The sequence below is a fragment of the Achroia grisella genome, unplaced genomic scaffold (assembly GCF_030625045.1).
Source record: "Achroia grisella isolate CSIRO2021 unplaced genomic scaffold, CSIRO_AGI_Agris_v1 utg780, whole genome shotgun sequence".
NCBI classification, from domain to species: domain Eukaryota; kingdom Metazoa; phylum Arthropoda; class Insecta; order Lepidoptera; family Pyralidae; genus Achroia; species Achroia grisella.
Window position 1 is genome coordinate 1,742,587 of NW_026713020.1, and position 1,153,433 is coordinate 2,896,019.

Below are 1,153,433 nucleotides of genomic sequence, written 5' to 3' on the forward strand. Positions count from 1 at the left end.
ATGTTACTCTAATACCTATAATATATAAACAACCTCTATTACCATACCCGTCGGTTTATGAGCCCTTGTACTGTTTAGGCGCCCACTCGACCACTGCTGGGTTACCATTTAAATTTATCTCTCGTGTGGATTATTGCTTATTGGAACAACAGCTGTCTCAGATACGCAAGATAACACCGTTTGTATTGTATCGCAACTAAGATATAATCGAGGACAGTGGTTGTACCTATTTGTAACTAGTAGTCATTTAGTAAAATAGGTAGTAAATACATAGTATTTTTTAGACTATTATATTGTAGTTTTTATAGATAAGTAAAATAGAATAAGATTCTTTATTTCATTATATAAGCAAAAAAAAACATTTAAAAACTAATAGAACAAATGTCATCCAAGATAAAAATCAAAGATATAACAATTGGTAGGTTGTATAGTATATAAGATATAACGCATGTACAGTAACAACATATGTATAGTGTATAAGTATCTCGTTAATAACTCTGTATCTAATGCAATACACCAAAACTATACATACCTAGATTACATTTCTAAGTTATAACTTCTAAATAATAATTTCTTATAATCATGTAATACACCTCAATGATAAAATCAACAGCAAGCAGCGTTAATAAACAAATTTTATCCACAGAACCGGCATATCGAGAATCTGAGTTATGAGTGCGGCTTTCGTGCGTTATCTATGAACTATTGAAATTAACTAACTTTACCAATTACTACTTTACTTCAACAATAATAACTAAGTTCGATTTTTTGATTTAATTTAGAAACAAAATGTTTACTATAAGCACTAATTACAAGAGAGAAGAAGAGATTATAACACTAGAAATGTTTTATTGTATTTCACGAATTGAGAGGGAAAATTTATCAAAATCCATTAGGATAACCACAACTTGAATATGGTATATCTGTGGTAAAACCGGATATATATTTTTTCTTAAGATAGACTAGATTGGGAAATAAGTGTTTGTTGTAACTTTTTGTAATGAGGAAACTGATGAGACAACTAGTTTGTTGTCTCATCAGTTTATACCAACTTCCTTGCCACTTTCCTCATAATAAAACAAGCTATTAGTGATTCCCTCGCACTCATTTATAATATATTGGATTCTATTAATAATACTGGTTACAGTATTTGCATATTTAATGATATATAAAGATACAAATTGATCAATTTGTCTGCTACCGCAATAATCCTGCAAGTTTTTCACAATACAATCTGTGTTGAATGTACGTAGTGTAATCTCGAATCTCAAATAAGCTACATAACATCTTAAGCCATTATCTTTCAATAGTGTTGGGCGAGCGCTCGACTTATCTGGCAATTAAATCGACATTCAGAAGCCGATGTGGCTTTAATTCTGTGCATGCCACCGCCAAACACTTTACAATGACTCGGATGCATGACAAATAACATTTTGATTGGACACTCGCCTGGTGATGCCGTTGAGTCGCATCTCCATAAACTACATCAAAGAATAAAAATTATTTCTAATGGTTATCTAACTGTCAGTAGCATTTTATTAGTATGAATTTATTTAAATTTATAAATAAAATTAAATACGTTTTATATATTACCTTACAAAATATGAATTAATTAGCATCATGAAAAGCTGTAAATGCGAAAATATACTATTTTGAAAACGATATGGTTTTAATTTTTTTTATCAAACTCTGAACTTTATTTATGAATTGACTAATGATATAGACTAATGTAAACTTTGAAAACTCAATGAAAACTCTTTACCTAAGTTAGCTAAAATTCTGTGATGTACTTTAAATCGATGTTACACAAATAAATATAATACATGGTTACAATACATTTCTGTTAATACCTACAACATATTTTTTATAGTCAAAAAGGTACTTTAATATAAAACGTATAACAATGAACACACACACTAAGGAATGATATAGTCATCTGCATCGTTATATCATGCCATAATGAACACGGCGTGATGAACTTTTATATTGAATCGGAGGTGGGCCCTGACATTTCAACTTATTTCAAGTGGCACGTCTATTATAACAACATTAATGTTCTAATTTGGTTGCTGAAGTTGATTTTAATGTACTATTTATTCGATTTTTTATTTATTGATAAAACACAATGGTTATATTGCTACCTTATGCATTACTGATTTGTTGGTAGTATTAGACTTCGGAATCCGTGATAAATATGTTTTTATGAAGGATATTATTTTATTATCGTTTTCAGAGTTATATTTGAAGTAGAAATGTATAAAGTACAAATTTATAGATAGTCAGCGTAACATACTGTAGGATTTATATGTCGTACTCTGTGTGTAGTACTCTCCACATTGATGTCTTCAGTGACATCCATTATTATTCACATATTCTAAGCTCACCTCATTTTTGAACATTGTTGCATTTCAAAACTATTTCATCTCTTCTCCAAAGTTAAAAATCTGTTTTCATAACAACTACTAGAATGATTTATTATAGTTTTAAACAGCCAATATTTCTATAGATTTCAATTTAGGGCGAACGTTATTAAGTGTAATTATCTAAAGAAAATTAAACTGAGCTTTCAAACTCCTCATCGGATATGTCAATAAATATTTTTTACCTAAATACACCACCGCCTCCTGTATGCGAGTGGGCGAAAAAATTCTCCTACATATAACAGACAGTTGCCCCGATTGATGTTTTTAAACAAAATTGTGTAGGAGGGGGTGCACCAAAGGCAAAGATTATATCGAAAGATATTAAAATCGACGGGTAGCTTTTATTGATATCAATCAATGTGATTCGAATACCAATTCGCATAAGTTAAATACTCACCTACGTACGTAATTTATTTTAATGATCGTTAGGTATTAACCGTAAATTAAATTATATGAAATAAAATAATAATATTTTTATCTGTTTATTTTATTTGGTGAATGTTTCCTGCCAATCACTAAGTTAAATTGGAAAATACAACTTTATTAACTTTTGACATTTGAAGTACCAAAGAAAACATTTGTTCGGAAATATAATTTGGGATTTAGTATCTGCGAAAGTGGTTTCAAACGGGACGTATTCCAGGGCAGGACTCCTTAATATTCATAGCGGGAGCTGATGAGTGCTAACGGAGAACTTTTCAGAGAACTCTAATGCTATTGGCCGCAGCTGGCCTTTATAGCTTCACCAGACGATAGCAAGTGCAGATGGTACTCCAAACCCACAGAAGGACTTATGAAGCTGTTGAAGGACAACTCCCGCCTGACGGATACGACTAATCTGAGGCCACTGCTAGGTGTTCGAACCTCGGCTCACGTCGTCGTAATTTCTGTCCCCGTTTAAATTGGCCGAGGATCGATCGGAGGGCACATAGAGGATGGTGTGGCCACCCCACATGCGAATTATGACCTACAGCTCTTGTAGTGAAACGTGTCTCTCTAGCCATCCCTTAAACATTCACATGGTTGTCTATCCTATTTAAAAAACCTATTATAATTTTAATTATTTAAATATCATTGATCTGCTGCTTTTTTCATATGTTACATTGGGAATAATAATTATAAATTGGAAAATATATGCCAATATTCGAAAGTTTAAACAAAATTTATAACTTTCTGACAAGCATAAACTGATAACCGATGAACGATACCAAAATTAATCATTAGAAAAAAGGAAATAATGGAAAATGTACTAAAATACAAGAAGGTTGTGCCTATAGTGAGGCGCGCCTCGGGGATCTAATTTTGCCGTTCCCACAACAAATCGTAAAGTCAAAGTTCACCGCCTAATTGCGCGGCGTTTTCGACAGATTCAAGCGCTCCGGGAGAGAATATTTATCAATAACATATAATTAAAATTATTTAGTCGGAGCCGATCGTTCGCCGTGTCCCCGAGGCGAATTATTACACATTCGCCGCGAGAGGTCCGCGCCCGTCATTATCCGGGACATTTTTATTCCTTTCTCTTTAATTTCCGTCATTGGACATATAAATGATGGCGCTAGTACCGCTGCATCGCCGCAGGGACGCTGCCGCCATGCCAGTGTCACAGACTAAACAATCAGCTTGGCACGAAGCCACAATATTCTATAACAATTTATTAAAACTACTCTATACCTCTGAAATAATTGAAAATTTTGAAAATTAACATAAAATAATTAATTTATTGTTGTTCTTGATTTATAGAAAATAAAAAACAACAATAATTGAAACAATAATTATTAAAATTTAGTGATAACTATAATATCAGATTTAGTCACTAATAATTATTATGGTCTAATTTTTCAAGTACATGTTACTTGAAAAATTATATAATATATATAAATTCTTAAATGTACTAGTTAATTTATTTCAGAAGATTAAATTTAACACCTCTTAAATAATTTATTGGTATTCTTTTCTGCTCTAGTGTCCCTAAAATTTTGTACTAGTTCATTCAATGTACCGATGTTACTACACTATGCCCCTAGTAGCATTGATCATTGATCAGGCCATGTATTTTATTAATAACGTTGTTAACTACATATTTTCCGAAGCGAACTAGTATGGAAATTGAAATACAACAAAAATGGAAATACTGACATATTTATCTTAGAGATCAGATTTGCACTCTTTGTAACGATACCCTTCCAAAACGGATTGACCGATCGAGACTAAAATTTCAACGAAGGTCCACCTTCAGGCCTCCATAGTTTCCCACTAAAAAAAATCCGATCGGACAAGGAAGAGGGCGAGCGCGATTTAAAAATAATCGCGCTCCGTTCAATATGTGACATGGTGTGTAAAGAATATACCGGTAACAAACCTAAATACATATAATGTATACCCAAAAATAATTTTCAATATAATCTCATATTAACCATAATATAAAATAGATAAGATACCAAAATCATACGATAGTCTCACCTGTCTACATTCAACAAAACATTTTCAAATACTATTACGGGCAATAACAATCGAGAACGTCATACTCAATGATCGATACATATTTATCAAGTACATTTCACGTATAACTTATTTATAGCCATCAATTTTGAGAGGACAAAAAACATTTTGACAGTACTTGAACATTCACTACTACCACCGTACGAGTAAAGTCAGCAACAGTATCTCCGGGTAGCGGCCATCATAATACCTTCATCGTATCAGTGTAACCAGATAAATGGTCTCGGAGACGTTATACAATAGCGAAGTGCATTTACAACTCCATTGTAGGCCTGTACGCTACGAGATAGTGAAGCGAGCTATCTGATAAACCAGCAATAAGTGGCTGTATGCCCGTGACGTCCAACGGTTGATGAATTATACAAACACCAATCAGTTAATTATTTTATTCACGTCACTCAACCTCTTATCTGGCTTTGTGTTCGACATAATTGATATGTTAAGTCGGTAGAACAATCGGCCCGTCAAAGTGGAGATAGGACGGTGAGGGACGCTCTCCGGTTCTAAATCAAAGCCGCGAGTCTACTCTGACGAGTCGGCCACTATCTTACTAGTCAGTCGACACAAAGAACTATTTTAACATAATACGACAGAGCCTATTCTTCACACTTCCATTACGACTCAGGTTAAATTATTGTCTATGATGTAAGCTCGTTGATATCCTCACGGCGCGGTAACAAGCATCTTACTGCGGTAATCTGATGTCAAACATGCTAATAATGCCTATTTACTGAATAAACTAATTATTCGTAAGTATTTTAAACATAAATATGTTTTAGAACTACAAATGATATTTAAATATATAGAGATGTAAGTAAACGCAAGGATAGAGGTACTCCATTCCTCGTGGCAACTTATTGTAATAAGGGCAACTTATTCCTTACACTTAACATTGGAACTTACCATTTCACACCTTAAATTGTACAATCCAGCAAGCAATCCATAACATCCGTAATTTGTGAATCTAGATAAACCCACTGGCATTGAACGAGAACAGAGCTGAAGAAAAAAGCAATGTTCTAAAATAAAATATAGTATCTTGGAAAAAATATATTGTGCCTTATTATATAGTGCTTTTCTTTTTGCATATCAGTCCTTTTCATATTTGTTCTTACTATACGAGTATATTGTGATAATTGTACAATATTACTAGAAAGTTACTTTTTACATGTCTCAAAAGTTAAATCATTTTCAACTTCTTCTGAAATCAAGCAATCTGAATGAAATCTGAGAGCACACTCTTGGTAAAGAATGTTTCCTAAATTGGCCCGACCTCGACCTTCTAAATCTAGCCTCATTTATGCAAAACAACGTATACGCCTGTCACTGCGTCACGGAGGTCATCGAATCTTAGGCAAATAACGCATCATCTTAGACATTCACGATATTGGATATACGATGACTTCATTTAAGGTGAGTATGTACACAATTCGTATGTATATATATATCCATGGACATAAAACTATATTACACTGACAATTACACCTTATATTGCTACAGTAGTAGTAATAAAATTAGTTTAAAACAATCTGTATATTAATTGTCAGTCCTATAGCTATACAACTATCATTTAATTAGATTTAGCAATTAAATAAATACCTTCCCACACCCTACTCAAAAAAGCCACAACTTTTTCTGAATAACGGTTTGAAAGCTGTGGCTGCGTCTATGTATCATCGCTAATATTACTAGAAGCGCTACTATTACTTTCATCGATAGACTCGACATCGATATGTCGAGTCTAGATCGACAGACTTTATAATTGTTTAATATTTATGACGTATCTTTTTTTTAATTTTACATTAATTTTTACGTTTTGTTTTAAAAAAACAGTTCAAGTGAAGTATGCAAAAATACATCAAGATTACATATTTTTATATTAGTACCTATTTATATTGCTGAAAATGTCATTGTGTTATAATTGTATTGTGTGCAACGAATAATTAACATAAAACACGTGTTAATACTATATAAACATTCCAAAACAGATTTATTTGACGTCATAAGAAGCAACTATTAAGTCATTCCCTTTGAAAGCCTTCACCGAACTTTTTAGCTTATCTGAAACGCATAGGATTGAATTATTAGTAGCAATTAAAGATATCACCAAATATGGCGTTATCAATATTTTAATACAGTAGCTGCTTAAGTATTTAAATTTTATGTACGCATGACTGAGTTCATTATAGAAAAATTCTAAGTAATAACAATATGTTAATGAAGAAAAGCTTACCGTCCAGATAGCAGAGTGTAATATAATCAAATAACTTTTCGCATAGTAGACAAATTAATTATGTGTATCTCTTTTTCTCAACGTCCATACCTACTAAAACTAAAAAAAAACCACATGTAACCAACTTCTACACACCCTTGTTTTATTATTGCGCCTTTATTTTATAGATATACTAGATGAACTCCTAAAACAATAATAACAAAATAAATATTAAACGTTCTGACGTGCTCTGACAAGACAATGCCAATTTTAAAATTCTAATGAGAAACCAGTTTGATGCCTAATTCAAAGGTCAGTGCACTGCTGGTAATAATAATAGATCAGTCCAGTGAAGCGCAACGTTGTCATAAATGTGTTATAGAGGGCACTCTATTTTCTAATCTTTAAAGGCTTCAAACTGTGTGACGGCGCTGAAGTAACGATATCAGTAATACTGGCAACCAGCCGCATATCATATATCAGTAGGAATGTACCATAGTAAGAACGTCGCAACACGACGGGGATAACTCGGATTAATAATTTGTAAATATTAAATATTCATGAACCGAGAACATGGGTCAAAGATTCATTTTCGTAAGAGCCAAAGAACTGTAGCCGCACTCGTATTTATTAAGGAGATGCACGTAATTATCATAACTGACTTAACGGAACAACTTTCGGCCTAATGGACGTAGGACAGAAACGTCTGTGGAGATCAAATTTATTGTTATTAGCGGGAATGTCATCACGGAAATAGGAATATGTTTACACATTGTAACATATCTACTCACTTAATCTGATCACTACGATTATATTAATACTAGTGATAAATATAGTTCATTATAATAAAAATATAACTACAGTTCAGTTAAATGATGATCATTTACTGAATACCCAATTTACAAATATCAAAAATAAATAAACTAAATATTAACTTTATGGGCATTAAAATATAAAGTAGGTATCCAATTAATATATTCTGATATATTTAACAGTTTAATTTCGTAAATAATGACATAAATTATCAGACCTATTCGAATTCACAGGCTATTTCTTACGTGAGAAAAGTAATTACAATATTATTAGATTACACATGTCGACTCCATAACCGAGTTGTAATTATTACTCGAAACATTATTGTCATGATGTAATGTAAATAATAAATTGAATTTCCTTTTGCAAATTAAACATACAACAGTTACTTAAACAAATTTTAATTTAAGATTATGATTTATAATGCCGAGAAAGTCTTTTACATATAAAATTCTTGAAGAGTTATTTTAATTTGTGTATAATATTTCAACACCTAATACGAAACTACACACACACTTCTAAGTTGTGCCCTAAGATCGTTATTATTATTATGTAATGACATTTAATCTGGGGCAACAAAACACTCAATGAAATAGAGTAATATAAAAGTTATGAGCCAGAAACATTTTAAAGTCTTTAAAAAGCATATACCTACATATTAACATATGTTACTAATGATTATTGTGTGAACTCTGGAATATAAGACCATTCATTGTGTTCTAAAACCATTCATTTTATTTACACTTTAGACATAGTATAGAATCTGTACGACTACCAATGTGCTGTCTAAATATTCTTTAAATAAATATCTAACATTATGTGTACATATATATCTAATGTGAATTAAACACCAATACAAAAACTTCTCCATGAAAGAATATTATTAAAAATTATATACGTAATATATAGAAGCAAATATTATGGAAGTTTTAAAAACTATTAAGATTACGCCCAAATCTAATTCTGTTTTATTATAATTTTCTTTCGATAATACATTCTTGTGGCATATTTTTTTTTGGACCCTGTGACTGTAAGAGGCCCAAGGAACGTGGGTGGTGGCACGTGCCGCACGGGCCCGCGATGAGTGGGCAGATGCTACCACACTGCGCCACCGCTACCTTATCAATACCGCATCTAGACATAAAAAAAAAGAACCAACGCAACCTCCAAAGCATTATTAACGATTCATTAATTTAACAGTAAATTAAAACATATATATAGGTATTATTATAACCCTGTTAACAAATCTTTAAACAATAATTTTACGATTATGACAGTTGATTATGTATATGCTGTAAACATTATAATATACTGTAGGAAAGCTCCATAAAAATATGAAGTCCGACTGTGTCGACATGTCGCTAGACGAGATCAAACATATCCGTGAATGATATATAGAAGACGAAGCGACTAGCGAGAGCACCGCTGCAGCGGCCAGCGGCGCCAGAGTCGACCCGAGCGGCGCTTTATTGACTTATGGCTCATGTAATGTATCGCAATGCCTCTATCACTCATGAATATTTATCGAAAAATATTTAAAACATATATGTCGTCGTGCACGTGCTACGAAACGATAAATAAATTGAGTCGAACATTATGTCTGAACGCTTATAATTATTTGAGTTCCTTTAAATAAAATGAGACGGGCTGCCTAATAAGCCCATTAGGGATGCTATTAACCGCATCGAAAACAGTTCAATTCTGCGCTTCGCTGCGGGCGATGTATGACTTAGTCTAAATGAACAATATTAGAATGTAAAACATATACATTACCTGGAATAGTAAAATTATACAGAATATTGTTTTATAAATTCATTTGTAAGTCACCTGAAAATAACGAAATGTATACATTGGTATTTTTATTTTTCATACGACTATACTGAAAATTAATAAGACTGTACATTTCTTATTAACAATAAATTTGCAAATAATTTCCACGGAACTGCAACTTATAAAAATAAGAAGCTAGAGCAATGAGATAAGAGATATAGTTCGTAATTCAGAAGATATAATTTGTAAGTCAGATATTATCATAGTAATTTTCACGTGTACAATCAGTGCATGTATGATCTATCTATATATCAATGTATATAACTTTTTGCAAGGTTTAATAATAAAAGATTAATAAACAAAAATATAAGACAGATCTAATCAAAATATTTTTCTAAACAAAACCAGCGTCTAAATGACCACTGTTCACAATGTTTTACTTATCGTAAATTAAAGTACATTCTTCATTAATATTATTATATTCCGTTTACGAGTTGTAATAACGATAAAATCCATGAAAAATAGCACCAAAAAGTTAATGTACTTTAAAATATGCTAAAACTCCATTTACCAATCTCCATTAGCCGCTTTAATTTAAGATGTTACGAACACATATATATTTTCGTCTCATAAACTGCGTCTTGTTTGCGCTCAATTAATTTAAATCTAAAATAAAAATGCTTAAAGGCAATAAAATGGAACGTATGTGTAATTTTTGTAATCTGTATCAAACCTAGTTGACCGTGCTAGCGGCACTCGGCTCCCTAAGCCCAATAAAATACATTCAGGGTAGTCATTAAAAATATATTTTATCGTGTTTTAAATATTTAGATACTCATCTGGTGAAAGTTATCTTAAATTCTGTTCATTACCGTCATGTACGTCGTGAAACCGAATCCGAAGCGGGGTTAAGTGTTGTCCGGGCACTTGGTTGATAAGAAATGTGCAGCCGGGTACCAAAGTACTCCGAGCCTGACGTGGTGTCATATTATACTAATGAAACCTTCACTTTATAAATTAACATCTGGACCATGTCTAATAACCGGCGACAAGCTGTATAACACTTTTACGGCTACTCAGACTCTTTTGCAACTAAAATCGATCTTATATAACAAAAATTTAAAAAAATTACAATCTTGTACTTTGAGATTAAATAATATTTGTTTAGAAAATACCTCACAGAAAAGTTTGTTTCGTAACTTTTGTAAGTTTTCTTTTGAAAACTTCGAATTGTTTGCTAGTCGACTTCATTGTGTAACGCCCAAAATGGCGAATTGGAAAGTTAACTCATGTTATTTTGTGCTTATAGTTTATAAAGAATAACTTACCTAATTAAACTCAACTGTAATTTCATCATAAAATTACTCAGCCCATATTTTCTAATTACAGATCCCTTTACTGGAAACATAAACTTTAAATACAGTGATATATAAAAACTGTCGAATGTCGATTAAGAATCGTGTCTCGCATTGTAATGAGGGCAATACATCTTCCCAAGTGTGCATTATAAGATCAAATGCAAGGTCATTTGGAATCGAAACTCGGGACCACGGAATTATTGTAGATACATGCATAATCAATTAAATGTCGCTTACTCTTAACGGTTTAGATATGTTGATTAGTCTCTTCGTTCGCTTGTAGTCGAGTAGATGTAGGTGGTAGGTACTTACTACTACTAACTTACTTGTTATTACTGTTACTCAATAATTACGCGTGTAGCACTTCTTTGACAATTCCTGCAGTATCAGTCGGTATATATGTATGTAAGTACCTATTAGATACAAAAAGATACAACTTTGCTATATTTCCCGTACCACAAATATTTCTTATCTATACATGTCACATGAAATTATTTTTAAAAATTGTCAAACTTAGTTATAATCTATATTCATTTTTAAGAATGGTAAGAAATTCTTCTTCTTCTCTTTTCGTAATAAAAAAATAATTTGATTATACCTAAAAAACGTACCTGTGCATTGGTTGGACAATAGATGATTTGAATTGGCGATTGGCGAAAATAACCATTAGGCTACTATTACCACATTAGCAAGATGAGTTTTATGATTTCAGGTTCCTTCTCAAGTACCAGTTTCGTGTCGCTTTATTATCCCATTGGTTACCTGTAATGGACAACATATATAGAGACATACTCATAATCAAAAATCGCGGCAAAACATTGCTCAACGATAACTACATAATTCAACGTTCTGACTAAATTTACATTCTGTGATACATTATTATCACATATCAACATCTACGTAGTTTAATTAAAGTTCCTACTGCCCGTAATGATCACGTAGCAAAAATTTACAAGTCTGCTATTATCTCAACGTGACTATTTATCAGTAGGCAAGCACATTGTAAGGCACTTCATCATGCTCCCTGGTGGTACTAATTGCGGATCAGAAGATGTTCACATAAATATAATCCGTTGTGAGCGGCTCCGCTCATTTGTAGAACGACCGACGGTTGTCATGTACTCGTATTAATATCGATGAATAAGAAATTCGTTATGGATGGGTTACAAGGTTGGCCATTACACAGGCGATCTGGCTCTACAGTATTCGACGGCTACTATTCTCAACATCGTTTTTATCTTCCTGTATTTATGTACCGTCGTGTACAGTTCATTAGTCATTTCGTCCGTATCAACTGCTCGTGGTGCAAGCACTAGGTACTACTAAAGTATCGATTTATTATTCAGATCCATTACAACCCGGTAACGGGAAATTTTACGAAGCTATACCAAACACCATTTTATTTTATTACAGTTTAAAAACTATAACAAATTTAATAATTTAACAGTTACAATGTACAATTTTTCAGATAAAATTAACGCAAAATATTGAAAATTAAGTTATTAATAACATTATTAAAAATTATTACAGGTCTAAATAAAAATTGCAACCTTTTAAATACATCAAGATGTCTCTTGCCTCTGAGTTATAACTTTTTAATAGACACTCGGCGAGTAGTTAAAATAATAACAATGTAGCAAGTTATAGAGTATATTATCGCGGCTATGTTTGCAAGCCGGGCGCACTGCGCGGGGGGTCCGAGTCTCCGATCCATCACGAACCGCCGAAATGCCGCCGAACTATACGATTATTATATTCAATAATCGATGAGCATTTAAGTGAAATTAATTTTATTGGGTAATGGCTGTGGTCGTGACGGCGCGCGCGCAAGCCAGCCGTATTAGTAGCGTGCTCGGTGCACGGTGCGCCAGCGACCCGTGCATCGTGACCACTGCGCTGTGCTGCGAAATACTGCTCTAATAATAAGACAATTATTGATAAGTGCATGATTAATTACCAGTTCTGTGGCTTTACTAACGCTGTTATATAATTAAGCCATGAGTAATTCTCTTGTTTACAGTTACCGTTGTTTATATTCAATATGCACCGTTATTCATCAATCACCGTTGTTGTGATATAGTCATGGCCCTTCCCCCGGTTAGGTATAAAATAAATTTAACAAAATGATTTTAATTTAAACTTACGTCACTTTCAATCGACTGCATCGATAATACTGTTACCATATTAGACCACGATTGACCCAGTTTACCTATGGGCTTGGCAGACACGAAACAATTTTTGACCATAATACAATGCACATGCACACAATAAATATTAAACACCATTCCAAAGAAAACAAACGAATATTCTAACTAAGTGGAGGCGTCGAGAGCACAAAAAGAAACAAATAGTGTGTTCCAATTCATACATTTGGTAGTTACTTGAAGTAGCACTTATCAAACAAAACAAATTCAAAAGAGAAAACAATGACACAACGTGCATATCGTTGTTACCTCGACTTTAATAATCCGAGGTCTCCTTTACACCTTTCGACTTGCAACCTAAATACAACAAGTCCTCGTCTTCTGAGACTCTTGAAAATATTTAACATTTTCATTTTCCTGTTTCCTTGCCAACATAAATTAATAATTTTCATTTATTACATTACATATTAATAAAGGAAAATATTAAATAATATTTTCGTAATAATATTTACTTATAAGTAACGTAACCTATATAATGTTGATACATTATATAGGTTATAAGTATAGTTAGGATAGGTCTCGATGGTAGATTTCTTAATATATATCACACTCTTTCTTCCATTCTCTCTCTATTTGCACCATGTTGCTTTATTACTGATGAATGTTTGAATAAAGAGCTAGAAAGAGCACATCCTTAAGAGCTAGAGATGTTCTCAGCTTTACATGCAAAAAAATAAAATATGCGATTGAAATAATATACATTTATTTCAATCGCATATTTTATTTGATACTATATTTAACTGCAATCTACTACTTTTTATATTTAGGCTTCAACAGATATATAAATTGTGACCAGAAATAAGTAGTCGGGAAGTGTAAATCAATATTGACGTGCGCCATAAACTGAATGGCGATGGCGTATGGTCAACATATGTGTGTGGTCAGCGTTACTGCCGCTCAACAATACCTCACTGATATAAAGAAAATGTTTTTTCTTTTAAATTCCTCAATAAAACGTCACTCTTGTTATGCAACGGCCCGACGCGATGTGGATGTGGGTTATGTTATGTATATTATGGAGTTTCAAGGTATAAAAGGTATTAAATACAGCTTTATATTTATTGATATGTCTAGAATATTTTATATGAAATAAATCATAGTTTCGAAACCAGATAATTTTATATGATATGCTAAAATTAATATCGGGTATGGTCTTTTTAAAAATATAGTGGTCGTGGTTTTGTATCTTGCCTATTTTATAATGTCAATAATCTATATACTAATAATAGTATATACATAGATATAATTATCATATACGTAATATTAATACATATATTTCAGAATAAATAATTCGTAAACAATACCACAGCGATGGTCTGCTATATTTAAAAACAAATACACTTTTGTATTGAAAGAATACTGTTATACAGAATATACTGAAATATTTTTTAAAACTTAGATAGACATTCTCAGGTATTTTTATCCAGGAAATGAAACACAAAATTAATGCATATTATATATGATTCGCATGATCACTAGCTATATCTATATAATATGACTTAAATTCTAAATCATTAATTCAGTAGACAAATCATCAAAATAATTAAGCTACTTCAAGTAGATATCTCATATAGTAACAATAAATCATGTGATTCAGCGAATAGCGCTTATACAGTCAGTACCTGGAACGCTATGGCTCGATAACCGCTAACAATTAATGAAATTAATAAAATGAGCCCCGTATAACTCCAGTAACATTTCAACAGGCATAAATCAGAGGCGTACGCCGACAACTCAGTAGTGTAATCGATTAATTAGAAACATCAATGAAGCCGATCCGATTATGACCACTACTGCCAAAGGATTTCGCGGTTTTCAAATATATACTTGTAAAATAGTATCTCCTGTCTATTGACTTTTGACTGAAATTTACTAAAGCATTAAGAACTAATTTAAGAATGTTAAAAATTAATTTATAATTTGTACATATAAATAGAATTTAAGTGTCTGTTGGTAACTTTAAATTAAAAGCTTTTTACTAAATGTATATGGTGTACTATGGTGTATACCTATATTATATTATTTATTTAAGAAAAGTTCCAAATTCCACGCGGACAAAGTAGCGGGTAACTTATGAAATAATTACATATGTATTTATCTATTTTAATACTTGATACTGGCTTAATCTTTAGAAATAAGTATCCAAATTTAGAAACATTTGTTGAATGTATGTATATTTTACCATTAACAATAGTATCATTACTAACAAGAAATTTGTACAATTGTAACTTGATTTGACAAAATATCTTTTACTACGTGAGCTTTTATTACGTTAAATCACTTCTTTATAGAACGTATACCTACTATAAATATATAAAGAATTGCAAATTGCTTTATATAATAATGGATTAATGACAAATATACCTATTCTATTCAATTAATAATAATTAGGTATATAGATTACTTGTAAGAAAAACAAATGCTTAACAAACTATGACTAATAAAATGACGGTGTTACATTATTAATTCAATGTCAGAATGAAGTCAATTACAAATTGAATAAATAAAAATCATCTTAGCGGAACCGAGCCAAATTAATTGATTAATAAAGTTTATTGCGCATTACGAATAACACGTTATGCCTATTTTATATCAATCATAACATTAATTATAAGAAAATTTTGTTTTAGCGTTTTATTACCGACAATAATAATATGAAAGCCCCAATAACTTGCTCGTTAGGTGTAGTTTATTACTACCAGTAGATGCATCTTGTTTCTGGCCAAATGGGCAAAAGTTAAAATCGGATGGGTTTAATATAGAAGTATTAAATATAGGTACCTTGCTAGAGTGAATCAAATTAATGTGTTTTTAAAACACATTATCAGACGGATGCTTTTATTTCTAATCGATGTTAAACGTTATTCAGCCATTGTAAGACTAATCTTCTATTTTCCATATTTTAAATTTGAATTTTGAATTTGAATCCCCCGATTTCTATGATATACTATATTCTAATATTTCAGCAACAAATTTACTCCATTTTTACCCTATATGTATATTATCTATACAATTGAAGCAAGTGCAATTTTCTATACATTTTACTAATAATATATTAATATAATTAGAAAATTTTATTGTAACTATAAATTATAATAATTTACATAGATAAAATTAGTTATTATGTTATTATTGCGTTTAGCACACTAGTATCTAGTTGGAGACATAAACATGTAAGTAGTTATAAAACTTAATATAGAAGCCTGCGTAAATGCCCGAGACTGATACAGTTCCATATTACATAGATAAATTTACTGCTAATTATTAATTTAATGTTACTTGAACCAACATTTACTACTGATTACTATGCAGGTATTAAAACTTATTAGCATTATTATTTATAGTAATACTGAAGGTATCTATGAGTTTTAGTATATTATAATTCAATATAGAAACTACCATGTGTTTTATGATTACATAATCGTCCAACAGTCTTGCAAACATAAAATATTATTTAATATTACTACATTAACCTACTATACAAAAGAAAGTCAGTACATTTTGATTGTTGCCATGGTATAGAACATGTATGGTTTATTTTAAAAGTAACTATTGTATTGCACAAGATTTCAATTGCTTTTTTTATTAGACAAGTCCATCCCTGTAATACAATCTATCTTGACGTCAGAGATTAACATCTAGTAAGCCTCATCTAGTAAGTATATATTTTTAATGGATTATAATGGAATGGTGCACCCGTCTGCGTTAACAGTATACGCTGGCGAGGCACCAATGGAGGATGGTAAGATGAGTATGAGGTCAGGTCAGTTAGCCCATCGTGACAATTTCATCAGAAGTTTATGAGAGAACCGCGTGGAGGTCTACCTGCACATTACTGACAATTATAATAAAATAACTATTGCAATGCATTACGTTCCCTACTTACAATAATGTATTTAATTAACATGTTTATGACAAACTAACAATACTTTAATATCAGAGATATAATATCACTATTACAAAATATCAATTTACCACGGAAAAAACACGTTATTTAATGCAAAATTAAAGCAAGAAAGATGCTTTACGTAAGGCAAACAGCCCGGTCTCGTCAGGCTTACCAAGATGGAAGTAAACGTTTGTAAACATTTATCATTTGCAATTAAAACTTGTCGCGGTAGCGTTGATTAAAGATTCCACTATCGTTCAAGATTGTAAGAAATATTTACTAAACCGAAGGGTAGCCAATTTTTACGCGTCATATTTGTACGAAAATAATACGAATTTTATAGCCGACAACCAAAAAAAGGAGGATAATATTTTTATAGCGCTTCAAAGATCCGAATATAACTATTGAATACACACATGCTGATAGCTTTAATGCGATGTATATTCTAAAAATATTGTAATTTAAAGTTTTTATCTGACGGCCTCGGTGGTCTAACGGTATAGCATAGCGCTTCACGTCCGATAGTCGCGGGTTCGATTCCTCACACGGAACCAACATTTGTACTGATGAGTATGATTGTTTGTAACGGTATGGGTGATTTCTATGTATATAATGTATGTAATTTATAAAAAAAATGTATCTATATATTTATATCAGTTGTCTAGTACCAATAACACAAGCTCTGCTTAGATGGCGCTGTGTGAATTGTCCTGGAATATTAATATTGTTATTCAAAAACTACCATAATAATGATTATAACTTTATGGATCATGTTCAAAGATGTTGGTCATTCTATTTCGCCATATGCCTATATGAAGCTCACATCTTTTACATTTATTACAGATTCATTTACATTTCAATGACCGGCTACACCTGTGCATATTACGTGTAATATCTCTGATCAATCACCGTTTGACATGTTGTGTAATTATCATCTCTCAGCCTCTCGGTACCGGAATGTCGTGTAACAAACGTGTAATAACTATATAACTTGACACCTGCGACGAAACGCTTGTCGCGTTGCCATCTGATGTGAGCGACCTGACTATAGCGACCAGTTACAGTTTTTATTGATAACTAGTACTGCCCGTCACTTCATCCTCGTCTACATTTATTAGACGCCATCTATTGATTGACTATAATTAAACGACAATATATATATTATTTTAATATATAAAAATCTCGTGTCACAATGTTAGTTACCATACTCATGCGTTATATATACGAATATGTAGTATGGTAACTAGTATACAATTATCTACAAAACAGACGTATATTTTTCTTATCGGATCCTATGAAATAAATGTTATGTACACATTATGTATTTTATTATTTTGTGTCAAAATACATTGTCTTTGTTTTATAATTTTATTATGTATATAACTATTATGAGGCATTGTAACTGACACCACTTCGCAGACTACCCGGTGTACCATATAATTACGGCTACACTCATTCCAGACCGGTCCAATTGAACAAGAATGAAAGATAATTTACCCTTTTACAACTTGTCGTTTAATTGCACGTTACTCTTGTTGCGATTAATAGAATTTAATTGTATGGTCCTTTGATCAAGCCTCGTCATAGCGGAATTTGTTGTTGTGACATTATTTAATATGGAATTGAAATGATCTTATAAACTATAATAAATAAATCCTAATTACAAATTTTCTGTGGCCATTACCAAAATCATTATTATATAGATATAGATAGACTCAGTGTAAGTTCGTATCTTAAGAGTCTATCCATATGAGCTACCTAATGAAAGAAATTATTTCTAGTTTATTTTTTGTTGTAATGTCAAACAAATGAAGTGGAGTGTTTCTTTAAAAAAATACTGTATTTATTACTTAAACTACCTATAATTTAATTTTAATGTATGCTATACCTTAAATAAAATTTGTTTGACAATAACAAATTTACGATATGTATGCCCATGATGATTCTTGCCAACGGACTTTTATGAGGCAACTCAGGCAATTGTACTAAATCGTTCTGTATATTAAAAATTATATATGTGCTATAATTTCGAATCGATGGTCATAATTATAATAATATCTCTTGAGAACACACCGAGCAGCTTCTAGTTCTAAGCTAAGCAGAGTTTATGTTATGAATACTGGACAAGTAACATAAATACATAGATATACATTTATTTGTAAATATATACAAATAGGCCAATTCAAATAATCATAATTATAAATACAAATGTTAGTACCGTGCCCGGAATCAAACCCGCGACTATCGAAAGTAAGACGGTGTCAGCTAGACCACCGAGGCCTTCATGAATAGATAGTAGCTCTCTATCTTTGTCGTGTATGCTACTGCACTTAAATTTAGATCAAAAACTGCTGAGCCATAACATCGATCAATGTGAATTAAATTCAAATAGTAAGTTGTCTTTTTAAACCCAAGAGCACAATAAAAGCTATACATACGTATCTATATTATAACAGTTTTAATGGCTATATCGCTGCTCTTGAACTAATAGTAATACATCAATAATTCTATAACGTTATATAGAAAATATTCTTTTCGAACTAAAGTTCTGCACAGATACTTCAACCTAATTTCCTCTGAGTTTAAATATATAATCTAAAAATATATATAACAATCATCATCATCTGAACCAGTTGGTAATCATTTTTGAATGTTACAACTGTAATTTCACTCTTGATTTTGTGTCTAGATAAATATATGAAAATGTAGAGACTAATATAGGCTTACTATAAAATTTTATGGATAAGTTGTAAACAAATCTTTGGAATTCAAATATTTAGATGAGCTACATTGAAACAGTTGGAAATATGCGTACTATTAGATTATACAGTTTCGTCGATTACGAGTATATTCATTAAACACTTTATTACTTCTATCACAAGGTATTTTTAATGCATGAGGGTAAAAGAGCTTGCGGCCGCTTGTGAACACTCGCAGCACCAAAGGATTTGCAGGTGAGTGAAAAGATGAAAGTGAAAACCATGATGATACGGATACTTTCCTTATTATGCGAAAAGCAATAACAATTAACGCCAGTATTCTGTTTACTCTTTATAGATAACTTCAAAATTTTCACAATACGTTCTGTTTGTGACTTATCCCAAAACTATGTTGTATCCCTCGTGACTCTATGGTATAAGCTATGTTCTGCTATCACACCTCTTTCAGTGGTCATCTACATAAGGCCGCAACTTGGTCCAACATCCCGTTAATGCAGTACGGATCGAGCTTGTTACGTGCATTGTGCGCCGCCCGATGATACATTATTTTTATAACAATAAATCGTTGTAAGTAAAGCACCGCGGTGCTGACTGTGCCGGTGGTCCGCCGCTCTCCGCCGCCCGTTCTTGATGCGCATCCGACTTTATACTTTATAACGCAACTACACTATTAATCTTACTCTACAAATAATCCATAAATTAAATAATTCATTTATTAGAGTTTAACAAGAAATAATAAAAAATATAGCACAGTTACTGGGTTATTTATGGTATTAAGAATATAACGTTAAGTACATATAATTACGCAAGTCATGGTTGATACTTAACAAAGATTTTTTATGAAATACTATTATAGCTTCTGCTCTTAGAAAGATCGGCAGATAAGTGTCCTGTTTTTCCCCCTTTTATAAATGGCAAAAAGTACTTATAAGCAAACTAATTTTTACAAAATTAGATACTGTAAAGTATATGAAGATGAGAAGAAGTGACATAAGACGAGTTTTACAGTTATTTAAATGTCACATATCATCTTTTCTATAGACTACTAGGTATATATTACTACTGCACAGGGACCATTGAAAGTTTAATAGAATGATATTAATGTTCCTTGCGTTTTTAATTAGTAGTGAAGATATTACTTACGTTACTGACAAACATCGATATAAACTCTTACGGAATAAATAATGAAACCGGAATGTAAGTGTTAATTTTATTACTTACCTTACTTAATGAATCTGATAAGGGGTGGAATAAAACAAAATAAACATCCAGTTTAGTTTACGGTAGCATAACTTTTATCTAAAATCATTAACAGAAATATGTCTATATAATCTAATCCTAATAAGAGTATATTATCAGAATAATAAAAGTGGTACAGTCACGTGCTATCATTAATAACTAGACGCTAAATTAACATTAAAATTTTATAGATATATACTATATCAATTTGAAATAATTAGAAAAGATTAAAAAAATGTATATGAAATAGACATATAAAAGGAAAGTTAACCTATGTACCTAACTGAAACCTAGCTACTCTCTGAATGTACTAAATATGTATATGCATGGAGCGAGTAGCTCTTTGATATATTAACTAGATAGTTTGTATAGAGAATAATATATTAGTAAACATATTTCTTTCAATAGTTATAATTGTGTATGTTCATGAATACACTCTAAATAGTTATCATAGCGAGAACAAATTGAATTTAATAGTAGTTTTTTTAAATATGCGCATATTAATTGCCATGAAATTAGTATTAACGTAAATGGCTGTTCGGAATCACAGTTCAAAATTAATTTAAACTCCCTCATTACAAGCAGCTATATCTTATGCTTCCAGTTTTATAAGCGTATTCTATTAAGTATCTAAAGTCTATTATTGCTGGTCTATATAGAGACTAATGACATTTTACTATTACTGTTAGCGTAGTATGGATAGGTCAATATATTAAATAGTTACATAAGTCGCTTAATTTATCTTTAACAACGCTCACTTCATCTAAATCCAATCAGTTTAAAATATTAGACATGTAATTTCTTTCTATTCACATGTATTTAATATAGAAAACTCAATACGGAGCCAAATACCTCGAAGTTAGGCGCGGATTCTCTTAATCAAACGTCAGATTTAGTAAATTTTTCCTTAATGATAGCGTTGGTTAAGCCCGTATGATTAATAACGGTAGCTGTATGAATATTCGAAATTGTGGAAATATTATTGTGTTTGTATTTTTGCGTTGTGTGTGTGTGGTGGTGGTTCTGATGACTGTGACTACTGGATGTGTGCGCGGCGCGCGCGTGTAACGCACGGAAGCGCTATCGGCCGCCCATCGTCCGTTGATTTACAACACGCCATCACAAAACACATTTCTACGCCGCTATAAACTTTAAAAAGGCTTTATTAAGCTATCTACTTATACTCTATGATATGATGCACAATATACTCGTGACACGGCATAGACCACCAGAGGCTTTAATATTTTATATTTATGATAATTAATTAGTTTTCAATACAATGGTTCCCACTTTGTCCGAGTTTTTCAATATTTTTACTACATAATAATATAAAATATGATGGAATTAATGCCTAAATACAATTGGTTCAGAACTAGTGACCAACATAACATTTCGTTAAAAAAATTGTTATTTTTTATTATACAAAACAGTTTACTAAGAATTAAACAGCATCTTTTAATTCTAATGTTAATGAATATTATACTATTGAAGTAGTATCTATTTTTGAAATCATCTAATTTGTTTACTTTACCGAAGCTACACTGTGGCACCATTTATTATTCTATTTAGAAGATATCAGAGATATCATAAATTATGGTGTCATAAACCACAATCTCATCTCATCGAAATAATATTGGTCCGTTTAAAAAATGAATATCACCCAGGAAGTGTTTAAAGCCAAATCATAATTCATTAGTGAGTCATTGAGCGAGCATGTGCGACCGAACCCTGACGGACCATTACTCGGGATGACGGCGCGCGTGCCCGCGGTTATATAACCACTGCTCTAAAATGATCTCCTTCGTCTCCCGCTCCTAACAATATCAAGGCCCCTCAAGGGTGCCATACCCGACAATCGGAGATCAAATAAAAGTGGAAAAGTAGCGCACGCCGTCGCCTTTAAATAGGAAACGACACGTTTATCCAATTAGAAATTCACCATATCTTTGTGATAGTTGAAGAGGAAATTTGAGCAATCAGTTGCAGAGCGCCTCGGCGTTCCTATCACAGTTTATTCAATTGAGCACGTAATGAAATTATGTGTGCCTTAGTTGCAATAAGGTTTTATGTCCGTACCGCCTTAATTTTGACTGTCTATTTGTTAATAACAAGTTAACAATTGATATGTAGGCTCCAGATAGCCATTCTATTTCTAATCAAAAATTTCATTATTTTTAAATTGCTAGTAAAAACTTTAATATCTAATAAGATATAGGTAAATAGTAACGACGATAATACAACAAATAGAAAGCATTAGGTAATATAAAGCTGTGTTATAGTGGATAAAAGAAATAGCATAAATAAATAAGAATGACCTCAATACAGAATCAACTACAAGTTTGCCGAACAGCCGGTACACTAAATTACAGACAAAATATCGTAGACAGCTTTACAATAGCAAGAACTAAGGACAAGTTGTTATTACAAGGTGTTGAACCTGGTTTTCTGATTTATTATAGTAAAGCATTAGCAATGATCAATGTTTCAACGAGGTGTCTCCCTCTATTTCACGCATATTGTCAGTATTTAATGAGTAACGTATCTAGTTATTGTAAAATACTCTATTTAGTTTGACATTGTTTAGATAAAGCATATGCCAATAAATTGTTGCAATTTAAACTTGCCTAATGCATGCAATTCAAGTTAAATGTAATCTTTGAATAGGATTAATTTAAAATAACAGCATATTCAAAAGATTGTGCACACTGCGTTACAAAAACGTAAATAAGTCAATAATTCTGAAAAACACTTCCTCGTTTTATATATAATTAAGTTGTATTAGTAAAACCACGATAATGAACGAAATAAATAACATAAAGGCAAGTCCTCACTCAGTAAGAAGCTGATTTCACGTCGTAAGATCGAATGATCGAGTAATCGAATTAGTGTTCAAAACCGAACCATAAACTACTGAGAAAATTGACTACCTTACTTCATACAATGATCTCATAAATCGTCATTTAAATGTGTTCCTGAGGAGCGGGGGTCTACAACTGACAATAAATCCTAACTAATCTCAAATTGTATTGTACATTATAACAGAGAATGTAACTAACTCTTTCAAATGTGCCAAGTTTTTTCGTTTTAGCACACATAACATAATATTACATAGTTTTAGTGACATATTATTTTAAGAAGAGTTACTGTTTAAACAAGAGAAACATTCAGAATGGTAGATAATGTATAAAACAATTGTACCAAGCCGACAGTAACCGACGCGGGGGGACGCATGCTTCAGCTCCGTCATGCAACAACCAGTCCAAATTAATATATCCTGGCTCGCGCCGTGATTCCTAATATTATATTTAGACGTGACACGCGCTCGTTTGTATCAATTGGTCCCGTCTGCCCCGCTGATATACGGCCGACGCTACTTTAGAACAATGATGGCACAAATTGCGCGATTACGCGCATTAGTACCGCCCCGCGACCCCGCGCGACTTCTGACACTTTAATTGACAAATTAGCCTGCACTGATACGCTTGCATGTACGACCAACGATGTAATCACGGAACCTATATTAGTTAGGTACAATCTAACAAGAGTATATGTGACATAGCCGGTCACGTCCATTTTCTATGTATACGTGTACTTTATACCTATCTATGTGATGTGATTTAACGCTGAAGTGGTCTCTTACTATTTTTTAAATACCATATAATTTCAATTATAAGCTCAATGATCATGCAAATAAAATTAATTTAAATCACCCATAAGTAGGTTCGTAAGTAATACGGCTGGCGACGGCAGCGAATGTAGGATAAAATAAATAAATAATTTAACAATCTTGTAGGAATGTATTTAGTAATAGATATGACATAACAATAGCAAAACAATACAATAATATATATGTCAAAAATTGTAAATAAAAAAATATATGGTTTAAAATAAGAAACAGCCATAAAAAGAGGTCTGAACAGTAAGAGGTGAGTTTTATATCGCGGTAGCAAATTTACATTGTTCAAGACATATTTGACCACATGTTACATTAAAATAATACAAATAACCAACAAATCTTGATAAAGGTAGGAAGCACGTCGATAAACAAAAATGGTCTAATGTTGGAGACAAACGGATACAGTATTCATTAATAACTTCTTGTGCGGCGCCGAATAGACACAGTACTACAAATCAGTCTAATGAGCAGATCGCATGAAAGCCTTTTAATTTCCCATTTTGTGCGGCCACCTCAGATATCGAGTGACTATTATTAATATAAGACCGAAGCCGGTCGCCGGTGGCGGCGCTCCCGACAGCCTCGATTACAACGAACCGTATGGAGGTATCGCAGACGCTCTCCACTACTTATCTGTTGCTATTAATTACGCCTAGATATGCACCGGACAAGTTTTAATGCAACCGCTTCATTTGTTGCTGGACTAAGAGTGCCATATCGAAGACGTTATAAAAGTGATAACTTTGTGGCGATGACAGCCGGTCGGATATAGGGTGCGAGTAGGCGACGCAGGACCATCATATATTCAAGTTATAACTAGTTGGACAATCGAGCAAATGACTTATAGTTTCCTCCGCCTCGGAAAATGTGGTTCTTTAAGACACCGATAGTCATCTAGCGCTAAATCGGTTACACGTTTTGCAAGCGCTTGGCGGCGGCAGACGGCTGTTGCAATTATAGTTTCTATTCATAAAAGAAGTCAGAATCAGATCGGGCGAAGCCGCGGGCAGTGCCAGCGAGTGGCTAATAACACCCCACCGGGAAATTGACTGCCATTACAAATTGAACAGAACTCGTATCGCGCGATATTTATATCATATTTTATAGGAGTATGTATGATGCTGTATCATTTGTGTGACATCACTCTTATAACTTTGATAATATTTCTGCTCAAATAGTACCTATATATAGTACATGTATCCCCTTCGACCAAAATAAATTCCGTATAATTGTTCAATGACTATCATTAAGCAGATATATAGTGGTATGTATTTAAATGAACTTAACATAAGAACTTTTGAATAGTCATATTTTTCTATTCGAATACTCATTCGGAACTGAGACATAACAAGAAGAAAAAATTGCGAGTTGCTCTTTTAAAAGATTGTTGTTCACAATTTAATTAATAGGAATTTTAAGATTTCGTGTGAATAAAAACTGCCACATAGCAAAGTTGATATTAGTACATAAATACTTACTTGAGTAACAAAATAAATCGGTCGTAGTTATCAGAGATCAGTCTTACTACAATACAGTCCTTACTTATAATTTTGTTCGCAAAAGAATGGAAACGCTGACTTAAAAACTGATAAACATGAATTTCGAGGATAGCAGTGAGATCAGACCGTTATGTCTGTCGTCATAACTCACGTTAGTCATTTAAAGCGGTCGCGAACCAGTCGGCTAAAAATAATTGTTTCGGATCGACGTCCTGCGGAGGCTACATCTACTGCAACCACGTGAGACTTGTTTGTTGTTCATTAGATAACCAATTACGTCATCCTTATCATAATTTATGAGATTAATTTGAATTTAGTATCCCTAGTTATCACCGAAAAAATATTTTATAATATTATAAATGTGAGAATTGTAAAGAAGTTTCATTATTTTTTAAAGAATACATGAAAAGATAGAAAAATTATGTATTTTTGAAGGCTTTTAATGAAATTTGATGCACTAATGGATATATGCTAGATTAACACATAAGATACTGTTAATTTTAATTGATGCGCTCCAAACTGCATGAATACACAACCCTTATTGATTAATTTTTTTTTATTAGCTCGATACTTTGAAGAAAAGCATATGTTTTATATTACACATGTGGTATGGCGATTGATATGTTTTTTATTAACCACAAACAAATTAATACTTTAAGGTCAAAAAATACTTTTTTCCTAAAGTTATCCCTAAAGACAACAGCTTCTAGAGTCACGTCTAAATCTATAAAAAGAAAACAAACATTTGTATATTTTTCTAAATGATGTTGACGAAATTTCCTAAAACATTTTTTATCTATCCCAAACTTCTGTTAAGCAATTCATAAGAGATGATATCGAAAACTACGTGCATGACGAGCAACCAACAGCGGTCGTTTATCGACTGAATGATGACGGAATGGCGGTCCTCTTGAAACTGGAGACCCAGCGTACCATCACCCACTAGCCTCCGACGCAATAACTCAACACGATAACGCCGCTGTCCCTGTAGAACTGTTAACGACAAATAACATAGATAACGCTGCAACTAAACGACCCTATCCACCATTTGATAATATTTAATAATTATTTACATATATATTTATCAGATGGGATGGACGCGTGCCATCGCCGACTATATTTTAAGGTGACAACGCTTCTGTATGTACTTGTATGTTATAGAAATTAATATACCTACATACATTAATTGAATTATCACCTACAAACTTGTATTCTTTATTATTCTATTGACGATGTAAATAATCTGTGATAATCTAATGGAAATGGGTACATAAACATAAATAGAGAAAACAATAAACCCTTACTTACTTTATAGAATTGACGTATGGAAACTACTACTACAGAATATGTCATCATATATCAATAGCAAGTAACGCAGGCGATATTTACAATGGTTCGATTACACCCCGTACAATATCAGAATTGTATTCAGGAGATGGTCTAACTGGTATATTATACTTCCATGCATATTGCCAGATTATTAGATATAAATTAATTAATTATATATATAAATAAGTTTATTTGTGTATATAAAAAATATATTTTATTATTAGTATTTGCACTGCCAACAACTTATCCTTGCACCACCCATGATCGACTGGTATAAAATACCACAAGGTATTAAATCCGCCATATGTACTTTTACCTCTTTATTTATATAACTTTTATGCACGTACCATTAAAGATATATAAATAATCATTTACTCACGACAGCTCCTCTAGCTTACGATGCCGACGTCATAATATGCCATAGCATTGAACAGATCGAATGCTCTATCAATATCAATCTCTTGACAAGCTTATTAGGAATGCGACAGCCTACCACAGGCGTAATAACGCCTTCACGTCAATTGATCGTGAGATGACTATATCAGAAAAACTGTAGATACTATACCACTCAATTAATTACAGTACCTACGAGAGTTTTATTATACTGATAAATCTAGATTTCTTAAAAATAAAAAACAGATAGAAAATATATATATATATATAATAAACGAATGCACTTAAATGTGTGACAAGAATAGCTCATATTTAATCATTTCGATGTTATAAAAAGTTTAGTCAGAAAGAAATGGTAAAGAACGGTAAAAAGTTTATAAAGAATGGTACATAGTTGTACACGTAATAACTAATACATCTGGCGTAGTATTATTTCTGAAAACAATATTTTTTTAATAAAATAAATATAAGTTATTTTTCGCAAAGAATCGACAACCATATAATTCGGTACACAATGAATATGTATGTATACTAATGTAACAGACGCATCTCTATATACTACCTGCATAAATGAAACATACTTGCAGAGGTTACTTCTAATTTGTCTCTTCTGTTATATTTATTATCGTTTTGATAGCTATTAATAGCTAATAGAGTACCCATCTGGGTTCTATTACTCTAAACGTAAAACTAGTATTTCTTATATATTTTTCTTGGGACCCACAGGTGTAATACCAGCAATAGATGAGGACGAAATTACGGTAATTAGGCTATATTCATGAATTTACCAGTAATTAAAACTCAAATTATTTTAGCGATGCCTTGACGTTCTGTTTTATGTTCATGTGGTTATGTTTCCGAGGGGGTATGATAGTTACTAAAGTTTAAGAATTTTGATAAATTGACAACACTGTTACTCGAAAGCAACATAAAATGTATTAATGAAGTAGTGATTTTTTACGGCCATGTCCAATAGAGTCCTTGGCCCTGAAACAGAATCGCTTTTAGGGCTATATCTGTTGTTATTATAGTATAGTATCTTCATCTTTCGCTAAAAACAAATTCAAATTTTGAATTTGGTTTTAGAGAAAGTTGTAGAACGCATATTGTGTGTTACCATAGACACTTTGTTGTTTGTTTGTTTGTTCTTTTTTTATATGTGGCTTAGTTTACCCTTTCTGACTACCGCTATATACCTAATACCTGTTATATGAAGATGATCGTCCTCGTAATATCATTTATCTTCCAATCCATTCAGGTCGTAAAAAAGTATCAAAGAAACACACTTTCTCATTTATAATATTAGTATGAATAAAGTGATTAATTTATTTAAGTAATGTGGTCGACTATTTTGCGAAAAGGGTATACAGGTGCAAATTTGTTTTTTTGTTTTTCTTAAAGACATGTAACTCAAACAATGTAGGTAATTATATGGTATATATTAATCCTATAATAGATACTTATATATATCAGCTGTCCAATATTTAATAATATACCACCATATTATACAGTACTTACAATTATAACATAAGAAATGCATAAAAACATAATGCTTACAACTGATGAGAGCCTGCATTATAGCAAAGTCTTCATGTCTGATAATAACATCCATTTTTTTAATATTTCATTATGACAAGCACTGCAGTTAGTATGGTTTATCGGTAAATGGAAACCCGTTTTGTATCATACTACGAATGCTCACTGGATTTTTTACTGGTTCACATCCTTATGACTATTAACAACCCAACTCGAGTTGTTTATAATAGAAAACTTGGCGACCGAAAGCCAATAGTAAACCTTTATAAACTACTATAGACACTACTCAGTCCTCTCTCACTTAATGTCATAAATAACTTTGTCAATCTGCTAACTTAATAGCATAATTTACCCGTCACAGGACAACATAACGAGCAATGCCGATAGTAAACCAGAAAAGCCATGAGGTGATAATAGCTGTAAATAATGATTCCTGATTGCTGTTCCACACCTCATCGGACGGGAATTCAATACCGTTGAATACCAATACTAATACATGAGTATATTTCGATAACAAAGCACCGTTTAAATAATAGATTGGCTGCTTGTAAATTATTCACTAGATCGAGTTCGACCTCAAAAGCTCGTCGTCCCGTATGTACGACGCAAACCGAGACTAATTAACGCAAATACTCGTATACGTTCCATTGAGGAGGATGTTACGATTAGAATAGTACTCCTATTATGGATAAACAATCACATCTCTAACAACCATTAAACAAGATTTGCTATTCAAGAAGTTTGCTATATAGCATAGTTGCATATGCAACAACAAAGTATATGCCACCAATGTATAGTGCATGCTTGTGAAATTACGAAACATTTCTGGTACAATTTGTAAAGTTAGAGTCGCGCAATGAACACGCATCGATAGTGTCGTATAATAAGGCGTAGTCCGTTGGTTCCAAGCATTGCTATGTCAGAGATTCAATGTAGCAAGAGGCCTGGCGGTGGCAACTGCGGCGGTAGGACACGTCGCATCGGGCGCTCCACACGCTGTGTCGATGTGTAGCCCGATAGCCACCACTCCGCCAACCACACCATTTATTCATGGTGCAATAAATTCAAATTACCGGATTAACAATGGTAAGGATAGTATCAACTGTAGCGATATTTGCTTGCTAGCGATAATAACATAGTAAACTTTAAAAACACAACATATTCCTTTACGCACTAATCTAACTGTTTTCACGGTCTGCTAAAAAATAAATACAAACTAAGAGAATTCATCAGCCATTCAGCATTGTTTTTGCTTCATATATTTTCATGACATATCTCATTCCTATGTCTGCATTTCGTAACATAATTCTCCTAACAAAACCTTAACATCCATTTCAGACATGCTGGTATTGATTTCGTGGGTTGAAATAATAACAAAACAGGATCAAATATACTATATACATTATACATTATACAAATATATATACAATAATTATCCTTCAAATTTTAAAATTTATCGATGCTTTTGTATATGTGCGCATGTAAGTACCTAATACTTGTGTAATACATATTGAATATACCTATGTAAAATATTACGACGAAGATTGTAAATAATTGTAACATGAGAGTATAACAGATATGAAATTGGTCCTAATTTTAATAGTAGCGATTTCCACAATAACATTGCTATCAATAAACGTCGCAGTCAGTAAAAGCGTGTCGCAGGCACATGAGTCTTGTCGAGACCGCGCGAACTGGACGCGATATAGCGCAATGAAATCCAACACCGCGACGAATCGAACACTGTCCTGTCGCGTTTGAAATTTCTGCAATATTTTGCCCTTTTCACGCAGATATCCTCGGCCGTGTCTAAACCGCCGGACATGAAATACAATATCGCCAAGTGCGCTTCATAATTTATACGCACCCAGCGCCAATGCACTGTAGATATTAGCCCGTGTGTAATCGTAAATTATTGTTTATCTACTCAGAAAAAATGTCTTGTTGTGGATACAACTCGGCCGCATGAATTATTCGATGCTATAGTTTATTTTCGTTTTAAAACGAAAATGCAAAGATTGCATAATTACCGACGCATCACATTCTTGTGGCGGTTGAACGTCGCGTCCGTTTACCTAAATAGATTTAAATGAATGCGTGCGATTAGCTTGGATCCAGGGTTGCCAACTTTAAAACATTTAGCCTTGTATGAAGAAATAAAAAATCTCGTATATTATCACATATTATCGTATTTTGACTTTTTAAATTTCCTACAAGCTTATACAAGATTTTGGCGATCCTTATACCGAAGGCTAAAAACCTGGTACTTGTACGAAGATTCTCATAAGATTGGCATCCCTGGTTGGGTCGTTCTATAAGCTGGCGCATCAACGTATATAAGCTGCCGCCGGAACGGGTTTAATGTGTTAGGTACTACGTTTTAATTGGGATCAGACGACAGAGAGCGACTTGGCGCCACAAATAACCCCCGTAAATTGCGCTTACAGATTAACAAATATATTAATTTTCGTTAACATCGCTTAACAAGCTGTAGCTTAAATATATAATATAGTTCTTAAAACCAAAATATATACAAAATTGTTTAAAAAATCTATTCTATCTATTCACGAAGGTAGCCTAACTCGCTGTAGGTATAATCAATCTACATTTCAAGTTGTCTTATAACACTGTTGCAAATTACGAGGTGATTATTATCTAAAAATATCTACTCAAACAACATCGAGAATTGGCTGCAATCCAAACCAAAATATTATACAATTGTTTTCTCAACCTCGCACTCATTGTTTCTAAAGAGTAAAATAAAATAGTATCATATCATGTGTTAAAATAACAATTCTCTTTCAAAAATATCTTCTAAATTATTAAACTAGTATATAAATGTAAAGTAATCATAAAAATAACTAATAAAAATACATATATTACAGCGATCTGAATTATAGAAATGAAAAGAAATTATTTCTTTCTGGCTGAGTTGCTACCTTACCTCTTCTACTAGTATTAAGAAAAAACAAAACAATTAGTCATACATAGGTAATTTAACCAATTTTATCTACGAAAATTTTGTATTTTTTCTTGAACTGCAGAATTTGAATGAATGAATGAAACTCTTTATTGTTTCTCTCACAGAAAATACATATACAATTATGTATAAAATGATTAAAAAATATATATAATACAATAAACAACACAAAGAAGTAACAATGGGCGGCCTTATCGCTAAAAAGCGATCTCTTCCAGGCAACCTTAGGATGGAGAGAAGTGATTAGATTTGCGTCTGGTAGAGGTGTAATGATGGTAACAATATTGGAAGAAAAGTTATAAATATACATATAACATAATACAATACAAAATAATATAATAAACTTACATATACATACATATATATGAATATATATACAATCACACATACATACGACCTATTACGATAACTTACGTAAATAGTGGTTTTTGATACCTAATTTGAAGCTCTGCAGTGATTTTAGTCTTCGAACAGATGTGGGCAGTTCGTTCCAAAGACGAACAGCTAGCACACTAAATGATTTGTCGTAGAATGTAGTGCTATGTCTTGGTGTCTTTAACTGGAGACTCTCTGACGACCTAAGATCAACGCTATTCGAGGTTTGGAGGAAGGTAAACCGCTCCTTCAAGTAGTGAGGAGTTGAAGGGTTATAAAGAATGTTATGAAGAAGGGTAAGAAGGTGAGTATTCCGACGAAAGCGAATGGGAAGCCACTTGAGTTTAGTGCGAAACTCGGAAATATGATCATATTTTCGGAGACCGAAAATAAATCTGATAAAAATATTTTGAAGTCGCTCAAGTTTATTAAGTTGGACTTCTGTAATATTGGGGTAACAGGTGTCAGCGTAATCAAGTATCAGATGAAGAAGAGATTGAGACAGCGCAATTTTGGTAGCAATAGGCAGGAAATTGCGAAGTCTTCGTAGTGAGCCTAAAGTTGCAAATACTTTCTTGCTAACGGCTTTTATTTGGTTTCCCCAAGTTAGACAGGTATCTATATGGATGCCTAAGTTTTTAACGGAACTAGTAAATGGTATTTCGACGCCGTTCACTCCAATTTTAGTGGTTGTTGTCCAGTCAATTTTACTAATTAGCCTCGAGCTCCCGATTATAATGGCTTGAGTTTTTGTTGGATTAACTGTCAAGCCAAATGCTTTACTCCAGTGTTTGGACAGTGATATCAAACTCTTTGCATACTTCATAAGGATTATATCTGGTTTTGAAGATATAACTTAATTTCTGTAAGATTAATTACTGTAGGAACTAAGCATCAGCCTGAATGTACTATATACCAACTACAAACTCAGACTCTAATACTACTCAGAGTCTAAATCATGACAACATTTAATGAAGTTTGTATTTCTCTTTCAAAGTAAATACAATAGGTTAATATATATAATAGGTTTAATAGTGTAAGATAATCACACTTTAATACAATGCACAAATATGTACACATAAAAGAATTAAAAAAGAATAAGATCGCAATTAGTGTCCCGTTTCTCTTGATATCTCCATCATAATAAAACGAAATTAGATAAATATTGTCTATCAACATAATCCTAGCAAATCCACCAATAAAGTACCAGGGTATTATGAAATAATGTTGGGTGATAGTAGATCGCGATCGTGGACACTTAGGTACGAGCGCGGCCACGATGGCGAGTACTGCGCCAGTACGGCGGTGGTCGCGGCTGCGAGCGATTTATGCACCTCGCCACGGTAATGGTCGTATTAATGGAAATTGACACCGATCCAGACTCGCCTCTCTCACGGGAGAGACCAAAACGCTTAAGGAAATATAATATTAACGCACCAATCATGCCACATAATAATCTTCCTAAAACGTTGAAATTACCTGTCTTTGCACCGATCGCCGCGGTCACAATAATTAATGTGTTGAATACGTCCAATCTCAATTACGTATCATTTTAATAGCTATAACGTTACATCACTAAATATTGTACGAAATTTATATGTCATATAGTGTCAAAATAAAAGTTATAAATATCAAAATAAAAGGAATCTGATCGTATTGTATAAGTATGACAATATTTCCCAGTTTAGTGAATAGTTTTTCATATAATACAAAATATAGTATTTTTGGCTATTCATTAATACTTATGTGCAATTTAAACAGAATTGCACATATATAGATATGATTTCCCTTGTAAACCACAAGTTGTTATTTCTATTACAGGAATCATTACAACTCGCGGCGGAGTGAGTTACGGCGCCATCTTGAACTATGGATGGATACTTCGACTGTCTCCCTCGTATTATTTATCGCCATCTAATAGCTTCTAATGGGAGGTTATTGAATCCGCCACCTAGATCCCTTTTATTTTCATTCGAGTGGCGGAACAACGCCAAGACACACTGGCGCGCGACCCGCCCGACAACCTCCGCACGCATGTGAATATTCATAACGCGGTCCTTCATACGACTTTTGATTTAATTGATACTTAGTTTGCATCGCAAACAACCTCGTGTATGGACAAAACGTAATTGCTCGTTAAGCCTCGATCCTCGATTGTTTCTTGATTGTGAAAATAAAAGATCGTCCTGAATCGCCGTGAGAAGAATCTTGAAATACCTGGGCACAAGATTCTCGCTGTCCCGACCTTTAATCGTTATTCAGAACAAAATAACTTATATGTATATAATAAAATAAAAGTAACAAAAATAAATTGCGTTGATTTCACTTATGAGCTTGAGGTCAAAATAAACAACCGATTATTTGATCCGAGTCAACTAGAGGAAAGTATGATATCAACCAAGGCAAATAATAAATACGTATAGATATTCGAATTTATCTAGACCTCTCGTCGATAACATACAGTACTGGGTTTCTTTTATTTGCAAGACACGACGGACCCACGTGCAATTTATTGATACTGTATTCGATAACCAGTAGGCACATCCCACGCGACTTCGTCGTACGCGCGTGCCGACTCCAACAAACAATGCAATGAACGCTGGCGCGCACACACCACAACATTTACAAGTATTGCGCCCCTCGGAAGGAATCAAGCTAAATACATTCCATAAATAATAGAGGTTATCGAGTCGTAAAAACAAAGTCAAGCTGCGCGAACAGATACTGTAGCTATAAAGTACAAGCATCATCGCGCCTGTAACCTGCACCAACGTGTACTCCTCCAGTCATTAGACTCCCTGAAATGTGGTTTAGCGCAATAATTTCAGTTCATCCGTCATACTCGTTCATGAGTGCTGGTTATAATACTATTGATTTTTATACATTTGATTGTATACTCGTATTTAATATTTTTACTTTGTTCAATTAGTGACAGTTTGTATTCACACGCCTTATTTCTGATGATCACGGGTTCTATTCCTTATATTATGCAAACATTTGTATTCATGAGTATGGTTGTTTGTACTGGTCTGGGTAATTTTAGTGTATATTAAGTATTTATTTACAGAAAAAAATGTGTTTAAATATTTCTGTCAGCTGTTTATATGTTTTAGGGGTTTTTATGTTTTATGGGTTTCAGGGAGTCTTTACGAGAGTGCTTTAAGGAATAAAATATCCTCACCGTTGCTTCACAATACATTTATGAAAATATCATCTATGCCAGGAAGAATGTAGACAGTTTCAAAAGAGTTAGTGATTGCACTAATAAAAGCTTACGTAACAATAACAAACTGATTTTACCTAAATGTCATTTGGATAAAGTTAGCAATTCGTTTTATGGCAATTGCGTAAGGTTTTACAATAAAATACCAGAGTCTGTTATAAATCTGCCAGAAAATAGATTTAAATGTCAAATAAAACATTTCCTTTGCAAAAAAGCTTACTATAAAATTGAAGGATTCGTTAACGATAATAATAGAATAGAATAGAAAATCATTTATTCAAATAAACTTAATTTAAACACTTTTGAATAGTCATAACAATTTGTTTTTTATCTACCACTCGTTCGGAAAGCTGTCTCATCACAAGAAGAACGAGCAAGAAACTTGTGTGTTGCTCTTTTAAATAATCCTTGTAAGTTTACATTTACAAGTCGAAACGTGTGAATACAAACTACCAACAAGCACTAATTTTTTGGGTCAAATATAATCATGCAATAAGATTAAATCAGTCGTAGTGATAAGAGCAGACCAGTCCCTACAAGCAGCACTCGTTCACGAGTATGACGGATGAGCCAGCCATCACTGCGCTCGACCATATTTTAGGGAGCCCATTGACCCGGCCCACCACGCCGCCATATGTCTGGACATTTTAGTGAGCATGACTACTCATTCCACACGACCACGTCAAAGCTACAAAAATTACTATATGGTAGTTACAGTACTCGCACTTTACATAAGGATGCATGCGGCAATCAATACAAAAGCCGCTACGCTATCATATATCAAGAAAGCAGTATGAAAATTAAAATTATAACGTTGTCCGCAAATAAACTTATTCTTGCTATATATTGCTATCATCTATAAATTCATCTATCTTATAATAGGCTTTTTTACATAACATTTGTTTAATACAAGATTTGAATTGCCTCTCTGTAAGATTTAGCGTAGACTCTGGCAGTTTATTATAGAATCTTACGCAATTACCATAAAATGAATTACTAACTTTGTGTAGACGGCATTTAGGTAAAATTAGCTTATTTTTATTGCGTAAGTTTCTACTTGTACAGTCTTTAAGTTTCTTGAAACTATCTAAGTTTTATACATAATATTTTCATAAATGTACTATGAGGCAACGGTGAGGATATTTGATTGTTTAAAGCATTGACGTAATGACTCTCTAGAACCCATACCATAAATAGAACGTATGGCTCTCTTTTGTAAAATAAATATAGTATTTATATCGGCAGCTTTACCCCATAGCAGTATGCCATATGACATAATGCTATGGAAATAACTAAAATATACAAGTTTTGCCGTCGCCACGTCCGTTAATTGCCTTATCCTTCTAATTGCATTAGCAGCAGAACTAAGTCTACTGGCTAATTTTGAAATATGGGGCCCCCATTGTAACTTCGAGTCCACTGTTATTCCTAAAAAAACTGTATCATTAACAAAATTTACTATTTCATCATTAAGCAATAGCTGCGTATTTACTTGTTTTATATTAGGAAGCATGAATTTAATGCACTTAGTTTTGTTGGAGTTCAATAATTTATTATTACATGTGAACCAATTTAGCATAGCAGATATATATATAGCATAGCAGATTAGCATAGCAATTATAGCAGAGATAGCATAATTTACATCGTCTAATTGATTACATTGGCAACGAATTTTAAACACTAACGAAGTATCATCCGCAAATAACACTATATCTGCAACTTTATCTACCATGTAGGGAAGGTCATTTATATAAATTAAAAAGAGAAATGGGCCTAATATTGAACCTTGAGGAACGCCCATTTTTATATTAGTTCCCTTAGACTTTACACCATCAATATCTACAGTTTGCACCCTATCCTCTAGATAAGTTTTCATTAGACTTAGGTCATTATCTCTAATACCATAATGTTTGAGCTTGTACAAAAGTGTTTCATGATCTACGCAATCAAACGCCTTCGACAAGTCACAAAAAACACCGAGAGCATCCTGTGAGTTTTCCCATGATTCGAATATATGTGTAATAAGCGCTACACCTGCATCAGTAGTAGACTTGCCGGCAGTGAAACCATATTGCTGACTGTGAAGCAGTCCGTTATCCCTGAAATATTTTAACATTTGGTTAAACATAATCTTTTCAAATACTTTACTTAGAACTTGCAAAATAGAAATTGGTCTATAGTTGCCTAGCTCAAATCTATCTCCAGATTTAATGTTTTAAATAGAAAAACTTTAAATCCACTGACAATATTATCGGATTACACTAATAATGAGTGCGTAGCGATTTCTATGTTGATTATCGCATGCCTCTTACTTGTTATACTGTAATTATTTAAATAAAAAAACATCTATTAAAAAGAACAACACACAATTTTTTGCTCATTCTTCTTGTGATGAATCTGCATTCCGAACAAGTGGTAGAATCAAAATATGACTATTCAAAAGTTCTTGTTATGAGTTTATTTGAATAAAGATTATTTCTATTTCTATTTAGTACCCAGAACACAATTTCTATTTAGTTTCAGACTAGATGGCAATGTGTGAATTGTTCAAGGTTATTATTATTATTGTTACTTATATAGATAAGTCTAAATATATTAAAAATAAATTAGTAAACATGTTTTAGTTTCATTGTCTTGTACCTACATACATAACTGCTACTAGAATACAATAGTGAAACTTACTTGCCACAAAAAGGAACCTAATGTTGGAACTGTTGGCGCTGATGCATATATTTGGTTCATATAAAAATAAAGATTAATATATAAAATAGTACATGTAATTAAGTATTATTTTCTTTAAACGTTAATTAACTATTTTTAGTAAATATTATAAGTATAAGAAAACAAATAAATTTAGTCACCCCAATAACATTATTTTTCCGACAACTACTTCCTGGTAGAAAGCAAGTAATAAATATTTATGTTTATTTTAATTTTTGTTACATTTTAAATTAGTTATTTATTTTGTCTCAACTAAATAAATATTCCTGATTCTCTATGGGAGTATATATTAAATTAACTGCTTCTTTTAGTAACTACAAAGTAATATAACATGATAAATGTTAAAATTTTATTGATTAAATAATAATATTATATAAACTTGAGACCATTCTCGAGTTCAAATAAAATAATTTAATTAATTTATGTATTAGTATTTATATTGGGTATAAGTTAACAACAATCATGTGTAACTCAATGTATAGAGTATCTATTAAGAGTCTGTGTTCTGTGGGAAAGTTTGTATTTATAAGTTTTATGGATATTTGGAAATAAAGGTCAATATGATCGTTTATATTACTATAAAACGGTTTTATAATACACTGTTTACACGTTTTATTAAATTCTCATATACAAGACTGAATAAATTATATTTTATAAGTTTCTAACCTTTAGATGGGAATCTGATATTAAAAACAAATAGGAAAAGTAATTCCATAAGTTGATATCAACTTCGGAGTTGATATAATTGACATCACCTACAGAGAGGCGACACGTTAAAACACACCTTAGAATATCATTTACATTTTAACACATGAATAGTACGATCATAGCTCTTGTACCTTATTAATAGATATTACCCATAATAATGCAATTTGGTATTCCAATAAATATCTTAAGTAACTGTAATGATAAACACTTGTACTATTCGTATAGTTAATTTTCTCCTCATCCTACTGTTAAAGGTAAAGTTTATTTCCATTGCCAATCCGTACATCATTGATACAACTTTGCCTTGCCTTTTTGTAATTCTGTATTATCTGTTTAATATAATATTATCCTAAATTAAAGAAATATGTATAATAATAGAGATGCACTGATAATACAGCATCTCACCATTTTGAAAGGAAATGGAGGTATGATAATAACAGACTACAATTTAGATAGACGCAAAATGAAACCCTATAAAGGAATTGAAGTAGTTCATGGAATTAACCAACCGTTATTACATCATAACCCCAATTTTGAACTAATTGAAAAAGAAAAAGTGGAACCCAGTCACAAATTACCGACACTATATCAAGTGTTAAACGGCACTTATCGACGCCGAAACGGCGAGAGATCAGTGACGATGAAAAATACACAATTTGAGCCAATAAATCAACGTCAACACCGTTCGGCCCGAGCGGTAGCCTCACCAAATGATTTTAATTCATTATTTATTACTTAAGTACGTAATTTTTATAAGGAAACATTTAATAACATCATGTCACGCTGCTAACTTATTGTGAGTGATTTCTATTACAAAATACATAAATTTCTATCATACACGATTTATTAAATTAGATTTTTTATAGTAATGAAACGAATGAAACCATTATAGACATTTAATTGAAATATATATAATGGTTTTAATAGGGTGTATAATATAACAGTACTTTAATATATAAGGGCCATAAGTAAAATTATAAATTTTAATTTTAACTGTCAAATAAAAAGACCTTAAAATGTATAATTATATTTGTTCTAAATAATAAGTATTTTTATATTAATGTGCAAGTCTGTATTGTCTGCAATTATTTGCTAAATCCGACAAGATATAATATATACATAACTATGTATATTAAACAAAGAAGAACAGGACTTAATTTTCAAATATTTTGTGTGAAATCGTACCAATATCTGCAAACAATTAGGAATCATTATATCTGAGCAATAGACATCGTTCGTCATATTTGTTAGCCTATGAACCTTAATTATTCAGATATCTAAGACTATCCAAAAGAAACTACGAAAGAATGTCGGCAATGTTTATTCGGATTCGCCTGGCCATTTGTATTCAAAATGCATGTTCTAATAAGTGCTGTTGCGATCTACCGACAGCTACGCAATTTATCTTACGCTGGAATCGAACCCAAACCTAGCAATTGCAGACCACTATTTCCTGTTGGCTCGCATGACACCAAATTGCTTCTACAAACGGCAGGGAATGCAGATTGTTCTATTATTGTTTGTTGTAAACGCTTACGCTGTATACGATTATCTCCATAATAGATATTCCATGGCTAAAGCTTTGTAACAGTTCCGCATAAATTTACAAACAGTTTACAATGATCCTTTAAGAATTAGTAATAGGTTGTCTATTTATACAAAAAAATATATACAAAAGAAATTGACTTTAAAAAACCTCGAATGACGTAAATGAAGTTCTTTAAAATCCAAAAATAGTTTTTGTAGAACTACATTCTTAAAAAATTATTAAACTATTATTAAATAAATCCAATATTAATATTTGATTAATTTAATCAAAATAAAGCTTTGCAACGAATTACACTTCCAATGCTATCATTATAATAAATTCTTCATTACATAATAAATAATGTGTATTATAATAAAATCGTAAATGAGCTATATTATAGCCAGAATTTCTATCAGTATGTGAGTGAGTGAGCATATATCAACCATATATATTGTCTTTGCTAATCTGAAAGGACTGAACGAAATGAAATTTCATTTCGATTTTTACTTTTATAGACTATTAAGATTTAGTTCCGAACTGTTTACAAACAAAAAAGTTATTACCTATTCTTATCTGATTACTTCCGTACGATATCGCGGTGAATAATGTATTTACTAAATAATAGATTTCACAGTTTGATATGTGTATAATGTATGATATTGGTATAAGCGGGGCCAGTAACCAGTGGATAACGACAGGAGCCAGAGTGAAAGAGATAGAGATTCAAGGAGTTCTCACCCCTATGCAGTATTTGTAAAACTATTTGATTATTTATAATTGAGGAACTATGTAAATTATTTACTTTTTAAATGTAGGATCCAGTGAATGATAGAATAAATCCAGAGCCTCATTTTTCAAGTGCCTTAATTTGCTACAAAATATGCTGTTAAAGGTCAAAAGTATACGTGTGCACTGTGGGCGTCTTCATTTTCTCACAACGAAATATGATAAGGTACCCCTACCTGCCAAATGTCATGTCATAATTATATATTTGCAATTTGCTCATGATTTTATGTGTAATCTAACGGAAAATATTGTGGTATAATAATACTAATTACAAATGAATGAGACAAAATGGATATGCTTTTAAGACGTCTAATATAGTAGAGCGCAGTGACAGAAGAGGGTATAAAAATAATAGTAAATAAATAACATATAACATAATATATATACATATATATAGGCGGGCACATAACTTATAGGACAGATGGCCGCTGTGTCAGTAAAGTGGCGACCATAGACTGGAAGACGCAGCGTAGGAAGGCCTCCAGCAAGATGAACCGACGATCTGGGCAAGAACGATATATATAATTCACCAGTGCTTTCTTTGTAGTAGATCCATCACAGAAACATCGACAGTAATTTTCCATAATTAAATTGTAAATAAATCATACATAGTTAATGCGCATTTGTAAAAGTTTATTTTAGTATCTAAGTGAGCAAACACAATTGTATAGTAGCAATCAGGCTTTATTCGGTAACTTTTTATTTCTCTACGACTTAGAGTTTGACTGGTTACCTGGTTTCTGGTTTAATGTGGTTTGCTGTAACTTATAAATCAATATTGATTTATAAGTTACGAGTTTAGAGAAAATGCATATGCATTTTCTCTGATTGACAAGGTTTTAGCTTATATACTTAAATTTCAATGTGGACATAACTACGGTTTTCCATTAATAACCATCACTGTTACGAATCAAATATGGTATTGTAATTATTCTTATTGACAAAATTTATATTTCATAGTGTTACCAAACATCTGATTATTACTTTATTATTTTTAAATCTTCCATATTCTACACATGTGGGTAAAACTTTATAAAATACCTTAGCTGGATTGAGAGCTATATGAATATTAACTATGTTTTTGGTTTTTTTCTTTTTACTTGAGTTTACGTAACGGGTTATTTTTTTATACTATTTCTACCTAGTACATTATATCTTGTCTCCTCTTTTTATCCGCATTGAAATCAATTATAATACTTTTATACAATGTTGTCTGAAAAGTATCTAAAACCTCGCAGTCTAATATATCTCAAAAATATAATCGAATTATTTCTAACGTGTAACAGCTACTGCAGGAAAACAGACAATGAGGTCAAGTTGCTTATATACATTTAAAAAAGGTAGATTTTAATATTTTTAATGCTCCAATTATTATTTATGATAAAATAGAAAACAAACAAATAAACATTTGTAACGTTACGATGTGTGAAGTTTTGGTCTGTGACCATGTAAGTAGGACCCTGACATTATAGTTGTAACTTTTAATGAGATTATACTAAGCAAAACCGCAGGCTGAACTAATAAAATAAGCAATGGATAAATAAAGTAAGCAATGACTGTGTACATATTTATATATAATTAACATTGTTTATTTATAACGATAATTATAAGTTAGTAATATGATTGCAGTCACTTAATTTATTAGTCCCTTCTGAAATGACCTGTCGTTATATACCTGCAACCAACAGTAATAAATAATATAATAGATAACAAAGTGTAGTTGTACACACAAATCGCGCGCATGTACCCGTCAAAGTAATTGATAGTCAGATTTGTGGATACCCGCGTGAATAATCATAAACGCTCTCATTGTTAATTACCCAACCTCTGGCATGATTTGGTACATAATACGAGTAATTAAGTGACTTCATTATTCCACCTGTAGCATATAGTACGTACTCGTATAACAAATATTTTTGAATTGAAATAATAACATAGAGATATAAGTATTAAAATGCAGAACTACATAAGGTGTATCGTGACTATGATAACATCTAGCCCTAAACTATAACTTGCAATTAAATAGAGCGATATTTCTTATATCTACGTCAAAAAGAACGCAACTATTTCTATTAAAATTGGTACTCAGATCTTAATCCAAAGCTGGTATGGAATAAGATCTGAATACCTAATTTTATATAATGAAACATAGTATATCGTAATATCGTATATTTTTAAAATATATATAGTTTATCGTATACTTTTAAAAATAAAAATCGAATAAGAAACATCAGAGTCAACTGCATATACTCGACTACTACTCTCTACTCGAACTACTCGAAGTATCACACAGTGAAATTATGTATAAAAATATGTTCACATATTCTGAAATAGCGATATATTAAATACTGTTTCTGAGATAGTGTATAGTTAATATATTTGTATATATATATTTTTTTCACATTTGTACTAGTGTGGGCGTCACGGCGAAATAATAGGTATGACTTTATAAGTACAGACTAGCGAGACTGTTTTTTATCCAAATTGTTAATCGAACCAACGGTGGTTAATCGAGCGGTGACGCTAATCTGCGCGCGCGCCGTTTCCATATAAGTCGATCTTCCTATTCGCCCCCGCAACCAGTACTAACTGACGGAACCTCTACTGGCATTATTGTCGATTTCCCAATGCTGGCCTTATTAATATGTTAATATCACAATAATTATATTAAAAATAATGTCTCACCGTACAGTAAACCGTACGAACAAAGAAATTCAAATATGAATGATGATCGATCGTCTAGAAAAAAATATATTTTTTTATATATTGCAAGAAGATATATTTTTTTTTTTATAATGTTGTTACATTATATTTAATTTTCGACATAAATATATTTAACATATCAATACCCGTATTTTGTTTAAATAAAAATTTGTTAACAATAAAACAAACTCTAATAAATTTGTGAACAGATTTGAACTCGGTGAACTACAGCTAATACCCAAATATTATGTGATGTTTGACAAGCTTCTTGCTCTCGAGTTTTGTAAACCATTGTTACTTTTGAAAACTTCCGGTATGTGAATACATTACACGTTGCATACTAACCTAAGCTAAGCAGAGCTCGTGTTATGGGTAAAGATGACGGATATAAATACTTACATACATTTTCTTTTATAAATAAATATATAATATACATAGTAGACACCCAGACCTATACACACAATTATACTCATGAATACAAATGTTTGTATTCGAAGAATAGAAGCCGCGACCATTGGACAAAAGACAGTATGCGAAACCGTTAGATCACCGAGGCCGTCTAGAACTAGTAGTAGTTAACCTATTTTGGTGACAATGACTAAACAAAAATTATATTATATTTTAAGCCTTTAACTGTCATTAATGACATAAGACGGGTACAAATTATTTATATTCACAATAAACACAGAGTTTGTCGTAAATATGTAATTAGGATATAACGTCATAGAAACTGCCACAAACAGACTTCGATTGACGTTAACGAATCCACCGATGAAAATGTCGTCGATCTATTTTTGTGTCGTGTCAAACGGTGTTTATTTATCATCCCTTATTATCTAAATAGGATGTTATGAAACAAAACAGACGTCATCGAGCTATAGGCAGTGCGGTGACGAAATTACGGCTGCTACGTAACCACGCCCCCGACCTATGGCTCCCTGTCAATTGTTTCTGACAATCATATCGCGATTTCACGATACAATAGATACGATTAGGTAACAGAACCTTTCAAAAAGGCAAAAATTTAATCAGTTTTAGAATCATGGTAGCAACTCTTTTTTCGCTTCATTACATTAGTTTACAACGGATAAAGTTAGAAAATTATATATCTACTGATGAACCTTTCTACAGTGCTACTGGCATGCTGTAGGAGTGCTATAGGTGCATGGGACATAGATTGACATTCAGTTAAAAAAATAATTAATTATAGGTAAACAGGTTGCGAGTTTTTACTCAAATCTATATCCCACTACTATAGCATGCGTGTAGCACGAAAAATCTCTATTATAAAATTTATGAAAACTTTATCTGTCTACCACTTTATAATAAATTCCTATTTATGAATCCAGACGGTTCTATCCAATATTTGTTATGTGTAAACTTGAAAGTAAAAATCTACCGACAGAACTTTCGTAACTCCTGACTATGGGCAGTTATACAATAGCATACCGTGGGCGCCGGATACGCGTAGGAATGAATTTTATCCGCCAACATATATTTTCACCATTTTCATTAGTACTTTCAAGTATTGGATAAGTAAAAATGATTAAAATATTGTAACTATTGAAGCGAAAGGATCAAAATAAACTTGCCTTGCTTGCCTTTACTGAAATCAGATCAAGCCTGACATACGATAACTCTCATATGGATAAGGTGGAGTACCATCAGTAGTACCACAGCATTTTATAATAATTACGTTTCAGCAAATATTATACTCTTTAGCTGCAAATTCATGAAATAAGTAGCTTACACCAACCATAGACGTCCTCATATTTTTTAACCTAAATTTTACGTCTATTTATTCATTATATAATAATATATTTTCTATAATTATTATTATTTTTTTATAATAAAAGAAATTACCTAGAGAAAAAAAACATTGCAACAGAACAATCAAAAGCTACGTCTAATAAAAGGATAAGATCATATAAATACAGAAATATTATTAAATTATTACAAAATTTTAGCCAATCCAAAATTCGGTAATATAACGATAATTTAAGAAATCTTTATTTCAAAGGCTTCTAACACAACATTCCTTTATACATAGATCTAAAAAGATAACCATTGTATTGTGTACCCCTGACAAAACAAGACTCTGTAGACTGCGAAAATCGCTTGGCGAATAATATAATTGTTGGCCGTATATTTTTTATAAAAAACAATACAATAAGGTAAAAATAGTAAAAAAAATAAGAGTCTGATTATTTGAAAATAAATATAGATTTGTGATTTTTTAGGATGATGAAACACGAAATTTGAACTATTAAAATGTGACGAACTGTGATAGAGGAAAGCAACAATAATTAAATTTGTATGGCGTAACTTATGAATGGCCCCTTGACAGGAAGTGGATTATTAAAATCATCTTAGTAATATTATAAATGCGATAGTTTGTAACTATGGAGTTTGTTATTCTTTCATGCAAAAACTACTGAACGGATTTTGAAGATACTTTACAGTGACATAGTTTGCATCAGAATAACACAGGCGATATTTTATATTTAAATTTAACGCGGATGATACCGCGGGCACAACTAGTTAGAATATAAATATTCATTTATTAACATTTATTTTAAGAAACAAAAAGATGTTATGTTAATGTAACATATAGGTGATTTTTTTTAAGTTTTATAAATCCAAGTAACTGTCTCTAGAGATCGGGGGCACACCCCCGCTACCCCTGCCTACATTCAAACGCCCACACCATGCACTTTGACATTTGGCGTCCCGAGCTGTAAGTCAACAGGTGGCTGCCATGACAACCATACGCCATGACCTTTCCTCATTCCTGGGACCTCAGATCTACCCTCGAGATGATTCACTTCCACACCCACATTGTGAGCTGTTTATTATATCAGCCAATTTGTATTGAACAATCCGAATGGAATATGATATTACATTTTTTTTTTTCATAATTAATAAATAACAATTGAATGGAGTTCACGAAATTGAAAAATGTTTTTGCATTAATAATTATAACAACTTTTATCGACATTTTTCCATTTTTAACCAATTTAAAAAAAAGGGCATCTTTCTTTTGCAATAGTTTTATTTTTGTTAGATTATAACTTTGTCGTTAATAAACCGGTTTAAAAATTCTTTATATGTAATACTTACACCTTATTCTCATTAATATCTTCGTTATAAAATAGTGTAACCTAGTAGAGTTATATAACCTAGTAGTATGTTAACGATAGAAATAATTTTTTGCAGTACCATACGGTACTATAAAAATATAAAATTTTCACTGTAAATTGTTGCTTGAAACTCCGAGAAACTATTGTAATAGAGCGATGAAAAGTACCGCATAGATCAAATTTTGTTTATGATTAAACAACACAATCTTGCGATATATTTTTATTGTGTCTCAATTAAGCTCATGTAAGATCACATTTTATTAATATTACAAACGCGAATGTTTGTTACCCTTTTCGTTTTTCACGCAAAAACTATAGAATGGATTTTGATAAAAACTGTCAGAATAACATATAGGCTATAAATTTCATGCGGGTGAAACCGCGTTACCGGTACAGCTAGTATATGTGGTATATATGTATATGTGGTCCAAAGAATTAGCACTAAGTTAGACTACCATGATTGGATGTTAAGTCCTGGAGTATATAAGATAAGACCAGCCACAGTAATGTGTTTCACTTTTCGCCAACCTCTTTCATAGAAGTCTTCTCGTAGCAAATCTTTAAATTTTTCTTCGTACATAAGTAATAAATTGTTTTCTTTGAAGAAAATTAATCCTATTTAATGTTTCAATTACTTAACTTTAATAACTCAACTATTTAACGAGAAATTAATTTTCCTTATAGAAAACCTATAGATAAATCGCTTTCTACAAGGCGAAATATTATTTTTTTAATTTAGACCTCCGCCAAAGCGTATTTATATATGTGAATTATGTAAATTAGTAAGTTCTTGGATTCGACTCTTGGTCCGGATTCATTTTAAATGAACTTTACTAAATTGACCAAGCTTATTATTTAACCAAGCTTTGTGTTTTCATATCTCGTAACTGTAATATATCTAATTTTTTATCCAATAATACATATATTGAAGTTACAATTAAGATAACACGTAAGTCACAAATAGATTTCTAATATATTAGTATTGCAAGCGTAACGTACAGATTTAGATTATGGAGTAACAGTGAGTGAAGGTATCATTACGTAGCACAACTATGACCGGCTATGTATTTTTAGGTGAACTCATGATTTATCCAACATACGTAACGCTTCAACTATCTGGACCGGGCCGCCAACGTCACGGGAGCGCGCGTGCCACGCGGCTAATTGTGGCATGACCAAAACGGTCCCAGGGAACCGTCACCGGGCGACGAGCGCGTAGCGTACCAATGTGGAGCGTGATTCAGCTGCCAGAGAAAGTGGCCGCTGATAGGAGAGCGCATGCAGCGCAGTGGCAGGCAGCGGCAAGCGCGACGACGTCACGCACGCTCGCGCGCGACGAGCCTCCGCGCCCACGCGCCGCCCGCGCGCTCACGCCGCCCGCCGTGGCACCGCCATCACTACACTTGTGCGCCCCGCGCTTTTCGCGCGCCTCCCTTCATCGTCGCGACGCCGCGCCATTTTCTCGCGCACGTGGGCGACGCGACCGAGCGAGGGCGCTCGACTCTAACGCCATTAATACGGCCGTCGTGAATGAACGCCGACCTCGACCGGGTGGCTGGCGTCCATTGATAGGGCGCGCAGCGGGCGACGACCGGCCACGCGTCTGCACGGGGGCGGCGTGCTGCACGCCCTCGACACAGCGATCGCGCCTCAGTCGAGGATGTGGCGTTCTCCGCGCGACGACACTCACCGCGTGCGAAATCTGTGTTCATTTATCAGTAGATACTCATGACCCTTCAGTGTGATTACGGTGCCGCGTTTTTGTAGTTTCCTAAATGCAATGTTCTGTGATCGCGTCAATTTCGTTAGGAACATAAGTTAGCTAGTTTACAAAAATAACCGTTAGGGTGAATAGTGATATACAAGTTTATCGGCGTAAGCGCCGCCAGTGAGGCATTAGCGCGCGTGCAAAGCAGTGCATGTGAGTGTAGGTGCGGCGTGTAGCCGCACGCCGTGGTGTGGTGTGTGCAGCGTGGGGATGCACTCGTGCGATGCTCTCGGTGATCGCGATGCGTCGGCCGGAGGACGAGGAGCTGGGCGGTCGCGGCGATGGCGACGAGTTTGTGGACATATCCCACATGCAATTGCTGGTAGAGGCGGGCCCGAGCGGAATGCATTACGGAGGCCCGCCACCGCCGCACGCACAGCCTCAGCCCTACGCGCAGCCGCCCGCGCATCCCGTAACCACCACAGCTTCCGTCGACGATCTCTTCGCGCTCTACTTTACACCTACCTCGCATGGTGAACATCTAGGTACGGAAAATAAAACTAGCCGAAACCGGTTATGTATTTTATATCTAGAATAGGTGTACATAGTAAGATAAATAGTTGTTTAAATTATTATTTAAATATATTGATCAACATGTAAACGGTAAGGATATAAAGTTTTCTTATAGTAACTTAGTACAAACAAACGCACTGTGTTGCAGAATAAATAGATGTCAAATCAGAGCTATTCTCTATGGTTTCCTGTGAGGCAGACTTCTTCAGCAGTTGACTGTAAAGTGCTGAAAGGAGGATGATACTAATCGCTTTATTAATAAACTGTTACTCTTTCTACTAACAGGTTTGACTCTTTCACATACCATTATTAATATATATATGTAACCGTCACATCATAATTTTATATTAATTGTATGGTATCTTAAATAATAATAAAAAATAACGCATAATAATGTAAATTAATAAGTTCAGTAAAATATTTTAATGAACAATAACATTAATTTATTGTCAAGTTCGTAATGTTACTACTATTGACAACGGTTGCCAGCAGTAGTAAGCATGAACAGTAGACACAGATAAACAATGTACGCAGTAGATATATGATAATTCCTGCTAGAAGACAAACCTGAGAAGCCGGCGATGCTATACTATGTATAGCACATTGAAGAACACATTATATATAAATTTTAAGTTATGTTTTACATTTTACAATTGCCGATAATATATATATATATAGATACTATAATACATAATATTAGTAACGGTGACCGTCCTTACCACAAAACTTTGTAAAAGAATTATACCATTTTTAATAAATATCTATTCACACTGCACTAAACTAAACTTAAACGTAGATCTTTAAGATAGGTACAGATACAATTTTCACACATTCACATCATAAAATTTTAACTTTCAAAAGTAGAATTTTTCATGAGACACGCCACACATATTGTGTTTGTGTAGGTATATAATAACCTGATCTAATGACTGATCAATAAACATATAGACATCACACATGCTTAAAGCCGGGAATTGGAATTCGCTAAATGCTATATAGCTGGCTTTTATTTCTCTCAAATTCTTGCGAAAAAAAGAGTAGATGGGGAAAGGCACATTGGAAACCTGTAACATAATATTAGCACATCGTGTCATATAGTAGGTATATATACTCTATGATTCAACAAAGCAAGAAAATAGCTAGAAACTATGTCTAACATATCTTGGAGTGGAGTTATTCATTAAGTCAGCTCATGGCATCGTTTGTAATAATTCGGATCAGCGTTCCGTATAGTGTTATCTGAACCGGACGGAGCTAATCGACTGCGTCTGCGCATCCAATGCTATCAAATTCACCCGACTAACCGTAATCATCATGTTGTTAGTATTAGCGAATAATGTCAATAAGGTTACAACAAATTAAAGAGTCCGTACTAAAATAATAAACTATAATTATCCAATATATGGGCTCAAAATGAAGTATTTCACTTCTGTCTCATCTACTTCGGTTGAAGCGTGAGATAAGTTAGTGAAATCTAATCCTCCGAATTTGCAATGCCTGAATGGTACTACAGACAGTGGTACATACGGACTTGGCATCATCTGATGATGCCAAGGTGACCATCGGGTGGCCCATCAACTTGTTTGTCATTCCGATTACATACAAAATACACTCATAGCGAAAAACAGCATCAAACAGAGCGACATTTTCGGAGCTCGAAAGCAACCGTTTTTTAAATATATTTATTAGGCACCCATGAATACCGACTAGTTTAGCAGGACGTACATTAAAACTGCATGAATTATTCATGATTAGCTGAATACTGAGAGCGACAGCCAGAGTACTAGTGCGTTCTCAGGGAGTAATCGTGCTAATGCTCATGCACGAGTGAGATTCCATGACTCGTAACAACCAAGGCACTGACAATAATAATAAAGAAAATTAGTTTACTCAATAACAAACAAACTGTAAGGACCTTACATGCTTAGTCGAGATGGGCATATCAGGTCAAAACTCGTAATCCATACTAGTGAAACTGAACTACTTTCACCAAGAAGCGGAAATCTGATTTCAATTTCAACATTTCATACTGTACTTCATAAGGTGACCGGTTTGTATGAAGTTGTTAAAAATTATGCTCATTTTCCACTGTAGATACGTAATAGAATTAGCGTTTGGCAGCTATAGAGTTTGCGACTACCCTATCTACCAGGTCAATATTTTTCTCTATATGTGTGTCTGCGTTCAATGTTTGCTTGCAACTTAATAACAATAAGATGACTCAAAATATTATCTTTATAACCTATGAGACAGACTGATTCCGGTCCTTTATATATAAGTCAACTCTCTCAAAGAAGACGAGAACGCCCCTTATTAGCACTCGAGACTTTTAAAGGAACCAATAGAAGACTGACTGAAAATTACGGGGCGGAACGTCGCTGCCTTGTCTGCTCTTAAAAATAAAAACTAGATCGCATAAAATTTACAGGATTAAGATCTATGGATTCTCTAAATTTACTCCAATAGCTGCCTTTACACGGTACGTTCTTTCACGCGTGATTTCGTCGAGATAGCCAGCGCGCACAATTTTATTTGAGTGATTGCATTTTACTATTATTTGTGTATACTATTTTTATTTCGCGTGATTACCCAGATGTTTCATGTCATTTCACTTTCTTTTAATTTTATTTCAACAATAAGACAAAATAGCGCCAAAATTTATTTTATTAACACTAATTCGACATTTGCCTGCTGACTAATTTCCTCATCCTTCCTACCTCTTATCGCTACTTCTCCACCGGGATAACCCAAGGACTACTCTTTGATGGTATACCTTTTTCTTTAACTGCAACTGTGGCAAACAAGGATACGCCCATCTCTTGGAAAATTGTTGCTAACACTTTTATTAAGAAACCTTAATAATTTTCTTGAAAAGCTCCATGCTGTGGTCTCTCGCCGAAAACAACCGCCCGTATTGAGCTACTCATAAGATTAAAACGTAGATTGGAACTGAAACATTACTTTACTTTTGTCATTCCTTTTTTAATGTTACACATTTCAAGCGGAACGAGAAAAAATACTTACAAAACTAGTACGACGACTGTAAGACAATTTTCTTTTCGGTTAATCTTGGTCATAAATAACTCTATCCTAGCACTGCGGGTGATATGATCATATGTCAAACTATAATAAAAGACAAATTAATAGTTTAATATGAATCATTAACTTATCAGTATTCCATTATTAAAGGTTGGAACACAGGTTGTTTTATTCACTGCTAACTATAAATAATCAAACCATTTCTCTTTTTATATAGATATTATTTACACACATTCATTCAAAGTCATTTCAGATACTTTAAAAGACATTTTATAGTAAGTACTCAAATGTCATTTCACTGCCTATCCTATAACCAAGAATTTATCTTAGAAATGAATTGTAGTAGGCTTTATCTCAACTATGACAGCGAATATTATTATTGAATAAATAAATATTTTAGTTTCAAGAGACACGTCTTATAAATTATGCACCAGGTGGCTGGAGGAACTCTTTTACGTTCGGGTAATCTTAAGGCTCTTTTGACCACATAATCCTGTCACTTCTGCCAAGCCACATTTATTCTGCAAGTCACGTTCGCCTCCAGCTCTCCATTGTCGTCAATTAACTATGTATGTATTAAAGTGTCTTACTTTCGGGTCAGGAATATTATACTGCATAAACCCATGTTACAGTGCAGTGCAGTCTGTAGTTCAGTTCCAATTCCAAAGAGACCAATATTATATCATCAGCATAAAATAGGTTCTAAGTTAAGCGGGGTTAAATATGTTTTGTGATGTGATCTATGGCCAGATTAAAGAGTAATGGGTAGATGGCTGAGCCCTGGTGAACTTCAATCCTCACCGCAAAATCATTGCTCATTCCCGCAGGACAATTGACTCTAGTACGAACGTTGTTGTATAATTTTGAATTGTAAATATCGGACAAATGTTGTGCTTTCAATGCTCTACATACAAAGTAAATAAACTTGGTCCTTAGTCCTTAGTGTTAAACTAAGTAATTTGAAGTTACGACGAAGACAATAATCAGGACATTCAGATTGCAGAGACTGTTCATTTTACGACTTTCACGTGATCATAATAAAGTCATCAGGCGTAAAAAACATGTGTCATTCTTGAAAGATTACGAATCAGAAGAGTATTTATGAAAATACATACACAAACAAAATTGCTTGCTGGTGGATCATTATTTCCCTAAATATTTCTTGAAAATATTGATATTCTGATAACAAGAGATATTTCACCATCATTTTAACATATTATTACCAAATTCGTAGAAATTATTATCACTTACCAAATACTTAGAAATCAATCAAGGCTTTAAAGATACCTCGTAATCCTTCATTAATATCAACACTAATAAATAGACTGTGTTTTAATGCAATTAAAATTTGTTTATGGGTAAACATTCTATATTATATATATACGTAAAATTGTTTTGAACCAACTTAGAAAAGGAAGACATATATGAAAATTGCCACAAAGAGACAGGACACACTTTCGAATTTAGTAATAATAATATCCCTGGAAAATTTACTCATTTTTTTAAGTTAAATACGTATCAGTTGGTAGGCCGAATCAGGTATTTAGTATGGACGTTGCTATTTGATAATGGTAATGAGTCTCCCATATTTGTGGAAGAATTTTAATATTCTCACTCAAATATAATGGGAAGAACAAAAGGATAGGCGCTATGTAGTCCCAAACTAAGCAAAGTATGTGATATGGAGACATACATAATTTCCCACAATTGAATTTTTAATTTATATGTATTTTTATTTTGCACATATACAACACACAATGATAAAATAATTTAGAGACATTGTGAGCATTTAATTGTAACCTCGTCTAATGACAATTATCTATGAATGATCCATGATTCAGCTGTAACTTGATTTTCCTTATAGATTATAACGGCATGAAAGTTGTGTCGTGAGTTTAAAAAATCTTATATTTAAAATTTTCTGCCACAATGTTAGCTACCATACCTACTCCTCCGAAACCGCTTGACCGATTTTTATGAAATTTTATATGCCTATTCAGTAGGGCTGAGAATCATACCCGTAACTGATAAGGATAATCCAACCTAACATTTTATTTCTTATTTTTGGCCAGAATTTTCTAATTTTTAAAATGTGACTAAAAATACATACAACCCCAAATTTTCACCCTACTACCATCAACTCCCATTTTTTAAAGCGTTTTTAATGTATATGGCAATATAACATTCGCGAGGTCAGTTAAGATATATATAAAATGGAGAAAAATAATTAATAACACATGTTTGTCGTGCGACGTCTTCGCTGATTTAGAATACTTTTTTCAAACAACTTCAAGAAATTAGTGACTATATTATTTTATATTAACAGATTATGGAGATATTTTTTATTTACACATTGATTATACTCAATAAATTGATATTATTTTGTTTAATTCCGCTACCATTATGTACGACACTACTAAAATTTAGTACGAAGGCGCTGGTCAGCAGTGATAATTAATTATCTAAAGATTGATTACAGTTTATCAACTTTAATTGTTTTGAATTTGGAACACGTATATTCTTATGATTAGGCGCCATTTGACATAATTTTTCGTGTCCATTATCACATTACAATATGGAATGGGATGGTAAAGAAAATAGGATTGCAGTGATCGCCTTGCACAAACACCGACACCGACGGCTCCATACCTACTTATGGAGCCGTCGATGATATTCCAGATACTTCAAACGCTTGGTATTAGCCGTATGTTCGTATATGTACTTCGTATACTACCAACAGATACAACAACACTTCGTCTGTCGAAGACTAAAAAAGATCGGGGCGGCCGCATGCGGTTATAACTACAAAGGCTCGTAATGTTGTGCCTGTAGGGTTTTGACGAATTTTAAAGCCAGAATTCGTCAAAATTCCATTAGAAAGTAAAAAAAAATTATCGCGAGATACGAAGATTCCCGCTAGGACTCAGTCGCGTATTATAAAACAAGACCTGAAGCTCGGTGCTTATCGTCGATATACAGGACATGCCTGAAATCAATCTTTACAATAAAAGAGAGTGAATCGATCAAACCGCCTTCTGTCGTTACACACAGATGAAAGGCACAGAAATATCCTCCTTTACCGATGAGAAAATTTTCACGTTTGAAAAACAAAATGATAAAGTTCACAGATCTAAAGAAGTTGTTCAAGTAGTCAGAAAGGTACAACATGGCCAGAATCCTTCGTTACTGATGATTTGTTGGGGCGTGTCCTATCAAAAATTTACAAGACTACTTTTTTGTGAAAACTTCAGTTAAAGTGTAGCAAGATACAGTTTCGGATAATTTTGTGAAACCTGTCAGCAATACACTTTATAAAATATACCGTGAACTTTCCAGCATGACTCTACACCTGGTCACAAGACACGCCAAGCTTGGCTTGAAACCAACGTATCCAGACTTTATAAGAGCTGACGACTGGCCCTCATCTAGTCCAGACCTCAACACGGGCTACAAATTATGGTCAGTTTTAGAGGACATAGCCGGCTCTAAATAACACGGCGACATTGAGTCTCTTAAAAATCTTTGGAGCAAGCATTGGGAAATTTGTCTTCTAAACAGTGCGTTAATCCATAGATTCGTGGCCAAACAGATTAAAGACCTGTATAAAAGCCAAAGGTGGCCATTTCGAATAGAATGTTTTTTTTTTATTTTTGCTCAGACTTTAATAAATACGTAGGTATAAATGTTAATAATATTACATTGCTTCATTAAAAAAATGAATTTTCATTTGTAATAGAACTTATGGCTGGACTAGGTATAAGAATATATGATATATGAATATGAAATGGGAAATATAATGATAAATGTCAAGGAATTATGATACAGATAAACTTGCGCAAGTAAGCAAGTAAGCTAGTAAAGTAAATCATAATCCTAAGCCTAATTTGACCATTTTTTAATCAAGGCGTCCTTCAATCTTCCACTTCGTTTTGTTTTGGGTAATTTAAGTCCAGCTGTGTTGTCCCGCTACTTGAACTAGATCGTCTTTCGACCTTGACTGTGATCTTCCGATACGTCCTTTGTGAACCGATGATCTCCATTCCAATACACCACGAATCTGACTTTTAAAACCTCTGTCTATGGTATTAATTATTTTTTATTATTAAAAATACCTGTAATTATTATTTGCCCTTAATGAGAAGCTTCTCATTAAATACTACATTAACATTTTGTTAAGAAGTTTTAAGAATTTAATTGTCAAGGCGGTGCTAAGGAGTATCCCAGAAATGAACCAACCTCGCAAACTTAAAGACAGCTTTAATTCCATAGAAAAAGGCGGAGTTAATGGAGCTCCTGTAAATCTTATTGGCTGGAAATACAACGGCGTGGCCAAGATAAATAAATTTTCTCTCAAAGAAAAACAAATATAATGGACGAAAAAAAATGAAATGAATTTAACGTTTACACAACTCAAATTATGTAGGTCTTTTGATTCATAAGACGATCATTTGTGAACATGTCACATGTCATTTTATGAAAAAATGTACTAAAAACCGACGTAATAAAATTATATATTAGCAGGTACTTCCCATTTCACATTTCTCCACTATGCTATTAAAAACATGGGAAACAAAGATAAGAAATTAACTTACTTGTAGATTTAAATATATTTTGTAATCACACTCTTGGATGGATAAAATATTTTTATTTGTTCAGATTTTTCTTTATACTTGTATAGTTCTGCATATAAAATATAAAACAGAAAGCATATATAATCAGCCTTCTATTACATGCAGCACACATGATATACGTTAGGATTGAAGTACGTTAGGTACATCAAGATTCCATGTAAGTTTCTGTCAAAAATGCATCCCACGCCAGCACGTCGCTATGAAAACGTCGGCTCATCAGAGGTGCCCACATGTGCCCATTACACCTCTCTGGATATTTCCAGATACGAGATAGCCAGCGGAGTCTTTGTGCGGACCGCGCTGCCACCGGGGCCACGCACGTGCCTTTGTGGAAACCCGCGCCGTCTCACGTCACCACACATAAATCGTCAATCTAGCCTTAACAGACAAATATGTGTGCCGCATATTTGCATCACCAAATATTCTACTGTTAATCCAATTAGTTTTGTGACTCATACGTACCAAAATGTTCTAAGCCGCATTCTCGCATTCGTTCTCATTTTTCTAAAATATGTAAACGATTTTCAGTATTTAAACAATATTACTTGAAAAATGCTATTTTAGTATACTAAATAAACAATTGCTTCGCGTTTAGGGTAATCGCATTAGGGTATAAATCAAAAGAATTTTTCTTTATACTTTCTGTAGCTAGTTGTGTAAAACTACCAGTGTTAAAAACCACGCCAGATATCCCTGCCTAAAGATATTTACCACGTCGTTCCATTATGGTAAGCAATAATATCCTCTTGAGTGCTGGCCTCGAATCCATTTTATACTTTATCTCAATAATATTTCCTATATAGGTACGTATGTCCCTTTAAATAAATATAGTCCCTATAATCATAGTAGAAAAAGAACTTTAGTTCTAGTGCAACTTCCGTTATCTACATTATTTGCTTACCCACAGTCGGATTGGGAGATAATAGATATGAGACCTGCACGGAACTATACCATTGTTTACTATATTGTGGTGTAGAAATCAATCAACAAAATGTATTAATTCTACACATTCCATTCACCAAACACAACAAATAGAGATGCTCCATATTTTTGAAGTAGGTTTAAAACATATCTTAAAGTAAAACAGTAAAAATAATAATAATTTGTAAATATTTCATCGTTAATTAAATACATATAAAATATTCTACATAGTATCTAAGTAGTTTTTCTGAATTTTACCCGGGTAATATGTTCTAAGTTCTACCAAAAATTGCTAATTTCAAAAGTTCAATCAGATTTATTTACATTTTATTTAATCCTTATCTATTATTGAAAAGTCAATAGAATAAAAGAAGTTATTGTTCCTTAGATACTACATAAAAAATAGAATACAGCGCATATTCACTATTACAATAAGCAACACGCAGAAGCCGATTGTCAATTCTAATTGTATCTACGAGTAAGAAGCTAGTTTCCCGCGAGGTCAGTGCAGCGCCGGCACACCTGCGACTCTGCGGCCAATGATGGCGAACAATTGCTATCATTAGAGACCATCGTTCGCCGAGCCCACACTACATATTCAAATAGTCAGAACGACAATGCGAGTTTATTTCAAAGTCAATAAATTATCGCTAATGCCCAATTTGCGTCGACCAGTTAACAATAGCCGTTCCCGCAATTACTTAAACTCATGTAACTTCGTACGATACGATCTGAGCTCACCGTCCACCATCATTGTCTCACCCGATACATGCTTCGCAATTACACTGTATCGATTACAGCTGACTCAGTCTTCTCGATTCACCGCATGGACTGTGCCTATAAAACATTGTTTTAGTAGCCGTAATTAGTGTTGCATCGATAAAACAAGATTACCCTTTGTTTTATGCACTTTAGGAAAACTATATTGTGAGAATACAATTTGTATATCCTGAAATACGACATTTGTGCATAAACAAAACCCACACTAAACTCATTTTGCAAAGCATTATTTAATTGGTCAAAATGGCCTTACAACTTACAAGAAGAATCGAGTATATTAGTACTTATTTTTGATATATATTTGTTACTTGATTAATTGTTAATAAATTATATTTAATTACAATATATTATTATAATTAAGCTAGTATTAATTTTTATTTAAGTAGTAATTTTAGTTAAAGCTAATAAGTTTTTATGACGATTCAGTATACCCAATCACTTCTACATTATATGTCTTATAATTTTAAGACATAATATGCAAATCTCTAATACAGAATATTACGTTATGTTCGATAGTTCTGTTACTTCTATACCGGGTCTTGCCATAAATCTGGTTACAAGGAAAATCTTTATTTTTCCTATTGCATATAAGTTTTATTACTATAATGTGAATTTGTTTAAATATTAATATTAAAACATTAAAAATATACAAAGCTTATTCGAAATTATCTCCATTGGCTGCAATACAAATGATTACTCTTTAAGGACAGTTGTTAATAGAAGCATGCACTCATTCCATGGGAACATTCTTCACTGCCAATCTTATGGATTGCTTTAGGGACTCCAAATTATCATAGCATTTAGAGCAAGCCATACTCTCTAAAACTGATCATAAATCGATCATAAACTGATCATAAGTCCAGCAGATTTCGGGACTAAATGACGGCCAATCCGCTTTGATGTCCGATCGTATTTGGTTCCATACCTACTTGTGCAATGCGATTACACTATACAAAGTAACATTATAAAAATATGGAGCCAAAAGGCGATTCGGTTCTCTTTAACACCCCATATATCACAAAAATATTAAAACCGATTGGCGGGAAAATTAGAAATCACAATGAATATTTATAAGGAAATGACAAATTCCAAATTCAAATGTAATATTTTGTTTATTTTTAATTGTAACAGTATTTATGGCCAGACTATGCATTTAGTACCATTATGAAAAATAAAAATAACGTAAATTGTTGAAAAAAAAACAAAACATTAGTCTTAGTAATAAATATTTACCTTTCTGGACCTTTTTCTTGATTCTGTCTCGAATTTGCACTAACCGTAATCATGAGATAGCTGTAGAGTGAATATTGTGTACTTATATTGTGTGTGTCAACAGTTTATTCTACTATCGCCACTATATTTTTTAATTGATGATAATTAAATGGAATAGCCGTCACTAGATTACTATTGCGACACACAGCAATGACGGCATCCCTACATTTAATGACCGCTACAGTCATACTTTTTAAAATATTTATTAATCCTTTATTGAACTATAAGTGTATTACAATTAATATAATTTACAGCTTGCATAGTCTATCTACGTCGGACAAAGCAGTGACACAATTAACAGGATACGGAGTTAAGACATAGTTCTCCACAATAGCAACGCACGAATGGTGTTACGAGGGTATTTTTTTTTTATTTTATTGGAATAGGAAAAAGCTGACAATCCACCTAATGGTAACCATCGTATGTATACACGATCAGAAATAAGCACATCACGTTATGATGTGACCCACGTCATACCACTCATGTGTTGTCTTAACAGAGAATGTTATGCCTCTTATCATGTAAATTAAATTTACCTGATAATTACACGTGAACTTTGTGGTGCTCTACATAGGCCACTGTTTTCAATTACCATCAGATGGTGTATCAGCTTGTTTGACATTCCAATTTTATAAAAAACTTAATATTATCTACCACTAAAATGATAAGTTTCTTATATCTTCCACATTAGAAATTGGGTACATAATTTTATTCCAGTTTACAAATACAGAAAAAATTTAATAATCGAATATCGACTAAATCTTCCAGGTTGTCTGTAAGAAATTACTGTTAGTGATAAGGCCGCCTTTTGTATAACTTTTTATCATTTTTTTTATTGTTCTTTGTTTGTCAGTGCGCAATAAAGAATTATTATTAAATCAGTTAGGTTGGTTTAGAAGTAACCAAACTTCAGTAATAAACATCTGAATTTAGGTTATACCTATATACAACAGTTTAGTTAACAAATATCGAAACATTTTATTAACTATTATGTTACTAAAGTTTGGTACCTAATCAATTTTTCAATCATGTTTATCAGTGTAATACTGTCAATCAGTGGGCAAGATTTTATAAATTATAATTATATATTTATTTCAGACAACAATGTCCATGTTGTTAGTTCGAATTACTTAACGTAATAAATGAATAAAGTATAGTAAAGAAATGTGGGATAACCCCTCAATTTATCGCCTGTCCCACCCAGTATCTCAGAATATGACAGTTCATTTTACAATTTGGTGCATATAACTCTATCCAGTGATTTTATCCAGAATTTACCAGGTAATCAATTAATTTAACAGAAGAATACTAACTAAAGATGTTCCCTCCATTTGTATGACTATCTACCACCTAAAAATCGATCGGCAATCGTATCTACATACACTCCTAATTAATAGTCCAACAGTATTGTGGCTATTAATTATTACTTTACTACTTAACCTTGGGTATCAACCCAATCAGTAGGTGCTCGAATTTGTATTACAGTAGTACTTGTAGAATTCTGCTATTTAAAGTAAACCAAAATTTTAAATCATAAAACTAATCTACATCCGCAATCTTGGCTACCTTTAAAGTATCTGTACCTCTTTAAAATATCTGAGCTTACTCACGCAAATAAGAAATTCAAGAAACGTAGTACAAAACAGCTCCTGGAAACTACGAACAACATAAAATGTTAATTCGCCATCGTGACCGGAAGTGGATCATAACAAAAGTTAGTACTAAAATAACCACATCATCATTATCCGCAAAAAAATCAAGTTTTATTTATGGTAGACTTCAAATTATAGTACTTTTCTTCTAAATATTGCCTTAGAAGGACTTTAATATAGACTATAGTTTTTGTTAGTAAAACCACAGATAACATAATATTACATAGTAAAACTTATTGTTTTATTTTTGAGATTTGTTATAAAATTTTACTATTAATGCTGGAAACTTGACTTTTTGTATTACTTTTGTAACATTATTTACTTTAATAGGTTATATACATAAACAATATTAAATGAAAAAAGTTTATTCCATATTTTATGTTTTAGTATGTTTGTTTATGTATACCTAATACAGCTATCTCTACTAGTGCAGTATTTGTTTGTACAGAATAACTACCTCAGCATCTATGTTTTAGAGAAATGAATAGATCTAAATCTCTCACAAAAATTCCTTTGAGTGCGACAATTCCGTGTTCGTTACGTGACGGATGTAACCTATCTTTATAAATATAATTCTAGACATACCTCATGTAGCATCAAATCTCATGTATGCTGTTACTGGAGACTTATCACTTTTCTCATGCTGTGCGCAAACTATATGTATAATAATTACCGTTACAAACTGCACAATTTTTTCCTCCAACACCTAAACTATACCTATTGTTAAACTTACATGTAAGCAAATACTTTATTTGCATTACTGACAGGTATACCTATGTATAAACAATTTGTGCGACAGTGATATTAGCTCTGTATTATAATAGACATGTAATTTATTATTATAATAACTAACAATTATGTACATGAATATATTAAAAACAACAATTACATACGTTTTTTTATATTCAACAATTAGAAATTAATATTATAATTATTATTAATAGTAGAATTGTTGTTTATTTTTTATAATATATATTATACAATAAATATATATTTATATAAATATTATACAATATTCCTAATATTAGGAATATTGTATAATATTTATAAATAAACATTCAGACAATTTATTTTAAAAGTGACATATTGTCATTTTTATCAACTCTCTGGATAATCTATAGAAAATTTAGTGTTTTTTTAAATAACGTTAATTTACTTTTAGGTAATATCTACTAACTTAGCATGCAACATTCTTACTACATGTTTGAAGTCGAAAAGACGTGGAATACCCTTTTCAGACATTAACATAATACAGTTGTACTACACTTATTTATAGTTGCATTTTCTAGGATATTTTTTTTATACTACGTAGGTGGCAAAGAAGCATACAGCCTATCTGATGGTAAAACACTACAGTATAGTACGGACCCCTGAAACACACAAATTCTGATGACAAATTAGACTTCCAGTTTGCTTTTCATTTTGTTATTTAACGGCGATGGTAAATATACTTTGCATGCTAATGCAAACTTAAAATAGTTTTATAATCAACAAATAAGCAGATTCACAACGTAACAAGTGTACGATATTTAACGCAATAAAATAAGAGTGAGGTAATTAAAAATAATATTTTGTTAAAATAAAAAGTAACTCGCATTTATCTTTAGTAATTATTTTTTCAATTTACGAGAAGATGACAATTTAACTGTATCAGTATTGTGGAACTGGAAGTGAGCCAATGCTGCTCGTTTCAAGTTTTGTGCAATCGTCCTATTTTTTCGAACTAAATCAGTTGCACGCGACACGCTCTTGCAGAACACAAAATACTTAAAACATTACTAAAAATATCTAAAAGTGTGTTCTACAATATACGTATTAGAATTAATACTTCTCCGAGATTCAGTTAAGACAGTTAAACTTCTTAATTGCCTTTGCCGTCGGTCGCGTGCCCTCGAATTTGACTCACCGCGTCCACAGGAAGACTAATGTAATAAACAGCGTAATAGAAAAAATGCGGATGCTTTAATTGATGTATAAGATCGGGGCCCTGACCACTGCGGACACTTGCACCGGACAAATTAGACCGTATTATCTCACTTACTATATGAAATATTGCCTTTGCTTGAATGCTACGCTGAAATCACTTTATCACTGTGACATTACCAGAATATTATTATAGTCCTATAACCTCGCTAAGAATTTAATTCTTAAAAACTCATTACAAGGATCGCAAAATGCTTTTGCAGACTTCCTGATGCGACTCAATAAGAAGTCAATTGGGTCTACAACAGACGCTGTTTACAAATGTAAACAGCGTCTGTTGTAGACCCAATTATACAATCCCAATAATACAATCCATATTACAAAGATTTAAATAAATCTTTGTAATATGGATTGTATTATTGTGTCTATTAAATATCTAGTAAATATCTATATCATTACTATTGTGACAATTATTACTATTTTTGTGGTGAGAATTATAATATAATTTAAAATCTCAAAAATTAAACAATAGTCTCGATTTGCAGTATATTACCAATAGTTTTTAAAAATAATTTAGTATGTCCCTTGGAAACAGCATCACTAATAGTTATTTAACGCTTAATGGACATTTTTATAATTTAGTCGGACTTTGTTAACATAGAATATCTGATAGAGATAGAATATGTAACTGATCAAGTGAACCATCCCAATTAAACGGTTGTAGAGTTGTAGGTACAACTATATATAGCTTGTTCACGTTGTTATATGAAATCGCATAGCACGTTTTTGTTAATTAGATCGTCAAACTAACTGCGTGATCAATATACAAGTAGTCGAGATCATTAGATCCAGAAACGGATATTGGGTAGTAGTTTCTAATATAACATAAGTAAAAACATAAAGAAAGGGAAGAAAATTACAACTATAGTCATACATAAGGAGTGGGCATATACTGCTAATACAATTCATGAAGAAAGAAATTGTATGGTCTTAATCCTAATAACATTTACTTACTCAAATCTGTGGGTTGTAAGTAGTTAAAGCTGGTAAAAGTAATAACATAAACACTATTACATTTTACAAGTAGCTGATACAAAATGAGTCAGAATAAATAACTGGTGTTCTATATCGTTGATTATTTACGGGGAGCAGTGCAAGTCGTAATTGCGGTCGGGACCTCGACACACACCGCTCGTTTATCTAATTAACGTCCCGGCAACGTTGCAGCGGCGCGATCGTCTGCGCGCTTGTCTGTTCGTTCGTGTTACGCATGTGTACACATTTATGCCTTTCATTACATTTTGACCTATTTTAAATAAAAATATTTTTTAAACTTTATTCACGGTTGCATACATTATTTAATGGCATATGTGATCATGGGTCGGTCCTTGATGGACTTTTGTAACAATGTCGAAATATCGGGAATTCTTAAAAAATATTATTATGGTAAATATTCCGTTTGCGTTATGGGTACAAGTGTAAACTATTTTTATTCATTGGTGATAGAATTCAGATTTAACGATCCCTATTTTTTGCTATAAGAATGGTTCCACTGAGCTAATAAGCACTGTTTGTTTAAGGGTGATTGTGATATAGTGCCCCCGCTTGCGCTAACGGTTTACGCTAGTTAGTCCAGTAGGTCAAATTGAGCAGAAGTATATCACGATAGTTTCCAGGGTGAACCACATGGAGGTCAAACTGACTTGGTACATTACTAACAATTCCTTTTCCCCAATAAGCACAGTTTCAAATGACCGTCTAATGTTGAAAATTCTAATTAAAGAATAAAACATTGAGTATTCCCAAGAATTCAATACTATTAAACAAAAGCTTGTTAGGTCAAGTGTCAAGAGCGGTCAATCTACTACAAAGACTTAAGCTATGTCCTATTTTAGTCGCTTACCTCAATTTAGTTGCTGTCATGACGCCATGTTTGTTATAAATAGCAATAGTTATTTGTTACTTGTAAGTTAGTAACCATCGTATTTCTCGCTACTTCACCAATAATTCTCAGTACCTATTATGACTAACAGTGTTTATCTTTAAATGCTTGTATTGTAGGTGTTTATTTTATTAGTTTTGATTTAAATAGCACGTGTACTTCAAAGTACATTTCCGTACAAAGTAACCTATAATTATATGGCATCTCAATAATTAACATACTACATATAACATATACAAAAAAATGCGATCGATTTCTTCATATAGTGTTATTAAAGTATTGTATTATAAATGTATTTTTTATTTAGTAGAAAGAACAAGGTGTGGCTCTTTCTACTAATAAAAAATAAAACAACTAAAATAGTATTACTATTTTACTGTTCAATTATTTATTCAAATTGGACACTTTTGGTAGCTCATACATGTAAATTTTTTATCTCTATCCCCACCGTCGGCGAGCTAGTTAAGTTATATATTTAAAAAAATGTCACAGTCACCGAAATCTTTTAAATGTTATTTGCATAACATGTTTGTAAACGAATTGCAATAAAGCAAATACAAATTTTAATTAATCCCTACTACGACAGATCAGTGAAGAACAATCAAATCGATTAATCCGTATACACGTAGACAATGTTTCTAACAATCATTATTTTTGATTCCCAAAAATAGTATTTTTCATTTAATTTATAGACAGCGATGTGTTACACTTTTATTATATTCTTATGATATAGATAATTACTAATCGTAGGAGCTATAACTGTAACTTAGCAGACTTTCATAGGCACACCTCATCTACCGGTCGAGTCGGTGATATCACAAAACAGAATTCTTATAAATCCATTTTGTAAACAAATGCCGCTATGTTCACATAAAAAAACAATGCATCAAGATGAGTCAAGGAAGTTGCGGCAGATGGCAACACCAATGACTTAGTGTGTTGGCGGAGACAATGCCTCTAAGTCGAGTTGAAACTTGCAGTCCTTACCTTGACTCCTACGCCTCATTGCTCCTTTTACTGAGCAACTAAACCTTGAACGAGAAATGCTTAGAGACAGTACTAATATATCAGTCACGGTCATTTTTCCTTTCACTTATAAAATTCGTCACTTTTGGAAATAACTATATTATCCTAATTGTTTGCAATCCCAACACTCATGAGTTCGAATCTGACCGAAAACAAACTTTTGTGCCTCTCATCTCATATATCTAGTATTAGATCTACAATGATAATCAATGGCAGTTTTTATATTCATTGATCCATATTTAAAACTTGAGAGTTCTTTTTATAAAATTTTTATTAACACTTTTGTCACTACGCTCTGTTATAAAAAACGTCTCCACAAGCATCTCTATTCTTTTTATACATTTTTCAAACCAAATTATTAGGTGCACGGTACGTTCTCCCTTTGCCTACATCGACCTGCATTGAATTCAACTGTAAAACCTCTTCCTTTTTCTCCCTTACCAGCGAATTATAGGCACGTTACGTGTTGCTTTTACCAGAACATTTGACAATGTTTTTGACTACCACATCTGGGATAACAATCGCGAAGGTTTAGTTTATTATTAGTACAACTGTACTTTTATATTGGTTATATTATATTTAAAAAGTAGGTACCGCTGTGTCTTTTATAAAGTCATTATCACGTGATTATTTAATTTTTTTAGTGATTCTAAAACCTGAACCAACACGTCACCTAGTTTTTATAACCTAACCTAGGTAGGGATTTAGTTATTTCAAATGAAACACCGTTTTAGTCAAATATATTCAGTATTTACATATACATGATATAATTTGAAAGATCGCACTTTATTTAATAATGTTAGCTACATTATTTAAAAAGTGCGTGTAAACGAAACAATCTTTTAGAGCCAATAAACATAACCAACCATGTAACAATATTTACTGTCTACTGTAAGCACAGTATGTTTATTGTTATTGACACTTTTTGTTATGGTATTATTCATGAGGAATGGCCTCCGAGCTAATGAATGAATGGGCCACGCTTGCCGCCGCCCACGGGAAGTTCATTCATACAAAGCCCTGCGTGGTCGCGATTCGAGCACTCTCAATGCCGAACTGCCTGATTGCTGTTCGATACCAACTATACCTACTTATATTTCCCTTACATTATTATAATATGTATATTAGTAAATTAACCGAGCCCGAGAATTCAACTCCAAATAACTTTTTTGTTTGTAAACCGACTATAATAGAAATAGACATAGAAATAATCTTTATTCTAATAAACTAAATACAAGCACTTTTGAATAGTCATATTTTTTATTCTACCACTCATTCGGAACGCAGATTCATCACAAGACCAATGAGCCAGAAACTTAAGTGTTGCTCTTTTGAATAGATGTTTTTATATAAATAATTACGCACTCATTCTTAGTGCAATCGCATAAATAATAAAATAACCACTGAATAATGCAAACACTAAACTTTATGAACAGTTTACCACAATATATTAGTGAAACGCTTGACTCCGTTTCTGATATCTATATATCGATATTGTATCTATCGATTTGGGATAACAAATGCATAGACAAACTGACAATTTTAATAATAATTTTTTTATGTTTTATGACGTTGATAAAGTACACCAATAATAATTCTTGTTATATATCTTTTATGTAGGTACAGACAGCAATCAGATAGTTTCATTATATATTAATATATTGACGGCCTCAGTGGACTAGCGATTTAACTCATACGTTTTACTTAGGTACTATAGTCGCGGGTTCGAATGCTCGTACGGCGCAAATATTTATAACAATGAGTATCATTATTTATACTGGCCTTTATATAAAAAGAATCTTTCACAAAATAGATGATGATTCAATTCATCTATGTAGAAAGTACAAAGTAACCTATATCGTTCTTGTGACAATAACTATTATATATACTTAAGTTATAAACATATTTATAATAAAATAACTTTACACATGGTAACGTCTTAATTTTTTTAGTTGGTGAAAGTTTACAAAGCAATACTTTTTCCTGTTTGCAATGTGTAGCTAGCTTACTTTATGTAGTGTAACAAAACACTTGATAAATCTAGACACATTTTATGTTTCAATAATAATTTCAAACAATGTATTTACGTGGAGATCAGAAAAATTGTTCAAATAAATAAAACTTAACTATATTCATTTATAAATATAAAACTGGCTAACCTGCACAGCTTCGTCACATTGTATTCGTTTTCGCAACACTTTTCATTGCAAGTCCGCTCCTATTGTATTATATAGCCTTATAGTCTTCCTCGAAAAATGGGCAATCCAACACTATAACAATTATCAAATTTAGATCAGTAGATACAGAAAACCACCCTGACAAAGCTTACCTCTTTATAATATGAGTATAAATATATAATATTTTAAATTCAGTATCATGGGATACTCCGCTGATTTATAATTATATTTTCATTTCATTGTAGTCTCGGAAATATGCATACACATTTATTATATCGTGGACATATTTGGGATATACAAATAATAAAAATGAAAAAAAATAACGAAAACGGTTAGCAGAAAAAGCCTGAAGAGAATAAAAACTAACTACCTGCACGACCTAGGAGTAAAATATTAGGAATACAACAGCAGTCCTGAAAAATAAAATAAAATAAACAAGCTTTACTACCATAAAAGACAATTCATACATTTTACCACAAAGTCAATAAGTACCTGTAAATTTCTCTTAATAAAATTAATTGTAGGCAATGCTGAAGTCAAATATCTGAGAACCATTGTCATCTGAAATGGAGTAACAACTAGTTAATAATAATATTTCCCATTAATAAAAGTAAACATGTATACCTACATTACGTTCATCCGTTTCCTTTCTTAAAGTATTCAATCTATGGTTCATTGGCGACATAATAGGGTTAATTGGCAGGTGGAACCATGTGGACAACCCTTATTATCTGAAATAGAGTAACAAATAGTTGATATTAAAATTACACAGTAATAAAAACGAGGAAATTTTTATAGGTATCTACATATTTTTGTCCATTTTCTCTCTGAGTCTTTATTTTATGTTTACGTTTAAAACAAGCAACATATTTATGTATCTAACATTTCCCATTACAAACTTATCACACAGCGCCATCTAGTATAGATCTTAGCAGAATTTCTGGTATATCTACTATACAACCGGTAGATATAATTACCTGTTCTACATGTATTTTTATAAACTACATTATTATGTGATAGAATACATTGGAACAATACAAGAAACAATATATTAATATGTAATAACAATACAATAATAATAAATTACTAGTCCAATAAAAACAGAGAACTCATGAATATTATGCTGGAATTCAACCATTTGAAAATGAAGCAGTATATTTAATTGTACCAGCAAAATATTACATTATATATATTTCATTCGGGAAACGATGAACTTTGATATAAAATAAAGGCAAATTTTATTTAGCCCTCTTATGTTGATATAACCTTCATTTAACAGAAATATTAGTCTATTCAGACATTACAACACATTCCTATAAGGAAAACAATAGATCAATCAATACTAGACGTAACAAAATTCTTCTTAATTAGGTATTCACATAATATTAGTACTATGTATGTATATACGTACCTACGAGTCAACATGTTACGGTATCAAAAAGGTACTACACAGAGGAAAAATTCACGATGTTTCTGGAAGACAACACAATTTGACACTCAACAGGTTGTCTTTTACAAAGGTCAGAATCGATATAAAATGGCAGAGTTGAAGATGAATTAGGTTAAATATTCGACAGTAGCGGTGGAACGCCGCCACAAGAGTGGTTCGAATGAATGGAAAAGCGAAAGGTTAAGGGGAGTGATAGAGTAGTAGGGGGTATGGAGGCAGCCGGCGCGTGTTTCGTACCCATGGCCACGGGATGACGTTCGACATTTAGCAGCGCCTGCGCGGTATTGTTAAGTAAGTTCAAGGCCGAAATATCGATCGACAGTTAGTCGTTGCCTGGAGCCACGGTCGGACGCTGCTCTTCATGAATAAGGAAATCGATGACAATGTCACGGACGACTGTTGCCGGTGCACCAGCTTTCATATTAAATAACAGACAGTTGTAGAAATTGCTGTGGTATGTTATGTTGTTAAAATATTTAGATTAGAAACATAATACTAGCACTAGCATATAGATATGCTCATTGGAGTATAAAAGTCTCTAAACTCATTTACTTGATTATTTGTCTATTAGAACGTCTGACTAGTGGTCTTTTCGTAATAATTGGTCTAGTCGTTTGACTAATACATGAGAACTAGAACGTTCTAATCCATTTTAAGGATGTTACTTGTACAGATAAGTATAAAGTTTAACAGGGTTAAAGTTTATATAGATATAAAGAGCCGAAAGCTGATATTTATATTAATTTCAAAAATTAGATTAATATATATTACACACACTAACATTCTTATTACAACCATAAATGTCTTTACCAACATAATCTTAATAGCAATCAATTAGCGAATTTTGGTCACTGGGCGACCACATACCAAAACTCAATTGAGTAATGAACGCGGTGAATATTTTATAATATTTTAGTTGTATTTAAATTTCCACAGAGGAATAAAATTTAAATAAACTCAAATTTTGTTATCGATATTTGGCACACATTAGAGGCACATCTACAATAGATAATTCAATAAAAAAATTACTTCGTTTAAAGAAATTCGTCGATATAATTAACAACTTTAACTTGTTATGTTATTTTATAAAATTCTAGGAAAACAAGAGAATCGGAGACGAAACACAACTTTCATATCACAGCATTTCCTGACGAATTACTATAATTTATTTATAGTATCTAGTACTATCGAGTAATACCTACCTGCTTATTATAGTTGACACAAAGGTTACTTTCTGAAAAAGATATGATGTATTATGACCAGTTTATAATAAGATAATCTAAAGAATAAATTTATATTGTCCTCAGTGGCAGACACAACGGCGTGAGCTTTTGTGAGGTATATTTTTCTGAGAGTGCCAGACTGCCAGTTGATTGCAAGCATGCGCGTAATCCGCCGTAAATAAGAGGCGCGTGCGCGCTGTTGATTACATTACTGTGGAACACGCACATTGACATGCGTAGAGACGTATTATAATACATACATTTACATGGTAATAAAAATTACATGTTATGTCTACGACAGTGTTAAATATAACTTAACGGATATATTGTTAGTAATCACGTCTGAATCAAGTCCAATTACCATGTAACTTAGAAATCATAGTTATTAATTAAATATTATTTTATCAATCCCACTGTTGCCCAGCTCGCATATACGTAAAAAATATAAAAAATGAATCTGTATCAATATGGCAATATCAAACTATCTCCATAAGAGTTTATTACGATGGTCTAGCTGTTTAACAGTGATTTCGCCTTATTTCCTTCTCGTTTCCTCACACGGTACAACCATTTTTATTATATTTTATATTCTATGTATATTATTTCTGTTTATAAACAATATGTTACAATACACATTGTGTTATATGTTTCATAACACGTAGGGTAAATAATCCAGGGTTATAATTTTTCTTTTATTCTATTTTTTTATTTAGTATAAAGGTATTTAGTACACACGGACCTTATAAACATAATTATAATAATTATGGTATGCGCTTATAATTATGGTTCCTATTTTTTATGAGTGATAGAGCACGACTAACACATTTAGGTACGTTAATTCGCCATTAACCGGTGTTCAAGTTTTAAATTAGTATGCTTAAATGTAATTAATATAAAGGGACTCCGCCGATCGTTATATTCTAGCACACTGATTGCGAATCCAAGTGTCCCAGCACGTGTCATATCGTATCTTGCGCCTACGCACCCAAGCATGTGGTCATCCCGATTGTTGCGTATTGCCACATGCAATACATAAGTACACAATATTATAATTCACTATTTTCTTGTACATTTTGAGAGAAACCTTTGTTTAGCAGTAAACGTCTTCTGGGCTGAAATTATGTTGATAATGATTATGATTTACTTGTAAGCTTTATTTTTATTTTGTACTCATTTATATCAGGAAACTGCATCTTATAGGTACAGGTAGGTATTATATAAGGTATACAGGTAGTATATAAAACTTAACAATTTGCAAATACAATACATTTACAAAAACACAAAAAAAAGTATTTAGTGTAGCTTGAAGAAGATACCTTCAATTTAATGTAACCTATTCAACGTCTAATACAGAAGCTCCATTTGGTAAGAGTGATTAAAAATCTTTATCCTCCGAATTAAATTTAGTTCTTATACTTACAATTAGTAGATAGAAAACGTTCTGCTAAGACATTTCTGCTAATTTTCAATTTCATACTACAGTAGTAGTCAGATAGGTTTGATTCTCTTATAGAGCACAGATAACGGAATAGATTATTACAAAATTTCCAATTCCCATCAGACCAACACAAACGTTCAACTTCAAAAGGAACTGTTTGTGCCTATCTTATATATTATGAAGTACAAGTTAGCGCTATAAAACAGCAGGTAGGATAGTGCGCCATTCATGAATTACCACGGGAAATGGGGCCGTGATGTGGGGGTATCAGTGAAAGGGAGTGGGTCGCCTCCCCAGTTGTGAATGGGGCCGTACGTCACTCGATCGATCGTCGCGGCGGCTCGGCAGCCCGGCGGCCGGCGCGGCGTCCTGGCGGCCCCGGGAAGGTTACCACACAAGGGCAGCTATGCCGCCCTATCAACAGGTGGTTGTTGACGCACGACGTGAACGCATGCTTTCAGAAAAACAATTTTTTGTCATTTAACTAATGACGTCATACTGATTTACAAAATGTTAACGTAAATAAATATCTTATCTTTTATCATCGTTAATGTATATACATACATCTATACAAATTGTATATTTGTCTATTCTATACTATAAGTGAAGAAGTTAGATAGTAAGCAGTACATTAACTATAAGCAATCTAAACTATTGTCATTTTAAAGTTATGTAATCGATACCTATTTGTGATTAGAAACTAGAGATATAATTTGATGAGCTTACACTCGACATACCTGTATTATATTTAAATTCGACATGATTTCAAACGAAATTCTTTGATACTAAAAAGATAATATCTAGCACAAAAGGGTGTCAGATACAAATTTCTGAAACAGTATTGAAAATATTGTAAAATCTTTTACTTTAAATTACAAACTGTTTCAAATATTATACGTCACTACAGTAGATATCAAAAGTAACTTAAAAGAGAATAAGAAGAAAACCCCTGAATTGTCTAATACAATTACAGTCAGTACATCACAATTCTCTTAATATTTAAACCTACATTTTTCAATTATATAAATCATTTCCAATATTATAACATTTTTTTAGTGTAGAGAATCTAGTTAAGAGTTGTAAGCGAATTTGGAAAGTCACATAGCTCTACATATGCGTATTATGACACCGACGGTTATAGTCGTAAATTTGAAATACTTAATACAAAATACGTTCAGTACTAATTATAACAACCTGCATATACCCATTACTATCAATTACTACATAAGGTAATTGTCCTGGTTTGTGACTAACTTGGTTTTAGGCAAAACAATAACTCTTGTACGACCTACTCTCCAAAATAGAAGGTGATTCTAATAGCATTTCGATTCGAATCCATTTATAGCACACCGCGCAATATTGTTGACTATACATACTTCAATCAATACTTGGTATAGATATGTGACAAAGTTCAAGGCTTAGAATATCTGTGAAAAACAAAAAACAAGGTTGTTAGAGGGTAGTATAGAAATTTATAGTTGTTACGCGCCTACAATAATGAGCTCTCTATATACTTATATAGAGAGCTCATAGATCTACTTAGATCTATGTGGTTACAGGTACCAAAAATAAATAAGGAGACGCATAGAGGTTTTTAATTTCTTGCTATTTAGTTTGATAATTCAAATTTTAAATAAATTTTTATTAAAGCTTTAAGCTTTAAATATTACCCCCAATCACACATAAATACGAGTATATATTTATGTATTTCTAATGTAATTGTATATTTAAAATTTTGTACGTCGCTTCAAATAGTTTAGTGTTATTCTATTTCAAGCATTACGTCTATCTACCATATAGTACTATATATATAATACGTCGTCGTAAAGGTATTTATAATGTTATATTCACTCACCTATAAATCATACAGACGCGATAGACGATCTAGTAGTCATGAATCAAATGAAAGTGTGCGAGGAGTACCTAAGGGCCATGCGTCACACGGATAATTCCTGCAGATTAGGGTGGTGGTGGATTCGATGTGACGTCAACGCCACCACTTCACTCCCTAAAACACCCTTTTCACTACACAAACAACATAAATTACAATGTAGCTATAACTTAGTTAGGCTTCATATAGTGAATAAGTGGTACTAGGTAGATATTCACATCACTTATTGATTTTTTTTATGAAAAAGTAGTAGTTTTAGGTACCGAGATTTCTCTGGTGCGGTTTCTTTTTCTACTATTTATTATATTCTCGTAAAATTTCTAAAGTAGTAGATGATTATACGTCAAATCATAACAATCTATTCGAAATTTATCAACAATAAATATAACGTATCAATAAGAAGATCGAAGATTATTATCGTACACGTATTTACCCTACAATTTTACAGAATCTTAAGAAGAATATTCGATGAATACTAATGCACCTACAAATAATAATAACTAGCTAAAGAATGTATCTTATTATTTATAATTGTCTTTAAATAAATATCCACGAGAACATTGCAACGACGTAAGTAGAAAGACCCGATTACGTTCGAACCTCGATTACACAAAGTCTAAAAATGAAACACGGTAAATATTTTTGCTTTTGGATCTGTTTATGACGTCAGTGATGAATCTGCGTGAGATTAGAGCTTTCGAGTGCTGTTGGCGTAATAATAAACGTGACAGAAGCGTGACGCGGTGACGCGAAACTTAACGACGTGACGGTCGACGAGTGCCAACATTATTGTTGGATGATCGAGCTCTATTTCGCGAACTGAGCGTCATACACTCTGAATTTGTTCGTTATCGGTCAACAAGAGAAAATAGGTGGGTAGTGTTTTATATCTACTCTCTTATTATTTATTTATCTATTAATTTATATGAATAACCTAATCATATCTAGCCCTAGGTATATCTTATTCACAACAATACTCTATAGAGTATCCAGTCACGCCGTAATGTACCTACTCTAGATGTCTATATTATTTACAAACATTACATTCTTTCTTTAGTATCTTTAATAAGTACCTATTATATCCTGTATTCATTTTATTACTACCTAGTATTCTGTGATATCTACATAGGTATATGTATAGAATTGCTGAGAAAATACATAATATATAATGATTAACGCTTAGGTACTATAACAACCAGTATAAGTAACTTTTCACTTCTCCTTGATGACCACTCCTTCCCATTATTCTTTATAATATTATTAAATTTGAAATACATACAAAAAAACACAACAAGCGACCCTGTTGTTACCTATTGGTATATCAATATATTTAAATTATCATATACGTACTATCACTCATCAATTTATAGATCTCGATGCGATTTATGTAATTCTTTTTTTTTACATTATCCAATAGTAATATCATAAAGTTAGAAACTATATATTTTGTTAAATATTCAATTATTATTCCAATATGAAGGATTCTTTAAATACATAGTCGTTATTTTTTTATTTCCTTCGTATTGTGAGCAACAATATGCAGTTTCTCCGGAACGCAAACAAGAGGTAAATCTTATTTTTTATCATTTGTATACATTATATTAACAATAGCAGTTTGTTAGGTTTATTTTTTATTTATTAAGGGATGTTGACTATTACAAGATTCTGTACACTGTAGCACTGCGACTTACGGAAATCTATTGAGTTCGCTACCAAAACCTGTAAGCAATAAGCAGTATGTAGGTATAGGTATTAAAGGATATTCTTAGGAGCAATGGTTTTTATTTGTTTAGGATAGAGTGTGTTCTTTCCAAAGGAGAGATTTCGTTTATGTATGAATGAGCTACAACCACATATGATGCGTTTCCTCTTTATATTGGCAAAATCTGCAAATTGTTGTTAGGTCTAAGACTTAAGTTTAGTAAATATTTACTATAAAGTCTTTTCTATTATGCTGCACCATCTATATTGTTTCTATATTATTACATTCAAGTACAAACTCATTCATGAAAAATATTTTCCCCCCTCACTGCGTCCACCCACCAGTGCACCGGCCTGCGGCAGCGTGTGAAGCTACTGGGCTGTGGGAAGCCACTCTACTACGATACACAACAACTTTGTTTGTATAAATTGTACAAGGATGCTCATAGTGACATAGCGCGACACTTCACGTGACTCACACATCCCATTAAAAACATTTCAATTGTCGTTTGGAACACTAGCGGCCGATCATGTCAACGTAGAGTACCTACACATCCACCTATTTTAGAAGTGGTATGTTTTATTCTCTAATCTTGGGGCATTTGAAAGCGACTCTTTCATATCGGTTTCACTGTTTACACGTCACTTACCACAGAGATGTAGTTAAGTGAGTAGTTATGTAAGTACTTAAAAAATACCAAAAAGTTCAAAGCTATACCTACTTCTAAGTTACCTATATGGACTGAATGAAAACAATCAAAATAGTTTTCCTGGTAAAAAATGGTATATAAATTATCCATATTATATTCATATTAGTCTTCTGTTTTCTCTCAGAGTAGATTTATATTTTATTAACACTACTCTTAAATATGATGTGCTACTACTTACCTCTACTTTGCACATTATAAAAAGGCGCGAGTAAAAGATCAATTATGAGAACTTATCAACACAGTTGATGCATAATAAAGTATTCAGTATATGTAAACTTTGACGCCACAAATCTCACTTACGAGTAGAAGGCATGGTTAAGTAAATCACTTGCAATGACAATATCCCTGTAATAAAAAAAGCAATTATGAAATAGAATCATAGAATATGCCTCTAATATTTTTTTTTAATAGGAATAATAATACTATTAAAAATAATAATTAACCACAATCAGTTGATAGGTAAACACGTCGTTTATCTAAATTTAGATACTACTCAGGTGTTTACGTTAATTGCTAGAAGTTTCAACTATGAACGAAACAAACGAAATAGATTCCATACCGAAATAAACAGCTTACTAAAGCAACGCGCCGAAATAGCTATCCGCCTCCGAAGTCCGAACCAAAACTAGTAAAGTTAAAATTAGAATGATTCCCGCAGGGACGTTTTCATCCCGTGATTCACCTGCTCAAAACTCGATTGTTCGCATTTTACGTACGTCAATCGGTTACGTGGTGTTTACGAGTGAGATGAGCGCGGCGGTGCGCGGGAGCGTCAGCTGATGGCCAGGAATAGCCCTGACATCGTGGCCACGCTATGCCGCCTGCGCCCGCGCACCCACAAATAGCGCTCTATAATTAGACGTCGGTGAAATCGTGGGTTTGTTATTTTTCTTTATCGTCTCCGTTACGCGATAATTGGGTTAGCGGCTGCATGTGGGCCTGATCGGGCGTCGGCGTGTCTCGCCCATTCGGGCATCCACCACGCGCCATGCTTCGGCCATTGTCCTGGCGCCTGACGCCTAACGCCTTGCACCTTGAGCCTCTTACCTTCTTTGTGTACATTTACTTTTGACAAAGTTTTGTTTTACAATACAAAACAATTACCTATATATTTGGCACAAATAAATTTAGACATAACGTATTACAAGCAAGGCTAATGTACCTAATGCGATATCTAATATAGATAAATTGTATATGCCATAATTCGTAATTACAAATGCTATAATTATCATAGTATACTAAGTCCTAAGTCATACTAAGTTGTAATAATGTACTTGTCATCTAAATATACACCACAGCCCTTTAATCATATTTTCAACATTTTGCAATTTGTAATACACGTACCTATACGTAACCGATGTCAAACAATTAGGAAAAGCTGACAGAATCCCATCGTAAACAATTATTACGATACGTAAACACTTTATCGATTGATTACTCGCAAAAAGATATTCCACAGCAAACGGCACTGAAACACTGTCATTAAATGCAATAATTGTCCTATTGAAACTCAATTATGCCTTGTCCCATACTCGTGTCTCGCCGTGCCATTTTAATGTTACTATTTCGTAATAAACGTTGGCCAGCGTTATATTACCTTGATCTTGTCAATGGTCCATATCACCACCCACTACCAAACCTACACCGACTCAATAAACAATTTACCAACAAACTTTAAAGCACGAATACAATCCAGCAATTAGTGATCATTATAAGCCTACATCATGCAATACAAACAAAAGATCAATCATAGTCAATTACATTCGGTTATTTGATTCTTATTACATTAACATCCAAATATTTGCTTATATTAATTAGCTGCATCTATTGGTGTCAGCCCATACACCTACATATCATAATAACAGAAATTTCTCAATTTTCCACAAGAATGCTGAAGGTAGAGAATCAGAATAATTTTAGGTGCCAATTTTTGTCAAATATGTAAGTTTTAAAATACGCAATGAGATCAATTTTAAAAACAATATTAATTGGTGTATTTTTCTTTATTGGGTTGTTTGGGCTATTGTCAGATGTTTGTAGCACCTGTAGCACTGCGACCTACATAGATCTATTGTGCTCGCCCTTTTTCAAAGTTCGCTAGATCCGTCAGGGACTATCCGTATTACCTACAGCTATTCCGTTTTATGATTACTAAGTTCTCGACTTACTTCTAGACTTACGAAATAGGTAGCAATAACTACCAGATAAGGTATATACATACATACATATATTTACCAAACTCTTGTACTAATTTATTAGTATTTAAAAAATAACTTGGTATTTATATATATATACATATATAATATAATGGCAATGTAGCAATGAATATGGTTCAATAATGTAGAATTTAGATACATGCCATCACTCGTGATTGTACTATACTTGTGTAAGTACTACAAGGGATACCAAAAAAGACAAACCGCAACATTAGTTATGACTATAGGCCATATGGACTACACTAGACCAATACTATATATGTGCTAGTATTAGTTTGATCTAGTATAAAATAATTTTAAAATCAACATTTACCCCCAATCCTTTATGTTCGTACGTGGATTTAGGCATAGGTATATGACTTGGGTACTGTAGTCGACTTCACAAGAATATAAATAAATAAATAAAACAAATATGTATATGTATATTTATATGTATATGTATATGTATATGTATATGTATATGTATATGTATATGTATATGTATATGTATATGTATATGTATATAGTACCTGATATATAAAACCTGGTATATAGTAGACAACTGGTGTATACGACAGAGAGAATTCTAAAACTGACTTTGTGTGTGCTCTATATTTTAGTGCTATTTAGCTATAGGTATTGTATTTTTTGTAATATTAAATATAAGTTAGTTACTATGAATTTAGGTACACTGTCAGATAGTATTTTAATTAATGTTATCTTCTAATTTATATTTGCTATTTTGACGCAATATATATTATGTTGACTAAATTGTAGTACTGCTCTACAGAGTTCTACATATAACACAACACAACACCTATATTTTTTTACTGAATGATGCTGCAATGGTGGCCCCGCTTGCACTAACAGCACAAAAATAAACACCAGGAATTAGCCATGAGATCTACATATAGTCCCCATTATCAAATAATATATTTAGTATAACAGATCATACCTCATGAAGATGAAGAAAGCCTCTAACAAAACAAAAGGGTAAAAAAGGGTGAACTATGCTAATAGATAATTAATATTATTATTTGTAAGTGATTGTAACTAATCGGTTTTGATTCCTCGGACGGTGCAAATATTTGTAGGTAGATAGTCATGAGTATGATTGTTTGTATTCGTCTGGGTGTTTTTTATATATATATTTACATAAATAAGTATATCTAAGTATTTATATCAGTTGTCTAGTACCCATAACATATGCTTTGCTTAGACTATGTAGATGGCTAGATAGGTTGTTTATATATGCCCTAGGTTATTGTTATTATTAATAATAACAATTTTCAAATATACCGATCGACATGTAAGCATGTCAAATATTGTTTAGGTACACTAAGATGAGTATAGTTGACAGTGCCCCTGTCTACCCCATGTTGATGTCAGAGTCGCTGTCATCATTTATTCGTGAAGGTAATACTGCAATCTACCTGTATTTATTTCATTTTATATCATTTAATAGACTTTAAAGAGAATTATTTTTCTCACACGAACAACACAATCAAGTTTGACAACACACACAACAAAAACAAAATAATTTAATCATAATATAATTTAAATATAATAGATACTTGAATTATATTCCTAGCAGTATAATGGAAATGATACCGATTATTAATTAAATGTAGATACTAATATTTAATATTCTGCCCATTTACATATATCAACAACAATTATCACACAGTGAACTCAATGTTAAACTATCCATATTATACAAAAAATTGCAATAAATAAATATAATTGCTATTACAAGTTTTGATACTTGCTGACTAAAACAAAAAATATTTATAACTAATATTCCAATAATGCTTTTGTGAAAATAAAACTTAGCAATATATTCGATTATTATCTAGATATGTAATAATATTCAGTAAATGAAGCGTAAATACGGCGTATATCACATGTTTAACGCTCTCAGTGTTGAATGAAGCGGGTGAGCAAGCGTGCCATGCTCGGAGGCTTCGCTGCGGACAGCGGACAGTGGGGGGTGGCGGGCGGCCGGGGGGGCGGCGCGGGCGGTGGGCGGCGACGGGCGGTGACGTCAGACTCGGGGGGGCAACTCGCGGCGCGATTGGTGGATCTGCGTGCGTCGCTACCGAATATGGGGACCGCGGCTCCATTGATAAAACTGCGACGCGGGGTCGCGCGGCGCCAGTCCCCTTCGCACCGGCCACGCGAGAGGCCGTATTCACGCTGGCGTTGTTCGTAATTCCTTTCGGCCCGTGGGCCGAGGAGCAGGTGGTGCCGGACGGGATGGGCACGGATGCGGAGCCCCCGACCGGACCGCACCTGCTCTCCTTGGCCGACATGGGAGCCCTAAGCTTCGACTGCGCGCTCAAACCGGTGGCAGGACCGACGATCTCGTCAGGCGGCACGCCGACCGACCTAAATACGCCCGTCACCACATCGGACCTGCCCGCCTTCTTTCCGAGCCTGCTTGAACCACCACCTATATCAGGTGCGCTTAACTAGAGCACAGACTGCTGGTCTCCAGTTCCCTACCACACCAGATACACATACCGACGGCACACGTAGGCGGGATACACCTCCGCCGGCAAATCATACGTTACGTTGTAAATAAATGAGGAGCGGTTTTTTTTAGTTCTCGCGTGTATTTCTATAGTGTCTGTCTACGTTTAAGTTTTATTTTTAAACGCGTTTGTTCGAAAACCTATACCTATATAAAATATATACAGTGCCATTAATTGAAGTGAAACGGAAAGTTCGCCGCCCTGCGTCATATGGTCGGATCGATACCAAAGTTGAATAGAGCTCTCATTGTGAATTTACCGTCTCTACCTAAGTTTACGGGCAAGTGTTTCAAGTGCTAGTTACGTGCTTGTACCGCGACATATATTAGTCTATACATAAGTGACCATTATATCGATACACTGGAATTGTAAAGGGGTAAATATATCCTATGTCGTAAGTCTTTATGCCTTTACTTGAAATTTTCGTAAAGTACGAGTTATGTGCATTACATCAACTAACAATTAAGTAATACAAAGCTGCAATAGTTATTTATGCTTTACGTTAAACATAAATAGGTATTGCTGCATTCTTTATTTACATAGATAATAAATATAATTAAACTTTTCAATTTGTACAACACAGTTTGAAAAGTAAAATTAATGTACCATTCAGTATATAATTTACTAGGTTTATATTTCTTATATCAATATTAATTCTTATTCTATTCAAAAAAATATTCTCGCCGTAATAAATATCCCGTACCTATATTGAACGCAGAACATCAAATATAATACCTATTACCCATATTACATTTGATGATATATTATGATACTATAAATTAATAAGTAAGAAAATTTCCTCAATTATGGTTATAAATTGAAAATAAATACCTATCTCGTATGAATATTTACATATAATTATATATACTAGAGAAGTATATCTAATTTATAATAGCTACTCTAATGGAAACATTTTTCAAAATAGGAATCAAAATCTATGTAAGAAATGTAGGCAACATTAAAAATATAGAATATTTATTATATATATGTATATATATATATATATACAAAAGTTTCTTAACTACGAATAAATGCCATAAAGTGGTCACTAGCTCACTTAGAAGTAGATGTCGTCACAGTAATTTTACATTTAGAAGCATTAATAATACTAAAACTGTATTTTTACACGAATAAAAACTGAAGCAAAAATATATGAATCTGCAATTTTTTTAATGGAACCGACAGTCGGTCTCTGTGTTTAATGAACACTTGCCCAGATACACAATTACGATACAGCTATCGGTTTCCGGTGGTTTATCACGGTACTGTTTCGCTGCCTTCCGGTGATCCCTCCAAACTACAACAAAAAAGCGTATTTAATACAATAATTTTAATTAATACAATAATAAAACCTATTTTATACACTATGTACGTATTAATACTCGTGTAGTAGGTACCAGATATACCTATATACCAAAATACTTCATTGCAATATACATACCCATTATACATAACAAGTTTACGCATTAGATTCGCAACATATTTTATGCTACTTTTCTATTATCAATCTATCAATTGTATGACCTTATTTTTAAGATATACCTACATAAAATGAAGTCATTTCAAAATATCACAAAACAAAAAATGTTTAAAATTATTAGTATCGTCACTGTAACATAGTGTAGGTATATGTCATGTTATATGTCTTAGATACACCTATACATACATAAAGAGCATTTATTATAAAATTAACTTCAATACGTTGGTAACCACTTAAGTTATATCCCTATATAAACTGTAATTACCTTGGTACTAATAACTAATTAGGTAGATACTAAACTAATAAAAGTGTACAAATTAAATCGCGTAAATAGTATAGGTACTACAAACAACATGAAAATATGAAGTAGTAATAAAATACAGAATACAATTCGTAGTGGAATATAGTTTATAATAAATTAATTTTAGTGTACGGTGCCATCAAATTAATTTTTATCTAATATTTGAATGTAACTAGTAGATAGATTTCAAGTATCAAATAATTGCTTAATAATTTACATATTTTTGGTAATTTTTCACCTAAAACTACTGTTTTTGCGCCAGAAATAACAAACGTTGAATCACATCTGTAAATGAATCTATCTATTAATATATGTAACGGCTTTAATTACAAGTACAATTTTGTTTGCTTCAGGTACATTACCAGGCGATGAACTGTCGCTAGGATGCTCACCGCGACGACATAAACACGAAGCGTCGTTATCTCCAGGCGCACGCGCAGAAGATGCCAGCAATGCTTCAAGTGCGAGCGCCTCCCTTTACGGTCCACCAGCTGGAGGCATTGCAAAACGTGCTCCTTCGCCGCCTTTGCAATGGTTAATCCCTCCGGGCCCTGGCCCGGGTAGTGTAGACAAGTACTTTCAACAAGAATATGAGGAAAGAGTCGAGTTACTCCCACCAGAGTGTCAAACCTCCTACTGTCCGCCACCACAGGCCTGTCCTCCACCTCAACACTGTGAGTACCGGCCACCTCCACCTCCACCCCAAGCACAACCTCAACCGCAACACTCATGGGAAACACAAGAATATGCGAGTGCGCCACAGCCGACTCCGGGACCATCGGGTCTATTAAAACGAGAACCCTATCCGAGTCCAGCTGGAGATCGACCAGTACAGCTTGCAGAATATAATCCCTCTACGAGCAAAGGTCACGAGATTCTATCTCAAGTGTATCAACAAAGCACACAACCACTACGACTTGTAGCGGTAAAACCGCGAAAATACCCAAATCGGCCGAGTAAAACCCCTGTTCACGAGAGGCCATATGCTTGTCCAGTTGATGGTTGTGATCGCAGATTCTCGCGGTCAGATGAATTAACTAGGCATATTCGTATCCATACGGGACAGAAACCGTTCCAGTGCCGAATATGTATGCGTTCGTTTAGCAGATCAGATCACTTGACGACACATGTACGAACTCACACTGGAGAGAAACCTTTTGCGTGCGATGTGTGTGGTAGAAAATTCGCGCGTTCTGATGAGAAAAAGCGGCACGCGAAGGTTCATTTAAAACAGCGATTGAAGAGAGAAAGAGGTGGCGGCGGGCCTGCGCACCACCATGAATCGCACCCGCATGCGCCAGCGCCTCTCTAGCGATCACCAGCGCCCGCGTCGGCACTCTCGCCGCTTCCTTCAAGTGGCGACCCGCCGTCGACTCCCGGGACCTCCGACTCTTCGGATAACTGAACTTTTATATTTTTCACGTTGAAGTTATTAAATAATTTCATCGCTTAGGTGTAAAAAATTGTCTTTAACGAAGCTTTATTAACTCTACGTTTTGTAAATTCACTGAAATTTATATAATATATGTATAACTATATGTAGGTATATATATTAATATATATCTTTTTATACGTATTTGTCATTATTATCAGGAGATAAATTCGATGTATTAATTTAGATAGGTTAATTGAATGAACTCGACTGGGAACAAACGTAAATACGAAGCGATGTGGCCTAAAGTGTCCAGTGCACGCGACAATTATACGGTTATTGTGTAACCTCGTGCCCTGGTCATGCAGCAGACGGTCTCAGTGATTGAAGTAGTTTGCATCGCTATCGTCCTCGACGTAGTGTGAACACATATCTTTCTATCTGATAGTAGTTCCATAGCTAAGCTTAATAAATATTTCAAAATGATGCAGCACATTGGTGCGTTCAATGTGTGTGTTATAAGTGATTGTAAAGAAGTGATACATAATGAGCCTATCGCAGGTACAAACGAGGCGAAACAATGTTTACCATTACTATGTTAGGAAACGATGTATTTTTAGTACCCTGTTTCACAAAAACGAGTAAATGGATGTGGTAAGCATTTATTGGCCACGATTACCTACTTAATTATTGTAGGTAGGTCTAATTATTAATATATAAAACTAACGTGAAACTGTGCCATTTATTAACTTTACAACGTTACGTGCCACTGCAGTTTTAATTTAATACATTATTATACTAAGTGTAACACGACTGCTAAATAAGTGATAACTATTATTATTTTGTTTTATATTTCTAGTCGAAGGTAATACTAGCGTGAGAATGTCGACTATTGTTTGTTTTATAAGATGCATGCATTCGCTATACCTAATTACTAATTAATTTTCGACATCGGCTGTCAATCTCTTCTTGCTCAAAGATTTTTTTAACAAAATTTGCTCAATTCCGCTTCTTTTAGATCGTACTGCTATTACTATTTATTTAGTATCAAGGTTTTTTTACTACTAATGCTATCAGATCCATGTGTTTTGTAATCGATCAAATGTTGCACTTGTTATTCTATTAATCACTAATAATTTTCCTCAGTGGCATATATTTTTATAGTATGCATATTATTATATCTAGACTAACCTAGTATATAACGTATGCGGTAAATTATGATCTCTTAATCATTATTAATTATAATTTTCATGTACCTACCTTATCGGGGTTCCCTAATTTATAATACTCATAAGTTTTTGTGTAGATATAATTATGTGTAAGACTCGTTTCTAAAATTTAGATTTCATTTACTGTGATGATTACGTTGTTACGCTATTCCTGTTCTATATAATTCAAGTAGGTAGGTAAAGTTCACCGCTGCGGGTGTCTAGCTCATTCGCTACCATACCTTTTAGATAAATTTATTAATTTATAAACAGGAAATTAGCGTCTTTATTCTTAATGAAACGAATTTTAAATGGTAAATATATAAAAAATATTGAGAAACGGTACCGTTTCTACTAGTCGCAAATGACGTAGATATTCAATGTAGATACGGTATGTTTTTTACATTAGTACAAAATTAAGCACAAATATATAGATGTTCTCTTTAAATGTAATATGTTATAAAAGCCTTCATGTTCAACTTAAAATATCTACTTTTGTAAAACACAAATTACATGTGATTATTGATTACTGTTAATATTACTGTTATTTAGGTACTCGCAATTTATGCTACAAATGTAATTTTATACAAATGAAAATTTTTAAATGTCACAATTTCCATAAAAATTATAACATGTCACCATACAAGCAGTAATAATGAAACAACAGGGTGGGCCCTCAATAATGTTGGTCGTTATGAATTTAGAATTCCAGACAATAATATTACTAACTATTGCGACTACAACTTTAAACACAAACAGAGGCGGTATCCATTGTAATTTTTTGTCAAAACAATTTTCATGTGGCCTGTAACCACTTTTTGTTAAGTATTTAATTAAAGAAGATAACTATAGACCTATAAAGCTATATATCTTAGATATACTACTAATCGAGAAATAGGTACACAGCCAAAAAGACATCCCAGTAAAGTAACGGTGAATTCGCGTGATATAATCTATTTTCATGAAATTTATGGAATCTATTTAAAAATTACGTAAAAGATTAAAATATGTACAACTCTTACTTACCTAATCATTTTACAGTACTCAATAATAATTGCACGCAAATCAGACAACACGCAATGCATATCATTCTATGTTAGATTGGTAAGATACTTAACTCGCGAGTCCACCGTGATAATGCTGGTAGGTCTAATTTCAATACTTTTGAAATTTAGCGGTAACTACATTGCACAGGTAGTGTCTATTTTACACTTACAACTTTTGTGATGTACCTAGATCCTCATTTCCAACGCGCTACCGGACTAGTATCTGATGTATGCAATGTACAAATTTATAATATTTTTTTATATTAACGAATAGTATCAGTTGTTTAAAAAAAATTGCAAATCATACGCCGTTGTTTGTAATGAGCGAACGCATTTGGTATAAAATGACGCGACCACACGTTTTGTATACACAACTTGAATGGTGTACGAGTTTATAATGTTTTTACTGTTATAGAAGAGACGAAGTCTCCGATAGAGAAGGCTAGAGTAGATAGGTATTATTATAGCGTATTCATGTTAATCGAGTGACAATTGAAACGGAGAAGACTAAATTCTTACAGATTTTACGTAATGTTGCATCGCGTTAACGTTATTGATATACGGTGTTTGTATTAGATTACGAGTTGCGACTCGCCAATTGTTCGTAGGCCGAAACCGCGGCTCCTTAGGCGTCGCCGGCGATGGTTCTTTCAAACACATGTTGGGGGTGATGGAAAGATTTTACATTGTTGACAAGTTCTGTTACATTACATTCTGTGTTACGATGGAGTGCGCCATTTATAACATTTCACGTTACTAACTAGAACTTAGCAAATTTTACGAACAGAAATCGATAACTTTTATAGTGTTCACACAATACCTTAATAAATGGGTACGAAATCTTTACGAATTTTGTGTAAGTATGGTTATTATTTTAAGCTGTCTTTGTATTTCACCAGAGTGAAAGATGTTGTTGATGTTCTAAAATATAATTAGTTATAAGTCTGTAGGTATTGTTAAATCCCACTAATTTTTACTAAATTCTATTTAATATATTTGTAAATACACTCTGACTAAATTTGGATTTAATGTGTATATAAGATGAAAACAAATTTTTATTTAATATTGAAAACACCTAAGGTGCGAAAATACAAATTGTTGAAAACTTAACCACTGAAGTTTCCTTATAATTATCATCCCTTTAATATAGGTTAAAATGAATTTAAAATAATCACTAAATTGAATTATAAGAAAATAAAGTTTAAAATATTTGTCTTCAGTACCAGGGCCCATACAGGTAGGTCCATAACAATATCTACAAAATTATATCAAATTAGCATAAATACAATAGTTGGCAACAAAATGGGTTCATTGGTTAATTTTAGAGATTCATACGAATATTGGCACTGTCTCTGTTATTCGTATATTTTTAACACTGGTTTGTCTGCTGAATCACAAAAAATGTTTGGCTAAATGTTTTTGTAGAAATATATTTTAGTGCCAGTACTACTACTACTACAGCTGCAGCTAGTAAAACTTTATGTTAATATTAATAATTTATGTTAGTGTTTTCCAAAACTTGTACCTTGTACCACATATTAATTGTGTAGCATATAATATTCTTCAATGAATTGGCTATCCAAACTAAAAGAATATTTCAATTCAAACCAGTAATTTCATAGATTAGTGTGATCAATAAATCAAAGACTACTGCTTTATTATTAATAAGTATGTTAATTATTAATAAGTATACGCATATTAGTAGGTATTGGTTATTTTGTAAACTCTATTCTTAGCTGCAAGAGTTCAGCAACCATGTTATTATTTATTTACTACGAGATAAAACCTAATTTTGTTACAAGATTTCGGGTTTAAATATCTGTTAAAAACCAGAAATTAATAGTAACTCTCTTTTGTATTTTTAATTATACTTTGATAATAAGTAGGTACACTGCAGTGTTCATTACATCATCAATCGTCAGTAGCTAGTAGTACTACTATACACTATACTGTAAAAAGTTATTATAATATGATTAGAAGCAATTTTAAATGATACATGTCATATTAAACAACGCCATAGAATTATTACGATTACATATAAAGAAAAAGAAATCACAAACTCATATAAAGTATTTTATATATAGATAAGACACTTTGTATCCGTCAAATAATTTCAAAAATAAAGCTTAAACTAATAGTGCGTGTCTTTTAGACATGCGGACTGCGCTGGCATCTGTTGAAAAATTATTGTCAGTTAAAAGTACCACATAGAAAATAAAAACCAAAAGCAGAAACAAATACGTCCTTAAACATTCAAACAGCAACCGTTAGATGGCATACGAAGCGCGAAAGCATAAAGTAAGCAAAGGTTACTAAACTAAAAGCATAGTTACATTTAAAGCGAATAATTATATACGAGCAGACTATATCACTATAAATATCTACCTCATTCATCATATCGCACCGGGATTAAAAAGTAGGCTACTGCATTCCCAATTCTATATTTATAAACATTGTAAGTATGAATAATCAACGACCAAGCAATTAATGGCGATAATACAATCACTTAGCAAATATTAAGACGTATCTTGTACTACTTTTTTGAGTTTTAATATTTAATTTTCTATTAATGACGATAATAGGAAGGCGTTGATTGCGAACAACGCAGGACCGATCGTCGTGAAGATCTTTGGGGGAGGCCTTTGTCCAGAAGTGGACGTCTTCCGGGCTGAGGTGATGATGATGATGATAAATGTCAAATCAAAATATAACTAGAAGTGTTTACTCCGTTTTATTAAAACGTAGTTGTTGGCCGGTTATTACACTAGTACAACATGCTTTCTCGATTCCATGGTTAGTGAACCTGTTACATATTAATCCATATACATAATATGTCTGCCTATCCCCATGTCACATTTACGCTCAAATAGTATCACAAAACAAATAAAAACATTGATTGCACTATTACTTGTCTTTGTAATATTCATGTGGATTATTAACCTTTGGTCATAAAACCCGCAGGGTGAAAAATAATAGGTAAGTTAATTTTGAAAAGTATTTTTCTCTTTAATATGGTTGATTTTTAATTGTGCCAATACTTGAACAGGAGTGTAATATATCAAGAAAAAAAAACAAGAGAAACAAATAATAATTTAATTCACAGAAAGAAATATATAAAAAATCATTATCTTTAACTACGTCAAGATATTGTTTACCATTTTATCAGTATTAAATGTTAAAATACTCAATACATTTCATATAGGCCTTATGTAGAAATCATATATCAAAAAGCGTAATGAAGACAAAATATCGATAAATAAACAATTCTTTTATATAATAATATATACTTATTTTAAATGACCACCCAATTTTTTTCTTTAACTTTCTAAAATATTCTTTCCTATAGTATTCCAAAATGTATATATTATGTTATTCCATTCTGTAGAAAATAATTAAATTACATTTCAAAACCGATCATTGTTCTAATGAATTCTTGAGCATGTGGGTATAGTGACTCTTAGAGGGCAATCACGTCCAGTTTTATAAGGGATCTCAACATTTATTGTCATAATCTTTTAGAGGGTCGCAACACTAAATGATTAAGCATCACTGAAGTGAAGCAGTTATTTAAAAATATCTCCCATAATATTATAAAATTATGTAATAGAAAACATGTTTTAACTAGAATCTGAATCAATCTAAGCACCCAATGTTATATCAGTCTTAAATTTTAAGCTAACTTTATTTTTACAATATTCCCATATTAAGATCTTTAAGGTTCAGGTATTAATGTCATACACAAGATAAAAACTTATTATACAAAGCTCAACGAAAGTGGAGCCACCAAATTATAAAACAAAGAAAAAAAATATATAGGAATCTAAAAGATTTCATAGACCGGTAATGTTTAATTATTAGGTAAATAGTAAAATATGATATTAAATTAGTACTTATTGGACAACTTTAAATAAAAATATATCTGTGACTTTTTTAATTTATAAATAATATTTTTATTATTTATGATGTACGAGACCAAGTAAGATATAGACTAATATCAGGCCTATTAATACATACAAGTTACCTGCATAGAACAAAATACCATAAGGTATGAAAAAGCTACTGGTAGTCGATATAGTAGTATCAACTACCAGTGTATCTATTCTCATAAATCTACCTATATGTATATATGGCATAATATATATTATTATACGGAATTAATAAATAAGTGATATATGATTTGTTAGAAAACTGTTTTACAATTTTCGTGAAAATTGTAAAACGAATATTAAATGTGAAATATTAAAATGAATATTAATAAAATAACAATTATGAGTAAAAATGTATCTGAATAATAAATATATACAAATATTGAATTTTGTCTTTCAACTTACTATAGTCTGGTTTCTAATCTCAGAGACTAATATCAAATTTTCAAATAATGTTACCAGCTCTACTTTGCAGTGCTGGACATGCTACACCAATTTGTTGAAACCGTAATTTTAATTTTATGCACTTCATTTTATAGTTTTCTAAGAAGTTTCCGCAATATAGTTTTAAATATTTACAGACGAGAGATACAGATCATTCCATTAGTGTATTTGTATTAAAACACAAAAATACATTGAAGTGGTTTTAGTACAAAAATATAAACCAGTTTTTTTAACTATAAACCAAATATTTTTTTCTTTCAAACAGCCAAATATTTTACGTATGTTTTCTGAAATGATACCATATGAAGGCTATTTATTAGATAAAAGAGCCTTCGCTTTCAGCGATCTTGAGGTAATCGTTGGTCCACCATGTTGGAGGCCGCTGCGTCTTCCGGTCCGCAGTCGCCACTCGAGGACTCTACTGACCCAACGGCCATCAGTCCTATGAGTTATGCGCCCTGCCCATTGCCACTTCAGTTTCGCAATTGTACGGGCTATATTGGCCACTCTGGTTCTTCTGCGGATCTCTTCATTTCTGATTCCATCATGCAGAGAAACTCCAACCATAGCCCTCTCCATTGCGCTCCGAGTGACTGAGCTTGTTCATCAGGCCCACAGTTAGCGACGTTTCTGTATGTCATCATTGGCAACACACATTGGTCATAAACTTTCGACTTGAGACATTTCAGTAATTTGGACGAAAAGATATATCGGAGCGGATATAATAAATAATATATCGGAGCTTCTCGTACGCTGCCCTTACGATTTGGATTCGATGATTGACCTCTTCTTCAAAATTGGACCTACTTAGCTGACTAGGTTGCCCTAAATATACATAGTAAAATATATAATTGCGAAATATATAACAATTAAAGTATTAATGCTTGATTGTTTTAAATAAACTCCAACACTTTATTTGTGAGTAACATAAAAATGGGGTAATTATTGTGAAGTTCCAATAGTGACACGACACTATATAAGAATCACAAAAAGCTGACAAAATAGGAAATGCCAAATCAGTCTCTGATATAAAAAAACAGATTACAGAGCTATTATAATTTTTAAATCATTTTCGGTACAATGACCTGTCTTTTATAAAATATACCAAGATAATCATACCTTTTAAAATAATTTATTAAACACTCCGACATGTATTCATTGCTGAATATATATATATATATATATATATTCAGCAATATATATATATATATATAAATATATATATATAAACATATTTCTATATACATTAATCCCAATTTACACATCACTCAATACCCAACATTGGACTAGTACAGAGAAGTCAAAGTGAATACCAAACAGCACACATGATGTTACGTGGTGTCGTCGTAGTGTTCCTCGGCCTTAACTAAGTTAGGCTCAGACTCAGAACGTCGTTTGAGACCATCCACGCCGGAGTCTGGTGAGTTGGGCCGCTCTACCGACTCCGGCGTAGGTTCGGCGCCGGTAGCTGCCTTAATATCGGGTGCACTTCGGCTAACATCTGCCTGAAAACAATTTTATACAGCTATTTTAACAAAATCAGTTCAAAAATAAGTTCAAATCAGTAAATAAATATACTTAATATCCGTGTAAATTTAAATAAAAGCTAGACGTTGATTCACACTGAAAATAAACGCTATCACTTTTGCTTCATCAAATATATAATATATATATATATATATCAACAATACGTAATATTTTTTTAAATAACCCGTTTAAACTCATCTCCGCATGGGTATTTATTAGAATATGAATGCAAAAAATTATGAGCTGTAACTATACATGATGCAAATTTGTCAAAGACAATAGCAATATAAACATTATCCCATTCTTTTCAGTGATATGTATATTGCCTTTACCAAATTTTATTTCGCACATTCAAAAACTTCAGAACTCTTGGGCGAGTATGCAATTTCGATTTTCTAAAAAAAGATATAAATAGAGTTCAGAGCCTTTTAAGTTAGTATGATTATTTCGATCTGACATCCATTTGGCATCTTCTTAAAATATATTATTAATAACTTTTTATTTACATTATGACATATGGAAGAACACAGTAACGTAATAAAGTTTCTGTTTATTCTACTAATTTACAACCCATATAACAAAAAATCAGAAATAGCCTAGTTTATAATTTTGATGAATAGAATTTATAATCTACAATGAAATCTTAAAACAATTGATAAATCTTACAACTAAGAATTAAAGTATATCTGTAAAGACCTTATTTGGGCACCACTCACCACTTCCGGTTCCAAATAATCGCCACTCTCCTGTTTAACTTGTACATTCATTTTATCGTTAAGATAACAAACGCCATTAAGATCAATGGCGCTGTTAGAAAATATAGCAGCCGCGCCCACTGAAGCATCCACTAAGGGTTCACTCTAAAATGTACAATTGTCTTATTATTTTTATAATATTGATATTGCTTTTACAAGTGTATAATTCTTAGTGTAAGCACAGTCACAGTTATGAAACTGTGTAATGATATTATACACAAAAAGCCTCCAACTTCACAATTACTATAAAAATTAAATTATTTAAAAGAACATAAGACATCATGTTTACACAATAATACACAAAATCACTCAATTAAATATACATACCTTAATTACGTCTTCAGGGATCAGAAACTTTAATTGTGTTTGTTTTTTTACTGTTGTTATTTCAACATCAGGAGTTTTGTATGCACAAGTTGTATCTTTAGTAATCTCCTTCTGCTCTCTGAAAAAATAATACAATATATGCTTTTTAACCTGGTAATATTATTGTAATTATGATAATAACTATAAATAACTTAGAAATAAATTTCTATATGGCTTTATTTAGTAAAAAAAATAAAAAAATTTGGGAACACAGAAAAGATGTAATTGATGAGTCTCTACTTTTTTTATACTACAATGGTGGCAAACAAGCACACAGTCCATCTGATGGTAAATGGATTACTGTAGCCTATGGACGCCTGACTCACCAGAGATGCCTAGTGCCTTAAGGAACCTTCCTATACCCTTCTTGAAAAGTAAAGGAAACAATGAATTTATCATTTTTAATATCACATTATGACTTGCTGTTGTAAAATAATGTAATAAACTGCAGTGCTATTATACCACAATGTGAAAATTAAAGTAATGACATCTGGAAATGTATTTTTACCAAATCTAACAAACAAATTTATATTACCTACATAAATTATTTATATAATAAACTAATAGAAATCATAAATAATAAATTAAGCAAACTTTACTTTTTAGGCGTTGTATGAAGACTCTCATTCTTATCCATCTGATGTTGTGTAATTAAATCACAAGCTTTACCAAGTATGACTATAGAAACCAACACTCTTATAGATATTAGACAGAGGTATGCTAGGAATATGAGGAAAATGGCTGCAAACCTGTGAAACAAAATTAACATGTTCACACTTCATCTCTGTTAATAATAATTATAATGATATACATATAAACCAATGATTAAATTATTTCAATATTACATTATTATTTTAAAAAAAATAGCTTTTAATATTGAAAGTTATGAATCTGAAGTACTATTATTTTCATCAACTAAATTATTTGTCCGCTATTGACCTTTGAAATGATAACAAAAAAATGCATATCACTGCCGAACACAATGCACACGTATTCACATATTACTACTGGAATACAATGTATACTATTTACCAAATATCACAGTACTCTATGCAATCTCCGCTTTACTATACATACATCGGCCTCGATGATGTCCTCGGTGGTCTAGTCGATAATTATACCACCTTACTACTGATGGTCACGGGTTCGATATATCGCACTATTCGTGAATATGAATGTTTGTATTGGTCTGGGTCTTTTCTATATATGCTTTATTATTTTAAAAAATAATGTATTTAAGTAGGTATTTCTATCAGTTGTTTACCAGCCATAATCTGCAAGTCCTTGCTGGAGACTAGATAGCGATGTGTGAATTGTCCAATATTATATAGACAACGAATTTGACATCCGAGTATGAAAATTGTAGCTAAATATACCCAAAATGTGACTTAGCAGTATCACCATCGAGATGGAGAATAAATTATAATTACTACTTGTTGTTTTCCAATTCCTATATAGATAGAGCGTAGATCTAGTCGATAAAAATAAATACTCAGTTAATCATTTGAATGGCGTCCTTATAATCATCAATCCCAAGCTTAAATACCTACGATTTTTATATTCAAGTAATAGTACATACCCGTCAACTTTTACTGCGTGAACTAACACTCTCGTAATAACGACTCCCAAAGGCAACGGGATAAAGCCCATTCGACGTGCCACCAAGTCGGAATGATCGCTAAATGCATACTTCTGTCTAGTTTGAGCAACATCGTATGCCAAACTCACTGTATACTCCCTATATACGCCATAAGGGATTTCATTAAATCTGTGCAAATTAAATAACATACATATGTATAAATGTAAAAAAGATAAAATGCATTTTAAATATAAAACTTGTCATATACATATATATACAGATACATTCTTAACAGAAGTAATTTAAGTACATACCTAGTGATAAAGGCATGCTTAACCCAATCAATTATGACCTCAAAGGTGAGAACAACAACGCAGTCTGGCGCCAAAATCCAGAATCGTTCCTCGCGCCACGTGTACTCCTTCATAGTTTGTAACACTACTATAAATAGCAATACTGACAGGTGAAGACGTTCTCTGACATCACTACATGATACTTGGAATAGATTGTTTTTGTCGAATTTCTTAAATACACTTCCTTTTAGTTCCACAAACTGGAAAGAAATATGCATATGTATTAAACTTAATTTGTCTTAATTGAGAACCAGAACATCTGATACGTGAATCGAGAATCTTTCAATAGTTTATTTGTTTTGTATGGAAACATTAAAAACCTCTAAAATGGTTCTTGATAACACTGTATCTGCATTAATGGTGAACAAAACCATTTTTTCATCATCGTTGATGTAGATTAGTTTGATTGATTGATTTTTAGGCATAATATAAACAATTTTCTAATCAGTACTTACATTATTTGACATCATAATAATCAGAAGACTTTTATTATTTGAATTAAAGGCCACATTGAGTGTTGTAGCTTGAAATAAAACTAATAAGCTATGAAGAACTGGACAAATTAATGAAGGCATATTACAATAAAACTCTCATAAAATGTGAATCAGTTTCTGAATTAATAATGAAAACCAGCCATAGTATTCTCTATACAATAGTTTAGTTTATCTAAGTATATTGTAATTAGAAAGAAGAAATATTCTGTTAAATCTATAAATTGTAACTCCTTTATTAACAGTAATCATTCCTGCATCATAATCTATGGATTTTAATCTTCTCATCTCTGAATTACAACTGGTACAATCTTATTGTAAAACATACAATGACTGAAAAATCATATAATTCTAATTGTATTGTACATTGAAAAGGATACAGACATATGTCATAGCAAATAATAAGTGTGGTATTAAACCCAAATGTTCCCGTCTCCGATCTCTGGGTTCTGTAGCAGTCCAAAACAGAGCATCTATAGTGTCCTGACCAAAAGCAGAAAACAACCGATCACCAACTTCTAACATATTGTAGAAAATGTACAACTTCATAACACTCTGACTCTTCACTAAATGGTACATCATATTTGTGTCTATGTAACACATTAAAATGCTACAGGCTGCTAAGATAAATCCTTTCAAAACATCACAAGTTTCAGCTGGTTTTAATATATGTTTTCGATGATTAGAATAAAATCTGAAATATTTAAACACTGAGATAACATTAAGAAACAGGAAACAAGAAAAAGGAGTTTAGAATACTGATGGTACTCTAGCCTAAAAATCTTAAAGTATTTCTAAAATTATCATAATATTCACATCACTATTTAAAATATTTGTCAAGGGATTTGAAACATATTATTCACACCAACCACTGTTAATCATGACTATACCCAGAGAACTGGGTTACACTGATTGACCTATCTTAATATTAACACTGTGATACCTTTGATGCACTGACTCTTCTGAGGATTAAGATGTTCAGTTTTTTCTCAAATTCAGATTGGGCAATTTTTTTTCTCAAAATGTACAATTGTAACAAAACCAGTTGTGAAATAAATAATATTAGCTTTAGTAGCCTTATTTTATTTCTACTTACCCAAAACACTTCCTAAATAATCTATTAAGGAAGGACCAAAAAGCCATAATAAACCTCAATGGTAAAAATGTATAAACAAACAACAATGAATCTGCACATTGAAAAAATCCATATGCCATGAATTTCTCCAACTCTTGGGGTATTTTTATAAAGGAGTAAACTTTTTCTCTTCGTGCAGAAAATCTTTCTTCATCATGCTCAAGTAAGTACCCTCGCGTAAGTTCAACTTGCAAAAATGTAAATAATGAAGATTTTTCTCCATCTGAAATAAAATGAACATTGTTAAATTCAATTTATTAATAATTCATATATTACTTTTTGATAAGCTCATTATGATTAAAATCATTGTATCAGACCGACCTTTGTTCTTCATTTCTGGCGTACTTTTAGGAACGTAGCTCGCTTCCCCAGAAAAATCTTGAACATTGGTTATATTCTTAAAACGTAATCTTTTGGTATGTTCCTGCAACTCTTCATTTTTCATATTAAATTAACAGTTAAAAGTCACAGTAATAAATATATAAACAATTGTTAATTAACAAAATCACAAACTATTCTGATCCATAATATTGCTCAAGTGTGTTTATTGTTTGAAATACCTGTATTCCAAATCACTTCTAATTTCCTTATTGTAATCTAAAATCTACTCTACGCATTCTAATTGAAGCTATTACACCAAACCATAGACGAGAGAAAGAACAACACTCTAGAAGTAGAATTAGGAATCAATTTAATCTAAATAAATGTAACTATTTAACGGATAAAATAAAATCTAATCCTCTATATAAATTCCGTGGGAAAACACAGAGCAATTAAGACAACTTTAGGGATGTGGAGAAAATAATCCACTATTGAAAGATCGATATATATATATATATATCGACATTGTTCCGAATAATCGATTTTTTGCACAAGATTTAAAAAGGTGTGGATAATATTATTCCTGACACATGAATATTGCCTCAAAAGGAAAAGTACAAACTTTTTGAAATGTGATGTTAAAGGGAAAACGATAACGGAAAGAATTAGCTGAAAAGATATAAGAAATCAAGAAGTACTACAAAAGTTAAAGAAAACAGACAATTCATCATTATTAAATATATACTTAATACGGCATGGCACGATAAACATTGTAAATATTATTGTCGAAGGAAAAATAGAAGAAAATATGGGAAGGGGAAGACTAAGTTATATTATTATTTATTTATTTGAAACCAACAGCATACACAATACATAAAAACAGAAAGTACAAACCAACAGTATAGCTAATAATAGGTTTCACAATATCAGTAAAAAAATATAACAAAGTGACGGACTTCACACAAAAGATAACAGGAATACATTCCGAGGTTTCAGAAATGACCTAGGCCGCGTAATATGGGAGTTCATAATTCGCAGCATACGTCAGATTAGTCAGGACCGATAGTAATTGTTATGTATCCCTACTACCATTACATACATTACTATATATGATTATAATTTTACATGTTACATTTAAACATAAAATAAGTATATTTTATACAAACTTAAACAATATATTTCAATACCCAACAAAAATAACACAAAAACAATTGCACTACAGTCAGAATTTATTAGAACGAGGTTTGCAATCGATGTCTAGACTGGCTGGTATGGCAGATGAAGTATGTTTGAATATTTGAAAAGAGAGTGTGTTTTGTCATCTTGTCTGTCGTCGTATTGATGTATCTATAACTTATCTGTATATTGTATTAAATGTCTTTTTATATTATTTTATTTTGATTAGAAATATATTTTGTTTATCTCATTCTACGTTATTTACTTGAACACCACTATAGTTACTCTGTTAACGTGAGAAGTTCAGAGGTAACTTTCCCTCACAAGGGAAAATCATGAATCATGAGCCAAGTACTCCACTGGCAAAAGCGCGGATCTTAAATTTTGAATGAATGAACCGAATGAACATAAATATAAAATGTAAGTTGCATATGGCAACCCTTGCTTGTACGACGCGACGTTGCTCCAGTATTGAAATATTCTAACCCTATTTCTTTTATTAATTTATATTTTACTGGGTGCAAATAAGATATTAATTTATAAGTGTCAATAAACAATTTAAACACATTTTATATAATACTGTAGCAATTAAAAAACCGCGAATACCAATAATATGGCGTCGACAGAAGGTCGTGGAATTCAGTCAAACTTGCATCAGCAAGATTTATCTAAATTGGTAAGTTTAGATGATTAATCATTTATTCTTAAGTATTTATTACTCTTATTATTAATTTATTAACATATAGTACTTAATCGTAATTATTTGTTGTATTACTTTGCTCAACACATTCACATAACCTAAATTTGTGATCAATGGAATGTTAATAAAAATGTTTAAATATTTTTTTTATTTTAGGATGTCACAAAATTATCAGCTTTGTCGCCTGAAGTTATTTCACGACAAGCAACTATCAACATTGGCACTATTGGTCATGTAGCTCATGGAAAATCAACTGTTGTAAAGGCAATTTCAGGAGTTCAGACAGTTAGATTCAAAAACGAACTGGAAAGAAATATTACCATTAAATTAGGTATGTTGTATGAAATTATCTATTGATGCTTTGTTATTTTGTGAAACCATTTAGTAGCAGTAAATAATGACAGGAAGACTATGAATATGATTTTATTTTCTTTTTATTTTACAAGTATTATAAAATTGTTCCCTATTATTAATTAAATATTGGCTATTTCATCTATTCAAACCATTTACTTCACTCAAGTTATTGGAATTAATGGTACTTAAAACAATAAAAATCTGATCTTCAAACTGTCTGTCACATCAAACCTATACTTCATTCCAAAAGAACCTACAGAGTAGGTTAACAAACATTTTATTATGACATAAGCAATCACTAAATTGTAATACTAACACAATTATTTTACTCCAGAATGTTTTAACATTATTATATAGCACCACTTTTAATAACAGTATTTATTTGTTTTTACTTTCTAAATTACATATCAAATATAAAGATGAAGAAGCCGAGTTATTCTCGAGTTTTCAGTACTTTTTTCTACATATGGTCATTGTTCCAGTTATTATAAAATCAAATAGATTTATTGTTACTATTATTAGTTACACAATTATCTATTTTTCATGTTTTAATATTGATTATGCTTATTACATATGTACTTTATTAATAGTATTATAACCCTTTGAGTGCTTTGTGGCAAAGGTCTCTAATTCTGTTCTATGTAAACTATTCTGGGCTGCCCTTTTTCCATTAGGGATTAGTTGTTAGCTTTATTTCATCTTCCCTGTGTCTCTGGGGCCAGTCTCTTTTTCTTTTTGTTTTCATTGGATTTCATTATGTTACATATCTGCTCCATTTTTCAGCCTTGCTTCAGAGCTTGTGGTCAATCTCGCTCGATGTTTGTTGGTCTATTTATAGAAGAATATCTATTAAATATGCTCTTAATCTTGCACTCTTAATTCTGCTTCTTTCTTTTTTATTTATTCCTCCAAACTTACTATTTCCATGGCTCTTAACGGCATCTTTGAAATTTCTCCAGATGTTCTTTGTTTCACATTCATATGTCTGACATGGAAGAATGCAAGTATTAAATGTATTATTCAACAAAATGAGATCAAAATGGATGAATTCTTTTTAAAAATAAATGTTTTGAGTTGATGTCATATGTTAATAAGAGGTATTTACACTTATTTTATAGTTTTTTTTATATAAAATTCATTATAAAAAGTTTGTTCTCAATATTATATATTTGAAATTGACTCTTATGAGCAATTCAAGAGGACTACAAAGAATTTGTTAAATCAAGGAACTAATTATATTTGGTTTCATTATATATGGGTTGCACTGTAGTTATTCATTCATTGATATATGCTTTGTCACTCCCTAATTATAATCTGTCAGTATTCACTTATACTAACATATCTGTAACGTAACATAACCAGAACATTCAACATATTAATTAAAATATTTAAATGATTATTGATTCCTACTAATTTTAGTCAAGACTAGACTGATCGTTTATCCCTTTCCATACCTTTTGTGCATGTTCTATTGGAATGGAGTATACAATAATAAACATTTCTACTATAGAGTATACAATATCAATTTCCTATGTCATGTATAAAAGTAATTGATGTATTTTTACCTTATAGTATTGTTAAAGTAATGCAGCTACTCTGCAATATACCATGTGAATAGTAATAATAACTGCTATTGTAAATCAGCATTATACAAGTTAAAGTTATATATTGAACCTGTTTTAATTAAACCACATGGTATGTTGCAGAGCCCCTGTCTGAATCAGTTGTGAAAATGTATCGTGAAAGGGCAGATGAAAAGGATGAAACAAGTTTTCATGAAAAGTTAAGAAGATGCAAGAAAAGGAATTTGTCAATTGAATCAGAAGAAGACAACCCACCCATTGTAAAAAAACGAAAGAAAGAAATAAACACTCAGGAATTTATCATTGAAAAAATACTTGATTTCAAATATGAATCTGGTGAAAATTATTTTTTTGTTAAATGGAAAGGATGGCCTGATAGTGAAAACACTTGGGAGCCAATTGAACATCTTGATAATTGCCCAAAAGTATTAAATGAATTTTTAGCAAATGAAGAATTGAAACATTTCAATAAATTAGAACAGCTTAAAAATGAAATTTCATTTGGAAATCTTTTATCTGAAGAAACCCTTATTGGCAGAATAGATGAAGTGGAAGAAATTGATATTTCTAATTTGAAATCCTCACTACTGATAAAATTATTGTCAATGATGTGTCTCACCCAAAAGGATGAATGTCATGCACTCGAACTTGTGCAAAATGCAAGAACTCTTTTACAAATGTATGTATTAACAAGAAAAAGGTGTCGTCAATTAATGAAATTGAAGGATTGGGAAAAACATTTAAATCACATAGACAAATCCAAGAAACTAACAGTAGAAAATAATGTAGATCTTGATGGTCCACCAGAAAATTTTACATATATTAGTCAATCTATTCCTGGGGCAGGGGTTACAATTCCTAATGAACCACCTATTGGTTGTGATTGTATTGCTTGTAATTGTCGTTCTAAATCATGTTGTGGTATGCAGGGAGGTATATTTGCTTATACAACAAAAAAACGTTTAAGGGTTGCACCTGGAACTCCAATATATGAATGCAATAAAGCATGCAAGTGCTCTGAGGATTGTTGTAATCGAGTTGTACAAAATGGGCGAAGTTTAAAACTTTGTATATTTCGTACATCTAATGGGTGTGGTTGGGGAGTAAAAACAGATCAAGCTATTAAAAAAGGTCAATTTCTTTGCCAATATGTTGGTGAAGTTATAACATTTGAAGAAGCAGAAAAACGGGGCAGAGAATATGATGCTAGAGGACTAACTTACTTGTTTGATTTAGACTTTAATTCTGTTGAAAATCCTTATGTAGTTGATGCAGCACATTTAGGTAATGTGTCACATTTTATTAATCACTCATGTGAACCAAATCTGGGAGTTTGGGCCGTATGGGCTGATTGCCTGGATCCCAATCTACCAATGTTGGCATTGTTTGCAACTCGGGACATTGAAGCTGGTGAAGAACTCTGTTTTGACTATTTGCAAAAATCATTTGATACTGATGATAAAGGAACGACTGTTTCCACTCAAAGCCAAGAAATAACTGATGAAGCAGAAAATAATGTTCCAAATGGATCAGAAGGAGGTTTGGCTACATCCCCAACATCACCTATGAAATCTAGATTTGAAATTCAGCAGCCAAATATAGCTATGCTTAGAAATCGCACTGAATGCAAGTGTGGAGCAATAAAATGTCGGAAGTACTTATTTTGAGCTGTATTCTTCACATTTGTATTAATTCCCTAGTGATACATTTATTAATATTATGTTTATAATGTGTAATTTTTTTATAGTTTTATGATAAGTTGTTATAATAATTATTGCACAAATATGAAATAAGAATTAAGAGTAGTTTGACAATACACCCTAATATACACCAGAGGAGTCTTCCTCTGGTGTATATTAGGATAATTACACCGATATTGCCACACGTGTTTCATCTCTAAACGAGGCATTATTATGCAATATACAGAAATTGGTCATAGCTTTGAAGCCTGTTCTGTTCGACGACCAAACTACGACCAGTCGTCCAGTGGGCTTTAGCAAATTAACACCTAATTGAATCAAATATATTAGGGATAATATTAGTGCTTAGTTGTTAATATTACTTTAGTTTAATTAATACATATAGGTAACACTTGGAAAGTTAGAGTAAATCATTAGAAAATCCTTATTGTTAGACAGGATAAGGAGCATGTACATGCTCTTGCACAGTTGTATGTTATTAGTAAGTACAGATGGTATATGGGTAATGTGTTTCCCATTTAGGTATGAATACTTATTTTCTGAAATTAGTAATTCCTAAATAATTTGTCTTTTTTAATTATTTAGATACTTTATATAATACTGAAAATAATTCTTCTGTTTTCTTTAACTTTATTTTAGAAGTTTTTATTTATTTTTAGAATTATAGTTCTAATTAACTTTTAAAAGGCTTTATTATTTTCTGATTATAAATATTTACATGTACTAAATCTCTATATGGAGTTCAACTTTTTACAGTAACTATATCTATATGAAATCAATGTAGTCCAGTTCTTTGTATTTCTCTAATTCAAGATACAAAATATTTTTTTTATTTAAAATTCAGTAGTTCTAAAACCAGTCACTTCTTAGGTTTTCTCTTGTTTCAGTTCGTAGCCTAATTTCTACATGTTTATTTGTTTATCAACAATTTTAGTATTGCTTTACAAGAATAGTATATCCGTTTATACAAAAAACACAGCTTATTCATTATTGTTGGCATATAGCATGTCATATTTCCATGGTGCTAAAGTTTGTGCCTTATCAATTTCTACAAACAGGTCAATTATGACAATAATATTAATATGTTTATACAGTACAGTGTACCATTTATTTTAAATGTTATATTATGGATTTGAGAGTATTGCTACATTATTTACTTGATAAATAGTCATACTTTATGTTAATAGTGTTAAGGGATTTAAATTATGAGTTATTTATAGCGTGTGTACATGGTGATACAGCTTTATTGTTCAGTATATTGAATATATGTAACACTGAATAAAATGTAAAATCTTTTTATTGTTCCCCTTGAATATATATATGTATATAAAACAACCTTCCTTATCTTTATAATAATAATATTCGCTCAGACTATTATGTATGTTTCATGTTTCACTGTCCACACTATACTATCTTTTACACTAATATTTAAACTTTTTTTTTGCTATTACAATATTGTTATATTATTGAAACGATTGATCATAAGCAATGAACCTCCTATTTATTAGAGATTTGAGCCTTCCTAATCTGACTTTTTTCCACTTGCTTATATATGCTATAATTGTACCTCAAAGCGTCCACGCGTAGTAGCGCTCCACAGAGTGCAATTTATTAATAAACTTATGATAAATTTTACACAGGTTATGCTAACGCGAAAATCTACAAATGTGACAATCCGAAATGCCCTAGGCCCACTAGTTTCATATCGGGCGGTTCATCGAAGGACGACAGTTTCCCGTGCCTGAGACCTGCCTGTACTGGCCGTTTCCAACTAGTACGACACGTGAGCTTCGTTGATTGTCCCGGGCACGACATTCTTATGGCCACCATGCTTAACGGAGCAGCAGTTATGGACGCTGCACTACTACTCATAGCTGGTTTGTAATCGGTTACTTTTAAATTTATTTTGCTGATTTCAATCATGATTGAACAATTAGTTCAAAAAATAATCCTAATCATGATTACTGGCATTAATCATAATCAATCGTTGATTAGTTTGTTAAGTTTTGCTTAACAACAATTTAAAGGCCCTGTGATGCTGTTGATGCCCCATGATGTTTAAGGAATTCAGGAAACTTACACTTTGTTTAGCTTTTAATAGAAGGGACTTGACCGATATATATTTTGCACATAGTCTTTTGCATACCTGTCACACATCCTTCTCCCGCCAAATAGTTTCCTTTATAAGCAATGTTGATGATGTCGATAAGGTTTATGATCATGATTATAATAGTCGTGATGGTAATGTAGATGATGATGATTTTTATGACTGTTATCTCGTTGATAATAATGATTATATAATAATAATATTTCAGGACAATTCACACACCGCCATCTAGTCCCAAGCTAAGCAGAGCTTGTGTTATAGTTACTAGACAACTGATATAAATACATGGATACATTTTTTTTGTAAATAAATACATATTATACATCCAGACCGATACAAACAATCATACTCATGAATACAAATGTTTGTACCGTGCGAGGAATCGAACCCGCGACCATCAGATAGTAAAGCGGTGTGCTAAACCACTAGACCACCGAGGATGTCAATATATATATTGTTACTATGGTTACATGCAATATGTGCGTGAAAAAAAAAAACTGGTAAAGTCCGAAGCTGAATAGTCCACATATGGTTAAGATACTTTTTTATTACCTTTACAAATAAATGAGTTAAATGTATCTAGGTAATTTATGAGGTATTATGCACTACTACGTATTTAGATACAAAATCAGATACCATGATTATGTCTGTAATGTTTTTGTTATTGTTCCCTAAATCTACAAGTTATTTAGGTCATTTTATGTTTTAAATGGTTATTTTTTTATGGGTATTTTTTTTCTACAGGTAATGAACCATGCCCTCAGCCGCAAACAAGCGAACACTTAGCAGCTATCGAGATTATGAAATTGAAGCATATACTCATTCTGCAGAATAAAATAGACTTGGTAAAAGAAGGACAAGCTAAAGAGCAACATGAGCAAATAGTAAAATTCGTCCAAGGTACAGTTGCTGAGGGCGCTCCTATTATCCCAATTTCTGCTCAACTGAAATACAACATTGAGGTAAATAGATTTCAATGTCTGTTTTTTAATTTCAATTCAATTTGCCTTCTAAGCTACCGGTTCTTAACCGGTGGTCCACGGACCATTAGTGCTCCCAAAAGCACCCAGAATGATCCGCAAATCCGTTCTTATAGTAAATTAAACAAAGTTCATTCGCTACCAGGGCACCAGTGCCGGACGATTAAATGAGCGTTAGAGTTAACATTGATAGCAATGGGATTGCTAGTCCCCATTACTAACAATTTCCTTTACTTTTCTTATTCACTAATTTAGGTATATTACCCTATTATTTTTATTACCGGACGGAAACATTCAGAATCACTGATTTATTGATTAAAAACAAATCGAAGCGCAAACAAAAATAGTGATTATTGTGAATATATGTCGATTTGATTCCACCACCAGTGGAAGGTGACAATTAAACATTCTTGTTAATACTTGTTTAATTATTGATATGTACTATTTTATCCTCAGGTACTTTGCGAATATGTTACCAAAAAAATTCCAGTGCCATTAAGAGATTTCTCTTCAAAACCTCGTATGATAGTGATCCGTTCTTTCGACGTCAATAAGCCAGGGTGTGAAGTGGACGATTTAAGAGGGGGTGTTGCAGGTGGATCGATTCTTCAGGGTGTCCTAACTGTTGGAATGGAAATTGAAGTAAGTAGAATTGTTACCGAGTAGAAATACTCCGCTGTCATGCAAATTAGTAAAACGGTAATTTAGCAATAAAACATTTAATTTCCACATGGCTTAGAATATTGAGCAAAAACTAGTAAAACAATTGAATTACCAGATTGTCTGTACTGTAGATTACTTATTGTTAGACATTGTTTTTCTACGCTGCAGTGGGCTGCAATGAATAGCACCGCGCTCAGTTATTGCATTTTTCCACTTAAACTTTACATATTGTTAACGAAGTTTAAATATATAATTGTCTGGCCCAGACGGTGAACAGAGATTATTTCAATACTTTTATTGAAATCATGTTAACATTATCGTGTTGGAGATGAAATCCCTGTCCTGTTTTAGAAGTAACCAAAACGTTTTGAGAAATATTAGTTTCGTGTTTCTCTTACAAAAGTCGGTTTAGCACGCCCATGCCAGTACTTGCCTGTAATTGATCGCGTGTTCGATTCTCGCACGATGTTTTGTATTGGTAAACAGGATTGTGTGTATTTATCTAATAATATGTAGTGTGGCTGTATTCTGTTTATATTATATATGTGTGGACTGTCTGAATTGTCGTAGTTTATTGTTATTATTTAACTAATTTATGATTTAAGGTAAGATTGTATTGCATTGCAGGTTCGACCTGGATTAGTTAGCAAGGATAATGACGGTAAGCTGACCTGTCGGCCAATTTTCTCTCGCATCGTGTCATTATTCGCGGAACAGAACGAGCTGCAGTACGCAGTTCCTGGAGGTCTTATAGGCGTTGGTACCAAAATCGAGCCTACGCTGTGCCGTGCAGATCGTCTCGTCGGTCACGTTAGTATTTTAAATATATTTTATAAATAAATATACATTTTATAATATGGTTTTTAAACATTTTATAATACCAGTCTAATTTTATCAATTACGATTATAAATATTTTTATTTATTCACAGGTATTGGGCGCAGTTGGTGCTTTACCCGGTATATTTGTAAAACTTGAAGTTTCTTATTATCTACTGAAACGTCTTCTAGGTGTGCGTACAGAGGGAGACAAAAAAGCGGCTAAAGTACAGAAGTTGACCAGAAATGAGGTTGGTCACATTTTGTTCTCAGCCCTCAGCATATGTATTTCTTTTATTATTGCGCTATTGGTCTGTTAAATTGATATTTAATTTAAATGAGAAAAGGTCATTGCTGTTGTTTACAATAATTTAATTATGTGTAACATATATTATAATAAAATACTTCATCCGAATGAAATACGCAGACTGATTTTTGCTGCAATAAAATGTCATTGAAATCTGTGTCTTTCATTTGAATTAAGATTATCACATTTTGATTATATTCCATATTTTATGTGCGTAGCTATTTGTTGTGGTTCGCTATATGAAAATAATAACAATTATTCATTTGATAAATTTTTATATATTTTTTTCATAATTACAGGTTCTTTTGGTAAATATCGGGTCTTTAAGTACCGGTGGTAGAGTAATTGCTACCAAAGCTGATTTGGCAAAGATCGCTCTCAATAATCCTGTATGCACAGAGATTGGGGAAAAAGTTGCTCTCAGCAGAAGAGTAGAAAATCATTGGCGGTAATTCATTTCTTTTCTTCTATTTAGACATGTAACACCTAAAAAAATACAGATTAAGACTCAATTTTCTCGCGGGCAATTAAGCTATGAAAAGATTTGATTATTTAGATGTCCATTACCACTGAGCTGCCATAATCACACTGATCGTGTAAAGCCTGCCAGATTAATTCCGTTACTACGTGTTTCTATGAAGCGATATATCAACTATTATATTTAGGTCGCGAATAGTTGACTACTCGTACTATTACTGGTTTTCACCTATCATAAATTTGAAAGCATTTAATAACAATAATATTAACAATAAAAAAAATTTAATTTAAATTTAACAATATGCTTCATATATTCTAACCAAATTAAAAAGAAATAATTCTCAAGTTCATTTGTATTTTATGTGAATGTTACGTTATATTATCTTTGCTAAGTCTGCTAGTATTACTTACATTTTTATCAGCAAATTTTACTCTTTCTGTATTTTATATAAAAAAGTTTTAGACAATAATAAACTGTTATTTTCAGATTAATTGGATGGGGTCAAATTCAAGGTGGCGAAACTATTGAACCGGCAAAAAATTAAGTTATTAACGTTATATTACTATGTAACTTTTATACATACAAACATGTCTACAATATATTTAATAAAGTTAATTATTAATATAAGTTTATTTTATTTAATCTAAAACCTAATAATATCATATCCAATTCGGTGAACTTAACAGATGGGAGGGAAGCTCGTGTTCTCCATTTAAATAAAAGTTGAATACTTTTTACCAGCAAAACTAATTAAAGATATTTCAGTCTCCCCTCTATTAAAAAGCCGATATAAAATATTTTTGCTATCTATGAGGCCACTAGTTTATATTAATAACCTCCACTCCCCCTGGTTGGAAGTGATAGTTAATCGACTTGTTCAGTAGTCACTTCAGTTCTATTCACAGTAACAGTACTATGTTCTATTCCACCAACGATACAGAACATTTAATTTAGCAAATGACTGGTACCTAACACACTGCTGCCATAGAATTAATGACCTTGGATTGTCGTTTATTCATAATTATTTAAAAATAGTCGAGTAAAAATAATAGTACTCGTATTCATAAACATACCAAGATTCTTTTTAAAAATATATAATTTGTTATTTGAATAGTACTAACTCAGGACAATTCACACGACGCCAACTAGTCCAGAACTATTATGGGTACTAGACAACGGATAGAAATACTAAATAATTTTGCACAAGTAAATGCTTGTACCGTGCTAGAAATTGAACCCGCTAGTTTTGGCGATCGGAAGTAAAGCGATGTATTAAACCGCAAGACCACCACAAATTTATTATTCTGTGACGGAGAGATAATTTATTCTGTGATTTATATTTTTCTACATTTTATCTTCCCACTGACAAGTCTGCAAGCTTAAATAACGTACTGTTTACATAATATAGGATTAATTAAAAACAAAATGAAAATGATGAGTAAATAATTTATATTGATTTTGTTCATTTAATGCTTGTTATAAGAAATTCTAGGCCATATATATAAAAGTATTGATATCTTCATCGTCCCGTCGCATGTACTTGTGTTCGATCAGCCATTCTAATTGCTCTTTTATCATCTTTTTAGAAGGCAGGAACATGTTCTTTAAGATTTCCACCAATTCACTCTGGAACAGGATGCATTATGTCACAATAATAATAGCTTTTTATTAAAAAGTAGTACCTAGGTAAAGGTACTATTTTAATTCAACAATCTTGTGAGGCGTGCGACTCGCGGTACGGGTTTGTGCATCTCAATTTGCTATCAAACACATTGCAGTTTTTTTTTTGAGCAAAATGAAATGCAATGCAATGAAATGCTTACGCGAATGATACACGCTGACGAGACGTCAGTGGCAGATGATAGAATAAGGACATAATCAACTTAGTTATCAGATGCTGAACATCAGGATATACAGTACATTGTCAGAAATAGGATAACAAGCCTACTAATATGACATTGTTTATTAATAATTAGTATGCAGTTTTTAAATATCTAACAATAATAGAGTCAGTGATTTCTGAAATTATTTTTTTGTGAGAATAAATTGGATTAATTAATATTCATTTGCAGTAAAAATATTAAATTCCACATCATCCCAGCACACATACACATCATCGTTACCAGTGTAAGTCTAGTACTTTACATGTTACATTATTAATTACTCACCTGGAGAGCAGTATTGGTTATGCCTTTTCTCATTTTCAATATCTTTATGATGGCCTCCTGAGTTCTTAAAATTCGGAGCTGTACTATTGAATGATTATCTTCCAATTGTGAACGCTCAGTACTTAACTGAAGCCTTCCAATCAAGTTTATTTTACCTCTCCTTTGTGGTTTTCCATTTTTTATTAATGCAAACTCTTGATTGACCCAGAAGGTAGTATTTTCCATAAAGTCCTTAGGATTTTGTACTGCAGGTTCATAACACAATAGCTGCCTTTTAAGTTTGGGAAAGGCTACTAGAGACCATAATGTTCTTCTCATTTCTGGATCTGGAAGTTCAGTAGCAAGCCTCAGATTTTCATAGCTTATCTTCTCCAGAGGTCTTTGATTCCAAGCAAATAAAACAGCCATTTGAAATGTAGTAACATCAAGATCAAACCTGCCCACAGAATTAGCGAAAGTAATAGTACCATTACTCATATGATGATACCATTGCAATTTACGCCCAGAATGTTTCTTTTTATAAAACTCTTCTACTTCTGGTATATAGTCTTCTAATTCTAAGGGAAGACTTACAGTTACTCTTTCAGATCCCCGGGCCCATGCTCCAGCATTTAGAATTTTTATATTGATAGCATCATGACGTGTAGTTTCACCTCTAAACTGTATATTAAGATCTTCACTGACTTTAATATCTTGGAACATTCGAGCAAGCTTATTGACATAATCTGCAGGCATTCCTACTTCTCTAAGCCACTCAACCATATCCTCTTCCTTTTCTGAATCAGCACTAGAATCTAATATCAACCTTCTGGTTAAATGTGCTTTGTGATACCTCATAAATACATCTTTATTTTCAATATATTTTAGGACTAACAACACATCCCTCAGTCTAGATTCTATTTGTTCAGTAGTCAAGCGTTTACTTAGAGGTGTTTTACGTAATAACATATCGCAGTAATTTGCCAGAAGCTCGGGGCACTTACTTTCTGGTGCTGTACCTTTACTGCCACGTATGAGAGCTGACGATGGTAACTCTAACTTAAAAACTGTTGTATCATTTACAACACACTTATAAGCTTTATCTCTAGCAGTTAAAAATCTGGGATCATCAAAAAATGCATCTTTAACTAGAGCACTGAATCTTTTAAATAAATCCAGTAATCGCTCAACATATTTTTCAGAATCACTTGTAATAATATCTGCTGATGCAACCATATCTGCTAATCCAGCAGAAACAATATGAGCCTCGAGGTCCCGAAGTATGGGTGTAACTCCCTCGGGTACCCTATCTAAAAGACGAAACATAAGCTGTAATTTGTCTGTTTCTCCAGCTTTAATTAATGGTGCACTCTCAGCCAATAATGTTGACAGGTGTTCTCCGATCAACACTTTCTCACAGCATTGTGTGAGTGCAGCCACACTACCACTACCAGGTTCTAGATACCTGTGAGCCCTGGCTTCTTCTTCTTTTAACCTTTGATCTGCATATCTCATGTACGACTGCACTCCATTCGCTAACAAATGTTCATTAGCTTTCAATTTATAAAATTCTTCTGTGGCTTGCATGTAAGCTGCTTCAAAATTATCTCTATATATTTGTAATTTATCAATGGAATTTGAGCATAAATTAACTGAAATATATAAATAAAAATTAAATATTATATGGCATAGACTTTAAATAACATTAAAACATGTTGTTTAATCAAATCTATTATGTTCTAAGTTAAATATTTATTTTATTTTGCTTAATCCACTATTTACAATAAAATCCAAAAGAAAAAGAGGAAAAAATACATACCATAGGATTCCCTCACTCCTATAACAAGTTGTGAATCAAATGATTCACCATTACGTTCAGCCTGCACTAATTTCATTGCAGAGTCTTGCAATCTCTGTTTAATATCCATAAATATACTCTGATTCCAAGAGTCCAACATCAATTTACGTACCAAACTGTCCTCTATGTTATTGTTATTATTCTTTTTCTGTGCATTTGTATTGGAACTAGTCACTTTACTTATGTTATTTATTGAATTTTCTAACTGACGAAATGGTGTAGGTAGGTAATTGCACTGGGTAAAAAATTTACCCCATTCTGCGATATATGCTTTCAGTAGAGCCTGATCCTCTCGCTGAGCCAAAACGCGGACTTGGGCTTGTTTTATGTACATCATTACATCTTGTTGAAGAGCATCTCTAATTTTGTACGGCCCTCTTTCGTCCCAAAGACAAACGGAATGTACAGCTACAAAAAGATCTTGCCATTCGGTTTGTGTCACCGGTTCCTGTTTCAAAAGCTTGAGTACAATTGGGCGCATAGAGGGCCATTTGTCCTCAAAAGTGACTTGTCCCTTGTCCTGTAAGTAAGTAATACAGAAATGTGAATGAAGACACTAGTGTTATTAATAAATATTAAATCTTACCTTTAACATAACTGACTGAATAATTAATCTATTTGGAATCTATATAAGAACTAGCATAAAATTCTTCATAACAAATTGTGTTTATTATTTATTCTGAGATTCTTTCAATTCAACTAAAACGAAACCAAAGAAAATCTACCATAAGTAGGTATAATTTAGTAGTTTTTTTATAGAGTAATAAATTAGTAAGGTTGCACCTTATTCACAGATTTTAACAAAATATCGATATGTAGACATTTTTCTGTTTCTACAAATGTAAAAATATTTTAAATTCAATAGCTACGAGAAATATACGAAAAATAGCTATGTACTATGTTGTACTCATTACCAATTTTATTTAATAGAATAATTACGACATTTTATTTTATACTTCAAGGAAATGTATCAAAATTTTGAAACTATTTCAACATATATTTTGCCGTTCGCAGTACTTTAAAAGCATTTTAAAAACAAAAAAATAATTGATTGAATATTAATTTAGGTTAAAAACCGGTTTGTTTTTAGATTAATATATTGGTAGCACTGTGGACTGCTGTTGAGCTAAACTGTGGTTATCTTATCTGTCTTAAGTTACTAACGTCAAATGTCGTTACGCACATTATTTCATACGAAGATCTACTTATCTTGAATTTTTTCTACTTCATAAAATAAATATAGTAATACATTTTTAAAATTTCCTTATAGTTTACATTTATTTCAAATTTTTAAATATGACTACATTTGGTGAAATATCTGAACCTATTAGTCGATCAGCCTGGGAAGACTGGGATGAAATTATACCAGGAACTGATTTAATTGAGTAAGTGTACTTTTTGTAAGGGTATATAGAAATATGATCCTTTTTATAAAACTTAATATCATCAACACCTGTCTCAACAATATTGATGGCTGTCGTGAAGCCATTAAATATAAGAAGATTTTAGTTACATTTTATCTGTCAAATAGTCGTGTACAATTTTTAGTTTATTAAAGCCTAATAATGGGTAAATCTAGTTTTAATTAATAATTCAATACTATATTCATATCAATTTAATAAACTAAAAATTACTTATAATCTATAATGGATAAGTATCTAAGACCCGAAAGATTCGATGCAGATCCGTCAGCAAGTATTGATGAATCTCCGCTATGGATACATTGGAAACAAACTTTTGAAAATTTTATTAGTGCTATAAATACTAAGGATAATCCTATTACTCCAGAGCAGCACTACCAAAATTAGTCAATTACTTATCGCCGATTCTTTATGCACATATCAAAGAATGTAACAACTACACTACAGCGATTCTTAAATTAAATCAATTATTTACAAAACCTGTAAACGAAATCTATTCAAGACATCGTCTTATGAAGCGATATCAGCAATCCGGTGAGTCAGTTCATCAATATATACAAGCTCTTAAACTATTGTCGAAAGAATGTAACTTCCATAAAGTTACAGCAGAACAGAATGAAAGTGAATACATAAGAGACGCTTTCATAGGCAGACTGGTGTCACCTGTAATACGTCAAAGACTGTTAGAAAATAGTACTTTAACCCTAGATGCGGCCTTCCAACAAGCTCAATCACTGGAGTTAGCGGAAATTCATAATCAGAATTATCTACGTAACACTAATCCTGTAATAAATAATACAAATAACTGTTCTAATATTCCAGTTTTAAAGGATTCTATGTCTGCTGACAATAAGAATACTGATGTCACCGTTGCTGCAACACCAAATTATAGAAATATGTTTGAGTCTTGTTACTTTTGTGGAGAAAAAAGACATCCACGAAGATTCTGTCCAGCAGCCAGTTCAACGTGTCTTTCATGTGGTAAGAGGGGTCATTTTGCTAAAGTCTGTCGAAATAAATCTCAACGCAACGCAGCTACCTCCAACGAAAATCAGTCAATCGAAACACTCTCCTGCATACTATCTGCTGCAGATTTAAGTAAAGCGACTGTTCCTATTATTATCAATAACAAAATTATGGCTAGAGCACTAATAGATACAGGCAGTACAGCTAGTTTTATTGACAAACGACTGGTTAACCACTATGATTTAATTGAAACACCATATCACCAAAAGATAACAATGGCCAAGTCAAACCTTATATCACATGTAAAAAGCAGATGTGCATTAACTATAGAAATACAAAAACAAAAGGTGGAAGTCAATCTTATGGTGATGGAAGGATTATGTTCTGATGTTATTCTCGGTCATGATATGTTAAGTGAACATAAATCATTAGAAATGCAATTTGGTGGTTTTAAACCCTCGCTTCAATTATGTACTCTTATAGAAGCCAAAATAAAACCTGTTAGCTTATTCAGTAATTTACTACCTTTCGAGAAACCTATTGCGATTCGATCTAGGAAACAGTCAGAGATGGATCAAAAATTTATAGATGAAGAGATACAAAAGTTATTAAAAGATAAAATAATTGAACCTAGTCAGTCTCCATGGCGAGCACAAGTCCTTGTTACTAGTAGTGAACACCATAAAAAACGTGTGGTTATAGATTATTCACAAACAATAAATAGATTTACTTTATTAGATGCATATCCACTCCCTTCTATTGAAGATGTTATAGCTAAGGTAAAGGTATCTAAACATAAAATATTCAGTAAAATAGACCTTAAAAGCGCGTATCATCAAGTACCTATATTGGAAAGCGAAAAATCATATACTGCCTTCGAAGCAGGAGGAAATTTATATCAGTTTCGACGAATTCCGTTTGGTGTCACCAATGGAGTGGCCGGATTTCAACGTGCAATTAATAATATCATAAAATCAGAGCAATTAGAAGGAGTTTATGCTTATCTCGATGATATCACGATTTGTGGGATAAATCAGACTGATCACGATGAAAAACTTAAAAAATTTGAAGAGATTTCTACAAAATATAATCTTACATTAAACGTGACAAAAAGTGAATTTTCAAAGACTACTATAAATCTTCTGGGATACAACATATGTAACGGAGTGATTAAACCTGATCCGGAACGTTTACGCCCTTTCCTAGAACTACCAATTCCTACTGATTCTGTTTCTTTGCGACGAGCACTAGGTATGTTTGCGCATTATGCTAAATGGATTCCTAAATTCTCATACAAAATACAACCATTTGTCAATCATAATACATTTCCGCTTACGGAGGACGCTATAAAAGCATTTGAAGATCTTAAAATAGAGATAGCTAAATCTACAGCAGCTGCTATTGAAAGCGGCATACAAATGACTGTAGAAACTGACGCTTCAGATTACGCTATTGCAGCTACGTTATCTCAAGAAGGTCGGCCAGTAGCTTTCTTTTCAAGAACACTTTCTGCTACCGAAAGGGGTCACCCTGCTATTGAAAAGGAGGCCTCGGCAATTGTAGAAAGTTTGAGAAAATGGATACAATTACTAATAGGACGAACATTCAAACTGATTACAGATCAACGTTCTATATCATTCATGTTTAACCAGCAACATACATCAAAGATCAAAAATGAGAAGATACAGCGTTGGCGTCTTGAATTAAGTAGTTACAACTTTGACATCATATATCGACCGGGAAGAGAAAATGTCGTGGCCGACGCATTGTCACGAGCACATACTGTCATAGCTGGACTTTAAGGGGCCTCTTCCAAGTAGAACTCAAAATAAGTATATTCTAACTGTAGTAAACGAATATTCTCGTTTCCCATTTGCCTTTCCATGTCCAGATTTAACAGCTGAAACCGTTAAAAGAAAATTAACTCAATTATTTGCAATCTTTGGACCCACCTTTGTGCATTCTGATCGAGGAACATCCTTTGTCTCATCAGAATTAAAGGAATTTTTATGTAGCTTAGGAGTAGCTACAAGTTATTCATCACCTTATAATCCTCAAGGAAATGGCCAAACAGAGCGTTATAATGGAATTATTTGGAAAACTATTCAACTATCACTTATGTCTCTTAAGCTACCTATATGTGATTGGGAGTCAGCTATTACTCAGACATTACATTGCATTCGTTCATTATTATGCACCAGTACTGGGTGCACACCCCACGAGAGAATGTTTTCTCATCCACGAAGGTCATCCAATGGCCAATCAATGCCAACACGGCTAACGGAAGGAAGTACAGTGTTCATGAAAAATCTTGTGAGGAAGAGTAAGTACGATCCGTTTGTAGAAGAAGTAGAGGTACTTAATGTAAACCCACATTATTCTCAAGTGCGTTTGCAGAATGGTCGAGAAACTACAATTTCAAATAGGTACTTGGCTCCATAATCCTCCTTTGTTAAATGAACCTGTAAGAGAACAGAACCCGAACGCAGAAACTGAATCATTTAATGCTGATCAATCTACTGCTGATCAATTTCTAACAGACCAATCTCCCGCAGAAGAATCTCCTACTAATCAATCTCTTACAGATCAATTTCCTGCACTTCCATCCCCTGCTGAGGCAAATATATCTTCACGTCGTTCCACCAGGCTACGTCGCCCACCTAATCGGTTCCAAGATTATCAAACAGATTTCTAAGGCACGGGTGAATGTCGTGAAGCTATTAAATATAAGAAGATTTTAGTTACATTTTATCTGTCAAATAGTCGTGTACAATTTTTAGTTTATTAAAGCCTAATAATGGGTAAATCTAGTTTTAATTAATAATTCAATACTATATTCATATCAATGGCTAGTGTGGATAAAGAGGTATTGCATGTGCTTTACGAAAATGATTAAAGTTAACCTAAATCGAAAATTAGTCATTGTATTTTAAATACAAATACGCTATATGAACCTTTCTTGATGAATGAATATGATTGCAATGCTAGATAATATTCGTCAGAGATTGCATTGCTTTGACCTTCAACAAGTGATGGATAAGCAACACTTGTTGAAGGTAATCAATTAAGGTAATATATTTATATACATACTTAAGCAAGTATGTATATAAATATATTACCTTAATTGAGGTACCTAATTTTTTTTATATATAAATAATGTTTGTGCTGCTTGTACCTTAGAAAAATTATATTCTTTTAATGTTTTTTCAGATTACATTGGCAGCAAGATATTGGAATTATTAAAGAAGTAGGAACATTAATTATATTGGAAGGAAAATATTTGTCAGATATAGTCAATACACACATAAAATCTAATTTAGAATTTGTTAATTCAATTAAAGAAGTGAATCTGAGTTTATTTAAATCAGAAGATAATTTAATTTGCTTTATAAAAGACTACAATTTAATACTCAGCAGCGACATAGTTCACATTTTGAAACCATATCTCTCTATAGCCCAAAATGTAATAACAATACTGACAAAGTCACTTTCAGAATATCAGTCATCTGAATATTTCAATAAAGATTGTATAGTCAGAACAATACATACAACCAAACCTTCAAAATTTATTAAGTACAATTTTCCAAAATTAGAACAGCCAAATTTAATATCTGGTGTATCTGCAGGAGGTAAATATGAGTTATTAATATTACAGTAATTGAAATATATTAATTTCATGGATAATAACAATTTTTACTTGTTTTGCATTTAACTCACTTTCACTTCCCATTTTTTTCTTTTTTAAAGATATAGATTTGTGTGCTTGCACTAATTTTATCACCTATTTACCATACCATAGACAGCTATGTATATGCATAAAGCTATCCTGCTGTTTAGCATAGCAATTAAGAATAAAAAGATATATTATATTTCAGTAATTTCCCTACGGGAGCACTTGGGTCAATCTGGTGTAGCAGTTGTTTCATATATTGAATATGCTGAAGATTATCAAATTGAAACAATTCAATCACTACTAAAGGAACTGGACATTCTTCAAAGTGGTCACACCAAGCCAAGCAATGTATTAAATTCTAATTTATATGTTTAATATAATCTAAAATAATAAAAAAATAATGTATTCAAATTAAAATAAAGACAATAATACAGCTACCTAATCTTGAATTATTAGATATGATCTTTTGCCATAAAGCAAAGACCATTGTTAAATGTAAACAATAAAAGAAAAACAAGAAACAAGAAGAATGGTTTTCTAAGCAGAGACTTCAAAGAAATACTATTTAAAAGATAGGGACTATAAATTATCAAGTGCTATTTGTTTTTTAATTTACACTGTATTTTGTGCTTGGAGTATACCTAAGTAGACATACTAGTAGTCAATCTACAACAACAATCAGTTTAGTCAATTCTATTTCTCTCGGGAAAATAAATCTGTCACGATACCATCTACTTGCAATTGAGCGCATTCAGAACCGACCAGCCAGAATCATTGGTAATCAACTTCTTTGTGACAGACTCGCACCATAGGCTTTGCGGCGAGATATTCCATATCGGCATTTTCTACCGCATATATTGCGATGAGTGTTCTGAGGAATTGTTCAGATTAATAGCAGCTGCTGAATAACACTATCGTACCACCGGCCAGATAATACCATCCTGATTACTGGATTAATGGCTGTCCTTCACCTACACGGTTTTCTAGTAACTGCCACGTACTAATACATTGTGAAATTACATTCCAGCAATTGTATAGCAATTCCCCTGGTGTTTCGGGTGCTCATGGGCGGCGGTAATCACACATCAGGCGAGCCGCAAGCTCGTTTGTCCCCTAAACTATAAAAAATATATATCTTACAGTTTAATGATCATTACTTATATTACAGACGCGCATGAATATTAGTCCTTGTGGGTACAACAGGCGTGTCGTGTGGTAGGCAGAAACCAGTTGAACTGTATTTTAGTTAGCAGGATAACGACTGACTGAATTTTGTGTTTATATAGGTAGGTATATACCGTTGATGTTGATTTATCAGTTATGGACATTGTGTATACCTAATACTAGGGTTGTATTACATACCTACATACTGTATGTATCAATCTACGCTATTACAGTATACATATATGTCACTTTTTTACTTATATGTATAGCGTGGCGTAAGTAAATACATAAATATTGTTTTTGTTATCGCGGGTAGAGCGACTATCCATGCAATAGTTATTAATAGTTCCTCAAGGTTCAATATTAGGCCCACTTCTCTTTTTAATTTATATAAATGACCTTCCCTACATGGTAGAGAAAGTTGCAGATATAGTGTTATTTGCGGATGATACTTCGTTAGTGTTTAAAATTGGTCGCCAATGTAATCAATTGGACGATGTAAATTATGCTATCTCTGCTATACTAAATTGGTTCACATGTAATAATCTATTATTGAACTCCAACAAAACTAAGTGCATTAAATTCACGCTGCCTAATGTAAAACAAGTAAATACGCAGCTATTGCTTAATGATGAAATAGTAAATTTTGTTAATGATATATATCGAAGTTACAATGGGGGCCCCATATTTCAAAATTAGCCAGTAGACTTAGTTCTGCTGCTTATGCAATTAGAAGGATATTGGCGACGGCAAAACTTGTATATTTTAGTTATTTCCATAGCATTATGTCATATGGCATACTGCTATGGGGTAAAGCTGCCGATATAAATACTATATTTATTTTACAAAACGTTCTATTTATGGTATGGGTTCTAGAGAGTCATTACGTCAATGCTTTAAACAATCAAATATCCTCACCGTTGCCTCACAGTACATTTATGAAAATATTATGTAAACAACTAAAAACTTATATAGTTTCAAGAAACTTAAAGACTGTGACAATAAAAATGAATTTTTTGTGTTTATCATATGGTAATTGCGTAAGATTCTATAATAAACTATATATCTTACAGAGAGGCAATTCAAATCTTATATTAAACAAATGATGTAAAAAAGCCTATTATAAGATAGATGAATTTATAGATGATAGCAATATATAGCAAGAATAAGTTTATTTGCGGTGTTATAATTTTAATTTTCATACTTTCTTGATATATGATAGCGTAGCGGCTTTTGTATTGACATGCCTTATGTAAACGAATACTGTAACTACCATATAGTAATTTTTGTAGCTGTGACGTGGTCGTGTGGAATGAGTAGTCATGCTCATAAAATGTCCAGATAAAATATGTCGAGCGCTTTTTTACTCATCCGTCATATGTGAACGAGTGCTGCTTGTAGGGACTGGTCTGCTCTTATCACTACGACTGATTAAATCTTATTGCATGATTATATTTGACCCAAAAAAATACTTGTTGGTAGTTTGTATTCACATCGACTTGTAAATGTAAACTTTTATTTAAAAGAGCAACACACAAGTTTCTTGCTCGTTCTTCTTGTGATGAGACAGCTTTCCGAACGAGTGGTAGATAAAAAACAAATTGTTATGACTATTCAAAAGTGCTTAAATTAAGTTTATTTGAATAAATGATTTTCTATTCTATTCTATTCTATTCTAATAAGAGAAAATAGAAGAGTTATAAATTTTTGGTTAATTAAAGATAGGGGTATGTTGTATTATATAAATAATGTCTTATTAAAGCCAAATTTTAATAAACTATCACTAAACAGTTACCTGTAGACCATACCGGACGACAGTAGGTAATAGGTATCAAAAAATTATTACAATTTTTTAAACAATAATCAGTTTAGAACTTTATTTTCTCTTATTGACCAAAAAATATAACCTCGTAAATTATACCTATTTTTCTCTACATCGTGGTTGTTTTTGTCAGCCCATAATATAAACATGAATTGTACCTCACAGTTAGGTACAATAGATAATAGGAATAGATGGGAAAATTAAAGAATTATATATCTACCTTATTTATTTAACATCTATAAGTATACAAAACAAAATTAATTGTGGAAACAGCTAAAGCCGTTACTCTTATCTACTACAATAATATCTGTTAACTTATAGCTCATGCCGATTCTATGTAAGTAGTTACTTGCGTATTCATTTATGATTTTGTGGTACCTACCACAAAATCATAAATGAAATAAAAAAAAACATTGATTTCATAAAAATAACACAGCCTATGATCGCAGACCAGAATCGAATTAGGTTTAATTGAAATACTTAATATTTGTTCAATGAATTTTAAGTGAAATTTTATGTCGCTTCTATATTTATTCTATATATAAAAGCTCTAAAACTAAACTTTACATGTTAAATCGATGCGAGTAGATTAATATCGCATCGATTTAACATGTACTAAGCTATATAGGTCTATACAATAACTTCATCCTTAAAATCCACATTACTTATTTGGAAAAGTTTTTCAGTTTCATAAATATTACAACCGGCTTTTGACTTGATTTATTACTCATCTAATCATTGAACTCACATTTTTTTATTTAAGGTTAGATACTTATTAGTTCAATTCAGTTATATATCTACATTGAAGAGTATTCGCAAAAGGCAGTCTATAATTAATATCTATTACAGGATACAACTTCATAAATACATGAAATTATTTAATGCAGGTCTATTAGACATAAAACTATATCTACCTATGTTATAATATATTTGAATATACCTAACGATATCATTAAAGTACGCATTAATTTATAAGGCGTCGTTCACTCAGGTCCGTAAAATTGTCAGTGCTCGATAATACAAGAAAAAATACATATATTTTACCTACCTACTTCTGAAAAAGTTGTTAGTGTAGATTTGTATGATATTAAGAAATCATACAAAAAACTCCCTTGTCAGGTATGTCTTGATCTTCAGTGTCATGTTTTTTATCTTTTATGGAATGGTTACAGCTGTAATAAATTTGTACAATGTATTATAAAAGTTAAAAAGTTAAGACGTTACCTTTATACAATATGCACATATAAAGTAATATTGATAAAATAGGCTGAATGGAAGGAACACTGGCTAATATTAAAATAATAAATACAAATAATAGTCAAAGTATATATACGCAAATGGCCTATTTGAAATGGGGATACAATATTCAATAGATATATATATTACTAAGTATTATAAAATTGGAAGGCACGAACTATCAGATTTCACGCCACTGTCATGACGTTTTACCATATTAATGTATACATGCATGGTTTTGTCCGTTTAATGAATACCTATTTATATATAAAGACTGATAATTGCCAACTAAACAATGATCATGATGTGTTGCGATTTTTTATTTTATTTTAAACTAACAAATGGGTGAAATGACAGGATTCGTAAAATTATATAATCTAAACAAAGTTATTGGCTTGTCTCAATTCTTATTGGCAGCACTATATTAAGGTAGTCCATAAAAATAGTTTTAATCGACAAGCCCGCTTTTTGCTGGGCTCATCAATGCATTGTTCTTTTGTACTTATACTTAGGTACTATGCACAATGAAGAATCTTTATTAATTTATAAGAAACTGTTAGATTTCATTTATTCTTCACCAAATCTTTTTTTGTTTACACAAGGCAGACAAATAGATATGTGTATTCCGGTATTTTAAGAGCACTAACATAACCAGGACTGGGAGCTACGTGCCCGACACATAAATATTCAAATAACTAGATACGTTATAAATGTGACAGTCCAGTTCTGTGCAAAACTACTAACGCAGTTGTTATCTCTCTCTGCACACTCAAAGTCAATCCACGGTGGAACTCTCGTTTTCCATGTAAAAATAATAGGAAGTCACACTGAATGTCCATGGCATCTCTCATGAGAACCTACTATAAGTTACGAAACCTATTTATCATAGTTGTTTACATAGGTCCCTAAGTACATTCAGCTTATACTTTTTTATTTCTATATTAATTAAAACAAGACGTGAGTAAAAGAGTATTATTTTATAATTTTCTCCATTATTTGAGAAGTTCTGAAGCATAAAAATATAATATTCACGATAATATTGCGATGTTCCTAATATTGAGAAATCAGCATAAACCTCCACAAATACAAGTGGTGAGAGTTTATAATCACATTTTACTTAAAGTAAGAGAATCCGTTGTACATTTTTATACGTATTTTTTAAAAATCATTTCATACCTACTTAAATATATGATATAAAGAAACCGAAATGTTTAAAAGATTTTGAACAGCGATCCTTTTGATGTTCAAATAGGACTTGCCTTGTCACTTTTTTTTCTAAAGTAGACATTTTTATTTTATGGAACTCTATTTCATAACTTAATAGATTTGTTATTTTGTTCAATTCCGCCATTAGCAGTGGGGTCACAAATATTCAGTGCCAAAACTTGACTACTCTTACTGGAAGTGGTACGACCTTCTCTATTAGTGATCAAATTCCGACCGACTCAACACCCACATTCCGACACGTGTTTCGCCTCTGAACGAAACATCATCAGGCAGTGTTAATTGATCGTAGCCCAAATTAAATCCATCAAGTAGTAAACATTCTTTATTTTCAAAGGGAAGTAAAATGAGTTTGCAAGTAAATTTAACTTCACTTTGAAAATAAAAACATTTAATGTACGGTAAAAAATATGAAAAAGGGACCTGAAAAAGTTATACAGGATTATCTTTTAATATTACTGTCAGTTTGTGTTTTTAAGATAATAGACAATAGTAAGGATTTAATGTAGTCTATCTGGCAAGAGCAATATGCACACAAAAATTGAAATATCACTTTTAATATGTGCTACTTGTACAAGTAGATATAAAAAATGGTGTTACCGGAAATGACTAGTTTTCTTTGTGCAGACTGTATGTCATATCTAAATACGTAGCTATTATTAATTTGCAACAAAGAAATATTTACCTAAAGTACTAACAAAAGAAAATTATATAAAAAATAAGAACTAAGCTACGTATACCTATCCTAATAACATGCCGTACATTTATATAGTTTCTCGCAATAATAAGAAAGCTAGGTGGCTAATGATTACAGCAGACAGATTTATAATATAACTATAAAACTAATAAATTTATTAATTATGTTGTTGGGCGTAGGAATTTCTTATGATTATCAGTAGGTACAAGTTATGGAACAAAAGTAGAATTATAATTACAGCGAAGCAGTCCAATTCTTAGTTCCAGTCCACAACTATGTATTGAATAAAATCAATAGGTACATATAATGATATATAAAAATTATACTCTAAAAATGCTTTTCATTGAGCCTTATAAAAATGTATTTACAAAGTATTTAAAAACCATTCGAGACTCGGAAAACTATCGTTTATTATAATAGTAATGGTTCGAATGTTTTTCTTATTTTTTTAGGGATACCTCAATAAAAAGCATATTCTGCAAATTTTGTTCACTTTATTTTTTTTACAGGTGTCACTAAAGTCCAAGTAAATGATATGACATTTAATAAATGATAAAATATTACCTAGATTCTTGATAAACTATACAATTGGTACAATTTAACACTGGTGTATGAAATTTTAATTGAATATTGTTCTCATAGTAACTTAGTACAATATCCTTATATAAAACCAATATAACGGGCCTGAAGAACTAAATTACAAATTACAGCAATTAATGATTTTGCGTATAATACTATGCTGTCAGATCTTTATTATAATTTCAAATTTTAGCTAGAACAATAAGTTAAGTCTAGTAAGAACAATAAGTTATTGTTCTTAGGCTAAAATAGATACTTTGATAAGAGACAGATTAATTAAATCCTATAATACCTACCAGCGTCGATGAATATTGAATATTGTCGGGAAGACACGGAAATGTAAAAGCGCTTATTATATTACTTTTCAGATAACCCGTTTAAGATTAAACAGTAATGTATTTTAAGTTTTTAACGCAGTTGATATCAACAGGCTGTCTTTTGATGTAATGGAATCGAATAGATATTATTTTACTTAATAGGTAGGTACTATACCATATAAGAATGGAATTGCTACAAGATATAAATTAAAATAATTTCATAACATTGTAATATGTATAAGTATCTAAAATTATAATTTGTAAATATATGCTTAAATAGGCTTTAAATAAAACTGGCGGAAACCTCGTAACAATACTCCCCTTTTAAATGCATGCTTATCTTTTTCTTTACAACTTGCGATACCCGAATTGCTTCCTAACTGACGTTATACATAATATCTGTACATAATATTATGTCAATAAACATATTTTACTTTAACATGAAATTATTATTTCATTGCTCTTTTATGATATATAATCACCCATTTTCAAGAATACCCTTAACTTTTTGAATTTTCTTTAACATCAAGAGACAGCCTCCAGGTTAGCACTAATAAAAATTGATAAGATACAACCGTAACTTCAACTACAAGTACGGATGAAAAAAAAGACGTATTATTTGTTAACAAACGATTATAAAAAAATAATGAACGAATACACGCTCAATACACATAATTCACGTACATGTATGATATTCTTAAATATTTATCTTTTATATATAAATCTTTGACTTCATCTAAAAATATTTTTCACTTAAAATAATGTATGTCTATATTACCTATATTTACAAACATCGTAGTATCTACATAATATATTTCACAGCCAAATATTATGGAATATTCTCTGCAATTATTTAATGGCTACTAATGGCTAGCAACTTTTGAAAACACGCTTTGAGGAGTTGTAATGACGCAGATTTAATACACCATTTGGCTGTGATATATATACATTATAAAATGTGTAGCATTTTATAAGCAATGTCCAATAACATATGACAAACACAATAAGCCAAAACTGCCAATTAGTATTAAATACATGGTATCAATGTATTTGTGAAGTTAAATTAATCGTCTATAAAGTATATTTACTCTTATAATAGTAATTTCGAATATTTCATATGATTTGGTGTCTGTATAAGTTTTTAATTGCAGGTAAATATCACAGTTAAACAATAAATACATAACATAGCATATCACTTTTATAAACTCTTGGGATATCTGGTACTAACACCAGAAAAAGTAATAAGTAACATTAAGCGACATTAATGATTTTAACCAAATATTTATTTACATTTATTATAAGGACATTAGACATGATATTAATCCACCTATATATTTCATTAAAGGTATCCCTTGAACTTTTAATCGATCGTTGTCAACGGTACGTTTTCCTTTGTACTTAAATTATGTAGAATTTAATAATAAACCTTATCAATCCAATATCAATAATAATATAACTAAGTTTTTGATACACTAAATTAACAGCAAAAAATGGCATGAATTTAAAATTATTATAATAAAAACATATAACACAATCCTTATATTATTAGAACATAACAATAAATTTTATTTTAACAAACCCAAAGAAAAACAATAACTAAACTTTTCAAATATATTTTTTTGTAAACAAATTTCTTGTATCCATTATAATAATCGTATTACTTTGCTTATAAACAGATTAACTTACTTATAAACCAGTTGCTACCCGTGGCTTGGCCCCGTGCAATTTAAACAATATAAATCTGTAGTTGAATAAATTTAATATTCATTAATATATTATAATGATATATTAAAAAAACTGCCAGAATTAAGAACGAAACAAATATAAACGCATTTATATTATCGATTTTTTTATAATATTAATTCCGTCCATAGCGCTAACAGACAATTCTAGTACCATAATGATAATTTCGGTATCTATATTATTTTAACTTTAAATTTTAAGTCATATATGAAGCTACATGCAGTGCTAAGAAATAAAGTTCCGCGAAAATAATTAATACTTACATAATTTGAGGAAAAATTGTTAATGCAGAACTAAATTCATGTGAATAATAATTCGCGATGCGTGTTAATAGATTAATGCTAACAAATAGACAATTGCCTGTTTGTTTTCATGTTAGTGTAAAGACTCACTTTCATGCTACAAACCAGTGGTACTAGATTAATGAATAATGGACAACTGTATGATGATGAGAGGTTTGAACGTGAAAATACTGAGAGTAGATAACAAATATTATTTTTTCGAGAATTAATTCATTAGCATATATAGTCAGTTGATATACAGTTATAATTATTGCTTTAGTAATATAATAAAAACGCAACAATATGTCAAATGCTTTCTCTCCACCCTATCTATGCGGTGGCATGCATATTTTTATTAACGCCTAAAGCTATATTATGTCATGTTTAAATATTATAAAATATAGTATAAAAATAAATGTGAAATTATCACAAATATTAACAATTTATATACAAATTTATATGTTAAACATATATAATTTAAAATTATACTGACTTTGTGGATAAAGTGATCTTAAATCTAATATAATCGACAGGTACCTATTCAAAGAACAAAATTGATAATAAAATATCTCAGACATAAAAATTTTGGTATATTCAACGTAGTAACCGGTTTTTAAGTAACTATGATAATAATTAACATATGAGAATGAAAAAATTAAAACTAAATATACCATAGATATATTCATCTTAGTTGCCTTATAAAGCTTCTAATGACTAAAATTATTCTTGATACCATACAAAAATAACTTGTCTTGGACAGTTAAACTTTTAAAGATAGACATAAAACTCTTTTTCTAAATAACTTTGGAGGTACATAGAACAGCCTTTTGTTTTATTATTCACATCCATTTGTAACTACCTCTTATAAATCATTCAAACCACCATTGCTATGGCCAGATTTAACATTGTCCAGAATTTTGTTGACGAATTCTGATGTTTTACCAGCTATTTTCACCTCTGCAACAAATATAAAAAGAAAATTGACTACTATGATCTATATTTATTGTGGGTAAAAATGGTAGATATATAGATTACATAGAATATATTTTTATTTGCATTATACAATAAAAGAAAATAGGTATATTTAACTATTTTTATTTAGGACAATTAACACAGCACTATCTAGTCCTACGCTAACCAGAGCTTGTGTTACGGGAATTAACCAGTGGCATAGCTACCTAGGGGCTAGGCGGGGCAGTACCCGGGGCCCTCAAGCTCAGGGGGACCTTGAACGCTTCCCAGAAAATCTCGATCAATTCATTTAAAAATTCTCCTAAATTCTTTCTATGGGTTGGCAGTGTTGTCTATTTCATGTTAATTTTACTATTGCAACTCTATTACTGCTTCCTGTTCTTAAACTAAATTGTCCTGATATTTTAAATTCAAATCCAGATTTTTGGATTTGTTGTTGGCACCTTAAGATGGACAGTGGACGGCCCAGGTGCCAATGGTGTAATATAATTACCTAAACACATACAACTGGGCATGGTTTGATGGAGAGAGAAATTGGGAAGACCTTTGTCCAGCAGTGTGACAACATTGGTTAATATTAATAAATAATCAAGAAATATGATTTGAACCTGCCATTGTATTAATTTAGGAAAGCATGAAAAGATGTATATAATAAAGATAGCAACTTTATTTAGTAAAAACTACTTCATGAGTCATGAGTGGTTGAACTAATTCATGAGAAGACTACCGAAACTCTTAGTAGTTTCTATGAATATTCCTAGTAGTCACATCAAATCAGATATAAGTATTTAGATAAATAAAAAGTAAAAGAAAATATTATCTATTCATAGTAAAACATACCTGTAGCATTAGTAACAATGCCTTTGATATGATTGTTCCAGTCAACTTTGTTCTGATTCTGATTAGTTACTCGGTTGCTTAAAACTTGTTTCATTTGAGAAATTCCATTAAGTAGACGTCCTAAAAGCACATTGTAAAGTCATTTAACACAATATTCTGTAGGACATTTCACAAAGATGTGCCTGTCAACTGTTATCTATTTCAAGCTGCTAGAAATACCCATTCAAAAATATTTTACTACTCCATAAGTGATTATTTGGGACAATATTTTGTCTAAACAACTAACGTCATAGCAATTAAAAATTGAATAATACAATGTATCAATTCATTTTCTTGCCAGTAAAGTGAAATAGCTTGTCAAACTGGATGATAGGGATAGTGGTAAAATATAAGAGGCTGAGGGGTTCTATATGAATAAATAATTTTGAGTTTGAAAGTTTGTCAATTATGGACCAAACAACTTAATTTTTCTATTAATTGGTGTGTGGTACTTACTGTGTTCTTGTTGCAAACCATACAGTTTTAGTTTATTGGCTTCATGTTGTGCTTTTTTCTTTAACCGGCAAGCTCTAGAAGCTAGTTTATTCTTTTCCTTCCTAGTTTTAGGTCGTATGTTAAATGGTAGCTCACTGACAGGAATCATATCATTGATAACTTTACCCAGATTATCCAATTCCTTGCCAATAAGGTATAATTTTCTTGGATTAGGTGTAAGATCATTTCCATCTCCTTTTCTTGCTTTCCCACTACAAATTAAAAGTATATATTATGTATAATTGAAAATTCAATGTACATAATAAACACAAACCAAGTCCTTTTATAACTTTTGACTGGGTGAGTGTATGCAACATATTTTTAACATTACTGATAATCAACCCATATGGAACAAACCCATGTGGTGGAACAGCATATACCATTGGCACAGGTGGTTACACCATTTGATATATGTATAAAATACGAAAAGACATAACTTGAATATGAACTTTGATATACTTACCTAAATGAAACAAGTAATTAAAAAAATAGTAACAATCCAATAATATAAATCAATAATCAAAAATTCTAGTGTTTGAGAATAACATGAAAACCATAATAAAAAATAATTTACCTGTGTTTTATACCTCTAACACTACAGCTCGGGCTGAATACAGGATCTGTGACTGAATTTAGAATGTGTGGATCTTCAGATTTTTTTTGCAATACGAGGCGTTGTCCTTTTGGTCCTTTAGCTTGCACATTATACTGCCAGAAAAATCTCTCTTTTTTGGCATTATTCCTTGCCTGTTTACTTTCAGAACACTCATCATTGGATTCTGAAGTTAAAGAAAATTTTGGAATGATGTGAAATAAAAATAAATACAAATGTGTTTGATTTTGAGGACCTAAAAACTGATTTTAATGATGGACTTTGGAATACCAATACAATCTTTATAATTTGTATATCCTTACATATTTAAATACCTACACTATTCATCAGAGAACCTTACATGGTACAAACAGTGAGAACAGTGCAAATTGAGCCAGATATTAGTCACTTAGTCTAGTCCATATGTCAATTTTCATAGCTGACCTTTTTAAAATAATAGGACAGAAAGACTATTTCATCATTGTTATTCTCAGTGTATTTATGTATCAACTCAGTGTATAGCACCATAAAATTTTGAAACTACATACCATCAGATGATAGATCCTCATATCTGTCACTGTCCTCATCAGATTCTACATCCCTTTCATCTTCATCCTGTGAGATGTCTCCTGCACCAGGGCTGAGTAAACCTCCAGAGAGGGAGGATGCTGACCCTGCTTCTGCCAGTGAGCTGGTAGACAGCAAGTGCTTACGGGGTTCTCGGCGTTGCCATATCTAATAATAAAATGTATATTAAAATGTTAATACTAAATATACTTTTTACAGTAGTACATTTCATTTCAAGTAAAGGAAATTAAAAAGTTAACCTGTTCCATTGTCAGATGTGTTGGTGCTGATGAGGAAAGTTGGGTATTTTGTGGTTTCACAGCAATAGGGAATGGTGGCAATACACTAGAAGCTGGAACAGACTGTCCCAATGAAATTTCACCTCCATAACCATCTAAACGGAGAAGTAGTTCTGGCAATTGATTCATTGGTTGTGCAAAACTGGATGATGCAGAACTGTGCTGACTTGAGGGTGAGAAAGCAAGCTGAGCACGACTATAAGGACTGCAAGGGCTCTCTGCAGTTAAAGTGTTTGACAACTCTACAGTGTTTGGTGTACGGCGAGATCCGCTCATGGCCCCACCAATTTGTATGCAATAACCACTCTCTTCGGGTAACAATAAATCATCGAAATTTAAATCCTCTAGTAATGTGTCAGGGTTAGCATTCAATTCAGCTAGTGTTGGACCTAATATTAAATCTGCTTTGTCTACTTGAAATATATCATCATCATCCATTTTATTTAATATTTCCATTTTACAGTTGTCAGATTCAAAAGCCAGTTTATTATATTGCATTGATGGTACATTGTGAAATGAACCAGCTAAATTGTCTTGCAGGCAAAGATCTAAGTCGGAGCTAAAGTCTCCAAGCTCGGTCCGTCGCTGAGGTATAGGAACAGAGGCAGACATGGGGCCAAGCTCGAAAGGAGATTCCTGTTTTATCTCTACTCCAGGCTCTAGAAGAAAATCATGTGTGTAAATAGAATCCGACATTGCACGTGTTTTGTAGAGTGACCTTGGCTTATAATCGTCTCGTTGATAGAGGCTGGCGCACGCGTCTTACACTTCTATTGATTATTCACTGATACCCACGTGTCCCATACGAAATGACAATGTTTATTTTTTCTCAATATTTGAAAAACAGTAATATATTCACACTAATAATTCTTTTTCACATATCCTTCGATTACATAACAAAATAAAACACTACACGAAATAAAAATTTGCAAGCACTTATTATTCACAATGACTTTCGATATCGAATATTTAAACAAACAATAAAAATCACATCTTTTAATGGATATATTCAAGCCGTTATTGCATAATTACTGTTAATATCAAAAGACATTAAACAATACAAGCTTTAATTTGCAATTGGATCGAAAATATTTTCTCACAATAACAAAAACACTTCACCAAAGATACTAGTTAGAAGTAAACAAAGATTTTAATAATATTATTCAGCAGATTCAAAGGTCATTGAAGGAATACAGATATATACACAATAGAACAAGAAAAAAAGAGACAGATTGTTTTGTTTGCACAACGGATGGACGTCAACGGAAGAGGAAAAGGAGGAGAGGGGAAATTGATAGGGATGTTACTCAAATCTAACTTACTATTAAATCAACAAGAGGTTGCTTAGGGTCACATAAAAACTGTAATCTCCTTTCAACCACACGTAAAAAAATCAAGCATCTAATAATCTTACTTCGCTGAAACGCAATATGTATTATTACATTTTACGTAATAATATATGTATACTACATAAATAATACGTATACTACGAGGTAGAGTATTAAGAGTAGTTTAAATAATAATACGACGTGCAAAAACTTATTGTTATTGATTATATGAACAGTCGTGAACGAAGATTAGAGATTTCGATAAAGGAGCTATCCAGGATGACGGGATTTATAGATGAATGTCAGTTTTTAAATATAATATACCAATTTTATGTAGTCTATTTTAATGAAATTTATTTAAAGAAATAAATATTAGTACATTAAGAGAAAAATATAATGCATTTTTCAATAAACTAACGAATAGAACAATCAGAATTCAAACTAATGCATTCAGTTCAATCTTTAAAAATAAAGTATTCTTAGAAACTTTTCACTCATTTCACATATTTTAAAATGATTTGGCAGTTGAGGAATTTCCTTTCGTTTTTATATTTGTTCCCATATAATTAACCAGCACTCATGATTAAATAACCTGTGCATCAATTCTTTGATAATTTAATAAGTAAAAAAATTTTATCTATTCACATTGTTCTCTATTGACGATTGAAATCTATTAGTCGATAAGTCACGGCCATAGATTATTGGCTTCTTTCATATTATACTAGGAACACCACTTTTCTGAAAACATGGCGAACGTCGTAACAGCTGAATGTCAAACGTACAGTGACAACTAAATAATTTAAATATTAATTTTATTATGGGTGACGAAAAATTAAATTCTAGTAAAAAATGTGATAAAAATAATTTTAATGTCATAATTATTGGCGGTGGGATAGCTGGACTATCCGCCGCTAATTATCTTATTAAAAATGGCATGGAAGACTTTGTAATTTTAGAAGCTAGAAAACGTATCGGTGGTCGTATCGTATCCATACCATTGAAGAATCACAACATAGAGTTGGGAGCTAACTGGATTCATGGTGTATTGGGGAACCCTATATTTGAAATGGCTATGGCGAATAGTCTCGTGAACATTATCAACATACCCAAACCTCACAAGGTAATAGCAGCTACAGAAGACGGAAAGCAAGTACCCTTCGGAGTTCTTCACGAAATACATGAAGCTTACGTATGCTTTCTAAGGCGTTGCGAAGAATATTTCCTTTGTCAATACCTTCCACCTCCTGATATCCACAGTGTTGGAGAACATATAAACTTGGAAGCTACTATTTATTTAGAACGCTTACCATCATCCGAAGAAAAAAAACTCAGAAGACTAATATTTGATTGTTTGCTGAAAAGAGAAACTTGTATATCTGGATGTAATAGTATGGATGAAATTGATTTGTTAGAAATAGGTAGTTACACAGAATTACAAGGCGGAAATATTATAATACCTACAGGTTTTAGTTCAATACTTGAACCAATGACAAAAAACATACCTGGGTGTAAAATATTATCACAAAATCCTGTAATAAAAATTGTCTGGGATTCCGATCAGCACAGTTCATTGAGGCCTTTGGATGATGTTGGAGAAGAGTCTGAAGATTCAGATCAAACAGTCATTGAAGATACTTCCAAAATCTCTAACAATGATACTGTGAATTCTGCTGAAGGTACTTCAATTACAGATGAGCACAAACCAAAGAAAAAAAATTTTAATTATGTGGAAGTAGTGTGTGAAAATGGACAAAGTTATTATGCCAATCATGTGATATGTACAATACCATTAGGTGTTCTCAAAGAAAATTCATCAAATTTATTTGAACCTAAATTACCTCAGTACAAAATGGAGTCAATTGAAAGACTTTTATTTGGTACAGTAGATAAAATATTCTTAGAATATGAAAGACCATTTCTAAATCCAGAAATAACAGAAATTATGTTATTGTGGGACAATTCAGTAACATCTGAAGATATGTCTGACTCATGGTATAAGAAAATTTATTCTTTTAGCAAAGTCACTGAAACTCTTTTGCTGGGTTGGGTTTCTGGAAAAGAGGCAGAATATATGGAAACTTTGTCTATGGAAGATGTAGGTACTACATGCACCAAAATATTGCGAAAATTTTTAAATGACCCTTTTGTACCAGAGCCACAAAGATGTGTTTGGTATGTATGATAAAATAATACATTATTATTTTTATATATTCTTAGAATTATAGTTATAGATATCATCTGCATATGAGGGGGAAATGTATGGTACCATACATTTCCCCATTAATAAGTGAATTTCCCATTAAAAAGATAAAATAAAGTGAAAGGTAAACTAAATTACATGTAACACAATTATTTGCTGGAAGAGTTAGTGTGAATGTGTGTGTTTCAATTATTTTTGATATTGCAGTACAAGTTGGAAAAAACAGCCATATACTCGAGGATCATATACTGCACTTGCAGTAGGAGCCAGTCAAAGTGATATTGAAAGTATAGCACAACCATTATTCAGAAATGTTCATGACAAAAAGGTATATCTGTATAATACTTATATTTATTCTAAAATGCATTTTATAATTTTATATTCTTAAGTAGTTGTAGTAAATGAAAGTAAAATATTACAAATATTGTTAAAGCTTTTATATTTATTTTTCAGCCAGTATTGCTTTTTGCTGGAGAGCATACCCATAGCAGTTTCTACTCAACAGCTCATGGTGCTTATCTCTCTGGACAATCTGTGGCGCGACGTTTATTGGCTGCTGATGACCCTACTGAAAATAATCTTGATTGTCCTCGTTCAGCAGACCTCAACTCTTGGATTCAAGGTATACAACTGGAAGAGTAACAAGCCTTAAAGTTTAAGTGCTGGGCATTATGAATGCCATGCAAATACAACTTTAGTACAGTGTCTTGATTTCAGTGTAAAAACATCTTTAGTAAATACCTAATATTCTTTCATGACTAATAACGAATTTATATTTTCTAGTATCAGTAAAGTCTCTTGACCTTCATATTGAAAGTTTATTATAAAACAATTACTATGACTTATGTGAACAGCCCTTTATCACAAAAATCAATACTCAAGTACTCAATATGTTGAGCAAAATAGTACATTATTTTATTACTTACAGTGTAAGTTCTAAGGCTGTTCACGTAAGTCATAGTAATTGTTTTATGATAAACATTCAATATGAAGGTCAAGAGACTTTACTGATACTACACTACTACACACGCTTCTATCTTATTACTCAAAGAACAAGGAGCATTTTTGTAATTGAATTAAAAAAATATACTGGTTAACTTTGTTTACTGTTTAGAAAAAATGTTGCAAAATAGAGATATATCAAGCCATAGTCACTATTCACTCATACTCTCAAGAATAGTTTAGAGTATAGAGCTTTCGAAATATGTAAACAACATTTCTGCCCTTCTGACCTCTGAGTTGTAGTCCATATTTCAAATGATGTAGATATTTAGGTATAAGAAGGTGAAACGTTAAAATAAAATATACATGGTAGGTTTCTGTCATATTCTCATCATTAATAGATCGCAAATATTATAGTATACAAGGAAACACATGTTTTTGTCAGTTTATCATAGACCGAAACATCACCACAGCTTATTATCGCAGAGTCATTAAGATCCTTACATTCAGTAAGGACCTATCACATCTGAAATATTATTAAGTTCATTGTCTCGTCCGATTCCAAGTACCGATGTCCCTGGCCTCCTGGTCCACGTAGAATGTGGCATAATAAGTCAGGGAAGTTAGATTGGCTAAACAAACTGAATATCAGGCTTATGGATCACAACTCTAAAAGTGATATTAGCATATCTGATGCGTGTGCCCCTGAGTAGTGTCTCATACTTCGTGCTCTTTCGCGTTTTGTACTCCTCCGGGTAATTTTCATCTGGTGAGAAGGCAACCTTGTTTCTTTTCTTCGTTATCGTCTTTCTATTCTCCTAGAGGAAGCATGCTCCTCAATTACCTATAAATCATAATTTAATATATATATAAATTTAATAAGCTATCACTAAATCTGTTGCTGGTAAAGACAAAACATAAATCTTTCAGCAACATAATATCACTTACTTCACTAACATTGTCATTAATTTCAATGCAACGTCATAAACCTTAGCACTATATTTCTTTTTTGGTTTGCTACAGCAATAAATACATCATTGAAATCTTGGCCTAAATATCTAACGAGGTTTGATTTGTTTTGATTTGAGGTTTGTTTGACAAGAGACGTTATTAATAAGATATTTTATAGATTCCCAAATTTAAGAAATCATAAGAATCGATCAAATTAAATAGCGAAATGAATATTTACCCTGATATCTACGAACGCCGTGCTATAAGCTACGTGGAGACTTGTTGCATTTTCAGAGGAAATTCAAATAACTTATATCTAACTTTCTCTGAACAGCAAATAAAGTCACCAGTATACAGACAACTATATGAATTAATAATTCTTTTAATCAATTTACTTAATATGCAATGAATAATAGATTTTTAATTTTATACTTTTACTTAATTTTTTTATATTTGAAAATATACATACTATTCGAACATTGTTCAGAAGAAATTTGTAAATTACTTTCTACCTATCCATTTTTAATGTTTATTGTTAAATTGTAATTTTATTTAGTACAGTAATCTAATTTATATATTTAAAAATATAAATAGTTTGTTTTAAATAAGAAATATGATACCTTACTTACGATTTTTTTTTATAAGTTTATCAACTGTATAAGAGTGTTTTGCTTTTGCGTTCTTGTATCTTCTGTTTAAGTACAAATAATTTATATTATCTCTAAATACATAGTAGACATAACAGTGTTCCTTAATTCAATGGAGAGCGAAAAACAGAGGTAATCTACATTGTGTAAACAAGTTTTTATATATACATTGTTTATCAAGTAGATAAACATTTTTATCATATAAAAATATATTGTAAAACTAAGAAAAGTGAGTTGTTGTGTAAAATTTTTCATCGTTATCATCATTCTTATTTTCGCACTGGAAAGTCTAATAGGAACGCTTATTTAGGGTTCTGAATCAAATAATTAATGTTGCCTTTGCATTTATTAGATTGTAACAGTCTGTCACAGTGCTACATTTCAGAAACTTCAGAAACTTCAAATGCTATTTATTTGAGCTTGAAACTTTTGGCGTATTAATAATCGTAATAAAATTTGCGAAATTAGATTAAAAATGGGTAGGTACTGCGATCTTGAAAATAGTCTAACAGGCTGCGTAATTCATTATTTCTTGAATTAAAACGAAGTAATGCATGAATGAATAATTAAAACTCTTTATTGTTTTCATCTCACAGAAAATACAGTTACATACATAATTATGCATACAAAGATAAAAACACAATAATAAACAAGACGAAGAGGTAATAACAATGTAGTTGTTATAAAAAATAGTAAAGAATTATTCCAGATTTTTCATTTCAAAAACTTCGTAGATAAGTGAAAAATAGTGCTTTTATTAAAATACAAAATTACAAATGTAAATATCGGTATAAATTCATTAATATTTTTATAGATAGACGGAAGTTGGTAATATATGCAAGTTGGGTTTTAAATTACGAGACACGCTATGTATAGTATACATACAATACCTATAATAAACCAAAAATATACAGTAACCGTTTGTGATTAATTAGCTGTATAAATGTACTTGTATGGAAGCGACTAGTTTTTAGAAAAGACATGTGTAGAACCTATAACAGTGTTTATTACCTTAGCCCTATTATTAAAAGAATAACTAAAGTTAAAAGAATACTTTTTAAGAATCATACAGAAAGTTTTAAAACCTAAACCTTTTGTTGCTAAAATTTATTGAGAAACTTTTGTAATAAACACTTTAAATTTATATCTAATGAAATTAGAGTTGAGAATAAACTTTTATTTTGTTTGTATTTGTGATAATAACGATTTTCTGATTTATAAAATCCAATAATTCATAAAGTTTTTAGTTATATTTAGTGTGATGTGAGTACATGATCAAAACGCATTATGAAATGTAATGGTTACCTTTAACCTATAGTTTATGATTATATAAGTGTCCTAAAATCAACGATAAACTGAGAATGAAGATAGAACAAGTCGTCACAACTATCAGAGAACTTTTTTATATTTGGAATACAGCCCAATTAATTAATGTTTTTTATCAATTGTAGCCTTAAATTTAAAGTCATCTGCGTAAGTTTAGATGAAAATTAAAAAATGGGTTATAATTAGGTGAACGGGGGAGGGGGGGTGGTCATTTGTTTTTTTTTAATTTGGTAAAAATAAAGGTAAGGTAGGTACTCAAACCCCTTCTGACATTTAGCTCAGCTACGTCAAAGTAAGTACGTACTACGTCTATCTCCTGTTTTCGGTTTATCGTTGGTTTTTGGGACCGCCTGTATAGCTATGTCATTTTAAAACTTGAAATTTTTGTAAGTGCTTAGTTAAAACCAATAATTCTGGGAGTGTCTCATGTATTGAGTTTTCATGACATATAAGTAAATATAATATTTAAAAATGTAGGATACATAGTAGGTAGGTACAGTCGCCATTTAAACAGTTTATTTTGGTTACTAGTATAGTTATTTTAGACAACTTACAAACTACAGAGTATAAAAAATTGGTTGTGTGAATTCTACTCGTACCTAAATGCGCCTAAAATGCTGCCTGATTTTTTTTTTCGAAAAATACTCTTGAGCATTGATTAAGAGCAATGGATACGTATCTGCGTTTTTGAAATTACAACCCCTAAGTGAATAAAATAGGGGACATTTTTTTTATCGAAATATGCTATTTGTTAAGTTATTTATAGACATTATTTAACCGTGCAAAGCTGGGTGCTCGTTAGTTACTATATAAAAGATTTTTCATGGATACGGTGCCGTTGGCTTTAAATAGAGCATTCGTATTGTTGACCTCCACAAACAATACGACTATGCGGCTAGGTATTTACTCATACATTATTGTACTCCTTTATCTTCTCTAAAACATTTTCTTATTAGATACATAAACTATTTCTTCAATAAAAGGTGCCCTCAACAGTTATTAATGTTTAATAAAGTGGCAAACTTACATGTAAAAAATGCATGTAGAACATGTGGAGTAGATACAAGATTAAAATTTGCTCTTCGCGCTTGAAAGAAATATAGAACATTACGTAGTATATATAATAAAAAATGCATTTCCAATATAATAATTTTAATGGATAATTAGGTTGTATATTCAATTTATCTAGTCAGTGCAAGGTTTTTTATCGCTTTAATAAACCATTTAAAAAAAACAGTGTTATTTAATTATGAATTTTTAGACTTCAAACCATAAAGGTAAAACTGTATTTATGATGTGATGTGTGATGTGTACCTACCTCCGAAGGTCCGTCTGGCAGTCTGTCAAAAACTCTTTTGTGTTTTCCATTGCAAAACTTCTACTGTTTTCCACATATTTTTAAAATAAATAAATCTCGTAAAGGTCTTGTCCACACAATCGACTTGGCTTCCAATAGTGTTGTGGACTTCATAATGTATTGCCACTTAAAAGCCACTTTTTTTACCTTTTTAAAAGCTATGATTTTATTTTACTCTTTTTTGCATCGATTTATTTTACATAGTTATAGAGTAGATGCAATAGCTTTCTGCACATAAAGAACCGACATACAAACATAATACATACAATATTATCCACTATAAATAGATACCAGGGAAAACCCTTTGGTATTATACCTGAACCGAATGTAGGTATGTACTCTACATTCAAGGGTAAATGTTTCCGTTGATTTGTCTGGCTGAATAGAAGGTGAAATTCGGTTACGATGCGATCATATCAACCTTGAACTAAATAATGGAATGAATAGTAGTAGTAGGTACTAATGAAGCGCGTCGTCCTGCCCGGAAAAGCAGCGCCATCTACGGGTATTTGCAAACCATCCAGTAACTTAATAAAAATACATATATACCTACAATGTTACATTTCATCCAAACTGGTCCAAACATTAAAAAGTAGACACATGATAACTGTCTGCTGACCACGCTAAGAAACTGTAAAAAATTAGAAGATACAAGGAAGACGTCGTTTTTATTTACATTATGTATATGTAATACTAGCTGACCCGCGCATCTTCGTCTGTCTACCCAAGAATTAAACTAAGGGAGCTGTATCGTATCGTATTGAAGAACATATTAAAGTAAAGGACAATAACAAATACAAGTCTGCCATATATTATCATACACATAATACACTCAGCCCATTTAGATAGATAAAAATTTTATTCACGTTAAAGGCACACACACACAAGGCCACAGAACACCAATATCCGTTAAGGCACTGTAATAATACCTAAGAACAAAAATAAAAACAGATATACAATTACATTAGTCAAGTCAAACAAAATAGAATACACAACAAATATACAGACAAAATAAAATGCAATACAGTTAACAAACGAAAAATGGTATGAGTAACGTAGTGTGTGTACATTTCACAGATGGAATTTCATAAATATTATCTACTATCTATGTACGTCTGTTACACCGTTAGTTATGGTGAAAGAAGCATTTGTTTTGTTTATAAATATCAAAATTCCCATAGGGTTACAAGTGGTTCAGCATATGGAATCCAGGTTTAGAAATTCTTAAATAAAAAATACAGAGCTAGATTTAGCTCCACGAGGTTTCCCTTGGAAACCATTTTGATTTTACCACATACATATGGTTTTACCGGCTAACTGACCTGACATTAAGTTCAATCTATGATCATCCACTAGTATATATATTTAGTTAGTACAGCTGGATCCCATTTAAGATTGGACTTTGTCTATGCTTATTAACTCATACTTCATCATTACATAGTACACATAGGGACAGACATCGACAGCGACTTTATTTTAAGTTGCTGTCGGTGTCTGTCCCTATGTGTGCTTAAATCTTTAAAACTAGTTCCTACCTATCTTTAAACTACTACTAGTAACTGGTTCCTTTTAATAGATAGACTGATTCTAGAGGAAGGTACATGTATAATACATGTGCACCCATGTGCAGCCGGGGCGAGTAGCTAATAAGAAATAAAAAACTCATTATTTGTTAGAAGTATATAATATACAAATACGTTAATATGTAATTTAAAAAAATTAAATCTTCCATCTTACCATTGAAATGTAAAAGAATTATATACTATTTATGTTTATACCTAATACATTGGTTACAATTTAAAGCATTTAAAATTTTATGTACTGGAATGCAATATTATTTATGGATATCATGGTAAAATATATAATAATAATAGACCATGACAATTAATAAACCTGACAAAATTTATATTATGTAAAATGTTCAAACTATTATATTATTTAAAAATTACACTTTGACTTCATTTTGCTCTTGATTATCATGTGAATTAACAGATACTATCTGAATAATATTAGTGAGATTTTCATTATATCTACAATATTGTTTCATTTTTGAAACTTACAATTTATTAAGTATATTCAAACCTCAACCAAATAATATATATTTACTTAATCCTATTTATATAATTCCTATACCAAATAGAAAAATATTTGAGCTATACATTCATTGTCATTATTTATAACATATTTCCATAGCTATATAAAAAAATAACATTGCTTATAACTTTAAATTTAATAACTTTATAGATAAACAAAAAATATGGTATAAAAGATTCATTCCAAGTCAGCCTTTCACATAAACAATATTGATGAAATTATAAAACAGCAACTCAAAATTTTACATCACAAGTGAAATTGGCAATTAATATTCTTAAATAATTTTCATGAATCAATATTCAAACAATAATATTACATTTAGTGCTAACATCATTATATTACTTTCATTAAAGCTTTTTACGTAAACATAACAAGAAATTGGCATAATATTCATTTTAATGAACTGACAATATTTTTATATGCTCCATTCAATAAATATGATTTAAACATTTAATACAGAAAGTAAAAATCAGACATTCTCAGTAGTGTAGTACTTAATAATAAATATATTTGTTTATAAAAATAATACAAAATTACTTAATACATAAATCAAAGTCAGCATATTAAATACAAAAAGTAATAATATTGAGTATTTGAAATTTTATAACAATAAAAAAGATACAGCATTTCCATTTTATCGTATTACATGTAATTCAACAGTGGAATTTTTTGAGTTAATAATGTTTAGTAATTTTCTTTCACTGTCTTGAGATATTTCATGCCAAGCACATTTCCCAATTAAAGGCACTTCCTCAAGAGGTGGTCGGAATGCTACAAGCAAAGTGAGACAACAACCATCATATATTGGATTTGCTTCTACATTTAGAAGTCCTAGGGGGCGATGTTGTCCTACATCTGCCCCAAACATCTCAACCATAAATCTTCGCAGTGTAGAATGTACACTTTTAGCTGGATTTATTTCACACATGGGATAGTGTAATGATGTCTTTTCACTAAGCAATACATGTAACTTGTTTGTACTCCTCTTTTTTATTACAATAATCAATCTCAACAGATCTTTCACATGAGGTACAGATGCAGGAAGGATATCACTGTGCCATAAACCACTTGATTTGTTCTGTTTGTATAACTGTGCTTTTTCAATAAGATGTAATATGTCATTTGACCTTAGAGATATTTCTTGGAGATTTGATATCCATTTTGCTTGAAGGGACTCTTTGTCTGCATTAGCTGGAGTTTTTAATTCACCACCAGTAACTTCTCCTGTTAGAACAAATCTGTACCACGTACCACCAGCTGTCTCAACTACTAACAATGTTTTAGGGTCACATTCTAAACCAGTTTCCTCTAACACTTCCCTTATGGCAGCTTGTACTATGGTCTCATTTTTTTCCATGCGGCCTGCTGGTAGGTACCACTTACCTGCACAACTTTCCTTGGCTTCTTGCATCATTAGCACCTCATTATGTTCATTTAAAATGACACAAGCTACAACATAGGTGACATTACTTCCGAGTATTGGTTTGAAATTGGAAGGTGTAGTAGGTGTTATACCTTGAGATTCAGCTACAGAATTTTGATCAGCTATGGTGAAGTCGCAAAAATCGTTCTCTTCTCCTTCTAATCCTAAACCATCAAGCAATAGAGAAATATTTATATCTTGATGTGACATAGTTAATTGCTATCTATTATATAAGATTATAGATTCCAAATAACAAGAATAAAATAATTAGTTGGAATTTCTAGAGACAAAACCATTTCTAAATTAAATTTGTATTATTGAAATAAACATCACACTGCGTGTCGAGTGGTCCACATGTCACTGTCAATCACTGTCAATTTACAGATAAAAAAGATTTAATGTAAAAATAGATGCGGAATCATTTGTAAGAAAAGAGATTGCTCTTTTTTAATAAATGATTCCTCATCTATTTTTATGTAGATTTTTATTTTCGTCTAATTAGAATGATATAAAATTTGACGTCTATATATATATATATATATATAATCAAACAATTTATAGGTTACGAGGAAACACCGATTGTTGTCAAACGATATTTATAGTATTTTAAAACATAGAAACATGTCATACTGATATTTTTCTAATTAGATTATCGATAATTTTATCAATATAATCATTAAATATGTATGTAAAAAAAATACCTTTTAGAATAGTAACTTTTTCTAATGATTGTCAATCTGAATTTTTTTTCTGTCATTCAGTGTCAGAATTAATTGTTTCGGTCTAATTCTGATTAGTACAATTTTGTTACTATAAATCAAGTATAGTATATATATATATTATCTATGCTATAAAGCAATTTAGGTTTCTAGTCCTATTTCGTTAATTTGCTGTCACAAACTATATAGTGATACTATTTGCTGTTACCATAGTAGTTTAGAAAAAAGTTAAAAAATAATTTGTTAGTCGTCCAAACGTTATTTTTATAATTACTGCCAAAAAAAATATTCTAACTTCAATAAATAATACTATATAATATAGAAGACATGTCTTCATATAAGGTATTTATGAATATAGCATAGCTATATCTATTTTAAACATTTATTACTGTTTTATGAGAATTTTATTTTAAGAAGTTAAAGATAATATATGATATTTGTACAACTATTAATAATTCTCAGCCAATAGATTCCAAAAGAGAAGAATTCCGTCGATACTTGGAGCGAGCAGGTGTTATGGATGCATTGACCAAAGTACTGGTTAGTCTTTATGAAGAACCAGATAAACCAGAAGATGCTTTGGAGTATGTACGCAAGCATTTAGGTACAGATGGAGGAGACGATGAACTTGAGGCAGCAAGAGCTCGTATAGCAGAATTAGAAGCAGAGAATGCCCTTCTCAAAGGTGATGCAGCCCCAACAGAGGGATAAATTTATGTAATTAATACTATATGTTCAATTAATGATCTCATTATTCTGTAATGTTCTTAAATAGAAAATATTCTTGTTGATTTTAAAAAATATAAGTGTTGTTATTGTTGTTTAAATTTAAGGATGTTTGTCCCTATTGGTGTGCAATGCAGGGATTGTAGGTGTATTAATATTATTGTCTATTAAACAAACAACTATTCCATTTAGAAATAAATGTGTCATAATAGGCAAGTTAATGCTATTTGATTGATATTAGAACCTTTTTTTTGATACTAGTTACATCATTATTTTTATTATGGTATCATTTAATAAACTCAGGGAGGTCAACTTAACATGGTATCTGTATTGTTAGCAAATTACTATTCCCCATTTTGAATAAACTAAAAGAGCATATCAAAAAAGTTAAAGGTAATGATAAACAAGTCTGCCATAGCTATAGCCATGAACAGACTATTCCAGATCACAGTATTACATTATTCTAGAATCAACTTGTGTTTCAATTCTTTTGTTTTCTTGTGTTTCATCAAAATGTTTGTCTCTTTACTATAAAAAATATATATGTACTGGGATACAAGTAATAAGTAGTCTTGACTGAGTATGTCATTTGTAAGAATAAAAAATAAAAAAAAAGGGCCTGTGCAGGTTCTACTAAAATAAACAGCAGAAATTAAACAAACATCTGTGAATTAAATTATTCTGTGTAATTATTTATTTTGACTAAATATTTGATGGATAAGAGATAAATAGAATATTTAAACTGTGGCACTGATAAGTTCCGTGTATTTCTTCACTTTGCTGGCAACACTCATGTCTACATACTTGTCACCAATTGAAACAACCAAACCTCCGATCAAAGAGGGGTCCACTGTAGCTGTCAATTGTAGTGTCTCATTGCCTTTCAGGAATTTCTGAAACAAAAAACAATATTGATGTAACACCTATTGTACACACCTATTATATATATACATAAATAGCCATGATAGTTTAAAAAAAATCAGAATCTTGTCTACCACCTGCAATAAACAACTTGACAACAGGAAAGATGTACATATTTAAAAATTACGTTCAATAGAATATTTTTAATATATTATTGATTTTTTCTATATTTTATACACACATACATATTTTGTAACTAAGTACTTAATGCTTTCAATAAATAAGAAGGATCCATATGAATATTAATTAGTTAAAAATATTAAATTTACCTTGAGAGCAGCTTCCAAGTTCTGTCGTTGAGCTTGATCTAAAGGTTTGGCAGTGATTACCTCACAAGTAACTTCCCCACGGTGTGCAGCCATCATAATCTTGAAAGCATTTATAACAGACTCCAATTTGTCCAAGCGTCCATTCTCAGCAAGTAGACTAAGCAGATTGCTTGTTGTGGGTGATAAATTGGTCTGAATACAAAATCTTTAGTTACAAATAAAAAAATAATAAAATATGTACCATGACAAGTGCTTAATTACTACACATTAACTAGGGTCGAATAGCCGGTTTGCCTATCACTACCTGACCTGTTCATACACAATTTTATGAAATATTCTGATATAAATAAAATAAGCAATAGGTAAGGTGTAAAAAACGGAAAGAGTTTATTTTGTATGAAAATGCATGCCCATTCTATCTTTGTCCTCTGTGGTGGGAATTTCATAAACAGAACATGTTCATTATCAATCTGTGAACTGTTGAACTTGACTCTTGACTCGGAGGATTGCAGTTGATTTTTAAGGTTAAAAATTAGTGAATAGAGTAATTTTCAGTCATAAATATAATGTTTTTCTTATAGTTTATGCATTGACGTGGATTTGCTGTGTTAATGCATAGTTATATTTCCATCTTCCAACTGTATGGTACAATTAAGGACAAAATCTTACACAGAAATGTATTCATTTTATACTCTGCATTCTAATTAGTTGGTATTGTTTTTTCTATAATTAGACTATATCTGTAGAATATCATGAAAATAGCACAGATAACTCTCAGATTCAAATCAATTTCCATAATCTACAGACACCACCACCAAAGGATTTAAAAATAAATAGCCCTAAATTGTAAAGTTTCATCTTAAATGGACTATTTTACGAAACAAAGCAGCTATGTTACAGTTATTAATACTCAATTGTTATTAATAAACACATTACTATTTCTTTCTTATGACCATATGTTCATAGCAAAAAGAATCTTTTTCCAATTTACAACTACATTTTTAGCTAGTTTCATCACAAACTGGCTAAAAATGTGGTTATAAATTGGAGTAGTGATCTGGAACTGAAAAAACTCCATATTTTGATAATTTGTCCATATTGTAATAATTAAAGTTAGATAAAAATACACAAAAAGTGAGTCTGAAATTTCTATAGACCATTTAAGATATTTATTCTTTTATAATGTAGGCCAGCTATTAAAATAACTAGCTCTGAACTGACCATTTAATCCTATGTATATTAAATGTACTTTAAAAATAAAATATGTGTGTAATAATAGAAATATGGTAGTTCCATTCTATGTGTTTTGTGTCATTCTATCCACCTATATGTATAGAATATTATTCATTCCTTTTTTTTTATTTTTTAATTAAAATTATTTAAAAATGGAATCAATCAATTTAAAACAGAAATACTTCTAACAGTAATAAATTTTGTCAACAGCTCCATTTTTGAATAGGATATTAGAAACAGGAGCAAATTAATTAAGCAATTTAAATTTTTTTAACTGTTTTAAGTTCAAATTTTATTTCTTTAATTTCCAAAAGCTAAAACAGATAACTGATTTTTAATTGACATTACTCCATTAACAAAATAAGGTTACACAAAATGTTAAATAAAAACTTGACCTTACAATGAATACAAAATTAATTACATATGAAATGTATAATTCTTAACTAATTTATAAAATCTATTGGTTGGATTAAACAATGTCTGTGAAAACTAATATAGTGTAATATATTACTAGGTAAATAACTATTAACATGTTTAAAATATTATGATAAAGGTACCTTAGTAGCCACCGCTTTTAACGCATCAGATTTCAGATTCCTCTTCAGGGTCGGATTGATAATGAACTCCTTAAGTTTTGGATCGCTTTTAATGTTTTGTTGAAACTGAGATAGTTCCTTTTCAACAGCGTCTAATGTTTTACTTTTTGAAGCTGCCGAATAAAGAGCAGATGCATATCTGCCTTCTAATCCAAAAACTTGTACGGGAGCTTTGACAAGTTGAGCTGCTGAAGCAGAAGTGCTCAGCGAACGGACCTGGAATTATGTTACGTAATCTCTAAGCAAAACTTGTTTTGCACATGTACAAAATCAAATCATATTCATAATTTCACTTACCAATATATTTGTTTTAAAGATAGACATGACAAATTAAGATGAGTTCTTTACAGAATTAATTTAAACAGGAGTTCCTTAAAGAGAAGGTATATTCGCTACAACTTGACCATGGGCATAGATAATAATAATACTAGGGATGTCAAAAATAATCGATCATAGGAATAATCGAATATAATCCAATAACTAAAAAAAAAAAAATCTCTTTGTGGTTGTTTAAAATAACAATTATATTTAAACCTTTTAGTAAACAGATAACTAATAATAAGTTATGTTAGAGATAATAAAATATATTTAAAAACTAGAGCCATATTTGTGGATTGTGTACTTTTGTTTGTATGTTTTTTTGTAGTATTATCTATTTTTATTTTCTTTTCGTATACAGTTGCCTGTATTTGTAGATTAGAACATTCTGGCTGGGTTAAATTTAACTACAGTTATTCATATTTTAATATATTACGAATGTGGTACAGCTGAAATACTAAGTCATAATTTGTAAATCGCGGCAACTTTCAAGAGTGAAACGAAACGTTACTGAAACTGTCACCCACGCCCACAGCGCACATGGTATCTTCTTCTTCGTTTCAACGGCAACCAAATACATATATTTAAATATATTTTCCCAAGAACGCCGCGACATTCCTTGCGCACTCCGTCGCATCCCTTAGGTCCCCCTTTGTGCAGGATGCTGGGCACAAAAGACAAGCCAGCTGGTGTACCATAGCTCCGCAGTCACAGCGGCCCATCTGGGTTCGTAGCCTGTTGAGCGATTTCCAAATTGCCATTGCAGGTCGCTACCTGGGGCGTACAAGATACTTTGTTTCCCTCTATGGAAAGTCATTAAAGTAATAACAACTTAATAAAGCTTTCTACATCACAGCGCCATGTAATAAATGCGGGTTGAAGAAAATGAGTTATCCATTAAAATAAATTTCTTAAACAGAAATTGAAGTTCTCTTTAATTTTTTTGTGTTTTGTTACAATTTTAATTATTCAAAACAGCATATAAATTAGCTTCTAACAAATTTTAAAGTGAGTGCAAATCACTGATGTCTTTTTTAAATGTTCGTGCTACTTGTTGACGTATCCACATCGCTACAGTGGGCTAAGTAATTTTTTTCTTTAAGATGTAGTTTTATGAAAATTATATCTTTATTTATTTGAGAGGGTGCTGTTGACCAACCACCCTCGAAACCACAGCTGACATTCACTAGATCTCATAATAAAAACACTGTTTTAGAAGTTTTCGACAGAGAGGACAGTAATTAACGAAATTACCCTCTGTATCGAAGATTAGTAAGAAAAATATAATTAATTATAGTAAAATATATTATACATATAGGTTTTCTTTCAATTATTATATGACAAAAATGTTTTCAAATTAATCGATTGGTATGCTTAATAAAATAACGATGAATAAATAATCGACTTTAAAAAAGGATGGACATCCCTGTAATACACTTTTCATGTGTAAAAAAACATTGTTATAGCCATTTTACGGATGTTTTCAATTTATTTTTTAATCAATGTATTGGTTTTTATTTTTGGAATACGAAACAAATTTTTTACCTATATATTCTATAAATGCCTTAGTAATTTACAATACTATAATTACTATTTTTTGTTATTTGGAAATAATGTCCATAAACTATGTTCCATTTATATAATACGGATATATATAAAATCCTCGTGCCGAACCCTGTAAGGGTTCGTGTTTACTTCTACAGTAGATCCGAGAATAGGTTTATAACAAATTTTTATAACCTTAAGTGTTAAGAGTGGCTCACCCCAAAATTTTGGCTTAAATTTTCACCCTTCAACTACCAACCCCTATTTTTTAATAGTAATATTTATTTATAGGGCAAAATTACGTTTAACGGGAAAATTAGTAGGTGCTGTTATAAATTTTGAACTGTAGTACTGATAAGAATTATCATTAACAGATATTATCGCTAATTAATAGTCTGGTAGCCGAATAGTTTACCCAAGGCTTCCAAAAACTATATATTCAATATTCTTTGCTTAATAATGCCTCCGATCAAAGAGGGATCGAAATTAAGATGGCCTGAGCCGAGGTTCGAAACTCTATTGGTGCCGTCAGACCGTTAAGTCGTATCAGTCAGGCGGTAGTTGGCTTTCAGCCGCTCCATAAGTCCTTCCGCGGGGGGGGGGAAGGGGATTGTTAGTAATGTGGATTGATAACCCCATTGCTAGCGATGTACCATGTCAGGTCGACCTCCACGCGGTTCCCCCTGGTAACCATCGTGTTAAATTCCTGGTGAATTTGTCACGATGGGCTAACTGACCTGACATCATGCTCGTCATATCATCCTCCACTGGTGCCCCGCCAGCGTAAACCGTTAGCGCAGGCGGGTGCACCATTCCATTATCATCCACAAAAAAAAAAAGTCATTCCGCGGGTATCTGGTGCCATCTGCACTTGCACCCTATCATCCGGTGAAGCTATATAGGACATCTGCAGCCAACAGCATTAGAGTAATCCGAAACAAAGAGAAACTGATAATGTCCTCACTCGATCGATAACAGAAAGGATTCTTTATGGATGGTAATGGAACGACATACCCGCTTGCGCTAAAGGTTTACGCTAGCGGGTCACCAGCGGAGGATGATACAATGCGCATGAAGTCAGAGCAGTTTGCCAATCTCGGCAAAAGGGAATTTGCCACGACGGTTTCTAGGGGAACCACGTGGAGGTTAACCCGACATAGCTAGCAATAGGATTGCAAGTCCATATTACTAATAATCTCCTTCCACTCTGTTTAGAAGTATTATAGCACTCGACATTGTACCCTGTAATACTCATTTGCTGGGTATATTTTAAATCCAACATAGCAGAGGGCAGGCGTGAACCTAAGGTCATCAATCGGATTAATTTTGTTTGTTAATGGCGTTTTCATCACCGGAGAGAAACTGATGTGATATTTATTAGCGATAACCAGATTCACTGTGACGATCTGAGTTCAATATTGGGGTAATCAACCACTGGAGCATAACTCTTAAAAACTATACTTGTGATTGTACATGTATTACATTGATTGAAAAAGCCCTAAAAGAAAACAGTGACAGTCATTTTGCGACATTAATACAGATTAAAGAGAAGAGATAAGAATTTAGATTCAAACTTCTTATAAGTAAAAAGCTCTGCAACAACATATATCAGCTATACAATAAATAATAACAATTCATTAGTAATATATAAAATTGGTTGTAATCTGGGCTCAACATACTGTTAATAACACATTATTACAACTTACTGTATAAATTAAAAATATGAACAGCAATAGCAATTGTAATTAACGTTTATTAGTTTTAATAATGACCATATGCAACTGCGATAGTCTTTTTAGAATTTGTTACAATTTTATATCTTATTTTAATAAGTAAAGTTTTAAAAGAAAAGTAGCAAGTGCTCAAAATACTGTTACATAAATTAAATAATTATTATTAACTGAAACAGCTTCTTTTGCTATATAATTAGATAATTCGAGAATTAAACAAAATTATGCTGTATATGTATAAACATACTAGCTTTATCTAAACTAATTATGATTCGTCATCACTACCCATGGGCTGCTTGGGCTTGGGACCACCTGCTCTCTTTGCCATGATGATTTGATCCACTTTAAGGATAGTTGTGGCTGCACCGACTGCATACTTTAAACCCCAGTTTTTGAGAACATATAAGTCAAAAATGCCTTTTTCTTTAGCATCACAAATACCATTGTTTTCAGATTCTATATCAAAACCAGCAAACTTGTTACTTTCCTGAAAGGGCAAGTTTATTTACTAATTTTTATTTTATGTAATTGAAATAGCAAATAAGCTGACGACCCACCTAATGGGAAGCGGTTATCATGATGGTAGCATATGATGATTGTGAAATCACTCATATGATGCCATTACAGAAGCATTGCATATTGCATATAGCAAGACATTACATTAAATTTCGACATGTGCGGATTTGATAAATTTGTATTAGTTACTGCTTTCATTCAGGCAAGCAATGAGCTTGTTTGCCATTCTTATTTCATAAAAAAAATTATCTAGAGATATTATTCAAGTAAATTAATATATTTTTTTCTTACTGTATGTGCTTTGTATATATTGTTTACAACTTCAGTTGCATTAGCTCCTGAGTTGTCTGCCAATGCCCGTGGTATACTTTCTAAAGCAACAGCAAACTTTCGAACAGCATACTGTTCGAGGCCAGGAAGTGTGTCAGCATACTTTAGCAACTGTTGAGCTAATTCAATTTCAGTGGCGCCAGCGCCGGCTACAAATCTAAAAAAAAAAATTATTACTAAAACATATCCATAATTCATGTTATTACATATTGTTTTCGTTTTTCATTGTTTTATAAAATATATTGTTCATAGAACTCAAGCCACTAGAACACGCACCGCCCATCTCTTGCTATGCCTTTGAAAGTATTAACCCCATCATCAATAGCCCTTTCAATGTCATCCATATAGTTATCAGTAGATCCTCTGATTACGATTGTCGATATGCGAGACTCCGAACTTTCCATACGGAAAACTACTACACGAGTATCTCCAAGTTCTTCAATTGCCACAACATCACAATAGCCCTGCTCTTCAGCTGTTGGAGTTGTAAGTCGAGGTAGGACCTGAAAGTTAGTTGTTTTGTTATTATTGTAATCTATACATATAAATAAAATTGAAGTGTCTGTTTGTAATATTAAAATAACCGTTTTTTACTACATGCATATGAATATATATGGTACATATACCAAAATAACATTTTTGTCTGTCTGGCTGTCGGCCTGTTTGTTCCGGCTCAAAAATCTGAAATGGCTGGACCTACTTTGACGCGACTTTTTTGGCAGGTGGTTAATGTAATAAGGAGTAACTTAGGATGCTTTTATTTTCGTGCGTGGAATTTAACTTTATTTTTCTAAAATAAATGTAGCCTAAGATACTCCTTACAAAATCAGGTACTTGCCAAAAAATGTACCGTCAAAATGGAGCCATTTCAGATTTTGAGCCGGAACAAACAGGCCGACAGCCAGACAGACAAAAATGTTATTTTGGTATATGTACCATATATATTCATATTCATGTAGTAAAAACGTTTATTTTAATATTATAAACAGACACTCCAATTTTATTTATATGTATAGATAATATTCAAAATTTAAGACACGCAAATTAAATATTCTAATATGTTGAGAAATCTATAAATTATTACAATAACATATGTTTATAAGTTATATATAAATAATAAAATAACATAGAAGGGAGGTAGAAATTTTAACCAAAGGAAGTAAACACAAGTGTGTATTTAAAAAGTGATCCAATAAATCTTGTGAGACATGTTTTTCATGAAAAGAGCTGAATGATGTTGGTGAATATAAGACAGTACTCAGTCTGTGTTATTGACAAACAAATATTGATTAATGATTTATGAGAAAATTATATAATTTATTCTATTTCCGTACCAACTTTGTTAACCACCATTAGAATATCTGTGTCTCATTCTATATTATGGCAAATACCAAGACTAGTAGTCTTAGTTGAAAAAAGAAATAAAAAGAAAAAATGAAAGGAAATTGATGCTGTGTTATTTGTCTCTGTCTTGTATATCTGGGTAGTTACTATTTCATATTAGCAGTAGCCAAGAGCTTTACAAGTAAAAATATTTACTTACAACCAAAACATATTACTTACAGTAGCATTCACAGTCTTAGCAAGACGCCTGAGTTCGAATTTAGAGGTAAGACGAACAGCCATTACATTATATTTATTCAGGAAATGCAATGCCATATCACCAAACTTAGCACCTGCAACTATGACTTTAACTCCAGCATCAGCAATATCTTTGATCTGCTTTTCAAGAAGTGACTCTTCACCTCTACTGAAGTTAAGAAGTTCATCTGCTGTTTTTATCAGCACTGTCCCTTTAGTTTCTGTTTGATTAATGTCTACAGGACATGAATATATAGCCACTTTAGCTTTAGTGGCAGATGAAATGTCACCTTCTACTTCACGTTTAAACACCATTCCAGTCAGTACTTCAGATTGGTAAAGTCCAGCACCAAGTATCTGTTAATATATATAAAACAATAATGTACATATAATGATCAGCATTATATATTTTTATAATTAAAATATTTTTTTCTTTCATAATTCAGACTTACTTTGTCTACTAACTCATCCTGTTTAACTAACAATTACGAGGTTAAGAATAACAATAAGTAATAATTGTATAACTAACTATAAACTTTTGTATTTGAACTAGATTTATTGAATAATAGAGAATTTTTCTTACCTTACAAACTCTGACATTGTCAACATTAAATGTAGTCTTTTCAGGGAGAATGGCAATACAGGCTTTGGCAACAAGTTCAGCTATGAAGTCCTCACATCCATACTGCTTGGACATAATTGAGGGTTTAATACCTTTGACTACAGCTGAAATATTTTTGTAGTCTTTAATTTCTTCAGTTTGTAATCCGGGCAGTATTTCGAGAGACTTTGCAAGGGCTAATTCATATCCTTCAGCTATTTCACTTGTAGTTACACCTAAACGCAATAGTTCCTCGGCAGCTTCTAAAAGTGCTCCAGATAATACAATTACAAAATTGGTCCCATCACCAACTTCAGCATCTTGCATTTGACTGGCCAGAACCATTAATTTTGCAGCAGGGTGTTCAACATCCAGTTCCCTAATTATTGTGCCTGCATCACTGGTCACAAACTGTTTATCAATATGGTTAATAATCATTTTGTTCATGCCATTAGGTCCATATGCCGAACGAACACTTTGTGCGAACTGTTTGCATGCATTTATATTTCTATAAACAGCTTCCTCTAAACCAGAAAACATCTGCAAATTGAATAATGTCAATTAGAACTATGCTATAATAATTGAATTGCAATTAGAAATATTGATTTAATTAATTTTATGAAATCAAACTAAAAATCTTAATTAGTCTGATATGTTAAATCTACTCTACTCACTGATCTGTAATAGTTAATAATTATTTGGCAATTCTTTTGTGGACTCCCGCGATACAGGTTCGCATAGTGCGGGGTCCAATGTATAATCAAATTTGTTATATATGTACGTTTGAAAATGAATAAATAAATGAAAAGGATATCAACTATAAAAAGTATACTGCAGGTTGTTTTAAATTGTTTAAAACTCTTAGTTATTAAATAGTATTAAACCAGAGCAAAGTGTATATTTATACCTAACAGGTTATAAAACAAATTAATCATGTAAATAAAAGAAACACTATATAAATTTGTTTTAAATCGGTAATTTGTATAACAATTATATATTTTTAAAACAAATCATTAATCGTGAATTAATACAATAGGATTTTTTTAAGAAAATTGAAATCATATTGCACATGACAATAGGCGGAAACAAAAGTAATTCACAAACTTACTCGAGCACCATCTTTCAGCATCTGGGGTACTCCTGGAGCTTTAGGAACGTGTAGAGCCATTTTTGTAAATAAAAGAACAACTAATTCTGTATTAAAAGCAGTTAATTATAATATGCTATTAATCTTGTGACTAACACAGAAGAGCACACCGCAAAATAATCAAATAGACAATATCAGTGTTGCCAACAAAAATTAAGAAAGACCACTAATAGAAGGTCCAGGACCTCCTATTCTGACTACATAATATTAATGAAATTACTGGATAGACGTCCAAATTGCTTGTTATTTATTTTAATTCCCTATGTTTTGATTTTACATTACATTTGTTTTCTTCTTCTAGAACGGGCGATTTATATTGCCATTAATAATTTTCTAGTTTCTTTTTATAAAGCTGGGAAAACGACACACATAAAGTAGTAATTTAGGTATAGGATTACAGGATCAGTAGAAATAGAAGAGAAGGCTGGGAATGATGTCTATATAAATAAAAAAAAAAAACTGAACTCTCTATTTTCAAATAAATAATTATATAGTTCCCGCAACCTCCTACATAAATCATTATTAGCATATTTTGCCTCACAAAATGAACGTCAAATAAACTACAGTGAAAATCTAGCAACATCGTGGCCCAAAAAAAGCTGTAGCTGTAATTATAGTTTTGGCATTTTTTAAGAATCATCACTAAAATCGCTTAGACAACGGTTAGATCAAGGAACATAAGTTACATGTTACTTAAATTTCGATGAGCAAATATTATTCTTTTTATTTTATTTTTAATGGTTTTCTGAAATATTACATCTTAACCAACAGTATAAAACAAAAATAAATGTTTTCTTTTGTAACGCTTCTATGCCTTAACTAAGCATCACTAAAATAGATATAACAGTATTAGGGTCATTTCGCCTGTTCGCGTCCATCGCCCAATTTGCGTCCATTTTGCGGATCTCCCGTTAAAAATCATCGAAAATAAGTCAACTGACACACCTATTGAACGAAAAGTCATTACCGCTAATACCTCAATGTATAAGAGGCACGCACAGATAAACAAAAGTTCTGTGCGTCAAACCAATCCCGTTTAGAAAAAATAGTTAATGGAAAAAAGGCGGGAAACATAGAATTTGGTGGTCGTGTTTTTTTGATAAGATTTAAATAAAAATTTAATAGTGATCAGTTAAGTTAGATATTGTAGATATTTTCACTCTTTTATATATATATTTTATTTGTTAATTAGTGTAATTATAGTAGCTGTAACATAGGTAAGTCATAATTATTTAATTTATATATGGACCCTCCTGAGGATCCTGGGGGCACAGGCCCTCAGGTGGGCCTCCACGTAACTATTAGCAATAATGAAAATGATTCCATGGATACTGATTGCTCTTTTACCCTAGTGGAGAATTTGAAAGTTAAACGAAAACGTATATCTGCTACTCATGTGTGTAAACACTGTAACAAAAAGCGAAGAAGAAATCGCGGTTCTAAAGGAAACTCTAAAAATCAAGAGAACACTTGTCAATGCGCTGTTGTAAATGAAGGTGATCAACCTTCTTCTAATACATGTACAAATATAGAGGATAATGAGAACAAGGTCGAGCAACCTCCTGTGATATGTGCAAATAATGAGGATAAAATGGATAATGCTGGTTCAAGTCAGTTACGACCATCAGTAGCTAGGCTTTATTATCAATCAGGTGATGCGGCACCTTATGTAGTCCATATCCAAAAGGAGCAGTCTTCGCCGGATGACAGAATTACTGTACACCCAATTGCCTTTGGTCGCCTCTTAAAAAATTGTGCTTATAAAAATGTTATTAATGGTAGTTTGAAAAAAATTGGTAGGAATAGACTAGCTTTGTCATTCTCTAATTTTATTGATGCCAATTCCTTCATTGACTGTGACCGTTTAAAACAACAGAACTATAAAGCATTTCTCCCCTCTTTTAATCTTACTAGAATAGGAATTATTAAGGGTGTTCCCTCAAACTGGTCCCCTGAAGAGGTAATAAGTAACATTTCTGTCCCACTTGGCTGTGGAGAAATACTTAAAGTTAGAAGGATTAGACGTAAGAATATTATTAATGGTGAATCCATATTTGTTGACACAGAAACTGTTATTATAACTTTTGATGGTCAAATACTTCCTAAACGTGTATTTATGTGTTACAACTCATTACCTGTAGATATTTACATATACCCAACAGTACAATGTTATAACTGTTGTCGATATGGTCATGTTAAGGATCAATGCCGTTCTACACCACGGTGCTATAAATGTAGTAAAGGACATTCAGGTGAAAACTGTACGCAGCAAGAAGACTTCTGCTGCTGTCTATGTCTTGGTGATCATCAAGCTAACAGTAAAAACTGCCCGGAACTATGGAGACAAAAAGCAATAAAAGAAACTATGGCTAAAAGCTGTATATCTTATGCAGAAGCCAGCAAATTGCATGGTCCTGTAACAAAATCATATGCTGACACAGTTAAAACTAATTCTTCTATCATAACTGCGGAACATTTAAATAATACTAAACCCCAAAATACTCTATCTTCTAATATAATCAATAGATCATATAAAAAAACCATTGTACAAAAACCCCGTCAATCTCCAAAATTATCACATGGTTATGATGTAAACATGCATAAGCAATTAATAAAAGATTATAATCCTCCTACTCCTGCAGATGGCTGCGGTTATAAATCTGTAGCTGATCAGAATTTACCAAATCAATTTACAGAATTAATCATGGCTTTAATTAAATTGCTGACTGAGTCTAATTCTATTGTACCGTCCAACGCTGCTTCTCTATTTAGTGCTCTTCTTCAAATCTTCAACAACAATGGCTCCATTGGCCAAAGTTCTCCAGTGGAACTGTCGTAGTATTATTAATAAAAAAAGTGAATTATTTCATATTTTAAATAAAAATAAACCTTTTATTTGTGCCCTTCAGGAGACATGGCTGAAACCCATATCTACTTTTAAGATACCGGGTTATGCTTGTCTCAGAGAAGATAGGACAGATGGGTATGGTGGTGTCGCTATACTCGTCCGACATTTAGTTCCTTATTCACATATACCTATTGATCATAGCAGTAATTTTTCCATATTAGCTGTCCAAGTTAACAACATTTGTTATGTATCTTTATATATACCTCATCCATGAACTTCTATTTTTAATGAACTTAATAATATTCTTTCTGCCCTTCCCAAACCTTTATTAATACTAGGAGATTTAAATTCACAACATCAGTCCTGGGGTAGTACAACAAACAATTCATATGGCCACCAAGTTTTAGAAATATTAGATACCCTTAACCTGTGTGTATTAAATACTGGCCAACCTACACGTCGTACTCCACCTAATGAAGGAAATAGTGTTCCTGATCTTTCCATCTGTTCACCTACTCTTGCAACATCCCTTACTTGGTGCCCTTTGTCACTGTCATTTGGAAGTGATCATTTCCCTCTTATTATTTCTTTTCCTTTTATTGATAAACCACTACCAAAATATGAACCAAGGATGAAATATAAGCTAAATAATGCTGATTGGGATACTTTCAATAACGTCATTGCATCTAAAATCTCATCACTGCCTATTATTACTCAAGGCACTGAAACCATTTGCTCTAATGCATTCACTGAAGTATTAATACAGGCTGCTAATGAAGTTTTTCCTAAAAAATCTTCTTCTAAGAATACAATACCTTCACCACCATGGTGGGACAGTGAATGTACTGAAGATATTAGGAAAAGAAAAAATGCTGAAAAACAATACAATTTACACTCTACATTGGAAAACTTTGATATCTTCTGTAATATATCCAGAACTACCCGTAAATTGTTAAGAGATAAGAAATTAACAGGTTGGAAGAAATTCTGTTCATCTATTTCTCCCAATGTGAATGCATCTATAGTCTGGAATAATATAAGAAGATTTAGAAGTGCATTCCACGATTCTAAATCAAATGTACTTCCTCCTCATATGGTTGAATGTTTCCTAGACAAATTAGCCCCTCCCTCAGTTCCTGAAAAAGTTTTGTTGGATAAAGTTGTAATTACCTTTGATATAGATTATTTCTCTAAATTAAATGCTCCATTTTCGTTACCAGAGCTTAAGGGAGTACTTACAAAAGTTAAAGATTCTGCACCTGGAGAAGATGGAATACCATATTCTTTTTTTCACACTTAGATAGTACATCTCTCTCCTATTTCTTAGATATCATTAACTCAATTATGATATCTGGTAATATTCCTGCTTTATGGAAGACTCAAAATATAATCCCCATTCTAAAACCTGACAAAACTCCATCTGACATTGCTTCCTACCGTCCTTTAGCGCTATCTTCAGTTCTGCTTAAACTGTCAGAACATCTGATCAAAAACTGTCTGGAATGGTATATTGAAAGTAACCACTATTTATCAGATAGTCAATATGGCTTTAGAAGAGGGAAATGTACTCTTGATAGTTTAAGTTTGTTTATAACGGATATTCGTTTAGTCTTTTCCAGAAATGACTCTGTACTTGCAACCTTTTTAGACATAGAATCTGCTTATGATAATGTTTCTTTGCCAATACTTAAGCAGAAACTTGATATATTACATATTCCAGTTAGACTGTCAACTTTTATAATTAATATTCTTACTGAAAGAACTATTATTATAAATTCTGATGACACTGGAATCTCATCTAGAGTAGTATGGAAAGGACTCCCACAAGGTTCAGTTCTTAGCCCCTTATTATACAACCTATACACTTATGATTTAGAAAAGGCTGTATTAAGTAATACGAATAATAATGTTTTTATTTTACAATATGCAGACGATCTGCTTTTTTATGCCATAGACAAATCTGTTCAAAAATGCTGTTTGAATTTGACATCTGCATTAAAATATCTAAAGCTTTGGTTTGATCAGAATGCATTGCAGTTGTCACTTAACAAAAGCAATGCAGTTTTATTCTCCAGAATGCGTATGCCTCCTCCTATTTCTATATATTATAATAATTGTCTTTTACCTGTAAAAAGTCAAAGCAAATTTTTAGGAGTAATACTAGATTCAAAACTAAGTGGACTTCCCCATTGCGAATACATTACTTTAAGATGTGAACGATTATTAAATATTCTTCGATGTTTGTCTGGAACTTGGTGGGGCGCTCATCCGTGTTCACTCAAACTGTTATATAACGCCATTATTAGAAGTATATTGGATTACGGCACATTTCTACTAGAGCCGGGTAGCTCAGCTGGTCTTAAAAAACTGGATGGCATACAATCAAAGGCTTTACGAATTGTAACTAGGGCTATGCGATCAAGCCCTATAAATGCATTGCAAGTGGAATGCTCAGATCCGCCATTGTATTTAAGACGTCAATATCTTTCTGATAAATTTTTATTTCGCAGTGCACAATGTACTACTCATCCCCTATTTAGTAAATTAAAATTATTATCTAATTATATTAATAATTCTGAATACTGGCGCCATAAATCTATTCCTTGTATTATAAAGAGCTTCCAGAAATTTTCATCTCTTACATCTCCTACTCATCGTTCACAATATTTTCCCATCTTCTGTACGAATTATGAATCATTAATTCTTGAACCAAGTATAATTTTTGACCTTAATATTCATAAAAATCACGACTCAAATATAGAATTTAACTCAACTGTAGACAAGAAATGGCGGAATTGGCACCGAATTTTTTGTGATGCATCTAAACACCATCCAACTGGATGTGTTGGGATCGGAGTTTACCATTCAAAATATAAAATAGTCCAAAAAATAAAACTTCCTCCAGAAACATCTGTATTTACTGGTGAATGTTTTGGTATTTACAAAGCTCTCGAATATATATTAATTACGAAACTTCAGCAAACAATAGTGTGTACTGATTCCAGAAGTGCACTGTTAGCTCTTCAAAAATTTCCATTTAAATCAAATATTAATTATCCTATTATCATAGAAATCAGAAAATTGCTGCAGTTATGTAACTCGAGGGGGTTCTCTGTCTCGCTTACGTGGATTCCAGGACATACTGGCATACATGGGAATGAGATAGCAGATCGCTTAGCGAACGAGGCAATTGGATGCGGTGATATTGTTCCATATAAAAATTATTGTCATGATCTGGCTGCTCTCCCAGGATTATATCTACATAATGCTTGGAGTGAATTTTGGCCTAATAGCTGCCAGAATAAGGCACGACATTATTTTAACATTCAACCAACTATTCAGTTTAAACCTTGGTTCTTCAAAATGAATTTGAACAAAAGCGAGACTACGTCAATAATTAGAATGAGATTGGGACATGTATGCTCTCCTGCACATCTAGCTAAGCTAAAAATTGTAGATAATGATATATGTAGCTGTGGTACAGAAGTGGGTGACTTGAACCATATCATTTTCAGTTGTCCTCTGTATGATCATTCCTACCTTTTTAATGATCTCCTATCTCACCGAATTCCTTTACCTACATCAATTCCAATTTTATTATATCTTAATGATATTGATGTGTATAAAAGTATTTCGATTTTTCTAAGTAGTAATAATATAAAATTGTAAATATAAAACTGACTGCCTCTATATAAATATATCATATGTAAATAGTTGTCTGTTAATATATTAAGGTCTTATATAAGTATAATGACATATTGTATATAATTAATATGTATAGTGTAGTACCTTAGTCTAATCCTTATAATTAATCCTATTGTCAACTTACCTGATCCTTTAAACCTATCGTCCAAAATTTCCTTTACCTGAACTACTGTTTCCCAAATTTTGTATATTGGCAAATGCACAGACGTGCCAAGCCATAAAGAAGAAAAAAAAAAAAAAAAAAAAAAATAGTTCATCTCGGCTGTTCGACAAATAAGTCCGTATGCGTTTGTTTTTATATAAAAATTTGTGTGTAGCGCGGCCCGTTTGATGGTATGTTTTTTATTGTTTTATGTGAATTTTGGGATACAAAGCCGTTTCTACACTTTTATGATGAAAAAAGGAATAATATTAATTATGAATTTGGTCATGTTTTTTATATTTCAGAGGCCTATTACAAAATGATGCCGCTCAACTTTAGGTTTAATCGCATGGATTGATGGAGTTTAGGGGGGTCCGGCGGGGGGTTGGAACCACACTAAGGGTCTGGCAACGAGCAGAGCAAGTTATAATACTGTTACGAGCAATATGTGAAAAAATGGAGCATCTTAAAATAACGAATTTGATATGAAATTGTATACGCCGTTGTTACCCAATATACGGTTTCAATGAGTCTGGTAGGATAAGGAACCAAGAAAACTGTCTGGCAATTTGGGAAACTTAGTTTAATAGTTCTCTCAATAATATATATAAAGTTCAGATTTATTAAAATGACGTAAGTTTATTTCTAAAATAGTATAGTTTAGGGGGTCCGGCGGGGGGTTGGAACCACACTAAGTGTCTGGCAATGAGCAGCGCAAGTTATAATAATGCTACGAACAATATATGAAAATATGTAAAATAACAAATTTGATATGAAATTTTTTACACCGTTGTTACCTGGTACCTGCCAAAGGAACCACGATCCAGGATTCATGTTTGGGGATCGTTCTTACCTGTGTTGGGGACACATACAAGAACTTTCACGTTTACTAATATGACGTATGTCTGGCCGTCGTGGGCTCTTGCTCTATAATACACGCACGCAGACGCAAATAAACGTGTAGCTCAATCGGTGTGGATTTAGTATGAACCATTTTGATCCTTGTAATATTTTAATTAATAATGTGATATGTTTTTACTTAACTGAGTAACTAACGTACTTATTGGATTGTTTTAAATAACGTGATTTATATTAATTATCAAAGTGCTAATAATAACCATATTTTTTTATTATATTATTCCTAGAGGGTTGATGTCAGGATGCTGGCCGATTGTACAACTAAAAGCCAAAACCTTTGAGTAATATGAGTAACAAATAATTGGGATAAGGACAGGAAGATGAAATTACTATAACATAAATTTACTAATTAATTCCACTTATATATTAATTCAATTTATTTATTAATAAGTACAATATAATGTATTATAAGAGTCGGATACATTATTGCCATATTCACTTGTTCTAAATATTAAATTTAGGCAAATAATTATTTTATTTATATATAATAGTTGTGTTTTCATGGCTTTGTTTCGATTTAAAGGTGGGACCTTATATGTATATTAGGTGTGTCCGCGACTTCGTCAGCGTGGTATAATGAAATTGACCAAATAAAGGAAATATATTTTGATTATAACCCAAAAAAGTTTCATTGTTTCACTTAAACAATGACGATACTTTTATACAACCTTTCATCTCCGCTTTCAATCCTTTACAACCTTTTTTTCGCACTATAAAGTAGTCTATGACCTTTCTCAGGATATACTATCTATCTATATAGACTATCTGTGTATATATATGGCAGTGAATTTACAGGGTACAGGGGAATAACACCCGAGTTCTCTGGAATGGCAACGCATGGGGAGATCATATGCGGATATGAACATGTCAGGTACTGCTCATGTCTATAGGCGACGGTTACCCCTTTCCATCAGGAGAGCCGTCAGCTTGTTTGTCATTCTAAGTTGTATAAAAAGTGCTTCAACTGTTATCATTACTGTTCCTGCATCATTGACGTCTTCGCATGATATTGGCTGATATTGCAGCTTCACGTCCTTGGTTGGCCGATTCTTAATTCTTGATAAATAATTACGAGCTAATATCATTTTTTTTTATAAATTATTACAAGACGCCTCATTGATTATGGTGATTTCATTGATAATGAAATCACCATGAGCTATAGAGAACCTTAGAAACACCTCTGCTCTCATTGGCGGGATTACTTTTATAGTTTTTACTGGAGATTTCTGAAAGACTCTCTGTGTCATTAAGGGGTTACATGGGTTTCCTCGGGCAAAAAACGGCCTTTTTTCAAATATTTTTTTTACATATAAAAAATGAAATATTTTAATGATTTTTTTTTTTATTTAAAAGATACATATTTAATAAACATTTTGCAAAATTGTCAAAAAAAAATATCAAAATGGCGGTCATTACGACGCCATTTCCGGCAGTCCCTCGGAAAAAAGGTGCCTCCGCGTTGTCAGCAGAACTTCTTTCAGGATCATCTGAAATAAAAATAAAAAATACGTGTTTTAGTAAAGACAATAAACTAGGTATTGGACGAAGGAAAAAAAAAATAAATGAAAATTGGATTTTTGGCAGACGTTTTTATAAAAATAATGCAATTTCGATGAAAATTTCTAGTAATTTTTTTTTTTTAAATAGTTGTAATTAAAATAAAAAAAAATCCTTCGTTCAAGACCTTGTAAATGATATCTCGAAGATCTGTGTAAAATTTCATCAAGATCGGTTGAGCAGTTCGCGAGAAATCTTGACAACCGTCTTTGAAAACATAGTTTTGAGAAAAACGCGTTTAAAGTTTTAAGAGACAATAAAAGAGGGTATTTTTTTTTTTTTAACTTACATTGAATCGTCGATTCCTGGGCCATGAAGTAGAGAACCTGCTGCACCTGCATTGTCCAGGGCATCCTTTTGCTCCAGTCTATGACGAATCCTGGCTTCACGAGTCTCGCTGGTAGATTTCTTTTCGGCTGCGGTCACCCGGTTTTCATCCATATTTCGGGCATATTCATGGCAATTTGGGCCAAGTTTTAGGTCCATACCGTGCATAATTACTAATAATGCTGATACGAACACCTTCCGTTATCTGGGTTCTAGACACTTTAAACGGCATTTTTTATCGAATAAAATTCACAACAAACACTTATAACCTCAAAATGAACTTCGTAGTTTAACGAGAAATCACCAAATGCAATATTTTCCAGTAGTTTACCTTATATAAAGAAAAAAAGGGAGAAGAATTACAGCTAACAATAGATGAGCTGCAGCTGCGTTTTACCTACTGCGCCCTCAGCCTATACCTGACCTCGACCGTCCACCTTTTCAAGGCTGTATCTCCGAAACTATTAGTCGGATCAACTTGAAAATTTAGGATAATATTCTAGAGATGTTATAGAATTTAATAGGACAAAAAAAATTTTTTCGATTTTTTGAAACCGTGAAACCCATGTAACCCCTTAACATCGTCTCCCTTATGGACTTTAAATTAAAGTTTGAAACTACTGACAAATATGAGAGCTCATTTTTATGGAAGCACAGATAGTGATTTCCTACACTAACTGCTCAAACTTGAGGAAGGAATTTCTCAAAAGCATGATCCGATCATGAAATTTAAGCCCGCTGAACATGTGCAATGGCGTCCCATTGGATATATTGCTTACTAAAGAATTGAAAGACAATTTAATTGTAGACCATTATAACCAGTAGGTCTACCACGAAAGTTACTGCCGATTATCGCGTAACGAAACGAAAGACGACCGAAATACTAGTTTAAAGGAACCATGAAGTTTCTTCGGAATAAGATATTTCGGACGGGTACCATAGACTATGATCGTGAACGAATGAAAGATGAGAAGTCTTTTATTATACACTCTTAAATTAGGAAAAAAATAAAGTGGTATACTCCGGATAAAATAAAATGTACAGTCGTTTATATTTAAATGTATTGAAATTATAAACTTCTAAAATTAGTAGTATTTTATGTCATAAGAAAACGTCAAACCTCTATTTACATTTGAATTTTTGTTTTTATTTTTTTATATATAAACTTAAGAATTATCATCACAAGTGTTTTTAAATAATTTTTTATTGCTAAATTTGTTCGTTAAACATCAATGAAAATGAACATCTAATAACTTTGATTTTATTTATTAGTTTCTATTTATGACAAGCGCTAACAAATGTATTTATGCATTTAGATGAGTAATCCCACTGTGGAACAAGTGCATACACTCCTAACATTCCTAGCAGAGCACCAGGAGTTAGCTCGTGGCCACTGTAGAAATGCAGAAGGGCGAACAAGATCCACCCAATTATGGGTTCGTCTTACAGACGAACTCAATGCATTGGGTGGATGCACTAAAACTGTAAAGCAGTGGCAGAAGGTAAGCACTTTTCTTGATATTTTAGTACTGGATATGCATTTAAAATGTTAAATAATTTTGTTATTAAATAAAATTTTCCAATACTGATACTTTATAAATTTTAGGTATGGGCTGACAAAAAATATCTAACTAAAAAAGCTGCTACTGCTGCTCGAAGGTCTGCCACAGCCACTGGGGTAGGGCCATCATCTGCTGAGCCTTTAAACCCAATACAGTGCAGAATATTGGGTATTATGGGAGAGGGCTTTGGAGAACCTCAGTCGGATGCACATGTTCCTGCATTTCCAGAGGTATGTTGTAAAACCATTACTAAAATAGTGCTAACTGTTATCTCTAGACATATATAACATAATGGATGTCATCAAAATACATGGTGACTTCCATAGTATTCCTCATGCATTACCATTCCTTTTATTTCTGTATATAAGGTACCTAAATAGCCTTTTCCCACCTTTCAAACTGAAATACAGCTATGCAAGAACAGCTGCTTCATAGCAGAAATATGAGTTGAGACAGAGTTGGTACCTTTTTATATATACACAGTTTTTCAATGTTAACTAAGAAGTAAAGATAAGACAGTACTAATAAATAACACTTACTTATACCTTATTATTGATTAAAAAATTTATATCATAATAAATTATTGTTATATGAAAATATTTCTGTAAATATTAAGATTATTAGTAATGGGGGCTTATAGTCCTAATCACTAGTATATTCCTAGACATCAAGTCTGGTATTAGTACCAATCATGCATACCAAAAACAATAATGATAATAATTATTTAAAAAAAAACTTTTTTAGAACTTCAACGGCTACTACACGTCCAGAGCGACGACGCCGTCGAGCAGACGCCATTGGACCTCGCAGTGTACGCAGGCGTTTGTTCGAAATGGAGGAGCGGCAATCACTCCAGGAATTAAATGTATTAATAAGGGATCGATTGGATGGTCCACAAATAGAATTAAGACGACTGAATAGATGAAATTTTGTTTTTTTTTTTAAATTTGACATGATTAATGTAGATTTGTGTTAGTTTGTTGATTTGTTAAATAATGAGTATAAAAAAAGTTACTTAGCTTTAGATATATCATTGTTGATTTGTTGAATTACGTTAGTTTGTTGATTTGTTAAATAATGAGTATAAAAAAGTTAGTTAGCTTTAGATATATCATTGTTGATTTGTTGAATTCTGTTAGTTTGTTGATTTGTTAAATAATGAGTATAAAAAAGTTACTTAGCTTTATATATATCATTGTTGATTTGTTGAATTATGTTAGTTTGTTGATTTGTTAAATAATGAGTATAAAAATGTTACTTAGCTTTATATAAGTATTAACAAAGACACAAAGTACTAAACTACAGTTTTTTACTGGTCATTAATTTAATGCGCCTTGAACTACACTACTTAGTTTGCATATACTTATACAACATTTTTCTGAATGAATGTTTAATCATTTATAATTAGTGTTATTTTAAAAAATGTTTAATATACAATTTTGATGTTACTTTTATCTATATATATATATATATACCTACATATATGTGATTATAAAATAAAAATATTTTATTGTAAAAAGTTTTTAATTTTGTAAATAAGTTAACTTCTAATAGAATAGAATAGAAAATCATTTATTCAAATAAACTTATTATATTGCTGTCATCTATGAATTCATCTATCCTATAATAGGCTTTTTTACATAACATTTGTTTAATATCAATTTTAACAGCATTTAGGTAAAATTAGTATATTTTTATTGCATAAGTTTCTACTTGTACAGTCTTTAAGTTTCTTGAAACTATCTAAGTTTTTCCTTGTATACATAATATTTCATAAATGTACTGTGAGGCAACGGTGAGGATATTTGATTCTTTAAAGCCTTGATATAATGACTATCTCGAACCCATACCATAAATAGAATGTATGGCTCTCTTCTAATCTTTATATACCTGAAAGAAAAGAAAACATACTTAACTGTGAGACTTGGAATTTGATAAATGCACTTGATAGCTTATAGACTATTCAATATAATATCAGCTAATAATATTTAACATAAAAAATACTGAAATACAATCTATAATCATCTTTTATGACATCCTAATAATGAAAAGGAATGACAAAACATTGTATTCTTGTTTGTTCACCAATTTTATATGTAGTACAACTACAAAGTTAACAATTACGATTTATTTACCCAGCAAATAAGTTGTTTCTCCTTGAAGACTCTCCAAATGATCTTTGATCTCGTTATGCTCCCAAATGAATACATCATGAGTGGCACCACCATAAGAGGCATCAATATTCATAATTTTTAAATTACTGTCAGCAATCTAAAAAATAGGACAAACATTATAAAGATATTTGCAGATAGTGACAAATATGAATAACTTGAGAATTATTTATACACTATGCAAATTTTACATAAAATACTGTACTTACAACTTGAACATTTAAAGAGTGGTAATGTTTTCTATTGAAAAATCTCTCTTCATTGACTGTTGGCCGAATTATAGCTACATGGGTGCTGTCGATACATCCTATAACACCAGGGATACCATACTGTGTAGCAAAACTGAAAAAGAAATATAAACTACTGATTATTTAAACATCAATTAACTTATGCTGATTCCTGAAATTAACAACAATATCATTTATAAATTTACAGCTACAAATAGTTGACTGAACTAAATTAATAGTATATGTATTATAAATCGACAAAGAGCATAAAATTCTATAAAGTTAAATCTTAATCATATTTAATATACATAAACTTACTTTCTCTTCAATATGTTCCTGTCTTCCCTGGACTGAGGAAATCTTATATATTTCCTTAGTATATAAGGTGTATTTAGGGCATCTGTTACATCCCTGATGCAGTTTGAGACAGACTGCTGAGCCATAGTGGTGTCTAAATTTTGTCCGACTGCACCCTGGTAGCTACCACTGGCATAAAAATTTAATGCAGTGAGAATCTGAAAAAAAAATAGATATGGGAATACTAAATAATAGGTAAATACTAAATTTTTTCATCTACAAAATGTACATAAGATCTTACTTTGGTTATTGGATCGATTGCTCAACTATTTTTAGGCAGGGGTAATAATCGTACCACATACTGACAAAGATTCTCGAAGACTTCCCGACTGAGTCTGTATTTAGATACAAACTCGAAGTCGGGAATGGATCTTTGGAGGTACCTAGTACGCATTTTTCTTTTAAACCTGCGTCTTTCAATTTCTTCTTCATTGAGGGCTTCTAAAATTCCAGCCAATCTTGCCATAATGAAACTAAATCAAAATAAAGTAATGCTAAGTTGTAGGTTATATTGAACACAATAATATTTAAAAACACTAATTAGTTTAACTTTTATCACATTATTCACTGTAACACATTAACTGAATTATTAATTAATCACTTTTTTATATATTACAGCACTTATATACGTAAAATCCATACTTACGAAAGTAAAAAGTTAACTATTTAGGTTTCGTCTACTTCGCACTTTAAATCACGATAAACGTGCTGTCAAAACGTCATAATAACGTACGAACGGATACTTCATGGTACGATTTGGGACGATCGAAACGATATTCTCCGTTTTCGGGCACGATTTCGGAATGAACGTTTTTCATGGTACGAATCACACGAAATATCGATCCGAAATTTCGGAATTGCACTTCGTGGTAGACCTACAGTTATGTCAAATAATTATATGTGTTTGGGTGAAAAGTCAACAACTTTATAAATGTTTTTATTTAGAGACTAGCTTGCAGCTCGCGGCTTCGCCCGCGTGAACATGGGATATATAGGTTATCGCGCGTTTAAAGATCCGTGTACAGTATTGGGACGTTATATATAAACCTTCCTCTTGAGTCTATCTATTCTGTGTGTTAAATAACAACGAATCAAAATCTGCGTCGTTTTTTAAGATCAAAACATACATAGATCTATTACATGTGTAGAAGATATTTTAACCGGAAATTGAAGCCGTTAAAATGGTATTGGCAGATCAGTTGGAATCATCGGTATTCTTGGTATATGAGCTGGTTGCCCAGGTAACGTACTGTAGGTCTACCACGAAGTGCAATTCCGAAATTTCGGATCGATATTTCGTGTGATTCGTACCATGAAAAACGTTCATTCCGAAATCGTGCCCGAAAACGGAGAATATCGTTTCGATCGTCCCAAATCGTACCATGAAGTATCCGTTCGTACGTTATTATGACGTTTTGACAGCACGTTTATCGTGATTTAAAGTGCGAAGTAGACGAAACCTAAATAGTTAACTTTTTACTTTCGTAAGTATGGATTTTACGTATATAAGTGCTGTAATATATAAAAAAGTGATTAATTAATAATTCAGTTAATGTGTTACAGTGAATAATGTGATAAAAGTTAAACTAATTAGTGTTTTTAAATATTATTGTGTTCAATATAACCTACAACTTAGCATTACTTTATTTTGATTTAGTTTCATTATGGCAAGATTGGCTGGAATTTTAGAAGCCCTCAATGAAGAAGAAATTGAAAGACGCAGGTTTAAAAGAAAAATGCGTACTAGGTACCTCCAAAGATCCATTCCCGACTTCGAGTTTGTATCTAAATACAGACTCAGTCGGGAAGTCTTCGAGAATCTTTGTCAGTATGTGGTACGATTATTACCCCTGCCTAAAAATAGTTGAGCAATCGATCCAATAACCAAAGTAAGATCTTATGTACATTTTGTAGATGAAAAAATTTAGTATTTACCTATTATTTAGTATTCCCATATCTATTTTTTTTTTTCAGATTCTCACTGCATTAAATTTTTATGCCAGTGGTAGCTACCAGGGTGCAGTCGGACAAAATTTAGACACCACTATGGCTCAGCAGTCTGTCTCAAACTGCATCAGGGATGTAACAGATGCCCTAAATACACCTTATATACTAAGGAAATATATAAGATTTCCTCAGTCCAGGGAAGACAGGAACATATTGAAGAGAAAGTAAGTTTATGTATATTAAATATGATTAAGATTTAACTTTATAGAATTTTATGCTCTTTGTCGATTTATAATACATATACTATTAATTTAGTTCAGTCAACTATTTGTAGCTGTAAATTTATAAATGATATTGTTGTTAATTTCAGGAATCAGCATAAGTTAATTGATGTTTAAATAATCAGTAGTTTATATTTCTTTTTCAGTTTTGCTACACAGTATGGTATCCCTGGTGTTATAGGATGTATCGACAGCACCCATGTAGCTATAATTCGGCCAACAGTCAATGAAGAGAGATTTTTCAATAGAAAACATTACCACTCTTTAAATGTTCAAGTTGTAAGTACAGTATTTTATGTAAAATTTGCATAGTGTATAAATAATTCTCAAGTTATTCATATTTGTCACTATCTGCAAATATCTTTATAATGTTTGTCCTATTTTTTAGATTGCTGACAGTAATTTAAAAATTATGAATATTGATGCCTCTTATGGTGGTGCCACTCATGATGTATTCATTTGGGAGCATAACGAGATCAAAGATCATTTGGAGAGTCTTCAAGGAGAAACAACTTATTTGCTGGGTAAATAAATCGTAATTGTTAACTTTGTAGTTGTACTACATATAAAATTGGTGAACAAACAAGAATACAATGTTTTGTCATTCCTTTTCATTATTAGGATGTCATAAAAGATGATTATAGATTGTATTTCAGTATTTTTTATGTTAAATATTATTAGCTGATATTATATTGAATAGTCTATAAGCTATCAAGTGCATTTATCAAATTCCAAGTCTCACAGTTAAGTATGTTTTCTTTTCTTTCAGGTATATAAAGATTAGAAGAGAGCCATACATTCTATTTATGGTATGGGTTCGAGATAGTCATTATATCAAGGCTTTAAAGAATCAAATATCCTCACCGTTGCCTCACAGTACATTTATGAAATATTATGTATACAAGGAAAAACTTAGATAGTTTCAAGAAACTTAAAGACTGTACAAGTAGAAACTTATGCAATAAAAATATACTAATTTTACCTAAATGCTGTTAAAATTGATATTAAACAAATGTTATGTAAAAAAGCCTATTATAGGATAGATGAATTCATAGATGACAGCAATATAATAAGTTTATTTGAATAAATGATTTTCTATTCTATTCTATTAGAAGTTAACTTATTTACAAAATTAAAAACTTTTTACAATAAAATATTTTTATTTTATAATCACATATATGTAGGTATATATATATATATATAGATAAAAGTAAAATCAAAATTGTATATTAAACATTTTTTAAAATAACACTAATTATAAATGATTAAACATTCATTCAGAAAAATGTTGTATAAGTATATGCAAACTAAGTAGTGTAGTTCAAGGCGCATTAAATTAATGACCAGTAAAAAACTGTAGTTTAGTACTTTGTGTCTTTGTTAATACTTATATAAAGCTAAGTAACATTTTTATACTCATTATTTAACAAATCAACAAACTAACATAATTCAACAAATCAACAATGATATATATAAAGCTAAGTAACTTTTTTATACTCATTATTTAACAAATCAACAAACTAACAGAATTCAACAAATCAACAATGATATATCTAAAGCTAACTAACTTTTTTATACTCATTATTTAACAAATCAACAAACTAACGTAATTCAACAAATCAACAATGATATATCTAAAGCTAAGTAACTTTTTTTATACTCATTATTTAACAAATCAACAAACTAACACAAATCTACATTAATCATGTCAAATTTAAAAAAAAAAACAAAATTTCATCTATTCAGTCGTCTTAATTCTATTTGTGGACCATCCAATCGATCCCTTATTAATACATTTAATTCCTGGAGTGATTGCCGCTCCTCCATTTCGAACAAACGCCTGCGTACACTGCGAGGTCCAATGGCGTCTGCTCGACGGCGTCGTCGCTCTGGACGTGTAGTAGCCGTTGAAGTTCTAAAAAAGTTTTTTTTAAAATAATTATTATCATTATTGTTTTCGGTATGCATGATTGGTACTAATACCAGACTTGATGTCTAGGAATATACTAGTGATTAGGACTATAAGCCCCCATTACTAATAATCTTAATATTTACAGAAATATTTTCATATAACAATAATTTATTATGATATAAATTTTTTAATCAATAATAAGGTATAAGTAAGTGTTATTTATTAGTACTGTCTTATCTTTACTTCTTAGTTAACATTGAAAAACTGTGTATATATAAAAAGGTACCAACTCTGTCTCAACTCATATTTCTGCTATGAAGCAGCTGTTCTTGCATAGCTGTATTTCAGTTTGAAAGGTGGGAAAAGGCTATTTAGGTACCTTATATACAGAAATAAAAGGAATGGTAATGCATGAGGAATACTATGGAAGTCACCATGTATTTTGATGACATCCATTATGTTATATATGTCTAGAGATAACAGTTAGCACTATTTTAGTAATGGTTTTACAACATACCTCTGGAAATGCAGGAACATGTGCATCCGACTGAGGTTCTCCAAAGCCCTCTCCCATAATACCCAATATTCTGCACTGTATTGGGTTTAAAGGCTCAGCAGATGATGGCCCTACCCCAGTGGCTGTGGCAGACCTTCGAGCAGCAGTAGCAGCTTTTTTAGTTAGATATTTTTTGTCAGCCCATACCTAAAATTTATAAAGTATCAGTATTGGAAAATTTTATTTAATAACAAAATTATTTAACATTTTAAATGCATATCCAGTACTAAAATATCAAGAAAAGTGCTTACCTTCTGCCACTGCTTTACAGTTTTAGTGCATCCACCCAATGCATTGAGTTCGTCTGTAAGACGAACCCATAATTGGGTGGATCTTGTTCGCCCTTCTGCATTTCTACAGTGGCCACGAGCTAACTCCTGGTGCTCTGCTAGGAATGTTAGGAGTGTATGCACTTGTTCCACAGTGGGATTACTCATCTAAATGCATAAATACATTTGTTAGCGCTTGTCATAAATAGAAACTAATAAATAAAATCAAAGTTATTAGATGTTCATTTTCATTGATGTTTAACGAACAAATTTAGCAATAAAAAATTATTTAAAAACACTTGTGATGATAATTCTTAAGTTTATATATAAAAAAATAAAAACAAAAATTCAAATGTAAATAGAGGTTTGACGTTTTCTTATGACATAAAATACTACTAATTTTAGAAGTTTATAATTTCAATACATTTAAATATAAACGACTGTACATTTTATTTTATCCGGAGTATACCACTTTATTTTTTTCCTAATTTAAGAGTGTATAATAAAAGACTTCTCATCTTTCATTCGTTCACGATCATAGTCTATGGTACCCGTCCGAAATATCTTATTCCGAAGAAACTTCATGGTTCCTTTAAACTAGTATTTCGGTCGTCTTTCGTTTCGTTACGCGATAATCGGCAGTAACTTTCGTGGTAGACCTACTGTACAGTAATGAAAGTCCAACGAGTATAATAACACAATGGCTGCAATTTAGAAATATCTGTATTGTGTAAAATAAAATAAAGTAAATTGGATAAAATATCTCTAAACATTAGGGAATATAATTTATATATAATTTGGCAATTTATTTACAATCCACATTGCATACTAGATGACACAAGACAAATGTACGTAAAAATAATAATGGTATTTTTATAAACAATAACCCTATTTTAATTTAGAAAAAACTACAAAATAAACATAAAGTAAAATTCGTTTACATTTTCTTACATTTTTCTCTCAGTTAAGCGTTCTTTTTAAAAATACTAAAATGTTTTTTTTTTAATATTTACAATTAATTGCCATTAGTGTGACGAAATACCACGCTCTTGTGCTGTTCATAGTGCAGCAGAGTAGGTGGGTTTTATTTGTAGTAACTGTACTTTTGTCTTGGCATGCTAAAATAAATATTATATATATATATATTGTTCAAAATCTACCCTGTAACATCGTAAGCACAGATTATTATATTAGAGTCCGTTAGTTTGTGTTCCCGCGGTTTCTGTTCCCCTCCCTTACCTACAGTACTGAACTGACCGTACAGCGGCCTTGACGCGCGCGCGCATTGTGTTGTAAATTAAAATAAATTAGAACTGTGTTAAACCTACTGTGAAACTGGAAAGCTAGCGAAGATACCTTCGAGACCCTGAAGCCCAAGAAATCCGCAGAACCATACAGGTACGCGACAGACGCTTCCACATATTTTTCCCTATATATATATACATAGTAATTTCCCATTTTGGTAGCAGAGAGTAAATTCCCTAACATATATATATATATATATAACAACTTTAAATTAATATTCGTAGAAATAAGTATGTATTAGCAAAATTAATTAAATATTACTTAAATTATCAAAATTGTTATGTCGCACTATACTAATGTTCACTGACAAATGTTTACGAATGTCTTATCGTAGCGGTGTCGTAAAAAATAGCATAGATCCCCTACCTCGACGAGCGCTAGCGCAGCACTGAGAATTTACTTTTGGCGCAACGGAATTTATACAACTTTAAATTATTATTATTGTTTATTTTTTTCTTAGAAACTTATATATTTTTTTTATATTTCTAATTTACAAGTATATTAACATTATTATTGTTTTTTTCGTTCAAAAATTTCGTTGTATTTATGAGAAAATTAGAAATGATTATGGCAAAGTTTTGTTGAAATTTCGGGTTTAATTATGATCAATTTTTTAGATATTTAAGTTGAAAATATAAAAAAGGACGATGCTGTCTCAATTTATAAAGTAATTATCAAGTTTTAGTAAAGATATCATATCAATTTATGTTTGTTTATTAATGAACGACGACCCCAAACTTCTGTCTCTTAGCGTTTTTGAATAAACTATTTTAGAAATTAGGAAGACTAATAAAGAGAAAATTAACATTTCAAAGATGTCGTTTTTAAGATTAGATATCTATCTATATAATTCAGGAATCAAAATGTATATCCGACTCTTAATTTCTTAGAACCAGAACCCCAAAGACCCTGCTTTTATGCCAAAAAATGTGAAAGGCCTCAACAAATAAATTAAGGTGGACGCGAATTACTACATCGAATTTTACAAAACTTCCACTTTGCGTCCATTATTTTCCTTAAATTAATAATAATTTATTATTATTATATATTATTTATATAATAATTTAAAAAAATAATTTATAATTATAAACACGTAGTCTTAATAAAAAATGTACAATAATAATAAACAATACTTTTTTAATTATTTTTACATGCAAGTATGTAAAATTAATTAAATATGTATTGTTTATTATTATTGTACATTTTTTATTACTGTTTATTCTTAAAGTTGCAATCATTATTTGCCTACTACTAACCTAATTTTAGGTTCTACCAATGTTGAGAAGAATTATTTTAAAATTTTTGAAGAGATTTTTTTAATGATAATTACCTATATTGATTTTTTATATTTATATTCTTAAATAAAGAAATTGTTAAGGTACAATCTTTCTTTACAAATTCTTAAAAATATCACGCCTATATTCCTTTTCTAAGTTGCTGGACGCTAAATGGTCCAAGGTTGGACGCAATTTGGATTTTGTGGACGCAAAGTGGGTAAAACGTCTTATTCTGAAGTTTATCTATTTATAATGAAAATACAAGATGTTTCTAGTAAAACTGAAAGTTAATCTTAAAATAAACTATATAATGAATACATTACATAAATTTGTCATAGAAATTAGTGCTGGAGAATTTTTATAATCGCCGTCAAACTTGCCAACTGCACTAAATGGACGCGAACAGGCGAAACGACCCTATAAGGGTTTATATGCGACAAAGTATAAACTATTTATTCGAATACTTGAAAGAAATAGGATTGTTAGTAAGTAATGGGGAGTAGTGTTTACTGGCTCCAGCTAGCTGTATGTTACGTTCTATCGACGTTCTTGCTGGCACCCCTTAAAACAATGGAGTTCTCAATGAATTTACCAGTTTTACCATGATTGGTTATATATAAATGCAACAAATAATCACTGTTTGTTACATAAACAGACTTTAATGAAGTTTACACATGTTTATCTTATCTAAGATTAATGCATAGGACAAGGTAAAGTAAGCTACACACTCAATTACATCTAGATAGTTAAGTAACAATACAAAGACACTCATTTCTAAAATTAGCATAATAAATGTAAATATGAGATATCAGTTCAGAATAGACACCTACTAGTATAAATTAAAATATTCTAAAATATAATCTAATAGGCACATACCTATATAGGTATTTCAAAGTTTCACTGGTACAATTTTTTAAGACAAATTACATTTAATAAATACATAAAAAAATGCTGTAAGTATGTACTTACGTTATAAATTTTAATATCTCTTTCGATTTTCTAGGTCTAACATCACAGCTAGTCCTTGACTACACTCCTAGATATTTACACATAAAACAGTCGAAAACATTTAATTTGTCACGTACGTATGCCTGGATGTCTCATTGACAATCTTACTAAACAAACAATTTATAAAAATAATTTTCGTTTACCAAATTTACACACCACGGGAACAGGGAATCCCAAATTTAATAGAGTAACTACATATAGATATTCTAATATTTATTGATAGGTATAAGAGAATTATAAGCTTACATGCAGATTATCACATAAGATGTCACTATATTTAAATACAATTAATATTCAAAGGGGACAGTATTTCTCACTAAACATATGCTACTTGAGTAACCAATAATACCATTTAAGTTTCTTTACTTTGCATAAAATTATAGATTAATATTCAGCCACTTATGTGACGCCATCGTTAAATCTAAGTCAATCACTATAAGTATAAGAATTCACTGGTAGACATAATCCAGAAATCTCTGATAGGTCGTGATTTGACTACAATTGCTAGATAAGTTCTCAGTCAGTCAGAATGACATTTGTGAATAATTTATAATTAATATTGAGATCAATTTTCAATACTTAAAAGTAAACTTGGCAGTTCACAGTTCTTGACAATATGTGTAAAATATACTTTGTCAGATAATATATTCTTCAGTAAGAACATTACATATTACATTACTACATATGAAGAATTGTTTTGAGATAGTGGTGTTGAACTTTTTATAAACTGCTATTAGCTAATGATAATATGAGGTCAAATTGCTTTTAAATAAAGTTAATACGCAATATGACATTTTTTTTGTTATATTTTTGCCGGTAATTTTCCTCTTTCAGAGTTGTCACTATGCATAATTTTTTACAGTTTAGAAGATTGTTTACATTTCTATAAATATCTCATATGCAGATTTCAGTCAAAATTATAATAAACTAATATTTTCCTTAAAATATCAAATAAAATATAAATTTTACCAATTGGCCCTTGGATGGAATCAAATGAAGGTCAAATCAAAAAGCTAAGGAATAAATCAATGTAACGATCGGCAACCAGTCTGATTTTTTAATCTCGTGATTATATACAGATATATAGGTATAATTAATTATGCTTCGTATATTATTATTATCGTCATCCGATTGAATTATCCTATGCCAATTAATATCTTTATCAATAGATTGTGATGCTATATGTATTCACATAGCATTTCACATAGCATTCAATTTATGTTTTATTTGATATTTTAAGGAATACAAAGGGATAAGCTAATTTCGGCGTACTTAAAAATATCATACTTATGTATGAGTTTAGATAATGAAATAGCTGAACAGTTGATGTTTACAATATCAGAATAGGTTCCTGGGTGGAGGCACAGAGACGACAGCTGCGCCAGCGCGTCCAGTCGTCAGCGGCGCCAACTTTCGCCAACAGTTAGCTTCTGAATCGTACATTTCCACTACACACAGATACTGGACCCCATCATATCCACCTGTGGATAGTTTGCAGTGTTAATATACTAAGTGTGTTCATTGGTAATTTAGAAATAACATGTAGATTACAGTGGTATTATCATTTTAATTTGTATGCAAGTGTCCACTTTAAAGTACATCACAAAGACAGACATAAAATTAGCTAACGTGTATTAGAAATTAACTAACAAAATAAACAACAAATAAGTTTTTATTTTTCATACGACAAAATAGTTAATAAAAAACCGGTTCTTACCGACAGCAACAATTCGATCTCCGAGCAGACAGGATCCTATAGCATCTCTGCCGTAAGAAAGGCGAGCGAGCAGCACCCACGAGTCGGCGACGGGGTCGTACCGCTCCACGCAGGCGAGGCGGCCGCCGACAGTGTTCGCGGGTGCCTCGTGACCGCCCAGTGCGTACAAGTAACCACCAGCCGCGCATACCTACAATATTATTATTTTATTCTTCATTATAATTTTAAATGACTACTATTTATTAACGTTTATGCGCCGTCAATTTCAGCACTACATCGACAATGCCTCTGACTATCCCCTCTGGGATAACCATCGTGATGGTATATTTGTGGGAGTAGTGTGAGCACCGACGCTGGGGGAAAGGATTGTAAGTAATGAGAACTATCAGATTCGCCCTGGATACCATCCTGGCTAAATCGTAATGGATTCGCCACGATGAGCTAACTAGCCTGAATTCATCAACATCCAGACATCTCTTAGAGGTACCCTGCAAGTGTACAACAACAGCGCAGACGAGTGTTTTATTTTATACTATATAGGTGTCAAACAAGCATAGGGCCTATATGATGGTAAACGGTTATGCATAGCCTATGAGCGTCTTAAATACAAGTAGTGTCCCGAGGGTCTTGCTTTGCTTAACGAACCTCAATATATCCTTCTTGAAAACCATATGCTGTAGTCTCTCGACAAAACCTCGGCTCGTTTATTTCACAATCTAATTATATGCGGGAGGAAGTTTCTCTGAAACCGCTCTGTCCGAGACTTAGGTTACCATTATGATACTTAGTAAAAACTGCTTTCTTGATATGATAGCGTAGCGATTTTTGTATTGATTGCCGCATGCATCCTTATGTAAAGTGAGAATACTGTAACTATCATATAATAAATTTCAGTAGCTATGACGAGGTCGAGTGGAATGAGTAGTCATGCTAACTAAAATGTCCATACATGTGGCGGCGTGGTGGGCCGGGTCATTGGGCTCCCTAAAATATGGCCGAGCGTAGTGATGGCTGGCTCATCCGTCATACTCGTGAACGAGTGCTGCTTGTAGGGACTTTTTTTTTTATTTTTAAATACAATTTTCCACAGACATATTCGTCCGTGCCTTTTTTAATTTACTTTAATGTTATTATATTTATTTAATTTCCACTTTTGTACAACTCCAGCCGAGATGTTACAATTTGCCTAACAGTGGCACCGAGGCAGACCTTATCCGTCTGGCCCAGAACCACCGCTGGCCGGCCGGGTGAGTTGACAACATGCAGTGTCACCTATCTTTATTAGGAGGATTAGATTTACCAATATGCATATACAATTATATAAATCTTACACTACTACTAATTTCACAGTTCACTTTTTGTCGTAATTCGGGAATTTTTTTTTGTTTTTTATTTTTATTTTTTTTTCTTGTAGGGACTGGTCTGCTCTTATCACTACGACTGCTTTAATCTTATTGTGTTTTTATATTCGAGCCTAAATAAATTATTGTCGGTTGGTAGTTTGTTTTCACACGTATCGACTCGTAAAATGTGAACTCACAAGGATCGTTTAAAAGAGCAACACACAAGTTTCTCGCTTATTCTTCTTGTGATGAGACAGCTTTCGAACAAGCGGTAGATTAAAAAAAAATTGTTTAATATTCAAATGTGCTTAAATTAAGTTTATTCGAATAAACGATTTTCTATTCTATTCTAAAAAATAGCACTAACGCTAACGCCGCCGCGGCGGCGCGTCATGGGCGCGCAGTTGGTCCAGCGGTCGGTGGCGGGGTCGTAGCTCTCGACGGAGCGGAGGCAGGCGCCGCCGTCGCGGCCGCCCACGGCCACCAGCCGCCCGCGCAGCGCCGCCACGCCGCACGTGCTGCGCGCGCCCGCCATCGGCGCCACCACCGCCCACGACCGCGAGCACGCGTCCCACCTGCGCGCGCCCACGCTCATTACACATCGATACTATAATATTAAATACAGATTTACAGATAAACTTACCGGCCCCGAGTATCGTTTACGAAAGTCAATAGGTCTTTTATGGGATTAGATATAAAAATTTACAGTAAGACATCAAAGGATATATTGGAGAATTACTTCTTAAATAAATTCAGTCAAATCATATTTACTGAGCAAAGCCAAACTCACTAAACGATTACTTGAATGACGAGCGTGCATGGCAATAGTCGTTCATGCACGGGATTTTCATTTAGTGTTACCCATAGTCACCTATATAAATATACATATCGGTTAAAATTATAGCCTATGTGTTATTATAATGTATATCTATATGATGATGTAAGCTATATTACTGTAAAGTAACATCACAATCCGTTCAATAATTTTTGCGGAAAAGAGTAACAAACATCTATCCATACTCACATACTTTCGCATTTATTATATTATTAGGATATATACTGAATGACAATTAATCAGTGTGCACTTAATTTGGTATTCATACACATGAGAAAAACTGACTTTCATAAAATACTAGCTACCCAGCCCAGTACTATACATATAAACCTTCCTTTGAATCCCTATCTATTTAAAAAAACCGCTTCATATCTTTTGCGTAGTTTTAAAGATTTAAGCATACATAGGGACAGACATCTACAGCGACTTTGTTTTATACTTTGTAATGACAATGATTACCGCTCGACCGAATTTAAATAAATCCATCCATCGTGACCTCCAACTGCGTATACGGGTGAGTTGGGCCCTTCGCCTAAAACAGCTACGCCCAAACCGTGTCGGTGAGTGTTCATTGGCGCTAAGGTACTCCAGCTTAGTGAAGTTAAATCGAAGCACTCCACCTAAAATATACAACAAAATACACCTAAAAAATAAGATTTTCTTAATTATTTTTACTTAGAGGTCATAGATAAAATAAAAGCAAGTAATTCAATAATTTCATCAATTCATTTCATTCAATGGTTTCGATCACATTAAACAAAATATTAAGTGAAATTAGTACTAACTATTCCATGGACTCATACAATTTAGCACAACTGTGAAATAAATAAGAGAACAACGGACCATGGCTTATTACTCAGACTAATACACTAAAAATAATTAGTATTATTTATTTTTTAATTGTATTTTCGATTAGGATTTGTTTTCATATGAAAACAAATTTATTTGAGTGGCGGTGGTAGGTTCATTTTTAAGTAATGTGGTTAGTTGGGGTCTGTTTTTCGGCCGTGTCGCACACAATTAATCTTATGATATGGCACGATGTATATTTCAAGATCTTATAATAATAATAACTCTTGATAATCCACACAACACCATCTAGACCCAAGCTAAGCAGAATTTGTGTTATTGGTACTAGACAACTGATAGATATACACATAGATATATATTTTTTGTATATATGTATTATACATAGAAAACACCCAGACATAACAGTCTGGGTGTTTTCTTGTACAGTGCGAATTAAATCCGCGACAATCGGAGACAAAGCGGTGTGTTAAACCGCTAGACTACCCGATTACACTGTACCGTAGATTAGACAGTTGAAACATGTCTTAATGATACATGGATAGATATAAAGAGATAACTAGTTTAGAAAATATCTTACCGTATTTAATGTTTTAAGTCCATCTCTGCCACCAACTACAATTAACTTATTTTGCATTACTGCAACACCAAACTGCAGCCTTCTAGCACCCATTCTCATAAATGGAGTCCATGTGTCAGTCCTCGGGTCATACATTTCCATATTACTAGCACCCTATGGAATAATTATATAAAAATAAAAAATATTTTTTTAATATTATGTTATATCATTATAGATCGTTGTTTGCTTCAGATGGATAACGTAATAATAAATATAAGTTTGATAATACCTACCTTATATCCATCCATACCTCCAACAGCTAATAGCCGCCCTATAGTTGACGTCCGAGGCCTGGTTCGGTGTGACAATAGAAAAGATCTGCGTTCAGGCAATAAATGCCATTTTACTGCTTCCATGAGTAAGGGTTGACACTCAGGTACATTACCACATGCTAATTCCACTTTGTCGATAAGATACTGTAGAAAAAAACAATGTTACAATAGTTTAGTCATGGAATGGAAAACACAATCAAGATTTAATGGGAAAAATATATATTTGTAAGCAACATTTAAATGCGAAGAACACTACTATAATATATAAACAAAACTGTAGTGAATTTTTAATATCAAAATACTTTTTGACAAATAGTTTTTTTTTTGTTTACATATTTATAGAACCCTTATTTCAATAATATGAGTAAAGCTTGATATAATATGTAGTAGATATATATAGATACTAGTATAAGGATACATATACATATTTAATTAAACATACAAATTTTAAAAATATTTCTTTCATAAAAACTACTAGGTATCACTTAGGTACATATTACTGTGCTTAGCATTGATTTCAACAAAGTACTTTATGTAATCATCTTTTCTATGATATAGTAAGAAAAGAACATATAGAAAAGACAGAATATGATACAGTTAAGTCATCAGAGGTAATATATACATTAAGTAGAATAAGAGCTCTTACCTCAGACGACAATAACGGTAATTTAATCAGAGTCAGCAGGGATGGCAAATTTGCCTCCCTATTAGAGCTATCATGTTGCACCCATGTCATCAGACTTTCAAATACATTTTCTTCAGTAACAACGTTGAGATCATCTGATTTCAGTAGGCTAGCTAACTGGTCAGCTTGTAAAGACAAAAACTCTTGGTGTTTCACCACCTACAACATACAAATGCAAGGAAATAAAACATTTAAATTTAATACATATTTATAGGAATAATCAGCTTTGCTTGCGAAATGAACAATTCCTTTCAATCATTTTATAACTATACTACATATATATTGATCTTCTTCTACATGTATTATATATTCAGTATTACATATTTTTCAAATTTTTTTATTGGGGGAGGGGAGAAAGCAAAATATTATTGTTAAGTGTGTTTGAATATTGCATAGAAACAATTTTAAGTAAACAATTTCGATTTCAATTTGTCTAATGGCCGCTGCTATATTAACTGATGATGTGATTTTAGATATTGATTTGTCCTATGCCAATTAATAATATTCACCAATTATATTATTACTGAATAAATTTTGCTCATGAGTTAAATATCAAGCAAAGTATGTGGTCCTGATTAGACCTGACAACTCTTTGTTTTAGTATTCAGGGTTATTTTAAATAGCAACTGAGAAATCAACTTATCCATTCGCAATATTCATAAGATACCAGATCATTAATATTCCATCTTATAAAGGGAAAGGCAGGGGAAAAAGTGATACTTTCTATATCTGGCTTAGTATTTATATATATATATCTTGTACACTTACAATAAGCTATGTAAGGAACCATTTAGCTTCTATATGGGATTCAAATGTAACAATATCAGCTTGGAGGTTTTTTGTATTCTGAATATTGTGAATACCTTTAGAATTTACATAAATATAGTAAAAAACAGTGACTGCAAAATTGAACCCTCTGCCATGACTGGTACATATGTATATTAACTGTTTATTTCATACAGAAAGAAAGAAAATAGTTTATTTGGTACATATTTACATATAATAACATTGTAAAGCCTAGGGTGCTATATCCTCTCCCAGCAATCACTATTGTGAGTTTCTACACAAGTATTGGCTTTGGAAGCTATTTTTCTTGTACCTTAATCCTTAATAATCTGATAAATGTAAAAGCATGTATTTTTGTTACTCTTTCATACAAAAACTACTACGGATTTTGATGATACTTTATATATAATATAGCTAACTATATATAGAGTACCACAATTTATATATTAAAATTTAATGCAGATGAAACTGCAGGCACAGCTAGTATTATATAATGAAACACCTTTACAATGTCAAAAAATACAGTATTTAGCAGGTTTCAATATAATGCATTGCTGGAGGCTAAAATAAATGGGTTAATTTTAGGACTGCAAAAGCTTAAATTTTAGAATATTTTAATATATAAATGAAGATAACCTGCATATAATGTTGATATGTGTATTCTAAAGCACTTTTGTGTAAGTTCATACAAGACTGTTGTTCAGCAAACAGTGCAATACCTAAACAGTTACATGGATCAAGTTGTTTATTTAAAAATGCACAACATGCATCTGTTACAGAATTTAATTGTAGTAAGCTTGCTGTTGACAGAAGCACTTCCACAGTTTCCTCTCTTAGATCTGTAAAGAAAATATTATATTATTACAGAAAATTATGTTAAATCTTAATTCCAACAAATAGTAACAAGGATAGAATAGATATATTAGTAGATGTGCACTATATCAGATCCAATCTCCACTCTGTCACATTCAAAACTATTGTGATTAAGTTCTAGTCAATTTGTTACAATGGGCTAACTGGCTAGATTGATTTAATTTCTAATAGTACCATTTTTAAATAATAATAGTATTATATTTATGATAAAAACACATACAAATATGCATGCAGTGGACATTATTTGTTAATTATCAACAATAAATTATTATTCAATGTATACATTAAAAACTTACTTATATATCACATATTTTACTTTATAAGTTGATATATTCACTGTGCTTTCTAGAAGAAAAATGTACTTATAAAAATATTACAACTCAAAATAATCAAATGGTGTCTATTCCCATTAGTTATAGTTATCTGCTATAATTATTCCTTGTAAATTACCCCTGCCCATGGATATGTAGTTGTGAGTCATTGAAAACTACAATCTAATCACCTTTGGATTCTTCTTGACATCTTGCTTTTATTTAAACATTCATATTTTCTACATACTTAAACGAAACATCCTAAAAAATATTAAGAAAAGTATAAATTAATAACATAATAATGACACCTACCTATAGTTCCTGTGTAACAGTAGCGAACAAGAGCTTGTAGTGCCTGTGAATCAACTCTCTCTAAAGTTATTTCTGTTAGTTGGGCTTCTCTTAATGAACCAGTAAACATAGCTGCAAAGTATTCACTACAGGATGCCAACATTACTTTGTGAGCTGGAATCCTAGTGTCAGTAATATTGTATATTAGTACTTATAAACATTATTCTACACAGTAATTTACCTGACACAATTTTTTTTGTTTAATAGTCTGTGACCTCAAGATTAATAGGCCAGATGTGGAATATTCACATACTGATCTAAGTAGTTATCATTTTTATTACATTATCAGAATGTAATTAAAGACTGACTGTACATATGACTAAATTTGAGCAAGGACTTTTGACCCAAGAAACCTTTCATCCTACTACTTAAATTTTCCATAAGCAAGACTTATACTCGATATTTATTTCAGAATATGGGATATACAATTACTTTCAAGTTATTTCCTTTGTTGTACAGAAATTCTACCTTCCCCTAATTCTGTATTTGATATAATTTTATTTGATTATTTTATTTTTTTAAAGATGGTTACGAATACAATAAAGGATACAAATCGTTTGGTTAATGTTTAATCAGGACGTGATTTAATTATATTCATATATATATAATAATAAATAATACCTACCTGCAACCCCCGGCAATGAGAGCTACGTCACATAACTTCTGAGCCTGAAAATACTGATAGATATTTTTGAGAGTATTATCAGAATGTCCTTTATCACAATAACATTCATCCTGGCTGGAGGCACTGGACAGACTTAACTGGCTGAGTTCTCGTGGCAGTCCCTCATCAATAGACGTTGTAGAAATATTGTCTTTCGAACATTCAGGTTTCTTCGAATCACAACCAGACATGATGTCAATAAGTACAATAAATAATTAAGGTACCTTCAAAGAAAAATTGGTGATTATAATAAGTAAATAAAAAGTTAGTACAACAAAGAATATCATTCAATATCAACAACTTCAAAGACAAAGAAATGTCATGTGTCACTTAGAAAATGTGTCAAATCACAAGCAGACATGGCTGTACGAATATAGATCTCTTTGCCTTTCCTTCATGGATACACAGAACCAAAAAAAGGCACTGGCGATGGTTAGAGGAAAATTTTGTGGGAATCAAGATCACAGAACACCAATATCCAATCAAGGTAGACCCTGTATTTTGGGGAATTTTTGTAAATATATTGGGAAAAAATCAGCCAAACAAATGGCGACACTTACCGTTTCTGTCAAATGAAAATCTATTTAAATGTAATATACTTAATGCTATTTAAACAATTAAAAAACTATTTTATTGTCAAAGAGTAATTTATTGATATAATTTCCAATTTAAGTGTGAATGTTTTGTTAATTTATTATTAAGACTACATCTATATTCTAGTTGATTTTTATATTGTGATTAAACACCGAAATGGAAGGCGATGGTTCTGATACATCAAATACAAAATCATTTTCTGGGATTCCTAAAGCTGTATTTGTAGTAAGTATATATTTTATTGATAAGTAATGTATTTCTATTGTATTTTAACTTAAAATTACGCAGTTGAAAGGGATATTTCGGTAAAGGTATAAACTATTTTTAGGTTAATGGAAACTGTACACCTGTCCGTAATTTTTCCCTTAACAGTTTAATCTTTATATCTGGTGATCTGAAATACATCTCATACTTCCTTTATTTCATAACTTATCTGCACATTAGTTCTGGATACTTTGATACCTCCATCAAACAGCCTATGATCATATACCGGTACCAGACTTTACACTGTCATAGTGAATATCTATTTTAGCAATTTTTCATTCTTTCCACATATATGCCTGTAAATATATAGGAGTAACGTGTTTAACACGTTAATCGCCACGATAATCTTATAAAAAATTTCACATGGGCCATGGTAGCTTTATTAGATAATTTAGTTAAAAATGTATCAAGGAAACTTAATGTATTACAGAAATTTGTTTTTGGTTTGCCAAAATTCCCGGAAAAACACTATTTTTTATGTCACATATATACAACTGACACAGGCCTATATTAAAACTTTTCTTAACAAGCCGTGTCAGTTGTTATATTACTGAGATTCATTTATTTCATTTTATTGTTTGTATTAAGCTAAGAAATTTTCAGGTTTTGTTCTTGATAGGCTAAGCTTTCGAAACTTAATGCAAATGTATTGTTTGTGTCAGATATCTGTGTCATATATGTTAATATATATTTAAGGCATATATAGCCTTAAATATAATACAAAATTAATATTAAAATTATTTCATTATTACTCAAGTTATTTATTGACATACAATGTTAATAAGTAATACATTACTTGATAATACTAGCCACTTTGTTTTCATATTTTTAAGAAGTATATTAGTTTGTACAAACATTGTTGTGTTTAACTGTCTTAACTGAAAATCAACTAAAAATGCATCTTTATATAATCTCTCAAAGAAACATAAAAAGAGGATTGCTCATATACTTATGTGTAAATGGCTGTATATTTTGCATTTTTAACCAATTTGACATACATATGAATTTTCAGGATTTAAAATAAAACAAGAAAATGAACTCTTCTTTCCATCTTTTTGTATGTATGAAAAATCATGGTGGTAATTTTTAAAATTTAAATGTAGTTGGAGTGCTACTTATTGTTCAACATACAATGTAAACGAAATTAATAGTGTGCATTTATCTTCTTCAATTATATAGCTAAGTCAAAGAACTAATGTGTGGATAAATCTTATCTTATTAGTGGATATTATGTTTCATATGTGTGAAACCAAATCCTTTGTAGGGTGAAATTAGGCAGTGATATACAGAACAAGAAGAAGAAGAGGCATGACATCTTAGTCCTCTAAATTGACAATGTTTGAGACATGGTAATGTGATGTCCATAACACCATTCATGTATATAGGTAATGGTTACTGCTTACCAGTGAGCTGTAAGAATGAATGTCATTCCAATCACATAAAAAAAAATTAAAAAGATAGCTATAGGTTGATGTTTTATGTATAGTATTTCTTTACATATTTCTTAATTTCTTTTACAGGATAATGTAGATGAATTTATGAATCTACCTGAAAATTCTGGTGGTGTTGACAAAGTGCTAAGAAGGCTTGATGAACAACATGCCAAATACAAGTATATGGAACACACTTTGGCTATTAAGAGGAGACGTCTAAGGCAACAAATTCCAGATTTATCTAGGTCACTTGAAATGATAGAGAAGTTAAAAACACAAAATACAGACATAGAAGCAAAGTTTTTACTTAGTGAACAAGTATTTGTTAAGGTAATAGGGAGTTAATTTTGTTTAAATGTCCCATTATGAAATTTCTGTTTTAGACTTTTATATAATTATATATTGCAGGCTAATGTGCCAGCAACAAATATTGTGTACTTGTGGCTTGGAGCAAATGTTATGTTAGCATATTCTTTGGAAGATGCTGAAAAATTACTCTCATCAAACATGGCAACAGCAAAGAAAAATTTGGAATGTATTGAAAATGATTTAGATTTCTTACGGTAAGAAACAATTTTTATTTCTGAATGTATCTTTGATATCTATACTGATATTATAGAGACTTTTCCACTCTATTTTTATACTAGGCTTGTCTGATTCGCAATTTCTCTCTCTTATCATATAGATGCTCCTCTTTACAAAATCATTCAAGAACTATATATGCCTACTGTAAAGAATAGAATCAAGAACTATATTTTTAAACTATGTTTACTTTACTGAATTGGCATTGGTTTTTAGACAGATGACAGTGTAAACCTTTGCAGTTTTAATAATATTTATTTATATTGTGTGAAAATAATTAATAATTAAATTAATCAAATCATGTTTCCTTTTTTTCTGCAGTGATCAATGGACAACAACTGAAGTGAACATGGCCAGAGTTTACAATTGGGATGTTAAGAAAAGGCAGGCTGCTAAAGCATCTAGTTAATTACTACTTATTTTCCATTGAGCTATGCTTTTCTTCCTCAATAACAAATGTTTAATTAAAATAAAACAGTAAAATTGAAAAGCAATAATATACAGAGTTGCTTTTAGTTATATTTTATATTAACACAACAACCATATTGAAAGTAATAAAAATAAAGTATTTGTTTGAATTTTTAGAGTATAAATACCATGCCTATAATTTTACTCTCATGTATAACCAATTCCAATAACTGAGACAGGCTTCTACGCTGATGACACTACAATAAATTCCATTGTGCCCACCCGTATATGAATTACCTTCTCTCATCTATCGCTAGAATCACCTAGATATCAATTAGGTTCTTTTGACTCCAAGCAAAGCATAGTTGTACATAATCCAGATCTTGTAGGTGGTGTCGAATTCCTTAGTTTGCTTGCTACTACGTCTTGTTTATTGTATTCTATAATTACTATACAAAGGATGTCAATCCTTTGTATAGTAATCAGTTGAGTGTGGTAGTCTAGTTGTACACTGCCCTGAATTACACTCGAGATATTGTATATTTAAATCTGGCAGATCCAAAAAAAACTGTTTCTCAATGTATGGTATGCTGACGATAGTACTATTTCAGATAGGTACCTTAATAGTAGTGCCGGGGGGGCAGAGTTGAATTCCCAACGTCAGAGTTTGATTCGGCGAATAGATCAGAAGCTACAGACGGTATCTGACTGGGGTGATGCTAATCTCATGAGATTTAATGCTACAAAAACCCAAGCTTGTCTTTTTTCCACTAAAAAGAACCCCTTTAACCTATCTCCAACTTTTCGAAATGCATCTGTCCCGGTTTCTGACCATCTCGATCTTCTAGGTTTAACAATATCATCCAACCTAAATTTCGGGGCATATATTGAATCTAGAGCTAAAACGGCATCAAAAAAACTGGGCGCCCTCTCAAGGGTTAGGAGATACTTCACGCCTGGACAGCTTTTAACGCTATACCAAGCACAGGTCCGATCTTGCATGGAGTATTGTTCCCACTTATGGGATGGATCCGCTCAGTACCAACTTGACGCTCTAGACTCAATCGACAGACGAGCAAGGAGACTTATCGGGGACGAATCACTTGTAGCTAAGAGGCTTCAAAGTCTTAATCACCGACGTAAAGTAGCTTGTCTATCGGTGTTCTATAGGCTCCATTTTGGCGAATGTGCTCAAGAACTGCACAACCTCATTCCTCCAGCATCGTTCCATCAACGCACAACAAGACGTAGAGAGCGGCTCCACCCCTACACTATTGACATCCCAGCTGCTCGAACTAACCGTTTTGCATCATCTTTCCTTATGCGAGCAGCTAAGGAGTGGAACTCTCTACCAGCGTCTATTTTTCCTGCCTCTTACAACATTGGGTCTTTTAATTCAAGAGTGAATAGGTATTATTTGAGCTTGCGTGTAACAGCTTAGACCACATCATCACTTAACATCAGGTGAGATTGCGGTCAAACGCGCTCAAATTATGATATAAAAAAAAAAATGTATGTTTAATATATATATGTGATGACTGAAAATTCGGTGAAGGAAACGCAATTATCAAATAATAATAATTCGAGAAACGGCGGTAGGCACTTCTTTTTTTTCTAACGTGTGGAAAATCTTCCTAAGACCGTCGTCCGGTCGGAGGAATGGCGAGGCGATCTGTGGTATTTTTACCCACTAACAACCACAAGCGCGGCCCGCTTTGTAGATTTTGTGTAGATCCCGATGTGGTAAGGGGAACTATTTCGCCACATTCTGTTATGAGAGGCGTGTGGGTAAACGTGTACACCTTCGGGCCTATTTTAATGGGGGACTACTTCCCTCAAGGCAACCAGGCAGCTCCAGCCCCAGTGGGGGAGAGTTGGGTACGCCTCTACCTCGAAGCCTGACTATACTGCGGCGGACTAGGTAAGCGAACGAACTGATTCTCGCTCCATTGCCGCCGTCTTCTACCGCGACATAACTGTCTCGCAGGAGCTCATCATTGGATTCAAATTTCATATATATAATAAAGTACTCTGTGGATTCAAATATGCCCAGCGACTTGTGGGTACATCAAGTCTGTACACATCGATAGTATAATATTGACAGTTAAATCCTCAAATTGAATAACAAGTAAAATTATATAAGATTTCTATTGACAATTATTACAAAGAAAAACGAGAATATTTTCTGAAGTGAAACGGTTATAGTTCTGTTAATTTCCGTTATAATTGTATTAATGACTGTACTCGGCGAAGACAAATCTTGTATCTCTGGGAATACGTGATTCCAGGGTTGGTAGGACTGCTTATTAAAAAAACACGCTTGTAACAAATGGATCGTGGGATAATGGAAATGACGTATACGTACATATAACTAATCCTTACTCCTTACTAATATTATAAATGCGAAAGTAACTCTGTCTGTCTGTCTGTCTGTCTCGCTTTCACGCCAAAACTACTGAACCGATTTAAATGAAATTTAGTACGCAGATAGTCTAGACGCAGAGGAAGGACATAGGCTACTTTTTAATGCGTAAAAAGGGTTGTAAGGGGTTCAAAATGGAAATACAAGGTTATCTTTATGCGGTTGAATCCTTATTCGTCTTTTCATTTCACTAGCTAACAACCAATCAACACATCGCGTGCGTTTGCGCCAATAAGGTATCCATCACAGAGAACAAAACCACAGATAACATAATTTAAAACGAAAGATCTTGCCGGAAACATGACGTTGACGTTTAGTGAAAATATTGTTTTTTGACACTTTTTTATGATAAAATCGTATATCGTGTGTATGTGTTTTTTCTTTAAACCTGAAATTGGCCGATTGCGAGACAAATTTGACGATTTTTTTTATTAATTTGTTTTACGGCTCTGGATACAAGCCCAGTTTAGCCCAACTTAAAGTTTTACAATATAAATTACAAAAATTAAAGTCAATGTCCAATGTTAAATAATAATAAATGTCAAATGTTGTTTCCCTGTTCTGACAAACTTAAAAAAAAAATTTAATAACAATCACAATTTCTTCACATTTTATTATTTACATTTTTTAAAGAATGTTGTGGTGTGGCACTATCCGAAATTAAATTATTTACCCATTTTTGTAGGTTATACAGAAATAATGTGTGGGTGTTTATTTAAAAAGCATTAACACAAAATTAATAAAATATAGGTATTAATAAATATATGGTTGTTGTATCAAAATAGAATTTTCTTATTTTTCACTAAAATAAAAACTAACTGTCTTTTTTATAAAATAAATGACCTTTTCATTGTGCCATATATTATGGAACTATTTAAATTATTTAGCTGACTGTAAGAAACAAAATGTTGGTTTGTAGATTAATACTGTAAAATTATTATTTGTACGGAAACGATAAAAATATATTTTTGTGCTGCGACAAAAACTAATATTATAAATGTGAAAGAAACTCTATCTTTCTGTCTCGCTTTCACGCCAAAACTACTGAACCGATTTGAATGAAATTTGGTATACAGATAGTCTAGACCCTGAGAACGGACATAGGCTACTTTTTAATGCGAAAAAGGGTTGTAAGGGTTTAAAAGGGGGGATGAAAGATTGTATGGAAGAATCGTCATTTTTGAAGCTAGAAGCTTGAAACTTATTTTTGAGACTGTTGATTAAATATAAATAAAAATGACATTCAATGTTTGCAAAAATTACCCTTAAGGGGGTAAAATAAAATAGGGGATGCAAATTTTTATGTAAATTCGTCATTTTTGAAGCTAGAAGCTTAAACTTACTGTTGAGACTGTTGATTAAATATAAATACATATGACATTCATTGTTTGTAAAAAAATTACCCTTAAGGGGGTAAAATAAAATAGGGGATACAAGTTTTTATGTAAACACGTCATTTTTGAAGCTAGAAGTTTGAATCTTATTGTTGAGACTGTTGATTAAATATAAACATATATGACTTTCATTGTTTGTAAAAAAATTACCCTTAAGGGGGTAAAATAAAATAGTGGATGCAAGTTTTTATGTAAACACGTCATTTTTGAAGCTAGAAGCTTGAATCTTATTGTTGAGACTGTTAATTAAATATAAATACATATGACATTCATTGTTTGTAAAAAAAATACCCTGTAAAAATAACTAGTATCTCCCATTGCTAACAATGTATCATGTTTGGTCGACCTCCACCTGGTTCCCCTCGGAAACCATCGTGATGAATTCTTGGTGAATTTGTCACGATGGGCTAACTGCGTGTGGTGTCGCTGTAAGAATAGCACCACCCCCTCTCTTCCCGTGGGTGTCGTAAAAGGCGACTAAGGGATTCATCGACCAGTGGACGGGCAGCAGCGTTCTATTGAGTAACTACCATCATACTGCGATCGCCAACCCGCATGCCAAGCGTGGCGATTATGGCAATATCCCCCCAAATGGATTTACACCCAAGGCCCCGGCCCCCAGTCCCCGGCGGCCCCGCTAGTCTTGACCATGGTAGCGGTCATGGAAACGGCGGGGCAGGGGGTGCGAAGAATCTCCGGGTAAGACCAGGCTACCACAAACGACGACCACTGGCCCTGGCAACATACAACGTTCAAACACTGCGGACCGACGAAAAGCTAACTGAACTGGAGGAAGAGTTGAGCAGATTGCACTGGCATGTCGTGGGATTATCTGAAGTCTGAAGAAAGGGGGAGGCCTCGATACTCCTGAAATCCGGCAATCTGCTTTACTTCCGGGAGGGCGATCAACTGTCCAAAGGCGGTGTCGGGTTCTTCGTCCACAGGTCCCTTGTGAATAATGTTATTAAGGTCGAGAGCATGTTGACTAGGGTAGCGTACCTGATACTCAGAATTACCAAACGGTATTCGTTGAAGGTCATCCAAGTGTACGCTCCAACTTCGACGCACTCCGACGATGAGGTTGAGGCTATGTATGAGGATATCTCCAGAGCCATACATAGTACAAAGACTCATTATAGCGTTATCATGGGGGACTTTAACGCAAAATTGGGCAAACGAAGCGGTGATGAGCTGAGAGTGGGGCAATTTGGTATCGGTGATCGGAACTTCCGAGGTCAAATGCTGGCCGAATTCATGGAGAAGGAGAGCCTCTTTATTATGAACTCCTTCTTCAGGAAGCCGGAACACCGGAAATGGACGTGGATTAGTCCCGATGGTGCCATAAAAAACGAGATAGATTTCATCTTGTCAACGAGAAGACAGATTTTCAATGATGTCTCTGTGATCAATGCCGTCAAAATTGGAAGTGATCACCGGATTATAAGAGCCACATTGAATCTGAATCTGAAAATCGAACGATCCCGACTGATGAAATCTACGCTCCGCCCTACACCTATACAAATCCAAAACCCTGAAAGCTTTCAGCTAGATTTGCAAAATCGTTTCGAATGCCTTGGTGACTGCGTTGACGTGGACGATTACAACAACAGGTTCGTGGAAACTGTCCGTGCGGCTGGGTCTAAGCACTTCAAAACCCGCCGCGCAGAAAGAACCGGAAAAATATCTATCTCTACCCTCAAACTGATGGATGAAAGGCGAAGTATAGTCCTGCAGTCTCCGACTGACGCTTCCCAGTATCGGCAACTTAGCAGGCAGATCTCTAAGTCCTTGACTCGAGACTTACGCCACTTTAACACAAATTGTGTAAAGGAGGCTATTGAGAGAAACAAGGGCTCAAAAGTCTTTAACAGGGATCTGGCTGCCGGACAGAGCCAGCTGACGCGACATAAGACGGATGACGGCAGGATCGTATCGTCTAAACCCGAACTTTTGAGGGAAATTAAGAAGTTCTATGGACAGTTATACACGACAACACGGACACCTGTTAACAACACGGCGAAAGACCCTAGAGCCAAATTAACCCGACACTATACCGAAGATATCCCGAACGTCAGCCTGTACGAGATTGGTATGGCTCTTAAACAACTTCAAAACAACAGGCGCCGGGCGATGATGGAGTTACTGCTGACCTTCTGAGGGCTGGAGGTAGACCTGTTTTACGAATCTTCCAGAAGCTATTCAACTCCGTCATCCTCAAGGGCAGAACGCCTCAAGCATGGCAAAGGGGTGTGGTGGTTCCGTTCTTCAAGAAGGGAGACAAATCTCTTCTGAAGAATGTCAGACAAGGCGATGTCATATCGCCAAAGCTGTTTACCACTGCGTTGGAAGATGTCTTCAAGCTTCTGGACTGGAGCGGGCTGGGCATCAACTTTGACGGCGAGTACATCAATCACCTTCGATTTGCCGACGATATCGTGGACATGGCTGAGACCCTGGAAGACCTTAGCAAAATGCTCGAAGACCTCAGTAGAGTCTCACAAGGAATAGGTCTTAAAATGAACATGGACAAGACGAAAATATGTCAAACGTCCATGTCGTACCTGCTTCCGTAAAAATCGGAGATTCTACACTCGAAATTGTCGATCACCACGTATACTTAGGGCAAACTATTCAGCTAGGTAGATCCAATTTCGAGAAAGAGGTCAATCGTCGAATCCAACGGAAAGCTCCGATATATCTTTTCGTCCAAATTTCCGCAGTGTCTCAAGACGAAGGTTCACGACCAATGTGTGTTGCCAGTGATGACTTACGGAACAGAGACGTGGTCGCTAACTATGGGCCCAAAAATAAGCTCAGAGTCACTCAGAGGGCAATGGAGAGGGCTATGCTCGGAGTTACTCTGCGTGATCGAATCAGAAATGAGGAGATCCGCAGAAGAACCAGAGTGACCGACATAGCCCGAAAAATTGCGACTCTAAAGTGGCAATGGGCAGGGCACATAGCCCGTAGGACAGATGGCCGTTGGGGCAGTAAAGTCCTCGAGTGGCGACCACGGACCGGAAGACACAGCGTGGGAAGGCCTCCAGCAAGATGGACCGACGATCTGGTCAAGATCGCTGGAAGGCATTGGATGCGAGCAGCGCAGGACCGATCGTCGTGGAGATCTTTGGGGGAGGCCTATGTCCAGCAGTGGACGTCTTCCGGGCTGCGATGATGATGATGATGATGATGGGCTAACTGACCTAACCTAATGCTTATCTTGCCATCCACCACTGGTGCCCTGCCAGCGTAGGCGGGTGCACCATTCCATTATCATACACTAAAAAAAAACCGGGCGCTCCAAACTAGGCCCCCCAATCGCCCCTCTGATCGATCCTCCGTCCAAATCACACGAGGATCGAAATTACGACGGTCTGAGCCAAGATTCGAACCCCTAACGGTGTTTGATATCACATGGATTTTAGAATTAGAAAAAAACATTTAATCTTACACTGCTTGTAATAATACTATATTTTGACCTGCGACGATATTTTCCTATGATAAATATCGACATCAGAAAACTTCAATTTAGAGTGTTGTTCAATTCAATTTAGTGTTGGTATTTTTTTTTGTTTTGCCAGTTGGGTTTTTGTTAGAGCGCAAGGGCTTATTGACGGACCGCAGGGGATTATTTCAAGTATAGTATATTATCTATGGGTTTATTAAAGCATCCGACTTTTTCGTTCTTTTTTTAAATGTGATAGAGAATATATTATCGATATACCGACTTCATCGAAAACTTAATATCGATGTTTTTCGACTATGATCGATGAACGCTTGAGCCGACATCTCTAATCTGTCATAAGTAAATACTGAATTTCTAACAAAATTATAGCTTTTCAATCAAAGGGTTTGATATTGTAAACCGTTTTAAGGTATGTATATAAATTAATTATGTTTATAGAAATTGAGCTACTCAATTCAATATGTTATTTTGTTGATATAATTTATATGCTTCCAGGTGAAATAATTGGACGTGTACGGCTACGCCCAGTTTCGTATTTTCCCCGATTGTTTGATTGTGTTCAACATAGGCCTATCAGATACTGCCGTTATGGATATGATGGTGTCAACGTTGCAACAGCAGCGTGCTGTTACAGAACAGTTGCGAAGGGAAGCTGCCATTAAGCGTATTCCTGTCTCTGTTGCTGTAGCTGACATTGTAAAGTACATCAATGAACATGAACAAGAGGACTGTTTACTTGTTGGTTTCTCAAGCCAAAAAGTAAATCCCTTCCGTGAGAAGAGTTCTTGCACTGTTCTATAAAATTTATGTATATTTATGTTGATGTCAAAAGTTGAAAATTGAATATTATCACATCATTGCATTAGTAAATAACTATACATAATATAAAATTCAATAATATGAAATGTATAACTTGTCAGGTCTGATTGACTGACCTGAATTGAAACATCTATGGGATAAAATATTACCTGCATTGTTAAAATTTATTAAACCCACAATATTTATGTCATATAGCACAGTTGTCTTTTTAAAGTGCTTATATTTCGATTCTGTATTATATTGTAATATGTCAAATCATACTATTTTGAGGTGTCCAATTGGAGGTTTACTTATAACTTTTAAACTATGTGTTTTACAGTGCTACAGTATATAAATATTTTCATTACACAATACAAATTAATGAAATATATTTGGTTTTATTTGTAGAATTGTTCCCTGTGTGCTGGAATTAAGTAATGCAGTAACCATTCTATGTTATGTCCACACTACTTTAGACCTATTTTATGTAATTATACATTCCTCCTGAAGATACAAATGAAAATGTGCTAAGTATAACAACTATGATTATTTTAGTTTTCTTCATTCTTAAAATGTCTGTAATAAATGTAATGTTACAAATGCCATATATATAAATAAAGATTACTTACAAAATCCACAGTTTTAGTAAATTCCCGAATCGAGCTTTCCAAACTGAATGAAATTTTTACTCTTAACTGGATGGTTTGGACACAATAGTGATAAATATTAAGTGTCTTATATACATGTATAGATTGTGGGAACCATCAGGCAGAAATTAAATTAGGACTACTTACCATTTTAACTAAAATGTCTTTAATAAAACCACAAATGTCTGCTAATAAATATTATTGTGCAATAAAATAAAAAATATCAAATCCTCTACTGGTATTATAAAGCGAAACAATTCCATATATTAGTATCATAATAAAGAATATTAATTCGAGACAGTGGGGAGGTTCCCCACTGGCACATATTTATTACCAAATATTGCCATCTCAAGTTTTACATTGTCCTTCATATAGACAGTTTACAAGAAAACACACTTGCTTACCTCATCTGGGATTACAGTAATGAGGATATGTATGTAACCATGTTGGAGATATTAAATTTGTTATTCTTACAATTACATATGTTATATTTAATGCATATGTTGAGATACATTAAAAAATAAAATTAATCAGAGCTGCAAAAGAATTTCCATTACAATTCAGAGTTTACAAATGAAAATTTTGTAGTTAATTCAGATTTTTTTTTTAACATATTTGTATGCAATATTTTTGCTACATTCTATTGTACACTGAAACCAATAAAATGGATGTGCAACAAACATTAATATATTTGATAAAGTGCAATTAAGAATAACAAACAAGCAATTTGCAAATATGTTAAGTAAAACAGAGTAAAACTAGCAGTGAAAATAGGTTACTACATGTGAAAGGCAAATGTTATATGTGTATTACTGATATATTATCTGTACAAATTAAGTTTATATATATTTTTTTATGTATACTTAAAAAAATTTAATAATAAAAGACAACAGTTACATGGCCATCAAATCTTAATAAAATCAATGTGAGAAAATAATATTATACTTTAAATATTAAGATTCTCATTCATATCACAAATCCTAATATTACAGTCCCACAATATTATGGATTAGGAATAGCAATGCTCACATTTCAAACTATGGCAGTGGAATTGAATAGCAAATAACTTATACAGTAATGGTTTGAGCAATTTGGAATGAAAACAAGTAATCTTATGCTAGGGGTAAAACTATATAAAAAAAATAAGTTTACCAACTATCAGTCTTTTGAATTGATGTTGTTTATCAACCTTGTGGCAATTTGTTACTCAAAATTTTACAGAAACAGAATAAAAAAAATTACTCACATCTAAATAAAGAATTTCTTTAGATCTAAAGTCACTATTCTAGTTAGACTTTAGATCTTTACTATTCATAACTATTATCGCATAATGTATTGTTTTACAGAAACAATATACAGTACATTGAATTAATTTACAGGAAAACATTATTTCCATTGAAACAGGTAAATGGAAGATGTTTATTATATCAAATAGAACATCAATGTCTTCATTGTCTAAGTAATCTTACAGTGATAGCCACAGCATATTACAATACTTACATACACAATTAATAAAAAAAAATCGAATAATGATCATAACAATATTTACCATTTAAAATATTGTCAATATATTTTGTGCCACATTGAGGAGATGATTTTATAAGTTAATAACAGAATTTTATTTTATATTTCATCATTAATTTTAAGCCATGAAGTCACTGCCCTAATTTTATTTTTTACTACAAATTGGTGTAGCACCTAGTTTATTTTTAAATATAAATCAATACCTTAAAAACTTGCATGTATAAATTTTACAAAATGACAGTAAAACAATTTTATTACTATTAAATATATAAATTATACAAATGAAGATCTAGACCACATCCTAATGATACTTATTTACTTAGGTATTACAATTAACTTTCAATTTCAGCTCATATTCATAAGATTGTCTTAAATAATAAGTAACTTAATACTACTTCATCACATACCTACCTGCTTATATTTTAAACATCCTAAATAATTATAGATTACGATCATATTGAATGTTTACACTAACTATTGTAATTCCAATAACTTTAATAATTTTAGTTATAGATTAAAATAAAAGATGAAATGGACCAAATATGAACTGAATCTACAAATTTTGTTGTCTATTATAAAAAAGGCCTCATTAATTTGGTGTATTTAAAAAAATTATCAGTACTAGATAAGTATCTATCCAATTGTCCTATTAAAATTTTGATAACACCTTGATTTGCAAATGGGAATATCAATTATTTTGTAATGTCATTCGAAAGATGTCAAGAGACATTCTTTGTAAACCTTTGTGACCAGTAATATCCCTTAAACAAATCAAGGATTATGCTAATAGGTTTCAGTACATGAATCCTGGTTGGTTATCATGTTGTTTTAAACTCTTTCTTGTTTTGGTGGTGTAACATCTTCAGTACCATTCGCAACACTTTGATGATACAACTTCAAAAGCTCCATGGCATCTTGTGCTTGACGTTTTTCTAGTAGTATCCTAAAATACAATTGTATTGTTATTTACTTTGATAAATTAAAACATACTCACATATTGAATCTTAATATGAAATTAATATTTTATATAAATACATGTCTAATGGGAACAAGTATTAAGAGGGATATCAGTGTTTTAATTAAGTTTGATTACCTTCCTGAGGCTTCTTTGATGTGTTCCAAAATGATCCTGTTATCCCTATCTGTCACTATATCAGCAAGACTGTCTGGGTCCATGTCTGAGAGTAATTCCAAGTCCTGTCCTCCAAGAAGAGAAATATGACAAAGATTGTGTTGTAAACGACCCACCAGGCTAGCAACTTGTCCTTTATCACCTAGTGTTACTTCATCTGTTTGATCAAGTGATACTTGGCACTTTGGCATGTTTGGGGCCCACTTTTCTTTACCATGTAATATCATAAGTGAAGTATCTGGGTCCAGAGTAGAAAAGTATTCTTCATCATCTACTTCAGTACCATCTGACTCTAGAACTACAGTCAGATTTTCAGCAGGTAAACCCAACTTATCGGGTACTTTAGTAACTAAATCTTCTAGAGATGATGCCACTACACCTTTTTTCTTCTCTCGATTTACATCACATATTTTATAAGGCTTTATAACATCGTTTTCCATTTTACGTAATTTTTTTACAAGATTTTATGTAGTAGTATTCTAATACAAATGGAATTACTAACAAATGAACGCCAGTCGCCAATGACTTAAATAAAGAACAAAATATCAATACAAAGAATAAGAATGACTTAAATTTTCAATTTGACATTTGGAAAATTATTGCCACATGCGAATAATATAATTATTTAGGTACTTTTAAAATTTAATTTGACGAATTGTATAGTTTAGTGGGCGATGTAATGGTTGAATTATTAATCGAAAAGATATTTTATAATGTCCCTTCAGAGACAAGTGCTTGCTCTGAACTCTAGAATATTACTCCCGCCGGCGCCGAGTGCCACCTACATGTATACCTTAAGCCAGTATATTTTGAGCAAGCACATGCCCTCACTAGTAAGTTCCTGTGGGCACAAGTACCAAGCTAGACAACAATACAAAGTTAAAGCTGACAAAAAGGCTAATCATTTTAGAGGTATATATAAGTTAATAATTTTTCAATGGTTCTTCTATGGATTTTCGAAATACTTACCAAGGTTGTTCATAACTCTTGTAGTGGAAGAGACGTATAATATTAATATATATTCTTATAATATTATAATATATGAAAATATAAGGATGGGTACCGTCTCACTTTTCCAATATGCAACTGTTTTTAAAATCGGCACTCAGGTACTTACATATCTATATTGTTTGGGATTCAACCGCGATTAATTTCGTAAAACTAAAATAACATAGTATTTTTGTACCTATTCATGAGTATGATTGTTTGTATTGGTCTGGGTGATGATTCTATGTATATTATGTACATATTTAAGCAAACGTGTACCTATATAGATTTTATATCTGTTGTATAGTACCTATAATAGAAGTTTAAGCTTTAGGTTGGGACTAGGTAGGTAAATGACAAACATTGCATTTAGCCTAAGTTATACAAAAAATCATAATTTAGATTCTGGTATACAACGCTAATTCCGAACTATTATAAATATACAATCTATCCAGGAACATCCTCTAGACGTATAAAAACTAAAATTACTTATTTGCCAGGTATCAATTATAGGTAACTGAGAACGGTCATAAGGGTTACGTTCGGTCAGTGTACGACGCGACAGACAAGATCAATATAATACGTTGAACCGTCCCTGTACCCACATTACAGAATATACATAAATGTACATTGGTAGCAGTTGCATAGCACTCTGTTGGAAACAACAGAGTGCTCTGCAACAAGTTTTACCTTTAGTTACTTACGAAGCCTTATTAACTTCTACAAAAAGATGAGAGCTATTTAAAGATTATTATTGAGTTTGATTAATATTTATTTATTAATATTTACTGTTTGATGCAGGCCTGACTAAACTAGATGAACTACACCTTTAGGTGTATTGTTATACTTACCTATAGTGTAACAAATTATGAATATTGAGTAGGTATAGTCGCCTTGTCACTGTGTCATAATTAATATCTAACGAGTTTTTGTTAAATGGTTTTGTCGCAAGGATCAGACTTTTAAAAATCGTTAATCTTTTGATACACCGTAGTTTGTTTAGTAAGTAGGTACCTTCCCACACAAATTCGACATTTTTTTCGGAATAGAATTCTTGAACTCTACAGTATTTTCTTGCCATAGGAAGAAACTCTCTTTTGGTTAGTAGTTCGTCTGGATCTATTTTTCTATCTATTAATTGAACGTACACAAACGGCCTCGGTGGTGTAGTAGTTTAGCATACCGCTTACTTTTGGTGGTCGTTGGTGCGATTCTTTGCACGGTACAAACATTTATAGTTATGAGTGTGATTGTTTGTATCGGTCTGGGTGTTTTCTACGTATATTATGCATGTGTTTATAAAAACATATCTTTGTGTTTACATCAGTTATCTAGCATCAATAACATAAGCTCTGCTCACCTTGGGACTACATGACGTTGAGTGATTTATCCAGGGGTAAAAAAGGTATGAATGAACGCGTTCGTCTTCTTTAAGAGCCTGCAGCTATATAGGTATAATATTTCTAAGGCTCTTCATGGTACGGCATCTAATTTATTTTGTAGAAAGTAAAGACATGTGGGTATACTGAAGAGTTAGATAAGCAAACGCAGGACTCGGAGGCATAATTTTAATAATCCGGAATGGCAACTCATGAGCGTTTCGGACGTCTCACTTACAATCTACGAACATCCCATGTTGACGTGTCGGTGGTCCCGTTCATGTACATAAATGGGCTATTATAACCAAGCACATTCAGCCTGCTTGCGATTTCAGATAAAAAAATTACCAAGATAAAAAATATATTTTGTAATAGCTGTTCCAGGTCAAAGTCGGTGTTCTAATTTAAAGAAATATAGTCAGTTATTGGAGGTAATCAATATTATGTACTTCATTAGGTTGTTAAAGTGTATACGTAAGTAGTATAAGTAAGTGATAACTTATTAACTTTATGAAAAATTTATTAAAAGAAACACATGGCATGAAATTACATTACACACTGCAGAAAAATATATAATACTACTAATCTAACAAAATTTTAATTTAGTTAGATTGTCATACTTAAATGCACTTAAAAAAATCTAACATTGTAGAATTTTAGGTACAGTCAGGATGCTATGGTGTATTCTCTACATACATACTTCATACATTTACAATACAAACACCTCCTACAATTCACATGAACGTAAACGACACTTTAATAAATAACATGAGAGAAGGTAACATATAGTAGAAAAAATTATATACTTTTAGTGCAGTAAGTACGGTACCAACCTACTAGCAAGCTTACTCACTACAGGTACAGGCGTACATAACAGAATATTTTTCTATATAAGTACGCTCTTTTATAGGTAGTTATTAGGGTTGTAAATACCGAATATATAGTATTGTAGATTATCTAACACTAACATTACGAACTATCTATTTAAATTATATGCATCTTAAAATGCTAAATAACAAACAAATTATAATAAACAGAAAAGCCAATATTTATATTTTTATTTTTTATTAAATGCGAAAATGGATTTTGTGCAAGCGTGTGGCTGACAGACTTAATTGAGCGACAACCGATAATTAGTACAGAAAAAATTGTCCATATTTATTTAGGGAGACGGTACCTAAATATTAAGATAACCAATAAAATACCCTTATTTATCACGTTTTAGGATAATTTAAACATTAATGCTATCAGGTAAATAATACAATACAAAGATACAGGAAAAGCACAAGCTTATGATGACCTTTAGCAATAAGACATTACTATTAAAATTACCACGATTCATTAACATGGATTCTGATTACAATTAGTACATAGTTAACATTCATTTTCATATTATGAATCCGACTGGAGAGTAGCATTTATAAATCAAGATAATAGCTTTAGACGACGATCCTCATTCACAAAAAGGGTCAAGCGTAGTGTAGGGGTTTAAGTTGAAAGCTATCTTCTTTTAGATAAGTTTATCCATGTATATAAACATACTGTGAGTAGTTACATCATTTTATTAACTATTATGAAATCGTGTTTAGGTATGAAGGAGGTCACCTAACTGATCAAGAAACTTGTATAAACTTAAAAGCTTTCATAGCAGCGTGAGCTTGTGTGGGAACCATAACTACTTTGAGCCAAATGACCAGGCCCTCATTTGGCAAGTGGTTAGGTACATTGTTTCATAAATTAATAATTGAATTACTGATGTGGGCGATATAATCATTTATATAATATAATGTACTTATAAAAGTATGGAGTATATGTGAAATGGCCTAGACGGACATTATTTTTGTATTTTAATATATGTAGCTATATCAAATAATTTATTATACTTTAATATTCTTTTAGAGATACGAGTATATATGGGTCCAAGATATATAGAATCTGTAGATAAAATAAATTATTTTAAACATAATTATTCGGTTCGCACATTAACAATGCTATTATGAATTTTTCTAAGCGTTAATGTAAGTTTTTTCACTTTAGTCAGTATATAGTCCTTCGTAGAGGGAGCGTGGCAGGTGTTCGGCTAGCAGGGACTTTAGTTTCTCTCTTGGTGAAACCGGTGTGTAGCGAGCCAGCGGAAAAGTTCGCGTAACGCCATCGCTCAGGGAGCGGGTCACAGCTGTCAGGTCTGCGTCCTAGATAATGCAAATTTTGTTAATTGTACAGATATATTAGTACAGAATAATTAAATTCTGAAGGAAATCTAATTTAAACCGCCGTATTGCTTATAGAAAATTATATATTACGAATAGCTGGTTTTGTCTTTGTAAGTAGTGATTTACCATATCAGTTGTAAAAGCATGTTGAGGCATTGTCAATTAAATTGTCAAATGCGCAAAGCATTGGCTTATTATTAGCTCTAGGTGGTGTTGGGTGTTAGTGTTTTCAGGTCTGTAGGTCAGGGTTACTAAACAAATAGGTTCGGCCTAGACGCCTTACAATGCAGACAAAGAATACTTAAATGTTGTCACACTGTTGATACTTACGGCGCTTTTGGTATATTTCTCGAGGCTACGAAGCGCCTGTTCAAAGTAGTCTTCGCCATAGGCTCCTTTCTGTTCATCACTCAGTCTTTTCCACATATCACGGGCTTGTTCTAAAAGTTTTTCTTCGGAAAGCCAGGCACTCCCTGTGGTATATTCACCAGCGGCTACTACTACCTATTAAATAAAATACGTTGTGGCATGATTTCAATTATGGAGCATTTACAGAAATTTCACTGAGTTTCTAATGTTTAATACTTAGTTAGTTGATTAACTGATTAGGGTTTAATCACAGACAGAACAAAGAAGCTATTTTGTGGGTCTAATAATAGAGTCTGTGCAGATATAACGACTTATACTATGTAGGGATTGTTTGTACATATATAGTTGATTATAATAATAATAAACATTACTAAACAGCTTTATTAATACGACTGACCAGCATTGACATTTATTTAATTATTAAAAAATCAAAACTTACAATCCAATACATTAAATCAACAGTACAGTACCTACAGTTCTAGAGAAAGCCAATAACAGGTGTATGAACAAACAAAATGTCGTGGCAATCAGAATAAAGATCAGAAGTTATAGGAAATATAAATAAAATAATATAATTTACACAATGAAGAAAAATTATAGACAACTCATTTTAAGAATTATAAGAATATGAGAATTGTATCTAAATTAGAAGTCACTTTGTATGTGTGTGTGTAAGAAAGAATGTATGTATATAATTACAGTGTATGAAAACAGTGATAGGTTGTGATACCATAGAATTTCTTTTATTTGTTATTTTAGAATAATATCTAAAGGTTAACTTTAAAAGATTTATTATAAGTTGACGTTATGCGTGAAAACATACCGGTAACGAGAATAATGCTGTTCCACGTACACGACAGGGGGGAACGAAGAATGTAGTGGAGTTGTGGATCAATATTATCAATGTGTCTCGTGATAATTCGTACAAAAAGATGCGTCCAAAAGTTTATGACGCAAGTCTAACATTAATAGTTTACAGTACTTACATCCTTGCTCATAATATGTCTATACATTTTTTAAAAGTTAAGGTATTTAATAAATCGGCATTGGACCAGCTCCTATAAATTTGATACTGTGGTGACCATAATCAACTCGCGTACTCTAGTGTATGCATATATTCTATATATTCAAAATCTAGCCATACAAAATGTTGACAAAAGAAGCATATAACCTATTAGGTTATATGCTTCTTGTTGTTGGGTTTACACTAGTGTACAAGAACGAAAATAATTATTTCCTGTTCCCACTCCAATCAAAAAAACGTTGGAAAACGAAAGCAAGAAGTAGGTCAATACTTACGACATCCACTCCGCGTGGTTTCAGTTCGCGGCGTAAGCAAGCGGCAAGTGCGTCGAGCGCAGCAAGGGAAGCAGCATGCACACCGCGAACTGGTGCAGCCACGTGTGTCAATATTGATGATGCTAGCACTACACGGCCACGAGCGCGTCGCACCAACGGAAGCATCACTTGTACCAATCTAGCTGGACCTGTTAAAATTTCATTCAAAATTAAGATTTTTTTTTAATGTTGGCTATTTCTAATCTAGCTTATTGCTTGTGATCTCATATGATATTATTTTATTTTATTTTTATAAAGGCGTGTATAAAATATAAAGTTTGTGAGTATTTTGATGGAATATTTGGATGGATAGATGAATGGATGCTAGCAGTATACAGAAAACAGCTTATATATCAGAATAACACATAGGCATAGCAATTTATGCGGGCGAAAACGCGGACACAGCTACAAGCTCACATAGTCTGAAATATTACCTAAGTATTATAGTTATTTCATAAAAGTACTAGGTACTACTACTAAGTATATGATACGGTGGCAGTCAATTCTTTTAATTACACAATACTTTTCCATGTATGTATCGTATCTGGGCCAATAGTTACCAAAGGTTTTACGTAAGTTTTCACATCGAAATATTATAAATAATTAACAACAAGAAGTATTATATAGATACTTATTTAACTTTAACTTTATTTAACTATAAAATATATCTCGTCGGCAGTGCCATCTGTGTAATAGTAGTATTACTTACAACCGTCGTAGCTCCGTAGCGCCGCACTGCAGTAGCAAGTAAATATTGTGGAGGCGTATATCTGAACTTACCAAGTAGGTTTACATCCATTGCTCGCTTTACGACTGAGAACGGAACCCATTCTAATTCTCCAAGAGCACACCACGATTCACAGTTTACGATAGCCCATAGACCTTGAGCGCCCTCTGGTAAATGGTCGACAATGTACAGGGAAGCTGAGAGAATCTGGTAATAGATAATTCATATATTAACTAGTAGATATCGTTAGCGAGTCACTTAGTCTAAATAAATTCCAAGGTAGTATTAATTTTTATGTGCTGCAATAAATTTCTTTACAGAGAACAATTTTTCATATAATAATTTTCTGTTTACTAACATATAATTTTTATTACTATTCTATTAAATACCTGTATTATTATGTTAATAATTTTCAGTCCTTCGGCTACGACTTACGTAACTTGTATTTACAATGAAATTGATATGTTTATGCTGTATTTACTGCTTAATTTGGTAGTATGTTTTTGTGTGTTATCAGAAATATGAGGTACATAATTAAGTACTTGTGTTTCCGAAGTGCAGTCGAGTTGAATTGTATGCAGTCTTCCTGAGCAGTCTTCTTTTAACATATCAGCGTCTATATTGCCTGCTTTGTTTTGAAACCCAGCAAACACATGGTATCCCAGGTCATCAAGTCTACGTGCCAATGCGTTTCCAAGGACATTGTCGCAGCCAGTCACTAGTACAGCTTTTCCGGCCGCTGTTACCTTTAATATTCGAAAATGGTTCGTTTTAAATCATTAATATTGATATAGTACAACATGTATTTTACATGTTAATCTATCTCTATATGTAGATTATAATTAATAAACAAAATCTGGCCCACGTCAATCTCAAACATTTTACTAGCAACCCGCTCATAATTCTATAGTCTAATATTAATTATTAATTTCCCATTCCCGTGGGAACTTTGGAATAAAATGTATGTGGAATATTCTTATACAGAATAACAACATTGTGTAAAAGTTTTGAGTTTATTGATCGACAGTACATTTCGAGTTCTAAGGATATAAATAAACATTTTCTGAATTTTTACGTAGATACAGGTTAACATAATAATTTGCGATTTAGTAAAAATTTGAAAGTAGTTTTTAACTGCAAATTTTTCTAATTCACTTGTATTTTTTTACCCACAACGATAGTGGCAATCAAGCATACGGCCCTTCTGATGGTAAATAGTTACGGTAGCCAATGGACGCCTGAACACCAGGGATATTAAGTGGGCCATGCCGACCGTTAAGAAACATTATATTCCCCTCTTGAAAAACCAAATGCTGTAGTCTATAGACAACTCTCAAGTATCTCAGGCGTCCGTAGGTTATGGTAACCTTTAAGCATCAGATGAGCCATATGCATGTTTGTCGCCATATTAATAAAAAAAAAACTGAGTCTTGTGGGACGCCAGCGTTAATATTTATGTGATCGGAGCAACTACTATCGACCATGGTTTTGATGTATCTGCCAAACAAAAAACTAGTGATTTGAATAATCCCTCTAGTACTTACGAGTACAATTTGATAGAAGTGGTACCAAACCCGATCGAATACCTACGTTATATCAAGGCTAACTCATCTTTGCTGAATTTGCTCTAACTGATCTGACCTCATACTCATTTTATCATGTTCCACTGGTGTCCCGCTAGAGTAAAGCGCAGGTAAGTGGATCATACCATTATTGTCCCTTGAAAAATACAACTGCCTTTATGCTTTTAATGGAAGATACACAAAAAATCACAGTTAATCACCAGTAAATTAGATTGAATAAATATATAAATATAGTAAATTTATTTATATACAACAGTGGTGGAAACGTACGGTATATCTGATTTGGTGGTTATCTTAAACGGTTATTGTAGTAATGTCATGCACGCATTTAGAAATCATCATATATGCTTTTTGAAAGATTGGATTATAATTTTCATATTACTAAGATGACCATTTGTAAATGAGCATTTCATTGCACACCGGAGGATAATGTGCAGACAAATAAATTAAGTCTTCATACAAAATAGACGGCGACAGCTTGATTGATGTGCGTTATAATAACTGCCCAGTGAATATTTTATTTAGGCAATTGTTGGTGCCTACCTATGCGTGACGTAGTGACGTTCGAGGTTAACTATTTCAGGTTTGCCTGATCGTTAATTCTTAATCTTCTAGTGCTCTCACTGTTCAAAGTCACGCACCAATCACAGGCCATGTTTGCATATTTGGTGATTGTTAGCTTTTATGACGATTCCGACTTGTTATTGCAGATAAATTAAACGTAACTGGCAGGCAATAAAATTAAAAATAGTTAATAGTGTACAGGACTTGGAAAAATATGTTTTTAAATGGTTTCTCATAACAAGTAAAAGTTACCTGTCCGACAGGCAAACTTAGTAAAACTTTATTTTTTCATATTTCAATTGAATGTGAGTACTAACTTGCTATAAGGTATATATTAGGGATTCATGTAGACGTCGGACAATATTCCAGTTAGAAAAGAAAACAGCGAGTATGAGTTATATTTTCTTTCGTGGCATTTATTCTGTAAAAACAGGACCATTAACCTATTTTAAATCGGACTTTTGCATGGATTGATGACGCAAGTGACTATGCCGAGGTTGGCACCAGAGTACAATCTATTCAGCATTTTTACGTGTCCCTTAACGTGTCCTTTGGGCCACGTAACCCACCAATCGTATGTAGGTATTGTATCTAGTAATTATGTGAAAACGGAACTCCTAGTTGAGCTACACAATTTCATAAGTGTAGAGCTTATTTTCATAATTACGTGCTTTTAATATTTATTCTCACCTACTCAATACTTAATTATGAATATTTGCAAGGTAGTTGTAATACATTTTGTATTTGTAAATTTAAATTGATATTTAATTTATCAATGGACAATAGACATAGAACACAATTAAAATATTAAACGATTAGAATATGTATATATAAAATTAAAAAAATAGGGATTACGTACAGACCACATTATTTACATTTATCTATAACAAGTCATTTGATACTATTATTTGAAGATCATATGTATACTATATGCAAGTCAGTTATGTGCATACTATAATCAGTTAAGTTGTTTTATCTATATAAAACAGCAGTTATTTTATAAATTAACATTTGTTCATTGTTTTTCTTTGTTCATCGCACCATTAAAAATTAAATAATTAAACTTTCGTAGCTCACATCATGTAAAACAAATTAATAAATACACAAAAACCTTTGTAGTTGTAGAATAATACCTATTCTATAACTTGACTATAAAAATTTTTGTTCTAAATTCTATTCTGTGATATAAATATTCTTTATTGTTTTTATTCTTATAAACATAAAAAGTACAAAGTATTAAATTTCACATAATATGTTGAAAGGACGTATAAGTAGTTATTCATACGCGGGAAACTTAAACGGCATTACAGGTTACCAATTTTTTATAGTTTCTGAATGTGGTAAAAAATTCCAATAAAATAACAGTAACCCACTGACCTGCAATCCAATGCAGAGCTGTTAAAGAATAATGCGCACACCAGTTAGAAGAAGAAAACTGAGTAGGAAGAGTAGAAAAACGGAGACAGACTTTTGCGGAATATAACGAAACGCCATTTGCGAAATAGTTTAGGCAAGAGTAAACACAGATTGTATCTTCGTCTAGGAGTATTTTTCCAGAACTGTTTTATAACGCGTGTAGGTATTGGTAATCATTTAATGAAAGAAAATTGGAGCACAAAATGTTTGTTCTTATTATTATATACTATATTTTATTAATAATAACAAAGGACTTGGCTAACAAAGGCTTGCGTATATTTTTCTTTTTTTTCCTTTTTTATTTAAAAGAATGTTAGCATTATTAGAGGTCAGTAATATATGTCAGTCCATCAGTTCGTATCTCGTCCGGAATTTAGCCAATAGGTGACTGTGGAGTCTATCAGTAAAGTAAACTACTAGTACGTGGAAGTGCAATAAAAATCTGAACGGCCTATTCATAATGAATGAAATAATTGTAATTTATAATGTCGGTAGTTTATAACCACAGACATAAAAAATGTAAATAATTACAATAAATGCTAGGAAATCTTCGGTTGTTTACTCAAATGGCGTAGATAGCAGATGAACAGTGCGTTACGTTATACAAATAAATAACGATTGAGTTTGAATTCGTTCCTTAGTCATATGTCAGAACTGCTTATTTGTCTAATAATGTGGATGTTATTTTAAAAAAAGAAGGTAAGCTAAACAGAAAAAAAGCTATAATAAAAATCGCTGAAGGTGAGTTTGACAATTATGTATCTATTAGTATAACTATGTAATATTATGTTATCTGTAGATATTAGACTCACACGTAGATATTAGATAATAATTGTCTGATAATTTTTATTGGGTTTAGTTAGATGTTAAATGAATCTCACTAATTATAATTATACATGTTCACGACGACCATTTGTTCTATAATCAAATCCTAATATACTAAATAATGCTGTAGTCTCCAATACAGGACTAATGATTGTAAGCAGCCATTATGGTGGGATAGTTCGCTTCGTCCTCGTAGCTCAATATGGTAGTGTAATGATGTAGTCTCTATCAAAACTCGAAAATGTTTGAATGTGTATGTCACAGGCATACATACACTGTACGCTTTTCAATGATTTTGGAGCAGTACTCGTTAGAAACAGATACTGGAAAATGGATGGATTAAAAATAGTTTTCTTACAAGCGTTTTATTGATAAAGGTGTGTGTATAGAGAATTTATGTATGCAGTACCTATACACCACGAGTTTTACACTCTTTTAACTTTTTTCAAAGTTTATCGTTTTATTCTTTTTTATAAATCGTAAATAGTATCTATGGCTACTTATTTTTTACTGAACGACGACCTCCTAACGTGATTTTTCTGTATATGACTGACGGTAGATCAATATTCAAAAGTGATCGTTGACGTTTTGACTGGCATCTAGGCGTTGGTTTCGTGTATGACGTCCGACTAGACATTAGTCGCTACCGACAATGTAACATTGGAGATCACGGATTTTAATGTTGATGAATTTTAGCAATTACTGTACATATAATGTTCAAAAGAATTCACGTTACAAAGTAATTAGTAGTAGGCATATAATATTTACAGAAACAAATACTTCTATTATCTATTATTAAAAGTTCTATACTTTGCCCTATCTATGTTGTTACAGACAAACTAAAATTAAGCCTGTGGAATGTGTCAAACAAAAAATGAGCGATGGATAACTATAAAAAACATTTAAAAACATCGAGAGTACCTAAACGTGAATTACAGAAAATTTTATAATTCAAATATCACAACAGTTGGTAGACTTTAATCGGTATGTACAGCATTCGACTTATTTTTGAAAGAAATCGTTTCAATCACTTATCATCAATTGCTATTCTCATTCAATTTAGATTTTGACGTTAAACCATTATTATATTTTATTATTTTTATATCTCTACCGTAAAAGTTATATTAATATCTTATCTCTGTAATTATAGATGTTCAAACTTATTTGCTTAAAACCACCTAGACATAGAAATGAAATTATTTATTTGATTGAAATTATTGTGTGAACAATCTTAGTAAGTACGTATTATTGTTTATTAATTCGTCTTACCTACTATATATGAGGCTATGTCGTTTTTTCATCTTAACTTATGAAATAGTTCTATAGGAAGATGATTAGCAAATATGAACAGCATTACAGATCATCATGTTATAATATGATACTGGTGATACCATTGCGCGTATGTCATGCCTCTTATTCTTAAGTTTCATTGTCTAATTAGACCCTTTTACCAAAACAAAAACAAACCTTACGTGGGGGCTGCAATAGGTGATACTGAAGTATCGACGTAGATGACATTATTATTTTATTATTATTATTTATAACATTATTATAGTCTATTAATTTATTTACAGTAGGTACTTGTCTGTTTTTATCGTATCCGCAGGCAGTCTCCTACGACTGCGAGAAACTCAGTAATTACTGATACACTGCGCCTTCTGGCCACAAAATATTTGTACGTAATAAACCTCAACCTAATCTAAATATGTGGTATTTTGCAGTATACACTCATTGGTACTAAATAAAATGCTATGTAAAATGTAACTAAATGAGAAGAAAAGCTAAAAGGAATTCATTAGAACCTTTATTTTTACTTTTACCCAAGATGATTGACCAGGCTAAGCAGAGATTGTGTTATGGGGAAAAATATCTGTTCCAAATATATAAACACATTTTTTTTATAAACCCTTGATTAGGGGAGATGGAGGTAAGATGGGGTAGTGGGTAAGACGGGGTACCCACCAAAATTTACAGTTCAAATTGATCAATCACGCTCTTTCAATCATCGTGCTACGCGGCACCATGAGACTTATCAGTCGCCGTGTATTTAGAGGTTTACAAGTGCAAAGTGTCGAAAAAAATGCAAAATAAGTGTTTTATTGCAAGTTGTTTATCACATTTTCTTCTGGCTTAACACGTGACTGTGGTTTGTTAAATAACGTTAGCTGGTGAGGTGTTGTTGTGATTGATGCTTAAACTAATCTATAAAAAAGTAGGCATTGTGTTCTTTAAATATTATTGACTGTTTTGTTTTTATATTATGAATGAGGTTTGTGAGGATGGATGGTTTACTTTTTCACGCAAAACTAATGAACGGATTTCGATGAAACACATAGGCTATATTTTATATTACATCAGGTACAGCTGAATATAATTTATTATAACAACTGGTTATTATTTAAAAAGACGACAGGGCATTTCATTTAAAAATATATTGTATCTATAATGTCAAATAAGTCTGAAAAAAATCCTCTCTGCAAACCCCCAAAAAATACACGAATATTCTGTATTGTGTAAATATATTTATCCTTTATATGTGTCTACAAAAAAAATCTTTTATGTGAAAGCCATTATATATAAAATAGTGAACTATGAACATATTTAATTTAGATACTGTAATAACAATGCGTAAACTACAGTACTAAATTAATTCTTGTCAAAATAAACACTTTTATTGGTTTTGGTAATTAAATTAAATGAAATTTGTTCTAAATAAATGGATAAAAAAATCAAAGTAACAGGGATGAGAAACAATATCTATTTTGCGAGTTGTAATCGTAAAAAAAACTGTGATATTTAAAAAATATATAGAACAAATGTTAATAGACCAAATTAATTTTTTAAAGCTATTGAGTAATATGGACAAAATATAAGATTTTTTTTCAAAAAATCCTCAGAATGAAATTTGATGCATTTTGGTAAAAATTTTGACGGGACTTAGGTAATGTAAATACAACTCGAAACTCAGCAATTCGAACTCCGTTCCTATTGGTAATAGCGTTATTAGTACAATCACACTACGGCTAATAGGAGCGGAGCTACAGTGAAGAATGTTGCGTAAATAAGAAAGTGTGACACAGACAAAGCGGGTCATAGAAAACACACAAACAATCATACTTATAAAAAGGTTTGTATCATGCGAGGAATCCAGCCCGCGTTCATAAAAAGTAGGGCTACATGCTAAACCGATAAACTACCGAGGCTATCTTATGTTTAGAAATATAAGAGCAAATTCTGTAAACATAATCTCAGTATAATTTCTTAAATTTATGCATTTATTTGAAATTATTCTAAAATAATAATTATACTCGATGAATATAGATTACGTATATTGTTCATTGCACCTTAACTAAAGATGGGGTGCTATATAATATAATAAAAATATATATTAGAAAGAAACCGCTACTGTTATATCAGCACTATTGCAAGTACTTCTGCGCAAAATCCCAAAAATCCTTTGCTTATGATAGAGAGAGAGAGAGGCAAATGTAACAAAGAAGAGGCCGGTCTAGTATATCACTTACTATGAGTTAAGTTATACAATTGTCCTTCCAGGTCAAGGTTAACTATGACTGCTGAGGGCCTATTTACGACATTTGTGTCTTTTTGTACTCGTAGACAGTTTACTTGTTTATAGTAAGGCGCAAATTAAAGTTTGCTCCTTAAAGGTCACAGACGCGGCAGTTTTGGTATTTATTATTCGAGTTACTTCATAAATACGGATATACAAATATACATATCTAGATGGAATAAACACATCGTATTACAGTATTAATTTTTTTCGCCAGTTTACTATTACAAAAATTTACGTATTACAAAAATAGGGTAGGTACGCCATGTCATGACTTTGGATCGAATCACTGGATAATTTCATAAAATTGGTGATATATAGTATTATATAAAAGCAACGATATACAAGTATAATAATCTTGTTAATAGTATCAAATGCAAATTATCAATAATATTTGCATAGATAGCGTTTTACACGTAATTAAATTTTTCACTGATGATAGCTGACGTATAAACAGTGGCAGGTGGTTCCAAAGAAGGATAACGAATATAGTGAACGATGTGTCGTAATAAGTAATATGATGTACTGGTGTTATTAACTGCAAATTTCCTGATGACCTAATTAACATTATTAGGGCTGTGAAGAAAAATAAAACTTTTCCTTCAAATAGTGAGAAGCTGTTTGGATATACAGAATTTTATGTAGAAGGCTTTCCCCTCTGCATAACATTGTTACTCCTTACGTCTATCTATATATTGTGATAGGCTAATGTTACAATAAAAATATCTCCAAACGTAAAAGAATAACACGGACAATAGATTTAGTAAAGTCTACCTAAAACCAGACTGTTATCACTATCACCTCCTGTTGTAACATCCAACGATCATAACTATAGATTGTCCCAAATTGCTATAAACACAAATAATTAGGTATACCGTGGAAAATTTAATAGTATGTCTTCATTGCCAATGACATAGATGTGGGAGTACATTTTAAATTAAGTTGTGATCTCTTATTTTTCTCGCGTAAGGGACCCGTTGTATATAAGTCTTTGTCTTGTAAAGTAAGTGTTTTACCTCAAGTGATTACCTGAGCAACAGAGCATGGCGTTCAGAATAAGGTCACATCTCTCACGGGAATTAGCTACAATAGCTTTTCTACTAATGGAATACATGAAAACTAAATTGTTGCCCAACAAACCTTAATACTTATGGTTGATACTAGACAACATAGATGTCTTTTACACATATGAAATGACTTAGCAATAATACAAATTTTCATACCCGCAATATTCTAATAAATAAACGAGAATATATAACTGTTATGTAATTGATTGTGTGTATTATATTTTTATTGCTTGCCTAGTTATATGACATGTTTTACTCACATTAGTTACATATTTCCATAATTTCTTAATAAGGCCGCCCATTGTTGCACCTTTGTGTTGCACTTAAAAATAAAATATTTTTATCTATTTATTCATATATTTAACTGTATTTTCTGTGATGAGTGCAATAAAGTGTTTATTAATATTATTATAGTACGGTATAAGAACCGTTGCTTTAATTAAACAATAAAGTACATGGGCGTCGTGGAAAATCTGTAGGCTTCCGACTGGGGCGTAAAATGTTATTAGTCCTGCTGTAAAATAGCCAACTAAACTTTCTACTAATTTGACGTAACTAAAGGTAATATCTTGGTATTTTTTTTGTAATAATACCTTTATACATGTTATGTTAGTCATGTATATATTTACGTATAGTGAAAATAAAATAGAACCTTATACTCGTATTTAGGTAAGTTGTAATGTTTGTTTGTATGTTTGTTTGGGTCACATTTAGCAACAGAATTTTAAACTAGTACGGATTACATACAATATATGGTTAGGTGCCACCTAAGTACAATAATATTGCTCATGGATATATATTCTATGTTCTTAAGTATGTTTTTTGTGTAATTGGAATGGCAAAAAATGGACGGCTCACCTAATGGCAAATGGTAACCGTCACATACTTTATTATTTCCACTTTTCAATGGAAACACAGTTTATAAAGTAAGCTTATAGCAATAGTTGAGACTGAGAGACTGAGAGATTTGTAAAAGTCTATCAGGGTATAACTTTGAAAAGAGAGCAAATCAAAACGCTTGCGTACTACTATTACTGGTTACAATATTAGATGATCATAACTGCGGTTGATTCCAATTATTCACGGTAAGTTGTTTATCGTTTTGTTCATTCTAATACATAAAAGTAAAGCTTTTGACCTTTAACTCAAATATTTTAATAAACTTAATATATGACAAGGTGTTATGGCAAGGTTCATTGGATAGTTCCGTATTAGTTAATGGCTACCCAGCGCGTAGGAGGGAGGGCATCTTTGTTGTGGTAAAACAGCGATGAACAGTAGTAGAATTCGAAGTAGTGGCATATTGCAAGTGAATGCACAACATAGAAATTAATTTATATTGAAATAAATTCTCGTTATCAGTTATAATAATTAAATATATATAATTGTTAATAAATTGTTGTTATATATCTCGAAAATAACCACGTAATAAAGGTATAAACCTTTATTTATGGTATTATACTTTAAAACATATCTATATGTATTTGTTTCCATAAAACATTCATATGGCATAAGGAGTTTAGAAAGGCTAAGCTAGATCTAAAACGTTTGGCTAACACTTATTTAGACCATTATATAGCTATAAATGTAAACCAAATGATGATTTTGATGATATATCAAAAACTGATGTATTTACGTATATTATTCTACAATCTTTAGTTATGCCAATATCTCACATTTGTTTTCAGATTCTTCTTAGAAAGTTGATGAACTGTATTTTTTTACGTTTTCTCTTAGGTAAATGACAAAAAACATGTAGCATAAAAAATCAGGGCAGAGTTGTAATGTATTCTTCTTCTTATTCTTATATGTAGTAATAATAATATATCTATAATTTGTATAGTAAGAGTGTCAGCAACATACGACAGCTCACCATTTCTCCCCTACTGGCTACTGAATTTTATTTACTTATTTATTACTTATGGTTGTAATATATAAGTGAATAAAATTTCTTCATATAATACTCCATGATCTTAAGTCATTAAATAAGACTAATAGTCTTTTTGGGAGCTTCTTTATAAAATCGTTACTTAGTTAATATAAAACAATATTACATTTGTTATACGACCAAGAAGTAGTTTGGAATTAACCATTCACTCTTTAGTTACACCGAAGAGACTTAAACTTTCCTGTGTTTTAAACAAGTTGTTTACAAAACAATAATTTGCCTATAATCGTTTAACATATTGTGTAAAAAAATTAAACGCGAGTAAAAAATTTAATTGATAAGAAAACTTCTTTTAGAAACGGTTGAAAATATTGATACTACTGCTTTACTTAAATGCATGCTGTACACGAGCGTACGTAATAACGTTGTAACTCGTATATAACAGTTATTAATACCAAACTGAACATTTATTATTGTTCCTGTAATGAAGACATCAGTCATACGCAGGTTAAAAACCTACTGAAGTAATATTCTCCGTAAATATAAACACGGTATGGCACCGTTTTTGGTCGAAGATGTTTTACATTCAATATGGCATGATTTAACCTTTTTGAGAATATCAATCGACTTTACATAACCACAAATCTTAACTATTAAACTCATTATGAAAATTATTATTACTTATATCATTCCAAATGTCACGTCATAAACTATTTTGGAAATTTATATTTAAAAAAATAAATATCCAATTTTATTTCTATATATTCATTGTTTCCAACAAAACCCATCGCTCGTATCTAACATTTGTAACAAAATATAACAAATGAATAAACAATTATTGAACATGGTAAATAATAATGAAATTATATGATCTGTTTCGATATAGCAACAAATGTCAAATTATTAGATATTTATGTTAAAAATCAATAACGTATTGGCTATCCTATGATCATTTTTTACCACGAATTCACCTGTACAGTCAAGATAAATTGATGCTATAGTATTTAAGAATGAAAAGCTACTGGAAATATATTGTATTGTAATATACCTACTGTAAAAAAATTAAGCAGATTAAAATAGTCGATATATGTTATCAGCGCTAACAAGCACCCAAATAATGTTTTTAAAACTTAGCAATCATAATATGTATTGGTATAGAAGCAAAGGAAAAAAATAAAAAATTGACTTATTCATCTGTAACGTATTAATAATTATGCAAATTTAATTTTTGACTATAAAAAATTATAGAATTCCGGAAATTCTATTGTAATGAATTTCTACGTAAAGTAAGCTATTTTATATATCGCAAGTTATCTTAGCTGTGTAACTACGTAATGTGTATTTGAAAGTCTTCGTAATAATATTCTATTCTAAGTTTCGAGTAAAGAAGTCAAAGTTTAATTTCAAGGTGCTCTATTTCTAGTACAGTCACCCATCTACAGAATATCATCATCATCAGAATAATCATCTCATTGGGTCACAAATAATTTTTAAAATATTTTCTCAATGTATCCATTTATGCTCTGCACTAAATATGGGAATAGGAGATATTTATGTTTATAGGAAACATGTCCCTTCCTACGCAGTTGTAGCGCAAAGTACTATTATATATTCTGTGGCGTAAGATGTGAGTCTGTCGCCAGCATGTCTGAATCGACACCCGGCGAGTGGTGACTTCTAAGGGAGACTCATAGTCTGTCCCGCTTGCTGGCATCGGTTGTTTTGGCATTTAATCTTAATATCGTGGGTGTAATGGTAGAGTCGGATATCTACCCATAATAGACATCGCGTAGGTGGTAACTAATGACTTCCAGGAGATTTCTATAAGATAAATAATGTTGTCTAGATTTTTTGCCTTTTCGAATTTTAATGTGGTATGTTTAATTACTTACTTAAGTCATATAATAATAATAATAATATAATATCTCAGGACAATTCACACAGCGTCATCTAGTCCCAAGCTAAGCTATGTTATGGGTACTAGAAAACTGATATAAATACATGGATATACTTTTTTTGTAAACAAATACATATTATACATAGAAAACACCCAGACCGATACAAACAATCATACTCATGAATACTAATGTTTGTGCCGTACGAGGAATCGAACCCACGACCATCGGATATTAAAGCGGTGTGCTAAACCACTAGACCACCGAGGCTTAATTAATTATAAATGTACTGAAACATTTAACATGCTGGAAGTAGTTGGAAATAATACATATAGAATATTATTATACAACTATGTTAGTCGGACCAAAAATTCTATAAGCTTTTTTATATTTATTTTGGATTTTTTATGTGCATAGAATAATAGACAATTTTAATGGAAAATACAGATTTATCATATAAAACTACATGAAAATATTGTGCACATTTATACAGTCTTTGTACTTATATGAAAATCGGTTAGGTATAAATAAATCATGTTTGCTAAAAAATCTTATAAGAAATAAGTTGTGCAAAGTAAATTTATTACAGGCGAAAATAAGGTCGAGATAAATATTCATAGAATTAATAGGGTTTCGGATGCTTTCGTAGGGAAATCTCATTTCATGAGCCGCCTTCATATGGAGATCATCCTACATATACATACATTAAACATTTTAATTTAAGATAATATACTTTATTCTTAAGTTTTTGCAGCTATTATGACACTCACAAGAATACGAAATAAAATTTTCGAAAATGAACAATGACAATAAATGTACACTTGACATGTATATTTTAAACTATTTGTTGTGAATATTTTATTACATGCAATGTCATTAGATCACTAGTATACGATTTAACTACTATACCAATATTTGTAGTACAATATCAAAACTGTAATACGAGTATGTATTTATGTGATACGGTATGGACGGGCGACGAGGGTACGCTGAGGTTTGAATTTAAAAAAATCTGTCGCGTAAGAAGATAGTTAGAAAATTCACACAAGAGCGACATTTTGTTTGCAGTTACTAAAGAATCCCGCCTTGTCAGTGTGTGTATCAGTAAATATGCTTGAGCTGTGTGAGTACTACATGAGCTTTCCCGTGACGCTGCTTATGTCCTGCACTGCTTTCCTGTTCCATTGGCCTCTACAAGTCTCTCAATTCTTGGGTGAGCGTTAGCTTGGTACCTATTTATTGACCTTATTGTGTATGTGATCCCTTGGTAGTGTCATAAATCTACTATTTGAGCTATCGGTATTACTTTGTTTGTCTCTATCAATAAAGTTACTCGCGTGTCCTTTTTATACATATGTTCTTTTGTTTGTTATTTTTTTAACACGTCTCATGTGTCGACTGAATTAGCCGGGTAGACAATAAATCCCAATCCAACCATTCCGTTTATTTTTATTTCTCTAACTGTTCCCTTACGTGACAATGCACCATTATAAGCTGCAATAACAGCAATAACATCTCTTTATAGAAAGATTGTTTAGTAATTGACGATTACTAATTGTAAACGCAGTAATGATCAATTTAGTAAAGTAGATAACTAGTTTTTAAAATATAGAGAGCGACATGGGTGTACCCAGATAAATTTGACATAACGATACGATTTTATTTTTTTGTTTTTCTCTTATTACTGAAAAATTATCAAATTTGTGTACTAACCTTGGCTTTCTCAAGCCGCTAAGTTAAAACTAAAGAATAATTACGAAGATATAGATAATTATATAACAGACTACCTAAACGACGCAACTTCGTTTGTGTCACATTTATCATAATATTTCGCCCAATTTACATGCTATTCTTTTTAAACCATAGCCTGTGTTATTCTGATGTATAAGCCATTAAACAGTAAAGTTTCATCAAACTCGTGAAAAACTATCCATCCATACAAACATCCATCCATCTGTACTTACAAGCTTTCGAGTTTATAATAGTAATAAGATTTAAAGACTTAATTGTTACCTAAAAAGTCGATGTACTCGTAGCTAGTAAGTTGTTGAATTGTCAGGATAATTCGTCTATATAAATAAGTGTATGTGTGGATGAGTACAGAAAAGAAGTAACAGAAATGTAGAATTAATGATTTCTGAATCTGTAGGTAAAGAAAATAGTAACGAGTATTAAAATAAATAAAATATGAAAGAGTTTATAAAGAAAAATTTAATACTCAAGCGAAAAAACTCAAGTTAAATTATTGTGAATTAATATTATTATGATGTGACTTTCCTAAACACATCTATTTGGTAGCTGTCTATCTGTCAATGTCTTACATGTCCGCCTATCATTCAGTTACTCCTCTCATAATATTGATATGCGAATTTAATAACAAAGAAATATACCTATAGACCTTCTATAGAATATTTATTACGTTTGTAACTAAAACTGTATTACAATAACGGCGTATAAAAAGAAGCGATTGACTTGTTCAGTCATCGTCATTTATGTATCCTTTTATAATTGGAAAATTATTGTATCGAAATACCGTAGAAACATTCTTGTGCTATTTATCATAAAGAATATAATCAGCACTATGTGATACGATCTTTTCTTTTTAATTTTTATTACATATGGTCCATAGATTTCTCTTTCGCATTGATAATTTCGAGCTAGTTCTTTATTTTTCTTTGCTAATAAAAAAATAAAGATCCTAGGTGTCATTAGCTCTATACAAAATGGACTGGTATAATTGAGCTCTGTTCTTTGATCGCTCTTACGATATGCTAAGAATGAAAAGTAGTGCCATAATTATTCTCCCTTCATCACCGACAATTTTATTATATAAAAGCAAGGTTATTTTTGTCGAAGTTATGACGTCATTATCGCTCACTTCTGCTATTGCAGGCAAATCATTATGGCAGTAACGTAGAAGTTTGCATTTTCGATATGATCGTGACTCGATCAGTAATGGCACATTTTAGTAGTCGCCTATTGGGATTCAAACTTTTCCAAATGCCAAAGATAAGTTTCGTACTTATTTTCGGGGTTGAGACGGAATGGAAAAACGGAAACCCATACGCTAAATCTTTCCAGGCATGACAATGCTGATGAGTTTTCACTTATAGATTCTGTATTAAGATGTAGGTGTTCGTATTTTCAGTAAAAAAATTGAATCAATCACTTATTATTTATTACCTTACACTATAAGTATTTAGGCATAAAAGATGAAAGCAAAATTGTGATTTTTTTTTATTAAAAGTAAACTAATACTCATAACTGACCTTTTTCTATACGTATTTTGTATTATAAAATACAGGGTCGATGTAAATAACATAGAACTATAAATACTATAACTATAAATAACAACTCTTAGAAATTTTGATTTAATTAATGGTGTAGTCTGGCAGTGCACCAGTAGACGATGATGAAGTCACGCCAGTCAGTCTCTCAGGTTGAATACACTAGGAATTAAATATGTACGTTGGTCTCAAGAAGGTACCACGTGGAGGTAATGGTAGTGATTGGAATCAGCCCATTACCTCAAGTAAATTTACGACAAAACTACAGAAGTAGGTATACTTTAAAAGCAGAACAGTGGCATCAACTCGTATTACCTATTGTAGTCTGAACTGGTGTTATTGTGATGAACTAGAATTTCAAGATATTACATCTTTTTTATTTCTTTATGGACTAAAAATTTACTAAATTTCATATTACTACTTAATCTTAAGTTACAACATCCTATGTAATCAGTAGATCAGTTTCATAATATTGATTAATGGTAAATACAAATGAAGAGAGAAAAACAAGTCTGGATAAAAAGGAATTCCTAATAATATTTAAATATAAATATAACGCAAGTCAGCTGTATCCGAAACAAGCAACAGCGTAGTTGTGACGTCATTAGTCGTTTAATGTAATCCATTGTATTATATATCTACTTTGTAGGCTCTGGATTGTTGAATTAATCGATCTCATAGATAGAAGGTGATGAGCTTTAAAAATATTTCGGTTATCATATAGCCCATAATAGTTCATGTCATTTTATATATACCACCACAGATAATATATGATACCACTAATAAGATCGATGTTATATTATGTTTGAACTGTAATCGCTAAGAACGCTACACATACCTATATAATGTAATCTAGTAATTATTGACTCGATAGCATTATGGTATTTTATACGTCTGATAGCTATACTGCATGCTTGTGGACAATGCAAACATTAATGTGTTTACGTGATATTTACTACATTGAGTATATAAAGTACTCTAACCTGTAGATTATGGTAAAACCACAGTGATCCAGTAACAGATATGGCAAACCATAAGAATAATGTGAAGACAGATATTTGGCTGAGGTGTAAAGCATTCAGTAAAGTGGAGAGCACCACAGCTAGAGCGTGGCACAGGACAATTGGCAACGCGCAGCGGTCGATGATGTCCCATGGCACCTCCTGCACAAAAATATTTAAACATAGCATATATTTCTAATATATATTTCTATTAAAACTATTTTTTAGCATGTTATTTAAATCAATATAAAAGGCGAATTTAGCATTTATCGCAATGTTCATGTGAATGTCTCTGTTTCTTTTTCATCAAAAGTCTCTGTAAGAAACAAAGACACTTACAGTTTAATTGACATTTATTAAATTACTTTACAATATACTAATTAATAACTTTCGTGATATTGTCATTAAATAGCATAAAACAAAGTCGCGGTCGCTGTCTGTCCGTCCCTATGTATGCTTAAATCTTTAAAAGTACGCAACGGATTTTGAAGCGGTTTTTTTAATAGATAGAGTGATTCTGGAAGGAGGAAAGTTTATATGTATAATACGTACACCCGTGCGAAGCCGGGGCGAGTAGCTAGTTATATTACATAAAGAGTTAGATGCCATACCATTTGGTATTTTTTGTCTGTAATATTTTTATCAAACATAATGGTGAAGTAACAATAGGTAAGTTTCCCACAACCTTTGATACCTCTGTTGTCTTTAGAATAGTATATTTAAAAAAATATACAATAAAATGCGCATTTAGTTTGTGGTTAAGGTAAAAAATCAAGAGCAATATTCGTTAGGAAGTTAAGTTAGTACCTATTTCGAGATTGTTTAGAGTGCGGTGTTTTAGATGTGTTGTGTTAATGATACCTTACAATAATAGTTTAGTATTAGGTATTAATTAGGTATATATTAATAACTTAATATATATTACTACCAAACTAACTACCTATGATTATAAAGCCACAACTACAATTTTTTTCAAACAATGACGTTGGCGAACTATCAAAATTGATGGCAGCCATTTGAAATAAAGAAGAATGATGAATATGTAAAAGTGGATAGACAAAATTACTTTAACGTTTTTAATATTTATAAGAATTTCATATCGATTACAGAATACATTTGCGTCATGTTATTGTTATTATGTTCGGCCATCGAATCAATTACCTCCCTTCTAAAAGTATCAACTGTAGTCGGCCAGACAGAATCATCACTCTTTGATGAGTCGTAGGCGTATTGACTAAATTTTTAAGGAAAATGGAGATAGATGTCTCCTTAAAAATTGGCGTATTTTGTTTAGTTTAGATGATAAAAAGATTTTTTGAAAGTTTATACATAATAATGGTTTTGACGACATATATAGGTAAAAACTATTTATAATGAATTTCCAGGTAGGACTGGAAATGAATTATAAATAGTTCCAGTTATGTTATGTAAATAAGAATTTAGGTTTAAATCCTAATTTTAGCGTACCTACTAGATACTCATATTGGACTTAAAGAATATCAAAGTTATGTTGGTAAAAGACAAATAAAAAATTTGCTAAAAATATTTATTACATTTGTGTTAGTAATAAAGAAGAATATAGCACTGGACTCAGTAATGGTTGTAGTAGATGTATCAGTTAAATTTCATACAACTATGTAAGTATAAAAGTTCTATCACCTGAGATTGGGACTGTGGGTTCTTAATAAGAGAGCCTCGGCGCGCTGATGGCCGCCGATGCATGGAAGGAGCAGTGATGGATGCCCGCCGCGTCACGTCCCCTGCAGCCATCCTCGTAACCGGTCAATTTTATGTTATTTTACTGTAGACAAAACGTCAACATAAATGTCCAAACAATATGTACAAAATTGTCGTAGAATCTGATCCGTATGTAAATTTTGTGGAAAGTACAATAGTGAGTATCGGTTGATATTTGTTGCATACTGTACATTTTATAAGTGTCTATATTTATATAGTACGAATAGTGCTAGCTATACCATTCATTAATAGGCTTTTACATTTATCATTTCAGCCTGTGTGCACTTATTTATTTATAGAGAAATGTATGAAATACACATTAAATTATTGAAATTATTTAATGTATGGAATACATATATAATTTATTTTAATGATTTATGTAATCTAAACTTAACTAATGGACGTATTTTCACGTTTGCAGATGATACTGCATTAATATTTCATGGAAGGAATTTGAATTAGGACTTCAACAAGTAATGAAATGGTTAAATAACAACATTCTCACTTTAAATGTCTCGAAAACAAAATGTATACTATTTGGTATCAATCATAACAACCTGCCTTCAGTATCTACTTTCCAACTTGCACACCTGTGATATGGATGATAATATGTGTTCATGTCATTATATAGAAAGATGTAAAATGCTTAAATATCTAGGAGTGATCGATGAGTGTTTAACATGGAAACCTCATATCAATGATATAATTAATAGGGTCAGACGTTTAATGCCTATTTTTAGAAAAATTAGACATGTTGCAGACTTCAGACTACTAAAATCAATATATTTTGCACTGGGCCAATCTATTTTATCATACTGTATTAGAGTATGGGGTGGCTCTCGAAAAACAATCATTTATACTTGAAATAATAAAATTCAAACCTTACCGATTTTCCACAAAAGAATTATACTTGGAATGTGACGTACTAACAGTAAGGCAATTATATGTAAAACATTTAATGAAGTATCAACACAAAACTGTTATATATAATCAGGAAGCATATAAAAATCTAAGACGAAAGGACAGGGTTTGCCTAACAAAAAAGTTTAACACTTACTTCATTACAAAGTTTCAATGCTTTGTTGGACCGCGAATATATAATAAGATAAATAAAATATTAGATATACATCACTTAAATTTACACCAATTATTAAACAAATTAGTACCATGGTTAAAAACGCTCGATTATGATACTACGGAACAATTGTTTAGAATATTATCCTAATTTAAATAATATAACGTAAAATAAAAATAATTAAATAAGTATATATATACATATGTTTATATATTGTATGTAGTGTGTGAATATATATGTATATATCTATATGCGAAATATATTTGTTGTATGTATTGATATGTTTAATGAATATAAACAACACTTAATGTATTATGTGGTTGTGCGTATAAACAAATAAATATATATATAACCTTTTTTTTTTTTTGTAAAAAACATGTTTTATTAAAATATAAGATAAGTTTCTACATTTAGTGGTCGCACTTGCAAGTATCTATGCACCGATTGTAGTTGGACCATACGATGTGACGCATTCATTGCCGATACGATTTATTTTATTTATAAGTATACCCTACATTAGTCTTATTTTTTTCATTCGACTCTTAAGAATCGTATAGCATGTTATCTTTAGGTGGGCAATGGTGTCTGAGATACAGGCTAGGCCTAGTTTAGACACTACTGTACTGGACTTGATATTAAATAGTTTTATGAACTATTGTATATATATAAAATAATATAGATATATAACCTTAGTTAAGTCTCTTTTGTATTTGTTTTTTTGCACGATAAAGTTATTATTATTATTATTATATAATTAACGGTATTTTATTATATTATTGTTATTATGTATTAATATTAAAAAGTCGCCTTCAATACAGGACACATTGGACTTCTGTTTAATGTTTTTACGGTCTAAGGTTAGTCGTTATTATATTTGGACATTATAATTCATAATCCAATCAAAATAGGCCAAAAAAATGATAACTTAGCCAAAATTGGCATAGAGCGGAAAATAAATTAGACGAGAGAGAGACGTTAAATAAACCATTACAAAAGAAATGTGAATAACCCCTTCGATTCTACTTCTGCAAAAAAAATTACCAAAAATATTATCGTCAAAATAGGTTAGACAAAAGTTGTAGATCATATAATTCTCTACACAAATTATTCTACTACTTTTTTTCGTACGAATCACCATTCGCGATATCGCGATTTTAAAAGTTGAAAAATTCATGGTCTCCATAATATGCACACATTTCCGCACCACCTATTAGGTAATCTACTTAACGCATTTTTTTAACGAGGTTTCCCCAGTAAGCATACCTGACGATCTATTGTGATAAAAAAAGTTTGATCAGTATACAGATCGTATCCTATTGATTGAAAGAATGGTACTATTGCTTATATTCAAAGTGGAACAGATTGATTTCTTCTAATTGTTATTATTGTAAATAATTTTCTAATTATACTTCAACAATTAATTCTTCATCTTCACTTTCTACTTCTTCTCCTTGCAGAATTTTTGTACGCTGTCCTAAGTATTGTCATCTCTTGTATTTGATTCAATATTGTTTAATCATGGCAGTTCTTATTTATTAATATTATTATAATATTTTATCATGACGTAGTTTAATGAATATTTCATACCTTCTCTTTGGTCTATTATTTTAGGCATTGCATTATTACTTATATTAATGAATAATTTAATTTGTATTGATAGATAGAATTCATACCATAATAAAGAACTCAGCATTACAACAGCCGTAAACTAAACGGTATGCAAGTTCTTCTGCAACTCCCTTCAATTCTTGTTATACGAAACAATAGCAGTAAAGTAGTAGTAGTTTAATAATGGTTTGGCCATTTTTTCTCTTACTTGACTATATTCGCGAATATTTTTATTTATACGTTGTTTTTTTAAGGTCTCTTGGTTTTGTTGTAGTGTCTTACCATTAATAATCAAAATTGTGTTTTGTAAGACGACGTTAAAAAAAACATTGTGTATAAGATTTAACATTGTTTTTTTTTGTGTTTGTTGTTTGTGTGGAATAAATACATAGTTGGTTATGATAAGAAAATTTGATTTTTTACGCCAAATGCACCACATAAATAATATGCGATTCATAAATGTACAAATGTTACAAAGCAAATATAAACATTATGGACAAATAAAGACGGCTCGGTTAGAGCGATCAGGGGTGTAAATGTGACTGTCTCAAGGGAGCTCTGGTGCAGCGTCATAAATAGAAAGTGCAGTTGATGTAAATGTCGCGAATCATTCTCGACATCAGTGGCTGGGCAGGCTGAAGCATTTATTTTTATGCCCAGAACGCCCGCATAAACGTGGCTTGAGCCAGTTTCATATTATGGTTTCTGATAGGCGTCGCGTGGGAGTTACATTAATTTAATATCCGACCATTTGTGATGATACAATTATAGGAATATCTACATTTACAGTAATATAAAAAGGAAATCACGTCTTAATATTATTTACTTTTGGACTACTTAATACGAATATTTATCTGTATGTACAAGTTATCATTATCATTAATGATTTTTGAAATATTTATAGAATGCAATCATCACGTATAAAGTATTTAAAAAATTGAAATTGTTTCAATACAAGCTTATATTTGTAATTTATAATAAATTACAAGTTAAATGACTTAAAGTAAGAGAGGGACTTTACTAGTTTACAATAACAAATGAGTTTATTGATTTTAATTAATCGTATTGCTGAATATATACTCGTAGATTAAATAACACTGGTATTATTCAATGTATGTGGTTGATAAATCTTTATACGACGCATCATTTAAACAATCGATGCATAAATTACATTTTTATTACTGGTCATTGTGATTCTTATCTAGGTTTATTTACTTACCTAAAGAGAAATGTGTTTATTTTTATTCTATGACGTTTAAGTACGCGGTGCACCAACTGCCCTTTCTCTTTTATAATGTCTTCCCAAAGGGTGTCTGGAATAGATTGCTGTACTACGAGTAGTAAAAAAAACTCGCATGTAGCGAGTTTTATTTACTATGTACTTAATTTATATCATTTCCTGTGTCAGTATTCAGTATAATACAATGTGTTCATATTTTGAGTTTATATTTTTTTTTATTAATTTGTGTTGAAAGAATTTGCAAAATATCTATCAGGATGTATACAATTAAATTTAAAAGGACAAAATGTTTTAATATTAATATAAGTAGCTATATCTATATATGTTTGTGCATTATTTACAATCTCTATTAGTATAATAATAAGAGTTATTTAATACTGAAAGTACAGGGTGACCATATATTTAGTAACTTACTATAAATAGTTTTTTAAGGTTATTAACTATAGGCTATAAATTAAGTATAGGCAAGTAAGAACAAATGGTTAAGTACGAAATATTTTCATAATGAGTACTGTACATTAATAAGTTTATAGACAAAAAAATATACCATAATATACCTTTAGCTTCGCTAAACAGTTTAAATAGATAATTAATTAAGATATCTATTATATAATCTTACTAATATTATAAACGCGAAAGTTCATGAGTATGGATGTATGATTGTTACTTTTTTACGCTAAAACTACTGAATGGATTTTGATGAAACTTTACAGTAATAGCTTAGCTTAGCGTGTACAACAGAATAATATAGGGTCGTAATCATTTAAGCTATCGCCAATTTAATTACATAGTTTTATGTTTCTTAAATAATAGCGTTTGCCCGCAAAATAGATTTGTCACCAAAATGTAGTCAATATAAAACAATATAAAATCAATTCCACAGTAAATCACCTAAAATCATAGATATAGGGTCTAGTAGCAAATAAATGTTTTTGTATGTATTATAATAGATTTGTCCTAATAAGTATTTAAGAAAATGAATTTAATGAGATCACTAATAAATCATATGAAGTCATTAGAAAATTTCATAAAGTTCCTACTAGAGATATGCCTCCCCCAAGGATCTTAATTTCCACGGGTAGTATAAATATATTTTAATAAAAAATTTAGCAGAATAGTAAATAAAAAAATTAAAGTAAATAATCAATTTTTATTGTTAAAAATAATAATTACTGAATAATCAGCGCTGGTTTGGATTGGCCGATAAGCACATTTTTTGCTTCTGGTGGGGGTTTGGCCAGCTTTAAGTGTATGGCTAATCCGATAATATGTTTGCACATATATTTTTTGTAAAACGCAGGGCAGTTGCATTTCCATCGTTGAGGCCGGATTGGTCAATTTATAAGAGAGCGCCAATTTGTTTCGCGTCTTTGAACATATTTTCATTAAAATTATAAATTGATGTATTAAATTGGTAACGAATACTATTATTTTAATAACTGAACGAAATAAAATGTAACTACTGTATTGGGACAAAATAACAAATAAAAAGGAGTCGCAGTCAGGGATCGATAAAATCGATTTATTTGGTGACAGATTCTGAGCACAAAACTATTATGTAAGTAATGAAACTGCAATTATAAGAACGAAGTTTATATTCATCTACTGCACTAAAATTTTTTTGGTAATCCATTTCTTATTTTATCAACATTAATTTGATAATTCATATCTGGGAACACGTTTTGTTTATATGAATGAGAACGAAAATATTTAGTTGCGATAGATCTATTTATTAAGTGATACAACTTGATGTCAAATATAAATTTTGGTCACAAGAAATATACTCGTAGTCCCCAATAACATATAGGCTATAAATTTCATGCGTGTGAAACCGTGGGCATAGCTAGTATTAAATAAAAATTCACAATGAAACAGGAATATCTATTTCGAAGGTAGTTAATTAAATATATATATCTGTATATATCTGTCAACTGACAACGATTTGGAGTAATAAAAGAAAACATATTACTATATACTTTTTTTTTTCTTTTTTTGTATTTGTGTTTGAATATATATTATATTCAAACACAAATACAAAAAAATTGTTCGTAACAATTTTTATGATTACTATATTACCTATGTATGTGTGTATTTGGATATCAAGCTTAATACATAATCTATTTCAAGTCAATGATGTGTGATTCAATTATAAAATATTATTAAATATCAAACAAACTTATTTACCAAGTGAACTATGTGACAGCTTCATTTGACGCGATTTATGTTTACATATTGTACTTTAGCATTCAGCATACTGTAGCATTCCCACACGCCAGCATGACATGATAATATTTTAAATACAAAAATATGTTACTTCTGTAAGATATCTTTTTACTTTAAATGAAACGTTTTTTACTTGTTGTATTTATTTTGCGCACCACTTCCCATTACTAATCCGACAAGGTGGGGTTTTCTTGTTACTTCACTTCGGTATATAGGTACATATATAAATCAACTGGGTTGATGTGAATGAATTGCGTCGAATAAAGTTACATAATTATAATCCAACTTGGTACTATGATCCATTTGATCTCTAATAATGTTTCTCGCCTCACTCTATGCGATTTGTGTTTCCGTATAGTTGTTATGTTCAGAGAATTGTAATAAAGTATGTGGCGAATCAATGGAACTGTAAACAGATAAGATAACATACATTAATTTTCATGTAAGTAATCGCTTATTTATCTAATAAATAATATGCAACGTAATTCAGCTAAGGAGTGATGAATATAGAATACATCTCGCAAACTGATTATTATTAGCTATACTAATATTCCTATTGCCTGGCGAAAGTTAACTAATTAGATAAGGTTAACATTAGGTTGAAAGAACAATGGTTCACCAAGAATTTCAAAAACAGTCCGCGAGTCAATGCCTAATTTCGTCAATTATTTCTATTCGCCCAAAAACTTCTAAAATGGTCAAGATAGTTGTCCTACAAAACTTAATGAAAGTCAGCTGCGGTTCAGGTAAGTTGAGGAGTAGTATTCTCCCAAACATAATAGGTAGAAAGGTCATTGAAACTAAGACAAACTTAAAAGAACTGTTGTTGTCTGTCACAATCTTTATTAGACAATAAAAAGTTCTCTATACAAAAATATATACTAAAATTCTTATAGAAAATACAATCTAAATATGAAATAGAAAACTATATGGCCTAACTATAAATATATGAGTACTGAACAAAAAAGTTGTCCGATAATCTTAATTCATAAACAAGAACTTAAATTGATTGTTTAAAGTTATTGCACAAAGTCTAATTTCATTAACATTTGTAAAGTTTGTAAGGTTTGTGTTCTGCTTTGTCATTTATTATTTTCTGAACCGCTTTCAAAATTAATGCAAAGGGCAAAAAAGCGTAAATGAACATTTATTGATATGATAGTGTAAATGCGTCCACAGCAAATGTAATTGGATCGATTCTCCAAGTGAAATAAAGTTCTTACTTTGCGTTTAGGTTTAATATTTTTTGTAGACTACTTTCGTTAGAGGGTTACTTCATAAGATAAGTTCCGTAGTTTGTATTAATGTTGCCAAGGAAGCACCAATCTGTTTTTGTCTAACCATTGTTAATTTCTCTAATACTATAACAGTTGCAATAGCTTAATGGCTTGGTATAGGCGGATTCAGAGAAACTACAATTAGCAGGTATTAAGTATTATTTTGGATTTTTGTCACGAGTTTCCTGAGGACACCCTTCCCATAGGTACTTATGTTTCTTTTAACCTCGATTTAACATCCTTGTTGATGATTTTGTTTTGACTTGTAGCTACCTATTGCATACGGAGGAACGGAATGGACACGGAAACACAGGATCATTGAAATATTCTGAAAACCACACTTGGCGGGTTAGTAGTGGGATTTTTTTTATGGATTATAATGGAATGGTACACCCGCCTACGCTAGCGGTTTACGCTGGCGGGGCACCAGTAGAGAATGATAAGATGAACATGAAGTCATGTCAGTTATTATCGTGACAAATTCATCAAGAATTTATCACGATAAGAGGGTTTCCAGGATCGCGTGGTCAGCTCAACCTGACATGGTACAGTGCTAACAATGAGATTATTAGTCCACAGTACTAATAATTCCCTTCCCCTTTTAGTAGTGGATAATGGCAGAGAAAGTCAATAGAACATCAAAAAAATATTTGTAGAAAATTAAAAAATAAATGTTTTGAAAATACCGTACGAGGCTAGCGCAATACGCTACTACAATATGTAAACACAAATCACAAAAAATGTAGTTGGAAACATAACTATACGTTATGAAGTCTATAAGAAATGAAATCGTCACGTGATAAAGTGGGTTTTTCATTATTATTGGCGACATATAGGCTAAAGACATCTTACAAAAATATTAATACGGCAAATTAGTAACGTTTTTTTTATTCATTTCAAAAACGCAATTTACTATTCTTTATTTATTTTATAAATTTTAGTTATGCAAATGCTAACTTAATTTAGCTTTTGATTATCTTTAATGTACACGCGGATAAAGTCGCGAGTACATTAAACTAGTTTAATAATAAAAAGGTAGGACTAGACACTGATGTAAACCGTGGTGGATGTCCGACGCTGTCTAACACGCCGTAACCGCAAAAGAGCTGCGCGATACGGTAAATTATGAAAGTGATATGACAAAAAATAGTTAATTGGTCTGTGGTAGCCACACGGTAGTCTTTGACTATATTAAAACGTTTAGTTGCTTGTTATTCCTTTTTAAGTATAACATAATTGGTACAGATACAATACCTGTTGTTCACATACTGTATAATATCTTTAATGTTAAAAAATAAAAAAAGAGGCTATAAAAATATAATAATTAAAATTAAATTAAAATAGCATAGGACAATTTACTATGAGATAATTTTTTACTAGAGTACTAAATTTATATATTAAGATCGTTGCATCCTTTTATATTAAGTTCTATTACAGTACAATAAATAATTACAAATAAAATAAAGAATATATAAATAAGGTTTGTTTTGTAATTTCACATTTACTTTAAATATTTTGCAAGACATGACCAAAATATAGAAACAAATTAGATTTATTACGTCATATGTCACGGATATATATATTAAATATATTATAATTTTATTCTGGAATGATCTTAACAAATATTATGGTTGGCTGCAGACGTATAGACGAGGCTGGTATAACCCGCACACTTTAAAGAATATCCTCCTTTAATTAAGAATTTTTATAATACAATAGTCAATTATAATTAGGATACGTATACTAAGGCTACGTATTTAAGCTTTTTTACATAGGTAGATAAATATTATATTTCAAATTATTCATACATGCTCCAATACCACTAGATACTTAATAAAACACTATTGACTTTATTGGTAATATCACTTTTGCATTCATTATTTCTTTTTATCGATATTTAATCCAATAATAGGAGTTTGTATTTATGAGCACTCCACTGGTATACATATCCTGTAATATGTTATAGCTATATTTATTAATTATTGTTGTCTCTAAATGAGTAAGTTTAGAATTCGTTACATATTCACTGTAGGGAAGCAATTATAATTTAATGAAATGCACGTACATTTAGATAATGCGCTTGTAATGTGGGCGCGGCGCGGGAGTTGGGGCGGCAGCGGCGGGCGGGCGTCGCGAGTCAATCGCGGACTCTCACTGCCCACAGTGCGCCGGCGCAGCGAATACATGTTAGCTCCAAATTTAAACACACATATAAGTATTATTATTTATTGCCACATATTCGCTTAGCTTGTAAAACCATATAACTATTCGATATGTTCCATGGAATGTTTTTGGCAAAACAGCAAAACATTACATTAGCTCCGCTTAGAGATTCGTATTTATAGATCAAAATAAAAGAAAATAAAATGGTTTCTTTTTCAAATTCTCATTATAAATGTTACGTGCGCAGTTATCTTTAGCACTACCAGTGCAGTTATTTATAGATCTGATTTATAGGTCTGTTGACAAAAACAAAACTCGATGTTTACGAATATTTTTTGTCGCATTATTATAATAATACATGGGTATTTAGTTATTCCTGGAAATTAAATAAGTACAAAGACACGATTTCGTAGAATTCATATAGATGAGATATAACTTATGATTAGTTATTTACACGTATCATAGGAAAATAGGATTTTTTACATTACTAGATGTAGTTTACGTGAATGACAAATGGTAATGTAAGAATTACGTAATAGCGAACGTGGGTCGGTACGGTACAAAATTATACCGTAGCCGGCTAACCGGCTATGGTATAATTTTGTACCGTATTTAAATTAAATAGCCAAATTTATAATTTATTTCCTTTCGAAGAAATTGTTTTAAGAAAGCAACCTAAAGTTAATTAATTACATTTAATTTGTACATTGTACAAGAAATGTTATGTCTATACTAATATTGTAAAGAGGAAAGATTTGTATTTTTGTGTGTATGTTTGTATTGAATAGGCTCCGAAACTACTGAACCGATTTGAAAACTTCTTTCACCATTAGGAAGCTACACTATCCCTAAGTAACATAGACTACATTATATTTCCAAAAAAAATTAGGGATCCTTACTTAAACTCTAATAATGTAACCCAAGGTGTAAAAATATTACATAAAAAATACCTAACACTGCGTGCACTGCAAAAAGTATTGATGACAGAACAAAATGATGTACAACGACTTTGTAGAACAAATTAATTATCTACAAAATGTGTCACGACGGCATATGTCCAACTATTATGTCACAATAAGTGTTCTTTTAATTTATAAATTTAATTAAAATGCCGCCGCTAGAATAAGCCCTTTATTTGTATCTTGCTATTAATCCTTATCAAAATAAATTAGTTCATATTCACGACTGGTTCAGTATCTTTATATAACTTTTAGAATTATTCAATTTGGACATTCCATTCGAAAGATATCACTTATTTAAAAATGTAAGTAGTAGAACAAAAACCGCGCTCGGTTAACTATAAACCAAATATATGTAATGTAGCTACATATGTAGGGGCGTCATTGGTGTTTGGGAGGGGATACTTGCTAAGATAATCAGGGAAAATAGCGATAGCAATTACTTCGTCAGGAATTGTTGCACCTCTCAAATTTTATTTCCATGCCATGGAAAAAAAATTTGGTGATGAATTACTACAAAACATTATATTGATGGTAAATTACTACAAGAGGCCTTTGTGGAATGAATGCACCATGTGCTATAGAGCACATATAGAGGCCGTGGATACCTTAAAAGATCTTAGAAATACCTCTGCTCTCATGGGCGGAATTACTTTTGTATTTGCTGGAGATTTCCAACAGACTCTCCCTATCATTACCGTAGGTACGCGATATCATAACAGCATGCTTGAAATTATCTCTTTTATGATCTTTAATTGAAAGTTTAAAATTACGGATGAATATGAGAACTAATCTTCACGGAATTACAGATAGTGATTTCCCACAACAACTGCTCAAATTTGAGGAAAGAACTTTCCCACTCCTCACTCTTACTTTAAACAAAAATTGTGATATCTTTCTAGATAAGTCCTTAGGTCAAATGGTCCATAACTTAGAAATTTTGATAGATGCCGTTTACCTTGATCTCGAGAATTTGCTCGAAAAAGGCTTTCATTGGTTATATTCTAGGGTAATTGTGTCACCTAGGAATGATACTGTCAACGAAATAAACAAAAAATTACAAATCAACCGACACCGTGGCTAATATCGAAGACGCTTAATATCGAAGAGTTATTCACCGGAATTCTTAACTTCAGTAATTCCTTCTGGACTGCCACCACACGAATTGACGTTAAAAATCGGAATTACAATCATGCTTTTGAAAAATTTAAGCCCACCGAACATGTGCAATAGGACGAGGTTGCTTACTAAGGAGTTGAAGGAGAATTCAAATGTAGCAACAATTATCACCGGCCCGGCAGGACAATTGCAAATAGCTCCCAAGTATTGTTGGACAATGAACTGGCTCAAACTGTTAACAGTCTAGAAATTCTTCTAGACACAATCGCCACATATAGAGTCGACATCGAAACTCTTACAGAAAATCATTATATACTGATGACATCTACAAATTCCACTGCCAACGTAGCGTACACTGAGACTTTAAGATATAAAAAGGTAAGTTGAATATATACACCTAATACCTCAAAAAAATCAAAATATGAAAAAAAAAACAAACCAAACTATAAATAAAAAAATATATAAAAAACTTGCGAAGCCGGACGGGCCGCTAGTATATAATATAATAATGATCTAGATCATATTTATCCGTAATTTATGTATATATTTACGAAATAAATTAGAAGAAGTGAATATTTAGAATATATTATTTGTAGTTATGCTAGTGTTATAAATATTTGGTGAATAAATACAAAAATAATAATATAATACACATGGAATATTCACAGAACGCAATGTAGTTGCAAGCTTAGCACATTTTGTGTTATGGGCACTAGACAACTGATATAAATACTTAGATAATTGTTTTAGAAAACCTTCTGACAGATGCAAACAATCATATTTATGAATAAAAATGTTCATACATTGCGAGGAATGTGTTATGTGCTATTTATGTGACGCAGGGTACCATCATGTGGATCCGTAACCTGCTCGATTTTCCAAGTCATATACAAAACATGTATTTTTCTATAGCATACAATACTCTATAACTTGTACCAAGATGTTTCAAGATGATGCAATAAAAACTTGTAACTTTAACTATTATTTTCAACTGTAGTTACTGGAAATAAAAGAAAATGGCAGCAGTACACAAAACAATTGAGTGAATATCTAAATAGCTTTGTAAAGTTAGTTCTAAAGGAATTTTAAAGTATTCGTCGGAATACCTTTTCTTGTAAACACTTGAAAAAAGTCTAGGTGTAAGCCAACTTTTGTGACTAAAGCATGCAGTGTGCAATAATGCGAACGTAAACAGTGTGCCCAGAATAGAATCAAAATTATTTTTATACGAATAAAGTTAATTGTTAATTTTTATTGTGTATATTTTATTATTTTATCACAGCCACACACAGACGGCTTTTTAAACTAAGAATAATAGACCATAACTCTCAGTATGAAAAGTGTCTTCAATAACAACTATTGCAATAAATAATAAAATACAACTAAAGTAGTCCTAATAACGAGACGAGAGACGAGTACGCCAGTATCATGCAACCGTACACGAGTATGACGGAATCAGCTAAACATGCTCTTTTTACAGAAATACTCGTTTATTCAAATTATAGGTACAATATTATTATTATTAATGTTCTATGACATACATTTTCTAACACGTGCGGCCAATTTAACACATCAGGAGCTTAATTTGCATTTGTAACTCTGATAGAACTTTATACGGTACTTAGTTTGCAATTTACATTATAACGCTGCATAGGCACGTAGGATTTAAATACGATGTTGATATAGTTTAAACCGTGAATTTGTTCAATTGAATTAAAATAGAAATATCTTGACTACAAACTTTTTTTATTTAATATCTAACAGTATTTCATTAAAATTTTTGCTATTTGAGCAAGAGTAGCAGACTTTTTTTTTATACCACGTAGGTGGCAAACAAGCATACGGCCCATCTGATGGTAAATGGTTACCGTAGCCTATGAAGTTGAAAGATGAAAGAAAGACGTCCAAACATAAGTAATTATTTTCAGTACTACCTTTATTACAGTTTATATTGTTTGTCACGTGAATATGTATTGGTCCTAAACATGTGTATTCACACTAAATATTATACATTACAGAATCTGATATTTTTTTAATTATTCATATTATATTGTTATTCATAGTTTACTTTTATATAAGTTTAATTGTTTTATTATGAAACAATTTTCTCGTCGGCATTGTTATTAACTGACGTTAATGGATTGAAGCGAAAAGACTATTCTTTCATCTCTATAAACATGACAGAGGTAGTTCTGTCTTTTTTGTAGAGATGAAGTTTTCTGTTTTGTTTCTGTTCACAGTGTCTAAAGGCAAAACATAATTTTCATGCAAATTTATATTCTTGTTCTCTTCTGTTTCCAAATGAGGGACATTATACAAAAGGTACACCTAAAACAATTTGGAGGTGGACAATGAAAAAATGGTGGTATTTTAAACTTACTCAGGTATTCTATTAATGTATGGATTTTCCTCAGACTCCATTATTTAGTGTTTTTGGTTGATCAACATCTGTCAATAAGGTTGCTTTTAGATACTGTTAAATATTTATCTTCTTAATAGTATGTGAATCATATGCTGTACACTAGACCTGGTAATAGACGATAAATAAGTATATATAGTAAATATGAGTGGATACTATTCCGTTGGTAACATAAACACATTTATGCCTATGTATCGGTATTTACAGCTTAAATCCGTATTAGTATTCCGCACACAGGACACTATTGTACGGGCGATTTAATCAACAGCCTGTTGCTATTTTACGCAGTTGACCGCTGCCATTCCAGCTGACCACTTTATTCCTAATAGCCAAGTTAATATTTCTTATGTTGAATCATTGGCTTTCTTTTATTAATTAAACCTCTGAATGGATTTTGATATATTAATCTTCGTATAAATTGTCCCTAAATCTTATATTATTAAAAAAATATAGATATAATGTTAACATGTAATGTATCGATATTTTTAGTGAATTTTTAATGTATATTTTATGTCCATTTTTAATCTGGCTATATTATTTTTATAAATATATTTATTTTCATAAAAATTATAGAGAATAAGAAGAAGGAAGTTTAAAGTTAAATTATTTTTTAATATTTCAACCCGTCAAAACATGTAGGCGTGTACTTGTGATATATACAGCATATATTTTCTTATCTGTAACTTACCATTACAATCATTTAGACCCTATATAACATGCGATATTTGTTTTCGCACATTCACCATCAATCTGGGTCACAACATTCATTAGAATACCGATGGATTTCTTCTAAAGTCTAGCAAAGTAGTCGCTGAGGCTGGAATTGTTCATTAAGCCGAAATTATATTTACTTAACATTAAGGTCTAACAGAAATAGTATAATACGAAATAGAACACTTCAATGGTTCCATTCCAATAACTTTTCCAGGGGCTTAACATACAAAAAAACTGACTTAACATATAAAAAAATAAATGAAATGGATAGTCCAGGCCCGTGGCATAAAAACCTGCAGCTGACATGTCACCCCACGATATAATTGCCACGTCCTTCAAATAAACTCCATGGTTATAAATATTTCTAAAATATGGGAAAGATCTATATTCTGCGATGATCAAGAGATTAAATATTTATCTACAGCAAAATGATAATGATGATTTTTAAAATAATGTGGATTGATCACAAATCCAAAATAACAAAGAATCTACTGGAAATCTTCAATATTAACACCTTTGACGTATAAGTGGTACAGCACTCCTGGTACTGTTATTATAATTAACATTTAAGACGATAGGTCATAAGTATTATAGTCAGTGCAAATTAATTATGAATAATAATGTTCTCAATAGACTTGCGTAACGTGAACCAAAAACGTCAACAGAATAAAAGCGAGTTACTATGGAGAATATAAAATACTTTCCACTGTTGAATATTTCGCAATGATTATATTTCGAGTGTTATAAGTATGCCGAGAGGGGTCGGGCTGAGATCGAATACGTAGGCGAGGTGATAGAGACACACCGAGATGCTGTATCCAAGACGAACGGTGCGCGGCGCGCGCTCCGATTGAAACGGTGCCAGGCGCCGGTCAACCAAAATAATTTTCATCTCCACACTCATCAGCATGTTACTTTGAACATTATTGTGATTGAATCGATTATGTAGGTTAAACAAAAATCGTCCTAATTTTTTTTAGATGGCCTAACCAACCCTATTGCCTTAATTTGTTCATAGTGAATAAAATAGGTTTAGCCATAGTCGATACGAGCATAGGAATATACCATTTTACTATTTATTCATACAATTTTTCAGGATAGACTAATTTGTTATTAAGCTTTTTCCTATGTAGCTAATTTCCTCGAATTTTCTAGAATAATTCCGTCTTCTAATTCTTATGTTATTCGTTACCTATATTACACATGACAAAATACTATACTAGCAAAATTACTATGTTGTTAGAAAATGATAAACAGGTTTACACATTTTATTCTATTGTAACTTGAGTGTTCTAACCTACTCGTACTATAAATAAAATAACAACACAATTTTACGTAAATACGAGCGCTAGTATTATAGTATTTGCGTAGAACTGTCTTTACCACCTATTTTGGAATATCTATCTACAGTGCACCTATCTTTAGTGCTGTAGAGTTGTACAACATAGACTATAACATAGAGGGGTTTTCAAAACTTTTATGTAGAATCATAGTCTTTGTAATTTCTGTCTACCACAATATTTATTTTAAGAACAGAAAACAGAGACATTAAAAAGTACAAACAAATAAGATAATTTAAATCATATTTTTTATGTCTTTTGGTAATTGATGATAGTATGATAATGTGTTACGAGAATTGACAGGTTGTCAAATACTGGACAATGAATGGGGGATAAAAAAGAACACACTTTGACTGGTTTGAGACACCAGTCTCTTCGGAGGCGTGGGTACGTATCCCACCGCTGTCACCATGATTCTTTTTTAGAAACACAAACACGAATTTTTGCACAGAGGCGATATTTTATTAATTTACGTGTTTCTAAATTTTCAATAACTTTTTAAAAGTATAATTCTACATCCTGAAACTCCTGTTGTCAAATAATTTATCAGAAATCTTCTCTATTTCTTTTTAGTTTAGGTAGACTGTTAAACTATAAAGGTAGATGTTTAAATGCTTCATAGCATTATTCTTTCTATTTATTCTTTCGCAATACATCTATGTGTAATACGCAAAAACTCTAACCATATGTTTTTAAAAATCACATACGTAGTTTCTTTAATCTATATATGGATACTTCTCATTACAATCATATAATCGGATTTACTCTCGTTTACTAATTTTGGACTTGGCAGTATCTTTTATTCATGAGCACGTCATTTGGGGGTGTTACGCGCAGCATTATGAGTCCTATCATGAATAAGGGGTCCTGTGAAATCCCAAATTGGTGAGGCAGATCCGTAGACGTAAACGTAAGTAAAGCTGATATTATAATTGAAAATGACGATAACTATTAGATTTTTAGTTATTGTACCTATTTATATTATATATATAATGCATCCTTTGTTATTTTATAACTGAAATATTTATTACTATTTAAACTTACTAAAATGGATTAGATTAAACTGAACATTTTCAAAACTAGTAATGATAATACTCTAATTTAAAATAGGTACTATTTTATTTACGAGACTTTACGTATTTTGATTATCTACATCGGGTAATAATATTGATATGTTTTACGCGGTACAATTTATTTTATTACGTCGAAGAAGTACTGTATGTATCTAAAAATGTGTTATGTATTCTATATATATAATAAAAAGTGGCTTTACTTTCATACCACTGCATAAGTATACATAGTTCAACTTTGAAAACTACAAATCCATTGAAAATTAATATATTTGCGATCAAAAGTGGAATTGGTGTTTAATCGATTCAATGTTTACAAAATTCTGCAGGCCATTGCGTGATGAAAATTACAGTCCGTTTCGATATTAAAATGCAATTTTAATGTTTATTCACGTGCACATGTTTATTATACTTTTACATTATTCATAAGTTGTCATATTACAACTAGTAGTCATAATTTTCATTCTCCTTAAGTAATAATGCCCACTGTTGTACACTTTGCTTGTATTATATAATATCTACTTAATGCTTTTAGAGTTGATGTTTGATTGATGTATCTGGGCGCTTTGTAGTCATGTTTCATATATAATAATAATATGATGACGTTTACGATACAAAATATTTGTTATATTATTTTATTTGTTAATGCTGAGGTTCATAACAAAGTTGATGATGATAATTTATTATCTAAATAATGTAGTTTGAAAAGTTATGTGTGTGCCTTGTGTATGTGTGTGTTATTATCGTAAATACTATTTTTATCTATCTACCTATCTTCTAACAAATCTTTCACGTGGGTTCATCGTACATACGATGAACCCACGTGAAAGATTTGTGACAACCGCGAAAAGCTAAAAGTGTCGCAAGTACCCCGTTCCTTGTAAGATAGGTATATTTTTCCGCCACTTCTGTACTTTGTAACAATGGATCATAATGGTGCTCTTCCGTAGAAAAACAAAAAAAAAACTGTACATTGTATACATTGCTAAAGAATACTCTGTAATTGGGTACAAAAGGGCTGATTGTTTCCTCGTACAACGCATCGCTACAACCAAATGATAACATGGCAATGCTATGAATATTCATGGTTATCCCCAATATTTTTATTTTTCGTTATTAATAGTCAATAAGTGAATGATTGCATTCACTTATCAACAAATATCAATACCATATTAGGTGTTTAACAACAAATTGGTTCGCAGTTTGGTTCACAAGTATCTGAAATAAGATCTGTTTCTACTTTAAGTATGTCTTTCTATAATAAAAGCTTTGTATATGATATAAATTACTATAAATTACTAATGACTAAATTACTACACCGATTACATTTTCATATTATTCATAAATTTAAACCAGTATTTTTTATTCGGCGTTTCACATTACTATAAGACTTTGTCAACTTATCCCTTGGGCAAACATGAAGATTATAAGAATTCACTTATAATACATTCGCATGTGGGTGACGTGCGGTTCTGTACTTACTATTTTGCGGTAGGCATACTTGTGCCAGTTTATAATACATGTATAATAATAACAAATTAGGTGAACAATACAGTTGTAACTGGAATAGCAAACAAGCTGGCTGCCTGTCTTGCCCTATCGGCAATATTTTGAAACGTCACGCTCGTGGTAACAGCTATGAGTTGCCATTCTTTACGATTAATATGTGTTATACCTCCGTATCCTGTATATTCACTGTTAATTCTCGGCCATCAAACTGATACATGACTTACTAAATAATTTGCTTAATGGCTTAATTTAAATAGTGAGATATTAAGGATATATTATTAACCTGTGAATGAAATAAAGATGACAAAGTAAGCGTTAATGTGACGCCTATATAATATTTATCAGATTAAAACAACGCAGTGGTGTCCACGAAGGAAGATGTTTACGATATGGTGTTGTAGTGGGTGAGCGGGTGAGGTTACGGTACAACAAAACTCCGTTTAATGTCTCGACTTTCTTGTGCTGCGATTAAGTTCCTCTACTACTTTAACCATCCCCTTGAGATATCACTCACTTATTTACTACTCGCAGCTGAAATGGACCTGTCAATTTAAGAACATCTATGTTGCAATTATTAAGTTTATATGATATAACATTTTCTATTGACTTTGGGCCCTCTTTTGGATTATTTTTGATATTATTATTGATACACATTTCCTAATTTCTCCTACATTAAAGCATTATTTTAGCGCTTTTTTGAGCACGTCATTTAATTATCAATTATTTTTATTAGCACCTTGGCTATAATATTTTATATAAGTAAATATGAGATGTAGCGTATACCTATTTTTTCTAGAATCGTGTAATTAGCGTCACTTAGACAAAATACCTTGTGCTAACTTACTCATACATGTATTTGTTTATTAACGACACCGTATAACAATAACGTTTTAAATATGAAATAAAAATTTTGTATGTTTACCATAAAGGAGCCTGTGACGGTATTTCTGTAAAAAGGACATAAAAAGGTTTTCTCAGGGTTGGCAAAGGTCACACGATTCTTCTGGTGACTTAATGTTGAAAAAGTCACCACAGTTCAATAACTATATAACCGATGAAAACTGTAGCTCTATAAAACTTAAAAAGCTTATTTCGCTCCGGGCCATACGTATTAGAGATAAATATAGTAGAGTATTTTAATGTTTTACTAGTCGGCCTAAATAAATTAAGACACATACTTAAACCACAGATAGATATACCTAAGTGTAAATTTCTTTGTTTAAAGCTTCCGTAAATATCTTTTCAAAATCCCATTATATTCCATTCAAAAAAGTAGGTTGACTGCTGTAGAGACTTGCGTATGCTTGGATGTTGTTAATGGAAAGGACTAAAAATGTTTGACTTTCAGAATTTGGCAATCCAGCCAGATATCTACAAGGTGGATGCGTTGTCTCTATACCAAACAGTGCACAGGCATCTAAGCCTGTGCACTGTATATCACCATTATATCTACACTTAGTCTGATTTATGGCTTATTCTTAAAATACTTTACTTAAAGAAATTATATATAAAGTGAATGTTAATATCTTTATTAAGTTATAAATTCATTTTTGAAAGGGAGGTTAAATTGGAACATGAACTCAACTGAGAAATTGTTTATACTTGAAGCTTAGAATTATGTAGTTAGTATTAACCGTAATACAAAGGATTTCTGATTATAATTTTAATTGTTTTTAAACAAAGTTATTGACTATACTGTTTAGTGCTTGTGTTTTGTTCTTATATATTTATTTCATAAAACTCAAGTGGGCGTGTGTAATAACCATTCACAGCACACGGCTGTTCGTGTGTGCGTATTAATATACATAAATAAGTATTTGTTACATAGAAATAGATATTTACAAGCGCTATGAGTTATGAGCCAGTTGTTTAAATGTCACCCTCGTTAAGGAAAGGTTCCGATTGCGTTGTATACCTTTATTAAAATGACAAACAAGCTTCAGTAGTTGGTGATAAAGAAAATTGAAATAGATTTGTTGATTTGATGTTACCGACAATGTATAATACATATAATAAATCAGCAAAAGGATGCTTATGCATCCATATGCTTATTATATTTATTATATATACATATGTATATATAATAAAAGCATAAGCATTTTTTACCTATAGTAAAGACTATAATATGATAATTAGTAAATATGTAAATTTAGATTGTAATTTATGGGAAATAACTATATTATTTTAGTATTTAGATATAGTGATGACGTATAATTATGATAATATCACGTTATAATTGAATGTCAAGATACCTAGCGTTATTGATCGGTTAGCTGGAATTATATTATAAGGAAGCAAAAGTTTAAGTATATACTGTAATATTATGATATAGTGATATAGTGACAGTGAAATAGTGACGGATGTATCCCATGTGAACAGAAGACGCCTTCTGCGCTCAGTTTACCTATATTATATAGATACTATGTAAAGAACTGGCTTTGAAGATGGATAGCCTCAATTATAGTTTTATATATTTATAGTTTTTATGTTATGATAATTATAGCATTCGTCTAAAAATAGATTTCCGAATTGAGCTTTGCTTTACGTACGTACGTTAGAGTATGTATAAATTTAAATATAAAATACTTGTACATACACTGTAGGTAAAGCAATATTTTGATTCAATTTTAGTCAACAGTCTTACTTGGAATAAAGTATTCTAGTATCGATATAAAGTAAAATAAATTAATATGTCACTATTGACTTCCCTTAAAAATATTATATCGAAGTTCTACAAAATAATAATACACTGCGCTGGTTAGTCTAACTTCAGTAGGCGTATTAGTACTATACGAAACAAAATAATGGATTATTTACGACTCACAATAATCACATAGTCTTAAATTAAACTATAATATATTATTTTAATCTACCATATCTAAAGTTGCTGAAAGAAACTTAGTTAAATTAGGTAAATCACTAAGATTTATAATATTTTTACTTACCTTAGTCATTAGTCACAGATTTGGTGTATTACTAAACTATGACTATTTTATTAGGTAAAATAAGGATGAAATGAATCTTATGCCAATGCAATAAATATGATCTAGTGACTTTATTTATTAATGAAGTGACGAATTTATGCCAAATTGCACTGTTCCGCGACTTTAATGCCACTTTACATTCGTCGCGGTTTACAAGATCAGTTATGAAACTGTGACGCAATCTACCTAATTGTAAAATATATTTTTTGCTCTCTCTATTATTTGTATTACAATATTGTTAACAACTGTTCATAACACTGGTATTCACACTTTATATATTTATATATATAAAAATGTTGTAATGACTAATGTTATAAATCATTATTTATGTTTAAAAATAAATCACTTGATAAAGTTGAGTTACGTATAGATTGGCAATTTGGATATGGTTATACAACATAAATGAATGTAGTATATTTTTATTACTTGTAAAGTATGGCAACACTAAACACTTTTTAAATTACATATTTAATGTCCGTAACCAGCTGTCGGCACTTGGTTCTGTTGACTCTGTACCCGCCATACCGAGACCGTATGGAGATGAGCTTGAAGTCCTTAAATAATACAAGCCTCGATTTTCTAGTGATGATCCATATCCCAATACTGCATATTCATTTGTTCCACATCTATTTTCTAAAAAATGTTTATAATTTTCACATCGTATACCCACAAATGATTTTGGATTTCTAATACTTTCAGTATAAACTTGTGCTGCTCTCAAATGGCTACATGTTGGCATAAAACATCCTGGTTGGTTTGGTCCCCCACCATTAATGTAAAAATCTGCATGCCCCAATGATTCAATAACTCCTTGTATTAATCTATTTGAATGTATAACATCCACATACCTAGCATCCATTTTATCCAATCTTTGATCACTGAAAGCATAAGAAAAGCAAGGACCGGCAGGATCTAATCCAGTTATTCGTCCTATACTCCGAGATTTATAAAGCCTAAAGTATTTTCCTGTCCAGCCTGCAATGTGTGCTCCAAGACTTATACCTAGTATGTGGAAGTCATCAGCGTTAGCGCCAAAATGTTCTAAATTGGCTAAAAGATTAGCTAGTCTCTTGCCCACCAGACGGGAATTATACACAGAAAAAATATACCACTTATTCAACATTTCCTCGGCATCAACAAGTAGTACGTTGAACATTTTCTTTTCATTGTAGGCTTGCGCCAATTGTAATGGCACGACTGATTGTGAATTGTCTTTGTATCCATGTATGATAATCTTTGTCTGTTTTGTTATATCAAAAATTTTGGGTTGAGTCAAAGCCTCGAAAGCTGTATCAATAGTAAAGGAACGAACAGTATTTCCATCCAAGTGGATGATTTTCATTGTTTTCATTAGATTGGCTTGACCGGTCAATGAGTTAAAGCGCAGGTCCATGATTGCCCTACCTGTGAAAAAACAAAGTCTTTTTAATTATCATTGTCAAGAATAATATACATATTTGGATGCTTAGAGATGAAGAGTGTTTACTTACAGGCATCTGATAGTTTGACGTAAACGTTCTCCGCGAAAGTTAGGTCAGGTTTGGTGCGGCGCTGTGAGATCAATGGCGTCGGCGACGTCGAAGTAGTCATTGTAAGCGTGAAAGCAAGGTGGTATGTTACGATCACTATTGGCACTATAATTGTGTTGTGCCGCATGTTCTGAGACCTCCTAGCAGTCGAGTGGCACGCGGTCACTATGTCACTGTCCGTCAACAGAGAAAGGTCTGCTTGTTCGAGCTATTAACAAGGGAGGGGGTTACGCAGTGGTTATTCACACGCTTCATGCGCTCACAGTTTGTACGCTGACCTATCTGTAATAGACACTAATGAAACATTATACATATATTTATTATCGATATATCGATAGCAGTATTATCGTATTAGTACTATACATTATTATTTTATTCACAATTTATCATTGTTTATACCTTGAAGTTCGTTTATTATATTCTGTTTTCTATACTTATCATGAACTGGTGACATTTACAAAATTATTACAGATTTTGTTTAATTTAAAATATCTTACTAATACTATAAATGCGGAATAATTGTATGAGTGTGTATGAATGGATGTTTGTTACTATTTCAGGGAAAACCTACTGAATGGATTTTAATGAAACTTAACAATAATATAAATATAATAATAAGCAATGACGGAACAAAACATTTTTCATTTTAATATTTTTACTTTAGGATATTTCTAAAATATTTGGGAAGAGTGATTTTGGTGTAGGAAGTTGCAATTTCGCGTGTATACTATCAATTTGAAAATGTACCTAGATACATTAGCTAGTTGATATTAATAAAGTAAATAAAATTAGTCATAAAATTACATACATTTTAATATATATGTATAATACATTTTATATAAACGATCAATTAAACCCTTTTAACGAGAAAAAGTCACGTAACCCAGTTGCGTCTGAAACAAATGAAACCTCTTTTGAATATTTTCCTCACGTTAAAAAAGATCAACATGGGGAAGCAGTCAAATAGAAAATTGAAATTTTTAGCGGATAAAACGAGTTAAACAGGAGGAGAAATTCAGTGGTGACAAATTAAAATTATAATATAATCGCAGTTTTGTATTAACTTAAAGTACATAGTTTTCTTTTTTTTTGTTGATCGTTATTTACCATAATACTATGCAATAATAACTAATAATATCGCATTATCTTTGATTTTAAGTGTTAAAATCGTAATCTTATATATTTTCTATGTAGCAGAACTACGTATTTCAGTATTGAATATACACATCGGTGAAATCATAATTTACCACAAGCGTATCATAGTTATCATAAGCTCGTGGTAAATTCTGATTAACACTCATTATTGGTATAGTAATGATTGGACAATGTGGATATCAAGTATGTGTTATATCGGACGGTATGATAACGGCAATAAAGGTATTCAAAATGTAAATAAGTTGTCGGTAGTCCTACAGTTCCGGATAAGTTTGAGAAACCAGTGTTTCGTTACAGGTTCACTGTCATTGCAGTCTGACAAATAACCTGCAACCAAGTACTGGTTGTCGAACTTATATTATGACCGGTTGGGTAGTTACTATATTTCGAAGTTATCGTCAGACGTCCTCGATAATCTAATCCGACACAACGCAAACTTTTTAAACAGGGGAGGTGGCCGCAAGCATAAGAATTTGAAAATATCTTTATGAAGAATATGGAGGCTAGTTTATATTTGTATTACATATTATAGTGACATAACAGCACGGGATGCTGTAATGACATCGCGACCTTCATTTTGGCTCGTTTCCACTACGTCTAGGACGCGTCAAGCACTGCTTGTCGCGAGTAGTGCCATAGGGCCTCCCCCTGTGTTAGCATCGGGACTGCGCATTTTTATACTGAAACGCAGATAATGATAGGAATGATATAGTATAAATTATTAATAAGTAATATATTGTACCTACATTTAAACGCAAATCTGTAAATAGGTAATATCTACATAAGCAGCAATATTATTGGTGTTGTTAAAGTCTGTAATTGACAGTTATAATCTTTAGGAATTTTTATCCTAACTTTGTAGGAATTCTAGTGAATCTATTATAGAACTGATGTAAATATTAAAAAATATATAACTTTTTCATTATTTTAGCATAATAGAACTTTTAGCCTATTACACAAAACAGAATTACTTACCGATTACATAAAATATTACAGTGGATGTTATTAAAACTTCAACGGTATAAGGTGATTTTACGGAGATTTGGTGTTAAAACTGAAGTTGTAACATCACAAACATTTACTCAATACGACTCTACGAAAAAAAGTCAAAATAATTCGGAAGCTTCATCTGCCCACGCTGAGAACTTTTCAGAGGGGAAGCGAATATACATTTAGCACATTTGGCAGAATGTAAGCTTTATCGTCGATACGAATCACAACGGATGTAAGAATTGTCCGAAGATTAGCGTCATTTGGATATCTGGAAAGATTTACATGCTTCGTTTTCGATGGTTTCTGGAAATGATAATATCCAACATTTAATATTTTTTGCAAAACTTTTTATTTTGATGTGTCGAATTCACAAGAGTGTGGACAATGTCAAATATACAATACCAATTATATAATAATATCATATAAATAAACTATATGTCTATTTATATTTCTGGTAGGCTGTCCGATGATTGAAAGATCGATAAAAAGAAAATTAATCCGACAGACGCGCTCTTTGCCGTGTTGAAATTTCAATACACTGTGAAATGAGGGTTAAATATATACTATGTTCACCACGATGTTTGCCTCTGACTACTACGGAAGAACAGTCATACAATTTGTGTTATTATATTATGGTCTAAGATACGGCATAACAAATATAAATCCTTAATTAGAATTTGGAAACTACATCTTTTTAATATTACATAACATATGGATTTCTACATCTCACACTAAATCCCTGGTCTATAGGGCCTTATATATTATTAGTCTACTTAAAGTTTTGCAAATACAATATTTTAAAAATATAATTAATCTAAAAAATATTTATCCTAGATGGGATCAAATTGGGGTATTAGCGGGTGCCGGTGATTTTAAAGTTGGTATAACACTTGACATGTCCCACGAAACGGAGAATTAGAGAAGTATTTGCTATGGTGTTTCAGTTAAGCTACTCAACAAAATTGAATATTGAACTTGGTAAGGACATAAAAAATCTTAAATCCACTATTGAGTTGGTCTTATGAGCATGATACCTTTCAACTCTAGAACAAATTTCGAACACGTAGACAGATTTGATTTAAAATAGATAAAGAATTAATTTAAAATGTTTTAGTTTTATAAATGATGTAGTGTGCCTGTCTATCTATTTGTTACATTTTCACAAATGGTTGACATTATGTTAAAACAGTCGTTATATTTTATACCATTTTCCAATTCTTCTTGTTTCTTAAGAAGCTTCTAGAAAGATATATAAAAAATAAAAATGATTTAAATCGAATAAGTTGTTTTCAAGTTATGAAATGACCAAGAGAAATATTTTTATATAAATTTTTAAATAACTATATATAACGCCTTACTAGTGCGGCATCATAATAATTGACTATACCTGGCCTCACAGTAGTAGATCCAGTCAGATGGGACCCTGTTACGATTGGAGCATTTTCAATGAGGACGGTTTAGGGACTATTTCGCTAATAAATCGGTAGTAGCATAGGGCTTTAAGGAGTCACAGTCACAGTCCGTTTCGGCTACCCTAGAATAGATATTTGAGGGTGCGTGCATCTGTTCTTGAGTGTGTTATGAACTTATGAGTGAATGAGACAAATTGCTAGAAGATTATAGAGATATTTGTAATTTCAGATCGTTAGGTGAAATGAAAATAATATATTTTAGTATGTTCGCTATCTGTACAGAAAGTCGGAAAATCAAACAATTGAATACGCCTCTATTAATATGATATTCAACCTAATAATATGAGGCCAAAAAGGTTAATAAGTAGAGCAGATTCGTGCGCTGCGGTGGTGTGTCAATGTATATGCTATGATGGCTGTTGCCTTCGTTTACAGTAACTACAAAACAAGATTTAATTACTAGAGCTGTTGCTGCTATTGGAGCCTTTTACTATAGGTTCTACTTATATAAGGAATTAATGTTTATACTAAACTACATTGTACAAGCATTAAATAACGATATATTTACCGTATATATTGTGAGCTTTCGGATTTAACGGAGTATCTACCGAGTAGACTGAAATAAGTTGTATCCATATAGGATACCACAATCACACCGATTTTAGCTGCCAAGCAAATTTATAAGCCAAAAACTCAGTGTAATTACAGGATAAAAGGTATGACTTGGTTATTCCTCCGGATTAACATCACAAGAATAAAGCATCACTATTGTGATGACGATATGTCCATAATGCTGATCATGTATATAGATGAAGTTTATCATTTACCATCAGCTTGCTATTACAATTACATAAACAATTAATATTTTTTTTGTAAAGTTGAAATATCCTCTATATTTCAACTACTATACTATTACAACACTTGTTACATCTTTAAAATTATTGAGAGCTTACGAAAATGATAATCACATTCAATATCTCTTTGTAGGTAATATATAAAATTGTAAACAATCGTAATAAAAGTTTAAAACGGTAGCTCTTTTAAAGATTTATATATAACTCGCAAGTAATTTCGTGATTTAAGCCATGTATGAACATTGAGCGAGTTGCATTTTTGATCTCATCATCAGCCATTTCGTGACATATGGGTTAATTTCAAGACACATTAAAAGTATTGTACCAAGATATATACATATAATAGCACATAATATTCCAAGAAAATACTTATTTAGGCTGCATGATCAAGGTTTCACTTAATTAATATTTGTCGGCGAAGTAATTATCCAACAGGCCAAATGAGACTAATCTCGATCGGGGTAGATAAGTATACAAAGTGACCTTCACCAAATACCAACAAGGTCTTAAAATAGATTATGAATGAACCAGAATGACGGATGGGTGGCAAAACGGAACCAGGAAGCAAACTAAATAAGCTTGCGAAAATATAATAGAATATGTTGACTTTGCCTGTTTGGTAGCTATTACGAACTATATAATTGCATAATGATCCTATTAGACGATGAATAAAACGAGCGACGAGGTTGTATATATTAACAAAATTAAAAAATATAATTTTTTTATATAATTGGAGTGGTAACATCAACATCACCCTACTTGATTTTAAATAAATTTACCTCTGTTACTAATAAAATCTAATGCTAAGCATCAAACGGCAGAAATAAAGGATTCCTAAAGATTCATAAGAGTTATTTAAAAGATTTGTCTTTATTAGTACGATATACATTTATACTTATAATTCAGGATATAGAGACAAGATACGAGTGAAACAAAGGTTTTTTTATTAATCGGTTTTCTATATATTTAAAATGAGAAATTCTAAAATGAGAATGCTAAGTTTGTGATTACTGTATGTAATCTGTGACATTCAACACCTATATATATATATATATAGTACATTGCTATAAAAAATTTAGTTAACAGTTATCAATCATAAAGGCATAAAAAAATTAGAATTAGTATAATTATGTAATATTATGTTATCTGTGGTATAATGAAGAATCTATTTAATAGTAACTACTAAACGGTAGAGAAAAAATATTAATACAAAGAACGGCGTTCATAAGCGGCTAATATGTCCTATATGAATTGATTGATTTGATTTGAAACCAATCACATCAAATACATTATACAAATACATGGACTTGTCAATTTGCTTAGTGAAAATCAGAGCACTCAGTTAGGTCACCGTAGAGTTATATATAATTGAAGTATGATCATTAAAGAAGTGATAAAGTTAATTAAAACTTAGAAGAGTATAAATGATGGCCTGAAGGCTCGGTAAGTTGCAGTGATTATGGTCATCCATATCGTTTGAATAATCGACTCTCGATGGGGAAGAAAGAGAACTATGTTAGATGGAGTGGTGAAAAAAATTGTTGGAATGGAACTATTATAATTAGATGGATATATCGACGTAGGACTGATGCTAAACAATGGAGATGAATGGGATAATGCAGGTTGAAATAATGCTAATGCAATACTATCAGCGTTTTAATCATCATTCAGGGATCAGTAACTGGATCACACCATCCATTAAAAATTATTTGATGTTAATCGCCTATTGACGTCCTAAAAAACTAAAAATTAGAATCACTAATTTAGAAAAAATTAAAATGGATTGTTTATTACTATTATATATGTAGAGTATTGTATAGTTATATGTATATGTAGAGTATTAAAAGGATTTTGACAATTGTTCATAGGAAATCCATTTTCGTGGTACCACGGTTAAAATGCAATATATGCATGAGATAACTAGGTATTCAGGTATAGCTATGTTGGAAGCCAAAGCTTTCATTCAGAAATGAAGCTCTTGTTATTGACTCGACCTGCGAATGTGACTCACTCACCGTACGCCCACTCTTTGGCTTCTAGTATGCAATTCATTCAATTCACACAAAAGTAGCGGGAAAATTGTAGTGTAAATCCTTTAATTAGTGAGCAAGGATGGAAATATATTGAAAATCGTCCAAACCTATATCTATATAGATCATGTTATGTAAACATCAACCTTTGACACTTCGATGGATGTTGAAAGACGTGGGCAGATGGGGCGGTCCTCCCGTCGCAACGTAGTTTAAACTAGCTATAAGTCACAGAATTTACACGTACGTAAAATATAAGTGTATTGAGTTATATAAGTATAATTTTGTCGCAGGGACAGAAAGGGCAGACATTTTTGCGTATTTATTTGAAGGATTATTTGGTGTGATATTATGTGGTATAAAGATTGTGGCGTAAGTGGCGTGACGGCAAGCGGCGAGCCGTGGGCGGCGCGCTGCGCGGCCTGCCGACGGTCGACGGTGCGCCGCCTCCAGTAGCTGCCGGCCGCCGCGTCAGTCGCACGTTGTACCCGACGGTAGAGCCTTTTTCCACTTCCCATGCGCCGCGCTCGCCCCTAGCGCCTCCGACAGCCCGCCAGCCCGCCAGCCAGCCAGCCGCCAGTCGTCAGCCGCCTCGGCACAACAAACTCTCGCACGGTGCCCTTGTAATACTATGTGTTTCTGAACGATACGCGAGGAAGAACGACGACGCCTCTCGCACATCACGCGTAAGTTCATCATTTTGCGCTTAATGTAACCTTGAATAAGTAGCAACTTAATTTTATTTTTTTGTGTATGATTTTGTTAATACAGTTTCATAATTTGCTGTATACTTAATCATAAGTTTATATTTTCAATTCGCAGGCTGAAAAAACTTTGTATATAGCTCTATTAATGCTTAAAAGCAACTATTTTTCTAAATGGATGCCTTTACATAAATTGAATTGTTTTTGGATCAATAAAATGATATTATGATACTTTTTTTAATAGATACCTATTATAAAAGCGATTATGAACTATTATAGGATTTATATATGATACTTATTGAAAATTATTCCTGTAAGTATAGATAATTAGATAGTAAATATTATAATTGAAGTGGAGATATAGATAAAATTATCTGTATCTACATTTGAATTTACTTTTGATTTTAATTATTATGTAATATTCTCCAAAAACGATAACTTGTAAAGACTATAAACGTATTATTATGAAAAAGATTGATTCCATTGATTGTCATAAATATAATAAAACCACTGACTGGGTCTAATATGTTTACTTTACTTATATTAGTAAAAAAATAATATTTTATGTTTATGAAGTAACATAAAATCATAAAATACTATATGTTTTATGATTAATTTATATTATATTTATCATATATATATAGTTTTATGTTGAAATTATGTTGGATGTATGGATTATGTTGAAAAAACGTTTCTATTAATTCTTATTTTATATATTTATTAATTAATTTCAGGCAACTAGGCCCACATTTAAATACCTTAAGACTACATATCATTTAATATTTAAAAACTAATTTATGGATATTGTCTATGTGGTCACGGCACTGAAGACGGCAATCTGATCCGATATACCACCTTTCGGCCAGTAGTAATAAACGCCTTGCAACTCACGTTGTTATGTACTAGAAATGATTTTTAGTACAGTAAGAACAGTAAACACAAATTCAGTATAGTATAATTTTATTTCAATTATATATAAGACAGCGGGTCGCAGGTCATCATCATCATTATTTTCATGGATATTTCAGAATTTGGGGTCAGCTCTTCTAATACTTTTACGCCACTATTGGCTATTTTATCTCATCTCAGGAATTAATTCGATCGTCAAAAGATCCTATTGGACCGTTCGAGCCCAGGTGGTCAGAGATCTTGTCTGGTTTATGTATCGACGTATCCATACCGAGGCAGACGGCTTTCTAACATTATCAGCTTCTATTCCGTATACTTTAAACATTCCTTGTAATAACTACTTGCAGACCTCACTTTACTATGAGGAACAAATATGCCTAAAGACCATGCAATAAAAACAAATAATTTTTACGAACTAATAAACGAATTAATGAAAAATCGTTATATGGTTCATTTATATGTGAGAAGTGGGAACAGGCTTCTTCCTGATTTTGCTAGATAGGGAGAAAAACAGAAGCGTTGAAGGCAAGTGTTGACGTACATCGGCCAAAGGGCCTTTTAAACCTACACTCGCATCACAAATCCCGGGACCTCTTCGGAGTTTCCCTCTCCGCCACAAGATTAACCCTTCACAAGCACGGTGAATCCATGGAATGCTAAGAAATTCGTCTCTATTCATTGTGGACTTAGTCAAGTTTGATGACACCCCTTTTTTATCTCAGTGAATTGCAATTTCTATTCATCACACTCTCTTGTTTAGCAACATTCGGACTCATAGAGTTAGCTTAGTCTTACCGCTCGTTTATCGCTTTTAATGAGCATTTTTGCATCACAGAGAATCTAGACATCATGTCATCCATTTGTGCCATCTATTTAGTTTTAATCTTGATATCTATCATATATTTCAATATTTAGTTTTGTGTTTTCTATGGAGACTTGAATTTACAGACTTTTTTAAGCGAGTTCCGATGTTTGTTAATTCCAGAAGAATTGCAATGCATGTGTTCAGTTTTTTGTCGGTTTATTTGTAGACTTCTATTTTTATAACTGCTTTCCACAATTTGATATCTTCTTGAATTTTCGGCATTTTCATATCATATATATATATGTTAATGTGCCGGTTTTTTTTTATCTTTAATTCTACTCCTAAATATTATTATGGACCACATAATAATATATAGAAGCAGGGAGGGACTTAGGGTAGAATCATTGGTGATTCATTAGTACGACTTAGACTTAAAATTGTTACTCGTTCCAACTCGGGATATCTAAAGTGAGTGAATATTTTCAATTTAATTAAAACAGTTACAAAAAGATAATATTAACTTTTTATGTATACAATGTATTTCTTACTTGAGGCTTGTATTAATACTAGCCCACCTACCTTGGTTTTGCGTAAGTCATATAAACTATGGGAGGGAGATCAATTACTACAATGCTAATTTGAAAAACTATAGAAATCTTATGCGTCGTTTAGAATGTAGAAACGAGAACGTAGAAAAAACTTTGCTTTTTACTATTTACCTATAGATGTAAGACAGAATGCAAACAAGTCAATGTAAAAATGTATTATTGTACATATCTACATATAGAAATACGTCAAATTGAATATTGTTTACTACATTTAATCAAAGTTACTTCGAAGGATAAAAAGATAAAAGTTAATATCCTTTTCAGGGATAAGGGAAAGAATTAGAAAAGATATTGTATAAATGTAGTAATCTCATTCCTAAAACTATGTTAATTGATATAAATATAACATAATACAAAAAAAATAAAGGGTTGGTAATCCTTGTTCTTAGTAATATAATAATAGAAAACAGAACGAGAGCAAATTCTGTTCATTATGAAGAAAAAAAAGTCCGGACATTGCTCCAATTTAAAAAAATCTTTTACAGTTTGGAACTTATAAAGTGAAATTGCTTATATATTATTATTATATTATATTATTATATAAGAAAATCACATTTATTGTATTTTAAAATAAACTCAAAGGAGTAAAAAGTAATTGTTTTTACAATCCTTTGATTATAATGCAATTTGACATAAAACAAATTGAATAACATTGCTGCGAAATCAAAATTTATTTCATGTCTCCGTGCTTCTAGGCCAATGTAAAATTTATTTTTAAACAAATTGACCGAAATACCATTATTTTTCGTTAGATTTTTATTAAACAATATCTGGGAAAGGCCCCCATACGTGACATAACAGACTTTGAAATTGAAACTGAATATCGGTATAATCGGCAATAAATTAAATTTTGTATTTTACTTATATCGATTTTGAATATATAAATTAGATTTTTACCACGCCTATCCACGTGTCGTACGTGTGACGTAATTTAAGTATGAGATGAAAGCCCAACATTTCTTCAATCCAAGTTTTAAGTATTATTCGTAATAGTATGTTAATAACAATAATTTACCGTCTAAAATTGGACAAATTTGAGGCCAGCTCCCATATCGTTCATTAATTGATTTCTATAGTCTGTTTTTTTTTAACTCGGAGACAAATTTGACCTATGTTACCAGATTTTATAATTTTTTATCTATGTAAAGACAACCTATGGTTGTGGCACTATCAGAAATAACATTAGTAACCCATCTTTATAGGTTACTCAAAAGTAATGTGTGGGTTTTTATTTAAAACGCATTAACAAAAAATTAATTAAGTGTAGGTGTTGTGTCAAAATATATTTTTTTAATTAACATATATTTCACTGAAACAAATGACCTTTGTATATTTCATAAAACATACACTTATTTAAAATATGTAGCTGTATGAAATAAAAAATAAATGTTTGTTTGTAGCTTACAATTGTAAAAATTACTTTTTAGCCCGACAATCTTCGAAGCGCAAAGTATTTGATTATGTACCTATGCTGCTTAACCAATACATGGACAATATGGACATAGAGTCTGTATATTTGTTGCCACTGTTATTGTTGCATATAATTACAAATATTTTTCAGAATTAATTAGAGGACCATTATATTTAAAAATTATGTAGTGGTGAATTTTGAAAGTTTTTAGCGAAGTTTCTTTTTCAATCGTAGGAATTTAGTATTTTATAGATTTTGTCATAACTCCATAACAATTTACACTTACCGTAAAATTTAGTAATGAATAGATTGAATAGAAATGCTCAGTATTTACTAGTACTAATTTTGTTTAATTACACATTATGTTACTAAATTAGTTTCCACAATATACCTGATAATCATAACTTTTAACTTTGAACTGCACAACCGAGGGATGTGTTCTGGTCTCTTCTCAGTAGACCAGAACACACCCCTTAATTCGGCGTCATGTCTAATTCAGTTCCCAGGCTCATACAATCACAAATTGTTTATGAAAATAATTTAAGACCTGTATATGATCGTGGCTTAATAAATTTATTATTATTATTAACTATAATTGTTGGAAGTATTTAATATCTGTCTGAAATTTTAAGTACAATGAAAGTTTAGATTGGTATATAAGTTTAATTTGGCAAAATATTAATGAATTTATAATAAAACTGTTTTATATATAACAATTTTATATGCATACCTAATTTCTAAGAAAACAAATTGAAAGTTACAGTGACTGAAAACAATTATGAACCTATTCTAAGAAAACAAATTGAAAGAAAAATTAAAAACAAGTTAAGTATGTGCTTTTGTCGAAAAACTCGGTCAATGGTCTGTTCAAAAGATCAATGTTTATTTACATAAACCGCATTCTGTGTGTGGTCTGTACAAAATTTAGACAACTACCTCAAACTAAGGGGTTTAGTTTCGCTTGCGAGATACATTAATACAATAATCTAATACTAATATAATGAATATTGTCTTTGGAGACTAGCACCCACATCTTTATTCTTAACTATAACGAATATGTTGTTATGTATTAAAAATATTTTCTATGATAGGGACTGGCATTTAATGCGGTACTCGTATTGGCTTGGCTATTGTGTGCACAACACACTTTGCACACAGCAGTATTCGGGCCTGCCAGTGGTTCTTAAAAAACGCTCATTATATATTGAGATTGGTATATACGTATATATGCAGGCGTAAATACGTATAACAATAATCAGTAACATTACCCAACATAATGAACATAATTTTAAGAAACAACAAGGTACACTTGATTCCTTAAAAAATGGTACAATAAAACATAAAAATTCTCAACATTGTAAGATATTAATACACAAAATATCGATTAATATTAGCATTCATTTCTAGTCACAGTGTACGCTGACCAGTGTTTTATCTAGCTATAGGTTTATCATATTTATTTTTATATAACAAACTATTTTTGATGTCGCAATGCCTGTACATTGCGACATCATTTATATCCCTTTTTCTTGAGAATTTTAAAAAATCCTTTCTTATGTATGTATCGAATGCTTGTGTATATGTGGATATACTCCATGGCTTTCTAGATTTGATTTGTAGCTCAATTAAATAATTGTCTTGAGGTAAACCAGTGTTAAATCTTCATATAATATGTCAGTTGAGTAAAGAATGATGATTTGTGTAGGTTTGAACACCTAGTTGATTATATTTGTCAGAATCAGCTATGAAAGGCAATTATGAGTGTACTGATGTGGGCGGTGATTTTCAACTTGAAGTCAGTTTTAATGATCAAAGGCTATGTTAAGTTTTCATTTGCTAGTGATGGAAACTAAGTATTTATAATATATATATTATACATCGTTTTAAAATTAACAAAAGAGATTCAGTAATTAAATGACACATATATCGCATGAATAAAACATAGTACTTAAACAAGTAGCATAATCACATTGAATTGTAATCGCGAAAGAGACTGGTATTGAGATACATGACTTTTTGAAGACGGCTAAAACGTCTTTTATTATTGGTAAATGTTTTCGTCATCACCGATCATTATATCCTTCAATGTAAATTTCTGAATATATATATATCTATGCATACATTTAATTATTTTAACGTCAACTGCATATATTTAATTTATATTTCTTTATTTATGATACCATTTATCATTACTTTTGTATTACCAATGTTTTATAGTTAGAGTTGATAGTTTACTAATTAAGTTGGCCTTTTAAATTTGTCAATAATATATATAAATACAATATTTCCTCATGGTTACGTGTGACCCTTCATAATATCATAAGTAATTTGAAATGAAATTGAAGTTACGTTCATATGAAAACATCTAATAATCACGTATTGTATAAATAGATTCTGAATCGATTCCGAGAACTTGATCTAAATAACAATCGTTCGATTATTAATATAGCGTTAAATACCCATTGATTATATAGGTTTATTTTAAGACCACTATTATTACCTGAGTATCTATTTCTAATTTTTCTACCTATAACTTGGTATACTATTTCTTGTCTACCACCAATCGTAAAAAGTATTAAAAGTCTGTCAGTTACAAATTCATATAGCAATATAAATCGACTCCCGTGAGAATAACCGTGTGAAGAGGATAAGATACAACGCTGTATTTTGTCTTTTTCATACGAATATTCCTACGGGAACCAGTTCATCTGAGCGAAGACTGAGACCAATATACAAATACTATAATATAAAGACAGACACTGAACACACTTCAGACTGAATATTGAATTATGACACGTACAACTAGGACACCTTTTTATAAATATGTATATTTATTTCCAAAAATGATTAGCTTTTTATTACAGATCTGTAGTAAAAAGTATGTATAATTTTTTGATCAACTGATGATTTACGTTATCGACGTATCTTCCACCAATGTCTATCACCACCGGAAAAGTAGGCGTTAAGATAGAATTACAAGAAAATATAATAATGTATATATTTTTATTCGCAATATTGCAATATCTAAAATATTGATTGATATTTGTGGCCAGGCTAGTTTTATTTTAGTGTCCGCTGACTGGTGTCCACTGCAGTTATAGATCAAGCATTAGACAGGATAGGATTCTACAAACACTAAGTTCTGATTTTCTAGGAACACATAAAATACTATAGGTATCGCACATATTTTCTCAGCGGCACCGTTTGTTTCTCGTTCGTATGATATTTTTTAATAAATCTTACATCATTATTTAAAAAAAAAATAATACATTAAGATTTTTAATAATTCTTTCTGAAGATACTTACATTTTACTTAACATAAACCTATACTCCACAGCTTTTTAGACTTTTATTATTTTTGAAGGTATTTGGTCAGAATTATCAAACAACCAGTCAGGATAAACCATTTTATAATGAAAGTATAGATAATATATCTTTGGTAATATGCAAGTATTTAGTTTATTGGCAAACTTTTGGCATTAGCCAAGGTCAAAAATCTACTTTCGATCTGTCTCTTTTACCTTTTATGCCTATCAAATTTTTATAAAGTATACCTTCGTAATTATTTTACGTTTTAGTGAAATGTAAATAGGTGTAATAAAGGTAACCAAAGGTATACTTAACAGTCGCACCATGCTATGTCTAACGAGCACAGAGCACATTTTATCAATATAAGTCTAATCAGTTATATTGATAAAATGTGCCTGAATATTACATGCTCTTTGTTATTACTAACAGTGAACGTTACCAGCGTTTAACGCTGACTTCGATCGGCTCCACTTAAAGTTATTTATACTGGTTATTTTCATAAGAGTAAACATTATTAATACCTATATGACGAATCCTATTTATTTGATACCTACTGGAACAAGACTAACATATATATAATAAACTACATAAACGTGAACTGTATCGATGTAAGGTTATAGGTTCTCGATGTGTTAAGAACGTAGACGAAATGTACAGGTCAAACTTTGAAATTGCTGCATTCTTAATCTACCCCAATGTGAAATTGTGTCCTTTCTTAGTTTCTTGTTGTAGTTTAGTCTACAGAATTGGATAGTCCTTACTAGATAAACATATTATTAAATTAGGGTGGCTCCGATATTCGTCGCTATGTATACGAACCATTAGAGGTTATATTAGACCATTGGTTACAGTTTTAAAATAGTTTAGTTAGTTTAGAACACAAGAGTGTTGTGTTCTTTTAAGTATTACTTCTACATAATGGAGTGATCTACATAAAGTAAAGTAAGTACCAGTCCAGTTTCTTCGCCAGTATTGATCGACATGCATTTGTCTAATAATTAGATTCATTATGAGTTTACATTGATGCCAGTTTATTGTGTAATTATAATTTACGACAAGTGACAAGTTTTTTAAAAACATTCGAAGTATTTTTATGTCTTCAGTTACTTTTATTACATATTGTATAAGGTTACCTGCTAATTACAGTGGACTGGTCACTGATAGCACTCATGCCGTCACTAATCCCTATTCAAATTATGGGAGAGATACATAGATTACGAATGTGTGGGTCGAGATTACAACCGCTGGTGGTGCTTTCATACTGTAACTGTGATGTAATAATATAATAATAATAATCTCAGTACAATTCACACAGCGCCATCTAGACCCAAGTTAAGCTAGCTAAAGCTTTTGTTATGGGTACTAGACAACTGATATAAATACATAGATTTTTTTTTCTTAAATACATACCTATTATACATAGAAAACACCCAGACCGATACAAACAATCACACTCATGAATACAAATGTTTATGCCGTGCGAGGAATCGAACCCGCGACCATCGGTAGTCAGGCGGTGTGCTAAACCGCTAGACCACCGAGGCCGTCAGTGATGTGCCTCTTAATTTAGATTATGCCTAGTGCAGCTTTAAAGCATATGATGTTTTACCACACGTCTCTCCTATTTATTATAGTTACAAATTTATATTTTAAAATTATAGTCAAGAGAAAGGGTTTTTAGAGGTTTCTAATTTTAAATCTAAATTAGACGAACACAAAAGACTTTTCAACTGAAAGTGAATTTTAATATGTCTTACTCATCCTTATTTATATTTACTATTTCTTGGTATATTTTGTCGGTTTATACCTTTATCGTAGAAAGTGCACTGACAAATATTAAAGTGCAAAAAAGTTTAAAGTTCAAGCATTTCCTTCAAACTTATGGAAATGTCATTGAACAACAATAGAAATAGCACATTCTATTATTAATTTAGATTATTTTAAGGAGTACAGTAAGATCATAAAGTATGAATGAGTTTAGCGAGGCAGACTTTGTACAAAGTATTCTGCGTAGGTACAGTGCAGCTTCCTTCAGTAATATAAGGCAGTGAAATTACGGTACAGCGATCTTGATCCTCCGTAATAGCGGTAAAGTATGGTGCTATATATATGTAAGTTTCCTATTAGATATTGTGTAATTTGTATATGCACATTAATAGTATTGAAGGGTAGGGTACTATTTTGTTCGTATAAAGAGATGTGTAAAAAGTGAATGTTGTAAATAATACACCAAAATCATCATAATACAATAATACATATGATATTAGTCGTTCCATATTCCAAAAATGGTGCTTCAAAGAGCCAAATATATTTTTTATTATCTCCCTGTATTGTATTGCTGTCCACGGACTTATGTCAAGGTCAAGAAGTCTGGCACTATTTGTATAATATTTTTATGTGTTTTTGTGTCTTATTCCACCTATTAATCTAGTTTATTACTTAGTATTACATTGCTATAATACTTTAATGAAATATGGTAAATTTTATATATAAGGGATATTTGTATATTTTTATTTAAAAAATTGGTAAAGATATTATGATTCATAATACATGTTACGAGAAACCATGGGGAACCTAATTTATATTAATATATTATAAACAAGTCAAGATTGTTACGTTGTAGGCAGATGCATTGAACTCAGAATGTAATGGACCATTTTTGGAAATATTTAGTAATAGAAAGACATGATATTTGTGAGCGTCGTAGGCTATATCTTGACCCCGAAAAATGAAAATTAAATTATACTTTTTCGTGGTAGTTATTAAATTAAATTTAACAGTTAATTAAAATATAAATAAAAAATTGTTACATTTAAAAAACCCCTTCACAGGGTACACCTGGTAGTTCGAGGCATTGTTAAATGTCGATGTCGTTTTGGATACAACGTCAAACGTTGAATTAAACAGGCCTACATTTTTATGGGTACATTTGAATCCAAAGTGGCAGGGGCGGCAAGCTTGTTGTTACAGGTTATTTTTCTGTTTGTAATAGGTAGGTGTTTCCCTCAACGGACAGTGTGTCTGAAATATAAATTGACATATGAAGTTAATTTTTTTGCTGTTGGCTAGACTTTAATTGACATCTTTTTATATGTAAGTCCGGATAGTTAAACACTAGACCAGTAGGGATGCTCTCATTAAAGAACAATACTAATAATAATTTTATTATATTTACTATAAGTGACGCGTGATCGTAAGTCCCCTGAGGGGCAATCACTGTTCATCAAATATACTATGAACACACCCATAAGGTGAGCCATAATTGTAATAATATTCATATTCATAGAAATAGAATATAAATGTATGTATACACAAGCGTTTTGTTTTTTAAGTTTCTGTCTTTGCGTTTTTTTTAACATCCAATCCAGCAGAAATTTTAAATTAAATATAGATAAATTTTAGTCGAATTATATAATAGTTACATAAATTTTGTTTAAAGATTAAGATTCCATGATGTTAGGCTCATGTCATTTGTCCGGATGATTACTTGACTGATAAATCTCAATTAGAGTCTTATCATGGAACTTGAAGGTTGATACAAAACGTGAATTTAGAAGTGTAATTATATAATACTGGCTGTGCCCGCAGTTTCATCTACGTTAAATTTAAATAATAAATACAGCCCTTGTGTTGTTCTGATGCATAAGCTATATAATTGTAAAGTTTAAAATCTTAATATAATAATAGCTGTATTATATAACTATAGTAGCTTGAAACTTATATTTAGTTCATCAACGTAAAAATGTCATTCTCTAGCCGAGCAAAACTTCAAAGAACATGAATATATTTTAAAAGTACTTTGAAGTAAATTTCGTAATCCGACCAAACTGGATACAGTGTTAATATCGGACTGTATTACGGTAAATTGTCAATGAAAATTAATAAAGAACGTTAGGTGCAGAACGAGCAATATTCTAGTTTCCACGTAGCAGGTAATGTAATTGCGGCCAGGATAGTTAAAGTATAAAACTCATTAGAAAGTTCGTTAAAATTACTGCAAAGCGACTCATTGTTATTAACGAAGAGACGGTGTATTTTTTGATTCCATTCAAAAATAACAAAACTGTTTTTGTTATGACTAACTAAATTTTCTACCAAAAAAGGAAGCTCTTCTTTCGACTGTATTTTTATTGTAACCTATACGAATTACAATATTTTTTTTTCAATCAACTATCAAGACTAAAAAAAATATACTTAACTAATTACTTAGTTATTTTGTGGAAAAAAATGGAGTTTCTAGCATAATATTATCACATAATTTTCAATGTTAAAATAATTATAGCGTATGTACCGATTTTATATTATAGAAGCTAACTTGTGGAACTGTGTGTGGATATATTGACCGACTGACCAACCAAGCAATAGCCATGGAAAATTTGTCCTTACTACTGTACGCTATGGACGTCACAATAATGCAATGACCTTTTTATATGGTTATGTAACGTGTTATGGATGCAAGTATTCTCTCCATAAAACTTACTAGAGCCAAATGAAACTATAATTGAGACATTAACAAGTCGTTAAATTGGATCCACGATGTAATAAGAACATGTACTTTATAAAAAGTATATACATATATAATCAGAAATTTGTTTGTAATTGATGAACATATCATTTAACTTATATTTTGCTTTCATATTGATTAATAATGAAGATCTGTTGTGACATTTCAAATATTACGTTTTACAACGTTGTTAGATTTTCATTTTATTAATAATGATGTCAGGTATTTGGTATATATTGGTATTACTGGAAATCAATTTATATAAATTAAGTAGGAAGATAAAATTTAGAATGATTTGTTAAAACTATTAGTGCATTTAAAATTGAATTATATAAATGAATACTATAATATAATAAACTAGAAACATTTTCAAAAGTTATGATATAGTGAAGCCTACTGGTAGAGGTATTTTCATGCTTAAAAGGACTATTCAACAACTGTATAAATTGTGTTACCTAAGTAAAGAATTTTTAATTAGTTACAATTACATAAATATAATATATAAGAAATATCAACTCTATATACTAGTAAAAGTATGTATTATAATAAAATGACAACTATATAGCCTTAATTTAACTATGTCTCTAAATCAAATCACTTTAGCATTTAAAATACAACCAGCACATCCTGTGCTCAAAGACCGAATGCCGAGGCTTACAAAAACCCTCCTTTTATACAGAGAAGATATGAAATATGTGGGGGTTATACGCAACTAGTTTAACGATATCGAGTAATAATGAAACTACCTTCTTTTAATATTTTAAAAATAACAGATTTTTCAACAATATCGATGTGAACCCTAACAAATATGTATGTAAAACTGGCCCAATGTGTAATGCCAGTATTCTATTAGCGGCTATGCCGTATATCGTGACTTTTATATGGAATTATATATATATTTCTATACATATAGCTAGAATGGGGAATAAGTTGGGGGCCCACCTGGCCTAAGCCTATAAGTATCCGTCGCCCATATGTATACATGAACAGCAACATGGACATCACGTTATTGCGCCCGTGATATAACCCATGTGTTGTTATTTCGGAGTACTAACATATTATTCATCCATATCCTAAAATTTCACTGACCTACAACAATTAGAAAAATAATCCTAAACTATTTAAGAAATAAATTATACATAGAAATGAAAAGTATGCTAATACATATCAAACTGGCGGTAAAGGTAACATAAATTTTTCAAAAGCAAAAATAAAGCTCAGTTTTCAAGTAAATTCTGTCCAATCTGCAGAAGAGATTGAAAATAAAAATGAACTTTTGTTTGAGTATAAAATTTTGTTACAAGATGTCTTTTGGGAAAGAAATTCTATTAGTTTATGAATGGGCACTCCCGTTAAAAGCGCGGTGCAAAGATAGTCAGTCAGTATATTTTATTTGCCCTTCTAATTTAAATAAACCTCAATTTCGGAGTGACCTTTTCAGTGAGTAAAAATAGAATAGAAATATTCACACAAAAAAATGACAACGATCGCCGGCGTCTGGTAAAAAAAAGATTATATTCATGTATGTTACTAGTATTTCTTCATAATATCTACGTATTTTGTATTCATATGATATCGATATGATTCAGCAAATAGCTGATTGGTATCAAAGGAGAACCGTCGACACATCACCTCGTTACGATTTCATCCCGTGCCATACGTCAGCAGGTCACGGAAAAAAGAAATCTGTGAAATGGAGCTTGAAAGTATCATTATTAGGAAAATTGTTGTAATCAGTCACGTTATTTACGTAAGAATAACGTACGTCACTGGCCTATTTTAGGAATGTTAATAAATGAGGAAGGTTAATAACGAAAATCTATGTGACATCATCAATTATACTATTACTTTAAATTATTGATGCATTCATTTACTTATATCATTTTCATTAGTAAGCTTACATAATTTTGTGATACTAATAGGTCCTTATTAGCAATCAATAATCTTATAAAACTTTTTTACAGTGATACCAATAGTATTGGGCCTATCAAAAAAATTATGTTTGATAGGCCCAATACTCTTATTGCCTATCAAATATTATCATTCTTATGTTAGTCAACTGGTGTTTAGTCGGTTAATAAAAATACAATAAGGTAACACTTACAGCACATAATCTTACTATATAATTCTTCTATACGCGTGTTTATCAATTAATTTTTCCTGTTTCGATTTGCATGATTTTCTACTTTTCGAAGGTTTCCCTAATATAATTTATATTTATATTTTAGTTTATTATATATTGTAAGTTTATTTCTAAGATCTGCTGAATATGTTCTAACTATATTTATTTTAAAAATGAGTTTCTAACTCTTTTTTATAGTTGCCTTCCTTTCTCTTATTTTTATAGAAAAATAATTGTTTAATAAATGCCAAAGTCTGTATATATTTAAAACAACAATTTTATTTCTTTGTGTAAATTTCTGATTTCATTTAATAACTTAAGACTTTTAAGACTTTAAATGAAATCAGAAGTTAATTTCCTTTACAGAAATTTATAAAATGTGATTGAGAACAGGCGCCTAGTTAGCCTTATAACTTCCATGATACTAGTTTCACGCCATATTTAAGGATGAGTTATAGAATTTTAATGATACTTATATTTAATTAAAAATGACAAAATAATAAAATAATGAAAAATTGTTTTGTGTATATTTTATCCATGTTTATTAATCAAGTAACTAATCTAAATCTCTATAGTGTTCTAAATTTCGAAATTCTATGTACATTTTCATGTCTGGTTACTTACTATTTTGTTCCTGTCCCTCTTATATTTATTTTTACTCTGATCTTCATGTAAACATTATTAACTTTTTGAATATATTACTGTACTTTTGTGTAATAAAAGTGTAGTTAATATTTTACTTGTGAATTAATAGTACCTCATTTATCGAACTTGATCACAGGTTCGCTTGAAGTAATGTAAACTTTATATAATAATAATAATAATCTCAAACAATTCACACAGCGCCATCTAGACCCAAGTTAAGCTAGCTAAAGCTTGTGTTATGGATACTAGATAACTGATACAAATACATAGATTTTTTTTCATAAATACATGCATATACATATAAATCACCCAGACCGATACAAACAATCATATACTTATACTCATGAATGCAAATGTTTGTGCCGTGCGAGGAGTCGAACCCGCGACTATAGGACGTAAAGCGGTGTGCTATACCGCTAGACCACCGAGGTCGTCAAATATATAAAATATTTACGACTATATATTTGTAATCCCTTGTATAATATAAGTATTTTATTATTATAGTGATAGTTTTTGTCGTATTGTCAACTTGTATTCGTACCTTCATGTCTGTATACAAAGGTTTTTTCTTTATTATATTTAATATTCTATCTAGATTCTACTTAAACCAATACTAAAAATGAAAGATACTAATTAGACTGGTTATAATGATCCAACTTCCATGTAATAGGTTGTTTACTATATTGATAAACACGTATAGTTAATTGAGAAGCTGTCAACGTAAATTGATTGTACTGTAGATGTTATACATATAGTTTTCTATGAAGATCTGGTTATGTTTTACTTTTATAATTCTTCACTTTTCTGGTTCTTTGTATGTTTATATTCTCAAGTTTATAATCTTTTAATATTGTAATGTTTCTAACACTTCTTTTTATTTTATGGCTGATATCAAATTCATAATCTATTTTTAGGTACAAGAAAACTTGTGAAATTATTATTTACAATATATATATTAAACAAACATATGTATACAAATTCATTTGTATTAAATAATATTAATATTAATAATATTATTACCCACACATGATTACATGAGAAACTAGTATATCTAATAATTTATTTAATATAAATTGCCATTTAAAAATCAAGACTTAAATTGAAGTAATACCCTGTTGACGCTACTCTTTAATAATTAATAAGTATGATTGATAATTTGAGTCCATAAACGAAATTAAAAGTGGATGTTATCCACTACATCAAGGTTTTCAACGAATTGGTGGATTAAATCGTTACTATTTCATTATGTATTAATGTCAGTTTACACTACTCAGAATATTACAGTAATTTTCAGTCTAAAGTTAAAAAACTGCCAAGCGTAAATCTTTAGTGTATTTAAAGTAATAGATAATGAGTAGTTTTGTAAGTTCGATAGTAACTATGTGTTCGTGTAAATGTGTTAATTATAAAATTGAATAAATTACTTTTGCAATGTTGTCTAAAATAGTAGAGCTATTTATGAGAAATAAATAGTCAATTTCAAGTGTATGTATTTATGACGACATATAAGGACTTTGGTTTGAATATTTGATAGCTTTTTATTTCGTAAGTTTGATATATTAAGTGATTTGTTAAAGAAATTAATCTTTAAATTCTGTGACAATATTATATTTTCTGTCTAAGAAAAGTTATAACTAGTACAAGTTATAACTAAATTTAAGGGATCTTGTCTACTGTCCATTTAACTAAGGAACTCTAAAAGAACACAATGGTATATCGCGTGATGTGTTAATGTAGTCAAACTACCCGTGTTACCCGACTTTTCTAATTATGTTCTCTAAAAATAAAAGTTAGAATTGCCTAATATAAACATGTAGTGTACATATACCTACATATTTAAAAATTAGTAAATGTAATCGTAGAAAAGTTGGGTACTACCTTTCATAAGCAGACTATGTTTATATTACTTCGTTTGAGAAATGGGACTAAGTATAATTCATTCTTGTAAATACCGTCAGAGAGGCACTTTCATCCATTCATCTCAAATCATGTTTTTGAAATTGAATAGGCAAGCGATTTCATTCAAAGTACTAAAGATTAATTGCAAATATTTTAACAATATTACATAATCAGAGAGTTTATGTTACTTTTCATTTCCATCGCAAATAACATCGTTCTTTGTGAATAAAGAAATTAATATTCAATCCTGTTATCATAACTGTACTAATTTATGGTACCTACTTATTAGATGGATTGAATTGTTAATTATTACATTAGATTATCTAAATTATGTATTTCTCTATGATATACCTTACCCATGTTTACATAAAATAGCTGGTTAATTCTCATTGTATGACTTGGAGCATGTTTCATATACTCTAAGGAACCCTGTAAATTAAAATATAAAAAAAAACATTTGTTCTGACTATCAACGCTATGCTAAGTATATAAATCTGGTATTTTTAAGTATATAATTTAATAATAATACTTCGAACAACATACATAACGCCGTCTAGTTCCAAGCAAAGCAGAGCTTGTGTTATGGGTACTAGACAACTGATATAAATACATAGATCTATACACTTTTTTTTATAAATATATTATACACCGGAACACAAGTCCCGGGAACTGCTTGGAGTTATCTTCTCTGCCACACGATGGATCCGGCATCCGCGCGGTGAAACCATGGAATGCTAAGAAGTTCGTCTCAAAGCTGTAAAGAATTTATGCAGTGCTGTAACTAGGGTTACAGAATGGATGAAGATAAATATGTACGTAATACATGTATAAATCATACAGACGGATACAAAAAATTCATACTCACCAATAGAAATATTTGTATCGTGTGAGGAATCGAACTCGTCACTATTGGAAGTAAGGCGGTGAGCTAAACCGCTAGACTAGCGTGGCCATATAGGCCTGGTTTTGGGGCTATTTGAATGATAATTTGATTGATATAGCTTAAAATTATCATAAGTAAAATTATTAGATATTATTTTGTACTCAATTGCAATAGTAAATAACATCTAAATAAATTAGGACTCTCATATATAGAACAGCGAATATATTGAATGTACACATTTTCCCGAACGAGAGGTAGATAGTTGACATGCAAAGCGCAATGTTTCGTTGAAAATGTATACGTGACTGCCAACAATAGGCGACATACTGTCTGTACGACTGAAAAGAGATTTAATATAAGTATATATATTTTATCTTCTAACATATCCCTCTGGGGTTGATAAACTATCCCCTTATACATCCAAGTACCACTTGACGACGTGCTTGAAATAGAAAAAAAGGAACTGTTAAGTTTACGTACCGCTATATGTATTCAAATTAATGTAGTCTGTAATGACGATGGCGATATTAATTCAGTTTCACAGTCCTGGGTTAGTGATCTTTAAATTATAAATAGTTTACTATTCGTGTCGTTATGCAGGATATCCTAATTTAAGAATTATAAACTAAGTGCTATATCAAACTCATGCCGGAAATGCAAATAATTCAGGAAAGATGTTTTCTAAATTGATGAACCAGAGAATCGAACCTGAAATATTATTAGTTCACTTTCAGCCCGATGTTATTCCTTCTGGTTCTAGAACCTAAAATGTGTACACGCTTAGTCTCACTTCATTAACAACAATTGAATTTACGCAAAAAAATATATATTGTAATAACAGTTTCTGTACTGCAATTTATAATAAAGTTAAACATACACATATTTCTGACAGAAAAACTTTAATATTATATTGAAAATTGTATGACAGAAATACGATTTAATAGGTAATTTTAAATGTACTGAAGTACTACACATTTTATTTGAAATATTATATTATTAACGTATTCATTTCTGTTTTTGACAGATCATGGATATATAATTATTTCGCGGATAGATTGAAAAGAATCTAATCCTATTGAAAAATGAATTTTGTTAATAGTTTTAGTGAGATAATTTCTACAAAAAATATATAGGGCCTTATTTTCAAGCCACTCTTATATACCAAGAAAAATATGTAAATAAGTAATGCAAATCCCTCTAAGATTATGAAAGCCTTGGGTCTCTCTTTAAACGCAAATAAATATGTAATCATTTACTTTTAAATATAGGATATTTTTGCCACTTCATTATTTACTAGTATGTAGCTATTATTTTATTCGCTAGATAAGTGATAAGCATACACAATGAATATTTATAGTATGAAAATTTTTACCTTTAAAAAATTCACTAATAAAATCAATTTATAATTAACGAAGCGGATGTGACAACAAGGACGAGATATAAAATGGGAGGAATAAAAATGGGAGGATTTATGTCTGTATAGAGTATTTAGACGTCGATTATATTTATATATAAGATATTAAATTCTTCAGTTTGTTTACAATAATATACTACCTGAAATATGAGAATAAAAAAAGTATATCAAAAGTTTTAAGTTAGTTTTATTTGATTAAAATAATTATTTATAACAGAAGTACAATTTTATATATTACTAGCTTAGGCAACTTCTTCTGCATCACACTTACTTGACATCATATATGATATCATTATATTTCATATATATGACAGAATATCTTTTTGCATTATAGCCTAGATGTTATTCTGATGTGTAAGCTATATTCCTGTAAATTTTCATTAATATCAGTTCAGTAGATTTTGCCTGAAAGAGTAACATCCATTAATCAATACTCACAAACTTTACATTTAAAATATTGGCACAGATAACATAATATTACATATGTTAGTAAGATTTCCACTTATATGTAGATTATAGATCCATGTGTATATTATATACACTAGATTGATAAATACGAGTAGGTATATAATCCTTACATATGTTTAGTAATACGCACACCAAAAGCGATTGAAACGTCAAAGGCACTCAGTAAGCGTTTAATCCGGGGACAGTTTCGCTTGATTTGTGGTTTTTAACTGTGAATAAACAAGAGCAAACTGTGTGACCGCTAACGTTACCTCGCCTCACGTCTACTCTCCCCTAGCGCTCGTCCAACCGTTGTAACTCGCCCATTTATTTATAACCAAACTGATATTCGGTTCTTGAATGCCAAAATATAGGATGCGTTGTCTAGAGCAAATAGAGTGCGTACTCAATATATGATTATTTTTTAAATAGAGTAATTTTAGATGTTGACTTGTGTACTACATATATATATATATATAGCTACTCGCCCCGGCTTCGCACGGGTGTACATGTATTATAAATATAAACCTTTCTCTCGAATCACTCTTTGTTAAAAAAAACCGCTTCAAAATCCGATTCGTAATTATAAAGAATTAAGCATATATAGGGTCAGACAGCGACAGCGACCTTATTTTATACTATGTAATGATGATGATAGATAGATTTACATATAATAAATGGCTTGACAAACGTTGTTTTGCTATATAATTGAAGTACTAATATCGCTATTAAGGGTTATACGAAAAAATGATAAAAAATAATTTCACTTCATTGTGGAAAATAGTCTATGTCCTATTCTCAGACCCACTAAATATACACAAAATTTCATAACAATTGGTCAAGAGTTCTCAGGAGTTTTGTTATGAACAGTGTGACACTAGAATTTTATATATTTTATTATAAACCCTAAAGAATCTAACTAAATGACAATTGTGATCTAGATGACTCAATTGCTAAATGTTGTTTAGAATGACATATAATGGGATTAACTTATATAAATAGCACTGGATATAAATACCAAGAAAATTTAAAACTTACGATGTTCATCATTGAATAACACACACAGCACTTATGCAAATTAGATAATCTTACCGATTTCATATTAATTATAAAATCTGTAAAAAAAGCTAATTACACAAATCTATTAACTACAATAATGAATAAAACAATACGTTTAATATAAAGAGGGTATATATGGCAAAGCAAATTCATAACATTAACATTTTCAGTTGTGTCGTCGCCAATTAGGTCAGCGGCACAACGTCTGAGCTTGCAGGCCAATTCGTCTCATAGCTCTCCCAGTGACTGTATTTAACTCATTACATGTCAGTCCATTTCATTCTCCACATGAATTGTACTAGCAGATACAAATTGTTTGTCTGATTTATTTGCATGATATAATTCAACAGCCACACAAGGAAGGCTTAGGTAGTGAATATATGCATATTGTGATTGTACCCAGATTGTTGTGTTGTAAACATTACAAAAGATATTTACATATATGGTCACTATATATTAGATTAGGCGTAATATCTTTTATCGAGATGGCTTTGAACACTATTGAATCAAGGTAATTTTGTCTGGTTATTGTAACAATAACACAGGACAATACACACAGCGCTATCCAGAAATGTAGAGCTTGTGTTGTGGATATTAGATAACTGATATAAATACTTAGATACATTTATTTTGTAAATACATAATAAATACGGTAATTGATAGAACTCAAATAAGCACTGGAGTCATTTATACATAATAATGAAAGAATCAAAGAAATCATTACTGTCGACATAAGAAAATAATTACATAAAGTAATTTGTGGGCTTCATTAAATTTCCCAATGTATGTTGTTTAAGTAAGTAATGGTATCTTGGCAAAGGTAAAAAATATCATCATATTGTTTACGTTAAATAAACTAGTGTTTCAATCGAGATTAATATGGTTAGACTTCTGTCGTCGGAATAGGTAATATACAAAACTATTTGTTTAACTTCACATACCCATATAAAGCTATAAATAAAATACCTATTCGTTTATTTACACACACGACCTAAATTTTGTATATACAGACTTTTAAAAGCAAAAATGCCAGTCATAATAATATAAACATTTGTTAATTAGGTAAGTATACAAAAGGTTGTTTATCGTGTAAGCCGCCCACTAGTAACAGTTGCCTTAGAATGAATGAACCTCTAATGGAGCGTGTTAACCAATAGCCGCAATTTGCAAAACAAAACAAAATATAGCAGTTGATCAAAAGTAGGGCCATTCAAGTTTTTTGTTGCGTGTCATAAATCAATACTAAAATGGAAAGGATCTGGGTAAAAGTTCTTTAAATGACGTTGGTTTCTTAGTTTTGCATAAAGTTCAGATATAGAGCCAAGTAGGTTGATAAATATAAAAAGCTGCTGGCGGATTGGTCGCGTCATTTACATCTTCCACGTCTTGTCTATTGTATTTACTAAAAGCAACGTTGTATATACATTTTCATATTATGAGCAGCGAATTTAATGCATACGATATTCTGTGAATAATTTGTATCATATAATTAAATCCGAAATTATGGTAGTTTACATTGAATTATAATATTTAGCTACTATTTTTGTATTCGTAGGTGTTTTTTATAAATATCTCCTTAATTTAAAATACTGGCCTTATGGATAGTTACAATAATAGTGATTAGTAAATGTAGTAAAGCAATAATTGTATGGAGATCTATACAACCTTTAAAGAAATTAGACACAATCTTAGGTATCGAAACATAATGACGGTTGTTTTGGCGGTGCTGCGTATATCAATAAAATGAAATAGTAAATCATATGTTACCTTTCTTATATAGAAAATGCTATTTATAATAATTAAATTCCAGTGGTATTTATAATAATTAAATTCTACTGATGTGTATCAAATACATCTAAATATATATAACTCAAAGGTGACTGACATAGTGATTTATCAACGCACAGCCCAAACCACTGGACGGATCAGGCTGAAATTTGGCATGCAGATAGATGTTATGACGTAGGCGTCTGCTAAGAAAGGATTTTGATTAATTCTACCCCCAAGAGGATAAAATAGGGGTTGAAAGTTTGTATGAAACTTTGTCAATTTTAAACCGATCGAGCTGAGACTTTGTATGCATAAAGCTACTATGACGTAGGCATTCCCTAAGAAAAGAAACAAAAGTAAAGCCGCAAAAACTATACCCAATTAATAATAATAATACTTCTTAACGCGAGCGAAGCCGCGGGCAAAAGCTAGTATAGTTATAAACACTTAATTTATTCTTTATGTTTTCAAAAACATATTAAAAATTTTAGATAAAAGTTACAGTAAACAAATTACATGTGTCTACAGAGAATCTCGTTTAAGTATATTGGAATTATAAGAACTTCGTTCGTTTCATGAATAACATTGTAAGGAAACGAAATTCGTAAAAGTTAATTTTATCACTATCATAATGTCTCATTCAATTCTGGGTACAGGTCTTTCTTCGTGAGAGACATTACGGTATTACGGCGATTGTCTACTTTCCTAGTCTTTGTAAGAAAATTTAACTTTAACAGCGGGAATAATGAAATCTAGGTTGTACAACGACGATAAACCGTAAGCAGGAGATAGAACAAGTCATCACAGCTATCAGTAAAATAAAAATAAACTAAAAGTCGAAATGCTTCAATAAATCACCTTGAGTACTCGTAGTTTAGAAATAGATTCCATCACGCCTTGTGGTTAAGTTGTGTAGAGATAGATACAGTTTAGTCGACTTATTTAAGTTAATCAGGAAATAGCCTAACTAGTTCCGGACTTACCGCCGGATAAGTCCGGAACTTAAAGAAACCGTTCTTTAATTGCGAAGCGGTTACAACATCACTACTGCTACAAATAGATAATTTTGCCTAGTTACATTTTAAATAAGCACGTTTCACTTCTGTCGTTCACGTTATTTTATACTCTACTTTTTTATACACGATTAAGATTTCGTAGAAAATATAAAATGTAATAATACATATCAAAATGTACACAGATAGATCTCAAACAACTTTTTAGGTCCCTATAGTTATATCACGACACAGTCAGTCTCATGAAGATGTGAATCACACCGAAAAGATTTAATGAAACCACAAAAAAAATGTTTAGTGTCTCGAAAAACGGAATATAAAAAGCACTACAAATAAAAGTAAATGAATGCTTCTTATGTTTTGCTTCTAGGGCCTTCATATTTTTATGTAACAAAGTCTTTTATTTAAGAATTACTTTCTCTATGTGGTGTCGGAACGAGATTCACTGTAGTGCATGAATGTTAAATTTCGTTATAATGTTCTTATCGGTGGTAATATATTTTTAAAATGTCTTCAACCATTTTAATTTCTTATATATTTTGTCAATTTTCTCTTCATCATGTCAGTTTCGTGCCCTTTCTGCGCTAATAAATCTTAAATATTTTCGTTGTTTTGTAAGTATTTATATTCGAGCGTGGAGTGAAAGTTTTAAATTGAGTTTCCACTGATGTATCTGAATCGCAAAATTTTCTTTAAGAGCCTTTTTCAAAAAAGTTTAATCGATATTATTAAGTTTGTAGAAGATCTTGGAATCTACAAAATGTCATAATAAATCTTTATTTCTATGAGACAGACATTCTAAACGTTAATTTGTGTAAAAAATATATAAAAAATTGTCATTTGCGCTTTGTTATATTAATTGATTATATTTACATATATATTGTAGTTTTAATTGCGGCTTGGATATGGCAATTTTTACATATGAGAATATGAATCAGTTTTAATCGAGCATGAGTAATTGGTATTTCATACTAATATTCTAAATGCGAAAGTGTGTTTGTCTGTTTGTCTCCTTGTTATATTTTTTCGAGTCAAATTAAAACAAGCCAAACAAATATTAATGAAATTTGATATGAAGATAGATGATATAATAAGCAAGGACGTACAGTCATTTACACAGGCTACAGTCATTTTAAAAAAGCGAACGAAGTGTATAACTTTGTTTGCTTTTTTAGCAGCTGGTTAAAAATTTATAGAATTGTTGTTTTCTATAACACCGACAGCGATACATCGCTGACACCAATCTGTACCATTGACCATGCAACTCTATATATAAAATGTTAGTGTTTATTATTATATTCGTAGTTCGAACAGTTCAGTTTATTTTAATGACATATCGTAGCGTATGTGGACTACGTAATTCTTGATGTGTGTGGTACAGTATTCATGTAGTGTAGGTGATATATTCACCCGTATTTTTAAGGCAGTAAAGCTATCTGCAAATTACGGGATCCTACCTGTTTGCTACGAAAATGGCCGACGCCGCTAAAGTGCTACGAGTTGTTCACGAGTTAGAATTTATCTACCTTGACTGCGTACATAAATCACATCTCCACTGGACTACGGTAGGATTTTGATGATACTTTAGCTAAATATGTATTTCTCCCGTAATTATTTAAGTTTACTTATGTAATCTAAACTTAAATAAAAACTTGTTTTGTAATCTGTATTTCGGTTGAAGAATAAGGCCAATATATTAGTTCTCCGGTATAACAAGACATAAGTTGAATCACCGGTATCACATGATAACAGTTCGTAGTGCTGTTCATGTATAATATATAGATGACGATTACCATTTACCATCAGGTGAGCTGTAAGTTGTTTAGGCATTCAAATTACATAATGAAAAGTTCATTCGTAGAAAGTGGTGATGGTAGAATTTTCTATCGACGACATATTTTTAGCTATATTTTTATTACTCGAAGTTGTGGCATACTGTACTACATACCTATATACAATACTTCATATATATACTTTATATAGTGTAACTTTTATGTTACACTATACTTTTTAGATTGTAATATGATGTTAAAACAATAGACATTGTTAATGATTTGTTTTGACTAGTATTCCTATATTCAATAGGATATCAGTTGTGACAATGAATGAAAAGATGATGATCCTCTGTTACGGGAAATCAGACAATGAACATTGTAATTTGTGCGATGTAGAACGCAATTGTCTACGAACACAATCCTAAATGTTCGTTCCAGCCGAGATAATTTGGAAACTTTTGTTTCCTTACTTACCACCTATCGCTACTTTATACAAATAACTTTATATTAGACTTTTAATTTATTTACACGTGGATGTTTAAGTTTCTATTTATATCAAACTTTGCTGGAATAATATCCTGTTTACAAAGTTATGAATATAAATAATATATTTGTGTGAATATACTCTTATATTATTAGATGTAAAGAAACAGTATGTCAGTCCGTAATCTAGCTTTGTTACCAATATAAAGTATTAAGTAAACCTTACAGTAAGTCAGTATAAAATGTAAAGAAATGTTTTAAAAAAAATCTTTAATCAATATGTTTTGAGGGAAGTTTAGTTTCGTTAATAACGTTTTGTATTGTGGCCTCTGCCCTTTCTCGTTTACCGTACGTAATATAATATAACTAGATGAAAACCCGGCTTCGCTCGGGTAGATATTTCTGTAGTCATCGGTTCTTAAAGAATATTAAGTAAGCAAGGCATATATACCTAAAGCTTCGTTCATTGTGTTTAATAAATACTATAGTAAATAATAAGTGCAAAAGTATTTATACAAATAATTTTTATTTCAAATCAACATTCAAAATAAATTAACAAAACATATAACTTTAAGGTTTATTCTCTGTTAACCTCTTTGTTTTAAGCACTCTCTATTTTACCAGATATTTAAAACCAATTTCTTCATTCAAACATCTGTCCCATTTTTTTCGTCATTTACATTCTTTTTTTTTTATTTAGTCCGCGCAACTCTCCGGGATTTGTCGAGTTCCTAGTTTTGTCGCTCTTTCAGTACGACGACGTGGTTCACCAACGTCCTTTTCCTCTTCTTCCTCTTCTTCCTATCCATTTCCTTTTCCTTTCAACCTTCCCTTTCGTCCCGCGTTAGCCACTCTGGGGTCGAGCCCCCTTAAACATGCGGGGCTTGGTGCTGCAGGGACACCAAGTAGCTTAGTAATTAATTTGTAAGTGCCATACTTGGTTATAGTTTGTTTTTTAATCCGGGAGACTAAATTGACAGGTTTAAATGTCAAATTTTCAAATAATGTTACCACTTCGGCTGTATGGGCGCAGATTCCCTTTGCCTTTCCGATTAAGGTTAAATAGAACCAAAAAAAATGTTACTACCTGTAGCGAGGTAGCCATACCAATTTGTTTAATCGGAAACTTTTATTCTAACAAATTAGTTTTAAAGTTTAATATAACGTTTCCATAACAGAATTGTATAATTTACGTACATATACTAATGTTTCCACTACTGTCGTAGTATTATACAGAATAAATATATATTTTTGTCGTTTCCGTACAAAAAGATGGCGACTGCAGTTTGTTTGTCAGTGTTATTAGAATTAAACGAAATACTCCATAATCCGAATTTTGCGGATATATATTGTCGACTCGAAATGAATATTTTTTTATGTTTTGTTATTCACATAATGTTTCGTTCGAGTCAACCGTATCCCTTGACGGAATTATTAATATAGATATTTATAATCCAAATATTTTAAAACTTATTTATATTAAATTAGTGAAATAAGTTTTACGCAATGTTTTCTATATAAATTTCAATATAAAATAAATGATCCTTTTATATAAAAAAAACATAAATTACATGTACAATGGTAGTTATGAATGTAAGTAAAATTAAAAAAATGGTGGATTCCTACTATTTTAATTTTTCACATGACTACGGGTTAATTACTATTTTGTAATGTAGAGATTGTGGTATTATAATTACATAGTATAAAACAAAGTTGCTGTCGCTGTCTGTCCCTATGTATGCTTAAATTAATAAAACTACGCAACTGATTTTGAAGCGGTTTTTTTAATAGATAGAATGATTCTAGAGGAAGGTTTTGGTATATGTATAATATATGTACACCTATGCGAAGCAGAGGTGAGTAGCCAGTATATAATAGAATAATTTAAAAAGTAGTAAATGTAGTTTGCCTGATTACCTCATACAAGGAAAGATTTCTAGGCCCTGCAGTAGAAAACAATACACGTATATATTATGCTGTACATTAAATTGTTATTGTACCTAAATGACACCAATATATTCCCGGCTTGAAATCTCTGAAAGCTTTATTGGTAGTAATTTGTATAATGTCTAAACAAATACAGTCGCGTGTATACCTACCTATTTATACTTGTGTACATATTCAATTTGTCATTAGATCTGAATTTCAGGGAATTTCTAATTTGTTTTGTGATTTAATTTCTTCTAGGAACTCAGTACCCGGATTCTTTATATAATACGTATATTTATGAGATCCTTGAGCCAATAAAAACCTATAATTGGTATTGTCAATTACAATCCATATATAACGGCCAAATAAAACCGGTATTTTTTTCACTACCATTTGTACATAACAATATAACAGCTATAAAAAAAACACCGGTGAGTCCACGGTATCCATATTAGCCATACTAGCTGTTTTTCGTGGTTTTACACAAGTGGTGTTAGTAATTTGAGATATTAAATCTGCCGTGTTCTAAAATATATTATAAAATAAACATAAATTCTCAATTTTAATTTAATAGTAGTTCCAGCTTGGCCTTGAAAGTTAATCAGGATGAATAGTAGATGTAGATTAGGTTAATTTATTATAAAGACAAGAAAACTTTATTTTCCATTCATCCATAATTTGTACGATCGTGAAATTATTAATCTACTATCATGTGTGGCATATACATAATCAATTTGATTCAAACTTATTTTTTATGGCAACAGAGTTAATTACGTACTTATTTCGCCTATAGTTTATAATAACTTTTATGTACTCTCCTATAAAAGTAAGCAAAGTTAGCAGTATCTTTCTCATAAAATCTGTAATACACTACTCACATAAATAACTTTTCAGAGATATTTTATTTTTGTTTTGTAACAGCATATACATTCTTATCCGTCGTCGTGGGACTGTAAGCAGCGCCTCGCGTGATAAGAATAATTGAATTGAAACCTACAAGTGGAATTATTCTGGTGACACGGAACAGACCGATTATATCAGGTATAAGCACAACGCACAATAATACAGACGCACACCGCGACACGGTGTGGGATGGAGTAAAGTTGCATCTTTTAATACTTAAATACATACAGTGCTAACAAAATAAATGATTACAATTACGACGTTATAATTTTTAAAATTAATATCGCATGCTATCTGTATAGTATTAATAAAAGTCGATTGCATTGGGTTTTCTTACCTGAAACGGGTACTAATCAAAATCTTTGTGCCCCAAGCAATGCAGAACGTTAATATATATTTTTAATTATGCTTAAAAAATAAAATAAATTTAATGTTAAAGTTTGTGTTTAAATTCAGAATAGATTAAAACTGGTTGTATTTATTATTATTTGTGTATGGTCTTACCGTAATATAACCATAAAAGGCTTTCGACATCTGAGCGACCACTGTAATTTATATTGATACCTAACTCTGATGGTATCCAGAATGTAAAATTCAATGATGAAGTATGAAATATATCTATATATTTCATACCAGGAACAATTTTTTTTTGCTGTTAGAAATTATTTTTAAATAATCAGTAATTATTTCATTGAACTTTTTATAATAACGTACACATGTTTTTAAAGCCTTGTAGGTAATTGTTCCATGTTCCTTGCGATCTTCGTTTAAAAATATGGAGGTGAGTGTTAATGGAACATTTTTTAATAATATAAAATCATTTTCTTTGTAGAAAGACTGCTCTTTGAACATGTAATTTAAAACGAAAAAGCTATCTAATTAGGACGTTTGTGTGACTCGAAGGGTCGTTTTGTTCGTCGAGCGGGTAAGTAGCAACTGAATGCGTAACAAAAGTAGCTCTTGGGACTCAGGTCATGCTCGTGGAAATTCAGGACACGGCTGAGAATAATTTAATTTCTTCATTCATAGAGTTACGAATTTGCAAGTGCGTATCGGAGGGCGCGCCGTGCCACGTCGCGCCGTGTCGCCCGCCGCCGTTGCGCCGCCTCGACCGTGCGACCCTCGCGATGACGTCAACGACCCACCGCGCGCCACCCGATTATAAATATAGCCGTGGCGATAGCACGCCACAGGTTTCGGGCCTTCTTGTTCCCACTAGTTTTGTACCAAATTTCTAATCTTTCTGTAACGTCTAGTACGTCCACTGTTAATCTCTTTTTATAGTGGATTATAATGTAATAGAACACTCGACTGCGCTAACAGTATATGGTGGCGGGGCACCAGTGGGGGATGATATGGTGATTACGAGGTCAGGTCAGTTAGCTTATCGTGGCGAACTCACTAGCAATTTGACATGATGATTTCCAGGGGAACCGCGTCGACGACAACCTGACATGGTAGATGAGTTCTTTATTCACATTACTAACAATCCCCTCCCCCTAGCTTTATCTATTATAATGTAGTTTACGTATCTACTTTCACATAAAAAGATCTAAAATATATAATATATTAGACGTAAAGGGAATTCTAAGTTCAAAGTCAGGTAGAATTCTCACGGAACTATACTATGTTTATCAATAGTTGTTACTAATTACGAACAGTTTGTATGAAAATTATCATTTAGAATTAAACTAAAAATATGTTAGGTTAACATCTCCTCCTCTCAGGTTAACTTAACAAATTAAATAGTGTGTGTCATCTAAAGAGTAATATATATTAATAATAATAATAATAACTTTATTGTGCAAAAAAACAAATAAAAAAGGGACTTAACTAAGGTTATATATCTATATTAATTCATATATATACAATAGTTCTTAAAACTATTGTATATATATGAATTATTTATTACAATATATTTCTACCCTCACCACTTAATATTTGTCTAGTAGTTGATGTTAATTTTAATATTGTTATTCAAATTATTAACAATAGTTAATTAGTAATTATAGTAGCCTAAGTGGGTATATTAATAGAAACATTAAATTAGATTCTTTATATATTTTTTATATATCTACAGTAATCCTATTCTATTAAGTTGTAATTAGAACACAATTGTAACTAGTAGTATTTCATTTATGAAACTCATAGTAGACAGATATAAGTAAGTACATCAATAAATGCCTATTACAAGTGTTTCACAGTATAGGTCGATATCACAGCACTATATCTATACCTACACAAAATGAAGACATTAGAGTAAAGAGCATTGTTGAGTGAAAGCGTGTGGCTACAGCTATCTGACTTAATGGACAAGTTTACGACGCGTTAACTTGCCTATGCCGTAATTGCTATATCTATATGCCAAGTCACACTATGGCAAGATATAGTAATTAACAAGAGAGATAATACAATGCGAAAAATCAAAATTACCTAACGTAATATACACGAATTTTACTTATGATTATAAAATAATTATCGTTTATGACCTCTTATATAAGACCTGGTCAAAATGTTGTAGAGTTTGATCTGGGTCTCTTACTGATAGAGCTGAGAGCTATAGTAATAACATGTGTTCAAGTCGATTAGTCGTAAATTTTAATTAGTAAGTAGTAACTAGTTAACTTTGAAATTCGGTCAGCTAGATACGTGCAATTTATTAGTTATATTTGGTATATGTATATAAATATAAGAAAAATTATATAGGTAAGAAATATTAGAAAGCGATTGAAATATTCATATTTTAAGACTGGCAACGTCATCGTTTAGTATGTACTTGTAAACATTCAAATGAAATTTCATAGACACGGGAAATAACAGCTGATAACTATAGGGAAATACGAAACAAGAAAAAAACTAAATAAATAACAGCAAATTTACTTATAAAAAATAAATCAAATATTAATTTGCATTTCGATAATAGAAAAGGTCAAACGCATATAATTACAAATATTAGCACCATCGTATTCAGTAAACTAATTCTTTATTATATTTACATTCTCTTATACAAATTATGTTTCTACTTTTGAGTAAGAAAACATTTAAATTTTGTGTAAATATACTTTGTGGCGAGTCAGACAATTTTCACTTTCATATTATTCGCAATAATTTTCCTCATAGCCATAATTTATAACAATATGTAGCGAAACATTTTATTTTATAAGGTAATTAGTAGCTTAAAATTTTCATGTACTTCTTAACTCCGCATGCTGCTTAATTTATACTAACAGTAAAAAAGTGTATTTTTTTCAAAATTTATTGTTATTATATTTACTTGTATTTACTAAATATAAAAAGCATGGTTTTCTTTATCATTATTTTTTTCTTAGAGGATAATGTTATTCATTGTTAATATAATATAACGGCTCTTAATATTTATCACACTAGTTTTTTTTACGTTGAAATACATCCATTTTATTGATGCATAGATTTGAAGAAATTTGGAATTGAAGAACTAAATGACCACTTAATTATAATTGACGCCTTGCTTGTATTGTATTGTATTTTAAATATGAATAATATTCAATTTGTTTTTGTTCCAGATTTTACAACTGCGTTCAAAGGAACAAGTGACGTCTCTCTGAACTAAGTACAACTGACCTGAAAATAAAGAGGAGTTCTTTAAATTAACTGAAATTGAATAATGTGGTCGGGCACGGGCCCGGTGGGTGTGCACAAGCTGCTGTGTACTTAGTAGCAGGGGATGCGCGTGTGGTGGAGGGCCCGGGCGGCGCTCAGCATGCGCGTGTGCTGTGTCACGACAGTGCTCGCGGCGCTGGCGCTGCGCTCAGCGGCTGAGTCAACTCCGCGGCGCTATCCTACCGATTGGCGGGCCGGACGTGAGCTGTCGCACTCGCGTCCGCTTAACGAGCTGTTTGAACCTGAGGGGGCGCCCACAGACGCGGAGCGAGAGTACGCGCCGCGCCAACCGCCACCTCTACCGCCCGGCGCTTTGCATAAGGAGCGTCGCCGCTCGCGCAATAATAAGCGCGCTCCCCATCTGCCTTCGGAAATCGCTAGTCAAATGATGTTACGGGCCTCCCGCTCTAGTCGGCCCTATGATGTGCCCCAAATAGGTGAGTAATTTTGTTATTATCTTTTTACTGCATACCTATAATTTTTGCAAATATTATTTACTTCGGATATAAATAGCATTTTAATAGTATTCGTACTGAAGAATATAAGACTTTCATCCCTTCTAGATTCATTATTACAATTAGACGTGAAAAGGTTACAGAGTGACAGACATATTTTCTGATTTATAATATTAGTATAGATAATTAATTTAGGATTAATTCATAAAAATAACTGGTAAAGCGAAAACCTCTTAAGTCGTATTTTATATTAATAATTTATTACAAAAATATTAAGTTAAAATAAGAGGTGACCTGACAAATTACAGCGGTATCGCCACAATAAATTAGATGTCGTAAGAAGCAGTGTCAGCTAGGTACAATTAGTACATGTTTGATAGAGGAATATTGCATAATGATAATAAAAAAATTAGGAACCCGTGAGAAGTATCAGAACATTATGTATGAATACATATATTTACATACACCTATATTTACATAAGAAGAAATAAAACAATAAATCGACGTTCGACGTTGTATTGTTTAATATACAAGAAGATTAATTTTATTTTTAATCAATACATAATAGCTATTGCAATATTAAGTAGTATATAGCAAACCTCACTCAGGCATGTATAATCTATTAAAGGTATAACCATTATGAAATTACTGCCCGTTCCACCTACCACGAATGGTAGCCTTATGACAGGTTGGTAATAACATCCAGGCAACATTGTCAATTGATTCCAGGGGGAAATCTGTAACGTCTATTCCGTATGGCCGATGTCAATTATTGTAATATGTGTCTACGTACAGTACACAGACATATCCTCGTTCTCATTGTGCTGTTATCTACATCATTCGTGGAGTAACATTGAGAAACATTGAGTATTACTGATCGAGTAAATCGTAGTTACTGTTTATTGTAACTAGCATAAAATAGTTAATAATAAGATACAGTATGTAAAAAGAGGTCCATTTTATTATCTTACTAATATAATACACGAAAATTTGTGAGTTTGGATAGATAGATGTTTGTTACTCTTTTAGGCAAAAACTACTGAATGCATTTTGACGAAACTTTAGAGTGATATCAGAATAACACATATGTTATAATTTAAAAAGATATTTTGTAAATTGGCCGAAATATATCGATAAATGACAAGTACGTGCATCACACGTGATGATACAGATGAAGTTGCGTGGGTCAGTTGGTAAATTGAATAAATCTCACTTATACTACAATATAAAAAATACAAATGCGTTACCAACATATTCCATATTTTTGTGAAAGTAGATAACTATATTACTATCGATATTACTTATATTGTATAATTTACGAATCTATACTTACAGCCAAGTTGTAAATCTTATTCAGCAGTCGGGTACAAATAAATATTAAGTTACAACTTTTACAGGGTAGTAAGACGTTGACGTCAAGAATCTCATTACTGTGTTTTTATAAGTAGGAACCTGGTGCGTTTCAAATTAAACGCCGCTGATGTACTTAGGACCAACTAATCGGATTATTTGACTTACTGTCCCCAGTTGTATTCATATAGAATATTTTTAGCTCAAGTATTACTATTCAATTTACTTTATCCTAAACATTTCCTTAATTAGGTATCTTATTACGGAATATCTGTTCGATTAATCGTCTGGTTTTTATATATAGCATTTAGATATTGGAATGTTATTTATTTATTGTATAAACATCCAACAACACACTCATTTTTAAGCCAATCTACATATATATATATATATATATATAAAGACTCCTATTGTTGGTGGCACTGACTGGCACTGAGTTCTATAGCAATTTCTCTGAACTCTGAACGGAATGAGTGCTTAAGAGTTAATAGAACCAAAGACTGTGGGTACTCGGTGCAAACCGTTATTGCTTTAAAATTAAATTATTTTAGGATTGCGAAAAAGCTTTATTATTATTTCTTTTTAAAAATTATACCCACCAAACCCTTTCAAATAAAATTACCGTTATTTGTTTATACTTCTCATTTTATGAATAAAAAATATATTATATTTTTATTTCAAATGAAATTGGATTTTTCTTTCATAATTTAGTGAAGTGAAGGAACAAAATTAGAATTAATTACAAAACTAGCAGCTACCCGCAAATAGTTCCTCTGGATAACCCCTTTCTTATCGAAATATATAACATTTCTAAACGAAAAGTAACCTAAGTCACTCCTTATAACGTTAGTTAAATGTGATGTGAGTGAAGTTAGCCAACGCTATAAGGAACAAAAGTGAAGACTTTGTCAAAGTCGGGTCAACCGTTTCAGAGTATATACCTTATTATATGCATTTTATGGAAAGTTGTTACTCTGAAATTACATACAGACATTTTAATTTAATTTATTCGAATAGATTAAAATAATGGTGGAGTTATTTTATTATATACCATATTTCAGGTTATGATTTGTCACAGTTTGGAAATAATATTTAATTTTGAAATAATATTACTTTAACTATTTCCCTAGGTAACTCGTTATAAATAATTTCTGCAGATTACTTTTTTTGCAGAATAGAACTCGAGTGTTAGGTTTCATACATTTTTATAGTAAGGTGGATGAATGTATAGACAAAAATAAGACAATATTCGGGTACAGAGTAGAATAAATTGAAATCGACAACAATTTTTTTTTTAAATTGATGTTTTTTTGATTGGATTTACTTAATTAAATTTAAGTGTTCGTTCATTATACCACATTTTTTTTAAAAAGAATGGTAATAAATGACATGACATAACATGACAATTATGTGGCTATCTATCGCTATCCCAAGAAAGGAAGTGAATAACGAGATAACTGCGAACAGGGATGAAATGAAGAGGCAGAAAATATATTCTGCCGACTCCAAATAAATGTGTTAAAAAGAAGCATGTAATGAGTATACTGTACTGTCTACTATTACTATGGTGCAATTTTAAACTGGAATCTTTCGTTATATCCACCACCCAGCGATGAAAGCGAGTGAGATATGTTGTTTAGGGTCATATTTCGAGTTCTTATGCTGCAAGCTCGCCTTTTTGCCATAAAAAATGAACATTCTTCCGATAGCTATATAGTATTGTTTTATTTCTTAATTTCTAATGTTGGGTCATTTACCTTATAACGAGATTCACGATTTCTGAGATCTAGACACCTATTTAATATTGATTTAATGATTTTACGTTCCCTGTAATTCGTCAAATACAGAAAGATAACAAGATATATAGAGAGTATAATTAGATTCTAAACCATGCGTGCCATATATTCGTAAGCCCCACCTACTGTGACGTCACGTCATTGTGAAGACTTAAGTTACAAGTTGCGTGTAGTCTATTATACGTATGTATTACAGGTATTACTATTAATTGACGACCTTGGTGGTGTAGGAGTTTAACACTCACCTTTCGACATCATGGGTTCAATTCCTACACGTAACATATATATCTATTGTTATTATTAATTGACGACCTCGGTGATATAGCGGTCTAGCACACCGCTTTATATCCGATGGTCGCGGGTTCGACTCCTCGCACGGCACAAACATTTGTATTCATGAGTATGATTGTTTGTATCGGTCTGGGTGATTCTATATATTCTATATACATACATATTGTTCTATATTCTATATTCTATATACATACCTACGAAAAAAAAAATATCTATGTACTTGTATCAGTTATCTAGTACCCATAATACAAGCTTCAGCTAGCTTAACTTGGGTCTAGATGGCGCTGTGTGAATTGTCCTGAGATTATTATTATTATTTTTTTTTATTTTCTCTCAGCTTTTGCTGGTTTTTTATTATTATTATTATAGATTATTATATTATTATTATAGAATGATTACTTTTGCCTATATTTTTTATTAATAAAAATGGTGCAGGTTTGTTAAAAAATATTTCCATATATCTAACGATTTTTTAGTACCTCTAGATTAAAATTCAAACAAAACAATACTTTTTTAGATTTTCTGATAGATTGAGACCCGTTTTTCAGGTGTGTTCGGGGTAATTTTTCTATTTCTTTTAATTTAAAAATTGACTTATATATCTCATAGCATTACTAGAGGCTAGAAGTGAAGTGTGTAATGTAAAGTTTACTACTTTAGTTGCCGGTTATTTAACCACGGCATAAATTTTACTCATAGTTAAAACTCAATTATTGAAAAATATTTTTTAATTCCCAGATAGTTTTGGGAATTTGTATTCAGAGTTATTAGAAAGTCGTCTTATGGCACATATTTGTGATAGTGTTATGAAATGAAATTTATGAATAAAACCTTCTCTTTTTTTACTAGAATAGTGATTTAGGCAGGGTCTATCTCATAACGTTATTCGATTACTTCGATATGCGACGTAATAGGCGCCGGATATCGTTGTGTGTTCCACCATTGAGAAGCGTCTCGCCACGTACGGGCCGTACGTGCAATACTTACCAATACCCAGCCTTCTCATACCTTCGCAAACTTTCGTCTAAATATAGCTGACGATTTTACAGCTGGAAAGTTATTTTCTTATACAATGACAATATAACGTTTATGAGGTACTATTATGGTCGTAGAGATAAAAACACTCCTAGATTATTTTTATTTATTCAGGCGACTTAATTTTTTACATAACAATATTAGCCCACATGACTTAAGGACTTTTCTACATAGAAAGTAATAATATATAACACTATAAGATTGCCTTTGTGATTACCTCACTAGGTATGTATATGGTAGAAGAACTAGAGAAACTGAAGAAGAAGTGTGACCTGACTTACACAACTTGTTTACGTAGCCAATTGGCTATTAATATTTATTAACAATAAAAACTGTGTTATTGTATTATTCATTATTAGTTTTTTAATAAATTTGTTAGCTATAATGCCACATATGTCATTGCGTGTACAATACTTATACTATACTATACACCACTCTGTAATTTCTATTGGAAATACTAAATATTCTATAATTACGGGTCAGGTTAAAACAATTTTTCTCATTACAGTGGATACCATTTGTGATACGCGCTATTTTTATGTAATGGTTACGATGTGTAAAATCGTTTGGTTCGTTAGTTTGTTCCAGCATTTTCGCGTGTTGGGGGTTTTCGCGCATATTATATGTGAATGCTATATTAGATGAACTAACACAGTTCGTCTAATTTAAACCATAATAGGAGAAGTTAAGTAGACTATATCCTGCCCTTTTCAGAGCGTAATGAATATGATTTCACTTGCCATGAGTACATGTATAGAATAATTTCCGGCATCCTGCATTTATTTATTTTATTAGGAACATTGGTAGAGTATATAACACTGACTTGTAATAATTTTATTGCTGCAGAATACGGTACGATGTAAAAAAGTACATATGTATTAGCCTAACAGTCTTAATTAACTCAGGTAGGTAACAAATTTATCTAACTTCTACGACAGATTTACCTCGTTCGCAGGAATAATATTGATACAAATAAATAAATTACTAGACACAGTTACCTCCGTTTCTACGGATGTTTCTACCTACATAACGTAGTATTAACATTTTACGTAGGCGTAGCTTCTGATGAGTTAATAATGTTACATGTTATTGAAGTAAATTTGAGTATAAATACTAGACCGCCTCTTCATTACACACTTAATTATTTTTTATTTACTGTAGTAAAAAAATACTATGATATATATTATAAAGAAGTACGATTGGAACTCGCGCCCTCAGGGTTCTTTGTCGTTGCAAGTTAAATTACAAAAGATATTACACTTACAATAGACTCACCAAATTTAAAAACTTTGTTGATTGGTCTCCACGAGCATTGAAAATTTTTCAAACCCTATTTTTTCATATGAGATAATTACACGATGATTTTATTAGTATTTACTGAAGATAAATGAATCTGTATCGATGTTATTATTCACATTTCTACTAAAGAATCCTGAATACGGTTGAATTTGATTTGTCACATGTGCCACAAAAAAATATTTATTACGATAGAGCTTGAAAATATAAAGTCTGTGTTTTAATAATATTACAAAACATAGTTTAACATGAACTGGTACTAAGTAACCATTATTTCATCTAATGTAATCACGTACTATGAATATAGTTTATTACATTTATAACGATTACAACTAGTATATGCTATAAGAAGTGTAATCATAAATGAACTTTCTTGTTAAAATATATTTCTACTAAAGAATCCTGAATACGGTTTAATGTGATTTGTCACATGTACCACAAATAAATATTTATTACGATAGAGCTTGAAAATATAAAGTCTGTGTTTTAATAATATTACAAAACATAGTTTAACATGAACTGGTACTAAGTAACCATTATTTCATCTAATGTAATCACGTACTATGAATATAGTTTATTACATTTATAACGATTACAACTAGTATATGCTATCAGAAGTGTAATCATAAGTGCACTTTCTTGTTAAAATATATGCATTTTGAATATGCTAAACATTGCCATAATCTAGAGATATTCGAAGAGAAAAGACAAATATTCCCGATATATGCATTCAAATATATATCGCTAATTGTTCCCAGTAAAGAAATGTTTTATGGTAAATCTGTATTTTATGCATATAAAGGCATTACCATGTTCCGGCACTGAAATGCTTGAATATTTAACGTTAACGTGGGGCATATAAATGAGCTTAGCGTCGCGAACAACGTCCGTAATGTGGACAAATGCGAAACCACCGCTCGTCGACTTGTTAATAGCTGCCATGAACTGTGATAATTGTCAGCGTGTGGTCACTGGACTGGACTCATGGTTTTTATTTCATACAACGCAAGTATCAGTCTGTTACTTATTAATAATAAGTGATGCCCACGACTTCATGTGGTTTACATTTCAAGCACCAGCACATCAAGTCATCAATCATTTATTCAAATAAACTTAATTTAAGCACTTTTGAATAGTCATAACAATTTTTTTTATCTACCGCTCGTTCGGAAAGCTGACACAAGAAGAACGAGCAAGAAACTTGTGTGTTGCTCTTTTAAATAATCCTTGTAAGTTTACATTTACAAGTCGAAACGTGTGAATACAAATTACCAACCAGCACTAGATTTTTTTAGGTCAAATATAAATATACAATAATATTAAAACAGTCGTAGTGATAAAAGCAGACCAGCAGCGCTCGTTCACGAGTATGACGGATGAGCCAGCCATCACTGCACTCGACCATATTTTAGGGAGCGCAATGACCCGGCCCACCACGCCGCCACATGTCTGGACATTTTAGTGAGCATGACTACTCATTCAACTCGACCATGTCACAGCTACTTAAAATTACTATATGGTAGTTATAGTATTCGCTCTTTACATGAGGATGCATGCGGCAATCAATACAAAAGCCGCTACGCTATCATATATCAAGAAAGCAGTATGAAAAACAAATTATAACGCTGCTAAACAAATTCTTGCTAGATATTGCTATCATCTATAAATTCATCTATCCTATAATATTTGTTTAATATAAAATTTGAATTACCTCTCTGTCAGATTTAGCGTAGATTCTGGCAGTTTATTATAAGACAACAATAAAGAATATCTATGTATATAATACTATAAATTATTTGATTAATAAACTAATTAATAAAATTGTAAGAGATATATTACAATTATTAATAAAATGAATAATCTATTCATAAATTTTATATCTATTGTAACTTGTAATTGTAAATTATATATTTACAATTATATATATTATTATTATGAAAATGTAATTCAAATTTCTACAGCGGTTTTTACTTAAAAACTTTAATATATAAACAGACAAACAAACAGTTTTCGTCTAGTCGTGACTTTACAACTATACTATACATATGTACCTAATTATGTACGTAAAGATAAAAATGAGATATTTTTAGTTAGTTCATATCAAATCTCTTATTTTACCAGGTAAATGCCTAAGTAGATAAAATAATGAATGAATGAACGAATAATTATTGCTTAATTATATTGTAATAATATTTTTTCCACCTGATATCTGTAGATAAAATAACGCTTGTGTATGTGTATAAAAATGTTTACCTATACCATGTTTTAAACAATTATTTAAATTTTACTTAATTTTTATCAGACTCCTAGAAAATTAAAATATTCAGTGAGTAGTTATAAAAATCACATTAAACTGAGATGATTTTATATAAACTATTATGATGGCTTGATACTAGCACAACTATATCAGGAGGGAGACTACGTTGCTACGTGGTTATTCGAATATTTCATGAAATGTCAACAATTTGTGCCGATTGTTTACGATTATGTTAACTTAAGCATGATTGACAAGCGATATCAGGGGTAGGGTCCGATACACCGAGGAGTGCCAAGACCTCGCCACCTTCATCAGTCACGTGCAACAGGTCCATTAAACATTTCCGACAACATTCAACCTCAACTCTACCTGTTAACAAGAATTAATTAACTACATACATGTCACAGTTACTAAGCCTATGTAGAAATTAAAACAAATATAAGCCACTGAGCATTATAATTTCATTTAAAAATATCGTGTTGTTTTATGAATTAAATTAAGCAGAGCATATCATATTATTTTATTTAATAAATAATGATTTGAACCCTATAATTCGCAAATGTTTTAATATAATACGAATAGAATTAGTAATTAGACAAATCTATAAAGAAAATGAGAGATTTTCATTGATATTTGTAAAAATAAAGGCAAATAAATATAAAATATTCAAATATATATATATATTTATACAAAAATGTTACAGTTTATTGTGATTCATGGTGGCATGAAATTGCAAGTTTTAAAATTAAATACAATTAACCTTTCTTAGAATAGAGCTCGTAAACCTATGCGCTCCGTTTGTGTCTCGTTTATCGTTGTTTCAAAGAAGCTGTAAACACCTACGCAAGACCGTGACCCCATAGCCACATCTACCATTTGAAACACTGAACTAGGTATGCGAATATTCGATTTTGCAGGCAATATTTTTATGTCCCTTCCATTTACTTATTAACAAGAATAAACATATAGTAGCTCATTTTTACGAGCATGACATTAGAAATACAGAGACAAATTTATGTATCTAAGTGTAATTTATGTTTTATTATCGGCAATAAATTTAACATCGTTCCAATATACTATAAGTGTATGTTATGAAAGTATATATGGTATATTACTCCTACTTAATTAGATATCGGTATCTAAACTACGAATATTAAAATATTTTAATTTTCATCAGTGGTCACAGGTATGTCATTTATAAACATAATATAATAGGTATAGGTATCTATGCTTATATTCTGGTTTTTATGACGCAAAGTGCAGGACATTGATGATTTCCACGTCCAAATTTATTGCCCACAAAATGTATCCACCCGAAAATACAATTTTAGTAAGATGAATAGCTCGAAAAGTAGAAGTTATAAAAACCAGCCGCGTTGGTTGTTGCGAATGCGATGTATATTCATTCATAGTAAAACCGACATGATTTTTCCATAATACTGAACATGACTAATATTTCACTTTACTTATCCAGTCGGTGCTTTGTCAATGTTGCGTTTAGTTTTCTGTTCAATTTACTTAAAGATGTTTTATTAAAATATATACGATTTTCGGTAATGAAACAATGGAAAATCTCGTGTCGTGTGATTTATCCTATTTATAATAACATTTCATAGTTCTGAAAATGATGATATGAAAAGGATTTGTTACTTTTCGGTATTTTATTACTCAATGAAACCTTTGAGAATTCTACTTGTATTAAAGAAGGTTAAGTAAGTAAATAATATCTATTCCGTATTGGAAATCTTACAATACTCTAGACTTCTAGAGGATGAAATTATTATCCGTATGAAGTATAAATTGTAATATTTTTAGCGTCTGTTCTGACATATGTGACATTTATAAAAAAAATACTGACATGTGTTTTTGTGAAATTGTACATAGATAACTTAAATACAATACTACGTAGTAGTATATTTATGTATTCCGTTTCATATTATTACAGTAGATGGTTTACAATCAGGACATCAATTATCGACCCTGTTGGGCACATAAAGCAAGAGGGAAACGAGGAATACGAATTTATTATTTGTTTTGTAATCACAATAGTAAAACTGAATTATTATAATGAACGTAATTATTTTATTTTATACTGTCTATAATATTGATTAATTTAGAACTAATCATAAGTAAAGTTTGAGTGTTGTCTCCGTATACGGACCACAAGTAAACTGCTGACTCGAATACAGAAATTAGAATTCTGGGAGGAACTGCAAATATATCTAATAACAATAGGAGAACAAAAAATAATATGTGGCGACCTAAACAGTCAAATAGGAAGGGATGGGGATAACTTTAAAGGCTACCATGGTTTTGGATACAGAACCCAAATAGCGGAAGGGGATACTATTATTTATATAGTAAAAATTAGCAGCATCTCAAAGCTTACAGTAGTAAGTGCATTCTTTCCTAAAAGGATGAACACTTTATAACCTATATGCGTGCAAACTCCCAAATGGACAAAATTTTGATAGAAAAATTAAATCTAAAACAAATCAAAGATTACAATATTATTCCTGGGGAACCACTTACCTCTCAGACTCTAAATGCTGACCTTGGAACTGAAAACATCCATTAAGACAAAAATATCTAAAGACGAAAAGATCAAATAGCATCTGGCATCAAATAGTGAAAAGGGTAGTATCGTCAGAAACCAGAGGACTATCTACGCAAAAATCTTCCTACAAACGATAACCCTGCTATAATTAAGCGTGAATTAGGAATGAGGAAAGGAGATAGATAGCGCAAAAGTTATCAAATGGTAGAACACCTATACCAAAGTAAGGGTAGCTGATTACATACGGTTGTTTAAAACCGGACAGGCACATGGCTCCAATGAAGATAAAGAGCATAAAAGCAAGAAGAACAGTCGCAATTGAAACAGAAAGCTGATTCCAGCTTCTATCAGAAGCTATTATAGCTATATAATTAGCTTCTGATATGATGTTTATAAAGTAACTACACAAAGATATAATGATAACAAAGACCAGAAAATATATTTAAAACAAAAATGGCACTCTACTAACGAATGACAATTGAGCTGAGAACTAAGCTCTGGAAATTATTGATGGTTGTTGGAGCGGTTTGGGTGAAACATTTTTTTATTTATATTTTCTGTAACAATATAAAAGTCATGAATACTATAAAAACAATGTTACAGCAGGAAAGAACGCAAAAAAGTTCCATTTGTGTATTGTCTTTAAACTGTTGGGCAATGAATTAAAAAGCCTTACTGCTTGGAAACCTTCATCGTGCTTCACTATATTAAAGGTTGGTTTCATAATGCTAAAGGGTAGTCCATTATGTGAGCACTTTACGTATGTCTCGGTTTTTCCTTATTTAATTTCTGACAAGATTATATAAAATCAGTTAATATAAATAATATGTATAAGCAAAACAGTCAAAATTCTATTCTTTAAAATATTCCTTACATAAATACATTTGTGGTATGCGGGAAATATACTTAATAGCAATGTGACTGTCTTATTTATATTGTATTTATAAATATTACATCAGAATTTTATAGTATATCTAAGTTTCGAATCTAGTATAGCATAAAAAACAAACTTTAACTGATTAACATTAACAAAGTATCTGAGACTTCTAAGTGCATAGCATTCAGAACTAATACTAACTGATTTATCAAAAACTTAACGTACAAAACTCGCCCTTTCTTTCTTTATCACGTTTTTTTAGGAAGGGAAATTATTTTATGAATTTATTTGTCGTTTAAAGGTCTTCATACTTTTAATGATACGCACTTAAACAATCATCGGTTTCCGCAACTACTTAAAATTCCTTTATATAGATAACAAAAGTTAATCGGGTTACTGCGAAATAGTGTATACTAGTAATACAGTACTTACATTCTACGGTCTCTTTAAGGAAAGAGTTTCCCTTTTTGCCTTTTTCCAGTGTGTCTCCATTGAGTATTAGTTTAGTTGAAAGCATCTCCGTTGTTATGACTGGGTTGAACTCGCGAATTTAAATATATTATATAATGACTTTCTTTTTATTCATAAGGTGCCTTATAATATCTCACTTTCATAATAACCATGTTGTGTCAAAGAATATCAAATAAGGACACAGTATGTTACAGTCGAAAAATCTCGATTATTCTGAGACAAAAATAGCATTCCTTTGTACTTCTTTATTCAGTACATTAGGGTTTGTCTGAAAGAAATAAACCAAATAGTAGCCTATCATAATCGAGTGGGATCAAGTATAAAAATATATTATAGATTTATAAAACATGTTATAAAAGCTTTGTAAAAATGATTCATGTTCTTCGTACTTTATTCTATGTCATATTTTTTAAATATTAGTTAACAATCTCTTCTACATTAAACACATCACGTATCTATATAGAATATTTTATACAAAGCTGCTTGCTAATAGTCTCTATATATAATTTTTGTATCTTAGTCAAATAACTACATAGTTGCCTACGCAAATAATAATTATTCTATAATGTTACCAAGCATTTGCTGTAAAGTTAATCAAACTCACCGTTTTAGAAATATATTCAATTAACCGTAAATTATTCTGAATTACTGAATCAAAATTATATTGTATTATTGTGGTTCTTTATCTAACGATCATCTTCACTTTTGTATGCTTAATTTGTTTGATTCTGTACAGTGATACTACTAAAGTGCTCCTTATAACTTTGCTAAGTGTATATAAAATCATTTTTTCTTTATGATAAGATAATTATATACTTAGGCTTACTTCAAATATTTTTAATGATATTAACGAACAGTGCTGTATCTTCAGTCGAACAATTTCGCTAGGAAGTTCTTATCTGAAACAATTAAGTGGGTTAAATTTTCTTAGAAATTATTTTGGACACATAAAGCAGTAAGCAAGCATACTTTACGTATTATCCTAAACAAATATTATAAAAATATTGCAGACCTGAGAAATTTTACCTCAGGTGTAAATATTTTTAGAAATAACTATTTGTTTATATATAAATGATTAAGGATATCCCCCCGGTTCAAAATATTTTTACTCATGAAAGAACTTATGATTTGATTTTTCATTACTGTCATAGTAGTTAGTTTTATTTTTAATAATACTGTAATAACGTAGCAAATGTGTAAATAGAAATCAGGCAATCCATGTTAATCACGTATATAAGCAACGTTAGCCTGGATTACGTAACGTGTGACGTTGTCACAGATGAAGTGATATTAACTATATAGTTGCTATGAAGTTTACTTTGTTATTTATAAGTCTTATACAAGTACATACCACTAAATTTATTCATTACTAGCTGTGCCCGCGGTTTCACCCGCGTGATATTTATTGTCTAAATGTTATTCTGATGTATAAGCTTATATTACTGTAAAGTCTCATCAAAGTCCGTTCAGTAGTTTTAGCATGAAAGAGTAACAAACATCCATCCACTCACAAACTTTCGCGTTTATAATATTAATTAATTATATTTTGCCATTATTTTTATGCCATGTAAAACATGTAAAGAAAATATACAATGAATTTAATTTTTTATACGAAATATTGTTTTATGATAGAGCTTATTTAGTTTTGGGGGAAAAAACGCTCATTAGTAAAGATTTGAAACTAAAACCAAAAATAATACAGCTTAAATCTGGCCTTAATCCTGAAGCTGAACTAACAAAGGACCACTTAATACCAGAGTTAGTTCAAGGCTCAGCCTCAAATGGTAAATATTGGAACACTCATTCATTTGGCGTTGCTTTTCACCAGAAATCTGATATTAATACTATTATTATATTATTACCACTTATTATTAGTATTGTAATTATTACTACTTACAATATTTTGTTTCCATTTGTAAAGTTCAGATATTATTGTTTATGATGACCTAACCTTGTGTTATCTTTCTTATAAAAATATTATTGTACTTTTATATTACTGCTGATGTATTTTTTGAGTTAATATCATAGTTATAGGTTATAGATTATAGATTTCTATTAGATGTCTATTTCAGTAGTCCATACAGTAACTATTGTTTAGTGTTAAACTTCATTTCATAAGGAATGGACTTATTCATAGTTGGTACTCGTATCTGCCTCTAAGAACAATTCTGGTTTTTTGTATTCCACATTACATTATACATTCTCTTAACTGTAAGTCTGCTGGTACTGGCACTATAATTATTTCGCCGGCGTTTAGGAACAAGGACGGATAGGACTAATAATACAATGATATTTCTTTACTTACAATTACAAACATACGACAAGGTATGTACAATTGTACATACCTACATGTTTATGTTAGTGGAGGCGCCTGCGACATCTACTACTACATTACATTTAAATACCTACTTATTCGCTGTAGTCTTTATAAAAGGAGCGAAATTCCACAGAAAAATCATAAGAAATTCTTTTAACGCTGTCTATTAGTTAAAATAATTGTAAGACTAGATACCAGAGTTTAGTAAGTAATTGAAGCACTACTATAATTATTTGACAAGAACGGAATTGTTCATTGATATATTATATTTACAAATGAAAAAACGAATATTTGAAAATCAGTGGTATAAATAGATATAATTTGATTTGCTAAAAATATAAATGACTACATATTATTTTTAGTGCCGTATATAGCCTTGCATTTTATTATTTTTTTGCATTTGAATATGGAGACAATACACTTCTGTTTTCTTGTAAATTCATAATAATTGTATTAAAAATATATACGTCTCTATTTATAAAATACGTTATTTATAAGTAACTATTTGATACAGTAGTAAGTACATTAAATTGAGTGTTAAAGAGAGCTTGTAAGTATTCGGGTTTGAAACTTTGCTTTTATTTCGGTATCAGGTGTCCTCCTTAATTTGAAAGAGTATCTTTCCATGGCCTCACGGCAACAGGTGAGTGTCTTGGCGCAAGCGCGGCGATTGCGTCGATACCGCTCCTCGCCCCGCGGAGCACCCTGCTGCCTTCTACCCTCGCCCATTCACATTCGCACACATTCACAAACTTCATACACTTGCGCATAACACAATTGAATTGTTGAATATAATATTCATATACTGGAACATGGTAACTTTCTGTACTTAGTTTAGTGACCCACGTGCACGGCGAATCAGTCTAACTTTTAATTAAAAAATTGTTTTGCTATATAGTCTATTTTTGAACAATTACGACATTGTAAGATACTCAAATTAAATTTCTCAGCGTTTACGCATTTCACGATTTGTCTCATAAGATCGTGTCAAATTCTGAAAATGTCTTCGGAATTATCATGTTCACTTTCTCTATTTATTCTCTATTCAGACGATTTTAGACGTTTATTAAAACTATTGTAGTTATTTGAAAACCTTTTTAAATGCGTAAACCTGTATTAGATAATCGAAAATACATGTATGACAGAAAAAATGTAACATTCAAACAGTTATTGTCGTTGTTGTAATGTTTTCTTTTTACCTGTATGTCCATATCATCTATTTAATTCTTACGTTTCTATATATATTCTGTATAAACATTTCACACTTATTTTTTTTTATAAATAACACAGATTTCTTTTCTTTCTGCTTTTTTAGGGTATATTAAATTATAATGCAAATACTTTTAGGCTAAAGCTAGCAATATTACAACACCAACACACGACAATATTTGTGTAGGAACGTACCTACACAAATATTGTCTTAAAAGTAAAATATTTACAACTTCCTTTCCTAATTTCCTTTATTTATAGACTTACATAAGTTAATGAAGGCAAGGAGTAATATATAGACAGGTAGCTCTTTTAAAAAAAATCTGGATAATATTAAAGGTAATTTTAAAAATATATTTGAGCCTTAGAGTTGAGGAGTATAGAATACAATACAATTTTGTTTTTCATAATTTGGTTTTTCCGAATTAATTAAAGTAAACTGTTGGTTGGTATTCGGGAAAGTAAAGATTGAAAGATAGGGATAAAATCAGGTTACACGAACTTTATCATACCTAGTTTATGAAATATTAACTATAATGATGGCTGTTAGTGAGAAACTCGTGAAAATTGACCAGACAAGGTATCTCGTTAGAAATATGGTATATTAGCTACAATCCTCGGGCAGTATACTCGTTTACATTATAAGAGTAACAGGAAATTGCAGCGATGTTTTGCTACTCTCAACTAGGCTGTTTGCTGACCACAAAAGCTTACCGTTTACCCTTACTAATAATTAGTAATAGCACAGATAACATAGGTAATAGGTAGTAGTACCTAAATAGTTAAGCATTTTAACTAATTTATTTATTATTCATATAACTTTAATACACTTATTACTTAAGGCAGACTTAAAACCATGCAGCGTTTTTTAACAACCAACACATTAGGAAATACAGTCAATATTGTTGAAGGTTCAAATACTTATCTTACTTACTCAGAAGTCATTAAGTATTTTACTTGCCTTTATTATTTATTTTATATCATAGCTGAAATATGAAACATGACAGTAAGTCATGAAGTACTGAAGTTATGACATTGTGTTAAGTGACAACAATCACCACGGTATATACATATATGCACATGAACTGCATCTCGGGTATCATCATGAAACGACTGTGTTGTCCCTTATGCGCTAGTTTTCTGAAAAACTCGAATAGGGTGACACAGACTTCGTACAAGCTCTATCTCGGTATGACTATATTTTAAAACGTAAAATATATTATAAAACCTAAAGGATCGACCATATAGGATCGATAGGATATATTTACGGTACATACATAAAATATTTACTAGTGATGATCTTGATATCGCAGGCGAAGTAAAATAAAACCTGAAAAACAAATATTTATAGTTGTGAATATATACACACATATAAATGTTGTTCTCTCATTTGACTACGATCTACAGTGCATCTACAATGTAAGTGTTTTGCAATTTGAATTTAAACACTCCGCTCGTAGTTTGAAATGACACTGGCTGCCTCTAAGCTTGGTTTCAAAATTTCACGTTATCATTTCTAAGAAATTCTATTCTGTTCTACAAACATTCGTAAAGGAAAACAATGATGAATAAAGTGTTCAATACACTGCTCAATACAATATATTATTTTTTTTATAAATGCAATTAATTATTAGATAATTAAAAATTAAAAGTAGAATACATGACTCGTATTACAGATCTATTCAAAAGTTTTACATAAATTATGTGTTTATTGTAAACTCTATTTAAAACAAAATCATTGTACTATTCTTCTTTTTAATCTGGTGTACTGTATACTTCCTTGTTACGGTATACAATACAAATATTTATTTATAGTTTAGGGTTATAGTTACTTTTATGTATTTTTCTTTTGCCAAAAAATGTATTCCAACAAAGTCTTCGTTGAAAGATCATGTCTTAAAATCTGTTATTGGGTTTACAATAAATTAAACCCATTTAGTATTCCGTAAATGAGTTCACCCCAATTGCAATGTAATGAAGTTTATATGTTGCAACTCTGGCCCCAAAATTATATTTATATTTAAGTATTCTATACGTAAAAAAAATTAACCAAGATTTTTAATAATTGATGTGCGAGGAATATGTTGTTAAACAGGACTCTCAGTTGCATATTAAAAAAAATCGTAGCAGATAAGAAATAGAAATAGAAATAGAAATAATCTTTATTCAAATAAACTCATTACAAGCACTTTTGAATAGTCATATTTTGATTCTACCACAAGAAGAATCCATAAAACATGAAAATAAGTTTGCTAATTCTTTTATAAACAGGATTTTTAAAGTACAGTCAATGATACGTACTTTAATTCATCGATTTATCGGATATTTCGTTGTTTTAGGATGTACTTTTTTGATCTCCGAAATAAATTTTCAGACTAATTAATATATATCGATACTATATAATAATACATTATTTTATTTTTTTCAATAGAATCAATATTGTGATTATTACATGAACTTACGTTTCGCTACCAAAATAACAGGTATTTTATTATAGGTGTGCATCTATAGTTCTATGGCGTATTGCTGTATAACAGTAATATGTACAATATACCTGCCTCCCACGCTGCGATTTAAATCCTGTATAGGTATAATACTTTCATATTATGCGATTTTTTTCCGCATTAGCGAATTTTTTCACTATAATTGCGTATAACATTAAAGTAAAGATTATTTACTGCATATTTTATTTATTTAGAGTAATATTAACGCACACATTTATCAATCGCAATTATACAATTAAGAGGTCAGCACCTCTTCAGCCTTGCTACAGTACATTCCTCCAAAAACAATCGAATACAAAGAAATTAAACTGCTTTCGGAATATACATATAAACCTTTTTTGTATGACATTCGAATTTGTACTAATAAATCTACTTTGAAATTTTGATCCTTTAGATTCTTGGACATGGACCCAATAAAAGATGTAAAATAAATTTTATTTTTCTTCGGTACTAAATTGTACTTCTTTATTTATATTTTATGTATAATTATACAAAATTGAAAATCATCATAACTATAATGTATACTAACGTATGTAAAAGATTCCACATTTTTTTTTAGACTATAGAACTATTAGAATAAGTTAACAAATTTAGCCATGCTCATTTCATAATAAAGTAGGTAGTATCTCGGAATATCGAAAATCTATTTTAATATAGAATTTGATTGAATCACAAAATTCGCTGTCGGTTTGATTAAATAGCTTTTTCTGATGACAGAATGAAATGTGACAGGATAGTGAAAATGTTTCGTAACGTATTCACGTCGCTTTCGTCGATGGAAAATGTTACTGGAATAGAGTAAAGGGTTATTTATGTATTACGTATAAAATTTTATTATTTTAAATATTACAACAATACATTATCATTAATATTTTTATTATTATTATGTCCTGTCATAATAAAATATAACACTTTTTATCCATAAAAAGTATTATATTTTTTCTGACATTTCCCTTTTGTTTTAGAAGAGCATGTAACAAAACCATGAAACACTTGTTTAAGAAAATGATCGTTAATACGTCAAGACGTACAAGCAAAGAAACCTACAAAAAAGCAACTTTCTTAAGTGAGGATTAATAACAAGTGGACGGGACAAGGTCGAAGTATCTTTCCTAAAAATACTGCAACACGTGTCTATTCGAGTTCAAATATCTTTATGGCATCATATTTTTAATTTTTTCTTATCCCTGATCTCCGGTTTATAAAGAATTTATTGTGTAAAGGAAAATGCCCACAGGCAGAATTGCTAAAATTTATGTTGTATCACAAGTCATTACCTTCAATAATTCTTATTTGCTTTTAACATTATTTTATCAAGAAATGGGAAATCACCACTTCTCTGTGTTTTATTATAATATTTGATATATTTTCCATATTTTTCGATCTCAGTAAAAACAACTGATTTGATTGTTTTTTTTTAAACAACATTGATTTGTAAAGATGGAATAGAATAATTTATGTGTTTTTGGATTGTACCTGCTTTAAAAACTGTATCGTACTGTTCGAAAATCTGCTTAATTAAGTCTGTGATCGATGGTAAGACATTAAAATACCAAGTCGTTCGAATTGATTTGTACTTGCACCCGTCTCGGCTTCGCACGGGTGCAATGGTGATACTAAATATACCTATCTACTACAGAATGTCGTTTTTTCGTCAGATTTTTTGTCATTAGAATCCGGCCGGTCCGGTCCACCTCTTGTGTCCCTGCATTTGAAATCTGTAATATCTTCGGAAATGTTAATTTAAATGATACTGTAAAGGACTATATTGATCTAAATTAAATGGGAAATGTATTTAAGGTACTCAATTTAATAAAAATTAAAGCTGTATTGCTTAAAATCACTTCGTAAATAGGCCATTTTTTTATTTTAGGCATTTTTGGCCATTTATTTATTGAAGGTAATGACACAACAAACAATTCTGTAATTTTCCTATATACTGTACGCTAATGAAATGAACTATGATGCATGTATGATTTTTGCCTTCAAATTCCCGGTAGACGTTGTTTCACAAGAATATTATACATTAAATTTCCATATAATTACATATTCAACAGGTTGACCTTTCACGAAATATTAGCTGTGTAAATGCTATCCCCTCTTTTAGCAAAAAATATATATTTTCGTTAAATAATTACCTACACGATTGTTATTTTTATGTTTCATTTATAAATATGTAAACTTATATACATAAAACTTTCAATTGCTTATTGTTATTAATACAAAAATAACGCATATTCTAATGATGATTATAAAAAGGTAATTATTATTTCTTACAACATAATAAAGGTAATAAAATACAGCAAAAAATACACAAAATATTCGCAGTGATAACAATAACATATGCAAATTAAAAATCCAAGCGTTTTAGATAGCTATACAAATCAAGAAAAAGACAAATTGTGGCTATTTGTGAATTCCATTTGTTTTAGAATGGGGTATTTACAACTGCTACTTTCATTGTGATGAATTTAATTCGAAAATATTCTCAATACAACAAAGTACAATTTTTTATTGGTTTGATATTATTTGTGGATTATAATATAGTGAACTGAGCTAAATGGATCCTTATGATTAAGAATATACTATGTTTGTCATAATACAAACCTATAAACAAGAATTTGTCAAAAAACAACAAAACAAAATAGGTTTAATTCAAATGTAAGCGTATTCATCACTATAATAAAACTAATGCACACAACGGTACTATCCGAAAGTTCTTTGTTATAAGCTCTCATAAAAAGTTACAGAAACACAGAAGTAAATTCCATTACTAGCAACTCTTTAGAGGTTTCAAGTAGTGGCTTTAAGCACTAGCTTGATATACATGCATCGGTAGTTGAATCAGAGCACATAAGAATAAAAACTTGTAATCGGGTCGAAAAAGTAATATACTAGGTCATTTTCGAGATAAGAAATATGTATGTAGATAATAAAAAATATCACAATTATATAAAACATTATTAATTATTTAATATGTAACTATAATACTGTAGCAGGTTGCTAGGTTGTTATACCATCTATTGGTATTTATAATTCTCAAAGTTTTTTATGTTGTATATGAAAACGGTAATTATTCTTTACTTTTCACAACTTTTTGCGAAAATAATATAAACGAATAGAATTTTTAATAAATGTATATTATACTCATATATCACCCATGGCTACAGAATTGAGCAAACTTTCTCACTTTATTTAATTATCACAGGTCAATGATAAAATGTTTTAACAATGAATGAGGCATAACCTTGGTAAATATACCTACCAGAGTTACATTTTGTTCGTACTGAATCAACTTAGCAATTATAACGGAAGAATAATTTCGCATAAATTAGCAACTAACACTTCTTGATCACTTCACTATTGACCACGTAATGTCAAATTGTCAAAAGTAACGGTATTACAAAGTAGAAAAACTTACTGTTTACTAATAGCTTATCGAAGCTATTTGTAAACAGTAAGCTTTTCTACTTTGTGATACCATTAGTTAGTTAGTGTATCGACATAAGAGATACTCTGCTTTAAAATAGCCCTACTAGCGATTCAGTTGTTATAAGTATAACAAAATAGTATCTTAATGTAGTTTGGAGATAAACGATATAGTATTGTTCATCTTCGTGATACAATTTAGTCATCACAATGTAATAAACATACACATAGATAAACGCTGGTATTACTATTTATTACGCAAATAACTTTCCTCAAGAAGCACTTACGTTAATTTTTATGATATGCTAAACGCATTTAGACTACGTAATAGAAAACTAACAATTGATTGACCTTTGTCAATTATCTGCTATTGTAAAGCGATTGTAAAATACGTAATCAGAGGCATCTTTGCAGTGGAGAACATTTCAGTGCATAACGAACGTACCGAAGCGAGCGGTATCTAACAAGTGGTCGCGTGCTCGACTGCAGCCGAGTGGCGAGTCCTCAGAGATTAAGTGGCCGTTTATTTCTTTTAAACTAAGCTTTAAACATTAAATGGTGACAAAAGTATCCTTTTGTGTCAGCCTCAATTAGTAACATTAATCTGAGAAATGCGACACATGTTTGTGTATTATCTGAGTAGTCTTATTTAATTTAATAATAAAATCCCTATCTTTTTTTGACAGAACCTATTTGTACATGTTAGGCTATAGTTACGAATTATGTATTATACTTATGAATATATAAATAATTAAATTTATATCAGTCTTTTTTATATTGCCCTGAGCAAATGTAATTAAAGAAATTACAATGAAATATTTTATTTAGCTGGCTCAAATGTAAAAGTTCTTAATACAAGCTCTAACTATATTAGCCCTATTTTAAAACTGATGTATTTTATCAGAATAACTAGAGCGAATCCTGAGTTATATTTTGATTTCTCTATTGTTATTTATTATATTCTTTTTATTTTCGTTATGTTTAATTACTTGAAAAATGCAACGAGAAAATACAATTAGCTGATGACCCACCTAAAGCTGAGTGACAACATGGTATATATATGTATATATATATATAACATATATACATGAATGGTATGTTATCATCTGAAGCCGGTGATAAGTCAACCAAAATGCATGTTACAAAGCAAGCAGCTTGGTGAGTGAAATGCACGCAAATGACGTTGTCTATAAGTACTCTGTGTGCAGATTTAATTAATTTTTAAATTTTTACTATTTGGCATTAACATGGACTTCTTACACAAAGCCAATACTTCTCACTATTTATAAAAATATAAATATTTGCAATGTCAGACTATATAACTTAAGAAATGGTATTCTTAAATTATCACAAACCTATGTGAACGCACATGTGGTACCTATTCAAATCAACGAAAGAGCTCAAAAATTAGATTACACAAGAGAAATTATTATCAAGAAAGGGACCATTGTATTGGGCTAGTGTTATAAAGGGCTCATTGTGATTGTATTGAAGTCGTTAGCCCACCCTGTGTCAGAGCGTCGATCGCGACAGAGCGAATCCCCGTGAGGCCACCTATTGTCGTCCCAACAAAATTGCCGTGACCTCCAGTTTCCCTATATTGTTCGAAAATAGTAGATTCTAATAATAAACAAAAACGATCCATTTGATCCCGAAAATCCATCGAATAGATGAAACAAAGTGCTACATAATGTGTTTACATCTTTGTATCTACGAGAGATAGAAATTGACGCGTATTTTATACCATTATCTAGAATGTTTCGTTTTCATCCGAATGCCAATGAATTTTTTTTTGTGCATATTTGTATGCAAATCAACTCGTGTGTAGATAGATCACTAACGCAACATATATTGTAAATAACTTAATTGATTTCATAAATGAAGGTTGCTGTGTTTTTTAATTAAATGAGTACATAATTCGGATAAAAAATTGAAATTTATAAAATAATAGTGAGTAAACGTATACTTGTTAATTTGATCGTCTCAGCCTGTAGCCACTATGCATTTTCACTACCATAGATATTGTAGGGCTTTGGGACAGAACTATTGTTTATATTAGATTTCATTGTGAATAGTATGACGAATTTGACGTAGAAGTTGCAATAATTACAGTAAAAAATTACTTTGGTTGGTTATTTGGAGGTAACATTTCCATATATTTTTTGTATTCATTATTATTAAAACTTGAAATGTGTCATTGTAAAGATATGTCACGCTAAACTACAGATAGATATTTCAAACTAGCGTAGTTTTGAAGAAAAAAACAAGTTGTCTTTCTATTTTATAGCTTGGTAGGCATGTATATGCATGGCTATAGTTTAATTAATATTTATCTAACGCATAAAACACCCTATTAAAAATATGTATTTCTATAAATTACGTCATACTTAAAGTTAATTAAACTTATTAGATACATTTAAAAACAGCTAATTTTAGAGACAAAACTGAACGCATATCGGAATTTACGCGCGTGTTTTTGACAGCGTAGCTAATTTCAGGCCGTGTTTGGATCGCTTATAAAATTTTGTTAATGGGTAATCTTTTTGAATAGCGTGAGATTGGAATACCAAAAACTGCAATAAAAGTTCTACGTTTTTACGATGTTGACCTGTAAATATCCAGTAGAATTTTCAATATTTTTTATAAAACCAACAATATAATCTGGCAATCAGCTTGTAAATAATATTAAAGAGTCTGTTGTCAATCTATGTAATTACATTAATACTTTTATTTTCAACAGAGCTATATATGAGTGTATTGATAGCATCACATATTAACAGCCTTGACTGATGTTGTCTTATCATAGCGAACGCACGAACTGACGCTTATAGTGCGAATTGTCAAACGCAAAGGTTAATAATAGTCTAAAAAATTAGATGAAAACATTTTTGTTTAGAGACTTAATCTTAAGAAATTTGTACTGTATTAGAAAACTGTAATATATATTATTGATAATCAAGCCGTTCTAGACACTAGGCGTGACCAAGAGAAATAATTGTACATAATTATGTATAATGTATAAATATGATACATTATATAACTACTTAGCGAAATAGCCGCTATCATTGCAGTTAAAAACAGCTATTATATGTTATTATTACTTAGTATGAAGCAGTCTATACAATAAATTATTCTAAAGGTACACGGCAACGTTCATCTTGAAACAACATTTTTGCACCATATCAAACCAGAAAAGATAAAAGATGTTTATATAAACGTTTATAAGTTCTGTTGTTTTTTGCCTTGAGACTCCAAATTACATATTCACTATTTGCGAATTTCAAATTCATATATTATTTTCAGTAGAAGCTAAAGACTGGATAGCAAACTGTAATGTATTCAGTCATGATTTGTGTTCGTCGTGACCTTTTTTGAAGTTTTCCGTCTTATAAATTACCTATCTATTTATTACCCGCTTATTAAGCTTCTATTGATATAGTAGGGATGATAGAAATTCTTCAGATAATATATGACATTAAATCTTGTGGTTTTAAATAACTTTTACAAATAATATTCTCCAAAGAGATCGTATGTATGTTTAATTTTATCATATTGAAATGTTATTGTAGTCCACAGCCATCTACGATATTAACATTTATGGTTTTATCAGAACCTACAAACAGAAGTTCAATAAAAAGAAATACGTTGTTTTATTTCACTTTTAAGTTACACGGAAGTGTCTAACTTTACCTAATTAGTAAATTGCGGCGACAACCAGCGACAGTAATTAAACTGGAATACTTTATAAGGTTTTAGAAGAATATCTACAATTATCATGATTAAAAAAATATTGATTGCAGATCATTACAGTTACTCAATTGTGTTGCTCAAGTATAAGAAAGTAATTAATTTTAAACAAATTTGGAAACAATGTAAATGAATCTATACCAGCACCGAAATACTATGCGCCCCTACTCTTTTCTCTTTTTATTAATGGTATTACTAAATCTCTCTCATTCATTTATATGCTGATGACCTTCAATTCTATCGACAGCTTAGCTAATGCTATCAATAGTATTAATAATGACCTCTGCGCTATCGCCGAATGGTCAAAAAGCTTTGGCCTTTTAATCAATGCTAATAAATCCCAAGCTATTATTATTGGCAGTCATCACTACATCTGTAGTCTAAGATCTGTGTATATTCCTCATGTTGTCTACGATGGCAATCACATTCCTTTCTCTTCTACTGTGAAGAACCTGGGAATTATCATGGATCAGACTCTCTCATGGGGGCCTCACATTGGTGAGATAAGTCGTAGACTTTATTCTTCACTCCACTCGCTTAGACGCCTTCAGTTTTTTCTGCCTTTGCGTACTAAATTGCTGCTAGCCCACTCTCTTCTTCTTCCCTTGCTGGACTATGCCGACAGTGCTTTCCTAGATCCTTCAGTAGAGTTACTTGATAAACTGGAGCGCTTGCAAAACCTCTGCATAATATTCATCTTCGGTTTACGTAAGTTTGATCATGTCTCTGTCTATCGTAAGCAACTTAATTGGCTTCCTATTCGTGACCGTCGTAACATCCATTTGCTTACCCTTTTATATCAGATCTTTTACAACTCTAGTTCGCCCATGTACCTGCAGGAAAGATTCCGGTTACGGACTGATGACCGTCTTCGTTCCAGTCATAATCTAGTTTTGGCAATACCGTGTCATACGAGTCATTGTTACACTAACTCCTTTACAATACAGTCTGCTCGACTTTGGAATGCTTTGCCAACGGAGGTCAGATTGTCTTCATCGGTTTACTCTTTTAAGGCTCGCCTTAAAAAACTTTGGAGTCACAGTCTGCAGATGCGCTGTTTTAGTATTCTTCATATTGTTTTTTATATATTTCTGCTGTTACTATTTATATATTTGTTATTTTATTATTGTTATTTAATATTCTAGTTGTTATGTATTATAGTTATATAATGCGTTTGATTCTTTTTCCTTTGTTATTATTGTCATGTATATATATAGTCCCACCACTCCACAATTCCTTTCAGTCATTCAAAGGTTGACTGGAAGAAATCCCTCATTTGGGATAAGTCCGCCATTGTACATCTTATATATATATTTTTTAAGATCGTTGTATCTTTAGTATTTATTGTGCAATAAAGTGTTACAAACAAAACAAAACTATTTTCCTTATTTTATTCCAAACATGTACCGTAAGATAAAAATAAGGGAATCAATAAATCTCTTTTGTAGACTTTGACTTAGCAAACAAATGTAGATGTGCAGGCATACACGTATGTAAGTATGCGCATAAATGTGAATTCTCGTAAGCTGTTAACAACCGGAACGTATGGAAATGCAGAATATTTTACACCTCTGATTCCACCTGCCGGCATTATTATTCGTAGGTACTGTAAAATCAAATCCTTTGAATAATATGCATGGCGAAGGAAGTGTGTCATAGATTTATCGATAAAATTTTATATTACAGATACAATGGTATTATTAGAATTTTATAAGTATTCGATGTTCATCACAAATGACTTTCTGTTAATGTTTTGGAATGAAAAACAATGTATTAATATTATAAAGAAGTATTTGTATCAACCGAGATGTATGAATTGTTCTTATGATGATGGACCCGTGTCGGCCTTTTAAGCAATCAACAGTTTATATAGGTAATATGTCATTGACTCAGTGTAATCACAGATAGGATAATAATACAGTGTAATCAATTGACGAGTGATATGAGTATAATGAATGCTATTACTAACAGTAACCTGTAATTTTGTGTTTTTTAGAGGTAATGGAAATTATGTGTCAGACTTTGAAATTTATTTTATTATTTTAATTTTTTTATTTATTTAGGCACTTTTTGTAGAATACTTACAGTTGTAATTATTTTGTACAATATATTTTGAATGGTAATTTTAAAAACCAATTAAAACTATTTACAGTTTTGTACTAGATCAGCTTTTGTATAAAAATATATTAATCGGACATATAAATTAAACGCTAGAGCGGCCAAAACAATGAATACCAATAACAACTAATAGCAACTAAGGTCATATACACTCAATATAGATATTACGATTGGAAGACACGAACTCCAAACGAACCGATGATGATTTTCTTTTACAGGTCTAAAACTGAAGTTTACAGTTCACATGAACTGTCGAAATTTGGGTTGTAAATATAACGTCTATTCTTATTCAAAAACGTTTGTTTAGATCCTACAAAAGTATCAAAATGAGAAAAGATTTTCCTATAATCACAATTGTGGAGTAGTATGTATATCAACGGTGTAGGTATGTCTAGTTTGATGTTTGGGATTTGTCAATGATGTAAGTTCAACTAATTCAGGGCAGGCCAGGGCACGATTTTTCTGAATGCATCAATACTATTTATATGAACAGTATAATTCAGAGACCGGATTGGACAAAGTCTAGTTATAAAGTCTACCTAGGTACAAATCTTATTATTATTTTCACTTCAGCCATTTAATATACCTACCATGAAATGTACATATATAATTAATCAATCTACGTTGATAGTATGAATACATTTTAGGTTAAAAATAAGTTAAGCAACTTTATTATTTAAATGGAAAATGAAAATGAAAGGCAACACTGCAAAATATATTCACAAAATGTTTATGTCAGTAACTTCAATCTCGTACAAATACTGTTAAAATAAAAATTTAATTTTTGGAGGCTGTATTGAATTCTACGTAATTTCATTTCAGTTAACATAATTCAGCTACCAGATAATTCGCATTCTGATACCAACATGTTTCATATGTATAAAATGTAGTTTAAATTATTAAAAAAATACGACTTGTTTCAATTTGATAACTTATTATTATAATTATAGTTATTTATACAGAATCAACCAACTATAGTTGTTACATAAAAATGAATATATATATAAGACGTTTATGGTCTAAATGTACAATTACATATCAGTGAATACAACATGCAAAGTAATTACAAAAGTTATCTAAGAAATACGAAATTAACACTTTTTTGTTATGTTTATTTTACTCCAATTAAAAAGAGAACATCGCAAAAGAGCTAACGCATAAGCATGAGTTAATGTTAAACTATCACTGCTTCTATGGAGCTACTAAAGGTTTAGTGAAATTAACTAAGTACAAGAAAGGGATATCTATGATGTCAGTATAACTATTCGTTCAACAGTTTATTATCTGATGATAGGAGAACTACATCCAGTACTGTTCTACGAAACGGTAAGACTAGAGGTGTGATATGATTACCTTATTTTTTTTTAATACTTTAATTAAAATTATGGTATATAATTAGAATTTTATTAAGAATTAAACTTAAACCTAAAAATGAATAGATAGATAACAGATCAAGGCGTGTAATATAAAATTGCCATTTTCTGATTAATTATAGAGTACGTATTAACCTTTTGCTAGTACTAAGTTATAGTATGTACTATTATTTTATGTGTACCTTATAGTAATAAAACTATTTCTTCTTACTGTGATTTTAACATCATACTACTTTAACCCTCTATCCGCAGAGGAATCGTTCCGTTTGTGTATTAATTACGTACTAAATTCCAAAGAAGAACGACCACAACCTCCAATCGGCTTTTAAATTAAACATGAAAATGAAATTACTCGACATCAGTTACAAGATTATAATACGAACAAACGCCCTTTTCAACTTTGTAATATTATCAAATGGCAACGTTTTGTTGAAGTTAACTTTATTTCTTTGACTTCGTTTACTTATCAATGTTTTAATTGCTTTTATTAACTTTTTTTATTAAACTAAGTCAAGTTAAAGTACCTACACAATAAGAGCGTAGGTACCTTTGCTTTTATAAAGGTCACAAGTTCATACTATCAGCTTTTTTGTATTATTATATTTTATTTTTTGCACGTGCTAAAACATTGACGTCATTGTGATCGTCCACTTCATTATTCCGTATGCGTCACTTACAGTTGTTATTTTACACGGGCTGTTTCGAAGGTTTTAGATTGGCTTGGAACATAATGCCACCACAATCATCGTAAATGCAAGATTTTATAGAAAATGGGAATTACAAAAATAAATAAAAAGAAAATAAGATAATTTAATGATTAGGTATGTGTCCTTTTTCAATTCTATTACTTAGACGACATAAATAAAAACTAACTTTATATTTGTGTTTATATTTAAATTCTGATACAAGGCATATCGGAAACTACTGAACTGCTAGGATCTTGAAACTTTTCACAAAGTATGACTTAACTATTCACTGAGATAATTATTTCGAAATACCAACATAGGAGATATGTATTGGGTTTCCATGCAAATTTCTGTAGTTCATGATTTTATATGATGATCAGCACAATAAAGTATATATGATGAGATTTATGGCCACAGGGGTAAAGAATAACCCAAATATATATATATATATATTTAGGTCAAGTTGCAGTCAAATTAAGATATTATTTTCTCGAGTCGGTCGAAAAACCTGCATACATAAATAAATCAACAACATAGTAAAGATCTTCTAACTAATATAATACTAATATTAACTACATACAGCCGCAATATTTATGAACCCAAAGTTGTTTATAAACAAGTATGTCTCCGCATTGCTAATTATTAATGCTACCTTTGAAGTTCCGAGATAAAGTGAGGTTAATATTAACTGAGATCTGCCCTACAACGAATTAATACTCAAACCAGTAGTTGGGTTATGTAATTTTTAATTACGTAATTATATATATACGCACCATTATCTACATTCGTCGAGCCAAAAGGGTGTATTATGTCTACTGACATACTGTTTGTATGCATACATAATGCAACTAGCTAAATTATTTGCATAACTGTTTTCATTTTTAATGTTAGTTTTGTAGTAATTGCTAATGCTTGGTGGATAACATGTATCTGTTTTCCTAACCAATAAAATGTAGATGTAGATTAACAAATAAATTTTAATTGAAATTACTGACATTTAAGTGTTATTATCAGAAACTGTGTGAACTCGAACTTCACTTATTACACTATTTTATATAATCCATCCCGGAATCTATGGCGTAAAATCAATGATTTGTAATACATCATTATTTTTTAGGAGTGTTCGATTGTGTAGGTGCATAGAGTAGTGCTTTAATATTATATAAACGAAATATTTATCTAAACAATATTATCTATAATAGGTTTATATATGATATATGACGCGTATTTTTTTATTGTGCCTTTTTACGCACATTATGTACAATTTCCAAATTAAACAATCTTTAACTTTAATATAATAGCATATTAACTTTAGCAAATCGGATATACATTTATAAATTCATGAAATGTAACTTATAAGGTATTTTATTAAAAATAAGGTATATGGTGCACGTAGGTGTATACCATACTTCGTTGTACGTCGTTTGTTAAAATTAAGCGGTATAAAATCCACTTACAGTGTAGTTTTAATTGAAATGATTGAAACTATAAATAGTTAATCATTTTGGCGAACACGTTAATCCAAAATGACAAATCTAGATGTTTATACGGATGTGTATATAGGAAAATATTCATTAGAATTTTACTGTTTTTAAAATTCGATTGTGAAACTAACATAAAACTATCAATCCAATCAATATTAATTGGAATAGTATATTTATACATTATATAAATGTTAAATAAAATTGTATTAGTATAATAAAAGGGACAAAAATTCTGTATTGGGTCGTACTTAAGCTCATTTGCTATTCCAGTCGTATAAAAAATATCAAGTTAAGCTCGTAGTAAAAAACGGTTCCAACTTTCGGCTGCAAGTTTGAATTTGCCATTTTAGGTAGAGGATCCCAATTTCTCTTAGAGTTTGTATCTTGTAGTAGAGTAATATATTATTTATATTCGTATTGCTTAATTATTAACTTATCTTAGTCACCCGACTATAAATGCGGTACCACTTTAACTTTGTAAACAATTATGCCCTTCTCATCTCAGCTGTGGTCATTGTCATTGACACAATTGCATATTATGTAGGTATAATTAACTACATACCTGCAATTTATTTGTTAGATTTAGTTTTATAATTATCAAAGGAAGTAATTAAAACACAGATTGCTTTATTCTTTAATACAAAATGTAATCTTTGGAGTTACCAAGTATTGCAGGTAATTATTTTAAAAGACAGAATTTAAAATTTTTATTAATTAGAGTATAATTAGTATCAATATTGATTTATGAAATAGTATAATTTAACAAACAAGTACGCTAGAATTTTTGTTAATAATGTTTTGTTAAGTGTTATGTCTTCTCTGTAATATAGGGTCTAATATTTATAAATGATTAATTACTTACCAGTTACTTCTTAATATAGAATAAATTCCCTGATCTCAAATATATATTTGAATACGCGGCCATTCAAGTTTAGATTATACAGAGTGTATAATTCAACTGAAGTAAAGGCTCTCCGTTTGTAACGTTATTTTTCTTTAATAACTTCGCTGTTTCTATTCATTTACAAGGATACCTAAACATTATTTCTTGCTACGATTAAATAAACTCATGTTATAAAACATTACAATAAAATTAGGCATGTAATAAAAAGTAATTAAAAATTACTCTTTTTAGATTATGGGATGGAATATCACATATCTACAATACAATAAAAACTTTCTCATAAGACATACGCTTATTGTACATAAATGCACATTTGACGATTAAACTTTTTAGGATTCTAGAAAGATTAATTATATTACACTGCCTGCTATCTCATATAAAAGCAATACAATTCAAATCAAGTTATGCTAATTGAACATGTTTTTTGCAATTACTCTTCCACAAACTCAAACACAAGACCACTTACAAATGTAAGACTTTCACTAGCGCAGTCTATATTAATTAAAGCCAAATTATATTAAATATATATCACCCTAAAGAGTAATGATCTCCCTTTATATTTACTAGACTTCTCTATTAAAGCATCAAGTACAAGATTAATTCGCGTCACCGTTTACTACTGCATACTTTAACGTGTATAAATCAATAAACAGTACTTTTTTTTAATTAATTATAACAATCATTACATATAAAATATTTATAGGGGCAAAGCGAATAAAATACGATATTAAATATGATTGAAATCTATTCTTTCATTAGCAAATTTCTTGGTATAATATAATGATAACATATTCCAAACATTCTTTTTATTTATTATATCATTACATAGTATAAAACAAAGTTGCTGTCGCTATCTGTCCCTATGTATGCTTAAATCTTTAAAACTACGCAACAGATTTTGAAGCGGTTTTCTTTAATAGATAGAGTGATTCAAGAGGAAGGTTTATATATACATATTATATAATACATGTACACCTTGTGCGAAGCCGTGCCAGTAGCTAGATATATATAACAGTGTTTATACCAATAAGACTCTAAGATCAACTATTTTATAAATTTATAAAATTTCCTTTAGCTTTAGCAGTCCGATTGAATAATTTATTTTTACAATTGAGCTCAAGCCATGGTTCATGGGACTCATGGGAAATCTGTAACACACCTTAATATGTAAACACGTCACACTTATGCAATTTTCATAATTATCAAGAGTATTTCTATTACAAAAATAGGATTTCGGAGAAAATTCCTATTTCACTTTCTAGTAAAATACAAGTTCGAATATTATCCGATAATATTATAGAATTTAATAATCATAATTATTCATTCATATCATATTCATTCATTAGTTTACAAATATTAATTTGAATATGAAAAGTAACTAACGATACTAAATGTACAGATATACAGTACTCACCTTTATAGCTAATAACATACGTTAATTAAATCATCTTATGTCACTTAACAACATCGTCACTATATCTGTACCAAATTTCATTCCCATAATTTATTCATCATTAAGCCGAGAAAAGTGACTGACAGGCAAACTCATAACATTTGTGGTATTCATTAAGATTACTGATGAACATATATAAATAGAATAATAGTAGAATACCTTCACGACTGTTACCCCGGATCAACTGTCGATGTAATTATCAACGAAATACTCAGCATGCATGTTGGATTTAAATTTTATTTATATTTGAATCCAACGTGGCAGATGGCGAGCTTACCGCCATCTATTAAATTAATGTACTGTGATATAGGTATTTTCATCATCGGAAAAATTATCAGTAATCAGTGAATTGACACAATTTTTTTTGATGTTGGCAATTTTTTAACTGGAACTTTTATTTCAGACTAATGGACCATTAGTGGCCACAATGCTCTTATATGTGTGTGGGTGGTCTGAAAAGTTTTCGACCTTACAATGATGAAACAATTTTTTTTTCTTAAATATATTATTCATTTTTCTACATTTTTTTATTTATCTTTCAAAATATATTGCTTAATATTTGCTGCACACTTTTTAAGCAAAAAGCTGCAATATCATAATTATAAATAATTTATAGTATTTGTAACTGTTTCTCATCTCATGCATGCATGATTCTTAGTATGATTTAAATTTTGCTTTATTGTGGGAAAGCTGTTGGACCTCATATAAATTAGTTACGTATCCTGGATTAAACAATAATTGAAATATATCCTTTATCTTCTACGTGAAGCAATTTAGGAATGTATTGCAATAAGATGGTAACAGTGGCATACGAAGCTTAATTTTACCACTCTTAGAATGATTATCTTATCTTAATTTCTACCATATTAGCAAGCAGTGAATAATTTCTTATAATTTATTTACACATACACAATGAATGTAAAAATATCGATCTGTTAGTCATAAAAGCTTGTTGACATTTATCAAAAATTTTCTACTTACTTTTATGAATGTTACTTATGTTTACATATGGACACGTAGATTGAATTTGATAGATTTTTTATAGATTGATAGCTCATATTTATGTGATACTTACCTTATTCAATTTATTCCCGATACTTTCTGTTTGCTGAAAAATAAAATCACTTGTAGATTAAATGACTTGATATGTTTTGTAGTATAAAGTCTGTGTGTTATCGATGTAAAAGGCTAAACTGCCTTTTCCGTAGATATGTATTTTACTATCTCATTAGATATTCTGTAGAGTAATAGTGTACATGTTTTTCTCTCATTTAATAGTTTTGTGATTCTTTATTTTATATACTTTTTATTTTTTTTGATATTGAATTTATTTTCCAGTTTATCCGAGACGACACTTATCATTTACAAACATACAAATTAAAGAATATATTTGAAAATAATTGTTGCTAGTTAACAAAATATTAGAGGTATGTTGCTTTCTTAGCGCATCAAATCACATATTTAAGAACCTTCTAAACTAAGATGTGCACACAGTGGGGAAAGATAAATAGCTAAGGTCGATTAGACGAACATCCGGAAAGACAAAGAGGAATAGCCGCTAATGACCAATACTTTGGTTTCTTGTACGGAAGTTCGAGCCAAACAATCCCTTTATCTCACACACCTACGCAGCCTTCAGGTTTAGGCTTTACCACAAAAGGACGTTCAAATTTATATTATCATTAATTTGTATATCAGAGACACTGGCTTTCAGTTTAGTGAGACATCTTAATGACGCTCTCATAACACATCAAATTTAATAGATTTGGAGAAATGAAAGCAAGTAATCATAATTAGAAGAGAATTATCACAAAGTGAACTTGTAAAATACATTCTTATGCTGTGCCATTTGTAAGGATTAAGCTCATGCTTCCGTATACAGTAATTTAGTCATACAAACTTAGTTATAAAACGGTAATATCGGTGAAACAAGTACTCACATAGCGAATTATATGATTATACAAAGTTTACCTCTGTAGTAACCCTAATGGATACCTACAGCATATGTATGTATTATGTATACTATTCAAACAGGTTTGTACATCTGAAACTACATACCTTTAAAATGGTAAAAGAATAGTTAAAATAGATCAAAAGTTTACTTTCCACATATACATACATATACTCGCTAAAATAATATTTTCTATAGTACTGTATTTATAGTAGAACCAGTGCAGTGTGTTCTTATTACCTATATATGTATTATTGTAATAGATAACAACATTTTTATTTATTAATCTTTTACCTAAACTAAATAAGTTCGGATAATCAGATTATCAAAGATGATAACAACTCAGCCAAATTTAATACCCCTGACTGTAAAGTCTGGTTATTTAGTACAATTACTTAGCAAATACATTTTAGTGTTTTTGAAACGAAATACGCACTCCAATAACAAATTATCAATCAAAGTTGAAAACAATCTCGGGCGTGGGAGATGGGCGGGAGTGGTTGCGAGGCGAGAGGAATGTAGGGGGGAAGTGGGGGCGACAGTTGATAGACGCCAGACTGGCTGGCGCGGCGGCTGCACGCGAGTGCATCCTGCGCAGGTACTCTTCCCGGCTTCGCTACCACCGCTTGCACCTCGCCCAGTTACTCCCGACGAGACATGGCCAGGCGAAGTTCGACATACGATCACGATATTTTGATACATGATCTAAAACTTAGACGCGATATTATTTAGTAACAGAGACTCGTGTAAAGTTACTATCCAAATAATGTGGATTGTAAATTTACACGAGTGCGTTTACTTACCTGTTAATTGTATATGTAGTTTCATATTATTGAAGATATTTTTACTCTAAAATATTTTTCGTCCTTTTTATCGTTGTCTTTCACTTAAGTGCTATATTCGCTGAAATTCTCCTCTTTTTATTCAAACTTTAAAAATAATACCGTTATTATACGATTAACAAAATCTGAACAAACCTGAATAGAATACTAGATAATAGAAGTAGGCGACATTCCACAACTACTACTATTATTGTAGTACTTGTGGAATACTACTTTAAATTAGTATGAAAGGGTGAGAGTAGATTCTACTTTCGTACTTAATTAAGTAGTATTAATTTTAAGGGTAGATAATATTACACTCGCTATTTAAATGTAAGGTAGATATGACTTAATGTTCTTGTGTAGCTGGTCTCTAATTGTGTTCTTCAGAATCGACAATTTTAATATCAATTTCGCTCATAAAATATCTCGTTTATTTATAGATTTAATCCTTAATTACAGGGAGCGAGACCTTGAAATGGAGACTATTTAATGCGTAGCCTACTTGCGGGATGTAAATCAATAAGTAAAATTGTGGCGAAACAGTGTTTCCTTGCCTAATCCATTTTCCTAACGTAAAATTGAATAATCAGTCTACTAATTGAGTCTTAGTTTTATCATGTAACGTGTACTACAACTATTCAAAATTGCTATACATGTGAACAATGTTCATAATTTCTAAATATAAATCAGAACGATCGGATTGGGTTGTTACCTACTCGACCGATATAGTTCCAATGGCATGAAAAATATGAAATATCGGCCAAAACTTTGGATTGTAATTTTACAGAAAACTTTGAACAGACTTTAAAGAGAACGAGGTTCTCAATTGAATTGTAATATTTTGTATATATCTATTTTATGCAATACATTCGCCGATAGAATTATTTTTTTAATTATTTTCTATTTCAAGATTCTTTTTTTTATAAAGAAATCCTCAAATATCATTGAATTGGCGCGAAGGAATTTAGAAATTATTATAAATCTATCTATCTATTACTATTAGTATCTCTAATGAGAATTTTAATAGTCATAAACTACGAATGATATAGATTACAACTTACCTATTTTTAATACAAATAGGTCGGAAAACAATGACCTCTAGATAAAAATGGAAAGAGAGTAACTGTTATTTAATCTGTGGTAAGAGCTTTATTTTCAACGCGTCGTTTGAATTTGTGGACAAAGTAACAAAGATCAAGTAAACAACATTACAAAGAAACCAAACGGCAGTATTTCATGATACTTTCGTAGAGTTCTATTTGTTGTAAAAACCGTAATCTAATAAATAGTGGTATAAGAATACTTACCCGAAACTATTGTAGAATAATGTTTTTGGTCGCCTAAATCTGCAATATCGATAATATTTTCCTATTACACACTAACAATATTTTTGATAACTAAATGTGATAAAAAGGTAGCAATATATACATACTTGGTTTATAATGTATGGATTTATTGAAATAACGGTTACCACTTTACCTTACAAAAGGTTACCACCTTACTGACTATTGATTATAGTAAGAATGCTACTGTATTTTTAAAACGTTTAACTTGATACTTGTTTTGCTTTTGTTTTTTTATTAATCAAGTATTTTGACTATCATATTTTATCTTAGCAACTATAAAAGAACAAACAACAACAATCAGTTCCAAAGTTAAATTTGGGGTCATTTAAAAATAGAAATCATATAATAAACGCTTCAGGGTGAGAGTAAGGAAAACTGAGACAGTGTAGGGACTACGAGATCCTCCACAAATCCCTTCATGTAATCTAATGTAAAATGTAATCTAATATCATAACCATAAAGTCTAATATTTATATAGGTATATCATATTATTATACTGACTTACAGTGATATAATTAGAGAAACTGATAAAGTTAATCTATTTTTATCCTGTAAACCTATTGAATCGTTTGAAAATTTTATACTGATGGATTATTACTGTGCTGTTCTTTATATAATAGGTTTATCTACATCTACAACATCTCATTCGTTAAGTAATTTAATACTGTAACGAAATTGAAAAGAATTAAAAGCCAACTTAAAATTTGGGAGAAGGGGACTAATATTTTTTTTAATAATATAAATACCTAAGTAAGTAGATACTTTATTTAGATATCTATCTACTTATAAGAACGAATATAATAAGATATCTACATATAATAGATCTTATTACTTATAAGAACGAATGAACTGACTTATTTTAACCTTGTTTACATGTTTAAAATATTCCGTAACCTAAAAAAATATAAAAATAAAATTTACCAAGAATAGCGTCGAAAGGGAAATGACCCCATTCTGTGCCATTTCAGTTATTCGAAGCCTTCTCACGCACGCATCCATAAAGTTTATTTTTAGTAGGGTTTCAACGTACCTATCTTGCGATCAACGATTAGATCCAAAAACCCAATTAAAGGCCAGTAGAACGACTTAAAATCAGTGTGATCTGTGTTGTGCCTAATTGTAGGTAGCTACAATAATAGCCGATACAACCGACGATTGTAAATTTACTTTTTAAATTGGACCTATCACTATTTTCGATCAATAAGAAGATATTGCTTATTTCAGTAACCTTATTTAAGGTTGACATTGAACAATATAAAATGTAATATAAATTTTATACTGAACTTTTGATTTATCTCGTGGTCACGGATTCTAAGAGATATGAACACCCATAGCGTATAAGCGTAGCTAAATAAAAAAAAATAAAGATTTCTTTATTGGTCCTGATAATATAAAATATATTTTACTAAAAATAAAACGTGTCAAAACTGTGGTATGAAAACTATATGACTGTAAACCAAACTATTATGTAAAAGCTCAAATATCCAACGAAGGTTTCGGTAACCGTTGTCTATTTGTTCAAACATCTAAAACTAGAGTGTAATATTTGAACATAAGAAATAGTGAGATAAAAGGTATTTTACATGGTAATACATCTGTTGTCCATTAGTTCGATATGTAGGGTTACTCCACTGACATGGGTATCTACGCACATTTTTTATATTATGACTGAAACCTATTTATGAAACTATATATAATTTTATTTTCTCCTTAAAAATACTGAATAATAAGTATCAGTATTTTTAATGAAAATAATTTATTTAAAAAAATGAAATCGTGTATTTTCCAAATTAATCTAAACTAGTTCCTAAATGTACCTACATATAAAATAACTGACTACATGTGTTACAAGAAGTCGTTTAATGCCGAAATTTCTATAGTCCCTAATAGATAAATGTTGAAATAAATGTACTTGCAAACAGAGTACTATTTAAAAAAAAAATATCTTATTTTACGGAGTCTAGAAAGATAAAATTATCAAAAAGAAAATTCTAAAAGAGGTTTGTTTCCTATTGACACTAACGAACTATTAACACATTTAAATTGTTCAAAAATTCAGTAATTAATGTATACATAAATATACAGTGGAATTGAGTGATTTTTTTTTGTAATAGTTAAAAAATAAAAGAAAAATTGACGACTTGGGACGTAGCAGATTGCGTAGATCGTAGTTACGGGCACGTAACATTCTGCTACGTGTCTTGTGCGCTACCGCTACACGTAAATACGTGCATAAAAACATGGTCACGTAAATAATTACAATCTAAAAGTAGTACGCCACCCCATTGTCTACTAAAAAAGATATACGTAATAATCCTAAATCTTAAGGGTGACCTGTATTTTTAGTGGTGCAACAAATATAAACAAGTGGATTATACGAACCCTGAAAGACGACAAAACTATTAGATAGTGGGCTGGTAAAAGCTAACGAGTGTGTCGGCGGGCATCTGGCATGAAGCCAGGCGAGACCGGAGCATAAATTTGTGGTCGAACGTACTCTGTTTGCTATGCAAGCATTGCCCCGCTGGCCACCAGCGGGATACTGGAAAGTGAAAACTACTTCTTATTCCACATTCTGCATCTGTTTTGTATTCTACATGAGTAGCATAGATAGAATATGGTTCATTTAAACTATTACCTACATGCATTCATATAATTTCAAATTATACAAGTATATAAAAATAGGCATCAAACAACTTTCTGATAGATCTTTTTTTTCGACGAAATCAATATTTGCATATGTAAGAATTTTTAAAAAATTGTCTTAGACTAGTTGATTATACATACGAAATTGTTTGCTGTAGTCTCTTAATGAGATATTCTATTCCGTTTTTATGCATCGCTCATCTTTTTAATTGCTACCTACCGAAATATCTAAGCTTTATTGTCTCAATATAAAATCTAATCAAATTTATGAGTAGTTGCTCCTATACGTCACAAAATATTGATACCAATATCGTTTAATATTGACAATGAAAATAACTAATGGCCTATTAAATGAGAGCTCAATTTTTGGAAAGCAATAAAGAATAATAAAGTAGAAAAATGATGGTGCTTGCGAAACTATTGCCAGTGGCAGCTGCAATGGCGCGAATTGCAATGTACTTATACTTAGGGCACTATGCGGGCGGCAGAGTAGCCAGGCCACATGGCAGGGAACTACTTCCGGATTCTCGAGTTCGACAACGCGATAGGCGGAACTATAATGCAACGATGTAGCCGCAGCGCCGTATTGCCTATTGTTTGGCATCTTTTACTCTTGGCATCGAACCTTATAGCGACCGACTGCAACGTCAGCTTAAGTACTTTAGACCTATAATGTACGAATATAATACATTATTAAAATATGAATAACCAATGATTTACATTGATATGCTTACCGCGTTGACTTACATAGATGAAATGAATGAAGTAGTTGTATTGCAAAAACAATAAATTAATAATATGAACAAGTTACATAGACGTGTAGGCATATTTTATTCAGTGTTACCTACTATTGTCAAGGGACACAAGTTAAATGTAAGTTAGAAGCAAACTTATGGCGAAGCGTGTGTTACATCCATTAATGAAATTAGACATCCGTTAAGGTTACTAATCGAATACCTACAGCTTAATGCTACAACATGTACCCAATTATAAACTCAATTAAACACTCTCAGTTGAAAAGGTTTGTTAAGTAAAATGAATAAAATATTACATTTTTGCTCTTATATCTTGGTGTTACGGTTCGTCGCCTAAGTTTGGCACCAGTGAACTATATATGTATGTATAATTTACGCTCTAATATATAGAATTATAAAGTAATCTAATATATAAACTTAAATAGCGGATTGTAAGATTTAAATTTTAAAATATTATATCTTCTTCAAAATCATTATCTATATTTATACCTACCTAATATATTGATAGAAGTTATAGAAAAAAATCTACCCGCAACATTCAGCAGGTATTTATCAGTCTAAAACTATATAATGTGAGATTTTGACAGACATTATATAGTTTTAGACTGAATGTACTGAAGTACATTACTATTAATTTTCTGCGATAAAGCGAAAATAGCATTTACCCATCGATATTTTGAATTCACGTGGTGCAGACAAACGTCGCATTTGTTACTTAACTAATTACAATATCATAAGGTAAAATACCTGAGTTTATTATAAACTATTGTTCAGTATAAAAAATATCAGTTTATTACATGTAATCAGAGTAGATGTAACCTTATAAAAAAAGAATCTTCTATATGTAGGCCGAAATCATAGCATTGTGTACATAAGTACTAGTCGTCGGGTACGTAATAATACACGTAGTATCTACTATGTTCATGTAACGTATTGTATTATTGTATTATATTATAATAGCAAAATATAGTTGAGCTACGGATTACGGGTATTCTATAGCTACTTAGGTAATTGGCTAACAGAAAGGGGAAGAAAAACAAGGTGGCGTTTATAAGTTTAAATCAGAACGGTTAACTAGGCGGTCAGCAAAAGTACTGAGTATCAGAAGTCACTACATATTAATTTTAATATAAGGTAAATATTATTATTTATTATGCTAGAAAATACTCTAAGGTAATTTGTGTGAATAAGTGAATATCAGTAAAATATGAGTTATTTCAATACTACACGCAAGGTGCGTGCAAATTTACCAAATAATCTCTATCTCTTAGGTCTAAAATATATTAACAATGATAATATGACAAATGTTTCGTCCTGGCACTTATTAAATTATAAAATAATAAAGCTACGCTACATTTAACTACCATTTATTACTATCTGCTTACAATGTTTTTACAATACAGCTACCCGAAAGCTGCATATACATATGTCCTCAACTGTAGGGGAAAATATAATAATACAAATAACTTGACGTGTATGAGTAACTAAAGTAGCCTACATGATTTAATGACTTCTTAATTTCTTAGCCAAATTGCTTCTAAAAACTAAAACTTAGAACTATTTGTTTTAGTATTGAAGAGCATTTACGTTATTAGGTATAGTTTTAGAAACATTAATTTGTAAGAATATGGCGGCTTAATACTTATTTAATGAGCATACAATAAAAGTAATTTAACATATTTCATAAAAGGCGAACGTAGTCATTGAAGTCTGCTACATATTAATATAAGTGTGACCTTTCTGTTTTAACGTGACCCTTCTACTCGGTCGTCAATACGAATATAAATATCCCCAAAGCGGTAGTAAGGTGGGCTACATAATTTAGTCCGACGTATGACGATCGATCGCGAATCGGACATACAAGATAATTTACCCTTTCTATTAACTGTTAACAGAGGAGGTAAATATCATAAAAGCGAAAGTTTGTGGAGATATTTTATAATTTATTACTGTTTCACATAAAAACTACTAGCCTAGAGGGCGAGCTAGTTATGTACCAAGTTAGGTGGCCGACCTTACTTGGTACATAACTAGCAGGCCAAGCGGTTTTTCCTTTTAACTATCGTGATGGATTCCTAATTATTTGTGCCTATGTCTATAACTGATTTGGGCATATACCGTTATAACAAGCGGGTGATCTATTCATATTCGTCAATAAAAAAAAGTAATGACCCCATTACTTTCTTCCACTAAAATTTTGTTACATCATTTGTACTGGTACTCAGGTACTAGGTCTTTTATTTATAAATGGTAACAGAAGAGTTCGGGACAATGTGTTTAGTAAGCATTTAGAACACAACGAAAATCTGGTGATTCAGCCTAAAGCACTGGAATTTTCTAATGGAAAATAATAGTACACCGGAATAACGACTTCTTTGTTGTATGTGTTATTATTTTTTAGTCATTCTTTTGTGAACGAGAGTCAGAAGATTGAGATGAAAGGTTGGCTTACAAATCTCCTAATGAACAAAAGACAAAACAGCAAATCGGGCTCTATTACATTAGCAAGAAGAATTGAGAACCTATATTTGTTTTCTTTATTATTCTTAGAAAATTATACAGGTCCATAGTATATTATATCGTACGCATATTATACATATCAGATATGTAATTATAATATGTTAGAGGAATAACAAAACAACTGGGTCGAAGACGTCCTAAATACACAAATCGAAAGTAAACACATTTGTCATCTTTTAATAGAATCCCTTGTTACAAATGATCTAACAAATTGATATCCGACAGTTGATAATAATATGTATTTTAAATAATAAAATCTATTTTAATCATAATTGTACGTTCCAAGTCAGATAACTTTTTATACGCCATAGTCCCTTGTTGTTTTATTACGCACATAAACAAACTTACAAGAAAACATAATGAAAATAAACAGACATTTACATAATAATATGTATGTAGATATCTCTACAATTATGTTTTTATTTTGTTTTATATTATGTTGTCAGATTTATTTATAACTGTCGTCACGCCTTCTGTTATATATTACGTAGGCCAAATTATGAAATACTCACTATAAACATAGGTAATATAACACGAAGTAGACGAACACTTAATTAAACTTGACTCACTATAAAGATACTGATTCATGCTCGCTAAGGACCAACATGAAATAAATATCTCACAAAAGTTCGCCGCAAGTTATTTCCGAGATAAAGATGCCACCAGCTCAGAAGATTGTTTATTTTATTCTTAGGATATTATCTCGCAAATAAAAATGAAGTGCCGCGGCTAGAAGAGTTTATAGTCGCCGGCGAAGAGAAGTAGTTAGATTGCTCAAGTAGAAAGTATTTGTACTGATTTAGAAAAAGAACAGGAATTCTATGAGCGGAAATCATTTTCAGTTGGTTGCCTTTCAAATTTATTTTTATTTTGTAATTTAAATATTTAAGCCGGATTAAAGTGATTCCCATAATATAAATAATCTGGATAAAGAACCTTTGCCGAGTTTCTCTCGTTATTTTTATTTTGTACAAAAATCCTAAATTGTCCCATTAATAATACTTTGTATTTTTTGATAATTACAATAAATATTTTTTTAATAATAAGTAAAGGTTAAAAGTATATCAAGTTCAAAGGCTTTATTTTTTTGGTGGTTTAATACCTGTTTAAAAATATTGTTATTAAACATATGTTATTGTAATATTGTTAAATGTTTTTAATTTATATAAATTTATATTTATGTAAAAACCGATTATCGGTTTTTAAGCGTTTATCCTTTCAACTTCAAGCTTCAATATATTCCACTTTTCGTTTCTAATGGCGTAAGGTAACAGATCAATCATTCGCAATAAACCTCCAGAGCGGATCTTGAGAATGTTAATATCTCGGTTACGTTCCCAAAAAATAGAATTAAATGTTAACATATTTTTATACATCTACTGATATTTTTTATCTTTAAGCTACTTTTGAATGTGGTGGGAAAAATAAATTTGACTTCTAAAGGAAAAGAAAATATGCATTTGACATAGCTGTGTCGATTAATATAATGACTCAATGTAAATTTTTATAATAACTAGCTGTGCCAGCGGTTTCACTCTTTTCGGTACTATAGTACTGTAGTTTTTGCGTGAAAGAGAAACAAACATCCACGTTTACAGTATTATTATTAAGATAAAGATTAAGATACACAGCATTTGCTGTTTAACTAACCACTTCTAGGAGCCTTATTATTAAAACAAAATTGTAAACGTTTCTATGACTTACATCATACTGGCATGTTCAAAGTCGATACCCTGTCTTAGCTTATATGTAAATGCCTACTAAACTGGATTTTTTTAAATTGTCGACTCAAGCCTTGTAATCAACTAAGCGTAGGAGCGCACCCGAAGTTTCGCTTGTTAACTGAGCTGATCCTTTTTAAGAAGAGGATCACGTACAACAACGCTCCGTAAATATTTATCGGTGTCTACAAGCAAAGCCAGTCGTAACTCGACTAAGAAAACATTTCTTGAGATGCAACTCGACATTGTTACTAAGATTTATTTCAGACAGGATGTTAAGTTGGTATTAGTAGTTATTTTTTTTATTCGTTATTTTTTTATGTTTATTGCCTAATTATTAGCCCAATAATGTACATAGTTTTTTTGACAATATTAATCTTGATAATTAATTACCCTCACATTATTATTTTTGACATGTAATAATAATTATGACGAGGTGAAAACTATTTATTTGACTAACAGGATATGTGTTAACGATTCACGTAAAAACAGCTGGAGGAATTACGATGAAATCCTGGACAGAATGCAACATATAGATTTACAAAAGATAAAAAGTACTATAAACGCGAATTTGTTTTTTCATTTCTTATGCTTCTATCGGTCAATAGCAGATAGGTAACAAACAAAAGACCTAACCATTACAAAATTTACCATATATATTACGGTCATGTATAATAAAACATTTTTAACAGCTCCGTTAAATCCCATTACCTCTCCACTTAAATTTTCCTGCATTCCTTCTTGCTATGTGTCTGGTTCTTTTGCATATTACATTGTTGTTTTGTACTTGCATTTTTGTGTTTTTATATATTTATATATGTATGTATATATTGCTTATAGTTGTAATTCTTATATATATTTGTGTTTATATTTATATATCTATGTATGTATATATTTTATATATAGCGTAATGTGTGTTATATTCTAATATTTATTGGTATTATTATCCTATCTCTATTATTACCTTTATATATATATTCTTCCATTCAATTCATGCGCCACCTACCACTTGATGTATTTTCTCTACCTAAAGGTTGTCTGGAAGAGATTGTTTCTTGCGATAAGACCGCCTTTTGTACATATATACCTATCCATCTATCTCTTTTCTGTATAATTCTTATGTATTAATTCTACTGGTGCAATAAAGAGTTTATAAATAAAATAAATAAAGCTTGGTAATTGGTCATGTACAATAACGCTTTTGTATGGAACATTAACATATTCAATTTAACATTTGTGGTATTTTCTAAAAGAGTTTTCACAATTTACTAAATGTATAACCTCTGAAAAACAATCCTGGAGGAAATATCCTTGAATGTAGATGTTCGAAATTAAGTAGATTAGCTGGTTGTAATAAGTATCGGTCTAATTTGTGACGGAAAAGCGACGAACAATACAATGTCAAGTACTTACGAAGATTTTTGTCTTTTGTGACATTCACTCTACATTTATTTAGTAATTAAGAAATAAAAGGTATACATGAACTATTGTTATCATATATTGTTAAACAAAAAGCTGAAATTTAATGTAAACGATTTTAAGATCAAATCTAAATATCATGTAATAAAATGGTAATCGTAAGGTATATTATAGGCCTTTTAAGAATAAAAGGAATGAGGATGGTCGTCTGGATCTCCCAAACATAATCTTTTTCTGTATCTTTACTAATATTACAAAGACATGAAGTTTGTATGTTTGTTTATTCGGAATATTCTCCAGTTTAGCTGAACAGATATTAAATATTATTTCACTGTTAGAGAGGTACATTAACGAGTGCTATAGGCTATAATAACACTATGCTACTACACATAGAAGCTGTGTTTTTGAATATTTGTCACATTTAGAAGCACTGAATATATTATCCCGGCAATGAAAATATTACATATACCGATTTTCTTTAGAGGTGTAGTGTTTCCCGGGTCCAACCGGCTCATTCATGCTGACCCATACGTACTTTCGCAGCTTGGTTATCCCAGAAGAAAATCGAATGTAATGTAAAAAAATGTAAGCTTCATAGCTTTCGCGTCATTTTGCTACTCAGACTTGAACTCAAATGATCAAATCTGGACGACACAAAAAATAGAGGATCAATTTATATTTAGGTATAACTGGCTGGGTGATGGAAACAAAATAAAACTCAAAAATAATCCTGGATACGGCACTTAGCTCGCTCACTGCCACTTTTCATAATGGTCGTCTATTCCATACTTTATATTTGATACATCATAAGATAAGTAGGTCCGCGAATAGCTAACAAGTAGATAGATATATAAATATACGTTGGCTAAATGTTTACTGACTAGAATATCTTTTTTAACGTATTAATAAAATTAATCCTAATAAAGTGGTTCAATGCCTTATTTATTGTCAATGGGTAATCCTATAGAAATTAGATAAAAGTTTTAGCGCGTGGGCAGTTTGTGTGGCTTATGTACGTATAAATAACAGAGCGGTGACGTTAGAGACGCCGCCGCCGCGCCGGCATGTCTGTGGCTTGGATACAGTGATGCCAGATTAGGGAATTCCTGTTTAAGTTTAAGAGATCTTAACTAAATATGAGTTTAAGGACAATATATGTTTGAGGGGGTTTGTAGGGTGAAAAAATAACACACCGGTGATAAACTTTAATGTACGTTTAAAACAACAACAACAAGACCAACTATGGAAGCAGTCAATGTAGTAATTAGTACTATTTAGCTTTACTAATATAGCACTACTAATGTACCATATCATTTTTTTTTATAAATTAGAAACGCCAAAAACCACGCAGCCGTAAGGCCCAAAAAAATAAAAACAATGAGGATCGAACCCCATTGATGTACAGAAAAAAAACAGTACTACTATTAGTATTAGGAAATGGTCACGTTCTATAAGGACAGTTTGGGGGGATTTAGGATAAAATTTGGGGGTAAAGTGCGACTCTCATTTAGCAACACTGCTTAGATACCTACTACTCTTATATTGATACTCGATCACAACTTCATAAGTCAGTACGACACACGATCGAGATGGATGGAACGCCTACGACATTTGTAGACAAAGTTTGGTAGGTACCATATTTTTTCTCTTATACATATACCTCAGAATATATATATATAGTAGTGTACATAAATTTCAGATATTTAAACCATATCGCTATACCAGTGAAATCTCTCTACAATCTTCTAAAAGATCTTGGCCTGTCTAGAATTGCAATGGATTCTTTACTACAACGTGTATCTATAGCTGCACTAGCAGGCTGCTACCAAATGGCTGGGAAGGGAGACAAACACTAGCGGTGAGTGTTGACATCGGTCGGCTATAGTGACCCTTAAACCCGGGTTACAAGTACCGGGAACTGCTTCCAATTTCCCCTCTGCCACACGATGTACCTGGCACCCGCACGTGAAATCCATGGAATGCTATGAATTTACTTAATAGAAATCTGGGATTAGGTACCCACAGATCAAAGGTTAAAGGGATTATTGTAATTTATCACGCTACTTATCTATTGTCAACTAGAGTAATTGAATGTGGCTTGCTGGCTGCGAATGTCTTTAAAAAATTATAATTTAATCCCTTTGGAAGTTATTTCAACTTTGTATATAACTGTAGTAGTAAATAAACTTATTATTGTCTACTTTTCATTAAGCTGAAATTAAACGCTTGCCTGCAAATTATAACGAAATTTCCAGTAACAATACACTAGAAATATTTCTAGAACAACTGTAAAATAAAAAAAAAATAATGTTCGTTTACATTTATTGAAAAAATTAAATTATTTGTACAAAATATGTATATTAAAATAAATTATTAAAAAAATTGCAGATTGCTTCGTTCAATCTAATATAGCGAAAGACAATGAATCCGCCATACATATATGATTCTCGGGAAGAAATGTCATGAAAATTGAGATTACAATAGTCAATAAACAGGTTTACCTCAATTTATTCATTTATCCGACAATGTTAGAAGTATAGAAATAAATAAATAGGTGGTTACTATTTTTACTTTTATCGAAGCCCGTACAGTGTCGAACCGACAAGAGTGATTGACCTCCTATTCGTTAAGTATTCGACAGTAATTTATACTGTAAACAATTTTCTGTATAATTCCTTTCTTTGTATCATAGTAGCAAATTATCACTGAAATTATATTGAAACAACCAAATACCTATAGTAATTATTTAATAATGATTTATCTATATCCCTTTCTGTGTAGACAAAAAGAACTAGCTCTTAGAAGTAAGAGTCACTCCTCATTAATTTTTATAACTCTTCTCATGCATATATTTGGAAAATCTTGACTTCCATTAGACATCCTAATTAATAAATAGAATATTTATTAAATCAACAGGATGTCCTCTAATACTACTTATGTTTACCTGAACAATCTTATTCCCTGCTTACAAATGCACAAGACGTCGCGGTCTCCCCACAAAGTGAATAGATAGGGGTTGCGTATAGAGGGCGCGCGCAATCGAGCCACCGGCCTCACTTTCCCCGGCGCGGCGCCGTGCCTAAAAATAGACGCTCGTGGTAGAGTGCCGCCATCACAGTGTAAGTAAAGAGAACGGGAAAGCTGAAGGAAAAAGTCTATCGATACCTATATATTATATACTATCGTCTTTAGCCGCGACGTCTTAAATATATTGTCTTGAATCTATAAGCTCTCAGCCAATCGTACTTTACGAAAACATGTAAGTGTAGTTATTTCTATATAGAACTTTTATAATAAGATGCATTTTACAATAAAATATTGTAAATATTACTAGACTTGCGTAATTAATGATCTCAAGGTGGAATAGATAAGTTGTTATCATTATTTTTTGGTATCAATCTTTCATGGTTCTCTAACTTATTAGATTATTTATTTAATTCGGAAACCAAACATACTTATGGATTTCTTGCGCAATTACTGTTCCTTACAATTATGCCAACGTATATTTGGAAATCAAAAACTTTTACGTAACGTAAACGTTTCTTTTTGTGTTACAAGTAGCGCAATTTGAGCCATTCTATATTAAATTTAAACGAGTTATTGATCACACGGTGCTACAAGAAAGGCGGTGATATTTTTATATAGGATTATAAATAGTTTTGTTCCACTAAGACTAATAATACTACTTGCTTGTATTATTAGAGTCTTAGTCGAACTGAATTATTTTTTAGATGTGGTAAAACTTGACAGTAAATAGCAACTTTATGTGGTAACAAAATTATTCATAAAAAGAGCTAGAAATGCTAAGGTACTGTTATTTTATTCATATTCAGCAGGTACATAGTCAAGTGTATCACTTGACTATGTATCTTTAAAATCTTAATATATTATTAAGAATGTGCCGATACAGAAAGAACGAACGCTATGTTAGAGAATTATTATCTGTATTCTGTAGTTAGATATTTAATGGTTTCTAATTATTATTTTCCGCGTTAATATTTATAAAATTATATGAGCTATTTATACTCACGCTAAAATATTAGCTTTTAAACTTCAGTAATCCTATTATATCCAGTAGCGTAATAAAGTTTACTTACGGAACTAACCATTTGTTGACCCAGCAAAGAATTCATTAATCATTATTATGACTAACGAAATGCCTAACTAGAAATAACCAGTCCGTACATTTTCATAGAATATTTCGTATCAAAACACACAACTGTAATAAATTCGTGGTTCTTTTTTAACATAGACTATTTTGGTATAGGTAGCCTATAGGTAAAATATTCTGAGTATAATAATAGTTAACTACATTAAGCCCGGCCCTTTTTCTATGTTATATAATCAAAAGGTTGTAGAACAAAAGTGATACGAAGCGGAACATTATGCTTTTGTTTTGCACAAGTAATTAGTAATTTTTAAATTATATTACTTACTTGAGAAGTTTACTAGCAAGTTAATTGGCAATTAAATCAACGGAGAACATTTTTATTATTTAATAATATATTACCTGAAACCCGTGATTTTGTCAGATTTGTATTTTAATATCCAATATATTGAAGAATAGGCTATTTTTACAATTTCAAACAGCCTATTCAAAAAAATACATATACCTCTGTTAGTACTCGTCATAGCGTATACAATCTATATTCATATTAATTTTCATTAAGATCCGTTCAGCCATTTCGCCGTTCGAATTTATAATATTAGTATGGATACATATAACGTATACTATTTATGTTTGTACTTATTTCAATAAACAAAAAATTTTATTCAGGGTTCATATAGTACCCTTGTTATAGGTAACATGTTACTTAATTGTTTTTATTTTTATATTGTAAATACGAATTATGAGTTTGAGTTAATTTGTTTGATTTCAGAGTGCCCTCCGGCTGCTGATGGCATGGAGAGGTTCGCATGCCCAACACCAGATCGGCAAGGGCGCTATCGTTGCATCGACGATCATGTGCTTTGCGACGGCTTCATCGACTGTCCTAGCGGAGAAGACGAAGACCGGCAAGCTTGCATGTTCTACAAAACGGTAAGTGTTATTTTAATAAACGACACTCTTTAGCTTACTGTCACACAATACACAATACAATTTATATTTGTATCTTATTAAAATTAAATACTATTTACGTACTATATGCAATTGCATGATAAAACGTAGGTATATTGTGAGAGAGTAAACATTTTATGTTTTAATGTTCAAGTCATACTATGATTAATATAGTTAAATAGGTGTATAACAAATAATTTTATGGTAAATAATTTACCTCTCCCAACGTATCGACCAAGTTGCATTAGCACTTAAGTCGTCTTATTTAAATATTGTCTACTGTAGATTCTATAGAAATCTATCAGAAAGTCGTGGAACCGTGTTCATTCAAGGTATTTTTAACTTTACTGAAAATACAGATCATACATAGAATATAAGTCTAAAGTCTAATAATATAAAACGTAAGAATGGAATAGGTAAATTCTGGGTGTAAATTTATTGTACCTATTTTTATAAGGGTGAATATACCGAAAACGACCGCTCATGAATTGCTTCAATTTATCTAGATATACCAAATAGGTCTACGTATTTACAGTACTTCAGACTTATGTACACATAAAGGGATCTGTAAGTTCTTGCACTTATTATGAATATGAACTTCAAAATTATACCAAATATCCTATATATATTTCTATACAAAATTATTAAGAATAAATTGGCAGTATTAAAAATTATTGCAATTGCAATTCAGAAAGTGTTTTTTTTATTTAACGAAATCTAATTAGAAAATTATCACATGCTCAGGCAATTAAATGAGAGAACTAAACAAGTAGCAATTGAGTTCAGGGCGATGCCTAATTATAATTACAGAAGAACTTACATTTTCTATTATTATCACATTGAATTAAAAAAATAACGCGGTTTTTTTTATTTCAGACAAAGGCCCACCTGGATGTTTTAGCCGATGCGCTGTTGCGGTGGGCGCGTGGCCGCTAAGAACAGCAATTCCCTGGACCCCGACCCTTTTTAGTGCTCCAACATTCCGCTAGTGCTATACGGACCTAATGTAAACAAACGAACGATCTGCCCATGTGCTCCCAGGCGTTCAGTGATAGCTGCAAACTTTCACTCAATATTACTAGGGCGCAACCAGTCAAGGTTACTCGTAGATGCGTTGAGCGTAATGAAACATATCAAGTAGTGGTGCAGCATATGCCATAACAAGACCACTTAAAGTGTATAGTGTAAGGTTTCCGGTAGCAAACAGACGCGAAAGGGATATTACGTGCGTGCACGCAACGTATGTGATGCAAAAGAAGTGATGCGATCTGGTTTCGTCCCAATATTACACCTCTCCGCAGCTGATTTATTTTCCAAGTATTTCGTACCTTCTAGCACTTATTAAACTAAAATGTGAGACTGGTAGTCGACATTGTTAGTCGTAGAACATATACATACTTTAATAATTTAGAATGATAGTTCTTCATTTGACGAAGCATAAATGTTTATGTCGATTTGTTGAAATATTTATTCACTTTATGTACTTATCTAATTAAGTTATGACATACCTTATTATAATGAGGGTTGTAAAATAAAATAAGAAGTCTATGAATGTGTACATAGGTATACATAATTAAATTATTTTGTTTTAATTATTCGGCCTAGATTTGGCAGACGGCGGCTGTTGTCAGTTTTCAAACAACTGTAATCAGTCGCCAGGGCCAAGAGTGTCTTTACTACTTCTTCGTACTTGATGTTTGATATTATTTTCGTCAATGACACTTTAAGTTACGTATAAGAGTATGAATTATATATGTATTTAAACAAACGTGGAATATTAAAGTACCTATAGGCAGCTATTATTGTTATAAATAGTCATTCATATACATAACACCGAGTTATTATGCCCATTTCATAAATATATTGCAGTATAAGTAAAAAATGTTGCTAAAATATCTACTAAAACGATTCTAGTCATTAATCAGTTCCTAACTGTTATTGTTCATTATGACATTCCGTTAGTCTATCATGAATTCTATTGCGTATTTCCTAAGCATAATTTTACTAGAAGTACTTATAATTTGTTTATTTAGGTCTTTAAATGACTTGATACTTATTATTCTATTTTGGTATGTTGTATGTCTTTTTAGACATGTTTAATATCATTTTATAAATAGTTACCTACTTAGTACCCATCTAATATTATATTATATTAATATAGGTGTCTATATATACATACCAAAGTAAGTAATTGTGAATTCATTGGCATTAAGATACCAAATTGTACTACAAAAAAGTTGGGATGAATCTATCTGTCTTTAGGACATGAATTTTTGAGAATATTCCAATCTTGACTTCTATAAAGTAGGGACTGAAAACCAAGTGCAATATGCTTAGGCCTCATTTACTTGAGTAGTTACGTGATTTAATCTTCAAAGAAAATATGTTTTGCAAATGATTGTCTCATAAATAAAATGAAAAATAATATCTATATGAATATACAAAGCATTATCTAAACATTATAAATTATATATATTTTACAGTAATAGTATCAATATAGTGATTCTCCAATAATAAATTTTAAAGCCATTGACTTGGATATTACAACAATTCAGTAGTAATTTTCCACTTTCTTCTCTTCGACAACATTATTACATGTTATATCATAAAATTTAACAATATTGTAACGGGTATGTTTAAATTTTAATTCAATTATGTGAGGACTGCCCTTAATGTAAATTTCTTGTAAACAAAATATTAAATGAAAACTTATATATTACCTATATTAAAATAGCTACTTTAGTTCACATCTAAAATTTCTTATTTAATCAATACTATTAATTATAAATATATTTATTAGGTAATTAATATGTTATCAAAATATAGTACTAATTCAAATTGTGTAGTGACACCACAAAATTAGTTTTTAGATTTGTATATGTAGATAATGATTAGGTCATAATTATTCATTGGTAATATAAGAAAACTTATAGATTAGGTATTCTAATAAAACGTATAAACTATTTAAAACATTATACCATTTATATATTTTAGATAATACAATTATATATAATTTATTATTCAATTATAGACCAAATGCACCAAAACCTATTATATTAATTATTGTAATGTTACTTTTCTGCACTATTTTAAATTTTTATTTCAATTACAAATAGTATTTTTTCTATTGCTTATTTATAAAAAAACAATTTTAATTATATTTCATTGTCATAAATTTTACTTAAATTAGTAATAATTCGTAATGATAAAATTTAGCTTCATGTATAAAGATACGGATGTGAACTTTAGTATATTTACAACAACGACAATTTTTTACGAGATCAGGAGGCACATCAGAGCGACGCGTCAATTAGTACTTTTATTTATATATATCTCATGATACAATACACAGGAGAAAATGTACTCCTTGTCCATAACAAGTACTAAATAAATACCGCTGTGGTCTGTTAGAACCTTCGTTCTTGAGCCATCAGACTCTGCGGTATTTATAATAAAATCTGAAAATATTTCAACTGCATATTAAAATCTGTTAGTAATCGTATTCTTTTACTATTTTCAACTTGCTTTGATGGAAATATCTCGTTTGAAATATGTCGTTGTAATTTTTTAGTAAAATACCAACATTTTTTTAAATATCCACTTATGAATAAAAATGTACTATACTACACAGCATGCATAATTAGATTTTGAATATTTTTAATGTAAGAATATATATTTCTATACAATTTTATCACATTATGGTATACATTTTATTTTACCATATATATGTAAATCAGTCATATAACAAAATAAAAATTAATTTAACTACTGTACTAACTCGAATTATATTTTAAATAATATTGGGCTAACAATTTGTATATATTAATATTTAGTCGTATATAATAAATGCCAATGAATTTTCATATAACTTATTACAAGTAGACAAATATATAACGATTGTCATTCGTTCCACAAGAATAAAAAAACTTAACTATTACTACTTATACTTACATGTACCTGGAATGAAATCTTCTAGTGAAATGAACTTACATTATTTGTTTGAATGTATAACAACAAGACGTGGACGTATTAATGAATGCGTAACAAATTTTGTAATGCAATGTATGCAAATTTTGTAGATGCATACCTAGGTGCAAAAAACATTTGTCGCGTATTTGCAAATTTTACACGATCATATTTTGTATATTATATCATTTACTGACGACGACAAAATTCATTAAATCATTGTTAGTGTCACGTAAACGTTTATGGTTTAAGAAACGTATAATTTTCTAAGTGTAAATGTTTTATTAGAACGGAAAGTAATGCTATTATAATACATTAATGTAATTGCACTCAAAATTTGCCTGTTTCGTATGTGCACAGCAATTTATTGTGATATTTTAAATACTATAGGTTAAGATGCAAATCATGATCTCGAGAATAGACTATGTACCTATCGATGTGATTACTATTTATTTATACATATTACGTACTTATTATAATGTGTTAATTGTGTGGATCTGTATTAAATACGGATTATCGTGTTATCTGTTAAGCTTGCGGACATGTCAATAGCTACTTGCAATTAAATCATGATTTAATTTTGATATACAGCTCCACTTGAGTTCCTGTTCCCGTTATTTTAGAAACAATTAGCACTAATGGTCAATTTAATGAATATGCATATACCTATATTTATAACATGTACCTATGTGTATTAGAGTATGAAGATGCTTATCGTTGTCCACTATCTTTACATGTGAGCGGAGCGTAAGCTAGCACTGGCGTTGAGCGTTCGCTCTCTACGCTGCCACCGCGGCCGTCCGCTATGCGTCTGAGCACTCTTTCATCGCACCCCCACACTAGTGTATTTATCTAGATATGGTTACAGTATATGTAAGCACGGACTAAGGCACAATTTCTCTACATGTATCGAATATAATAAAATAAACATTTACTTATATAGAAGTCGTTTCTAGTCACTTTTGTAATGCGGGATATATTGCGGTTGGAAGCAGTACATAAGTCTCTTTTTTAAGAGATGAAAGAAAGCTCATTAGATCTTCCGAACTCAGTTCAAATTACATATTGTTATATCTATTTCTCATAACTGTATTTATATATAACAATAATCTCGCTCAAACGAGAGAGAAATGCTTCAACGATCTTTACTGTTGAACATTAATATTTTTAGATGACACAATTGTAGTTATTAACACAAATACTCTTTATTTGGTCAATTATAAAAAACACGTTAACGATTTTGGTAAATATATTTTCCGCGATTTAAATAGATACTTAATGTCATTGTCTTGCTTACAATATCTCTCTTTTCCCTAATCAAATTATTTAATTTAAAAATGCAAACTATTTTTGTAGATACATATATTTAATTGATTACCACTAGATAGATATTTAAAAAGTTATATTTTCTCAAATATTATGTTTGCCAAAAAGACATGTGAAAAAGTCATTTTCTAACCGCACTAACTGTACACTCGTTGAAACCTTACTAAACGCGCATTCTTGTCATATAGTTCACATTAACTGGCGGTCCAGAGGATCGTAGCTCTGGCCCGGTGCTCTGGGCCTTGTCGTTGGATAACTTACTTGAAAAACGGAATAAACTCCGAGAGAATACCTATTTAGATTATATAAAACATTCCAATTACTTACATAATGAGTTCAATAAAAGGAACACCATCGCAATACCTTATTCTCTCCGAGGATATTCCCATTTTTTCAACTATGTCATGAATGGGTTGCATTGCAATTTCGCGACATTACATGCAAGCAGCTCATATGGCGATAATCTTATAACGACTACGCTATTTTGTAGGCGTAATATACTTTTGGACTATTTATTATGTATTGTTAATTACTATGTATGTTGTATTAAGATAAAAAATTGAAAAACAAAAATAAATGTTAATAAATGCCTCAGCCAGATGAAAAAAGAGTTTTATTTTACAGTATACCTACAGAATAATAGTTAGAACTACCCAGAGAATTTTTAAATATATATAGACTGAACACAAAAATATTATTACAACAAATATAAACTAAAGTTCATTAGTTGTCAAATTTTATAAAGATCATATTGATTATTTGGAACAGAATAAATTTGAACTAGATTTGGTTTAATCGAAGAAATTGGAATGGTCTTGCCATATGTTCTGTTAGTATTAATCAACAGTAGATATATAGGTAGGTATACGCTGGCACTAGTAAGTAATTGAAAATACAAGAATGAAACCAGTTTAGTTAGCCCGCTACGTCGAATTTACCAGGAATTAACCACGGCGATTTTTAGGGGATTCCGGATTTCAATACGACCTCCAAGCCCCATCACCAATGGTCCACAATTATTAGGTCTGTTAGTAGCGTACATTAGAAGCCCTATTGCTAGCAATATGCCATATCAACATGACCGGCTGGTGGTAGCACTACAAAAGGTTGTAATTAATTCGTTACGATAAGCTAAGTGACTTGACTTCATGGTAAATCTATTATTCTCCAATTTTTATAATATAAAATTTAATATAAAACTTAAAAACAGCTGTAAACTAGATGAATTTTCAATCAAAAATAATTTAAGAAGAAATTATGATTCTGCAAACGGTTGATAGGTACGAAGTGAACACAATCTGTTATTTATAAATCTGGCTATCCAAAGTAACGATTAACATACAAAATTGATAGATAAATACATATAGGTAGATTGGAATTTAGAATAGTGTTCCTGCCTGCCTGCAAATACAGAATAATAGGAGAGAGAGGATTGGTGATTATAGGGACTCCAATAAACGTAAGCCGTTACCCCAAGCGGGTATATCGTTTCATTATCACCTATATTAAAAAAAACGGTGAATAAATATATTAAATGAAAAATATCGATTAGGAAAATATAGATATTTCTCTTTGACCTACTTGATTTTCAGTATTATTTAAGTAATACCCCTTGGTCTTTTATAATTAAGTAAATTCTTGGTTATTGTTCCTACTATTATTATAGCGATATTATCGAGACTTGACATTTTTGTCAGATGGAACATAAACATCGATGTTTATCGACATCCCTACAGCGCTATTTTTTTGATGGTCTGGCAAGACTTTTGGTGACTGTCTACAATGCTGTCAAAATAAAAGTCCAACTCAACACATTAATGAAATCACATATTATCTTTTTATTTTAATATTAACTTTTTCATTAAGTCTATCAACTATAAAATCTATGATTGAAATATAAAATAGCGGACGTGACAGTGAATTAACAGTGGATTAAACAAGTATATATCAGTAATGGCTCCATCGACAGATTGGGATGAGATTAAACGTTTAGCAGCTGATTTTCAGAAAGCCCAGCTAAGTTCTACTACACAAAGGTTAGATATTTTTTCTATTACAATATATTAAACACATTTAAAATACTTCATTACCAATGTCATCATGAGCCTTTATTGGTAATTATACTTCCTGAACTATTTTAAATATGAAATTTTCAACTTTCTCCAAAAAGGTCGAACTTCTTCGTTTGACGATAATTATCATTTTTTTGTTTACAATAACATCATATAATTGGTTATATATAAACTTTACTCTTGTGTTTACTACAGTATGCCAATTGCTATAATATTACTTAAATAGAACCTTAAATTAAAAAGCAAGTTTACTTTATCATTTTACAGATTATCAGAAAGAAACTGTGTGGAAATTGTCACAAAGCTCCTTGAACTTAAACTAATTGATGTTATATTTACAACTGATGGTAAAGAATATTTAACTTCGCATCAACTATTAAAAGAAATAAAAGATGAATTGTATGTCCATGGTGGACGAATCAATACAGTTGATCTTTCCAAGGAATTAAATGTGGATCTCAATCAAATTAATGTTAGTGTTGCGGAGATCATCAAAGGAAAAGAAGTTCAACTTGTGGCGGGTTATTTAATAACTCATTACTATTTAGAAAAGATTGCAAGAGAAATTAATGAGAAACTACAATTACAAGGTCAGATAACTATAGGAGAATTAACACTGCACTATGATTTACCAGCAGAACTACTACAGCATAATGTTGTAGAGAAGTACTTGGGGAAAATTATTATTGGTAAACAAGATCCTTCTGAGCCTAGAACATTTTATACAGAAGAATATATTACAAGGACAAAAGCAAAGATTCGTGGAGCTCTAACTGGGTTGTTAAAGCCAACTCCTGTAACTGTGATAATAAATCACTGTAATCTTGCAGACAGATTGTTTTTGAACTTGTTTGATCAAATCAATGCACCTGGGGTCCTAACAGGACGTCAGACTAGTGCACTTTATGTGCCATCATGTTATACCAAGTCACAAAATGATTGGGTTATAAATTTTTACAAACAAAATAATTATCTTGAGTATGATGCATTGTCACGTTTAGGAATATCTGATCCTAAAGGCTATGTAAAAAGAATTTTAGTAAATGAAGACCTTACTTTTCTTAGTTCTTGTGTAATTGGTTCACAAATAAAGCTACAATTAGACACAGCTTTGGAAGAGTGCATTTTATCTAAGAGTTATATGGATGTTGTTTCATTGTTACCATCTGTATTGTCAGATACTGATATTATTAATGTTATTGATGAACTGCTGAAAAACAACTCTAAAAGCACTATATTATTTGAAAACACAGGTATTTTTTTATTTATATCTTATATATATTTTAGGTAAATAAAATGAATTGTCAAGAAATGGTTATTGTAGGAAAAATAAACTGAAAAGACTCATGAGTCTTTTCGGTTTATTCATTCATATATAAAATGTTAGTTTGAAAAGATGCTAATGAGAATTAATCTTTGTGTATATTTGTCACAACAATGTTGTTTTTTATTATGTAGCAGAATTTTTTATTTTACAATTGAAAAATTGTGGAGTTATTGGTGGGTGTGAATAAAAAAAGTACTGTATTTTCAGGGCAAATCCATTTACTGTTGTAATTTTAATTTGTTTGTGGTTAGTGCTTCTACTTCATGTAACATAATTTTGTAATGTGTATTTTGCCAATTTATATATATAAACATATGCCTTAATTATTTTACCATATACTAATATGGTAAAATAATTAAAGCATAAGTTTTTGAAATTCTCATTTTTAGTTTTCAGTAATCATTTCATTGAAACACTTAAACAGAACTGTATGTTTATGACTGAAAAGAAAGCAGAAGCAGTGGTAAAATCAGGAAAATATCAACAGTTTATACTGGACAAGCAGATTAACAAGGCATCAGATATGTCACAAGCAACACATGTTGATCACAAAGCGGAGAGAAGAGAAGAGCGGCGGAGAAAAGCTGCTTCAGGAAAAGGTGGTGGTGGAACTCAAGGACGTGAAACGAAAACTAAAGCTGTTAAAAAACATTACAAGTCCAAGCATGCTGCTCATGATTCAGACTCAGATGAGGCACCTAATATAACGAAAAAAAACAAAGCAGATTTAGAAATTGTCACTGTTGAAGATGTAGAAACAATTATTAAACAAATATTAGATAATGAAGGACTTGATGATCTTCTTACTCCCATTTCTGAATATATTCAAAGGTATGTTCTGTTGTTATATTATTTATTCCTATACAGCAACATAAAGTGTATAGCAGATAAATAGCAGTACAGTTTGATATTGCTATTTCGAAATTATTAATTTGTGTGGTACCTATACATTTATTCATATTAAACTATGTTACTTAATTTTACATATGACTACTAAAAAGATTTAGAAGATTTAATTACACCTTTTATAAAATTACAGGAGCCTCAACCAAACTGCTTTGGCATTGGCAAAAGAAATTGCTGATAAACTTATTCAAGATAAAAGTCAAAATAGAAAACAGACCCATGGATTGACTCAAGACAAAATCAATATTTTAATTAACGACATTAAACTCTATGAGAAGGGTTTCAAATTAATGTCATCTGACCAACAGCCACAATTTATCAAATATTTGTTGAAATCATTGGGTGGTGACATTCTTGCTGAATTTTGTAAATACGCTGCAAATCAATGTAATCTATCTGTTCAAGTTGACACACTTACAGTTGAACAGAGAAATAAGATCATCAATGACCTACCAGATGAATACAAGAAGCCTTTGGCTGCATTAAATAATACTCTATTAGATCAAAATATGGAGTTGTTTTATCAATCTGTTGATGTATGTTTGTCAGAATGTGGCATGATACTAAAGAAAGTGGATAAAAAAAAAGACAAGTTAGTGCAGTTATTTATGTTTTTCATTATTTTCCATATTATTTTATTACATTTGTTTAGCTTGTTTGGGTGAAAAAATTAGCATATTTTTTAAGGAGAGTATCACACAACATTAGATCTATTTATTAATACTGTAAACATCTTTATGAAGTCCCTAATTATTTTGTTAGGATTCTATCATATATTTTTGATCTTATAGTTGGTCTTAAGTTATAATGAGATTACATTGATTAAATGTAAGTGTTAATAACTTTAAATGTAAACAAAAAAAAATTGGAAACATTTGTTCCATGTTGTACTATACTAAAAGTCACTAACAAATTATACTAGAAGACAATTTTTAATACATTGAAGTCAACAAAAATTTCTTATCTTTAAATTTATAATGATCTTATATATTTAAATAAGAATGTGTTATTGCTGCCAATGTAAGTTACATATTTAAATAAAGAAAATACATTTAATAGGCTATTTAGTTATGGACGACCAAATGACCCGGTTCAGCATATACCGACCAACGGGACCTTTTTCTCACAAGTTTACACATACTCTAAAAAATGTAGTGTAGCATCACAGCTAATTTATAACAATTCCCAAAAGTCTTATCTTAAGCTTAATAACACTCATCAGATAAAACCCTCTTCAATATTAATCTGAATTACTAGAACTAGCCTAGCCTAAGATTTATAATAATTTTAAATTATTTAATAATAATTAATAAAATAATTTAAATTTTGTTTCAGATTATTAATTTTGAATCACAGGGAAAAATTGATAGCAGAATTAGAAGTTTGTGGTGAGCCTGCTTTATGTCTACATATAGCTGTTTTAGCAATATTCACTATTTTGACTCAAAGTATGTTACATGCATCAGGTAGACAAGTGCCTATAATAATATCATTTTTGAAAACACAGATAAAGGAAGAAGACTTCAAGAGACTTCAGTGTTATCATGGTATATATGTTTATTTTATTTTTTTAATGTATAATAATTTTTGATCTAAACATACATATTTATTATTAGCCATTGTGATTGTGTGAATGAATTATTCATCTAAATGTAAAGTAGATGTGTTCATGTTTAAGGAAAAATAATCTCTGATTGAATGTATTAATATAATTAATCTTATTTTTCAGAACTAGTTACAAAATTTCTGACTTCTTCTGCAGAAGAGAAAATTGATATTGAAGATAAATTAAAAGAAGAACTACCTGCATTAAAATACATGCTGCAAGAAATTAAAAAGTATAAATAAATAACTATGTATTATTAAACCATTGTTGCAATTGTAAGTTTGATATACATACATATAAATACAAAAATAAGCTTTTTAATGTCAGTTGTTTCTTTTAATTATTTGAGTATATTTCTCTGTTGTGTTAAGTAAATATATACTTTGCCTTGAATGAATATAATGTAATACTTATTTCTATGATACTTGTCTTTAAATAGCCAATCTCAAGCTCTACATAAATTTGGTGATGGCCTTTTAACAGATTAGTTTATTTTTAATTGTTTAACAATTGAAGGCAACGAAGTCTCATGAAATTTAGCTATTCTGTCCCTTTCTCACAGTCGTCGATAATAAAATAAAAATGCTATAGTAGAAAATAAGTTATAATGAGATTACATCAATTAAATGTAAGTGTTAATAACTTTAAATGTGAACAAAAAAAATTGGAAATATTTGTGCCATGTAGTATACTAAAAGTCATTAACAAATTATACTAAAAGGCAATTTTTAATACTTTGAAGTCGACAAAAAATTCTATAGATATATCAAATAAGTCGAATGACTACTTTACATAACTCAAAATCATTTCTTAAAAAGGTATTCATAGTACATAGTACCGTACTTTAAATTATAGAACTGACAACACTGGTTACCACCCAAATCATTCAAAATTTCATTCAAACAAATTCACATTGCGCTCACTACAATGTTGTGTTGTTCTCTATTTTAAGTAATCTGTGCTGACTAATCAGTCCAGTTCTCAGTTTGATTCAGTCAGTCATTCTTTCATTTTTAAAGTTCTAGTTTCAAATTAATGTTTACTTTTGTGCTAGTAATCACCCATGAAATAAACTATCAAAATGATAAATAAATTATTAAAATAGTAATATATTAATGACAATAATTATGTACTAAAAACTTCCATTAATTCAATAAGTATCCAAATATTTTACTGAAATCATCGCAATATTTTTTAAACACCACGTGTTAATAAATGTTTAAATAATTAAATCAATAAAATTATAAACTAGAAATGGATACCGATCCTCAAGAAAATTCTGATTTGCTGACAGTGAAACAAAAATCTATTTCAAATGGAAATGTTCCTAATGAAACTACAAAAGAACCTCCGGACGGAGGATTCATTGCTTACGCGGTCATGGTTGGCTCATTTTTGACAAACGGTCTTCTATTTGGTGTCATTAATTGTTATAGTATTATTTATACAGAATTACAAAGAACATTACAAAACCAAGGTGTCGTCAATGCAGAGAGCCGTGCAGGTTAGTATACTTATATATGCATGTAATATAATTTTATATATACATATATGTTCACGGCAGATCCATTATGGTATAAGCAGGAAGCACTGCATGGCATTGGTCTATCCTTACAAAACTCTTAGTGTACCCACTCTCATAGCTTGTGTTTTGCATCCTTTCTTGGGCAGCTTATTCTATATTTTAATTTCAATAATCTACATTACATTTATGGGGTGGTAGTGGCAGGTGCATGAAGATTTAGACTGATGTTATGTCACTTGTGTTATTAATGTTAGGAGAGTGCATGAGGTGGGCCTTCAAGTTGGTTTCTTCAGTTACATAAAAAAGTACAATACTTTGAAATCAACTTATTCAATGGTTCTATATTTATTTTATATCCCCTTATCGTCTGTCTTATGAGAGTATATTATACATCACAGTGTATGTTTATAACATACACTGTGATGTATAATATACTCTCATTTGGGAATGTATATGGATGGATAATCAATGACCGTAACTATTTTTATTAAACACATTATTCTAGCTATTTGTTCTTTTTATACAATATTATTTTCATATAAATTATTTTATGCCACCTAATGTAAAACATATGTAGATAATAATAATAAACAATAATGTAGAAGTAATGTTGATATAGAATTATTTCTGTAGAAGTATCTTCCTTGTACATAATTAAAATTTTAATTTGCCCTTATTCTCTGTGTATGTATGTATGAAGAGAGTGACTAGTGGCTCCTCTATTAATTGATATATTTTTACATTGATCCCATCCACAGGAATGGAAGTTCTATGATCTTATCTATGTAGGTCTTATCTCTGCATTGATAATAGTACCCATCAATCACTTATTTTTTATGCATTTGAATCTTTTATCAGTTTGCACATCATATAAGGCCACCTAAATAATTTTTAATTGTAAAGTAATATAATTACAGAAAAATTGTTTAATATACATTTAAATATAAAATTTGCAGAGAATTCAGAATTTCATACTATGCTATGAATTGACTAAAAGAACTCTTTAAAACACATTTTACGAAAAGAAAGAAAAAAGTTCTCACCCATCATACTACAGTGTGATCTGTGTAGTGAAATACGTATTATACATTTATACATATTTCAGTATTACAGCAGTGGGTATCTGGAGTGGCCTGTTTGTAAAGTTATCATAACAATATATGTCAGAATATGATAGCTGTGATTACACAATATAATTCTCTATTATTACAGTTTGTAGGTACTTATAATATTCATTAGTATGGAATATAAATAATGTAAATTGTTTATATTATAATTCGCCTATATATTCAATTATGTAGTTGTGTGTTTGCTTTATTATATGAATATATTGAATATAGCATGTCCTGCTCTTCCACTGACTGACACCATATCAGCTGACTCTGCTAGAATGAGCTTACTAAGCTCAGCCTAGCAGTATGAGCTATTTTTCAATTACAGACAAAATATAATATGAAATAATAATAAATAACAAGTAATATAAAAAATAATTAATAATTTCTTATTGACAAATAAATAATAAAATATCAATTTTTCTTCAGGTATCTCACCCTTTTATATCGCGATCGTAGTCGCTTTTTATTGTTAAAAGTTGCTACTACTACTACAATTGGAAACAAATGTAAGGAGTACATTGTTAGGCAGTATAATTTTCCTTTTGTTAATTTTCTCTCCTTTTTTCTTTATCCTTTCCACAATTTTTTTTGTTCTCTCCTTTTTATAAATTTTATCAGTCAATAATATTTTAAAATACAGTCTAATTTTAAACCACCTTTGTGAAGTCGGCAGAAAGTTATGTAATTTTTCCAATATGTAATTTCTCTGTTAGAGTCGCAAGTGTTTACAATTGAGAAATCACTACTATATTTATCTTTCAGTATATCAATGAATTTTGATTGAATTGATGATATGAGTTTGATACAATGATGTACTCATAAAGTCCGATAGATTACTACAGATATGACAGTCTATAACACAATAATAAACCATTATTGTGTTATAGACTGTCATATATAATATACTTTTTAGTAAACTTACTTCTATCGTGTTGTTTAAATGCCCATTAAAATCTAACTTACGTGAAATATAAATATAAAAAATGGGCAAATGCGAGACAAAAATTTGCATTACATATATTAAAAATATACTTCAACTGTTTTAAATATAGTAGATATCAAAAGTAGTAAATACTCACGCTGAGTTCATTATCATGATTACATAGTCGCTGTTAGTCCCTATATGCTTAAATCTTTAAAACCACGCAACGGATTTTAAAGCGGTTTTTTAATAGATAGAGTGATTCAAGGAGGTTTATATGTGTAATACATGTATACCCGTGTGAAGCCAGGGCGAATAGCTACTTATATATATACATATACAGTTTCACCCGCGTGAACTTTGTAGCTTGTGTTATTCTGGTGTATTGGTTTAAATTATAATATGTTATTGTAAAGTTTCATTAAAATCCGTACTGTAGTTTTTGCGTGAAATAGTAAAAAACATCCATCCATCCATTTACACTCACAAACTTACGTATTTATAATATTAGTACGATTGTATACTGATATTATAAAATTAAATATATTGTTTGTATTTTTAAAGGTTCAGCCAACCTTTAAAATACCTATAAAAGAGACAACAAACATTCGTAAAGAATTTGAGATATACCTAAGCATTATTCATGTATAGATAGATGTATGATGATAATTAGAATTCCGATTGACAATGGTCATTGTAGTTCTATACACTAGACAAGTGTCACAATACAATATATATAATACAATGACGAGAATTGTATTATATAATACTTGTAAAATTGGCGCCACCGCTGTCGTTGCGTTGCTCTGTAGCAGCGACGACTGTGGCGCCCGCGCCGAAGGTCAATTTATTGCGTCTACGACATTAGGCGCAAATCGGCGCAATAACTTTTGACGCACTATGTTTATCATAATCATTAACAGTCAAATAAGCACGTGACATTATAGTATTATCATGTACAGTATACCTCCTTTTTTGCCAATCCCATGTATCGTAAAAAATATTTGTACTTACTACAATAAATGTGACTAAAGTAGGTCCTTCAAGAATTTTAAATTATTGATTACCTATATTTCTAATGTAATTTCAGATATTCATTTTCAAATTAATAAATCTTACAAAGCTACATCAGGGTACCTAAATGCGCTACTTATACTCATATATAGACAGTAATTTCATCCCGAGCACTGGAGCGACATACCTACTTGTGCCTATTAAATCCCAATCTATGCCCAGGATTAAGAACAGATCTTCGCGATAAATGTATTGCTTTGAGACAATATAATATTTAATTAAATCGATTTACTCTTTTAAGCAAAGACTCCAAGATCCCTAAGAATAAGTTTAATTTTCGAACATTTCAAAATTTCTCAGGCCGCGGAACGGCACCAGCATCTTGCTAATATTTGATTACTATGGATTTTATTCAAATAGATGTAATATGCCTCCAGTGGTAAAAATCCAGATTTTACATAGGTAACTGCTTATGGTAAGGTTACTATATATATGTATATACAGATATAGATTCATTGTAAACTTCATGTATGGTGTAAATGTGCAGAATTAGCAATGCCCATAAGGCCTACATATGTAGTAGCAGATAATATTGAACTAAAAATGTATAGTTTAAATATTTAGTTTGGATTTTAAAAACTTTATATCTTCACATCAGATCACTTACGGTTTAGGCAGAGAAAACTGAGTGCCATCGGCTTTTATATTTGTATGTTACAATTCATGCTTCATTCATTCAATACATCCTGCAGACAACATTATTATTATGTAACTTAAATCTATTTTTGTAGCTATAATCTGATTATTTACAGCACTCGAGAAACTCTTATAATTTTATAATCCTATGAAATACACTGAAATTAGATAAAGCACATAATACTGATAATATTTTTAGTTCTATAAATGGATTTCGAACTTTATTCTCAGACAGTAATTATTATAACAGGAACAAAACAGAACTGTATATATAGGATATTTACTTGCGTTTATCTCTCTATCACTTTGTGTTGGGGCAGAGGTCAGTGTTCGAACTATATTAATTTATCAACATAATAATATAATAGTAGAACTGTAACAGGTCAGGTCACTTCTAAGTATATCGTAAAATAGTTATAGAATCGAAATTGTACATAGATACATATAACTGAATTAACATAAAATCACTTGTGTATCGGGGTCAGTATGACAAATGTTTTCTCCTAATTATGAACACAATGGTATTACTAGTGCATTTATTAATAATAAAATATTATAACATTGTTTTAAATTACAAATAGGTAGGTTATTTTCTATGTTGTTTTCTGTAAAAGAGAAAATATTTTTTCATACACTTTTGACACTACGACGATTTCCTTTTATATTAATATTCCGATTATTAATACTTCAATCATGAGGAATTCAATAAGGCCAACATATGGCTTGATGTCCCTGTTTCTACATTAACAAATTAAACTCAATGATATTTTGTTCATAGGATAAGGCAACTAATATAAAATATTTCACATTAGTTAGATTTTCTTTAAGCATGTTTTTTAGAATTACAAGTAACTGAAAAACTCAATTTTCACCATAAAAAAGGAACCTTTAACTTATTTGTGTGAACAATCCCAGAATGTATAGAAATTTAAAAAAATATGCACGACATTGATGTTGCAGTGTAACCTTAATGTAACGAACCCAATTAAAAATATTTCCTTTATTTTTTTTTTGTAAAACCTCTTTATTACAACTAATTTCATTACAAGCTAACCTCAGTTTAATCAGTTTACAAGGGAAGGGAAGGAACATGTAATTATAAGGAATAATTACATGTTCCCTTCCAATTTGTTATATCGAGATTGCACTGTCTAATGAATTACAATTAATGAAAAACAGAGTAACCAGATGATACCGTTACATTTAATGTAAAAAAATAATAGAGTAATCCGAGTAGAATGGAATACATATATTGACGGTAAAATTTATATTGAAAGTAGTGCTCATCATCGCGCTTGGCTGAGGGGAGACGCAAAGTGTCTGAATAGAGATAGCAAGAATACTAAAAAATACTTACATCTTATTTTTATGGCGTGGACACACTCCCCTTAAAATATAAACAGTTTCTGTGTTTCTGCATGTGTCATATTTACAGAACATTGCTTCGTTTGTACAAAATGGTGACTCTATTTAATTACTTCATATAGTATATCACTCGACAATTTAGAGTTGTGTTTATGAATTAAAAATTTATTTTTTTGTATCACATATAAATACAAGTGTGCAGTAGGGAAAAAAACTAACCTGTTAATCTTTATATTTCAGCATTGGTGGGACCGTTGGCGATGGGAACTATGTTCTTGCTATCTCCGATTTCGGGAGTTTTAACTGCATTTATGGGGCTTCGGATGACAGCTGTCCTGGGGGGATCTATAGCCACTGTCGGATTGCTTGTATCATCTTTTGTTGTAGACAATGTTAATGCTCTTTATTTTACCTACGGAATAATGTATGGCTTAGGAGCGTCCTTTGCTTATACTCCCTCTCTCGCCATTCTGGGGCATTATTTCAAAAAATATTTAGGTCTAGTAAATGGTATAGTTACGGTTGGTAGCTCTATTTTTACAGTCTTTATGGCATCTCTTATGGAATATTTGATAAATAATTATGGTTTGACGTGGCTTTTCCGAATTTTAGCAATTTTTACCTTCGGTATAGCACTTTGTGGATTGTTATTTAATCCTATTTCTGTTGTAACTCCTGAGAAACCGTTAAAAAAAGATGACCCTTTTAAGTCTTTAGTGAAATCAATATTAAATGTAGACATTTGGAAAAATAAAAGATATAAGTTGTGGGCACTATCGATGCCACTTTCTTTGTTTGGATATCTTGTGCCATATGTTCATATCAAGGCTCTTATGAAAAATCATTTTCCTCAAGCAAATCATAACTTACCATTGCAATGCATGGCAGCTATGTCTGGTGTTGGGAGAATAGTTGTAGGTTATCTTGCTGACAAAAAAGGAATAGATAGTATAACTTTGCAACAAATATCGTTTTATGTTATCGGCTGCCTTACTATTATCCTACCATTTGTAACAAATTTTGGTCTTTTAGTAACTATTGCTTTTGGTATGGGTTTATTTGATGGTACATTTATTGCATTAATTGGACCTATAGCGTTTGAGTTATGTGGTAATGTTTATGCCGCACAAGCGATTGGCTATATGTTAGGGCTTGCTGCCATTCCAGTGTCTGTGGGACCACCCATAGCGGGATATCTCTATGGGATTTACAACTCTTATAAGTTGCCTTTCATCCTAGCTGGCATTTCTCCTTTAGTAGGAGCAACTCTAATGTTCTCTATCAGACTTCATAAAAACAAACCAAATTCCGAAGTTAACACTAACGGCCACGTAGGATTGGACAGAAGAAACTTCGGTGAGTGTCAGTTGTATTTTATATTTATAGGTGTTTAATATATACGATTTCATTTTTATAACTTAAACGTTTTTAATTTATTTCAGATAAGGATCCTGAATTATAATGAAATTACGTAACTGCACTAATATTAGTACTGAATATGAGAGATTTATGGCAGAGTAATCGAGTAGGAATAGAAATGTTGTGATAGACTTATGACATCCATGAGAGTGCCTAAGTAAGTGGTATAGTTTGCGTGCGCCAGTAAATCGTGTAGGCTGTGGATACAGAGTGAGGGACTGGTTCGTTTGGTCCTGTATTTCTTTTATGTATAGATTATGTTTTTTAATAACGGTTAATTATGTAATTAAATATATTTGCATTAAAAAAAATGTAATGTAAATTGAAATGAATTAAACAAACTAGTACTAAATTTCCAAAGAAGGTATTATCACCGATTAAATTTCGCATTTTATATGTTCGGTATTACTTTATATTAATATCACGCAATACAAGTTGTATTGGAATATTTATTTACATATTTGAGACTGTATATATTGTGTTGTTTTGATCTTGTGAAAAAGGTGATACTGTTTCTTAACTATAGTGGAAACAAGCTGTTATATTATGTGTTATAACGTTATTTGTTTAAAAGTACAAGGATCAATTAACATAATTAATAATGAAAAGAAAAAGTGATACAGAGCTATATATACTATAAAAAGAATATAACTTATTTAAGTAACCTTTGTGGTTTGTGTAGTCTTATTTATTTGGAATAATAATAATATTTTGTATATAAAATCAATTTACAACATGACAATATTTTCCTATTTATATGTTTACCATATAAGGTTCCTAATGTAACATGTAAGTATTAAATTATAAACAGCTAATAATTATTTACTATTAATTATTTTTGACACCATTGAAATATTTTTGTCTTATGTATATAATTACAATATTTTTGATTCTACAAACAGTGATCATATTTTTGATAAAATTATTGACAATAAATAAATACGTTATAAAAATGGTAATGTACTTGTAGTATCTAAAATGATTGTATTATTTACGTTATAGATAGAATCCACCACCGTTATAATATCTAAACTATATGGAAATAAAAATGAAACACATTTAGTTCGAATAAAACTGCATTTGTATTTGTAAAATAGTGACATAATATGTGACATACCTATCATTACAAATTACACTAGGATAAACGTCATTAATTTATACATACAATTCCCAATAAGCTTACGTGCAGAATGAAAGAATGTTGAAAAAATAGTTAATATAATTAATTATTTAGATGTACTTAGAAGAGTTTATCAGTTTTATTTTTATATTGTAGTTAAGAATACATAAATAATATAAAGTATTTACGAATTTATTGTCTGGATACTTAGTGCAATTATAAAGTTGAACATGAGACATATCATGTGGTTGGAAATTAAATTCGACATACTATATTAGAATTCATTACTTGTTATCGCTAGATAGCTATATAAAATTGTGGATAATATTTATATAACTTTACCTATGTGAAATATATAATAATTCATCAATAATCCATTCAAGGTACTAATGAAATTGAAAGTAGGGTAGTAATAAAATTATAGTAAATAGGTAAACATCATCTTTGATTTTAATAGTCAAAGGTTTAGAAATATTCTTGTGTTATGTAAACAATGTCACACAAAAATACTGCCAATAGATAAACTGCTTGTGACAAGCATTTATGAAACAAAAAATGTATTATGTATACTAATTTAGAATACGGAGCATACAGATCGATAACTTACGTAGTGATTGAGGTTAGTTTTTCAGTCTTTAGAGTTAACTGTATAAAATGCTTACTTTTGTGGTAAAATCTAAAGAATTAATATCGAACAACAGTGTAATATACACATATAACATTTGTGGTTGATTAAGTATAAAAAAGTTAGTTGTATTAGAAAAATGTTAAAACTTCCTTGATGATAATAAAATTACATGACTATTATGTTGTAACACATAATCAAAAATTATTTTCCTCTGTCTATTGTCTAGTCATTTGAAAATGCTTGATTGCATTTTAAAAGGACTTGATTAATTGTTATCAATTTAGGTATGATTTGATATCAAGAAGTTTTAGAAAACCGGTATTACCTCTTTAAAATTAAATGTGTCGTTGTTACTATAAAGTTGTTATACGTACACGTCATGATTATACCTCTAACTATATTATTTTTAAATCATTTAATTTAACTTTTTTCTTTTTAAGCATTTCTTAAACATTGTTATTTATTGACACAGAGGCTATTACAAATAAAAGATTTAATTGTTAAAATAAGTTTTATTTGTAGTACGTACCTAATAAATAGTCATACGACAAAATTTTAACTATAAATCTTTTATATTTCGAACATAACATGTAAATTGTTGATGCGAATTTGAAGCTTATGCCCTCTCCACGCTTTTAGAACTACATTTTTGAAATTATTAATGCTAGTCATAGTCATCATCAATCATTAGCAGTTTCACATCGAACATCGATCTATATATTTAGGATTCTCAGTGAAATGGTTTGTCTATATTTTGCCTCAGTCAATTATAATATATTCGGACATTTGTAGTGAAAAACTTTGCAGGTATTGTAGGTCATATTATTTCCTATTCTTATGTATCTATATTAAATGCTCAATGCAGTGTTTAGTGGCACACTGCTACTTATTTTTTAATATTTAAATATTATTAAAATCTATAATCCGTCATAGTCGTATGAAACCAAACCGCTGTGCTGGTATTCTTTCTTCCGAATGGCCTTGTGATAAGCCGTGGTCAGCGCTACCAAATGAATAAACTCGTATTTCCACTTCCTCATTAGTTGGCGAGTTAGTTTTCTGTGTTGCCTGCCGGTTTCGATAATCTGAAGTAGGTACTATTCAGATGAATTAGGTTATGAAATTGTCTATAATTAGTTATAGGTCAGGTTAGGTAGGTTACATAGATACCCCACCTTACTTTCGATGGTCGCGAGTTCCATTCCTCGTGCGACGGAAACATTTGTAATCAAAAGAGTATGATTGTTTGTTAATACAAACAATAAAATACATAATTAGTATACCTACCTATACTTAATATACAAAATAATATTGTTTAAGTATCTCTACGTTTGATTAGTACCCATAGCACAAGCTCTGCTTAGCTCGGAACTGGATGCCACTGAGTTTTTATTAGGTATAACTATTGAGCTTAATTTATTTGATTTCAATTTACTACAATATGAATGGAAACAAAACTAGTCTAATCCAAAATTCAGGTACATTACGGTAATAAAACGACTGTTTCAGACAGATCAATATCACCGGACCTAGTGTGCACGAATGAAGCGTGTAAGGACTTATCTAATTAACGTGGATGCGCAAAAGATGTAATAGATAGATATACGAGTAAGTACTAGATTTTCTTCCTGCACCGTGAAGGACTGGCATTAAGACAGTTTAGTGTAATGCGAAAATTATAGATCAATCTATGAGATTTCATAAATACGAGGTCATATTTTAACTTAGATGTAAAAGACATCATATTTGACAACCTTATCAATCCATCAAGGCCATGTTAAAGGAAGTTTTACTAAGACTTCGATTACTTAGTTAAATTGAGGTCATCTGAACAAAAGTAAACTTCGATAACTCCCTATCTATCCTACCAGAGCAATGCTGCTGTTAGGTAAGTATATCTAATAACATTTCAGAACAAATTATCTAAATTTAGATATCTATTATTTGAACAATACCTATAAATACATTACTTCAATCAGGACAAATTTGTTTATGATTAACAAGACATTAAATAGCACTGATTGTATACAAAATCGGTCCAGAATTGATGATTTTAGTCAACTTTAATGCACATAATTCAAAATAGAGAATAAAAAAAAAAGGTGATAAAAGCATACGCCGGACTTAACACGTTAGGGCGTTATCTAGGTACCAGTTAACCATAAGTGGTATAAAACATATTGTTGGTGGTGCACTAATAAATAAGACATGTCATAAAAACATAATAATAATAATCTCAGAACAATTCACATAGCGCCATCTAATCCCAAGTTACGCTAACTAAAGCTTGTGTTATGGGTACTACATAACTGATAAATACATAGACGTATATAGTTTTTCATAAATACATACATTATATATAGAGAACACCAGACTGATACAAACAGTCATACTCACGAATACAAATGTTTGTGCCGTGCGAGGAATCAAATCCGCGACCATCGGAAGTAAGGCGGTGCAGTGAAGTAAGGTGTGCTAAACCATTAGACTGCTGAAGCCGGCAATAAGCAAACAATCTATTTTAATTCAGAAACTTAACTATAATATAAAAATTCATTTCAATTCAGAAACTTCTTAGTCCATAAGTGTTACTCATGTGTGGATAATAAAAACACTAGTCATTTTCAAGACAGTACTTACCTGGCAGGAATAATGTGATATATCGATAATACTATAGATACTTCTCATATTCTTTTTACAGTCGGGATATTAGAAATTAAAAAAAAAAATAATAGAAAATCAGCTCGCGGTTTTTACATTCCAAAAGTTCCAATACACTTCAGTATAAAAGAAAGCACAGTAACTTCATATGGCGTTGTATCAGTGCCGTGAAGAACTAGGAAACCATCTTAATCGTGATATTATATTTCTGTAATTATAAAAGATAATTCTTGAATAATTCACACATTGCCATCTCATAAGATTTACACAAATCACAAACATATAATACAATATTTAGTGTCAGCGAGTGTGTAATGTTAAAATCAATGTCTGCCGAACCAGACTTGTTGCTGATTAGCGCCCAATCTTCTACTAATTCTCTTCAATTGAGGATAGAAGATTGCGCGCTAATTCCTGGAAACAATTTGTTTGTGGCTAGGAATTTTAACTGTCAGGGACTGATGCTACACTCAAAAAACAATGTATCCTTGATTTTTATTGTGAGCAAGAGTTTCACAGTACTTCAATATTGAAGTATAGTGAAACTCTTGCTCACTCTTTTTTTACTTGGGGATCGGCATAAACATATAGTTATGCCGATCACCAAGTAAAAAAAGGAAGTAAATATTTCTCTTAACTAAAGCTAAGCGATAACTTATAATTAAGTACTCATTACTTAAAATATTGATAATTGTGATATTAAATTTATGCAATGATTTACATACTTACATAAACATCTATGTAGAGCGCCTGTTAATAATGTTTAGGCAAAGAAGTACACTTGTCACAAGTATACATCAAGGTATCATGTTATTAAATTTAGTTATCTGTTAACTCTGTATAAATTTCTTTAGTTATTGGAAGTAGAACTTATTGAGCATTATATTTAAATAGAAATAACAATTGATATAAAGAAAACTTATACATGATTAAGAAATATATGTTCTGTGATATAATAACCCCCGTTAATAAAATAACAACCAGAAGCAGTTGTGTCTGTCTCAGTCTTTTTGAAAGTATTATTATTATATATCCAAAAACGCTGACAAAAGAACGTACTTTCTGTCTGTATATTGAGTGCTGTACACGCGAAAATATAAATAGCTCCATTGAAAGCAGTACAGACACCAGAATAATAACGATGTTAAAACTGTAATACCGATGTTATAAATGGTGAGTACACCCACGCATGTTCTAGTTTCATCCAAACAATGATAAGCCTGAAAATAACAATATAATTTTCTTTCTACTAAATGTAGTAATGTAAATTAATTATATAAATAAATGTTAATATGGGTGCAAAGTAAATATGTACACAAGATATTAGTAATAGTTACCTATCTATAAAAGTAAATATTATATGTCTTTGGGTAAGCAATGTCGTTTTTTTAAGTCATGCTCAGTAATAACATAAAGCATCCTGTCCTGTTTGATACAATACAAGTTTACAATTGTAAATGTCATAAGATATTTACTACATCATAATATTTATATCAAAACATTCGTGTTTAGTTTATATTTCTGACCATTGTCACTACGTCACATACGAAAATCGTTGCGATCGAAGTTAGATAATTAGCCCACGGGTCTTAACACGAATAATTTTATGTAAATAATGATACTTAACTCTCTCGACGTCTTGACTGGGTTGCATTAGCCGTGGTCACAAGCTGACTATAGTAACAGCGATATTAATGTCACTAGATTGTCCAACTAAAGTTTGCAATACAGCACTTACTGTATCCATACACTTACTAACTATTGCTAACTATTTGTTCGAACTGAATTCCACGTAGAGATAATTTTATTCCAGCTCTGTTGAAATTTGGATATTTTTTAAATTCAATCGTCTCCCATACGATTCGTACATAGATAACCTTTCTGTAGAGGACTGTAGGTGCACACAACTTAATCTCTGCTTTGTTCCAGTGTTATTCAGCAGACAGCAGAGATGTGTTCTTTTATCTTTTCATGTATCGAACGTTTTGTTTGACTGCATACTCCAAACAACTGCAGTCAATTTTGTAGATACCTAGAGTTTCATAAGGTAGCTTATCCTTTGGAGACCGTAAATTGTTGTTAGGTACTTTTCACTACTGGTCCACTTTTGTTAATTATTCCTCTTAAATAAATCATGTACACAACTTTTAAAGGTGGGATAACAAATGCAGATATTCAGGGCATGATACAAATGTTTGTGCCGTGCGAGGAATCGAACCAAAGCCAACCAACCATCGAAAGTAAAGCGGTGTGAAACTAAATAGTAAACTGTATTCAATTATAAGTTTATCCACTGAAATATGGCTGATTCCTATACAATATTACTTAAGGTGGTTTTAACGCAAGTAACACAGTAGGTGGGTTCTCAATATTTAGACGTCTCTAATCCCTATCTTCGATTGCGATTTGGTTGGTGGCTACTCGCGTAATCTCACGTGATATAAATATGGGCGGAGAGAGAGTAGAACCAAATCTCACTAAATATAGTCAAAAACGTCTCACATATATTATAGATGTCCTCTAATTATTATTAGACGTACTCTGTGGTTAACTGGTCTTATTTTGAAGTTACTGCATAATTTATAACATTTCTTTCGGCGGCTGTGAAAAGTATTCTCTCTGCCATAGGTATCTTGCTGTTGTAAAGTAATTGTGGAGATTCAGGAGCCCATATTATAAATACTTAAATAAACAGTAAATACTAGGGTAATATTATACGTATAAGTAGTAATAAATATGTACCTAGCTATTTGTTTTTTGCTTTGAAACCTTGAAATTATTTACACCTATCCATTTATTTACAAACATTGGTTTACTAACTATACAACTGTATGGTAGTTAGTTATTTTGTTCTTATTTGGTTTTATATGTTGTTAACCTATAAGTGACATTATAAGAAATATATAATTTAATTTCATGAAAGTTTCATATGTTATTTATTATGTTTAAATATTACTAGTATATAGTTTATACTTCACATATATTTCCATTAAATTAATATATTTTAGTATGGAATTAAATTACGATTAATAAAAATACTACAGATTAATCAACGGCTCGCCCCGGCTTCTCACGAGTATTTAACAAAAAATACCAATATTGTAACACGTTTTAACACATACGTAGACATGTTGATATCCTTTATAAAACTGAAGTACATCACTTTCTCGTTTCCGAAGCGTACGATATATAAGATTTTTTTTCAGACGTTACAAATATATGGACTATAACAGATGTTTTCATACGGATCCCTCACGTTTTTTAAAATATTCTATCAGTTATGTAGAATCATATGTTGAATTTTAAATGTAAAATAAATCTTTAGTCTTGAAAATATTATAGTAGATCTTTCCTCTTCTTAATTTTATAATAGTATCAGTACATTATAATATTATGAGCTCTCTAATGTAATAGACAATATCCAAACAATACTGTGTACAACAAATAGCGTTTTAGTTCACATAAGGAAATACATTATAACTATTACTTTAGAATTAAAAACAAACTGGCTGCAATTAAAGAAGAAATTAAATCCCAAGACTCCACTTTGTCAAATTGTTCATTATTGGTACAGCACATACTAGCTAGCAATCGTTGTAACATCACGATGTTTTTTAAAGTAGATCGCCAACTGTTACTCGAGATCTCGCATACTGTGTAGCATGAATTTTCCAGTTGTAGGTAACTAGTAACTTCGTTCGCGTCATCAACTGAACTAATGAGAATAGAATAGCTTGTATTGTTCTCCTAAACCAAGAGCTAAATGTATGAAAAAACATCTAGATTTAACATTTAGGTCGAACTTCACATTGAAACTTAATGAACTATCACTTGGCATTTTAACATTAGAACTAATCGTCTTACTTAAAATAAAAATAAATATTTATTTAATTTTTCTCTCTTATTTGTTCCAAATGTTATCTAACATTTACTTTAAGAGTCAAAAGAACCATTCTTGCAGATTTATTTCAATAAATGTTATACCCTATAGCAATTTTATGATTCAATATATAATGCACGTATGGATGGATAGCTAGATATTATGAGTTTATTGTTTCCATATCAAAAGTTCAATGTCAAGACATTGTAATTTCTTTGTACTGTTTTAATTATTCTGCTTCCTCGCCTGATTTATGATTCTAGCTTTCATTACCATTGCAACATATCTATTATTTTAGAAACGTTTTTGTATACAACTATTCTGTCTCAAAACGAGTCCCATTTAAATATTGGCGCATTTTAAATTCTTATTCCAAATAAGGATTTTAGAATACCAGGAGTCTAAAACAGCCGTTTGAATTACAAAAGGTTATCATTACTCCCATACATATTTGTGTAACCATATCTACTAAACCAAAACCTCAGTAGTAACATCTTAACATACCTACAGTCCCGATTCTGCAATACACGAATTCTATTTAGGTTATTACATACTAAACAGCTTATAGTACAATTATATAATAAATATCGTACATAGACATTGCATCTATACTTATATCACATTGTAACTCTATGAACTTTGACATTTGACGCCGAGTCCAGTCTATTAGTCGATTTAATGAGAAATAACTGCTTTTAAAAGTATAAATAAACGATATTATTGCGAAATGTATTATTTATAAAGTTTCTTTTATGGATGAAAGGGGGATGGTGTGTCTGTCTGTGCTAATGGTATATGTTTGCGGGTCAGCATGCTCATTCTATCGTCTGAAATAGCGCAACTTTCAAATTCGTGAATGGTTTCCAGTAGACCGACATGGAGGTCGACTTGATATGGGACATTGCTATTATGGTTATGAGGCCACTAGTTCCCATTACTAATTATCCCCTCCTCAATGATATATAGTTAGAGTCAATAGTTCCAAATTGGATTTGTACTAAAACGGTAACAGAAACGAACTCTCTATTAAAGCCTTAGTGAACTCATATTTTAGACATCCGAGGTAAGTATAAATACGCAAGGATAAAATCTTATATTCTTCTTAAATAATATTTAAGTTCCTTAGGACCGCTCGAGGTCACTATTGTTTATGTATATATTATTATTCTCCAACAATAATACTTAGAAGACATGATTCGTGAAATATGATGCCAGCTACAGTCTTAATTAGTGTGATTAAATACATAATATTGACGTACTGTTTCAAATTAGCCGCTTCAAATACAACCTTGAATTAGATGAGAGAAAAGCCATTGTTTCCGTTCCCTGAGCTAATTATCACGTTGTCAATTAGTAAATATTTAAGATAACTATTTGCTAGTCTTTATTTATTTTTGTACTGATGAAAATGTTTTGTATATTTTTAGATTCAGTGTTGTAAAATTCGTAATTGATTAATACTACTATACGGTATTACCTTATCTGTGCTACTACTAATCTAGATATAGGTTCATATACTTAGGTATATCAACTACGTTCATACACTTCATACTCAAAAACGATAGCCGGATAACTGACTATCGTTTTTGAGGAAAACAGTTTCCCAATGTGAAACCCACACCCCACTGGGAACAATTTGACTTTTAAGGGTGCCACCCCTAACTTTACAGTTAAATTATTAACCGTGTCCAAGTCGAAATTCGAATTCGAAATTTTTAATAAAGAGTCTACTCTTTATTAAAAATCATATGGAATATGAATTTAAATTTTGCATTACGTGTTTTGAAATTTTACTTATTGTTTCATTAAGAATTTCCTAGTAATAATCTTCCTAAAACCTATTATTTATCTTTCTTAAGAGAAACTTTAAATTTTTTTGTGTTATAAATTACGGATGTTACACAGAGAGATGGGGGCATAATAATTTTAACAGTTGGGAAACACTGGTTTCGACCCTTTTAAAATAACTGAAATGAAATTATATAAAGTAATTAAACAAAGTGTGTTATTTTCCTACAGATCTCATCAAATGGAATAACAGTATACTGAATAGACATGTAATCATTTCTGCACTTTGTAGCAATGCATAAATATATGATACCGTTAAGAAAGATCGATAATAACAAAGTGTTTTTATATCAGTGCATATGACTGTACAGCTTGTAGAGTTATAAGCCTAGTTAATAACATAATGGAACCCTGATAATGTGTGTTTAATATATATATGTAGGTACTGTGGGCCGGTTTTTTATTACACTTAGGTACTATTACCCATTATCAGCATAGTTTGTCGTGTATTAACACCCAACAAATTATATTAATGATGTGTACTCATGTTATCCTATTTATTACATATATTTCTTCTTATTGGCGATCGGCCGACCTTGTTCAAAAAGTGTTATTTAGAAAATATCAAAATAATGAGTATTATACTGGGAATATTGGGAAGTAATTATCTAAATAATAGTAGGTAGTATTTTTTAAAATAGTAATTAATGATTGTAATAACATAACGATGTAGGTACTCTACATCAACATTAGATCAGAGTTGTTTCTTTTTATTTTTTTGGATGATAATAATAGAATGGTTCACCTGCTCTAACGCTTTATGCTTGTGGGGCACCAAAGGAGGATAAATTGAGCATGAGGTTAGGTCAGTTAGGCCATCGTGACTACTTCACCAAGAATTTGTCACGATGATTTCCAGTGGGAAAGACGTGGAGGTCAACCTAACATGGTACATTGCTAGCAATATGATCATCAGTTCACATTACTAACAATCCCCTTTATCCCCTTCAGAGTTGTAGTTTAAAAGATGATCCACACCATTGCGCTATCATACTACAACTACTTTTTATATGCGACATTTCACATGATTCCAATAATAATTGATGGTCTTAGAGGTATAATGAAGTAATATACTATTATATTATCTGTATCACGTTCATTCATTCCACATATTTTGTTCTGTTGTTACCAGTTTATTTATACGAATACCTAAAGGGAATAGCTTTAAATATCCTATCAGTGAGTTCACTTAAGGGCAACTTATGATAAAGGGTGGGCACGCCGTTTGTAGAAACATGGAGTATCGATTACAGCATTGGTATATTCCATTTGACATTAATAACAATTTCAATACAGTATGGAACCCATAATAAGCCTTTGACGTAGATACCGTGAATTTTCGCATAAACATTCAGCCTACTTGTAATATTAAATCGTTACCTCTTTTACTTGTACTCATGTCTTTTACGGTTATATCATGTTTTATATGAAAACTATTTGAAATACTTATCCTACTATTATCTTCAATTCTTATTTTAGTATATCATAAAAGCATAAAATACACCATTTATGTCCAGTTTTTCTTTTTAAAATTGAGTTTCATGCTAGTTTTTCTTTACGAACCTCTAACAGCTTCAACTAAGGTAAGGTAAATAACTAAATCGACTACTTTGAGTGATTCAACTGTCCTATTTGGATATATATTTTTTTAATTTTGCGTTCAGATCTAAGTATGCTTTGTTTATTATATCTAATATATGTACTGAGATTACGTAGGTATCTCCTTATGTTGCGACATAGTGTCACCTTTTGTGAATAGGTTCTAGTATTACTAAAATTCCAACTCAATGAGTTCATTCTCTCTGTATAGCGTATGTACCTCGTACTGTGCGTACATGTACTCGTAGTTGTATATATATAATAAATGTAAGTAAATAACTCAAAACTTGTTCTAATTTCCATAATATATTTAATACAGTACATAAAGTTGTACATAGTCATTTCTGGTTCTTTTATTCAGTTCAATTTATTGTAGTAGACATTATAAATATCCTTAATTTTTAAACTTTGTTTCACTGAAACGATAATTGTGTCGATTGTTTTTCAGCGCCTATATAATTACGAAAGGTAAGTAACCTATTGTAAAATAATAAGACGCAAATAGCGTTTTGCTTTTCATAACGAAATGACGTCAATAGATAAATGCAACTATAAACCAAACCTAAAGAGAATTATATACAATACCAGAAATTATATATGAATGTAATTATTAATATTTACTTTCTATATTTTAATCGGAATATTAACAATAAGAACAGTGTTATCATGAATAGGAGAATATTACATAGTTTTACTAACAGAATTGATCATACAGTATTATATCAGAATTATTTTAAAGTATTTTGTAATTAAACTTAATACTGTAATTTTTAAATTAAGTAGGATTTAAATTATCAGTATTTACAGCAGTTATTCATTATTATAATTCTGTTAATCTTAATCGTTTATCAGAAGATAACTCCAATGAAGAAATCGTTTTTATTGATACAATGTTCTGATTGATTGAGTAACATTAAACTAGAATAATCATAATGTAACTGTAATACAGTGTAAGGAAGATATTTTTTGGATACTGTACAAAAAAAACTAAATAAAAATAGAATTATATGGTGCGACTTTGTCAGTCCGATAGAATATAAATAATAGGCCTACATGCTTAAAAAATAATCATGTAAATTTCATTTGTAAATTTATTTTTTTGCATTGGGAATATTGCCATTATTTTTTCATAAGTTATCATTAGTTTTCCATTTAATTACAACTGATAAAGGTTATATACACATTATAAGTACTAGGTACCGAGAACTAACTTAAGTATCTTGCTGGTAATCACCTAAAAAAACTAAACTAAAGAAAATTCTACTTGTCTCGTTTAATGTACACGAGATAATATATTTACATTCATAAGAATTGGAGAGTGTAATTTGTACAATAACTACTTTTTAAATAACTAATGCAGTGCTTGTAAGTGTTCAACGTGATAAAGAATATTTAAATTTAATGTATGATACCGTGATCTCGTTACTACAGATACTCCAGTTGTTTTTCATGTAAATGAACTCGCTTGCGCTCTCCACTATATATATATATATATATACATTATATATAGCATACATAAGGATAAGGATGAAATTAGGTCACTTAATTCATGGTGATGAATTCACTAGAAATTGTTTATGATGATTTTTGCGAGCTTTGCAAGGACGATAGTCGCAGGTATGATTCTCGCATGGTTCAAATATTTCTATTCATGAGTATGATAGTATTGCTCTGTATGTTTTCAATGTATATTATTATTAATAATGTCCTCAGTTTAAGTTGTCTAGTTAGGAGAAGTAGTGGTGTCATCTGCTCTGTGTGGCTGCCGATCAGCCAGGTCGTCAGGTATAAGCCAGTGAAGATAAGGTTGTATGTTTTTTCGCGCGATTGCGGTAACTGAGTGTAGTGTGAGCGCCATTCGATCGTCCGTCGGCAGCCCGGCTCGCACGTCTGTCGCAGTCGGCTCGATAAACGCTGCCGCGTTATCACCACTCTACCATCAATGGTGTTTGTGAATATCATTACAGAACTTCGGCAACAGAACCAGTACCGGACGTAACCTCGCCATCAGAATGGATAAAGATCACGCATTAGAGGAAATGATGGGGAAGTTGGGTAAGTAAATAACTTAATTCACTAACATATGGAACTTCCAAATTGAACATTCCACGCCGGCCGAGTACTTTTACATTTTACACATGTCCATGATCGTTTATATCGTAGAGGTGAACACGACAACTTATTAGTCTGGTTTAAGTTGCAACTTGTCTGGCTTGTCTGGGAAATATGACATAATTACCAATGTGATGTGGAGGTTATCCTCGTGTTAATTAAGAAACAATCTCTTACCACCAACAAACTTTCTAAAGGAAAGCAGAATTTATTTACAAAATATTAATGTCTCTACCCACGTGTTCTGCTTACATCACTGTTGGTATTAAAATGAAGAGCTACCTAAATTGTCATTGTATCTTATATCTTTTTATTAAGTATTCTAATTCTTCTCATAATAAATGTGAAAGTTTGTGAGATAATTGACTGTTCATATACTACTGTTTGTTAATCGACCAAATTTAAACTAGCTAAGTACATGTAATTGAATTGTGATTTACAGATGAATTACGGGTATATTCCCATTTACTATATTTAACGTTATGTTACCTTATCATAATTTATATAAGTGGAATCGAGCAGGATACCTCTGGTATATTGAAATATAATTGAGAGTGCAATTCTACTAATCTCTATATAACAAACTTTTCATTAGTGACAACGTAATTATGTAATTATTCATACACATATTAAAATAAAATACTATTTATTTCTCTTTATTTATTTAGAAGTGTAAGAGCATATTAGCTCCGTCATAACTTCTAAATTCATTATATACATTATATCTGCACTACTCCAAAGACTATAGGATTGTAATATTGCAAACGAAATAATAATAAATTATTATAACAGGTTCAACTTCATAATCGTATTGATAACCCAGACGGCCTTAACCCAATACAAGAGGAGCATTAACCTATTACTGTCTTGTATCCCAACCAAATGACGTAATACCTACCTTCTAGCTTAAATTTTACTTGCCTATTATTTTAAGATCATATATTACGAAACTAATCAATAGTTTATGTGTAATCTAAGATATCTGTATATATAAAGTGAAAGAGGTCTTTTTTATTTGGAATATTTTCATGTTCTACTAGTGTGTGTATTGTAATAGATATATTTATCAAGTTAAAGATATATTTTATAATAATTAGTAATTCTGTTACAATAGAACTGATAATGTCACTGAGGAATATATCAACTATCAGGATACCTTGACTGTATCCAAATATGGGTTCATTAATACTTATGCATGCTAATAAAAATTGTTGAAGGTGATCAAACCCAAAAATTTTCCGTTTGAAATTATGGTACCAATACCATTCATATCAAGCCCTGTGTTAATATGACAAAGGTGCATTTATCCACGGCATATAAAGCAATATTTATAAAATATCCCGCAAAAACAATTCCGAATTCATTTGCAGGCGTATGGATTTATATGTAATATAAAGGATATATTATTCCTGCATACACAAAACACAGCACCTATTCAAAATACAAAAATATTTAGTTCTAATTTACTGTTGTTATTAATATTGTTGATAAGTCAAGTTATTATCAATTCATTAAAAATTATGTTATAGATAACAAGTACTGATTACTTAATTTCGTTATGATTACATACTCGTATCTCCAACTCGATATTGCAATTGTCATTTGATGTCATTGAATATAAAATTGCTTTGCAGAAATTACTTTTATTACAAATAATATGAAATAAACGATTGAAGTAGAATCCTTCCACAATTTTTTAAGAAAATTACTTATTCATTTTTTAAGTATTTTGACACACATTAATGTTTCATATATCAGCATGTTACATATAGAGAGTGTATACTATTAACTTATTCAATTAGCAGAAGAAATAATTATATTATTAATTATAAATTTTTTATAATAAATGTTTTTTCGATACTAGTCATATATATCTTTACAGGCACAGACTATTAACTGCAAATATAATTCTGTTAAGTAGAGATTAGCTGGCTACAGTTAAATTACGTGTTCTTAACAATTATCGAAACTACTTCGTGTAGTCGTTTACGTCAAATTTCCAAATGTATGTAAACCACTTAGATCTACGACACCTCAGTGAGTACAGAATCTATATTGACATTTTATTAAATATAAACTCTACATTGCATTAGATAGTAAATGTTAACCATAATAATGAAATAAGAAAGTGCTTCCTCGGCTGATTACAATAAAATTTCATCAGTTCTTGATCGTAGTAATGCAACAGTAGCAACAAAGTAAATACATGTGCGTATGCTTGTTTGCCATCATAGTGGTATAACAAAATCAATACCATATATTACAGTAAATAAATCTAAATATATTTTCAAAGATCAAAATAATACATTGAATCTCATTTTATTATTTTTTATTTGTGCAGGAATATATAAACAAGAGTCTTTGTGATAATTATAATAATAGGTTTTAACGCATTTTACTTGTTCTAATGGCTTTCATATTTTAATTAGTTTAGTAGGTATGTACATAATATACAATCAGTAACGGATACATTTGTATTACATAATTTTTTGATGTTTAATAATAGTGGAATAAATACCTAAATGGATACAGATTATTTTGGCTGTACTTGTCACAGTTCTGTGGACAAAATAATAATAATAAATACATATTAAAATTATGATTACAACATTGTTACGCATTTAGTCTTATATTTTCTTGTACATAGTTCATAGACATCATATTTTATTTTCATCCGTTCCTTGTATTGTTAAGTGTATTTATGTCTATTCATAGCGTTTTACGAGTACCTACCTATTTTGGTTGATGATAAATAAATTATGTCAGTCACATAGGTATGGCTTATTTTATATTCCAGTTATAGAAAAATAAAAAGTATGACAATAACTAAAATTAATTAATTTATATTTAATTGATGCCGATGTTACTACTATTACTACTATTGCTAGAATGGACGCCTTCATTGAAACTGTACTTACTTCTTACTTTGTAACGTGCTTGAGACATGATGCAAGATATTTCTTATCGGTCTATACATTTCAAAGATTTTTTTATTTATAAAAGCAAGTTCTTAAATTGTTTATAAATATTCAATTAATGTATATAATATGCCTTCAAAATATGGTCTAGACTAAGGAAAAATACTATACAAAAGTATATTGTACATAATGTAAATTAGTAACTTGTCAATTGTTTAGCGTTAAGCTGTTAATTGTCATAAAACGGTATGGCGTTAACCTCGGTCGCTATTGGTAGACCGTGTTACAACGACGTGTAAGTTGAAATAATTTCTATGAGCTACTAATATAAATCATTATAAATAAATATTGAATACTCGAATAAATCTTTGAGATACATTTATCGCAATATAGATGTTCATGTGATTATGTGGTTCCTTAATCTGTAGCAGATTAAGCAACCACATAATCACATGAACAAGTAAGTATCAAATATTCAAGCAAAAGAGCGTCCTCGAGTAGAGACTCGGTTTTGACAAACTATAATATTTTTTATTTATCGAATCGAATAATAAATAAATATTATGGTGGCTACACATAGAAGATAATTTTTATGATACTACTGGATTATTTATAAGGCATTACAAGATATTATAAGCGTCCATGATGCAAATATCATTTCTCTTGTATTTGTGATTGGAAATAAACACGACGATCATGCTGTGATGTTTAACTGTTTATAAACTCTACTTACATTCAGGACAAATTTTAAGAGATAGCCCGAGATCCACTCATTTTTGAAAAATACCTATATACTTAAATAAATTAGAATGGTAGGTATATAAAATGTTAACTAGTTTACATTTTTTGTCCTGTGTGCATGTTCAACTCACACTTTACCGGTTTTTTATGATGATGTCAACACTCGATTCAGAATGCACTTTCAGCCGAGTCTCTCCACAGTTGCTCCTTTCAATTAAATAACAAACTTTACAAGTATTTTTGTGAGTAGGTATATATTACTAAATAAATTGATGACTGACACATGATTTCTGCTTTTCATGACTACGTCTCATGACGTGAGTTTACACATTTAATATATAGGTATATTTATACGTTTAGAAAAATACTTAGAATCCGGAGAATTTGGGAGGTGTGTCTAAGTCTTGACGTATCGTGTTTGGTTTATTATGTAGTGAATAGTTACGTATATAGTGAGCAAGGTCGAGATATTGTCCTGATTTAGCATGGTATGTTTGATTTATCACCATCACGTGCACTATAAGGCTTCGGCTGCCAAGGCCATTAAATATGTGTATGATAACGGTATAATGTCTCGGCGAAAATATAACATGATTACACAGAATTTTTTGTAACATTCCTATTGACCTTTCATTGTTTCCAGAATATGCAAAAAGCCGTCAGATTTTTTTACAATTCTAAACAATATAAAACATATAATAAGTGCGACCTCTACTATTCAAATATTACTTGACCCTGATCAAATACGAATTGTTACTTATTGGACCGTAACTTTAATACTAATATGTACTATAGACATAAATTGTGAAAACAAAAAAGTTAGGTAACTGATCTCATTTAAATTTAAAGTATGTATAAATACCAATATAATGTTAATTAAATAAATAAATAGAGATTAGAAGGTATATCTTGGACATAGAGGAAACAAGTATTCTAGAAATACTCAATGAAATGTGTATGTATCTACGTATTTTGTACTCGGTTTACGAATAAACAATAATTGTTTCACATTTACAAGCCAGTTAAAGTGGTAATGTCTTTTGAATAAAACAAAATTAAGACTAGTAATAGCAGTTTTATTTATTGTTTAGCAAAATAAGTGGCCTTATGTTTAAATCTATGATAATTTAAAAATTATATAGCACTGTCATTGTAGTAAAGTTAATACAACATATATTTTATAATAAATTACAAATTAATTATTATAATTTGTAATAATGTGTGCTACTCTTCAGTAGGTACTTAACTCTACATCAGACCTCGTCTCTTTTCGGAAAGATATGAGATAATTTTACCACACTTACCTAAATGTTTTGATGAGATAATATTTATTTTAAGTGCATAATTATTCAGCGTTATATTCATATAATATTGTGTTTTTTATTTAGTTGTTTATCTGAGTACGTTGTTGGTTCTTTGTCCCTTTGTGTACATATTAATTGGACAATGTTTATAATAACTACAGGCATTGAGGTCACGTTTTTGGAATATCGCCAATATATAAACGAATATTTTCGCAAAGTATTAAAATCTAAACGGTAAAATAAAGTACATAACATAATAAATTAAGCTGTACATGGCACAGCTTAATTTAAGATATAATAAGATAAGATAAGCTATATTAAAGATACTAAATAGAAAGTTATTTATTTGTATTAGAGGAATGCTCACTGACTATGCTCAATGATTACACTGAAGTGAATTAAATGTGATTGAAAAAAATACCTAAGGTCTAATATCTACTGTTATACTAACAATTCAGTGCATACTCGTAGGTACCTATTAAAATATGTAGTTAAATTACTACGTGAAGACAACTAAAAATAACTAATTTAAAAATAGCTTTTGATGGTTAACTTTGTCGTCTCCAAATAGAATTGAATTTACGTTGACGTTGAAGTTCGCTGAACTGCAAAGAATTCCTAATTATATATTTATAATGAAATCCGTAGTTTGTTACTTCAAATAAGAATACAATATAGTTTAAAAAAGTTTGTCTGTATATTTCTTAAGTGCTATAAAATCCTTTTGTACAACATGGTTTATGGATGATCATACATGACCTACAAAGAAGATCGACGCCATTAATGCTATTAAAATAACCATACGAGCATCATCACAAAAACGTCATCATCATGGAACATATTCTAATTTAAATAATACATCAGCATGTATCTGCTTTTTATATTTTATCGGTGACTAGCACGAACGAAACGACATACAAATACATGATATATTATTTATAATAATTTGATAACTAATGTGTTTAAAATTTTGAGGACTACATACACATATCGATGTCTCTTGTGTAATAAGATGATAATAGGCACCAAAATACGTATATATATATTTATATATGTATCTAGTCATATTAATATAACTTTACAATATTATTTAAAAGTCTCATATTGACATCGCAGACACCAATTTTCTCTGAATAGTATGTAGAGTAAATTCCCATATTTACTCTTTTATTTATGAGCAAGATTCTGTTTTATGTATTATTATTTATATTGTTTGTACAGGTTTATGGGCAGGTGGGGGACATATAGGGATAGCTATACCATCAAAAATGATGTGTCAACCACTCGAGCAGTTAAGGCACTGCAAGAGATAGCAATGCAATTGTCAAATTACTAGGTATTCTTCAAATGTTTCGATGCCGTCGTTTCCTCTTAATTCTACCTTCTTATCGCTTACATAACTCGTATCATCCTCACGTCCATGCATTCCTAATATAACCCATTCTGTAATGTAGGTCATTTCTCCTGTTTTGTTGCTAAATTGAACAGAAAAGGGTAACACAATTTGCTTTAAGTGGATGATTGACGTAAACGATAATATGAAGTGGTCATTCAGACCATTAGCAATTACTGCCGTTTGCAAACTTGTATCTCACTTGTATTGCCCTGTTGTATTTGGTAGTATTTATTTAATGATTAGTAATTGTTTAGATTTTTGAGTAGGCAGATCTACGAACGTCTTGCTATTTCTCTGAATACTCACAATAGTTTTCCTGTATTTATCAGACAAAAGTTATGATCATATTTTCCTTTTACATATAATTAATCACCAATGCTAATTGTAAAGACGTTCCTCGGCCGAGTTCTAGATCTGGTAAATGAAAATATTAATGCTTTACTTTTCTTGATAGGTAGGTAATACTAGTATATGTGTGTTATATTGATTAAATAAATATTGTATCTCTTGATATTACATGTAAAACATTAATTCAATTATTATATATTTCATATACAATAATATTAAACATTTATTTCTAACTTAAGTTATATACTAATACTAATTTATTGTGACATTTAGTTTAACGTTTTAAAAATCATGAAAAGAGAAAAATATTTACGCAGGATACTGGTATGTTGTCTTTATGCATCCCAGTATCCTTGCATAAATATTTTATATCTCTATTAGGTACATATCTTATCAAATTCTAATATAAATTGTATAACGATATCAAACAGTATGAAAATCAGTACAAATCCGATAGCTCTGATAAACAAGTTATATGTAAATTACGTTTTTAGCGCAGTAATGTGTGTGATGTCCTGGTATCGGTCACATAATTATTGATTTAAACGAGGTCCCATCTGTGTCAACAGAAATTGCATGACGTAAAATCTGCGTCTTTAATGCCTACCTACTCTACTTCGGTACTAAAAATCGTAAATAAGTATATAGATATATATACATGAATAAGTCTACATGTCACGATATACAGTATTCAAGATTTATTATTTTTATAGTAGTACCTATTGTGTTTTATTTCACTCTTAATTTTGGCTACTGGAAGGAAAATAGTAGACAAGAGATAATATCTATATAATGCAGCTTGTTCTCTTTTCATACAAATCGTGTTATTATGATTTTCTATATTAACAAATTAACTTACTTTGACGGCTTCGGTGGTCTAGCGGTTTAACACAGCATTTTTCGTCCGATGGTCGCGGGATCGATTCTTTGCGCGGTACAAACATTTGTATTTGTACGATTGTTTGTATTAGTCTTTGTATATTATGTATGTACATATTTCCAAAAAAATAACGTATCTATGAATTTATATCACTTTTCTAGTACCCATATAATAAGGTCTGCTTAGCTTGGCACTAGATGGCGCTATGTGAATTTAGTTATTTATTTATTTTATTAATCATAAAATTTGTTTCATAGACTAAGGTAACTAATATTTTTAGTAGTTTACACTACTCAGATTTTATTTAAACCGGTTTGCTTTAGAATTACCCGGAATTGAAAAACTTGATTTTCACCAAAAAAGAACCTATTTTTAGCTCATTCATACAAACAAGCCGAGCCGGTATAAACATTTTAATAAATATGCCAGATATTTAAATTTAAATTTATTTTCAGAATATATACCTTTATATGTAGTGTGTTAAGAGCGTGAAAATATTGTTATCGCACTTGGGTGAAGGGAGGCGCAAGGTCTCTGAATAGAGATAGATCGAATACTGAAGAGCACATCGTAATTGTATTGTGTGTACTCCTTGCTCTTAGCCCATAAGAACTCGATCCTGAGGATCTGACAACTGTGCAGAGGCGATTATTAGTAACGCATCTTGTTGACAATTTTGAGATAATTACAAGTTTAGAAGAACACCCTTCAGTAAATAACCTCAAAAAGATCAACAAAACATAATAATTTGCAAAATCACAACATACAAATAGAAATATATATTTATTCATTTACGTATGTATATAACTATAATATATATGAACACATTATACAATTAAAACTTTGGCCGTATCAAATATTGTATTACGTATTATACCTATTATTTGCTAACAATCAATCATAATTAACACAATACGAGATTGCGAGAACAATTATTCTAATGTGCCTCTGCAGTCTTCTTATGCCAACCTTACAGCATATACTTAGAGAAAGCGAGTTTTTAGGTAGGTAATTGTACATTTATCAGAGAAGTCATTGTAGATCAACCATTGATTTATCAATAAAATCCGCTTTTGCATTGTCACTAAGCAACTCATGTTTATCGTGTATAAATAATTTACATTAGGATAAAAAAACAAGATTAAATAATGTTGTATTTTCCTAAATGGTTTAATTAATATGTGGAATGCCAGTCTAGTCTATACTTATATTATAAAGAAGTAACATTGTAGGTAATTTTTCATGTTTATAGAATATATACGGATACCTCTGAATACACGCATCCTATTTAAAAAATATTTGTAAATGAATACAAATATTTTATACCCACCTGAATTTTTTGTGTATTTTAGTGTTGTGTAATCTATTTGTCCTATTTGAGCTGTAGATGGGCACTACAAATAATCACATTATCCTTACTAATTTATTTGGTATTAAAGATTTCAGGTATAGGTTATAAATTACATCAATAATAGATTTTATTTTTATTTATGTAAATTACGTGTGAAGAATACTGTTTGAGATAATTATCCGCTTCACACTGGATAGCTAAAAATGAACTTAATTAATATTAAATGTGGGTGTTGGTATGTAAGTAGATACCTACACAGTGTAAGTCTAATATCTGACTGATCGAGTACAAAGTGGTAAAATGTGGAGGTCGCCAGGCCGCTACGACTAGCGGGTTATCAAGTTGAATCACCTTTATTGTATACGATGACCACATAATTATGTTAATTATACTTAGAATCTTTTATGTTGAGAATAATTCATTATCTTTTTTAAATTTCTATTTAATACCGTCTATTCAATAAAAATTTTTATCGTCTGTTAGTATTATAGATACCTATTTATTTCTTATACATAATTATCATGTGTTATATACGTATACAATTACATGCATTCTCTGTCAATATCAATCAATAAACATATCATACATATAAACAATAAACTAATAAATAAAACATTTCAGTAATCCTATAATTAGCAAAGAAGTCAATTAAAACCTAATTATACGACAAACAGCATAAACTGTTAGATAAAACTGCACGAATATGAAATTATTCATGTTTTAATTATGAAGGTAACTAAAGAATATATTTTTGAATTTCCATATTATCCCTATTATCGCACATATTTTAATACAGTATTTCTTTTTTTTTATTGGTATATGGTTCTGCTGTAAAATATATACAGACTTTTTTTGTGTTGTAGATATGGTAAATCAATAATTTTATATTTTTATAATACATCTTCTTCTTCTTCGTACTTTTTTACATTTTCACGTAATAAATAAGAGATTTTAAATTGTTGCCATAACCCTGTTTATACCATTAAACAAAAGCAAGTGGTTATTTGAATGATACTAAATAGGTCAGTGTCGTGACACTGGGACATGTCCCACCTATATAAATCGATCTTTTTCTACTCTTACTAGTTATTTTAATTATATTTTTTGTACAGTAGTGTACAAAAAACTTAATACAAATATTAATTTACTTATTTTATTAATAACTGCTATTTGGCATACATAATTATATAAATTAAAATCCGTAGTGTGTTAGTCTTAAGTGTTTTGGAATAAAAATGTATGCTTACACTGCTATTTCTATATCTTTTCAGGAGATTTTGGGCGGTATCAATGCTTCCAGTTTAGTCTGCATATACTCGCCGCATTGACTGCTGGCATGCATATGCTCTCCTTGGTAACAGTTGCTGCCGTACCGGAACATAGGTTAGTAATGAAAATATATACATAATTTGAAATAATGTAACGATTATAACGAAACAGCGGCGTTTCAATACTAACTCAAAAATCCACGGATGTCTACTTAATCAATAGATTTACATCATGATGAAAAACTTATTGCAATATTCAGGATCTACCTACCGATAATTATATAAGAGTATTGTAGTGTTGCTGTTTCGGATTATATGTTATACGCTATATTTAACAGAATGTTTCAAATAAGTTTTGTACATATTATATTTTTTAATGATATAACAACAACTACAGTTAACGCCACTGTATTAATTCAATAGCACCTCCTTATTAGTAACAGTTAAATAATATTAATTCATAATAAAGTATATAATTATACTATGAATTTATTTACTTATGTAGAGTGGCGCTATCTATTATATTATAGTTCTTTACTATGCGCTTGTACTTAGGATGTGGTATTATCTATATTATAGTATCTGTGTGGTTATATGCACTAATTATTGTATATTATTTATACAAAGTTTCATCGTCGTAGTCTTAATAACTAATACTGTTTATTATTTTTATTTTAAATTTAATAACTATACATTTTTAATATTATGTTTTTACGATATAATCTTGCCTAGTATCCTAGTGCACATTTTATATTAAATCAGTAATACAAAATTCATGCAAAATATCTGCTTTCTAATTTATTCATTATATTGTCTTATACCCCAAATAATCGGATAAAGGCAAGGCAATGGTGATGAATCTGATGATGAATGGTCTTAGAATGTATTCAATATTTTAATACATATTTTGCAATATATAGTAAGCACAAATAAATAGACACAGTAACTATATAATATTATTTTATACTCGTATCATATATGTATATATAATGAACTATATTATGTTATATATATATCTAGTGTATAATAAAAACGCATCATATAGGTATGGCATGCATGAAATTTGGTTACTCTTGAGCTTAAAGCTATAGTGGTATACGATTTATAATTAATCTAAATAAAGATATATAGAAAATTAGTAATGAATAGATTGCATATCTCAAATTAGTTAGTTAGACCCTACCTAAATCTAATTTTTTACGAGGTATAAATGCATGAAATTCTTATAATGTCTATTAAAAAAATACAAGAACTTTTTATATAGTACAAAGTATTTAGTCAATCAAAATTAAGTTTCTTTAAAAATATACTGCCCTATACTGTATATACCAAATAGTATAACACTACTAAAACGTAAATGTACTAGATACAAGTATGCAGTTTTATACTAAACCACAACAACGCAAAATGCGGTTATTAATAAATTAACTATTCAAGTACAATGCCTATGTAAGTTATAATACATGGGAGTTCTAACTATAGGTGTACCTGTCTATGTGTTTGATTACATTAATAAAACTCATATGTCGATCATTTCGTGCAGATTTATTTTATTGTAGTTAACTCTTTAATTTATTTATTGAATAAATATTATATACAACTATTTACCTTTATCACCTTAACGATTTATTTTTTTAGCAATAATTAAAGAAATAAATCTTCAAAGTGATAAAGAAATATATTTGTATTAAGTTTGTATTTCAACACTTAAAATATCAAGTCCTAGGATTTGAATAGGTATATGAATGGAATAAAGACTTAATTCTACATAGACGTATTGTCAACTACTCGATAATTATCTATATCTAATTGTTGATATCTATCACTTTTTAGTCTAGTTGTAAATTAAAAATTACATTCAGTCATGTACATGATAAAACTTTAAAGTTAATAAGATTCGCGCATATACGTAGATCTTGCATAGGCCTGTAGTATTTTGATCAAGTCTAGTCTAGTGTATCATATGTATAATTTACATTTAGAAATATAGTTACACAAATTGCTGGTAATGGTATTCTTTCTTTAGGTGTCTATCGCTGTATTAAAGTTTTTATAGCATAAAATTAAGTACCTATGTTTAATCTGTTTTTAAGTGGCATTTAATAAACAATGTTGGTTGATTTTACTATTGAAAACGTGTAAAAAATGAACTAATAGCCATCATGAAAAGATTTTTATGTTTACCGATTATACACTATTGTATAATATTACAATTATATTATTTCTCCGTATCATGTTTTATTGACTAATACTGATAAAATATATACCAATATTGTTTATTACATTTGTTACCTAAAAACTGATTGTATTTATTAATTGAATCTAATTCGTTTCGATAAATGGCGTACCTTTTTGGTTTTATAACTTTTGTTTTTAGTACTTTTATTTTCAATTTTGAATAAGTGGTCTGGGCGTAATAACATAATGCTATGGTTGGTTATAGAGTGTACAGTTTTGCTTGTTTCGGGTACAAGGGTAAATAATTGACACAGCTTTGGTCAATATCCCAGCCTGACACAAATCGACTGTGATGTTTTCGGTGCTTCTTCATGGGTTAATGAACGTAAGTATTTTTGTAAGATACTTCTAATAGTATATTTTATTATTTATCTGATGCCACTTACTCATTGCTTATAAAATATATTTTTTAAACTGGATTGGAACTATTGAAATTTGCTTAAATAATGTATCTAGGTACCTTGTAATAGGTAACAAGTATGTAGAATACGTACTTGTTACCTATTTTCAAGGTTTTGGTATATTTCACCTTATCTACTACCAGAAATAAGCGCAACTAACTACTGAGTTCGCTATAATAATTCCCATTTATACTTAGGTATGCACATAAATATTTAATTTTATAAATTATTTAGTTTTTTTAACATCAGTCAGTTAGTCATAAAATATCTACCATATTATATTCTAGTATTATATTTATTTATTAGTAATAAAAATTACATATACATTATTTGGAATACATATCACAATATTTTTGCATATACATATAATAATTATAACAATATCCTTCAAATAATTAAATTTGCATGACCGTGTATAAATTTTTTAAACAGCATTGCATGGGAAAATTTTAGAAGATAGCACCCGTAACCCAAATTTAACTTCTTACACCATAGATATCCTCGGAATGACGGTGCCTATTAACGTATAAAACACATAAATAGATGTATAAGATCTCTTGTGAAGTAACAAATTATCACTTTTATTAGAATCACTAAACTTTTCACAAGTCCTACATTTCATTACAAAATCCTTAATATCATTTGATTAGATCAACGTTTTCGATTCCAAATTCGTCTTTCTTTAAATCTAGCTAAGTAGATTATGACTATGTAAAAAATTAAGAAGGAATAGTCTAATCACACAAATTCATTATTGTACTAATGAATTTGTGTGATTAGACTATGTGAAATATTTGCTAATTTGTCCTTTTCAAAGCGCGTGCCATGTCATAGCAAAGAAAATGAATATAGCTAAATTTAACATAATTTTTTTATGTAGGTAATATTTGTTTACCTTTTTTGTTTTTCAAATATAACTTTCAATTTTCAAAACATATTTATGCAAAGGAATAATTAATTCTCTTATTACCTAATTACATTTCATTAATCATTGAAATTCTAGAAATTCAAAAAATATAATAAAATATGGTAAATGTTAATAATAAAAAAAATACATTGTAATTTGTATATGGATTATATATAATTGTTAATTTATTCGACGCGTGTGTATGTTGCTTCTGTATGAAGATATATAGGCATTAATAGAATTATAATTTTAGAGAAACTAAGAAAAATAAAATTATTTAATTTATGGTTTTCAGGTGCGCCATACAAGGAGTAGATATGGAAAATTATACAGAACTATGGAATTCCACATCAGTATTAAGCGCTATACCACTAAATGAACATGGTAAATTTGATTCGTGTAAGATGTACGGAGAAAATAAAACTCTAGAAGAATGCAACTCTTGGGTGTATGACACTCAATTTTATTCATCATCTCGCGGAATTGAATGGGACCTAGTGTGCAGTAGGCGTTGGATGGGTGCCACAGCACAAACTGCCTATATGTTTGGTGTCGTTGTTGGATCACTGGTACTTGGTAGACTATCTGATAAATTTGGACGAAAATCGGCTTATGTATGGTCTGGTATTCTACAACTTATATTCGGTATTTCTGTAGCGTTCACCACAGAATATTATACATTTATTGTCATACGATTTCTATACGGAATCTTTGGATCAGGCTCATATATTGCTGGATTCGTTTTAACAATGGAACTAGTTGGATCAAGTAAGCGCACAATATGTGGTGTAGTTTTTCAAATTATGTTTGCGGTGGGTATTATGCTGTTGGCCGCTTGGGGATATCTCATAGACAATAGATTCTATTTACAAATCCTTTATGCTTTACACGCAGCAATATTGATTCCTCATTGGATTTTAATGGATGAGTCCCCGCGGTGGCTCTGGTCACAAGGCCGTGCACGTGAATCGGTATTTATTGTAGAAAAGGCTTTAAAAATGAACAGATCAAGCGAAACGTTAGACACAGCTGCATTAGTGTCACACTGTAAAGCGACATGTGCAAAATACACGGATGAAAGATCTGCTGGAACAATCGATCTCTTGAAAACACCAAATATGTTGAAGAAAACTCTGATAATTTGTGGTTGTTGGTTTGCTAATTCTGTAGTATATTATGGACTATCCCTTAACACGGGAAAACTGAATGGGAATCCCTACTTCATAATATTTTTAATGGGTATTGTGGAACTTCCGAGTTATGTTATAATAATGTACTTTTTAGATAGAGTCGGTCATCGGGCATTGATCAGTACTATGATGTTATTAGGTGGAATATCATGTTTAATAGTGGTTGCATTACCTCATGGATCTTCCTCTACCACTGGTGTAGTAATGGTAGGAAAACTTTTTATATCTGGTTCGTATTCTATTATATATAAATACTCGGCGGAACTTTTCCCCACTGTAGTTCGTAGTTCGGGTGTAGGACTTGGAAGTATGTGTGCCAGCATCTCAGGTGCACTTACTCCTCTAATTAGTCTGCTTGATACACTTAATCCTAAAATTCCTACAATTATATTTGGATTTTTGGCATTACTATCAGGATTTTCCACGTTCTTTTTGCCGGAAACAGTGGGCCGAAATCTCCCCCAATCTCTTGAGGATGGAGAAAAATTTGGAGTGGGTGATACGTGTTTCACAAATTGCAGCGGTCGACGAAAGAGTGATACTTCTGTTGATCTACCAGAAACAATGGTACCGTTGGAAATTATTGAAAAAAAATGAGAATGATGAACGTTACGTTATTTATCACGTTATAAATAACTGTACTGTATAATATATGTACTGTAACTGGCTTTCAACACTATAAATTCTTATCAGTACATACTAAATCCTTGATCTTGATGTCACATTGTGTTTGAATATCAACATAGCTTTTTTTATATATGTATTATGTATAGGTTATATACATAATACATATACCTACCGTAAGTGACGAACCGACCCATCTAATATTTAACGGTTACAATAACTCATGGACGCTTGAAACGTCTAAGAAGTTTTAGTGTGGATGATGCCTTCTTGATGTTGCATTCGCTAGTGAAAACTTTATTTTAATCACAGAAAGATAATATTCTTTAACTAATTTTATTTTTATTTTATTTATATATTACTGTGTAGATACACAGAAGCAAATTTCGTATACCTATTGTTACTGAATTTTTAACTCATCGGTTGTTTGTTTATTTTTATTATATATTAGTTAGCACCTAATATACATAGGTTGTAAATTGATAGACTTGCCAGATAATGTAAGTTATACATACGCCCAGTTTTTATATATTATCGTGATACTAGACAAATATAAATCTAGTCAGATTTTACTTACATAGTTTATTTTTTTATTTTCGCTGTTTTGCTGATTTATCCATAAATAGCATATAGATTATTATTAGATTGAAAATCTATATTTAAAACATAAATTCAATTTTAATATTTATTGTAACCTAGATACATATAGATACTTAAGTACCTAATATATTTGTGTAAAACGTATTGTGAATTAGATAACTATATTTCTTTTTACATTAATACATACGTGATGTAGATGGCACGACATACACATGACACCAAAATCAGGTGCAATACTCGTGTAATAGTCGGGAACGCCCTGGATCAATTCGTGGGTACCAAATCGGGGTCCATTTATCAAGTACCCTGCAAACTAATTTCACACTTATGACCTCTGTTGTAATATTTTAGTCTCGTATATAGGCAGTCTAATACTATAGAACTCATATACTGTATACTAATAATGCGAGATGATGGGTATTTAATAATTACCTACTTATTATTGTGTAGATTAGGGTACGAGGTGAATTCCATTGATACCTAGTCGATTCCCAAATAATTTACAATATACATACTTGCATTGAGACTGATACCAATGTAATCGAGCCTGATATTGTAAGTGAGTATGTAAATTATTATTTTCTCAATTATTTTAATATTTTACTAGTTTTAGAGTTTCTAATTATAGATACCTACATAATAATGCTATTAGTTTAATACAAATAACAAAAATCGTCATTCGGTATTTGGAGCATTGTATGAGTAGGTAGGTACCTACTTACCTGTCAATCAGCATCAAGGATGGCGTTATACCTAATTATAGCTAAAAATTATACCCATGCTCATTATTTCTTATAAATATAGTTATATTTAGTCATTCTTTTTAATGGGAATTTGGAACAAATATAAATATGTCATGGTAAAAATATTTGTTCCTCAATTATGAATACTTAGGTATTACGGACTAAGATATAAGATAAAAAACTAAGAATATAGTATTGTATTGTAATCTTAAATTATCATTTACCAATAATTAAATAGTCTCTAAAAGTGAATCTATATTCAGCCCTGTGTTGTATTAGGTATGAAATGCTTATGCTAAATTCACATAGTATAAAGCATCTTATTCGCCGCCATTGTCTTTACGTATCTATAGATCTTCTAAATCAACAGATTGTAATATAGTTTTCAACAATAGATAAAGTGCTTAAAAAGAAAGGTTTTTATATGCATATAAAAACCTCATAAAGTCAAGATATTCATATTTTTGTAATACAACTGTTAGAAGACAGGGCGGGTCACTAGAAATTTATTATGAACTTTATATTTAGAGTTTAACGTATGCTTTTATATTTGATAAAACATACGTCAAATCTAAATACAAAGTATATATGTATAATATATATCTAAATTATCTATATACCAAATAAAATAAAGCAATAGATAGGAACATACATTTAAATTTATAACCCTTCATACACAGATATCGTGACATAAACCCTGTGCATTAAATACAGTAACAAAATTAGGCAACATTAAAAATTATTGCTCTCTATACCTAGCTATAAGTTACTTAATATAGGTTATATGTTTTCAAATATCTCTGTAATAATAAGTTACATTTATTATTTTAAAGATAGCTATGAATAAATATCTGTTTAATACTTTAAAACTGACTACTTTGGCTATGGCCGTCTAGTAGCAGAACTAACTACTATTAATACCTCTACTAAAGAACCAAAAGTAATGCTTAAATAAATGTATCCTGTAACTAGTGATATATGTAAAAAGGAAAGAAAACACCCGTACATTTTTACCGCAATATACCTATGTATATATTTCTGAATGTTGGATTCGATTTATGCACCTTCAAAGAATGTGTAAATGAGGAGGTTCAATTAACATTAAAATTCAGAACAAACAAATCGTATAATTACTAAATCAGCAAAATAGCCACAAATAGTGACAACTATTATGTAATATAGTAAAATATAACTACATTTTAATTTAGTAAAATTCTTAAATAAATAAATATTTCGATAAAAACTCATGTTATTATTTTGTTCTCTTTTATATAGGCTTTATCCCAAACCTTTAACTACAAAACAAACTTTGTCCGTAAGATTAGATTTATTGTTACGTCGTCTTATCCTTGTGGTTATTACCCAATTTAAGCGGAAAGATCGGTAGTTCGTATCTGGCTGATTCTAACAATACCTTATCAATTTATATTTCTGAAATCTACAATGACAGATACACACTTACAGTGATAGTGGGGTAGTGGGCCTTCCATTTACTGTAATGTCCGCATGTCAAGTGTTGCATTTACAATCGCAGTGTGAATGTATTATATTATTTATTACAATAATAATAATATCTCAGGACAATTCACACAGCACCATCTAGTCGCGATCTGAAGAACTTGTGTTAACATTTTTTTTGGAAATACATACATACACTAGACCGATACAAACAATTAAACTCATGAATAGAAATGTTTGTGTCGTGTGAGGACTTGAATCCGCGACCAGCGGGAGTAAGTAAGGTGGTGTGCTAAACCGCTATAAAGAGGTCGCCACACAACATCTGGATATTATTTGTTAGGGTTGAATACACAGAGAAACCCATGGTATCATCAGGATTAGATAGCTTATCTAACAAATGACTGAATGAATATTTTAGACTGAAACTTTAAGAATTATACAACGTTTACTAGGTCAACTACGACTGTACCAATACTTACATATGATTTTGTTAGTACATTTAGATACCTAGATCGATTTTAACGATTCATATTACGTTGGGCGATTGTATATGTATATTCAGTCACTGGATTAGCAAATTATTACGTCAACGAATAAACAGAGTATTCAGTGAATTGAGAATGTTATAAACAATTATTATATAGATATCCTGTTTGTTTTAATTTAATTCGATTTTTTAGTAATATACACCATTGTCAGTATACGTAAAATTTAATATGCAGAAATGTCCAATTTACTTAAGTCCTAAAACTTACCTAAGATACTGCAGCACTCTGTAGCATTGACTATAGAAATAGAAATAATATTTATTAAAAAAAATATATATATATATTTTTTTTTTTTTAATACTAATTATATATATATATAATTAGTATAGTCATAGTTTTTTTATTATATCAGTTATTAGGAAGCAGACAAGAATATTGAGCAAGAAACTTGCATGTAGAAGCAACACGCTTCTATAATTAAAATTTACATTTCAAGCTCCTTAACAGAATTTACGTAAACTTAATGTTTGACTTTAGAGGATTGATAAAATCAACATGGTAGCTATAGATATCTCTATTCATTCATTCATACATTATGTAAAATATATTTCTGACAGTACCTAATTTCTTAAATTCACATGTGAAACTAATAATATATAAAATGTAAACTATTTCAGGTGCTGGATTGACGGAGTAGATACACAAGGCTCAACAGCAGCTTGGAATTCAACGGAAATTTTAGCAGCGATACCACAGTCACCAACCGGTGCCTTATCTAATTGTTACATATATGAAAACAATGAAACCACAGCCTGTTCTAAATGGGTTTATGATACAAAATACAGATCTTCATCTCGTGCTATGGAATGGAATTTAGTTTGCGATAAGAGATGGATGGGAGCACTAGCACAGACAGTTTATATGTTGGGAGTATTTACTGGAGCAGTAGTGTTAGGAGGAATGGCTGACAAATATGGAAGAAAAAAAATATTTTGTTGGTCGGCTGTATTGCAATTAATTTTTGGTGTAATCGTGGCCTTTATACCGGAATATTGGACCTTTTTGGTGATAAGATTTTTATACGGAATATTTGGGTCAGCCGGTTCATATATCACTGGCTTTGTATTAACTATGGAAATTGTTGGACCTAGTAAAAGAACTGTATGTGGAGTAGCATTTCAAGGGTTTTTTGCCGGTGGTATAATATTGGTTGCGGGATGGGGTGCTCTTATAGACAATAGACAAGTACTGCAAGTTATATATGGATTACATAGCCTTCTTCTAATTCCACATATTTGGATTATGGATGAATCGCCACGTTGGCTATGGGCTCAAGGTCGAGTAAAGGAATCCGTAGATATTGTTGAAAAGGCTTTGAAATGTAATAGATCTGAACACATTTTAGACAGAGCTGATTTAGTATCGAGAGGAAAAGTTGAAGTATCTAAAGGGACTGACGATACTTCTAAAGCTGGTACGATGGATCTGTTTAAAACACCTAATTTAAGAAAAAAGACGTTGAACGTGTGCTTTTCTTGGTTTGCTAATTCCATTGCCTACTATGGTCTTACATTAAGCACGGGTAAGCTGGAGGGAAACCCTTATCTGATCATCGCTATTATGGGTTTCGTAGAATTTCCAAGTTACGCCGCAGTTATGTATTTTCTTGACGTATGGGGTCGTCGACCTTTGATCAGCTCAATGATGTTGGTAGGGGGCACTGCGTGTGTAGTTGCAACTTTTCTTCCAGCTGGTAGCACAATATCAACGGGAATTGTGATTGCAGGAAAATTATTTATAGCTGGATCGTTTGCTATAATCTATAATTACTCAGCAGAATTATTTCCTACAGTTGTACGTAATTCTGCTATGGGCCTCGGGTCTATGTGCGCCAGATTATCAGGTGCATTAACACCTTTGATTTCTTTACTAGATTCGTTTAATCCTAAAATTCCGGCAGTAATATTTGGAATTGTAGCACTAATTTCTGGATTCTTATGTTTGTTTTTACCAGAAACTATGGATCAACCCATGCCTCAGACATTAGCTGATGGTGAAAACTTCGGGAAAGGAGATACATGTTTTAGTAGTTGCACCGGCAAAAAAAGAAATAAAACTTACACTGAAGAAGATAAAAACGCTGAATTAATGGTTCCATTAGAAGATATGAGTAAAAAAGTTTGAAAGATGTGTTTACAATTATTTGGAACTATACTAATTGTAGTAAATAGGTACCTATGAATAGGTATGCCTTAGTAGAGAAATTAATCTATAAAGACAAAATAGTATTATATAAATAGGAAGGTACTTTACATTAGATATTGACATTAAAATTGACGCTCTGTGGTCTTCAACATAAGGTCGAGATATACAGAACTATCTGTAACAAAAGAACCACCACATATTTCAATTGTCGAATCCCAATTAAGTCAAGAATGTATCGGTTACATAGTGATTTAATGTATACAAATATTCTTGTGATGTTTCTGAAATGTTGTTTTGAACTACTTGTATAATCATATCTAGTAGATATAAATGATGTCAATATTTGAATCAAATATCTATGTATTGTATTTACCAATGGTTCAATAATATTTACGTTCAGTGTATAACAAGTTGTAAAGTTATGTTACTTAGTTAAGTGCCTCATAAAGAGGTTAGGATTTAATTCTGGCAAGTTCCTACCAAAATAATACTAGTGGGTAATTGTATTTACCTACTGGACAAAACAAAGTGCTTTATAAATTGTGATTCAAAATTAGAGTATTCTGTTAGTTTATACAAATATATTCTGTAAATATGTGCTTATTAAGGAATATTAAAATTGACAAGAACATGTTCATTATTATGAAAACCTAATATGTTTAAACCGCTATAACAACAGCGTGCCTGTATGCTAATCTCTCAAAAAGAGTAAACAAGGAATTGTATCCCACATCTCAAAAGCATATGAACAACCACAGAACACGGAAGTAGGCTAACAAAAACGCGGATAAATCAATAGAAAATTTTGTCCTCTGAGGCAATATGTGAGTCTGAGCCGCAGGTATTTAATTATTGCAGGTACCTACTATTAACAATTGTAAATAAAAAGCAGCTTAAACTAAATATAATTTTATATTTACATCAAACAATAATTCAAAATCACAGTGAGATTAAAAAACACCGATATAATTTACATCCATTCATAATGAACATACAATAGATAATAGGCATATGCATAGATCAAGTCTTCTAATATCGTTTTGAAAATCAATAACTACATCTGCGTGAATTAACAATTTATCATCAGAAAATACATTCAATAAAAATATGGCAGATTAATGTAATTGGCTTGAATTGAAACTGGGATTACTGAATCGGTACTTCTACTTTTGCATTCTATAAAAATATAGCAGAACATTAGGTATTATCTCTAATACATTATAATACTGCTCATGTATTTTTATTCGTATCTGTAATGTGAAGTTACATATATATAGGTAATTTTAATTACAGAGTACATAAGTATTAATTCAAGATCAAGACATTTAATCACATTTAATTTTATATATAATTTCCTAACGGCTTAAAAAGTTTGAACAATTGTATTTATGATTTTAAATACTAAGCAGACTAATGAAGTGTCACAATTTGATATTTTTTGAGATAACGTGGGCTTAACTTTATCTACACTTCGGTTTATAATGAGCCAACTTAAACACAGTCGATACAAATTTAATTGGTATATACTTAAGTTTATCGATTAAATTGAATATTTAAGCGGTATTACCAAAGAGCGAGGTAAATATTCCAGTGCTAATAGACACAAATTCGTATATAAGAACAAAATAAACCAAGGTGTCGATGTCGGGTCAGTTCTATAGTGGGTTTGAATTTTATTTTTATATGGTAAGCTCAATAGTGGGAAAATTATAGTTTGATTGGTTACAATAATTATGATCATGATGATTAAAATAGAGTAGTGATGTTCATTATAGAATTTTTGTCATTTTTTTATGAATATAGGTGTCACTTGAATGTCAAATTCAGCCCATTCTGAAATATGTAGTGCAAAGTGGCTCTTTATTAGTATCTAAAACAAAAACGGGCTTCTAAAATATGTAAGGTAGGTACAATAATAAATATAGCTTATTCAAAATTTAAAACTAAAACAGTTAAAGACAAGTAACTGCACCCGATGTCACGATAAACATTAGTACCTAAGCCAGGGATGGAATGAGATCGCGAAAAAATTTTGTTAGATAGAATTATATTAAACCTATTTATAATCTTTTTATTTCTTACACAAACAAAATTAAAACCGATGAATTAAAAATATAATTAGAAAAGATCTTCAACAAAAATATAACTACTCCCATGAACTAAACTTTCTTGTAAATATTTATATTTTTTGTAATGAATTAATCTGCCCTCCCGACATGGTGGATTCAAATGTTCGTCAAATTAATCGGCTAATGAAATTGTGGCTACTTATGTAAAAGGCAAAATAATATCCATGTAGCTGTACTTTATATAGCTATTTTTACAAGTTTATAAGTTTTTCGTTAGGTACCCTGTATACAATTTCGATTTGGTATATTAATATATAGGAATATCTACACTACTAAAGGAATAGAAAATAAATAATGTGATCCCTCCAAAAATTAAGTACTATTTTGTTAAGCTAGGTAAATAATATGAATTGAGCACTTTCTAGTGATGTAGCTTATACATTACGCGCTTTGTATTATGATTTATTTTCATTCAATGTGAGTGACAATACTCTACCTACTTATGTATAAATTGATTTATCACTCAGCTCAATTTATAGAAAATAAATATTATTTTTATTACTCCTATGATGACCATAACCGCGCAGTGCTAATTATATACGTAAATAGGTTTAAATATTGAAGTTAAAGAAATTATTGAAAACTACCAATAAAATTGACATTACATTATAATTATTTACTATATATATATAAGTCGACATAATATAAAATACCTTCAGCGAAAACACCGAAACGAATCATTTTCTTAAATGCTATTCTTTAGAAATCATATTAATTACCGGCTGGTTTAGTGTGAAAATTTACATGAACTTGTTCACCATTTCCAGGGTAAGTACGCTTAGAAAATCACATTAAAAGACGTTTTGCATCGTGTAAATAGCATCGCACAACCAAACACATAGGTTTAAATTCATCCATATTTTCTTAGACGAAATTGGACTAGAAAGTAAAAAGACCACAGAAGAGGACAGAATAAAAGCTCATTTCGATTTCTCTAATCTCAAAAGTAATTTCGCTTTCGCCTAATGTCGCTTGTTGCAAAAATAATTTATATATTATTTACAGGTCAACATGTGATAAAACTTCACAATACAATATCACAAATTTCTAAAAAGGGTAGGATACCTTATTATAATGTACATTAAACAACAGAAATCAGTTACAAAAATTATTATTTTGGTGGATCTTTAAGGATCACTGTTTGGTATATTTTATATATTTATAGTTCTATAACTACTTGTTTTTCTTCATGCGTTTCTAACATTATCCCGTATGCAGATGATAGTACTAACTAGTAAGTAAATTGTTATACTGCAATATATGTTATTAATCTGTATGTACAATAAAAAATCAGCATATATTTTTAATTAATGATAAATGATAAATATGCGTAGACTTATAAACTCATACAGATGCACAGATTATTAATAAAGATTAGGATTATAATACGTAACTATAGATAAATGTCAGCATATTACATTTAAAGCAAATGTCAGTTTCTATGTTTGGCCCCTTCCTCATAGTCAAACTTTCTTCTTTTATGAGTCGAAGGATGTAGGTGGGTACTTTAAAATTTTAAGTTTAATCAAAATCAGTGGACTGAATTATGAGATAAGATTGAGTACTTATGTACGAGAATACGCATTCGAGGAAATATCAGCTTCTCATAAGAGCAGTCTTCTATATATACGCTGGAAACAGCAGAATATGATGAAACATATCTATACATATAAATAAAATTGGAGTGTCTGTTCGTAATATTGAAATAACCGTTTTGTCTGTCTGTCGGTCTGTTTGTTCCGGCTAATCTCTGAAATGGGTGGACCGATTTTGACGGGATTTTTTTTGCAGGTAGCTGATGTAATAAGGAGTAACTTCCAAAATTCCACGCGGACGAAGTCGCGGGAACAGCTAGTATTATATATAATTACCACCATTGTACATACCATATTCTGACAAATAAATATGTTAAGAATATTTCTCAATCTACACTATATTTAAATTAGTGTTTGCCAGGGTATGTAGGTTTGCAAAAAATGATTATGTATACATAACCTTTATAATAAAAAAAATAAGTCCTAAAAACTGTTGAATGCATAAAAATCTGATTGTAGCATGAGCTGCTGATTACAGGAAATGAAATAATAAGAGATAATTGGATATTGATGTCTTTCACAGCAAACATGATAGTGTGGTGCGATTGGTTGTCGCTTCAAATAAGTTTACATGGTATTTCTAAGAGTTACACTACTGACATTTATTTATTTCATTTGTCATAAGGTTTTAGTTGGGTTTATATATTGTGTATACTGTCTAGGTCTGAGCTCCATACATTCCATAAACATGCTGATTATTTATAAGTTATTTACATGAAAATACATGAATAAAATTTTATTAATAATGACTTATGTAGTTAACTGGTACAAATGTAAAGACAATACTCTATAAAATTGGTGTCCATAATATTTTATTAGTTTATGTATGTAATTGTTTCTTAACTATGCAATAAATAATATATTTAAAAACTTAAATTTATAATTTTAAATAGTATCAGAGTTCTGTTAATATAATTAGTTTGATGGTGATGTAAATTTTAGGCCTATCAAAGGCAAATTTTGAATTTGAACTCCTATGACTATAGTATACTACAATGTTAAATAAAAGTATTATGCATTTTGAATATTTTTAAAGATTTACAACCATAATCTAATACAACCATATCATAGTTAATTAGTCACATTTTATTGATATAGAGTTAGAAATGGATGTTCATTACATCCAACAATTAATTTTTAGAACATATATTGTTTACCAGAATAATGAAAACAATAAAATTTAAATACATTTTTAAATATTTAATACAAGAGAATGGTAATTGAGCAACCATAGATGTTTTATGCTAATACAATATTTTTTGATTAAACCAATGATCACTTAATGTACTCCAACATTATGGCTGATTAAAAATAATATGGATTACTGATGAAACCTATTTAAAATTATCCCACAGATGAAAGTGCTACCACAGCAGGTATCTGACCATTAAAAAATAACATTCATTTATATCACTATATTCTTATTAACACATAATCAAAGCTACTGCTTTTTAGTGCTGCAGGTATGACTGTGAATAAATTATTATATATATGTGTGTAACTTAGGTAGTTAAATCAGACGGACAATTAGGACATCATCATTATAAAAATAAAAATTAACTTAAGCAACATAAATATCCCTTTTAAGTTAAAATATAGCACCAATACAACTTTTATAATTTTTGTCAAAATATAGACTAGTAAGCAGAACCTACTAAAAAGCCTATGATTAAAATCTATAAAGTTAATATCCTGCTTGTTCATATTCTCCAACACAAATATACTTCACAATTTTTTAATGGATGTCTTTGGCATAATATATCACATGCCAGAATTGGCATATGAAATAAGGAGCATCCAGTTCAGTTGTAATTAATAAATTCACTAGATTCTTTAAAGGCATATCAATATTCTGGACAGCGAGTATGTGGAAGCGGACAGCCATGTTTAGGCACACTGTTCTCATTAGACAGTGCAGTATGGACTATTATAGCTGGCTGCGTTGGTGTTGGGGCATGAAGCTCATGACTCTCACCAGGAGCTAAACTTGCTAATGCAGCAAGAAGGTCATGATTAACTAAAGGCTCACCCTCTTCTCGAGGTTCCCATCCCACTGGAGGACTTGATGGTGGCGAGATAAGAAACTGTTTCACAGGAGCAGGAGGCCTCAAATTCTTAAACGATACTGGAGTCACAGGTTGTGCAAAGTAACAATTGATGCACGAATTATGAAATTGATATTGATGTAGTTGCACTCGCGCATTAGCAGCTGCTAAAGGGCTATCGTAATTCACACGCAAACGTTTAAAGCTACGAAGCCACTGAAATGTTATGTTATCAGAAAACGTACGAAATAGATTTTCCATATCTTGTTTTAATTTTTCATCGACAAATACATCGCTGTGGATGTTTGTGACAATAACAGACTTTGGTATATCATCGAAATCATCCACCTCATCCGGATCGTCACTTTCTTGTTCTAAATTCGCAATATTAGGGTGAATATTGGGCATGCCATCTTCTTGATTGATGTAAACGTCGTCTTCTTGGAATGGTTCTTCTTCCTCCTTCTGAGCCATTATGCAATAATGGTAATATATAAACAAATAACCTATTACTTATGGGATAATGACCAGAAAGTGCTATTAAAATATTGATACGTTAAAGAAAAATTGTTTATTAAATATAAATAGATTAATTAATTTTGATTCAAATATTAATCAAATCTGTACACAAAGTAAATATACATGATTACAGATAATAAAAAAGTTATTAATCTGTAATCAAGTCTTCTTTCTCTACGGTACGGGCAGTGTCGGTCAGGAATTCTATGCAGTTAATAAACTAAAATCACAAAGAATACATTAAAACCATAAAACAAAGCATTAAAGTTGAATTTTATTCACAATCTGTAAACTATGACAACAATTTAATTTATTCTGACTTAGTAATAATGATTTCTATCTCTTTTTATGGTTTACTTGAAGTATGATAATGACTTAATTTTTAGTGTCCACAGAATGTAAAATAATGTTAACTATATAAAATATCATAAATAAATGTAAGCATTTTAATGTAAATAGTTAAATTCGTTTTATTTATATAAATAGCATCAAATGTAGGTGTCATTCTTTATTCGAATTCTAGGAGTTATGAAAATATTATAAGGCTATAGTTTTATTTGCCAATCCTCCTGTTATTTTTTTTTTGAGATAGTTTAAGTTCATCTACTAATACAATTTAACTTCAAGTCAAATTTCCGTTAATTTTACAATAATGCAGTAGTATCTTCAAAAATCTATTATTGTATAATAATTAAATAAAATTGTAATATTGTATCAAGCAAGCTTATTACAGTGTATTAATAGTTTAAGTTCCATACACAGTATGTAAAATCTTTGTCCACATACCACATACACGTATCGTTTCTTTTCTGTGTTTAAATTAAAGAGCAAAGGGAACTGTGACCATACAGCCATCGGATCGACAGCTTGGCTGACAGCTAATTGACATTTTAACTCATAGTTTTTCTGTTCTAACTAACCTGTTATTCTGACAAATAAAAAACAGACAATTTCTAGAATCGAAACTATTGTATTGATTTGTTGTAAACTTAAAGTTCGAATTTAAATTTTCTTATTAATATTAAAATATTTCGTTTTGAAAATCTTTCATAAGGACTGTGTTTACATACTATTATATCATTTTAAGATAATGGAATCAATGGTAGTAGAAGAGATTAAACCTATAGAAAAACCCGTTGATAGAGAGAAGGTAAGCTATGTATCTATATTTCCAGAAAATATCAAATTAGAAATTTAGACATAAATAAATATGCTAATTTTGTCTCATACTTTTAAATAATCTATTTATTATATATATATTTTTAACCTACAGACTTGCCCACTGTTATTGCGGGTTTTTTGTTCAACCGGACGTCATAATTCTCCTGGTGACTACGCTAGAGGCAATGTTCCACAAAATGAGCTTCAAATATACACCTGGATGGATGCAACACTTCGTGAACTTACGGGACTTGTCAAAGAAGTTAACCCTGAGACTCGACGTAAAGGAACATACTTTGACTTTGCAATAGTATATCCTGATATGAGATCACCTACTTATCGCATGAGGGAAATTGGGGTAACATGCTCAGGACAGAGAGGAGCCGATGACAACAAAACTCTTTCTCAAGTCAAGTTTCAAATTGGCTATTACTTAGACATATCAATTACTCCACCAAATAGAATGCCTCCACCTATGAGACGCCCTCAGCCCTATAATAATAATCGTGTATACTAAGTCTGATAGGTAAAAAACTAGGTATTAGTGAATAAATACTTTAATACTTCAATACTTCTTTATTAACCACCAGTTTATGACATTTTTTTTCATATTAAAAGTGCCTTGGTAGTTTGTTACTCTGATGTAAACCCAAAGGTAGTAAAAACTATTGTGGTGTTATCTAAAATAGTTTTTACTTCAAAAATGTTTCTCAGTTTATATTTGTTCTAATAAAAATAACAAATTAAATGAAATAGAAAAGGGAGACACATTGCATTTAAATGTAATGGGCTCACATACATAATATATGTATGTGAGCCCATTACATTATAGATATACATATGTATAATGTTGCATTCACCCTTATATAAAAACATGACATTATCTGACTACCCCGTTTAAGCTAACAGTTATAAAGGTGCATTATTATTTTCATGTATCTAAACAATTTTGATGATTGTTGCAATACTGTATTAGTTAATTGAAGAGTTGCAATCTAGCTAAGGCTGAAGAATAAAAAGGTAAAATAAGACAATATTGTGATATTCATTTTTAATAAGTACTATATCTTTTATAAGGTAATATTTTTGTTGCCTCTATTATATAAAGTAGCTATGTGTAGGTACACCAATATGTACATCATGCCATTGGACTATGGAATGTTTGTAGATATGAATTAAAATTTATTTAATTTGATCATTGTTGTCCTTTATGAAAAGATACATTAGTTACTTATTTTCATTATAACTTCTTTTAGTCAAACTTAAAAAAAGGAGTTCTAAATTTTACTGTGTTTTCTATGTATGGTTTCTCAGAATTAAAGTAAATCGATAATGAAGAATATTGATCAAATAAAATTTTGTGCTTCCTATGTAATCCCATATAAATTTAATAACTGAGGAGTAGTTTATTTGTTAATGTTATTAATGTAATGAAGTTAGTATTTTCAATACCCAGCCTATTATTAATATATTGTTTTGTAATGTTAACAATTCTCTTTTTGGGTTTTTGTCTTTTCTAATAATAATAACAAACTAAACGAGCTCACTGTACCATTAGAATCAAATGTACCTACAATAAACAATCAAAATAAATATTACGAACTAATAAACGAAAAATTCCTATGTGGTTAATTTATATGAGGTAGAAGTAAGGGCGAGAGATATACTGGCGAAATCTCTCTATAATTGTATTGAATTGGCCAGGATGGCCCGTCTAGAACTGCAGTATGCTCTTAACTAGAAAGTGTATATAAAGCAGCACCATCTGGCTCCTACCAGATTTGGCTGGGCAAAAGAAACACGAGCGATGAAGGTGAGTTTTGACGTATAGCAAAGGGGCCTCATAATCTACACCTGGGTCATAAGTCACAGGAACTGCCCGAATTTTTCATCTCTGTCTTATGACGCGAAGAAGTCAGTCTCTCTTACTCAAGGACACCCATATTTAAAAACATAACGCACATAGAGAATATCCAATGCAAGCATACTAACGAATGTAATATTTTGTACCGTGCGAGGAATTGAACCCTTAGACCACTAAAGCCGTTGTTATTCATTGCTAGCAGTTTTAGTGTAATCTTCTTTTGAAATTAGATGAGTATATTCTGTATCAAAATTTGACGAATATATGTATAGAAGTGGTTAGTAGGTAACAGAATAAAATATATTAATATTTTAATTATTTTTTTTAATTTCACTTGCCCTCAATCGGTCAAACGATTGAGATGATATTGCGTCTAGGTATTTAACAAAACACTGATGCATCAATCACGACATAACTAAAACGTCCTTACAATTAGATTTTCCCTAAAATAAATATAAAATTACTTAATCCTAGTGATTTACAGGTGATCTGAATGGCCTTTTGGATTTCTTACCCATGGCAGCGAGATCAATTGTGATTCCATTAGGTAGTACAGCTTTATTTTCTTGATAATCTATGAAACCTTTTTCTTCTTGTTGTTCTTTGGTCTTATCGCAGGCAATGCCAGTTTCATAATTGTATTCGCGTTTTAAACCGTCTGGGTCAACATATCCGTATTTCCCACGTGTGATGCAATCAACTCCTATTGTCTCTTCTTTAAAAGTTCCATCGTCATTTTCAAAACCCCAAGTAATGCTTCCATCTTCGTTTTCGTCTCTGTATTTTCGAATAATTTGTGCAACAGGCTTCTTTTCTCGAGGGTTCGATGGGATGTATCTTTGAGGTGCGCTCTTTACAGGAGCACGGTTGATGGGTTCTTGTGGTCGTGTGTATTGTCTAATAGGCTGTATTTGTTCTTCTTCTTCGATAAATGGTTTCGGTTCTGGCCTGAATATAGGCCGTTGAGGTCTACTCGATAGGGGTTGCAGTCTTACTGGTTGGGGCTTAGGTGATTCATTTCTTATTGGGTTAAATGACTGTGGTACTAACAAAGGCCTATACTGTGTTGGCCTGATAGGCTCTGGTCTCGCGACTGACGGTGTTGACTGCGGGAATGGTGCTGGATTAAAAACAATCGGCGGTTTAGGTTGAGATGTTGTGGTTATAATATCAAAGAAGTCGTTCTGAGGCTCAGATGTTGAGAAAATATTGGGCGAAAATGCAGTGGGAGTATTGATTTCTAAATCCTCTTCAGGTTCTTCAGTGACAGGTTTGGAAGGTTCATCGAGTGACTGAAGACTAGGCCGTGGGGAAGCATCTACAGATTTAAATGACGGCCTTCCTTGAGGTCTCCTTATCCTTAGTCCAGGTACCGGCGCCTGTATTCTTCCTTGTCTGAAGCCTCCTTGTCTTGTAGGTCCGCCTACAGCAATTGCTCCGGGAATTTGCAGTCTCTGTGGCGTGGGTGAGTCATATTGCGCTAAAACTGTGACTGTGCACAGTATACATATCTGGAAGAGAAAAATATCATTACTGTAATATACAAGTCTTTCTACTCATAAATAGCTAAAACCGTTGTAAATCTGTCGGATTAGCGCACAATTTTAAATTCTAGATTAAAGTATATTTTTGATTGAGCAAAATGTATAATATTTTAGCATTGTAGAGTTGGTAAAGTCGCATGAATCGATACTTCTTTCTCACCTATTTCAGCTGCCAAGCAGCTTGCTTCGAAAGCTGTGTTTCCATTGAAGACTGAAATTATAAGATATGGAGGCATGACACTCCTTTTGAATGGTAACGCATGATTGCTATCACGGGCGTTACATGATACCCTGAGGACTGTTCTGTTCATGAGAACATATGTACTCATGAACAGGACTACAGTCATTATCTGTATATAAAGCCGACGGTTGCCAGTAGCGGGAAGGTCGTCAACTTACAGTATTAGCATAGTATATAGATACATTTAATTGTGTTACATCTATTAGGTTGTTCGGAAAGTAATTTCATTTTTTCCTAACTTAGGATTTAATTGTATTTTTTGCACTCAACTTCATACTTAAGCCGTATAATTTTTATATGCTTTGAGAGCTCATATAGCAAGGTTTGTGTGTGAAAAATTACAATTAATTCTACGCAGTAGTTTTTGGTTGGTGCCCGTTTAAATATAGAGAGGAATAAGCAGCATTTTCGCCATATTTTACTACAGTCATTATCTGTATATTAAGCCGACGGTTATCAGTAGCGGCAACGTCGTCAACTTACTATAATGGATATATAGAATATATGAACTATAAGTAATTAATATGAAGACAAGAAAGGGAATGTTCGTTGGTTTTATTCGTAATTATAGAACTACAATAAGAGACGTTATCGGCACAACATCATTACTTATTATAAAGTACCTACGAGCCTACAACCACTGGCATACATTAGAGAGTCGTAGGCCTTGTTCAATTAACTTGTTATTTAATACATACGTAAGTAGCCACCTATTCACGTTTATCATTATATTAAAGTAACAATTGTGTATTTTATTGTATACTTATTGTTAGCAGTTACCTCCAGATAGTCTATGTTCATTCTCATGAAACAATCTATCTTTCCGTAAAATTAGATTACTCCTGTTAAGGTTAAGTCAGACACACTTTGTTTTTGTTATAATAATAAAACTCGACAATTCACACAGCGCCATCTAATCGCAGACTAAGCAGATTTAGTATTATGGGTACTAAACAACTGCTAGACATAAATGCGATCTTTTGAAATGTATGGCATGCGAGGCGATTATCTTGCGAGGAATCGAACCCGTGGCCATCGGAAGTAAGGCGTTGTGCTAAACCGGTAGACCACTGAGGCCGTCTCTGTATTAGTATGGATTGTGTATTGGAAACCTTACTAAAACTACAATCACTTATGTTGCCTTTGCGAATTATTATACCTACTTATAAATCACCAATAACAGGTAAGACAACAACAAATAGACAATAAAATTAAGTTTAATTATTGGAGTTTCTAATCTATTAATCGTTGTAATTATTTTAATTAGATAAGACGATACAAAATTTTACTACTATGAATGTTACCTACAGGTAATTAACGCAATTACATTTATGCAAATAGTACTACACTTCAACGATTCTCTCTTCTCTTGATTGTATGCTTACAACAGTTGCAGTCAACAAATGATTAGTTTTCAGAAGAAAATATATAAAGAAAGATCTAAGCAGGCACGTGATAGATTTATGCCATGGTCAATAAATTTCATGTAATCTATCACGGAATTATTTGCTTAGTGAAATAACATTAAATGAACCTTTTGATATAAACAGTTATATGAATACACAAGTCTATATACGTATGCTTTTAAATCGTTAATTGTTGAAGTTTCCACTATTTTTTGGTATTACTAATAATGTAACTGAAAATTTAATTTACCTTTCCAACATTTAATCAATTATGAAATCATCAAGTTTCTAGAGCTAAAATTAATATATTCGGGCGTATTTGTAGGTAAATGTTTTTATAACTAGTTTTAGTAATATACCTAATTAAGGTATTTTTCTTATATACCAAAACAATAACACAAGTACCTATGGTCCATTCGTAAAAAGTACAGATATTGAACAACGTATGCAATTTATATAGTATTAGATTAGACGCCAACAATAATCGTCACACAGTTCCTAGAAAGCTTCCGGTCGACAGGGGTCGATCCTCTGGTCTGTCATGTCAGTCTACTATTACCTACCTTTCTAGAGCATTAGGCTTTTGTTTCCATTTTCTTCCGCTTTTTCTCTATTCGCTGGATATATAACTATTGACGAAGGAAATATATCGTGTTCATATGCAACTGATCGTAACAGCAATAATTAACCGAGTTGCCCGACTGATGATTAAGTAGATATATCTTTTCTTAGATAAAAACTTACGTAGTAACCAAATTAAAGTTAACGAAGTTTCTACTTTCGTTTTAATTAATAGATAAAATATTATTATTTATTATAAAAGAAATATTATTTCAGTAACGCTAGTAGACTTATTAAATTATCGACTTGTTAAATAAAATAGGTATAGGTATGACGATCACTAGATACCAGTGAAACTAAAAAGGACACCCGGAGGCAGGCTCACTATGCCATTCAGCTTCCGCAATTGAAGGTGATTGCAGCGCGGCTGGACAAGTGAAGTAGTAGTACCGGTTTTATAAAATGGAGCATTTATGTTGTTACTCTTAGTGAACGAAAAATTCCATCGAATATTCAATGTCAATGTAGTGGATATGTTATTTTTCTATTACTTATGTAATATCATATTATCTGTGCTATAGACATAGGCAAATTAGTCTTATCGAGAAAAATATTTAGTTAAGTTAGTATTAACAGAACTATTTTATTATATTGACTTCAATTTTCTATGGTTTAAACCATATTCTATTAATAGCAAGTTTCTGAAGTAGTGCATACCTGACACTAATTAAAATAGAAGTATCAAAGAGACCGAGAAAAGGCGAAGAATTGGTAGGGTAAGGTGACAAATAAGCAACTACAAAGTTGGTCAGTCAGAGCTCAAAGAGCCGGAAATCTGTAGGGGAATAAGGGATTAATTTAGGCGAACAAAACTCATTAGCAGAAACATTGATCTGAAGGTATACAATACAGATATTTGTGGATATCTTTAATTTTGATCTAGGATCTGATGTATAGACACCGTTACGTGTATTAATAACCACTTAGAGCTAGTAAATAATTAGTAGGTAAGTACAGGAACTTGTTACTTTTCATAATACGAAATATAAGTCTACCATTTACATTAACTTATGTAGTTGTTATTAATTATTCGCAAAGACAAATTAAGTATATATGGCCACAACATAATTATAACATAGTATAGAATTAATATTACGTGCAAGGTACCCGGTACTTGCGTAATGTATTGAGATAAAGAAAAGTTAGTAGGTAATTAAATATCTGATTGGTAATATAATAATAATCTGCTGATTTCTTTTACAGGAAAGAATGCAGGCTAAGGTCATTTGTAGTTATATCATAACAAAATAAGACAGTATTGATATGTCCGTAAGAAATCTATTAAAATTTAGCCAAAGACTAGAGGCAACTGTATGATTACCTACATTAATAATTATCAAAATCTTTAATAATATCCATCTAATTACACAATATAATAAATTAAGAACTTTCTCCACTATGGATGTGGTTGAAATATAGCAAATTATCATAGTTTTCCACTATCTAACTGTATAAAGTACTTATACAATTTCACATAAATTAATTTGTACATAATATGAATATGTTAAATATAAAGTACGTACGTAAAGTAAGTACCAAAAAAGGTTTCGTAACTTAATCAGTAATCCGTGTACGCCAACAAACAAATGTAAGCATAACATAATGGCGACAAGAGTCGTAGGCGGCGCGGCGCGTTGAAGTCTTTTGTAAGATATTAAACCAAAAGAACAATCGATACACTTTCAACTCGTATAGTCATTGAGTTACATGCTATGCAGTGACGTGTAATATAACCATATACGCTTTTAGTTCTACTTAAAGCACTTCTACAGTAACTACTATGTATAGTTTTGTATATATAAATATTATATCTTACGGAAACTATCCTATATACTATAAATATATATTATTAAAAATTTTCTCGAACATTCGTAATTGAATTAACAAATTATATTTTAGTACATTAAAAATAATTTATCTAAATCGATTAATTGTGTCATATATTATTTAATAATCGGACGAGTGCCCGGTAAAGCAGAGGACAGTTGTCCGGTAGTTTACCGTTAGATTTCTATAATTTTAACTTTCCAAACCTAACTTTGCACCCCGGTATCAGGAAAATCTGATTGTCATGAGATAATTTCACATATGAATCATACACATACAGACACATATTTAGGTAAATTATAAAAAACACTATATATATATATATATATATACAATATGTAGATACAATTAACACCTTGCATTTATCACATTATTTGTAGTCGGCGCAATATGTCCTCTTCATCCACTGATCCATATCAGCCATCACATCTGAGCTTACTTTCATTTTATACATATTTATAAAAAAATATCTCTTTTTGCTCGTTCTCTCCCTTTCCATTCATCCACTTTCATATTAAATACTTTAAGACATGGTCCTCGTTCCTCTGCATGTCCGTTATATATGTATACTAGCTACTCGCTCCGACTTTACACGGAGTGTGAGGGTGTGCGTGGTATTATATATGTAAACCTTCCTCTAGAATCACTCTATCTATTAAAAAAAAACTGCTTTAAAATCCGTTGCGTAGTTTTAAAGATTTAAGCATAAATGAGGACAAACAGCGACAGCGACTTTATTTTCAACTATGTAATGAAGAACACTAACACATATATCTAATTACATATTCACCACTATATGCTGTATTCCATCCGCAACATAACATTGATTCCACTTTCTCAGGCACACAAGTATACTCGATTAAAAAATAGAGTCCGTAATATATCGTAACGCCTAGAGTAAACGTTTCAATCAACGTAATCAATGCTGCAGTTGGTCATAATACATACATTTTATATTATTTAAACAAAGAGACAAGATGTTTTCGTTAAAATCATGTTTAGTTAATATTACACAAAATGCCCAATTAACAGGCGTAATAAGCGTTATTGACGAGTCATATAACTATAGTCATAATATAATTAGCATAAGTTAGAAACATGCTTGCACCAATTAATTAGGCGTCTGCTTATTGAATTGTAACAAATATATGTACTGGGTGTTATTATTCTATGCATATTTATGTAATATTACTACATGCAAACTGAAGAAAAAATATCACAATAGTGAATTGGAATTTGACCTACACCTAAGCTTAATGTCAATTCCAAACAATTCTCCTATCGCTGTCGGTAGGTGTACAATCAAGATTATAAATATAAAAGCATTATTTTTAAATTTTGACAGATATATTACGAGATAATAATGTAAATGTAACTTATTGAGTACTTAATCAGTAGAATTAGCTTAAACTTTTGTGCATTGCGTTATTTTTAATATATTTATCTATATTTAACGTGTATGATTGTTTAGATTAATTTATTCAATATATATCTTACATAATTATATAGGTTTAATATTTTTGTTTACTTTATATAATATATATATCTTGTATAGTTATTTATATGTATTAATAAATTTAAAACAATTCTCGCTAATACCACACAATGCTTTATGTTTATCTATACCCTAAGATTATCTGGGAGAGAATGTCATATGACATTAAGCTCGCCTGTTGTACAAAAGTGTTTTTTTCAATAAGGAATAACTAAATAAATATTAAAATCGATGCTGAACTAGCGATAATATTATGAAAATTAATACAGATAAGACTATTTTTTTTAAGACTGTGTGCCTGACGTAGGTTTAGAGAATAAAAAATTCTAGAAGTATATAACTTTACACGAATAATCCAATATAAAATTTCTCATAATCGTAGTCTTAATTCTACGTTATGTTAATAAGATTGTTATAATAACATTCACCGAAACATCCAATAAAATGTGTGTAGACAAATCAATAGAAAGACAGACAGTTAATTGCATGTCATTTTCTTGTGGGTTTGAACATCTCTCTCACAATCTTATAATTAAAGTAAATAATAAAGATTGAAGCAATAAATTTACTTAATAGAAAAAACTACCTGGAGATTATATTTCCTATTATTTGAAATCAAATTAATAACGTTAATGTCAAATTTAATTTTGAGCCAATAACGAAGTAATTTTATAAAGTTGCGAAGCAAAGTATGAAATTGGATACTTTTGTCTGAAATAAGTAAGTAATATATGAACACATATTTATTACATTCGTAATAAGTAACCTTGAAGAATATAAAGTATATAACTGCATTGCAAAGTGACGAAATTGTGTCATTTCTTTAAAATTTCAGTGTACACCTATTTGAAAAATATATATTATAATAAATAGAGTCTATGTACCAATACCGCTAATATCGATAATAATATAATGTTACCTTTGGTTTTGATATTATCTAACATGGCATAGAAATCAATATCATGTAGGTACATGTATTATAAAGAATTCCTTACTACATAAGATTACAGAAACATGCACATGTAAGGTTACATTACACTACATTACACAAGTCATCATATATTCTTCGTTTTACGATAATACTAAATGTTTATAAATTGATTGATGAATAAAATTGGTAACGTCTTAAGAAACTCACAAATTCAGGCAGTTATCAATTCAACAGATAAGTTGTATTGAAACGTAATATAATAGATAGGAGGAAAGAGGAAACGTAATATAATTTTCTTAGAAATAAATTAGATGTTACGGATATATTGCTTTACAAAATTGTAAACATCGTAGGCGTAAGCTTTCTAAAATATACTGTTATTAATCAAGTAAAATACGATTGTTATTCTGTTCCCACGAACTTGTTATCACTTTAAACTTGAAAGGAATTTCTGCAATTTATAGATCGGTGACAAAATTGGATTATGGGCGGGTCAGTTTACAAATCTTTTACTAAACCTGTATTCAGGTAGATACTGTTGAAATAATACAAGTTATGAGTACAGACATACTGTATACAATATCTATCTATTCGTAATAGTCTAAGCCAGTTGGTAATAACAGACCATAACGTAACTATTTGTCGGACTCGCGTGGTTTACGTAATTTACTAGTTAATATGACAACAAGTTACTTGCCAAATAATGCGTTCGCACTGAACAATTAGTTCCGCGTTATGAATTAAGAAGGGCAGCATTTTTTATGTGTGGAAAGGTTATCAACTACAAGATTTGTGTCTGCACTGAAATAACTTGTCAGCTCACGATCAATCCAAGGTTGACACGCGATACCAATACCTGCGTCTTTCTCGGTAGTGTGCTACGACCTGAATTCATTTTACTTAATATTTATATTGATCACTATGTAAGTGGTTACAACTACAGATAGGAATATATAGGCAAGGCATTTTATGTAAATATATGTATCAAATCAGATAATCTAACTTTCACAATAGTTACGTTACGTTTGTTTTCAACAGTGAGATTTATCATAGGTACGAGTACAAATTGCATTTTGTAAGTCAAGGCAAAATTAAAAATATAATGCAAAATTAAATTTTATTGTGTAAATTTAAATGAAACTTTCTTACGTTATTCATATAGTATATTATAACTTAAATATAATTACTTTTTATGTATTCCAAAATATATAACGAAATAGAAAATATTTAACTTTTATTAAATATATACTTATTTATGATAAGCAAACTATAAGAATTTATAATGGTTATTTTCGTGTGTTCAATGATTAATATTAAATAATGGTGAGCAAGACCAATTAATAATAAAATTGAATTATTTTAAATCAATGGAAGTTGATATGTTATCGTCCTTGATGGTACGTCACTACTTACCAGTAATATACGCATGTTGTTCCCTGGCACGTCACTGTCACGCCGAGTACCAACAACAAATAAAGGAACCACCTCCCGCGCAAGCTATATGAGGTCGCCCACTCTCGCCCTGCACCCGACGCGACTGCCATACCTTATTGCAAGGTAACCAACTACAATCGTACCCCACACCACACCCGCCCCACAATTAAATGCACTACCACACAATTTGGTTGCACTAACCGCGAAGATACCGCTAAACGAGCTATAGATAATTAATTAATATTCAATTGTTTTAGTTTTCGTATTCTGTAGGAATACATTCATGGCTATGATATAATGCAGAACATGGAAATAAAAAAAGAAGTACAGAATAATAATAATAATTTAAATATTCTTACCTACTAGGTAACCTACAACGTAACGCTAGTTAAGCAGCTTTTTTGTAATTACATACATAACATACAACTCATACCGATACAAATAATCGTACTCAGTGATATCAGAATTTAACCCGCGATCGGAAGTAAAGCGGGGTACTAAAGGATTAGACTACCGAACCCATCAAATATATTTTGTAATTTGTAGTATAATAATATAAATACAAATATGTGTCTATACGGTAATCGAATCCACGATCTTCCTAAGACATGCGTTGTGCTAAACCATCAGCCAATCGTGGCCATATTTAAAAAATAAGTTAACACAGTCACAGATTTGATAATTATTTCTCAACGTCACAGGATTCACAGGTGTCTTTGATACAGCTCGTAATTCAATATCAAGTGTAATTGTTAAGATCCCATTAACACTACAAAAGGATATGACGTAACACATCCGATCGCTCTCGTCACAGCCATGCATTGTATTAATACGATTTGTGATTCAATAGAAATGCTCACAGCATGCGATATGTCAGGTGTAGCAATAGCCTATACTTTGAAACTATAGCTGGTAATAACTTTACTGCATGGTACTAAACTATATATAGTTTTGGCTGTTAAGAATACGTCTATACGTCACATACACTATATCAATCTATGAATATAAATAATATTTTGTTAGTTACATAAAATTTCTAATATTGTTTCCATTTGTCTGTACGCCGATTAAATTAGTCAAATATTTGCATGTTAAAATCCAGCCAATTCAATATTCCTATTATAATTTTCATTTCATTTTGATTGTTTTTTGGAATTAAAAGTAAAAAGTGTAAAATTAAACCATTACTCAAAATTTTAAGTCCCATCTAACCGTTCGCCTGTAAGATTTGTAGATTTCGAAAAAGAATTAACTGAAATTTATAATTCCACTATAGATAACATATGCTAATTGTTTTTTAATACATTCTTAATAACTGTTTGAAACAAAAAGATAATATATATGCTATAACTGCAGAAGTATTATTATTTTACAGTTGGTTTCGTTCTAGTGTGGTTGCAGGATAATGCATTTGGGGTGTGTTACATCAGTCGTTTCGCCAGGTAACAGCAGTAGTCTGGTCACGCAGCCGCAAGAAAGTGTATCGGCAGCATCACAACACAAACGAGTGAGAGTTTTTGTAGATATAATAGTTCATTCCCCGCAATACTTCGCGCAAGGCAAACACCAATACTTATATTCAATACTTATATATATTCATAAAAACCGGCTTGTAACTTAAAAATAAAATACGACTTATTTTTTTAAGAGAGTCATACTTTAGAACTAAAGCATAAATTAACGCTTCAAAATTTTTATATGTCAAAGGCGAATTCATTTAATCAAATAGAACATACTTTTATTAGTATCGCTCTACCGTCTAGTTTGGTTAATAGTAATAACCACTTTGATTAGGTGTCGGTAAATCAAATAACTAGTTATATATTACATTTATTACTGTATAAAATATAAGACATAATCTACACTTTCTATGTCTATTCTCAGTACTAATGGCTTAGTTACAAGAACGGTCAGGACTTGTGCATAAGAAGTCCCGTTATTTGCCCTGTATTGCCTTTTCAATGGCTCGTTTCTGATTCGACACGTACTCTATTTGACACCACAATAGGACTCACTACAGGGTCATATTCATAGCAACTCAAAGTTAAAGTATGTATTGATGCCGATGCGGACTGTATCAGAGGTTAACGACCGGAAGCTAATTATGTCGCACTTAAAGGACAAATAATCAGCAACTGATGAAATTAAATAATTTTCTGAGGCAAGCAGTCGAACATTTCGTAAAGTTGTTTTCCAGAAATTGTTTATATCGGCGCTATAAAAAATTTACGCGTTTTTAATACAGTAACTATAATTATGACTGTAAATCTTGCGTGATCAACAGGCGTTCCGTGTGTAATAAATATAGGAAAGTTATGGTATATATGTATATCATATTCTAGGTGACTAGCCAAATATTGTCTTATCATATAAAGTATTTCTAAATACGGCTTTCCTTATATTTTTTTTCCTGGGGGTATAAACAATATAATTTCATAAAAATCAGTACTCATTGTAACACCAGATTTTGGAGAGAAAGAGGATTATTAGTAACGTGGACTGCTGCCTCCATTGCTAGCAATGCACCAAATCAGGTGGTTCTCCCTGGAAACCGTTATGATAATTTTTTGGTGAATTTATCACGATGGGCCTACTGACCTAACCTTATGCTTATTTTATCATCCTCCTAAACCGTTAGTGCAGGCGGATGCACCATATCATTATCATCCATTATAAAAAAAACAAGATTTTTAGACACTACGTTTTGTAACTATTACTAAAAATTAGTCATATGCTAGAACTCTAAATGGCCTCTAAATTTTGAACTTTAAACATGTAACATAAGTGTCTCAAAAGTTTAAATAGGTATATTAAAAAAGTCGATATTTTCTTTTTTTTAATAAATATTATTTTATCTGCTCATATGAAGTGGTATCAGATTTGGAATATTTTTAAGTGTCTATATGTTTGTTAAGTTTTCACAAATTAACTGCTGAACAGATATTAATATATATTTTTTTTGTATAATAATAATAATAAATATTCCCGGATAATTAATTTCATGGTAAACAGAGCTTGTGTTATGGCCACTAGACAACTGATATAAATACATACTTTTTTTTGTAAATACAGTCATAATATACATAGAAAACACCCAGACCGATACAAACAATCAAACTCATGAATACATATTTTTGTACCGTGCGAGGAATCGAACCCGCGACCAATGAGGCTGTATATAAAATGCAGAAGAAGTAGCAAGTAACATCTAGTATGCATCTATATTACCATATACTGTAAGTATAGAAGTTTACTTGATAGAATTTATTTTATTTTTGTGCTAAGTTATGCTGTAGGGCGAACAACAGAAGAATTGATATGCTAATCACGTATCTATGGCAGTGCGCTCTCGTCACCGTTACCGACATTTTGTAATGATGACCAAGGGAATGCACTAGACGAAGGTGTCAATGTACCCTGTAATTTAAAACAAAAAGACACAATATAGATAATTACTAATATTTATACTTACATTCGGTACATTGATACAGCTCAAAGAAAAACTAGATACTAATCAGGTGATGTCATTAACCAAATTATTCAAAACTAGTTTTTAAATTGATGAAATCTGTTGAAAGTGATTATTATTCTTCACCTATTATATGAAACAGTTTATTTAGTAACCTTCTTTTCAACCATTGTGACATATCACAATGGTTGAAAATAAGCATGCAGGTGGTACCACCTGGTGATAAACAGTGACTGCTGCTTACGGTCATAGAAATCCAACAAATCTTAACTTCTTACTTAAAATTTCTTATGTATATATGTTCTGACATAGGAAATTGAAATTGAAATTTCAAATACAATTTTTTTTTATTGTTTAGTACAGCTGTAAGCTATATTTACCGTTATCATTAAGTATTATGTCAACATAATAGTCAATAGCTTATCTAAGAAGTATATGATAATAAAGTTAAACAATATACCATAAAAAAACATTTAATTAGGTATTTCTGTTTATATTAGACAATTAGAAATGTTTATTATCGTTGTGAAATAACTAGATAATCGACAACAGGTTTACGATATTAAGTAGATATGATTATGAGTAATTTGTTTATTACAATTGCGCATTAACAACATTCTATATGTATTTCTCATAAATAAGTACGAAGCCTAAATATCCTCTATTAATTGTATCTTATCCTTAAAACATTCATACATTTAAAACTACTTATACTAAAATCTAATTGGGGACAAATTAAATAAGTTTTACTCTAAACATTTGATACATTATGATGCCCTTATATTAGTGGTTAAACTACACATACATTTAAAATATATACTGAAGTGTAAAGAGTTAGTAATCGCGTCCAATGATTTATACCACAGATAACATAATATTATACTCGTAGTTTGTGACATTATACACATGTTTTGAACGATGTAGATAAATGTATATATACTTTACTTGTAGATCCTAAAATTAATTTATAAACGTGAAATTTAATGCAATTTTAACCAAGATATCCAGTTTATTACAATCGCATTGCCCCCTGTTCAGATCTAGGTAAAATAAAGAGTAATAATTTTTGTTGAAATGATTAATCTATAAACTATTTACAATTTTTTGAAATAATGTTGTTTAGAATATTGAATTGAAAAATATAAAATTAAACCGTTTTCACAAATTATTTAAAAGTGAATTATCACTTAGTATAATATTGTATTATTGTAAAAATTGTGCGTATTAACGCAATAGGATATTTTATGAAATGGGTATTATACTTAATTATATATATTTTTAATCATTCCAAATTCCAGCCATATCGTTAAAGTATAACTAAAATATAAACGGGATTTTTCCACTTTCAGTGAGTTCATTATATCTATCAATATAATCTACATCTAATTTATACATATAAATAAAATTGGAGTGTCTGTTTGTAATATTGGAATTACCGTTTTTTACTACATGCATATGAATATAAATACGGTACATACACCATAAAAACACTTTTTAAAATTTTTGTCTATCTGTTTATCGGTCTGTTTGTTACGTCTAATGTCTGAAATGGCTGAACCGATTTTACGGGACTTTTTTTGACAGGTAGCTGATGTATTGACGAGTAACTTAAGCTACTTTTATTTTAGAAAAATCTATTATTTTAGAAAAATAAAGTTAAATTCCACGCGGACGAAGTCGCGGGAACAGCTAGTTATATATAATTACTTAATATTAAGTTTATATTAATAACATATAATATATATTAATAATTAGACACTTATAAAGATTTTGTGATAACGAACCAGCCGCGCACATTTAAATATACTTAAGATATACGTATACTATTTACAGAGCTTATATATATACATTCTAAAATTATTAAGTGACTTAGGTGGTAACATTTTTTTTAGTGTAAATACACAAATGCACTAAATATTGATCGTTTAACGATCGATTCACAAGATAGATAATTCTTCAGGTTCATAATGTTTTGTAACTACAACTACACTGAGCACTAAAATTATAACTTAATTAATATTGCAATGTTTTTTATTTAAATCTAGCGTATTGATATTGCAGAGTTGCACGTACTTTATTTACTCCACTGGCTAATATACCTCATATGGTAGCATTATACTTACCCCATATTTTATGGTAGAAATGAGTAAGAGGAAAGTACATAACTAATCCGTATCATATGAAATTCTCCCACTTAGATATAAATTGCATGTTTCTCCAACATTATCTATACAGACTGGTACTGAAATTACAACTGAAACGTATTACAAACAGATACATGTTTACACAGCTATCTTAATCTCTATTAAATTCGTTAAAATGTCTATGTCATTGTTAATTACTCAAATGTCATCCACATAATAAAATTATGGTAAATGTTGCGAGATGTATTAGCGCCCTCTATCGTCAGATACAGTGAATGTACCATTGCACGGCGGCGTGCTATCAAATGTGGGTCTGTAAAGAATAAAACATAGATCATCAGATGTAGTTATGAATGGAAACCATAGATGGCAATCGTTTTACATATTAGTATTTGGAATTTATTGAACAGATTTGGAATGAAATAAACTAACACAAAATATCACTCATCTATATAATAATTAATTAGCTATTTCGTATAATAATTTTGATGCTATCTGCGTATTTTATAATATAGACATTAATCGCCATTAGAATACAGTCTATACTTCTTTCCAGGAATTAAATACCTTTTCATCTCCTATTGCATGTATATTATAAAGATTACTGATATTTAACCCGAATATTAGATTTTATCACGTTATAATAAATATGGTAATAAATTTGTAGGGCTATTAATTGTCACTGATGATATCAAGGTTTTTTTAGAAAAACAACTACCAATCATTTAATAACGCTCTACCAATTTAGTAGGTATATGAAATCGCATGCAACGCTTATATGAAAACAATTCACTGATCGGCGTAAATTGTTTAAATATATTGATAGTACTTATGAAAATACTTACGTTATATTCTCAGTACAAGGCTCGGATACATTGGATCGTGCAGTGTCTGGTAGAACCAACACAATTGCCCCCCCAATCACGCTTAAAGCAGCAATTGTTACCATTGGCAGGTGATCGTTAATCGCCGTCTATAAAATATATAAGATGCGTTATTTTAATTTATACGCAATGATTATATAATATTAAAAATAACATCACTCTACACACACCTTGAATTCACAAAGTTTTAACTAAACAATGTCAAGTTACAATATTTTTTTAGCTTAACAACGCGCAAATTTTTAAATATGACTTTTCAAAAGGAACGCTTTGTGTTTTACTCAGAAATAAGAGCTATGTAATTAGAAGACATAAACAAGTGGAAGGGTCCCGAGTGTTGACAGAAAAATAATATACTAAGTACATGTAGGCACATATAATAGAATTTTCTATTCTATTCTAACGCTATAAATAAAAAAAATACTTTGATTTACTACTCGACGATTTTGTTAAATCGTCCATCATCATCAATCATCATAATTATCAAGCACGGTTCTGTGTAAGAGCAAGTAAGTCTTCTTATTGGGGCTATGCCCACCAAGGGTCTGAATTTGTGAGTAGGTACTCTACAACCATACGGACAATGGTTTGTTTAGTAAATAAAAAATATAAAATCAGGGTATCGACAAGCGACATCCTGACATACTTTATGTACTTACCAATTTCCATAAATACGGAATGCCAATTAATGCAAGACCAGCTGCTATTTGACTTGCACCAACACCCAAATTTCGGATCATAGTGGGATAAAGTTCAGCAGTAAAAATTGGCAGCATCATGTTCGTAGAGCCAATTGCAAACTTGCCAATAGTAAGGCAGACGATTACAATCCAATCTTCTTTTATAAATTCCGTAAACAGTTCGCTTGCAACGCACGCCAGACCACATACTAACATGCTGATAAAAATGGGAATTCGTCTACCAGCCTTTAGAAGTATTGGTATGCTCATAGCTATGGCTGGAATCTCGACGACAGCCAATATTATAGATGTAACGTGCAAGTTTCCCAAATTGAAGTTGCCGATATTTAACAAGAGCCCGTAGTATGCAATTGTCATCGCGAACCAAGCTACAAATAAGCAAACAGTTCTTTTCCGGAGATACCCTTTAAATAACAGCAATACGCTTGGCTCCTGATCTTGTAACTCTTGTTTATAGACCATAAGCATTTTATCTAAATCTGCTGGTATTTCAATTTTATTGAATTTAGCTGCTTTTATCAGTATAGTTTTTGCTTCTTGCGTTCTTCCCATACTTAGAAGCCATCTGGGTGACTCTGGTAATACAAACCTGAAAAAATTTACAATATATTTTTTATTGTATTTATATAAATTTTATATAACATGTCCATCCTTAGTGTTGCGTTATAGGATATCTTTAATATGTTAGTACCCTAATATTCATAAAATCCAGTATTTATCACCTGAACGACCAAGTAAAGTAGTTGCATTAAATTGTAATTTTTGATAATATTTAAGAAAAAATAAGATCGTTTTTTATTATCTTTATTACATAAGATCATTTGAAACCGAATTTACTAAGTTTTTTTTACAGTGAATATTCAAAGTGTATACATGTACCAGTATCTGTTACTCTGTTACTTACCATAAAACAAGAAGCACACAGCCAGGTATTGAAAGCGAGAGTGTTAAATCACGCCAGTTGGGTAACACTAACGATAATAGCGATACAATTATGTATGCTAGCGGCAATGGAAAAAAGTTGCATACTCCAGCAATCGTCACCCATTTTCCACCAACGATCTCTACAGATAATACAAACGCGGCATACACCACAGATACTGATACAAGACCCATCACCAGTCTCACAATAATATACTGCACGAAGGATCGAACCAACAGAGCTAGGATGGCTAATACGCTCTGTGTTACAGCCATACCCATAAGTATTCGTTTACGACCGAATCTGAAAAAGAAACAAAACAATTTTTAGTTATAATAAGTAACTAACTTAGATAGGTATGCATATAGAGATAAAGTCAGTAAAAAATATAAATTGATACATATATATTTTTTTATTATCAGCCAAGTTTAAAGTTTCGGCCTAACGACGTTTCCAAATAGACCGGAGTAGTTTACGTTCTCGTTTATTAATATTTTTTGCTATATATATAGAAAAAAAAATTATTTACAATAAGTTTTATTTATGTACTGATTAGGTTACATTGCATCTGTGACCTTGCGGTTGCTTACCATCTCTTTTAGAGTTACGTTCGTCATGATTTTTATACTTAGACAGATTAGGCTTGCAAATGATAATTTAATGAAGGCACCAACAGCTCATCGTCACAAATCGTCGTTAAATTGAAGTTTTAATAATCTTCTAATGTGTCTGCTTTCCGAATGAATGGTAGATTAAAAAAAGATAACTTTTCAAAAGCGCTTATATTCCTATATATAATATTTCTTCACTGTTATTATAATTAAGATATTATATTAGTTTATATGATTTATTATAATGTATTATGTTAGATGTGTATTGCAATTGATTTTAACTCGAGAACAGGCACAGGACACTTTTTATCTAAATTCACGCAGGCAAAACCGCAGCATACAGCTGGTATTCACATATTTGACTAGTTTGTACTATAATATCACCAGATATTGTATTTACTGTAGAACATATGGAACATAGTAGCATTTGTAAACACAATAGCAATGTTTTTACAATTATAAGCATTTGTATTTGTATATTTGTAAAAAAATTGTTTGCTCGTTAAGCTAATGGAACCGAACCTAGACTATATCTTATTCAATGTTTTTCCGTTATTTAATCCTAAAATAGGTACTCGCTCTATTTTCTAGCCAATTTATTCTTCGTCGATTGATTGTATGCTATTTAATTTTGAGTATATAAATGTTTGTCAGGAGTGCTAATAAGGAAAATCCACTTGTGTAAAGAGTTTGGCATGAATATAGTTATGTATATACCTACCTAGTTACATGTTAATTTACAACAACAATATTATAACATCACTTTGTATTTGAACAAATATTGTAATTATGGTTATGTCATTTGTATATTTTCTACGAAATGAGATATAATAATATCTTACCTATCTGAAATCCATCCACCCAGGACACCACCTATACCGACACCAACTAAAAAGAATACTTCGGCTAAGCTTGTCAGGTAAGCTCTGTCGCACACCAAGTTCCATTCTGATATTATTGTATCGCCCACTTCAGATCGATTGAAGTCCCAAGCATCGCATTGAGTGAAGTCGCCTTGGTCTGTTTGATTTATGGTATTTAAAATATACTCCAAAGTGATGTTTGGTGAAATAACACGAACATTACATGCATCCACAGGCTGACTGTATTTTATCCATATATCCAATGGTATATGTGATAGATTTTCAGGCCTTCGGCACCAAAATTGCGTCGTTTTTGCCTAGAAGAGTAAAAAACATATATTAACGGGAAATAAAAAAATACTTAAGTATTTAAAATATCGAAATTGGTACCTTATTTATACAAAGTATCGTACCCAGCACTGAGATACAATGGACGTCAATAAATATTTCTTCTTTCAATTCCCAACATACCTACTTGTGTTTGTTTAAAACTAACATTGTTCAATTTAGTTACAAAGGTATCTCTATAGAATCTAAATTTGGGCAACATATATTGTTTCGGTGTAAATAGAATAAATCAAGTATGTATCTACATGCCATTTACGAACAACGAGTAACGTGTTATGATTTAAACGCTTGCCATATTGTTATTTTTTTTTCTATTAAGAAAAAGATGTAACATAAATGGTAGAAATTAATGCTGTGCTCTAAAGATTGGAAAAAAATGTAAAAAAAATATTTTTTTAATATATCTGAAAGATTGTGAAAGTAATATTTTAGAGAATGTACTTAAAAAAACAGTCGGCCTTAATTAAATGGCTTAAAATTAAATTATCGTAATCACATTATTATCTTACTATTCAGTATGAATTTCTAGTATTTTTTGCTTTACAGACGTTGAAAAGGATTAAGGACTTTCTTACTGTACCGCACGAATAATATAAAATGATAGGTACCTACAAAATAATAAATTTAGCATTACTTACGGTAAATGTTGGTAGGTAGATGTGAAAAGTACAAGGAAACGAGAACATAGCTAACAAAAATGTGATGAGAAGTTGCCAACGTCCGTAGTTGCCTATAACCGAACTCACGACATCGGTTTGCTCATCCTCTGACACTGCTGGCGGGGGTCGAGATTTTTCTATATTTGTAGTTTGACTGGGTATAACTGAAAAATTTAAAAAAATCGACGTTAACGATTTTACAAAAAATCAATATTTATATAAAAGAAAACAAATCTTTACCGAATATAAAAAAAAAACATAATAAAGAAAATATTGTTCATTTAATTAATAATCTTATATATAAAATTCTCATGTCACAGTTTTCGTTCCCATACTCCTCCGAAACGGCTTGACCGATTCTCATGAAATTTTGTGAGCGTATTGAGTAGGTCTGAGAATCGCCCAACATCTATTTTTCATCCCCCTAAATGTTAGGGGTAGTCCACCCCTAAAATTTTTTTTTATTTTAAGGCAAAAATATGTTTGCCGGGACAGCTAGTATAGTTCTAAATTTAATTTATTCTTCCATATGAGTATGTACTAGGTAGTGGTACTAGGAATGTCAATCAGTGTTATGATAAAAATAAGTGGAAGTGCATTATCTTCCTTATTATATAGTATAAAACAAAGACGCTGTCGCTGTCTGTCCGTCCCCTATGTATGCTTAAATCCTTAAATCTACGCAACGGATTTTGAAGCACTTTTTTTAATAGAGTGCGAAGGCGAAGCCGGGGCAAGGAAGTAATTTATTAATATTCGAACATTCATGTTTCAGATGAGTTCAAATAAACAACACAGAAATAAATTAACCTAGAAAACAACATATTACTATTATTATACATTGATAATATTATAAGCATATATACAGAAAGAAATCTGATAATAAGGAACTCAAGACGAAATGTGCATCGACACTAAATAATGTACGCGGGACGGAAGATCACAGTGTATAGGTATAAAAAACTGTACATTAATGTATTTATATACTAATATAATCTCTATAATAAAATATAATTAATATTTTTAAGTTCCCAATATTGCGTAGTCATCAAACACTATTTTTATATAGTATATAGTATGTTTTTATGTTTTAGGTGGTATCTATTGAGGCGAATACGAATTCATTACTTGATCTACGAATAATGATTTGATTAATGAATAAAGCATGAATATACTTATATTCTACAACCATTAGTGAGATACAGTCTACGTATAATTTGAGACTTTGAATATCGAATATTTAATTTTTCAATCTATAGGATTGCAATATTATAAAATGGTAGCCGTTATTTAATCCTAAATAATTTATATTCATCATAAATATCGGTGCAGTACTTATGATGAATATAAATTAATAAATTAATGGAACTATAATGAAACTTCAATTTAAAGTAATTAATAATAAATAAGTATTAAAAGATAATCTCGATAATTTCAAGTATGACAATAACAATAGTTAAGTACCTACTTCGTTATTGATTATAATATAAGTTATTATTCCATTTGATAATATTGCGGAAAAATCAGGAAAAAGTAAAAGTTTGTCTTCATTTTTCTTAGTGATTTATTGTATTGATGTGAAGTAGCATTTCGGACCATACATTAACTGTGTTATCAGTTCCTAATCTTTTTGAAGGACTAAGTATATAAGGTGATTTTTACTATTATTAATAGTAAAAACTTAGAATGGACTACTTAAGTACTTATAAATATGTATTACGATTTAATTTTAATAAGTTATCAATTACTTTTTCATTACTTGTCTAGTGTAATATAATGTAATTGTGCAAAATAACTAGCCCGAAACAGTTCCGTAATTTAATTCAAATTAACAATATGTATATAGTCAAATGCGTAACAAGTATAATTTTCTACTAAATATGACAGCAGTATGTTTTGACACATGCCAATCATATTTATTTCGGAGTATTTTGTAATACGAAACTACAGTATAAAATTTTGTATGGATACCAGTAGTTAAATAACTATATAACTATATTATAAATGGTACTTTGATATATGAGTTTGTATTCAAATATCAATTTTCTTTTAGCGTTATTATATATTCAATCCTACACAAAATTAGACAAAAGCTTTTCCTATTATTTTTAATTTGTGAGCTTTAACTACGACCTTTGTAATATGAGTCTGTGAAAATATATTATATTTTTATAAGTTATTAACTTACTTTTTAGGAGGGTAGAAAGTGAAAGCCTACTGTTTTTAGCCTATGGTATTATTTTTATTTTAAATGTTTCTTACTTTTAATAGCTTAAATAGTGTTTAGTGCAGACGAATTATTCTTTGAGGTCTCTGTATTTGGCAAGCGTGATAAAGCAACTATTTCCCTCTTCATTATAAAGACGTGACTTCAAAGATCTTTGTATGATATGTGTTGAGTAGAATATTAAATAGGGCATTAGTTCAATTCGGATTGTTATGACTGCTTAATACAATTACATTATACTGATCATATAATAATAATTCACAACAATTTATAGTGCCATCTAATCCCAATCTAAGCAGAGCCTGTGTTACAGGTGCTAGATATGTGAAACATATACTTTTTATTTAGAATGCATACGTAATGTACACATTACAATACACACACGACTCAAACCAACATAAATACTCATACTTATGAATACAAATTTCTGTAACATGCCAGAAATCAAACTCGCGGTCATAGGAAGTAAGGCGGAATACTAAACAATAAGTACTGAAGTATTTTAATTAACAACATATATCCAGAGCGTGTATTCATTTGTGGGTTGACATTTAACATTAAATCTGTTGCAATCACCGTGAGTGTTATGATTAATTTATAAGTGTACCACTATTTGCGTGTGCCACGTGCTCCCAAGCATTTCGCGGCCACTGAGTGCGCCTAACAATTTATTAACCAACAACATGTGCCCGCCACGGCGCCTTGACAATGATCTTCATTGCAGCGATAATGACCTACGTAATCAGTGTTGTATATTCTTCCATTCGTTCGTAGTGCCCCTTCGCATTCTATTTGCATTAATAAACAGTTAACTTCATAAGTTGTACAGATGAATTTGTGACCGTTTGCACTAAATTCTATTACGTGACTTGCTTCAGTATTAAAGTAAGTGTAACTTAATGATAAAGAATGTTATACATTTGGTTTTATGCACTTTGTAAAAAATAAACAATAATAAATGTCACATATCGTATAGCGCTATCTAATTCCAAACTAAGTAGAGCTTGTTCTATGGTTATTACGGTTACTAGAAAACTTAAATATATATTGGTATTTAAATAGTTTTTTAAATATGTAGTAAATCATCCAGATTAATGCAATTTATGTTTAGGCAAAATTTTAGAAGGTAACATAAGACTAATACAGAAAGGCCATATTGGCCATTATTGGCCTAAAAACGAGTGTTTGGCACAATTTAACAAGTATGTCATTGATGCGATGTAACAATAATTATTTGATTTTCAATTTATATACCATATCACCATAATGAGGTTTAATAAAAGAGATTAGTTATAAACACAAGTAAAGCAATAAATGTTATTCGGCAAGTCGACAAGTGGCCACAGAATATAACGCAGTAAGTAGATTGTTGATTACTGGACCTCCTGTTATTGTAAACATGTGATGACAATAGCATCATAACAGCACAGTAGATCCTATAATGGATAAATGAATAACGTTTTGGTTTAAAAATAAGAACAGTAATTCAAAGGTGTAATATAAAATAAGAAATGGAAAAATCACCAATATCAAATAAAGAAGTGAATATTCAGTTGTCTCAATAGATTGAGTTATTTATGATAATTTTATTAACAATACTATTACAATAACAATACTATCTTATATACGTGATATAGAGAGCATCATCTGTCCCGACATAATTCTTCATCTTATGAATAGACGGACTGCATTTGGGGCCAAGGCTGGAGGGCATATCGATTACAGTGATCGCGATTTGCATGGTTGGTTTAATATAACCCGAACAATTGCTTCATAGGTATATATCACACAGGTTGATACTTTAGAGGAAACTACCAACCTCGACGTATTATGTTAAATTAATAGCCACTTTCAATATCACACAGCATATTATTATATTGCCTAAGCTTACTTTGTAGCTCTATTTTAAGATTTCTATACTGAAAATATCAACATATTTATGATGTTTTTTATTAAGCATGAATGTTAAACGAGTTCAACGGCTCACCTGACCGAAAGTGGCTACTGTGAATAGTTACGGATAAGTTGTCATGAGTTTATATTACTGAGCTCGAATTCTGTCCAAATAGTTTTGAAGTTCCAAGTAATTTAGTAGGATTAAAAATATATGAGAAGATACTAATGACAAAAGTATACATGAATATCACCACGTCCTCTATGAAATAACAGAAAGTTATTTAAAGTATTTGCTTGTGTGTATTTGTCATTTGGAAGTACCTAATTGTACATTGCGTAATAATTGTACAACTGAAATTATACACAGGCCTATATTTAATTACTACAAAAATGATTGCATGATTACCAAACTATTTTTACAGATATACATATATATAATAATTTAAGTGCCAATTCTTTCTTTTTTGTCCACATTTTATCTATTTGACAATGACCTGCTTTCGATTTCTAATCTAAGTATTTCTCAAGAATAATTTAGAATATGGGTCTTTTAAAGTGGCTATTATTTCTTTAACTATATCTAATTTTAGACACACTTATACCACTACCTATATATTTCGTTGTTCGGTATAAATGGATTTAATAGTAGGTACCAACTTGAACATATTTCCAAACAAAACATACCTACCTACTTATTTTATGTCTCGTAAAAAGATACATTAATTTCATTTGCCTTAGAAACAGTAAGTCATGAACAGTACCTATCGGATTATTTAATCAATTGCATATAATAACAAAAAAGTAATCAATTAAAGTACTCGGACCTACATAGATCGCTTCACGGGAGTGCTTTTTTGTTTCCTGATTAAGTACATAAAAAAATGTTGCAATCATCAAATTTTCCACTCCGTTCATCGCAGTATTAGAGATGTCATAACCCTAGTTAGTGACCTGTTAAATTGAGTTTTACAGTGTCTACGTAGGACTGTCAAGGCGTTTATCTGAGGAGAATATAATGCAACATCCGGACACGTGAACATGTCCAACATAAAATTACACTATTCTTGCATGTGGTAACTATTATTCCTTAGGTATATTTTCTTCTAAAAATATATATATTTTTAATACTACGATTAAATTTCTGTAGTTAAAACTTAGTAATACATATACAAATATGTCTCAATCATGTTAAATTATGAGTATTCTCTGTGGCATGATTTCCTTAAGTTTATGCGGAAACGGAAAATAACGGGTTCAATGAAGATATAGTCGCAGTGAACAGTTAGTTTTTTACATTATCAATAGTATTTCAAGTATCTAAAAGAAACAGAGGAAACTTAGTCAAAAATATTATAAAAAATTTTATGATATTAGCAAAATAGTATCAATAATAATGATTATTAGAATTATGGCTTCTCTAAAGGCGTGCATCTTTGTTAATGTTTTGTTTTATGATATAAATGATAAACAGACTGTTCACGTATTAAAAGGTGGATAACAGTCGTAAATAACACTATTTTGATATGATGTACGGATTACTGTCCCGCCTACTGCACTTCTTAATTTCTGTAAAAGAGAATTATTACTTTATAATAAATAAATTATGAAACTGAACACCACTTGTATACTGTTTTCCAATTCAGAATCCAATAAAAAGGAGGAGAAAAACTCTTTCGTATATTTGCCATAGGCCACTTTTTTCGATAAAGATTGAGTATTATTACTTACCAACTATATAATTGGAATAGTTAGGGTTACGATATCTTTATAAGTTTTTGTGTCAACTAAAATATGGCTTCTCAGTTTTATTTTCGTTATATATTATTAAACATTGTTATTTACCGATTATGTTTGACGTACAGTTATTTTTATCGTCCAATATTGTAAGAATTATTTATTTATTACTTTTTTGACCTACCATAATTCAAATAAATTGCGTACTGTATGAGCTCTATCAGAGTCCGAAATATCCGGAACTATTGTATATATGAGCAGAGTTTTGTGAGTACACAAAGCATGAGTTGTAGGATTAGATATAGACCTTATCGTTACACGACTTGGCATGAGGGTAGATAAATAGATAGTTATTACTATTATTTTAAAAAGTGAAGGTTTTTTTATTTATTGTTTATTAATTCTAGTTATTCTCAGCGTAATACCCTGATAACCCTGTGCGAGTCAGGGCGACGCATTTGCGATAGGGGCCGTCTCCGGAAGCGAATGTGCTCAATGAGAGTGATTTGATATGATCCTACCTACGGCTCGGTCACTGTTCTGGTTACTCACAAGTGTTGTTGTACTTATCACCCTGTATTAACCGTATTACAGTGGTAGTATTGCAGGTTCACAGTATTTTTTTTTGTGATTAGTGAGATTTACGATAACGATCTTTTCGGGATCTATGACTACTATTAAGATAACGCTCTTTTCAAGATCTAATATTTTTAGCACTAGATTCCAAACAATTATTTAATAGGAACATAAAAAGTGTCTATTGAATGTCATTTTAAGATTAGATATAAATAGCAGAAAAACAACAGCATATTATCTCTATCCTGAACCTCTCTCTCTGTATCTGACCAAAGTGACCAAAATACTAGTAGCTCTAGTGTCATGTGTCACTAATGATATTAAGAGGTGCTTATTATTATTATGCTGGTTATTTTATTCAGATTAATAAAACTTCTATAGTTGAGGCCATTATCGAAGCATTTAGCTGTCAAGCAGTTTATTATAAAACTGAACGTCTAAAACACTTTCAAACTACCTGTCTTGATGTTTCAAAAGCTATTTATTAATAATTCAATATATATTTCTTTGCTTTGTAAATTTTTGGACATCAGTTTTAGGGATGTGGGTTTTTTCTACAAGTAATAATAATCCGATGGAGTCATTTTGACTCTATGATCTTAATCTAGTAAAATAATAACATTTTAACATATTATATCCCTTTTTATTTATTACTTTGTTTCCTGGACCTCATTTTTCAACGGCCATACGTCTTGGAAACAGTAATATTGTAATATGGAATAAGAAGTTCTAGTTTGAAGGCAATTTACGTGGAACATAATCATAAATAATTGAATAATAAAACCTTTATATATATATATATATATGCGAGTGTATATTTGCTTTATAATATTTACTTATTGAAAACAACGTTTTGTATAAGCCGACAAACGTTGTCTAAGAACATAAAGATTTTATCTGGATTAAAAAGATTTTTCATATATCATTTGAATTTATTAATGTTTATACTAAGATAAAATTAACATTGTTAACGAGTTTATTGCCACTTTATAAATGTATTGAAACTGTGACAATTCTCGAGTTATGTTTCAAAATACTCAAAGTAATCTTTGTTGAGTTTAAGTCTTAAGATAAGATGTCTAGGAATGAAGATTGTGTCTGCAATTTATTATATTTAATTAGAAATAGAAAAACTTAAATTAATTATGAAATAAACAAAATTATTAAAAAACATCTTATTTCTTTATTTATAGAAGATTAACGGTGTCACTAATCATATTAAATTGTCCTATGCCAATTAATAGTCTTAATGAAATCACTCTCTATTTTATTAAAGTTCTATGTTAGTAAAGGCATGTAGTAGGTAATATATACTGTAAAAGTAAATTGAATTGGAATATGTGCATATTAATCCAAACACCTATATTTCATTTATGTTTATTGTTTATAATGCAAATAGTTTATTGTAAAAGATAGGTTTCAGTGATAAGTACCCGTTCCTTCTTATATTTTTCATGAAATTTTGCTAAAAAATTAACAAACAATAGACGTACAAAAGGACAACAAAATATAGTACCTACCTACTGCGATGGATTGCAGTAGGTACTATATTTTGTTTTCCTAGCTTATTTCATTGTATACAGTTTATTTCTGATTTATAACAGACGAATTATCCAACATGAAAAAGGTGTGCAAAATAAAATTTAAAAAATGATTTTTTTTATTTCAACCTCAGTCGTATTTCATACATATATATACACATAAAATAACTTTGTTAACTTCATAATCACAGAGAAAAAGATAAAATCAAGGAACAATACCTATTGTACTAGTTATTGCTTATTACTTAACTACAATACAAAAGGTACATATTTGCATTCACATGACCAATTTACCTGTATTACATTAAATACATATTTCAAACGCTAACAATATGAATATGAATAGGCATGCAAGCAAATTTAATGTTCGTAATCTCTAAATAGTATAATGCTTAGGTACTTTTTCTTAACCACAAAATTAATATGGTTTTCCCTATATTTTTCACCTCACATATGTCGCCACATGTAAGAATGACTACTGAAATCATGTATATATGTACCAGATATAACACATATAATACGTTTAAAAATTTGCATATCCTTAGAGAGTTTTATTTATCAATTTATCAATTATTCAACTGTAGATTTATACAATATATATTAGTTTATTTAATTGCTTCATAATATTAGTTAGTTATCTTTTTAGTTAAATGTACATAAGTTCCCTTAGAAAGTATGTATAATAATGAATAAATATCTTAAAACTTCATATATACATACATATATATCTCTCTACATGGACACCTATCTAAAGATAAAGCACTCGGCATTGCTTAACCTCATTATCCGAGTTTCATGTGATTGTGTGTATTCTGGTCAGAACAATAATTCTAGTTAATGTAATTTTATCCAAATAGTCCAAATTGTAAGTGATTCCTAATTGAATAGTAATTTTTATGTTATATAATGTTGGCACCAATTGTTGTCAAGCCCAGGGACACGACAACGAGTATATAATATAGTATTAGTATAGTATTATCTATATGTATTACCTGAATAGATACAATATAAAGATTGATTGATAAATCATCATCTCACAAACTCACTTTTTATCTGATTATGTACTCCAACATCCATCAATAAAGACATTGCGACAAGATCGTGTGAAACAAATTAACTAACTACTTAGACACGGGATTATGGTTTAAATATGCGGGCGGAAAGAGGTGAAGGTTGGACTCTGCGTCTTTTACAGTCAATCAAGTTAACGAGTGGAGATGAGCTAATACAATAAAATCGCATTCGCTTCCGTCCACCAATTTAGTTTCGAGGGTCCGAGTAGACAGTCGTAGGGTATCGCACGACAGGCCACAAACATCTTCAAAATAATTTGATAGTAATAAGTTATAATAATATCATCTCGTCTCAGACATCATTCTATGTATATTCAGATAAAATTATGTTTTGTGTGCCTCAGGATGTTTCTCAAACGAATAAATGAGTTAAGATATTTTTGTAGGATAAAATAGTCATTATTATTTTATTATCATACTTCGTCTTAATTGAAAATAAGGGTCATATAAGTGATATTTAGAAATGTTTAGCATGTCTATGAAGTTACATGAACGGTCAGAGAATGAATGATAATAAAAACATGTTTCTTAAGTGTGTGTGTACACTAGCAGCAGAGACACAATTATCACGTTTTCTTCATATAATCAACAGTGATTATGGTACCTAATAAGATGGTGTAGGTGTAATTAAGATTCTTGTAATTATTACCCTCCTCATTAGATTACTCCCTTCCTATTCCGTATCCGTTTACAAATAAAATAAAGTTTTCATATACTGGGGTAAACAATATTTAATTTAATTTTAAATATGTTTGAAAATTTTCTTAATTTTATTCGTTAATGAGTTATAATAGAAAATAATAAAACGTCTCAGAGACTCGTAGCTCTCCTGCCTCCTGCCTTGCCTTACCTGGACATGTATAAAACATATAAATGACGTACAAAGAAAATAGATACTCATAGATTTTATATTCAAGTTCATGGTTATTGTTATTAGAAATCAAAAGACAGAAAAGTTTGAACACTAAATAAACATGTCACTCATAAAAGTTTGTCTCAGCATCAACATTTTGTACACTAGCTGATGTCTACGACTTCATCTGCAGAAACTTTAATTCTTTATTCCACCCATTCCATATGTTTTTTTTTTGAAAAAAAGATAAGTTAATCATTCAATTCATCCTCTTCATATGTAATTTATCTTTATGTTAATCATCAACTGTCATAAGATGTTTTGTCGTGGAAATTTAACAAACAGACAGACATATTATAATAGAATGGTTAAAAGGTTAGCGGGATAATCGTAACAATAAATAATAAGTATGTGATATAGATCGAGTTACCTCAGTACACATATATACATATATAATAATATAAATACCTACATTGTATATAAACGACAGCCAAAGGATAACTGCTTTGTAATTGGAACTTAACCCCGACAGCAAAGCCTTAGTGCACAGACCTTTTTATAAGATCGATATTGCCATGCATAAAAAATTAACAAACATTAACACTATGCTTTATGCAAATTATTTCCTAAAACTACGTTTCAGCCGTATTAATCGGATATAGAGTTGAAAAAATTAAAAGAGAAACTGAGTTTCCTGTTTATTATTATTACGAATATAAATTATTATATATTTTTGTAATGGTATTTAATATAAACCTTTATATTTAAAACATATATATTATATAGCGTGTCTATTTTAAAGTAATCTTATACTTATTACTTTATCTGTGTAAGCAATATTCAATTTACAATGTTGTAACTATTCGCAAGGTTACTAAATATTAATTATAGATATACAAGTATATAGGATTATCTTTATTGAGTGGAATATAATGTATAGCTATTGTCTAGGTGTGTTAAAGAATACATTATGGAATACTCTTGAATCTCATTAAGAATAATTTGTTAATTTACGGCGCTGTTGTTGTATTTAGTGTATCGCCTATAAACATAACCACAAGTATTAGCAATTCCTGAGGATGAAGTGTACATACCCTGTAACCTGTAAATTCACTGCTATATTGATTGAGATCACTCTTCAAATGAAACACAGTTCATAAGCCTCTCTCGTAAAGTCTCCATTAAAATATTACTTTTAATAATTAATTGTTATTTTCTAATAATATGTCAGTATAATATTATCAAGAACCTACGCAGGCACAAGCCTTAGATAATAAGCATCCATAATTTGCGTAGGGATGTAACAAATAAACAAGTAAATGAGAGATATAATTAATGATTTTAAGCTAAGTTCATTCATTTGAAGATATAAACAATATATTTTTATACGAGGAAGTCATTAATGAAATCGAAGGTAAAAGATCATTGTCACAGTTATAAACAATTTAAGAATTTTATTGTCGTATAAGATTTATAAGTATACGAGTATACCTACCAAAATAGTTAAAGATGACCTTCGTCTTATTTTAGCATGTTCATGAGATTAAGAAATCTATGGACTGCATAAGCAATGCATCAATGTAAAATAGATACCTACATATATATCTGTTCAATATGATTACAACTTCATATATCCTGATAAATTTGAAATTTACTGAAAATTTATAGGGCAGGTGGTGGCAAGATGGGGTACTTAAGCTTTATAAGTCTGTAATATGAAAAATTACACAGTGAAATAATCATATTTATTTTATAAATAACAACTAATTATTATTATTCTAATATTTGGTGTCATTAGGAACTTTAGGTAACACATTTGAGAGAAAAAAAAAATAAAAAAAAAGGTGTTTTGCCCTGTCTTGCCCCATGGTGCTGGTAAGATGGGGTACCCCCCTGAGGTAAGATGGGGTGATGAGAATGATCCTATAATCTCTGTAGAAAGATGATTATTCGAGCTGGCAGAACACGCAGACATGGATGGCTTGATCATCATCATTATCATCTTATTCCTACGCAGCTATTATGAGTCCATCTTCCACTTAATGAGCATATATCCACCCTAATAGTAAAATTATACATAAATAAATTACCACGTACAGTTTCTATTTCGTATTATATTAATGTGTTTATTTTATGGCCTTAAGATAAAGTTAGTTATTGGTTCCTTAATTAAATTTATTGAAGTTATGTGAAATTTCTAACGGAATATGTTAGAAAATTTCGCGATACTTTAATAAATTCAATCCGACACAACAAAAGTAAAATATAATAATGTAGTTGGTATACTAATTAATATATTATTTATTATACCAATTACATTATTATATATTATAATCATTAGATTCCATCAAATGATTGTCAATAATTAAAAATATAGTTTATAATAGTATACTAGCTTTTGCCCGCGGCTTCGCTCGCGTTAATTTATCCTTAGGGGTGTAATTTATCAAAATCCTTTCTTAGGGGATGCCTACGTCATAGTAACTTTATGCATACAAAGTCTCAGCCCGATCGGTTTAAAATTGACCTAGTTTCACACAAACTTTCATCCCCTATTTTATCCCCTTGGGGGTAGAATTAATAAAAATCCTTTCTTAGCGGATGCCTACGTCATAACATCTACCTGCATGCCAAATTTCAGCCCAATCAGTTCAGTGGTTTGGGCTGTGCGTTGATAGATCACTATGTCAGTCACCTTTGAGTTATATATATTTAGATAATATATAGTATATAATGGTTATAATAAATATATTCAAAATGAGAATTATTAAAAAGGTTTTCCATAGTATCAATTATAGTAGTATATACTACATACATAAAACAAAAATGAAATGAAATGAAATTTAGTTCAGTTTCGGATACCTACACTGTGAATTATTTATTATGCAAAAGGTCCTAGCTGTTGAGAACAAACACATTGAGGAGATGGTAATGTCTATGGACACGAAAGCGCTTCGAGTCTTTTTGAATAGCTGAGTATACTGTGAAAGAACCCCCTGAATGACTACTTTATTTATTCAGCATCCTCTCGAGCGACAGCGATTCTTTCATATTCTTATATGCTACTGTATGTAACTACAGACATCAAACGAAATTCACAGTATTATTCAGATGAAAAATGATTTATTAATAGTTTATTAGCAGTGTCGGTCAATATCATTTTTTTGATAGAGAAAATATGCAAATAAGATAATTAAGGTAATTTTAAATCTCTCTTCTAAGCTGCTTTTCACTATTTCTTATACTTATTTGAATGCACATTGAAAGAAATGCACAAATAAATTGAGTATAATTTCATGTACATTGTATATGCAATATTACAGAAATACGCGCATATAACATGTCAATGATTACATTTAAGATATGATAAAAACATAAATATAGTTGTTGTATTATGTTACTAGTCGCACAATGGTATTCATGTATTTTTTATTTTTTTGTAATGTTTTAAATATTACATTTTTTTTAAATTATTTTTTAATTACTTAGCAATTTTTCAACAGTACGTGAACCAGATAAATTTGGGTATGTAAATCTGTGCTGCAAGTATATCTATAGAGAAATCTGATATATATGTATTTCTATATTGAATGAAATTATAGTACTTATCTACTTATATGAAAGAGTAATCAAGATTATGAAATATACAGTTACCACGTCGTCCTTCAAGATAACAATTAGTCTCAATATTAATATAAATTGCTATTACTACCTATTACACTGATATATACCACGAGTTTATAGAGATGTGCATGTGAAGGGCGACACTAGAAATTGCAGGTTGCACCGGATAAGTGGTGAGCGGAATTTGCATCATACTTGATGAAAACTACAAGTAGCTGCGTTCCGACACGGTTACTTTAACCGCATAATTTGAATTATGAAATAATGTATAAACGACAACTGAAGCCTAAGAATTATACCTATGGATTATGCGATATATGAACATTTTATACATACATATCTACCGAATTAACTCCTTAAGATTATATGTTTACAAACTATACTTGTTTCAAAACTATATGGACTTTTTAAAATTTAATTTAATATTCTCTAAAGGAAATACAATACAAACGACTTCAATTCAGTTCAATATAATAACTAAGACGAAAGGTCTTAGTTATCTTCACTACATATCCTGAGTATATTATTAAAATAAAAATATATTTCCATAGATGGATATCATAAAGGTATTAAGTGACAACAGAATGACACAGGTATCATTGCTAATATTTACATAATAAATTGTATACAATCTCTTAATTTCATTTATAATCTAAGATATACTGTCGAGGTTTACCTACTCTTCGTTCTAAATTATACCTAATTAAACAGTTAAGTTAAAAAACTCAATATATCCTATTACCATTATGTTCAAAACTATGTACATGTGTTCAGAACTATGTTCTATGATCAACGAATAAATGGCACTATATTTTCAATGCTAATGTTAACTTTAACAAAATTAACTTTAACAAAATATTCCAATCATTAAAATTGACAACATACGAATTTTATAAACTCACCTGCTCAATATATATATACATATTATGTATAAAACAGAAATGACAATGACATTGGCAGTCGCTACTGACTTTGTTTATTATTTAATTGTTATCCTGTCATCAAAACTTGGCCTTGACTTTTTAATCTCCAGGAAGTGCGGAAATAGTCGGTACTTCCGTCGTAGTGGCCCGATTATGTCCTGAAGCTATTTGGCCTACATATTAACCAGTTTGATCGCTAATAAGTTGTACAACCGCAAAACACGAACTACGTGCTTTGAACTACGATGGACTACGAGGAAATACAGAATCGCTATTTAACACCGTCTTGGAATATATGTCAGCGTAGCAATATATATATATATATATGTATGAGACATATATAATACAGACATACTTCCGAATTTATAGAATATAGTAATATTAATATGGATAAGTACCTACATACTACTGTGTTATTATGTCAATAAAGATTTAATAGTTTTCCCAATTTATTGAAAAACATAAAATATACTGTTTTTACAGAATCACCTATAATTTTTATTTATCTATCTAGTACGTTGTAGATAAAAGGTCGTCTATCAGGAAACAATATATTAAAGAGATTTCCGCAATGAAATCAACTTGGCTACCTTCTTATATGCAAAACTATGGCAAACAATATTTATAGAAACAAGCACACAAGACTATGACCAAGTTCAAATTAATAGTGTAATTGAAACTGTTACTGAATAAGAACTAATTGAAACATATCTGCTCAAATGACGATAGTAGGCTAATTTATATCGTTTAATATAATAGTAGTCTATTTTTCATTTTTATAACAATTTGAACAATTTAATGTACCTAATACGTTCTCCAATCAAATCTGAATTCTCTATTTCATTCCCTTCTAGTTTTATTTTTGCGACATAAACTAGGTTCATCCGTCATGGCTTAGTCTATTTGTATACCTATTAAAATTGTAAATATAGATATGAAAAGTAACTTTCGCAATATTAACGCGAAATGTTATATTGCAATGTAATATTAGATCTTAGATTTATTTGTTCTTTACAAATATGTATCTGTCAATACTGGATTTTTATTTTTACTGTGTTTAAAATAGACGGGGAGTATAAACTGATCTTCTATTGTTAATTTATCATCTAGACCTGAATTTTTAATGCCATAAATATTTGTAATGGTTTCATTCTTATTAAAGGTTAGATATATCTATACCTACATATAATTAAAATTGGAATGTCTGTTTGTAATATTGAAATAACCGGTTTTTACTACATGCCGTATTTATAATCATATTATAATTATGACACATTCTCCAAAATAACATTTTTTACAATTTTTGTCTGTTTTATATTTAGTATCTGTCTTATTAGCCGGAATAAACAGGCAGACCTGATTGTTCCGGCTTATCTCTAAAATGACTGCACCGATTTTGAGGGGACTTTTATAGGCAGGTAGCTGATGTAATAAAGAGTAACTTAGGTTATTTTTATTTTAGAAAAAATAAATTAAATTCGCGGGTACAGTTAGTCCTAAATAAATTTGAGAAAATGTATCATTTACCGAAACCATTTGAAAGAAATACGAATATTCTATTCGTTAATTCCTAATTTATACCATATCATCATCATCATCCCAGCCCGGAAGACGTCCACTGCTGGACATAGGCCTCCCCCAAAGATCTCCACGACCATATACCAGATTATAATTAAATTTTACCGTGTTACCACGAAGGTACCTGTATGGTAGGTATATCTGTAAGGTACATGTAACTAATTCTGTCTACATACCTGTAACTAATAAATACGATGTGCATAGAATTGATTAGTCATTACAAGGAAGTTTAATTAACTATTTTTGGTCATGCAATTACTTTCCATAAATTAGATAATCCTATGTCTTTTTTATTGAAAAGCGTTAATGATTTGATCACACCACAACATTATAGTAAGGAGCCATTCTTATTGATGTTATAAATACTAAAGTTTGTGAGCATGGATGGATGTTTGTTACTCTTCACGCTACAACTACTAAACGGATATTGATGAAACTTTACAATAATTGAGCTTATACTTCATAACATATAGGCTATAAACACGCGATTGAAACCGCGGGAATCGCTAGTATATAATATAACCTGCAGGTGATTGTAAAAATTCCATATCAACGAAACATTAAAATTTACTTAATACAACATATTTCATTATTGCGTTTATGGTCGTCTAAGCAGATAACTGCTCTATTTATCAGACAGTAACTATATGAGCACTTGAGACTAAGATATTTATATCAGATAATATTCAGAAAAGTCTGTACCAGCCTACATTGAAATTAATACTATATACACACGTGTTTATTATTTTTGGGAAGAAATACTAATATAATTGGTTAATAGCTCTTATTTCCAAATGTATGTATATTTCCCTTGTGTGTACATAAGTATGTCTAAATTATAAAATGAACATTGAGACGGCTAAATTGTCAGTGGTACTGATTGATATTGAACTTGCTTATTCATAATAACATATCGAAATAACAGTTTACTCTCAGTGTAACCAACATTTTGTAATGATGCAAACTTCGTATATAGGCCATTTGTAATATAAAACTATTGCAATATTGGTAACTAAGGTACTTCAATGTATCTATATCATACAATAACTATATTAAATATAATGTTGTTTTTGCACAAGTGGACTTTCTTTTATCATGACTTCGGACCATATCACATAAAAAAAATGTTATTAATACGTTAAGGTAGTCTATATTTTTATAAGTATAATAATTTGAAATCTTTGGAAACCTTCTTTTTACTGTCGAATGATAATATCTGTTGTTTTATTTAGCTATTAAGATCCCAATGGCATAATATTAAAAATTCTAGGTCTATATGATAGGTATGACATAAAAACTTAATGGTAAAATAAGTTTATTAAACGCTTGACGATTTCATGACTACTTTGTGACCTACCATAGGCTTTCAAAGTAACCATTTGTTTTTTTTATTAGTGTTGTAGAATTAATTGTTGAAATAGTACGTATGAGTTCTTCTTTAAACTCATAACTAGTAATGCTAGTAGCATACTCTACCGCATGAGTTATATATTTAAACTTGAAACATAATCATGACAATGACAGTGAAAAATTGATGGATTCTCGATTTAAAATATTCTCAAACTGAACGGTCCATCATAGTTAAATAAGGTTGAGAACCCATACGTTAGACTTTGAGTTTTAAAGTAGTTCCTGGTTAACATTATTTTCCTACTAGTTAGCCCTTCGTAGTATAGAAATATTGAAGGAGTATCAGCTTCAATTTCTCAGTACTGTATATTTAAAATAATATAATATTAAGTATAGCAGTAGTTGCTAAGTGCTGTTCATGTTTTAAATAAATGCTGCAAAACAATAGATAATGCATATTTCTCTATTAATTTAGATATTATCGGTCACGTTCATGTTTCAATAATACTTTACTCACAAAATGACGTGTAATTATTGTACTGTTAATGTCTAAAGACAAGGAAACTAGTTAACAATTGAATAATTTACATAACAATATGATGAGTATTAACACAAGTTTGTATTGTGTATGTTATATTTTTATATTAATTTTAAGAATAGTTCCTATTGGACAAAAATCTATAGAAAGTTTGTCTTAAATAAAGGATATAGTAATAAATATAAAAAATATATATTTTCATTTTATAGAAGTACATATACATATGTAACGAAAAGTAGAATCATAGTCATATAGTTTTATATGATCGTGACCGGTTGCACTTAATTATGGTATTCCGACAATGCATGCAAAATACTGATTGCTACATCATTTGTTGAGCTGTTAAAGTTATTTGAAAAGTCTCATTTTTCTTCTTGAAATATACCAGAAATATTTAAATTTTGCGTTTGCATTTCTAAATTTTGCATCTGAGTGAATGAGTAACTCAACCTAATTAATTGTTTAGTGCATTAAATTTTAGATCCCATAATCCATTAATTATCACTAATTATCTACTTACTTTTAAATAGGCCCATTTTAAAACACTTTCGCATATTGCTTAAAGAATGTTATATTTTTGAAGTGTGTTTCACTGCACACTTTTAGTATTTTATATGCGGTTATTAATTCATTTAATAAAATTTCTTAATAGTACATGTTATTTTTTTTTATTCGAATTAAAATATTTTCACGATAAGCACGTTAAGTACTAGAGGCGATCGTAGCACCGGTCCGCTACGGAGTAATATATTATCAAACTGAACGAACGAAGGCGCTTGCGCAGCCGCCCGACGCACGTCGCTCATTGCCACGATGATTCATAAAACTTTCATGATAACAAAACTAGACCTTTACAGAATCGTGCCTCTATCACGCCTATCACTAAAGCCTAAAGCCCAGCAATTGTTTTGTACGCTGTTTCGGTTTAAAGGATGATAGGCAGTGAAATCACAGTGCCGGCAGGGGAAGATGGGGTCCTATATGCTTAGGACTTTAATTAAAAAAATCTCTACCGATATAAAGAAAAGCTATTGGAGAAAGTTTCGTATTTTGTGATCTACAATGATCGACTAGTCTACTGGTATTGCTGTTTAGCATATCGCCTTATTTCTGATGGTCGCGGGTTGTATTCCTCTTTCGTTGCGGGTTGTATTTCTTAAAATACAAATGTTTGTACCGTGCGACTCCTCTATTAAAATAGAGTATTCTTGTTTGTGTCCATTTGGGTGTTTTCTATGTAAGTAAATTATGTAGATATGTATTGTTGTCTAGTATACAAAATAAAAACTCTGCTTTGAGACTGGACGGCGGCGCTGAGATATGATTATTAAAATATGTCGTTCTAGCTGGATAGAAATTGGATGTTGATATTAAGCCCGTCAAATGTACCTTTAGTATTGTGTGTAATAAATAAATGTTCTTGCTTTCTTTCTAAAATACTAAAGCGCAATTTGAATAAATTTTAGTGTCGTATGTATCTCTTATTATTTTGTATCAATTAATAATGATATTTATTATATAATTATAATTCTACAAATAGAGTATAAGTTACATTAACTCATCATCTTTCACACAATCCATCCATCTTTTAGTATCCTCCATTTTTTAGTGTAAGTTACATTAACTATACAATTAATTAAGTAATTATAACTTGACTTTACTATTGAAATTACTTACTGACGTAGGTACGAACCTGAAAATGTAATTTATACATATAAGATTACAGAAACTCAACATCAAAGATGGTATTTTCGGATTTAAGTAAAACTGTTCTGTTGAGTAAAACACAATAATTATTATAAATCATAATTATAAAACAGAGTTGTATAACCGGTATGATCTGATATAATTTCAAGCAACAATATTGTACTAAGTTATTGTTTTATAACTCAAGGGCTTCTTATTGTTTAAGAGATATTGTTTGTTAACAATCTTACTTATATATTTATACTCTTTAACTTCCAGTTTTTGTACTTGTTAGCACATGGGTAATAAAAAACTATTTAACCTCCATGACAGAAGTTCCTATGTCTGCTTCCTAACGCACCTATTATTGCTAACAAAGTAAAATAATTAGGGTATTATTCGTTTACATCTAATCATATCAATACAATTGGAGTGTCTGTTTGTAATATTGAAATAACCGTTTTTTACTACATGCATATGAATATAACTGCGGTTCATACACCAAAATTTTTTTACAATTTTTGTATGTCAGTCTGCCTGCATGTTTGTTCCAGCTAATATCTGAAATGGCTGGATCGAATTTGACGGGACTTTTATTGGCAGGTAGCTGATGTAATAAGGAGTAACTTAGGCTACTTTTATTTTAGAAAAATTCAATTATTTTAGAAACAACGTTATATTCCGAGCAGACGAATTCGCGGGAACAGCTAGTATAATGTAATGTATAATACACGAACATAAAAATAAAAACAAAAACACAATCACAAACATAAATGACAAGGGAAACTGCACAAAATTATCTCATCATATGTTATAGCATGTGAGATGAAATAAGGCTGTGTGCATAGTACCTACATTAAATAAAATGACGAATTACCAGGACGGACACAAATTATTTTGCGCAGTTCATTGATTGAAGGCAACCGTCACCTTCTTTTTCCATTCCAGTTATAATATATAAACAATAAAGAAGTATATATTTGAAATAAAGAACATGTGGCCAGAATTCTTACATCATTAGTGAAAAAGAAAAACATATTTATTAGTTCAAGGAATAATATTTTATATACCGGGAAATAATAAAATAGTGAACAATATCTTCATCTCATAATCATTAACAAATTACTGGATTCTAACTAATTAAACACAAGTATAAATTGAACAGGCACTGCATTTTGTGGAGTAGACGTTCATATTCCTAACGACAGTAATATATAATTGACTGACAACTGAATATAATTTTAAAGAGCGAAGTAAGTAATTTATTTATTTTCATGGGTCAAATTTAATCAATTTTAAGCATTGTCTTAATTCTATAATAGATACTATATACTTTTGTATTACTATATACATGTATTTACTATATACTTATATAGTAAATGTTTAACTTTTATGTTCATCTCTTACTTCAAATTTGGACACATATCTATTGGTAAGCTACGTTACGTTACATAGATTATGCCTAAACAATTAACACAATATATAAATGAAGAATTATTTTTAGATGTTAACGACATTACTATTTCTATAGATTTCACAATAACATTTGCACATTATAACGGAAAAATATTTTAATTTCAGATGTTTCCAAATCCTTACATTATGTACCATAATAATTGGTCTGTTTTCCTCTGGCTTAATGGCAGTTCCTGCACAAAACAGGCGAGAATTCAGCATCCTGGATATGAACGATGATTCATCAGATGAACTGCTAGAACTGGAACCACTTCATAATAACAAACTTCGTGAATTCAGTTCAGTACTCACTGCAATCAAGAATCAGTTCCGAGAGATTATAGAAGACGTGCTTCTTCAAGTTTTGCAATATTTTAAATTAATATTTCGCCATTACAAAGCAAAATTATTGACGAAACTTAAAATGTATACATTATCTGATGTACTTAGTTACATGTACGATGGAGTAAGCGATTTTGTTTCTTTGCCTGCAGGTGATGTTTTCACAGATGTAGATACTACTGCTGAGAGGCCAACATTTAGTCACCACGAAGAATACTCGCTTGCAACTTTACTTGGTATAGATTGACAATAATTTAGTTTATATTAATAATAATTTAGTAAATTATTCATTTTAAAAGATAGGAGGAGTCTTATTATATAAGAAATATTAAAATTTTCTGGCATATCTGGCATACTTTCATTGAAGGTTTGGAAAGAGCTATATTTAGAACAGTGAATGCGATAGAAGCTGGGATGACAAAAGGTACCTATATTAATCTTAAATCTAACTAGAATATAATTTACTCATATGTATGCAGCATAAGTAGATAAGTATATTATAATTACACTGAATTAATAAACGTCATTCGTCTACTTATAACTGTCATTATTGAATCAGGAATTTGAAAATCATTAATTTTAAATAATAACTACAATATTTTTTACATTCTGAAGCTATAAATCACCTATAATACCTACTGTACCCCCTCACCTCACCAAAACTTTATATAATATACAGTATAGTCACATGTGTTTTGCACATGTTGTTTTTTAATAATGTGGGAATGTTGGCGTATATTAACAACAGTGACATGAAAACTATATAAATTGAATTATGTTACAAAGCAACATACCACAAAAATATTCCCATGCTACCAGGAATGAATCGAAATAACAACAAATCATAAAATGCGTGTTAAAACTATTGTTATTATTAAAGAATATGATATGTGATGATTCTGAAAAAAATTGTTACATTAATTTGCTTATTTATTGCATTGTAGTAGTATCCTAGCAATTAATAACTTGATACCGAATCAAAGATATTAAAAACTCAGAGACAATGCTTGCCGCTACAACTTTGCCCCTAATTTTTGTACAGGCGTATTGTATTGTGATTGTCAACGGTATCGATGATTAAAAATCCTAGAAACAATGCAACAAAGTCTGTTTTCAAATCCCTAACCCTAGAAAAATCCTTTTCATTTTCAAGTTGAGGTATAACACTGCACATACTATACATGTCGCCAAAAAACATATTCCAACTGAGTTTATTCCCAATTATTTTCAACCGAGGTAGATATTCTATAACTTGAAGATGAGAATAGTCATAAAAGATTGACGAGTGAGTTGCAAAAATTATCTATATGATTAAGGCTTAACGGTCTCCAGAAAAGTCAAGAAAGTATATATTAGGGTAGTAATCTATACTTTCTTGATTTTCCATGTCTCCAGGAAAATCAAGAAAGTATATATACCCTATAAGTAAATATATATACCCTAATATATACTTTCTTGACTTAAGGCAAAATTAGACAAAATAAACATTACATACCTACTCGTCAAACCTTTCAGAGGATTGTTAGTTTTTACGACAGTTAGCAATTATTGGCTATTTAGTTTCTATTCTTTCTTTCTACCTCCATGTTTCATATACAGAAACCATCGTGGTTATTTCTAATTAAGTAATGAAACAAAGAAGACTAGTCAAAATTATGAAAACTATATATAGCTGGCGCTAATCGCGTGCGATTATACACCTGTATAATCATATTGATACGATCTGAGCAAAATCACATTAGTATAGTATTCTAATTGTGTCTGTACATAGGTACTAAAAATGTAGTCATACGTTTTCGTCATAGGTCCAGTATCTAGTACAAAATTTTATGGAAGAAGGTACCGGGCCCGAGGTATCTAGACATCTTAGGAGCCGTCCACTATTCACGTCATGTTTTTTTAGCATTTTTTAACCTCCTATTTCTGATCCTCCCCCTTTGTGATACGTTAGTTTTTTTAGAATATTGTCTTTATAAACAAGTGTAAAGTAATCTAATTTCTAGAAAATCAAGGTCGCACTTACACGTCAGTTTTCGGTTTAAAAATCGCGCGTTTGACGCAAAAATAAATACACAAAATATTACACTTCCTTCCCCCTTGTGACATTTCGTGAGTTTTACCGAACCCCTACTCTCTTTCGAGCCTCTCGTGATTAATGTACAACCCCTTACTTCCGATACCCCGAAACAGAAAACTTTAAAAAGTCCTGTTATACGTTCTAAAGGACTAAGCATAAGCTACCATTCTATTTACATATTAATCACCACGCTGCTATTCAAGAATTTGTTGTTTGTAAACTTCACTAACAATATGTCGTTAGCAGCAAAACTTTACGATATTGGGAACTTAGGACATGTACAATATTATGAATATGAAATACCGTCTGGTGAAGCGGTATAATTACCCATTGCTTGTATTAGTAATGTACGAATAATAAGTTAAAGAACCCATCTAATTAATTAAGTATGGTAAGCCACAATACATATTTTCGAGATGCAAGCAAAGCGAGGAAAAAAACAAATAGACTAAAACGCAAAAAAAATGTTTGTATTGGATATCAATCAATTTTCAATATTACAAATTTGGAAATTTAATTGCAATACATATTGGAATTTAGTATTATTTCTCATAATTTTTCCATAGAGCCAAATCGCTCATATAATAGAAAAAGTAATTACAGTTATGCAGTTACTTTGAACAATATATATGTAATTAAAGTTTAAATTATTATACAATATCTGTATACTGCATTTTTAATACCTATGTATTAAAAATAAAGAACCAGGATTATAGAAGATACTCGTAAATAGGTAGGTATAAATATAAAACCCGAATGTATTTTGTCTGGATTACAAAATTAATCGTCTAACATGGTCAGTCAGGTTGATTGAGAATCAAACCTATAGACTACGTTTGTAATACGACTTTCATAATAATTCGACATGGAGGTCATACAATAGAAGGTTCAGTAAAATAACCTTCATTAATTTTATTACAACAGCACGATATTATTAATATATAGATAATAATAGATACTGTTGTCATAAGATATTCATATAAAAATGCAAGAGAAATATGCGTATTGATTAACTTGTTTATGTCATATATAAAAACCTTACTTATATTTTAAATAAGGGTGTTCTGGCAATATAAGTCAAATGATTAATGAATTTATTTATAATGTCCTTAAGTTGACAGATCCAAAACTAATATAGGTTGTTTGCAAACGGAAATGTTAAGAGTACATAAAAATGACAGATTAATTAAAAACATTTTATTCAAGGTAGATACTGTGATAGAATAAATGAATGGACTTGATATTTAAAAATTATATAAGGTCAATTAGGTACATAACGGTATGGCTAAACTTGAACTAAATCTATAATTCAACATTAAAGGTAACACTGATTTCATTCTAAAAAATCTTATAAAATTACTGATCAATCATTACTATTCTAGTACCTACCGTTGATAATTTCGGATAACCTTAAAACCTTCGTCTAAAATCCAGTTAATTAGAATTTTTCTAACAAAAAATAGCGTTTGTCGTTGAAAATCTTATTACAATAACAGTAGATTTCAAACAATCATTAGGGTAATCTTGCATGAATATTTTAATTATTATGAGTATTAGTTACGCCAAAGTTGCGCCACAATGAGACGTTATTTTCTTTGTCTCTACTGGACATTAACTCAAATGAGGCCTTTTAGTGAACTTTAATATCAATGTTTGGTAAAAGGCGGATATTTTTGATTAAATATTTTTTTATCTATAGGTTCCTAAATGCTGTTCTATTTTTAGTAAACCTTCATAGAGTAGAAGGTTTTTAATGCGTTTTATTTTTAAGAAACTTAAAATGTACTTTTAATAAAAAGAGAATATTCAGCAGGCAAGAGCTAATTGACCTTTCTACCAAAGTATATAGATTGATACCACCAGCTGGGTATTTGCCAGTTTTACATACCTTCATATATGTATCATTAAATGATTTCGGTTCTATGGGACGATTACTGTAAAAATATGTAATAATCTAGGGGGATGTACTATATATCTAACTATATAGTGTTTATCACACAGCAGGCAAATATTCTTGGCTCAAAGCCCTAAGAAAATACTTTATTATTTACTAGTATTACAGGTTTTGTATTTAGTATTCGATTAAGACTCATAACTGTAGCTACTATTACTGGCGAAGGTTGGATTTTCTTTCCTTGATTAAGTCATACTGTGATTGTAAAAATATTCCTTTATAAGATCCAATTTAACTAAAAGAAAATGGGCTCCAATTAATTTCTTAATAACCCTTTTTGCAAAGGAAAGGTAATCAGACCAGATCACAGAATAGAATAGAATAGAATAGAAAATCATTTATTCAAATAAACTTACATTGAAGCACTTTTGAATAGTCATTACATTTTTTAATCTACCGCTCGTTCGGAAAGCTGTCTCATCACAAGAAGAACGAGCAAGAAACTTGCGTGTTGCTCTTTTAAATAATTTTATTATTACTTTACATTTTTAAGTTTAGGGTGTGAATACAATTAGCACTAATTCTATTAAATACTCAAATAGAAATAATATTGAATATATAACCAACTGGTTAAACAATTAATAAGAGGAAATTAGTCATAGTGATTAGAGCAGACCAGTCCCTACAAGCAGCACCCGTTCACGAGTATGACGGATGAGCCAGCCATTACTGCGCTCGACCATATTTTAGGGATCCCAATAACGCAGGCCACTACGCCGCCACAAGTCTGGACATTTTAGTGAGCATGACTACTCAAAACACTAGACCAAGTCATAGCTACTTACAATTGCCATCTGATAGTTATAGTATTCAAATTTTACATGAGGATGCATGCGGCAATCAATACAAAAAACGCTTTCATATTTCTAAAATCAATCAATAAAATCAAGAAAGCAATGAGAAAATTAAATTATAACGTTGTATGCTAATAAACTAGTTATTTACTTGATATGTTGTCGTCTATGAATTCGTCTATCCTGTAATAGGCTTTCTTACACAAAAATTGTTTAATATAAGATTTGAATTGCCTCTCTGTCAGATTTAGTGCAGATTCTGGCAGTTTATTATAAAATCTTACGCAATTACCATAGAATGAATTACTGACTTTGTGCAGGCGGCATTTAGGTAATACATAATCTATACATATAAATAAAATTGGACTGTCTGTTTGTAATATTTAAATAACCGTTTAATCCTACATACATATTAATATAAATACGGTACATACACCAACATATCATTTTTTTACAATTTTTGTCTGTCTGTCTTTTTTCCGGCTTTGTTCCGGTTTTGTTCCGGCTAATCTCTGAAATGCCTGGACCGATTTCGACGGGACTTCTTTTGGCACGTAGTTGAATAAGGAGTAACTTAGGCTTATTTACTTTACTTACTTTTATTTTAGAGAAATGAAGTTAAATTCCACGCGGACGAAATCGCGTGTACAGCTAGTTTATAATCAGAATCCTCACTAGTTGGTTGTGTTAATGTCTATAGATGTCGAGTATTATTTTTGTTAAAAATGTAAATAGGTTATATTCTTCATTTATTATCGTATATGCGTTTTATTGTAGATAAAATATATCTATAATAAAACGCATACCGATCCGAATTAGATACCTATTATGTTTTTGTTTTGTAAAAAGGCTTTATTTTCCAACCAATTAATTGATTCAAAAGAGCTGAATATATATATGAGTACTTTGACCATGTCTAATTCAATATACACTGGATGAAAAACAAATCTACTTGTTTAAATATCTACTTGTGCATTATTCATGATTTACATTGCATAAAGCGAAGCTAATAATAAAATAGAAATACAGTTAGGCCCCTACAGGTATTAATTTATGTCTCTACAAACTTCGTCTGTCATATTCAGATTTAGGTACATCCTGATAAACTTACTTTATAACCAACAAAGAATTAAGAAACTTCACAACTAAGTTTCGTGACCGTGTAAAATATTTTTGTAAAACATTCACTTTAACGATTACTGACGAAAAATCAAAGAATAAATTGGTACATTATTGTATTAAGAATTCTGACAAACATTTTTAAGATAACTTAACAGTTATTTAGGTAGACAGTTAATTAGGTAACAGTTATGTATGTTAGGTATGCATATACCTAGCTCTACATGTCTCCTATTTCTAATTATATTATTAAAAAATATAGATAATATCTTCTTCAATTGCTCCCTTTAATAATAAATGCTTCTATTACAGACCGGTAAATCTACTAGGTATCTACAACATCAACTATGAATGACGTATACGCAGATGCATGTGGACAGACGCCGGCATTTATGCAAAGAATTGATATTAGTTAATATGTTTGCATATAAGTGGTCATTTTATGGTTTGTATTCTCATCGCTGAGATTAATTAATTAATTGCACATAAATTGTTGACGACTATTTGTTTAAAACAAATAGATACTCATATCTAACTACTTAACTCACTTACAAGACACGACTATCTACCTTCAAATATAATATAATATCGACCTTCAAATGCAAAGGTTAAGTTCAGCACGTCTATGCGTACAAATATTATCCCAGATTCTATCTCGGCGGATTCAATATTAGAAAAGGTCTTTACAAATTTCATTGTTCTGGCCAGTAATGGCCAGTTATAAGTTACAATACCTTGTTAGAAAATAGCGTTCTCAAAAGAATTGTGAATAAAATTAGTACCTACTTCTATTAATTAATTGAGTACTGTAAAATCTGAGAATATACTAGTACATCGTAGATTCTGATATTTTACTCTATTATTTATTTATTGTAATAAAATGCAGATCTAAACAACATAATCGAGATCAATGAGGAATATCATAAATCCATTAAGCAAATACTGTGTAATTATATTACTTAGTCAAGTGTTATTTTTATCTAATCGTTACTATTCTTATAATCGACGCCTCTATTTTTTTCATCTCGACAAAAAAGTGGCTAATTCCGTCCACCAAGAATGACAAAATGTGCGATCGCTGATGACCAGGTTTATGCTGAGATATGGCACGTTTACTCTTGACATCGTAAGCAGGAGCAAGTATCATATTAGTAACGTCATTCATAGTGAAATGAAGATTCATTCGCTTTTCTTGTTATTGGACTATATGAAAAAATAATTAATCGGGTTCATTAATAGCCATATTAATATCATTGATTCGAAAGTGTCTGTCAAGGAGTATCTGTTTACTCCGAAACGACTGAATTTTCCTTAATATAATTTGCCATGAAGTCGAGTACGATCATAGTCTACCTAATACCTAGCTGTGTAAATAACATAACAGGTAAATATAAAAAATAAATTCACAAGCACATTAAAGGGCAATAAATTAAAGCATAATAAATCCTACATATAATAGAATTGTCATAGGTATGATACATAAATACGCAAAGCCTTAGATACTTATATCAAATACATATAGTTTCTATAATATGCTAGCAGGTAGCATACATGATTTTACTTTATTTATAATATTAATCGGTATCAGCAATTTGTCTGCTATTTAAATAACAAGCCTCGTATAGATCATAGCTGACAGTTCAATGATGCGTGGATTGATTGATTAAACATATCATAACTTACAATTACAAATAGTCAATATAGTATGTAACTGTATAGGTACAATTGCGTATTATATCTAATTGTAACACAGTTTTGCGCAATTATTATAATTAAATAATAATAATAATCATATTTCTTTGCTCTAAATATTATAGATAAAAGGTTACTTTAACTTAAATTTAGTCCCAGCAAAGTCAAAATTAATTTTTAATTTCAAGTTAAATTCTCCGAGATATAATTAGCTGAGGTAGACTGTACAAAAACATTTGCGTATGCACCTTAATTTCACCTAGGTATAGTATTTAAGTAACTAAGTAGATTGCTTGTTAGGTGTGTTTCAGACGTAAGATGAGATTAGGCACTCATAATAATTAAATACTGGATAAGAGACATAACATCGTACCTCAGTCTTTTGTAATGGCAACCAAGGAGTGTTATTATATAATCATGAAAGCGTCCGTGGGTTGTTCATGTACATTTCAGTACATTCATGTACACTAAGTGGATCGCCATCGCCAGCTTGTTTGATATTCTAATTATATAAAAAATACAAAATATGTAGTTACTATTAAATTGTGTTATTATTGAGCTACAAAAAAGATGTTAATAGTAATTGTAAACCATATTGAAAAATTAATAAGTAGCTTCATACATTATAACCAGTCTTAATGCCAGAAAATAGAGATCTAGAAAACTCGCATAGATACTTCACAATTCTCGACTTTCTCTGTCTACTCCTACACATTATTGTGACATGGTAGGTACTTGTGTAGGTATATTAACTGAGAGGTTTCAAAAACGAAGTTAGGATTTTGTGCAATCCGTAAATGGGGGAAAAATGTATGGGGGATACAAAAATGCTATGACTACCTCATACTAAATACATATACATCTGTAGATACTAGGGGTAGAGAGATATGACGAACACAACCATACTTCTTGTGTAAGTGGAAGCCTATATAATACCTCAATTTAAGAGTAATTTTCTTAAGAAACTAACATTCAGTACTAGGTATCTACAAACTAATTGGCATCATGATGAAATTAGAACACTAAACTTACGAGTATGCCGTATTTATCAAGGTAAATAATCTGCTTAGAATAATAATTTAGGCTGTTCTACTCTAATCTCAATTCTCTCACGTAGATTACACAATTTACATCTCACAAATGCTAATCATGTCTGGCATTGGCTCTACGCAGTTTTGAAGACCCACTGTACCTAAAGTTGTGTCATTAAAATAAACATTAAATAAAAAAATAACAAATACCAGATCATAATCGCTACTTCGAGAATTTCGTATTGTTGCAAAATTTAGCTAAATTCTCAACGAGTAAGTATATTTATCAAGGGGCTGAATTCTTAAATTTTAAACGTAGATGTTGAACATATTATTTAAAAAATACCTAGTATAAAAATAAGTTATTATTAAAAAAAATAAAAAGCAAGTACCTACTGATTTTCTTCCGATTTTATAAACACCATGAAGTCACCGTAAGAAAAAGTTTTATATTCCTTGCATACCTTATCATAGTTTTTCATAAATATATTTAGTTTTCACAACTGTATACAGTACACAGAGGATTATAATTATGTTTTTATTCTATATAACCTGTACTCGCTCGGGCATAACTTCGGCTAGTTTATTAGTTTATGCGATTCCTACCGCAACCGCTCAACCGCTTAAAGTTTATTGAAAACATATTTCCGCTACGTAGTTCTCGGTATAACGTGCGTAAAACATACGTAAGTACAAATCTTCCACACAATCTAGCAATATTGAAGGAAGCGACTGATATAAACTTGAACTTGCAGACTATGGGCACTAGATCATGTCAAAAGTATGCTGACATGGCAATTATAATTTTAATCGTATCTTTATAGCGAACTTTCTTAATTTTAAGTAACTACGAGTATCATCATACAATAATCATATAATTTGGATATATTATACTCTATGATCAATAATTAAAAATTGTTTCAAACTGCTGAGAAGAATTAAACAAAATAGGATGATTACGTTATTTTTTAAACGTCTTGTAAATATTCTTGAGGTAAGTAGCACATACTTGATAAAACACATTACTGTTTTTGTATATAAAATTTCTACAAAATATAAAGTAGTAAATTTCTCATATATTTAATTAAATATGAATGTCCATTGCTGCGTTAGACTTTAGAAATAATAGAATATATATATAATAATTTATATAAAAGTAAATTTCAATGCAATTTATATATTCTATGGTAAATGCGTTCGATCACGGCTACCAATACTAGACGTAAACTAAACGTGGTAAATATATATGATGTCCGTGTTTATATTAATAATTATAGATTTTATCTTGATTTCATTTTGAATATATATATAATAACAATAAGAGAGTCATTGAGTAGTAGTTTGCTGACTATACTTGTATGTGAGTGGTTTATACAAATCAAATTCATACGGGAAATGGGAGCAGCAGGAATTATCAAGAGTTGTGTATAATTTTGGAGCTAATAATGATCAATGTAAGTAATTTACCATATTTCTTTATTTGTTGTACAAACAACAAAAGGTAAATACGCACACTATAAAATTCAATATTCGCAGAACTGTTGTTGATCCTATTTGTGGTTGTAAATATCCGTTGATAAAATTCCAAAAACCGGTCGAGAATATATATTAAAAACAACGCAATCAAATATACCTACTAGTATATCAGCCTACGATCGAATGTAAGTATCTAACCGACGGATATAAATAGTTAAATATTGATTAAGTCATTGAAGTACCCCATTTTCTTACTTTGGTCGCGATAGCCCTTGTACAAGTTTTAGGAACAACCTCTTCATGATTAGGGCCTTACTTAAAGGTACACGCGCACGTCTCCGGGGTCCATGTTTAAGGCTACTATAATATATATTATATTATATATATCTATTATAAGTATTTACCTTAGTTTAAGTTTGTACATAAAATTACACAATACCTTTTAATCTTAGTTACTTAATTTATTTATTAATTTATATTGTTACGGGTTTAACTCACGAATACGATAAATAATATCAATAGTGCAAAACCAGGTAAGTATCATAAAATAATATAATAATGACAAAAATTATGACTAGATAATGAAGCACCGAATAATATTTATTTAGACACTTATGTGCTGAAGTACGTAAGTCGGACAGAACAAATATATAAAAAGTAAAGATCAGATTAACAGAAATATCTTGAGACAATCGTCATCTGTTTGATAATACTGATTTTGTTCTTTAGAATTTCATTATGGACAAGCTCTTGATTGAATAAAATGAATTTAATAATTTTGATAACATCTTGATCAGAACAATAAATATCCAGTAGATATAACTGGATCTGCTAGGCCGAGGCCGTGCGTATACAAATAAAATTTAAAATGAAAACTAAAATTAACTTACTGATCTAAAACTTACAGAACAGAACGTCCTAGTTATAAAAGATACGTGTTATATTTTAGGATAAAAACCATTTCATTTTTATTCACATCCCATAATCAACTTGAAAAAAGAGTGGATCATCATTCACTCTTCTTCTGTGGATATTAACAGAGCATTTATATCATAAAAGCATAAACTTATTAGAACAGTAATAAGCACCGACTCACACCGTTTTGGTACTATTTCATCAAAGAGCAGTTTGCTCACATATTCCAGTGCTGCCGTTTGTTAAAATGTATTTTCATGTATATAAATGAGAATACGTTTGTATCACAGTAACAGTTATACATCTATACAAATAAATAAAATTGGCTTTACACGAAATGCATATTAATGTAAATACGATGCTTACTTCAAAACATAAATTTAAAATAATTTTGTCTGTTTATCTGTTTGTTCTTGCTATCTTGCTAATCTATGATACGGTTGGACCAATTTTGACGGGACTTTCTTTTTAACTAATGTTATAAAGAGTAACTAAAGATATTTTTATTTGAGAAAATATATTTATTTTAATAAAAAAAATTCCACGTGGACGAAGTTGCGTTTAACATTTACTGTTGCATAAAAATCTATACACATAAATAAAATTGATGTAATTGTTTGTAATTTCAAATTAATACCGGCACTTACATCAAATAAAATATTTAATATATATTGGTCGTATGTCAGTTTGTTTTTGCTCTTCTCAGAAACTGCTGCACCAATTTTACTCGCAGATATGTCTTACGTCATAAGGGGGGTTATACCAAGATACGATATTTATTTGATATGAATTGATACATTTGATATGAATGAATACAGATTGCTGCAAGGTTTGTGCGAAATGAAACCACGACCACCTAAAGGAGGCAGACTGGGAGATAGTGTATAGACAGGATTTGTATATATAGAGTATTATTGCTTATTTGACCTCATTTAATGATATAAAATCTGAAACACCTATCTTTTCAAGAGTAAACTGCAAAACGAATTTTAACCAAATGTTGAATTCTGCATAGCAAATTTTTTCTAAAGATTTTTCAAAAAACATAATATACTAATATGTTTAGTATTTTGTTCAAAATAATTAAGATAAGAAATTATTGCTGTAGGTACACACATATTACTGGTTATTTTCAGTGTTTCTTCTCTCATATCAACTTCAATCATATTGTACTTTAGGTAATGAAGTGATAACATAAATCAACTTTCTCATCTAAATAATCTATTAAGCATGAAAAGACAAATTTAGATACTATTTATTTTTGAAGTCGGTTAAATATCGTTAGATATGTATTCTGCGGGGTTCTTAAAATGTTAAATGTGGAACTGGTTCCTACAAAACGGGTGCCGCCTCAAACCGCGTGTCAAGTTTCTGACTGTTTTAAAGCTTGGTCCAAATATAATAATACTGATCCGTTACTTTTCCTTCATTCGTATTTCAAATACTATACTTTGTGAAGAATGTAAACCGTACTATATATATATAGTATGTATGATAATTTCAAACAACATATATTTTATATTTATTGTTCAAGAAAGAAATATATGATAAAATTATAGTATTAAAAACTTTTCATTCTAATACTATATTTTTATCATATAAAAAGTTGTGAATGAAAAAAACTTTTCATTCACAAACAAAACTACTTAAGCTACTTCTAAGTGTTTAGAATAATAAATTTAAGGTTATAGCAATTGATTAATTCCGAAAACTTACCATAAGAATATAAGAAATAATGAGCTAGGAGACTAATTTTTAAAATATACTTTGATGTTAATCAACTTTTAATGTATGTTGAATACTTGTTCCTACATAAAAACTATATAGACATATAAACATATAGGATTATTTTCATCGTTATTTTTCCGAGTGCACACTTTTATTATCTAATGCAAAATGTTAGTGTAAAGTAAAAGTAATGAAAAAATAAATTATATTTATACATCCAGATACATCCACATAATAAATAATTAAAAACCACTATTGAAAATAATACATTTAAGGGTATCATGCTATTCAGAAATCAATGTTTAATAGATAAGTACCTAAATATTTAAAATCAAATATACTAGAGTATATTTGATTTTAAAATATTTAGGTGTTAGGCATGAAAAGTTAATCTAATTCCGATGCTTTTTAAGATCATATATTTTTTGTTAAATAACCACGAAAAAAATATTTCCATGTAAGACTGTCGATTGAATGGCCCATCCACGTCACAGTGGATACCTATTGATGACGGTTTTACTGTTTACAAATTTTCTCGCTTGTCCATTCACCAGAACAAATCGTGTTTAAACGACTCTTGACAAATTCATATATTTTACGTATTTAACGAATTCAGAAACATACTTGTTGCGTGTTTTCTTTTATCAGGCAATAACTGCAGGCTGTTAGGCTTCTGTAACAACTCCTCCAACTCTGGGGGTTGGTCCTCTTCATTGTTCTTTGATTTCATGTTAGTGTTTTTCATTTTTACAGCGAATTATCTATATCATTATTCAAAATATAATTTGTAACAATACACATTACGAAACACTGCAATATAAGTGACACCATGAGTAAAGACGCTGCGCGACGCGCATTATGGCGTTTAGTCCTAAATTCACAAATAATAGTCTTTTATAAAAATAAGGGAAGTTCCTGTGTATTTTACGTGATGACAGTTCAGCTGTGTGAACAGTTTATTAACACGATGATGCTTTAAGAGAGCCGCGCGGTGACTGAGCGCGCCTGCCGGTGGTCAAGGGTACGGTCAAAACACTAAAGCACATTTCACACCCACAAAATCCAGCATAAAGGTGCCACTGGAACCTGCTGAATAATCAGTCCCATATAATAAACACAAGCGTTTTTATTTTGCATTTGTGTTTTGGCTTGTAATACGGGTCAAGTACTAGAATACTTAGATTACCTTCATTATCGTCAAAACTACTATATTTTTATAGAAATACTTTCTCTATCAATTAATCTTATATCATTAGTTCTTACTCAATTTAGAATATAATCTGTCTATAAATGGAGTAGAATTATATACATTATTCTCATTTCACCTTGCAGTTTTCAACAAAGTTTCTTTCAGTATCTGATAATTTGCACAGTCAATATGGCTCATGGCTTGGCTGGAAGAGGTGTCTTTTGAGGTGGAGTACGTCCACCCTTGCTCACATTTTTTATAATTATGTTATATTTTATTATACATGTATGTCCAATAAATAATATATACTTAGTAATATTTTTTAGAAAGATTTAAACAATATTCAATATTTCTGAATTATAATATTATTTTAAAATACTCTCATAACGAATTATAGGTTGTCTTAAAATGAGTCGAATATCAATGTAAACATAAGTACATAATAGTTTTACAAAATAATATATAATACTTTGTTATAACTAAACCATTATTTTTAAGAATTACAAGAATGGTTAAAGAAGAATGTTATTAGATAATTACCGCTTTAGAAATAAATGTTATTTCTGTTTTATGACTGGAGTTAAAGTAAACAAGCTGACGGACCTACTCATGATAACCCAATAATGGTTGCCTATAAATCTGAATAGAACTACGGGCCGTTTACATGATGCCATTTCTGAGGACCGATATATCATGCATCCAAATCCTAGATAATTCGTCACATCTCGCTCTTCAGACTAGAAGAAACTAGCAAAGCAAGTTGCTTGGAGGCAGAATTTAGCAAGCAACTTTACACACTCCTTTTAATTATGACGTGAAACGTCGTACCCTTAAATTATTTATGCATATCTACTTATTTTAAACATTGGTTTGTTGTGTAATTTTCAAATTGAGTCTTATAAAAATAAATATGAAAAGCAATGTTAAGGATGCGGGTTATACAATTCTATGTCCATTGAAATGGCATTTCTGTATATTGATATTTATAATCTTAGTAATCTATTAATAATCTACTAATTTATAATACATGCTGCTTATTCAATAAGTATGCCATTTAAAACACAATATACCTACTGTTATCCTTATAGCAAACAATTAAATAGATAATAAATGATAGTTTATCAATTAATGATATGAGATACACCTAAGAAGAAACTACGCCATAATTATCTACTGTAAAACATAATATTTATACACAGGTAAGTACATAAAGGAATTCCACATATTGTAACATAATATTCTTACGCAGCAAGAAACCCATTAATCTAAAAGAACAAGTTTAGCATCATCCGCGGTCCTCCTCATTATGTAAATTTTAATTTGAACTTTATCTGTATGGTATAAGGTGTGTGTTGGTATGTCTTTTAAGTGGTTTATTATTCATATTTTATTATTCCCTTGGAAGTCAACTTTAAAAAGGACCACGTTGAATAAACGCATTCAGTATTAGAATATAGTATCTATTCAAATTCGAATTAAAGCGCAGTAGTTATTTCGTTACTTCGTAATCTGAATAATGTAAAATTGAAAAGTATTAAACAGTAGCCACTTCATTACCACGTTAACGGTTTCATGTTGAAGAAAGATATATAAAAAGTTTGGCACTTTGGATATTATCCGATGGGTCTTGATTCTGTACTCTGACCACCAATTGGGGTTAAACCTTTATACATACATACTTAAATGCAAGGAAATCATGTTATAGCAATGGTTGCAACGTTGAGTTGAAGGGGAAGAGACTCTTAAGAGAAGAAAAAGTAAGTACACTTTGTAAAAAATCATTTGCATGGGTACCTCACTCTCAATGTAGCGGTCAAGCAGCTTGCTCTATAATATGTGAGATTAAACAGTGATTTTACAGGATAAGAGGAATGTCATTTGAGAGGTATATGGGCATCACATGTTAACATGACGTGCAGTGCTGTTCCTGCACTGATATAGACGACTCACCACTTATAATCAGATGGGTCATCAGCTTTTTGCCACTCCAATTAAGAACAAAAAAATATATTATATTTAAAAAATCTTGTATCAAGTATACCTATTGCAATTATGAATTAGCCTTCTCACTCACATTACAAAGTCCTTGAACACCGTTTAAACAACGTGGTTGTAGATACATCAAAATAAAGTTAACATTTCTTAAGTATTAATCATATAAGTACTAGCTGCCCCTGATATCTGATAAAAAATATATGTAACTCATGCACTGTGTGAAAGACTATGCTTATTATATTCTAGTAACTATCTGCCGTGTATTATCGCGAACTTGCTATACAACACATAAAAAGTATTTATTAATACTTAGTTCACGCTCCTTACCAATACTTCTATAATATTTATTCGTAATATAAAGATATCATGTAGGTACCTATACGATAATAAATTAGAAATGTATGCTGTATTTTAAAATATAAAATATATATCTATATGTTTCATTTTATTGTATGTCATTTACTGTATTTTCACTATTTTTATAATACCTACTATTAAAAATATCAGATTTATATTTTTTGTGAAATTCTTTTAAGTTGGGTATGATTTTGTTAATTAATGGTAAAATATTTTTAATAACAATAAATCTGAAAGTGTACCTATTTCATTATAAAGACCGTGATATCATCACTGAAAAATTTTATTTATTTACTCTATAACCACAGTGCCACCCACAAATACCTATGCGGTTCTTCTCTGACCGCAAACCTTTTAAATTCGACTAGGTACGGTACGAATCATACAATAACATCTAACAATACTTCCATCTATTGGTTTTACGTTTTTCATTTAACTAGTTCATTTATACTTAACACTAAATTAATTTGTATTAAATTTATACAGTATACTTAGTATGATTTATCTAGGTACTATTGTAACATATCCTCTATAGGCTGCATTTCGACAAAAATGCTTAGGAACTCCATAACCTCATTTTCCAGCACCATTCCACCACCGTACGAGACACCCATATACAGTTGACATTCCTGCTGCTCGTACCAATCGATTTGCTTTGATATTCGTTGTGCTAATGATAAAAACCTCATGTATTCAGAACACGGGTAGGCGAGTTCTTTTTGTGAATTATCAGGTAATCGTAAATACAAGATATAACAGGAGTGGTGTTCTTATTAACGAGGAGAGTGACCCTGTTGCTAACAATAACATGGTAATCTTAAGTCGACCCTCATGGGGTCCTCGCTGGAAACCATCGTTAATTCCAGCTGAATTTCCTACGACATGCCAACTGCGGGTCAGACTTTATATTATTATACATCAGCGAATGGCACCATAACGCAAACAAAGTCGAGGGCGTCGTCTTGTGACCCATATAATGAGCTATCACTAAATATTCGCAAATCTACTTAATTACAATAGGTACCAATTTCTAGAACAAAGCATTATCTTTCATGATTAATTTTTTTATTTCATGGTCGATGTAGCATGCAATTAGTGCATTGTTAAATATTACCGTGGAATAAAAATCATTGAACTTATTTTATAACAATGAATGAATCGAATCCGATGAATGAAATGTTCTGTGGACAAAATTCTTCATTTACATTTGTTACAAACTGGTGTAGTGTTTAATGACGTCGTTACTTTGTCACGAATGTACGTACGTACTTAATTACTCCCGCCCTTAAAATAGCAATAGCAACCAAACCGGAGAATTACTTGACTAGAATATTATGCGAATTATTAATTCGAATGTATACGTATTTAATTTCATAGTTTTCCTGATTTAGTAAACAACGCAAATTTATTCTGATTAGTATATCATCATCACAATCTATAAGTATTAAGATCACAAAATATAGTAGTTGGTACTTATATTTTGTACAGCAGTCTCTTTGGGAAATTCGTAACGGAAAATGTAGTCTTTCATCGACGTCTTGCAACAGATAATATAATTTCATATCAATATCAATCATACCTATCTTAGACAAGCAAGCTGACAACTAACCTGATAGTAAGCGGTACCTAACCGTAGCCTATATATTATACATGAACACCACATTGGACATCACGATATCATGACACCTGTGAAACCACTCATGCTACCTCTACTGAAATTCTCCGGCGGCGACAGTAGTGACATTATGTAATTTAAGACCAATGTAAATACACATCAATTATTATGAAATTCTTCCCTATAATTAAAAAAAGTATTAGTACTTGGAGTTTCAATATTAACAATTAACCAAATTAATCTATCTATAACTATAAATAATATGTATATTTTGTATATGTGTATATATTAGTTGGTGACGCGTATTATTTATTGTATGTACCTGTACCCAGCACTCCACAATTCCTCCTAGTCACTCAGTGGTTGACTGGAAGAAATCCCCCTTTTGGGATAGTCCACCATTGTACCCTTTTAGTTACATATACGCTAGGCCTAACCACGTACTAATTTAATGTTAACTAGGAGTACAAACTTCTTGAAGTTTTCAATGCCAATGAATTTATGTATGTAACATTACCTTTGCACCTTACCAAGTAATATATTATATGATCCGTCAATGGGAACTTTAAAAATATGTAAATATAAGATCTCTTCTGTCGTAGCCGCGGGCGTGGGGTTTCCCTAGCGGTGACAAAGTTAGTGGTTTATACAACATTGCTATTTTTAATAAGGAAGGAAAATGTTGTAGATATGTTGCCTTAAGCATACCTTAAAAATAATTACCTAAAAATTTTTATTTCAAAAATTGGTTTAATAATATGCAGCGGGAACGAGCATGTGGATGTATACTCTTCGTACAATCATAGATAATTTGATCTGACCAAATTCTCTTTATTTAGCCTTTTCTTATCTACATCGCACCTTCTCTTCTACTATAACTTTCCTATTATTCTAAATTTTATTGTTAAAAAACTAACTTCTACAAATATTGGCGACTCGTCACCCGTGTCACAGATAAAATAATATTCCCGTATTAAATACCTAGAGTCTCGAGAAAACCTGAAAATGAACTACCTGCCTAGGTAGTTCATTCCACAATCTAAGTGTACGCTGAAGGAAGTTCTGAGATCACTTAGGTTCTAGCGTGTGGGGATGAATTCCCTGTCGATGGTGAATAGCACTTTAAAATCGAACATCACCGTATGAGTGTATATTACTTATAATTTACAAAAAAAAAAAAAGTTTTATCAATATAAGTAAACGGAAGACCGAGTTAGACTATTGAGTTTTCCATGGTAAAGACACGCCATTCTGTACAGCGTCATTAATGTTTTTATTATTTCATTTAGTGGCAAACGAGCTCACGCTCACCTGATGGTAAGTAGTAGTCGACACCTATATAAATGAACAGCAATACGAATTTAATATTATCATGACGCATCTATGCTGTAACTTAACTGCCATTCAAACGCTTCAACAACAAACAAGTCACAAGCAAGTTCTCTAGTGGCTGAAATAGATGAGACAATATTAAGATAAGCTAAAATTTAATGGCCACTCGTGTTCTTAGCAATAATTCTAAACTTAGCTTGAAAGCCTTTTCCGTATGTAAGTATAATATCCGCAACCTCAGAAAACTTTATTGACATCATATCTAAATCCTTAAGATTAAAGATTTCATTAGTTATAGAAGTAGATCGGAATTTATTACTTATTTTGGCTATTATACCTAATAATTGCCTTAATAGTCAAAGAAAATGTATATGCTATTATTAACAAATAAATAATTACTTTAGTGAGGCATTCCCGTGTTTTATTACAGATTTTTAGACATACAATTACTGAATTTAAATATTATATCAATTTTGTTTACCAGCTCAAAAGGCGGGGATTGTTTGAACCTGGCATAATGCAATATCAGTTTCAGAGAAACGAACCGTGCAGGTACCGAACACATCATGTGGCAAAGGGAAAGCAGCAGTTCTCAGGACTCATTTCCCGGTTGTAGTTTTAACCGCACATGTTTCCCTCCCAGCCTAGAAGTCTAGTAAGAGCCTACCAATTATCTCCAAATATCATTTTTTATTTGAATTATAGAAAAATATTTAGACAAAAAAGCACTAATATTAAGATCCTATATTTAGATATAAATTAATAAACAGATATAACATCTATGTATTTATTTTGACTCATTCTTTTGCTTTCGCCTTCTTTTTTAATAGCATCTGTTTTCTCTCTTCTGGAGTTTTCTTTAATCCTTTCATCTTACGTGTTTGTAGTTTACCAATGTCCTGTTTGCCAATATGGATACGACCCAATTTAGAACCAAATGCATCTCTAGATATATTCTTCTTGGTACCTTGTTTCGATTCTTTTGGTACTCTACAAGCCTCTTTGTATAGATCATCTGCTGCTAGTTTCGTCCTTCGAAGTTTAAAATCTATAGAAGGTCCTGAAACAAATATTTGCATGTTACTAATATCTAGAATGTAATTGTAAATATTGATGTTCAGTTATGTAAATGGAATGGCAAACATGCTAACATGTCACCTAATTCCAAAGGAATGTGTTATATGAAATAGTATGCCCATTTACTATTATATATTAGTGTTTCAGATATTCCTTCAGATATTTGCAAATATATCGCAAAATTTTAGCAAATTGGTTTAATATATCTAGTTCCAGATTTATTAATACAGCGAAAATAGTTAAATTGTTCAAACAGAATGTTAATTGTTGTAAATTATGAAACATTTAACATATGTTATACTAAAAAATATAAATTACAAATGACTTATAAAACATGTAAATGATACTTTGCATTAAAATTTTAAATAGGCATTATTTTCTAAGTGGGTGGTACATTCAGTAACAGTAATAGTTATTCCAGTATTATCAGAGTCTACTGCCAGTTTACCAAATATCCCACAACACAGTGTGCTTTTTATACAGGCCACCAGCAGCTCATTTAAATATTAGTTAGTATGGATGAGTTTTATACATACCAATTTCATCGAGTTCAATTCTAGGAGTTCTCTGTCCACTCTTTTTCAGTAATATTCTATATGACCTCAAGTAAATCATTCCATCATCTGTAGCAGTGAAACTGAGAGCATGTTCCAAGCCTTGCAGCCTAATTGTATCCACCTGGAAGTAAATATTGTCTTAAATAAGTGTAATATAAATAGTAATTTTACATTTGAGGCTAAAGTTTAATTAAAATGTAATTAACACTAGCTTCAAAAATTTAACAATATTACAAACAAAATATATAAATATCTATAGAATACTAGCTGTCACCCAGTGGCCGAAGTTCAATCATAATAATATAAATTATAAGTTTAAACATTATTTAGTTTCCATTGTCAAAGACTTTTGACAAATATTATTAAAGACAAACAATATTAATATATTATCAATTTTACCACAGCTTTAACAATATGTATGTGTGTAATATTTTTTATTGATTTAATGTATTTTCTATACATTATTTAAAAAAACAATTTGCATACTGCACTCCTCTGTATAGGGCAAAATTTCATATTCCTCCAACCGCTCAATTTTCATAAAAAGGAGTATATAGTTATTACTTCACATATTAATATGTAGATTCAACAAATATTTGTCACATAGAAATAAATAAATGATAATGAGAAAAGTAAATGTGTATTGGATACCCAGATTTTATAATACAAAAAGTTTTTATATTCATTACATGACAATGCCACTCATGGCTATAGCCATCAAACCAAAGATTTAAATGGTGTGGCAAACAGTATTAGAGTAGTCTGAAAAAATAATAATAAAAAAATATTGAAATGGATATAATAAATATCATCATAGAAAAAACTATTTATATTTTTGTATCACAAACCTTTTCTCTATGAAAGAAATCTATGAACAGTGACCTCAACCTCTTTAAATCCAGATTTAGATCCCAAGCTGGTCCATTGAACAACAGACACGGCTTCAAGCCAGCTAGCACTTTCATATTTTGGAATTCTGACATTGATTTAAAGTTTTCTGCTCCAAGCTCTATCAAGTCCAATACATTATAATTAAAAGTTCTGCCCAGTATTATATTGTGTGGACGCTTCTTGCTGTGTGATCCCACACCAAATAAAGCTGCATCCTTCTTGTCGCACATTCTAAAGAGAATAAAAGAAATTAAAATATTTTAACTTGATTGGTGAACCATAAAGAGCATATGTACTTCAATAAGCTGTCATAAGCTAGTAGATCAGAAAGGTTTTATTTTTCTTTCCTATCTGAAACCAGCTCTAAGCAGATCTGCTCCATAAGAATCCTATGACTCATTACATTGTATCCCTTCTCACTTCTCCCTTTTTAGTTGCTTAAGGTAGTGTTTTTGTAATAGTTGAGGAGCCAATTGATTTGGTTGGTTACAAAAGCACTGTTTATATTTAGTTTTGGAATTGAGTATCTCCTTTTTTACTGTCAGAAAGTAGATGGATTTTTAATGTTGAATCCACTCACATGAAAGTATGTTACCAAGACATCTGCTCATAGCCATGAAGATTTAATGATACGGAAACTAAAATGATTTAAAAGAAAATTGTCAAGTACTGCTAAATCAAATTCATAAGCTGAAGTCTAGGAAATTGCAAAACATAATTTACAATATATTTGGTAGATACCAAAAACAGATAGATAAAAATTTTATTCATGTTAAAGGCACACACACACACACAAGGCACTGTAATAATAAGAACAAAAATAAAAACATATATACACATTACATTAGTGAAGTTAAACAAAATACAATATACAACAAATATACAGATAAAATAAAATGTAATACAGATAACAAAAAACGGTATGTGTAACGTAGTGTGTGCATAGCCCATATGTAAAAAAGCAGCACCTCAGTGTATTGTTTGCAGCATACCACTGATATTCAGGCACTGCCCAGAGACATACGCGAGGACGCATGTAACAAGACCACAGCTTGTAAACAGCACTATTATATTATCATAAATATTAATATATTAAAAAAAACTATAATAAAACAAGAAATAAGAAATACTTTTATTACTACAAATGTACATACAATACATGGCAACATAACCAATGTAGTAATAATCTAAATACCAATGTAGAAAGAACTTGCTACAGTATATTTCGTATATGAAAACTAGCCAAGCAGACCTTAGGCTACAGTATATTATCCTAAGGTATAAGAAGAGATGATATTTTATATTGTTATAAATACATTTCAGGACAGACCATTGAACTTGGCACCCATTTAGATCTCACCTCTTTTGTCGTAGAAGTCAACAATCAAGGCATATATCATAATATTAAACTCGGCTATCATTTCACATTTATGTTTTTGATGGGATATCATTACTTTTTGTACACAAATTATACGAGGTACTTATTTATAACTAAATTAATACCAAATTATTTTTGATAAACTACTGTATTTTCATATGTTTTCGGGGTATATGATATTTCGACTATCCTCTTAGTTGTAAGTATGAGTATATTTTAGACAGAATCTAAATTATAGCAACTTCTGTTTACCGCTCAATGCAATATTTGAAGTTTGCTAGTTATCGACACTGATGTGAAGGGGTTAACGTAAATTGGTAAAGATCGACGTTTTCATACAATATTACTTTCCGTCCAGTACAAGATGAGCTATTTTTGCCAGGGATCAATGTTCATTGGTGGCTATCGAAGTTTTCATAGTAAGCGTCCAATATAAGTTGAAATAGAATCAATTAAAGTGAAAAATTCTAATAAAATGATAACAATTTACCAGTTTCAGATTTTTTCCTTTATATTCACCTAATTACCTATCTGCATGCCAAATTTGAACTTCCTAGGTCATCTGGAAGTGGGTTATAATTTTGATCTATAGTTGATCAGTGATAAAAATGGCGATATTTGGATGTTAATATCTAAATAACGGTTAGAGATATGTTTATGAAATTTGGAACATATATTTATCTCGCAAGTCTCAATATATGAACTAAATTTGACAGGTTTATGTGAAAGAGTTTTTGAGTTATGAGGGGGTCAAAAGTGGCTCCAAATGGTTCGTGTAAATATACACACGGTGCTGCTCGCCAGTTCTCTTGAAACTCGGCTTGACACGCTACCGCGTGTCTTGTATAAATATAGAACAGCTTGCGAAATGTTAATTAAATTTAGTTACTGCAATTTATTGATTTTTTGGTTAATATAATAGAGAATATAATCTTACTTTTCTATGATGGTGGCATCCTCAAAAGGTACAAAGTCATTTTTACGACTGAGATATGCAGCATCTGGTTTTTTCAAATCGTAGATGTCTTTCAAGAGTTTCCTTGTTCGTTCTGAAGGATTACGGCCTTGAAGAAATATACACTGTTTCGGACCTTCGATAGGTTTAGGCGCCTTAGCAAGCAAAACTTTTTTACCTTTCCGAGTAGTAGGTTTCCTGAAAAATGTAATGAGTTTGTAATAAGTGAAGGACCTATATTATTAGGGGGTTAAAATATAATAACATTAAATATTAATACTTTATTCTTTGCATAACTGCCATTTTATAGGTAAATTATTTGATTATTTCTGCAAATTAATTATATTATTCCAATTTAAACAATTCACACGTGTTTTAGTATTTGACAGAATTTGACTTGTTTCTTAGTTTCGTTTTTTTTTTTTATAAATTTCACGGCTTCGGATGAACTAGACAGATTACTAAATCACAACATCTAACTGCAGCAGCAATATACAACTATAATGCTAATCTGGTTCCGCAAATGTAATACAACGGATGAGGAAAAAGATAGCAGTATTTTGGTCAAAATAACTATTTCAAACCCTATTTAAAAACCGCTACTGCTTTTATAGACCACTAAAATTTTAAATGAATGTCACTGTCATGACTAATTGGGGGGATGTTTAAGTCAATGTTACCCGATTCAATTTTTTAACAAGGTATAGAATGATAAAATACATTAATATTTAACTAAATAAGTAATAAAGAAATAAATAATCGTATTTTTTTAATTTTACTGGAAGGAAACACTTTCCAATTCGTTTTGTACCGATATGTCGGCGGTAGTGTCAAATAATAGAAACATAATCACAATAGGTACTAGTAGAGGACGTGACGCGGACGTAGGTATACTGAATATTTTGCAAAAAATATTGTTAAAAATGAATTAATGGAGTTACATAATTGGCCCCCAATAATCGTTTATCGAATGAAGAATGTTAATAGGTATGCCAAATCGGTTGAAAATTTGGTATAGTAAAGCTTGTATGTATACAAACATATTAGTTTTTGTTTTAGTCAAAAATACCTTTTAGTTTTAATTTTATAAGCATTTAAACTTACGATAAATTTCGAGTCCCGCTAACAGTCACGTGACATGTGACATCATTTTACAACGGTCCGCTCCGCTTAGTAGCGGAGTCGCCGAGTTTGTGCAGTATTTTGTTTCAGTCTCATAATGAAATGGATGTAGGAAATAGATGCACTAATTATTTATCAACAAATACCTAGTGATTTCGTTGCCGCCGAAATGCGAGGAATAAAAAAGTAAGTTAACTTTTCTTGCTATTTAGAAAATTATTTATCTGTTTTAAAGTGTTTTGTTAAAAAAAATACCCAACTGATATCGTATTGCAAGTATTGCAACTCAAATAGGCAGAAGTACTAAACCTTTTAAATTTTACGTTATAGAGAACAAATGTGTGTTAGAGTTTTATAGGTACGTATGTACATATGTGAATATAGGTACCTCTTTTAGTAAATTTAACTAAACACATATATTGATTTATTGCAAATGTAGTGGGTTAAACAGATGTACTAAACCTTTTTTAATTTTCATTTGTCTTATTAATAGGCCGTTTTATTTATTTTTATTTGTAACTTATTCCAAGTCGGCAAGAGACGGCTTTGCTGATCATGCTATCGGTTACATATAAGTAAAAAGAGCAGTACATTAAAAACCACGAAGTTTTAAATGTAACTTGCGAAGATTGTGCCGCCAACAGAGGCTGTAAACGTACTATAGCATTTTTAATGTGGCTACATCGTCGAAGAGAAGGACGTAACGACTGTTATCAAATTTGTTGGATTTTTTTGTGGTTATAATAAAAATAACTATTACTTTGGTGGTTGTATCTGTACGTTTTGGCATAACACATGATTTCCTAGTATTTGGTTTGGTTATTTTTGAAGGTATTTATAATTTCTAATGAAACGTAAGACGACTCCGTGCTGAGAGCGCGAGCAGACTAAGCGACTGTTGTACTATGACGTCACACCGTCACACGAGTCCGCATCGCACGTTTACTTCTATAAATCAGAAACTAATTGACGTATTGAAGTAATTCTTTCACTTATATTTTTTATTTTTGACAGAGAATATGGAGGAGCTAATAATCAAAATTAGTTAACATTCTTCATTGTCATCAATATTTTTTTATATTAATGAATCGTCTAATAAAAAATCTAGTCTAATAAAAAAGAAGGTTTAAAATAATTTATAAGTTATTCTTTATGTAGGTATTATGGCCACAATTATTTTACAGTATATAAAAAATAGGGGTGTAAGTTTGATATTACGACTTAAAGTGAAATTTGTAAAAAAAATTGGAAATACGTCATAAGTGATTTGTCCATTGTTGACTCGTTTGTCTTCATGGATCCACTTGAAACGGCCTACTAGATAATATTCTGATCTTTTTTTTATTGATGAATGTGAAATTGTGTACCGCCCTGCGCTAACGGCATATGCTGACGGGGCACTAGTGGAAGAGCATGTAATCAGATCAGTTATTCCATCGTAGCGAATTCACCCGTAATTGCGTTTACATATTAACATTGGTTTACATACATAATTATATTGGTTTCCAGGGGGACAACGAAGATCTATCTGACATAGTACCTACATTCCTATCAATAGGTGGCCCTATTCCTAGTAAGTTTTAAAACCACCAATAAGTTTTAAAATGTACAACATATAAACAAACCACATATGTTTACCGTAGAAGCTTTGTTCCAATTTTTAATGGACGTCAGCCGTGTTTCGTCACGGAATACTGTGTATCTATATTATGCAGTAAGTGCTTATCCGGAGAGCCAATTCGTGTTGGAGCGCGGCGGAGATCGCTGCGGCACACGACATCAAGTCAAACTCGCCGTTTTGTGTAACTACTCTTTTGCTGCTGGATATATTTTACAAAATTGATCAAAAAGAAGACCACTCAAAAGTAAGCCCGCTTTTATTAGATATTAATTATCTGAATCTTACGTTAAAGAAGGGTCTTTAATGTAACGGACGTAATATTATTGAATTTGACAGAAATCTGATATATACCTAGCTACCGAAGAATTAAAATATATATTTTTTATTAATTTAAATTTTATTAGGAATAAAGTCAGTTATATAATGTGATCGTAATGATAGTATAATGTGATCATTAAATTGTGCCAGGCTTCTTCAAATGGCAAAAATAAATTAAGGAAACTACCCATATTTTTATTTGAAATATGTTCTATATAGTAATAATAATATGACATTAAATTTATGCATGATATTTATGTTCGGGGTGTGTACTACATAAAATTCTACTAACTTGCATAATATGAATTACACTATAAACTGTATACTTATTAATAGGCTACAAGTAATTAATAATTGTTATTAATAGGGTACAAGTAACTTATTACCTATAATTAATATACCTTATAAAGCTCTATCTCTAGATATGATGATTTGCGTTTGACGTGATTTGCTTTATGCCATATTTAGCTCTAGCCAAATACATAAAACAGCATAAAATAAAGAAATATAATATGATAGACCAAGAGAAGGATGGCCATTCTCAAGGTCACGCTGCCGAAGGTAGGTAAACATCGTTAACAAATTAATTAGTACAAAGATTGACCTCGCCCTATTTTCTGTAGCTCTATTTCTACTATACATTAGATTTATTAAAGGGCAAATGGAATAACGAAATTTTCATTCGTCTATTGTATATTGTCTCTTCAGATTTTTTAACATGCGACTAATAAGCGGACAGGGTACGTGATGCTAACTGTTTACCGTTGTCTACAGATATCTATAGAGAAGGATTGTCAGTTTACACCTTCTTCATGAATGGCAGTAGGTACTGGAAGAAGATATAAATAATATTATAAAAAATAGTGTGATGCGGGTAGCTATACAAAAATACGTAAAAAATTTGGCAGTATTGTCTTACCAAAAAAAAGTATTTGTTCAAAGTTAAAAAAAACACTGTTTGTATCCACTTGTTAAGAGTTCGCTTTGATCGTATAAACTAATATCATCTACCATAACAATAACAGCATGAATATATGACCGTTATGAATTTGTAAAAAGTGTCGGCAACCATTCTGTTTCTTTATATATACATATATATATTCCCTATATGTATACAGATATACTATCACGACAGCTATTCCTGATGGGATAGTCAGAGGCATTGCCAATTATCGTCGTCATGGTGAACGTAACATTTGACATGCCCAATTTCGCTGGCTATATTAGGATTCAACGTGGCAAGGGGCATCCAAGCCTACCGCCGCACAATCATTCACAATATTTTTTTTTATTTAACGGCGCTGTTTTCTTCATCGGACAGTCAGACAAAAATATAAATTGATACTAATTTCTTTTTCTGTTGTTTTTGTGTGTCGGCTAAATTTTAATTCACACTCTTCTATTAATACGGGTGTAATATACATATGATGTCGCCACTAGAGATATCTACTTACATAAAGGAACATTACAATATATTTTGTATAGGCAACGATTATTTTTTTTATAACACGCGGCTGACTAATCTTAAAGATTATCGCCGCCCATGAGCACCCGCAACACCAGGGGAGTTGCAAATGCGTTGTTGGCCTTTTAAAAAGGAATAAGTTCTTTCTTGAAGGTTTCAATGTCGTATCGGTTCGGAAATACCACTGCTGGAAGTTGATTCCACAATGTGTTTGTTCGTGGCAAATAGTTTCTAGAAAACCGCACTGAAACTACTACACTACTACTATCTGCTAGCCCGTCAGCTTGTTTTTTATTTCAAAATTGATGTACTCATTTTATGAATATTTATATATAACATATTGATACAATATTATGGTATCCTATGTCCATGAAAATAATATTCTTCCTGCCTTATCGTTATTCTCTAATAAGACTTTTTTTTAATTGACGTTCATAAATTAAATATTCTTGTAGGATACTTTAGTCACTTGTACAAGCTAAGTTATTTGTATTATTTTGTTACTTTTTTCTCTAGATATATATGATTTAATGAAGACATGTAAAACAATGGAACATGAGGATGATACAATTAAGTACAATATATACAATTAATTTAAATTGATACAATTTATTCAATTCAACTTAAATACAATTATCTCTATGTCTATCTATCTTAAAGGTATTGATGATAAGAACATATCAGCAGTGACAAGAGTCAAGGCACTATCCTTGCTTCACAGGAAAAGTTGTCATTTTGTTTATGTTATTTACTTATTGGCAACTTCCGCATGATTACCTACTTACCTACTAGCAATGTCAACTTCTTTCACATAATATTATTACTTAGTTAACATTAGTTAATCATAAATATATACACTTTACCATTCTATGAAATGGCAATTTTGAGAAAACAAGGTAATCAACCTAATATAATTTAAGCTCACTTAGTGTGTGATTGACCTTTTACTATCAGACTATCAAATATATAACGCCGTATATGTGGTAATAAAGCAATAAATTACATCAGAATCTGAATTTATGTAAGTGTCATGGCACATAGGTAGTGCGTATATATGATACTTCAAATGAAGTTGCTAAATCTGAAATTATTAAATGTTATTTAATCGACGTATTTATGAATTATTAAACTGTTGCTCAACATTATAAAGAAACTATATCTTTAGTAACTTCATTATAATCAATTAATTACAAAATTTTAAACGTATTTAATAAATCAAATCTGTAGGTACCTTTAAACATGTAGGTATTACAACATTAATCTAGTTATAAATAATGAAATATAGATATCAGTAATTATAAATAAATAATTTATTACAAGAAATTAAGAAACAAATAGCTTGATTATACGTAATTCATTTTTATACGTGTAGATTTTTACAAATTTATGGAAAATATTAAAAATGTCAATACAACTTCATCATACATAGTAGGTAGATATACACGCAGATGACCAGACCAGATTTTTATCTACATTAGCGCCTCCGAAGGAATTATGAAATTGGAATGTGTATAATTAATAAACTGCGACTACTTAAGTCGCAGTTTATATTCCACATTAAGTAAAAATACTACATATATACACATATTGGCAAGTCCTGGTACAATATAGAATACGTGAAATGTCTGATTTCGACCGTAACGTAATGGATTATACTCAAAAGAATATTAAATATATTATATTATTAAATATACGCTAATTACATAAATGTATGTAAGGACCTAACTACCTACAACCTTAACAATTTGACTAGAAAAATATTTTTCGCAGAAAGCTAGTTCTTAATGTAGAACAAGCTTTTCACTAACAGTGGCAAATATGAGATGAAATGGAAATATAAATAAAAACTTGTTAAATAATCTATTTTAGTTTTATACCATTTATCGTAGTTTTGAGATACTATATATACATTCATATCAAGTACGTGGGCTGTTCGCTCAAAAAATGTACACTGCAACCGGTTTATCAAATTTATAAGGAAAAACGTTACAAATTTATATAGAAAGCCACGCGCTTTCGATATCTTGCTTAAAATGTGACTATATACTAAAGTTGGAATTTGAAATTTATTATCGCAGGGTTTAACGTGTTGTCCTTGTTCATATTCAAATAATAACAAGAAATTTTCAACCTATGGTGGCATCAGAAAAACTTACTGTATATATACATGTACAGTATACATGTTTTGAGGATTCCTTTTAAATTGATTTGATTGCAATTTTTTCCGAATAATTGATTAATTTCTAAAATTTTATATACCTATATTTAGATATAGGTATATAAAATTTTACATAGAATAAGATTAGCTTATTCTGTGTTTTATTTTGTGATTTATATTCTTATCAACATTTCTAATAATTATATGTGGCAAATAATAATATAAAATTTTTATTTACTTTATTCAGAACTAAGTAGGAATAAATAATAATATTCATTACATATAGTATATCAGCACGCTCTACATTTTCTTGTATAATTCATGGCATTGGCACTTAAACTCGATACTGTTGACATGCAGACAGACTCACATAAGAAAACTAAGAAGCATTAGTTTCGACTGCTATGAATATGAAACAAGTAATTTTGTTTCCCATAACACATATATGTAGAACACAAGACTATCCTGCACCTAAAAAAGAAGTTTTACTGAGTACCTACTCCAATGAGTAGGTAAGTAAGTTAATACCTACTTACCTACCACATATTAATTAGAAGTTGATTCTAAAATGTTATACATAGATAAGATATATTTCCTTATGAAGTACTGTGAGAAAAGCAAAATAACGTACTGGCTCTACAATATTTGTAGAATGTAGTGTCGACATTTACAATGTAATTTTTTTTTTTCAACTATTAATTATACTTAATAAATCTAATAATTATCTAATGTAATATTTACTTAAACATTACAATATCTTAATGCGTAACACATAACATAACCCATCGTAGGCCAACAGATACTCCTGTATGAAACTCATTAGTAGCAAGCAACTCAAGACACACTTATGTCGATTAAGGGTTTCAATGCTATGTGCATGGCGCCGACCCTAAAACCTAAATAAAGTAACCCCAAGTTTTTATAATTGACTGGTTATCTCCTAATATCTGCGTAGATATTGTAGGTCAAGTGGGAGATATTTTATTAAACTGGTGACTTGTTATCAAGCGGAGGCTTGGCTATAATTATTAGCATCCCAATGATAACGTTAGATTGTCCGCGACGCGCAGACTCTTGGTTACGATACACTCGTGTCAGCTCGGGTGATTCAGGGGTCACATCCATTGTAGATACATATTGATAAACATATTTACTATTTCTGAGAAATACACGATTACAAATTTTCCTACGTCGCTATTCATACACAGAAAGTACCGAAACCAAATCCTTTTGCCCATTATCAATACAGGCACGTGTAGCAGACATGAGTACACAATTACACATAGGTACTTTGTAGACGAGGAAAATTATATCAATGTTGTAACCCTATATCATTTAATTTTCAATAGTAGTAATAAAAGCTTATTCAGCTAACTATATAACTTATGGCAAAAATAATTAAAATTTAGTTAATATAAAAGTTAATAAATGTCAGACAGGGCTTTTTTAAAACAAGTATTAAACTTTACATACAAAAAAATCATGTGTACACAAAATGAAAACCTACAATACATAACTATTATCCGCAGGTAAATTACATAATTAAACATTCATTACAATATTAGTAGGTTATATACACACATAAATACTTTGAGTACTATCTCCACAATATTTATTACTATGTTATTTAAATACAAAATGGTCAATATTACTTTGTTCATGATAGAATCATTAGCAGAGGCCGTGAAATGACAGTAGATAGGGTTCTTCAGACTTCTACGCAATTAAATATCTCACAGTAATTTATACCAATTATTGTACTTATTGTATTGTATCTATTCTTGGGACTAATAATTATCTTTTTCACTGAAACTATCACTTATAACAGAGATCTAGATTTATCAAACACTATTTTAAACCATTAGATATATTTACAAACAGTTGAGATAAAAATATGCATCCCTAATTAGCACCGATTTCGACTGATATATTTTTAAACTATGTTTATTCTTGATTGCAGTGTTGGAGAATGAAAGAAAAGATATAGAGAACCAAAAAGTCAATGAAGATCCATTAACAAAAGCCATAGGTGCCATTGGCAAATGGCAAATATGGATATGTTTCGTGGTATTTCTGGTAAAGTTTCCTGTGGCGTGGCATCAGATGAGCATCATCTTTCTTGCCCCACCGGTGAATTTCACTTGTGCTTCTGACCAGAGCACTGAAACCTTTAATAACATATGCAATGCCAGCTGTACAGATTATGAATATGACAGAAGTATTTTTAAGGAAACAATCATATCACAATGGGACTTGGTGTGTGATAGACATTGGATGAAAAATTTTACTCAAACGGTATTCATGCTCGGAATTCTTGTGGGAAATATGGTCTTCGGTCATCTTTCAGATAGGTGAGTATAACTCAACACAACATCCATACCAATGTGCAATAGATACATGTTGGTACATTTAATTAAATAAATTGGCACATCCTGTCTGTAAGATGAACTCACAAAGATGTTCCGGATAGAAATACTTTACTCATTGATTGTCGTCCTGTTTATATTTCTTGAACAATTGGCGATTTTATTATTGTTTGTTTATTTATTTTTGTCGATATAAATATGTACTATCATTTTTATATTATTAAATAAATAATTATTTATAATGTATCTAAAACTCACGCCAAGTAGTTAGAGATATGTAGATATAGCTTAATCTGAATATATATAATATTATAAACACGAAAGTTTGTAAGTATGGATGTTTATTTCTCTTGCACGCAAAAACTAATGAACGGATTTTGATAAAACTTTACAATAACATACCTTAGGTTTCAGAATATGTAACATATAGGCTATATTTTATATTGAAATTTAAAGCAAGTGAAACAGCGGGCACAGTTAGTAAGTCATAATTACGGATTTTGCGACTGCATGTCTGCACCTACTCTGCGTGTAATTTTTTGCGTATAAAATGTGCAATGGAAATTAAATTTCATAATTTACTTTTTACATATAAATGTAAACGTAATAAAAAATATTTTTGTTCTTATTAAATTACTCCTGTGGATAGGTAATTAAGTTTTATAAAATTATTAAAGTTATTTCAAAAACACTAAATATCTTGGATTTTAATAACTTTCTTTCATTTTTTTCAAAAATAGATGAAATAATAACTGTGGTTCCAGATACAAATGTAAACCTACATTTCCCAAATGTCGTTTAGATAAAGTCAATATGTTACATATTAATTCTATAATCATGTAAAATATATAATAAGATACCAGAAGATGTTTTGGATCTACATTTTATGAAATAGATTTTATTGAGAAATACTTAATATGTTCGTCGTTCGTTCTTCGTTTACAATTGTTCAACTATTGTAAACGAATACTTCGAATAGATGTCCATGTATGACTTGAATTCTTCAGGCACGGCATTTTAAATATATTTTTATTGCAGATTTGGGCGACGCATGCCATTCCTTGCTGCCGTATTTCTGCAACTTATAAGTGGAGTGGCAACAGCATATTCCATTAACTGGTACATGTTTACGACACTTCGTTTCCTCCTAGCTGTTGCCACCGGAGGCACTATGGTCACAAGTTTCGTACTCACCATGGAATTGGTTGGCGCTAAATACAGAGAATCTGTAGGAATTATCTACCAAATACCCTTTAACTTGGGCCATTTGTCATTAGCGCTATTTGGATATTATATTCGTGATTGGAGTAATTTCCAGTTAGCCATATCATTACCTTCAGTAATCTTCCTCAGTTATTATTATCTGTTGCCTGAGTCACCAAGATGGCTGTTAACCGCTTCGAAAACAGAAGAAGCTGTCAAAGTTATGGAAATTGCTGCAAAAAGGTAAATTACGGCACTTACCATAATAATAGTTATACTAATATATTAAGATAATAATGAACAAATTGTTTTATATGCTGTAAATCATACTAAACAATTTTGTTTTAAACAGAAATATTTAATGCCTCATCTCTTAAAATTTTCTAGAAATGGTCTACCTACAGAGGGCATTGCTTCATCGATTCAGAAGATGGCAGTTGAAATTAGCAACAAGCAGGAAGAACATGCATCCTTCTTAGCACTGTTTCGAAGGCCACGGCTACGGACGCGAACAATCGCTATATGCTTCAATTGGTTCGTCTGCGGACTTTGCTTTTTCGGAGTATCACAGTATATTGGACATGTCTCTGGAAATATTTTCACTAATGTTGCCATATCTGCAGCTATACAGGTAATTAAATTTATAAAAATATAATATGTAGTTGATCAAAATATTTTTAATATTACGTTGGCGCAATAAATCTTATCGTAGTTATCTCTTTATGGTAAAATATTTATAATTTTATTACAGCAAAAACATGACTTTACAAAAAAAATATTAACCTGACCCGTATTATCAATACCATTACCGGCAATAGCCAAAATTTTATTGGTATTGACCTATAACCGACAACTCCACCTCACTTTATTACTCTTACATCAATAATGATAAGTATTCTGGTACATTACTGTCTCTTTCTGTTCCAGGTTCCCGGAACTTTAATATCCATATATGCTAATAGACTTCTGGGCCGCAAGATCACAGTCATCAGTGCCAATTGTATTACTAGTTTGAGTTGTCTTCTCATCAACTTCGTTTCACAATCAGGAGCACTTCACTTATCACTAGGTTGTACAGGTTTATTAGGCATGAGTATATCCTTCGCTACAGTTTACTTATATGCAGGAGAACTTTTCCCAACTGTGGTGAGAAATTCGGGTGTGGGATTGTCTTCAACGGTTGCAAGAATTGGGTCCATGGTAGCTCCTTTCGTGGCTACTTTTTCTCACACAAGCCCGTGGTTACCCCCAGTTGTCTTTGGTATAGTTCCTTTAATCGGAGCTGGTCTTTGCTTCTTATTACCTGACACCCGCGGAAGAAAACTTCCTGATACATTGGAAGAAGGCGAAGCATAAAAGACTAGATCTCGTACATTAAGCTAGCTTAATCTAATTTAAGTATATACTAAAATATATAAGAAATATATAAGAATTTAAAGATATTAAAGTATTCTTGTGTGCCTTATTTAGTGTGTACCTGTTCTTTAATTTAGCATAATTTGTTAACGAGATTTTTTGTATACCTATGCAACGAAACCTGTTCAAATCCTTATAATGAAAACAAGGAAAATATTTCAAGGTCACCGGTTTCTTTGTTTGTTTATTTTAAGGAAACCGAGATTACTTTTATTGTACTTTTAAGTAGGCTGTGATATTTAAGATAGTAAACATGTTTTTTCTGAAATTTTGAATTTTTATTATAATTTTTAACATGTAACCCGTTTAAATCAATCCATTTAAACGGGTTGGTTACATTGATTGATGAGTTACATGTTGTTAGACCTACAATGACAGTCACTGGCAGTTTTTGTATTCTTTTTATCCATATTCAAAATATGATGTTCTTTATATAATTTTTATTTCATATTACTTCTGTCACAGCGCTCTGCAATAAAAGACGTCTGTTAAAACATCTACCTATTTTCATTAATTTTTACTGGTTATGGGCAAAAATGTTTCAACCTAATACTCAATCCATGGAATCTCAACGCGGACCGGCTACCAGTGCATCGGGAAACCCATTTTCTGCAAGTGGAAGTTTAATCCCAAGTGGAATCCCGCCGATCCCCAAGTTGGAAGGACGTAGCAATTTCGCATCATGGAGCTTCGGCATGAAAATGTTCCTAATCGACTGTGGATTATGGAACTGCGTCGAGTCACCGACCAGACAGAGGTCAGATTTTCAAAGACTAGACGAACAAACTTGCGCTGAGATCTGCCTCAGCGTTTCGCCCCGCATTTACTCTACAGTAAAATCGGGAAGAAACGTGGGCAAAGCTGCAACTTCAATATGCAGATAAAGGTCTAGATAGACGATTAAGCTTGTTAAGACAGCGACAGACGAATTCATAGGGGTCATCATGCTCGCTGGCTTACCAGAGGAATACAAACCCCTAATCATGGCACTAAAACATTCGGGAGCACGGATCACGTCAGATTCAGTCGCTACAATGCTTCTCAAAGAAGACCAGAAGCGTGCAACAGCTGGCGTATCCTTAACAAATGCCCTGATGTCACAGATGTCAAAGAAAACGTCAAAATTACAGTGCAAGTGCAAGAAAACGCAAACAACATATTAAAAATCAAAACAATGTAATTACATCACAAATTAATACAATTACAGATATAACACTTTCACTTACTCGTCATTTCACGCTCATTCCTCAGGTTCCCATTCCAAGGTTTCGTGGTTACTGGACTCCGGAGCAACTTCATACATGTGCGACTGTTAGAACGAGGTTTGCAATCGATGTCTAGACTGGCTGGTATGGCAGATGAAGTATGTTTGAATATTTGAAAAGAGAGTGTGTTTTGTCATCTTGTCTGTCGTCGTATTGATGTATCTATAACTTGTCTGTATATTGTATTAAATGTGTTTTTATATTATTTTATTTTGATTAGAAATATATTTTGTTTACCTTATTCTACGTTATTTACTTGAACACCACTATAGTTACTCTGTTAACGTGAGAAGTTCAGAGGTAACTTCCCTAACAGCAACAACAAAAACTGCTTCCAGGAAATGTCCACAATTTCGAAGCCAGTCTATACTGCCAACAACGATCACATTCCTTGTGAAGGCACAGGTACTGTCAGTTTGCCTCTATCTAACGATCTTAGTTCTATTACGAATGTATTATATGTTCCAAACTTAGCGACGAATTTATTGTCAGTCAGCAGTTTAGTAAGTAACGACTTAGTTACTGTATTCTCCAAACGTGGTGCAACAATTTTACGTCGACAGGATTGTAAAGTATCAAGACATATAGTAGCAACAGCTTCTAATTATAATAATTTATATAAACTTGATATGCCCTGTCAGACAAATTTAATAAATAGTAAACAAACAGCGTTACTATGGCACCGACGTCTTGGACATATAAATGTCAAATCCTTAAATATTCTTAAGAATAGAAAAGTAGGCATAGAGTTTTCTGATAGGTTTAATGAAACCTGCATACCGTGCTTACAGGGGAAATTAACAAAAAATGATTTCCGAACTCATTTAGTAAGTCGAGTGAATTACTGCAGTTAGTCCATTCTGACTTATGTGGACCAATGAGTACACACTCATGGGGTGGAGCCCTATATTTACTTACTTTTATAGACGACTTTAGTAGAAGAACATTTGGATATTTTCGCGACAGATAACGGTCGCGAATACGTGAATCATGAAATGAGCACCTTTCTGAAGGAAAACGGTATTGTGCACCAAACCACAGTCCCGTATACACCTCAGCAAAATGGAGTCTCTGAACGTGCGAATAGAACCATCATCGAAAAAGCGAGATCTATGCTTGAAGATTCCAAGCTGCTAAAAGCATACTGGGGAGAAGCTATAAATACAGCCATTTATCTCAAGAACCGTTCGCCTACACAAGCCTTAAATAACAAGAGAAGACCTGAAGAATTGTAGACAGGTACAAAAATTAACCTCTCTCACTTAAGGATATTTGGTTGTGAAGCCCACATTCTCATTCCTAAAGAAAAACGGACAAAACTGGAATCTAAAACTCAATCTTGTATTTTTATAGGATATGCTACAGAAAGCAAAGGCTATCGTCTTGTAGATCCCCTAAATCCTAGAAAAATTATAATTTCTAGAGATGTTGTCTTTGTCGAGGATAAATTTTATCAACATCCTGACAATGACCAAGTTCCATCCTCATCTCAGCAGCCAGATATGATTGTACCTTTTTATAATCCGGTTCAGCATATCCAGCCTACAGCAGAACAGGAAAGTCCAGTCTATGAACATCCTCATACAGAACCTGAACCTTTCACCTCTGCACAGCCAACAGCCACTGAAGAATCTAAAACTTCAGAAGTATCTGTCGAATCTGAAATCTCAATGGAACAGTCTTCCGAAAGGAGATATCCTCTTAGACACAGAGATCCCTCTGAGAGATATCATAATACCATATACCTCACTTCAGATTCAGAACCAGAGACCTACAAAGAAGTATTAGATCATCCACAAAAAGAAAAATGGCTAGAAGCTATGAATGCTGAATATAATTCACTAAGTAATCACGGAACATGGATTTTAGTTGACAGACCGACAGACAGAAAGACAACTAAATGCAAATGGGTCTTCAAACTAAAAAAAGATACAAGTGGCCAAATAGTCAAATATAAGGCCAGACTAGTAGCGAAAGGATTTACTCAAGTAGCAGGAGTAGACTACGGAGAAACCTTCTCACCAGTCTAACGACTGGATTGTCGTCAATACGACTATTACTGGCATTTGCTGTACAACACGATCTTATTTTAGACCACCTAGATGTGGAAACTGCTTTTATGAATGGAGATCTCGAAGAGGAAATATATATGGAACAACCAGAAGGCTTTTCAAAAGAAAAGGAGAAAGTTTGTTTATTAAAATAATCCCTTTATAGACTTAAACAAGCGCCACGCCAATGGAACATAAAAGTTTCTGAAGCAATGAAAAATGTCTCCCTTACGCAAACAGTCAACGAACACTGTATATATTACAAACGAGAGGATAATGAAACTTCCTTTGTTTCAAATAATATGCTACTAAATGCAAATAAAACTAAATGTAAAAATCTCTCAATGTAAGGCCGGTAGATTATCGTATTGGACAATAAACTATTAATTTTGTTGACGATACTGAATCACTCCAAGTTGCAATCATATTACTAAATTGGCGAGTCGACTTAGTTCTGCCGCTTACGCGGTAAGAAGAATTAGACAATTAACAGACGTGGCAACGGCTAAACTTGTCTATTTTAGCTATTTCCATAGCATTATGTCGTATGGTATTTTGTTATGGGGCAAAGCAGCTGATATAAATACAATATTTACTTTACAAAAGAGGGCCATTCGCTCCATTTATGGTATGGGTTCCAGGGAGTCATTGCGAGAGTGCTTTAAGGAATCAAATATCCTCACCGTTGCTTCTCAATACATTTATGAAAATATCATCTATGCCAGAAGGAATATAGACAGTTTCAAAAGAGTTAGTGATTGCACTAATAAAAGCTTACGTAACAATAACAAACTGATTTTACCTAAATGTGGTAAGGTTTTACAATAAAATACCAGAGTCTGTTATAAATCTGCCAGAAAAATGATTTAAATGTCAAATAAAACAGTTCTTTGCAAAAAAACAGTGATAATAATGTTTTTATAGAAAAACTTTAAATCTATAGCACTGACAATATATATTACATTAATAATGAGTGCGTAGCGACTTCTATGTTGATTAGCCTCTTACTTGTTATACTGTAATTATTTATATAAAAAAAAACATCTATTAAAAAGAGCAACACACAAGTTTCTTGCTCATTCTTCTTGTGATGAATCTGCATTCCGAATGAGTGGTAGAATCAAAATATGACTATTCAAAAGTGCTTGTAATGAGTTTATTTTAAAGATTATTTCTATTTCTTGGTCGCTGTATTTGTTGATGACTCTTTTATTTTAAGTACAAATGACAGGATGAAAAACGAATTTAAAAACCAACTGAAACAGCAGTTACCATCAAAGATCTTGGTCCACTCAAGGACTGTCTAGGTATGAGAGTAATACAAAGTTCCGACGTTATCACTCTCGACCAAACAAAATACATCGAGAAACTCATACAAAAATTCAATATGAATGACGCTCTTACAGCTACAACACCATTGGAACCAGGCCTAAAATTGTTAACACCTGAAACAGGAGACGAAAATATTGAAGTTCCGTACCAAGAACTCATCGGCTCTTTAATGTACATTGCTATTGGTACTAGACTCGACATTTCACACACAGTCTCGTACCTATCCCAATTCAATGCACATTACGGGGAAGTACACTGGAAAGCCGCTAAACGTGTTCTTAGGTATCTCAAAGGCACGAAAGACCTACAACTTCGATATAAACGTAACGGCCAAACATTCCCTACAGGTTACGTAGACGCGGATTACGGCAACAATCTTGTAGACAGACGCTCTTTTACAGGATTTGTCTACATGATGAGCGGAGCCCCTATATCATGGGAAGCACGCAAGCAGCGCACAGTCGCGCTTTCTACTACTGAAGCCGAGTATATGGCTTTAGCAGAAGCTTGCAAAGAGGCAATTTACCTCAAAACCCTCATCAGTGAAATATTCGCCGTCACTCATCCAATCGTCATTCATACTGTCGTCATAATCAAAGCTCCATAAAACTAGCACACAACAACACGTATCATGCACGCACAAAGCATATAGACATTAAACACCACTTCATTCGAGATTCACTAACATCTCATAATCTCATTCTCAAATACATACCTACTACTGACATGATCGCTGACATTTTAACGAAACCTTTAATGAAACTAAAACACTGTAAATGTACCCATTCATTAGGTTTAGGTTAGCTATCTGTATATTGTCTTAGGTTAGGTATTGTATATAGGAATTTGTTAGTGATCTATGTATATATTATTGGTGTCAGGCTTTAGTGTATAGTGTTTAGTTTTATTGTGTACAGTTTTAAGTTTTGATATCATTTTACTTATACAGAGTGTTCTCATTGCAGGGGAGTGTTAGACCTACAATGAGAGTCACTGGCAGTTTTTGTATTCTTTTTATCCATATTCAAAATATGATGTTCTTTATATAATTTTTATTTTACATATATTACTTCTGTCACTGCGCTCTGCAATAAAATACATCTGTTAAAACATCTATTTTCATTCATTTTACTCATGTTAAAAATCCATCTGATTAATGAATATTATTTGAAACCTAAATTAGTTTAATACAAAAGTAACATTCTTCAGCAGGAAGAAAATCATCAACATTAGTGTTAGTATTTGAAAATTAATTAATGTCTACTTGAAAAATAGGTAAATTACATCACATATTTTTATCAAAATACAGCCTAAGATAATGTTAAATTTGCTACTATTAATACATATATATTGTATTATCAGATATATAGAATTAATTGATAATAAACTTCATACATAGAGATCACATTTATCGAAGACAGTCTATTCACTACATATGATAGAGAGAGTTAGGTAGTTAGGAAAGCAAAAATAATGTCCGTGAAATGTGTATTTAAATATTGAGTATTTTCTGTACAAGCACTTATTCCTTTCCAAGACAACGAGAAAAGTAAAATAATAAGATGTCTACGGAAGATTTAATAGAAAAAACGATTGGACGTTTTGGAAAATATCAAACGTGGATATTAATTCTAATAACAATAGGTCGCTATCCTACTGAATTTCAATTAAACAATGTAGTGTTTATAATACCAGCCGTTGAATATCAGTGTTTGGATGATGGGGTATTCAATGCAACTAATTATTGTCCTTGTGAGAACCCCAAATACGATCAAAGTACTATTGTGAGTTCAGTGACATCGGAATGGGATCTCATTTGTGACAGAACTGCATACGCCAGTTTTGCACAGTCCGTGATCCAGATCGGAATACTGGCAGGCAGCCTATTTTTTGGACACATCTCAGATAGGTAAAATTCTCAGTATAATAGAAAATTACTACATGACCAATAACAAAATCTGCCTGTACATTGTACATAAAACCAGAACGGACAGCACTGAATATTATCTATAGGTAGGTACTTATACTCGTACCTGATTGCTACGCTTGATGATTCGGATCATCAAGCATAGCGCGGCATCAGGTATCCATCTGAGGATGCCGACATCATCAGTTAGATACCTAGTAATGATATTAAAAATAATAAATCTACTACATATCCAAGTAATTTTATTTACATAACTTAATTGTAAAACTATGAACCTAAAATTAAGAAACTTAAAAAATATAATATAATAACTAAAATATATTATTAAAAGGCGACCCTTTAGACAAAGTTCCGAAGATACTAGCAGCGTTCCCTCTTTGAATGGCTAGACTATAATATATATGTATATAAATATTTTAATCTATACCTATTATGAAAATGGGTTATCTTTTTTCGTTTTCTTTTGTAGCCTGCTTTAAGTGAACAAATATTTCTCTTTCGAATAAAAAAAAATACTACAATGCCAATTTTATTAGCGAGGTATTATTTTTCATAAAAAATAATTTCGATTTTAGGCTCTTTGAAAAAGTAGCTATTTTAAATTAAATTCTTTCTCACTACCTTTGGTGAACAAACTAACTCTAGAATACTGTGCCTACACAGTAATTAAGCAGTTTTATTTTTTTGTTTTTCTAGTTACTAATAGTTAGATTAGACCGAAATCAGCAATGAAAATAATAAATTAGGTCAAGTTCTTAGGATATAAGGGATTATAATTTTAATAATATAGTTTTTAATAATAATGTCTACAGAACTAGACGTTAGTGGCAATATTATATACATATATATATATATATATATATATATAGTATACTGAGCAGATATTTTAGTATTTTTCAAGATTCAAAGTGAAAATTCTTAAATTAAATTTGAAACTTTCTTACTACACGGAACACTACACTGTTAACGTGGACATATAGGTTGAAGACTTTAAAATATTTAAAGTATATCTGCTTTTGTTCAGTCTCATGAATATCATCAGCAGCCGTGAGTTTCTGCTTCATATATATATATTCATTACTTCGTGGATATATACTATTTACCCATGTCATTACATATGTTTATGACATAATAAAATATCCATTTATTTTAGAATTATACATTTTTATAAAGTCTGACATATGCAGGAACGCCCCTCAGTGCTGGTTAGAAGACATTCCATGCCATTAAACTATTTATACTGGTCCACCACTAAGAATTAAGAAAATATAATAATAAATATCTGTATTGAGGTCATCTACATTACGAGTTGATATATCTCAGGCCAAATTTTATCGAAATAAGTCTAATTTTGGATACAGTAACTGATCCTTAAGCAGAATTACTAATGTGTTTCTATTTATGATTAATAATATATTTTCTTGTATAATGTTCGAAGTAATAAAATGTAAATAGAACTCTTATTAGCAGTGGCTACTCAATATAGATGAAATCTATAGATGAAAGAGGCATAGTAATTCATCATAAGAGATTCTCTCCTCTTTTATTTTTACAGATTTGGGCGAAAACCTGCTGTATTGATGTCTTTATTATTTGAAGCGGTATTCGTGGCAATATCCGCAGTAGTTCCACAATTTTGGATGTTCCTATTTTGTCGATTCTTAATCGGGACTGCAGTTGGAGGAACAATGTTATGTTGTTACGTACTACTCATCGAATTGAGTGGCAAATCTTTTAGAGCATATCTCACTGGACTTCACGAAATTTCTTTTATTACTGGCTACATAATTCTTGCTGTCATAGCCTATTATGTTAGAGATTGGAGAAAGTTACAATTGGTCACGTCGGTACCGTGGCTAGCAGTCATTGTATATTACTGGTTAATACCAGAATCTCCACGCTGGTTGTTAACTATGGGAAGAAAAAAGGAAGCCATTTCAATTCTAATTTATATCGCAAAAAAGTAAGTAGCTTTTTTACCAGGACTATTTGTGCTATTTATATTTTGTTATCACCACATGTGAATAACATAAGAATAATATACCAACATAAGAATGTTCTTTAAATAAAAAATATATAAGTGCCCATTACAAAAATTCAAGATATATATATCAAAGGTTAATTACAATGCTTGACATCACCCCTTTGCTAATCATATATTTAAATGCGTGAGGACAAAAATAGTTTGAGAAATTTTAAAACATGGGCCTATAAAAATTAACATTTTATTATATATATGTTTTTGGAGGTACAGAATCAGAAACAAGTAACGATGATATAGATTTATAAAGCTTTTAAAAAAGCAATATTGAAAATATGAATTTTATTTCTCGCAATTACTTTTTCAGAAATAATCGTTCAATAGATGACATTGAAGTAATTGTGAGCAGAGAAGAAGAAGCAAGCAAACAGAAAGACCAAAAACCTGTCAGCTACCTCGATTTATTCAAAACTCCTAATATTAGAATATATACAGTAATCGCTGCACTTGTATGGATGTTCTGTTCGCATACTTTTTTCGGTGTCAATCAATACATAGGACGCTTACAGGGAAATATTTATCTTAATGTAATACTTTCAGCAGCAACTCTGGCACCAGGTTTAATTCTTGTCATAATTGGTACTAGATTTTTAAAACGAAAAACCAGTATAATTATTAGTTTTACTGTAGCAGCCATGTCACTGCTAATATTCATATTCGTGCCAAGCAACATAGAGACACTTATGTTACTTTTTGCTATTATTGGTCTGACAGGCGCCTATACTTCGTTTGTTCAACTCTATTTATTTACTTCTGAATTATTTCCTACAGTAATTAGAAACTCAGCTATGGGATTTTCATCAATGTTTGCAAGATTTGGAGGTTTTGTAGCTCCTTTTGTTGTCAATATTGGCGTAGAATGGATATCTATTTTAATATTTAGCTCTATTGCATTTGTGGCAGCATTACTTTGTTATTTTCTTCCCGAAACTAAGGACATAGTTCTATTGAATTCTATTGAACAAACTGAAGTTAATAAACATAAAATAATTCAATAGTAAAAGTAAGTCGTTGCTTAACTTCATATGAAAAATGAGATAAATTCATGTAATATTGTCTATAATAGGTTTAGCTAAATCTTAAAATTGCGAAAAACGTAATATCTACGTTGTATAAATTACAAATATGTAGCACATACATAAGATAAAAAAAGTGTTCATTAGGTACTTGTTTTAAGTTCTAATTTCATTAATTAGATTAGAGAGAAATATAATTTCTAATTAAATTAAAAAATATTTCATTATTATATATACCTACAGACAACCAAACTAAATACGGTATGCTGCAATCGTCACACTCAGACGTATCTATATATACTTATATGTACATATTCTGATATCATGAAATACACTTGAGTGTAAATATGACAATAGTAGCATACGTTAGTGCTGTAGTAAACATTTCGTTTAATTATGTCTGAAAATGTACTTGTTTAAAAATTGTAATGTATTTTATTGCTAAAATTACCATTCGCAATCTTTCAAGTAATTTATAACTAATAATTTATTTACCTGTGTTATAAAATTGTGCTTCAATATTAAAATGCCTGGAGAAGACCCTATAGAAAAAGCTATTGGAAGCTTTGGTAAATACCAGACATGGATATTATTCTTGATACTTCTAGGCCGTTCCCCCACAGACTTCCAATTGAATAATGTAGTTTTCATAATACCTAGTGTTGATTACAAATGCCTGGATGAGGAAGCAGCTAATATGACGAACTACTGTCCATGTCAAAATCCTGACTACGACCGTAGTGCCATCGTAAGTTCTGTCACCAGCGAATGGAATCTGATATGTGAAAAAAAATACTTAGCGAGTCTAGCGCAATCGATGCTGCAAGTAGGAATATTAGCCGGTAGTTTGACTTATGGATATATATCAGACAGGTACAGAAAATTTCTATTAAAACTGTAAAATTATAATAAACTATTGTTAACCAAAATAATCGTTCTAGATTACTTACCTACATATTAATATAAACACTTTTTGTTTTTACTGCAAACTCACGTAGATAACCTCTATATCATGTTATGAATTTTCAGATATGGACGCAAAATTAGCACCCTAATTGCAATGTTCTCCAATGCTCTCTTTATTGCAATATCAGCTTTAGTAACTGAGTTTTGGATTTTTATGATATTTAGATTTTTAATCGGTACTGCAGTAGGTGGAACTATGTTATGTGGTTACATACTGATTATTGAATTAAGTGGAAAATCCTTCAGACCGTATTTAATTGGCTTATATGAGATATCTTTCATCGTTGGGTATACCATACTCCCTGTTATAGCGTATTTTATAAGAGACTGGCGGAAACTTCAACTAATAACGTCAGTGCCATGGCTACTGGTCATTATATACTACTGGCTAATCCCAGAATCACCTCGTTGGCTAATTACATTGGGCAGAAAAAAGGAGGCAGTGGATATACTTATTTATATTGCTAAAAGGTAAGTGCTACAAATTCTTTATATTTTCTAATGCTTCATTATCAGACACTAGAAAAGAGTTTCCTAATTCCAGTATATTATTTTTATTACTTGCCTATTCTAATCAGATATCTTATTTTTATAATCTCGTTTACAAAGTACCATAACCATATTGTTAAAAGTGTATTTTTAATAGAATATAATAGATATATCGGTGTTTCTTATTACTTACTTTTTAACATGAGAATATAGAGTAATAGTTATACAACATTAATCTGAATAATAAATTATTGATTTCGAATACTTATAAATACCAAAACAGTACCTAATAACATAAAGAATGTTGTCCAGTGACCAATGTTATTATATTTGTTCAATGTTACAGGAACCATCGCTCCACAGAGAATATAGAACTTATGGTTGATGAAATAGAAAAGGAATCGATGCGAGAAACACAAAAGCACGGGACCTACTTAGATTTATTTAAGACACCTAAAATTCGCATCTATACCGTTATCACAGCATTGGTGTGGATGTTCTGTTCTCATACCTTTTACGGAATTAACCAATACATAGGACGATTGGAAGGAAACATTTACCTGAACGTATTGCTATCAGCTGTCTGCTTAGCCCCAGGTTTATTTGTAGTTGTATTGACTACTTTGTTTCTTGACAGAAAAGTTGCCGTCCTCTGTACTTTTAGTGTTGCCGGCATTGCGTTATTAATATTCATATTTGTTCCAACATACATGGAATGGCTGACTTTAACATTTGCCATCATAGGTCAGATAGGTGCATATACATCATTTGTTCAAATATATCTTTTCACTTCAGAAGTTTTTCCAACCGTAGTTAGAAATTCTGCAATGGGGTTTTCATCTATGTTTGGAAGGTTCGGTGGTTTTATCGCACCGTTCGTTGTGAATATAGGTGTAGAATGGGGATCGATTTTAGTTTTCAGCACGGTTGCTTTCAGTGCAGCAGTATTGTGTTACTTTCTCCCGGAAACTAAAGACACAATACTTTTAAATTCAATAGAGCAAACTGAAACATCAAAGGTAAGAAGACCAAGTCGAGAGAGTATCATTGCTACATAATGTATTTATTTGAAAGACAAAATTAGACGTTAATTTTATTACTTTTTAGTATCTACTTATCTTTATAACACTGAAACTTTATCTTTGGCATTGCTGAGAATTCACATAATGGTAATATAAATAATATGAATTAATATTATTCTTAACTTTTTACATATTCCTTTTTTCTAATAGTTTATATTGAATGTGTTGAAATCCCCCAAAGTACCAAGTTACAAATATAAAAAGGAACGTATGATATATCAGCCAAAATTGAAATATTACACTATTGTATATGGCATACAAGAAAATAATATCTACAACTGTCCAAAATAAAAATCCTATCTTCGCAAACCTCATGGATCGTAGTTTTCTTTGTTGTAATGTTTTATTTGAAGTAGGCTCTTTAAATTTACCTGAAACATAATTTTAAAAACTAATTTTATACAAAAGAGAAAATAAATTTAATAATTAAATAGTTATAAGGAACTGTTGCTAACAACCCTGCCTACAGCATAAAAAGTATATGTGTTCATACATTTTCTACAAAGTATCGAAAAGTTCCGTTACGCATCTCGTTCTTGCTTTGTCATCAGATATAATATAGAGAGATATAATAAATGTTAGTATAGAATTACAATTAGACTAGTCATCTGATAAGTTAAAGATAGTACAATAAGACAGTAATATTTAAGGTAAAGCCATTTATGTAATAGATAAAATTATATTGCATACATATACACTTTAAATTATATACTAGTTATGTAAAAAATTTTTTTCTATATATGGTTAACTTGTAACTAGTAAGGTAGTTATATTATATCCATGTTGTTAAATAATAAGAATTTTGAATAATGCATATTTTACATTTTTTACTTTTACCTACAGAAGCTTTTTCTAATTAAGTCTTGTGTACTTTTAAATGTAGATATATTTTAAACAGATTTTATTTTTAATAATTTTGTAGCAATATAGGAGATATCATATACTGGTTTACTTAGGACTTAGCATCCTGTGCTCTTTTGAAGTATTTACTTAGTTTTCAATAATAGGGACATATTTTTTTTATAATATAAAAATATGTACCATCTCTGTAGAATTGAGAAAGATTTTCTTCCTTTTCACGCCATCTATCATTGAGCCAACGTTTCAAAGCCTCTTCGTCTTCTGGCAGGTTATTAATATTATATCTAAATTATAAGAAATTATAAACATTCAATACAAAATCATAAAATGTATTTGCTTTTAATATTAGTCTAGATTTTTTTGTTGATATATTAAAAAAAAACAAAATAGAATTACTACAATTGGCTAAAAATCAAATTTAATTGTTTTTTCAACAATATACACAAGCTTCCAGTTTAGAAGTATTTACAATTCCAGATTCGAGAACATTATTACTATTATTTTCGTTCCCTTTCAATAATATTTTTATATGGCTTGCTATTGTTTTCGACAATCGATTAAACACTGTTCAAACGTTTTAAACATAGAATTATTTCCTATTAACTTTTATGCTTGCTTAACTATCAAAAATTACACTTTTGATTATAATTTAACTAACCGTTTAAAATAAAAGTAGACGTGTTTTGGCACTTCTCCTCGTAATATATCAGCCTCAGTTTGAGCAGGCTTATCGTATGCTATTGTGACATCGTATACAGAAGCTAGGCCAGAAGACCGTAGCTGCGTGCAGAGGGCTATCCATCCTGTGGTACGTGGGTGTAGGACGAAATTATAATACTGGAACGATTTATATTGTTATAAAATTTACCAAACATATGACTAAAACGGAAATCGTTTTATTTAACTTACTGGTAAGTTATTAGCCTCAGCAAATTTATTACTACGTCGTTTATTGTCTTCACTTAAATCAGTGCCTTCTGGGAATAACACAAGCCGACACTCGGAATGTAACTTTTTATAATAGTCTATGAATTGACACAGGTTCAGTTGGTCCTTACGCCAATCTCTCTTCACGTATAGGAAAAAGTTTAATTGCATTATCCAACCTGTATTATATAAAAATGTTCATTACAAATAATATTATTTTAGACCATTGTAATCTGTTATTGAATATGATAACTGCCGTCTTTAGAGACGATGAGAACTAAGGATATCATGGAATACACGGTGGCGCCTGTGCAACTTTATGCGTTGCTTAATCTACATAGATGCTACTTCAGAGGAAAAAAGCATTATTCCTAAGTATCTATTGATTTCACCATCTACTAAACCGGAATACAGTTTGGAGCTACTCCACGTGTACCTAATACATGAAAATGAGAAAACTATACCCACCTAACTATACTACACGTCCAAAGCTTTATACAAAGTCTTTCTCTGACTCATAATATCACGTTAAGAACATGTTGTAGATGCTATTTTGATGCTTAACTATGGCAATATAATTAACTCGTTGCTTACCTAATCCAGGGATTATTTTAATCTCATCTTTCAAAACAAATTTAAGTCTTGCTTTTCCTCTAGATAGCCAATCTAGAAAATTCCTATTTGTAAATTTCCTAGTTGACTTTAGCTTACATATACAATCTTCGTCTCCTGTAGTATCCTGTGCTGCATGATATAGAGCTATCCATACATAGTTCCAGTCAACTCGTGTGCGATGATTCAATATAATGATACTATTTTCATCAGGGTTTACATAGTCTCCATATAGATGCAACTGGCTTCCAAAAACACACTGAAAAAGTGCCTGTAAGTTTCGTGGATTTTAACGTACATGCTATAAACTATATATATATACATAAATATTCTCTTGGTCTTTTCTAAACATATTTGAAAAAAATATATGATTTTTAATATGTATCTTGAAGGTATACTAAATTCTATAACTAAAACTTAAAATTGAATATAATGATAAAATAAATTAGTGCCTAATTAAACAAATACTACCTACCACAGGATATAGCTCCCAAAGTGCGAAAAGTACATCAACTAGGTTTCGATACAGCTTATGATTGAAGAATATTATGTACATAACGGGACAATATAGAATGTAAAATCCTGAAATTATCAAAACGAGTAGAATATAGAGAAAATGTTCAAATCATGTAACAATTGGACTATCTACATTTTTTCAACAGTCTGGCAAATATTTTATGCTTATATAGAGATTACCTATCCAGTTTGGGAATGAGTATTAAATTATTTAAGTTACCAAGCACTGTTTTTTACGTTTTAGTAGGCTTTACTATAAATGAAGTCTTTCTAACAAACTCTATGTTTTTGCTGAATCGATTGTTTTATTATTATATTTTATATAGTGAGTCAACGTAAATGCTCTGGCAATTTATTGATAGCATTAGCACTTACCAGCTATAATTGTATAATACCAAATAATACACAGGAAGAGTCCCGCCGCCATGGCGCCGCAAACTAACACTGACTAGAAATGTTAGAGAAGCCCTAGAATTGCTAGCGTCTCTTATTAGAACCCCTACATAACTCACTAAGCCCTATTACACGGTCTTAGGTACTTACTTCTACTGTTATATATTTAACTTGTTTTACTACTATATTTAATTTAAATGTTAGATAACGCCAATGTGGTATTAATAATTAATGCCAATATGGTTAATATTGAAATAATATATATTTAAATTAAAATGCATAAAGTAGAAGTTTGTAAACAATTTGTATGTCTGTAGTTACCTATTTGCTCAAATCTTTAACTTGTTCTATAGTCAACATCAACTCACATTATTTTGTTGTCCATAAAGTCGCAATTCTGCATGTAAGGCGCTAACATTGCTCCAATTCCAGTCATTATAGAGCATATACCTATCGCTATATACGTTACGACCCACTATTGGAAAACAATTCCAAACCATATAAATACACCACGATAAAAACCATAAATAAGAAACGAACAACTGAATAAAACACGAGCGCAACCAAATGCAACAAATGCTGCATCTTCGCTTCAAATACCGGACCGAAATTATGTCGGTCTGAGCCATAGTTCGAACTGGTAGAGGTGCCCATAGACTAAAGACATATGCGTCATGCAGAAACTGGTCTACAATTGTTCCATAAATTATTCTTTGGATTTGGAGTCTCATCGCGTGATTGAGATGGCACTAAAATGTAGGTGTTTCTGGTAATAAACTGTAAAATAATAACATAACATTTGACAAAGATATTCCATAGTAGATTTGTACAGTCACTTATCAAATATCTAAATAGGCCAATATCATGTAACCTAGAGTAAAGGGAACGTGATAAAACGCTGACACGACGCATCTGTTTACATTTCAGACGTAGGTATATCATTACGATAACAAAACCCACTACAATAATACCACCGATCGCAAATCCTAAGATTATTCTAGCAATAGTAAAACTTCAGGAATCTGGTATGAAGCATGCTGTTACTCCAGCGAATGTTTCTGAGAAGGTCTTCGGTCATATCTAGATGCAAAAAAGTCGATTTTGTACATAATAAATATTGAATAAAGTAAAAATAAATATTAGGTACAGGAATTCTTATATCTATTTATAATTTGTATAAGAATAAAGTGAACAGTAAGTTACTTATTAGCTTATCCATGCATGCATATACTAAATTATTTTGAATTACTTAGAGGTACTTGCCTTACGTAAATTAAGGTAGATGTGTAGCATAAACCATGTATGCAAAGTAATATACCCACTTAATGTATCATCATCTGCTAATTTGCGTATGTAGGAACAAACTTATAACAGCAATTTGTCAACGGAATTGTCAATGATCACCATTTGTGGAAGTAATCATGTATTATTACGGGTATGATTGAATAAGTGTCATTATATTATTAATGATGATATTATGAACAAACGTACTCATTTAAGTAAATAGAATCGGGAAGAAATAAACAAAATCAAATACAAAGATAAATCTGCTGATTATTCTTTTCAATAAAGTAGGTAAAAAAAAGAAAAAAATCATCTAGTAATTTGACATTACTATAGTTAGGTTCCACGAAAATATATTTTAATGAATACAGGTTAACAAACTGAGAGTTACCTATCTTGTTAGAAACTGTTAAAGACCATTTCCAAATATAACTCCATAATAACATCACAGGACTGAGGCCTAGGCCGCACTTAAGACCTCAAACCCATAAAACAATGCATGTAATGCTACTTCAGATAGCAATCGATAAGACAACAATGATTGACAGCACAGGACGGTGGGTTACATAATACTACAATGCTAGTTAGGCACCGTCACGTATAAAAATAATAATACCTATAACTTATTTTACACCTTATATATTGATAGATAAAATAATAAAAGAGAAGATGATAAAAAGAGTACCTAGAGTTAAACGAAAGGAAATTACAAAATTTTAATCCTTTTTAAAAGGATTTGCTAACTAAAGTTTACAATTAAAAATCATCCTCTAAGAACCTACCGTATTTCAGTTCATTTATAGGACAGGACATTTTAGCCGCTTATGAACGTCAAATTTTTACATTCTAATTTTATTTTTTTTTCCTACCGTCCAGTTCGGTATAAAGATCCAATTGAGAAGAACTGGCAAGAAACTCAATTGAATTACTTTTTTTTAAAGCCAGTTTATTTACAATGTATATTTATGTAGGTGTCTATGTCTAACATTAAATGAAAATTCAGTGCATGAACAACTATTGCCATGCACACTCGTCATTCAAGTAATCGTTTAGTGAGTAATAGGCTTTTCTCAGTAAATATGATTTAACAGATGTTTTGAATTTATTTAAGGGTAATTCCAACATATGCTTTGGTATCTTATTGTAAATTTTTATACCTATTCCCATAAAAGATCTATTAACTTTTCTAAACGATACTTGGGGACAGCAAGTTTGTCTTTAAATCTAGTATTAATATTATGAATATTGCTGTTTTTTGGAAATAAGTTCAAATTCTATTCCATTTCAACATTCCTTGTATTTTACTATCTCTATATTCTTTTGATTTATCATATACAGGATTCTCACAACGGGTACTATTAATGTTTGGAAAATTGTATTTTACCTGTAGAACCAGAAATATGGTCATTTTTCATCAAATTATTACGATGAAAAAAATCCATACATGATATTGCCCAAAATGTCCAATCAGTTCCTTTATGAACACGATATTTCTAATTATTCATAACAATATCACAAATTCCGTATTGAGGTTACAAATGTGACCAAGTAGTACTAATCTAATAGGCGTCCCTATGTTTGCAATAGTACGCAATATCATAGCTTATACCTTTGTATGAATTATTTACTTTGCAACTACAATCCGAGGTAAGCGCATTCTCAACTGTAAATGCGTAGGTGAATGCAGTACTTGATAATTCGTATGTAAATCATTTTTTTTTTCTAATAAATGATTTTTTATATTGCTGCTTTAAAATATGTACCTAATATTGTAACATATTTGCATTTAATTCTTAACTTTCTCTTTCATTTTATTAAATAAGGACTTACAATAAAAACCACCAGCATTAATTAATTTCCATCCAATCATTGAAATAGTAAGTGATAAAATTAATAGACTTAAATCCCAGCATGTATTTCTAAATTTTGCTACATTTATTGAAAAATCTGACATTTCTACGAAGCCGACTGTATCCTCAATCCGAATAGAGTAAAGTGGGTATTATTTTTAAAAATATATACATAACATATTTATTTAGATTGTAGTAGTACATAATAATTACATTTGCTTAAAAAATATATATACAAATATATTTTTTGTCGTAATTAAAATCACCTATTGATAAACAAAACATTTATTCATGCGATCATATATTTACACAGAAAAAAAAATAACCAGTCTTAATTTTTTTTTATTAAATATAAAATATTAGTCACTTTTGTTGGTAAAGATATTTTCCTATAACAGTGATTTTAATAAAGTGTTTTTAAATGATAATATTGTAGTACATTTACCAAGACAGCCTAAGAAGTCTTGTCTCTTAAATAGATCATTGTCCATAACAATATAATTATACTTTGAATTAACAGGTGCCTATACTAATTAAGAATCCGTTACTAAATCTCAGTTATAATAATTAGTCGACAGAAAAAATACGAGCATATAGATATATTTCGACTGTACCTATTATTATGTATGTACAAATTACAATAATGTTACGCCTAGTAGAATAAATTTACATTTCGTACTATTGTTAGTTTTTTATTGTTATTAGTTTCAAAGACTTTTATGGGCTTCATGTTTTTCCAAGGCATTAGTATAACGTACCATAACAACTCATTAACACTTACTGCAGATAACGGCTCTCTTCATACAAAAGAAACTAACAACGGTGGCGAACCAACTTGGTATACTTAATTCCAAACAAAAAACCCCTGGCAGTGCAGGGAGTTGTAGGTACTGGGTATTGATATGCGCATTGTTTAATCCTCTAGTTCCGATTCGAAATATATAGGTTATAATTATGAAAAATTATTCCACATTTCAGACTCGGGTCTAATTCATTTGCAAAATGAACTACTTGGCGACAATACACGATATAAAAGACAAAGACGACTTTATGTACTGTCTGCGATAAAGACCAAACACACTAAATAACAAAACGTCCGTGAATTTATTCAAATAGTGAATTATTTGCTCGTTTGTAAAATGTATAGGACGCAAAAGTACTGAAGAATATAACATATGTTTATTTCATTTCGTGTAATTCTATCTTTATTATCAATATTAATATTTGTACAGCGTCAATTTAACTTTAGGCACGTCTCAGGCATACAAACTAGAGAACTAATATATATGGAATATTCTGAAAATATAAATAATTGTTATTTAAATTTTAAAATGACACTATAATCGAACAACTGACAACCGGCTCAATGATAAATAATAAATGAGCCCAAGGTTTCACATACAAAAGTAATGTCCTTTTGTCGCGTATCACACACGTAGTAATTCATGTACATGTATGTAGATTTGATCAAATACATCAATTTGTTTTGAGTTCCTAAATATTTAAATAACGCCAACATAAATGTGAAAACTAAAAGCACCCAGCACCCCAATGTTTGTTATTAAATTTTTACTTTTTTATTAAAACTCTCAGTATTAATTGCCACTAAACAGTTCTTCCTGTAGGCACACAAGCACATCAACTTTTTTGTATCTATCATCCAGTGACTTGCTCTACACTGGATTGACTGTTCCGTTGAGTTGGGGATACTGTTTTGTAAGGGCTTTGTTCTCGAAGATTCTAGTTTTTGGATAGCACACATAATTTATATACCGCTATAGCTTCATTAGTTATATACCACCAGGAAGGAGATTAAGAAGTAGGTACTATAGATATACTAATAAATACTTTCATTACATTCGTGTAGGTATGTAATATAATATCAAAATAACATATTTTCTATATAGATAATTTTCTTTTTATATACATAGATCTGTATTCACGGAGTACGGTCTGCGTAGTACCTATCTTCTTACTCTACCGATTCCAATAAGTTGTTATACTTGAGCTAATACTCTCTTATGCACATCATACTATATTTTATATCTTTATATTTATAACAGTTACTATGCTAGATAATGTTAATCTATTGTAATAACACACTGTTTCACACTAACACACAATAACACACCTTGCTCTTATATTATAAGCGGAATAAAATAAAATAAACAGATGTTTTTATCAAGCACATTGTTTGTATATAATTTACTATATTACTCCATTGTCGTATTTAATTACTTTACTTTAAACATTCTTTAATTGTAACTAAAACATATATTAACACAATTATAACTAAATTAAAAATAAAACTAATAACGAGAAGTTTTACAAAAATTAGTGAATCAGGACCTGGATAGGACCTCATAGGAGCCTGGTCCTGATTCACAAATTATTGTTTTTATTTAACTAGTTATGAATCTAGAAACACGCAACCCGTGTTCTTTGAGAACGTATATTATCTGTCATCAATCGCCGATTCACTATAGTTTGGTATTTTTTATTAGAATAAGGGTAAGGTTAAAATGAACAAGTGATAAATGAGTATTAGTAAAATTGTCGTGACATTCTTGTTATCTACCTAAGTAAATCGAGTGTATAACCTTCGACTATTACAAATTTACTGTTAAATGTAAATTTGAAGTCCGTTTATCTATCTCAAAAATAACATTAAAATAGTAGAGCAGAATACAGATTCCGTTAAACATATAATATAACGCATACTACTTCTTTATTGGAAAATTTTATAATTATTATTATTATATTTATTTAAATGCATACCATATGCCTGAATATCTACATATACAGAACAAACAAACAAACTCGCCCTCCTCTCTTCTCTTCTGTTTATTGTGCCCAACAAGTTCCGTAATTGATATGCTGATATTTATTTTTTTATGACGTAACAACTGCTGTAACATTATGGAATGTCATGAATAAAATAAATATTGTGTGTTCTTACATCTCTACTAGCTTTTGGATGCTTTCTGTATGGTTTTCAATTATATAATATCTCTACCTACATTTTTAACCGTTGATTAAAACCAGATAATTCTTAATTTTTACATAGCACATATGTACTAAAAATAATGCACCAACAAGATTAGTAGTCAGTACTACTAGGCTAAGCTTCATGTGTAGGTATTTATTTCTAACTCTGATATCATGTATTAAGATAGAAATAAAGTGAACATATTTACATTAAAGTCTTCATTTTATTAATAGCATTACTTTTCATTAAACATTTGTTACAGATTAAAAAACCTTAATTCATCCAAATCATCCAAACCTTAAATAATATAATAAAAAATGTACGCACTTTTACATATGTATAGACTTATTTTGATCACTTGCAGGTTTTTTACCGAAATTTTCTCCTTCTTCTAATGTGGTCATAAGCTGACAATTTTTTGTCTCAGGTAATAGGAAGGTTGTACACCCAGCTATGAGAGGTAGAATGGCAAATCCTAATGGTGGTAACCAAACTGCAACATCTCCCAAGCCAATAACAAAGGGGGCTATCATAGACCCAACTCTAGCCATCATAGATGAGAAGCCAACAGCAGCGTTGCGAACTACTGTCGGGAACAATTCTGAACAATATAAATACACAACAACAAAAACTATAAAACTAGCTACAACACCAATACTTGCACAAATAACAGTGCCAATACCTTCGCCTAATATAGGAAGAATTAACAAACAACATGCACAAACAAAGTTGAAAACTATAACCAGAGTTCGTCTACCGAATAGTTTTAAGAGGGGTATAGAAAACAGAGTACCGATCAGTGTAACACTAGCACTGGCTGCCACGTTCAAAAAAATGTTACCACTTAACTGGCCTACGTATTGAGATACACCGTAAAAACAATAACTGCATGTCAACCAGTTGAATGACATTGCCAGTATATTTTTCCTGAGATTTGGAGTCCTGACTAAATCGACGAGAGATCCTTTCTTGAGTTGTGTGTTCTCAGCAGCTTTTTGAAAATTTTCTACTTCGGTTCTAATATGTTCAGTCGGTCTACCGTTTCTGTAAATAAAAAAAGAAGTATATATAAGAAAAAGACGGGTAAATCCAAGTCACAGGGTATAAAAAAGGTAATAGAATTAATATCAATATTCTGTCTGGAACTTAGAATAAAACTATAAAGCTGTTGTTGGTTATCCATTACAACAAATATTAATATACAAGCGACCTGCCCCGGCTTCGCACAGGTGCAATGCTTATACTAAATATACATAGTTACCTAAATTTATCTGTATTTCTCTACAATAGTATGCATATAAACCTTCCTCTTCAATCAATATATTCAATCAATCAATCAGTTGCGTAGTTTAATATTTTAATCACACATAGTGACAGACAGCGACAGCGACTTTGTTTTATACTATGTAAAAAAAGATATAATATTTGGCTTGATTACAAAATTGTGAGTCAGTTGACTACAGAAAGTAAATATATATATATTAGTTATTTATGAAAAAATAATAAATGATATTATTATTATATAAATATTCTATTTATTGTCGTTAGAATATGGTGATTACAAATTTTCACCAATAATTTAAGTGCGATTACTTTAAATATGAAACCATAGTAAATCATTTGCTACCGACCAAATAAACTATTCAACTATCTATCATCATACAATAGATATTACTGCACAGGTATAAAGAAATGTACGTTTTTATTTTATTTAATTGTAATAAATTACTGTAAATTTTAATATACTTACACTCTAGCAACACGTTCTAAAGTATGGATTGCGTCTTCAGTTCTCTTGACAGCTATTAACCATCTTGGTGTATTCGATAGAAAGAAGAAGTAGCACAGTAAGGCGATTGTTGGGATAGATATGGAAAGTTGAAAAGTTCTATAATCTCTGAAGAAATAGCTAAAAACTGGCAATAACATGTGACCTATATTAAAAGGAACTTGATAGAGAGCTGAAACTATGTCTCGGTATTTTGTGCCTACGTATTCCATAACGACGACGAAACCAACCACCATTGTTCCACCAACGGATGCTCCAATTAAAAAACGGACTAAAGTAAAAGTCCAATATTCAGGCATAAACGCGGCTCCTATACCCATGGTCACTTGCAATACCACAGCTACTAATAGAGGTGTTCTTCTTCCAAACCTTAAATAGTATAATTAACTTTTAATTAATTAATTCCAAATAAATTATAGAAATGTACATGAACATTAAATAAAAAATCACCTGTCGCTAGCCATTCCGAAGACTATGCTGCCCACTAATGTGCCCAGTTGAAACAATGTTTGCGTAAAACTCGTTAGCCATTTTTTACCGCAAATTAAATCCCATTCAGTTACCATCGTAGATGTAAATACAGTATTATCATAGGAAGGATTTGAACATGGGCATGTATTATTTGTATTTGTATCCGTGCAAAGGTACGACGTCTTTGGAGATAAAAATATAATGGCCATTTGATGAAATGCAACAGGAAACTTGTTCATGAATATTAATACACATATCCAAAACTGATATTTGCCAAATGACCCGGTAATCCTGACAACCACGTCTTTTCTTTCATCTGCGGTAACTGTTTTGTCATCTGAAAAATACATTTTTAATTAGTGATTTTATTGACAAAAAATATTTAAAAAAAAGTGACGAGCATATCCAATAGGAGTCTGTAGCAGTTTTAAACATTGTATTGTTGTTTAATTTCTATGACCAACTGAGAACCTGATGCGATCAAGACATATTTTTATTGATATGTTAAACCTGTACCTGTACCTCTGTCCGCCAAGCAACTTTGTAACATGTCTTTCGGTTAAAGGATGAGGTAATACATTGATTGTAGTATTTTAATATTATTCAAATTGTTTTGCTTTTGTAACATAGATTATATATACAAATAAATAAATTTCAGAGCCATGACAATATACATACATACTTATTATAAAATACATAGGTGATGGCACCAGTCGCCATCTGATAGGCAGTCAGCCTATTTCTAATTACATAAAAAAAATAGTCAGTTATAGCTAAACTTTCGTGTTTACACACATTTTAATATACTTAATCGGATCTCAATACCAAATCTTCGTGGTATAATAACAAATTACCTAACATAATCAAATTTCTTAATCTGGGTATTTCAGAAAATTAATCACATACTTGATTGTATAATTTTAAAATAAAAACAGGAAGATTTCAGATGCGACTTCAATTACAATGGTATAATATATTATATACTTATGTACCTGTCAAATTTAATTATTTTTAAAATAAAATATTATCATATTCAATTAATTAGGATGATAGGGAATTATAAGATAAAATTTATAATGCTTCTCTTGTAAACCTGTATCTATTTAATCAGTAGTAAAATAAAGATTATACAGTGACAGGTTTAGACATGAGAGATCAATGATATGACCGAAACGCAACGGTCCGGTGATTTTCAAGTACCTTGGCATTTATTGTCATTGTATTTACAGAAAAAGAAGATAAATAAACTATAGAGTTCTGTCTCTTTCAACATCAATGATAACGTATCAACAATGTACACTTTCCTCTAGAGAAGCAGTTGGCCTCCGTACCTTGGCATTCATTTGAATTCGAATTGAGGCCGCGTTCGGTAAATGTTATTAATTTCCAAACGCGATTAATTACAATGTAAAGGCGCACTTCATTCATGATATAGTATTGTAAAAGATACGAATATCAGTTGTGAGATATTTTTTTGTATTTTATAATACAGAAAATTTATCAACGTTATATAGAAATGTGTAAAATGACGCTTATATCTTATCTTTATTTATTACGACATTTATATAGATAATAAGTTTAAATTTTATGACGTGACGTACTAGTTAATTCCTAAAATGAATATTAGGATACCTACTTCTTGCTTGTTCAAGATCACAAAACATTTTATAACTAGAATTTGAAACAGCTTTGTTCGTTCTGATATAATAATTAATATAGAACTATATAAAAATACAAAGATTTTTATTCAAACTTTTACTACATCTATTACAAAATAGTATTATTGAGTCTACTTTGTCGTATAATTATATCTAAGTTTATCTAAGTTGTTGTAGATTGTAAATCATCAGACAATCAATGTAAGAAAAATGTCTACTTTCGTGCTCGCTTATTCTCCGTTACCTGACGTTTCTAAGTAAGTATGGATAGTTGAGCACTTTAAAATGCAGCTACTACAACATACTACGTGATACGTTAACAAATGCAACTACAATAAGCATAGATCACGTTTTTGTTTTACTACCGGTGGCAGATCTCAGTGGCCATAAACTAGCGACCTTATTTTTTATCATAATTTTATTCCGTTGACTTGGTGCTTATGTACCGCTTATATTGTCGAGTAAATAAGCAGAGAAATAATTATAGTAATTATTATGACTAAGACTTTGAATATTTTTTACAGATGCACAAAACACGTCTGGTTATTTCACAAAATTTGTTTTTTATCTGTTCAAACCACACAGAGTTAAAACATTTTAGTATTCTTATATAGTTACCTAAAATATATTCTTTAATGACGATGTAAAAGGCTACTTAAAATCAACCAGGAATAGGAATAACTTTAAAAATCCATTACCACATATGTAGGTAAATGCATTTAAAAAATAGAACAAAATTTATTCATAGATATATGATACGGCGACAGCACACGAGTGATTGCATAAATAGGTAGTTACATCTCATGACCTTGACAATTAGTAATGAATTTAATACAAGTCACAGATGACTTAAATAATACGGCCAAGTTCACTAGAAATTGCATAATTTATAGGTATAAGTTAAATATGCTTACACAAATATGTTTTTTTTATTAGGTATCTATAATTGCAAAGAAACTTGTCCTATATCACAGAGTAATTTAATAAAAGTACAGTCTAAATGGCTAGGTAGTATTAGTGAATCTTGGCATTTTAAACATGGATTCCAACTGTTATATCTGTACTAACGAACAATAGAAAATCCACTGTACTAAATTAAACATAATATGAAAGTTTATATGTAAGAACAAGTTTGTAGAATGCAGTACGGAGGTTGACTTGAGTTTTTTTAGAAATAAAGTTACACGTTTTTTGTAGTTCAAAGCTTAGTAGGTAATATTTTACAGTGGGCAAATGGAGGATAAAAATTGTCGAAAATAGCTTATATTTTTAGCATGTTCGATGTTTTAATATTCTAATACAGCGGAGAGCAATAGGAACTTTGTCTATTTATGACTGCTATTATATTAATAATATCAATAACATCAGATAAAACAGAGACAACCACAGAGCTGTTTTATTTAATAAATAAATATATTGGAATAACACAAGTTTAATTCTATCATAACTTCATTTCAACACAGTTAACAACGACAATTTATACTTGTCTATTGGCTATCGACAACTATTATATATACATGCATGCGTAGTTGGTAATTATATATCTAATAATAATTACTTACTGGCTATATTGTAGCCAATAAGTAATTAATGTGTTAACTCACTATATAAGTTCATCTGTATCAAAATACGCAAGTACTATTATTGATATTATCTTATCTATCGCGTTACGAATAAACTGATTAATAATAATAAACCTATATATATATTTATGTGATTATTAAACACATTTAATATTAATAATAGTAGTATAAATAATAAACTTTGCAAGTTTAGGTATTAACAATTATTTATTTCATATTGTTTTCAAAACTTTTAATTATAGGAAATTGTTTATTTTTTACGCTTGTATTACGTGTATATTTTACGACAATAGATTAATTTTAGTTTGTGATAAATAAAATTGAACCGAGTCTATTTTTTATTTATTATAAACAAAACTTTATTTGTTATATACAGTAAGATGCATTATCAGAAGAATGATAACTTCACCTTTGAACTCTCTTTGGCGATACCATTAAACTATGTAGAATATTCAGTACTCATTGGTTTTATTATATTGTTATAACTGTCCTTATCTCAGTCATAAAATTATTTTTCTAAAAAAAGTACTTCGATATATATTAATACAATTTCGTTAAATCACTCTGCGACGTAATACTTATCACTAATGTGACAGTTACTGTAAATGTAGAGTTATTACAAATGTTTCTAAGATATTTTAGTTCTTTCGATAGAGTATAGTTTTGTTACTCTATAGACGGTTATAACTTAAAAACATATGTATTATTTTACCTGTTTTAAACCAATAAAACTGTACATATATAATTAACATGTTTATATATTTGTATATCGAAGCCCATCTCACACGACGCTATTTATAAGCTACGCGACTGCGACCTATCCACAGGTTGCTTATAGAGCAAGAGCCCACGACTGCCAGACATACGTCATTTTAATAAACGTGAAAGTTCTTGTATGTGTGTCCCCAACACAGGTAAGAACGATCCCCAAATATGAAAGATCGTGGTTCCTTTGGCAGGTACCAGGTAACAAAGGTGTAAAAAAAATCATACCAAATTCGTTATTTTAAGAAACTCCATATTTTCATATATTGTTCGTAGCACTATTATAACTTGCGCTGCTCATTGCCAGACACGTAGTGTGGTTCCAACCCCCCGCCGGACCCCCCTAAACTATACTATTTTAGAAATAAACTTACGTCATTTTAATAAAGCTGAAATTTATATATATTATTGAGAGTTCTCTCAAACTGAGTTTCCTAAATTGCCAGACAGTTTTCTTGGTTCCTTATCCTACCAGACTTATTGAAACCGTATATTGGGTAACAACGGTGTATACAATTTCATATCAAATTCGTTATTTTAAGATGCTCCATTTTTTCACATATTGCTCGTAACAGTATTATAACTTGCTCTGCTCATTGCCAGACCCTTAGTGTGGTTCCAACCCCCCGCCGGACCCCCCTAAACTATACAATTTTATAAATAAACTTACGTCATTTTAATAAAGCTGAAATTTATATATATTATTGAGAGTTCTCTCAAACTGAGTTTCCTAAATTGCCAGACAGTTTTCTTGGTTCCTTATAATACCAGAATCATTGAAACCGTATATTGGATAACAACGGTGTATACAATTTCATGTCAAATTCGTTATTTTAAGATGCTCCATTTTTTCACATATTGTTCGTAGCATTATTATAACTTGCGCTGCTCATTGCCAGGCACGTAGTGTGGTTCCAACCCCCCGCCGGACCCCCCTAAACTATACTATTTTAGAAATAAACTTACGCCATTTTAATAAAGCTGAAATTTATATATATTATTGAGAGTTCTCTCAAACTGAGTTTCCTAAATTGCCAGACAGTTTTCTTGGTTCCTTATCATACCAGACTCATTGAAACCGTATATTGGGTAACAACGGTGTATACAATTTCATATCAAATTCGTTATTTTAAGATGCTCCATTTTTTCACATAGTGCTCGTAACAGTATTATAACTTGCTCTGCTCATTGCCAGACCCTTAGTGTGGTTCCAACCCCCCGCCGGACCTCCCTAAACTATACTATTTTATAAATAAACTTACGTCATTTTAATAAAGCTGAACTTTATATATATTATTGAGAGTTCTCTCAAACTGAGTTTCCTAAATTGCCAGACAGTTTTCTTGGTTCCTTATCCTACCAGACTTATTGAAACCGTATATTGGGTAACAACGGTGTATACAATTTCATATCAAATTCGTTATTTTAAGATGCTCCATTTTTTCACATATTGCTGTAACAGTATTATACTTGCTCTGCTCATTGCCAGGTGTGGTTCCAACCCCCGCCGGACCCCCCTAAACTATACAATTTTATAAATAAACTTACGTCATTTTAATAAAGCTGAAATTTATATATATTATTGAGAGTCTCTCAAACTGAGTTTCCTAAATTGCCAGACAGTTTTCTTGGTTCCTTATCCTACCAGACTTATTGAAACCGTATATTGGGTAACAACGGTGTATACAATTTCATATCAAATTCGTTATTTTAAGATGCTCCATTTTTTCACATATTGCTCGTAACAGTATTATAACTTGCTCTGCTCATTGCCAGACCCTTAGTGTGGTACCAACCCCCCGCCGGACCCCCCTAAACTATACTATTTTATAAATAAACTTACGTCATTTTAATAAAGCTGAAATTTATATATATTATTGAGAGTTCTCTCAAACTGAGTTTCCTAAATTGCCAGACAATTTTCTTGGTTCTTTATCCTACCAGACTCATTGAAACCGTATATTGGGTAACAACGGTGTATACAATTTCATATCAAATTCGTTATTTTAAGATGCTCCATTTTTTCACATATTGCTCGTAACAGTATTATAACTTGCTCTGATCGTTGTCGAACCAAGAAAACTGTCTGGCAATTTAGGGTTTAATAGTTCTCTCAATAACATATATAAAGTTCAGCTTTATTAAAATAACGTAAATTTATTTATAAAATAGTATAGGTTGGGGGGGTCCGGCGGGGGGTTGGAACCACACTAAGGGTCTGGCAACGAGCAGAGCAAGTTATAATACTGTTACGAGCAATATGTGAAAAAATGGAGCATCTTAAAATAACGAATTTGATATGAAATTGTATACACCGTTGTTACCCAATATACGGTTTCAATGAGTTTGGTAAGATAAGGAACCAAGAAAACTGTCTGGCAATTTAGGAAACTCAGTTTAATAGTTCTCTCAATAATGTGTATAAGGTTGTAAGTTTATTTATAAAATAGTATAGTTTTTTGGAACCACACTAAGGGTCTGGCAATGAGCAGAGCAAGTTATAATACTGTTACGAGCAATATGTGAAAAAATGGAGCATCTTAAAATAACGAATTTGATATGAAATTGTATACACGTTGTTACCCCGGTTTCAATGAGTCTGGTAGGATAAGCGACAAGAAAACTTCTGGCAATTTAGGAAACTCAGTTTGAGTGAACACTAATTAATATATATAAATTTCAGCTTTATTAAAATAACGTAAATTTATTTATAAAATAGTATAGTTTGGGGGGGTCCCGCGGGGGGTTGGAACCACACTAAGGGTCTGGCAACGAGCAGAGCAAGTTATAATACTGTTACGAGCAATATGTGAAAAAATGGAGCATCTTAAAATAACGAATTTGATATGAAATTGTATACACCGTTGTTACCCAATATACGGTTTCAATGAGTTTGGTAGGATAAGGAACCAAGAAAACTGTCTGGCAATTTAGGAAACTCAGTTTAATAGTTCTCTCAATAATATATATAAAGTTCAGCTTTATTAAAATGACGTAAGTTTATTTATAAAATAGTATAGGGTTGGAACCACACTAAGGGTCGGGCAATGAGCAGAGCAAGTTAGAATACTGTTACGAGCAATATGTGAAAAAATGGAGCATCTTAAAATAACGAATTTGATATGAAATTGTATACATCCAATATACGGTTTCAATGAGTCTATAGGATAAGTAACCAAGAGGTCTGGCAATTTAGGAAACTCAGTTTGAGAGAACTCTCAATAATATATATAAATTACAGCTTTATTAAAATGACGTAAGTTTATTTACAAAATAGTATAGTTTAGGGGGGTCCGGCGGGGGGTTGGAACCACACTACGTGTCTGGCAATGAGCAGCGCAAGTTATAATAGTGCTACGAACAATATATGAAAATATGGAGTTTCTTAAAATAACGAATTTGGTATGATTTTTTTACACCTTTGTTACCTAGTACCTGCCAAAGGAACCACGATCCAGGTTTCATATTTGGGGATCGTTCTTACCTGTGTTGGGGACACACATACAAGAACTTTCACGTTTATTAAAATGACGTATGTCTGGCAGTCGTGGGCTCTTGGGCTATTAGTAATGAAGGAGTATTCCGCACACGAGACGACCCAAAAGAAAACTTAATTTAATTAGCTGTCAACATTTCTTTGCAAGTGTCACACGCGAGTGGAGGAGTGCGTTTGTCATTAAGTAATTCAGGTGCTGAATGCAATATTTTCTATATATGATATTACAAGTGAAGGCAAAGGAAAAGTACATTGCAATTCCTGACCATACCTTATCTATTCTTTATATAATCTGGATAATTATATAAACACGGATATTTTTCACCTCTTGCATAAAGATTTCCACATGTAAAAAGAAAGTACAATACAGACTGTATTGTACTTTCTTTTCACATGTGGAAAAATCTTTACAAATGCTGTCCTCCCGCCTGAGGGATGGCGAAGGATTTGTGTGAGATTCTTATTCACTATAAAACCACATGGTGAAGATACAAGCCACCGATGTCAAAGACCATTCTGTAGGTGGTGTAGTGCAGGTACTCTACACGATAGGCGACTTATGTATTTCGCCGACCTCAATGGTGGAATCACTGATGCATCCAGGGCCATTTAATTGGGGCACTGCCTTCCACAAGGCGAGTACCCCAAGCCAACGGGGGGTAGAGCGGTGCTGTAGTTGACCGCGCAATTAATGGCAACTAGCCCAGACTTGTCTGCGCGGGAATAGTGGAGGGGAAGGATCAGACTCCCGCTCCATATCCGCCGACTTCTTTCGCGAGATAATTTCTTAGCTGAAAGAGTAACTATCAATCCAACAGTACCTATACATTAATAACAAATCAACTAGATTAGTTTGAGTATAATAGTAATAACCAATTTTTATGATTTTTTTAGTCACTTTTACAAATGGAGCAAAATTCTAATTTTATTAACTAATACAACTAATTCGACCATGACTAACCTTCAATTGATGCTAATCGATACATTGGTGTTTGTTACGGAGGTTAAGTAATTAGTCAATTTTTCAAACGTTTTTAAATGTTCCAATAACTTACCCGTAGCAAACTATTCCTTTGTTAGTCTATGTGAATATTTTAATTGCTGCTTACGTTAGTATAGGTAGGTATTAAACACATTGCTAACTGTAGTGTCATTAATTCAATATGAATAGGTATAACCTAGAATCCTGTTGCACTTATAGCAAATAAGAGAGTCGATTATCCTGTTCTGTATCAATGTTTTATTCATTTCATATAGTACCAGTACTGTGGAAATTATATACTTATAGTATTACTGTCCTATAGATACGGATGGGAGGCTAACAACTTTGTGGTTCTACAAATCATAATTCATAAAATATAATGGTTATTAAATTCCATGGAAGTTATCAGGACGTCTACAGAGTAGTACTATATAATATTATATTATCTGTGGTAGTACTGACTATAGTACAGATATGTATATTTCTATAGAAAAAAGTATAGTTGCAATTTCTTTTTATTTGTAACAACCCTGTAAAAAATAGCACTTACGACTGATTATTACTGCACGTATAGTGGCAAGTTATATATCCCTAAATAGGTTTTATAATATCAAGAATATACAGTAGTGATTGGCTTAATTTCTATTGACAGGTTTATGCTAAACCACCGCACCGCCTTGCTCCCTATGCCCGTGGATTCGATTCCTCGCACGATACAAATATTTCTATTCATGGGTGTTTCTATTGTATCTCGTGTCTTGGTTTTTTCTGTGTATTACTACTACTACTACCTATATTATATTTGTATTTACAAAATAATAATCTATACATATAAATAAAATAAATTAATAAAATTGGAGTGTCTGTTTGTAATATTGAAATAACCGTTTTTTACTACTTGCATATGAATATAAATACGGTACATACACCAAAATGACATTTTTTACAATTTTTGTCCATCTGTCTGTTTGTTCCGGCTAATCTCTGAAATGGCTGGACCAATTTTGATGGGAGGTAGCTGATGTATAAGGAGTAACTTAGGCTACGTATATTTTAGAAAAATAAAGTTATATTCCATGCGGACGTAGTCCTAACCTACTTTAACACATAGAAGTGACTGACAATATACTACGATCATAATATTTTAATTTGCCGCTAGTGATAGGAAGTTGATAATGTGATAATATTAACGTTTCGGGTTGTATATTATTATTATTATTACTACTAGTATTCATGTATACTTAAAAAATAAAAAGATATTAACTAGGTACCCTTAATTTTCATCGTAGATACTATATTCAACTCCTGAGTTGAATATAAATGGCTGAAATAAAAAAGTAAAACGATTATAAATAATGCAACAGATGACTGTTTTACATCCAACTGAATGAATTATATAAGTTTATTACCCAACTTAACCGCCTTCGAGTAATTGAGCCCGCCTATTTTACATCTTTTTTTGTTTATATAAACAATAAATTTAATATAAATAAAAAAAATATTTTCTGGAAAATTGTTATATTTAAGAACATAGAAAATAGGTTTTTATTACTAAATATCTATTGCCGTTTCACTACTCTGAATTAAATTTGACTTGACACTTAGCGAGATAGCCATATAAAGCAATAGGCACAATCATATATGTAGGTATACACACCATTTAACCTGATGGGTGATATTATAAAGAACAGAAAAATCTATGCAATGTTTAATTTCTGTAACTAAAAATCACACTCGCAGTAGAAATAAAAAAGTAAAGGAGTGAAGTAAAGTAAAGTGGTAATGTAGTTAGGTACGTAAATAAGTATGAGATTAATACCTTAAACAATAAGACATAAAAATTTAATTTAATACAATCATATAATACGAATAGCACTTGCTACAGGGTGATAGAATTTAACGAAAAAATTGCCATTTCACAATTCACCACACTAGCGATAAAATACAGAGTATTTCATAGTCAAAACAAAACCTCGCGATAATTTTGTTCCGTAGAGAAGATAAGCAAGGCGACTTTGACCAGGATGGGCACTATCAACCCCTATTACAATCTAATATGATACATTTATACGTCATAATGGCCCCAAATAACGGTACCTACCGTGTTCATTATTACCATCAACATAGAGAATTTACTCAATTCTACAATAATCAATTTCATTCTAATACTATAAGTTATAACTGATAAAAAAATACAAAATAAAACAAAAACTATGTAGTAAGTAAATATATTTAGTAGTAGGTTCTAAGATTCGTAAGTAGGTACTCCCGCGACAGAGGTTCGCCTAGAGCGTTGTCGAATGTACATGTAGGTATATATATATAACAGATGTTTTGTATTGATAAGTACATTTTTAATTAAAAATTATTCAGTAACTTATGTAAATAATTTTGTCTAGTTTATTCTTATTATCTCTTTAATTTAAAAGGTTTTTCAACAGGTTTTTATCGATGTGAGTACTATTATTTACGTTCGTTTTTTTCTACAGTACATAGTAATTACATACGGAAAAATTCAGTTAAAATTCGCACACATTGTAGATAGATAGACCGCACATAAAATAAAAGGTAAGTAGGTACTAACAGTAATAATCACTTTTTGCTTACAGTGTTTGCGCAAGTATTGTAGGCAACCACAATGTTAATTCCACCAAGTTAAATGTAAGTCCTAAGTAGTAATATAATCGTTTATAATGCAAAAACAATAATAAAGTAACTACATTTTCTCTCTATTATTGTAATATATTCAACAACAAAAATTTTATTTTTAATGTCATAAAAAACTGTCAGGTACGAAATGGTTGCACAATAAAGGTTTCTTCTGTTACTTACTTACTAATTGATAAATAAAACATCAAAATGTGTTATTTATGTTTATATTTTATTATAATAATAATGTGTATCTGTGTCCAGTCAATAAACGCTTATCTATGAACTACCGCCTATTGTTCACTTAAGTAACAGTTGTAAGTTAGGGCTCTATTAATCGTCTTGCAAGGAATAAGGGACGAGTCACCTGTACATATTTTTTTAGCTATTAAATACTTATTGATAGCTAATTCTTCATAAGTCTTATGTTTTTGCGGTTGTTTTCGCATTTGATGATTGCAAAATTTGACTACGATTATAAATATCCCCATTTTAAGACCAGTGATTACAATTGTTTTTTAAAGAAACGTTTAAAATCAATAGATAGATAGGTATTTATTCTTATTTGGACATTATTACTACGTAATGTAATATTATCTTATTTGTGCTACATACATTAAAGCAAGTGTTGCCGTGACGGATAATATTATATTATTGTATGTTTAATACGTCGGTTCTTTATATACAGAAACTATTGCATCTACTCGTGAACATGTATGTATTTTCTTAATACACAAAATTAAATGCTAAAATTACATAAATGTTTTTTATAATATAATAAAAAAGCCAGCGAAAGAAAGAAATCCACAACTGTTGCGACTAGGCAGAAATGTATGAATTAATTGAACCCTAACCTTACATAACGCTCCAGTAATATTAACAATTGTGTTATTAACACATTTTTGTAGGTTAAAAGCCATTGTTAAAATGCTCGACAAGTCAATTAAGGAACAGTACGCTTAAATAGCGCATTATAATTATTGCCGTATCCTGTAGGTGCTCGTGTCTGTGTAGGAACTACTAATAGGTAATAATATAAAATACTCAATAGATCACCTACCTAGTATATAAAATATGTAAGTAGATACAGATATGAAGTCTATCAAAGTACAAAACGTTCAAGTTATGTGTAAATTTTAAGAAATAGTCTACTTTCGATATTTATCTGTCATCAAATTTAAAAATTATAATCATTAATGAAATTCTTTCTGAAATTCATTTTCTTAATTTTTCTTTCCTTGAGACCCTTCTTCAAAGTATAAGATTAGAACTTTTTAGCATTAGGCATTGTGGTAGTATAGAAACTCTTTATAATGCTATGATTTGTTTTTTATTGTCTTGTCATATTGTAACATTTCAACATGTATATCTTACTAGCATTTTAGTTGAATTAAACCAATAGATATTTCCTTATGGTCTATATCGTTTTGTATCAATTAATTCAACTAATAAAATACAATTAACAATGTCAAGAAAAAGTCGCAGTAAAAAGATTGAAGCAGATATGATGTCGATGCCAGGGCCGGCTTCCACAAGTTTAGCACGATATCTACGTCCGGAAAGATTTGAGTTAGACCCGAGTTCTATTGATGCTGATATTGAATGGACGCATTGGCTAACTGTAAAAATGTATATCATTTAACAATTTCCTATCAGAAAATAATGATGAGTTTATTTATTCTTTATTGTACACACACACACATAATAAAAAAATTATACAGAATAAATGTAATGTACAAGGGCGAGCTTATCTCTAAAAAGAGATTTCTTCCAGCAAACCTAGAAAATGTTATAGGATCGTGTATTAAATAGAATAGTCATACATACGTGTACGAAAAGAGAAGATATTAAAATATTGTTCTAATGATATTAACTATAAGTATCAATAGACATACATAAATAAATTATAAGACATAAGTTAAAATATAGTTATAATATATACCTAAATATATAAATATAAAAATACGTCAGCATTGTTAAAGATAATACGTTTTTAATCGGCATTTGAATATTTCAATACTAGAACTGGCACGTATTTCATGAGGTAAAGAGTTCCACAATCGAATAGCCGTCACCACAAAAGAGCTAGAATATGTTTGCCCATGTACTGGAGTCCGCAAGAGTAATTTATTCTGAGATCGAGTGTTCATTTCTGTCGGATGGAGAAAATTAAAACGTTCGCGGACATAGGAAGGTGCAGAAGGATTATGCAGGATGTTGTACAGAAGACTGAGAGTGTGAACATTCAGTCGAAAATGAAAGGGTAACCATTTTAAGTTTACTGATAAACATAAACTAAAAATTTTAATTAATCACTTATCTCCCAGTGTTTATGTAAACATAAAAGATTGTATTGATTGTGAATCGGCTATTTTAATTTTGAATGGAATCTATATTAAACAGAAAAATGAAATACATGTTGTGAGGGAAGTTACCTCCGAACTTCTCACGTTAACAGAGTAACTATAGTGGTGTTCAAGTAAATAACGTAGAATAAGATAAACAAAATATATTTCTAATCAAAATAAAATAATATAAAAACACATTTAATACAATATACAGATAAGTTATGTTACGACGACAGACAAGATGGCATTGATAGCTAGTACTCTTCCTCATCATTCTCAAGAGCATACTCCTCACAATCCTCTCACACACAAACTAATCCACAACACCCAATGAGCTTGCCTCTATGACTGCCTTTGTCATAATATCAGCAACCATTAACGTCTCCAAATATAAAGAACTCCATTCTCTAGAGTCTCTCGCACAAAGATAAAAATCCACATGTTTAGTTTGCTGATAGTGTACTGGATTATTTCTTATTATTGACTATCTGAGTGGATTGTTAGGCTCTTCCTTACCCAAGAGTTCCTCTAGGAAACGCTTTAAAAAGAAAAGGAGTCTAACTGTGATTGGCAAAAGTACATCAAGGCTCCTTTTGCCATCTTAAATACACGGAATAGGACTTTCTGTCAAGAAGGTAATTAGAAACCTTGATTTGGTAATATGCAGAACAGTAAAACTGTTGCTACACCATAAAATTCATAGTGAAAGAGTCTTGAATAAGAGAAGAACATGGGGTAACATGGAACTTTCTCATCTTACAGTTTTATAAAAGAAGCAGTTGGAGTCTTCCATCCGAAATTTGCATAAGAGTTTTTCTATATACTCTTCCTGATCTATTTTAATGCGGCCTTTCTCTTGTCTGAGCCTCATGCCCAAGAACAACTCTGCCTTTCCTAAATCCTTCATTTCAAATTTTGACATAAGTCACTTTTAACTTTTTGCATTTCTTATAGAGGATAAGAATGTCGTCTACATATACTATAAGGATGATAGAATTCTTCTCTGTTCTCCTTGTATATACACAGGGTTCATTCTTGCAGCGCTTAGTTTAAGCTCTCTAGCTCGGTATGTAATCCAGAACGTGGTGCCTGCTTCAAACCATACAAAAGATTTCAGACATACATAATTACCTTTTTCTTCAAGACTGGTGAAATAAACAATATTGAGATTACCATTTAAGAAAGCTGTTTTGACATCCATGTGGTCTATCTGTAGACCATTTTACAGCCAAGATAGTCTCGCAGCACTAAAGAATGTCTCATCATAATCAATGCTGATAGCCTCGATAAGCGAGCCTTGTATCGAGTTTTATATACATTACACCTCCAATAGTAATATTTAATGACTCATTCGTCATCACACCAAAACCTTCACCATATATCTTACCTCCATCCGCGCAAAATATTTCTACCTTATTACTAGCCTCTACATAGTTATACATACAATTTCTTCTAGAACTCATATGTGTCGATGCTCCAGAATCTATAATCCATGTTTCATCGTGTTCTCTTGATGTAGATTGTTGATGCTTTCATGCCGTCATTGTGTGAGCAGTTTTAGTCTCTCGGATTGTGCGGACAGTCACATGCTTTGTGTGGACCTTCGCAAATAAAGTCTGTTTGTCTGAACAAACTTTTGCTTCGGTCGCTGTTAATGCTGAATTATTTGAAACTGTAAGGCTTGTACTCGTACTTGCTTTGTTGTCATCCAATTGTAAAAGTTTTGTTTTTACATAATCTGAAGTTAATTCAGTATTAGCAGTGGCAATCCGTGAGGAAGTAGCCATTATTATTGCTAAAAGTTGCATATAGATGGCGTGATTGGTATCGATGGAATTCTTCATAGTTTTGCAAACGTTTTAAAAAACAAAACTGTGTTTACAAAAATGTTTAATCAATTTTTAAAAAGTTATATATACATGTTAAAATGAAATAATGCGTTTAGAAAAGTAATTTTCATATATTTACTCATTTTGTTATTTTCCAGTACTTAATTAATTTAATTAGTGCTAATACGGGGCTCAATGTTTTCAAAATGCTTTCATAGATGGCATTGTTGTCATTTGTATCGGCCTAATTAAATGTCTTTTTTATATTTTCCAATAATAAGCACTTAATATATCATTATTGTAAATTAAACATATAAAAAAATTTTAAGTAAATTAAAAATAGCCGAACAAGCAAGTAATACTATTTCCAATAATACTTATGTATGAAGTGTTGTCATATTAAAAATAAATACATGTATTATCGATTTTTTTGAATAATCGATAACAGGATTTTATTACAGCGCATTATTCGATGATGCTTTTAATGAGTCGTTGTGAACAGTAAATTTTCATTATTTTGTATTATAGCAGTGTTCCGTTTCAAAGAACGGAATATAGTAGTACATTATTAGTGTCGTTGGTTATTTACATTTGTACTAAAAATCGATTACATAATAATTTAAAATATCGAGTACGAATCGTAGTTGTCTTTGAATACTGGCAAGATTAAAATAGTATTTAAAAAAAAGAGAGAAATCGACCCTAACTCGAATACCATAAAGTTGATTTTCCTTTCTCATTAATATCATAGCAGTTTGTTTTTAACTTGCGTATGACTCTGTGGTATGATGTTTAACGTGTATTGTTATTGTACGGTGCATACATTTCAAAATTATATTTTAATGTAGGTACATACATTTCTTTCATACATTTCATACATGTCAAAAATTATCTTTTAATGTAGGTACATACATTTCTTTCATACATTTCATACATGTCAAAAATTATCTTTTAATGTAGGTACATACATTTCTTTCATACATTTCATACATTTAAAAAATGAACTTTTTATGTAGGTACATACATTTCTTTCATACATACTTTTCAAAAATTATATTTTAATGTAGGTACATACATTTCATACATGTCAAAAATTAACTTTTAATGTAGGTACATTCATTTCTTTCATACATCTCATACATTTCAAAAATTATCTTTTAATGTAGGTACATTCATTTCTTTCATACATCTCATACATTTCAAAAATTATCTTTTAATGTAGGTACATACATTACTTTCATACATTTCAAAAATTATATTTTAATGTAGGTTCATACATTTCTTTCATACATTTCATACATGTCAAAAATTATCTTTTAATGTAGGTACATACATTTCTTTCATACATCAAAGATATTATTATTGTAGATATCGAAAGTTATGTATACAAGTAATTCTGAATATTATCAAGTTCAAAATAAGCACACATTACTGGCTTAGATAATAGAGTAATATTACTTGTAATAAAAACATTTGTGACACCCATATGTATACATATTACATAGTAAGTACTTACGCCCGTGCCGAGAGACTCATCTAAGCGTACAGCGCATGCGCGTCGTGCGGTAACCGCACCGACGGACCAATAGGAGCGCGCCTCTCGCGCATCCAGAAAGTTCGCGACTAATGGACGGTATAGTAGCAAAGCAATGAGTGTTCCAGTGACATCATTATAATATTTTCTCGTTAAGTTTTATTGTAATATACATAATTTCGTACTAAGTAACGTGTTCCCCCGTTACACATTTCTAACGTGTAACGGGCGTGAAAGCGAGACAAACAGACAGAGTTATTTTAGCATTTATAATATTTGTAAGAATATCGCTATTAAAAATAGGGGTTGGTGAAAGACGGGCCAAAATTTAGGCGTGTATGTAACATTATAAATAAATAAATAAATTGTCCATAATAAAAAAAAAAAAAATTTCAGGGTAGGCCACCCCTATGACTTAGGGGTATAAAAAATAGATAACAACCCTACCTCAGACCATAACATAAATTTCATCAAAATGTGGGAGAAATATGGCAACTAACACTGTTAAGTTTATATATAAGATATAGCGGAATATATACATCGTAGAATATATATATACCATAAATTCAAAAAACCAGTCTCTTACACATAACGATTGAAATAAAAAATCATAAAGCCCGATGATGATACGTTATTTCAAAATCGGCTATACGTATAGCGCAGACGCGTTACAACATATCTTCGTCGAGAGAAAAAAATAGGCATGGAATGTAGAATAAACTATAACATAATATATACATTGGCACATAAGCCATATCTGCAGGGTATCGGCTAACGATATTATACCTACACATTTACATTGAATCTTGAATCGTCCCTAATGAGGTACACGATACAGTTACCTACATATCTTGTATATACCTATCTTTGCAAAACAGATGTCATGTAGTCTGAATTGACTGCCATCTATTTTCGTGCTTTGTTACTAAGCACCCACTAGTAATCCGAACTGCTTCAGATCTAGCGACATCTAGCGGCTACGGTGGCGAAATAAAATAGCCCGAAGAATAGCCCGAGTTAGGAAGGAACCATTTTCTTGTATGGGATGGGGTATCTGTATGTAATATTATGTTATCTGTGGTATTAGCATTCTCTAATGCCAACCTCATTGGTGTGTATTTATCTGGTAAACCTTGTAGCATCAGGGCTGCCAACAGCTCATCGTCAACCTCCTTTCCAAGGTCTGCTAACTGATTCGCTACTCTCATAAGCTCAGTAACATATTCGGTTATTGAATTAAACATGTTAAGCTTTAGGCTTACTAGTTTTGATAGTAGTCTGCACCTATTATTAACGCCTTTATCCTCATATGCTGTTTTTAAATTGTTCCATGTTTGAAATGCACTCGTTGCTTTTCGAACATGTACCTTGCAATGGTTTTCAATCAATAGACAAATTTTAGTACGTGCCTTTTGATCTCCTCGACGTGCTACAACATCTTCAGGGTTCGACTTTTTCTACATATGCCACAGATCATCATGGACTAAAATACACTCCACATCAAACTTCCATGTATCGAAGTTGCTACTCCATTGCAGTTTCTCTATCGCTGGGATAAACTCGATGTTGATGGTATACTCATCTCCGTACTTGTGTTTTTATATTGAATAGAAATAGGGGTGCTCTCACCGTTTTCGTAAATCATATATCCTTAATACACTCCTGTATTCGTATTTACTTGATTTTTGCTGCCCATAACCTGTGAGGGAAGTTACCTCCGAACTTCTCACGTTAACAGAGTAACTATAGTGGTGTTCAAGTAAATAACGTAGAATAAGATAAACAAAATATATTTCTAATCAAAATAAAATAATATAAAAACACATTTAATACAATATACAGATAAGTTATAGATACATCAATACGACGACAGACAAGATGACAAAACACACTCTCTTTTCAAATATTCAAACATACTTCATCTGCCATACCAGCCAGTCTAGACATCGATTGCAAACCTCGTTCTAACACATGTCATATTCTTGGCACTCGAAAGCAACGTAGAACGATGAATCTATAGATCAATACTTACGTCAACTTAAATTACTTGCTCAAAAATGCTCTTTCATGGATGTCAAAGCGGAACATTATCGATCAGAATATATCAGGGACGCATTTATTGCTGGTATTTCTTCACACAAAATACACCAACGTTTGGTAGAAAATCTGGAACTCTCACTTGATTAAGCATTTAACCAAGCACTTTCACTAGAAATGGCAGAAATTAATTCTCGATCTTTCAATGATAACATACCGCTTAACGCAGTGGATTCTATATCTACCTTATCTAATTCACAAAATAAGCAAACCAGAACATTGTCTTCTTACGATAATGAAGCGTCTACATCCATATCAGGAGATAATATAGCAGAAACCGTTATAGCTGCCACAACAAATAAAAGAAGATGTTTCTTTTGTGGTAGTAATGTAATTCATCAGCGGATAAAATGTCCAGCTTTAAATAGCACTTGTCAAAATTGTTTCAAAAAGGGACATTTTGCTAATGTTTGTCGAAGCAAACAAACTCTGAATGCTGCCATAGTAAATGAGATTGATAATAGTAACCCTGCAGAGGTTGCAGCTATATCTGCAGCTTCTTTACCTAGTTTACATAAAGCAACTGTACCTATCACCATTAATAAGTATTATGCTGAAGCCCTTATCGATACTGGAAGCTCATTAAACTTTGTAAATGAAGAATTAGCGCACTTATTGAAACTTAAACAGAAACCTTGTCAACAAATTATAACTTTAGCTTCACTTAATCATACATCACCAGTCAACTGTTACTGCAATGCAACTTTACAATTGAATAATCACTCGTACGACAACGTCAAATTATTAGTTGTACGTAATTTATGCGCTGATATTATACTATGTATGAAAGTGGCACCGGTGTCAGAGAGAAGAGTAATCGTCTATCATGGTATGGACATGTAATGCGTAGGAACGAGGATAATATTTTAAGAAAGGTGTTACATATGAATGTGGATGGTTATAAGGGCAAAGGAAGGCCGAAAAAGAGATGGATGGACTGTGTGAAAGATGATATGGTAAGAAAGGAAGTAAATAACGCGATGACTGCGAACAGGGATGAATGGAAGCGAAAAACATATTAAGCCGACCCCAAATAAATGGGATAAGGAAGAAGCAGATGATGATTATACTAGGTCATGACTTACTTAAAGCTCATCACTCCTTAGAACTGAAGTTTGGTGGTCCCCGAGATCCTTTGAAGATATGTAATGTCATGGCTGCTAACTTACCTCACGCTACATTATTTTCAAATTTATCTCCTAATGTCAAACCCGTAGCAATAAAATCAAGACGTTACAGCGAGGGTGATTTATTAAAGAAGAAGTTGAAACTATTAAAAGATGGAATCATAGAGCCAAGTATATCTTATACGTAAATTAAGTATACCTTGGCGGGCACAATTTCTAGTAACTGGCGGTGGTACCCATCGTAAACGTCTCGTTATTGATTATTCTCAAACTATAAATAAATTTACAGAACTTGATGCATTTATCATATCTAACGGAAATCTTACTGACACTTATGCATATTTAGATGACGTTACTGTTTGTGGTAAGGATAAGCTTACTCATGATGCTAATCTAGCAAAATTTATGGCAACCGTAGCAAAGTATAAAATTACTCTGAACAAAGACAAATGTAATTTTGGTTCTGAGACTATTAATATATTAGGTTATACTATAGAGAATAATGTAAGACCTGATAAAGAGCGTCTTAAACCTTTACTCTCCATGCCTGCACCTACAGATATAAATTCTCTAAAGAGAGTATTAGGTATGTTTGCACATTATTCTAAATGGATAAATAACTATTCAGAGAAAATAAGTAATTTAGCGACTAATAATTCATTTTGCATTATCAGGTGATGCAGAAATATCCTTTGAGAGTATTAAGAAAGATATTGCAAACGCTGCTTTAATTGCTATTGACGACACACAAATGTTTACTGTAGAGACTGATGCTTCTGAACATGCCTTAGCAGCAACACTTTCACAAAATAGTTGCCCGGTAGCATTTTTCTCTCGCTCATTGACAGAGTCCGAAAGAAACCATTCTTCAATAGAGAAAGAAGCGTCGGCAATTGTTGAAAGCCTACGTAGATGGCGTCACTATTTAATTGGAAAACATTTTCTTTTGATAACGGATCAACAGTCGGTTTCCTTCATGTTCAATCAAAAACATTCAAGTAAAATTATGAACGAGAAAATAGAAAGATGGAGACTTGAATTATCTTGTTTCAAGTTTGATATTATATATCGACCGAGTAAACAAAATATTTTCACGCAAAATTTTATATAAGCTACTGTCATCAAAATTTATATAAGCTAATGTATTATCATTATGCCATCCAGGAATCACAAGAATGGCTCATTGGGTGCAGTCTAAAAATTTACCGTATTCGATTACTGAAATTAAGAATATGACTGCAAGTTATCCTATTTGTTCGGAGATAAAGCCAAGATTTGCAAACAGTAAAGGGCGACTTATTAAAGCGTCGTCCCCATTTGAAAGACTTAGTTAGACTTCTAGGGGCCGTTGCCTTGAGATGTATCATCCGCTACTATAATAGCAAGTTTAAAGCATCTTTTCTTTACTTTTGGAACTTCTCTCTATGTACATTCAGACCGTGGAACTGGATTTATGTCACAAGAATTTAAAGATTTCCTAATAAGGAATGATATTGCTTGCAGCAGGACTACGCCTTACAATCCAGAAGGAAATGACCAGGTCGAAAGACTGAATGGGACTCTGTGGAGAACTATACAATTATCCTTACGATCCAAAACCTAGATATTCGGTATTGGGAAGATGTCTTGCCTTTAGCGCTGCACTCAATTCGATCGTTATTATGCACATGTACTAATGCTACACCACATGAGAAGATGTTCTGTTTCCCGAGACGATCTGGTAATGGAGTTTCTTTACCTTCTTGGTTAATGATTCCGGGCCCAGTACTATTAAAAAAATGTAAGAAAAAGTAAATATGATCCTTTAGTGGAAGAAGTGGAACTGCTGGAATCAAACCCAAACTATTCTATAAATAACTATAAATACGCTTTGCTGATGGGAGAGAGGATACAGTATCAAACCGACATTTAGCGCCAATTAATAGGCAAATTGAAGAAGTAGTCACTGAAGATGAAACGGATAACTCCATTCATAACCTTTCTGATACAGATGCCGAGATCTACCAGACAGCATCTGACAATGAAAATTTAAATGCTGATAATTCCGGTTCAGAAGTAGTTCATTCGCCCCAACGGCCTGTCCGTGAAAGACAGCCCCCTGCTTACTTAAATGATTATGAATCATAAGGATGGGTGAATGTGGTAGTATAGAAACTCTTTATAATACTATGATTTGTTTTTTATTGTCTTGTCATATTGTAACATTTCAACATGTATATCTTACTGGCATTTTAGTTGAATTAAACCAATATTTCCTTATGATCCATATCGTTTTGTATCAGGCATGTACCTAAACCTACGTGTTTCACCATGCGTGAGCCAGGTCCATCGTGTGTCAGAGAGGGAAACTTCGAGCAGTTCCCGCGACTCGTGAATCGGGTGTAAGTTTAAAGGACTTCTTGCCAACGTACGTCAACACTCTCCTTTACCGCTCGTGTTTCTGTTCCTGCCCTTCGAAACCTCGTAGGAGACTACTACTCTCTACTACTACTACTACTACTGCTCTAAACAGTCCAATATCTTTTAGAAGATTGTAGAGATTTCGCTGGTATACCTCTCCCACTTCGACCTCATATAAATTAACAATAAAAAAATTAATGAATTAGGGTATGTAGTTTTCCAGTTATGGCGTGACCAATGGAAATAGTGATTCAGTTTTATATAGTTGTATTTATATATACTTATAGTTAATTGAGAAAGTGCTCAAGTAGCGAATTATTAGTACTTATCTACTACGCTACGTCAATCATGAAATAAAACTCATCATCTAAATAAATTATTGCCGATACCTATGTTTAATTTTAATGGAAAACAGTTTTCGAAACTTTAAAATAATAATAATAATAATCTCAAGACAATTCACACAGCGCCATCTAGACCCAAGTTAAGCTAGTTAAAGGTCTTATTATGCGTACTAGATGACTGATACATACACATAGATATTTTTTTTGTAAATACATACATATTATACATAGAAAACACCCAGACCTATACAAACAATCATACTCAGGAATACAAATTGTTTGTGCCGTGCGAGGAATCGAACCCGCGACCATCGGTCGTAAAGCGGTGTGCTAGACCGCTAGACCACCGTGGTCGTCGAGGTATAAGTATCTACCTACCTTATATTTTGCTTTTAAAGTTCCTAATATAGGTATAATAAGTATATTATTGTATCTAGGTAGATATAACTTAAAAAATAATATCAACTTTGTCCCTGGGAAATTCTAGTATGAGTAGAATTTTTTTATTAGATATCGTCGTTAATTACGTATAATAATAATAATCTCAGGACAATTCACACAGCGCCATCTAGACCCAAGTTAAGCTAGCTAAAGCTTGTGTTATGGGTACTAGATAACTGATACATATATTTTTTTGTAAATACATACATATTATACATAGAAAACACCCAGATCGATACAAACAATTATACTCATGAATACAAATGGTTGTGCACTGCGAAGAATCGAATCCGTGACCATCGGTCGTAAAGCGGTGTACTAGACCGCCAGACTGCCGAGGTCGTCAAAATACATTATAAATATTTGTATATATCAATGATGATAATTATTTACATAAAGTTATTTAGCTTTACAAATAAGGACTAAATAATAATACCTAAAAATGAATTATCTGTATTATTCTGTTGTAAAGTCGTACATATATGTACCTACATACTCTTAAGTATATATTATATTTAACTTTGGTATAGACTGTATAAAAAACGACAAAGAAATCACCTTGATTAAAAGGAAGTAACAAAAATTTTAAATGTACCTTTGTGCAAATATTTATAATTATTTTGATTTAAATTAATATTGCCATAACATATATCTACTTTGCTTATTTAAGTACCATATTTGGGGTCAACAAAAACAAATTAATGTCAGTACCTTTGTATAATACTCTATTATGTTACCACAGGTGTGACAACAATAAATTGTAGATACTCTCACAATGACCGTACATACCGTTATTATATTCCCGCATTTCCATTTTGTGTAATATTAACTATAAAACTTATTAGAATAAACACTATGATTAATTACACACACTTGATTGTCAACATTTGTGGTGACACAGCGTTCTACCGCGGACTGCAACGAGATACTGACGTGATGATTTCGCGACTTGATCAAATAAAATGCTGCGCCTGCGCCACTCTCTTTTCAACCGACTGCCAAAAAGTGGTGTTCTGCAATTCAAGAGACTTTTTATATAGGTAATTGAAAACTGAACTAAACAAAACTAAACGAATTTGAATTACCTACTGTTTGCGCAATCGATAGAGAGAACTCCCATGTTAATGTTATTCTAATTTTGTTAGGTCTCGTTGATATATTTTGTAGAACAAGATAAGTCTTTTAGAACAAATTGATCTTTTTCAATATCATATTTCATATAACTAAATATGAGATCTTGTTTTATCGAGTGATATGTCAATGTAAAGGCCGCGAGATAATGATAAAATCCTCTTATAAGAAGAGGCTCGGACGTCACTTTCTTAGGTCAAAGTAAGTACCATACGAATAACATATCTGCTGACTTTTACTGATATGATGATTATCTACTAGTAGTATTTTTTTAGTGGAGTGGAGAAGTGAACCTTCCTTCGCTAACAATACGTACAAGCAGACTGGATAATAGTGGAAAACGAAGAGATAAACATGACGGAAGTTAATTAGCGTGAACGTCTAAAATAATAAGGATTTAACCACGATGGTTTCCAAAGGAATTTTTTTTTACGTGTAGTTCCTTACCTTATGTGTTATTACTAACAAACTGCCGCCGATGTAGATACTTAAGTGTGTAATCCAACCCCTTTAGATAGTATTACATAATCTTCTGTAGATTTTAATACTTAACAATTAAGAAATGAAGAACAATGTTACTTATCTATGTAATTAGGTAATTTATTTGTCAGACAAATTTAAGACGGGCGCTAATCTAATTTATGACATAGCTACTTAAGGTATTTCTTTATTTGTATTTGCTATTCATATAAATTTCAGACACTGAGGAATTCAATAGGTATATGGAGGCAGACAGCGTAACATATTAAAAGTATATCTAGATAAACAATTTTTCTCTGCACAGCCTGTGGTAGACTGGTAGAAAATGCCGTAAAGCGTTAAGTCCGCCATATGTACTTTTACCTTGGTATTTTGTGCATTGAAGTTATATAAATAAATAAACACCTACTGCAAAGTAGTGTGGGTTAATACCACAGATAAGGAAATATTACAGTAATATCTATGCACAGTACACAATGTAACATCGGATTACAATAGAAATAGTTTATTCGTTGTTAAAAAATATTGCAAGATATACAAAGCCAGGTAGTTTGTATTGTTATATTCTTCTTTATTATACCATTAAGACCGTCAAGTATATCAGAAGAGATAGGGACTGGCATTATCATATTATGATAAAGGTCCCTAAATAAATGTAAGAATAAAAAAATATCAGAAGGGGTAAGGTAAGGGGGCTAAGCAATTTGTGTTGTTAACACAACTGTCAAAGTACTGTACACGATATACCCACATTTCGTTGTTTGAATACAATACATCCACATATTAGAATAAAACGTTTCAAAGGAGGAATACCATCTCAGATTCAATTCGAAATATAAACAAAAATTTTTGGTATCGTCCATTATCGAACTCTCACAGGCTTAGGCGTATATCGTATAGTAAACTACTGGACCACGGCGATTCAGTAATTATCTATGTACTAATATAGTATTCGCTCTTGTTGATACTACTATATATTACACAGGACAAAAAAAATTACCTTGTTTTTTGTTGTATGAGATTTTTCTACTGAAATTATTAATTTGGGTGTACTGAATTCGAATCTTCCTCAAACCCTCAGATTTTTTGTAGCAGCTGTGGTTAGTGCGATACAGGGCATCTGAATTAGCATGAGTAGTCGATAATTTCTATCAACAACGGTGTAAGCAAACTAGTTTCTGTATAAATTTCATTAGATCTTCCTCAGGAGATCGCGTTTAAAAAGTCCTGATAGTTTTTGTTTTATTTGTGGAAAATCTATGTTCAAAAAATTCCGTTTGAATGTGTGACTTTGTGAAAGATACATACTTGGACTATTTTGGGTCTCCATTGCTGAGGAATGCAATGGAGGAAATCCCTGGATACCTAGTTTGGTATGAAAAATTGTGTTCAGTCTTTGCGATGATAGACCTCTGTAAAATAAGATTATTGAAGACACCCTGTTCGTTGGATATTACAAAATGTAGATTTTATATTAAAAAACAGAATATGAATTTGCGTTTTATTTATTTTTATACATTTTTGTCAAATTAATTATTTATGAATCTGCCTATGTACATACAATAATTAAATTCTACAGTAATAAAATAATAGTTTTATATAGTGAAATCATGTTCTTTCACGCATTTCTATATCGTATATACAACTTATACACATTTTTGTGTAATTTCAAATTATTAGCGGATTCTTTGTAAATTATAAATAATATTTGTTTTGCCATAAGTATATTACAAACATGTATTTAAAATCTAAAACAGTATACAGTTTCAACTGTGATGAAATAAACCAATATGTTCCATTTCACAATCCAAACCCATACTGTCATTTATTTATTTACATAAACAAAATAAGCAATTCTTAACATCCGTACTTAATAACTACTCATGTCATGAAAAACTTAAGATATAAATCACTTTAATTAATCAACACATTTTAATATTATTACTATTAATATTATTTATCACGATAACAAATAACATCGACAATATCACATGATGAAATGTTAACATTATAAAATTTGACAATGGCAAATTAAAATTAAATATTTATAACATTAGACAGAATTACAAATAAAATACTTTTGTAGCTCACCTTTCATACAGACATCAAAAGGAACTTAGAGGATTAAAGATATTTGAATTTAAAACAATACATTTGGAATATTGGGTCAGTATAAAAATTACATAATCATCTGCTATATATGTAGTCTCATTAACAATAGAGATTATTATTCTCAGCATACACATAAAATCACAGCTACCTTTATTGGTGTCCTCGAGGGATTCTTTTCGATATATTTGGGACATTTTAAGTACACCTAATTATTGAAAGGCACTAGACCTAATCTACTATAGAATATCTGTACACTCTATTGATTTTGGAAGTTTGTATTATGTACTTATCGTTCAGGCATAACTTCGCGTACGACTAGCCAATAATAATATTAAATGTTAAATATATATACAATTACTTAATGACAAATCTAATACAGCCCGTAAGATCAACTAAATTTAATGACAACAAAATGAGCACTTTCTACATTAAATGCATTATAACTCATTTAATATGACTATGTTATTCATTAACACAAAGGAATTGAATTGCAAGTAAAAGTGTAGAACTGTACGGCTAATTTTGTGACATTCACTGAGTTTTCAGTTAAGCCTCTGTTTGTTATGGAAAATCGAACGTTTCATACTTTTATATTGTAGATAAAAAAAATAATATAGGAACGTTAACTGAAAGACGGCAGTACCCAGAACAGGTAACGTTATTATTATATTATATAAAATATCTATGTTCACGGAATGAAAGAATTCGTTTTAGTCGAATATCTTAATGACACTCGTAATATCGTTCCGTAGACGCATAAAAATGTTTAGAAAAAGTTCAACTTTAGTTTATAATACGGGGAAATCGTAAGAAAGAGATTCTCAAGTATATATCTATTAGTGTGCTTAATTTTGTTTCATTGCCTAATATTAAATTTAACTATAAAAATTATGTCAAGGACGTGATTGTGTAACAATTAATAATTCTAAAGTGAACCACATTTAAATTAATAGTTTTGGGATGACGACTTATTTTACAGTTAGACCTATTTTACCTACAGGAAAATGCAGAGTTCAAAAAACTATTAACAACTTCAATCTCTTTCCGACAAAAATTGTTACCAAATTCATTAAAAAATCAACCCCAGTGTTTGTTACTACCGTCGTTCGTAAGTTGAGGAACTTCTAATCAATTTTATTACAGACTCAAGTAGGCTTAGCCAAGGGCCACCAGAAACGCCAAGAAGCATCAATCATTGATAAAACCTTAAATTTACTGATATATTTCCACCCCTGAATAATAAGTTTTTTTTAATCAGCTATAACTTTTGAATAAGAAATACTGATAAAGCAAAATATTTTATAAATGAAACAAACTAGTTACTGTATGATATTCAATAAGAAAATACAGTAATAATAAATTAAAGATATATATAGAGGATATTGTTTGAGTTATTATGCAATAAACTTAAATTTCTTTGAGATTCTAGTAAAGAAACCTTTACAATCCGTGATACAGAAATGTAGCTTTATAAATTCAAATGCAATAAAATACTTAATACATACTATGAAAAAAAAGAAACTTATAGTTTCAGACTCTAAGAGCAAATTAACTTTAAATCTATAAACGCGTACCTAGGTACTATAATGTCGTCGATTTTTTATTTTCGAAACTAAATTACAAATTTTTAATGCAGGTCCTAATTTTAAACCCATATACTTCATCATCATATCAGAGTTCAGAAGTAGAAGTGCCTTGCCATCTATTTCCTGTAACAGAAAATTATAAAATATATCACTTTCATGAAATATATGCAGCAGGAACACTTGCCTAGCCCGAAAGTTTCTTTTGGTATTTATTAATTGGTTAAGTTATAGTAATTATTAATAGTAATCCAGTCCACAGTAACACTCATATTTTTATACTAGTAGCTTAAAAATTGGTAACTATTAACATTGTCCCAAATTGTAACTTCTTTTAAACAATAAATCAGGAACAAGGTTCCTGTAGGCGTTATCCTTTTGTTGAAATAACTCAAGCCATTTTTAACCCACAACATCCACATGAAAGTTACACGGGTAACTTCGTTGTGGATGAAGCAAAAGGCTTGATCCAATTTACTATTATTAATTAATGTACTAACTAGAACATAGCTATTGTTAATATTGCTACCATTTAGTACTTACATGTTTCCTAAACAAGTCCGCATGGGCTGCTAGTGCCTGGTCTGCGGCGGCTATGAATCCTATGACGTCCTCAACGGACCATTCGGCGGGCGGTGACGCTGGAGACGGCGGCGGCGGAGCGCCCGTAGTGGAGGAAGCCGGCTCGGGTCGCTCGGGCGACACTCTTGCCATTTTGCTACCCCCACCTCCGCCCCCAGGCCCATCGCCGGCTGATGACTCGCCTGTACCATTGAGATTACTGCTGTTTGTATCTTCCTGAAATCCATATATTTTTTGGATCTTTAATACAAACAAAACAAAGCATAACATATTTATTAACAAATGCTGAAAAATATAATATTAATATATGCTTTTATCTTTAATTTTCTTTTATCAAATATTTGCATAGTGCAGAAATTTAATCAAAACAAAATTGTTCAATAATTTCTAGTCTTTACATAGTATAAAACAAAGATGCCGGCGCTGCCTGTTCACTTATATCTTTTAAATTACACAACAGATTCTAATTAGTTATCAATAGATAGTGATTCAAAAGGATGTGTATGAAGATGAGAATGGATGAAAACTTTAGAGTTTAGAAAACTTTACTAAACATCCACCCGGAACTGGTCCCTAGTTATATTTATAAAAAAAAAAGTAAGTATTTGAATGTTTAGATATTACTCAGTTAGTTGAATAACATGTTTAATAGATTTGTATTTATTTTTACTTGGCTGATGGACATATTATATTCAGGGATAATACACAGCACGCTTTCATTCGTGTGAACAAGGATTGAAGACAGACATATTTAAAATTCATTACTTACAATTTTAGGCCTCTTAACACCAGATGACACAATATTTGAAGTGGATTCACCACATAAAGTACAAGGTCGACCTGCAACCTCTCCTGTGTCTATCTCTATCATTCCTGTACAGCATCCAACACTACTACATATGGCTTTAAGCCAACTCTTTAGTTCATCATTAGTTAGTTCATTTGGTACCTTTACAGAATAATTTTTAGAATCTGATGAAACCTGGAAAATATATGTTCATAGAATTTCTATTACCAATATATCAAATATAGCTAAACATACCTCAACATGGTCATATGTACTGAGTGGGACTGATGTCATTGTAGTACTAGTACAATTACAGTAACAGTTACAGTTAATTACAGCACACACATCATACAAAATTTATTACCATAAGCATATTATAATATGATAAATATGTAATTAAACAAGATGTTAATAATAATGTATTAGCAAAAATCATTCACAAATAAAAAATAATTATTGATTACAGTAACTAAAAAGCTTCTAGACTGTATGATTATGATTCCTAAATAGCTATTATCTTCAAATCTATAAATTAATAGTGCTTTAATTGATAATTTTAAAATTTACTTTATTACAAAAACAAAAAGTTATGAAATTCTTCACCTGTACATTAGTTATATTGGAATAACTACTAGATGCTGTAAGTATTGCCCTTGTTAACCTCTGTGGATCAGGATGTACACTGATCAACTCTTTTGCAAGGGATTCAGCAGCTCCAGAAGGACCTATACCAGTAATTGTACTGGGCAATGAACTGCTACCTCCAGAACAATTACTGCGTATTCGTAAACGGACAACTGTCAGTGGTGTTGATGTTGGTGAAGTAGAATTGCTATTGCCAGTTGATCCACCTTCAGGTAATGCTGGATTAGGAATCCCACTAGGCCGTAACTTAAATCTGAAATTAATCATTATCCTTCTAATAACTTTCTAGAGTAGATAACATAAATTTTGGAATGAATTCTAATTTTAATTATAACCAATTTAGCATGATAGCAATAAAGAAGCACACTCTGGTTCGGAAATGAAAAATTATTTAACCATTTGTAGATATATTATGTAACATAATAAAACAGAAAATAATACTAATTTATTGTTCTCCTTTTTGAAGATCAGTCCCTTCTTTCAAACAGATATGTCAAGATTTTTTACTATAATTACAACTTGAAAACGAAAAATGGAATTAATCTTTACATAGTATAAAACAAAGTTGCTGTCGCTATCTGTCCCTATGTATGTTTAAAACTTTAAAACTATGCAACAGTTTTTGAAGTGTTTTTTCTTAATAGATAGAGTGACTCAAGAGGAAGGTTTATATGTATATATATAAACCTGTGCAAAGCGGGGTGGGTAACTAGTTTTTTTATAAATTATAATAACTTATACCTTTTTAAGACTACATAAATCTCATTTTATTATATCTGCTATACATTTCTAGATTATATGCAATTAAACCATTAAAAGAAAACCCACCTAGAAGGTGCTGTAGCACTTTTTTGGCCTGGGGGTTGTAAAGGATGGCCTGCCCTAGCACACCATCCCACAGGAAATATATCTCTTGAATCATACTTGCACCAGTAGTCAAAAGCACCACGCCAACCATCAAAAGTCACATGAATCTGGTCATTTTTCACTGCTCCGACTGTAGCACAACAAATTAACTGTGGGTTTTTCTTGTCAACAGCCTCTAACTTCTGACCAACCATAAAGCAATTTGCTTTTGGAGTTAGTGGTTCCTCCTGGAATACTTGTGCAGGCGCCATTTCAGCACCATTCAGTGTTTTGAGCAAAAACATAGGCCAACTACTAGCATTCATACGAAATCCTAGTGGTGGTTGTAACATGCCATCATTCTTTTCACAGTGACCAATAGGATGAATGTCACCAGCATCAACAAGCCGCCAAAAGTCATTTTTATTATCACTACCGTCAAGTCTCAACCTGAGACGAGGGCCTAAAACACCAACTACTGTAGCTATGCAAGTTGAGGTCAAGTTTCGCGGATCAAGTGCCTCCAATTTCATATTCACTTTGAAATCATTCACTGGAGGTAACAGTGCCTGTTTGAAACAATCTTGTGGAGCCGGCACACTATTTGTTTCCTTCATATACTCATTCCAATCGAAAGCTTGATAAATATCATAATATGATCCAGCGGAATTATTATTGGAATGATTTTCTGAACCATTTGCTCCATTTCCAGATTGCGGCGAAGTAGTCCGTTTCTCGTTCTTCTTTTGATATTTATTCAAACAATAAGTTGAACAAAAATTCTTACTACTTGACGGAGCATTGCCTCTTATAACATTGTCACAATGCAAGCAGGCGCCTTTACTGTACGCCTGTCTAAACTCAGATAGACATGTTTCTGAACAGAACTCTTTTTTACCGTTTTCTGTAGGCAAAACATATTTTAGCGGAGTTTTACTCTCAGCACACCAGGTACACGTACGTTTCGGTGGTCTGCCAGGTCCACGTATTTTGCCGGGAGCAGGGCCCGATGAGCCGACTGTGTTTGACATCCTTTTTGGTAATAATTTCTAATACATTACTCCACTAGACCATTTACACAATGATTACTCCATTTACATGATAATCTCAACAGACGCAATACTGCAATTTGATAAATACACACTTGGTAATTGTGCAAAAATATAAACAACGTCAGAAACTATTTATGACGCCGTTCCAACGGCCATATTAATTTTTCTTTTTACCAGTGTTGCCTGAAATGAATTATGACTACAGATCTGTGAGCATAGAATAAACAAATATTTTTATCTTTAATAAATAAGATCTGTGGTCATAGTCCAGTTGTCAATATTGTTTTTTCTTTATATTACTTTATAACTTTGAGGTTATCGTTTATCGAAGAAACTATTTCTTATTATAATATATACAATAGTTCCTAAAGTTTTCTATTTCTATGATTACACATATTTTGTATAGAAATATGTCTCAAAGAGTTGTTTTCAAATTAATTAACAATGCCGAAGTAGCTGACAAAAAAATTATTGACTTGCGACAGAAAGTACGATTTTATAATAAGTATATATTTTTAAATTCTACCGTTTAAATGTCTAATTTTTAAATTGTATTTCAGTTAGAAGAGGTGAAGAAAATCAAAGTGCAGGAGAAAATTAAACATCTTACTTTTGAAAATGAAACTTTGTCAGTTAAAGTACAACAAGCAAGGAATGAATTAATCCGACTTGAAATTATGAATGGTAAGAATCAGTATCCAATTCCTGGAAAAATTATTACAAAAGCATTAGATGCACCACCACTGAAAACTGATGTTCAAAAAGAACAAATCCAGAAGGAGAATAAAAAGAAAGAAAAGGAGCCTGCTAAAAAGTTAAAAGAAAATTCAAATGAGATCAATAGTACTGTAGTAGATGTACGAAAATTAGATTTTAGAATTGGAAAAATCATAGATATAAATAAACATCCAGATGCAGATAGTCTTTATGTAGAAAAAATAGACTGTGGTGAAGGGAAGCCTAGAACGGTTGTATCTGGTTTAGTAAATCATGTGCCAATAGAGGAAATGCAAAACCGTATTGTTATGGTGCTATGTAATCTAAAGCCTGTCAAGGTAAGTATATAAGAATGTGCGTCAGTCTGAAAGTTTATTCTCTAAAATTTGAAGGTCAATTGTAATTAATATCACACTAAATTGAGTGTTATTTATACACATATTTGCAATTTTAATTTCAGATGAGAGGAATAACATCAGAGGGCATGGTTATGTGTGCCTCATCTCCAGATAAAGTTGAAGTTTTAATTCCTCCAAGTGAAGCAATCCCAGGAGACCTTGTCATATGTGAAGGGTATCCCAGAGAGCCAGAAGCTCAACTCAATCCAAAGAAAAAAATATTTGAGACATGTGCACCAGACTTGAAAACTAATGATGACAAAGTTGCCTGTTACAAAGACAACCCATTAATTGTGCCTGGAAAAGGGGCAGTTACAGCTCCAACACTAAAAAGTGTTAGTGTAAAATAGAAATAAAATATACAAATGCATATTTTGAAAAATAAAATGAATTCATTAAAAAAAACTTGAATTTAATTTATTTTACAATCACAACTCTATTATTGCATTCTATAACTTTAAGTCATTGAAGTTTTGATAATATATCTAATAACTAACAATCACTCTAAGCCTTAACTGAAATGACTGAATGAAAATACAGAATATTAGAGGCAAAATCTGCTCAACAGGGCCCTGAACTTTCTGAGGTGAACCTCATGCATAAAACTTGGACATCTCATAAACAACTAAACAGGAAGCACTAATTCATTGGCAGAAAATGCCAGGATTAGTACATTCCATTAGTTCTGATACTAATGTAAAAATATATTGATCCTTTGGGTAAATACAATAAATGTATCATATATCTAGGACCCTTACTGGACACTGCAAAATAAATAGATACATTGTAGATTCAAGCATGTGCTTAAGAAAGATTTGCAGGTTTTGCCAAGATGAGGAAACTACTACACATGCTATGAAGTCGTAGTCCACTTATACATAAACGAATAACCCCTTTGGAAAGTACATACTATTCTGAGCTGATAAAAACCATCGCTTACTTATGAGCTGAGATCCTGCCCTATCTAGGTAAAAATATAAAATTGTCTAGATTACTACATACATACAAAGCCTATAACACAAAGAACAGCTGAAATTTGAGAATATCAAGTTGACAACTCCACACCTATTGGCTTTGTATCAATACTTTCGTTTAATAGAAATAATATTGTCGTGATTTTGTTTGTGTGGTAGTTTTATGCCACTTAACAAAACATTATATTCTAACAGTAGTAAATCTTTACGACAAACCTTGTTTGGCTACCCGGTAGGTAGTTTACCCCGCTTTATAATTTTCAGATGAGATTTTTTTATATCTTTTTATAGATTTATGTTTTTAGAAATAAGTTTTTGTCTATCCCAAAGTGGTCAGTTGTCTACAAACACATCCAAGACGGTTTCTAGTAGGTGCCTTAGTAGCTAATATGTCAAATGAAACAAGTTTTAAGCAATGTCAACAATATATTAGTTACATTATGTCAATTAACACAATTAATTTCCTTAAATAACAACTTTCTGATAGTAATTATATACTATTAGAAATTATATTTCTATTTCAGAGATAGAAAAATAGAAGGATGTGACAATGCAACATTAACTTTGAGACCACTTGAAGCATTTTTATACTCAATCTGACATTGTGGTCATATTCACAGCTCACAATAGCATAATTTCCTACAAATATATGTAAAGTTCTTCAATTTCTCATAGAAAACACTATCTATGTATATTAACACACCACCAACTCACGAATCAGTATGAAAATATTCCTTTATAATTAAATAACAAATGTGTGAGTAAACTCTGTTCACCGTGAACAAACACTCTAGACACTAAAGAATTATTATTTGTCATTTAATTGTGACAAATTGAGCCAACTCTGTATAAAGTGATAGTGTTATTATGTTAGCTAACCTAAGAAAATACTATTTATTTTTAAGCAAAATGATCTACAGAATGCATCAAGTAATAGTGCTCGTTATAAATCTTATATAATTATAATATCTAAAGCTCTAAATTATTAGAATTTATTCTACAGAACGTGATCATCACACACTATAATAAAAGATTTTGTACTGTTGATGAGTAAAAGGGTACACATCTGCACTATTACATATTTCTACAATTAATTTATTATGATGAAAAATTATGAGAAAATAGTATATGATGATAGTCTGAAGTAATGCAAAAACCAACATATTATCAAGGCAAGTAAAATGGTAAACCTAATATATATAATAATATTAAATTTAATGTAATTATTATATATATATATTGTACCTTTTACTTCAATTAACATCATATTAAAAATGCATCAACCTCAATAATATATACATATTTAATTATTTTTAAAGCTAAAATGAAATATTTTTAAATGACAATCAAAACAAAAGTTTACATACTTCACAACGGTGTACAGTTACATATTTGATGAGTATATACTAAATACCTTATAATACTTTGTAATAGTAACAATATTGACAGTTCCAAACACTAACTAATGTAATAGTGTATATATTATTGTGACAAGGTACAAAAGGAGATATATATTAAAGAATGCAAGAGACTCTACGTGTGTTTGTGATTAATAAATTTATTATCAGTGGCTGTCACTTATTAGCCTATGTGTTTATAGTTTAGAATACAAAATTTGCAGTTTAATGACTATACAGAAACATGTTATTAAATTATTTGTGGGGCCATGTCTGATCGTAACTTAATGAACAAATGTCACTTATTGGATTAATGTTGTCCAAAATCCTAAACAGATATTTTAAACATGTACTAATAAAAAGTATCGTAATTTAGTTAAGTTTCTAACTTTTGCATATTCTATCTATATAAATAAGTTCCTATAAGTATTAAACATAGGCCAATATTTGACTAGCGGATTGCATTACTCTTGAAAGCTATTATTATTTAAAGTTATTATTGATGCTTTGAAACTTACAGCAGCAGAATGGTATTAATGTCAACTTATTTCTAATAGCAATGACATATTTTCCATTTTAGTACAATTTAAATACAATGTACATACATATTTCATACAGGTATAAATTAATAATTTCCAATCTTACCACTATTTTGTATTAGATATTATTTTATTTAAATTCAATTCCTTCAATTGATAAATTGTAATATAATTCATTTGTACAAAAATATTATGAGAATACAAAAATAATAATAGGTTCTTACAGAAAAGACAAGGTTTACATTTATATTTCTGACTAAAATATATCTTTGGCAGAGGAATTAAATTCCAACAGCATCAGTATACTTAAGACTTAAATAAAAATATTAATTATAATTATTATTTGAAAGTTATTTACAAATTATTTATTAAACTTATTACATATAAATAAGATTTGAATAATAATGTAGAGAAATTATAATTTTTTTTTGTTATCTTTTAGCTTTATATTTTTATACCGGAGAATTCAATCGTGAATTCTCCGATAATCGATTAAACTTTTTATAGGTAACAAAATATTTTGGATACTATAGTCGTAGTCTTGATTAATGGCTCCGGATAATAATAAACCACCAAAAGTATAAAACGTTTTGTCATTTTTGTTAGGTAAACTTTTAGTTCAAAGAACAAATGTAGCATTCATTAAAAATAGAAATATATTTGTGTTCGAGCCGGAGTTGACGTTTTACTTATTGCATAATTTTTAAAAGGGCCAAATCCCTTATGTAGTCAATTCGTGGTAACTGTGTTAAGTAGCTAATTAAGTACTTAAGTTATAATAGTTTAATTACACATTGTACTTACATGATTTCCGTTAAAAAATTATCGTAATGGGCGAAATACGAATCACAAGTTGTTGAATTAAAAAAGTTATATTGCCTGTGCCTATACTAAAAATAGCAGATAATGAACCAAGTACAATTAATCAGTACCTACCAGATTTAACTCGTACACAAATATATTATTTACTATCTCCAGAAAGCTTATTGTATTTATTTAAACTTTATTGAAATTTTTCTACAATAGGCGGGCTTAATTCTAATAGCATTCTCTACCAGCCAACCTTAGGGAGTGCAGAGATATTCGAAGGTGGTTAGTTTACTATATTTCTTTCTATATTCTTCATTGTACAATTAAACTATGCTTATTTTTGTTTGAAACAAAGACTATTAATAAAAAATATATTCTGATTAAAATATTTTATAATATTTATTTTTAGACATACAAAGTCTATACTTAGAGCACTTTGTACATTGTAATTTTTTTGCACCAAGTACTGCTATCAATTAGCTTTATCACACACTTATCATTCTTTATTCGACAAATGTGTGAGAAGTTTTACATAAATAATAGTGGCATGAAAAATTACCTTTTTAAAAACATAATGACGATATGATATTACCAAATTCGAGTCATTTTAAGAAAACGGAACTTCGTATTTTAGTCGACCCACAGACTTTCAATTCTAGTTAATTGAAAACTATAGAGCTCTTCGTCAAGATTAATGATACAAAACTGAAATATAATACTATTTTAATTATTTTATTCTTAAATCTAGTAACTTTGATTTAGTTTCTAAAAGAACTGATGTATTACAAGAAAATAAGGAATCAAAATTCAAATTGATTGATTGATTGATTGATTCATCAAATGAATGTAATATAATTTATATAATACCATTTAAAATGATGTTAGTTGCAAAGATTCAAGGTATGAACTGGTTTCTATGCTATTTTTACAATCCTAGAAAGTCGTCGTCGTCACCCGGATTACGTATGTTCGCCCACTGCCACAAATGATAATGTAAGTATCGATGCCTACATACTTATTCCATTTGTGATTATAGTTTAGATGGTGTAGATATTTTTATATTCATAATCATAATGTATAATTAAATATATTTTTCTAGCCATATTCAAAAATTACATTTTCGTCGAAAGAGCTTCATAATTAGTATTTATTTAAAATTTAAAGAACAGCAGAATGTTCGCTAATATGACAAATAAAGAGTCTCTATTTTTCCAAAACTTTTAGAAAAATACATTTACTATTTGAAAAATTCCGATAGACTCATATTATGGACCTATAGTGTTCAAGTTGGGCAAATCGTCATGCTGGCATAGAATATAAGTTCATAACGATTTGTAGTTTTAAAAAATAACAGGTATATTTAAAAGTTAATTACGATTAATTTAAGTCTAAATTACAAAACAGTGCAGGATAAAATTTCGACTTAGAGATATTGTGTATATATGTATTAAGAAAATATTACTTAAGTACATTCGAATTCAATCTTAAAAGAAATAATCAAATTCTTCATAATGCAGTATTTTTTTCTTTGTCTCAATTATATTGATCTCATACCAAAGAGGAAAGAAATAATACTTTTTTATTACAGGTTTCGTACTGCAAACCTATACAAAATTACATGTGATTGGACAGCAAGAATTTTGATCTAATAAGAGTTTACAATAAGTCTTAAAGATACTATAAGTCTTAGGTAACAGAACACTAATATTATGTATGGACCGCGTGTATTAATTAGGCCTTTTTGATATGGCAATAATTGAACGTAAATAGATTAATATTGACATATATTCCTGTTACACTACATGTACGTAACTTGTACAGTTGCTGATATAAAATGCAATTAATATTTTTTTACTATTTAAACCTTAATCTACGCGATATACAGACTGTAGATTCGTTTTGTCTTGTATTAGACAAAACGAAATCTTCATACCACGATTTTATTCAAAGCGAAAATACTAATCACTGCTATAGTATTTACCATCAATATTAATACTTACTTCTAATGGATACTGTCTTACAAAAATATGAACAACATCTTGTCCTAAAAATAATAATGTAAAACACAATAAAAATAATGATAACAAACAATTTTATGCAGGTGATTAATACTGTATAAAAATAAACATATGTATATTAAAGTACAGTTACTTAGAGCAACATTTAAAGTGACAGATTATAAAGCTTTCGAGTTTTTAATCTTATAATTTAGGATCATATTGATGAATGGCACAGAAAGACTATAAACTTAAATAGGTGGGAAAGAAAAATATAAAAATATATAGTTATCTTGCTTAAAATGTACGCGTTTTGAAGGAAGACAAATTTTATTTATTCAATATTATAACATTTTCTAACACTTTGAACTAGTACATTTTGTATATACGATGTAAATAAATAATTGTAGATGGAATGTTCTATAACGTTGATCTTCTTTAATAAAGCAATATATTATTAACTAAATTATGCTACAGGATTGAAGTACCATGATTATTCTTCGTCATTACAAATTCAATTTCGTAAAAAACCTGGCATTGTGTAAAAAATTTTGTTCATTTGACGCCTGCTTCAAAATAGCATCAATTTCAAACATTGACTTGTCTAAATGTCTTGCGTCGAATGACTGATATTATGTTTTCATATGTGTTACGTCCATAGCTAGTGGTCACTAACAAGTCATTTGTTCGTATACCTGGACTGACGTCTAAAGCTGCGTAGGCGGGTATCGTCGTTGTGGTTTGCTGCGACGCTGCGCAAGCGTCGACTGCGAAACTGGACCCAACACTTGTGGAGTCAATGGCGATGATGTCATCGCCTGAAATTAAACAGTCAAAAAATATATATTTATACTACAACTGCTTGGAATATATCTACTTATATTGAAAATTTAAAGTCAGCGTAGCTAAAAATATTACAATTGGTACATAGATTTTAAACAACTTTACACAATTGGGATAGACATAAAAACTAATAATAACAATAAAACGAATTACCTATGTTAACTGACTTTTTTAATTTGTTAATTTTTTAATACTCCAAATACTTTACGCACAAATTGTAATTTAGTACAAAGAATCTGTATGCCATTTGTATAACATAAAAATAAGTTAATGTTTTATCATCCAACAAAGACCCATTCATAAACTAAAACTGAAATTGCAGTTTAGGTTTAAGTGTTTGCATTAGAAACTATATTCATGGATGTTGATATTAATCATAATTTGTTAAGGATTGGTGAAAATTGCTATTATTAAAATTTTTACTTTTCAATAAAATTATTTTGTCTCTTTAGTTTGTTTTGTTTTTTGTACACAAAATGTGATGATGACAATCCTATCGTACCTACACTAAATAACGAAAAGAAACAAGTTAAATTACGTGATAACAGTCAGAACAATAACTTGGCGGAAGCGGAAGCTGGATCTACCACTATTTCATGGAAAACACCTATGTCCAATTCATTTAACTTCAGAGAATGGATGATATTTCAAATATATTCAATTAGATGTATCATCAAAATATGATGCAAATCTTTTCCACAAGCTTCACAATGATAATGAAAGTACAGAAAAACGATAAGTACCTGGAAAGTAAGGTCGACAGCACGTCTGAGATCGGCGGCGGGCGGCGGGGCTTCTGTGTCAGTGAGGGGCTCGAGCGGGGGCGCGCGGGCGACCTCGTTGGAGAGCCAGGGCTCCCGCAGCAGGTCGGCGGCGGACGGCCGCAGCCCCGGCTCCAGCTGCAGCATGCGGCGCACGCAGCCGCGAGCCTCGCCCGATACGCCGCGCCACACTCCGCCGGACAACTCCACCTTCGGATGATCAACTAGCCTATTATGGTATTCATAACTTCACGTTTTCGTCACTGTCGGTTAATATGATCTAATAATCTGCTGGCCAGAGGTGCAAAGTAGTCATGAAAAGACAACATATGTATGCTAAATTACAGCGCTATACTAGAATTAGATATGAAGATATAAATAGTTGTTGCTAATTAAATAGATGTATACAGCACCACCAAATTTATATCTAAATATAAGTTACGCCAATATGTTTCCCAAAACTAGATTAAATCCTTTTTCTAATTTCAAAGTAAAATTGTATTATGCCTTAAGGTATCAAGTCCGCCTTGTGTACCTTTATTTGTTTATTTGCACATTATATAAAACTATACTTACCTTCCCAGACTCAATTCTTGCCAATATGGCCTCAGGTGTATCATCCCCTGTTGACGCAAACGGTGTTCGACCCGAGAGCATTATGTAAGCTAGCACACCTGCGTACAAGAGATAGATATACTTGATAAAGTTTATAGGAAATATACAGGGCAAGCATACATTTTTTTTGTTGGTTATTTCATGCGACATTCGCTGGACTTTAATATACCATCAAGAGGTTTCCTATAATTATACAATATAATTTATTTATATATGTGTGAATATTTTTAAAAACTTATGTCATAATACTAGATTTTACTATATAATTTGTCTAAAACAACTGTACATTTGGTATGCGTGTTTCAGAATATCTTCAATTATGATTTATTTGCATCTGTGTTAGTCCAAACTTGTGGTCAAAGGTCTAGAAATTACAAATCCACTGCTAGCATTTTTAATGAGTGAGCGCCAAATTAAACCCTAAGATGGCAATACTTCTTCACTGTCGCTATTTCTTCTAATATTGTAAAATCATGCACAACCATTTTGTATATTTAGTGTGAAATAAATGTTCTGCAGTTTCATAAAGACCGTTTTATACAACTTCATTATAGTAAAAAATCTTTTTAACACCCACCTAAACTCCAAATATCACAAGCTGCATCATATCCGGCACGTTTGAGCACCTCGGGCGCTACAAAGTTTGCAGTATAACACGGTGTCATTAGTAGCCCATTCTCGGCTCGCAATTGCTTTGCCAGTCCGAAGTCTACTAAACGAATATCTTCCGGCCTCTTTTCAGCAGTAGCAAATAGTATATTTGATGGTTTTATATCTCTGAAATATTTTTATATTATAACCAACGATGGTGAGCATTGAGACTTAAAAGGCTTGGAAATACAATTATAAATGTACGTATAGAGCAACTCATCATGATTACAGACTCCAGTGGTCGTGATTTGGAATTTGGTCAATATTGTAATTTAATATATTTATGTAAATTAATATATCCAATAGAAACATTAATCCAAAAATTCCTTCCTACTATTTCCTTTATTTAACAATGTATTTAATATGAAGCTTATTTCCCATTCTCTTATTCCTTCAATGTATGTTATCCTATATTTTCTACAAGACAAAGTACCCTATATACATACTTCTCATAATTTTATTACTCAAGTTACAGAATTTAAATCAAAACCTCACCTGTGTACAACTGTATGTCTGTGCAAATAATAAATTGCTTGCACAACATTCCTCAGTATAGGTGCAGTTTCATGCTCTGGAAGATAACGTCGTTGTGTTATATGCTCCAGGAGCTCTCCACCGCGACATAACTCGGTAACCGCGAGGATACGGTCACCTTCCTCATACACACCTCGTAACGTAATTATATGCGGATGCTGACTATATCTGAATAATAATAATACAAAAATTAAATATTCATAAGTTTTACGAGCAAAGACTAGATACTACGCAGACATTTAAATTATGTAATAAGATAATAATAAAGATAAGTTTACGGTGTCAGGGCTCACTTATAATATAATAATATTATTCGTAAGTTTTAAATTCTCCAGAAGCTGACAATGAGTATTTACCTTAGTAAAATCTCTATTTCTTCTCGAGGATCATACTGTAATTTCTCCATTATCTTAACTGCATACTGAACTCTAGAAGTTTTATGTTCACAAAGACGAACTACTGAAAACGATCCTGTACCTAATTCTCCCATTAATCTGCAAAGAAGCAATAATTAGAATTACAAAAATAGTACATACAGGTCAAATGTTTGACTTTAGAATATCAAAAAACGTTACCATTGTTAAAGAAAATATACCAACCTATATTCATCAAAAAAATTGTTCCTATTGACAAAACCGGCCCAGAAGTCTTCACTGGAAGTTTTATTGTTTGGTGCAACATGATTTTGATTTTGGTTATTAGTGACCGTTTTATTGTTATCATCATCCAGTAGACACGGTGCGACGAAACTGAAGCCCCTGTAAATGCACTTTTATTAAAACTAAAAGTAATAAACTTTTTTTAGCAGTAGCTAGCGTACCAGAATGAATCGATTTATAGAACAAGGAAAAACCTAATAGATACATTTTGTATAGCATAAGAGCTAAGAAAAGAAACTTATAACAGTGGGCTAATTATGTAACACGATATGAAATTGTTTCTGTTGAAGTTGTGATGCAATATAAAATAATTTCATTTTAAAAAATGCGATCAAGTAAGGTCGAATGACCGCAACATAAATCATTTCTATCGATAAAACACTACTATGAAGTTGCAGCGGAATATTGTTAATCCGACCAATTTAAAAAGTCAGTACATTAGATAGCTTATACCTTTAAAGGGATACATTTTAAATTATTGGGTTAATACACTAGTTGGTTGATTTGAAACAATTTTTATTGCGAAAAAAGGCGGGAAACGCTAAACTTGGCGGGCGCGTTTTTTCTTTTGATTTAAATTTTATACTTATTTTTCATTATTTAGTGATTGTGATACTGTATTTAGTTCTTTAATATCTATTTTTTAGTTTGTTTATTGTAGTTTGTATAAATAGTTATGTTTTATTGGTAAGTTTTTCGTTTTTTCATTTATATACGATCCCCCCGACCCGGGGGATTCGTCCCTCCGGTTATCTAACTATGTTACAATTTCATGCGAATCGGGTATGGAAACCGATACGTCTTGTTCAAACCGATCGATAAAACGCAGTCGGTTACAAAGATTTTGTAAAAGTTGTAATAAATGGAGAAGAAAAAATTCTTCAGATAAAATTACAGATTGCCACTGTACAGATGACATAAATGATGCCATTGAAATACAAAAACCTCTCACGGAAGTGATTTCCACTCCACAATCTGTAAATTTAGATCCCCCTCATCCATCCACATCTAAAGAAACAAATGAAATTAATAATATTTCTGAACCAGTAGCAAGGAAGATGTATGAACCCACAGACCATGCCCCATATTTAGTTCATGTAGTAAGACAAGAAAAGTCTCCAAATGACGGTACTACACTTCACCCTGTGACATTTGGTAAATTCCTCAAAAAACAGTATTTTAAAAACATTATTAATGGAAGTGTAAAACGCATTGGACGAAATAAAATTGCATTATCTTTCTCAGTTTATCATGATGCTAATACATTCATTAATCATAACAGTTTAAATGATTACAAATTACAGGCTTTTATACCAACATTTAATATTACACGTATGGGTCTGGTACGAGGTGTTCTGAGTGATTGGAGTCCAGATGAAATATTACAAAATATTTCTGTTCCTATCGGTTGTGGCAATATACTTAAAGTAAGACGGCTAAATTACAAACTTGTCGTTGATGGCTCTCCCACTTGGAAACCTTCTCAGACAGTAGTAGTCACATTTGATGGTCAGGTACTACCAAAAAGAATATTCATGGGTTATAATGCATTACCAGTGGAATTATACACTTATCCAACTATACAATGTTTTAATTGCTGTCGTTATGGTCACACTAAAATTCAATGCAGGTCAAAGCCACGTTGTTTTAAATGTGGTCAAAATCATACAGGAGAAACATGTGATGTTGAAGATGCTTTTTGCTGTTTATGTTCAGGAAATCATTTTTCTACTAGCAAATCTTGTCCAGAATTCAATAGACAAAAACAAATAAAGTTATATATGGCTGAAAATTGTATTTCATATGCTGAGGCCTCAAAATTGCACCCTGCTGTTACAAAGCCTTTTGCTGAAGTCCTTTCCACGCCATCAGCACATTTAAAAAATATATCTGAATCAAAAACTTATAATGATACTGCTTTTAAACAATCTTATAAAAAAACCGTATTCTTAAAACCTAAATCTCCTCATCCATCCTATGTTGGGTATGATAAAGTTGCCCATGAGAATATTATAAAAGATTTTAATATGCCCTCCCCTTCTAATGGCTGTGCGCTTAACAGTCAGTATAAAAATGAAAGTCAATCTAATATTACAGAAGTTATTATTTCATTAATCAACTTACTTGTAAATTCTAATATAATACCGTCCCACGTTGCCCCATTTATAGAAATATTAAAAAATCTACTCCATAATGGACCAAGTAGTCCAATGGAATTACAGAAGTGTACTTAGCAAAAAAAGTGATTTAATTCATTTAATCAATAAATATCAACAACCACTTGTTATTACAAGTTTGTGAATGTGGAGAAGATGTGGGTGATCTAAATCATATTGTGTTTTCCTGCTCCTCTTACGATCGTTCTTCATTTACAGAGACACTCATCTCATTAGAAATTCCTTTTCCTTCATCCATTGTATGCCTATTAGCTCATCCTAATCCTATAATTTATAAATCTCTTGCGTCTTTTATTTCCCATAATAACATTAAACTTTAAAACCCATGATCACTAATTCCGAGTATATTAAAAATTTAACCCGTTCCTTTCCATTATCCCGTCTCGTTTCCTGTTTTTAGTGGCATAATAGCTGCATAATAGGCTGGCTAGCCTCTTGCCAAAGAGAAAAAAAAAAAAATTATTGCGTTCAAAAATTACAAAATATACTGCAGCGTTCACTTGTTCTTTTATTTTAATTTTATTAATAGACATTTAATAAAATAAAATAAAGAAAGTCTATTCTATTCTAATGAAAAAATAAGGTTAATAATTTTGAATATAAAAGCATATTTTATACAAACTATTTATAATCATTAATAATATTAATCTAACCTACAAATTAAATTTTCTTTTCTGCTATAGATACCCAGGTAAGTACATAGGTATCCATATAAATTTAGAATGATATGGGCACATGTTTTTTAAATTTGTACATAATTGTAAAAACTTTAAACAAATAAATTTATTTACTTTAAACAAATCACAGAGCATCATAAACGTTGTATTCCGTTCACAGAGCACCGAATTCATTGAAATAGTTTTTTAATTATATTAATATCATAATCAACCCTAATTTTATATTAAACATTTACTCTAGTTAATACAACATTCTATGTGATTTGGGACGAAAATAAAATATCGAATTGGCAACACTGATGTCATGTTGTGAGTCGTGACAATTTTCCCATTTTAATAAATTTAAAACCTTTTCACGACTTTCTACGTAATATTTAATATAATAAAAATATATGTAATACTGAAAATTACCTAAAACAAGATAAATAATGCTGCTAATGCTGATATTTTAAAGATTGTAACCAAAAGAAACACCTTCTAAATTGTTTCTCATAATGTAAAAACTGTTTCAATTCCACGCTGTCATTTTGGCAAAATAGCGATTACGTGACGTTGCAACGAGGTTACTAAATCGACATTCGATAGAAATAATTTTTATCGATATGTAAAGTTGCGTTTACGTTGCAATGCTAGTTGACAGCGTCAAATGGCGTCAATGTAATCGCATTATTGACAGATGACGTCATTTTCACTACGTTACATACGAAAATCGTTGCGAACGAAGTTACATAATTAGCCCACAGATACCTAATTCAAAATTTATGTAAATATCAATAAATAGATTTGAAATAAATTATTGAAACATTCAGGAACATTGCCCTATTTGTGTTGCTATGTCATAAAAATATGTTAATAAACAGTAATTTTTCAAAAAATATGTACTGTTCAAATTGCGAATTTGTTGTATAAGCAATAAAAATTTTCAACCTTAATATACTAATTATTACAACTATCAACGACATATACGTTGATGTAGGTAGGTATTTGTTTAAGCAAAAAATACCTACCTACGTCAATGTATACAGATGAGCGTAAGTAACGTATATTACATAACCGGTATAATGACGAATATAAACATGTGTCACACATAGTTTCTTGTCTTATCGTAATTGTCTATGAATGATTGTATAATTACGTTTGTTTTATGTTAAATTGTAAATGAACAACTGTAATTATAAATTATTAAATCAGAAATGAATCAACTTCAAATTCAGTAATATATTATATATCCATATTTATATTATAAATTCGGAAATGATGTGTATATATAGACAGATACATAAGAGTATATCTGTCTATGTAGTTTGTCATTTAGTTCTCATGTCAATACACGTTTTGAATCAACGGCAAATGTGGTGAGCAACTGATATATACAAATAAATAAAATTGAAATGTCTGGTTGTAATTTTAAATTAACAGTTTTCCAGTAAATACATATATGAACAGTTTCATTTATAACATTGTATGCCGTTTGTTCTGGCTAATGGACGGATTTTGACGGTACTAGCAGATAGGGACTTGACACTTTATTTTACAAATTTTATTCATTTTAATATAAAAGTTAAATTCAATACGTTTCTTAGTTGAGTTTAATAATGATTAAAACTGGTAGTCAGAATTACTATTCTATTGTCCCTGTAATATTTACTATGTTCTTACATACATTAATTATTTCAGAATTTTCACATCACTAGGAATATGCTACTTACCTTTTAATAGTTAGTACCGCTGAACAGATATAAATGATAATTGATATTAAGATATATTTTTGAGATATAAGGATGCACAATGGATACCTTATATCTCAAAAAAAGCAGCGGAAACTAATAGTTATCTATAAAATCACTATCTGTCCCAGTCATATGCTTACATTACTACAATTTTATTTGTATATACATACACATATAATATACATAGAAAACACTAAGACCAATACAAACAATATCACTCATTAATATAAATCTTTACATCCTGCAAGGATATAAACTCGCGTGTACTAAAAATAAGGCAGTGTGCTAACCCACTGCAGCACAGAGGACATCAAAATGGATAAGTAGTTGTAAAATAGATAGATACAAAGCCCTAAGGATTCTAATTAATTTCTAAGATGTTATACCTGAAGAGTTCATGTGCATTAGCAGATGCTGGAACACCCGGAGAGTCTCTTGGTGTACGGCATGTGAACTCAGAATCAAAGTAAAAAGCATCATCAGCTCTAGAGACAGCCGGTCGAAATGGTGGCACCACCTTTGGAAAAGGTTACAAATAATTAATTACAACTGTGATTTGCTGTTACAATTTGTACGTGATATTGTATTCCAAATAAAGGAGGATGTTGATAAATTTGGCAATTATTTTGCAGACTGTGAACTAATTTAAATGTTTTTTTTTCATAGAAACGAACATATAGTTTTAATTTAACATGCAAATAAGTAATGGATAGATTATAAGATAGGGAGTAATATATTAAGGATTATTTTTAAGGTAATAGGGTTACTTAATTAATTAAATATAAGATTAATACCTCTTTCCTTAAAAGTGCATCCCACTCTATGTTTGCAAAAAATTCATGTTGTTTTATGTCCTCAATGCCATTCGGGCCTGCACCCAATCTGTTTTTAATGACAAGTACTTAATTTCAAAATCCAAATTCAAGAAATTAATTCTTAGAACAACTTATTTTTATTATGAGAAAATCAAAATCTTTTTCAAAATCAGTACTTTTGTAAGTATTGATTTTGAAAAAGTGTTCAAGCATGTGATTTTACCTTGATTTTATTTATTAATTGAGTGAGATAAACTAGTATATTAATAAAATGCTGCTATAATATTCACCCTTTAAACAATTAACTATACTGCATGGTCAAGATATATTTGTTAATTATCTAGACAAATACAGGATATTAATAACCTTAGTTACAGAGTTGATATTGAGGTCTAAGGCAATAAATTAACAAACTAAACTAACCGATTATGAGGATTCCGTTTAAATAATGCACGGAGTAATGACTGAGCTTCTTCACTGAGATTTGATGGCATACCAAGTTTCGCCTTTAATATTTGAGTCATAGTTTCGTGTCTTGTGGATCCATGAAATGGTAGATTACCGGTAAGCATCTCAAACTGAAAAAATGTAAATGTGGTATTTATACTTATATCTACCATCTAACATATAAATGGATAAAAATTTAAGTAATAATTATATTTTTTTTATTTTACTCATTATTTAATTACTTAACTAAATAATGCATAAAATAAATAAAAATACATTAAACTAAAAAAAATTAAGTAATATCCATTATTATGTTTACCATTAAAACACCAAAAGACCACCAATCTGCTGCAAATGTATGTCCTCTTCTATTAACAACCTCAGGAGCCATATATTCTACAGTACCACAGAAGCTATAAGCTTTGTCACTGCTTGGTGGCAATTTTGATAAACCAAAGTCAGTAAGGGCAATGTGACCATCTGCATCTAATAAAATATTCTCTGGCTTGAGATCCCTGTATATAATACCTAACCTGTGCACATGTTCCAATGCTAATGCTAACTCAGCTAAGTAAAATTTGACGTCCTCTTCTGTAAACATTACCTAAAAATATATATAATCCTTTATAGCAATAAAATAGGTATATAGATTTGAATCATAATATCATAATAATATTATAAACACGAAAGTGTGTAATCATGGATGTTTCTCGGATTCACTGAATGGATTTTAATTAAACTTTACAGTAATATAGCTTATGCATCAGAATAACATATAGGCAATATTTTTTATTTAAATTTAGTGCAGGTGAAATCACAGGCACAGCTGGTACAGAATATATTTATTAAAATCCCTCCAACTTAATAATTTCATTTTTGGATAATTAAGGAAAAACAATTTATACTATTATACATGGTTGGTAGGTTTAATAATACATAACAACAATATAGATAATAATTTATTGCATACAATACCTCTTTACTAAGGCGAGAAAATAGGTCACCACCACGTAGAAAATCTAATATTAAATATAATTTACCAGCTGTCTGAAATGCATAATGCAATTTTACAATAAATGGGTGACCCATTTCAACTAATATATTTCTCTCCATTTTTGTACGCTCTCTGTCTCTTACTTTTAATGTAGCCTTTTTAAGTACCTAAAATGTAACAATTGTATAAAATTCTTGCAGTAATATTTTTACAGAGAAATAATAAGTATGAGTTCACAAAACAACTCATAATATGTGATGACAAATCGTTCAGAATTATATAAATATTGACTGATTCTTATTATTATTATATGTAGACATATTCATTGGTTTAAAAGAGTATCCTAGTATATAGTAATAATGTATATGTAATAGTAATGATAACATTAGTTGTAATAGCTTATAAAGCAAAATGAATAAATTATAATCAGAGCCAGAACAGGTTTACATTTCTGCACAAGCTTAAATTTCAACACATATTCCTATAGTTCAATTTCAACAATGGTAAAAAAATCATACTGAATTGGAAGACACTGTGTAAATTGACTATTTATTATAATTACAATATAATTAATTACCTTCATTGCATAAAGAATCCCTGCATCAGCACCACTAACTTTTCTTACTAAGAACACTTTTCCAAAAGAACCTTCACCAAGAACCTTGAGCAATTCAAATTGAGATGGGTCTGCTTTATCATGCCCTTCTTTAACAACATCCTGAAGTACAACTTCTCTTTCATAGTTGACTTCATTAGAATCATTACTCTCTGCTGTGGATGCTTGTCGGGACTCTGCTGAAGTTTCAACAACCATTGGAAGACTTTTAGCGGACTGACCTGTGTTAGCACGCTAAAAAATAAAAATAAATTTAGACAATAAAAAATTATACTACTATAGCAGAGTAATTTAAACTAAATAGTTTTCTTTTTTTTAAAACCAGTAGTAACCCTTATTTATATACTTACATGAAATACTGCACTTGAATAATATTTAAAAAATAAGAAATTCAAATTAGCTAGGTACAGGAGTTATATAATTTGCGCTTCAAGCGAATACATAGATGTGATGAATAATATTTTACACATACAAAAAGCTTATTTTATTTCACACTTACCTACAATTAAATTACTGTCATTTAAATAATAACAAAAATACACGAATACATATGAGACTGCCGAATGGTTAATGCAATAATAAGAATGAGTAATAACAGCAAAGTGGGGAAAATCTTTACAAAAATTACGTATGAATAATTAGCTACGCAAACAATATTTCTAAACGTACCGTGTTATCTCCGACATTCTGCATTCGCCAGGGATCCGATGAATTGGCCAAAGGCATTATTCCTAATTTTATTCGGTAAACATTCAATGGAAACTCAAACGTAGCGTAAATTCAAATTACAATAACCACTCTAATCTCATTCTCACTCACAAAATGAAAATAAGAGGCTACAAGACAGACATACAATCAAGAAAACGTATCAAATGATCAACACCTCAACACTACGTGCCGAACGATGGTGTGACCAGATTTAAATTTGTAATTTTGCTAAATGCATGACTAAATATTCCTAAATATTTCAGAAAAAGTGCCAATATTATGGCTGCCGATTGCAACATAATATGCTATACAGACAGAAATACATATACATATATTTAAGATGAAGAACTATGCGTATAGGTCTTTAAACAATATGTTCGCGTCACTATAAATACTATAATAGTATTTTTTGGGAAAATAAATGGGTTACGATTATTCCAGGCCATCAAATGTATTTATATTCGACGGTCTAGGTAGTCACACCAACGCACTCCTGTTGATCGCAAGTTTAATCCCTCGCTTTGTAGAAACATTCGTACTCATGATTATGTTTGTTTGTACTTTTGTATAAATTCTAAACTGAAGTTAACGATCTAGACGATGATCTAAACTACATAAAACCCTAAATTTTCACCCTTCTTAGCCCTTCTATCATCAACCCCTATTTTTTATAGCGATTTTAATTTATATGGCAAAACAACAATAATTTTTATATAAACAGAGTCCATACACAAATATTCCTTTATGCTATAATTTTTTTCTGAAAGAAATAGTGCTGCAATCGCAATATTTTGATAAATATGGTTACCCTAAAGAATGGGGCGGGTTGAATATCAGACCCGAACGGCTGATTGACTGACATTTCAGTTTTGTTTGACTGACATTACCCTCAGCTCCGAAAAGAACGATACGTAAGTAATCCTAAATTTCATAGAGTTAGTATACTGACTCTACGTTTCTGTCTAACACAAATCCACCAAAAGGACAAAACAAATACCTACACAAATAGAAAAGCTTAAAGCAGTTAAAGCTTGAAACTAATTGTTAGTGAGTATGATTTATATTTCTGACTGATCGGTGATAACAACCTAAATTAATCATAGTCCGCGGTGGTAAGTTCGCCCTTGCCAGGTTTGATTTTAGTAGGTACTTATTGAAAAGTAAACATATTACATTCACCACAATGATGTCAACTATGCTTGACAATGCCTTGGACTGAGGGGAAAGGGGATTGTTAGTAATGTGGACTGATCATCTCATTGCTAGCAATATACCATGTCAGGGTGACCTCCACGCGGTTCCTCCTGGAAACCATCTGATAAATTCTTGTTAAATTTATCACTATGGGCTGACTGACCTCACCTCATGCTCATCTTAGCATCCTCCACTGGTGCCCCGCCAGCATAAACCGTTAGCGCAGGCGGGTATACCATTCCATTATCATCCATTAAAAAAAATGGACTATCCAATCTGCTATCCGGAACAATCGTATATGAACTATTTTTTCTTGTAAACTATAAAAAAAATATTATATAAATTCCAATATCTTTTTAGGATTCCGAGTGTGATAAGAAACAGAATCCTTATGGTCGGATCTAATGGATTATAAGGTATTCATTTCTTACCACAGTTCGGAACCCTAACAAGATATTGGAATTTATATAATGAATGGATGCAGCAACAGCTGCCCTCAGCTATCGCTCCAGTTACAATACGTTTACCTTTTAAAAATATTGCCATCCCTAAAAAGTATCAAGTAAATAGTAAATGACTAGGAATATATTAGTATACTACAGCCTATAATTCATGACTATTCGCAAATAATGGGCTAACTGACCCGACCGATTTCATCCTTATCCTTTCATTCTCCAATGTTATTCCGTCATAATAAAAAAGTATAAACCGTTTTACTATTCTTACCTCCTTTCAAAATTTATTCGATATACAAAAACAGACGATTTGTCAAGAACCAATTTAATTTCAGCTACTTTGAACTCGTTCCTGATTATAGTAATCCAATTACTTAATATCAACGTTACTATAACTTATTATCTATAATCTGTGTCCTAAACTAATGATGAATTATGGTACAGATGTAGTTACCCATACAAGTAGGTACATAATTAATTGCTAAGATACATTTATTTAATATTTTTCTTGTGTTTACATACAATCTGATTTAACTACCTATATTACCTTTATTTATAGTATCTAAGTACCAGTAGTGAATCAGCGCATACAGTGTAGCAATGGAATTAATAACTATATTATCATATTGTTATACATTCATTGTCACGACTAATAATCAAAATGGAGTTAGAGGTATCAACAGTTGACGTCGTGTCGTGGCAACCGCTATACTTAATATTTCGCTGGGCACTTAAAACATATTTAAATTCAACATTGTAGGGAGCGAGCTTGATACTTTCTTAGATTTTCGTTTGTTATCATTCTTACCGTCACAGATGATCCAGTCAGAAGTAGTTTTTTTTCAACTCTGCGCTCTGCCACCGTTAACTCTGATTCAGTTTATAAAATGTTTTTTTTAGTCTAAACTGTCGATCTCGTCGTTTTAGTCGAAACAATCGAGAGTTAATTATAGTATATGTCCAGTTTTATCAGAAATGTTTAAGGATTAGGTATTATATATATATCCTACGTAATTTATATGTATACCTAATTTTGTTTTCGCAGAGCCCAAGTCAAGGCAGAATAAAGTAAGTTGTAACGTAGATGATTTAACGTCGAGAGCTATTGGTGATTTCGGTAGATGGCAATGCCGGATAAGCGCTCTTATGGCACTACTAAAGCTGCCAATAGCTTGGTACCAATTAAATATAATCTTTTTGGCGCCACCACAAGAGTTTTGGTGTATTAAACCAATTATGTTTGACAAATACTCTGACGAAGAGTGGCGTCAAATGTCAGTGCCGGTATGAAATATAACTGTTTATATATATTATTGTCTAAATGTTATTTTTTTATTTATTAGAAAACCAACATCTTACTATCCAACACATAAAATCAACATTACATTACTTTTATATAATACCACAAATAAGATAATAAAAATATAACACATCCTACCTCTCAATTATTTCGCTGCCATGCCTTATTGTTCAAACATAAACAACACTGTCAAAACAAGTTGTTAGATTGGGATTAGGCGCGACAGAGATAGGTACCAACTACCAACGTAGACGACTTCATAAGGCTTTTTTTGCTATAGAAACCCTTATCCAATTATATTGCGTGGTTTAGATGTAAATTAAGAAAAAATTAAATTATATTTATTTTTATTTCTTCATTTACTTCGAATATGTATCCATATTATGTTAGTAAATTTTATTCATTCAATTCATATATTTATGCCTATTTCGCATTATGGCTTCAAAACTGCAAAATCTATTCGCGCTGCTGCAAGCATCTCTAATGCGCTACAGAACTGAGGGAGCCCAAACAACATCCTAAACCCATTATCATACTATATTGTCCGCGAAGAGCGCTGTATGCCCTCTGCGTATACCTAAACCATATGCTGCACCTGTAAAACGACTGACAATACGCTTGTCTTCACGTCGTTATTACACCGTGTAAACCTACGGGCCAGCATATTACATCGGACCGACAATGCTCTTTGCTCCCTCTATATATCAGAAACATCAATTCTTCCGATACAATGTAACCGAGGTATTTAAAACGCGACACCCGATTTAATGTATCATATTACTCGCGTTTCAGATTTAAGTAAGTATATTTAGTCAGTAATGAGCTTAAATTTAATTATATTCATGATGAAGTGAATCTTAGTTAGATTCAGATGTAATTGTTTGAATTCACAGCGAATTGAAGAATTTCCATGTTTGATTTTCGATCCGAATATGCTTATTCGGACACACAAAATAAATAAATATAAAATACCGCTAGTCGAGTGCACAAACTTCACTTACGACCAGGCTTTATTCACTAGGACCATCACATCTGAATGGAATTTAGTATGCAGCAAACATTGGTTGGTTCATGTATGTATTTGTTAAGAAAATGTTTATAAAACTATACACTATATATTGTACTACACTATAACTATACAATAAAATTGGAGTGTGTGTTTGTAATATTGAAATAACCGTTTTTTACTACATGCATATGAATATAAATACGGTAGGTACATACACTAAAATAACATTTTTTATAATTATTGTTTGGCTGTCCGTTTGTTCCAGCTAATCTCTGAAATGGCTGGACCGATTTAGTCGGGACATTTTTTGGCAGGTAACTGATGAAATAAGGAGTAACTAGGCTACTTTTATTTTAGAAAATTAGGGTACAGATAGTATAATAATAATAACTCAGGATAATTCACACAGCGCCATCTAGTCCCAAACTAAGTAGAGCTTGTTTTATGGGTACGAAACAGTTTATAGAAATACTTAAATACATTTTTTTGTGAATAGAAACATAATACACCACATACTACATAGAAAACACCCAGATCAATCAATACAAACAAGTATAAAAGCAACAAAACAAAAATTTCAGTTGTCACAATGTGTGATGATGTGGGGCGTACTTCTCGGAGGCATAATTTTCGGAATATTGGCTGACAATTATGGTCGAAAAGTTCCACTCATTGTCGCAATAATTCTTCAAAGCGAAGCCAGTTATATTTCCAGTATGATCCCATGGTACTGGGGTTGGTTATTTGTTTGGTTAATATTAGCCCTGGCCTCTGGAGGCATTGGGATTATATCATTCGTAATATGCATGGAGGTTTGTGAGCATTAACTGTATTTACATAGGTATCTGTAGTTATGTTAATATACATAAAAATACAATCGCTAAGTAAGTAAGAATCCGATACCTTAGGGTGCGGTTATTTTAATAGGTAGATAATTAAGTTAGTATACAGATATGAATGAAAGAGCAAGAAGTGCTATCGTCCTCATCGTCGATCTCTTATTGTATTAATTTACTAATAAAGGCTATAACAGAATAGCAGAGAGGGTGGACTCACAGCCCCCTCTGAATTATAGACCGTTTTGTCTCGTTATTACTTTTAAATTATATTATTATATATATAAGCAGCAATTGTATTAGTTTATATTGTAAATAAAGATGATTATTACATTATAACAGATTATCTAGACTATCTATATATTGACTAGACCAGCTCTTTGGGAGATGTAGGAAAAAATCTGCTGTCAAAGTGGGAGATGATTCGAACGTTTTATCGATGTACGTTTTGTTGTAATTACAGTCCTAATTACCTATAGATATGTATAGGAGCATTGAGGCTAGTCTAAAATAGAGTGTAAACGCGAAATAAAAAGATGCATGCATGATATAGTGAATGATTTTATTTTATTTTATACAGGCAGTTAGTGGCAAATGGCGAACAATTGTACCAATAATCTATCAATTGCCATTTGGGCTAGGAAGTTCTGTTATGGCTGGAATTGCTTATTTCTTCAGAGATTGGAGACAACTAGAATTCATTTTGGCGAGTATTTCTGCAATATACATTTTGTATTGGATTTGGGTACCAGAGTCACCGCGGTGGTTACTAGCGACAGGGCAAATAGATAAAGCTCTAGGTATTATTACTTTTATTTTAATAGCAATTGCTACCGACTATCAATAGCACTACATATAATATACTATTTACTATTGTATGCTTGGTCATGTTACGTTTACGTTAATTTTAATTATTGTTCAAAGTTTTCGTGTATACCTACCTATTTATTTTATTAATACACATATAGGGGGGAAATATAATAATATATATTAATATCTAAGCCGTACCTGCCTATTATAATGTGCAGAAAAGTGTCTCGTATAAAATTTGTGGCTTGATTTATACATTTTATTCATTATAAAAATAATAAGTATATTGTGTGAATATCTGTTATTATCAAACAGTCAGTGGTTATTTCAGAGGTGTTGAGAGTGGCAGCGATACAAAATAAGAGGGAAAATAATTTGAAAGATATTGAAAACTTGTTATCTAAATGTAAAGGACAGAAAAGTAAGAATCCCGGTTTCATAGACTTCTTCAAATCAAAAAATATGAGAAAAAAGACTCTATTGTTGTCCTTAAGCTGGTAAGGATTTATTTATGAATATAGATATTACTGAGTGGTAGATTTTATACAACATATTTTGTAGGTTTAGTTTAATTTAAAGAGTGAGTGGCAATGAAATTTCAGGTTAAGGTCTTAAGGAGATATGACCTGAGGACTAAGGTGTTCTATCTCCTTAAGTCCGGAATGGCAACGCTTGAGGTTTACCTTAATTGTCACATGACGACGTTATTTCCGTAGCGCTGTTCATGTTATATAGGCTGCGCTGGCCGGTCAAGCGTGGAGGATGGCGTCATCGTCGCGAATTAACCAGGAATTGACCATGATGGATTCAAGGAGGAACTCAGTAATCTTATACATATATGTACCTAGTGCATTGCTAGCATGGGGCCATAGTATTCATAACAATCCCCTCCTACGATATTTGTGTATGAATACGATTTTAATACAGAAGGCATACTGCGGTGGATACAGTTATTGATTTTTTTACAGGTTTTGCACAGGATTAGCATTCTATACTTTTTCACAATACCTTGGCCTAATTGGGGCAAATATTTTTTTAACTGTAGCATGGAGCGGCATTATTTCAACTCCAGGAGCAATTTTATGTATTTTCATCGTAATGAAAACTGGTAGAAAGATGACGGTCTGGATATTCCAGCTTATGACAGCAATGTGTTTTGTATTTATACTATTTACACCTAAGGATATATTTGTCAAAGATTGGCCAAGACTATTATTTGCTGGCGTCGGATTTGCGGGTTTAGCGGTAAGTCTTTCAGATTCAGGTACTTACAGTAACTTTTATTGTACTTACATAGTTACTTAAAAATGGAGTTACATATAGTAGGAGTTATTTTGATTTTGACCAACGCCAGCAAATTACTTATTTCCGCTGGTGTTGGCTCCGGTGACCATATTAGACTATAGGTACACATAAGTAACAAAATGATTAATTCGGCTTGATGGCTTGACTGAATTCACATATGCTTAGCGAAATGTTGATATGAGAATAATGTCATTACGACTGATTGCTGAAATTAGTAGCATGCTCGATTAATTGTAGGTATTTAACTGCTCCCACTGGAATTAAATACCTGATCTACATATATAGATATACCTATTACCTACATAATATATTACCTCATGAAATTGTGGATGGTTACTTTTTAATTTTTGTAATTTATCAGTTAATCCTATAGTCGTTTGTCATTCAATGCCTTATCATATAGATGCAATGAAATTCTTTAATTTTATGCGGAAGACAGGTTATTACCAGCTTTATCATTATTAAAATAAAAAAATTACCACATAGGTACAGAGAAACAAATAAGTACCTATTAGGGATTCATTTTTTGTATCGTTTTGATGAAGAGCTCTAAAAATAAAGCTGATTTTCATCAGGGAACGGTGCCAGCACTGTACCTTTTCTCTGGCGAGCTGTTTCCAACTCTCGGACGTAATGCAGGCGTTGGTGGAGTTACTATGTTTGCTCGCATTGCAGCAATGATAGCACCGGCGGTGGTCAGTCTGGACGAAATATTACCAGACCTCCCGCTAATATTACTGGTCATCACTTCTTTTATTCAAATGCTATTTATTGTACCCCTGCCTGAAACAAAAAACTGCCCCCTACCCGACACTTTGGAGGAAGCAGAATGATTCATAAGGTAGAATATAATTTATTTATTTTTATATAGGTACAATATAATTTTATTTGAAGTAACTTCATAATATTTTATGAGACTGAAGTTTAGCTAGCTTATCTGTCTAACAAGCAAACGGTTAACCCACTCTAATAAAAACCGATAATTGTAGATTTATTTATTTTTAAAACAAGCTTGTGATAAGTGGTAACCGGCGGCTATAGGTATACATGAACAGCACCATTTACATCATAATGTGACGTCCGTGGTACTATTCATGACTATAACCTCTCTGACATATTTTTCCTTTCAAACCGGAGCACAGCTTACAGGTAACACTGTAGTGTTAAACACTTCAAAATCTTTTACTTTAAACACATTTGGTTATGTTATGTACTTGCAATTCCCAAAGATAAATTTAGAAACTTTAGCCTCAATATAATTCAAAAGCAGTTCATTTACGTGAATCACGTTTACATAATACATTACTTTATTTCAGGGAGAAAAAAAGGATGCTATATTAAATGATTCGAAATAATAAACATAAATAGACACGTAATACAAAATTTATTAACTTTTATAAGATATAAATAGTGCAAACGTTAGATACGTACTCACATTGACCCCATTGTCTTTTTAATATTCCTGATTTACAATAGGAACTTAAATGGATATAAGAAATTATTCTGATAATTGAAATATTAGCAGCAATTAAGCTGTCACAAAAGATAATTGAATAAAGATGTAATTAGATAAATCCTATTTCTCTAAGAACTATAAGCTATTACAGATTACAAAGCCATGCTGTAGGTAACGAGATATTTGGCATCGACGACAGTTGTCTCTACAAGGAATGAAGGATATGTGACTGTCGATACACTTGTGACCTTATACATTATTAATATGAAGATAATTATATCTTATACATATTGTTCACACTCATGGACTTGAGAGCTATGTAAATAAATGTAAATCAAGTTTCAGTCATTGTTACAAATATTCTTAACATACATTTTACATCAAATATGCGATTAAATGACATAGAAATTAACATTTTGGAACAATAGTCAATGTAACCTCCTTATTTTTTGAAGACCTTATGTCTACAAATTACACACTACCTATAAAGTGAAGACAGACAATATGCAGCTAATCAATACTATTTATGGTGATTCTAGTAGTTTAAAGTATGTAATAGTAATGGTAAATCTAAAAATGCATTCAAGTCACGCACCATTAAGGTACCACCAAAAATTAGTTAAACTAATCTTGTTTCTTACTTATTGTTTGATTATTTATATTTTCAATCCTATGTAGTAATGTTGGATGGGAATGATACCAAGAAGAGTAAAGTTTATCATAAATTGGATAATCCAAATTATCCTTACCTAATTTAATAAGGGCTGACCTTAATTCATTAGGATAATTTAATGAAACAGCAAAGTTATCAGCTTCAAATTCAAACTTGCGAGATAGTGCTGTAGCAAAATATGATAGAACTGAATTGTATGGAGCCAATATCATCTGCAAAACTACTATTAAGCCAATAATTATAGGTTCCTGGCCAGTTGGGAAGCCTAGTGATGTGTAAAGCATGGAATATTTGAATAATAATCCAAATCCAGTAAACAGCAATAACAAATTAATTTCAGTTAATACAATTGATTTATAAATATGACTACAACTCCAGTGACCCAATTCATGTGCCAAAACTCCCAAAATTTCACTTTCAGTGCAACCAGTTGTTTTCTTTTTCTCTTCATCATATTTTTCTAACAGTGTATCAAACAAGACAATTCTCTTTGCACCAAACAGACCGCTGAAATATGCATTACTGTGGGCCGATCTTTTAGAACCTTCTACAATATAAATTTGAGACAATGAGAAATGTAGTCTCGAAGCCAAACTTTCAATACCTTTCCTGAGAGAACCTTCTGGTAATGGAACAAATTTATCAAACAGTGGTGCAATGACAGATGGATAAATAGTCAAAAGTACAAGTGTGGCTAATGTGGTAAACAGCCACAACCAAACAACAAACATATTACCACCAAGCATAATAATGTAGATTGCCACAGATATAATGGGCAATGTAATTACGAGGCTTAACAACAAAGACTTCAACTGATCTTTCACAAAGAAACCTACAGTTTGTTTATTGAAGCCATGCTTCTCTTCCAACACAAATGTACTATAAATTGTGAAAGGCATATTTACAATGAAATTAAATAAAGTTACAAATGTCATAAATACGCAGCTTATTATAATTTCTCTGTCAGCTGCAATGTTGAAAATGGCAGCAATGTTTTCTGACTTGTTCCAAGCAACATAAATCCAGCGGTTGTACAAGATTATTGTTGTTAATATTATACTGTAAAATTCCTTGACTATTTTGAACTTTGATCTATCAATTCCATACAGTCTAGCCTTTTTAAAAGATTCTTCATTCAGCATTTCTTTCAAATCATTTGGTATATCATTGTTCGTTTGATAGATTTTTAACTGTAAAAAATAATATTTCCATATATCAAGTTAACAGTACAGCTATCTATACTATAGTATGGTCCATTCTGAATTAACTTTATAAACATAATTAACAAGTATAATTCAATATTGAAGACTTTTGTGGTTTAACAGTGTAGTCCACAGAATTACTTCCGATGATACAAACATTTGTATTCATGAGTATGATTGTTTATATTAGTCAGTGTATTTTCTATGTATTTACCAAAAATATATGTATCTCTATCAGTTGTCTAGGACCCATATAAAATAGTTTATTTTTTCTTACACCTATGTGCTATTTAATTAATTTATATTATTTTGTTACCATTAACATGCGTGAGACCACATCACAGTCCCCGATGAACAAACCCATAATAGGAAAATTACAATTTTACAGGAGTAAATAAACCTGAATATCTTGAAAACTATCAAGAATAAAAATTATTTTATCAAGAATAGGGAATATTTGTTTGCACTAGATTTTTACTATATGTTATATATTTTATTATAAATTTTCTTTAGTAAGAAAATTGTGAATATGTCCATTACTGAAATAAGCTATGGAAATTACATTACTAGCTATGGAAAAAATTAACGCAAAGTAACTTCATGACAGTGTGTCTATTCGGTGTTGCTATAGTAATCATTCATTGTGATATTGTTCCATGGTAAATATGAATATACTTTCTATTGGTAAAATGACATTGCAATCATATTCGATGATATAACTGGCTTTAATATTACGGTTAAATAAATTACATGCTTATTTGATGATTATTTTTAGGCGTTATGAAAGATAAGCAATGAAATTAACTCAAACAATATGGTAATAGCTGCCAACGCCAAAATTTTATCCTTTGTGTTTTAGTAATAGGTTTTTACGTTATTAATCATGTAAATTTTTCACTTATGCTATCTATTTAACAAAAACATAAATATCATTATTGAATTGCTAAATCCAAAAGTATAAGATTGTAAAAAATCTCAATGATTGTAATAGAGTGTTGTAGATCTATTCTATCGTAATAGCGATTACCATAATTTTCATCGGGGACTGCGACATATGACAGCGGAATTATACAAATTAATATAAATCTATTAAGTAATGTAATGTATCATCTCAAAATAACCCCTAATTCGATATAATATATACTTTAATAGTGGTTAGGTTAAATTTAAGATATTTTTTTACATTGTAATATATAGATCTTATTACCGCTGCCGCAGCCTAGATTAGATCAGACATTAAGTAAATTAATTAAAAGTAATCAAATACCATTAAAACATGATAAAATGATAACCCTGGGGCCATCAGATATGATAGAAATGTGACTTTGCGGAAAATGCATCTTTGACAAAATTATTGATTTTGTGTTCTTCGTACATGCAGTTTAGCAATCAATAAGTGCACTATGATATATGTGAAATATTTACCTGTCTTAAAGTAAGATATTGCTCCCACAGATATTCTCCCCATGAGAATAGTAGAATTAGCAATATAATTATGCTTTCATTGATGGCCATCATTTATACTGAAAAATCCTAAATACGGATATAAAAAATTATATTAATGCGAGACAAAGATAAATGAAATATGCCGGAATGGTGCCGGATTTCTGTTTTGACACTTGACTGTTTTGTTTTTTTTTTAAGTAAATGGAAACCCTTCTCTTGAAAACGAAACTAAAATCTCTCTGAGCAATGCTTAAACAAAAATAGTTAGATTAAAACAGCAACCAAACATATTTATTACATTTTGATTGACGATGATAATTACCAATAAGATTAACAGTCCGAAAAGATCAAGTTTTCGGATTGTTAATTTTAAGTTTTAGGCGATATTTCCAGTTTTCTTTCACCATAAAATGAATATTATGCCTATTATACATAGATTGTATAAGAGAAAGAGATAAGAACAGTTGTTCCCAGTAGGTCATAGAGTGAGTGATACTTTTCCTGTTATTTTTCAACTGATAAATAAGGATTATAGTACAGTGACTTATTAAAAAGTTGAAAGACAAGTAGCTTATTTTTTTAATTTATAGACTAATTTCTAAAAAAAACGGCTTTATATGATGATTATGTGCTCAATAATGGTTGCTGCACATTTATAACTATTTAATTCACACGTCACAAAGGAATGCTGCATTTTTTTCTATTGTATGTGTGTACTTGATTGTCCTTCGAATTTCTTATAGTAAAATATAATATAAAGCAAGAATAACTAATTAGCGTCGTGTATTTTTAGTAGCGCCATCTAGTGAATACAAAATGTTATTTTCTTCATTTAATGAGTGATTTCCAGATGAATATATCGTTGTGCGTAGTTGTGTTGCAGTCGTAAATTGCACGGAGACGATAAACATAAGCGTGATCTCAACCGGGTCGTGCAGACAGCTAGTCGATCCCATCCAATCCCATGTGTTGTGAGAAAATAAAAACTAGTTATCTATTACCCATTATGTTATCTGTGTTATTACGATAAATATATAAATATAATTTATTTATACACTCAAAGGTGTCTTTCTATCAGTGCCTTACACAGATATTATAAAGACCTGTAAAGATAGAAATGTGTGAGAAATGGAAGTGCCATTTTGGCTACTATACATCAACATTGAACCAAGGTCTATGGCATGTTAGACTAAACAGCAATATTAATAAAACCCCTTGGTTTTGTAAGTCTACATATTTTCACAGTAGAAAATTTTATTCTATTATATGTCGTTTAAGATTCGGATAGGGTACTGGCACCAGTAGTCAGCCTTTTAGTGGTAAGTCTGGGTTCAAACTTATATAAGAAAATATTAGAAAGAGTAAATTGAAAGTCTTTTGTATAATTTAACTTACTTATTTATTAAACTTTGTTACAAAATTAACAAAAATTACAAATTTATCCTTTAATAAAGTGAAAAATACTTTTTAACAAAATAAGGCACTTTTCACCAGTGCTCAGCCGCCAAAAACTAGTACTCAGCCATATTGCCACCAGTGGTCAGCCTCTCTTAAGATCAATAGTTTCAAGCTTAAAGATTAAGAACATTAATAAATAATTAGTCCGGTCATAGAACCTAAAAGGACTTAACTGTGCCCTAACAATCACAACAATCAAATACCTATCTAACTTATATTTAAATCAGTCGGAAACTTCTTTAGTAACATCAGTATTTAAAAAGATTTCAAGTTCTTCTTCTTTCTAAAAGTCGCCGATTAACAATTTTTTTAGGAGCTTATCTTCCTTACAGGTCCTTCTCCTTCTGTGTCAGGAGTTTCAGGATATAGAAGTATATTACTGAGAATTTTAATTTTATTTTGTTTTGATTTCCAATAAATCACAGCCTGTCTTTGTGCATTTTACGCTCAATTCCTAATTATAATCATAATTTTTCTTCTTTGTAGTCTCCTTCACTTTACTTTTGGTAGAATCTAGAGCTGCTTTTTTTCTTTTTTTGTATAAAAAACTATATAAAAAACAATTTAAATATGGACGGTTGAACACTGGGTCTACTGTCACCAGTACTCAGCCATGCAACAAACTCTAACTATTTAAGTGGCCGACTATTGGGTTTTTGACAAACAGCGTTAAAACCAGTAGTCAACCAGGGGTGGTTGAGTACTAGATAATGTATATAAAAATGGGACCCAGTAGTCGGCCACTTCATTATTTAATAATTCTTAAGAAAAACATGATACTTTTCATTGATTACAATGCCAAAACTATTAATTAATGTAAATTTTAATACAATGTGGCCTAAAATTAACAAAATAATGAAATAAATTACCGTTTCTGTGAACGCTTCTCACTAATAAAAAAATGGCGCGCACGCCGCATGTCGCCTCGTCAGCCGATGACGTCGAAATAGATTCATATTTAATGTACTTCGCAGCCACGTAGCTATTATGTTTGGATTTAATTATAGCAATGAGAAGTCATAGAAGCTATTTAAAATAATTTGATTAGGTATTTTCTATTATAGCGCTATTCCTATTGGTTTTAAACCGAAAAAGGCTGAGTACTGGTGCGGGGCCGACTACTAGTGCCAGTACCCTACTGTCGTTTTCATTTTCATCTTTTCCGGCTAAAAATAGCAAACACTCCTTTATATGATTATTGTCATGTGGAGCAGATCAAACCCTAAATCATCTTTTCTTCTCTTGCACGTCTTTCAGTATTCAGCGCCTTGTGGTGATAGATGAGCTTATCCAAATTACAATAAGGCTGAATTTGTCCCGCGTTCCATGGAAGATCTACTAACTAATCAAAATGCTTATCCGTCTCTGTATAATTTTGTACATAGTTCTGTTGGCGAAATATGGATAATTGTATTTTTAATATACACGTACTTTTTTATATAGGTTTTGTAAATATTCTATTTTGTTGTAATTATTTGTCCTTTGATTAAAATTACACATGTAATAATATTTGACTCTGAGATGGTACCTCTGGCTAAGATAATGAAACATGGAAATGAATGCTTAAAACCTGGATATGATTAATTACATAATTATTATGACTAATTATATGGATTACTGAAGAAAATGATTTCGGACATTCTACTTAAGAAATAACTTGATTGAAGCAGTCAGGAATAGCTCGGATAATAATTATTGATTTATATACTGAATATTAATGTAATTACTGCCTAGGCAGTATGGGCAATGCTCTTCGCCTATCCAAATTGGACGAATTTCAAAATAACAACAATTATTTATATACCTACGTTACTATATTTATACAATTTGGTAGGCGAAGAGCATTGCCCATTAAAATTATAAATATCGTTACTACAGCAATCTGTTAATTAAAAATGTTATATAACGTAGATATAGTTTTGCCAATATATTACTAAAGGATCTAATATGCAGTATAGGCTTTTATTACGCTTAATTTCTATACTAAAAATATTTTATACCGCACGAAATAAAGGAGGGTAGTTAATAGGCTAGTTTAAAATTTTGTGATCACAGATGTCGTGACGTAAGTTACATTAACGTTGCTAATTTTTTTATTAAAATGTTTAATTAAAAGTGATCGAATCAATCAAATTTAGAACGATAGTCAGTCACGTGATGTGTGGCGTCAATATTATCCCATCAAAAACATAAATGTGAAATGATAGCCGATTTTATATTATGATATATGCCTTGATTGTTGACTTCTACCACAAAAGAGATGAGATCTAAATGGGTGCCAAGTTCAATGGTCTGTCCTGAAATGTATTTATAACAATATAAAATATCATTTCTTCTTATAACTTAGGATAATATACTGTAGCCTAAGGTCTAACTTGGCCAGTTCTCATATACCAATTATTACTTTCGATTGCTAGTTACTACTAATATTAAAATAGGAACCGACAAGTAACATGTTTAGAACTTGCGAAGGCTACAGTATATTATCCTAAGTTATAAGAAGAAATGATATTTTATATTGTTATAAATACATTTCAGGACAGACCATTGAACTTGGCACCCATTTAGATCTCATCTCTTTTGTCGTAGAAGTCAACAATCAAGGCATATATCATAATATTAAACTCGGCTATCATTTCACATTTATGTTTTTGATGGGATATCATTACTTTTTGTACATAAATTATACGAGGTACTACCAAATTATTTTTGATAAATTACTGTATTTTCGTATATTTACGGGGTATAATTGTATTTTTTTTGTGTTATTTTCTATATTTTCTTGTAACTTTTAAATGTTCAAGTGCAATGCCAATTCAGTATCAGGAATTTTTGGGCAAATCGAGGCGGTATAACGTCCACAGATGGTTGTACTCTACAATAGAGCTCTCGTGACTTGGATCTAAATTGTTAAGACGTACTCCATCTAAGGTTTTAACTCTGGAGAGTCCAACGTAAACCTGCCCTTTATTAAATATAGAGGAGCCTATGTTGAGAAGAGGACTGCCAAAACTAAGGCCTTGTGATTTGTGGATAGTAATAGCATATGTTAAGTAAATACGGAATTGTTCTCTTTCAACATATACATTATTTAATATCTGAAACTTCGTATTGACACGTTATAGTTCGTAAAGACGATTATGTAACAAATTGACTGTTATCTATTGAATTCTCAAGAAAACAATTTGTTACCAATGAGTTCTCATTCTCGAGTTAACTATACATTCCTACTTATAACTATACTAAAATTGTTATTAATTTTTGGTTTAAACTATTGTCTATACCATACGTATTTACTAAAATAATGTAATAATAATATAACCACAAATATATAAGTATAATTTAAGAAAGCTATGAATTTCGTAGCATAAATCGCAACCTTATAGGTTAGATATCGAGAAACAAAACATTGAGTTTTATCGCACCGCTCCCACACGGCTCCGCCGCGGCGCCCTATACCGAAATGCCTATTATTTAATAATTATTTATAAAAATAATGATTTTACACTATCGATGTGCGCTAAATATTGAAACAATAATTAATACCAAATCTCAGTTAATAATATAATAAATACGAAATTCGACTATACTCCTAGTTATAAGTACGAGTATATTTTAGACAGAATCTAAATTATAGCAACTAGTGTTTATCGCTCAATGCAATATTTGAAGTTTGCTAGTTATCGACACTGATGTGAAGGGGTCAACGTAAATTGGTAATGATCGACGTTTTCATACAATATTACTTTCCGTCCAGTACAAGATGAGATATTTTCGCCAGGGATCAATGTCAATTGGTGGCTATAGACGTTTTCATAGAATTTTAGTATTCGTCCAGTATAAGTTGAAATAGAATCAATTAAAGTGAAAAATTGTAGTAAAATGATAACAATTTACCAGTTTCAGATTTTTTCCTTTATATTCACCTAATTACCTATCTGCATGCCAAATTTGAACTTCCTAGGTCATCTGGAAGTGGGTTATAATTTTGATCTATAGTTGATCAGTGATAAAAATGACGATTTTTGGACATTAATATCTAAATAACCGTTTGAGATATGTTTATGAAATTTGGAACACATATTTATCTCGTAAGTCTCAATATATGAACCAAATTTGACAGGTTTGTGTGAAAGAGTTTTTGAGTTATGAGGGAGTCAAAAGTGGCTCCAAATGGTTCGTGTAAATATACACACGGTGCTGCTTGCCAGTTTACTTGAAACTCGGCTTGACACGCTACCGCGTGTCTAGATGTGGCCACCAAAAGACGAAAAGAGTATGAGAACAAGGAGGAGCGGCCTTTCTTCTCTCTTTGTTAGAGGCAATCGAGACGACAAGACGTGGAATACACCGACGCAATGGATGTGAAGTGTAATTTGAAAAAGGAATAAAAATCATGTACTTCTGCATGGACATATCATATCTGAAACTTCCCAATACAAAAGGATCACATAATAATGATGTCCATGGTGCTATGCAAGTATACAGACGACGCGACGGTTACCAAGTTTCATAAGATAGACAGTCAGTTTGTTTACTATTCCAATTATGTATCTATATAAAAAAATCGTGATATAACATGGAACACACTCGATCACGATATTCAAAATGAGTGTTGGTATATTACCATTTCTAATGGCTTCTTTTGCAATTATTTACAACATTTCAGTACATGTGTAATGAATGAACTTATATGAAAAATGAGAAAATAAACATTGTATTGCTTACGTTTAATTACTAATATTTTTGAAATAATTTTGTGCTATCACACTACATAATTAAATGGCCTCGACATTAGTTTTCATAAATTATCGTGTTAATGCAGTTAAATACCTGTGTTATTTACAAATAAACTCAATCAAATAACATATAAAGATATTTAAGATGTTATCGGCTGAAGTCTCCGCATTTGTAACATTTGCAATTGTCGGGTTCTCGTAGACGCACTTCCATTATGGCACGGTCTTCCTCTTCAAGTCTCAGCCCATCGGGGTCGTAGCAGTGTGTTAAGGTCACCAGACGTTCACGTAAGAAATTTTCTCTGCAGCAGAAGCATTCCTGCAGAAGCATAATTTATCGATTTAGGTGTTATCTTTTTCGATTAGGTACGTGTAATTCTCAGACAAACTTACTAAGAAAATCTGACTAGTGGTGTAGTTGCGGGTAAAAGATCAGGGCATCACGTTTTGTATGGAGAGTGGTCAGAAACATGTAATGCATTTCTACAACATTTAAATTCTATAATGTACTTCCTTTGTTTAGTCACTATAATATGAAATTAGGTCCCTCGATCTTTTCCATTTCTTATCTCGGTGTTTTCCAATTTAATAATTAAAGGATTATAAATAAACCGAGATTGAAAATCAAAATGAATATAGGTACATTTGAGTGTATTGGCTAACGATGCTACGATTGATTAAATTATTTCAAACTTATTATATCATTATCATATCACCTGACAGGTCAGGTCGGAGCATCGAAGATTGATACAGCATACAATAAAATAGACTTGCATATTCTTTTACAAACTATTGCAATCATAAAATGATTTTATATTGCATTTTGCACATACCTTTAGAAACCCTGTTGCAGTTACGACAGATGGTTGAACTTGACTGCTACACAATCCTTCGCATTTATTTACATTTACTTCCCCACTACAAGATCTCACTAATCTTCCCAAGTCATCGAATTCCTCTGAAGTATAAAGTAAGTATAGTAAAGTAAGTAAGTTATTATTCACTTAATTGTCGGTCATTTCATGAATTGGAATATGTAAAATATTTTGTAAATCTGATGATAGATTTATAAATTTATATCAAACAAATTAATAAAGAAATGGTTTCTTTTATCCTATATTTTTTTAGATAGATATAGCCAAATGGTTTACTACTCCTATTTGGACCTTAGTAAATAACATAGAGTATTGATAGTTATTTATTAAAATTACCTTTAGTAACATGAATTTCAGTAGGAACGGTTTCACAGTTTTCATCTGCATATGTTTTCATCAATATTATAGTCACAATTTCTATTAAACAAATTGACAATCTTTTAGAAAAAAACATTATTATGATTTAATTCTTCTTTTTCAAGAGATATTTATAATACTAGTACAATATCATTAATGGTGTGTTAAACAGTGTAGCTTCCCTTATATATGAAACTCCGTACCGAAATGTGAAAGGAGGGGAAAAACGATCTAACAATCTTATCAGCAGGTTGCCGGGAAACTGAGTAAAATGTCTTGTAATGTTGTCCAACTTTTAGTAGACGTTTTAACCGACTCTGTTAATAAATAATAAAATTTAACAATAATAGAAGGAAATAGATGTACATAAATCAAATACTGCAATCCGTAGCCAAATCTAATATTGCAGCCCGGTAGTGAAAATACGACTGGCATGAGAGAATTTCAAATGTATATATTTATATAGAATTAAAAATAATATTTATTCAAATAAATAAATGTAATATACAGTCTTTTGTATAGTTATATTTTTTTATTCTTACTACCACTCAATTCGGAACGCAGACTTCTCACATTTTTTTGGGTACACAGATCTATCTACCCGATATACAATATATTATAAATGCTAAAATGTGCAATCTTTTTTGCTCTTTTTTTAACATAAAAGATACATAAGTATGTCCTTCTTCGTAACATGATCTATTTACATATCTAATTTTATTAAGATTCGTGCAGGCGCTAAATTGTGAAAAAATTACATACAGAGGAACATGACGCGATTTTATCTGATTTTTTTGAGACAAAATACATTGTCTCCAACTCAGTACGTACCGTTAAGATTAAGGTACCTATTAATATATTTATTCCTGTAAATAATATAAAATTAGACAATACCTAACAACAATGGCTTCTTATTTTAGTTCGCCTCAAAGCGGGAGTCCATTAAAGACTCGATTAGTTCATGTTTGCACTGTTGGATCACCATGTAATTTCTTCTATGGCATGTTCACTAAAGGCTTTCCATTGTTTGTACATTGAAATATATTTATATCGTAAATATTATATTTAAAAGCTAACACATACTGCAGAACCTTTAAATATGTTTTAACCGCCGAATAGGAAAGACTTATTCAAGTAAGAAAATCACTACAAAAATGACTTCAAGTTACTTAATATTCTGCTTATTAGTTATATATATGTGTCATATTCAAGAACGAAATGTTGAAGCTCAAGAAGTTCATACAGCTTTAGGTAAATTTAATCTAGTTACATTTGTAAAACTGTAAAACATTTAAATTCATTTCCGTAATTGAATATTGCAGGACAAGAATGTCAAATGACACCAGTAATTCATGTATTACAACATCCGGGATGTGTGCCCAAAGCAATACCGTCATTTGCATGTATCGGAAAATGTTCAAGCTATGTACAGGTAGGTTTTACATTGCAAATAAAGAGACTATATAATATAAATATATAATAACTCTCATTTCACAGTGGTACATGAATTCCTAATATTATATTTAAAGTACTTTTGGTATCAGTTTTAATAGTAAATAGGCCCCAGATTAAGATTAAGATTCCTGTGAACTGTAATGATAGCCCAGTGGTCCATTCGATTAAGTTTTAATACATTATTAAGTATAAAATAATAATAAGCGCTCCTTCTCCATACAGTTAAAATTAATATTTTATAAATTCATATTACTCTACCCACGTAATTTTTGTGAAAATGCTGCAAAGTTTTCGATAACCGTTTATTATTATACTGTCAAAGTGTTTGTTTAGCTGCTTAAAATCTTATATGCTTATTGCCTAATCATAGGCTTATTATATTTTATTTTAGGTATCTGGAAGCAAGATTTGGCAAATGGAAAGAACTTGCAATTGCTGTCAGGAATCAGGCGAGAGAGAAGCTACTGTTGTTTTATTTTGTCCTAAAGCAAAGAGTGAAGACAAACGATTTCGAAAGGTACCAAGGAGCTTTTTTTTTTAATTTGTTGCAAAAATATATTAATAATACACTGTTAAAAAAAAAAATTAAGTTTATTTATAATTTTTTTAAACATTTATCATTCCTTCAGCAAAAATTCATAATTGTAGTTGTAAATATACAAGTTATGAAAACGTATATAAACATATTATACGGGACTATGCCTTCACTTCTGATTTTGATTACTTTTTATGTCATGTACATACTTAAAATTAATAATTCTGCATGTACAGGTGACAACCAAAGCTCCCCTTGAATGCATGTGCAGACCTTGCGGAAGTATCGAAGAGAGTGCTATCGTGCCCCAAGAAATGGCTGGTTATTCGGAGGATAGCCTTCTTAAAAATCAATTCAGAACAAAATTTTAAAATTATTAGTATCTACTGAACGTCTTCAATTGTTGCATAATATGATTTGAAATATTTTAAATTGTTACACAAATTTAATCAATTAAAGGCCTTGACCAAATATTTAGATTTTTTATTTTATAGCAATGTGGTATTTTAGAGTTTTTTTTTTTATAACACAGGGGACAAACGAGCATGCGACTCATCTGATGGTAAATGATTACCGCCGCCCATGAGCACCCGCAACACCAGGGGAATTGCAAGTACGTTGTCGGCCTTTTAAAAAGGAATAAGCTCTTTTCTTGAAGGTTTCAATATCGTATCGGTTCGGAAATACCATTGCTGGAAGGTGATTCCACAATGTGGTTGTGCGGGGCAAAAAGTTTCTAGAAAACCGCACTGTGGAAGACCGCCATTCATCCAGATGATCAGGATGGTATTTCAGTTTCTGGCGGGTAGTACGGTGGTGAAACTCAGCAGCTAGTATTAATCCGAACAATTCCTCAGAACACTCCCCGTGATATATGCGGTAGAAAATGCACAGAGATGCAATATCTCGCCGCAAAGCCAATGGGTCGAGTCTGTCACATAGACGTTGATTACCAATGATTCTGGCTGCTCGGTTCTGAATGCGGTCAAATGGAAGTAGCTGGTATTGTGGTGCTCCCGCCCAGAGATGAGAACAGTATTCCATATGCGGCCGGATCTGCGCCTTGTATAATTGCAAGCGATGGGCCGCCGTGAAATACCGTCTACTGAGCATACCAAGCTTTTTTGAGGCTATTTTAGCCTTGTCCTCCAAATGACCGCAAAACTGAACGTCACTGGATATATCAACGCCAAGGACCTGGAGATTTGGCTTCACATCAAGGAGAGTGTCTTGAGGAGATACGATAAATGGAATCTTTTTAGCGATAAACGCGCAAACTTGTGTCTTCTTGGAGTTGAATTGAACACAATTTTCCAGACCGCAAACCGAAACTTGAAGGAGTGAAGTTTCGATTTCCGACACAAGTTTGTTCCGGTACTCTATAACTATTGCCTGCGAAATGGCCGCTGTACAAGGCATCTCCGGTACTGTCATCCGCATAGCAAAGAATGTTGTTGACTTGTAACATGTCATTGATATGCAGAAGGAACAGAGTCGGAGATAGCACACAGCCTTGTGGAACACCAGCTTTCACAGAGTGTGGGTCGGAGCAAGCACCATCGACAACGATCTTGATGCTCCGATCAGCGACAAATCTGGCGATCCATTTGCATAACTTCGCAGGCAACCCAAAGGATGGTAGCTTTGAAAGAAGAGCCTTGTGCCAAACCCGATCAAAGGCCTTCGCAATACCCAGACTAACAGATAGGGCCTCCCCCTTACTCTCAATAGCCTCTGCCCATCGATGTGTCAAATACACTAGAAGATCACCAGCTGAGCGACACTGGCGAAAGCCATACTGACGATCAGAAATCAACTGGTTCACTTCTAGGTATCGTAGGAGTTGACGGTTGACAATCGACTCCATGGTCTTTGAGAATAAGGAGGTGACGGCTATGGGCCTATAGTTAGCTGGATCTGAGCGGTCTCCCTTCTTAGGGATCGGATGAACCAAAGCCGTCTTTCAAAGTTTCGGGACTACACCTGTAGAGTAGCAGTACCGGAAAAGATGCGTTAGTACCGGAGCCAACTAAGGTGCACACGTCCTGAGCACAATAGCAGGAATACCGTCAGGCCCACTCGACTTGTGGATATCAAGGGAGAAAAGAGACTTACGTACCAGCTTTTGGGTAAATTTTACCTCTGGCATAAAAGTCTCACACCGCGAGATGACCGGCGGTGATTGCTCCCTATCGTCCAGTGTCGAGTTGGATGCAAAAAGAGACCCAAGGAGATCGGAGTTAGAAATAAGTTTAAATATATCTTGCAGGTTGATACTTTTGAGTGTAAGCGAGAAGAGTGGGGGTGGGGACTGTATTTTTGCAATAATAATAATATGTACTGTAAAAAAAAAGTTTATAAGTTCAGATGTTAGTTACTCTTTCACGCAAAAACTACCTACTGAATGGATTTTTATGAAACATGACAGTAATATAGTTTATGCACCAAAATAACACAGGCTATATTTTATATTGAAATTTAACGCGAGTGAAAACGCGGGGCACAGCTAGTACCACATAAAAATAATAACAGTTGGCTTAGAATATAAATACTTATGGCACGTGAATGTTGAACTAGCTGTAGAAATTATTTTTAGATTACAAAACTTTTGTGCTAATTACATAAATCGTACACAGATAGACTAAAAGTCAAGAAATGTGTAATTTCTGTATAGTAGTAGATATATGCTTTTTTTTATACCACGTAGGTGGCAAACAAGCATACGGCCCATCTGATGGTAAACAGTTACCGCAGCCTATGGACGCCTGAAACACCAGGGGTGTCATATATGCGTTGCCGACCCTTAAGAAACCTGAATATACCCTTCTTGAAAAACCCCAAGCTGTAGTCTCTCGAGAAAACTAGTTCATTCCACAATCTAAGTGTACGCGGGAGGAAGCTCCTCTGAAACCGCACTGACCGAAACCACTTTGGTTCCAGCGTGTAGGGATGAATTCCCTGTCTATGGCGAGCGGTGCGATGGTAAAAGGTAGCCGTAGGATTCATGTCAAACAATTCATCAGAACGCAGTCTGTTGTATATAAGGTAGAACACACAAAGCGATATAGGGACACTATATACTTACGTATGTAGTATAGCAGCTTATGCTAAAACTGTTAAAAGGTTACTTAACGGTAGGCTTAGATATTACTTATTGTCAAGACCAACATTTAAGTAAAAATTCAGAAATTAAATAATGAGAAAACAAATGTTCTTGAATATTCACTCACAATGTATTTACACTTTTCGACGTCACTAGTAAATGCTATTAACTGTAAAATGTAAGTGACTTGTTTTTTTTATTGTATTTTAAAAACTAGATAATGTTTTAAATCAATATTTCAATTACATAATACTCTTTGTGAATGGGACATTAGTATTTTTGTACAGTTTCCAGAGCACTTTTATTCAAAGTGTTCCTTCTAGTTACGTAGTAAATAAAATCCTAGAATCTGACATTGACAGTATGCCGGATTGGTACTGTCACAGAGTATGTCACCGTCGGTTTGTTTTAGTTGCACTATTTTCCCGTTGTTAAATCCTACTTATCAGTTATCTATTCAACACTTGTTTGTTTATGTTTTGCAAAACTTAGAATTTATATATACTACTTACGAAAACTATTGAAAAATGAGTCGCCGTAAACGTGCAAAGGTCAGATTATGATAAATTGTCTTATACATAATAGCTTTTAGAATTTTATTTAATGCTTAGGTTATGTTTGTATACACAACAGGTAGAAAATCGCGAATTAGATGAAAAATTGAAACAAGATGACTCGGAATCTGATCAATCAGAAAGGAGTAAAATTACATCGTCAAGTCCTATTGTACTTAGCGGTCGACGAGAGTCATCTTCGAGCCATACAACTGACGTTAAGGAATCCAAGAAGGAGGAGCCACCGGCATTTGAAGACAACAAAGCGGAAGATATTGAAGAGATTAATTACAAAGAGATGTTAAATAGGTAAATAAAACTCTTGTCCTAATTATACTTGCTTGCTCAATTTTGCAAAAATATTGTATATAAACATGAAACTTATTATTTACTTCTTTAAAATTAAGTAAACATTTGTTTCCTTTATGAAACTTAACATAACAATGAATTTTGTGTGAATTAGGTTTAATACAGAGCTGATTAAATCTGTATACTGAACTGGATGGTAGGGAAACAATTATAATACAAAAAATTAAGGCATGAAGGGGATTGTTAGTAATGTGGACTCATGACCACATTACTAGCAATGTACCATGTCAGTTTTACCTCGATGCGGTTCCCCCCTCTGGCGGAAGCCATCATGATAAATTCCTGGTGAATTTGTCACGATGGGCTAACTGACCTGACCTCATGTTCATCTTATCATCCTCCACTGGTGCCCCACCATCGTAAACTGTTAGCGCAGGTGGGTGCATCATTACATTATCATCTATAAAAAAAACAAAAAATTGATGTTCATAAGCAGCTAACATATCCTATATGACTAAATTATTTTTATTAAGGGTACATAATTTGTTAAGGGTTTGATAAATACTTTTAGAAAATTAATTTAATTTTTATATTCACTAAAGTATTTTCTGCACATTTCTTCAGAATGATTTGGTAAATTTACTTTATATTTAGTATTGTATTTAAATTCTTAGTAAATGTAAGACTATTAACTAATTCCTAGTCAAAACAAGTAGAGTAAGTTCCAAAACAAAATTCAACTTACAAATTTATCATATCAACTTTTTTCTTATGGTTATGGTTCAATTTGGAGGCCAATATATTAGATATAATAATATATAATAATTTTGTTCATTAATATAGAATATTTGTTTAGTTATATAGGTATGTCTTATACAATAGTATAAATACTGTTCTTTATAACATTTTCAAAACTTTTCTGTTGGTGTATTTTGAGGTACATCCACAACATTTTGCACAATCAAAATTTATTTTCATTACAGTTTAGAAGGAGCAGCATTTCAGTCACGCCTGCCTTTTGATAAAATGTCTTCTTTGGAGGCAGAATGTTTCTCAGATCTTCAAGGACCTTCTAGTCATGCTTTTATTCAAATAAGAAATCGCATACTCAAGTTATGGTTTGAGGATCCAAAGAAACAACTTACTCAAGAATTTTCTGTACAAAAAATAGAGGTAAACATAGCAATTTTTATAAAACAAACTTGCTCTGTTTTAACACTTAAACCACTGAATTAAATGTGGTGAATTCTTATATGTGAGATGAATTCATTATGGACTCCCATTTATTACTTGTAGGCACAAAGAAAGACTACCTTTTTTCTTAGAAAATAAATCTCAGAGGGATGTTTCGGATGGGAAGGATGGATAAGATGATGCATTGTACAGCTAAGCAGGTTGACCTCCACAAGTCTAGAAAGCATTGTTGTTAATTGCTATAATAGTCCAACTGAGCTAACTTCATATACTGTTATTGCAAGTTCATTCTATTATACAAATAGTTGTTACTATCCATACAAGATAGAATGGCTTTAATGTAACTATGTCTGTAAGTAATAGAGTTGTTAGGAGTTCATGTGAGAATTTTAGTAAAACTTTTCCTTCATAATATTCTTAATAAATTTCTAGTTTATTGTTATTTGTGTTGTGCAGATTGAACAGTTAACCATTATAATACTTATCATATGGAGTTGTATAAATATAAACTTATTCCTGTCTACAAAGAAAGCATTATTTAAAATCCAATTTATAACACATACTTAAGAATATTCTGTTAAAATATAGAGGCCTTTTTTAATTTTAATATGTGATCATTATTATGTATATTCCAGCCTCCTTATAATGGGGATCCTGCTTTAGTTATGAGATGTCATGCATTTTTAGAGAGACATGGATTTATTAACTATGGAATTTATGAACGCATAACACCTATACCAAATCCACCTAAAGGAAAACAGAGACCGAAAGTGATAATTATTGGAGCAGGTAATTATAGTTATTAATTGTGTATTGATTTTGAAGTAAACAAGAAGAATGTTCTTTTCTTAAATCAACATACATATTTTAAAAAGTGCAAATTATTATTTCATTTTTTTAAAATGTCTCTTTTATGAGCAGAAGAAGAATTATATGTTTAATATATGTTCTTCTAATAGTGGTATTTTTATTTAGTGTATCTATGCATAGAAGTATAAATTTTACAGTATAACTAACATTTACAATCTAAAAATATATATGAGTATTTTACAATTATTTTTATTAACAAAAAATAAAGAGCACTAATTTTGTTATTATATGTTTTAGGTGTATCAGGTCTAGCTGCAGCTCGACAACTAATGTCATTTGGATGTGAGGTTGTTATTTTAGAGGGTAGAGATAGGGTTGGTGGAAGAGTTGTCACATATCGAAAGGGACCCTATGTAGCAGATTTAGGTAACTTTATTTATGTTTTTTTAATGTACTAATTATGTAAAAATAAAGTCTATAACCAACAAAGGAAACATCTGCTGAATACCTAAATAACTACTTCAGTAATTTTATCTGTAACTTTATGCTAGAGGTAATAATTACTTACTTTCTTTTATATTTATTTTAATAATACATAATACTATATATGATAATAGATAAATAATATTACGTATTATCCCTTTAATACCATATTAACAACATCATTCAATAATAGGTGTATAAGTCATACTATTATGACCCCCAAAAGGACAGAATAATAATAGACAAGCATAGTGTATACACTTTTGTAAGCATATCCACAATATGTTTTGATGTCTGTGGATAATTGTTAACATTGGGCATTAATAAATTAGTTCCAGTAGGATCCAGTATTTTAATACTGGGACAAATATTTAATACAATAAAATATTTTACAGGAGCTATGGTGGTAACAGGATTAGGAGGAAATCCGGTAACCACACTATCTGTGCAGATGAATATGGAATTGCATAAGATCAAACAGAAGTGTCCACTATATGAAGCTACTGGCAATCAAGTACCTAAACACAAAGATGAAATGGTATAGTCAAAATTAGTAATTATAATTTTGTTAAATTTACTAATTGATTATAATAAAAGTGCTGTGAATATTAGAATGTTGTTTCCATTCTAATATAATAGTAATATATATATATATATATATATATATGGAGAATATGATATATAAGATCAAGGGTGCCCGAATTATCACAATAAAATTCATTATGAATGCCTTATGTAAATTTATTCTCTTCAAAGTCTAAATTCATAATTCTTTTTATCAAACAAAGTTCAGCATGGGCTGGAATGTACCTACGATTTTCAACTTCACAGACGATATTTTTAATAGTAATATTTTTTGTAGGTGGAACGTGAATTTAACCGTCTTCTTGATGCTACGTCTTATCTATCCCACCAAGTTGACTTCAATTATTATAATGATACTCCCGTCTCTTTGGGTCAGGCATTAGAATGGGTAATCAAACTTCAACAGAAGAATGTTAAACATAAACAGGTTAGTCAATAAGTTTAAATACATAGTTTGTAAGTGGTAGAGCAAGCTGTACGACCACACGTGGTTGTTCACCTCGATTGGGCCGCTCGAACCGGGAAGTACCACACCTCGGCAGAAAACCGGCGTTAAGCGATATCGCGTTTCGCATGGTTCCGGACGGATGGTTTGACGCAGCTGGTATCCTCGCTTACGCGAATTCCTGATGTTGTTGACCATATATCTTCATTGTTGGATCTTCTGCTGACTTCTCATCCGGACGGATATCAGATCTCTGTGGAAGCCCCACTGGGATCCTCTGATCATTGTCTGATACGGAGCGAAGTGCCTCTCACGCGTCCTTCTTTGCCGCGATCTATTGGACGACGTCGTGTTTGGCATTTTAAGTCGGCAGATTGGGATGAGATGCGAAGTTTTTTTTGCATCTTACCCATGGGGGCGAGTTTGCTTCGCACTGGACGATCCTGATGCAATAGCTGAATCTGTCACCGATGTAGTACTTCAGCGAATGGAGATGTTTATTCCAAATTCCCTGGTACCTGTCGGTGGTAGATCTCAATCCTGGTATGGCGGATCCTGTAGATCGGCGTCTCGCCATAAGCTGGAATGCTTCCGTGCCTGGATTGCAGCTGTGAAGTCGAGTGATCCAGATACCAGTGCCCATAAAAGGAAGTATAACTTCGCTTTCAGGTCCTTCAAAAGAGCAAAACCACAGCAAAGTCGGAGCACATCAGTAGAATTGGTAAGAGACTGAACAGTCTTCCATCTGGATCTTTTTGGTCTCTTGCCAAAGCTGCTCAGGGAAATTTCTGTCAGCCATCTTTTCCACCACTGCGCAGAGAGGATAACTCGTTGGCCCAACATGCTAAAGAGAAGGCCGATCTCCTTGGGTCTCTTTTTGCATCCAATTCGACACTGGATGATAAGGAGCAATCACCGCCGGTCATCTCGCGGTGTGAGACTTTTATGCCAGAGGAAAAATTTACCCAAAAGCTGGTACGTAAGTCTCTTTTTTCCCTAGATATCCACAAGTCGAGTGGGCTTGACGGTATTCCTGCTATTGTGCTCAGGACATGTGCACCTTAGTTGGCTCCGGTACTAACGCGTCTTTTCCGGTACTGCTACTCTACAAGTGTAGTCCCGAAACTTTGGAAAACGGCTTTGGTTCACCCGATCCCTAAGAAGGGAGATCGCTCAGATCCAGCTATATATATATAGGCCCATAGCCATCACCTCCTTATTCTCAAAGATCATGGAGTTGATTGTCAACCGTCAACTCCTACGATACCAAGAAGTGAACCAGTTGATTTCTGATCGTCAGTATGGCTTTCGCCAGTGTCGGTCGGCTGGTGATTTTCTAGCGTATTTGACACATCGATGGGCAGAGGCTATTGAGAGTAAGGGGGAGGCCCTATCTGTTAGTCTGGATATTGCGAAGGCCTTTGATCGGGTTTGGCACAAGGCTCTTCTTTCAAAGCTACCATCCTTTGGGTTGCCTGCGAAGTTATGCAAATGGATCGCCAGATTTGTCGCTGATCGGAGCATCAAGATCGTTGTCGATGGTGCTTGCTCCGACCCACACTCTGTGAAAGCTGGTGTTCCACAAGGCTGTGTGCTATCTCCGACTCTGTTCCTTCTGCATATCAATGACATGTTTCAAGTCAACAACATTCTTTGCTATGCGGATGACAGTACCGGAGATGCCTTGTACAGCGGCCATTTCGCAGGCAATAGTTATAGAGTACCGGAACAAACTTGTGTTGGAAATCGAAACTTCACACCTTCAAGTTTCGGTTTGGGGTCTGGAAAATTGTGTTCAATTCAACTCCAAGAAGACACAAGTTTGCGCGTTTATCGCTAAAAAGATTCCATTTATCGTATCTCCTCAAGACACTCTCCTTGATGTGAAGCCAAATCTCACGGTCCTTGGCGTTGATATATCCAGTGACGTTCAGTTTTGCGGTCATTTGGAGGACAAGGCTAAAATAGCCTCAAAAAAGCTTGGTGTGCTCAGTAGACGGTATTTTACGGCGGCCCATCGCTTGCAATTATACAAGGCGCAGATCCGGCCGCATATGGAATACTGTTCTCATCTCTGGGCGGGAGCACCACAATACCAGCTACTTCCATTTGACCGCATTCAGAACCGAGCAGCCAGAATCATTGGTAATCAACGTCTATGTGACAGACTCGACCCATTGGCTTTGCGGCGAGATATTGCATCTCTGTGCATTTTCTACCGCATATATCACGGGGAGTGTTCTGAGGAACTGTGCGGATTAATACCAGCTGCTGAGTTTCACCACCGTACCACCCGCCAGAAACTGAAATACCATCCTGATCATCTGGATGAATGGCGGTCTTCCACAGTACGGTTTTCTAGAAACTTTTTGCCTCGCACAACCACATTGTGGAATCACCTTCCAGCAATGGTATTTCCGAACTGATACGATATTGAGACCTTCAAGAAAAGAGCTTATTCCTTATTAAAAGTTTGTCCCCTGTGTTTATAAAAAAAAAAACATGTAATATTTTTACTTTACAGAAGTAAATACGAAATGACCATAGATCAAAGTCATGACTAACTTTATTTCCTTAGTTTATGATGTACCTATAGATAATATACTATACTTAAAACTTACTTAAAGCAGTATATACTTGTTATGTGTACCCACATCTTTGCAAAGTACAAAATGAAGTCACTTCCGCTGTCGGTCCTTTAGATCTTTTAAACTACGCAACAAATTTTAATGCAGGTTTTAGCAATAGACTCAAGAGGAAATGTATATATATATATATGTATATATATATATGTATAATGTATATATATGTATAATACATGTACACCCGTGCAAAGCAGGTGCAGTTGGCTAGTTCTATATATAATTCTTATATGTTCACATTTTTTGTATCATTTATGAATGTCTGTTAGGAATATTATTTTGTTTTAGATAATGTAAATAACTTATTTAATTTCTTATATTTTAGATACAACACCTAAAAGCTGTGATAACTTTACAAGAAAAACTTAAAACAAATATAAATAAGTAAGTATTATGAATTTTGTAATAAATGTGCTACTTATCTCTTTATAATGCATATAATGTATATACGTATTATTTAAAACAACTGATAATGACACAATTAGTTGCATTAATTAATCTAAGGCTAATGCCTTTATAATGCTAGAATCATTGGCCATAATAAAGTCATACCATTGTTAAGAGTGATTTTGATGATTCTTTTCTCATTACATCTCAAAGTTAATTCCTGTGGAATGTGACTTAAAGAAGATTTTATTTGCATGCAAGATATATAAATAATAAAAATGACTGTTACTACAATACTTTAACCAATACATGAATAATTTTACATAAACGTTGCAAGAGGTGCGGTGGAGACTGATATTCATGGATTTAGGTTTCCTAAAAATATTTAGTAACATGCATTACTATTCCCATTGATCCTGCTATTTATGAAATTGTAACTTGATTAACAGGAACCTAAAATTTAATATTTTATTTGTATCAATAGGATGACTGATGTTCAGGAGCTATTGAAATCAATGAAGGTTGAAAAAGATGCTCTTCTAGTAGAGAGGGAGAAGGGTGCGACAGGAGATGCAAGCATCTTGCAAGAGTTTAATTTACGTCGCCTGAACAGAGAAATGAATCAGTTATGCAATGAATATGACTCGTTAATTGCTCAAAATGCCAGTATTGAGGATAAATTGACGCAATTGGAATCCAATCCGCCAAGGTACTAAAATTTAACGCCATAAGATCCACGAATCACGATAAGAGTTGTGCTATATTAATCCCTTAGAACCTTAACGTTTTACTGGTATCGCCGGTGTCACATGAAATGAAATGAAAGAGCTCTTTATTATTCCTATCATAGAAAGAAAAACAATTACATCAATTAATATGTATACTGAATATAACAAAAAACATGATATCATAATGTTCCTAATGCTGTTCATGTATATAAGCAACGGTTACAGATTACCATCAGACAGTTTTGATGATTTTGTTTGCCATTAGACTTTGTTTGCGAAACAAAGAATATTTAAAAATTTGCAGCCGTAACACACCCTTCAGTCGAAACAATATATGTATAACGCAGCTCTCTACTGAAATAGGTGAAACAGAGGTACCACGCACGTAGACTAATTTGTATAAAGTCAACCTCGGTACACAATCCGAAAAAAAATAAACTTTGTTAGTTTTTTATTTGTAAAAATAAAAACGTTTCGTTACGCATTATACGGCATACGAATAGCACTATTGGCATAGTATTGCTTCTGGCAATTAATTATCTTCCTTGGTTACAAATCTGGACATACTGTGACAATGGACATGACTGACAATTCAACATAATGACCATTGTATGTTTATTTACTCGACTTGTTTTAATAAGACATTATTAGAATGCCTGGAATGCTTTACGTATACTGAAGTATATGTATTTATGTGTTTGTATAAACGAGTTGTTTACATAATTATGTTGTGAAGCAACATACTATCTACAAAATCACTGTATATGATAGTTTTAGGAAATAATAGAACCTCCATAATGCTATCCGATCTGTGTACTTATACGAGTCCAGAGGAATATTCGAATTTATTTAAGAGATGGTTTTTTTCAGTTCCGTATACTTATCGGTTCGCGATAGACAAATTCTTGACTGGCATTTCGCCAATTTGGAGTTTGCCAATGCTACGCCGCTTGGAAATCTTTCGCTGAAGCACTGGGACCAAGACGACGATTTCGAGTTTACTGGAAACCATTTAACAGGTAAGTTGTTATTATGTAATATACAAAATTCTCGTCTTACAGTGTGTTTAAAAAAACTCCTCCGAAAAACGAGGCTTGAACATATATTATTAATTTTTGTATGTATGTAGTCGGTCTGACATTAGAATGTGCACCTAACCAATGTGTTTTGTAATGGCTGTCCACCACAATTTATTTAAACAATTTTGTATGTTTCATTTTATATTTCGGCATTGAAAATATATACAACATTAAGTTTCCTCCCTTCTATTATCCCTATTTTTTAGAAGCGATATTAGCATTGAAATAGCTTTTTACTCCTGGCGATCGCTAATCCATTAATTTCTACGGCAAAAAAACTGTTTGCCGGGTCAGCTAGATACAATATATATTTTAGAAGTTATTAAGTATCTGTGTACGCAACAGACAAAACAATATTTATAATTGTTCACAATATGTGTATATCATACATTACATACTGTTTTTACAGATATAACGTGTTTATATATCTGTCTTTTTGCTTGTTACATTTTCAGAACTAAATGGTTGATAGTTATAATGAAATTTTATATAATGAGGTCAAACATAGACTAACTACTAGAATATACATTTTATAAAAAAAAAACATGCGAAATCACGGCTATTTTCATGTAAATTGACCAGTTGATAAACGAGGGAAGAGAATTATTATTATTTATTCGTAAATGTTGTGGTCATTTACGCTATATTTACCATAGCAATATACAACTATAACACGCTGTAACATGAACACATTGAAATTATTTTTTATTTTGGCTGTGCATTTCATTTATGTTTGGTCAGACTTTTATATTTATTAAGTATAAAAATTATTTCGTGAAACAATTACGTTAGTCGTTTTAATATACAAAAACATAGAATCTAGTCGAGTATTTTCGTTCAAGAACGCAGACTATCTTTAACAAACGTACAACGGGATTAGAGTCAACGGCTGCAATAACTTCAATTAGCCCCCGGTCGCAGCATTCGTTAGCGGTTCCTGAACGTTTCCGCACAATCTACTGCGATCGATGCGCCATTGTATAACAACAAAAGATGCCACTCGATAGAAATAGTTGCCCCTAAAAGGATTGGTTTGCCTTTGACTCTTATTTGTTCCCACTTACCAGATGAGAGTACATCGAAAGCAGTGTAGAAGTTTTTTTTCTTATACTTTGTTATGTTTTTTGTTATTTGTTAAAATATTCCTGTGGTTTTTAGTATTGTGTATTTCTACATACGTATATATTTTTGTTTAAATATAATTATGCAGGATAGTATAATGAAAGAGAAATTCTCCACATATTTTGTACATTATCTCGTATTTCAACTTTTACAACTTGTAAAGGAATCCGTAACTGCCTCTGTTCTTGCTCAAGGGCTTGCCCAGTTATGAATGTGAAATTTTCGACTTAGTGGACGCTGTGATCTTTCCAAACGAATGTAAGTATGCCTGGAGCGGTGGTTCGTGTCAATAATCACTATTATTTCATGCTACAAGTTTTCATCCTATAGTCGATAAATTGTCCATTGACTTTGGTGAATTGTAATGAGCGTTGCAGAACAGTCCATACCATGTACATGCATTTTGATACTTGCACACGCGTAGGAGTAACAATCCACATAGTTTACCTCGATGAATTTTCAGTGTAATACTCACTAATTTATATTTTAATTACAAAACAGTGGTCGGTTCTTAGAGACCTAATCTTTGTATATTACAATCATTAAATATTAATATATTATACTTTAATATATGTATATTAAAGTATAATATATTAATATTTATTATTATTATATATGCTCACTCTGTATATGTTTAAGTTTAGAACTCTATTTAAAAGTGCAATAAAGAATATATTTAATAATATTATACTTTAAAATTGACCATGAGTTATTAATGTAATATAAAAGTTATCACATCTATGTATTAAAATATGTATATCTAAAATATACATTAACTTCAAACTAAGATCCAATTAATACACAGAGCTTCATTGTTCTGCAAACTCTCCTATTGGGGTTTGTCTGCAGGCATAAATTACCGTTTACTTAAGATTAAAGCACATCGGTATTATCCAATGTTTTATTTGATAAATTGTATCAATAATATTTTGTTTTTTTTTGTGCCAACTGAAAGAGATGAAACAATGTTTTGTTCTTTGTCAACTTGCTATACAGTGCAAAAAGATTCTATCCATATCTAACATCTACACAAAGAAATTTAAGTGGATGTTATATTTTAGAAACTATTGTGTTTCTTGGGTATGTACATAAATATGCATTTGTACACTACACGCTTTTATGTGATCTGAACTACAGTAGTGTGCGCGTTGCCGTTGTTGACCATATTTCTTACTGTTCACTCGCTTCGTTGTTCACGGCGTGGGTAGTTGAAAAATGACATCTTGATTGTTGTACGTTATTCTACTCATGAGAATATCTACTCGGAATTGTCGCGTGCACCACTATTGTACAGGTTCTGAGCCTCTGGCTCTACAAATTGAACGATTGTTAACTGTTCTGTAGAAATGTTATCGTGCATGACTTGTCGCATTTTGTTAATTTCATGCAAAGAGACCAGGTAGGAGAAAATGTTGTATAATCTTTATCTACTAAAGATAAAAAAACTACAGTTTATAGTAAGTAATACTAGCAACATATCTATCTTTGCACTGAAATCTGTGTAGATACTAAACTTTAAACCTTCCTCTTGAATTATAAAATAAGTTTCAGTTGATGTATTTTTAATTGGAATGTATTTTATTATTACGCCACTATTTTATATATTAATAATAATAATTACGTCGCATTATCAAGATATAAAGAATATGATGTCCATTAAAAATATATTTTGTCTATATAAAATAAAGGTTTTCTATGTCACGTTACAAAATTAATTTGTTAGTGAAAAATGTTTATGTATGTTTTTCTTATGTACCTATTTATTTGATAACCAAAAAATCGTGATAATTTCTGCACCTCTGAATCTCTACCTTATAAAAGGTGGATTTTGTCATACTAGAATAATGATTTAATGTTGAGTTTTTGATTTATATACCTATATGTGTGTACTTTGTTTACTTACTCTTATAATATCTTTCGATTGAAAAGAATACACATATGTACACAATGTATTTTTACTACGAAACGTCGCATCGCGGAAAATCTTTTAAGGATATATGAATGATATATTTAATGTCTATACTGCTACATTTGATTAAAAGAAATCAAAAAAGTTTGTAAGAATTCAATAATTTTTCTTTTCATGTCAGTAAAGTAATGCTTAAAATTTAGTGAGATAGAATCCCAAATATTGATATATATACCCACATTTATAAGTACCTCTTTGGTGTAGAAATTGCTAGTCTTTTTTCAACATGTATATTTCCCAATGCGTCTGACCAAGCTCTAATTCTAACTCGACCTATCTCGATCGTTCCTTGCGAGTGTCATAGAATGATCAGTTCATGGTTTCATTTAGCAATCGTGATTTCATAAGAAATCATTAGCTTCTTCCTTATCCCATTCATTTCGGGTCGGCGATAATATTTTTTTTTTCCATTCATCCCTGTTCGCAGTCATCTCGTTTGATAAGAAATATTAACTTCAAATAATTCATATATGAATTATGTCGACTTCATTTTTAAACATTTAAACTTCATATTTAATTTAATTAAATCTACAAAGAAATAGTCTTCTATTGTTTATACGTGAGTATAATTTTAATGTGGATAAGTATTACTATTATTAGATTACTTAAGTATATACCATAAATAAAGACAACAAAGACACGGTCAAGATAAATTATAAGCTGTTTTGCTGTTTGCCAACGAGAAATGGCATCTGAAACAAGTCCCTGAGGTGGCGTCCGGGACCATACGATCGTTCCACCGGCGGGTTAGCAGTGGTAACAAGTTTTTGATAACGTTATGTGTACAGTGAGGCAAGGCAAGGCAATAATGAATGTGCTACAGCCAGAGTCTTCCTCATTTATCATGCGCGCTATGAATGAACTGTCTCGACACATTGCATTTGGGATAACGTTTGATCGTGTTTGGATACTTAGACCTAATGCTGATTGCGATCACACAATCTTTGGTTTGTAGATTTATACTAGAGACATACTTGCATTTGTTTTATTAGTTGAAATTTGTATAGGGCATTAATGTTTAATGAAATTGTAGTATCTTTTCTTATCCACTAATAATGGCTTGAAAAAAGAATGTTTGCTAGTCACTATAATTATAAACTGATTAAGTTTATGTTCCGCAGTTTATAACAAATTAAATTTTTAAATATAATGTATTTGACAGCATTTTTCGATTATCTATGAACAATTTAACACTATGCAGTTTTAAGCTAACTAATATTGCAAGTAGTAGTTCAGTTATCGCAACTAGCAATTTAAATTGTTACAAAGAAGAAATTAAGGCATAAATTATTATGAAGTGCTCATATTTGGTTAGATTTGTAGCATTATTTGTAAGAATTTCAAAACGCTACTTAATGGTACTAAACTTTCTACGACTAGTGCGTTAGAGTTACTCACGAGGACATCAATCGCGACGGTGGCGTCGAGTCGCTTGCAGAGGTGTTGGGGGCGTGAATGAATAAGCAATGAACTAACGAATGACTCTATTAAACCGCCATTGTTCTACAACGATCGCTTGAGTTGCGCAAGCGACACGCATTGTTCGCTTCTATTAGCTTTCACTATACGCTACGTGACGTCACTAGTTACGACCTAAATGCTTTTAGTGTTAGATATAGCGCAATTTGCATTAAAGTAGAAGGAATGTTTGCAATTCACTATGGCAAATCGCCAATACAGTGTTATCAAACAAGTTGTGTTGCTGCGATTATATTGCTAAGAATAACAAGTATTGAAGATATTAGTGCTGTGTGGCGTGATCAATGACTGACCTCAAAAGGAGATTTTCAAATATAATTGAATTTTCAATTTGATATGATGCGATTGAAATTTGTCTTTGTGTGGCTTGAATACAGTATTATTTTGTATATATTGCTGCTAAAAATAGAAGTGTTTACTATGGACATAATCTATAAATAAAAACGACCGGCACCTATTAAGGTTTTTAATAGGACAAACCCCACAAAAGCTTTTTTGTACGAAGTTTTCTGTTGTAAAAATTTATAGACAAGTTTTCTGAAACGTTTTTCTGATTAACTTTTCTGTTCAAAGGGAAAGGGTAAAATTGAAATCGTTTTTAAGGTATATAATCTTAACTTAGGTTTTCTGTTAAAATATTGTCAGTGTCAACGATAAATAAGTGAGACTGGGGCAGTTAAAAATGTAGTTCATCACGATACGTCGATGCAGCTCTAGCGATTTCTGTTCGATGTCTGTTCCGATTTATGGCGTTATGATACCGGTATTTTTAGACGTCTAATGGACAACGGAAGTGCACCACAAACACCCTAACGAGCCTAACGAGCGCGCGCTTTTCGTTAATTAGTCACAATGAAACAGACCATGTTATCAAAAATTATTTTAAAATGGATAAATGATTGCTGTAAAAGGATTATTATTAAGAAAGTCTCTAGGAATTAGAATCAATTACATAAAACATAAGTCTTCGCATAATTACGAAGATTCGAAGAATGACAGAAAATACAGTTTCATTGAAAACTTCCTATAGACAATACTGTTCCTATAGATAATAATATCTATGGTCTAATATTATAGGTATATATGCTTAGTTTGTATACGATGGTATGTCAGTTGTCCTAACTAGCCATATAATATTAACATAACATGCACGCAAGAAATAATCTTACATTTAATTAGAACAGATTAATAAGAGTATAATATTATTAACATATATACTTCACGGCATATAATTTGTATAGCATAGAGTAGCGTTAGTACTAACAATTGACCATTATCGAGGTGCATTCGCACGTTCAGCTGTCATACTCTATAATGTATTGCTCAGTGTTCATGTTTATAATTTACGTAAATATCGTCTACAGTGCCGGATATCTCGGTCTTTAGAGAATTACCACTCAATATCCCTGCCCTGTAGATCACGCTCCTTTGTAATTGTAGGTACACGTGATGATTGCGAGACGAAATATAATCATTACAGAAACTACACAAGTCCTTTAAATTGAGCTTTCAAGGATGATTGCGGTCGGAAACGAATCTAATTTTAACTTAATAATCATATTCATTCAAATTTTGATTATTCCACGTTAGTTCGAATCGGGGCCTAGCGTTAACTTTTCGTTCATTGTAAAAGTTGTAATCCTCTTTGTGAACCCTAATTGAATTCACTGTTATGCTAATACTCTGATTTCCCATCTTATTTCGTTAATAGAGGTCTGTGGTAAACCAATTAAAGGGAACGTTTGTGGATTACTCAACTTTCGGTACACAGATAGTTTGTGGGTTCTGCCTATGCCTACACGGGAAATTAAACGTTTATGTAATCCTTTATGGAAATGGACTGTCGAATAGACTATTGTCATCAGAGGGAGTTTCAATCAAATTAAACTTATGGGATATGTTGTTTAATATGATACAAGGAAAGTTTGGTGAAGTATAGTGAGCCAACTAGAGGTAGTTGCACGACTTTATGTGTGGTGGTGCACATGTCTCTTTATTGCGCGTCTGAGGGGGCTTAACATTCCGTCTGTAGACTCAGTCGCCTCTAATGGTAGCGTATTGCGGTTTTATTAACGTTGTTGCCTTCTGTATTACATTCCGCAACATCTAGTATTGCATCTCTGCTAATATTTATTGCATTCTTTGTCATGTTTAGTGTGCTGTTAATATATAGTATATTTGGCTTTAGTTAAGTATTTATTTTGTTGTAAAGCAGTGGTTAAAATGTGTTATTTACTTATTAAATTCCAAAGATTTTAATCATAGTTATAGAATAGGTAATTACTATATACAAAAAAAAAGTCCAGTAACACTGAGTAACTTGTCTGTCATCAGAAAGAGAACCATGTATTATCCATATTTATACAAAATATTCATCAGAATTGTTTCTGCGGTACAGAGTGGTGACTTGACTATTCTTACATGTTACAGTCTTACATTCTTATATGTATAATAAATGCATTGCATACTTAAGGTAAGGATTCCTCCATATATATATATATATATTTACTGTAATAATAAGTTAAGTTATAAAAATCAGTCCAGTAGTATTTAGTTTTTGCCTAAAAGAGTGCATAGCCGCAAACTTCGTATTTTTTTTTTTGGATAGTCAGTTATTATAATAATAATATGTATTCTTATATACAAAGCACGATAGAAATAGAAATAGAAATAATCTTTATTCAAATAAACTCATTACAAGCACTTTTGAATAGTCATATTTTGATTCTACCACTTATTCGGAATGCAGATTCATCACAAGAAGAATGAGCAAGAAACTTGTGTGTTGCTCTTTTTAATAAATTCTTTTTTATATAAATAATTACAGTATAACAAGTAAGAGGAATGCGATAATCAACATAGAAATCGCTACGCACTCATTATTAGTGTAATCAGATAATATTGTCAGTGCTATGGATATAAAGTTTTTCTATAAAAACATTATTATCGTTAACGAATTCTTCAATTTTGTAGTAAGTTTTTTTTGCAAAAGAACTGTTTTATTTGACATTTAAATCTTTTTTCTGGCAGATTTATAACAGACTCTGGTATTTTATTATAAAACCTTACGCAATTGCCATAAAACGAATTACTAACTTTAGCCAAACGACATTTAGGTAAAATTAGTTTGTTATTGTTACGTAAGCTTTTATTGGTGCAATCACTAACTCTTTTGAAACTGTCTATATTCTTCCTGGCACAGATGATATTTTCATAAATGTATTGAGAAGCAATGGTGAGGATATTTGATTATTTCCTTAAAACACTCTCGCAATGACTCCCTGGAACCCATACTATAAATGGAGCGAAAGTAAAGTAAATATTGTATTTATATCAGCTGCTTTGCCCCATAACAAAATACCATACGACATAATGCTATGGAAATAGCTAAAATAGACAAGTTTAGCCGTTGCCACGTCTGTTAATTGTCTAATTCTTCTTACCGCATAAGCGGCAGAACTAAGTCGACTCGCCAATTTAGTAATATGAGCACCCCATTGCAACTTGGAATCTAATGTTATATCTAGAAATACAGTATCGTCAACAAAATTAATAGGTTTATTGTCCAATACGATTTTTGAATCTATCGGCCTTACATTGGGGAGACTAAATTTGATACATTTAGTTTTATTTGCATTTAGTAGCATATTATTAGCAGTAAACCATTTTAAAACATAAGAGAGACCACCGTTTACTTCGTCCATATCATCAATATGTCGATTGACTTTGAATATTAATGAAGTATTATCAGCAAACAGAACTATGTCAGCTATCTTTTCTACCATATAAGGAAGATCGTTTATGTAAACTAAAAATAAGAAAGGACCTAGAATAGAGCCTCTAGATAATCCTTACAGCGCTAGCTAGTCCTAAGTTAAGAACAACTTGTGTTAAGGGAACTAGACAACATGAACTATGATACAAACACATACATTTTTTGTAAATACATACTTAATATACATGAAAACACCCAATCCGATACAGGCACTCATACTTATGAATACATTGTTTGCACCGTATGAGGAATTGTCGACCATAGGAAGTAAAGCAATGCGTTAAACCGCTAGACCACCGAGCGCTCACGAATTCGTATTCGTGTTAAATTTTATACTGAAACAAATTCATTAAATTTACTCTATGATTTTCAGCACAGAATCGAAGTGCAGCAATTTTTGGCATCAGATGTCTCTATTTAAATTTGTGTAAAATATAGTATGCTTACGCTTTAGTTCTATAAATATATTCCGCATCTTCAGCGTAATGTATAGCTTGAATATCTTAATAGACATCAACGTTTAACTGTAAGATTGTTAATTTTGGGTATGTATACAAGACGATAGTATAAAAATATTATACAGAAATGATTATTTAGAGATTTAACAGGGCACGTTTATAATAATAAACGTGCCCTGTTAAATCGTAATAACGATTTCGACCAGAATTTACAAATGTACATAGATATATAATTAATCCAATAAAATTTAAAATATATCTGTATCATCATGACTTTAAACCTTTCCGCCAACTAAATAATAATTAACTCCCTTTATTGCTTAATTAAATAAAATGTATCCTTACGCTTCGCAACACGTTAATATCGATTCTTTATCAGTTTCCCAAACAAGTTTTTAAGATTTCATTAACTAAAGGATCTGGTTAATTATTCTAAAAGGCATATAAGTTAATCTGCCAAAAACCTTTTATGTGAAAAAAATGTTAAAATATACTTTGCATCGTAATTTATTATAAATATCTACGCTTTAAAAATGTACTTTACATTTTATATTGGATATTAAAGTGGAAAATCTATGAAACAATTTACATGTATATGTGCATATTGCAGTTTGATTTCCAGATTTTGTTTCATAGTCGCTCGTGCTGAAAACGGCCCAGATGTCGGCTGGGGCGCAAAATGAAGCACGAGCGCTTCGGCTGACGTCAGTTCCCTTTTTTGTCAGGCCGCCTGTGGAAAGCCATTTATCAACTTTTTATGGTAACGCTTGTTTTAATTTATGCTTACACTAACTTCCAGCGCAACTATCTCTGACCTCATTTGCAACTAAGGCTTTGTTATTGTTTACTCGAAACAGAGAGAACCGCCTGTTTTCTGCATTTTAATACTTGCAGTAAACTTTAGGTACATTTACCCGGTATCTCTAAGTATTTATGATTATAGTATATAATATATATGAATATATATTTATTTATGCATTTATATATGTTTTATATATTTTAATCGTAAAAGGGAATATATCTAAAACATTAAAATTTATGTCATGATTATAATCTGATGTGAGTGAATTACAAATTTTTTTGAATTGAGTAATTTTCATTGGTCTTCGCACTTTGATACATTTTGTTTTTCACTAACGGTATATGTTTGCCTTAATACATATTTGATAAAATAATAAAATATGTCTTTAGGTACTTTTAACAAAATTTTCAATATTTTGTTTCAAACTGGTAAATTAAAATATCGGCTGTGAACCGTAAAAACGATGAATAATAGACCTCGGCTTCGGTGGTCTAAAGGTTTATATCACCGATAAACTTACTACAGTCGCGGGTTCGATTTATATTTTTTTTCAAACATTTTTATTCATGAATATCGATCGGTGTGTATTCTATGTATATTGTCTATCCTTTGAGGAAATTTATTTAAGTATTTCTACCACTGGTTTAGCACATGTTATTATGTTATGTTAGCTTGGGCCTAGATGGCGTTAGGTGATTTCATCTGCTTCTTCCTTATCCCATTTATTTGGGGTCGGCGTAATATGTTTTTCGTTTCCATTCATCCCTGTTCACATTCATCGCGTTATTTACTTCCTTTCTTACCATATCATCTTTCACACAGTCCATCCATCTCTTTTTCGGCCTTCCTCTGCCCTTATAACCATCCACATTCATTTGTAACATCTTTCTTAAAATATTATCCTCGTTCCTACGCATTACATGTCCATATCATGATAGACGATTACTCTTCAACCTCTCTGACACCGGTGCCACTTTCATACTTCCTCTAATGTATTCATTCTTTATCTTATCCATTCTTGTCACACCACACATCCACCTCAACATTCTCATTTCAGTTGCATGCAGTCGTCTTTCATCCGTCGCCTTTACGGGACAGCACTCTGATCCATACAAGACAGCAGGCCGGATCATGGTCTTGTAAATTTTCCCCTTAAGCTTAAGGGGAACACGCGAGTCACACGTCGTTGCCATAACCTGCCGCCACTTCATCCATCCTGCGTTAATTCTATGCTTTATGGCCCTGTCTAATTCACCATTGCTTTGGAGGAGAGAACCTAGAAATCGGAGCAGATCGGTAATGGAGCTCCATTTAGTGATATGGCTGCAGAGCCGGAAAGACCGCCAAAATCACAAAACATGTATTCCGTTTTGGAAACAAAATTTTTTTTTTGTTCTGGATTATTGTTATCATTATGTAATGTTATGTTATGTATAATATCATATGGTTGCGGCAAGAACAGTCCTAAGTTTTTAAGATATTGTGTATTTTTATGTTTACTTTGTTAGATAGTAACAGTTTAGAACTTAAGTGCTATCATTATCGTCGATTTCTTATTGTATTAATTAACTAATAAAGCCTATAACAGAACAGCAGAGAGAGTGGACGCACTGCCCTCTCTTGAGTTATAGACCGTTTTGTCTCGTTCACTACTTTTAAATATTATTATTAAGTAAGCAGCAATTGTATCTATTAGTTTTTATTTGAAACGAATAAAGATGATTATTATTATTATTATACTATTTACTAATTGGGTGTCGTTATTAATTACTATTTTGATGAAGTAATATAAAAAAAGTGTATCTCTATCGTATCAATTCAAGACTGGTGGGAATTTATATCTGGACGACACAGGTGTGCACATTGAAGTTTGGAGTTAGTTCTCACAACTCGTAGTAGACAGCCCGCAAACCGCTCGCCACAAGACAAATTTCGCTTATATTAACTTTTGCTCGCAGTACATTTCTCTTCAACTGTGGGGCCACTGCACTTTAAGTGGCGAAGTTTTAATCTCGTCCGCGGCTTGCAAATATCGTTCATGTATTACTTGTATATACTTTCTCATCTAATCTCGGATAATTAATGTCAATTATGATAGAGTTTGGACTCGTTACTTTTCTCGCTTTAATATGTTTTTGGGTCATGTACTTAGTCTTAAATATGCAAGATTAAGAGTTGCTGCTGTCTAATCCTAACAAACTGATGTCTCACTTGATGGTCAACAACAACTGTCGTCTATATGCATGAATAGCACCACGGAAATCACGTTATAATATGACACCCGTGAAACCACTTCTGCATTGTCATTTCGGAGGACTAAGATAGCATGCCTTTTATTCTGTAATTGCACTGCCTAATTTCAACGTACTACCGAAACAACGCTTAAAAAGTAAGTTGACAAGCAAAGCAGCTTGACAGCTGAAATAGGTGAGCCTAAGGAAACCGTCTTTTTACAAATCTACCTCGGTAATATCAACTTAAATAGGAATGTAGAGGTAATTCGAATATCCTTATGATTATACGTTTCATCGTATGCAGCATAATTCCTCGTGGGCTCCTAAAAGCGAGCACTTAACCACGACGTAATTCCGGTAAAAGGTTCAGCGGTCTGCCGTCCATTCTATTCTTAATGTTTATTTAAGCGAAAAAGTTCGACGCTCATTAACTGGATTGGCGGTTAATGAAACGCGCGCGACTTAGAGTAATAAAGGCTGTGTAGCCGCCGCTTTCAGATAATATCACACATTATTTTCACATCTCATTGAAGTATTCCTTAGTAACTCGTTTTGCAAGTTTACTGTGTTAAAGTTTCAATGGTTGTGGTGATAAACTTTAAATTTTATTGGCTTCTTTAAATAAACCATAAATATTACCAATATTACAATTACAGAACTTAAAATAATGATCAATGGTATATTAGATTCCTATCATTTTGTCACTGTGCACTTATTTTCCAAACATTTGAGACATTTCTGAAACATTTTAACTGAATTTAATTCATAATATCATTTATATAATTGATTGAATGTGTAGTTTTTTGTGTTATGGAATTAATATTTATATAATAATTATAAAACTTTAGCAAATTTATCAACTGATGAACTAAGGTTGCGAATCAAGTAGCAATATTTGAGCGACAAAGTCACTTTACTGTGTTAATAATTAAGAGTGTCATACATGACGATTTACAGATATCAGGATTATTCATTACCTGAAGCAATAATGATTATTTCAGTGGAGATTGATTATTGAAGTAGCTCTAATACACTGAAATAAAGTAGATAAAATAGAAGTAAGAAGGTGATAATGAAATTGGGAACTAGAAATAATTCTGGACAGTATAGGTAAGGATGAACCACAATCATCGGAGAAGAAGAGAATTCCAACGGCATAGTGAGAGTACTTGTATCATCTAAGGAATTGGTACTGCATACGACAAAAAAAAATTGCTATGTAAAAATACAACTGTATGTACTTACATTCATATTAATTGATACCTATTCTATACCAATTGATTTGGATTACATATTTCTAATAATGATTGGGATCAAATTTCTGTCTCGGCTTTCTCTCTGGCCAGTAGGCTAAGCGGAAATGGCCAGTTTTATAGAATTACACGTATTTGTATTATATATACTATTATATATTTATTTACATATAGAATCCGCATTAAGAAGCAATCTAAAACTAAAACTGTTCATTTTGTTTTGATTGCATGCACCTTATCACTAGGGAAATCTATATCATCATATATTAAGAGTTCTGTGATAATGTTATCTTTGTAATACGAATATTTAACTCAATTGTGGCATATTTAAAAGTGTAGCAATTTAATGAGACCTCTCATTAAAGAACTCTTTCATTTTCCTCCATCGCTCGATGCGGTTCTTCCGGGCTTTTGAATCGTGATGCAGTTTGGTTTCCGCTACGGACGCTGTCGTTGGCCCCAGGCTTTGCTATTTTTGCATTTTAATGCCTCGGATAATGAGTTCTTCACAGTATTTACCACTAAGGGAATTTATTTTTAATTACAGTTATTACCAAATTGTATATATCATGGAAAAAATATTTCCCTTAGAAATCTACAGGCTATTACATTTGCTGGTTGTAAATATTATTTTTTCAATTGTCCAATAAAGAGAAACAGTTTTATAACCCCATTATCAATTCAAAGGAAAACTAGAATGTTATTTCCATGTATCGTAAAAGCACCATCGTTTCCATGCACCTCTCTAAAATATGTTGTAATAAAAGTGCTATGGATGTGTAAGGATCTATTTATTGCCAAGACAACAAGATTACTACGAGCTATATGTGGGATACAGCGGCTTGTTATAGTCCATAGATATAATGTTTCTAAGATATGTAAACCTCATTAAATATTTTTTCTGTACATTTTTTTATAACTTCGGTTTAAAAGATGTGTATACATATATGTAGATTTATTTCTGCATGCTTTAATGAAAGGAGTCGAGATTTCTATACTAAAATGGTGGCAAACCAGCAGATTTCTAGAACGCAAACAATGTGGATTAATTTCCACCTTAAGCACCTATCCTGTTTGTTCCCAACTTATTTGACTTGGATGTTATTTTTTCTAATATCTAAAATATATTGTGTTCAATGAGTATTTATCATACTTATTATAGTTATTGGAAGAGCAGAGTGTATACTATTTGCAAGAAGTAGACTAAAACATAGTAGGTACCTGAGGTACCTATGTCATGTGTGTCACCTATGTCAGCCACCAAGAAGCTTGATTTGTAAAGTATGTTTCGATTGTACGATGAAGATTAGGCAGTGAAATTACAGGATTAGAGGTGTCAGGCTTAGTACTCTGGAATGGTAACGCAGGAATAACAATGAGGCTGTCTCATAAATAAAATAATGCTGACAATACATTTTTCTATGAATAGTAATTTAAATAGGCTCTACAATTTAATCGCTATAATTATATTTCTGTGTTACATTCATACCTGTGGCTAAGTATGGCGTATGAGTGCAATATTCAATGATATTTTTACAAACGTTTGTTAAGTTATCAGACTAGGGTTTCCTTATTCTTAAATACGTACGAGGGAATATAATTGTGATTTTAAACTTGCACCTTTGCCGTCTATATGAAAGGGATACACAGACATTGTCAGTTACCTATTTTGTTATAATAAGAGTGTCAAAGGCAACACGAGTTTCGACTTTAGATATAAGTGGCGGTGAACGAAGAATGGTAATAAAGGGGTGTCTAACCAGTAAGTGTGGTAAGCGCATTATTGTAAAGCGTGTCGGGTGGGAGCAACGGGTGGCTGGTGGCGTAAAGCGACGCCTCTCGAATGTACAATGTGCCCTAAGCTCCCGGGCGGACGTATTCACAGTATAAGTGCTTTTCTAGTCGAAATGAACACCGCTTTTTGAGCCTTATTTGGAAAAAGTGGCCCTCTTTTCCTTTAAGGAATTACCATACGAGGAAGTGGGTTGTGGCGGGTGCGGGCAAACGTTATAAAGATGGAGATTTCTGAAGTGCTCCCTAAGACGATTTCCTTCAGTCACTTAAGCTATCAAAGTAATTTTGGGCATCTATACGAGTATTATATCCATATGCCCCATGACTCTGGCCCTGTAAAGTAGTAGAGTATGTTGTTTTAATTGTTGCATAATTTTTTTAAGAATTTTCAATCAACTAGAAATAGTCCATAGTGACCACGACGACGTAACGTTCTAGTTAATGTTTTTATACATATGTTTATTTTGAATATTCAGCATATATAATTAAGATGAGTTAATATGGTTTTAGGATTTAATTGATTAAATAATAACAACACTTAATTAATTGAGCGCACGCAGAGTGCATAATGCAACTATTTCGCATATATTACACATACACAGATTAGTTGATGTGAATATTCTGGCTGACAGTTAGGAACACCCAGCTATGCAAATCTCATTGTCTCTAATGCGCTCCGACCGCGCCCCGTGCTCTGAAGCTGCCTACGCAGTGGGCGACAATCTCGAACCATGAATATTTACAGGGCGACGTTATGATGCCTACTGAGACATCCGTCTATCTCTTTGACCTTTTTGTAATCAGTTATCATACTCTAATAAATTATTATAATAATGTCGTATAGTCGTGTCAGTCAGACAGTACCAAACTTCATTGTAGTAGTTATCTGTCAAATATCATCTAGACAATTTAATGTAGGTTATTACAGACATGTCCACTTTGAATCAAGATACACATTGAGAATAAAATGAAAAAAGTTTAATGGTATATCGATTTCTATGCATATTTAACAAGGCTTGAGTAATAATTACGTATAACTAGCTGTTAACCGCGGATTTGTTTGTGAATATTATTAAAATTTTTATGCAAAATATTATTAAATTTATTAGCCTGTTTGAGTAATAATAATGGAACAATTTTTATACTTACAATTATATAGGTAATTAGATAGATAGTTATATAGAATTACTTACTCGACCTGTGCAGTGTGCATATAGCACACTGCACAGGTCGAGTTTCTTTATTTCATTTTTTCATTCTTCTAATGTTATATTACGGCTACATTAATTTTAAGAGAACATAAAAAGTAATGCATAGTTGGAATGAACTACCTGCTGAGGTTTTCTCAAGATACTACAGCATGGGATTTTTCAAGAAGGGTATATCAAGATTTCTTAAGGGTCAGGGACCCCAAAGAAACCGGTGTTTCAGGAGTGGTAACCCCGTTTATGATAAGATGAACCGGTTGGTTGTTTGCCAACGTCGTAGTATAGAAAAAAATAATCATACTAATAATTCAGTGAAATTAAAGCAAGTACAAGGGTTGCTGTAATTCAGTAATATTCTTTACCACTGTCATATTTATTTACATACCAATTGCTTCCTTATTTGGCGGAGGCTCTGCTCTGGAGCCACTCCTACATGACTTCATACGTTCTGTACAAGTAGGTAGGTGTCAATGTGTATTATTTCGAAGTTTTCTTCAAACCTGTAATGTTGTCGTTTCAACTGCGTACTTTAACGTACAGTTTATTTCGTTGGTATTTTTTAATATTAAAATGAATACATGGTACTTATGGCGCCTTACCTGTGACATTTTCTTGCAACTTTCACCGCTGTTATGTAATAATGATTGACGCTTGCTCTCGCAATATTGCCCTATCGACTTATTGAATAGAGGTTTTCCGTGTTAAAAGATCGCGAGATTGAGTCGTCACGATTAATGCTTATGTCACATTCTGTTGCAATGTTAGCTGCGGTTATCCATTACCCACGCAACATGTCGTTTTATGGTGAAAGTTTTAGTGCGATTAATTTCTTTATTGATGGGGATGTAAAGGAGCGCAAACACCAACCCAGTGCTCTAAGTCAACCTCACCTGCTCGCGGTACATCCTGCTAAACAACGGACGAGGCTCTGACGACCGATAATTGGCGGTATAACCATTATATCCACACACAGTTTTCAAATTCCACAGACTGATGATGGGCAGCAGCATCATCGGTGCGAGAAACTGTGTACTGCGATCGCCAACCCGCCTGCCCAGCGTGGCGATTATGGGCATATTCCTCCCATGACAAGTCCAATACAACCATGGCCCCTAGTTTCCGGCCGCTCTGCTATTCCTGGCCAAGGCGGCGGTCATGGTAACGGCAGAGCAAGGGGTGCTAAGAATCTCCGGGCTACGGTAGGCCGCCAACACCCACTGACCCTGGCTACGTATAATGGACGCACACTGCGACTGGACCAACACCTTGCGCAACTGGAAGAAGAACTGAAATACATAAGATGGCATATCCTAGGTCTTTGCGAAGTCCGAAGAGAGGGGGAGGACACCATGACTCTGGAATCCAGCCATCTTATGTATTTTAGAGAGGGAGAACAACCTTCCCAAGGCGGTGTCGGGTTTTTGGTCCATAAGACCCTAATAAACAATGTTGTAGAAATCTCCAGTGTGTCGAATAGGGTTGCGTATCTCGTATTAAAGCTGTAGAGAGGTATAGTCTTAAAGTTGTGCAAGTTTACGCACCGACATCGGCACACTCGGACGAGGAAGTAGAAAGTATGTATAAAGACATATCTAAGGCCCTACATAACACGTCAAAGGCATTCTACAATGTTGTCATGGGGGATTTTAATGCTAAAGTGGGAATCCAAACCAGCGAATCGTTAGTTGTAGGACCACATGGTTTTGGTAGTAGAAATCATAGGGGGCAAATGCTCGTCATCTTTCTGGAGAAAGAGGGATTGTACTTGATGAATACTTTTTTCAAGAAACAGCCTCAACGAAAGTGGACTTGGCAGAGCCCCGATTCTATGACAAAAAATGGGATAGACTTCATTATGACGGACAAGAAGCGCATATTCAGAGATGTCTCTGTGATCAGTAGGTTTAAAACCGGAAGCGATCACAGATTAGTACGAGGCTCTCTGAATATCAATTTGAAGCTGGAAAGACTACGTCTGATGAAGTCGACACTCCGGCCGAATATGCTCCAAACCATCGTTGGTTCTGAAGCATTCCAATTACAACTGGAAAATCGGTTTGCTGTTTTGGAAACCACAGACGCTATTGACCAAAAACTCGACACTATAATAGATGTCCTCAAGGATGAAGGCACGAAATATTGCGAGAAGAGGCGTACATGCAAAAGGACTGGACTTTCGAGAGAGACTCTGCAGCTTATTCAAGACCGACGCGATAAGTCCTTATCGCTTACTTCGCCAGAGCACCGGGCACTAAATAAGAAAATTTCGAAATTGCTTCGACGCGATCTCCGATCCTCGAATACACTTTTCATTGAAAAAGCTATTGAGCAGAATCGGGGATCAAAAGTGTTCGTCCAACAAGTAGAAAGACGCCACTTGTCAAAGGTAACTACATCGACAGGTACTGTTACCGCTTCTAAGCCAGAGATTCTCTCAGAAGTCGAGGACTTCTTCGGCGAACTGTACGCCTCACACGTATGTCGGCCTGAATCACTTGCAGGAGATCCCAGGGCTCTTCTGACTCGCCATTACACTGAGGAGATGCCCGAAATTAGTCGTGACGAGATCGTGATGGCTCTTAAACAGCTCAAAAATGGAAAAGCCCCAGGTGAAGATGGGATAACCACTGAGCTCCTAAAGGCTGGAGGTACTCCTGTACTTGCAGTATTTCAGGAACTCTTCAACTCGGTTCTCTTCACTGGGAGAACTCCACAGGCATGGAGTAGGGCCACTGTTATTTTGTTCTTCAAAAAGGGAGACAAAACCCTACTCAAGAACTATCGGCCCATCTCATTGCTAAGCCTTTTTTTTTTTTCGGACTACTCTAATGCTGTTGGCCGTAGCTGGCCTTTACAGCTTCACCGGACGTTATGGGGCGAGTGCAGATGGCACTCCAAACCCGCGGAAGGACTTATGGAGCGGCTGAAGGCTAACTCCTGCCCGACGGATACGACTTTAGTCTGAGGGCACCACTAGGGATTCGAACCTCGGTTCAGGCCGTCGTAATTTCGATCCCCGTTTGAATTGGAATGGGGATCGATCGGAGGGGCGCCCGGGCGCGCCGGTGTGGAGCGCCCGGGCGCGCGTAGGCGCCCGGTTGAATGCGCGATATTGTGTGTTTGAGGTCGTCGTCTTCGCCGGCGAGGACGGTGTCGTGTGTGTGTGTGTAAAAGTGTGGTCGGGGTGAAACAGGTGGGCCCGTGGGGAGGTTACCTGCCGTTTGGGGTCGTCGGGGTCAATGAGAACGTGCCTCGGGCGACGTTGTCGCGTATGTCGGATATTACTCCTCGGTGCGTAGTCGACCGCACTGATCGGGTTAGGGTGGGACTGGGCAGAGTCGAAGTAGCGTCGAGACGCTTCCTTCATAAACTGCTTGATGGAGGGCAGATTAAGATCGCGGTGGAGATCTACGCTGCGAACGAACCACGGCGCACCGGTGGCTCGACGCAGAAACCTATTCTGTATGATTTGTAGTCTGTTGATTAAATAGTAGGGTATGTGGGCGAATACGGGACTAGCGTAAGTCATGATGGGACGGATGCAAGCCTTGTATAATGTCAGCTTGTTGCGAAGCGACATTTTACTGTGCTTGTTAATAAAAGGATAGAGTCGCCCTAGTATAAAGGCGGCTCGGTCGCGGACACGCTTGATGTGAGGACGAAACGTTAGTTTCCTATTTAGGGTGACGCCGAGATATTTCGTTTTCGAAACCCACGGGATGTTTTGGCCGAATAGTTCGATCGGGTGATTCATAGAGTCGAATTCCCTACTAAAGTACACTGCTGCACTTTTTTCGGGATTGACTTCTATGCGCCACCGACGGAACCATTCGCCCAGTATGGTTACGGCTTTCTGAAGCCGTCTGGCTATTGTCGCACGGGACTTGGCGGATGTAAAGAGAGCCGTGTCATCGGCAAAGAGCGATATTTCGACTTTTAAGTCGGAGAATTTAGGGATGTCGTTGGTGTACAACGAGTAGAACATCGGAGCATCGAGGACGGCGCCCTGAGGGACGCCGGCTCGTATGGGGTGCGGGTCGGATAACGCTCCGTTTATACGGTAGCGATAAGAGCGATTCGACAGGAAATCTCGTACAATGAGCACTAGCCTGTCGGTGACACCTAACTGATGAAGTTTGTAAATCAAGCCGTTGTGCCAGACTTTATCGAAAGTCTTAGCCACATCGAAAAATAGAACGCCTGTACCGCCTTTGGGGGACTTGATGGCGAAGTACAAGGTGTTTTTGTGAATGTGCTCCGTGATGCGGTGCACTTGATGGACGCATGAGTGTTTGGCTCGGAAGCCAAACTGCTCATTGATGAGCAGGCCTTTGGGCGGGCGAGTAGGAGTCGCTCGTACATCTTGCCTATATCCTTGAGGAGGCTGATAGGGCGATAACTGGACGGGTCGCATTTATTTTTACCGGGCTTGGGGATGCCAATGACCACGGCTTCTTTCCAGCTGTCTGGAAATATGGCGTAGGACAGCGCCGCGTTAAAGATAGCGACGAGTAATACTAAAAGTTGGGAGAGCAGACTTTTGACTAGCCTATCGGATATGCCGTCTGAGCCGGGTGATTTTTTGATAGGTAGTTGTTTAACTAGCGTTTTTAACTCATCAAGCGTGACTGGTGAGAGAGTTTCGGTGGGCGGGGTGGACGCGATGCGTTCGACTTCGGTGTCTATCTTCTCGAGATGACCTGCCTCGACTGGGAGCGTGCTGGGGTAGCATTGGGCTTCTAAGTTGGACGCTAGACACTCAGCCTTATATTCGTCGAAGAAGGCTATAGTGTTGTCGGGTCGGCATTGCTAAGCCATATATACAAGCTGTTTTCAAGAGTTATCATGAATCGACTTGCGCGAAGGTTTGACAAGTTTCAACCCCCGGAACAGGCCGGATTTCGACGTGGTTATGGCACCATAGATCACATTCACACAGTTAGGCAGATTATACAGAAAACCGAAGAGTATAATCAATCTCTGTGCCTAGCCTTTGTTGACTATGAGAAGGCCTTTGACTCTATCGAGACCTTGTCTGTTCTGGAGTCTCTGCAGCGATGCCAAGTCGACTGGCGATACATCGAAGTGCTGAGATGTCTCTATAACGCTGCAACAATGATCGTCCAAGTACAAAACCAGCAGACTAAGCATATCCACCTGAAACGTGGAGTAAGACAGAGGGATGTTATATCCCCGAAATTGTTTACAACTGCGTTGGAGGATATGTTTAGAATGCTGGACTGGAAAAATTACGGCATTAATGTTAACGGCGAGAACATCTCTCACTTACAATTTGCTGACGACATTGTCATCATGGCTGAATCGCTGCAGGACTTACAGCAGATGCTGAACGGCCTGGCTGAGTCGTCTCAACGCATCGGTCTTCAGATGAATTTGGACAAAACCAAGATCATGTTCAATGTTCGCATTCGACCGGAACCGGTTGCCATTAATGGAGTTTCTCTCGAAGTTGTTCAGGAGTATATTTATCTAGGGCAAACGCTCCAACTAGGTAAAAACAACTTTGAGAGGGAGGCCAAAGGCCGGCTTTTGGGAAACTTCGTCAAGTCTTCTCGTCGTCGCTACCACAAAGCCTTAAGACCAAGGTTTATAACCAGTGCGTCCTACTCGTTATGACATACGGTGCCGAATCGTGGACACTGACGATACGACTGGTCCACCAACTCAAAGTCGCTCAACGAGCTATGGAAAGGACTGTGCTTGGAGTTTCTCTGAGGGATCAAATCGGTAACGAAGTAATTCGCCAGAGAACTAGGGTCACCGACATAGTTCTTCGTATTTGCAAGTTGAAGTGGCAGTGGGCTGGTCATATCTATCGTAGAACCGATGCTCGCTGGAGTAGGCGTGTTCTAGAGTGGAGACCGCGAATTGGCAAACGTAGTGTAGGACGCCCCGCAGCTAGGTGGAGCGACGACATACGTAGGGTTGCGGGTAAAAAATGGAAGAGAAGGGCTGAAGATCGTGCCCAGTGGCGTGCCTTGGGAGAGGCCTATGTTCAGCAGTGGACTGCAGTGGGCTGATGATGATGACAAATTTCTTTAGTTTTAGTGGAATTATTATTCTTGCTGCGAAAACATATTTAAAAATTTTGTAATCACATTGTTTTATCAAAAATGAGCAACAAATACATCGTTTTGCTGGAGGTTGAGTGGTGCAATTTTGATGTCATTAGAGATATATATCTATAATGAGATCAGAATTGTACCACTCAGACTCTAAAAGATATTAGAAATCTCATTATATCCAAATAAAATACTATGCACACGAAAAACACATTAACTATTATACTAGTCAGTTATGTCAATAAAAATATGTATTCACTAGAAGAATGAGGTTCATTGTGGTCATTTATTTTTATTTACATAAGCATCTCCTAATTGAAGTAGAGTCACCGTTTCGGTAATAAAACCGAAAAAAAACTGTCCCTGTTTTAAATTAAGTTGTAAAATGTATCCTTGTCCGAAATGGGTCTGTCATAAATCGGAACTGTAGTGGGGTCATTAGAGTCGTTGTCGGTTGTCGCTCGCTGGGACATATCGTTGGCATGTATATGGTTATTAGCCGGCAAACTTGTAAATTTCCTCTTAAAACTACATCTGAGATTTTTATCTTGGTACCTACGAGATATAACACGACGGCTCGGCGCGTAGTGGCTCGCGTCAGCCTCTATTATTGTCACCACACTCAACTTTATGACTATCTATTTGCCATTTACGATTAATTTAAAAACGTTGTCTTTCTATAACAGGACTTGTTCGATTCAGTTCCTTATTTATATAAATTCAATTGGAACTTTAATGAGTTTTGGCGTTCTCTGTAGAAACTTGACAGTTTACAAGATTGTGGGTAGATAACGTTAGATAAATATCAAGTTGCGCGACAAATTCTAACAGTTTATATTTGTAATTAGTCCGGATGCTAGTTTCTCTCAAAAGTATGAGTTATATCTCGGTTATCGAGTGATTTATATGTAGTTGTTTGGACCTATACTAGTCGTTACGAATCTTTCATATATAAAAAAATTGACAACGTTGACAAAAAGTTTAGCCCAAGAAATTAATGTTAAAAGATTTATCATATTATCCCATAGGAACTGAATTATTACTATTAGAAGTCGGTCATAGGAACTAGTAACGTGTGAACGTGTGTGCGTTTTATACGACGTGTGAAGGTTAGATGGATATCAGCCCATGTAAAAATACTTACACGTTGAACATTTCAATGAGATAAAGGGTAGGATGTGTTCAAAAAATAACATTGCCGATAGATGCTATATATCAGATTTTTTAGGACTATACTTGGGGCCTATATAATATTCATAAATAAATTCAATCTTAAATTTAATTAAGTTGAGTTTCTTGAAAATTTGTTATTATGATACCTATGATATGATATATTCAAAATAATTTGCAACTACTTTACTATTAATTATATCTACCTACCTACTTATATCTGTTGAAATAGCTTAAATTAAATACATGTTTATTCCATCTTATTTGCATTCTGTTTTCGACTGCCTTGTAATGAGAATTTATTTGCACTCTATTTTCATAAAGCACAATGAGCTGGGGCTGCGAACTCGATACTCGCAATCATATAACTTGTTACACCGCACGCAGATATATAATTGTGAAGTATTTGCATATTTATTGGTGGAACAAATTCTAAGGGCATTGAATAACAATGGTCTCCATGGAATGAGTTAACGAGATCGTACTTATTTAGTGACAACTCCCATGTGTTTATAGCCTGTATTTGTTTTGTGTAATGACTCCCAATTCGAGCGTGGTGTTTGAGAGTTTTCTACGGTTATCCTAGAAATGGTTTCTATTTTTGGATGATGTTGAGTTGATTTAAGATATTGTCTTTTCGAGCATGTTCATAATTACTTAATCCAAATTATTAATTTTTCATGAATTACAGATAGCTAGGTACTATATGGTAATGATATTTTTAGAAACAGATATTAGAAGATAGAGTATGTGTCAATTGTACCATCATCACTAGAGGTGACAAATTATTTCCAAATTAATTATATGTGCTTGAGTACGATGTAGATGTGTAATCTACTCTTATCTACGGAATATTCATACGCATAATTATATCAATGAGCTTGGAAAGCTTCCTTGATGCGGTAATTAACAAGAATGAAGATGTGGTTTATATTTATTACCTGTTATACGCTATTAAATGATATTCAACCTTACAAGGCAGGCTCTATATATTCAGATTTACTAAGCCATGCATTACGTCACTTGATCCCTCTGCAAGCTATCTCGTGTGTGCAACCTCCGAATATTAATAGCTCTAATATTTCTCTGACTGTACCGACCCGACGCGACGACACGAAACTTGCCTGACGCCTGGATTAATAATACTGTACGGTTAAAGGGCATGTGTGAATTGTACCAACGTCAGCCACATTACGATAGATAATGGCAATCCATTGCCTTTGGCGTTATTGGTTTTTGTGTAGTGTACTGCATTATTTCATTTTACAAAAAAGTTAATGATTGTTTTGGGCACGTGCAATATCATATTAAATTTAGTCTGTAGCATGTATAAACTGGGAATGTTCTTTACGTGTGGTCTTAAATTTTTTTATGTATATTGTTACGATACAATGTATAACTAATTATAATATTATAGTTCTCCTATATCTATATCTATTAGTAGCATATTTTTAACTAATATGTTTGTCTTTTACCAAGGAAGACTTTCTTAAATTCGTCTAAAACATTTTTATTTCATAATAGTTTGAGTTTTCGATACGAAATTTAAAATAAAGGTACTTTTAGTTTACCCAATTTCGATGAGTAATGTTGCTTCATTTAAATGTTTGTAATAATTTTCAATTAGAAAGGTTTGATGAAAACCTTTTATTATAAAATATTTAACTATGTGTAAAATTTTATTAACTATGTGTAAAACAAGCAACGACGTGTTGCTTGTTTTACATATAGCATAGCATTTTGGCGCGGGTACAAAATAGTATCAAAGTTTTTTGCGAGTAGGTGCTATTTTAACTACTTCTGGCATGAAACGCAATGTATGTGCTAGTTTGTGGTTTCAATCTGAAGAAATTTGTAGGTTAATTTTGATCTCATAGTACTTCTGATCTGTTAAAATATTTAAATGTGTATAACTATCTTTTAATAATCGTATTTCATTGTTGTCATTTGCCGTCAGCTGTGATAAAATTACGTGTAAACTTGTTGCCTTTGCCCCCATGCGCTTTACAATATCACATACCTATAACACAATATACATACAATCAGGTCGTAATATGTTGTGAATTAATTAAGTATTTATATTTTAGTCAGGTGACCTCTGCTAGAAATGATTTAAGTAAATTGTATGTAAAATAAGGGCTTGTTAGAGCTATGTAAATTCCATCTAGAAAGAGAAGTTAATACAGCTGTGAAATTAAACCTAGTTTCGTGTTCTTACGATAATGTATACGAGTTAATTAAACAACATTAATCTGAACATCGACGCCTGCACACGACGACTGATCTTCCTTTTGATTTCTTCGCCAACCGCCTCGTTAAAAATATTTATCTACATTTCGGTAGTTGCAAGCTACTTCGCCGTGGTTTGTGATAGGTTCTATGCAAATAACTTATTTTTTCTGTATCTTAAAGAAATATCTAATATAAGATAATGGGAACTCAAGTCACTGGCGTGATTTATGAACTTGGCTCATAATCTTTTTTTATTGTATGTACATTATAGAGAGTAGGTTCGAATTTATTACTTCTAGATGAAATGAATTCATTAGTAAAAAAACTTTCCTAAACATTGCTCTAAAGTCGTACTCCTTATAGTCTTCCATATTATCATTAATATTACAATGGCAATGGTCAGTAGATTCCAGAAATTGAGTTGTTATCGTTACTAATTAACATCTAATAAATATTAATTAATTTACGATTATGTCGTTATTACTATACATTAGAATTATTCTTTAAAAATAGAATTGGTTAATTTCGTTATTAGCTCTGAAGTTTTAAATTTGTATTATGTACGCCACCTTACTTCAACTTCTTGGTAGGTTCATGGTAGGTGTCAAAACAATTTGATGCATGTATTGCTTCTCAGTTAGTGATATTGTAATGATGTATTGTTTCAGGTAAGTGGGCGTGGAGGTGGTTGAGCAACTGAGCGATGCGCGATCACCGATAGATATTTTCGAGAAATGATGAAGTAACCCTACCTTTTGTAAGTTATGAGATATTTAAAGGTCTAGGAACTATATTGATTATATATTGATATATATTCATTAGTTAAGTAGTATAAAATATAGTACAAATTAAAATTTTAACCATGTATTTAACTTCGACGGAAAATTTTCATCGGCTTTATGGAATAGCTTGGGTGTATAGTCCTTAGCTGAATTATATATTCTCGTGCTTTGATATGATAAGGCAAGGGAGCGATCGAAGCCAGTGCTCTCATTGTGCTGGCCATAATCTTGCGTATCGCGTAGGACTCGTGTCGGAATGCGAGTTTATTTTAATATTTAATAACTCCCGGGCGGGCGAAGATACCGTCTGCTTCGGGGCGATTCGCTGGTCGTTTCTCTACTGTTATCGGCTTGCTTTTGTGTCACGCTTTCGTTCTTATTCGTTTTTGTTAATCAGACCACAGATCAGCACAACGGCCTGTAATGGTTGCAAATCGAGTCTGATCATACATAACTACAACACAGCGTTGTATTAATATTTTATCTTCTTTATGTTTCTATAAATTTGTAGCTCTTTTCGACCGTATAATAAGAAACTGTATAGTAGTTTATTTTGCGTCAAATTCTACGGTAATCGGTTGTGCTCACTTATTTGAAATTATTTAATAGAACTTTCGATTATAAAATATTTCGTTTAATTTGTAAATAATTCAAAATAACCCATAATAAATGTTACAACTTCAGGTGGGAGGTCAGGTTGTTTAATAGGAACTATACCTAAAACATTACGTAATGCAATATAAGAACTATAATTATATAAATAATACAGTCCATAACAGAAGGCTGTTATCATAGACACATGTGCAATAGTCCGACAATGCAACAATATAAAAATACATTAAATACAACATAAAGTAACTTGCATAGCCCATCCTCGGTACTGACTACCAGCTTGGCTATGACATAATAAATAATAATTATAACACAATAAATACGGGTAAGTATATCATCATTAAAATATTTTTTAGGTATTAAAAAAAATGATAACTCGAAGCTCAAAATTAATGTTAAAATACATGATGTCACTTGGATAAGATCATAGCTGTGATTTATCTTTATACCATGTCCTTTACTGGGATATTCTCTTTATATATGTATATTTGTAAATTACTAAGCACTATTCATTTCTTTAGTTGCAAATAAATTTTAAATATAATTACGGAACATCACGAATCTACTTTAAAGCTTAAGAGAAAGCTCTCAGTTTCTTTGAGCTGTTAAATTTGACACCTCCCTATATAAATTGTTAGAGAGAGGCGTGCACATGACGCGCAAATAAAAATACTAATTCAAGTGGGAATTTATTGTATAATTGTCTCAAATTTATGAGTTCACTGGCACATTGTTGTGGAACGATAGCTGTTACCGCAAAAAGGAATATAACTAACGTCCCTACAACTTCTATGCTTCGGCAAACTTCGTGACTCGCCATATTTACTCTGTAATTTTTATCCACTGCTTGGATTACACTTTACGCTGCTGTAGAAGCTTTACTGGATTGCATTTGTTTATTCTGTCCAAGTAATTAATATAAATTATTTCTTATCATGATTAGTTTTTGGATAGTTTCAACTTAACCCTTTAAGTAAGATAGATGTAAGTATTTACAGTTTTGTCTGTGTTCTACGGTTGTAGTTTGTATCAGTTTTCAGTATTTTTTTTATTAAAATTCATTACCATATTTGTAGTAGTAGTTATTACTAATACTAGTGATTACATATTTTAGACTAGCTGTTTCCCACGAGTTTACCAATTTGTAGTTTTTAACAGTCATTCGGAACAACGATTTTTCACGTAGTAGGTAGGTAACATATTTCTACCTATTTAACATAAATTACACTTAAAAGTACAGTTTTTATGTATCCTAGTTTTGGAAAGTCAAATGTGATTAGAAGGTTCCTTGTGACGTGAACATTAATAGAGAATACTCTCGTACTCTTTAATATGTTTTGACTTTGTTGTTGTATTTGTTATTCCTACACTATTATTTATTTATAATATTTATTGGTACTACTTATTAAAAATATACAGGACCTGATAGCAACGAGCAAATAAAAAGCAATTTCGTTGTACGTCTTTGTATAATATAAGTATATGAAGCAGTTTGCAACCAACTTGGCGCTCATAGCGAGAAGCCATTATCGGTCTAACTTGATGAACTTTGTTCCTAGTGCTTCGGAACTCGTATGCTTTCACATAAACTTAGTTATAAATTATTAATATACTGCAATTAACATTTATACTCTTCCTTCGTATTGATATATACAACTTTAGTAAACAATATACATATGTATTTTAAACAAAATTAATCTGAAAATGAAAATGAATTCTGTTTTATCTAAAAACTGCTTAACTTTGCAATCTCATTATCTTATAGCGATTACATGAGAATTCCCATGGGATACTAAATTTGGGTTACCACATGCCCCTGGTAAGATAGTGAAGATGATCTATCACTTAAGTGTACACTCTATATACCTATGAGGTTGCAAGTTTTTTGTAGTGATGGTTAGTGACTTAGAAATTAGGTCTTGCAACAGGATTAGCCGCCACAGAACTTCGAGAGTATTACATCTCTCATGACTGCATCGTCCTCGGATCTCATGTATTTAATACTTATTCCGTACTACTTTTTCTTTTTATTTATAAGCCAACTGCGAACGTGAAGTCACGTGATAGACGTAACAGATAAAAGGCGGGTCCATGAAGTTACCCTCTACAGTTTCGGTGCTTTTTGAAACTCCGCCAACAATTTATTTGCTGTCTGCCCTGCTTTCGTTGCCGTCGATACGGAAGGAAACACTCACTTTGATATTTTTTACTACCACCCTCCGGAATTGATTAAACGTGAAGAATTTAATGTGGCGCAACGCGGATCGACGCTCCCGTACCCGATTGCGAAACGGGCGTGGGAAAAGAGGCTTTATTGAGTATTTATGGAAGTGAAATATTTTGGGAATCTCGTTTATTGGCTCTCTGTCCGTTCGCTTGTCAATTTCATCGCTATTTAATCTATATTATCAATGTGTAACGGTTTTGTAAGTCGCAAGAAGTTTTTTTAAATTATAACGCGGATTTAATCTTCTATTGTATCTCATAATTTTATTAATATTTGATTCAAGGTATTCTGCAAGATTGACATTATATTAAATTAGAATAATTAATGTCATATAATTATATCAATAATCATAGATGATGCTTTAATTTTTTTTTATTGGTCATCATAATAGTGTAGATTGAAAAATTGTGATTTAATTACAATACTTTGGCTGTTCCATCAGAGAGAGATAATGAGTTTAAACAAGTGGCAACTGAATGTAACGATTGCGGATTGCTACCATACCTATAAGTAGGAAGAAGACTGCATAATATAAAATACTGAAAAATGTGATACACCTTTACAACATTGTGACAAGAACATTAGCGATATAGAGAGATTTGTTAAATTTTTACGTGAACTACTATTTATGCAATGTCAATGTACATATATTAGTCAATTTCTGTTTTTTTTTGGTTGTATATTTTCTGCCATCACATAAATATACAAAACCGATTTTAGTACAGTTTGAATGATATTATATTATTACAAAGACCGTATTTCTTTCATGTCTTAGCAGACACTAAGATAGAGCTTATGATTTTAGTTATTCTTAAAAAAATATTTACGTAGTTTGTAATATTATGTAAATAAAACATTTTAAATTGTTTAATTATTATGTACTCGAAAGTATTCCATAGTGTCATATAAGCAAGTTTGCAGTGATACAAACTTAGCAGAAAAATGTATTATGCCAGAAGCATTCATATTCAATCAGTGTATTGCTGTCCAGTTAGAAATTTCCTTGGATGTAAACCGGAACGCGAAATGCAAATAAATGATCCTTCGCCCAAGGACAATACCATTAAAAGAAACGTTTTCCTTTTCAATTTCCTCACGCACCGGCCGTCAGGCGTCCGTGATCTTGGATTCGTTCGATCATGAAAATATATAGCTTCATTCAAGCGATCGCTATCGGGAAAGCTCCTTAATCGGTTTTCTTTTATATGAAAATGGACTTTTAGATTTATTGCACCATTTTGGTTGCTTTCCAGTTGCGAAAACGTGATATACGTCTGTTCTGGCTCAAAATTGCACACTAAACAAAAATTCAACGACGCGCCGCTCCATATTTCAGATGGAGAGCCTCGTTCGTGGAGCTGCTAAAAATATTGGCTATGAAAGAAAATTGCTTAGGGAAAGTGCGGTTGCGCTGATTTCTTATTTCGTATTCATTGTGCGTTGAAATGGATCACACGCTCCCAAGTCGAGATGTCTCAACATGGCCTCTTGTGGCGGGAATTTATAAAACGGAATTCTTATGAGCATGACTCTAAGATTTTTATTTTTTCTGTAGATACATATAATGCTAATGTAACACGCCTTCTAGTGAGTTCTTTCGTTAAGGTGCTTATCTAATATGCGCACAATTCGCATATATCTATAATAATACGCGCGCCGGAAACAATTTCTGGTGTCCAAATTTGTGCATGTAAGATGCATTTGCTGATGACAGTCAAGTATCATTTATTTTTTATTTCTAGCAATGACGAATCATTGAATCGTAGATTAATACGGTCCATATAATAGTATGCCATATAAAAATATTATTGAAATCTTATTGACGAAAAATATATACTGATTTTTCGTCAATAACCCTTCTAATTTTATTTATTTAGTTAAGTTAATCCCTTTCGAAATGTATGAGTTTGTATGTCACTCCGTTACTGTATTTAAATCATAATATATTAATTCAATTATTCTCATTAGATTTGGCATAACGAGGCGGTGTTGAAAAGGCACATCAATACTTGTATTCGCCCACGTCTACATTGCGTGGGTAGACCGCAGGGTGCGTACCTTTCTCAAAATTTCCTTTCGCCAACTTACAATGTAATCCTTACTTTATACTCGGGTTATAGGCTTAAGCACGTTTGTATTAAGTTTCACCAATTCTTTAAGCTTGCATAAGGTAACGAAGTCAATTAAGAAACACACTTTTTGGTCATTCATTACATGGGAGGTGTGAGTGTGGAGAAGGTTATGCGTAGCATTCGGAACATATAATTTTATATCCATAACTGTAACGTATAAAGGCAAAATATGAACATTTAATTTCAATTTTGCCTATTTTGCTATTTGCATATCAATATTGACTCAAACTACTTATTCATAACTAAGAATGTTGCATGCGTCATGAAAGTGGCTATAGTAAAAGAATAAGAGGAGCTGAAGCACTTGGCGATAATATAGAGAAATATTTGCTGAGTACAACGAGCGTGGGTACAATCAAATTAACAATTTTAAGAATAATTTTGTATGCCATATAGAGAGCGGTGTTTAAATTATTTAGGTTAATTACTTATAGCCCGAGGGTCGCGCAATATTTTTTCTTTAATTTTAAATTAACGTCGCCATGTGTTGCGCTACGTTTTAACCCCCTGCTCTTGGGATCTTGTTTAGCTAATATTACAGTGAGGTAACGTCTGCCGTCGCCTCTACGGCCGAAAGGGCCTATCCCGGCAGTTAATTTGTGCGATGCGAATATTTTTTTTTTTACAAAATGTCTGAACTTTATTAAAGCAAATATTAACGTACGTGTCCCATCATTTTATGCGAGGGTGTTAGCAGCGTGTTGATATTTTATTTACTTTATTGCCGGCTCAGGCACCAGAGCCATTGTGTTCGTAATGAAGCTCAACTCTTTTCGAGATTTTGTCGGTTCAGTAATTAAACACATCTGCTACACGTGCAATTGTATCTCTGTGCTTACTTTCATATTTTGAGTTTAACAATTCAGCTGTTTTTTTCTGAGGCACTTGGGACCTTTTATTATGCTATATTCGTATTTTATTTTACGGGTGTATGATTTTTATCTACAATTATGTAGATAAAATACAGTATTTTTTGCTAGAGTATTTTTAATTTGGAATATTAAATATTTTTATTTCGAAGTATAATACCAAGTTACACTTTGTAAAAGTTATCTGCATGGTTTCCTGAGTCTCTCCTATTACAGTCGATTCGCCGAGCACTTTTAGGAACTACAACTTATTGTCATAAGGTATTAACAGTATTATTAACAGGAGGTTACAGTTTTAACACTCTTTGAACTCATAATCGCCATTGACTTCTTTGAAATTGAATTGGAGTAATTGTCGCAATGGTTTATTCTTCTTCATTCATGAAAAAAATATTCTTTTAATTCAGTGCACTAAAATGACAACTCAATCTTAATATAAACGTAATAAAATTATAAAGTTGTGACAAACCGTAAACTGTTTCTCTGTATATACGATACACGTAAAAATGACTGAGGAAGCTACGATGATAATTTTATAGCGTTCAATTTAAAACGATATATTGCTATAAAAAAAATTATTGCTAACTCATTTTTAGTTTTTTTTTTAAATCAATCACTTGTATGTTTAACATTAATGTGTTTAAATGAGCCATGGTGATTTATATAACGATTATTTTTTTAATTCACTAGCTATACTTTAAATAAATATTTTTAATAAATTGCATTGAGTTTATTTAATGCGTATATCTGTGTACGAGTTGCGCGTGGGTGTTTTTATACCCGCCTTATCCTTGCCCTGCCTGCACCTATTGTGAATTGTTCGTGAACAATTCGCTCGGAAATCTGCTACCTAAGGCTCAGGCATTAAATTGCATATTATTATAATTTACTGTATACTATTTCATAGCGTTATCTGTTTATAAATCATACTATCTATATATATTTTACGGATTAGCCTTAACATAAAGTAGGTTAACTATATTATATATATAACGTATCCATGTATAAAATTATTTGTTTTGCATACATCATAGCTAGATACAGTTTTTCAGCGAGAATTTGATAACAAGAAATCAGACATCTAAACATTCATATTTTTTCTCACTTTATATTAATAATATTTCTTTTTGTTTGATGTAAATTGTTCATATATATCAATTAAAACTGGTTCCTTAAATTTTCTCTTATGTTTGTGTCTATTACTAATTGGCTCACTTAAATCTGTCAACTGATTTCAAATGTTAACGATAAGATTTTTTTAATATGCATTTAATTACGTATTCCAATAACGTTTGCTAATTTTGAATTCATCCTGCTGTACTAAGTTTTTGAATAATATTAATAACATAATTTTATTGTCGCCCAACTAAAACAGTATATTTTCATGTCACATAGTTGCGTACTCTAATGTAATATAGCTATATAACATTGATAAACCAGCGATGTAAAAGAGACAAATGAGTTTTGTACAAAGTACATTTAATTGCTCCCCAGCCTCGTTATTCATCTGTATTCACATGTTCTCATCTCTATATACTTCATTTGTAATGGATATCGTGCATGCGTTTTGCGCGGTGGTCCCCGGATCGGTGACCATGGTCCCGTGGGCCCAGCAACTTCTCTAATAACTGTAATTAACTACCAGCAATCTCGTCTGTCGACTCGATGGTGATGTGCGAAAATCCTTTTGCATATCGATAGTTTAAGATTTAAAACAATAAACTAGGAAGCATTTGCGCTTTTAAAATGAATTGTATAATCCAAATTGAGTCTTTGGTTATGGTTCTGAATCATTACACTTACTATTTTTTCGGCTATTGCCGTAGTTTTTTGTAGAAAGATGTTCTTATGAAATTGATCTTTTTAGGTATAAACAAAATATAATGAATATAATTATTTGTTTGTACAAAATATGGCCAATAATTGTTTTTGTAAATACTGTTTATCGTGGGCCGTGGCATTAATATTACCTCACTAGTTAAAAAAGGCGGTCGCGTCGATCGGTCCGAATCAACTTGTCGCTGTGGTGCGAACTAGCTGATCGCAATCGGTGCTTGTTAGTCGCCATTATAAATGCAAATTTAACAATTATAATACTATGTCGGTCTTGTATTTCTCGCCGCATCTGCTTACTCGATTGCGTGATTCGTATTCCTGTCTGAAAATGTAATTTGTATGCTCTATTACTGATATATCCCATATCCTTTATAAATATATATAATTAATAATTAAATGTTAGAGTAGACATAATATTATATATTTTTAGATTTTAGATATCTGATTGTGTGCAAAATTACCTAGGTATTGAGTTGCTTTAAATGTTTATCTCGCGCACTGTCTTACTTAAAATTAGTATAATTAGTCAATAATTTAAGGACTTCTTACTTTGCTTTGTGCTTATTTAGTTTGAAAGGTTTATTGCGTGACATTGCAACTTATTGTGGTTGAGTCGCGGAATGTCGTTGCAGTACCACTTGAGACCTAATGGAACCCTAATCATCCACATCGCCTCTCAACCAATCTCGTTAACGAACTAAATTGCTTTTCTTATTACGCGCAGTTTCTCTCGCGTACAAAACACGATCTAAGTTTATAAACCTCTTAATCCTGCGTTGTATTTGTAGCCGCAGCACTAAGAGCTGCAACAACTGCATTTGCCTCTGAACAAACACGCTTACTAAGTGTATTACCTACAGAGTACTACTCATTCGAATGAGTCGAACTACTTAGCAAGTAGGCGCCCTGTTTCCACTGAAGTGGTTTCGTGCCCCGGAGATAGCTCTCTGATGGCTTCCTTCAAAGCTAGTTTGTCTTGTATCCTTCATTAAGTGGTTAATAGCATGAGCTTAAATTGAATGTTAAAACCCTTTATTGCTGTGTATAGTTCTTAACTTTAAATTACTTACCAAATACTTGTTCCGGTAACTAAGTTTTAGCATAAGCGCAATGCAGATTATAGTTGTTTACAATTACATAACGGTGCTTGATTAAATTAAGGTTTCATGTTTTTCAAATGGACTTGAAAATATCTATACCTACTGTCTATAACAAATAAAACTTGATGTTAAGATCCATTTTGAAAAAAATACTAACGCGATCAGATATGCTGTTTGTAGAGTAAAGTAAAGCAAACTAAAGAAAATTAAGAAAGAAGTGATAACGTGGCTCAAAAGCTACTCACAATATACCGGTATTGTGAGTAGCTTTTGAAAATTCTGTGTTGGAAGGAGTTACAATTAAAAATATTGCAAAACATGTACGTGATATAGATGTTTACTACATATTTTTTTTTTTTTTTTTTTTTTTTTTTTTCTTCGACTGGCAACACCGACGACAATTGTCATTTTCAGCTGGCCGTAATAATAAATAAATTTTAATTGTTTATCATAAAAATATTATAATTTCAATATTGTTATTAGTGATCTAATAGTGTAATTAGTGTCGATTGTTGTTTGTGTACAGTTTAGTGGTGTATTACTTGCAAAAATCGACATTACAAATAGTGTACCGGCCATCTGTCAAACTGTTCGTGAACAACTAAGTTTTATTCAAAATTATTTTGCAATTGTTTGTTGGATTTATCCCAAGAAACTCATAATCATTGCAAGTTTTACATAAAATATTCATATTGTTAAATTAATAATAATTATAGTGAAGTTCGGTTGTTGCATACGTCGAAGGAAAAAATACCCACTAATTTAATTGTAAGTCTTTTTATATTTTGTATTATTTTAATTTAAAGGGAAAGAGCACAATTTATCTACATTTATTTCGTTATTCAGTTAAAACGTTTATTTAGATTATCAATTTATCAAATATAACTTGTATATAATATACCTAGGAGAATTTATACACAATTTTAACACTTAAACTGTATAGTAAGGTTCAGCTGCTGTTCTCGTTGTAATACTTAGCTTCTTTTAGAAATAGCTCACTTCACTCTCCCAAGTAATTATTTATATTCTTAATAATGTCACTATCTACCCGTTCCACAACTGCGCGGCAGACAGAGATGAAGCTTAAAGTGGCCCTACAAGAACTTCAGGCATCCAAAGATCTCAGTGACAAGTTGATCAGGGAGAGAGAAGAGAGTGAAGATGAAATTTTAAAAATTATAAATAAAAATACACAATTAAAATCTGAATTGTCAGAACTTTATAATAGTCATCGGGAAGTTATTGAGCAGCGGGATCAGCTTCAAGAACTATTAAGTAGCTTTCACCAATGTAGTGATACACATGAGCAAGCCTTGAGGCGTATCACTGAGTTGGAGCTTGAGTTAAAGCAGGCATATCTTAAAATTAATGATCTTGACACAAAATTTGAATCTCAACAAAGTAATGAGATTAGTAATTTATATGAGGAGCTTATTAGTGTCGACTGTATGCCTCCTTCTACTTCAGTTCCATGCAGCCATCCAGTTGTGATTGACCTTACTAGTGACACATCACAGGGCAACTATAATAATAACATATGTATGTTGAGTCATAATAAATTAAAAAAATATTTAAAATTAAAAAAGTTTATAACTAAGACTCGGAGTATATTATATAAACGTTCCAAAAATGGTCAGTTGCTGAAAAAAACTAGTTTAAACAATTTAAAATTGCATGATTATATTAATAAGTATAATAATAAACTAGTGGAAAGCCAAAAGTTATATGACATGGATACAAGTTACCTAACTTCAAAAATAAAGAGTTTAGAATCATCGCTTCATGATTTAAATAACAAGTATACTATCTCACAAAAACAAATCCAGGAGCATATTTTAGCAATGGATGATTTGATTGATGTCAGTAAATACAATGCTGATGAGTCGTTAACTAAACATTGTACATGTGATCATTCAACTTTGCCAAATAATAATTCAGTTTCAACTGTGCAGATAAATGAAGTTCAGGGGATTTGTGTCAGTGACTATAATCCTAAAAGTAGCACAATGGTGTTTTCTGACAGAATAGGCTGTAATTTTGGGTCTATATTGAAGTATCATCTTAAGGGTGATGTATTAAATTACTGTATGCCAATCATTTGCACAAATTATTAACAAAATTAAATCTACTAAAATGAATAAAATGACCACAGTTGTGTTATTTTTTGGTAATAGTATTAAATTAAATAGACAGGATATAATTAAAGGTATTCAATATTTGTTACAATTGAATGTATATAAGATTGTATTGTGCGCTCTTCCTTATACAAGTAGCCATTATTATAAAAAAATTAACAATAAGGTACATTACCTTAATAATTTATTGCATACATTGACATGTCGTCATAGTGACGTTTTTACATTTTTTGACACTAATAGTTTTATTAGTGTGACAAAAGATACAATGTATCTTTCTAAATCTTCTAAGAATAAAATAGCCACTTTAGTGGCTTATAATATTGACTTCATGAACAGTTTACATTAAACTTCAATATAAAAATTGTGACATAACAAATGATTCTATTAATTTTTGTTTAAATAGTGATATAAGTAATTTGACTGCAGATTTAAACTGCTAACAAAGACAAAGGGAAAGCAATTAGAATTGGTAATTGTTCATCAGAACATACAAAGTCAGTGAATTAATTATACAATTATTTTTGGAAAAATACAATATTGACATTATCTGTTTCACTGAACATTGGCTTAAAGAAAGCAATATGATGTTCAGTTTAAATAATTATAATGTTGTCAGCTGCTTCAATAGAAAGTCAGTTAACAGAGGTGGGTCTATATATGCAAGAAATAATATTAAAGTAAAGGAACGTGCTGACATTGTTAGACTTTCTATTGAGTGTGGTACAGAAATCTCATGTATAGAACTAGATAATTATATACGTATATGTGTTTATAGGCCTCCTAATAGTGATCATAATGTATTTGAAGAGGTGATGGAGGATATATTAAAAAAAGTATTTAATAGCAGTAAAAAAATCATTGTGTGATTTTAACGTTGATATTCTTTGTGATACACCCACATGTACAAAAATTATTAGTTTATTTCAGTCTTTTAATTTGAGTAATGTCTTTCAGGAACCCACTCGTGTAACCGCTACGACTGCTACTTGTCTTGACAATGTTTTTTGTAACTGTGAGTATATTGAAAAATTAATAATAAATAAACTTCCTTCGGATCACTGTGGTCAAGTTGTTAAGTTTAGTAATCAGACTAAAAAAAATACCAATAATAAAAGATCAAAAAGACAAATAAATGCTTACAATATTAATAAATACAAAAGCACGGTTAAATATAAATTAGACTTAGAGTTACAATCTGTCAGTCTTAATAATCCTGATATTCTTTACACCAAGTTAATTAGTCTTTTGTCAAAAGAATACCAGAATATTTTCAAGAAAAGAGAATATTGTGTTAAATCTAAATTTACAGAATGGGCAACAGTAGGAATACTTAAAAGTAGAAACATTTTATTTGATTTATATGATCAAAAAAAATATAGATTTGATGACAAATTTACGACTTATGTGAGAAATTACTCTAAAATTTTCAAACAAGTTTGTATTGCAGCTAAATCTAATTTTATAAATAAACAAATTAATCAGTCCTCTGACAAAATTAAGACCATCTGGGGAATTATAAACAAAGAAACTGGACGGTCTGAAAAAGCCTGCAATCAATTCTCATTAAATTATGACAATAAGTTAATAACAGCAACAAAAGATATAGTTCATATTTTTCAAGATTTTTTTGCTAATATTCCGATTGATATTACATCTTCTCTAGACTCATCTCCAATTCGAGCAAAAACATTACTGGAGGCTAATGTCAGCCCTTGCTCTTTAACATTTAAATTTTCACATGTCAGCCCTTTTCATGTCATAAAAATATTCAAACAGTTAAATTTAAAAAATACGGAAGATCTCTGGGACATGTCAGTTAAAGTAGTTAGTTCATTCATAGATATTGTTGCTCCTTATCTAGCTACTATTTTCAATAAATGTGTTGATAATGGCGTGTTTCCTCAATTAATGAAATTTAGCAAATTAAACTCTTTAAATCTGGAGATAGATTTGAGCTAGGCAACTATAGACCAATTTCTATTTTGCCAGTTCTAAGTAAAGTATTTGAAAAGATTATGTTTAACCAAATGTTAAAATACTTCAGGGATAACGGACTGCTTCACAGTCAGCAATATGGTTTCACTGCCGGCAAGTCTACTACTGATGCAGGTGTAGCGCTTATTACACATATATTCGAATCATGGGAAAACTCACAGGATGCTCTCGGCGTTTTTTGTGACTTGTCGAAGGCGTTTGATTGCGTAGATCATGAAACACTTTTGTACAAGCTCAAATATTATGGTATTAGAGATAATGACCTAAGTCTAATGAAAACTTATCTAGAGGATAGGGTGCAAACTGTAGATATTGATGGTGTAAAGTCTAAGGGAACTAATATAAAAATGGGCGTTCCTCAAGGTTCAATATTAGGCCCATTTCTCTTTTTAATTTATATAAATGACCTTCCCTACATGGTAGAGAAAGTTGCAGATATAGTGTTATTTGCGGATGATACTTCGTTAGTGTTTAAAATTGGTCGCCAATGTAATCAATTAGACGATGTAAATTATGCTATCTCTGCTATACTAAATTGGTTCACATGTAATAATCTATTATTGAACTCCAACAAAACTAAGTGCATTAAATTCACGCTGCCTAATGTAAAACAAGTAAATACGCAGCTATTGCTTAATGATGAAATAGTAAATTTTGTTAATGATACAGTTTTTTTAGGAATAACAGTGGACTCGAAGTTACAATGGGGGCCCCATATTTCAAAATTAGCCAGTAGACTTAGTTCTGCTGCTTATGCAATTAGAAGGATAAGGCAATTAACAGACGTGGCGACGGCAAAACTTGTATATTTTAGTTATTTCCATAGCATTATGTCATATGGCATACTGCTATGGGGTAAAGCTGCCGATATAAATACTATATTTATTTTACAAAAGAGAGCCATACGTTCTATTTATGGTATGGGTTCTAGAGAGTCATTACGTCAATGCTTTAAACAATCAAATATCCTCACCGTTGCCTCACAGTACATTTATGAAAATATTATGTATACAAGGAAAAACTTAGATAGTTTCAAGAAACTTAAAGACTGTACAAGTAGAAACTTACGCAATAAAAATAAGCTAATTTTACCTAAATGCCGTCTACACAAAGTTAGTAATTCATTTTATGGTAATTGCGTAAGATTCTATAATAAACTGCCAGAGTCTACGCTAAATCTTACAGAGAGGCAATTCAAATCTTATATTAAACAAATGTTATGTAAAAAAGCCTATTATAAGATAGATGAATTTATAGATGATAGCAATATATAGCAAGAATAAGTTTATTTGCGGACAACGTTATAATTTTAATTTTCATACTGCTTTCTTGATATATGATAGCGTAGCGGCTTTTGTATTGATTGCCGCATGCATCCTTATGTAAAGTGCGAATACTGTAACTACCATATAGTAATTTTTGTAGCTGTGACGTGGTCGTGTGGAATGAGTAGTCATGCTCACTAAAATGTCCAGACATGTGGCGGCGTGGTGGGCCGGGTCAATGGGCTCCCTAAAATATGGTCGAGCGCAGTGATGGCTGGCTCATCCGTCATACTCGTGAACGAGTGCTGATTGTAGGGACTGGTCTGCTCTTATCACTACGACTGATTTAATCTTATTGCATGATTATATTTGACCCAAAAAATTAGTGCTTGTTGGTAGTTTGTATTCACACGTTTCGACTTGTAAATGTAAACTTACAAGGATTATTTAAAAGAGCAACACACAAGTTTCTTGCTCGTTCTTCTTGTGATGAGACAGCTTTCCGAACGAGTGGTAGATAAAAAACAAATTGTTATGACTATTCAAAAGTGCTTAAATTAAGTTTATTTGAATAAATGATTTTCTATTCTATTCTATTCTATTCTATCTTCAAGTCGAGCTTCAGATTAGAGAAACCCTACACTCGATAAATGAATAATGTATAATCAGGCAGCAATGGTATTCCGAATAAAACAGTCTTTAATCTGAACTTGTACCTAAATGTGTATTTGCCAAGTACATTCCAATGTATCTTAGAAGCCGTGTCGTAACTTCGGAACATTTCAATGTTTTACTGAAAAGAAAAACTAGTGTCATTTTACCTATGTATGTACATTTCAGTAAAAATAAACGTTCAGAAGTTACTAAACACCTAAGCTTCATATATATACAGATAAAGACTATGAAGATATTAATTATTTTCTTTTGAAAATTAATGTTTTGTGTGTTATATGGGCACGTTAGTTTGTCCAGCAGCTGTCACTTCCGCCTTTACTGGAGGTATATTACGGGTATATCTATTCTCAGGCTTGACATGTAATAGTAGTGCACTATCATTCTAATGACTTGTGTCAACCCGGCGCTCGCTGTTGGTGGTCAATGATCATAAAGCTACTTCACATAGTTAACATGGGAATTAGAGCGATATCATTTTATAAATAATCTTTTCATTTCGGTGCAATAAATCTGTTAATTTTATACACCGGTTTTGTATGACACGTTTTTAGCTGTTTTTCATAATTAAACATATTTATGAGTTGTAAAATATTATATTGTCGTTTTACAAGGTTCTGATCATAAACAGTTTTATAGAACTTCCTAACAAGCAATGTGGCCTGTGGCAAATTGAATCTAACCGCAAAGTTATTTAATTCTCCGTTATGCATCTCAGGCCGTTCCATTAAAATATTTTCCTTTATATAATAAAGCTTCTAATTATATGAAGTAATATTTGATAAGGCAGAGTTAAATAATTCTTTAGCTACGGTTATTGTCGCGATATATTGAGATAAAATTGACTAAGATTGTTTTACGGCTTCCTCTTTACTAGTAAGGTATTGGATGTCGCGCCAGATAAGCGTTGTTAGTAAATATTCGCGCAAATCTTTAAATTATGGGCATTGTAAGAGAGGAGAGTGGGGCTCCTGCTGGGACCACCCGTGTATGTTCAGACTTAGTGGGTATGCGGCTGTGATTTCATTAAGTATCATTGCCTCTATTATCTAGATATTGGTACTTGTTTGAGAAAACTATTCCTCCTCTCGTAAGTTAATAGCGATTAGTAATTGTGTCCATTTATTTTCATACCATCAAAGCTTCGGTAACAATCTCCCGTCTATTTTGTCCAAAAAGGAATGTTGGTATTTAGCAGTGCTGGCTGATCAATCGTAGTCTATTAACGTTGTATTTAACTTATGCCTTTACTTCTTAGTATGAAATTACATAATCCAGATATATTATATTATCTATAAATCTATAGATATAAATAAAAATAGTGTCTGTTTGTAATATTGTATGTATATAAATAACCGTTTTTTATTACTTGCATATGAATATAATTACAGTACACCAAAATATCATTTTGTACATTTTTTGTTTATTCCGGCTAATCTCTGAAATGGCTGGACCTATTTTGACGGGACTTTTATTGGGAGGTAGCTGATGTAATAAGGAACAATTTAGACTTTTATTTTTAGAAAAATAAAAATAATGTTCGCGACTTCTTAAGCGTGCTATTTCCATTCGCGTGGGAATATAATAAATTCGCGGGTGCAGCTAATTTATTATATAAATTATACACTCGTGACTTCTTTTTTCATATAATAAAAAACCTAAGACCGTTCTTTTTATATGATCTATCTTCACGTCAAATTTCATTGAGATCTCTTCAGCCGCTTAGTTGTGAAAAGGTAACAAACAAACAAACGCACTCACGCATTTGTAATATTAGTATGAATGGATATTCTATCCATATATATGAGCGAAGCCTTGGCAACGCGCTGGTGATTATAATATATTAGTGGAGATCATAACGATAATCTAGATTTACTGCAATGAGCGTGCATTGCTTATAACTCAGTGTTGCGCCCTAACAAACAGTAAACATCGTGTTGTAGATACGTCACGTTGGTCTAATCTCGTTAATGTGGAGCGTGCTTCAGCCCGTATCGGCATATGAGCTTTTACGTTATTATGCAAATTGAAATTTGACACGCTCTCCGAGTTTGCGAATGCGCTAAAATTTAAGTCTATGTCAATGTTAGAAGTTAGTCTTTTATGTGTTGTTATAATGGTATAATTTAAACAAATTATGTTAATAATCCTGGTATAAAATAAATTACAAACGACTTAGCAATGTTATAAAGTAGACTGGTTTGTGAATTTCCAATGTTCCAACTATGACATACGCGCCTACGTAGTATAATTTAATGCACAATATTTTCAAGACTGGATCTAGCTTGATGCGTGGTTTCTTACAATTGCAGTTTATTTAGTTGATACATTTTCTATAAAGAAACTTTTGTTTTTCTAATAACGTTCTTATTACTAATTCTATACTAATAATTTATACTAATCTATATTAATAATTCCGTCAAGGGATACGGTAGACTCGAACGAAACCTTATGTAAATAACAAAACATAAAAAAATATTGATTTCGAGTCGATAACATATATCCGCAAAATTCGGATTATGTAGTATTTCGTTAAATTATAATGACACTGACAAATAAACTGCAGTCGCCATCTTTTCATATCACTAGATAACAACCAATCAACACTACGCGTGCGTTCGCGCCATAGATCCATCACAAAGAACTGTGACATATGACATGTGTCTTTGACGTTTCGCGAAAATATAGTTTTTGACACTTTTTATTATAAAAGAGTATACAGTTATGTGTTTTTTCTTTAAATTGGTCAATTGCGAGACAAATTTGTCAATATTTTTTTTATTAATTTGTTTCACGGCTCTGGATACAAGTCCTTTTTAGCCCAAATTTTTGTAATTTATATTGTAAAACTATAGTTTTACAATATAAATTACAAAAATTAAAGTCAATGTCCAATGTCAAATAATAATAAATGTCAAATGTAGTGTCTCTGTTCTGATGAACTTATTAAAAAAAACTTAATAACAATCACAATTTCTTCACATTTTCTTATTACACACATAAATGCAATTGCATTTTTTAAATAAGGTTGTGGCACAATTGGAAATTAATGTTATTTATCAATTTTTATAGGTTACGGGAATAATTTTAAATGTTTATTTAAAAAGCATTAACACAACATTAATAAAGTATAGGTAGGTATTAATAAATATATGTTTGTTGTATCAAAATAGATTTTGTTATTTTTCACTAAAATAAAGACCAATTGCCTTTTTTATAAAACAAATGACCTTTTCATAGTGTCATATATTATTTAACTAATTGTAAGAAAAAAAATGTTGGTTTGTAGATTAATACTGTAAAAATTACTATTTGTACGGAAATGACAAAAATATATTTTTATTTTGTATAACACTACGACAGTAGTGGAAACATTAGTAATAAATTTTAAATAAAATTCTGTTATGCGTCATATTAAACTTTAAAACAAATTTGTTAGAATAACAGTTTCCGCTAAAACAAATCGGTATGGCTACCCCGCTACAGGTGGTAACATTTTTTTTTTGGTTCTGTTTATCCTCAATCGTAAAGGCAAAGGGAACAAACAAAATATAATCAAGTATGGCACTTACATATTAATTACTAAGCTACTTGGTGTCCCTGTAGCCCCAAGCCCCGCATGTTTCGACGACCCCAGAGTGGGAGCATAGTAAATGGGATGGGAAGGTTGAAGGAAATGGATAGGAAAAAGAGGAAGAAGGGGAAAAGGACGGTGGTGGACCACGTCGTCGAACTGAAAGAGCGACAAAACTAGGAACTCAGCAAATCCCGGAGAGTCGCGCGGACTAAATTAAAAAAAAAAGAAAGAAAATGACGATCAAGAATGGGAAAGATATTTGGATGAAGCAATTGGTTTTAAATATCTGGTAAAGTAGAGAATGGTTAAAACAAAGAGGTTAACTTATTTTGAATGTTGATTTAAAATAAAAATTGTTTTCATAAATACTTTTGCATTTATTATTTAGTATAGTATTTATTAAACACAATGAACGAAGCTTTACGAATCTATGCCTTGCTTACCTTTAATATTCTTTCAGAACCGATGACTACAGAAATATCTACCCGAGCGAAGCCGGGTTTTCATCTAGTATTAGTATATATTATTAGTACTACTACTAATTCTGGATGTATAATAGATTAAATTAACAATTTGTCACTATGAATTGCTTATTTATAATAATTAAAATTTCAAAGATTTTTTTAATAAATAGTATCGTTTTTTTCCACGTTATGTTACCATAAATTAAGTTGGAAAAAGAAGCACTGAAAAAGATTTTTTATTATGAATTGAGATTAGGCAAACTGACTCACTATTGATGTTATCTAAAATTGTCCTTTTAAATTAAAGGGTATATTTAGAGCTGCTATGGTTTTGTTTATTTTATAATAAAAATATAGGTATATCCATGATTGAAATCCATACAGTTTTGGATACGAGACGATAATACACATATGAATATAATAATCGGTAAAAAAATCTGTGGTTGTTTAAACGGTTTGTCAATTAAACGTGAAAAAGCAGGTGCGTTGTCGCGTATTTTATTACATCACATTGAAAAATGTTCAGCGCATGCAGCGAATCTGACGGGACAAACGAGTGGCCACCGGCGAAACAAACGCCGACACCGACATATTTGTGCTTAATGAGCCACTGACTACGGTAATGAGAAAGAATATTCTTACTATTTGTTTGTGGCGACGCAATTAATTAGATGATTTCCTGGGATAGATACCTTTGTTAACTATACCGAATTATTTAATAACTAATAGTATGTTAATTATTATTTTTATTGAAGTAGTTGTTATTCTATTTTTTAGTATGGATTATCTCTTAATAAGTGAGCACTTAAATCTGTGGTCCGAGAGTCTGGCTCTATGAACAGGGTGTATCTAATATTATATGGTCAAGCTCATTTCATATACCAAAATGTTTTACAAAATAAAAATTTTAATTATGTATCAGTATGTACGCCTCATTCTGATATTACAAAATATCAGAAATATAAGTAATTAACATATGAATAATTATATAAAAAATATAGGTAAAATGCCGTTTGGTTAATAACTGAGAAATGATGGGAAACCATTAGTCGTCCATGATATCTCGGTTTCATATAACCATGTTATGAATTTAATAAAAAAAATATGGCTCATATAACATAGTGTACTTACATTGTGATGCTGATAATGTTCATGGCACGCTGGCACGGTACCAAATGATGTCCGTTATCTCATTTGCCAGCAGATTGTTATACCTAAGACATGGTTTAAGAAAAACGAAATAGAGGCTCATTATTAACCTTGAAGTCGTTTAATAACATTTACCATAAAATGTGAAAAAATAATTTGTTGTAAAGAGAAAGCGTGACTATAAAAACTTTTGATATTATTTTTTACATCAAAAAACTACGTCCATAATAATGGGTGCTCGTGCCAGCGTTAAATAAACTGCAAATGTAAAAACTACAAAGTTCTCAAGAGGGTGATGTGTGTAACAAAAAGCTAAAGGAAAAAGTTGTCAGTCTTTTAGAAATTCCACGTAATTTAATTTCCTTCACAAAACGAACAAGTCATTCAAACCAAATAATAACGGAGCATATGGCGCATTCAATTGACTTGGGTATCGATAATTGTTTTTTTCTTCAAAGAAATATAAAAAAAATTATATGTCATGTTTAATAATCTACAGGCTGTACGGTTCCCTACTGACTGTTTTTTATGTACATAGGTACGTGGACTGCGGTATCGTGAAAATGTTTATGTTTTGCCTGTTTGAGGTTGTTTTTAGTTGTGTTTTACGTTTGTATTAAAAATACAAAATTTCCTCCGAAGTTTCGTGGCATAAAGTGCGCGGTATGAGGTTGGCCTAACGACGTTTGCACTGAATGTGGTTACGACACGTATAGTGCAGTCGGAAATGAATGATGTGCACTGACAGTCTACGATGTAAGTAGCGTTGCTTCTATGACTCAGTTTCGTCTGCAACTATGTTCAGTATACGTCGATTTTCATCGCTACTCATCTTTATTGAAAACATAAAATGGTACCTACTTTGAACTTTTAACATATGATGTATCGCTTACATATATAAACTTATCTACGATGTATTTACATGGCGCTACATTGACAGTCCGATTTACGAGAATATATTAACCTGGATAATTACAAGAATATATGTTAAGATGAATGTTGGATCACGTCATGCTACTCTTAAAATATGTCTATTGACTGTATGTTTCAAAAATCGCCATTTCACCTTCAATATGACCGAAATAAAATGTATGTCATTAAGTTGTTACGGAAATAAACTTTGACATACATAACAGTGTTTCCGTGTCTGGCATGTGTAATTTTCCAAATAAATATATACCAATAAAATGTCAAATGTCAAATAAAATCACATTTTAATAAACTATTAGTAAGCGCCATAAAGTGGTAGTATTTTGACGGTACCTGCATGTGTTAATTGGATGATGTTTTCGTCATTTCATCACCATCATCGCATATTATTAGGGCGCAGTGATTGTAAATCCCCGCCGTATACGAGCTCGTTAGCGTTTTTGATAGATGACGCCCGGTTGTTTGTTGAAATTGTTAACACTCGCTGGCTGTGTAAAAACACAGTTCGACATCGCGATACAAATGGACACTCCCCTCGGCGATCTAAGTTAACGAGGCAGCGTATAAATAAGGAGTCTAATATTTTATCTTTTTAACGGACTTCGTTATACTGGTAGACGTTTGTTTTTGGATACAAATTAGGCGTCGCTTAAAAATTTAAGGATAATTTTTAAAGTAAAAGTTGTGTTATTATATATTAATTAAAAAAATGGGACTTTTTAGATTTAAATTGACAAATAATGTTCCAATAGTTATAGGTCAAAATTGTATGTAGTTAAGCAATTTATGGAACTACTATTAATCTTGTGAAGTAATTGTATTTTAGGTATACAGGAATAATAATAATTCGATAAGTTACAGTGAAGTGGTTGATTGTCGAGACGAAACGAAATGATCAAATAAAGTAAAAACATAAACAATTCTTATATTATTTATAAAACTTATCTAATCACAATATCTTTATTCATGTAGGTCTTTTAAGGACTCATATATGTCAAATCTGTTTAAATTTTTTTAAACATAGATTACTGTATACTATTATTTTACATATATGTACGCGAATTTATTGAACTTACTATGTTATCTCTATCGTCTTTCACGACAACCGCTTCAGAATCTGGAATAAGTGCCAAGAATTATTATTGCGAATGCAAAGCTGCTGCTACTTGCAAAATAACCAGGGCCATCGCGAAAAATAGAGCAGGTATAACAATTACAGGTTGTCGGTCAGTCCATTAGTTAGCAATATTCTATGTATAAAATAGTTACTAATAAAATAATGCATCATTGACGCTTACAACTTTTGAAGTCATTATTCAATAATCGTGACGTGGAGCTAAATTTCACTGCATCGTTTTACACTTTAGCACTTCGGCGTCGGTCATAAGCGCCGCCCAATAAGACAACAGCGGACTATTTTGATGAAGGCCGGTCACGTTTCGTCGATACTCACCATGAGAATATTTGTTTTTTATTGTGTGCCCGCCGTCGAGTAAAAATTGAAGTGTAATTTTACGTTTTATCCGGTGCCTGCCCCCTTTCGTTCCGCTCGCCTTGAGTGATGGTTATCATAATTGGAGAGAGGGTAGACAGTGAACAGTGCACGCCGCCTGGATGATGTCGGTGGGCGGGCACGCGACGTATTATTCTATGTGCACTTGTTCTTCAGTGTTGCATGTGTTGTATGTAGGTCAATTTGTTTATGCAATTGCTACCTGTAGCATATAGTAGCATTGGAAAGTACAATGTTGTATCAAATCTAATTACAGAATTATTAGTGCTGGAATTAATACTCGTATACTACACAAATAACAGTGTGTCGATCGTAGAACCGGTATGCAGTATATGTATAAAGCTAGATAATTCAAGTCAGTATTCATGATTAATTGGAGTGACACACATATCACCAGCTCTATACTTACTTATATTGATGTGAAATGCTCTAAGTAAATTGAAAATAATATATACAGTCTGCTTGTGAGATAATGGGTGTTCAATTGTTACAATTGAAGTTATTGATCGAATTTAAATTACGTTTGTCAATATACACATGCGAGTCGCTACATAGATATATGGTTAATACAATAGATTAATAACGCGGACGTATCGGCGTTTGGACCGTTATGTGCCGGCGACACGAGTGATCGCGGACCAACAAGGGCGGAAGAGATGGACCGGATAATAAAGCATCAACTCGTTGCATCGTAACTCATTGCCGTCGACGTAGAAATTGTTGGTTGCACCGCACAGAGCCGTCCTAACCACTCCGAGTACAGTACCTTATGGATGGTAATTGGCCGCGCCGTCTAATCGACGCATTTCAATAATAATACACGTGTGTTCATAGTTCGCGCTGACAGATATAAAGATCGTGATTCATCCGCACTCTTTAGGATAATGCAACGTAAATAAAAATTTACTTGTTAAACTGGATCACTGATCCATTGATTATGATCTTTGGTTCTTATAGTTACTATTATACTAAACTAAATAGCAACAGATGAGTGCCATATACCTTTAAACGAGTCATATCCTATAATATTGTAGTTATATACCGCGACGCTATCCGCCTGAATTCTAGTAAAAAATGTGCTAAATTAATCTAGAATCTAAGCTATTGTTGTACTAAAAAAACTAAATGTAATGTAATTCTTGTCTTATTCGTAGACATAAATAGTTATTCAATATATATATATAACAAAGTTAGTAACGTTTCTTCTTGGAGTTACAGTCATTTTAACTGTAATATATAAAAAATATATTTTTTTTATTTTGGAACTGTCCTTCATTTTAATTTACCATAATTTTAATTTCCTATAGTGTTAATTTTATTCAGAGTTCATTTTAATTGTAATAACTAACTAACTCCAAGAAGAATGACTAACTATGTCAAATACTCGAAGGAGACGTCCTAATTCCATAATGAAACATAGTACAGTGTTGCAATCTAAAGTTACCTGCAACGTCCGTCTATAATCCGGTATCAAGAACTGCTACAGTTGTACCGTGACTGGTACGCACGAAGGGACTTCATGCCGCTCTAAGTCACCATATCTAAACAATACAATTTGTTTTTCATGCACATCGGTCTTATAATTGTCACCATGGGAGCTACTTTGAATATTGTTATTTTTTTCGACTGGACAGGTGCTCCTAAATGTGAGCAATTGACATTTGAAACTTTTTTGTGGTGTTGATTGTGAGTAGGCAGGATGTGTTATAGAACAGAACTACTATTTAAATATTATTTATTTCTATGCTAATATGCGATGTAAATTACTAATGTGTATAATAAGAACAAATCTGTAATTAAAACAAATAAAATATATTGGCAAACGTCTATCATAAATTTATAGAAAAGCCATCTATATAATGATACTTTTGAAAGAAACAAAGTAAATAAAATAAACAAATTTTTGGAAAATAACATTTACAAAAAATCTATTTTGTTACAAAATTATTTATTAATGTAATTTGCTGAGTAACACACTATATGTCGAATTATATGTAATTTAAGTTAATTTGAATTTAATTGAATAGTATAAAATTATTTATTTGTATAATGTTATTATTCGTTACCAATTTGACATAAAAAAATATATCAGATGTTACTGTAATATTTTATAACAGATATCTATCATGTAGCCAAATAAATTCAAATACATACGTATGCACATATATCATATTATCTAGTAACACCGTATTCAGATTGTGGCGGTAACTTCCTGGTTTATTGTTTCTAATAAGGTGTTTCTAACTTGTTTATAAACAATAGCAATTGCCTTTTGACGTTGGTTAACATGTGAATACTGATCCTCTGCTATATACATATTTGATATTCCTTTTTACTTTCATTAATATAGTGTAACGTTAAAATAGATTCAATTGTTTGTTATTTAAAACTGTAATCATATTTAATTTTGTCTGTTGATTTGTGATCGATCGACTATTTATATAAATTCTTTGAGTTTATATAATGTGTGTAATTTATACTATGTTTCATTAGATTTACACTACGTAGAATCTAATACTACAATCTCCATTATAAAGTTATTCGACATATGTAATCGAGATTGTATCAGTAACATCATAACAGTATGGCCTATTGGAAATGCATGCGGTCATTCCATTGTAAGCATCGTGTAACTGTTGAATGGAGAGGAGGCGCGGCAATTAGCGGTGCAGGTGCTGAATCCGACCCCTCTGGCCTTCGAAGCCTCGGACTTGTAGACAGACTCGCGTATATCTATTTGCATATTTATTGCCAACACGATTCTGTAACTAGGACAAATCGGCCGGTTCTATATGACAAATGTGAATTGTTTCGATTACAATTCGTTTTGGATCTGTCACACGTTTTTATGATAACATGAGCACGTGTTATTTGGTTGACATATTGGATACGGGCTCTATGCATTTTAGATTTTTAAACTACGTTTTTTGTTTAGCCTGAACGTGTGCCGTTGACATATGGTGAACGGTAAAGTACAACCTTTTTGTCATGCTTGTAATGGTAAAGATGATCTGTGTCCTGCTTGTTAGCACCTGTCAAAAAAGGATGAATAAGTTTTTATTGGAACTATGTATACAAATAAATGGCATATAATCAACAAAATGGGATTTGCCAACCGACCGTTTACTCATTTTACGACTGAAGTGAATGAAAATATATTAAATTTGTAATGAAACAAATTGTTGTAGGTTTATTTCTACTGTCTCACTATAGCTATTTTACTACATGTTCGTGCTATAAGAATTGTAAGTAAGAGATATGTCTTAGAAAATCCTTTGTAAAGAGACAATGTAAAAAGTTTACACTTCCTCGTGCTTCATTTTATTTACAAATATATACAAACAATCTGCGAGGTTGCCTGTTCGGCGGAGTTCTCACATAGCTGCCTAGGAATCTTGAAACTGCGAGTGAGTATAATGGATGCCTTTACTACGTGAATTTACATAAGTTAATGTACCCTCCTCTTTTACTTAGAAACCTTAAATATATTTAAAACCTTTCATCTACTCTAACCCATATCTCTGTACATATTCGTCGATATATGTAAATACGTTAAAACACCATGGCGCAGTGGTTTAATGCGGTAGTCGACGATACCTGAATGTCCGTAAGTTGAAAAAAGATTGAAAATAAAATATGTTTGCCAATTAAAGCAATTGATATATTCATACGAGTCTATTTGAATATGCTCGGCGATGTGTTATTATAACATAAACAGTTAAAAATATGTCTGTTAACAATTCACATTATAATGCGTGGTAATGGCATTATCTAAAACAAAACGTATAAAATAATTTCAGTAGTTTAATAGAATCACACTCCAGGGTTTCGGCATCAAGCAATAATATTATTTCAGAACACGTATCGCGCACAGATAATCTAATGCAGAAGCGTTATGACGCATTTATTGTTTGAAATGTATTTTACTATGTGAGGTCACGTAGATATGTAGTAACATAGAACGGTTATATTTACAAAATCTATAAAATTATATACATATTAAATGTTGTTGACATTGTGAAGAGATCTCCATTGGCTTCAATACAGTCCTTATAATATTAATTTATCAGTAATAGGAGCATGCACTCTTCCCATGGTGAAATTCTGCCAATCATATGGATTGCTTTAGTAACTTCAAATTATCATTGCTTTAAGCAAGCCATACTCTCTAAAACTAACCATAAATCATAATCCAGCGGATTAAGGATTAAGGGACAATATGATGGCCAGTCTTCAGCTTTGATAAAAAAAGGAAAAATCGTTTTCTACTATTTATATTAATATTTAAATTAACATATTTCAGTAATCAATGTTTCATATGCAATAGAAAAATAAAGATATTTCCTTGTAGCAATATTTATGACAAGATTGGGTATACGAGAACTTTCGTGACATACATGATCAAGGTATGATTCACTTATATGACTGCATGTCTTGTTTTCAAAAATAAGGTGCCATTGTAAAGTGAATAAAGTAAATTTTCTTTTCAATGGCATCGCTGTTCGATGTTCGCAGAACATTGTCGCTTCTTGTTGGCCGTCGTTGGGTGCCGGTACATGCCGAGACAGCCCTATTCAAATGTCAGCGTGAAGTTCGCCCGCGCACGACACCCACCCCGCTAGCGCCACCGCCGGCACTGAAAATGTCACACGCCATATGCCGCAATCAATTTCGTATTTGTATACATCGCCTTTGTGATAGCGATAGATTTATTGTATCGATGAGTTCATATTATTTTTTATTTTTAACATTGCTAGCTTGCATGTCTTATTTAATTTATTTTCAACGTGTTTATTAAGCTATTGATTTATTTATTCATTCATGAATAATTCTTGATGATTTCCATTATACATATTCTTTTTCTGAACTGTAATAATGGCGGGAAGTACTAATAAGCCAATAATTAAAACTATTCCAAATGGCCCATGTTTTGATAAGATACCATACTAGTTGTCGATTTTGCAATACTGCGGATTCACATAATTTTGTAATATTTTGGTACTCTGTTAAAAAATCACATAGATATTATATAATCATATGGTAGAGACCTATTAAAGGATATATATAGGTCTTCTCCGATCTAGCCCCCGTCCAATTTAAATGGGGATAGAAATTACGATGGCCTAAGCGATGATTCGAACCCCTGATCGATGCCCCCAGATTAAAGACGTAACCGTCAGGCGGGAGTTGTTCTTCAGTCGCTCCATAAGTCCTTTCGCGGTTTTGGAGTGCCATCTGCACTTGCAGATAGCTTCACCGGACGATAGCAGCTGTTAAAGGCAAGCTACGGCCAATAGCATTAGAGTAGAAAAAAAAAACCATCGGTTTAGATTTGAGATTGTCCACTCTTATATTAAACTTTATTATGTAATATATTTACCTAACTTAATTGAATTTCAATATACAGTGATTATTTACAATCTACTACAGTAAAAACGGAAGTTGCTGAACTCTTATTTCATATCAAATATTGAACTGTATAATTGGTTTACGTAATGACGAGACATTCACGATGAACTTATTTGATGTAGGAAATTGATGTAAATCCAACTTCGCAAATCTGTATTCATTCCCTACATTTCATGAAATAAAAATTGTTTGAATAAATAAAAAACGAACTCTAAAATTTCAATTTAACTAGCTTAGAGTAGTTACAATTTTCTAACTATATTTCATGTAATAAAGCGATTAATCAACGTCTAACCTTCTTATTTACAACTACAAACGCAAGAAATACAGCCTTTAAATGTCTGAAAGATAGCTTCACAGTTGCTGGCAACCAATTGTCCCTTTTAACCGGCCGGTCTCATTAGCATGGTTCGATCGCTCTGTCCTATCTATCTCGGATTGATACATTGACGGTAAAGGTCTCTTTAGTAGCTCGAAGTCACTTGTAATTAGGACTGCTACTTTGACATGACCGCTAGTGCTTGATCGATTATGGCTTTGTTTCTAGAAACATCCCGATCTTATAATATAGGTCAATGTTGAATTTATTTTTGAATAAAATACAGATATGTTTGTAAAGTTATTACTATACGTTAATGTATGCTGCCAATTACATTCTCGTTATTGTTTAATGAAAAATACTTTGACGGCCTCGATGGTCTAGCGGTTTAGTATACCACCTTACTTCCGAGGGTCGCGGGTTCAATTTCTCGCACGGCACAAACATTTGTATTCATGTATGATTGTTTGTATCGGTCTGGGTGTTTTCTATGTATATTAGGTATGTATTTACGAAAAATCTATGTATTTGTATCAGTTATTTAGTACACATAACATAGCTAGCTTAATTTGAGTCTAAATGGCGTTGTATGAATTGTGCTAATATTAATAATATTAGCACAATTCATACAGCGCTTTTTATTACACTTAACGCATTACACTTATTTTTCTCAGTTGTAGATAGTATTAAGCTTGAGCATAGCCTTATTATCTGATAGAGATATTTCGTTGGCCGTGCAGTACTGTTACTTGGCTAACTTACAAATGAACGGTGTGATTATGGGCGCACGGATCTAACTTGTTGATAATTTAAATGTTCTCGCAGCCTGCACCGCTGCGGCTCGCTGAGATGGCCACGATTACACCCGTGACTTCCTCTTATGGGGAGGCCATATCTGTGGATTTTGAATAGAATTATGGACGGCACTGTTTGTGAATTAACGACTATCAGCAATATTGTACGAGTGTTTTCTTATTCCTTTACCTTATACTGAAAAACTTTTAACAAAATTAGTCTAGTTACTATAGAAACTACTAAACTTTAGTAATAAGCAAATTCATTTTAGTTAATGAATACCCAAAATATTTTATTACCAGGTCTATAGTAATTCTCGACTATTAATGGTTTTATTGTTTGTTGCTCAAATTTGATAGTCATGTTTTTAAACTAATTTTTTCAAGTTAATTTTATTAATTTTTAAATTTTAGTTTTAAAAAATAGGTGCAAAATTATTACTTAAAATTTAAATAAACGAGAGGAGGAATTTTGTATAATTGTATTAACTTATAAAATTTATTTCTTTTGTCTAAAGTCTATAAATACGTTGTCGTTGTAGAAATATGTTGTATTTCGTAAAGCAGAATTCATTTATTGTTGTTAGTTATTGTTAACTAAAATAAGTTTATCAGAGGTAACTTTTTTTTTAATTTCAACGTAGATTAAATCATTGCACGTATAATGGATAAAGTGATTACGTAAAACATCTACTTATTGTACATCAGTAAATTCCATTAGCGTTTCATGTTAGTAAGCCGGAGAGCCCGCCCGCCACGAATTCGATGTGCGCTTCTAGAGCTAACTTAAACTGCAGTGTGCCCGATATGAATCTCACGGTTGCCAGCTAAATAGCGGATAAATTAACCGACTGGAATTAGTGCAGTTAGGTGAGTTTTGGCTCACAATCGATAATAATTATATATACTTAGTAGATAATATTTTCTCCATAATTAATCAGTTATAAAAAGTCAAAAGGTTATAATAGTCACTGTAATACTAAAATGACGGACAATAGCTCTTCAGGTCAGTTACTATTTTAATGTATGTGGTGACAGTTGACACCTAATAAATATAAGGTCTATAATATAGCTAGATATATATCTATATAGAAAACGTCTACTACTTTAGGTCAGAAAAGAACTATTTTAGTTTGCTTACGTCTAATACATTGTATTACGGTGAACAGTTAATAATAAAGTTTAGCCTGTGAGAAAGTGGGTATCAGCACCAAGAACACAACAAATATAAGGATTACTCACCTGAGTTGCTTATAGAAAAGTATGAAAGATTGAATTAATCACTGCCTTGTCCCAGATTATTAAAATTCGTTTAGTCGTAGATATTGGGAAACAGATACACAAAAATAAAAAATAAAATAAAATAAATCAATTCAACATGACGCGACATTATCGATATATATTTATCAAATTGTATGAATTGATTTTCTACAATCTTTGCAAATCCAAGATTTTCGTACTATTTTTGATATTGACATTTGTAAAAAACAACGCTTCAATGTTTAGTTACTTTTTTTAAATTTCTGCCTGAATATATAAATCGTAGATTTAGTGAGTCCCGACCTTTCGTGCCGTACTATCAACACCGTGAGATGGAAGGGGATCTTACTTAAGGTACTTTACAATGCCACGTTTCGACGCCCTTTGTGCACTTGTCGTGTGTTTGACTGGCTAGAAATAACGGCTGCCGTTCTTCGCGGAAGCAAGATCAAACCGACCGATTGTCGAAGTCTTTTTGAATCTAATGATTTTTTTTATAAGACTAGATATTGATTCTAGTAATACAATAGAACTGTTAAAATATATATTAATCATTTTTACAAGAACTTTCCTTCAAATATCGTCAATTTATTCTTGGTTATAAAGTACACAGAATACTTTGAATCTACTAAAAAGCGATCGTCTTAAGTGCACATATCCGTGCTTACTACGAGTAGGTATCGAATTATTATAACGTGAATTTTTTCATTGAAAATTCATGATGGATCGTCACAAAATCTATGATTGATTCGTGCTGTATTATTCGTAGCTTCCATAAGAGTGCCTTTTGCCAGTATTCGCGGCTGCGGCTTTCCGCGCCCCTTCATACGCTATGATTGATTGCCGTCTGGCAAACTTCATATGTTTGCGAGATAATTTTGTATTTCAGCCGTAAACAGATTACGTTTGAAAAGAATCATCACTTTCCTCAAGTTTTGTGTATTTTAGTATTTCATCGTGACTGTGCCGTTTAAACCCTTCAATTACAATATATCTGTCGCTTTATATTATGTATGAATTTAAATAACGTAACTTTCACCTATTCTCAATATTTGCCCGGAAGGTACATTTATTGTAATTGCTACATTTATTGTTCTTAGAGACATATTTTCATGATCTGGTGAAATAAATTAAATTATTATATTAACCTTTTTTTAGTTTTAGCATTATACTATATCCCCGATTTCAACTTTATATAATTTATAATTATTACGGCGCAATATCCAACCTATTCTGTTCACGCGATATTTGAAAGTGAGTGACAGTTTTGTGTCTCTCTATTTCATGCTACCTTAGATTTATTGTTTCGCTTTAATTTGTAACCTAGTTATTAAACTTTAAGCGGTTTGTTAACTTTATTTTCTCCCATCCCTACTTGGTCTAGTCGGTAGCTTAGTAAAGATCGTATATCTCACGTTATCAAGATCACGAATAAATTGATTTACGCACCTTAACGTATCAGTGAACAACGCAGACGATGATTGAATGTAATCTGACTCAAGGCATTTAATTATAAAACGTATAACTCCATCAACCAAAGTAATCATTTAAAGTTCATTTATATGAATAAAGCTTATATATATTTATGAAGTTTTAAGTACGTTAAATTTTAAATTTCTGGTGTTGTAATATTGTAATATGTTATCCCTATTCCTCGTCATCCTTCTGATGATATAACAAAGCTACTATTGAAACAATATATGCTGTGCAAAACGCAGAAAATGAAATATAATGTTGTAATTAATATACCTTTGCTTAGCAATGTATCTGTAATGGGTTGTTAACAATTTTTACATCGGCACAATATTTTTGTATGATGACATGAAGTTAATTCAGTGTATTTGATGTCATTGACGCCTATTATAGTTGGTAACGACTTCCCACGATTACAGTGACGTGGCCGCGAAACTGGAGCATACGGTGACACGTCGAGCGCTCTCAGGAACGTAATGTCACCAATTTAACAAAACTCTTACCAACACCACTGTCGCTAGGACCCTCAGTTCCTTCTACCAGTAAGGAATCAACGTAATAAAGTTATGTTATGAAGCTCTGCATGGGATGGTCGACAGTGCAGTGCAGTAAGCCCGTGGCGGTTTCATAACGCTGGCATTTGCGTGAGAGGGCCAAGTCGCGTAGTTGTCGTATCGCCTTGGGCTTGTGCCATAGAATGTGTATTTGATTGTTGTCTTTAGTACGGGCTAATTTATTCGTGTATTGATTATTAACTTCACTCTTTATATCTCCTTATTATTTCAGTTAAGTGTCCATAAATAAAACTCTTGATGAAAATCGGCAAAATGAGAGAGGTTTCGTTATTTTAGAAATAAATACAGATGTATGGCAAAGTATGATGATTAGATTATCAATGGTGTGGTATGTTGTATTGGATATGATAAAAATAATCATAGTACATTTTTTTCTTTTTACAACCAAAATTAAGTTGCATTCATACATATTAGTAACTTTATCCTGATATGTCTGAGAGAATTTAGTAAATACCATGGCATGATATTATAGCTCATTTCGTAGAAAATCTGAATAATAAGGCATATCCGTTGTTCTGTATACAGTAACCCGCGCGTTTACCTTATTTCGCTGCTTCGTCATCGCTAAATCTACTTATAATAGTACTGTATTTCCAAAAAAATTAAATTGGCAACAATTGTGACATAATTATAGTGGTGTAGTTTTGTTTCTAGTATAGTTAGATGAAGCAATTTGCCACGTATTCGTAGTTTCTCTTGGGGCAGTCTTATGTAGTCTACCTATAATTTAAAACGGAACCGTGACTTGGTTTGCATGCGGAGCAGTTTAAGCTGAGCGAAGTATTTTATATATCTATTCAATGCTTTTACGTAAACTCTCGTGCAGTGAATAGCAGTGAAGGCAGAACTTGTCCTTAGACGTCAAACATATTGCAGTGCGTGTTTATTATATTTGTAGCTTAAACTCAAATTGTAATATCATTGTGACGGTTCTGTTGTCGCTTGTGACTAAGCGATCATTGTGTCCATAAAGAAGTGGAGGTTTCACCGGCTTTAGATAGTGAGAAGCGATTCTGTACGTCAAAACATGCGATTGACAGCGATACATTAGGAACTATCGAGCGATCGTCGCGCCAATATAGACCTGAGAGTCATAATTTTTCACTGTCAGCGCGGAGACTAAACGTCCTCGTCATCACATCGACTAGTGACTGTCAAAAAATGTTAATGCAATTTTCGCTTATACGGGCTTGCCGAAAAATATTGTAGGTGGTTAAATTTCATACTCGCATTCTGTTTTCGGATATTTGATGTGGTTTTACTTTGAGTCACTTGAAAGATAGCTTTTGCACGTCTATCAAAATTTGTTGTTTTTTTGTGACAACATAGTGTTGTCATAAAAATTGTGTATATTATTTAGAAATTATAATTTTAGAGTAAGTTATAAACAGTATATTATGTAGAACAGTAATGAATATGTATAAAAAGGTGTGTGAATTTTTCACACACCTATTGCAGTCGGTTCTCTCGTGAACCTCGTGACGTAATAGTACAGTCTAGATTATTCGATCTCTAATTCTATGCGTGTTAGATCTTATACTCAAATATTATTATTTTAAATAAATAAGTATTTGTTGTCTGGCAGCAGTTCTTAAGATTGATTGTTTTATAATGTATTATGATATTATTTGATGATCACTTTTATTGTATTGGGGTATTGTATCGATTGTCAGCTTTGGAGTAGTATGACCTAATACTACGCTGCACATATATAATCGATTTAACTACAGTGTTAAACGGATTATTACTAATTGTTCTAGTCGCATGGACAATTTAATGGTTACTGAATACCACTTGAACTTAGTAACATTATTATTTGATTTATTAGTTTGCTACCGTTATATTTAAGCGTATATTTCACTTCTAAACTAAAAGTTTGGACGATAGAGTTATCTTATAGATTGGAATAGAAATAATTAGAATAAAAATAAATTAAAGCCTAGTTGACATATTAAAAATAACATTGTTGACATGTTAAAAATTAATTTTCATGTGTAAAATGTTTCAACCATATTTAGATAATATGGTGATAATTTTAAAAGTTTAAATAGTTATTTATAGTTAATTATATTATTAATATCTTCGTCATATTTGACTTTTGAACACCGTAAGTATGGTGTCGCAATAACTACATGTTATACTACTATCTTACGATTTGATCTATCGATCATGCCGAAGCATGGCTTGAGTCGTAGAATATTACATGTACATTATCTGTGTTCTAGATTTAGTTTCAGTATTGCGACACAAGCTTATAGGTTTTATTGGCGATTTACGTCTCCATTTCGATTTAATGGTGATCTCGATTGCCGTTGGACATTTACCTACAAAATACGAGCGTTGTCACTTCCTATTAGATTTGAATTGTTTTGTAGTGATTTTATACAGATAATAAGAGTGTGAACAATTTTCATTAAGTGATTTAATCTTTTCCAATAAAGTATACTATAAATACCACTTGAACATGCACGATCGTTGAAACTCACGCGCGTAAGCAATGTTTGGAAGTGAAATTGAATTCAGTTGTACTGACATTTGTTCGCTTGTTTAACCCGTCGCTTTGTTTGCGTTCCTCTTTCCTCTTACAACGAATTCAGCACCAATATAGCAAATGTTGAAAAGAGACGTCACGAATTTAGCAATATCCTATTTAGAACCGCGCATCGAGTCCACTCGTGCTATGTAAATTTGAAACCTTTTATTTTCTTATGCAGTAGGATGTTATAATGCTATTGTCCTCTGATGTTGTAAATGCCTTCTGCCGCCACACATTCTTGTTTCGTAAATGTAACCAATATCGTTTAATTTTCAAACTAATATTTACGATTATAAAGTTCATTGGTGCACGAGTCACGAGCCTGTCATCTACCTTGTTTACCATTTCAATAATCACGTTTCCTACATGAATACCACGATAGGTTTTTTTTTCTAAATTGTATCAGCGCATTGAATTTTTTGCTACATAAAAAGGTGGATATATAATTGTGTTGAGTTCAGCGACTATGATTCTTAGGCTATCTCAAAGTTTTCTTAGAGGTTTATTTTGTTTTTTGCTGACGAGATAAAAAAAGACAACAACATCAGATACGTTAATGCGGTCTCTACAAAACGATTAAACGTTCGCTCATCTGCATGCAACTCTGCCGTCTTCAAAGCGTAGCCGCTCGGATACATTCGGATTCGTACTCCCACTGTAGTTGAAATCCGTTCCGTAACATATGGTTGTTCCACACAACATTTAATATCTGCGTATGCTATATTTGTTTATTTAAATATATGAAATAAGTATATATATGAATAAAAGGCATATGTTGAATTAACTAATAATTTAATTTATATTTCAAAACGTTTATGTTAACGACATATGTGAATGATCATATACCATATTATTTTAAGATGTATATATATTTATATCAGAATATGGTATACTATTAGTGTGTAATATTATCTTATCTGTGCTATTAGTATATTTCTACTTTCTGCAGTAATATTTTAACCTGCATGTATATTTTTAATTACTGAAATAAAAAATGCTATGCTGCTATCCTAACTTTGTAATGCTAATTGCACTTGTTGACATTATGTCATTAGGGATTTCATACGTTCTTATTATATATGATAGCCTCCATGCAATGCAATTTCTCTTCTCAAGCCGGTGAGTACCAGATGTTCACGTTTGTGTCTTATTGTTAGTCAGTTTTTTAAACCTTTAAATTGATGCCGGAAAATAATTGACAAGAATCCAAATTTTCTTTGTGGTTAGGGTGTGCGCTACGTCGAGTAAGCATACAACTGATTAAGGCCCACAATCAGTTTTGTAGTTTGGCGGGGCTTGCTTTTTGAATTTACGATGTGCCTGACCGACGCTTATCGCATGCGAATGATCTGCCCAAGGCGCACCGGCCGCTCCGCACATATATTTTATTTTATTCGCGCTACTGTGATGTAATGAGCTGATAAATGGGAGAAAACCACCAATTAGTGTCGATGAATTTATTGTTTCTACTTAAAACCTTGGAGGGCCGAGTACTTAATCTCGGATTGCGTTTTAAAATTTGTTACCATCGATTTTAAATCAACAGTTAGATGAATGCAATTACACGGATTGTCAATTAAGGTTATATCTCGATATTCTCGTATGGAGATTAACGATCGGGCGGGTAAACGATTTTTTTGTTTCTGCTGCTCAGTTCGGTCAGTGTTTACGTATCGAAAGTCATATTGTCATTAGTTACACTATAGTATTATGATGATATTACATATTAAACTGCCATATTTTGTAGAGCTATGTTTTTAAAAGATGTTTAGGAAACACCAACTTTAATAGTAGTAGAATATTTATGGTACACTGTAGGAGTAAGTACTTCGGTCAGTTCGCAAATATTCATCCATATCAATTCAGATTATCTAAGATTCTGAATGGGTTTTGATGTTAATTTCCATTATAAACGCTGTTCGATGATGAATTGATGGGAAAAATTAAGTGACACTATGTCACTTAATTTTTTTCGTTATAAGGATTGACAATATGCTTCTAAAGACCAAGGCGTTCTAAGTGTGCTCATGTAAGAGTGTTCACTTGGTTACTGACGTTAACCAAGTCTTTAATTAGGCAGTCTTCATGTTTTTTTTCATCCTATTTTTTAATATAACACTAAAATGCTAGATAATATATATGGTATATATAACATCTTAGATAATAGTTAACTCTTTAGGTTCAATGTTCTACTGTAATCCCTTGAAGTGAACGTCCATATATCTTTGTTGTTAAGCTTTGTTGCTTTAATACCCAGCGGTACAGAATAGCTAGTTGCAGCCTTCGAATATCCCACAATAGTGGACATTCACCAACTTTGAATTGAATTAGGGCATCGGATCTTGTCGTTATAATACTACGGTATTTTGTTCCTATAAGTTTATAGAATAAGTAGTCTTGCTTATTCTATAAAGTTATAGGATCAATAATATTGATTCAATATGCTTTATTTACACCACATAATGAAATTCATAATATATATTGTTGTGAATGATCAGTTTTTGCTATTATTTAATCTGATATCAGTTATTTCTTAAAATATTTTTTTTGACCAAAAGAAAAAATAAGGTAAAAAAAGTCAAATGACATTTAAGATACTTATATGCATATACTGAATTAATTTACATGAAAGGTTACGTTACGTTACGGTTTAAGGTACTGCGGTTTCTAGCCAATAGTGTTCCACGTTGTCACCGTTCAGTATTATATATATTTAGTATTTACTTCTGCATTCTCGAACACAATAATGGGGTCTACTGTCAATTGAATTAGGCCTTCCGAGCTTGTCAATAAACGCTGTTGCTACTTATAATAACAAATACCTAAATATAGCTAGCTAGCTATATAACTCTTGTATTATTACGAGTCACAATTGCTTGTAGGTAAGTAAATAGTAAAATTAATATTACTGAAGTAAAATATTTGTATGTTTTTTAAATTATTTCAATATAGATATAATATAGTGTTAGGAGTATCCTCTAAATTTAATTAAATAAAAGAAACTGATAACAAATCGTATAATTAATTTTAACAAAATCAGTAAAAGAACTTATAAAGCAAACACGGTATGATACGGAGATTCGTTCGAGAGCACGTCTATCGACCAAAAGAGGCCGCACACCGGGTTTCGCAGCCTTTTATAGACGCGCCGCACGACGGTGGCGCCACCACAGGAAGTTACACCTAACATGACGGAGCATCGTCCCCGATGCTTTCTGGTTAGGGCGCGTCGTCTGGTCCGACTGCTAATCTTCTCAGGGCTATTGCTCGGAAACGAGTCAACAGTGACTCTTCACAACCTGTGAACCATAAGTTAGTGGTAAGCATTTTATTTTTGGAAGTAGGATCATGTTGCCTCACAAGGACTAATCTAAATCTGATCTAAGCATGTATACATAGAAGCCACACAAAGCTTTACACGAGAGGTAACCTATAACACACTACGCTATACAGAGCCTTACACGAGATGTATCCTATAACAAGCTGGATGCTGCACAAAGCCTCACACTAGGTGAATCATACAACGCGCTCGATGCTATACAAAGCCTTACACGAGGTTTATCTTTTAACACACTCGATGCTGCACAAAGCCTTACACGAGGTGTATCTTATAACACACTCGATGCTGCACAAAGCCTTACACGAGGTGTATCTTATAACACACTCGATGCTGCACAAAGCCTTACACGAGGTGTATCTTATAACACACTCGATGCTGCACAAAGCCTTATACGAGGTGTATCCTATCACCCTCGATGCTGCACAAAGCCTTATAACGAGGTGTATCTTATAACACACACGATGCTGCACAAAGCCTTACACGAGGTGTATCTTATAACATATATTTATTCCATTAGAAAAACTCAGATTCCTTTTTGACTCTACACTATTTTGACTCTGTATAGGTTAGAACAATAGAGAAAGCATTTATGTGTACGAGAATATATTTGTATTTGTTACATTTTATGCTGCATCATAAGGTATTGAAAGTATAGTGGACCTGGACATTGGGTGGAGAGGAACGTGATATAAGGTATAAGGTAACATGTTTACGCATTAAACAAACAATTCCGTGCCCTATAGTATTTCTTTACAAGATGGACCCTACTTTGAAACCGTCAACTAATTTAACTGACAACGTTTCCAAGTCAATATGGTCAACACGTAGTCTTTAGAAATATAATAATCGCGACTTTTTCCTATAGAGATATGTTAATAATTATTTTCTTTCAGATTTATTTTCTTTATATATCGCAAACTATTCAACTGCCCTTGTACAAGTAGTTTCATCATCAGCAGCATATGCTACTACGATTCGTGAGGTTATTAAAAGGATCGATGCGTGAGATATGAACTAACCTTTACGATATTCAAACGTCAAATCACGATCCTGTAGGCACATTATATATATTTTCAGGGCGTTGCAGTTAGTTACTACCCTAAAATGTTTTCCGATGAGATGACGATGTTGCAACGCCTTGACAACAGCAAGTATCTCGAGCTCAGGAGTAGTACCTTGGATCTGCACATATTGTAAAGCTACTGCGTGTATGCGTCCGTCTTTTCCTATTTGAATTAGTACCGTAACCTAGTGCACTTGCATCCGTATGGACTTCAGTCCGTAAATAGTCAAAGATAAGCAACGCGGATTTACTAGCCAATATAGCGATGATCTCATCTCTAGTTTCTATTCTTTTCCCCGTTAAAATTTCAAGAGGCGATTTGGGTGTATCACGGGATATACCGAATAAGATAGCTGACCAGTATCACTAAATAATATCAACTAAATATTGCACAAACCATGTCAGCTCTCCTTAAATGTTATTGTTTGCATTTGATCAGTTCATTTTTATTATACATCGTCTCAACCGACAACATCGTATTCCGCAACAAGCAGCTTCGACAGTTTTTGGTATCCAAAACTACTACGGCATTTATTTTCTCTGTCCGTCATACACATGAACGAGGACTGCTTGTAGAGACTTTCCTACTCTAACACCGCTTTAATCTTATTTACTTAATCAACCAATTGATTGCGTATTTAATATTTAGATTTTAATGATTTAGTACTAATTCGCAGTTTGTATTCACACATTTGAACTTAAAATGTACAGTTACCACAAGTGTTCAAAAAAGCAACAGACGTAGTCTTCCTCGCTCGTTCCTTATACGATAAGATAGTTCACGCGGAAGATTCAAAAATAAGTATTACTTGATGAATGAATGAAGTGCTCAAATTGTAATTTGTTTGAATGAAGAATCCATCTTTTCTATTTGTATACGCTCGGCCTGACCTGACTCTTACAAATAGTTCCAGTCTCCTAGGATACAGAACCTCAGGAGCGAGGTAATTACACTTAGCGGAAATTAATTGTAAACCTGGATTTTCACACGCATGCTTAATTTATAACCGTAAAATAATTTATATGGTCGATTCGGTAATTAGCCGTCGTACCTACATAACGCTACTTCGTTAACAAGTAGTCTAATGTGTATCTCTATACGGTATTGACCATAGCTGTGACTGAGCCACTAAAAAGTATTCAGAATGTTTATTCATTAAGACTACAAATTTTATTTTTCATCACCACGAAACGGTGTATTTATTAATTGAAGTCGCGCTATCGATTCACTACGCGCTATTTGATTTCGCGTTCCCACACACAGCCTACCTACCGCGAGACTTTGCGAAACGTAGTTAACTCACGGTCTTGATGATAAACTTCCGATTCATTCCGAAACTGTCATCATTTTCAAAAGAGCGGTTTCTAAAAATACGCTAAAAATCGTTATTTCGTATACGCAATGTCTTTTCAATATAAAAAATATCGTTACCAATGAGTACTGGCGTCTTTAAGATAATCACAAGGTACTAAGAAGTTACTTCTTGTGAGATGTTATGAATTTTGCAGATAAAGTAAGAAAATAATCAGACCGCATATCCGTTTCGTCTAAACAGCATAATATGTGCACCTTACAACACGAAAACGATCATTTGATTTAAAAGAAGTTATTGAACCACTATCGTACTAAACATTTGTGGGTATAATCAGACCGCATATCCGTTTCGTCTAAACAGCATAATATGTGCACCTTACAACACAAAACGATCATTTTGATTTAAAAGAAGTTGTTGAACCACTATCGTACTAAACATTTGTGGGTATAATCAGACCGCATATCCGTTTCGTCTAAACAGCATAATATGTGCACCTTACAACACAAAACGATCATTTTGATTTAAAAGAAGTTGTTGAACCACTATCGTACTAAACATTTGTGGGTATAATCAGACCGCATATCCGTTTCGTCTAAACAGCATAATATGTGCACCTTACAACACAAAACGATCATTTTGATTTAAAAGAAGTTGTTGAACCACTATCGTACTAAACATCTGTGGGTACCCGCATATTACGGCGGTAATTTCGTCGCGATGTGCATTATCACTAGTCCCAAGTCACGGCGAAAATTTGCGTTAGCCTAATTCAGATTATTTCTTTGTAAAGTAAACGTATTCAGTAAGACCTATCTTCTTACAAAATGCATATACGTTTTTGTCCGTAGGTTATTTTTTCAAAAGAACTAAATTTACTTCTATACTACCCGACTATATTGCAACTATAGCACCGTATTTGAGAATCTACTTCTATACTACGTAGTTTGCTATCATATATGACCAAGTATGATCATCACTAGCCCACTCACGTTATTACGCGCTTTCTTCACCTTTTAACGACAAAACTGACACCGTCTGTCGGTTCACTGTATGACCACGATCTACTTCATCGCAACTATTCGTCAATGTTGCGCATACTTAAAAGTATGAAATATAAAAATGGAAAGATCTCACCAGATTCATGACATTAAGCGTCGATAAGACGTTTCGTAATGTCTGTTGAGGTAGCAACCGATCGCGCCACCGCACCAGGTGCGCTCGTTGGCGCCGTGTTGGCGGGTCCGGCTGGCGCGCCGACTGTCTGCGCGGGCGGCGACAGCGCGGCGGGACCGGTGCCGGCGCAGGCACGTCGTCAGCATCTACGTCGGCAGCTATATGCGAACCCCTGTTTCGCTGAGCGACCGCACGTTGTTCCGGCGACACCAGTTTTTGAGACTTACGTCCATTAACGCTCCTAGTTCACCTATATTTGATAGGTGGAGAACGGAGACGCGTGCTCTCGTAACGATGGGCGTTTTGTACTCGACATGTAATCAATCCTTAGTCAAAAATGTTATTCGCGACCAAAAATGGCCTCGAATCCCACTTCTGATGTTAGGAGTATCCTCTAAATTTAATTAAATAAAAGAAACTGATAACAAATCGTATAATTAATTTTAACAAAATCAGTAAAAGAACTTATAAAGCAAACACGGTATGATACGGAGATTCGTTATATCGACCAAAAGAGGCCGCACACCGGGTTTCGCAGCCTTTTATAGACGCGCCGCACGACGGTGGCGCCACCACAGGAAGTTACACCTAACAATAGATATAGATTAAAATTTTTTTAAACTGATTTTTATAACATTCCTGAAACGACAACAGTATTCTACACAATATTCGCCATATACATAAACCTCGAAGGCGTATGTATGTTTGCTCCGATTATTCCACATGTCACCGTCTCACGAACTAATTCGTGGGCACACTGTAAATAAATAACGTCGCTAATGGTACCTTTAAACCCTGTTTATAAGTTAATTAAATAAAATGGTCGAATTGTACTTACTAAGATTACAAGGCACGAGACACGAAGGTCACCAGAAAAGGTAACGGGTGCGTGTGACACCCTTGATTATCTCGATTCATTACACGAGCCGCTCGGACGTTTAATCAGAACGCGGGTGGTGTTCGTCGAGTTGTCTGCGCTTGCGCATTTAAGTTTGTTGTTACCAGTGCAGTACTGCTGGCGACAAAATGGATTTATATTATTATCAATATATATGTACAAATATAATTTTCATATGTAATATTATACCTTCTGTTACATAACACGGATTCTATTTAGATTTTAGTTGATAAAATTTCGCCTACAAAAGTTCTTAATGAAAATACCAAGAAATACCGAAATTATATATTATTGATTATAAAAAAAAATATTTAAACGCAGGTTTTAAATTAATTTTAATTCTAAAGCGGAACTTGTTTATTGTTTACATATAACCAATGATATCTTCTGTCGAATTGAGAGTAAGCATATTTTTTTTGCTGTTTGTTAATAAAATCTATTTATTTGCTAGTTGGTTTACTTACTTTTAATTTACGTTTACATTGTATGGTAGTGTAGTAGTTGTAGTAAAAATATTATATTAGCTACTCCGAAATAGTACTATTGTGTATATTGTATGAGGTAATTAAGAATATATTAATTGTAATGATGAAATGATATTATAACAATGTATTTTCTATTATTTATAAAAAAAAATTGTTATTAGTATCAAAATACTCACATGTATGCAAATATTCTTCTGTATTTACTTGTACTTGGTTCGTTTCTTTCGTAAGATTGGTCTTTTGTCCATGTCACGCAACCGTACCACTTTGATCGAAATCGCCCATAATTAAATATCTCATGCACTTTTAATACCACCAATTTATTCACTTTACGTCCTCTTGAGATCAATTAATTAAGATTGATATAGAATGTTAATTCTTTTTCTCATATGTTTGTTTAAAGTATATTATTATTATTAATTTATAGTACCCGTAGATACCAGGAGAAAATGCAAACGTTTGAATAATGGTAATAGAAAGAGGTAGTGCTATTTCACAGTGCCTTGACTGCCCGAGTAATTGACATACACTATTTGATCATATATCCGTGTATCGCTCCAAATACTCCTTGAAAGGGCAAAAGGTACAACTACAGCTTGGTCTGAATATACTTGCAAATAGCATAAATGGTTTTGTTTTTTTCTCTTGAGTTTGAATTTGAGGACGATGAAAGACGAATTTGAATGATTTCGTCGAGAATAATACAAGAATACCTTTTTGCTATGGACCTGTGTTTTCCTTTTTTTTAGTATCATTTCATTTATCTTTGGCAGACATCAAAGCAAACCTCAGAGTAAATTTCGTTATATATAAAAGTTTATAACTTTTATAATAATGATTATAGGAAAAGTTAATACATTTCATAGAAAAATATATAATACGGAATACGTTTATGCAATCTAAAATACTGTCTGTGTTTATTTTAAAGTGCAGAAAAGCTCTCTACCAAGAAGTCGGTAGTAACATACCTACGAACATACATTAGACATCAACGCGGTAATATGCGTTTTAAATATATCCAATTATTTTTCCTGAATGTTGAAACTTGTATATAGATTAATTGCATTATATGAACATTACAATAAAGGTTTTTTCGTAAATTAATTAAATAAATTTAATATTCATAGTGTACACTAAGTACTAAGTTGTGAAGGATTTTAATGTATCTTTTAAACGGCAGACGGTGTCAGTTGCGTATTCGCAGCACTTTCAGATTATTCACGCCAGCTCACTTAGAATCTTTGGATCGGTTTGCGAATACTATATTACTAGTCATTCTCTGCTTTTAATACGATTTGTTTCTTTAGCTACATGGAACTAAGGTTTACATTTCCGTATAAATTATTTATTAAAAAGTTGGTTAAGAAGTGGCCAGGTAGCCGGCTTGAAGTTTTAATAAGAGCACGTCTTACGGCATTTAGAATTTATCCAGCGTTTATTAATCCAATTGAGCCGGTTGCTTTATTTGTTTCTTGTGTTATACACTTCGAAATTATTTTAATGCTATGTTTAATATTTACTAGAGATATTGATCAACGTTTACATGTCACTGTGAGAACTGACCATGTGTAAGTATATATATGTACATATCTTAAAGATAGTAATTGCAAATACCAGAATTCTGGTATTTGCAATTACTATACCAGGTAATATGAATTATATTTTTTAATTATTATAACGAAAATGTAGTCTAGCATAACAAAGATAAATCGAAAGAACTTTTTGAGACGACGTCCCAACCACTTCTATCCACATGATATCGGTGGTGAAAAAAATTAAATAAATACGTTTCGAAGTTAAGTAAGTAGTAATAAGTTATATTCTAGAAGACTTGATTTTTTTGCTATTCTATACAAAACTACGAAAGAGAACGCTACTTATAAGAAACTTATTGAGGTAACAATCTTAGAATAATCTAATAATGTTTTTTTTATTTGTAAACACATTAGTATATCTACTTAATAATATTTTCTGTGAGAGAAACAATAAAGGGTTTTCAGATAATTTCTACTATGAAAAGAGTTCCGTTTTCGCAATTTTGACAGGTAATATAAAGTACTAACATCCGTGGTAGATTAAGGAGACCGTAATTGTAATGACGGCGGCCATTTTGCTTGCGGGTGGGGTCAACCCGACCCCGCCTTGCGTTTCCGCTATGGGATAATTAAATATATAACCCCACCACAAGCTTTGCCCTCAGAATGCATTTCGCTCTACATCTGTTCTGCTTTTTCATTGTTAATATATTTTTAATTTTATGTCGTAACTCGTAAAAAATTAAATAATTAACTTTATTTTTATTTCAGACTAACTTTAAACAGGAGCAAGTTTTTGCAAGATATAAAACTCACAAATTATTGCATCAAACGAGAAGAAATTTAGAGCTACGCCTATTTTAAACAAATTTTTTTGATTATACTTAACTGAACACTGAACTGTTGTTTACTTCCTTGTTACTTTTGTCACCAATAAAAATATCTATGGCATTGTATTTATGTGTCCTAATTTTGAATAATATATATATCTTACTTATATGTAACATTACAACTGTTTATAAAATTAATACTGCGTTTTGTAATGACTTAATCGATTCAACAAATTGACACAGATCTCAACAATAAATTAAAAGGCTCCAGGGCAAAAGAAACATTGTTCATTTTCATTGTCATCTGATATGGTATACTTTCATAATCGTACGTATACGAGAAATTACGACTTATATTTAATTGGGTTGGCTGCATCGCGTCGCGCCACAGAGACGGGTGCAATGCGATCGCGTGGCTCTGATTTAGAGCAAATTGAACTGGGAGATTGGCTCTCAGGGAACGTCTCATTTGACGGTGCAAAGCTTTCCAATTGTATGAAGACGTCCGTATTGTCTAGAGTTATCGCTGTCGCTTTAATATTGACTTGGTTTATTATATTTGTTTGATTCAGTTATTTTTATTATCTGACTTATGTTCTTGCAATTCAACGAGAATAAGTATTAACTTATTCTGGTATTGTGTCGTTTGTGATTCATTTTATGCTCCCGTCTTATTTATCCCACAAATTTTATTCTTTATTCATCTCAGGAATATTTCATTCTCTTGCCGATTGAGAGGAATGAAAAGCAATTTATATGTGAAGCATTTTTTAATTATAACGTATTGTATAATAAATAATACATTTCAGCCGATTGTAAATTGTTAATCATATAACGATCATACCGATGTATATGTACACAGTTCAAAATAAATTCTGGCGTGCAAAGAAGTTATTGCCAAAGTTGAAGCATGCCTTGCGGGATATAAAATGACGTGACTGTATCTCATATAGTGTTGGTGATGTATTGCGAGTGCGTTATTACAAAATTGGTTGATTATTGGAAGTGTTGACTAAGATTATATCCTGCAGCGCCGGGTTGGAGCCGTTTTAATTGCGCCCGAACGTGCAGCCCTCGCGTTGATTTAGAGCAAATTGAATGCTTCGGCCCGCTCGGGATCCGACATCTCATTCGTCCGTCGCGGTGACACCTATCAATTAACTAGCTCTTAGTTTGAGTAGCCATCAAATAGTGTTACTATTAAAACTATACTCGCTAAGCAGGTTGTTATTGTGTGTAGAATATGTTTACAAACTCAGTTTAATTAAGCTCGTAAAAATACGATTAAGGGTATGATGTACTAAACTAATCAAAAGCGCAAACCAAAAACCAAAAAAGTAATAGCTGTTATAAAACTAGGTAGATTGGATGTGACAAAAAGACGAGATTAATGTACAAAGTTTCTTGTGAATGCACTTGATCAACGACAAGAATAAAAAAAATATAATTCAATGAATGTTTACATTTACCGCATGTACTAAATATAACACTATAAATATTTTGCGTGGACGACCATGATTGACCACAACTTGTAGCTCTATGACCTTTCTATTATGTCTGTATCTTGTTACACGGCAATTGTAGCGGTATCAAGAAAACTCATTCTAGTCAGTCGTCAATCTCTTGGAAAGTTCTAAGCTAGCTCTTAGCATGTTCATTATAAAGATATTGCAAGAATAAGATAAGAGAAAGTATTATTTCGCATGGCTTCGCCATTCAATAGCTTATTGGCACATCAATAAACGCGCGATATTAATAATTAAATTAAGCGAAAATAACAATTTTATACTAGGTCTCATGTGTGTCAGTTGTGGTTTGTGTGAATTAAATTAATAATTGTGAATATGTCGGATATGAGAGATGACGGCATTGTCGTCTCGGCGGCGATTCGGAGGTAATTGTACGTATGAATATTTAATGAATCGCAGATTATTTTGGTACTGTCAGTTTAATGCGATGACAGCACAATGAGTGGAATTCGGCTTGTCGGCTGACGTCCTCGGCGGCTATTCACCGTGCTGCTTATGAAAGCTGCTGTCATGTGATTTCTACTCCTATATTATGATATCCAAATGAATAGACCATGCAAAATAATAACTGTAACCTGGGATCTATGAGATTCTGCTTTGTTAGGTTATTCTATAAAGTATTTGATTGGCCGGATTAAAAAAGACATTTATTTTGTTTGACATCGGTGAACGTTTAAAAAAAAGATTAAATCCTTTTAATTAACCCAGTATCGTGAAATCACCAGGGATTAATCACGATGGTTTAAGGGGCAACAGAGACATGATATTATCTTTGATTTTCCAGGTATATTCAGTAGCTGAAAAAGAGTATTTATCATAGTTTCTTAAAATATATGTATTAGTTATACTTTTTCAGAACATGACATTGCGATTAATGCTGTTAATGATTTTTTTCAGTTTTTTTTAGAAAACAAGGCAAGTTACTTGTACAATAACTGTATCTAATCGTACAGTATTCACTATACTGAGATTCTGCTTAATAGATTTTTATTACATCCCGTGGCCGTGGCGAATGTATGAGTCAGTCATTTTTACCTTAAAGTCCATTGTTTATCCTTGGAACTGCTAAAATTTGCAAAGGTTTTTTACAATTGTAAACCTTAGAAAATTTAATCACGTTTAGTTGAATTTAGTTATCCAAATTGAATCACCTCTTAATGTTTATTCGTGAATAAAATGATAATTTCTGATAGTAGAGAGATATATTTGCCGCATAACAAATTATTTAGTAAATAAAGCACGAAATTACAATTTAATGTTAGTATTGCTAACCTGTAGCATTTCATAGTAAGTGGATAAAGATTTTTATTCTTTTAGCTCGGCAGTTGTTTGTAGTACTAGCATTTACTGTAGTAAGTACTCGAGCATTCAGTTTCTGGATCAATCTTAAAAATCAAAGGACGAAGTGGTCAACAAACTCGAAAGTTACATTGAATTTATTTTACGATATAGTATTTATATATATATATAAATATATTATTGTAGAATTTTATATCTATCTAATTGTAAATTTAAAATATCGACTGCTATGAGTGTATAATAATATCTATAGAAATAAAAACGCACGGTAGTTAACAAGGACACGTATATCGACATCTCGTCATGTTTTTTTTTGTTCCCACAAATTGCAGTCGGTACGTTAATTGGTCGGAATTGGATGTTGGATGACTGGTGTTTTCGGTTCCGCGAAGTGCGCGCGCGACCTAATGATAACTTGCGCGTTAATGGCAGTTGGTGCGCGGGAGTGCGTCGCTGCTGAGTCAGCATAGTTGAACGGTGTCGGCGCCTTCGGGGTCGATGAAATATTTTTGGTACCCGAGACATATTCGCGTCGGAAAATTGAACGATTCAATTCTTAATATGATTAACCGCATATAGATTAGTGTCCTATCTATTTTTCGGAATATCCTGAAATATTGTAATATACTGGGAGAAACAATTGAACACTCGAGATTTTAATCTCGAGGTATTAGAAATGTAAAAGGCTACAAGAGAATATTCCTAAATGACCTTTCCGAGGTTTTCATTAAATCATTATTTTTTGGTTAAATAAAGAGGATAAATTTGTAAAAAGATGGAATAAATCCCGGTTGCCGAGAAAATGAACTAAATTAGTTTAATATGCAAATTTGACTGTACAAAAATGGAGACAAACAAATTTCCTCCACACTTCGTCGCCCTATTGAGGATTCCTCTTTTATCTACTTTAAATTCCCAGCACGCACGTCTTGTTTGATTGTATTTCACTTAATCCATCCGTTCCGCTCATTCTCTATGGTAATTCATTGGCAGCATTGTTTTATTTTCGTACAGCCCCCTTCGAAGTTACTTCAACTGTATGTGTAACGTGTATGCGATATTCGTCTTTACTTTAAGGACAAACTGTCGACAGAAGCAACGTTCGTTATTTAAGTAACTAGTTCTTAAGGTGATTCAACATGTCCGGTTGAACCACTCTCGTTTGCACCTTGTCAGCGCTACTGATTCTATCTGCCGCCCTAATTGCTGATATTCCATTATAGTAATAAATACGCGTTTCTTTCTCACCTTCCTATTAGAGCGAGTTGATTACTGCACTCTGCTGATTCTATTATGTCATGAGTTGTTAATATTTGACGAGCCTTTGTTCCACAGTTTTCGTAATAATACTGGTGTGACTTCGTTTGTTTCCGTAAGTGAATAATTGTGATAATCTGTGTGAGTACTGTAAAGGTTACTTGTAATCTGTTCTACACATATATGTTAAATTGTATAAAATTAAACTTTCAACACGTATATAGGTACTAGTGAAAAAATATTTTTCTTAAAAATAGAGGCGGATTCACACCATATTAAGCCATACACATTTTTCGTGACATGCCGTGTCAGTTCTCACGCGCACATCAGATTGTCACGAGAGTGGGTTGTAGTTCAGTTGTAATACTTACTGCGTTACTACAATGGTGCATGTGAAAAACGATAAGCGAGTGACACTTTGCTATTAAATATATTTTAGATTTAGTTACTTCAATTTTTTAATATAGTAAAATACTTACTTAGTATTATAAATACTAATATTTTCTTATTTTCACTTCAAATCGTCTGTGTTCGTTAATTGAGCATTTTTATAAAATTACATCTATGTAATTTATTTTCTGAGGTGAATGGTGCTGTGCTATATAACATGTATGTCATTCACTTTACATAAAAATGCTGAAATGATGTCGGTTATATGTAAATCTATATTTATTACTTTTGATAATCCTGTGATCTGCTACTTTTGATAATTCTAAGAGTGCACTTCAACATTCACATTGGGCAGATATTGTTTTTTGAAATTTTAGAGTTTCAGCAAAAATGATTAGGATTCTTACACTTACACCACTTAACTATATCAGTACACAATGTACATCAAAGTGATCTCTGCCATCAAACGTACGACCGTGGGTAGACTACGTGTGTAATGACTCGATTGCTACGTACTGATAGCAATAGATAAAACCAGTAAGGCTTGACGGGAATAAAGGTACATTGTTTACTACTTAAACAACTGGATTAAATATATTATGACGCTAATTTGAATCTAGTTATTTCCATACTTATGTATTTGTTATGGCATATTGTGACTTACATTCAATATTATAAACACGCAATTCAATATTTTAATACATTTTTGAAGTTAATTTAGCATGTTGAAGCCATATGATAATTGAATTGAATATTAAAGCCATATGATATTCTAAATACATGCTCATATAATATAAGAATATAAGATAAGAATATACTATATTAATTTGCCAAATCTATAATTTATTAATAGTTTTTATTCATTAAGCCAGTACACTTTCACTTCAAATATGTATATATTTTAATACAAAATTTACGAGCTTTTTAATAAATCAGTGTAAATGAAATAATGAATCTTATAGATATAACTTTGGTATTTTATATCATTTCACATCTCTAAAGAATATTATGTTTTTTTTAATGTAACTGTATTTTCTCTATGTGTACTTCATCAAGTAATAATTATGAATCCATTATTATTATATATTATTATGCGAATCTGTACCTGTTTCAGCTCTCAAGCACTTTGTTTTGCTGTATTCCGGTTTTGAAAGTGAAATATGGCAATAAAATTACTGAGTACAAAGGCATAACACTTTAGTCCTTTAATGCTAACATAATTATGCGACGGCAGTATTACCCAGTAGGTACTTTCTGGGCATTACAGTGTATATTATAATATCCATGGTGTTATTCGTATATATGTATGTCTAGGCGCAGTTGCTATAATTCCATGATATGGGTTGTTGACTTGTTTGCCAGGCCATTCATGAATAAAATATAGGTAATTCTAAATTGTACAATGTGCATATAAATTAGGGGTTAGTATAAGTTCTTTTGTTTTGAATACACGTGTTATCTTACAAACCGGAGATGCGAAGTCTCCGTTGGAAGCACTTAATGTGGTTCTCGTTTAAATAAACAAGGTACACGTTCAAGCGTAGGCCCGTGTCTTGTTTTTATCCGTCTTAGTCCTTCGCTGCACTGTTGTTATCTTGTTATCCTATCTCACCGAGATTGTGCCTTTTGCGCAGCTGATGCTCTCAATATATGCACATTTCTGGTGTACTCAGAATATCGAGCATGTTCAAACGTTCTCTGTAGCAGCTATATCATACAGACTGTTTGATATGTTTTATTTAAATCTTCATATTCAGCTCAGCAACAGACACGATCTAAAAAGATATATTTTGCATACATTTGTAACTATCGATTTTTTTAATCTTTAAAAAACTCTTTATTAGTAATTCCTTAAGTATTATATATTTTCAAAATTTGTGTAACTATAAGTTTAATTATTGTCATGCTAATATTAATTATCACTTTAATGAGCACTGCAAATTACAATTTTAAACGTTGTACCATAGTATAAAGTTGCATTAAAGTCCTTCCTTTTCTGCTCTTTTTCTTTTTAGGCTTGTAATAAAGAATGAAGTGAAAACGACGTCAGAACCTTTCGTTAGGGCACCGAGTGGTGCAGAAACTATGTATAGTAAACCACCGCACTGGTTACGTCCGGACATCGCTAATAATGTATAAAAATATTTTTCCTTCATAGCTGCTTACGAAACGACGGCAGGGGAGGTCGACCGTTTTCCGCCAAGTTAAATTCTCATTACGTTGCTTTGAAAAGGAGTTAGCTTTTATAATCGTAGCGGTCGAGAAAGAAAACTCTATTACAATGATGGCTTCTGACAAGGGCGCTCCGTGTTCCACTGAATCCTTTCAGCCGACCTTCTTTTATTCACAAACAATTACGGCGCATTATTGAATATTAAGAAATCGTAACGCGGGCAGAGGATTGTGAACATTTAATGATAAAACTGGCAGCAGAGGTATTAGAACGAATGCTATGACTTCAATAATAAACATAATTATAAAATTGATGTCATTGGCCGTTCGAAATATAGCTGCAGCTGATGCCGATGCGTTTGTCGCATAGCGTCTTAATCGACAATTTACGAATGCCATTTTGCAGGCATGAAACGAGTCAAATGCCTATCCGGCCATAAAGCCTGACTCAATTCAAATTACAATCTCGTGATACATTATAATTTAATGTTGTAAGACCCTTTGTCGCAATTCTATTACGGTTGTCCTCTTGTTAAGATTAAATCCGAGTGTGAGATATTATATCTTATAGTATTATAGTTGTTATATCGATTGGAACACCTACTATAAAATTGATTTGTTCAACTTCATTATAAGATAAAATATTATAGGTTAATAGTAGATTTTATGTCGATAGCAATTTTAACTGATATATCTGTTATAACAAGATAATGTATTAGATTGAAGATATAATTACATATATGTTTATGAATTCCAATAATTATGTATTACCTACCTTCAAGGCTATTATCCTAAATGGGATAGTTAGAGCTATTGTCAACTTTCGACGTCGATCAGATTTGTACTATTAGTGTTAGTAAATTACGCATAATTAACTTGCTATTTTTTTATAGTATAATGATTTTAAGCACTGATACGAATTTTGAAATAAGTAATAATAAATAAATTATAATATGATTAATATGTGACTAAAGGATATATCTTGCAAAAATACTCCTTTACTCGTAACTTTTTTTCTTAAATTACAAATTCTTAATGTATGTTCCGGGTCGATGTTTTATAGGCATTTGCTGAATCGTACTATATATACTAGATAATATGAAATACCATTGGTTTGCAGTGTTTGCTAGTCGGGGCGATGGGTCGTACGTCGGTCGCATAATGAGCACATGTTTGTATTGACCCATGTCCGCGGTCAAACTTGCCTTTGCCAATACAAATGGCTAACGTCTTGAATGAATAATGGCATCTAATACTTTGTTTTAGTATTTCAGTGCAATTACCCGTAAATCGTATTTTAAATAAATTTGGCACGTAAAAATTTCACTACTTATACTAAGTAGTAACAAGGGATGATGATGAAGGGATTGTTTTCTCGCCATGGAGATGATCTCCAATTTCTAATTGGGACTAGTATTGAAAAATAGATTTTTATATTTTATGATGATTGTCGCCTACAGCATAATACTTAATATGCATATGTATCATCATCATCATCATCATCACAGCCCGGAAGACGTCCATATACATATGCATATGTATGCAACCATTAAAAAATAAAATTTTATTCACATAACTGAGAACGAGTACTAAGAGTTTTTTATTTGTATAAAGCTATAAGTACATTTTTTTATTTATTATAAATGATTAAATATTCACCAAACTGCACTATCTATATATTTATCAAAATGTATTATACAAATTTTGTATGTGGATTAAGTGGCAAATAGAGATTACAGATAAGTACATTTGTACCGATTTTACACATATACCAGTAATATACATAATACTAGTCTACCACTACAATCCATTATTTAATTCAAATTAAATATTTAAAACATTTTATATTGGTTCTATAGTGATTCATAAAGCAATCATTGTGTTGACATGAGTATCGCTAAGAATTGACTGATTGCTGGTTAAGAGTATCCAATCCACAAAATTGGTCTCTGATCTACGTGGTTATTTAAAAGTTTACACATATTTTGTCATTAATAATAAAAATCAAATGCATTATATATTTTTTGTTTAATTCAGGTTCCTTAATATAATTAGGATTAATGTATTTAATTCTGTTGTGTCTACGGTTTCACCCGCGTTAAATTTCAAAACATAAACGTCAATGTTAAATATAGACAATGTATTATTCTACTGCATAATCTATATTACTGTAAAGTTTCATCAAAATTCGTTAAATAGTTTTTGCGTGAAAGAGTAACAAACATCTATACTCGCAAACTTTCGCGTTTATAATATTATTAGTATTAAGATTTATTTACTTTATAATATAACCAAGCCCACCCTTACTTAATTAACACTCTCTTGATTCAAAATTATTATATTAATTCTAATATTATTCAAAAAAACTAAATAACAATTATTATATTTTTAGTTTTTAATATTAATTAAAAAAAAATATTCTTCATTTAAACAGGGCACGTGTATATGAATTTATGATATTATCTATTATATAGACATTTAAATAAATCAATCTCAAACATTACATGGTCTATTTAATTATATATATACGCCAGCGCCAGTAGCATTTTGTAATCCAAACCAAACATAGAAAGGTTTAGGTGTCTGAGTACGAAGTAAGTGACAACGACCCCGGATAGCTTTATTATTTTTGCGGAGACATATTAAGGCAAGTGTTGTAATAAGTTCTGTAGAGCCCTGCTGTAATCCACAAACAAAATTTCTAGAACTTACATATATTTGGAATGGACTTATTAAACAACTTAGGTTGTATTACTTATGCATGTAACAGCGAGCATATGTAGTTCAATACCAATGAAATTGTAGGATAAGAGGCCTGACATCTTATCCTCTGGAATGGCAACACTTGAGTGGTATTATAGGACATCATGTGTGTCATGGTTACGTAATTTCCGTAGTGCTTTTCGGGTATATACCTATGAATAGATAGGCGACAGGTACAGCTTATCTTCTAGTACATTAAATAAATAGTCTGTACGATACTGATGTGATCATCTCTAGATCAAAAGAGTATATTTTGTATTGACGTGACTATTCTAACGACGAGATCAGATATGTTATCCATTCTAGATATATAAATTCATCCGGCCGAAATAAAACTACAGTCGGCAGCAACAAAATTAAGTGACACAGGGTAAGCTTGACAAATGACATTAGCATGAGTCATCCGGAGAAACATTTTAGCTTTGTTCTGTTTAACAAGAAAAAGCAGTGACAAACAGTTTATTTTTAGTTTTGCCTTACATTAATGAAATTATTACCTTAATACATATACAAAGAATATGATATGTAATAAACTAATGACAGATATTTCTGTCATTAGTTTAAATTTTCGTAATCCCTTTTATTTGAAGCCGTTTGTTTGGGAACTAGGTCATACCCTAGTTTATTCTAGCATAAATTTCCAGATTCTTCTTTATTGGCAGTCTACTAATAGTAGACTCGTAGCACTGTCCTATATTTGCATAACGCATTGGCTAACAAGACACGTTCGAGTACAATTGCGTTCGCGAAAGAACCCTACTCAAACAACCCATTTCTATTTTAGCTCACAACCGCTTGTTTAATGTTCGGCCCGTACAACCGCGTCGGCTAACACTTAACGCTTTTTGCATACGAAAACGTCCAACGTTTACCTCCCAGTGTCTCTTGTTATGCTACTCTGTATTCAGGTCGAGTGAATTTGAAGGTCACCCTTCTCGAGATAATGAACAACTAGTTCTTTTTATTCCTTTATGTATATGAGCGATGCAAAGCTTGTGTTTACTTTTTAAGTTCCGCCAACAATGCAGCATGTTGGACACAATACTATCGGCGAGGGCTTTGTAATGATCGTAATATATTTATAATGCTAACAATAACAGTCCATAGAAAGTTGATTCTCTCCACGCGATAAAGTATTGCGGTCCATCAATCCTGTGAGTCAGTTAAGTCGGGAATCCATCTCCGACGGAGTCTCTCGGCATGCATCGTATAAACTGACCCGAGTAGCCTAAATAAAACGTTACGCCGCCACCACAAAATAGCCCATAAAAGAGCAACTTCGTAAAGACGTAAATGCTTAGATAAACGACTGCACTTAATCCGGGAGTTAGAATGTTGACAAGGAATGAAGGTTATCCAATATAAAAAGGCTCAGGCATTTTATTCCATTAATCCACGTCATGTTGAATGTATTTGTAACAAAGCTAGCACTTAATAATTCAAGTTGGCTCGCGATCGGGCCTCAGCACACCTAGTGAAACGTCTAATCATTGTGTGGGTTGCCGTAATTGAAGTGGAGAATCGTTCCTTTCCTTTTATCTCAATTTATTCATTTCAAGCGAAGCGACCGCTAATGTTGCTGTGACCGCTTGTCAGTTTCAATAACAAGGTATACCTAAATGAGATGTGCACCTGTTTGAGGTGTAATATAATTTGAGTTGTTCTGCTTTAAAGGGACAGAATATAATTTCAAGTTTTAGACCATGATACAGTATTCGGGCTCATTTAGTGAGCCTTTTTATCTGTAACTTGTTGTGACTGACTGGCTTGTTATCGGTGACGATTTAAAATTAATGACAAATCGACCCTGCTAGTGAGAAATAATTAGTGAGTATCGCTATCGCTGTTGCGTGACTAGTGCCGTGTGATGGATAGCGTGCCAGAGATACGATCGCTGGCTGCCGCCGAATTTCATGAGAATCTTATTTACAAGGCGAAGGAGCCCGCGCTCGCTCTGCACTGTTTTGTAAATTATCGAATTATACAAAATTTGACGGTGTGTATCTATGCGTGTTTATTTAATTTAGAAACGTTTTGTTTCTATTACCACTTAGTTCTGTAGCGTTCAGTGGATTGTGAGAAAGTGTGAGAACGCCAACAATCATGTATTGTTAATTCGTGAATTTAAAATTGTTTGTGGTCACGAATTTAATTTGTAAGTGATTAAATGTTAATACACAAATTATTAGTGCTCATCTATTCAAGAGATATTTCATACAAAATATTATTTATGCTTTTGTAGTAGTGGCGCCTTTATATAATTTAAACTGATGAGTATGTATGTGGGTGGGTAAGAACCTTTTCGATATAGTATCAAAGTCATAAATAACTCGTGGACAGGCATACAGTAGCAGGGCTCGAACTATCTATACAAATTAAAGACGTGCCCACAACTTACTGTTAAAGCGCTAATTATACTAAATATATTAATGAACTCAGACTAAAATGGTTCTTTCTGAGAAGAAGACGTCACCTTAATAGAATGATATACACTAGTGAGTCATGATTAATAATTTTGATTTCAGGATATAAAAATGTTGTACCAAATATGATTGATAACATTGTCAATATTTTTTATTAAGTATGTGCAGTTAATTATTATAATAATTAACTCTTAGAAATATTATTTTAATATAAGTAATATGTATACTTATATATATACGAGTACAAGTTAACTATGCTGAAATTTATTTTCTAAATGCCATATTTTTACACGCCATTATTACAAGTTTTTTCAATTCTATTCAGTCCTTCACTCTGGCCGCATACTCTGTAGCGTAGAAAGGTTAAGTATTGTAAAAAATAATGTTATCCATATGGCGATACAAAATTATAATAAAATACCTGAGGATATAATAGAGCTTGCACAATGTCAATTGATGAATAAATTAAATAATTGATTTCCCTACAAATCATTCTACTCTTCAAATGAATTTTTAAGATCACAATTCATGTAGACTACCAAATTTTTTCGCAAAATAAACATGACTTGATTTAAGCATACGTATTTCATTGTTTTAATAACCAAAAATCTAATGTGAAGATTAATGTACTTGAAAATCCTTTTCAGCTCCTACAGCGCCTAGTTATTACTGTGCTTCTCATAGCACTGGAGCCTTTTTTTGACTTAACGAGGACATCTATTCGTCTTCTTGTACTGGTAAAAAGTATAAGTACGGTTGGGTATCCTGACAACCCCTTAACGGCTAGTAACGGGTGTCTACTCGTAAAGAGACCCGTTAGTTGCCGTTATGCCGGTATTTTAAATGTATTTTTCATTTTAGGTACAAACAAATGCTGCAGGGTCAGAAATTGATACTATAACAGCAAAATATTCAACAGTAATCCTTACGGGCAGTTTTATTCTGGATTTAGCCATTTATATTTTTTTGTGTATTAGTTGAACTATCTAACTTACTTGTAAATCATAAATGCAAAAGAGTATTACTAGAGCATTACTTAGCACCTTTTATTTCTTTTGTAATAAATTGCTGTGAAAATTTTGCAACAGCACCGTTAATTATAAATTATGTTGTGTCTCAATAATACCAAACGGGTAAATCGTGTTTAAGTGAGCAAATATTTCCTTTGGTGGGGAATTTGCCAGAGCGGTTGGGCTCAGTTGCTCAATACACGTATTGTGCCGGTTCATCGAGACCAAAGTGCATCTGATTTCTAGTCATGAACGAAATTGCACTTTGTTCTAAACTAGATCATCTCTTATTTGGGATTGGAATATTGTAAGCAACGGTTTATCTGCTTACGTCAATGTTTGCAAACATCAGTCTTGACGAAGAGGAATGTTGTAACTATTTTTTTTAATTCAGTAGTATAAGTAAAAATATATTTCTTAATTTTTTATTTAAAACAATTATAATTTATATAGTTTATTGCTATTTATTAAGTTATATTCATGCTTATGTCAATTTATTTATTATTATTTACCTCAAAAATATAAGACATATTTTAATAAAAAAAAAAAAAAAAAGTGTCCCGAATTCCAGTTCCAGTTCGATAATATATTTCACGTATTTCAAAATATTAATATTTATATCAGTTCCGTGTTCATATTTATTACTTTAAACTTCCACGTCCAATTAGGTTTTTGTTCTTATGAAACCAATAACTGTATGAATACAAGGTCATTTATATGTCAATAGTACAGTATTCTGTTACATAGTGACCTCTAGTGAGTCACGATTTCCAGTTTATCAGATAATTGCAACAATAATTTCTATTGTCAATAAATTCTAGTTGTCCTTGCCTCATTAATGGTAGTAATAAATAAATTTAATACTTATCATTGGGGTGCTAATATAACGTGAAGTATTTTTATTATAGACCTTGTAATTTTTATAATAATTTTTGCGTAGAGTATTTATTCGGAACCAATATAATATCCATTTTCCTATTGAGAACCGATGTTATCAGATGTGGGTTAGAAATACTAGCTAGCGAAGCAGTATAAAGTCATAATCTGTGTAAAGGATCAAGAACAAACATGAACAGTTTTGTAGGTGAATTATGGTGTATCCCGCACGTCGTGCATTGGGACGGCCGCCGATATGCGATGGGCCCCAAAAGAGTTATTACAAGACTCTAGGTGCATCTCCCGTTTCGCACGCCCGCTTCATATTGTTATAAAGTTCAGAGGTCGTTTTGTTTATGAGTCAACGCTTTCGAAAGGTAACACGATGGGCGCGAGTGAAAACATCGTTCCGAAGACGCCGATGACATAGAATTGATAGTGTAAATATTGTACTTAACCTGTGCTCGAACACTTATAGTTGAGATCAGTGGCACTCAATGAGGAAATAGCCATTATTATTGCTAAAAGTTGCATATAGATGGCGTGATTGGTATCGATGGAATTCTTCATAGTTTTGCAAACGTTTTAAAAAACAAAACTGTGTTTTCAAAATAGTTTAATCCATTTTTAAAAAAATATATATACATGTTAAAATGAAATAATGCGTTTAGAAAAGTAATTTTCATATATTTACTCATTTTGTTATTTTCCAGTACTTAATTACACTTTAATCAGTGCTAATACGGGGCTCAATGTTTTCAAAATGCTTTCATAGATGGCATTGTTGTCATTTGTATCGGCCTAATTAAATGTCTTTTTTATATTTTCCAATAATAAGCACTTAATATATTATTATTGTAAATTAAACATATAAAAAAGTTTAAGTAAATTAAAAATAGCCGAACAAGCAAATAATACTATTTCCAATAATACTTATGTATGAAGTGTTGTCATATTAAAAATAAATACATGTATTATCGATTTTTTTTAATAATCGATAACAGGATTTTATTACAGCGCATTATTCGATGATGCTTTTAATGAGTCGTTGTGAACAGTAAATTTTCATTATTTTGTATTAAGTATAGCAGTATTCCGTTTCAAAGAACGGAATATAGTAGTACATTATTAGTGTCGTTGGTTATTTACATTTGTACTGAAAAATCGATTACATAATAATTTAAAATATCGAGTACGAATCGTAGCTGTCTTCGAATACTGGCAACTGGTAAGATTAAAATATTTTAAAAAAAAAGAGAGAAATCGACCCTAACTCGAATACCATAAAGTTTATTTTCCTTTCTCATTAATATCATAGCAGTTTGTTTTTAACTTGCGTATGACTCTGTGGTATGATGTTTAACGTGTATTGTTATTGTACGGTGCATACATTTCAAAAATTATATTTTAATGTAGGTACAAACATTTCTTTCATACATTTCATACATGTCAAAAATTATCTTTTAATGTAGGTACATACATTTCTTTCATACATTTCATACATGTCAAAAATATCTTTTAATGTAGGTACATACATTTATTTCATACATTTCATACATTTCAAAAATGAACTTTTTATGTAGGTACATACATTGTTTTCATACATCTCATACATTTCAAAAATTATATTTTAATGTACATACATTTCTTTCATACATTTCATACATTTCAAAAATGAACTTTTTATGTAGGTACATACATTTCTTTCATACATCTCATACATTTCAAAAATTATATTTTAATGTAGGTACATACATTTCTTTCATACATTTCATACATGTCAAAAATTATCTTTTAATGTAGGTATATACATTTCTTTCATACATTTCATACATTTCAAAAATGAACTTTTTATGTAGGTACATACATTGTTTTCATACATCTCATACATTTCAAAAATTATATTTTAATGTAGGTACATACATTTCTTTCATACATTTCATACATTTCAAAAATGAACTTTTTATGTAGGTACATACATTTCTTTCATACATTTCATACATGTCAAAAATTATCTTTTAATGTAGGTCCTTACATTTCATACATTTCAAAAATTATCTTTTAATGTAGGTGCATACATTTCACACATTTCAAAAATTTCATACAATACGTTTCTTTCATACATTTCAAAAAGTATTTTTTAATGTAGGTACATAACACCCCATGTCAGACCCCTTATATTTGGAAGAAACTTAAAAATAATGCCAAAAATATTAGATGAATATATTTTTAATACGAATATTGTTTTATTTTTGTTCATCAACTTTATCCCTCACTAACAATACTAGTAGTAGTACATAACCTGGTTTATACCGCTAAAGATATTGAAAGATATACGAGTAATTCAGAATGTTATCAAGTTCAAAATAAGCACACATTACTTGCTTAGATAACAGAGTAATATTACTAGTAATAAAAACATTTGTAATACCCATATGTATACTACGTATGTATAGTAAGTACTTACGCTGCGGCGCCGTGAGACTCGTCTAAGTACTTCATCTACTCATCTACGCGCGGTAACCGCGCCGACCGACCAATAGGATAGCGCCTCTCGTGTCCAGAAAGTTCGCGACTAACGGACGATATAGTAGTAAGGCAATGAGTGTCCCAGTGATATCATTATAATATTTTCTCGTTAAATTTTATTGTAATATACACAATTTCGCACTAAATAACGTGTTACCCCGTTACACATTTCTAATAATGAAAAACCTAGACCGACCCTGTTCACTTAATCTTACAAGATCTGACTTTAAAAATTACGATATCCCCATATAGCCTTTCATTTCCCCTTTCAATATTTTTTCGCATTAAAAAGTAGCCTTTCTCAGGGTCTACATTATCTGTCTACCAAATTTCAATTAAATCAGTTCAGTAGTTTTGGCGTGAAAGCGAGACAAACAGACAGACTGAGTTACTTTAGCATTTATAATATTTGTAAGAATATCGCTATTAAAAATAGGGGTTGGTGAAAGACGGGTGAAAATTTAGGCGTGTATGTATTTTCAATGTAACATTATAAATAAATAAAAAATTGTCCATAATACAAAAAAAATATTTTTTCGGGGTAGGCCACCCCTATGACTTAGGGGTATAATAAATAGATAACAACCCTACCTCAGACCTGGGAAGTATACATATCAAATTTCATCAAAATGTGGGAGAAATATGGCAACTAACACTGTGATACAAAATTTATATATAAGATATAGCGGAATTCTCATTAGGTAAAAGAGGGGTACATCGTAGAATACATGAGGTATATACCAGTAAATTAATTGTAGCTAAAATCAGTCTCATACATATAACGATTGAAATAAAAAATCGTATAGCCCAATTTTGATACGTACGAGTATAAACGTATCAAAATCAGGCTATACGTATAGCGCAGACGCGTTACAACATATCAAAAAAAATAGGCATGGAATGTAAAATAAACCATAACACAATAGGTATATACATTGGCACATAAGCCATATCTGCAGAGTGTCGGCTAACGATATTATACCTACACATTTACATTGAATCTTGAATCGTCCCTAATGAGGTACACGATACAGTTACCTACATATCTATTATATACATATCTTTGCAAAACAGATGTCATGTAGACTGAATTCACTGCCATCTATTTTCATGCTTTGTTACTAAGCACCCACTAGTAATCCGAACTGCTTCAGATCTAGCGACATCTAGCGGCTACGGTGGCGAAATAAAATAGCCCGAAGAATAGCCCGAGTTAGGAAGGAACCATTTTCTTGTATGGGATGGGGTATCTGTATGTAATATTATGTTATCTGTAGTTGAGATTTAGGTCTCGAATAATGTGATTACGACTCGATATTCATGCAGACGATTCCATTGAAGTTTCGAACGATCAGATATGTAATATTTTTGCCATGTAACGAAAAATAATCATTTTTATAAGTTGGTACTGTTGGAAAAACATTGTATTTAACTTGTTAATAAACTTTGTTTATGTATGAGTGTTAAACAATAGGAGATAAGACATGTTCTAAGCTATGAATTATAATATTCCTAGTTTCAAATAGTAAAACTATATATGAATCAGCAAAAAATTTAATTACTCTTTACTACTCCTCAAAACTTTTTGTTTTTCATGTTTCTATAGTATCATAATTCAGTCTGAATTCTATAATGAAAGTAAAGCATTAAATGGCATGTCTTAATGTCGTATTAGTCGATAGAAAATCTTAAGGTCAGTTATGATTACCTACTTAGTGTTCGGTTGCGTGTAAGTCTAGTCACGGCGGGGCAACAAATACTGATGTCGGGCCGTCGGGCGACATGTTACCTCACGACAATTCACTTTCGATGGCAGTCGTGCGGCTCTCGGCCTGTGGACTCAAATGCCTACCATAGCTGGTGCACTATCTGGTTTATGATCAACGGCCCCCATTGTAGTATATTGCACATCGACCAGCTGTTTGCTTATTGTCTTGCGTAACTCGGTGAAGCGAACCGGATGATAATTTGCTCGCCCGCTTGAGCTTTCATTATCGTGGCCGCTACTTCGTGCGTTGTTAATTTAATTTTCTTGCATGGGTCGCACTTGGGAAACTAGTATATTAATGATAGGGCAAAATGGTCAAATAATTACTGTAGAAACTATTGTTATTCATATTTTACAGTTCTTCTATTTATTGACATTTTCATGAATTTATTTCTGAGTATTAAAAATATTAAAATACAGAATCGACATTAAATATTTTTATCACGAACAAAAATTATAAATAGATAATTAAAGAAGCTTGACTATATATAACAATAAAAACGTATATAAATAGTAATTATGGAATTAATATTATATTTAATTAATATCGATATTGGAATATCCATGCTATCCACCATACCCTCATTTCCAGTAACTTAGGCAAGCAGCGTTTGCGGTGATTTACCTGCTATACTTCATTATCAATAGTTGACACAGCTTGTGCAGAAATCTGCTTAGTAGCAGAAATAGACAAATATACTTATTTAAACTCTAATACTAATGTTAAACTATCCATTTGGTTATTTGATGTTTATCTATAATAACATTAACCCAGATTTCTCACAGGATAGCGCAAAAGACAAGAGTGCGCAAACGACTACTTCCCATTTACTTTAATCTGTATCTCCCTTTTTCATTGCGAGTCTCTTACAGACCGGTTCGAATCTTGATTCCTTCCTCAGATAGTTTACGGCCTGTCTGATCATGACAGGTCAGGACTATCTTATAAATTAGTACGAGTTACTTTTCACTACTAGTTTGTAGTCACGCGATAGCTTGATACTGACACCACCTTTTGTTACACCCTACATCATGATCGTTTGTAACACCCCACAATAATTCCACTTGCCGATTCGATGTTAAGATAGCGAACGATTTTGCTTTACTTATTTTTATCGGGAGTATTAGTACTTATTCCAATAAACCATTTAACTTTTTTTATTTACGTATGAGAATATAATACAGTAGATGCTAGATATATATAGATCTTTCTTAACTGACTCTGGTTTGATACGCTATTTCCATAAAAGAAGAAAATATTGGATATAGGAAGATTATATAATAAAATATCTAGTTTTAGTGTCAGACATTGAATGTACTCGTAGTTGCTTTTATTATTTTTTTTTTAGTTTCATTATGGCTTTGGTTGTATTATGGGTAATACCTAATAATTGCAGCATCAATAATTCTCAATGTAAATGTCAAAACATAACTACATACAGAGGACAAAACAGAAGCATGTCTTAAATTTGACACAGTTCTTTTTACCGTCATCCATCATTGTACCGTGAATGCTTTGCCACCGTGTGGCACTTGTTGCGCGACCGATGGCTGCTCACGCGTCACGTCGCACAAAAGAAATAGAGAGTGACCAATACTAAACGGCGACGTGAGAACATGACCCCCGCATTAGATTCGGCAAGCACATATAGAGTCTTCATTCGTGTTTGAAAGGAAACTTTTTAAACGCATTTTTATGACATCTGAACGTACTGTTATGTAATTATATTACTTATTGTTAATATTATTATTCGTTTCAAACATCTATAGTGAAAGCAGACAATGAATATCTAAGTGCTTTGGCTCTATTCAATTTAGTAAATGTAATTTAGTCGTTACTGAAATACACTAAGTATGTTTCTTAATTCGAAACGAGAGAATTTGATAAAGTTCTTTTATGAGTAAGAAAATTGTAATAATGTTATCTTTTTAGGATTAATTTAACCGAATAATATGGATGCACGATTTTTGTTAAAATGTTTACCTGTAGAATGCGATTGTCATAAGAAGATTATGTGTATGTATGTGTAACGTACACACAATTTGTCGTATATTATTTGTCCTTTTGTCACTGCAAAATAGATAATGTAGGCTCGGCAATTAGTGACAGTTGATGCTCGTGTCCTTCATCTTGTCTAATTAATACGCATCATGCGTGCTCCGAACCCTAACACTTTAATGGTATCGTACATATACCCGCTTTAATCGGTAAACTGGAGATCATGTGTCATGTGATACTTACGTGCTTCATGTAAATTCCTTTCCTGGTGGGAATATTGTGATAGAATTTCGTAAATATTTTTAATATGTAGTTTAAGGTTTTTAATAACATGTGACTGAACATCCGATTGTGGCAAAAAATAAGCGAGATGAATTAAAACTCCATATCGAAATTTATTTTATATTATATGGAATCTATTTTTTCTGAGTTTATATACATTATATAAGATACATAAACACAAAAAATATATTCCATATCAGGGATTTTTGAAGGTTATCTACACTGTGTAACATATTTGCCTCGTACCGTACCATACTTTTAATAACATAATAATTCATACTAACATACGCTTTAGCTACACTAACATTTTTTTTTCATACTGAGAGTTATTATTTCTTTCTTATGTCTGTAGTTATTTCGTATTCTGTCACGTTTCACACAACTTGTCAAATTTGAAATTGGACTATTGTCATTGTTAGGATTTTACAATTTTGTTACACTTTCATTTTGTACGATTACTCTCCATTCTGTTATTGTGTCCAATACTACACTTAGATTCCAACACTACTTATCTGTAGAAATTTTCATTACGTGAAAACGTATTTTATCTGTTTTAGCGAGAATGGATTTTATCGTACACAACGAATAATCGACAGTTTAATTATCTTGGATAACGATTTAGTTCCTGCATCTTGACTAGTGAAAAAAGAAATAATACTGAATAGTTGATAAATAAAATTGCATATATAGAAAGTTTCGTGTTTTAGAGAAATTGAAGCTTGCCGATAAACAATTCCTGCTTAGTAGCAGTAATACATAACAAAATTTTTTGATGGAGACTTTTTTTAAATAAGTTTTACAATTCATGAATGTCTTACGATATATGTTTTAAATTAATTACTTATTGTATGTATAAGAATTTATATTTTAGGACAATTCACATAGAGCTCTCTGGTCCTAAGCTAAGCAGAGCTTGTGTTATGGGTACTAGACAACTCATACAAATACATTGATTTTAAATCGCTAAACCACCGAGGCCGTCAATGTATACTTATTATTTATTTTAAACACAATACGAATATTACCGTTTTATTTTATAGTAAAAATAATGTTGCGGTTCTTATAATTTTACTACGTAGGTAATGACTCAAATGTAATAATTTTAACTACATGAATGTGGTACTATTGTACGCAGAGTTCGTCCCACGCACACAGCGTGGCTCGTAGCAAATGTAGCTACAACCGTTAACTGTCGTAATTACCGCTTTTGTCTTTGCTGCCGAAAATGAGATGTGCTTTGTATTCACCTCTTAACTACTGACTGACACCAGTTTTATATTTAGCTGTATTGTTTTAAAGCAATTTGTAGAATTATGATAAGTCCCTAATGTATAATAGAATGAATGTACAATACTTTCCTTATTTAGTACTAGTAGAAAGTAAAGTATCTAGTAAAAAACTGGATATTGTTTATTATAGTGTGTACTAGCTACTCCCTACGGCTTCTCGCGGGTGTACATGTATTATATATATAAACTTTCCTCTAGAATCACTATTTATTAGTAAAAAAAAACCGCTTCAAAATCCCTTGTGTAGTTTTAAAGATTTAAGCATACATAGGGACAGACAGCAACAGCGACTTTATTTTAAACTATGTAATAATGATGATGTATACATAAAAAAATGTTTTCGACTCTATTGTCACACAAAACAAGTAATGCCCATACGAGATCCTCTTATTTGGGTATCATAATAATGTATAAAATGGTAATGGTATAAAAAAACTGCAATGGGGTTTTACGTCATCATTACATAGTATAAAACAAAGTCGCTGTCGCTGTCTGTCCCTATGTATGATTAAACCTTTAAAGTTTTTTTTTAATAGATAGAGTGATTCAATATTATATTTATATATAAACCTTCTGTATATATATATATATATATATATATATATATATAAATGTAATGTACACCCCTGCGACGCCAGGGCGAGTAGCTAGTAACTATATATAATAAAATGTACAATAAAATTAACTAATTTAGGAATTTAAATTGATAGAGAATCAAATCTATGGCCTCGTTTAGACGTAGCAATATTCCACATCACTAAGGCACGCTTGCCATGGAACGTGGTTGTATAAAGATTAAATAAATGATACCTATGCGTGTAACTCTTGATGCAGCTCGTTACTTATAATTTTAAATCGATTCTCAGTTTAGATTAAGGAATGGAACGCAAAAAATAATGTTCGAGTAAAGGCCAAGTAAAACTTGGCGAGCTATTTATCTTAAACTTATCAGAATACCGCGGGGTTTTAGTTTTTCTCCTCGTTCTTATATACTTTCAACTGCGTCTTAGTTTATTTTTATTTTAAAAATAAAAATTATTACGCTTTACAGAGCGCCCGTTGTGTGAGCGGGATGCGATGATCGTTTTGCTTGGAACGAGGTGAAACTATCAATTTGCGCCGAGCCGCGGCAGAGGTAAATGCGTCGATCTTACTTTTAAGAGCTAAGTTGAGTGCTCACTTGTAAGAAAGAGTATGTACTCGTTTGTAGTATGGATGGTCGTTACAATGCAAATTCGTGTTGCATTCATGAAACAAGCATACTGAGATAAACTGAGCGCTACTTTCAAGTTTTATACAGTTTTTATCTGTATTCAGTTAAATGTTTATAGACAACATTTGTATAATTCGTAACTAACATTTTACGAATAGGTATTATAAATATTTCTAATATATAGTAATGGAGAATAATACCTCATTACCGAAAAATGTAATAACAATTAGTAAGTCCATGAGAATACAGTATGACAGTATTCATTTATACAGGACGAAATCTATAGTTATGTGAATATATGATAAGTAAATAAGACAACTTATTATATATCCACATGAATTGTACAAAACTTGACCACATAGTAAAAATGAACATTGTGGATTCATAGTATTCTCAGAGTTCTATGTTAGAAACAACCATTTTTTTTAAATAAATTTACAGGATAAGCGTCTTTTATTTAAAGATTACGATTTAAAAGGTTCACATTTGTAGATATAGAAAGTAAATACCTCCAGCTCTCTTCATATGAACTTTTATCGAAAATACCTACAGCTCTCATATGAACTTTTATCGAACCAAATTATTATTGTTTTATGGTTATTCACTAAGGGCATACCTGACTTTTAATGTACGTCTCATGCTTACTGCCATGCTTGTTCCCGTAGTAAAATGTGCAATAATGTTACTATAAAATAAAATAAAACGCGCCGATTATAATGAGGACGACAAAAATATGTGACAATTCATAATAATTTATTGAATTAACAGATTTAATAGTCGTGAAGGTACAGGCGCCCTGGTCGACAGCCTTGTGTCTCCTGGTAATGAGCAACATCTGCGAATCAATGAGTTCGGTGTGCGAGTTTTATTAAGCGCCGCTATAAATTTGCATCGCCAAACAGCGACCGCGGCGGCGAGGCACGTTCGGCAAATAGAATAAATACGTAGCGGCTCTCTTCCATGGCGACCCACCATCCTCGATCCCTACTACAAACACAATTTGCTCCTATTAATGTGCTGCTATTTCCGTGCATTACAACCATATTTTCTGTTATTGTCCGAAAAGAAATTCACTGATTGTACCTTATACACCCTGTGTATATTGTACGTGCATGCAGTTTTGGTTATTTTTATCTTTATAAAATGTGTAGGTATTGGATATAGATACTGAATATAATCATTGTAAAGTATTTTGTCTTCTGTTAATTCTACAGGAAGTGTTATTTATAGTCCTAGCTCTCTCATCAAGTATAATACCCTAGTTGGTAAGGTAATTCGCGCTTAAAAAGGCATCCTGAAAAAGGCTTGACAAAGTGCTTAACCGCCGGCGGCTCAGAGGCAACTCTCGATTACGCGCGTCGATTTCACAATAATTGCGTACAGCTCCTAAAGCTAGTGTTACGCGCGGGTCAGTAGCCGTCGTAAAATTTCATGACCACTTCTACCCGGACAACGCCGAGGGGAATCTCGATAGGCTTAGGGAAACGTGCGATCTAACAACCATGGATATCGTTGGTAGCCCTCGAACTGATGTTCATTTGTTGAGAACATTTTTTTAGCAGAATATGACATATAGATAGATAAATATTTTATTTGTATCCTCAGCATACAGAATAGAAATAAATTAAAAAAACATATCTATATAATAAAAACAGAAATATCATACTATGCCCATATATAAAAACAGTTAAAATATTTTAGAAATATGTAGTAAAACTATATATGACTGGAAAAATGTATTTAATGGTAAGATGGTAGAGAGTGAAGTGACATAATATAAATTTGTTTTTATAATTTTGATTAGAGAATACAAGAAAACTTTAAATATATCAAAAGAGTTTCTCAACATTAAATGAATAAACAGGAATGATCAGGAGGTGATAATGGCAAATGGTTTACTTGCCAAATAAACCCGTTAATAGAGCATAATGGTTGGTATTTTATTACGGAACTTTCATACGTGAAAGTCTAATGACCCGAATGCTGTCAGATTTAGAAAAGATAACCGGCTCAATGGTGTCGGTGGGAGCGGGACGAACGATGAACTCGGAGTGAGTCGATTCGAATCCGTTGAAGAGTTCAATAAGCCGGGCTTAGCATCGATCTTCGATCTAGTGATTACGGACAACGGCGTTGACGGATGTCAGCTTAACTTGTCTGTCACCCGGCCGGAACAGATACCTACCACATTAATCTCTATTCTCGGTGAGCAACACGTGGATTTATGTGTCAACGAAAGTAATTTATATGCAAATCATTTCAACCTTGATGGTTTCGTGTCTCCTAGAATCGTTAGCACGCTTCACAGTGCTGAAGAATGCTAGGTATCAATATAAATATTCCAGAAAAAGGATTCAATTTAATTCGTGCAGCGACATAAGTCTCCGAATTCCGAAATTGTTGCTGTACTTAGTACAATACATTAACACTTATTGTGGTAAAATTATAGAGGAGTTCTTATAGAATTCATACATTTTTGAATAATTACCTTTTGAAGTAACAGTCAAGTCCATATAAATGATTAGTATTCTTTAATTATCATAAGTATTATTTTTTTGTGGTGTTAATCAAGGATACGCCCCATCTGATTCTAAGCTTATGGATATGTATATGTATTTTCTTTAGATGAATTTGTTCCCTGTATTTTTCTTAATTTTGTTTTTCGTTTTAAGTTGATTTGAGTGTCTCTCATAAAATGGCGGAAGATAATATATTGTAGCTGTTTGATTATCTTAAATTAATATTTCACTAATACCGATGTAGCTTGTCAAGAGACAAAGGGCTCGGCGTTGTACGAACGTCGCGAGTGAGCGCGCAGGTTCTTTGTATCCGCAGAACAATATTACGGGCGTCTTGATAAATAGGAACAACTGTTGAGGCAACAATGCAGCCTGTAACGCGATACGAGCTCGATCGACCGCTGGATTAATGACTGCCTCGTCTAAAAGAATGGACCGTAATATTTATTATCAGATAAGCGACCGCTACTGGGCAATTCGTGTGTCCTCTACTATTATACAACTCTCGATGCACTGCCGATGCATTAGTCACTCTTACTGCGGTATCAATTTATGGTTGTACCACTTATATCATGTATTCACAGATTGTGGTTTGTTTTTCTTAGAATTTTATACAAATGTGATATTATTTAACTGATGTTTCTTATTTTTCAAAGTAGGCATATTTACAAGTCGTTAACAATATATACGAGTATTTAAGACCCTATCAACATGATTAAACATTACAACGCTTTAAAATATTTTATAAATAGTTATTAGAATATAAAAAGCGTCAGACGATTAAGGAACTAATCAGCTCGGATGCTTTTATATTATAATAGTTAATGAAACGTTACGCCCACAAGTCTCGAACCCATTGATCTTGAGCGCGTTAATGGCCGCGTCGAAAGATGTGTGCATGCGCATCCATATACGAAATGAAAGGTCCCCCATTTTCCCTGATTATAAATTTAAATATAGATAATTTTAGATATTTGCTATTTAAACCAATCTATCGATATTTTAAAAAAATCAAGCAATAACAGCAACATTCAAATGGTAATCGAATATTCGATGAGCAATATTAGTTTTAATGTTCTTTATTTTGTGTGCAGTAATCAACAGACATTTGAATATGTTAATAATTATGATCCCGAATGTAGATTTTATTCATAGAAATGGTACACTGTTGGTCAATCGAGGGTAAAATGTCGGTATGCTAACCAGTATGACGTTGATGTACAAATCGATTGTTTACCAGTATATCTCTCTCTATACCGTACGTAATAATAAGTTTAAGAAAAAATATTTTTATACTTTTTAATCACCGTTTCTTGCATCTCCGTTTGTACGCGTCTGAGGATTTAAAAATACTTTTTTGAATATTTTAATTTTTAATCTAACTCGCTACTGCTCCTACTTGTCATATGAGTTTGTGTATTATATATTAATATGCAGGGATATTGAATAAGCTGACGATCAATGGATTTATGGACTAAGTTTTTATACATGGTATGTATAAAAGTATGACTGCAGGTAGATATGAGTGAAGCAGAAAAAGCCGACCTCAATGAGATTAAGATGAAAGTAATATTATTATAATTTGTTAGTAGTGATTTCTAAATAAATATTTAGACATCACTACTAACAAAGTAATATAAAATTTTGTACTATGTATTTAAATTAAATATTTCCTAATAAAATTCTATTAGCATGAAGTTTGAAGTTTAGCATTGTGATTTAGTCGTCTTCTCTTGCTTTATAAATTGTCTTATCATAAGAACAGACTGCATAAATTTACCGTAGAGCGACTAGATCAACATACAGATAACTGACGATCTTACAGCTTCCGATGTATATCTACAGAACCCTACACCGATCGCTGTGTACTTGATAAGACCGCCAAGAAACTCAATAGATAATCGTGAACGTTCCGACCACAACCTAAATATATACTATATCAAATACTCTGTCTATTTCCGTTCATATTAAAGAATGAATGAAATTGTATTAATTAAGTAATTTTAAATATCATAAAATTATTGCAAGAACATTCTGTGCAATAATTATCTATATATATCTTTTGTTAAAATAACAACTAAAACGTGTTGTCAGTTTTTATAACGGAATTAAAATTTATGATTAAATTAATAGCTAACAATTTTATGTAAAATTAGTCACAATAAGAAATTATCTCAAGTTGTTGACGTGCAATCTGGGGATCTAGCTAAATATATCACGATCAAGATACAATAATTAAACTGATAAATGACACCACGGCAGTAAATTAATCTAAATAAATAGGTAAGGCGCATAAGTTGTTTCACGGTTGGATATATCAGCTTTTGCATATTCCAACCATCGTTATAAAGACATTGATCAAGAGAGAACGGGTTACGCGACAATCCGGTTTCGCTTTTCGATTCATGTCTGATAACGTGTAATATTCATGTTATTTTTTCTTATTCCTGATAATTACGATTTATATCTTCAGATGCAGCAGCACCTCGTCGCTGTTGACTTTGCGGTACACACAAAAGGTTTCGTGTTTCGATGATTTACTGTCCTCTGTCCAGCTTTTTCTTATTTTATTTTTCTATAAAGTTTGTAATATATTATCGTAAAGTCTTCTCTTCTTATTTTCTAATATTACACAATGGACGTCCATGAATTTGTTAAACTGTCATTGATATTCATGGTGAGTAACACACTAGTCTTTACTTATTTAAAAGCTATTATTTTTAAAAAAGGGGAATGTAAGCTGGTGTATTTATATACCTCCTCTATTAATTGTATAGACATGAAAATATAAGAACTTAACAGCATACAATGATTTTGCACAGTCTCACGCAAACCTCTTGCCACGCTATTCCTGAAGACAAAGGTAATGAGACTCTTGTGTCAGAGACTAGAGGCTGGCTACCCTTGGTGTTGTAGATCGAAACATAATGACTCACGAATTGCTGCTTTATGTGCAGAAATAAGAAAGAGGTAGTACCTAGACAGGCGTGCCGTGTAAAACTACAGCCAGTAACGTAAATCGAATCTATATTACTGTTAAGTAAAATTGCAATGTTGTATAGAAATAACTGATTTAAGATATTGTAAGGTATTGTACATTATGTAGTATCTAATATCTGTGTATATACGTAGGTAACACTATAAGTTTTGCGTAACTTAAAAAAACAACATGTTATAACCAAAATATTATGTTTATTACTTTTCAAAATACTCTCCTTTAGGTTTTAAACATTTTTTTATGCGATCGAACAATTTTTTAAAACAGGAGGACCACAGAACTGAAGGCATGTTTTTTACGTGCTGATTGAACGTTATGGAAGAGGCAGCTCTTCGGAGTTGGTAAAAGTGAACCTCTCATCTAATCTTTAATTTTGGGGAAAATACAGAAATCACCCCCGCCCTCCCTCCGGCGGGGTGGTATGCGCAGGATGGGTGACGAATTGTACTTTTTCGGAAGTTAAAAATGACTTTGTTTTGTTGGCCGTGTGTGAAGAAGCGTTGTCATGATGTAGGAGAATGCGGCTTTTTGGTCGTCTTTCACGAACCTTTTCTAACACCCTGGGTAAACAAATGTAACAAAGGTAGAATACCACTCGGCATTAACACTCTTTTGATCTTCAAGTGGAATTGTACAGATGGGAAAACGCGATCACTTTTTTACCAACGTTTCTAGCCTGCCTCACTTTTATTGGCTTGTTCTCATTTTCAAACACCCATTCACAAGATTGCTGTTTTTTTTCGGGTTCAAAACAATAAATCCACGTTTTGTCTCCTCTGACAATGTCATAAACAGCATTAGAATGTCCGTGGTCGTACTTCAGTAGCATCTGTGAGCATCATTCCACGCGAGCCCGCTTCTGCTCCGCAGTCAGTTCATGAGGGATCCAACAACAACAAAGTTTCCGAACTCTCAATTCTTCGTGTAAAATTTGGCTCGTACCAATCCCCAATAGTCCTCGAATTGTCTCATAGGTAATCCGTGGGGTTTCTTCAATTAGCCGCTTAACAGTGGCCACATTATTTTCGTTGACGGCAGTTGAAGGCCCCCTTCACGAAATTCGTCATGTAAAGAAACTCGATCTCTCTTAAATTCAGTATACCATCCCCTCACGGTGCTCAAACAAGGTGCTTCTCTCCTAAATTCTCCCAATTTTTTTTTTACTACTAAGAAGGTAGCAACGTTTTAAAAAATATAACAGTCTTAATTCAAATATATCGATTAGCTAGAAGTACAAAACTATTAGTGTGCCCCATGTATGTCATTAGATGTCACTGTACGTTGCGGTGTATAAAAAGTAGGTGTAATGAATAATCTTATTTACAAACGTTTGTTTTTCTTACAACTAACTCGAGTTCTCTACAAATTTCCAAATTTAAAACTAAGTCACAAATTTTATTTTTAAATAAATAAACTATAGAAAAGTTGCACCATTCAACGATACAATAGTATAGTCTCGTTGGTGTTGGTCGCCGGTTGCGCCGCGGCCGTCACAATTAGCGGCAATTGGACGCGGTGCGGCGTGGACGCGCACGGCCGCGCTTCCCATACCCACCTGCGGCTCTTTGCACTGTCACCAGCAACGGCTTTAATTAACTTTTTGTCTCACCGCACTGCCCTGAATAATCCGCAGCACTCGAATCTCGAACGTCCATCTACACCGACCATGACTTAGATAACGAAAGTTGATCTCGTCGTGTCCCACATGCCTTTTATAAAATTTCAATAAATAATATATTTTGGTATTTTGACGTAATGTATATTTCAATAATTTGTCTAATTATAGCTTTATTTTGTTTTGTGTCTATTGATTTTAACTTACCAAAGTATCAGTGTGACTTTGCTAAATTTTATTCAGGTTTTTAGTATTTTATTCATTTTGCGCATGCTGTCGCGTTTTTTAAATCTGCTTGTGCAGGATGTTGGGCACAAAGGACAGGTCAATAGATGGGCCATAGTCTGGGATGGCGCTCCGCAGTTACAAGCCTCCCTTGAAGCGACACCCCGTTTTACCAAGTTGTACCTGAAGGGGCCCATATAGGTTCGTAGTCTGTTAAGCCATTGCAAGTCGCTACCTGGGAGCAGTTCGGCTGGTATTTTATTAAAAATTATTGATTCCAAAACGAAATAGATGTTTTGTGATTTTGGCGGACTTTTCAGCTTTGCAGCCATATCACTACATGGAGCTCCATTACCGATCTGCTCCGATTTCCAGTATCTAGGTTCACTCTTCCAAAGCAATGGCGAATTAGACAGGACCATAAAGCACAGAATTAACAGGATGGATGCAGTGGCGACAGGTTACGGCGCCGACGTGTGACTCACGTGTTAAGTTTAGCTTAAGGGAAGAATGTACAAGACCGTGATCCGGCCTGCTGTCTTGTATGGATCAGAGTGCTAGCCCGTAAAGGCGATAAATGAAAGACGACTGCATGCAATTGAAATGCGAATGCTAAAGTGGATGTGTGGTGTGACAGGAATTGATAAGATAAAGAATAAAATTAGAGGAAAGATGAAAGTGGCGCCTGTGTCGGAGAGAAAAGTAATCGTCTATCGTGGTATGGGCATGTAATGCGTAGGAATGGAGATAATATTTTAAAGAAGGTGTTACTTATGTTGTGGATGGTTATAAGGGCAGAGGAAAGCCGAATAAAAGATGGATGAATTGTTTGAAAGATGATATGGTAAGAAAGAAAGTAAATAGCGAGATGATTGCGAACAGTAATGAATGGAAGAGAAAAACATATTACACCGACCCCAAATAAATGGGATACGGAAGAAGCAGATGTATTTTATCAAGTCACATTTAAAAGCTGCTGATGAATAATATATATGTGAATTATACTATCCGCATATAATACTATCAGGGGTCGCTGATCAACAGGCAGACTGCATACATGATGGAAATCATACTCTCAACTACTGGTACAAAAAAGGAAGTGGCAACATCAAAGTAAGTGAATTTTGAACACGAATGCTTATTACTCCTTGAGTTTGTAAGTATAAAAAAGACGCTTGATCATTAATCATCGTATTCGGCTATATATCAATACATGTTAACAAGTTTAGAATGTTGTCTAAAATGTACATGAACTTCACAAATCATAATAACATTGCGCTTGACCGCATTTTGCGGGTTCAAGTTCAAGTAAGCAACGGACAGCGAGCAACGCTCACTGCAAGTTGCGTAAACACTCGCTTGCCGTGACTGCTTCCTCGACGCAAACGAATCATTTGCGTTATAATTGTAATTCATCTTCAATAGCTTGTTTAAAAGTCTTTTTATGTTTGTACCTAGACACTTTCTAAGTATGTTTATATGCATTAATTTTAGTAGTATCCAGTGGATATATCCATAGTTTTTAAGGAGTTCTCCATCGTGGCAATTCACCAGGAACACTACTAGCATGGGGTTATTAATTGGGTGAGTCCATAGTGCAATAATGCCTCCCGCGAAATTAGAATTTGATAGTAAATGTTATATATCAATATAAAACATTTATTTTATTTATTACAGAGTAAAGCAACAAAAAATGTATATGGCATTGAAACTATCATTGAGGTGTTTTAGGGCATCTCTGCATCTCATCTTATGTATTTGATTAATTATTAATTCATTATTTCAAGTTTGCATTATTCACTTTCATTATTTGTAATATTGGATGTTCCATGACATTAACACCTATTAATTTCGCAGATACTTATTACAGTTATTATCGACTCGGCGTGTTTAATATCCTGCCTTTCTTACAAATACACTAACATTCTTATGCAAATGTAAAAGATTGGAGTCAAACAAAAAGAACGATTAATTGAAGTCAAAAGTAAATCGAGCGTGCGCGGCGGCTCTTGGTTCGCGCGCTGCCTCTTTAATTGCTCTTTGATAACCGGTAATAGTAGTATAAATGCACCCATTATAGTTTCTTCCATTTATATTGATCGTATTAAGGCTGATCGTGTTTGAAATTTAAACGGTCTTTGTGCGGTCGCATGTTTGTTAGATGGGAAGTTGGCAGGAATTGGAATAAGGTCTACTATGACTGTTATCATTGAAAGCTTCGTACTCTTCTAGACTTGTAATGCGCGATAGAGGCGTTTGGGTTTATTTGAATCTTGGATATTGTCGGCGGTACTTCTTGCTTTAAAATACTTTTCTAAGCCATGGCACTACATATATATATATATATATATTAATGAAATATACATTCACGGCTGTTATTTCAGGTGGGATATTCAAATCTATTGTCAACTAACAATGTAGTCGTCCACCCGTAATACATATTTATTGCCTTATACCTTGAAAAATTTGTCATACGTAATATATCAATTGTATTTGGCATGCTGTTACGTCTCATTTACATTAACAAGATCGGTACAACCATGAAATGATATATTTTCAAAAAAATTGGACAGAACTAGCTGTTTTCTGATGTATTATTGCGTTTCAGAGTTTAATTTTGTATTAAACATTTAAAAATGTGAATTTGTAAGCATCAAACATAATGAGGTACGTCTTCAGCGTTCAGTTCTTTTTAGACCAGGCCTGTATTTTATAATATGCGATAGAGCAGGAAGTTGGTCTGCTCTTACCTCTTAACGTGTCAGTTAATGAGGCCGATTCTGAAGTGCCATTTCCTAAACATGATTTGCATAAAACAAGTTGAGTCATATCTATCATAAATTTAGTATATACATAACATTTAGATTTATAGCTAGGAAATTAATATTAAATTTTAGATTTTGAGAATAATTACACAATCGACCGCACTATGCCACTGCATACTGGAAACATTTATAGAATATAATGGCGCTCTTCAGAGGTTTTTAACATTTCTAATTAAATCTTGTTATCGCCAATTACCATTCCGATACCATATATAGCACATTGCAAATAATTTCTCTGCATTCGGAGCCAAATATACAACTGAAATTTTCAATTATTTTTCGACATAATGCCTTTACAGCCTCGACTGCAGTAGAGGGCGTTTAATTGCTTAAATAAATATTTTACTGATTTATTGCCAGCATTAATTTGAAAGCTGAATTCCTTTCTTGTAACTTTTAATAGAGTTGGGTAATAAAACGCATTGTTAAAGGAACTACCTATCTTAGTATTACTTGAGTTATTATTACTGCTGTTTGTTATACTTTCTGTTATTATGTTAAGATTAATTTTTAGAACTGCATTTTGGTTAATTCTGTAACTACTATTTAAATTTTATTATTTTTTACTAATATGAAGCTGTCATATGTCCATAAGGTACCTTCCCTGATTTATCTCGGCATTCGGTATATTACATATATACTGGATTAAGGATATAAAAAATCAAGTCACATGAAAATAAAGACAATTCTCGATTCGATATTATATACTATACTATATATAAAAATATATTGGTATATCAATTTAAATAGTATTGTTATCTAACGTTAGGATTGTATACAATCTTGTTAATTTGATCATGAAATTGACAAATTTTAATATAAGATATGACTATATTTGTCAAGCTTATTGCAAAAAGGGCAAAAAGAAATGCGGTGGCAATCATCACACATAGAATGTTTGTGAAGGATGGGGACTTAGACGACGAGTAAAGGAAACGGCACCGCTATAGTTGTAGAATTGTAAAAAGATAATAATATGATAGTGTTTATAAAAAATATAGACAACACAGATAACATAATATTACATAATAGACAATAAAAAAGGTTTGTAAAACAGTTTCCAACAATGTTCTTAATATTGTTATATATATTATAAAATTATTTCTGTTGTCATTTTATAATTTAGGACATAATTAGGTTTTTAAAAAAATAGAATATTTCACACTCCCAAACTTTGTATTATCTTACAAAAATAATAAAAACTTTTTCTATTAATTATAGAGAAATGTGAGTCTGACTCGCCCTCAACAGGTTTTTTCAACCTATATCTAAATGGCCTACGAGTAAATGTCTATTCTACGAGAATCTAAGTTTCCAATTTCCTTTCCCTGTTAGAGTAACATCTCCGTTTGTCTGTTTTAATCTAACTGGACATAGCCAGGGTCGTTTATGAGGGCAGTTCGTGCGATCCTACGTTTTATGGTTTACTCTTAAATAATGTGTACGTACTCTTTTTGTGTGCGTGATTGGTATTAGAAAAGCAGCCATCTCATTTTCAAGTTTTATTATGACTTCAAGAACACGGTTGATTTCGTTCATGAAATTTAACAATTTGATTGTTTCGATGCGTATTGTTTGTTTTATTTCGATACAATAGATATTTTAGTCTTTTTTATTTATTCATTATTCTTTGTCTCACTTATTCTTTGACTTTCAAAATCAAATTATAATTTTTTTTGTTACTTTTGTGTTTGTTATTTTACTTTCTTTTATTTTACTCTACCTGCACTATAAGTTGCGTTAATTATGTAAAAAAGATGATATGCATATAGGTTATTTATTAAATTATTGACTATAACATAATACAACATACTTAGGATTAAGCAGATATAATAGAAAGATATATAAATAGAAAGACTAACACAGCCACTTTGTTTTAAACTATTAAACATGTTCATTGTACTATTAGATAGAGACGTCCTAGTGATATCTAGTTTGACAGATCAAATCAGAACGTTGTCAAATGGGCTTTATTCGCACATACATACATATATTACACTTGCATCATATGACATAAATTGTGATTGCTTTCTGCAAATCCCTTGTTTGTCAGGCATTCCAATCAGTGAGATGAACGCCTCGTAAGACGAACTCAGTCTACGTTTGTTAACAAGCTTTGCCATCTAATTCTCTGCTGTGACAGACAGTACTTGTCTTGATAGGACTTGTAGTACGCCAAACTTCTGGACAGATTGCATTGATTGAATTGTGGTTCGATAGGAATTTATATGAAGGCATGAACTAATGTATTTAAATAACTTCATAAATTTAAATTTTGAATACAGATTCAATGTTAAGTAATGGATAATAGAAGACTACATACTTTAAAATGTTATTAATAATGGTATTTTTTGATAACAATAATATTGCTCTTTTAGAAAGCACATGAATGTGCTTTCTATATATAGCAAAAATTGTCTTAAAAATCTTTTAATAGATGTGGGTAAACCACAGTCAGAAAAATAATACAGTGGACGGCATGCCCGTCAGCAGTGTTGACATATGTGACGTGCGACACCCCATGTGCCGCGGCTTCAGTTACAATTTTCCAGCCAACTTGTTGCAACTGCTTTATGACACCTGTCTATTTTTTGTTACAAATCCTCTGAAGTATGTATGCTTTTTATACCAATATCTGTTCGAGCTAAACTCATTTTGAGGTTTCCAGTATACTATACGATATACTTATAGTTCTGTCATTTACCGTGTTTGTATATTGAACATATTTTAAGGTGTCCTTCTCTAATGTCAGAGATGAGAATACGTCTCGCCACAGCGCTGCAACATTTTCCAAGTCGTGTGCTTGCCTAGTTTTGAACTCGGTTAAGCTCGACGGAATAGCTATTCTGAAATTTCAACAGCGCATATGCAAATGTCAGCTCTCGACACTGATTGTACGAGTGGCACGGGGAAAATTCATGCATTTACATTAAATTTCACCGAAATTGGATCCTGACTTGGTAGTTTATATACGAGCGCAGTGTGTCACCCGGGCACTGACTTCGATATTTACGATTTTCAATCGCATCTGTCGCGCTCCCGTATTGTACTTACATGAATTGTTAGAATACCATGAATTTAAACTAAACAAAACTGTTATATTAATGTGTTCCACACGAAATATTATCGATTATGTTTCTAATATATTATAATGAAGTAACCGGTTGAAGATGATAGGATGAGCATGAGCTAATGCAGTGGCTTATCATGGCTAATTTACGATATTCTTTATTAACGTATGTAAATATTTAGGTTATTGTAAGCGTACCAATTGAATCCACAGCCATGACAGCTATTTTATTAAGAGATACTCATTTTGGAATTGTCTTAAGTACACCTACCCCCTTATTAAAACTTAAAATTCAAAAATTCATTACCGACACTTATACTATACGTCTACGGTTTATGTAAGTGATAGTGTAATAATTACACTACGAGTTATATATTGGATGCCCTAGATCCCTGATCCTCAAGTAAGCTATTGGACATAGATATTTTCATAAAGTTGTTGATCAATACTTCCACGCCGTTATCCAGTCTGCTATTTTAGTAGTAGATAGGTATGAAAAAAAAATTATCTGTCGACAACGGATATATTCATATATATGTGTTGGTTTAAAGATTTTGTGTACCCAAAAAGTATTTGCTACAGTGAATCGTAATCATTTACACATTATTATTGTTGCTAATAAGTGTTAACCATACGCATGACCATTTACGGAACTCACTTGGTACACGCCTGCGCGTGCCTTTTACAACTTTTTTAGTTTCAATTCATATCGTTTTTAATCAGAGGTAGCTAGTTATTGCCGCTGTTATTGAAACGTTTCTGCGACGCTTAACGGATTAACTAATCGAATGATTGTTTATCACGACCATTCTTTCCAGTCGCCACCACAGTGCAGCGGTATCGTGTATAACGAATGTTGCCTACATTAATTACTCTTTTAATGCCACTTTTATAGCTTTGATTTTATCGGCACATATGAGATTAAATATTGAATTTCCTTTTCTTGTTGATGACTCAATTCTCAATGAAATCTATTCCGACGTCTTTCAATTATATTAAATCATATAGAAATATCTTCTTCATATTATTGCAGACAATTATAATAAATCAAACATAGTAATTTGTATATAACAATGAAGAATGTTACCTAATTTTGAATATTAGCTCTCCATATTCTCTGTCAAAAATAAAAAATATAAGTGAAAGAATTACTTCAATACGTCAATTAGTTTCTGATTTATAGAATTAACGTGCGATGCGGACTCATGTGACAATGTGACGTCTTAGTACAACATTCGCTCTGTCCGCTCGCGCTCTCAGCACGGAGTTGTTACGTTTACTTACGTTTCATTAGAAATTATAAATACCTTCAAAATAACCAAATTAAATCCTAGAAAATCATGTGTTATGCCGAAATGTACAAATACAACCACTAAAGTAATAGTTATTTTTATTATAACCACAAAAAAATCCAACAAGTTTGAATACAGTCGTTGAGTCCTCTCTTCGACGATGTAGCCACATTTTTTTTTTTTATGTATATATTTTATATGTACAGACGTACTTATAGACATAAAACTCGTAACACACATTTGTTGTCTATAACGTAAAACTTAAAATGTTTGGTACTTCTGCCTATTTGAGTTGCAATACTTGCAATACGACATCAGTTGGGTATTTTTTTTAACAAAACACTTTAAAAAGATAAATAATTTTCTAAATAGCAATAAAAGTTAACTTACCTTTGCATTTTTATTTCTCGCATTTCGGCGGCAATTAAATCACTATTTTTTGATAAATAATGTGCAACCATTAGTGCATCTATTTTAGGCAGATCATCTGATTGCCCTTTTTCGACTCCTTCATCCATTTCATTAATAGGATATTAACGTATTGCGTGGATGAAAACAAAACAAAATACTGTACAAACCCGGCGACTCGCTACTAAGCGGAGCGGAGCTTTGTAAATTGACGTCATATGTCACGTGACTGTTAGTAGTACTCGAACTTTATCGTAAGTTTATATGCCTATAAAATCAAAACTAAGGGGTATTTTTGACTAAAACAAAAACTAATATATTTGTATACATACAAGCTTTATTATACCAAACTTTCAACCGATTTGGCATACCTATTAACATTCTTCATTACATTTAAGTCATGGAATAAAACTGTTTCATAGATCAGGACCTATACTCTGAACAAAGTTGTCCCCACAAATCTTACGGACCATTTATTCATAAAAAAATATTTATTAATATATTTTTCTTACATATTAGTATCTATAGTTTTTTTCGACGCAGATTCCTTATTGAATATTGGCAATATTATTGCAACTAAATAGCATAATTCGGAACTACTTGTGGACATTCTGCGTAGAGTAATATCTTAGCTAGTCTTTTTAGTGTCTAATATCGGTGAATGAATATTGTACATCCACACGGCTCTTTTGGTTAAAAGTTTAATTTTATTTCCATTTCCCAATTGCAGGCGCGAGACTGTTGGTCATGTCTCAGTAAAGTATAGTTAACAATCAAATCGTCGATTTTAATTGACTGCAAAGGTGTTTTATAGTTAAAGAATAACAAACTGAAAAAGAAAAAGAATCAAAGAAGTCTAAAATATACTGTTTTATTGACTATGAATAATTATAAATTATATCATTTACTGTTGTTGACTGAATTGTAGCAAGGCATGTTAAGGATTGAAGTTACCTGTGTCGGCGGAGCGATAGTTCGCCGACACTGTAATTTGTGGGTAATACGGCGCGAGAGCAAGGAAATGTAATAAATCGGTGTTGCAGATCGATCTTGGTGTTTGTGCACAAATCAAATGGCACGTCAAAACAATGGCGTGCCAATGCTGCGGGGGCGATCGTGTACTAACACAGGGTTAGCAACCAAAATCTAATACATAGGTCACATAGTAATTTTTAAATATATTATATATTCGTATTTCTAGAAAGCTATCGGTAGGTACATATCATACTATTGATAGTTAACTATTTGCTAATTATTATCAAAAATTAAATAAAAATCTTTTATATTTGCATCTTATGTATTGAAAGGGTTTAACTAATAATTAATAACATTAAAACCATATTAGAATTGGCCTCGTAATAGAAATTTTAAATCAAGACGAGGTAGTGTGTAAAAAGTAATTTGAGCGAATACCTTAATCTCGTCTATTTCTGCAGTCAAGCAGCTTGCTTTGTAAGCTGTGTTTCGGTTGGCGGTAAGGTGCGTTTAAGCAGGAAATTACAGAATAAGAGGCACGACATCTTAGTCCTCTAAAATGGTAATGCTTAAGTAAATAAGAAAGCGACAAAGACTTTGTAATGCCGTCAATCTCATTTATGTCATCAAGCATTTGCTTTATAAGATTTGTTCTGTAGGGTGAAATTACACAATACGTAAGCATGAGAGAAGAATTTATTTTTGTGGTGTTTTTCATGTATATATAGGCAGTTGGTGTGTTACAGTTAAGGTTACCGCTTAGCGTGGGCTAATAGTGCTTTAGTATGTTTCACAATATCTTTGCGGTTCGATTTTAAAGATGAGCCAATTAAACTTACGATTCAAAGACAATTCACTGTTAAGACTTAAGAAGGTTTTATGTATGTATAATACTACACCGATGAGGTCTGTGTTAGATATCATGAACCTGTTCCAGCAGTAGTGTTGGGAAAAAACCATGAATGAATGTGAGTTTTTGTTCACTTGTCACTGCGTTTCCGGCGGTCGGACGGCGGTGGCGGCAGCGGTGCGCGTGGAGAATCGCCGTACGCGTCGGATCGTCGCGCACTTGATCGCCTCACTCGTCACGCTTCACCGGGTTGCTCGCCACTGATTGAAAAACGAACGAAACTCACCGACCGGCTTGTGACTGTACTGTAAATTTTCCGTTCCGTTGCTTTATGGAATGTACTTTCGGTTTGTCGCGTGAACATCAAAATTAAACGAGTTTAAGATTCCTTTAACAACTACTATTAATTTCCATGGTAAACCTTTGGATTTGAGGATTCTCAGGGTGCTTCTTTTTAAATATTTATAACAGAAAAATTTATGGTCTAGTGCATGGACAGGTCGACAATAAACATGAATAGTACTAAGACATCATAGAAAGCATTACGTTAAAAGAATTTCTCGTGTTGTTATTCATGAAAAATAGCGTTGTCTCCGAACAAACAACTTCTCTTCCGTATCTCGTTTATCCTGAAATATAGCATACCGGAAACTTATTAGAGAATATACATATGTATATAATTAAAATATGTATAACCTGAATAAATAGGCTGTGTATAATAATGCTCCACAGACCAATTTGCTTAAGTTACGTTTGAAAGTAATTGAAAATTATCATCAATAGATCCATAATGAAGTAGGAAATTTTTAAAGATTTTATTTTCAGGGATTTCTTACACATTATCTTGAATAGAATAGGATATATGTAGTTTCAAATTAAACAACATTAAACTAAACATTTCTTTCTAAAAGTGGATGATAAATCACTGCAGTTTTATGCAAATAAAGAGAATGACAATGATCATTTGTGTACCAAGAATTAACGAAGTATGTTGAATAGTTGGTATGAAAAAGTTCCTCTTCCTAAAGATGCTGCTATCATCATTTATTACACGTATATATAATATTACTACGATAACTTATTTATTCCATCACGTCGCTTGACTGCTTTAAAAGTGCAAAGAGATCAAAGATTACTTACTAGTGCAACATTACGAAACCATCCACGTAGAGTGTTCATCACGGAGTGTACTCGTTCGGGAACTAAAAAACAACGAAGCAAAGCAACAGGTAGACGTCCAATTAGTGGGGCCGCACTTGAGTGGTAGAAGAACGACGCGCGGCGCGACACGGAGCTTTGACGGCCTTCCACAAAAACAGAACCGTTTCGCCTGCCGCAGCTACACTAAACCTTTTTGCACCTTCCTCTTGCGTTTCATTTTAATTCTGTTGACTTCTCAACGTACGCGACTTCTATGACTTCAAAATATCTAAATAAATACAACCGTGACTTCTTAAAAATTTAATATCGTTTATAGGGCATTTATTAATATTTATATATATATAAATATTAATAAATACTATAACTATAATATATTATCATTTATATAAAAATGTTACTATACAGTAGAATGTTTAGCACAGATTCTGAAGAAAAGTTATTTTGAATTAATAAAAATTTAACCAAATATATGTGTATTTAGATTTTTTATAATGCTATTATCGATGAAACTGAAAAAATATTACTAATGTTTTCAGTTTACCTGGAATATTATTCGAGTGTAATAAATCATTCTTCAGCAGCATTCTTCGACTCCCCACGACATTTTCTGAGGGAGCAACTTTAATATTTAATTATGGTGTTGGCTGCTATGTCATATTTATTTTACTTTGTGAAATTGTTTCGGGGGAATTGGTAATAAATAATATCCAACGCAACCAGTAATTGAGATGCGAAATTCTTCCTATACATTTTCAAACAATATCTCCTTATATTTAACCCATATAGAAACACGAGAGTCTCAACTAATTGAGGTTAAAGTAATTCTTTGACTGTGTATGTACAGTTAGTTTTACCATTTATAAACGCTTTACTTTTACTATATATATAGAAACCAAATTGAAGATCTCTGCATTGTTTCAAATTTACATTCTATTGAAATGTTATTTTGAGATTATTTTTGTATATTATTTGTTATTTTATGTGTAAGTATCTAGTTATTGTAAAAATGAGGGATCTGATTTCATTGTTGGGTAAAATTATAAATATGGAATTGAACCTGCTTGTGATAATTCCTATGGATTATTAATATTGTTACTCGGGTTTTGACAAGAATAACTTTATGTAAAATAAGGTATTTGCCTCTCTTGGTGTTAAGAGCCGATTTACTAACTCTATTAATAGTATGTAATAAACGTGAAATAATAATTATAAGTATAACATAATACTTATATTTATACTATATTCTGATTGTACTATGGGAAAATGCTAAAATTCTCAATAGCGAATTTTATCATTTTTAGGTTTGTATGTATTAACTAAGCCGTAATTAACATGTTATTTTGCTGATAAGAAGTTTGCTTGTATGTTAAGTTCCGATTCAACAGATGGATCCCAAAATTACTTAGCCGTAGTAGCCCGTTGTAATTAGGCCGGTAAAAAAAATTGAATAATGAAAAGACTGACGTTTGGCATAGTAACAGTAGCGTGATTTTCAAGATTGAAAATCGGAGCTAGCGGTTCGTTACATGCACTAATGATACTAATAAAAATTAATAGTCACCTTAAATTACTTTTAAATACTCATTGTTGTATAGTTCGATAGCTTAGTGGTATTCCTGCAATGGAATTTTAATTCACAATTTGTTCCTCAATTTTTGGTGTTTGCTCGGGACGTGAACGGTAATGGGAAGGTATTTCACTCTGCAGTCGCACGCTGTCTCCATAAAGTTTTTTATGCTCTCAACTTGTCGCTATTGTTACATTGTATCGATCAAATCCTTACTAATTTTATAAATACTAAAATGCGGTTGTACCTACAATCTGTCAGTGTGGGTCATGTTTATTATAAAAAATCAGATTTTAAAATATGATGTTGCCACTTTTGTTGACTTACGACTTACCTTTGTTATTGTTGATCTTTGATAATAATTATCAAAGATCAACAATAACAATAATAATCAGAGGGACCGATAGGTAATATCGACCAATATCAGTATCAGTGGTATTATTTTAAATTTGTATAGATTTATCTAGGCAGATAATTAGCAATTATTATTAATATATATATAGACTATAGTGTGTGAAGTATTGGAATTCGTCAATATATATGATTAGGTACTTACTAGGGTTGTTGAAGACGTTATGTTGTGATTATACATTATAATATTGATACAACAACTATTTCAGTGTATCAAAATGAAAACTTGACAATAGGTTAGAAAACCAGCGACAATTTTCTATAGATAATCTGTATTAAATTGTCCCTTATCGATATTGCTTCATACCTTATGGGAATACATTGCATTATCTTCCTTGATATTGCAAAATGTCATATGGCAAATGTCACGCATATGAGATGAGCAAAAGTACTATTCCAGATGTTTTCATTTCATGCAAAATATTTATTTTTATTTTATATTACAGTAGTTTTTATATTTAATATTAGTCATCTCTTTCTTCGACTTAACGTGATTAAACAGAATTCTTTTGAGACTTTTGAGTTTCATTATTAATATTATTTATTTTTTTATATTAAAACATTATTAATAAAGTTAGTACTTAGTTGTCGCGATCTTTCTTTGCACAATCTAGTGACAGTGGTTGAACAAATTGCTAACGGTAACCGATACTTATATACCTATACTTCAGTTAGTTTGTGACCAGGGATAGTCCCACTCAATAAGTTGAGAGAGGTATAATTTGTATAGGAGAATGTATTATTTTATAATAAAATGTAGTTATCACCCTATTAACTATATTAATAATATTTGTAGATATTAATATAATGTATGGACTATATATGTCCTAAAAATATTTTTTAAGTTATCCAATTAAGAGTAATTGTGTATTAAACATTTTATTGAACTAAATGTTTATAATATTAGATTATTATAACATACGCAGTACCTAATTATGAACAAATTACATGCTTTTACTATTTCAACTCTTACGAATAAGTGAACATGAAGTTGATGTTAACCTGTTGATAATAACTCTAAATGTTTACTTATTTGTAATTAATATTTTATAAATCATATATTACACATATATGATGTATATAAATATTACTTATTTTTTATATGCACGTATAATAATATACATAAATGGGGAATTCTTTCAGTAGTTCGTATTATACGGTAGGAACAATTACGGCTGTCACATTCCTTCTACCTATTATTGATTTCTGACAGATTAAGCCAGTGTTGTATGTCAACAAAATATCAGAAGCTTTTACTTCTAAATTTAATTTTTCTGTGATTTTGTTGATATACACAGCCACAGTTAAGTATTCGTAGACTGGAAAATGCAGTTATCCGGGTAGATAACCGTAAGATGCAATTTTAATGACATAATCCAGATACCGCTGACTCTATTAACCCGAGCTACTGCGCTATACCTATATATCTTCACGTGTGCTTATTCAGTTACGTGTTATCCATCCAAGGATGTAATAGTTATTAGATATCTAGTAAAGTTGCTAAGGCGGTGTAGAGCCCGACGAACTTTTCATCGACTTACCTCGCCGCCTCGTTATTGACCATTTACTCAGATTACTTGTAGAGATTGCAAATGTATATATAACACCAGGTTACACCGTTATACAATGTTGCATAATTGTGATAATTATTTTTGCCTGCTGGCAATGCCGACTACGATTTGCGATTAAAATTTAACTACCTACTTATCGAGTCTTTCGAGTCTTGAATGATGAATTTATGTGATTAATGTATAATGTTATGGTCTATTTAATATTTAACTAATTGTGAAGAGAGGACATGATGCAGGCAGTGCCACTGAGGCTTGTTAGAAGCTCATCAGATAAGTGCGCGTGACTTCACACGGCCGCTATGTTTGCTTCTTGCTTTTAGTTTTTATTTCTACATCACTGATAGCACAACCCTGACCTCTACGCGTTTTATACCTCTCTGATGTAACTATTATTATATTATATTCAAGTGGTACATTTATACTTTATCCTACCCGGAAAATTTACTAGTATAGCAGCAAAATTGATGTCTCGGATTCCTTTTCTACTTCAGAAGCCTTATTAAGAAACTCGGGACTATCAAATTAACAAAGTAGACACTTTTTATGTCTGTAATATTTTAAAATGTTTATTATATAGTTCTTAGATTTACTGTCTGACTTGGTAAATTTATTTGGTATTTTTATTTCGACATTTGCATTTTATATGGTTCTAATAAAATGTCTCGATTTTTTGTGATCTTACTTTAATCGGACGGGTTATTACCTCGCGATATGACCGCGCCGTCTTGTTAGCAGATATCTATATTGGTGATGACGCGGCGTTTTTTATTAACTCGCTTGTATTTTGTGGTCGTGATAGTTTAATCTTTAATACTGTAATTAGTAGTATGTCCAATCTGACATGTGTTTAGCCGTTGCCCCGCCCATTATTGGATACTCGAGAAACTAAGGTTAAAACTCTCTCCAAGATGATTATTATCACAGTACATTCTGTATTTTATTCCATAGTCCATTGCGAGCACTATTGAATTTGTGTGTTAACGAGACAGCAAAGAGTGAAGAGACGAATGCGTGATCTCTGGTTCAAGCGCGTGCCTCGTACCGTGACTGACAGATGTAGGCGACAATTCCTATGTAGGGCGAAGCACAGCTGTTCTCATTTTCAACTGATACATATACTCATAAATCATTTTAATATATTATAATAGATGTAGCATTATTTTCTGTACCAGATCTTGCTGTTTACGTATGTGTGTTACTAAAATATTTCCATTTTAAACTTACAATAGTAACATCTTTGAAATTTTATGAATGATTTTATGTTAAGGAATAAATATTTAAATAGGTTTAAATATTTACAAAAACAGTTAAATTTTTTAAAATACCTTACATGTGTGTGTTGAGTTGTAATACTATCGTAAAAGTACCTGTCTAAAGATTTTTAGAGATGATGTACCCAGTGGTGGATCATATGAGACGTTATATGATGATGACGATTATGTTTTCAAATCGTATTAGTGATTAATTCGATTATGATTTATCAGTGATGTGTGTTACATAAGTGTGTAGTATGGCTTGATCAGCTTGGCCTTTTTTACGAAAACTATCCTACTATATAATTTAGACTTATTAACTTATTATTATATTTTATATAAATTAAACTCATAGCCTACCCATCTAATGTTGCTTGTATATTTATAACTAGCTGTAGCCGCAACTTCGTCCGCGTGGTTTTGAACTTTATCTTTCTCAAATAAAAAAAAAATCTAAACTAAAAGTAGCTTAAGTTACTCCTTTTTACATCAGCTACCGGCCAAAAAAAGTCCCGTCAAAATCTGTCCGGCCATTTCAGAGATTAGCCGGAACAAACAGACAGAAAATTGTAAAAAATGTTATTTTGGGGTATGTTCCGTATTTATATTCATATGTATGTAGTAAAAAACGGTTATTTCAATGTTATAAACAGACTTTAAATTTTTTTTATATATATAGATCAGTAATAATTTCATTCTGTTTTCACTCTCAAGTAGACATGAAGACGAATGTAAAGAATTTCTTTTCATTAACTTAACATTAACAACATGTGTTCGTATAGTACTTGTGAGGTAAGGCGATGAAACCGTAGGCAGTGCACAATAAATCAACGCAGTAAGACTGTATTTCTTTCGTAATCAGCTCATATCGGCTGTGCCCGCCTAATTATTGTCGACTTTTACGATCAAACTAACGAGTTTTCACTTGGAGCCAATCACGATTTTACGGCATACGTTTTGTATTTTTAATTATTAAAACTGTTTTAAAATAACTTGTCGAACACTGTTTTTTAACAAATATACTTGCTTTTTATAGTTTTATATTTTTTAAGGCGCAAACTTATAAACATAATTTTCATAGTTGATGTTGATATCAATATTTTTTTTATTGGTAACAAACAAAAGATGGATATATATATTATAGCACTTTAGGAATTAAATTTTGTTCCGCCTATCAAATCATAGATGCTTAACACACATCGTTACTTTACCTAATGTGTTCAAATGGTATTGCAAAAAAGATATGTCAATTCGCATGTCAAAACTAAAAACAATTCGTGTTATAAATTCACGCTCAACATTAAGCCTACTGTGCTTTTATTGAAAGAGTAAGATATAGAAACTACAGCTTCTTAGTTTCCAGTTGTTTGTGCATGCACTTCAAAATTTAATTGTGTAATTAATTATTACTTATATGGGTGATTCTGAAATTTGTAAAAAGTTAAGCACGACAAGAAGAGCACTCTCTGGCTTTAATATTTGTATTGTTACGTTAGGTAATGTGATTGCACAATAGTTAATAAATGGTTAAATAATGTATAAAGTACTATTCTTATGCTAATAAGTGACTTTGATTTGTGTTGTCTCAGATGGACATTATATTGTGTATTATGATAGATCGCTGCTATTCTTCATTATATAAGTACTCAGTTATTGTATTTATATACCTATATATTATTGGCATTGAATGTACGGATGGAGTATTATAAAAAAACTCATCTGATTGTAAGTCAGCTTCGACGAAACGTAGTCTTGTTTACGATCGTATCTCCTAAGAATTTGGGTTAACCTTGTTCCACGTCGGCGACTGTATGTTTTATGTTTAGGAATCTTGACTGTCTTATCTAAGATATTAACATATTGATTATGCTTCCCGTATTGATGTGCGACGTGCGACATGACCAACTGCGACCGCCATGAATATTTGTTAGGGCCATAGCAGACTCAAGGAGTTTAGTATCAACGACTGATTTTTTAAAGATCATGTAAATTATTTAGCCACATCTTCACTTTTTAAGAATTTGACCGCTCGCTACACTCGCCTTAAGAACCATCACCATTATGCGAAATATGCAACGATCCAAATAATTTCAGAATTGAAAGATTTCGAGAAAAATAAAATGTGGTTAAGTCGCTAAAACGCGATGTGACATTGGAGTCGCCGGTTAGTCGTCGACGCTATAAGCATCGTTTGTGCTCAGCGCTTTAGTGAACTAGTTTCCATCGGACAGTGCTTCGCTTTAACACGTCCAATAAAAATAAGTTATAACACCGTAAATACTTCTTTATTATGCCCCTCGCCCATTACATAGTCTGTATATGGCAATATGATCCGTCCATGGACTTTATTGTAAATTGTTGTTTGATCGTGAAATTGTGCTTGTAATATTTCAAATTAATTAAGATCATGAACTGATATGTAGGTTTAGATAATGTGGTTACAATTTCTTTTTAATGATCTCATATAATAATGTATCATGTTTCGTAGACGCGAATTTGGGGATATTAAATCTGTTAATTCAAAATCTTTGAATTGAAATCTTGATTATTATTGACGTTTGCCTTAGGTTAAATCTTTAATAGTGAGACATGTTTATAGCTGCTGTATTTATTATATAAATAAACTTATAATTCTCTTTTACAAAAAACAACATTTTTAAATTGTTACTTTTATTATTATTACTGCTAATTATATTTGATTTAATATGGTCCTACCCTTACTATAAGACAATTCAATTATAACAACATTTTTAAAAATAAATCAGAGAGGTTTATCAATGTTGCAATTGTATCCACAAAAACATCCACTCGAAAAACTAAATTCTAAAATCGGGTAAAAAATATATAGCATTTTAATCTCTTTTGATGACGTTACATTTAATATTCGAATAGACTGCTGATTCTTCAGTGTAATTAATTATATAAGTTAACTTAAATTACACATATTGCTGCATGCGACATTCAGTGTTAATAATTTCTGATCTGTTGCAGCGGTAGCGGATCTCCGCGTTTCTCACTTCACTGGATCACGTTATCTTCACATCTAAACAGCTTAGATGTAGGGAGCGATAACAGTCTGTCTACTCCGTTACCGACGTGTCTGAATATTAGGAGCGTAAGCAATTTGTCAAGTTCGATATACGTTTCGCTAACGGTAAATGTTCTGCCTCGGTTTATTTAACATCCATCGTACAAATTACGGAATTAATAATTCTCACTCATAGTATCCTGTATCTATTAAGTGACATATTATAGAATTTGTTGTAAAAATTAAACGATCTTCCGCCCAGAGTTGTTAATTAAAAATATGTGTTTATATTCCCTCCCATATTTTTATCAGATCAACAACAATAAAATCTTAATACCTAAGCCTTAAGGTTTCTAAATCAGATGTATATTCTTGTTCTAAAGAAAGTTATATGTCAATAACCATTATTTACCGCAATATATCTGGAATCTAGAATACGTACACGGATATATCAGAAACAATCACAAATGTTTGCTTTTTAGGAAAAACATATTGGTCTTATCTCGTAGAGTATATGTTGAATTTTCAAAAAAAGTGTATATTGTTACCATAAAATAGTATATTCATAATATAGTAAATACTTTTTATTTTCACGTAATAGTAAGTTTTTAGTTGTAAATTAATATGATATCTGGCAAAACTTGACTGTTTGAACATGTTTGTTGTTGACTTTGACTGTAATTGCCAACTTAACTATATTTGGGGTTCAGACAATGTCACATTCATCTTAATTAGCATCGTAAAGCAATCTCTGGAATACATTAAAACCCTTTTTTATTTATTCGCCAATTTGCCTGGCGTTATTGATTATTTTTCGAGACGATCGCCGAAACTCATTGGCATATGGCAGCATTTGACAATTTATGAAGCAATCAGTGTTTCTTTCCCCGTGTATATTTGGAGAGAAATATTTATTTTATCTCTGTGATGGCGCTGGAAATTGTTTCGGAGGTTGCTTAATATTCATTGATCTCATCTCACGATTTGTTTACGTCGGAGAGCGTAGGCGCCGAAGCAGCGAGTGCTCAAATTAAAAGACACCTTAAACCATCGTGGGGTCCAGTGACCGGTTTCACACTCCCCGGGGCTTCACGAGGTGTGAATATGCGGACCAATGCACATGTAACGGATGACGTACTGTGACAATTTTAAGTTTTTAAATAATATCCATATAGTAGTAGTAGTGAACTAAAATGAGACTATGATTTTGTAGTTTAAGCATGACCTAGTTTATTTATTAACAAATATGTCTTCCATAAGGAATTTTCTTTCCAATTTGACAACTTTAAGGCGTATATAAATACGCCTAAAAGTTGTCAAATTGGAAAGAAAATTACTTTTCTCAATATAATAAAAATTAAATTTCTCAGTATAACAAGAGGCAAGTGACTATTGCTATACTAATTTTGAATATATAAACCATTTACCACAAAGCAAATTGTTAATAAAATATTTTCATCTCGACTTATTTATCTATTTTCAAGTCATATTCCATGGGAAGTGGTAGCAATAAAAACCAAAGCCCAAATCTATTTCAAATAACCAAACCAACATTTACTTTCTAATTCTGCCACTACATGATCTTTCAGTCCACTCTCTATCTCTAATAACGCTATTCTCATCCTCTTTTTAATGTTTTACCGTATTCTCTTCTCAAAAACGATAAGCCAATAAAATCTGAACAAATAAAATAAGGCTATAAACGCATCTTATTTTATAAATTATATGAGTCTTAAACGAAAGTATAGATTTTTTAATTATTATATTTTTAGTAAGCATATTTAATTATTAAGTATATTTATTTACTGTATAACCCAATAATAATTTGAGTGATGTGAATAATATTATATTTGTGTATAATAATGTTATTTTAATGTAGGTATAATATCAAAGATAACATTAATTCAAGACGGCGTGCATTTGTCAGTAACTTTCTTGCTGATTGGCTTTTAACCTGTTATCGTAATTAATTACCCCTTTTGGTCCGTATCCTTTGATTTTATCAACACAGTGGCTTGTGTGTATTACACATGAGATCTGTTTCATCTAATACCACCTAGATAATGTCAGATTCATGACGTACGAATTATCGTTTCTTTGAAGTTAATTACCAATTCTGATTTACAATATATACTTGAACATGCTGAATTTATAGTTGCTCAAATATGTAATGTAATGTAAATTGGACTCCATTTTCCGCAATAAGCCACTCATCCGGGCAGTTGTACCTACGTATTATAGGGTTGAGCGTACTAAAGTGCTCCAGACAAGCTCCCCCCAAAAACGCAGAAGTCTTCAGGTGTCTTTACAGGCTTCATGAGCAAACAAATCCTCGGGACGGTGAGATTCACCGGCTGTGTGGCTATAGCTACACATTCCAAGTTTACGTGAGCAGCCGTTTCTTCGGCTTCAAAGCAGCACTGACAAAGGGGACTGTTTGTAGCACCTATTGTAGTTGCTTAAACATATTATTATTTCTCTTAATGTTTAAGCGCATGGATCTAGATTATGGATTTAATTTATGCTTAAATTAACTTTCCTGTACGTGAACATCAATCAACGAGGTTGACTTAAAAGTCACCTGTGTATCTAATCCTCCAAGCTGTGTTTGGGTTGGAGAACGGGAACTTCATTTAAATCTTTTTTCTATAATAATGTGTATAATTTACTGCATATTAGTACAATTCACCGCCGTATACATACTCAGTTCTGTGTGACGTTGAACTGATAATATTTTTTATGATATCAGGCTTTATATCAGCTATGTAAATATTTTATGTGTGTCAAGAAGAATATACTTATGTATATATTATACTTCGGCTTCGGTTTTCGGTTATCGAGGTACCACAATATAACGTAACAATACTTATTATGCTATGTTCACATTGAAATAAAATATACATTTCATTGATATTTTTAGTAAAAATTAGCGAATCTGTGTTTAATTATCATTAAATACAATGATTTCATATTCTACTACAGTGTACTATAATATAATTAAAATAAAACAAATACGAGGAGTATTTGAATATATCTCCTCCTGTATACATTTTATCATAATGTTGTACGGAGTTTTAGTAATTATAATTATATATGCTTGATTTGATAGAGCTGTATTGTATAATAGAGTAGATAGAGCTGTAGCTGTCAAAGATTATCACTATTTGGTTCATGGGTGGCTACTGGCGTGAAATCTTTAATTTCAGAACATATCACATTTCAACTTATTATATCCGGCATAAGCGAGCAAATTGTATCCAACCGATTTTTGTAGTGTGAAGAATATTTTGATGGGGAACACTTTATGCTCTCTGTCAGATTTTTTCTTCGTCCACAATTTATTTTATTATTTTCAAAACCTATTAGATTTTAATGAAAAATTCTTCCGTTCACGTGGAACGAAATGAAAATTATAATGGAAGTTTTCTTTAAAGATATGAGGAATCAGCTGTGTTAAGAAAAAAGTCAAGATCTTTATCCAAACGAAAGAATTCAAATTAATTTAAATTACTTCAAACAAGTAAATGCACAAAAGTATCGCTGGAAGAAGGCGAACTAATTAAAAGTTGGGTTCTGTACTAATAATTCGTTTGACTGTCAAAGTTTTGCGTCGTTAATTTTAATTAAAGAAACGCGGAGCTGAGTTTGTAACAATATTAAAGCATTGAAATTGGTGATCCGCTAAACTTCGACATTCTGCTCGTGGATGACCGTCCATTCGTTTTAATTAACCCTTCCCTTGCTCTCATCTGCCTTGCTATGAAGAAAGTTTTACCTTTTTTTTCTGCGAAAGTGCCGCAACCGTGCGATAAATCAATTATGAACAGGAGTTACGGTGGCACTTCCTTAAAACAGCACTTTATGCTCCACCCACTTTGGACACATTTGGGACAAAAATTCTTAATTTTAAAATTTACTTACTTGCTGCAATTCAATTATACTGTTTACTATACTTTAGTAACTCTTTGTTGTGTTGCCTTGGGCAATAATTTTATGTAGGGTTATATTATTACCAATTTTTTAACATAATATGTAGAATTGAAGAACATGAAGTTATTACAGTATCATGTTGCGTTATACCTAGTTAGTATATAGTCTGTATGTATGTCATTATATAAATGCTACTTTATCTTAATTTATTATGCACTAGCTAACCACACCTTCGTACGGGTATACATGTATTATATATATAAACTCTTGAATCACTCTATCTATTAAAAAGACCGCTTCAAAATCCGTTGCGTAGTTTTACAAATTAAAAGCATACATTGGGACGGATAGACAGCGATAGCGACTTTGTTTTATACAATGTAATAATGATTTTGACTTTAATTTATATGCTCTGATAGTATGTAGTTAAATAAAAAAATAATATAAAGTTCAAATAAATCTATGTTTATGTTTTTTTTTTCGTAAAAATATCTAAGGTTGTTAGAAAAAATCATAACTTAAATATGTAATTTACTAGCTGTGCTTCAGCCACGTGAAATTTAAAAAAAAAATACTTAAATATCTCGTAAACCTAATAGAGCAAGAGCCCACGACTGCCAGACATACGTCATTTTAGTAAACGTGAAAGTTCTTGTATGTGTGTCCTCAACACAGGAAAGAACGATCCCCAAACATGAAACCTGGATCGTGGTTCCTTTGGCAGGTACCAGGTAACAAAGGTGTAAAAAAATTCATATCAAATTCGTTATTTTAAGAAACTCCATATTTTCATATGTTGTTCGTAGCATTATTATAACTTGCGCTGCTCATTGCCAGACACGTAGTGTGGTTCCAACCCCCCGCCGGACCCCCCTAAACTATACTATTTTAGAAATAAACTTACGTCATTTTAATAAAGTTGAAATTTATATATATTATTGAGAGTTCTCTCAAACTGAGTTTCCTAAATTGCCAGACAGTTTTCTTGGTTCCTTATCATACCAGACTCATTGAAACCGTATATTGGGTAACAACGGTGTATACAATTTCATATCAAATTCGTTATTTTAAGATGCTCCATTTTTTCACATATTCCTCGTAACAGTATTATAACTTGCTCTGCTCATTGCCAGACCCTTAGTGTGGTTCCAACCCCCCGCCGGGCCCCCCTAAACTATACTATTTTATAAATAAACTTACGTCATTTTAATAAAGCTGAAATTTGTATATATTATTGAGAGTTCTCTCAAACTGAGTTTTCTAAATTGCCAGACAGTTTTCTTGGCTCCTTATCCTACCAGACTCATTGAAACCGTATATTGGGTAACAACGGTGTATACAATTTCATATCAAATTCGTTATTTTAAGATGCTCCATTTTTTCACATATTGTTCGTAGCATTATTATAACTTGCGCTGCTCATTGCCAGACACGTAGTGTGGTTCCAACCCCCCGCCGGACCCCCCTAAACTATACTATTTTAGAAATAAACTTACGTCATTTTAATAAAGCTCAAATTTATGTATATTATTGAGAGTTCTCTCAAACTGAGTTTCCTAAATTGCCAGACAGTTTTCTTGGTTCCTTATCATACCAAACTCATTGAAACCGTATATTGGGTAACAACGGTGTATACAATTTCATGTCAAATTCGTTATTTTAAGATGCTCCATTTTTTCACATATTGCTCGTAACAGTATTTAACTTGCTCTGCTCATTGCCAGACCCTTAGTGTGGTTCCAACCCCCCGCCGGACCCCTCTAAACTATACTATTTTATAAATAAACTTACGTCATTTTAATAAAGCTGAACTTTATATATATTATTGAGAGAACTATTAAACTGAGTTTCTTAAATTGCCAGACAGTTTTCTTGGTTCCTTATCCTACCAAACTCATTGAAACCGTATATTGGGTAACAACGGTGTATACAATTTCATATCAAATTCGTTATTTTAAGATGCTCCATTTTTTCACATATTGCTCGTAACAGTATTATAACTTGCTCTGCTCGTTGCCAGACCCTTAGTGTGGTTCCAACCCCCGCCGGACCCCCCAAACTATACTATTTTATAAATAAATTTACGTTATTTTAATAAAGCTGAACTTTATATATGTTATTGAGAGAACTATTAAACTGAGTTTCCTAAATTGCCAGACAGTTTTATTGGTTCGACAACGAGCAGAGCAAGTTATAATACAGTTACGAGCAATATGTGAAAAAATGGAGCATCTTAAAATAACGAATTTGATATGAAATTGTATACACCGTTGTTACCCAATATACGGTTTCAATGAGTCTGGTAGGATAAGGAACCAAGAAAACTGTCTGGCAATTTAGGAAACTCAGTTTGAGAGAACTCTCAATAATATATATAAATTTCAGCTTTATTAAAATGACGTAAGTTTATTTATAAAATAGTATAGTTTAGGGGGGTCCGGCGGGGGGTTGGAACCACACTACGTGTCTGGCAATGAGCAGCGCAAGTTATAATAGTGCTACGAATAATATATGAAAATATGGAGTTTCTTAAAATGACGAATTTGGTATGATTTTTTTTACACCTTTCTTACCTGGTACCTGCCAAAGGAACCATGATCCAAGTTTCATATTTGGGGATCGTTCTTACCTGTGTTGGGGACACACATACAAGAACTTTCACGTTTATTAAAATGACGTATGTCTGGCAGTCGTGGGCTCTTGGGCTATAACTAAAATTGCACAATTTTAACAAAAAAACTATCTTGTTTCAAGATTTCAACATGTCAAGTGTTGCGTTACATGTCATGACGTCGAATTGGCAATGTCTCGGCCTACTCCATCCAAGACAGACATCTTGTTTGTATTGGTGATCGAAACACCAATAATAAACTATACTAATCCGAGAGATTACACTAGTATGCTGCTCTATCATATGCCATGGCTTCAAATACACTGAGCTGATTTTCTTTACTGTGCAGTCCAATTATTTCTATCTATTGTCACGCAATACTGGTCACCTGTTAGTGTATTATGGAGTTGAATAGTTTGGTATTCTTTCCAGTCATCGACTTAATTTGTATTATATGTACCCGACTCCTAATTTTGTGCTTGCTTCCCCTCTGTCTTCATATTAATCTTGGGCGGTTTCTTCGCGTCTTTGATTAAGCCCGGCTGTGATGTATTTCTTGTGCGCTAACGTAATGGAAAGGCATACGTCAAGTGTCCACCTTATTGGCTAGCGAATTGGCTTAATGGTGCCAATGCCTGGTTCACAGTAAATTTCGTCACCCTTTTGCGTTTGATATTTTCCCATCGACACGTATATACTCCGTTACGGTCGTTCAACTTTATTGATAGTCTCAATACAAAAGGATGGAACAAATAGGTAACCTTTTATTAAGACCGGCTTGCTCCTCCAATGTTCTTTTAATTTGGAATAGAATTAAATAATTTACTCCAATACATTTATCAACTTCACATTGTATGCTTTATCTCTATAATGTATGGCCATTTGCATGCAAATATTGTGATATGAGCGTGTAAAGCGTCTTGAGCCCGTTTTGCTTAATCTCAGGGTCGAGAGCTCCGTAGGTTATCAGTAAAATAACTATCGTATATTGATATTTTTATCATAATTATTATCTTAACCTGTTAATGCTTATATCGTTAGTTGTTTAAATTACAACTTTCTGTTACTTTTAGTTTAAAAGTTTTTCCGTTTGTTCGTAATCTCTTCTTGTTGTATTTCAGTTATCTTTTACAATATTATTACATAGTATGAAATAAAGTCACTGTCGCAGTCTGTCCCTATGTATGCTTAAATCTTTAATACTACGCAACGGATTTCGAACCGGTTTTTTTAGTAGATAGAGTGATTCTAGAAGAAGGTTTATATATAATAGTAATACATGTACACTCAGGCGAAGCCGGGGCGAGTAGCTGTATTATATATACTAATTATGAAAGAATTCTAAAATATTTTAGATTTTAGATGTGCTTATGTAATAAATACAATAAAGTAAAAAAAATAAAATCAACGAAAATAAATTTTGCATATATCATCGATCCACTCAACTTTATAGTAAGTCCTATGCGAACATGCCGGTGGTTTTCGGTGGCACCAGTATGTATAATTAATTTTTAATTTGGATGATATGTACAGTTGACATTTTGTCATTCTGCTTAGACTCGGACTAGATGGCACTATGGGAGTTGTCCTGAGTTATTATTATTATTTTCTTCTGAGCAAATAGACAATAAGTGAAATTTCAAACTTAAGAGGACTCATAAGTCTGCTGGTGTGGCTGCATTTAAGATGTGTGACCTAATATGTTGTCCCGTTTTTAATTTTAAAACCTTATAGTACGTGGTAACGGTCCCTATATGCTTAAGCAGCAGACGGACATGTAACGCACGTCATCCCGCTCATGCATTGCACTCCGGAGGACTAAGGTATATATATATCATACCTGTTTTCTATAATTTTGTGAAATTAGACAGTAAAATAATCTAAAATGAAAAACAGCTAAGCAAGCTTCGTGACGGCTGAAATTTGTAGGTGAAACTGAGGTACCCACGCATATGACTATGTGATATGATATATATACCAGTATGTAATAATAAATAAATATTAAATATATGGTTAATATTTGTAAGTTCTCCAAACATATATATCTCCATCTATATCCAAATACTTAATTCCAAAAAGAGATAGCTACGAGTATTACTGCATGATTAATAGCCGTTTATAGTTTTGTTAACTAGCTAACGGTCTAGAGCAACTTTATCCAATACATCAATGAAACGTCATTTTTGTTTTGTAAGCTGTCCGTCTGGGCCAATATGCATAGTCTGAAATGTTGTACTGACGCGTCAGTAATAGTACAAACGTATGTCATAGTTCACTATATTTTACCAACAATTTATCATGTGGCTACATGGTATGTTAATTTTTTGTCCGCTATGTATAATGTTATTCGCAGTGCCGTTATTCGCTTCAATCTCTATTTGCTATGTTGCATGTGTCCGTTGTATTTACTATGATTTTAATTTTAATGTTATCATATATACAGCCTATGTCCAACAGTGGACTGCAGTGGGTTGATGATGATGATACATAACACAAAGTGTAGTGCTCGAATTAGGATTATACAGCAATAAACAATCAGAATAAAAATATTTACGTTATGTTATATTTTAAGTAATGTAACATTTATTAATAGTAATTGTTAGTATTTGTTAACAGTTAACATTTTAAGCGAAAATTGCAGTAATATTATACAATATTGTACTTATAGCTCAAAGAGTTATAGCAAGTTATTGAATCTGTTTAAAGAAAATATAGTGAATGAGAGAACTAACCTATCACTAATTATTAGAATTCCATTTGATGTTTTTTTTTATTAGTGAACTACCTATATGAAATGGGTTGTTATTATTGATGTCAATGATCTACGTTTACTAAACATCAAAAGAGTTTTGTTCCGTTTGATTGCCGTCTTAATTAGCTGTCCGAACGGCCATTCAAAATCGACCGTCGTTAAGCCTTATAAATATTGGAATATGTTTGATTTACCTTTAAAAATTTACCGGATAATTATTATTTTATTATAATGCGATCCTATATTCAAATCTAATATAAGAGGATTGCGTGCTCATATCGATTATGACTGTCTTGTTTGCACCGACTTCCTTCTGATTTAAAATTAGTATAATGTTTTATAGCTTTTCAAAGTTGATGGTGTCAGATTCTTGAACTTAGTTTAGCATAATCAATATGATAACTATATTTTTATTTTATAAACTGTGGTCATTTATATATTATCTGGTTGTAGGTTGGTCTATCTTTTAAAATCAAAATGTATTTATTAAATATGAATTAAAAGTTTTTAATATCAGAGCCTCAATAATATATATATATATATATATGTTTTATATTTATTCATATTAAAATTAATGTAGATAAACTAAATTTAATTTGTTGAATAGTTAGAAAAAAAATATGTAACGATGAAGAATGAGGATTGTCAAGAAACCGTTCATTATAAAACGATTAATTATGTAGACAATCCCATTTTCTGTGGCTCCACAATTCGAGAACATGTCCATCACCATCTTTAAGAGTATTGGGGATGTCGGTGTCTACATCTCTAGCACGGTTGAGTTCACCTCGAAGAAAAAGTCAGGCCGGCGTTGAATAAACTCTGAGTTCTCAGTATGGAGGCGATACATTGGTGCTGACCAGAATTTTTTTTATATAAGTCACAGGTTCGCCTACATATGGAGTATTGCTGTCATCTTTGGGCAGTAGCACCTGGATACTTGTTCGGTCCTTTTGACTTTGTTCAGAGACGTGCTGTGAGAATTGTCGATGATCGCGATCTCTTAGGCGATAACGAATTACTTAGCTTGAAGCGAGACTCGCATCGCTTTGTGTATTCTACCGAATATACAACGGACTGTGTTCTGAAAAATTGTTCACTATGATACCCACGGCTCTATTACCATCGCAGCGTTTGCTTCGACAGAGAATTTCAACACGCTGTAACTTAAGTGGCACTCGGATAGTGCGGTTTCAGAGGAGCTTCCTCCCGTGTGCACTTAGATTGTGGAATGAACTGCCTGCCGAAGTTTTCTGAAGAGAATACGCAACGTTTTAGGCGTCCATAGGCATGAAACACTAAATACACGATGCCGAACCTTATAAAACCTTAACATACCCGTATCTTTCTTGAAAATTATCATGTTGTATTCTTTTAACCATTGACCATCGGATGGACCGCAGGATTGTTTGCCACCGCAGTAGTATAAAAAAATACCAGCACATATTTTTTTTTTTTAATTATTAATTGATTATATTATAATTATTTTATCCGAATACCACTTTAAGAGATTTTTTAATCTGTGATGTTAACACTAGATTATAATATGTTAATGTTGCTACATGAATCACTAATAATATATTCAATAAATATATTTAATGAAGTGGCTCGTAATAGGTAATGGTTGTTCGCAAACTTTTTTTAGATATATATTTTGCTTTTAGATAATTCTGTTTGGAATCATGAAATCTTAATATACGTATAGAAATATGGAGGAAATTAATCTTCAATGATTGATTTGTCATCATCATTTTGTTACATGTTGTCCTGTTGTTATTGTAATCCTATATATTATATTGGATTAGGTAAAGCCAATGGAATATCTTCCTAATACAAAAAATAAGTAGAACGCTGAAGTCAATAATACATACACTATTCTATACATCTGTAATAAGAACTATACAGTGTATTTAGAATTACATTTCCCTATTTTAAATAGGTATTTACTGAAATTAAAGTTAAATACGAGCTATTTGTATGTGTCTTGCAACAGTGGTGCACTATGAACGTTATGAGTCTGAGCGATTATTTTACTGGACTTCTCGTAACACGTTTTCGTTCTCTATTTAGATACAAAAAAGAAAAAACTAGTACGCATAACAATTTTACCGCGTTCACGCAGCAGTTTGAACGTTCAGTCGGTGTGAAAGAATGGTCGGTAGCACCGCTTCTCATTATATAGAATGAATCGCCGAAGAACATAATGGCCGTGCCGCCGCGTGCATGGCAAATTATATGCCAGCCGATGTCATTGTGATAAATAATTCACCCGTTTTGCTTGCTTTACTGTCGAAAGCAAAGCCGATAATATGTATATCATTTATTTTTATTTGATTACCTGGTGCTTTCTGATTGAATGAGTATCCTCATAGTGACAACTAGAACCGATTTTATATAATCGGGTATTGTTAGATTTGTTTTGCGACACGATTTCCTATAACAGATGTTTTCTTCCTTTTGAGTCTTCTGTCGTATTGTATTTACTTTTTTGATGCAAAAGAGCTTTGAAGTAACCTACAAGTACATTTTTAGGTTATATTACCGACATACAATATATTTATTTAATGCCTTTTTTTCTTCTGAACTTTATATTGCAGTAATGACATATAGTAAGAGAACGTATCTGAAATCTCTTAGGTCAATTTTACTAAACATACTTAGATATATAAATGTAAAACACAGATACAGACTCACCACTTGACAATGTTAGGTATTAGCGCCTACTCATATACGAGTACTCCACGTGTTTTAAAACAGATAAGTACTTTTTAATATTTCAAGACTGGGGCTGTTCTGTATGATAAGATGGTAATCTTTAATATTACTCTCAAAAGCTAAACATAGTATCCACTTAAAATCGTTTAAAGCAACGATGATACTCTCGCGTGCTTCATGCCAAAAGGTCGTTGTTTTAAAGATAACTGTTGTTAGTTTTATTGCTCTTTTCAAATACCACTATAGCGATGAAATTTGTTTTTACTGGATTTTGTTCTATTTGTTTTAGTATAATGAACCATATTGAAATAAAAAACGAGATATTTTTTATGCTTAATGTACACAAATTAGATTATTAAATTAGGCACAACAAAAAAGATATTCAACTCTCTAACAAACTGTTAGAGTTATCCTCTCACAACTTACTTACAATAAACCATTATTCGAAATTAATCATCGTTCATTATTTGTTTGGTGACAGTAGGTACTTGCATATAAAAGCATTGTTTATATTGGAAATTTCTATCTTTAAAATTGTTATATGTTATTAAGGAGAAGCCAAACTGAAATACTTTCCCTATCCATGTTTCCTTAATATATAGAATAAACAATAGATATATATTAGAAGTTTTATAAACATATATAACGTAAAAAAATAGGTAAATATCGGTATTTCCGTATATGTATATTATGAAACATCATAATATTGTGTTAGACACCTGGCCTTTTTTATATCGGTAAAAATGATAAATTAACGGTTCATCTAATAAAAAGTTGTAAATAACTACAAAGACAGATACGAACAGGAAAATGGAGCCCTATGTATTAACTTCATGTTTTTGTGTACTGTGAAGATTTTCATACTTTCTAATGATCATATTCCTGAGAAGTAATGTGACGGTCTCGGTGGTCCAGCGGCTTTGCATACGGCTTTACTTCCGATGGTCGTGGGCTGGATTACTCGCAAGATGCAAACTTTGGTATTAATGAATATGATTGTTTGTATCGGTCTGTGTATACTCTACCTATATTATATATGTATCTATAAAAAAACTAAGTATTTATATCACTTATCTAGTACCCATAACACAAGCTTTACTTAGGTTGGGACTAGATGATGCTATATGAATTGTCCAGCGTTATTATTATTATTATTATTTTGGTTGTTAAAGTTATACGGGTTGCTTTGCACCATCCGAACACGACCTATAATTAGAAAAGTCCTACTCTATTGATTTACAGCAGAAATATGCTGAGAGATTAGTTTCATCTGTACTGATTTTGAATTACACAACTTATTATCTCCACATAACATTTACAATAGTTTACTCGCTCGTAACATTTACTCCTAACAATATTTGTTGATAAATGTAAAGATAACTCTCGTTTCACGCCTTCGATGCTACAAATTGATACAGTGCTGTGCTATATCTTGTATTTTATTGTGGATCACGGCAATGTGTGCGTGCATTAAAACTTGTATCTAACACGTTTATATAGATGCCGTATCACGGAGCGCAGCGATCGTAAATGTCATCTGAAAATTTATATTCATTACGATTAGATAGCACTCTACAATAGCTGGACCATTGTTGGGGTGCTGTACCACCTGATCGATGTATGATATTGCGTTTTTATAGTTGACATATGCATCGTCTTCCAAGTATTTTAGATTTACGACTCGTTCGATGCACAGAAACAGTAGGATATGTGTTTTCTATCGCAGCCACACATTAACCTTTTATGACAAGTTAATTTATACACCGCCCACTAAGAGCTTCCACAGACGTATAACGTTACACGATGTCTGAATGTAAAATATATCTAGTATCCAACATATATATAATTCTCATTTTTGAATTTACGACTTTATTGTAAAACAACAAAACGTTAAAAGTTACATTATTGTTAAGTTATTGCTTAAAGGATTATTACTTTTAGTTTCTAGTTAAAATTAATTTTCATCTCGTAAAGAATTTTATTGTACAGTAAATGGATTGTTTAATTTATGTTAAATTATCCTATAATATATTATAATGTATCAACACTTCCAAAGAAAAATATAGTATAGTGTAGATTGCTATTTACCTTTTTATTGTTTCATAGTATAAGTGTTTATGGTGTTTCTAAAGAGAACGTATAAATGCTGAGAACCTCAGTGATCAAGACGGCGAATGCGCGGCCGCGTACGCGTTGCAATTTGCGACTCGCCTCAATATTGCCGATTTACGAGGATCCATTTTCAATTTTATGAGCTGACTGACGCGCCCATCTATACAAGAACTCCGATTCTGAAACGCGACTCTTAGGATGCTCACATTGTTGAGGTAATGACAGGGGTACTGTAGGTCATCTTAAATCGGCGCTGCTCAACTCCATACATTTAGTTCCTATTCGTTGTTACACCAGTACTAAGCTGTTCTGACGTCCAGTTAAATTTATACAACTACGAACGGCTCTAAATGCCTGAGGGTCTATGGTACGCCAACACCACTGTCATAGGTTTAACTGAGAATTAATGCTAGTTTTTGTACTGAACTTTAGTGTGTATTTTTGATTTGATTAAAACATTGAAACTCGCTAAACAGTAAGGTATAGACGTTTGAGGCCTGAGTGTCTAAATGTAGTGTTAGAATTTAGTGAATTTCATAAATCCCATACATATCATACCATAGAGATTAACGCATTAGGCTTTCGTGGAAAGCGCGCTGAGCCATGGTGTGCAATGAATAATCGCATACAAAACGAATTCACAATGGCCAATGCCAGTGTTTAAATGCCCTATTAAATCTTACATTCTGCGTAGGATTCTGTGGGATTCAATTACGCTTTGTGTGCGATGAAAAGCGCCGGAGCTGAACATGTAAACTGAGCCGCCGCATGAACACATCCCGACACCTCACACTCAATGAGCCTGTCACAAAAGGTGCAAACGAAATAAGAACAGTAGAGAGCGTTTCGCCCTTGGGGCAGATTGAATAAATACTAAATTAAATAAGAGCAAATAAAACGGACCATTAATGAGTAAACCTGTGCAGAATAATGATGCATGCTTCGTCGTTTGGGACAAAAAATTGCTGTGCCAGCAATGTCAGCGAATTCTTTTTTTGATAATGTGAGTGATGACAATCGTCGGTTTTGTTTAAAACTCGCATATTAAGTTTTAATTCCTATTTTTTTGCCTTTTTTGTCGTTGTCTCTAGATAATTGTTGATGACCTCAGTGGTCTAGCGGTTTAGGACAACGCTCTGTTTCTCATAGTCGTAGATTCAATTCCTTGCATGATCTAAACATTTGTATTCATGAGTATGATTAGGTATGTATGTATGATTAGTTGTCTATGAATTTACGAAAAAAATATGTTCGTATTTCTAACAGTTGACCAGTAGCCATAACACAAGCTCTGCTTAGTTCAAGACTAGATGGCTCTATGGGGATTGTCTAGGGTTATTATTATCATTAACAAAAATTTTAATAAATTTGATACTCAATTGCTTGGCAAGATATAACAAAATAATACCACATTCTATTGTTACATTGCAATCGGTGTATGGGTGTCGGTTAGTTGGTTATTTTGATTAGGGTCATAACGAATAATATGTTTCACCTTCTGACTAGTTTTCTTAAAATATTAAATGATACCGGATGTACGTCTCACGGCAGTGATACAATAAACACATTCTTATCACGTAATTAGACACAGTGGACTGTATGGGCGTATTAAAATTATTATCGGCATTTGCCCCCCAAACATTCATAGCAACATAAACAGAATGTTTTCTATTCGGAAACCAATTATCATTTACATATCATAGACGAGGTACCGACGCGCTGGCACGCAGCTGGGGTCAATACATTTACCGAGGTTCCAATGTTAGTCGATCTTTACCTCCCCCCGGGCTGTACTAGTCAATGGAACTATAAAGAACAGGTCGTTAAAGGCGTGAGAGGCCTCAGTATGGTGGTCACGTTTCCGCTAGATTGGTATATAGGTGCATACGTGGAGGCTGTAAGTACCAAAACAAGACGGCTAACCAAATCACCTTTGTTAAGATTTTATCTCGCCGTTAAATACTTCCAACCATTATAGAGTATCGACCGTCTCGTTCAAACCCGCGGCGACCAATTATGCTTGTTATCGTTTCGAATGATTTTGATTTGGTAAGTTTCAAAAACAAACTGTGTTTTATTGTTTTTATTATTTCTATCGAAAGAATAAAATTGAAAAATACGCGAATATATTTATTATAAAAAAAAAATAGAATTTAATAAAAAAAAATATATAATACAGTATTTTACCAATGCAGATTACGTAAAAGATCGTATCACACATACGAATGTGTATTTATATAAGTATTATTAGGTCTCTCGACAAATTAAACGGTCGGAGTTACGTAAAAGGTCGTCCTTTTACGTAACTCACCGTACAGTCTCACCTAATTTTGGCGCGAAGCGATTTGTTTTATAAGTTGTATTTCAGTAGCAGGATGCGAAATCCTACAAGTTCACCCGTTCCGTCCTTCTAGTAGTCACGACACCACACGACACCGTCCTCGCCGGCGAAGACGACGACCTTAACAACTCCAACGCGTCTAATTCAATCAAATTATGACGGCCTGACATTCGAACTAACTCCTGACTAAATCTTATCTGTCAGGCAGAAGTTGGCTTTCCCTAACTCTTTCCGCGGGTTTGCCATCTGCACTCAGCCCCTATCGTTCGATAATGATGTAAAGGCCAGCTGCGACCAACAGTATTAGAATAGTTCGAAAAAGGTTGAATGTTAAAAGACAGAGAAATTAGGGAATAAGAGGCATGATATTTTTGACTTCCGGAATGGTATCGCCTGAGGGGTATTACGGACGTCATATGGTAACATGATATCCATAGTGCCAGTTATTCATGTACTGACAGTTACCACTTACCGTCGGATTGGCCGTAAGTTATGTTGCCGTGCCAATTTATAAAAAAATAATTTTACGATTTTAAAATTATATAGTTATAATCTCATTTCCTTTCTGTGTATTCAGACATGAAAATATCTATCCATTTAAGTCACCACATTTGTCACCATTTTGGTCAATGCCTATTATAAACATGTAAGAAGTTTATTACAGACTATTTTAGGCTTACAAATATGAGAAGGTTTTAAGATAATTATTATCTGATTATTATATGATTCGAACTGTTTATTTACGATATATTTTTTTGGTTTTGCTTTTGTTTATTTTGTCAAATAAATAAAAAAAAAATAGATAAGTCTCGATATTGGTTACTCAGCGATGGCCTGTGCTCGACTTACTAACTGTGACTCGATAAGTAATTAAACGTTCCAGTTTGATTAAACTGAACGAAACGAGTGTGGTTTGTATAATATATACTTTTAAGATTTTTTGTACAACTTCTGAACGAACATTTAAGAAAGTAGTTTCTGTGCAAGTATTTATCTTTGGTTTAATTTTTTTTTATCGGAATAGCTTTTAATCAGATCAGTCCGCAATATTTACTTGAAAATTGCTCTACAAAAGTTGGATGTATAAAATTTACTTAAACCATAGGTCAATTTTAGTCATCATACTGTAATAAAAAGATAGACGACATTACATCCCTTACGTTGCATCCGGTTGATTCTATCTTAAATTATAAACAAGAAATTTTAACATTACCTACTAAAATTAAACTTTATATAAATACAAATTTTATTAGTTAGTTATATTTTAAAACTTTTCCGTAATTATATTTTATTACTAGAATTTTAGTTTATATCTACCTCGTGACATCGTGTATTCCTGATCGGTAGCTCCTGTAGGTACACTTTTCACATTGAATACATGTATAATATATTTATGCCAATTATCGCCAATACTAACATAATTACTGGATTTGGGGATTGTTAGTATTGTGGAACAAGGACCCCATTGCTAGCAACGTACAACGTTCGGTCTGGAAAATATTGTTTTTTACAATATTTTAGTAAATTTGTCATTATGAACTACTGACCACACTTCATGCTCATCCTACCACCACCACCAGATATCACTGCCCCCCACCCCCCACCCCCCTCCCCTTGCGTGAACTTTTATATTAGCACAGTTGGGTGTACCATTTTATTACAATTCATTAAAAAAAACTAAATCTTATTATCGTGTTGTTTGTTTTTGCTAGATACATTTAACTCAGACTTAGAATTCTCGATAGCCTCACTTATTGATTATTGCCCTTGTTCTATACGTTACACTAGTCTGTTTTTATTCAAGGATCTTAAGTATTATTTAGTTTCTTAATGATGTTTTTCACGATCGGAGAGGTAATCGTAAATATATATTAACATACATGTTACGTGTTGATTAAATTCTGACTTCATTGATAGATTCAGTCATAATTTTACACTTTCATAAATTAAGTAAGTACATAAGAATAGTCCTCGCAATTATATACAATGGTTTAGATTTCAATCTCTGAATATCGAAACGTAAACTAGACACAAATAGCTCATTGAAATAATAACCGCTTATAAATATAATTGAAATAAGAATTTTGATAATCAAATTAATCTCGTACAGGCAACTTAATTAACATTGTTGTTTATAACAGCATATAATTTGCGTCAAATTGTTTCGCGTTCAATGAAGATCGTTAGAGCGGTGAGTCACTGAATACATTAACCAGCACGTGATATTGTTTGGTTTCGTAATAGCAGAACGAAATAACAGGTTGCGTCTCATAACGTTAACGAGAGAGATTAACGCCCGTATTTATAGTTGGTCTTAATTCCGGCACAAGTATCCCATTTCTTTACTTGTATGTGTTTATATGAAGCCAGTTGCAATACGATGTGGCCATACGTTTGAATTTGTGTCATAAATGCTTGTGTTAATATTGTCTATTTATGTTGTAAAATATATATGAGAGAGTGCGAGGGAAAAAATGGCAGTAAGCAGTGCTTTTCATTGTCGAATCATTGCAGAAAATTTAAAATTAATCTTACAAACATCGTATAATTATTTTTGTATCCTTATGCGGTGTAGATTTATACATTTTTATTATTATTTGCTTTTAGCCACAGAAATTGTAATATGTATTTTATAAATTGTCTTATGTACAATTATTACATATCTTTATTACTTACGTAACGTCAAACATAAATATAAATTAATCACATGACTACGACTATGAACTGAAATACTGTATGTGATATCGCGTTGAACTCTTTTGTATTGAGTGACCATACTCGATTGTTTCCAAGGTTTTTCTGCGCCTAATGAGGTTTAAGTCAAAACTATTATAGTTGAATATTACACGCTAGGATATTAAAATGAGACAAATTTATTGCCGCTCTCCGATTATGCTTTCGATAAACGCACAGACCGGTGATTATGATATCTCTTGCTTTAATCGTAAGATCGATACGGAGTCGCGTTCCGTTCTACACTAAACCAGTACCAATAAAAAAGAAACTAGTTGCAGGCGGGTCAGTATCGGACAGTTTACGTTGGAAAATCAACAAGGTGCTAGAGGGGGGGTAACACTTCGAAACGGTGCGTTATCGGCCCAATCGGCCCCGAACAATGCGTCGAATGTTTCAATATAGCTCCGACAGCATTTTTAACGTTTCATCGGCACTGTAACAATCGTAAAATAAATTCTCTACGCCTTCTCAGAGCTCTGATTAATGTTGAACAGAGCGCTGCGTCGCGTTTATTTTTTTCACCTCGTGTTATTCTCTAGTTTAATTTATGGCGGTGTGCGACCGCGTCTCGTACGTCGTGCCGAGCCTCATTTCTTATTGTTTGAACAGCCCGCTAGGTAAGCGTGTTCTCCACTCAGTGTGTGGACAGCCAGATTTAACTCGTTCCGTAGAAAGTATACATTTGGGTCAAAATAAATCATGTACAATAATTTTATAAAAAATGAACAAGACTTTATAACAAGTTCGGAATTTGACTGTTTGTCGACCAATTGCTAAAAGAAGTAGGTTATTTATTTGAACAAAATATATTTCTTTTTAATGTTCTTAGAATAGCAAACGATCTGACGACCCATCTGATGACATGTGGCAACTGTCAACAATATATAATCACGACAACACTACGACATCCTCCATAGATATTATATCCATGTCTTATCATTGTCGTGTATGTCATTGATTTAATTTACGCGCAAAAATGTACACAATTTTTTATTGTTACTTTATCATTATACAATAATGCCCTAAATATAATTACTTTTATCTCGTCTACTCGTACTAGGTAAGATTAGAATTAGTGTTACTTTCACTTATAAGGAGTTAGCATGCAGAAGAACGAATGTTACGAGTAATTATATTTAATTAGATATAATTATAGATAGATAGGTACTATTTATTAGTAAACTAAATATACACATATATAAATAAAATAAGATACTACGTATCTTATATATACATATATATATATGTACATTTTGCTCATGTTAATGTTTGCCATCACGAAAATTAGAGTATTGTCCTGGCTTAAAATAAATAATTTTTCCAAAAATATAACTCAAAGTGACGCTTATATTTATTGGACTATGTTTTAGAGACTAGCTGTGCCCGCGGTTTCACCCGCATTAAATTTCATTATAAAATATAGGCTATGTGTTTTCCTGATACATAACCTATATTACTGTGTCATATGTCTAATTGCATTTTTTAATATATGACTGAATTCAGGAACTATTACTAAACTTATTATATTTTTTTAATCTGTTCTACCAACTACTATTGTGGGTAGAGTTTGTAACTAGCATTAACCAGGTGAGTCACGTTTCTGGTATTATGCGACTAACTGGTTTCAAACTCCGGTACCACTACTAACACAATTGGTACAGTCAGCGTCTATAATTAATTAATACATCTAGATTTTTACATGTTTTCAATTAGCAATCGTCAAAAGCGCCATGAAGCAGTCGTGTATGATTCTAGTGATCTTGTACGACTTATCCGAAAAACATATTTTATTTTAATATATATATAGCCTATAATGTCATTCACGGAATAATGCACTATAATGTGAAAGAAATTCTCAAATCGGTGCAGAGGTTATGTAGTTTATTTTCCTTATAGCAATAAACTCTGTATACAATATATGTACCTGTATGTATGTTGATATTGCAATATTCTTAAAATTCTGGCACTACTTATATTAAAAATTATGTTTGTTTAAGTATCGTTTTAAAATATGTAATATGTAATTTAATTTAATTTTAGTACCGACTGTTAATATTCATGTCATATTTTTAGTAGGCTGTGCACACACACATTCGTAACTAAATAGGAGAGTAAAGGACTTATTTTTACTAAGCGAGTTGCAAATTCTGCCAATATCTCTATATCAAATTTTCTCATTTTTGGCTTTTATTGATTATCTTGACAATTATCTATCATTTTATTGGCTTGACAATTAACATTATACAGTAATCATACTTTAACTGGACGGATCCCAAAATCTACGACAATTAAAAATGGTATCAATCTTGTTTACTTTAATAGAATAGTATCAGAGGGAGTTCGTGACTTATTCTGAGTCACCACCACCAGTCACTACAATCAAAATTGACAAAACAAAGACAACATTCATTGCTCTGCTATTATCAAATTGGCCGGACTGCCACTAGTATAGTATTTTATTTTGAATTTCCTTCTATTGCACTAATGGATATGTGTTTAGTTTACCTAGTGAAAATTAGTAAATTATATTACCTATATTATTATATATTTATATTAGCTATCCATATTTCTATTATACAGTTAATACAATAGTTTATTCCTATTTGAAATTAATGATTATGGTATTAAAATCTCGTTTTACTTCAAAATTGTTTCTTTACCAATGAAAGTGGGCTTGCCTGTCCGGAACGGGAAAAAGTATGAGCCAATTAGTAATTGTTTGTTGTTTATGATAACAAGTCAGTCGCGATATTTATTTCTCACATCACAGAATTATTACTATAAACAAAGTTGAAAATTAACATATACAAACAACTTTTGTTATATTCATTGAGTAAATAAAAACAAAGCTGATTAAAATGCAAATATTGTGTTTTTATTAATTTATTACACTTATCCTTAATCTAATCTCTTCTAGACAACCTTTGAAAAGTGAGTATTTTTACAAAAAACAGAGTAGTTGGCGCATGAGGAGAAATAATCTCGGAGAGTAAAAGAAATCTAAATAAACTTAAAATTATCATATGTAAGTGATATTGTCTTTTTATGCGAGGTTTGTTTCTTATTTATATAAAGGATAGTTCAATATATTGATAGTATGAAATATTTTTAGATTGAATTTAATATTTGCTATTGAGATTTTATCTGGATTATATTACTTATCTTATTTTTATCTATTACAAGAAAAATGGGTTCGCAAGTTACAAATTTCTTAAGCACTAAGATCAGTGCCATAATATACAGATACTCCGATATTATCTAATGAAGCATTCATTTTATAGAGATTTACGTCCAGCTAAATCAATGTAAAATAAATTCTGGTACGGATTTTTCAGTTTCCTTGTTAATTTAAATATACCACACTCATTTCCCATACAGTTTGCTAACCTGTAAACTATTACACTACAAAAAACTATTAAAACTATTATAAAAAAAACTAAAAATGGTTTTTTTACTTTTATACACATATATGTGTTAAATGTGTGAAGAAATGTATTTTTTGATATAGGTACGTATATATATATATATATACCCTATGGTTTTATTTATATAAAATAGATGCGACTTGATATTTTTTGCGTATTCGAATGTGTAACCTATTAAGTATAAAATAAATTATACGTATTTTCAGTCATATATAGACTTCCACGAGTATTTGTAGTCCTGATATGTATCAGTAGGTATTGTGTGTAAATAAAGCAGACTGGACAACTTTGATAATTCTCGCTATGATATGTAGCATTGATGTGTAGAAATCGTGTATCTCATTTTTAATCAAAAAATCCATACAACCCCAATAGTAGATGTATATAACTGTTGAAGTAAAGGTATGACAGTTACAAAGTGGGTTCATGTGACATTTCTGGTTTGAATTCTCTTTATTCAAAATTGAATAATCTTTATTCAAATAAACTTAAGCACTTCTGAATAGTCACATTTTTTATTCTACCGCTCATTCGGAATGCAGACCAATCACAAGAAGAATGAGCAAGAAACTTGTGTATTGCTCTTTTAAATAAGTATTGTTTTAGTTAGATTTAAATTAACAAGGATTATATTAGGCATGCGATGCATATTAGGCATGCGACAATGAACATAGAAACAGCTACGCATTTAATCTCTGTTCATTCTGTGCTTTATCACGTAATGATACAAACCCTGTCGGATAAATTCGCGCTATCATTGACAATGGTAAGTATTTGAGTCCTTTTAAAATAAGAGACAATTACAACGGTGTTACGTAATTTATTTCTCGATATTGCTTAAGAGGATATCAAATGGGCATGTAAATTATTTAATGTGCTTGAATTTTCATGATTTAAAACTCAATAAATTTTGCTTTATAAGTTATTACAATATAATTATCATGATAGATGATTTTTATTATAAGTATTTACTTAAAGGCACTACTTTAATAATTTGCACAGAAATACGATTAACAATTTCAGGCAGAATATATATTTACGAAAATGTTACACTGAACAGAAACCAAGTTTTCCCACTTGGCCGTATGCTTGATTGCCACCATCGTAGCATAAAAAACTTGTCCGAATGAACTCTTGCTAAATAATATTAGCAAGAGAAAAGGTTAACTGAAATACTTATCTTAAAATCACATAAGAGTATTTTTTTAGTTTAAGATAGTGCCTTATACGATCCTAACAGATGCGATAAATATGGGTAAATAATTTAGTTATTTTTATGTCAGAGTTTAAATTATTTTTTTTAACTTATAGCTTAAAGTACTGAAGAATATTTTATCTTATTTCTAATGAGATCAAGGTAATATATGCTTACAATACTCAATGAAATGTCGCTAAACTTGAACAAAAGCTAAGTATGGTAAGGTAATAGTGAGGTACTTTATACCGTCACTGAGGCATACATTTGAGGACTTATTAGTTTGTGTTTGAAAGCAAGTCCTCGCCGACCGCAGTATGCGCTGTGGCTTGTCGTACGTTACCCCCGTCGAGACGGATGGCCCCGGGGAGCTACGAAGTTGTTTTTGAATAGTAATTTTGAAGCGATTTCAATATGGAGATAGAAAAATAGACTGTATTTTTGTGTGTAGATATGTTAATATACAGCTAAGAGGAATTAAACATTGTTCACAGGGTAAGCTATTTTATTTTGTAGTCCGTCAATTACATAGTTTATAGACAGTAATCTAGTCAGCGGGAATTAAGAATTGAATTACTTTGAAATTAGATTTATTGAGTACAGTAATTACTCGATAAATCTAATTTCAAAGTAAGAGCTAAAATAAATATAATAGTAGCAAGATAATGTACCTTACTAATAGTAGTTGTAGTATATTAAGTGTCTTAAACTCGATTTTAAATTGAATTTGTACCATTAAGGTAGACTAAAATCTAAAATATCTGTAATCTTTTTTTAACAGATAAAAATATTTTATTTTTGTTTGATGTATAAAGCTAAAAGCCGTCCAGTACTATTTTTATATAAACATTAATAAATCTAAAATTTTAATGTAATGTCGAATTGTAGTAGGTATTTAAATATACTGTTACATTTTTGGTTATCAATATATTGTTTAAACGTAAACTCGCCGTCAGGAAATATTTGCAATTTTAATAACGAATAATCACTTGATGGCTTAATAAAAAATTTTATATAATAAATTTGAATCTACCTATATATTTTCCGGTGAAAAATATTTGTACCCTAAGTTTCTGCACAGCAGAAATTCGGTTATATATTTTTATGGGAATTGTCCATAACAAAATGCTTTAGAACAATATATAAGAAGTATCACTACTACTTCATGATATAGAGAATTCTTGTGTGGAGTTTCCATAATAAAGAAGCGGCGTCCGCATCCAAGTAACGTATCGTGCAAGCTATAAAAGGAATCTCGATGCAGAAACCGCGCTATCCTTTGTTCCTGCAGTTGTTTCACACCTACTTAGGCGTACGGGCTCGTTACCTTAGATTGAAGGTTCGCGGTCGACGCCCGGGCTTTGATCCTGAATTATAAGCATCGGAATGCCATATTTATTTATTTTACGTATAGAATATTTGTAAAGTTGTATATTAAACTCGGCTAATTGTGAAGTAATTCAAAATATCTGTTAAAATGTCTAAACAATATCTAATATAAATAAATTAAAATAGTATTGCTAAAAATAATACTTAAATAGTAATAGAATATTTAGATAATATAAAAATATTTATTTGACTAATAGTCAAATAAATATTTTTACTACGCTACTACTACTATTATTTTTTGTACGCTTATATTTTTAGGTAGTACATTATATATTGATTTATGCGTTTCTTAGAACTATTTTTACATTAATAAAATGTTTTTATTGTTTGATGAATGTCATCCTTATTTAGTATACTTTAAAAAAACATTACTATATAATAACAGATTGATATATGTTTGATTGAGTATAGTTTAAAAAGCATTATAATCACTAATTAAATATTAAATTTAAAAACTAAAATTATTTAAATATTAATATTTTAAAATATGTAAATTATAGATAATGTTATTTATAAGCGTTTGTTATTTGTGTTATCTTCTATGAATATTTTTAATTTATATAACAAAAATGAAATGATGCTTGTATGAAAAATAATAATTTGACGATCGATTAATAAATCGATAGTCTATTATAGTTTTTTTTCTCGACCTCATAATTATAAGAAAATGTTTCTGATAATGAAAAACTTTGGAAAATCCGTTGAATGGATCTGATTTGATGCTGTTTTATATGAAAATGTTTATAAATAGTGAAGTCCAGCTTAGTAACTTACTGATTTTATAACTAACTTCTCTTTTCTTTTATACCTACACCAGTGCGAAGTCAGATCATCATAATCAATCAATTTCTATTAGTAATGTGTATACTTTGTTTATTTTACATCCAATAATTTTGTGTCTTGCTACTATTCATAATATACAATTAAAAGTATTTTACCCATATATAAACAGATGCATAATGCAGAGTTACAATTTGTTATTCTTTACATTTATTAATGTAAAATGTAATTTATATTATTTGATAATAAAGGTGTATAATAAAACTTTGTTTTAATTAATTTCGTAATTTTTTATTTTTTCGAGTATCACTTTTGCCACAGTCAGCTTTTCAAGATCTTTACAATAAATATCGTCTTTCTCTTATAACTAAAATACAAAATATACATTGATGGGAAATTACACAATGCTTACTAGTACTAGTTTTATCACAGATAGTGGCAACATTGCCGTAAAATTAAATGAGGCATATCTTGCCTATAAAACAGACTTGTATAGGCCCAAAACAAATTATGTCTACTAAATTTCAATCATAGAACATGCTTTTAAGTTACAATTTTAATGATTATAATATTTTATGAAATTAGTTAAGATGAGCTTCCTTATGTATAAATATTTACAATAACTTTACAAATAATTGTTTATATACAATACATACGTTATGAGACTAGCCATCACAATTTTTCACGGAACAGACACTTTCAGTAGAATTTGGTATTTCACTTCACTGAGTCACTTTTTGGAATATTCACTTCGTATTTATTTGTTTTTAAGTTTATACGTGGACGGACATTGTACGAGGGGATGCACGAGGAGGTACTTGGTGTGACGTGTGGGAGGGATGCGGAGGTAAAACAGGGTGAGCACCGTGCACGGGAGGTGGTGGTAGCGCACCCAGATGGTTTCTTGGATGATGGTGTCTGTGCATGGCTACGCCACCACCAGACACTGGACTTGGTACATCACGACAACGCTGATTCCCAGACACGTCCGGTAGAGCAAACCTCAGCTTTTCCCAAAACCACTTATCACTCGTATGTAAATACGTATTAGTTTTTAAGTATAGTCTTATATCTGGATCGAGATCCTTCTGAGGCACGTCACCTAACAATACAACTATCAGTCTTCTTCGTCTATCTCTTAACACTTGATGATGAGCAGATTTAAACTCACAATGACACCATTCGGATCTGAGGAAGTTTTCACTGAGAACCATTATTGTACGACGTGAAGATTCTACGGCTTGCATTATGTTCTCTGCACCGTAGCCACCCACGGGGAAATCGCGATAGTGTAAGCATAGTTTATATGAAGGGTCACCGCGCTCCAATATAGGAACAAGTTTCTCGGCAACCCATGCCTCATCTTTAGAACTGTAACTGACGAATGCATCGAACATTTTTTCACGGCCATCTAAGTCTATGTCACTCTGTCTATAAAATAGTCTTACACCAAATTTCGAATGAAACCACACTCTCATTTCTTGCCTGAATATGAATATAATCATACTTATAAATGATACCAATAAGAACGCTCCTAGGGTTGCGACAAGTAGAGGTATATAATCTTGTACTTCTTCATTCCTTATTATAGTTTTAGTTGCAGTCAAATTACCATTGATACTGTTATTTATATTTGGGAGACCAGTGCATATAGTGCCATTTTCATTGACAATATTGAAGCCTGATATTGGATCACTAAACATACTATCATTGTATACAGCAATGTCTGAGCTGTTACTTTTAGCGTATATGCATCTAAGATTTGATAGGTCTGTTACAGAACTGACCCGTTTTGTCCACTCTCGAAACATTTCTGTAAATTCACAGTCACATGACCACGGATTATAAGATAACGTTATTTCAGTTATAGCATTGTTGATTTGCCACACTGACAACATAACTAGTCTATTGTGATGAAGATGTAAAGTTTTGAGACGTGACATGTGATTAAACATTTCCTTGCCAATATATTTAATTTTATTATTATTTACATAGAGTTCACGTAAGTTATCTAGTCCATTAAATTCTTGTCCTTCAATCTGTTCAATACTATTATAATCTAAATGAAGTACTTCAAGTTCTTTTAATCCATTAAATGTTCTATTGTGAATTGTTTCTATATTCGATGAATTTAAGTATAAAATCTTCAGTCTTTTTCTGCCTATGAATGCGTGGCTTGGAAGCATTCTGATGTCATTACCATCAAGGTATAATTGCGTAGCTTCCATTGGTATTCTTTCTGGTAAGACATTCACATAATCGGCGTTGGAGCATTCCACAACATTAGCCGACCAAGATTGATCATGGTAACATGTGCAATTATTTGGACATGTCATTTCGCAATCACACGCATCAAAATCACAACAGTGGCATAACGCAAAACAGTGGAATTCATATTTACATAAAAACTGATGTGGTGCAGCTTCTACTAAAGCAACATATGCATTACCACGGTTGTAAAGTAATTTGCAGTTTATACTGTCTAAATCCATTAGCTTTGGTTGTGTTCTGGCTCTATTTCCCGTATTAATTTTTTGTAACCATTCCATTGTGCAATCGCATTCTAATGGATTTCCACCTATGAAAAACTCTGGCACTGTTTTGTCCTGTGGTACTGCAGATATTCTCAGGGAATTTGGATCTAGACTTGTTATTTTATTTCCATACAAGTCCACTCGTGTTAAATTTGGTTTCTTGAAGAATGTGTACGATTGAACTTTTGAAATTAAATTGTCATTTAAATATAACATTTCTACAGAATTTGGTATAGCACTGCCTGTTATTTCTGTTAACTTATTAGAACTAGCATCAAATGTACTAAGCGATAGTTGTGATTCAATTTCAAAGTAATTCCCAAGTTCAGCTATCCTGTTAGCGTGAATATCCAGCCACTGCAATCCAGTTGGAATCATAGCATAGTCAAACCATCCTAATCGATTATCTGATATGTTTAACCACACCAAGTTAGGCAACTTAGCAAATAAACCTCCGATGTCTGTTAGATAATTTCCATCTAACCTTATAGCTTGTAAATTGATATTAGAATCAAATGCACCAGATTCTATTTTATGAATTTTATTTCTCGACAAATTCAGGATTTTTAACGAAGTCATTTTATCAAACACTCCTTTACTGATATTACCAATGTTATTTTCTGTTAATCTTAGACCGTACATTTGTTGCATTGCTGTAAATGATGCATTTTCAATGCTGACAATTAAGTTTTCTCCTAAATCTAAAGTTTTCAATTGAGGAATTTCTTTTAAAGCAATGGGAACTTCGTCAAGTCTATTTCCATTTATATGCAGATCTTGTAAAGAAGTACAGTTACGTAGAGCATGTGGGTGTATCTTTGAAATACGATTGCTATCTATAGAAAGTACACTTAGTACTTGCAATCCAGTAAATGCATAACTTTCAATAATAGTCAGTCTATTATTTGATAAAATTAATGTATGTAAATTGACCAAAGAGTTAAATACATTTTCTGGTATATATTCAATGAAATTTTCTTGCATTTTCAATATTTGCAAATTATGTAAATCTCTGAACAATGCAATTTCCATTTTCGACACACGATTATGTGAAAAATCTAAGTAAACTAATCGTTTTAAGCCAGTAAACGTAGAAGTATTTATCCAATCTGATGATAATTCATTCCACGACAAATCCAAAACAAGAAGTTGAAATAAGTCGCTAAATAATCCGGGTGCTAAAACTGTGATTGTATTATTATTTAAATATATTTCTTTCAGATCTTTTGTATCACTAAATAGCTCTGGGGGTAAACTTGTTAATTGATTGTCCGAAAATCTTATAGTTGTTAGTGAAGTGAGACCTTCCAAGGCTCTGTCTGCAATAGAATTTAAACTATTTCCTTGAAAATATAGTTTTTGCAATCTTCTTAGTCCTGATAATAAATTTGGTGGTAAGGTATCTATAATATTTCTAGAGAGATCTAATACTAATAAATTATCTCCACATTTTTCAGAGGGATGACGATGCGCAGATGAGAATTGAAAATGACTTATATCTCTCATTCTGTTTCCTGTCATATTTAGATATTCAAGGTTTCTCAGTGTACAAAGTGCTCCATCAGGAAACACCAACATATTGTTTTCACTTAGATCCAATCTTTCTAAATTTTGCACATCTCTAGAGAATGCGGTTGAAGTAATTTCAAGTGACATACTGGACCAATCTGTATTATGTGTTCGTATAGTTAAATTTTTAAGTTCGCGTAGCCCCGTGAATGCTCCGTCAGAAAGATTGCCTATTTTACAGTACTCAATAGTTAATTCTCGAAGCTCTATCAACTGTCGAAAACTCCCCGGGGAAAGCGAGCTTTGAAAGAATAGAGCATCACTGCATTCTAGTCGCAATCTTACTGTAAGATGCGGTTGTATTGCACTAAAGTTTGTATTTTCTAGTTCACTATTTATCGTTCTTAATCTGCATTGCAAGGCAACTCCTGCGCCTTCGTCGTCTGTAGTCCACCGGCATTCATCAGGAGCTTGATAACGAGCTCCCGTGGTTGCCGATAATGATGCACAGAAAGCTGATAAAACAGCACTTAGCACCAAAATGATGCTCATTAACCACGCCGAACACATTGTTTTGTTTTCACAAACTTCACTTATTACATAGTATTATATTCCATCAGCTAGCACTAAAATTGCACGAATACATCACACCGGCGGCGCACATTAGTTCATCGGTATTGCCGCAAATGTCGAGTACTTCACTAGTCAGACCGGCCACTTAACTCGTTTCTCGCGAGAACACTAATTGGACAGGATCGTGCGGACACAACTGCTCGTCCGTGGTGTACGGAACGACGCACGCTCGCGCAGCGGTCTGGGGTGGAACTGTCTACAATCCGAACCTGCAGTGCGCTCGCGCACAAGGCCGCGCCGGTTCACGCGTTCCAACAGGTAAATTCACGCCCGAGATTAAAACGTTCTAACTGCCATGATCGTTGCCCTATGTTCCGCTCTATCCGTTTCACGTAAAGCTTGTCAGAAAAATACGCTCTACACACACAACGAAGAAATGCACACAACACCATAGTCTGAAACCGCTTTTTGTATTTCGTTTAAGCTTTTATGTGGTAAGTGCGAGAGAGATAGTGAAATTGCTGCGGGGTAAGAGAAATTGGTGGGGATTCGAGGCAGCTGGCTGGCCAGGTAGTGCTCGAGCGCACTGCTACAGTCGCTCTACTTGTTAACTCTGCGTTTGATAATATTATTTTGCAGATATATGACGGTTGTTGACATTTAGTTTACTCACTGCTAATAACTAGACGGTATTCCAATGAATGGGTACTTTGTACATATTTTACACATATGTATATCAAAGGTATCTCTACTACTCTTCGCGAGTTAAGTTAGCGTACTACTATACTGTAACGTAAGTCATTTACGAAGGCTTAATAGATTTAATAAAATACCTATTTTTTCTTGGAATATGTCAATAGCCACCACTTCCCTACCAATATATTAGCTGAATTTGTTTAAATATTTATATTATAATAAATACAGTTCTTTTAAAGTAAAAATATTCAATATTTTTTTTGTGAACAATGAATATTTTGCACGGAATTGTAAAACAAATATATTTACTGAATTAGTAGTAATAAGTATATCAAGTGATATTGGAAATTGGACAACTTTCCTCAGGACTACTTCCTATATATGTTTATTATTGTACATGTATTTATATATTTCATTTGCACTAATATATAATCACATAGAAATAGAATGTTTACACAACAATACTGTAATATTAAATATTCTACTTACCAATCAGGTATATTAAAACGTATCCGAAAATGTTATATTAATTTTGATAATCAAAAAAGTTTATCACAAGGTGTCTGAATGTCCGATGCTTCAAAAATAGTGTGTTACATTTGTAAATTTTATCCGTATAAGTCTACTATACTTGTATAAAAATAGTCATTATTATGATATGTTAAGGTACTTCTATAAAGTTCAAAATAATCTTCGGGTAAATAAAAAAATCCTTATCTTAAATGTCCCTCTTTATAAATACAACGGGTTTACAATTCAATAATAGCAATATCGTCCATATTGCTGGCTGAACTTTAGTGGTTAAAAATGAAATTAATATTTATTGCTTAAAACATTTTGTCATTTGTGACATGCAGCAGACAAATCAAAAGTAAATTTTGGTTATTGTTATAACGAAACCGTAATTATTTATACGTTAATATTGGGAATCTAGATTATTTACAATAAATTGTTTAAGAAATTATTCTTTGTAAATTATTTATTAATGAAATATTTATGTATTGTACATATCAATGATTTTAACTCCTGAACACATAGTAAATTTTGCTTATTAGCTATCTATGCAGTTTTTTTTATTTATTACGACTTTAATTTACAATCTCACTTGTCAATTTATTACAAATATTTCTGGATTTTATTTAATAATTATATTATAATGATGTGCAGGGTTTTTTTCATGAATTGGTGATATCATTAGTGCATATTTATATCATGATTTGTGATTATAATTAAAAGAAACCAGTTACTCTATTTTACACTCTACGTTCCAGTACTTGAATTTGAAGAGAAGTTAAGTGATTCATACAGTTATTTTCGGAAGATCTTTGACAAGTTACTACTATTAACCTTTTATGATATGCTGTTCCCAAACGAAAAAAAAGTAATTTTATTTTACCGTTTATTCAATGATTCAGCAGAGAAACCATTAGAGAAACTTGCGCGTTGCTCTTTTAAATAAATGCTGTTTTTAGTTAATACATATTAACAAGCAGGAGGTACTTACGCTAAAATAAATATTTATAGAAAAACTATGGTACATTTAAAGTTAATTTATTAGGCAGTTTTTAGAGCAAATACTGATTGTATAACATATATAGGCCTATTTAAATATCGAACTACAGCTAAACTAAGATAATGATGAAGATATGAAATATACAATTTACGAAGATAGCATTCCATTGTTAAAAAAATTTTGCGTTGCACACGCGATGCATCCATGTTGAATCACTAAATTGCACTCTGGAAATTCATAACCTATGTTTAGTTAAACGATTTTAATATAAATTTCCTAATATTCGACTGCAAACCGTTCATCAAATCAAACATCTGCACATTATGGTTTTTTTTCTACAGTACCAATTTAAAAACGTTTGATTAAATAAATGATCCTTAATTTGAAATTTATTTTCTCATGATAACACGAGAGCAGTTTTGCTTATTCACTTTATTATACTTTATAAACCGTTTTACACCGAAGCCAGGTTTTAAATATTTTGATTGCATTTGAAAGTGCTGCTTTGAACATCATTTTATATTCGATGAAGATGAAAACAATGTGGCGTGAGGTTTATGTTTCACACCTGCTGTTGTACACAAAAAATGAGTACGTGCCGCAAACGAAATTCGCCTAAAAGCAAATTTACCTGCGCAATCTGTTTGTCCATTGTTACTTTTGGGGTAATGGTATAGTAAGAAATTGCATAATGTCCTATATCTCTAAAAATGAATAGTACTTGAAAAATTGTTACGGTTATATAAAATATGATATGGAATAAGTGTATGAGTACTTTAACACCAGCTGTTATCTAATCTCATACGCATCTAGACTTGACACTTATATCCAACTATGACTATAGGCGCTATTTAATATATATATCCAACTATGACTACGGAGGTCCTCGTCTTCTTAATGATTTTATAATTTGGAGCACTAAGTTTCTAACACTTATTATTATAGAGGTAATAAATATTAGAACATAAAAAATATTTTGCTATTACTAATATGGGTATACATTATAAAAAAAATTTGAGTTTCAAGTTATTTGGGTCTTAATATGTACAGAAGTTACAATGTAATATGTCATGATATCTATGGTGTTGTTCATGTCCATTAGCGGTAGTTATAATTTTGCAGGTGGGCTCATGGGCTTTGCTCATGTCTGTCTATTCTCTCAAAAATACTTAATAATATATTAAGTATGGCGCAATGTAATAAATAGTAATCATAATTTCATTTGGTGTCGAGATGATAGGAGGATGGTTGGCGAGTCGGTCGTGCGGCACTATTTATGCGAGGTGTTGCGGGGCCGATCCCGAGGCGCCTTCTATATCTCAATTGCAATAAATTATCTCCTTTGACACGCGAGAAGCGGAAAATTTGCAATCATACAACTCAGGACTATAGCATTCGCGTCCCTCCTCCTTTATGTAAACAGCGCAAATGGCTTTGTAATGGGAATCGCGTCCGTCCCGCTATGACAGAGGCTCAATATTTCACACCGGCTCCCACGGGTCGTTTGTCCACATTGCCTTAGGACCGACTTGCACAAAAGATCAGCGGGTGATCTCTCCTTTAACTTTTTATCGTAAGTGGCGAGGCGTTTCTTGTCCTGTCCCTATATGAAAATAGATTGCCGGTAAATCGGGGCTTATTGTGGTGCTATTTAATATATATTTGGGGGCTATCCATTGGCCGTTATTATAACAAAATGCTCGTATTCAATTTACTGTTGTTGATGTCGACACGCAACTGTCCGGGGTGCTTGCTACGTTGCATGTGTGTGATGTGGGTCAGTCGCCTTTGTGATTCATGGAACAGTCGAACCTAAATTGAATGAAACTTTATTGTTCCGCGTAACGACGTGAATTATTTTGAACTCGCATTACAGTACTAGGTACAATATTTTACCGTTTTGAACAAAAGCCGTAATAGGTACAAATTAGAACATTTTTCAGATCTCTAGTTGTTTTTCTCTTACTACTTATTAAGATGTGTATATTACCTTACTAATTGGCTGTTATTTTCCAAACTGTATTCGAACTGCAAACGTAGATAGAAATAGATGATGCAAATACCTTAATTTGTATGAAAATTAAGTGTGTTCTTAATAATGAACTCAAAAATAATACTCCCATTTTATATACTCTGTATTTATGTATTATATACTATGTATTTATATATTATAGAAATGTATTGTAAATTTATAATGTTATGCTATATAATTATTTAAAAAACCAGTGCAAAACCAAGATATATTTAGTTGTTTTTATAATTTAAGGCGCCAGAGACTAGAAAATATAAGTATTGTTTAAATGACCCTTGAAGGCTTTAATTGACCTTTGACTTAATTCTTTTAAAAGCCAATTAAGAATACCAATCTAAATCGGAATTTATTAAAAAGGGAATTAGACAATAATATACTCGGCATATTAGGTAACATTTTTAAAATATTAGGTAGACTGTATCAGCGAACTGTTTATTAATTTTGACATAGAGATCTGACATATATACTTAAAGATAAAATTCATTTATAAGATGACAAATGTCCTACATCATCAGAAACAACATGTATGCGATCGGTTTTAATGCGTTTTATCGACCGAATTCATCGGTGTGTAAAACCATTTCGTTAGTTTCCATTATAATATTAATTTTTGTAATTTCCATACCTAATCTCCGGCGACAGGCCCGATACCGACGCGACACTTATCTCGATGTCGGCGGACACATATAATCCATTAAGTCGTCATTTCCACACGGCTGATCATTCCTCAACCACGCGTCAACTCGCCCCCGGTCCGACGCGCGCCGTATTGTTCGCTACTGCTTTATCTCTGTACCACCGCACAGAGTCCTTTTCAATTAGAACCACCGAAACCAATGTAAACCTTAAAACAAAGCTCCCAACGCTTATAACCCTTTAATGCATTGACCCCAGAAGGTTTATCCTTGTCGACTAATGGACTAGTTTGTTATCTAATCGGGTACACGGCGGACCTATTAATAATTTCCCACATAATTTTCTAATTAACGTCCTGTCCGGTGAACGGGCGGGGCCTCTGTACACGAAAACGGAAATGACGCTGAATTGGGGTTACATAGGTGTAATAAATTATTATCAACAAGATTTATTGTCTCAATGAATTTGCTATTAATTATTGTAATGTTTGTTTTTTGTTTCAGGTACGTCTACGATAACTTCTTATTGAACTGGTATGTGAATTTAACCTTCTGTACAAGACATTTTATGAAATTACTCTAAAACTGCCTACGACAGCATTTAACATAATTGATAGTTTCTCGATTAATTTTGATTATATTATGATATGGTATGCTGGTCCGCCGGGTTTGATTCATCAGAGAAGGAAGAAATCTCTCAGTGTTTTATCTCAACTTAGCTACTTCACCAGGAATTAAACGCTATAGACAAGTGTTATATATATAAATAATATGGTTTGCGTAGAGGTCGATATGCCTGAGTGTATTTCTAGTAACATGATTAATATTACCACTAAAAATTCCCTCACGCTAGGTAGGTAAGTGGTTACATGTTTAGTTTTCATAATAAATATACAGGAGGTATATTCAGTGCTGTTAAGGTTCTGTTTCTCGTAATACAGAATTTGATAATAATTTCAATTTTTATTTTCGGTCTTCACATCACACATTAATCTATACAAATAAGGCGTAAAATATAATGTAATGCGCATTCTAAATACTGTAGTATTAGTACAAACAGGTTAATCCTCCAGGGTTAAATTGTAGCGTGTAAATTGAAGGGATTTTACACGTGAGCAGAGTCCTTAGAAGTGCGTCAGATCGCGACACGGGCAATTTGGCGCAAGAGAGGCAACTAGGGTTTATTTGTTCACCGCGGCACCTGGCTATTCTGGCCCACTGAGTGTGGAATATAAAAACCATAGAGTAGAGATGTCATATGATTTTTAATTTAAAATTTACACAATACGGATAAATGTTACTATTTTTACTTTGTATTTTACTATAGTATATTTTCGAATTAAACATGTAGATATTTATTTTATACTAATCTTTTGCGTATTAAAGGATTTGACTTTAAAACTGACTGTCATATTTCTAAAACTAGAAGTCTAAAAATTGCACAACGGAGCTTCCTTACGTGGTATATGCATCCTGTGAAAAAATATATATACTTACATAAGATCATATCATCTCAGAGCTTTACAAACCGCGTTAAATAGTACTTATTAATAAAATAACAAATAATGTGAGTAGACATGGACAGAATATGTGGCAATAATATTTAACAGCTTTTATGAATTTCTTTATTACAGAACACAAAGATTTAATATTTGATACATTTATAGTCAAATCTACTCCATATATCATACGTCCACACTGGGACGCCCGACCGTGCTATCGAATAGGACCGGTTAGATTACGCATTGTCCTGGCACAATTAGAAACTGTTGCGGAGCCCTGCGTTCACTTTATTATTTACAAACAATCGCTCGTGACATCTGGAGCCCTTCTACACTATGGCGGCTAATATATAGCCGAGCATCTGCTAATTGCGAATATTCTGGTCCGAAATTCTGAGGTGTTATATGGATGGCGTGATTTAATGACCGTTCTAATGAAGTGGGAAGTTACTCGTAAATTGTCTCCTTTTCATTTGAGTAGACTGTATAAATTATAGATAGGGTAATAGATACGACAGCGTTGGCATTTTTTTACTAGTCAGAAATAATGTAGAAGTTATCTGAGTAATATCACCAACCCTCAGTAGAGTACTATATTGAAGTATATCGCTGTTGTTCGATATAACACCCAAATATCTTAGCTTATCCTAAATCTAATGTAATGCTCTAAGAGCCCATTAACATATAGGTATACGATTCTGTTTCATAAAACGACGACAATTAGAGCAAATTACGTTAAATGATCATAATTAAAAAATAAACTTGCGCTTCATTTCGATAACAAGTCTGTGGCATTATTCTACATTGAATATCGGTCTCAGACTGCTGACTAATAATTGATGAATGACCAAGTGACTCATTGATAAAGTAACTCACAATAGTTATCAGTACCGGGCGTCTATTGTATAATGGAATGTAGGCACAAAAATTTTGATATATTAATTCTTATGGCATTAGTCTTATAACAATATAAATAGAAAAGATAATTACTGATTCCATATCATTAGCATTTTATATAGATCGTATTCTTTACGGGGGAACTTATTATAAAGCGTCTATTATGTTTATAAGTAATTAGCATTGGATTTTCTCAACCACTCTTCGCAAGGAAGATGGTATAATATTAAGTAATAATTCTACTGTTGTGAGGATAGATGGTAGTCGGACTGTGGTTGCTAGTGGTAATTAACAGTATTTGTTATCATCAGAATGTATATTGCTAAGACAAGCAGATTCAAACTACATTGAAGTCTATTTTTATTTATATTTAATAAACGGTTATTACTAAGAGAGCGCTTGTTACATAAAAAATAAAATACTAACCGCCCTTATTCTGTTACGCTACAATTATATGAATGGCATGCACAATTTCCGTGAATACTGAGTCACGTACGTAACGTAGTAATATAGCAACATTTTGATACAATTATAACATAGAAGACGAAAACGGTTTTTGTGTCGCTCTCATACAAAGGACGGGCCTGCGTGGCATCTCCCGTCGAGAAGTACGTGCTTCCACTAAGAAAAATGTTAACAGGCATCTCAGAAATTTCAGTCGCAACCTTTGTTGCGTTCACTTCGCACACTCCACCTTTCCAATTTGTTCAGCTCGTGTGCTGCAAATGAACGTCCCTAGATATCATCGGCACTCTTGACTCGTGTGATTAAATTCTTCCCAGTGATGTGTGCTTGTATCTTTGCTTGCGGCACCAATGTTTACTTGTTGAGAACGATAATTGTTTTATTTTCCTTTAGTTTCTCAAGGGTAATGATATTAAAAATAGTTCAATATGTATTAGTCTTAATTGTACATAGTATTTCTAAATTTATATTCGAAAATACTTGTTACAGTCAATTTTATATTGCATTCTAAGTTACCAAAAAATTGCGCATGTTTAAAATATATATTTATATTGGGTTACTTACAACGAGACTCACCAAAACAATTACAAAAGAGACAGCCGCGCCTACTCTTTTCACAAACATAATAAATATAGTTTGTAGTACAAGGTACACAATGCGGTGGACCCGTAACTTTAGAGATTAAAATAATATTTTTACGCCCGAATGCAAACAGAATGTTGACCTAATGAAATATGGCAACATGTACGTTCTTTCCTGATAAAACCACAGTGTCGGAAGGTTTATTGCGACGCGCGTACGATAATTCAAGCGGGCCGGGCACTGAAATAATTTACATGGTGGTCCCCTTGAGTTTTAGGCACGACTACCGCATTTTCTCAGTGGTTCTTGGTGTGCCGTATCTTTATCTCGATATTTCTGTTCAGCGGTTTATGAGAGCGCCATTATTTATAAATCAAATTTAAAATATATCTTCGGCCTCATTGCTTTACCATATTTTATTTTCTTATATTTTGACGGGTAAATTACATCTTTTTTAGTTTAGATTCAGACTATTTTCGTAACTCGATTTAAATGAAAAGTCACTAAGTTAAATCCTATAATGTTTTTTAGGAGCTTAAAGAATGGATTTGGCATATGGAATGTATTTGATACTATTGTAGTACAGTAGATATAGATGGAGTAATTATTTGTTTCCTTTATAGCAATATAAGTGCAACACCTAAACCGCCAACCCTTCGGTTTGAAAGTAATATAAACGACAATAAAAATTATTAAGTTCATTCATATTACAATCTGCAAAAGTCTCCCCTATCCCTTATATATTGTAATATTAACTTACTATTTAATATTTTCCGCATTGCTGCGGGCTAATCCCAACCCCACAATAGTTAATAAAAACACCTATATAAAAAAATGTTAAATTCAAAGAGCCATTCAAAACTCGCTCTGCTCGGATCACGTGTCAATCAAGCCCTATTTTTGCCGCAATGAAATGTGGTATATTCACTTTTAGTGTTATTCATAAGCCGTATCGTTCTCCCCACGTTGATGAATTAAACCTTCCTAAATGTATTATATTTTTTAATCACTGTTAATATTTATAGCATGTACATTTATTTTGTAGAAATGAAATAGTCCAGTATTATACCTAATTACTATGAACTCTAATTATATCTTCTGTAACTGTTTGTACTTTTTATGTATTATAGTGGTAAAATGAAACATTTCGGTTCAATTGATACACCTAATTCTTACCAATAGATTGAATACGGTTACCCATGATGGGTTGTCTTTACAAGGTATTTTATAGTTAACTAGCTGTCCCGGCAAACGTTGTTTTACCTTAAAATAAAAAAAAATTTGGGGTGGACTATCCCTAACATTTCGGGGGATGAAAAATAGATGTTGCCCGATTCTCAGACCTACTCAATACGCTCACAAAATTTCATGAGAATCGGTCAAGCCGTTTCGGAGGAGGATGGGAACGAAAACTGTGACAAGAGAATTTTATATATAAGATAAAATCACTGTCAAACTATGCAAAGTTTAGGTACATAGCTTGGGACTGAGGTATCTGTGAAGACAAGTTTTATGTATTATGGCATGCCTACTATACAAGCCCAACTATACAAATCTGATATGTTTTATTGTAGGATATGGAAAAAATTACTATTCTATTTTTTCTATAAACTTTTCGAGCGTAGAAGATTCTTATAGAATATTTAAATGTGTCATTCTTTGAATCGGAAATAGAACTGAATTAGGTAGTTCATCGAAGGAAATAGTTTTGAATAAAATATTGCAGAATTATATACAAAGTTCCATTCCTACAAGTATATGTTACATACAAATAAAAGTTGGGACAGTTTCGCTGCGAATTCCAATTGGAGAATAGGTATTTACTTAAATTTAGTTCATTATATTTGTCCTGAGTATAAAAAGTTGGCACTAAAATTATCACCACTAAATGAAGTTCGGTGAACAGCTACAATTCAATTTCATCAATTTATTTATCTAATCCTTTACTCGCAGCCCGTGCTGCGTAGGGTGCGTATTGTGTTACCATGATCCGTGCGCTCTTTGAAATCTGAACTGTGGCATGAGATTCTTCTTTTTGTGAGGTGGTTTGAATATTATTTTATGTACTGTGTCATTGTTTTTAATAATAAAATATGGCGTCACTGCTCCTTAAGTTCGTATCAACATATTTGATAAAATAAAAACAGAAATATACTCACGATTGTAATTATAATATACTCGAAATAATTACAGATTTTGCCACTGTTGCTTATAACAGGGCTACAATACGACTAATAAATTCGATTATAAAAAAATATAATAATGAATTAAAGATATGCCATCATGCCATTGCCATGCCATTTAATTCATTATTATATTTTTTTATAATCGAATTTATGAAATTAATTTTTATTTATATATTTCTTTTACTGACCTCTAACATATTACTAAGTAACATATTACCAAATATATTTAAATGTAACTTCTCAAAAATACTATATAAAATAATCGAGACGTTATTAATCTTCCATTTGAAAAAGTTGCAAACTGATTGTAAAACAACGCACCGAATATCTTCGTAAAAATTCACGACTGCAAGCGTGATACGAAAACATTTGCAGAATTCATAAATTTTGGTCAACAAAGGAATCGAAAACCGTTTAAGGCACATAGTCGGATGCGACCGCATTACATTAGTGATATGGTAATGTGATTGTTCGCGATAAATTAAATGGCGAAGACCCGACGCTCGACCGTACACAGCGGGACCCCGACGCCCGCACATCGCTATCACATATACTCACCACTTTTTGAGGTTATACACCTCACACTTTTGACAACAATGCTCACACTTTTATATAATAAAAATAATATTACAGTCAACCGGATTTCAGCTCAAGTTTCGTGGCGTGGGACGAAGCTTTAAGTGGTATGTTACACATAAAATCTAATTTTGACTCTCTTTAAGAAGTTTTTAAAGTACCTGCCCTATTGATTCATTTTATCTATGAACTATTATAACCTGCTTTAATATCAGGAGGTTTCAAAAAGATGTATTGTATATTTAATACTAGATATTGTGATATAATGCTTTGCCAAATTCTCTACCAATTTGAATGTTTGTTTTGAATATTAATAGTATTTTTTTATGACAAAGTGTACCTTTATTGTCCAATACACTTTTCTTAATAGGTAATATGTGATTTTTTGTAAATTATTATGAACGGGATCTGTTACATAATTATTCAGTTACTGTATATTTGCTGTGTGTAGTAAAAAGCATATGAGTATAACAGACACGGACTGTAGTAGCAACCTACACAAAACTACTCCGCAGTAAATGCAGTATGGAACTGGTAGGAAAATATTCTAATACTGTGGTAAAAGTGTCACCATTATGTCGAACAAATTACCCACATTAGCTATTCGGTGAGCTGCGATGTCGACAAACTTTTTAGGATAGTTCCCGACGAACGGACCGCGAATGCTTCAACTCAACTAAATTGGGTGAGAAATGCTCAGCTTGATGCCCGCTTTGCATATCTCTGCAATAAATCTATAAGTAGAAGCTCTTGGTGTAGATACTTATGAGGTGAAGATATTCTTGGTTCATCTAAGTACTGTAGTAATTTTATGAATTGAAAAACCAAATTCATTGTCACAATTTTTTTCAGATCATGTTATTGTTGTTTTGTGTCAGTTACTGCCCTAGTTAGTCCATCCCTCAAAGGACCATCCATTGTAGATAATTTCCCGTGGAAATTGCGTCGGAGCCCATTTATATAAATTACTGGATAATTAACTGCTTTAAAGGTTTGGATAATAACTTTTTAGAAAGGCGCGCTGGAAAATGAAAGCTTGTTGGTAGGTTGTTTGTTATATAATGATTTGTAAAAATGCTACTGTAAACATTTTTCGTTTTCACAAATATTTTGTACAACAATACAAATTATTTCGGATATAGTGTTATTGTATATGATTTAAAATGAATTTCATAAAGTGCTAACAATTATCACTATTAATTTTACTAAGTTTGACATACATTTCAGAATAGTAATAGAGTCTATGTCCGTTGATATAGATATCTAAGTTATAGCAAAGTCAACTATTTATTATATGTGGTTTAAATAACGTCCACATAATAATTGTATAACTAAAACAACAAAAAATATGCCACATTTTTTTTCATGTTCAACTCACGATCTTATTGAGATCGAAGTTATATTGTAAAACACTAGATTATGATAGTAGTGTTTTTCGTAATGTGAAATTGACCAGACAATTAAAATTATCTGATGCAAAAATTTATTTTGCATCACATAAATAATATCGAAGTATCTACTCGATACCCCTAGTCAGAGCTGAGCGCGTCCGATTGTTTTCTCACACAGATCAATTTACAGTTATCCATCGATTGTTGAGAGCTTTACTGGACGCTTAAACTGCGTCTGCCTGCAAACAACAGCCTCCGCTTACCATTGTATTATCTGCAGGGATTTTACTACTTCGCTCTGATCCGCCAGATAAAGCACTCCCATTCAGCGTATAACAATCTTATTTCGGGAGATGCAAATAATAAACGTAAAGGGAAACAAAAAATTTTATGACGCACTCGCTTTGGTTATCGCCAATTTGTGTCAACTGAAGCGTTCGTTTAATATTAATAAAACTGCTAGCCCCTCAACCCTCCGCGTGCTTTTACGGTCGGGTTGATGGCGACTTATTTGAATAAATATTTCCGAGAGCGACCGAGCCTGGGTCTCTTTAAATTTATTTTGTAATTTTTTTCTTTAGACTGTACGACACGTAGGAACTGGCGTTGTGACGACCCGCTAGGGGGCGCATTACTAATGTGGATGACGGTACACTATTACAACCCATCCTTTATCTAATACAATATGTCTTTTATTATAAAACCAGAATTAAATGTTCGATCTCTTTCGAAGTTATTTGAACTCTGCGGGAGTCCATCACTTTTTTGTACACTACAACAAGTAAGTGTTTATTGGTTTAGATATTATTTTTTGCTCGTCGGTTAAATAATAGGATTGACAAGGTTATTTACCGACTTGTATAGGTTTTATGCTAATGACGAATAAATAAAACAAATAGAAAAACGTAATAAATATTTAAATATTATTCACTGGTTATAAATTAGTAGATATAGGCATTCAAAAATGTGTTTGTTGTTTTCAATAAATTTAAAAATATTAGAAGTGAGTTCTTTTATAGAAAATTGTGTATTCTCTCGTGGTATTACAATTAAAGTTAAAAATACAATGACATAAAAACGCCAATCTATAAAAAATGTTCTTTTTAACTCCAGTTCGAGTAAAAACAACGAGCGAGCGCCACGTAATGAAAAGCGATAAAGATCTCGATTCGATCTACATTGCGTTTGAGAGCAGTCCGGCTGTATCTGCCTAATGAGTGGAATTTAAATGTCAAGTACCAGGGAATCAGACTCATTTAGGCCATACGCCGAAGCCCAATTCGTAATTACATACGGTCGCGGCCGACACCCATGTCAACCCGAGGAAGTTAATCGTTCCGGACAGCCGGCAAATGATGCGTGCCTCTACACTGAGCCTACTTATGTCGCCTGTGATTAAAGCTCTCACCCTGTACACTGACTGATCACTTAACATCACATTTAATTTAAATACTCTGTAGAATCCCCTATGATACTCTGTAGAATCCCCTATGATAAAATCACAAAAAATTTTGATAAATTTTTAGAGATCAATTCCTTGATTTTTAGAGACTGAATTGGCGCAAAGGCCACCTTATCAATCAGTTATCAAAAAAGGGATTATTTTAATATTTCTAAATAATTATTTATTTTAATATGGGCTAGAGAGCTGAATTAACGAATTGAGAGCTCAACATAAAACGAGTTGGGCTTAAATATAGCACAAGAAATATTGCAACTATTTTGTGCAGCTTTTTAAGAAATAGTTTTTAATATTTTAATATTAGTTTAAAAAGTCATATTACATGATCTACATTATATGTAAATAATAATTAAGTAATTTTGAAAATTTACTGATATAAGAAAACCTTCCTAGCTAGCATCTATGGTCTATTTATCACACAGATGTATTATTTCCATGGTATATAAGAGGTCTAGATAATATATGCAATATCGTGTATTATACAAGCGAATTCGTATTCCACGCCGACTAAAAGAGTTGTCATACTGTAAATCCTTATGTTAATACAGCCCAGTACACGTATTTCGATCATGAGGTTCGATCGTGAGTTTCAATTCGTGCAGGCTTAACTCTCATGGACATGAATTACTTCTGTGATGAGACGTTATCGCACCATATTTGCAGAATCTTTCTTGCTTTCTCCAGTAGACACATATATAAAAATATTTTATTTGGTATACACTTACACTGTACCTACTGCTTATAATAGTAGCATGTGTCATAAAAATGTTGAAGACATAAAACACTGACTTAGGAAAGGTTTATTATAACCGTAAAGTTAGTACGAGTAATGAGAATATAAATTGTACACAGAGTTTTGGCGAAATGATTATTACTAAATAAAGTCTAAAGTAAAGTTGGTTAATGTCATCTATTTACTATAGTTATAATTTTAATAACTAAAGCCAAAAATGCTGTCTTTTTAAATAGATTATTCTAATAACTATCAAAAAGTAACTTAGCACCTAACAAATCCTGTATATTATTTTCTAATGTAAATATTAATTAACACATCCTAATTTTTTTCCTCAATCCATATCTCTAATTTATCGGATTTTTAATAAAAAATAATACTCTTATTAATTGTTAGATTTCTGTTTAATTATCTGTCTTATTTTCATTGTTATAATCAGCCGTGATAAGAAGTTATATCTCCTCTTTCTCTATTTTAAACTATAATGTGATCAATTTACCGTCTTTTATTTTTTATTTCACAAACAGGGGGAAACCTAGTTCACGTACTGTACGAATATAACACTCAGAAACAGATTGAAAAGGGGTTATAATAGACAACAAAGATTTATATCGCGGAACCCATCTCTCGTTTGATAAATAGATTTTTTCTCAACAGTTTTCGAATCAACCTTCATACAGAAGATGGCGTGTTCTATTGTGATATGGAATAGCTCTTATTATTTGTGAAACATGACAGATAATTCAGGCTACCGATAGAGATGTCTTTGTTGAAGGAATAATACTTGTTTGGTTTTGTAGAACACAAATAACGCCAAGTTATTGTTGTACCATGTTTTGGTTATGAAATTTATTATATGACAAATTGGGAGGTCGGAGTTAATCCTTTCATTTGTTCGCCATCTGTTCGGCTCATAATGCTGTTAATGCTGTTATTGAATATTTCCAAGAATTACTTGAAGATATAATAAAGACAGGATCCATTTTATGTTTAGTTGCCTAAAATTATTATTTTTATTATTATTATGTGATAATTTTAATTGCTATTTTAAAACATTGGACTCTGTTAGTACTGGCTTAATCGGTATTATGAGTAGTTCTGAGGCTAATATAAATTACACGCGTATCCATCCGTCTAGTAAGCTAAGTAATAAGCCAATAAATATATTGACTACCTATATTAAATAAAATATGGTATTGCAACATAAATGATATAGCAGGTAAAATTCCATAACATATAAGTTTTAAATTATTTCAGATTTGTTTACGGAATTCAGAATAAGAACTTTGATAACTGTTATGAAAGTTTCATTGACCCAAGGCGCTTTTCTTATTCGAAAATATACTTTGAAATTCGCAATAGAATGTCAGTCGCAGGGGACTGTCGTGGGCAAGTAAAGAGCATTTTATAAATGTGTTTTCAGTATAGACCGAGACGTAGTCGTTCTGTGGAACGCACGACGATACGATGCACCAAGTTTAATGGAAAAGAATTGAAAAGTAGCGCGTCTATATGGTAATAGAAATTGCCCGGAAGAAAGGCACATAGACGACAGAGTACAGAGCTTTGAATTATGGTTGTTTTCTTTAGAATTGAGCGTTATTGCTTACGCTTTCTCCAGAATATCAACTGTGCTCGCCACGAGGCGATCAAACCGCTCTAGTTTTATTCGTATCAGGAATATTTACCTATGTAAACGGAAATAATTTGCGTTATTTATGTGTACGAAGTTTGGTTTTTATTTGTTTGTGAGTTTAATTCTGAATGAAATTTAAACTGTATAAATACATATTTATACAGTTTTATAGTGTTCATACTTATTTCTTAAAAATAATTTCTAACATTAATTTCAATCACATTATTTTATATTTAATGATAATTTAATTATATATTAAATGTATATGGTGTAATAAGTGTAATAAAAAGCAGTTGTTCGTTCTTAATTTTCTTATGCTTGCAGGCACGATTTCTGCAGGGTACCTTTTTTTATTCAATCCCATATGATTCAGTTGTCAATTCAAGTCAATTCTATTATCTGTTTCAATGTGTATATTTAAAAGAAAATAGTTACGAAACATTAAAAATATTACCGACCGCAGCTAATTATATACTCTTAAGAAATTTGTTTAATTACGACGTTGTACAGAACTTTCCTAGGTACTATGACCACTGTAATATTTGTTTATTTCACTATATTCCTACATAGTTAGGGGAAAACTATGTGGTGAATAAATATAAATATGCTTGTCGTTTTTTCACAGTATACTGTGTCATTTAAGATATGGGACCAAGTCCCATGGCCGGCCGGTTCGTTCCCACTGATTATTTGTAAACAAAGCTCTGTGTTCTTGATATTTGTACAAATATTTATACTGAGAGCATAAGAGGGCACTTAGCGGGGTGTCACTGTTATGTTCGAAGTGTTAATATATTTTAAAAAATGTTGGAAACTTTAAACTGCCTTATGGTACTGTGTCCCCTTCCGATTATGTTTGTTATATATCTATATATACTATTACAAATCATACGCTCCAATGCTGAGAACTGATCTCTCCATATAAGAATTGGATACCTGCATATTTCTAGCATATTTAGTACCTTGGTATCTATGACAAAAAAGAAAGAAAATGTTATTGCCAATATTAATAATTAATTAAAAGTTATAGTATTAATTACTAGATATCTACTATATCAACAAATAAAACAGTATAGGAACTAAGTGGGAATACGTATATATATATATATAAATAGAAATAAATAGGTACGTGTAATGTAGTAAAGCTGACATATAATTGACGTATAAAATTACAAATTACAAGCGTGATGGCTAAAAATAAATCTTAAGGGAATTAAAGTGTCTCAAAGACCAAGAAGTTGTCTTTCAAACAAGTAGCCTAGTTGCTTTACACTTACATGAGAGATTGTATTTTTATTGACAAACCGTTATTACCGGATCGAATATAATTGTAAGCTGTTTATAAATGTCTTCCAACTGTTCAATATTCATGTTAAGATTATGCCCATCTAATTGCCACTTATAAATCTAAACGCGTCGATGACATCTTAATTGCCAATATAACAAATCACTTTAGTATAGAAAAATATTCAGCAAATATAAACTTTGAATGTATTTGGTGAATATATTTTACCGATCTGTAGAAAATTCTGCATACTGGGTAAATTTGTAGAAGGTGATATAAAAGTATGAAACTATTTTGTAAAAATTTGATACTTTTATATCACCTTCTATAAACATACTCTAGTTTAAAAAGTTATTTTAAAGATTACAAAATATATTTTTTTATACAAATTAAAAATACTAAAAGTTGTGTACTCAGACAATATTTCGGTAGTACAGATTTGGTAGAAAAAGAAGAATGAAAAGAAATAAATGGTCTTTTGAATTACTTAAGACTCACGTGATATCAATGATATGATCATATCTCCACTTAATCGACTTACTCAGATTTACAATACTAAATTATGTACCATTAATTTTGCAACTACTATTGGTAACTTTAAACAAATGTTATTGCTATTGTTAGATTGATTCTTATTAATTTGCTTGAAATACTTACCTGCTATTTATAACGTGTTATGTAATGCATTAGTGATATTGATAAATAAACATTGTGGTTAACAGTGTTGGTAGAACAACAATATATATATTGATAACGTTATTAACATTGTACACACAATTGACCAAATAAACTAAAATAAAAATAAGCAGATATAAATTTCCTTATATTTTTACACCTTTTCTTACTTGTATGATGATGAAATTTAGTATTTAAAAAATTATGACTAACAATTAGCATAGTCTAAAATTATTGCAACAGTTTGCGCATACAGTAGGCTATTAATATAAAAGGTATGGAAGTATCTCTTATAATAATGTAGTTGAATAACTAAAGATACTGACTAATTGATTTTACGACAGCGTTATACATTTTACAACTTTGGAGTAAAAAAAATATCTAAGTTATTTTTATAAAACAGTATTTCAGAGTTATTCAATATAGCTAGTTCCAATTTATATTACAATACAAATTACATATTGTATGCAACTATTATAGTTATATTATGTTGGTATTATACAGTGACCCGACATACGGAACACGATGTTGGCATAAAATTTTATAGCTTGTAAGTTTTCGCTGCCGCTGTTCTCTATACATCGTCTTTTAAGTAATTGATGTACCTGCATTTGTTAACGTCGTTCGGTTAAATATTTCGTGTATAATAAATTAAGTTGGCTTGCTTAATTATATACTATTTATCACAAGTAATTGGCAAACGAAAGTTATCATCACTTGGCCTTATTAGTGGGTGGCTCTTGACTTATTCGTTTATTAGCTTATAATTTTTTGTGATATTTGAGAGTAGTGACCTAATTAGATTTACCTGATAAAAATACCACTGTGGTCATGACATAGAATGAAATTTGGCTACACTAAAACATAGCCAATGCAAATTTTAATTTCAATGATAAAAAGTATGAATTTGTACAAAGTCTAGTAGCTCTGTATCAAATGTATCAATATCTTGTGGGTTGGTAGGCATTTTAGGTATCTACATATAAAACATAGTAAGAAAGAAAAGAGACCACGTCTTCCAGTAACATTTATTTCATAAATATATGTAAACAAATATATACAAACTTGTACAGTTCTTCGTGATCATTATAGGTCCAACATATGTATAAAATAATTTGACACCACTTTTGAGTATAACAGATAAAAATAGAAAATATATTAGACCAATTTTATTCGGCTAATTTATGTGAAAACCACGTCTCGATCCGGTTGCTCTTGCTGCCGGTCGTAAATCCGTTACTGTTTGTCGTAGACGATCGTAATTATGAATAATTATGTTATTTTACGGCGAACGACAACCGCATCGTGTTTCAATATTTAAATATTACCTACATGCCCGGTAAGGGATAACATGTTACATTGTACTTATTTAAGGTAAATGGACGAATATACGATCTAAGAATCTCTACATATATGAAAGATAAGCGTATGCTGATGAATACAAAATATTGTGCTATTTAAATTTAGAAGTAACTATTCAATAATGAAAAATACATATATTAAAAAAACTTTACAAATAAATACACTTCTCGTGAAGCTGTACTTTTATACTTTTGCCACAAAACTCGATGGTGTATTGATAGGCTTGATTACCCATAGACAGCAAGTCAGACAAGTAAGCTTACTGCATTTAGCATTAAGAGCGTAAATTTTTAATAATACTAAGGATTAACACAAATAATAACGGTTGCTCTCTGTGCACTAAAATAAGTATATTTAACAAACATAAACAAGATATGCGTGGGCAGTGTGTCGTGAATTGCTGACAATGCTGTCATAACTGTGTGTTTTAGTTAATCTTACGTTATACCATTTTAATTTATAGTCTCATGCAGGCGGTCGCGGCGTGTGGGGCACTCGGTTCGTCCGTTTACGACTCATCATAGCTGTGAACATTCGACAGCATACCGTTTATGGTAATAAATTAACACCTGATATTGGCCGTTATATTTGTCACGTAAGTATAATGACTTATTCATAGTGGAAACACATCATACAAATATTCTAAGCATCTTTGCTTCGTCGTCCAGTGGTATTCGGCAATAGAAAATTATTATGACATGCTTAGTAGTGTTATAGTCATTATGATGGAATATGATCATCGTACGTCGCACTGTGCGTCTCAAACAAATTCGATCTTTAGTATTTTTATGTTTCGCTAGTATACATGACGTTCAGATACACATTCCTGTTAATTATCATAATATCTACACCATTTTACTTTTGTATACAGCGAAATATGAATGGTTAATATTTTAAATTCAAGAGAACCTGTGACATCTCGACTAGTTTAATAACATATTAATTTGTAAGCTTTCTATAGTTATGTGTTTAAAATGTGAATATTATTCCGTTTGTTGATTAGTTATGACATCTTGATATTGGCTAAACGAAAATTAAGCATTTCCAATATTTTGAAATATGATTATTAAATCCTGTTATGCATGTAAAATTAATTTTATATTGATTTCTTACTAATTTTTCATATGAATTTTGACTAAAGTGCTTAGTTTGAAATTATGTAAATCGTCTGTCAGAGGTCGATACCCTGAACAACGGTACTAGATTTTTCCCAACTGTTGAGTTGACCGTTAACAAAATGATTCATTACCGGTACTAGAATAAACCAAGGGATATTTGTTCAAATATTCTCACGCGTGGCCCAGACCGCGTGTCAATTGCTTGGGCCAAGTTTTGACACCTCTACTTTGGGGTCAACAGCTCGTTTTGCGCGCTCCACCAATATTTGTCCAATCGCCAACTATACGTGATGATTGCACTCGTGGATGCTATTGTCCTACACAATAGGTCCTCTTTGTGTTGACCGAGTCAATAATATGTTATCGCATCGCTCGTAATCATAATATTATCGGTTAAAAAGTTCAATATTATAATATATAAATAAAATAACATACTATTATTATTTTATATTTGAATATGTTGCATAATTAATATATAGTTTTAATTGGTAAGAGTCACAGAATATTATTAATTTCGTATTCATACACTGACAGGTGGCACTTAAATATTAAATCCTTGTTAATAAAAAATACAAAATATATTTACGGCACTGACTGACTTCCTAGCAATTGTATTATACTGGTTAATATATAATCATAAGTAATGCAGAGATCAGCTATATGTATATAAGAAAGTGATTAATAGCCAATTTGTGTGTTCTATTGACTCGTAAGATATTGAAACTGTTCTAAATTAAACACTATTTGTTATTTTATATTATATGAGACAAACTAGCCTTGTCTAAGACTTGCATCTGAAAATGTGATGAGAAAAAATATTTATTTATGGAAATCCAACGGTCTATCTCGTTTATTGTTATTACATTGTTTCCTTACTGACTTGGTATTAACTAACAAGTTATACAGTACGACATTTCTGTAGAAATTCAAAGTTCCATGTAATATTAATTTTAAGTTAAATTAAGATCAGCGAAAGCCTGACTTAATAACTTTAATCAAGTGCCATAATTATTAACATAACATTTAATACTAATGAAAATTTGTATTTGGTATACTATTGAGTCTCATTGTTATATTATAAATTCCCAAATAACAAGTAGACATTTTTTTTTATAACACAGGGGACAAACGAGCATGCGGCTCACCTGATGGTAAGTGATTACCGTCGCCCATGAGCACCCGCAACACCAGGGGAATTGCAAGTACGTTATCGGCCTTTTAAAAAGGAATAAGCTCCTTTCTTGAAGGTTTCAATATCGTATCGGTTCGGAAATACCATTGCTGGAAAGTGATTCCACAATGTGGTTGTGCGAGGCAAAAAGTTTCTAGAAAACCGCACTGTGGAAGACCGCCATTCATCCAGATGATCAGGATGGTATTTCAGTTTCTGGCGGGTGGTACGGTGGTGAAACTCAGCAGCTGGTATTAATCCGAACAATTCCTCAGAACACTCGCCCTGATATATGCGGTAGAAAATGCACAGAGATGCAATATCACGCCGCAAAGACAATGGGTCGAGTCTGTCACATAGACGTTGATTGCCAATGATTCTGGCTGCTCGGTTCTGAATGCGGTCAAATGGAAGTAGCTGGTATTGTGGTGCTCCCGCCCAGAGATGAGAACAGTATTCCATGTGCGGCCGGATCTGCGCCTTGTATAATTGCAAGCGATGGGCCGCCGTGAAATACCGTCTCACTCTACTGAGCACACCAAGCTTTTTTGAGGCTATTTTAGCCTTGTCCTCCAAATGACCGCAAAACTGAACGTCACTGGGTATATCAACGCCAAGGACCTCGAGATTTGGCTTCACATCAAGGAGAGTGTCTTGAAACTGAGGAGATACGATAAATGGATTCTTTTTAGCGGTAAACGCGCAAACTTGTGTCTTCTTGGGGTTGAATTGAACACAATTTTCCTGACCCTAAACCGAAACTTGATGGAGTGAAGTTTCGATTTCGGACACAAGTTTGTTCCAGTACTCTATAACTTTTGCCTGCGACATATTAGCATGGCCGCTGTACAAGGCATCTCCGGTACTGTCATCCGCATAGCAATGAATGTTATTGATTTGTAACATGTCATTGATATGCAGAAGGAACAGAGTCGGAGACAGCACACAGCCTTGTGAAACACCAGCATTCACAGAGTGTGGGTCAGAGCAAGCACCATCGACTACGATCTTGATGCTCCGATCAGCGAGAAAGCTGGCGACCCATTTGCATAACTTCGCAGGCAACCCGAAGGATGGTAGCTTTGAAAGAAGAGCTTTGTGCCAAACCCGATCAAAGGCCTTCGCAATATCCAGACTAACAGATAGGGCCTCCCCCTTACTCTCAATAGCCTCTGCCCATCGATGTGTCAAATACACTAGAAGATCACCAGCTGAGCGACCCTGGCGAAAATGCTGACGATTAGAAATCAACTGGTTCACTTCTAGGTATCGTAGGAGTTGACGGTTGACAATCGACTCCATGGTCTTTGAGAATAAGTAGGTGATGGCTATGGGCCTATAGATAGCTGGATCTGAGCGATCTCCCTTCTTAGGGATCGGATGAACCAAAGCCGTCTTCCAAAGTTTCGGGACTACACCTGTAGCAGTACCGGAAAAGACGCGTTAGTACCGGAGCCAACTCAGGTGCACATGTCCTGAGCACAATAGCAGGAATACCGTCAGGCCCACTCGACTTGTGGATATCAAGGGAGAAAAGAGACTTACGTACCAGCTTTTGGGTAAATTTTACCTCTGGCATAAAAGTCTCACACCGCGAGATGACCGGCGGTGATTGCTCCCTATCGTCCAGTGTCGAGTTGGATGCAAAAAGAGACCCAAGGAGATCGGCCTTCTCTTTAGCATGTTGGGCCAACGAGTTACCCTATCTGCGCAGACATCTCGAGACATATCTGAATACAAATAATTTTAGTAATTCCGTTTGAGATGACACTGGTTTATGTGTGTATAATGTTAGCTTTGGCTCTTACTTGTCTTTCCACCTTTTAGAATTTTTAAATGATACATATAAGAGAGAGAGAGAGAGGTCTTAGAAATATGCTATTATAAATATTTTAATAACAATAACTGATATATTAAAATTTCGGTTATTGCATTGACTACATTTCGTATTTATTATATTAGGAATACTAATGAATTTTTTATAACTGTGCTTTACTCGTAAATGTTAATTTAAGAAATGAAAACATTTAAATATATACACTCAGTTCTATTTTCTATTTATTTAAATTTTCTGTAAAGCAATTAATTGCGATTTTAAAACTGATACAGGAAAATAAAAGCAACCCTTCGATTTTAACACTGATATAAAAAGCATCTAAGCGGTTCACACAGTGGGCTGGCACCCGGCCTTCTCATTAAAAGGTGTCGTTACATTTTCGACGGGTTCGGCTGCTAGTGTTATCGCCACTATAAAACCCTCCCGATCTTCGACTCGATATGATAATTGTAATCCAATACGTTTCTATCTGGTTCATCTACTCTTACCAGTTTAACAGCATCACTAGAAAATGGTGCTACTTGTGAAACGGTCGTAGTTGTTTTTGATTACTTTTCCATAAGTACGAGTATTTATACATAAATTCAGTTAAATATATTTTTTAAACTTTATAAATATTGTAAGTTGAATTATGTAAGTTTTACTCATATAAAGTAAAATATGTGAAAAGACCTATTTTACACTATATTATCTTTTATCGTATATTGTTACTTATTTTCTATTATTGTAATTTAAAAATTTAGTTTTACTAGAAGGCAAAACATCGAACATGAACACTAATGAGTTCCGTGGCTTCTGCTCAATCTATTCGCCTCACAGAGCTACCTTACCTTTAGCCGTGGGTTTTTAACGCGAAAATCGATTAAGTTCGACAGTATTCGCTACGATTGGCAAGTGAAAGGTCCGCCAGTATAATTACCACGATGGATAATGCCTCAAGTGGATACCGCATGACACGACAATAATGAATTCTGTCCAAGCTGTCGTTACACAAACACAAGTAAGAATTAGCCGCATATAATTTTAATTACTACACAAGCCTAATTTGTCTTGTCATACGATAATTTCGACACTTTTGATTTTAATTGATGACTTTTATAATAAGAGTTCGACAAGTTAGCCGTTTCTTATAAATATATCGTTATATTATAGTATCGTTATGGAGAGAAATGAGAAATGTAACCCTTTTAGTTCAATGCATAATTTAATATGTGCTGTAAAATTGGGAAGTGACAGTTTTTATATAGTTTTTTTATATATTTTGTTAATATACTACAAGCGTATTTGATCGAATTGGGGTAGTTAACAATATTATTATGGTAAAAGACAATTAATGTGTACTCCATGTATCGTGTATGAACTATATTACTTATAATACCAGACTAAATTTTAGGCTTTGTAAAATATCGTCTGTGTGAGTTACCTATTCTTAAAAAAAATCCCGGTTTTCTTAAAAAAACTTACTTAAGACAACTTATTTAAAAATATATACTGATGTTAAATTATTGGATTTAATGGAATTTATTAATTGTTAATTATAATAATAGCGCGTGTCATCAAGGCGGTGTGCAGGTATTAATTAAGAGCAAAGATAATTTGCTTTTTTCGTATAATTTGGTAATCATAATAAAGTCTTTGACAAATTGCATTTCGATATTGACTATTGAAATTTGAGAACAAATTAAAACGAAGATACACATAATATTAAAACCAAATGAGGTGGTGTCAACACCGTTTAAGTGTATTTACGTGTCAGCCATTCAAGAAACTGGAAAAACGAAGGGAACCGAGCATATTGTTCTAAATTTATGGCTCCACGGTTGTGTTGGCGTCAACCAATAGTCGCCGTTTTTTCCTATTATATGTAATTTAGCATTATTATTCACATAGAATGAAACAAATCAAATTTATTTATAATGCATCATAACCTACTAAAATTTGTGATAAACTATCTATAATGAATATGATAATTATTTTCTTCAACTAATAGATATTTACAACAACAATTAATTCAATAAGCAAAACCGCAAGGTGTTTGTAACTTAATCAGCGCAAGGTTATTCCAATCTAGTCCCATCAGGGAATTATCGATTGTAACCCAGCGGGGTGTACGACAAAAGAATTTCTTTTTAAATAAATCGCGCGAGACTTCATTGCGGCAAGAAATTAGGCGCGGTATCCCCCGCCGCGAAAACTCGTCGTAAATAAGTGTCGTTGCTCGTGGTCGACCGCGAACTTCGTTGATCTTACGATGCTTAAAAACATATTCTTGTTATACACACGTTTAAGAATTTAATTACTTGCATCGCTGATGGGGCTCTTGCTCCACTCTTCGACCCCGTACTCTTTGCACGTGATCGTAAATCCTGAGTTCGTTAATGATGCGAACGATGTTCGCGATGAATTACCGCTTAGTCTTGTTGACTTTTTGCGCGAAATATTTTTTCTGATTTTAGTAAGCGTGGGTTTAGCATAATGGACTGTAACTCTTTAAGTGGTTTTTCGAGTTCATCGCGATTTATGTTTCAATAAGATGAAACATTGTATTTAATATAGCTTCTTATCTTCCCGCGCATCATATAAAATGCATCATTTGATACTGCTATCAATTTGTACAGACAAGCTACATGTTTCTCTTATAATAGAAATGGTTTGGCTGTATATATTATCATTATGTGCATTCTTGTCTTGCCGGATGCTCTTTGTTTTTAACTACACGATGTTTTATAAGATTCCGCCAATGGTTGCTAATAAGATTAATCAATTGGGTGTAACTTGTCACGCCTCTTCATCTTCATCTGACACTTTTCCTGTTTAATTCATTTTTGCTTTGAGGGATTAACGCCTTTATTTCATAAGTACAGTGGCTATGGTTATAAGACAGCCTTCTATTCACACTTCTATATCGATGTCGCCGATTTCAATTTACTCCGTACGGTGTCAAGTGTCGCAAACAAGTGAACACCGTTCTTCGGTATCCGGCTCCGATTGCCTTCAACTAGGAGACCTCTTCTCGCAAGAATCACGTCTCCACACAATGCAGTCGGTGGCCGTTTGTAAATGCGATACTTCCGTCTCGGCGCAAAACCTCTCGCATGTGATTGCGGCCCCTTTACTTTAATCAAATGGCTGCGACAAAGGATTGAAAAGAACGCTTCTCGATTTCGTACATGCGATCAGTATTGGCTGCAAACTTTCTTATATGGAAAGGCGGCATTTTTTTCATTGATTTTGTAAGATTGTAGGGATTTATTCGCGATTTGTAGGTAAATTTAAGTGTTTTAAAACTGGAAATTTAAGAAGATTCTTTCGATTTCCTACATTAGTAAGTATTGTGGTACTAGTAATATCGTGGTGGTATTCGAGCAGTTAGTTTGTTTAAATGGTTTCCCACATAGCAATTACAGTTGCAACTTGGCAAGTTGTATCTCGAACATAGGAGCTTAATGACATTTAATTGAATTTAGAATACATTCCTTGTCATTACGCTCTCGAAAATAGCGACGGGTAAATCGTATTCTTTGATTTTAATCACTCTCCTCGGGTTTACCCTTCGGGCAAATTATGATGTTTAAACCGTTGTTTGTATTTCTATCGTGACGTCTGAATGATTAATATCAAAGTCGTTTTTGATTACATAATAGCGAGTCCCGACGAATTGAAATGATTTTGTTCCATTAAATTATTCCATTTTACATCTAACCGTTTACCAGCAATATGTAGTAGGCGATTCGAAAATTATAATATAATAATGTAGGCGTGTAAATATTTTCTCCAAAAAGTTCAGTGTAATAATTCTTGTTGTAGATATAGATATTTTAAAGAGAATACTTAAACATTATTATTATTGATATTTCAGATATAAATATGGCTAAGTATTTAGTATGTATGTAAATAATGAATAAATGTTGTATTAATATAATACGAATTTATTATATAGACTGTTTGTCAAATCATATAAAGTAGATTTAATGATTTCAGTTTGTGAAGAATTGTATCTTAATTTAAGTTTGTAATCACTGATTCATATTGTTTTAGATTAATTGAAGTCTTTCTTCGCAACTCGAGTATTGCAACATAATTTAATGAAGAAGATAAGCTACGAGTACATATGTTTACAGTTGAAGCGGTTCCGATTTCGCGCAAGAAATGCCGCATCTTTTTTCAATTTCAACATGAATAATGTATAATTATTAGAAAGAATAATATGAATATAATAGGTAATACGAAATTTTATTGTTATTGATCCAGTCAATTTCAAAATAACAAAGGGCCATGTAAAATGAATCGTCCTTAGAGTGCGATGGTTATCGAAATAAAAAGAGAACCAGTACGCTGGGCTCACCCCTGCTGGTTATAGGATTTTTATGGTGCGTGAAATCCAATAATGGTTCTTGTAGTATTTAAATAAATGTTTATTCTATAACGCCATATTGTGTCTGCATATATTTTTTTAAAGGTTATAACTTATAATTTTAATTTTCGTTGTTCTAGAATGTTTTTGAATATATATATGTACATGCATTCATATATATTTGTACAATACACATATTTAAATTACATACAGCATATTCGGTGGTTTATTTTACTATAACTTTATAGATAACTGCAAAAGTAAATGTGTAATACATTGTCCTTTTCAACAAGACTACACTATTTTATGAAGCTAATTTAAATATAATATTTAAAGTTAAACGAATTCTGTTATAGCTGTAAACAATTAAATTTAAGATATGAACAAAACGTATAACTCTTTCATATCCTAATATATGCAGCATGGGGGCTGGCTCCAGCACAGACAATTTCACGCGCGCTTAGCTAATATTTGCCGAACGATTTGCCGCCGGCAAGCGATGTAGACCATCTTTTTTCGCAATCAGACAGAAATAGTAAAAGCGTAATTTTTCTTCGGTATTCTCATAATTTTCAGTTCAGTGAAAATAATGAGAATTTTATTTGAAAATCTATTAATAGAGACCATTATTCTATATGCAATGATTCACAGAATTTGTAAATACGTGTATATACATGTTTATACTTTTTTGTTTTATACTTTACAGATGTACGGTTCTAATTTTGATTTATATTCTGATATGGGCTGTTGTAAAAAGACTCCCACTGTTTACATTAAGACAAGCATGTAACAATTATACCAGTAACCCATTTGAAGTCTAATTTAAATGGGAAATAGATTAATCAAACGATACTAACTTTCTCTCCCCAGCAATAAAATATTTAACAATAGCCTTGTGTTTTACAACGGAGTCCTCTTTTTGGGTTGGGCATTTGAAATTAAACTAGTTTGTATTTTACCAACGTTGGGATCTTATCGGACGATCGATTTCTCAACCCTTTAATATATGCGTCACCGATTCAACTCGAAATATTTCTGATGTGACTAGCGACATGTGGACTCTAAAATTGAATAGTGTACTTATATGTGTTCGACCGACTATGGCATACTGAATATTTTTATTAATGATTATAGTAAGCTGAAATGGTTACATAAGAAAGATATGCGCGGATGCTTTAAAATATTTCAACGGCTGAAATCTAATAAATAATAATTTGTAGATATTTGATATTTTGTAATTATATTTAAAACACAATAAACAATAATTCTCTTTTTATTCTAATCTTTTCTGGCTGTTCACTTAAAATCTGTATATTGAACTACCAACAATGTCAAATTGTAAAGGATTGATTTTGAAGAGTGGTTTGTCGAAAGTTCCCATCGTGATTAGCTCGGTTGATTCGTTGTATTCAATCCAGTAAGGCAAAGAATGCGTGGCCAGCAACAAAGACTCCACATTATGTTGTCGCACGGCGCGGCGCGTTCCAATTAAGAGAGATTTATTCATCCCCTTGCCGTTATACGACTTCTCTACAGACGTTATCAAAGATTTAACTCGGCAGGACAATTGTTCCCCAATTTTCTAAACACCTCGACAATGCTCTCGTAATTTGTTCCATCCTCTTGGCTGTTTGATTGTTTGCTCTGGGAAAACACGAAGCGTCATCACGCATCTTCAGGGTTGTCTCTTTGTATTAAAGCTGTTCGCATTCGATATTCATTTACTTGAAGGCTTTGTAATCACTTGGAATTTGAATGGCGGAAGGAATTAGATTTATGTTGCCATAAATATTTATGTAGATAGTAAAATGACTCGTCTGGATTAAGATATTATTTGTTCGTAATTAAGTTATTCAGCTTATCTTTATTCTTTCGTATTTGCTTTGTCATTGTTTTAGTATGATTTTATATACAGGGTTAAAAATGACCGAACTTTGTTAACTGTTAGTTTTTTTTATTTTCATTAATAACTGGTTACTTAATAGGGCTACCAAGAACTGCTTCCTTTGTTATACATAAACCACACCCTACGTTTATCTAAGCAGTAGCTTATTTTAAATGATAAACGAGCTCCCAATCGATTTGAATAACAAGCAGGCAGATGCTCTTAATCCCTTTGATTTCATTAAACGCATGCGCCCTCGGCTCCTGTCGGAAATATCACTCGACTATAGAGGCTTTGATTCTACTTCGGATTCCACATAATAAGGTTCTTCTTTTAATTCTTTTATTGTATAACGAAATAATTAAATTTACAAAAAGGCTAATACTTTGGAATATAAAACTAATGTCAGTAAAAAAGAGCTTTTTCACAGAGGTTATTATTTTTGTATTAAGAATGCATTGGGGTTGAGTAGTTTACTACCAACCACCCGGGCGATAAGATTTAAAAAATGTGTTGCAACTACATGTCTGACTAACTTTCTGGTACATATGTAAGCTTTGTTTGTTCTGACTAATTTCTGACTATCTTAGTTGAGATAATAGTAGTGGATGGAACAGTCACATAAGGATTATATATATAAAAAAAAATAATTTTTATCTTTTTTGCCGTGTCTAAATATAATTATTTATAAAATTTCTTATTGCTTCTTCAACATTAAAGCAATGGAAATCTTAGGACTATCTTCTTTTTTCTCAATCTTCTTCATTATTAATTTTGTACGTCTTCGGAGCACAATGGAAGGAAGAAAAAATGAGAATGAAATCAAATTACATAGTTTAGCAGAACTAATTTACTAGGCATTCATTAAGATATACCTATTATATATTAATACGATATATGTATCAACTATCCGATATATGTATAGATATACCATAGAGATGGTCCTGAGAAAATATGCCTTACTAGCAATATCGCTTAATATCCTAAAAACAATCGTCCATCGCATTCTCCTTATCTATTGAGTACAGTGTGTAGTCTTACAATATTTAATAAAAAATTGGTGGTTTAATTAGACATGTGCAATAGTATGAAAGAGAAATTCTGGATATAACTCGTGTAGTAATATATTGTTACTATAGTTAGTTTCGATGACGATATACCTGATACCAACGATAAAACCAATATTTAAAATGACGTCAATGAAACAAACTAACTAACTAAAATCATAAGGTTTAAGTTCTTCTTTCAATGATAATTCTATTGAATTCCTAGTGGATATTCCGTCGAGTTCTTATCAATTGCAACGTCATTGTTTGATCGTTTCGTTACGGTGAGACCAAGTAAAAAAACAGTCAACATTAATCACGTCGATGCTGAAATACAATTTCGAGCGATCGAAAAAATTTACATAAATAATTTATACCCAAGGGGCTCCGCGGTCGAAGTTCTATAATCCACACGGAACGTTGTCGTTGCCTTGTCGTATCAAATAATCGAGAGCAATACAGTTTTATAAACCGTATTGCTCTGGATTATTTGATACGAAACTTTCACTATTGTTGTCCTAGTAGTTCAATCAATCGACATTAATGTAAAATTTTACCATTAACATTTGGTAATTAGTAAAATAATCAAATATATAGCTATATTTAGTCATATATTTAATATTCTAAGCAATGAGTTGCGTTACGATTGTTGGACGGTTTTGGTAGTTCGCAGCAGGTTGCCGTGAGGGTGTTGGCTTGCGGTCCTCCAAGAGAAGTGACTGGTTGATGTGTCTGTAGTTCACTTCGCTTGATGTAACTTTATTTTAGGCATGTGACTGTGATCGATATGATCGAATCTTTCTTCGGACAGCGCGAGTTTTTACCAGTGCTACATGTTATCTCCCATACGAGGAATACTTTCATGAAGATGATGTAGTGTTTGCGGTTTACATGTGTGTTATTTTGATGAATAGTCAGAGTTATGACCTCCGATTCAGTACTTTTTTTTTGTATTTTTCATTCTCTTTATCGAGTCAGTGTGGAATTTGTTATTTAGTTAGTTTGTATTCTATAGTTAGTTAGTTAGTTTGTATTATTGTTTTTTTAATATATAGCTCAAGTTTGGATATCGTTAACGGCTCAAGCTCAGAAAATTAACCTTCGTTAGCCAACAATAAATAGCCTACTCGCTAAACAGCGTTACGATTATATATAATTAACCGATGCTTCGGTCCGTTACGGTAGCAAGTACTATGAGCTTATAAGCATTTAGTTCTCCTGGCACCTAAGAACTGATAATAATTTATTTAGTTTCGTATTTATTCAATACCATTTCAAGCGGTTGTGTTTTTTCGTCAGTTGTACCTATTAGTAGCTTAAAAATAGTTAAATAACGTTTTGAATTGATTTAGAATATTAGTTTTAGTTGTATATTACTAATAGTGTCGGAATACCACGATATAAGGGAAAAAAATTAACTCATCACATTTGGTGAAAATCTAATGGCCACTGTTCATCGTTGTCAATTTTAATAATTCCGCACGAATTAATAAGCGTTGGCCCCGCCCTGTAGGCGTCAACTCTATGATTAATACAACCAGCGTACACGACTACCGGAACGAAGTCACCGCTACTCCACGCCTATCGCCCACCTCAACTAAATTCACACGTTCAAATTATTTATATCGATTACGTTCACCAATACATCGTATATCAATCCGAGTGTTAATATTTAAATAATAATGTCAGATTATAAATTGTTTCGCAGCTATTTCATATACTAGACACTTTTAATGCTCGTTTATAACGCACAGCCTATAGATCCGATATTATCGCGGGCTGGTCGTTCAACTTTAATAACTCGGATCGAGTTATTGATGTTTACTTATTCGCTACTTGCTTCTATAGCGCTTTTGTGCTTTGTTTTAACGTCTCTCTGAATACTCCTTCAGATTAATGACGTGATTTTGGATAATGACTATGCAATTGCGCTTTGCTTTAACTTAAGTAGTCTTTTTCTATTAATTTATAATATTCGTAATATTTTGTTATCTAGTACTGGATTTTTTTTGTCAGAGCTACCAAATTTTTTTTGGTAAATAACATTTAATTTTAGGCAAAGTCGAACAGCAGAACTTTGAATTTCTATATTAAGTACACAGTGAGATAATAAATTGGAGTCTTGATAATGTTTTGTTTGGTTGAAATGTATATAGTTTGAGATCTTATTTATGTATAGTCTTAGCTGTTATCACTATTTTATCTTTTTACTGTTAATTGTTTATTTGGTATTCTGGGTAAGGATTTTTTTTTTAATTTTCTATACGAATGAATATACGTTTAAAATTTCATATAGACTTGCGTCGACGTTCATATCTCTAGATTTAATACCTCACCGAACCCTTCTAATACCCTATTGTGGTTGTTTTACAAAGCAGTAACCGCATGCGTCTCTTTGTTGTCTCGCAAAATTATCCGAAGATTACGTCCGTACCTGTAATTAGTATCTTGCATATTTCCATAAATGCTCTCTGCCGCACTCCATAAAAGAACAACCAAAACAATTATTACTCATTGTTTCCTTTTGTTTGTCCGTATCTCTTAACCATTAGAAAGAATAGAGTTTAGTAGTCACAAAAGTATTGGTAGCTACTAAGCCTTTATACCAGAAAAGAGAAAAGATTAAAAGTATTTGTATATTTAGTAATGACAGCGACTGTAATTTTATTGAAAAAGATGTTACTATATACTTATATATATTAGGCATATACCACTATATCATTCCAAAAACGTTGTAGAAGACTATTAAATTGAAACTACATACAGTTTTTGACACAATAATCATTGAGTTATCGGATTGTTTTCATAGTACCTACCTTTTTTTCTTTTATATATGTAATTTTATTTATTTTGAATGTATATATATGTGTTATGTTATGGTGTTAAACACGTGAAAATCCTTGCTGTACTATAGCTATATTTTCGATTAATAATTTTGTCGGTTGTTCCAAAAACATTCTGTCATTTAGTCGCCATTGCTATAATGCACGTGACTGAGGGGCACCTGTCGCCCCGATCGTGCCGACATGCCTCAATACCAACCGTAATTACGCTATCACACGATATTTTTTTATTTGAATACAGTCGACTCATCAATGTTAGACAGGTATAACTCTTCTACGCAATTATTAGAAATATAATTTAATATACAAGTTTCGCTCCACCTTTGACGTTTCTTCAGGTTTCTCCATTTATATTTATAAAAACTGTATTCTGTTAGCTCTATGTTGTCTTTTCTTAAACATTGTAATCATGCCTATTTTTTGTGACGTAACAAAATGATGGGTTTGTTGATGGTTTAGCGATTCATGGACATCATATACTTGAGGACGATTTTTATGTTAAAAATTACTATATATACGTACTCACCTGTTATTATTAACTTGTATTCCAATATTTTATGTGCATACTTATATTGTTCCAAATTGTAAATATAGTGATTCCACAATATTATATTCAAGTATCGAATAACTGAAAATAACTGTATACGACCCCTTTCTCTAAACATTCTTGCACTTATTTGCTTCGTTACAGCCATTGAAGATGCTTATTGAGTATAAGAGTACAGAATTATAAAATAACGGTATATTCATTTTATTTAGACTGCGACGTGGGACATCTGGTTGTACAATAATTTGAAAAACTTTTTTTTTATTGTTCCGTAACATCTATTCAGAAATTGACTTAGTGTCTTTCATTACGCCATTCAGTTTTGGTAATTAGATTTAGTTATATTTTTGTTCACTGTATATTAACAGAATACAAAGAGAACAAAAATATCAGTTATCACTATAAATACTTTTTAATTTGTATCAAAGCGTTTTATTGCTATGATCGATTCATATTGTCATCCTTTTTTGTTTGAATTTATACATTAGACTGAAATGCAAAAGTTTTAGGTATTTATTATATTAGAATAACGTATATAATACCAAATTATCTTTTTAGGTGATTAAAATGCATGAACAATTTATACATATATATCAAATAAACTGTCATCATCAAATATATAACTTGCTGGTGTTTACCAGTACTCTTATTTCCTTTTGCCAAATATAATGGCAGAGGTTTCTTGGCAAAATATCGCTATACGGCAACTATCGCTAATCGATTTAAGCTTATAAATCTATTAGTGCAGGGAATTATAATTAAGTAATCTACACACCTGACAATTTTTTTTATAACAGCTAAGATATCGATCTTTGGATACCACCATGCAACCAATTCCTGGTGGTGACGTTTAAAAAGTGAACTTTGTGAATATTAAAAAATTCAATAGAGCCCGTTCATCCCACTGCATGTTTCGACCGCCCACGACCCGTCACGAACGGTGACGTCGCACGATCAATACCTACTATAAATTGAATACATCGAACATGTATTCAAACAATCAATACATGTTTTATCTCGAATAGACAAAAACGTAAATATATTTCTAATATACAAAAGAAGTATATCCTTGAATATGTGACATCACTGTTATAACATTAAATAATTATTTATTTTTATTTTTATTTATTTGCTTTCTTGACCCAGTCAACCTTTGGGATGGGCAGAGCTACTTAAATGCGGCTAATAGAATTATAATTAAAAAAATAATACACATAAATACGTACATACATTAATAGACTTGACCTACTTTTTAATACAATAAATACACTAATTACATACACATATATATTATGTATACAAATATACATACATTAATAATTAAGAACATGAATACCACCAGTACCCGATACCATGCCTTTACTAACCAGTTTTATTAAGGCTGAAGGCTTAGAAGATGAGCACGAACTCGTTTTTTAAATGTGTATTTATTGGTAAGTGCTCGAATGTGTTCAGGGAGTGAGTTCCAGAGCCGTGAAGTTTGTAGCCTAAATGAGTGGGAGACGAAAGAACTTTTGTGAAGAAGAGTAAGAAGAAGGAGATAGTCTTTAGATCGCAGCTGGCAGTCATGAGAATCCCGGAGGTATTGAAATTTACATTTCAAATACTCCGGGGAAGCAGGATCAAAAAGGATAGAGTAAAGAGTGCAAATTAATCGCTGTTGCCTACGCTGTTTAGTTGATAACGGTATGAAGAAATATGATCATATTTGCGAAGATTGAAAATGAAACGAATGGAGTTATTCATGAGCCGGTCCAACTTATTAAGAAGCTCCTCATTGAGATCAGGATAACACGCATCAGCATAATCACTAATAGGAAAGATGAGAGATTGTACAAGAGTGACCTTAGTTTTGAAGGGAAGAAAATTTCTAAGATGATTTAGAACACGCAAAGATGAGGTCACGGCGCGGCTTATTATTACAAATAATAAAATATTAATTAATTAATTTTTATCTATTTTTCTTGTTTGGTTTCTTTTACTTTGGTACTGTGTTGAAAAGTTTCTTTTCTTCCTCTTTATTAAAACTTTAATGTAGAAATACACAAATATAGATGCACATGGCGGACTTAACCCCTTGAAGAATTTTCTCCCAGTGTACCATAGGGCAAACAGAGATTTATGTGATTTATATTTATATGTATTATGTATAAAGACAAAAAACGACCAAAAGAATTCGATGTATATGTGCGTAAGTAATAATATTAGTCTTCATATAAATAATCCAAAGTAAACCCAAAATTGCATAACGCGTTATTCGCAAAGAAATATGAGCTGTAAGGCAAATTTTCTATAGATGTTGACTCAACGATGATAGCTGCAAATCTTCGCACCTGAGCTAACATTGCCTCCTGTGCCTCTACACATTTAGTAAAATGGTTATCATTTTTATGTGAATGGCTTTATTTCCATTGAATAGCTCGTATCTGCTGTTGAAAGAAATAGTATAATTAAATTAACGAGAAATAGTACGAGTATAATTAAATATTATTACCCGTAGTTACTTCATTACGTTTTCGGCTTATCATTAGTTTTCTGGAAGTTAGTTGAGATTAATGAAACACTGAGAAAATAATTAGGAAAATGATTTGTAACGTAGGTTTAAAAATGTTGATATAATATCACTATAAAATTTTAAAACTGGATGAAATGAGCACGGTTTATCGTTAAAAAAAGTTGTTCCTCGGTACGATCATTGTACCCGTATATTTTTTGTCGAGTATTATCGTGGCTGATGATTTTTTAAATGTTTATCTTTCTACTCAATATGACGATCGGTGACGTGTAGGGTCCGTCAGCTATTGTATCTGAAATCGTTCGGTCCGCAAAGGCTGTTTACTCTGATGCCTCCTTCGCTTGCCTTTGTGTGCTTTAGCTATAATGCAGTCCCGCTACTGTATGCAAATGTTCTTGATTCTTTGCAGACACGGATATTATAATATAGTATATTTGTATGAAAAATATTGTTATATATTATATATACATATTGATGTTAATAGTCGGAGTTTATGATGTAAAAATACATGAACTTAACAGGATTTGGTAAAAAACAAACAAATGGTATAAATATGTACCTATATATAGTATACCACTGCTATTATATAGGCTATCATATATGCTAATAAATCAATTTGTTTTTTTCTTTAGCAGCTGTAATAGAGGCAGAATAAAGGACGCTTTTCTTTGCTGCTTCTGAGTACCAGTTATCATAGTCATAATAATATGTTATTTATTAATTGTATTATTATATATATTACAGTGCTAGATGCTGTAGTTATAGTTCTGACATGCACCTTAGAACTAGTACAGGATTTGCGTTTTTGTTGATTATAAATAATTTATTTGCATATTAAATGTATAAAATATATCTTTAAAAAGTTCAAACTTTGTTGTCTCTCGCCGTTTCGTTCTCTTCGTGGTATAGAAGCGATAAAAATAAATAATATATTCAGACAAGTATCAAGAATTTTCGATTTACTATGGCTCCTACGCATAGAATTGTGTTTAAGAAAGATAAACATATAAGAATTCGTTCTTTTTGTCCTTTACCAACCATCGGATGCTTCTTTTCTGTGAAATTAAAGTGTAGAGCATAGTGCAGTACATTATTATTATGTATTTTAGTACAAACAACCGTACTGTTGTCGGATATCGGCTATCTATTATGAACAACTTTAATACCTTTCGGCAATATAAGCATTGATGTTTCGGGGCCTGATGAAAGAAAAGATTGAAATATTGCGTTGTAAGCTATTCAAGAAAAATTGAATAGCGGTTTGCTGACTAATGGAATAGCCAGAAATGAATAAGATATTATTTTAGAAATGGAGCTATGGTACACATATATATGGTGCTTTATTTACATTTGTATAATATTATTTCTATGTGTGTTACCAAAGCGTTATTAAGATATTAGTAATTTACACGTTCCGTTGGTGTTTAAATGCTGATTACGGGACGTATAAAATTCACTATAAATTCTTTATTTATATGACAAAAAAGGAAACAGTGGGGACGCTCTTAGAATTAAATATATGCTCGCTATCATAAAATAAAGAATTTATAGGCGTCCTTTGGTATTACCGTGGCTCGGTTTTATGACTTCACGGGGCGTTTATTCAGCGTTGCGTGGTCGTATCACGCGCATTCCAGATAACTACAGCTTGATCGCTCCTGGTATCGCATCAAAATGTAGTCTGGTATTCATCGCATTTATTAATTATAATTGTCAAAACGATGACTTTCGTTCTACATTTGTACCGAGAATTAAGTAGAATAGTTGTTATTTTATATATTGAATGAGATTACTGTTCTTTGGATGGTTTGGATGGTTGCACCATTTATTAATATGAGAGAAAAACATATATGAATGGCTAATGTACACAAAAAACAGACACCGTGACTAACAGTTTAACATGGTCGTTCTCTCAGTAAGCACGCGTGAAATCGTAATTACGATTACAAATAAACGAGTATCTTTGATCGAGTGATAGTAATATACACGTACATAGGTAGTGATGGGTTTCCGGTACATTTTTTAATTCAAATATTTACTACTAAATTAAATTTGATATTACTGCTAATTGAATCTGAATTAGCTAAATTCTTTTCTCAATTCGTAATATTTGTGCATTTATATATTCATTATCATGTTTTACATTGTTATGTAAACATATTCTTCTTACAGAATTATTTATAAGTTATTTTCTATAATACTTCAAACACATATCTTTAAAATCTCATTTTACATTCTATTTTTACAGAAGGACTAGCCCATCAAAATGTTTAAGACAACACAATTTACTACAAAAACCTGACAAAAATCTATCCATACGAAACTTTGTTATTGTTTTCAGATTGTTCATATTGTGCTCCAACCAAGCGGGGCATACTGCGTTTTGGGCTCATATTGTAGTCAATTCGATACGCTTTTTGTATTCCTGCCTTCGAGTCGCTGCGTCATTATGACCATGCGCCATATGTTAGGTTAGGTCATGTTAACAAACCGATACTGTAGTACGTTGAAGAATATTGAGACATACATTAAGTCACTATAAACAAATATAATTTAAACTGTAGTATATATATATATGTTTGTATTCTGCATTTTTTTAATGTCCAAAAGAGTACATACTCTTATGCACATTTAAAAAAAATGCTTGAAGTTTTAAATGTACTTAATTTACGTAGCTTACTTAGGTTACGTAAGTACGTTTAAAATTTCAAAATAATTTATTTGTGTCGGATATTTTTAGCCACTTATGGACGTCAGTGTTTTTATTCATCATTGGAATGGCAAATATGCGGACGGCCCACCATAAATAAGTTTAAACAAGGTTAGGTATTGGCAGCCCAAGTGTACGGATAACGTGACAGTTGTTAGAGATGCTAATGTAATCTAGTCGAAACGTCGAGGTAGGTTTACCTAAATATCCTTATTCACCATAAAATTATTTGTGTTTAGACCCAATTGACTACAATAATAACCGTGTTAAAAACAAATATTTTAAGAATAATTATTTATTAATGTTATATATCATTTTAAACAAAAATCTTTTAAACTATTAATAAAATTCAAATCTATATCATAACGTTAAGCTGCTTACAATAAATAGATCTTATTGTGATGAACTGTATTTAAACGCTAGTGTATTAGCCTATTGAGAAGGAAGTAATGGCATAATACTGACGCAATCATACTCAGTTAACCGTTACAGTAAAAGCAGATAGAACTAGCACCTTGGAAACGCCTTCGTTGAAATGAGAACTGTAATACTATATCGACTCAATTCTTGCACTTTAAGCGCTGTTCTCACTGTCGTGTGCATATGATGGTGCTGTGCTTCCAATCTCTGACCGTCCGAGCTCAATTCCCTGTTATCGACGGGCCACTGTGTGATACCTCTATTCATACATAAAAATATTTCACTATTAGTGTAGTACGACTTTTAGCGCACACATTGTAAAATCTCTTCTTAACTCAAATTACAAACAATAACTTTTCTTTATTTATTCAAATCACGGGTTATGTAGATAGAACAATAAGATAAAACAACATGAATGTATATATATTTATTTCATTTTTTATGTAAGTTATAACTGTATTGTATCCTAATAAATTAAAAAAATAGATATAAGTACGATAAAAGGTTACGGTGGCGTAAGAAATCAGATTGTTTTAGTACTTACGTTGTACGCTTAACATCAGTATACTTAGAAACCAGGTTCAGGACGTCAAAGATCCTAAGGTGATTCTGGTCGAGAAATAGTGTGGACAATACAACACTATTATTAGGCAAGAAATTTTGCCATTTTTATCCAGGACCGGAGTTGGAGTTGTGTGAGTAACGCTTTATGCTTGTATGTTGCTTGTCCGTCGAACGTGACTCGTGGGCCTTATTATAATTACAGATCAACGATTGTTGTGCCCATAAAATGTATAATTCATAAAAGCAATGTAGAATAATGCGGGTGATGCATGTTTTTTCAGCGACAAACTCGTCACAGCATACTCCATGTTACATTATTAGTTTTTGCGGAATTAAAACAAATGTAATGAGCAGCAGCTATCTTCCTTGTGTTGAACATGACAAATACATCACAGCTTACTATAACACTTTTCACACGAATACAAAATATAACGGATATTTTATAAATAAATACATCATTTGATTCAATATCTTTAATTGGTTGATTGGTGGTATCACGGCCATTTTATACAACAATTTATATTAGATCAAAAAACGGAAAGGTGTTATTTAAGATTAGTCAGTATTATCAGAGACGAGTGTTCAGCGTGTGACATCGCTTGTTGTGGTTTTATAGCTATAATAAACCAGCCATTAGTATTCACATCGGTCTTATACGATTTTTATACCTTATGTCTATTAATTGTAGTAGTTCGACTGGGCTGTAAAATGGAAAGGTTTATCGGCAATAAATAAAACAAACCTAGTTCTATATTTACAACATAGCAAATTAACATATAACATAGAACATCAACATTTTTGTTTTTAATTTTCTACAAAACCTTTAAAATGGACGTGAAAGACTGGATCATAACTCTTCATGTGTTCGATAACGTGTAGAAAAAAAGCTTACCTGAATTCGTGTGCCACCGCCCGATTTCGTATAATATGAGAAATTCGAGTTGCAATTTGGCGTCTATTGTGTTGGAACAAAGGCGTGTGATGCGTTAATAATACAGGTGCATCGTTTTCAAAGTTTAGAGCGGTTTGACAGGCCCCTCGATTCCTACGTGACCGGTTTCATTTTATTCCATTTAAGATTTTGATATCCTTCATTTTGTGGAATTACCGTTAAAATCGGTAACTATTTTTCACTGTTTGATCCTTTTGTGATATTGTATGAGGCGCCTCGCCTTGGTCACACCGCCCACGTCTCATTAACGTGAGTTTAATTTATATTTAGGTCGATCCATATTACCTGCTCATATTTTTATTTTCATTCGACCATGCTGGGTAGCGAATCTTTTCTCAATTTTGATTAGCGAATCTTTTATACAGATTTCAAAAGTAATTATGTATATTTTTTGCACTTTCTTATATTCGGCTTCCACACCATATGACGTTCTTTTTGAATATCATAAATTAAAAAAACGTTATATTGTTTATAATTACTAAGTTGGGGACTATAAAATCGATAATACCGTAATAAAAATATATATAAAATGTTGTTATATGTATATAATAAAATGTATATATTAAGTATTTTGATTGTATTAAGTTTATTTCTGAAAAGTTAAACTAGGTAATTTCAGTCGTACTTTACAGTATACATACGAGATTCAGGCTTAAAGTCTTTATACATAAAAATAATATAATACATGTAGATTTTATAGTAATAAAAAAGCAATTATATTACTATGCTTTTTATAAATAAGTAATTTTCTTTGTTTGTAAAATAAGTGCAATTTAAAAAGTATAATTTGTATCGGAATTTATTTTCTATAGTGCAATTTACGCTATCAACAGCGAATAAGCGGAGAGTGGGGAAACATAACCGCAAACCAAAATCTAATTTCAATATCCCGCAATAAAATTGTATTTATATCCAGAAAATAGGTTTATCTATGGCTAGCTGCACCCGTGGATTTGTCTGCATTACATAATTTAACTTAAATCGTAAAAAATTGCAGGCCTTTCTTTGACAAATATATAAAATATCATCATGTAATAGATTATTCTTGTAAATATTCCTATCAAGTTATAGAAAGCCATATGTTCTAAACGCCTTCATATCGTTAAAAGGGTCGAGTATATTTAATAATATATGTATATTATATTTTCTGTGTAGGTACGTTTAACCGTCAAATTCTATGAATTATTAAAAATGTATATACTATACTGACTGTTTAAACAATAAACAACCAATGATACCAATACTTACATGAACATACTTACCGCTTATACGTTTTTTCAATTCAATCGATATCAATTTTCTGTCAAATGTGTATACAAAATCAGCAAATGTTGCAAGTGGGTGGGCTTTGGCGTGTCATAATTTTACATGTGGTCCACAATACACCAGAAAGGCCCATTTGGTGGACCAAATGTTTGAACCAACCATCTAAAAACCGTTAAGGGTCATGTTATCTTTTGCATGCATAAAAAATATACATGGTTTAAAAAAAGTTTCTCATAAAATTTGTCTTGGATTTTGTCAAAAAGAAACTTGATTAATATTTCGTTACGTGACTTCTATAAAGTTGTTGTAAGTATCTAAAATATAATACAGTTGTGCATATAAATGTTTGTTTAGTAGTCACTATTCTTATCTTACCTGACGTCTATAACTAGCAAACAGCGGATAATAAACTACTGCATTTCCTCAGGATCCTTTATCAGTCTCAATGGAGATGTAGATATACGAACTTGCTGATAAGGAGGACCGGGCGAGATACACTAAGACATTGTTTTAGAGCAACTTTGTGAAATATTTTAGGGATATTACAGTTTTTGTGTTTGTCTAGATGAATTCGGATACCAAGTTCATGTGGTAGTTTTCTTATGATATATTTAGCCGTTTAAGTATGATAGGAAAGGTATGTAAGTTTGACAATCCACTTATAAATATACAAAAAACATTAAAATCTTTTACATTTGCAATACTAAATAGTATGAATGATTTAGACTTAATTATATGTATGCGTGTAGACTTAATTATATGTTTTTGTTTACTCGAATAATATTAGTTTCTTTATAATTTTGCAGTTATTACGTCAACAAACACAACAAATCATATAAAATATTGACCGATCTAAAAGGTTCCCTTAACAGTACTCTATGTACATTGACCAGAAAGTACATACGACAAAAACGGGGCGCATTCTGCAGATGTATCGGCGATAACCTCATGTTTTTGTGATTCTTCGAATTCTTTCAAATAGTTACTAGGCCTTTGCGCTACTTAATTTTTTTTTCAATTTTATTGAATGTAATGGTGAGTCATTTAGACTGGTGTCGTACTTTTGAATATTGGGATTTACATGAAAAACAGTAGACAAATATTTGTAAATGTCACAAATGCTATTTAAAAATATAATATTCATTGTTTGTTGAAAAATATGTATATTGAATATAATTTGTTAGTTTTACTTAACATCATTATTATCCTGCTCTTTTGCATAATGGATATATTATCTCAGTTTTTCTTTATATATATCAAATAAAAGTACATTAATATTTGTGGTTGTCATTTATAATAAATTATGAGATTAATAAAGAAATCGATCTTATTATTATGCAGCAGTGTTATTAAACTCATTCACTTATACTTACAGACTTTAATTACAACGTTAACTTTTTATTGAGGGGTTATATACATGTGGCGTTTTTATTCGCAAGCGATCAATATTACGGCAATTGAGCATTCCAACGGTAGTCAGTGCGGGCGAGACGTGTAACGCAAACAAAAGTAGCGCGAAACTAAAGGTAATAAAGGAACGGTCCCGGGATGATTCTCCCAATCATTCTGGGACACGTACGGCAATTCGTTCTAATAGTCGCCGCCGACAATGTGAATTCTATTCCGACATTGTTTTGTTAGGACGCGTTGGACAATGCAAAACTTGTGCTGCCGTACAGTCGGTTTCGTAAATGTATTAGAAGCTTTGCAAAATGGCGATCACAGAAAAAACTGCCATTGCCATGCCAAATAAATTTATTCGAAGCCTTACATTCGAATAAATTTATTTTGTATTGGTAAATATGCAATATTGTTATATTTAATGTGTGCAATATAAAAAATAATTGCTGGTGAATGTCGTTCAGAGTTGGTTTACAAGTACAATTAAATAAGTAAATAGCTACATTTTAAACATGTTAAAAAGTTACGTAATACGTTCTTTTTTCTGATAAAACATTATCTATGTAACGTAGGTAAAGTATTAACCTACTTTACCTACGTTACGGTTAAGTTAAATTTTATTGTATGACTTTAATAATTAATAATAAATTCATCACACCTAACTTAAAATTGAATTAATTGATGACTTTAGAATATTACAAAATTTATAGACAGCGTAATTAAAATTAAGTTTTGTTCCTTCTTAATGCTTTATATTTATGCAACAGACTATACTTTCAGCAATGCAAAACTCGTGCCGCACCGCACAAATAGTAGCCTAAGCCGCACACTGGCGCCTTTTTCCCCTTAAAACGTGGGGGGCGAACTCAAGTGTCCCTGTAATAATTAATGTTGGATTGACGTGAGCGGTTGTTCCACGTCAAAGTGTTTTGGTAACAAATTATAATGAATTGCACCATGGGACCTCACACTAGGAATGTCAACCGTATTACGTCATCAACATTGTTTATTGGTATTTGTAAAGGTATTTCAAGTGGCTATGTTATTGTAATTAATATTACTTTATGACTAAACTATGTAACGGACATTGCGTAAAAAAAAATTGAGAATGGAAGCTGGATAAATTATGATAAGCATTATCATATTTTCATAATTGCTAATATAAGAGATGAGACAAGTTGATTGTGGAGTTAAATATGTCCCTATTATTTATATTTTATATAATGAAATTATAAAAAAAACTGTAAATGTGTTGTACTTGATATGATATAATTACCTGTCTACATACCAAGCCACTTGTTAGACTTGAGTCATTGTAATATGCAGAATATTTTCTTCACAGAATGCTTTGCAACTTTTTAATACTTGGTGATATGGAGGGAGGTAATTTGTTATATAGCTGCTTTGATGAAGGAATTAAAATAGTTTGCCTGTCCGCACCCTAGCCGTTACATTTTGCCGACTGTTGTTTTATCGTCTTTAATAAATAATTTAACGTTACGGTTGATACGAACAATAGTCGGTTCTAAAGATTATAAGATGTTGACAAATAGTGTTGTGCATATCATTATATATCGATCAATGTCATTTCCCTATATTGAAGCGTAAACGGTCACTTCCATTTACAACTGATTCATCTAATTCCAAGTAAATATACAAACAAATTGCACCAGTAATATAATAAAAAATTAGGTTATTTAGTTAAGACGGATCGGAATTTGTTTAACTGAAAAGTATCATTTTTCTATTGTCTTTAAAAAAGCTTGCGGCCTTTCACTCTCTGCCGCCTTTATATTTGTTTTCTTGACTTACTTTTATCTTTTTGTTAGGTAGAAATATTGTGGATATGAAATATGTTTATTTTCTACTGTGATAATGAATAGAATTTATATCACAGTGAACCGGAATTTTTTGTACAAACGTTATTTTGGAAAGATATAGGATTAGATAATAAGTAACATTTTTTATTAAATAATTGCTGACTTTGTTAAAGATTCTTGAAGAAGTAATTTTAAGAAATTGATTAAATGTTTTATATATTATTTTTAATTAAAATGCATTTTAGGCCTATTATATAATTTGATCTTTATAAGTCAGTAAAATTATTAGTAAAAATCCCAGTTAGCTTTAACTAGAATTTTATTAATGTTGTTTTGTGTACATCCTTATTGATATTATATAATATCAATAAGGATGTACACATCAAAAATTTATCTTAAATCAGTTTTACTAATATATAATAACTAAATATTTTTTCAGTCGATCTGTATCCAAATACATTAATGGCGAAGATAAAATATTTTTAATATGTTCAATATTCGTGTAACGATGACGTATCCTCTTATTTCTATCGTTGTTTCTATTTCAAAGGGACGTTGTCCCTGAGACATTAGTGTCATATTCCAACAGTCACGTGTGGCATTTTTTGTCGCAAATGGGCCAAGTGTGTCATTCGTCTTAATTGTTTAACAGCTTATTGTTATTAGGCATAAAAGCGGGGGTGGACAGAAACGGATGACATTGTTTTGTCTTCATTTAACGATTTTGCCCAAAAGTTGTAAAAATAACGTTATAATTAGCCGTGAACAATAAATTCCGGATGCCGGTTTGCAAACGCCTTATTTATGCAATGGTGTCTTAATTATTTTTGTTTTATTGGCATAAATATATAGTTTTTTTAACAGTTTACAGAAAAATTATTAATGATGTATTGAAAAGTACGTACTTTTTATTATATTATTATATTAAATGGTTTTATTGTTTTCATTTAAATTTATAGTTATTCTTTTATTCTTTATTTAAAACAGATCCTTTTATTGCATTGTATTAAAATGTCCTCACCTCACTATGTATATTTTAGTGTACTTCTGTATGCGTATATGTAGAAGATGATCTATTGATAAAACGACAACGATAAATTATTACACCCTTTGAGGAATAATTTTTCAAGTTTTCGTATGCCTATAATTATTATTTGATCCACAATAAACAAGTGTGAATGTGAGAATTCCAACATCGGTTTTTACGTGAAACCTTAATATACATATAGATATAGATACAGACTTTGCACCTGGATACGATTTAATAAAATATGTAAAGAAGATATTATGCATTTTCACTGTTAGCTGGATAATGATGACTTCTACTGTATTGCTTATTATTGTATAGGACTTACAGTATTGACCAGGTAAATGAATCGGCATGACTTTATAAACAAAAAATATGTTATTGTCCAGTAGTACAGACTTGTGGTAAAGTAGAAAGTGATGCCGCCACTATTATGTTTTATTTTAAATACAGAACATAAAATTATTTGTAGGTCGCCCGCTACTTGGGAGTTTTAATTTTAGTCGGCACCGAGAGGATTACTATTTATTGTCCTAGTACTTTTTTTAATGTTATTTTTTTTGTTGTAACCCTTTTCGCTTTGGGTGTTCACTCGTTTATTGTTTCTTTATTGCAGACCCTCCCAACAACGTTTGCGTAATATCCAGCTATTAAGGTTTTACGTAGGTCAGTATTAGTAAAATATAGGTAGGTTCGCCAGCATTCGCCTTTCTTTTCATTTATTTATGTTCTACGCACGGAACATCAAAGAGTTCACCTAGCCCTTGTTTATAACTGTATAAACTCTTTTGTTTTTTTTTTCTATATAATAAAATACTGGGATTTGTATGTAGATAAGTAATTGTACCCAGTAAAAAGTTTTATATTGAATGATTCTGTTAATAACAGTTAGACCAGCTCTATTTATTTACCTAGTTGTATTTTTTATTATATATATCTTTTAATATTTTTCATTAAAATATTTATAAAAAAATTATCTATAGTTTTTTTTATATTCGTATAAATAAATATTTTTTATTTTATCGAAGTTAATCTTTAATTATAGTAGTCATATTATAACTTCAATTGACCTTATATTTTAGATTTGATAATAATTATACTTTGGATTTAGTGGCTAGACATGTGAACTCTCTGACTTTCTGGTTGTACCCTACAGCGCATAAATAGAATTAAATAAGTTTGTACACATCGATGCAAATACCAAGCAGCTATCCTTCTTGATGTAATATAAACAATATACCTACATATGTACAATGTATATTGAACGAAAAAAAATCTATTTTTATAGATATAAAAATGTGAGAAATATTTGCATCTTTGTATGCTGAATACATTGGACATAATAATTAATAATGTAAAACCTGTGACTGTATTCTGCAAATGAATTATTTAATTTGATTAATAAAAAAATAAATATAGTTATTGTTAGCTGTTGTATTTTTATTGTGTAATTGTTTGAATAAGAATACTTACCTAAGAAACTGTTTATCAACGAATATACTAAGAATATAAAAGATAATCATATGTTAAAATGTTCTAATTTATGATTTTTCACGAGCTATTTATAATTGTTTACTTAACATTTTCATATAACAATAAATTAAGTAAAATGATTATTTGTTTCTATATTACGAAAGATGTACGTAGCCCGTGGGCCAGGTTTGCTCTAATAACAGGTTCCCAGAAACAATTAGTCGGAGCTCTTTGAAAAAGTAAAGAATTTTATCGGTTAGATTTATTATATTTGAGGAGGATGTTATCGCTTGGTTCGATTGCTTTGCGCACCGGACCGTTCCGTGGAGTATACGACGCTGCTGGAACAACCAGGTATACCCGAACGTTTATTGGCCGTTTAGTTTTTTGTCCTCGCTTTTGTTATTATACGAATCCCTCGTATGTATTAATCTCGCGTGGGTCCGTCAGACCCGGTCATTACCCGAAACTTGGGGGCGTATTGCGTCCGGGTGCCTAGTTATTACGGCCGTTCTAATAAAATAACTCCGTATCATTTATGAAATTAGGTATATCGCTAAATATTTTATAATGACGGAGTCGAAATTAGTTGGGTTGGCAGCGTTTAACCCAATATGAGGGGCAAGCCGCGTATGACGGTTTTTAGATTTTAATAGCACAGTTTCTAAATGTTTATGTCAGCCATTTTGGGGCATGAGTGGATCAGTGGTTTCTTTTTGTTTGTCCAAAATGTCAGAGATGTCACGACCGGTTGTTACCATTATTATCAGGTTAGCGACCTACTGGCTACTGGCTTTTAGTTTCGCATTCGGGTTGATTTTTATTAATGTCAAAAATTTTACTAATATTAATGCTAATTTTTAAATATGTACTTTAAACAGGTTAATAATAGCTTTTCTTATCTCTCACTGTATCTGTAATAGACTATAGATTAAAGATAAATATTCAAATAGTGGAGTTCTATTGGTTATGTAAATGTTGAATCAGTTTATCTGAGATATACACATTTACAAGAAATAACAAATACCGTACCGTAAATACAGTAGTATACTGTTATGTTTTTTTTGGTTTTGGATACTAAGTGAAATATCGTTTCAAAATTGTTCTATCCCTATTATATTTGTCTAGCATTATAGTTATTTGTTGGCACGTGTATGTAGGTATTGATAGTATTATTGAAATGTTTCCCTAATTATTATATTATCTCAAACTTAACATTGTAAGTAACCTGCGATTATGATTTTCATTGGATATTAGTACAAGTATGTATATATTTTTTATAATTATGAAATGAATTTTGGCAAAATAGCTCCTAATTGCATAAAATATATTTTCTAGGAACTGAAGCTTTTTTGTTGTACATACATTTTGGTCTCCTGTGGCTTTGAATTTTTATGTGTTTTAGAGACGAATTACGTCCGTGTATTGGGAAACTACATATATATGTTTAATAACGTTTATAATAGTTCATTTAGTCTGCCGTTTGTCACTTTTGTGTTCCTTTATTTTACATTACACATGCTTGGCACGTCATATAATAATGTTACAATAATATATAACGTAAATACACGCAATACTATTTGGCGGTAAATATTTTCTTGTGTAACACGATATTAGTACATTACGTTTCGGTTCAAGATTACAATAGCTAGAGGTAAGTATGTAAGTATCTGTGATACAAAAGTTGTATAAGTGTTTAGAATTGCAAGAATTTTAAGTTGGTTGGAATAGAAGTTTGTCATTACCAGTAGTATAAAAACATGGAGAGACGTATATAATCCGAAACTATACAATTTTTAGACTTATTATATTACAGATGAAAAATGTTTTTTATTCTTGTTATAAATAAAATTTATACGACAGCATCACATTTTCACGGCACACTTATCTTCGTGTCCGCATATTATGCTCACGACATATTGTCGTAACATCCCATTTCATTTCACTTTGGAGAGTTGTCGCAAACATTGCCGGCTTGTGAGGTTTCGTTTAGAGGCGGAAATGAGGAGGAATTTCCGAAAGAGACCTCTTCACGAATAAGAATATTATTTGTCGACATCAGAACGCCGACAATGGCCGGCCAGCCGTACGCCCCGGAAAGAATCAATTATACAAACCCCCGCCTGAAGACATGTTGCCGAATGGGCGAATTGTTTGTTTAATAACATTTCGTAGCTACTATAAAAGTCACTGTGAAATATTTGTCGCTTTTGTCCACTGACTTTTGTACGTAAATGAAGCGATAGACACACATTTTTGCTTCTATTATACTCCGATCTACGTCTCTATTCAGTGCGGATGCTTCTATTTTTTGTCTAAAAGCGTTTCCTGTTTCGCCTTATTTACTTTTTTAAAATTTTTATCGTTTCTATTCCTAAAAGAGCAATAAATTTGGCTTATAAATAATACATGTATCATACAATAATCGTATCAGGTGAAATATGGGAGTCACATTTCATCACACAATTATAATATTGTATGCATTATTTCTATCTTTATTAAAGTTTTTGTAAAATGTATAAGAGAATTAGGCTTTAACTTTTTTGGAAGAACACTTTAATAAAACAGTTAACTAAAAATAACATTATTCCTTTTGTTGTATTAAATTTTAAAGAAATATTAATGTTAATCTTATGTTTTTTGTTTTAATTATTATATTATTAATAAGTACCTATAATATACATAAATATTATAATTCAAATGCCCATTAAAGATTCTCGTTATCCATCCGTAATATCATACGTGATACTTTTCTAAACCACCCGGCAATACAGTAGCTTATATGAAACTAATATCTCCGTTTCTATTCTATGTTCGTATTGCTAAATGTGCTTTGAATATATCTTCGACATTGATGCTCTTTAAATATTATATACCTGTAGTTGTACCTTTTCTATCTTCAAAGAGAATTCCTAATGAATGCTCCTTCGGAGTAATATTGAAAATTTTTTTCTTAGTGTATCGGATTCATCATATTGGGCGTGGTGATATATCGGAGTCACTTTGCACATTTAGGTGGAGTATTCATTACACTTATATAACGAAGACATTAATATACCATTTTCTACTTAAATGTAGTACAAAGGTTCATATGTAATCCGTTACGGAATGCTTTTATGAACATTTAATACATTATAACCGTATATATATACTACTTTCTTTAAAGTTCTAAATAAAGTGAGAAAATTATTCAGTTATTAATTATTATCACTTGACCCGATTATGTCTTTAATATTTTTTTTTATTCTATGCTTCGGCATACAATTTTTCTATCCTTTGGCATACAATTTTAACTTTAACTTCAAAACTCTAATAATAATATGAAAGGTGACTTACAGTCTATTGAATTTTTTACTGAAAATAAGCGCTATTCGATTCAGTTAAGGCAACATATGCAAAGTAAACATAACGATATTCTACTCTAAGCAAATATTTGAGTGGCCCCAGTTTCGACAGATTTTATTTTTTAAAATACTGCAGTCTATGCATAAAAAGCATATTTACATTACAATAATATTTGAGGTACGATTTACGAATGGTTTAAAAATATATACTTATACATATATGTATACTTACTGTACTTTGCATATGTTGCCTTAACTGAATCGAATAGCGCTTATTTTCAGTAAAAAATTCAATAGACTGTAAGTCACCTTTCATATTCTTATTTGTATGTATAAAAAGTAATAAGTACTGCGTCATAACTACGAGCATTTTTACCGATATCAAAAAGGAAATAGAACTAGGGGTTCTATTTCCTACCTACTTACTTTCATCTAAACACTATTTTAATCATTTTTTTTATACATCTATACATCAATCTGTCTGTCACTGTGGTATATTTCAGAAAAACTAATGTTTTTAATTTTAAATTAGTACTGGCCTTGTTCTTGTAGTCTTATTAAACAAAAAATTAATGAACCTCTAATATGCAACGAATTACTATGCACATTGCATAAAACGAAAGTTCTCGTTACACGGATGAATAGCCCCTATAAAATCAATTTTACTGCTGTTTCCTCTATGCTTCGTTTGCATTCATCTCTAGAACTACCAAATCATTAAAGCTTGTGTTTGTTGATTTTTTAGTCGAGTCTTTGTTTGGTTTATGATAATAGGTGTTCGTTTTGTCGCGTCTCGAGCCCGGGATTGATGCGGTGTGAAACTTGACGCCTTCATTCACGCTCCTTTTTATTGGAGGCACTTGATTTAGCGAGGTAATGTCGTTTTTAATATACTCTGACTATGTTCGTCTGTGACGAGTGCAACGATTTATGAATTTTGCTTTTTATAGTGAATTCCTGAATAACTGGCTGCGAATTGCGGTTCGTTGTTGCGAACAAATATTCCAGATGTTCATCATTGGTACAAATTTTTAGGTTAATTTAATTTTAGTTACGCACCACCATTTTTAAATTTCTTGTAGTAAAGTATTCGCAATGAACGGAGTTGCAAGTGTGTTTCTGAATCTGCATAGAGAGAATTTCCTAATTTTGAAATATTAGATAGTATTTTAAATTATTGGCTATAAATAATTTTGATATGATAATTTTGATGAGATTTTTTTAATAATTAATTTTAATTGTTTATTATTTTAGTACATAATGTTTATGTAGCCTTACAACTATCTTTGATATTTGCCATTAACAAATTTTATATATTTTAATAGTATTGTATGTATATACCAACTTTAATGGTATTCTTTTCAGTTTCTTTTTAATAACTGAATATTATTTTCTAAAGCTCAAATCATGCACACTGTTATTCAGCGTTCTTTTGAACCAAACTAAAGTTGTACTCATTAAAAGTTATACACAACCGCGACTGCCCTCGAAACTCAGTACTGGAATTTATCAGCTAACTCAGAAGTGCTCGAAGGGATGCCTGCTGAGGCCATTATTCCCCATTGTCCCTAACAATAAGATTAAACTAGCGGCCGCCAACTATAGATAGCGCTCTGACCAATTCGCGAGTCCCAAACGAACGGCTCCCGTAATAGTTTTGTTGTTATCGCCCGTAACCACTCTTCAGTTACTTCTGGGGCGATATTAAAAAGATTTTGGCAACGGGCCACATAGATATTGATCTTTATGCTTGGCCAGACGGCTATAGGAGTTCTCTAAGTGCCACGCCAGTTGGTTTAATGACTTCCCATGTTTGCAAGTTCTGGATACAATATATTTTATGTAACTTGGCGATAGATCCCGACATTTACTGCAGTTGTTTTCGTCATATCGAATTTTCACAAGTTATTTCTTGTAGTTAATCGCGATGGATATATTGCTTTGTTGATTGATGACCCTATTTTAATCTATGTTTTATTTTTTGTCCTGTAAAGCGATAAAATTTTGTCACACACAGCTCCATTAAAACTGTTGGTGGCCTTTAGATACTGGATAGATTATGTTCATACCGGAAACAGTATTAATAAATACATTTTCGGCTAATTCACCACAGCTGTGCGGTTATCGTTCCCGCGAATTGGAATATAGTGTTGAAAAAGTGCTTATATAATTAAGTTGGTATGCGTGAAGGGCGACACCTGCATTCGGTATCAGAGATCAGGCCGTTACGGTTTATGGGGTTCCTACCAAAAACAATGGAAATGGCAAAAAGTCAAATGCGGGCCAGGTATCAGGGGTGCAGAGAAGGGTAGGCGTGCGGGTCGCGGCGGGGTTCCGACGCTCCACAATTTATGATTGCGCCGTGTCAGAGTGCTAATGAACGCACTCTGTTGCTCTTTATTGAGATAACGCTCGCAATCGATGGCCATGCCGGTATCAAGCCATTACTTATTGCGTCGCCTGATCTTGCGTGTCCCTTTATGCATTTTTTTTGTTCAACCATATTCGTGATAACTAACTATTATTAATTCTTCCCGCGCTATATACAAATGAGATAAGTTAATCCATAAAATTATGTGCTCTGTGGTGTAATACCAATATTTTTATATTAATTTTCTTGCTGAGTACATTAATAATGATTTTACATTGTAAATATAAAGAAGCTCATTAAGAAGCTGTGATCTTTATTTTATTTGTTAGTTTACTAGATTTCTCATATTTCTTTGTATTATTTTATTTATGGTATTTAAACTGTTGCAATAAATATTGTGATATAGCTTATATTTTCAAAGTATTTATATTTAACTATAAAAGTGTTTACAACAAATTGCATTGATGCTACAATGGAATATCTGGAAGTAAAGCTTTATACTAAGCCCCTTAGCGACTGCTCTTTGAAGAGCATGATAATAAATAATATTATATTTTGGCATATGATACAGTCGTATCGTATATTATTATAATACAGCATTTTTAATTCCAGTGGCCCTTTTAACTAAATCATGGATTGAGTATATTTTGGGTTCTTCTGCTAGTAAATATTCAAATTAAGTTCACTGAATTTGTTTTGATTAGTCACATGTAAAACGATTATTAAAATATTCCAGAAATTATTTTATGTTATCTATTGGCTTCTTACATCTTCAGATGTTTTTTTATTTTTTCCATATAGGTACATATCTTAACAGCTTACTCTATTAAATATTCACAACTTGTTATGTCGATCTGACTATAGTTGCTACGTTAGTGCTCTATCCTACCTACCTGCCCTCATTCTCTTATCTTAGATGTCACTTATAAATCGTTATCCAAAGAATTGACACATTTCATATCGAAGTAACATTTTTATATGATGCGTGTATTAAGATCGCGTGCCCAAAGACGACGGGCGTATATCGATGATCCGATCGGAGATATACGAAGCGAGAATGATATCATCATGTACAGCAGTACTTGCCAGTCGAGTAATAAAGTAGTTTGTTTATATTTAAAGATGCATGCTTTATATTACATTGCCTGTGCCCGCTACTTCGTTCATGTGATTGACGAATACTAATTGACCAGGGATTGAATTATGTAATGCTATTACGAGTAATAACAATTTTCGTTTGAATCGGATTCAAATCTACAATTTTGGAATTATGTACCTACTTGTTATCTATGTTATAGCTGCAAATGCGAACCACACAACGTAGTTTGCATCTGCAACTTTCAAATAGTTTCTCAGAAAACTCTATGTCCTCGATATTTGTAATATATAATAGTAGTTAGTAAGAGAATATATAATTAAGCTACTGAATAATTACATTCATCAATATATGTACATCTTTATAGCTACTATATACATATATATTCTATCTACATACGAAATACTGTGTATATAGGATATGTACATGAAATTTTTGATGAAATGCTGGTATCTGATTACAGGACATGATGACAGTAACTAATAAGTCTCTTTACTGTACTTCTTCTAACTTCTACTTCTTTAATATACATATATACATGGAGAGAGAGAGAGAAAGATGAAATTTAAGATGAATCGTTTTGCGTTTTAGTACTGAATAATATTTATAACTGCCTAAACAGTTTCGCCTTCTCCAAATATGGTTTTGTATTTAGTTTCACGTTTTTCATAAGATGTCTTATATCGAAACCGCATTCCAGGGTGAGATCTGACTTATGATGCTTTGTGATGATAAAATTTATGAAAATTACATTTAATAAAAACAAATATCGTATATGTCGTATACATTATCATCGACTATTTATATAATTTTATTTATTCTATTTATTCAGCTTCAATTATTTAGTTCAATACCTTTATTGACATTATATTTGATAAATTAAAATGTAAAAGTGTTTCAACAACAGTAAAAATTGTTGTGGTGACATTAGGTATCGAAACATTTAAAGCAAAAAAAAAATAATCGATAGCCAAAAAAGGTTAGGTGTAGTTGTTTACAAAGTATTCGATACTGAATTCCGTTCTTGCTACTGTACGAATGTTGGCGCAAGTAGGAGCTTCCACTGGATGCCAGCTTGCGTCGGCCCGATCCACCAACTTATCAATGATGGAATCGACCGATAACCATTGTTCCCAGTCATCGGTCCCGCATTTAACTGTTGTTAAAGTTAACGTGCGTTGTGATGAATGATCCGCCGAACACTGGATATGTTTATCTACCGTCTTATAAGACTTGTCATTCCGTTTATCTTATTGGACATCGGTGTCTATCCGCTTGTAGTGTAATGCTATTGGTTTTTATTACTCTAGTGTTATCAAGATCTTTCAAAGGAAATAGCCTAAAAAAGTTAATTGTTTAATTAGTTTGTAAAGTAGTATACCTATTTATTATACTGTATTCTATACAATAAAATGTTAATTAGTTACAAGTTAATTTTTTTAAACTAGAACACAGAAACTATTTACGACAATGTAACTCGCTACTGATGGTGAACATTTTTGAGAAATGTAATTAATCACTTTAATAGACCAATTAGAGGTAACAGCTTATTTTTTTTCTTATGTAACTGGATTGGTAAATAAACTAACCATAAGCATAACGAACATCACATTATCATGGGATTCTAGTGTTACGATGTTTTACCATTCCGAAAGACTAGTCTACTGTTAGATTATTATCACTTACTGCATTAACGCGTCTTTCAACCGAAATATAGCTAACAATTCCAACTGCTGGACGGTTGAAATAGATAAGATTTTGAAAAAAGTCGTTTGATAGTTACCTCACTCGCAAGTTTACCTAATCCTGATTATCGTTAATTTACAAACGCTATATTTTCATCCGGTATTATATCAAAATGTTCTCTCAACATTGAAGTATTATTCATATGTACAATTATTAATAATTAACCTAAATTTTCCTTGTTTCAGGTAAAAATTGTATCAAGTAATGGGCGGAGGAATGGAGTAGAGGAAATAGTCTACATATGAAAATAAATAGGTGGTAATGCATGTTTTCTATATTCCGCCCCCCACCACATTGAAAAAGTCAATACGTGTGGTTTTCGTATTTCTAAAGACATATTGTCCTTTTTAAAGTCTTACAGGAATAGTTGCATGTTAGTTTTTATTCCATTTCACATGTCTTTTAAATTCCAATAAGATGCCACAATTAACAAATTAAATTCACAATACAACTATCTCTATATTGATCGCACTATTACAAATCATTGCTAACCATTATGTGTTAGCTATTATTTTATTTTTATATAATCTGAAAATGCTTTATAGAAATGTAATAATTGGATTAAGTAATTTTTCACAAGGCCTATCAAAGCATTGAGCACCTCAAGTAATGTTGGATCTCGTATATGATTAAAATCGTTATCGTATGTTAATAAAATCTTATAAGGTAATGGAAATAAAGAAGAAAATCGGTTGTTCATGAAATGTTCCAACCAGCGGCGTAACGGGTAAAATTATGATCCTATAAATCGGCAATGGATAGTTTCCAGACACAGATATCCTATATAGATAAGGAAGAACAAACAACGCACACTTAAATAAAATTAAAATATCTGTTTACCTGGTTTCTGAGACTTAGATACGTTCGACGTTTTACCATTTCTGACCAAATTTTTAGACAGCTTAAGAAAACTTGATGCACTACCATAATTCTTTGATGCTGTATACACGAAAAACAAAGTATACAGAAGTAAATACACAGAAGGTTTATTCCAAATAATATTCCATCTCCATCGGTACAACATTTCATAGATTGAACAGTGTTTACCTTCTAAATTTCGTTCCTCCGTTAACTATACTGTTTCAGAATCCTGCGATTACTTAGAAAGCTGTTACAGATGCCGATATCCTCGCGAATACTAGAGATCAATTCACTGTATTTATAGATGATAAAAAAGCATCATGCGTTGCTGTGATATTTTAAACAGACTTCGTATAGGAGGATATATACGAAGTCAGTCAGTCAGTCATGTCCATTATTATATTTTTTATGCTTGTTATGACTTATCTTTATATTTATGACTAGCTGTACACGGGACTACGTCCGCGTGAAATGTGACTTTATTTTTCTAAAATAAAAGTAGCCTAAGTTACTCTTTATTACATCTACATCTACCTGCCAATAAGAAAATCGGTCCATTTCAGAGATTAGCCGGAACAAACAGACAGACAGACAAAAATTGTAATAAATATTATTTTGGTGTACCATATTTATATTCATATGAATGTAGTAAGAAACGGTTATTTCAATATTACAATAGAGTTTAATAATATCATTATTATTCAATTTCATTTTTTTGTTGACATTAATAATCTATATAATAATTTATATAGTACTATCAGTATAGACTGCATTACAAGCAAGGCATATTATGAAATGATTACATAATTAATCATGGATCTATATCAAGTTTCGACTATCACTACTAATTAATAAAATGCATGCAGAAACATTACACTATGCCACCTAGTATAGACAGTATGAATATTTTATTACGAGATATTCAAATGCTTGACTTCTGTGCTATAATTTAACCAAACGGTTCAACCTGCATTACAACTAATATAACGGGTACTATTACGATTCCATAAATCGGTAGCAGACAGCATCCTGAGGTGTACCATCTAGATCTGCAGGCAGGAAACAAAACAATGCACACTTAAAATCAGATTTGTGTGGAATAACGTTATTGTTTGCGTGAAATGTCATTTCATAAGAAATTACATGTTCATTTATTGTTTACAATTTAACCAGTAGGTATATTTATTTTTAAAATATTTCTATTCTCAAATCTATTTACAAAAGATTACTTTATTAATAGATTAAATGATGAATAGAAAGACCTACGCACCTAAAATAAAAATAAAGCAAACTAAGAGAATATTGCTAAATTCATTACTCCAACGAGTGTCATTAGATAACATAATTATTACAATTTGTGTATGTTTACGATTTAGTGAATTGAATACAGTGGTTCTCTAGTTATCATATAATCATCATGTTCTATATTAACATTGTCGTATAACAAGAATAAAAATGTCACTATGAATTTCTTCGACCTATTTAACGGGAATGAACAGTCATTGCAATGTGTTCCATATTTTCGCACGTTAATGACGTGCCCGGCTAGCTCAGTCGGTAGAGCATGAGACTCTTAATCTCAGGGTCGTGGGTTCGAGCCCCACGTTGGGCGTAACTTTTTATTTGTTATTTTTCTATTAGCCTTCATTTTTTTTATTTGTGAACACATTTCCGGACATATCTCATTACGACTAACCAGTTTCACTTTTCGTGTATGCCCAATCAAACAGTGCGCAATCGTTCGGTCACATGGTACCGTTAAAGGGTCAACGGTTGGACAGAACGCTTTATAAATGTTTCCCACGATTCGTAGGTACTTACATGTAAGCACTCGATGTTGACTTTCCTTGACGCCTAGTGTCGTTAGGAATTCTCGTCAACACAACTATTTAATCTTTATCTGTTGCAATTCGTACTAAAACGATGTTTATCGGTCATGAAGTGCAAGATTAATTTACATTTTTTTGGACTTTAGTACATTTACCACGAAATACTTCGCTTAATTATACAGTCACTACTTAAGTAAACAGTTTTATTGTCGGCAGCCGTACTCCGAAATATTTGTTTCCTTTATTATGTTAATTTTATATTTTAGTTTTAATGGTTGCCAGTTTAGCATTTATTATGAAATATTGCGTCGGATAATATCGCTATTAATTTTTGGCAAGTCTTTTAAGTTCTCAAACATGATAAAATTATTTCATTTTCATAATGTTCTTAAATATGCCAAAACATAGGCACGAGTAATAAGTAGGTACTTAAGTATATCTTAACATTGACCTAATAACGATAATATTGTTAATTTTCTTTTCCTAGAATATTTTTTTAAGAAAATAGATAATTTCTATTTGTTCGGAGTTACTAAGCCATCCGCCGTCTCTAGAAATAATTAGGTTTGTTAAGGGGTTTTACATTATTAAACATTTAGTTAGCAATAACTTTTAGGCAAGTCATAACCGAAATCACGTAAGTCGTACTACATGCTAATATTTTTCATCAGTGTCAATATGTTGCAATATATGTTATGCATCAGGGTCAGTATATTGTTTCATATTCATTCAAATTTTTTCCATTTAAGATAGAGATAGCCGGAGAACTGAGATTGTAAACCTCGTAGTTTTTTTGTGAAGAATTAGGTGAGGATATGTTAGGCAATACTGGATATGAGTTAAAGCCGTTTACAGTACTTTTTTTTCGGACTACTACTCTAATGCTATTGGCCGCAGCTGGCCTTTACACGGACGGTTTGACAGTACTATTGATACTGTGTCTTTTAGCAATTTAAATCTTGATATGTAGATACAATACCGTTTCGGTACATACCTGTACAGTTTCGATTCGAACTATAGAGTACTTATCTTTAAAAAGTCTGCAATAGACATATCATTTTGTAAGAAATTTTTAACTTACATTGTTCAATACCATGCAAGGTATTGAACAATGTAAGTTAAATACACGAATTATTAGCATTAAGTCTATTATACAATTTTCAAGAATATTTATCGATGTAGTATAAAATTTTGGCAACATAAATTATCATTGGCCTATAAATTAGAATCAGCCCTACGCATTGTCCCTTAAACCCTAAAGTATTAAATATAGTGATATCATATGTAAATTAGAAAGCTAGCTACTATTTGCAATGCACCTAGAACTATATATTTAGGTAGTAGGTAAGCATTGAACATGTAGTCACTAAATTATGCTGGTTGTACACTGGTCCAATGGCAAGAGCATTCCGTAATACACCTACGCAATTGTATTGTTAAAGCACATATACGGTCAACATCAACAATAATTTAATTATTTTGTTTATGATACAAAACTTAATATAACAAGTTAAAAACAATTGAAATATTAGCAATGTCTATTACGTAAATTTGCATACGTGAAGTATTTAATAATTAATCGTTGTGTTATAAATGTTGTTTTTTTTTTGTAATTATCAGGTTTATTTAATTTTTAATATGATTGTAATATAATAATTACAATATACTATGATATTGTTAAAAAATAAAATAACTAGTTATTTGTTATGAAAATGACAAAAAAATTACAAGTTAATAGTATTGCAGATTACTAGCTGTCACCAGTGACTTCGTTTGCATTTTTAAGTCTGTCCCTCTTCGTGATACAATATATCTTCACGTTAATGATCTGTTCAGTCTTCTACTTTTTTCAGACTATACTAGTCTACGTAAAGGATAAACTAATAAACACACATTCGCACTTGAAATACTCGTATGGAGTGTGAATGAATATTATTTTTTTTTACATACAATAGATTTTAGCTCGTGAACCTCCAAAAACTATTTGAGGAATTTTTATAGTTTTTTTTTTATGCACAGTATTATAGTGGCGCCCGACACATGTGTATCTACGTTTACCTTACTATTTTGTGCATTGAAGTCATTTAAATAAAATATTATCATTGTTATTTTGCTAACTATACACCTATTTGTGTCAACTTATTGTTTTCATGTATCCATATATCATTGTTGAAACAACCAATCTCGTCGCATAATTTCCAGGAAATAAATAATTTTCTTTTGACATGAACGTTACGTACTGATTATATAGATTGTAGTAAAAATTATAACTTTCAGTCAAGTTTCAGCATTTTTTTTATTCTTTTTATAAGTAATTTTATAACAACATAGAAAATGATAGCCACTATTAATAATAAATAATTATAATAAGACAATTTGTCGTTATTTTGTAATTGTTACTAAGTGTTAATACTTAAATATTATCCTAGAATTATATTGATAGTACTCAATAATAAAGAATAGCGAAAATGGCTAAAATAAATATTATGTAATTATTGTTCCGTATTCCGGATTTCCTTCGTCTAAGCAGGTTGTATCACCGGTGCAAAGGGCGCTTGGTAATACTGGCCACAAATAAAAACATGTGGCCACTTAAATTTCGAACATAGAATAAAAAACAATTCAAAATAAAAACTGGAATAAAAAGGACTATTTTGAAACATGCATATTACTAATTTATTTTATATAATATAATTCTTTTTATTAAAATATACATTCTAGACTGCGTACACTAAACTGTACTACACATCGAGACGTTCTTGATGTGCAAAGGTGAGTAAGTTCGGTGTTACATTGCTTACTTTGTGGTGTTTGGAGTGTTGAAGACGTTCTTCCTGGGCGAAATTGTATTTCTCCTGCCCTTCCTCCACTCTCTATTTTTATTTATTCTATATGTTCGTAATCCAACATATTTTATAATATTTTAACAAAAAAAAAAATTAAATTTGCGGTTGGTATTTAGATTATAACGATTTAATTATATTAAACTAGCTACTTGCCCCGGATTTGCCCGGGTCTACATGTATTATACATATAAACCGTCCTCTTGAATCACTCTATCTATTAAAAAAAAACTGCTTCAAAATCCGTTGCGTAGTTTTAAAATTTAAGCATACATAGGGACGACAGCGACTTTGTTTTATACTATGTAGTGATGATACATTTATTGTGAAGATTTTCTGACAAACAAGCATAAATAGATTTTTTATATATTTCAGATGGCCTTCAGTAATTATGAGTGTATGTTTAAATGTTTGTTATTGCTGCGTATCTATACCATTCCGTCAATCATTATGCAGCATGTATTTTATATTCGTATGTATAAGGCATTATATATACGAACACATATTTATATATACAATACATATTTCTTATATCGTTGTATTTTTTGGTACTATATATATAAAGTAATAATTATTAGTGCTACATAAATAACAATATTGCAAGCACTCAATTCGTCTACAATGGTTAACGAAAATACAAAGGAATTTTGTATCTCTCATAATTTTCAAATCTTGACCTCGATAGCAATACGCCATTACCTTAACGAGTATACTGAAGTGGTATTGTACATTTAAGACCAAAGCATCGCCGTAGGTCAGAGTGCTAGTTTCACATAAAATTACGTTTCAATCTCAACAGAGATGATTGCCCGTAAACCGTTAAGTTAAAGACAGTAGTTCGCGGAATCGTTCGTAACTTCGTAACGCTTGGTTTCATCACAGAGTAAATACTGTCAGTGAACCAAATCCTAAACTATAGTTTACATGGACGTAATTGATATTGGTTATATATATTTCTGTACTGTAATAACATTATTACCCTTCATTAGTAAACCTCGATACCTTCCTATTAATGTCATTTTGTCAGTCTAATATAAATTTATTCCATTTGACCAAAGTCAACATACAAAATTTTGAACTGTCGGCCACTCCATAGTTGATGAACCGGATTATTTGTTTACACATACAGCTATAGAAAACTACACACATTTGTGGCCTATATCTGTAAAGCAAGTCTTTGAGTGCGGCGTGAATATTATTATGGGGAAAATACAGAGGAATTGCTTCAAATATTGTATTGTTCATACATATGTAAGGTTATATATTATAAATATCCTATATTTAAAATAAAATAAAATATTATAAACATAAAAGTTTGTGAGTATGGATGGATAGATTAATAATTATTATTTTACGCTAAAACTCCGGAACAGATTTTTTTTTAGATTTACATGAAACTTTACAGTAATATGGCTTATGCAGCAGAATAAGACACATAGGCTACAAATTTTATGTGGTTGAAAGCCCGGACACAGCTAGTTAAAAATATATTATATATAAAAATATATTCCAAATAATTAATTATCAAATTTTCTTTATCGTAAATTCTTAATGTCACCATAATTCTTTACTTCAAATTTTTAAATGCCACGGTCTATGGTGCTTTATGTGGATTTATCTGTGTAGTGAAAGAATATTGTCTCTAATGCTGTTTATAAATTTAATTACTGTAATCATATTTCAATTTTTTTTTATTAACGGAATTCAGACTATTAACTTAAAATATTACTTTATTGAAGTCTGGTATAAGGGTAGCTTTAGAAATTGACTATTAGTGGAAATTTATATTTGTAATATTGGCTATTTCAATTTCACAAATAATCTGTGGTACATCTTTGCGAATATCATACAAATTTAACGCAATTATTATAGAACAATTCTACCAAGCTCATCGTGCTGTACTCTCTGTTGTTATTATGACTGCTTCAGTCGTTCTCATTTTACTTTAGTATAAATGTAAGTAAACTGATTTCTGTCTGCTCTATTAAATAGACTATATCGTTATAAGAGCGAATCTGTTAAATGAATGATGTAGCATATATCTCTCATAACACAAGATCTTTTAAATTGAAGATTAGATAAATAACTAGCATGATGGAGATCGTATAATTAGAATCTTAGAATGATGTAGAGTAACTAGCTGTAGTTTATGAATTATAATAGTGCTGATTAGTGGTAATTATATAATGAAATTGTAATTGATAATTATAATTATAGTAACATCAATTATTGTTTCAATCGATATTTTAATACTCATTAATTATGTGCCATTAAAATATAACCTTAAAAAAGGTCTAGAGAAAATTAAACCGGGCTTGTCTGGTTTAATAAATCTTCCCAGTGCCTTTAAGAAAGTAATAATAACAGCTGTGATTGAAACAAGTTGATAACTGGCAAATCAGAAATCTTGCCGAAAATACTTACGTACCTATTATATGTCGGTAATTTTACAAGGGATTCCTTAGTTCGATATGGGGCCAATCATTACGTGGTCGGCCAGTGCTCGGTGCACTGAGCTGGCATTTTGTGAGATCTGCGAAGATATCCGACTTAAAATATGCGGTGAGCTTTATAAGCGGATCAGAATGCGCTCGGTTATTTGAAAATTCTATCCCGCTTACTATGATTGAGTTTCTCATCACCTATAAAATGTTACATTTATTTTATTTTTACCCAATTGCCGATGAAGTAAGGTATTGTTTTCGGTTGTCTTTATATTTGTCGGAATCCTTGATTTGAATTATTGTATCGATAATTTATAACGATACTGTTATTTTGTCATTAATGATAGGTACTGTAAAATAAATGGCGTCTTTTTTTGTGAAATGCAACAATATATTATTGGACGGTTGTTGTGTGAGAAAACAACGAATATTATCGTTACTACATAACTGTAATTCTGAACTGCGATTGTTCAGAACAGAATTTTCATATGTCGAATTGATATAGGTATCGTTTTTAAAAAATAATTAGATTGTTTGAAATTACTTAAATAGGAACACACTTAAGTGTATAATAGGTACGTAACCGGAATATTGAGCACAAAGTCGTACTTTATTGTTCCTTGCGTCTTGCGTTGGACCAGCTCGTTAACGCGACCTTTCGGATATTTATTGTATCCTCTTCAGAAAATACAATTTCCAACTCGAATGTCAATAAATTTAAACTTGTACATTGGTATGTTTAATGTAAAAGTAACAATTGGTTTGGTCTCGACATTATATAATTTAGTCTTTGTCTGATTTTTAATATAGTCTCGTATTTAATTTTTGAATTATTATTATTATTTTTTATGTTTATGTAATATTTGAATTATTAATATTATTTATTTGTTAACTTTGAATTTTCATCATTGTATAAAATTGTATTTTTGGCCTGAAATGTATGTATATTTTTTTTTGTATAAACAATATGATATGACTAGGTCTGTTATGGTATGTAGTAGGTATGTTAACCCAGCACATAATAATTTAACGTATTTGTTGCTTCATTCGTAAGCACCATGGTGTACAGATTTGTCGCATATGACGTGTATATGCTCGTTCCATGTTTAACCTCTTTCGAGTCACAGGTCGATGCATAATTCACTGTCGCGTTAAAGTGTAAACAGCAAGTCGCGATTGTTACGGAAAGAACAATTGACTCGATACAAGATAAATGGAAAGACGTGAAACAAATTTATTACTACTATAATGCCATAGCCATTGGAGTCGGTGCTTAGGAAATTGGCACCTGATGTATTAAATGGTGGCCGGTTCAAGGTAATATGATTATGTACTTATCTTCATGGATAAGGAAGGATAAAGACTGGTAAAATATAGTTCATGTAAAAAGTATAGTAAGTGGACATTCCGAATTCAGCTTTGAATAGTATTAGAATGCAATATATGCAACAAATGTATACAAGCTGAAAGTGATAAACTACCAACCACCGAATGTAGGCCTAATGAATTTATAACGGAATTTAATAACTAATTGCTAATTCTGGGAATCTTTTTTGTAATAGGCACGATATGTGCTTATACTAACTCGAATAAACCCTGGGATAGAATATTAACAAATAATGAGAAAAGAGAATTCGTACTTCTAGAGTACCTACATATTGTACATATAATGTCAATATTATTTCTCGTTTTGTTGGCGGATAGGTGAGAGCATCGCGTGTGGTGCGCCGCCAACTTGATATATTGGCTTCTTAATCACCGCCTCGTTGTCCGAGATTTATGCATCACCTGTTGCGCCAATTATTTACTCGCACATTCGGAAGTCATTCCTTTCAGTATTGGATAGCTTCATTAAGGAGTTAGGTAGAGGGGCTGACCATGTCTTACTCGAATAATTCCTAGGATTGCAATGGGGTTGAACGTTAAATATTCCAAGGACGTTAAAATTTAGGTAATGTGGTACTTTTTAATTCATTAACTTAACATGTACCTATATATAATGGCCAGACCTATAATAGAATACATTGATCCTGAAAATAATTATACTATAGAATATTAGTGCACCTAAAGGGATATATTGTTTCTTTTTGTTGTTCTTAATAAAATTTTGCAATTTCTATATCAAATTAATATCATGTCGCAGCCATTATTTAGATATTTTTTTAATGAGAAATGTATTGCTTATACAGTTATTATATTAGTTACTGTTAATTTTTATACAATTTCAAAGGTATGAATTTTATTTTTCATTAATAATATATTTTTAACGGGTATTATAATTTATGATATCTTTAAACAGGCAATTTTGTAAACTCATAACTTCATATAAAAATATTCATGAAGTAGCGAGACAAGACATTTATTGCTGTAATTTTTATGGATGTCAAATTAATAATAGGATTAAGTAACGTCAACATAGACTTGTTGAAATTATTATAAATTACTAATGTCCATTCGTACTATAGTTATAGGATACCTGCTGATATTTTCTCAATACACATAAATTACAGACGATCCTGGATGATTTAAGACCGGTTTGCCCACGTTGTATTTACACTACTTTTGCGTTGTTAAATAATAAATAGCTTGAATATTTTTCAAGACGGTGTAAAGCGAGAAACCTGCTATTATAGTAAGTATCAAGTTGCCAATGACGATAATTTTATAATTGCAACTGTCATACTATCGTTGGGATCGCATAGCTGGGTGGCACCAGCTGTGTCTGAAATCATTTGGATACTTACGAGTACGTATAGTTCTTTGATATGTTTCATGATAATTTATTTTAATTTTATATCTTTGTCTAAGCGAAGTGAATGAAAACAAACAACGTTCAGTGCACAATTTATTAATTAATCAGTTTAATATTTATACAGATATTTGTCTAATAGTGTTACATAAATCATGTATTGTCATAAATATTCCTCATTATGCATCTTGAAGTAGAGCATTAGGTGAACTCTAAGTAATGGCCTGCAACCGAACATGTAATTTGATTAATCTACATATGTTAAAGTTTGTAGAGATGTCATTGACGTTAGTTAACTTGTCATGCTTAAACACTTTTGATTGAACAAATATATAGGACATCTACGTTTATATTATATGGGCACAAAGTCGTGTGGCACACGTAATTTTTATATAAAGCAATCATATTTAAAAATGGTAAAGCATCTATTGTCTCAGATATTAATTATTACTATAATTATGTACATCATATGAAGAGAGTAAGAGCGGAATTTTTTGATAGTTATTTTCGACTGACACTACGTTTTGAACTAGTTTCTCTAGATTCGTCCGTTATTAATGCCTGTAACAGAACTACACGAATTAATTTTTGATTTTGATGTTAGAATAATAGCAATTAAATAAATTCTTTATTTAAAAGGGGTAACAGTTTCACATTACAAGTGTTTTATTATTTAAATAAGACTGTCTACGTATGGTCGACAATCGAGATATGAAAGAATCGTCGTTTATAAATATTATATTCATTTTACACTCACACTTTTTGTACTTGTAACTATGATATTGATGTTTTCAATAGGTATAAATGATGCGCTCTAAAAAATATAATTACCGTGGTACTTGGCAGACGTGCGATGTATGTAGTACATCATGCCTTTAGTTTGACAAGATACCAAAATGGGCACGGACAATTATTGTGACCCTACATATCTACGGCTTATATGGTAACCGTATATGTGGTTTTTATACAACTTGGAATGGTCATACAAGTAAATGGCTCACCTGATGAAAAGTGGTGTGCGTTGCCTATAGGATGAATAAAAAGCAATATATATAGCAGAATGTAGAATAATCCCTGTAACACGTCTTGTTTGTTTTCTTTCCTGAGGATAATCCCTTTAAACTGGAACGTGCAAGAGAACTACTATACATAGTGTACTAGTGTACTTTGATTGTGTAATTCTAAAGCATGTAATAAACAGGAAAAAAATATTTTCTGCTTATTTGAATAAACTCAAATGATATACTTAATAGATTGAAATTTTTTTTGCAAATAGTTACATTTTTAGCGATATTTTTATTACATAAAATCGTGTTTAACCAAATAATCTAATTCAATTGCATTTTTAAGGCTAGCTGTGCTCGCGATTTCACTCGCATGAAATTTTATATGTATTCTGATGTATAATCTATATTACTGTAAAGATTGGTCAAAAGCCGTTCAGTAGTTTTGTGTGATTGAGTAATAGATATCCATCCATCCATGTATCAATACTCACAAACTTCAACTACAATCAACTGGGGAAGAAAAAGTTCTGCAGTAACACACAAAAAACAGTCGAATAACCTTCACCTTTTTCAAAAGTCAGTTGAAAAAATAGAGATAAGTACAATAACCAATCGGCAGTTAAGGCGGGTCGCTAGTATATAAAACAAATTCGAATATTATTTACTTGCTTCAACACTAACCAGTCCCAAGTAAAATCTCATATACTTCCCATTTAGCAACTCTAATAATAACGACCTTGCTTCGACAGTAACTGTTCAAAGTGCGGGGTTGAACTCAGTATCACGAGGTGATAATTAACAAGTGTTAAAACAGCTTTGAGCCTAACACCTTTTTATCGGTTGCACACGTTTGCTTTTCAAATTTGCAGTGATTCTTTGTTGAGGTGCAAATATTTAAGCGTTGGTTTTATTAAAGGCAGGTGATCCGCGATAAGTATCCAATTTTGTTGTTTGCGTTAGTTGATCGAAGTTTTAAACGACTGTTATTATCATGGTTAGAGTAGGGATGCTAAGTGGAGACTGGTAACTCGTAAAACTGGATAATAATATAAAATTTACTCGGCACTTCAATTAAATTATTATGAAAAAATAATGAATGAATGAATGAAATGAAAAACACTTTATTGTTCCTCTCACAGAAAGAATAATTACATAAATTAATATGTACATTAAATATGACAATAATAACAAAATAATTATAATATAGAGGTAACAATGGGCGGCCTTATCGCTAAATAGCGATTTCTTCCAGGCAACCTTAGGATGGAGAGGAGTGATTAGACTGTGTCTGGTCGAGGTATAACAATTCGTTGTTGGATGTACAATTTACATATCATATACACATACATATAACTACATAATAAGCATTATATATAAAATATACATACACACATATATATACATACATATATACATATAAATAAATTAAATAATATCTATACAATAGCGACGTTACTATGCAGATAAGTTTCGTGAATAATATTTTTTAACGCTCGATTTAAAAGCAGGCAGTGATGTCAATTTACGTATGGGAAGTGGCAGATCGTTCCATAGTCGGACAGCAAGTACCGTGAAGGACATGTCGTAAAAAGCAGTATGATGTACTGGTGTCTTTAACTGGAGATTCTCCGATGACCTAAGATTGGCGTTATTAGAGCTATGAAGGAAAACAAACCGCTCCTTCAGATAGTTAGGAGTTGAAGGGTTATAAAGGATATTATGGAGAAGGGAAAGAATGTGAGTATTCCGGCGAAAGCGAATAGGAAGCCACTTGAGTTTAGTGCGAAACTCGGAAACATGATCAAATTTTCGAAGACCGAAAATAAATCTTATAAGAGTATTTTGAAGTCGCTCAAGCTTATTAAGTTGGTCTTCTGTAAGATTAGAGTAACATGTATCGGCGTAATCAAGTATGGGATGAAGAAGAGATTGAGATAGCGTAATTTTGGTAGCAATGGGCAGGAAATTGCGCAACCTCCGTAATGACCCCAACGCTGCAAATATTTTCCTGCTAACTGCTTGAATTTGCGGTCTCCAATTAAAAAAGCTGTCAATATGAATGCCCAGGTTTTTGACAGAAGTACTAAAGGGAATTACTTCGTCATTCACTTTAATTTCAGCGATAGTCGACCAGTCGATCCTGTTAATTAGCCTGGAGCTGCCTACTATAATGACTTGAGTTTTTGTAGGATTAATTGTTAATCCAAAAGCTTTACTCCAGTTTGTAATGTATGTCAAATCACTATTAACTACGGAAATAGCGTCATTGAAGTTTTCTAGTGGAGCCTGATAATAAATTTGTAAGTCGTCTGCATATAGATGGTAGGAAGAAGTTAGTAAGTTAGAAATTGAGTTTATAAAAACTGTGAAAAGTAAGGGAGATAAAACGCCACCTTGTGGAACACCGGCAAACGTATCACACCATGATGAAAATGTATCATCAATGCGGATTTGCTGCCGACGCCCAGACAAATAATTGTGAAACCATTCAACTACAGGTGGAGATATGTTAAGAGAGCGTAGCAATTCCTCGAGGATATCAAAATCTACGGTATTAAAGGCGTTACTAAAGTCAAGGAGTGTAAGGATAGTTAACTGACTTTTTTCCATACCTAGTCTGATATCGTCAGTGATTTTAACGAGAGCAGTTGTTGTACTGTGACCAGGTCGGAAACCAGACTGAAGAGGATTTATTAGGTTGTTTTTGTTAAGGAACGAGGTGAATTGGTTGTGAATCAAACGTTCAAGGACTTTGGAAAGGAAAGGTAGAATACAGATGGGACGGAAATCAGAATGAGATGCGGGATTGGCCTTTTTGGAAGAGGGATTATTTGCGCTTCTTTCCAGATTTTAGGATAAACACTAGTTATTACGGAGTGATTAAGGATGTGGCAAATAATTGATAGGATCTGATCGAGGATAGGAAGAATCATATTGCGACTGATACAGTCAACACCAACAGCGCTAGAGGAAATTGCCATAATGCTTTTCTTAACATCACACTCTGTGAATTGATTAAAAACGAAAGGAGAATAGTTTGGAGTCGGAAGTGATGAAAGATAAGAAATTGTACTAGTTTTGTCATCTATATCCATAATAATGGACGACGAGGAAAAATGCTGATTGAGAGAATTTATGTCTAAGTTTCGATGCAAATTTTTGTGACGGATCTTGCCGACTCCAAGTGATCTAAGGAATTTCCAAGCTTTAGCAGGTTCCTGATCAGAAATTGAGTTATGAATATAGCGACGTTGTGCATCCCTACACATTCTATTGCAGCGATTTCTGGCTTCATAGTACTTCATTTTGTTATCGTTAGTTGGACGACGTTTAAATTTGGCCTTGGTTGTAACTTTTTTGTGCATAAGTGCCCTAATTTCATCTGTGAGCCATGGAGCAGGAGTATGCTTTATTTTAATTGCTCTTAAAGGTGCATGTACATCATACAACTTAGTCACTATAATGTTGAATTGCATTACTTTGTCGTCAATAGAATCAGCTGCCATAACAGGTGACCAGTCCGTCTCCACGGCGTCACTACGCAATCCCTCAATGTCCATACCACCAAAATTACGCTGAAAAATAATTTTGGGTTTATCTTTAGGAGGTCGGATTTTGTAAGACAAATAAATAAGATCATGGTAAGAGAAAGCATCAGCATCACATTGACCATGTTTTTCCACATGTTCCAAGGAGGAGACGAATATTAAATCAAGAAGAGATGGAGCGGAGTTGGGGAAATGGTGAGTAGCTGTAAGAGGTAGAATATACATGTTACAAGCTTGCACTGTAGATTGTAATGTAGTAGACCGATTATCTCTTTTAAGCAGACATGTATTAAAATCGCCCATTATAATTGTATGACGGAAATTTAGTGTGAAGTCTTCAAGCAACTTTTCCAAGGAGGAAAAATAGTTGATGTGCATGGAAGGGCAATAGTAGACTCCAAGAAGTATTTTTGAATGGGATAGCAGGACTTCAACAAACAAGTGTTCACCAGCATCTGGTGGCGGTGGCTGTGCAGACATGCTAATTATAGAAAATGGAAGGTGAGAACGTAAATATATGGCAACACCACCACCACCGCCGCTGGTTCTATCATTGCGAATAAGTTGAAATCCTGGAAGACAATAAGATGAGGAGAGGAGACAAGGTTTCAGCCAAGATTCGGAAACTAGTATAGCATGTACATTATGCTGGTCGAGGGACGCCAATAAATCTGAATAATGTGCCGGAATACTTTGGGCGTTAATGTGAATAACGTTAAAATTCTTAGGAACATCTGAAAAACAACCAGTCAAGACATCAGACAAACAAGGAAAACTAAACATGCTACTGTTACTGCTTAAATTATGCGATGATATGGAGAAAAAGTCTTCATCACCGTCACTATCAATATTATTTAGCATTGTATATGTATAAATTAATGTTTAAATATATAATAAAAAAAAATATATATATATATCACACCTAAATATATATATATAAATATACTTTAAAAAATAATAAAAAAAAAAAATATAAATAAATATGTATTCTAGAAAGTACTATCATTACATGGCCACTCCACCCGCCAGTTGTAAGAACAAAACGCTAAATTAATATGACAATATATCACATATAATTGAATATAACCATAATTTACTATAACATAAGTGCAAAGAGCTGGTATCCAAAAACAGAATAAATAAAAACTTCACCTACACTTGCAAGATTGACTTATTACACTGTGGTTAAGATTGACATTTAACAATGACAATCGGTTTAAAAATTGACAACTACACTATGCTGTGAGCTGCCATCAGGGTGAATTGACAATATTAAATCTGAGACCAAAAGTGGGTAGAACAAGTGAGTTATGTTGGCAATAGATTAGAGAGAAATATATACAATATAGTTGTTGGATCTAAGATTGTTGAATGAAATTGAAGTGTAGGCAACTAAAATTTAGACAAAGCGAAAATAGTAAACAAGATACATCATTAAACCTATTTTTTAACATTGGCGCGCCTCGTTTTGGATGCAGCAACGTTATCTTTCACCTGTGGGGCTATCTTTTGCTGTTCTGGGACCGGCCGCGGCGGCGCGACCTTTTCTAACTCGGCCAAGCTGCTAACGCGATGTTTAGATCCATCAGGGCACAAAATGTGGATGAAGCCATCTCGTGACCAGCACTTCTTGACTCCAAATCGTTGCCTGGCCATCATGAAGGTGTCATGACGAAGTTTCGTTAAAAACTCCGACACAGTAATGCTTGATCCCTTCAAGTTCGTTTTGGCAAACCATATTTTATCACGAATGCCAGTATCACACATCTTAACCAAAATAGGGCGAGATTTCGCTGAATTTAGTCGTCCCATCCTGTGGCATCGGCTAATGTTGGCAGCTGTGAAATCAATCACTTTCAGCTGGTCGACAACTACACCTTCAACGACTGAGGCTGTGTCTTCTTGCCTGGCCTCTGGAACTCCATGTATGAGCAAAATCCTCTTGCGGCTGCGCATTTCCTGTCGGTCTACCTCGAGCACAAGCAAGTCCACCTGGTGTTGTAGTGCAGCAAGACTCTTAAGGGTGAATTCCTTGAAAGTCGCAAAATCCTCGGCTATAGCAGTCGTGTCGGAATTTGAGGATGAAGCCTTTTGGAGACGTTTTTCAAATTCTTCCATCCTCTGTGCAAACTCTGCTCTGGTGTCTTGTAAGCTCAGTTTTTGATTATACATCGTGGATTTACGTGAACCAGTGAGAAATATGTGATAGTGAAAGTTGGCAGGTGAAGTGTACTCTTACTAGATTATTTTGCACATAAAATTAAAAGTTTTAAAATAGTACTACTATTTTTAATTATAATTTTAAGTTGGAGCACTTTTGAATGTATGTCACCGTTACAACCTCACCAGAAAAACAAAAAAAAAATAATTGTTGTATATGATTTTTATTTTCATTTGTTTTGAACGAAAACATTTTACTATTGTATATTTTACAGCTTTTTACTAGCACTATACCTACAATGGTTTCCATACATTATTTTTGAGAACTTGGTATCATGCCACTGTACCCAGTAATTTCACTGCTATAATTTGTTAATAAAACGTTTGACGGCGTTATGTAAATGCTTAATTTTTTTGTCGTTTAATTATTATCAATAGCGTAGTCACGGATAATACTAGACTTATGTATAAAAGAAGTATCAAATATTGCTTATATATAGCAAAGTTGCAATATTTTGGGTAGGTCAAGTATGTATAGACAACCTGTATATCTCATTCATATCATCACTGTTCAAGGCGATATGCCCGACTCTGTGATTTATCTGGCCGCATCTTAAACCTGCGAACAGCTCGTTTATTACCTGCTTGTTATATTAATTTATTTTTAATGGTCACCGATATCTAGCTATAAGTACCTATGTATCATATAGGTACAGTATTATGCTAACGGACATCAGTGCCATTCGCCCGTTAATTGTTATATGTTCTGATTTCAGATCTGTTTATATATAGGTCTAATTAGTGTTTTTTATATATTCGCTTTCCAATTATTTTTTGCTAGCAGCTCAATGATACATGTTATTTATTATAAATAACTTAATATCGAGCCTCGCTATCAAATGTTTGTTAATTAATAAAGATATAATATTTTTTGCTGTTTGTTTTTACAACATACTCGATTTAAAGGTTATATACCTTTAAATCGAGTATGTTGTTGTTTAATATGTTACTAACATAGTTACTACGATATCCTATACTCAGTACGTGAAAGTTATTCTTTATTGTACCTGTACAAAAATGAAAATATATATAGTTATGTATAGAATATAATCGCTACACGTCAAATTCATATCATCTAGTTACTCTAAAGGCGGTGTTATGGTCCCAGTAACCTTTTCCTAACGATCTGTAGAGTCTTAACTATATATTTATTCTATATAAGAATTTGTGAATAACTATATAATACTTTATAGTTATTCTTACGGTATTAATGTGTAATTTACATATCAGGTGATGCCTATAGCAGTTTAAGAGATAAGTATGCTTGATAAGAGTATGAAGCTCTTTACGTCTAACTCGTAATGTACTCAAATATTTACTTAATTTTGTAATAAATATTAAAATAAGTAATTTTTCAACCGATTTAATAAGAAGGCGCTTTTTAATTCGACTGAATTTTTGTTATGTGTGTGTGAACTTTTTGGTATAACCACAGATAATATAATATTACATAGTATAACAGAGATTGTTAATGTATTTTTCATATAAGTTTGTTAATTGGAGTTATACAGATACTAGGACTTATTGAGTTATCCTTAATAATGTTATAAAGGTCGGTGTTTTCAAAGTTTGAACACAATATTATTGTAACCATGTACCTACTTATAGTTAATACTGACTAATTTTATTGGATTGTTTGCATAATTATTGTATAAAATTTTGGCATGTGTATCAACATGTAACCGTATCGTCATCGATGTCAGTGCATGATATAGTTTAGGTACACGCCACGATCGTCAATACACCCAATAGATTTACAATACGATCTGTAATTTATGGCGATGTTCGATCTATGTAATTTAATGTTGTTGGCTCGAATAAATCAAGCTCATCTACGGTCCACAAGACTTATGGAGCTGATAATGTTGCTCGAATTTATCGGACGTACCGTTTGTTCTCCAAGGCTTTTAATTAGAAACTAAATGTGCTGAATTAAAAAAATAGTTATTGTGTAGCAGGAACACCCATGTAAACGTGTAAAAAGTCTTCAGTATCAGCTATGTCAACAACAACAGCCGCTGCCTAACTGTATTTCGTTTGTTAGGTGAGAAAAGGCAGACAAATTACAGTATAAAGAGTGTGACCTTCTCAATGCATGAGCGGTATAAGGTACGTCATTTGGATGACGTAATGAGGTGCTGTTCATGTACATAGACGACGGTTACTGTTTACCATCAGACATGTTGTTTGCCATGCAAATTTTATACAAAATCAAATGCAACAAGCATATTAAATCTAAAGTATACAAAATTACTTAGTTTAATATGAACATTAAACATTTTTTTCTATTACAGTGACTAGTTATCTACATAAAATACTTAACACTATATGTATAACTTACATGATTTCTACAAAATTACTTTGCAACTGCAACTGCTAGCCATGACACAAGGTATTCTGTTTTAGATTGTAGTTTTTTGAAAGAGACTAATCATTTGGAAGGATATAATTGTAATTTTTTTTACAGACACAATGCGGCGCGGCTGAGCGTCATAATCATATTTTATAATACCTACTCGAATATTGCAATACAGATTTGGCTTAACGCTCATCTCCGTAAGACAAAACGATTCCAATTTCTAACATACTATTAATTATTGCGATGAATTAGAAAGATTTTCATCAAAATTTTTATGTTTTTATGTTTTTCGATATTTGTATCAAAAACGATGCATTTTACCTATAAAATTGTATGTACTTGTATCTACATATCATAAAGAGTACCTACCTACGTAATATATATATGTATAAAACACTAAATTTAATTCTGAAACGTCGCAGATATAAAATAATAAAAACGAATATGATCCAAATTCTTTTATATTACCGTTTACAAAAAATCTATTATATAGTAGCGACAGGTACTACCTTATTTTGGTCATTTGCCTCTAGTCAATTATTATTCTCACCATACCGTCTGGTCATCTTGCTCCTTTCATTCCCGTGTCTATGGTCGGTTGGCGACTAATCGAGCGGCAGCGTGTCGGCTAGCTAAGAATAGCCGATCGAATACTTTTTGTCGACTCATTCCGCTGCGCATCGTTCGTTAGTCGAGAACACTGAGCCGTAAACTTGACGGGAATGTTACCCATATTCGCTTGGAATCCAGCTGCAGACACAATCGCCTTGCTTTCAGAATAATTCGTTAAATAGGTATGGTAAGTACGTAATATTTATGGCATTGAACCCCTCGCTAAACAACCTGCCTGAGTTTGAAATGGATCCAGTCGAATTAAAGTTTTGACAATATAGAAATATGTTCGTGTTATATATATACATGATTTTATATTATTTACACTTCTGTATGTGTTACAATTTTACTTTCAATTGACTTTATTAATGAAAAGTATATTGTCAAATTTTTTACTTGATTTAGTTGCGTGCGTACATATTTGTTAATTTAATAACTAAAAGTTTTTACTCTAGGTATATACTCTAAACAATATTTAAAATTGTAGTGAATTTGTAGATAATGATAAATAGAAAAATGCGAACTCCCAAAATCTACGATCCATAAAACTGGCGATCGCCGCAACGGCCATGGCTCGGGTGATAACTCATGTAGGTCCCTGTCATAAAAGGTCCAAAGCCGCGTACGATCCCGCAAGTGCTGAGAGAAATAGATGATATATTTTTCGGCCTACTGTGGACCTTTAAAAAGATATTTCTTTACTCCTATCGTTTTATTTTATGGCTTACAAGATTGTACACGTAATATGTCACAACAATGAAAGTATAGGTCATACTTTCATTTTGAGCTATTATAAGTGGATTTAAGTCAAGCAAATGTCTTTCTTGGTGTATTTACTAATTTATGTTTAGTGAATGTGAGTACTTTATGAGATTAGTTAGATGATTAGTGCTAAGAACATTGTTTAAACTGGAAAATTATATTTATACTAGCTGTCCCGGCAAACGTTGTTTTGCCATATAAAATAATATCGCTCAAAAATAAAAATAAAAAATTTAGGGGTGGACTACCCCTAACATTTAGGGGGATGAAAAATAGATGTTGGCCGATTCTCAGACCTACTCAATACGCTCACAAGATTTCATGAGAATCGGTCAAGCCGTTTCGGAGGAGTATGGGAACGAAAACTGTGACACGAGAATTTTATATATATATAATAAGATGTTGTTTTTACTGTTTTTAATACTGTACTCTTCATTCATTCAAACCTATAATTATCACTGTATGTATACTTTCATCAAAATTAGAAACTGCAAGAGATAACTGTATAAAATAGAAGAGTCCAGGCCTCTAGTGCTTTTATTAAATCAATTAAACAGGGGGCACAAAAAATTGCTGGTCTTATAAGGATAGATACAAGTCTGGTTCTTTGCATACTTTTGATCCATACAAGGAAACTTAATAATTTGTTTATAGTACATTGCCCATTTCCTTCAATGGTGGCCAAGTGAACATGCTCAATCGAGATATACAGGCTTGCCTTTTCCTTACAATGCAGATTAAGTTTCTTACTTACAGAGAAATTATTATTGAGTGCGGTGCACCGAATATTATTTTTCTCGGAAAAGATAGATCGTTTAAGCGATTTTACGGGAAATTAATTTTGGCAGTGAGCGACAGGGCGGCGCGCAGTACCTCGCGAGATGATTTGTTGCGATCCGAACTCGCTCGTTACACTTCCCGATAATGACGCATACCATTTACTCAGAGGCGAAACTATGGTTGTAATTCATGTGGTTTATCGATATTTCTGAGTATGGATCGCTTTTTCTACTTGGAAATTCAATCTATACACTTCGGGATTAATAAAAAAAATGGATGAGCAAATGAGTACAATATATTAAAATGTAAAAGAATGGTATGCGCGCACGCATGCTGCATGCTGTATCTCTGACTCCGCCCCAGTTGTCGCCACAGCCGGCTCAGCTGCAATTAATCCACTGTAAAACGATACGAGCCTCCTGTCGTCGGCGACGTAATGCATCGTGATTTACGTGCAACGAACAAGCCGTTAATCTTATTACCACTTTCAATAACTTTATTATCGAGTATTCGATACGAGTATCTCACAAACTATTATACACCTTCACCGCGCTGCTCAGGGACTGTTTACATTTACCAAAGCATCACGGTAGGAGTTAGGAAGCTTCCCACGAAATTTATTTTAGTCGACTTAACGATTGTGTCCGCATTTCCAAAAGCGGAAAGTTAATACCTTGTTTCTTAACTTCGATTAAACGGTTATAAAGATTTAAATCTGATTCTTGCTTGGTGTCAGGTTAATAGCGTAAATTCAGTAATGCATCCTAAGCACATTCCTAATGCTCGTATGTATAGGTTTGAGAAAAATAATGTTTTGTATTTCGTAGTTATGATTTGAATAATAATCGAGCCACCTTTATGTTCTTGTCGTGTGAAATCACTTCTTATTCAACCCGCGAAGCCTCGAGGCGGTGGTAAACGCGATTCAAATTCGACATGTTATCCCCTAAAACGCACCAATAATAAGATGCAAATGACGAGTCCGGCGGCATGGAGCACAAAAACACTATGAAAAAGGATTCCAGTGAGCTGGTAATTTGCATGTATTTTCGTAATAACAACTTCCGTTTGGTGCTCCAGCGGACGTGTCATGAGATTGCAAATACTGAAATAAAGATCAAACACGCACGTAAATTTCGTATCTTACACTTTTTCTAATTTGATTAAAACTTATTCGATTCTTTTTATCCCATGCAAGATTTTCTTACAACTTTGTACCCCATGAGTTCTAAGATAATGTTTATATATACCCTAAAAAGATTAAGGTATTACACGCTAGTACAATTTTATAGGTTTTATAGGTAGGTATATATTTGTTTTACAGTTAAAAATATTTATACATAAAAAAGCGATATTATTGTTAGCTTTTATAAAACTCTTGTCTATGTATGTCTACAGCATCGCTACTCCTAACTCCTACGTGTGTTAATTTCAGTCCTCATCTTTATTCTAGTTCTTATATGTATTTTTATTAAATTGTCACTATAAAATATTATACATAGAATTATCAACTTTGAACTTAACGGATCATATAAAAATAATCTGAATATCAGATATTGGGTGGAAGCCAACAAAGTTCACGTTAAAATTTTAATCTTGTACTTATACCTTTTTGATTCTTTGTTTTTCTGTCGCCATGGCGAAATTTCGTATCGCGACGAACTTCTTCAAAATTCGGCGATAATTGGTTGTTGCCCCGTTCCCATAATACGTTGTAATGAGCCGCCACTTTTAACGCTCCTTTAATAATAATTCCTGATTGCTATTATTAATTATGTGCTTTATTTAATTTAATGATTTTTAATCTTTGTTTAATGGCACACGCGTTTCTCTGCCTACTGCTAAAATATTCTTAGGGCGTAAGCAGAGAAATCCAAAAAGATAAATTAATTCTTACTTATACTATAAATTAACGAACTGTCCCGATTTCGCACGGATTATCAATTATTATTCCTACAATATCGAAAACGAATAAGGGAAGCCGGGACATATCCCTTTTTAATATACTATCTACGTTACTGACTAATGTTACTCTAGCTATTTATAGATAATATAATTAAACAATCGCATATTTTTAACATTATCCATTACAAACTATATATAAAAGAAGGATTTTGTTGTAAATATATGTTAAATATTTTAATAATGTATAAGAATTTCTTGTTGTAGTTCAGTATCTATGTCTATGTGAAAACTGATTAACATGCATATGACTCAAAAGTGAATGAATTTAACGGGATTATTATTTTATATATTATTATTTAAAGTATATTTATAAATAGTATAAATGTTGATGTGGGAGGCGCCACGCTGTCCCGAGTTGCTGTTACGTCAAGTCACGTGCGTCAGAACACTTTGTATGCAGTCTTTGGTCTCATGTATTTTTCTCCTTGAATAAACGTAAAATATCTATGAATTATTTATAACTTTTTATAATTGGTTATATATTAAACAGTAAAAAAATTATGTGCTCGAGTCAGTTACATTTAAAAAAAAAATCTTACTTTCTAGAGAAAGGGATCATCGGCAAGGGCGTCATCTTCACCAATTCTGAAAATGTCTTTTTTGGCATGATATTAAAAATTTATAAAATAGTATTTTTTTACTATATTTGTGATTGGCACTGTATACTTTATTATCTTGAAATTACTATAATGTACTTACCTTCTTATTAATCATATCTAAATTGCTATATTGAATAAAAATAAAAGATGTACCAAAAGTCTTTCCATTCTCATTATCGTTATTTCTCCACGAAATTTTAGAACAAATTAAACTTGTAGGTATTGCGGTTACATCGGCCTCACTTCTCCCACAAAATTTCACGCTTCCTGATGAAAGTTTTAACACAATTACCTAGTCGGCGGCCATTTCCCCGAGCGAGCCCTCCACTGCTGGTCTCGAAAAAACTTGGCAAAGAACAAACTAACCAACAGTCCAATTTAGCGACATTCGTATAAAGTTTAATGTACCAAATCTGGATTGTCGTCGCACTGTCGCATTTCAACTAGACACCAACGCCACGCTGGCTTTGTATTTTAAAAACATTTTTAAGTAAACTAGACTTTTTGTCATAATTATGTTGAATTTTTAATATAATCTTATTTGCTTACTGTTACTTTTAATTAGCGCGGTATAAAAATTTTTAGTATAATAGTAGTTTTAGTGTAAAAGGAAATGATTTTTTTTTAAATTATTACTACATTTACAACAGTTTATATATATAGTTTTGTGTAATATAAGCATCATATCTTAATTTAGATGGATTTAATTTTAAATATCTACCTATGAACTTATATTAATCTTAATGTCACAATCATAATTCAATAAACTGTATAAATCTAACACTTATCTTTGTATATAATAGTATTATTATAATATAAATAAATATGAAATAAGTAGTTAAATTTTATGAGTCTTAGTAAATAAACATACCATGCGAATTATTTGTGTTTAAATGTAATACACGTATTTAAGCAACTAATCAACAGGTGGTTAATTACTTCAGATTGGTTTCTATTGACTAATCTGTGCTTATTTGCCGTTTATAAATGTTATTAAGAATTACGAGCTAAGAGAGGCGAGTAATTTCAAATCGTAATTCTTTTTTCAACCACGTGTTATTTAATTTACCTAATTTCATATGTGAAATCTGATCTAGAAATTTAATCGACCTTAATATAAATCAAGAATCAAAGAGCATGATGGAAGATCGCGGAAAGTGGCAAGAGCTCCACCGACAAGAGCGTAGTTCTTAAATTATGAATTAATTAATGAATATAAAGTTACTTGAGACTGCAAACGTTATTAAATTGATAAGAAAGCAGAAAATTGATAAGCTATTTTCTATTATTGCAACATATAGGTATATAGGTAGGGACTTGATTTATTAATTAAATACAAGAATTAATGACTGAGCAAACACACACATAAATAATACGTATATGTTCAATCAAAGCCCACATGTACATTTTCTATAAACATCATATGCAATTGCATTACTATTTAGGTACTATGAAGGCATGCAAGGTGTGTGAGGCACTGTACAATGTTTTAATTGGCCGTGTACAATTCTAATGTACAAGTCCAAAGGTACTGAATGCTTTAGAATATGTAGACGAAGGCAATTGACATTAAATATTTGTATTTGGCGGTATTGGCGTGATTTCGCAATTGATTCAAACGTCAGAATGATGCATTTTATTTATTCCTCAATAGACAGGCCATTATTTTTAAGGTTCTAAGCGTAACAGGTTCATTAATAATAGCTATTATTTTAAATATAAAATTGTTTTTATATTTAAAATAATAGCGTAATTTGTTATTGAGAAAAATTGATTTGTAATCAAATATAACGTACATAAATGTTTTGTTTGTAATAAATATACATACATATAAAATAATGTATTTACATGGTACTTGAAGCGATACCCCAAAGTTTGTCGGGCATCAGATTGTAAGCCAGGAAATGTACGTCCAAATTAATACAAACTCGGTCCTTTGATCACTAACACTGTTTGTCAGGTGTTTTAATGTCCCAATTATTGACTTATGATTGTCGTAAGCGGAATGTACAGAACTGATTCATTCGTAATAAATATTTTAATTACATCCGCTTGGTTCATGTTCAATACATATCTAGGTTTAAGTACGTGTCTAGATTATCTAAAATTAGGTTTTTATTTTTTTTGCTAGGGTCTCAAAATTCCGTTATATTTATTTTATTATATAACATACATATTTCATTAAAATTTAGGTATATACCGCATTTCAACAAAAGTATTTTTTTTATGTGTTTCTTTAGAAAGTTTTAAGTACGAACGATACTTTGAAAATTAACAATACAAGAAATGTTGAACGTACTGCCTTCCAAGTATGAACACTATTCTTGGGCGGCAGTTTTCGAATGGTATTTTCTCAAATACTTCGACCAGTTCCGGTATGATATAATGCGACTCATTTCAGTGACATAGTCCTAACTTATTCGGTTATTTTTACATGTACGTACTTACATAAAAGAATATAGCACCGGCCTGTTAACTGCCTCAAAATGTTCTTCTATTTCAGTCGCGTTCGCAGCCCTTGATCTAATCAAAACTTGGCAAATTTGTTTACATACATCACTCGGGCGCTCTCTGAGAGTATCACCCAACATTCACCACACGTAAACATCTCCCGGGCCGCGAGAATACCTCTTTTGATGTCCCCATACACCAACCCCACACTAATAAAATGCCACTGACTTTGCGGTACATGTTTGTCATATAAATGAAATATGATTTCATCGCGATTTCGTATTCCGAATTTAAATTTATCATATCTTTGTTTTACTTTGGCCTAAAGACTGTAACATTGATTATTGTCCAACTTTAAATAGCTTACAGTGCATATAAGTTTTATTCAAATATATGCTTGTGCTTAACAAGCTGCACATACTTGTGTTTAAGAACTCATAATATGTAGTTATATCTTCGATTCATACAGACGATGTTTATAATTTTTATGGTTAGATAGTTTATCGCATAAAATAGCCAATTGTTATATATCTCTGTTTCTTCTGCATCAGGAGTATTTTCACAAAATATTCAATTAAGAATACTATATAATGTTGCCTGTATAGTCAAACTTATTCTATTTAAAAGCAACATTATATTCTAAAACTATTCTACCATACAATGGCCAGTCGTGCCACGGGTTACATAAAACTCCTCAAAGGGCCAGTCGTATAACCGCTTCTTCGGCCCCTAATGGTCGGCTCGGGCGATAGACGTGGACAAGACGCCGCTATCGGTATAAATTAGCCCCGGTGTCGTATCGCCGGGAACAATACTGCTGTCACGGTGGCCGGTGTATCGGTTGCTCGGATGGCCACTTCGCACCCGTTAGGGTGTCTCAACTTGCAATCTGTTGGTGATATTATTGTATAAATAAATAAGTATTAATAGAAAAGGTGTAAATGTCGATGAATTTATTTATTTTGATGTAGGGGAAAGTAATCAATACAAAAGAACAATTTGGTAATTTAACATGCCTAACGGGAAATTCCCAAAAATATACTACATGAATAAATAATTTTGACTGAAGATTTTATAATATGAAAGGAGGTTAAAGAATAAAAAGGCTTAGGAAATTAATACATATATGTGTTTGTTTGTTATCTTATCATGGGAAAAATAACAATTTATTAAAGGAATTCTATTTATTATTAGCCTCGCCAACAAATTTAATTTAAATTGATCTATTTAGATAGACACAATGAGTTTATTATCTTAATTTGTCAGTGTTGAAATACTGGTTTGGTTTTGTGAGAACCCTAATTTCTAGTTCTGTTCATGTATAACAATATGAACCTTGCACCCAGAACCCAAGTTCTAAATTAGCTTACATATACATTTTGATCACCAAATACTCATAGTGGCGCTGCTGGCAGGTGACACCGGGTTCTATAAATCTATGTTGTACTGCCTACGTCGTAAACACGACCGAAGTAACTAGTCCATTTAGGACTGTTTCAATAATTTCCTAGTTTCCAACTATTGAAATAATTACAATCGTTTTCTATTCCTTCAGAATGGAATATTTTTTATTTTGTTATGAAATATAATAAACATAGTTATTCGTATAATAACTGTGTTCATTAAGTTTTGTTTGAATACGGATATTAGCACACCTTCCACCTTTGTATTTCCGTTTAGATCTTCAGCCACATATCCCAATAACTACAAACTTTTTTCTCTCTGTTGTTCCAATATTATCCAGGATGGTTTAAAATTATCATCTTGGTGGAATCCTGTGAGCCGTGTACCGCAATCTTTCTTTTGACAATCTAATGATGGTAGTTAAAAAAAAAACTTGGCACTTTCACTAATTTCGCTGTACTCTAGTCAGTTCGAGACGACGGACTACGTATAATTTTATTTGCCATAATATTATTCATGTTTATGTAGGAATAACTGATAATATTAATGATTTCGATCATATAAGTAAAACAAACAAGCGAATGTAAAACAAAACATACATATGTTCATTACTATTCATAGAAACCCAAATAGCCTGTCTCAAACAGTTACACCTGCACTTCATTGGATATAGTCTCTGTGTGCTAAGTAGCACCGTATACCGATATACTGAGGCAGTTCCAGCCTCAGGCCGTTCAGATTTACGAGGTGGCGCACTCGTGCTGGACTCCACCCCCCGTACATCACCCACCCCGAATCTCAGCACTAATTTAAATGGAAAGGCCGCCTCATGGCCACATATTTCATTAATCACTTATACAATCTTCGTTAAGTACAAAATTGTATGTTATAAAAGGTCAATATGTAAGAGAATCTCAATTCGATTTTTGTATAGTATTATATTATATAAGGTGACATAATTTTTTAAATTTCTGCACCAATTTAGATATATCTTTATTTAATACAAATAGTTATTCAGTCTTAAACCTAAATTAATTTTGCCAAGACTTGTACGATTTTATGATGTTGATGATGTAATCTAGGTACACATCTATACATATAAATAAAGTTGGAGTGTTTGTTTGTAATATTGAAATAATTGTTTTTTACTACGTTAATATGAATATAAATACGGTAAATGCACCTAAATAACATTTTTTACAATTTTTGTCTATCTCTTCGTTCCGTCTAATCTCTGAAATGGCTGGACCGATTTTGATGGGACTGTTACTAGCAGGTAGCTGATGCAATAAGGAGTAACTTATGCTAACTTTATTTTAAAATAAAGTTATATTCTACGCGGACGAAGTCGGGAGGACAGCTAGTGGGTAATAAAAATAGTTATATCTGAACAATACATCTTGCCGTAACTACACCCTTTCGTGGAAGGAATTATAAAAGCGCTCATTATTAATATTACTAGTCAGTGTGGATTTTCTTAGTTTTAATAAATTATTTAATCATAGGAAGCCGGGTTGGGTAAGAACGCACAGATTATTATCTAGTATAGCTTTTCTACTTATTTTGTATCTGTACCCTCCGTCGAGAATGCGGTTCTCCCCGGTTTGTCATTGTAACGGCTCTTCCTTTAGTTATGAACTAGAAACATTGCCGGATATCTCAGTTTCAATTGTGCGAGATGGTGCGATAAAGATTTTGCTGTTAATTGTTTATTTTGTCTTGCACATAGCTTTCATAGCCACAAAGTTTCATTGCTGTCACGTTGTTTGATATACGTATCTTTGTTTATACTTTTACTATTTCTGACATTATTATAACTCGCCTACTTTATTATATTTTTAAGAACTTTTACAATAATAATAACATATAAATATATGGAAGACTTTTCTTAACCGATTAAACTGTATTTTTTACCTTATTACTTTGTGATTTATGTTGTTATATTGTTTGATTTATTTGTTTACCAACTAAGAAAGAAGATGAAATGTAATTACATCTTCATATTGTAATGGTAGCAAAACCTTTATTGTTAAAAAATAACCTCAAATGGCTATTCTTAGTTATTTACATTTTTACAAGAACACTAGTCATTACTGATGATATTCTACTTGCATGGTAGTTGAGTTTCATGAGGAAGAAAAAATTGCATTGCTAAGATCTCGAAGCCATCGAAAGGCGCCGAAAAGACACAAAACCGGTTAGCGTAGTCTGGCTCTATATCGTTTTCAAATCTTCGCTCCATATACACTTAAAGAACTGGTAATAAATATTTCTATACTTGCATTTTCCTTCGCGTTATGGATGTATCTGATCTATGTAAATTAAATATAACATGAACAATTTTCTTACTATAATATTATTTATATTAAAAACAGTCTATTTAAAACAAATGTTATATTTACATATATATAAACGTATGTATTATATATATAAACCTTCAAACCGCTTCAATATTCGTTGCGTAGTTTTAAAGATTTAAGGCTTAAGCATACATAGGGTCAGACAGCGAGAGCGACTTTGTTTTATACTACGTAATGATAATGATGATGATATATATAGCTCTGATATACAAGGTCTCCAAATTGTTCTTATTCTTATTTTGTCTATGTATCACATTTAGAATTAAAATAATTTATGTATTATGTAATTTATTTTGTATTGAAATTGACTATTATCTGCGGGGTAGGTGGAGTTATACTTATGGATAAAGTCCGAAGCCACTATGTAATGGGCAGCTTCGGAGTGATACCAATTACTGAAAACTTAAACACTACACACTCTTTAAGTGTTCGGTAATTGGTATCACTTAAGAGATTTAGGTGGTATGGACATATATTGCGAAAACCTGAACACCACGTAGTGAAGAAGTGCCTTTTAATAGCTATAATGAAATGATGACGAGGCAGGCCACTAACTATCTAGGCTGACTAGTATTCATAGGGACATCAAGGAGTTGAGCCTGTCAAATGATGATGCTTACCAATGTAATGATTAGGAAAGCCGACCCCGTGTAACGCAAAGAGGCGAAGATGAAGAAGAAGAGGACTATTATCTACATGTTATAATAGCCATCTCTGGCACGTAAACTCATTGTTAAGTATAAGTTAATTTTTATTTAACATTGGATACATATGCTATGTTACACGTTATATATTTAACACGGTACTTCAGATATATCGTTGGTGATGGTCATAATATGATAAAACCTGAATTGTGTGGAAAATGTTACCCTCGTCAAACATTTTACGTCAAGTGACGCATCATATAATATTATGCCTGCGTTAAATGGAAAAGGTTAGGTATTTTTTTTATAAAAAGACTAGTTATATTTCGCAGCTTTACTTGCGTAATTTACTCCTAGCATATGAGTTCCCAATTTTTTTATAGTTACATAATTGTAGTATATACTCATGAAATAATATGTCATACATATTAATAAAAAACAAATGAGAAGAATAAATTTCGAGTAGGCGCGGCGTTAGCCTATATATCCTTATATAACAACCAACACAGAAATGTATAAATAATGTTCATGATTATTTTCAATAGTGTAAGTTATTCAGGAGCGTAACAGGACTCGTTAAGGTACTGTTCTTTTTAAGTAAAATTAAATTTACTATGCATCATTAATGTTTCTATTGCTACATTTCATTCATAAACAGTGTATCATAATATTTATCTATTTAGACCTTGGTATACGAGTAAATAGAAATAAATAATTGATCTATGTAGCTACAAATGTCTGCTTATTTGATACGATCAAGTGTTAACAAACATTATACGCCTTTATAGCCAAACGTATATCATATTTGAAAGGTTTTAGAGCCATTTCTACTTAAGTTATAGTTATTCTGTCTTGTTTTTTTATAGTTTACGGAAGATATATATCAGTATTTATTTAATCACAGGTAAGAATTCAAATTATTTAGATACAGTTATGTATGTGTGAAAAGAAATTTTGTTTTATGCAGCTTGTAACTATTATTTTAAGCTCCCAGCTAATCGTCAATAATTTTGTTGGGCAAATTTGTCTGTCGCCATTATTTATATTATTTTAAATATTGAAAGGTGTTGTATAAACTATGTTGAAAAATTATATCTTGGTTGGTATACTTTGACTATAAAGTATTTTGCACTAGATAACCCAAAAGAATTTATAGTCAATAAAAATTAATGAAATATCAATATATATCGCTTCAGTTGACTGTGGAAAGGAGAGACTTTTCCAATATAGGTAGTCGTTATGTTCATCTTGATGTAAATAAATTTCCGGGTATTTTTATATATGTGAAAGCAAATTCCTAATAAAAGAAGATAGATATAAAGTCTAAGTAGATAAGGTACTATTTCCAGTTTCGTTCTATTTTAACATATCTCTTTTTATACTTAAAATAACTTTACTTGTAATTCTTCCACTCTTGTAATAATTTGATGATAAACTAGGTATATCATCAAAACATAAAAAAGTGGATAAATGAATCTACAAAAAGCCAATATAAAATATTACTCTTCACTCATTCTGTTGTAATACTAATTAATACTTTGAAGACCACGTGCGATTACTCATTTCGCACATATCAATTCCGCCAAGAATCATAATGTACACAATATATTCATGCTCAACGTGATAAACTCGAGACCCATCGCTTCGTAGCCGTCATTAAATGAAGTACGGTCCTGATAATTATACGTCACAGGGGGTGTTCTTGCTCGTAAATTTTTATATTTTATTGTACATCCTTTTAATTCTCCGAGTAAAATTGTCACAAGTGTAATAAAAATCATCCTTGCCTTGTTGAAATTTTTTTGATGATTGAATGTGTTGTAAATGATATACGCTGCCGGTGCATAAGTGAAGAATGATAGGAGCATGGAGTCAAATATTCATGTCACGTCAGTCAGAAGCCATCTTTTTTCAATGTGTTTAATAAATTATATTCAATAACAAATTAAATTTTATAATGATTAACCACGATAGTTTCCAGGGTGGGACCGCGTTTACTAGCAATGGAGTAGAACTAGAATAAGAGTCTATTGGTCTTTATTATATACTAATAATCCGCTCCCCCGCTTGACTTGATAGATGAGGTATGTCAGGTCATCTCCTTTTTTAAATATAGTTATAGTTTTGATATGTTCGCATATAAGGCCTGTTCCAAATAAAATATATTTTATATACGACTTCTAAATTTTGAATCCCAGACGAAAAGTAATGCCTCGTTTAATTACACGTCACCGTTAAACTCTTGGATGCGTCGGTGGCTTCCCACCATTTTCGTATTCAACTGTCCCCCATATTCATTCCCCCTCTGGCTTTAAAACTACCCAGCAAAGGATTTTAACGAGATTACCCTCAGTACGTTTTATAGGTCATCTCATGAGATTTATTTAACTGTGATTTGTAAGGCATTTTTCATTTGCCAGATTAAAAGAATTTCAGTCATTAAAAATAATGGAGCTTGGTCTCCACTCACCAAAATTTATTTCCAGATTGCATGAGATTTTAGCTTTCAGTTTTAGTATGGCTGTTAAGTAGGGAATGAGTGATTAATTAAAAAGTTTGTAGTATAAAGATAAATAATAGATAAGGTGAGGTTATATACTCGTATATATATATAGGTGAATCATGTTAAGTTGCAATTTATGGTTGTGTACCTACATGCATAAGTTCTTACTTATGTCTGTAATAGTTAAATCATGCTTCAGACGTTGTAAGTTACAAAACCTTGTCTAATTTACAGTTGTAAATTAGATAAGGTTTTCTAACTATTATGTGTTCTTTCAGTTCACTGTGTCTTTTTATATGAAATTATAAAATTTACGTTATGCATTTTTCTGGATTGACATTTTAGTACTGCGTTAAATATATGTTACGACCGCTAGCACTTCCCTCTATGTTGGTATTGTTTGCCCCTCGGGAGCTACTAAACGCTAAGAACGTGAAACCGAACATCAAAGACCGTATAAAACGCACTTCATTCCATAAAGTTCCATAACAGAGGCGTCGATGGAAGAATGACCAGCGCACTAAGATCTGCGAAAGTTCTTGCCAACTCCTTCCATTTACCTTTTCTACTTTGTAAACCAGAGGGGGTGAGAGGTCATCTTAAATTAGCGACTTGTACGGGCGCCGCAGCCGCACACGGTATCGACGCGCTTCCCATCTAAATGGAGAGCGGCTCACGAAGTACCTGCAGCTATTGTAAACAAGCAGCATTCTCTATTCAAACTATCGTTACGCCCTCTGTACGCCGTTTCGAGCCGTATTGACGATCCGGGAAAAGGTCTTGCCGTTTGCCCGACTGGTAAGAATGGGCTTATCGGGTTCAAAGTTTTGATGAACACTTTAATAAGGGGTTTTATTACTCCAAGTTATATATAGTAACAAAATTACATACGTTATACTAAATTATTATTTTTACACTCATTTCATTACAGTAGCAATTACATTACAGTACATTGTAAAGAAAAAACTGACCCAATTTAAAATGTTTGGTGGCAATATAAAATTGTCATACTATAACAATAAAATGTGGTGGATCCAATTATCTCTTCATAGTGTGTAAGAATAATTTGTCTACTATTACCATACTGACTAATCAACATTCATATAGGTACAATAATGAAACCGCTCCACGGTGGTGTTTCTCACAATGAACTGTGACGGTATAAAAGCTTTGTTGATTGTGAAATCAAATTCTAAACCTTGGTTTTCAGCGGATATATTGAAAAGGACTTTTCCAAAATCGAGATATAATACGGAATAGGCTTACAAAAAATATTTTTTCTAGATATCTATGCTTACCACGTACGTTAGCAATAATGTCGCCGCTTCTGACATATTTAACCTTTTCTGTGACAATAATGAGACAGTCGACGCGGAGAAGCACTCTGCCGTACTTTTTAGAGTCGACTAGAAATGCATTCACCCAAAATGTTATTGCGATGTCCTATCTCAGAATTCTTTCTCGAGAATAATCTCGAGATTATTTTAGGGGTATAATTTATATACGAACGTAAAAGCTGTACATAATATTTTATTTATAATAAAAATGAAAAACCTAGTACTTAGATGCTAGCCGGTTCAGGAATTACTGAAATTTATAATGCAGTATTGCAGAGCTCACGAAATGGCTATCGACGCGTGGATCCACGTGCGACCGAGGCATGCTCTCGTCGTAAGAATTCGCGCATTTTTACGGCATAATAAAAACCGTAAATAATACCAAGTGTGGCAGACGAAGTCAGGTCACGATGTGCCCGGGGCACTGTGCCGTCATCGCGACTTGTGAATTTACGAGTGGTCTACAAGTATCGCTTTGGTATGATCACATGATTTGAGCCAAATTCATTTAAGCCTGACTGAATTTTTAGGTTTGATATCAATTTTTAATACAATTAGGTATTTCGATTGCTACAGTTCAAAGTGAAATTTAATATTGTTCATGTACTATAATATACTTAAGTACATGAGTAATCTTTGTTAAAACGAGGAACACGTCCCAGCACTTTGACTTTGAAAGTTATTATTATTTTTACACATTATCTATGTTTAAGTACAGAAGGCGAAAAATAACCTCTAAATGGCTGATGTAAAGAACAAAAAAAGATAAAAAAGAGAAAAAAGAATACAATGTTAACCTAAGTTCAGTATCCAAACAAATAGAAAAGTAACTAATAGTTATAGAATATAGAAGATCAATTATCCTTACTCATATTGTAATTTGCGAAAGTAACTCTGTCTGTTTGCCTTCCACGCCAATATTACTGAACCGATTTAAATGAAATTTGGTACATAGATGGTCTAGACTGTGAGAAAAGACATACACTATTTTTAATGCGAAAAAGGGTTGTAAGGGGTTTAAAGAAGACATGAAAGGGTGTATCGAAATATCGTCATTTTTGAAGATAGAACGATGAATGATGAAACTCTTTTCTTTAGCAGGGTAAATATTGTTTCGTTATTGTGTAAAGGTCCACTTCATTCCACGTGGACGAAGTCGCGGGCACTACTAGTTTCATAGTAAAGTAATTTGATTAGAAATGTAGATATGATTGTAGCTTCATCTATTTATTTTACTTATGTTAATGTATAATAAAAATATATATTAAAATAATATACTTAAGAATAAGTTGTAGTAAAACTTTATGAACCCTGAAAAGGATTTTGGTATATTTACTTCCTTCTACCTTCTTAAAGGAAGGTAACGGTGCATAGGTAACGATTTATTTATTACGCAGTTACTGTTCCGATAAGGAAGGTTTCTTTACGAAAAATATTGGGTAGAGGTACTCCAATATTTAGAAAAAATTGTAAATTAGTAGTGAGTAAAATATGCATTACAATATAGAATGTTTTAAAATATTTTAGTATTGAACTAACTATTTATTTATGAAACTGGAATGACCACCATGTGACGCCTTTAGTTCATGTGCAATTGCTTGTGCTTTTCTTGAAGACTGAAGAGATGTTGTGCCTAAGTATCCTGTAATTTTACTGTCTTATCTCACCCTCTTACCGAAACACATCTCTACCTCTCTTACCTCTTACACAAATAAAGTAAGTCATTTAACGTCAATAGAAATATGTGGTATAGAGGAACTTTCGCAGATTATTTAGTATAAAACCTATCTCAGTAAACTTCTGTGTATTTAATCTAATCCACGGGTAGTTTAAGACGAAACCATAATAATAATTACTAATTGTACCATTAACTTGGTACTTAGAGTTACACTTCATTTTATATATGTATAATACAAACGTAGTTGAAATATATATATATGTTTCCGGACTCTATCAAGAAATATATTACCAAAACTCTTCGCATAACAAATTTTTGATAAATTCTAATTTTTATTTTATGGTAGATTTTTTTTGTAGTATATATTCAACATTGATGAAATTAAATTCCAAAAGAATGACAAATAATACTGATTCAACATTATTTTAATAAAATTTTCAAGTTTTTTAGTCATAAGAATTTCAGCTCAAAATTACTGTGAGAGCATGTTTTTGTATGATTTCTATCTTTGACCTCATCATTCATTATTCAGACTGCTAAAAGGCGCACTTCTACCGACGAGTGTAATAAGTATGGCTATAGAATGGATTAATTCAAAGGCAATAGAGCGAGCCAACTTAATTTTCAGGCTCGCCGCAGCTTCCTTTGTATGTAACCCTGTTGGATTAACGAACTTCTGGTTCAGTTGAACTGTAAAGTGTATAGAGTCTACACCGAATTGAACGCATTAATATTCCCACAAATATGCTTAACCAGTTTGCTACATGTTTTCGTTTTCACTGCTTATATAAAGAACCTTTGATAAAGTAATTTAGACCTAGGTAAATTTATCTTAAGCACATTGAGATTTTTTTAACATGTGTTATGCAAGATTCAGATTAATAATACAAAGATGGAAATAATAAACATACATTATCTACGTAATGGTGAGTACTATGACCCGGACTACTGTATTCTTTTATTACTTCCATACAATGTAACATTATCTATTTTATAAGAAGCTCTCATTTAATTTCAGGTTTATATTTTACCGTTATTCCCATTTTCATTTTTTAAACATGATTGTACACTTAGCGCCCTATGTCGCAAGGATCGTAACTTAGCACTGTTCAATATGGCTGCCATATAGGTGCGTTCTTTTTGTGCAATTTACTGCACGTTGCCTCCGGGGGGCAACCATCGTTCGCCTGAAAAGATGCATACCGATTTATTAACCGTCCACTGCATTCGGGAGCGGCCTCACTGTATCCGATATTTATGTTACGCGTAGCCTGCACGAGCGTCTGCTCGACAATGCACAAAATACATTTAATGTGACGCCTTCAATGTCTCATATTAATCTTATAATTCCATTTTTATCCTACTGAATTCAATGGTAAAGATTTATAGACATTATATAGTCTACCGTTGCTTCAACCTCTTTATACGTTGGAATACCAGAATACCAGAACTTTACAGATACTTATAGAGCCGGTAATCGGGATGGTAGCGGTCTCACTATCTGAATGACCTACGTTTTTGTATACTATTTATTTTATTTTGTCTTGTCACCTCGTGACCGACCACAAACTCGTGATAAGACTCCACTAATAAATAGAAGTCAAACGATATGTGTTATATTTTAAATTAATCGCAGAGAGTTGATAACGTTTACATTCGATTGGTCTTAAAGTGCCGACCGGTTCATGTTTCTTTAGATCATGCCATTACAGCATATGCTTAACTTATTTAAGGTAATTTAAGAGATAAGAATTGTGTCCGGTAACGATAATTATCAATAAATCGTATTTTGAATTGCTAGTAATTTTGTAACTCTAATTTAAAAAGCTTGTCTGGGTCTTATAAAATTTAAGTAGATATGTGAACTGGTTCAATAAAAATCTTTGTTTTCGCTGAGTTTACACAAAGCAGACTTTGAACCTTTTAAAGTGTTCGGACTTCGAGATTAGTTCGCTTTGTAGTTTCAGTTGTAGAACAAAGTTTTTTCTTTTTCTTGCAGACGCTATGGACAGAAAAATGAATATAGTACACTCAATATCTCTGCAAAATTTTATCTTAATTTGAATTAACTATAAATCGAGAATGTTTATAAAAAATAAAATATTTTGATTAGGTAGTAAAAACTTTACGAGTGTTATTAGTACTAATGAGTAATGCGAATAATATTATATAAGAGATTGTTTTGTGATATACTGAGTACTAAGAACGTACTCAATATTTGTAGTACATCATTTCTATGATATATTGTTGTGAGTATCCTAAGCGACGTTCACACCAAAGCAGAACGGATTTATATGACATTTTAAAAACGATAGGAGTGTGTTTTCATTTCGCTATGTACATATAATTGAACAATATAGATAGGAGATCAAATAACAGTAGATTATTCCGAAAATGTAGCTTAAAAAGAACTTATTTAACATTTTTTTAAATACTAATGAAATTTAACATGTATTTCTAAATATTCTCTTGGGATAAAGATACTATAAATAGTTTATATGGTTTACATATAATGGATGAAACAAGTAAACATAGTACAATCACAGATAACATATAGTACAATTTATTGTTTTAGAATACAGCCATCTGTATTCTTTTAGAAACTTTACCTTCATGCATTGTATAGTCTCCGAACGCTGAAACGCTGCAGGCAGTTTGTTTTACAGTTTAACATTGTTTCCTTTCCGATCGGTGCAAGTAAACATCTGCTTAGGGCCACTCAACCCGTAGTCGTTCAAGTTTTCCGTCTTTGTAATATATACTAAAGTCTGCAGGGAAAACCAATATAGGCATCATCGTTTGAAGGATTTATAATATCGCATCCTCTTTATATTACAATGTTAAATTAGGCCTGGAACAAAACCCCGTTAAAATATTTAAGGTGTTATAGCAGTATAAAAAGTTTGAAACCACCTAATACATCTATTTTGTGGTCGTACGGAAAGGTTCTATATTGTATGTAGATTGGTCAGCCAATAATTGCCATCGAAGTTCCACCGAATGCGCTCTCTTCCATGTACCTTACTGGCTTCTGTATAGGCTTGGTTCCAATTACTCGTTGGAATCGTTGTCCTCTGTAATTGGATTGGGTTTGCAACCAGACTTGTTGGCATTTTAATTGTGCTATTGTGATGGAGGAGGTCGTTCAATACTTTAACATTCATCTTGATAGATAAACTATGCTTTACTGCACATTAGTTAAAATATTAGTTTTTTTCAAACCGTTAAGTTTTTTTAAGTAGTTGCTATTAATGATGTGCCGCCATTCCCACCAGTTTAAGAAAGAAAAAATAGTCCAAAACACGTGGGAAAATAGGACCGGCGTCGAAGCGTCAAATATTTTTTGGAAGGACACAAGGCCCAGTGCTTTAGGAAATCGAGACGTTAATGGAATGACTGACGCGTATTGTTCAACCGTATTCGAAGAATTCTCGTGTTTAAAATGTATGGAATCTTGACTTAGATCCATTCCCAACGAACACTAATTGTGTTATGTTTGAAGGCTGAATTTTATGAAATTGTAATAGTGAACAAATGAGCACATGTATACTGAATGAATAGAATTGTATATTGTGCTTTTGATTACATTGCACTTTCTAACTTAGTGTGTTTATTATTTGTTCTCTGTGCATGAAATAAATATAAATTCAATTATATCGAAATAATGAATTCCTTTTATAGAGAATATTAGCGTAAAAAAACAATGTTCTTTATGTTGATCAATTATTGTATTGGAAGTTTGATTCAGTATGTCCTATGAATAATAATATACTTAACTTTTCTTCACATCACATCGCTTTCGTTTTGTGTTATCCTTTATTATGTTACAGAAACTGTTGTCGGCGGCGCGGCGTCGCGGCTGCATCGGAATATTTTATACAAATTTTAGAAACAAGAACAAGGCCCGAGTGACAGGTACACTTAATCGTGTTGCTTATTTTGCTTAGTGAAGTTTTATCGAATACCAATCGTGAGGCGGCGTGTAGTAGAGATGAATAAAATATACATTTCTGCGTCGGGCACGCCTGTTCGCCCCCGAATGGGAAGTCGGATGCCGCTTTAATGGAGTTCTGAAGTTTGGTATTCGTTTCTATTATGGCCACGGATTGTTTGTTGTCGTTGATTTAAATTTCACGCTCCAGTTGTCCGGTATCAAATCTTATTTGTCAATTTTATCTGCGTTTTAAATGAGTTGAAGCTGCTCTTTATGTGCCATCGTTTTTGTATTTACCTAATTGAATAGTCATATTGTTGTAATTGGTATAACTTTTAACATTTATCATCCTTACTTGTATTTTTATTAATTTATCTGTCTCATTTAAGCATTATCTTCTTGAAATTTGATACATATTACACTTTTGCTTGGCTTTTCTTAATTTTTACCCATTTTTCTTCGTTATAGTTATTTTCATTAAGTTCATTTTGTTATTATAATTGAGTATTCAAAAAAGTAAGTTCAACATAAGTTTTGTTCTATTTAGGTATGTGAAATTTTTCGCAGCCAAAGTGACTTTTGAATTTGAATTCTTTCTTTGACTTCTAAGAAAAGGTACCGAATGCTTCGCCTTTGTATCCCTTTTTGTACTATCCCAGACGTGGTTTCCAATCGCGCATTATTTATGATCACTATTTTTAAGGCAAATAAACCATTTAATAGTGATAACATCCATGCAGTCTGTGGTTAAAAATACATCTTTGAATAAAAAAACGTTAATTAATATTTGAGGGTTATATCACACTGTTTACCAGTTTCTACCTAGTAGGCGTCATATAATTTGCTACTGTAATACAGTAGTATAATACCTGCTAGTATGTAATAAAAATGCAGTATGCAGTAGTAGTAATCTAATATCAACATTTTTTATTAATAAATTGGTCTACAATATAATTGAACAATTAGCATGACTATAATAAATTAATTATAAACAGTACTATTATATATTCTGTATTTATACTTAATCGTTGAACAACAAAACTCGTTATCGAATACGGTTTATTGGCATATTAAGATCTGGCGATTTCTAAATAATAGAGGTAACAGACATAAATCATATACCGCCTCCGGTGTTTGACTCTGTACCGGCTAGTCAGCTTCCACTGATTAAGGGTAGTAGTAGTATATTAGGTTTGTCAATATTTTCAAGAGATATAAATGTGTCAATGATGATTATCATAAACAAAGGAAGACTTTGTACAATGTCATGGGAATACTTCAGACTCATCTACATCTGCCACCAAGTACTATATGTGACTAATATTATTATTATTACTTTGCGGCTGACTTAAATTTGTGTGTGTGAGACAGAGGTAACGTTGACAATTTTGTACAAAGTTAACGAGTTCGTTTATTTGTTAATACTATATAATTTTACTTATTAAAATAAATAAATATAAGTACGCTCACAAGTGCAAACCAAAACCAGTTTGTCCGAGACATTTAGTCGTTCGACATGCTCACTAGACTGACAGGGACGAGTCTATCCCCGTAAATAAACTTGTTATTCTTAATATAACCAATATTTATATATATATATATAGTGCAAAGCAATAAAAAATACTAAAAAAGTATTTCCTGTATTGAAAGCGAGCAGTAATGCTATAGTAATTGTTGATAATATGATATAATAATAAAACGTTAGTCCTTCTAAATAAATCTCTTTCAAATGCCCTCTAAATTTGACCACCATGTTGAAATCATTAATACAGATGAATGAACCAAATAACTTTTCATACATTTTTTTATTCAATAGAAAAATTTGAGCGCGTTGATTAAAATTACTCTTTATTGTATATATTGAGCAAATAAAAAAATATTCATATTTTAAAATTCCAAACCGTTGAATAATTTTTGAAATGAAGCGAATTGCATATATTTGATTCATTAAATGAATTGAAATCACAGATAAATATTATTGTTTGTTCTTTATCATAGCTGAAAAATAAAAACACAAGGAATTAATTTAATATTTAATTTATGTTAAAATAGTTTTATAGAAAGCGAATGTTATATGAGGCAAATTGCAGCTCTCACGAGGTTTTTTGCCCGTAGCCAATTTGAAGTGACTGCTAGATTACAAAGAGTTATTACCCACATACTGATCAAATTACAGTGACATTGCGCGTATAAATATCATTATGTGTAATTGTAATGACACTAATCGCCTCTTTTGAATGCATAACATACGTGTACATTGATTTTTTTTCTTATTACCCACGACAGTAATGTACCGTTAGTGTAATTCGGTTGCTGTTCTTTTATTATTCTTAGAATCCATTCACTACAATTATATTTTGATGTTTGCTCTCCTATTGCGTGTTCCATTAAATTACTAAAATTGCCTGGTATACTAAAGTATTCACTGTAGTGTAGAAATGTCGAATATTCCGAAACTTAGTTGGTATAAGCTTGCTTTCAATGAGCACGCTAACTTTAGAACAGAATAATTTGAATGTAACTGGAAACTAATGAAGCATGGTTCAATTAATGACTTTCGTAATAATTGGCTTGAGATTTAATTAAAGACTCTTTATATACTGCTAACGAATTTAAAATGGCAATCAGATTGATAGTTTTCAGATCAGTATCAGTGATTACGCGCTCTGAAAAAGGCCATGAACCCCGGAGCCGCTAAAGCGAGTGACGTTGGATTTCCATAAAAGTGCATCAGTTTGGAACGTTTAATTAATTTAATCAACTGTATTGATTAAATGTCAGGTACCCAATTAAATTATCGCCACGGATCGCCAGCGCAATTTCAGAGTATTTTCAAGCCGTCTTCGATCGCGCTGGCAACGGCAAAAAAATTCTTACTTGGTTTTTGCATACTGTTTCGATTAATTTGCTTATAAAAACATATAACCGGGTTATAATATTATGTACTTATTTGCCTATATATAATGTAAAAGAAATTTAAGATTAATACTAAAGAATTGAAATCATTTCTTTAAATAAAATAAGTAAAGATTTTTGTACTTCTTCATACTAAATGGGTCACTAAACCATCGCTTTAGTGATAATAAATATCATTTATAGTAGGAGAATAATTTCTTCTTATATTGGAACTTAGCTGTTGAGTTGAATAAAGACTATCGTTGGAATTGGGACAACATAATAATATAATTGCTATTTTAGTACTCCACTAATCTACAATGCATATCTGTAATTATTTACATCTTATAATACATAGACATAATTATTATATCTTATACTTTTAAGAAAGAAAAATACGATTTATTGCGTATTACAATCAATAAACTCACGTCACTTTTATATTCTACTTTATTATGACTGCGGTGTTTCAATAAGATTATAATTATAATGCTGTCAGGGTTACCATGAAAACTTGATAACTGTTTAATTCTCAAAAGTAAATACGCACATACATAAAATAGATAAACTAAAAAAATTGGAAATGAGACTTTAATGTTTTAAGATTAAAGTACATTTTCCAAAATTGTTTTTAGTTAATGCAGTTTATTATTATATAAACTTATATAACTTTTTTTGTTTATTATTATATAAACTGCATTAACTAAAAACAATTTTGGAAAATGTACTTTAATCTTAAAACTTTAAAGTCTCATTTCCAATTTTTTTAGTTTATCTATTTTATGTATGTGTTTAGTTTATCTTAGTGATAAATGATATATCGCTAGCAGGTTACTCAAAAAGTAGTAATTTGTGAATATTTTTTCACAGATTATTATATGCATCATGCTATTAGACTGGCAGTAAAATTGCACTTGAGCTCAGACATATAAGGGGAAATAATTATTAACCATGGAGTTCTCGTTCCTATTTTGATGGTAATGCCCTGTTACGGTAGGTAGACGTATTGACTCTTTGTCCAAATTAACTACATTTTAACTAAACGCAAGCAGAATCTAGATCTATCTGAAATGTAGATGATATTGACAAAGAGTCAATACGTCTACCTACCATAACATAACTGGCAAGAAATTCAACAGAATTTCTTTTTTCTATAATTATAATATAATTTACAACACGTTAACACCATGCCAAACGTATGAATAAGTGTATATATTTTTAAAAATGGAATTACTTACATGCTATTTATTTTTCAATTCCCTCGTTTTGGTCATTTCATGTCTGCCGTAATTGTATTTAGAAATATTGTAGATTAACATCACACCCTAAGTAGGTGCTGTTATGTAGGCACAAGAAAATACTTGAGTGTTGGATAAAAAATATATTTATATTAGTAAATATATTTAATTTTCAATTGTTTATTCTTAAATTCTTAAATGGTTTAAGTTTTGCAGTGTCACAAAAGTAATGTGTATATACTAGCCGTCTTATGAGACGCAACCTCGTCTGCGTCATATAAGAGAGCTTTGAGGTAGGGCGCTCCAAACAAATAATTTTCCCCTTGTTTCTAATAAATTTCATTGATGCACAATTTAGTCGTAGTTTGGTTGAACGCGTATTGATTGAAATAAAATTTCTATTTAAAACTGCATTGAAATTAGGAAAAATAAAGTTTAAATGTAATTGATGGATTTAATATGATCTAAAAAAAAATTACTGTGTATTAAATATTATTGAAATGTTCTAAATCGCTACCATTGTTTATCACGCATACAAGTATAAGTTTTAGGACATGAGTCATTTACTGGACGAAAGCTAATTGGATTTACGGTCTCTTCAATTTATATTCTTAATAAATGCATACTTGGTGAACTTGCAGATTACCTTTGAGCGAACCCTCATCGTGAGAGCACTCAAAACGAGCCTCGTTATGTTACCTTGATTTAACTGTCTTGACACTTACAAATTTTATTTGTCTCTTTTTTTTCTTTTGCTGCCTTTGTGAGCAAATTTTATTTTCGCGAAATTAGTCGGTCGAGGCTTTTTTGTAAGCGAAATCGAATTACGTCTGAGCGTTTTAATGTTTCAAGATGGAGGGATGAATTATTTTCAATACCGTCAGTCAGATCTCGTTAACACATTTACAGGTTAGGTAATCTGTTAGTTGAACGTATAAAATATATGGTTGTATAATCGCAAATAGTTCGTGTAGTAATTTTGCCATTAAGTAATACTACTATAATCAACACAATTAGTCTATAAATTTATCTGTATATATCATTTTACACAATTTAATTATATACTTAGTTTTGTTGTTAAATGTAATGCTTATCCTATTCAATCTAGGAATCTATTAGAAATTTTGTTTTTTGTTCCGTATTATAAATATGTAAAAATAAAAAGAAAACCACACAACATTATTCATTGTTAAATTAAAAATAAATGCGAGATGTGCAACTGAAGTTGATACATTAGTAATGGTTGTGTGATTAGCACGCTACAAATTAGTCATGTTGATTTCAATGGTCGAGACACATCGCACATTACTGCATCGCTGGACACCAGGTCTGGACCAGTTCTGCTAGATTAAGCACGCCACAATATGCTAAGAGTCGTTATTACTAGACATTGCATTTTATTTTTCCATTATGTTCATTTGCATTCCAATGTGTCAGTGAGACTGAAGCTACTTAATTATCATACTATGATAACCCATTAACGTCCTACTGATGGGCACGGGGCTTTGTCATAATGGAAAGATATAGACTTACTTTAGTGACGATTTTTCTTCGTTCAGATAATGTTTCAAAATTATCGAAAATCGAGATTCACGTAGTAAATTTTGACAACTTTTTTTTTCATTTGCAACTATTCATTGCGACATGAAAATCATGTCACAACTTTAATGATTCAAATACATATGATAATTTCTGAACTACATCTGTTGAATGAATACTTTACAATATGTGAGATCTTGTTTTTATTCCAATTTCATTATATTACTTTGAATACTAATCTTAGGAGACTATAGTTATTTTAATATTAAATTTTTACATTAAACTAGTTTTATAAGTAATCAGCAGTTTAAATTATTTTGTTTGTTCACTTTTTATAGACTATAGTGCCTTCAGCATCTTGCAACATATTATGTATATTTCAACCCAGGTCATGACGACAGATTCCAATAAAATACTTAAAATATTAACAGCATTCACAGCTGTTATTTTAATACCACATCTACATACACATATTACGAAGCAAAAAGAAACTCAATATCATAACATATTTACACATATGGTATGTTATCAAAAATATAATTCCCTATACCAGCTCTGTAGCTTCGGAATTATGTAATTAAACATATATTTTATTATTATTTTGGATATTTATATCATCATCATCATTACATCAGTAAGTCGCTGTTGCTGTCTGTCCCTATGTATGCTTAAATCTTTAAAACTACGCAACTGATTTTGAAGCGATTTTTTAAATAGATAGTGTGATTCTAGAGGAAGGTTTATATATATATAATACATGTACACCCGGGCGAAGCCGGGGCGAGTAGCTAGTGTGATGTATATTTTAATTAATTGTAATTAAACCATCTCCTGGTTTATATTGCAACATATATTAATGTAAATTAAATTGTAACGCCGTTGGTTTCTAATAAATAAAAAAAAAGATTTAATACGCATTCTCAAGTATACCTAGTATAATTACAGTAAAAATAGCTATCACCTTTTGTAAGATGCTACCAGTAAGAGCAAAATTTTAATTGTTTAGTAAATCCCGAAAGCGGTACTTAAACAATAAATACATATTATTATAGTAAAGAAGTTATAACTATAATATATGTATCATTGTTAAATTAAATGTTAATAATATAACTGTAATTTATCCACACACAACAAGCATGTATTTTTAATAAGTATATTTATCGCATCAAACATAAAAAGACTGATATAACGAGAATATGATAAACATAGGGAAACGCCAGTCAAAAAGCCGCGAAGGGCAACGTCAATGGATAATAATTGCATTCATATTTGTAAACATGTAGGCAGTGAAGGTTTTACCCCCGAAGTATACTGAATACTTCACGCGCGTAGAGTAATTTTCACGTCATTGGACACTTTGTCATTATGCATCAGGATCGTGACGCCTCGAGACAACTCGCAATTATTATGTATGTAAAAGAAATTCTTTCTGTAGTCGAACATAGAATTATACGCAGTGGTGTTATTTACAATTCAACTTCTAAGGCTCTATAATTAAGGCGACTTTTCTATGCTCAGGCGATGTGGTACAAATGCAAACTAAACGTGCAATCACATCTACGAGTACACTAAAAAAAATCATGTATTTGTTTTGTTATGTTACGGTATGGTACTATTATACAGTCATGCTAAGTTATAGTATACAGTATATTTAATCAAAATTGATTGTGTGATTATTATAAATAACTTTATAACATTGCTAAATCATGGGAGATCGAAGAAATCAAAAATGATGTACGTTTGGGTTATTCCTATTTGTCATTAAAAAAATCTTTGATTCCTGGACTAGTTTCTAAAATCTAATAAATTTTTAAATAAAAAATGCGGTACGCGCGTTTATTTAACGTATGTTATCTGTGTGTATATAACAATATGTATTTACTATCGAATATGTGTGTATATGGACCCCTAATAAAACATAGTACAGTGAATACTTCAACGTATTACAATATTATAAAAAAATAACTAAAAATGTTAATTGAATAACTATCCATATAATATAATTACTAAGTATGCGATATAAAAAAATGAAAATTTAAACATCTGCAACTCTAAAGACGTCGCAATTCCCGAAGTTCACATTATTATAACGAGCTAGCGGCGCGTCGGCTCGCTGCAAAGCAAACTGTGCCCACGGCCGCTCGAATAACCGATACTTTGCCGTAATAGCTACGATCGAGGCATGCGATAACAAGCCGCCGATAGCTGAACCCGTATTTTATTTATATATCAGCTCGCCTCTTTTTCAATAACGCTTTTTCCCCTCTCGCAGCGGAAATTTTGCTCTTTTATGGTATGAGGGCTATGCTTGTTATTTACTAAGGTAATTATACGGTCATAATGCTGAATATTCAAGGGACAAATTGTCGGCCCAAGTGACAGTTCCCACTGAATACACTAAACGATATGTTTGTGACTTTATGAGCGACAGTATTTTGTTAAAATTATAATGTTGGTTATGAAAAGATATATAATATCTAAATCGCATTCCAAAAACTAAACTACTTGGATTTTATTTATAAGTAAGTACTGCAAATTATTTCACATAAAATTTAATTCATAATGACGGAAATGTTTGTAGTACATAAATATGTACTGACTGCAAATATAAATCATGCGTCAGTAAAGCAAATTAAAATTAAAGTAGTAGAGACAAAAATCGCTAATAAATTTGGAATATTCAACCAAATTATAAGCAGTATCGTGTTCGAAATTTCTATACTTTTTTTTTCATATTACAACATTTACATTATTTTCTTTGTTAATGAATATTTATAAATTCTTTTCATATTTGAACCAATTACGAAATAACTATGTTTCTTGTTTTCTTAAGCTATATTTGTCAATTATTTTTCTTTTATTGTTCCTTTAAAAACGCAATTTTGTGAACATCATTTAAGCTCTAGAACTGACACTTGCTCTAGCTCGTAACACTTTCGACATTTCTTATATATGTAACGTAGGTAACGTTACATAAGTGAAAATTTATTATGTGGAATTTCTATAACCTCAAATGTTATGTATGATTTATATCACACTTGCATTACACCGCGATTATGTTTCCTTAGAACATTTTAGATCCGGTACCCGAGAAAAAATATCGGAAATTTCTTATTTCTATTCTCACTGCATGCCTACGTTAAACTTTAATGTTTGTAGTTTATACTCATATTGCAGCTGTATATGTGAAGAGATACATTGTCTATTTCGCTGTCACATCAAACGACTTTCATAATAAAACTATAAAGTTCTAATTACAATACATTTAAACTGCAGCTGGAGCCAGTCGCTTCTGTCCAACTAAAAACCTCATGAATACGTTCTGTTCGAGTATATTTCCCCATTTTAATTGTCGTAAAAATACGTGCACATTTGTTATTGCAGTATTTTCTAAAATTTTTAAATGTCGATGAGCGTGTGCAATTCGATACCATTTTGAAGAGGCAAGACTCTGCCACCGTCCCGGGTGTGGTTCATTATGGAACCCGTCGCTATACCGTTGTTAACGTTTTTAATTCATGTGTCCAGTACACGCGCCTTCTCTCGTGCCCCCAGACTGCTGGGAAATCTCGTTGGGAAATTAACGCCACCATTTTTTTATTTTTTCACCCGTTTGCGAGGCGCGTCTATTTTATTTATTTCACGCTTCGATCGCGCTGCACAGCGTTTAGTTGGTTCTTTTGTTTTTGTTACAAAGTTTGTAATTTTGCTTGTTTTTAGAATCCTGTTTGTAAGATAATTTGAACTCGTTATGAATTTCGCAGTTTTTCAGTAGTTTTGTAGACTGGACAGTACGCAATTTTTCAAAGATGTTCGTAATTTTTCTACTTGTAGTTAATATACAAACAAAAATAATGGTATAGTCAGTGGTGTCAGTCATTTCGTCAGTTCAAATTTGGCCTACTTAAAATACTTACTTGTCTATTTGCATTCTGACTACTATTTTGAAGATAAATACCATTAGTAATTAATTAAATAGAAATCAAAAGTGCTTTAGACCTGAACTCTTTTTTGGGCAAATTCTTTTAAAGATCACAATTTTTTTCTTTATTAATAACAAGTGATTGACCATTTGCTGCAATTACATTAAACATATCGACTATCCAAAATCTTACCAAAAGTTTGGAGCTATTTAAAATAGTCGGTTTTGCTATTAGGTTCCGTTTATATTCTCTTAATTGTTTAATAAACGGTTTGAAGTATTGCATCAATACTATATTTATTTATTATTAATATTATTATTGGGTGCGTATTTTTGTATGTAATTGTAATAAACATCATTAACAAACCATCGCCTATAACATGAACAGTACGACGGACATCACATCATTATGTGGTACTACATGTGTGTTACCATTCCATTTCGTATAATATCTCACACTTTAAGCTTAGCAAGTTGCTTCCCAACTAAATCGTATAGGTGAGTCTGAGGTACCCACAAAGACTACTTCGTACAAAATCTATCTTGGTAATGTTAAAAGCGTTTTTTACCAATTTACTAGGGAACTCCAAAAATGTAGCTTACATCCGTTTGGTTGAGATAGACGTGAACCCAGCAAAAACTTAATTGTTTTGATTGCCAATACATAAACACGTCCGCTCGTCTGTCTGTGGCAAGTTATCGCCTTAGAAAAGCATCCGATCTTAATTAGTTTTCACGTCTTTGAAGGCGCCTAGTATGATACGATCTCGCCCTTGTTACAATTTGTTTTCCTTTAGCACTGTTCATGACACGTAAACCAGATATCTTTTTGTTTCGGCTGTTTTTATTTGGGTGTATTCCTGTGATGTATGGTGATTGGTTCCCTTGTCCCAGCGGCCGTGTATCTTATTTATCATGATAATACCAATGTACCAGTAACAAATATTTGAATACAGAATGTTTTGCGTTTGACGTTTCAAATGTTTATTGATTTGTTATTTCGTTTAAATCAAAATGAAACAACGCGCTGCTGGCAGATTTAATTAAAACTGTCAGTTAGTTCAACGAACTACAAGTGACATGATATCTATGCAATATCTCTTTATTTTTTATGCTATCAATGTAACAGTATGAAGAAATATGTTCTATTGTTGAAACAGTGATATACTGCGATTATCCAATGTTACGATGAGTCGCCATTGGGAACTCATTCAGTTATGATTATAAGTTAGCTTGTCATCATTTTTTTGCCTCGTCCGTGATCTTTTCGTCCGATTTAATATTTACTGCTTGTCAAATATTATTCGGCCCGTTACGCCCTCTCCGGGCGATTCTCACTTATTATTTTTATTTACAGTCCGTTGTCGAATTTTATTTTACACGCCTGTAATTTACCAAAGCCTTTGGTCGTAATGATTTGATATAATGAGGTAGGTACTCGTGTATCGGTGAGTTTCTTATTGGTATAAGTCTTTTGGAGTTAGTTAACTGTTTATCAAGTAAAAAACACATTAAGGTTAAATTGTTAGACTCAGTAAATCATAGGTGAAAGTGAATTTTATAGGGGAGTTAAAAATTTCATTGTACTCGTACCCACTCAAATGTATTTGAAAAGACATATTGGTGGAATACTTTATCAACTTCAAATAGTGAGAGATAAAGTATTTTATGTTTAAACGCAATAGGTAGCTTCTTTAATTTAGATTTGATTTTTTTATGTTATCTATAGCGTTAATTTTTTTTTAAGTTTTATCTTAAATTTACATACACTTTAAACCTTCTAACTACCTAACTTTTTTTTGGTTACTTAAAAATTAAGATAGTTCTGTCAGCTATTTTGGTAAGATTTGGGTGTATATTTTCAAACTAATTGTACCTACAAGGCTTTAAGCATTATTAGTTTGAACCCGATTATAGTAGTTTCATTCATACAGTATCTAATATATATTATTAATAGTATTTCAATAGTTTCTATTTTATAGGACAATTTGTACATTAATTAATTAATTATCAATCATTTGTTACCACGCTTAATGCCATCAAATGGTAGGCGGTTAAAGAAAACTTATTATAATATACCATATATGAGATGTAAATGAAAACCATAGTATTAAATAAAGGCAAAATCCATGTTCCAGCAAAAAATTTGGCTTACTTATGTGATTTAGTTGCTCTGTTCAATCAATGTATGCTCTTATAAATGGTCACAACAGTGAACAAATCGAGGCTCGATAAACAGACGCAGTGGCCAGGGCAAATTGAAACTCGACCGAGTGTGAAATGACTCTGGCCCGGACCGCTTCCTGTCAGTTCTCGGACATATCTAATACTTCGCTTCTGTGAATTTTAATGATCTAAATACAATCGTGATTGTCCTCCTTACTTATAATTTCCGTTGCGACAAATCTCTATTTCGGTTCTTTGTCGGCAGAGCGTGGAAATTACTTTTTATTTCTCCTTCAACAATTTTCACAATAACATACTTGGATAGTCCAATTGCATTATTTGTAAGCTATATAAAAAAGATATCGACCTATAAACGTTCATTTTAAAATAACGTGTATTAAGTAACTTGATTTCAATGATTTAGATATATTTATATTTGTGATTCAATTAAATAAACAAACACTAATCGTCATATTACAAAAAGATACACCTGACTTTTTACTGACTATAAATCATGTAGTAAAATAATTTTTATTACAACACTAAATATATCTGTAAACTGTTATATTCGTTTATGATATAAAGATGGATCTTGCAAGTCCCCGACGAACTCAAGATTTGGCCATAATTATGTGTGCTGATGAAAAATAATTCGCGTAATACTTACGTAAACATTTGACATAGTCATAATCATTCAGCGACGTTCCGTTTCACGTCATAATTGTAATAAAAGATAACTTTATTATGATTTCCAGCATAATGATGCGATAACATATGATATAGTAATTCAATATGTACAGAGAGGCTTTGAAATTAAAATTATTCTCTAAATTTATAGGTTTTTGTTTTAAGTAAATAATATAGTAAAAATGCATAATAACTTTCATGTCTAAGGGAATGCGCTAATATCGGATAATAATCATTCTGAATAATACTGTATTGACGAAAAAGTAATTACCTAATATTAGGGAAATATAATTTATAACATTGTTAGTTGTTAATTTATATGGAGGAACACTTATTCTGCACTTGAATATGCCCTCAAATGATGTCATCAAAATAGAATGGAGTGTGAAATCACGACGAAGTTTTCCAAATGTTGTAATGAGCGCAGCAATTTGTTTTTCCTTACAAATGGGAGCCGTTTTCACCTGACTGGCGCAACAGTTGGGCGACACAAATTAATAGAAGTTGCTTGATTGTGCTGATGTTTACACTATATGAGCAGTAATTAAATAATGCTTCTGTAAGTTATTTGTTTTTTATTATTTCTGTATACGTAAAAACCTACCAGTACCAGGCAGAATGCCTAACAAAAATTATAAAATTTTAAAAAAAATAACAAATTTAAACTAGGATTAGATTCTTCATGACAGTCTTAACATGAGTTTTTGCACAGCTAAATGAACTATTAAATTCAACGAGTAATGTCAGTCACTAACCTAAGACAACCGACGCCTACTAGGTGTCCCGCGTCGCCTTTTCGTCTCAGCTTTCCGCACTTTGACTCACCGCATAATTATCTTAAGGGGTGACGATTATTCTACCGCTTTACCCTACAGGAACTCGCACTTGATTTTCCCCTTCACTTAAACCGTTTTGTCGTTTTTTTAAGCCATCTGTGCTTGTCATTAACGTAATTGTGAAGAAAAATGTCGTTTAGATAAAGTAACCCTATTAGGTACGAACATTTCAATTTTGAAGTCTGATGGATAACACCTTCCATTAGCGACGGGTGTCTTAATTTCCTCATAGTTGAATCCTAAGTGGTTCGCAGGTTAATTCCATCAATCAACATTGGTAGGCGGCGAGCGACAAGGCGCGTTATCGTTACAAAGTGGCATCGATTGATAGCGTCGAGGCCGGCACCTCTTATCGTACTAATTATTAGATTTTAGGGGTTACTATAGCCTGCTGTGTTCTAATATTTTATAGTATGTAGTATAATCTCATTTATTTATTTAATAAAATGCTGTAGTTCAATATAAGGTTAGGTATTTCGTTTACAAGATTATTGATTTTAGAGCTATTTCATTAGTGTTGGTAGAGCATATTATTATGTTAGGTTTACTTCTTTTCTTTATTATGCAAACTTATCATGTGTATAATAAAAGAAATTAACATAAACCAGAATTATTACCTATTGTTCTTTAAAAACTTACGACCCATATATGCATGCTTTCTTTCTACATAAACTTAGTTGTCAATAAAAAGTTAAATGCGAACCGGGTCTCAGGACATGACACATTTGTACTTACCGTCATTGTTAACAGAGCTCGTAATAAAACGGGAAGCTAATCAAAAGAAGCTTTAAAGAACCCGTATATAGTTAAAAACGCAATTAAAGCAGTTAGCGCTGCATTAAATCGACTACGTTCGTAATGTTACTTTGTTTGCGTCTCGCCATAAAAAGTAATACCTCCTGACAGAAGGCACAGCACCCCCTGCCATGATGTCTACCTTAATCACTCATATTTATGTATTTTTTATGATATTCGTTAATGAAAGTATCCTTTAAAGTACCTCATTTGACCTCAGAATATGTATATGAGGCATAAATAATGTTGTCTGGGTTTAAAAGTAAATTATATTCTTCGAAAATTGTGGAAGTTCAGAGAAATGCAGTTTCATATGTGGCATATATTTTATTTATAAAAATCGATAATTCATCCGTATACATTATCAATGTTGCCTTTTTAATTTCTAATTTAACTGTTAAGATAGAGTACTGGTGCGTAAAATTGTTGGGCGAGAGAAGCTGATTTTCACATCATCCAGACATCAGACTAAAGGCAGTAATTGTTGCGCATCGGCTGGAACTAATACGGGAGAAATGGAACGAGATAGGAGCTAAGAAGGATCGTAGAAAGTAATTTATCCGCGACGTTAGAACAAAGACCGGGCCACAATGGAACAAAAGCGGGCAGGATTGGCCTGGTTTGTTTTCTGACGGAAGTCTAATACAAGGAATCGATTGGTTGAGCTTCAAAAGGGTACTCTGGCTTCCGTCATCCTACAAAAAACATTGATAAGCTGAATTAAATAGAATTTGAAAGAACTAAATTAAATAGAATTTTACTATACAATCAAAACCAAAAATTCGTATCTGTCTTTTGTATACCATTAAAAGAGTTATTTGTTTAGTTAAAGTGACCCATAGACCTACACAAAACAATAGTAACTAAAAGATTATATGACGTGTTCGGAACAGCTCATACATTTCAAGCGACAAAGATTTAACGACAATTAAGCCTCCTGAGTCAGTAATAGTAGTGATGGTTCAAGAGACCGTAAAAAAGTAAACTTTCCTATTTTGTCGTTATACATCTTGCAAAATAGCAAAAGGCCACCGACAAGAGTGCGGCTCTTAAATTTTGAATGAACTCTCTGGTTTTTCTATTTAAATGTAAAAGTATTAAACTAATTATGAAAGTCACCTATGAATTGGAGATAGATTAGAAGCTAAAAAATTCATCTTTCATCAAAAAGCATTCATTTCAGTTTCAGTATACTATACATCCTATTAGTATTTATATATGGTTTTTTATATGTTACCTGCCTACCTTATTAAACGTTATGTTTGGATTAAAAAATAATTATTGATGTAATTTTAATACAAAAATGTTATTCATTTTTTAGCTCTCAAATCAATTTCGATCAGAACACTTCCAACTAGATTGAAACTTACACCGGGCATACTAAACAAAGAGTAGACATATTTTGTTTAAAGTTGATGTGTATTATCACAGTGTCATTGTATTAGATCTTTCTTATCATATATTAATAGACTGTTTTATACTATATACTGTAGTAGCGCTAAGTTCTAGTCAAAGGGGCCTTAAGAAAGAAATACCAGTTTCCTCAATAAAGAACCGAGATACGTGTCTTCGCCATTACCTGTCAATTTCAAGTAAATCGGAGGGTAGGTGACAGTCAGACGTGCGCGGAACTAGCTATCCAGCTACCTGACATTCGCACACCACACCCTTTTAAATTTTTTATTCAAACACTGATTTTGCGTTTTCGAATTTCAAACTGAAGTACGTGATCTGGGTATGAGGTTGCTAGTTTCAAACGCTTCGTCTGACATTTTTAAATAACATGAAATAAAACTTCACGTAAAATAACTGCTTTGTATGTTAGTTTAACCATTATTATTGGCAAGTGATATTTGCGATAAACTAGTGGTTATTGTGATGAACTACATTTCATATAGTTCATCACAATGCATATAGCGAATACATGTGAGCGGATTTAATTCTGTATATTATGAACACTGCGGATGTTGAGTTGAGTTGACTATCAAAAACATATCGTATTCAGAGGAAACATTATTTGTACTATTAATTTAAAATAATAACAGTTTATATAAATAGTTACTCATTTATACATTTTCGTAATAAATCAAAGTAATGTGTAGCTCCTCTAAATGTTAATGTGAATATAAGTGGGCAGCAGTAGAGCATAAATTTAAAATAGCAAATATTTTCCACCCCATCATTTTAGATGGTCGTTACTAGAAATTTATATGCTTCCAGTTCAATGTCTATAATTTAACAACGACTTGGATTATTGTTTCGTAATAAGAGCCTTATTTCAAATATACTAAAGTGAATTGTTTATTAATTGCGTCGTAAAAGACTTGAAGCAGTCGAGTAGTTAATTCGCCTGTTTCTCTTATATAGTTTCCAAATTATGTACGCTCCCATTTTAATTGCAATGAAATGGATATATAAAATAAAATTTATTAAAGATTTAACGATTTTTTCGTTTATTTAATATTTTATAATCCATTTAGTGTTCTAAATACCAGAATGTTCTGAATAATGCATTATTAATGTATGGATTTGTTATATTACTATCGAATTCAAAAATCAAGTGAATATTTTATGTACCATATGTATCTACATAAAATAGTTATCCAATAAATTAGATTTTTATTATACTTCATTGCTTGTAGATTAAAAATGCAGGAAATTTAAAGTAGTTCTTTAAGAGTGTGTGTTGCAAAGGTCATCAAGATGCGTTATCAGTTTTATATTCGTTCCATTCTTCCATTACTTCTTGTAAACGATATAGCTAACAAAAGTAATAGAGTATGCGTGATTCCGCGACCCAAATATATCTTCCGATAAAAACCTTTGCGCGACGAGTTATTGCGACCGCACGTTTTAGACACGACATGTCTAAATCCTCTTTGTAACGACACTTTTTAGAACCGAATGTTAATGTATTAAGAAATATATTGCTTTTGTAGTATCTCTTTAATAAATTGCATAGTTAATATTTAGAATTTTTTACTATTAAGAATTTTATATATATTTTTTGTATATAGAGCGTTAGTCCAATATAGACAACAGATAACAGTCACAATCTATTTTTCGATGCCTGTGTTGATGTTCATGATTATAGTAGACTATTACCCTTATTCTTTGTCATATTTTGTGTCATTATTTTATGGTGACAGAGACTTTCATAACTGCATCAGAGTAAAGCTATGGCGGGTTGGACATTACAAGTTTGTTATTTTAAACAATTGTGTATAATAATAAAATGTAAAACTCCTTGCAATATCCCTCCCTAGTGGGATCAAAATAGTGTATGCCTGTTCTATTGTATTTTATTTTTTATCGGATTTCAGACTATCCGATATATTCAGTTTCTGGTCGGTGTGCACGAATTTGCAGCTGATATCAGGCATTCGGGACTAGCTAGACTAGCTTCGTTTTAATCTTACCTTAAGATTACCGCGCCAACTCGGGACTGCAAAATCAGAGCTTTATAGTAGAATTAATGCTGCACGTATCCATTATCAAAATAATAAATTAATGTTTCTTTGCTTATCTCTATATAGCTATAACAATAATACAAAATATTATTCTCATTGGTTTCTCTATACAATTATAGAATGGACGAAACTGCGTACTAAGATTTTCTAGAAACCTGCGTACGTATGACTCAACGAAAGATAAAATAAAAATTGGGCTTTCCGTGTATATCATTATCATGAACATTTTGTAAAAAAACTACTGATGCTTCACTTATGTTGTCATTATATCTGTAGGAAGTTACCACTGATACTGACTGACGGCTTATATCAGTGAAATCCTCTACACCAAACCTTTACTAGCGTGGTAATGCAATTTTATTCTATTGGGAAGACCCATGTTCTGCGGTGCCGCTGTGGGTTGTTAAAGTAGTCTAATTAATAGGTTTCAGTGCCATTTATTACTCACCCCATAAAAGCAAAGTTAGTGTTTATACACTTTATAAGGATTTTAATTATAATCCCAGTTTTACCTCCATAAGGCACCACGGTCTATCTTGGCGATCTGGCCGTCGTAAATAACGCATCGGGTCTCACGACGACGTACGAACGTCTCCGTTTCGTTCATAAATCTCGTTAATGAGCTACGTTGATCGTGAACTAGATTAGATCAGAACTTGAACGTTAGTGTTCTACAAGTAATTCAAGTTGCGATCATCTCAAAATCCAACCTTTTACCGCTTTTGCTTTTTGAAATAAATTTCACACCCAAGAAGGTGCTATAGAAATAAATTACTTTAAGAATTAATTTTAATAATATACTCACGGTTGTAATTTCTTTCCAATATAGAGTAGTCGGAGGCAAAAAACGTTCGAATATGTTACGTAATGTACTACTAATGTTATTAACATATTCTTTTATTGAAGATAGAAGACAGTTCAACAAGCACCCGACAGTTTAATTATAATCAATGTTATTCGTCGTATTCTTGTATAATAATATGGATATAAATAATATTATGTTTTGTGTACAATATTCTTAAAAAGTTAAAATGTTGAATCACATTTTTTTATTTAAGGTTTTTCTTGTATTAAGTCGCTACAAGTTATAGAATATACAATAGCAAATTTACTACTATTTCGTTTAATGATGTTAACCGTAAAGTTGATTGATGTAAAAAAATAATCTGTTAATTGCCAATTATGGTTGTTAACGGTCCATCGCTCCCAATTATTCAACTAAATACGTTCAAACGGTAAGTAAGTATTTTTATCATTATTTCACCCACTTGATGCTAACTAGTGAAACTCAAAAATAAACTAGATTTATCTTAAAATATCCCTTTGGAATTTAATAAAATCATAAACACTTATCAAGCGGTTGTACTTTCATGCAATTTGAATTTATTATATTAGTATTTTCCATAAGAATATGTTTCTAGAAATATGTACAATTATAAGTATTATATACAGTAATAGTAATAATAACCCTGGAACATTCACACAGCGTCATTTGATCCCAAGCAAAGTAGAGCTTGTGTTATTGGTACTACAACTCACAATAACTTAAGTATTTTTATTATAAATACATACATAATGGACCAAGACGAATACAAACAATGATACTTATTAATACAATTGTTTGTACCGTGCAAAGAATCTAGACCGTAACTATCGAAAGTAAAGCGGTATGCTAAATTACTAGACCACCGAGGTCAATATCTAAGTATTGTACAGGATACCTGAATTATCATATACAAATTGCTGGTAATACATTTAATATAGTATTTCTAATATTACTATAGTTAAGATGAAAATAGTATTTTCAGTTATGCCTTAGGGTATGACTTTATAGCGACCGCACTAGGGTTTACTTGGTGATAGATAGCGAACAATTGCTTAGACTTATTAAAAAACAAATATGTTAGATGATTTTGTATCTTCTATTGAGCAGTTAAAAAGCAAAATGTTACCATGGATATACTGGTAGAAAGAATTATTAATAGAAATTATTAAGAATTCTTTCTACCTGTATATCCATGGTATCATTTTAATGCGAGCAAAACGACCACGCTTTATAATAATAATAATCAGCTATTTACCAAAATAGCAGATTATTAAAAAGTATGTAGTGGGTGACAAGTGGGTGAAAGGTCAACATACAAATCTTAAAAACGTAATATATAATAGTTAGAATTCTGTATGTAGGCGAAGTAAGAAAGCATTAGACATTCTAAGAAGCGTTCACGTTGGCAACAAATTGTAACGAAATTTATGGGACTGGAATTGTATTGACATGGTGCCAATAAACGATTTACATCTTTCTCTAGAGAAAAATTAGTGATACCAAGTTTGTAATAAGTACAGAGTTAGTAAAAACGAAATCAACTTAGTTAATTTGCTATTGAATATTCGACAAAACTTATTGTATAGCTAAGCTCATAAGGAATGTGAGTAATTATTATATAATTAATTATTGATTAAATATTTGAAAACAAATTAATACTTCGACATATATATGAAATTAATAAAAATTTGTGAATTTGACAAAAAAAAATTTAAATGGGAGATGTTAGTAAAATTCTTAGATAAAAGTAGATAGATAGATAGATAGAATATACTCTATTTGCAACGTACAGTAAAGAAGAAGCACAAACAATATAACAAAGGACACATGTATCGTTACAATAAGGCGGCCTAAAGTACTATAATACTGACGTTAATATCATGGGCATTACACGATTATTTTTATTAATTCTTTCTCATTCATCTCGAATTTAAAAATATAACTAAGAAACAATCTTGATACAGAACGTGTTGATAATCCTGACAGACGCTGCGGATATCCGGATGAGAGCGCGACAATCCGATCCGGTGCGCATACGGTCCGATCGGACAGATCCGGAGAATTGTTGGCGTTGATTTCCTGGGAAGCCGGATGGGCTAAGATCCTTGTAAGGGATTGTGGCAGCCTTTGTGCTAATACTTTGTCTTATTTGAGAAAAATATAGTACTTAAACCAATGAATGTAATGATATCACTCTTCATTATAGTAATACATAATTCAGAAGGAAAAAAATATTCCTTTGAATGTTTTACATATTTGTATATAAAAGTGCATGAAATAAATAGAATTTCTTTCACAAATATAAAACTTACTCAATAGTAATACAATGTTCAGTTGTGTATTTACAAAGTCCATAGTATAATACTGATCATGACCAAATCATACTTTAATAATCATGTTATCGGTAACTCTAATGACGATCTTAAAGTTACTCTTATTAAAATTTATTTATGAACCAAATCATTATAGAACTTGAAATTATGTAATAAAAATATATTTTTAGTAAACACAAATACACGACAGTTCCGCAGAAAGACTAAGTTTACGCAAATGAATAATTTTTCATTTTTAAAAAATATATGTATATGTTTTGTTTATTAGTACTTAAATACATTTAAACCCATTCGTCGCTCATACTTGTTTATTTAGTGTATTCATGACAGTTTTATTTAGTCTTTTTATTTTGTTGACTTATTTCCACACATGCACCACCAACTTACTTTATTAGAAATTCTATATTTTCAAAGGTTCTCTGAAATCGACAGAATTAGCGATAAGACCGCCATTCGTACTTAGTTTTTGAACGGTTTACTGGTCATCGGGACTGATAAGAATGTCGTCGAATTAAATCAAAGGCGAAATGTTGGTTTATCAATAAAATATAATTTGTAATATCCTATGTCGTATCAGTCCATATTCAATTGATCTTTTATGTTGTAGTTGTCGTATTGTAATCGAATTGACCGACAAAAAGTTTTGTTCATATCCTTTAATGTTGCTGGAATAAAGTTTTATAAATAAATATCGTAAAAACTGCATACAAATCTATTCACTAGATTTATACACAAACATATGCCGGGATTTTGTTTAAATTGTGTGTACAATTAAATTATAATTGTGGTATAAGTAAAACTTTTTGTTCATTCACTAACATAAATTAAATTGAAACACGGAAAATCAAACTGATCTGTATTACAAGTGAACGAGTATTTCGCACAAAGTGCAGAATCGAGCACAAAACATTGGCGCACGCCTCGGCTCGTAGCCTCGACAGCAAAAACTATCATCTCACGCGTTTGACGATGCCTCTTTATATTCAGCTGAAGTCCACTTCTTTCATAGTTGCAATAAATGTCGCCTGACCACCGCAAAAAAGAAAATACCAACATTAAATTACTGTTACTTAGTTGATGCGAGACTTTATTAAAAAGAATTGTGGTGCTGGAAATTATTGTATAGTATGAATGAATGGAAGACAATATGAATGTTAACAAGAATCTAAAAAAAGAATATAACTACTAATGTTATGAATGTAAATGATTGGAAGATAATTGCTTAATTAATTCAACAGACCAGAAATATATGTCTTGATATGACTTTTTATATTATTGTAAAATAATATGACATAAATGACAGTTAAAACGTACTTTTTAGATTTTGTGTAGATATTGTTTTTCCATAGCATATTATTTTTCCATATTATATGCATACAGGCAATTTTTGCTATATTTTCATATGTATTTCCTTATACGTCGTTTTAGACGGAGAATACAACTTACGTTGAGATTTGCAAACAATGGCTTGTTGCCGCCGTGTAGCTGTCTCTCTGCTTATAAGGTGTCGAAGATATGAAGCTAAATTAAAAATACTCGCATCTACAGTTAGATTAACAATCTTCTCTTAATCAATGGATTTAAAAATATTTTCTACGTTGTATTTCATTATCAATTATGCTTAATTCAGGTAACTGAACTGATGACTGAATGAAGGTAACTGACTAATGTATACTTATGAAGTTTTTAATTGAATAATTTTATGTTACTCATCCTGCAAAACTTATCGCGGCAGATCGTATACTGTAAATCCAATATAAATAATGCTTATCCATTAACTGAATTAGCTTAACATTAAGTATTTAGTAAAAACTATATATATTACAACGTTGTTAATTTATTTAACAAATCCTTGATATTCTGCTATTTCAAAACCGTGAAACATATAAGATGGTGATAGTTGATTACCGCAAATAGAAACAAAGATCTTCCGTTTGGTGCTGCCGCATGCCTACGTTCTTATCGGCTCCCCATTAATAATGGCACTTCGTCTTTTAAGGCCTGAGACCCTGGCGCGCATTGTTGGGTCCTGTACAACGTCGCCTATTGTGGCGTGAACAATAATTTGCAACTGAACCTCCAAGGATCAAATAACGGTGGTGTTTGACTCGACGCATTACGCTCTACGTGTAATCCCATTCACTCTAAGCTGGATTACTTGGCCTACCTATTCGAATTAAGCGTCTTTAGTTCACCTGACATCGTATTTGTATATTTGATACTTGCCTCGTGTTAGTCAGATTTGTGTTTCATTTGATAAACCCACATTGTTTTCATAGTAAGCTACGGGATTATCCTGCATTCTACGTTATATTTGTATTTCTTGTTGATTGCAAGGTTCTGGCTACAATCAATCACTTACCGTATTCTAAGGTTTTCTGTAGCACCGAGATTTTCTTCGCCTTTATTTATGTGGCAAGTTTCATCAGTTGTACTCGCATTCTTTGGTTGTTGTTATTCTTACCATTTTATGTGTATTTTACTCTATGTATTTTTGACTAATGTATCGTATGTTAGAATATTTTTTTTTAAAGGTATCAAATATAGTATTGGGCCTTTCAATTAGGTAGTTATTTTATTCAAAATTAACAAACTGTATATATACCTTTTATGTTTGCCTTAAGAAATTCAGATATTAAGAAATTTAATAAATAGTTTGGATTCGTAGTTGTCCAATAATGGATTTACATATATCTCTTTATTTTTTAGTAAGTAATATACCCTTTTTTCTTGATTTCGAGAGAGGAAGTAGACACTTTCCGAGCAAATACGGTATAAAAATTATTGCTTTTGATCTTAATGTATGCACGCTAAAAGCGTAACACATGTCTAGCTGTTATCCCTAATTGATTTAACATGTCGAAAGCTGACCGCGGCACGGACCGCGCTAACAAAAACAAAGTCCTCAAATGATTTTTGTTCACATGTGATTGCTACTGGCCGCATTGTTTGTTTTGCTAAGTACCGCGACCGTCGGTACGTGCTTTCGGAGCGGTCTCTTTGTCGCTTAATAGAGCGATACAGGGCTCCTTGGAAGTTTTTGTGATAACGCAAAACTGTTTATACAACTCTAAATCTTATTACTGGAAAAGGATAAAGAAGAAAATTGTATGTCAGAAAATCATATGCTATATATATACTCCTAGGAAATTCACAAAGGTTCTATTACTGGAATCCTGAATGAACCAAAAGTTATCCTAAAGAATGTATGAAGAAACGTAAATGTTTTGTTTATCTACGTAATGAGGGACAAATAAGCTTCTTCTTGTACAAATGTAGTCTTATTCCGGAAACTACTTATCCTGAATGTTTTGTCTATTTATTAGTGCAATTGATCTAGAATGTATAACTTCCATTCAATGCTATGTTTTAGAAAAAATGTTATTTAAAAAACATGAAGAAACACATACTATTTTTATGCCAAGAAATGTGTGTCTTTTTTTCGTTCCAAATACTAACTTTTTATATAGAAGATTAGACCATAATATTTAGATAAAAATCATATTATTTAGTAACAAATACAATTATACATGTACTATTACGTAAGCATTATTATAATAATAAATCATTCAACGGTTATGTCCTGTCCGCAGGCATCACAAAAGACGACGTACAGTAGACGCTGTCCTTGTAAATTAGGGGTGTCCTCGGAGATAGTTCTGTTTATACAACGATGGTCCAAGCTATAAGATTATTACATTTTCCAACTCCAAGAATTTTTACAATTTGCTCTGAAAACTAAAAAACGTTGTACAGAAACATGTACATTCTTTTTATAATATTGAATTAGTAATTAAAATTTTATAAGCAAAAGATGCCAATTATAAGTGTGACTTAGAATAGGTTAATTATAGAAATATTTTTATAATGTGTTAATGCTATATAAGAATTTAAATTTAATGTACTTGTAATTGCTTGTAAAGGGGATGTAAACGCTGTTAATCTGTGACTTGTGGCAGCTGTGGGTATTTTAAAGCCGCGTGAGTACGCATATTTCATTCAAAATTATTAACACTACAAACCTTAAAACATATACATGTTACATTTAATTACAATCTATATTACAAACTGAAATTAGCGTAACAAATTTAATAAATATCTAAGCAGGAACTTATTCATGAACTTTATTATAAATAAATAACTGACATTCATTTCTTCATTTCTTACGGTATCTTTTGTACCGGGTAGTCAGTAATATATCAGAGCTCTCATTTTCTACCATTAGATATCGGTTCGCACTGAATTTGAAAAATAAAATTTGCAATGAATGCCAGCCCTTAACTATGTCTGTGATTATGGTGCTATTTTATGAATTTACTATGCTAGTGTGAACTTTTAGTCATTGATTTTATAACTTATTTTATGTTTCCACAATCCTACCGTAATTCGCCAAATGGGAAATTTATAGGGTATAAGGGGTCGTCCGTTCACGATATTTGTTTAGGATTAAGAGATTCAGCTGTGCGTCGAGTTAAACGATAAACAAAATCCGTGTCGCCGCAAACTGTTGTTTGTTTAATTGTACATGCACGATAACGCGTTGACGACCCTAGCTTTTGGGGGTTATAGAGTTTCTCGAAGGCTTAATGTTGTGTCAGTTTCGGTATATTAGGTAAGAAAGTTGGGAAATGTGCTTATGCGGATAGGACTCTAAAGACAATTAGTAAAGAAGACATTTAATTAAAGTTAGTTTCTCCATTATCGCGCAGGCTGACGTACTGTCTATAATGTGCTTACAGACTCTTATGATAAGACATATAAGGCGTAGTGCGGAGGCAAGAATGCAAATGATTTAATTGTTGATACTCGCTGAGCCTGCTTTGATTGCATTCTTTTATTTAATGCTAATAACATAGATTAGTTGCGACTGCTAGTCTACGATATTACAAGGATAATAAAAAATAGTAACATATGGATATGATATATCATATCTGTTAGAAGGTTATATTCATAAGCGAATATGACTTTCAAAATACCATTATGATTAAAATTCATTTACACATATTTCAAATTCTGTACAATAATTAAACGGAAGTTACTTGACTTACTATATTATAAAGAACTGACATTTGTTTCCATTTTATTTAAAACACGTATTCTTTAAGTTGAGCATGTCACATAATACGTGTAGCCTTCAGTTACAATAATTGTATGAAAAATACAACATATTATAATCTGTATGAGCAGAGGGGATTTTAGGTACTTGTAGACCATACAGATCGATTTGCATGCGATTCCCCTTTGGCAATCATCGTGGCTGAATCCACTATGATGGATTAACTAGGTGGACTTTATGCTCAAAATAAATATCCTGTACTGATGTCCCGTTAGCGGAAGTAGTATTCGTTACACTCTCGTTGAAATATATGTGTAAGTTTCAGTATAAAAGGTGTAAGAGAAAAAATACTTTAAATTCTATGTAGTGTTAAATTTTGATATACATATATGAATTGATTTGGCAATGACTAATTAAATGATATATTGTTTTACCAATGTGAAAAATATAACTAAAAATATTATACCGATGGTTAATTTAGGGGACCGCATTATTGGAATCGAATCATTTGTATATATCGTATTGTCACAGAAAGTTGTCCCATAATACTTATGGAGTACATTACTACATGTGTGTATCGACCGCGCCCGCCGCATCTACATTAAGATAATCAAATGTCGGTCCATTCGTTAGTTAATTAAACGCGATACGCAGTCGTCGCGATCGTTTCGATTAATGACCTCAATTAAGCTAATCAACTGTTCGCAGATTTACGTGCGTATGTAACTGGGACGCTGCCTTATATTTACATCGGTTAAATGTTTATTTATAGCCGCTAATCGGCCATGTATTTGACTTGTCCTAATCTAATGTGAAAGTCTTGTTTGGGGTGTTTATTTATCGCTTTGTAATTGTTCACTTAGTTGTAGGGTTACACAAACAATTTTCAGTAACTAAAGCCTCTAATACAGCTAATTTCTCTGTTCATACGCTGAAAATAATATTATGATAATTGCAAGATTAAAGAAACACCATATTTTAAAGTAATATTGATGAAATAATACATTTTCAGTGTGGTGACGGAGTAAGAATGTATCATAATTTTTTTCATGCCAACCTTGAAATTTAATAACAAGCTGTCTAATCTTCTCCTCTTATGGGCAAAGTTACTTCATTAAAATGTTCCGTTCTCCTTGTATATTATATATAAAAAATGTAGTAATGTATTAAGTATAAAGTACTGTATGTATTAATGTATAAAGAATGACTAATTCATGGTATCACAGGTGTCATATGATAACGTGATATCCGATTGATTGATGAGAGGATCATAAACTTGTTTTCTATTCTATTACATGAAACAAGAAACAGAAACCTGGTAAATCGTAAGCATTCACTATTAGCTGATTCTTTTCTATAACATTTCAGAAATTATATATTTTTTTTATTTATGTATTTAGTCCCCAAAAAATGGACATATTTATAATTTATTAATTTATACATCGTATAAAAAATTATGCACGTAGGGGAGCTTATCTTTAAACACACTAAAATTCTATATCAACTATGTTCCGAAAAACCTACGCTCTCCTGAGGTACTATTTAAGAAGTTTTTCATAGATTTTATATAAAAGCATCGCAATTACAATTTAGTAATTATTAGCAGTATGTAACGAATATGCTCGTTTTAATTCTTTAACACAATACGATAAACGACGTAAATATAATAACAATACGAATACATATATATGTATTCGTATTGTTATTATAACAAAAGTATTTCTAATATTTTCTTACATAAAATGTACCAAAAATACAATCATGACGTTTGCCGTCATGGAATCTGGCTTACCGCAGCTGAGGAAATCCTCTGTCACATAACGTAGGTACTTTATCGAGTTAGTTCACTGTATGTGTCGTTTAAGCTTTCTCTAATTCAGTCCATTGAATTCAAATTGAAGAGTAGAATGTTTCACCACTATCCAGCATTGCATTCAACGTTTAGGTAATAACGTAATTCCCTGGGAACTTGCAGATGTTCAATCCTATCGAATGTTAAAAAGCATCATCCCAGTGGCAGATTGCGATTGAATACTAACTTTCTCGCTTGTTTATGTACGTTGGATTCGCTGCAATTTTTTTTTACATTGTAATTGCCGATATTGCACAAACCAAATGCATACTCGTTTGGAACAACCGATTTTGTGCGAATTGAATCGCGTTAATGACTGTTCTAAGCACTTGTGTATGCTTATTTGCATCCAAACACATACTCGTATACTGCGATTAACGCTGAATGGCTTAAATATTGTTCGTGCTTCTGTAGCATTGCAATTACACATAGTATTAGAAATTTAATTTGGTAACAATTTAAAGAATTAAGCAATAAATATTTATTTTTTATTGCGTTTGATGTTTTTTGTAGTAGGTATATTGAATAGACGCAGATCAGCTTGTGGAGAAACTTACGTGCCTAGTTAATTAAGGAAAGTATCTTTTAATCTATCTTAAATTGTATTATTGTCAGATCAAAACAAATACTTCTCTGATGATGTTTCAATCTATTTGACACTTTTATCTCTATCCGTTTCAATGCACTCATAATTTCTTGTACTAAAGTGTACACGGTTGATTTTCCCTATGCTTCGTTTTCAAAGGGACCTATGATATGCTTGGACCAGTTTTTAAAGATCTACAGTTTCCCTATCATGTTTCTTGTTCTGAGAAACATGCGTAAAGGTTTTATATGGTATATTAGGGGTCTCTTTTGTTTGGTTCTTTATATCGAGCAGTCGGGGCCCATCACGATCGACAGAGATTAATCGACTGCCGCCTCAGAAGGCCGTATTAGCTATAACGGCATCCGGAAAATTGCTCGATTTTTCCACTCACGCCCCATGTTGCCACGTCTACATATTGACAATAAGATACGGGTGATACAATGAAGAATGAATCCAATCGCCAACTTTGGGTCGTAGTAGTTTATAATATAATCCACCTAAGCATTCTCTGGGGTGTATACAATTATATTGCTATGAGTATGAGTACCTAGTAAATATTAATTGTTTTTTAGAGCAATGAGATCATTGGTTATATGTTGAAGTTCGTTATAATTTAATTTTACCTTTTTTTGTTCCAATATAAAGTTGACCTTTCTAATACAAAATATTTTATAGGTTATTATAAGTATTTCTAATTACGTAAAGTTTATTTTTAGATATTTGTTCATAATTATATGTTGTTACATTTAATGTTTGATTTCAATTAATTTTGACTAATCGCTTCATAATTGTGTAAAGTCAAACATCAACTACAAGTGTTAGCTGCATTGTTCGCGAAATATAGCTTTAAAGGTAAGTCTGAGCTATAAGATAGCAAATATTGCAAATTATAGCCATGACTAAGTTACACAAAGATAGAGACTTTTGGATCAAACATTGTAAAAGTATTTTTGCATTGATGAATCACAAGCAAACACCATAAATTTTTGCGCTATTTTTCTTATTATGAGATAATAAAAAGATCTTTCTTGATTGGTTGGTTTCGGATTTTGCAACCAAAGAAGTTATAAATAAAGTTTTTGGATGACATATTTTTTTATGTGCCTATGCAAGCTGTACAATTTAAACTATTGTAATATCAAATCACAATACAATATCGTAAAACCAAGATTCAGGATAAGCTTGTTTGTACCAAACGTACTGCCGTTAGTAATGACTAATGACAACATAAATTATTAATATTTCTTTTTTATATATACTTCAAACTTTATAAAATAATGCCTGCTTTTCAAATTACTAAATGATGATTGTATTTTATTCATCCGCTTCATTTCTACTGCAAGTGTTATCGTCGTTTTAATATTATGGTAAAAGTAAATTTTTGATCCATTATTTTTATTGCATGGATACTAGCATCAGAGTAAATTGTGAAATATGGACGATTAAACAACTGATTTACTCGTACGTTACTTCGTTAAATGACGTAAACTGAACAAATATTCTTACTCCGAGCGACGATGGTGAATGTTCCCTAAGCTTATTTTGTCCCTCACAATACATCTGCATTTATGCGACATTTATGATAACAGTTGTTAATAATAATATGGCCAACCACAAATGCAAACATTATTTTGTTATACAAATATATATGGATATGGTTGTCCGTATTTAAAATCTGTTTGAAAATGATGTTCAATATTTGTTATACATATTGGCCATATTATACAATTGATCATATAAAGTAAATATTATTCGTATTATCAGAAAATATTATACTATTTTTTAACTTAACTTTTGATTGATTAGAGAGAATTCAATTGAAGATAGAATTAGACACACGGTGTATGTCCGTATACACGTGAAATACAAGATTATATTATAAAATATAAAGTAAATTAATTACATTATTCATCATTAGCAACGCTAGTGCGTTAACGCTAGTATCTAGCTACACTTTAATTCAATCATTTCATCATGACGGTACTAAATACTGGCCTCAAAATCAATAATAACGCTATAATTGCGGTAAAAAATGTTACTGAATTTATATAAACTAAACTTAATTTTTTATATATTTATCTACATTGTATAAACAGATAATCATACAGACACATCTATACTTATAAAATCATTTATCCTATCTGACTATCAATGCATAGCTATAATTACTAAGTCTAAACTACTAATTTGACATTTGAATCATGGATTTATTTAAAAATTATTTTAAATATCAACTTAACGACCTGTTAATAATATGTGCTCACATTTATTATTGATGTTAATATTATTAAACGTCGATAAACAGATCTACATAGAAATGATGACCATTAAATTATATGGTCAGTAATAGCTGACTATCATGAAATGTAATTGATCATATCCTATTATGATCGATTCCGCGATTTAGCCGCGACATGTACACTAATTGTTGGGCGCGTAACATCGACTAGTTTCTAGTAAGTATATAACAATTAATGAGTTTGTCTATGTAACTGTGACTGTCAGAACTATATAAGATTGAACTATGTAATGCGTAATGTTACTTATATGTATTACTACTTATATTATTTATATATTTAATAATTTAACAAACAAAAAATAGTTTTAAAAACATGAGTTTTTAAAAATATTGTTATTTTAAAAGCACCACATTATAACATAACATTACATTAAGTATAACATTATATATTTAAATAATATATTTATTATTGAAAATACTTCTGAATATAATGTTATATTCAGAAGTATTTTCAGTTTTGCATTGATGTTATCTTGTTTTTATTCCTAAATTATCTTCATTAGTAATATGTAATTTTTGTGTTTAATGAGCAATTAGGTATAGTTTCGCTGAAATTGACTTCATATATTTTACAAAATATCCATTCCAAAAATTATAGTAGAATTAAAGTTCGGTTTATTCCCATTTAATTTCTTATAGTTGTTAGTTTCTGAAATAAAATGTATATTGTTCACTGTGCATCGTATAGAAGAGAGGATAATCAATTTAAATTTACAAGGTCTTATTCTCATTGCGATAAAACACTGAGAAGCTATCAAAATAAAATGCCAATGCGAATTCATTTGTTCAGTCATTCGAAACTCTTAGCCAGGATCGTAGTTTCAAAGCGAATATCTCTAGACGATACATTTACGGCTGATCATTTCACTTCATGCTAAGACTACGAATGGGGCCATTAAATATGTGACGACATAAGTAAATATGTGTAAACATATGTAAGTATATGTGTTTCTTGTAATTTTTTATGGAGTCACTTTTGTGTTGATTTTAAATTCAATGAATTCATTAGAGTCAAATAAATATCCGTTATTGTAATACAGTCAAATCATTGCATTTAGAAATTGTAAATGGAAAATGGACTTGGGATTATTGTCAATAAAGTCTCTCGGATGTTGACACAAATTGTTTAGTTTAAGTAAATTATTCAACAAAATATTTTTTAATTTCCGACACTTACTAAGTTGTACAAGTAAAGATATATGACACACTTTTCGATTTCTCATAGTGAATGTACTTAGTCTCATAGTGAATGTACTTATTATCTTAAGTAGAGTTGTTTATTTTGTCTGTCATGTTCACATGTTAGAAAAAATACGATGTTAATATCTCGTGAATACCTTATTTCCATTATTATCGATAAATAACAAGAAAGTACTGCTTTGAAAAAAATTGACTAAACTAGACGCTAACTTTGTGGCCTATACTTTATTATTCACTGAACGTTTCTTCTTTTGTCTCTCGAGCGATATCAATCTACGATCGTCCGTTCGGATCGACGCCTAGGGCTCCGGTCTTCACCTACCTAAGTGTAATTGCAATACCCTACAGGGAGGGACTGGTTTTACTGCTACAGATAGCAAATGCCCATCTTGAGAGCATGTAACTCCATCCAACTGCCAATTAATTGCTGGTTCCAGTGACCAGCTCAGACACCAAAACTATAAATTTACCTGCCGTTATAAACTTGCGATATATCGCTGGAGACGATAACAAGTTATTATCACTCTTACTAGTTATTTACTGAATCTTGTTATATATATATGTATGTATATGTATATTTATGTATATGTATATTCCAAGAGTGATGATTTATAACACATAATCATTTTACGATATTAGATTTATATTTTTGATATCAGAACTTTTTTTAAGACAATATATGATGTATGTATCTTGTAAAAATAATGTCAGTATATAAGTACTTATATGACAGTAGGTAGTAGAGAGAATCTGATGTGTCTTACAAGTGTCGTTGTTAATTCCATCATATGTAGTTTATGGGATACATAAAGTTCAGCTTCTTCATCAGAGATCTTTGATGATACAAATTCAATTTAATTACACAGTAAATATATAAAGTTGTCCGATCTCAATTGTACCTTTGTAATAAACATTATTTTTAAATAAGCCAATAAAATGACTTATGGTTATATATCATGTGTATGTTGATATGAAAAGAAGGAATACAAAACGAAAGATGTTTGTTATCATTTTAAATTTTAAGAAAATTATTGAATAACTTCCAGTTTATTGATAACTCTATCACGTAATAATGAAGTCGACTGCACGCTTCAAAAAATTCGAAGATTGAATTCAGTCATGAGTTTCCCAGACTACTGACAAACGTCCGACTTGGTTGCTTATATTACAAATTACTACAATACTAAATTTTCACATCAATCCATTCCATCATTATGAAAATATTAAAATTTCGATCGAATAGTTCTCATAATAACACAGGACTTGAAAAAAACTCTTATTAAATTTACATTTATTCTCAGATTTTGAGTGGCGTCTGATGTATGCGAAAATACCTGAGTGACCACTCTGTGATGTGGCCATTTACATACAAAACCCTGTATTGGACGGAGATAGCGAACATAATCTAATCGACTGATGCCTGTCAATCAAGCGGTAGACAGGTAGCGCGAGAGTAACGTGACTTGGATCACGGGCTACTTCATTCCGCTCTCGATTAGCGAGATTAAATGTTCAGCAATATATTCACAGTTCCGGTTACAAATTGAGGTTTTATCAATATGACACTTAAAAGTAACAGCAGTACTACTGGAGAATGTGAAGGGTATATTTTATATATTTATTTCTATCCATTTATGATATAGCTTTTTATTAAGACCTTGGACTTTACTTCAACGCCAGTTTTTAATTACTCGAGTGATAATTTGCCTATTGCTACTTTAAGTTTTTTATTTTTTTAATTATAGTAACTTTATTCAACGTTTTGAATGTTCCTTATTGTTCAAATTTATATAGTGTAACTCTATATAAATGTTCTCTTTGTATGTCCATCTGTGTATCTGGAGTGGACATAATGTTGTAGGTACATTTGACAATGAGGTTAAAGGTACATCTAACCTCATGGTATGTCTGGACATCATTCAAATACTATTTCTGTCAAATTTTATACTGAAGTTACTATCTGGCTAGTGGTCCCGTAAGGGGATAACTAGGATGACATTCATTGCCCAAACGCTGCAGCGATACTGTTTGACTAATGGTCAAACTGAACTCCCTGTCCACTTCCCTATATTGAAGTTTTGATGTTTTCAACTGTCTTGAGTGATGATATATTTGTTACTCTTAAATATCAATAAAATTAAGTTATATTTTGTATTATGTTGTGTTTTTGAGATGATTTTAGTTGTAATTATTGAGTTATAGCCTAGGTAATATATATATTTTGTACTATGTGACATAGTTTATGATTAATGGTTATATCCATAAATGGATTATTTGTTAAACTTTAATCGTGACATATGAATACTGTTACAAAATAGAAATGGAAAATTGTAGCATGCTCACAAATTCACAATGGTCAGACAATTTGTCGTATATACGTCACCGGGATATAACTCTCCTGGGCTATTTTGCTAGCCATTAAACGCACATAAAAGTTTATTTTTATACAAGTAAAAATAACGTTTAACATTTCCGTGGCATCCTTTTCAGCAATTTCCGTCGAGAATGTCGAAATACGAGCATATTTTACAATTTGTCGTGCTTTTCTCTCAGACGTTTCTCGTTATTTCTGTAACTTTATATTACATATTCCTAAGAATAATAATAAAAACATTGAATTGTATTAATATATACTAGTAATTAGTTTGTGTTATCATAATATTATATTCTAGCCTAAATATAAGAAAATTATTATATAATCTGAATATTATTTTTAAATAATAATTTTTGTGATGAACAAAATATCAAAAACATTTACAGAAACTGTAATGTGATGAAAATATGATGTATTAATTAAGTAGATAATATTGTGTATATTACTTACTTAATTATCATATTCTTAAACTACATTTAATTTCATATACCTACTTATTTTATTGTTTATCCAGATATAATATTTAGTTTATTCAAGAGAACTTACTTATAGTAATTATGTTCACTTAAATATATTGTCTAACGGCTTCAAAAAGGAGAAGATATTTAATTCGACTCTGTTATACTGTGTATGTTTGTATTTAACTACATTCCAATTTACCCTGGATAATTTATTATGTTACTTTATGAAAGTCCTTGTAAGGCTTAAACATTGTTATAAACACTTGTTAAATATACGAGTTGCTGAGATAGGTCAAAATAAATTAATTTTATATAGTATATAAGGAATTGTGTTAAAACCTTTACGTATTATTATAATGTATAACATGTTTTTTAATATATTTAATCACAACATCCTTCATGGATTTTTTTAACAGACGTAATCAGGTTTTACAGGTGTATCTGTAATATTATTACAGATTATTAAAATTGTATTTGTATTAGAAATACTTAACAATTGCAAACCTTGAGTTTGTTCTAATTATATTAGCCCTTCAATAAACCACCACTCTATTCTACTCGCATATCCCTTAAACACCGTCTCAAATACAATTATGACTTGTAATAAACGTTTGTCGATCATAAAATATACTATGATAACGCATTATATAGCTCTTTTCATTAAGAGCTCGGTGGTGTAACGGAGCATTTTACGCTTTTGTTAAATTTACGCGCAGACATAAAGTAAATATGTACTAGATAACGTGTTTTCCAGATAAATCCTTTTATTTACGAGAACTTGGTTATTGTACAGAGTAATTTCGCTATTTATTTTGTAGACACTCCCTTGTTGCCTTGACAAATGAAAGCTGAGTATTGTTTTTTATTTTAAATAAGTAGCAATATTTTTTGTTTGTTTTCTGATTGCACGAGTAGAGTAATATTGTTAATATGAATTGTGATCATACTACTTACTCAACTACTGCACTCAACCCGAATAATTTAAGTACAAAATTAAAACATTCGGCGTTTTTTACCAGTCAACCCTATTGTAAACTACCCAATTAATATTATTACATAATATATTTGACAGTTTAATGTTTAACAATAGTACTTATATAAAACAATGTGTTTTGTATGAGTACTATTGCTAATGGACAAACCTTGGAGACTTCTTCTAGCGTCTATGCTACATTGTCTCCGTTTTTGCAATATTTTTCATTCCAGCTCTACTACTAGTCGTAGCGGCGCATTATATCGCCTATGCCTTCTTCAATAAATGAACTATCAAACTCTGAAATCATTTTCAAAGCCAGATCTATAATATCGGAGATTACTCTAACGAACGTCCAAACTCACAGACCTTACCTCTTTATAATATTTGTATAGATGTGATCGTAGGTAGTTATAGTTAGTTGGATACATCTACGGTACGGTACATAAAGTCCCAAACTTAATTATAATAAAATTAGAATTAGAACTCGGTTCAGAAAATATCAACACTTCATTTATTTTCCACGTAAGTCTGTCTTGTAGTCTTGTAGTCTTATCTCACTGCCATCTGTAGGCTAGAATTAGAATTACAATATTGTTATAAATTCGGTTATATCCCATACACACATAGACATTATCAAATTTGATTATTATAATTTAGTTTTTTGGGTTAGTTTAATATTTCTTATTAAATATAGTCACGTATTAGTTAAGGCTTTATGATGTGTATAAACATAATAAACGAATGAAATAATGGTTCCGTGGAATGTAGAATGACAGATTAAAGCTACTTGGTAATCTAATTGACCGATGAACAATTCGAAAGATTGATTCATGTACCAGCGCTACTCCTAGATTTGCCGATAGTATGTCCACTTGATTCAATTTCATGTTATTATCTTGATTTATCTGTACAATATCCACTTTGTTCGTCAGCTGATAATTCTATCTTTAAAATCACTAGTATTCTGACGACTTAGGCGTAATGCCGGTTAGTCAGGGAGAGAAACACCTCAATGCCTACAATATTCACTATTACCTATCTCTTATTTGTTTTTATAATAATATCAACACTTTCGCTCCCAAAACTCCCGCTGCCTACGTTCAATCATCTGTCATCCACTTGTCAATGTCACATAGATTACTTTGGCTCTGGCCTCTGACGTTCCGTTTCAGGTTACATGATATTGACTTTACCATTTTTAATTAATGGTGCGTCACACGATAGTTAACAGTCGGCCATCCTGCAATAGTGTCTGGCCCAGACACATAGGTAACTTATGAGCGTAGTCATGCTTATCAAAGGATATAGTGTCTACAGGATCATATAACAAATACTAAACTAAATAAACTAAAGATACACATTACTTTCATAACATTGACTATCTTAGTATACTGTCCAAGGTTTACAATCTAAAATCAATACTAACAGAGCTAAGTTTCGGCATGCATTCAGAAATGCACAAAATATAACATAACATATATTAATTTACATAATCCAAATCACCCAAAAACATGAACAACCTTTTAGAGTAACAAACAATTATTTGGCGGTGATTGACTTCTATGAGTCAGACTGTAACATATCACCATCACAATGTAAGTTTCCGATCTTATGAACATTGCATTTTTTTTTATACCTCCAAAATAGAACTTGACATTTCTCATCATGAATATTTTAACGGATAAATTTAACATATCACATTACAAAAGGTAAAACTTAATTACCTACATATATAGAGAAAAAAAAATATAAAGAGAAAGTAATATTCTCGTGACATAAAATTAGAACAAAATCGCTGCCTGCCTTCACCTAACCAATAGAAAATAACAGGTCAATATTATTCAAGTGGTTCTAATACCCTCAATACTACTACTACTATTTTACTTCGACGATACTCTTGATTTACCAGAGAATTATTTTAATATAACATAATTCATTGAATTTCAGTTATGATTTACTTAATAATACCATCAGCTCACTGGTCAAGTAATCTATTGCACCCTTTGAACCCTGTACATTTAGGGGACTATAAATGATTGTAGATACTGATCTCAATTTTCTTTACAACACCAGTTTAACATAAACCAAAACCCAATGTTCCAGATTAATGTGAAATAGAAATAATCCTTATTCAAACAAACTTAACACAAGCACCTTTGAGTAGTCAAGTTTTTTGAATCTATCGCTCATTCGGAACGCAGATTCATCACAAGAAGAACAAACAAGAACCCTGTGTGTTGCTCTTTTAAATAAATATTGATTTACTTATATTTAATTAACAACAAGGATTAGGCATGCGGCAATCAACATAAAAACCGCTACGCACTTAATCTCCGTTCAATCAGACAACATTGACAGCGCCATGAATTTCAAGTTAGATATTTTCTAAAAAACACTGATTTATAAATGATGACATTTATAAATTCTTCAATATTATAATAAGCCTTTTTTTTTTTACAAAGAAAATATTTTCTGACACATTTGATTTCTTTTTCTGGCAAATTGAGTACAGACTCTGGGAGTTCGTTGCAAAACCCTGCGCAATCTCCACAAAACGAATTATTAACTTTCGTCAAACGAACGTGAGTTTAGTAAGCCTACTATTTACTTTATATTTAATCGATGGTATTCGTAGCCACTTCGGCCATCCAACGTTATCGAAGGGCCTCATTCGATATTATCATAACAGTTAACATCGGGTAATATAATAAAATTAAAATCATATAAAATTTAGTTTGAGATAATTTACATACTTAAAATATGAAAGTTGCCACTGACAACTACACATTACATTTCAACATCATGACTTCAGTCTTTGTTATATTTTCCCGCCTTAAGTTGTATCACTTAATTTTTCACACCAGGTACTAGTCAGCATCTCTGCAAACACGGCTGCCTAGCTAATTAGTGAAATACCTGTTAAAACAAAACATTAAAAAAATGCCACCGCTTGCCCACTATGAGCTACGGTCTCAACAGATCTGGATTTTATTAGACTCAGCCACCGCTTGCCCGCACAAGGAGCTACGGCCTCAAACTGGTCAAATTCTCATTAGACTCAGCCACCGCTTGCCCACACAAGGAGCTACGGCCTCAAACTGGTCAGATTCTCATTAGACTCAGCCACCGCTTGCCGCTACAAGGAACTACGGTCTCCAACTGAAACACATCAAATATTTAACAACTGGTCATTTTCTCAATGAGGCATTCACCGCTTGCGCACACAAGGAGTTACGGCCTCCAACTAGTCATATTCTTTATGGTACTATGCTATTTTTACTTCAGCCTCAAGTGCTCTACATTGCAACTCAACTATGGGTTATATGTACTCCCATCAAATTTTACTATTACTATTTATTCTATTACATTTCTTTAAGAACTGGATTTCCTGGTTCCATTTTACTATTTCTCCAACGCTTTAAAGGACATTATAGCATTTAATCATAAGTTAATTCAATTTAATTATGTACCAAATTCGAATTATATATCTGGTTGATATATATCTATCAATTTCTGAACGAACTTGCAATATATTACTACCACATACCCTATTCCTATTATTATCTACCAAATCTTGAGTAGCATCAACAAAAAGCGAGTCGTTCGTTGTACGTCGCATTGAGCACACGCGGATCCCCATTTTCTCCGTGAACTAACGTATACGGAACCATCAGCCGCGATCTCAGCGCAATCATCTCATCAGTATATCATCAAATCTAAATCACCATCATTTACCTTAAAATCCATAAATCGTATTCATAGTCATATGATTATTATATTAATCTCATAATTTCATCAAAGTATTGCAAATCATTTTTCATTGTCGTATCAACCGCCCGTTCTATTAGCCATTTTGCTCATAATTCAGCTTGTCATCGATTGTAACTCATCATTGTATCACTAGCATTCCTTAATCTTTCAGATCTATTCGTTCATGTACAACTCTTCACCGCGTATATTTACCGACTATTTTCCATCGAGGTGTATCAAATTTTACCTTGTGATTGTCCTTACTACAATCTTGCAGTGTAACTATCTTGTACACCTCGAGCGCTTTATTCATAATATTTCAAAAGTGTCTGTATACGGTGTCTGGGTTCTATGAATTAGCACCTCTTCTAATTTCCCATTAATTACAACACATTTTCTAAAATATTCTGCGTATTCGGCTGTAACTTTCTGCTTACTAGCAGACCAAGTTATCAAGCCATTAGTTGTATTTAAATTCCAGACACATAAAATCAGTTCTGAAAGGATTAATTTCAATTTAAACTATTTAGTTAGTACAATAGTCAATCCGATTTCTCCAAAGGGCGTTCAGCCACACATACAAGTGCATATAGGTGCTCAGACTAATCTATGGAATCAAATGCCCAGCATTTGATTGCGTTGATCATTACTAATAAAAATTTTAACTTCCGTCGTCGTCAAAGACAACGCTTTAAATTTAATTCAATCTTATTTATCTGATGAATATCAACCAAATATTTGAAAACAACATCACCGTTATTATTATAAACTTCCAATATCTCTACACCTGTAATTTTGTACAATTCAACATTAAAACACCCTCACTTATTTAATACATCCGTTCTCGTATGCTATGCAAGTGACAACATCAATTCTTATATGTTGATGAGTTCACTATTAAAAGCCTTAGTTAACACTTTTATTTTACTTCAACTCAACAATTATGTCAAAAGTTACAATGGTCTAAATACATCTAATAACACCTACCTAAACACATCCAATCTCATATTCAAGTCAATTGAGTCAACATGTATACCAACAATTCTTACATGCTCGTTAATTTAGCATTATACGCTTCGATTATTCTCTTTTTTTTCAATTAAAATCTTAATAAATACAATATCTCAAGATTTAACAAAGGTTGACTAGAAATTAATAAAATTGGCAAAACCATCTACAACAGTAATTTATAACTGTAAACTGTAATCCTTAACAATATTTAACTTTCTTATATCTTAACTTTCATTTATATCCTCTAGTAACTTTTCTTATATATTCTTTGTTTTTTTTCTTTTAACTACCTGTGCTTCCTAAATTTGTATTCACTATAATACCATTATAATTAAAGAACAATGGCTCAGCTCGCTAACATTTTCTCAACAAATACTTCTCTGTAACATGTAAAACTTACAACTTAGACCATGCAGTATTTATTTTTCATTCTACATATATGCTATTCATAAAGTAGTTTATTATCCATCAGGAAACCATATAAAAATCTCCTAAATTACGCCAGTATCCATATTCATAAACCAGCTCGTCCATACTGACTATCCACGTCTCTCTCTCTCTCTCTCTCTATGGAAGTTTGCATCCAGTCTTTTCCTGCTGTTTCCTTTTTTTTTTTTTTACTTATATATTCCTGTCATAGCTATACCGAAATCGCCATGCACTGTCCTCTACAGTACAGTAGATTGACAGAAGATAATTGGAAGTGTGGCACAGTATAGGAGTGCTCTCATAAAATGAATCTTCATAAAACTGACTAACTTCAGTCTCATCCTCTTTGGTAACAAAGTTATATTAAATAAAACAAACCACATGCTTATGAAGGCATAGCATAAAACACCAACAATCAGGAATTCTCATAAATATATAACGGTTGTATAGAATGGGAACGAATTTCCATGCATGGAAAGTTATGCAGCCTATTAATAACCACATTACCAAGGTCATCAGCAAAGTTTTCTAGAATATCCATATCTCTTTACTTTCCTAACAATCTTGTCTGTCTGTGTCTCATAATTTTCCTCTATAATAATTTTAAAGCTTATGTACTTTGAATATCTTAACATTGCCTCCCACAGAGACTATTTAATAATAACTAATTAATATACAGAAACTTCATTAGTCAAATCATAAAATATTTTATAATCCTGTAGTATACAAATACATAAAAGGTAAGTTACATAAACCATTTAAAAATAGTATCCAATTTTTCCTTTCTCCTCTATTTCACCATATCACAGTTTACATGTATTCACTTAATTCTCTCCCATCTGTCCATACCTATACAACAAAAGAGTGCTATGCACTCATTTATTTCCATTTTCCTGCCATAATATCTGAATTATAAAGTTTATTATCCAAATTTCACAATTCTAGACCACACTGTTTGACACAATCCATGTGCTAACTTCAAGATGAGTTCATTATTAACTCATGAATGCTTTAAATCAGTTATTATCATCTTCTGATATACATTTATTTATATTAATATTCAATAATATATTCTATACATTCTATTTTTTTTTTATCTGTACTTCACAAATATATAATACAATTTGAATTTAAACAATTATGATTTCCTCCTTGGTTCACATTTCAATTCCAATACAGATTTAACAATGAATCTGTCCACTTTATAGTTTCTTAGTACTGTCATTCTACAAATGACACTAAATAATAAAACTCAATGGATAACTTAAGCTCAGATCCTTGCAGCAAATCTTCAGTTCATTAGCTTATGCAGTACACAAGATTGGACAATATATTACAATAGTCTATTTTCATTATTGTGATAACAATTGTCTTATGTTGTACATATTCAAATTATAAAATCATGACATTTTGTGCAATTTACTGTATGGAGAGTTATAACTCATCAAAAGGCAAATACTCTCACTGTTGCGACTCAATATATATATCCAAACATTCTGTATGTACACAAATATTAACTTATTTCCGAAAACTTTTATTCATATTCATAACACTAATAGTAAATTTAACGACAAACTTGTTGCTCAAGTATTGTTTAGAAAATTCAACAGGTTTCTTGTACAATCAATAATACAATCAAGAGCCAACAACATTCATTTCTGGCTTTACCAAAAGCTTTTCTTTAGGTTAAAAGACAACTTCATAAATTATAAAACTAAACTAAAGTCAACAGGTCTTTTGTACAATCAAGACCCAACAACATCCATTTCTGGCTTTACCAAAAGCCTTTCTTTAGGTTAAAAGACAACTTCATAGTTTACAAAACTGAACCATGTAAGAATAGTCTTACCTGTAATCTATCACTTTCTAACATGTCACATATTAATTGGGTGCTTATAAATTCCAACAATCACTTACTAAACATTGTCTCAAATGACAAATGTACATAGCTACAGGTACCTGCACAGGACCTTTAAGTACCTTTATTGCTTAACAATGGCTGCTAAGGGCCATTCTAATGAATTTCAAGAGAAGCATCAAAGAAGTGAACCAATTGCTCAAACATATAATACATTCAATATGAGCATACATATAATATATAATTCCAGCATAATATGACACCTTTGAGGAATTGGATATCATCTCTAGGTGCTTTTTCAACACATTAATAATCAATATCATATTATTATGATAACCTCGAGGATCCTAATAGATCTCAATTGGATTTTATACTAATTAATAATTAAATAAGGAACTATTAATAATAATAGTTTACAGTTATTCGGTTTTTAACATTGGAGTTTACTACCAATTGTTAGCCATTGCTATATATATATATATACATATATAGATATACGTTTATAAAATTCAAAACACAGCAAGAAATAAATATAATAATTGTATTATCAGAGTTAAGTACTATTTTCACTGAGAGCTTCACAGCTAATCCTGAGATAGCATCTAAAATGTCTTTAATATGTAATATTATGAAATATAACATGTTATGTAGCTTGTATCAGTTTATGTCAACAATATACTGTGTCTATCTATATTAATATGTTTTATTAATTCATTAATAAACACATATCAAAGTATCAACCAATATAATATATATATGACAGTATCTCAATTTGGGAATATAACCACAATCAAGACATATACCTGGACTATGCCTGTGATTGTCATTTATCTGAAATGGGATCATCAAACATATATGTGTACCTATGTAAAGAAATAATAACAATTCTTCAATTCAATTCACGTAGAACAAACACACAAAACTGAACAGTAAGTTTGACTAATTTACTGTGAATTAGCAACAAACTCAGCAATACCATTACACTGTTTATATGTATAACATGGTATGTGTTCTCATGTTCAACCTGTATGTCAACATAGTTGATGTAACTGTTTCTAATCTGTTGATATCCTATCATACTCTATCATAGGCATTAATAACATAACAATAGTTACTCTGTATTTTAAACTAATTAGATATCCATGTTGTTTTATACTTAATGTATTCATAATACTTCTTTCTTAGGTATATTGTATACCTCAATATCGTGCTACATGTCATGTCATTACTCTCGCAAGTTATCGTACATACTAAATCTATTTAATATGTAGAAAGCAATTCATCCAAAAGTTCAATAAAACAAGTGAGATACTGCATTTAATGGTATGCGTGTTATTAACGTAAATTCACTTACCACAACTTCTAGTCAGAATTACCTTACGGTCGAATTTGTAGGCGGGATTGGTACCGCTTCTGAACTTTTAAAATCACTAGTATTCTGACGACTTAGGCGTAATGCCGGTTAGTCAGGGAGAGAAACACCTCAATGCCTACAATATTCACAATTACCTATCTCTTATTTGTTTTTATAACAATATCAACACTTTCGCTCCCAAAACTCCCGCTGCCTACGTTCAATCATCTGTCATCCACTTGTCAATGTCACATAGATTACTTTGGCTCTGGCCTCTGACGTTCCGTTTCAGGTTACATGATATTGACTTTACCATTTTTAATTAATGGTGCGTCACACGATAGTTAACACTATCTTGACTAATCAGAGCTTAATATAATATATATTTCACTTATTCCTTTTTTAAATAATGGGATAAAAGCATACACAATTATTGCAATTTATTTTAATAACAACATTTGTAGTGATTACGCAAAAGTTTGACGCCAATGAAATACATTGGGAAACAAGGCATAAGAATCAAAATTATATTAAACCGCACATGTTTCTAGTGATTCACTTCATCCATCTCTGAATACATGAGTTGTATTGTGAAAGTATATGAAGCTGCTAAGCTTGTGTGTAAAAGTCCACGTACAACGAATAAAGTCCTGGCATCATTATCATAAGGAACAATCTTACTCTATTTGAACTATGTAGACTACTACTTTCCTTCAATAGGTATTATATTATACACACAATTTGAAAATTATTAATGAGTCACTGCTGCTGCCTAATTACGAATTTAAATTAAGACCTAAATAAATTAGTGCTACAAGAATGTTACGATGTGCGTAATCAAATTTACAAAAGCTACTCGACTGCTCTTTGCAAATATTTACCGACCTCCAGTGACTAGAGGGCTGCTGCAAAAACAGGTCAAGCTCGAGCCACTGTTAAACATTGGGCTCTGTATATTATGTCTAGATTATATAAGCAGTAGACTAATTGTCAAAAATATTTGTACAACTTAGTTTAGTAACCAATCTATGAAGTAACTTATGACTTATGTCTGTGTTTTTGTTACGTAAATGTGATAGTAATAGTGGTGTAGTGGTGTTTAATGTGTAGTGGTGTGTGATAAATCCAGCTTTGGTTATTGCCTAAGCTGTATTTATCCATCCTGATTTAGAAGTATCAAAACATTTACGACAAATTTGGACGATTTCAAAACTGATGACAGAGTTGTAAGTAGGCAATGGTTACTATCTCACCACATTTGATAATACGCTTCAAGATTCCTAACCTAATTTAAGTAAGAATAGCTTTAAAGTCACGGTCTCAAATATGGACTGTTCGTATTGCATATATTAATATGTAATGAACTAAGAATAAAAAAAAATGTAATGAACGGCGGTATTCCAATAATCAATCAATACAGATACAGAGAAAATAATATTTATTTATTTACCTATTTTGGCCATTTTGTTAGTAATATAAAGCCATATAATCAATGTTAGTAAATAAATGAAACGCCCTATCCATATAGTTAATGACTAAAAAGACGGCGATTATAATTAATAATGTTCCATCACTAATATCGATACAATAGTGTTCTTGACATGAAACTTGTAACTTCTATTAGTTGAGCATAAGTTATTAGGTCAAGGTTTCGGCTCTTTTCTTACTGTACCCTCTATACGGCCTCAGTCAGATTAGCGAGTTACCTAATGTAATGGAAAATACTTCAAAAGACGCTCTTTTATAAGCTCGTCTGATATCTCGTAGAGTTTGGCACGTCTGTTTAGCACACTCAGTATCTTGAATTACTCGAAGATGCTTTCAGTTTATACAAATAAATGATGATTAGTATTGCCTGCCATGTCTGCTTTAGCTTCTGTGAGCTTTATTAATTCTTAAATGAAATTATATGTGGTGTTTTGAAATTTGATCTTTGAATTATTTTTTGTTAAAATTTGGAATGATGTATTATAGCAATTATTTTTATTAGATTTTCTAGAACTATATTTCTAGTATTTTTTCTTTTAAAAATCCACTACATTTAACATACGCATACTATTTGAATATACTTTTGTAAACACTACAATAATTATTAATTATATTTTCAAAATTAACTTACCTTTACTCTATCGGTCAGGTTTAAAAATAGAACAGTAAACTCGTTTCGTTGCCTATCGTTCTCTGAGAAAGAGTGATACTCGTTGCTTACACGAAACGCGTTGAATATTAATTTACTTCATAACATCTTGATATATCCTATTTTGTGTTATGTTTAATAATTCCACAAACGGTAGAAGGATTTTTCATATACATATAGGTTGATCTTATTTTTGTTAAATGTAACTTTTGGTTTGCATATACAATCTCATAATTAATCACTTACCTGTGTAGGTTAAGTTTACATTCATAATTGTAGTAAATTTAACTGTTATAGTTCAGTATATTTACTGATAGTGCTTAAAAATGCTAAATTACTAAATTATTGTGTAATTTTATTCTTTCAAGTTATATTGCTACAAAATTTTACAGTAGCCGATAGATATTTCAAACACAACCATTTCATGTTGCATTCTATACGATTGCGAGATTGCTTACTGTGTGATAATCATCACAACTTTATTGCAGTTTGCATTGTATACCTACATAGGTTTCTTTATGAGCAAGATCTGATATTTGCGGTCTACAAAGTCAGTCTGGAATTGCGTACAATACGTTTCTATTCACACCGATTGACTAGAAAATTTTATTGTACTATTTAGGATTCTATATACCACAGGTTTTAAATAGTTTTGTTTAAAACGTTACAATTATGACTATTATATACACTAGTAATAAGAAAGATCCACAGCCGAAAAAAAAGGCGTTGTTGGCGGTTGAAAGGGCAGATTGGTTGTATGTATGTAACGTGCAACCTTTTATCTACCCTTTCAATTTCAAAACAGTCAACTGTAATATAATCAAGCAATCAATCAATCTAGTACACATTATAACCACAGTTATACACATAGATGCCAAATATCTTTGATATTTCGAATTCTAAACTACTAAACTTATACCAAAGTTAAGAACTCTGTTATCCCTATGGCGATAATACTAAAAGTAATCCACCAAATAGTACACTCTACTATTTGGTGGATCACTTTTATAAATATCCTTTGAGTATTTTGATTAAAATGAGAGTTGAACCAAACTGAGGTCCAATTTTGTTAAATAAATTAGCAATTAATAGAAAAGTTTTGATCTTTCAAAATCCCTTGTTTGAATATATCGTTGTCCTATAATTTACTTCTTTGTACTTGGTAACACTGCAATTCTTTATATCTGATTTCGACTGCGACATTTGACGGCTCGATTTACAAGGCAAAATCTTTCTGTCCGTCATGCCGTACGTCACAAGATGGAGACGTCCGCGCGACGCCGCGATCTGATTTCGGCATCTTTTTAAATTTTTGTTCATTTTATTCAAAGTGTTTGCATGGAGATCGGAGCGAAAATGTGCTTGTGGTCAGTTGAATATTTTAACGAGATTTCAAATTATATAACTAATATATATGTATATATAAATAAATATTTAAAATTTAAACTGTCATTTGGCACATTTCATTGTACAGTTAAATATAAATTAAATTGGCAATATAAAATTTTCGTAATAGCTTTTACTTATAAGGATTTCTCAATTTGAATTTTTATTTCTAACGCTTTGAGAATTCTCGAGAGAATTTGCCTTGTTTCCCATTTTAATCCCAAATATCAAGCGGGATATTTTAGACCAGAATTTTCAGCAAAATTCAAGCTCTATCGCTAAAATAATAAAGAAAATATTGCTAAATATTGCTAACAAAATAAAAGTTGAACATGATTAAGTTAGGAAATAACCCGAGAAAAATATTATGATGATCTTTATGGTTTTTGATGAACATTGTGACACACGTCTACATTTATTATTTTTCAAATCAACCTTTATAAAATTATAATCTGACTTCACTTAAGGACAATTGGTAAATTTTTCAAATAATTAGGATCTTTTGTGCTAGTTATCAAGAACATTATCATTTTTAAGCAGCATATTGTGGCTACAACCCCATATTTATGTACGCTAAAATTATGGTGTGATTGGCATTTATAAAGCTAAGTTTCTATTTCACCCTTCTGGATAAAATAACTTTATGAGGCCGCATTATTTAAAGTTATGGATTATATTAATTAATAATGGTGTTACCAAGTGCATGAGCTACTAAGTTTCTACCGATTTATTAACAGCGATCTATCGATACAGTTACCTTACCTGGAACTATAACAATAACTTGTAGCGTACTGTATCGCTTATCACTACCAGTCATGCAACGCTGCTAAATGTATTTACAATCATATTATATACTACTTGAGTAATATAATTTGGCTCTGTTTATGAAGTAGCACGTAGTTGTCACTGAATGTATGTTACAACCTATATGTTACCTGTCTGTCTGTAAGTATTGATTCCAATAATTGAATTTAGACTAACGTTGAATATGTTATGATATGAAAATATATCGAATGGGTGTGTTTATTTTATAAGGTTAATATACTATCATGTATCTGTGTAGAAATAATAGAATCATACTGATTGAAAACGAAATAATCTCGATAAAATATCTGAAGGACTTACGTATATTGTATTATATTGTAAAGCGGTTCACTTTTATTAAAAATTAATCAAAAACATTTTATATGTAGCTTATAGATTGTGTATATTTTATCGTGTGATAAATCTCTACTTTTTCAATATAAATGGACATACTCAGGTTTACAATTTTTCTGAACAGAGGTTGAACCACAACCAATATATAGTGAAGTAGCGTATTAAATCTTTGCGATATCAAAATTCGTGAACATTATTGTTATGTTTGTAATAAATTTCAAAACTATTATTACTCCCAACATGTAATATATTGTTGCTTACAATTAATTAATTCATCTTAAAGTACCGTTTGACTGGTTTGGATTTCTCATATCATGTGTACTAGTACTTACAATTAATTAAGTTATTCTCAAGTACTGTATGAACTGATTATGTAAACAATTCAGACAGTTCAACGCTAATTTGCTCAGTGATTCGATGATCCAATTAACATAGTCGAATAATTATGTGTTATTACATCATAATCAATACATTGTATGTTTAGCATTATTTTGTATATGTGTTTAACATTCACCGAATTCACTATTACTTTAGTACTACTATTATTTTGGTATTTATAAAATAAGATTAATTACTTGAACAAAATACTCGTTGATTCTTATTAAATTGTAAAAAAAACTTTTATTTTAAAGACGTAGAAATTTTGAAATCATTGAAAAGAAAAATATATTATAGCTTCATGAACATGTTTTTATACAAGTTTTTGTCTTTCTTAAGAGTAACCATAATTTTATTCAAATTCATTGGTTCACATACGGTCTTGTTATTTATTTACTTTGTAAGACAATTAACTAGAGTCTTGGAAAGAGTACATGTAAATGTCACAGTTGCGTTTTTCCATCGCATTCAGTGATAAAATAAGGATAAATATAATTTTGACGCATTCAACAAGTACATATAATCTTATTTTTTACACGGTAATGAATAAAAATAAATTCTATTGATGCGTCTATAACGCTGCTTATTCCAACACCAATTAATTAAATATACGGTCACTTAAACGATAAATGGCATCAAGATATGCGCTCGCAGTATATTATCTGATATCACTTAAGTAGTGTCACGTTGAATAAAATCACCAATGTGTGTTGGCAGTGGCTGATCCACTTTTAAATTGGCCACTTACGTATGGGTATAGTGACCGCAAATAAATTAAGTACTAAAATAACAAGTGATGCGGTAGAAGCCTGTGTCAGACAAACTAGGGTCTATGTTGAGAGTTTACAAGGATCCTTTAAGAATAGTGTAGTGGTTTAGTTATTACATGACTTTAAGAGGGTTTTCATATATAGAGTGAGAGTTTATTGCATTATACAAATTATAAATAATGACCTCAATTATATAAATGTAATAATAATTCAAATGAGTAATAAGTAAATAACTGTAATTAAATGAGTTAATAAATTATTATATAAAATCCAGGTGGGTAATATTATTATTACATGTATGTCTTTGGGGATTAATATATTAGTTTAGAGTTGGTAAATTAATCTTTGGTAACGTTAAAATATTTATGGTCTTAAACATAAAAAAGTGGTATATCAACTTTCTATGGTATATTTTAATGAAAAGTAATATTTATAGATAACAGAATGAGACACATAGTTTTTTATATTTTAGTTGATAATATTATAGTTCATTTTTGCGAATAATGTGGAATGACCATAAGTGTACCCATCGAAGTGAAACCGTAGTCAAGTTTTTGCTTGGTAGCGATTACAGTACGCCGTTTTACCTCCTCAGAAGTGGGTTGGGTTACGACTAGCTTTTATTGGCATTCATTCGTTCACTTGTTGAGACGTTTTTCAAAATACCACTTGCAATTTCCCCTTAGCCGTAAAGATAAAAAAATGACTACTCGCAACTACTTTATATAGGCTTGACAGCTGTCGTAAAATTGTTGTAAATCAATCTAAATAAGGTAAAAAGTAAATTTTATAATTAATCCTATAAGTAAATTAATACATATAGTAATCTTTTTTTAATACTAAATAAACAAAATTCGAAATTGTCCCTTAGGTCAAAATTATAAAGTGGCTAATTACAAAGATATACTTTAAAAATGAATAACGGTCTTATACTGGTACATGAACAACGCAATGTATTTCGTGAATTACTCCCCGATTTCGATATCAATATGTATGAGATGATGTTTTAATCATTTACGAATAAATCACATATTTACTTGTTGTTACTAATTATAATATCACATCAAATATTAATTTACATTAGTCAATCTATTTTTCATTTCGGTTACTAATTTACTATATTATGAATTTATGAACTAGAAAGAAAATGTTATAAATTGCAAATTTCTATAGCTTACAGGAACCCCTTATAGTATTATTAGTGGCCAGTAAACCAGTAATTCTTGTATAACAGAAGCCATGGCATTTGTTTCTCCAATGGACACGTTAATAAAATTCCAATTGACGGAGCGTAATATTGCGTGATACGTAATCAACAGTTTTATTCGGCGATACCGCCGCCTTGATTTTGGGCTTCATCCTTGTTGCATATCGAGCTCATTCTTCATTTGAATATCTTTTCGTCTCGGCTTCTCTGTTGACGCTGATTAAATTCAACATGTCTGAAAATTTATATTGAATCGCGCTGTCATCATTTGTTTTCCTTTTTATTGGGACTGAATTCCTTGTATATTTTTTCTCTCTTTAGATACTAAACGTTTAGTTGTAGTCAATATGTAAATTATGAAATTTCGTAGACAGCTGCTAGTTAGACCGGAGGTCAGTAATTAACAGGCGAGATCAACAAGCCCCTCGATGCTAATGGGCCCTATCCACGTCAAAGGGCTAAAAGGCGTTAGAGCGCGTCTGTCCGAATAATGGGCCAAGTTGTAGTACCCTTCCCGTGCTCAAGCGGGGCGTCCTGGTCGAAGTGGCGGAGTACATGGCACGACCTAAGCTGACCCTCGTCAAATGCTCGATTAGCTTAACGTATACACACTAATTATTTTTTTTACGATTTACTCCCTACGAAGCTCAATCTTCGAGTTCCCTCAATCGACGTCATTTATATCTTTGGCATCTCGCCCACGCACAACAATGTATCGAAATTGAATTTCCGTACGTGGCGTGTCGACTTATTGATTGCGGAGGAGAATGTAGGAAATCCTTTATTTTTATACTTTCCCAAGCGACTGAATGCGTGTGGTAGTCATTATTGCTCGTTTCTATATCTTTGTATTTAACCTTAATGTCTACTATCGTTATCGCGCACGAGCCCATCTCAACTTGAATATGACAGACAAACATGACATTCACACATTATGAAATACTAATTAATAAGTTAGGAATGATAAGGGGTATCGCTGCCGAAGCGGTTACTCATAACTACACTGAAGCCATATTAAGATAAAGATTGACATTCCAATTATTAGTATTCAAGGGAGAATATACAACTAGTTATATTTCATACGTTTTTATCGATCCCTGATAATCAATAAAATTGAACCACGTCCAAGTGAAATTACAGTAATAAATATAGCAGCAATTCAAATAAGCTATTATTGTCGGTACTTATATGAAGACGTATAATGAGATTTAGAAAATATGACATCATAAATAAAATATACAATACAACAAACTATTAAAACTCAAAACTGTTGTACAGTGCAGACATTTTACGACGTCGCCTTGTTGGTATTTCAATGTAAATACATTTGATAAATATGACAATAAAGTCAAACAATAAAATTTTAGACCTAATTCGTTTTTATGAAGAAGAGTATTTATTATGTTGTACAAGCCTCTTGTAAAACTGGGTGAAGTTATTAAGAGACAAATTGTTGGATTTTGGTCTAGCAACATTCATAAAGTCATAGTAATAGTAATATAAATATACTGAAAAGAAATTTTAGAATATACCTGGTGCGGTATATTATAAGTTTTCTTGTGCTTGCAAAAAAATGCTTATTTTATTATTAAGTATTCAGTCTTTCTAACTCTTCTAGTTTTATATGTTTATTTTATATAAATAATAATAATGGAATTTCAAAGGCATAACTAATACTTATTCAATTAGATTAGCAGTCTGTAATAATTTGTCGAGGTTCAAAAGAGAAGTCTGTATTCATTGAATTTTATTCCGTGACAATTAACTAGAAAGGCTACACTGTGATTAAATGAAGTAACTGAGCTCAAATATGCTATTTTTAGAAAATACAATGGACACGTTTATTTCCAACAGTGAACAATTTAAATGCATATAATGATAACGAATAATTAATATATCATCCCATACCATATTAAATTTAATATTTTTAACTTCCCATATCAACAGTAATTTCAGGTATCACTTGTATATTGATGAATTTATTTATATATAAATGATAGTCTATATTTATAAGTAGTGAGTAGATAAATAACGATTAAATGCTACAATATTCTGTACAAAGTACCTACTTATTTATTTATAATTATGTATGTACTATCTTTGTTAATTAGTCACTAAATAATAAAAAACCCTATACGTCGCGATATGATTCCATATGACTGACTACACATAAATCGTAACTACAATTTCGTTACAAAACATGAAACCGTGTTTTAGTGTTATTATTAAATAAAGACCGGGTTGATCAAAATTTTATTATTTAATTTCGCATTATTGACTGTTTGAATAATTAGCAATCGAATGAACGCCGAGTGCAATTGTTTTGTTTGTCAATGCAGTTGTTAATTTTTCATTCGATCGTCGTGCATCATTTATTATTTCAGTTTATCCATTTAAACCTTAATTATATTTCGATCGAGTTCATTTCGTTTACTTCAGTTACTGTGTACGTTTTATTATTAGGTACTGAATTATTGGGCATTGTTTACCTGAAGCTGGGTATTAATCACTTTGTTTTCATTAAATTCGTACACGAACTGTTATAATATTACGAAAAGGATTTTTTTTTCACATTAATCACTCCTGCTAAGCGTTTCCCCGTCTTTTGTTATTAGCACAATTTGCGAAATATAGGTGGGTATCTTTAATTACAGCTATTTGTGTTCACCGCCACGTAAAATTATTCAAATTACGCTTAATTTAATGTTCTTTAAGCAACGAATTGCCGCGTATTTTTCCCCGTGTCGTGTTAATGGCCGATTCTTGAATTAAATTCGACGATCGTAAATTCACCTGTACAATGTAACATAAACAAAACTTATCTTCAAAAGCAACGACCTATCTTGAATTTATAATTTTGTCTGATTTCATGGTAGCTGTTTCGTGCCTTATCTGTCTTTAAATAATATTATAGTTATTATCAACATATGCATTTATATATTGCTTTTTTTTATCTATAGCCTAGTTTTATTAAGTTTCATAATAATATCGACTACCTTTTAAGATGAATTATTGAAAAAAGAAAACCATAATTTCGTGTAATAAAACTGAAAAAAAGGCAATTAATGTTAAAGTTAAAGCTTAAGCTAAAGATGCAGTTTTATTGTCGTTTTCATACTAATAGAATATTACGAGTAATAATTAATAATAAAGGGTCTATTACTAATTATTAAATAAACTTTATAAAATATTGATGTTCTGTAGTTTTTAAACAAATTATTATAAAACTAATACATTTATATACATACATTATAATATTTAGTAAAAATATACGAGTATAATAATGCAAACTAATAGAAATCTTTTGTTTACCTGAGTCGTGTTTGATAGAACTCTTTGAAGATTGTGACATTAATTGTGATCATTTCTTCTTATAGAGAGAGTGTATATTTCTATAAAGTAATCGAAAAAATCAAATAGTAGCAACTCTTAGGAACTCATTTAAGAGTAGTAGTCCATGCTTGCATGATTTCCACTTCAAACAGCACTTTTAATACACTATCCAAGTGCCTGGTAACTAGTAACCCGGAATGTTTCCACTTTGTCCCGCTACCATTCCACATTGCAACCACCAATTTTAATTCTTACTGCCATTGAATATAAGATGCTGCCATAAAATTTTATGCACAAGCAATGCCACGCTTAGCTTTTCCCATTTAACTTCTCTGGTATCGTTGGGTTTGATAATTTTGCACAAAGTTCGTGCAGTTGTTAATAAAATACGAAGTCGTTATGAACTTAAAATGTTTCATTTGTGACTTGTTACGTAACGTTGAGTATGTACCTAATAAAATATATGTGTTGTAGTTCAGTATGGTATAATGTAAAAGTAATGTTCAAAACATAATATCATTGATTTGTTGCTTAGTTGTTGTGTTATTTAAAAGGTATAAACTGTATGAACTTCATTTACGGAAAACCTTGTTTTAGTCTAACCATAACCTGGTAGATAATGACGTAACTGATAAGTAGGTAACCAGATAAAATATAGTTGTATAATACTTTGACAATTTTTTATAAAAATAATGAGATATTACTCTATTCCCAATTTATGAATTCGTATCAACAATATATTCCCAAATGTTTTAATTATAAATTAAATGATACATATTTTGTTTTATATATTTTCAGGTAAAAATTAATATAAATTGTGGTACTAAAATTATTGATAGATCCATATATATCAAAGAATAGGTGATTTTTACTAATATAAACGCTGGATCTCCGAAAACGAATTGTGCTTCATGTGGGACATAAAATAGCTGTTCACAACTCTGAACACGAACGCTACTCGTATGTTTGACACACGGTAGCTGTAACAATGTTCAGACAATGCAACCCCGCGATTGAGTTAGAAAATCGCATCGCATTGTATACGATACCTAATCGAAATTCACGTCACAGAATTAGTGATAAGAATTTGGAAATGCCCCAAAATTAGAGCCTGATATTGATAATGCATGTTTCGATATTGTAATAAATAATAATTCGGTATAGTGACGTACCTGAAGATACATTACATGATGTCACCACAAACTTCATCCCTAAGAAGCCGTTTAAGCATATCTAAACGGCTTAGGGATGAAGTTTGTGGATATGCAGACTCCCTGTACATTTGAGAATAATTGATATTCTCTATTTTTTAATTATTTGTGTACACTTTTTATAAATTTACTTCCTTTATATATTCGTTTCATCTTTCAGAATTATTTGTAGAACATTAAATGCATTTTCAGCCAGCCAAACGTTATCATGTACACTGAAACGTGAAAGTACTTGTTTATGTAATTGAAATATCAAACAATCTGACAGCCTATAGGATAATGAACGGTAACTGTCGCCTACATATATGAACAGCTCTACGAACATCACGATTTCATGCGAAGCTGTATTTTTACTGTCTTAATCCCACCAAATAATCCCTTGTATATAAATACATAGACTAGTAAGCAGATGATTTTTTACAAAGTTTACCTCGCATATTATATCTCAATGATAATGAGCTTAAAAATAATAAGACATATAAAGTATCTATAAATGAATGCATATCCTTTAAATATATATCTGCGTGGGACACAACTGTGTTCTGGCACCGGCATCATACGCGACTGCACAAACCAAGGTAATGACGTTAAATGTTACAATGTTGCAAATCCAGTTGGACACAAATTGGCAGCTCTCTTGCTAACTATTACGGTTTTATTAATACTACTTCGTAGTATCTACTGTTACATTTTCTGTACTTATATCACGGACCAATCTGGAACAAACTAGGGCACAAATGTTTGCAGATTTTCATGAAACTGTTTTCGACCGAATTTCAAAAGAAGGAGGTTCTTTGTTTGATTATATTGTCAAGTTCTTTTTATTGTGTATCGTCACTAATCCAATGGATTTTTATTTTGCAGTCGACTATTCTCTCTAATAGTTTCAAGTCAGACTTTATAATATTAAAATTGATGGACTTCACTATTTTGTTTTCTTTTATTTAATTTAGCTACAATTACAGCGTGTGAAACTATAAACATTCTTTGTGCAAAACTACTGTCACTATTAAGAGTTCTATGAATTTAATCCGCTGATCCAATATCGGTTGGTAGCTAATCTAATAAGACTTTCATATCATCAACGTCATCATTTCTTCTACTACCGTACACTCTTATTACATTAACATCTCTACAACTTTGCGGTCGCCCACAGGCTGAAAAATTTATTTTCAATAACATACTAACTTAATTCCACTCATAATATATCATTATCTCATACTAACCAGTTTTCAGGCAAAATATAGATAGTTGTATTCATATGCATTAATTTTAATATCATACTTGCGGTCTGTCTGTCGTCACGTGGCTGTCGTAGTCTATGAAAACTTGGGACATAAGTGACACAACTTTTGTCGACCCTAGTGACATGTAGATCTTGAGTGACTGTACCCAGTAATTTAGTATTAAAAGGACGTTTTACGTAAAGAATAAGAACTGTTATTTCGATGTCTTTAACTCTGTCTGATTAGACGTTACTCACAATCACAATACAAGTTGTACAACAAATTCAATGTTCCGGTAATTTCGTTTTAAATGAAAAGAATTGCTGTATTGTATACCACTGCATACAAGAGAAAATAATAAATATTTTTAAATGTTTCCATCCTGTATCATGTTGAAAGACAGTGAAATGAATTTAAACAATTTTATTCCTTATTACCAATTTAGAAGGTAAATATTTACTGATCTAATTTTGAATTATGCAATATAAAAGTAGTCCATCATGCTCATGACAATGACCACTACGGAGTTGGTCATTCTTGTACTAAAAATCGACAAGTCAATATGTATGCATGTAATATGTAATAAAAATGCCTAATTAGGCGTTTTACCTATTCACCTGTTTTACGTATAGGTAATTACCTATTCTTATTAGTAGTTGCTATTAGGTATTACCTACAAGGTTTATTCAAAGTTACTGATTTCAACGAAATGGCCGTTAAGGTTGTTACTTAATGTAATTGTGCAACGTAGACCTACAAAGGCAATGTAGATCTACATTGCCTTTTGGCATGGCCTATTGGCATGTAGATCTACATTGCCTTTTGTTGTAGAGATCAACACTTAAATAATCCCTCCTCTTCTTTTGATTTTCCTCATCAATTGTCTATACATCTTCAAGTTACATAATACTTGCCAACGTTTTGATGTAAATGAGTTACTTTTGTTTTTTATAGATGTCCTTACTGTGGTTTCAATCATCCCATTAAACTCCGAAAAGTCCGTTATTTTCATTTAATAAATTATTTAATATGCATTAAATTTATAATGCCTTGTTTACAACTGCGTAAACTTAATTTAACTCTATTTAGTAGCAACTGAGTATCATATGTAATAATGTTTTAAACTAAATTAACATCTAATCGCCATTGTGCCGTTGAAACGGCACGATGGCCGTAACTTTGTATCTAGACAATTCACGGTGCCATTTTATTACTGCGTAGTTTTGGCTCGTTTGTTGCACATCCAGTTGTGTGACAACGAACCCAGTTAATATCGTTAAATGGTACATTGTTGCATGTGCATGCAGCAAAAGTAGCCTCTGTAGTGTCCTAACGTCTGGTGTAGACCACTTTGAATTTAGAATTGGCTCACAAACTCAGATACATTGTTTTGTCGAGTTTCGGAAATACACAGGTATTAGAAATGTAGCGTTTATAAAGTAGTTCTGTTGTGTTTCAGAAGCACAACTTTTTGAATCGGTTCATTTATAACAATTTTGGTATCTAATTATATTTTGCAAACGGAACGGGTTGGACGTTAGTCACTTTCAATATTGTTGCACCTTAAAGAAAAATTGTCTCTATTAGCATGTATATATATTTTAAAACTATTGGCATTTACAACAAAGTCTCCTGCCGCGTTTGCCTTTAGGTATATCCTAATCATCTTAAAAATTAGTAAACGGTAATGGTTTTCATCACACACGAAAGGAGTAATTTCTAAGAAAGAATTTGGGGTACAATTCGATAAAGTTTTGTGTATATCAAAATCTCGTGTAAAACGGGGCTTACTTGGGGGGCATAAATTAAGCAAAAGACAATAACACATTTAGATTAAAGTTTAAGGTACAGAATTTAGTATGGTTATTCTGAGGGTAAGAAAAAATTTTGAAGACATACTTTTATTTTTCAATTTAAAATATATTGCCAGGTCTATAAGAGCTGTTTGTCTCTGGTGAACTAATATAATGAAGTAAGAAATTCACTTAAAGTTATTAAAATCCAATAGTGTCGCCGCAGTGCTATTATAACTTAATTGAAACCTAACTGTGGTCAGAGTTTGAAAACTGAGGAGAGTTTATCAGTATTATACACAGGTACATACTTATTTATTTACATAGTTAAGGTCTAGAGTAGGTACCTACTATATAATTGTTACTTTTAGTACAGAATGTATATTTAGTTGAAAAATAGATAGTTACAATTTTATACAGCGCCATCTAGACCCAAACTAAATAGAGCTTATGCGATGAATAAAATGTAATAAAATAAAAACCTTTCGTTCTAAATCAGCCCATGTTTTATTAATAGATAGTTGGTGGATATGCATGTAAAACATACATAACGTATGTTTTACATATACGTCACAAACAATACTACATACTCATACAATGTTTGTAATTCCTATATGGAATGTACTATTTTGGTGTTATATAAAAATAGTTAATATTGATAAATTATTCTTATTATACCATTATTATACCATTCCTTCATGCTGATACTATTGACAATTAATATACTGACATATAAAATATATTTGTTTCAGTACGGAATGGTTACTCGTGCGTACCTGTAGCACTCTCGGAGGGACTGGATATTAAATTGGGAACAGCTGTTACGGATATACAGTACGGAGGACCAGGAGTCACGGTGAAAGCTGTCAACCCCCGAGCACCGAATCAGCCTCAGGTTTTCAAAGGTAGCAATTATAAGTATTATAGTAATAAAGGTAGCAAGTAAAGTAACAATTATATACGTGTGAATTTCAGAAGATTATAAAGCTTGTTAGGTCCCTTGAAAAAGTACAGAGCATCGTGATTTTATAAGGTTACGAAACAGGTTAAAAATATATAATACCTGAGATAACATTTTACATTTCTGACAAATTCTTCTGTGGATCACCATTAACAAATTAGTCAAGGCGATGACGGTTGACTCGTCTCATTCCGTAATGAATTTCAATGTGTAAACTGAAATGTACACAAATTTGTTAATGGCAGAAAAATCAAAGTGCCATAGAGAATCTTTGTCTTTTCGTAAAATCTTTCTTTACATAAGTAAGTTCTTCGTACATTATCCATTTTCAAAATTTATCCATAGACGCTAGTTTTTTGGTCTTTTCTGCTATGCTTACAGTTGTGTACGTGTTTCTTTCTAATAAAGTAAAAATGTCGGTTTTAGGTTAAGAATAGTTCTAAGATTGTATTACACAAAAAAGGTTTTAATTGGTATAATGAAAATGAATGCAAAAACTATTACAAAGCCATTTCAAATCAAAGACGGCGTTTTTAGGTTTTATATATTTAAAAAATAGAGTTGGAATTAATATCGTCCCTTTTTAAATTACTTGAAAAATAATACATTTTCATTCATAACGATGCACAAATTTTGTCAAAACACGCTTCATATTGATTTTAGCCGTAGGCCAACATCCATATTGTTACAAGAATTCGTATTTCCCGTCCCAAATAGAAAAATCAAATTCATGTGGCCGTAATATTAAAGAAGTGTCGTTTGGTAAAAAAACAAAGCATGATAATGGGCGTTATGAGAAAAATCCACAACGCCGTCGGCGGCTCCTTGTCATTTCTTTGTCGCGAAATGATTTGCAATTCTAACGCGTTAATTTCGCTTTGATGAGGTTCAGGCGCAAAAATACGGTCGAGCCGCGTTGACCCGTTGCCTCCCCTCTCCCCCTGATGTGCCTCGCCTTAGGCCCTTCCGTCACATTTGCATACAGGCGGAGTCTATTGTGGAAGAGGCAGTTAGATGTTTGAGAGGCGGTGCTATTGTCTGGCTAGTTTTAGGTTCCGCTGTGTAGCTAGTAATTACATGTCAGATATTTCAAGTATGCATATATATTAAATTCTAATTTATTAAAAGGATGTCTGGAATAATTTTATTGCAATTTCAGTTACTCGTATTGCATTTCGTTTATTAACCAGAATTAATTGTAATTATGGTTTTAGAATTGATAATGAGTATATGACAATCCTGGTGTTGCCAGATTTTTATATAACTACGAACATTTTATATCAAAATTGTTACAAATCAATTTGCTTTTTAACATAATTAGACTTGTATATATATTCTAATATAAGTGTGTACAGGACATGATATACAATCCAAATATAATTGATATGTATCAGTATCACCCTTGTGGGTGTGATAGCTAATAAAAAATAACATAATAAATTCTATTCACTGCAACTTTAAACCTTGGCAAATCACGTGATGAATTATTATTTTTCTCTTATTTGAATAGAATTTCAATTTTATATGTAACATTGTCCATAGTTTTATTCAATCATTATACTGATATATGTATGAGCCAGGCCGGAAATATAAGTGAAATTAAACCACTTATACAAAACTTTTTAGAAAAATAAATATCTACTCTGCCTGTATCGTATCTACCTTTGTACTTTTCGAAGATCACATGTTCGTAATCAAGGCAAAGAGCTCTTTAGCATGTAAAAGGTTAGGTAGAGGATGCTTTGTTCGGACAAACTTTTGCTTTCACACTGATTGCTTTGCCGGCCGCTTCATTTGGCTATCTCCCTATATTCGGAACTGTGGAAGATTTGAATTCGATTCCCCATTTAGAGCAATGGATTGGATTGCTACCCAAATAGTTAAAGGTCGCTTAATTAATTTCCTATAGGTAATTAATGGGACTAGGTACTTTTGTGGAAAACAGGTCATTGGAGTGTTTACCTTTGGGTTCTCGGGTGAGACCTACTAGTATTATGAATATGTAAGTTTCTAAATATATTTAGGTGTTTGTACTCATTCATACTTAAAGGTTTAGATTGATTTCATTGTAATTTGATACACAAATAATTCATACTTTTAAATTAACGAAGAATTTTTTTAATACATATGGATGACGCCGTGTGACACTACTAGTGATTGTGTAAAATAATTATAAGAAAACTTAAAATTTTAGTCTATTGGTGTATATCATTACTTGCATCTTATAATGCAGAATAAATGGCGAGAAAACAATGTATGTTGAGTGACTACGTATATACGTTACGTATGTATACACATAGCTAAATAATGGTAATATTGTTATTATAAAATATATCAAATATACCTATGTATATAAATGTGTCAAGAAATCACAAACGTAAATTCATGTATTGTTTGATTTACGTTGTTTTAGCTGTGAAACAAAATATTAGACTTATGACAGTTCCTATACCTCTTTTTTAAACTTTTAAGACTTGTAATTTTTATTTACAGGTGATGTAGTATTGTGCACTCTACCTTTAGGTGTACTGAAAGTGGCAGTGGCGAATAATGGCCAAAACCAGCAAAACTTTGTGAAGTTTGATCCACCGTTGCCCGATTGGAAGGTCCGTTACCAATTTCTATATATTTTTAGGATAAATCAAACAAACAAAATAAATATTCATATAATTGTCTATTCTTATTACTCACACACTTGTTAAATGTATACCTCGAGTGCATATTTGACTAAATTAATCTATTAACACTATTATTATTATACTTACACGTATACGTACATTTTTCCATTGTGTATATTTAAGATGTAGTGTTATATTTAGGTGGCCGCTATAAAACGTTTGGGTTACGGAAACTTGAACAAAGTCGTATTATGTTTTGAGCGTACCTTTTGGGATCCAAGCGCTAATCTCTTCGGACATGTTGGAACTACAACAGCTAGTAGAGGTAAGATTTTTGTTTTTTCCATAACATATTTTCCTAAGAATTAAAAGTAGACAGTGAAATTAACATGTTTAAAAATACCCAAAAATTTATAATTTAAAAATTAACCCTAGCACAAGTAATTATTAACGTTACAAGATTTTTTCCAAATTCCATTCTCTTACTTATGAGATGGGTTTTAACGTTGTCGTCTCTTATGAATTCCTACGAATAGAAATCGTAGTCATATATTTTTTAACCTAACCTTTATTACGTCAAATAGAGCCAAACAATTATGTACTGAATTAAACTTTGTAAAAGTTATTAATTCGGTAATGTTGTTTCGATATTTTATTTAGTTACTAATATATTTATGTAACCATTTAAATTGTTTGTAGTCCCACCGTAATCGTTCACAGTTTATGTAGTATTTCATAATTCTGATATTGAGCGACGTCGAGCTTACCTACCTCCGGTAGCTCGATATTAATGTAAAACTACCACTAAATCCCCGCAAATTAACCGAGCCTCTCGTAACCTCCCTAAAGACCCGCACCGTAAATTATTTTCCGGTGTAAATAGTGTAAAACGCAGAACACCGGTGGCCGCGATAACGAATTAAAAGCTGAATAATTTAACGCTACTCAGGAACCCTGAGGGGGAGCTGCTTGCAATAAATCACAGCAACGAGCCAAGACAAGCTTTTTTTTCACGTTATGCTTTAGTTCACCTCCTTAGTCTTTGTTGTGTGTTCTGCTAACTTCATTAAGGCCCCCACGTTCGTTCTGGGAAAGCCGGAACAATGTACATTAGCTTTGTGATTTTTTAATCGTGGCCAATTTAACGTTTTCGGGCTTGTTCGTGTTTAAAGAGTGCTATCTGATGTGGTGTTATCGTTCGATGTCACTCCGAGAATTATGTGAGAACGTGACCGCCGTACTTGCTTATAGTAAGATCTAAGAATCTATAGCTTTATAAGAGATATAATTTATTCTTTATATAATATTCATGTTTGTTCAAGTTATTATTCTTTTAATTCCTATATCGGTACTTTTTTATGTCTAAATAAATATTTTTTTGTAATAGTTGAAATAGTAAATATATATGATAATGTGAAGTGGTAGTTGAACTTTAGTCTCAATTCCAACAAGCTTAAACTTACCAACTAGCCAGCTTGTGACCTAAAATTTGCACACGCTAACTAATTATTATCGGTATAGTACTCAGTTAATAGCAGTTGTAACTAGCAATTATTTCATAAATTATTGCAGTTGGTAATACAATAATTTATAGAATAATTACTAGGTATTTTCTAACTTTGTTAAAGTCCTATGAATTTTCATATCAATTTTATCATACAGTTCTGTTTTTAAAACGATTCTAAATAAAACACTGACAAGTTTTTCTATAATTTGACGACCTCGGTTGTCTAGCGGTCTAGCACACCGCTTTACGTCCGATGGTTCCGGGTTCGATTCCTCACAAAGTACAAACATTTGTATTCATGAGTATGGTTGTTTGTATCGGTCTGGGTGTTTTCTATGTATAATATGTATGTATTTACGAATAAAAATTATCTATATATTTGTATCAGTTGTCTAGTACCCCTAACATAAGCTTTAGTTGGCTTAACATGGGTCTGGATGGCGCTGTGTGAATTGTCTTTAAAAAAAAAACTAATCATATTTTCCTGATCAGATAAGGCGTTTGAAAAACCTTACGTTTACGTGTAGCTTACGTGGTATTTTTTTATGATATAGGTAATAGAGATACATGGCATTATACGGGAATCCTGTAATACTATTAACGTTAAGATAAACGAGTAAAAAGATAATTACATATGTGTTTGATTTTTTGGTAAATTGTACCCTCGTTTTTTTTCATCATTAGGAGAGCTGTTTCTGTTCTGGACCATGTACAGTGCGCCTGTACTTCTGACGCTGGTAGCAGGCGAAGCAGCAGCTGTTATGGAGAATGTCACTGATGACGTAATCGTGGGTAGATGTATTGCAGTACTGAAGAGTATTTTTGGTCATGCTGCTGTCCCACAACCCAAAGAATGTGTGGTGACCAGGTTTGTGATTTTCTATTTCGTTACTAAGAACCTTCACTAAGTATCAGTTCATCAGTTGTATCCTGTAACGTTGTGAGGGGGAAAGTAGATTGTTAGTTATGTGGACTATTGACCTCATTGCTAGCAATTTACCATGTCAGATGGAAACCACATGACAAATTCCTTGAGAATTTGTCAAGATGAGCTAACTGACCTGACTTTATACTCATGTTATAATTCTCCACTGGTGCCCCGTCAGCGTAGAGCTTTAGCGCAGGCTGGGGCATAATTCCATTATCATCCATAAAAAGAGACGTTGCTTATGACTGATAATAAAGTTGGAATATACTATGATATGCATTGTAATATAGGTAACATGAGTAATGAAAGAACTAGTTTACAACATCTGTAGCCAACTCGTCTCATAACGTGAGACGAGTTATGATAGAGAAAGGAACAAGAGTTATTGATAAAGTCAGAAACCATTGGGTCTCGTTTCAACCTTACTACTCCGTCTTGTCAAAGGATAGTGTTACGAGTGTATACGACCTCTATGCTGTCTATCGTTATAATTTATTTTTTTGTGTCGAATGGAACAGTCTTGATATAATTTTACAATTATAGAAAATATATCATATATGTACATATGATTTTAACCACTATATAATACAAAATAACCTAACCACAAGAGACAGATAACTGTAACTTTGTATTATAAAAGAGAGTGAAACGATTTTTATGTTTTTAATTGATAAACCTTACTCAACTTCGCACGTTTAAAACCTTAGGAAACTTACCTTATTAGCTGTCAGAAATATAGGCTGTATTCTGTATAGGCGGAACCCAATAATACATCTAATTATGTATACCTATGTATTTGAATTCATTATTAATTAAAATATGGTTTTTCCATGCGTTGTTTGTTGTAAAATTTATTTACGCCCATAAATACTAATTTTAACCAGGCCAGTCCCTTACGGCACCCGTTCCCGGTCGTAGAATGTTTATTGTTTCTGTAATTTTATCTGCTATATTCATATATTTCATAGATGGCGTGCAGATCCTTTCGCACGCGGTTCATACAGTTTCGTCGCCGTGGGATCATCTGGGACTGACTACGATCTGTTGGCAGCTCCGATTGCTGGCGCCCCTGGGGAGAATAGGCTTTTCTTTGCAGGTACAGAATACATATATTACTCGTACTGCCTTGAAGATTAGTTTCTGTATTAATTATCACATGCCTCTTGTTATTGTGTAATTATTTATCCAAAATAACATTTATTCAAAAGAGCAATACACAAGTTTTTTGCCCATTCTTCTTGTGATGAGTCTGCGGTCCAAATGAGTGGTAGAATAAGAAAAATAGGACTATTCAACAGTGCTTGTATTTAGTTTATTTGAATAAAGATTATTTCTATCTATATTTACAATATATTAGATATGATGATACAAATTCAACATTGACAATTTTCATTGAAATAAAATTCGACATCCATAGAAGTATAAGGACTGTTGAATATAACATATACGTGCTCATACTTCTATAGATAATGAATATATTGAATAATGATGAGTTATTGACATACTGTGATACATATCACAGTATGTAAATAACTAAGAAAATAAAACATGTCAATCAATCTGACTTATTTAATACTGGCTACTCGCCCCGGCTTCGTGCGGGTATGTAATATTATATTATCTGTGATACGGGTGTACTTGTATTATATATCTCTTATCTATTAAAAAAAAAGCTTCAAATTCCGTTGGGTAGCTCTAAAGATTTAAGCATACATAGGGACAGACAGCGACAGCTACTTTATTTTATACTATGTAATGATGAAGTAAATAAAATATCTAGTAATTATATTAAAGGACTGTATATATGATAATATCTAGTATAAGAGTTTGTAAGAAACACCTGAATAAAGTTGTCGGAATACCTTCCCAAAGATGTAGCTTTGATCTTTTGTCATTGAAGGTACTGGTGGTCGCTTCTAGGGGAACATATCTATAAATATCGTTAAGGATGTTAGATTAATATTTGCAAACATCGAACATTGTTACATATTTGGCAAAGTCAAAACCATTTATTCAAATAAGACACATATCGTTACAGTTTTATGACTATGCCATATTGTAACGATTGTTATTTTTTTCAGGCGAACATACAATGCGTAACTATCCAGCTACAGTTCACGGGGCATTCCTTTCCGGTTTGAGAGAAGCAGGACGTCTCGCAGACATGCTGTTGCCTCAACCACCGATAACGAATGCAAGTGTAGCAGCGGCAACGGCCGCAGCACTTCATTCTTAAAGTTTGACTTTAAATAAAGTCCTTTTTTTTATTATAATAATTTCTATGTGATGAAATACTTTTAAGTTGTAATTGTTTAGTATTAATTAGTTTGATTGAATAGTTTAATTGGACGCATGTACTATTATTGAGAATTCCATACATAGATAAAATGACCCTGACTTCCGTAAAAAAATAAATAGTACAAAGGTTTACTGAATTATTTTGTGACGTGTTTAATTTGTTACTTTAATTATACGACATTGGATAATAACGTTACAAGTAACACCAGAAAAGTTTACATTTTGTTTGAGTAATTTGTGAACACCTGCAATTTGCAAATAGTGTCAAAATAATGGTTTTAAATTAAAAACCAATTTGCAAAGTAACCTATAAATCTTTATGGTATGTATTGAACATGTTATAATCAAATGATCAGTTAGTCTAATTTAAAAAACTATATAAAAATTATTGCATTTTGTTATTTTGAATTTCATGCATTTTTAATTAACCTATTACTTATGCAATAGGCATTATTATATTTCAGACATTTGATGGTAATAACTTTACTGACATTTTAATTTTATTAAGTTAGCATACTGTGTCTGTATTGAAGTAATTGATGAACAAAGATAGTCGTGATATTAGATGTAGCATAATCAAACAGTGTAACAAGCGTAAATATATAAATTCCATAAGAAATTAGTACCATTGAAATTACTTTGCCATAACACATTACGGTTACTTTGTGGTACGAGACGTGAGCTTAAAATACCAGTTCGGGTTGTTTCTTTGTAATTAATGCATTAGCACGTAATTCTACGTACTTGTGGCATTAAAATTAAAGGTCCCTTAAAATGTAATTACAGTCTTCCGTTAAGTGCGCTTTGTGAAAGAGATAACTTGGACGTAAAAGAGAAAGAGAAATCGAATTTTAGTTAATCTCTCCACATTTAGAATTTAGTTAGAACCCATGAATATTAAATCTGATTTTTAGAATTCTTAAGGAGCACTCCATAAATTACATCACTTGTTGGGTGTGGGTGGAGGGGGAAGGGTCGACACAGTGTCTTATTGTATTGGAAAGGAGTTGGAGGAGTCTTAAGTCTCAATTTTAATGTTTAAACACTAAATTTTAACTATTATAATATGTCCCGTATGTGACTAGTAGGGTTGAGGGGAGCGGGGTTTAAAATGACTGAAATTGATGTGTGTAATTTATGGATGGCCCTTAATAATACTGTAAACAATGATTTAAAGCTATTTTAAATATTATTTTAAGTCATACGTATATATTAGTCAATTAGAGCAACTAAATAAATACGTCAAAAATATAGAGGAATTAACTCAGCAATCAATGACATCAACTTTACAATGGATTTAATGGAATAAAAATGAAATAAAATGTTATTTCTTCAATGGGACTATTGGTGGTTTATGAGTAAACCCAGCAGTCACATCGTGAAACTACACGATTATTCTTTTTATTATTTTATTATTTGCCGTCGCTACAGCACGGCTGTTTATATTAAAATACAGACTATGAGATATAGTAAATGTTTATAGTAAGTAATAATATTGGCTGTTATAACTGACTGTGGTTAATCATGTCAAAAATAAATTAAATTGACACATAATATCATAGAACAATAGTGCTTTACAATTTTTTCACGGTTTTTATAAATACAAAACATTATGTAAATGGGATATTTCTATAATCTTACTATTGGAACTGCATCGAAATATCGGGAGGTCATGATATGATCTGTAAATGTCCCGTTTATATAATGTATACACGAATTACAGAAGTAGTCTTAGGTATAAGATTATTTGTAATACTTATGTTCTAGAATAAGATCTTATTGTTTAATTCTTTGTTTTGCATCCCATGTTTTTCTTTTATGTAAGCTGTAGTGTGTGAGAAATATTAATTTTGAATAAATAATCGTTTTATTGTTCCCCGGTGACAACTTGTTAACCCTTTTTGACGCTGTAACCCTAATAAGATAATTGGTAGCTTTAAAGGTATCTAATTGATTTACAAATTAACTAAAAAATAAAGGTAGTGATATAGATTATCTCTACACCGCCTATTAATCAATCAATCTATCAAATAAGTAAAAAAAGTATTATTTAATTAACTATGCAAGAAACATAATATCTAAACGAAAGGTGTTCAAGCGTCTGAGTTTGGATTAAATTGGACAAATTGATACCTCAAATAAACACCTGCCTGGACAAAACACCAAATGTTGTATGTGGTGCCAGTGAAGAAAAAACAATCTACAATATATTTATTTATCTATTCATCCCATTTACACGTGTTAAGGAAAAGAGTGGGTGGTTATCCGCTACAAAGAATTTTGATTGCTGTTGCGATATAGGTATCTAGTACCTATTTGTATTATCGCCTTTCGCAAATTGATTGTATATTTATTGTGTAGGTATATAGATTATTTCTTGTACGCAAAAAGTAAATCACACTATAAAACCTAAACAATTAGTAATAGAATTTTTGCTTTATCATTTCTATACAGTGACTATCGCCGAATATGCAGTAAAAACTTGTTATGTATCTATCGTTTATGTTATATTGTATGTATATAAAGTTTATTTATGCTAATTAAATAGAAATAAAAAATAGTACATTTAGAAATTTTTATACTTTCTAAGGGAGCTTATCTATTCGTACTCATACTTCGTACGTACACTTCCACGCGCTGATTCATCTTTTCTTTAACCATACCTAATTTTTATCATCTTTTAGTATGATAAGTTTATTTGGTAACAATATTAAAGTTTTTCTAATATTGTAAAGAACATTGAATTATTAGTTAGGTTTGACTAACGATATATGTGAAACTGTACCTTTTTTATGTAATTACAGAAGTTTAATAAGAGTGTTATCATTGGTTATCGACTAAATTTAGTAGAGTAAATTTAAAAGTAAAATAAAGCAAATAATTTTGAAACAAAAGTAATAATATCCGATTGTCATAAATATTTGTTTATGTTCAGGATTGTCTTCAAAAGTTTGAAATTAGATTATTGAGAGACAGTGTAGTACTGACTTTGAAATAATTTAATACTTAATTCCGTTCTCTTGGAGAGAGGAAAAGAGCGCAATTGCCAATTTAATTATATGAACTCAGTTAGATTTCTGAAAAGCTGATCAAACTTAAGTTCGACAAAGGAAATTATCCAATCAAACGTCTGAATAATTCTGATCATGGAGGCAATCATTTGTTAAATTGGACGAGAGTTGTCATTTTGAATTGCAATAGTATGAATTATGTAATAATATTATTTGATACGAAGTTTATTTTAAAATTAGGCTCTTTCCTTATAAACGCTATTAATTATACAGTGTGTAATTTGGATGCTTTGTTACCTATTGATAATTTTATTAGTGTTTGCTTGGAATACTTTTTAATACTTAGTCACATTTTTTTAATACTCGGTGACTTTATTGATACCTTAGCTATTTATTAACTACATTAATTGTTTACTTGGCCCTCATAGTGATATTATTTTTGAATACCATCATCACATTAATTGATCTACTGATCATTGAAAACTTTTCAATGACAGCGTGTATAGAGTTAGGTTTTCACAATGTAAAGATTGTTATCAAATGAACACTGCGTGAAGTCTATGTACATAAGCATAGGTACTTTCATTGTGAATATTTTCCCATTCTAGCGTGGACTTTAGTCGCTAAGTCGTAACTGTACTGGTAGATTTCCTGCTCATACAGGTCTATTGCGTGCTAAAAAGCGGTGTAATCGCGTGTCCAGACACAAAACCATTAAATCCAGGATCGTCAATATACGATTACACTAAAATAACATGGCGATATTTATTTATAGTTCCTTTTTAATTTGAGTTTGTTTACGCGCTAGGCGGGGCGGGTGACGGATTTATGGAGTATTTTAATTGCATTTTTAATTATTTTTCAACAACTACGCTGCCGGCAAATTGAATACGGCTCACGGGAACTATTACGATCTTATCTCTGTACCTAGCTACAAACTAAAAAAAACTATTGTTCAAAATATTATATCGCATGTACGAAATGATGTTACTAATTTACGAGCCCATTATGTTTATCTCTTAAATCGCGGTGAAATATTTTTAAACGATGCTAACTAGATCTAATAAATTATAAACAATCCTCTGGAGTGTGTTAAAATGATAACTTCTAGTACAAAATGATATATGTTTTCTATATATTAATACTTAATTGAATTTTGAACAATTTGCATAAAAATTAATAAAGTAACGAATAAATAATTGAATCTGTAATATAAACCTATGTGTCATAGACACTAAAAGCTTTTTGAGGTTCCGCCCGTGTGCATATCGGTATTTCAGTAAATTTAATTTGTTAGTGTCAGTCTGATATGTCTAAGACGTACATACGTAATAATTAGGAGTAGGTATTTATGATTCGTCAGCGTCGAGATTTTGCCGCCGTCGTCGCTAGCAAACCGACTACTTGAATACAGCGGCGTGTGCCAAAAATGACACTGAACATTGACCCTGTTGGAAAATCCAACAAAAATAGGTATTAAAACCTCCTCAATTATTTATTTCATAATATTTAAATATAGAACGCTGTGTTCTTATGATTATGATTATAATTTGTTTTATGTTCTTCAATATTTTGTTAGACCGGTAATTATATCGACATTTTAATAAATATATATAATTACGATTTAATTTACAATTAGGTGTTTTATAATTATTTATAAAGATTACATCCACGCACCTCGTTGATATTCACACAGACCCTACGTGTTCTGCCACTGGTAACCGCGACAATGATGGCTTCGTTGTGGTACAAAAGAAGAGGTGTACAAAGGGTCAATAGGAACCATTGTGGCACTGCGCTCACTGGGCCCAATCTCCTGTTACGTGCTGCTACACCGACCACGGCAACGTACCTGTCCCGTCTACATTACGCCACTAAGGAGCAGGACATTCTTGATTATATATGGACCAAGAGTAACCTGACATTGAGGGTGACGCAGCTGGAGTCGAGTCACAGCGCGAGTTTCAAGGCGTCTGTAGCCCGGGTCCCCACGAATATACTGCCCACCTTCATGAAGGAGGACTACTGGCCGAAAGGTGTGGTGTATCGGCACTACCGTGGCAGATTGCCGTCGTCAATGCCGTGACACACAGACAAGATCAATATATTAGTTTTAAAATATTATTTCATATGTATTTGAAACAAATAAATAATAATAAGTATATGAAAAACGTAACAATACATTTTCAAATAAACTCTACATTTAAAAATAGGTCAATGTTTGGTGCTCTTTAAAAAAAAAAATGGTAGGCATAGATATGAGTATTTACAGAAACCACGATTTTCGTACATAAATTTACTTGGCGCACTTAGTCTTATCTATATAGAGCTCCTTAGTCTATTGTTTTATAGAAGAGGTTCGTTTCGCCATCTCCCGAATGAAATAATATAGATACGTAATACTAATATTTTTAATCTTTATATGTATTTTACATAGATAGGTACAATCTTTTCTTAGATTTCCTGTAAAATAAATCACAAACATTCTTTATGTTAAAGAAGTTTAAACAGAAAGGAAAAGTCTGACTTTGTTTTTATTATTTAACTAGCTACTCGCCCCGGCTTCGCACGGGTGGACATGTATTAACCTTTGTCTAGAATCACTCTATTTATTTAAAAAAACGAAGGGACTAACTAACTTATAGGGACAGACAGCGACAGCGACTTGATTTTATACTATGTAATGATAATGCACAGGTATTACCACACACAGTTTTAGCATTAGATATTATTTATATTTATACAATGTCCCTGTGGACACATTATAAAAATAAATAGGTATCCAATTGAATTTATATGTTCTATGTATAATCAATGATACCTGTCTCTTCATGGATACCTAGTTAATTAGGTATATCGTATTCACTTGTATAAACTTTCAATGTGAACATTAAATTATACGGTGTAAGTGAGAAATAGTTACAAAGAACAAGCAGACACTCAATATTCCAACATCTTAATTCCAAATTAATTGCTCCAGGATGTACCAATAAATCTACCGTCGTTATTAAAAGAATCGAGTTTGCTTAGACCATCGTTTCGATTTTAGTATTAGAGTCCAAATGCATTTCATTCTAAACTTTATTCGTTGTGTTACAGGGGTTATATTCCAATTACAAAATACTCGTTATAGGCTGTTATTATGTGTATTAAGCAGATTTTACTAGCCTACGCCCATTGATTAACACGGGAGATAAAACTTAGTTTAATGAAGTATTTTTATACTAAGCATTTTTTCACATTGTTAGCTGACCGTGAGTCCCGGAACAAAGTTGCTATAGAGCATCATTCTCCTTTTAAATTATTTTATTATACTAAATATTACTTGTAAAGCAAGAATGTATTTTGGATATGGCCGTGTATAATCACAATAAGTTACATATTATGTATGAATGAATTAATAATATCTGGTTAGGTTAACTGTTTTGTTCAATTTTAGATAGTTAAAAAATGTAATTGTTGTAAAGTGTTAGTACCTATTTACTTATTTATATAAGAAAATACTGTTACTTTTACATATACTTTCATTGAAGGTTTTATTTTAAATAGGTATAAATTATAATAATTTATTTTAAATTAATTTATTTGTTTTTAAAATCTGTATTATAATAAAGGTTATAAAAACAATTTGTTCTTCAAAATTAGTCTTATATATATATGTATGTACATATAATAAATAATTATTGTCTTATGTTTATTGAAAATTTTATTTTATTTTGTACATTCGCGTCTATTTGTCTTTACTTAGTGAATACATTAAAAGCACAAGCTCTAGTAACAACAAAATTAAAATTCAGCTGTCAAGTAAACTGTACTTGTTTAAAAAAAGCACTTTCATAAATAAATTATAAAAGTATTTTATTGCAGTTACATACCTATTTCAATTTAATTATCAACATTGTAACTGTATAATGAAGATATCTATTCGCTTCATTTCGCTGCCCAAACGTCACTTCGTTATAATTAACCCTACGGTGCTGGGTGCCTTTAGAAAAATAGCCGCGTGGCAAGTCAGACAAACGAGGTATTAATATAGGGATCCACCGCCATTTATTTCCAGTTCTCACTTCCCACTTTGTGTCGGCACAACCAACTTATCTGTCTGTAATTACTTATGCATCGAATTTTTTATTGTTTGCTTAAGATTCGTTCTGTTAATGAGTAATTATTTTACTCTGGTGCCGGCTACTGTGAATATTAGTTACGTAAGGGTTGCCAAGAAGTTATTTCTACACTAATATATTTGATTAATGGGATGGGATCATTAATAATGGGAATTAGTAGCACTTGCAAGTAGGTAATTTCAACTGACTTCATGTCCATCCATTATATACATACACTATATTAATGGATAATTACGCCTATATATTATATTTAAATAGTTCTATGGACAATTTTGAAATTGTATTTCGTACCTACAGCAAAGAACAGTTTATTATTATAGGTATTTTTATAATTTAAATAATTAATAAAAAAAGAGATTATACTTACCTATTACTTATTTTAAAAATATTACTTTTACGATTGTTAATATAAAAATGTTTGACAACCCTGACTATGAATGCAAATATAGTCTAAATACACTTGCGAGTTCAAATCCTTTGTTCTTTAATTATTTCATGGGAACTTGTTAGTGATATGTTTTGATTATATTATCTGCTAAATATTCTAATTATTGTGTGTATTCCGTAGGTATGTTCCGCGATTATAATAAATATCTATCTCTCATCTGTCTATGGGCAAATTCAGTGTGAATGTGATTTCAAAGAACGGTATTTTATAATATTCTATTTATATTATATGTATTATTTCTTTCTATTTAAAACAATAGGAACATAGTCGGCCTCTGTGATCTAACCACCTTATTTCCGAATGTCACCGCGACTACGGATCGATTACTAACACGACACAAACATTTGTATGCATGGGTATGACTGTGTACATTGTATATTGGTCTGGGTGTTTTATATATACATATATTATTATTTATGCATTTATAAAAAAAAATGTATTTTGGATTTCTAGATATTTACCTATTTTATTTATTTAATGATAAATCAATTTCTACTAGTCTAATAATTAAGTATTACATATTTACATAGAATATATGTTTAGCGCCATCTATAATTCTTAAGCGTAATTGCTAATCAACATGCGCTCGCGTCGGCCTGAATGTATATCTTACCTACATAGTTCAATTTAGATGTTGGAAGTTTTATTAACGTTTCATAGATGGCGTGAATACAGTTTTTGCATTTATAGCTTTAATAGAAGCACAGATAAGATAAATTAGAATGTAAGTATATTTTAATAGTGACCATTTGTGTAACATGATCATTACTAAAATAAAGTTTTACGTTTTTAAATTTCAGTTATGACACTGTAATTTATGTTCGAGACGGTGAAAACGTTTAGGAGTAAAAAGTAAAAATAAAATATTTTTAATCCCTTATTTAATTGTCTTAAAAAATATTTTTTTGATTATAATAAGTAATAATATTGAAACGTGTTTTTGTAATCATATTTTACACATTTTATTACAAAGTGTGAAATATGTTTGTCATGATGAAATTAATTTTGTAATAAAAAATAATACTAAATATTTACTATTGCAGAGCCATCTATTCTCTAATAATAATAAAATGTGATGGGAGTTTAGGTTCTCATCGTTGTTCTGTTATTAATATTATAGTAACAGTTATGCGCATACGTTCCGTACGACATTGTTGAATAAGTCACGGAGGTGTTAAGAGATGGCGCAAAACCGCAATATATAGAGGGCGCTGAAATAATACAAACTTAACTCTGCGATATATTTTGTAGAAAGATTCAAAACTCTAAATACGACTTTGAATGTATGATTATTGGCGTCTTCAAAACTAGTAGAGCAGAACATCGATTGAAGAGTGAAATTTGTGTTATAGTATTTCAATATAGTTTTATAAAAAGAACTCCAAGTAAATTTAGTTTTCTGCACTGCACTGCAGAAGATCAGTTAATGCACAACCCAAACATATTTTATACGTTATAAGTAGGTATTTAGCCAATAATGAAACAATATGTGTAAGAATTGAATGTTTTTACTTCAAAGAGGAAAGAATGTACCGGTACGTTTGACGAATAATAAGTATGCCTACTCAATAGGTTAATTTAGTTGTAGATTATAAAGTTAAACCTATTTGTCGTTGTCTGTCATAATATTTATTTGACACTAAGGTTCTATATACAAAAATATATAATACAATTCTTTATAGTAGAAAATATAATTTAAATATGAAATACAAAACTATGTGGCCAGTACGTCAGCAACACTATTATTTAAAGACCTTAATTGTATTTAGACGGTTATATGTGTAGATATTTAACTAGGTACGATTATCAAGATGCTTTACTTCAAATCTTCCAATAACGTCGGAGTCGAGGCTCATGATATGGGTTAGGGTTGTAATCAGCGTCGAGTCTTAGAAAATGTATAAGTATCGCAATTTATAAAAGCACAGAAAATATTTAAACTTTTATAAAACTAGATTTTAGAGAGAACTTTCTTATTTAAGAAATAAACCATGTCTATATTTTAGTAATTCACTATGATAATGGTACACAGGCTAGAAAGTTGGTAATTGTGTGTTCTGACGCATTGTGATCAGCTGGGTCAAATGTCAAGGTAAAAATACACGTGAACTTGTCGACCTGTCATATAAACAATAGAATGACATGTAATTATTGCAATTAACAGACCAATACATCTGGTATAATATATAGAAAAATACCAACAATTTCATCACTTTTTCTTAAACCTTGGACCAAAGTTAATGTCTCTTAAAAATATCAATATTTCCTTTGTGACAATTACAATGTCGCTATTGTCAGTTACGACGTTTATCTTTGTTTTATTAATATCAAATGTAAGACCACAATTGAAGGAAAATGTGATAGAACAAATACCAGTTGCAGCACCCAGCACCCAGAACTTCAAAGACTTCGTCACAAATATGATAAAAGAGCAGAGTTCAAAAATACAAATTCTTCTCAATAAAATCCAAACTAACGCGCAATCTGTATTAGAGAAAATAGATAACATGAAGCAAGATACAAGAGCAAAGAAATTAATGACAAAGAAATATTTAGAAACATTGAAAAATTACCCGAATATGGAGGGACAAGTTGAATCACCCATAACAGGCAGGAATTTTGATGCGTCTAATGCCGTAATGGATGTATTGCCTGAAGCTAGAAGCCACTTAACAACTTCAGGATATGGAACAAGTGGCAACGCTAATTACGGGGGTCATGTTCAAGCATACCATCATCATTCTATTGGGTTCGATCCAATTAACATTGTGGTTTCAATGTCTCTTTTGTCATTTTTATTACAAGCAATTCAGGGTCTCCTTAGTAGAACAAGACTTCCTACGCCCGTTGTTGAAGCGAGAAGCTTAACTCCTGTTATGAAATGGTTGAAAAAAATTGAAGATAATAATGTGAAACTATCGAAAACAGAAAATTATTTGAAAAGTAAATTTAGCAAAAGCCCTAAATATTACAGTTAATCTAAGTTTGTGAAACGTGTGCTGTTTTATTACAGAATTAATTCACTATTTATTTTGCACTTATTTATACCTTAAAATACGTGTTATAAAAAACAAAATTGAGAAAAGTGACATTTTTAATTAATATAGATATAATATTTACCCAAAATATTGTTGTTACTTTGCAGTGTGAGAGGTAGGTACTAACAGACACCTAATTTACATTTCGGATATATTACGTATTCTCTCTCTGTTTCTCATACAGTTAACTAAATTTAAATGCACAAAAATAATCTTATATTACGGCAATAGTAGATACGTTTATATATTATTAAAATAAATTATTTTTAGATATTTTGAATGTATTTTTAATCCATTTACTTATCTATACATATAAATAAAATTGAAGCGTCTCTTTGTAATACTGAAATAACCAATATATAATAAATAAATAACGTAGTTTTTACTACATGCATATGAATATAAATACATGTGGTACATAGACCAAAATATGTACCATATTTATATTCATTGTTTGTTCCGGCTAATCTCTGAAATGGCTGAACCGATTTTGACGGGACTTTTATTGGCAGGATGCCGATGTAATAAGGAATAACTTAGGCTACTTTTATTTTAGAAAAATAAAGTTAAATTCTACGCGGGAACAGCTAGTGTGCAATAAAAATAGTATAAGTCCTAAACTATTTTTTATTGCTTATAGTTACTTCTTACGATCATAGTCGCGGTGGAATGGGGACAATTGTGTTCTTTAATTGACACCACAAAAGAGGCTAATTGGCACAATTAAAATAAGGTGCTCCAATCAACGTCTATCAAACGAACTAATAATGTCTCCTAGTACATCGCCATTTATTTTACATCTATATTGAGGACTTTTATTTAATTTTTTTTCCGTTGCATTGACTAAAACTGACTAACAGTTTGTTTTCTTGATAACTGGAATGGCAAGTAAGCTGACCACCATGTGTTAGTGGTAGGTAACCGTCTTTCGAAGGACCTGACCATGACCCTATATCCTATAATTTCTCTGCCTTATTTTACCCTTCAAACGTAACGCATCCTACAAAGTAAGCTGTTTGGCGGCTGAAATAGATGAGACAGAGATATCCACGTAGATCTGTAAGAATGTATGTCCAACCAGATAGCACTTCGTACAAAATCTAAATCTAAGTGTGCTGAGTTGCTGATGTTACGTAAACGTATTTTGTCTCTGTGATATTACATTATGATCTACGAAACTGTAAATTTAAGTTAAAATGATGATCAAAAAATTTAATTTTGTACTGTATATTCTCTCAATTTTATTAGACAAACATGAGTTTGAATAAAGAATAATTTACTTCTATATTAGTTGTAAAGTACTTATACTATGTAGATTCCTGAAATAGACTATGTAAATGGAGCTTAGCAAATCAATACGTACCTATGTATTTGTGGGAGAAAGGTTCATGGGATGAGGACATATTGAGGGATTCTCACGATATCTCATAACGGAGCTGAGTGGATATCGTTTACATGGTAAGTAGGCACTCGGCCATGTTGAATTAAGTTCGCTGGATAGTTTGTGTGCGGAAACAATATATAATAGTAGGTCATGAAATATTTTTATAAGTAATTAAGAATTCTTTGCTAGAATTCAATACTTATAGTAGTTCGGCACTTTGTGCCGAATTACTATAAGTATTGACATAAACAATACTTTAATATGAGAGCATTGTAGTTCAGTGGTGTTTACCAGGACTTAGGAGTTAGCGGTTGTGAGTTCGAATTCAATCAACTGTTCAAATGCAGTAATGGTCAGTAAGCCTAATAAATTCCAGTGAGAGCGCAGATTGGTTGTTTTTAGGTTACGATATACATCCCGTAACTTATTTCTTGGTTATGAAATGAAATTAAATAAAATTTATTTAGTAGAACCATTGTACTAAATATATTTTTACAATATTGTCACATATATTTTTACAATAATTCTCTACAATACGTTTCATTATGCTAGTTAAGAGTATGGTTAAGGTATTCATTATGAATTTACGGCATGATAAAAGATAATTTATAAAAATAATGAACTATACTGTTTACAAATATTTCTAACATAGTAACATTTTTTACTAGGTGTGACCACGAGTTCGTCCGCTTAATATTCGATATAATAATAGGTTAACTCACATGTTTTGTATGTAAAACGATTGGGATATAATGAAGGTGATATGTTACACAAAGCTGGCTACAATAGATTAATGGAAACCGCAAAATAAATCTTTAAATCGTATATTAATATTATTATTTCGTACATAAATCCTAATTTTTTGTATTGACCGATAAGGTTCATAATATCTTATTTACAATATTATTATACGTACAATTTTAATTATGACGCATAGAGAAGCAAAATATATTAATGTATTATATAGATGCAATATTGTAGGAGTAATATATGAGAGTTTCACTTCACGGTTGACTTGTGAGTTATGGCGCCGAAGAAAACAGGCCCGTCATATTTGCTGGCTCTCTTTATTATGCTATTTGTCTTCACTTGTACTGAACGTCTTATTTTGACTCTTCAGTATTTTTACGATAGATTTCCAAGAAAGTTGTTGACAATATACTTATTTTAGAATTCTAATTCAATAATATATCATAATAACATATCATAACATTCCTTTAATATATATATGAAGTTATTATATCTCATAAATCCAATCAACTAAAACACACTTAATGTAAACCAATAAAAAAATTTCAAAATGTAGAGATAGTAAAAACTCCATTATTGTAAAGGAATTTTTCCATGTAAAAATTTATTGGTTGCCCCTGAGACTTCAATTGCTTTATTTTGTTAGTTTAAAGATAGCTTATGTCGGTTTCCCGATATGAGTTTGTATTCAAATTCTATTTAATACCTATCCGTTCATTCAGAGTTGTTTGTAGAAAGTTAACAAAGACTCAGTCACGTACACTTTCGCGTTTGTATAATAAATAAATATTTTTTGTGGATGTTGCTTCCGCCTGTGCTAACGTAAACCGTAACCAGGGGAGGATGATAAGATGAACATGCGGTCAGGCCAGTTAGCCCGTCGTATCAAATTCACCAAGAATTTATCACGTTTCTAGGAGGAATCGCGTGGAGGTTAACCTGATATGGTAATTCCTAGCATTGGGTGATCAGTCCAAATTACTAATAATCCCCTTCTGTCTCGTTTGCAATATTAGTAGGAATAAAAACATTTATGATTTGTTGTACATCTTTTCTTTTAACTCTTTTTTTGGGATTTTAGTGTTGGCTTACAGGTAAAGGTTTCGGTAAAAATCCTAGTATAATCTCCCATCGTAAACAGAAAATACCGAACGGAATTGTACAGTGGCCATGTAGTAGGTAAGTATATAATTACTACCATTGTTTTTTTTGACAATATTTTAATAAGATTATGCTAAATAAAAGTATGAAATTAAAACTTTCCTTGTCCTTAAAAAGTTACTTGTGAGAATGAATTGAATGAATTACCGAACTACCTACAATATTTATGCATTTACTAGATTTTTGGTATAATATCTGGTCTGTAAAATAGAAAAGTAAGCGTAGGTTATATATTACTGGTATATGCCTGTTCAGGTAGACCGCGTCGTGTTCCAGTGGTTTACTTATTTTTTTTTATATTTTTTACTGTAGTTTTAGATTTCCGTTCATTATTTCATTACATACATGCATCTACTTATTTCTTCATCATTTAACAATATATTATATGTTCAAAGTATATATTGACTGGTTATTTATTCATTGAATATATGCATGATAATGGAATGGTGCACCCGCCTGCGCTAACGCTTCAACGGCGGGGCATCAATGGAGGATGGTAAGGTCAGGTGATAAATTCACTATGAATTTATAACGATGGTTTCTAGGGGGAACCACGTGGAGGTCAACCTGACATGATACATTGATAGCAATGGGGTTATTAGTCCACATTACTAACAATCCCCTTCTCTCCATTCATTGAATATCAATCAGTGCATCTTTGTTACGGTTAAAATTCAAGAACATTAAAGTAGCCTCAAAACAATAGGTAATATTCGTACAGATATACTCAGCTTGTGGCCACCCTACTCGTGCTCACTAAGCCCTGTGACGTAGGTTAATGCATCACAGTACGGGTGCGGATTTTAGATCCTGCATAAACTATTCACAGATGAGAAGCGGCACTGTTTGTACTTAGGTATTAGGCATTTTATCTGTTGTAAACCTTTGTTCAGTTTTTGGTAGGTATCTGCATATAGTATGAAGCAAAGTCGATGATTTCTTCTATCTCCTTATTCTTTATTCTTTTAAATCACGGTTTGGTTATTGACACAGATTTCATTTTGTAAAATTTCTTCCCGAAGATTTAAATGTATAATACGTGCATATAGTTATATAAACTCCGCTAATTATATGGAACTCCCTTACAAAATCAACTTTCTCTACACTCAAAATAATTTAGTACTTCTATCTAATTTTCAAATTAATTATTAAAAAATGACAAAATATTTGAATTATTCACTTATACTTAAATATCAACGTTAAACGTTTAATTCCTTTGATAAAATTCATTATGATGTAACTAAGCGCCTGTAATATGTCAATTATCAGTTTTTTTTGTTCAGAATTTGCTTTAACATTTGTAGCAGGCGTTCTATACTTTAAGTTCTAAATTATATTTACTATATGAAAATAACTTCATGTTATTGGAAGGATAATGTTGTTATGTATATTACTACTATTATTATTATAAATAATGTTAGCCCGTAATTATACATACTGAATATACATATTTGTGTATAAAAAAATAATATACATGAGGAATATACAATTCATTACGAAATTATTTTTTTCTAAAAAATATTAATAATACTTACGGTATTTAAACTGGCGGTATTTCAGTAATTCTGGTCGGTTACCTGAGGTACATGAATACAACCCTTTAATCCAATCTGCCACATGATGCCAGATAAAGATAACAATGTTATACAGTATGTATTATGGTACTGTCAACTAAACGTCAAATTAACAAAACCAATTTGGCAAAAGAAAGCAGCTGAATATTAAATTAAGAAGTCGTGCGACAAAGAGACACTGGAGGGTACCATTTACGGTGATGTTGATTTTTTTGACAGATGCATTGTCGTGAATTGTGAATTTGAAATTGAAATAACGCTGAGGACCGTAGGACCAATAGCGACCAAAATAACCTGTCAATCAGCGAAACATTCCAACCGTAAACGGAAGGGTTAGCATTTTTTTATATAGAAGTTGCTACTCTTATAAAAAATATACTCACAATTTAACTGTTGTATAGCCATAATAAAAAAAGCTCACTATTATTTTTATAAAAAGAACAGAACCGTCAAACTATATATATAATATGTATATAAATGTCATTTCTTACAATATAATAGTTTGTAATGAGAATATTTAGTTTAGATCTTAATTAACTAAGTATATATATATATATAGTTTCCCTTAAACTACGACGGCTTCGGTGGTCTGCTAGTTTAACACATTGCTTTTCTTTCGATGTTCGCGGATTTAATTCCTTTCACACCACTAACATTTGTATTGATAATAATAATAATAATAATAATACCCCTGGACAATTCACACAACGTCATCTAGTCCCAAGGAAAGCAGATCTTGTATTATGGGTACTCGACAACTGATCTAAAGACATTTTTTATAAATACATACATAATAGAAGTAAAAACCATCCTGACCGATACAAACAATCATATTCATGAATATCATGAATATAAATGTTTATACCATAGGAGGAATCGCACCCGCGACCATCAGAAGTAAAGCAGTGTACTAAACTGCTAGACCACCGAGGCCGTTAAATATTATTGTCTATATTAGGCTGAGTAATTTCTAAGTATTAAAAAAATATTAATATTTAATCTGTTGTTTTAACATCCATAAGTACTTAGTTTAATCATAGATGGCGCACTGCGTGAATTGTCCAGATTTATAATTATTACTTTAACTTTTCTCGTTTAAGACACAAATATTTTTAAATAACTATAAGACGTCTCACTATGATAATATATGATCATGGATAACATATTTACACTTTAATAGCTTTTAAAGTGTAAATATGTTAATTTAAATATATCAAAGGGACATTAAACAATGGGAACATTTCGTTATTTGTACACATGTCGCTGCTAGTAAGTCAAAGAACTATACAACCCTTATAACGTAGTCAATCTATATTCAAATACAACGACGATGAATTTTGTATGTCCAATCTAAACATTCATTAGTAAATTTCAAAAATTCCCATTCAAACAGTACCACCCCTCGTTAAACCGCTTAAGCTAATTATATAAAACATTGGGGTACAAAGCTTGCATATTGCCTTCATGCTCAGTATATATGCAGATAATAAAAGCTCGTTGGGATGTTCCCCTATGTATTATAATTTGTTTGATCTTTGTCTCAGTGTACCTATGTTAGTTTCGATTTGCACCGTAAGTAAAAGGGGATATTAATATTCATTCGACGTATTCGTCTATTTATAATTACAATTAAAGTTAAAATTAAATAACAATTTAATTTTAATATATATATATACTTTTGTTGGATTACGAATCCGAAATAAAGTAATAAATTAAATAGAGAGTGGACTGTATTTATTGAAAAGAAAATAATTAATAGAAAAGGAAGGAGAAAAATGATTTCGTCCTGGAAGAACGTCTTCCACAATCCGAACACCCCAAATTAAGCAATGTAACACCAAACTTAGTCAACTTTTGCTCAAGAACATCCCGATGTGGTACAGTTTAGTGGTCCAGCACTTTAGAGTGTATATTTTCATAAAAATAATTATGTTGTAATAATTAACAATAATTTTCTTGTTTTATATAGTTAAAAATACGGAGCGTCCTTTTTATTCTAGTTCTTATTTTCAATTGTTTTTTTATTGTATATTCGAAATTTAAGTGGCTACATGTTTTTATTTGTGGCCAGTATTACCAAGCGCCCTTTTTTTCAGTAAGCAAGCCGGTGATACAACCTGCTTAGACTAAGGAATTTCGGGATACGGAACACTATACTTTGTCGGATATTCTGTGTATTGGGTTTATATATAGCTCCTGTAAAAAATTAACAAATAAATTAGTTGAATTACTTTAGAGATAACCAAAAATGTAAATAAACAGCCAAATTTTGGTCATATTCACAAGATTTTTAGTATTAAACTGTACGTAAATACGTTTTTTTTTTGCTAAATAAACTTAGTGTTATATACTTACCCTTTGTTTTGGTGGATCACAGAGTACATCAAGTATTTTTTATATTATGTTCCCTGTTTACACAGAAAACAGACATGAAGGCCAATAGTAAGCAAATAAAAATTCATTACATAACCTCTTAAGCTAATTCGTCCCCTAGGATAAGAGGATCTAATATTCGTTTAAATTGTGAAGACGTCAAAGGAGATACTCGAGACGTACTTGTCTATTTGTAATTGAATATGAAAATCTTTCTCACCGTGCAGGATTTTTGTGACATAAAAATGTACTGGAAAAGTCAATAAGGTTATTAATTTAATTGTTACTCATAGATAATAATTAAGTAATATATTTAAAAATTAAATAAAAAAGAAATTTGTGTCTATTGGAATAATTATAACAGCAGCGCGCAAATCAATGTTAGAAAAATACATAAAGATGATATTTTTTTCTTCTGGCTGAGAATGTTCAAATGCTGTATCAAATTTGTCTTATATATATATCTTTAGCATCATCATCAGTCTACTGCAGTTCACTGCTGGATATAGTCCTCTCCTAAGGCACGGAACTACGAACGATCTTCAGCCCTTCTCGTATAGTTATTACCCACAACTCTACGTATGTCGTCGCTCTTAGCTATGGGGCGTCCTACATTACGTTTGCCAATATGCGGTCTCCACTCTAGAACACGTGACGTATATATCTTAATATTTTGTAAATTGCATGTTTAAATATGTATTGTTTAGTAATACTGTAACTGTTGATAATTACATGTGAAATTATAGGATAAATAAAAGTAGATACCATCTAGAAATATTTATATCTGTTAAAGAGCTAGGGAAAAAACTTGTAGTGAGCATGCTCGTCGTCTCGAGGGTTCGAAAAAGGAAAGGCAAACGTTAGGAATATTTTAACTTAAAGGTGCCTTTATAAAGAATAAGAATTTATATTTATAGCACAAATATACTTTGCCTAAATTTTAATCCAGGAGTAGGTAATTATAATTTTAAGAATTATCAAAATGTTTCATAACATTTTAGGTAGGTTCATATTTACGTATTAATTGTCAATTAATCTAAAGACTTCATTATCAAAAAACTAATTAGAAACACTTTACTGTACTTACAGCCATTCAAGAATCTTAAAATTTACTTAATAGTATTTTTTTTTCTGCTGGAGAACCAACCCGTGTTCATGAGCTATATTGAGTGAATTTCAAATTTTATTTCCTCTGCGAATATTACACGTAACGTATAAATAGAAAAAATATTTATTAATGGTAATAGAAAAACGTTGGTAGGTGACCAACGGTGACAATGATCAAGTCGAAACACCTAAAGAGGTAAGTACGTCTATTTACCATAATATTATTTATCTTCGTTCCCGATTGACTATGTTTAAAAGTTAAATAATAAAAAAAATATTCACAAAAAACATAATTCAATGTAAAAGTACAATATTCATAAGAGCTGATTTTCCAACTAGACGTATATATTAGCAAAATTATCCTAGTTTAAAATTACGGTGATTGAATTAAGTCATTACTTTCCAAAATGTTGATTGAATGTTACTTCTCTTATAAGAGCTTACACTGCACCTTTGATGTCTGGCCCCTATATTTTATTTAGATGATTTTCGAGTTGTCTTGCTCAACGCTGGTGTTTTCATTAGAGCTCGAAAAAGGGAAATTGGATTTAAACATGAAAGATCGAAGGTCTTTTTGTAGATAGCTTTACTTTGAGAATCATTTAATTATATGAAAAGTTGAAGTAAAGGAATGTGTATTTTATAAAGTTTTGGTTGTATTTTTTGAAAAAGATAAAAATAATTTCCCTGTATAATGTACTCATTATTACATAAATATTTCTTGTATTTATTAACTTTCAAGTACTTACAATATAATGAAACTTGGTCGTATGTTGATGAATATTTAAGTTTTTTAGGATCTCATCAAACCTACGACCAGTTTTAATGTTAGTTAACCATATAGTCCATCTATGTAATGATTAAATAAGACTAAATTACATTTATAATAAAATCCTATCAACCTATATTTAATAAAGTCGAATTTTCTAATTGCCAGTTTCAGTCCGATATTTCGATATTTTATCATCATTTCATTAGAAGAAGAGACGATATCACTTTTTCATCCAGTAGAAATATAACCGAGGTAGTAACACAGATAAATTTATAGTCAAATTAAGAACGTTTTTTAATTCTTTTTTAATTAAATTGAAACAAAATAATTTTACCCGCAAACAAACTACTAAATGGCAGTTTTAAAAATGATTTTTGTGAAACAATATGCTCACATACGATACCATCCTCGCCGACGTGGACGACTACCACACCAAACACATCCTACCGCGCAAATAAGTGAAGCTGTAAAGATCAGCATAAATTAAAAACGACATGTCTTATTTCAACAGATTATTTATAACAAAATATAAAAAATAAATAAACTTGGACAATTTACGTCGTCTAGTCCCACGGTAAGCAGAGGTTGTGTTATAGTTACTAAACAACCTATATAAGTACATAGATATTTTTTTTAAACTAATAATACTTACATAGTACACATAAAAAACACGCAGACCGATACAAACAATCATACTCATGTTTGTTCTCCTACAAATATTTGCACCGTGCGAGGAGTCAAACCCGTGACCATTGGAAGTAAAACGGCGTGCTTAACTGCTAGACCACCGACGCCGTAAAAATTTAATAAAGTAACAAAATATGTAATGGATATTTAATGAAATGCATATATTATTTGTACAGATATATAGATCTGTATCTATCGGAATGTTATCTACTTTTATTCTGATGCCTCTTTTATTGGCCAATTGGTAACCATGCTATAAACTTCCAATAATTGTTATCTCAGCTATCCACCCGTCTACAAAGCCTTCTGTCCCACCCAGTGACTTTATTTACTCTCAACCCATTCCCAGGTTTATATCTCTTTCGGTTGAGCCTCGAATAAATGCGGTACAATAACAATAAAATAGGATTTTGCTACAGATTGCTGACATTTTCCCCAAGACGAGGGAACGGTATAAACCGGGCCCAAACTCTTATTAAAAACGCTTTACATACATAGCCACGCAAACGGTTTGAGGAAATTCACTCTTGGTACATACGTACTATGAAAAAGAAAAATGGGACGAGATAAAACAGGTACCTAATGTTATGCGAAAGTTATTCTGAAATTATGTTATATGTATGCATTGCATCGTAAATATTCGTAAACATGTTTTTTTCTGAGTATTACATTTAGTTTTGATTTCGATAGCGTATTGTAGGGAAACTGCTGTGAATTTAAGTTTTGCCACACGTAAATATACATTTAACATGAAAAATTCAAAAATAACTACCTAGGTATTCATAAGGCATTTATTGTATGCTAGCTATTACTCGCGACTTCGTCAGCTATTTCTGGATACACTTATGGACGTCCCTATGCTATCATATGTACAAATTTCATTAACATCAGCTCAGCTGTTTAGTATTTAGAATAGGTATCAAGCGTACAGTCAGGCAGATAGACACGCTTTCTATTTATAGAGTTAGCTTATTGAAACTACTTGAATGGATATATATTATTATATATTGTTAGCAATAAAATCAGATTTTTTTGGTACCAACACCGAATGTTGATCTTTTGTTTTTTGTTCAAGAAACTTAAAGACTGTACAAGTAGAAACTTACGCAATAAAAATAAGTTAATTTTACCTAAATGCCGTCTATACAAAGTTAGTAATTCATTTTATGGTAATTTCGTAAGATTCTACAATAAACTGCCAGAATCTACGCTAAATCTGACAGAGAGGCAATTCAAACTTTATATTAAACAAATGTTATGTAAAAAAGCTTATTATAGGATAGATGAATTTATAGATGATAGCAATATATAGCAAGTATAAGTGTATTTGCGGACAACGTTATAATTTATTTTTCATACTGCTTTCTTGATATATGATAGCGTAGCGGCTTTTGTATTGATTGCCGCATGCATCCTCATGTAAAGTGCGAATACTGTAACAACCATATAGTAATTTTTGTAGCTGTGACGTGGTCGAGTGGAATGAGTAGTCATGCTCACTAAAATGTCCAGACATGTGGCGGCGTGGTGGGCCGGGTCATTGGGCTCCCTAAAATATAGTCGAGCGCAGTGATGGCTGTCTCATCCGTCATACTCGTGAACGAGTGCTGCTTGTAGGGACTGGTCTGCTCTTATCACTACGACTGATTTAATCTTATTGTGTTTTTATATTTGAGCCTAAATAAATTAGTGCTGGTTGGTAGTTTTTATTCACACGTTTCGACTTGTAAAATGTGAACTTACAAGGATTGTTTAAAAGAGCAACACACAAGTTTCTTGCTTATTCTTCTTGTGATGAGACAGCTTTCCGAATAAGCGGTAGATTTAAAAAAATGTTGACTATTCAAAAGTGCTTAAATTAAGTTTATTTGAATAAATGATTTTCTATTCTATTCTATTCTATTGTTATTCTTCAATTTATAATGTAAACATTGAAAGAAGAAAGTATAATACTACAAAATTCTGTCATAACTTATTACTGTAATTAATTTAATTAACTACTACGATGTTAAACTCTAAGCTAATAAGAATTAAAGATTAATGTAAATTAAACATGGACGCATATTACGTTAGTTAGGGACAACAAAGTTCGCGTTTGTATTTTGAACTTTCCAGACATTCGACCATTGGTTATTAAACTCAAATCAATTCCCTTTCGTACAAAACACCCATTTTTCTCATATAATTGATCGTTTTTGTTGGTAATGTAATATGCATTGATCAAAAAGGTTAATTAGATACGTTAATGCTATTTACCATTGAATACAATGATAGTTAAGCTAATAATAAAATGGTAGAGTATATTCGCATTCACTCTGCATACAACATAGAAACTACTGACGTACTAATATCTACCAACTATGCGCTGTTCTATTTGCCGATGAAAACGTTTCCTTTTTATTTCCCGTTTGCTATATCCTCTACACCACCCATAGCTCACTAGCAGTAAAAGTCCATTTACATTTACGTTTTGTATTGTGAGATGGAGTTGATGTATGAAAGAATAAACTTAAAATTTACTAATAAATTATATTTATTACAATAAAGCAAATAAGATGAGTCTAACAAAACTCTAAGAGTTTAAAGATTACTTTATGAATATGAATTGTTTTATTCTTACATTTTTTTCTGTTATATACAAAACGGATAATACAATTCATCTATATATATATGTAATATATATGTATGTATAATAAGTGTTCAATACCTTCCAAATAACAATGTTCAAATTTAAAATAATTAAATAGGTAAATTTTAATAGGTATATGTATATTTCATAAATATAGGTTGCGAGCTTAAGAGAAAGACATGCAAGGTAATTATTAAAAAGTCCAATGCTAAATTAAATAATGGATTTCAATATTTTTGTTCAATGTTATTCGAAACGACAGTAATAATAGTGTTGGTACAACAGAAGAAAAGAACATATCGTAAAACATCGCCTAAGGCGTGGGGCGTTGTCAAATTGTGTTAGTTTTAGATCGTGGTGATGCTTTGGAATAAACTTAGGTCATTCATCTAAAGTAATATAATAGCAAATAATAGTACACAGTTGTAATTGGTTATAAACTTTGTCGAGGTATATATATAATAATCTCTTTTTGGAGATAAGCTCGCCCTTGTACATTACATTTTTTGTATCACTGTTTTTTTTTTCAATGTGTGTGTATAATAAAGAATAAACAATGTCTAATATTAGGTAGTAAATACTTCAGAAAAATATATTTTCCAGAAATAAGAGAAGCTAAACAGGACTTATGTACGAAAATACATTTTCATCTAACTTATATGTTAGACAAAAATATTGCTTACTAAAATACACTGGATCACGCATAATTTTTAAGATATCTTAAAAAAAAACTACATTTCGCAAATCATCTAAAAGCTTAGTTAAAATACTTAGTACATGAAAGCTTGATAGGTGAGGCGGGTCCGATTGATGGACGACTAATTAACACTTCGTATCACGTCAGTACAATCATAAGCGATCTAAAATTTTATAAAGTACTTATTTTATTGAAATAAAAAAAGGATTTTTTCGGGAAATAGATATAATGGCGAAGGGGCTTCATTATTGTGTATAAAATAGACACAAGGTTAAAATTAAAATTAATTATAATTTATTATGCGACTAGTGGTCGAATTGCAACCATAATTAGTTAAATTTTAAATATTAACTTTCAATGTATTATGGTTTTATTACATTTAGTATTATCACAGATAACATAATATTACATAGTATTATTATGAACAAATATTAGCTTCCTGCACTACTTTTCCATATAAATATTAGCTATGCCAAGTCTAACTCCGTCTGTGTATTTTTCGTAAAAAGTTGTAAAAAGTTTTTGCTTCATGTACCTATTAATATTATACAGCCTACGACTACAGAATACAATTACTTTTATTCTCTTTAAATTTTATTTCCAGAATCGGTAATGATTTTTATGGAATAAATTGCATATAATACAATATAATGAAATTATTTTTGGATATATTCTTGTTCAGTATTATTATTAATCATTTTATTATCCAAATACAAGAACTGAATGTTCTGTTATGATACGACTGAACTGTTCACTCGTATCATAACATAACATTATCGTCATATCCGTGTGGGTTTCCTCTGTGGGTGGATATTGGTCCATCTTTTTATTGCAATAATAGCGGCACAGCATACATATCTAGTATCGCTTCTCTTATAATAGGTTACATAAAAAAGGAAATAGTATATTTCCTTTGTTTATACATATATCTGTAACGGCAAGCAAGTTGACGGTCCTATTGGTGGTATGTGATGCCATCGTCTATAAATATGAAGAAAACTACAGATTTCATGTGGGCTCGTAGTACTCCTAATGCTTTGCGATTCCATAGAACTAAGATGTTATACATCCGTACCTTGTAAATTCACTGCCATATCACACCCACCCCAACTGATTTATAAAGCTTGGTGAAGACAGAAATACCCAAGACGACTTTTTACAAAATACTACCCTTGATATTTCTCCACTATATGTACGTTATTTAAGAATTCTTGAGAATAAAAGCAGGTGACATATATATTTTTAAACCGTTGCTATAAGAAGAACGATAAAGGCTGAAAAATCTATATTTACGAGAACGTTAGTGGTAAACATTTTAAAACTTATCAAACAAACAAACCGGTATGATGTGTTACCAAATATAGTGTCTGTGCTGATTGACGTCGGGCATTTCTAAATAACAGTAATTAAATAGTTGTTAACTATCGGTCATCACCACGGCCGACCGCTTGACGTTTTAAGTGAAGCGTTTGATAGGTCGCACATCTAAATTCCTTAATCAAACATTTGCCCAATACGTCGTGAACTCATTCTAAGTATATTTTTTAATACTCAATTTAATACGCATAAATGAGTCTATTCGAACTTATTTGATTTGATAAAAACTGGACCTTTAATTACCTAATACCCAAATATATTCAGTATATAATTCTTTATTGGTAGTAAAAAAATAGAGTAAAAATAAAAAAATGTAAAATAAATATGAAACTAATAAAAATAAAAACACTTTACATAATTCATTGATACAAGCTTGCAATTGGTAAGAAATGAAAGAGTACCTACATAAACACTTTATCACCTGCAAAACTGACGCATATAAATCACTGATACATACGTAGCAATTAAGTGAGAGCGAATCTTTACTGTACACTACGCAATAAAGTCTGAATACAGAGGATAATAACATTTTATCTCGGATCTGAGAACATTTATAATAATTACATCATATCTACTATTGACAAGCCTATTACTTTGCGATCAGTATACTGGTGAAAATAACATAGAAGTCCATAGTAAATAATTATGCTATATTGTATTATTTATATGCAATTGTATTCGCATGAAACTGTAATTCGTGATCTCTAAATAATCTTAAAAAATATTGTTATAATAATACCCATGTCCTCCTTCACCTTCAAGGATATAGTAACGAGCTTTAATCATTGTCGCTGTTTGTTACAGTCTCATAAGTATATTATTTACAACTTAGTTAAGATTATAGATTGTTTTTATCATCGTTAAAATCCCAAAAAAGATTTTATTAAAAAATATCAATTAATATTAATAATATGATAAAAATTTATTTACATCAATGTAAAATGTAGACTCTATGACACTGAATGTTCTCTGATTATAACTAATGCAGCGGTAATCGCAAAGCTCTTTTAATTAAAGCAGTTTCTTCGCGCCTTTGGTCTCCGAGTACAGATCTTGGTTTTGTTATTTCTTTAAATAGTAATACAATATTAATCTTTAACGCTGAATATTAAATCGAAGATGCCCATTTTTTTTTCGTCAAAAATATTATATCAGTAGTTATAAAATTAAGTAATTAATCCCTTGGAATTTTTATAATAAGTTTAGAGAAAAAAAATAAAAATATATATTTTAAGATTTTTTTGTCATATAAATACCTATTATTCTGATTAGAGAGAGAGAGAGAGTACATTTTGTTACGTTATGTTAACAAGTTATTTTTGCTGTATTTCACCTAAAGGCAAAGGTAAAAGATGGTAGGGAATAAAATAATATGAAAAATTTGACGTTCATAAGTGGCTAAAATGTCCTACTTGAATAAATTATTTTTGAATTTGAATTTGAAAGATATATACTTCGTTATATAGTTATAAGTTATATAGATTATTAAGTGATATATAAATAATGAAAGATAAATTTATATATAATACAAAAGATGAAACGACTAATAAAAATATATGAAGTAGTGTATTCATAATATGTTATCATTATAACATATTATGAACACACTACTCCCGTAAACCTTTACTGTCTACTAAGAGCTGTTTAAGATTACACAAATGGCAATAAAAAGTAAAAACTTATGCGTGTGTTGGGTTTTATCTTGTGTACGTAAATGTGGCTGTAGGCGGGTGCGTCGCGAACAATTTCAGTTCATTAACATGGTTCAGGCTATAGATAAGGCAAAGATTTCTTGTTTATCTTATTTTCAAACAGCGTCATTCTCATTTTTATATCTCTATTTTACTGTAGTCGATTTTGTTTGTTAGTTAAACCTGTATATTATTAGACACTTTAATTTAAAAATATAAATAAAAACAATATCGCAAGGCCACATTAAAAAAGAAAACATTTATTCGGGAATATCTTACTCGTAGACTCGCTTTAAAGAATATGTCATTCATTATTCAATTAACATCAATCAAAATTATATGGATATTCCAAGATGTTTTACCGTTTGTACTTTATACTGCTAATATTAGTGCTGTAAACAACGAAAACTTGATAAGGGTGCAAGGTGTGCAAGGTCCATGACAAAGACTCCATGAAAAAGACTCCTTTGTTGAAAAAGACATGTGGCATAAAAATAATATCAATATGTATATGAAAGACTTGAGAATAAGTTAGCGCTTAAGCTCGTTGCGTCTACGTAGAATATACGGCTTAAAGAGAAACGCAGTGTCTATGTACTAACTCTGGTTGATTGGAATCTACAGCGAGCAGGCGATAAATGAATGTGTCTCGTGACAACACTTCGTAGACAATGTAATTTTTTCATGCAATATTCTATATATTGCATAAAAAATTACATTTTATATTATTATTTAGTAAGTAACTTGAAGATGAGGTTCATTCCAGGTAAAACAATGAGTATAAGTATTTATTGTTGTTGCTACTACCTATCTTTCACTATAAGAATATGCAATTTTAAAATAAGAGTAATCAAATATGTAATATCAATTATTGTTATTGTATACATATTGAACTAATTCAGTACAACGACACATGACTATTATAAAATATGTATATATTTTATTAAGTATTTATTAATTAATTACCCAAAATAAAGAACATTTTTATTACATTTCTTAATTTTAATTTTTACGTAGGGTAATGTAATTATGATAGTTTGTACATAATAATTAAAATATTGTTTCTCTTAAAAAAAAGAAAAAAAATTCAATAACAAAAAAAAAATATCGTAACTTTATGACTTAAGGACGTGATTATTGTTGAAAATTGCATTATAGAAATAGGAGAAGGGAATTATGAGAGTAAAAGGAAAAACAAATGCAGTTGAAGTCTGAAGGAACAGTAAAAAGAAATAGTAAAACCGAAGTTTGGTGTTGAGGTAAAGTAATAGGTACATTAACGTGACAACGCGTAACTAGACCAGATAACAACTTGAAGTTTTTAATATAAAAGAGTAACCATTTATTAAGAGTCCTAGTAGTCCTACTTAGAGTACATAAACTATCATGTATCCCAAACAGAACTATCGTTTGTTTGATTAGGAAGGAGTTGGAAAGAAAATATACACATATCCATTATAACCGGGTAGATGGCAACGGGCATCAAATAATCAGTTTAGAAACTTCAGAGAACGCAATTTTAGTTGACTACACACGTCAAAGAATATTCTACACGTAATAAATTCAATGAAACTTTGTCTCCCGCCGACAAAGTGACAGATCCGTATCGACGTTGGGAACATTTTCCTCCTACGTGTAATAGGGCTGAGAGGTACATTTTCACAAAAGAAAATTATACCTGTACATTTTTATAATAGTGATGCTAGCGGATGCTTATTGGAGCCCAGTTTATATCAGATTACAATGTGAATTAATTCCAACGATTCGTTGTAAGATACTTTTGTGCTCATAGACATTTTGTCAAGAGCAAGTACTTGGTTTGGTACAAAAATGTAAAACAGAACTTATTTCTTTGTGCATAATTAAGAATTATTATATCAACAGATTGACTTTAAGATGAACAACAGTTCAATACTGACAATACAATAATGACAGTTCTTCTCAACCGTTATGTAATTGTTCTATAGACTAGACAGTAGGTTTAAAATATAACCTTATTATAGGTATAAAAAAATAATTTGCACACATCAATAGACAAATAAATTGTATAATTGAGTTTGAGTTTATATTTTAAGTATGTTATTTTTATATTGAATTAAACTATATTTTGCCAACCCTGAAGAAACATGGAACCGTGCGGGGACCGTTGATATCGGAGAGAGTCGTAAATCTCTAAGCTACACTTCCGTAATTATCAACTCGTTAAATTACATTCCCGGTGTTACTCCGCCATCCGTTACGGTTTTTCATCGATATTTACATTATTAGTGTTCATTACGTTTTAAAATATGTTGGTGTTTCCAATAGTTTTATATAACGGATAATTGGGCATCTCGACTGGAAAAAGTTAAGATGTCTCTTCTTCTCTCTTTCCTATTACTAATATTATTATCTTGTCATAAATACTATTGATTTAATACTTACTAACTTAGACTTAAAGGTTTGAATATTGTCGACACCAAAAACTTTGTGTGTCAATTTACATTTAACATCGATAACAAATTAAATTAATTCGGAAGAAGGTGTTGAAATTGAACTTGGCTGGTTGGATTTTGAATGTATCCAGCGAATTATGAAGAAGTCAAGTATTATCCTTACCACAATATCGATAGTCGATAATACCTCTGAATACCCTGTCTAAGTAGCGATCGTGAAGGTATATAATATAATAAAGTCAAAAATAGCCACCTTATTACTTTATTGAATCTATTTTGAGGTCTACAAAATTGCTATGGAACTTAATAGTCTTCAGTAATATTTTCTTTAACTTTGTATGGTTTCTTTATGTTCAAATTATTTACGTTTCCATAAATATCACCGCTAGTTTGTTGTCAACTTGTGTTGACAAGTTTGCTCTCAATAACTTGTTATTCAAGTAAGGCTGTTTTCAGACTCTTAAGTTGACTCCGCAAGTATTTTCGAAGATCAATTACGGAAGAGCTCAACTGAACACACTTGTGTCTACTTTGTATAAAATATAAGTATTATAACATAAATATATGTATATAAATACTTATCTTCTATCAATTGAACTAATAAATAATTAATTTTTGCTATAGAACCAATCTGAATGCTTTTAAATTTAGAAAAATTAAATTACAAGGTGTACCTAAATAACGAAAACAAATATAAAAATACAACTACCTTGAGAACTTCCTTTTGATTTGAAGCTGGGTAATAATATGTACTATGATTGTGAGGTTTCTTTCGCATAAATGAACATACCAATAACATTGACATTAGAGTTAACGTCCGAAATAAAAGCGATTTTTTGTAAATTACTTAATTATTTAAAATGTAAACTAAATTAACCGATTGTTCGTGTATATAATGTACATGAAATTTAATGTCGGAGTAATCGGTGTATCGTGACCAAATATTGTTAACAATATTTCAACTGTTTGTTTAGTTTCCGTTGTAACATGTGATTTGATAAATCGTTTCTTGTTTTACGTTATTAACTGACCACCCAATTTAAGATGAATGTCTTTATTAACTGTTGTTGTAATTCTAAAACAAGTTTAAGTTTTCTGTCATATAGGTAGACTTTGTTAAAACTTATCGGCGTGGGTATCTCAGTTTTTCGTTTCAAACAGTTTACTTTATAAGTTATTTAGTAAGATTTTTAGATGATGTAAACTAACTCAATGTAAATTTTCATTTAAATCGGTCCAACAGTTTCGGATATGAGCCTGTACAAACAGAGACAGAGGAATAATAAATTTGAAAAAATCTAAATGTGTTCTATTTCAATTCTCTGACTCGGCTTTTGTACTGTTTGTTCTTCTATGTACAGACATTCGACGTCTATTGTTTTATTATATACATAGATGATAAATGAAATGACAGGCATGACATCTTAGTGCTCTGGAAGTCACATCTTTGTCAGGGTACTAATATATCAAGCCTCTTATCCTGTGACGTATGCACGGTATCACGGGCGTTACATGATAACGTGATGGGACATCACGTTATCGTACTCGTACTGATAACGATAGACGACTGTTACCACTGATCATCAGGTGGACTGTAAACTTGTTTACTATCTTCATTACATAAATAAACCCAATTAATATAACAATACAAATTATATTCTTCAAATATTAGATTATGAAGATTAGATATGTAGGTACTTACAGCTGTAGGGATCAAAGTTTTCAATCAGATTGAAATAAAGTAGAACTAAATAGTTTTGAGCAAGATGTCGAACGAATATTCAGTTTAAATTAATTGTAATGGCGCAACAGTTATTCTGATTTTGGTCTAAAACTGGGGTAACTTTGCAACTTGAAGTTTTTATAACTTTAAATAATATTAGCCACGAGAGTTGTATTTTATATTTGTAATTTACAATTTAAGTTGTAAAGTAAAAATTGTTTATTCTTATTTTACAACTTAGTCGTAATAGTATGTTGTTAAATATTAAAATAATATGGAAATAGTATTATATTATAAAGCTTTACTAGTAATTTCTTTATTCTTTCTACTTGATTTGAATACGAATATAATTTGGAATTTTCCTATATTTAGACTGTATTCTGTGGTAACTGAGCAATTTCTTACAAAAATTGCAGTTTATTCATTAAATGGTTAAAAAGATTTATAGCCTTATGAATCATATGCTAAAGTCAGTTATTATTTTTATATACTTTTATTTGTTATATTTTTATATACTTTTATAAATTAATTTACTTATAACTTAGTGAAATTTGAAAGTGCTGCTTATAGGGACTGATCTGCTCTGATAACTATGTCTGATATATTTTGTTACTCAAGTATTTTATTATATTTGTTTACTTTTGTCAATTTTGCTGGTTGACAGTTTGTATTCAGACAAAATGTTATAAATGTAATGCTGAACATTTATATAAAATAAAAATGATGATAAAATTTAAAAAATCTACTTACTTTGCTCGTTCTCATTGATCTCGCTGTTCTTGTTGATTCTTAAATGAATGCTAAAATTAATTATAAAAATATGACTATTCAAAAATGCATATATAATAATTATTTTTATACAGATTATTATTTTTATTTCTAAAATCAAATAAGTATCATTTTAAAAGTAACGGTAATGCCGTATCTGATTAATTTTTATCAAAGAAAACCGCTACTCTATAAAGTGAAAATAGGGTGAATAACCAATAAATAATATTCACCAAGACCAAGTTTGAACGTAAAAGGCTTTTGCAACACTGAGAAGTAACTTATTACCAACATTCCAAGTAAATTAGTAAAAACAAGAATTCTATTCTATTGCCTCTTAAAAAGTTACAGCTTATTTGAATTCCTCCATTAAAAATGTTAGCTCACTTTTGCCGTCTGTTTCACGTTTAAAAGGAAACTTTTGAAAGCCTTCTGATGCTAATTAAACGACGGGGTTGATTAATAAGTCTCTTAACTATATAACTAGAGGACATTGTCTCTCCATAAATGGAGACTCATAAAAAAGACAATAACTGTCAAAGAATCGTAGAATGAAAAGCGTCGAGTCATTCATTCCAACCTTTAATTATCCACTGTTTAAACAAATCGCAATAAAGAGCCAACGTCGGTGCTTGCACTCCGTCGGTAAAAAGACACAGGAAAACCCCGGAAGTTCCATGGAACGTCAAACAAATTCCTAGAATAGCCACTTGAGTCTAGTTGTGTAAGTGCAAATCTCCACGGAGGTTTTAAATCGGTGTTCGTTTTCTGTCGTTGCATCAGTGCTTCTATTACAATGCAAATAGAGTATATATTTTCTTATCGGCGAATAATATAAGATGTTTTAGTTTATAAGATACGTTTATCGCTCGTATGTGTGAGGCTTTGGTAAGTGTTTGGAAAAAGGCAAACGATGAGACGACAGTCAGGTCTACTTCCGATTATAAATGCATTTTCGATACTGCTTTCGACAGCATTTTTATGGCGTGAAGTTATAAGATATACCCCTTCGTCTGCAAGGTATAACGCTTTCATTGTCTTTTAAAATCAACTAGTACCTATTCTTTATTATTCCATGTTATTAATGAATTCACTTAGGATGTTAACTTTAATGTTGAAATATAACAGTTAAAAAAAAATTATGTTAGTTCTGCCTATTTACTCTTCTACATTTTAGAACAAGTAACGGTTACAGATTTAACTAAATCTACATTATTATTATTATCAATACTACTGTAATAATGATATTGTAAGTTTATTAATTCTCACATTCAGAGGTTTTACATTTTAATATTCGTTTTAGATGCTATTTATATACTATTATGAAGAAATTAAAATATTTACATATATGGATAGAAAAAAATGCAAATTTGATTTGATTGAACTTTAAACTGAGCTACTTATTTAATTTGTAGCGTAAGTGTTGTTTTTTGCAAACAAATATGTTTAAAGTAATATATTGCTTTTAAGCGACGTTGATTTGGAAATTTTCTTAGAATCTAAAATAATTGTACGATTAAGTTTAATTAAACATATTATTGTTTTGTAGTAGATACAGGAGAACTGAATAAGATAACCTGGGCAAGTCTCACAAAATTCCGCCACGTAATTACTAATAGCTAACATAATAATAGCAATTAACAACAATTGCTGCTACGTTTTCATAGTACTAAATAGTCTCACGGTTAACTTAATCAATTAATTTGACCTAATGGACTACTAACTAGCCTTAGTGTTGCCGCCGGCAAAAACAGTAACGGGCTGACACTTTAATCGACAGCAAGAGTTGCATACTTGCAGGTATAATAATGGTTTATCGATATTTTTTTACGAAGAATTAAATAAAATGGACAAAGCTTGAATAAAATACTTTTATAACCAGGTACAGAGGTTATAGTTTTTCTAAAAGTTCTTAATTTAAATACTTAGTATTTGTTTTCAAATCCACATCCTTAATAAAAAACAGTACGAAACAGCTTCAATCTGTTTCAAAATACACAGACACAGACATTCATTGTGTGTACCCCGTGTTGACACGATATATTATACGTATACTTTATTCATGTATTTATTTTGATTTTAGGAATTATATAAATATGTTTATTTAGTAGAATGTTTTTTGTTCAAAAAAAGTTATCACATATATTTAGTTCATATAGTTTTTATTTTCTTTGAGTTTTAGAAAATAATCTGTTTCAGATTGCTATACCATTTTCTCTACATAGTATATACTTACTACTATACATTTTCATGTTGAAGGAGGTATCAGAAATACATATACGAGAACGATATCTGCACGTAGAAGTATGTATGTACATAGGAAGATCTATCAGGAGCATGGAAACTACACACACTAAGAGTATCCTTTACTTCAAAGGTTTCTGTGTCGCTTCGTGTAGATTAATATAGTTTGTACATCACTGAGGAGATGCGTTAATAGTTCCCAGTCAAGTGCACGATTAACAAGTATCGGTATGTATGCGCTGTGTAGAATTCCTTTGTACTCGCCGCCCATTCAGCTCGGCAGCAGTTTGATAATGTTTGTTAATTAAAGTCTTTGTATAATAGCCCTTTGAAATTATAAACAATTTTGCGCTTTTAAAATGTTCATTCAAACAATATATAGTAATAAGTTTTTAGATTAGATCCTTTTTCAGATTAATATCGAATCTCTTCAAAGTAGTTAGAGCAAAAATAAAGTTTATACGTACAATACGCGAATGAAATTTTGAACGAAATAGAATCAGAGGAATTGTAATAGGAAATTATTTGTATTGGAAAATAATTTCGAAACTTCTAAACGTAATAGACATTGAGAAATGTATAATTTTCTAGAACAATAAAATTCAATTTTGCCACTCGTTATTTATTATTTAATTTAAGTCCAACTTCATTTAGTTTATACGATCCACATACAAATCATTGAATGTAAGTTCGTTTTAATTCAACGGTTAAAATCTGAAGTTTAAATGATAAAATATGAATAAAGTAAATTTTTGATTATATTGTTATATTTTGTATACAATTCTAAAGAATTGCTTTATTAAGTAAACTTTTACTAAACAGTATATTTAATTTTATAAGACACTCGCCCAAACTGTATTTGATGTATAAAAAAAAACAAAACTTAGTTATGATTAATTTGCATTTGAAGAAGGTTCAGCATTTTGGTTAATTTGAGGGAATCCCGAATAAATTGAGGCCGAAATAAATAAAAATGTTCCTCGTTTAAGAGCGCGTACTTACTTTCTCCAGGCTAAATATATCTACGGTCCATTAATAATTTTCCTCGAAGAATTTTCATTTTTTATAAATCTGTTTGCATATTCTTGTGCCTGGAAACAAGAAAGTGATGCGAAACGTCCACGACGGCGATATCCCATGGGAAATCTCAGAAAAAGGTTCCGCGGCCAAACAATGGAGACGACCAGTCTGTTTGAACTTAAAGGGTATCTCAGACGGCTATGCAAACGCGCTTATTTTATTTACTGAAATGATTATATGTTATAATTGTGTTTTAAAATCAATACATCGAATATATATACAAAATTGTGTGACAAAATGTCTATTCTTGTCATAAGTGTCTGTAATACACTATAAATGAATAAAGATATTTTGCATTTATTTAATTGAAATATGACATAATGGAAAATAATGGATGGAATTTTGTGAACGTTGCCAAAATATCTAAAATCCTTCCAATTCCAGCGTTCATGGACAATTCCTATTTAGATTTAAGGAGTTTTGATTTAAAAAAGAAATTAAATTAAAAATTGAAATTACTCGTTTTCATTATAAGTCATAGTTATTAGTCATAAAAATACTTTAAAAGATACTATTGGTTCTTAATAAAAATGTTACTAAAATAAATAATAAAATTGTCCGTCAGTCCGCAAGTCCGTATGTAGACATGTTGTCTTTTGCAGTCATCTTTATGAAAAATTAAGTAAAGTATGTGTACATTTTCGTTTTACATTTGCTTTCATTTACGTTTCTAATTAATTTGCATTACCTTTCTAGTGGAGGTTAAAAATTTAAAGAGATTTTTATTAGACGTGCCTATACTCAGAAATGGGAATAGTACTACGTAACAGTAGTAGTAGTTAAATATCTGAAATATTTAAGTAAAATTTTCATTCTCACTAAAAGTTTAATCATACGTCATATTTATATTAATTTATAATTTATATTACTACAGGTCTATGATAGAATTCTAAACAGTAGAATAGTCAGTTATTAGTATAAAACAAATTATAAATGGTAAAAGGTTATACAATAATAATATAATATATATAATGTCTTTACAAATACGTTTATCATTGTACGTCTGAGTAATCCTTAACGTTTGAATTTTGTAAGGACTGTCGCCACTGACTGCGTTGTCTGGGTAGATAAGAAGTCGAAATTATACGAAGTTAATGCTATTTTGCATTTTGCTACAAGTAAGCGGGGATAAGATTTTATTATATAAAATACATTTGCTATCTTCATGTACCCTCGGGTACAATAGATGGACCTATTTTAACGCCATCGGAATTTATGTGAATAAATTTGTGGATTTTATTTAAATATACTAATTTGAATACTAATATAATATTGAATATACATATCTATGATTAATTATCTTCAATATTTAATGAGACAATTTTATTTAGAAGTATAATGGGTAATTATTATAGTGATGATATTTGTTCTGTAGCTATTCTACAGTTAGAAATAAATCAGCTAAATTTATTTCGTAGGTCAGTAGGAAATTATGTACTATATTTCGCCACCAAAGTTTTTGCGAACATTATTTGTGAATAATCATTGAAAATGAATAGATCTTTATTGTATTCATAAAGAAATTTATAACGACGTAAAATAATAAAATTCGTGTGTAAAATTAGATTTTTGACTTTGAACATTGATAACATGAACTGGATTATGATTTTTGGAATTGATAATAATAATAATCTCAAGACAATTCACACAGCGCCACCATTAGACATAATATTTTTCATTACAATATACATATTTAAGCGTAATGATTATAATATTTGTAAGTACTTATTACTTGAATTTCAGTTTGTTGTAAAGAGTTATCTTTATGAAAGAGTAAATTCGAAACAAGGGAAACCTTTAATGTCTTGTTACGAATGAAAGTGCCTTCAAAATTTAATCATGACGAAACATTAATGAATCAAAAGTAAAAGGAAACAAGAAGACTTATAACTTAAAGTTAAGGCTGTCTCAGGTATGAAGGCGAAACTGTTGGGTTCGGATAAGAGAGTTGGCAACTAGGTGGATTTTAAGATTCCAAAATATACTTACAAGTACGTAACTTTGTAATACCCTTTTATGGCAATTGGAGCAAGGAATGCGATTTTAATCATTTCATTGCAGGTCTATCAAGATCATTTATTACTAACTTCGAAAGAAGAAGAATAGATAGATACCGGAGGAAAGGACTGTATGAAATTCTAATTAGCTTTTTTAAACCTTTTACTAAGTTTACCTGTTATTATATATAACTCAGACATTAGTAAAACACAGTTATAGTGATAATCTACAAACGAATTCATATTACATATATATGTAAAAGATTGTAGGTTAAATGATGAGATATGGTATTAAATACATGGAGTGGAGTTATAGTTATAGTTTATTTTGTAATTTTCATGTTACTATTCTTACATATGTATATGGATGATACATATATAAATGGATACATATATCCATCACTAATATATTAGCATTGTCGTCAGTATTATTTGCTTTAAAAAAATCAGTAGTTATAAGTCATTTTGTAATTTTCTTTATTTTATAATACGATTTGCTTATAAGAAAGCTATTCTATAAGTTTACTTATTTCTAAATAATAATATATGACCATATAAAATTAAATTATGAAAATAAATAATTAATAACAGTGTTTGTAAATCAGATTCTCAGGTTTGTTTGGTTGTAAACAAATTTCTGTATTTACAGCCAAGTTCATTTAGTACAAAATTGACTCATTTCACTCTCTAAAAACATTTGTAAACATCCAACGAATGCGGCTAATGAAGCATCCATAATCAGACCACATTGTAAAATTTTATAGAATTATTGTAAATAAACATTTAATTATGTACAAATACAACAAATATATGTAAAATATACTGTTTATTATGAGCAGTATGTGTAGGGATAATCATAATAAGTTTATAAATCAAGTTTGAAACTTCCAGTAACACATACATATGCTACGTATTATTTGTTTCTAAACTAGAGAATCTAATATTCAGTTGTTGCTATCTTGTGTGATGGTTCCATTTTGTGACTTTTGTGTATATTATATAGCAAGTACAAATTTATGAATCGTGACAGCTAAATAAATTACAAAGGACTCTGCAGACTGGAAAATTTGGTTGGTTACCTTTTACATGCGGGCAGTTTAAATAACGTAATATAAATTTTGATATGGCACATGTATATATGTATTAAATTTGATTGTAGAATTGGAAATAAAATTCAAATAACTAACAACCACAACTGGTTTTAAAAATAGAATGTAAATTTTTTAAGGGTTAAAAACGGTTAGTAATTCTGGGAGCATACATGGGCGCGCGGTGCAGATACGGGTGGTCAGACAAAACATTGGGGGATTTGTTGACATGTTGCCATCCCGTAACCCTTCCTCAGCTGCTAATCAATAAAACGCAGCTTTGTAATTGTGTGTACATTTATTTTTACGACTATAGCCAAAGTAAAATTTTTGTTTGTGATTTCCTTTGTTTCCATTAATGTTCCATACAACTGAGAGAGTAGAAAAATTTGAAATAAAATGCTATATCACCTAAGTTTATTATTAGTAGTATTTAACAATTGTTAGATAGTCAGAACAGAGATTTTTATTGCTCAATTGTAATGCGAACAAAGTAATGGCCCATCTGATAGTAATTAGTTAACCTAGGCTATACTCAACAATTCATCACCACGGATCTTATGTTACATAAAACGCCTGAAATAGTCATAAGTTGTCGGATGACTAAGATATTACGTTTCCATATCCTGTAATATCACCTGATCGAATTCTACAACCGAAACATAATTTACAAAGCAAACTGCTTGGCAGCTGGAATAGGTGAATGAGGTGAGTGTATCCACGCAGATTTTACAATAATGTTATGATAAGAATTATTAAGACAATGACGGATACCTATAAATAGTATAATTCATAATTTGGCGACCATAAACAACGATGTCGGCTAAATTTTAAATAACTTAGCCGATATCGTAGAGACAATGTGACAAGTATTGAGAACAAAATGAAACAAACATTTCTATATATTTTTAAGATGACGATAGCATGTAAAAAATTGATCAATAAGTGTATATATGATTAGTATATTATCTATCCTTATACATTTAAAACAAGATAAAATAAAATATAGATCAGACCAAAGGTTCGTCGCTAGTTTTAAAATATGGTATTATAATTTAATAATATATAAGCAGAATTTGTTGAACCTTTTAAAACAAGATGGATAATATTATATTTAACATAATGAAATATTAAAATTGTTATGGTAGCTAATTTTCTCGTCCTACTCAAAATGATAATTAACTTTTCCCAGGGCCGTAAAAAGAAAAACAAAAAGAAATTAGAATAAAGAATGTGAGTAGAAGCGTAGGGCTGAAAGAGGGTGTTCATAGGAACGTATGTACGGATATTTAGACCTGCTACTGATATTGTAATGTAACAATAACAGCTTTTCGTAGGTAAGTAGGAAGCAAAATTTTGGAGTACTTGATTAAATGACTAACGGGTTACGGGCACTTGTATCTTGATGACAGTTATGAAATAATAAAATTCAATAAGGTGTAGTATTCCAAAAAAATATGCATATGCAGCAAATATATATACATCAACTGCAATGAATATATCTAAAAACTAGCTGAGCTGGTAAACATTGTTTTGCAACATAAATTAATCAGTTATCACCGAGAGTAGAATACTATAAAAGCATAATAATATATAATATTAAAATCTCCGAACCCCTAGTTCGTAGTAGAAGGATGAATATTTATGGTTGTATGTTATTTTTGGGGCGGACTTTCCTTATAATATAGGGGTGAAATAGTTTACATAGTATCCTCAGACTAGAATATATACACAAAATTTCATAAGAATCGGTCAAACCGTTATAGCCGGAGGAGTTTTGTTACAAACACTGTGACACGAAATTTTTATATATTAGAAGAATAAAAGAAATAATCATCAAAAAAAATCTTGGATTACGGTTTTTGTAATCTGTGTATACAAAACTAACATCAAGACTATAATTATTAACTATCCTTATTTAGGTCGGATCGCACGCATCGGATTTCGCGTCACGTCGCGTTGATTGTCGGACGACAAACCGGTTAGCCGTCGGCGTTCCAATTACTAGCGACACAGATACCACCCCGCTTGCAATGTCCGAAATCGTAGATCAATATAGTACATAAATATGGAATAGACGGTGCATGCTAGTACGTGCATCGCCTATTCATAGAATAATTTATGCATTATTTATATTTATTTATACTATGTGAAGTTAAAACAAAATATTATACATAAATATTGTTTTTCAGAAAAGATTTGAATTTTCTGAAACAGAAATATAAAAAAAATACTTGGAATATATAACAAATATATGAGAGAAAAGTTATAAATGTATGCTTTGTCCCAACATACACTATAATATAAGACATATACACATGTTAATCATATAAAATTTGAATTTCTCGACTAGTAACATTGCTAATAGAAAATACATTTTCAAATTATTAGATACCTTTATACATTTCTTTCCTTCCTATAGTCAACCATAGTATGGCCATAGTAGTAAATAAATTGTATTTTTATGCCAGGGGTGGCTGAGAATCTTTCTTCTTAAAACTTTCTAAATTATTCGAGCTATTTAAATATGTCTATAAATATTCTGCAGATATCTGATAAATTCCATAATGGTGATACCATTATGGAATTTGTCACGCAGTGAAACTAATGTAATTGCTGTTTCCGTAGTCTATTAAAAAAAAAATTGGGTCAACAGCGTATTTTAAAATAATAATGAAATAATATATACATACATTTATGTTACTTTGAACCATTGGTAAGTCAGATTTACGTTATTCTTTGTTCGTTCCACAAACCCCCTGTTCTCAGTTATCAGGACTTACGAGCTAATACCACCCGAAGGGCGCCACCCAATCTGGTGCTTATCTCAATTTAATGGCTTCCGTATTAATACCGCCTTTGTCTAATTTGTGGATGGCTCGATCGGCCATTGTTTAATCGACTGGTAAAAATTTATGTGTACTAAAATCAAGATACACGGGTTTATTCCACCAGTAGGACTAACAGTCATCAGTATTATTATTATACTATATTCATGTTAGGTGGCACTACTTTTTTTTTATAAATATTAAATAACATATAATTACATTACACAAAAACAACTTATTAATATCTCATTCCATGGCACAGCAAGACTTGCTTCTCGTATTAGCGTGCTACCTTAGTAGCTTCGTTATCAAGCCTTCTCTTTAAATCATTAAGTAAGGCTGACGCAGTATGTCATTTTCCTCCACTGGTCTCTATTAGCTTGTGTCATATCTGACAGTAGACCTATAGCTTCGTATAGGCCTTTATTTCTATTTTCCTTCTCTTGTATCTAGAGTATTTTATTTGATAGTCGCCTCTTAGAACATATTGACTATAAAAAGAAATGGTGAGATATTATATTGATATTTCGTCAAGAAAAGTAGATAAAATTAAGCATTTGAGTTGCCGATATATCATCTCAATAGAATGTGTCCAGCCAAGTGAATCTGCAATGCCTTATCAATTTATATGGTTTATTAATGGTGTTTGCCACTAAATTAAAATGTCTCTATCTATATTTTTAGGAAGCGAAGGAAATAAAATAGAGTAATATATAAAATAGAGTTAAATAATAATTTATATAACTTCCTTTCAATATTATTTCGTTTTATAGTTACAGTAATATAGTCCAAGAGGTCTCATCAGTAACAATATCACGTTTAGTCTCAAATCAAAAGAACGATATAATCCCGACCATTTCCGTAGCTGCGACAGAAAAATTGTGAGTCAAAGCCATTGTTTCCAATATCGAGGAAGGGAAGAAAACTTTTATTGGGCACAAAGTGGGTATTATTCACGGGTCGAAAGCAATCAACCGCGGACGGCAAAAGGAAGCCGGCCGGACGCGACGCCTCTGAATGCAAAGATATTTTTTGCCAAATGCGGGTCATTTTCAAAGGGTTCGTCTTACGAGGAAAAAATCGACGGTCCCTTTTCGATTACTGGAGTCGTGGATCAAAAACCGAGTCGCAATTAAGACAGATTATTCGGAATTCAATATTAGAATCTAATATCTTGAAATTGGCACTGTACACTTCTTTAGATATTAACATATTCTTTTTTTCAGACTAACATTTTGCATTATTAATTAAAATATTTTAATATTTTTTGGTACCATCCTTTTACTTTACTTTTAATAATATTAATTTATTTTTATAAATAAATTTAAAATACAGGCTATTGTCTATGCATTCCTTTTTTATTTGCATTTGTTAATTTTATATGCCATATGTCTGATTATGACTCGGTTTGAAATGAATGAATGAAATACATGTTGTATGCTTATTGAAGACTTACGTTTTTAAAAATAAAAATTAGATCTTAACAGGATTAAAACATGTAGTAGTAATAAATGCATATTTTATATAAATAAATAGTTTCATAATCCAGAGAAACAAGATAATATTTTATGTGATAAGTAAAACTGCTTAAATCATAACTCTGAATACATTCTCTAACAGCCTCAAGTAGCTATATAAAAATAATAAATTTTAATGTAAATAGGAAGCAAAATTTGGTATAATATTGAATATTGTTCATATTATTATAGTTATTTTGGGATATTATAGTTTCTGAATTGACATTAAACCAAAAATACCAGTAATGTCCAAAAAGTCGAGCTAAGAAAGTCATCTATTGGTAAAACGATCGCATAAAGTTTGGATAACGATCGTCCACTCATCTACCGCCATTCCGCTTATTGCTTGCAGAGCCAATATTTTCAAGCCCCAATACTGAACACGTGTGGAATCCCAATGATTTTGGGCAACGGATGTCTTATAAATGAGCAAAATTAATGTGTCTGGGGTCAGTTAGATTCTAAAAATATTTTTAGTATTTTGAATCAAAAACAAACTTTAAAAAAAATACGTCAAATCATTTTCCCTTTTTTCATAATGACAATTGTTACTAGTAGTATGTAATATTATGTTATCTGTACTAGTAGTACAAGCTCAGCGGATTACCTACACCGAGCGAAGCTTTTCAGTACTCGTAGTTAGAGCACACTCTAAAACTATATAACCGTTCATAGAACCAAAAGAAACCAGTTGAATTACTGATATTCTAAATATTTTTCGTATTCGTAAACAAAAAGTTTTACTACCACCACTTTTCAGACTAAACCACTATGTATATTGTTCTTTGAGGTATTAACATACTATAAGTAGTAGGTAGGTAGTATTTGTCTTTCAAAAGCCTTTGAAAACAATTAGGCTATTCTTAATAGTAGAACTCAATAACTCTTGACTGACTGTTGAGTCGTTTTCGTTTTGTAGTCAAAGTCAAAAGAAATTATCTGACCATAAATTCGCGCTACGAAAAATCAATCCTGTAACACATGAAAATAAAGTATGTATAATTAATTTTTCACATCCAAAAATGTCTTCTAAGTTGGATACCTAATAAATATCTTAACTTTTAGATTTTGTCACTTTGCTTTATGTAGTTTGACGATGACAAACAAAATGATTGGACTTTAGTACTACCCATATATAAAGATTGAAATACAATAATATGTATTAAGGAACATTATCTATGTTGCACACTTACATATATATATATATATATACATATTAAAATATGTTGGTTAGTTAGAACTTAGCGTTACATTCACATTCACAAACATCACACATCTATGCAAACATAGGCGTCAGTTTAATGAACTCACAAGTGTCTGAAACATTTTTTTCTTCTACAATAAGATGAAGGAATGACTGTGGGTGCAATAATTATTAGCATAAATATTCAAATGAATCTACTGCATTACTTTTTTTAAATATTAGTTTCACAATTTTAAATTTTCATGAACCTACAATTTTTAACCAATTTAAAAAAAAGGAGCAAAACCTCAATTCGTCTGTATGTTTTTAAATTTGTTTCTTGAAGTAATGCTAAACAATTTTTTTTCTAGGTAAACCGATTTTTATGAAGCCTTTTTAATTATACCAATAAAGCTGGCCCTTTTCATGTAGTCATATGTTTTTCCCTGCAAACTGTTAGCAGTAGCGATTTTATCATTTATAATGTATAAAAAGCTTTATATTCTTTATTAGCACTATGATTTATTCCGGTCGACTTACACACAACTGTTAAATGTATTCTGTACTTAAAGTCTATGCTACCTTTGACATCATTCTGTGTTGAATTCTACATTTTACTCTATCCAAAATGTTCACTCTATTTGAGTTACTCATGTCATACAAATAACAACTTTATTGTGTGAATCACACAGTTTATTTAACATTGCACCTTTTTACGCATAGTTGCTTTTTATATAACTAATTCGTCAGAGCTCTAGAACTTTTATGTAGCAGTAACTAGGAAGTTCATGTTCAGAAATAAGAACTGAAACGCTATTGGTATTAGGTTGAGTTTTGATTGAAGTTTTTATGTGGGTTGTTAGGTTTTTCTCGAATCGTTTCTCTCAGCCAAAGGGAGTCCCCAGAGGCATGATCCCGATCTCCTCATTTATCATGCTTGTCACGTGTTGACCATCCCTCGTGTATACTGCAGCACATATAAGTACGTACATGATAATGTACACCGCATATATAAACAACTTCAACCACCCTTCAATTCTTTTCTATATTACTTTTTTGTTCACATACTTAATTAAAATAAAAGCGCTTAATTTTTATTATCTACTAGTGTTCCACGCGACTTTGTCCGCGTGGAATTTAACTTTCATTTTATAAAGTAGCCTAAGTCCTGTCAAAATCGGTCCAGCCATTTCAGAGATTACCCGGAACAAACAAACAGACAGACAGACCGACAAAAATTGTAAAAAATGTTATTTTGGTGTACGTTCCGTATTTATATTCACATGTAGTAAAAAAATGGATATTTCAATATTACAAACAGACACTCCAATTTCATTATATGTGTTTTATTTATATGTGTTGTTAATTAGTAATTCATTAAACAAAATTAGTCCACAAATGTGTTTAGTTTATCACATTTGTGGACTAATTTATAAATGTTTAAGTTTAGGTTCTATTTACAAGGAAACCTTTATAGCTTTAATTTAATATGTTAACGATAAATCTGAGGTCTAGTGATATCTATTTATAGTAGGAGCGTTGACATCATAACATTCTATTAGAGTGGTTTAACAATCTTTGATCCGTAATATCAATACGACAAATTCTCTAAAGTGTGTTCGTGCAAGCAATTGTGTAGATTATGATTACATAATATTTTGTACAAATATGTTTTTTGCCATTAGGTCCATTTATGCTTGGACACTTCTGTCTCACTTATTTCCAGCCACCGAGCAGTTTGCTTTCTAAAGATAGAATATGGCAATGATATCACAGGATATGGTGGCATGATAGCTTAGATCTCCAGGTGATGGTGTCAAAGCAGAACAGGTTATACACCATCGCGAGACAACATGATTGGCGTGGTGCTGTTCATGTATAACTTAATTGAATATCAAACGTCCTAAAATCTTTAGCTACTGCTATTATTGGTTTTAATCGCAATTAAAATAGGTCTACGTAATGGAGAATAATACTAATAGCCTTTATTCTATTTCAGCCCAAAATATTGCTTGTTCATAGACAGATTACATATACATTATATATAATTACTAATATTAATAAGGTTTGGAACATGCGATTAAAGAAACAATATTAGACCAATTCCTAGAAATTTCATCGTAACAACAGCCGATAGAAATGTAGTATGTAATAAATCATAATCACTAACCCTATCGTGTATTAATGATATCCATCGAAGTTTCAGAGTTGGTACAATCAATACATTAATAAACTACGCCATCCGCTGGGATTCTTGAGATGCATTAATCATTTCTGCTTTCCATTACGGACAATGTTTGTTTTAACTTGCTAACTACGCAACTCCATATTAGAGCGGACCCCCTCGTTATTGCCTGATTACAGTTTACATATTGATAGTGAATAGGCATTTATTGAGTGTAATATGCATATCTGCATTGAGACTATATAATTAAAATACGTGGTTCGTTGTGATTAATCCGATACTTTATCCATCTCCTTACTAATATTATAAATGCGAAATTAACTCTGTCTGTATGTCTCGCTTTCACGCTAAAACTACTGAACCGTTTTGAATGAAATTTGGTACTGAGATAGTCTAGACCCTTAGAAAGGACATAGGCTACTTTTTAATGCGAAGGGTTGTAAGGGGTTGAAAGGTGAGAAAGTTTGTATGAAAGTATTGTAATTTTTAAAGTTAGAGGCGTGAAACTTATTTTTTAGGAATATAAATCAAGATAAAGGGTTGGAAGGAGTTGAAAGGGCAGATGAAGGGTTGTTTGGAAGTATTGTCATTTTTAAAGCTAGAGGCTTGTAATTTATTTTTAGGCAGCTGATTATATATAAATAAATAAGACATTCAAAGTTTATAAAAATGTTACCCTTAAGGATGTAAAATAAAATAGAGCATGAAAGTTTGTATGGAAAATCATCATTTTTGAAGCTAGAACAATGAAACTTATTTGCTTGCCTTTTTGTGTTAGATTATTAAATATTATTTCTTATTTGATTACAGTCACTATAGCACGCGGACGAAGTCACGGACACACTTAGTATAACTATATAGCGATAGTGAGAGAAAAGAATGAGTATGAAACTGTAGTTAAAAATTCACTTGTCATTTAATGTTTATACGAATGTTTGATCATTATTGGTTATTTTTGTATTATGTTAGCCTTTGCTATTTTTATTTTATAAAACGTAAAATAAAAGATAAAACTGTAGAAATATACTAGCTCCATTTTATACGAATATGACAATAGTTTGACCAAAAATTGAGAAAATTACTATTATTTATTTAAAATGCACATATTTCACGTTAAGTCCACTATATCAATAAACTCAATAGGATTATCAACTATAGTAAATCCTAGTTAACAACTCGACGAGACAGCGGCTACTTTGTAAGGCCAATAAAGGTCTGATAAAAACGTATAAATTATGGAATTAATAGTCCTTTAAAGTTACAACTAATTTTAAATTGAACTTGACTATTTTGTAATGATAGCGGATAACTTGATTTACTATATATTGACCTAAATATAATAAAAATATGTACAACGTTACAATACATGGGTTTGTGCATAGTAATCTCAGAAACGACCGTTTTAGATGCAATTTTCACCAATGTATTGTTTATATATTTATTACATATTTATGTGTATTTATATATATAGTCATATGTTTATTACGGCGCCAGCAATTTATTCCAGTCTATCTTCGTAGGCTGGAATAAATTGCTTAGCGGTAAGACCGCCTTTTGTAAGTTATTTAGTTAGTTCTTGTATATTTACTTTTTTATACTATTCTGTATTTGGCGCAATGAAGAGTATATACATATGTAAACATAAGCTTTCCTAAAAATTTTGCATTTGTTTTCTTCCAATATTTTACCAAAATATAAATAAATAAAATGAAAACACCTTTTATTCAAATTATTTAAAATACATTTTATTATTTTTGTTGTAACTGGCTAATCAGATATGTATTTTATATTCTAAATTTGTATTTGAATTTATAGTTCTTTTATATTACATTCTTGTTTTTTGATACTTCAATTACTTCAATTCATTTCTTTCTGTTGTCAATATGTTAGTTCTCTATTATTAATATATTTTCTCCGTTTACCTAGTCTTCTTTCTTATTACTACAACAATTTTTCCAATAGTGCTTACTTATTTAAGTTCATGCGAGTAGTTTAATGTTAATTTATCCATCAACCTCAAACCATTTCCCCTGAATACCTGGTTATTTTCACGATTATTTAAAAAATATTTTTTTTAAACATTAAATATTTTATTATTGTAAAGCTATCTACATAATAATGACGAGGATAGGATTTTCTCATCCTTCCATCTTCCACTAACACCCCATTCATGTCTTCGTGTGTCGTTAGAGGGTGCAATTTTATCTATTTGAAAAATATCAATATAAATATTATTAGACATATTAAGGAAGTAACAATATTGTATTTTTAAATACAATTGTATTCACAAAGGAAATATCATAAAGTTCTTTTGTTGTGAAAGTCAGAGATAAAGAGCTTATGAATGGCTTAGCTAGTATTCTAAGGCTCCTGTATAAAAATAATAAATAAAGTTGTAAATCACGCTTTTGTGTCTATTAAGGGATTTAGAAATTCCATATTATAAAACACCTAGATGGATATAAAAAGTATAAATGTACCTTTATTTACTTCTTTATATTTATTGTGTAATTGAGTTTCCAATACAATAAATATTGGCGTCGATCAATACGTTTAAGTAACTATTTTCAAAAATAGAAACAAAAATAGAGATAGTTATTCTGTAATTATATAATCCACGATATACATGCATGTAAGATTTAGTAAGTATTTGTAATTGTTTACTATTCCTGTTGTTATGATCGCAGGGCACGACGTAGAACTTAGTATTATTTTTCTTTCAAAATTAAACTACATTTTATTTAAGTAAAGTCTTCTTATAATTTATAATTTGTATTTTATATAAATATCCATTTTATTATTACAATTTATAAAATTAATTACATTAATAATTACATAATTACATTAATACATACAATCAGTACAACAGTCCTCTTATTATCTTGTTTTTAATCGATAACAAGTAATATTATTATTGAGTAAGTTAGAAGTAATGTTGTTTCACTATGTTATTTCCTACTGTTTTTCGTGTATACTTACCAAATATGTGTCGCAAAAGCAATTTCTAGCATTTTTAGGATTGGACAGTAGGTATAAATTATATCAACAAAAAATGTTTTATAATAATGCAAACAATTTCAAATGAATACAACTTATTTTTATCCAATTTCCTGAACCAATACATCCTTTTCTGAAATAGGAAGTGTTCGAATAAAGGACACAAAGCGAGAAATAACAACGGAAGTAACCGCAACAATAAAGCGAAACCAAATTAAGGATTCCACAGTGAATATCTTCTGGTGAAAAAGGAGACTAAAATTACGGTGGGCTGTGATTTGAATTTATTACCCTAAGGCTAATTTTATTTCGGTGGGATCCGGAATATGGCTCAGAGAGAGCATCTTGCCCATTACGAAGACAATATTGTGAGCGATGTCTCGCCTCCCCTCTGGATCTTTGTGCAATCAAACCAGAATTCTCTTCATACTCTATAGAAAAAGAAAAGAGTTATTATTTATATTTTTAATATATTTTCTGAAAATGAAAATAAAATTACATTTTATTATAGCAGACTTTTTATGTTTTCTTTAAAATAGAAATAAATGTAACAATTCTACTTTCAAAAGCATCTGTTATTTTTGTACTTTGTCTATGATAATAATAAAAGTAATATTTTTCTGTACATTACTTTGGTTACATTACAAGATAGCTGATAAAAAATATTCATCACGTTAGATATTAGCTAGACATGTTAAAATGGAATTCTCTGAATATCCCTAAAGAGACCGATGTAAAGTACTCTTTTTTTAATATCATGGTTTTTCTTATTACCAAACCTTCTAGAAGAGAATGTGTTAAGATTAGATTGCTTTTTCAAGATGATTTAATAGAAAATTTGAAGCATCAAATATAGACATAAAAGAGCTAGTGAATTACAAATTTGAATAATATATTCTAAGTCGCCTGGACAGCATAATATATATAAATATTCTTCTCATATGTTCAAAGATGTATTATTATATCATTTCTACTCGAAGTTCAAAAAAGTAAGGACCATGTCTAAAGGCATATTTGTTATATTTAGATGATTTTAGTTTAATAGTTTTTATATAATAACACAAACATTTCATTAAATAATAATGTATAACATTATTAACATTTAAAAGAAAATAGCTATGAATATTTATCAACTGTTATATTAGACTTTTCTAAATTAACTCTAAATGTTTAATGTTCATAAGATAATAAGTAATATATTTAATAAATATATATGAATAGTAGGAAGTTACAGAAATATATTTTAAACTACATGCAAGGCCTTCGCTCCAGTTGGATTATGGAAAAACTTATCTTCAGGTAAATGTGAACCTCAATAATAAAAACTCGGATAAAAGGAAAACCTGGTGGAAATGACTATTGTTTATCGGGAAACAGAGACAAGGCGTCGTACAATATGCATAATGATTGTACTAAATTAGGTACAACGATCTTCTTTGCATTTGTTATTTTGTTCACCCTCATGTGTTCTTCTTTCGGCGTAAAATTCCAGTAGCGTACAATTTAACAAATTACGTTTACGAAATATTACCTATAGGAGGACGTTAACTATAATTTTATTAGGGTTAATTTTTTATCCGTTACTATTGCTTAATTATTTTATAATAGTTAATAATTTATTTTCATAGAAATAAATTTAATTCAATTTTATTTAATATAAAATTCTAGCTACTCTATCTACCCTGAATTATGCCTAAGAGTACAAATCTGGATAAGAACAAAAAAAACTTTATGTGTCAATTTACATTTCTAACTAACTTTCTGGTGACGGATACATGGCAGTAGACGCGCCATATGCCAAATATTTGATATGCCCAAATTTTGAGTAATTTGGGCATGTCAAACATTGCGTTCACTGTAAGATCAATAGTTTTTCATGCGATTTTGAATTACGTTACTGAAGCTTTACGTTATAATTTGTACATTTTGTGTACCTTAATTGGATAAAATCCTCGCGAAGCCTGGGCAGATTGCTTGTATCTAGTGTTGTTATAAGACAATATTGCCTATTCTTCGCTAACTTCTTTTAAACCATGGAAAGGATTGTGATGCGGGTTATTACTCTGATATCTGAATGTATCGGAAGATCAGTATGTACAACAAAATATAATACGAGAATATTATATAAGTACTTATTATTACGTAATGGAATAGAGCTGATAAAAACATGGAAACTGCATGTTACGAATAGAAAATTTGTTTTTCCGATCGAAGTTTTACTTAGAATATTTGTCAGTGTCACACCATAAGCAACAAGTTCCGTGCTTAACTTTAAAAGGAGTAAATTTGACTATTGATTTTTGTCGGTTTTAAAGAGCTTGTAGATTTTTCAGTAGTTGTTTACAAATTTGTTTAGTAAGATAGTTCAGTTTAATTATGTTATGTGGATACGACTTCTTCATAACATAATTATACTTTGACTTACATACTTAATAGTGATTATTTAGGATAGATATTTTTTAGCTATAAATACGAGTATTTATTTCAGTCATGTAGTACCATGTTGTTGTATATAAAAATCGGGTACTACAAAGGTGAAGTACATATAATATTCATTGTATAATATGTTATTTAAGTATTTTGTATTAATTATATTTGTTACTAATTTTTACCTGCGGCGTCGTTGGCATTGAATCAAAAAATATTACATCAGCTACCTGCCAAAAAAAGTTCCGTCAAAATAGGTCCGTTATTTATTATTATATGGTATTATATTTATCGTCTGATTATACGAATACAAAATACGTATATACAATCCGATATGTATAGCCCTATTTAACTCTTACACCTATATAATTAGATGTTTACATTACATTAGTATTTTAATTAGCTTGATATTTATTACTCATATAAACATTTACTCATGTTTCGATGTTTTAAAATTCATTAGCAACATTAATTATTTCAATACTGTAAAGCTAACGCTTACCTATATAATTAAACATTTACAAGAAACTACAAATGTTTAGCGTAATTAAATACAAATTTAATTTATTATCGTGAATAAATTAATAATAAATGCTAATACTACTAGTTCACAGTGCGGAGACGTACAGTTTGATCGAACTTAAGGGCATGCACACATGTTTTGACAGCCGAAGTACAATTTACGACCGTTCACCGGCCACGATAAAACCGCTTTTGTCACCGGCCAGCCGGCAACACTTTCGGTTTACGACCAAATAAATTTTAAACACTATTATGATTCAAATCGATGACTACGGTACCGCACAATATATGGACACCCCTTTTTATTCTTCATTGAAGAATATTTTACAAAAACATGTCTCACAGACTCAGATTATGAAATGATTTTTATAAACATACTTCTTTTTATAGTAGAAGTATTTTTTTACGAGCCAGGATTGTTTATGAAGTCACGTCTTTAACATAACACTCGATATTAATAAATTATTAAAATCTTAAAAGATTACAGCGTATCGTAATGTAACTATTTATATGCAGCTACTATATAAGTAGTTTATTCCAACGACATCTGCTATTCATTAATTATTTTATTTATTGCAATAATGTAGTTATAAATTAAGATAAAATATTATATAATTTGGTCACAAATATTGCTGTTAATTCGTATTGTCGGAAGTCAGAATATATAAAACTGACTAAAGTCGGTGGTTAACTATTACAAGAGCTTTTAAATTTGAACTATCTTAATAAGTTATTATAATGATTGTAAATAAATAATATAATAGAAGTAGTGAACAATAATTAAAGATCTTGTAATATGTTACTAATTACTGGATATATTCATTTATTCATTAGTCCATTTGGAATGAAGAACAAGCAATCGAATGGTAAGTCTTACCTATACGATATATAACATGCCTTATTAAAATTCACAATTTTATTCAGCTTACACACTATATAGGCTGAGTTAAAGTAAACATTTCTGCTTAGGCCAGGTTGAGTACAGACTAAAGTGTCTAGTCTGCGAAAGACCAGGGCACTTCAGAAGACAGGTGAGAGCCTGGATCAAAGGGCTCCATTGACCCGTTTGCGGTCGGGTGGTTTACATTGACCGTTACTATTGGTTCGCGAAATTGTTGTGTGACTCAACTGATTTACAATTTATATATCAATATTTTTTAAGTATAGGCACTCTTATACATATAAAATATATTTTTATAATTTCTATGCAAAATATAGAATAGGGCATTTTTAAAACTTAATCAGGCAATTCTAAATTATTTAAAATTTTATAAAGCTATAATGGATTTACTGTATCACTACATTAAGTATTATATTAATTTACTAAGGACCTTTTTAGATCTGGTGCATGTCATTATTAACTTTAATTAGCGTTTTTTCTTCTGAGCATATTCCTATTCCTATTCATCTTCTACTGTACCAGAGTAAGCTCAGATAGGATCTATAGAAGCCAACATATCTGAGCTTACTCTTCTTCTCTACATATCATTTTCACTTTCACAAAAATTGTGTATACGTAATTATTATTGAAAACAAATAGTAGTAGCTACGAATAATAGGTTCAACACAACCAACTAGGTTAGAAAGCTGAAAATGAGTGTTTGACGTAAGCTTACCCGACCTTTTTCCTGCGACAGTATACCTTTATATGATCATGATGATCTAAACTTTATATTGTGTTAGATATTAAATTTGAATACAATATTTTACTCTGAGAATATTTAAACTTCAGAATAAAAAGGTTGTCAAGGGAGTATCAATTCGATTATATATTTATACTTTTCCGTCATTATTTACAAATCTATACATATAAATAAAATTGAAGTGTCTGTTTTTATTATTGAAATAACCGTTTTTAACTACATGCATATGAAATACAGTACATATACCAAAATAACATTTTTAACAATTTTTGTCTGTTTGTCTGTTTGTTCCGACTAATCTCTGAAATAGATGGACCGATTTTGACGGGATTTTTTTTGGCAGGTAGCTGATATAATAAGGAGTAATTTAGTCTACTTTTATTTTAGAAATATAAAGTTAAATTCCACACGGATGAAGTCGGTGTAACAGCTAATACATAAAACAACAGTACAATGAATACATTAAATGAAACTGGTCAAATTTCATAATGATTCGTTTAACCGTCAAAACTTTTGCAAATAGTCAGACAACCAGACTTATATCTAAAAATTTGTATGTATAAACTAAGACTTTCTTATATGTGACACTTATTCCAGCTGAAGTTATCCCGCGACACGTTTCGATTGTTTACTAAACAACTATGTTGTAAATTTTACTTATTGTTGAACATACTATCTCGAACCTTATTATAGATTTATTATCGACAAAATTTGTACGGAAAGTAGCACAAATAAATCAAAGTGATTTGTTATTGAGGCACTAAAGTACTTTACGTCACGTTCCGGTATAAATTCAAGCGGCTGAGGAAATTACACGCCACGTATATTAGATATGCGACTTCTAGTTATCAACATGGTATTCAGGAGAACACTAAAAGAAAGTATCAAATACTACACTCCAATACTACGTGTCCAAGATAACTATTTAGTGCTATTCTTATATTTTCTTAGGTGTATAAAAGCCATGAATCAGAAATGATGTAAAAACCATGTTCTCTTATTAATACAAGTACATACATATATGTCACCTCAGTCTCCCATTAATATAGACAGAGACAATGGGACGCTAAATACTCCTATTCTAACTGATGTATTAGACCTATTATATTTTATTTATAGCTTTACATATGTGGAGGTGTATCTAATGAGCACAAGAAAGGTGGACGGAGAGAGATCCTATACACAAAATTACATTACCGCTAAAACATAAATATAGTATTACCAACGTGCCGTTGACATTTTAATCTTCTTCTACCTTAATTAATATATTCATAAAAGCTCGTTATCTTATACAAACTGACCTGCGCAATGTCGTCTGTGTTACATTTCTTCAGATTTTACAATATTTTTCATTGAAGCTCCGGTCCATTGCTAGTGATGTTTCAATTTATTTCATAAGTTCCTGATATTAGAGCCTTCAATTAAATATCCAAACAAACTCTGCAGCTTCATAGATTACCAGAGATAAGATAATATTAAATACAGATACATCCTATATGAAAATGGTTTATTCCTAACACGGAAATTATTCGGTCTATTTTATTTTGTCCGCTAGGCGCTACACTTCGCTAGATCTGAAGCAGTTTGGATTACCAGTAGGTGTTTAGTAATAAAGCATGCCAATAGATGGCAGGTAAATTGATCTACCTGACAGCTATGTTATACTGAGGTACGTACATAGATACGAACTGTATCTGATTGGGTATAATTAAAGAATGCCTAGTTTTTAACTAGTCCTCGCGACAAAATAGGTATGTATTTAACAACGTATAAAAGAATTTCATATTAAATACTTATACATACAATTTTATATTGATTTCGAATTAAGAATTTGTAGAAAGAAAAACAATATCTTTAAAATCTGAATCAGGTCTTTGATATCGTCTATATTTCAGGGATTATGGATTCTGGTCTTCGATTCATTGATATATTGTAAAATCAACCACATAATAAATAATAGCCATGGTTGCCAACCTTGAAATACAAGCAGTACATGATAGTATTTTGACGGATTTTCGCATGTCAAAATCTTATACAAATCGGTATGAGGCTGAAGTTATCCTCAGATAAAGACCAAATGATAAATTTCAATAAAACGAGATTTCTTGTACCGTTGGTATCGGTACGTTTAAATACTACTACACTCGGTTTCAAAACCTACCGTTTTGCTACATATATATACTCTATACGGCGACATGTAATAAATATTATTTTATTTTATTCTATATCTCACCCGGCTGGTCACAATTTTACCATCCACGACCACCCTCTTACCCTCCACGTACTGGTAGTCGCCGGGCACGTCTGCGATCTTGTCTTTGGTTGTCGGATATGACGTCACACGTTTGCCTTGCCACCCCTTGCGCCAGAAACGCCGTCAGCGCTGTGGTTAGAAATGTGAAATTGAATTTAATATGACAGCAAATCGATCCAAGTAATATCAACAATATTCTCGTTTATAAAAGTATAATAAGCAGGCATTTTCATTTTTATACTGGCCATAAATACTGTTACAATTAAAATAAATATTACGTTTGAATTTCGAATCTGTCATTCTTTTAAGAATGTTCATTGTGTTTTCTCGATTTCGCGCCAATCGGTTGTCAAATATTTGTGTAATATTAAAATGGAGTGGGGTGATAAATAGAACCGAATCGCTGTGATTGCATTACACCAAGTAGGTATGGAGCCAAATAAAATTTTTTAAACTCTCCATCGGCTTGATATCAGACGAATGTTTATATATCGGGCTATTAATAAGTACAATGAAACTTCCTCTGTTTGTGACAGAAATATCTGGTTTTAATTACAATTTACATCTATATACACATATAAGATATTTCTTATATTTTACCACTGCTAGGCAAATGGAATTGGTACATTATTATTTTAATTACGTAATTTATTTTTATGATCTTATGTTCCGTCTTAATTATATAATAAGATATACAAATTACCTTTTATTTCATATAAATAAAAATTATCATCGATTTTATAAATTTGTTGATCGCTACAGATATTACTATTATCAAGATATGCCTACACATACATACATAGTATGTACATTGTAGTATAATATAGAATTTACAATATTTATATTACAGTTTAGTATTACAAGACGGCAATATTTATTTAATTTCTACAGAAACAGTAATTTAAATTATCAGTATTTTAAAGTTTTGTTATGATTAGGGCCTTGTTCTTTTATGTGGTAATTAAAGGCACCAAATTCCATTCAAAACCCTCCAGACAGCCGTTTAAGTGCGATTATACTTATCGTAAAATATTGACGTCTTTACAAACTTTCAGATTATGATATTAATAACAGTTTAAACCTCTGTTTAAGCCTATGTGTCAAATAAATACAATGCGTTCAAATCTTACCTGTTAAAACAGGTAAATAACTGCTTTAAGTATACTATATGTATTACACATCGAATGCGACATTGTCAATAATGTTAAATTTTTATTATCTGATTTGGAAATTTTATAGCCCAAATCAATGGGTGGAGCCTGTCTACTCGAGAGGTGGGCGGTGTACTCAAAGTTTTGGTTGCATTGAACGACGTATGTTGTACTTACTAGCTATCTAAAATAAAAAGGCAGCAAACATACGGTTGAAACGGCAATTAATCAAGTACTTTACTGTCTCACTTTAAAATGCTATGACCGTATTGTGACGTAACATGCTTGTATACTTTGAGTGTAGAAATGAGTTTATACTTTCTCTAAAATACAAACGTTCGTTTTCATGACATTTTATTTAAATTATAATACTTGTCATGACCCATATAATGATATGTGAGAGAATGAGTGAATGTTGAAAAATAATAAGACTGTTCATAAAATAAAGATACATTTTTTAATAATACTGTAACTACGAAAATGATGATGTTTAAAGTAAAACCTCTAAGAGCATATTATGACCTTACAAGAAGTGTAAAAATACCTAATTATATATCGCATTTAAAGAGCTCTCCGATCTAAAGCTATGTCAAGCGAGGCATGGTAAATAAAATAATGGAATGACATCGTGGTGCTGTCAATCCTTACACCAAAAACCTTTTTGTCCTCGTCAATTGTCAGTGGCTAAAATTCAAATATAATTACACAATATTTCAATTCGTTTTTCCCTCAATTATTGCATTTCGTTGTGCAGACGGACGAGTCTTCGTTTCGGGAATTTTTTGGTAAGAAGATGGGTGCATGCCGAGGTGCGTTCTCGGTCGCAAATGAGTGTTAACGGTTTGAATAGTTCTTATTTATATGCATTAAAGATCAAAATAACGTGAATTTACTGCAACTACTTTTTAAGAACTGCTAGGATAAGTGGCAAGTCGTTTTTTAATGTAAAATTACGTGTCCAATTGAAAACAAATCGTAATTACTTCATGCCAATCTGTGTTGAATACCGGGTTTTTGTTATAAAATTCAAGTAGCTTTTTTTGTTATAATGTCTCGTATTATCATCAAAATTTAAAATAAGTAGGTGAGTCATTTATGCTAAATTAACTCCAATATCTATATCAATGTTCCATAAACTAACATTTAGCGCTGTACATATAAAATGTTTTGTATTTTATTATATTATATATATATATATATATATATATATATATATATATATATATATATATATTCTTCTTCTTCTTTATAACGTAATTATCTGGTATTTTTATATAAAAATAAGAGTTTAAATATTTTATAAACATTAATAAAATACAAAACATTTTATATGTACAGCGCTAAATGTTAGTTTATGGAACATTGATATAGATATTGGAGTTAATTTAGCATAAATGACTCACCTACTTATTTTAAATTTTGATGATAATACGAGACATTATAACAAAAAAAGCTACTTGAATTTTATAACAAAAACCCGGTATTCAACACAGATTGGCATGAAGTAATTACGATTTGTTTTCAATTGGACACGTAATTTTACATTAAAAAACGACTTGCCACTTATCCTAGCAGTTCTTAAAAAGTAGTTGCAGTAAATTCACGTTATTTTGATCTTTAATGCATATAAATAAGAACTATTCAAACCGTTAACACTCATTTGCGACCGAGAACGCACCTCGGCATGCACCCATCTTCTTACCAAAAAATTCCCGAAACGAAGACTCGTGCCTCTGTGAAAGAAAATTTTTCATGGAATTTTGTACTTGTATTATAGTACTTTCCAATTTCTAAAGATTTGTTTTCTATTTCTAAATTATAATACTATTATAATTTTTTCTTGACGTTTACTTAATACGATTAATTATCATACTTGAAACGCACTTGAACCTTTCTTAATTGTAATATTTTAAGAAAAAGGGTTAAATACTGTGCTTATAAATTGTTACCAACAATAAAATTAGCACAACCTCATTAAGTTTGAAGTTCACTCCGTTTTAATTATAATTTTAAAGCATTTTTTATTTATAGATCCTTGTTAATATTTCTACTAAAATTGCCGTTACAATATTGTAAGATAATACAAATATTATTTTGGTTTTGTTTATGTTTCAGTATGTACTGATTTTCTAAGTAAAACATGACCTTATTAGCGAAATTGCGTAGGTACAAGTTGTAAGACCGAATATAAAGAAAATTATAATGGAGTCGATAAACAGACCAAGTATGGGAAATCATGCATAAGAATACTTTCTACTTGGATACGACACTGATGAATACCACGCAGACAACGATACGTGTGTAACTATAGTTAGTTGCCTTAGGAAAGTTATATAATTCTACAACGTTATCATTAACAATGGTTATTGCCAATATTGACAACTTATCTGCTTGAAATATAATACAATGATCAGCGCTCTAGAAACAGACCTAACTTAAGTATTACTAAATATAATAACTCCCACATTGGTATTTCCATATTCGCAGCCCGATAGGCCCTAAAGGAAAATAACCACAAATACTTGACCCACTCGTTCCCTCAAATTTGTAGGGAACTTAGTAATCAAAAGGGGAAATTCAAGAAGATTTAGGGGTCTATTATTTTGGTCGTATTATACAACCCACACGCCTTGCTTTATTCGTCGGAATTGCCTCTAAACGTTACCAATGAGGCGTATGTTCTTGTATATTTACGGTAACTTGCATGGTAAGAGGTTGTATACAATAAAGAGTAAGATGTATGGTGATCATGCTTCATGAATGTTGGAACATATAAAATTAGATGTGAAATCTATATAATTTATTTGTGGCCGCTTTTATTAAATATAATTGTATCCTTATCTACTTACGAAGTAAAATGAATGTATTTTTTTTATTTAAACATTAATATTTTTTTTATAATAAAACTAACTTGTTGTATATTAAGTAAATACTTGAAAAATGTGAGGAAAATTTGAACCTTAATCAATCTTATTGGATTGACGTTCATTTGTTGTAGTTTTATTTTATATGTGTATAGGTAAAAAAAAAACTATAGAAAAAGACTTGGTATATGGCGATGACTATTGGGAAAACTATTGGCTACACAGTACAGTATAAAGAATGTATAATAAAAGAACTATAAATATAAATTTAGAATAATAAATACATTACTGATTGCGTAGTGCAAAATATAACATTTTTTGTCTATTTTTTACAATGGCTTATTTATCAAAATGGCTTGACATTGATACGTTATTAGTAGAATCTGAAATGTTTTGTGGATAAAATCGGTTAAACGAAATACTGGTATCATATTCGATTTAAATTGACATCCCTATTGTGTGAAACTACGAACATCTCCGCCTTAGTATTGAGATGTCTATAGGATATAGTAACGGTTGTAAACGATGTTTGTAACCTTCAACATTTGTAAAATATAAATAATATATCCACCTAATTGATTTAAAATTCAAACGGGTTTTTGTTTGCCTAATATAGATAACATTTTCATTATAAAATATACCTAGGTATCAAAAGAACCATGAATTTCTTATAAATATAAACGAACGGGGCAAAATTAAGCGCGTAAAAATAATACACCGAAATCAAAAGAATATTAAAATTTTCTGCGCTTAATTTATTTTATGAACCAGGCCTAATTAAATTAACATACTTTTTTTAATTAGCGCAGAGAATGGAATGGGTCGAGAAAATTTTAAAAATATATAACAGGAAATTAATATTATAATAGCACTTACGATGGAAAGTCGATTGTATTCAATTAGTTTAAATAGGTGTATAATTTATTCCTACATACCACCCTTATATTATAAAGAAAAAGTAGGCATGTCTGTGTATTGTTATCTTTTAAAGACTAAATGTCTAAACGGATGTTATTTCAATTTTATGTGAAGATAAATTGTATCAAGAGTACGGACATATATTACTTTTAAAGAAGCAGGTAATGTCGCGGGTAACGACTAGTTTAAAATAGCTTTTATCGTAGCACACAGAATAAAACACGAACGTAATCGTAAATATAGAAAAGGTATATATAATACCTATCTCAGAAATAATACAGTAGGTACATGTCGTAGTTGACAGACGGTCATGCTAACAATAATTAATTTAAATCTTTGAGTCAATTGAAGTAAATTATCCACTGTAATACAATATTGATAATATTCAGATTATAATATACAAAATATTAATGTATTCGTTAAAGTGGAAATTGAATGGAAATAGCTATATAAGTAAATTTTTCTTGTAAAGTTTTATGATTTCTGAACGGAAACTCTTGTTTGAAAAATACATTAATCCAATGAGAAGGTAGTTTAATTCTATTCCATAGCTTATATTTTAATAAAGTTAAAGGCATTTAAATAAAATTAATATGAAGACATTATTAAAAGTATCCAACGATTTTATAATAAAATAATGACGAATCAATTTTCTTACGAAGTATTTTCCAAATTAATGATTAGAGAAAGCGAGAGAGAGAGGGAAAAAAGGCATAAAACAAATAAAAATAATATTATCTCGATTTTACCCCTTTTATGTTATACATTTTCAATACTCACCTTTGTAAACTATATATGCACTAACTAACACTTATGTTATATATAAATCTACCCACTCATGTCTCATACACATAAGAACACATTTCTATTTGTAATGGCTGTATTTAGAAAAAAAACATTTTCAAATTAGCATCCATATCCATAACCGTCGTATATTTCAATCGTATCTTAGTAGGGGAGCTCCTTTAGCTTACAGGCTCTACAGAGCGTATTAAAATTTATTAAAGGACGCGTTGTTTACCAAATAAATAAGGGTGATCAACTGTTTATACTATGTTCATACCAATATAGCATTTCAAGGAGTATATAGAAGAATATAATAATAAGAGATAATCTTATAGTCGTATAGTACATACATATATATTATGTAATAGGAGTTGTTAGTATTAATAAAATAACTGTAAAAAACGGTAGTTTTCAGCAGTTATTTTATTTTTGCTAATATATGTTTGTTTTTGGCCGTTGACTAACATCTATGTTAGTCTAATATAATTTAGTATACCTACCAGTATACATAATTAGATTAGGTAGAGTTCATGCCTTTAGTTTCATCAACTTATATACATTTACCACTTGCTATGGCAAGTCTCCATACTAAATGGTCTTGTATTCCATTGTTCCTTACAAAGGATCTTCAAACACTTTCGTCTCAAAGTGTTGCAGTATGCACATTGCCGTGGAAGTAAAACCACACATTCAGTGTAGAATATACCTTGCCTCATTATAGTTTGATTCTAGTATAATGTTTCGAAAGTACATTAGGTGTGTTCTATGTTCGCTTTGAAACTTTGAAATTCGAGTAAATGTGCCTGACTATTGTATTTCTTACAGTAATGATACTGTAAGATAGTTCTATAATATATATCAAGCATCATATGTTCTATAATTTAATAATAATTCAAGATGATTCACAAACCGCTATCTAGTCTCAAATCATTGAAACCCTGTGTTATGGGTACTAGAATAGTGATAGAAATAATATAATTTTTTGCAAATAGTTGCAATCAGTTTGTTGAAAGAATGCTTTTTTATATTTAAATATACACCTATATACCTATATATTATAGCTAGCTGCACACCGCAGTTTCACTTGCCGTTTAATTCAAAACAAATGTTAGCATGTTCTTTTCCCATATTATTCCTTAAATATTGGGTTCGAAATTATAAAATAATGTATAATATGAGTTGCTAGTTCAAGATTAGTATTCACACACAATAATCAAACTCCTTAGCTTTTTATATTAGAATAGATTAGTAATTTATCAGGTACACAATGATATTAATCAGATAGGGTCAATCGTGAATACTTAGGTTGAATACAAATCCATATCAATGTCCTCTGACACTGTCAGTCGGACACCACAATCATACGCCCATTTCCATTCACCATCTGTCTACACATCAATCATAAACAATTAAGTATCGTACACTCCCATACACCGGGAGACAACAAATCACAACACTACAAGTTTGTGACGTGTACTACCGCAAAAAATCACTCTGCCGATGATTGAAAACGGGCGTATTCAATAAACCATTAAAGCTGCGATCACGCTAGTTTTGACATGTGACACGAACTGTTGTGTGACGCATGTGACCTAGTCCGCTTTTGGTTTGTTTTTACCATTTACTATGTTGTAACGATTGGTGACAAGACATAAAGTTGTCGGCAGTATGAGAGAAGTTAATTAGCTATGAAGACTTATTGGATACTACTAAATAATTGAGTAAAAATAGAATCCTAACCAAAATAATGAACTTTCTAAAATAACTTTATTAAATTTATGTTTATAACTTTATTATTTACAAAAAACACATTTTTATTTTATATAAATGTACAAAAATACAAGATCATAAGCCGGTTACAGTGTAGGTACACGCTAGAAGATAGAAGACGTATAGACGATAGGAGACGTAATATTGTTGTAGGGACTCTAATTACTATTTTGCTTAATTGTTAGTGTATAACAAATTGATATGTACATAGATGCTAGTAGATACACGTAAAATAATTATTATCTATATATATGTATAATTGTCCCAACATTGTCATGTTAGTCTTGGCAACTTTAAAAATCACGAGTGGACCTATATATCAAAGAACTGTCTTTTATATGTTGTGGGCTATGTTTTGATATATTCTATATTTCTGTATAGTTATCGAGTGGACAGTACCTGCTACAATCGAAAACTATATTCGAAAGTTGGTTGTGAAGCAATTGAATCAAGTTTGATTGTAACAAAGTGCAGAAGGGAAAGTTATATGAGTTATAATTCATTTTTTGAATATTACATAATCATATGGATATTTTAGATTCCATGTTATAGCTATTTGTGACAAAGGTTGGACGTAAAAGGGTCATGTTATAAGCTTAGTTGGTGCGGTTTTTGCCTTACCGCACCGTCAAGAATAATGTGCGGTACTTTGTCGCAGTGCAGTCAGGACAAGTAAGTTCATTACAGATATATATATATATAGTTATATTAGTGTCAAATATAAATGTGCATACAATTATAAAAAAAAAACATCGTAAATAATTGATACCACTGGCTACTATATTTTTATTAGATTTCTGAAAAATTCCTACTGAATAACTGTATCCTTTATACTGTGAGATTTTCCAGCAAAAGTTAATGCAGATATGAGTATAGTAGCTGCAATATATAAAATAAACATACTTTAGTGTGTCATGAAAATTATTTTAAAATAATACCACGGTAAATTTTGCACAAAGTTAACTTACCAAGTTGTTTCATCTCCCTCACGGCGAAGCAACTTGCATTACAAAATGTGTTTTAGTTAAAGGGGCATGACGTCATATTCCTCCGGGATGGCAACGTCTTAGTCAACACAGGTGTTCGTGGTGCGGTTCATAAGCGCCAGTTGTCACTTACCAGCAAATAGGCCGTTAGTTTGATTGCCAATCTAGTTATATAATGTAATAATATAATTTTATTAGCACTAAGCAGTTATTATAGTAATTAATAGAATCATGCAGAAAATACTGTGCAATGCAAAAGTAATTATAAATATTATATCTTATACGATACGCATAACTATTATTTATTGTTACTACCAATAAATGTGGTGAAATTATAAAATTTAAATGTAATTATATTCACTGGTGTGTGGCGATTTTGTATGAGTCATTGAATATAAAAACTAGTACTAAATACTTGTTGTAGGAGTATAAAACACGATCTTCACCTTTGACATGGTTCGCCTCAACCACGTTTGTCATGACACTAGCGTTTTAAAAATCAATGGGAGTGCATTTTAATATAACATTAGATGATCTATTGTCATGGTATGTTTACTATATAATCAATATGTCGTATTTTATCTACATTAGTGTTTAGTATTTATTAGGATACATGCTTAAAGTCAGAAAAAAAAACAGAAATAATTCAAATACATAGTTTCGAGTTACTAGCCTTTACCTTACCTTTCATATTTGTTTAAGACCTAACAATAAATATCATAAAACTATTCAGTGTTCGAAAATTAGACCAGCATAAAATACTCATTTCGTCAAATATTACACACCCGACTCAAGTGTAAAAATGGGAAAAGAAAACATCTAAGGAGGGAAGTGACTTAAGTATACAACTTTTTTAAACTGGTTCAGAAGTCATTTTTTGCATTGCCGGTATAATTAACATCTCTGGACTATTTTATGATGGCTTTGGTAATAGGATATGTAAAAATTCTTTACTATGGGTTTAGTGTTAGTTCATATTATAATAATGAACTACATTTTTGTTTCTTTTTTATTACTGTTGTCGTTAGTAGATACGTAAATAAAAAAATACTTGGTAATGAAAAAGTAGGGTACTCAATACTATATACTGTTTATTATTAAAAACGTGAAGCAAATAGCAAAGGATATATATAGGAGATAGGATATCGGGTTTGTTGTACCAATATACATAATATGAAATATTCAAAAAGCGCCACGAATATAATGCATATGTACTTTCCTGCTAGGTGCAGCTGCCTAATGGTTTCCAACTTTACAAACTTATTTCAATAATGTTAGTTGCAACTTTCAGTCTATGTTCGTAAACATGTTTCTATTGCGTTATAAAGATCAAAGTATTCCTAAGATACGCATTGAAGTAAGCTACCAGCCACTTTACTTTCAGTCCCTGGTTGCACGACATAATATTTTTATCCCAAAACATCGTTATACTATTGTATTCGTTTTCATTTCTTGGTATTATTCGTTTTTATTTGGTATGGCTCTCTTTTATATTTTTATATTTATTATATTTCCAGTACTACTATATAAAATTATTTGAGTTAGATCTATTCTCTACCTGCCTTAACTTAATGTTGTATTTTATTTATTACTTTTTACATATTTTCTTCACCGCATTTACAAATTTGTCCTGTATAAATCGCCCCTGTATATCATTCATATAGCACTGCATGTGGCTCTCTATAATCACTGAATTTACTAGCATCTTATTTTAGATGTAAACAGAACTTTATTGTTGTAATAAAAGTATCGTCTGAATTTGAAAATTTTAATCCTATAAAGTTAATTAAAACGTAATAGACATAATTTTATTTTGCTATATAAATGATTTTATTTAATTATACATATGTAACACAAACATATATTTGAATCAAGAAATAAGTAAGAAAAAAAGTTATGTAATACTGTAAAATATTATCAGTGATTTTGCGTTACCGACGCTGAACTATAGACAATAAATATGAATTATATATACAGTTATATAGCATGAATTATTCTATTACTTCAAAAGCGTGGTACACATACAACCCAGACCAAAAGTGGTCCGTCCCAAGCCATGTAGGAGCGATCGAGTTACAACGACTAGCCGACGTGTGCACAGTTTTACATACAATACGCCGCCGTGGGCGTTACTAGCGTTAGTTGGGCTAGACCATAGGAGTTTATTAGGGGTTTCTCTTGTATGTAACACAGGAGAGTATAATGTGGATTTCGAAAGTCAATTATGCTAGATAAAGTTATCTTTTTATAAAAAAAACACCTTATTTATTCTTCAAGGAAACATCTAACTGTTTTGATTTTTTTTTAATTTAGAATTCGTGAGTGTAATCTATACTAAAACTAGCTGTCCCGGCAAACGTTGTTTTGCCTTAAAATAAAATAAAAAATTAGGGTTGGACTACCCCTAACATTTAGGGGGATGAAAAATTGATGTTGGCCGATTCCCAGACCTCCTCAATACGCTCACAAAATTTCATGAAAATCGGTCAAGCCGTTTCGGAGGAGTATGGGAACGAAAACTGTGACACAAGAATTTTATATATAAATCTACGTAAGATGTAAATCTACGTGATTGTTGAAGCTTGTTAAGAATCTTAAAGGAGACAACTATTATATTACACATGTTTTCTATATAAAATGTACTGAAGTATTCAAACCTACGTACTATGATTAAAATGTACAATGTTCTTTCTTGGAACAATATGCAGTTACAGTTTATGCAATTTCGAATACCTAATGTGGCTATTTTCGCTACCATATAGATATTCTACAACGCTGGTAAACGAACAGGCTGATGTTTTGTCAGTGCGTAAAATGTTCATATATTAGTGTTCAAGACGATATCATCGTATAACCATCCCAGAAATAACATGTGAACCAAAACGCATTATTAGAAAATTTAAATATCCAATCCATTTGTGAAAACAACATTTGCAAAAAAGCAATTTAATTGTATATCACCTCGATTATACAATGTATTTACTGGCAAGGATAATGATAAATTAAAGGATAAATCTAATCCTGATATAAAAAAGATTATTTTGAAATGGCTAAAACCACTTGAGTATGAAAACTGTGAAATACTAGTGTCCCCGTATTAATATTTATCTCTCCTCTCTCTCTCTCTCACACACACTGCAAGTAAATAATGATAAGCTTAAGTTAATACCATATTTGATTGTCTTTTTGTAAATTGTAATTCCAATGATTGTGAATTGTAAGAGGAGGGAACTCGTACCTACATAAATACAAGTTTCTACTTAGCTTAGGTACCAGGGAACAATTTAATTTGTATATATGGGATATAAAATATTATTATTTATTATTATTATTATTCTCATTAGAAGAGTTTATGAGTTTAAATAATTTAGTTTTTAATTAAAAAGACATGGTCTAAAGCTTAGTACTGGTTAACGACTTTTGTTGACTACAATAAGTATATCTTTACTAATAGAGAAGACAAGAAATCTTGATAAATACTTTTTTAAAAAGAATTGAATAGATAGATGGATTTTAGGATATTATAAATATTATTATTTTTTCCAAAATGTACGCATTATTAAACATGATAAATATTTTCTATTTAGTAATATAAGTAAGCTCATAAAAGTCCTAGAAATATTATTTGTAGACGTAATGAGTAATGAATAAGGTACAGATGGTACCTTATTCCTTACTCAGTACATCTACAAATAATATTTCTAGGATTTTTACGAGGTACGCTTTACGTTAGTGTTGAGATGAATTTACTTCAAGCAAAAACTGATGTTCTCAGGAATGCTATGATTATGAATAGTATAAAAGGGTGGCAGGATAAATCTAACATGGCAGGTTGTTAGCATTGCTTGTTGGTTAAGTAGATCTTTACAATTCATAAAGAGACGAGAGTCAAGAATATTATTTGATTATATTGGTATGGACAGAAATTAGTATTATATGTTCTGTATAAAATATCTGATATGGAATTTAAATAAGCAAGGACTTTCTTAAGAGGGAATAGAATAAGAATTATGTGAATGTGAGTATATAAGAAACAAATTATAATTTAGAATATGAGATAAATATGTTACGCGATATTGATTTAAATTTTGTTATAAGAGGAATTTTTAATATTTCTATATTTTATTCTTCTAATAGTAATTTATTCACTACCTATTAAAGTTATTTTTGGAAAGTAGATTACATAAAACTACTTAACACTATCAAGATATATACTCTTAGTAAAAGTTAACTACAATAAGTCATCGTAGGTACCCAAGTTGGCGAGCAAATGGCACTAAAAATAACATATAGTCTGATTACGTCTGACATTTATATTGTACCCGAAATATACTAAATTCAACGAGATTTAGGATTTCATATATGTGCAGTCATGGGCAACAATATACATAGAGTTCAGTTCTTTGTCACAATGGTTGTTGACAACTCTGTATATTTTTACTAGTAGCATGTATTTTTTTATTATCTAGACTAGATGTCAATCGAGACAAATCTATATAAATAAATTTGTTGATCGTTGTCTGTACATGAAAACTATAAGCGAGAAACTACTATTGGAAGTCTTTATCAACGTAATAGAACAAATACATAGTTAGAATTTATAATATTAGTATGGATGATACCCGTTTACAATAACTAAGCTTTATCTTTAACTGTTGTTGTTCTGATGACTTTTTGATGAATAAAACTCATGAATGACCTTATGTCATGACCTAGAATTTTCTGACAATATATAATATTGGGAGAGGGGGTTGATAGTAATAGGGACTAGTGTCCCCATTGTCTTCCCGGAAACCATTTTAGTAATTTCTTTGTGTTTCACCATGATCTGCTAACTGATCAGACTTCATCTTCATCTTATCATGGACCACTAGTGCTTCGCCAACATAAACCTCGCTGGCTGCTACAACTTTTCTTTATCAGATATAATATTAAATTAATGAATATATATTTAATTTTATTATATATATAATAAGATTTATTTAGTAAAATATATATATTTTAATAAACAGATTTTGTTTATCTCACATTCAATTCAATAAGACATGACAAACTTATTTCTCTGTGCAAAGCCAATAAATGTGTAGGTAGAATAAAATGTTATGCGAACTCAAAGCGCCGTTACCCGCTTAGATGTTATTAAACGCTGCAAAACGTACTTTAGAAACTATTTATACTTCAAATACACAAACTTAAAGATCTTTTAAATTATCAATATCACTGGTTACTTGTGTGTTGTTCCATAAAATGTAATAGTGTATTGGATATTAACTTGTTACAGAACTAAATGGCGTCGTAATCGAGGATTGTTATTTTGATATTTTCAACTCATTTAAATACATATGACTTAAAACTCGTATTTATTAATATAAGTATTGGATTCAAAAGCCACTCATTTAAAAAGTATTCAAAGTAGTCCCTTAAACTCCCATAAAATGTACATCAGCATGTTATGTGGGTCTGTTACAGATATAAAAAGTGGATTACTGTTCTTATATGGCATAATCCGATTGTAGGTATACTTATCAAAGGCTTGCGGATTTCTTACCTCTATATTATATTCGATAACCGTTTACTGCGTCTATATTGCTTATTACTTATGTAAGTAATATGTATATCTTAATATAGGTATGTACCTATATTAAGATATACATATTATGTTGTAACTAATACATGTAATGTTGTGTTATCTCTGCTAATACGTATTTTTAAATAGTCTCATAATCATCTGATGCATGTGAGGAACTGGAGAGTAAATTCCTTTGTTCGAAGTAGCTTACTTAATTTTTAGTTATTTTCTTTGATGTCATCCACACTAAGCTACAAAATTTGTCGGTTTGTTTGTTGGTTACTTTTTGACGGCTAACCCGATATATGGATCTTAATGAGAATTTTATGAAAATAGATTACGTATACATATTATATATATTATGAGGACGACCATAAGATATCTTTTAATTAAAAAATAAGCAGTCGAAGTATAACAACCAATGATGGAATAAAAGCATAACATGTCTTATCCATTACTCTTTTATTATCACATAAAATAAACACTGCATGTATCTATTTGTGCATGTTGTTAAGTTTATATAATCTGAATATGTTTTATGTAACTTTTGTTATATATTGACTCCTGGAGGGTGGGGAAGATAGCACGTGCGTGAATGTGTAGTGTTTGAACATTGGTAGGAGCACAGTTGCGGGCACAGTTTCGAAAACAACATTATGTTGTATAATCAAGTGAGTTACGGAATTAATATTGACAAAAATTGTGCAAATTTGTTGGACAAATACTAATTTTTCCTACAAAATTCATAGATTTGGCTATGAATTTACTACTTATTATCATAATGGCTAAATGACTGTTGCAATACTAGAACATGAATACTAGATTTTTGGGCTTGTTAAAATACATAATACAACATTGAAATACAAATACATAGAAGTTAGATTGTAATTAAACATTTTATCCAACTTTTGTGTACAGGTACAGTGTATCCCGAATTTACACAAAATAATGTTTATGCTAATAAGCACGGAAAATACCAGAATATACAGCCTGTACCAATAATTATATTAGTCAGAGGCATTTAGACTTGTTGAGCTCTACTGACAAAATTAACATATTCACTGTTTCATCTCAACTGGTTCCCACTTTTGAATTTCCTATTAGTGTTTACAAAGGCAGAGTCAATACGATGCGGTAGCCAGAAATTTTAATGTTCACTCCTTAAGTTTTCATTGTCAACTTTATGACTATAACAGAAGGCTGCCTTTCAATTGTGGATAGATTATGAAATGAAGATCCACACGTTGCTTTATTGTTGAAATTTGTTTACAGAATTTCGAGTTATTGACTCTGCCGTGAGAATTGGTTTCTAACGTTCGTAACCCTGGTAGGTCCGATCGATCAAACATCTAACATACTACTGTTAAGCATTTTGAAGCCATAAGCGAGTAAATGAACAAGCCAGTAATTCTGTTTGCATTGTGCGGACCAATAACCAAGCTCTGTCTGTATGGAAAGAAAGTTTATTTGGTATTTTCAGATGTTTTCCGACTTGGAATGTGAAATAAGCCGATACTTACATATTTTGTCTTTTTCTTAAAACGTTGTTATATCTTACAGCTAAAGCGTTATGCCTTTTAAATTACCTTTTTGATTTACTATGTCCCTGGATATGACTTCTCTTTTTAGCTCGCTCAACAGCTTCCTATTGCTGTTTCTGTGTGCAAAAATTATCTGTTACCGCGATAATACATACATACGCTCATAAATACGTACTGATAATGTATATGTGTATACATACTTATACATAAAACTTAAATTTTTCGCATTGAAATTAAATCCATTTGACTAATTTCACATTCAAATTGAAGAAAGCAAGTCAGACACCGACTTTAGATTAAAGAGGTTCTAGTCTTCAGGATTAATAACGTATTAGTGATATCATGGATGTCACATTATATCGTAATATCGGTAGTGTTCTTCATGTGTACAGGTTGTCACTTATTATCAGATGGCCCGTTCGCTTGTTTAGCATTTCAATTACAAACGAAAAAATATAACCAAAATATAAACACATTTTCTATAACAATAATAAATTAAATTCGCTATGACATTACGGCTATGAATTAATTTTAATAATGTATTACAAAAAAATAGTACGGTTAGTAAATTAAATGGGTTGTTTTAATTTGTCACGTTTTGTACAGTAACTTTAAGTTCTATTTATATTTTTATCACTGTTCGTAACTTGTACAAACAAATCCCCAACATTAACGCTGCCTCCATCGGACTTCCGATTCTCGTAATCGAATAACTCAAATAAACTCAGGTGGAACTTTTCAATACGCTTCGTGACCATGACGCGTACGATTGAAACGCTTTATGCGAAACAGTACCAAATGGATTATTTTTTATTATAATAAATATAATATTATTTACGCATTTTAACGTTTGTAATGTTTGTATCATAATACCTATTGTGCAGATATAGTGATATTTGTAGATATAGAAGTAATGTCGATTTTTAATAACAGGATAAGAATCTCAACCTAATCTTACTATAAGATTCTATCATTCTGCTTCAAATTTGCAAAAGTGTAGTATATTAAGTCGTATCTTGCTCTGATACAATGATCTACACAAAGTACCCACAAGGATTCCTAGTTTTTTGTACTATGGTTAAAGGTTAGCAATTCATATGGAATTATCATTACTCATACATAAATATATATACATACGACATGATTCTTAAAAATTAAAAATAGAAGTTTTAATATGCGTTTACTATTGCATAAACTATTCTCTAAATATAAGCTTCTGTAATACGAAACGCATAGATCAATTCGTTCCAAACTTGCATTTTGTAAGGCAATAAAAAAAACTTACAGCAAAAGTTCAAATTAAAGTCACAAAGCACAGTGTTACAATATTTGATATGACAAAAAACTATCTCTCCTGAGTTTTGTATAAGATACACTGTTTGTGCAGGAAACCGTATTGGTCGTGTCGGCAAAGATTAACGAGATGTCGATTCAGCACGAAATGAGGGAAGTCACGCTAATTACCATAGTAATCCCAGGCACAGTGGTGGGTAATGACACATCTGTTAATTTGACAGAACTCTATTATTGAATGTGTTTTTATATAAGTAGATACTACCTATAACATAATTACGTATACCCATATTTTTTACCTATAATACGACGTTTGTAATCAACCACTTTAACTTCAATGGTAACACTGATAGGATATCTGATCTGTAAACGAATTGTACGTAGGTACTAAGTTATTTAAGTATTTGTCTTCTATTATTGTCTCATACTTCTAACCTGGAATACAGCATGCAACCTACTTACTTTACGATTTTACAGCTTTCTATAGTAATGACTAACCTAACATTGAATGTGTAGATTTAAACTATCCATTGCAAATATGTCAAATTTTAGTCATTTTATTAGCACTGTTTTATCGTCTAAATGTGTTTGAGATATAATATATAATTAAGACAATGTTAATGTTTCAATAATTTATTTAATAATTAATATAATAAAATAATAATATAATATTCGGAATATAAAATGATACTACAATTTAATGAGTACAGCATTTCATTTCGAAACAATTTAGTACAAATTAACATGATTTAAATAGTGAAATAAGTTTTGAGATGACTTATAATAATATCATATAGTACATTTATTTATTAATTTGTGACAATATGGATATTTGAAAAAATATATGAAAATGTTAATACTTATATTTAAACAAAACTTCTAATAATCTACGAGTTATACACAGAATAAAGTTGTTCAGATATTAAAAGATATTAAAGTTCATGTAAAACATAATTATTTGATTATATAATATAATAATTTATTGTTGATTTTTTGTGCATTTATTTCCAATTTATATGAATATTTTATACTGTTTTAATTATGTGAATTGTATATAATAAAATAACTAAATTAATCACTGCTATCTTTGACTGCCCTTTTATTATTAATAAGCAAAACAATTTAATATTTGAAATTGTTTTACATACTTATTAATAATATTATATTATATACTTTTTTAATAAATTGTATATATGATAATTATAGTAATAATGTATTTGCCGTATGATTAAATTATTGGAGATTACATAAGTCTAATAATAGTTATAGGTATTAATTAATTATGTATTCAAGACGGAGTTTAGCTCTAATACTGTTAAGAAAGATATACCACATAGTAATGAGTAACGTAACCATCAAAATGTTAATAATAATACTAATGTATACAGAGTGGATGTAAATATAATGCAAAAAAGTAATTTTCATTGTATTTAATCGCTAATAATATTGTAACTATGATAGTGACAGAAGTAATTTTTTTTTATAAATTATTGAAAAAGAAAAACAAATATCTGTACGGATTTTTTCAAGTTCTGATTCTTAACTATATTTTCATTCCCAATCAAGAATTTTCTGATATCTAAAAAAATCTTAATAAATAGCATTTATACTTTCAATGCACCCCATACACATTTATATATAATATATTAATAAAATGCTGTAAATAATATGTATTCCTACAATGACAATATATTACAGAGTAACATTTAATCCTCACCTGAGGGTTTTCACTTTATACAGTCTCAAATTCAATTTAATTTACATTCAATGCGAAAATATACGAAATTCTTATTAACAAAAACAATAGTCTGGAGCTAATGTCACTACCACTATTGTTAAATACTATTTACAAGTTATTTTAAGGTTATTTTGTACACAATAATTTACTTTGGATCGTGTGTCGTGAAACCTGGGTCAATTGTACATTATAAAAATAAATCTTAGGTTTAATTATTATTAGATTAGATATTTATATTATACATGTTATGTAAATTACAACAATTAGTTACAGTACATGCAGTTTCAGGGATATTATACATAAAATTTGATATTAGAGTATAAAATAAAAGTCCCTAATCTAAATTGAAAATTAAGATATGAGTTAATTACTCATTGTTGATATATTTAAGGAATTAAATATTAGGATAGATAAATAAATTTAATATAGATAAAAATATTGTTAATATCAAATAGTCTAAACATTTTTTAATGAAATAGTTAATGTAATTAATAAATACAAATAAGTATATTTTCGATGACAATAAATAATAATTGAGGGACTATTAAATCCAGTCAACACACGGACGGACATAAATGCTATAACAATGTAATTTTAAGAAACCTTAAAATACATTACAATTATATTAAAATAAAAATCACAGCAAATCTCAATTATCTATCTAGTAAACTTTATAATTTCTATCTATAGTAACAATGGTGTCATATCTTACATTATATTGCGTATTAATTACACTTAAGAAAATTCGTAGTATTTTTTACAATAACTATTTTTAAGATATTACAGACTTGCCTAACGAGATCAGGTGAAATTAATACTTAAGTAACAAATTGATATTACGTAGTATTGTTACGACTATGTTGCCATTGTATGCGTTTACACTTGTATTTTTTATTACAGTTCACTGTGACAGTAGAATTACATACATGTTAATAAAGTGAATAATTATTTGTATATGCAATGAAATAATCAATTACTGACACCGAATTCTTTATTTATTACGTTTATAATTAATTAAGTTTAAATTATCGTGACTTATATAATAACTAAAATTATTTAAACTGTGACTTATTTGTTCTATATATATTTGATACGATTTTGATTATGCGAGCTTGATATAAGCCCACTGCTAATGTATGTTGTTTATAAATGTCATTATGGATCTATATTATATATGTGAATATTATTTGACTCATTGAGTGTCAAGATATATAGGCAATAAGTTTGGTTTTCACCTGTTTCTAATTAAAGTTTTTACCAACAGAGTTTCATATTTAATTAAGTCCCTAATTAACAAATTTGAACATTGGAGTTAATTAAAGTTAGAATAAAAAATGTTATTAATAATAATTGTGAACAGAAAGATGTTCAAAGTTGACACTTCGTACCAAGCATTGATATAATTTTTATCAGTACTGATAGGTCTGCAGACTATTTAAAACATTTTTTTCTCATAGTGTATCGAAACAAATTGCGATACGAACTGCTCGTTGGGTAAGTCGGTGGAATACATTCTAACTTTGTCCATAAATGGAACATTACTCGTTGCCCGTCATAAATATTCATTGTCGGCAACCAAGACGAAGTTTCGCGTTTCTCGTTTCAAAGTAGATGCGAGAATATTAGTGAATTTATGAGTAAAAATGTTCAACACTTCAACGTGATTTTTCTGAACTTCGATAATATTTATCTATCAAGATTGGAAAGATAATATCATATATATCGACTAAACTTATTATTACATTAAATTAAACTATGTACAGTGTGACCATGTTTATAAAAGGCAAAGTTACAAACAGCCGAAATTAAACGATTGAAAGTGTCAATGTACACTATCACTGAACAAAGTCATATTACAGGGTTTGCACTATTAAGTGTCCCAGATCAAAGCAAAGCCTCTTCAAGTTGGTCGAAGCCCTCGTACCATCAGTCGCTCTCGTAAACAGTCGAGTTTGAACTCTTCCTTCGACTGTACGGAGAACAAAACTCGATCCTGGTGTCTGGTAGCCAGGTGTACGCAGTGCGTTCAGAAGATGCACTGAAATAGAACAAAAACAAACATTTTAATATACTTCGTCTATATAACGAATAGAAATATCTTTAAAGTCTATGTATGTATATACATTTAAAATATTATTGATCTATCATTCGTATTAATGCCATAACCGCAGCCATAATCGCTATATGCTGGTTTCAAAGTACACTTACAAAATCGACACAGTTACGAACATGTCACAGAAGCCCTTAGTGTCAAAAATGTCTAAAAACCGTAATTACCGCAAAATATAACGGATATCCGGAAAGGTGCCAATGAGTTTTCATTGGAACGTCTATTTTTATACTGACAATATTTTACGTATTTAGTGCAAATTATGTAAATTTGAATTTAAGCTGTATTTTTCATTCTAATATTGCGAAAGTTTATATATTTGATTATTAACTTTTCACGGCTAAACAGCTGAACTAAGCTTAATAAATATGTGAAGATAAATTCCTACGAAAAGACATAAGCTATCATTTATCTTAAAAAATAAATGCAGTCGCGGGTCATAGCTAGTAATTTATAGTTGCGATAAATAAAAAACATAATTAAAAGTTAATATTGATAAAATTGAACTTGAATAATTATGATCATACATAAAAGATTATAGAACATATATATAGATACATTATAGACATAAAAGTTTTGAAATAATAGTAGGTATACCCATGATAAGTTAATGAGCCATGTTTCGTTGTGTTCTACTATAATTAATGCTTACAGCATTCAATATTGTTGCTGTTGCATTGAACATAAAGAGCTTTGAATGGTAAGCAAAGCGGTTTACAACGAAACATACTGCCACAATTGGAACACGTTTGGACAAAGCAAATACATGGTCACACTTGGTCAACGGCGATATTTTGTAACAGCTTTTAACCATAATTTCCGGTTAGTTAACTAGAACTAGAAATAATAATTTCTTACCGAATATTCTACATGTAAACTCGTCTTTGTGTAATTACTATGGCAGTTAAAAGATCATTTATAGTACGTACGACAGCATTCAGTGACCACAGTGTCATAACTTCTTTTTATAGTCTATACAACATACGGATATAAAAAATGGCATATTGGATTTTTCAACGGACTTTTTTAATCAAATAAATACATTTAAAGGTACGGTTCCAGTATTCGTCGAAGTGGATGGCGATAATTTGGTACCAGCTTAAATTTATTGTTAATTTTGTATAAACACGAGTATGTTATATTTACCGATTTTTTTATACTACGATGGTGGCTATCATTTATATATGTTATAAATAAAATTAAATATGTTATTTATTATTATTATAAATAAAAAATAGTTGAGTAGTGGATTTAAAATTCCAACTAATAGGTACATAGTTATTCTTTAAGTCAATATTTAAAAATTAAGCACTGAAGTGCATTGCAAAGTACACATGCATTCGCGTTGGGAGTGCCACCTACGAACACTTGAGTAAACTCTGTCGATATTTATCTTCACCTTAGAGGCTCATGGGTTGTTGTTTCAGGGAACCCTACAGTTCAGAGGTCATTGTACTTGACATATTAGGAAATAAAGACCTCTATAACTCTATATAAATATTTTTATATTACAATACTTGAATCATATATTTTTAGAAACCAGTTTATCCATACCCTGTCATACACAAAAACAAAATATTATTTTATTGTGGATTTTTTTACACTACTGGCAATTTTTTTTATTCCCGATATTATATTGTCAAAAATTTGATTGATCACTGTTTGGCAACTGACAGCTGCTTTAAATACGTTTAAAGAGTTAACTGTAGGAAATCGGATATTCAGAATTTATAAACGTGTTTAGCGAAATATGTAGTGGTGAAATGCAAAATGAAGCTTTGAACATGTTTAAACGTTTTAATGGCGTTCAGTTCGAACTAAACGCGATCAGTTTCTTTGGTGAAATCCGACCTAAATATTCTTACATGTAATAGAATAATTGTATTATATAATGAACTAGTTATACACGCGACTTCCTCCGCGTAGAATTTAACTTTATTTTTCTAAAATAAAGGTAGCCGAAGTTACTCCTTACTACAGCCAATAAAAGTCCCGTCAAAATCATTCCAGCTATTTCAGAGATTAGCTAGAACAAACAGACAGACAGACATATAGACAGACAAAAATGGTAAAAAAAATATTTTGGGGTATACATGTACCGTATATATACATGTAGTAAAAAACGGTTATTTCAATATTACAAACAAACTCTCCAATTTTATTTATATGTAATAGATGAAATAAGCTATATTAGATGAAGTTAGTATATAAGAAACGTGAATGTATTGTAAACTGTAAACGATAAAAACTGTAGGATTACATACCAAAAAAAAATGTATAGCTATATATCCTATACCTAAATACGACATTATACTTAGAATAGGAGACTTTTTTTCTAAAAAATTATAAATAATATTTTATTTACCAAGAATCTCTATTTTATTCATCGAGGGCTTTTATTTATAGCAAGGTTTATGGAAATTAAATTTATATTCTGTTTAGGTTTTCTTACTCTGATTGTGACAGCATTGACGTTTAAATAGAAAGACATTTTGATATCACTTTAGATGGAAATGGAATTGTTTTGTTCATTACTTCGGATTTGATGTAAATGAATTTAACAACGATTCTTTCTCATAAGTTCGACAAATTTCAATTTATTTTCCATCAAATTTTGGTTTATATAGAATAATTTTCTATGTATATATGTATTTACTTTTAAATATTAATATGTCACACAAATGTGACGAATTTTTCACTAATATGGGAAGTATACCAATTCGTACAGTAATAAATGCTAAGTACGGAGTAAGTACTTTACATATAATAAATACACTTTGTAAATTCATTAAAGTGTAATATTGCTGCTGCACTGCTTTATTGATGCAGTTTTTTCATAAGAGTAATAAAACTACCATATTTTCTTCAGTTCCTTACTCAGCTTCTTTTCTTGTCGTATTTTGCAATAAAATTTTATAACGTATTTTATTTTATAAGTAGGTAAATACCTAGCTAGGTATTTACCTTTTGGAAATAATATATTTCAGCGAAGTATAAAGATGCAATAAAAAATATGTTTTTTACGTAAACAAGTCAACGGTCAACCGGAATGACAGTAATCGTCGCCCATACACATACGAGTACATTAACAGAATCACTAATATCACGTTAAATAAACAACTCTCATCAAATTATCAAGTTCTCTCACATTTCACATTTCACATCTCTCACCGGAATGCCTTTAATCATATAGATTAAACAAAGCAATCGGTAGAATTTATTTTGACATTATTCTGAAAAAAAATTACAAAACCATAAAAAATCAATCTCATCACAATATCACCGCGATAATGGTATTATTATACAAAATTAATAATATAATACATATAGGAACTAATTACTCATATATCTTATTACCGCTATTAGATGTAGTTATTAATTACATGATATGTTGTCATCATAATGGGACTTGACATTATAATCTGATCGTGTCTGCCTCCCGGTTAGTAATAATTCAATATTACAGCGGTTCATTTGATGTTTAATCAAATAGTTATATTCCACGTTGGTCCCATTTCAAATAACCTGTTAGACGTTCTATTTCAAGAAGTGTGATAAAGACGACATGATAACGTCATAATCTTTGTAATTGTGTGAGAGGCAATCACTCTGCTGCTTAAGTAAGCGCACAACGTATATCTATGTACATACATATGTATATATATTCATATCTCTGACTAATAGGCAGGGTTGCCAACTTTAAAACACTCGAAAAAATAATAGTTTCACGTATATTAACTCCGTTAGGCTCTATAACCTCCATAACCTTGTATATCGTATTTTGAAACCTTTTCGTAGTTCAAATTTTCGTACTTATACGAGGGATCCTTGTACGCTCAACATGCCTGCTAATAGGTTTCAGATATCCGGCATAGTAACTGAACAAGAAGTCTTCATGTTGTCTATACATATAGTAAAAAAGTATTTGATCACTGTCAATATTTATACTATAATAGTCTTTGTTAACATAATAAAACAACGAACATTGTAATTTTAGTCTGCATTGTGTTTAACCATTCTTTGATATTTTTTGTTTGTTATATTCTAATCGGTTTGCAAAAAAATGTGTAATGGGTACGAATCTGTGTGTGTTCTACTAATACTGTCAATAAAAATACGTCGTTCAAGCTGACAGATTCAATATATTGATATTATGATTTTATCTATGCACTATTATTACATCAATCAATCATTTTAATTCTTAAAGTTTATGACACGATTCAGAATGAACCTGTAATATTTAATGTCAATATATGTATATTATAAAAATTATATACTAGCAAAAGCCTACATCACCACCAGCTAAGTCGCTAATAATGTAGCTTTCCATACGTAAAATAATGATTAAAATTTATTATTATAAATAATCAAACATTTAATGAAATCTTTCTTCTTTATAATATCAGAATAGATTATGTACTCATAAATATATTGTGGCTTGAGTTAAACGAAATTGCTGTTTTTAATTTAGTTTGAAAACCAATTAACGATATGGAAATTTAATAAGTAATTTTATGATATTATGTTCAAATATAATTAATATTTAACTAAATAGCTATCAAAATATTGTTGAAGAGCTTTTTAAATATTCCGAATTGGTGTTAATTTATATTTTCTCATAAAAGTGAAATATCAAATATCAAAGGACAGCTATCTAGTCATCTAGAAATAATTAAATTAAAATACCAACAAAAAAGCAATGAAATTCGAAATTACATTCTTTTAAAAACCCTTAAAAACGCAAATTAAAGCATCGACATATAGTTCTAAAATGACTGAATCATTATGAAGTTCAGTATAGTCGAACTTAGCAAGTAATATCCGTTACGTTTTATATTTCCGTTACGATTTCAAAACTTTTTTTTCTTAAGTCGACTTAAGCTGACCGAGAGACCAAAGATAAGTTGAAAAGGTGAAAACTGACTTTTAATTGGAAATTAATTGGAAATAGTCACTTAGATCAAGCATAAAGTTAAACATGAAGTAAATAAATTATTATGAACCTGAGTTTACAACTGTAAACAACTTAGCAATTAATACCACAAGTGCTTTATGGGATATAGTTCGGATAAAAGAAAATTCTTCCAGTCTTCTTAAGTGGACCACAATTAAGATCGAAAGGTGAAAACCGACAGATTACTCGGACACTATTAAGAGGAAATGAGTGTGACGCGGCCGCCATAGTCGTCGCTTGAGCAAAATCCAATTTGAAATAAGTGCCTTCTGAATTAATCCAGCCACTTTGAACGGAGCGGATGAAATTTCTGGTATTTTTCACGTCTAGCAATAAAAACGAGCCCTCGACTCGACCGGGAAAAAGATGAGTAATAGCTTCGCCCTGAGCTCTGAGAAACTGCAAGGAATAATAATATTATGCCTGTACGATGAAAATTATTTTAATCCAACTGCTTGGTTATGGGTCGGTTTGTAGTATCTACACAATTGTTTATTCTCAGGTATGCATTTATTTTCATTTTTTATTGAATCACATTCATTTTTTATTTTTTCACAACTCAAGATGCATTTTTAGCTTTAAGATTGTGCCATTTTTCTTAAAGTTAACGAAATGATATTGTATACTTGGTTTTTTTACAGGTCAATCAACTGTTAGAATATTTGACAAACATTAACCAGCAAGATACATTTTTTTGAATAAGAAGTCGCTATGTACTTTGAAAATAACAACTTAACAAAGGAATTAGAGCAATATTGAAATTCTATAAACAAGCATAGCCTTTGTATTACCGGAAAAGCTGCTATGGTAATCAACAACGATTAAAGGGTTGAAATTATATAGAACGGTATAAAGGAGTGCGGTAATTTAACATTCAAAAAGTTGTATAATTAACATTCAGATGAGTGTTCTTGTGGAATTGTCGTATGCCGCCGACAAATTAATAGCTTCGTACTTTTGTCTATTTAAAATTATACATCTGTTATTAAAGATAAAAGAATATGAATAATAATATGTGAACGTTTAATTTAATGTAACTTAATGAGCTTAAATAATATTGATGGTATATATGAAAGTTATTACATACACTAATTTTATAATTATACCTACATAGTAATTAATAGCCGGCGCATATTTATATCAATTGCAAATAGCATGATAATGAGATCAAATATTTTTTGTTAGTATTTATAAATATCATATAAAGTAGGTATACTATTTACGGTTACTAATTTTATAATATTCATTCCACCTTCTACCATTTCGTAGGTATTAAGAGAACACTATTATTTATCGGAGTGACTAATCAGTTAATGAAAATTACATAAAAATATTATATTACTAAAGAAATAAAACATCGCATCAGTAGATTCAGTCAGAAGTCAGTAGAATTCTCAATTGTTCTTGTGGCGAACTCGGCACTTGATATACCCACATTTCACTGACTAAACAGAATGTTTGTCAATCAAAATATTCAGCTGATTTTTCATAGAGCAAAATCATTTATAAAGTCTCTGAGCATATAGTCACTATGTCTATCATCAATTAATATTAATTGAGATTCGAACTTAGTGCTAGATTTTAAGGTGGTAATATAAAACAATGTTTTGCAATGTATTTTAAAACATTATAAATGTAATACATTCAGCAATACATATAGTTGAATTTTAAATAGAGAAATCAAACTATCTCTCTCAAATATTAATATTTCATGGAACTTTGTTTATATGCAAGTATAATTAAACCAAGTCAATTACAGTAGTTCATAAATACAGTTCCGAACCAATACTGCAGTTTAATTACATATACTAACAACTTTGTACTTGGAACCACCTGCTTTAGCTTAAACTACAAACTAGATCAGTTAGCACTTCATCTTAATGCATGCGTTAATGTTTATGACTTTGAATTATTGAGTTACATTTGTTTGGTTATAAACAGAGAATATTATTTAGAATGAAATTATTAGTTAGTTAATAGTATCAAATTGTTTTATCATTATTATTCTTGTCACAAATGCAAATAGCTATACCTGATTTTATTTCTTTATGATTATCTTTCATTTTCATATTTAGGCTCTCCACTCTTTACTCCATCTGTTAAGAAGATCTATGCATATGCTAATGATCTTTTTTACCAGTCACTACCTCATGTAAACTTTCATACTCTTTCATCCAGCCTGTGTTATTAATACATATAAATTAAAGATATTTTTTAGTTTTGTCGATGCACGGACATCAGGTTTTTTTCTAGCTACTAAGTTAACATGTATATTTTGCACGTTTCATAGAATATCAAACAACGAAACGTATACAAGTATACAGTGCTTCGGTGGCATAAGCCGGGGTGCAGCGAGAATTGTCTGAACAAACATAAACGTAGCGGTCAAAATGGAAGTCCTATTGTGTCAGCGACGTATTCATTTGTATGGCCAACTCAATATTGACTGTACGGAACTTGTTTTGTGTAAGTAAATATTGGTAAGGTACGGGTTGTGAAGGTATGTATAGCAATCTAATGATTAAAATTAGCTTTTAGTTGTGAGCGAGTAACAAATAGCTACAAAATTATATTTAATTATGCATGTAGGAGTTTAAAATAGATACAACGGACTTCATTTGTCTGCATAGCGTTATATTGTAAGTAATTTGAAGAAAATTTAGTGGCTTCGTCCACGTAGAAATGCTATTTTGTTATTGCTAATTTTATAATGCATTTACAAATAATGGAAAAGGTACATGTGTAGAAAATCATGCTTAAGAAATTTACTATTACCAAGATATAAGTAAGTAATAATTGTTACCTGCGACTTCGTCTGCTTTTATAGAAGTAAAAACAAGCTGTATATTCTTTCTTCGATAGTTTGATTATATTAGTATGAATGAGTGGCATTAAAATTGATAATTTGAGCAATGTATAACTTACACTTTTAAAGATTATCAGGTTTATCCTAAGACACATTATAGTTACAATTCTTCTCCTTACTTTTCTTAACAATCACAATGTAATTTGTGACTGTAATTAATATTAATAATATAAATAAGTATAATAATAAAATAAATAAATAATTGTGTGACTGTATTATTGTTGGAAATAACTAGATTTATTATTATTATGTGTAATCAAAGATATTTAAATAAAAATTGGCTATGTTTAAACTACATAACGATACTATATTATATAAAATTATTCCTAAAAAGTACGAATTAGTTCCCCATGTACATACTAGATTCCGATTACTCTGGTAGAATCATGAAAGAAATGGGATTTAAAAGTGCTTGTAAACACATCTATCTATTATAAATTTAATGCCCCAGAGATTGGAAAAACTGATTATGTGTGCGAAAGACTGAACAAAAAGCTTTTGCATAATATATTTGATGGTCCGTAAAAGTGAGATGGATTTAGACAGTGATAAAAGACATGAAAATCCAACAGTTTTTTAACACGAAAAACTTTTACCTATTCTATCTAAAATAGATAATATTTTTAGAAACACAGTATATGTTGTATAGTCCGTTTTAATATAAGTTAATATAGACGTAGATATAATAATAGACTGTTGTATATATTGACAGTATATTTGAAATGAATGAATTGATATATTACGTGTTTACATTATACATACATATAGGTATATAAAGTAGTGTTCTAGTATAATTTCACCAAGTTCCCTCTATTAATAGCCTGAGCCCTTCTAATATAAAGTAAATAAATTATCTATACCTCTATACATATAAATAAAATTGGAGTGTCTGTTTGTAATATTAAAATAACCGTTTTTTCTACATGCATATGACTATGTATAAATACGGTATTTATACCAAAATGTTTTTATTTACAATTTTAGTCTGTCTGTCTGTTTGTTTGTTCCGGCTTAATGTAATAAGGAGTAACTTAGGCTACTTTTATTTTAGAAAAATAAAGTTTAACTCCACGCAGACGAAGTCGCCGGAATAGCTATTTATAAAATAAAGTTCCTTCACATGTAGCCTAAAATATTAATATAACGATCTGTTTTAGAATTCAACATGAATTTAAAAGTTATGTAGTAGTATATTGTTACTTTTAAATGATATATCCAACAAGAACAAAAGATAAGTTGTAATTTTATTTTGTATTTTATGATCACATTATCGACTGTTATAACAGTTTAATGAAATAATATCTCAAAAAACTAGTTTTGAATTTACTAGCAATAAAAGAGAAAATGAGGTAATTCAATACTGATGTTGATTTATATTGAAAGAAAAAGAAATCCTACTAATGTATACGATTTTTTTAATTTTATTACTAAACATGTTTGGTAAAAATGTAGATTTGTAAATACCAGTACAATCGTTTAAATTGTAGTACCTGCTGAAAGAACAAATTGTTTTGTAAAAAAATAACGGAATTATGACAAGATTTACCTGAAACTAATTTGGTAATATTAACATCCAATAACTATGTTATAAACGGTACAGATTCCAAAAATAATCATCAAGTCAAATTAATTGAATATTTTACTAAAGTCTGTATTCCGGTGTGTCTGTTAGTTATTTATTTATAAATATGCAGATAACGTATACCCTAATATTATTAACCTAGTATTGTGTACACATTATACCAAAGATAAATTTTTCTAAAACCAATAACTGCGAACAACTGATGACAATATCGAAAATAAGACGATACTTCTTAGGTGGTCCGCCTCTAATTAGCATTCGTCGCCTCGTACACTCTCCAAACATGCGTTAAATGAGTTAAAGGTAGTAGTGATACCATGTATTCTGATATAAAAAGGAAATCTTAATTTTCATTACAAGATTACATAGAATTGGTGATATGTGTTTGTATATAAATCTTCAAATTTTATATCTATTTTTAGTTAATAGCTGACTTTTGATTTAACTGATATTCAAACCACGGCAAGTACGAAGTAAAAAATTAGACAAAAATAATATTTATTTTAGGTTATAACATTTGAAATCTAATCTTTAGCATGTTTTAAAATAAATCAGAATCATAAATATAAATCATTATGATATATAATTATGTTGATATATATAATTATATTGTTTATGTTATCTAAAATAAATCACCGTGAACATACCAAGTGAAGTAATATTAAGTAAGATATATAAACATTTAAATTTACCTACCTATATATACTAAATTAATCGATAGGTAAATTTAAATTTGTATCAAATCTTTCATTACCTATTCTAATTCAGCAGTGAATTAGAAACTATTTAATTTACAACTGCAATTAAATCTTAGAATCGATTAAGATATTTCGTTCCTCGTTGTTTTTGTCCCGAACTATGCCACTTTCGGCTTGGTGACAGTATTTACAAGCCATAAAACCAGTCTCAACATTTTTACGACCCATCGAAATTCAAGATTCCATGATTTCCACATCCCGTATTATTGTTACTTTGACTCCATAAACTTTATTAATTATCAATGTGTGTTTTATAGATCATAAATGGGGACTTAGGTTGACTGCTTAGTTTTAAAATCGATATTTAATGCTCGATTATCTTACAAATGTTCAAGATCCTATTAAACAAATTATCTATTGGTTTATATGTCAGATTAATGTTGGATGTTTTATTATATTATTTTAATACTTTTCAATGACTGTGGATGACAGGTATTAATGTGAATGTAAATATTTTATTTACTTACATTATTATTATCTATTACTTTGTTTGATCGTTTTATTAATTTTTGTCTATATTGTAAACCTAACAGTTACCTGGTAATCAATATACCTACTGTGTAGATTTGATTAAATTTGATACCGTTACTAAAAACTGTATCTAAATGTATGTGTAGATTAATAGGTATCGAGTTTCTCGCCAGATCTTCTCGATATAGGTAATCTTTCCAAATAAGGTGACAAAACAAAAAAGAAAAGTACTATTTAAATACGTATTATTATATTCTGTTTTGGTGTAAGGTTTCATTATACATTTTATTTTTAAGATACATTTACAATAATAAAATAAAAGGGTTATTACGATCTATGGGAATAAAGTTGCGGGTAATAGCAAGTTTAACTATATGGCTATGCATTTGATGAGAGAATGTAATTTATACACGGCAAACACATTTAGGGTAACTATGAACGAGGGAGTGAATTGTTTTCGGCTAGCCCACAACGTGCATGGGAAAATGAAATTTAAACTATTCCCCAAATCCGTATAATAAGCAATTTAGTATGTTATATTATAAAATGCCCACTGTTGGGTTCTACGGGTAATTGCAACACGCAAGAATGGTCATTGATATAGGGACGATATCATTGTTTGGGTGCAGTTTATCCCCATGGATACTGAAGTTGTGGGTGCCGTTCCATATAAGATAAAATCAGTTTATATTCATTCCTGGAATCACAGAATAAAAGTAAAAGTTATAAAAGGTAAAAAATAGAAGATATAATAGTCATCAACACATTTATTATAACATAATAGCTGTAATATATTTATTTGACGTATATATAAGAGTGATAGATCTGTCGACTAAGCACCTCACTGAAAGTTTTGTTGCGATGTTTTATTTTTATCATCGCACTACAAAGGGTGGACAATTACCAGCGTTACAGCGGGTCAGTTGTTGAAGTGGGAAAATAAGAATGAAACAAGTTGGTACGGAAAATGGATCTGATTTTTAAGTAATATATTATATGAAAATGGTAAAATATAAATAATTCATATTATATCAGTATTAACTCTTGGAATAATATAAAATTACACTTATTATTAGACAGCAACTGTACTTTTATAATATCGTTTCAAAATTAAAATAATTTCTGATAATAAATATCTTTATATAAATAATTTAGAAAACATCTGATTTAATTTATTATACTTATTACAGCTATAAATAATATTTCAGTGAGTCCAAATTCGTAACTACATTATTAATTCCGCTTACATCCATTATCCAACATTAAATAAAAGCTTTAAGCCAAATACTATTACTATTCTGTAGATTTGATTGAAACCGCAAATAGCTTCCCATGATTTATAGTGTTGGATCCGCTTCCATATTATTTTCATATGTCGATTTCATTAATTTTTACTTAGTAATTTAATGACTAAATTACTAAGTCGAAATTATTATATATTAAAGTGTATTTTCTGTATTCTTATGATAATTATGGCAGAATTAAAAATTACACATTTTTTTCCTTTAGGCTTTGAAGAAAAATGAGATATTCAGTTAATATGGGATTATTCTAGGAGTAACTTATTATAATGTACAATATTTCAATAGTAAGTTTATTAACAATAATACTCGGTTTAAGAAATATTACTATGGAGTGCAATAGAAAATGTTTTTAAATAATATAATATCTGAAGTAGACATTGTTATTATAATGTATTTGTATATTTATTATATGTTGCATTATAACAGGGTTTTTATATTATATATATCTATTATTACAATAAGTACCGCGAATAACTTTAATAGGATAGTTTAATATATTATATTATTATAACTTATATATTATTAAGATTTCTAGAGCAAGATCGATATCGATAATAATATTCGATGAAGTATTATTATCGATATCGACATTCTACAACTTTGTACAACCAAACTTCACTAGTGGAGGAAATGACATAGTGCGTGATATGCGGAAACGTATTTAATGAAACGCGAGGGGTGCGCTCATGTATGCGTATGGCGACTGTACCCATACATAATACGTATTTGCATTTCATGCCATAAATACATATATATAACATATAACTATATATAATGCTTATTATTGATTTATTAAAAACTACATTTTTTACATATTATTTATGTTTTTATACTAGTTCTTTTTTACCGTTTCGTTATTCTGTCCAGTAGACGTCGGATATATTAGGTATCTAGTATTTGGATTTTAGTTGTGTTGTATATCCCCGGCGGTTTGAGAGTGCCATCCTTATTCTGCCTCTTTGCCTCGAATCTTAACATTAAAATCATTTAAAATGAATTACTAATAGGTATAATAATAATATTTATAAAAAACTTTTATAATTCAGTTATTACATTTTTCTAATTTAGATCTTAATACACCTAAATTAATATGTTGTTGTTTTATCAACATACATCATTTCAAAAGTTTAAAATGTATCTTATTCTTTAACCTAAAATCTTTTGGTGACATATATTATGTTAAACGTTGGAAGACAGTTTATTTTACTTATAGGAAATAAAATATGCTCAATAACAATTCAAATATATATTGAACATCTAGTGTTCAATATATATTTGAATTGTTATTGAGAGTGGAACAATTGAAAAGTTATAAAGAATAAACCCCCCGGGCACCTCAACCTTTGGTACCATATGGGGAATTGATTTGCAATTTACGACAATGAATTCCACGATAGTCGACACGGCTTATTAGCGAATACAGTTACATTTAGCCAAATAGCTTCGGGCCTAACCGATAATTTAGGGCTTGGACCCCGGGAGACATTTCGACAATTCAAACTATTTCGATTCGATTAACATGCTGTGATTTCCCCTAATATAATAATTGTGGTAGTTTTAGGCTAGTAATTTTGTGAGCCCGACCAATTTACTGTTACATTTTGATCATTGTTATTTACCCAGCGGGGTAGGTGATCGCTGCCTAATTATGGCTTTTTTAAGTAAAATGTATTTTATATTTGTATTAATAACTGTGCTTGTATTTGAATACAAAATAAAATAAACTGTGAGTCTTCATAGTTCAAGGTCTAGACTAAGGCATATATGTCTTGAGGTTATCATTAATATGTTAAAGTAATTTCATTTAAGTCATTAGTGCGCTATACAGTACACCATTGAAGAATATTCTACCTATCACAAAATTGAAGCTAATGTTCATCAGCTTTAACGGAGCCTTAATTAATAATAATAATATTCGGCAGGGTCATCAATACAAAGCTCTGGAGCTTCTGCTCTACAATATTCCATCATACTCTTCAAACCTTGATACGACACAACTATAATATATATACACATTTAGAATATAAAGTCACACAGCAACGCTTCAAGTTACTATGCAAGGTAAAATAGAAACAACGGTATATTGGGAATTTCTCTGTTTAATGGAATCCGTAATGAGGATATCCGCTAGTATAGTAATCACTATCCGGGATTGGATGATTGATAGAGAAGAAACTGACTTACTGGCGTATGAAGCTACTATTATCTACGCAGACTGTCAGAGTCGGTGAATTGTGTAAATAGTTGCTTCAAGGTTTTTTACCAGGTTTATGTACAACAATAAGGGCCAGGTGACTAAAAAAATAGTGTCATAGTATCATATATATAGTAACACACTCTATTGTTGTATTATACTTATTATTGATCGAGCTCAGTGGTCCAACGGTTTAACATACCAACTTATATTTCTTCTCACCATACAAACATTTTGTATTCATGAGTATGGTTGATTGTTCGATACAAACAACCATACTCTGGGTATATTATTTTGTTTTCAATGTATCATTAACTAACTCTTACCGAATCTATAAGATGACCAGTGTGTTCGCTGAAGAAGAAATAGGAAACTGTAAACCTTAATAAAACAGATAAAACGATAATTTGGTTGATTATCTATGTTATAGTTAACATAAATTACGTTCAGTATTCAATATAAATCGTGAGAAATGCAAACAAACAACATGAATTATAACCCCATCGTCAATATACAGTAATGAGCCATTTTGGGGACGTTAATAAAAAATAATTTATAAAAAGTATACGCCATAAACGGTGGATTGCAACAAAATATTATACTGTAATAAATAATGGTACACCCCAAATTTTAGTGTTCGCTGCGCACACGCACGCTTTAACGCGTTCCAACCCTACATTTAAATTTGACATTGAATTCATTGTCGTACGAAAATGTTCGCACCGAAAATTTTATTATTTATTATGACCCCGCATGTGTCTCTACGAGTTAAAAAATACAAAGAGACATTTGAGATTATTACATCTTTCCACATTTAATTGTACACAATGGTTAAACAACAAAAGCTGTAGTCTGCATTCGTAACAGTTGCACTTGAATTCATGATAATAGGTGCGACATATCATCCAATTTTGCGTAACTCCTGCGTTCTATTCTGATGCATACTGCTGTAGCAATAAAAGTTATATTTTCGAATACATATGATAATACTACAAAAGAATGTAAGCATTTGTTGCGGCTTCGATTTTGTATGTGCTCACTGAAATTTGAATGATAAAAGTCTGATAACTCCAAACCGCTCGAGCACATTGAATAAATGAAGATGTATTAATCTAGTTGGGGTTAAATTGTTATTAAAACTATGATTAATGGTTACTGTTAATGGAGCACAGATTAAGGAGTAGGCAGCATGCGATGTATAAAATTAACGTCGGTTAGTCCGTGACATACAGTATAAATTTATCTTCATCATTAACACGTTAGTTTCGATCGTGAGACTATAATATTGGCCCTATAATATGTTACAATGATTTGATAAATGAACTTACCTAATATAGAACTAGCTATTGCATAATCTATCATGTAAAATATTATGAAGTAATAAATAATTTTCATAACAGAATATAGATAACTTAATGAGAATATAAATATAGTACATAATGTACTATATTTATATTCTTGATCGTCTCTAAATTAGATCTTTAGAAACTATTGCCTGTTGGTTTTACACCTTTAAATACGGGTACACTCTTGTTTCGTCTATTCTTAATATCTAAATCTAGAGTTTATCAGATTTCCCCATCAGCTGCTGTACGATTTATTTTATCCAATATGTATATTTACGTTCTTCTTTGTCAGCTGGTATTTTTATATGCATATTCCATTAAACTCGTACCTATAAATATAAATATTACTAGAAATGTCATTACGCAACAATTTTCATATGATTTGTACCTGTGACTGAAACGAAAGGACTGGAATAATGCAACTATAATATTTCTATAACTAGAATGGAATAGAATAAAATAGAAAAATATTCTATAGAAACTCCATTGAAGCATTTTTTAATAGTCATCACTCATTTTATTTAATAATTTTATTATAATTATTATTAAGACATAAATTGCTACATATAACGCAAAAGTATAAGTTAAGATAATGAATATGTTATAGGAAATGTATTAAGTAGGCAAAGCAATACTGTTCTGTATGTATACGTACATTTTATTAGCTTATTATTACTACAAATTTCATTTCCCATCCAAGTTAAATCGCCTGGCTGTATATAAACAAAATTATCCGCTTTCGTTGCCCGAAGTAGAGACTCCCTTCGATTTTGATAAACAAACTTATATCGGCTTAAGGTAAACATGATCGTAAATTTTATACTACAGTGTTCACGATTCCGGAGATTCTAAATCAAATCAAAATTTTCGATACATTTGCTTTGGTGTATATTTACGTCGATGTACGAATACTGATTTGATGCTTTACGAGATATGTTACGAAAAGTTTCTGCGAGTTAATTTGAAGTAAGTAAAGATGACAACAGTTAAATTACCTGAAAAATATATTTTAGCAATTAATAAAATACTTAGTTAAAGATAAACAATATGGTTATCCTATTTTGTTTACCTTTAACTAAGTATGTTATTTTCTTATCTGTAGCTTTTTCCTTTTCAATATTATGGTGTTTAGAAATAATAACAATAATAAAGATTCATGAAATAGATTTCATTATAAATCATAACTCGCAAACAGGATAAATCTACGAGTTAAATTACACAAAATTTATTGGCGCACATGTTAAAAATGCCGCAACAAATAGATTGAAAAAAAAAATAATACAGAGCAAGCATGACGAATAGAATTTGGATAATAAAATTACCATAATCAATATATCGGAGTTACCGATGCACCCTTCAAAACACAGTATTGGACAATCGCAGTTAGTGTTGCCAGATAAACGTGATTTTGCGAGACACACTGAGTCTTGACAGAAATTCAGCCTACGTTCCGACATACAATTTATTGCTATACTAAATACTTTAACATAAATTTAATCATTAATTCTAACACTACTCCTTTTTAATGTCTTCTTTTTTTTAAGATTATATGTAGATATCACCATTAATGTGCAAATGTACACTTATAGCGATATTTGAATTGGATAGTACTATAATTCTTATAATGTAACTGTCATGTACCCCATTCCTTAGAAAATAAGCTCGTTTAGGCACATTACACGATAGCATGTTGGCAAGTTACGTGCCAGGAATTAGAAAAATATTGTATTCTGGGTGTACATTATATCATATAGACTAAAGTAAGTTACGGGCAGTTATTTGTTTACATGTGTTTTTACGTAAAAGTACACACACTGTCACATATTTATTTTACTATCTAAATGAGAAGTTTTAATTATGGAGGATGTTGTGACATACTGACAGGTTAAATTGCAATTACGACGAAATTATATGAGCTCCGTGTTGGTCATAATAGGTTAATTTGGTCAATTGACAGTTAGTTCATTACAAAGAAACCCTAAAACAAATGATAAAAATACGCGTACATACCCTATACAAAGATTTATGTATCAACAATTTGTTTATATGTATATTTATTTACATGTTATTCTGAATAAATAAAACAGTAATTTGCTACAATTTCTAACCACCAATCCCGATTTTCTGCCAAATGTGTTTGGAAATACTAGTAGTAACGATCTGTATCGAGTTTATTGGCAGGGCGCCATGCAAGTTTACATGTACCAAGTCCAGGCGGAATTGAAATTAAGCATAATTCCATGCAAACGATTGCTTATAATGGCAATTATGGTGATACAATCTGCACCCGTAGCGTAATAGTATCCGGTTGACAATTAGATATACCTCTTTTTTAATTTAATTAAATACTACAACTGAGTTTCGTGACTTCGCCCGCGGAAACTCGTCATATACTGTATAGTATTATTGGTATTATATACCTAACGATAATTATAAAGAACTTATAGGCTAGGCTAGTTTGTTTCTTATCAGTAGATTACTATGTTTACTAAATATGTACATCTTAGTAAACCTTCAATCATATAATTTGTCCAGATAAAATTTGTTGTGAAAAAAATACTAATACAGAAACATGTGTATATAATCTCTTTATTAGTAAAATTACATATGACTAATTAATAATGACTTATTTATTTTATTATATACTTATTAATTTCAGTTCCAATTTACAATTTAGAAAAATTCTGCATTGAAACTTATTACCCATAAAGATTTGTATTCTTTTTTTCAGATAGTACCTCTATCTGAAAAAAAAAAATACAAATCCTGTGCAGACTTGAAACTTTCTAGTATATAGATGGGACGTCACTGACCCATTTAAAAGAGACCCTGATATTCTCACTGGGGTGTCATAACAATTTAAACAAACTTTTACATTTAAGTTCGTTATACTGTGTCATGCTTAATCGATGCAAATGAAACAAAGAATATACGAATATGAAGTAAACGTAGAGAAAATCCAAGTTATATGAGTAATGTTTATAGTACTTTATTATATTCCAGTAATATTAAAATTTTTATGTGACTTAAGTCAAATACGTAAATTTAATAAAATAAATAAAGACTTTTTTAAAATATTAAAAAAATTCATTTTCGTTTATACAATACACCTAAATAACCTATATACCTCTAACACTGTTTTTCGATATCAGTTTTATACAGGTAAAAGTTTAATGAAAATTTGAAAGACATGAGTAATCATTAAGGCTTCGTTTATTATCAGATGAGCCGTATGCTTGTAATTTTTATTATACCACTATGATATAATAAAAAAATACATATTCATGCGATTTAAAATAACAAAATTATAAAGAACTAAGTTTAAGTAAAATACTTCCGCTAGTAGGTGCAAGTTCAAACTTAGACACTTGCGTCACATCTCAGCACCACAAATACAAGTTAACTGACCTAATAAATTTATCGTGCCATAACTAGCTATATTGTTGAGTTATGTCGGGTAGCGGCCATTTGTGTTTCCATTGTCTATAATCCGGTACGATGAATGGCCGGCTGAAAATGTAAGGAAACTCAAATTGTATAGGGCGTATGGTCGTAGTATATCGTCGTACAATTATGTGTGAGCTTAGATTATAAAAATTCGTATATACTGCATTATATTGTATTATAAGTTATCAGAGAATAATGTATTGACGACCTCGGTGGTCTAGGTGTTCAGCACGCTGCTTTATGTCTGATAGTCGCGGGTTCGATTCCTCGCACGGTACAAACATTTGTATTCATGAGTATGATTGTCTGTATCGATCTAGGTGACTTCCACGTATGTATTTAAAAAAAAAAGAAATGTATCTGTTCCCTATTCCGAACTTCCTTAGTCTAAGCAGGTAAAAGGCGCTTTGTAATACTGGCCACAAATAAATACATGTGGCCACTTAAATTTCGAATATAGAAGAATTGAAAAGTACAACTGGAATAAAACGGACGCTCCGTATTTTTAACTGTATAAAACAAGAAAATTATTGATTTTAATAATATAATATCATTGTTTTTATAAAAATATACACTCTAGAGTGCGTGGTCACGATATTGTATAGTACACATCGGGACGTTTCTGAGAAAAGGTGAGTAAATTTGGTGTTACATTGCTTACTTTGGGCTGTTCGCAATGTGGAAGACTTTCTTTTAGGGCAAATTCGTATTTCGACAGCATCTACGTATTTATATCAGTAGTGTTTTAACCATAACACAAGTTAAGCTTAACTTCGGACTAGATGACGCTGTGTGTCCAAGGATATTATTATTATGTATAAAAGCACAACTTAATCCAGGCACTGAATAGACAAATAAAATTGTATATGCAAATGGGCGGGTATTCGATCTTTTCGTTGCTCTTATATGGATCACGGTTCAATTTTCAAGAAAATAAAAATAAACGTTACTGCTATACATTGTAATGCACAATATGGACATAGAATAAAATATTTTCTTTGTTCCGTAACATATACTAACTGGCTTTTTAGAATATAAATTTATGATGTTTCCCCTGATGTTACTTATGATATATTAATGTTGTAATAAATATTTATCAAACTTTTGCCGCAACTTTTGCGTTAAAATATCGTGACGTCTTGTGAAACGAGCATGAACTACAACTGTTTATAAGATACCATTTTGATGAAGATTTATGTCGCCAGTGCTAAATCACACATAACGCATTATTCAAAACAACAGTACCGGTAGTTAACTAGTAGTTTATTCTATTTCTGTTTATAATAAATTGCTGGAACGTCGTCTCTGCAACTTTTCAGTGTTAAGTTTCCGAATGAAGCTGACAGAAAGATATTTTCGAACGACTAACTAGCCGAAAAAATAACATTACTGTCCATCAAAAACTAATTTTGTTAAAAGTGTTAAGTTTTCCGTTTCGATTCGGTATCTTGTATGAAAATAGATTTAAGAAATATTTTCTAGATACAAGTAAATAATAATAAATTTTTAGGAATACTTTGAATAAGGTACACTACAGAAAGCATTACATTTTATTATTTAGAATGCTCTGAGGAAAATGATTATATTGAAATATTAATATTGAGTATAGAAATAAGATTTTATTAGCAGAACGAACTTTAAAACTAAATTTTACTTAAGTATACTGTTTAACTATCTAATCTAAAGTAACATAAAATTAATTGACGTTGTTCCGGTTACAAACCTAACATACCGCCCGACAAGAGAATTAATAAATACACAGCGCGGTATGTACTTACGTGTCGTTTTAATTCAACGGAATCAAAGCACCCTCGATCATTAAACAAAGCTCGCAAAAATAAATAAATAGCACCAAACAGAGTGTGCAAATATACGGGGTGGCACCCGCATGCATAGTGCGATCCAGTAAAAAACTTGCGAATACAAACAAGATACAAACTTACTGGAACAGACAGATTAGTGCACGTTGCATATTATTTTATTAAGTTTTTTTCTGTTTAATCAGCGTATATAAATATTTATAATATAAATAGTTAGATGACTTATAATTCATTATATATTTTGTTTTTTTTTTAAATATATAATTGGAGTAGTATGAACGCTAACGGACTATCCAATAAATATCCTATCTCTATCACATATGCTATTCAATGAAAAGTGGTAACAATCAACTATATACCTACATCGATAGAAGCATTGTCATCACAATGTACGTACCTTTTATATGTTGCCGTTTCTTAAGACAAAGTATTTTATATGTTTTAGAAGATACCGTTTACATGAACTGTACTTAAGGATATGCGTATTTATAGGAACTCAATATTTAACAGCAATATTAAGGAAAGAAAAATGAAATCCCTCATTTGAAATTTTTAGAGCGTTATCATGATAAGGCATTATGGGAATTTTCATCCCATTCTTGGCAATATTATACTTGGACACCTTCCAGTTGTAATATAAACTGTTATAGGCAAACATGTACAATCGCGCACAGCACTTCATAGCCTCATAAAATATCCACCGCAACCCGCAGAGCGCATAATATAATGTTACATCTTTTAATAATAGTTATAAAATAAATGAATTACCAATATTTATTAATGGTTAACGACCAATACATGAATTACAACCGCTTTTATTATTGCGGCAATAAATGTCATTTGCAAACCATTTATTTATTAAAGTGAAAGGTAGTTGACCATAAAATTGTGAATTCATATTTTTGAAACAAATTTGCACGTGAATGTACCTTCACACATATACAATAGTCATGTACTACAACCAACTTCGAGTATGATAGTGTGCGTGGTTGAAACTTTTGATCCCTTGACATAAATCTCCATCAGAAAATAGGGAGGGACGTAACCGGCTTAAGCTTAACTGTGACTAGTGGCCCCGAACCTTACTTTAAATATATTGTAATAACGATAAAATATACTAGTTAATTTAGGTCTTTATTTATTTTGCAATAAAGCCAGTTTTATCATAACAATACGATATTTGTACTAGAAACGTGTTGGAACTAGCAAATATTATTTTATTATATATTACGTCATTGTTATATGATTTTGATTTTGAAATCGAATAATCTTAGATGAAGTACATCTGATAATTGAAATGTATTTATCGCAAACTTAGATATATCACTATATATATATATATATAGTGATATATCTAAGTTTGTTATATTAATATAAGTACATTATTCGTATAAAACATAAAATTCGTACTTATGAAAACTTTTTTATTATATGTAATGCCCACCTACTCGAATAATATGGTAATTAACTTTTGTTTTCTACTTCTATATAACGGCAGTTCAGTAAATGGAGATGTACGTTTACATGTGAAAAAAGGGAAAATAAATTGGTACAATGAGAATTAACTTTGCTACAGTAATATTTATATTATGCCTTTCCACTTTACGTATTAAATAAAATGTCATAATGGCTTTTGCATTTGATATCACATCAGAATACAGTGGACATAACCCTTTTCATAATTTCACAGATTAATGTTGATGTTCTGGCAACCGTCCAATTTTTTATATCAGCATTTTTTAATGTTACTTGGTGGAGCGTGTATGCAACTGAGTTTTTATTGACAAAACAAAGTTATATTTAATATACGATTTGTAATTATTTCCATGTTTTGTAAATAATATCTAAGTAAGTATATGATCTAATGATATATTTATTTGTGATACGTAATAAAATTTATAAACAAGTATAGATAAGTTATTACTATAATTGTATACGTAATATGTATAAACACTCCAAAAAATTAAAACCTGTTAGTATTAGCATATTATGTTATCTGTGGTATTAGTCACAATTTGTAAAGTTTTAGTAAGTTTAGTAATGTGAATTGGAGTAGCAAGCATATTGACTGGTAACCTAATAGAAAATATAATAGTAACCGTCTATTTACATAACCAGTACTACCGATATGACGTTATCATATGGCGCCCATGCTATAAAGATTTCACCAAAATTATTTAGATTGATTTGCATTTAACGAATAAATTTTTTTTCATCTGTGGTTTCATTCTAATACTGAATCGTCAGCATACAATATATAACAGTACTCCGTATCATTAGCTAAGTGTGAACGAAGAGTAACCCTCACTAATCTTTCATCACTCATACTTGTCCCTTGTGGTATATTATTGAGTTAATGGTATCATTTACCGTATTTCGATTCTCAAAGGGCCATTGGTTCATCGCCATTGCGTAATAGTGCTTTTTTTATTCCCGTCCGTTCGACAGATATTGATTCAAACGAACATTAGCTACAACTGTTGAGGCAGGTCGTTCGAACACCGTGAAATATTTTCTATGTTTCAATCGTTGTTATGATTTATTTTTATTACGGTAAGGGAGTATCCCTCATATACTTACATTTGGGCTTTGATTTAAGGGTTGTACATATACAGACGGTATTTTTGCCTACAATAAGAATCCTTATTATATGTTATTAAAATATTTCTTATTGTAATAATGTAAAACAATCAGTGTTGATATTAAAAATACGAAAGTATGTCTGTTTGTTACCTTTTCACAGTTTGTAATTTAAAGAAATTTAACACGAAGATAGAAGCTATATCATAATGTTTAAAAAGAACGAAGTCGTAAGTAATAGCCAGTTTTTACATTAGTGTTTATTGTATAACTTATTTATTGTAATCTGGGAGATACTACAAACGAACTGTGGAATAACTAAGGCTTAATATATATATGTACATAGTAAGTATATCTTTATTTAAGCAAATTTTTACGTAATAATGCTTGTACATATCTTTCAAATATACTAAGTTCATTTCTTATTGAATACCTGTAATATCGCTTAATGAATTTAGTATATAGTCCGACCACATCCTAGGTTACCATATAGCATACATACCTATATCATGTTAATTTATAAATTATCATTGTTAAGTGTTTTCGATATATTTCAATATAATAATTGCCCCGCGTTGTAAACTCATAATTTAATCATGCTCTGCTGAATCGACACAACTGGCGGATAATTTAAATTAATATAACATGCGAGTTGAGTGCAGTACTTGAATATTACGCAGTAGTAATTATACGGGTAACAATGAGAAACTCGGCCGCATAATCGGTTATACATCAACTATATTTATGTATGGGTAAAGTACAATTGTCGAATATCAGATTTGTGTCAAGTTATACAATATTTTGTGACTGTTGAGGGGGATTATATTATTAAATATCGTATATATTAGCTGACATTGGTATACATTTTGGTTATTCAGATAAATTAACTTAGATTAATATTGGAAATATTTGACGGCTTCGGTGGTCTAATGGTTTAGAACACTGCCTTACTTCCGATGGTCGCAGATTCGATTCCTGGCATATTACAAACATTTGTATTCATCATGAATAGCTTGGGACTAGAGGGCTGTGTGTGAATTGTCCTATTTATTATTATTATTTGTAATGATAATTGGCTGGTTAATCATACTTACAAACCGATAATCCAGTTAAGGGCTAGTTCTGGTTACGATAAGTTCAAACCATTGAAGTTAATAGGTAAACATAGATTTTGAATTTCAACGTCTTCTGTCCAGACGGAGACAGAAGGAATTGTTAGTTAAAGAAAATTAGACGAATTGTTATAAAAAAGTATTTTTCGAATTATCGATATTTTTGTTATTTCTTCAAGAAGCAAGTCAAGATGTCTGCCAAATTCTTTTCAAACTTAAGTTTAGACAACATTTTATACCGAACGAAACGACGTGAACAAAATATTGTGATAGCAAAATAAAAAAAATACTGTTTTCCCAGAAAATAGGGTTTAGTAAAACTTGATACCGTATCATACACTGTGACATATGATATAAATATTTAACTTAGCCTGTCTAAGTAAAATACGAGTACAGTTCTATGAACATTTATCCTAAAAATTTATTATTGTAAAAAAATCCAGAATGTATTTGACAATGAATTTGTTATATGTTTTATGCACATTGAAGATAGATAGTATATACACAATACTATGTCTGTAATACCTACTTCTTATTGATTCTATTCACCTTTTCATAGGATGATTGTAAGAGATCCCTCAAGGGGATAAGTCCGCCATTGCATATTAAATCTCTTTCCTGTTTCTTGTGTAAATCATGTACAATAAATATTTTATGAAAAAAGCAATACTCTCTACTATATATCACGGAGTACTCAATCGTGTTTTTCAGTTTTGAGTTTATTCATTTCATTGTCTTCATAATTATCATATTCAGTTGGTAAAATTACGTTTACCCCAAGATAATTTATTTTTAATATTTTTTTGTATGGTATTTTCCGCAAATTAACGAACAAGCATAGCGCTACTGCCAAACATATAGGAAAATGTATATTTACAATGTAAGTATAAATTTTCCTTTATAAAGAAGCTGAGAAAATTTCGTGATTTGTTAATTTAGGATAAGGATGTGATTTATTGACACTAAATTAAATTTAATGCTCCTTGAAAGAAAACAACCAAATATCATTATATACTTTTCTATTTACAATGATGACAAATATAAAATGACGGATTTTATATTTATTCTTCTGTTTCAATAAATTATATTACCAAACAACCGGCACTGTCGTCTTCAAATACGGGTGAAAATTAAATAACATTAAACGTGTAGCGTAACGTAGTGGACATATTTTATTTCCATTGAAATTTTATTAACACTTAAACGAATATCGTAATAAAACACCCGCATAAATATTGGTTTAATCATATTTTATAAGTACTTGCTGTATTTTAAATCTTATTTTTTACTTAACATAATAACTGTTGTAAAACTCGTTACCTGTAACTATCAGAACTGCAAAGTCCATTATATTTTTAAACGATTGGTAAAAGACTTCCTCCTCAATATTTAGATTTCATTCAGTATGGCATTTTTATTTATATTTAGTTTATTTTATTTTACTTTCAAAATTACATACATAATTTTAAAGTTTATAATATGTATGTAGTTCATGTAAGTGTATCTAGTTTAATACATATATAATTATTATTATTTACATAAATTTTAAATTTATATTATACTTATTATTATTTTCCTTTATCAATATATGTTTGTTATTTTTTTATAGTTTTCTCCTGTATGCATATTATCTACCTGTTCATTTTTCAATCCGTTTCCCTGAAAGGTTGCCATGAAAAGATTCCTTTCAGTAATAAGGTCGTCTTATTGTAACTATCCATGTTGTCCTTTATTATATTGTTAAGGACTTTTTTCTTTACTGTGTGTTACAAATAAAGTATATCTATCTATCTATCTAATATATTATAATAAGTGAAAATATAATAATTATAGAAGTAGCCTTTGTACAAAGTCATCTCCATGAGTAGAAAGATATCTGTGTCATCCATTTCACCCGCCAACCAGCTTGCTTGCTTGCAACTGTGTTTCGGATCTACGGTGAATATGCAGAGTAGTGAAATTACAGAACTTGGAAGCGTGACACCTCAGCTCTCTGGAGTGGCAACGATGTGATGTCTGTAGTTCTATTCATGCTTACATGCGATGGTTGCCTCTAACATTTGTGTGACAGCTTGCTTGTAATTTACATCGACTACACAGACTTTGTAAAAAATTGTCTGCATATCAGTCTCACCTATTTCAGCCGCAAAGCAGGTGGCTTTGTAAGTTGTGTTTTGACTGTAGTGTAATTATAGCATAAAAGACATCTTAGTCCTCTAGATTTTCAACATGTCTAAAAATTTGTAGTAAAAAGTCGCAGCATAACAGCAGCAGGTATTTTTCTATCTTGGTTCTTAATATATAACATACCTAATTGTATTATACCAGAAGATATTTGGAGCTTAGCAAGCGCGAGCAAACATTGTTCCACCAAAATCGTATTTAAATTTTCCGATGCCGGTAGGAGATAAGCAAAATCATGAGGAAGGTTGGAAGGGTTAAAGAATCTTATACCGTGAGTCCGCATAATTCCTCCTACAGGGTGTCTACACCTTTAGCGTTGACAAAGATATCGCGATCTTGAATGGAAACCATAGTAACGAATTCTGTGAAACGTCGACGTAAACAGGACGCTTATCACTTCTTGAGAAAACTGGAATAGTAGACTGAGTTTATAAATGTAATGTCATTTCAGTAACAATCAATTTTATTTTATGTGACGTTTTAAATTTCTTTTCACGATATCTAAGATTTTGAGAGTATCTTGACTATTATACATTATGATATATTTTTTAATACCAGCTATATTTAAAAACTTATTCTACGCATGCAACTCTGTTTATTATTAACCTAGCTCCAATATTATAAAACAAACAAAACACAATATTTTCATATCAACGAGTTTGATTTATTTTATCCGAAAACTTGCCAGTAATTTGGGATGCCCTCATCCCGGGTCCGAAAGGGGTGAAAGAGGGAAAAAGCGTAGGGTGATTAAAGATAAACAACGGCTGCAGCCAACGTGAGCTCGAAAGCGTCGGATAATTTGCAATTGTATAATTATCTTTAGCGGTAAATTAAATGAGAGTTTTATGCCTTTTAGAGGCGGTGACGGCGATTTATTGTAGACCCTACCATCCGAATTATTGTTCAATACCTTGTACCCTTTTAACTTTTCCTTTGGATAGGGTCAATAAATAAGAATGAAAATGTAAGGGTTACCTGCAGTACCTGCTATATTTCGGTTTTATTTTTTCATTTGAATACGTACATTATTGAGTAGTACTCTAACAAAATAATAATATATCGTTTTATTTATGTACTGAACAATTATATTACAATTATAAAATTCGTGTAAAAAGTGAATTCATATACAAATGTTTAAATATTTATTATTTAATCAGGTATAAACAGTTTTTTTTATTTTTCTAACAAAAATTCGCCGGTAACTAATACGTACATATATACGCTTTTTTTAAACTACTTTGTCATTCTCAACCTAATTGAAGTACAGAAGTATGTACCTCTTCCAATTGTTTTCAATAATCACCTATTTAGTGACATTTTGTGTTAGTTATAGTTGAACTATAGTTTTGCATTAAAAAAATATTGTATATTCGTTACGCCATGTGCCTTTCTTTTCCGTTACCATAATAATTGCATACAACCAGTTCAATATACTTTATTGTCGTTGTTTGTTTCATGTTGTGTTCAGTTATTTTTTTAACTTTATACTTATTGCATTGATATTATTCCAATATCAATAATAAAACCTTTCATTTATTGGAACAATATTACATTTTATGAATAACATATCATTGTTGCCTTTGCATTTTTTTTTTGTATTATGTTCATGATCTACTAAATGTTTTACTACATTTGTTTATTTAGATGTAGTAGATATAAAAATTAAAACATATTGCCCATAATTTCGTGAAATGCCGTATAACATTATTCAGCATTATACTGACAAGTTGTCATCTCAACAGCCATATAATAGGCTTTCATGCACAATGAAGAGACCCTAGAAACTCTTGAAATGTTTAAGTCCTCTCTGCTACCTAATGTAAACGTAATATTTAAATAAAATTAAGTAAGAAATACTAACATAGCAACAGACTAACAAGAAAAATGAATAGAAGCTTGTAATAACAAACATTTTCATAATCGCTTTTGTGTTTATTTCATCGAGTTGCGACATTTACTCGAGAGAATAAAGTTCTATGAATATTTTAAGGTAGTACCTACATACAAATTCATTCCTAACATTATAAGATATTTCATATTTTGTCTCCCTCGCTACATTCATAAGGTATCATTTTTGCTATCCAAACTAGCTCAATAATAATGGCAGTATTACTTTTGTGGGATGTAAGATTACTTGGGTGTTCTCTTTCGAGGATATTCTTTTATACATATTAAATAGAATTTATTTCTATTTTGTGTTTATAAATTGGTTAACAGTTTGTACGTAATTTTAGTTTTATATATTTTTTTAATTTAATTTTAATACAATTTGTAATGAAGACAGAAAGTCTTCATTATATTTATATAACTTGAATGTATAAAATACAAAGGAATCAGACATTTTGTGTCACTATACAATGAATAAATTTCATTAGAAATAAATAGGGATTGGCAAAACTTAAGTTATCTAAAGATACATTTAGTATCTTTAGATAACTTAAGATATGTCTTCGGAAACAAGATATTTCTTTGGCAGTGCGTAAAGAAGTAGGTAATAAATATAAGGTAGGTAAATGTTACATCATGCATTTTATTTATTTATTACCATCCACTTTAATATGATCAAATAATCTTTATATTATTGTTCGAATAAAATATAATACTGGACCACTACTTCGAATAAGTGTAAAAAATTCTATTGTAGGAATCTGAATATGAATGATGTGGGCACCCATACAAAACCTGTTATTTTTTTGTGAATCTAAAAATTGAATATATTATGGTAATTTCTGGATGGTACATATACATCCTAAAATTATCAAAGCATAAAAGTAAGCTTCATGAAAATTCTGTCTGCATTTATGACCTTGTTATGAATTTACAATGGACTCAGAAATATTTTTCAGTATCGTGAACTAATAGCATAATAAACATGTATAAATAAAAATACATTGAATTAATAATTAATATAAAATGCTATATCTAAAGAAATCATTTATATGAATATTACAATAAGTAAGTCTATATCGTTTGCTGTACAATACAGTAATAAATTATATAATGCATAGATGTTATTACAGTAACAATTTTGTAAGTCATTTACGAGCAATGTCCGGTCAAATTTATATGAAAAAAAATGATTTTTTGATTGAACCTGCCTTGATGGTCTTGTAGAAGGAAGTAAGTTAGATAGAGTTGTTATGTCGATAGAATAAATATAAATATTAATGTGTTTATATAAATGTATATAAATAAACGACATTACTCTTTTCAAGATAGATAGGGAGGGTTCCTTTTTTGTAATAAAGAAAATATGTACTTAATTATGATTAGCTATATGTATTGTGACACCTATATTGACTTACCAAGATTTACCGAATGAACATCCAATACTTAATGATTAATCTGGTATTCGAAAAGAGTAGTTAACCAAAAGTAAAACTTTTTTTTTATAGTTAATTGATATTAAGTTTATTTAATATTTTATTTGAATTTAGTAAGTACTAGTATAATCAAGTTAAGTGATACGAAAATCTTACAAATCTTACGTTACATCTTACGTACATACTCATATGTGAATGCATGTGTAGATTTGACATGAAAATATGAAACATATATTGTCGATTTTAAAATCCATTATTTAAGTTTTTTAAGAAATAAACGTTCGTTTACATTTATTCTATTCGTAGTAGACTTGTATTTCAATGTCAGTCAACTTTCACATAACACACTAAAATTGTAGACACAATCGTTATAACAGCGCTATGTAATGTCCGAACAGACAACTCGGGTCATCACAAGTAAGTGGGACGTCCACGGGATGCTTTACACATGTTATTGACCCTACCCTATTGTTAACGCCATATGGCAGCCGGCATTACCTCGTGCCCGTTTTAAATTAGCGAATTTTTAGGCAGAAAATTTGTTGAAACGTATTTACTGATATGATGACAGGTAGCTCAGGGTTGTCAACTGTTTTAATTTGAAATGTCTAATTTATGATTTTTTTATATGATGACTTTTAAGAAGTAACCAACATGAGATATATAATATATGATAAATAGTTTAAGAACCTCTGTTTTGAGTAGGTTGTTAAAAATACGTATACTAGTTTTCGTTATTTTCAGTTCATATTTGGGACGAATAGGTTGACCGAGTTTTATAGTATTCCTATTTGAACGATTTAAAATTTTGTTCATATGGAGAAATTTTTAAAGTTGCTTAGAATTGGTCTGCTGTGATCACTATTACTAATTTATTGTGTTACTCAAGCTAATTTTCATTCGAATTACAGTAATATTACGAATGTGTCAACTGTTTTTATTTGCTTTTTTTAATAAACAGAAGAACTTAATGGAAATTAAATAACAAAATAATAACAATAATGTTCACAGTCAATGCCCGGTAGATGGAGTTGTTTTCCAGGCAAGCAATATGTGTGTATGCTGATATACATCATAACATATATAATGTTTGAAGTAGAAACATTTCGTATAATATTGAGTAAACGAGTTTTATCCGGTACTCCAACATGTATTAGTTACTGAACAAAAGTAATTATAAGTATAATAAACCACTCTGCGGTTCGTTTGTTTTAACCTATTTGATTTGTATTAAATGTTAATAATACGTAATATTCAAACAATTAACCATAATCCAATGAATAAAAATCCCTTTGATATTGGAATACGAATAAGTTCTACTCTTTGTTCCATTAGTAAATAAGTATTATTCATAATCGAGGGATCTAAGGGGTTCAAAAGCTAACTTTAACACGAATAATGCCGTCGTCGATTTTTATAATTTATTCATGAAACTGTACTAGTAAGTAGTCTAGTGTTGTCTAAAAAATTAGACATGTTGTACATAATAAATCCTATTAAAATTAGAGTACAGACCTTGATGATTATAATAATATTAATAAATAAACTCAGGACAATTCACACAGTGCAAACTACCTGTTATCATCATCTTACCTATTAGATAACTGATACAAAGAAAAAGATATATTTTTTTCGGAAATACACACATAGATCACAACAACACACAAACACCCAGATCTATACAAATAATCATACTTATGAATACAAATGTTTGTGCCGTGCAAAGATTCGAACCCGCGATCATCGGAAGTAAGGCGGTGTACTAAACCGCTGGACCACCGAAGCCGTCAGATAAATACTCTACATGTTCATCTATTAAAAAATGTATTGATTAAAATTTGTAACAATAAACATTGTACTTATTTTAGTCATAAATAAATAATATAATCAATTAATAAACAACAAGCTATTAATAATTTTGGGTTAGAAAACAAAAATATTTTTCAATATTGGAAATAGGAAATTCCTCGACTATTCTAGTAGCGAAGAAGTATTGCTAGCAGCTACTAATTAATAAAACTCTTAGCAAAGTATTTTCTTGACGGCAAAGTATTTTTCCATTATATTTTGGTGTAGTTATGACTGAAATTTGTTAGATTAAAACAACTCGTACCTTAACAACTGCGGAGATGTTAAGGTAAGAGCTTTTAATACACTGTTTAAGTAACTACCTATGGAGTGGATATTTGTTTCTATACATACATTATATTATATTTCCGGTAAAGTTATGATACTCTTGCTAATATTTTACGAAACCACTCGCAACATATGGCGGCAAGTTTTTTCCCATAGCATTCGGCGTAATGACGGAATTACGACCAAAACAAGAGCTCAATTATCGTCCAATAGACAAGGGTGGACGTGATAAAAACAGATCTCCTAACACGTAATTACATAATTGTGCGCCCTCGACGGCGCGCCTCGGGTAACGACGCACGAATGTGGGCTAGCCAGAAACCAAAAAATAAAATTATGTAACAGTATAGTATGGATATGACTATATATACCTTACAGCATTCAATTGAATTTGTACACAGCTTGGTCATCTTATATATAAAATTTTCATGTTACAATGTCAATTATCATACTCCTCCGAAACGGTTTGACCGATTTTATATGCATACACAGTAGGTCTGATCTATTTTTTATACCCTTAACCGATAAGGGTTATCTAAACCCTAACATTGTTTTTTATTTTTTGGACATAATTTTTATTTTATTATAATACGGCAGTAAAAAGTATAGTATTAATAAAATATAACCCTAAAGTTTTACCCTTTTAGCAATAACCCCTATTTTTTAACAGCGATTTTAATTTATATGGCAAAATAACGCAATAACAAAATAGCAAACATTTTTTTCTAGTTACGTAAAATTTTTATACGGTGATTTTGATAACAGTATTGTTATACAGAATTATGTTGAAGCGTTTTAATCATGAATTAGGGAATATAGAAAGTTTGCAATATCAATTATTATAAAATGAAATATCTTGCTTAGATTGTTGCACCTCATTGTCTAAAAGAATGTACATACATTCTTATTAGGTATTATATGTAATTTACATTCTATAACGTAAATTTGTATATTATGTTACATATTCAACTTCTAGAAATAGGCGATGAGCTTAAAAAAAATTAAATATAGCCTTTGCACCATACCATGTCCATATAATATCCTGTATCTGTAAAAACAGGACAAGGGCCGAGAAACAAGTTTAATAAGAAGGTGGAAGTAAAATATTTTCTATTCCGGAATTGTTAATAACTGTTTGTTGCGGTTGAGATCCGAAGCCAACGGCTGACGATTCTTTTTTAATTTAAAGCCTATCTATTTTAAATGCCAAATTGACGGAAAAATCACACCAAGGAAAAAAACGTAATTGAAGTTAAACTTCTTATATTACGTTTACTTTATTGTTTTTTTTATACTATTGTATATGCTGTTGTTTTCAAATATTTATGGCCGACTAGTACTAATTGCAGGGAGATATTATAAAGAATTGGAAAAAAATTGAACACTTGTTGAAAAAACTTATCTCATGCAATTTCATGCAAAATAAAATTTTAATAATTTAAATAGAATTATTAAAATGTTTGACATTTTATTTCATTCACATGTCATATATCTATTTTATATTTATACTTAAGATTAAAAATAATAGCATATAATTTATATATCACACAGTGTTATCTAATCCCAAACTAAGCAGAGCTTCTATCTTGTATCGGATAACTTATTTTAATTTTAAATTTTTGCTGCTTTTTTAATACACGATATAAATGATATAAAAGGACAAAAAATTTAGTTAATAAGTAAATAGACTAGTCACATAGATTCGGTATCTATATGACGAGGCCTATAGCGTAGCGGTTTAATTTATTATATCATTTTACAGTGGCTATGGATTTGATATTTGTATTTATGAATTTTAGGTTCTTAGTTGTACAATTAGGTTATGTAAATACTAGTAATAAATTTTTATGACTTGAAATTTTTAACTAAGTATTTTGTATCTTGTGTATTAAAAAAAAATTCAGCTACCCGGTACAAGATACAAGCTTGCTTAGCTCGGAACTAGATAACACTGCGTGATAGTTCAAGATTTCTCGATTATAAAAGCGTCAAAATTCTATTTATAAACTATATAATCATTTTAGTATATTTATTTGAATTCAATAATTTTCGTTAGAATATAATAAACTAAAGAAAAGAAATTGACATCACTCGGTCTTTTAAAACTACAAAGAGCAACGAAAATGTTAACAAGACGCCGCCTAATTATAGGTTTATGTAGAAACAAACAAGCCTCGACGGTTGTTTCGGATTGTTATAGCGCCATATGCTATAAATTCTATATTTTGCATAGTTATTATTATAGAATGGGCATGTGATTCAAGATTATTGTGACTATGATTAGTTTTGGTTAACAATTTGAAGTGATGGGTCTCTTCTTGTATTTTTTTTTGTCAATTCTTGTTATCGTTGATTAGGTGTCTAGCATATTATTATTATTTATCATGAAATTTGAAATATGAATGTAATTATTACAATAATAAGAAAAATAAATAAGTATTTATATGTTTTTTTTTATAAATATCACCTTATTATCGTAATCATGTTATCTTATATATAAAATTCTCGTGTCACAGTTTTCGTTCCCATACTCCTCCGAAACGGTTTGACCGATTCTCATGAAATTTTGTGAGCGTATTGAGTAGGTCTGAGAATCAGCCAACATCTATTTTTCATCCCCCTAAATGTTAGGGGTAGTCCACCCCTAAATTTTTTTTTATTTTAAGGCAAAACAACGTTTGCCGGGACAGCTAGTCTAAATATAATATCGTTCATTTGTTTATAATAAATAATTGAAATGGCAAATTAACTGTTGGCCACCATATGGTAACCGTACGGCGGCGCCGCCTATATATTAATAATATCCCAGGACAATTCACACAACGCCGTCTAGTGCCCAGCTAAGGAGCTTATATTATAGGTACTAGACAACAAATTTAAATTGTTCGATACTTTTTTATAAATACCTATGTAATATACATAGAAAACACTCAGACTGATACAAACAATTACACTCATGAATTTAATCCGAATACAAATGTTTGGACTGTGTGAGGAATCAAACCTGTAACTATTGGAAGTAAAGCGGTGTGCTAAACCGCTAGTAAACCGAGGCCGTCTTATATGAACGGGGGAACTTAAGACCACGGATATCTTGTCATATATGTATTTGACATCATTAGCACCTCGTTTTGTTGCTATTCGGCAGAAATAAATTATGAAAACTAAGTACCCACTAATTTCTCACAGCCACCATTCAATCGTAACACAACTTGCAAAGTAAGCTGTATAGGGGTTGAAATACGTGAAACAGTGGTACGACTTTGTACACAGTCTATCTCGATAACATATAGGCTACAAATACATTATGTAATTACAAAATCATCTATGCAAAAATTTAATTTATTATGTAGAAAAATACATTAGTAAGTCTAATATCTGTTATCTTTGTAGCAGTATAGAAGTTACATTAGAAAAACTACTTCAAAATTCAAGTACCATATTCCCTCGGTAACCTATAACAGTTAACTGTGTATTAAGTCCATAATAATATTTAGAAGTAATGTTAGCGCATAGCACTAAGTTCCAACATCGTATAAATTAACAGGCGACTACACCACAAGTCGGTGTAATAAACCGTATTCGGTCTAAGATTTTGAATTCATTATGAAGTTTCCGACTAAAATTACTCGGCTCTCTATTGCCGATAGTTAGCTACAAGATCCGTCCTTGTGTTATGCATATTAATGATCCCGCGTGTTATTACCGAGACGCGATAAGGGCTATTCACACTCAGTGCGAAGATATTTTAAAAAGTATATATTCATGAATACATGTTAATCCCGAATAAGAACTTATACACTACGAATATTCACATTCATATTCGTAACTATTTACACGTGATATTATCGAGAATCATTGGAATATAGAGCAAATAAGTATAGATATAGAGAAATTAAAATAAGGTGCAAATAAGTTACTTAATGATTTACTTCAACTCAGTACAGTTATCAGTACATAGTATGTAAAATTTTTGTTCTATTTCTTAAGTTAATATAGATGATTCCGTATGTTATAGAGATTCGTCATACTAAGATGCGAGATATTTTAAAAACTACAATTTCAAAGCTAATTACGCATGCGTACTTTATAAATATTTTGGCTATAAGTACGTATTTTTACAGAAACACGATATGGACTATTCCGCTGACTGTCAGAATAGACATTAATTATAAAGCTTTTGTTATATATATCGTAATGCGTTCTTGAAATGTATACACATACATATGCTCCTGGTTAGGTGATGTTTGTGTAGGAAAAGACGTAAGTAATTAATATAACTGAGTTCATCATGCATTGCAATTAATAACTATATACCCCGAATTTGTTTAGTATTTTTCTCGTAACTCCCCGTTCCCCATCGAAAGACACTCTAACTGTTTTTCTTCGAAAATTAGCTCACCCAAATCCATCCATTTATGTATATAATAAATAATTACATTACCAGTATTTACAGTCTGCTGCCAATTAATCATTTAATGATTAGTACTTAGTTCATGTAACTGTGTTCTTGTATTTAGCATATTAACAATCTCGCGTATTATTAGCAAGAAGTGATAAGGATTATTTACACTGATAGCGAGGAGTTTATTGAAAGTATTCAATATATAGTTCTTATATTTTTAAATAAATTAATTACCACTATGACGTATCAAAATACTAATTAATTAGTATGTAGATACTTGATTCGTACTTGTGTGATAGATATTAATTACCCCGCATTTTGTTACCGAGGTATGGCAAGGACTACTACATTGCGTATGAAGAGATTAAGAAATATAGCTCCGATTTTGTGTATAAATGGGTTCTGCGTATAAGGAATGGTCAGTTTTACTCATTACGTCTAAATTATTTTGTTACTGAATGATATTAAGTTTAATGATTTTGATATGTGTGTTGTTTATATTTACACCATAGCTCTAATTTGAAAACGTACTGTATGACTGTACACTACTGTACAGTCATTTGGTGAGTTCTAAGGTATAAGTAAGGTACTTTTAGAGCCACAATCTAGATATAGATATAGACAGACGAATAAATTTATTTTACAATCAGAATATTTTCTTAACTGGAAACCCTGTAAAATTTCCACAGCCTATTGAGGCGGAGTTCAATGACTAAAATCAACACATATTAAATTATATTATATTACAATTTTATAATTATACCAGAATTAAGTCATATGACATTAAATTAACCTATAATAACTTATACCAATAACTTGTACGTTACCTAACTTTAAGTACAAATATCATATTATTATACATGGCGAGCTGGGTTGCAGAGAAACAGGTGTCGAACCTTATTTGTCATTACTAAAAATTATAATACATATAAATTTATAATTATACCAAAATTAAGTCATATCAAATGAAATTAACTTATAATAATTTATACCACAAAGATGTGTACGTTACCTAACTGTAAGTACAAATATCATATTATTATACATGGAGGGCTGGGCTGCAGAGAAACAGGTGTCGAGCTTATTTGTCATTTTAAATTACAACATTGAAATATTAAGTCTAATTTGTGACAGTCTAATTTTACCATCTATATTTTCTACATAAGGATATAATATCCTTTGACTACTATAATGATGAACCTTTACATTGATATAGGGAATAGAATAGGCTGATTCATTAGCTGAGTAGATGCATTTTTATATTTTTATTCTAGTGCTGCTTTCGGTACTTCCTTTAACAAACCAAAGGAATAGCTTCTAATGTTTCATGTATCTGAGTTCATTCTTTCAGTTGGTATATAATTGCACTATTTTAATTCGAAACCAAATTAATATATTCTTGGTACACAGAAAATGAGATAAATATTGCTATATTAGAAATAAAGAAAATGAATACTGTGATTTTGATTGCCTTTTCAAAAATATAAGACTGCTAAAAGTTGTTTTTAACCTAGTAGCTATAATGATCTCTCTCATATTCTCTCCAACGTAATTAGACAATAAATGCATTCTTGCATTCTTATTATACTAAAATTAAATTAAACATTATAACAACGCTCATAACAGCACCTATCCATAATAATAAGATGTAATTTTCACTAAATTTCCTGTTAATTTTTCTAAGAATATTCTGACATAAAATGTTTTAGACCTAATAATTTAGTTTAATGTTACCCAAATAGGTATCTTTAGAATATTAATTAATCTGTTTTAGACACCAGTTGCCAGAATGTTCGCTTAGATTTTCAAATGAAATAATAATTTGAGGTGTAATTAAATCTGTAATAGTAAATTATTATTAGTAAATTAATTAACAATTAATTCTTAGCTCTTGTTTTTAAAATAAAAAATTGATAATTATTTTTGCAAGTTTAGATTTTTAGTGCTCCGTATTATGCATTATATAGAAATTTACTTGGATAAGTTAGATATGAGAAATTGTTGCATAATCTCTTATAACCTCTCGAAAGAGACAAGGAATTGTGATGATACCTATCCTTAATATCTGTTCAAACATTTCAAATTCAAATATTACGAGATTCATCATACAAACATAATTTACGATGAATCCTTATACTAATATTTAATACCCGTATTTTTATTGGTCAATAATAAATCTTCAACGGATGTGACACGTTCAACATAAATCTAAGGAATTCTTTGAAATGAACAGCAATTATGATAATTATCACGCCGTCACAACGTTCGTCTTCAACACGGCTATAACAATAATTAAGACCGTAAAAAGCGTTATCTACAAAACCAGTAATGTTCAAACAAAAACACTGTCCCCGTCAAGTTCTTGATTTCGATTTACGACGCTTAACCACGGAATATTTACCAAGTTGTATCTATTCATTGATTCAACATACAGTATTTCTTATTTTCATTAAAAATAAAGTATAAAATTAAATAAACCATTTGGAAACCAATCGTAATGGTCACCTTGTTCAAAACTGAGCTTGATATGAGAAGATAAAGTATCAAATTCTCACATGCCCATTACGGTATCAAATTGAAGAAGCGGCTGGTATTTCTAAATTTAAATGAATTATAATTATAAACAATTACGTACTGATTTAATGAATGAAGTAATACAGTAGAACGGTATATATAAAAGAGACAAATATATAGAGTAAGTGTAGAAAGAGCAAGAGGTAGTAATAGATAACGCCTACGTACTTTCTTTGAATGTATGATTCGGCAAGCGATAAAAATCGCCGGTCTTATTCGTCGGTCTCTTTTTTTAATTAGTGAGGGTCCGACATGTGAACCGAGGTAGTAGCGGCCATTGTATAGAAATAAATACGACGTTTATAAATAATCATGGAACTGGGATCGAGGGAAGGATACAGAATAAAGGATGAATCGAATGGACCTGAGAATAGATAAAATATATATATATATATAAATGTTATAATCCAATACTTCAATCAATAACTTTCACAGCATATGATTATGTTAAATCGTAATCTACGAGATCAATTTTATGAAGAATCTGATAAAATTTATCAGGTCCCTAGACAGCTCTGCTCATGTGCTTGTCTTATTAAACATAAATTATTTTTTCTAAAGAATAAGTCTTTAAAAGAACTTCAATATCGAATTATGAATAACTATGGACAACAATTATTTTATTTGGCGCTGAAATATTATTTTTCATTTCAATAAATATATGTATATAATAATTTTGTATAATAAATATAAAATTATTTAATTACGAATACATTTCACCTAATAGTTAGTAATTTTAATTTAAACAAAAAAATAATACTTACTGTGTTTAAGAAATTCTGTTATAATTTGCATAAATTATAGAAAGGTTACCGTGTATTTTGTTTCGTTTGATTCGCAGTTGCAGAGCAAATAAAATGATTAAAAATGCTAATCAAGAACGTTTGTGGTGCAATTAGGGGTTTTTGCTCGCTGTTAAATTACACGCTGTTGGTTCTAGACTGCAGTATATGGGCGTTAACTGTACACCACTGTTAATGACTTAAGGGAAGGTAAATAAATAATTACAGTGTTTTCATTCACATTTATGGCATTACCTTAATGATGAAAACTCCTATAAAGTTGTTTCAAATTAAATTATAACGGATTTATGATACAAGATATATTTTAAAGAATTATTAAGAAGGTTCTCAATACACAAATTATTATACTGTTGGCCTCGCACGCTGTTTTACTTCCGATGGTTGTGGTTTCGATTCCTCGCACGGTGCAAACATTTTCTAATCATGAGTATGTTTATTTGTATCGGTCTGAGTGTCTTTTCTCCGTACGTTATGTATGTATTTACAAAAAAATCTAAGTATTTATGTCTTGTCTAAGTATTTATGGTATGTCCATACCCATAGCGCAAGTTCTGCTTACAGTGTGGCAAGATGGCGTGGTGTTAATTGTCCAGGGTTATTTATTTAATTATTATTATTATATATAAAATTCACACGCGTTTTTTATAGTTTAAAACATTCAGCAGGTGCAGTAAACTCTTTGATATACAATATTTAATGAAAAAATCAATAGATGTCAACCTATTGAAGTAGAAATCACAATGGGGAGGATATGTGACAGACCAGAGGACAGAAACACAAAAGTTTTTGAGCACAGTTGTACAAAGATTTCAAAAACATTTGAAATATAGAATTAAGTGCTTATATGTACTAATTTTAAGGTTGAAAATTCAATGCTATAAGCAAGGTTAGCATATAAAATAAATTTGTACTAAGTACTCGTATGAATGACATGGTTCAAAATGTCTGTGATATAGATTTTTTTGACAATACCCGGTAATTGGTGGGTTGGGTACCTGGGCATTCTGGTTTCGAAGTTTGACAATACTGTTAGTACATTTGAAAGAAGAAGCTTGTACATTGTTGTTTCATAGAATAATTTGATGATTATAGTACCATATTAAAATTACTTATTTAAAAATACTACATATTTTACTCAGTAAATCATTATAAAAAAAGAACAATAAAGAAATACATAAACACAAATGTTTATATTTTTATTTTATTTTAATTTCATATTCTTACATTTATTTAGGGACTTTTATCATAATATGATCATGCCAGTCCTATCGTATCTTATTACTAATCTTATCTTCTACTGCACAATGAAAATAAAAATTTTGCAGGCGATGATACAGGATCAGATAGTATACCAATTTTATTTTCTTACCTATAAAAATCTTTCTTAATTAGTAAAATTGAGATTTACACAAACCTGTTATGAAGTTCCAAATTCCGTAGAGAATCGGTAGAAGAAGACATGAAAAGAAAGAAAACATAGCATTAATATTAATTCATTATGTAATGATTGATTTTCACGAAAACAGTTTCTTTATTTAGTTTGAAAAGAGTCATAGTTAAGTTTCCTGTTCAGCGTTCTCATATACCTACGCATTACGAGCATATGTGAGAGGTATATATAGGCGTAGAATATAAAAAATATGGTTCAAATGCTTATATTATTCTAATAAGACTAATATTCTATTCCACTATCTCTTATGAGGAATTAATAATTATAATCTACTTATCGAAGTTTCAATGTAAGGAAAGTCTAACATATAAATAAAATTCTCCAAAAGGAAATTCTAATCCAATAATAGTAGTCTTTCTCGTTTATTACACATTATATCATAAGTATATACATATGTGGTATTATAAAAATATGTAGGCATAATGCAGATAAAAGCCCTTAACTCTCAACGAAGCTTTTAGTTGCCCGAAAACCGCAACATCTGGTGAGCAGCTATACAAGACTACACGCAGATTGCATTTTCTCTATTTTCGCTAACGAACTGGTAAAGATTTCGAGAACTGAAATCAATGGCTACCAGAATAGCGACTATTTTTGCTTGTGTATATAGAGTTTATTCCCTGTCGTTTAAGATCTTTAGTTTCCTCTGAGAGTTTCAATCTGTTGTCTTGTCTGTACTGAGCTATTCTGCGCAGATGCGTACCTCGTGATAGAGCCGAAACTCGATTTTCTCTAGGACAGAGTTAGTGAAAATGAAAAAGCAAAAATTGTAACACTCTTTCACTCTCACTGATGATACAGAACTCATGAGTATTTGTCGCAATAAATGCATACGAGTACTCGTATGATTTGTAATTAAACAATGTTTTTTAACGAAAGCTTTTTTCTCGTTTTAACATGTGTGTATAACTTACGTAATGAATTTGGAGAGCAATATAATACAATGCTTCTATTTATCTTGTATTTGGGAGTAAACCGCAAACACAAGAAAATTGTGTACTGTTTCGCGCCACTTCCAGAATACAATAGAAACTGTATTTAAATAACTGATAGAATTCATACCGTATGCCACTATTTTTAAATATGATTATGAATAATATAATTATTAAATAAGTACAGTATTTATTCGTATTTATTCCTGTTTATGTTGTATATTTAAACGAAATATTTATTAGATAGACGCTATTAATTTGCGTTATTTGTTTACAAATTTAAATAATATCTAATATAAAATAATATTAATGAGTTTTTATTACATGCAATTTCAATTATTATAAATGGAAGTTAATTAATTGTATAATACTTACATAATACAATATACACAAATGCTAAGTTAATATTGGCTCCCCTCTTTCTGTTTTTTTCTTATAAACGAAATTCGCCAAAGTAGTTATATTAAAGAAAGTTAGCGAAAAGGATTGTGCGGTGCGGCGTTCCGGGATCGTATAAAGAAAGTTTTAATATTTTTTTCTTTATCCCCTTCTTCCCTCATTTGTAGCATGGGAACGTTTTCTATTTGCATTAAAAGTTACCTACAAAAATCTTTGTTTAATTTGTCCAAGTATCACTTGCAGAGTTTATTTTTATATAGAAAATTATAATAGAATAACTATTATAAAATAATTATGTTTATATGTATATTATAAAGAAAGTCCACCGTCACGTCTGTCTCTATGTTCGTGATAATCTCAAAAACGAATTTTTGTATTACAATTGGATTAAAAACTTAGTTACTTCTTAACGTGTATTTTGTATATTAGTATACAAGATCTTTGATTTGATTAATATATATTAATATATAAATATTAATAATGAAGCACTACTCACCACTATAGTATATACCTATAACATATAGTAACAACGAAGACTTATTTATTTATTATACAACATAGTTCTACGTCTTATTCATTTAAGATATATGACATAAATATATCTCGTAATTGACTTAGCCTTAATTAATTCGACGTTATTCGTTGTAATCATAAACTATATTATTTCGACTTATGAATAAATGAACTATCTATAAAATTCACATTACTTTTGTATTAAAAATAATTTACAGTATGTAACATTATGAACTATTCGTTCCCTTTTTTAATAACGACCATTAGATGACCACGACCCTAATAAATATATATCTCAAAGCTAAGTATTTTAATTTTATTCATGCATATGAGGACATGTAAAATGTTACTGCTACTATCATATCAACAATTGATAATAGTTCTGATTATTTCATTTTATGAAAAGATTTTTATTGTTTTAAAAAAAACATTGCATCAAAATCGGCATCAGTGCAAGTACTACTGGTTTATCATGTATTCATAGGCTATGGTAACCGTTTACCATCGGATGGGAATTTAAGTGTTGCTTTTTGCCACCACTGTTGTATAAAATAAAAGTACATTTATATTATAAAATACTAGTTGTTACTTGCGATTTCGTTTGAGTTTATAACTCACAAACGTAATCTCCTTCAGTTTATTTTTAAATATTTAAAATAGAATTATTGTGTTCATAATGCAAACTTCAACCGTTCAATCGCGAAAAGTAACAGAGTGACAAGCAGTAACATTTGAATATTTATAATATTAAGTAGGTATAGATATTACTTAATATCAACTGTGGATCCTAAATATTATTAAAATTAATGTTAGAGAAATATTCATTTGACAGTCATTTTATTATCAAAGGACGTAGAATAATAAAATACCGAAATTATTTCACCAAAAACAATCAACTAAATAAATACATCAAACAGTGAAATAACGGATATCGCTACAGGATTGATATGGAACGTTTATCTATTAAATTGAGAAATATGTGTACATAGGATATTGAAAACAATGGGCGAGAAATCGAACGGGTTGCGATATCAATCTTTGAGTCCTACCACCGCTTAATAAATCAAATACATTATAGCGTATGATTGTTCCGATTCCTTATTGTCTCACATTCGTTACTATTTACACAGTCCTAAACAGTAGGCGTATAAGGGTGTGGTGTGAGTAATGGATAGAAGACGGTAGCCGTCTCGTGTTTACAAATGTATACCATCATAATATATACCAATTTGCAACCCACTGATAGTGTTTATGAAAGTTAACTATTGTCTCGCAGTAACTGTTTATATAGTACGGAAAAGTAGGTGTATATAAGGCTGCGGTCTTACTAATATATATAGCGGATAGAAGACGGTAGCGGTCTTGTCTACAATACATATATACACATATACCATCGTAATATATAGCAATCAGAAACTTACTGATAGTGTTTACGAAAGATGACTATTATCTCACAGTAACTGTTTATACAGTCCTGAAAAGTAGGCGTATAAGGCTACGTTCTTAGTAAGGAATTAAAGATGATCGCGGTTTTATTTTTATATAATTTGTATACCATTATGATATATTACAATAGAAGTAGTATTAGAAGAAAATATTTTTATTGCCAACTATTGCAGGATATAAACAAAAGCATATTACCAATCAAAATGTAATTATAATAAAAAGGGATACTAAAAATAATTAATATTAATGAAAATGAGTTTATTCAATCTTGGCGATTATAGAAAAACTTAGCTAATTATTCTAAAATATGGTATTTTTTTGCGATCGAGAAGGAAGTAGTATATTCATTACACGATAACTTCCGCACAAAATATGATTATAATATTATGTATTAAAAAAAATTATCTATATTTCTGCAATTCCATTTTCATACAAAAATTATACATCAACAGTAATGTATCCTAGATTACTTACGTAATTTAAACAATCCGACGAGCAGTCGGTCCCCAACCTAAACCAGCGTACTGTATTCGAAGAAATTCCTTCTACGAAATGTCTTGGCACGCTCGAAAACACTTCAATCTCTTAGTCCTAAACAAACATGTTACAAGCGTAATAATTGCTTACTGTATTGACAGTCTTTTATTGTGTATCGTAATACAAATATTGTTTCTGTATGCATCGCTTGTCTTACCTCCAGCTGCGATACCCCAAGATTGTTATTGGAGATGATGTTAGAAAGTCAATTTGCCGTTGATTTGATTTTTATTGTGTTTACCTTGTATGAGAAATGCAAACAGTTCTAAAAAATATTGCTATAATAAAACATAGGATCTGGCATGAAGATAATAAAACGTAGTCAGGTTTATATTCGAGAATCATTACATATTTATTAAGGATTTAATTTTTCTTTCCGAAAACATATTTAATGCTTCTTCATATAAACATGATCACCGAAAATAAAACGCCAAAGATTCAATTTATCTAAAAGCTTTGATACCTCTACGGAATATATTTTTATTATACAGTTACCTTTTTAAGCAGAAACAAAAAATATGACTTTCAGCCGCCCATGGATACACCTACCACCTACAAATTAATAAATAAACGTGATAATAAAAGCGAAACTAAAAAAATTGTGTCACTAAGAAAACCGATATGAATACGCAGCACCTATCGTCGGATCTATATATTTGCAGCACTACAAAGAGGCTACCGTGTAATTTGAGATACTAAAGGAAGCTTACGCGACAGTCTGGGACAGTTTAAAAAAAACATACTTTCAATCGACCGAAAAAGAAATCCAATATGGCACTGCAACGCGGATTAAATTTTGTACAATCTAGGGACGCAATCGGCAGCTGTTGCCAGAAATTTAGCCAACCATTGATGGGATGAGTTTCTTGAAATTATTCGAGATCAGACAAAAGTTTCTTGGGAAATAATTAAAAAAAAAGAGTACATTAATTGTTCAAATAATGGAAGCGTTTTTTTATTATAGTATATTCAAATTTAAATATATTTTAAAAGAAATTTGATAGACTACTAAATTATATCTACATTCTTCAAATCTTACTCACAAAAGTATAATGAGAAAATTGGTCTATAAAATTTCCATTACTCGAATATAACATCAAATGTGATGTTCCATGTTTATCTAAGGCGTTTTACGATTACCAGATTTTATGATGTCTATAACATCGTTTTCAATAAAATCTTAGTGGCATACACAGGTATAAAAAGACAATGCAAGGTACGAAGGTACAACATAGTCATAATATAAAATATATTTTATGCAGGTTGTATATCAGACATTATTGAAATTTATTGAAGTTGCACGATTGTATTGGCTCTATAGTAATAAGAGTATGAACAAAGCTTTTCGATTTTTATGTTGATTACTTTGTTAAATTTAAATTCATGATATAATAATACTATGAGTTATTCTTCATCTATTGGGATTACTAACAATCTTATTGTTGTAGTACAATGATTAAAGATAAAGATAGATGAATAATAATCGTTATCAGAACATTCTCCATAAATATGACCATTCCACTGATCTAGCGGTTTATTATCAATGGGCATAAGTTAGACACCCGTAATACAGATATTTGTATTTATGAGTCTATCTGTTTATATTATTCTAAGTATTTTTGTATGCATGTTAAATACGTATAAAAATATGTTGAAGATATTTCTTCAACATATTTTTAATAAAAGCTCTTGGAGTATTGAGTCTATGATATCATAGACTCAATTCTCCAAGAGCTTTTATTCAGTTAATATTACGTAATCTATAGTAGGTATATATAGTATAGTAATACCTATCACTTAAAATTATATGAGTATAATTGTATATAGTATAAATAAATGTTTACATAAAAGCATTGGTATGAGTGTATATAGAGGCTAAGTATAACAAATAAATAGCTAGTAAATTTAGTCGTAGTAGTATGGTATGAGTCTAAGAAAAGTATTGTAAGTAAAGAAATTGACAATAAATTGAACAGAATGTTTTCGTTCAAATAAAATATGAAATTAGTGGTGATTTAGATTATGGCATATTGACAATATTATTCAAAACAACTAACGCAATAAATCAATAATTAATTAGAGCAGAACAGTGTGTGTTTACGAGCAAGATGGCTGAGACATCCACATTTGCATTGAAACGTATTAATGACCTAGCGTTTCATGGGTCTAAATATTTTAGTGAACATACCTCATGGTCATTAAAATATTCACTTGAGAAATAATACTTGAGAAACTATTCAGTATCTACAAATCAAATACGCAATTTCATACACGTAGAATAAAAATTGTATAAAAATGTATGATCTGGTAAACGGCGTCTTATCTTTTGAACACGTAAAATAATAAAAACAAAATATGTATGTCGCACTGGCTTGGAAACCAATTTATGATAATATTATCATAACTAACCATCGACAAATGAGAAATATATGAAATAAAAGCTTGTGAGACTAACAAGTAGATATCTTTCATCCATTGTTCTGACAATTCACCGTCAGTAGCTTTTGCTTTTGATACTTTTAAAATAAAAGATGTTTGGTAATATAAATATCTAACAAGATGTTGTCAGTCAATTATTTTTTTAGAAATTTTATTTTCAATAATACTGTGCTAAGAATGCAAATATCTTATATTTTGAATGTTAAGATCTAGTTTTATTTCGCGGAAGAAAGATATCCAACTAGTCCCAAATTCATGATAATAAAGCAGTTTTACAAATACTTCTAGATTACTTATTTCAAATGTTTCTTCCCCCTGTACTAAATTTGTAATACTATTTATATAAAATGTATAAGTGACAATGTGATATGAAATTTTAATTTCACTAGTAGGTACTTATATACAAATTAACATTAAGTCATAGTTATAACAAAACGGTAGACATCATTTCACAATATTTACACTTAAAGAAAAGTTAACCAGATAATTATAATTATAATTATATAATACTTATACCTATATAATTGTTGTCATAGATCGTACTTATATAATATACAAAAAAAAATGCGTGTAAGCCATTCAAATTCAGTAGTTCTCACAAAGTTTTTATGTAATTCACTAAAAAGGTTACTCCTTTTATAAATAAAAAATACATTGGAGTCTTTGGTGACATATCAGAGATCTTATCCGCGCATAACCTTCGCACAATGCGTCATCATAATGGGTGCCCAAAAAAATGATCGGTATCACAAAAAACACCAGTAAAGGGGACAAAATGCCCAGCCAGACGAAATACATATACATGTATACAAGCATTGGTGACACAAAGCCATAGTTTGTTTATGTGCATGTGTTTGTACCAAAGGGTTTTCGGCCGGCCTATAGAGTTTTAGATTGAATAGAATTAGTAAAAAACGGATGCAATAGAGAACGTATTTATTTAAAATGTTTAATAACAGAGCGGCCGATAAAACTAGCTTTATATTTCTTTACTTTTGTCAATCTGATCTTTAAATGTGATATCGTCCTCGCCTCGCGGGCACTATCGTTAATGGAGTACCTACGACGCTGAGCCCGCATTATATGAGCCCGGGTTTTCTATACGCCTTTACCAGCGACCCTACGTGACAAAACTTTGTCCCTCCCTACATTCAAATTTCTGAAGGAGCAATTGAAATCGGAGATCGTAAAGAGAATTAGAGCGGGGTTTTGAGCGCTCGTTTTGTTTCGTGCGCGTTCAAAGCGGGGCTTCTTTTGAATCTCCATCAACCATCGAAGTGGAAGTGGGGGCAGCGTTTATTAGGATTCCATTTGGCCTACCAATCGGCCGGTACGACATTCGGTAATCTAATAGCTTATTAATGAGGGGAAGCTATCAATCGACCCCTATTTTTCTAGCGAAACTTTTAAATGATGGATTCTATCTCGGTCGGTTTGTTTGCCGACCGGTAACACATTATAGCCGTCTTGTTCCTGCGAAGGAAACCGCGAAGTGGGAAGGTCGGTGGCGCGGGCGATAGCTCCTCCCACTAAATTTATAATACAATAAATGAGTGAAGTCGCGATGCCGCCAACGTTGGAACCGGCTGTGGAGATAACACGATATGAGATTATTGCGTGAAAACAAACGACAAAAAACCCATACGTAAGAGAGATATACGGGTTCGCTAGCGGACCTTTATGATCCGACGCTGGCTAAAATACGAGCAAGAGATTCGCGCTCCATGGATTATATGTGCTATAAAGAGGATAATTTAAAATTACGTTTGATATAATGTTGTTACATTAAGCGTAATTGTAGAAACGACATTTAAGTTTTGATGTATGTTACTGTTACTGACTTTTTATATACATTTTAGTGCGATTTAAGATTTCAGTTCGTGATTCGAAGATTATTATTAAAACCATTTGGTTATGAAAACTCTCAAATATTTACTTTTGAATGAACTCCGAATTTCAAAGTCAAATTACGACTCGAATCCTTACCACTTTTTTATATACTCTTTATATAAAAAGTTTAGATAGATAGATATTGGCTACGGTAGTGTTAACCTTACAGGAAATGATTCTGTATTTATATCAGAAAGCGTGTAATCGTAAAACGATTTTGTGTTGTTTCAGACGTAGAGAATTAACTGGATTTTGTATAAAAAGAGACCACCCATTTAGAAAATTACTTGACAATATTGGAAATATTATACTGTAAAATAGCTGTAACAAATTTTTTTTTGTTATAACCCGAATAGTTAGTTTTCATGTTATAATAATGTGTGAGATTATATATTATAAGATATACTACGGATAAATCTAACTTAAGGATTTATTGGAAAATATTGTTATTACCTTTTCCTGCTTGTAATTTTTATATTTATCCCATTTATGTATGTTAAATGGTACTATGCGTAATTGCATCTTATTTTAGAAGAAAAATAGAGCTTCATGTTATGGTCAATATTTATTTTTAAAATAAAGAAAAAGTAGGAATCTTGTAAATAAAAAAAAATATTTATTAAAAAGCCTTTTTCCTGTATTCTGTATCATTAAAACGGTTTGAAAAGCAATCAGAAAGAGTCAATGACCTATTGGAGCCTTTTTATCGTATAATTCGACATTTTTCGGCAAACCGCAAAGACCTATAGTTACATATTATTATGTAAAAACTGCATAATACTGATATTCCTTCTCTTTCAAAGACCGTGATTGTAATTTTGACTTCCTGTTAAATAATGATTATACATATTAATACATATGCCTACCTATATTTAGTTAAATAAGTGAGTACAGCTATTTCAGTGATATTGACGTAACTTGATGATATTTTAGTGGACATTGCTTGTCTTAATCAAAACAACAGATTTTAATTAATATTGTTGTAATCAATAGAATTTAATCCCCTGTTGGTGTCATTTAATATTTATCTAGCATCTTACACTCTTTTCTTTTAATGGAACAAAATATTAGTAGATATTAATTGCGTAGTTAAAGCTAATTTCGATTCACTCAAAGATTACTACTTCGCACAATCGGGAACCCAAATTAAAGTTTTAACTCACATCTGAAATATAGCTGTATCATTTGACACGTGAGTTGCTTAATAAGGTAGGCGTACCTATTAGTGCTTATCTCAAAATCAAAATCCGTTGAGCGGCAACTAACAAATTTACCAGCGATGACTCGGCGATTACAGTCCGTAAACCTAATACGAACCGACATCGAATAAAATAATAACATTCTAATATTTTTACCCTGTTTTACTCTGCATGTGGCCACCGTGCGTAATGGACTTGTCATGCTATGGTAATGAGTACAACCAGATATGGTCGTATATCATTTTATTATGATATCTTAGAAACGGCGCGCCACCTAGAATGCCTAATTCCGGTAAGCTCTTATCAGTAACGAAGTTGATTAATGTATTATACTGTGTGGGGTTGGTATGCTTCAGATTTTAAGTTATGTAGATTACAACGAAAAATGTAGACTACCTTTATTTTATTCAATGCTATATACAAACAATGAAATTTGTAAAATAACTATACTCGATATTTACTAGTTTCTAATTTCGATGCTTTCACAAGTGTCCTATTAACATGATTGCAATTTTATAATTTTAAACATTTTTATTTCGAACATTTTGTAATTAAGTATGTACAGTTTATATAGTACTACTAAATATATAGTCGCAAGCCCTATTTTTTTTAATAAAAAGTCATTGGAAATGCGTAATAAGCCTTCGATCACGGGTCGACAGACCAAGTAAATTATGGATACATAGAGAGGTGATAATATATATACTTCTAGTAAATGAGGAAACCGATTGCCGAGAACATTTATCCATACAAACTACCTACCTATATATAGATAATTAAACTCTCAGAAAGGGTGGTTATCGAAAAGTGTTAATGACCTCGATTCATAGGTTATCAAACGAGCTTTGGGGTAATAAATAGATCATATTCATTTGTTACAAAGCGTAAATTATTAGTCATTACAAGAACAGTGACCTGAAAATATTTTTGTGATAAAAATATGTGTCCGAGAATATTTTTTATTTCTCCATTTTGAGGCAAGAATATTCCAAATATATCTATCTCAAAATAAATCAAATCTCAAATGTATTACCCTTATTATATTCATTTAATATAATATATAATATACTTACTACTTACTGTATACTAATCTTGTATTGATTGCTAAAGAGATTTGACTTAAACTCAAAGGAAATAATTATGATATTGATGGTGAGTAAATGGAAGTCTGTTAATAGCGGAAGTAGAGTGACAATTGATTATAAAGTGACAGATTGGTGTTCAGAAGTTCGAGAGTAGCTGTCAAGTGAAGCGCAAGTTTGCAGCTACAAAGATAGTAATGAATATAGATAGGAATAATCATGTAATTCTGTGACGTAGTCACAGAATTACACGTTAAAATATCAAACTATAACTGTATATTTATATGAATTTACATTAACTTTTATTGTAAATAACGACACATATCGTTGTAGTAATAGACATGTATATATGGATAATAGTTATAAAAGTACTGCACGCAACATAATGCATTCCAAATGTAAATAGTTCCAAAACATAAATCGTTACATTTCCATAAAGCAACGGAGAACATTCCAAAAGCATTCTGTGTTCCATTTTCAAATATGTGAACGCATAATTTTTGAATATGGAATGGAAGTCGAACAAATACAATGAGGGTAGTACCTGTTTCAATGTCTACTAAGTGCCTACGCGCTCTGCCTATGACAAATACGTTGCCATTGTTGAATTACTAAAGGAAAGCGAAAGACAAAAGAGATATGGAATATGAAAGAAGCCACTTTGCCTCTCTAACGGATCTTGATAAAATACAGATAGCAGTTTTTGTGTGATTTTAAATGATATTCATCTTTATTTCGAGTATTCAGCCAGTTGCAGTTTTTTTTATGTAATACCTACACAAAATTGTTCAGTTATTTCGGAGAAGGATAATGTTGCAGCATTACGGTTTACCATGCTGACTAAAAAAAATTCAACGGCTTTAATTTGCATGTTGTGGACATTATTTTATATTGTTTATGGATATATGCATAATCAATATTTTATTTAATAGATATTGAATGGTAGTTCTATAGTTTTATTTTTAAAAATATTACCGACTCTTCAATAACGGTATATAGTAATTGAATTAGATGAACAAATCTGGTTCTTATATATAGTAGTCTAATCAATTTTATAATATTATATCATATAAATTTATTTATAGGCTTCGGCGGAACCATTCTAAGCTTAATATTTTCATATAAATGTATTTACAGAAATATCTATTAGGATATTAATAGGTCATAAAGATTATGTTAAATTGTATTCTAAAATAAATTCAATATCATTTTGCGGAGGAATTGTGGGAATTTTCAAAGGTTCAGTGATAATACCCAAGTATATATTCAGCCTATCGTAGAAGGTATAAGTAGGTGAGAAGGAAAAGACATGGTTAGGAATAGACAATTGACGAGGGTTGAGGCGACATAAAGAAACTTTGATGTGCCGCCACTGAAGTACGGGAAAATTCACAAGTCGTGATCAGATTTTTGCTAGTATGATTTGTGACACATATCTACTTGGAAATAGATATTCAAGGGATCGAGAAACTTCACTTTGTCACGCGGAGATTGGGCTTTTGCACACGAACATAAAATAAAGCTTACTCTATCATTTGTTACTACAGGGCCAGCTATATTTTTCGGTACATTGTCGATAGAACAACTGAAATTTATATACATATAATAATGCTCGACTATGGTTAGTTGAATTTTGATCATACCATACCATTTTTCGTACCATTAGTTTATATTTTAATTATAGTAGGAATATAAAAATATTTTATGACCTCTTTTTTAATATCTTATTTTAACTGAACTTTTTTTTTCACCACGTACTTTTATAAACGGATTAATATCGGATAAATATTCTATTTTTATAACGATTGAAGTCGGTGTTTATTTGTAAAATTTATAAGATTAGGTAGAACTATAAATAATCAGATTGGAACAAAAGTCATCATGATCATAACAATGCATTTAAGTCAAGTCACACTGCCAGGCATAGGTCTATATTTTTTTAATATTGTTATAAAAAATAGGTGTACTTAATAAAAGAGAAATATAAAGTATATGTTATACTTTTAATATTATTTTAGTATATACTTATTACTTAAATATTTCGATATATTATTTTCCTTTTTCGCCATATACGGCAATATAGCGACAGTTTGGTTCGTCGCGATAACCGTAAGCTCACTCATTCATACGCCACTCGTATCGCAAGATAAATCGTCCCAGTACACAAATAAACGCGGTCGGGAGGGAAGAAAAGGAACAAAAACCTTCAAGTATACTGCGATGTATCTATATGCGGGGATACTCGAAGTAATTTATTATATCCAGCTTGCTCCGATCCATTGGCTTTCGTGGTTCGACCATCTATTGTCATCCCGTCAGTTCCTAAGCGTCCGTGTAATATGAATTAATAAGCACAAAGAATCATTATAATGCGTTTATTTGTCGCTAGGATTCCTTCGGCTCTCGGTTTTGTTGTAATATGTCCGTCCATTGTGAGCCGGAACAAATTTCAGAGTATCGCGTGCGCAAGATCACGCTTGTTGGGTCGTTTGATTGCAAAGATTATTTGGGTACAGAAGTGAATCATATTTATTATGAAAATTACGACTTATAAATATTATTATTTCTGTCATACAGTTAATGATGATTCAAATAATAGAATGCAGAACGAAACAAAAGTAATTACTATTAAAATTATATGTAATAGTAATAATAATCTTTACTAATATTATAAATGCAAAGGTAACTCTGTCTGTCTGTCTCTCTGTCCCGCTTCAACGACAAATCTACTGAATTAAATTTGGTACACAGATAGCCTAGACCCTAAGAAATGTAAGTGGAAATAGAAATTCGTAATTTTTTGGTTAGTTTATTAAATATTTTTTCTTTATTATTATATGGTCAGGCTTTCTATTCGACGCGGACGAAATTGAGGGCACCAATAAGTAACCATAAAGTAATACCAAAATTATATTTTTTTATGTAAACATAGGAATGGCGGCTCTAGCTCACTACCTATGTCTGCAATAGCACCACGAACAACACATCACCATATCAGTTCTATAGAATATTTTATTATATTTTTCATTATTATATAGTATAAAACAAAGTCGCTGTCGCTGTCTGTCCGTCCCTATGTATGCTGAAATCTTTAAAACTACGCTACGGATTTTGAAGTGGTTTTTTTAATAGATAGAGTGATTTAAGAGGATTGTTTATATATTGTAATACATGTACACTCGTGCGAAGCCGGGGCGAGTAGCTAGTATATTATAAAAGAGAATTTGATTATAGATACAGATTTATATATACCTTATACATAATAGCATATGTATATTTTTAGATCAGATAGTGTCATAAAATTTAATGCTGTATATACTGTCTGTCCATATTTAAATCTATGTAAAGATGAAAGAGTCGCCGAAGCTTGTAATGTCCAAATGTACAAGTGGTGAAGAGGTTATCGAACCAACTTTGTTTTCGATAGTATTTTATATTGTATTGCGTGTTTGTTTTGTAAAAGTATCTAAGAGATTTGTCTGTGAAATATGATTGTAAATTGCTTTACCAAAAAATCGATGTTTGTTAATACGCATATCTCATTTGGGTATACATGTTACCGGAAAATATAATATTTCATTTAGTTAAACAAAATTAAATTAAACAAATATGAATAAAAACGAACTTCATTATTTACTTACTTTACTTACATTGACAGCTTCAGTGGTCTAGAGGACACAGGAGGACAAGGAGCACACCGCTTTACTTTCGATGGTCGCGGGTTCGATTCATCGCACGGTACAAACATTTATATTCATGAGTATGATTATTTGTTTCGGTCTTTTCTATGCATATTGAGTATGTATTTAAAAAAAAACTATATATCTATATCAGTTGTCTAGAATCCATAACAAAAGCTCAGCTTAGTTTGGGATTGGGTGGCATTGTGTGTATTGTCTACAATTAATATAAAAAAAATGAGATGCACTTATAGATTTACAGATGATAATTTTACCAATTAAGATTAATTAATTAATAAAAGTGAGTAATTATTTTTGTATTGTTTTCAGATATCTATATTTGCTTATATTAATCTCAAATTTTCGTCTAATTCTATATCTCAATATGAGATTTATTTGACTGACAAGACTGTTATTTAGAGAATATTTATTATACACTTTCCTGAGGTTATTTAATAATCAAATTCTAAGAAATTCCGTATCCTATTTGAGTATCTTAGAATATAAGAGAGCAATAAAAAATATACATATGCTATTTATAGCATAAACCTAGATTATACATTATAAAAAAATATTCGTCTGCATCTGCATTATCGGGACCTGTTGGTTGTTATGTTATGTTAAATATAATAGAATATTAAATAGAAAAAAATCTGAAAATATAACTCAAAGAGGTAATGAGGTCTGTCTAGATATATACTATATATATACTGCCTAGAGCTAAGCTAGTTTTCAAACTAAGGCAAAAATTCACAGCGAGGATGCCACGAGATTAGTTACAGACTTTTTTGTCTAATAAATCCTAAGCAGGATAGTTATCAAAGCGAATATAACCTACCATAGTGGTACATTACCGTCAATTTCCTAGCTTTAAGCTCTTCACGCAACCTGTAATAAGTGTGAATAGAAAATACGTTTCTTCAATGCATATTACGAATTTGCGAATACGTGTCGGGGCGTACATGCAATGCCATATTCAGGGACCAATATGTCTGTCATAGCCTCAGGTTACGTCATGCTAAGACTATTAAATGTAATATCAGTATTATTTGCAAAATTATACCTACTTGTAACTTTATAACCAATAGTAAAAAGTACCTATTTAGAAAATTTGATATTTCAAAATTATATATATGACTAATTCGGTCCAAAATAGAATAAAAATGAGAAGATAATGAGGCTATTATAGTGATTTGTGACACGCAAGTGGAGACAATGCCCCGTGACACAAACAAAATGTTTTTCTTTCAATAGAATAGTTTGAATATCTTGTGGTTAATGTTAGCGGTAGATACAGTTAGAGATAAATAGATAACAGTGGGTTGAAATGCATGTTTAAGGAACGTGTTAAGAATCCAAAAGGGGTAAAAAAATGGTAATAGAAATAGAAGTAAAAAATATTTGTTATTAATGAATTCGTCCAAACATCTAAAATTAGTAACAAAAAAATAATAATAAAAGTAAAAAATGAAAATATTTTAAATTTTACTACCGTTCACAAGATTTAATTCGTACTAAATATATTGAATTCCAGGTGAAGGAAAATGTTCACAAATTTAATTATTTTAGACTTGTTGGTGGGGTCTCTACCTGTCACGCCGGACTACAAATGGCTCAGCAAAATATTATATACGTTATAACAAAGGGCAATTAATTGCCTCTGTCTACGCAAGTGGCATTAGAGTCGGGAACATGTTATACTTTTATATAAATTCATTATATTTGTTAGGTCATAATTGCGCACATTATTGTAAACACATATACAAAACATTTAGTTACCGAATGAATTGTTCCTATACTAATAACATGTCCATAATACATTATTGTATAGGTATAGGGATAATTATAGTAAAAGTGATAATTCATTTGTGTCAAATTCAATTCGAACCAATTGCAAATTCTTACTATTTAAGATGTCATGAAGAAATATTGTTTAAAATAAAATAATTACAAGCTATTTGACTGGCTACTGTATAGAATCAATCAAGAGCTTCTACAACATTATCTGATTCAGAAGTTGTTACAAAGCTACTCAAAGCGACAGACAAAATTTAGTGACGCATTCCTATGTAACTAACGAACCAAGATTTAATTAAAAACATATCATTTGCCGTCGACACTAACCGACTGGAATTTACGATGCCGCTAAAACATAGACTCGGTAATATTTTAACTCATTTCTAATAAGAAAATTATGTAAAACTGTCCGTTTATAATTAATAATTCAGGTCGAAACGAGAAACACATTAAAATGAAATATTCAAACGGGTTAGTACGTTATTTTATTTCTTATAGTAATATATTTGAACATGGAATGCACGCGTTACGTGAGCAAGTTAATAATATTCGTTGAGAATATTTCTTATAAAAAGTAATCTATGTCAATAGGTTTTAAAAGTTTGGATTTGAGCGGCCGTGGAAATCCAATTGTGCTAGTAAATGAATATTTAGTTACAATAATATTTTAAAAAATCAGAATATATTATATTTTTTAATAACATAACAATAATTTTATTTAATTATAATAATTGTTTGAATAATTATCGCGTATATGGGTTTCTATGAGACGCCATATTGATTCTGAGCAACCGTTATGCGCGCGCGCATTTGTTTGGATCCAGGTGTGGCACTGACAAAACAAACGGCTCTCAACCAAAGCGCGAAGGGGCGGAGGTTCCATTCATAAAGATTTTATGAATTCCACCAAAAAATAAAAGTGAGAAATCATAAAAAAAGTTGAAAGCTTTGTTATATCCAGTAGTTTCGATAGCAAGGTAATATTTCATAATATTAACTATTATAGATGTGAAGAATGGGAGTGTTATACTTTTTTTTATTAATTATGTTGCGTTTTTTACTCCTTGCTATTTGGAAACTCTTAACTCTCCACAAATTATATTTACGCACTTGATTTATTTATTATAGTAGAAAAATGTAAATGTGTCTTTTATGTTAATGGGATAATTAGCATTTTATGTAATTTGTAATTTATTTAAAATTCTTGTTTCCGCATGTTTGCTTTTGTTACTATTAGGAAATTTGATCCCAGATTATATTGACTACCGTGCCTTTTAAATCAAAATCCATGTAGTAATATCTACGTACAGAAATAAAACGTATAGGTACATTCCTGCTTCAACGCAGAAACAGGTTAGGTAGTAGTACGAAACCCAGGCTCATAACACATTCATATTCAATCAAACTGCGTACTTCGTTGCGTTCACAAGTAAGATACAATTCTATAAGTCTGTTGAATAAGAAAATAAAGTATAATTGGAAATGACATGACAAGGGTCATCCGCACCCCCTAGGGGGGTGAAGCTTGGGAGGATGGAATTTGAAATTAATCTTATATATAAAATTCTCGTGTCAATGTTAGTCACCATACTCCTCAGAAACGGTTTGATAGATTTTTATGAAATTTATATGTAAGCATATTCAATAGGTCTTAGAATGGACTACTATCTATTTTTCATACCCCTGTCTTGGACAATTTTTTTACAAACAGAGGCATTAAAAATACTTTCAACCTTAAATTTTCTCCCTTCTATCAGCAACTCAGCTAGTATTTATATAGGTATATACTCATGGATTTAATTTACAAAAGTTGGCGCACTCAGAGGCATTGTGAGCTTTAATAGCTCTGATCAACGCAAAACTTGACATGCCTACATATCGTATAGAATATATGAATCAAACGTGATGGGGGTCGCGCCAATCATTGTCTGTCGGATAAATGTTTGTACTATCAGTGGTAAATTCGATGTCATAAACGTATTAAAGTATAACTCTCTTTAGAAATAAGCATGCACTTATGTTGTATGTACAAAAAAGATAAATTAAACAATGGTAAGTAATATTCTCCATTACACTAATCTACTTGTACTATATGTGAAATCATAAGTAACGATAATGTACAAAAAATACTCAAAGCACCTATCATAATAAAGCATGCCACTGGATACTTGCAACATTGTGTCATGTTTTCATAAGCCTCAAGGACCGCCTTCTATACCTCTGGGATCGAAGATCTTAACGCACCGGTGCACTTCAATGCAAATAATTAGGTGTATATTTTACAATTTGCCAAAGATCTCTATTGTAGTCTTTGTATTGTAAGTGGATTTCTCTACAAAGGCTCTGCCGCATGACACTGCTACCCTTACTGTACGTGTGTGTATAATGTTATTATTCGGGGCCGCATCTGTCACAAAGGCCGTTGCGTTCCTAATTTTACAGTTTAATCAGCGTTAAATGCTTACAAAGTAACCGCGATTCGAAGTAAAAAATGTAAGAAATCGTGGACGCTTTTGGACTTTAAACATAAATCACCACTGTCAAAGATTGTGATAAAGTAAAATTTTATTAATAAAATTCAGTTGAAGTTCACAAAATAAAATGAGGACATATTATTATTACAGTACGGATATCATAATATTTAAGAACTTTCGGTCTCTAATAAAATAAATTACGAGATAGTTTCCGTTACCGAATATATAAATTAATATCCATAGATATTAATTATTTGTATTATATACCAGTATTTATTTAAAATAACGATAGCATCCTGACTTTTGTGGTTTCCTCTCCCGAATTATAATTATTTATGTATATACATACTGTACTGTCCGTAACTTACATTCAAATGATCATGATTTAAAATCAGGCTAAAATCGAATTTTATAGGTATACTACATATGACGCGTGATATAAATTAGTTTATATAGGCTTTGGTAATATAAATGTATACTTTGTGTGCTTATACACAAAATATACAATTAACCATATAAATAAAGTTGTAAGGTTCACAGTACTATATTTTCTTCAAATTCTTGCTTATTTGTTAGTGGAATGTTGAAAATAAAAGCTGACATTATTTCAAATAGATAACATACAATGAGACAAAGATCTGCTCCACATAAAGAGACATGTCATTTATTACATTTTATTGTACACTGAACGTATAGCGAGGAAGGAAATAATTTATTCAACGCATGATATTTCAACTTATTTGTAGGTAATAGGTATAAATAATGTCATGTTATGAGAATATTTTTCATATGTCATTTTTGCAGAATGTCTAATATTATCATGTTTGTTAACAAACGTCATTATATCAATACAAAGTAAGTTTCAAGTGTATAATATTTATAAAATTTTAAATCGGAGTTTCTTTTTTAGTTAAAAATGAGTATTCATCGTAATTACTTTATCTAAATTGATTAGAAATAAAATTATCATTGCATTTATATAGCGAATATCTAATGCTACAGCTAAGAAGGAACTTCATAAATATTGAAATAACATAGGTATACAAAAATTACACTTCATAAACTAATGAATGATATACAATGCGTAAATTTGTAATTGATACGTTATTAGAAACAAATTAGTATGAAGAATCAATTAACGGTTCTACTGTATGGTAGCTAAAATTAATTAGTCGACTTCCCTGGTCTGGTTCACAAAAACAGCAGATGCCGCATCGGGTTGGTATACACAGCCTGCATTATTAGTTCGGTAATGTTCTAATTTTTTTTCTTTTGCTATCTGCCTGTACTAATACAACATCTGTGTTCAAACGCAGTTATTATGGACACTGATACATACAACCAGATCGTCAAGCAAACAATTTTTATTTTTCTTATTTTACTTTTTAATAATACTATTTAGGACTAGACAAGGTACTCTGAGATACTTCCATAAAACTAAATAATTATTATGTTAATATATTGTGTGATCTTACTGAATAATTAAATTGTAAGCAAGTTCATTTCGTATCACCAGTAAAATGAAAAGTAAAGATTAATTTAAACTATACATAATATCGTAATAAAACACATTCATTACATTTCAGTAACAAATATACATGAAATAAAATGTTAGTTAGTGCTTGAAAATGGGAGAATACTGATTATTTCGATTAAAAAATATACTGTAAGAATATTATAGAATTATGAAAGGAATAATCAAAAATTACTGCGATATTTGATTATCACGTAACATTAAAAAAGTCGTATTGGAACATATTAAATATAGAAGTCTCTTCAAACAACAACTTTGAAATAGAAAAAATAAATATAAGAGAAAGAAATACGAAGTGTGCCATGTACAATAACTGTAAGTTCCAAAGCAAGTTTAACTTAATTATAACACTTGTCTATATGGTACAACCGTAATTGTATGACTGTGTAGTATGGAGAAGATTTATTGCAATCTTGCCGAGTCGGTTAGTAAATGTTACTTTCTTGACTTTTTGTTTCATTCCCTCTACGCTTAATCACTGGATGATCTTGGGCTAATGTGTTTTTGGTATCGGCTGTAGAGCGTTTTATAATTGCGTCCGTTTCTTTTGCTCCGATTTTTATTCGGCATTATGGTGTAATGATTATCTACGTCGAGTTCACTCCACTATTACTTTGAAATATTTAATTTAATGAAATTTAGTATTATAAAGTAATAATATATAATATATATATATATATATATATATATATATATATATTTACTATATATATATAACTAACGAAATACTTGTATTTAGTTTCTATTACATATAAGCAGTAACTGCATATTATCCTAATTAAGAACAATAAAATATTTAAATAACATAAAACGATTCATATTATAATTTTAAATCTGAATATTAATTGATATTCATTGATCGATAGTTCGAAAACACATATTTATCATACAAACTATAACAAGGTGCACCCATTTTTTTGTTTGAATACCGACTTGTATCAAACCGAAGCAATAAATTTGCTTTAATTGATTACTGTTAATTCACAATGAAACGGACCGCCTTCCAACTTTAATTACATTTATGATGATTACAATCCATTATAAACCTTATAACTCCTTGGATTATGAGAATGAGGAGCAGTTTTCAAGTCATTTGTAATATGTATTAGGGTTATGGCATTACTCAATATTATTTTGCTTTTATTATATATTTCAGGTGAGAAAAAAAAATATACGAATAATCTGGTCTTACCGTTGAGTCTTATTTATAGAAACCAAATCATGAGTTTAAATCTCACAGACACCCACTGTCCATTTAAATATTTGACTATTTTTCTGTGATATGTTAAATAGATAGCAAAATATGAAACACCGCAGTAAGCTCATCAGGTTGCCTTCAAATATGCTCAACGTAATTTGGAAATGTCAAGCGTTACGTTAACCACAACATCGATAGTTGTTACTGATTTACTAATTACGCATTACAGTGGTGAGGCTATAAATAATAATATGAAATAATTTTATATGTGACTGTTATTTACTCACATCTTTCTTCTACAAAATCTTTTACAAAACACGATTAAAGAACTCTTTTTATACATAGGAAGAGTAAATAATAACGTGACATTATTTTTGGAGCACCATAAAAACCATAAATGGCTCTTAGCTCATCCCAAAAAATACTGTATGGCCATATATTATGAAACTTGACAAAGTACTATTTAACGTCCCTTCATCTTTTATTACATGTGTGAGTATTACGTCATCTACCGAAACTCATTTGGAAACGAATGTCCCGAAGCATCCATTCTTAATTTTAAGGACACGTTTTTTCAACGCTCCTCTATCATCAATCTGTTCTTCTTGAACACTACTTATTTTCTTGTTATTTCTTTCGTCCTGCTCTTTAAGGGGCATACAGAGGGTAACAAATAGAGAATGTATTATCTATTTTGTCTTAGCTGTGACAATAATTAATGACTGGATTTAAACGCTTCCTCACGCCCGTGACATTAACATAAATAGAATGATCTTCGTTTGCTGGCTCTATCCCCTTTGATTCTCGTATTTTTAGCTTAGCAAGTTAAACTTTTGTGTATTAATTTGTAGATGGAGTATACTGTGTCCAGCACTTTGATGTTGCATTAAAAGATGTCTGGTACTTTTCAGATTGCAGCTATTAAGTAATCTGGTCAACGTCAACTATTTAAAGTGACTGTAACATTTAATCACATAAATACATTTGTTATAAAACAATAATATAATGTCAAGAATATCTGGAATCAATTAAGCGAGTTTATCATGTTTGCTTTGATTTTATTTTGAGAGTAGGTTTAAAAATTTTAGGTTCCATTATGATAACACGTTTTCCTTTTTTTTATACCACGTAGGCGGCAAAAAAAGGCAAAACAAGCAAACAAACAACAGCAAGCAATATCCTCCTATTGCTTGGTATTATTGTATGGACACTATATACCTTATAAATGAAGATACTCTCCAAAAAAAATGTTATGCCAAGTCAAGCGACTTGGTGATTTTTCGAGATTTCCTTCACTTCCATTGATATAAGTATTTGGTGCTTTTATCTCACAGACCGCTCTTACAAGTTCTTGGAAATAAATAAGAGTTAGTTAGTGAGACAACATATTGTATTCTTACTAAGTCTACACGTGGAGATAATTAAGTTTCAAAAACTTGTATGTTTACGAGTATAATATTGAAAATAGTGGTATTTAGTAGTAAGAAAACATTGAATATATTTGCATAAACTACTACGTATTAACAACTTTACGAACTGTTTTAAGTATATTTGATTCACACAGTCCAATAAAAATTATTCAGGGTATCTAACATAGCACTAAATATAATCCATTGTGTCAGAGACGATCGTAAAGCAAGCGATTAATGGAAATAGCGTCTATAATTCTGCAAACGTTTGACAAAGAGACAATCGTTTCATTAGAGTTGTGAATGCGAGAAGCACTCCAAATCTCATGTGAAATATTGATATCAGCTGTTGGGTTTAATGTTTGTTTTTCAGTCCAGGGTGATATTTATGTACCTTGATGTAAAATATTCAATTCTATTTGACAGGTGCAACGAGATAGATTACAAATATAATTTTAATTATTTCTGATATACCTACAGTATAACAATTTTTGTCTTGAATTTTTTTATCGTATTCAATAATATTGTTCGACGTGAAGCAGAATAAGTAAAATGTATGAAAATTTGGGAGGCCATTACAATGGGAGAACCTATGTTCATAATAAATAACTAAATAATAATTTTATATGGTTTGATGAGAGTATGATTCAATACCGAAAATATTCTCATTTGTTATTTTGGTAAGGAAATTGATTCGTGTGTTTCCATTACTAAGTTGGCAGATCACGCAGAGCTCACCACTTCCTAATAAAATTTTACTGCGAGGCGCTATTTAGAACAAAGGTAAATTCTTTTAAAAGAAATATGTAAACAAAATATATTTCTTATAAGATTTGTTTTTGTACACTAAATTTAGGAAATGACAAAATTCTAGGATAGCATGCAAGAATACAATATCTATATATATATTTACAAAAACTACTTGTTTAATTAAATAAAACGTTAATATAGTTAAATAAGTAAATATACCTCATAAAATGTATATTTCTTCAACTGCGACTTTTGTATCACAATTTATAGTAGCAACCATGTTAAAAATAAGGTTCATTAAAACCGTCAAAAATCTAAGAAAATTAAGGTTGACTTGCGAAACTAAAAATTTAATATAAACAATTATAATATTATCATTATTAAAGAATAAGTTTGTTCGAGAATACCAGCAGGTTTATAAATGTATGATTTAGATTAAACTGGCACTGTTATTTTTTTAGTTTTATTATATTACTAATTTGTTATGTATTGTACAATATAATGGTAATAAACAATTTGTCAAAGTAAGAACATATATTTCCTTAGTGAATAATCAAATAAAGCTTGTACGTACTAACATTAGCAAAGTCTATATAACTGCAATGTGATACTGAGTAGGCTTGTCTGTGGTAATAAATATATATAACCATTCCAGTCCAATATTTTCTTTACTTATTGGCTCCATTTGCGGATTGTGTTGCTAACAATAAAGCCGGTAGACAAAACAAACCGAAATGGTCTATTTGTAATAATGGGCTCATCGTCTAATAATTCAATCTGTTTATATTTATAATACGGGTACGTATATAATATATACAAAAGAATTATTATTTAGTTATAGTAAATCTACACCGAAAAGAAAAAAGAAGATGATTTGTATCACCGAATTTTGATAATAGCACACCAAATTAAAATTTCAATACATAAAATAATAAACTTAATTTTAAAATTTAATAAAATAAGTTGTGCATGATATATGGCACACCTAGAGCTAAAGTGAAACAACTGACTGATCGTAAATTTTACTTATACTTAATATACAGATAGTTGAAGTTTATACACAATAATCTAATATAATAACTTCCGTAGAGACTTTAAAATTCGTCTCTAAGTATATACTATTGACAATCTTTATTTTAAATAACAGGCGCTTCTAAATAAAGATACGTTATTTCAAGAATATACTTGAATATATTTATATATATACTATACTTTCATCGCATTTTCGAATAGAGAAATGTATTTCGATTTAGATTTCGGGCTAATTAAATGGAACAAAATTTGGGTTAGGTTTCTCGTAACCTAATTAATATGTAGCAACTAAGTTGAAAGCTATTTATTTAGTATTAATTGGAAAACTCTAACATAACATGAAAACCTATAGCAAGCCTATTGTTATAAGTTTCTCCAAAGTTACTATGTAACTACCAAAGTAGGTATATGTATGTTTATCATATACCGTTATTTTACCATCTTCTCTCTTGGCCCGCAATAAGAGACAAGATTTACTATCATAAGTGTCGACTACGTGATTCTAGTTTGCTTGTATAATGGGCTATAGGATAACGTTGACGTTAGATACTTGAGCATGTTGTACTATTTGAAGTGATTTATTTCAACCCACTATCAGTAGGAAGAGGCTCTCTATTCCATGTTATTTTTTATATTATACATTATTGTAGCCTAATCTAAATAAATTATAGCATATTTTATATCTAATAAAATATAAATAAAATTGAAATATCAAAATTGTTATTTAATTTCTAATAAAACTAGCAATTATAATACATATTAAAATGTACTTGTTAGTATGTATGAATAACTGTTTATTAGGAATTAAATAATACTTGTATATAAGATGATGAAAATGCATTCAGCTATCATACGAAAATATACATTTTCTGAATTCAGTTAAAATAATTTGTTTTAAAGAACATAGCCTATATATTTTTTCGCGCCAAATCTCATATATGCGTCAAATATCATGCCATTTTAAATATGTACGTTTGTAATAAAGTTTGAATATTTTTCATTCAATCACGCTCAAATGTCATAGAGATTTGAATGAAATATGATGTATGGATATCCTTGATTGACATATGGGACATATTTTGGCTGAATTAATAAAGAGATATAGGTAGTAAGTATTGGTACGAGGTATTGTACGTAAAATTATATACCTACTTTAAAAAAGTTACGCACTCGTGATATAACCTAGGAATACTGTGCAACATTGAAGTTAATATTTGGAAGGTGCAAAGCGCGGTTGTTAAATCACTAGATTAAGGAAGTAAGTCCCAGGAAAGTATGTCAGTCATAAATTTCAATGTTCAACTTTAAGTATACACCACTTTTAGAGTTGTACTACGTGTTTATTCCTCACGACCTCACACTGCTCGTTTAATATAAGGGTGTCTACATTTACAAGGAAATCTTTCGTTTTATTTTTTGACCTCGTATATTTTTGTAACGCTAATAAATATAGTGTACGTGAGTTGACTTTTACATAAAATAATATAAAATTTGTTTCATATAAGAAACAACGTTGTTTCCTTTTTTGATATCATTACTCACATTATATACTAGTAGGTAATAATGTAAATATTTTATTGTAGACAATTCGGCATTATCGTACTAACATGCATTTTATTTCATATATTTTTTACATTATATCGTACACACAAGCAGTGTATAATAGTCTAACTGTTAGGTAACTGACCTTCATATTTAGTTCAAAATAATAAATAGTTTTAAAATAATAAATAATTTTTATGTCATTTATATGTCAATATTAGTAAAATTTTAATTGTGTATATATTTTAATTGTACGTTTTGTCTACAGATTTCGTACATTGCACATACCCTACATCAGTACACAACAAGTTCATTATAAGGCTTACAGATTTGCGGACGAGATTGCACTGTTCGTGTATGTTGTTATACGAAACATCCTTGTTAGCTGACATTGATCCAGTTATCTTGGTCTTCTTCATAACGCGTTGACATGTTTTGTTGGGAGAATTAAAGTATAAAAATATATAAAAATCCACTGATATGTCAAGGAACAATACTATTATGGTGACATTGCTTGGAAAAAATTCACAATATATATTTTTTAACTAATTGGGATGACAAATAAGCTACGACAAAACCTCATAATAAGTGGTAACCTTCGCCATGGCGGACAGCACTACGAAAATTACATGCTGTATATTATATGTACAATATTCTGTACATAATATAAAATATATACTATAACCATAACGTATTTTTTCTTACGTCTGTTAAATAGAAAAATATAGTTATCTTTTAATGGCGTGCAAATAATTGTATATTATCCTAAAAGATAGGCATTTCAATTTACTCATGTACTCGTAAATCAGATATCGATAAAATGCTATCCATAAATTTCTCCATATCTAGGTATAGTCGTTTATCGAAAGCATTGCATATACGGTCAATTGTGCGTTTCTCTGTGATTTTCTATAACTTTCATATTCTGGTCCCAGACTTGGATTCATATTGTACATTATTTTAGTACAAATCGGTACATACCATAACCTACTATTTTATTACTATAATGCCTTTTTTGCTATATACAACCACAATAGAATAGGCACTACTCGCTACTATATCATTAATAATAATATCGTTGTATAAACTACTAAACTACAAAAACTACTAAAAAACTACTAAACTGCTAAAGAAACTACGAAACCAGAATATTCAAAATTTTAAATGCTTGTTATATTAGATATATACATATATGCAAGAAACAAACTGTGTTCTCTAAAGTATAGAACTTGTTGATTTTGTAATCGTTAATACTATAACTTCCATTCTATTTATTATGCACTAGTATCTAGGCCATTTCTTTAATCAGGTATTTATCTTGAATGAAATGGTAAAAGTATCCCAACAGAGTCATTTAGTTTCATAAAAAAAATGGATATAAATAATATTTTACGGTATATAATTTTAGCAGAGAAATCAGAAAATTGCTCGCACCTTACGTGACTCTGATTATATCTGTTCAATCAATGCGAAATGACTAGCGAATAGCTAGACTTACTAACTTCGAACTAGAAGTTAGTAAGTCTAGCTATTCGCTATATATTTATGATATATCTCAAATGATTACAGCTAATTTATAAATTAGAAGAATTGACTAATTATTCATTTAAAAGGTCTAAATTAAATTTATAGAAACATGACAAAATATAGGTAGCTAAAGACTTCTTGAATAAATGTAGGTTGTGTATATATATTATTTAAAATCAAGTTAATATCAGATCAATACATAGATATTTTCTTGCTTACTTTCTTAACGTTTATATAAAAAAAATTAAGTACGTAGTACTATACGTATAAAGCGACTCAATTAGATTCGACATGGTCCCTAATTTCTCAAATTATATATATAGAATCTCTCATGCTATATATTTAGGATCACGATGACATAGAAGTATGTAATACTAGAAAAAGTCGGTAAATAAATATTTCGCTTAACCAATTGCTAGGTTCGTAATTTATAGAATAAACTTCACAATTTTAATATCAAGATAATTAATTAACGATATATTATGACTTCGAAATAATTAAGATTAATAATAAGCTTAATAACATAAATACTATATTGCACCAAACACATGGAAAATTAAAACAGTTGGATTATCATAAAAAATGATGCTATACGATATCTATAATATACATTTATTTAAATTTACTATGATAAGTATATTCCTATATATTAAGATTAACATAAACAAATGATTTACATATTAATGTAACGTTAATTGGCTGGTTATTTTAAGTCATTTGAAAGACTATGGTAATAAAAAGAAAAAGTTGCTGATATTAGCGGTTTGGGTACAAAGACAATATTCACTTCAGACCAAATATACATATTAAACGTGAATTGATAAGATCTTTAACTACTACAACGTCAATTAGTAATAGTTATATGTTAGTAGTTACTACAATAAAATGTGAACTATTAAGTTAAAATGTGTGTCTTAAAAATGAAATGTGAAAGAAGTAAGAACGTTTAAATATATTTATGTGCTTACAGATAAAGACACGTTTTAATCATATAAATTCATGTTGAAAATAAATTAATTTTCTCATTAAACTAAGTTCGATAAACGATAAATGCAGCCATCCGGAGGCTGAGCAGTAATCTTTAAACAAAATTTATTGGTTATAAATTAGGTTTTGCGAATCCGTGCCGTCAGTTTCCGTGCCAACGAAACGATCAACATACAATGACATAAATTTTTATGATACAATCTATTTGCATATTATTTAATTTCAAATTATTTTCAATAAATGTAGGTAGTGTATAACATATTGATTATTTCTTACATATAATAAAATCGTAATATCTTTCACAATGTGAAATTTGTATGTCTATTTATCGGTTTGTGTGTTCAGCATGATGCCGAATGTGGGTCAACAGATAATTATAACATAGGGATGTTTAACTCTATAATTTTAAATACTACCACTACTGTTAATTAACTTATTAATAAAATAATGTTAATTTGTCTTTATTATTTTATTATGGTCATAGTAATACATGCGATAACAAATATAGAAGCGGACGAAATCGCAGTCATCAATAGTATGAAGATCCCTACAGAATTTCATAACCATAAAAATGGATGGTCAGTTTGATAAATGAGTGCTCAACTCTTGACTCTTTTTTAATGAAATATTTTCGATACTAATACAATCTAAAATATGAGATTCGTTTTATTAGGGCAAAGACAAGGGATCGTATTATCAAAATCATTAGGCCCGGCGCTCCCGATATTAAAGTAGAGCCCAAGGGAACAAATTCTACAAAAGCATACCAATTTGTTTTTCTCATAACCACAAACAAAACACTCCAATTATTAAATTCCTCCTATGCCACGCATCTCAGCGGAATTTTAAATCAAACAATAGGTACTATATAAGAAAGATGAATTATAAGAATAAAGCTGTACGATGTATTTTATTTTCACTAGCATCATATGGATATTAAGAATTGTCCACTTCATTATTAATTAATAAAAACATATTTATGAATTATTTATTGCACACCATCGACTCGAATCGAATGCCTCGCATTGTTATGGTATAATTTATTGATCACTTTGACCATCATAAATATCGGTGAGGTTATGAGTGAATATATAAACGCATAAGTTTTAGTTAATCTTTAGTTACGATTACATGAAAACGATTTTTTATGAAAATATACTAATTTATATCTTTATTTACGTATTTTTTAAAAAGTCACACGTTAGGAAACTTAATGGGGAAATTTTATAATAATGATACATGTAAATATAACCTCTGGCATGTATAATATAAAGAATATTGGATTTAAAATTATGCTAATTGACTGTAGGCTCTTGACAGCAAGATTTCATTTAGTGATGAATGGAAATCAACTCGAACGTCGAATAATTTTATGTCGATTTGCATAATAAGTGGTATAACATTGGAGTTATTTAATTAGCAATACGTATTATTAAATTCTAATAGTGAATATCTTAAATCGTGCTCCGTTATTCTGATCAGTGAGATTTGTGATATTATTATTAGGAGATGTATTTTTTGCAAATCAAAATGAGATTATACTATAGTAATATTTGATAAAAATATTGATTACCATTTGTAATTAATAATAATAGCACTTATTAACATAATTTCAATGCACAATACTGTATTGCTTAGTTAAGGAGAAGAAAAAACATATAGTACTATTTTTTTTATATACAGTTAAGTAAAATCAGAGAAGCACTTACTGAGTCACTACAAATTAAATACAAACTACATATCGTATACTGTTTATTACATTCTACTAACAAGAAACAACAAAAAGAAGATATTTCTGAATATGTGCGGTAATATTTCCTCCAACGCAAACTTATAGTCTTTGTTTGAAAGACAAAAGAAGTAGACAAACTGCTTACATTTTATCAACAGAGTTGTTTAGTTGATTCAAAGTATAAGTCAGCAACTACCATACTATCTGCGTAAGATATTTTCATATTTTTTGCTGCCACGTGAAGAATGATAAATTACGTTAGAACTCCGCCTGAATGCAAATCTTTGGAAGTGGGTCAGACTAAAGCCCCGTACATATTATTTTCTACGTTGAATCAACTGGAGAGGTCCTGCCGAATGATTGATCTCTTATTGTCTCCTGACGTTTTTACGATTCGAGGGTGTAATAGAAAAATTTTACAACTCCAACCGAAGCTCGAGTGCCACCTTTGTGTGCGGTTTCCAATAAGTGCATTGTGTTGATTGTTGAATTGCATAGTTATTTTTTTTTGCAATTCCGGTCACCAAAAGATAAATCGATTAGCTTTAACGTCCATTGAAAAACTGTGATTGAGTTTTAGATTGATGACTCCAAGGAAGACGAGAATGTTGAACTAAATTGTGAATGTTTGAAAAAAGTTTGTTTACGGAAAAAAAGCAAAAAACGAAGTTCGTATTAATACATTTCCGAATGCAATTACTATTAGCATAAAGCCCAACCCCGCAGGAACGCATCGCGTGTAGCAATGACGTGATTAGGTTGCAAAATTGTATGCTATAAAATGCAAAAAATTGATATTCATATCTTAAGAAAGTAAGGATTTCTGTAATAATTTCATTGTTGGGTTGCGAGTAAGCTTATGAGAATTATGAACTTATTCATTATAGGCGTGTGTTATTATTTTAATATATACGTATGTATACAAAATACGAGGCTATTATATATACAAGTTCAAAAATAATATAAAACAGCCTATTCGTTTTAGTATTTGCTTATGCATTAGACAAATGATGATAATACTGAAAATTTAACTTTTAATACAATGTGTAAATTAGTAGAATTCTGAAGTAGTAAGTGTTATTAAAATGATACGAGTATGCCATCATCTTACGCATGATAAAAAAAATTAATTTTCTTAAAAAAAAAATCTTTCTTAGCTTATGCTATTAAGAATGCTGAGGCAGAAAATTGTTAAAAAGTCTACCATAACTGTTTAAATATAATGCAGCAAAAAATGAATTTTCCTGCATTGCTTTTGGAATAACTACTAGGTTTATTTCCCAGCTATGATACAACTTTTTTTGTATTGGTCTACCAAATAAAGAAATATATACCAATATACTTTTGCGACTTCTTTATTAGTTAATTTGCGAGTGCTATTCCTTTCGTTTTAAACACATTATAAAAATATAGTAGTAATGTGTATAAACTTAATTAAACTCCGACAAAATTTTATTATGCATACCATATATGAAATATAAACTGCTTTGGTATTTTAACACACTCATTAACTCCTAATGTTATTTTACAAAAAGCACTATTGTTTTAATTAACGTAAGCTTAATTAACGCTATAAGTAAATTATTGACATATTACGAAACATTAATGTGCCGGATTTCCTGAAATCAAAGATAAGACTTGCAACTGTCCAGTAGCGGCTTTGGCAATAAACTACATCCATTATGTCTGTTTAGTAGTTTACATTAGTTTGGGTTGATAGTAATACTTCCGTCATAAATCATCTATTAAATTAAAATTTACGTTGTCAACGAGGTCGGTCCCGTTTATGTTATGACGGTCTATTTCTAGAGACATTTCAACTCGATTACTATGCGAAGTCCCATAACTGTTTGTTATTTGATTTTAATTCACTTAAAGAGGTTATTCCAGTTGTAAACCATTGCAATATTCTGTGTATGTTTTAAAAAATGGAAACAGAAGAAATGCAATTCCATATTATTAATGTAAATAACTCTATTGTGAGGGAAGGGGATTGTTTGTGATATGGACTCATTTTTAGTAATGTCCACGTGAAAGTTATTGCTAAATGGTGATCCTGGAAACTATCGTGATAAATTCATGACGAATTTGTAACGATGGGTTAAATGACCTGACCTCATGCTCATATTTTCCTCCACGGGTGCCCCGCCAGCGAAAACCGTTGGTGCAGGCGGGTGCAACGTTCAATTATCGTCCATAGGAAAACGAAAACTCTATTTAATTGTTATTTAGTGCAATAGCTATTATTATATTCTAATTATTTTATTCGTTAATATTCCTGTTACATTAATTATAATTTTAATTTACTATAAAAGATTAGTTTACTATTTTTCGAAAAATTATATTAATCTGTACCTACACTGATGTTGTATTACATTTAGTTAAAAGTTTAAAGAACCCTAATAATATCAAGTCCTTTTCTTTACGTCAACGAATGCACAAAATATGATGATGGTAATGACTTTCGTGTAACGCAATCATCTGTAACATATGACGAGACCTTTGTAACGACAGAAAAAAAGTATTTGTAATTAACTAATATAGCTATGTTAATCTTATATAGCTATGTGAGTAAAATAAAATTAGACCTAAGATTTAAATTGATAATATATTATTTTAACTAATTGTACATAAGATGAAATTTATTAAAAAAAATGTACAAATCCTTCTTTTTTCTAATTTTTCATGACTGAATATGATTAAAGATAGATTCACAGTGAATAAATCACGCTAAAAAAATAATTACACTTTTCGAATATCAAGATAAACAAATAATAATGCTGCACTGTTATTCTGACAGTACATCAAAGACGATGGCGATTAAAGTAATACGGCGTAACATTCAAGCCGCCATTACATCCCACAATATCTGAGTGCGTACGCGCAGGTAGTCATTGGTCAGGGTCGATTCTCTCATACTCTTGTCCTTCGTATTATATTTCATCAACTTTCACAAGATTTATCTTAAAAAACAAGTAGGATAACCAATCTGTTTGACAGAACGTAATGAACTTCGAAATATATCAAAAGTGGTTTAACTATTTCTTTGTTACAATAGCATGATGTCGTATGAATACAGTAAAAAGTTCTAAGGTAATGAAGTTATGCTCACTATGAGAAATAATGATATGTGTAAAATATTATTATTTCTCATAGTGAGCATAACTTCATTTACCTCTCTCAATATTTCGACTAGGTAGTACTAGCCGTGATCACGAGCTGACTGGAGTACAGCAATGTCAATATTGGTAGGCGCCAGCTTTTTCTACTACTGTTTTTCATTTTTTATTTTCACAGAGGGCTCATTGTATTCAATAATGTTGAATACTATAACGTCTTTTGTATTCATATAAAAAATCTAGCACTACAAATAAAATAAAAAACCAAAGAAAACTATTAACCTAACAAATTAACTACCAAAGTTAACTAACGTAAAACAAAATCAATAGTCATGAAATTTATATAAGTAGTCACTGTCGACAGAAAAATCATCATTAACAGTACCTAATTGGCGAAGATATTACAATACAATTTAGTCGAATTTAAAATCTCCTTTTTGAAGCCGATTGATATGTTGGGGGCGTTAAATTGTTCTTTAATTTGAAGAATTTTATTTCTCGGAGTGCCCACTCAAGAGAATAAAGTTACGAAACTGTGATTCTACGATACTGGCCCCACGTATTAATTGTTATTCTATGTACTGCTTTACAAGATACTCCATATACTCACATAGCGTATGATTGAAACGGGTATCGATTACAACAATACGTTATAAAACTTGTTATTGAAGTATTCGATATGTATCGACGACGAACGAACACAATTATTGTGCATGTAAGTAGATATCCTTGTACATTTATGAAGCTTATTTATAGAACCGATAACTGATACACTCTATATCTCTGCCAATTAATAACTGACTCAACAATCTTATAAATTGTTTAACGAAAGTAAAAAAAAAACAAATCAAAATAATAAGTTTTTTACATACTAGTTGATGTAGCGGCATGTAAATAGACACTAAACGCGAGATTTTAACCGCGGCGTGGCAGGACGTACTTCCACAAACTTGTATAATTTCTGACCACAGATACCCATAAAATAACGGCACGTACTGACCTGCAATCCAATCCAGAGCACTATATAAGAAAACAATGTCCACACGGGGTCCAAGCAGAAGAAGACGCTTGGATTGCAAGAATACGGAGACTGCGGAATATGACGGACGACACTAGCGAAATTGTTAATTTACAAGAACTGTTCTATAACGCGTCTAAGTAGGTCTAAATATTTAATTTATGTAAGAAAAGCGGTACACAATGTTTAATACTTATGACATTTTTTATTATTATAAAAACAAAATACGCCTGGCGTTCTTTCTATTTTCTCTTCCTTTATTATTTGAAAAATGTACAGTTATTAGTGGCCAGTTACATATTTTGGAACACCGGTGCGTACCTCGACCGGAATATTCAGCCAATAGGTGACCGATAGATTTATCATTACCACTAGAATTCATATATTTTTACGGACATCATGTTATCATGTTACATAAGCAAGACATCTCATAGATGTCTTGCTTATGTAACATGAAGTTTCAAAGAAATAAGATGTTTTGCTTCTATATCCTGTAATTACACTGCTTTATTTTGACCCCTCAGTCATAACACAGGACTGAGGTGCCCACGAAGACGAATAATGAATACTGAATAACTAATCTTTATTGATCTACTTCGGTATAAAATACTACATAATGTATTAAAATATCAATATAGGTACAGAATTAGTGGCCTGATCACGTACGATACACGCAACTAATAGAGTTTCACAGACTCTATTGTAATATTAAAGGAACAATAATAGAAATATAATATAATATGGAAATAATTCGTATCTTAGTTACGTTGAAAATAATGTTAATACATCGAGATACTTTATAATATGTCAGGAAAGTCTGACAATCCACCATAAATAGATGCCACGGCTGAAACGTTTTATCCGTAAAAAGGCACGCTTTATGATAAAAAATAATTTATATTAGACCAGTAAACACTTGAATAAAATTGCTGTAAACAAAAAATATACTTATTTACCTACTTTAAGTTGATACGACAATAATAAAATTACAGGGTATGCAGGAACAATGTCTTAGTCTTTATCCTTAGGAGTGTTAGTGATGATGTGATGTGTGTGGTCACTACTTGCTATCAGGTAGCTGCTAACTTGTTTACCGTTCTAGATACATAAAAATAATGTGATTACTTTATTAAAAGGTCTCGGTGGTCTAGCAGTTTAGGACACCACTTTACTTCCGATGGTCCTGGGTTCGATTCTAAACACTGGGTAAATATTTGTATTCATGAGTATGATTGTGTGTATAGGTCTGGGTATTTTCTATGTATATTATGTATGTATTTACAAATTAAAAAATAAGTATTTATATAAATTGCCTAGTACCCATAATACAAGCTCTGGTTACCGTGGGACTAGATGGTGCTGTGTTAATTGTCCAGGCATTTTTATTTAGTATAACAGTACTGCTCATGGGATCGAATCATTAGATTCAGTTAATAAGTATTTAGCAACGAAAAATTCAATGTTTTAAATGTTAAATACTACTGTAGTATTCCTATAGGAATAAAAACCACAACAAAATTGGTACACGTCACGGCCCGGTACATTTAACGTGCACATGCATGCCATAATGTAAGCATTCCCGAAATGTTTAATTCTCGCTCCCACTTTATTTTGTATTTTTTAACTGTACTCGTCTTAATTATACTTTGGAATAATACAATAATTAAAACAATATTATATTTAAACCTGTCTTTAAAATTATTGTTTTTTTTTATTATTTACTACTTAATAATTGCATAATTATGTTTGTGCGTAATTAAATTATTATATCCCATTTATTTTATTGATATTGCATTAGATAATATGCTTATTTTTTAATATTTCTTTTAGATTAATTTTCTAAGATTAATTATTAAGATACTATATATTTAAACGATTCTATATGTGTATGTTTCTATGCTTTATAAAACCCAGTCATACATCAACATCAAGAAATCCACATACCCACCAAATTACGGACAAAACCGACCAGAAGCGGTCAGATCAACAACCGTAAGCAATAATCATTACTCTCGACTCATCAGCCTTGAAAGATGCTTTATTGTCTTGATTCGGCTTGTTGTCGACTTGTTACGGCAACAAAATAAAATAAAAAGATATCATCAAACTCGTATTACGAAACCTCACGCAACCGGGCTCACGTTGAAAAAAAGTTCAAATAATTCTTGGCTCGAATTGAAATGTGGATAGAACACAGACTTCATATACTTGGAATTGTATTTGCATTTATGATAATGTTTTATTACTTTTATTCTTATAATGTATGATTTGAAATAAATTAATTTGTAAACATATAACTCACGGAAAATGTGAATTTTACGATAAAAGAAGTATAAAAAGAAGAATGTAGAATTTTGATGAGGATTGAGATATTAAAGATATATCTTCGTCACCATTATTATCACTAGTAAATTCACAACAGCAATCATTGTCTTACGGACGCTACGCTATAACCGTACCGGCCGAATAGTTTGGTATACCTAAAGCATTATATCGAATATTGTTCTGTCGAACTATGTAGTTAGTCGATCAAAGCGTAATACATACACAAATATAATATACGTCATGCTTATTGCTCATTGGAATCTCACAGAGACAATAAATAAAACGTCAAGTACATTATTTCAAATCTAGGGTATATTTGAAACAAAGCAATTTTCTTCTGTTTTTCCTCTATAGTAATCAATTTATTCATAAAAGCTTGTCGGTTATGAATTTCTAATACCCTTAGTCCTAGACAGGCGTGGGCTCTAACTTACTTGTATTAAACATTTAAATGAAATTAATTTTCATTGTAATATAATTTCGTTTTATAACATATTAATTTATAAAAAAAGAAGCACTTGATATATACGAAACACAAACAGTGCTTGTAGAGAAAATGAACACCAAATAAAGCCAATAGAAAGTATATTTTCCCGTGAAAGCGGCCATAACTTTTTAGGGCCACCATCAAAGTAACTTTTACGATTGTTAGGAATTAATATCTGAAAAATGGAGTTGGACCGTCATATCTTAGCCGATAAAGGTGGCGATATTGGGTTAAATAGGCGCTCATATTTTCTAAAAATTTGCCATTCCAATAACTTAATTTATTTGTAGGATTATTTTATGAAGTTTTGTATATTGGAATAAAAACTTACAATTAATAAATATACAAAATCATTTGTTAAATATATGTCTCCCTAATAATAGATATATAAACTTCACGACGTTGCATTCTTCCATATAGAACAGCTATAATAAAAAAGATATGATATATAAAACAATAACTAATTGTCTTCACAATTAAATATTTTCTACGTATATATAAAACCTAAAATTTAAATGAAAATACAACAACAGCAATTGTATGTAACACGACCCTGACACGAATAGCGGTGAAAAAGTAAAAATAGCATAAAAATGTTGTTTCTGTTATTTATCTAAACACCCGTCATAAAAAGGTCGTCTAATTTGTCGGGTGGAATTTGGAGTTACTCTTCCTACCATTGTTTGTGTTACGATTACCGCGAGGGTTAAATAGCGCGTTTAAACGTCGACTTTTTCCTAAAAACTTCTACGCTATTTAAGCGGAGATCTTAAAAGGGTTAATCTTTTGGACCTAATCGTAAACAGCTAGCTAACCTTTTTGTTTATAATTTTTCAGATAGAATACTTTTGCACAACGTATTTTTAAATTTTACCTTATACTAACAGATTATTAAAATTCTTATTAGTTTAATTAAGTCGTAAACATACAAAAGTTGTACTAACTATTAATCTCTTTCGAATTTACCTCAGTGTATCCTTTACCGCTAGTCCTAAAAATATAATGTAAACATTATTTTGTAGGTAACATAATAATCAAAGTACATATCAGTAAATTCTTATAATCTGCTCCTTAATAAGGTGTGAAGCGCTGTATGGCTTAACTAAGCACTATCTTAAGTTGAAAGCTGACTATCAAGTAGCATCGTGCTTATCGACAATCGGTCCTCTTAATTGCAGTCCTCGAAGGTTGGGCTTAATTAGTGAAAATATATTCCATATCAGTGCATCTCCGATTTTGAATGCATTTATTGTTCTCTTGATGAGGGATAATATAATACAAAATAGTACACATCTAAAGAACGATATTAATATATTGATTATTTATGAATTTTTGTGAGTAATAATATTAAATACTAATAAATTATTACGTATAACATAACAATAACTACTTAGATAGAAAATATGAAGAAAATAGGATTTATATAAAACCAGGAATACCATATTTACTCCTATTAATAAAGTATTTTAATGAACGCAACCATAATCTCATTTGAAAAAAACCACTCGTAGCATGATACGTAAATATACTTTCCAAATATTGTTAAATAAAGTCTGAGCAAAAATGAGATTTTAACCCTTTCATCTAAATACCGCATAAGCCCGTCCAAATTATCAATCACGGTTGATCTTTTGTTGTTCACTGAAATGTATGCTGTTACCCTTTTTACTGCGACTACCGCGCCATAGGGAGCACTGAAAGGTTTACATTTTAATTAATTTTTCACTCCACGGACTTCTTTAATAAAACCAGTGGCTTAATTGCCAAAATATTTCACAATCCCTTTAGGTGAGGGAGGGCGCCTTAAGACGCGTTTAATTAGCAACGTGGAATTCATATAAATTGCGCTATTTGTAGATCTAGGTATTTATTTTCCTTTATATATATTCCCCTTAAATAAACTAAAACATCTTTATCTTTATATATAATAAAATAGTAACATCATTATGGAGCAAAAACGGTCTGGGGCAAAATATTAAAACAACTGGAGTAATTAGTATAAAATATATAGTTAAATATGACTCACCATATAGGTTAAACAGAGTTCAGAAAAATACCCATTCTTCTGAATTACCCCAATAAAGAGAATTAATTATTGTTGTCACAGGAACTGATGGTTTGTGTTTAGAAAATAGAGCCGATTATCAGAGGAAAATAGTGCAAAAACAGAGAAATGTTATTGTTTTGAGAGAAGACGCGAATTTGTTCTGGCAACTAGTGGTTGGCATTTTGACAACAATTCATGGAAAGTAAAATCATGACCAAATCATAAAATCATTAGAAGTCATTTTGGGTGAGCGGGTATTGCATGGAATTAAAAATGTCCGTAAGGTTATCTTTTTCTGTTTATACATAAAATATTTAAATACAACGTAACACAAAGGTCTTCCAATTCATTTGCTTATCTATTTAAAACGGGTTGGTTCGGGGTACGACACATTCAAAATCAATGGAGCCTAATGTCACAAAATGCCGGTGCGGGCACATCCATCCTCCAAGCACACAGGCCGCGATGAATTGAGGAAAAAAATGTAAATATGCCTCTCACGGTGTTCAGTCATGTGAGAGTTTTGTAGAGGCATTCAGTTTCTGTTATAATCTCATTAGTTTAAGGATGCTACGGTTTTACTGGTATATTATTCTGTAATTTTTATGTGCTTTATGAATAATCTATATCTGTAATATGTACATCTTCACATGTAAATACTGTTAAATTATGAAATGTATAATTTATTAATTTAAATAAAGATCAATCTATTTTGTGTAAAATGCATTATATTTATTAACAAGCAATTTTTATATATTGATTTTTTTCTTATTTGCATAAATATATTTTTTAACTATATTAAGAGTAACTCCTCCTAAGGAACGAAAGCTATTATTTTGTTTGACAATTCCATTTTCTATTATTCCACTTCAATAATATCAGTTCGACTTTTCAAATACAAACTTATAGCACTAGAAACTTTGATACACCCAAACAAGAAGTAGTAAAACACTTCTAAAAGTTATTTCTCGTTCTACAAACTCTTACTCACACTTTAAATTCAATTCGGAAGTGGAGAAACACTTTTTTTCGCAAACAAAATATTATACGCTCACAAAATCTTATTCCCTTGGTGTATGTTGGGCCCCCTTCGGTTAGTTCTATGTACTGCTGATAAAAAGAACTTTATATTCAGTTACATGTCCTCCGCATTTGTGGATGTCTCATGAACTACTTGCCAAATGGTGTAATTTAATATCAGTTCAGTTGGCGAGTGCCTATTGGCAAAGCAAAATATTTAATGCTGTACGCTTCTAACGGAAACATAAAAGCACACATTCATATTTCTGTTGAAGGAATGTTTTTATATAAAATTCTAAGATGTGTGAGTATTATTCACCATTTATTTGGTAGCGGCAGAGTGGAATGGCTTTTCTTGTTATCTAAATCATCTATTTACTTTTTTATGTCGACTCAGCCGAAGCCAAATGATGTAGATAGCAGACGAGTGTGCGCAAATGTCGCAAGCGCCTGTATAGATTTTACATATCGAGTGTAAAAATGTTATCTTACAGATATGATTTGATAGTTTATTATGTTCAATAATATTTGGCTATTATACTTTGACTTCTATACTTATAAATTAAATAGAAAGAGTATTGGATTTTTTTGACAGTTGGTGAATAAAAGAAATGGTAAATGTCGATTAAATAAAAACAATAAATGTTCATAGTATAATATATAAATGTCAATTAGGGTAGGTATTCCATAAACTCAGTGCAAACTTATTTTAATAAGTAATGTCCTTTACCTTATAGTTTTCTTCATAAAACGCATGAAAGACTTCAGTGTTGGGAGAATTGTAAATAATTCTCTAGTCTTCCAACCAGATGTGGGAATCACTTACAGGTAATGAATCTGTTTGTTACGACATGTCAAAATATAGATTATGGAATAAATAATTTAGTTATAATAAATAAACGACTGAAAAATGAACAAAGATTATGTAGTTAATATGATAATATTAAACAATAATTAATTTCTATAATATAAATATTTAAAATCGATACAACTAGCTACACAGTTCATAAACAATTTATCAAAAATAATCAGATGCGAGTGTGAACAATCGAGAACTGACGATCGGTAGCAGGCGTAGGTGTCAAATGGACGCGGCAGCGGTCCATCTTATCAGTAGACGTGAAGTGTTCCGTCGAAAAATATATGCTCAAACCAGTTAAGCAAGGACCATGAACATTCATTACCATTCTCCTGGTACTTCTAATTTTGCTGTTATCCGGGGAGTGTGGAAGATCTATTGTAAATAGCAGCATCACTCACATGTAAGGACGTGGGAGGTACATTAGAGAAGAAATCAAGATCCTTACTGCAACGGAAGCTAGGTGATGCATTGCCTTCAAGTCCGTTCTCAATCGCGAGATTTGAGATTAGATCGCGTTCGCTTTCTAACGCAAACCTTTCCGAACGTGCTCTTAGATTGTTTACCCTTATGTGATTCATTCTATACGTGTATTTTTGCTTGAATTAGAGAATTTATGTTAGAATTTATTTCTCTACATTCCTCTTTGTATCTGATTTACCAATTATTCGAAAATAAAATAGAATTCTATTTTCTTCCTTTATTTAGTCGTTTATGTTTAGTTTTTATTTGATAATGATTTAATATAATATAAATTACTATAGTAATTTATCAGTTTTGTGACTCTTATTTTAAATCGATTAATCATTATCAATAAAATTAATGAGTATAACTTCTATACTTGTATTTTAAAGTATTACCTGGGCTTTATTTAAATTGATCATTCCCACTATGCATCGTCCTATTCTATATAAAATGAAACGTATTACAGCATCAACTTTATCTTCTGTAAAGATCACAGTTATCGATCGGGCCATAAGTTTGAGCTAACAAACTCTCCCGGCAAATGCCAATTTAGTTAATCGGTGTCAATTCAATTGGTCTAATTGTTTTGCGATGTAACTCATAAATATCTATGGGGCAATCATAGGAATGATTAAGTTTATATATACCTGTCCGCCAACGCAACTCTTCATTAACAACTTAGATGTTCGTGCATATGAGTATATATGACATGATGTGGGTGTCCATCTTTCATTAGAACAAGTCAGTTCATCACGTTTTAAAGAACAGAAAGATTTTGTAATTGAAAACGTTTTACGACACGTCAGTTGGCATTGATTGATTATATTTTTTTTATATTACCTTAACGTTTTTAATTACGATTGCTTGTTTTCATTTCTTATCTAGACGATAGTAATGTTCATCTAGGTTTAATTTAATGAAAGTAATGTATTTTTTTAAATTAATTAACGCTACTGCCTATATTGTTTCCGAAATAGTAAAAATTTTATATACGTATTGAAAAATACTTTGTGTAATAATAAGATATATCGACATGTACATTCTATGAATTTCTCGTAATTTACGTTGTCAATGTAGGAGATTTACGAAATAAGTAGAAATTAAAGAATCTAAAAAACATTAAAGTTTACACTTTCCCTTTTATTTTATTGTTAACTAACATATTTTACATTATTAGTAGAGTAATATTAGTAGTAAAAAGTATTTACCGATACATTCCTAAAAACAAATTTATTTTCTATGTTTAGGAATGTAATATATGTTTATAATTTGGAAATATTTTACTTTAAATACTTGAAACATGTCAGTATTGATCTTCTTGGATATTTTTTATTAAAAGCACATAACTTTACTATTACATAAAAGTTTACTATAGTTTTTAAATATATGTTCAGTACCTACAAAGTATATTAAAATTTTAAGAAATTATTTCTCTGTCCCCATCGAATTTAAACAACTCTTTACAAAGCAGCCGAGTACAGAAATCAAGTTTTTGTTTTAGGCGCAGAACTTTAGAACTTGATATCAAACGAGTCGGAACAATTTCCCGATAAATTCGTCAACCCTTCAGTATCCGCCGTTAAATAACTTAAAAATTAATAATCTTTCGGATTTTATATTTTTGTTTATAATCCACTCCGCTTTTGACCTTTAACAACTTCAAGCTGGTATCTTTAGGAGTAACAGAAGATAAATCTTTGGTTTTAAACTTTGTTCCGTGCGAATATAAATTGCTGGTTCTAAAACGTACCTAGGCGAGTTAAAATGTTCGAATAAGATTTAGTTATGCAGCTCTGTAAGATAAGAAAATAATGTCCCTTACAAAGGCCGTACGCAACATCTTCTTTCTTATAAGCTATATCCGCACTCATTATCTTTTAACACGGCGCAAAACTTATGTTCTTTCTACGTTGTACCGTATCTCCGCTCTTAAACACCACTTTCCGAGTTCTCGCTACAACGTTGGCTCACCGGATCAGATAGGACCCAAGCGCTTGCATGGACCAAGTCTACATACTTATTTATTTAGCAGGCAAAGACGATTATTTACGACGTTAAGCGTGTAATAGCTTGCAGTAACTTGTTTTTCTTTACAAGATATGGCTTCCACCACATGCATCATTTGAGGCAAGGCAATTCGACGGTTTTGAATGCCTCGAGGCCCACATTTCTTTTTTTCGTAAAGAATACATTCGCAACACGATGCGGATTAGCATAGGAAAGTAATTTAAACAAATTGCCTAAACGATTTTTGTGAGAGACGAGACACAATTTGTTTAGATGAAGACAAGTACGCTAATATTGACATAGATGGTAGCCCTAATTCACATCTGACCGAGTTTTGATATTCGCATGTCAGACAAAATCAGTGTTATGTTTACTTACGGTGCACGGAAATTTTTAGAGCGAAACTTTTGCCATCCTGCCAACATAGCAAATTCTTCTTTCCAAAGATTACGTAACTCGTAAACTTTTGTGAAAATTATGCGGCAATAAATCCAGAAATGTGTACGAAATGCCTTTTATCAAAGTTCCGGTTTTTTTTGTTTATTTTGTTTTTGTGATAAAATGAGAGTCTGCGAATGCTTTCCATAATTCATCGAAATTACTTTATATACTTTTTGACGATAACGCAAAAATGGCCTTCACATTAAAGAGCTCGTTTAACAGTTGGCCGATAATATTTTGCTGCGAAATACATAAAAATGTACATAAAGATAACTCCTGGTGTGCTTTCCTAAAATTTCCACAGTAAATTTTATTCGCACAAAAACGGTTTTCGGATAATGTCTTCCCATTAGAGGTTCGGCTAAAATGCGATCTTTTGTTGGCTTTTGCGTTAACAATTTTACATTTTAAACAGATGTTTTAAATTATTTACTTCGAATTACAAAACAAAATCTTATACCTTTTAAATAGTTGTTATTAAATGAAAAAGAAAACACATTATATATTTTTTTTTTTGTTAATAAATGTTTATAAAATGAAATAATATTCAGCTCTTTTAAAATATATTGACATTGTTTTTATATAATGCAAACTGTTGTAACTTAACTTTAATAACAAACTAAAAGTTTTTAAAGAAAGATAATTTCAATGAATCCCTGCAATTTCCATTAATAATTTATAAATAAAATTGTATTTAAATTCTACAAAGATCTTGCTTACGATTTATTGAATAAACTTTAACGTATATGTATATAGCTCATATAAGTTTACCCACGCCATTAATAGACTGGAAAAAATTAACTAGATTTAATTAAACTATAGATCAAAATAAATGAAGAGAATAACGATAATTACCAGTATTTATGTGCATGTTTGTATTTTATACCAAAAATTTCAATGTTTATTGCTCAACGTTGCGCGGGAGCATATTATAGCAACATTGGTTTTAACTACGAATAATAACTTCGTAACCCGACAAAGATAGCTCCTTTTACCGGTTTGAATGCCTCATAAAACTCCCTTGTTTTGTTATACAATGACGGGTGGCCGGCATAAAATAAAACTATTTATAACTTCCAACGTGTAATGTATACATTGGAGGTAGTAAATATTAATATCGGCCCGAAACTTTCGTTTATGACTATCTTTTGGCGTATTGGAGAAAGTGAAGTATGACAATGTGTAGTTTCCATTGAAACTAAGTTTACCTTTAAGGGCGAAAGTAAATGTCTTATATTCTCTCCAATTTAATTTCTTTACACTTTTCTTATTTATGTTCATAGATATATATTGGCAGGTAGCAATTTAATACACGAAGGCTAATATATTATAATACTACTAGCGATCCGCCCTTTCTTCGTCCATGTGTACTGTATATGTAAGGAACGTTGTACAAAAATAATAATATAAACAAAGCCAAATCTTCCATAAGAAATTCTAAAAATGATAATGAAAATTATGTCAAAATTCGTTACGTGGTTTATAAGAAATGAACGAAGATACAGACTGAAGAAAACGATATTCTGTTTTATAATAATAGTTTCTTGTTCTTATAATTAGATTGTCAAAATCAGAATGAATAAAATTTCTTTTCTTAGAATTTGCAACCTCTGTATGTTACTGCAATTTTATATAATTACTATACTACAAATTCTTGAATAATATCTTGAAATAAGTTTTTATAATGAAAAAAGTTAACTAATTGCAGAATGCATATATTAGCGGTTACTATCCTGCCCAAATACATAATTAATGCTAGACATATTATATAATTATAATTTACAGGGTTAGTGGTAATCAGTTAAAATGGTTATTCATTAAAATTGACAACATTTAATCCACGAATACAGGAGCTATATTGTATCTATTATAGTTCATTATTTATGAATAGTATACTTATTACATTAAATTGTTTTGGCTTTTAAATTGTAATTCATTTGCTTGCAAATTGGTGCCTTTGATATATTTATATAATTATTGAATCATATGGAACAAAGAAATTAATATTCGCAAGTATATATAGAAGAAAAAATATTATTTATTTAAGAATATTTTCTTAAGTAAATAATATTTTAAACTGATATTTCTCAATACTTGTTAAGTATGGTTTTTAGGTTATAATAACAAGAAATGTGCAATAATAATGTCTGTAAAAATAATTTGATACCATTCAAAGTGTTATAAATGTTATATATACATATATTTGTTTATTTAAAATATTATATAGAAAACAATTACATATAATTTTATATTACTTTTTTTTAATTTTTATTCAAACACAAATTGGAACGAAACGTAAAAAACCGTTCTGAATAGAATAGGCGTTGTAAATCCAGACAATGGCTCTGTGTGTACCGCTGTTTCGGTTTACGCATCCCTTGTATGCAAATTTGGTTCAATTTAGAATTTTGTTTACTATCAGCAAAGTCATAAATAACTGGAATTGCACTGAATTGGTCTTCTGAAGAGGCCGTACAGTCATTCTGAGTAAGCAAATTGGTATTTTAATATTGGGCATTTTGAAATCTCTTTTGTGTCCAGTATCTTATATTTTCAGGCGTGTGCAGTATGTATGTTGAATAATATCTTAATTTACGTAGTACTAGTTAGTTGTTATTCTAAAATATTCGTCAAATCATCGTCCTTAATTCTCGCCATGTAAAGGGTAGGGTGTGCAGTACAGGAATGCTTTTTCTCGCCAGCTGCCGTCATCGCCCCCGCATTGCTACCGTTGTTCGCATCCCCAAGCAAACAATTTATATCATAAAATCCTACAGCTATTATATTTGACCGGACATTTGTCTATACCTACCACAAACAATGATAAGTATGGTTGTATCCAAGCAATAGTGTAGGGGAATAATCTTTGTCTCAATAATAAAAAAATATTTAATTTATGTTTTTGGTGTAATGTAAAATACATTACTTCCATAGTATACTTACTTATCTGTATATCTAGTACATCAGTACTTATTATTAGTAAGTATAAAAACAATTGAAAAGATATAGTACAATATAAAGGAACAAGAAAACTTCATCCGAATAATAAACTAAGATTAATTCTAACTACACCAATATATTGCAGTACAATCCACAAATAAATCTCAATGGTCAATGGCTGCTGTACCTACTAAGTTACAATAAAACAAAGTTAATTAGACCCGGCGTGATGTTCCAACTATAACCCGATAGTTTATAGAGATACAGCCTAATCCTCGATGTAAGAATTAAGTTAGAGTACCATTATAGAGAATAAATCACAATCTGTAATAAGCGTTGCCATTACTATATATATATATATTCTAATAATTTTATTTCAATGATACTTGTCTCATATTAATCTCTCTGTTTATTATATTTGCACTGCTAAACTTTTCGACGAATTCTAATGAAATGTGACATGCAGATAGATAGCAGCAGCAACTCAAAAGCAAAACAAGATATGGATAACAACTAGTAGTTAAAAAATGTTTAATAATAGGAATAAACAGTTAGTATTATTATTAGCTATTAATTTTCAATAAATAATTTAATTTGACATAGACATAAAATATTACAATATTGCATTACTTAAGAAATCGGCATGGAATAGTATTTGTAATGTTTTTATTAAAAAATTAAGTTTTTTTATAGTATTATTATGTAATATTATGTTATCTGTGGTATTATATAACGTATACAAAGATTTTGTTTTCTTATACTATTCAGATACTATCCAATAAACCATATTAGTGTCTCAAAATATCCTAGTATGTGGTTTTTATTACTGTTGTTTAATAGTGTGTGTATATACAAAAATATTACAGAACATTATATAAAAAAGTCCTTTGGATGTTTTGTAATTTTCAAATGTACTTAAGACGTTGGAGCATTACACACATTAAAGCAAGGTACTTTGCCATATTGCTCTTGTTTCCACGATCTGCGGTTACATTTCACGACTCATGTAATAGAGTAATAAAATGTTTATTATTACTCCCAGTCGTTTTAATCACATTAGAAGCCTTCGGCACGTCTACAATGACTCGGGCGCATTAAAACCAGAAAACCGTATTTTAATTACGAGTGATATGGATGTTTTACGGGAGTAATGTTTGCAAATGTGATTTTGAAATAAAATTATAATAATGAGTGAATATATTATTCTTTTACCGACGTAAATTATGATAACAATTAAATATACAATATAAACCATATTGTACATTTACTTTTTATCCTAACTTATATACCAAATTTAGTTCAAATTCGTTTGGCATTAAATGGTTAATAATCGTAATATGGAAGAACATATCTGATAATAAATATCATCTATAATAATCTGTATGTTAAAAAATATATTACAAGAACGAAATAACTAATGGTATAAAAATAAGAAAGTATTTTATTTGGTTTGTTACCACAAAAAGAGTAGGAATTAGTATTGAATAAAATAAAATTAACAATCAGTAACAAAGCGAAAAATAAACAATGGGAAAAATTTCATTGGGTCTTCGTGTATTTGCAAACATTTCGCCTCATAAGAGAGCTTTTATCCAATGTGTGGTGGAGGAAACAATTCTCAATTTTCCCTGTCTTCCCCTTTAAGCAAATCCACGCGAATTCCTAATCCTTATACGGTCGGAGTCCCAAGAGATCAAAGCTGAGATACAAAATTACTAGATACCCCGCACCTTCGGAAATTACGCATACGTTCTCGTTAAATTACGGGTTTACAAAGTATCTCTTCGACTAAAGCAGATAATAGTTTTTAACCTGTCTAACTATTATTATAAAAGTTATATTCTAAGCTATTTATCTAATTATAAACATGTTGTGATTTGAAGGACAGTTTTGGATAAAAATTGGTATTATGATGAGTATTTAAAAGAGCAGTTCGTATGAGATTAACCTGCGAGTTCCTTTATATACTCGTACATGACTAGACTCTTACAAATGATTTAATTTGCTTTATATGAAATAAAAATACACATTATGATCGTACTGGCAATTAATATAATACATGTCTTTTATTAGGACCCATTCACTAGTTTAATTATAGAAAGGAACAAAATTATAATATTTACATTACCTACCTACTATTAGTATCACTTAATTGTAAAATGAATTATAGAAAAAAATAGTCGCGTTTATATACTATACTATAGACATTTACATGTCACATCTAGCTATTAGGCAGATAATTTCAACGTCCTTGTACGTATCCTCCCTCTGTCTTTATGTCAGTGGAAGCCTGCGTTTAGGGGCCACTGTGATGGGGCTAACAACTCCGTTCACTTAATTACCATGCCTTGCTGGAGAAAATAAAAAAGTTAAAATAAAATAGTCGCTTGCTCTTTTTGTGGGTCTTTGAAACAAAAGTTTTGTTTTTTATTAATCTTTTTTATTGAACACTGGAAACTCGATGAATTAAAGATCGTTGTTTAGGTGTTGAAAGTTCGAAACTTTCTTTGTGTATAATATTATATGTACATGATATTATATGGAAACATTTATGCTCATTATATATCCCGCACCTCAAATATTTGTATGATATTACTGTCGGATTTCACGTATCATAATTTCTCAATACCAACTAGTAGAGATCGCTATAATTAATTGGCTCAAACTGCTCGTAATCAAAGTAATAACTAGTCATTTTTAAAAACTTTATTAAAATTATTACGACAGAGATATTAGTAGATATTTAATACGCGTACAGTCTTACTTGACAATTTTATAAATGAGTTTCTTTATTATTGGATTATATAACTAACAATTATAATATTTATTCAAAAATTAATACAACAGTTCCACTTATCGTTTCCGGCCCAAATACAATTTGCTCGTAACAAATGATCTGTCATCTAAATCAACTATAATAACGGACTCTAATTTATGCATTGATTTATTTAAAACGATCCTAAATATAATTATTTAGGATCGTTTTAAATAATTTCTTGAGCATCGACACCATTATTTTAACTATTGTTTAAATTGTTGTCTAAAATATGGCTGCATCTAACCGAATAGTTGATTTATACTGACTCTAGGCGTTTAATACATTTCTTAAAGTTGTTCTTCATGTATATGATAATTAAATTTGACCTCGGGCGATATGAGAAAATAAAATTATTTCTATGTATTTATGATCACAGGAAACTTCACTTGACACCGTAGAAAGCGGGTGTTAACGTGTATCCATCTTTGGCAATAAATATTCTTAGCGCTACATAATATTATCTTCTCGTCAGTACCTATTATTATTATGAGTTTTAATACTTTATGCTATATATGAACAGTAGAATTCTTTTTAATATAGCGATTAGTCAATATACGTTTGATTAAATAAAATTACAAGTTAACTTATCAGTCATTTTACCATGGTAGAAGCAAAAAGTGTATTTCATAAGAGTTAATACTAAAAAGAATTTAATCATTATAGGATAAAACGTACATATCCGTTTTGTATTACAACATTATTTTTAATCCCATCGTCTACTTTAGCTGACAGCTTCAGTTGAAAAGACTGATAAAAACATCAACTGGCACACTTTTGAAACCAGGATCTTTACGTAATATTAGTTTAATGTATGCACTACATATATAGTATGTAATAATTAGTGATATATAATATTATATAGCTAAATATTTACATATACATATATTTAAATAAAACTTTTAATTATTAACGTAATATAAATTTAATTTGAACTGAATTCAAAATCGGCATATTTTGAATTCAGTTCAAGCCAGTTTGACCAGCGAGAGCGCAAAAATTATAGACCAAAATATGTCAAATGTGATTCTTTTGGAGATCAACAACAATAAAAGATTTTAATTGCATTTTAATGTGATCCCAACGATTATTGGTGTTAACTGACACATAAATACGTTCACGAGTTCCGTATATGCAATAAAAACTCAAAGAGATTTAATATTTCACTGATATGTTACAGGAAACAGTGCCATTAGTAGGGTGCAGTAAATTTAACAAATTAGTGGTGTATGACAAAGTAATATTAATGAAGTTTTGTCAGCTCGAGGCATTTTTAATTTCACTGGTAGTGCCCTAATGATCACGCAGATGTCAGCGCCGTGTCAGAAAAAGAATAATTTTCTATTTTTGGCCATTTTTGAGGTCGTTGTACCTTTCCTTTGTAGACAGTTATGATATCACTTCTGTTCGAATTATATCTAAGTATTTATAGAATTATAGGTAATCATAATCTATATTTTTGAATAAGAGTAAGCTGGAAAGCATGTTAGTACATTCTTTCACGAATGACCAGTATATGAAATGATCGTCTATAGAATTATCCAAAATCAAGGCGACAATATGGAAATTTACATGATCATAACGAAAGTTACCGATGCAAATAACCTACAGATATACACCCTGGATCCTATTAAACTGTATCCGTGCCAATACGCAAGGGGCCACGAACTTTGATTAAAATTTCATAACCCCAAGCTTAAGCAGTACACACTCATTGCAAAATATGACGGTATATTCAATATTTAATGAACGAAGCCTTTGTTACCATGTGTAGCGTTTCTAATGACGTAACCATAAAATAGAAGTGGCTATTTTGTACGTCTTTATTTTCTAACTACAAAAACAAGACTTTACCTTTAGTTTTTAAAATTGACATTTCTATTTTAGGATGTTGAAATTTCTGGATACACAGGCATTCCGAGGCATGTATTTCTTGGGAATGGCAATGCAGAAGGATACCATCGATGGCATATGTTAATGTACTGTAGAAGTTTTCTTCATGTACTCGTATATATGCGACGGTTGCTATTTACCATCAGGTAGACTATGGTTGTTAGCCATTTTATTGACATAAAAAAGAAAGCCCTTTGGTAATAGCTACGGAAACTTTTGGGAGATATAGGATAATAATATATAATAATAAGATCGTTACTTACTTTCCGGTCTACGTAGACATTGTAAAAAGTCTACTTCTTTCATGTTTATTTGAATAAATATTATAATATTTGTATTATATATGCATATAGGTTTCAATTTAATATATTTTAGAATAGACTATTGCATTTACAATTTCATAGACTTAATTTATACACCAAATGTAAGTATTGTATACTCACATGAACTCTTTCTCTTGTAGGGTAAACTGGAACGATATTCCATAATAAGCGACTTAATAGAACGACTTGCATTCCCCTGGGACCAGGGTCGGCAATAACTCATCTAACTATCGCCGTCAAGCCGCCAAGAAACCTATATATCAAGTTTGATAGTCAATTATTGGCACTCGGTACTGGTAACCGTTGTCTGTGGGTTATCTAAAGCATACCCTTGCCTTGGGGGTTAGCCTTCTAATATGCTATTCATAAGCTAAACTGATAGGCAAATAAAGGTTGTCTCGTGTATATATAGACATAATTTAAATTTTGTCCAACACATCACACACAATTTATCTCTTGACATGGCATTGGATTTACATATAATGTACACAACCATGATGCTCGTGTAACATTGAGGTAAACAGTGAAATTTGAACGTCAAATTTTATATAATAAACACACAATGTACCTGCACCTATAAAAATTATGCATGTATTATACTGAAAAATTAATATATGATAAAAGAATTTACCTTAGTAAAATTGGCAAGTAAATTTAAGAAGAGCTATTTTTATGTCATGTATAATATTTATTTTATTTTTATATATAATAGATATTAATTTATGATATTAAGATGGTATACTTAAACACTCATTATATTTTATCAGAGGAAAATATCTGCATCCATATATTTCTTTTATTTTGTCTAAATATAATTTAATATTTTCTTGTAATAAAATAGATCCCATGTATATAAATTTAGTTAAGTTTCAAATTTAGTATCTATCACAAATAATGAATTTTGACGAATTAATTATCATCGCTAAGCTTTATACGGTATTTTATGAACATTTTTATTTTTATAGCCATCGTAGACCGCAGAGAAGCGCTCTAGAGATTTATTATCGGAAGGATACTAAAGTGACATCCAACTCTAATGTTGGGAAACTCGAAATGAACCCACGATAATGACGGTCTCGCTGGAGCTATTTACTGCGCTCCAAAATTCTCATGCCCGACACTCTATTCACATTCTTAACGAAGTTCAGATTGAATTAACGACACTAAAAAGTGCACGAAGTCACGGAATTCTTAGTGAAATTAACAGTACCTAAGTCTGCTGTAGTAACCAAAACGCTCCAAACAACATTCCTCGAAGTGATACAAATTTAGAATGCGACTATCGAATTAGTGAGGAAGTTTTAACATTTTGACGGCAAATACGAACGAAGAAAATGTTGTAAACCCATTGTAAACATACAAATAGGCCTGCGAAGCTCGAAATAGAGAATTCGAACTAAAAATAGGTTAGAAACGTTTTTATATTACCACTACCAAATATTTTTTCGAGATCACCGGTGCATGTGATTAAGGGATGGGACATTATCTATGTCGCTTTTGTCCCCGATTGTCCTTGTTTGCGGTCTGTGGTTGACTAGCTGCAGCAGACGATCTATAATGTATTCTATAACATACATATTAAGGTACTTATTGATAGATAGATAGATAGATAGATATATCGTTTATTTGTTTGTTACTAGTCACACACATAACATGTTCATAAGAATATAAAAATACATAATACAACATAAGATTTATAAAATTGTGTTTTATGTGTGATCTGTAGCAATACAAAAAGGTCGAAGCTCAGCGTGGAACATTGTTCAGGGAACAAAACACTGATTTTCAGCTTCAACCCATTTGAGGGTACGTGAAAATAATAATTAAAATAAATAAAAAATAAAAAGGAGCAATATTATTAGTGATTGTCTGTGTGGTGTGTTTATAATAAAAATAATGTAAATAGTTCAGAGTATAATTTCATATAATTTTAACTGAGTGGTAAGGATCAACAAAAATAAAAAAAAAAAAAAGAAAATATTAATAAGAGTAACATAGAGAAATAAAAAACAATTTTTTTTTTTTTTTTAAGAACCTTTACCGGAGATTACAACCGCTAGCCAAGAAATTTCTGTGGAATGCCTAAAATTTGTTTTTCTAATAAGTTTCAGCAACTGAGTATGAACGGCTTTCTCCAAGACTTTGGACAGAAAGGATAGTATACTTATAGGTCTGAGATCATTAAACTCGGCAGGATTATTAATTTTGGATAAAGGAGTAACCAATGCATGTTTCCATTGACTAGGAACTTTTGACGTAACAATAGATTTATTAATTATGTTGGTTATAATTGCTAGTGTACGAGGAAGAGTCAGTAGTATCATGTCTCTACTCACCCGATCACTACCCAATGCATTAGATTTTATTGCCGAGATATACCTAGCGACATCACTCTCTGACACCGGCTGCAATTGAAAAGTAGCTGTACCATACCTATGAAACTCAAAGTAAGTGAGTTTTGATAAAGACACATTATTTGGTCCAGGTACATTTAAAAAATGTGCATTAATGTTATCGGGGTTATTGAAGAAGAACGGTAGTATGTCACTTTTAGTGGAGTCCACGGAAATATTTTCCTTTAACTTTTTCCAGAAAATTTTACCATTACTTTGTTGAGAGTTTATATGATAATTATAGTAAGCTCGCTTTTCCCGATCAATACTACTGTGAACGAGATTTTTAAGGTCTTTATAATATCTATTATGTACCTCCAATCCTGTCCTCCTATACATTAACAGTGCTTTATTACGCAAGTCAATCATACGTCTGATGGTATCGGTTACCCATGGTAGTGAATGTTTGCCATTAATTTTAATCCTTTTTTCAGGAGCATGTCCATCAAAAAGGAATAGCAACATCGAGTTAAAAGTGTCGACCATCAAGTCGACACAAGGCAGGCTGTTAATATATTCCCAATGTATAGAATTTAAATGTAGATTAAAATATTCCAGGTTGATATCCTTGATGGGTCGAAGTATAAAATATTTAGTTGGCATTTTACACTTTTTTATTGTGAGCTCAAAATTAATCATCGCATGCCCTAAGGAACCTCTAATAATGATGAAAACTCCTGCGGCGCCTGTATTGGACCAACCCGCATGACGCTGACCAGATCCTCGTCAACCAACTTGACACCTAACTTGCTTGCAATAGTCATGGCAATGTGAGGCAGACTTTCACCCTTCTGTTCAATAATGCCCGATATCTCGATGTCGTTTAATAAACACTCTTGGTCTCTATCATTGAGTTCTGTCTTTAATTGTTCTATAGACCCTAAAAGCTTTTCTGTGCTTCTGTCCTCACCTCTCTGAGTGCTCTGACGTTCGAGAGATTCGACACGAGCACTAAGATGATCTATACGCTTATCACACTGGTCCATTCTAGATGTAAGTTTATTAAGAGAATCATTAAGAATGCTCATTTGAGATCGCGTGGCTGCCATCTCCTCTCTGAACAAGCGAATTTCATGCAATAATGACAGTTCGCCTGAAATCTCTGACGGCCCATTATCCACCACACTATTCTGACCAACCGATGGTAAGCTCTCCGGCGAGTCATGAGGCGCTTTGCCCGGACTAATAACAGCAGCTCCACGTCGCCGAGTGACATTATCTAGAGCTTCTCGCACGGGCGTGTTTGTGTTATCAGTTCTGCGTAGCTTGCTCATACACAGAACGCACCGCCATGCTGCCTTGTGCTCCGCTGACATGGTGTTGTAGAAGCGCTGCTCCGAAACGTTTGCACAAACAAGGTCGTACTTTTGATGGCATTTGCTGCAGCACAACGAGCGCTTATCGTCGATTTTCTTCAAACAACCCGCACATTTGGCATTTACGGAAGACATATTGTAGGTACTTTAGAGTGGTCACTAAGATATATGAATATTCCAGCAAGAAAAACACCAACACAGCTGAACTACACTTCCCTACGCACCTTTAATATTGGTAGAATTAAAATATATAGTATTACTAGTCAATTACACGATATTAATAATTATAAATATTAAATAACATAGACAACGGTTGGATCCGTGCACTAGTGGTTCTACCCTCCTCCAATTATTGTAATTATTGTAACTACATATAAGAAGGAATATAATATTGTAAAACTTGTATTGAGTTACGCAAACTCAATACCGTTGCCTAGATGAAAGCTGATCTTACGGTGACATCTCTAGAGTACGTAAAGGATTATCGAATAACAATGTGCATTTTTTCCATGCTTGTGTATTTAGATGGTCATATTCAAAAGAATCCAATGCTTTTAAACTAGATGCTATTAAATTGCGCATGCGTCTTTTGTCAACCCATATGCTATTTTCTAACTAGCAGATGTCTCTTTTGTTCATATCATTTTAAGCAAGTAGGCTTAGATTATTGTATTTAGATATTGGATGAGATCCAAAATATATATTGCATTAAACGTGCTTTTTCGTATTCATTCAGATACATTTAATGGCACTCAAGCAAATCTTCAAGGAGATAGATTTAAAATGCTATTTGCGTAAAGATTGTTTTATCGTTATTCGATTATTCGGTTACACGTTTACATTATGTAATTTGTGATAATCTTATTAGAAACCACAATTATATTACATAAAAGCGTAAACGTATTACGGTTAGTTCTCGAAATTCTATTTTGGTCATATTTTGTCTATCCTTCATTTCAACACCATTATCGAGTAATGGTTTCACGGAATCGAATACTTTTCTATACTGATAACATGTATCATTTTTTTCAAGCTGCTAAATATAATAATATTAATTCTTCATTTTAAGACACCTTTCCATATGTATGTTGGCATTAATATGAAGCTCTAATTATGTATGATATTAAGGTTTGAATAGTAACTGTATCTATAGGTTTTTTTTTAAATATCGTTAAAGCATTCATCTAACTTATTTTAGTTGCTTATTGTTAAAAATGGAGGAAATACACTGACTTAAAAGGAATTGTATAAGTACTAAATAATAGAAAGTTATATAAAAATTAATATACTATATAAATTTTATTTAAATTTGACCTAAGTATTGTTTAATTTCGAATACTCGTTAAACTATAGAATGTTGAACTTAAATATTTTAACATGATTGTACTTATGTTAGTTACATATCCCTGTTAACGATATAGTAAGTTAATTACAAAACTAATTCCATTAACCTATCTTTGTCCTTTACATTCGTACCCAAACACTGCTTAAATATTAGGTACATCCCAAATTTATTATGAAGTTCGGTAAATTTCACGGGTTTAATATGGGATCTTTGTTTCCACCCCTTTATCTATCAAATGGAAAATACTATTACCCTATTCGTAACTTTAATTGAGTTCTAGCTTATTGCTATTGACATATTTTACAATACTATTTCATATGTGTTTAACATTTTTGAATATTTTTTAAAATTTAATATTGTAAATGCATTTTAAAACTAAAAATTAACTATAATTTTATAAGTTATTTTAGTATAAAGTATGTCAATAATAAACTGACATAATAAAATCATAACATTCATCCATTGCAAATAGTGAATACATTAACTAAATATGTCATACCGGACTAGGGGTTCAGTACAGAATTTTGTTACAACAAAACTAAAACAAATACAGTTTTGTTATAACAAAACTCAAACTCAATCATCTACTGTATGTATACATCGATTAATTATTTTTCTACTGAGAGTCACATATTTTTCTCAGTTTATATGTATGCTAGTAATGTGTTAGAGTTTATTTTATAAAAGATTAAGTGGTCAGATTATGATGAAGTAAGTAAGATATAATAATTAATAATTGAATTCTTAGATAGAAACTATTTTGATATATAAATGAAAACAAACTCGCAATCAAGGCATTGATACGAATAAAATAAACTTTGAAATAGACTGAATCATAATAATTAATATAATATATAAGTACAACAATTATAATTGAGTAGTTGAAATAGGTATGCATACGTCTAATAGCACTAAATTAACTGGATCGTTCTCATTGCCATAGTCACTAATGGGATCAATTATGTCATTGAATGATATTGCCTTTATAACCATATAATAGCTATAGGTATACCTATAAACAATAGAAACATAATAATAATATTATATTATTATATAGACTGTGTTGCACTTTATTTAAGTGAGTATTAAATTAGTATCAATAATGTCCAAAATAATAACCTGTTTAATTTTCTATTTTGGAAACTAAATCTATTTTTAAATTAAGAACATCAATGCTTACTTCGTTATATAAATATTATATATAGAACCCATAAAATATTGGATCCGATGTATATGAAAACTGGTTAAAATTTTGTGCGGAGGATTTGATGATTATTACACGTATAAAAGGATTTTCATGTTTAACATACAAATAGATTTTGTTCTCAATTAATAGGTACATGAGATGTATTCATTCTGGTAATGAGTTACAATTAATAATATATAAAGTAAGGCCGTATTTGGATGTAGCAATTTTAAAGTGAATTTACTATACGTTCTATGTATCTGAATGTTATTCAAATTGAAAAGTAGAAGTAACTTTCCCAAATAAACACAAATACACATTAAAGAGTTTTCTAACATACAGTGCTAACGTAGGTACAGAATGGGCATCGGAGGGTATCATATAAAATTGTACGGGACATTTTGTGTTAGTCGCAACGGACGCGAAAACAACTTTCCCCATTATTTCTACTCCGACCCATCTCTTGGTTTGATAAGGGTGCGAACAGCAAAAGTAAGCGATGTTGATTTCGTTTTGATTTCTCCGCAAAGAGATAATAGCAGTTTCATGAGTTGAGTAGATGCCGCCACTGGCGCACGAAGCTGGATATAAGTGGATATAACTGGTTATTGGGTGGAAAAATATGAAGATTTATCTCGTCGCATATGCCAGTTGTGCTCAAGTAAGGGAGAATAGATTTGAGTTCATTTTATTTAATAACGTACTTTTTTTATAATTAAGTCAGTATCATTTTATACATAATTGTGTATGTAACTGTATATTCTGTGAGAGGAACAATAAAGAGTTTCATTTATTCATTCATAAATAGATGTTATGCTTAACTTTACCCACGTTAAAAAGTTAAAAACTTTTAAAATATTATAGAAATAAATTAAATTTCTAAAATAAAAGTAAGCTAAGTAGTTAACTATCTATCGAGTGAAAGTCCCATCAAAATCAGTCCAGCTACGATGGGCTAACTGACCTGACCTCATACTCATCTTATCATCCTCTACTGGTGATTCGCCAGCGTATATCGGGTGCACCATTCATTCATTATCTGCACTAAAATAAGTGCGATTGTCCACAAAAACTTATTTATGAGCCCATGATACACAAGCAGTTCAATTACGTTTCAATCACAAACTAGTTCATAATAATAAATGCGAAACTACATCTGTCCGTGTGTTTGTTATTTCTCCACGTCAAAACGGCTCAACGGAACTTATTGTTTGACATGTATATATATACCTATATTGTATTGTAGCATAAGGACTACAGGATATATTTTATCTAAAAAAGGCAGATGGTACAAAAAAGATATAAAAATAGACACATACAACTTGTGTAGTCCTTTAGTACTTAGATAACAATGTGACAAAACTTACCCCGTCTTTACGGTACACAGAAATCCGGTTTCCTGATACCGGAAAAGCGACACGAAGTAAACAGTACAGAACTTCTTACTCGAAGAAACTATGAATGTCTATAATATAAAATGTATTTTACTGATTTTATATCGGTTACATTCTATTTCAAGGAAAAATTAGCTAACTTTACCATTTTTTAATGGCATTAATTTCTGTATACTTATAGATTTTATCGACCTACTTTGCTTACACAAATTGAAGCTTGTTTTATTTCTGTACACACCTCTTTGTTGATACTAGAAACGTTCTTTTTCCATGGTTCTTATAATAACTATCCTCCTTTCAGTAAATTTTATAACAATAAAAATAAATCTTCTAATGTTAACGATGAAGAACCAAGATGATAAAGAACAGTATTCAAATTCAAGAATTATTTAGGATTTCATCATGTAGGATATTTTAGCCGCTTATGAACGGCAAGTTTTTGTAATTAATATGTTTTTCCGTACCATTCCGTTCAGTATACAGATTTAATTAAGAATTTGTTATTAGAATATTTCATTGTAATAAATAAAACATGTATAATTGGAATGGCAAACAGGTATGCACCTGATGATAAGTAGTAATCGTCGCCTATATATATGAACAGCATTACAGACATCAACATGTGAAGCCCGGGATACCACTCATGCGTTGTCATTCAGACTTAATTCATTCATATACATAATTAATTACTAAAATGTCATGGCACCTGTAATTTCACTTGCCATTCTCAGCCTTCAACGCAAACACAGCTTCCAAAGCAAACTGTTTCTTCGCCGAAATATGTAGTCAAAAGTATTCACACGGACGATTTCTAACAAATTCTACTTAGTTAATTTATTATATATTTTAATTTTTTAACTGCTTGTATTTTTGTTTACATTTTTATGACTAGACGAGTAATCGGATCTTAATTAAATTTGACGTGACGATATATTGTACAACGAGAATGAACAAAGATTATATTTTATGCAAAAAGTTAGACGAGGTCGCGGGTAATAACAAAATATGTAGTACACCTCCGTAATTACATATTACATAGGTACTAGTTTGTACCCACGATAAATTTAAAGAAAAATTAAATAGTTAGCTCACGTTATTTATTTATATCATAAACACAACTTCTATACTGTTTAAGCTATTTTCAAGTAAATTGCAGAAGAGATTTTTTTTATTTAACAGGAATAATAAACGAGGTTACAGACCTACTTATGTTAAGTGGTAACAGTCGCCTATATACAGGAAAAGTAACTTGACATCGAGTTACCATGAAATGTTCATGGTAATACTCATATGTTGCCATTTAGACTAGGGTCATCTCTACCTGTTTTTTACCTTTTCACGACTAAACAATTGGACGATTCTAAATGTAAATATAAAGTTGTGCAAGGGTGAACATAGGCAAACTTTTATATCACAAAACCAGATGAAGTCGAAGTTAACACCTGTTTATTACATTGTTGGTATATGTATTATGAAATATAAAGAGTTTTACTTTTATATTATTATTTTGTGTAATCAGGATCAGTTTCAAAATGAGTAATCATTATTATTAATTTCACCAGGAACTTCCATGTTCTTGAGCACAAAACAACAACGTGTAACATATACATACTTAGATTTTATCTATTGCCAATCGTTGTTTCCAAATATTTCAGCTCTAGCTAAAAGTTATGTTCCGTAATTTTATGAAAAATGTGAGTTGGTTTCTTTATAACTTAAATAATTATTCATATTAATTTAATAAAAGATTATATATGTATATATATAATTTAAAAGATAGATATATTCGAAACATAAAATAATATAAATAATAGGAAAAGGAAATAAATCAAAACAAAAGAAATTTCGAAAATGTGTGTATTTCATGATGTTTTTTTGATAATAAATTCTTTATCCATATCATATTTACATTTATATACAAAAAATCATAATTATTTACAGTCTTTTATCGTATTTGTTTAACAAAATAATTGTTAGTTATATAAATGCATCTGTACACAATAAGTTTTAAACTTTGGCATTATAATAATTTAAGCAATTCAGATAAAAAATATTTATGTTAAATCATATCTGTACATTAATAATTATTTACAACGGACCGAGTTTATAGTTCTTCTATAAATTATTATCGCAGAAATTAGGAAATTCATATCTACTAAAATATAACTAGCAGCCTAACTAATTATTCGAATAAATGCAGATTCAAGTCAGGCATCGTAAAATCCGTCACATAATAAATTATAACATGAAACAACTTACAAATAATTATCACTTTTATTGGACTAATACGCTTAAGCGTTGCAAGTATGGACAGTATCTGTTTACCTGCGTTGGAGCATACGCTATGCCCAAAGCTGTGCGTGCGGTGGCATGCGGTGTGGGTGAGGATCTCGTGCGTGTACGCCGGCCGGCAGCGACAGCCCGTCGCCCAGCAGAGGGGGGAGCTTGCCCGGCGGTGGCGGAGGGGGCGGCGCCGGCGCCCGTCCGGCCCCCACCGGTGACACCGACGCATAAATATTCACAGTGGAACGGTGATACTGACACTTCCTCAAGTCCGGCATTGCGAACCTCAATTTTTGCCAGAACTGCCTATCTCCCCATTCTATACACGTATTTGCTTTCAAACACAACCTCAACTCTGGATCGATGTCTCTATTTGGTAGCTCGCCTAGCAATATTATTATCAGTCTTCTTCGTCTCTCTTTCAATACCTCGTGTAGTGCCGTCTTGAATTCGAAACGACACCATTCGTTGTTGATGAAATTTTTAGATAGGACTACAATAGTCCTCTTAGATGATTCTACAGCTTCTATAATTGTATCCGCTACGTACGCTGAAGCATTGAAATCGCGGTAATGTAGGCAGAGTCGGAAACTAGGGTCCGTTGATTCTAGGCCGGGCGCAAGCATTTGTGCAACGAATGCTTCGTCTTTCACGCTATAACTAATGTAGGCGTCAAACAGCCGATCTTTATCAGCTTCATCATCAAAAACTGTACTTTTATAACACATTCGAAATCCACAATGATAATAAATCCATACACGCAGCTCACGACGCCAGTAAAATGCACCACATATTAAAATAGAACTTAGAATAAAGACACAGAGTGATATAAGTAATAAGGGCAGGTAATCATTAATTACTTGATTTTCTATAATTGATGAACTCCCACCAACATGGCTGGTGCAAATAGTAGAGTTAAAATCCGCCATATACGGGCCTACTGCATTTGTCACATTGTCAAATATACAAGTAATTTTATCAGCGTCTTCCACTTTACCAAGGTTATTTTTAAACCAATTTCTAAATTTATGCATGTACTGACAGTCGCATGACCACGAATTACGAGAGAGGCTTATCTCAACCAAATATGGATTCATTGTGAATTGCCACACAGCAAATCCATAAATGTTGTTTCCTTCCAAACGTAGTACCTCTAAACGCCTTAACTCGATGAAGGTTCGATTATCGATATAGTGTATTTTATTATCTTGTAAATGTAGTTCTTGTAGATGTTCCAAAGGCGAAAGTTCGAACCCTAATAATTCTTTGATATTATTTTTTTCTAAATGCAACACTGTTAAGCGTTTTAGTCCACTAAATGTATTATTATATAAAGCGTCAATATTAGAGTTATTAGCGTACAAAATTTTTAAATTCTTACGTCCGATAAATGCATGACTTGTTAAACCACCAAAATTATTACCGTCTAAATATAATTCAGTAGCGTCCATAGGTATACTGTTAGGTATTTCTGAATACCCAGCAGCAGAACAGTCCACAATATTCGCTGACCACGGTTGATCATGATAACAAGTACAGTTAGACGGACACGTCATTTCACAATCACAAGCATCAAAATCACAACAATGACACAAAGTAAAACAGTGAGTTTTGTATGTACACAAAAACTGCGATGATTCCGCTTCGATCAGTGGAATATAAGTTTTTTCACGATTATATAATAATTTGCAATATATACTCTCCAAGTCCATCACTCTAGGATGTTGCCTCAAATGATCTAGTTTGTTGATTCTTTGAAGCCATTCCATTGTACAGTCGCACTGAAATGGGTTTCCACCAATATAAAATTCGGGCAGGGGTCGTCCTGGATCAACTGGAGTAAGACGAAGAGCATTCAGATCCATGCTGGTTATTTGATTTGCATATAAATCGACTCTCGTTAAATTGGTTTTTCCCACGAAAGTTTGAGCTTCAACTTGTGTAATTTGGTTATCATTAAGAAACAGCAGTTCTACGCTACTTGGAATGGAATATGTGTATATTTTTGACATTTTATTAAAACTTGCATCTAATGTTTGCAAGCGGAGCTCTTTATCCATGCGATAGTTATTTCGTAACTCTTTGATGTTGTTACTGTGAAGATCTAGCCATTGAAGTCCCTGAGGAATAACAGCGTAATCAAACCATTCTAATTGGTTATCTGATACGTTTAACCACAACAGAGAAGGGATATTTACAAATAGGCCTTGGATGTCTGTCAGTTGGTTTGCATCTAATCTAATAGCTTGCAGATTAGTTAGCGTTTCAAAGGCATTTATATCGATACGTTTTAATCTATTTCTAGCTAAATTCAAAATTTGAAGAGATGGTAAATCAGAGAATACGTCTTTGCTTATGTTTTCTATTTTATTTCCAATAAGACGTAAGCCATATACATTATGCAAACCCACAAAGCCGGGCTCTTCCAGTGATGTTATCTGATTTTCTCCAAGATCAAGCGTCCTAAGCAATCGCATATTTCGAAGCGCAATCGGTACTTGCTTTAAGCGATTTCCATTTAAATTTAAATCTTGGAGAGATGACGTATTCTTAAATGCCTCAGGATGGAGCTCTTCTAGTTGATTATTGTCTATTGACAAAAGTGACAGTACATATAAACCATTTAAAGCGTATGCGTCGATGTGAGATATTTTATTGTACGAAAGTATAAGGGTGTGCAAATTATTCATTGGTGAAAAAGTGTCAGCTGCAATGTTTTCCAGCATATTGTGTTGAATGTTTAAAATTTGTAACGTATACAAATCTTTGAATATTTTTGGATCAAGTTTAGTTAATCTGTTATTAGATAAATTTAATAACACCATTCGTATTAGACCCGTGAAAGTATTTTCATTAATCCAAGTGCTCGTTAAATGGTTATTAGATAAGTCCAATGCTAATAACTGATCCAAATTAGCGAAGAGAGTTGGCGAAAGTACACTAATAGTATTATTTTGTAAATAAATTTCCTTGATGACTGGTCTGCAATCTTTGAATAAATCTAGTGGAAGAGCGACGATTTTGTTGTTTGAAAGGTCTATTATTTGTAGTTGCTTCAATCCAGATAAAGCTTTATCAGCAATCATAGAAATTTCGTTATCGTGTATGTGCAGTTCTTTTAGTCTCCGAAGAGCCATGAAACCATTCTCTGGCATTAATACGAAGTGATTGCTTGAAGCATCTAATACTTCTATATCCAACGAGCAAGAAGTATGTGATAACGATGTTACTGAAGGAAGTGGTCCATCTTGTTCACTAATTAGAGCTTGATGCATAGCTCGTTCTCTGAATCCCAAATCACTGACATCTTGAAGTCTATTTGAAGATACGTTCAAATAAACTAAATTAGTCAAGGGACAAAACAAATTTTCAGGAAATGACCAAATATTGTTAAAACTGAGATCTAACTTTTCTAATTGCCGAACTGCTGTAAAGCTTTCTGATGCTATTTCTAAACTCATCGCAGCCCATTCTGTGTTTTTTGTTCGAATAGTTAAATTTCTGAGGTCTTTTAGACCGGATAATACGCCGGGCGGCCATCTTCCAATTTTACAGTTATCCAAAACAAGTTCACGTAGTTTCACCAAATGCGCGAAACTACGATCATCTAATGAACTTTTATACATCATTTCTTCATTACATTCTATTCTTAAAGAGGTCGTATGTTCCGATGGAATCACACTGAAGTTTGTTGTGTCAAATTCACTATTTATTGTACGAAGTTTACATGTGAGAGAAACTTCATGTGCATCATTTGGACCTCTTAGCCACCATTGACAATCATCAGGAGCCTCATATTTCAGCGGTAAAGAGCTCTGATCAGCAACATTCAATCCGACGATAAGCCATAGCAGAATTTGACCAAAGAGTCGTATCCTTATAAAAGTTTGATGAAGAGCCATTGTGGGAAAATTAAATATCAAGGAAGAAAGAAAACAAGACACAGTAGGTTCAGTGTCATGTTTTTTCCGTCGGCGTTCGTTTGTTATGTCCCCTTGCCGGATGTGAGGTATCCATCAATTTATAAAGTCTATTTGAACACCAATTTAACACATAATAGTCCTTATTGTGATAAAGGACATGACGATGGTCTTTATTTCACTATTTACACGTAATGTTCATAATAATGTAAACAAAATTTTCACACAAACTGTTTCTAATGCTGAAACTTTCAGATCACAAGTAACATCATCGGATATAGTCGTTTTATGATTCAACTTTACTTATAATAGATAAAGTCCGTCAGTTGACAAATACGACGTTTGACGATAATCGTGTTTTTGTAGAAACGTAATGCCGTTCAAAGCGTAGCGTGGCGCGACCGTGCCTTAACGCTCTCACGAGTCGACTGAATACGAATAGAAGCATTGCAGTCGAGTAGAATATACGTTCCCCCCGAGGAAGGGACGCGGGGTGAGATGAGCCGATCGGTGGCGACTGTTCACGACGACTTATTACAATAAATTATTTTTTACCGAGCTTTAAGCGATCGGCTCTACGTATTTCAAACCGCAAACTTTGAATGAAAGCACGCCATCAGCTGTTTTGAGAAATAAAACAGTTTCAATTGTAATATGTATGCGTAAGGTTTACATAAAAGTATTATAAATTTAAAATTAATTATCCTTCTATTATTACAATGTACATTTACAAATTTTGAATGATTTGAAAATGTACATTGTAATAATAGAAGCCAATATTATTTTGTTATATTCTATAAAACATTAGGTAATGTAAGTTTTACATTCCAGCAACATACACTGTGAAATAATGAAGTCAATATCTATTGGCACATTTTTAGTTTTATTAATCAGATTCCATAGACTTACCGAAAGTGATTTAGTGGCTTACCTATATATTAAACATAATCTTTAACTGGAATATATGTGAGATTTTGTGAAAAGTTCCAGTAAAGCTTATTAATATTTTTATTGGTATAATCGTTTCCCCAAAAGAAATTAGAATGAATTCACCGCAACTTGAATAGGAACTTTGTGAGGCAACAAAGAAACTTAACGCGCTTACCTACAGAGAAGTTGGATTAAAATCAACCCTTTTCAGATGTTAAAATTAAAAAGCAACTATCGCATAAAAGTATTAAAAGCTTAAGGTAACAAAATTTCCGAATACTTTAACAAAAGAGTTCTCTGTTCACGCTCGTTGGACCACACTGGCTGTCAGACGACGGAAGATATCATTATAATCCTTTTAGTTAAGTTGACTATGAAAAGACAGATGCCTTCATAGCATCCGTGTTTCTCTTTTGTCACTTGGCTGATGCTTTAATTCGTGACTTGAAATAATAACGAGATGTCGTATAGTTGTTACTATTTATGGATAACAACAATAGATTATTATATTATGTGATTTAAAACCAAAGTAATAGCTATACTTTTACTAAATATATTTTTAAATTATTAGTGTCTGTTATTGTTTCTCAGATCTTAATAAAATCTAATATCTATTACGACATAAGATAAGGAAGGGGTCTTTTGGGTTATAAATGCTTCATTCTTTTGCTCCGTTACGTTTCCTATTCTACTGCGTGGTTAAAGTCCTCTTCCAACGAGTTTATTGGTAGATAGTACCTATATGTTGGGCAAAAGAATAATTGGGTCCTACTACTATTACCTTAAGTAACTACAACTTATATTATATATATATATTTGACATCTCACTTTAAATCAATCAAGAAACTACACATTAGATGGATATGTCTCACAACAACAGTAATTTTTTGTTTGCGAATCAATAAATCCAAGGTATTTACGAAAATTTAGAAACAATTCTGAATTCTGTTTATGAACAGTACTTCTCGACCTTATATTGTACTTTCTCGAACTTACTCTTTTATTCCTATACTTGTATTGTTGCATACACTTGCATATTTTTTTATGAAATTGCACCCTAATAATGAACTGTGTAAATTCACTTAGAGCTACAAATACTTTTTGAGTTAGCTACTTTATTGATTGTTAAATATGTAGGTACTTACAACTGTCAGGAATATTTGAAATGTGACAAAATTAAAACTGGAATGTGCTATTGTATCACCCACTGTCATTATTATTTCACACAAAAAAAATAAAAAACATGTGTTAATGTTTTGTTATTCTAGAAAACATCTATCAAGAGGACACCAAAGCGTGTTAAAGTTATTACTCTCAAGTGTTTCACATCATAATCTGTCAGCTTCAAATGAATAATGATATATCGATCTCACTTTCATTCGCCGTAGGGTTTATTTTTAATGCATATCGATTCTGACGCAGTCTACATCATATGCTTTCCAAAAGCTTCTAATTGTTATTGTAAAAAATACTGAATATCCACGTTAAATTAATGTATGTTAAAATCACGATAGCTCTTACAGGATTCATTTCTTGAGTTTATATTACAATAATCTATGCATTCCAACTTATTTGATATATTGTCTGTAACAAAAATCAATGACCTTGAAAACATACACATGTAGAGCTGAACAATTATTATTCGATTTAATCTCCCTTACTTTTTTCCTATTTGGACGATTACTTTTTATTTCTAAATTGTATTCATATTTTCAAACAATTGATAAAGTCTCAACAATCTATCTTCTTAAACTAAGAACCATAATATTATTAAAAAATAATAGGAATACGTTGATATGTCTTTGCAGTTTGTTACAATAAATTAAATTACATTAATTTACATTTGATTTTACTGTCTACTAAAGCATATAAAGAGGTAAGCTAAATATTTTAGCAAATAAAATAAAATATTAAATAGGTAATTATTACTTAAATATGACTTAACATTATTTTATCATATAAAACGTGATATTCATAATAAAACAATCTTCAATGCCCCAAAGAATATAAATTCTATTTATTAAGAGTCTTTCTAATACTTTTGGATAAAATAAAAGTCAGAAGTTTGTTCTGAACATACAACGAAAGAGATCTACGTATATACGTGTAATTAGATGTTTATTTGCCTTGCTCTCTGACTCTCTTTCTTTAAATTCATAATAAATGTTTGTGCGTGTTCATTCGCGTAAAATTAATTTAAAAGAGTAAATGGAATAGTAAAGCCAGAATATAAGTAAAATAAATAGGGATAAAAGGTTATAGACGATAAGCCTATCCCATTTACATTAAAATATATTATTATTTTAATGCAGTAACTACACAAACGTTTTCTTAAATTTTGTTTTAAATACATAGCACGTAAAATGAAATTTAAAAGATATAATTTAGTACAGAAACATATTTTGCAAATGGAATAATCCACCTAAAGGGATTTATATATAATATTAACAATGTAACATTGTTTACATTTACAGTAAAGATTCATTATATATGTCGTAATAAAGTTTATGTACATATACTGTAATGGAACATCCTTTTCCAGCGATATGAAATAAAGAAAGTGTAACAGCGGGGCGCCTTATACCCTAATGTGTACCAATTTTTCTCACCAAAGTTATTAACTTACAATATTTAATCTGTATCTACTTTCACGCTAGATGATTTTAAGGTTTGTTAGTTATGTAAATTCTAGAACTGTATTACAAACGATAAAAATTGTAAATAGCGGTTTTCTACGGTTAAAATTCAGACTTACACTAAAAGACTGCAGTTTTTATGTTTATTTATCCTGTACGTACAGGATATGTAGGCATAAAATAGAATGAGTAAAATATTCACCCCGTGTGTTTTCCACAACGATAGCGATACAAACACGATAACACGCGAATCCTTGTTAGCATAGAAATTACATTCGAGATATTTGTAGATATTTTTGTATTTACGTATCTACGGCTTTACTATTTTATTGCATGGGATTTATCAATGTGGTATGGTATACCTTCCGTATTTTAGGTTCATAATTATTTATGTACCATTTTTATTGTCATGTCTATTGATTAACGTAGGTATATATAGGTTCCTTACAATGCGTCTATTACAATATCAAATTTGTAATATTGGACTATATCTACATTTTACGGTTCTCATAATGCAATTGAAATGAAATGTCATTTTATATAAAAAAACCTTTTTCATTCATTCAAAAATCATTCACTTCTATATTATAAATGCATAATATTTAAATATAAATATTATGCATTTATAATATAGAAATTAGTAATTAGTTTTTACTAAATATATTTTAATATAACACATGTTGATATTTATATTATTTTCATTTACTTTATTACATTTATATTAATAAATAATAACAAATTAAAAAAAAACTTTTAAAGTTTTACTCTGCGAATTTCCACTGTATGTGTGGGATCTAATAATTTTATAAGATTTCATTAGACACGCATTAAACTTTTTGATACTAAATCTGCTTTCATAAATTTCAATAAAAATACCATTGACTAAAAAACATATCGTACTAAAATTATAAAATACACTTCCTGACGGAAGTTCGAAATTCGTAATATTTCCTTCTTAACCTTTAGTAACACCTCTGTGTTGACAGTCACGGCTACCAATAATAGTATTATATCGACTAACACACAATGACTCAAACCCAAGAAGGGTAAACACACCATTCAATATAAAATTCCATATTTCACGAAAAAAACCATACAAAATCAAAATATATGAACCTTGACAGAACGCGTGAATCACTAAATTAATATCCTTGAAATCTAATCGACGCAATTAAGAATTCTTTTTATTATACCGCAGAATATCTCTGTCCTTTACTTTCTTGTAAACATTTTGTATTTCTCTCTGTCTTGATGATTTTTTAAACATTTTATAAGGTGGATATGTGACAGGGGTTGGTCCGCAATATTTCACGTGCGATGTTTAGAAGGCACCCAAGCTCAGGTAGCAAACATTATCACTACAAGCGCGGTTCATAACTAAAATGATTCTTTAAAAAAAAAGAACAGAGACGGATATTGCGCAGAGTATAGTTTTCAATCTTCACTATTTAGTTCACTAAAAATATTTTATGTAAGCAATATTTTAATTCTTATCCTCAGTTAAAATATGTGCTAGTGCAAAAAAAAGGTAAGCACCTTTTTTTTTATTAGGTGTGAATCGAAGTAAATTAAATGATAATGTTATGTTATATTAAGTACTAAGTATGATTTAAATTACACAATATTGACTCTTAAAATGTTGAAAATACGTACACGTTATGTTATGGTATAGCAGCTACGAATAGAAAAAGGATAATGGAAAATATCTACCAGAAATATGATATAAAAATATTAAATTACTGAATTTGTGGCGGACTGTCGTTCACACAATACTTAACATACTACATTATTATAATCATACAACTACTCTATACATTCTATTAGTCCAAATTCTCGACAAAACTATGAAACAGAAAAAAAGTAAACGGTTCAGTGTTGAGCTGCTAATAAAAAAGAACGAACAAAAATATTAATCTCGTAAAAGATAAAGAGCTATTCGAACGTTCTTTTCTGCGATATGCCATCTTTTGTGCCAATTATGGGACTCTGCTTTTTAATACTTTTTTTGAAAAAGTGACAACAACGGGTGGGATTTATGAGAGAAACTTATGACGTTCTTTAAAAATATAGTTTCGGAAATAATTTTTGGTAACTTTTTACGTAATAAAGTGTTACCTTACTTAGGTGTTAGTAATCATTATGTATGCATGCTAGAAAATATTAATAAAAAACAAAATATGCAAGTAAATACTAAAAATATTAATTATCCAACTAAAATAAATTCAATTTATTTTAATTGTTCCACTCCAAATATTTATGAACTTTGTATTGACTTTACAAATCCTTAAAACAAAAAAATATAAAATTAAAAAGATACTATTGCCGAACTCTTTATTATAGAGTATTTTAGTATGCAGTAGGCAACTTTTACATTTAATATAAAGTAGTATCTAGATCAAGAATTTCAAGGGCTTTCATAAAAGATCTTTAGCACGGTGAAGCAATTATTCAGCGCTGGATCTAAGACGTTGCTAACAGACGCACGTATCTTTTTACCACGCACCGCTTACACTGATAGGGCAGGATTACACTGTTCCCACCCTAAATGATGAGATCAATATCCGATAATAGTATATGTGTATAATTTAAAATTTACCATTATAATCTGAAAATAATAAATGCCTGTCATTCTGATATCATGTTGGACTATTGTTAAAGCTATTAATAGGAATATTTTTTATGTGTAACTTCTAAGATAGTGAAGAACAAATTTTTTTACCAGACAATGAAACAACCAATATCATATAAAAATTTATATTTGCCAGAATTGAACGTATACAAGTACCTATAAATATATCTACCACAGGGTATAATTTACTATTATAATTTACTTTAATATACTATTAAAGTGATACTCTTGCTAGTTTTATTAATGGATTTTTGAAATGCACAACAACAAATACATTTGAGAATAAATCAGTATAGATTATATTACAAAGTTTGGTAATATGTATTTTGTTATACAATCAATTTTATATCATTATAATGAATTATCAATTCTACTTAAAAATGACGCAGTACGCGATTTTATATACTTGTATCTTTCTTATTTCTTTATATATTTATATACTGAAGTAATCATAAATATTCTATAGTTATATATTTACTGTTAATTTAAGGTGACTGGAATTCCATATAGTGCGCGCTTCCCTTTACCTCGCCGCATGGTTCCTCTGGCCTCCGTTCAAGCAAATTATACCAATCTCAGCGGGGCACAGGGCCTGTTTAACACGATGTATAGAATTTCTCTCACTCACTTAACAATTTATAGTGCTTTTTTAAATAATACATACTACAAATTCATTACGTTATTTTATATATATTTATTGCTTCAAAAGAGGCTAATAGAAGTTGATATAATATATTATATTTAATTATATTCAAGCTATTTTGTAACTGATTTTTTTTTCATAACGATGTTCTTAAGCAATTTATTACTGTATGTCATTTAAACTTCTTAATGTGTACTTTTAAAAGATTTTCATTCTCATTCGGTTTACAATACTGATGCCATTTACTTCCAGTTTCACCAACTCAAACAAGACCGATCTTGTGGTAGGCAAAATTTTAACAATCATTATATCCCAAAAGTTAATTTGTCCGAACGCACTTTTGTTTGAACAAACTCGTTAAAATTACAAAAGGTGAACAAGTAAAAGTAGACAAAACCAATCTTCCGTAACAAAGATTATCCCGTCTAAAGGAAAAGAGACAATACTTGGCCGACAAAGATTGAATTAGCATTACAAGATTACAAAAGACATTTCAACGGGCTAACTAAGGAGCTTTAAAGATACCGTTAATAGAGCCAATTTTTATGTCAAGCCAAGTAACAAATCCTTGGACAATGTAACAAAGAGCTGCGAAATGCGGATCCTGAGCTATTTACCTTTGTAATTAAAGACGTAAGTTTTACGAGATGTTTCGTGAACCATCACACAGCGCTCCTAAATCTCATATAAATTTAAAAAATGTATTTTATTATAATAGTAACTTCAACTTTAAGTACTGTACAACAATAAATAGCAATGTTCTTGTTTTATCCATTGTATAAGTTATACAAACAATACTGATTTCTGTTTTACTCTAACTCACAGAGCCAGATTTTTCATATTTCTTTTGTGCTTTGATTAATTTTAATATAATTAATTTCTATTAAGAATGCAAGTTGATATTCAACTTGCATAGCGAACTTAGTTGTACTATGTAATATTACATTATTGGTGGTTGTACATAAAATAATAAAATCGTACATTAGTGGGCTAAACTATTTGAAAACATAGTCATTTAGAATTCTACGTATTTGAACTAGCTTGGAAGTTTTCGTATATTTAAAGTTTTATATTTGTTATTATTTATCACTTAGTACGAAAGTCAAAATTGTTTTTTAACTATTCTAAATATTTACTTCCATAATATAGAAATTAATTTCAACTGTTCTAGAGCACCGTGTACTTGAAATAATATGTGTAGTTTCAATAGAAGCATGTTACAAGGCCTGCTACTAAAGTCAATTTTCATTATTACCACACGCTTAATTAAAACATGTAACTATAACTTTACTATAAACAACATGCCCTGGGCAAACCCTGACTTAGTACTTGACTTTGAACAGCCTTATAGACGTAGATTTAATTACTAGTAGACGTGTGTCTTTCACAACATAAATGAAAAATAAATGGGTCACAGATGTTATTCTATTATTTAAAAATTTACTAGCACCTATTGATAGCAAAACCTCTTACCGTGCCAAACTTATTCAAAGACATTATCTGTAGTACCATTTCTATGAATCGTCTAAACATTTTTATATCAACTTCTAGTCGAAATTTTGTTGAAGTTTAAATACGTTTCGTTTACTTTTCAAGCATAATGTAGTACAGAAAAATAAGTTTAATGCGATGTCTATTTAAATTTATATCTATGAATAGACCAGCTAAGCGTTGAACACCATAGAACTAGTTGCGGTTAGGTCCTCGGGCTTCACAACCTTGACTAACCACATACACCACTCAAGGGGAACAGCGTTTGACTAAATATACTTACTTGTAGATAGATAACTATGTATATATTTACTGAAAGTCACAGTTTGAGTAACAACGGTATTTGAGTTTGCAAAATTAATACACGCTTTAATATTATTGCGGCAGAAGTTTCAAGGTGTTTGCTTTTCATCGTAGAGAATTTGGATATTTCAAATCTCTTTAACAGGAATTATTATGTTACAGTAAACATGTATAAGGTCACCTCGTTATTGACATACCTGAATACTTATTACCGATTCATATAAAATAGTTATGGAAAATTTATCTACAAAGGTAGCAATATTTAATTTATTTTTTATAGATCATAATGGAATGGTGCAACCGCCTGTGCTAACGGTTTACGTTGAGGGGCACCAGTGGGAGATGATAAAATGCATGTGGTCAGGTCAGTTAGTCCATCATGACAAAGTTATCACGATGGTTTCCAAGGGAAACCGCTTAATAACTTCTAACTCTATTTCTATTATTTCTATCAGACCACATTACTAACAATCCTCTTTCGCCCACAATATTTAATTATTCATCTTCTAGATAATTAGCAATTAGATAACGTTATAGACGTTGATGTATGTATGTATGTGTATGTTGTGATGTATTTCAGAATCAATTCAGAAACCAATGAGAAGAAAAGATAAACAATATCAGATATTCTACATCTACAGAATGTCTCATATTGTATTATATTAATAACGAATACCTATTAATAATAGGGACTTTAATAATTTTATCTGATTTTGCAGTCTGTAACTGTATTATGATACAATATCTGTTCAGTATAGTGCCAAGGGACAAGTCCAATTATTTAATTTAAATCTTCGACATTAATCCCTAAATTACAGCACAAATAAAAATTTCTTCTTAGAGTTTAATTTGTGTTGCCAAATTATTACTTGTATATTATAAGACATATACCTACGTAAGTAATAAGAAGTGTGACCTATATTATAGTTATATTCTATTACACTATGCCTTAGTAACATAAGTTAAACTATTGATGGGCTTAGGTAAAGCGACGCGGTCTCATACAAAATCACAGGGACTACAGTTTAAGTCAAATTCATATTTAAAAATTTAAGGTTACTTTTTTATTTTTTTAGCCTACTTTCACTGTTCCAACTGAGTTCTCTGAAACAAACTATATCTAACAATCGAAATGATAGCGGTATATTTAACAAATGATAGCCAACAGAGACACTTCTAATGGAATGCCGAAAGAATTCAAATACAAATAGCGACCAGTCGATATGTTAGCACAATGGCTGACAGTTCGATTCGATTCGACCCTTTTGTTCGTCATGTAGAACGAAGTGACCGTGACTTGTTTTCGTCAAAGGGTAACCCATAGAAATTGATTTTGTTCTAATTTTACGAGTTTATGTTGAATCGAAATCATTACTCAAGAACTCACTGGTTGATTACGTTTACTTCTATCTAACAATATCTTATGTACTTTCACTTATTAAATTTACAAATACAACATAATATAAAATAGACGTACATACTTAAAAGGTTTACAATGAGAATTTTAACGAGTTATTGTTTTAATTCAATTTATTGAGTCTGGCGTTACATGATGACCTGATGATATGATGACCGTAGTTAATGTTAATAGGCGACGGTTACAGCTTACTATCAAGTAGGCTGTCAACTTGTTATCCTATTCCAATTACAAACCATCAGGTCCGCTCTCGGATTATTCAAAATTCCAATCATCTAAAAATAGAAATTACAATGACGTATATAACATATTTAAATTTAGTTATTCATTCTGCTGACCCGCACAACTTCGTCTGAATCACAAAATTTATCATTATATTTCGCCCACTTTATATAATATTTTTTTAGCCTATAACACATAATTGTAATAAAGTTAAGGGTATATTCGGTAAAGTTTCATCAAAAACTGTTCAGTAGTTTTCAGAATTAAACATTCATCCATACTTACAAACTTTCGCGTTTATAATATTAGTAATTTAATTTAACAATAACAACATTACTCGAATAACGTTTTTTATAGAGTAACAGAATTTTATAATGTAAAGTGCGTTCTAAGCGGGACTAGATAAGGATCATTTTAGAAACTTATTCCACGGGTATATACTTGTATATAAAAAAAGAAATAAGTAGCAATAGTAAAAGGAACTCTGAGTATGCAGAAGTCTTAATTAACTACAAAGCAGACAAGTTATCTAGCTACCGAAGAAAATATTTCATCAATCATAAGAACGGTTGATTGATAATGCAACGTGAATTACTGATAGATCGTGCTGCCAGCTACGGGAATGCTCATCTCAATTTATTTACATGTGTTTGTACCACTTGTTGATGTTAGCAACGGTAAAAGATAGTTTTTTAAACATGGAGCAACAAAGTATTGGAGCTCTATGTGATGTGTAATTAACATATGCAATATGTCATTAGCAATTTTAAAATAGTAGAATATTATTTATAAATATTTTATACAAACTGTTACCAGGGATTTTATGTGTATAAATTTTTGTCTCCTATTTTATCTCTTCAACATGATTTTTTAAAAATAAAATATAGTACATATCGGACCCCTGTCGGTAGTTTATTAGTCATTAACAAATGAACATACTTCATTATTATAATATAAGTATGGACTGATTTAGTATGTTGTTCCTTTGTGTTTATATGTAATGGAATCGAATATAGTAGGTTACATACTTGGTAGCTTATAAATGATGAAAGAAATTTTAATAAGATGTCAATGGTTCCAGACAGAATTTCACACGTGTAGATGACAATTATACTATGATTTATAAAACCAGTTACAATTTTAAAATTGCTTTGTATAGCTTTATTCTATATAATATTTTTTTACATTAACGATGGATATTATTATATCATACCACCTCCATTGTTTTTATGTATGAACGTAGTTATATGTTCAAGCTATCGATATCAAGACTCCCGCGCTAACGAAGCGTCGGATGTGATTGAAAATCATCGCAGAGGAATGATGTCCTAGTCGGAAGCCATTATAAATCATTGTTGGACAGTAGCTCATACATCAATAAGGTCGATTATTTGATAACTAAACAGAAAACACGGTCGCTGCTTGTTTTAATTCGAAACCGGCTTTGTGCGAACGAGAGATAATTAAAATAAAAGTTTCTATTACATATATATATATCTATTAGCGATATGTTTGAAAGTTTGGAAGTCATATTGATTGGCAGCATGACCTTTTGATGAGATCAGTTTAAAACGACAGAACTGAAGTACGTAGTCTTCGTGGCAGAATATGGTGGGTACGTTTTTTGTATGATATTTAATGGATAGATAGATAGATAGATATGGTACCACTAGATACTATTATTCAATTATGTCAATTGATTTTTATACTTTAGATATTGTTGTGGATTTATTTCATATTAAGTAATTCTAGTTGACTCTGGTTAACAATCACAAATTATTACTTTATTTCTAAATGGATTTACCGAAGTAGACCACAAAATGAACCTGTCTGCATGGATTCCTCTATCTTATCTATTTCTGCCACTAACGGCCTTACTTTGTAAGTTTTATAGTGACGGGCATCATAATTATAATGATGTGATGTCCGTGGAACTACCCTTGTATCGAATAAAAAACAAATCATTTTTATATTTATGTTGAAAATTATGTATTCACATAGAATCTTCAGCCTCTTGTGTGCTCTGCCTCTTTTATCACTATCCCTACTATCTAACTTTCGGTTTGAGATTGAGAAGAACTGTCAAGAAAATTAAAGATGCGTCGGTAACCTATCTGATTTATTTAAATATATATTTTTATTAAATTATTCATAAGTTAATCTCTTAGTTTATCTATGTAATGTTTAAAACATTATGGAAATATATTGAAGGATAAAGAGTAATTAAAGACAATACGTATCTTAATAGTGTGTTAAAGTATTCAAATTGCCCATAATCTTCTCATTTTATAAGCACGGAATCGATGCTTATAGTCAAGAACAGTAAAAAAGTTTATTAAGTTTAAAATACTGGATTTATTTTTTTAATATCTAATAAGCTATTGTATTACCTACTACATATATTTTATGCAAAACTTAATTCAATTTGGTCTAAACTAAGAAATTCATAACTAAAAAGTACAATTAGTTAATTATGAGATTTGGCCGATAGTCGAGGCAGGTGTAACCATCACAGATCACGATTAACGAACGTCCGGACATCAATTCGTTACAAATTTGACCATTTAGTTACACCTCGTTGAGTCAAGGACTCTCCAACTCATTCTGTGTACAATAAAAGAATAAAAAATGAAACAAATTAACTGATTGAACCTGTTCTGTGAGGACCCCTAAAGCGCAGGTTTCTGTTAAAGTGAACTAATTTATACCAAGCTGTAACATAAACAATATCGTGAGTCGGCGATACGGGATGTTTTAGTAGGCATTTAATATTTTACTGGACAGAAGAAGGCGGTGGTCTCTTTAAAAAGATGTTACATCGTAAAATAATATGTTCGCGCGAAATCAAAGACTTGTTTGTTACCCGCTGTGGTCAGATGAAATTCACATAAGTGTCACATTTCATTTTAAATCATTATGTCAGTGGTTTTTATGTAGTTATAGAATTGTATTTATACTCATATTATGTTGATGCTGATTAAAAAAATAAGTAAATCTATTATTTGTATTTTACATTGTTGATTATGTGTTTTTTTTATTTAAAGTTTTTTATTAAGTAGATACAATTTCTCTTTATAAAGGCAGCTATAGTTATAAATTTTTTTTTACTTCTATTTGTTGTCTATATTGTATATATTATATACTACTTATATTTTTATTTATGTTATCTTATTTGTAGCCGACGTACTGTTCGTATCGGTTTAATTATTTTTCTTAACCATTTTTATTCTTGATTTAACCTATGGGATTTCCTATCGTAATTAATATTTTGTAACAAATTATAATCGCCAGTTGTTTTATTTCTTAAAGCAGTTGGAGTTAGAATCAAGATAAGAATGTAGTACTACTCTAAGTTTCTACTCCAATTATTAGTACTCATTTAGTGCCTTTATCAAAATTATAAGCCTATGAAATAAATTGTTTTTATCACAGCGAATGATATTTAACGATATCTCGTGTTACGATCTACTATCTCGCAACGTTTAGAACTAACTGTATATGCGGCTACATAAATTAGTTTCCGTTGGTGCCCGTTATTAAAAAGGTCCTACTCGGCTCACAATATTCCATTTCGTGTGCCGGTAGGGGGTTCACCATTTCAATCGTTGCGACAATTAATCACAGTACAGCAGTGTCATCCAGCACCGGTCAGAGCAGTCGACGAATTTACTGTGTTTTTTTACTTTTATTAGCGCAATCTTGTCTGTGTACTGTGTCAGAATTGATAATTATGTGTATATTCAAATATATGAATCGGATTATTTGTTGGAATATGCTTTGCAAACTGCTAAGACAGAAAAGGTGTTACCTGTATAAGACATATTATTTAAATAATAAACTGCACTATAGAAATGTTATTAAAAAATAATATATGTAAGAATATTAATTATTAATCTTTTCTACGAATTAAAAAAAATATTTTATTTGAATTAATTGAAATAAAAATATTAAATATAAAATTAATTATTATTAAATTTTAGTTTAATCAGTTATTTAATTATATTTTAGTGTAAGAAGCACAGTAATTTTTGATATTATTAGATATAGTTTAATTCTATAAAATATAATAAAGGTAAAATAATTTACTTAATTTATCCTATCAGAATAATCCTTTAATCAGGCACTTTATTTTTTTTAAGATAAATATATAATAGATAATAAATAGATATTAAAGTTCAACAAGATTTGATTGAGATACATAAAAATAGCAGCAGTCTTAAATATAACGGACTTTAATAAAAATAAATAGTTATGATATTTATTTTGCATTATATAATAATTAATTGATAAAAATATTACCCATTGATAATTATTAGCTTCAGCAACAGTTAAATTTATATCGATTTATTCGGTTATCTATAGTTACTACTTGTAATGTACATAAATATAAGTAAGCCTAAGTTCATATACATAAATATATTTGTAATATATAGGAAAAATTGATAACTTATAAATTCTATAAAACACAATTTCAAATCTCAACCATGAATAATTCAACATTCGATGGACTTTGAAGTTAATCTCATTATCTTATGAATGGAAATTAAATAATAGAAACGCATTCCTTTTGAGGATCATATATAACTAATCATCATATTGAAGCTTGCCAAATTGATAATAGTATCTATTATTATATAGTGTTATAATAAGTTGAATCACCAGTCTTTCAGATCATTTGTTAAAGCGTCAAAGCCAGCAGTGAGACGAATTCACCAGACGCATTGGGTATGAGTTAATGTAGTTTTTTCTTGATAAAGTAAATCGATACAATAAGAAGCCTTTTTAATAGATTCATAGAAATAAGTTATTACTATAATTATTTGTTACCTAAATATTTCGTAACTCGGTATCATTCAGACTATTGCTTAGTTAGTTTTTATATTTAGACGACATTGATGATGTTATAGTTTACAACACACTCTACCAGCGGGGATTGAATCTAAAACAATTGGGAGGTGAAAACTTATAGCAGTTTTATGAGAAAATACCTTGCTCATTTGATTGATTAAAAAATATGAAGTAACTATGTCAATTTACACAAATTTCATTGTCCCGCACAAGCAAAAGATGGTGGTCCGAGTATTGAATAAAGTACAGCGTTGGACAGCGCCGCGTTAAAAATGCGATATGCCGTCTGAGCCGGGAGATTTTTTGATAGGTAGTTGTTTAACTAGCGTTTTGACCTCATCAAGCGTGACGAGGCATATATAAGGCTGACATAAAATCTCTCTTGCGTATGAATGCTAGGGTCATGTAGTAACCTGAGCTCGAGCTAATCAAAGACGTAAAACAGGAATTTATTGTGTGCACTGTTCCTTGGCAAGTTTATTGTACAGTGTTATGACGGCAGCAATTACTCAACTCTCGTATAAACTCAATTTTACCACTAAGATTTGTTTTGTAGTTACAGTAAACACTGCATTTGTTGTAGTTGCTTAAAATAATATGACAATACATTGTATATTCTTGTTTATGCAAGCTTGTTAGAAAACGCAAAATAAGCAATTAATATTATTAAAAACATTAAAATAAAATTTGTTTGCTTGTCTAAATTTTAAAATGTAGTTATAAATACTAGTAAAATTCAGACCTATTGAATAATTTATAGTAATTAGATTCCGAGTACCGAGAATTGTGAAAAGTTAGTATAAAATTTTCTAACTAAAGCTCCCCAAAGGGTTGGCGCAACGCTGTTCGAGATTATGTGATTATCGTACCACAAAGGAATTCGTCAAGAAATAAAAAGATAAAGTATACAGTTTTAATTTTAAAGTTTCCAGTTTTGCTCGAGCCCGCAACGTTAATTTCCGGTTGAGAAATTATCAGGAAGAACTAAGCCGGGGAAGCCTTTAAAAATCAAACCAAAGTAGCAACTAACTTTAAGTCCCTCTTAACTATTATCTTTTTATATAGCCGTCATTTGAGATACAAACTACATTTAAATTTATATGTAAAAATTAATAGTTAACGTTTTCGTTTTCTTTATACTATTTGTCCTTCATATTTTTCTTATTTGTGTAATTGTCACTGTAATAATTATGAAACAGTTAAAAGAGAAGTCAATCTTCCTAATTACTAGATCTTTATCGTTAATATTTGAGCTTAAATTTTGTATTGCTGTAAGAAAGACATATCCCACAACTGATGTGTTAAATTATTCAATTTAGTCTTATTTAATCAATACATTATTTCTATTGATATGTCAATAGAAATAATGTATTGATTAAATAATTGAGTATGTTGTATTTTCTGATTATATTTTTGTCTTTATATCATTTTCGTAACAATTTTATTCATTTTATGTTATAGAGACATATATAAAATAACTGTGTCATATTATTATATCTGACATACTTTACACTGTCTAAACACCTGTGACTCTATTTTTCGGTATAATTTATCGTTGTATTAAATCAATGTTAAATACCCATATTGCATGATTTATTTTTCTGTTATTATGTTTTAGATGCTCATTGAGTATGTTCAAAGATATGTAATTATGTTGTGTACGTAATTACAATATGTTTGTATCTGTTTGACCAATTTCAATTAGCCTCCAGACATGCTTTTTATAACAGTATCAAACGGTCTCCGCTCCTTGAGAAATTACTTTTAGTAATTATATCAATGACAAAAACGGTTTATTACTGCTTCGCTTGTTAGAGAGTTCTAGACAATAAAATTAAGCTTTTTTCTTTAATATTGCTTGCTCACCATTTCGTTATCATTAATTTAACCACATTACATGTCAACTAGGTGTAGACGTTGTTGAGCTCTAGTCAATGTTATGATTATTTTAACAAATTATATTCCCATGCTATATTCATGGCACCCCTCTATGAGTCATTACTATTCCTTAGGTTTATTGTATCATATTACCTGTAATTTCACTGCCAGATCTTTCAAAGTCAAAGGTTATATAAAAAAGGTAAAGGTAAGGTATATAAAAAACTACAAATTCTATCTCGTTAAAGGAGAAGGAGTAGTATTAAAAAAATATTGCCATCTATGTATAAAAATTATAATTCGCAATACAATTTTTGAAATCTACTTTACAATTCATATTGCAAGATAGAGTAAACGATGGAACTACGTGTTAAGCTCTAAAATGTTTAAGCGGGAACTAACATACAAGGACTAGTCGAACGGTTTCAAATAAGCAATTTTCTCGTTTGCTATCTAAAACGAACCGTGCATTCGTGAACCATAAACCGCAGGTCAATCTCACATATAGAAATAGAATTCGGAATTAGAACTATTGATTCCATACCAATCATAAGGAATGTTTGAATAATCCGAAATATGTATATGGTAATTTAAATATTTATGTATAAACAGATAACATCCTGATTAAGGTGACTATTAATATACATACAAATCCGGGACTAGCAGACTGGGATTGTAATGCGTTGTCATGCTGATTATTTTTTTATTATTTTTTTTAAAAGTACTTACCTACTAAAATGCCTATATTTATATTTCTACTAGAGTTTTTAATAATGTTTATAAAAAATAAAGAGAATTTTTAAATACAACTAAAAAAATAAAGACGAATTACCTTTGTGCTGTTAGACGGTTAAAAATGAACCTTTCTACTATCCAGTATTAAGTCGTATATAACCAGTGCACGTAAGTTAACAATACACTATATTCGAACTCGATTCACTGCACAGTAGATTTGTGTTCGTGAGAAGAAAAAACTAAATTACAGTCAATTTGTTGCGATATCCTTATGGAGAGGCAATCCTCTTACGTTCAGAGTTATGTAGCCAAGAGCGCTTCTACGTAACCAACGAGCGAGCATTACGACGGAACCTAATGACTATCTTGGAAAGAGCAAAAGTTTTTCGCTTTGCTTGCGTTCGGTCTGGATGGAGTTTTATCTAAATAAGCCTGTTATTACAGGTGAAGAGGCGAACGCATTTTTGACTCTCACCGAAGTATTTTTCCGAGTAGATAATTTACGAAAGGATAGACACACCGCTGAACTGTTTACGAGAGATTCGTATTGATTAATAAAAATATTTACGTTTTTGGATTAAATAAGGGTTTGCTTATTCGATATTATTGCTGGAGTGTCTAGTCTAGTATAATCTATAATTTTGGGTAGTGAGAGTTTTGTTTGGTCCGTCTGTTGTCAGATCAAAACCGTGTTAAATGAAAAACAAAACCTTAATTATTAAAAATGACATAAAATTGAACTGAAATGAAAAAATATTAAATCACATATTTAACAGCTTTCACTAAATGAATATGGTAGTATTGTATGTAACTTTCTTAAAAATATATTTTATAATTTTGTCTGTTTGTTATTGCAAATCTTTAAAATGGTTGCATTAATTTTGACGTAACTTTCACTCGCAGGTAGCTCAAATGAGTAACATGTGATAATTTAGAAATTTTATTTAATGTTTAAAAAATAAGTGAAATTCTATTATGACGAATTACTGGGTAACAACTAGTTCTATATACATTTTTATATAATATAAAAGTAAAAAGGCAAAATGTTTATTTCAGTTGAATAATGGAGTTGTAATAATTTATTTTTATAATGTAATCAATAAAATTATCATGTATATGAACATAAAGCAATGTATCTACTACCACTTAAAGGTTTGAAACTGGATTAGGTCTGTTATAAAGCATAGTGCCTGAATGCGGGTAACTTGAGACTGTACGACAATGCAGCCTCCCTTATTGCATAGGTCTTAAATTGTGTTGTGGTTTCAATGCATGTGCTAGTGACGTTAAATTATTATCACCATACAACGTAACACCGCCTATTCTGGCGTTGTACACGTGTGTACTAAGCTTATTGCGTGTTTAAGCTAGTATGTGGGTCTATTAATATTGTCTAGTTCTGAAGCTAAATTATTATTAGTCAGTACCGTGTTGTTTACTTAGCTTAGTAGCTTTATCAGCTGCGGTAATTCATAATCGTTATTATATGAGCTCACTAAAATAACAACAAACCAACATTTATTTTAACTAGTAATTAAATTAAAGCGCTATATATGTGTATTTTAGCGTGCCATGCTGGGTATTTTACTATAACGGGGAAGATTGTATATTCATTACATAGTATAAAACAAAGTCGCTGTCGCTGTCTGTCCGCCCCTATGTATTCTTAAATCTTTAAAACTACGCAACGGAATTGAAGTAGTTTTTTAATATATAGAGTGAATTAAGAGGAAGGTTTATAATATAATACATGTACACCCGTGCGAAGCCGGGGCGAGTAGCTAATATCACTATATATTTATCACTATCGATTAAAATTAAATTAAAAAAATCATTATATATCAATGTTTGCGTATTCACCATGTTATGTATAAAATAATATGCAATGTAAAGTCACGTTTATATCATATCTTGCGTTCACAGTAAGTGCAGTGTATCAAGAGTGAGTATTTATTGGATTTCGGTAGTGGCAACAAATGAAGATGTGTAAAAATAAACGAGTATATCTGTCGCTAACATTGCCGGAATATCAGGGATTCAAAAATACAAATAAAAAGTTCTTGAACCTTGAAATTAAATCATACAAATTTTAGGAAATGACTTTAAATATAGTTTCAGATATTTGAGTAGTCATAAGTGCAATATTATTTTGGGATTGATTGGTCATAACGTTTTTTACGAAATTACGAAACGGCAATACTGGATATAAATTTAAGCTTGATACGTAAAAGATAGACAGACAGTAGACCTTTTTGTTTTCCACATATGTATTTACCGAAATTGTTTTTCCTCAAAAATTGCTATAGGTAATCAAGGAAATGGCATCCATTTTTAGCTTTGCTGTACGGAAAACTAAAAATACTATGTGCATTCTGAACTATGCTTCTTATATTACTGGTTATCCAACAATTACATAGATCTATTTGTTATAAATAAGAACAAAATTGTTAAAATGAATAATATTGTTCGTCCGTTTATTCGCACGATGGACTGGAATAATTTAACGAAAAGCCGAGATCAAAGATCAAAGCAATTATGGCAGTTTTGTATCAGTTTTTTTTATATTACAGTACTGATGCCTATATGATTTGTGATTATTATGGGTATCATTTTAGGCGGCGCGAGAGCAAGTGCATAGGTAGTCATTATGCATATATAATACAGTTAAAAGTCAAAAAGTAAATTCCAGTGATTCTTATTTCAAAGTAGTAAGATATATTTTGGATTAACCAGAAATTTAGGTAACGGCAAATAATATTTTGTAGTAACCAAAACTAATACGTGATCGTGTATCGTATAGACATTTGCATGTTATTACGTCTGTCATTAATGTTATTGTGAAAATGCTAATAGAACTTTCTATTTTTTTTATGCAGCTACATAGATGTGTTCGTTGGCAATTACTTTTGATGATGAAAGGAATCGGCTTCTATAAGATCATTTATCAAGTGTAGTTATGATAATAGTAATATTCATCGCGGAGTAATCAGAGGTATTTTGTTGGCAATTAAAATACTTTTTATCACCCCTTCTGTTATTAGGCATCATAGTAATCGATGACCATCTTCCTAAAATAAATATAACAATTTTAAAATAATAGGTAACTAATCTATTTCATTTACGTGATAATTAAAGGAACAAAATGTAAATATTTAATGTCATTTAAATATTTGTTTACATATATGTATGTATTTATATTTTTCTTAAATAAATTTATTAGCAATAATTATTATTTTTATGTTTCATTCATTTTGTATTTTGTAAAAGTTTTTGATTTAAGTTATATACGTAATATTTTATTTTATAGATTGCAATCATATTACCTATTTTTTAATTAAAATATTATAATTGATATTGAAGTAGTAGTGACAAGGTCGAGTCAGTCATGCTGTCACCAAATGTCCTGACAAGCGGTGGCGAGGTGGGTTTGGTCATTGGGCTCCCTATATTGGGTATCTTCTTCTGATAAGTCTGCGTGCTTATGTATATTAAAGTAATTTAAATAAAGATTATTTCTATTTATATTTGACTACTACACCAGAGTTCCACTAACTAAACTATTAGTTATTTCTTACTTGGCCGTATTTGACAAACTAAATGTACAATAGTCGAAATTCCGCATCGTACCCCTACAAGCGCATTAAACAATCGATTTAATCGTTGACTTAATTACTAAATTAATGTCGTATTTCCAAGTACTACAGTTAATACCGTATATTCGACTGATGTAAATAAATATCGCCAAAATATACAGCACTGAGTTATACTTACATATAGGTTTTAATTAATATTAAAATGTCTTTGTCAATTTCGAATTTTTTAATTAAGAATTGTGAAATCCAATAAAGTATTTCTAATACATTCAGTTAGAAAATTCTTAATTGGTGACAAAAAAAAGTTAAACTATAATATACCAGTAATAAATAAAGTCCATTACAAGAAAACAATCTGATTTGTGCTGAATTAGAACGTATTTTTCAAGTTACGGTATAGTCCTAAACAACTTAACTCCTATCATTACATCTAAATATTAGTACATTTGAAGATTAATCACCTATACGCGATATTGTAATAAATCTACATATTGACAATATGGTTATGTCTAAAGATAGAGCTATTCTTTTTTATAATCGGATTAAAACAAATTGAGCTTATTCATATCTTTTATATAGCCATTATTGCGCATCGGTATAAAACGTAAGAGGCGGCCCAATAATTAAGTTTTGACGGCTAATTGCTGTTAAGTAGATCACGTATCGAAAAAGAACCGTTAACTCACGTTAATTACTTACAAGTCACGTTTCGAATTAAACACACAAGTGAGAATGAAGAAGAAATTCGCAACAAATTGCAACACCCGGCCGAATAATTTAAATTAATGAGCCCACATTCTTACTTACCTTACGTAGTCCTAAAACGAAGTAACAAATTAAAGCAGACATTTCAATTACATTCTCGTGCAACTATTGTCTTTGCGTCTGTACTGCAAACAGCCACATAGAAGCGCTACAGGAACAATACATTTGGAGTAATTAAGATCGAAGTCACTGGCTTTCGAGTCCAATAAAGGTTTTGAGCGTAAAACGTTTGGGTCCTTCGGCCGAACGGCATCGTAACTCTTGCAATTAAGTCGAATTAAAAATAAAGTTGAAAGAAGCTGGAGCAGTACAGCTGTTGATTAAACGCCATCTCGCGGGGACCCCATCAATAACAACTGTTTAATTAAAACACTTTTATTCGCGCTTGAATGGCCGGGACGCTAGTCTTGGCTTTTAATTTGCTTTTTTATTTCATTTTATATTCTTTAATTTTTTGCTTAATAGAGTTGACGGTGGGCTCCCGAGCTCTCAGCTAAATGGGAACTGGAAACAAAGAAGTCTTATGGCCCTGACGCTATTGCAAAAATGATTTTATTTCTATATAGGCAACTGGTAATATTCCTTGTAATGAGACATTAAAGGCGTATTACAATATAATTACAAATAAAATAAATATATATCATTCTATCTAAACCAATAGGTACAATATTTAATTTTAAAAGAATGTCACCTTAAAATCAACTTCAATAAATACCATACTTGAATACTAAATTCAATTACAAATTCAAATACGACTCTAGGAATCTAGAGTCGTAATTGAATTTGTCAATGCCACTGTGCCCAGTCTTAAATATAATGTAAATTAAAAGAAACATCTTTTAAAAATATTAATTTGGTAAAAAGAAAGTGGTAATTTAATAATGAACAAGGTAGACACTTCTATATTATTAAATGTAAGAATTCAATTTATTATAGACACCTAATAATTGCTAGTAAAATATGTATCAGCTAATCAAAAATCAGCATTAATTATGTGTTAATATTCATTACATGAAATAGGTATTATCATAAAGTATGCATTAATACCAAATCTAATTTACTATTAAAAACGTAAAGATAGATAACAATAACATTTAAATAGATTTTTAATTAAAACAACGAAAAATTTGTGTTGAAGAACAGATCTGAATGAATAACATACAAATAAATGGCCAATAATGAGGTAAAATTTGTTTATATTTACATATATAATAGAAAAGGGAACAATGTTTTAAAAACGTTAAACTGACACACTAAATAGATAGTGAATCATGTTATCACAAAATATAAAGAAGCTTATTACATGTTAATAAGAGGTAAAATTGCATATAGGGTATTCAGATAGGTACTTACAATGTGACCGTTGCTAATTCGAGATATGAATTCTACATAAATTAGGTGAAAATTAATTTAAACAGATTATAAATTTCAGAGAGTACAATTTCGAAGGTGTAATTTGACTACATTGTACGACATGGAGATAACATGTCCACTGTTATTTTATTGTTATTGACGTCGAAACAGATAAAATTGTTCATATACGCTGCCCGGTACATTGTCGGCACTGTCAGCAATAAATGAAATTGATAAGGTCAACACAAGGCATTTTTATCGCTCGATGTTCGGGTTTCAGCAGTTTTATTAAAAACCAAATATATGGTATGTGTGTGTAAACAAGCTTTCCCCATTTAATTACGACAGTTACCTTGTTTATCTGATTACATGAATTTACATTCTAATTTTAAAGTAAATTTTTTAATTACTGCCAATAATATATCATATTATTTTAAATTATCCTACTCTTTGTGTTAAATATATGGGCCTTGTATGATAATTATTGTCCTACTATTCTTTCAAACATTTCTTGTACTATTTTTTCTTTATTATAAAGGAACCATTTACCATTAGTTGCCCGTTATGCTAAAAAAAAGAATAATATGGCTACTGTATTAATAAAAGTAATTAATACATAAAAAAAGTATGATTTATTTACTAACCCTATATTTAATCTATATATATAAATAAAATTAGAGTATTTGTTTGAATATAAATACACTAAATACACTAAAATAACATTTTTTAGAATTTTGTCTGTATTTGTTCCGGCTAATCTCTGAAATGGCTGGACCGATTTTAACAGTACTTTTTTTGTTAGGCAGCTGATGTAATAAGGAGTAACTTAGGCTACTTGTATTTTAGAAAAATGATGTTAAATTCCACGCGGATGAAGTAGTGGGAACAGCTAGTTATATATATATATATACACACTAGGTATCTGTAAAAAATATTATAACAACAATTTTAATTTTATTACTACCTAATAATTTCAAAACTTCGTGATATCTTCTAGTCGGAAACTATTTTCGTAGCGCTAAAATGACTTCTTCTCACGTAATCATTTTATGAATATTATGAATTTCACGTGCTGAAAATACGACAACGAGACGTGCTGCGACCGAAACCCCGCAACTAGTTATTGTGATAGTGCAATATAATAGTATAGACATAACTTTAATATATTTCACACACATCATTATTTAAAATATGGGTTTTAAAGATTTGCCAATAAAATCGATTTCTTAAAATTTTGATTTATAAGTTAATGCAGTTTATGTATTATTAAGTGTTCGGTATGCAATAAATTATATATTTAAATAAAATAAATATATTGTACATATTATTTGAAGATACATATATGTATATAGATATATACATGAATTATACTGTAATTAGTTATTATAGAAGAGTTGGTGAAACGAACAAAATTTGGAGCTTTCGTTTAATTGTCACAAATAAATTGAATTTTATATACATATATGTTGAACTAAATATTTGAATGTTTTTAGTATAGAAAAAACATTCGAGATTCCTCTTTCAAGATCTTTGGAATCTTGAATGTTAATTTATTTATTAATAAAAATTGATCACAAAATTAAAATATTTAATTAATATTCTAAATTAATGTTTTGATATATTTAATTAAGTAGTTTTTTCTATTTGGAAGTCGAATCTCCAACATGATTACACAATTGAAGAAACTCGACTCCGGAAATGTTTGAATATAAATTTGTAATGTTATTGCACTGATTTATAAATCTAGTATTTATAACTCTTTTATTCAAATATACATAATTCCTCAATATCAATTTTCTATATAAACAATTACAAAAAACAATCATTGTAATCCAACGCGGCACATCGAGGCAGCGTACCCAAGATACTGGCAGCGTTGCCTCTTTGAATGGCCATGCTTAGCAAAATTTTTCACCTCAATGAGCCGCGGTGAAATATATGTCAAAAACAATTTGGCTTCCGGGCTCCATGGGCCCAACGTCTCCACGGCAAATAGTAAAAACCAATACGACCCCTACAGATTCGTATATTTTCGTCTTTTTAAAATTGCCGCCTGTGTTGCTGCCGTGCCAGGACGAGAGGACGATCCAGACACATGACTTGGTGCCAATGTATCCACACACGTGGCATCCCATACTAAACATTTTCCGAGTTTCCACGGGACCAGGGTCATACCATCAGGCCGTTTCCCGTCTTCGCGAACAATGCCACTAGGCTCTAGACTGCCGGTATTTGTTTGCCAAATGATCATAAATTTATACAAGAGAGAATGGTGTCCTAATTCATCAACAGTAGCACCACAGTTACAGCGATGAGGCTGATTTATAAACCTACCGCCAGTGTGAGGGTACAATTATCCAGAAGCATACCGGTATGACTTGAAGGAAATGCTTGCAGCCAATACCCTGACTCTCTTTCTGCTACTGCCAGAAGACGAGCACGAGATTTAGTATTTATAACTAAAAATTTAAAAACAGACAAAATTAAATTCTGTATTTATAGTAGGTATGAAGAGGAAATATGGACAATTTGTCACAATGGATTAATTATAAAATATTAGATGTGCCCGTGTTGAATTTCAGTAAAAAATATAGCCTGTATGTTATTCTGATGCATAAGCTATATTACTGTAAAATTTCATGAAACCCATTTAATAGTTTTAGCATGAAAAAGTAACAAACATCCATACAGACTTTCGATCCATACAGAGTTTATAACATTATTAAGATTTAGATAAGATATGATTAATTATTAAATTATTTTACTTACAAAAAACTGCAATATTACTAATACCAATTAATATGGACTGTAATGTTAAAAAATCAACAATGATCCCTACATCACTGCAACTAAAGTGAGTCACTTAATCCATAGAGGGTATTAAAATAATGACAAATAGGTATATATGTACATTTCACTTAATAGTAGGAATGAGAAGAATGAGATAAGAAGAAACTATATGCATTTTTATGTATATCCCAACAGACTTAAATTTGTCATACATAAACATGTTTATATGTTGTAAATGTTGGTCTAAACAATAATTATACAGTCACAATTCAAACAATACAGGAGATATTTAGCTTTTATGGAGCAAAGTACGCCTACTCTTACTGTAATGGTAAGGTATTTTACCTTTTTTCATCCAGTTTAGTTCAAAATAATTAAAAAATACAGTAAAATAACAAGTCTTCCTTAATTTAATAATAGACACGTATAGGTTTTGTGTTAGTACTAATAAGTGTTTACATTATTTATGGATAATTGAAATACTTATAATTTAAACAATTTTTAATGACCAGCTTTCTGTTGACTCTCTCCATACTGCATAAGTAGTAAAATTAAGGTACAATTTTTAATATTTTAATTAATATTAAATGTTTAAATTCGTATGCATGTACAGAACCGCGAACAACACAAACTCTTATTTAATTATAAAAACTATAATTAACTGGCAACATTTCAATGAATTGATCTAAATAGGACAGGTTAGTATAATGAGACTAAAATCATTGGTTTGATCCTTTTTTGCATTAGGAATTGACCGTACCGAATGCTGTTTCCAATGTGATTGATATGTTGTTATTACACACGCCAATAACTTTTTTATATATTACCAATGATTGGATCATAAATAACGTATATAGCGAGGCGGATTTTGTGCTAGCCTCTTTTATTCATTTGAAGCATTCAAGATTGTTCCACCTACATGACTATAAATATATCCAATATAAAAATAGTTTTAATTACTTTATTGGATGTTTCGGTCAAGAATTTTACGTCATTGTATAGTTAAACATATTTATTTATATGCTATGTACCTATGTATATTTTTTTATTTATTCTAAAACAATATATTATATATACCTACATGTAAATTTATACAACTGTTTGCTAAGTGGCAAAGTAGGATAGGTTTATGCATACGTAATCCCATACTAAATAAATGATTTCACTAGTGCAAGTACAGAAATATCAAAACTATACAAGAGTAGCAAAGAGATAGAGAAATAAAATGTTATCCTTTTACCATTTTATTACGGTATTCCAAAAAATTGTGAATATCTTAATATTATTTAATAACAAAAAATTATATAATATTTCTAAAACTATCATATATGTAAGCAAAACCAGAGCAAATCCTTTGCTTTAAAATGTAAATCTATATGTACAGAGAATTACATTCTAGTATTGACAATACCATAGATTCACTTAATATATATTTTATATGGGGTAAAGGCTAGTACTAGTAATAAATTTTGGTAAGGTTGGGTCTATATTTAAAGAATTATAAAATTATACTCAGTAAAAATAATAATACGAGTACAAAGTAGGTTCTTTCTCAATTATGTAGACACCGTTATGGGAAAAATTAAATTGTATGAAATTAACCTTTTAAATTACCGTGTAATGTTGTTAGAAGATGCCGTAACAATCCAAACGGGATCACTTATTTAACATTAAGATAGCACAGTGATAAATAATAACGAAATGTCGTTTTAATTATACATTATTGATTTTAAAGAAATGATACAAAGGATGAAAAAAAAATCATTTTTCTATCGTATCATAGATATATTAACTAAGATAATCAATGTGAACAATATAATATAAAATATCAGTTACAGTTACAGTAGCTTCTTTAAATAAAGTAAAGGATTCTATAAAAAAAAATATGTTGCGGTTATTATCAATATTTTGTTATATTAACCTAATATAGATATTCATTTCAATAAATTGTATTTTGATAAAAATGAAAAGATTTTCTTTTAGTAAAAGATTCTGAATATCTCATGATGTCATAATTAAAAATAAAATGTAATTTTCTTACTTTCACAAGAACCCATAAACCACGCCCATTAGGATTTATAAACAGCGTACTAGACGCCTCTGTCATTGCCATGAGTGGATCGTGATGAGATAATTAAAGTTTTAATACCACACATTCTGATTTATAAGAATAAAGAACATGATTTTATATTAGTAAACTAATACTAACCAGCGGGTTTGTCCAAGTGAATCAAGATAACAAAGGTCATATATTAATGTAGGATAATATCATGTAACTACCAAAGATTCAAATCCGCTATTGTAGCTAGATTGTGTAACAATTATTTAAAAATCTTTATGGAAATTTTTACACATGTTTGCGACTTCATCTACATGATCTCACTCAAAGCACTCTGTTAATCAGGTATGGATTATATCCAATCAGGCATTTAAACATTTAAATATTTTTATAGACCTTTTTATTTATTATATTATTTCGTACCATATTAGAATAAATCACACTTTTGGCGAGCACTCATATCGAGTGTTCTGTATTAGATTTTACTTTTAAGTTAATTGGATATCATTAAAGAAGTTACATATTTATATAAAAACAGGGTTACAGAATTTTTTTATCAAATAAAATTCCTGTCATTATCTATTAACAAAATAAAGCCATTAAAATAGTAATGAATATAATGTGAACATTAACAAATTATATCAAATTTAGACTGATAGGAACTGAACCGCGGTCCTCTTAATATGGTCGCAAATAAACTAGTCTATACGAATATATAAATTCCATGATTATGGTATAATAAATAATGTTGGTGTTGTTTTTCAGTTCATAGTTTTAATTGACGTAAACTTTCTCTCAAACTAACTATAGCAACGAATGCAATATAAGAAATAAATCTCACAATACCTAAGAAGTAACAAGTAAACTCAAATCTCACGAACATCTATAACGGATAACAGATCTCTCAAATTAACAGTCGGAGCGATTAACTTAGACTTGGCCGTAGTAATTCTATGTAACATCTTAAACACAAATGATGTATATGTGAACGCCCATGAACGCAGGCAGTAATTATCAACTGGCCACTAATGTGATAATCTTTAAATGTTCTCTTTTGATGAGTTCATTGGAATGGTCTTTTTCCAGGTCATTAATCGGTAGTATCTGTGTATTAATGAGAAAGGGCATGCACATTGGGTTAGGCTGATCATATGGGTTTGATGGAAGAGATAAATTATATGGGAAAGGCGAAGACTAAACTATCAATTGAATAGCCTGTAGGCATGTACTGTAGTAGTATATGTAGTATATTTGACTAATAAGGAAGATATTGTGAAAGTCAATGAAATTGGCTTCGGAGATTATAATTTCGGATGTAGAACTTTTTACCGAGATAGACTTTGCTCAGTTTATCAGCTGTTTTTGTTGAAGGGTACAACTGATATAAGTCAGTGAAATTACGGAATATGGAGACATGCCACATTAGTCCTCCGAATGTCAATGAATAGTCATCACTCAATAAGGTGATTTACATGGTAGTACCATTAAAAAGAACTTACCATCAAAGCCGTAAGTTTGTTTGGCGTTCCATTTACATAAAAATATTCCAGTCACGCTACTAAAACAAGCTAATGGAAGGTTTCTACTCTGTACTATCTATATTCTATTAGTCTAAATTTACAACAAAACTACTAATTACTAACTAGTTAAATCTAATAGAGATCGATTCGATATAGGTAGACAATATTGTTACAACATTGAATTATAAATAAGTTTGTTGGCTAGTAGAAGATACAGATAAGGTGTGTAGAACAAACATTTAGGATATTAATATTTGTTACCTTTTTTAATATTATTACAAACGATCAAGACGACCTATATTTAAAATTCTGAGATTTAATTTTAATTTTAATGTCAAATTAACATTAGGATATATTTCTTAATGGGACTAAGAAAAAGATTAATTGAAAGTCTATAGAATATTTATGGCATATAGTCTAAGAAGAACATTAATTATATATACATCCAAATATAACGTATTCTCAATTTTTTAGTAATTAGTCACTATATTGTTAATTAAAGCAGTAATGTTTCAATGACAATTAAATACAAAGTAGCGTACCTACTCACTATAAAGTTTGCAGACATAAAACGACAAAGGCTTTAAGCCAGACGTACTGAGTCCAAATAACATTAACAAATTAACAATTTATCGTAAAACATTACCGTAAATTCAAACGTTGTGGTTTCATTGAGAACATAACTAAATATGAAATAATTATTCAAATTAATTAATTAACACCAGTCTACTTTACTTGATTAAGTGCATTTATTTATAATATATTTATTTTCAAATTGTTATTATAATATAATCTCTTTCAGATCTTTCCTACTGAATTGTGATCATTTTATTACATGTATTCGAGCTGTTATAAAACTTGCCTAACTCCTGACAATCATGAGAGCCTATAAAGGAACGACGCAGTATAGCATTAGTATACAAAGTAATTACGGCTTTTGAATTATATCGCGCCTCGGTTGGGAAGCGCGAGCGTCAGTAACAAGACAACATAATGATACGACCCGCCTTTTGTCCGTGTGTTTCGCCACCTGCCCAAACACTAAAAGTGACGCGAACTCACTAAAGTCGGACTTATCGAAGATATCGATATTACCTAGAAAAAACTAACAACGCAATAACAGTTAACGATCTTTTTTAGTATTACCAAGAACATTATACACGGTAATGATTGGTAATTACATACAAATCTACATCTAGTTTGCATCGTTTAGCATTTAACATGCGGACTACTAAACAATCTCAGATTACAGCAATCTTTATACAACACCGAATACAATAAAAACCACGAACAAAAAGCATCGATAATACTGAGCATGAGGTCGACATCCTTATAATGATCCCTTGTTAGCGACTGTTAGTCATTCCTTCCCGCGGTGCAGCCACATCGTAAGGAAAACGAGGCTCTCAATTTGAACTTCAAAGGTGTGATTTCTGGTCCGCCAGGAAGTGTTAAGTAATTATTTAAAATCGGTCTTTAAACCGATTAAAAGTAACGATGATAATTTCTTTCGGGTAGAACTGTCTCCATTGCTTCTAATTGATATACTTCCAGGGAAAAAATGTTATATATTATGACAATGTTGTTATGATTTGAAATATAAGGTGAAGCGAAATGAAAACAACAATGTAACACCTTATTAGCCCGCAAGATGGTTCTCGATATAAAATATTAGCAGAAATGGTTCAGTTATATACAAAGTTTATCTCGGTTAATAACACAACTTTGAAGCGAGTCCAGAGACTGCCGACTAGAAACTCGAACTGAATCTGTCACCAAACAATCCTTGACATTACTGACTAAGAGTAATGCTTAACATACTTATATAAGCAATCTCGTATAAATAGTAAGTAAAATCTTCCTTGTTATCTCGAAGTAATTTCCATGTAGGGAATTAGTAATTAAATAATGTAGATTTATATACTTAAGTTAAGACGTTTGTGAGTACGGATGCTTATTATTCTTTAATGCAAAAATTTATAAAATTGTAATAGGTATAGAATTATTTCTTTCTGTTGTAGATAAAATATAGATAACTGAAATTTTACGTCAAATATTTTAATACTTAGGAAAATCTTACATAATTTTACACAAGAACTTTCAATAAATATAATTAATACATATGGATAAAAAAATATAAATATAAATCACAAACGTAGACGCCGCAGCTAGGCTTCTAGTATAATTATATAGATAACAAAACATAACTCATTTAATTTTGTATGAATGTTACTATATTATTATCCGATATCGCTTTTACGGGGACATGCAGCAATCGCCTTTCTTTGTAAGTCGATTTATAGCTGTTTCATGGGCTTTATTTACTTTTATAGAGGCTTGATGCCGTAGAAGTCTGAGCTATAAATTACGAGTAAACCATGGTGAGATGGCCGGACACTGGCTATAGTGCTGTGAATAACATTTTCCTCTTATTATGTTTTCGGATATAAATTAGAGAGATTTATATGTCCCTCGCGTTGTAAACATCCTACTGCCACTTTCGTTTAACAATTAGAGCGATTGCAATGTCGTCTAGATTCTCTGGGCTATAAATGTGATAGTATCATGGTAGGGATACCGCGGCGAGCAATGTTACACCCACTGTAATACATTGTCGGAATAAAAGGACCCCACTCCATTTGCGGTGAGTATAACTCACAATAATATTATTCTATACCTTTACCAGCAATATTTATTACAATAACCATTTATATTATATAAAGCTTAATTTTGTATTCGTGTAATTGATATCAATGTAAAGCAAAATATGTACAAGACATTTTCACAATAACTTTTGATATAACTAAACTGTTTTAAATTAATTTCTGTATAGATTTCTGGTAAATATTTAACGGAACTGTCACTAACACAGTAAGCGCTGTAATTACCTAGTAGTAATTACCAATAACGTGAAGATTTTCAGTTGGTAGGTACTTAAACCCTAAATAAGAGTATGACCATCTATTTATTTGCTATCACAAAAATTCTCCGGATTTTATTAAAAATAAAATTTCAATCATTATTAAAAAAAAATAATTAAAAATTATTTTTTAATTTAATGATAATCCTTTGTTTATTGTGGGGTCGTATCTTTGATAAATAAGTCGAGAATGCATTTCTCGTCCTCAATTAAATAGCCCCAAAAACTGGTGCATGTAATTAATAGGGCATGTTGTTAAGAACCATTGTAGGATTTATTGTTTTACAGCACATTCGGGCAATAAATTTCTTAATTGGCCCCCACTTTATGCTCACCGGACCTTTAATTTACAAGGGCAAGCACTGTTTGTTACCTATCAAGAGTTTTTTCAACGAATACATTTTGGACCATAGAATGCATCGTATAATTTTAAATAGCAGCTGCACAGAGAACTGCACATTATAATTTTCACATTTAAAATAACAGTTTATAAGGATAATCTGTTATGGAGCTGTATTTAAAGTTTATTGATTCGATATTAACAAGGTTCCCAGATAAAATGTAGCGACGCCGACGATACCATAATTTGTGAATTAAGAAACGAGTTCGGACGTCGAGTAAATGTTTTGAAATTGACCCTTCATTAGCTTTTATTAAATGTAGTGCTTTTTTAAACATTTGAAATTACCGACTCGTTGTATAAATTATATGGATTCACTGTTGCCTTAATTACATTTAATTAGACGTAATTAGCTTTTGGTTTAATGAGAAATGGTTATTTATAAACTTTTATAAGCTGTTTCGACATTGTAATTGGTAGATTACTATTTTATCCCAGTAAACTGTATAATATTAGGTATATTGATGCAATGGTATGCTGCTTTAAGAAAAGGATGGAAGAAGTGATAAAATATAGGTCTATATCTGTGTATCCATATAATTTTTATAGATATCAAGTGATGCAAGCTTCCTGATAAACAAGTGATTCTCATCCAGTCATGACGGTATATTAAAGAAGTATTTACATACATTAAGTACCATATATATGTATACGATACTGGACAGATATAACTTCACTTGCTTTTACAAAATGAGGGATTCCATCGCACCTTGTGCTATTTCAAACACGAATCATGCATGGTGATGGCGCCGGCAGGCACAGTAAAATATTCAGGGCAAAAGTCAGTCACGAGGCGCATTGGCCTTCCGAGTTCTAGGAGTTTGGTGCATATGATTTTATCTCTTAATAAAACTATTTTGTTATTATATGTATTATTATATTTAGAGTATTCAAAGCCAAGTACTATACATCTATAGTTAAAATAAAGTATGCACTAGCACAAACTCGCGGCTAGCTCATAAATGACAATAAAGACATAGAAAATGTATAAAGACAAATAAATTGAATGCAAACATAAGAACATAATTAGAGAAGTAATTAATTTTTGTGATATTTATGAATCTCTATGTACCATTCATAACATTTTTATTGTTAACAATTATATATATACCTATTGTTATTTCGCTGATCTGTTATATTTGCAGCCAAGGTTTGTATATTAGTTGTATATTATAAGTGGCGCCTTTGCCGCGTCACTGCGAGTGAAATTGTGCATCTATTCACTTCGATAAAGTAAAAAACGTCTGATTTGTTTGATTGCACGAACCGCCGCGCACGTTGCTCAAAGTTAATCTCGAATTTGGACAATATTTTTGTGTTTGTGCTTATATCATTGTGGTCTGTGCGACAGCCGTTTAGAGGTGGTCTCCAGGAGTACGAGCACAATATATTGCAGGTAAGAAGCTTTGGATGTTTTAATCAGTCAGCGAATTAACATCATATTTCTGAACCAGCGACTGCCCCCTACCGCATGGTGTTGAAACCTTATTTTCTATATTTTTCCGAAATTTCACACCACTATGGAAATTCAGTCATTAAATATATATGTCATTATTACAATTTATCCCCACGATATTGTTAGAGGACTAGAGGTATAAAATAAAAACATCAGTAGTATAAGGAAAACTCGAAATCAAATCCCATATGCCATACCGGAGTGGTGAATAATTTACATGCTCTTACGGATAGGAGAAAATTTTAATGGCAAGTTATTATGTAAGATTTATAATAATTTTTATGATATATTTTAAAATATATCTATTTGCACAGGCTTCATTTTTATATTGAAATAAAACATAGTATACATCGCTAGTAAGTGTAATATATGGTAGTAGGTAAAAGTAAGTAAACGTTACACCTCAAATTGAAACGGAAAGTATTTTTAAGAAGTAGTACAACAAAAAACAATGACATCTATAGAAATGTGTCTCAACACATTGTCTTATGTAATAAACAATGAATATGCCGAATATGCAACAAAGAATACCTTCGCAACATAACAACCCCTGTTTCACTTTTCCTAGTAACGCTACCTAAAAGTGAAAACGTCATAAAATGGGGAATGATAGCAAAAGTATTTCTAAACACAACCACTACTTGCATTGTATAACTATTTGAGTCATAACTTTACAAAGGCAATTGTCTAAACATAAATATAATAGTGCCGCCTGATAAAACAAGTGGACCATAAAGTTAGTGTTGGGAACATTGTTTATAAAACAATTTGGTAGACTGAGATGCAAACAAAAGTTTTCGGTGAAATTCCGCGTCACCCTTTTGGCTTCCTTAAATTGTTATGGCGGTAATAAGACCGGGCGAACATGTGACTTTTATAGCTGGTAGTTCTCTGGAGTTTCGGGACAGCACATTTTGTCACCGAGACAATTACTGAGTACGGTTGTTGAACAGCAGCTGGACAATGATGGCTATTTTTGACATATTGTGCGAAGGACGTATGATGCAATCACTGTTACCAGTGCCTTTGTCTGCACAAACTTTCATTCTTCATTTTACCCCCTAATATTTTTTTTACATTAAATATCTATCCAGCCTGTGTCCATTCTCGTGATACAATCTATCTTTACATCAAATTACAACTGTTTAGTTCTAAAAAGGTATCAGACAAACAGACATACTTTCACACTTACAATATTACTATATACGATATTATATGAAAATATAATTCATATTAATACGTATAGTTAGTAAAAATTACGGGATCTTACCACGTTTTATTTTTCCCGATATTTCGGCAGTATTTCAACCACTATGATCATGGGTAAACAGTATCGTTTATATTACATAAAAAATATGGTTTACTTTGTTGTTATGTCGATTGTCTTTTATTTGGCACATAGAAGCAATACAATGAATTTTAGTAGTGTAATACTTATTTTAAAGTCATGATTACGAGCAAAGCATACGACATATGACATTTAGCATTATCATATTGAAATCGTAAAAACTAAAATTGTTGCCAAATACACTTTTAGATGATAATATTATAGTATTTCTATAGCTTGGTGGCTAGCAATACAATTTAGAATGCTTGTAATATCTTTTTGGTTTGTATTTTATAAAAATCCACTTGACAGTAGTTGTTAGATTACTAAAAAAATATGCTTTATGTTGTTGGTTATATTTTACTCTCATAGCAAAATGTAAATATTTAACTAATAATACAAAAGTATAATAGGTAACTACGATGAATAAATTATTTCGATTTGCATCATGTACAAAATAATTTTAGACTAATTCTGAATACAAATTACAATTACTTAAAATTTAACTCGTTGAAAGGAAAAGTACTCCTTGAGGAGTTTCTTCAAAATTGTCGTTAAGCCACGTTACTTATAATTAATTACTTCTGACGTCTAACAATCCGTTACCATAGATCTCAAGACAATAAAACGCTTTCAGATTATGATATGAAACGTTGAAAGCTAATTCAACTCGTAATAAATCTGAGACTTGTTAATTACCGACGTCCTCGAACGGATGAGTCGTAAAGGGCCCTTCTCTTCTCCTTTGTTTTGGGCGCAAAGCGGCTGTGACTTCAAAAGGATCCTGCTATTGAGTTAGCCATAATAAATAGAACGTCTCCAGACGACAGTGTCGCATTGTAAACAGATTTTACTTCTGAAAACTGAACAACTTTACAACTCGCTTGAATACAAAGTGCTTATAAAAATTCTAGACTTGACCCCTCTACTTCCTTCATTCGCTTATTACATTATAAGAAGCTCAAAGGAAAATATGACAATTTTGGTAAGGCAATTAAAAAGTTACCTGTAGGTCTACCACGAAGTGCAATTCCGAAATTTCGGATCGATATTTCGTGTGATTCGTACCATGAAAAACGTTCATTCCGAAATCGTGCCCGAAAACGGAGAATATCGTTTCGATCGTCCCAAATCGTACCATGAAGTATCCGTTCGTACGTTATTATGACGTTTTGACAGCACGTTTATCGTGATTTAAAGTGCGAAGTAGACGAAACCTAAATAGTTAACTTTTTACTTTCGTAAGTATGGATTTTACGTATATAAGTGCTGTAATATATAAAAAAGTGATTAATTAATAATTCAGTTAATCTGTTACAGTGAATAATGTGATAAAAGTTAAACTAATTAGTGTTTTTAAATATTATTGTGTTGAATATAACCTACAACTTAGCATTACTTTATTTTGATTTAGTTTCATTATGCCAAGATTGGCTGGAATTTTAGAAGCCCTCAATGAAGAAGAAATTGAAAGACGCAGGTTTAAAAGAAAAATGCGTACTAGGTACCTCCAAAGATCCATTCCCGACTTCGAGTTTGTATCTAAATACAGACTCAGTCGGGAAGTCTTCGAGAATCTTTGTCAGTATGTGGTACGATTATTACCCCTGCCTAAAAATAGTTGAGCAATCGATCCAATAACCAAAGTAAGAACTTATGTACATTTTGTAGATGAAAAAATTTAGTATTTACCTATTATTTAGTATTCCCATATCTATTTTTTTTTTCAGATTCTCACTGCATTAAATTTTTATGCCAGTGGTAGCTACCAGGGTGCAGTCGGACAAAATTTAGACACCACTATGGCTCAGCAGTCTGTCTCAAACTGCATCAGGGATGTAACAGATGCCCTAAATACACCCTATATACTAAGGAAATATATAAGATTTCCTCAGTCCAGGGAAGACAGGAACATATTGAAGAGAAAGTAAGTTTATGTATATTAAATATGATTAAGATTTAACTTTATAGAATTTTATGCTCTTTGTCGATTTATAATACATATACTATTAATTTAGTTCAGTCAACTATTTGTAGCTGTAAATTTATAAATGATATTGTTGTTAATTTCAGGAATCATCATAAGTTAATTGATGTTTAAATAATCAGTAGTTTATATTTCTTTTTCAGTTTTGCTACACAGTATGGTATCCCTGGTGTTATAGGATGTATCGACAGCACCCATGTAGCTATAATTCGGCCAACAGTCAATGAAGAGAGATTTTTCAATAGAAAACATTACCACTCTTTAAATGTTCAAGTTGTAAGTACAGTATTTTATGTAAAATTTGCATAGTGTATAAATAATTCTCAAGTTATTCATATTTGTCACTATCTGCAAATATCTTTATAATGTTTGTCCTATTTTTTAGATTGCTGACAGTAATTTAAAAATTATGAATATTGACGCCTCTTATGGTGGTGCCACTCATGATGCATTCATTTGGGAGCATAACGAGATCAAAGATCATTTGGAGAGTCTTCAAGGAGAAACAACTTATTTGCTGGGTAAATAAATCGTAATTGTTAACTTTGTAGTTGTACTACATATAAAATTGGTGAACAAACAAGAATACAATGTTTTGTCATTCCTTTTCATTATTAGGATGTCATAAAAGATGATTATAGATTGTATTTCAGTATTTTTTATGTTAAATATTATTAGCTGATATTATATTGAATAGTGTACGGGTATCTATTCCCCGTACTTATTTGTAAGGTTGCGGGTGCAGGTGGAAACAAGAAAGACAAGTGTAAGTATCCTCTCGAGCAGAGTTCAGTGGTCTGTACTAGCGATGGAAGCGGAATGAATTGTGCCGCGTTCGGCACCTATATTTATACTCCGCCCGCTCGCACCGTGTCACGTACTAGGTAACGATTGTGTTACGCACATAGGTGCGAGCGGGACGGAGAGCGCGAAAGACCACCTCTACTCGCTCCTTTATTTATTAATTTAAACTTTACATACAATGCAATTATATTTAATTCTACCTATTAGGGAATTGAAACTACTACAATTATAAATTTTATTAAGCTAACAATAATCAAATATTTACAATAGTCGCGAACATATCTCCCGCCGCAGCTAAGCTGTATTTAATTCGAGTTCGCGTTGTTCGATTGGCAGGATTACTAATTTCTTCGTAGGCCGCCGAAGTATCCCCTTGTTAGTGCGCACGTCGACCGCCCGTATTTCACCATCCGGTCCCGGATACGTAGCCACCACCACGCCGCGCGGCCAGGAGTTCCGAGGCAGGTTGCCGTCCGCCACCAGCACCAAGTCTTCTAACTTGATGACTCCGTGTGTAGCTCGGGGCTCCCGCCGGTGTTGTAGCTGGGGTATTGTGTGGGCGCGATCTTCGCTTGTATTTTCCGTCTGGTGGGAATCGTCTTCATGAGACCACTCTTCTTCTGGTCGATATAGAAACTGCGGCCCCCGGAACCATCTGTGTGTTGAAGTGAAGTGGTGTGGCACGTCGCGTGTGGCATCATCCGCGACGTTGTCGGCCGTCGGCACCCATCTCCACTCGTTCGTTTTCGTATCTTCCATAATTTCAGCGACTCGGTGAGCGACGAAGGGCTTGAATGCACGCGGCCCGGTGCGTAACCAAGACAGTACGGTACGCGAATCCGACCAGTAGACACGACGGGCAGGTTTCAGATCGTGTTCTTCGACAGCCGTGCGTGACAGGCGGCTCCCTAGTACGGCCGCTTGCAGCTCCAGGCGTGGTATAGTGGTGACCTTGTTCAAAGGGGCCACTCTTCCCTTGGCTGCGATGAGTGACACACGTACCTCGCCGGTCACGCATACGGCCCGCCAGTATACGACACAGGCGTATGCATCTGAGCTCGCGTCGACGAATGTGTGAAGCTCCGTCGTATGTGCCGTCGCCACACCGGGGTAACACCGTGGTATTACCAAGTGGGGTAACTGCTGTGCGTGCGATATCCAGCTCCGCCACGCTGCTGCTTCCCTTTCTTGCAGTTCGGTGTCCCAGCCGATACCCGTGCGCCACGTTTCTTGTAATATCTTCTTGGCTTGTATTGTGACGGGTGTGGCCAGGCCCAATGGGTCGAACAGCGACATAACGGCGCGGAGGGCTTCTCTCTTCGTTGGGGTGCGTTCGCCTCGTATGATGTGTAACGGAAGTTTGTTCCCGTTGAAGTTGAACCCGAGACTGTCTTCCTCAGGCCGCCACACCATTCCCAGTATCTTCTCAGCGTCGAGTTGCACCATGTTCTCTTCATTTCTATGTGAGAACTCTTCTCGTACATGGCGCGAGTTCGATGCCCAGCGCTGAAGATAGTAGTTCGCCCGGCTGTGGATGTAGGCGACCTCGCTTGAGACTCGTACGGCTTGCTCTTCAGTGTCGAAGCTAGCGAGGTAGTCGTCAACATAGTGATTGACGACCACCGCTGCAGCCGCCTCCGGGAACTCTTCTTTATGTAGTTCGGCGTTCTTGTTCTTCACGTATATCGCCGTGCATGGTGACGAAGTGGCCCCGAAGATGACGCTCTTCATCCTATATTCGACAGCTGGACCCTGGCGTCGATCTCCTCTCCATAGAAACCGTTGCATGTCTCGGTCTTCTTCTCGTATTGTGACACGCATGAACATATCCTTGATGTCCGCTGTGACCGCCACACGGCGCTGTCGGAACCTCATGAGGACCCCAGGTAGTGATTGGAGTAGGTCGGGTCCCGACAGCAGCATGTCGTTGAGACTAATGCCCCTTGTCTTGGCGGCGGCGTCGTGCACGATGCGCAGCTTGTCCGGTTTCTGTGGGTTGATGACAGCGAAGTGTGGCAGGTACCATACTCGTTCAGTCTTCACCGGTGGGGCGATTTCTGCATATCCCCTTTCTAACAGCGTGGTAATTTGCTGTTTATATCTGTTCTTCATGTCTTCATTCTTGTCGAGTTTTTTCTCAATTAACTCGAGGCGTCGCATTGCTGAGTCGTAGTTAGCCGGCGGCGTTGCGTTATCGCGTTTCCATAGCAACGCGGTCTCGTAGCCTCCCGCCGGTAACGGGCGAGTTTTTTCTTGCAATATTTTCAGCGCGCGTTGTTCCTCTTCATTGTATGAGCGCTTCGGTGTGACGCCCAGTGATTCGAGAGCGAAGTGTTCTTTCATTAATCGTTCTATGGATTCTTCATTTTCTTGCCCGTCGACTAAGTGACTGATTCTGTGCACTTGCTGTCTCGCTCTCGCCGCTCCCGTGCCGTGCAACACCCAACCCAGGTCGGTGAGTGATGCGACCGGTTGTGTCTTATTGCCTCTTCTGACTTCATGTGCGAGCAGCAAATGCCAGTTGTCTTGACCCAGCAGAACCGTCGGTTGACCTTCTTCATATGTCAGCTGATCTATTATATCGTACAAGTGTGGACAGTCTTCTATTGCGCTGCGTGATACTGTTTGTGGAGATAACAGTAGTTTCTTCATGGTTCGCGCAGACACGGCATGATCTTCCGATCTTCGTCCCCGTATTGTGAAGTGGACAAGCTTCGATTCATCGGCGTTTATGCGTGTCCCGGCCACGGCCTCTATGTAGAAGGGTGCGGGAGGGCCAGTGGCGCCGATTTGCTTCGCTGTTGCTTCTTCGATGATGGTGCACGTTGCGCCGTCGTCCAGGAGTGCGTATGTATCGCACGTTCCTTTGGGACCGATCACTTGTATCGGCACTATCTTGAGGAATGCGATCTTCTTATCTTCTCTCGCAGACGCGACGACTGCGGCTGCTTTATCATCGGAGGGCTCGCTGTCCTTCTTCTCTATGGTGTCGACGTGCAGGAGTGGGTGATGTAGGTGTGTACACCCACCAACGTTGCATCTCTTCGTCTTGCAGTTGTGACGAAATCTTTTTATCCTCAGGCAACGGAAACATAGCCTGTGTTTTTTTGCTATCTCCCATCTTGCTTGTGGCTCGGCGTTCTTCACAGTGATGCAATCGGGTGGTGCGTGTCCCTCCCTGTTGCACGTCGGACACGGCGGTGAAGTCGGTTTCTCCTGCGTGATGTATGTTTTCACGCTTCTCTTCGTTGCTGGCTCCCGCCGGTCTTCATTTACTATTACTTCGGCGGGTGCGAAGTCACCGCACCTGGCTGCGGTGATTTGCAGGAACTTGGAGAGCGTTATTAGGTCCGGTTGATCAGCTGGCTGTTCTGCTACGAAGTCGTAGTATTTGAATCGTAGCGCAGAAGGCATCTTCTCCGTGATGGATCTTGTCACTTCTTCGTTGTACAAATAGTGGTTCTTTTTCAGGGCTTGAATTGTTGCAGTGACATTGGCTATTCTGGACGCGAATAGACAGATGTCCTTGGGGTTGTCTGACAGCCGCGGCAGCGCACGAAGTTTATTCATCTCGGCCATCACGAGTGCTCCTGGACGGCCGAACCTCGTAGCAAGTAATTGTATTACTTCTGCTGCAGACGTATCCCCGACGAAAAGACAGTGTGCAGCCTCTTTGGCCGCACCCTTTAAACACCGACGTAATCTACCCAAGTTTTCTTGCTCGGTCAGCTGCCCCGCAGACTCTTCATAGGCCATCTTCCAGGGCAGCCATTCGCTTGACGCGCCGTTGAAGGGTGGTAGTTCTGTGACTCGCGGCACCGTGGAGGGCTGAATTGCGCGAGCTGCCATAGTCATTGCAGTCGCCAATTCCTTATAGTCGATGCCCCCCTTCAGTGAATCCTCTTCTTTCTTCGTTGGCATCATTGGTGCTATGGAGTCTTCCCTCGGACCGTTGTGGCTTGCATGGTCCCGTCGGAATGCGTCGCTGCACGGCTGCGGCTGCGGCGCTTTCGTTCCCTCTCCGGCGGGTATCGATGAGATATTAATCCCCTGATGCAAGTCGGCGGTCGTCCTCTCTGTGTGCGGCTCCATTGTGAGTGCCAATGTGCTCGTCCGGCGAATCCAGTCCGTAGTCCTCTCTCTTCTTAATGTGGCGGCGTCCTCTTCATTTTCGTCCTCCTCTTCGTCGTCCGTGTCTGCCTCCAATGCTGCGACGCGTGCGGCGGCCAGTTCTACCTCCTTGCGTAGCAATTCTTCTCGGGCTTTAGCCAATTCTTTCTTCTTTTTTGAAGCTGTGGTGCGCGGCGCCCTTGGAATTGTTGTGGTAGTCTCCGCAGAAGTCTCCGCGGAAGTCTCCGTGGTAGCAGTAGGTTCCGAGGACGTGTACGTCGTGGTGGTCGACGTAGTGGCGGCAGCAGGCGACGTAGTGGCGGCGACGGTCGGTGTAGCGGCGACAGGCGACGTGACGGCGGCGGTGTTTTCTTCGTTTGATTGAGCTTCCATGGCTGTTCTTTGGCTTCTTGTTGTTGGCATCTGTGATCTTGATCTCTGTGCAGTCTTGCTTTCTTCTTCCAACAATCCGGCTTCTCGAAGGACCAGATGGTCTTGCTTTCTTCTTCCAACAATCCGGCTTCTCGAAGGACCAGATGGTCTTGCTTTCTTCTTCCAACAATCCGGCTTCTCGAAGGACCAGATGGTCTTGCTTTCTTCTTCCAACAATCCGGCTTCTCGAAGGACCAGATGGTCTTGCTTTCTTCTTCCAACAATCCGGCTTCTCGAAGGACCAGATGTACGGGTATCTATTCCCCGTACTTGTTTGTAAGGTTGCGGGTGCAGGTGGAAACAAGAAAGACAAGTGTAAGTATCCTCTCGAGCAGAGTTCAGTGGTCTGTACTAGCGATGGAAGCGGAATGAATTGTGCCGCGTTCGGCACCTATATTTATACTCCGCCCGCTCGCACCGTGTCACGTACTAGGTAACGATTGTGTTACGCACATAGGTGCGAGCGGGACGGAGAGCGCGAAAGACCACCTCTACTCGCTCCTTTATTTATTAATTTAAACTTTACATACAATGCAATTATATTTAATTCTACCTATTAGGGAATTGAAACTACTACAATTATAAATTTTATTAAGCTAACAATAATCAAATATTTACAATAGTCGCGAACAAATAGTCTATAAGCTATCAAGTGCATTTATCAAATTTCAAGTCTCACAGTTAAGTATGTTTTCTTTTCTTTCAGGTATATAAAGATTAGAAGAGAGCCATACGTTCTATTTATGGTATGGGTTCGAGCTAGTCATTACATCAAGGCTTTAAAGAATCAAATATCCTCACCGTTGCCTCACAGTACATTTATGAAATATTATGTATACAAGGAAAAACTTAGATAGTTTCAAGAAACTTAAAGACTGTACAAGTAGAAACTTATGCAATAAAAATATACTAATTTTACCTAAATGCTGTTAAAATTGATATTAAACAAATGTTATGTAAAAAAGCCTATTATAGGATAGATGAATTCATAGATGACAGCAATATAATAAGTTTATTTGAATAAATGATTTTCTATTCTATTCTATTAGAAGTTAAGGCATTACTTATTTACAAAATTAAAAACTTTTTACAATAAAATATTTTTATTTTATAATCACATATATGTAGGTATATATATATATAGATAAAAGTAAAATCAAAATTGTATATTAAACATTTTTTAAAATAACACTAATTATAAATGATTAAACATTCATTCAGAAAAATGTTGTATAAGTATATGCAAACTAAGTAGTGTAGTTCAAGGCGCATTAAATTAATGACCAGTAAAAAACTGTAGTTTAGTACTTTGTGTCTTTGTAAATACTTATATAATGCTAAGTAACATTTTTATACTCATTATTTAACAAATCAACAAACTAACATAATTCAACAAATCAACAATGATATATCTAAAGCTAACTAACTTTTTTATACTCATTATATAACAAATCAACAATGATATATCTAAAGCTAAGTAACTTTTTTTATACTCATTATTTAACAAATCAACAAACTAACACAAATCAACATTAATCATGTCAAATTAAAAAAAAAAACAAAATTTCATCTATTCAGTCGTCTTAAGTCTATTTGTAGACCATCCAATCGATCCCTTATTAATACATTTAATTCCTGGAGTGATTGGCGAATCAGCCCTGACTCTACCACCCGTCGATCCTCCGCTGCGATTCGCCGCTCCTCCATTTCGAACAAACGCCTGCGTACACTGCGAGGTCCAATGGCGTCTGCTCGACGGCGTCGTCGCTCTGGACGTGTAGTAGCCGTTGAAGTTCTAAAAAAGTTTTTTTTTAAATAATTATTATCATTATTGTTTTCGGTATGCATGATTGGTACTAATACCAGACTTGATGTCTAGGAATATACTAGTGATTAGGACTATAAGCCCCCATTACTAATAATCTTAATATTTACAGAAATATTTTCATATAACAATAATTTATTATGATATAAATTTTTTAATCAATAATAAGGTATAAGTAAGTGTTATTTATTAGTACTGTCTTATCTTTACTTCTTAGTTAACATTGAAAAACTGTGTATATATAAAAAGGTACCGACTCTGTCTCAACTCATATTTCTGCTATGAAGCAGCTGTCCTTGCATAGCTGTATTTCAGTTTGAAAGGTGGGAAAAGGCTATTTAGGTACCTTATATACAGAAATAAAAGGAATGGTAATGCATGAGAAATACTATGGAAGTCACCATGTATTTTGATGACATCCATTATGTTATATATGTCTAGAGATAACAGTTAGCACTATTTTAGTAATGGTTTTACAACATACCTCTGGAAATGCAGGAACATGTGCATCCGACTGAGGTTCTCCAAAGCCCTCTCCCATAATACCCAATATTCTGCACTGTATTGGGTTTAAAGGCTCAGCAGATGATGGCCCTACCCCAGTGGCTGTGGCAGACCTTCGAGCAGCAGTAGCAGCTTTTTTAGTTAGATATTTTTTGTCAGCCCATACCTAAAATTTATAAAGTATCAGTATTGGAACATTTTATTTAATAACAAAATTATTTAACATTTTAAATGCATATCACGTACTAAAATATCAAGAAAAGTGCTTACCTTCTGCCACTGCTTTACAGTTTTAGTGCATCCACCCAATGCATTGAGTTCGTCTGTGAGACGAACCCATAATTGGGTGGATCTTGTTCGCCCTTCTGCATTTCTACAGTGGCCATGAGCTAACTCCTGGTGCTCTGCTAGGAATGTTAGGAGTGTATGCACTTGTTCCACAGTGGGATTACTCATCTAAATGCATAAATACATTTGTTAGCGCTTGTCATAAATAGAAACTAATAAATAAAATCAAAGTTATTAGATGTTCATTTTCATTGATGTTTAACGAACAAATTTAGCAATAAAAAATTATTCAAAAACACTTGTGATGATAATTCTTAAGTTTATATATAAAAAAATAAAAACAAAAATATTTGTAATACGCAGTAACGTTATTTTCAAATATAAATAGAGGTTTGACGTTTTCTTATGACATAAAATACTACTAATTTTAGAAGTTTATAATTAATACATTTAAATATAAAGGACTGTACATTTTATTTTATCCGGAGTATACCACTTTATTTTTTTCCTAATTTAAGAGTGTATAATAAAAGACCTCTCATCTTTCATTCGTTCACGATCATAGTCTATGGTACCCGTCCGAAATATCTTATTCCGAAGAAACTTCATGGTTCCTTTAAACTAGTATTTCGGTCGTCTTTCGTTTCGTTACGCGATAATCGGCAGTAACTTTCGTGGTAGACCTACTGTTCTTAGATAACATACTAACAAGTTTAATTTTCTTCGCTCGTCCGATATTAGGCGCGTCTTAAACTTTCTTGTTTAAAATATTTAAATTCAGTTTATCACTGGATAAAGTATTCAGATTGATCATGTTAACTTCATAAATTATATTCTGTAAAATATGTATTTCGAGACATATTTACATCTTAAAGTATTTTATATCAAATAAAAAAGGTCTCGTCTTTGTATTTTAGATTTTCAAATAATAAATATGTAACGAAAAAAAACATTCGTTAAGAAAAAAAAATGTACCATTATTATAGACTAACAGCTCCTTGAAAATGGAGGAAATTCACTTTGATGGTAAATCAGAATGTTGATTAGTATTCCAAATTGTTGGAAAATTAAAACAACATGTGATTTAAAATTTAAAATCATATGTCGTTTAAAATTTATAAACGCTTATTTACATACACAATTACATATTTTGTTTATTTTACAGAAGTATAGGTTTTTATAGTTCAAATGTTTCAAACAGAAAGGGATGACAGGCCAGTTTGAACAAAACTTTTTAAATGATTGCTATAACAATTTAAATAAATTTAATGTAAAAAATATTTTTAATAATTTCATATTTTGTAAATGTCTTGAACACAGTCAATTTATGTAAAATTAAGTGAAGGCAGCATAGCTGTCAATTCTAAACTTTTTGAAATCTTTTAGAATTCTTGTCTATATCCCTAAAACTTATAACATTGAGTTTGGAAAGAATATGACGGCCATTTTAATACGCATTTGCTTAAATTACTGATGCATAGCGTTCCAGTATATAACACTGTCTATGTGTACATATAACACAGATAGGCGTTACACATTAGGGGCCAATGCAACCATGCATATCGTTCGTACCTCGTTTTTATTTTATAACGAGTTACAAACTATCATTATAGCATCACTGTGTCAGGCCTACATCACATCTACATCCGCCCAATATTCAAACAATTCTTTCCAGTATAGTTTGTTTAACGAGTCTCACTTTGACTAAGTTCTTTGATCAAATATTTTGTAGACTCGATACAACTTTATCGCATTAAGTTTTAACTAGCATTATAAATGAATGTTGAAGGCGTTTTTTGACAATTTAATATGGATGGAGATTATCATAGTTTCGAATCCGTTAATAACAATTACAAAGGTATGGAGATAAGTTTTGTATTGATACAAAAAATGTTTTAAACACCTGTTAAATGTTTCAACTTTATGTGTTTAAGTAGTTAATGTGCTTTTAAGTAGATATCCTTGTCTTGATTGATGAATTGTTGTCTCGCAGTTTGTTGGACGGAAGATAACAGGGCCTAATTTGAAACAGAAAGTGATTTAAATTTGTTTATCTTAATTAAGATTAATGTTACAGTGGCTTTACATTCATTGTGCAGAACAATGAAAATGGTATTCATCCCTTTCGATACAATTAGAAAAATATAACAAATATTGTGAGTTACCTTTTATTTATGGCTAACTTTTACTATTTTCAGAATAGACAAGCTAAATGCAATAGCAATTATTTATTATATAAGATTTGCACAAGTAAACTTATTACCACAAATTATCGAAAAAGAAGCAATAAAATAATATTGTCATAAAAAAAATGCGAATATTAGTTAAATAATTAATACATTAATAATAATTATTTTGTAAAAATACGTGTTTATTATGATACATATAAATAAATACTAAAGTAATACTTTATAGTAACATAAAATTTGAAAGGAAGTCATACAAAACGATTATAAAATTTGATTGGAGTTATTAACCAGATGAGGCTTTAATTATCTTCGATCTATTTCGGATAAGCATTTCTCTTCATATTAACAGGGGCTATAGCCTAATATAATGCTTATTGAGCTCGCTCTGCCTACTGGCTTTAAAACAGTACATTACCTGTTTATTACTCACATCGGCAGTTATTGGCCTGTTGTGTGGAATTAATTGCGCTATATATAGTAATAAACAGCGTTCCACTAGTAATATAAATTATATATATTATTAAAGACTCTATAGACAATACAATTTTAATTGGGTTATAACAAAATTATCATACAAATATGTTATTATAAAGAGATTTCAATGATAAAAAGATAATGTCATAAATAATGTTAACAAACTACGTCAGTATATATATATATATATATATCGGATTCATACATTGTTTAATAGTATGACGTATTTACTATTTAAAGAACCTCCGTGGCCATTAACGTTTTTATCCCACATCGGGTAGGTCTAAAGGCACTGTGAGACAAACATGCAATACTTAATATTTCCACATTTTTTTCATTAGTTATTGGTGTTTCCATCACCGAGAATTAGTTGTAAATTTAATTGACACAATTTTTTTATTATGGCCAAATCGGCACTAATGATTTTTTCTGTATTTAATCGGGTTGGTCCACTAGGCCATTTATGGTTTAGTGGTTACCTATTTAAGAAAGCATTCACTCTCATTATTTTCTAATCCTCTTTTTAAAACTTAGTTATTTGCTTAGAGCCTTATTTGATTCTGTTCTTTAAAAAGAATATTCATTCTAAATTAAACTTTAATTTTTGTTTGCTTTCATCGTTTACTTACTAATAGACTTTGATGTTTTTAATATGGTTTGCTTGCATGTTGATCCAATGCTAACATTATAGTACCTATTCAAATTAGTTTTATATATGGAATACAATCTTCTACTATCAAAGGTTCAATTTACTATCTCAAAACCAAAAGGCTTTGATCTAATTAGACAAGATACAGCATATTGTACAGACAGTTTCTATTTCTACATGCCCATTGAAATGCTGGCGTATACTATTAGGTATTAAACACACAGTGTTACCATTATGTACCACGGCTTATATTTATATAAAATAATTTTATTTCAAGTATCAAAATGAATACTTAATATTTTTCAAATATTTATTTAAATGGGTAGAACTTATGTAATGATATCGCATAGTATAGGCTTACAAAAAATGCAGGCGAGTTGAGAGTCTGCTCTATTTTGAAGTTGTTCGAAACTATAATTAATCGTTATCAGATTATAAACATCGTAATTCTCAAACCTGTTATAAACCTATTTTAGCAATTGAATTTTTGTCCTTTTCTTTAGAGCTTCTTTACTTAAATGGATATGATAAAGAAATGTAAGGTTTATATACTATAAATTTTTATTATTTTATATTTGTAAATTATATTTTAAAAGTTTTAGCTATAACAAAAGCTAAATTAATAAAATAATTTACCAAATCCTTTGGTTCATATAGTATAATAACATCAAGTTAGCTACTTCAGTTGAAGTAGCAAAAAGAACTCAATAGGTTATGTATAATTTAGGAAATAACATAAAAACAATGACAGCAATAAAACAAACTGCTACTTTAAAAATACCAACTGGCAACACCAAAGCGCGGTTTAGTTAAAGACCCTTACCATTTGCATAATCGACGTTTCCACAGGTGTATGGTATCGGCAGCTGATTTAAGTTCCATGCCATGTGACAAGGGACACTGTCAGACGTATAAGGCAATATGCTCTGGTGGCTATTTTTATTTGCTTCGTACGCGACAACTCCATGGGCGTATATGTGTGTCTTTTGGTGCGGTATATGGACAAACTTGTGTTTTGTTCCAAATTTAAAATACTTAAAAATGAAGCAAAGGTACCGATATCAGTATTATATTTTATGTGAAGGTTAATCATCCTTCATATACTTTTTTAGGTCAGCAATATAATGTTATTTTATCGTGTCATCGTCAAATATAACTAAATATTATTCTATAATATAGAGCTATAAACAGTAAATAGTACAGCAGTTATTTATTTTTTATATTTTATAATAATTATTCATAAATTGTATTTATTATCTACTAGTAATAATCAAATAGTAAGCAAAATATGTATTTCGCACGTCATTTTCATTATTTTATAATTACAATTCATCATTTCTATGGAACTATATGTCATAGCTATTTTGTGGCAATATTGTCAATTAGAAACTTAAATAATTGGTCTGTAATTAAATTATAGTAGATATTATTAATGATTTACTAAAGTTATCGGCTCGGGTAATTCTGTCTAACCTATTTTTCTTGCATATATTTTTTATAATAATAACAAATATTGCAGTGATTTGAAATATAATTGAAAAATTATATATTAAACTATCCAAGTTAGATTTGACCTGTTACTTCAAAAAAATAGTATAACAGGTCAAATCTTTAAAGTTTTAAATAAGTAACATAAGGGTGCTATGAAAGTAAGTGAATGATATTGCCTAGGGCCAGCCTCCCACGTCGACTGATCTATGGATGCGATGTTCGCATTCTCCAAACTAGAACTTGGATATAACTGAAATACTAGAAGCAACCATGGTGCAGCTATTTGGTCTGGTGATTTGTTACCACGTTGTTATTCTATTCGCAACTTTAATGTTCAGTATGTAAATTATATTTTCACATTAATCAAGTTTAAAGAATATGTTCAATATCGTCATCCCAATATAAGCAGAGCTTCTATTATGGGTACTAGACAACTGATAATAATATTTAAATACATTTTTTTTGTAAATACATATACATTGAATATAAAAAATACTCAAACTATAAAACAACAAAAATTAGAACCATGCGAGGGATCAAACCTGCGACTATCAGAAGCAAGGCGATGTCCTAAATTGCTAAACCACGGAGGAAACCATGTATTACAGAGTTACATTATATATTGTTGCTGTTAAAATTGTAAACTTAACTATATATAGCTATCCGTACAATTTGTAGCTATAAATCTAATTTACCTCTGTATTGCAATCCATTATGTTTTATTTCCTGATGTAAGTCAATAGTAAAAATATATAAATTACTTTCCTTCCAGCGAACCTAAATCATTCACATAAATCAGAAAGCATCTATATTCTGCGCGGCGGACACCTGCGAACATTCTGCCACTTGGGCCGCATAACGAAACCCAATTAAATACATCTTGATCTTGAAGCAACAGCAACTGATCATTATGGTAGACCAGTTGCCAGTGGAAGCATAGGCGTACTGTGCGGCGGTGTCATGAAATGTGGGACCCTGATTAACCTACAGGTATTGTTTGCATTTTGAAAGACTAATGGTAATGCAAAAATTAAAATTGCTAATATTTACAAAAAAAGGTCGTAATATAAATATACTAAATATTATATTATATCCTTCTTTTGTAAAGGAGGTCTTAATGTTTAAGGGTGTCTCTTACAGACAACAATAAAATAAAGATATGTATTTGTTTTTAAAATAGTAAAAAAAAAAACAACACACACACAACACTGAAATAAAAAAAAGAAAAGAAATATATATATATATATATATGTGCGGAATATAAAGCAATAAGCAATATTTTTGCTAATATGATTTTAACAAAAAGCGTATTTTCTTGTTGGTTAATTTAACAGTTCTCCCATATTTAAAAACTCCCATAGTTTAAAAGTTGCTTTTTCTCATAAATTATACTTTAGAGATTTATTTAACTTTAGGGAGTTATAAAAGCTTCGGTACCAAATAAACATCCTAAACAAATCTGATACATTTGTCAAACGCGTTCAGCACTAGTACTGAAGTAATTTATCATAGGTTTCCTCTTGACGCTTATTAAATTTATGTAACATATAAACACACTATACAGTTTACTAGTAGGCATATTATGTACAGGCTGAATAAAATAAAACAGTTAAAATGATATCAGACATAATTAATCTTACTAATAACTCGATACTCCACAATATGGTAATCCAGACATCGATAAGCGACTAATGAATGACAAATTAAAACAGTGTTATCTCCTTAATTAATGATTTAAAAAAAACTTACTGAATATTATTGCCAACATTTTTATCAGATACGATTTAGTAAAATTTATTTATTAAATTGGTAATAAAATATATGATATGTAGAGTTTCATAAAAAATCTACAAGTTTTTAAGGGGGTCTTCCTATGTGACGGCCTGTTTTTTAGGGATATTTTAGGATTTTTTTTCTACGACCAGTAAATATTTAGAGCTTCAAGTTTTTTATCATTTATTAACACATATTTGGACAGTATAAATATAAAATTTCAGCTAAAAATATTCAGTCAAACTAGAGTTACAGCGCTCTGAACACCCCCGCCTCGAAAAAAAGAGCTCCCACTTCCTCCACGATTCCGGCTGATCGGCTTATCTGAAAAAAAAAAAAAAAAGAACGGCGTTTTAATTTGTAGGATTAAAAGCACGGAGTGACCTATAATGAAATGAATATAAAAAAATTCGATTTTTGATAGACATTTGAAATAAAAGTTGCAAATTAGGCGTTTTTTTTTTGTTTTTTGCTATAAAAAATCGAAGTTTTGAAAATTTTCGATTGATAATAGTTCATTCCATGCGTTTACATATATTGAGTGTGCCCTGTAAATTTCAAGTAATTCGGTCCAGCCGTTTTGAGATACAATGGAGGAAAGTTTGAAAAACACAGTTTTGAGAAAAACGCGTTTAAAGTTTCAAGTCCGTTAAAAACTATTAAAATATCAACTTACTCTCAATCGGCGATGCCTGGTCCATAGAGTATTTCTTCCTCTTCCTCGTGAAACTCTTTTAAAGCAGATTGTTCAGCTCTTGAGCCAATCCTGGCTTGTTTAACGACATCACTTACGCGCCGCTCAGAGCGTAAGATTCGCTTTTCATCCCGTTTCTCAACATACGCTTGGGCTTCACGACCAACAGGGCATCCCATAATCGACATAACTTTTAAAATACCTTGAAAACCTTCATTAAAGATAATAACTGCTAAGTAGCTAGCAATTTCAACAACTTTGGGACCAGAATGAAGATGTTTAGGAGCGAAAGTCCAAATCAAAGAATTCAAAGATTCGTTATTGTTTTGTGTCTCTGCTCCTAAACAACGAATTAATATATTCGAAAACCGGTTTGATAGCTTCATGGACTTGCGGAATTAGAGGTGGTTTATCGTGATGAAATTGGTCCAGTTCATTATTAGCTTCAGCCTTACGCCATTTACACCAACTGTCTTCGCCTTCTGGACAAAATTGATGCTGAGGGTTTTCATCAGAAGAACATTTGTGATAGTACGTTGCCCAAACTTCCTTTCTCATATCTTCAAGCGAATCTGGATGGCGTCGAATTGCTAATCCGTAGAATTTTGTAATTTCTTGGATAACTTTATCAGTAAGTTTACCTGCTCCTTTTCCTCCTATTCCTTAATTTCTGTTTAAGTCTATAGAAACGTGTCTAAACTTGTATAAACAAATATATTAATAAAAGGGAGGCCAGGTATAAAGCCGATATAGGCCCGGTCTCTAACTGCCAACTCACCGCTCCGAACCGCTCTTTCTTTTACCTGCTGTATCTTTAAAACGACTTCGAATTTTCTAAAATCGCTTTACTACCGTATTCTAGACATGTTAAGGGAGCAATTTATGAAAAAAAAAATCGATTTTTTCAACCCATCACATAGGAAGACCCCCTTAAAAGATAATCTGATAGACTTTTTGAAACATGATAACATTGTAAATATATTATTTAGTAGATTTAATTATTAGCGGAGCCTATTAATCATCAGGATGTATTTGCATAAGTTAGTAGCTTATAGGATAACACGTTTTTGTCACGTTCTGAATTTTCCAATATATTTTACAAATTTATATATACCGTACTATTTATCTACAATTATAGAAATCTATTATGTTTTATTTCCTGACATAATTCAATAGTAAAAATAGTGTCGAGTACTGTGATCAAATAAAAGAATATCCTATATATTTATCCTTTCCTTCTTTATCCTATTTATTCTAAGAGATGGCAGAATCGGCTTGTACGCATGAGTTGAGTTATGTGGATAAAGTTGGAGTTGTCTGTAATACAGATGTCGGTTGCCTTTCTGTATCTCATTTCCTGCATAAAATTCGTAACGAAAATTGGCAACGTCCTGTACTATTTATCTACAATTATACAAGAAACTGCTACTAGTGTTCATTAATTAAACGTTCACCCTCGTTATTATCAACACCTGTTCTTGAAAAGCATTTAATAATGACGTCAAACAACAGCTGTGGCGGTTGCCGCGCCAACGCCCGAGCAATAGTTTTCAGATGAAAAGCCGGGGAAAATTAAAAGTAAGTTAATTGTTCCGAAACTTTAAGATTAGTTTAGTCTTTCTTTGTAGAGTTGATATTTTATTAAAATATCACATTACTCTTACTGCATTATTCAGTTTGTTTCAGTATCAAAAATTTAGAAAGTTGTTATTGCTACAGAGCTCTCGTAAATACCCATTTGTGCTTTAGACAGGTTTTGTTATATATATCATACTAGCGCTATTCTCTGACTTTGTATGAGAATTATTTCAATTCATTATTGGATATTATATACATACATATAACATATTAAGGAATTATATGGTTATATTAAAGATATATAAAATTATCATATATATAAAAAAATATTTTAATTTTTGGACAGCTTAGAAATAATGTAGTTACACGAATTAGTATTTCCATATTGTATTCACAACTTCCAAATATAGATATCGAGTATGATTCTGTATTTGAATTCATTATTTAATAATGCCGCCTTAGGGTATAAGATAAAAATGTACACAGTCATCATACTTTAAGTTTATGAGTTATAAAAAAGTTTGTGATACAATATGGTGTTATAAAGCAAAAGCAGATAAAAACTATTTCTAAAGAGAGCTATGCCATGTCGTAGAAGTTAATTATAAACGTAATCCCAATCGATCCATTTGCCGATTGCGCAAGCATCGAGTTCTCGATTACAAACCGGCGTATCACCTTAAGACCCGGAGCTACTTCACTCTGCGATCGGCTGATTCTTTAATTAGTTGCTTATCAAGATCTCTAGGTAGAGCAATCGATTTGATATAATCGAATGCTAATGTAACGCACTTACGAGTATGTGTCTGAAAGATAATCAAGTAACAAGCAAACGACAGTTTGTTTATGAAAATAGAATATCAAACGTTTGAAACATTGCCAACTTTAGTTGATCAATGTAATCATAATATTAGTATTGTTTCAGTCTCGTTATACATATATCTCGCTATGTTTCTAATACTGATATATGAAATTTGATCGGGTCATCTATTTTATTAAAATCCTAATTACCCTTTTCAGCTTCGCAGCGATATTTATATTAATTTACATAAAACACAATCGTCATCAATCAATCTCGTCTCTAAATTATACCTTTCTCAGAAATGTTGATGCATACAAACCGTTGAAAGTCCATATTGTAGTTTATGAGATTATCAAGTAAAAGTAGAAAAAGAAAAAGTAGTAAAAGTTTTGTTTCATTATAGGTGTATTTATAATAAGCATAATAAGTAGGTACGATTAACTGGATAATAACATATGTATTTTTTTTCAATAGATCTTAGGTTTCAAGGCTCGAAATTGTAGCTGAGACCATTATATTTCATTTCAGTTCAGTTTTCAGACCGTGTTAAAATCCTTAGTAACTTTATAAATGTCAAGTAAGTTAGCTTGTTTGATACTTCTTAGTGCTTTTACGGATAAACCAATTGTTTGAAATTTGGTATATGCGTAGGTAGTATTCGGAATATAGACACCTTTTACCTCGGTAAATTCATTTATTTACTTACAGTGGTCCGGTTACATGTGCTAGTAGGTAAAAAGAATTGTATATGTAAATGCAACATATATGAAATAAAATTATTGTATTCATAAGATTTAATCTAAATGTAATAAAATAATATAATTTATTTTTGAGATCTATTAATTTTCTATTTTATTATGCAACGTTTAAGTGTATTGCACATTTCAGTAAAACATTATTATATTAAGTGGGAAATACTAACTATAATATGATTTATAGTGATTAATTGAGCTGTGAAGGGTAATTTAAGCATATTAAGATAATTATATTATTATTAAGGATACTAATTATTTTTTATTGAATGTGTAAATAAAATTTCCTTTTATTTTTAGAACCTGAATTTGTTATCTTTCTACGCATCAATAATGTTTAAAATCCTTGCGGGGTCCTTTAGTTTGAAAATAGGAATTAAAAATAATGTCCCACTGTTTCCATCCGACTAACACCAAGTCTCATTACCGGTGGCCACAGATAAAATCTGAGAACGTTCGGCTTTGCTCCCAACATCGTATCACAACATATCTACAAACAAAAAACTTATCATAGTGATACATTCCTAAAGCATTTTACGTTTTATGCAATATACGTTTTAGAGTTAAATTCAAATGTATAAATAATGTGGGATCTTTATATTTTATAGAGATAACCCTAAAAATGTGGTTGTATTGAATACCAGAAAAATCAAATCACATCGCGTATGTTTGACGAAAATTGGTACGAATGGTTGTAAAATGATGAATGCTTCAGATAAAGGATCACGTTTAATATGTAGGGAATTACAGGTATATGAATAAATGATACTCAAACATTTGTTACCAATTGAAATATGGTACAACATCAACTTTTTAAAATTAAGGTAACCCGCGTTGTCGTCGGTTTAAATTAAGCTATAATAATCAATATGTTAAGAGACCATATAATAACATATTAATGAGCATATAATTGCTATTATATATAATATTTGTCAGTAGGATTGTATACGCATTTTCAATGTAGATTTAATGAGATTGTAACCAGGACAAAAAGCTTTAAAACAGGAATATTGCCTCTAAACAATGTCAAAGTAAATCTATCGTAAAATGTTACAGCCTTTTAAACTGTTACCGATCAGTACAAACATTACGATTACGTCTCTACGGTCATTAAACTTGACAATAAATTAAGAGCAGTTTATATTTACATACCTACTTTTAAGAAACATCTGTCAACTTTTGCTTACTATACAAGAAATCCATAAGGTCTTACTATGACAGATATTATTTCATTGTGTTTCATGAAATAGCCAATTTCCATAATCACTTCATTACTACTGAAAATGTTACGTATACACACATACACATACACAATAATACGTTAACGTATACATATAAAACAAACTCGCTATTAACAGTCTTTTAAAAATAAAATTCAAACATTAATCGGAGTGCAAATAATTTTAGGTAATGCATTCTAAAAATAAAATGTAAGAAGTTCTTAAATATTATTATCATGATAAACATCTCATGTATATAACGTGTACAGTTTTCAATCAAATTTATCAAAAAGATGTTATTCTGGCAGAACCATTAATAATTAAATTTTTGAAAAGATGAATTTTGAAATTTCAAAATAGTCAGTGTTATCTTGTACAAAGAATTAATGATTTTACAATTCGATTATTATACGTCAAAGTAGCCGGCAGCACCGATCAAATCCCATTTGATTACTCACGACATTCAGTTAAAAGGAAACCGATTTCATTAATTACAAATATGGCCCCTAATCTTTATTATGTCAAGTGTACTTTGTGTGGGTTCCGTCGAGTAGTCCTTTTTATTTTGTTGTTCATTAACGTTTTTCGTTTTTACTGTTTTATTTGGCGTATCGTTGAACGTTTTATAGTGGCTCGTTATCATTATCTAAATCATTGTGAGCATTAATACTACTGTCATATTACTTTTACTCCCCCGGTCGGGTTGGTAACGTATTACGTATTTCATAGCTGATGATCGAGATATAATGTTACACAGTATTCCGTACATTTAACAAGTTGTTTGGCTTACTGTGATTTTAATAGTATATTATTTAATAGTTTTATAAATAGTCGTATTCTGCCGAAGAATGATGATAGATATGAGACTAGTCGAGAAAATTGATGAAGAAAAAAATGTGTGTAGGTAGAAATAGATGTATTTCTGCCTCTTTAAGACTTGAAGCGAGGAAAGATATATATATAGTATTCAACAATTTTTATAAATTTAAAAATCCTGTTAACAACATGTTAACATGATTTGAGAAGAGTTTTAGGGTACATCTATATAATTGAATAATCGAAATTTTAACAAACATGCATGAAACGCTTGATTATACATGTACTTGCTTTAAAAAATACGAAAATAAATTTTATTCATGAATATATCAGTGTGAAAAAAAGAAAGAAACAAATTTCCAAATAACACTGCGCTGTATTCTACTTACTACAGTATCAAGTTCCATAATTAATGAGTTATAGGAGTAGACGTACCCTTTCTGATACATGTATTATCCAATTTAAAGAAAAGGAAGTTCCACTTATTTTTTTATTTATTTTATTTTAAAACATTATTATTCACGTAATTACTCTATAATAGTCAAGCAGTAATTATTAAATAAACTAGCGATATTCGGCGGTCGTATACAAATATTTTTATATATAAATTTACTAAAAAAATATCAAAATAATGTATGTAACAAATCGTTTTAACATTATATATTTCTATATAATATAACTTTTCTATCAAGTAATTTAACAAAAATTATGGTTCTACAAAAAAAAGTAATTCTAATTTTTCATTTCGATTCAAAGTGTCAAAATCAGTACGTAATTGGTGAAGATAGATCTGTTAACGCAATTACGTAACACATAAAGATAAATAAAAATGTAGTTTAATATTAAACAACCTTTCTTTAAAATAGATAAAAAATATTATTACCTTCTATTTATAAGACAGTTTTTGTGTAACTATTCTCAGGACTATTTCGTAGACACCAAAAGGAATGAACGTGTTGGCGTTACAATTTGCGAAGTGCATGTCACAGCGGATTGAACTGCCAGAAACTAAATCGGTAAGCCGTATCTTCACACAACCAATGTATATACAATAACACCCATGTGTATATCACTTGTTTAGGTATCTATATCTGCGGAAGTCTGTGCACAGTTATGTACCTACTTGCTCATCAGAAGGGGATTCGCTTCAATCTAGTAAACTTCCTCCTCGCAACATGTTAAGCGAGAATTTCAAAACTTTGAGACTTAGCTGATAATCCGTTATGACTGACGTAGAAAATGTGATTATCATTTTTGTTTCGTTTTAACATAATACTGTGGAAATATAATAGAATATATTTTCAAATATTTTCCAAAAGAGCAAATTTAACAGTATTTTTATTTTGATATATATTTTACATAACAATAAAAATGAGTTTGTATACAAGAAACATAAAAGTAACCAAATCGTAGTTCATAAAAAAAATGAATGCAATACTTTATATCCTGAAACTAAAAATTGAATACTATTTGATCCGCTGCAAAACAACACATTAAACTCCATTTAGTTATAGGTAAGATTCTTGTGCAATAGTCAATCTAATTGAAAATCTTCATTCGAGGATTCGGTGATAAATTTCGAAATTCGAAGAATATGAAACTAGAAACTACTAACATTAATTGTTTTTAGTAATGGTAGTCGAATTGTAGTTTAGTTCAACATGTACTTTGTACTCGGTGACGCTTGTGTAATCTAATTACTCTTAAATTAATTTGTTACATAAATCCTCTTAACTTCAAACAATATAATGATTTACTAACTGGTATAAGAATTAATTTACAGCAAGCAATTATTGAGACTTCATACCTATCAGTCATGATCCGGGATTTGCAAAATGGAAAATAATACCCTTACTCGCTCATTATAAAGGCAATATTTTCCAGGGCCATTGGAGCTTGTTTATTATCCGTATGTAATATTAGACGAAAATTGTAATGAAGGCCGAGGGAATCCCGCAAGACGGTAGATAACAAGCTATAAAGCTAGAGGATTATTGGGAGGGACGGGAGCCAGCGAGAATAGATAAAGAAAATTATGTATCGTTCGAAATAAGAAATGCGAGGTTTTAAATGTATCCGTAACATTAAAAACGCTAATAATTTAATGATCGATACAATAAAGCAAAGAAGCTAATTAAATCGTTATATAGATCTTTGTTTATGGTTTTATCTTCAAACTTACCAATTAGGTAAGATTTAATGTTTATTTGAAGTGTGGTACAGTAACAGTTAATTATTCTGCCAAATCATTAGTTCGATTTCTGCACAATGCACGTTTTCGTTTTGAGATACAATCCACAGTTTCTCTTCACTAAATAATTGTATTTACTCGTTCACATTTTATTTTTTTATAATTCTATAACCCAATATTGAATATAATAATACTTGTTTTCTTAAATAATATTTATGTAATAACGTAAGTGAACTTAATTATTATAGCATTAGAAATCATATTAAATGGCGTCGTTTTTTACGTATATGTAATGTACCGCTCTAGGCTTTTGACTTAATGTGGCTTTAAATCCACCACGCTGATTTGATTTATACTCGCACAAGTTCATGTGTTTCACGAACGTTGTATAACTGTGTCTGACCTCAACGTCTCATCAGCATGAGTTAATCCCATGGGATGCTGGCGGTGTGATCTTCGGATCCACTATGACCATAATAATAGCATTTGTGAAGCTTTGTTAAGCAATTATTATAATAGCTGTATGTATTATATTTTTTGTGTGTTATTATATAATAGCCATTCATTTTCGTATAATAATAAATGTGGTCAATTTTCTTTCATAAGTATAACATGAAGTAGAACTGTAAAAAATTTTGGCATAGAATGCTTTGTTATACAGCATTCTATGCCAAAATTCCAAAATAAAACTTTTAATATTCGTTAATTTTATATAAAATTTTAGTCCTGAAGAGAAGAAGATTTTCTAATTAGTAGATAGGCAGTTTTATAATTAGTACCTATAAATCGATAAAAAGTAGAACAATGCAATATTTTAATTTTATAAAAATAAATAATATACAAAATAAATCGAAATAATATCGAAAAGCTTAGATATTTGGTAGGTAGCTGTTAACAAAATATAAATTTCCTTCTCATTTCCAAGTGATCGATCAGACAAAATAAAACGTAACGAGTGTTGGCACGGACCTCGGATAAATGGGGGTCCAAGCAGCAATCTTATCTTCATTTATAGAGCAGT

The 1,153,433-nt window shown here is 31.4% G+C and overlaps 46 protein-coding genes, 1 non-coding gene and 3 pseudogenes across 63 annotated transcripts; 24 read left to right on the forward strand and 26 right to left on the reverse strand.

Annotated features, from left to right (window-relative positions):
• Positions 1-49,331: 49,331 nt before the first annotated feature.
• On the forward strand, positions 49,332-87,520 carry LOC131851082 (early growth response protein 3-like). Of its 2 annotated transcripts, none has more exons than XM_059201510.1 (2): positions 49,332-49,980; positions 84,648-87,520. In XM_059201510.1, the coding sequence occupies exons 1-2, from the start codon at positions 49,719-49,721 to the stop codon at positions 85,604-85,606; spliced, it is 1,221 nt and encodes a 406-aa protein (XP_059057493.1). In that variant the 5' UTR covers positions 49,332-49,718; the 3' UTR covers positions 85,607-87,520. The 2 variants fall into 2 exon arrangements, with proteins under 2 accessions (XP_059057493.1, XP_059057494.1); XM_059201511.1 differs by lacking the exon at positions 49,332-49,980 and adding an exon at positions 82,147-82,440.
• Positions 87,521-93,495: 5,975 nt separating this feature from the next.
• Positions 93,496-99,173, reverse strand: LOC131850941 (protein TAPT1 homolog). 2 transcript variants are annotated; one of them, XM_059201358.1, is made up of 11 exons: positions 99,057-99,173; positions 98,818-98,928; positions 98,458-98,719; positions 97,742-98,055; positions 97,326-97,423; positions 96,832-97,070; positions 96,518-96,706; positions 95,538-95,687; positions 94,900-95,017; positions 94,534-94,677; positions 93,497-93,795 (listed from the first exon to the last, which is right to left on the reverse strand). In XM_059201358.1, exons 2-11 carry the CDS (start codon positions 98,828-98,830, stop codon positions 93,622-93,624), a joined length of 1,701 nt encoding a protein of 566 aa, XP_059057341.1. In that variant the 5' UTR covers positions 98,831-98,928; positions 99,057-99,173; the 3' UTR covers positions 93,497-93,621. The 2 variants fall into 2 exon arrangements, with proteins under 2 accessions (XP_059057340.1, XP_059057341.1); XM_059201357.1 differs by having other exon boundaries at positions 93,496-93,795; positions 98,818-99,173.
• A 1,111-nt stretch (positions 99,174-100,284) lies between these two features.
• On the forward strand, positions 100,285-110,298 carry LOC131850930 (eukaryotic translation initiation factor 2 subunit 3-like). 2 transcript variants are annotated; one of them, XM_059201343.1, is made up of 9 exons: positions 100,418-100,669; positions 100,850-101,024; positions 105,971-106,207; positions 107,182-107,399; positions 107,874-108,059; positions 108,708-108,890; positions 109,011-109,148; positions 109,504-109,652; positions 110,169-110,298. In XM_059201343.1, exons 1-9 carry the CDS (start codon positions 100,607-100,609, stop codon positions 110,224-110,226), a joined length of 1,407 nt encoding a protein of 468 aa, XP_059057326.1. In that variant the 5' UTR covers positions 100,418-100,606; the 3' UTR covers positions 110,227-110,298. The 2 variants fall into 2 exon arrangements, with proteins under 2 accessions (XP_059057324.1, XP_059057326.1); XM_059201341.1 differs by lacking the exons at positions 105,971-106,207; positions 107,182-107,399; positions 107,874-108,059; ... (2 more) ...; positions 109,504-109,652; positions 110,169-110,298 and adding an exon at positions 102,754-104,442 and having other exon boundaries at positions 100,285-100,669.
• An 822-nt stretch (positions 110,299-111,120) lies between these two features.
• Positions 111,121-114,416, reverse strand: LOC131850975 (cullin-5). Its single transcript, XM_059201394.1, has 4 exons — positions 114,274-114,416; positions 113,649-114,207; positions 111,851-113,481; positions 111,121-111,308 (listed from the first exon to the last, which is right to left on the reverse strand). The coding sequence occupies exons 1-4, from the start codon at positions 114,280-114,282 to the stop codon at positions 111,171-111,173; spliced, it is 2,337 nt and encodes a 778-aa protein (XP_059057377.1). The 5' UTR covers positions 114,283-114,416; the 3' UTR covers positions 111,121-111,170.
• A 418-nt stretch (positions 114,417-114,834) lies between these two features.
• Positions 114,835-120,190, forward strand: LOC131850927 (uncharacterized). The gene is made up of 3 exons (XM_059201337.1): positions 114,835-115,072; positions 119,285-119,703; positions 119,950-120,190. Exons 1-3 carry the CDS (start codon positions 114,984-114,986, stop codon positions 120,120-120,122), a joined length of 681 nt encoding a protein of 226 aa, XP_059057320.1. The 5' UTR covers positions 114,835-114,983; the 3' UTR covers positions 120,123-120,190.
• A 6,298-nt stretch (positions 120,191-126,488) lies between these two features.
• Positions 126,489-133,769, reverse strand: LOC131850906 (uncharacterized). The gene is made up of 6 exons (XM_059201299.1): positions 132,576-133,769; positions 132,297-132,483; positions 131,731-131,935; positions 131,118-131,368; positions 130,623-130,742; positions 126,489-129,767 (listed from the first exon to the last, which is right to left on the reverse strand). Exons 1-6 carry the CDS (start codon positions 133,308-133,310, stop codon positions 129,673-129,675), a joined length of 1,593 nt encoding a protein of 530 aa, XP_059057282.1. The 5' UTR covers positions 133,311-133,769; the 3' UTR covers positions 126,489-129,672.
• A 929-nt stretch (positions 133,770-134,698) lies between these two features.
• On the forward strand, positions 134,699-137,622 carry LOC131851031 (spermine oxidase). Its single transcript, XM_059201455.1, has 3 exons — positions 134,699-136,114; positions 136,350-136,470; positions 136,596-137,622. Exons 1-3 carry the CDS (start codon positions 134,760-134,762, stop codon positions 136,782-136,784), a joined length of 1,665 nt encoding a protein of 554 aa, XP_059057438.1. The 5' UTR covers positions 134,699-134,759; the 3' UTR covers positions 136,785-137,622.
• A 5,284-nt stretch (positions 137,623-142,906) lies between these two features.
• Positions 142,907-145,253, reverse strand: LOC131851007 (8-oxo-dGDP phosphatase NUDT18). Its single transcript, XM_059201431.1, has one exon. The coding sequence runs from the start codon at positions 145,090-145,092 to the stop codon at positions 144,094-144,096; it is 999 nt and encodes a 332-aa protein (XP_059057414.1). The 5' UTR covers positions 145,093-145,253; the 3' UTR covers positions 142,907-144,093.
• Positions 145,254-145,662: 409 nt separating this feature from the next.
• On the forward strand, positions 145,663-146,924 carry LOC131850872 (c-Myc-binding protein). Its single transcript, XM_059201252.1, has 2 exons — positions 145,663-145,943; positions 146,064-146,924. Exons 1-2 carry the CDS (start codon positions 145,929-145,931, stop codon positions 146,310-146,312), a joined length of 264 nt encoding a protein of 87 aa, XP_059057235.1. The 5' UTR covers positions 145,663-145,928; the 3' UTR covers positions 146,313-146,924.
• A 68-nt stretch (positions 146,925-146,992) lies between these two features.
• LOC131850871 (ATP synthase subunit O, mitochondrial) lies at positions 146,993-149,763 on the reverse strand. Its single transcript, XM_059201250.1, has 4 exons — positions 149,644-149,763; positions 149,308-149,562; positions 147,518-147,709; positions 146,993-147,220 (listed from the first exon to the last, which is right to left on the reverse strand). The coding sequence occupies exons 1-4, from the start codon at positions 149,668-149,670 to the stop codon at positions 147,065-147,067; spliced, it is 630 nt and encodes a 209-aa protein (XP_059057233.1). The 5' UTR covers positions 149,671-149,763; the 3' UTR covers positions 146,993-147,064.
• A 3,082-nt stretch (positions 149,764-152,845) lies between these two features.
• On the reverse strand, positions 152,846-157,247 carry LOC131850870 (T-complex protein 1 subunit theta). The gene is made up of 6 exons (XM_059201249.1): positions 157,076-157,247; positions 155,950-156,507; positions 155,349-155,723; positions 154,062-154,288; positions 153,747-153,942; positions 152,846-153,426 (listed from the first exon to the last, which is right to left on the reverse strand). The coding sequence occupies exons 1-6, from the start codon at positions 157,133-157,135 to the stop codon at positions 153,205-153,207; spliced, it is 1,638 nt and encodes a 545-aa protein (XP_059057232.1). The 5' UTR covers positions 157,136-157,247; the 3' UTR covers positions 152,846-153,204.
• A 10,550-nt stretch (positions 157,248-167,797) lies between these two features.
• On the forward strand, positions 167,798-169,094 carry LOC131851016 (uncharacterized). Its single transcript, XM_059201439.1, has 3 exons — positions 167,798-168,113; positions 168,218-168,403; positions 168,918-169,094. The coding sequence occupies exons 1-3, from the start codon at positions 167,928-167,930 to the stop codon at positions 169,092-169,094; spliced, it is 549 nt and encodes a 182-aa protein (XP_059057422.1). The 5' UTR covers positions 167,798-167,927.
• A 630-nt stretch (positions 169,095-169,724) lies between these two features.
• LOC131851080 (putative nuclease HARBI1) lies at positions 169,725-171,801 on the reverse strand (annotated as a pseudogene).
• A 384-nt stretch (positions 171,802-172,185) lies between these two features.
• Positions 172,186-174,264, forward strand: LOC131851092 (putative nuclease HARBI1; annotated as a pseudogene).
• Positions 174,265-174,894: 630 nt separating this feature from the next.
• LOC131851018 (uncharacterized) lies at positions 174,895-176,191 on the reverse strand. Its single transcript, XM_059201440.1, has 3 exons — positions 175,876-176,191; positions 175,586-175,771; positions 174,895-175,071 (listed from the first exon to the last, which is right to left on the reverse strand). The coding sequence occupies exons 1-3, from the start codon at positions 176,059-176,061 to the stop codon at positions 174,895-174,897; spliced, it is 549 nt and encodes a 182-aa protein (XP_059057423.1). The 5' UTR covers positions 176,062-176,191.
• Positions 176,192-179,186: 2,995 nt separating this feature from the next.
• On the reverse strand, positions 179,187-189,032 carry LOC131850903 (kelch-like protein 5). The gene is made up of 10 exons (XM_059201296.1): positions 188,708-189,032; positions 188,044-188,204; positions 187,184-187,386; positions 185,723-185,920; positions 185,038-185,220; positions 184,766-184,918; positions 183,838-183,998; positions 182,911-183,118; positions 181,201-181,390; positions 179,187-180,964 (listed from the first exon to the last, which is right to left on the reverse strand). The coding sequence occupies exons 1-10, from the start codon at positions 188,935-188,937 to the stop codon at positions 180,822-180,824; spliced, it is 1,830 nt and encodes a 609-aa protein (XP_059057279.1). The 5' UTR covers positions 188,938-189,032; the 3' UTR covers positions 179,187-180,821.
• A 112-nt stretch (positions 189,033-189,144) lies between these two features.
• LOC131850905 (prefoldin subunit 3) lies at positions 189,145-192,189 on the forward strand. Of its 2 annotated transcripts, XM_059201298.1 has the most exons (5): positions 189,145-189,233; positions 189,467-189,565; positions 191,125-191,367; positions 191,446-191,600; positions 191,941-192,189. In XM_059201298.1, the coding sequence occupies exons 2-5, from the start codon at positions 189,497-189,499 to the stop codon at positions 192,026-192,028; spliced, it is 555 nt and encodes a 184-aa protein (XP_059057281.1). In that variant the 5' UTR covers positions 189,145-189,233; positions 189,467-189,496; the 3' UTR covers positions 192,029-192,189. The 2 variants fall into 2 exon arrangements, with proteins under 2 accessions (XP_059057281.1, XP_059057280.1); XM_059201297.1 differs by lacking the exon at positions 189,145-189,233 and having other exon boundaries at positions 189,281-189,565.
• Positions 192,190-199,610: 7,421 nt separating this feature from the next.
• LOC131851044 (guanine nucleotide-binding protein subunit gamma-1) lies at positions 199,611-200,496 on the forward strand. The gene is made up of 2 exons (XM_059201468.1): positions 199,611-199,718; positions 199,805-200,496. Exon 2 carries the CDS (start codon positions 199,898-199,900, stop codon positions 200,108-200,110), a length of 213 nt encoding a protein of 70 aa, XP_059057451.1. The 5' UTR covers positions 199,611-199,718; positions 199,805-199,897; the 3' UTR covers positions 200,111-200,496.
• A 440-nt stretch (positions 200,497-200,936) lies between these two features.
• LOC131850911 (DNA fragmentation factor subunit alpha) lies at positions 200,937-204,163 on the reverse strand. Its single transcript, XM_059201306.1, has 2 exons — positions 203,372-204,163; positions 200,937-203,221 (listed from the first exon to the last, which is right to left on the reverse strand). Exons 1-2 carry the CDS (start codon positions 203,848-203,850, stop codon positions 203,107-203,109), a joined length of 594 nt encoding a protein of 197 aa, XP_059057289.1. The 5' UTR covers positions 203,851-204,163; the 3' UTR covers positions 200,937-203,106.
• Positions 204,164-206,290: 2,127 nt separating this feature from the next.
• Positions 206,291-238,833, reverse strand: LOC131850892 (D-beta-hydroxybutyrate dehydrogenase, mitochondrial). The gene is made up of 8 exons (XM_059201277.1): positions 238,746-238,833; positions 229,180-229,321; positions 227,503-227,682; positions 210,966-211,169; positions 210,477-210,630; positions 209,658-209,845; positions 208,320-208,493; positions 206,291-207,968 (listed from the first exon to the last, which is right to left on the reverse strand). The coding sequence occupies exons 2-8, from the start codon at positions 229,288-229,290 to the stop codon at positions 207,810-207,812; spliced, it is 1,170 nt and encodes a 389-aa protein (XP_059057260.1). The 5' UTR covers positions 229,291-229,321; positions 238,746-238,833; the 3' UTR covers positions 206,291-207,809.
• Positions 238,834-251,417: 12,584 nt separating this feature from the next.
• On the reverse strand, positions 251,418-252,613 carry LOC131850974 (phospholipase A1). The gene is made up of 2 exons (XM_059201393.1): positions 252,448-252,613; positions 251,418-252,361 (listed from the first exon to the last, which is right to left on the reverse strand). The coding sequence occupies exons 1-2, from the start codon at positions 252,611-252,613 to the stop codon at positions 251,418-251,420; spliced, it is 1,110 nt and encodes a 369-aa protein (XP_059057376.1).
• A 6,812-nt stretch (positions 252,614-259,425) lies between these two features.
• LOC131851058 (uncharacterized) lies at positions 259,426-345,696 on the forward strand. Its single transcript, XM_059201479.1, has 4 exons — positions 259,426-259,616; positions 291,065-291,598; positions 342,833-342,993; positions 343,888-345,696. Exons 2-4 carry the CDS (start codon positions 291,226-291,228, stop codon positions 343,945-343,947), a joined length of 594 nt encoding a protein of 197 aa, XP_059057462.1. The 5' UTR covers positions 259,426-259,616; positions 291,065-291,225; the 3' UTR covers positions 343,948-345,696.
• Positions 345,697-350,079: 4,383 nt separating this feature from the next.
• On the forward strand, positions 350,080-354,520 carry LOC131850983 (E3 UFM1-protein ligase 1 homolog). Its single transcript, XM_059201404.1, has 6 exons — positions 350,080-350,339; positions 350,643-351,628; positions 352,092-352,533; positions 352,742-353,200; positions 353,944-354,155; positions 354,338-354,520. The coding sequence occupies exons 1-6, from the start codon at positions 350,257-350,259 to the stop codon at positions 354,454-354,456; spliced, it is 2,301 nt and encodes a 766-aa protein (XP_059057387.1). The 5' UTR covers positions 350,080-350,256; the 3' UTR covers positions 354,457-354,520.
• A 644-nt stretch (positions 354,521-355,164) lies between these two features.
• Positions 355,165-364,503, forward strand: LOC131851037 (monocarboxylate transporter 10). Its single transcript, XM_059201461.1, has 3 exons — positions 355,165-355,718; positions 361,092-362,207; positions 362,294-364,503. Exons 1-3 carry the CDS (start codon positions 355,469-355,471, stop codon positions 362,311-362,313), a joined length of 1,386 nt encoding a protein of 461 aa, XP_059057444.1. The 5' UTR covers positions 355,165-355,468; the 3' UTR covers positions 362,314-364,503.
• An 11,316-nt stretch (positions 364,504-375,819) lies between these two features.
• LOC131851098 (organic cation transporter protein) lies at positions 375,820-397,829 on the forward strand. 3 transcript variants are annotated; one of them, XM_059201527.1, is made up of 3 exons: positions 375,820-376,061; positions 386,328-386,439; positions 390,166-391,691. In XM_059201527.1, exons 1-3 carry the CDS (start codon positions 376,019-376,021, stop codon positions 391,655-391,657), a joined length of 1,647 nt encoding a protein of 548 aa, XP_059057510.1. In that variant the 5' UTR covers positions 375,820-376,018; the 3' UTR covers positions 391,658-391,691. The 3 variants fall into 3 exon arrangements, with proteins under 3 accessions (XP_059057510.1, XP_059057509.1, XP_059057511.1); XM_059201526.1 differs by lacking the exon at positions 390,166-391,691 and adding an exon at positions 395,654-397,829 and having other exon boundaries at positions 375,825-376,061; XM_059201528.1 differs by lacking the exon at positions 375,820-376,061 and adding an exon at positions 388,768-388,887 and having other exon boundaries at positions 386,348-386,439.
• Positions 397,830-401,031: 3,202 nt separating this feature from the next.
• On the reverse strand, positions 401,032-403,783 carry LOC131851099 (protein sarah). The gene has a single exon (XM_059201529.1). The coding sequence runs from the start codon at positions 403,422-403,424 to the stop codon at positions 402,750-402,752; it is 675 nt and encodes a 224-aa protein (XP_059057512.1). The 5' UTR covers positions 403,425-403,783; the 3' UTR covers positions 401,032-402,749.
• Positions 403,784-404,403: 620 nt separating this feature from the next.
• On the forward strand, positions 404,404-405,199 carry LOC131850889 (histone deacetylase complex subunit SAP18). The gene is made up of 2 exons (XM_059201271.1): positions 404,404-404,619; positions 404,743-405,199. Exons 1-2 carry the CDS (start codon positions 404,560-404,562, stop codon positions 405,145-405,147), a joined length of 465 nt encoding a protein of 154 aa, XP_059057254.1. The 5' UTR covers positions 404,404-404,559; the 3' UTR covers positions 405,148-405,199.
• A 1,604-nt stretch (positions 405,200-406,803) lies between these two features.
• Positions 406,804-416,081, reverse strand: LOC131850887 (uncharacterized). Its single transcript, XM_059201269.1, has 2 exons — positions 415,973-416,081; positions 406,804-408,005 (listed from the first exon to the last, which is right to left on the reverse strand). The coding sequence occupies exons 1-2, from the start codon at positions 415,985-415,987 to the stop codon at positions 406,965-406,967; spliced, it is 1,056 nt and encodes a 351-aa protein (XP_059057252.1). The 5' UTR covers positions 415,988-416,081; the 3' UTR covers positions 406,804-406,964.
• A 3,868-nt stretch (positions 416,082-419,949) lies between these two features.
• On the reverse strand, positions 419,950-461,757 carry LOC131850922 (organic cation transporter protein-like). 2 transcript variants are annotated; one of them, XM_059201330.1, is made up of 7 exons: positions 461,401-461,757; positions 426,574-426,758; positions 425,567-425,904; positions 424,096-424,416; positions 423,150-423,780; positions 422,452-422,579; positions 419,950-421,919 (listed from the first exon to the last, which is right to left on the reverse strand). In XM_059201330.1, exons 1-7 carry the CDS (start codon positions 461,519-461,521, stop codon positions 421,853-421,855), a joined length of 1,791 nt encoding a protein of 596 aa, XP_059057313.1. In that variant the 5' UTR covers positions 461,522-461,757; the 3' UTR covers positions 419,950-421,852. The 2 variants fall into 2 exon arrangements, with proteins under 2 accessions (XP_059057313.1, XP_059057314.1); XM_059201331.1 differs by lacking the exon at positions 461,401-461,757 and adding an exon at positions 445,028-445,236.
• Positions 461,758-468,037: 6,280 nt separating this feature from the next.
• On the reverse strand, positions 468,038-472,545 carry LOC131851005 (ribosome production factor 2 homolog). The gene is made up of 5 exons (XM_059201429.1): positions 472,403-472,545; positions 472,105-472,320; positions 469,747-470,020; positions 468,878-469,019; positions 468,038-468,324 (listed from the first exon to the last, which is right to left on the reverse strand). The coding sequence occupies exons 1-5, from the start codon at positions 472,423-472,425 to the stop codon at positions 468,062-468,064; spliced, it is 918 nt and encodes a 305-aa protein (XP_059057412.1). The 5' UTR covers positions 472,426-472,545; the 3' UTR covers positions 468,038-468,061.
• A 2,025-nt stretch (positions 472,546-474,570) lies between these two features.
• Positions 474,571-483,992, forward strand: LOC131850977 (organic cation transporter protein-like). Its single transcript, XM_059201395.1, has 6 exons — positions 474,571-474,659; positions 474,754-475,109; positions 480,767-481,157; positions 482,211-482,618; positions 482,763-483,006; positions 483,303-483,992. Coding segments are annotated over exons 2-6 (1,473 nt in total). The 5' UTR covers positions 474,571-474,659; positions 474,754-475,108; the 3' UTR covers positions 483,732-483,992.
• A 4,502-nt stretch (positions 483,993-488,494) lies between these two features.
• Positions 488,495-489,046, forward strand: LOC131851019 (uncharacterized). The gene has a single exon (XM_059201441.1). It carries the CDS (start codon positions 488,495-488,497, stop codon positions 489,044-489,046), a length of 552 nt encoding a protein of 183 aa, XP_059057424.1.
• A 955-nt stretch (positions 489,047-490,001) lies between these two features.
• On the forward strand, positions 490,002-493,405 carry LOC131851020 (organic cation transporter-like protein). Its single transcript, XM_059201442.1, has 3 exons — positions 490,002-490,348; positions 491,922-492,329; positions 492,715-493,405. Exons 1-3 carry the CDS (start codon positions 490,002-490,004, stop codon positions 493,403-493,405), a joined length of 1,446 nt encoding a protein of 481 aa, XP_059057425.1.
• A 329-nt stretch (positions 493,406-493,734) lies between these two features.
• On the forward strand, positions 493,735-496,065 carry LOC131850890 (organic cation transporter protein-like). 2 transcript variants are annotated; one of them, XM_059201273.1, is made up of 4 exons: positions 493,926-493,992; positions 494,084-494,296; positions 494,453-494,860; positions 495,225-496,064. In XM_059201273.1, exons 2-4 carry the CDS (start codon positions 494,121-494,123, stop codon positions 495,934-495,936), a joined length of 1,296 nt encoding a protein of 431 aa, XP_059057256.1. In that variant the 5' UTR covers positions 493,926-493,992; positions 494,084-494,120; the 3' UTR covers positions 495,937-496,064. The 2 variants fall into 2 exon arrangements, with proteins under 2 accessions (XP_059057255.1, XP_059057256.1); XM_059201272.1 differs by having other exon boundaries at positions 493,735-494,296; positions 495,225-496,065.
• Positions 496,066-496,081: 16 nt separating this feature from the next.
• LOC131850891 (lysocardiolipin acyltransferase 1-like) lies at positions 496,082-500,115 on the reverse strand. 2 transcript variants are annotated; one of them, XM_059201276.1, is made up of 7 exons: positions 499,252-499,380; positions 498,836-498,942; positions 498,343-498,631; positions 497,731-497,927; positions 497,480-497,658; positions 497,002-497,105; positions 496,082-496,331 (listed from the first exon to the last, which is right to left on the reverse strand). In XM_059201276.1, the coding sequence occupies exons 1-7, from the start codon at positions 499,301-499,303 to the stop codon at positions 496,087-496,089; spliced, it is 1,173 nt and encodes a 390-aa protein (XP_059057259.1). In that variant the 5' UTR covers positions 499,304-499,380; the 3' UTR covers positions 496,082-496,086. The 2 variants fall into 2 exon arrangements, with proteins under 2 accessions (XP_059057259.1, XP_059057257.1); XM_059201274.1 differs by lacking the exons at positions 498,836-498,942; positions 499,252-499,380 and adding an exon at positions 499,638-500,115.
• Positions 500,116-503,985: 3,870 nt separating this feature from the next.
• Positions 503,986-531,846, reverse strand: LOC131851069 (organic cation transporter protein-like). 5 transcript variants are annotated; one of them, XM_059201492.1, is made up of 4 exons: positions 531,695-531,846; positions 507,632-507,989; positions 507,143-507,550; positions 503,986-506,436 (listed from the first exon to the last, which is right to left on the reverse strand). In XM_059201492.1, the coding sequence occupies exons 1-4, from the start codon at positions 531,717-531,719 to the stop codon at positions 505,722-505,724; spliced, it is 1,506 nt and encodes a 501-aa protein (XP_059057475.1). In that variant the 5' UTR covers positions 531,720-531,846; the 3' UTR covers positions 503,986-505,721. The 5 variants fall into 5 exon arrangements, with proteins under 5 accessions (XP_059057475.1, XP_059057478.1, XP_059057477.1 ...); XM_059201495.1 differs by lacking the exon at positions 531,695-531,846 and adding an exon at positions 518,744-518,872; XM_059201494.1 differs by lacking the exon at positions 531,695-531,846 and adding an exon at positions 518,721-518,872.
• A 2,463-nt stretch (positions 531,847-534,309) lies between these two features.
• On the reverse strand, positions 534,310-540,271 carry LOC131850907 (polycomb protein Scm). Of its 2 annotated transcripts, none has more exons than XM_059201302.1 (5): positions 539,054-540,271; positions 538,184-538,478; positions 537,563-537,775; positions 536,755-537,009; positions 534,310-536,337 (listed from the first exon to the last, which is right to left on the reverse strand). In XM_059201302.1, the coding sequence occupies exons 1-5, from the start codon at positions 540,100-540,102 to the stop codon at positions 536,203-536,205; spliced, it is 1,947 nt and encodes a 648-aa protein (XP_059057285.1). In that variant the 5' UTR covers positions 540,103-540,271; the 3' UTR covers positions 534,310-536,202. The 2 variants fall into 2 exon arrangements, with proteins under 2 accessions (XP_059057285.1, XP_059057284.1); XM_059201301.1 differs by having other exon boundaries at positions 536,755-537,033.
• A 134-nt stretch (positions 540,272-540,405) lies between these two features.
• Positions 540,406-541,627, forward strand: LOC131851078 (aminoacyl tRNA synthase complex-interacting multifunctional protein 1). The gene is made up of 3 exons (XM_059201507.1): positions 540,406-540,611; positions 540,684-541,178; positions 541,301-541,627. The coding sequence occupies exons 1-3, from the start codon at positions 540,507-540,509 to the stop codon at positions 541,586-541,588; spliced, it is 888 nt and encodes a 295-aa protein (XP_059057490.1). The 5' UTR covers positions 540,406-540,506; the 3' UTR covers positions 541,589-541,627.
• A 4,889-nt stretch (positions 541,628-546,516) lies between these two features.
• On the reverse strand, positions 546,517-559,357 carry LOC131850992 (ribosomal protein S6 kinase 2 beta). Its single transcript, XM_059201414.1, has 14 exons — positions 559,144-559,357; positions 558,436-558,708; positions 557,840-558,025; positions 557,184-557,468; positions 556,841-556,995; positions 556,397-556,484; positions 555,989-556,119; positions 550,959-551,117; positions 550,716-550,853; positions 550,321-550,527; positions 549,752-549,951; positions 549,136-549,233; positions 548,542-548,769; positions 546,517-547,773 (listed from the first exon to the last, which is right to left on the reverse strand). Exons 1-14 carry the CDS (start codon positions 559,198-559,200, stop codon positions 547,663-547,665), a joined length of 2,316 nt encoding a protein of 771 aa, XP_059057397.1. The 5' UTR covers positions 559,201-559,357; the 3' UTR covers positions 546,517-547,662.
• Positions 559,358-561,259: 1,902 nt separating this feature from the next.
• On the forward strand, positions 561,260-566,924 carry LOC131851021 (organic cation transporter protein-like). Its single transcript, XM_059201444.1, has 8 exons — positions 561,260-561,293; positions 561,877-562,115; positions 563,025-563,204; positions 563,722-563,952; positions 564,557-564,776; positions 565,118-565,283; positions 565,755-566,031; positions 566,667-566,924. Exons 1-8 carry the CDS (start codon positions 561,260-561,262, stop codon positions 566,922-566,924), a joined length of 1,605 nt encoding a protein of 534 aa, XP_059057427.1.
• A 532-nt stretch (positions 566,925-567,456) lies between these two features.
• On the reverse strand, positions 567,457-571,033 carry LOC131850972 (CAAX prenyl protease 1 homolog). Its single transcript, XM_059201390.1, has 2 exons — positions 570,848-571,033; positions 567,457-569,410 (listed from the first exon to the last, which is right to left on the reverse strand). Exons 1-2 carry the CDS (start codon positions 570,938-570,940, stop codon positions 568,172-568,174), a joined length of 1,332 nt encoding a protein of 443 aa, XP_059057373.1. The 5' UTR covers positions 570,941-571,033; the 3' UTR covers positions 567,457-568,171.
• Positions 571,034-577,060: 6,027 nt separating this feature from the next.
• LOC131850982 (partner of bursicon) lies at positions 577,061-579,229 on the reverse strand. 3 transcript variants are annotated; one of them, XM_059201403.1, is made up of 4 exons: positions 579,192-579,229; positions 578,277-578,357; positions 577,899-578,023; positions 577,061-577,384 (listed from the first exon to the last, which is right to left on the reverse strand). In XM_059201403.1, exons 2-4 carry the CDS (start codon positions 578,335-578,337, stop codon positions 577,214-577,216), a joined length of 357 nt encoding a protein of 118 aa, XP_059057386.1. In that variant the 5' UTR covers positions 578,338-578,357; positions 579,192-579,229; the 3' UTR covers positions 577,061-577,213. The 3 variants fall into 3 exon arrangements, with proteins under 3 accessions (XP_059057386.1, XP_059057385.1, XP_059057384.1); XM_059201402.1 differs by lacking the exon at positions 579,192-579,229 and adding an exon at positions 578,501-578,547; XM_059201401.1 differs by lacking the exon at positions 579,192-579,229 and having other exon boundaries at positions 578,277-578,434.
• An 86-nt stretch (positions 579,230-579,315) lies between these two features.
• Positions 579,316-580,740, forward strand: LOC131850981 (bursicon). The gene is made up of 4 exons (XM_059201400.1): positions 579,316-579,548; positions 579,620-579,729; positions 580,144-580,269; positions 580,524-580,740. The coding sequence occupies exons 1-4, from the start codon at positions 579,452-579,454 to the stop codon at positions 580,656-580,658; spliced, it is 468 nt and encodes a 155-aa protein (XP_059057383.1). The 5' UTR covers positions 579,316-579,451; the 3' UTR covers positions 580,659-580,740.
• Positions 580,741-583,821: 3,081 nt separating this feature from the next.
• LOC131850979 (lysine-specific histone demethylase 1A) lies at positions 583,822-910,334 on the forward strand. The gene is made up of 16 exons (XM_059201397.1): positions 583,822-583,941; positions 584,024-584,253; positions 585,237-585,426; positions 586,083-586,236; positions 586,555-586,683; positions 587,136-587,278; positions 587,603-587,752; positions 590,738-590,796; positions 591,284-591,508; positions 592,398-592,546; positions 900,912-901,064; positions 903,614-903,726; positions 903,940-904,063; positions 905,930-906,113; positions 907,142-907,269; positions 908,255-910,334. Exons 1-16 carry the CDS (start codon positions 583,918-583,920, stop codon positions 908,407-908,409), a joined length of 2,310 nt encoding a protein of 769 aa, XP_059057380.1. The 5' UTR covers positions 583,822-583,917; the 3' UTR covers positions 908,410-910,334.
• Positions 739,291-743,886, reverse strand: LOC131850978 (toll-like receptor Tollo). The gene has a single exon (XM_059201396.1). The coding sequence runs from the start codon at positions 743,616-743,618 to the stop codon at positions 739,779-739,781; it is 3,840 nt and encodes a 1,279-aa protein (XP_059057379.1). The 5' UTR covers positions 743,619-743,886; the 3' UTR covers positions 739,291-739,778.
• Positions 803,156-803,228, forward strand: Trnak-cuu (transfer RNA lysine (anticodon CUU)). The gene has a single exon. It is a non-coding gene; the product is annotated as a tRNA-Lys (tRNA).
• Positions 817,328-818,327, reverse strand: LOC131850980 (uncharacterized). The gene has a single exon (XM_059201399.1). The coding sequence runs from the start codon at positions 818,206-818,208 to the stop codon at positions 817,477-817,479; it is 732 nt and encodes a 243-aa protein (XP_059057382.1). The 5' UTR covers positions 818,209-818,327; the 3' UTR covers positions 817,328-817,476.
• Positions 910,335-983,305: 72,971 nt separating the features above from the next.
• On the reverse strand, positions 983,306-1,092,333 carry LOC131851141 (toll-like receptor 6). The gene is made up of 2 exons (XM_059201589.1): positions 1,088,041-1,092,333; positions 983,306-984,839 (listed from the first exon to the last, which is right to left on the reverse strand). Exon 1 carries the CDS (start codon positions 1,091,898-1,091,900, stop codon positions 1,088,058-1,088,060), a length of 3,843 nt encoding a protein of 1,280 aa, XP_059057572.1. The 5' UTR covers positions 1,091,901-1,092,333; the 3' UTR covers positions 983,306-984,839; positions 1,088,041-1,088,057.
• Positions 1,092,334-1,129,220: 36,887 nt separating this feature from the next.
• On the forward strand, positions 1,129,221-1,130,388 carry LOC131851107 (putative nuclease HARBI1; annotated as a pseudogene).
• Positions 1,130,389-1,130,918: 530 nt separating this feature from the next.
• Positions 1,130,919-1,138,033, reverse strand: LOC131851023 (uncharacterized). The gene is made up of 4 exons (XM_059201446.1): positions 1,137,766-1,138,033; positions 1,137,476-1,137,661; positions 1,136,768-1,136,961; positions 1,130,919-1,135,395 (listed from the first exon to the last, which is right to left on the reverse strand). Exons 1-4 carry the CDS (start codon positions 1,137,949-1,137,951, stop codon positions 1,130,919-1,130,921), a joined length of 5,043 nt encoding a protein of 1,680 aa, XP_059057429.1. The 5' UTR covers positions 1,137,952-1,138,033.
• Positions 1,138,034-1,153,433: the final 15,400 nt, after the last annotated feature.

Bases quoted from the DNA above. Each gene is read 5' to 3' on its own strand.
- LOC131850870 (XM_059201249.1), bottom strand. From the start codon at position 157,135: ATGGCTCTACACGTTCCTAAAGCTCCAGGAGTACCCCAGATGCTGAAA. The intron at 155,724-155,949 runs GTAAGAAAAATT...ATATATTAACAG, and splicing joins ACAATGTCAGAGTTTGTAAG to ATACTTGGTGCTGGACTTTA. The intron at 153,943-154,061 runs GTGCGTGTTCTA...TTTTTTTTTTAG, and splicing joins GGCATAGCAAGAGATGGGCG to ATTTGTAGCCGGCGCTGGCG.
- LOC131850981 (XM_059201400.1), top strand. From the start codon at position 579,452: ATGACTTCAAGTTACTTAATATTCTGCTTATTAGTTATATATATGTGT. The intron at 579,730-580,143 runs GTAGGTTTTACA...ATTTTATTTTAG, and splicing joins AATGTTCAAGCTATGTACAG to GTATCTGGAAGCAAGATTTG. The intron at 580,270-580,523 runs GTACCAAGGAGC...CTGCATGTACAG, and splicing joins AAGACAAACGATTTCGAAAG to GTGACAACCAAAGCTCCCCT.
- LOC131851037 (XM_059201461.1), top strand. From the start codon at position 355,469: ATGGATACCGATCCTCAAGAAAATTCTGATTTGCTGACAGTGAAACAA. The intron at 355,719-361,091 runs GTTAGTATACTT...TTTATATTTCAG, and splicing joins CAATGCAGAGAGCCGTGCAG to CATTGGTGGGACCGTTGGCG. The intron at 362,208-362,293 runs GTGAGTGTCAGT...AATTTATTTCAG, and splicing joins ATTGGACAGAAGAAACTTCG to ATAAGGATCCTGAATTATAA.
- LOC131851019 (XM_059201441.1), top strand. From the start codon at position 488,495: ATGAATGACGCTCTTACAGCTACAACACCATTGGAACCAGGCCTAAAA.
- LOC131851044 (XM_059201468.1), top strand. From the start codon at position 199,898: ATGGATATGATGGTGTCAACGTTGCAACAGCAGCGTGCTGTTACAGAA.
- LOC131851031 (XM_059201455.1), top strand. From the start codon at position 134,760: ATGGGTGACGAAAAATTAAATTCTAGTAAAAAATGTGATAAAAATAAT. The intron at 136,115-136,349 runs GTATGTATGATA...TTGATATTGCAG, and splicing joins GAGCCACAAAGATGTGTTTG to TACAAGTTGGAAAAAACAGC. The intron at 136,471-136,595 runs GTATATCTGTAT...TTTATTTTTCAG, and splicing joins GAAATGTTCATGACAAAAAG to CCAGTATTGCTTTTTGCTGG.
- LOC131851141 (XM_059201589.1), bottom strand. From the start codon at position 1,091,900: ATGGCTCTTCATCAAACTTTTATAAGGATACGACTCTTTGGTCAAATT.
- LOC131850905 (XM_059201298.1), top strand. From the start codon at position 189,497: ATGGAAGGCGATGGTTCTGATACATCAAATACAAAATCATTTTCTGGG. The intron at 191,368-191,445 runs GTAATAGGGAGT...TATATATTGCAG, and splicing joins GTGAACAAGTATTTGTTAAG to GCTAATGTGCCAGCAACAAA. The intron at 191,601-191,940 runs GTAAGAAACAAT...TTTTTTCTGCAG, and splicing joins AATGATTTAGATTTCTTACG to TGATCAATGGACAACAACTG.
- LOC131850889 (XM_059201271.1), top strand. From the start codon at position 404,560: ATGGAATCAATGGTAGTAGAAGAGATTAAACCTATAGAAAAACCCGTT. The intron at 404,620-404,742 runs GTAAGCTATGTA...TTTAACCTACAG, and splicing joins AACCCGTTGATAGAGAGAAG to ACTTGCCCACTGTTATTGCG.
- LOC131850890 (XM_059201272.1), top strand. From the start codon at position 493,950: ATGCCTGGAGAAGACCCTATAGAAAAAGCTATTGGAAGCTTTGGTAAA. The intron at 494,297-494,452 runs GTACAGAAAATT...ATGAATTTTCAG, and splicing joins TATGGATATATATCAGACAG to ATATGGACGCAAAATTAGCA. The intron at 494,861-495,224 runs GTAAGTGCTACA...TCAATGTTACAG, and splicing joins CTTATTTATATTGCTAAAAG to GAACCATCGCTCCACAGAGA.
- LOC131850982 (XM_059201401.1), bottom strand. From the start codon at position 578,394: ATGTTTTTTTCTAAAAGATTGTCAATTTGTTTAATAGAAATTGTGACT. The intron at 578,024-578,276 runs GTAATTTTAATA...TTTATACTTCAG, and splicing joins TGAAATTCATGTTACTAAAG to AGGAATTCGATGACTTGGGA. The intron at 577,385-577,898 runs GTATGTGCAAAA...ATGCTTCTGCAG, and splicing joins CTGCAACAGGGTTTCTAAAG to GAATGCTTCTGCTGCAGAGA.
- LOC131850992 (XM_059201414.1), bottom strand. From the start codon at position 559,200: ATGCCTTTGGCCAATTCATCGGATCCCTGGCGAATGCAGAATGTCGGA. The intron at 556,485-556,840 runs GTTAGTTTAGTT...CATTAAAAACAG, and splicing joins AAACGGAATCCTCATAATCG to ATTGGGTGCAGGCCCGAATG. The intron at 547,774-548,541 runs GTACTTATCGTT...GTTTAATTTCAG, and splicing joins CTGTCGACCTTACTTTCCAG to GCGATGACATCATCGCCATT.
- LOC131850891 (XM_059201274.1), bottom strand. From the start codon at position 500,000: ATGAGACTCCAAATCCAAAGAATAATTTATGGAACAATTGTAGACCAG. The intron at 497,928-498,342 runs GTAAGCAACGAG...TATATAATACAG, and splicing joins TAAAATAATCCCTGGATTAG to GTTGGATAATGCAATTAAAC. The intron at 497,659-497,730 runs GTAAGTTAAATA...AAATCGTTCCAG, and splicing joins CTGAGGCTAATAACTTACCA to TATTATAATTTCGTCCTACA.
- LOC131851023 (XM_059201446.1), bottom strand. From the start codon at position 1,137,951: ATGAGTAATCCCACTGTGGAACAAGTGCATACACTCCTAACATTCCTA. The intron at 1,136,962-1,137,475 runs GTATGTTGTAAA...AAACTTTTTTAG, and splicing joins ATGTTCCTGCATTTCCAGAG to AACTTCAACGGCTACTACAC. The intron at 1,135,396-1,136,767 runs GTCTACAAATAG...TCCTTCGAGAAG, and splicing joins AATAAGGGATCGATTGGATG to CCGGATTGTTGGAAGAAGAA.
- LOC131850980 (XM_059201399.1), bottom strand. From the start codon at position 818,208: ATGTATAATCAAAAACTGAGCTTACAAGACACCAGAGCAGAGTTTGCA.
- LOC131850907 (XM_059201301.1), bottom strand. From the start codon at position 540,102: ATGTCAAACACAGTCGGCTCATCGGGCCCTGCTCCCGGCAAAATACGT. The intron at 538,479-539,053 runs GTGGGTTTTCTT...GATTAATTTCAG, and splicing joins AGTGCTACAGCACCTTCTAG to ATTTAAGTTACGGCCTAGTG. The intron at 537,034-537,562 runs GTAAGTAATGAA...TTTGTATTAAAG, and splicing joins GTGTTAAGAGGCCTAAAATT to ATCCAAAAAATATATGGATT.
- LOC131851020 (XM_059201442.1), top strand. From the start codon at position 490,002: ATGTCTACGGAAGATTTAATAGAAAAAACGATTGGACGTTTTGGAAAA. The intron at 490,349-491,921 runs GTAAAATTCTCA...TTATTTTTACAG, and splicing joins TTTGGACACATCTCAGATAG to ATTTGGGCGAAAACCTGCTG. The intron at 492,330-492,714 runs GTAAGTAGCTTT...TTACTTTTTCAG, and splicing joins CTAATTTATATCGCAAAAAA to AAATAATCGTTCAATAGATG.
- LOC131851069 (XM_059201492.1), bottom strand. From the start codon at position 531,719: ATGGAAATGCGGGAATATAATAACG. The intron at 507,990-531,694 runs GTATGTACGGTC...TGTATTTTTCAG, and splicing joins AATGCGGGAATATAATAACG to ATGACAAAACAGTTACCGCA. The intron at 507,551-507,631 runs GTGATTTTTTAT...ATACTATTTAAG, and splicing joins TTCGGAATGGCTAGCGACAG to GTTTGGAAGAAGAACACCTC.
- LOC131850930 (XM_059201341.1), top strand. From the start codon at position 100,607: ATGGCGTCGACAGAAGGTCGTGGAATTCAGTCAAACTTGCATCAGCAA. The intron at 100,670-100,849 runs GTAAGTTTAGAT...TTTTTATTTTAG, and splicing joins AGCAAGATTTATCTAAATTG to GATGTCACAAAATTATCAGC. The intron at 101,025-102,753 runs GTATGTTGTATG...GGTATGTTGCAG, and splicing joins AAATATTACCATTAAATTAG to AGCCCCTGTCTGAATCAGTT.
- LOC131850979 (XM_059201397.1), top strand. From the start codon at position 583,918: ATGAGTCGCCGTAAACGTGCAAAG. The intron at 903,727-903,939 runs GTCCGTTACCAA...TGTTATATTTAG, and splicing joins CACCGTTGCCCGATTGGAAG to GTGGCCGCTATAAAACGTTT. The intron at 906,114-907,141 runs GTTTGTGATTTT...TATATTTCATAG, and splicing joins AAAGAATGTGTGGTGACCAG to ATGGCGTGCAGATCCTTTCG.
- LOC131851016 (XM_059201439.1), top strand. From the start codon at position 167,928: ATGAGTAATCCCACTGTGGAACAAGTGCATACACTCCTAACATTCCTA. The intron at 168,114-168,217 runs GTAAGCACTTTT...TATAAATTTTAG, and splicing joins CTGTAAAGCAGTGGCAGAAG to GTATGGGCTGACAAAAAATA. The intron at 168,404-168,917 runs GTATGTTGTAAA...AAACTTTTTTAG, and splicing joins ATGTTCCTGCATTTCCAGAG to AACTTCAACGGCTACTACAC.
- LOC131850871 (XM_059201250.1), bottom strand. From the start codon at position 149,670: ATGTCTATCTTTAAAACAAATATATTG. The intron at 147,710-149,307 runs GTACCTTTATCA...TTTTGTATTCAG, and splicing joins TAAAAGCGGTGGCTACTAAG to ACCAATTTATCACCCACAAC. The intron at 147,221-147,517 runs GTAAATTTAATA...TTTTTGTTTCAG, and splicing joins ACTTGGAAGCTGCTCTCAAG to AAATTCCTGAAAGGCAATGA.
- LOC131851082 (XM_059201510.1), top strand. From the start codon at position 49,719: ATGCTCTCGGTGATCGCGATGCGTCGGCCGGAGGACGAGGAGCTGGGC. The intron at 49,981-84,647 runs GTACGGAAAATA...TGTTTGCTTCAG, and splicing joins CTCGCATGGTGAACATCTAG to GTACATTACCAGGCGATGAA.
- LOC131851018 (XM_059201440.1), bottom strand. From the start codon at position 176,061: ATGAGTAATCCCACTGTGGAACAAGTGCATACACTCCTAACATTCCTA. The intron at 175,772-175,875 runs GTAAGCACTTTT...TATAAATTTTAG, and splicing joins CTGTAAAGCAGTGGCAGAAG to GTATGGGCTGACAAAAAATA. The intron at 175,072-175,585 runs GTATGTTGTAAA...AAACTTTTTTAG, and splicing joins ATGTTCCTGCATTTCCAGAG to AACTTCAACGGCTACTACAC.
- LOC131850927 (XM_059201337.1), top strand. From the start codon at position 114,984: ATGACTACATTTGGTGAAATATCTGAACCTATTAGTCGATCAGCCTGG. The intron at 115,073-119,284 runs GTAAGTGTACTT...ATGTTTTTTCAG, and splicing joins CCAGGAACTGATTTAATTGA to ATTACATTGGCAGCAAGATA. The intron at 119,704-119,949 runs GTAAATATGAGT...ATTATATTTCAG, and splicing joins ATCTGGTGTATCTGCAGGAG to TAATTTCCCTACGGGAGCAC.
- LOC131850922 (XM_059201330.1), bottom strand. From the start codon at position 461,521: ATGAAAAACACTAACATGAAATCAAAGAACAATGAAGAGGACCAACCC. The intron at 424,417-425,566 runs GTAAGATATTAT...TTTCTTTTTCAG, and splicing joins GGTGGATGGATTTCAGATAG to ATTCGGTCGTAAACGAATAC. The intron at 422,580-423,149 runs GTAAGTACATAA...TATATTTTATAG, and splicing joins TTCCGTATTTATGGAAATTG to ACGGCGATTAACGATCACCT.
- LOC131851007 (XM_059201431.1), bottom strand. From the start codon at position 145,092: ATGTCACATCAAGATATAAATATTTCTCTATTGCTTGATGGTTTAGGA.
- LOC131850977 (XM_059201395.1), top strand. The intron at 481,158-482,210 runs GTGAGTATAACT...TTTTTATTGCAG, and splicing joins TTCGGTCATCTTTCAGATAG to ATTTGGGCGACGCATGCCAT. The intron at 482,619-482,762 runs GTAAATTACGGC...AAAATTTTCTAG, and splicing joins ATGGAAATTGCTGCAAAAAG to AAATGGTCTACCTACAGAGG.
- LOC131851098 (XM_059201526.1), top strand. From the start codon at position 376,019: ATGGATAAAGATCACGCATTAGAGGAAATGATGGGGAAGTTGG. The intron at 376,062-386,327 runs GTAAGTAAATAA...ATATCTTTTCAG, and splicing joins GGAAATGATGGGGAAGTTGG to GAGATTTTGGGCGGTATCAA. The intron at 386,440-395,653 runs GTTAGTAATGAA...AAACTATTTCAG, and splicing joins GCTGCCGTACCGGAACATAG to GTGCTGGATTGACGGAGTAG.
- LOC131850978 (XM_059201396.1), bottom strand. From the start codon at position 743,618: ATGTGTTCGGCGTGGTTAATGAGCATCATTTTGGTGCTAAGTGCTGTT.
- LOC131850911 (XM_059201306.1), bottom strand. From the start codon at position 203,850: ATGGAAAACGATGTTATAAAGCCTTATAAAATATGTGATGTAAATCGA. The intron at 203,222-203,371 runs GTAATCAAACTT...ATTGTATTTTAG, and splicing joins ATCAAAGAAGCCTCAGGAAG to GATACTACTAGAAAAACGTC.
- LOC131851078 (XM_059201507.1), top strand. From the start codon at position 540,507: ATGATTACACATATTTTGTATAGAAATATGTCTCAAAGAGTTGTTTTC. The intron at 540,612-540,683 runs GTACGATTTTAT...ATTGTATTTCAG, and splicing joins TTATTGACTTGCGACAGAAA to TTAGAAGAGGTGAAGAAAAT. The intron at 541,179-541,300 runs GTAAGTATATAA...TTTTAATTTCAG, and splicing joins GTAATCTAAAGCCTGTCAAG to ATGAGAGGAATAACATCAGA.
- LOC131851058 (XM_059201479.1), top strand. From the start codon at position 291,226: ATGCGCGTGTGGTGGAGGGCCCGGGCGGCGCTCAGCATGCGCGTGTGC. The intron at 291,599-342,832 runs GTGAGTAATTTT...GTTTGATTTCAG, and splicing joins CTATGATGTGCCCCAAATAG to AGTGCCCTCCGGCTGCTGAT. The intron at 342,994-343,887 runs GTAAGTGTTATT...TTTTTATTTCAG, and splicing joins CTTGCATGTTCTACAAAACG to ACAAAGGCCCACCTGGATGT.
- LOC131850941 (XM_059201357.1), bottom strand. From the start codon at position 98,941: ATGAAAAATGAAGAGTTGCAGGAACATACCAAAAGATTACGTTTTAAG. The intron at 96,707-96,831 runs GTATGTACTTAA...TAATTTGCACAG, and splicing joins AAGCATGCCTTTATCACTAG to ATTTAATGAAATCCCTTATG. The intron at 94,678-94,899 runs GTATGTATATTT...TGTACATTTTAG, and splicing joins TCCCTGAAGACGTAATTAAG to AGTGAACCCTTAGTGGATGC.
- LOC131851099 (XM_059201529.1), bottom strand. From the start codon at position 403,424: ATGGCTCAGAAGGAGGAAGAAGAACCATTCCAAGAAGACGACGTTTAC.
- LOC131850906 (XM_059201299.1), bottom strand. From the start codon at position 133,310: ATGTCGGATTCTATTTACACACATGATTTTCTTCTAGAGCCTGGAGTA. The intron at 131,369-131,730 runs GTAAATTATTTT...TTTAATTTGTAG, and splicing joins GTTAGAGGTATAAAACACAG to TGGGAAAGCAAGAAAAGGAG. The intron at 129,768-130,622 runs GTATGTTTTACT...TATTTGTTGCAG, and splicing joins CATTGTTACTAATGCTACAG to AGGTGAAAATAGCTGGTAAA.
- LOC131851005 (XM_059201429.1), bottom strand. From the start codon at position 472,425: ATGGCAGTTATGCAAAGAATAAA. The intron at 470,021-472,104 runs GTAAGATTATAT...TATTCTCTTTAG, and splicing joins GATGCCACCATCATAGAAAA to AATGTGCGACAAGAAGGATG. The intron at 469,020-469,746 runs GTTTGTGATACA...ATTTACTTCCAG, and splicing joins ATTTCTTTCATAGAGAAAAG to GTGGATACAATTAGGCTGCA.
- LOC131850972 (XM_059201390.1), bottom strand. From the start codon at position 570,940: ATGATGGCCATCAATGAAAGCATAATTATATTGCTAATTCTACTATTC. The intron at 569,411-570,847 runs GTAAATATTTCA...TATTTTTTACAG, and splicing joins AATATCTTACTTTAAGACAG to TTAAAAATCTATCAAACGAA.
- LOC131850975 (XM_059201394.1), bottom strand. The intron at 113,482-113,648 runs GTATGTATTTTT...TATATATTTCAG, and splicing joins AGGAGTGAGGGAATCCTATG to TTAATTTATGCTCAAATTCC. The intron at 111,309-111,850 runs GTGAGTAATTAA...ATCCTGTTCCAG, and splicing joins TAACCAATACTGCTCTCCAG to AGTGAATTGGTGGAAATCTT.
- LOC131851021 (XM_059201444.1), top strand. From the start codon at position 561,260: ATGAATTATGGTACAGATGTAGTTACCCATACAA. The intron at 561,294-561,876 runs GTAGGTACATAA...TTGTTTTCGCAG, and splicing joins AGATGTAGTTACCCATACAA to AGCCCAAGTCAAGGCAGAAT. The intron at 564,777-565,117 runs GTATTATTACTT...TGGTTATTTCAG, and splicing joins GCAAATAGATAAAGCTCTAG to AGGTGTTGAGAGTGGCAGCG.
- LOC131850892 (XM_059201277.1), bottom strand. From the start codon at position 229,290: ATGGCTGCAGGGGACGTGACGCGGCGGGCATCCATCACTGCTCCTTCC. The intron at 227,683-229,179 runs GTGATAGAACTT...ATTTTTGTGCAG, and splicing joins ACCCACAGTCCCAATCTCAG to GAGGTGCCATGGGACATCAT. The intron at 209,846-210,476 runs GTAAGTTCAGAT...AAATTTTAACAG, and splicing joins AATGGATGTAAACCTACTTG to GTCCAGCTAGATTGGTACAA.
- LOC131850974 (XM_059201393.1), bottom strand. From the start codon at position 252,613: ATGCGGCACAACACAATTATAGTGCCAATAGTGATCGTAACATACCAC. The intron at 252,362-252,447 runs GTAAGTAAACAC...GTTTTTTCACAG, and splicing joins CGTCAAACTATCAGATGCCT to GTAGGGCAATCATGGACCTG.
- LOC131850903 (XM_059201296.1), bottom strand. From the start codon at position 188,937: ATGTCTGGTTGTGATTCGAAGAAACCTGAATGTTCGAAAGACAATATT. The intron at 185,221-185,722 runs GTAAGAGCTCTT...TTTTTTCTACAG, and splicing joins TACCGTTATTGTCGTCTGAG to TATCTTATCGACAAAGTGGA. The intron at 184,919-185,037 runs GTAGGTATTATC...ATTATTCCATAG, and splicing joins GAGGTATGGATGGATATAAG to GGTGCTAGTAATATGGAAAT.
- LOC131850983 (XM_059201404.1), top strand. From the start codon at position 350,257: ATGGCTCCATCGACAGATTGGGATGAGATTAAACGTTTAGCAGCTGAT. The intron at 353,201-353,943 runs GTTAGTGCAGTT...ATTTTGTTTCAG, and splicing joins GTGGATAAAAAAAAAGACAA to ATTATTAATTTTGAATCACA. The intron at 354,156-354,337 runs GTATATATGTTT...CTTATTTTTCAG, and splicing joins GAGACTTCAGTGTTATCATG to AACTAGTTACAAAATTTCTG.